At 48.5% G+C, this 1036274-nt stretch overlaps 381 protein-coding genes across 381 annotated transcripts; 188 read left to right on the forward strand and 193 right to left on the reverse strand.

Moving 5' to 3' along the window:
- Positions 1–1439: 1439 nt before the first annotated feature.
- N7466_011304 (uncharacterized protein) lies at positions 1440–2388 on the forward strand (the record flags this gene model as incomplete). Its single annotated transcript, XM_057170693.1, has 2 exons — positions 1440–1488; positions 1559–2388. 2 exons carry the CDS (start codon positions 1440–1442, stop codon positions 2386–2388), a joined length of 879 nt encoding a protein of 292 aa, XP_057015414.1.
- A 565-nt stretch (positions 2389–2953) lies between these two features.
- N7466_011305 (PA domain-containing protein) lies at positions 2954–5161 on the forward strand (the record flags this gene model as incomplete). The annotated part of the gene is made up of 2 exons (XM_057170694.1): positions 2954–5017; positions 5084–5161. 2 exons carry the CDS (start codon positions 2954–2956, stop codon positions 5159–5161), a joined length of 2142 nt encoding a protein of 713 aa, XP_057015415.1.
- Positions 5162–6960: 1799 nt separating this feature from the next.
- On the forward strand, positions 6961–9414 carry N7466_011306 (OPT oligopeptide transporter; the record flags this gene model as incomplete). Its single annotated transcript, XM_057170695.1, has 1 exon — positions 6961–9414. One exon carries the CDS (start codon positions 6961–6963, stop codon positions 9412–9414), a length of 2454 nt encoding a protein of 817 aa, XP_057015416.1.
- A 219-nt stretch (positions 9415–9633) lies between these two features.
- On the reverse strand, positions 9634–11214 carry N7466_011307 (uncharacterized protein; the record flags this gene model as incomplete). The annotated part of the gene is made up of 1 exon (XM_057170696.1): positions 9634–11214. The coding sequence occupies one exon, from the start codon at positions 11212–11214 to the stop codon at positions 9634–9636; it is 1581 nt and encodes a 526-aa protein (XP_057015417.1).
- Positions 11215–12272: 1058 nt separating this feature from the next.
- Positions 12273–14722, forward strand: sip5 (Sip5p; the record flags this gene model as incomplete). The annotated part of the gene is made up of 3 exons (XM_057170697.1): positions 12273–12638; positions 12702–12789; positions 12831–14722. 3 exons carry the CDS (start codon positions 12273–12275, stop codon positions 14720–14722), a joined length of 2346 nt encoding a protein of 781 aa, XP_057015418.1.
- Positions 14723–15869: 1147 nt separating this feature from the next.
- N7466_011309 (MFS transporter) lies at positions 15870–17718 on the forward strand (the record flags this gene model as incomplete). The annotated part of the gene is made up of 4 exons (XM_057170698.1): positions 15870–15942; positions 16014–16379; positions 16437–16493; positions 16553–17718. 4 exons carry the CDS (start codon positions 15870–15872, stop codon positions 17716–17718), a joined length of 1662 nt encoding a protein of 553 aa, XP_057015419.1.
- Positions 17719–18195: 477 nt separating this feature from the next.
- N7466_011310 (uncharacterized protein) lies at positions 18196–18982 on the forward strand (the record flags this gene model as incomplete). The annotated part of the gene is made up of 4 exons (XM_057170699.1): positions 18196–18271; positions 18343–18633; positions 18770–18876; positions 18932–18982. The coding sequence occupies 4 exons, from the start codon at positions 18196–18198 to the stop codon at positions 18980–18982; spliced, it is 525 nt and encodes a 174-aa protein (XP_057015420.1).
- A 1008-nt stretch (positions 18983–19990) lies between these two features.
- N7466_011311 (uncharacterized protein) lies at positions 19991–20953 on the forward strand (the record flags this gene model as incomplete). The annotated part of the gene is made up of 1 exon (XM_057170700.1): positions 19991–20953. One exon carries the CDS (start codon positions 19991–19993, stop codon positions 20951–20953), a length of 963 nt encoding a protein of 320 aa, XP_057015421.1.
- Positions 20954–21353: 400 nt separating this feature from the next.
- On the reverse strand, positions 21354–22486 carry N7466_011312 (putative G-patch domain protein; the record flags this gene model as incomplete). Its single annotated transcript, XM_057170701.1, has 2 exons — positions 21354–22301; positions 22382–22486. 2 exons carry the CDS (start codon positions 22484–22486, stop codon positions 21354–21356), a joined length of 1053 nt encoding a protein of 350 aa, XP_057015422.1.
- A 531-nt stretch (positions 22487–23017) lies between these two features.
- N7466_011313 (uncharacterized protein) lies at positions 23018–24774 on the forward strand (the record flags this gene model as incomplete). Its single annotated transcript, XM_057170702.1, has 3 exons — positions 23018–23227; positions 23311–23670; positions 23734–24774. 3 exons carry the CDS (start codon positions 23018–23020, stop codon positions 24772–24774), a joined length of 1611 nt encoding a protein of 536 aa, XP_057015423.1.
- A 244-nt stretch (positions 24775–25018) lies between these two features.
- N7466_011314 (SDR family NAD(P)-dependent oxidoreductase) lies at positions 25019–25873 on the reverse strand (the record flags this gene model as incomplete). Its single annotated transcript, XM_057170703.1, has 2 exons — positions 25019–25699; positions 25754–25873. 2 exons carry the CDS (start codon positions 25871–25873, stop codon positions 25019–25021), a joined length of 801 nt encoding a protein of 266 aa, XP_057015424.1.
- Positions 25874–26446: 573 nt separating this feature from the next.
- N7466_011315 (bZIP transcription factor) lies at positions 26447–27979 on the reverse strand (the record flags this gene model as incomplete). Its single annotated transcript, XM_057170704.1, has 3 exons — positions 26447–26538; positions 26584–27499; positions 27581–27979. 3 exons carry the CDS (start codon positions 27977–27979, stop codon positions 26447–26449), a joined length of 1407 nt encoding a protein of 468 aa, XP_057015425.1.
- A 627-nt stretch (positions 27980–28606) lies between these two features.
- Positions 28607–29706, reverse strand: N7466_011316 (uncharacterized protein; the record flags this gene model as incomplete). Its single annotated transcript, XM_057170705.1, has 3 exons — positions 28607–28858; positions 28932–29153; positions 29209–29706. 3 exons carry the CDS (start codon positions 29704–29706, stop codon positions 28607–28609), a joined length of 972 nt encoding a protein of 323 aa, XP_057015426.1.
- Positions 29707–30385: 679 nt separating this feature from the next.
- Positions 30386–33160, reverse strand: N7466_011317 (snoRNA-binding rRNA-processing protein NOP14; the record flags this gene model as incomplete). Its single annotated transcript, XM_057170706.1, has 2 exons — positions 30386–32818; positions 32876–33160. 2 exons carry the CDS (start codon positions 33158–33160, stop codon positions 30386–30388), a joined length of 2718 nt encoding a protein of 905 aa, XP_057015427.1.
- A 133-nt stretch (positions 33161–33293) lies between these two features.
- On the forward strand, positions 33294–34527 carry N7466_011318 (uncharacterized protein; the record flags this gene model as incomplete). Its single annotated transcript, XM_057170707.1, has 5 exons — positions 33294–33342; positions 33402–33521; positions 33577–33637; positions 33690–33826; positions 33881–34527. 5 exons carry the CDS (start codon positions 33294–33296, stop codon positions 34525–34527), a joined length of 1014 nt encoding a protein of 337 aa, XP_057015428.1.
- A 181-nt stretch (positions 34528–34708) lies between these two features.
- N7466_011319 (uncharacterized protein) lies at positions 34709–37206 on the reverse strand (the record flags this gene model as incomplete). Its single annotated transcript, XM_057170708.1, has 8 exons — positions 34709–35690; positions 35750–35871; positions 35921–36194; positions 36249–36388; positions 36442–36676; positions 36732–36805; positions 36862–37074; positions 37147–37206. 8 exons carry the CDS (start codon positions 37204–37206, stop codon positions 34709–34711), a joined length of 2100 nt encoding a protein of 699 aa, XP_057015429.1.
- A 161-nt stretch (positions 37207–37367) lies between these two features.
- Positions 37368–39938, forward strand: N7466_011320 (pentatricopeptide repeat protein; the record flags this gene model as incomplete). The annotated part of the gene is made up of 1 exon (XM_057170709.1): positions 37368–39938. One exon carries the CDS (start codon positions 37368–37370, stop codon positions 39936–39938), a length of 2571 nt encoding a protein of 856 aa, XP_057015430.1.
- A 517-nt stretch (positions 39939–40455) lies between these two features.
- N7466_011321 (Sec63 complex subunit SEC66) lies at positions 40456–41488 on the reverse strand (the record flags this gene model as incomplete). Its single annotated transcript, XM_057170710.1, has 3 exons — positions 40456–40809; positions 40918–41222; positions 41389–41488. The coding sequence occupies 3 exons, from the start codon at positions 41486–41488 to the stop codon at positions 40456–40458; spliced, it is 759 nt and encodes a 252-aa protein (XP_057015431.1).
- A 742-nt stretch (positions 41489–42230) lies between these two features.
- On the reverse strand, positions 42231–47183 carry N7466_011322 (chromatin segregase YTA7; the record flags this gene model as incomplete). Its single annotated transcript, XM_057170711.1, has 1 exon — positions 42231–47183. One exon carries the CDS (start codon positions 47181–47183, stop codon positions 42231–42233), a length of 4953 nt encoding a protein of 1650 aa, XP_057015432.1.
- Positions 47184–48599: 1416 nt separating this feature from the next.
- On the forward strand, positions 48600–49087 carry N7466_011323 (uncharacterized protein; the record flags this gene model as incomplete). Its single annotated transcript, XM_057170712.1, has 3 exons — positions 48600–48731; positions 48784–48910; positions 49032–49087. The coding sequence occupies 3 exons, from the start codon at positions 48600–48602 to the stop codon at positions 49085–49087; spliced, it is 315 nt and encodes a 104-aa protein (XP_057015433.1).
- Positions 49088–49332: 245 nt separating this feature from the next.
- On the reverse strand, positions 49333–51586 carry N7466_011324 (putative C2H2 finger domain protein; the record flags this gene model as incomplete). Its single annotated transcript, XM_057170713.1, has 4 exons — positions 49333–49876; positions 49930–50550; positions 50640–50903; positions 50970–51586. The coding sequence occupies 4 exons, from the start codon at positions 51584–51586 to the stop codon at positions 49333–49335; spliced, it is 2046 nt and encodes a 681-aa protein (XP_057015434.1).
- A 1833-nt stretch (positions 51587–53419) lies between these two features.
- Positions 53420–57028, reverse strand: N7466_011325 (putative C2H2 finger domain protein; the record flags this gene model as incomplete). The annotated part of the gene is made up of 1 exon (XM_057170714.1): positions 53420–57028. One exon carries the CDS (start codon positions 57026–57028, stop codon positions 53420–53422), a length of 3609 nt encoding a protein of 1202 aa, XP_057015435.1.
- A 1844-nt stretch (positions 57029–58872) lies between these two features.
- On the reverse strand, positions 58873–60285 carry N7466_011326 (Neurolysin/Thimet oligopeptidase N-terminal; the record flags this gene model as incomplete). The annotated part of the gene is made up of 1 exon (XM_057170715.1): positions 58873–60285. One exon carries the CDS (start codon positions 60283–60285, stop codon positions 58873–58875), a length of 1413 nt encoding a protein of 470 aa, XP_057015436.1.
- Positions 60286–60828: 543 nt separating this feature from the next.
- N7466_011327 (uncharacterized protein) lies at positions 60829–62211 on the reverse strand (the record flags this gene model as incomplete). The annotated part of the gene is made up of 1 exon (XM_057170716.1): positions 60829–62211. One exon carries the CDS (start codon positions 62209–62211, stop codon positions 60829–60831), a length of 1383 nt encoding a protein of 460 aa, XP_057015437.1.
- Positions 62212–62888: 677 nt separating this feature from the next.
- N7466_011328 (uncharacterized protein) lies at positions 62889–67634 on the reverse strand (the record flags this gene model as incomplete). The annotated part of the gene is made up of 4 exons (XM_057170717.1): positions 62889–63801; positions 63884–64330; positions 64388–67356; positions 67428–67634. The coding sequence occupies 4 exons, from the start codon at positions 67632–67634 to the stop codon at positions 62889–62891; spliced, it is 4536 nt and encodes a 1511-aa protein (XP_057015438.1).
- A 774-nt stretch (positions 67635–68408) lies between these two features.
- N7466_011329 (uncharacterized protein) lies at positions 68409–72353 on the reverse strand (the record flags this gene model as incomplete). The annotated part of the gene is made up of 2 exons (XM_057170718.1): positions 68409–69360; positions 69586–72353. 2 exons carry the CDS (start codon positions 72351–72353, stop codon positions 68409–68411), a joined length of 3720 nt encoding a protein of 1239 aa, XP_057015439.1.
- Positions 72354–75435: 3082 nt separating this feature from the next.
- On the forward strand, positions 75436–76115 carry N7466_011330 (putative NADH-ubiquinone oxidoreductase 178 kDa subunit; the record flags this gene model as incomplete). The annotated part of the gene is made up of 3 exons (XM_057170719.1): positions 75436–75549; positions 75655–75890; positions 75956–76115. The coding sequence occupies 3 exons, from the start codon at positions 75436–75438 to the stop codon at positions 76113–76115; spliced, it is 510 nt and encodes a 169-aa protein (XP_057015440.1).
- Positions 76116–76343: 228 nt separating this feature from the next.
- N7466_011331 (protein-histidine N-methyltransferase) lies at positions 76344–77575 on the reverse strand (the record flags this gene model as incomplete). Its single annotated transcript, XM_057170720.1, has 3 exons — positions 76344–77003; positions 77062–77358; positions 77429–77575. The coding sequence occupies 3 exons, from the start codon at positions 77573–77575 to the stop codon at positions 76344–76346; spliced, it is 1104 nt and encodes a 367-aa protein (XP_057015441.1).
- Positions 77576–77943: 368 nt separating this feature from the next.
- N7466_011332 (fatty acid synthase subunit alpha) lies at positions 77944–78552 on the forward strand (the record flags this gene model as incomplete). The annotated part of the gene is given in 3 exon segments (XM_057170721.1): positions 77944–78127; positions 78171–78313; positions 78328–78552. The coding sequence occupies 3 exon segments, from the start codon at positions 77944–77946 to the stop codon at positions 78550–78552; spliced, it is 552 nt and encodes a 183-aa protein (XP_057015442.1).
- Positions 78553–79309: 757 nt separating this feature from the next.
- N7466_011333 (uncharacterized protein) lies at positions 79310–80158 on the forward strand (the record flags this gene model as incomplete). The annotated part of the gene is made up of 1 exon (XM_057170722.1): positions 79310–80158. The coding sequence occupies one exon, from the start codon at positions 79310–79312 to the stop codon at positions 80156–80158; it is 849 nt and encodes a 282-aa protein (XP_057015443.1).
- Positions 80159–80619: 461 nt separating this feature from the next.
- On the reverse strand, positions 80620–81995 carry N7466_011334 (cystathionine gamma-lyase CYS3; the record flags this gene model as incomplete). Its single annotated transcript, XM_057170723.1, has 4 exons — positions 80620–81183; positions 81240–81687; positions 81748–81833; positions 81891–81995. 4 exons carry the CDS (start codon positions 81993–81995, stop codon positions 80620–80622), a joined length of 1203 nt encoding a protein of 400 aa, XP_057015444.1.
- An 850-nt stretch (positions 81996–82845) lies between these two features.
- On the reverse strand, positions 82846–83746 carry N7466_011335 (DNA-directed RNA polymerase III subunit RPC25; the record flags this gene model as incomplete). Its single annotated transcript, XM_057170724.1, has 7 exons — positions 82846–82890; positions 82943–83117; positions 83170–83233; positions 83290–83376; positions 83434–83530; positions 83586–83684; positions 83735–83746. 7 exons carry the CDS (start codon positions 83744–83746, stop codon positions 82846–82848), a joined length of 579 nt encoding a protein of 192 aa, XP_057015445.1.
- Positions 83747–84098: 352 nt separating this feature from the next.
- On the forward strand, positions 84099–86123 carry N7466_011336 (CCCH zinc finger protein; the record flags this gene model as incomplete). The annotated part of the gene is made up of 2 exons (XM_057170725.1): positions 84099–85922; positions 86010–86123. The coding sequence occupies 2 exons, from the start codon at positions 84099–84101 to the stop codon at positions 86121–86123; spliced, it is 1938 nt and encodes a 645-aa protein (XP_057015446.1).
- Positions 86124–86919: 796 nt separating this feature from the next.
- N7466_011337 (putative class V chitinase) lies at positions 86920–90888 on the reverse strand (the record flags this gene model as incomplete). Its single annotated transcript, XM_057170726.1, has 3 exons — positions 86920–87918; positions 87972–88702; positions 88770–90888. The coding sequence occupies 3 exons, from the start codon at positions 90886–90888 to the stop codon at positions 86920–86922; spliced, it is 3849 nt and encodes a 1282-aa protein (XP_057015447.1).
- A 1815-nt stretch (positions 90889–92703) lies between these two features.
- N7466_011338 (uncharacterized protein) lies at positions 92704–93501 on the forward strand (the record flags this gene model as incomplete). Its single annotated transcript, XM_057170727.1, has 1 exon — positions 92704–93501. The coding sequence occupies one exon, from the start codon at positions 92704–92706 to the stop codon at positions 93499–93501; it is 798 nt and encodes a 265-aa protein (XP_057015448.1).
- Positions 93502–94432: 931 nt separating this feature from the next.
- On the forward strand, positions 94433–96190 carry N7466_011339 (uncharacterized protein; the record flags this gene model as incomplete). The annotated part of the gene is made up of 1 exon (XM_057170728.1): positions 94433–96190. One exon carries the CDS (start codon positions 94433–94435, stop codon positions 96188–96190), a length of 1758 nt encoding a protein of 585 aa, XP_057015449.1.
- Positions 96191–98629: 2439 nt separating this feature from the next.
- On the forward strand, positions 98630–99434 carry N7466_011340 (GPI anchored serine-threonine rich family protein; the record flags this gene model as incomplete). The annotated part of the gene is made up of 2 exons (XM_057170729.1): positions 98630–98840; positions 98944–99434. 2 exons carry the CDS (start codon positions 98630–98632, stop codon positions 99432–99434), a joined length of 702 nt encoding a protein of 233 aa, XP_057015450.1.
- A 2386-nt stretch (positions 99435–101820) lies between these two features.
- N7466_011341 (uncharacterized protein) lies at positions 101821–103117 on the forward strand (the record flags this gene model as incomplete). The annotated part of the gene is made up of 3 exons (XM_057170730.1): positions 101821–102069; positions 102173–102483; positions 102580–103117. The coding sequence occupies 3 exons, from the start codon at positions 101821–101823 to the stop codon at positions 103115–103117; spliced, it is 1098 nt and encodes a 365-aa protein (XP_057015451.1).
- A 475-nt stretch (positions 103118–103592) lies between these two features.
- N7466_011342 (uncharacterized protein) lies at positions 103593–104907 on the reverse strand (the record flags this gene model as incomplete). The annotated part of the gene is made up of 3 exons (XM_057170731.1): positions 103593–104387; positions 104444–104681; positions 104750–104907. 3 exons carry the CDS (start codon positions 104905–104907, stop codon positions 103593–103595), a joined length of 1191 nt encoding a protein of 396 aa, XP_057015452.1.
- A 1153-nt stretch (positions 104908–106060) lies between these two features.
- Positions 106061–106936, reverse strand: N7466_011343 (uncharacterized protein; the record flags this gene model as incomplete). The annotated part of the gene is made up of 2 exons (XM_057170732.1): positions 106061–106606; positions 106682–106936. 2 exons carry the CDS (start codon positions 106934–106936, stop codon positions 106061–106063), a joined length of 801 nt encoding a protein of 266 aa, XP_057015453.1.
- Positions 106937–108269: 1333 nt separating this feature from the next.
- On the reverse strand, positions 108270–109893 carry nop12 (rRNA-processing protein NOP12; the record flags this gene model as incomplete). The annotated part of the gene is made up of 2 exons (XM_057170733.1): positions 108270–109715; positions 109774–109893. 2 exons carry the CDS (start codon positions 109891–109893, stop codon positions 108270–108272), a joined length of 1566 nt encoding a protein of 521 aa, XP_057015454.1.
- A 427-nt stretch (positions 109894–110320) lies between these two features.
- Positions 110321–110780, forward strand: N7466_011345 (uncharacterized protein; the record flags this gene model as incomplete). Its single annotated transcript, XM_057170734.1, has 2 exons — positions 110321–110402; positions 110434–110780. 2 exons carry the CDS (start codon positions 110321–110323, stop codon positions 110778–110780), a joined length of 429 nt encoding a protein of 142 aa, XP_057015455.1.
- A 529-nt stretch (positions 110781–111309) lies between these two features.
- On the forward strand, positions 111310–113596 carry N7466_011346 (uncharacterized protein; the record flags this gene model as incomplete). Its single annotated transcript, XM_057170735.1, has 4 exons — positions 111310–112174; positions 112237–112306; positions 112358–112844; positions 112901–113596. The coding sequence occupies 4 exons, from the start codon at positions 111310–111312 to the stop codon at positions 113594–113596; spliced, it is 2118 nt and encodes a 705-aa protein (XP_057015456.1).
- Positions 113597–115010: 1414 nt separating this feature from the next.
- N7466_011347 (RNA-processing protein PTA1) lies at positions 115011–117676 on the reverse strand (the record flags this gene model as incomplete). The annotated part of the gene is made up of 8 exons (XM_057170736.1): positions 115011–115141; positions 115214–115284; positions 115349–116193; positions 116249–116597; positions 116653–116856; positions 116907–117037; positions 117093–117258; positions 117339–117676. The coding sequence occupies 8 exons, from the start codon at positions 117674–117676 to the stop codon at positions 115011–115013; spliced, it is 2235 nt and encodes a 744-aa protein (XP_057015457.1).
- Positions 117677–118472: 796 nt separating this feature from the next.
- On the forward strand, positions 118473–118944 carry N7466_011348 (uncharacterized protein; the record flags this gene model as incomplete). The annotated part of the gene is made up of 3 exons (XM_057170737.1): positions 118473–118486; positions 118560–118684; positions 118868–118944. The coding sequence occupies 3 exons, from the start codon at positions 118473–118475 to the stop codon at positions 118942–118944; spliced, it is 216 nt and encodes a 71-aa protein (XP_057015458.1).
- Positions 118945–119627: 683 nt separating this feature from the next.
- On the reverse strand, positions 119628–122173 carry N7466_011349 (dolichyl-diphosphooligosaccharide--protein glycosyltransferase subunit STT3; the record flags this gene model as incomplete). Its single annotated transcript, XM_057170738.1, has 4 exons — positions 119628–119898; positions 119963–121685; positions 121780–121860; positions 122041–122173. 4 exons carry the CDS (start codon positions 122171–122173, stop codon positions 119628–119630), a joined length of 2208 nt encoding a protein of 735 aa, XP_057015459.1.
- A 329-nt stretch (positions 122174–122502) lies between these two features.
- Positions 122503–123257, forward strand: N7466_011350 (CSN8/PSMD8/EIF3K family protein; the record flags this gene model as incomplete). The annotated part of the gene is made up of 3 exons (XM_057170739.1): positions 122503–122696; positions 122753–122934; positions 122998–123257. The coding sequence occupies 3 exons, from the start codon at positions 122503–122505 to the stop codon at positions 123255–123257; spliced, it is 636 nt and encodes a 211-aa protein (XP_057015460.1).
- Positions 123258–123744: 487 nt separating this feature from the next.
- On the reverse strand, positions 123745–124222 carry N7466_011351 (ATP synthase subunit e; the record flags this gene model as incomplete). Its single annotated transcript, XM_057170740.1, has 3 exons — positions 123745–123806; positions 123922–124111; positions 124199–124222. The coding sequence occupies 3 exons, from the start codon at positions 124220–124222 to the stop codon at positions 123745–123747; spliced, it is 276 nt and encodes a 91-aa protein (XP_057015461.1).
- A 251-nt stretch (positions 124223–124473) lies between these two features.
- On the forward strand, positions 124474–126694 carry N7466_011352 (uncharacterized protein; the record flags this gene model as incomplete). Its single annotated transcript, XM_057170741.1, has 3 exons — positions 124474–124605; positions 124673–125509; positions 125570–126694. 3 exons carry the CDS (start codon positions 124474–124476, stop codon positions 126692–126694), a joined length of 2094 nt encoding a protein of 697 aa, XP_057015462.1.
- Positions 126695–128417: 1723 nt separating this feature from the next.
- On the forward strand, positions 128418–129907 carry N7466_011353 (uncharacterized protein; the record flags this gene model as incomplete). The annotated part of the gene is made up of 6 exons (XM_057170742.1): positions 128418–128594; positions 128653–128689; positions 128745–128821; positions 128896–129287; positions 129356–129429; positions 129516–129907. 6 exons carry the CDS (start codon positions 128418–128420, stop codon positions 129905–129907), a joined length of 1149 nt encoding a protein of 382 aa, XP_057015463.1.
- Positions 129908–130293: 386 nt separating this feature from the next.
- N7466_011354 (uncharacterized protein) lies at positions 130294–130719 on the reverse strand (the record flags this gene model as incomplete). Its single annotated transcript, XM_057170743.1, has 1 exon — positions 130294–130719. One exon carries the CDS (start codon positions 130717–130719, stop codon positions 130294–130296), a length of 426 nt encoding a protein of 141 aa, XP_057015464.1.
- A 1169-nt stretch (positions 130720–131888) lies between these two features.
- Positions 131889–133527, reverse strand: N7466_011355 (putative MFS transporter; the record flags this gene model as incomplete). The annotated part of the gene is made up of 4 exons (XM_057170744.1): positions 131889–131912; positions 131983–132082; positions 132139–132503; positions 132559–133527. The coding sequence occupies 4 exons, from the start codon at positions 133525–133527 to the stop codon at positions 131889–131891; spliced, it is 1458 nt and encodes a 485-aa protein (XP_057015465.1).
- Positions 133528–134857: 1330 nt separating this feature from the next.
- Positions 134858–136009, forward strand: N7466_011356 (uncharacterized protein; the record flags this gene model as incomplete). Its single annotated transcript, XM_057170745.1, has 1 exon — positions 134858–136009. The coding sequence occupies one exon, from the start codon at positions 134858–134860 to the stop codon at positions 136007–136009; it is 1152 nt and encodes a 383-aa protein (XP_057015466.1).
- A 1216-nt stretch (positions 136010–137225) lies between these two features.
- On the forward strand, positions 137226–139767 carry pmt4 (dolichyl-phosphate-mannose-protein mannosyltransferase; the record flags this gene model as incomplete). The annotated part of the gene is made up of 3 exons (XM_057170746.1): positions 137226–137456; positions 137566–139204; positions 139304–139767. 3 exons carry the CDS (start codon positions 137226–137228, stop codon positions 139765–139767), a joined length of 2334 nt encoding a protein of 777 aa, XP_057015467.1.
- A 1947-nt stretch (positions 139768–141714) lies between these two features.
- Positions 141715–144693, forward strand: N7466_011358 (uncharacterized protein; the record flags this gene model as incomplete). The annotated part of the gene is made up of 4 exons (XM_057170747.1): positions 141715–141950; positions 142011–142012; positions 142053–142423; positions 142480–144693. The coding sequence occupies 4 exons, from the start codon at positions 141715–141717 to the stop codon at positions 144691–144693; spliced, it is 2823 nt and encodes a 940-aa protein (XP_057015468.1).
- Positions 144694–147369: 2676 nt separating this feature from the next.
- N7466_011359 (DNA-directed RNA polymerase II core subunit RPB11) lies at positions 147370–148113 on the forward strand (the record flags this gene model as incomplete). The annotated part of the gene is made up of 4 exons (XM_057170748.1): positions 147370–147503; positions 147647–147705; positions 147761–147870; positions 147922–148113. 4 exons carry the CDS (start codon positions 147370–147372, stop codon positions 148111–148113), a joined length of 495 nt encoding a protein of 164 aa, XP_057015469.1.
- Positions 148114–148880: 767 nt separating this feature from the next.
- On the forward strand, positions 148881–153344 carry pan1 (actin cytoskeleton-regulatory complex protein PAN1; the record flags this gene model as incomplete). Its single annotated transcript, XM_057170749.1, has 2 exons — positions 148881–151594; positions 151661–153344. 2 exons carry the CDS (start codon positions 148881–148883, stop codon positions 153342–153344), a joined length of 4398 nt encoding a protein of 1465 aa, XP_057015470.1.
- A 240-nt stretch (positions 153345–153584) lies between these two features.
- On the reverse strand, positions 153585–154754 carry N7466_011361 (glycoside hydrolase family protein; the record flags this gene model as incomplete). The annotated part of the gene is made up of 1 exon (XM_057170750.1): positions 153585–154754. One exon carries the CDS (start codon positions 154752–154754, stop codon positions 153585–153587), a length of 1170 nt encoding a protein of 389 aa, XP_057015471.1.
- Positions 154755–155791: 1037 nt separating this feature from the next.
- N7466_011362 (uncharacterized protein) lies at positions 155792–156737 on the forward strand (the record flags this gene model as incomplete). The annotated part of the gene is made up of 2 exons (XM_057170751.1): positions 155792–155854; positions 155931–156737. The coding sequence occupies 2 exons, from the start codon at positions 155792–155794 to the stop codon at positions 156735–156737; spliced, it is 870 nt and encodes a 289-aa protein (XP_057015472.1).
- Positions 156738–156901: 164 nt separating this feature from the next.
- Positions 156902–158703, reverse strand: N7466_011363 (sugar porter family MFS transporter; the record flags this gene model as incomplete). Its single annotated transcript, XM_057170752.1, has 5 exons — positions 156902–157399; positions 157484–158162; positions 158239–158304; positions 158360–158607; positions 158677–158703. The coding sequence occupies 5 exons, from the start codon at positions 158701–158703 to the stop codon at positions 156902–156904; spliced, it is 1518 nt and encodes a 505-aa protein (XP_057015473.1).
- A 3231-nt stretch (positions 158704–161934) lies between these two features.
- N7466_011364 (sodium/calcium exchanger protein) lies at positions 161935–165111 on the reverse strand (the record flags this gene model as incomplete). The annotated part of the gene is made up of 2 exons (XM_057170753.1): positions 161935–164820; positions 164914–165111. The coding sequence occupies 2 exons, from the start codon at positions 165109–165111 to the stop codon at positions 161935–161937; spliced, it is 3084 nt and encodes a 1027-aa protein (XP_057015474.1).
- A 579-nt stretch (positions 165112–165690) lies between these two features.
- Positions 165691–168417, forward strand: N7466_011365 (condensin subunit BRN1; the record flags this gene model as incomplete). The annotated part of the gene is made up of 3 exons (XM_057170754.1): positions 165691–165764; positions 165820–166396; positions 166465–168417. 3 exons carry the CDS (start codon positions 165691–165693, stop codon positions 168415–168417), a joined length of 2604 nt encoding a protein of 867 aa, XP_057015475.1.
- Positions 168418–169423: 1006 nt separating this feature from the next.
- On the reverse strand, positions 169424–173011 carry N7466_011366 (uncharacterized protein; the record flags this gene model as incomplete). Its single annotated transcript, XM_057170755.1, has 8 exons — positions 169424–169732; positions 170080–170568; positions 170643–171075; positions 171206–171503; positions 171667–171737; positions 172518–172612; positions 172687–172889; positions 172945–173011. 8 exons carry the CDS (start codon positions 173009–173011, stop codon positions 169424–169426), a joined length of 1965 nt encoding a protein of 654 aa, XP_057015476.1.
- A 1062-nt stretch (positions 173012–174073) lies between these two features.
- On the reverse strand, positions 174074–175665 carry N7466_011367 (uncharacterized protein; the record flags this gene model as incomplete). The annotated part of the gene is made up of 2 exons (XM_057170756.1): positions 174074–174622; positions 174700–175665. The coding sequence occupies 2 exons, from the start codon at positions 175663–175665 to the stop codon at positions 174074–174076; spliced, it is 1515 nt and encodes a 504-aa protein (XP_057015477.1).
- Positions 175666–179343: 3678 nt separating this feature from the next.
- N7466_011368 (C2H2 zinc finger protein) lies at positions 179344–181139 on the forward strand (the record flags this gene model as incomplete). The annotated part of the gene is made up of 2 exons (XM_057170757.1): positions 179344–180547; positions 180619–181139. The coding sequence occupies 2 exons, from the start codon at positions 179344–179346 to the stop codon at positions 181137–181139; spliced, it is 1725 nt and encodes a 574-aa protein (XP_057015478.1).
- Positions 181140–183204: 2065 nt separating this feature from the next.
- Positions 183205–184979, forward strand: N7466_011369 (MDR family MFS transporter; the record flags this gene model as incomplete). Its single annotated transcript, XM_057170758.1, has 2 exons — positions 183205–183405; positions 183507–184979. 2 exons carry the CDS (start codon positions 183205–183207, stop codon positions 184977–184979), a joined length of 1674 nt encoding a protein of 557 aa, XP_057015479.1.
- Positions 184980–185582: 603 nt separating this feature from the next.
- N7466_011370 (dienelactone hydrolase family protein) lies at positions 185583–186248 on the reverse strand (the record flags this gene model as incomplete). The annotated part of the gene is made up of 2 exons (XM_057170759.1): positions 185583–186115; positions 186206–186248. 2 exons carry the CDS (start codon positions 186246–186248, stop codon positions 185583–185585), a joined length of 576 nt encoding a protein of 191 aa, XP_057015480.1.
- A 1118-nt stretch (positions 186249–187366) lies between these two features.
- N7466_011371 (uncharacterized protein) lies at positions 187367–187953 on the forward strand (the record flags this gene model as incomplete). The annotated part of the gene is made up of 4 exons (XM_057170760.1): positions 187367–187438; positions 187529–187618; positions 187690–187714; positions 187763–187953. The coding sequence occupies 4 exons, from the start codon at positions 187367–187369 to the stop codon at positions 187951–187953; spliced, it is 378 nt and encodes a 125-aa protein (XP_057015481.1).
- A 203-nt stretch (positions 187954–188156) lies between these two features.
- N7466_011372 (SRPBCC family protein) lies at positions 188157–189184 on the reverse strand (the record flags this gene model as incomplete). The annotated part of the gene is made up of 2 exons (XM_057170761.1): positions 188157–188614; positions 188701–189184. The coding sequence occupies 2 exons, from the start codon at positions 189182–189184 to the stop codon at positions 188157–188159; spliced, it is 942 nt and encodes a 313-aa protein (XP_057015482.1).
- Positions 189185–189376: 192 nt separating this feature from the next.
- Positions 189377–190698, reverse strand: N7466_011373 (Stk19 family serine/threonine-protein kinase; the record flags this gene model as incomplete). The annotated part of the gene is made up of 3 exons (XM_057170762.1): positions 189377–189913; positions 190065–190538; positions 190675–190698. 3 exons carry the CDS (start codon positions 190696–190698, stop codon positions 189377–189379), a joined length of 1035 nt encoding a protein of 344 aa, XP_057015483.1.
- Positions 190699–191255: 557 nt separating this feature from the next.
- Positions 191256–194249, forward strand: N7466_011374 (putative alpha,alpha-trehalose phosphate synthase subunit TPS3; the record flags this gene model as incomplete). The annotated part of the gene is made up of 3 exons (XM_057170763.1): positions 191256–191278; positions 191354–194100; positions 194170–194249. The coding sequence occupies 3 exons, from the start codon at positions 191256–191258 to the stop codon at positions 194247–194249; spliced, it is 2850 nt and encodes a 949-aa protein (XP_057015484.1).
- A 671-nt stretch (positions 194250–194920) lies between these two features.
- Positions 194921–196034, forward strand: N7466_011375 (thioesterase family protein; the record flags this gene model as incomplete). Its single annotated transcript, XM_057170764.1, has 2 exons — positions 194921–195020; positions 195118–196034. 2 exons carry the CDS (start codon positions 194921–194923, stop codon positions 196032–196034), a joined length of 1017 nt encoding a protein of 338 aa, XP_057015485.1.
- A 427-nt stretch (positions 196035–196461) lies between these two features.
- Positions 196462–197154, reverse strand: N7466_011376 (PaaI family thioesterase; the record flags this gene model as incomplete). Its single annotated transcript, XM_057170765.1, has 1 exon — positions 196462–197154. The coding sequence occupies one exon, from the start codon at positions 197152–197154 to the stop codon at positions 196462–196464; it is 693 nt and encodes a 230-aa protein (XP_057015486.1).
- A 984-nt stretch (positions 197155–198138) lies between these two features.
- N7466_011377 (uncharacterized protein) lies at positions 198139–198871 on the forward strand (the record flags this gene model as incomplete). Its single annotated transcript, XM_057170766.1, has 3 exons — positions 198139–198262; positions 198318–198394; positions 198464–198871. 3 exons carry the CDS (start codon positions 198139–198141, stop codon positions 198869–198871), a joined length of 609 nt encoding a protein of 202 aa, XP_057015487.1.
- Positions 198872–199417: 546 nt separating this feature from the next.
- Positions 199418–200937, forward strand: N7466_011378 (PCI domain protein; the record flags this gene model as incomplete). Its single annotated transcript, XM_057170767.1, has 2 exons — positions 199418–199658; positions 199805–200937. The coding sequence occupies 2 exons, from the start codon at positions 199418–199420 to the stop codon at positions 200935–200937; spliced, it is 1374 nt and encodes a 457-aa protein (XP_057015488.1).
- A 571-nt stretch (positions 200938–201508) lies between these two features.
- Positions 201509–202147, reverse strand: ura6 (uridylate kinase ura6; the record flags this gene model as incomplete). The annotated part of the gene is made up of 1 exon (XM_057170768.1): positions 201509–202147. One exon carries the CDS (start codon positions 202145–202147, stop codon positions 201509–201511), a length of 639 nt encoding a protein of 212 aa, XP_057015489.1.
- Positions 202148–202358: 211 nt separating this feature from the next.
- Positions 202359–202598, reverse strand: N7466_011380 (uncharacterized protein; the record flags this gene model as incomplete). Its single annotated transcript, XM_057170769.1, has 1 exon — positions 202359–202598. One exon carries the CDS (start codon positions 202596–202598, stop codon positions 202359–202361), a length of 240 nt encoding a protein of 79 aa, XP_057015490.1.
- Positions 202599–203606: 1008 nt separating this feature from the next.
- Positions 203607–204844, reverse strand: N7466_011381 (Gfo/Idh/MocA family protein; the record flags this gene model as incomplete). The annotated part of the gene is made up of 2 exons (XM_057170770.1): positions 203607–204694; positions 204808–204844. The coding sequence occupies 2 exons, from the start codon at positions 204842–204844 to the stop codon at positions 203607–203609; spliced, it is 1125 nt and encodes a 374-aa protein (XP_057015491.1).
- A 797-nt stretch (positions 204845–205641) lies between these two features.
- N7466_011382 (sugar porter family MFS transporter) lies at positions 205642–207554 on the reverse strand (the record flags this gene model as incomplete). Its single annotated transcript, XM_057170771.1, has 4 exons — positions 205642–206018; positions 206100–206965; positions 207039–207362; positions 207418–207554. 4 exons carry the CDS (start codon positions 207552–207554, stop codon positions 205642–205644), a joined length of 1704 nt encoding a protein of 567 aa, XP_057015492.1.
- A 912-nt stretch (positions 207555–208466) lies between these two features.
- Positions 208467–209700, reverse strand: N7466_011383 (Gfo/Idh/MocA family protein; the record flags this gene model as incomplete). The annotated part of the gene is made up of 3 exons (XM_057170772.1): positions 208467–208818; positions 208879–209604; positions 209660–209700. 3 exons carry the CDS (start codon positions 209698–209700, stop codon positions 208467–208469), a joined length of 1119 nt encoding a protein of 372 aa, XP_057015493.1.
- An 886-nt stretch (positions 209701–210586) lies between these two features.
- Positions 210587–213184, forward strand: N7466_011384 (beta-glucosidase; the record flags this gene model as incomplete). The annotated part of the gene is made up of 4 exons (XM_057170773.1): positions 210587–210831; positions 211011–212080; positions 212137–212411; positions 212483–213184. 4 exons carry the CDS (start codon positions 210587–210589, stop codon positions 213182–213184), a joined length of 2292 nt encoding a protein of 763 aa, XP_057015494.1.
- A 358-nt stretch (positions 213185–213542) lies between these two features.
- On the reverse strand, positions 213543–215376 carry N7466_011385 (fungal specific transcription factor domain-containing protein; the record flags this gene model as incomplete). Its single annotated transcript, XM_057170774.1, has 4 exons — positions 213543–213593; positions 213622–214572; positions 214638–215160; positions 215222–215376. 4 exons carry the CDS (start codon positions 215374–215376, stop codon positions 213543–213545), a joined length of 1680 nt encoding a protein of 559 aa, XP_057015495.1.
- A 551-nt stretch (positions 215377–215927) lies between these two features.
- On the reverse strand, positions 215928–216755 carry N7466_011386 (glutathione S-transferase family protein; the record flags this gene model as incomplete). The annotated part of the gene is made up of 3 exons (XM_057170775.1): positions 215928–216266; positions 216339–216442; positions 216551–216755. The coding sequence occupies 3 exons, from the start codon at positions 216753–216755 to the stop codon at positions 215928–215930; spliced, it is 648 nt and encodes a 215-aa protein (XP_057015496.1).
- A 1305-nt stretch (positions 216756–218060) lies between these two features.
- On the reverse strand, positions 218061–219692 carry N7466_011387 (putative hexokinase; the record flags this gene model as incomplete). The annotated part of the gene is made up of 1 exon (XM_057170776.1): positions 218061–219692. The coding sequence occupies one exon, from the start codon at positions 219690–219692 to the stop codon at positions 218061–218063; it is 1632 nt and encodes a 543-aa protein (XP_057015497.1).
- A 1375-nt stretch (positions 219693–221067) lies between these two features.
- On the forward strand, positions 221068–221378 carry N7466_011388 (uncharacterized protein; the record flags this gene model as incomplete). Its single annotated transcript, XM_057170777.1, has 2 exons — positions 221068–221163; positions 221238–221378. 2 exons carry the CDS (start codon positions 221068–221070, stop codon positions 221376–221378), a joined length of 237 nt encoding a protein of 78 aa, XP_057015498.1.
- Positions 221379–222792: 1414 nt separating this feature from the next.
- On the forward strand, positions 222793–223045 carry N7466_011389 (uncharacterized protein; the record flags this gene model as incomplete). The annotated part of the gene is given in 2 exon segments (XM_057170778.1): positions 222793–223015; positions 223026–223045. The coding sequence occupies 2 exon segments, from the start codon at positions 222793–222795 to the stop codon at positions 223043–223045; spliced, it is 243 nt and encodes an 80-aa protein (XP_057015499.1).
- A 1288-nt stretch (positions 223046–224333) lies between these two features.
- N7466_011390 (uncharacterized protein) lies at positions 224334–226509 on the forward strand (the record flags this gene model as incomplete). Its single annotated transcript, XM_057170779.1, has 3 exons — positions 224334–224420; positions 224500–224664; positions 224743–226509. 3 exons carry the CDS (start codon positions 224334–224336, stop codon positions 226507–226509), a joined length of 2019 nt encoding a protein of 672 aa, XP_057015500.1.
- Positions 226510–231465: 4956 nt separating this feature from the next.
- N7466_011391 (EGFR-like transmembrane domain-containing protein) lies at positions 231466–232486 on the forward strand (the record flags this gene model as incomplete). The annotated part of the gene is made up of 2 exons (XM_057170780.1): positions 231466–232111; positions 232182–232486. 2 exons carry the CDS (start codon positions 231466–231468, stop codon positions 232484–232486), a joined length of 951 nt encoding a protein of 316 aa, XP_057015501.1.
- A 983-nt stretch (positions 232487–233469) lies between these two features.
- Positions 233470–233988, forward strand: N7466_011392 (uncharacterized protein; the record flags this gene model as incomplete). Its single annotated transcript, XM_057170781.1, has 1 exon — positions 233470–233988. The coding sequence occupies one exon, from the start codon at positions 233470–233472 to the stop codon at positions 233986–233988; it is 519 nt and encodes a 172-aa protein (XP_057015502.1).
- Positions 233989–235330: 1342 nt separating this feature from the next.
- N7466_011393 (beta-ketoacyl reductase) lies at positions 235331–236149 on the reverse strand (the record flags this gene model as incomplete). The annotated part of the gene is made up of 1 exon (XM_057170782.1): positions 235331–236149. One exon carries the CDS (start codon positions 236147–236149, stop codon positions 235331–235333), a length of 819 nt encoding a protein of 272 aa, XP_057015503.1.
- A 35-nt stretch (positions 236150–236184) lies between these two features.
- Positions 236185–242245, reverse strand: N7466_011394 (type I iterative polyketide synthase; the record flags this gene model as incomplete). The annotated part of the gene is made up of 4 exons (XM_057170783.1): positions 236185–236553; positions 236627–239185; positions 239238–241458; positions 241542–242245. 4 exons carry the CDS (start codon positions 242243–242245, stop codon positions 236185–236187), a joined length of 5853 nt encoding a protein of 1950 aa, XP_057015504.1.
- Positions 242246–242977: 732 nt separating this feature from the next.
- N7466_011395 (uncharacterized protein) lies at positions 242978–243979 on the forward strand (the record flags this gene model as incomplete). The annotated part of the gene is made up of 5 exons (XM_057170784.1): positions 242978–243019; positions 243070–243088; positions 243148–243231; positions 243308–243742; positions 243807–243979. 5 exons carry the CDS (start codon positions 242978–242980, stop codon positions 243977–243979), a joined length of 753 nt encoding a protein of 250 aa, XP_057015505.1.
- Positions 243980–244709: 730 nt separating this feature from the next.
- Positions 244710–245648, forward strand: N7466_011396 (uncharacterized protein; the record flags this gene model as incomplete). Its single annotated transcript, XM_057170785.1, has 4 exons — positions 244710–245039; positions 245150–245240; positions 245296–245378; positions 245451–245648. The coding sequence occupies 4 exons, from the start codon at positions 244710–244712 to the stop codon at positions 245646–245648; spliced, it is 702 nt and encodes a 233-aa protein (XP_057015506.1).
- Positions 245649–246036: 388 nt separating this feature from the next.
- Positions 246037–246861, reverse strand: N7466_011397 (DUF2458 domain-containing protein; the record flags this gene model as incomplete). Its single annotated transcript, XM_057170786.1, has 3 exons — positions 246037–246300; positions 246356–246395; positions 246461–246861. The coding sequence occupies 3 exons, from the start codon at positions 246859–246861 to the stop codon at positions 246037–246039; spliced, it is 705 nt and encodes a 234-aa protein (XP_057015507.1).
- A 401-nt stretch (positions 246862–247262) lies between these two features.
- Positions 247263–248216, forward strand: N7466_011398 (cytochrome c oxidase assembly protein COX14; the record flags this gene model as incomplete). The annotated part of the gene is made up of 2 exons (XM_057170787.1): positions 247263–247581; positions 247747–248216. 2 exons carry the CDS (start codon positions 247263–247265, stop codon positions 248214–248216), a joined length of 789 nt encoding a protein of 262 aa, XP_057015508.1.
- Positions 248217–250836: 2620 nt separating this feature from the next.
- N7466_011399 (3-deoxy-7-phosphoheptulonate synthase) lies at positions 250837–252115 on the reverse strand (the record flags this gene model as incomplete). The annotated part of the gene is made up of 3 exons (XM_057170788.1): positions 250837–251853; positions 251922–251977; positions 252073–252115. 3 exons carry the CDS (start codon positions 252113–252115, stop codon positions 250837–250839), a joined length of 1116 nt encoding a protein of 371 aa, XP_057015509.1.
- Positions 252116–253250: 1135 nt separating this feature from the next.
- N7466_011400 (uncharacterized protein) lies at positions 253251–254145 on the forward strand (the record flags this gene model as incomplete). The annotated part of the gene is made up of 2 exons (XM_057170789.1): positions 253251–253304; positions 253429–254145. 2 exons carry the CDS (start codon positions 253251–253253, stop codon positions 254143–254145), a joined length of 771 nt encoding a protein of 256 aa, XP_057015510.1.
- A 399-nt stretch (positions 254146–254544) lies between these two features.
- On the forward strand, positions 254545–255996 carry N7466_011401 (uncharacterized protein; the record flags this gene model as incomplete). Its single annotated transcript, XM_057170790.1, has 2 exons — positions 254545–255072; positions 255175–255996. The coding sequence occupies 2 exons, from the start codon at positions 254545–254547 to the stop codon at positions 255994–255996; spliced, it is 1350 nt and encodes a 449-aa protein (XP_057015511.1).
- Positions 255997–256919: 923 nt separating this feature from the next.
- On the forward strand, positions 256920–258161 carry N7466_011402 (3-ketoacyl-CoA thiolase peroxisomal; the record flags this gene model as incomplete). The annotated part of the gene is made up of 1 exon (XM_057170791.1): positions 256920–258161. One exon carries the CDS (start codon positions 256920–256922, stop codon positions 258159–258161), a length of 1242 nt encoding a protein of 413 aa, XP_057015512.1.
- A 513-nt stretch (positions 258162–258674) lies between these two features.
- On the forward strand, positions 258675–259896 carry N7466_011403 (mitochondrial 54S ribosomal mL50 protein; the record flags this gene model as incomplete). Its single annotated transcript, XM_057170792.1, has 3 exons — positions 258675–259054; positions 259144–259513; positions 259576–259896. 3 exons carry the CDS (start codon positions 258675–258677, stop codon positions 259894–259896), a joined length of 1071 nt encoding a protein of 356 aa, XP_057015513.1.
- Positions 259897–260354: 458 nt separating this feature from the next.
- On the reverse strand, positions 260355–261440 carry N7466_011404 (replication termination factor 2; the record flags this gene model as incomplete). The annotated part of the gene is made up of 3 exons (XM_057170793.1): positions 260355–260792; positions 260858–261344; positions 261421–261440. The coding sequence occupies 3 exons, from the start codon at positions 261438–261440 to the stop codon at positions 260355–260357; spliced, it is 945 nt and encodes a 314-aa protein (XP_057015514.1).
- A 190-nt stretch (positions 261441–261630) lies between these two features.
- Positions 261631–263519, forward strand: N7466_011405 (uncharacterized protein; the record flags this gene model as incomplete). Its single annotated transcript, XM_057170794.1, has 3 exons — positions 261631–261730; positions 261876–262820; positions 262876–263519. 3 exons carry the CDS (start codon positions 261631–261633, stop codon positions 263517–263519), a joined length of 1689 nt encoding a protein of 562 aa, XP_057015515.1.
- A 5923-nt stretch (positions 263520–269442) lies between these two features.
- Positions 269443–271499, forward strand: N7466_011406 (putative topoisomerase family protein TRF4; the record flags this gene model as incomplete). Its single annotated transcript, XM_057170795.1, has 3 exons — positions 269443–270254; positions 270308–270995; positions 271056–271499. 3 exons carry the CDS (start codon positions 269443–269445, stop codon positions 271497–271499), a joined length of 1944 nt encoding a protein of 647 aa, XP_057015516.1.
- A 970-nt stretch (positions 271500–272469) lies between these two features.
- N7466_011407 (D-arabinose 1-dehydrogenase (NAD(P)(+)) ARA2) lies at positions 272470–273894 on the reverse strand (the record flags this gene model as incomplete). Its single annotated transcript, XM_057170796.1, has 1 exon — positions 272470–273894. One exon carries the CDS (start codon positions 273892–273894, stop codon positions 272470–272472), a length of 1425 nt encoding a protein of 474 aa, XP_057015517.1.
- An 873-nt stretch (positions 273895–274767) lies between these two features.
- On the reverse strand, positions 274768–275258 carry N7466_011408 (import motor complex subunit PAM16; the record flags this gene model as incomplete). Its single annotated transcript, XM_057170797.1, has 2 exons — positions 274768–275169; positions 275256–275258. The coding sequence occupies 2 exons, from the start codon at positions 275256–275258 to the stop codon at positions 274768–274770; spliced, it is 405 nt and encodes a 134-aa protein (XP_057015518.1).
- A 552-nt stretch (positions 275259–275810) lies between these two features.
- N7466_011409 (PEX28-32 family peroxisomal membrane protein) lies at positions 275811–277588 on the forward strand (the record flags this gene model as incomplete). Its single annotated transcript, XM_057170798.1, has 2 exons — positions 275811–276980; positions 277037–277588. The coding sequence occupies 2 exons, from the start codon at positions 275811–275813 to the stop codon at positions 277586–277588; spliced, it is 1722 nt and encodes a 573-aa protein (XP_057015519.1).
- Positions 277589–279164: 1576 nt separating this feature from the next.
- Positions 279165–281118, reverse strand: N7466_011410 (Zn(II)2Cys6 transcription factor; the record flags this gene model as incomplete). Its single annotated transcript, XM_057170799.1, has 4 exons — positions 279165–279735; positions 279797–280006; positions 280059–280880; positions 280937–281118. 4 exons carry the CDS (start codon positions 281116–281118, stop codon positions 279165–279167), a joined length of 1785 nt encoding a protein of 594 aa, XP_057015520.1.
- A 584-nt stretch (positions 281119–281702) lies between these two features.
- Positions 281703–283876, forward strand: N7466_011411 (uncharacterized protein; the record flags this gene model as incomplete). The annotated part of the gene is made up of 3 exons (XM_057170800.1): positions 281703–282011; positions 282102–282681; positions 282735–283876. The coding sequence occupies 3 exons, from the start codon at positions 281703–281705 to the stop codon at positions 283874–283876; spliced, it is 2031 nt and encodes a 676-aa protein (XP_057015521.1).
- Positions 283877–284482: 606 nt separating this feature from the next.
- N7466_011412 (GNAT family N-acetyltransferase) lies at positions 284483–285257 on the forward strand (the record flags this gene model as incomplete). The annotated part of the gene is made up of 2 exons (XM_057170801.1): positions 284483–284930; positions 285001–285257. 2 exons carry the CDS (start codon positions 284483–284485, stop codon positions 285255–285257), a joined length of 705 nt encoding a protein of 234 aa, XP_057015522.1.
- Positions 285258–285394: 137 nt separating this feature from the next.
- On the reverse strand, positions 285395–286585 carry N7466_011413 (alpha/beta hydrolase; the record flags this gene model as incomplete). The annotated part of the gene is made up of 1 exon (XM_057170802.1): positions 285395–286585. The coding sequence occupies one exon, from the start codon at positions 286583–286585 to the stop codon at positions 285395–285397; it is 1191 nt and encodes a 396-aa protein (XP_057015523.1).
- An 815-nt stretch (positions 286586–287400) lies between these two features.
- N7466_011414 (class I SAM-dependent methyltransferase) lies at positions 287401–288531 on the forward strand (the record flags this gene model as incomplete). The annotated part of the gene is made up of 5 exons (XM_057170803.1): positions 287401–287465; positions 287529–287651; positions 287714–287967; positions 288050–288185; positions 288258–288531. The coding sequence occupies 5 exons, from the start codon at positions 287401–287403 to the stop codon at positions 288529–288531; spliced, it is 852 nt and encodes a 283-aa protein (XP_057015524.1).
- Positions 288532–288790: 259 nt separating this feature from the next.
- Positions 288791–290744, reverse strand: N7466_011415 (uncharacterized protein; the record flags this gene model as incomplete). Its single annotated transcript, XM_057170804.1, has 3 exons — positions 288791–289662; positions 289795–289905; positions 289964–290744. The coding sequence occupies 3 exons, from the start codon at positions 290742–290744 to the stop codon at positions 288791–288793; spliced, it is 1764 nt and encodes a 587-aa protein (XP_057015525.1).
- Positions 290745–291536: 792 nt separating this feature from the next.
- Positions 291537–292911, forward strand: N7466_011416 (uncharacterized protein; the record flags this gene model as incomplete). The annotated part of the gene is made up of 4 exons (XM_057170805.1): positions 291537–291809; positions 291863–292021; positions 292077–292294; positions 292356–292911. The coding sequence occupies 4 exons, from the start codon at positions 291537–291539 to the stop codon at positions 292909–292911; spliced, it is 1206 nt and encodes a 401-aa protein (XP_057015526.1).
- Positions 292912–293713: 802 nt separating this feature from the next.
- On the reverse strand, positions 293714–294526 carry N7466_011417 (glutathione S-transferase family protein; the record flags this gene model as incomplete). Its single annotated transcript, XM_057170806.1, has 3 exons — positions 293714–294044; positions 294118–294436; positions 294490–294526. The coding sequence occupies 3 exons, from the start codon at positions 294524–294526 to the stop codon at positions 293714–293716; spliced, it is 687 nt and encodes a 228-aa protein (XP_057015527.1).
- Positions 294527–296140: 1614 nt separating this feature from the next.
- Positions 296141–298975, forward strand: N7466_011418 (Ent-kaurene synthase; the record flags this gene model as incomplete). Its single annotated transcript, XM_057170807.1, has 1 exon — positions 296141–298975. One exon carries the CDS (start codon positions 296141–296143, stop codon positions 298973–298975), a length of 2835 nt encoding a protein of 944 aa, XP_057015528.1.
- A 757-nt stretch (positions 298976–299732) lies between these two features.
- N7466_011419 (cytochrome P450) lies at positions 299733–301515 on the forward strand (the record flags this gene model as incomplete). Its single annotated transcript, XM_057170808.1, has 4 exons — positions 299733–299987; positions 300054–300339; positions 300406–300540; positions 300596–301515. 4 exons carry the CDS (start codon positions 299733–299735, stop codon positions 301513–301515), a joined length of 1596 nt encoding a protein of 531 aa, XP_057015529.1.
- A 442-nt stretch (positions 301516–301957) lies between these two features.
- Positions 301958–302719, forward strand: N7466_011420 (uncharacterized protein; the record flags this gene model as incomplete). The annotated part of the gene is made up of 1 exon (XM_057170809.1): positions 301958–302719. The coding sequence occupies one exon, from the start codon at positions 301958–301960 to the stop codon at positions 302717–302719; it is 762 nt and encodes a 253-aa protein (XP_057015530.1).
- A 564-nt stretch (positions 302720–303283) lies between these two features.
- N7466_011421 (cytochrome P450) lies at positions 303284–304806 on the forward strand (the record flags this gene model as incomplete). Its single annotated transcript, XM_057170810.1, has 2 exons — positions 303284–303322; positions 303382–304806. 2 exons carry the CDS (start codon positions 303284–303286, stop codon positions 304804–304806), a joined length of 1464 nt encoding a protein of 487 aa, XP_057015531.1.
- Positions 304807–306370: 1564 nt separating this feature from the next.
- N7466_011422 (uncharacterized protein) lies at positions 306371–306782 on the forward strand (the record flags this gene model as incomplete). Its single annotated transcript, XM_057170811.1, has 2 exons — positions 306371–306579; positions 306635–306782. 2 exons carry the CDS (start codon positions 306371–306373, stop codon positions 306780–306782), a joined length of 357 nt encoding a protein of 118 aa, XP_057015532.1.
- Positions 306783–307052: 270 nt separating this feature from the next.
- N7466_011423 (CorA family magnesium transporter) lies at positions 307053–308247 on the reverse strand (the record flags this gene model as incomplete). Its single annotated transcript, XM_057170812.1, has 2 exons — positions 307053–308142; positions 308222–308247. 2 exons carry the CDS (start codon positions 308245–308247, stop codon positions 307053–307055), a joined length of 1116 nt encoding a protein of 371 aa, XP_057015533.1.
- Positions 308248–309942: 1695 nt separating this feature from the next.
- On the reverse strand, positions 309943–310560 carry N7466_011424 (GNAT family N-acetyltransferase; the record flags this gene model as incomplete). The annotated part of the gene is made up of 1 exon (XM_057170813.1): positions 309943–310560. The coding sequence occupies one exon, from the start codon at positions 310558–310560 to the stop codon at positions 309943–309945; it is 618 nt and encodes a 205-aa protein (XP_057015534.1).
- Positions 310561–313824: 3264 nt separating this feature from the next.
- N7466_011425 (uncharacterized protein) lies at positions 313825–314466 on the reverse strand (the record flags this gene model as incomplete). Its single annotated transcript, XM_057170814.1, has 1 exon — positions 313825–314466. The coding sequence occupies one exon, from the start codon at positions 314464–314466 to the stop codon at positions 313825–313827; it is 642 nt and encodes a 213-aa protein (XP_057015535.1).
- A 1305-nt stretch (positions 314467–315771) lies between these two features.
- N7466_011426 (CocE/NonD family hydrolase) lies at positions 315772–317439 on the forward strand (the record flags this gene model as incomplete). Its single annotated transcript, XM_057170815.1, has 1 exon — positions 315772–317439. One exon carries the CDS (start codon positions 315772–315774, stop codon positions 317437–317439), a length of 1668 nt encoding a protein of 555 aa, XP_057015536.1.
- A 919-nt stretch (positions 317440–318358) lies between these two features.
- Positions 318359–319770, reverse strand: N7466_011427 (uncharacterized protein; the record flags this gene model as incomplete). Its single annotated transcript, XM_057170816.1, has 3 exons — positions 318359–318843; positions 318976–319192; positions 319261–319770. 3 exons carry the CDS (start codon positions 319768–319770, stop codon positions 318359–318361), a joined length of 1212 nt encoding a protein of 403 aa, XP_057015537.1.
- A 937-nt stretch (positions 319771–320707) lies between these two features.
- Positions 320708–322517, forward strand: N7466_011428 (putative GABA permease; the record flags this gene model as incomplete). Its single annotated transcript, XM_057170817.1, has 5 exons — positions 320708–320827; positions 320882–321066; positions 321120–321199; positions 321268–321648; positions 321727–322517. The coding sequence occupies 5 exons, from the start codon at positions 320708–320710 to the stop codon at positions 322515–322517; spliced, it is 1557 nt and encodes a 518-aa protein (XP_057015538.1).
- A 607-nt stretch (positions 322518–323124) lies between these two features.
- Positions 323125–323927, forward strand: N7466_011429 (O-methyltransferase; the record flags this gene model as incomplete). Its single annotated transcript, XM_057170818.1, has 2 exons — positions 323125–323844; positions 323898–323927. The coding sequence occupies 2 exons, from the start codon at positions 323125–323127 to the stop codon at positions 323925–323927; spliced, it is 750 nt and encodes a 249-aa protein (XP_057015539.1).
- A 1160-nt stretch (positions 323928–325087) lies between these two features.
- Positions 325088–325599, reverse strand: N7466_011430 (uncharacterized protein; the record flags this gene model as incomplete). The annotated part of the gene is made up of 2 exons (XM_057170819.1): positions 325088–325186; positions 325300–325599. The coding sequence occupies 2 exons, from the start codon at positions 325597–325599 to the stop codon at positions 325088–325090; spliced, it is 399 nt and encodes a 132-aa protein (XP_057015540.1).
- A 1560-nt stretch (positions 325600–327159) lies between these two features.
- N7466_011431 (putative cyclopropane-fatty-acyl-phospholipid synthase) lies at positions 327160–328855 on the reverse strand (the record flags this gene model as incomplete). Its single annotated transcript, XM_057170820.1, has 3 exons — positions 327160–328121; positions 328186–328672; positions 328748–328855. 3 exons carry the CDS (start codon positions 328853–328855, stop codon positions 327160–327162), a joined length of 1557 nt encoding a protein of 518 aa, XP_057015541.1.
- A 606-nt stretch (positions 328856–329461) lies between these two features.
- Positions 329462–330811, reverse strand: N7466_011432 (uncharacterized protein; the record flags this gene model as incomplete). The annotated part of the gene is made up of 3 exons (XM_057170821.1): positions 329462–330228; positions 330287–330520; positions 330601–330811. The coding sequence occupies 3 exons, from the start codon at positions 330809–330811 to the stop codon at positions 329462–329464; spliced, it is 1212 nt and encodes a 403-aa protein (XP_057015542.1).
- A 389-nt stretch (positions 330812–331200) lies between these two features.
- Positions 331201–331896, forward strand: N7466_011433 (tropomyosin; the record flags this gene model as incomplete). The annotated part of the gene is made up of 3 exons (XM_057170822.1): positions 331201–331218; positions 331367–331671; positions 331734–331896. The coding sequence occupies 3 exons, from the start codon at positions 331201–331203 to the stop codon at positions 331894–331896; spliced, it is 486 nt and encodes a 161-aa protein (XP_057015543.1).
- Positions 331897–332242: 346 nt separating this feature from the next.
- On the reverse strand, positions 332243–332977 carry N7466_011434 (rRNA-processing protein RRP17; the record flags this gene model as incomplete). The annotated part of the gene is made up of 1 exon (XM_057170823.1): positions 332243–332977. The coding sequence occupies one exon, from the start codon at positions 332975–332977 to the stop codon at positions 332243–332245; it is 735 nt and encodes a 244-aa protein (XP_057015544.1).
- Positions 332978–333191: 214 nt separating this feature from the next.
- On the forward strand, positions 333192–334316 carry N7466_011435 (Ac45/VOA1 transmembrane domain-containing protein; the record flags this gene model as incomplete). The annotated part of the gene is made up of 5 exons (XM_057170824.1): positions 333192–333286; positions 333342–333640; positions 333714–333818; positions 333869–334114; positions 334177–334316. 5 exons carry the CDS (start codon positions 333192–333194, stop codon positions 334314–334316), a joined length of 885 nt encoding a protein of 294 aa, XP_057015545.1.
- A 622-nt stretch (positions 334317–334938) lies between these two features.
- N7466_011436 (uncharacterized protein) lies at positions 334939–336000 on the forward strand (the record flags this gene model as incomplete). Its single annotated transcript, XM_057170825.1, has 1 exon — positions 334939–336000. The coding sequence occupies one exon, from the start codon at positions 334939–334941 to the stop codon at positions 335998–336000; it is 1062 nt and encodes a 353-aa protein (XP_057015546.1).
- A 1490-nt stretch (positions 336001–337490) lies between these two features.
- On the reverse strand, positions 337491–339035 carry N7466_011437 (EXS domain-containing protein; the record flags this gene model as incomplete). Its single annotated transcript, XM_057170826.1, has 5 exons — positions 337491–337570; positions 337699–338015; positions 338076–338767; positions 338838–338887; positions 338951–339035. 5 exons carry the CDS (start codon positions 339033–339035, stop codon positions 337491–337493), a joined length of 1224 nt encoding a protein of 407 aa, XP_057015547.1.
- Positions 339036–340724: 1689 nt separating this feature from the next.
- Positions 340725–341876, forward strand: pex10 (ubiquitin-protein ligase peroxin 10; the record flags this gene model as incomplete). The annotated part of the gene is made up of 1 exon (XM_057170827.1): positions 340725–341876. The coding sequence occupies one exon, from the start codon at positions 340725–340727 to the stop codon at positions 341874–341876; it is 1152 nt and encodes a 383-aa protein (XP_057015548.1).
- A 906-nt stretch (positions 341877–342782) lies between these two features.
- N7466_011439 (3'-5' exonuclease) lies at positions 342783–346452 on the reverse strand (the record flags this gene model as incomplete). Its single annotated transcript, XM_057170828.1, has 3 exons — positions 342783–342979; positions 343045–346256; positions 346355–346452. The coding sequence occupies 3 exons, from the start codon at positions 346450–346452 to the stop codon at positions 342783–342785; spliced, it is 3507 nt and encodes a 1168-aa protein (XP_057015549.1).
- Positions 346453–346795: 343 nt separating this feature from the next.
- On the forward strand, positions 346796–347445 carry N7466_011440 (RNA-binding protein LSM5; the record flags this gene model as incomplete). The annotated part of the gene is made up of 6 exons (XM_057170829.1): positions 346796–346820; positions 346873–346929; positions 346987–347025; positions 347089–347116; positions 347293–347356; positions 347410–347445. 6 exons carry the CDS (start codon positions 346796–346798, stop codon positions 347443–347445), a joined length of 249 nt encoding a protein of 82 aa, XP_057015550.1.
- Positions 347446–351315: 3870 nt separating this feature from the next.
- On the forward strand, positions 351316–353206 carry N7466_011441 (amino acid permease GAP1; the record flags this gene model as incomplete). Its single annotated transcript, XM_057170830.1, has 3 exons — positions 351316–351589; positions 351658–352075; positions 352144–353206. The coding sequence occupies 3 exons, from the start codon at positions 351316–351318 to the stop codon at positions 353204–353206; spliced, it is 1755 nt and encodes a 584-aa protein (XP_057015551.1).
- Positions 353207–354762: 1556 nt separating this feature from the next.
- Positions 354763–357693, forward strand: N7466_011442 (GTPase-activating protein RGD2; the record flags this gene model as incomplete). The annotated part of the gene is made up of 5 exons (XM_057170831.1): positions 354763–354993; positions 355082–356234; positions 356299–356394; positions 356448–356633; positions 356687–357693. 5 exons carry the CDS (start codon positions 354763–354765, stop codon positions 357691–357693), a joined length of 2673 nt encoding a protein of 890 aa, XP_057015552.1.
- Positions 357694–358564: 871 nt separating this feature from the next.
- N7466_011443 (AAA family ATPase CDC6) lies at positions 358565–360669 on the reverse strand (the record flags this gene model as incomplete). The annotated part of the gene is made up of 3 exons (XM_057170832.1): positions 358565–360237; positions 360298–360561; positions 360618–360669. 3 exons carry the CDS (start codon positions 360667–360669, stop codon positions 358565–358567), a joined length of 1989 nt encoding a protein of 662 aa, XP_057015553.1.
- Positions 360670–361237: 568 nt separating this feature from the next.
- N7466_011444 (DNA-protein crosslink repair co-factor UBX5) lies at positions 361238–362850 on the forward strand (the record flags this gene model as incomplete). The annotated part of the gene is made up of 2 exons (XM_057170833.1): positions 361238–361718; positions 361775–362850. 2 exons carry the CDS (start codon positions 361238–361240, stop codon positions 362848–362850), a joined length of 1557 nt encoding a protein of 518 aa, XP_057015554.1.
- A 768-nt stretch (positions 362851–363618) lies between these two features.
- On the forward strand, positions 363619–365808 carry N7466_011445 (putative Ste20-like serine/threonine protein kinase; the record flags this gene model as incomplete). Its single annotated transcript, XM_057170834.1, has 4 exons — positions 363619–363670; positions 363727–363757; positions 363835–364151; positions 364211–365808. 4 exons carry the CDS (start codon positions 363619–363621, stop codon positions 365806–365808), a joined length of 1998 nt encoding a protein of 665 aa, XP_057015555.1.
- An 859-nt stretch (positions 365809–366667) lies between these two features.
- N7466_011446 (putative C6 transcription factor) lies at positions 366668–369445 on the reverse strand (the record flags this gene model as incomplete). The annotated part of the gene is made up of 5 exons (XM_057170835.1): positions 366668–367469; positions 367532–368894; positions 368967–369083; positions 369142–369176; positions 369267–369445. The coding sequence occupies 5 exons, from the start codon at positions 369443–369445 to the stop codon at positions 366668–366670; spliced, it is 2496 nt and encodes an 831-aa protein (XP_057015556.1).
- Positions 369446–372496: 3051 nt separating this feature from the next.
- N7466_011447 (T6SS phospholipase effector Tle1-like catalytic domain-containing protein) lies at positions 372497–374847 on the reverse strand (the record flags this gene model as incomplete). Its single annotated transcript, XM_057170836.1, has 3 exons — positions 372497–374191; positions 374306–374420; positions 374720–374847. 3 exons carry the CDS (start codon positions 374845–374847, stop codon positions 372497–372499), a joined length of 1938 nt encoding a protein of 645 aa, XP_057015557.1.
- A 305-nt stretch (positions 374848–375152) lies between these two features.
- On the reverse strand, positions 375153–376901 carry N7466_011448 (uncharacterized protein; the record flags this gene model as incomplete). The annotated part of the gene is made up of 1 exon (XM_057170837.1): positions 375153–376901. The coding sequence occupies one exon, from the start codon at positions 376899–376901 to the stop codon at positions 375153–375155; it is 1749 nt and encodes a 582-aa protein (XP_057015558.1).
- A 1915-nt stretch (positions 376902–378816) lies between these two features.
- On the forward strand, positions 378817–379560 carry N7466_011449 (uncharacterized protein; the record flags this gene model as incomplete). The annotated part of the gene is made up of 1 exon (XM_057170838.1): positions 378817–379560. The coding sequence occupies one exon, from the start codon at positions 378817–378819 to the stop codon at positions 379558–379560; it is 744 nt and encodes a 247-aa protein (XP_057015559.1).
- A 1329-nt stretch (positions 379561–380889) lies between these two features.
- N7466_011450 (uncharacterized protein) lies at positions 380890–382822 on the forward strand (the record flags this gene model as incomplete). Its single annotated transcript, XM_057170839.1, has 5 exons — positions 380890–381064; positions 381123–381193; positions 381256–381383; positions 381454–381635; positions 381699–382822. 5 exons carry the CDS (start codon positions 380890–380892, stop codon positions 382820–382822), a joined length of 1680 nt encoding a protein of 559 aa, XP_057015560.1.
- Positions 382823–384641: 1819 nt separating this feature from the next.
- On the reverse strand, positions 384642–385433 carry N7466_011451 (BTB/POZ domain-containing protein; the record flags this gene model as incomplete). Its single annotated transcript, XM_057170840.1, has 2 exons — positions 384642–385329; positions 385390–385433. The coding sequence occupies 2 exons, from the start codon at positions 385431–385433 to the stop codon at positions 384642–384644; spliced, it is 732 nt and encodes a 243-aa protein (XP_057015561.1).
- A 2678-nt stretch (positions 385434–388111) lies between these two features.
- Positions 388112–388595, forward strand: N7466_011452 (putative glyoxalase family protein; the record flags this gene model as incomplete). The annotated part of the gene is made up of 2 exons (XM_057170841.1): positions 388112–388245; positions 388394–388595. 2 exons carry the CDS (start codon positions 388112–388114, stop codon positions 388593–388595), a joined length of 336 nt encoding a protein of 111 aa, XP_057015562.1.
- A 773-nt stretch (positions 388596–389368) lies between these two features.
- N7466_011453 (zinc-dependent alcohol dehydrogenase) lies at positions 389369–390669 on the reverse strand (the record flags this gene model as incomplete). Its single annotated transcript, XM_057170842.1, has 4 exons — positions 389369–390165; positions 390212–390368; positions 390434–390482; positions 390539–390669. The coding sequence occupies 4 exons, from the start codon at positions 390667–390669 to the stop codon at positions 389369–389371; spliced, it is 1134 nt and encodes a 377-aa protein (XP_057015563.1).
- A 1051-nt stretch (positions 390670–391720) lies between these two features.
- On the reverse strand, positions 391721–392585 carry N7466_011454 (uncharacterized protein; the record flags this gene model as incomplete). The annotated part of the gene is made up of 3 exons (XM_057170843.1): positions 391721–392281; positions 392367–392498; positions 392574–392585. The coding sequence occupies 3 exons, from the start codon at positions 392583–392585 to the stop codon at positions 391721–391723; spliced, it is 705 nt and encodes a 234-aa protein (XP_057015564.1).
- Positions 392586–396376: 3791 nt separating this feature from the next.
- On the reverse strand, positions 396377–397970 carry N7466_011455 (uncharacterized protein; the record flags this gene model as incomplete). The annotated part of the gene is made up of 2 exons (XM_057170844.1): positions 396377–397417; positions 397545–397970. 2 exons carry the CDS (start codon positions 397968–397970, stop codon positions 396377–396379), a joined length of 1467 nt encoding a protein of 488 aa, XP_057015565.1.
- Positions 397971–399485: 1515 nt separating this feature from the next.
- Positions 399486–399789, forward strand: N7466_011456 (uncharacterized protein; the record flags this gene model as incomplete). Its single annotated transcript, XM_057170845.1, has 2 exons — positions 399486–399518; positions 399604–399789. 2 exons carry the CDS (start codon positions 399486–399488, stop codon positions 399787–399789), a joined length of 219 nt encoding a protein of 72 aa, XP_057015566.1.
- A 719-nt stretch (positions 399790–400508) lies between these two features.
- On the reverse strand, positions 400509–404147 carry N7466_011457 (uncharacterized protein; the record flags this gene model as incomplete). The annotated part of the gene is made up of 2 exons (XM_057170846.1): positions 400509–403745; positions 403860–404147. The coding sequence occupies 2 exons, from the start codon at positions 404145–404147 to the stop codon at positions 400509–400511; spliced, it is 3525 nt and encodes a 1174-aa protein (XP_057015567.1).
- Positions 404148–405140: 993 nt separating this feature from the next.
- On the forward strand, positions 405141–408155 carry N7466_011458 (uncharacterized protein; the record flags this gene model as incomplete). Its single annotated transcript, XM_057170847.1, has 1 exon — positions 405141–408155. The coding sequence occupies one exon, from the start codon at positions 405141–405143 to the stop codon at positions 408153–408155; it is 3015 nt and encodes a 1004-aa protein (XP_057015568.1).
- A 344-nt stretch (positions 408156–408499) lies between these two features.
- N7466_011459 (mitochondrial 37S ribosomal protein mS29) lies at positions 408500–410086 on the reverse strand (the record flags this gene model as incomplete). The annotated part of the gene is made up of 2 exons (XM_057170848.1): positions 408500–409377; positions 409444–410086. 2 exons carry the CDS (start codon positions 410084–410086, stop codon positions 408500–408502), a joined length of 1521 nt encoding a protein of 506 aa, XP_057015569.1.
- Positions 410087–410377: 291 nt separating this feature from the next.
- N7466_011460 (ribosome biogenesis protein RRS1) lies at positions 410378–411116 on the forward strand (the record flags this gene model as incomplete). Its single annotated transcript, XM_057170849.1, has 2 exons — positions 410378–410418; positions 410519–411116. 2 exons carry the CDS (start codon positions 410378–410380, stop codon positions 411114–411116), a joined length of 639 nt encoding a protein of 212 aa, XP_057015570.1.
- Positions 411117–412065: 949 nt separating this feature from the next.
- On the reverse strand, positions 412066–414105 carry N7466_011461 (uncharacterized protein; the record flags this gene model as incomplete). The annotated part of the gene is made up of 2 exons (XM_057170850.1): positions 412066–413483; positions 413547–414105. 2 exons carry the CDS (start codon positions 414103–414105, stop codon positions 412066–412068), a joined length of 1977 nt encoding a protein of 658 aa, XP_057015571.1.
- Positions 414106–417369: 3264 nt separating this feature from the next.
- On the forward strand, positions 417370–418614 carry N7466_011462 (Rab geranylgeranyltransferase subunit beta BET2; the record flags this gene model as incomplete). Its single annotated transcript, XM_057170851.1, has 5 exons — positions 417370–417468; positions 417543–417828; positions 417885–418336; positions 418392–418516; positions 418572–418614. 5 exons carry the CDS (start codon positions 417370–417372, stop codon positions 418612–418614), a joined length of 1005 nt encoding a protein of 334 aa, XP_057015572.1.
- A 564-nt stretch (positions 418615–419178) lies between these two features.
- On the forward strand, positions 419179–420948 carry N7466_011463 (uncharacterized protein; the record flags this gene model as incomplete). The annotated part of the gene is made up of 1 exon (XM_057170852.1): positions 419179–420948. The coding sequence occupies one exon, from the start codon at positions 419179–419181 to the stop codon at positions 420946–420948; it is 1770 nt and encodes a 589-aa protein (XP_057015573.1).
- Positions 420949–421493: 545 nt separating this feature from the next.
- Positions 421494–425018, forward strand: msh3 (mismatch repair protein MSH3; the record flags this gene model as incomplete). Its single annotated transcript, XM_057170853.1, has 4 exons — positions 421494–421805; positions 421859–422312; positions 422388–423481; positions 423534–425018. The coding sequence occupies 4 exons, from the start codon at positions 421494–421496 to the stop codon at positions 425016–425018; spliced, it is 3345 nt and encodes a 1114-aa protein (XP_057015574.1).
- Positions 425019–426403: 1385 nt separating this feature from the next.
- Positions 426404–427132, forward strand: N7466_011465 (GNAT family N-acetyltransferase; the record flags this gene model as incomplete). The annotated part of the gene is made up of 1 exon (XM_057170854.1): positions 426404–427132. One exon carries the CDS (start codon positions 426404–426406, stop codon positions 427130–427132), a length of 729 nt encoding a protein of 242 aa, XP_057015575.1.
- A 96-nt stretch (positions 427133–427228) lies between these two features.
- On the reverse strand, positions 427229–429142 carry N7466_011466 (cytochrome P450; the record flags this gene model as incomplete). Its single annotated transcript, XM_057170855.1, has 7 exons — positions 427229–427616; positions 427674–427945; positions 427995–428242; positions 428296–428447; positions 428588–428692; positions 428751–428883; positions 428944–429142. 7 exons carry the CDS (start codon positions 429140–429142, stop codon positions 427229–427231), a joined length of 1497 nt encoding a protein of 498 aa, XP_057015576.1.
- A 1576-nt stretch (positions 429143–430718) lies between these two features.
- N7466_011467 (uncharacterized protein) lies at positions 430719–431818 on the forward strand (the record flags this gene model as incomplete). The annotated part of the gene is made up of 5 exons (XM_057170856.1): positions 430719–430728; positions 430783–430850; positions 430922–431304; positions 431399–431466; positions 431532–431818. The coding sequence occupies 5 exons, from the start codon at positions 430719–430721 to the stop codon at positions 431816–431818; spliced, it is 816 nt and encodes a 271-aa protein (XP_057015577.1).
- Positions 431819–432466: 648 nt separating this feature from the next.
- On the reverse strand, positions 432467–433174 carry N7466_011468 (alpha-acetolactate decarboxylase; the record flags this gene model as incomplete). The annotated part of the gene is made up of 1 exon (XM_057170857.1): positions 432467–433174. One exon carries the CDS (start codon positions 433172–433174, stop codon positions 432467–432469), a length of 708 nt encoding a protein of 235 aa, XP_057015578.1.
- A 573-nt stretch (positions 433175–433747) lies between these two features.
- On the forward strand, positions 433748–435593 carry N7466_011469 (thiamine pyrophosphate-binding protein; the record flags this gene model as incomplete). The annotated part of the gene is made up of 2 exons (XM_057170858.1): positions 433748–433829; positions 433897–435593. 2 exons carry the CDS (start codon positions 433748–433750, stop codon positions 435591–435593), a joined length of 1779 nt encoding a protein of 592 aa, XP_057015579.1.
- A 1020-nt stretch (positions 435594–436613) lies between these two features.
- On the reverse strand, positions 436614–439925 carry N7466_011470 (cation-translocating P-type ATPase; the record flags this gene model as incomplete). Its single annotated transcript, XM_057170859.1, has 1 exon — positions 436614–439925. The coding sequence occupies one exon, from the start codon at positions 439923–439925 to the stop codon at positions 436614–436616; it is 3312 nt and encodes a 1103-aa protein (XP_057015580.1).
- A 1502-nt stretch (positions 439926–441427) lies between these two features.
- On the forward strand, positions 441428–442868 carry N7466_011471 (uncharacterized protein; the record flags this gene model as incomplete). The annotated part of the gene is made up of 2 exons (XM_057170860.1): positions 441428–442657; positions 442740–442868. 2 exons carry the CDS (start codon positions 441428–441430, stop codon positions 442866–442868), a joined length of 1359 nt encoding a protein of 452 aa, XP_057015581.1.
- A 495-nt stretch (positions 442869–443363) lies between these two features.
- N7466_011472 (5'-methylthioadenosine/S-adenosylhomocysteine nucleosidase family protein) lies at positions 443364–444491 on the forward strand (the record flags this gene model as incomplete). The annotated part of the gene is made up of 1 exon (XM_057170861.1): positions 443364–444491. One exon carries the CDS (start codon positions 443364–443366, stop codon positions 444489–444491), a length of 1128 nt encoding a protein of 375 aa, XP_057015582.1.
- A 588-nt stretch (positions 444492–445079) lies between these two features.
- Positions 445080–446213, reverse strand: N7466_011473 (MDR family NADP-dependent oxidoreductase; the record flags this gene model as incomplete). The annotated part of the gene is made up of 2 exons (XM_057170862.1): positions 445080–445325; positions 445395–446213. The coding sequence occupies 2 exons, from the start codon at positions 446211–446213 to the stop codon at positions 445080–445082; spliced, it is 1065 nt and encodes a 354-aa protein (XP_057015583.1).
- Positions 446214–446754: 541 nt separating this feature from the next.
- On the forward strand, positions 446755–447358 carry dprC (the record flags this gene model as incomplete). The annotated part of the gene is made up of 2 exons (XM_057170863.1): positions 446755–447135; positions 447206–447358. 2 exons carry the CDS (start codon positions 446755–446757, stop codon positions 447356–447358), a joined length of 534 nt encoding a protein of 177 aa, XP_057015584.1.
- A 1247-nt stretch (positions 447359–448605) lies between these two features.
- On the forward strand, positions 448606–451386 carry N7466_011475 (uncharacterized protein; the record flags this gene model as incomplete). Its single annotated transcript, XM_057170864.1, has 1 exon — positions 448606–451386. The coding sequence occupies one exon, from the start codon at positions 448606–448608 to the stop codon at positions 451384–451386; it is 2781 nt and encodes a 926-aa protein (XP_057015585.1).
- Positions 451387–451890: 504 nt separating this feature from the next.
- N7466_011476 (ATP phosphoribosyltransferase) lies at positions 451891–453119 on the reverse strand (the record flags this gene model as incomplete). The annotated part of the gene is made up of 4 exons (XM_057170865.1): positions 451891–452264; positions 452348–452840; positions 452901–453024; positions 453103–453119. 4 exons carry the CDS (start codon positions 453117–453119, stop codon positions 451891–451893), a joined length of 1008 nt encoding a protein of 335 aa, XP_057015586.1.
- A 696-nt stretch (positions 453120–453815) lies between these two features.
- On the forward strand, positions 453816–454398 carry N7466_011477 (40S ribosomal protein eS28; the record flags this gene model as incomplete). The annotated part of the gene is made up of 3 exons (XM_057170866.1): positions 453816–453876; positions 454053–454136; positions 454337–454398. The coding sequence occupies 3 exons, from the start codon at positions 453816–453818 to the stop codon at positions 454396–454398; spliced, it is 207 nt and encodes a 68-aa protein (XP_057015587.1).
- Positions 454399–456560: 2162 nt separating this feature from the next.
- N7466_011478 (uncharacterized protein) lies at positions 456561–459209 on the reverse strand (the record flags this gene model as incomplete). The annotated part of the gene is made up of 1 exon (XM_057170867.1): positions 456561–459209. The coding sequence occupies one exon, from the start codon at positions 459207–459209 to the stop codon at positions 456561–456563; it is 2649 nt and encodes an 882-aa protein (XP_057015588.1).
- A 1418-nt stretch (positions 459210–460627) lies between these two features.
- Positions 460628–462948, reverse strand: N7466_011479 (putative TBC domain protein; the record flags this gene model as incomplete). Its single annotated transcript, XM_057170868.1, has 2 exons — positions 460628–461694; positions 461751–462948. The coding sequence occupies 2 exons, from the start codon at positions 462946–462948 to the stop codon at positions 460628–460630; spliced, it is 2265 nt and encodes a 754-aa protein (XP_057015589.1).
- A 936-nt stretch (positions 462949–463884) lies between these two features.
- N7466_011480 (telomerase reverse transcriptase) lies at positions 463885–467741 on the reverse strand (the record flags this gene model as incomplete). Its single annotated transcript, XM_057170869.1, has 6 exons — positions 463885–465780; positions 465838–466272; positions 466327–466622; positions 466681–466908; positions 466961–467252; positions 467316–467741. The coding sequence occupies 6 exons, from the start codon at positions 467739–467741 to the stop codon at positions 463885–463887; spliced, it is 3573 nt and encodes a 1190-aa protein (XP_057015590.1).
- Positions 467742–469543: 1802 nt separating this feature from the next.
- On the forward strand, positions 469544–475306 carry N7466_011481 (putative Rho guanyl nucleotide exchange factor; the record flags this gene model as incomplete). Its single annotated transcript, XM_057170870.1, has 2 exons — positions 469544–472688; positions 472755–475306. The coding sequence occupies 2 exons, from the start codon at positions 469544–469546 to the stop codon at positions 475304–475306; spliced, it is 5697 nt and encodes a 1898-aa protein (XP_057015591.1).
- Positions 475307–476561: 1255 nt separating this feature from the next.
- On the forward strand, positions 476562–477728 carry N7466_011482 (Ulp1 protease family protein; the record flags this gene model as incomplete). The annotated part of the gene is made up of 6 exons (XM_057170871.1): positions 476562–476621; positions 476675–476702; positions 476847–476896; positions 476952–476971; positions 477050–477601; positions 477668–477728. 6 exons carry the CDS (start codon positions 476562–476564, stop codon positions 477726–477728), a joined length of 771 nt encoding a protein of 256 aa, XP_057015592.1.
- A 1479-nt stretch (positions 477729–479207) lies between these two features.
- Positions 479208–480119, forward strand: N7466_011483 (uncharacterized protein; the record flags this gene model as incomplete). The annotated part of the gene is made up of 2 exons (XM_057170872.1): positions 479208–479405; positions 479478–480119. 2 exons carry the CDS (start codon positions 479208–479210, stop codon positions 480117–480119), a joined length of 840 nt encoding a protein of 279 aa, XP_057015593.1.
- A 2076-nt stretch (positions 480120–482195) lies between these two features.
- Positions 482196–483741, reverse strand: N7466_011484 (putative cyclin-dependent protein kinase complex component; the record flags this gene model as incomplete). Its single annotated transcript, XM_057170873.1, has 2 exons — positions 482196–482471; positions 482539–483741. 2 exons carry the CDS (start codon positions 483739–483741, stop codon positions 482196–482198), a joined length of 1479 nt encoding a protein of 492 aa, XP_057015594.1.
- Positions 483742–485280: 1539 nt separating this feature from the next.
- On the reverse strand, positions 485281–486238 carry pre3 (proteasome core particle subunit beta 1; the record flags this gene model as incomplete). The annotated part of the gene is made up of 5 exons (XM_057170874.1): positions 485281–485605; positions 485677–485952; positions 486008–486022; positions 486102–486147; positions 486199–486238. The coding sequence occupies 5 exons, from the start codon at positions 486236–486238 to the stop codon at positions 485281–485283; spliced, it is 702 nt and encodes a 233-aa protein (XP_057015595.1).
- Positions 486239–486611: 373 nt separating this feature from the next.
- Positions 486612–487725, forward strand: N7466_011486 (alpha/beta hydrolase; the record flags this gene model as incomplete). Its single annotated transcript, XM_057170875.1, has 4 exons — positions 486612–486751; positions 486805–487317; positions 487380–487505; positions 487566–487725. 4 exons carry the CDS (start codon positions 486612–486614, stop codon positions 487723–487725), a joined length of 939 nt encoding a protein of 312 aa, XP_057015596.1.
- Positions 487726–488665: 940 nt separating this feature from the next.
- N7466_011487 (uncharacterized protein) lies at positions 488666–489031 on the forward strand (the record flags this gene model as incomplete). Its single annotated transcript, XM_057170876.1, has 1 exon — positions 488666–489031. The coding sequence occupies one exon, from the start codon at positions 488666–488668 to the stop codon at positions 489029–489031; it is 366 nt and encodes a 121-aa protein (XP_057015597.1).
- Positions 489032–489349: 318 nt separating this feature from the next.
- Positions 489350–490273, reverse strand: N7466_011488 (uncharacterized protein; the record flags this gene model as incomplete). Its single annotated transcript, XM_057170877.1, has 3 exons — positions 489350–489691; positions 489758–490140; positions 490213–490273. The coding sequence occupies 3 exons, from the start codon at positions 490271–490273 to the stop codon at positions 489350–489352; spliced, it is 786 nt and encodes a 261-aa protein (XP_057015598.1).
- Positions 490274–491040: 767 nt separating this feature from the next.
- Positions 491041–494418, reverse strand: N7466_011489 (putative NF-X1 finger transcription factor; the record flags this gene model as incomplete). The annotated part of the gene is made up of 1 exon (XM_057170878.1): positions 491041–494418. The coding sequence occupies one exon, from the start codon at positions 494416–494418 to the stop codon at positions 491041–491043; it is 3378 nt and encodes a 1125-aa protein (XP_057015599.1).
- A 2835-nt stretch (positions 494419–497253) lies between these two features.
- N7466_011490 (LYAR-type C2HC zinc finger protein) lies at positions 497254–499103 on the reverse strand (the record flags this gene model as incomplete). The annotated part of the gene is made up of 4 exons (XM_057170879.1): positions 497254–497471; positions 497512–498679; positions 498875–498997; positions 499083–499103. 4 exons carry the CDS (start codon positions 499101–499103, stop codon positions 497254–497256), a joined length of 1530 nt encoding a protein of 509 aa, XP_057015600.1.
- Positions 499104–501795: 2692 nt separating this feature from the next.
- Positions 501796–503523, forward strand: N7466_011491 (MFS general substrate transporter; the record flags this gene model as incomplete). The annotated part of the gene is made up of 5 exons (XM_057170880.1): positions 501796–502117; positions 502182–502295; positions 502357–502489; positions 502546–502969; positions 503032–503523. The coding sequence occupies 5 exons, from the start codon at positions 501796–501798 to the stop codon at positions 503521–503523; spliced, it is 1485 nt and encodes a 494-aa protein (XP_057015601.1).
- Positions 503524–503941: 418 nt separating this feature from the next.
- Positions 503942–506383, reverse strand: N7466_011492 (GH92 family glycosyl hydrolase; the record flags this gene model as incomplete). Its single annotated transcript, XM_057170881.1, has 2 exons — positions 503942–504545; positions 504603–506383. The coding sequence occupies 2 exons, from the start codon at positions 506381–506383 to the stop codon at positions 503942–503944; spliced, it is 2385 nt and encodes a 794-aa protein (XP_057015602.1).
- Positions 506384–506850: 467 nt separating this feature from the next.
- sit2 (putative siderochrome-iron transporter) lies at positions 506851–508857 on the reverse strand (the record flags this gene model as incomplete). Its single annotated transcript, XM_057170882.1, has 3 exons — positions 506851–507791; positions 507843–508456; positions 508520–508857. 3 exons carry the CDS (start codon positions 508855–508857, stop codon positions 506851–506853), a joined length of 1893 nt encoding a protein of 630 aa, XP_057015603.1.
- A 1495-nt stretch (positions 508858–510352) lies between these two features.
- Positions 510353–511276, forward strand: N7466_011494 (uncharacterized protein; the record flags this gene model as incomplete). The annotated part of the gene is made up of 1 exon (XM_057170883.1): positions 510353–511276. The coding sequence occupies one exon, from the start codon at positions 510353–510355 to the stop codon at positions 511274–511276; it is 924 nt and encodes a 307-aa protein (XP_057015604.1).
- A 1476-nt stretch (positions 511277–512752) lies between these two features.
- N7466_011495 (MFS transporter) lies at positions 512753–514669 on the forward strand (the record flags this gene model as incomplete). The annotated part of the gene is made up of 6 exons (XM_057170884.1): positions 512753–512765; positions 512864–513128; positions 513206–513600; positions 513656–513717; positions 513781–514356; positions 514415–514669. The coding sequence occupies 6 exons, from the start codon at positions 512753–512755 to the stop codon at positions 514667–514669; spliced, it is 1566 nt and encodes a 521-aa protein (XP_057015605.1).
- A 233-nt stretch (positions 514670–514902) lies between these two features.
- Positions 514903–516588, reverse strand: N7466_011496 (cytochrome P450; the record flags this gene model as incomplete). The annotated part of the gene is made up of 1 exon (XM_057170885.1): positions 514903–516588. One exon carries the CDS (start codon positions 516586–516588, stop codon positions 514903–514905), a length of 1686 nt encoding a protein of 561 aa, XP_057015606.1.
- Positions 516589–518202: 1614 nt separating this feature from the next.
- N7466_011497 (uncharacterized protein) lies at positions 518203–519543 on the forward strand (the record flags this gene model as incomplete). Its single annotated transcript, XM_057170886.1, has 4 exons — positions 518203–518244; positions 518297–518964; positions 519028–519072; positions 519126–519543. 4 exons carry the CDS (start codon positions 518203–518205, stop codon positions 519541–519543), a joined length of 1173 nt encoding a protein of 390 aa, XP_057015607.1.
- Positions 519544–520403: 860 nt separating this feature from the next.
- Positions 520404–522724, forward strand: N7466_011498 (gamma-glutamyltransferase; the record flags this gene model as incomplete). The annotated part of the gene is made up of 8 exons (XM_057170887.1): positions 520404–520430; positions 520508–520840; positions 520930–520963; positions 521021–521180; positions 521234–521816; positions 521859–522028; positions 522087–522220; positions 522276–522724. 8 exons carry the CDS (start codon positions 520404–520406, stop codon positions 522722–522724), a joined length of 1890 nt encoding a protein of 629 aa, XP_057015608.1.
- Positions 522725–523378: 654 nt separating this feature from the next.
- On the forward strand, positions 523379–525235 carry N7466_011499 (uncharacterized protein; the record flags this gene model as incomplete). Its single annotated transcript, XM_057170888.1, has 1 exon — positions 523379–525235. One exon carries the CDS (start codon positions 523379–523381, stop codon positions 525233–525235), a length of 1857 nt encoding a protein of 618 aa, XP_057015609.1.
- Positions 525236–525352: 117 nt separating this feature from the next.
- On the forward strand, positions 525353–526450 carry N7466_011500 (uncharacterized protein; the record flags this gene model as incomplete). The annotated part of the gene is made up of 1 exon (XM_057170889.1): positions 525353–526450. One exon carries the CDS (start codon positions 525353–525355, stop codon positions 526448–526450), a length of 1098 nt encoding a protein of 365 aa, XP_057015610.1.
- A 697-nt stretch (positions 526451–527147) lies between these two features.
- Positions 527148–529757, forward strand: N7466_011501 (uncharacterized protein; the record flags this gene model as incomplete). Its single annotated transcript, XM_057170890.1, has 1 exon — positions 527148–529757. One exon carries the CDS (start codon positions 527148–527150, stop codon positions 529755–529757), a length of 2610 nt encoding a protein of 869 aa, XP_057015611.1.
- Positions 529758–534116: 4359 nt separating this feature from the next.
- gprC lies at positions 534117–535468 on the forward strand (the record flags this gene model as incomplete). Its single annotated transcript, XM_057170891.1, has 2 exons — positions 534117–534999; positions 535083–535468. 2 exons carry the CDS (start codon positions 534117–534119, stop codon positions 535466–535468), a joined length of 1269 nt encoding a protein of 422 aa, XP_057015612.1.
- Positions 535469–536241: 773 nt separating this feature from the next.
- Positions 536242–537878, forward strand: N7466_011503 (cytochrome P450; the record flags this gene model as incomplete). The annotated part of the gene is made up of 3 exons (XM_057170892.1): positions 536242–536304; positions 536385–536909; positions 537003–537878. The coding sequence occupies 3 exons, from the start codon at positions 536242–536244 to the stop codon at positions 537876–537878; spliced, it is 1464 nt and encodes a 487-aa protein (XP_057015613.1).
- Positions 537879–538111: 233 nt separating this feature from the next.
- N7466_011504 (GNAT family N-acetyltransferase) lies at positions 538112–538606 on the reverse strand (the record flags this gene model as incomplete). Its single annotated transcript, XM_057170893.1, has 1 exon — positions 538112–538606. The coding sequence occupies one exon, from the start codon at positions 538604–538606 to the stop codon at positions 538112–538114; it is 495 nt and encodes a 164-aa protein (XP_057015614.1).
- Positions 538607–539007: 401 nt separating this feature from the next.
- fleA (fucose-specific lectin FleA) lies at positions 539008–540234 on the reverse strand (the record flags this gene model as incomplete). Its single annotated transcript, XM_057170894.1, has 5 exons — positions 539008–539416; positions 539476–539572; positions 539634–539841; positions 539941–540119; positions 540198–540234. The coding sequence occupies 5 exons, from the start codon at positions 540232–540234 to the stop codon at positions 539008–539010; spliced, it is 930 nt and encodes a 309-aa protein (XP_057015615.1).
- Positions 540235–542702: 2468 nt separating this feature from the next.
- On the forward strand, positions 542703–543970 carry N7466_011506 (putative glycosyl hydrolase; the record flags this gene model as incomplete). Its single annotated transcript, XM_057170895.1, has 3 exons — positions 542703–543182; positions 543251–543507; positions 543568–543970. The coding sequence occupies 3 exons, from the start codon at positions 542703–542705 to the stop codon at positions 543968–543970; spliced, it is 1140 nt and encodes a 379-aa protein (XP_057015616.1).
- Positions 543971–544112: 142 nt separating this feature from the next.
- N7466_011507 (glycoside hydrolase family 35 protein) lies at positions 544113–547447 on the reverse strand (the record flags this gene model as incomplete). Its single annotated transcript, XM_057170896.1, has 6 exons — positions 544113–544330; positions 544383–546174; positions 546229–546337; positions 546389–546512; positions 546592–547261; positions 547331–547447. The coding sequence occupies 6 exons, from the start codon at positions 547445–547447 to the stop codon at positions 544113–544115; spliced, it is 3030 nt and encodes a 1009-aa protein (XP_057015617.1).
- A 614-nt stretch (positions 547448–548061) lies between these two features.
- Positions 548062–548801, forward strand: N7466_011508 (glutathione S-transferase family protein; the record flags this gene model as incomplete). The annotated part of the gene is made up of 2 exons (XM_057170897.1): positions 548062–548444; positions 548513–548801. The coding sequence occupies 2 exons, from the start codon at positions 548062–548064 to the stop codon at positions 548799–548801; spliced, it is 672 nt and encodes a 223-aa protein (XP_057015618.1).
- Positions 548802–549167: 366 nt separating this feature from the next.
- N7466_011509 (uncharacterized protein) lies at positions 549168–549479 on the reverse strand (the record flags this gene model as incomplete). The annotated part of the gene is made up of 1 exon (XM_057170898.1): positions 549168–549479. One exon carries the CDS (start codon positions 549477–549479, stop codon positions 549168–549170), a length of 312 nt encoding a protein of 103 aa, XP_057015619.1.
- A 1513-nt stretch (positions 549480–550992) lies between these two features.
- On the reverse strand, positions 550993–552010 carry N7466_011510 (uncharacterized protein; the record flags this gene model as incomplete). The annotated part of the gene is made up of 2 exons (XM_057170899.1): positions 550993–551649; positions 551762–552010. The coding sequence occupies 2 exons, from the start codon at positions 552008–552010 to the stop codon at positions 550993–550995; spliced, it is 906 nt and encodes a 301-aa protein (XP_057015620.1).
- A 79-nt stretch (positions 552011–552089) lies between these two features.
- N7466_011511 (Zinc finger CCCH-type) lies at positions 552090–552769 on the reverse strand (the record flags this gene model as incomplete). Its single annotated transcript, XM_057170900.1, has 3 exons — positions 552090–552389; positions 552460–552507; positions 552572–552769. The coding sequence occupies 3 exons, from the start codon at positions 552767–552769 to the stop codon at positions 552090–552092; spliced, it is 546 nt and encodes a 181-aa protein (XP_057015621.1).
- Positions 552770–554621: 1852 nt separating this feature from the next.
- N7466_011512 (uncharacterized protein) lies at positions 554622–555835 on the forward strand (the record flags this gene model as incomplete). The annotated part of the gene is made up of 2 exons (XM_057170901.1): positions 554622–554953; positions 555037–555835. 2 exons carry the CDS (start codon positions 554622–554624, stop codon positions 555833–555835), a joined length of 1131 nt encoding a protein of 376 aa, XP_057015622.1.
- Positions 555836–555984: 149 nt separating this feature from the next.
- Positions 555985–557133, reverse strand: N7466_011513 (serine hydrolase domain-containing protein; the record flags this gene model as incomplete). Its single annotated transcript, XM_057170902.1, has 1 exon — positions 555985–557133. One exon carries the CDS (start codon positions 557131–557133, stop codon positions 555985–555987), a length of 1149 nt encoding a protein of 382 aa, XP_057015623.1.
- A 2130-nt stretch (positions 557134–559263) lies between these two features.
- N7466_011514 (PHD finger domain-containing protein) lies at positions 559264–560925 on the reverse strand (the record flags this gene model as incomplete). Its single annotated transcript, XM_057170903.1, has 2 exons — positions 559264–560828; positions 560889–560925. The coding sequence occupies 2 exons, from the start codon at positions 560923–560925 to the stop codon at positions 559264–559266; spliced, it is 1602 nt and encodes a 533-aa protein (XP_057015624.1).
- Positions 560926–561708: 783 nt separating this feature from the next.
- On the forward strand, positions 561709–562070 carry N7466_011515 (uncharacterized protein; the record flags this gene model as incomplete). The annotated part of the gene is made up of 2 exons (XM_057170904.1): positions 561709–561861; positions 561921–562070. The coding sequence occupies 2 exons, from the start codon at positions 561709–561711 to the stop codon at positions 562068–562070; spliced, it is 303 nt and encodes a 100-aa protein (XP_057015625.1).
- A 105-nt stretch (positions 562071–562175) lies between these two features.
- N7466_011516 (uncharacterized protein) lies at positions 562176–562544 on the forward strand (the record flags this gene model as incomplete). The annotated part of the gene is made up of 2 exons (XM_057170905.1): positions 562176–562265; positions 562323–562544. The coding sequence occupies 2 exons, from the start codon at positions 562176–562178 to the stop codon at positions 562542–562544; spliced, it is 312 nt and encodes a 103-aa protein (XP_057015626.1).
- A 1547-nt stretch (positions 562545–564091) lies between these two features.
- Positions 564092–564508, reverse strand: N7466_011517 (uncharacterized protein; the record flags this gene model as incomplete). Its single annotated transcript, XM_057170906.1, has 1 exon — positions 564092–564508. The coding sequence occupies one exon, from the start codon at positions 564506–564508 to the stop codon at positions 564092–564094; it is 417 nt and encodes a 138-aa protein (XP_057015627.1).
- Positions 564509–565356: 848 nt separating this feature from the next.
- On the forward strand, positions 565357–566587 carry N7466_011518 (uncharacterized protein; the record flags this gene model as incomplete). Its single annotated transcript, XM_057170907.1, has 3 exons — positions 565357–565554; positions 565609–565923; positions 565979–566587. The coding sequence occupies 3 exons, from the start codon at positions 565357–565359 to the stop codon at positions 566585–566587; spliced, it is 1122 nt and encodes a 373-aa protein (XP_057015628.1).
- Positions 566588–567000: 413 nt separating this feature from the next.
- On the reverse strand, positions 567001–568673 carry N7466_011519 (uncharacterized protein; the record flags this gene model as incomplete). The annotated part of the gene is made up of 2 exons (XM_057170908.1): positions 567001–568448; positions 568529–568673. 2 exons carry the CDS (start codon positions 568671–568673, stop codon positions 567001–567003), a joined length of 1593 nt encoding a protein of 530 aa, XP_057015629.1.
- A 1197-nt stretch (positions 568674–569870) lies between these two features.
- On the forward strand, positions 569871–570845 carry N7466_011520 (velvet factor family protein; the record flags this gene model as incomplete). The annotated part of the gene is made up of 1 exon (XM_057170909.1): positions 569871–570845. One exon carries the CDS (start codon positions 569871–569873, stop codon positions 570843–570845), a length of 975 nt encoding a protein of 324 aa, XP_057015630.1.
- Positions 570846–571159: 314 nt separating this feature from the next.
- Positions 571160–572095, reverse strand: N7466_011521 (NmrA/HSCARG family protein; the record flags this gene model as incomplete). Its single annotated transcript, XM_057170910.1, has 1 exon — positions 571160–572095. The coding sequence occupies one exon, from the start codon at positions 572093–572095 to the stop codon at positions 571160–571162; it is 936 nt and encodes a 311-aa protein (XP_057015631.1).
- Positions 572096–572872: 777 nt separating this feature from the next.
- On the reverse strand, positions 572873–573819 carry N7466_011522 (DUF1769 domain-containing protein; the record flags this gene model as incomplete). Its single annotated transcript, XM_057170911.1, has 3 exons — positions 572873–573039; positions 573115–573609; positions 573663–573819. The coding sequence occupies 3 exons, from the start codon at positions 573817–573819 to the stop codon at positions 572873–572875; spliced, it is 819 nt and encodes a 272-aa protein (XP_057015632.1).
- Positions 573820–575309: 1490 nt separating this feature from the next.
- Positions 575310–576209, reverse strand: N7466_011523 (uncharacterized protein; the record flags this gene model as incomplete). Its single annotated transcript, XM_057170912.1, has 1 exon — positions 575310–576209. One exon carries the CDS (start codon positions 576207–576209, stop codon positions 575310–575312), a length of 900 nt encoding a protein of 299 aa, XP_057015633.1.
- Positions 576210–579062: 2853 nt separating this feature from the next.
- N7466_011524 (NCS2 family permease) lies at positions 579063–580917 on the forward strand (the record flags this gene model as incomplete). The annotated part of the gene is made up of 3 exons (XM_057170913.1): positions 579063–579152; positions 579220–580245; positions 580300–580917. 3 exons carry the CDS (start codon positions 579063–579065, stop codon positions 580915–580917), a joined length of 1734 nt encoding a protein of 577 aa, XP_057015634.1.
- Positions 580918–581614: 697 nt separating this feature from the next.
- On the forward strand, positions 581615–581971 carry N7466_011525 (uncharacterized protein; the record flags this gene model as incomplete). Its single annotated transcript, XM_057170914.1, has 1 exon — positions 581615–581971. The coding sequence occupies one exon, from the start codon at positions 581615–581617 to the stop codon at positions 581969–581971; it is 357 nt and encodes a 118-aa protein (XP_057015635.1).
- A 2296-nt stretch (positions 581972–584267) lies between these two features.
- On the forward strand, positions 584268–586468 carry N7466_011526 (fungal specific transcription factor domain-containing protein; the record flags this gene model as incomplete). The annotated part of the gene is made up of 5 exons (XM_057170915.1): positions 584268–584861; positions 584922–585073; positions 585128–585301; positions 585372–585710; positions 585763–586468. 5 exons carry the CDS (start codon positions 584268–584270, stop codon positions 586466–586468), a joined length of 1965 nt encoding a protein of 654 aa, XP_057015636.1.
- A 2285-nt stretch (positions 586469–588753) lies between these two features.
- Positions 588754–590043, reverse strand: N7466_011527 (Rho guanyl nucleotide exchange factor; the record flags this gene model as incomplete). Its single annotated transcript, XM_057170916.1, has 1 exon — positions 588754–590043. The coding sequence occupies one exon, from the start codon at positions 590041–590043 to the stop codon at positions 588754–588756; it is 1290 nt and encodes a 429-aa protein (XP_057015637.1).
- Positions 590044–590274: 231 nt separating this feature from the next.
- Positions 590275–591303, reverse strand: N7466_011528 (uncharacterized protein; the record flags this gene model as incomplete). Its single annotated transcript, XM_057170917.1, has 1 exon — positions 590275–591303. One exon carries the CDS (start codon positions 591301–591303, stop codon positions 590275–590277), a length of 1029 nt encoding a protein of 342 aa, XP_057015638.1.
- A 330-nt stretch (positions 591304–591633) lies between these two features.
- On the forward strand, positions 591634–592515 carry N7466_011529 (uncharacterized protein; the record flags this gene model as incomplete). The annotated part of the gene is made up of 1 exon (XM_057170918.1): positions 591634–592515. The coding sequence occupies one exon, from the start codon at positions 591634–591636 to the stop codon at positions 592513–592515; it is 882 nt and encodes a 293-aa protein (XP_057015639.1).
- Positions 592516–592879: 364 nt separating this feature from the next.
- On the forward strand, positions 592880–594733 carry N7466_011530 (5'-methylthioadenosine/S-adenosylhomocysteine nucleosidase family protein; the record flags this gene model as incomplete). The annotated part of the gene is made up of 1 exon (XM_057170919.1): positions 592880–594733. The coding sequence occupies one exon, from the start codon at positions 592880–592882 to the stop codon at positions 594731–594733; it is 1854 nt and encodes a 617-aa protein (XP_057015640.1).
- Positions 594734–596256: 1523 nt separating this feature from the next.
- On the reverse strand, positions 596257–597411 carry N7466_011531 (uncharacterized protein; the record flags this gene model as incomplete). The annotated part of the gene is made up of 1 exon (XM_057170920.1): positions 596257–597411. One exon carries the CDS (start codon positions 597409–597411, stop codon positions 596257–596259), a length of 1155 nt encoding a protein of 384 aa, XP_057015641.1.
- Positions 597412–599634: 2223 nt separating this feature from the next.
- On the forward strand, positions 599635–601834 carry N7466_011532 (uncharacterized protein; the record flags this gene model as incomplete). The annotated part of the gene is made up of 9 exons (XM_057170921.1): positions 599635–599757; positions 599834–599903; positions 599969–600016; positions 600089–600191; positions 600259–600500; positions 600562–600882; positions 600961–601218; positions 601277–601616; positions 601693–601834. The coding sequence occupies 9 exons, from the start codon at positions 599635–599637 to the stop codon at positions 601832–601834; spliced, it is 1647 nt and encodes a 548-aa protein (XP_057015642.1).
- An 861-nt stretch (positions 601835–602695) lies between these two features.
- Positions 602696–604646, forward strand: N7466_011533 (endopolyphosphatase; the record flags this gene model as incomplete). Its single annotated transcript, XM_057170922.1, has 2 exons — positions 602696–602864; positions 602935–604646. The coding sequence occupies 2 exons, from the start codon at positions 602696–602698 to the stop codon at positions 604644–604646; spliced, it is 1881 nt and encodes a 626-aa protein (XP_057015643.1).
- Positions 604647–606498: 1852 nt separating this feature from the next.
- Positions 606499–607602, forward strand: erg27 (the record flags this gene model as incomplete). The annotated part of the gene is made up of 1 exon (XM_057170923.1): positions 606499–607602. One exon carries the CDS (start codon positions 606499–606501, stop codon positions 607600–607602), a length of 1104 nt encoding a protein of 367 aa, XP_057015644.1.
- Positions 607603–608833: 1231 nt separating this feature from the next.
- N7466_011535 (uncharacterized protein) lies at positions 608834–612274 on the reverse strand (the record flags this gene model as incomplete). Its single annotated transcript, XM_057170924.1, has 4 exons — positions 608834–608987; positions 609066–609425; positions 609494–611974; positions 612108–612274. The coding sequence occupies 4 exons, from the start codon at positions 612272–612274 to the stop codon at positions 608834–608836; spliced, it is 3162 nt and encodes a 1053-aa protein (XP_057015645.1).
- A 722-nt stretch (positions 612275–612996) lies between these two features.
- N7466_011536 (RlpA-like double-psi beta-barrel domain-containing protein) lies at positions 612997–613761 on the forward strand (the record flags this gene model as incomplete). The annotated part of the gene is made up of 2 exons (XM_057170925.1): positions 612997–613325; positions 613389–613761. 2 exons carry the CDS (start codon positions 612997–612999, stop codon positions 613759–613761), a joined length of 702 nt encoding a protein of 233 aa, XP_057015646.1.
- A 434-nt stretch (positions 613762–614195) lies between these two features.
- Positions 614196–615007, forward strand: N7466_011537 (uncharacterized protein; the record flags this gene model as incomplete). The annotated part of the gene is made up of 2 exons (XM_057170926.1): positions 614196–614828; positions 614939–615007. The coding sequence occupies 2 exons, from the start codon at positions 614196–614198 to the stop codon at positions 615005–615007; spliced, it is 702 nt and encodes a 233-aa protein (XP_057015647.1).
- A 135-nt stretch (positions 615008–615142) lies between these two features.
- N7466_011538 (sugar porter family MFS transporter) lies at positions 615143–616839 on the reverse strand (the record flags this gene model as incomplete). The annotated part of the gene is made up of 3 exons (XM_057170927.1): positions 615143–615505; positions 615559–616697; positions 616764–616839. 3 exons carry the CDS (start codon positions 616837–616839, stop codon positions 615143–615145), a joined length of 1578 nt encoding a protein of 525 aa, XP_057015648.1.
- Positions 616840–618101: 1262 nt separating this feature from the next.
- On the reverse strand, positions 618102–619445 carry N7466_011539 (uncharacterized protein; the record flags this gene model as incomplete). Its single annotated transcript, XM_057170928.1, has 4 exons — positions 618102–618495; positions 618579–618696; positions 618778–619153; positions 619269–619445. 4 exons carry the CDS (start codon positions 619443–619445, stop codon positions 618102–618104), a joined length of 1065 nt encoding a protein of 354 aa, XP_057015649.1.
- Positions 619446–621443: 1998 nt separating this feature from the next.
- N7466_011540 (aromatic amino acid ammonia-lyase) lies at positions 621444–623600 on the forward strand (the record flags this gene model as incomplete). Its single annotated transcript, XM_057170929.1, has 1 exon — positions 621444–623600. The coding sequence occupies one exon, from the start codon at positions 621444–621446 to the stop codon at positions 623598–623600; it is 2157 nt and encodes a 718-aa protein (XP_057015650.1).
- A 248-nt stretch (positions 623601–623848) lies between these two features.
- N7466_011541 (cytochrome P450) lies at positions 623849–625640 on the forward strand (the record flags this gene model as incomplete). The annotated part of the gene is made up of 3 exons (XM_057170930.1): positions 623849–623968; positions 624022–624509; positions 624563–625640. 3 exons carry the CDS (start codon positions 623849–623851, stop codon positions 625638–625640), a joined length of 1686 nt encoding a protein of 561 aa, XP_057015651.1.
- Positions 625641–628045: 2405 nt separating this feature from the next.
- Positions 628046–629438, reverse strand: N7466_011542 (uncharacterized protein; the record flags this gene model as incomplete). Its single annotated transcript, XM_057170931.1, has 3 exons — positions 628046–628587; positions 628650–629259; positions 629358–629438. The coding sequence occupies 3 exons, from the start codon at positions 629436–629438 to the stop codon at positions 628046–628048; spliced, it is 1233 nt and encodes a 410-aa protein (XP_057015652.1).
- Positions 629439–630194: 756 nt separating this feature from the next.
- Positions 630195–631877, forward strand: N7466_011543 (cytochrome P450; the record flags this gene model as incomplete). The annotated part of the gene is made up of 3 exons (XM_057170932.1): positions 630195–630205; positions 630404–631159; positions 631223–631877. The coding sequence occupies 3 exons, from the start codon at positions 630195–630197 to the stop codon at positions 631875–631877; spliced, it is 1422 nt and encodes a 473-aa protein (XP_057015653.1).
- Positions 631878–635513: 3636 nt separating this feature from the next.
- N7466_011544 (uncharacterized protein) lies at positions 635514–635708 on the forward strand (the record flags this gene model as incomplete). The annotated part of the gene is made up of 1 exon (XM_057170933.1): positions 635514–635708. The coding sequence occupies one exon, from the start codon at positions 635514–635516 to the stop codon at positions 635706–635708; it is 195 nt and encodes a 64-aa protein (XP_057015654.1).
- Positions 635709–636292: 584 nt separating this feature from the next.
- Positions 636293–644267, reverse strand: N7466_011545 (type I polyketide synthase; the record flags this gene model as incomplete). The annotated part of the gene is made up of 6 exons (XM_057170934.1): positions 636293–637198; positions 637254–637574; positions 637643–642288; positions 642341–642878; positions 642935–643460; positions 643534–644267. The coding sequence occupies 6 exons, from the start codon at positions 644265–644267 to the stop codon at positions 636293–636295; spliced, it is 7671 nt and encodes a 2556-aa protein (XP_057015655.1).
- A 733-nt stretch (positions 644268–645000) lies between these two features.
- On the forward strand, positions 645001–645880 carry N7466_011546 (uncharacterized protein; the record flags this gene model as incomplete). Its single annotated transcript, XM_057170935.1, has 3 exons — positions 645001–645042; positions 645108–645126; positions 645201–645880. The coding sequence occupies 3 exons, from the start codon at positions 645001–645003 to the stop codon at positions 645878–645880; spliced, it is 741 nt and encodes a 246-aa protein (XP_057015656.1).
- A 226-nt stretch (positions 645881–646106) lies between these two features.
- Positions 646107–646370, reverse strand: N7466_011547 (uncharacterized protein; the record flags this gene model as incomplete). Its single annotated transcript, XM_057170936.1, has 1 exon — positions 646107–646370. One exon carries the CDS (start codon positions 646368–646370, stop codon positions 646107–646109), a length of 264 nt encoding a protein of 87 aa, XP_057015657.1.
- A 1366-nt stretch (positions 646371–647736) lies between these two features.
- On the reverse strand, positions 647737–648704 carry N7466_011548 (p24 family protein; the record flags this gene model as incomplete). Its single annotated transcript, XM_057170937.1, has 4 exons — positions 647737–647754; positions 647819–648006; positions 648103–648310; positions 648507–648704. 4 exons carry the CDS (start codon positions 648702–648704, stop codon positions 647737–647739), a joined length of 612 nt encoding a protein of 203 aa, XP_057015658.1.
- An 873-nt stretch (positions 648705–649577) lies between these two features.
- N7466_011549 (uncharacterized protein) lies at positions 649578–649970 on the reverse strand (the record flags this gene model as incomplete). The annotated part of the gene is made up of 1 exon (XM_057170938.1): positions 649578–649970. One exon carries the CDS (start codon positions 649968–649970, stop codon positions 649578–649580), a length of 393 nt encoding a protein of 130 aa, XP_057015659.1.
- A 912-nt stretch (positions 649971–650882) lies between these two features.
- N7466_011550 (uncharacterized protein) lies at positions 650883–653685 on the reverse strand (the record flags this gene model as incomplete). Its single annotated transcript, XM_057170939.1, has 10 exons — positions 650883–651200; positions 651747–651873; positions 651937–652036; positions 652089–652372; positions 652432–652515; positions 652577–652753; positions 652813–652896; positions 652966–653129; positions 653200–653324; positions 653391–653685. 10 exons carry the CDS (start codon positions 653683–653685, stop codon positions 650883–650885), a joined length of 1758 nt encoding a protein of 585 aa, XP_057015660.1.
- Positions 653686–654403: 718 nt separating this feature from the next.
- N7466_011551 (NAD(P)/FAD-dependent oxidoreductase) lies at positions 654404–656037 on the forward strand (the record flags this gene model as incomplete). The annotated part of the gene is made up of 6 exons (XM_057170940.1): positions 654404–654685; positions 654747–654905; positions 654973–655082; positions 655139–655298; positions 655372–655787; positions 655851–656037. The coding sequence occupies 6 exons, from the start codon at positions 654404–654406 to the stop codon at positions 656035–656037; spliced, it is 1314 nt and encodes a 437-aa protein (XP_057015661.1).
- A 693-nt stretch (positions 656038–656730) lies between these two features.
- Positions 656731–663399, reverse strand: N7466_011552 (putative myosin class II heavy chain (MHC); the record flags this gene model as incomplete). Its single annotated transcript, XM_057170941.1, has 1 exon — positions 656731–663399. The coding sequence occupies one exon, from the start codon at positions 663397–663399 to the stop codon at positions 656731–656733; it is 6669 nt and encodes a 2222-aa protein (XP_057015662.1).
- Positions 663400–665041: 1642 nt separating this feature from the next.
- Positions 665042–666162, reverse strand: bgt1 (1,3-beta-glucanosyltransferase Bgt1; the record flags this gene model as incomplete). The annotated part of the gene is made up of 2 exons (XM_057170942.1): positions 665042–665810; positions 665900–666162. 2 exons carry the CDS (start codon positions 666160–666162, stop codon positions 665042–665044), a joined length of 1032 nt encoding a protein of 343 aa, XP_057015663.1.
- Positions 666163–668350: 2188 nt separating this feature from the next.
- On the reverse strand, positions 668351–669985 carry N7466_011554 (putative RNA export mediator Gle1; the record flags this gene model as incomplete). The annotated part of the gene is made up of 2 exons (XM_057170943.1): positions 668351–669118; positions 669185–669985. The coding sequence occupies 2 exons, from the start codon at positions 669983–669985 to the stop codon at positions 668351–668353; spliced, it is 1569 nt and encodes a 522-aa protein (XP_057015664.1).
- Positions 669986–672860: 2875 nt separating this feature from the next.
- Positions 672861–677244, forward strand: ssdA (mRNA-binding translational repressor SSD1; the record flags this gene model as incomplete). The annotated part of the gene is made up of 5 exons (XM_057170944.1): positions 672861–672957; positions 673027–675665; positions 675720–676079; positions 676142–677142; positions 677205–677244. The coding sequence occupies 5 exons, from the start codon at positions 672861–672863 to the stop codon at positions 677242–677244; spliced, it is 4137 nt and encodes a 1378-aa protein (XP_057015665.1).
- Positions 677245–678271: 1027 nt separating this feature from the next.
- On the reverse strand, positions 678272–679832 carry N7466_011556 (putative ubiquitin conjugating enzyme E2; the record flags this gene model as incomplete). The annotated part of the gene is made up of 3 exons (XM_057170945.1): positions 678272–679339; positions 679405–679740; positions 679830–679832. 3 exons carry the CDS (start codon positions 679830–679832, stop codon positions 678272–678274), a joined length of 1407 nt encoding a protein of 468 aa, XP_057015666.1.
- Positions 679833–680641: 809 nt separating this feature from the next.
- Positions 680642–681193, reverse strand: N7466_011557 (putative GPI anchored protein; the record flags this gene model as incomplete). The annotated part of the gene is made up of 2 exons (XM_057170946.1): positions 680642–681010; positions 681080–681193. 2 exons carry the CDS (start codon positions 681191–681193, stop codon positions 680642–680644), a joined length of 483 nt encoding a protein of 160 aa, XP_057015667.1.
- Positions 681194–683393: 2200 nt separating this feature from the next.
- Positions 683394–684004, reverse strand: N7466_011558 (membrane magnesium transporter family protein; the record flags this gene model as incomplete). Its single annotated transcript, XM_057170947.1, has 3 exons — positions 683394–683453; positions 683622–683871; positions 683949–684004. The coding sequence occupies 3 exons, from the start codon at positions 684002–684004 to the stop codon at positions 683394–683396; spliced, it is 366 nt and encodes a 121-aa protein (XP_057015668.1).
- Positions 684005–685389: 1385 nt separating this feature from the next.
- Positions 685390–686479, reverse strand: N7466_011559 (translation elongation factor 1 subunit beta; the record flags this gene model as incomplete). The annotated part of the gene is made up of 4 exons (XM_057170948.1): positions 685390–685619; positions 685687–686066; positions 686339–686378; positions 686440–686479. 4 exons carry the CDS (start codon positions 686477–686479, stop codon positions 685390–685392), a joined length of 690 nt encoding a protein of 229 aa, XP_057015669.1.
- Positions 686480–686790: 311 nt separating this feature from the next.
- Positions 686791–689163, forward strand: hsp78 (chaperone ATPase HSP78; the record flags this gene model as incomplete). Its single annotated transcript, XM_057170949.1, has 1 exon — positions 686791–689163. The coding sequence occupies one exon, from the start codon at positions 686791–686793 to the stop codon at positions 689161–689163; it is 2373 nt and encodes a 790-aa protein (XP_057015670.1).
- A 358-nt stretch (positions 689164–689521) lies between these two features.
- N7466_011561 (MutS family protein MSH5) lies at positions 689522–693243 on the forward strand (the record flags this gene model as incomplete). Its single annotated transcript, XM_057170950.1, has 16 exons — positions 689522–689888; positions 689951–690046; positions 690112–690487; positions 690552–690951; positions 691005–691082; positions 691239–691593; positions 691656–691752; positions 691803–691892; positions 691943–692105; positions 692155–692189; positions 692241–692322; positions 692381–692492; positions 692555–692756; positions 692810–692848; positions 692916–693054; positions 693118–693243. 16 exons carry the CDS (start codon positions 689522–689524, stop codon positions 693241–693243), a joined length of 2757 nt encoding a protein of 918 aa, XP_057015671.1.
- Positions 693244–694200: 957 nt separating this feature from the next.
- Positions 694201–696166, reverse strand: N7466_011562 (something about silencing 10 family protein; the record flags this gene model as incomplete). The annotated part of the gene is made up of 2 exons (XM_057170951.1): positions 694201–695927; positions 695989–696166. The coding sequence occupies 2 exons, from the start codon at positions 696164–696166 to the stop codon at positions 694201–694203; spliced, it is 1905 nt and encodes a 634-aa protein (XP_057015672.1).
- Positions 696167–696617: 451 nt separating this feature from the next.
- On the forward strand, positions 696618–697788 carry ksrA (3-dehydrosphinganine reductase; the record flags this gene model as incomplete). The annotated part of the gene is made up of 3 exons (XM_057170952.1): positions 696618–696662; positions 696755–696886; positions 696955–697788. The coding sequence occupies 3 exons, from the start codon at positions 696618–696620 to the stop codon at positions 697786–697788; spliced, it is 1011 nt and encodes a 336-aa protein (XP_057015673.1).
- A 536-nt stretch (positions 697789–698324) lies between these two features.
- On the forward strand, positions 698325–699399 carry N7466_011564 (sterol desaturase family protein; the record flags this gene model as incomplete). Its single annotated transcript, XM_057170953.1, has 2 exons — positions 698325–698804; positions 698866–699399. 2 exons carry the CDS (start codon positions 698325–698327, stop codon positions 699397–699399), a joined length of 1014 nt encoding a protein of 337 aa, XP_057015674.1.
- Positions 699400–700504: 1105 nt separating this feature from the next.
- On the reverse strand, positions 700505–701524 carry N7466_011565 (60S ribosomal protein eL6; the record flags this gene model as incomplete). Its single annotated transcript, XM_057170954.1, has 3 exons — positions 700505–700657; positions 700741–701076; positions 701405–701524. The coding sequence occupies 3 exons, from the start codon at positions 701522–701524 to the stop codon at positions 700505–700507; spliced, it is 609 nt and encodes a 202-aa protein (XP_057015675.1).
- Positions 701525–702018: 494 nt separating this feature from the next.
- N7466_011566 (FAD/NAD(P)-binding domain-containing protein) lies at positions 702019–703239 on the reverse strand (the record flags this gene model as incomplete). Its single annotated transcript, XM_057170955.1, has 1 exon — positions 702019–703239. The coding sequence occupies one exon, from the start codon at positions 703237–703239 to the stop codon at positions 702019–702021; it is 1221 nt and encodes a 406-aa protein (XP_057015676.1).
- A 642-nt stretch (positions 703240–703881) lies between these two features.
- N7466_011567 (uncharacterized protein) lies at positions 703882–705197 on the forward strand (the record flags this gene model as incomplete). Its single annotated transcript, XM_057170956.1, has 3 exons — positions 703882–703932; positions 704026–704570; positions 704654–705197. The coding sequence occupies 3 exons, from the start codon at positions 703882–703884 to the stop codon at positions 705195–705197; spliced, it is 1140 nt and encodes a 379-aa protein (XP_057015677.1).
- Positions 705198–706001: 804 nt separating this feature from the next.
- Positions 706002–712480, forward strand: cch1 (calcium channel protein CCH1; the record flags this gene model as incomplete). The annotated part of the gene is made up of 2 exons (XM_057170957.1): positions 706002–710607; positions 710664–712480. The coding sequence occupies 2 exons, from the start codon at positions 706002–706004 to the stop codon at positions 712478–712480; spliced, it is 6423 nt and encodes a 2140-aa protein (XP_057015678.1).
- A 954-nt stretch (positions 712481–713434) lies between these two features.
- Positions 713435–714094, forward strand: N7466_011569 (uncharacterized protein; the record flags this gene model as incomplete). The annotated part of the gene is made up of 1 exon (XM_057170958.1): positions 713435–714094. The coding sequence occupies one exon, from the start codon at positions 713435–713437 to the stop codon at positions 714092–714094; it is 660 nt and encodes a 219-aa protein (XP_057015679.1).
- Positions 714095–714854: 760 nt separating this feature from the next.
- Positions 714855–716787, reverse strand: clrD (uncharacterized protein; the record flags this gene model as incomplete). The annotated part of the gene is made up of 2 exons (XM_057170959.1): positions 714855–715381; positions 715506–716787. The coding sequence occupies 2 exons, from the start codon at positions 716785–716787 to the stop codon at positions 714855–714857; spliced, it is 1809 nt and encodes a 602-aa protein (XP_057015680.1).
- A 2379-nt stretch (positions 716788–719166) lies between these two features.
- N7466_011571 (uncharacterized protein) lies at positions 719167–722868 on the reverse strand (the record flags this gene model as incomplete). The annotated part of the gene is made up of 2 exons (XM_057170960.1): positions 719167–721832; positions 721893–722868. 2 exons carry the CDS (start codon positions 722866–722868, stop codon positions 719167–719169), a joined length of 3642 nt encoding a protein of 1213 aa, XP_057015681.1.
- A 1287-nt stretch (positions 722869–724155) lies between these two features.
- On the reverse strand, positions 724156–727469 carry kin1 (putative serine/threonine protein kinase Kin1; the record flags this gene model as incomplete). Its single annotated transcript, XM_057170961.1, has 3 exons — positions 724156–726092; positions 726154–726781; positions 726882–727469. 3 exons carry the CDS (start codon positions 727467–727469, stop codon positions 724156–724158), a joined length of 3153 nt encoding a protein of 1050 aa, XP_057015682.1.
- Positions 727470–728310: 841 nt separating this feature from the next.
- On the reverse strand, positions 728311–729705 carry N7466_011573 (putative zinc metallopeptidase; the record flags this gene model as incomplete). Its single annotated transcript, XM_057170962.1, has 1 exon — positions 728311–729705. One exon carries the CDS (start codon positions 729703–729705, stop codon positions 728311–728313), a length of 1395 nt encoding a protein of 464 aa, XP_057015683.1.
- A 205-nt stretch (positions 729706–729910) lies between these two features.
- Positions 729911–732352, reverse strand: N7466_011574 (phosphoketolase family protein; the record flags this gene model as incomplete). Its single annotated transcript, XM_057170963.1, has 1 exon — positions 729911–732352. One exon carries the CDS (start codon positions 732350–732352, stop codon positions 729911–729913), a length of 2442 nt encoding a protein of 813 aa, XP_057015684.1.
- Positions 732353–735357: 3005 nt separating this feature from the next.
- On the forward strand, positions 735358–736254 carry N7466_011575 (alpha/beta hydrolase; the record flags this gene model as incomplete). The annotated part of the gene is made up of 1 exon (XM_057170964.1): positions 735358–736254. The coding sequence occupies one exon, from the start codon at positions 735358–735360 to the stop codon at positions 736252–736254; it is 897 nt and encodes a 298-aa protein (XP_057015685.1).
- Positions 736255–737494: 1240 nt separating this feature from the next.
- On the reverse strand, positions 737495–738727 carry N7466_011576 (uncharacterized protein; the record flags this gene model as incomplete). The annotated part of the gene is made up of 3 exons (XM_057170965.1): positions 737495–738230; positions 738288–738412; positions 738482–738727. The coding sequence occupies 3 exons, from the start codon at positions 738725–738727 to the stop codon at positions 737495–737497; spliced, it is 1107 nt and encodes a 368-aa protein (XP_057015686.1).
- Positions 738728–740004: 1277 nt separating this feature from the next.
- Positions 740005–741809, forward strand: N7466_011577 (Cytochrome P450 61; the record flags this gene model as incomplete). The annotated part of the gene is made up of 4 exons (XM_057170966.1): positions 740005–740170; positions 740223–740373; positions 740446–741694; positions 741774–741809. 4 exons carry the CDS (start codon positions 740005–740007, stop codon positions 741807–741809), a joined length of 1602 nt encoding a protein of 533 aa, XP_057015687.1.
- A 645-nt stretch (positions 741810–742454) lies between these two features.
- Positions 742455–743981, forward strand: N7466_011578 (SNG1 family protein; the record flags this gene model as incomplete). Its single annotated transcript, XM_057170967.1, has 1 exon — positions 742455–743981. One exon carries the CDS (start codon positions 742455–742457, stop codon positions 743979–743981), a length of 1527 nt encoding a protein of 508 aa, XP_057015688.1.
- A 1612-nt stretch (positions 743982–745593) lies between these two features.
- On the forward strand, positions 745594–748117 carry tktA (transketolase tktA; the record flags this gene model as incomplete). The annotated part of the gene is made up of 6 exons (XM_057170968.1): positions 745594–745647; positions 745791–745933; positions 746056–746140; positions 746215–746509; positions 746587–747950; positions 748004–748117. 6 exons carry the CDS (start codon positions 745594–745596, stop codon positions 748115–748117), a joined length of 2055 nt encoding a protein of 684 aa, XP_057015689.1.
- A 186-nt stretch (positions 748118–748303) lies between these two features.
- Positions 748304–749389, reverse strand: N7466_011580 (uncharacterized protein; the record flags this gene model as incomplete). Its single annotated transcript, XM_057170969.1, has 1 exon — positions 748304–749389. One exon carries the CDS (start codon positions 749387–749389, stop codon positions 748304–748306), a length of 1086 nt encoding a protein of 361 aa, XP_057015690.1.
- Positions 749390–750091: 702 nt separating this feature from the next.
- Positions 750092–751075, reverse strand: N7466_011581 (RTA1 domain-containing protein; the record flags this gene model as incomplete). The annotated part of the gene is made up of 3 exons (XM_057170970.1): positions 750092–750173; positions 750234–750308; positions 750366–751075. The coding sequence occupies 3 exons, from the start codon at positions 751073–751075 to the stop codon at positions 750092–750094; spliced, it is 867 nt and encodes a 288-aa protein (XP_057015691.1).
- A 144-nt stretch (positions 751076–751219) lies between these two features.
- Positions 751220–755052, reverse strand: N7466_011582 (NAD(P)/FAD-dependent oxidoreductase; the record flags this gene model as incomplete). The annotated part of the gene is made up of 10 exons (XM_057170971.1): positions 751220–751275; positions 751640–751824; positions 751874–751903; positions 751952–752398; positions 753269–753530; positions 753605–754144; positions 754204–754617; positions 754674–754713; positions 754772–754868; positions 754928–755052. The coding sequence occupies 10 exons, from the start codon at positions 755050–755052 to the stop codon at positions 751220–751222; spliced, it is 2196 nt and encodes a 731-aa protein (XP_057015692.1).
- A 1227-nt stretch (positions 755053–756279) lies between these two features.
- Positions 756280–758112, reverse strand: N7466_011583 (cytochrome P450; the record flags this gene model as incomplete). The annotated part of the gene is made up of 6 exons (XM_057170972.1): positions 756280–756457; positions 756534–757078; positions 757172–757295; positions 757356–757717; positions 757797–757925; positions 757996–758112. The coding sequence occupies 6 exons, from the start codon at positions 758110–758112 to the stop codon at positions 756280–756282; spliced, it is 1455 nt and encodes a 484-aa protein (XP_057015693.1).
- A 1268-nt stretch (positions 758113–759380) lies between these two features.
- Positions 759381–760827, reverse strand: N7466_011584 (uncharacterized protein; the record flags this gene model as incomplete). The annotated part of the gene is made up of 4 exons (XM_057170973.1): positions 759381–760197; positions 760267–760396; positions 760470–760599; positions 760663–760827. The coding sequence occupies 4 exons, from the start codon at positions 760825–760827 to the stop codon at positions 759381–759383; spliced, it is 1242 nt and encodes a 413-aa protein (XP_057015694.1).
- A 251-nt stretch (positions 760828–761078) lies between these two features.
- N7466_011585 (NAD(P)-dependent oxidoreductase) lies at positions 761079–762239 on the reverse strand (the record flags this gene model as incomplete). The annotated part of the gene is made up of 5 exons (XM_057170974.1): positions 761079–761341; positions 761391–761560; positions 761626–761797; positions 761849–762005; positions 762066–762239. 5 exons carry the CDS (start codon positions 762237–762239, stop codon positions 761079–761081), a joined length of 936 nt encoding a protein of 311 aa, XP_057015695.1.
- A 260-nt stretch (positions 762240–762499) lies between these two features.
- On the reverse strand, positions 762500–763874 carry N7466_011586 (FAD-dependent oxidoreductase; the record flags this gene model as incomplete). The annotated part of the gene is made up of 2 exons (XM_057170975.1): positions 762500–763801; positions 763857–763874. 2 exons carry the CDS (start codon positions 763872–763874, stop codon positions 762500–762502), a joined length of 1320 nt encoding a protein of 439 aa, XP_057015696.1.
- Positions 763875–764290: 416 nt separating this feature from the next.
- N7466_011587 (non-ribosomal peptide synthetase) lies at positions 764291–767077 on the forward strand (the record flags this gene model as incomplete). Its single annotated transcript, XM_057170976.1, has 1 exon — positions 764291–767077. One exon carries the CDS (start codon positions 764291–764293, stop codon positions 767075–767077), a length of 2787 nt encoding a protein of 928 aa, XP_057015697.1.
- A 771-nt stretch (positions 767078–767848) lies between these two features.
- N7466_011588 (spermidine synthase) lies at positions 767849–769121 on the reverse strand (the record flags this gene model as incomplete). The annotated part of the gene is made up of 3 exons (XM_057170977.1): positions 767849–768129; positions 768412–768978; positions 769091–769121. 3 exons carry the CDS (start codon positions 769119–769121, stop codon positions 767849–767851), a joined length of 879 nt encoding a protein of 292 aa, XP_057015698.1.
- Positions 769122–769735: 614 nt separating this feature from the next.
- Positions 769736–770470, reverse strand: N7466_011589 (ubiquinol--cytochrome-c reductase subunit 8; the record flags this gene model as incomplete). Its single annotated transcript, XM_057170978.1, has 4 exons — positions 769736–769793; positions 769910–770087; positions 770248–770273; positions 770439–770470. 4 exons carry the CDS (start codon positions 770468–770470, stop codon positions 769736–769738), a joined length of 294 nt encoding a protein of 97 aa, XP_057015699.1.
- A 221-nt stretch (positions 770471–770691) lies between these two features.
- On the forward strand, positions 770692–771637 carry phb1 (prohibitin subunit PHB1; the record flags this gene model as incomplete). Its single annotated transcript, XM_057170979.1, has 2 exons — positions 770692–771012; positions 771119–771637. 2 exons carry the CDS (start codon positions 770692–770694, stop codon positions 771635–771637), a joined length of 840 nt encoding a protein of 279 aa, XP_057015700.1.
- Positions 771638–772081: 444 nt separating this feature from the next.
- On the reverse strand, positions 772082–773383 carry N7466_011591 (25S rRNA (uracil2843-N3)-methyltransferase; the record flags this gene model as incomplete). The annotated part of the gene is made up of 1 exon (XM_057170980.1): positions 772082–773383. One exon carries the CDS (start codon positions 773381–773383, stop codon positions 772082–772084), a length of 1302 nt encoding a protein of 433 aa, XP_057015701.1.
- A 727-nt stretch (positions 773384–774110) lies between these two features.
- On the reverse strand, positions 774111–776825 carry N7466_011592 (putative cell wall proline rich protein; the record flags this gene model as incomplete). The annotated part of the gene is made up of 1 exon (XM_057170981.1): positions 774111–776825. The coding sequence occupies one exon, from the start codon at positions 776823–776825 to the stop codon at positions 774111–774113; it is 2715 nt and encodes a 904-aa protein (XP_057015702.1).
- A 4077-nt stretch (positions 776826–780902) lies between these two features.
- On the reverse strand, positions 780903–782400 carry N7466_011593 (DMT family transporter; the record flags this gene model as incomplete). The annotated part of the gene is made up of 3 exons (XM_057170982.1): positions 780903–781165; positions 781225–781976; positions 782090–782400. The coding sequence occupies 3 exons, from the start codon at positions 782398–782400 to the stop codon at positions 780903–780905; spliced, it is 1326 nt and encodes a 441-aa protein (XP_057015703.1).
- A 1075-nt stretch (positions 782401–783475) lies between these two features.
- N7466_011594 (aldo/keto reductase family protein) lies at positions 783476–784707 on the reverse strand (the record flags this gene model as incomplete). The annotated part of the gene is made up of 2 exons (XM_057170983.1): positions 783476–783987; positions 784059–784707. 2 exons carry the CDS (start codon positions 784705–784707, stop codon positions 783476–783478), a joined length of 1161 nt encoding a protein of 386 aa, XP_057015704.1.
- Positions 784708–784830: 123 nt separating this feature from the next.
- Positions 784831–785685, forward strand: N7466_011595 (aspartate/glutamate racemase family protein; the record flags this gene model as incomplete). The annotated part of the gene is made up of 1 exon (XM_057170984.1): positions 784831–785685. One exon carries the CDS (start codon positions 784831–784833, stop codon positions 785683–785685), a length of 855 nt encoding a protein of 284 aa, XP_057015705.1.
- Positions 785686–785973: 288 nt separating this feature from the next.
- On the forward strand, positions 785974–787876 carry N7466_011596 (gamma-tubulin mipA; the record flags this gene model as incomplete). The annotated part of the gene is made up of 8 exons (XM_057170985.1): positions 785974–785981; positions 786050–786090; positions 786224–786336; positions 786420–786473; positions 786556–786738; positions 786800–786997; positions 787049–787135; positions 787187–787876. 8 exons carry the CDS (start codon positions 785974–785976, stop codon positions 787874–787876), a joined length of 1374 nt encoding a protein of 457 aa, XP_057015706.1.
- A 2492-nt stretch (positions 787877–790368) lies between these two features.
- N7466_011597 (uncharacterized protein) lies at positions 790369–790590 on the forward strand (the record flags this gene model as incomplete). Its single annotated transcript, XM_057170986.1, has 1 exon — positions 790369–790590. One exon carries the CDS (start codon positions 790369–790371, stop codon positions 790588–790590), a length of 222 nt encoding a protein of 73 aa, XP_057015707.1.
- A 695-nt stretch (positions 790591–791285) lies between these two features.
- Positions 791286–791880, reverse strand: N7466_011598 (uncharacterized protein; the record flags this gene model as incomplete). Its single annotated transcript, XM_057170987.1, has 4 exons — positions 791286–791307; positions 791382–791479; positions 791574–791726; positions 791815–791880. 4 exons carry the CDS (start codon positions 791878–791880, stop codon positions 791286–791288), a joined length of 339 nt encoding a protein of 112 aa, XP_057015708.1.
- A 659-nt stretch (positions 791881–792539) lies between these two features.
- N7466_011599 (serine/threonine-protein phosphatase 2A activator) lies at positions 792540–793799 on the reverse strand (the record flags this gene model as incomplete). The annotated part of the gene is made up of 1 exon (XM_057170988.1): positions 792540–793799. One exon carries the CDS (start codon positions 793797–793799, stop codon positions 792540–792542), a length of 1260 nt encoding a protein of 419 aa, XP_057015709.1.
- A 502-nt stretch (positions 793800–794301) lies between these two features.
- Positions 794302–795235, forward strand: N7466_011600 (uncharacterized protein; the record flags this gene model as incomplete). The annotated part of the gene is made up of 2 exons (XM_057170989.1): positions 794302–794752; positions 794814–795235. 2 exons carry the CDS (start codon positions 794302–794304, stop codon positions 795233–795235), a joined length of 873 nt encoding a protein of 290 aa, XP_057015710.1.
- Positions 795236–796672: 1437 nt separating this feature from the next.
- On the reverse strand, positions 796673–798197 carry N7466_011601 (actin-related protein 2; the record flags this gene model as incomplete). The annotated part of the gene is made up of 6 exons (XM_057170990.1): positions 796673–796759; positions 796822–796899; positions 796957–797748; positions 797854–797997; positions 798061–798107; positions 798179–798197. The coding sequence occupies 6 exons, from the start codon at positions 798195–798197 to the stop codon at positions 796673–796675; spliced, it is 1167 nt and encodes a 388-aa protein (XP_057015711.1).
- A 1175-nt stretch (positions 798198–799372) lies between these two features.
- Positions 799373–801308, reverse strand: N7466_011602 (uncharacterized protein; the record flags this gene model as incomplete). Its single annotated transcript, XM_057170991.1, has 4 exons — positions 799373–799867; positions 799936–800806; positions 800910–801181; positions 801240–801308. 4 exons carry the CDS (start codon positions 801306–801308, stop codon positions 799373–799375), a joined length of 1707 nt encoding a protein of 568 aa, XP_057015712.1.
- Positions 801309–801760: 452 nt separating this feature from the next.
- N7466_011603 (NAD(P)-dependent oxidoreductase) lies at positions 801761–802977 on the forward strand (the record flags this gene model as incomplete). Its single annotated transcript, XM_057170992.1, has 5 exons — positions 801761–801778; positions 801841–802029; positions 802138–802469; positions 802523–802660; positions 802719–802977. The coding sequence occupies 5 exons, from the start codon at positions 801761–801763 to the stop codon at positions 802975–802977; spliced, it is 936 nt and encodes a 311-aa protein (XP_057015713.1).
- Positions 802978–804173: 1196 nt separating this feature from the next.
- On the reverse strand, positions 804174–805853 carry N7466_011604 (bZIP transcription factor; the record flags this gene model as incomplete). Its single annotated transcript, XM_057170993.1, has 1 exon — positions 804174–805853. The coding sequence occupies one exon, from the start codon at positions 805851–805853 to the stop codon at positions 804174–804176; it is 1680 nt and encodes a 559-aa protein (XP_057015714.1).
- A 690-nt stretch (positions 805854–806543) lies between these two features.
- N7466_011605 (GTP cyclohydrolase II) lies at positions 806544–807815 on the reverse strand (the record flags this gene model as incomplete). The annotated part of the gene is made up of 1 exon (XM_057170994.1): positions 806544–807815. The coding sequence occupies one exon, from the start codon at positions 807813–807815 to the stop codon at positions 806544–806546; it is 1272 nt and encodes a 423-aa protein (XP_057015715.1).
- A 1120-nt stretch (positions 807816–808935) lies between these two features.
- On the reverse strand, positions 808936–810144 carry N7466_011606 (SAGA-associated factor 29 family protein; the record flags this gene model as incomplete). The annotated part of the gene is made up of 3 exons (XM_057170995.1): positions 808936–809221; positions 809275–809788; positions 809970–810144. 3 exons carry the CDS (start codon positions 810142–810144, stop codon positions 808936–808938), a joined length of 975 nt encoding a protein of 324 aa, XP_057015716.1.
- An 824-nt stretch (positions 810145–810968) lies between these two features.
- Positions 810969–812587, forward strand: pmi1 (mannose-6-phosphate isomerase pmi1; the record flags this gene model as incomplete). The annotated part of the gene is made up of 4 exons (XM_057170996.1): positions 810969–810999; positions 811082–811218; positions 811286–811523; positions 811590–812587. 4 exons carry the CDS (start codon positions 810969–810971, stop codon positions 812585–812587), a joined length of 1404 nt encoding a protein of 467 aa, XP_057015717.1.
- Positions 812588–813459: 872 nt separating this feature from the next.
- On the forward strand, positions 813460–814240 carry N7466_011608 (putative 6-hexanolactone hydrolase; the record flags this gene model as incomplete). Its single annotated transcript, XM_057170997.1, has 2 exons — positions 813460–814035; positions 814106–814240. The coding sequence occupies 2 exons, from the start codon at positions 813460–813462 to the stop codon at positions 814238–814240; spliced, it is 711 nt and encodes a 236-aa protein (XP_057015718.1).
- Positions 814241–815131: 891 nt separating this feature from the next.
- On the reverse strand, positions 815132–816271 carry N7466_011609 (putative Coatomer subunit epsilon; the record flags this gene model as incomplete). Its single annotated transcript, XM_057170998.1, has 5 exons — positions 815132–815240; positions 815298–815536; positions 815607–815742; positions 815813–816191; positions 816247–816271. 5 exons carry the CDS (start codon positions 816269–816271, stop codon positions 815132–815134), a joined length of 888 nt encoding a protein of 295 aa, XP_057015719.1.
- A 1052-nt stretch (positions 816272–817323) lies between these two features.
- N7466_011610 (uncharacterized protein) lies at positions 817324–823394 on the forward strand (the record flags this gene model as incomplete). The annotated part of the gene is made up of 4 exons (XM_057170999.1): positions 817324–819377; positions 819427–821367; positions 822115–823189; positions 823272–823394. The coding sequence occupies 4 exons, from the start codon at positions 817324–817326 to the stop codon at positions 823392–823394; spliced, it is 5193 nt and encodes a 1730-aa protein (XP_057015720.1).
- Positions 823395–823764: 370 nt separating this feature from the next.
- N7466_011611 (alpha-amylase) lies at positions 823765–826033 on the reverse strand (the record flags this gene model as incomplete). Its single annotated transcript, XM_057171000.1, has 8 exons — positions 823765–824686; positions 824743–824889; positions 824950–825112; positions 825167–825395; positions 825468–825576; positions 825626–825741; positions 825791–825829; positions 825875–826033. 8 exons carry the CDS (start codon positions 826031–826033, stop codon positions 823765–823767), a joined length of 1884 nt encoding a protein of 627 aa, XP_057015721.1.
- Positions 826034–826806: 773 nt separating this feature from the next.
- On the forward strand, positions 826807–828964 carry N7466_011612 (uncharacterized protein; the record flags this gene model as incomplete). Its single annotated transcript, XM_057171001.1, has 5 exons — positions 826807–827023; positions 827078–827361; positions 827430–827526; positions 827577–828217; positions 828272–828964. The coding sequence occupies 5 exons, from the start codon at positions 826807–826809 to the stop codon at positions 828962–828964; spliced, it is 1932 nt and encodes a 643-aa protein (XP_057015722.1).
- A 3328-nt stretch (positions 828965–832292) lies between these two features.
- N7466_011613 (calcium-binding EGF-like domain-containing protein) lies at positions 832293–834704 on the forward strand (the record flags this gene model as incomplete). The annotated part of the gene is made up of 2 exons (XM_057171002.1): positions 832293–833610; positions 833680–834704. 2 exons carry the CDS (start codon positions 832293–832295, stop codon positions 834702–834704), a joined length of 2343 nt encoding a protein of 780 aa, XP_057015723.1.
- A 905-nt stretch (positions 834705–835609) lies between these two features.
- Positions 835610–836771, forward strand: N7466_011614 (ferritin-like domain-containing protein; the record flags this gene model as incomplete). Its single annotated transcript, XM_057171003.1, has 5 exons — positions 835610–835700; positions 835760–835945; positions 836011–836100; positions 836153–836673; positions 836745–836771. The coding sequence occupies 5 exons, from the start codon at positions 835610–835612 to the stop codon at positions 836769–836771; spliced, it is 915 nt and encodes a 304-aa protein (XP_057015724.1).
- Positions 836772–837159: 388 nt separating this feature from the next.
- On the reverse strand, positions 837160–837673 carry N7466_011615 (EthD domain-containing protein; the record flags this gene model as incomplete). The annotated part of the gene is made up of 2 exons (XM_057171004.1): positions 837160–837444; positions 837509–837673. 2 exons carry the CDS (start codon positions 837671–837673, stop codon positions 837160–837162), a joined length of 450 nt encoding a protein of 149 aa, XP_057015725.1.
- Positions 837674–838792: 1119 nt separating this feature from the next.
- N7466_011616 (uncharacterized protein) lies at positions 838793–839062 on the forward strand (the record flags this gene model as incomplete). The annotated part of the gene is made up of 1 exon (XM_057171005.1): positions 838793–839062. The coding sequence occupies one exon, from the start codon at positions 838793–838795 to the stop codon at positions 839060–839062; it is 270 nt and encodes an 89-aa protein (XP_057015726.1).
- A 703-nt stretch (positions 839063–839765) lies between these two features.
- On the reverse strand, positions 839766–842567 carry N7466_011617 (uncharacterized protein; the record flags this gene model as incomplete). Its single annotated transcript, XM_057171006.1, has 1 exon — positions 839766–842567. One exon carries the CDS (start codon positions 842565–842567, stop codon positions 839766–839768), a length of 2802 nt encoding a protein of 933 aa, XP_057015727.1.
- Positions 842568–845552: 2985 nt separating this feature from the next.
- N7466_011618 (uncharacterized protein) lies at positions 845553–846242 on the reverse strand (the record flags this gene model as incomplete). Its single annotated transcript, XM_057171007.1, has 1 exon — positions 845553–846242. One exon carries the CDS (start codon positions 846240–846242, stop codon positions 845553–845555), a length of 690 nt encoding a protein of 229 aa, XP_057015728.1.
- A 1147-nt stretch (positions 846243–847389) lies between these two features.
- Positions 847390–849221, reverse strand: N7466_011619 (uncharacterized protein; the record flags this gene model as incomplete). The annotated part of the gene is made up of 4 exons (XM_057171008.1): positions 847390–847604; positions 847657–847761; positions 847819–848960; positions 849040–849221. The coding sequence occupies 4 exons, from the start codon at positions 849219–849221 to the stop codon at positions 847390–847392; spliced, it is 1644 nt and encodes a 547-aa protein (XP_057015729.1).
- A 788-nt stretch (positions 849222–850009) lies between these two features.
- On the reverse strand, positions 850010–851501 carry N7466_011620 (putative adenosine deaminase; the record flags this gene model as incomplete). Its single annotated transcript, XM_057171009.1, has 5 exons — positions 850010–850082; positions 850146–850330; positions 850446–851130; positions 851214–851356; positions 851436–851501. 5 exons carry the CDS (start codon positions 851499–851501, stop codon positions 850010–850012), a joined length of 1152 nt encoding a protein of 383 aa, XP_057015730.1.
- A 10158-nt stretch (positions 851502–861659) lies between these two features.
- On the forward strand, positions 861660–865154 carry N7466_011621 (putative 1-phosphatidylinositol-4,5-bisphosphate phosphodiesterase Plc1; the record flags this gene model as incomplete). The annotated part of the gene is made up of 1 exon (XM_057171010.1): positions 861660–865154. The coding sequence occupies one exon, from the start codon at positions 861660–861662 to the stop codon at positions 865152–865154; it is 3495 nt and encodes a 1164-aa protein (XP_057015731.1).
- A 2800-nt stretch (positions 865155–867954) lies between these two features.
- N7466_011622 (PR-1-like protein) lies at positions 867955–869134 on the forward strand (the record flags this gene model as incomplete). The annotated part of the gene is made up of 5 exons (XM_057171011.1): positions 867955–868149; positions 868221–868437; positions 868580–868604; positions 868693–868964; positions 869034–869134. The coding sequence occupies 5 exons, from the start codon at positions 867955–867957 to the stop codon at positions 869132–869134; spliced, it is 810 nt and encodes a 269-aa protein (XP_057015732.1).
- Positions 869135–871499: 2365 nt separating this feature from the next.
- Positions 871500–872155, forward strand: N7466_011623 (NADAR family protein; the record flags this gene model as incomplete). The annotated part of the gene is made up of 2 exons (XM_057171012.1): positions 871500–871633; positions 871765–872155. 2 exons carry the CDS (start codon positions 871500–871502, stop codon positions 872153–872155), a joined length of 525 nt encoding a protein of 174 aa, XP_057015733.1.
- A 383-nt stretch (positions 872156–872538) lies between these two features.
- Positions 872539–874502, reverse strand: N7466_011624 (nucleobase cation symporter-1 family protein; the record flags this gene model as incomplete). Its single annotated transcript, XM_057171013.1, has 5 exons — positions 872539–873075; positions 873130–873854; positions 873911–874160; positions 874226–874296; positions 874403–874502. The coding sequence occupies 5 exons, from the start codon at positions 874500–874502 to the stop codon at positions 872539–872541; spliced, it is 1683 nt and encodes a 560-aa protein (XP_057015734.1).
- Positions 874503–875461: 959 nt separating this feature from the next.
- N7466_011625 (MICOS complex subunit MIC10) lies at positions 875462–876122 on the reverse strand (the record flags this gene model as incomplete). Its single annotated transcript, XM_057171014.1, has 3 exons — positions 875462–875511; positions 875770–875920; positions 876048–876122. 3 exons carry the CDS (start codon positions 876120–876122, stop codon positions 875462–875464), a joined length of 276 nt encoding a protein of 91 aa, XP_057015735.1.
- A 263-nt stretch (positions 876123–876385) lies between these two features.
- On the forward strand, positions 876386–880886 carry N7466_011626 (ribosome biogenesis protein URB2; the record flags this gene model as incomplete). Its single annotated transcript, XM_057171015.1, has 2 exons — positions 876386–876403; positions 876459–880886. 2 exons carry the CDS (start codon positions 876386–876388, stop codon positions 880884–880886), a joined length of 4446 nt encoding a protein of 1481 aa, XP_057015736.1.
- An 826-nt stretch (positions 880887–881712) lies between these two features.
- On the reverse strand, positions 881713–883339 carry N7466_011627 (copper fist DNA-binding domain-containing protein; the record flags this gene model as incomplete). The annotated part of the gene is made up of 3 exons (XM_057171016.1): positions 881713–883019; positions 883074–883243; positions 883305–883339. 3 exons carry the CDS (start codon positions 883337–883339, stop codon positions 881713–881715), a joined length of 1512 nt encoding a protein of 503 aa, XP_057015737.1.
- A 1127-nt stretch (positions 883340–884466) lies between these two features.
- On the forward strand, positions 884467–885472 carry N7466_011628 (putative mitochondrial outer membrane protein (Sam35); the record flags this gene model as incomplete). The annotated part of the gene is made up of 3 exons (XM_057171017.1): positions 884467–884703; positions 884766–885005; positions 885077–885472. 3 exons carry the CDS (start codon positions 884467–884469, stop codon positions 885470–885472), a joined length of 873 nt encoding a protein of 290 aa, XP_057015738.1.
- A 127-nt stretch (positions 885473–885599) lies between these two features.
- N7466_011629 (class I SAM-dependent DNA methyltransferase) lies at positions 885600–886598 on the reverse strand (the record flags this gene model as incomplete). Its single annotated transcript, XM_057171018.1, has 2 exons — positions 885600–886373; positions 886479–886598. 2 exons carry the CDS (start codon positions 886596–886598, stop codon positions 885600–885602), a joined length of 894 nt encoding a protein of 297 aa, XP_057015739.1.
- A 1729-nt stretch (positions 886599–888327) lies between these two features.
- N7466_011630 (cell division control protein 14) lies at positions 888328–889364 on the reverse strand (the record flags this gene model as incomplete). Its single annotated transcript, XM_057171019.1, has 2 exons — positions 888328–888953; positions 889115–889364. The coding sequence occupies 2 exons, from the start codon at positions 889362–889364 to the stop codon at positions 888328–888330; spliced, it is 876 nt and encodes a 291-aa protein (XP_057015740.1).
- Positions 889365–890458: 1094 nt separating this feature from the next.
- Positions 890459–891610, forward strand: N7466_011631 (FPP/GGPP synthase family protein; the record flags this gene model as incomplete). Its single annotated transcript, XM_057171020.1, has 1 exon — positions 890459–891610. The coding sequence occupies one exon, from the start codon at positions 890459–890461 to the stop codon at positions 891608–891610; it is 1152 nt and encodes a 383-aa protein (XP_057015741.1).
- Positions 891611–892237: 627 nt separating this feature from the next.
- N7466_011632 (Smr domain-containing protein) lies at positions 892238–893215 on the reverse strand (the record flags this gene model as incomplete). Its single annotated transcript, XM_057171021.1, has 4 exons — positions 892238–892583; positions 892658–892908; positions 893007–893107; positions 893182–893215. 4 exons carry the CDS (start codon positions 893213–893215, stop codon positions 892238–892240), a joined length of 732 nt encoding a protein of 243 aa, XP_057015742.1.
- A 3417-nt stretch (positions 893216–896632) lies between these two features.
- On the forward strand, positions 896633–897919 carry gpaA (guanine nucleotide-binding protein subunit alpha gpaA; the record flags this gene model as incomplete). Its single annotated transcript, XM_057171022.1, has 4 exons — positions 896633–896750; positions 896838–897180; positions 897254–897810; positions 897876–897919. The coding sequence occupies 4 exons, from the start codon at positions 896633–896635 to the stop codon at positions 897917–897919; spliced, it is 1062 nt and encodes a 353-aa protein (XP_057015743.1).
- An 891-nt stretch (positions 897920–898810) lies between these two features.
- Positions 898811–899982, reverse strand: N7466_011634 (uncharacterized protein; the record flags this gene model as incomplete). Its single annotated transcript, XM_057171023.1, has 2 exons — positions 898811–899665; positions 899821–899982. The coding sequence occupies 2 exons, from the start codon at positions 899980–899982 to the stop codon at positions 898811–898813; spliced, it is 1017 nt and encodes a 338-aa protein (XP_057015744.1).
- A 410-nt stretch (positions 899983–900392) lies between these two features.
- Positions 900393–900971, reverse strand: N7466_011635 (uncharacterized protein; the record flags this gene model as incomplete). Its single annotated transcript, XM_057171024.1, has 1 exon — positions 900393–900971. The coding sequence occupies one exon, from the start codon at positions 900969–900971 to the stop codon at positions 900393–900395; it is 579 nt and encodes a 192-aa protein (XP_057015745.1).
- A 1503-nt stretch (positions 900972–902474) lies between these two features.
- Positions 902475–904490, reverse strand: N7466_011636 (acyl--CoA ligase; the record flags this gene model as incomplete). Its single annotated transcript, XM_057171025.1, has 4 exons — positions 902475–902706; positions 902819–902922; positions 903019–903307; positions 903430–904490. 4 exons carry the CDS (start codon positions 904488–904490, stop codon positions 902475–902477), a joined length of 1686 nt encoding a protein of 561 aa, XP_057015746.1.
- Positions 904491–905448: 958 nt separating this feature from the next.
- On the reverse strand, positions 905449–910969 carry N7466_011637 (nucleoporin; the record flags this gene model as incomplete). The annotated part of the gene is made up of 2 exons (XM_057171026.1): positions 905449–910840; positions 910902–910969. The coding sequence occupies 2 exons, from the start codon at positions 910967–910969 to the stop codon at positions 905449–905451; spliced, it is 5460 nt and encodes a 1819-aa protein (XP_057015747.1).
- Positions 910970–911367: 398 nt separating this feature from the next.
- On the forward strand, positions 911368–913644 carry N7466_011638 (bifunctional anthranilate synthase/indole-3-glycerol-phosphate synthase; the record flags this gene model as incomplete). The annotated part of the gene is made up of 1 exon (XM_057171027.1): positions 911368–913644. The coding sequence occupies one exon, from the start codon at positions 911368–911370 to the stop codon at positions 913642–913644; it is 2277 nt and encodes a 758-aa protein (XP_057015748.1).
- A 1740-nt stretch (positions 913645–915384) lies between these two features.
- Positions 915385–916089, forward strand: N7466_011639 (BRCT domain protein; the record flags this gene model as incomplete). Its single annotated transcript, XM_057171028.1, has 1 exon — positions 915385–916089. One exon carries the CDS (start codon positions 915385–915387, stop codon positions 916087–916089), a length of 705 nt encoding a protein of 234 aa, XP_057015749.1.
- A 418-nt stretch (positions 916090–916507) lies between these two features.
- On the reverse strand, positions 916508–917439 carry N7466_011640 (snoRNA-binding rRNA-processing protein IMP4; the record flags this gene model as incomplete). The annotated part of the gene is made up of 2 exons (XM_057171029.1): positions 916508–917374; positions 917434–917439. 2 exons carry the CDS (start codon positions 917437–917439, stop codon positions 916508–916510), a joined length of 873 nt encoding a protein of 290 aa, XP_057015750.1.
- Positions 917440–917948: 509 nt separating this feature from the next.
- Positions 917949–921209, forward strand: N7466_011641 (putative regulator of nonsense transcripts; the record flags this gene model as incomplete). The annotated part of the gene is made up of 1 exon (XM_057171030.1): positions 917949–921209. One exon carries the CDS (start codon positions 917949–917951, stop codon positions 921207–921209), a length of 3261 nt encoding a protein of 1086 aa, XP_057015751.1.
- Positions 921210–922220: 1011 nt separating this feature from the next.
- On the forward strand, positions 922221–922655 carry N7466_011642 (uncharacterized protein; the record flags this gene model as incomplete). Its single annotated transcript, XM_057171031.1, has 3 exons — positions 922221–922377; positions 922453–922544; positions 922602–922655. 3 exons carry the CDS (start codon positions 922221–922223, stop codon positions 922653–922655), a joined length of 303 nt encoding a protein of 100 aa, XP_057015752.1.
- A 2023-nt stretch (positions 922656–924678) lies between these two features.
- N7466_011643 (uncharacterized protein) lies at positions 924679–925493 on the reverse strand (the record flags this gene model as incomplete). The annotated part of the gene is made up of 4 exons (XM_057171032.1): positions 924679–924894; positions 924950–925075; positions 925136–925258; positions 925317–925493. 4 exons carry the CDS (start codon positions 925491–925493, stop codon positions 924679–924681), a joined length of 642 nt encoding a protein of 213 aa, XP_057015753.1.
- Positions 925494–926453: 960 nt separating this feature from the next.
- N7466_011644 (uncharacterized protein) lies at positions 926454–934391 on the reverse strand (the record flags this gene model as incomplete). The annotated part of the gene is made up of 14 exons (XM_057171033.1): positions 926454–926722; positions 926780–927140; positions 927199–927500; positions 927554–927704; positions 927763–927933; positions 927991–929146; positions 929199–929240; positions 929299–931514; positions 931573–932017; positions 932065–932889; positions 932947–933428; positions 933476–933704; positions 933764–933939; positions 934029–934391. The coding sequence occupies 14 exons, from the start codon at positions 934389–934391 to the stop codon at positions 926454–926456; spliced, it is 7188 nt and encodes a 2395-aa protein (XP_057015754.1).
- Positions 934392–935936: 1545 nt separating this feature from the next.
- On the forward strand, positions 935937–938019 carry N7466_011645 (alpha-amylase; the record flags this gene model as incomplete). Its single annotated transcript, XM_057171034.1, has 8 exons — positions 935937–936219; positions 936291–936394; positions 936446–936601; positions 936652–936760; positions 936818–936980; positions 937037–937202; positions 937262–937313; positions 937376–938019. 8 exons carry the CDS (start codon positions 935937–935939, stop codon positions 938017–938019), a joined length of 1677 nt encoding a protein of 558 aa, XP_057015755.1.
- A 1163-nt stretch (positions 938020–939182) lies between these two features.
- N7466_011646 (GPI anchored serine-threonine rich family protein) lies at positions 939183–940083 on the forward strand (the record flags this gene model as incomplete). Its single annotated transcript, XM_057171035.1, has 3 exons — positions 939183–939442; positions 939520–939749; positions 939896–940083. 3 exons carry the CDS (start codon positions 939183–939185, stop codon positions 940081–940083), a joined length of 678 nt encoding a protein of 225 aa, XP_057015756.1.
- A 1399-nt stretch (positions 940084–941482) lies between these two features.
- Positions 941483–942442, forward strand: N7466_011647 (alpha/beta fold hydrolase; the record flags this gene model as incomplete). The annotated part of the gene is made up of 1 exon (XM_057171036.1): positions 941483–942442. The coding sequence occupies one exon, from the start codon at positions 941483–941485 to the stop codon at positions 942440–942442; it is 960 nt and encodes a 319-aa protein (XP_057015757.1).
- A 1238-nt stretch (positions 942443–943680) lies between these two features.
- Positions 943681–944601, forward strand: N7466_011648 (putative C2H2 transcription factor; the record flags this gene model as incomplete). Its single annotated transcript, XM_057171037.1, has 2 exons — positions 943681–943949; positions 944022–944601. 2 exons carry the CDS (start codon positions 943681–943683, stop codon positions 944599–944601), a joined length of 849 nt encoding a protein of 282 aa, XP_057015758.1.
- A 2512-nt stretch (positions 944602–947113) lies between these two features.
- On the forward strand, positions 947114–948136 carry N7466_011649 (dual specificity protein phosphatase family protein; the record flags this gene model as incomplete). The annotated part of the gene is made up of 1 exon (XM_057171038.1): positions 947114–948136. The coding sequence occupies one exon, from the start codon at positions 947114–947116 to the stop codon at positions 948134–948136; it is 1023 nt and encodes a 340-aa protein (XP_057015759.1).
- A 967-nt stretch (positions 948137–949103) lies between these two features.
- On the forward strand, positions 949104–951187 carry N7466_011650 (uncharacterized protein; the record flags this gene model as incomplete). Its single annotated transcript, XM_057171039.1, has 2 exons — positions 949104–950000; positions 950090–951187. 2 exons carry the CDS (start codon positions 949104–949106, stop codon positions 951185–951187), a joined length of 1995 nt encoding a protein of 664 aa, XP_057015760.1.
- Positions 951188–952074: 887 nt separating this feature from the next.
- N7466_011651 (putative SNF2 family helicase/ATPase PasG) lies at positions 952075–954881 on the forward strand (the record flags this gene model as incomplete). Its single annotated transcript, XM_057171040.1, has 4 exons — positions 952075–952302; positions 952371–953195; positions 953248–953992; positions 954046–954881. 4 exons carry the CDS (start codon positions 952075–952077, stop codon positions 954879–954881), a joined length of 2634 nt encoding a protein of 877 aa, XP_057015761.1.
- A 512-nt stretch (positions 954882–955393) lies between these two features.
- end3 (cytoskeletal adaptor protein SagA) lies at positions 955394–956778 on the reverse strand (the record flags this gene model as incomplete). The annotated part of the gene is made up of 3 exons (XM_057171041.1): positions 955394–956136; positions 956225–956459; positions 956539–956778. 3 exons carry the CDS (start codon positions 956776–956778, stop codon positions 955394–955396), a joined length of 1218 nt encoding a protein of 405 aa, XP_057015762.1.
- A 389-nt stretch (positions 956779–957167) lies between these two features.
- N7466_011653 (cytochrome P450) lies at positions 957168–958891 on the reverse strand (the record flags this gene model as incomplete). The annotated part of the gene is made up of 5 exons (XM_057171042.1): positions 957168–957321; positions 957397–957563; positions 957623–957937; positions 957995–958777; positions 958829–958891. The coding sequence occupies 5 exons, from the start codon at positions 958889–958891 to the stop codon at positions 957168–957170; spliced, it is 1482 nt and encodes a 493-aa protein (XP_057015763.1).
- Positions 958892–959755: 864 nt separating this feature from the next.
- N7466_011654 (MFS transporter) lies at positions 959756–961397 on the forward strand (the record flags this gene model as incomplete). Its single annotated transcript, XM_057171043.1, has 3 exons — positions 959756–959982; positions 960049–960505; positions 960570–961397. 3 exons carry the CDS (start codon positions 959756–959758, stop codon positions 961395–961397), a joined length of 1512 nt encoding a protein of 503 aa, XP_057015764.1.
- Positions 961398–961468: 71 nt separating this feature from the next.
- Positions 961469–962272, reverse strand: N7466_011655 (C6 transcription factor; the record flags this gene model as incomplete). Its single annotated transcript, XM_057171044.1, has 1 exon — positions 961469–962272. One exon carries the CDS (start codon positions 962270–962272, stop codon positions 961469–961471), a length of 804 nt encoding a protein of 267 aa, XP_057015765.1.
- Positions 962273–963112: 840 nt separating this feature from the next.
- On the reverse strand, positions 963113–964074 carry N7466_011656 (mitochondrial K+-H+ exchange-related family protein; the record flags this gene model as incomplete). The annotated part of the gene is made up of 3 exons (XM_057171045.1): positions 963113–963462; positions 963524–963579; positions 963638–964074. 3 exons carry the CDS (start codon positions 964072–964074, stop codon positions 963113–963115), a joined length of 843 nt encoding a protein of 280 aa, XP_057015766.1.
- A 476-nt stretch (positions 964075–964550) lies between these two features.
- Positions 964551–965760, forward strand: N7466_011657 (phospholipase D regulator; the record flags this gene model as incomplete). Its single annotated transcript, XM_057171046.1, has 2 exons — positions 964551–964794; positions 964871–965760. The coding sequence occupies 2 exons, from the start codon at positions 964551–964553 to the stop codon at positions 965758–965760; spliced, it is 1134 nt and encodes a 377-aa protein (XP_057015767.1).
- Positions 965761–965918: 158 nt separating this feature from the next.
- N7466_011658 (cupin domain-containing protein) lies at positions 965919–966260 on the reverse strand (the record flags this gene model as incomplete). Its single annotated transcript, XM_057171047.1, has 1 exon — positions 965919–966260. One exon carries the CDS (start codon positions 966258–966260, stop codon positions 965919–965921), a length of 342 nt encoding a protein of 113 aa, XP_057015768.1.
- A 1045-nt stretch (positions 966261–967305) lies between these two features.
- culA (cullin culA) lies at positions 967306–969953 on the forward strand (the record flags this gene model as incomplete). The annotated part of the gene is made up of 5 exons (XM_057171048.1): positions 967306–967355; positions 967421–967490; positions 967571–967587; positions 967644–969711; positions 969765–969953. The coding sequence occupies 5 exons, from the start codon at positions 967306–967308 to the stop codon at positions 969951–969953; spliced, it is 2394 nt and encodes a 797-aa protein (XP_057015769.1).
- A 1076-nt stretch (positions 969954–971029) lies between these two features.
- N7466_011660 (uncharacterized protein) lies at positions 971030–974083 on the reverse strand (the record flags this gene model as incomplete). The annotated part of the gene is made up of 10 exons (XM_057171049.1): positions 971030–972377; positions 972592–972659; positions 972719–972759; positions 972811–972982; positions 973041–973120; positions 973172–973232; positions 973292–973319; positions 973393–973635; positions 973806–973910; positions 974013–974083. The coding sequence occupies 10 exons, from the start codon at positions 974081–974083 to the stop codon at positions 971030–971032; spliced, it is 2217 nt and encodes a 738-aa protein (XP_057015770.1).
- Positions 974084–974601: 518 nt separating this feature from the next.
- N7466_011661 (uncharacterized protein) lies at positions 974602–975240 on the reverse strand (the record flags this gene model as incomplete). The annotated part of the gene is made up of 1 exon (XM_057171050.1): positions 974602–975240. The coding sequence occupies one exon, from the start codon at positions 975238–975240 to the stop codon at positions 974602–974604; it is 639 nt and encodes a 212-aa protein (XP_057015771.1).
- Positions 975241–978327: 3087 nt separating this feature from the next.
- N7466_011662 (uncharacterized protein) lies at positions 978328–978795 on the forward strand (the record flags this gene model as incomplete). Its single annotated transcript, XM_057171051.1, has 1 exon — positions 978328–978795. One exon carries the CDS (start codon positions 978328–978330, stop codon positions 978793–978795), a length of 468 nt encoding a protein of 155 aa, XP_057015772.1.
- A 760-nt stretch (positions 978796–979555) lies between these two features.
- sakA (mitogen-activated protein kinase HOG1) lies at positions 979556–981192 on the reverse strand (the record flags this gene model as incomplete). The annotated part of the gene is made up of 9 exons (XM_057171052.1): positions 979556–979658; positions 979724–979907; positions 979973–980051; positions 980127–980483; positions 980549–980648; positions 980718–980761; positions 980830–980959; positions 981028–981075; positions 981137–981192. 9 exons carry the CDS (start codon positions 981190–981192, stop codon positions 979556–979558), a joined length of 1101 nt encoding a protein of 366 aa, XP_057015773.1.
- Positions 981193–984185: 2993 nt separating this feature from the next.
- Positions 984186–985552, forward strand: gpaB (guanine nucleotide-binding protein subunit alpha gpaB; the record flags this gene model as incomplete). Its single annotated transcript, XM_057171053.1, has 6 exons — positions 984186–984312; positions 984375–984720; positions 984777–984905; positions 984968–985097; positions 985151–985389; positions 985453–985552. The coding sequence occupies 6 exons, from the start codon at positions 984186–984188 to the stop codon at positions 985550–985552; spliced, it is 1071 nt and encodes a 356-aa protein (XP_057015774.1).
- Positions 985553–987196: 1644 nt separating this feature from the next.
- glpV (glycogen phosphorylase) lies at positions 987197–990283 on the forward strand (the record flags this gene model as incomplete). The annotated part of the gene is made up of 8 exons (XM_057171054.1): positions 987197–987369; positions 987440–987452; positions 987516–987551; positions 987618–987679; positions 987749–987852; positions 987914–987991; positions 988043–989808; positions 989876–990283. The coding sequence occupies 8 exons, from the start codon at positions 987197–987199 to the stop codon at positions 990281–990283; spliced, it is 2640 nt and encodes an 879-aa protein (XP_057015775.1).
- A 388-nt stretch (positions 990284–990671) lies between these two features.
- N7466_011666 (Pdp3-interacting factor 1) lies at positions 990672–991805 on the reverse strand (the record flags this gene model as incomplete). The annotated part of the gene is made up of 3 exons (XM_057171055.1): positions 990672–991223; positions 991319–991644; positions 991727–991805. The coding sequence occupies 3 exons, from the start codon at positions 991803–991805 to the stop codon at positions 990672–990674; spliced, it is 957 nt and encodes a 318-aa protein (XP_057015776.1).
- A 550-nt stretch (positions 991806–992355) lies between these two features.
- On the reverse strand, positions 992356–994681 carry N7466_011667 (ATP-binding cassette long-chain fatty acid transporter PXA2; the record flags this gene model as incomplete). Its single annotated transcript, XM_057171056.1, has 4 exons — positions 992356–992434; positions 992488–993385; positions 993438–994074; positions 994175–994681. 4 exons carry the CDS (start codon positions 994679–994681, stop codon positions 992356–992358), a joined length of 2121 nt encoding a protein of 706 aa, XP_057015777.1.
- A 375-nt stretch (positions 994682–995056) lies between these two features.
- Positions 995057–995908, reverse strand: N7466_011668 (alpha/beta fold hydrolase; the record flags this gene model as incomplete). The annotated part of the gene is made up of 1 exon (XM_057171057.1): positions 995057–995908. The coding sequence occupies one exon, from the start codon at positions 995906–995908 to the stop codon at positions 995057–995059; it is 852 nt and encodes a 283-aa protein (XP_057015778.1).
- Positions 995909–997533: 1625 nt separating this feature from the next.
- On the forward strand, positions 997534–997779 carry N7466_011669 (uncharacterized protein; the record flags this gene model as incomplete). The annotated part of the gene is made up of 1 exon (XM_057171058.1): positions 997534–997779. One exon carries the CDS (start codon positions 997534–997536, stop codon positions 997777–997779), a length of 246 nt encoding a protein of 81 aa, XP_057015779.1.
- A 1718-nt stretch (positions 997780–999497) lies between these two features.
- Positions 999498–1001531, forward strand: N7466_011670 (fungal specific transcription factor domain-containing protein; the record flags this gene model as incomplete). The annotated part of the gene is made up of 5 exons (XM_057171059.1): positions 999498–999942; positions 1000004–1000035; positions 1000085–1000858; positions 1000916–1001342; positions 1001401–1001531. The coding sequence occupies 5 exons, from the start codon at positions 999498–999500 to the stop codon at positions 1001529–1001531; spliced, it is 1809 nt and encodes a 602-aa protein (XP_057015780.1).
- A 416-nt stretch (positions 1001532–1001947) lies between these two features.
- Positions 1001948–1005731, reverse strand: N7466_011671 (uncharacterized protein; the record flags this gene model as incomplete). Its single annotated transcript, XM_057171060.1, has 3 exons — positions 1001948–1002558; positions 1002616–1005537; positions 1005680–1005731. The coding sequence occupies 3 exons, from the start codon at positions 1005729–1005731 to the stop codon at positions 1001948–1001950; spliced, it is 3585 nt and encodes a 1194-aa protein (XP_057015781.1).
- A 1245-nt stretch (positions 1005732–1006976) lies between these two features.
- N7466_011672 (uncharacterized protein) lies at positions 1006977–1008348 on the reverse strand (the record flags this gene model as incomplete). The annotated part of the gene is made up of 3 exons (XM_057171061.1): positions 1006977–1007428; positions 1007513–1007573; positions 1007635–1008348. 3 exons carry the CDS (start codon positions 1008346–1008348, stop codon positions 1006977–1006979), a joined length of 1227 nt encoding a protein of 408 aa, XP_057015782.1.
- A 493-nt stretch (positions 1008349–1008841) lies between these two features.
- N7466_011673 (kinetochore subunit FTA4 family protein) lies at positions 1008842–1009825 on the reverse strand (the record flags this gene model as incomplete). Its single annotated transcript, XM_057171062.1, has 4 exons — positions 1008842–1009154; positions 1009224–1009286; positions 1009346–1009514; positions 1009603–1009825. The coding sequence occupies 4 exons, from the start codon at positions 1009823–1009825 to the stop codon at positions 1008842–1008844; spliced, it is 768 nt and encodes a 255-aa protein (XP_057015783.1).
- Positions 1009826–1010425: 600 nt separating this feature from the next.
- On the forward strand, positions 1010426–1011281 carry N7466_011674 (HAD family hydrolase; the record flags this gene model as incomplete). The annotated part of the gene is made up of 2 exons (XM_057171063.1): positions 1010426–1010479; positions 1010550–1011281. 2 exons carry the CDS (start codon positions 1010426–1010428, stop codon positions 1011279–1011281), a joined length of 786 nt encoding a protein of 261 aa, XP_057015784.1.
- A 341-nt stretch (positions 1011282–1011622) lies between these two features.
- Positions 1011623–1012775, forward strand: N7466_011675 (60S ribosomal protein uL18; the record flags this gene model as incomplete). The annotated part of the gene is made up of 3 exons (XM_057171064.1): positions 1011623–1011625; positions 1011773–1011810; positions 1011914–1012775. 3 exons carry the CDS (start codon positions 1011623–1011625, stop codon positions 1012773–1012775), a joined length of 903 nt encoding a protein of 300 aa, XP_057015785.1.
- A 523-nt stretch (positions 1012776–1013298) lies between these two features.
- Positions 1013299–1014205, forward strand: N7466_011676 (histidine phosphatase family protein; the record flags this gene model as incomplete). The annotated part of the gene is made up of 2 exons (XM_057171065.1): positions 1013299–1013354; positions 1013410–1014205. 2 exons carry the CDS (start codon positions 1013299–1013301, stop codon positions 1014203–1014205), a joined length of 852 nt encoding a protein of 283 aa, XP_057015786.1.
- A 70-nt stretch (positions 1014206–1014275) lies between these two features.
- Positions 1014276–1014765, reverse strand: N7466_011677 (L-rhamnose mutarotase; the record flags this gene model as incomplete). Its single annotated transcript, XM_057171066.1, has 3 exons — positions 1014276–1014359; positions 1014434–1014570; positions 1014636–1014765. 3 exons carry the CDS (start codon positions 1014763–1014765, stop codon positions 1014276–1014278), a joined length of 351 nt encoding a protein of 116 aa, XP_057015787.1.
- Positions 1014766–1015233: 468 nt separating this feature from the next.
- N7466_011678 (uncharacterized protein) lies at positions 1015234–1016118 on the reverse strand (the record flags this gene model as incomplete). Its single annotated transcript, XM_057171067.1, has 1 exon — positions 1015234–1016118. One exon carries the CDS (start codon positions 1016116–1016118, stop codon positions 1015234–1015236), a length of 885 nt encoding a protein of 294 aa, XP_057015788.1.
- Positions 1016119–1018193: 2075 nt separating this feature from the next.
- N7466_011679 (uncharacterized protein) lies at positions 1018194–1018505 on the reverse strand (the record flags this gene model as incomplete). The annotated part of the gene is made up of 1 exon (XM_057171068.1): positions 1018194–1018505. One exon carries the CDS (start codon positions 1018503–1018505, stop codon positions 1018194–1018196), a length of 312 nt encoding a protein of 103 aa, XP_057015789.1.
- A 524-nt stretch (positions 1018506–1019029) lies between these two features.
- Positions 1019030–1022735, reverse strand: N7466_011680 (nitrite reductase; the record flags this gene model as incomplete). Its single annotated transcript, XM_057171069.1, has 9 exons — positions 1019030–1020026; positions 1020090–1020247; positions 1020304–1020776; positions 1020832–1021034; positions 1021089–1021598; positions 1021648–1021730; positions 1021806–1022345; positions 1022412–1022559; positions 1022617–1022735. The coding sequence occupies 9 exons, from the start codon at positions 1022733–1022735 to the stop codon at positions 1019030–1019032; spliced, it is 3231 nt and encodes a 1076-aa protein (XP_057015790.1).
- Positions 1022736–1023356: 621 nt separating this feature from the next.
- On the forward strand, positions 1023357–1026260 carry N7466_011681 (uncharacterized protein; the record flags this gene model as incomplete). Its single annotated transcript, XM_057171070.1, has 8 exons — positions 1023357–1023609; positions 1023668–1023767; positions 1023881–1024109; positions 1024222–1024457; positions 1024520–1024743; positions 1024819–1025330; positions 1025393–1025441; positions 1025506–1026260. 8 exons carry the CDS (start codon positions 1023357–1023359, stop codon positions 1026258–1026260), a joined length of 2358 nt encoding a protein of 785 aa, XP_057015791.1.
- Positions 1026261–1027645: 1385 nt separating this feature from the next.
- On the reverse strand, positions 1027646–1028968 carry N7466_011682 (uncharacterized protein; the record flags this gene model as incomplete). The annotated part of the gene is made up of 3 exons (XM_057171071.1): positions 1027646–1027956; positions 1028004–1028382; positions 1028411–1028968. 3 exons carry the CDS (start codon positions 1028966–1028968, stop codon positions 1027646–1027648), a joined length of 1248 nt encoding a protein of 415 aa, XP_057015792.1.
- Positions 1028969–1031345: 2377 nt separating this feature from the next.
- On the forward strand, positions 1031346–1031999 carry N7466_011683 (uncharacterized protein; the record flags this gene model as incomplete). The annotated part of the gene is made up of 4 exons (XM_057171072.1): positions 1031346–1031388; positions 1031462–1031511; positions 1031635–1031753; positions 1031822–1031999. The coding sequence occupies 4 exons, from the start codon at positions 1031346–1031348 to the stop codon at positions 1031997–1031999; spliced, it is 390 nt and encodes a 129-aa protein (XP_057015793.1).
- Positions 1032000–1032953: 954 nt separating this feature from the next.
- Positions 1032954–1033291, reverse strand: N7466_011684 (glucose-repressible protein; the record flags this gene model as incomplete). The annotated part of the gene is made up of 3 exons (XM_057171073.1): positions 1032954–1032968; positions 1033026–1033217; positions 1033277–1033291. 3 exons carry the CDS (start codon positions 1033289–1033291, stop codon positions 1032954–1032956), a joined length of 222 nt encoding a protein of 73 aa, XP_057015794.1.
- Between the last annotated feature and the right edge of the window lie 2983 nt (positions 1033292–1036274).

The raw sequence follows: 1036274 nt of genomic DNA on the forward strand, positions 1-1036274 counted from the left end.
CGCCAGTAATCCGGTATATGCCACATCCGTCGTTCAGAATTATTTTTTAACCCTCTGGCAGTCCTCCAAATGGGACCTGTTCAACCATATTCCCTATATCATCTTGTCTAATATCGAAGTACGATTTTATGACTCTATTCCCGCAATACTCGAAAATTATGAGTATGAATTTTGGGCTGAAGTGAATCAGACCATGTTGGATTATACTGAAACCTGAGCTACATTTACATGTTGTATTCATTTCAGACCCGTCTAATTGACACCCAATGTCGCCTGAACAGCTCGCGCCGACTTCTCAACCATCCCTTCCAGAAATGTCATATACAAGACGGGACAAGCTCTTCAACCTGAAGTGACAGCAGGGTGTCATAAACCCAATCCCAGCATCTCTTTGCTTAATCACTTGGTGCAGGTGGAGACGTGATAACTTGTATGGCCTGTTGACGCTGCTGTTCAGTTAGATCATCAAGTTGGAGCTTGCCAATAGCCTGCATGGTGCGTAAAGGGGGTACTTATTCTCAGTTTGAATTGGCACCATAGTTTGTCGAGGTCAATCACTCTCACATGGGGCAGGTTTATAATGTTGAAGGGTATTTTGCTCTCAGAGTTTATCATGGAGCCCTCATTCAGGCTTGCCCGGCCCTCCTGAGAGGTGTCCCCTTACGTCGGATGGATTGCACAACTGTATCAAGCAATATCGACCGTTCAGGAAATATCACCCTAGTAGGGACCGATGGGAGCCATGCAATCATCTAGACGGGTTCATCACTGAGCAAAGAAATTGTCAATCCCCCAGATCCCACCATCACAGTCCGAACACGGTTTCACCGACCCCCAATTGTCTGTTCCTTGAGTGTACGCCGAGGCTTGAGAAGACATACACCGACTGTGTCGCGAGGCCGGCTACGGCGTGTTCATCTTCCCATGATGCCCTCTACAGACTCGCGCCTGGTAGGGACCCTCCGTAAATAATTTTCTCCTCGTCGCCGGTGAATCTGGCTTTTGAAGTCCACTTTGAAAGGATTTTTCTGACGAGTTCTCTTTTTGACTGATTTCGGTACCGGTGATTTTGAGTTTTGAAGTTGATAGTAGTTGTGGGTGATATTCATTGGTGTGTTGAGTAAGGTGGTGAAACCGGGACGCGACGTGGGATTATCCGGACCAGCAGAGAAGAAAGAAGAGAAGATAAAGAATGGGAAAAGAAAAGTTTGTACAAGAACCCTGTCGCGGTGAACCTGTTCCAATATAATTCTGAAGCCTGGAGGGCAGGAGCTTTGACTGAAAGCATCACCTCCTGCCATTTTTACCAACTAATCACTTTCAGTTTCCAGCCTCACTTTCTTTCCTGTCTATTTTTTATCTTTACATCAGAGGACTGCTACATCACCCACTAGCTTACCGTCGTTGCTGAAGATTGTCTTCTTATATTCTATATCAATATGCTCAGTCTCTCAAAACTACCTCGTCGGGTCTCTCTGGTTGCCCACAGTACGAATTGATTTTTCCCAAAAAGTCCAAGGCAGATCATCCATAGACAACATTGCTAATGGCAGAACAGGAAAAACTGGCCAGCGCAAAATTGTCAGCCTTCCACAGCTCCACGCCGCTGACCTAGATTCCTCAAAGAACACAGAGCATGTCCGACAGGTCGATCATTATCTCAAAAGTCGTGGGATCGTCAAGATTGGTTTACAGTTTGAAGACGACAACTGCAACTATCTCAAAGGGTTGCTTCTCCAGCTGCACAGAGACCATGGCCACGGGCTTCCAACAACCCACAGCGCCTCTCGTGGCTGGTTCTGGGATGTACGCCCGCAGCTAGAAACCTCGACTGATGCTTATACCGCACGATCGGAGACTATGAACGAGTTTCCTTGGCACACAGACTGCAGCTATGAAAAATCACCCGCGCGGTACTTTGCCCTGCAGGTTATTCGTCCTGATCAGTGGGGTGGTGGCACTCTCTCCGTTCTGGACAGCTCCCGCTTGGTGGCTCTGTTGTCGCCTGCAGTACTCTCCGCGCTCAGTCAGCCTGAATTCCGTATCAATGTCCCACCCGAGTTCATAAAAGCAGATTCCAGTACTCATATTATTGGAAACTTGCTTCAGGCGGATCAGAACATGAGAACGGTCCAGCTCCGGTTTCGAGAGGATATCGTCACCCCATTGACCGAACCAGCAAAAGTTGCATTTGACCAACTGCGAGAAGCCCTGGTCAGTGAAGCCATACAGTCGCAGGTGATGCATTTGAATTCTACTATGCTTCCACAAGGGTCGATCGTCGCGATGGATAATCGTCGCTGGCTGCATAGTCGGGACGAGGTTCTTGATCCCAAACGACATCTTCGCCGAGTTCGATGGGATTCACGCCCTTTCAATAACCTGTAATTATCTCTCTGTTTGGCCTTGTCTGGAGAATGTTGTTGGAAATGCGTTTACCTGTTCCTGTGTATTTCAAGATTAGTGAGAACGGTGTTGACCGTACAATTCCAAGAGTGTTGAGGATAGCAAACAACAGCTTCCAAGCAGTGTAACATTGACTACCAGTATGTTACCTTCCACTCCAGTCCAATTAGGAAAGTCAACGGGGAAAATTGAGCCAGAAAATTGCTACTTACCTTCAATGTTTATCAGTGCCATATAATATGTACCAAGGCTTGTGCAAGTAGATTTCATGTTGAGAAAACTTCCCGATTTGACATGTCCATCCATTTCCTTCAACAGGGATGTCCGCACCTTCCTCTCATTGATTTGAATGAACTTTTTCTACCTCAAAAAGTCTGGAAACTTTCAAGCTAGACAGCTGAGACTGGTTTTGTCTCAACTCTGAATGAACTTATTGATCGGGACAGCCTAGAATGGTAAAATGGTGTCATCGCGAAGAGATTCTCACACAAGAGGGAAGTTGGCATTTCTTCTTTGCCTTTTGTCAGTCGCCTTTTTATACATCGTCATGCACTGGAATGGTCCAAAGCTCTCGTTACCAGATTTGATTCAGCTGCTTTTGTCCGTTCCATCTGCAGAGTACATTCGCGAATCGAGTGCCTATTACACCTCAAAGCCACATTTTTCTGGACAGGGTCTCGAGCAAGCACAATGGACGCAGACCCAATGGAAAAGCTACGGCATTGCAGACACTCAAATATTCTCCTATGATGTGCATCTGCCGGCTCCGACCGATCACCAGCGATTGGCTCTGCTACGAGACTCGGAGGTTCTTTACGAGGCACCATTGAGCGACAGTGAGGATGGATTTTATCCTGCCTTCTACAGCTTTGTTACCAATTCGAACATTACTGCTCCCTACATTTTTGCCAACTTTGGCGCCGACGACGATTACCAAGATCTCGTGAACAATAATGTCAGCCTCGAGGGCAAGATCGCAGTGTTGAAATCGGCCGATGCATCATCTTATCTACAGCTTCACCATCTTGGGATGTCGCGGGAGGTACAGATCAGGAATGCTCAGAACCGGGGCCTGATCGGGGTCCTCATGTATCCTGATCCCCAAAACGATGAGCCTATCAATGAATCAAACGGGTACAGACCGTACCCTGACGGTCCAGCACGACCCCCGAAGATGATTGAGAGAGGCGGTATAGGCCCATTCGGTACGTATCACCTCGATTACGTGCCAATATTAGACGTTGGTAGCTTGTCACCTGTACCGTGTTCCCGCGTTAAGGTGTACGTACTGGGTCGGCTGACTATTCCAGATTCGTACCAGGCCGGCTTAATACCCACAATCGCCTGCATGCCAATATCCTACGCCGATGCCGTCCCTATTCTCACGGCATTGAATGGTCATGGTCCATCAGCTTCTGATCTAAATAGCCGATGGCACGGGGGAGGACTCTCATTCCACGGCGTCCGCTATAATGTGGGGCCATCGCCTCCCGAAATCTCGCTTCATCTTCGCACCGAGGCATATCTCCACACTGGCAAAGTGCATAACGTTATCGGTAAAATAACCGGGAAATCCGACGAGATCGTCATTTTGGGGAATCATCGTGATGCCTGGGGCCCTGGGGCGGGCGATCCCAATAGTGGGTCAGCGGCATTAAATGTCCTTGTTCGCAGCTTTGGACGAGCCCTTCGCCACGGTTGGCAGCCTCACCGAACCCTTGTGTTCGCCAGTTGGGAGGGGGAGGAGATTGGACAAATCGGCTCTTTGCCCTGGATCAAGGAGCATTTTGAATGGCTCAACGCGACCACTGTCGCTTATCTAAACGTCGTTGTGGCTGGCGCGGGAAAGAAGTTCCATGTCAAGGCTAGCCCTTTACTGTATAGAGCAGCCCTGGATGCCATGCAGCGTGTGCCGTCACCAAATCAGACATTAAACGGTCAATCGATTTTCGATGTTTGGAATGAGACGGGGGCGGGGATTTGGGGGACACCGGGCGGAGGGGATGCCATTCGATTCCAAGGCTTGGTATGTGCATCGACCGTTGATTTCGGATTTTCCCAAGGCTTGGCAGACAATGTCTTCCCTTATCACTCAGGTTTCGATACCTTTGAATGGATGGAGGAGTTTGGAGATCCTGGCTGGGCGTATCATCTAGCAAGCACCCAGCTTTGGTCGGTAATGGCAGCCCATCTGTCAGAACCGCCCCTTCTGGAAATGAGGACTACTGATTATGCAAGGGCCCTAGACAAATGGGCTCAGGACCTCTTTTCCAATCAAAAATGGTCCGAGCGATGTGATCCAGGGTCTCTCTACAAAGCAGTGGCACGCCTCGGTCAAGCCGCGAGAAGATTTGACCATGAGGTGGCGTCGCTGACGCTGCAGCCACATTCTAGGTGGGACTATTTTTCTGACCAACAAGAGAGCATGGTGATTGACAGGGTCAATCAGCGGTACATGCAGCTTGAAAGAACATTCTTTCATGAATCTGGCGTCGATGATCGGCCTTCTTTCCATCATGTACTATACGCGGCCGCCCCGTGGCATACGGAAAAGCCACCCTTTCCAGGGCTGCGCAGTAGCTTAGAGGCCGGCCTTTGGACTAATGCAGCGGTAAGATCTATCATCGGACCTCAATTCGCCACTGGTAGGGAAAATCCCGTTGACTGACAGTTACAGGAATGGCGAGAGATCGTGGCCAACAAAATCATTGATGCCGCAATCTTGCTGGAGGAATACGATCACTCGGCGGCATAAGACAGCATCTCCAATCAGCCTGGGATTACAACTTTCTTTGGATGTAACCTTGAGAGTTAAAGGGCGCACATAATATTACTTTTGAGAGCTGCGCGAATATCTTGGAGACTCTTGGTCATCCCAATCACATCCCTGTCACGTCTGTGCGGTTCTCTCTCTCGCTGTACGAAGTAGGAAGTATGTATTAATTATTTTTCTTTTTTTTTTCTTTTTTTTTCCCCTTTGTTTATTTGCTTTTTCTGGGTGTTTTCTTTTTCTTTTTCTCTTTTTACTGAGCAAATCATAATCCAGTGGTTAATTAAGAAATCTTGTTTATTTGGACCCCGGCATGCCCAGCCCTATCGTATAGAGTAATTGAACGACCGGGATGTTTAGGCGCGATTTTCCACAAAGCATAATCGAGTGGGGATATCACGATATCAGGTCGGCGTCCGTCGGGATGGCGAGATGGTGAGAACCGTGAGATGGCAGAGGCACTCGAGAGAGAAATGCAAAGATACCACCGGACTCCATTGATTATCTTTCTCTACTCCGTATTCCCCCCATAGCACAAGTGGGTTTCTCAACGTTCCCCCAGATCCCTATTCAACCCGGTTTTACAAAAAAAAAATGGAGTCCTACAATTCCATGACGCGGCCCTAATTGCAATGGAGGCATCTCTATTCAAATCACGATATCGGCTCTTAGTCAAGTTTTGATTGGCCTTTGGAGACTTTTACCGGCACGGAATTGTCACGGTGTCGGCAAAGAGACTGTAATTGCCACTGATAGGTTTACGCCAGCCTTATGATAGATGGCGTGAGAGGGGAACCAATCAGAGCGGATCGCTTGCAGATAAAGCCAAAAGATAAGTTGAAATAATACGGAAATGATAACAGAATGAAATAATAAAACAGTAAAATCAAACAATAATATTACCATATTACCATACCTGCACAGATGCAAAAACCAATGATCTCGCTTCCTGGAGTAAGTTCTCTGTATGTTCCCTGTAAAGTTCCCTGTAACGTTCTCCCCCGCCATCCCATCTGACACCTTTAATCCAGTCAGCTTTGGATTAAGTGGAGAAATTCCAAGCTTTTTCTTACTTGAACTTTGTGGATTTTGTTTTGTCTTACGGAGTGCGAATCGGTCATATGCTCCCTTCCCCGCCCCCAGTATCCATTCCAGCTAATCTGGAGAAATGGGTCTTTTAATATATCAAAATAATTGATGGACATGCATCTCAATCAAGGGAAGAAAAAAATGAAGAACTATTTTTTTCTTTAAAAAAAACCCGTCTTCCTGATCATCTGGCACAGTACCCAGATTTAAACATTAACAATAAACAACCTTGCACATGTGGCCTTGTTCCCGGGGGATAAGACGCGAACCCTAATCTAATTCGAAGAAACTCGAGCTAAAAACTAGTCTAATTTGGTTTCTTTTTTAGTTCAATTTTTAGCGCCATTCCCGGCATGAATGTGTGGCGACCAATCATCACAAGGCCTATTATCTAGGGGATTTCAAGAATGCAGTGGCTGTCGGAGCTCCGTGGTGGCACCCCGGAACACTGTCCTCACCAGGTATGGCGCGCATGCAATTGCTTGGGCCACATGGGCAGAGGGGGCAAAGAATGAACATTTGAAGAGAGATGCATACTAATGCAGATGGACTTGGTTCGTGCTTTCCTAGGCTATGCATATATATAAGGCTGGTGAATCTTCCCGTAGTTTGGACAACAGTGATCTTCTTCCCTTCACCCATTTTCCAAGGTTTTGGTGCTCTGGAAGTGCAGAGCACTGTCTTCCCTCGAAAACATGGAGACCGAAACTACCGTCTATCGGTATGAGGAGAAGAAGAATGACATCGAGGAACATGTCTTCCCCTCCGATGGGGAAGTCACGGATGCCGAGCTGGATGACTTGACGGCCTTGGTAAAAGAAACCATTGCCGAGCACGAGATGGATGGCAATTTCCCACAGGAGATGCTAGACGCTGCCAGAGAGTTTCTGGCCAAGGACCCAAAGCAAATCACCGCTTTGGAGGCCCAGACCTTGCTTCAAGAGATTCGCCATCAACGCGATGTCTTGCTGAACGACTCGCCCTATCCCGAAGTCCGTGCCGTCGTTGATCCCCTCGATGATCCCTCCATCTCGTCCAATACCTTCCGTGCCTGGTTCATCGGTCTGTTGCTCACCATCGTCTTCACCGGTGTCAACCAGCTGTTTACCCTTCGATACCCGAGTATCGTTCTCACCTCCTATGTCTCTCAGGTCGTGTCTTACCCGATGGGAGTCTTCATGGCCAAGGTTCTGCCAACGCGCCAGTACTCCTTGTTCGGTTACCGCTTCTCCTTCAACCCCGGCCCCTTCAACCAAAAGGAACACATGTTGATCACCGTCATGGCCAATGTCGGTTATGGAGGTTACATGGGTACGGCCTACACCACCAACATCTTCACCGTGCTAAAGGTGAAGAAGTGGTATAACAATACCGAGTTATACGACAAAGCCGGCTTCCAAATCCTGATTACCCTCTCTACCCAGTTTTTGGGATACGGATGTGCGGGTCTGGTGCGTCGCTTCTTGGTCTTGCCGCCATCTATGATCTTCCCCAAGGCCTTGGCGACGATTGCCCTCAACAAGGCTTTGCACAGCGAGGAGACCGGACGTTCCATCCATGGATGGACCATGTCCCGTTATCGTTTCTTCCTGTACGCTTTCGGTGCCATGTTTGTCTGGTACTGGTTCCCTGGATACCTCTTCCAGGCTCTGTCTTACTTCAATTGGATCACCTGGATTGCTCCCAACAACACCACCTTGGCAGCCATTACCGGTAGTATCACAGGACTGGGATTCAACTTCTGGCCCACCTTTGATTGGAACTTGGCATCACTCATCTACGATCCCATCATTACCCCCTTCTATGCCCTGGCCACCATTACCTTCGGAACCGTGTTCTTCTGTATCTGCGTGATCGTTCCTATCTGGTGGACCAACGTGTGGAACACTGGATACTTCCCCATCATGAGCAACTCTCTATTTGATAACACCGGCGCCTCGTACAACGTTTCGAAAATCATGGTTAACGGTGTTTTCAGCCCTGAGGCCTATGATGCTTACAGCCCACCTTACATGACTGCCTCGTACGCCGTCATGTTCTTCTGCTTCTTTGGAGCCTACATGGCTGGTGTTATTCACATCATACTCTACAACCGCCACGAACTGTCCAAGGGATTCAAGTCCTTGTGGCAATGGAAGAATGCTCGCGAGGAACATGAAGATGTTCACAACCGCCTGATGAAGGTGTACAAGGATGCCCCAGATTGGTGGTATCTGGTTATCTTGGCCCTGTGCTTCATCATTGGTTGTGTTGTGGCCCACGTCTATACCCCATCTTTCCCGATCTGGGGAATGGTTGTCAGTTTGCTCCTGTGTCTTATCTTGCAGGTTCCCTATGGTATGGTGTATGCTATCACCAACGCCGAAGTTACCAACAATGTCCTCACCGAGATGATTGCCGGTTACGCCATCCCCAACCAACCCGTCGCCATGATGATCTTCAAGACCTACGGTGTCGTCTCTTGCGCTCAGGCTATCCAGTTCGTTTCTGATTTGAAGATGGGCCACTACATGAAGATTGCCCCCCGGGTCATGTTCAGTGCGCAGTGCATTGCCACTTTGGTCGCTGCCTTTGTCAGTATCGGTGTCAATGCCTGGGCCTTGGAGAACATCCCCAACATCTGCGAGTCGGATCAAGCGGCCGGATTCAACTGCGAGGCTATTACTACATTCTTCACTTCCTCCGTCATCTGGGGTGCCATTGGACCCGCGAGACTCTTTGCCGAGGGAATGATGTACAACGCCACTTTGTACGGATTCCTGTGTGGTAGTTTGCTGCCCGTTCCGTTCTACCTGCTGTCCAAGTTCTTCCCCAAGTCTGGCTTCCGTTACGTCTATTCCCCCTTGCTGCTGTACGGAATGATGAACTTTGCCCCTTACAACTTGACATACTGCATTGCTCCCATGATCGTTGGTACCGTCTTCAACTGGTACATCAAGCGCCACTATGTTGCTTGGTGGGAGAAATACGCTTATGTCCTTACTTCCTCCTTTGGAGCTGCCCTGGCCATTTCCGCCGTGGTTATCTTCTTTGCCGTCGAGTACAAGACCGTCAATGTCACCTGGTGGGGAAATTCGGTTTCATTCGCTGGATGTGATGACTCTGGATGTTCAAGACTCCCTATTCCGTCCACTGGTGTCCCAGCATGAGATATGCATGAATGATAATGAGAGGGAGAAAGTGGTGAGGATACTTAGTGTAATTTACGTACCTATGAGCTTAGTACTACATACGTTGAATGCCTATATAATTTTTTTTAGTTCTCTTCAAATCTCTTCGAATCACATTATATTGTAATGTTCTGTTTGTACCTCTTCAATAATAAATACAGAGGAAGAGAAAAAAAATACCCTGCGTGAGTTATACGCTTATGACCTTCCCTTGGTTCCCTTCTTCCGGTTCTCTCTCTGTCTCTGCTCCTTGGCTGCATCACGCCGCCTCTTTTTCCATGCCCGATTGTTATCACCTCGGTTCTCCCAGAACCATTTCGCAAATTCGGTCTCATCAGAACCCTCCGTGCCAAGGGGTTTTGAGACTGGGGTATCAATCATAGCTTCTTCATCGTCCATGTCTTCGTCCTCATCCCACTGCATGTGTCGACTAGCGGCAGCTGTGTCCGGAGTGGGAGCTGCACTCCGCATACCGCGATCCTGTAGATCCCTCTTGCCGAAGGGAGTAAAAGGAGCTTGCAGCTCAGGTCTAGACTCATCTTCAGATTCAATATCGTCGTTGTTGCCAAAGAAGCTGAAGCCAGCCTCGGTGGCTGGTGGTGCTTGTTCTTCAGATGCTTTGGGGGCGGAGCGTTTGAAGAGAGCTTCTAAAGGGTGGACTTCCTTGGGTTCTTGGGGTGAGTCCTCCTTGGCATCTTGGGCGGGTTCACTGGCGGGCTCAGGGTTCGATTCAGTTGCGGTAGTCGTGGGGGCATCGGTGTTTTTTGTGCTCTCCGGTGAAGATTCTTTGTCGTTGGGAGTCGCTTCTTCTTCGACAGACTCGGACTCAGAGTCGTCGGAGCCGCTGGCCTCGTTCTGATCTTCATCTTTACTCTCGGAGTCTGAGTCTGAGTCTGAATCTGAATCTGAATCTTCGCCCGAAGAACCACTTGATGATGTCCAGTCTTCAGACTCAGCAGAAGACTCGGGATCCTGTGCTTTGACCTTGAGGACCGGTCGCTTCTCTTTAACTCCCGGAACCTTGCCAGGCCGATAATCCTTCTTCCGAGCCTTCTCGCTGACCGGTTCCTTCACATTTCCTGTAGTGTCCACCCAACCCTTCTCTTCGTCGAATGTAGCTGTCTTTGCGCTATCATCTCCTGTAGAGCGGAGGAAGCTGGGGTAAGTGGTTGCTTTGGCAAATTCGTGCACCACATCCTCAGAACCTTTTTGCTTCTTGGCTTTCTTGTCGTCGGCAGCGGCATCGGAGGCCCGGTTGCGTGGGATTTTTGTGCGGAATAGACACTCGGACTTCTCGGTGTATTTGGACTTGGCTTGGAGTTTTTCCTTCTTGTCGGATTTGCTCTTTTTTTTGTCCTCATACTTGCGCTTCTCCTTGGCTGCTTTTGGCTCAGTCCAGCCTCTCTTCACTTTCCGATCGGAGGGAAGTTCATATCCTTCCAGAGTCTCGTCTTCGACCTTGCGCTTCTTCGACTTCTTCTTCTCCTTGGGAGCTTCTGGTTCGGCATCTTCTTTTTCCAGGTGTCGTTTGGACGGGCGAGCTGTGTCAACCTTGAATTTCTTTCCCTTCAGGATCGATCCATTAAGCTTCTTCTTAATTTTTTCAGCGTCCATCTTGGAGAGAGTGACGTATCCGTAACTGTTCTCGGGGAAGGTAGAGATGGTATGGTAGGAGATATCGGTAGCGGTTGATCGGATGGATGCTGGTAGCACCGCGGGGAGAATGTCGGGGGTGAGAGGGGAAATATGAAGTCTGATTCTTTCTGCTGGTTCCGTCATTGCAAGACGTCCACAGAATCCAAGGAGTTTTATTTTTTTATTTTTTCTCCTCAGCAGTTGGCGATCATGGCCATTTTGTCCAAATTAATTTTTTTTTTCTTTTGGTTCAAGCCAACTCGAGACTGGTCACCGCCTTCCCTTTTTATCCTTGACCCACTGTACACAAAGAACCCACTTGGGCAGCATCATCACTTGGGGATTCATGAGATGTGACTGGATATGAAAGGATGCAGGTTGAAATTCAAGGTTTGAATAGCTACCTGTCAGGCAGTCACATTACCCGTTCAAAACAATCTCAGCTCCATAAAAAAATCTTGCTTAATCCTTAGAAATCCAGAAATAAATCTTGGAAATGCTAGTCTTGTATTTTTTATATGTACATATATTATGGAGAGTCTCAGATGAACTCCTTATAGCCGGAACTCTATCGGTCACAGACCAGATCAAGTTGGTCTTTTACAACAATTTAGAAGCTTATTTTGAGTTGAAAAGATACTTAAGTACTATACATACCATATATGTATATACCTGGAAGAGAGTGTTGTCGTATTTTATTGATCGACAAAAGCTTGAAGTCCCAGGGCTGATGTAATCCCCCAATGACGATTGTCGTGTGCCATGGAAGGTCTGGCCCAAAGTTATATTTGGGGGTGTTTGGCCATTTTCCACTTTCAACTCTTCTGTATCCAACGGACTTTCATTCCTTGAAGACTTCACGAAGTTGAATGAAAATCTTCATCCGCCACATCCGGGAGTTCGGGGGCTGAACGTTTTCTTACGTATCACTTCCATTTTCTCCTCAATTTAACTAGTTCCTCGATCGGTAACCGATCGGTTCCCCAGTCACTCCGCCCTGTCCCCGCTTCCCATCTTTCCCACTTCCCCTGCGTCTATTCTTCCCCAAATGTCTATCTGGCTTTAGCCGGTCGCTATCGATTTTTATTCTCCCCCCCCTTTATCCCTACTCCCCCTCCCCCTTGGGGGCCACCTCGGAGATATTCCGTCGTGTGTCCTTTCAACTCGACGCTCTCCAACCCCCTCGCATCCATCCCTTCAATATGGGAAACTCTCAAACCAGGGAATCACGAACCGCCGCGCCACGTCACCGGAGCCAACAATGGTCATCGGATGCCCCGGGTCGCGCGGTATACCAGAGCTCACGGTCGGGCAGAAGCAGTCGACCTGATCTATCTCTCCTGGGGATAGGTAGTAGCCATCATGATCGCGATATGGCTGCCCTCGAGCATCGGCGTGAAACCAAACAGGAGCGAGAGGCACGCCGGTTGGAAAAGGAAAGAGTGGCCCGTGTCAAAGAGCGCGAACGCAGTATGAAAGAGGAACATGTCGATGGAGGTTATCTAGTGACACAGGGTGTGTACGTGGGGACGGAGGACTTCAATAAGGCGGTTGTTCGGCAACTAATGGTATGATCACCATGAGAAAACTTGGAAAATCCCCAAAGTCATCGAATGCTAATACTACTGTAGATTGAACGCCGACTTGCCCCATTTTGGAGAGGACTGAATGACTTCTCCGACTCATGGGCGGAACACCAACTTATGGCCGCGGCCCGGGGTATGGATATCCCCCCACCGGACGAGATCCCCCCGAGTTAGAGTACACTCTCCCCAAGGCAACCCCAACAAAGGGATTGGTGGATGCGAGCAATATCCAACACCTCACCGTCCCCATCACATCCCGCGCTCAATCCTACAATTCAGATGTATCGCAAAGCTCGAATCCCGGTCAATCATTACCCTCGGCAATATCTCCGATCGCATCCGGTACCTCGACCTCACCCCTCTTCCGAGCCCGTGCAAAGACAATGGCAGCTTTGTCAACGTCGTCAAAGCATGGCTCGCAGACCGATTTGACACCGCGGGAACTGCAACTACCCAAGGACCCGTTTGTCAATGGCCAACCGATCGAGGTCTATCTATACAAGGATGCAAGCGAATGTCCGATCTGCTTCCTGTACTATCCCCCATACTTGAATCGCACTCGATGCTGCGACCAACCTATCTGCTCCGAGTGCTTCGTTCAAATTAAGCGCCCCGAGCCACACCCACCGGAGCATGGCGACTCCGAAGCAAATACACCAACCCCAGCAGAGGGAGCGCGAGCCGAAGAAACCGAGTCGCAGCTTGTGTCTGAACCATCTGCATGTCCTTTCTGTGTCCAGCCCGAGTTTGGAGTTACCTATGCTATGCCTCCCTTCCGCCGCGGTTTGACATATGGCGCCGATCCCAGCGCCCGACCTTCCCCCCATATTACTTCCCCGGTGTCCTCAACCTCCTCTTTAGCATCCGCAAGTCTTGCGCCTATCCCCGGTCGTCGTCGTGCGACATCCCTGTCGGCAACCGACCCTTCTGTGGTCACCACGGACAAGGTTCGACCGGACTGGGCACAGAAGCTGTCCAACGCCCGTGCCCATGCGGCACGAAGGTCCGCTGCTGCAACCGCTCTACATACCGCAGCTTACCTGATGAATTCTGGCTCCAGTGATTCTCGCGGGTTAGGGTTAGGCCGAAGAGGACTCCGGAGAGCCACTCAGGGTGATGCTGGCCGGGCTGGCACCCCTGCAATCAATGCCCTTGCCTTTTTGACCGAGCGATCTGATCGAGCAGATCGAACTACATCCCGTGTACCGGACACCGACTCGGCTGAGGAAAGCCCGGGTAACATTGCCCCACCACGTGAGAGCTCGAGGCGGACTCGAGTCGACGATCTCGAGGAAATGATGATGATGGAGGCAATACGCTTGAGCTTGGCCACTGAGGAAGAGCGCCTGCGAAGAGAGGAAAAAGATTTCCGAAAGGACGCTAAGAAGAGAGAGAAAGAGGCGAAGAAGGCCGATAAGGTCGGTCGTAAGAATGGACTGTACAGCAACAATGCCAGCAGTACTGCTTTGGAAGGAACCAGCGAATCGTCACTCGCCAAGGTCACCAGCATCTCTTCTTCAATTGGCGAAGAAGCCTCCCCAACAGACAAGGGTAAGGCGGTCGATCGTGCCGCCTCGTCAAATCCATCCACTTCATTGGGTAATGTGAACCAGGCCGAGCAAACATCGGTGGTCACTGAACATTCTACAGGTGCCGAGCCGTCACGGCAATCGCATCTCCGAAACATGTCGAGTGCTTCATCGTCATTCTCGTCTATCATGGAACACACCCCGGATGAACGGCCAGCTGGGCATGCTACCACAGATGGCAGTAATACTTCTCTTGAGCCCATGTTCAACTTCCGGAGCCTGGCTGCCGTCATTGGTGATGAAGATAAGAGCCATGAATCCGAGCACGTTGAGAATGCTGCTCGCCCAGATGGAGAAGGCCCATCAAGTGCCACCCCATCGGTCCATCAACCCACGGTCGATCTTACCACCCCCGAGTCTGCTCCCGCTGTAAGCACTCAGGTGGACCCAGAAGGTGACAGTTTGTCGCCCAAGGAGCTCGAGACACGCTCGGTGGAAATCTCGGCACCTACGGCAAACCCTGAGGCGACATCATAACCCCCGCTCGTTCAGTTGCCTTTCTTTCACCCCCCCCCTCCCCCCCCACCTTCACATCTTTCTTTCACTCTTGTTTTCTTTTTGATCGGTCGCAGCATGAGATTAGCCGGCGCAGTATGGGGACTTTATGTGGTTTTGTTGACCAGGGCATTTTCGCTCCTTTTTTTATCTTTGTATTTCAATCGGCTGGCTGTCTCCGTTCATTGCATCAATTCCTACTATTTTCATAGAAATCACATTGATTAAGATTGGGATCTTCCTGACACCACATCAGCCCTTAACAGTAGATGCTATGGCAAAGGAGATTCAAATATATAAAATAAGTTCTACTATACATAGATGCCGTGCAGCGGTATGTACACAAGGGCGGGGCTTCTAAAGGCTGTGATTGGGTATAGTGAAGATTAAGGAACAGGTCCAACGGCCGCTAGTGAACGTGATACACTGATAAGAAGTGGGGAACTTTTCAAAAGTGGAGAGAAGTATCCATGTTAATTGAAATTTATACATGATTTCACTCATTGGTTGAAAGTAATATCTTACAATTGGAGTGAAATAGTCTGAATGGATCCTGTGACCAGTGAAAGCATTCAATGGGACTCGGATGCCCGGAACTTGTAAATGGCTCGTGCCTTGTGCCTTGTTTGGAGTTGCCACCGCAAACTCTGCTCGACCCATAGAAGTGCTCCAAACACTTGAAATAAATGCATAGATATTATATAAAGAATATGATTCTATAAATATGAAAAAGAGAGAACTGTCTGCAATCGGATGTCAAATAGATCAAGGGGCCTCAATTCTGCACATTGCATGTTATATGCCCCCCCTTCATTCCCCCGCGGAAGCAGAGGAAATGTATGGGCGGCCGCTCCCGGGCTCTAGCTTTACCCTATTGAGTAATAGAAGATTCTTATCTTTCTCCCCCCACCTTTTTTTCTTCTTCTTATCCTCAAATTCTGTCTTTTGGTCAATTTCCTCTCTCGAAAAAGCCGTTCCTTTGAAGACGTCTTTTCCATTGGCTCCTTCTAGTATCTTCTATTCCTCCTTTGAGACATCTCGAAAGGTCGCGTGCCTCAAAGCCCAAGACCAGGAAGATTCGACTTGCCGGGACTAATAGCCGTAAGGTCTTGAATACTTCCAAAGCACAATGGTATTAACACAAGCAAGATCATACCCTTCGCTCGACGACAGCTTCCCTACCGTTCAGCTTTTCCTTCTAGGTATCTTTATCTCCCTCTCTTTCTCTCCTGCCATTATCACAAGCCATAGGCTGATCACCGGTTCCTCTTAGCAATATGTCGTGTGGCCGAGCCAATTGCCTTGACGTCCATCTTTCCCTACTCATGGGTGATGGTCAAGGACTTCCACGTGGCCAAGAGCAGTGATTCCTCTTTCTATGCCGGAATCTTGATATCCGCGTTCTCCCTAGCGGAGGCTGTCACAGGCATGTTCTGGGGAAGTCTTGCAGACCGTCTGGGCCGAAAACCTGTTTTGATCTTCGGCTGCTTTGGCACCATGCTCTCTTTATTCATGGTGGGCTTGGCTCCCAACTTCTGGGTCGCACTAGCCGGCCGTGCCGTGGGAGGGGCGCTCAATGGGAACATTGGAGTCATTCAAACCATGGTGGGGGAGTTGGTAAAACGACCTGAGCATGAACGTAAGGTTGTCAATCCATGTTAATAAGATATCAAATTGCTAATAGTTATCACTACAGCCCGTGCGTATGCCATAATGCCTTTTGTTTGGTCCATTGGCACTATCATCGGACCTGGTAAGTCTTAGCCCATTCCCTGCTCAAGATACGTGGCGCTGTATACTAATCAATAACAGCAATTGGAGGCTTACTTGCAAGACCTGCGGATGTTTATCCTTCTATTTTCCCTCGAGATGGAATCTTTGGACGCTTCCCTTATCTGTTGCCCAACCTTGTTTGTGCCTTTATGCTTCTTTTGAGTATCATTGGCAGTTGGCTGTTCTTACAGGAGACTCATCCAGATATGCAGCCTGATCGTGATGAGTTCTTCGAGCATACACCGGTTGAGCAGCCTCTCTTGGCAACGTCAGGAGCCACTGCCAATGCTGGAGTTGACCTTCGAGCCGATTCGTACGGAACCTTCAACCAGGTTATCTTATACGAAGATGAGAGCTGGGAGGTACGGGAAGATGGGACTTTACCTGCCTGGAAAAAGATACAAAAACCACCAAAGGCATTCACTTGGCGTGTCACTATGCTGATCACTGCCCTCGCCATCTTCACGTATCATTCGATGACCTACGACCATTTGTTGCCCATTTTTTTACAGGACGATAGGACCTCTGGCTCACAGACTTCTTTATTCGATATCTCGGGAGGTATTGGTCTTTCCACTCAGACTGTGGGTGTTATTATGTCCACTGATGGCATCATTGCTCTTGTGATCCAGACTGTGATTTTCCCGGCCCTGGCTCATTGTCTTGGGGTATGGCGACTTTTCGTGATGGTGACGATACTTCATCCCATCTCCTACTTCATGGTTCCGTTTTTGGTGTTTCTGCCACAGAATTTTATTTTCTTTGGCATTTATACCTGCATGATCGTTCGCAATATTCTTTCTATCATCGCCTTCCCCGTTTTGCTCATATTGATAAAGCAAGCCAGTCCATCGGACTCGGTTATGGGTAAAATCAACGGACTTGCTGCATCTTCCGGAGCGGCTTCGCGCACTATCGCCGCTCCCATTGCCGGCCTGTTGTACAGTGCTGGTGCAGGTATCGGCTGCACTGCCGTGGCCTGGTGGGGTAGCAGTCTTGTTGCCCTGCTGGGAGTCCTCCAACTTTGGTTCATTCAGCAGAAAAAACATTCGTCGGTGATAATCGAATCCGCGAAATCTTGCCACTTCCTTCCGGTTTCCAAGCAGCCAATCAATCATACCGTCCACATTATCGTGACCGACACAGATGGTGATACTCCTCCAGAGCACCTATATCCAGCGGCATCGGAGGACATGCGGACCTAATTACTGGTCTAGAAAATAGATCTCTTGTCTTCCAACCCCCTCAACCAGCCTATATCCGCAACACGGCCCGTTTGATGCGGACTTCATTTCTCATACCAGAACAGCGATCATTGTTTTTAGCGACTTGCATTATTCCTGGAGTTGGGTATTTGTTCTTACATACTTGATTTTTTGTGACCTTTATCCTGAAATTTAGCTTATGTGATATGACCAGATTTTTGAAACATTGAATGAGAAGATGAAGATGGAGCAGTGATCAAGTGCTACCTTTCAAAAGAACAGAGCAAATAGACTAAAAACAACACGATTTGAAACTTTTCAGTTCTAGAGACTGGATTGAAGAGTGAAGTTTAGTAAATAAACGTATAGATCCAGTGGACCCTCACGTGATGATAACCGATAACCGATAACCGCGTCATCTCCAGACAAGTGGAATCGAGCTGGCTTTTCTTTTGAACGATATACCTGTTTTTCATCATGTACCGGGACAAGGCACAGTTTTTGCTGCTGCTCCTGACGCTTCTGTCACTCACATCCTTGGTCCTAGCCTCTAGTAAGAAGCGCTCCCGATGGATTTCTAGATATTGGTCCACGAGCCGAATGCTAACCATTTGCCTTGTCCAGCACCGACCTCCTTCTGCAAATGCACCTGCTTCTCCAATAGCACGATCATCCCTCTTGATCCGGCCAAGTCTACCACAGGATCGTCTGCCATTGACAATGTCCTGAACCTATACGATCGTGCCTTTGATAGCGTGGAAGCGGACGCAGCAGAAGGCGACCACGACATCAGCCCACGAGCACAGAAATACCGTGCACTTAGCTGCAATGATTGCAATCGCAAATTCTGTTTGAACTACGAGCTTCCGACGTGTAAAGGAGCAAAGGAGGAGGACGTGTTTACAACCTGCTTCCGTAAGTGAGATTCCATGAAGAGGACCGAGACTTTGAGGAGATGGGCCGGTGGACCATGGAGAAGAAAAGAAAAGAAAAAGAGGAGAGAGATGGTAAAAAGCAACAAATAAATGGGCTGGAGCTAATTTGTGTATAGAGCGAGATTCGCGCAAGGATGAAGCGGTAGTTTTTATTTTCATCTTTGCTACAGGTGGACTGTTAGTATGGGCGCTTGCCAAGCCCTGGATCGAGCGATACCTCGAGGTAAGCATTGGATTAATATTTTTTGAAGGCAAGCGAACTAACGATGAATCTTTAGGCTGCCCGAGAACGCCGATCGTATATGCCCGTTTCGGAAAACGATAGCTAAGAAAAGAAAAAAGAAAACAAAACAAAAGAGCAAGAGTTTTAACGATCAAATCCGTTTCCAGTCATATGCAATTGTTCGTGTTCGTACGGATACGTAAGTCTAGATAGGCTCGAAGCACCAAGCTATACGGAAGGCAAAAAAAAAGAAAAGAAAAATGACGACAACGGAAATTCCAGAGTGATAGGGCGGACTTGGCCGAGAAAATCACCAATGATATCACGGCAATAGAGCATGGAATGTCGGATAGAGCGGACTCGGGTTCAGGGGGGGCGCATCAAGTCAATTCAAGTGCCACGTTGATTCGGATCTATTGGTTCTTAGCGCATCAATTTTCGATAGATTGATTGAACTTTGTGATGGGTCCAACTCGACTCCATATGCACACTCGGGATTCGTCCAAGATGAAACAATTCCAACTTCTTTTTTATCTTGAAATTAAAGACCCCACAACCCGGTATCAGCTCCTCTTTTTCATTCTTCATGAACCAATGGCTGAGACCGGCGATCGTGATCAATTCCAACATTCCGCTGAAAGCGATCGACTAGAACCATGAATCATCGAGCATGAGATGACGAAGTCTTATAGAAGAGTTGGATATGGACTGAAAAGCAAAGGGAAGTTTTTTGGGGAAAAGAAAAAACATAGCAAAGTTGGGAGAACCAGAGAAAAAAAAAAAAGTGGATATCTTTGTAACGGAGTAATTCCATCTCTTCTCTTCTCTTCAACCAAGAAAACCTGCTACGATTCCCTTAATTAAGATTACGGTCTTGGAGAGAATTTTTCTTCTTATTTTTCCTTCCCCCCTCATTCTCATCTATTATATTGCTCTCTTTTTTTTTTCTTGTCCCCTGGACCCTTGAAACCCGAGATTACGCACGACCCATCGGAGCTTGAAAGATCGCCAACCCTTGTGGCGTTGATATAATCACTATATACCCACAAAACCTCGAACCCCATATGCCAAATCTAAAACAACCCCATTGGTTTTGAAAAGACAAAGAATCGATATGGCCATCTTTGATTCCGAAAAGCGCCCTCGTGGCTTGCGCGTTCCGTCTCTCACGGCGATGAAGAATGGAGCCAACAAATCGCAATTCTCCTTCGGCAGCAAGAAATCCATCGATGTGAAAACTCCCGAGCATGAAGTCACCCCAGTGGTTGCAGTGGACGTACCTGCCCTGCCACCGCAACGAGCCCCGCCACCGAATAAGGAGCTACCGCCCCGACCAAAATCCCAAATTCCTCCTCCCCCGCGCATGTTGACCAAAGTGCCACCACGGCGCCAGGTTCCCAACAGTGAGCCTAATGGGAATCAACCAGCTACCCAGCCACCTGTCAATCCACCCACATCTGCCCAGCCCCAGCCACAGCAGGCGCAACCACAAGCACAAGCTCAAGCTCAATTTCAAGCTCCATCACCGCCTTTCCAATCATCACCGCAAGCGGCCTCACCCCAATCACAAGTCTACGCCCCATATACCCCATCCGCTACACTGCCAGCTGCCCCGCAACCGGTCAGACCAGCTGAGCGATCGGTGGTCGTGGAATCAAAGGCCCAACAAGACCCTGCTTCATTCCCTGCCGTACCTCCAGTGACCCTCTCGCCTCCACCGAGCGACGATAACGAAGCCTTGACCCCACTTGAAGACTTCATTCCCACGCCCGACGAATCTGGGACCCCCCTCGGAAATCTATCCACCGAAGAGCTATCAATGCCTCCTATGCCAGATGTCGAGCCCGTGGCGGCGCCATTGAATAAGGTTCATTTTGCCTGCTTCCAGGAGCACCGGAATATGCCCGTGGCGCAAAACGTGTGGTGTCCACTTCCATGTCAGACATGCCACAAGTTTGACCGAGAGATCCGTCATCGATGTGTATTCTGCTCCCTGCGCGTCTGCGAGGGATGTTACCAAACGTTGCAGAAATGCAAAAACCGTTCTTTGAATGAGCTGATGCAAAAGATCGGTTGATGCTTTCTGTCTCTATAAACGCTGTCATTCTTTGATTCTGTATTTTTCTTTTGCGTACTTTGGTATCTTGTTTTATTTTTGCATGATTCGGCGCAGTGCGTTCGATTGCCTATTGAGGATGATAGACCCTGAATTATACGGAGCAGCGGTCACTTATATCTGTGTTGATTCATTTTTCTTTTGTCTTGTTTTTTTTTTTTATACTCGTTATGATACCAATGGTTTTTGTGTATAGTAGGATTTACCTAGGATGGTTGAATCTATATTGATAATAAGCTCTGTCCTGAGCAGCAACATCAATGCACATGGGAAGAATTGTGAGCTGATCTCCAGCTGTCGCTAAAATAAGAACAGAAAGAAGCAAAAAAAAAAAGTTCCGTAACTTCATGTATCACCGTTTTCAATCATGATCCTCCTCCGTTAAACCGGGGCAACCGTCCAGTTCTAAATCGGTCTCGTAGCGGAATTTGCACCAGAAGCAATACCGGTATGTTTCACGTAGGTGTAGCACCAGTTTTTCAAGGCGTTCTGAGGCTGGCAAAGCATTGAAGGCATCCAACTCCGGATCCTCTTCTTCAACCTCTTGTTCCAACGCTGCCGTATAAGGTCCCGACTGATTCCCAATCGCCTGTTTATCTTCCTGCTCCAAATCACCATCGTCATAGCCAGGCAATTTCGAGTTCCGGAAAAACGACGAAGGAAGCGAAGTCTGAAGAATCTGTCGAGCCTGTTTCTCCCGTTCGCGCTCCTCGTACTCCCTGACCAACCCACGGTAAAGCACACTAACCTGCGAAGTCGGCTTCACACGCTTAGGCCTAGGTTTCGGGTCCGATGTCTCATCCTCCTGCTCAGGATGAGACTCTCCGTCCTTGGAAGTCTCGTCCTCGTTCTCATTCTCATTCTCCGCATCCAGATCCAGTCGTTCAGCAACCTTCTGCGCAGCACGCACCTGTCCCTCAGTCCGTCGTAGCTCGCGTTCTTCCCGCACTCTATCGCGATAATCACCTTCTTCCCGCTTAATCTTCTTCGTAGCTTCCTCGGCCTCCTCGCGAATCTTGCGCTTCTTCTCACTGTCCAAACCAATACCACCCCGGCCATCCTTTAATGTGAGATTCAGGGGTTCCGCACGCGTCTGCATCAGGCGTTGTGTCGCGTCAAGCTTTCCGTCCGGCGGTGTATCCGAGTCGCGTTTTCCCAAAGCATCTCCAGCCTTGAAACCCAGCTTCGCCATCATCTTGAAGCCCTTGTTCGTGGGGTCCAGCGTACTCTTTGCAAGGGCTTCATCGCGACGGGAAGCTTCAAGCGCAGCTCGTTCAGCTTTGGAAGGGACTCTGCCGCGAGCTTCGGCCTAATTGAAAACCCAAAAAAAAAAGGTTAGTGATCTGCGACAGCTGGGAAGGGGCGCAAATGCAGGAATGTGACAGGTACCTCGCGTTGTTCTCTGCGTTTTCGCTGGGTAAATGACTCTTTCTGGGTAGGCTCCTCAATCACCATGGACATATAATCGTCCTCTTCGTCTTGATTGGAAGTCATGTTGGGGGTGAATAGGGAATTGTACAAAATTAGAACAGAGAAACAGATTTTCTTGGGAGCCGCAGATTATTGGAAGTTGCGGGGGGGAAATAGCCTTAAAGTGGAGTTTGCGATCAGCTTAACTCCACCACTCATGTGGACCGGAACTCATAACAGCTCTATATATTGCTCTAATATTCCCCTGTAACCTTGGAAATAGCATATCCAACTTCCATGTAAGTAATATTCCGGGTCCATCAGTGGAGAGAGATCGCTGTTATCCGGAAGATTGCATTAGTCCAGTACTTATAAGTTATTACTGTATGCAAGGAGAGGCCTTGACGTTCTTGGTAATTCAAGGGACCCGGCAACTTTCCCATATTCAAAGATCATCCTTGTTTTTCTCCCCTTGAGGATAATCCCTTTGGCTCGACCGTTTCGGCTCTTTCTTTCAAAAAGTCGCCGGCTTTGTTTATTTTGGTCCAGATTTAACTACTAGTATGTAGCAAGACACTCCCCCCCCCTTCCTTGTGTGTCAAGGGCAACTTCGCCATGTTTTTTTTACTCGCGTTGTCCATATTCCCGCTGGCTCTGGCTAATTCTCCAGTTGTGAATTTAAGCTACGCCAAATATCAGGGTCGTTCGAACTCGGGAATCTCGCAATGGCTTGGGATGCGCTACGCTGCTGCACCCGTGGGCGATTTGCGATTCGAGGAGCCTGAGGACCCTTCCTCGGTTACGGGGGTTCAGCAGGCGACACAGGTATGTTGGGATGAAAGGCGTTCATATGGCTTTTACTCGTGCCCTTTTCACCCCCTCTCGACTAACATTGCATCCCCTTCTAGCATGGATCGCTCTGTATTCCAGTTGCTGGAAAGCGAGATACAGCTGTACCTTCTAATACGGCCGAAGATTGTCTTTTCATAGATGTCTATGCCCCCACGGAAGCAGTCACTTCAAAGGCTTCCTTGCCAGTTTATTTCTTTATTCAAGGGGGTGGCTTTTCTGCCCTGTCGAATCCAAACTATAACGGATCCGGTCTAATTCAAGCGTCCGGAAATAACATTGTTGTGGTCACCTTCAACTATCGCGTTGGGCCATATGGATTCCTGGCTTCTGACGAAGTGGTGCAGGGTGCCAGTCTGAATAATGGATTGAAAGATCAACTCAAGGCACTTGAATGGGTGCAAAAACACATCAGCAAGGTATGTATTCTCTTTCACGCCATTTCAGATATCTGACACCAGCTCACAATCTTTTGTATTTAGTTTGGGGGAGATCCAGAACATGTTGTTATCGGTGGTGACAGTGCCGGCGGCGCATCGGTCACTTTCTTGCTCTCTGCCTATGGTGGACGAGATGATGGACTATTCATTGGAGCCGCCGCCGAATCTCAGAGCTTCGGAACTGTGCTGAACGTGTCCGAGAGTCAGGTTGCGTATAACAGACTGGCAGCCCGAACAGGCTGCAACAGTACTGAAAATACACTGGCATGTCTTCGCGACCTTGACGTTAGTACTCTACAGAGCGAAAACATCGTCACGCCTCTACCAGGTGCCACAGGAAATCCATTATACCTATATAGCCCGACAATCGACGGAGATCTAGTCCAAGACTACACATACGCACTCTTCGAGCAAGGACGATTTATCAAGGTCCCCGTGATATTCGGCGACGACACAAATGAAGGCACAATTTTCGTTCCCGTCGGAACTTCGAGCGTTGCCCAAGCAGACACATTTATTAAAAACCAATTCCCTGCCATGACAAAGGAGCAAATGGCCAAGGTCAACAGCTTGTATCTCAACAAGAACCAGACACAGAACTTCCCTAATGCCGGTGCTTATTGGCGACCTGGCAGCAATGCATATGGCGAGCTCCGTTACATCTGTCCAGGAATCCACATGTCCTCCATATACTCCGCTGCAGGTGTTCCAACTTGGAATTATCACTACGCCGTTGTGGATCCCGAAAGTACCGCCTCGGGATTCGGGACATCCCACACAGTTGAAGTGAATGCCATCTGGGGTCCGGACTATGTCAGCACGAATCCACCAGACTCGTATTACACTAGCAATGCAGCTATTGTTCCTGTCATGCAGGGTTACTGGACAAGTTTTATTCGGTCTTTGAATCCGAATACCCACCGGGACTCCTCTAGTCCTACATGGCGCAACTGGGGAGAGGGAAGTGATGCTTATAAGCGCATTTTTCTGCGAACAAATCAGACAAAAATGGAGACCGTGCCGGCAAAACAGCAGGAGCGTTGTAATTATCTGATTAGCATTGGGGTCGAGTTGGGACAGTAGTGTTCTGTCTGATACTGTATATATCAGCATTTGGAAAGCCCGTGCATAGACTGGTCTTTTATGGAGGAAGTTGATACTATAAAACTAATAACGCATTGATGGAAATGCATTCTACTACTAATAATTTGTGCATGCTGTTTCAATGCCCTAATCAACCAAGAAAGATTTCACAGTTTGAATCCTCAATAATCGCATAACTATCAATCGGTTCTGAGGAATATGTAATGCAAATGGCCGACTCTTCTCACGACATGTAGATTCCCCCACCAGCCTGGATAGTCTGACCAGTAATCCATCTGCTCGACGGCTCCGCAAGCATCGCCACAACAAGCGCGATATCCTCAGCCTTCCCCAATCTATTCTCAACAGGTGTCATTGACTTTTGAATTTGAACAGCCTGCTCCGACCCCGGGCCTCCCGTCGCGCGGGCTATCATGTCAGTCTCTGTCAGGGCAGGGGCAACAACATTGACAGTATGCCGAGCAGCCCCCAATTCCGACGCCCACCCACGGGACAGAGCCTCCAACGCTACCTTGGTTGCAGAGTACAGACTTGCCCCCGGACGACCAATACGTCCCAGAACAGACCCAATATTGATGATGCGGCCCGGGCTGCGAAGATGAGGAAGCACAGCCTGTGTCATGAAAATGACGCTGCGAACATTGACATCCAGAATGTCAGTGTATTCGTCGACACGGATATTTCCAAGAGGCTTGCCAAACTCCACGCCTGCATTGTTGACAAGGATATCGATGGAATCTCCGAATGCCGCCGTGGTTTCGTCGATAATTCTCTTTGGAGAGTCCAGGCTGCGCATGTCCGCTTTAATCTTGATTGCGGAAGCGCCGTTGCCGAGTTCGTTGATGCTAGTGATGACTTGGTCTGCCAGTTCCTCGCTGCTGGGAGACACGAAGGTAATTGCGATCTGAAAGCAGGTTAGATTTTGCTCATAGAATATTTGTAAAATAAAACTTCTGACCTTGGCTCCACGCTTCGCGAGCTCTAAAGCGGTAGCAGCTCCGATTCCTCGCGACCCTCCAGTGACAATGGCCACTTTTCCACTTAGGGTCAGAGGATGATCATTGGCGCTTGATTCCATCTTAGCGTTACTTGGGAAATTTCCAAATTAGATAAAATATAACTTCTGGAATATCAGATGTAACTGAGCGACTGAGTGAATAGCCTTGAACTTACATAGTATTTATACCACTATCGATCGTATCCACACAATACTAAAATGATAGTACTTAGATCTGCTATGCTTTAGTCAGATAGGTATTGGTCTAGAATCTTCCTGTAGTACGCTTAGTGATCAGTGACTAGATCCTCGAAACAGCTGGGACTGATCAGTGATCAGTAATCCAATCATTACCGAGGCAGAAAACTACCGAGGAGAGCGACTTCAAAAGGCTCATGGATTCAAAATTAGATAGATCTCAGGCCGACGGTTACAAGGTAATCATTGAAGCAAGCTGACAAATTGAAGTAGCTGTATTCCTCTAAGAATCGGATCAGTTTGATTACGAGGTGAAATTGATGTTCGATTCCAGCATTTTATCAGTGCTACGAACTAATACAGATCAAATCGGTAGGAGAATACACTGAGCTAAGACGTATATGACCTGTAAATTATAGTATTCAGAAATGGTATTTAGATGAGATTATTGACTGTTCACATGATTTTTGAGATCTGGAGGGCTTTCTCCACATCATCGCGCTGAAACCCTGGTGAACAACCCAAGCAAACTCCCTTGCTTATCAATGCTGTGAAAGTTAGAAAAATCATCATGAATGAGATCTGGAGCTTACCTGGTACGAAGAGCGAGAGATTGATGTTCATTTGCGGTGATGAGCGTGCTCTTTGCCCTTCATTCAACAAAAGCCTCTGCCGAAGAAACCCTTCCAGATCATGCAAGTCAAACCATTCACCTTTTAGCTGCTCTTGTATATCTGACGGGACCAGAGACAAGGGTTCCTCGACGATCCCCCATCTTTTATCAGGAACAAATTGGGTGCTCGCACTTTGGCCTTGTGTTGAGGGAGCAGGATAATGGGTTCCAGCACCGCCCAAGCGGAAGAACGGGACTTCGTCCCATCCAACCAGCAGATTTTGGCTCAATTGAGCATTATATTCTGCTTTGAAATAAGAAGCCAGGCATTCGCGATTCATCATACTAAACATAAGCCCAAACGGCCTTTGAAGTTGATCCAAACCAATAGACTGATCGCATAGAGCCACATATCCTTGGTAGATGGCTGCTAGATGCAGCTTCTTGATAAAATCAGACACCCCCACAATAGACTTTCCTGAAAAGCCGATGATATTTCGCTGGATATCACCTTCGGGTTGATATGGTCCATCGAAATTGATGACCAAGTTGGAGGAGAGGTCTGGCGATGGGGGGTTGATTGGTGGTTGAATTGAAGATTGGGATGACCCTGTGGTCTTGATAAGTGTACCAGAGTGCTGTATTCCATCTTCGGAGCTTATTTCAGATGCCAAAGAATGAAATGTTCTCATCATGTCACGTAATTTCAGTGTAAGGCCAGATTGGGAGCCTAGCACCCCACTTTGGACTAGTTGCTCACTAAATGAAAGAACAGCGGTGCTCATGTTATCTAAGACAAGTTCCAAGTGGGTAACGCGTCTCTTTAAGTCTTCGATCGTGTTTTGCTGACGAGAGCGATATGCACGTTGTGCGAGACGAATTTGTGTACGACGGCGCTGTTACAATCAGAAATTCGATTCACGAATCACGTACACCAATCCTGATGACACAGGTGAATGGGTTATCATTCGACAAACCTCTTCGAAGTTTTCTTGATCACTAAAATCATCTCGTACAGCTGCAAAATTCTTGGCTGACGGCGCAGACTTCCTTGGTTGACGTCGTCGGCGTTTTTGCGGCTCTGATGTCGTCGTTTGGTCTGTGTTTGTCCGGGTTGAGGTTGTTCTGGACCCTTGGGGCTTGTTGCCTGTAATAGGTAATTGCCTATCACTTTGGCCTGCTCGAGGCTTGAATGACTCTGGTAAGGGATAAGAGCGGGCCGAGAGCAATGAAGTGATATTATAGTTCACAGACTCTTGCAATAGAGGACGAGGACGAGGATGGCTTTGGGTGGACAATGCTGGTCTTTGATGAATGTCCGCCCGATTTGAAAGAGGCAGGTCATCAGACATCTGCAGTGGTAATTGCTGGTCCATGACTTGGCTCATAAATTCTCGCCAAGGTCGGAGAAGATACAGATTGTACTCGATATTGGAATTTGATCAGTCGTCGCCTACAGCATTCGGCTAAATTTTTTACAAAAACACCATTTTGGGGCATCTTACATAGGTATGAGTGCCCTGTTCTATTCAAATATTTCCATGTTTAGTCACGTATATGGACCATGGATGGACGGTCTCCCCGAGTCCCGAGTCCCGCTCATGTAATAGAGTTTCGATTTGGCTCGGCATGCCGCATAATCGGTATGATCACTCATCATTCCGAATGCCGAATCCTGATTAGGTAAACTAGATCCAGTTCGAGAACATCAATTAATGCTTCTGTATTGAGAAGGCGAGAAGCATATTTCCAAATGGAGAGATCATCTGGCCAGGTCCACCGGTGGGAAGCAACCTTGGAATTCAATGTTGGCATTGGCAAATACAGCTTCCAACATTTTGTGCACCGAATGGCACCAGAGATTTTACATAGGTGATGCCAGGACGACTACATAACATTTGAAAGCCATGATAGATCGATTAGAGTGTCATTTGAGATTATAATCCAAAATCGCTGGCGGTACAACTCTATTACATTGGGTCTTTTGAAGTGACCCTGTAAACCTAGATGTTGCTTGTGACACCTGGCTGAATCTCCTCCAGAACCCGCATCAACTCATTATGCACACGTTGTTGAACGCTTGCTCCCTCGTTGCTTCGAACAAATTTGCTTGACTCCTTCACCTTACACTCGCTCATATACTGACCGTGACTGTCGATTCCCGCCGCTGCACTATGAACGAGGGTACGTCCGCCGACCTCTGTTGATCTCGCGATCAATGCTTTGGCGACCGTGATCACAAAGCCAGTGAGTCCCTAGAAGTCGGCATCAAATTCAGCAGTTGGGTCAAATCACCAGCGAAGGAAATGGTAGAGTATTGAATCATACCTTGATTTCCTTGTCAAGCTCCGAATGGCACAAGCCAGGATTGACACAATTCAAAATCACTTGCTGTCTGGCGTGCGCACCCTTGTCCATTGCTGCGGATATGGAACGGACGAGAAAAACTTCAAGAAGTTTCGAAGTATTATATCGATCCGCAAGATAAGCCTTGTTCTTCTTCTTGAAGGCCTCGAAAATCGAGGATTCTTGTTGTTCCAGAAATTTTGCCTTTTAAAACCATCAGCTTAGAGACTGAGTAGGGCAAGCACTCGAGGACACCCACGTTTTCGTGTAAGATAGAAGTCGTTACCACCAGCCTTGGAACTAATCCTGTTTCCCCTCCTGACTTTCTCATGATTGGAAGAAGGTTAAGGGCAAGCAGGAATGTTCCGATAACATTGACCACGATGGACACTTCAGTCCCTTCGCATTCCTCGAACGTGTTGCGCAGAACACCCGCATTCGCAACAAGGACATCCAGCCTATCTAGCGAATCGCACTTTTTGGCAAAGGCTTTAATAGATTCATAATTGGACATGTCGACTTGCCACACCTCGATGACATTTTTGCGGTTTGTGGAGGCTTCGATTGAAGCTTTGGCGTCTTCACCTTTCTTGATAGATCTCACTGCGAGGATAACTCGCGCTGCTCCAAGTCTTACAAAATGACGGGCGGCTTCAAGCCCTAGACCAGTGCTTGAACCGGTGACAATGATGGTTTGGCCAGCAAACGATGTCGTAGGAAGAGGAATGGGTCGCAGCTGTGCTGCGAGTGAAGACATACTTGCTGTGTGTAAATGGTTATAGACGAAGAAAACTTGACACTCAAGTGCTAGATATCCCTTTGAAGGTTATATACACAACTATGAATACTACGGTAGTACAGTATGTACACTATAGCGGTCCACGGGTTGATTAGATCATTCCCTTTCCAAGGTCATCGTCGGATGAAGTCTGTCCCGACTTGTAAGCCGCTGGTGATCAGTAATCAATTGACTTGGCAAAACTATTTCAACAATCGAGTATTTACACAATGTGGAATCGCCGGGAAGATCTCATAATCTTGCCCGAGCGATAAGTTTATGGCGTTAGTAATTCTGAAATTCATGGAAGGCCGTGGGCAGTACATGTATGTACTAGAGTGGAGTAAACCAGTTGACACCATTCAAAGAGACCCTACAAAATGCAAAGTTCATTACCCTAGGATATTCATGCCTGGCACACTATAACCGTCAAATATTGAAGGTAGGCGTCACGCATTACGACAGCTTCATGACGGAAAAAAATGATAAAGGACATCGACTTTTGATTCCCCACCCATGCACCAGCCCTGTTGAAAAAGGGCAAAGAACAAGACTATATGTGCAAAAAAAGAACAATAAACAAACATTGTAATAACAGATGCCAAATGGTATCGAAAAGACCAAAAAAGGTTGTGAGGTAAGTAGACAAGCAGATCTATCAGCGCTTGCCCTGGCGTCCTCGCTTCTCGCGCTCGTAATCGTTGGCAGCCCGACCCTCCTCGTTTTGGATCTCGGCCACAAGCTTCTTGTACTTCTTCTCGTACTCGGAGTCGCGCTCCTTCTTCTCGCGCAGCTTCTCGCGAGCAACAAAGCTGGAGTCCTTGCGGAGTTCGCGCATGGCACCCTTGCGCTCGCGCTTGATATCGGCCTTGAGGCGGTTGGACTCGGCACGCTCGCGATCTGGGTCGTAGTGCTTGTCTGGGTTGAAGTTCTCCTCGAACTTGGGGATGGCGGATTTGATAGCCAGGGGACGATGATCGTGGAGGAGAAGGAAGCGGCGGGTGAGATGAGCTTTCTCCAGGTGGGAGGCGAGCTTGTCCAGTGTGGACTGGATCGAATCGCGAGTTGCGGAGAAAGTCTTACCCTTCAATGACTGCTTGAGGTGGTTCAAGACGGCCTGGACAGGAGTAAAGATCTCGGTCAAGGCAGACTTTTCAGCCCACAGATCTGAAGCAGTATCAAGGAGGGAGACAAAAGTAGTCACAAGGGAGATCTTCAAGTCTTCCTCGGCCTGAGAGGTCGAGGGAGAAGTGAGGATGTCGCTGAATTGCAGTTTGCGCGAGGTGACTTTCTTGGATGACGCGAGCCGAACAGATTCCTGGGGTTGACGGCACGGGAAGAATCCAAGTTTGGCTGTGGGCTCTGTGGGAGCGAGGTTGCAAAGGGCATTAAGGATGTAGTTAATGAACTCAGGCATATATCTCTTCGCGACTGCCTGGTACTGCAGGAACAGACTTGTGGCAAAGGCACCGGTTGCAAAGTCGGAGAGGTTGTTAACTGAGCACTGTCCCAAGAAGCGAGCAATACAAAGATGAGCAGGTGTTGAAACGGCATGGAAGTGATCCGAAGTAGGGAAGACAGTTGAGATGCCGGTCAGGATGGCAAGGTCTCCAGGAAGCAAGTTCAACGGGCGCTCGTTAGAGATCTCACGAAGGCGAGCACGGAAGGCCATAACCACGTTCATGGCGTGGCTTTTGGCCAAGGAGTGAATATGACGCAAAATGTTTTCCATGAGCGCAAAAGATAGCTCCTCGGTCTCATTCGCCATGTAAGAAACATGCTCAACGAGGATCTCGGCAAAGCGGCCCAGCTTGGCCTTGTTATCAGGGTGAAGACGGGAATGATGCAAGGCACGAATGCGCTGGATCACTGTCGCGACATCCTGGCTAGGCACACCCTCAATCAACTCAAGGAAAGCCTCATGGTCTTCCGGACAAGGATAGGTAAAGGCCAACTTGCCATCCGATGTCTGATTGGCTGCAACAGCTGTTGATGCTGCACTGGCAGCTGGTAGAGACATTCCATTAATGTTCTCGTCCTCCTGTTCTGACTCCTCAGATTCCTCGTCTTCCGAAATATCCTCCTCCTCCATATCGCTTCCGTCCATGTCGAGGCTGGCGTTAGACCTCGTCTCGACAAGATCATCGTCAATGACGAAATCATCCTCATCTTCCACGGCCAAGTCTGTGCGGGGCTCGTATGTGGGAAGACCAAAGGCTGTCGCATCATCAATCTCAGACTCGTCATCATCGTCCTGGATGAATGAATTGTTGTCATCGTCAGCTTCATCGTCGCTGACATGTTCACCGCGCATTCGCTTGAGCCGGTTCGCCTCTAGTTTCTTTAGCCTTTCAGCCTCCTCCTCAACCTTCTCTTCCTCTGTCTTTGTGCGGTCGGTGGGTGCGGATCGCTTGTCGAATGTCAACTGCTTGATCCGTTGGTCGTACTGCTTTTCGGCGTCTGTCTTCTCTGGCGCTGAAAGCATAGCTGCGCGCTCTGGGTTCATGGTGTCCAGGTCTTGCTGAGGAGGCTCTTGCTGCTTAGCCGGGACCTTCATGCCTCGCAAGGCCTCAAAGAGGTCTGGAAGCTCCTGGTCCAATTCATCCCGCAAATCCTCATCATCCTCCTTGGCCTTTTGCCGTTCCTGCTTGTAGAATTTGGACTTGGCAATGACCTCCTTCATAACTTCGGCCTTGGACTTCTTGCGATCCGGCTGGTCTTCAGCATCCGGGTCGTGAATATATTCCCCCTCGTCTTCATCCTCATCGATAAATCGCTTGCGCTTTCGTGTCGCTTCGTCGTCGGATTCATCGCCTTTCAAATCGCCGTCATTCTCGCCCATCTCAAAATCGTCACGATTGGCCTCATCAAATGAAAGAGACTGGCCCATGTGAGTAAGCTGGAACTCGTCCTCCTCGTCTTCAAGGTTGAACATCGACTCCTTGCGCATCTTCTTTTGACTTTCTCTTGCGAATCGTTCGGCAGCCCGCTCTTCGGGTGTCATGGTCGGGTCGTTCTCACCGAATCGGCGATCAATAAGTCCACCAACTCTGTTACGGCTGTTCATCTCTTGTAAAAGCGTAGCTCGGCGCTAGAAATTGGAAACTTGTCAGCATCATATAGAGAAGGGTATTCGATATGTGCATACTCTTTCTTCGCCAAGTGACTTAGTCACACCGGGGCGATTATTCTTAGCAGTGGGGGGCCCATCGCGAGTGGTGGCTTCGAATTTGCTTCTTGCTGCAGGGACCTTGATCTCAAAAGGATTGAATCGATCTCGAATAGCCTGTAAAGCGGCATTGCGTTGGTTTCGGTTTTGCGCAGTTGCACCGGATTTGGCGTTCTGTTGCTTTTGCTTCTTGGACTTCTGGGGACCAACAATCCCACTGTCCCGAAGCGATGCTTTCAGCTGCTTGAGCTGAGAGGGCGGCATTGTGGCGTGAAGCGAATGCGTGGGTATGTATAGTTTTCTTCTGTTGCTGTAAAGCAGCGGTTGAAGAAAAAAAAGATACCGCCTTCGGCCGCCGATATTCTGCCGCGCATCTTCTCCGCACTCTAATCCGCCCATGTACATCTCTCCACCATGGCGCCTGTTTCCGGAGATGGGGTACTTTGGTTATGTTTAGGTTCGGAATGATCGTTCACTTGAATAGAATGACAATTAACGGTTACAGGCATATCGCTATTCTTCGCTGTACGCGGAATCGTCACTGATCTCCGTCAAGTGTCTGACCTGACGGAGATCAAACAAGTCGATCGGGAAGACAAGATCATCAGCGAGGGGACGGAGGATGGTGAGTACACATAACTCATTCGATCTATGACACTAGTACTGACAAGTCGTCTTAGCTCTCAAGTTAGACACCCTATTGAAGCTTTCCTCCAGCACAAGCCACGACCTACGAGCTGCGTATGTATAAAGCCCCACATGCGATGCGCAACGGTCATTAACACATCCATAGAGCCCTCCGCATCATCGCCGAACGATCAACGAAGGACGAGACGCGTGAGATTCTACTAGACGACTTATCAAGCAAGAATAAAGCACGACAAGGCCGAGCGCTAACTGGCCTTCACTTTCTTGTCTCCAACCGAGCCTGTATGCATTCTACAAAACTACTGGAGTTATGAACACAATGCTAATAATTCATAGTGTCTCGAACCTCAGTTTGCGCGCGACTCCGTGACCTCCCTGCATACACAGCGATCATCAACTGCCTCTGCAACTTTTTGGAGGAGCATACTGAAGTAACATACCCGACAACTTCCCCCGTTCTTGCCCGGACTCGCCCACTGGGCGAAAAGAAAGCGTTGCAAATCCTCAACATACTACTTCCCGAAAACGTCCCTGCAGCTTTAGAAGCCGGTCTTGTGACCCGATGGCTCACCAAATATCCTTTTCCGTGTGTATTGGACGAACCGTCACGGCGACGAGATGTGGTGGTTCTATTGAAAACATGGTGGTCCGATGACACGGTCATGAGCTCCATTGTCAACAATGTGACTTCACACGCAGAAGGAATCAAACAGCTACGCAAGCATGGATTGATGGGTAGCATGATCGAAGAGGAGACGGAACAAGATGAAGATGGAGATGGGGACGACGAGGAAGAGGACAGTGATGTCTGGATGGTTAACGGAGAGGATACAGCTGGTTCTTACCGAGGATCTTCTTCACGCAGACCCCAAGAAGGAAATGCGGATGAACAGGCGCTTCGCCGACGGCGAAGAGAAGCTATGGTTTTAAGTGAAGGAGGACGGCCGCTTGGACGAGATGATATTATTCAGCGGCCTCTGTAGGATGATTGATCGGGACTCGACTATTTCATTTGGAGAACAGCGGAAACCTTGTTGATAATTCGATAGCATGCATGATACCCCCGCCAGAATTGGCAAAAAACATAATTCCAGTGATTGAATGCGATAAATTCAAAGTTCATTGCCGGACTCATTGATGAGAATGTTCATTAAATGTAGACTATTACAACCCCATCCAAGATGACTTGGCCAAATGGTCCGTCTTCTTCCGACTATTTTTAATCATACCAAACATCTTCATATCAGATAGAGCACCGTAAAACAACGACATGATGACTCGGTCATCAACCTTCTTTTCTTTGTCGTTGTCATAAACCCCATAAAAGGCCTGCCACAGATCGTGGACATTCACCAGAGCGCCAGACTCGAGGTAAAGTTGATATAGGATGGCAGCAGCTGGCTGCTTTGAGGATATCCTGGCTCCGGAAGCAGCAGTTGAAGAAGAAATCAAGTAATCAAATGGACTAGCCAGGGCCCTTTCAATGGCAAAACGGGGCCGAGGGGTGAATGTCTCTTTTAAGGGATTGCGCAGGTCAAAAACAAACGCTTCGTTCATGAAAAGATCCTGTGGCCGAACCAAAGTATCAGTGAAATACTCCTGCAATGCACCAACGAGGCGATCAACGATCTGAGTGTATTCGACATCTTGCTTTGGCAGCATGGCCTTGCTTTTGGTAAGCAGAACCCGCTGCTGAACAACAGCCGCTGTTGTCACCGAGCTGTTGATGTTGTATTCGCTGCGTAGCGGTAAGGAATCTGGGTATCTTTCCAGCAGACCCTTTAGATCGGCTTGGATTTCAGGGAGAGGCGAATCGGCGGGTAAGGTCTTGGGAAGGGTGTCCAGCACCTCGCTCAGCTTCTCAGAGTCCAGAGTCCTCACTGTGGTCAACATATCCTGCACAAGCGGTGACTCGATCAGCTCCCCGGAGAGGGCACGGACAGAGAGGTCTGAGATAGTTGTCTTCTTTGTGGCATGTGTATGCTGGAGGCATGTATGGATGAGAAGCACTGTGCGGAAGATATGTCGCATTGCTTGTTGACCTGCGTCAACGTGATCCAAAACGGCCCGTAGAAGATAGTCATTATCCTCTATCATACTCCGCGCTTCATTAGGGGAGCCGGTTTCTATTAAATCTTCACAGAACCTTGAACCCAGTTAGTTTGGCTTTCAAGATGTATCAATCCAAGGGTTAGATGGACTTACATTCGAAATGACGGGAGATTTCTGATGGCCTCACAAAAGCGACCTTGTGACAGAATAGAAGGATCCGGGTTTCCCAGAAGCACAGACAGAGGATTGGCAAAGAAATGTGACATGCATGAATACTGTGACGGAATTAGATAGTGTTTTAACACGGTTAAAATGGGCTATTACCTTGACCATGCGACTGAAGGCTTCTGGAGTTTGGAAATAGTCGCTAGCCTTTTCAAATAGCATGGTTGTTATATTGCGACCAACCCAAATGTTTGCATCCGAGCTGGTTTGAAGGGCCTCGTAAATACGATCCACGCAGTTACCTGCCTCTTGCACTTCGAAATGCTTTCCCTGTAGCAGTGAAACACAAGAACGAGGCAACCGACCTTCGAAGAGCTCAACGGATGTTGAAATTCCAAGTAATACTGTGAATGGTATCCGATCAAGCCAAGATCTAGGCGTGTGTTAATAACGTTTTTAACAGCAGTTAGTACTGATGGATTCTCACGTGAATAATGAAAATAGATCCGTCAAAAGACCAGGATCGAAAGCCTCACTGTCTCGTAAAGCAAGCACAAGTTTCTTGGTGCCTCTTCTCTGGACATAGTCGTGGAGTAGATCCAAATCATACCCGAGCACTCGAGGTCCCTAGCTGGTTATTAGCACAGAAGATAGTGGCATATTCACAACCAAATACGTACAGAACGATCGGTGAGGAATCTCTGATAGCCATCATTACCCTCGGTGTTGGTGACCGCCGCTCGGATAATGTTTTTCAAGGATGTTTTCAAGTTGGGCGCATCCCCGGACTCGAGAACGATTACACCACCTTCATTGGTAGATTTGAGTTGATCATTGAGACGAGAGAGTAATCTGCTAAGCGAGGAGACATTTGATCCCACGGTCACTAGAGCTGTAGGAATACATCCGTTGTACCTATAACGTCGTATTAGAGTCGTCAATCGGGACTCCAAGGATAGGATTATCTTACGTCTGTGGCGAAGTCTCCTGGACAAAAGATAGCACGTCTGTCAAGACACCGGCATCGACATCTTCCAAGATAGACTGAGGTCCAAAATTAGAAACAGGTTCTGTCCTATACGGAACAATCAATGCCTTACTTGAATCTTGTGTTCCTGGTCCGACCATAGTTGTTTGTAGGTATTGTATCGCAACTGCACACAATCGGCACTCTCTTCTCCGTTCAACAAGGGCACAAAGCCTGGGCCATCCAGTTTCTCATTTGGATCTTGGGTCATCGAGACCTTACGGCGTTTCGAGGGTCGTTCACTGGAGGGTTTCCCAGCTTTTGCGGGCTGGTAAATGTACACGCCCTTGTTTTTTCCCACGTTAGCAGTGCATTTGTGGCCACAGCCATGGCGCAGAAACGCTGAAAAATGACATACCTGGTTCTGAGACCTGTCCTTAGACAGGTCCAGCGCATCTTCTAATCCATCGGGATCCATTGTTGGTCGCAATTGAGTGTCGCGTCGGGGAAGGAGAGATAATGACTTCAATGGGGCGCGCTAGACCGAAAAGGGTAGGATTAATGGTGTTCCGATTTGCAGAACTTCTTGTGTCTCTCACCTTTTTCTCAATTCACCCAAATGACATAACCATTCCCCATATGCTCCGTCAGGCTATTCGAGGAGCTAGATGGTACCATGCGGCGCGCCACCCGTCGGTTTCCCTGCGCGCCTTCAGCGCTGTAACAGCGCGTCGGCTCGACTTCGGCGGGCCAAACGATAAGGTCAACTTCTACGAACAAGATGGCCCCGGCCAGAAGCGACGACCGGTCGACCCCGAAGCCGAAGAACTGGAGGAGCGAGAGGAGGTACAAAATGAGCTCACAAAGATTCAGGAAGAGCTCAAGATTCTAGAGAAAGGACCATTCGACCCCGACAGTCCGTTCATCCAGAGCTTGCCGGAGGAGGACCGAAAGATTGCGCTTGAGGCTCTTCGAAAATATGACGAGCAACGGGATCCAACAGAGCCACAACCTTCCCTGGACGATGTCTTCGACGAGGAGCTGGATGAAATGCTGAAGGAGGAGTTCGAGGGTATGGCACTTGATCAAGAAAATTGGCAGGACAGCGCCAGAGAACAACGCAGGGTAGCTGCACGAAAGGCAGCGGAAGCTAGGAAACTAGCCGGTTCTGACTCTCATCCATACGCCGAGCGTTTCAGAAAAGCTCTTCGCCAATATACGATGAATTCCTCAGATGATCGTGCTTGCCAGGAGCTGTGGAAAGCATATCGCCGATGCAAAAAGGCCATCCCGGGATTCCTGGACGCTCTACCGCCAACAGCCATTACATCAGTATGGGAATCTCAAGTTACATCTCAATTGACTAATGCTGTACGCTCAACACATCTGCAAACTCTTGTCCATGATTCGACATCCTCGGGGAGATCGCTTGCGAAACCACAGATTTTGTCATATATCCAAGCCCTGCATACAAGCGGCGAGACCAACCAAGCGTTGGAGCAGTGGGAGGCATATCAATCAGAACTTTCGCAAGAAAAGGATGATCTCGAGGAATACTGGATGCTCGGTGTTCGTCTCTTTGCCGCCGGGAAGAACCCTCAACGAGCTCAGGATATCGCCTTGGCATTCCTTTCGAATGATCAGTCTCGACAGCCCAGAGTTCTTATCCCCGTTATCACCGCATGGGGCCTCACCCCAGGAAAGGAAGCTGAGGTGAAGGCGTGGGCGTTATACTTGCAGCTGAAAACATTCTTGGGTCCCGATATGACGATGGACGACTATGATCAGATCAGTATTGGACTCCTTACGGCTGGCCGATTGGACACCGCAGTTGCTATATTCAAGGATATGATGGTGACAGGGAAAGATCCTGCCAAAGATTCCACAGCTGTGTACCAAGCAGCCCTTGGTCTTGCTGGTAGCCTTCATGCGTCGAGCATCAACGAGCAGGCCGTGAACAAGGTTTCTCTATCGGCACTTACGATGTTGCCTCGTCAATTTCAGAATCGGTTTTTCTATGCCAGTTGGATGAAAAAGCTGATTGGAATGGGCCAGGTTGATTCAGCTGCACTGGTGATTGAGCTGATGTACGAGCGAGGCGTGCGACCAGATACCAAGCATCTTAACGGTCTAGTCTCGGGCTGGCTCCATGAGGGCAACCCGCAAGCTCGAGACAAAGCAGAGCGACTGGCATGGTCAATGATCCAACACCGCATCGATGCCGTATGGAAGCGGTACCAGCCAGTTGAACTGACCCCCAAGCTCCAAGTCCAGCACCAGTCGGTGGAACCCAGCCGAATTCCCATTTTCATGAAGCGTGAGGTGCCACCGGCCAGCATCGAGACATTCTCCATCCTCCTCCTCCACTACACGCGCCGAGGTGACGACGACATGGTCAAGTACCTAGTCAAGTGCCTTGGCGATGCTCACATCCAACCAAACTCATACTTCATGAACCACCTTCTCTATGCCGAACTACGCAAGCAAGACATCCGTTCTCTCTGGACCAAATTCCAAAAGATGTCCGCGTCCGTCCGCCCCGATCTGGAGACATACGCATGTCTCTGGGACTGCGCAAAGCTACAGTTTGACCGCGGCCGCACCTCATTCGATGCAGGATTCCCATCGGCCCGCCAATTGTTCGCAAACATGATGCAGTGGTACTCACAACTCACGCCACGAGCCCGCAACATCACCAACACCGAGTTCTCCAAAGATCTCTACGATCAAATTGTGCGTTGTTTCTGTCTATCGAAGGACATCCCAGGCACCCTTGTGGCAATCCATTCGATGCGAACAACCTTTGGATTTACCCCAGACGACGTCACTGCTCGTTTGATTGTTCTTCAGGTTGCGCGCCTGGCCGGCGTACCCGCCGACACCCCGAAGCATCGCCTCCGCCGGTTATCATCAACTCCGCGCAGCAAAGAGAAGATCGGACAGGTCCACCGACTCTTGAAATTGCTTGGTGAACGAAAATCCATGGCTCTCCAGGCACAGGGCTTGAGTATCGAGCAGCTTGATCCGCACGAGACACAGCAGTATCAGCTCGAGATTATGGCCCAGTTACTCCGCATTGTGTTGAGCCGAACACACGGTCTGGAGCCTGTGCAGGTTGAGAAGAAATTGGCTCAAGCTGCAGTGGAGATGGAGCTGCAGGATATTCACCTTGGCTCGCCATTGGGGGTCGATGATAGCCAACTGCTGTAACATTGGGGATTTTGGTTGACCGTGGAATTGCATCGCATGGTCTGGCGCATGTGTATTTTTTTTGGATTCTTTCGGCTATATTAGTGATTACTAGGCCCTGTACATTACATTTTTCTTTTGCTTAGATCTCTTATTGGGAATGTATACTATTCTGCTCCTCAAAACCCGCCAAGTACTTACTCATCACATAGTTATGCTGATCATTCTATGAATGATATTGGTAACATGCTTCTAATCTTAGTACGTTCTAGTCCAACTTCTCGGCCATTGCAACGTACGGACTCGGTCAGTTAACAGGCAGCCCAGTGATTATTTCAAAAGCACTTAACACCGTCATCTGAAAACAACCATTAATGCCCATTCTCTACTCCATACATGTATACAGCATGCGATTCCCAAACCCTCCACGCCGAATGCAACCAATCACACAAGTGTGTCATGAAAAAAAATCCCCAATGGATTGTAAGAATAAAGCCCAATAAAGCGAGAAAAAAAAGGTATTTTACATGCCCAAAATCTATTTCTTACCCTTGCCCTTCTTTTTCTTCCCACCAGACGGCGTAGTCGGCTCAGCCTCAACCAACACCGGCTCATCATCACTCCCCTTCACACTAGCCGCAGGAGTAACAATAGTTGCGGGGGGTTCCGGAGACTTAGGGGCAGAAGTCTGGGCCGTCGCCGGCTCCTCGGCCTCATTCAATTCCTTCATGAATTGCTCCTTAGTATCAGCCTTCTTCTTACTCCACCACTCCTTCTCCTCAGCAACCTTATCCTGCTGCTCGCTCATTCGAGCACGGTAGATCTCATTCTGCATCATCTCGTTGGCAGATTGGAAGATAGTTTGGCCCCAACCCGGCACGTAAGCATTTGCCTAAGATTGGAAAAGAACATGTAAGCGAAGGTCCTACAGACAAGCAAGGGAGATAAAATGGGCAGAGCGAGAGCTTAAAGGGAGCAAATAAGCCGCGGAAATACTCACTTCAGCAACAACATCCTTCACCTCCTCTTCCATCTCCTTCTCGGCGCGCAAGAACCGCTGCCACAGGTCATCGCCGACACTCCCGCGCTGGAGCAGCACAGACAAAGCCTGCTTCTGGCTACGGAGAGCCAGGACGCGACGGATATCTTCAATAGCGCGACGGAGGAGAGCGGCCTTAACGACGGACTCAGGAATAGCGGGGGTCTTTTTCTCTTTTTGTGCGGAGGGGTCGAGGTGGAGGAGAGAGAAGTAAATATCGCGTTGGAGGTGTGCCGGGAACCATGGTTCAAGGGTAGCTGCCTTCTCTGTAGGGCGGAGGTGTTAGTTTTTTTATTTGGGAAAATGCCATGTGCGCGCACAGTGAGCTAGCTAGCTAGCCAACTAGCCAAGTAGCTCAAAGAAGTGGAAGGGAGGGATTGGCGGAGCGGAACTATGTTGCGGACTCGCGTAGATTGAGAGCAGGTAACGTACGGGACTTGCGCTTGCGGTAGAGAGATGAGAATGTGGCTAGAGATCCGATCAGAATGCCTAGGTAGGCGAGGGGAACGGCGAGACTGAGCCAGTCCACCATTGTTGCGGGATGGATGCGGCGGTGCGGATGCGCGTATGTGGCGATTGGAAAGAGAAGGGGACTTGGGTAGGGGTTGAATTATAAGGAATTTTAATCAAGCTGCAATCATAATTTCGCAGCAATTCCCAAGGGGTCGAGTTGGTGCAAGGAAGGGTGAGTTGTGGACTGGAGGTATCAAAGACATGTAAATGCAAAGGCCAGGTGTTTAGTGGGTCGAGATCACATGGTCCGTATACAGCACCAAATATTCAACCAGGGAAATCAATAAAGCAATAAATCACCTATTGATTCTTGGAAATTGACATTTCGATAAGAGTCTTTAGATGTGTCGTGCAAGTGAAATAATATGTTTTCTTTATTTTCTAGCAAAACACATTTTCATTGACTACCGTCTTTCTAAATGTCTACTATGACGAGGGACCAACAGGGCCAACAATGCGTGATTCAAATGTTATCAAGTGACGTTTCCATTTCGCTAAGTAGATGTACTTGGTACATACCCATAATAAAACCCCGATACTGCTTGGAAATGCTATCATCTTCACACTCGAGAATGAAAAATTTAAAATGAAGAATCGGCTAATGAACACCATACCCATCGGAACAATGACAAAGAAAAACAATAAGAGAGGAACAAGCCAGTCTCAACCAGACAGATGCCCTCGTGGAAGGAAAAAATAAACTTATGAACAGGGAAAGAATAGTCGAAAAGATAAGGAACAGACATCACATCGGCGTCAAGTTAGAAGCTGTCCAACACCCCCGGATTTTGACTGATTGGGCCGACGTCTTGCATGGCCAGCATATCTTCCAAGACCTCATCAAATGTATCCATGATGCCCTTGGAAACAGTAGTTCGGTTCCACTGACCGCGCATGTGCCAAACAAAGTCCATGAGGTAAGTGTTGATCTGCTCCAGTTGCTCAACGGAGCACCCGCTAGTGCGCTCGGCCAACTGGCAGTGTAGGTGCTCGACGTATGGCAGGTCAATGACTAGCTCGGGGACCGGCTCATCAATGAGCAAAGACTGCAAATCGAGCGAGGCGTGGTGTGTAGGCTTAGAGGCATCATCAAACAAAGGAGGCTTGGGCTTGGACTGTGATTGACTTCCACCCAGCGCGCTGTGGTCAAGCTCTGTTTGAATCGAAACCAGCGAATCTCTGGGACGAGGGGAAAGCTGACTGCTGCCACCTTGCTGGGTATCTGGTAGGTGGTCGTCTTGCGAAACACGGTCGGGATACTGAGTGAGATCTGGATATTCGTGTCGAGAAACATGAGGGCTCTGGGTGTAGTCATGTTGGTTGGAGGAGTGTCCAGACGACCTCTTGTATGAGGTCGTCTGGGTTGTAGACGCTTCATTGGCATAATCCTCGGGCTGAGACCCAGGAGCCATGGGTGTCATGGGACCCTTTTGAGACAAGTTAGACATGCCGGACTCGCGACGGATTTGCTGCGATGGTGCAGTGTGCGAGTATGCAGGCTTGGGCTGCGCAGAGGGCCCAAAGGAGTCATTCTGCGTTATTTTGCTTCCTGAATTTCCTGAATGGTCATCAGAATTGGACATGAAGACATCGCCGTCGCCATCGCCATGCGACCCATTGCTCAGGCCGATCGGGCCAGGCTCATTAAGGTCGGAGCCCCCGCCGTTGTGATATCCATTCGCAAAACTGACGTGCGACTGGTTTGTAGGCGTTACGGGGCGTGAGTCTGTCTTTGCAATCCCCGGAACCCATTCGCCCAGGTGCAACGGACGGTCAGGTAGAGTGGACTCGGTCTGATCATCAGTCGGATGGGCGGCAGCTTCTTTGGCGGCTTCTTCGGCAGCAGCGCGTTCTTCAGCCTCTTCGGCCGCTTCTATATCGCGAATCCGCTGGTCCTCTTCCTCTTGGGCCCGCTGGGCGCGGTCGGCTGCTTCCTTTTCGCGGGCTAGCTCTCGTAAGTAAACAGCCTCACACTCCGCCATCAGCGGCAGGTCAGCTTCAATGCCGCTAACATCGACTTCAACGTTTGAGAGTAGCTCGTTTGCTTTCAGCAGTCGTTCCTGGTCTCCCAGCTGACGAGCATCTTTGGCAATCTGTTTAATGTCCGCCAAGAAATCACTGGCACGTTTATAGTATCCGTTGGAGAGGCGTTTCTCGATAGTGACAATCTCCATGTTGTAGTAAAACTTGTCAGTCGTAACCTCTCGAAGACCCGGGACACCATGTTTATCAACGGCCTTCTCGTATGGTCGGTAGATATTTTGCTGGTCAGGGGGTAGGTCGCTGGTAATGATGTTGGGGTCTGCTTCATCCCACAGGTATTTGATCTGATTTTCATCAACGATACCAGTGCGGAACTTCTTATATTTCTTGATCTGATCCATGACGGGCTGGATTCGGATCTTCAGAAGATTGAGGGTTTGTCGGTCCTTCTTCTTTTGAGCCTTGCGTTGTTCCTTGGTGAGTGGTATTTCGGCTGCTGGAGGTGGCGGGGGTGCAACCTCGAGCTCCTCCAACTGGCGTTTCTTGCGATTTTCGGGGTCGGGGAAATCTGAAGGCGCAGTTTTGATGTATTCAATAAGTTTGTCGAAGAACTCACGACGCGCAGCTCTGTCAGGAGCAGGAAGATCAAACAGATTTTTCTTAGAGTATCCGAACAATTGCTTGACCAATGCCTCATCCACCTCTTCCACGCTAGACTCGAGAACACCGAGCAACAAAACTGGGTCGGACGGTGGCAATGATCGCAACAGACCGAGGAAAGTGGAGATGACAGTAGGTCCAACTGTCTCAAACCATGTCTGAATATTAGGAATGTAAATTACACTCGGTCTGTGTCGCTTAACTTCAGCGAAAAGCTGTATAACTGTAGCTTCCGGCGATCGGGTCGAGTCGCTGAGTAAAGTGGGGAGATCGAAAGCCTGGACATGCAGACCCTCAAAATGGTGGAGAAGAGCGCCGGCAAGATATTGCTGACCCATTCCCTGTGAACCGCGAAGAAGCATGCGCGGGCGGAATACACGCGATCGGTCGAATTCCTGCATCATCTGCTCGCGGCGGAATCCATTGTTGTCTGCAGGTTCCTCATACTGGGCTTCTTCCAAAGCAGTCAGTCTCTTCCGCTGGGGAAGAACCTCCGACAAGGCTTTCTGGATGTCAGCCAAGGACTGGCGGAGTAGAGGCTCAACATTGGGAGGCAATGCTGACGCGCCTGATGACGTAGATCGCTCCGAAGAGGGAACCATCTTCTTAGCTGCAATCATGAAGTCTTTTGGAAGGACGTCGATGTTCTTCGGATCGATTACAAGCTTCTTATCCGACTTGTAGATCTGAGGATATTTCCGCTGCACGGCATTAAGCGCAGCTTCAGTGCAAAGAGCTCGCAGATCAGCACCTCCGTAGCCCTTTGTGATCTTCGCAAGTTCATCTTTAATGTCACCTGGAAGTGCTGGGTCCCAGCCCTTGGTGTGAATATCCAGAATTGCACGCCGACCTTCGATGTTCGGAAGAGGGAAGTAGAATTCACGATCGAAACGACCAGGGCGACGGAGAGCAGGATCAACAGAGTCAGGCCGATTGGTAGCACCGATAACAATGACTTGGCCGCGACCATCCATACCATCCATCAACGCAAGCAGGGTCGACACAATAGAGGCATGAATCTGCTCCTGCTTACTGGAACGCACGGGAGCCAGACCATCAATTTCATCAAAGAAAATGATACTGGGTTGGTTCTTTCGAGCCTCTTCGAAGAGAAGTCGCAACTGGCGCTCAGCCTCACCGACCCATTTGCTCAACGTATCAGCACCCTTTCTCATATAGAAACTGACCTTGCGGCCCTCAGAACTGACACTGTTGGCCAGAGCTCGGGCCAAAAGCGTCTTTCCGGTTCCCGGGGGTCCATGGAACAACACACCCCGAGGAGGGACTACGTGAAAACGTTGGAAAATCTCCGGGTACAGTAATGGCAATGAGACCATTTCCTTCAGTTGATCGATGTGTCCCTGAAGTCCTCCAACACTGTCAAAATTGACAGTGACGTCCACACCTAGGGGATCAGCGTCTGCCAATGTTTGTCTGTCCGGAACCTTGCCAAAGTTTGCCGGCGTGCCTGCGAGGTGCTGGGCGGCATCACCAGAGTGGGCTTGAGGCACAAGACCTGTTGGAGGATGACCGGCACCCTTGTGTTGCTGAGTAAACTCATCATCACTGCTATCACTGTCGACTCCACCAGTACCGGCAGCGCCAGGGGGACCCAGAACAGACGAGAGACCGCCTCCGCCAAATGGACCCGAAGTCGGGAAGAAGGATCGCTGCCAGCCACCACCAGCTGCGCCGCCGCGTCCACGACGAGACGGAGACTCTGTGATATCGAGCTCAACATCGTCCGTGGCGAGCAACAGGTCAGGGCGAATAATGCGATAATCAACATCTTTGCGACTACGACGCGGCTTCTCATAGACAATTTCTGGCACACGACGTCGGGGACGGCCACCTCGCAGGTCGTGGAGTTCCTCTGCAAGCTCATCGGCAACTTCGGACTGACCTCGAGATTGGGGCGGTCTTTTGCGCAGACCGGCACGACGGCCAGTTGTGCTGTCCTCCTCTTCGTCATTGCCGTGGGATTTCTGCGGAGACCCAGTGGATTTTCCAGATTGTGAGGCTTCGTCATCGTGAGAGTCTTCTTCTTCGGGTTCAAAGTCACTCTCGTCGTTTTTGCGCTGTGAACTCCGAGGGGGCTTTTTGCGACCGGATCGGCGAGGCTGGGGCTCCTCTTCGGTGCCCGCAGGCACGACCGCTTCGTCGACCTCGTCTTCATCTTGGACTTCCCGTATATTTGGTCTGGTTCGTCGTCGAGAGACGGGGCCTACATCTTCGTCTTCGTCGTCATCATCCTCGTCCTTCTCCTCGGGCTTAGCATCCCCAATCTCAGACTCAGGGACAACCCCGTCTTCCATGGACATTTCAGTGTCGAACTGGTCTTGTACACCATCTTGGTGTAGTATGGTATCATCGATTTCACCCGGGGCATCACTTTCCAGAACCTCTAGGGAGTCCTGGATCTCTGTAGATGTTTTCATGGACTCCTCGGGAATAGCTGACTCACGGGGAGCTCGCGAACCTTGTCGCTTTACCGCAGTCTCCGGGCTCTTTGTGCCCCGTTCAACGGCTTCCATGTGTCGACCCGAATTAGTCAGAGCGTAGATGTCCTCTGAAGGGTCCCGGGTACGGCGGGTAGTACGTCGATTGGCCAAGAGATCAGGCTGCGATAGGATCTCTGGACGCAGCTTCAATTTGACAATACTGCGTGTTTTCTTGACTTGAGTTTTGATGATAGGTTCCTCATCCTCATCGTCGCCATCGTCGTCCACTGCGGATGCATCTTCTTCTGAATCGGGCTCCTCGTAGAGTGGAGCAGTTTGGGTCGCTCGACGGCGTGCAGTTCCTCGTGCATTTCGCGGTACATTGGGGTCGTCGGATTCCTCCGATTCCTCCTCAACAGACAGGTCTTCATCTTCACTTGAAAGATCGTCGTCTTCCTCGTCGTCGGAGTTGCGGCGTCGCTTTTTAGTGGGTCTGGATCGCTTCTGGCTCGACTTTGTCTTTCGACCGCGTCGCGAATCCTGGGGGTGGGGACCTTCGCTGTAGTCCTCGTCATCAGAGTCGGATTTATTGGCAAGCTCCTCGAGGGAGCGCTTGGAACTACCGCGCATGGCGTCGGGATGGTGGGGGAGACGTCGAAATCACTGGAAGCCAAGAATGGTCAGCGACAATGAGTCAAGACACATACTGACTACATTAAAGAAACAGTAGATCGAGTAGAAGCAGTTCAGACGGAACGGACGAGTCCTTGGATCAAGGTCGCGAGAACAAGGATACCAGGTAGGAGCTTACCAATGACAAACAAGTCTTCGTCCAGCGATGACAAGAACTATTGTGATGTGTAGCCCTTCAGCAGGGCGATAGATAGGCAAATAGCCACGGCGTCTGGTGTCAATTGGTGATCGACGCGGTTGGGTAGGTCGATAACGAGTTGATGGTGGAGCGCAAGTCGGGGCCAGGGCAGGGCCTCACGGACTCGGCGACGCGTGGGAATAAAACAAAGAAAATAGGATTAAGCCAACCACACAGTTCAAGAGAATGTTGAAAGGGAGGAGTGTGGGGATTTGGAGGATGCCTTTTTCCTTTTTCCTCTTTAAAACCGCGACACGCCAACTGAGTTGAATGCCCCAGGGCGGAAGGGACTCGCGCTGGAACACCTTCACCCACCGCCACAAACTGTGGCGCATGATTAGTCACTCCCGCGCACAGACCACCCCCAAGTTAATAGGTAAGTCGCCCTGTCATTGCCGACCACCCACCCCCAATGCCATATTTCCTTCATGAAATCGCTGAGATGAAGACATTTTGAGGACTTTGATCATCTATTCGACCCATGTTTGGTTTGTCTTCGTCTTCTTCCGGGCGGATTCGGGCTCTCTTGAGGCAGGGAAGCCAGACCGGACATGGTGGCAGAAGGAGATGTCAGAGAGCAGTCAGGGACGTGGAGTAACGCAACCCGGAACCGTTTTATTATTTTGGGTTGTGGCTCCCTTCCATTGCTGCCCGCCAGAATTCAAGACCTGATATCATGTGATCGCTGACTAACTAGCTTGAAGCTGGAGATTCAACAGCACATTCCCATAAACAAACAGTAATCAATTATTATATAACACAGTATATAGTCAGGCATACTGTAGATTGAAAGAATAGCTGCTGAAAGAGTTGACCATATACAATAAAGTTGTCTGTTGTGTGGTAAAGCCTGCGTAATCTACAATCACAGCCACATATCTACTATGGCCAGGGAAGTAGATTTGTGCACTTAAGAATACCAGATACACAGAAAACAATCTATTCTAGACAAATCATCAGAAACGATACCTCATCACTCACTTCAATAATGACCCCTTAAACACTGAAGAAAGCATTCAAAACTCCCCAGTAGTAAACACAACAGCAAATGCCAAGCCCCGCTTTCCCCAAAATAGCATCCACGCTAAACCCTTTCCACCAACACCAGACCGCGGCCAGCAAAACTCCCGAGCAGCAATCCGCCAAATCATACAATAATCCCCCCCATATCCACCATGTTGCTTCGACAATCTACCCGTCTCTCCACACGCCTAGCAGCTCCCATCCGGAACGCGTCCGGCTCTCGGACATGGAGCTCCACGGCCTCCAAACTCAATTCCGAGAAGAAGAGCGCCTACCGGGAAGGGGTATGTAATTAGTCTCTTTACGACAATACCGCAGGAACTAATGTGAGTCTAGCTATCGGCCTATGGTGCCTTTGCCCGGCCCTTCGGCAAGGTGTTCCTGGGTGCTGTGCTCACTTACCAGATCATCTATTGGTCGTGGATGAAGCTTGAGACGGACGATGTCAAGCTCCAGAAAAACGGTAAGGTTTCTTTTCGTCCGATTTACAGCCATGATTACATCGTGGTGCGGCTGCTTTGCGGTCTCTTAGTCCAACTTGAATTCATTGATTCGTTGAATTCCATTCTAACATACTCCTATAGAGCAACTGTCCGGGCTAGAGAAAAAGGCGCGCGAGCTAGCAGGTGCGCAGAAATAAAGCTTTAGCCTTGCAAACATTGAAAGTCATGAACATTGAATGACGTGTACAATATTCTTCTATTCTTCTATTCTTACTGCAAATCCTAGCATGGAGGTGCTGTTCTATATTTTATATTCAGACATTCGATTTTTTTTTGGTAAAAAAAGAACTAAACACCCAACCCGGGGCACGTTGCGAATATAAACGAGCATCAGATATCACATTATACAAAATATTCATGATCGACAGCCGCAAGAAAAAAATCAATCTGATCTATCCGAACGCGAATGTACACCAGTGTACTTGCGCTTGCGTTGATTGAGTGACTCTGGGCTCGCACTCGTAGCATGAGGTCCGGCACCAGGCAGGACAGCAGGTTCCCTCAGCTCGAGAAAGGACCAATCGTGGCCCCGCTCGCCCTTTTTGAAATGCTCGGTATCAATGTGATTGAAGCGTTCATCCAAAGCTGCGGCCCCGTTGCTCTGCAGCGGGATAGCGCGGGTGCAAAGTCCGCACCAGAAGTGGGATTGGTCGGCCAGATCAAGGCGTGTTGAGGAGAGGGATGACTTTAAACGAGGCTTGGGGATCCGGTGTTGTTGGATCAGGTGTTGGGTATATGTTTCTTCGCGGTAGAAGATGCGTCCACATGATTCACCCTTGGCTAGATCATGGAAGGCACAGAGCCAGCTCGGGAGGTGGAGATGTTGTGAGGTCTCGTGGCGTTTCCAGTCGGCCTTGCTGCCAAAGGTTTTGGCGCACTGGGGGAATGTGCAACCATATGGTCGTTCGTGACGTTTCTGATGTTTCCTGGGACGGATTGTTAGAATCAGATGGATTTAGGCGGGGGTGGTTGAACATACTTCATCTCGCAGCGCAGTCTGGTCCGCTTTGAGCAGGTATCGCACTGAAACCAGTCTTGTTTATCGTCTGTGGCGTCTTGTGCTGCTGGAGCGTCGTCTGAAAGCCTTTCTAGGGCTACTGAGAGCACCTTTTGTAGCATCTGGCGCTGGGGTTGGGAGAGGGCAGAATCCGTTTCCACCTCAATTCCTTCGTCATTATTTTGATTCTTTGGGATGCGGTGGTTCATCATTTTGGTCATGGCGTTAATCAGATTATCGGCAGCGTCTGTAACGAATGGCTCGGAGCTGGTGAGTGCGTGACCCATGCTGGGGTCGATTCTTTCTTGTGTAGGGGATGTATTGAGGCTCATAGATCCCAGGTTTTGAAATTGAGACTGGGAATCCGAAAGACAGATTTCAGATGGTGGGTTGGTGGAGGCTGCTCTGGGAGTTTCTGAGCGTGATGAGAGATAGCCGACATTATCTTGAACGTGGTGGATGGACTCGTCCGAATCCATGTCCACATCTCCGGAGATTGTGGACATGTGGTCTTGAATATCCATCATTGGTTCTACTGAGCCAGTATCCTCGAGCTTGTACTCTGGTCGACGACCAGTAGTGCTCTCATGCCACTCCATAGATCTAGAAGAAGAGAAAGAATAAGTTAGTCGACGGTCCCCGTGTATGTATATATAAACTGTATAGAGGCGAAAAGGGCAAGTGTATCTCACTTTCGCAGCAGACTGTCCCCATCCTCCCCAGCATGCATCCGGCTCAGGTGCTGCTTGAAGTTGTCCAAGCGGGGCCATTTCTTGTTGGGACGAGGACAATTCTTCCCATGACAAAGATAGACCATCTTCGGTCCTCGTTCCGGTTCCTTTTGGTGAACACATTTTTTATGACGAGCAAGGTCATTAATGGTTCCAAACCCCTCCTTTCGAGGGCAATTGGGCTCATCACATTTGAACGACTTCCGATGACGGGCCTCGTGTTTTCTAGAAATTAATCCAATCAGTACTAGTCATCAATCACCAAGCGACAACGAAAGATTGCGAACATACCTCTTATCCGAAGGACACTTTCCAACCCAAGAACAAGCGGGATGATCACACTTGACCGAAGCGTCCAACAGAGAGTCGCCAAAGTCCTGTGCAAAAGCAGATCCTTGAGACATACGAGACTGATCAAAGAATGACATGGGCTCCGCAAAGGCCTGGTCCTCGGCACTAAGCTGTGGACTCGACAAGGAATCCATATATGTAGGGCCTACGACCGAACAGGCGGCCCCATTGTTACTGGCATAGCCTGAATCTCCAGAGTGCAAGCTACCCATATATTGACTCCCCGCCTCGGACGGGGTTCTATAGTGGGGTTTTGGAAAAGCACAGTCAGCATCCGGCCTGTGCATGTGGACGGCCGAAGAAGATGGAACGCCAGCTGCTAGCAATGGCGTCCAGGCATCCTGGTGTGCGGACAGTCTAGAGGCGGGGTAGCCTGAGTAGTAAAAGTCCTGGGAGGCGGAGGACCACTGATTTAGGAAGGTCGGGTGTGGATCGAGCGAGGCCAGATCGGTATTCAAGTGTATGTCCAGCAATGAATTTGGGGCTGGATCGGCCAGACCTAGATTGGCACGGAATTCCGATAGATCGTGTGGGTTTGTACCGACAGAGCCAACCATGATGTCCTGAAGGATATCACCAGAATCATTCCAATGTATATCCTAGATTAGGAAAGAGAAAGAGTTAGTCTGAAATGATAAATGTTCTCGACAATCACAAAGTCACAAAATTTCCAAGGTTATATATATAAATGAATTCCCAAAAAGAAAAAGCCAGTGAGCCTCAGTACTAACCTCCATGTTGAATCCAGCTGATGAAAAGTGGGTATTGTGTTGACACCCGGGTGAAGTAAAGACCCAGAATGTTATAAGCTCTCAACCAATCCATGAAGGGTGCGCCAGGGTTAAATGGAAAACCCAAGCACCCCTCTTTCAGGGAGAAAAATCCTAAAAATCCTAAAAAATGGAAAAAAACCAGAAGAAGAAAAGAAAAAGAAAAGAAAAAACCAAAAAGAATAAAAAAGAAGCGAGGTGCATAAACATTCATGCACTCGAAATAAAATCAAAAAAGAATTTAAAGGTGGAAAAGAGCAGTAAAAAACCACGCATCCCATGTGAAGCGAACAATTTAGCGATAAAAAAAAAAAGAAAATCATCGTTAATTCTCATACTCATCAACCACGCGGACTTTGCAAGGGATGGAATGAGACAGTGGAATGTGCATGTCATCCCTTGATTTGCACAGCCCCGTGTGCATTCACCCGGGCATGAGATTCATCGTGTACTATAACGTGTACTAGCTCAGGATTTACGTCGATCTTCACAGATTAATCGATCCTGCACCATCTTCCCCGAAATTATGGTTATGTTTTGTTTTGTTTCCTTTGAGTATTGTTACCTACTTCAATGTCTCTCCTTTTTTGATTAGATAAAACCAATCACTTCGTAATGAGATCGGCTAAATAGATCCAGTGGCTGGTGAGAAAAGGTCGCCCCCCGGATCGGGCTGTGACAGGGCTGATCATCCACTCGATCGCCATGAATTCATGCCATGCCGTCCATGCCGTTCAAGGGATGGGGGAAAAAAAGAGCGCATGGCAAAACGGAAAAGGAAAACCGTCAAGGTTTCGGCTTGAAACACCTTGACAGGAACCTTGACATCCACGCGTTGCTAGGGAGCTTCTTTTTTTTTCCCCTTAAGAAAAATCCACCCCCTTGCTAAGCAATGAGGGTGACTATTCCCCCTTTTTGGAAGGGGGTGCGTCACTTTTGGTCACTTTAGGAAATTGGGTCTTCGGCGAAAAGCCCGGGAAAGCCGACTTGCAAAAAAATATGATCCCTCATATGCTATGCACATGGCTCAACACGCCAGTCTGAGACAGAATTCCCCAGCGCCCTAAATATGTACATAAAATTCGAGTGATTATCGGCTCATTCCGCTCATGCAGGAAATAGTTCAACACTTGCATGCCCACCATTGTTCTAAGAGGGGGTGAAAGAGAGAGAAAAAAGTAAAACTGCGGGAAAAAAAAAACGGACAAAGAACGAGGTACGTTGAAAAAAAAAAAGAAAATAGGAAAAATCAAGGAAAAATCAGAACTATAGAGAAGACTATAGAGAAAACTATAGAAATGACTATAGAGATAGATAAAAAAGAACCCTGAAATGATCACCGGAAAAAAGAAAATCAGAAGAAAAAACCACTTCCCATCCCTTTCATACGCATCCATTGGCGTGACGTACACGCTGCAATCAACCGACAGCAGTAAAAAATCGACAGAAGGGGGTATACACGTGTAGCCATGAAAATGCAGAATCAAGAAGAAAGAAAAAAACAAGAAAAAAGAAAAAACATCAACAAATCAAGATCGAGAAAATGAGATCAGAAGAAAAAGCACGAATCAACAGAAAGAAAAAAATGAAATCGTCAAAAAAAAATCGTCAATCGTCAAATCACATCTGTGAAGAATAGCTGTTTGCATAGGAACCAGGGTATGGCGAAGTGGAGGCCATGTGCTGGTAAGGCGGATAAGTTGACTGTGCGGGGTATAAAGAGCCCTGAGGCAGGGAATAGGGTATGGAAGCGTTCGTCGGTGATCTTGGCTGGTGGGTCGGATTGAAGGGTGGATACGTCACAGAGTTCTGATGATGCGGGAGGTGGGTCGGGGCTGACGGGAGCGTGGCTTGGTCAAATTGGCTAATGCTGTACTGGTACTCGTTCGAGTAGGCATCGGCAATCGGTTCGGGTTCTGTGGAAAGAACAGTTCCCGAGATGGAAGGATACTCCAAATGTGACATCTCATAATCCATTGCGTTGACAGTAGTGGGGAGTGTCATCCCTGCGCCCTGATGCCCGTGAAACGGCGTAGAGAGTGGCGGGTATGTTTCCGCTGCCCCACAAGACACTCCTGCAGGGGCGGCGCTAGGGGTGGTCGTGGTGCTCTGTTTGGCAAGTTCTAGAACAGGCATTGCCATCTGCTCCATGTGTTTCCCCAGGTGCACCGTTAATTTTTTCCAGTTGCCAAGGATGTTCCCGCAGAAGCGACAGGGCTCGGACGATGCCGTTTTTTCTGTCAGGCACCTGCATTCATCCAGCAGCTTCGCTAGCTTGCTCAGGCTGGCTTGTCCCTCGCTAGCTCCTCTGCCCCTTCTCACCTTCGGGTCGGGCATCTTATGTTCCCGGACCAGATGTTGCACAAAGTTGTCCTTGCGATAGCAGACATGACCACAGGTAGAACATGTCCACCATTCCAGCTGTCTATGTCGTTCGTTCTCATGTCGAACCCAGTCGGCTTTGCGCTTGAATGACTTGGGCTCCGGGCAATCAGGAAAGCTGCACGTGAATGGCTCCAGATCTTCTTGGACGTGCTTGGACCAATCCGATGGTTTCTGGAATTTTTTCACGTCATAACAAATCGAGCACTCAAACTCAGCAGGCAGGCGATCGACAGGTGGAGCAGGCACACCTTCGGGAAATTGAGCTGGAGTGATGGAGCCTTCTGTCACCACATATTGTGGGTCACATCCATGATTTGACTCTGTGACACGGAATTGAGTATGCCCAGATTCAGCAGAAGCCGAAATTTTACGCTGATCAAGCAATATTTCCTTGCCGCCCAGCGCAAAGCAGAATTCACCTGACTTGCAGTTGCCATTGGCAGTGACTGCTAAGTGATTCTGCTGCAGCTTCACTAGCTTTTCATATCGATTGACCTGTGCCTGTGCGAATCGTTCAATCAGAGCCGGCGCGAGTCGCTCGAGTCGTGGGTTCAAAGCCTTTATCTGCTGTTTGAAGCCTTCGAGAGTTGGCTCTGGCAAATTAGAAACCAGCGGAAACCCCATAACCGGCCCCTTGACATCTATTCCGTCCATCTGATCATCATCGTCGTCGTCACATTTGGTATCCACATTGCTAAAGTTTGGTACAGCCTCGGGTTGCACATGTTCAGTTTCGGTTGAGGTCCTTGGCGAAGAAAAGAAACTGGCAATAGGTGGTCCACCATGTGTGGTCATCAGGGCCATCAACCCATTGGCAGGCCGTGGAACCTCACTTCGACTTCGACCACGAACTTTAGTTGCATGGCTTTTTGGGCCCACTTCGGTGTTCGGTGAGACAGCCTGGGCTGCATTATTTCCTCCAATAGCTACCATCTGCCCTGTCAAGGACATCAGAGCATTGGACAAACTTGGGGAGCGTCCATGTGGTCTCGATGATAAACTCAATCGATGACGGTGGGGGTGGCTCTCTTTCCGCTGGGGTACCTCTGAAGAAGTATTTTGGGTGCTGGTGTTGACAGTTGAAATCGAAAGCTCCGATGCTTGACGTTTCAAAATAGAAGTTGCTTGCAAAAAGGGTCGCTTCAGGAATTGAGCCCGGCTCTCCTTGGGCTCTTTAGGCTTCGGCTCATCATTAATGCTCAGCCCCGTAAACGCCGATCTGACATTGAAAAGACTGTTGTTGTCCACAGTCGCCGCCAGTGATGCGGTCTCAATATCCTTTGCCCGCCTTTGGTATTTCACCATCGCCGCGTTAGAAGTCCCCGGGTGCGTCATCTCCTCCCTCGGCGTTGCATCACGAGGATTGTCTTGCCAGGGGTAGACACAAGGGCCAGGGGAGCCAGCCAAGCCAAGCGAATCAAAGCATTCAGGTGTTGAACTGTCATATCGACCGGAGACTTGGACAACAGCTGGGGGAGAACCAAGCGCAGAGCCATCGGACTTAACGCTAGCATCCTCCTCCTCCTCACTACTATCGTCGCTGCCCTCGCTTTCATGCAACAAAATGCCAGGTCCAGGGGTCGAGTTGCCACCCTGAGGCTTCATACTGAAATAGTCTTCCTGTTGAAGATGAAGAGGAGGATCTCCAGTACTCCTTGCTCGCAGCCTTCTATTCACATGATGTTTTCTCTGACGCGCATGGGTAGGTCGATCGCCACTGACGATGGCGGCACTGAGCCAGTCGGTGATATTTTGATTCTTCTGCTCGCGGTCGCGCTGTCCCTGAAGATCGTTAATACTTGGTACATATTCATTCCCTCGGGATGATGGCTCAAGGCCACCATGACCAGTTGTAGGGTCCCGTATCCAGTTTCCATCGTGGGTTCGCACGACCGAAGTCGATGAGACCGATCGGTGATCATCATCGACATGGCCATCATCTTCCGAATCACTCGATTGATCCCCCGGCGAAAGATGCATCGACGATCGGCTTGGGCGTCTGTCATGCCCGAGCATCTCTACAGCTGGGGAGTCTCCACGCGACACACTCGAAACTGTGATCCCAATGGGGCTCCTTAGTGGACTTCTCCCTCTAGAGGTTGAAGCCGACACTAAGCCAACCCCCAGGGTATGCTCCATGGTGACAGCCAGTTGGGGCCCAATATATTGATCAGCCGCGTCCCACGAGCCCTGAATTGGACCACAGCCCTGTACCATGGTGGGACCTTGCATGGAAGAAGGGCTCGAGACGGCGGGCTCGGGATTTAGCCATTTTTGGGAAGGCGCATTAACCGATGACCACGCCTGCTGTTGGTTAACCACCGGTGCGGTCGCGGCCACGTTAAATGGCGACCCTCCATCCTGCCAGCTAGATCCATTCAGCTCAATATTTGATGGGTCCAGAAAGCCCCCTGAATCGGGAGAGGCACAGGAACTCGAGTTGTTATACTCATTCCCCGCCGGCCAGTAGTTTGTTTGAATAGTGGGGCCGGCGCTCAGGGCCTCGTTTTCCCCGACCGGAGGGGAATCAGGATGGTCTGGACTGCCCCCCACGGGGGTCAAGCGGATAGCACTGGCTTGAAAATCAATTTCTTCTTGATCGGACGATACGGATAAATATGGGTCCTGGGTGTTTATTTCCAGCAGGACGGGAGAAGGTCCGGTGCGCGGGGTGTTCCCCATTTTCGAGGAATGGCCAGCGGGCCCTTTAACCCATGCAGAAAAGGACGGGTTGGGAGAGCCACCTTCGGAAGGAGGGGAGAGTGGACGAGGAGGAAGACCATTGAATGGGTGCAGGTTATTGGACGGAGGGTTGGAAGAGCTGTGGTATATATTGACGGGCATCGGTGTGTGTAACGTATAGATAATATGCAGACTCTTGTGTCGTTCCTGTTCCCTCCAGATTTTGCTGATTGATTTCCCCGGGTCACAGAGCTGAGGCCAAGAATAGAGTAGTAATTATTAATGCGCTTTGACAGGCGAAATGTCACAGTTGGAGAAAAGAGATGATTGGGGGCCAAGTATAAGGAGTAGGAATGTGCGAAGAGATCCAAGGATAAAATTGGGGGAAGATCAGAACAGATGGGAAAATATGAGAGGAAAGAAGCATAAGCGCCTATGCGAAGGGAAAAAAGAAGAAGCGATAGAAGAATACAGAAGAGGGGAAGTCAGCCTTGTAATTTGCTCCACTGAAATGAGCCTCATTTAGCGCTGGTGCTTGGCGCCTGCATTAGCATCGGAGGAAGCTGTAATTTCCACTTGGTTTCTGGTTTCTGGTTTCAAATGTTGGAAGAGCGTTGGCTCTTTTAAGTACGACTAACATTGAATGGTATAAAAATAAAGATTTCTGACAAGTTGACCTGAGGCTGTACACATTTGGCGGCGCCCGAAATCCAGTTCAAGTTATGTTTCTCCATGTGTGCTATTCTTATCCTTTTGGCCCCCCCGGCCCCCTTGAAGTTCTTTTTACCAAGGGATCGCGATTGTAAGTTAAAGTTGCAGTGTCCACTTCAACTTGAAGATTTTAAAATACTATTTAAACTATTACTTACTTTTTACGACCCGTTCGCTTTCCATGGGTCAGAAGAAGGTGCGGGGCTTGGTGGGGAAGTTCGTCCAAGCGTCTATTATAGGTTCATGGCATAGGTGATGTTTCACTTCACTTTAGTACTACTTTTTTGATCTATTTACACAATTGACATAAGTACATGATACCTAGTACATAGTAAGTAACAGCATATATGATTGACCTTCCAATATAAATGAGAGTAAGACTGAGCATATTTAACTATCCCAAGGTTTGTATGGATGACGTAATCAATATAGTCTGCATCGCGATTTATGGCCACGGCCCACGCCTTTATTGAATGATCTTTTCTTGTCCGCAAAATTTGAACTATATTGTCTACGTTGACAGATTGAGATCTCGCAAGTATGCTTCTGCTGTAGGCTCCTTTCTCAGGAATTTCTTGACGGCATCCAGTTCATTTCCCGTACCACCAGGCTCTAGAATTAGCTCTCGGTATTTCAGTCCGATCTCTCGACTCATCGGATTCCTCGCGAACGCTGAATGCCACATATCGGCTGCGAGAATACGCGTACTACGATAGACATTAATATGACTCGGATGGAGGAATAGATAAGGAGAGGCAACTGCCGAACTTACTATACGTAGGAGTAGTAGTTCGCCTCTTGTCCCCACATGAAATGGGGTATAGTTGCAAATCCATTTCCCCATTTCAAATTATTTTCAAGCCCACTCAAAAGTGTTGTTTCCTGCAGTAAAAAGTTGAATGTTTCATCGAGGTTCATTGAAAGAATCTCCGCATGGGATTCTGGGTGGTGTATTTGCATATCAAACTTGCTGAATGCAATTTGTCTTAGTGTCGAGATGGCTTGATTAACTTCTTTCGCTGCAGAAAGACTCCGAACAAGATGACCTGGAAGGGAAGAGACCTCCTTTGGTGATGTTGATTCATTGCTACTCAAAGATAAGTCACTATAGTGGCAGCTCAGCATTTGAAGGCATTCAGGGACCCAGCACCAATATTCAAGGAGCTGGCTTGGTGCCTCTCTGAAGTCTGAAACTGTTCGATGACCGTGGAATGTTGCATATTTGGACCTTCCCAGAAGATCATGTATCCCTTTAAACAAAAATTAGCATACATCATATAATTGAACAGACTCAATCAAATATTACCGTGACCAAGCTCATGAAACAAAGTGATGACCTCCCGATGCTTCAGAAGCACCGGCTTTCCCTGGGGACGGCTGGGATAAATTGCATACCAGAGCAGTACATACAACAGGTGGCTTCTCTCCTGTCGCAGGCTTATAGGACTATATTCTACATTAGCTTGGAAAGCTCTCAGGGGTGGTATACTAACTGGATAGATATTGAAATTGGCTGCATGACTGAATTTTCCTGCTCGGGGGAAGATGTCCACGTAGAGAAATCCTAGAAGCCGCAATGTCTCTGCACATTGAACACGGAAGACTTGAACTTCCGGATGCCAAACTCTCTTCTGGGGTACATCTTTAATCTCTTTGATTGATAAACCAAATACACCTTCGAAAACGGTGAGCATTTTCCCGACCGTAAATAAAGCCGGGAAGTATTCCGATATCAACTCATGGTCGACATTGTATTGCTCTCGTAGGAGAAGATCATGGTAGTAATCAAAGTCCCACAGATAGAAAGAATCATCATCGCCCTCCCTCAAGTGTCTCATTCTTTCCAGCTCTCTCTGCGCGATCGGACGCAGGTGATCTGCAAGTTCGTCGAGCATCCGGTGAATCGATTCAGGAGAACTGAGCATCATGTTGCCTCCCTTTTGTGCTGCAAATGAACTAAACCCAAGTAACCTGGCTGCTTCATCTCGAAGGATGACGGTTTCTTTAAGTAGCTTGGCGTTCTCGGGGAACGTGTTTTGGCCTCGAAGAAAGATCTCCTTGCGAGTATCACTGTTCTGACAACGCGAGAGCACCATGTTGATTTGTGATTTCTTCAACGGAATCCCATCCGATAAATTGTCCAGTTCTTTCGCCACCAGACCGACAAGCTCATCCCTAGTCTTCGAGACATGACCGGGATCTGAGCCAAGATTCTCCATGAATGCGACTTGTAGCTCCACCAGTTTATTTGAAATCTCATTGAATCGCTCATTGGCACTGCCTTCTAGGCCAATCCCGTTATCCCAAAACAAGGAGTGGAGCTTTTTGAGATACTTCCGGTCTTCAGCATCGATGCTATCTTGTGGACATGTATTTTTTACCGCGTGGACTAGCGCAAATAATGATCGGTCTCGAAATAGGCCAAGGTAGGCTTTATCAACTAGGCTGACAGCAGTCAAAGATGCCTTGCGTATCTCCGGATTGGGAGATACGGCTTGGAAAAGAGCCAAGTATTGCACTTTCCCCTTGATTTCATTTTCGATATTTGCGAATGGGATGATCGTATCATCGAATGAGGCGAATTCCGGTGATACAGATCGCACGAGGTCGTTGGTGGCTTTGTTGACGCGATCAATCAAGTCCGAGGCTGATTTAGTTAATTCGGAAGGACTGGTGTTGAAGAAGGGCGGTTCTTCTAGTGATGGCATATTTTGAATGACCGGGTATTATCACCGACTGAAGGCGACATCTGAATAGGTGAGGTGAAAGGAAATGTCAGAAAGCAAAGCAGGCTGGCAGCTCTAAGGGGCAGGGCGAACTCTTATATCGGCGCAAGTGAAGGCGGGGCTTACAGAACGACTCGGAGGTACTGAGGCGCTAAACTACAAAACGCAAAACTAACTGCATACAGTAATTCACAGGTCCGGGTTTTACACCAAAAATTATGTATCAGAGAATCGAAAAAATCCATCAATGATTTGAGCCATTGGGCATTGTTTCTATCACAGAATCACAGCCTTTCAAATTTGAAACCTGCTTAGAAGTCGATATGACACATTTATTTCTACAATCTGCCCTCGCCTACTTGAAGTGTCAATTTCAATCAGTTAAATAGAAAGTCGAATTCTCCAACTACATTCTCACTATCCCATATGTCGGGGCTCACGGAGCTGCCGTTTGTATCTATCATTTTATTGAACCATGCCTCTAAATTTTATTAGAAATATTCCTGAAAAGCTCCACTTTTCGGCTTACTTACTTTGATCGTTACCAAGCCACCTTGTAGGACTAGGCGAATCCAGTAAATGCATTGGGGTGAATTGGTCGATCCATTGATGGAACGACATCCCAGCAGTTTCAGCATAATAAGTAGCACTGTCGCTAGGCTCCTTCAAGCCCCCCGTCCTCTGAATAGAGATCTGACTATTACCGTCCGCTACCTTTATCATGGAGAATCTCTGTAGCGATAGGTTTTCGCCGAAAAAGTTCCAAACGGACTTCCAAAGAGCATCCTCATGATTAAAAGGGGGTATGTATGGGCTTGAAGGGGCGTAGCCTTGTCCGGGTAGTACTTGTCCAGCTGGCTGGGCATAATACGGAGTTGAGGCTGAAGTGTATGCTATCGGGGTTGAAGTGGAGGCTGTTGGGGTCGGATTCCAAGGCGAAGTTGGAGTATAGGCAGAGGACGTTGGAGTATAGTCTTTGGAGGTTAGGGTTGTAGAAGGCCGCATTAAAGATTGCACAAGCCATTCTGGGGTTGGCGAATACCAAAGTGATGAACAGTCCGGCAACATTGATATTGGAATACCTTCCATGATCACCTCAAATAGCGTGAAAACAGTGAGAGTTTCCTTGGCTTTCATGAGAAATGATTTCAGATCCTCGGAATTGATCCACGTCCTATGGAGATGGAGCTCTTTCAGGCGATGAAATTGGATTTTGCTAGAAATCTCTCCAAAGTAATAGTCTTGCGAGATAGTAAGTCTTTCGAGGCGGGGAGCAACATGGATAAGCAAAGTGACCCAAGTCGGTATGTCCATAGTATAAGCTGGTTTTGTAGTTCTGAAAGCTGTGCAAATATGGAGGTCCTCCAATTCATCCAAATTGGATAGAACAGAGCTGTATTGCTCCTCCGTAAGAAGTATTTCTGGGCCAATATTACCACAGTAATCAGGATTACAAGTCTGCAACCTTATGATCTTCCGATTGGTCTTGCTTAGTGCCTGCAAAAGCCTCGACGCGCCCAGAGAGTTAACCTTGCCTATTACGCTTCCGCTACCATGAAGCGGCTGGAGGTCCTTGCTCTCGAATCGGAAGTCGATTTGATTGATAAGGCGGCGCCAGCCAAGGAATCGAACTTTTTCTTGTCGTGGGTCGAGCAAAAAGCTCGTCGAATAATGTGCAAGTCCGGTTGTTTCAAGGTTGTCAAACTTTTCCAAGCACTCGCGCAGGCGCTTGCTGAAATTTTCCGACTCTAGAAGGCTTGAGTTGTCCGCAACCAAGGCTTCATAGATTGAAAAACGAGCCGTGAGTTCGTCGCCAGATACCGGCCGACAACTTTTGGACGACACGGCAAATTCCGAAATAGCATGTTCGCTTGTCGCATGGGAGCCATTAAACACAGATGGAATCATCCATAACTCGTGGACTCGTTCCCGATAACCACCTGTCTCGGCGAGGGCTTCTAATTCCCTAAGGCTATCGCTTGTCACGATGAAGTGAATTCTTTCGAAAAAGCGACCAGTGAATCCTGCAAGTGATGATTTGTATAATGCGTGACATGATAGTCTGAGTAATTGTCACTCGGAGAGCTGTAGATGGCCACAGATCTTGGAAATCAACTCGACTGGCAGGGCCGTGATGGACATTGTGACTGAAATTCTTGCCTCGGGGCAAGAAGCTACAGTAAAGCTGGAGGTTGAGGAATATTTAAAATCCCAGAGTTCAGGCTTCAAGTCTGCTTGTCAAAAGAGAGAAAAGTCAAATCAGAGAATGTTGGAAATGTTAAGGCCCAAAGGGCAGGGCGAGCTTTTCATGCCGGAGCAAGTTGCAACTGAAGGCGGAGCTTACAGAACGAGGTATTGCGGCGCTAAACTAAAGGAGGCAAAACTAACCCGATACAGTAATTCCAGATTTACAACTCAAATCTTCCTCAGCAACAACTTGAACACGACAAGTCCATGTTCAAAGATAGTAACCGTCACTATGTGCACTGGACTCCAACTTGGTTAAAGGCCCACTGATCAATTAATACCAGGTATTTCCAGATATAGAGACTCATACTCTGGAGGCTGGAGCTATATTGCAGTTCTTATGACGGCGAACTCTTACCATTCCCAGCCATCCATAAATCCTTAAACCAGCCACTTTCCTCCTTGATCAACTGCGCCGGCACTCCCTCTTCTACAAGCCTACCACCATTCATAACCAAGACCTTATCAAACTCCATCACCACATCAAGCCGATGACTAACCATGACCACAGTGTACCCATCAAACTCATGCCATATGATATCCCGAATAATCTTCTGCGTGTCGGCATCCACACTACTATTAATCTCATCGAGAATCAAAACACCCCCATTACTCCGGGCCTGAGGTGCAGAGCCGTTTGAGCCCATATAAGCGTGTATTACCTCAGCACCTAGCTGATGTTCTAGCTGCCGGGCACGGACTTTCTGGCGCAGGACTGCTCTTGCCAGATTGAACAGCTGCTTCTGACCGTGACTGAGCGCGTCGGCACTTAGTCCGGCCTCGAGTCCACCGCGGCCAGACACTAATATCCATAACCCGACTCTTTGTAGTGACGCGGAGCACTCCTCATCTGTTGCAGCCTCGAGTGGGTCGAGATTCTTCCGGAAGGTAGTGCCGTCCGGGAAGAATGTTGGGTCCTGAGGCACTGCGATGATACATCGACGGAGAGTGGAGCGATCGATTGTTAGGAGTGACGTGTCATCGATATCAAGCTCTCCGGTGCATGAAGAAAGCGGATCTAATAGGCGCAGTAGTAGAAGAACGATGGAGGATTTGCCACTATATACACGAACAGTTGTATGAGTACTCTGCGCTGCAGTATGTGGATAGATCTCGAGAGGCTCCATCAATAATGATTTGAAACTCACCTTCCAGTTCTTCCACAAATTGCTACTTTTTGGCCTGCTTGTACTGTGAATGTGAGGTTTCGAAGTGCAAGATTGCCTGAGCCTGCCGAGATCTCTGCCGGTCCTGCATCAGACTCACTGTATTGACAACTCAGCAGATATTCAACAACACTCTTAGCAGCTGACATAACCATTCAAAAACATACCTATACGATGCAGATACATTCTTCACTGTGATCATGCCCCTTTCCGGCCAAGTCGTAGGGGGTTGAGTATCCTCCCCTGGTAAATCTTCCGGATCTGTCTTATCGCTGAAGGATTTGATGCGGCCGACGGCGCCAATGGAAGTCTCCAACAGCGTATACATCTCCACCATTGAAGCCAAATTCTTACCAAGACCCATAATCGACACCAAGCTCGCACCGGTCAAGCCAGTACTGAGTCGAAGCTGTGTAGTAAGCGTTACCACTAGCAGCGCAATGACTGCCACAACCATGTTGAGCACAAAGGATAGACATCGCTGAATCATGCTCAGCTGGTAGGCAGGACGTTGTGATGTATCTAGAAGGCCATTGTTGAAGAGGATGGATTCTTCTGTCCAGCCGAAAGCTCGTAGGGTAATTGTGCCTCTGATCGTATCCAAGAAATGGGTACTAACATATTAAAATTAGTCGTGAAGTAGGAATAGGATTCAGCGGGAAGAAACATACTAGAGCGGGCTCTTTGCCTCGAGATCCAATAGCCGTATTTGGCGAGACGTTCGAAGGTAGAATTTCTGAACACCGTAAACAATCGACAGAACAAAAGGATACGCGATAATGATGTAGGGAGATGAAGACGCAATCACTGCCGCCCCTCCCAGTACAGCCCAGAGGTTGATAGAAGAATTAATCAAGGCTTCTGGAAGCTCTCCGTCTATGAGTGTCATGTCTTGAGAGAACAGGTTGGTGATGGTGCCCGTATCCGTCTGGTAGAAGAAGCGCAGCGGGGCGGAAATCATCGTTTGGAGAGCTGCTTCATGTAAACGGGACCCTGAGTTGCGGATGATAAGGAGAAGACCAATGATTGCCACGGCCAATACTGTGAGTAAAGCCAGGCCTTGGAAAAGGCCGTAAATTCCAACATAGAAAGACTTCGAGTGGTTGAAAGTATCTGCGCTCCAGTAACCTAGCCAAATTGTAGGGTAGCTGGAAAGAAATCCGTACAGAATTCCAACCAGTATGAAGCTAATCAGCCAAAAGTTGCCAATACTCCGGCAGTAGTGTGCGAAGACAGCGATATCACCAACAGCTCTATTCGACTCCTTGTCATCACTCTCCACAGTGAAACCATCGTTGTCCACAGCACTAGCTTCGGCTGGACTTTGAAGACTTTCAATTCCAGATGAGGAAATTGTTGCTGCCTTTGGCTGCCATGCATCATTATCATCATTTTGGAATCCGAGGCTATGAACATAGCTTTGGTTTGCGACAAGGTCGCGGAAACGACCCTTTTCCACAATGGTACCGTCACTTGCTAGTGCGATGATATAGTCGGCCGATGGAAGTCGTCGGGTGTTGTTTGTGCAGAGTATAACGATATCTTTTCTTTTTCTGAGGATGCCAGAAGGACCAAAGAGTTCGGAGAATATGTGCTCTTCTGTATTGGTATCCAAGCCACCGAGAGGATCATCAAAGATAAGCAAGTCGCACTGTAGATACAGTGCTCTTGCAAGTGCGACACGCTGTTTTTGTCCACCACTGAGAGCGATTCCACCACTGCCAATCTTTGTTTGATCTCCATTTGGAAGGAGAAGCAGGTCCTGGGATAACATTGTTGCATGAATAACCGAGGCATATCTCTCTTCACTGAAGTCCGAAAACCCCACTATAGTGTCTTTGATACTTTCATTCGGCAAAAAGGGATTTTGATCGCAGTAGCCAATGTTAGGAAACCTAGTTCGCATCAAAGTTTCCCCAGACGTAACCGGAGTTTCTCCCAGCAGTGCTTTACACAGTGTCGACTTGCCACAGGCCACAGGGCCAATGACCATAGTCAGGCCCTGGGATATTGAAACATTGATATTCTTCAGAGTCGGAGGAATTCCTTTCCAGCCAAAATCTGCATTTCTGACCTCAACAACCGACGGGGAATTCTCATTTGAGCTCTCCTTTTCGGGATATTGGTATGTTGTGTCAAATTGGCGAAAGTCTTGACGGGGCTCTTGCTCAAGAAACTGTTGTATTCTTGATACACAAGAGAATGCCGCGATCAGGTGAGTAATACTTTGAAGTAGGCTGGATAGTGGTGATGTGAGAAGCTGGAGCCAAGAAATCGACGTATATATTGTCGTGACATTTAGTTCGCGTGACGTGAGGGCTAACGCAAGAACAGGGCTCAGTAGAACGGGCGTAAACGCAATTCCCACAGACCCGACGAGAAGACTTCGAAATTTACCTCCGGCCTTCAAGTCTTCAAGCCGGAGATTTTGAATAGCATCCTTTACAGGACTTGTGAGTCCTGATATCTTCAAATGTTTTATGTTCTCGATGACATTTGCTGTATGACCGACTCGTTTCTGAATAGTCTTCATCCAAACTGTTTGCCGAGGACCAATGAAGCGGACAAGGATGCTCGATGAGGCAAGACAAACAAAGACAACTACCAGGGGAGCCACAAACGCTGCCCCGAGCTGTTGTTGAAGTAGCCAACAGGTGATTGCCACCTGAATTGGATTGGCCCAGAACTCATGAAGCATCATTAAGCCCGTTCTAACTCTTTCGACATCAGTGCTCATCAGCGTAACGGCCGCCGAGTCTTCATTGTTGGAGGCCTGTGTCTGAATGGTCTGGCGGTAAATCGCAGAAGACAAACACCCTCTCATTTTGAACAACGCTCGCTCTTGTAGATACCAGTAGAGAGCAGTGGAGAATGGAATTCCTGTATAGACGATTATTGTAGCACCGATCAAACCGTATCCTTTATTGGTAGTCAAACTGCTGCTGGGGTCCTCGAGGAAGCTCAGGATTGATTGAACGAGAATGGGTTGACAGATGGTAAGCCCCAGTAGAGCGACTCGAGGAGCAACTGGTAGGAGAAGGGGGGTTGCTAAGCTGCGCCCCAGTACTTTCATCAAGCCATTTTTGTCTCCATTGAAGCCAGTAGTCCTGATCCGATGATCAAACGACGTTTTCAAAGCCTCCACAGAAACACTGTTGTCCAGAGGGAAAAGATCCGATATATCCAGAACCTTTTTATACCCAGACATGAAAAGGGGACTAAGCCAGAGGAATGTGCCGAGCCCGTAAAGTCCACTGGATTCTTCGGGGCTGTGCTCTTCCCAGTCCCATCTTAGCCAGCTCTGACGGTGTACTGATTCCAACAATATCAAGACAGCCTTCCAAAGGGTGGTGGCCATGAAAAGTTTCACATAGTTAAAACCATAGTAGTTATGAGCCCGTAGCCACAGGGACCGCACTTGCACAACATCACAGAGCACCGTCAGAAAGAGAAAGACGGCGAGCAAAATTGAGGGCCTGGTTGATCGGGAATGCTCCAGAAAACTCAAAGCAGTGAGGACCACGGCCGCAACAAAACTCAAGGCTCCGGCTGCGATGGATAGTTTGGGCAGTTCGTATGGCCGGACCGTGCTGACAATAAGAAGGGCAAACTGCAGGATTGTATAGATTGATGCTGCCACCTGTAAGATTATTCAGTGATATTAGCTCGGGCCCTTCACTACCCCACGATTGAGGAACCAAACGAACATACCAGTTTGACGATCTGAAAGGTTGCACCGGTCTTTGTTTTGGATTTACGAGCAAGGAAAATGACTCTGGGGAGTGATAGAGCAATGAAAATGGCTGATGGCAGTATCGAAAGAATGACCTTTTCAAACTTTAGCGTGAAATCAAAGTTTCCCAGGCAATCTTGAACGATTGGACCAAAAGAGTCATCATTCACACAAGATACTGTCATGTTGAAGATGTCAGGTGAAAGTAAGTAGTAGTGTATTGGTATTTAGACAAGGCGAATAATTTTAGTTGAGAAGATCCGGAGCGGATCCAAAGCTAAGAGCTTGGTCCCTCTATGAACGAAATCAATGGCCCGTACAGTTCCAGGTGCGGACACTGCGGAGTGTTGAGCACAAACTCACGACACGAGAGACTGTGGGGGAAGTCTCCGTGTTTTGTTGCCTGCGGACCGATAATAACTAAGCAATGTTTTTTTCTTCTTCCCCGCAGTGATATCAAAGGTTGACGCAAATTTCGTCTGCCTAAGCTGACGGTCTGGCCAGGATTGAAGGCGCCAACTTTCCCGATTCAGTACAGCACGCACTCGTTCCGCGCTAGTCAATCCGGTAGTGATAAGGCCTGAGGCTGACGGGTCACCGGCGGAACACCGACTCTCACATGGCGATGCTGACTGCACGAGCTACAATAAGATTCAAATACAAATTAATCAGAGACCACTTGTGGTAAATTCAATGCTCAATCACATGCATATATCACGTCCTATACAACTTCACGCTAACATTCAAAAACTTGGAAACATCTCAAATCTCATGGACCAAACAAAATATCATCGCACCAGTACATGCTATCGAGCCCATATCGCTAGAACAAACACCTCAGATCATACATCACACGGCTAAGATCGACATAAAAAAAAGACAAATAAGAAAGGGGAAAACGAGCGTAGAATCAGTTGACCTGAAAAAAGAGAAAAGGTACAAAAAGATAACAGCATCAACTAATTTGGAAACTGACCCTTAGGTGTCGGGCTAGTCGGCGCCGACTGAACCGTCAGAGTCGCCAACCTCTCGATCCCTTTGAAAGCCAGATTCTCACGAGAGCCCTTCGGAGTCTTAGGCGGCGAATACTGCTCATCGGCAACCAAAGTGTCAGTCGACTTCTTCGCCAATTCCTGCAGACGGGCCATGACGACTGGAGAGTCCGAATAAAGAAGAACACCGTGGGAGTAGATGCACGGATTAGCCCGCTCGCCACTCGCAAAGTCTTCGTGAGCAGCCTCTCGTAAGACACTGGGGAATGTGCGGAGAACAACATGGCGGGCAGGATCTCCCTTAGCACCCGTACTGGATTCGTTGGGGACGCCGTACTCATCCCATCCGTCATTGGAGACGCTCTCGGAATCAGTGGCGGGGAATGATGCAAGAACAAGCTCCCGCTCGACGCGAGCGTGGCGCCAGGTTTCGGCGGCCAGCTTTACGATCTTGCGAACGCCGGTAAGAAGGGTGTCCAGGTGTTTAGGGTCAGCAAAGTGCTTGATGTGGTCGATGATTTCGTCTACAATCACTGCCGCAGCCACGTTGATGGATTGCTTGGCGTCGGAGGTGGTGTAAGCTGCTTTGAGGGTTTGCTGGCGCCAGAAGGCCTCGCGGCGGACAGACTTTCGACGGATGTCCATGGATAACATTTGGAAGAAAGTGTCGGCTTTGTCGTATCGGCGACCCAAAGTGAAGAGGAAGGGCTGGAAGACCCGGTATGTGATGGTCTTGGATACGACATGCTCGACGTATGCACAACGGAGCTCACGAGAGGCCGGGGTGTTGTCGAGGAAGGATGGAAGCTCGGATGGAATCTTCGAGAGGATATCCTTGGGCGGGTCGATGGGAAGGTAAGAAAAGTGTTCTTTGGACAGTTCGTGAATCAGTTGCGAGAGCTGAGCAAAACAGTCCTGACTAGAAGATCAAAAAAGCTTATTAGAATCCAGTACATTTTATGACGTTATCAAAAATGAGATTCTATAGAATGAGAAATGAACGAGAGTGAGAGGATAAGGTCGATCTCAGTGTATAAACAAAAGAGAGGAAAGGAGAGACATGAACATAGTAGTCATAAAAATGAACGTAATCATCATGGAAACAGCAAGGCAATCAGAAGAGTCGAAGACTAGGCTCACTTACAAGAACTCATCGCCCTTGGTGGTCTTGAGATCGGTCGCTTCACCTAGGCTGTGTAGTGTCTTTCTCAGCCGGTCGCAGTCATCACCGAGATGGTCGATTGTGGTTCGCATCCCATCAACAGCCCGCTGAAGCTGCTGTTCCTTGATGAGGCAATCTCCCTCTAGTCTCTCCTTCTCTCGCTCCGAGCTTTGCAGGTCGCTGTCCTTCTCCGAGAGCAACTTCTCCAACTCAACACGCTCCTCGGACCAGGACTGTTCTTTGGCGTTAAGATGCGCCTCAATGGCAGCAATCTTATCATCAAATTCCTTGGCGGCCGCAGCTACTTGTTGCTCGTGATTGTTGTGCAAGGAGTCCAGTTCGCCAGCATGTCCTTGCTTGAGAGCTTCTAGTTCATCGGCGCTCTTTGCTCGGACTTCAGCCAACTCGTTCTCCTTTGCCTCCAACTGACTCTCTTTGACTGCCAGCTCGGTCAGCTTGATAGCCACCTCTTCGCGCACAGAAGTGAGTTCACCAAGCTGGGCTTGTAGCTCGTTTTCCTTGGACTCGAGCTCAGAGACCTTGGCAGCCAAATCAAAATTGGAGGCTTCAAGATCATTTCGGTGAGCCTCGAGAGACTCATTCAACTGTCCCTTCTCGGCCTCCCACTCCCCCTTGCGGGTCTCGTGTTGATCAAGCAATTCTTTCTCACGGGCCTCCAAGGTCTCGTTGGCGGCTTTCTCATCCTCGCTCTTAATCTCCTCAAAGAGCTCGGTCAAGTCCTGCTTCTGAGTTGTAAGCGCATTCGCATGCTCCTCCTCTTGTTCCTTCTTCTCCTTCGCATGTGCATCCTGGTTCTCTTGAATGGTCCTGTTGAGTTTATCAACCTCATCCTCAAGTTCAACCTTGGACTGCGAGAGTTCTTCGTTCGACTTCTGGTGAATAGCCAGACCTTCCTCGAGATCTTTCTGCTTTTCTTGAAGGTTGCCCAGCTCCATCCGTAATTCGTTGATGATGTTCTTCAGCTTGGCACCCTCCTCGGCGCTTTCAGTGGCAGTCTTCTTCATTTGTGACTGTAGCGCCTCAATATAGAAGTCTTTGTGTAGCAAATCCTGCTCGTGTTGATTTCCAATCTGCTTCATCTCCGCCTCTCGGCTCGAGAGTTTGCTGTGCGTACTCTTGAACCCATGGAGAAGGCGGTTGATATCAGGAAGTGCAGATTGAATTCGGTGAAGAAGCTCTGCATGCTCGGCATCGCTATCTGGTGGGGATGGGCCACCATTATCAGTAGGTCTGGCATTGCCTAGGCCAAGTTCGCGGATCGCCTGGAATGATGCTGCATACGGCGAAGGGTCGGTGTCACTGTAGGTTCGCTGCATAGAGTGGCCATCTGGGGGGTAGTGAGGATAGGGTGCGTGAGTGTATGGAGAAACAACGCTTGCTGTACTCATGACTGGAGAGTGAACAGCGGTTGAGTAACTTTGGCTATGAGCGATTGATGGTGCCCTCGAGGCCCTTGAGTGTGATGACCGAGCTACAGGGGCAGACGGGGCAAGAGGTGGGGGTGGAGGAGTTGCGGTTGGCGACATGGCAGGAGGCATATAAGGGTAATGTGAGCGAGCCAGAGGGCTGCTAACTTTGGGCACCGGTGAGGCGTAAGGTGAGGCGTAGGGGGAACCGTAGGGTGATGCGTACGGCGAGGCGTAAGGGGATTGAGGTGCGTATTGTGGAACGTAGGGAACCAAGGCCGGTGATCCAGAATATCCAGAATAATAGTAGTTATTATCTGGTGGAGGGCTTGACATAAACCGTGCCTCGGTGAGAGAAGGCGATGGCAGAGGTATTTGGGTCGGCACGGGGGAGAATGGAGTAAATGAAGCAGCAGATGGATTTGGAGTGGATGCAGTTGGCGGTCTCGCCTCAAGCTCCTGACTCTCAACGGGAATGGTACTCTCTTCTTTGGGTAGAGGTTCCTCCTCGGCCGCAATGATAGGCTCGTGAGATTCTTCAGCGTTGGATACAGGTGTTTCGGTTTCGGGCGTATCGTTATTTACACCAAGTTGTTGATCTGGGTTAGATTCCAGGGGCTGTGTGGGAATGCCGGTGTGTTCAAGCTCCGCATGGCCAAGTGCCTCTTCCTGTGGTGGCGGCGATGGAGGCAGTGGGGTTTCTTCTGGGGCTGGTTCGTCTAGATAGTCCAATGCGGATGGTTGTTCAAAGTGTTCGACTTGCTCGGATTGCTCAGGCTTATCAGGTTGTTCCGGCAGCTCAGAATTTACAGCTGGGTCGTCCAAATATGCCAATGCCGATGCTCTTTCAATATCCTCAAGTTGCTGGGTTTGCTCGGGGAGCTCAGACTGTACAGCTGGTTCGTCTAAATAATCCAGCGCCGAGGGCCGCTCAAGATGTTCAAGTTGCTCGGGTTGTTCAGACTGTGGAGCTGGTTCGTCCAAATAATCAAGCGCCGAAGGCCGTTCGAGATGTTCAAGTTGCTCGGGTTGTTCAGACTGTGGAGCTGGTTCGTCTAAATAATCAAGCGCCGAAGGCCGTTCGTGATGTTCAAGTTGCTCAGGTTGCTCAGACTGTGCAGCTGGTTCAAGTGCTGCTTCCGGTACTGTGTCGACGACAGGTTCTTGATCTTGCACCACTAGCTCTGGGCTACCAGGCATAGGGGATTCAGTCGTCGTCTGATCATCTGTGGCTTCTGGGCTCTTGGTCTTCTTATTCTTCTGCTTGGTAGCAGCTTTGCTGCTCTTGTCTTTGGCTTTCGCCTTCTTGCCACCAGCTCCCATTGTGGTAGAGTGATGGGCGCCCAAGGTGCTTTTTTGGAGATGGGCAGATTAGACGTGTTTCCAATAGGAAATCTGTTTTAAAGACAAAAATAATAAGAGATAATGAGTATAAGTCCAAGTCCAAGTCGGGCGATTCATGGGGCTGTCTGGACTGTACATTTGCAAGGTGCTGTGTCCTCTAAGATATAGCTCAAAAAGTCGGCACACAGAAGGGGACTAAAACTGGGGCCCAGAGTGCGGTGTGTGTGATGGGTCAAGGCGTGTTAGATGAGAATCGGGCAGAGAATCGATAGCACACGACACGATAAGTGGGCACAAATGAGTGCGATACACGAAGTCAACGCTGCCCGTTCCAGCACGTAGACGATTCGGGTAAGTCCAGATCACAATTTCCAATGATGAAGGGAGTAAAATAAACCTGCTAGGATGGACCCAGGAAATTCCCACAGTGAAACGAAAGTCGATTGGATTAATGAGAGAAGACTATAGCACACAAAAATTAAAAGAGAAAAAGAAAATCAACCAGGAATACAAAGCGCTCAATGGTCAGGCCTCATGGCGGACCGAACCTTAGTGGGTATATTGGTACCCATCCCAAGTCCGACCGGGTTGACAAAGTAGTCGCAACGCTGATCGGCGCATCCACAATACGAAACGCACAGCGAGGATTCGATTTTGAACCGAAGCGAGACCCAATTGTAGTGCGCCATGGCAATTGGGCATCAATGGGGGTTCGGGCGTGGATTGAACAGAGCGTAGTGGGGACCCTTTTTCCCCATAAAGCTGACATGTTCAATTTCTAGCCAGACGCTGCATTTTTGTTAGGTATAGTTTAGGTGATACTAGACCAAATAAGGGGAAGCTATAGGGGGATTCAGTATTCAGAGATCCACTCCATGTATACGGTGTATGCTGGAGGGGGCTGGGGTTGAGAAGGAAAATAATGAGGCATCCAGTCGGACAACAGCCACACAACCCCGGCAGAATGTAGACGCTCCCCGGCCCTCATGTTCTTGCATCAGCTGCACGCACTCCACAGTTTCAGTGGTATGATTATAGTAACAGAGGAAAGAACCGGGGAGTGTTCAATTTTCCTAGGAAGTTGTTAGTTGGGTAACTTGGGTTGGAGTGTAACTAATGTGGTTAGACCTTGCTGATTCAGTCTCGGACCGGAATCGCATCTCGTTCCGATTCGGATTTTTCAGGCATCGGTCCGGCTTACATAAGTCCCATGGGATGATTTCATGAAGTATGGAAGAAATGCTATAAGCTTCCGGTAGAAGAATGGGATAGAAACAATCACCTCGATAAACAGTGAATCATCTTGGAAGCCTTAAATAGAATGGATGGTCTGATTCTTATGGGGTTCTCTTCTGCTTGGATCCATACAATTGATGTCACCTCTGGAGTCTGGATGCATTCATGAGTAGAACTAGTTACTAGTCATTAGTATCAAACTGTTGCGCCTCAAAATGGGCAAGTTAGACAAAGTGACTGAATCCAAACACATTGATGACAATCATTCCAGATGTCCGAAAGTGCCAACTGCACCGGAAAGCACTCCCGTCAAAATGATGATTAGCGTGCAGCTGTAGGTCTTGAAGTCTATTTTGTATTTGCGTTATTTGAACACGAATTAAATATTATATGTGAATATATGAACTATGCGCGGTATTTGAGGCAACGCAAAACGCGAAATGAAAAAGGACATCTGGAGCACTTGAGAGAAGAAAGGCACGAGACGAATCATCACGACAAGCACCTCCATGAAGTGATCCTGAGATAATATATTGCAACTTTGAACATTGAAAGTTGTGAAATGACCAAGCACACTGCACATATAGCAACATTCCCTCTGGACATTCAAATCGAGTATGAACCATTTCCTCAAACATTTGAAGGGTCGATCGAGTCAAAATCAGCTGGGATGTGGACGTTATCATACATAGAGTATTGGACTCAGGATAGGGCAAAATTCACGGTTCAATGTCAACTTGATGTAATTGCTGAATTGTTCGCCGACCTGGATATGTATGCCGTTTAAATGTTGTTGAGGACAGCCATCTATATCGGTCACAGTGACATATACAGCTACCCTAGTAGACTCGGGACCCATGGTGGCTGAGAAGACATCTGGAGGAAGTAAAAATGTCTTGCGAGACGAAAAGCGTGGTCAATGACGGTTAATTAGATCCTCGAGCGTGGAGGTTTCTCGGTTAACTGATAAAGATCCCACCATCCTATTTTAGGTTTGGTCTGACGTAATCACAAGATTTGCGTCTTTGAGACTTTGAATTTTTTGACCTATTGGTTCCCTGACGTGTTGGTTTTCTATCGTGGTAATCGATGTTTAACTGTTGTTGTTGGTTTGATGGGGCGGGGCATAGGAGCGAGGTAATCATCTGCAGAGAAAAGTGGCCCTTTTCATCTGCGCATCTCGGCCAATCATCTTAGCCAAACGTTCCAAACACTTATTAGGAGGCCCTTCATCAGACGAAACGAAAGGGTCTCTTCAGAAAAGGGATCTGTGCACGATATGTGGCATCGCTGAAGGCTTTCGAGCACCGCTGGGCCAGAAATCCTTAGACCTTCCGTCATACTATATTAGACTTCTAAGATAATGATATCCTTGATGTTTTGAAGGTATCTTTTCCTTTCTTTGTTTTATAAAAAAAATTCTTAGATGAGATAGAGTCTACTATTTAAAAATAGATACTAAAATATATTTAAAAAGACTATTATTTGGTCCTCTTTGAACTTTCTATACGTGATTCGTGAATAACAAGAATGGGGCTTTATGCAAAAAAAACAAACAGCACTTGAGACTAACTGGGAGTTATGAAATCGGATGAGCAACAAAGAAAACGAATGGGATTTTACTCGGACGAACCTCGAATCAATAGTTAGTCACGAATTGGCAGGTCTACGGAGTAATTGTGGTGATCTCACTCTAAAGTAAGGCATGGCACTAGTCCCAATATAGGAACTGTCACATGACTTCCACTTCTGTTCGCAACTTCATCCTATCACCGGTGCCGAAAGGGTCATCACCAACCGACTCTTGTCAATTGTCCTCATAGCCATGTTCGCCGCCAGACGCTGTGCCGCCTCATCGCGGCAGCTGCTGCGCTCCCAGCCGCCTCGCCGCTTCGGCTCCTCCCACGCCCACGCTGAGCCCGTGAACGAAAGCTTCGGCGTAAGCTTCTCCAACCCCCGCCAGCCCCGACCCTTGGATCCGACGAGATACCGGGACCTCCAATTGCACGGGAATCTTTACTAACCTGCTTGATGCACTAAATAGCCCAGCTTCTACGTCACCATTGGCAGCTTCGCCTCTGCGTTCCTCATCTACCACGTCAGCAAGTCGACCGACTCCGAGAACTGGATCTCCGGCCTGATCACCAAGTACACTCCCTCCGCTGAGGTTGCTGAGCAGCGCAATGCCATTCACACTGCCATGCTTGAGAAGGCTGCCGAGGATCGCCACCTGCTCCAGAGTCAAGGACCTCGTGAGGCCTATGAGTTGATGCAGCCTGAGTATGTGAAACGAATGTTCCTTGCCGTGTGGCATTGGTATTAATTTTTACTCTTTTTTTTTCTAGCATGATGAACACCGGTTCGCCCTGGAACGTCTCCCCTGGTTCCCAGGCGGATTTGAGCAAGGTTGTGGCCCACTACGAGCAGCGTAACAAGGAGATTGACGCGTCTCGGATTGCACGGATGCAGGGTCGCGAGATCTCCATCCACGAAGAGGCTATCTAAGCGCCTGTATCGTTTTTCATATTTCTGATGGATGGCAGGTTGTAAACAATCTGCGCGATTGGGGAGGAGGCAAAACATGTACATATATGTTGGGACTGGGAAGTCTCAACCAGCACCTGATCATTTGAATTCCATTTATTCGCGGTTTCAAGACTCTAAAAACGTAACATGGAATTGGTATATTTTTAACTGCCGACTATTTGTTGTTTTATGGTTGTTTTATGCATTTTAATTGGCGGATGTGACCTCTAAAATCACTCTGCCGACACCTTCCGACTCAATATTGACCTTCTGTTCAACTTGTAGTTCGCTTGCGGAGACCTCATTGAGAACCGCCAGGAACTCATCCACTCCACCTCCAACTCCGAAATAAACCTTCTTGGCTGCGATCATGGCACGGCTCTTCACAGACACCGTAGTCGAGCGACGCAACAATTCAAGAAGAGTCTCGGAGAAAGGCTTCAAGGACGCCGGTGAGTAGATGGTCTCACTTGCAAGCAGCAATGTCTTGAAGTCATCTGTTTCACAGGCTGAGAACACAAGATCAACAAACTCAGGAGACCAAGCACCGGATACGAAGTTGAGAACGACTCCACGCCGCGTGAGATCATTCTTGAATGCTTCGACCAGTTCAGGTGTGATGTCGAGTTCCTCTTCTGGTTGCACTGGGGCAGGTTCTTGGTCTTCCACCACCGTGTTGGATTGCTGGCGAATGTGGTTCCAAGTCAACAGAAGATTTGGCAGCGTGACAAGTCGGAGTACAGAATCATTGTAGTCCGCACAGGTGAATATGACCTTTCGTTGCGGTACAGCTCCCTCCAAAGGTTCAGTCTTGTTCAGAAGATGAGCGAACAGAGTCAATGTTGGTACCGCTGTGCCTGAGCCGAGCTATTTGATACGTTAGTCCATGGGTATCTCAATTTGAAAATTGGATCTTGATACGAACCTCGATAATATGAGCGTTTGTCTGTGAATCGTCCAGTGACTCAATGATTGTGTGTTCATTGGTAACAAACTTTGCAAGGTCCAAGGAACATTCCCAAGTCTTAAAGCCACCCTCATAGAAATTAGGCTTAAGATCACCTTCTTCTAGGCCGGCGATTAGCTCTTCATTCTCATGGTCCGCAGTATCTTCGGCCATCAGTTGCGTGCGAATGTCGATGATTTCGCGGCGCGCAATGACAATTGGTGTGCCATTGATTGGAAGCTGATTATAGAATATTTGAGATGGCAGAATTGACAGCTATAAAAGATTAGATTGGAATCTGCTTGGTAAAAAGAAAAAAAATTGTTGTATATGTTCAAAAACTCACCCACTCGTCCAGACTATGTTTGCAGGGTTTGACTAGCTCAGGGAGCGAGCCAGAGGTATTTGTCGGAACAAAAGCATCTTGGGTATCATTGATATCAGAATCATCAATATCGATGTCATCTCCCGCGAAGCCAAAACTGAATGCCATGGTGTAGAAGTGTTGATAGGTGATGTGAGTCAACCGGGCCTTTTTGAGTGGATCTGTTTTCGATTGAAATCTGACTTTATTTGGAGTAGATTGCTCTGACTCTCAAGGACAGGTGAATTAACACTTGAGAGACTCGTAGAATTTCAACGTTCTTTTTAACATTGAATCGATTTCATCTCCAAAAATTGCAATTCTGTGGCCGTTGATGACTAAGTGGAGCCCCGCCACCCGATTCCGTGAAGAGAACCCTGGGAAGTTGGAACTATACTAAGCCCTGGGGAAGCTACTACTAGTAAGTACTACTAAGCACTACAATTGATCGAGATGAAACCTTAGAAGTTCCATGGATTGAAAATGTTTTTTTAATAATGACAATTCGATGTCCCATTCACCACCGAACTCGAGATCGGGACGACGACGACCACCGAGTTAGGGAGCAGAGTCAGCATCGAGATGACCGTCAGAATCGAGGTGACCGTCATGATGGCCAGCGTTCTTATCACGACTCCCGGGACAGGGGCAAGGGACGTTACAATCCGGATGATTCGAGCGGTATGTGTTCATGGATCATGGTGGTTTCGCTATTGTATGGTAGTACCTAGCGACTCGCGTATGCGGATTCCGATGAAGGCCGGCTGGGATGAAGATTCGTGGCCTACAAAATATTACGCTTTGTCAGCGAAAGCCAAGCGTCTCGTCGACCAGAAGTTTGATGAACTAACCGAGCAGGGGCGCCTCGTTAGTTCCGATAGGCTCTCCCCGACGGGCAGGCAACGAGCGAGGCAGCTCAAGTCCAAGCGGCTTATAACAAGATGTCCGCGAGTCTTCGACAGCACCTAGAGCCTCCTACCGGGAAGACAACAGTTGCGGAGTTTGCAGCTCAAGTGAACGTGCGTAAGAACCAATGGTTCGAATTATACAAGCGCCGTTCGTCGCGTGTAAGTGATTCCAAGCAGCGAGAGGCTTCCAGCACTTGAGGGCTTGAGTATTTTGTGAATTCTCAGCTCCCCACTATTCCGGACTCCGGAGTCATACCTCAAGCCTCAAGAGTCAAGAGTACATACCACCTACTTCGACCACTCCTTCACTCCTTCTATACGATCACCTACTAGTAGGTAGCCTTGAGTTGATTGGAACAAGTGCAATATGCCTGCAGGCTACAGATACGCTCAACGATCCTCTCCCCTGAAAACTCCATCTTGCTATTTACCAAGCTCTTCTCAAAATGAAAAAGGAGTTCAATTTCAATTGAACGCCTTCAAGTCATGGCGTAAACAGAAACCAGCCAGGGAGATACTGTCAAGCAAGCCTAGTGCACCGCTAAAGCCGCTTAGAAGGAAACAGAAACCACCTAGGGCGATACTGTCAGGAGAAGTGAACCATGTGACTAGAATAGGTCACATGGTCTGTTCCTGGACTAACGTCTGAGTACAGCGCGTGTTTGTTAGTAGTCAGTCTGGATAAGTGAGAGCTTCTCTCTCCTTTCCTTCCTTCCTTCCTTTTCTCCCCATCCCTGCCAGTGAGAAGAATACCACAGTTGCTCTTTCTCCCCCTTTCCTTTTCCCAGGTCTACACTGTGAATCTGTCAGATACTGTCAAGCAAGCCTAGCGCACCGCGGAAGCCGCTTAGAAGGAAGAATACTCTAGAAAAGCGGAACAGAGGCGAAACCCACGTCCAGTGCTTGAGATATCAAAAAAAACGGTGTCGCACCCCCCTTTCAAACACCGAGGCAGATGAAACGTGAACTCAAAGGAGCAGCCGGAGCAGAAGTCCAAATATCCCGACGGGCTATTGTGGAAGAATTGGATAACTTGACAACACGATGGAATGCCTCTGATGAGCATCTTATCCCCACATTCAAAGATATCTTCGCACCCATCCGTACGAATCTTGACAAAATCGCCAAAATGGAGACAAACCCCACCATCTTTCAAGACACTCTTACCCAACTGATCAAAGATACGCCCCCCTTCGAGACGAGACTCTCCCAAGACATTACAACTTCACCTGCTAAGGAGCCACCCGGGGAAACAAAGTCGACCGAAATGGAGTCAAACTGCATTATATTTCAAGACACTACTACCCGGCAGATCAAAGATATGGCCGTCTTGGAGACAAGACTCTCCCAAGGTATTACAACTTCAGCTACTAAGGAGCCACCCGGGGAAACAAAGTCGACCGAAATGGAGTCAAACTACATCATATTTCAAGACACTATTACCCAACTGATCAAAGATATGGCCATCTTGGAGACGAGACTATCCCAAGACATTACAACTTCAGCTGCTAAGGAGTCACCCGAGAAAGCAAGCTCGACCGAGGAGGAGGCGCTTGAGGCCGAAGTGATCGAAGAAGTGATCGAAGGGGAGAAGACGGAAACTCTCACAGAAGCTTGCTGCCGATTGCAACTCGAGCTGGACGCCAAAGTACGTTGCAATGAAGAACTTGCGAGCAAAGTGAAATATCTCGAGGAGCGGGTGGCAGCACTTGAGGCGAATGCGGAAACTACCGCATGGCAATCGGACTCTGATATTTGCTTCTGTGATCGGAACGACGGCTGTTTTAACGTGGGCTGGGAATGAGAGAGTGAGGAATTCGAAGACGTGACTCACTTATTCCTTGATTAGGGAGCTTTTATGCCGGGGCTCCCTTGCCCAAGAGGCTATGGCGATGGAAGAGAATATATAGCTTAGCTGAATGACGGCTGTGTTAACGTGGACTGGGAATCAGAGAGTGAGGAATTCGAAGACGTGACTCACTTATTCCTTGATTAGGGAGCTTTTATGCCGGGGCTCCCTTGCCCAACAGGCTATGGAGATGAAAGAGAATATATAGCTTAGCTGAATGAAAACTGATTTATTTTTTATAAAATCGGTAGCTAGAAACAAATCGTGGAAATGAAAGTGAATATGCCAGGGAAATTTGCTCAATCAATCAATCCTCCTATATGGAGTAGAGGAACAAAAGGGAATCGTCTATTATCTAATTTCGTTATGATGCAAGAATGCAAATCAAGGGCTCAATATGCGATGGGTGAAGGCATTTAAGCCTTAGTACCGACAACAACCAGCTCAAGTGCCTTAAGCACATCAGCCTGGAGGTCCTCAGCGTCTTCGACACCACAGCTCATGCGGACAAGGTCATCGAACACACCAGCGGCCTCACGCTGTTCACGAGGAATACCGGCGTGAGTCATGCTGGAGGGAACCTCGCAAAGACTCTCAACACCACCCAGGCTCTCAGCCAAAGTGAAAATCTTAGTCTGCTGGCAGAAGCTGTGGGCAGCGGCCTGGCCACCCTTGATGCGGAAGCTGAGCATACCACCACCCATACCATCACGGTGCTGCTTGAGAGCAATGGCACGCTGAGCGTGGGAGTCAAGACCGGGGTAGTTCACGGAGATGACGTGGGGGGAAGACTCGAGGGCCTGGGCGACAACGGTGGCGTTCTTGGTGGCCTCACGGGCACGCAGGTGCAGGGTCTTGAGACCACGGTGGGCGAGCCAGCAGTCGAATGGAGAGGGGACAGCACCAATGGCGTTCTGGAGGAAAGTAAGACGCTCCTTGAGGGCGTCGGAGTTGAAAGCGGCAACACCCATCAGCACATCCTGGGATTTGATGTTAGTGAAAGCCAAACAAAGGCGGGGGCTGCAAGAAAACTTACGGAGTGACCGTTGATGTACTTGGTGACGGAGTGGACGACGATATCGGCACCGTGGTCCAATGGGTTCTGGACATAGGGGCTGAGGAAGGTGTTGTCGACGACGACGAGGACGCCGTGACGGTGGGCGATCTCAGATACGGCGCGAATGTTCACCAGGCTGAGGGTGGGGTTGGAGGGGGTCTCGATCCAGATGATCTTGGTCTCGTTGGGTCGGATCAATTTCTCGACCTCCTGCTCAATGGCGGGAGAAAAGGTCACTTCGACACCGTGGGCCGAGGCGACCTTGGTGAAGTAGCGGTGGGTGCCACCGTACACGTCGGAGACCGAGACGATGTGGGACCCGGCAGCCAAGGACTGCAGAATGACCGCAGTGGTTGCGGAACCGGAAGAGAAAGCAAGGGCATAGTTGGCATGTTCAACGGCAGCAATGGCAGCCTCGAAGTTATCACTGTATTTTTATGTTAGTTTGGTTTTGGGGTGACAAATGCGGCTCGGGTTTGCGACTGACCGGTTGGGGTTAGAGCTGCGGGTGTACTCGTAGAGGCCGACGGGGCTGCCGACGCTAGTCTGAGCAAATGTAGTGGAAAGAGAGATCTGAATTATGTTAGCTGATGAACCATTGAATCAATTGGGGAAAGAGAATAAGCATACCGGAGCAATAACAGCGCCAGTCGAAGGGTCGTGAGGAGAACCAGCGTGGACCGCCAGGGTGCCAAAGCGGCGCTCAGTAGTTTGACCGTTCTCGAATGAACCCATTTTTGCAGATATACAAGATGGTAATGAGATGCGAAAGAAAGACAAAAAGCAAATTGACAGAAGGATATCGAGCTTTATCAATGAGATCACCGTTAAGATCAATTACAAAACCTTGATTATCAAGCAGAACGTTCCAGGAACAACCTTGCAGAATTGGTGGGGGGCGATATTTAAATAAAAGAAATGCTTTGTTCGATCTATGGAACCCGAAAAAAAAAAAAAAACTCGAACCCTTTGAATTTCTTACGTTCTGTCAAACGTTCTGGGGCATAGGGCGATCGATCATTGTGATGCGACTGGTCAAGAGACGCTGAAGGATCCACCATTGGGTCACTTTGCCGGATGGAGCCGCGCCATCGCTCCCGGAGAAAAATCCTGAACACGCCGATCCGCCGGAGTGATCGGAGTAATGGTGCAACATATCTCGATATTCCGCCATCTACTACACCGATCAGCAAATAATATCCTCGACTCCGGACACGACACGGATCCCCGGACTAGGAGAAGCTAAAGTTACTCCAGAACTTAATTAGAACAAAACATTTGAAATCCGATAAGAGTAGAAGTCTTCTCCTCGCGAGATTTCGCAAATGAGCGGTGAAATGTCCCGAGAGCAACCTTGAGTCCTGCAGTACATAGTACCGGTACTACCTACAGTCCAGTCCACTTCTAAGGTTGTCTCCGAGGTCAGGCTCAGTTTTCTAAGTAAACCACTCAAGTGCTTTGAAATGCTTTGAAATTTGACCGTTTCATCTATCGGTCGGTAAGGGTATCTGATCTGACTTTTCTAAAAAAATAAAAAAAAAACGAGACGGCGCTCTGCAGAAAATCATCATGCATCAATCTTGGACTACCACCAAGTCACAGGTCCAAGACCTCCCATTTGCATCGAACCCTAAGAATCTGGTTAGCTGAAGATACCTTTCCAAGGACAAGAGGCGACGTACAATGATAGAGTAGGCAGCTTTTCTTTCGGCCACGGTTTGGTCGCTGTCTGGCCCATTGGGAATCTGATCATGCCATTCTTCTGTCTCAATACGGAAACGAACGACTTCTCCTACGTCGAAATACAGAGTGGTGCCATCATCGTTGTCCCAGGTCCAGACTTGATCAGCATAGTCACTATTATTTGTTAGTATGTTGAGTTTCAAGGAAACACAAGGGTGAAACTCACAACTTCGCGCCGGGGAGCAGGAGCTCAGGTGGGATCAAAATATCGTTGAAAAACTCGACACCAACTACTCGAGGTCAGGGAATCATTCCAAGGGAGGGGGCTTGGAGGGTGAATTGTTACTTTTGATGCCGAGTTCAGTGCCACTGGCAATCTTTCCCAGCATAATCTCGCCCTTGAAAGGACGGAAAACAATCATGCGAAATTTGACTAGGATGAGATCAGTGATGAGTGCGGGACGGGGGTCTCACAAGGCTCTGGACTTACCGTTGACATTGACAAGACCAGTTCCATGACCAATCAGGCCATCTGAGGATTCGAGTAGATCATAAAAACTGATGCATAGACCAATTTTTTGAATGACCTGGATGATGTTAGCCAATTTGTGCAGAACAAACGCGTTTTTCAACCTCACGAACCTTATTGGCGTATTTTTCATTAATGTTGTCTTCAATAGCAACGGCACTAAACTTAGAAAAGTCTTGAGGTGCGATCTGAATCAAATCAGAGATGGTGGTCTATCTGCAGTCAGCGAATAGCTCTCTCTGGCGGGTATCTCAGCACATACAAGTATGAACATAGCGACTAGCCTATGTGCAAAGGGTGGGGAACGAAAAAAAGAATAGTGAACAAAAAGCAAGTTTTGGGAAGGAGGTAATAGTAGTTTGTTGCACGATTATCCCAAACTTGGACTCTTGTTGTTCTCTTGTATTCAATTTGAACGCGTTGATGCTCAAGAGAGAAAAAAGCCTGCGGGATCGCACCAATCAGAACCCCGTATGCCCTACTACACGCACGTGATCTGCAGTGTCGGGCATAGCGCTTGAAAACTTCCATGCAGAAGTCGATCCGGCCTCTTTTTTTTAAGACTTGTTTACGACTACCGTTATGATCCTGACCTCCTGCCTTGGACCTGTGTCAGGTTGGGAATCATGAGCTCGCAGGGCTTTTCTTTTCCTCCACCACCTCCTCCCCCGGCGGTCTCGCAGCAACCTTTATCATACCCCTCTGCGCAGTATGGAAATGGTCAGTGGCAGGGACGTGGGGGAAGTGGACGAGGTGGTGGTGGTGGCCGTGGACGAGGCCGTGGCCATGTGAACGCGGGTCGAGCTGCTCACTACTCCTCCGATGCTAATCGGCCTCCATACAATCCTCCGAATCACAGCTCCAACCCAGCAAGCTACGGATATCCACCACATCCCATGACCGTAGTAGCGTCGTACATGCCTGGAACGCCATACCCCCCTCACGTTCAAAACAACTACCAACACCCCCCGAATCCTTCCCCATACCAACCTCCTCAACATTTCTCACAGCCCGCTGGATCGGCACCCTACCAACCGATACCTGGCTTTAACAACGCCAGTCACACACATCCCAATCCTTTCTCTACACAGACTACGCCCTCATACCCACCGGTCCAACCTACGCAACATGCTTCATCCCCAAATACTCCTGTGATCATGGGCTCGACGCACTGGAGTCCCGATCCACCAGCGTATGCAGGTCAGCTTGGGCATGGACATGGACGTGGTGGACACCGGGGTTCTCACCATGGAAATCATGGGCCCAAACCACGACATCACAACAAACGAGATCATGCATCTGCCTTTAATAAACCACAGTCCACGGCGCCCAAAGTCCCAGCCCCGCCTGCAGTCCCAAGTTTCGGAAATCCTTTGCCATGCAAGCCACCTCCTGCAGCAGATGCGACTCGCAAACCACCCAAGAAGCGCAAGAGGAAGCACAATGTACTTGGATTAACCCCCAAAACAGACGAACACGAATCTAGCGAGGAAGAAGAGGATGTGGATGAGGAATCCAAAGCCACCAATCCCGATGCTGGGCCGATGCAGATTACATACAAGGGACGAACATCTACCCTGCAATCCTCCACAGATATCGCTGCATGGATCGCAGAGCGAAAGAAGAAATTCCCTACCCAAGCTCGAATCGAAGAAAAGAAGAAGGCTACCGAGGAGGCGAACGCTGCCCGGGAAGCCGCGCGCCGAGAGAAGGCGCAAGAAAGAGCTAAAGAATTAGAAAAACAAACCCCGGCTGCGTTCAACGCCGGGCGAAAGCTTAATGACGCCCAAGGGGACCCAGCTCTGGAAGAGGCCAAACGGGCCCAGCGCAAAGCTGACAAAATCCGGCGCACCCTAGACCGAGAGCAGAAACGCTTCGCCAAAGCCGAAGCCGAAGCCGAAGCCGCACGACTGAAAGTTGAGGCGCTACAAAGACAGGTGTTGGGTTTAAATCAAGATCAGCCGAATGGCACATCTGCAACATCTGCAACATCTGCAGCCGCACCTGCTGGATCCCCCGTTGGCTTCTCAACCTCATCGAGTGTAGTGGACCCCGTGATGGCTAGTAACACGGACACGCCGGAGGGCCAAACATCTCCATCGGCTACAACTTCTCGAGAAATTACGGTAGCGGCGGATGGTATGGATGCAATGGATCTTGAGTCTGATGGCTCGGACCCCACCGATTGGACCTCTACTAGTGGATCTGACAGCGAGTCGGACTCCGACAGCGATGATGATTCCGCGCCAGAGGCTGTGAGTTCGCGGCGTGTGGGGCCGGAAAAGGTGGCTCCACCACCTCGTGAGGGGAAGAAGCAAACTTGCCGACACTTTGCTCGTACAGGCCAGTGCAACCGTGGCGAGAAATGCAAATTTTCTCATGATACCCCGAAACAAGGACCTAAGAGCAAGCCTATTGACAAAAAGGGGCGCAAGGGACTTTTCCAAGCCGTGAGTATTCATCCATATTTCCCTCTGAAATATATATATTATAACGATACACACTGGCTTTTTCCCATTTACTAATGACCCATATAGTTGGTTGAGCAACAAAAGAGCGAGGAAGACAAGCGGGCAATGGAAATGATCTCCTGGCTTGGGCAGAATGGATTCCTGCAACCGACCTTAACTGCCCCGCAGCCGGAAGCTTAGCGTGTAATAGCCATCGACGCAAGCCCCTCATACTATCATGTTCTCCGTAAAAGAAAAAAAGCGATGTGAAACGATTTATTGTGTAATTTACATCTGCTTTGCCTATTTGGAAACTATTCTCTGACATATATTTGTCTTATACTTTCGTTTACATAGCACTTGAGCGTGAAGTCCTTGGGTTTTGACCTCGGGAGATTGGGATGCGACAATACACCACTAACTACCAGTAGGTACTACTGGCTATACTACGCATGGGATTAAAGTCTCGATATATCCGCTTTGGAGTGCCACCGGTTATTCGTCGGAGCTTGATATCAACAATACTCATATTCGGTATCAGTTGTGGTAGCCAGGTTAGCTCCGCATTATGATTTATGGCCCCCACTGCCCGAGAAAATATCATCACTGGCAGAGACTATCGACGGTTGAAGAAACATGAATGAGATGTGGAGTGTGAAGATACTAGTAACTCTGTTTGATCTATCCCGAAGGGAGAGACGAGAAATAAAGGGGGGCGAGGTGTAAAGGTGCTTCCAAGGTTCTAGCACGCCTCAAGCACCTTTGCTCTCAAGCGCTTCAAACATTTGAATATTCAAACTTTGAAATCAAGAGTCCGAGTCCACTGAATCTCCGTGTCTCATCAAGCACTGGCATCATTTCTCGCACCGTTTTCTACATAAAACGTGGGCGATATTACTATTTGGAAAAGGAAAGGTTCAAGTAGTGATATTTCTATAACTAATTAGCATGCCCGACTCAAGATAAAAACCGCTAGCATTGTTCCACAGCATGAGCATCAAGCCTTTTTACAAGCTTTGATAATGTCCTGTACGATCGCATCATTCGCCCGGAACTCTTTGCTGAAGGAGCTCAGAGTATCCTCGGTCATCGCATTCCGGAAAGCGGCAGCTTTGGTGAAAGTCGTCTTGCTAGCCTTGCCAACAACCGAGGCATCGGCTCCCATGACTAGACCAAGGATGGCGAAGGGAGCTGAAGATGGATTCTTCACAATATCATAGACAGAAAGAGCGGCGTTGCCAGCCTCGCCGACAACATAAGCCGCACGGGCAACGTTCGCCACGCCACCAATCGCATCTACTGCCTCTCCAGCGAACGGAATGATCATAAGAACAATGCTGACAATGTCTAAGATGAAACTGATTTTAGCATCATCATCAGCTTTTTCCTGTTCTTTGCCGATTTTTGTGATGTTCTTCATTTGTTCAGTTGTGTCTGCAATCATGAAAACGGGCATACTGAGCGCGGTAGCGACGTCTTCGTCCGAAGCATCCATGGCCCCGATACGCATCTCTATGAAACTCCCGAGAATGACATCTTGAAGTGTCGTAATGTTAGGTACTGCAGTGTTGATGATGTCCTTGAGATTAGGAACATCGATATCATTGTCCGCAGCCTTTACTGGCCAGTTGTGGTAAGTCACGCCATGGCCAGTGCAAGGTTCGCAGTCTTTATGATAGTTAGGACAAGAAGGACAGGTAAGAGAATTCTCAGGATCTGCGTATGTGTCTTTCCATACAATCCAGTCCTTCTCAATTCCATAGTCGGCTTGAAGGGCTTTATAAAAACCATCTTCATCACGTACTGTATATGTGATACCGACTTCACCTTGTCCTGGTTGTCCTTCTGGGACGTGCATTTCTGTACAGGCCGCATCGCCACTGCCATCGGATGTAGATGACCATTTGCAGTCCATGTAACTTTTTCCATCGCTCCACATAAATAGTGGTAATGAATCATCGACGCCGTTTCTGACCCATTCGGCATAGTATTTGAACTAGAGACACATTAGCTTATGTGAGAAAACATGACGAGGGGTTTGAAACTCACGTATTCATCATAATTGTCAGCTGCACTTTGATAGTTGTCCAAGATGCCAGGAAGAATTTTGATCAAAACCCAAACAACGGCCTGGGCCCGACAGCCTAAATCAATCTTATCAATGTTGTTCCGCAAGTCCTCCAGATTGTCCGGCCAATCGTTAGAAGAACATCCCGTGGGTAGAGCGGGAAGATCAAGGTCCTGAGCTTCATCGGAGTCGGGGTCAACACCCAAGTTCAATTCTTGAAGGTCAATAGCCCAATCAGTGACACCTCCAAAGTTGAGTCCTTTGATCCAATCAATGCGTGCCTCCTTGGTGTCATCGGACATGTATGCCACCCAAGTAGTGATTTCGCCTTTAGTACCGTAAACCATTATGTCTGAAGCGGAATCCTCATCATACCACGTGCGGCCCTTGTAGTTACTAGCACCCGAGTCCACACCCTGCATGATGAGATTAAGCTCGGCGTTTGAGATGTAGCCAGACGTGTTGGTACAAGCTCCAGCCTCGGCAGTGGAAACATCAAAAGCGCCACCGTATTTGCACATGGGACCAGTGCAGGTTGGGTCGACCATACCAAAGCTGCGACCGTAGCTTGAAACTCCAACAAAGATTTTGCTTGCAGGCACACCAGCCTTGGTGATCATCGCAAGAGAGTTTATAGTCTCGGTCTTGTTGACATGCGATCGAAGACAGTCTCCGCTGGGGCAGCCCTCATCTGCGTAGGCATTATTATAATCTATTCAAATTTTTATCGTTAATGAGCTTCATCAACAATGAACCTGGGATGATATGTATAAACTCACCCCATTGGCCATGAAGGTCATAAGTCATGTAGATGAAGTATGAAACATAGTCAGACATTTTAGCGATTGGGAATGTCTTCAGGTACCAATATGAAGCAGGCAGAGCAATTGAAAGGGACTTATCACCAATGGTACTCTTCATCAACTTTAAGAAACCAAGGTAATTGTCGTCGTCACTGTCGGAACCTGCAGGTACGCCAGGGATATCAGTGGCTCCAGGATACTCCCAGTCAAAGTCGATACCGTCTAGTCCATCATATTTCTCGAAGAATGCCTTGATGTTCTTGGCAAACTTCTCACGATTTCCAGACTTGACGACATCACGGTAACGCTGGAAAGTTGAGGCGGATGTTGACTCAGCCCAACCTCCAAACGAAAGAATCTTTTTATAGGATGCATCATTTTTGACGAATTTCTCAAACTGCGCTTCATACTCATCGTCGTCAAAGGAAACATCGAAATCAGCAGTCAATCCAGCAAAAGCGAAGTGCACATGGGTCAAGGATGTATCGCTGATTTCATTGACGTCCATGTTCAGACAGTCGCGCTTGAGGTTGAAGACTTCAAAATAAGCAACATGGTAGAAATTGTCCGGAGCGTCATCATTATTGACGATATCTGTGCCACAGTTGGAGATGCATCCATTCTTGCCGCTTTGAAAGGCCCCTGGGGCTTTTGTCTTGGCGGGTGACTCGGTACAGAATTCATCTGTGGTGCCACAGAAGCCCCAACCTGAGCAACAAGCATTCAGGGGACAAGGGTTGAGCTTAGTAAGATTCCAACCAGTATAATCTCCCGACGGAGCTTTGGTACCAGGCACCTGAGGACCACAAACAGCATTACTCAACGGAGACGGCATGGGAGTATTGCCTTCACTCAAACATATGATTTGATCTGCTTTGAGGTCATTCGTGCCACAGCCAGCCCACCCCCAAGTGTCTTCATTGAAGTCATAGATATCATCTTGTGTAATACCAAAATGAGCCGCGATATCAGCACAGTTGTCGTTCGTCTGGATAGTATAAGTGCCACAAGTGCCATCTGACTGCTTTTTAGGGATGATATCTGGCAGAGATCCTGCTGAGCAGCAAACACGTTGCTTAACTTTCAAATTCTTGCAAAGGTCAGTACCGGTGTTGTACTTGTCGAAATCGTCTCCTGATATACCACAGCGGCTTGCTAATGACGCACAACCGTCTCCTTGGTTGACTTCGATGGTCTTACAATCAGCACGAGGGGCTAGGAACCCTTCGAGCGATGAGGAAATATCCGATCGCTTGCTGACTTCAGAAACACCAAGCATGGTGGTCTTTGATTGGATCGAGTATTGACCGTCCGAGTTAAGGCAGCTGCCCTTGGACCATGTCTGTAAGGCGTGATCGATATCTTCTAGATCATCCAATGAGTTCACAATATAAAAACCAATGGTATTATCTCGCTTCGAGCTCGAGTGGCAGGATTGGATTGTCTGGGATCCAGCTTTAAATTGTTTCTTGAAGTCGAGAAGGTATGATCCAACGGCGCTTTGATAGACATCTGCACCGGCATAAAGCGCAGCCACAGAGTCCCCAGCCTTTGACAGAAGTATGGTAGTGCCACATGAGGCAGCATTGGTCATGTAGGATGCTAGATTCTTGATTGCGGTATTGGAATCCTTGGTAGCCTTGATAGCACCAGCAGGGCCCACCTGAATGGTAACATCTGAGGTTTGCTGGGATGCCCCGCAAGACTTCGATACAACCAATGACTGCTCGACGACTTCTGAATCATTGCTATTGACATTGCTCCATTTCATTTCTTGCAAATTCGAGGTTTGAGATTGTTCGGAGAAAGGCTCAAGGACAGCACAAGAGCGTACAACCAAGTTGGAGCTCGAGTCCCGGTCGATATGGTAGTCAAATAGGATTGGCTGCTCGCAGATGCTCAAATATCTTTCGTCAACAATCCACGTCCAGTTACTCGGATTAGAACCAACAACTGAGCAGGACTCTGGGCAACCTGGAGCAGGCAAGACACCCGAGCTTGCCGGCTTGTTGGGCGAGGCATAGATAAGAGAAGGGAGGGTAATGAAGAAATTCAAAGAGAGGAAAGTAATGAAAGCCCCAATGGCAGTCTTCATCGTGAAAGAATGAAGAAAAAGACTGCCTAGGTAATATGATAGTTGGAAAAGGAAAAGAAACTTGAAAGGACAGCACTTGAGTGGTGATGATGTTAAGAGCTACCCAATATATAGATAAATTGCAAATACTTATACTTCGCTAGTGCATGGCCACTCACAACTTTTGCAGACCACAAACATGAACCGATGTGGGACGGGGCATCCTCGGAGCCCATGAGTTCCCGTGTGTCACACCTTCAATGTTGGGAGGATTTGGTGAAGCTAGTAATAGTTGAATCACAATATTACCACTAAGAAGCGGATTCCACTATGGAGTAGACCCTGCATGCAAGCCTTCCCGAGCATAGATCTAAAAAATCTTATTATGCAGCCTCGCGCTGTATTAATCATTCATTAATCATTCATTATCAGCCTCGGAATGGGTCCGAAAATGGCCCCCAATGCCCATCCCTGGGTGTTTCACGAGTAGCCGGCCCTGTTATCGTCGATCGATCTCCATTGTGTAGTAGATTTTTTTTAGACGATCCAATGAAAAGACAGCGGAGTCTCTAGTGCGCGAATTGCTGACCCTGGTAGCATTGTTTAGACCCTTTCAATGGACCCTTCCCTGGACCCTTCCCTGGACCCTTCCCTGGACCCTTCCCTGGACCCTTCCCTGGACCCTTCCCTGGACCCTTCCCGCGGCCCCAAGCCCCTGAGGCTTTTTTTTCCACTTCATGTACCAGCAGCTAATAATCTTAAAAATTTCCCCACAGGTTATTTTCGTGTTCCCTAGGTTATGGCCCCGAGAGTCTAATGAATCTAAGACATCTGAATCTCATTAGTTCATTCTCTTACATCAAGGCTGCACTTGAAGAAAGTCATTCCCATTTCAATGTTAGGAGAGTATGTACTTCAGTTAATTTCCATACTATGCCTCCCCTCTCTTATCGGGAGTCTCTCTTCTGGTGCTTCGGTAAATGTCATCAATCTGAATTGATACATAAATGATACACTTGAAGAGCTTGACTTTAATTCCAAGTCCAAAGCTGCACGCCGTACATTCAAGCTGGCGAGCCTCGTGGAATGCCAAGAAGAGAAAGACCCAACCCACAGAAATAATTAAGCGCTAATGCTAGCTTCAAATGTTAGCCGTGAGCACCAATTGTAATATGTCTTGGCGTCCCAGCCTTGCACGTACTACATGATACAATACAGCTTCGCTTCCATAATTTGGTAAAACTCCCAACATTGAAGGCCACGGCTCGAGAGTAAAATTAACGGGGCTTCTGGATGGAGTACGGGATGGGGTAGCAGGATCGGTGTGGATTTGCCAAGAGACCGAGTTTTTGACAAATTGATATCTCGCGGTACGGAGTACACATGAGGGAGAAATACATGTATGCTCGGATTGTTCATTTGGGAAAGGTGGGAAATGAGTATCCCATAAGAGAACTTGAGAGCCTGTTCTGTCTGCGTTTTTTTTTTAACGAACTGAGCTCTCTTTTTGCAATTCTTCCCCCCGATCAATCAACTTGAGCCTCTGGGATTATCAAGATGCTCTCCCGGGTGCCTGGGTTCTCTATTCTGGGCCTTGTTATAGTGTGGCTTGCTCATTTTACGAGCCTAAGTTATACAGCCCATTCCGGTTCTCATAATCATTTTCACACACACCATCGAAGAGCCGATATTCAAGGTATCATTGATAACGGGCTCAATGACCGTGCTCATACCTATGAAAGGCTGTTCTTGTGGGAGGCCTATAAAATCATTGGGTACGTTATCGCCGAGAGATTTTCGCCTTCTCAGAGCATCTAGCCAATATTCCAGTTGTCTATGACTAAAGTTTCAAAATTTCAATATAGTCAAATCGAGGGTTACAAAACACAAAAGCTCATACTTCCTTTCCTTTTGAAGAAGGACGGAACAGAACTTCTCACGGCTGGGCTAGATAATCGACATCTGATAACTGTTGGCAGCTCGGAGAAGCCGACAAATTATCCTCTGGATTATTCTGAATTCATGCTAAGATTGGGGGGCAAGAATACGGTGACCGTGACTCATCCTGACATAACTGCGCCAGATTCTGAAAATGATCTTGTGAGGGCGGAACAGGAGTTGACTGATAAACGTCTTAATGGGCAAATTAAGATGGACAAAGTCAGCCCTTACCTCAAGACAGGTGGAAGCAATCAAATCCATACTCGATTTATTGAGAAAGTCACGACAAAGGTGGCGGCGATCAGAGATGATGCGAAGAAGTCTAGTATTGGGGATGTTTCCGAACGTCTTGATCGCGCCGACACGATTGGTCGACGAATAATACTCCTTAGGAAAGCCTCGACAAATAACTGGCTGATCAAGTACTTGTCCAGAGACGACGGGTGGAATCTCCAAATAACTGAGGACGGTTCAACCCGTACCACTGTTACGACTGTGGACGACGCAGAGACCGGGGTTTCAGGTGAAGACAAGATATCCAAATACCAAACAATCAACTTTCCAGCAACCTTTGAAGATCCACTCAACACCGCGAAAATTGAAGGGAAGAACATTCAAAGTGGAGTTGATTTTCAGACCTGGGTGAGTTTCCCTTCTTTCAAGATGTTATCCTATAACCCCAAGAGGTACTAACTGCATATTGATACACAGGCCAATGAGCTTGGAGACGTTTTACCTAGTACCAATGGACCTTCAGCGAGCGACTCGAGTGTTAGCCATTGGCAAGAGATCACCGCTTGGGAAGATAAATCTTGGATAGATGAGTGCTGATCCTTGATACTTGATAATGCCTCCTACTAGCTTTCAAGTTACACGATCAGTGTTACTAAATAGTCGGAATTAGTTAGCAAAACCCACACCAAAACAAAAGGAAAATCACCGTCTACCACGTACACATGTAAAATAGTCCTCATTGAGGACCCAGGAGGTGCAAGCTAGTATAATTTTGAAGCTATCGTGAATAATTTTTAACATATTATCCAAAATCTGTAGTGAGATCTCCCCCTCTGCAAACCGCGGTTTCTGTTTGGATTCAGCACGAGGGGCATCTATCGAGAGTAGCCATTTTCCTTTTTTTTTTCCCCTTTTTTTTTTTTTTGTTGTGGGGACTTCATTTTGAACTTTTTTGAAAAGAATTCGCGGTTGGAATGATATTAATAGTTTCGAATTGGAATCAGTGCGACGCACTTAACTTGTCCATGGGTTCATATACATCCAGTTTGTGTATGAGCTTGTAAGTTTACAGTACAGTTCCCCTCTGATGTGGTGGGGACTGCACCAGGGTCCAGGGGCAAAATGAATGTCAAAGCTGAGTGGAGAATGAGAATAAAAAATAGAATAAAAGAATTACAAACCAAAAGGTGCGTGAAATAAACTGATGCAATTCAAATAATAGTGCGATCTACTTCGCCTATAAATTCTTGCTGGTCGAAGCATAATCCTCTCCTTCCAGAAGTTGACTTTCCCCCTTCCTTTTCCTCAACATTGAACTTCATTTTCCCCACTTGTCACTGCACGCAGCACCAGCGCCACTGGCACCACTGCCCATATTATTTACTACCTAATGGCGGCTACCGAGCATTCTGGTAACAGCCTTATGAGCCAATACTCTATCGTTTTACCGAAATGGCAGGCAACTGACTCTTCCGGCAAACCTATACCTGCATGCGACCCCGATCAATGTGCTGCGGCAATGAAGGGGGAGGAAGTTCCTGTCGATCTAAGCTCATTCTGGCACCGGAGAGCAGTCATTCGTGGGGTTCGTGAATCACTTCAATTTGCAACAAGCCCGGCAGTTATCAAGCTATGCTCCGGCGACGATGGCCAGGCCCATCAATTTTCCCGCGCCCGCAATGCTCGCCTGATAATGAGTGATTCAATCCCCGATATGCAAAATCCTGCCACTCAGCCGTACTGTATATGGTATCCCGAGCTTGCATCAGAAGAAACATATCGCGAAGTTGCCCGTCAATATCCGTCCATGCGGTATCAAGTAGGCCGAGCGTGTGCTGCAGCTTGCTATACAGATCTTTACAAAGAATTGGACCTTTTGCCTGATGTTTCTATCGCGGAAGAATCCCGCGAAGTTGACAAAGACGCCGAAATCTACAAGATTATCATGTCCGCCCCCCAACGATATGTTGTCATGGAAGATTTCTCTCGATCCGTTCATCTTGAAACCCCACGAACACCTGCGTTTCTGAATGGTGATATGAAGCCCCGATGGGCTTTGGGGCAGCGTGTTCACCCTGGTAGAAATGTACCAGAGACGACTGCTGATGATATTGACATCGAGGAAGATGGATTTATCGGCTTGCAAGATATCGGCTTGAAGGATATCAGCGGAGTGGAGGACTATGCTGAACTAGGCCCAGGCCAGTCCGATCAATTGTGGATGCCTCTTCCGCCCGATCTCCCAGTTCTCGAAAAGCGCCTTCAGACACAGATGGCCGCGTGGGAGGGCAATGTGGATCGATACAGTCGACTCATGCACCCACGCAGGCTGAGAACCAAAACCGAATACAATTGTGTTCTTCGTGGTATTTATCACAGTACAACCTTCGCCAGATGGTGGGCCTATCAGCTCGAAACAAACCCTGGACGGGCCATCCTCCCAGGTAAATTGCTTAGCGAAGGCAATGAACAGGAGTGCAGAGAGATTCGGACTGCAATTAATGCCCGCATGATAATGAACAATGATATCTCCGGTATCGACGATGACTCGGACTGCCTCCCGTGGGTAATATGGGGGCCCGTGAAGCCCTCTGAGATAACTCTAACTGATCTCGTTCGAAAGTGTCCGTCCATGGGGCCCCAAATTGCGACCACTTGTATAATATGCGATTACGAATCGATATTCCAAAGTTTGAAGCCCCCCTACACCAAATCCCTGTACGTGGCTGCCAGGCGAAGTGAAAATCCATTTTACCTCCAATACCTTGAGGAAATCATGAAGGAGCACAACATAACGCCCCCGGACTTTCATGACTTCAAGGACTTTGATCACACTGCACCAGGCTTACAGACCGATCTGGAGCCTAGAGATGCCCTCACTGATCACACTGTCGGCTACTACGACATGGAGATCGGGTATGGGCAATATCCCTGTGGAAACGAACACGAAGAAACGCCGGGTACATATGGAGGCGGGCTAGCGAATGCTGGAAGGGTGGAGAGATACATGTGGCTCTCGACTGAGACTGCACAGAAGTTAAAAGATGAACTTGAGGTGCGCTACGAAGGTGCGGACACTGGTCTTTTGTATGACGATTATGAGCTTCGTTCCAAGCTTTCGCGCCGTATACAGCCCATGGATTGGTAGTATGCAGCACTGATTTCGATATGTCGAATCCAATCCGTCCCTTTGATTTTCGAGTATTATCTACCGTCGGGAAAAATCCGGTACGTACATCAATCTAGGTACTAGACATCAAACTCAAATGAGACCACAGCATTAATCTGTCAAGAGAAAGATGGAGTCTAGGTCAGCTACAAAGGCTGAAAATGATGGATGAGAAAAGAAAAAAAAAGATTGCAGCTCTTTGGCACTAATCAGATCTGATCTATCACGAGTGGAAGAAGAAGAAAAAAAGCTCGACTCGTATGATGCACACATGTGCATGCAGATAGATATCTCCGAGCTGAGCTGCCAGTAACTTTAAAAAACGAAGTTAAAAATAGACCGAGGATAAACGAACTACGCCACAGATAGCAAGATCGATCCAACGCTCCTAGGTACTAGGGGCTTGGAAGATTTTGTGTACATGGGTGGAAATCGGGAGGCTTCGATCGTATCAATGAGGCGAGGTGCAGTAGGAGGCGTTCACCACTCGGATCGTAACCGAGTCACTTGGCACTTCAGGTATCGATTTGCCTCTCGATTGGCGATTGGCGATTCGGTTCGGCAGGTCTACTAGAAGGCGCTTAGTAGCTTACCCTCAAGCTTCAGGCTGCTAGTCAGCAATCGGGGCTTTTGCCTGCAGAACTTTCCAAGTCACGCTCTCCATTCAAATTTTAGCAATGGATTCTTCATAATCAGTGACTACAAGCATTGGAACGCACCCGACACCTCGGATTACCCGGGTAAATGTTGAATGTTGGAGATGATACCGTATCATCTTGAAATCGCATGTGATCTATTATTGCACCATTGATCAGGGAGGTTTTTTCGTCAGATTGCGGGGTGTCCGAATTCCACAAATAGTTTTTGTACCTAGTAGCCTCAATGTCTGACAGGATCTGGAGGTGGGGTTGTGGCTGCAGCGCCCTTGTTGTACCAGTACAAGCAACAACCCGGGGATTTAGGTTGTTTGCTCAAGGTAAATTTTAATTAATCAATATTATGGCAAAGCTTGGTATTCACAAATCACTAAAATCTATTTGTTTTTTTTTTCTTTCTTCGCGTCAGTGTGTATAATCACCTTTACCTTACTTCGTGGGGATGGAGGCTTTAGAGTGTAAAACAAGTCAAATTCAAATGCTGTTATTCTATGATCGGCAGAGGGTTATTGAAGAGGCAGGTGAAGGGATGGGAGCCTTGAGAACAAAGAAACTATTCAGAATGACTTTCACTCTTGATTTTTATTTTTTATCTTTATTTATGAATTATATTTTTCTTTGCTTATATTTTTCTTTTATCCGCTTGGCAAAGGCTGTGCACGAACCTTGGGAGGGGAACGAGCTAATGGCGTTTTTTGGGCGCAAGCGATCCTACCCAGCTGAGCAAGAATAATTAGTTACTGTTCGACCGTTGGGAACTCTTTGAGAATTTTTACCCGGATTTTTCCATAATAAAAAAATTTCTAAATTTCCAAATGAAAGCAAGCCGGAGTAGAGACCCGGAGATATAGAGCTGGCCGGGTTTTAAAGCCGAGTAGGTCGCGTGGCGACTCTTTGTTTTGTTCTGTAGTACCTGCGTACGGTACCTGCGTTTCTGGGGTACGGAGTTATCCGTGAAAATTGATGTCGATATAGCACTTGAGTATTGCCGGGTAAAATATTACGGCTTTTCTAGGTATTTTTTACAAAACCTCACTTCAATTCCAATACTTATCACTTATCACTTATCACATTTGAACCCTTGAAAATAATAGAGGATCCACCAAAATACGAAGAAAAAAAGGGGAGCAAAAAAACCCTGAGAAACAAAAACCCCAAAACAAAAGAGTGAATGGGGGCCAAGGGTTTATCCCAAGCCCTCTAGCCGAGAGAAGACAACCAAGTGGGGATGTCATTTAAGGTACTGGGAAGCGAGGGCGCTCAGTGGGCAAAAGGAACAGCTTTCACTCGTGGATCGCCACGAGCCTGCTCAATTCCACCATTTCCGCCATTTCCACCATTTCCTTTTTCTCTTTTTTTGGACCCAATCCCGTTCTAATTCGCCCTAATGCGCCCTAATTCGTCCAATCCCAGCCATCTCAGCCAATCCCCGTTCCCCCTACGCCGTAGACTCCGCCCACCACAGGGACTTTGGCCTTAGTGTCATTTTTTAGCGCAGCCGGTGCCTTCCTAGGCTGGGAACGCCCATACTTAGTACATGGACTTTTTTTTACTTTGCCCTGCTCTTTTTTATAAAAACCCGGGGATAAGTCCCGCGGCTCTTAGCCTTTCCTTTCTCTTTTGCCATCCATTCTTTCTCTGCTTTACCTTCGTTTGATATCCTCCCCCGCAGAAGCATACAAATTACCCTCCGTCCGCAACTTCCTCTGCATCAACCATTTAAACGGTCTTAATTACCTATATACTTCATACATATCCAACAATGCGTTACACTATCGTCGCCGCCGCTGCCTTCTCGGCTCTGGCTTCCGCCTCCAGCACTGCCAACCCCTTCAGCAACCCCACCGGTGGCTATGTTTTCACTGCTGGAGATTCCACCACCCTGACCTGGGACCCTACCACCAGCGGCACTGTCTCCCTGCGTCTGCAGTGGGGTTCCGTGACCACCGCCGAGTCCGGTGATGCCATTGCCTGTACGTTCATTCCCTTATCAACCCATATCAGTACTACATACTACATACTAGTAGTATTGATGTACTACGTATAACTATAAATCGGGTACTGACCAATTCTTAGCTTCCATTGACAACAGCGGCACCTACACCTGGGATGTCCCCACTGATCTGATTGAGGACCAGGAGTACACCATCGAGATCCTGGACGACAGTGACGCCGATGACTACAACTTCCTGCCTTACTTCACCGTCGCCGGCGCTACCGCTACCGCCTCTGCTACTGCCACTGCCACCAGTGCTGTTGTTTCCACCACCAGCTCTGCTACCTCGACCTCTACTGCTTCGTCTTCCTCCAGCACCAGCAGCTCGTCCACCAGCAGCACCAGCAGCTCTAGCGCCGCTACCACCTTGACCACCCAGTCCAGCACCTCGGCCTCTACCAGCGCTTCCACCAGCGCCTCCAAGTCTGCCACTACCAGCTCTGCCTCTGCCACCACCGACTCTGCCACCACCTCTGCCTCCCAGACTGCCGTTCCCACCAACGCTGCTGGCATGAACCGTGTCTCTGGTGGTTTGCTGGCCGTCGTTGCCGGTGTTGCTATGCTCCTGTAAGCGCATTGAGCAGTGCTTAATTTCCCGTCATGGATCTTGTATAGCCATGTGTGATTTCCTTTCTTGAAGACTTGGACATGACTCCGGTCTCACCTCCTCTTCGTCCGATCTGACATTGATTTTTCCGTCCACTGTACCAACATCAACGCTTCCTAATTGGAGGATGTCATTTTGGATATTATCATATCAACTTTTTTTTTCTCAACCACATCACATCCTGGGAGCTTGGATACACTGAGCGATTTATTTTACGAATGTATTTTGCATGTATTAATTTTACTTATGGAAACTAATGTACAAAAAAATTCTTGAACCTTCTTTCCTCTTTAACCTTTGTTGCTTAAATCTTGGATTCTGCAGTACTTTCTTTGTACTAGTAAGTTGTACAACCTACATACAGAGCACCTTGCACAAGTGGTGCCACAACGTTGATCATCGGCACTGTGTACAACGTGGGCAAGCAGTCCACTTGTACCTCTGTCGATCAATATGGTGGGTCATTATTAGTGGCAGTTATCTGATAACCGGCTTTTCGGCTTTCCCGATGATCAGTGTCCATGTGATGCGCAGATTGCGAGCCGAGATAAACGAGTACGAATAATCCGTACCAAGGATGTCAATCTCGATATTCGCAGAACCAGAGACTCGAAAGCAACTGGCCAATATTTGTATACGATAGCAAACTGAGTTAAGTGAAGGACCGGATATACACAGGAACAAACGGCAGATAGGCAAACCATTTAGCCGACCAAAGTTGGAACCATGGAGGGGGAATGAGGATCAACTTTCGGTCTGCATTTGTTGTTGGCACGGTGGAGTCCGCCCTAATTTAGCGTCGATAGTCTCAGGGGAAGTCGCTACATTGAGCAGAGGTTCCACTTGGTGGCTTTTTTTAGTCTAACCATATCAGATTACTCCGTACAGAGTAGCATTTAATTTCTTATCTGGAAATGACGTTACTTCTCCATGTCAAATAACAACGTGGTCATTTACTACCAGTATATATGCAATCAATAAACAAGCTAACTAGTACCCCTGGTAGCTTACTATATACGCTAAGTGTCCGGGATGTATATACAAAGTCACGGGGGTCCACGTGCAGACTTCGATGTTTATACTGAATTTGTCATCAGGAACAAACTTCCTCAAACACAACAAACATGGCATATGCAGATCCTCCGGGTCCCCGATTGCATCTAATCTTTCGTCCGACCCTCCATCACCCTCTGCATATCTTACGGCATAAACCCAGGATAATGCCCAGACTTGAGCACGCGCATATGTATGGTCAACTGGCCTTTCTCTGGTGCCTAGACGACCCCCGCCACGATCAAATCCCAATATCTTGTAAAACCCTGTTCCCATGTGTTTCAGGGCATAGCATTCTGGTTTGGACTGAAGGTTTCGGCGACAGAGCTGTTCATCTGACTGGAATCAGAATGAGAAATCAAATTCACACCAACAGAGAAGACATCAACAGAGAACACAGTCAACCACGATGCAAAATGCCAATGGCTCTTGCTCTAAACATCTATGGTTTGATTGATCCAAGAAGCAGAGAAAACTCCTGCCCAAGTAAAATCTAGGCCCTAGACTCAACCAAGGAGGTACCAGCATTTCCGCAGCAGCGCAATCCTCTTAGCAACATTGAATTAATTTAACCCGACAAGAGAAGTATACGCTGTCAGGGGATCGACATATGCACATGCAAGGATCGCCATATTGATTATACTGAAAAGGGCGCTGCCTCGTGTTGGCAGCAAGGGACTTACTAAATCTCACTGCCCGCGGACCAGGAACCCGAGTCACAAGAAGGAAACTCTTTGAAATTTAAAGACCCTTCAGACGAGTCTTCCACCCAACTACCACAGTTAATGAAAGATGACCGCCTACATGTGAGATATGCATACTGCATCATTCATACCTGGGACATGGATCTCATCTTCGGCCCTGAATGGTTGAGACCGCGTCTTTTTCTGATTGTGTGACCGTGCCTAGAAAGCAACATGCGGTGTCAATCCAGTCTAGTATGCAACAATAAGTCCCGCTCGGAAGAGTGTATTGGGCAACGCTGCAATCTGCAGGACCCAAGCCGATAATCGAAGACTTTTCCTCACTTGGCACCCTGCTCAAGGCTATTCTTACATCGGTTTCTTACGTATGAGTTTGGCGACGATCTATATAAGCAGCTTTGCTTTCGCCCGACTTTTCCAACTTCACATTGAATGGCGCGGATCAGACCCCGAAAGTACATAGCGGATTCTCCAGGAACCAGCAGTCTCGAGGTCTTGGTGTACAGGAACAAGCAAATTCAATCTCATATTATACAGCGCATCGCCTATCACTTGCCCAGCAAAAAAAAAAAAAAACAGAACAAAAAGCCACCATGCTGTCGATCACCCCCACAATCGCCGCCGTAACCCTCGGCTTCGTGCAGTTAGCGCACGCGCAGACCAATATCACAGCTAGTGCCTGTGCCGCCTCATCCGTCTACTCATCCTGCAACCTCGACGTCGCAAATAAGTGGAACTCCTGTATAAACGGATGCAATGGCGATGGCGATTGCACCGTGGACTGTGGCTGTACCGCCCACCAAGAGTATATCAACTGCATGGCACACTCGTGCTGGAACCAGGTATGAATGATATCACGATATAGATGGCCTTATCACAACTGGAATCCAATCCAGTGTACCAAACCAAATCCAACCAATCGTCCACTAACCCAACCCGTCCCAGGTCTACTCGTGCGAATATCAGCTATTCGTCCAGCAATACTTCGCCATATGCCCCAGCGCCATCGAGCCGATCCCCTTCTGGCCCGCCCCAACCGACGCCCCAAACCGCTGCTCCTGCGATCTAGGCAAGGTCCTCCAAAGCACACTATCTGCACGCAACGACCAAGTCTCCTGCATCCTGAACATCACCGACCAAACCGTCAACGACGTCACGAACGCCGTAACAAACCCAGGCGATCTATCCAGTGTCGGGAACATCGCCAAAACAGCCACAGAATGTGCATGCTGCGGCAGTAGCGCCAGTCTCTCAGCGTAAGCCCATCCATACCCTGTCCTCCCCCCTCTCTCTCCAGGGCTATTCAAAACCCCAAATCCATACCCAACCCCAAACTAACAACCCCAACCCAGCGCCTGGCAAGTCTGCCCCGACACAGTCCCCCGCCTCGCAGGCGCAGACCTCTGGGACATATTCTTCCCATCCGACTACCCAAACCTGTACACGTCGATCCCGGATTTCGTCTGGGCTTCCTGCGACAGCACGCTCAGCTCAGCCAACTGCCAGGATATCGGGTTCACGGATCCCTCGGACAAGTTCTATCAGCCCGCCAACTTCCCGTCGAATGGAAGCTCGACGTTGAGTAATGTTGGGGGCACGGTGTCGGCGCCGCCAAGTGGGACGGTGATTACCTGGTCGCAGTCGAAGACTACGTGGACGGTTACTGCGACTGGGTATGAGGAGAAGGATGTTGCGACTACAACTACGACTGGTAGTAGTCAGAGTGAGAATGGGGGTACGGCTGGAACCACGGCTACGGCTACGGCTACGGCTACGGGAACGGGGACGGGGGCGTCTGCGACGCAGACTTCGAGTTCGAGTGGTGCGGGTGTGGTGGTGAGGCCTGGAGTTCTTTTGGTGGTTGGGGTGTTGGGGGCTTTGGTGCTGTGATTTGGTATTTATACTATGCCGTGGCAGTACCCTAAACCAGCTAACTATTAGTTGTTGGAGGTACTGGCTTCGAATGTCGGTATCAATGGGTCTTACGAAGAGAAATTTGGTGGGAGAGGGTATGGATTTCTTCATGTTTATGATTTGATGACGATGAAAAATGCACCAGGGCAGACCTAGACTTGCGTGATTGAAAACTTGGTGCAAGGTACTACGTAGCAGCGAGAATCTTGAAAGTCGAGGTCACTCATTCATGGACATATCGTAATGGGAATGATACGATTTGAGATTAAATTGATGTTGAATTCATTTGGTATGATACCATATCTGATTTAGACATGTCCGGTCAATGGGGAGCAAAAAGCCACGACCAAGTTCATAGAACCCCAACGCCTATAGACATCGTAAAGCCGAAAAAAAAATGAAAAAAGGACCAGCCTCCATAAGTGTAACGCCAGGATTCATCATAAGCAGATCAAGCAGAGCCCCAGGTCGGGACAACCTTCTTCAAGAATTTCATAAACTTAAAGAAGCCAACAGCATACTCGACATTGCCATAGGGGTCCACAACCCTCTGGGGAAAAGCAATGCCGGCACCAAACAAGCCGGGGATAACAGCGCCACCACCACGCTCATGGAAATGGCCCGTCTCATGATCAAACTCCATAGCAAGCGGCACCGCATCCCTCGCAAGCTTCGGCAAGGGATCGCGCGTGAAGCCGACCGCTTGAACGATAAACTGGCAGGTGGGCAGATACTCGTGATACTGGGCCGACTCGCGGGCCTCGCCGCCCGCACAATCGATCTTAGTAATGACGCGACCGGCGGCCGAGGTAGAAAGCTTATCGTCTTCAAGCTGGGAGCGAGCAAAGTCGGCCGCGAGGCCCTTCAGGCCCGTGTTATCGCGCAGAATCCAGCCATCCTTGTACTCCGCGTAGCGGAGCGGGTGGCGGGTGAACCACTTGACGCGCAGGTTCGGGTGTGAGTCTGCTGAGAGCTGGAGGAGGTTGAGGAGGGCCAGGATAGCGCTGTGGGAGGCGCCGACGACGGCGACGGTAGTTTGTGTTGATGTGGGGAGGATATTGGCGAGCTCGGAGGGCTTGAGGACGGTGTCGAGGTCTAGGGAGGTGATGTCTAGGCCGGGGACTGGGACGGGGAGATTGGTTGGGTGGGAGCCCGTGCAGAGGATCAAGCGGGAGGTTTCGATCTCGATCTCGTCTGCGGAGTCATGGCGCTTGACGCGGACGATCCACTTGGATGTGTTGGAGGTCTGGATGACATCATTGTTAGCGCGCTGGCTTTTTAAGCTGTGTACGAGAGACGGACCCTATCGCCTTGATTGGCTGCTGTGACGAAGCCGCGGCAAGCGTAGACATCGTCCATCTTCATCAGGCCGTCTGTCAGACCGCGAACCATGTCGGCTGCATAGTGTAGGTGGCATGGTTTCTCCTGATCCAGCTTGGCCATGGTGGTGAATGCATTGGGCTGCCTTGTGTTCTCGATGACGGTTCTGAAGGGTTGCACGGCTGTAGCGTATGCCTGGAACAGCGATACTTTGGTGTTGCTGGTAATTTGACGGTTAGTGGTGCTGGTGCCAGAAAATGCCCCCTTCGGCGTGCAAATGGAACCAACCTAGGAACCTCGCGATACTTGCGGTGGACTCTGCCAGACTCAAAACTGGGGTCAATCCAGGCGATGGTGCCGAGCTGACGCTCCAGCAAATTGCCCATGACTGCCACACCAGCTGGGCCGGCGCCCACGACAACTGCAGCACATTTCCTGGTTGCCATATTGTGTGAAGATGGGAAAATTGAAAGTAGTGAGATATGGAGAAGCAAGGCAAGATTGAGCGAAAATAAAGAGTCAGAGAACACAGAAAGAGGGGAAAGCGGGATTTAAGTTGAAAGCGAAAGTGTAACGTAAAAATGGATTCATTCGGGTATCTAAATAAGTAAAAGGAAACGGCGGTAGACCGCCAGAACCAGCGGGAAAACCCAAAAAGGGGGGTTCAGTTGAGAGCCAAGACCCGAGGGACGTATATAGGAATGCGTAAGTCACCGATCACCATTGGCGGTGCAGATAACGCAACCAACGTCCAGTCGGGACGTCGCCAACCGATAAAAACAGGGCCGCACATTGAGGGGCGTGCACCCAGGTCCCCAGATCTCACATGATCACCCTCAATAACTTTGACACATCGTTGGAAGGCAGAGTCTTTCGGTCGAGAAAGACTTGTCGATCGTAAGCGATAACCAATCCAGGCCGGGATAGACTGGCTCCTCGGCTGGTATCTGCGACATGAAATTGATCGCTTGTCTTGGTATGGCACAAGCCGGCCGAGAAAGAGGGCGAGAAAGGGCGAAAAAAGGTCGACTGACGCAGGTGCCCCACTGCCTGGACGCTTTCCATCGGCTTATCGGCTGGGTCGGGTGAGTCAGGCGGATTGGGAAGAAATAGGGTGTATGGCGAGATCGTCTTGGGGAAGGGGATAACCACCACGGCGTGGGTTCAAGGGGGGACCTTAGAGAGGTTAGTGAGTATGGTTAGTAGCATCATTGTAATCAGCAGGGTCGATTTGGGGAGAAGAAGAAGAGAAAGCTGGTTGTGGCAGTCGTTTGGTCTTATACTCTGGCGCTCTGGTCGATCCAGTAGTCTTGGCGAAATTGCGTGCTCGAGTTGGGCCTGAATTCTCAGGCGGTAAATTCTCTGGCCTGGATTGTAAGGCTTGACAGTATTGGCCTAGTTACTGCTTATCATCTACTAGGACTGATTTCAATGTTGACTCGGGGTATTGAATGTTATAGCTTATATCATGCGTGTATGTTGCGTTATGCTAAATCTAAATCATACTGGTATATGCGGATGTTCATAAAGGATTCGAGACACAGGCCTTCGAAAGGTCCGTTTGTGTGACCTTTTTGTTTACAGTTGTCCATTTTTCAATCACACAGCCCAGAATACCCGAACAGAGGCCTTAGAAACATAGTTGGTCCAAGCAGGGAACCTTGCTCGCGCCCATAGTGCAATGGAGTCCCCAACTTCCAACTCCCGTACGAATCGTCCATCTAACGTGAACCGCCCCCGGCCTTTTGTCCGCTCAATCTCAAAAGCCTCGGCAGAATCGGAACCAATATCGTCCAAATAGTGCCATACAATGGTGTTGTTCTGCAAGTGACCCGATCGCTTGGCATTTGATTGTACCTTATTCTGCCGGGGTAGGAGAAGTTCATCCGTGGGTTCGTAATGTTGTGTAACTTGTCCTCGTTCATTATGCAACAATTCTTGTTCCTCTCCGTCAACATACATATTGCGGGTATGCGCTTCACGGATAACCTCGATATCAAACCAGGTCCAGGATTCCGAATAATCATAGTCTTGCGAGGTCCCTCGACCTCCTTGATCGTGTGAAGAGATGCGGAAAACGACCTTGCGACAGGGGTGAATACCCCGATGAGGAAGTGGCTTCGGTAATGGCGATTGTTCTAAACTCTAAGACGCCGAACACATGTCAAGTTAGTAGAGTCATTCAAGTTAAATCCATCTTTCACGAGGAGATAAACTGACCTTTCGCGAATAGCAAAGAGGCACTGTCTTTAGCAGAACCTGATCCCGGTCATTTCGAACAATTCTACTGTTGGCTTCTTCCACCATGTGGTGCTCGGTGGATGGCCAATACTCGGCTGCATCGATTATTTGATCAACCAGCTCTGCTGGAAATCCTTCACTGAGTTTCCATTGCAACAGGTATCGCACCCTGAACACATCCCATATATCGGGGAAATGCCATCCGGCTTCTGGGTCGGTCTCTGGAAACGACATGACGAATAGTGAAATGAGCCGGTGCGTGATCGTATGGGTCTGTCCGCGCAATCTCTGCAACAATAAAATATCAAAGTCTCGAGAGTCGTAGAATGAAGGAAGGTGAAATAAAGGAAGACGAGAAAATAAAGGTGAAATGAGTGGAGCCTAGATCGGAGGATCTACTGTAACCCCACCAAAGCTGAAGCTGCGTGGCAAGTGCTCCATAGCATCCCACTTCACTAGAATTTAGTAACAGGGATGATTTCAAGAATTCCACATAACATGTTGGATTAGCTTTTAACTATAACTGACTGGATTATTTGGACGACTTTTGTCGCCACCAAAAGTGACATAATGCTGCATCCCTGAACGTTTATCTTATCACCCCGCATTTCCTGGTGGGTACATTTTTAGCACCGAAGAACTATTTGATATTTGACATTGATATTCATTGCCGAGTTCAAACATGCCAGCATCTCTTGTGCGCTCCATATCTGTACTATGTATTGGATTTTGAGCCTCCTCTTCCACTGGGTAATTGTGATATTTTGGTAGTAGGGTCGATACATGTCAACTTTGAAAGCAGTACACATGTTAATTTCGGGGACATCCCAAGGTTGATAAGGCAAAAAAATCATTTATTTGTTCTCGAATTCTTTTTTTTTTCTAATTTTTTTTTTTAAAAAAGGTACATTTAAATCAATGAAATAGATCCAATGTCATAAATATGTTCATGTCATAAAATGAGGCTTAAGTTGGTGACTTGCGGGGTGTTTAAAACAGTTTGACTAGTTAGTGTAATTTAGTGCCACGCTTGTTTCTTAGGGAGACAGGGGGAAAGCCAATCCCGATTGGCCTTGGCGAAATAGAGCGCGCATACTCTTATTCATTTGCGAAAAAAGTGTGGTAATATTTTCAGGCGGCGTGGCAAGTGCCTCAATTGATTCATCAAAGTACCATACTAGTAACTTCTTAGGGTTTCTTGGAGTGATTGATATAGTAAATCTTCACCATCAAGGCCTTCCATTATTCACAGTATAGAATTAAAGCATTAATTACATAATGATGAAGCAATTGGGAAAGAAACGAACGGTGTGATCCAGTAAAGGACGGTACCTACTAGCAGTACTAAGATAAGTCGACTACGAAGAACCGCTAGAAAGAGGAACATAGTTAGTACATAATTTACCCCATGAGTAATCGGAATTAATAGCAGATTACCAGCACTTGAGTACTGCTTGTGACAATGGAAGATCTGGAAACGTAGAGATCATGGTTGATTCTGCATAATACTTTAAATGCCCTTTCCAACGCCAATAATAAATACAAAATAATGATGCTTTTTTCACACTCAAGGCTTCTGTCCACCCGCAGCCTTGTATGCTGCCGCCCGCTTACTGCTGCGGGCATTCTTTTTAGCCTTGTTGCCACGACTCTTGCCCTTGACCTTCATCTGAGATGAAGCACCCTTCTCGGTGGCACGGTGTCCCTCAAAGATGAAGGAGTTGCCAGCAATGGTGCTCTTTCCCTGTGCCTTGATCTTGGCGGCACCTGCCCGACCGAGCAATCTGCCTGCACGACCCTGGAGGGTCTTTTGGGCCTCGGCCATCTTTGAATCCTTGCCGCCAGAATCCTCACGCTTCTTAGCGACCTTTCTGGCACGAGTGACACGCAATTTCCGGGGAAGCATAGGGGGGAACTTCTTCTCATTAAGAAGAAGAGCCTCCTCAACACCGTTTCCGTCGTAGAACTGGACATAAGCGAAACCCTTTCCAACGCGAGTTGAGCGGTCACGAATAACGCGAACGAATTCGACACTCTTCTTGTCTGCCTTCTTGTCCTTGCCTCCGGTGTGCTCGTTGAAAGTGCGCCAAAGACCCTCTTCAATATCAGCAGGGGCTCTGGGCTTCTTCTTCTTGCCAGTCGCATCCTCAACGGGGCCTTCATTATCGACAAAGTCAAGGTTACCCACGAAGACGCAACGCTTGTTATCAATTGCGGCCGGGTGAGCAATACTGTCAACTCGAAGATGGCGGTCAAGGACGATGGTTCCATTCAATGTAGTGGCTGCTTTGCGAGCGGCTTGGACGGTAGAGTAGACGGCATAAGCATTGGTGCTGTGAGTGGTATCATCGAGAATTTCCTGTCGGGCAAAAGAAGCACGCTTCGGGAGTCCACCACCGCTGGCAAATGGAACAGAACGGAATCGAAGCGATTCAACTTTGTGCGGGCCAGTCGATTCCTGCAGAGTGGAACAGAAGGAGGCCAGGTGACGAAGAAGGGTCTTCTTGGCGGTCTTGCTTTTAATGGCCTCGGTCGAAACATTACCCAGGAAGACCGTACGGTTGGACTTCTCGACCTCGGTTGCCTTTGCAGTACCCGCCACACTCTCGTGGACCGGGGCCGGAGTCTTGTCATCCTCGTCACTGTCCTCAGCCTCAGAATCCTCGCCTTCAGATACATCGCTTCCTTCTTCCTCAGTGGGCTTCTGGCGCTGCGTGTACTCGGCCTTTCTCTTCTCCGCATCTCTCTCTTCTTCCTTGGCGAGGCGACGCATGTAAATCTCCTCCACTTCCTCTCCAGCGGTTCCACGCTTGCGCTTGCGGTTTTGAGGTTCCGGTGCCGATTCCTCAGATGATTCAGGCTCACTGGCATCAGAAGCATCTTCCATCAATTCATCTCCGGAGGCAACTGAGCCTTCATCCGATGCGATATCATCTTTGGCGGCCTTGTCTTGTTTTGTCGACTTGGGGGGCACATTAATGTATTGAACCGCGGGGGCTTGCACGGGTCCAGCCTACGAGTCAAAGTTTTAGTTCTGGGTTTCATCACAACTGGTATATAAAAGAACATACACTTGTATCGAAAAGGGAGGACAAGGTCGGATCGAGAGCACTGCCGGCAAGCAGAGAAGGAGCGGCAGAGGCAGGCTTCTGGTCCTTAGCCGAAGATTGGGATTTGGATTTCTTGCCCATTGTGAAAAAGGATTTTTGGAGTCCTTATCGGATTCCTTTCAAAAAAAGTCGTTCAATGGGAGTCAAGTCAAGATTGCGCATACAGCTCCGAACTTTTTTTTTCTTGGGGCTTATCAGTCTTGGCACGGCCAGACACTGGGCATCACATGATTTGGGGTATACATTAGTATGCATTTCCATACAACATTTAGAAAAATGCAATGATAAAATACAAAGAAATAATATAATTTATAGGAAAACGAGATCTTATTCTTGCCAAATCTAGAAGATCAAATCTCATTTATCTCAGCTTTCCTGAGGGAAAAAAACAATATTCCCTTATTCTTCGTATCAAAATCTCCATAAACTGATATTTTTCAGGGTTTGGAGAAAGCTTATTGTCAAATATCCCGATCAGATTACAACTTTCCATCTTACAACCCCCTACATGCCTTTCGATGTGATCCGTCCCATGTCGGGAGCACCGCCATTCGCCCAATCCCATAAATATTTATACCGTCTTCGGCGACGTCAGTATCACGTGATATGTGGTTTTTGCAGGCGGTCTGCTTCGGAAATGGCAGAACCCACTCGCTTCTGTTGCTCTGCACCCCATCATAGCCATCCTGGGCTTCCTCCTTTCCTCTTCCCCGCTGGAGCTATTTTCTCACGAGCCTGACGATCATATTTGCCCTCTCCAGATATATCTGGTATTCCTTCATGCCGACCGCTGTTCCTCACCCTCACATCCTATTGTGGCCCTGTTTCCTGTCCTAGCCGCCCTCCCCTCGCCCTCCCAGTGCTGGCGCATAGGTTGTTCGACAGCTCCTGGTGGACTTATAGACAAGCAAAAACGCGTGGATTTGGCTCTGATTTCTACTGGTGCTCCTGGAACACGCTGGCTGTGAGAATACCGTTCGATCGCGAGCAGCTTTGCTCTTTACCAACGGTGCTCCCGGCGCATTGTTAAGACGGTACGTCGCTTGCACATTTACCCCCGTTTGCATGCTTCCTGGGCCTATACAAGTCTTACTTCATGGCTTTTATTTCTATGAGAAGCTATCATGTTCCCTTTTAAGCGTTGCGCGCTTTCCGTCCCTCCCAAAAGACTGGTGCCGGACTCTGGGGGCGTTCCGGCGGTGATCAATCTCCGCACCGCCTTCTGGGGGCGCTGACCTTCATTTTGCAACCCACCCACCCATTTCCCCTCTATTTAGTCCTTCTAGGGTGCCTTTACCCAGACAGCATGGCAATTGAGCTAATCTATCTCGTGATTGACATAGAGCCCTAAACGAAAACCTCACCTGGCCGATCGGTGACCTTGACGCCCCCCCACGGCCTCTCCACTTTGCCGAAAGCATTTTGGCACGCCACACCCAACACAACCACCCCGTTTGAGCGCTCCACTACGTTTCTAGATCCTCGCCATACTTGCTGATGGAGGTGATCGAGAGCAGAGAGCATAGCTCTGTTGGCCCTACGGGGGCAGAGTCCACCATGACAAATGGAGAGCGAAATCCCTTCTTGGATGACCCTCTCATGGATGACGGTCGATCCAGCAGCTTAAGCGAGATTGATGAGCTGTCAGATAATGAGCCCTCTGATTTTGAAGATTCAATCAAACCGGAAAGACAGCTCGAGAACGATTCGGAGGCAGAAACCGAGCGCATCGAGGACTCTCCTCACCATATTCGCAAGCGTGGGGATATCGTCCTCAGCGCTGGTAGTGCTGGTCCAAGTCCAAGCAAGCTGCATCAGTCGACAACCCTGGCCGACGTCGACGATGATGAGCAGCTGCTAGATGACTCCCCGAGCAAGCCGCGATCCTCCCATAACAATGGATTGACTGATGACATTCCCGACCTTGATGACATAGATCTCCCCGATAGCAGCGGGAAAAAGCGAAAGCGCGTCGAAGCTGGCGATGATACCGGGACCGAGATCGGCGATGAAGAGCCCATCAAGAAACGCCGAAGTTCAATCAAAAGCGACTTGAGCGATCCAATTGACGACGACATGCCTCTCTCCCCAGAGCCCATCGAAGACCCCATCGCTACAAATGAGGACGAGTTGCCGGTCGACGACGCCCCAGAATCTGATCTTCCTACTCCACCAGTCAAAGGCAAAAGAGGCAAAAGAAGTAAGCGCCGAGGCAGACGAGCTTTAGATGCGGATGGAGAGATCGAGGTTGGCGATGCTGTGACAGAGGACGTCGCTGATGACAATATCGGGGAAGATGAAGAGCCTGCCGAGCGTGATGAAGTCAACGACGCTGAGACAGCAGCAAAACTTGAAGAAGAATGTAAGTCATGATGTTCAGTGACACTCACTCCTTAAACATGTTTTGACTGAACCCACCTTTAGCTACAAAGAAGATGTCCGCGATGGAGTCTCTGGCGACGTTGGAAAAAGAATTTGCAACCTTGCGTGACAAGTAAGTATTGTCCGAAATTTCATATTCGGGGCCATTGCTTACCCAATGCAGGATTTTTGACGAACGAATCAACAAGCTCAACCGCGAGCTTGAAATGCTCAGCGGTCCGAACCCAACGCATCCTGAGTATTTGCGCCAGATTGAATGTGTGGAACAATACCGCGACGCCAAGATCAAATACGAGCAGACATTGTTCCGCTACCGCAAGGAGGCTTTGATAAACAAGAGCTTGGCGGAGCGGGCGCAAATACACAGTACATTTTTCCAGCGCATCCGGGATGTGCGAGAGTATTACTCGAGTGCGGTCAGCAAGCAGTTCTATGCTATCCAGCATGATCGCTTCAAGACGGATGAATTAAGCCCACATCATATCATCCCATTCCCAACCCGTCGTTCCCAGCAGATCGCGAACCAAACTGCCTACAACCAAGAAGTTTCGGTCATGGCTGGCGTCGCGAAATATGTTGGCTTCCCAGCAGCTCCGACATTACTGGGCGCTCGCGCATCGGAACTGGACGACGACCTTGAAAAGATGGGAGTAAGTTTGCTCACTTCCCAAGCTAGTGTTTATTTGTTGCTGACATATATACTTAGATACCCGTTGAAACCCGAGCTTCAGCCCCGCGGCATTCGTCGGCATTGCCTCCTCGGCCTGCCATGTCGGCTATGTCATCCAACGTTTTCCGCACAGCAGCCGAAGAAGCATTCTTAGAACAGACGCCGTGGGCCAACCCACAACATCCAATCCATCAACAACAAGCACAGCACCAGTACCCGCAGCAACATCGGCCTCAAGGGCGTCCCTTTGAGCATCAACAGGCGACATCTTTTGCAACCCCAGCAGCTCAAAAGCGGGTGGTAGACATCAATGCCCCTAACGGATCGGCGTCCACAATCCCGGAGAATATCTCGGTTGCAAACTCCTCGGCCAACAACACTCCTTATGGAATTGAGCAAGAGTCACGGCACCAGCATCAAGGCCCCTTCCGCAATCCGGACTATGACCATGAGCACAAATCCGGCTATCGGTCTCAAAGTTCCTCACCGCTAGATGTGCGAAAATCCCACCCACACGCAAGCCATGTCATGGAGCGTCACTCGCCCGTGCCTGACTCTTCCTCCCGCAACCCTATCTTCTCCCCTCCCCCAGTTCGCCAAAGCTTGTTTCAGCCTACTTCCAGGCCGGATATATCCCCGACTATGGCTTCCAAGACGGTCGACGCATTACATTACCATCCTCAGTCTGAGCTTTCAACAAAATCTGGGCCAAGTCACATGCCTGCACGATAAGCAACTCCTACTATCTATATTCCATCCCATTTCCGCAAAATGTGTTTTTTCCATACCCTGGTTGCACTTACAACCTTCAACGAGTTGTTTGATCACCTTCCTCCCTTCTCTCCCTCTAATGAAGATTCCCCTGCTTGTTTGTTATTATTTTATGTTCTTATTTATGCTATTGAGGCAATAGCACGTGTATTCTGATGAGCGTTCCGAGCTAGAAAGTGCGAGAAGGCATAGTCTGTGTGTTGTTTATGGGACAGTGATCCACTTCGAATCTCAACCATCAAACTTTTTACATATTGGGGAAATGCGAGACTCGTCGCTACAGCTGCATGAAAGGGGAAACGGACTCTTTTTTATTTCTTTATCTTTTATCATATGGGGCGGTGTCCAGGTCATTGGAATGTGGTCTTTTGTTTTTTAGTCTTACGTGACTTGTTGTTTTCTACTACGATACCTAAGTAGGGGAAAAATCTCTTGCATCCGGAGTTGATCTTGACTTGAAGTGGTGTCCTTATGTTTTCTTTTCAAATGTTTCTTTCTTCTACTATTTTTTTGGAATTGGGAGAGCTGGACTCTTCCTCTTCTTGGACATTTATGTAGCACTCTGTGTACATAGCAGCATCCATGGATATATGCCTATGTCTTTTAACTTTCAAATGTTCAATGTTTACTAATTCAAGTGCTCTCAACCCTCAGAATGTCCATTTTGATATAGACCAGGCTTTGGAAAGAAGTACTACCATATAGAAGCTTTCTAAGGTTGGGTACATATGCTATCGTATTGATCCAGGATATGCACATAATTTATTTCTTTCAAATCGATCGGACGTAATCCAACCAATATAAGACTTTGTTACATAGGCTATGCGCATAGCTTGTTTGTTTATTATCTACCCAATGTACATCAATAGGAAGTCGTCCGGGATGTAATCCAACTAGTATAAAGACTTTGTTAGGATATGCGCATATTTTTGTTTAGATAAATATTCGGACGAACATCATCCAACCAGTACAAGTCAGACGTAATCTAATTAGTACAAGACCTCGTGAGGCTATGCGTAGGCTGTGTCCTTTATTTGATCCACGTAATTCAACCAGCTGAACAGAAATAGCCCCTGTAGCTAGTATGATTTTGTTAGGCTACATATGCGCACATGTGCATGTGCATGGTTCACCCTGCAGAAAAATTACTCTGGCTGTCTGGAAAAGCACCTGGTCTTTGGTAATGTTAAACATGTCATTTCTCAGTAGTAGTAACATATACCAGATATCCATAATCATAAATTGTCCACATCAATAGCTGGTATTCAGAAGACGGGCAAAAGATAGAAACTAAACGCCGAAATGAAGGATCCGCATGGATCTCCGATCCTTGCTTGATCACTGGTTGTAAAATACAAGAAATGAAAAGAAATGTCTACTGCGCAGCACTAACTTGCTCAGGCTGTGCTGTACTTGATGTTCCATTGGTGACGGCCTCTGCGGGCTGTGTCTGTTGTGGGCGCCACTTGGCCAAGACCTTGCCTGCTGCCGGGCGGGATTCCTCGTCTGAAAACGATTTGTTAGTAAAAAAAAGAAAAAGAAAGAAATCAAGGATAATGAGATTAAAGGGGGGCCTACAGGTTTGATAAACGTCCTCGAGAGTGTTCAGACACATCTCCCGTGCTGGAGGTCGGAACATAATCAAGTACCTAGGGTAAATTAAGTTAGGAGACGGGCAAATATTGGTGAGAATCGGGAGCAGACAGGACTCACATTAAGGCCTGAACACAGAGGTTCACACGCTCGGGATCCTTAGCGAGGCTGGCTACTCTTTGGGTAATGTCGACAGTGATCTCGGGAATTTCACTGAGGAAGCGAACAATCACTTTGATATCGCGCGAGTCGATATAAGGTAGGAATCCATCGAGAAGACAAAGGACCCAGGTATCATAGTGACAGGCCACCGTCGGCTCAGCATCCTCATCGTCATAGCGCTTAGACGCGACGACCTTCATCTGAATACGGTCGTTGTACCACTCCTCATTGAGCCAAGTGATACCAATATTCAACCGGCCCCGGAAATCTTCCAAAATGTACCGGTAAAGGGTTTCACGAATTGAATCGGAGATGGTGGGTTGTCTCCGGCCTTCACCATTTTTGCCCATCTTATCACTGCCTTCCAGGCCAGCTGGAGCGCGGGTGGCCAACCGAGTAAGGAGCAAAACCCAGGCATCTCGGTCAAAGTTGCTTCCAGCCAGTCGTGCAAAGCCTAGTTGTTGCTGGTTTTTGTTCTTGGCGGATGATGAATCGGTTTCCGCAACAGTGATCATAGAAAATACGCGCGCAACAGCACTACGACCGACCTCCCCGGCCTCTTCTTCACTCAGTGGGGGTGGCTGAGGCAGAACGAATGGACCCAGAGATACTAGTTCTGGTTGGAATTCAGGCATCTCGGGCACGGCGACACTGGCCTCTTCTGCAGAATTATCTGTTACGTCCATTGGTTGATATTCGGGTTCATAATCGTCATCTTCATCTGCCGTAGCCGCGGGCTGTTGCTGCTGCTGACGTGCTAGGTTCTGCTCCTTTGTTATTGTTTCATATCGACTTCGGATAGCCTAGTGGGACATGTTAGCTCGGACCAGTCGAGTTCGTATTGAGGGAGTATCATACATCAACGGCTTGCGTTAGCATTGTCGGGTTGACTTGGACAAGAAGGGGCACAGCAATCTTGACGACAAGATCGAGGGGCAGCTGTTGGACGTCGAAGGAGGAAAGACCCGCATCTTGAGTCAGCGTAAAGAGCTTATCATAGCTCGCTGGGCCTGGTAGCATCGGAGGAATCTGGAGTGTAGTCGGGGTCAAAGCATCGAGACGAACGCGCTTGGCGGTATCAAGGCCGTCAGTGGGTTCATTTGGCAGCATCCGTTTTCGAGAAGCATCATCTACCACTTCCAGTCGAGACTGCATAAGTCGCTCAATATAGACTTGCATCTTCCCTAGAAGGGGGTGGGTCGGATTCCTGTGGGTTTTCGTCAGCTATGATTTAGAAGGGCGAATGAATAAAGGGTCATTACTTTTTCAAAATATGGATAAGTAAAGCGCGAGCAGTCCGTTCCATTGACTTAACGCCAACTCGAACAGTGGGCGTAAATGGTGGGCGGACATGTTTCGATGGGTAGAAATCTAGAACGGTATTGATGATCTTGTTTGCGATTGACTGGCGAGTGCGGATCAAAGGTGCGAGGCAGTTTAAAGTGGCATTGACAAGGAGAGGGTCACTTTATTTGAGTTAGATATTGAGAACGCACCGCAAGCTTGTTCATCTTACCTTGTCTCTTCTTGGAAAACACCCAAAAGTCTATCAAGTAGGCCCGATGATTCGGCCTCCAGGTGTGGAATGCTAAGGAGCGCGTGGGTTCGGGGAACGATAGCCAAGGAGGTTTCATTCTGATCTGGTCGCTAGGGCAGAGTTAGCAAGAGCCGGGCTAAGAAGGCTTGGAATCGCAGGACTTACTCTGGGATCGGCAATTAGACCAGGTGTCTGGACCTGGACCACTCTTTGTAGGAACTTGACGCAGCAAATCTTGACAGCACATGGGAAAGTGTCCATGCGGCGCAGGATTTCTTGCTTGATTGTGTTCATTTTTTCCCATGACTGGCTATCTGCAGGGTGGCTCACACTATTATCGGAGCGCGTTAGCATATTATGGATCATCAATCACTCCTCCACGATTACGAGATTGTACTGGAAGTAACCTACACATGGCGAAATATAATGGGGTACAAGCTTGCTGTGGTCTGCACCAAGCTCTGCAGGACAGCCGGGTCCGTCTCCGGCAAGAGCAGGGTCTCTTGGATGCTCTGCAAGACATTTTGTGCCAACTGCTCCTTCTGCGCGGCCGCCAGCTGAGGACTGGCGAAAGTCTCAGCTAGGAAGTCCGCGCCCCAACGACGCAATTGTAGTTTCGCATGAGGTCCGACAATAGGAAGGATACCGGTTATGATCTGCGGGTAGAAAGCGGCGTCACCGAGGACCAGGTTCCGGGCGGCGTTTAATTGGGCGATTTGGTGGGCGACATCCCCTGTCGGTTGAGCCATCGTAGCTCGCAGCTAACGGATTGGGATGATATGCGACAGGTATCTCGGGAGAGGTTGAGGGGTCAGACGTAAAATGGGTTGATGTTGAGGTACTCGGATCGGAGCGCGAATGGAGCTACGTTCTTGGCAGAAGTTACGCGCGCATGAGATTTCGAAATGCACAGTGATCGGAAGCAAGGAATGCAACTCCTGGCGAATGAAGTGGGTGGAATACGAGGATGGGAAGATTCGTTCGGGGGGGAAAGGAGTATGAAGAAATAAAGACCGCAAGGGTTGAGGAAGGTTGAAATGCGAACTTGAGAAAGTTGTATGTTAACGGGCCGCCCATTAACTCGCACTTGGACGAGAAAATGTATGCAACCTCGAAGGAAGAAGTGAAAGAGGAAACACGACGTGATGGATATTCTTTGATCCTTTTTATTTATCTATGCTGCACCAGAATCAACTCTGGAGACGCTACTGACGTAAACTGGTGTTTTTCTTATATATTCTTATATATATGCAGTAATGGCATGCAGTATATTTGAGTAGATGCTACTTGGAATTTACTGGAATGACAAAACAGCCCTGAAGGGGTCTTTAGTAGCTATCAAGATATTGCGGCTCTAAGCACTAATCCGATTGTGTTCAACTAAAACATGTTCGAATCTTCAATCACGTACAACAAAGTGCATAGATTTGTCTATAAAAGCAGACATCTGGAGATTCCGTCAACGGTGCCAAGACTCGGCGATCCCGGTCTTTTGCATCTGGAATCCCCAACTCTTGACCCTCAAAGATCTGACCACTACTCACCATGGCGAACGGAATGTACGTTTTGCTATAATCGCTAAGCCCTTTGTGACATTGTTCATCTCAACTAACATAATATCTTCCATCGCAGCTTCAACTCCACATACTACGGCAAGGATTACCGGGCCGGCGCTGCCCTCCTGCGTGCCCGCCGCCCATACCTCTTCAAGAACGCTTTCACCGGCTTCGGACTGGTGGTCTTCTCAATCGGCGTCTGTGCGTACCATTGATCCCTTCTCTCCTTTCTACACGAACCCCCTTGCCACCGCAAGACGCATATCCGGTCGTTGCGCCGAGTTGTCAGCGAATCATCCCACACGCCACCTTGGGGACAGCAGACGCTTTGACAGTTTCATCACTAAGAACCCTTGCTAACCTCTGTTATTCTGTCGGATATAGACGCCTACACCATCACTGCTGTCGGCCAAGAAGAGTTCTCCGATGTCAAGGTCCCCGATACCCCCGCGAAGAAATAAATCCCCACGCTGGGGTGAACCGGACATGACAGACCAACCAGCCTACTGAGACTCATAGAACTCGGAGTGCTGAACTGATCTGGAATTGGTATTTGCGTGTACTATATCTTCGCGACATGTGGGAGGGGGAATGAAGTGGCTGGGTTATGGCTGCGCAACCGCCTACCCGTTGGCGAAAAAGACAGCAATGGAGCAAATTTGGGGTTACGGAGTCTTTCGGGCAGATCGTGCTTCCTCTTAGATCTGCAAGTACAGGGCCTTTGTTTTGGGGTACCTGTGCTGTACTGTACAGAATGGATTTGCGGGGATATTTTATTTTCTTGTGCATAGCATAGCTGCAATTGTCACACTCGTCTCTTGTTTTGGGATCAACTGTTCCGCTCACATTATAGGGTATGAGTAAAATCGGAATTACGATATACTAGTAATGGTCAACTGCCCTGCTATCTACGTGGGTGGCTTCAATTGTACCCTGCAAATTATGCAGAAAATACCGGGTACATCAATCTTTCCAAAGGCATATATTGTATACTATCTTGAGTATGGCACATACTCAAAACTATATCCAACCAGGGAGAAATACATCACAAGATAAGCCTGCTATGCTGGAAAAAGCCGCAGTTGCACAATGATCGAGGTTAACAAGAAGCAAATAAAAGAACAAGACAAGAAAGAAACGCAGTCTACTCCGTTCTCAGAACGCGAGGGCCCTTTCTTTTAGCAGCGCGCTTACGCTTCAAACCCTTATCGAAGGCAACGGCGTTGCTGTGGTCACGACCAAGGTTGTCCAGGTCCTTAACCTTGTAGATTCGGATGATCCAGTTCTCACTGGTGAAAGCCTCCTCCATGGTGTCGAGTTGAGGGCTTTCAGTGGGCACCTTCACACCACGGACACGGTCAACGGCTTGACCAGGAGGGAACAGAGACTGGTAGTTGTAGTAAGACATTTTGTACCTATTGATATGTTAGCTTTGAAATGTCGAAGGAGTTATTCAATCATGAGAAGCAAGGAACTTACATCAAGCTGTTCTTCATGGTGGGGGTAGCCTCGTCATCCACACGGTACTCGCCACGAGCAGTGAAGAAATCACGCTCCTTGATCTCATCGGGCCAGATACCTTCGGCGATACGGACCATCCACAAGAACTTGTTCAAGTCATCGCCGGAGTATCCCAGCAAACCACCGAACACGACCAGCACGTAGTCAACATCATGTTGACGCAGGATCGGGTAGCTGACCTCCTCACGGGAGCTCATAGCCTTACCAACGGTGGCAATGTGGGTATTGTTCCAGGTGTTGTTGTCGACCAGGGTGGGGCGATCAGCCATACCACCAATCTGGTAACCATAATCCCACCAGGACATAATCTTGGCGTTGTCAGCGGTGTTCTGACGGAGCCAGTAGTATGCCTCGCGGTAATCATCGATGATGTGCTGGCTTCCATCGGGCATGCGACTGGCCAGGACAACTGAAGGAGACGAGTAGGCGTTCGAGGTGACCCATGTGCAGTGCGCAACGAACAGAAGGAGGTACAGAGTCATTGAACCAGAGATGAAGGCCTTGGAGAAGTACGAGTAGACTCCAACGATAGGAGAGCTCATCTTGCCGTACGCCTTGGCATCCTTGGTATTAGCCTTGGCCTTAGACTCAGCAGTGGGCTTCGACATGACCAGGAACTGATCAAGCACACCTGACAGAGCAAGGGCCGCGGCGACACAGACAATCGGAGTGAGAGTCAACATCAAACGGACCATGACACCGGCGAAGTAGCTTGAGAGCACGGCATAGATGATGACGAACACATGCTCGTCCTTGAGCTTCTGGAAGCACAAGAACACACCAGCGGGGAAGAGCCAGATCAAGAAGTTCAAGTCAAAGAAGAAAGCAGGCCAGGCGGTAGGCTGATGCTCAGAAACGGATGCAATGATGGGAATGTGGATTTTGGCGTAGCCAGTATCCCACAGAGAGTAGAAGCGACCACTCCACGGGGCGATGACACCGGAAGCGCTGAGCAGAACAAGTCCACCGAAGCCAAGACCGAAGACAAGCAGAACCATGGAAGTGAGCAGCTTCTGGAACTGCTTGCCAGGAAGGAATCCACGGATAAAGTCCGCAAATGCCACGAGCTGGATCAGACCAAAGACACCCAAAGCGGACATGTGGTCACTGTTACGGATGGGCAAGAATCCCACGAATGGAATCTGCATGCTGCCCAGCGTTCCCAATGCATACCAGGTGGTGTAGGCGATGTAGGTGCGAGAGCTGTAGCGGCCCATGCAAAGCAGAACGAAAACGTGCAGGGGAATGAGGTTAGTGATGAAGACATAACCACCCCAGGCAGACACCATGTATCCGTAGAACAAGGCAGTCAGAGCTCCCCACATAATTGATCCATTCTTGACAGCCTTGATCCACAAGTAGAACGTGAAGACAAGCAGGAAGATGGCAATGGCCTCGTTATCGTAGCTGCCAGCCACGGAACGGGAAATGTAACCCGGGGTAATTCCCATGAACGCCGCAGCCAGGAGACCGGCCGAGGGCGAGGTCGACATCTCGCAAGTCAAGAGGTACATGGCCAGGGCTGTCAAGCCAGAGAAGCCGGGGGCGAGCAGAACACAGATGTTTCGGATATCGACCGGGATTGTCAAGAAGCGCAAGATGTGGTAGATCACACCGCTGGTCACCATGAGACCGGGGTACAGGGTGCCACCAGTGACACGACCCAGGGGATGCCATGTTCCTAAATAGAGGGACAAATTTCATCAGCACTACCCTGTGATACCATTGAGGAAATAGAAAGGACGCGCAAGCCGCAAGAGGGTTGAAGAACGTACGGTCATCAAACCAATCCCAGAAACTGTAGAAACCATTCTCAACCAAGTACTTGGTGGCCCGGAAATTGAACCAGGGATCGACTAGAAACCGGTATATGTCAATATCTCACTTGATGTGTTGGCCGGTGGCCACGTTGTATATACTCCATGAAGCGCCAAGGGGAGATCGTACATTCGTGAATAATACTTTCGAAACCTAAGATTGAAACAATTATTAGAAATTGAATTGAGCATAGATGCAGGAATTGCTTCAAAACATACGGATAACACTGAACAGTCGGCTGGCGACAGCGGCAGCCGCAATAGTTAAAAGGATGACGATTCGCAGGAGACCGCGTGTGCTTTCGCCGGAGCTGCCTTTCAGCAGAATGTCAAGGGAAGAAAACTTGGCCATGATGGCCAGGAGGAAGGAGCTAAGTCCAAGAACCGAAAATTAACAGTGAAACATGAAACTAAAGGAACGAGGGGCTGGAATTGCCAATTGTGTTGGTGCTCGGGGAGTTGGAGGAGGGAGAGAGCTGCGCAAGGTGGTCACTTCTTGAGGGTCTTGGCATCGGAGAAAGGTGCCACCTCCGATTGATCTCCCCGCATCCACCACTTCTACTTGTTCCTATTTTTCTGTTTATCAGCGTGGATTTTGATTTTCTTACTGGGCTTGCGGCTTGGTATATCACTGGAAAAAGCCAACCAATATCCCAAACCTTTGTCTAATATTATCTCAAAATGCAGCTCCCCCCTCCTTCTATCGAACAGCTCTCGGAACTGGCTGCCTCCAATATCCCTCCGTCACAGCTATTTGAGATCTTATCGTACTATGAAACAGATTCTCGTCTGATCTCAGCTGGAAATGGAGATCCAGATTTACTAAGCTTCTTCTACTCTACATTCTTCTTCTCTCACCTCCTCACCAACCAAGTGTCAGTATCATATACCTCGTGTTGGAGATCTATCTTTTTGACCTTGATACAAATAGACCCGAAGCCCGTGCCCTAACCCAGCGAATCCCGGAGACTTTCCTTCACCAAGACCCTTGCCTTCAAAGCTGTTTGAATCTTCTACGGGCAGTCTGGCAGAAACGACATGATCAAGTCTATCTGATCCTCCGGCAGCTTTCTTGGTCTGACAAGCTGCAACCTTTGGTTCGGAGATACGAAAGTATGTATATTCCTGAATATACTGTTATTCATATAGCATTCTATACTAACCTGCATTGCGAAGGCTTCTTCCAGGACCAGACCTTAATCGCTGTCAGCAATTCCTACGGGGCCATAAATCTTCCAACAGCAGCAACCTACTTGGGTCTGGATACCACGGCCGCTAAACAAGCAGACCCGGCCATCATAAAGAAGTTTACGGATTGTGGATGGAAGTGGGAGGCGGAGACAAAGCTACTGCATCCGACCCCGATAATCACACGATCTACCGAAAAGCTACATTCAAACGGAATTCGGGATGCAATGGCATTGCTTGGCAATTAAGGTGACTCGACACTTGCATGGAATGGCGATTAGCGGGATAAAGGGTTGCTAGACAAGATTGTAGATGTCCAAGACGCGTCTACATTGAACCTTGATCAGAGGGTTCGGAGGAAATAAGCGGAACGCAAATTAAAGACTAGACTGGCCCTATACAGGAGGCCCAGCAGTAACGCCGGAATGCATAACGATTCTTTTGCTCTTTCTTGTGGTCCAAACTGTAGTGTACAGGCGCACGACAGCCCAGGGTATGTACAGGACCCAGATGATAACGTCTAAACCGAATAGAAAAAAAAGAAAACGAATCAAAAAGAGACCATCCCGTCTTTCGCTCGCAATGTTGCAACTCAAGGGGAATTGGCTCCCAAACAATCGTACAAGTAAATGGAATCCGAGCAAATCACGTCTAATACCCTGGGGGGAGGTGCGAGTTCCGCAAGGAGTTGCGTATCATCCCGCCTCTATACCATTTCCATCATATTCAAGAAGACTAAGCCTTGGCCTGCAAGAAAGCCTCGAGATCGAATTTGGGGTTCTCGGGGTCGGTGATGACTAGAAAGAGAGAGAGAGGATACGTTAGTACTGCGCTCTCTTCGAGGGGTGTACTTGGCATTCTCGGATTTGACAATCCAAAGCAATTGGGGGTTGAAGCATGGTGATCACTTACGGCCAGTGGCTTGTGTCTGGGTCTCCTGGGGCTGGCTGCGCTTCTTCCACTCGGCCTTGGCCTGCTCGATCAGGCGCTCCTTGCGAGCGTACTCGTGCTCAACCTCGGCGCGCTTGGCCACGGAGTTGAGGGACGACTGGTGGTAGACTCCGTAAACGAGACCAGCCACGAGAGCCGAGTAGCGGAAGACCTATATAATTGGAAATGGGAGTCAACATCCGATGTCGCATTTGAGGGGGGAAGGTTGAGGCTGGTTGATTGCCGGAGTAGAACTTACGTTAACACCCTGTGTGCTAGCCATTATTTCGAGGTCTCCGGGAGATAAGGAGTGGATGTAAAATTAAGAAGTGAGAAACCGAAAGACCGTTTCAACAGGAGACCGGCAATGGCAATTGAATCCTCGGGGTTTAATGCAAGGCGAGGTTCTCTGTCCCTGCGCGAGTTTTTCCGGCGCCGTTCGGAGACGCTTATGTCATCCCCCGTAAATGGGTAAATAAAGCGCAACACGAGAACTACAGCTACAATCACATCTTTGGCTGGCCGATTTCCAAGATGTCGTCCATGCAACAGCGCAAGAATGAAATTTTGGCCAAAAAGGCCAAGCTGGCTGAGCTGAAGAAGCAGCGCGAGCTTCGCCAACGGGAGTTCACCAGCAACCGGAACAGTGTCGGCGATGCTTCAGAGGTACAACACCGCGCCCCGTGGAGCTACAAATATCAAGGATATCTAATGATTTTTTTTAAACAAATAGATTGCTTCCCCAGTACCCAGTCACGCTGGCAGTAGAGCTGAACTTGACGATCTAATTACCCGTCTTGTGGATCGCCCTGGGTCTGCCACCATCAGCCATGGACTCGAGGGTCAATCTGGAAGAGGCAGCCGCCCGACTTCAGTCCTCAGCGCCAGTCAATTGAGCGGAGAGAATGCCGAAACCAATACACCTTCATCGATGCGACCGCAGCTGCAATCCATTGCCGTACAGACCGTGCAGACAGTCGGAGCAGAGACCTACACCTCTTCCGCATTTGAAGCCCCGCACCCCCCTGAGCCCAGACCAGAGGTTGTTACATACAGCAAAGCCGTCCAGACAGATGATTTGGGTACCCAAACAGAGTCTCATGATGGATCTGTTGCTTCGGACAATGAAGACCCAACTGATACGACACGATCGAGCAAACGGCTGAGCCGACGAGACCGAGAGCGGGATGATGAGATCAGACAAAAGATTCGCCAGGAGATTGAAGAAGAACTCCAAGCAGCCGAACAGAACAACAATAATGCGGCTGCGGCCACACAATCTGCACAGCTGCGGTATCCGTTACGCGCCCTTGACGATGACGAGCTGAAAGCTGTGACTTCCTCCGACGATTTCCTGGACTTTGTGGAGCGGTCGTCCAAGGTTATTGAGAGAGCTCTGGATGAAGACTACGACGTCCTTGCGGACTACGAGCTGGGTGGTGTGGACGGAGACTTGGAGGAGGACGAGGAGACGGGCAAGAAACGGAGGGGCATTCGGGAGGTCTGTCAGTTCTATGACGAACGTTGGAGCAAGAAGCGTATGGTTACCGATATAAGCTTCTCCCAGAAGGTACGCCTCACTCGGTATCTCCCACACTTTGACGATCACTATATACTGATCCATGACTAGTTCCCTGAATTGGTTCTCGCATCTTACACCAAGAACCCTTCTGCTCCTCATGAACCAGACGGACTGGTTCAAGTCTGGAACCAACATTTACAATCCCGCCCCGAATATGTCTTCCACTCGACTTCCGACATTCTCACAGCCAAATTCTCCCCATTCCATCCCAACCTTATCGTTGGTGGCTCATATTCGGGCCAAGTTCTCCTTTGGGACACTCGCTCCTCACGCATGGGCGGAGGCGCCCCCGTGCAAAAGACACCATTGACTGGATCGGGACATACCCATCCTGTTTACAGCATCTCCATCGTCGGCACTCAAAACGCGCATAACATTTTGACGGCGTCCACCGATGGAGTAGTCTGTGGTTGGACAGTAGACATGCTTTCCCAGCCACAAGAATATCTCGAACTGACCACACCTCCCCCATCCAAGACAGAAGATCTTGCGCCCACGACGATGTCCTTCCCACAGTCCGATCCGACCTTCTTCATTGTGGGTACCGAGGAAGGAGGGATCTACCCTTGCCATCGATATGATCGAGCTGGAGCCAAGGCCGGTACCGACCACCGCCTTGCCTATCGCGGCCACGCAGCACCAATCATGTCTACCGCGTTCCACCCTGCGCGGGGTCCAGTTGATCTGGGCGATCTGATGCTCAGCTCCAGTCTGGACTGGAGCGTCAAGCTCTGGCGCGTGCGTCCCCCAGCCACCACTGCGTCTGCCACTTCCACCGTGACTTCCGCTCAGGTTGTCTCTCCTATCTTGGATATTACGCGGGAAGATGTGGTTTACGATGCGCGGTGGTCTCCACACCGACCAGGTGTATTCTCCCTCGTCGACGGTGCCGGCAACCTCGAAGTGTGGGACCTTTACACAGATACCGAGGTTCCGGTGGTCAAGACCAGCCCCTCGCGTGGCCCCGGAGCAACCATGTCTCGCAGTCTCAACAAAGTGGCATGGGAGGAACGAGAAGGCCGGCGCCTGGCGACTGGCGGAGTCAACGGAGTAGTGACCGTCTTTGAAGTTGGCAAGGGTCTTGGTGGACCGGCGGAGGAGGTACCCTCTGACGAATGGATGGGCATGAAGCGGTTAGTGGGGAAACTGGAACAGAAGGATCGGGTGGCTTAAGCCTTTTTATCGTCTCTTTATTTCTGCCATGTCCAGTCTTGCTTGCCATATACCCCCTTTTCTTCAATCACATACTTCCAAGATATCCGTACTAAGCAATGTTATTTTTAGTTGTTACTTTTAGCTGTTAATGTAGCGCTTGAGATATCAACCCGAACGTACCTACATGCGCTATCTTACTGTGTAGATCGAATCGGACCACCGGAATAAAGATAAAGCAGATGGCCTAGAACACATTGACGCTCCCCAGGCCTTGAGCTTTCTCCTTTGCTTCAAAGTTTCGGCGAATATGAAAATTCTGCATTTGTTCGGAAAAACCACATTTGCTCGGGCTACGGGAACACTGCCAAATGGGGGAATCCTCGATAAAAAGGTCAAAATACTTGAAGCTTCAAAGCTTTTTTTTTTGGTTCAAGACACATGCCAATCGATACCGGTGAGATCTAGTACTAAGATTCGCTCTTTTTGCCTAGTGCAGTCAAGGGTCTCGACTCTCGACCACGTCGTTATTGAAAGTTTAACCCACCTCATTATTGAGTTTGGGAAAAATTGGAGTAGGGGACATTTCCATTTTTAGGAAAGTACGATTGAAAAGCTGAAGTGAAATTGCACTCTTGAATTGTGTAGCACCAGTAATTGTTCACTTGACTCTACTATGTAACCTAACTCGCTCCTACAGGCTGCTCTAGGAATCTTCAAGCTACAAGCGATCGGTACCAAAGTCTTCGCAAAGTACCTACAAGCAAGCGAGCTACTCAATACGAGAAAATTGTATGTCATCGGCATGTGGCCCGCAAGTACCCCCGACACATCGTAAAGAACCGGGAGCTTAAAGCCATCTACTACGAAGCTCTATTCAACGGGGACCACTAGCAACGCCTCCCAGAAAACCGGAACACAAGAATTAATTCGCCGAAATTCAAATCGCAGCTTTCTCACAGGTACTCCCAGACAATTCCCCCTCAAAGCATAATTGCCGGAAGCCTGCCGAGATGGACGAACGAAAACCAAGTATGGAGGACGAATCGGTGTCAGAAGCATATGACCCACTCAATCGAGGAAGGAATGGGCGATTTTTTCTTTCTAGAAGATCAGATGCGGTCAGCCATGATGTCAGAGCCCGTGGTGCAATGGATGTTCTGGAACAAAATCCCCATGTTCTCATGTTCCCAAATTCATGTCATGAAGGCGTGGATCCATGGAACCCCGCTTAACCTTAACTGCTAGCGACCAATCATATCCACCTGGTATATGTTCCTCTTTTTCTCCAGAGTCCATGGATCTCAGTCCCAGCGCCTTGGACCCTTCCACACCGAAAAACTTGACGAGATACCTGTAGCCGATCGGGGCGTTGAATGTCTCCCCAAGCCATGATTCCCAAGGCTATGGGGGTAAGTCCCACAAAAAACATGCTTAGACCGGACAGTCCTTCCATGTCCGTTGAAGACTGATTCCCACTCTAGGCATGTTTACGCATGGACAATCCCCGATACATCGCGATCTTAGATTTCGACGCCCCGATTAAGCTTTGGGGGCCCAGGGCCTGCCAGGGAATGTTCAAATGTGAGGGCCTCCTTCCGAAATGTGGGATCTTCGTGTTCTTTGAAATAGGGACTGGTCTGCTGTTTTGTTTTGCTGGTAGGCTTTCTTTTTAAAACTTGGGCTTTTTTTTCAATGAGGCTGTTGTCGCTATATCGACGGACATCAGCCACCCTGCTTCATTATGGGTGGCATTAACTCACAACAAGTCCAGACTCCATCGAGTGGGGGCTCTGCTTTGATCGGTGTGGGCGTGACGCTGTCGGTGCTGCAAGTTATATTTGTCGTCGCGCGCTTCTATACCCGGTCTTTACAACATACACAGTATGGTGCCGATGACTACGTGATGCTTGTCGCCTTGGTATGTATAGATATGCACGTGTGTATATGCCTCATGCTAACGCTCCCGATCGTTCCAGACTGGAAGTATTGCTAAAGCGATTGTCTATATTGTCTGTAAGTCATGAAAAGTAGCCTACATTCCAAACCTACAGAGGCTTACATTGTATAGTGGTAGAAGTAGCAGGACTGGGGCATCATCTTGACGATATTGTCTACTCCCAACAGAACACATCTTTACTTAGAAAGGTAACTATTGAACCTCTACATTCAAATGTTATCGAGTGCATCCTATATCAAGACGAATATTAACACCGAAATAGGGATTCTTCGTTTTGGAAATTCTTGACTTCCCTTTCACAGTGACCCCCGCCAAGCTGGCGCTGTTACTCTTCTTTGTACGGCTTTTCTACATGCGAATCTTCTACACGCGCAAGTTCCAGATCATCCCATACAGCATCGGGTTCCTGATCCTAGGACTGGGAATCACGGTGTTATTCGAAACCATATTCCAATGTTCTCCCATCGCATCAGGATGGAATCCTAATATCCACGGAACATGCCTCAATCAAACAACATTCTACCGCGCCATTTCTCCCATCAATGTACTAACCGGACTGATGATCCTGGTGCTACCCATTCCCTTCGTTTGGAGCCTCCACGCCCGAACAGGGCAAAAACTAGCATTGACTGGTGTTTTCTTGCTATCCGGACTGTAAGGACACCCTCGAATTCGACTCTTTCTGCAAGACCCCGCATATGCTGACATGAATCCAACAAAAGCGGGACCGTGATCAGCGTCCTCCGAATGGCAGTCTACTTCACAAACACAAGGACCGAGTTAAACGATAGGACCTGTCAGTTACGAATCCGGCTTCAGCCATAGATACTGCTTGCTTCAAAAAAGCTATTTGAACACCATGCTAACATGCCGTTTACACAGGGTTCTCTATCGAACTGGGCATTCTCTCAATGATCGAAAGCGCCATCATCGTCATCGCTACATGTCTAGTCAGCATCTGGCCTCTAGTAACCCAACTCATACCTCGAGCCTTCTTTGCAAAACTCCGCCGCTATCTATCGCGTGGCACAAAGCACCCACATCACGAGCAATGGTACACGCATGCCATCCAAGTAGAAGCAAAAAGCATCGACCATCTTATATCTGATGGAAACTATATCCAGCGCGAAGTGAGTTGGAGCAGTCGGCCTTCTTCTTTGGCGGAATTGGAGGACCAGCGGTCCTGGATCCTTGGGGATGAAGACGAGGGTCCACGACATCATCCTTGGGTTTCTTATGAAGTGCATATTACAGCCGGAGGAGCAAAAGTTTAACAAAAGTTTCTTGAATAAAAGTGGAAGGTTTTGTTTTATAATAGATTTTTTGAATAGAAATTCCATGATCTAATGATAAAACACTGGCCCCTGTTTTGAATTTTTCTGTAATCGTATCAAATGGCTGGAACGTAATAGTAGGCAGATAATGAGAAACCCTTGGAAGGTGTCTTGAGTCGCATAAGAGAAGTAGCTAATAAAAGTACCAATTTCCAAAGAATAAAGAATGACCAGGTACCAAAGCAGGCTTGATGTAGCAAATACTTAACTCTCAAGTACTAGTACTGTCATCTGCAGTGTCTCTGAAACATGCCTCAGTTCTTTCGACATGGTAAGCTTGCTCTCCGTTTAGTATTGCCATCTAACCCAAACCCAGCCTTGCAGGTTCACTGTGGCTCCGAGGGCTCCTTCTTAGATCTCTGTTGTCTTTTGATTTTCTTTCGCTTGGCATCTAGACACAAGGGCCATTTCTGACGGATGAGTGTGCATAAAAAGGTTTCAGTCACCAGTTCATCTTCAATAGCCAGCTTCAAAGCGTCCTGTTTCTGTTTGGTATCAAAGTAGTGTAGTTCAAGAGCCTGGATGTCGGTTTGCGAGCATAGCAGTTTCAGTGAGTTCCAAATGCCCCTGGTCGTTGCGTCGAGTGCGTCGCGTTGTTCTTCTGTTTCAATTTCTTTCCGTCGAGAGTGTTTCTTTGAATAGAGGTCCCCTTCCTCGAGATCTTCAAGCCAGCTGGATACCTCCTCCTCAAGTATTTTCTGGACAATCTGAGGGTCCGATGCTTCGGCTTTGAGGTCAATGACTTCTTCCATTGTGGGTAGGTCAGGTACGGTCCGTACGGATGGGGACTAGACTGATATCTGGTAAATGGTAAGCCGGCAGGTGATGACTAGTTAGTTGGTAGGGCTCATAGCTAGGCAAAGGGGATGAAAGGGGATGTATTCATAGTGTAAGAAAGCCGCAGAGAGAGAAAGGAAGACAGAAAAAAAAATGTGTATAGGGATAGAAGAAGTAACATTGAAAGTGGTGACTACAGAGAAACACAGACCTAATGCCGAGAGAAGATGAACCTGTTATCGTTTGTTGGAAAGTTGACCGTAACGAGATTACAGTCGAAGATACAGAGACGGACAAATTATGATGAAGATTGATTGGTCAAAGAGGGGGAAAAGAGGGGCAAAAGAAGAAAGCAGAGAAGAAAAGAGGGGAAGATTGGTTTCTGCCAATGTCAAAACACGCCGCCTGTATGAAGAATACTCCAGTGCCTTACATACAAGACAATGCCAATACTTGTGCATACATGTCCTCCCTTTACTACTGGTGTGCTTTTTTGGCACCTTAAGAGGATGATGATTTTTGAAAATCATGATTTAGACCAGGTGGTTCCTTTTCATAAGTATCTCTCTATTTAAGTATTATCTCTCCCTTCGTATTGCATAGTACCATCCAGCTTCTTTTACTATATATACTAGACAGGTATTAATATTGAGCAGTGAATAGATACTCTTCTCCACGTACTGAGTAGGAAGCTAATTATCTCCAGGACCGGGCGTACACCCACTGCAACATTGAAGTACTCAAGACAAAGTACTACGTCCTACCTAGTATATAGCACTTACATTCAATCAATTGCACCTAACATTTTGAATCCTTCAAATGTTCGAACATTGAAGCCAAGCAAAAGACCAGTCATTGATAGTACATAGTGCCTGCCTTGAATATAAATATTGATAAGAAAATTCATTTGAATCATGAGCAAACTTTATATATAAAATTGGAGTTGATGTATACTAAACATTTGACTCTATCTATAAATTCTCGCGTTAGTCCATCCAGATGTCAGTCGGGTTGCATCTGGTCAATAGCTTCTCTAGCTCATCGAAAATGCATCTGCGTGTCATCAATCGTAAGGTATTTTTTAAGAATATAATCGCGAAGTTGCAGATATCGAGGTCTCCTCCTTTATGAATTAAGAGGCTTTTTAATAGGTGTATCTGAAACCAGGCTATGAATATTTGATTAGCAATAGACTGATTGTTTTGGTGCGTATTTTCATTTGAAGCCTTAAGACTCACCACGCCCTCGATTAATCTCAACCCCTTAGCCTGTTGCCGATTCGCAACATGGAAGTAAATGGTAAACGCCGCAACCAGCAGAATCATAATTATATGAGATCTAATGAAATGATCAGTTGACATCATCAAGACACTTCAGTTAAATTTGAAACTCACCCGATAGACACCCACACTGCTGTCTGGTACTTCGGAGCCTCCTGTGACCGCACAATATAGCTACCTGCAACCCCGCCCAATCCATTGAAGGCAGTGACAGCAGCTGATGTAGTTGCACGTTTCCACTGGCCGGCAACGTTGTTTGCCTGGAAAGCATTGAGCGCAGCCCAATTCGAGATATATGCCCCCGTGGCTAGAAAGATGCCAATGTAGCGCACGGTGACTTGAGTCGATTGGGGTAGCCCAAGCATCAAGAAGCCCACTATCAAGCAAAGAGCATTGAATACGATGAACGGTCCACGCTTGCGATAGAAGTCACCCGCCAATGATGTGAGCAGCACCGGTATCACAGCATAGTAGTATGGCTAACGATTGCGTAGTCAGCACCAGTCAAGAAGATATCAAAGGTAAAAATCTTACCGGTGTGGAGAGCAGAATCGACTTGTCAGAGCTAAAGCCCATGCCCGTTTCCAGAATGATAGGAAGAAAGTATGAAAGAGCAGTCGAAACCAAGTTGAGAAGAAAGAACATGCAAGCAAAGCCATAGATCTTGACATCCTTGAAATTCCCAAGCACGGCGCCCCACGAAAACGGTTCAGGAACCAAATCAGCTCGATCATCCTGGATTCTTTGCGCCGCGACATGCGCCTCCCGCTCCGACAAAAAGCGAAAGCTCCGCGCGGAATTTTCGGGAAAATCCACCATCCACCAGTACGTGGCTATACCTAGCACACAGGCAACCAGCCCCTGGACCAGATACATCCAGCGCCAGCCAGCCAAACCGGCTTTACCATCCAAGTGGTTGAGACCGAAATTGACAATATTGCCCGTGGCCAGTCCTATGACTTCTCCAGACTGCAAGAAGGCGAATCGGAGCTGTTGCTCGCGCCGCGGATACCAGGCGCTAATGAGATAAGTTAGGCCGGGATAGATGCCGGACATGGCGATGCCCAGTAGGATACGCAGGGCGATCATCTCGTGCCAGGTATGAATAAAGGCGGTACACAGTGTCAGTAGTCCGAAGATGAATGTGATGGTCGCGAACCAGACTCGGGGACCGACGAAGCGCACGGCTATCGTGCAGGGTAGCTGGAAGGCGACGCTGGCAATGGTGAAGATGAATATGGACACCGAGTACCGGGAACCCTGGTTTAATTGGAGATCGCTTAGCATTGTTGTTACTGCCGCCGAGGATAAAATGCCCGAATCTAAGAGATTCAGGCTACACAGCAGACTGGCAATGCTACATAGACGTAAATCGACTTTCCACCGGACTTTTGCCTCCAGGGCGAGCTCTTCGTATTCTTGTCCTTCGTTGTCATTTCCACGGAGGGGTTCCTGGTCAGAGACTGTTTGGAGGGGTTTGTTTTTCAAGCTTGGAGTCGCCATGAAATCTGGCGTCGGGGGTTTCTTGTCACCGCTGGCCAAGGAAAATCTATGGGTGTTATCGTGATTCGTATTCTTCGTTCGTCACATTGAAGTGTGAGCTCGAGACATTGATCGAGGGGATTGTAGATTTTTTGCTTTTTTGCTGATGTTTTCTTTTAATACCGAAGTCATGTGGCGCCGAAAGGACTCTCTGCATAAGCACGTCGGACCGGGATAAGGATCTAGCCGAATGAAGCAGAGGCCCTGGAGTGATATGTGATAAGCGAATGCATTGCGTGATAACTGCCCTTGTTAAAATCTACTGCCAATCAAAAGTTGCTAGTTTGACACAATATCAATACTTTAGCATTTTGGATCGAATAGTGGCAGTAAGAATACCAATGGCCCACAGAATATGCCACAGTCTCCATATACTATGAGGCTCTCCACTTCCAAAACTTTAGATCCCTTTCCTGCCATTTAGTCCAGATCATCTGACCTCCCCTGGCTGTGACTAAGTGGTCGGTTATTGCTTTTTAGTTCAATTTCCTTTGCATTGGGCATTTGTTCCACCTTTGCGGGGTGAAAAAGACCCAAATCATCTTAAATCGATGATAAACAAAGGATCGCTACGGCTTTTCCGAATATCAGCTACAAATCAATTGATGTCAAGAATGAACCACATTGTAGATACACCTGGATTAAAATAACAGAGACATTTTAAACCACCAAATATTGGGGTCTATGTCCAAAATCAGAATGTACGATGATTTGTCTTGGCCCACCCCCTTTATTTACAAGAAAAGTAAAAGATTATGCTTATTTCCGGAGTAGACAATAGCCGGCGGGGATATCCTATAAAGTTCCCCAGTTCGGATTTCCCATGATAATTGATTGGTTATATCCCCTAGCACCAACCCAAGTAGGTGTGTAACAAAACTACTGCATGATGACCACGATACGGTATACTACCTATAAAAGTAATGCCAGAGAGATCCTTGGGGGCGATCTTATAAAGAATGACAAAAATAGCAAAACGTTCACGATAAAGAATGTCCCATGACTGATTTCTTACTTCTTTTGTCAAGATGACAGGGTCCGATTGGTGTTTGGCCCCTGAGGAAACAATAGACCAGTAAGCTTCCAAGGCTGGCTTTGCGGCCCCCCGTTTTTATCTGCTCCGTTTGCCCCACGTCTGTTTTGTTCGGGCGAATGGAGCCACACCTCCACTTACAGCTCTCGGATACATGGTTCTTCTTCTTCGCTCCGTGCTTTCTTTTTTTTTCTTCTCTTTTTCTCACACATCCCTACTCTATACATACTCCTCTAATATCTAAATACCCAAATCACCATGGTTGAACTCATCAACCCTCCAGAGTCTCGTACTTTGCTCCCTCCTCTTCTCGCCTGTCTCCCCACAGCCTTCGTTTCCCCACGTCCGCCACCAGCTCTCCTCCCCCTCCTCTCCCCGGTCCTCCGCCAGCGTGTCAAAATCCTGAGCGACGTATCCTCCTCCCCCAACGAATCATGGCTCCGATTACTATGCTGGGACGCCGACAAAGCAGAGCGCCTGCAGACCGTTGTGGACGGCGCAAAGTTCGAACCCCACCCCGTCTCCGGCGAGATTGAACTCCCCGATGAAATGCCCGTGACATACAAACGTATTGACGACGAAACACTACGTGCACAATGCTTATTGCCTGATTACAACTTGGCTGTGATTTACCTTTGGTGCCCTACAGACACAGAGGGCGGCGGTCGGGGCTGGAGAATGGCAGAACTGCTCCCCCACGAAGGCCCCGCAGCCGATGAAAATACCTGGGCCTCCTCGATCGGTGAGGCCAACGTCCAAGCCAAAGAAAGACTCTACTCCAATATCCTGGACTCCCCCGTGGAGGCACAAACATCCCGCCAGAACGAGCAGCAGGACGAAGAAGAGGACGACGATGCCGATTACTGGGCTCAATACGATTCCACTCCTAATCGCACCCCGGGGCCCAAGACCCCCGCTCCTGGTGGCTCATCTAACCTCCCACCATCCGGTCTGTCGGAGGCATCGTATTTCTCCCAGTACGGCGATGTCCAGCCAGCTTTGGATAGTCACGACCCCGAAGAAGAACAAGCAGGACTTGGCCCGACCTCTTTGAACGGAGATATGATTGCGAACCTCATGCGGCGGCAGAACGGGCTGGACGCTGACGAGCGGGCCCGCACAAACGGATACGCGGTTGAGGATATGCCGACTGATCGTGCCGGCAGATCACTCAGCCACCCGAGACCTGCATCTGGGTCTATCTCTTCGAGCCACTCGGATACCGTTGCGAAGTTGGAGCTGGAGGCTGCTAGCCACAGTAGCTATGATGTTGGCGTCAAGCAGCACATTGGCACTAGCATCAAGAGCTTGTTCCGTTTGGCTCAAGCGACCGGTGTGAGCCGTGCTGAGTTCAAGGCGATGGTAGATATGGAGTTGGAATTGCTGGATCTGACTGATCTTGACAATTAAGTTTTCTATGTCGATTTTGTTGGCTGATACCCACGAGTCATGCGAGTCGTTTTTAAGGCGTCATTATTTGCAAAGAATCATTCATATACACATGTGCATGCATTTTGGTTGGGGAGCATTTCAGTTGCATGTTGTTTTCAATCGTGGAAGTTTGTTTTTCTCCATTTGCTTTCTTGCTTTTGCTTTCTCTTTCTTTCAAAGGTCCCTTTGGGCGATCTAGATAATAAAAATAATCCAAGCTTGGAATCAAATGAAACAAGATATGTATCCTATGGCATATACGTACTAGTAGATGCAGAATTTCCACCACCGAACGCGGGGTCGACCGCAGCCTCCAGTACTTCAATGTTGGGACAGAAACATTTGAAGAGTCGAGAATCGAGCAATCTGAGGAATGAATAATTTGAACATTCCTTGGAAGACGATGCGATTGGCATGTAAATCGAGGCACATGCATACTATTGTTACTATATGCATCTACAATATGGTTGTGCGCCAAACCCGATTTGGTCTCCTGGACCGTTTTAGCTGTACATGTGGGTCCCGAGGTCCAAGGTTACATGACGATCAGTAAGTAAACACATACACCTTCAAATGTTGTTTAAATGCTAGTCTTCTGTACGGAGTAGGATATGAATCAAATCAATTTGGATTGGAATTGAGAGCCCATTTGATATTGTACTCGTAAAACTGATAATCTTTGTTCTTGGTTAAAGCCCCCTGCAAGGACTGTACCTACTAGGAAAGCTTGCGCTATTGACCCAAAGTCAGGGTCTCTGTCTACTTTCTTTGTGAGAATGGCAAGACCCACGTGAGAAAGAACTTTTCTAGCAGGGATGTACTGGAAGCGTTCCTGTTCCTCGTTCGAGAATCCGTGTTTTAGCAATAGAGTCCGTGGACCAACTGGACCCTTTGGGGAAAATCAAAGGACTTAATTCCGGGGCCCACCGCCTTGTTCTGTACCCGAAACCAAAGAAGACACGCAATCCCCAATCCGGCCCCTCCCCTAACCTTACCCTTTCTCCAGCTTTCCTTGGTCTTTTATCCGGGTGTAATGCCCTTTGGTGGTCCTGGTAAGCATTTCATTCTCACCTCTGCGCTGTCTTGGAAAGAAGTTCCGGCACTCTATGAGCTACTGCTGACCAAACTGTGTTTTTGCAAGTCTATTTACCATAGGTAGTTTCACGGTCGCTCTCTTTTTTCTTTTTCTTTCATCATGTCTTCCCCTTCTCCCTCTCTGCGCAAGAGAGGTGGGAAGAAGGAGGCTTATACTGCTCTGCCATCCAATGATGGCTCATTGAGGGCAGTGGCAGCTCCCAGCAAGCCCAAGTCGGAATGGGACTATTGGCTGGCCATTTCCATTCTGACCCTTTTGGCATTTGCAACCCGCTTCTGGCGCATCGATTACCCCAATGAGGTTGTCTTTGATGAAGTTCACTTTGGAAAGGTATGGCATCTGCAGCTTTAGGATTTTTTTTCTTCTTGCTGGTCAAAAGCAAGAAGAAGAAAAACGATGAAAAAGGGGAACCCTTGTCTGACTTGTTATTTCCTGCTAGTTTGCCTCGTATTACCTGCAACGCACCTATTTCTTCGACGTTCACCCGCCCTTTGGAAAACTACTGTTTGCTTTTATGGGATGGTTGGTTGGATTTGACGGCCAGTTCTTGTTCGAAAACATCGGCGACTCGTACATCGAAAACAATGTTCCTTACTTGTCTCTTCGTGCCATGCCGGCAACCCTTGGTGCCTTGACAATCCCCGTGGTGTTTTTGATCATGTGGGAATCGGGTTACTCGTTGCCGGCTTGTGTTCTGGCTGCTGGTCTCATGGTGTTCGATAACGCCCATGTGGGTGAGGACCGCTTGATCCTCTTGGATTCCACTTTGGTCATCACCATGGCGCTCAGCATCTTGTGCTATGTCCGGTTCTACAAGTTGCGCCACCAGCCATTTGGTCGCAAATGGTGGAAGTGGTTGCTCCTGACTGGATTCTGCATGAGCTGTGTCATCTCGACCAAGTATGTTGGCGTTTTCACTTTCGTCACCATTGGTTCAGCAGTCGCAATCGATCTGTGGAATCTTTTGGATATCAACCGACGCGATGGTGCTCTTGATATGATCACCTGGATCAAGCATGTCATGGCTCGTGGAGTGGCTTTGGTTGTCATTCCCTTCTTCTTCTACCTGTTCTGGTTCCAGGTCCACTTCACCATTCTTAACCGGTCCGGCCCTGGCGATGAGTTCATGTCCCCCGAGTTCCAGGAGACCCTCAGTGACAATGCGATGACTGCCCAGTCCGTTGGAATTGAATACTTCGACTCCATTAGCATCCGCCACAAGGACACCAAGGTCCTCCTTCACAGCCACTGGGATAAGTATCCCCTTCGTTATGACGATGGTCGCATCTCCAGCCAAGGCCAGCAGGTTACTGGCTACCCTCACAACGACACCAACAACTTGTGGCAGATTCTGCCGACCGTCCCGCTCACTGACAGCAAGCCCAAGAGCGTGCGGAATGGAGATGTCATTCAGCTCCGCCACGTTGTCACCGACTCGTTCCTTTTGACCCACGATGTTGCATCTCCTTTCTTCCCTACCAACCAGGAGTTTACCACTGTTTCAAAGGAATTGGCCGATAGCGAACGTCACAACGATACTCTGTTTGAGATTAAGATTGAGAATGGAAAGCCCTTCCAGGAATTCCGCACATTCTCAAGCTTGATCAAGCTCATCCACGTTCCGACTCGTGTGGCCATGTGGACCCACACCACTCCTCTTCCCGAGTGGGGATACAAGCAGGCCGAGATCAACGGAAACAAGAACATTCTGCAGTCCAGCAACCTCTGGTTTGCTGAGACGATTGATGGCATTGAGGAGGGTAGCCCGCGTTTGGAGAAGGAAGAACGCCAGCCCAAATCGCTCTCCTTCCTGCGCAAGTACTTTGAGTTGCAGGGTGCCATGTTCCACCACAACAATGCACTGACTAGCAGCCACCCTTATGCTACGGAGCCCTTCCAGTGGCCTTTCCTGCTGCGTGGTGTGAGCTTCTGGACTAAGAATGAGACTCGAGGCCAAATCTACTTCTTGGGTAACCCCATCGGATGGTGGATTGCTAGTAGTTTGCTGGCTGTCTTTGCCGGCATTGTCGGAGCTGACCAGCTTTCGCTTCGCCGTGGTATTGATGCATTGGAAGAAAGTGAGTCAAATTTATTCCTTTTCTCTTGCCGCCTTCAGCCCTTGTACTCCCCAAGTATCGGCGATGACTAACGTTTTATTCTTCTTCTCTGTTTTATAGTTTGGGGTCCTGGCACCCGTTCCCGTCTGTACAACAGCACTGGATTCCTGTTCCTATGCTGGGCTGCTCACTATTTCCCCTTCTGGCTGATGGGTCGCCAGCGTTTCCTTCACCACTACCTGCCGTCTCACCTGGCCTCGACCATGGTGACTGGAGCACTAGTTGAATTTATCTTCAACGTGTCCCCGCTCGATCCCGCCACTGCCGCACCCCCTGTGGATGATCCTTCCGGTAAGGCTAAGGGTACCCGGGTCAGCCGCAGCGTCCGCCGCTTCGTGACGGCCAAGGAGCGCATGGGCCTTAACTCGGTGCTTGCCGCATGGGCTGCGACCATTGTGATTCTGGGGGCCACCATCGGTGGCTTCATCTTCTATGCGCCTTTGACCTATGGTACCCCTGGCCTGGATGTCGCCGGCGTTAACGCCCGCAAGTGGCTGAACTATGATCTCCACTTTGCCAAATAAGTTTCCCTCTCACCCCTGTCCGGGTATGAAACGTGAGTTGTGAATTTTTTGTGAAATTTTTTTATATCTTTTGGGAGAAGAATCTGTAGGATATGTATTGTCTATGGGATTGACTCTTGGGAGGCGATCAGGGGGGGGCGGGAAAGGTGTTTTGTTAGGGAGATTGTGGTAAAGACGGCGGACATTTGACAATGCTGTGTATATCCATTCAACTCTTTGTTGTTTCCACTTGTTCCGATTGACTTTTCCATCAAATCCGTAGAACATCTAATTCGAGTCTTTGTGTGACGGTGGAGTTTTAACCTTGGAAGGTTGTTGTACGATAGGGGATCATCAGCCGACCCAGCACATTCCTAATACAATACCTGAATACAGTACAGAGTACAGCCGAAACTCTCCAGCTTGTCGATCTCACGTGATTAAGGTGGATCAGAGCGGACGAACTCGTTTCGAGGCTGTAATTCAATTACAATATTACCTAAAAGTGGAGCTGTAGATTAATCCAAATTTGTGAGTTGCACCGTCAGAATTGTATCATATTGATCTTCTGATGGCGCTCGGGATTTGAAATGACGAAATATAGTAGATCGTCTAAATGTCAAGTCGATGAGTTTCTCAAGAATTATTTGACCTGGAGGGTTTTTTCTTTCTTCGCAATGGTAAATTTCAAGCCACAACATTCCTTACTAAAAAAAAAATGCATTTCGCATTCTTGGTTATTTGTTTGGGAGTCGTGGAACCCTATCAACCATGGAACGTGTATATAGTAACTGTACGGGATTGGTAATTGCCATCGGTTGTTTATTTTTAGCGGCTTTTTTTCTTCTTAGTGTCCCGCTTACTATAGATAGTAAGGAGGTTTCACTTTGGGCGTCAAATGAACGAATGCCATTATTTAGTCAATTTTTTTTAAAAAAAATCATATTTGATTCTAGCGCTTTGATTCCACGTAACCTGAGCTGAAGACCTCTATTTATCTATGCTGGATCGGATCTGGTCTGATTCGCCTCATTTTCTATTCGCCCAATTCGTCCTTTATACCTATACATTGCCTGCACCTTAGCGTACATGCGTCTCGTCTCGGCCCAGCCACGGAAAGACAATAATGCAGGGACTAGACTCCGGTTAAGCCTTCAAACTGCTCTAGCACTTTTTTTTCCCCTTCTCCTCTTTTCACTTTGATTTCTCCCCTAATTGTCTGGTATCCCCTTGCCCCGTGGTGGTTTTTCTTTCATTCTTTCGGCCTTCGGTGATCCTCCAGGGTCCTACCCGACATTTCACCTCTTTTACTCCACTCCCCACTTTACTCTCCAGATCTGACTCGCTGGGGTGCGTCTAAGAGTCAATCTCTCGGCGAAGAGAAACTTCCCATATTACCTGAAGTCTCAGCCTGGTGGGTTGCCCTTTTTCTTCTCTCTCCTCTTCCTATTTTTTTTTTTTTCGAAACCCAGTCTTCCCAACTCCCCCCCCTAGTGCTGCAAATTTTATCAGCATCGGCTCCACCCGCCTCCATCGGGACGTGAAAAGGTCCAACCTCAACGTATTATACTGTGGATTGGACAAAGGATCGAAAGTGTCAACCCACATGGTGGATTCTTGCCGGGTCGTGATTAGCCGCTAGAGAAGCCTGTGGCTCGCGTCGCTTGTTATCTCCGTACCAGAAGCTTCTCCATCAACTGACTCGTTCCCCCATTCTTTCACAGTCCCCTGATCGACTAATTGATCCGTGGATCAATTTCTCCCCTTGCAACCGTCGATCGTGAAAAAAAAAACACTCCTCTCCTTATAATTTTTCTGTGACTGGTCGTTTCCATTTGCCAAATTTGACACGTCAACCTTCGAAAAGGCAATCTCACCCTAGAACCACGGTACCTTGATGGGAGTGAACTCGCGATCAAAGGTGGTAATCAATACTCATAGCCGGCTCTGATTCCTAAACCAAACCCGATGCCTATCAAGCTACCGAAGAGCTTTGCTCGGCGAAAGTCATCTGGCAACGTTCTAGAGGACGTGGAGAACCAACCGCAATCGTCCTTTCGGGTCTTTGAACGTCCAAGTCCCCAGCGATCCATGACAGACGGTGCGCCCCTCACCAAGCGGATGAGCGAGGGGAATGCGGTTTCCGCCATGGAAGACTCCGACAACATTTTCGCGGGCACAGAGCAACCATTGGGCAAGAATCGGTATGATCGCACCCGGACCTTGGATTCCCTCAGGATACGACTTACTAAACACCGAACCAGTGGTGCGACAAACTACGAGAGTTCTACGTCCACCCGACTCAGTTCCTCATCCACCCAACCTTCCTCCACCGAGATTGCGTCGCCCGAAGACCCCTCCCCCGCATTCCCGAATTCATGATATCCCCGTTCCACCCCCGCTCTCTGGGGGTATACGTGCTGCGGCAGGCAGGACCTTTTCCTTTGGCGGACGATTCAATAAATCTGCTTCACCAGCTCCCCCACGAAACGTTACACCAGACCAATCCAAAAGGCAACGAGCTGTGAGCGGCACTACGGATGAAACGGCCACCCCACCGAAGCTTGCCGACGAGGACTTTAACTTGGGAGGTGATGATTTTGGAAAAATGTTTGATCATTTAGGAAAGCGAGAGAGTGTAATGATGAGAGACCCCTCCCCTCAGCGGGCCAATCATGTATGCCACTATGATACGTGTGAAATGCAAGGGGTCCAGGCTAACGGGTTATATAGTTATCGTCAACGCCACCGACGCAAGCTTTGGCGGAATTTTACAATACAGGTCGTGCTGCGCGGCCTCCACCAATTGACACGGATCGATCAGCACAGGTTGAGCCTCCCCCTCAGTCATGGAATAGCCACCACTCGGCGGAGGGTTTGCTCAATGACCCCGAGGAGGCCCGAGGCAACAGATTTTCGCCCGCCCAATCTACCCCCGAGACAGTTACTGGGTTCCGTCAACAATCCCCAGGTCCTAACCAACTGTCTAGTGCTACCACTTCTCACCGGTCTTTAGATCGGCCCAAAAGACAGTCGGACATGGGATTGCGACGAAGCATAATTTACTACGGCGACCGAGATTCGAACACCATTGACGACGAAGATGCTGCTATGGTTAGAAGTTCTCTCGCGTGGAGCAAGGACAGCAGCAGTTCTCCCCCGGCGCGGATGGGGGGCATGTCTCCGTCCAATAGCACCCCGCTTCTCAAGACCAGCCCTACACCCTTGAGCCCAGAGCCACCATCGATGTTCTCAGATCTGCAATCGCCTGCTTCGACTAGTCACATGGACGCATCTACCGCGCGAAATGCCCGGCTTGCTGTTCAATTCGCCGAAAATATGCCACGAACGGTGTCTCCGGGTAACAAGGTGATGACTCCATCCCAATTTGAGCATTATCGCCAGCAACAAGAACTTCGACGTTCGAACAGCGATGCCTCCAAGAGCGAGGATGAATCAGACCATGACGATTTTGATGAACAAGATGAGGCTGAAAAGCAGCGTGAGGCCGAAAAACAGCGACGGAAGCAAGAGGCTCATTTATCTGTATATCGCCAGCAGATGATGAAAGTGACTGGTCAGCAGGCCCCCTCGCCGTCACTTCGCCCGGCGATGAGTGGTGGTAGCAGCAGCACACCCAACCTTCCCGTCTACCTGGCCAGCTCGGGTGACAAGTCTTCGAGTGGGAAAAGCGGCGAGGGTGAGGACGATGATGTCCCGTTGGGCATTCTTGCAGCCCATGGATTTCCCAATCGCAACCGCCCGCCGACTCGCCTCGCCAATGTTAGCTCTAACCCGAATCTTCGAGCTTCTATGAATCCGTATGCATCCTCCACCAGTTCTCTCGTTGGTGCCGAGCAACAACGGGGCAGCTTGCCTGTTTTCGCTAGAAACCTCCCACAGGACCCCTACTTCGGTGCTAGTCTTGTCAATTCGACCAACCGAGAGTCTCTGGCTATGGGTGGTGGCTCAGTATACGGTGGTCCTGCTGTAACACCACCAGTGCCTCATGGAGGTCTTATTGGAGTGATTGCGCAGGAGGAACAGGCACGCGCTATGAGAAGAGGTAGCCCTAACACTCAGGCGATGTACGATATGGGAGGTGTGCCCCGGCCATACTCCATGATGGGAGCAGCTCAACAAATGTCTCCATCAGAGCAGGCACAGGCTCAGCTATCGGCCCAGATGTCCAACATGATGCAGATGCAGATGGAGTGGATGCAGCAGATGATGAGCATGCAGGGTATGCAGGGTACTCCGCCGCCAATGATGCACGGTGGTATGTCAACACCACCCATGATGGGCGGCGGGCCTATGCCAGGAGCTCCCATGGGCCCTCCGTCTATGGCTGGTCCTATGATGGGAGGTCCTCCTTCCGTCTCTAGTCACTCCAACATGATGAGACCAGCCTCCATGCCCGGCTTCGTGCCTCAAACCCCCAACAATTACGACCCGCGTACTTTGAGCATGATTGACCCCAACATTTCCACGCGCCGAACCGGTTCCCCGATGCCTAATCTGTCCGGTCAGCCTTTCCAAAATAATTCCCCAGGCTACGCACCATCAATCGCTCCCTCTGAGCGCAGCAATGCAGGACTATCATCTCGATATCGCCCAGTCTCTGCCCTTCCGGCTGACCTCAACCACCATGCCTCGCCGCTACACAAGTCCTGGAATGATGAAAATCGCCCGAACTCGAACATTCCCATGTCCCAGTCCCCGGGCAGCAATCCGAAATCATCCTCAATTGCCACGGTGACTGTACGACCCGTCTCACAGGCCAGTCAAGCCGGTCCCGGCATGCGAAAGATGCAGAATGCATCAGACGATGAAGACGACGATGAGGCTTGGGCCGATATGGTGAAGAAGCGAGAGAAGAAGAAGAGCAACTGGAAGTTGAAGCGAGGTACTTCTTCCTTTGGAGATCTGCTCAGTGTTGTGCATTAATTAAGTGGATGATCTTCCCACTTCGACTTTTCAAAAGCATGCATCTCTGCGGATACCTTGTCAGCGCCGCAAAGTATAGAAATCTTTTCTTCCTTGTCGTTCCTTCATTCTTGTTTTCACCTTTCACCTTTTAATTTTCTATGCTGCATCCCCATGACACGAAGACCACGCACATACATCGATACAAGCCTTTCAGCCGCTGTGTTTCAAATTTTTTTTTTTGTCTTTTCGTTTTCCTTTTTTTCCATCTGATTCATGTGTCTATTGGGGCTATGTCTCCGCTCTCTGGTTCGGGCTTTTTCCCTCTCTGTATTACCGTCATCATCCACAAGAAAGCGGTTATTTGAAAGTATGAATACATATGCTCTATGTTTCTTTTTGGCATTGGCGCATGGAAGGAATGGCGTTATGTTTGAACATCTTGTCTCTTTTTTTTTGGATCAGGTCCGCTGCATGTGCTTTCTCACCTTCTCATCCTCGGGCATAGATAGTCTACTCGATTAATTTCATCTCTAAACACCGATCTTTATCATGGCATTCTTCCAAAGTTCCATACTCGTCCGGGTGCTTTCATCTGTAATTTTCGAAAACGATATCACGAACTCCACCGAGAACTCAGAGCAAAGGTTCAATCCTAGCACTTGGAAATAGCGCCCCAAGCCCGGGCCCAAGGACAGAACGAGGTAACTTGCAGTGGACTCCCAGGCAAGAGAAAATTGCACCAATATTTGGCCCTGGTAAACAAAAACTGCCATTAGTCCTACCACGCCCTCCCAACTTCCTTTGAGCATTCTCCTGACGCTCCCGGTGACCAGCTTCCTGCGTGTACTTGCGATATCCATCAGACCACGGTCGAGATTTGAAGCCCCCATGCGTCGCACACATTTCCAGTGATCAAATCAGGCGAGGCTCGATCCGCGCTCATGATACCCCGGCAGACGGCGGTCTTCCTTGTCGGTAAGATGCTAGCTAGCACTGGGAGAAACTATGACGTTTTCAGCTTCTCCAATGACTCCAGCGTTCAATGTTGCTGATATTCTCTGGCTTGCAAGAATATCCGGATTTTCGTGATCCTCCTTGGATTCTTTCGGGTTATTATTGATGCATATCTGCGGCGAGGCTTGGTGTCTGGCGCCTAGGTAGAGAGTCTGGATCAATTCTGCATTAGCAAATAATGATGCAAAGAGGGCGTAAAGGTTGAAAGAACGAGTGAGCGATATATAGAAGAAATCCGGGGCGTTGGTGAGATGGAACAGAGAGGTGGATGAGATAAATCGAAGATGAGCTAGAGCCTGGTTCTTTTAAGCATAGCCTAGCCTCACAGTGCTGCTGTATATCACCAGGGATCTCTTCATCATATCTTTCTTAAAATATAGTCATGCAGTCACATATCATGCCTGAATTTAGCCATTTTTAGAAAAGTGGAACCACAGCGCTTCTGAGCTCGAGAGCTTGGACTTGGCTTCAAAAGAATTTCCTTCAAAAATGTTCTCCGATTAATCCTTGCATATGTGGGTAGTCCCCGCAACCTTGGACACTGCTACAAAAGATCGGCACTTGAGATGCGGAGACCCGAGGGCGCAACATCCAGGTCATAGGTGATTCTCGGAGAAAACGAACATTAACTCGCACCCAATTGCCCATTATCTCCAATGTCAGTGAATTCCATGGCTTCTGATTTGATTCGATTATTAGCAAAACGAATCTGTATAAATACCTTATCGTGCGCCCGAATAATTATTTGTTTATGCAAGCAAGAGCCAGGTCAAGCATTACCACGTGACTAAAAGCCATCAGTCACATGATATCGAAATATCACATGATTGATATCTCGATTTCGATCTTGATCAACGACATCACCTCTTCATCAAAATCGATCAGGTCCAGACACTCAACGCCATCATCTTCATTAATTCACTTGAACACCAGATATACGGGTGTCATAATAAGCTGATTAATAGTGTTTTATTGCATCGATATTCACTTTCTCACTTCGGAAGGCATTGAATCTTGGAGCTGCGAAATTGTCCAAATTCGGAAAGTATTGACTATTGTTCTACGCATTTTCGCGATACCTGGCGGTTGGAAGCGTTCACTACTGGCGTAACTTGCGTGTGATTTTTGAGTGTTTGATTTGTTTTCTTGATTCTTTCCTCGAATCTTCTTCAACCCTCAAACCCTCATCCTTTTGTTCATTCACCTTCTGTCTTCCTTTCGAGCACCCATCTGCCTTTATATCCTGCCAAGCTCATAATCTGCAAATTTCACAATGAACGCGCCTGACCGGTAAGTCTTTGCTCTGCTATTTTGCCCATTTGATTTCATGTTCCTCTCTTTTCTTGGTTGAGACGGATGGCTTTTGTTCGATCTGTGCCTCGTCATTCCCTTTAAGCCATTACTCGATGAAGCCTACAAGTTCCTACACAAGAATCCATGGATATGACTTTCAATCTGGACACTTGTATTGATCTAGTCTACAGTACCAAAGAGTCCAAGGTGAAGGAGCCTAGCTTCAAAGCCGACTTGAATAGGTTGTCCTGGCTGTTATCATCTTGTGCCATCGAAGCACTCCCCCTCACATTTCTATGCTCTCACTTTGACTTGTTTTCTTCCCCTCCAAATATTTTTCTATTACCCAAAACTGTCGTTCGTTCGTTCTGTGCCTGTTTTCGCGTTATGAGCGTCCCCCCTCCTCCTACGGGCTTTAGCCCCCCATTTGTCACAGCTACCGTTGCTATTGCGCGGGCTGGTGGTCGCCTTCCCGTGTCTCGCCACGAGACTCTTCGGGCTGTCGATGACCGCCCCGATGTGTCAGTATTTTGGCGAAGCCTACTTGACTGTATCACCAAATTTCTTGTCCCCCGTTCTGACTCGACGTGTTTCTGCCTTCCTCTTTCTGACTCAACATCTTTTTGCCCATGAAATTACAAATGACTGACACGTCAAAATATAGCTACGAGGCTATTCTACTCGCCCCCAATGAGCCGAAGATCGAGTCCGTGGAAGACACTCGTGAGTCACTTACTTCATCTTAAACAATGAAGGTTTTCTAACGGCTTGGCTTTAGGTATTCCAAACTGCCGTGTGTTCACTTTCCACAAGGAAGACATGACCCTTGCCAACTTGCTCAGTGTTCGCTGCCTGAAGCACCCCAATGTCCTTTTCTCTGCTGCCCGGGTATGTCTGCTCCCTATACTTCATATGACCAGTGTTGCTCATTGTATCCAGGTTCCTCACCCCTTGACCCCCAACTTCGAGCTGCGTATTCAGACTGATGGTACGATCACTCCCCGTGATTTGGTCATTACCATCTCCAACAGCATCATTCGGGAACTCGGTCAACTTTCCCGCGAGTTCACCAAGGAGTTCGAACTCGCCAAGATGGCCAAGGCTGCCAACCAGCAGCAGGCTAACGAGTAAAGAGTTATTAGAAATCTTCAACATCCGGCCTTCACCTGGAGTAGATGTTACGTCCGAGTGATTTTTGGTTTTCTGATTGCTTGCTTTTTAATTTTTAGTGTGAGCGGCACCAGAATGGTTTCACAGATGCTCCCATGCCTTTCTGGTAGGGGAAGTGGTGCTGGAATTCTGTCTTGATGCTCGTGCCTGTTCCCATATCTCACGACCCCTCGGTCTGATGATTCGTTTTTCCCGTTTGCTTTTTTTGTGTGTGGTTCCATAGTTCCGGCGAGAACTCGGCTTTGTTATGATGATCGTTCGTCGAAAATTCCCCATGTATCTATTATGATCTCTTTAGTGCAATGGCCAATTGGCATTCACTATCTCCATCTCCACTGCAGACCCTGATCGTAATCGTAATCGGGTTGTATATATTCCCCGAAGTTAAAAGTAACGACTTGGGTAGAATGGTATTTACTAGTAGGTGCTCGGTAATCACAGTAATTACTCATTGCTTACACTCAACGATTCAAAACATTGACGATTTCATGGCTCTTCCTAGTATTAGGAGCCCCGCCTCGCATGCTTGAGGTTGTATTTATAGCTCAAGTGCACGGGGAAGCTGTGACTAAGCGCCCAAACAGGCTAGCGTTGCCTCCGCGTCCCTGCGACGGCGTCATTTACGTTGCTCCTGATCCGCCCCCTCTCTACACTTGGTTTCTTTTTTTTCCATCAATCTCTGTGGTTATTTTGCATCTGCTTTTGTCCATGCGAGCGCTGTGTTTATAATGTACTCATCGTCGAATACCTTCCTCGGCGGTGGTGCCAGTGGCCGCCCAGGCCAGGCACCATTCATGCAACAACAGCAACAGCCTCCATACTCGCAATTCCCTCAGGGTCAACAGCAGCCACCGATGCAGCAACCCCAGCCAACAGGGTACGTTGTTCCGCAGCCGACCGGTTTTGCTGGTCAGCCATCGCCATTCGGTAGCTCGCACCTCCAACCTCAGGCCACCGGATTCCCCGCGGGACAGCAGCTTCAGCCTCAGTTCACGGGGTTCCCTGGGCAGCAACCACAGCAACAGCAACAGCATCTGCAGCCTCAGCCGACTCAGCAACAAAGCCTACAGCCTCAATATACCGCATTCCCAGTCCAGAATCAGCAGCAGCCCCAGGCCCAACCGCAACCGCCGCAATTGCAGGTCTCTCAGGCAACAGGTCTCCCTGCGCGATACAAGACCTCGAGCGAGATGGCGAACTCCTTCCAAGATGTTGGTGTCGCTAGCCAGCCTCCACAAGTTCCACCCAAGAACGGATCGAAAATTCCGAGTATCCGGCTTTCTTTCATCACTGTTCAGGACCAAGCCAAGTTCGAGCAGCTGTTTAAGTCAGCCGTCGGCGATAGCAAGACAATGGAGGGTGAGAAAGTGAGGGATCTTTTGCTGCGATCCAAGCTCTCAGGCAATGATCTGTCGAAGATCTGGATCCTTTGTGATTCTACCAAGTCAGGCCAGCTGTTCTTCCCGGAATTCGCATTGGCTATGTACCTGTGTAATCTGCGATTGACTGGTCGAGAGGTCCCATCTGCGCTTCCCGAAACAGTGAAGAATGAGGTTTCTAGCATGGTTGATATCATCTCGTTTGGTGTCCCTGACGCTCAGCCGGCACCGGCCCCACGGACCAACGCCCCTAATTTCGATGCTCCTCTCATGGAAAACACCGCTACACCACCGATCATGCAGCAACCCCAGCCCCAGCAGCCCAGCAATGCTGCTCTTCTTACACAACTGACTGCGCAACCCACCGGATTCTTCCCTCAGCAGACTGGCATGCAACAGCCCCAGCAGACAGGCTTCCAGAACCAATCGCAGTTCCTTCAGCCGCAACAGACTGGTTTCCTGACTAACCCTCAGGCCACTGGATACTCTGGCCCTCGGCCTCCGATGCCACCCATGCCCACCGGTTATGGATCGAACTTGAGCCCTGCACAGACTGGTGGTTTGACCGCTCAGCCTACTGGTATTCCCGGACAGTGGGGCTTCATCAACACCCCGGCGCAAGGTTTGCCCAATATTGAGGCTATGAAGCAGCAGCTTATGCCTCAACCAGGGCGTGAGGGTGGCTTTAACATGTCTAACCTTTCTGGTAATGCTACCGTGGCCTGGGCCATCACCAAGGAAGAAAAGAAGATTTACGACGACCTCTTCCGTGCGTGGGATGGAATGCACAAGGGCTTCATTGGTGGCGAGACAGCCATTGAGATCATGGGTCAAAGTGGATTGAATCGCAAGGATTTGGAGCGTATTTGGACGCTGGCAGACCCTCATAACCGTGGCCGTCTGAATATGGATGAGTTTGCGGTCGGAATGCATTTGATTTACCGTGCTTTGAATGGTTATCCTGTCCCTAGCCGTCTCCCACCAGAGCTTGTCCCTCCTTCTACAAGACACTTGAATGATTCCATTGGTACCATGAAATCACTCTTATCCCAAGATGCGGAGACTCGAAAGACCACTGGCGCCTTTTTGCAGCCGCAGAAGACCGGTGTTAGCTACTTGAAGGACCACTCTTTCCGTGGCGGTGGTGGAGGACAATCTGGTGGTAACCGCAAAGATGCTACCATGTTCAAGAACAACGACTCAGCGGCCGGATACCGTTCGAGCGCACGCCGTCGTGTCGGTAACGAGGCTCGTACCCCTTCGCCTGCTGCCTCTTCCCACACCTCTGAAGGAGATGAGCTTTCCGTAGAGCAGTTGCGAAAGAAGATTCGCGAGACCAATGTGATGCTCGAAGCTGTGGATTTCCAGGATGAGAACAAGGCCGAGGATGACGAAGCCCTTGACCGTCGGGATCGTCGTGAGGCAGAATCTCTGATGGATCGTATTCGACGCGTGCAGGACGACATTGACACTCACCCTAACGCCTCGTTCCGCAACTTGGACAGCGGAGCGGAGCGCCGAGCCCTCCGTCGCCAATTGCAATCATCTGAGGATCAGGTCCCACAGGCTGCCTCCGAAGTGCGCCGTGTTGAGCGCGAAATTGCCGATGCTAAATTGGAGCTCTTCCGTCTCAAAGAAGCCAAGGCTAACCCCAACGGTGCTTCCAACATTGTGGGCACTGGTCCCGGTGGTGCCGTGACTGAGGCAGATCGCATCAAGGCACGTGCACGTGCGCGTATGCAAGCTCGTGCTGCAGAATTGGCGGGACGCCCTGTTCCCACGACAGAAGAAGACAATGGCGAATCTGCTCGCCGGATGGAGTCCGAGAGGGCCAACGCAAATGCCGAGAAAGAGCGCAACGACACCATGACACGTGATGTTGAAGAAAGTGTTCGCGATTTCGCTCGGAGCCTGGAAGACAGTCTCCGTGATGAAGGTGATAACTCTACACGCTCGCACGAGAAACGTCGCTGGGAGGATGCCCTGGGCGTTGAGGATATCATCCGCGACTTTATCTATGACCTTGGCCGCAACAGTCGCACTGCGCACATTCGCAAGGAAGAGTATGATAGCGCCCTCCCTCGTATTTTCAAATTAAAGCAACCAAGCTAACAATTCTTTTTTGGCAGTCGCGAGAGAACTTCACAGGAGGAGCGTTCTAAGTATTCTTCGCCACCAGCTGATTCGCCAGTATCTCGTCCTTCGATACCCGCCTCCACTGGCTCGTCAAGCTCACTCCCGGGAAATACTCATGAAGACCGCGTAGCTTCTGCCAGAGAACGTGCCCAGAAGCGCATTGCTGAACGTATGGCTGCTGCTGGTCTTAAGCCAGCTGATGCTTCCGAAACACTCCAACAACGTCAGGCTAGAGAGAAGAAGGAGCGTGAGGAGCGTGTCAAGCGCGCTGAAGAGGAAGATGCTCAGCGAGAGCAAGAGAGACAACGCCGCCTGGCCGAGGAACGTGGTGGCCCGGCCCCAAGCAGTGCTGCTGCCCCGAAGGCTGCTGGCAAGAAGCCTCCACCTGCACCTCCCACCCGCAGAGCCCGAACTGACAGTGCTGGTCAGGCCGATGCCAAGAAAGCCGAGGAGGCTGGCAAGGCCGAGCACGCTGCCCGTGATCAAGCGATTAAAGAGGAGCAAGAAGCTCAGGAGATTGAAACCCAACGCCTTGAAGATGAGTCGAGGCAGCGTGAATTGGAATTCGAGAAAGAGAAAGAGGCATCAGCGGCTCGACTGCGTGCCCTTGAGGAACAAGTTCGACAGGGCAAGGTCAAGAAGCAGGAGGAGAAACGCCGCAAGGAAGAGGCCGCTCGCCAGGCCAAAGACCAAGAGGCCAGACTTGCAGCCCAGCGTGCTGAGCTTGAGATGGCTAGAGAGCGTGAACGTGAGTTGCAACGTCAACTTGAGGAAAATGATGACAGCTCCTCGGATGATGAGGGTCCCGAGAGTGTTACCCCCCAGTTTAGCACCCCGCCGCCTATTCCGACTGTTTCTGTTCCTGAGCCCGAGCCTCTCTCTCTAGCAGAGCCAGAGAAGGTCCCTAGCCCCGTGGCCAGTTCACCCGAAGCTGCTTTCTCAGCCGCTTCGCCCGATGCCGAGTCCAAGAACCCCTACTTCAGGTCCCTCAGCCAGACTGCCGAAACCGAAGCAACACAGGCCACTTCACCCGCTGCCCAGTCGACTAATCCCTTCCACCGGTTCACGCAGCAACAGCAACAGCAGCAGCAAGAGAACACAAAGCCCACCTTCACAGGTGCCGCCCCTCTGGAACGCAAGAGCCGTGCCCGCCCCGAAGAGGATGACGACTGGTCTAATGCTGGCTCTGATGCTGAATCTTCTGATGATGAAGATGATCGACCCACTGGTGGCAGTGCCAAGCAGCTTGCTAGCATCTTGTTCGGTACCATGGCTCCCCCTCGTCCTCTGAGTGCCATGGATGAAGAGAAGCCTGCTACTCCTGCTCAGGACAGTCCCGCTGCTCCTCCTCCCCCTCCTCCCCCTGCAGCATTTGCTCCTGTGGCATCTCCTGATTCACCCGGCCCGCCGACTGGTGCGCCTCCACCGCCACCGCCACCACCCCCTCCTCCTCCTGGTGCCCCTATGGCTGCCCCTCCTCCCCCACCACCCCCTGCAGGAGCTCCCGGGGTCCCGCCTCCACCTCCCCCTGCAGGTATTCCCCCGCCCCCTGCTCCTCCCGCTGCTGGTGGTGACAGCCGCTCTGCTCTCCTTGCATCTATCCAAGCTGGTGCAGGTTTGCGCAAGACGAAAACCAACGACCGTAGCACGAGCTCTTCAGCTGGGCGTGTGCTTTAAGGATGTCATCTTTTAGACGTACATACTGTACAGAGTGGGCCAGATGGTTTTTTTTTTCTTTTTCTTTCTTTCTTTGAAAGGAATTACGAACACCAAGGCATGAAGTGAAGGTGATGGTAGTTAGTTGTTGGATGTGTGTCATTTACAAATTATTCATTGGTATTATTATTTTGCTATAAAGTCCCCTTCCAAGACAAACTAGAACAAGTTCATGTAAGTCCCAGCATAACAAATTGATCTTCAAACCGTACTAATCGGCTGAATCAAAGAGTAGCTCGCAGGAGAGTTAACCTCTTGAACTCCAGTAGAAAGAAACAAAGGAGTCATCTCCCCATCCTCACTAAAGAAAAGACTCGGCCGCTCCCTCCGATAATACTCAATCTGGGACCCATCAGTAAACAGAACAGTCGTATCAAAAGCCACCGTCTCAGTATCAAACACCCAAGGCCCATCCCAAGACCTCGAGTAAGCATGCCGCCCAACATTAGGCCCATCCCCGAATCCCGCATCAGGAAGCAACGAATGCACCAGCATATGAAAGTTCCCCCGTTTATCAACCCAAACAAAAGGATCCTCACTCGCCTCCTCGAAAACAGGCCTCCACGAACGAGCCCTATACGGACCCGCAAACGTACCCGCAGACGCAATACCAATCCGCTCCGTCCCATTACAATCAAACGGACACCCACGATACCCAAGAAGCACCTCCCCATCCCCATCCCCATCCCCAACATGCACCGGCGCCGGATTCGTAACATCAGCATCCCACCCCACCCCATCCACCCCCTCAAAAACCACCCCAAGATCCACCCAACTCACCAAATCCCGCGACCCCAAAACCGCAATCCCGCTCTCCCCATTCACCCCATTGCCCACCCCACACCCGAACTCCACCACCGCACAAGCCCCCGGCAACTCGGCCCTCACACACCCAATATGATAAAGCAGATACATCTGCTCGCGCGCACTCCACAGCACAGAGGGGTTATGCGCAAAGCTAGGCGCAACGACCTGCTTGAAGGCATACGGGCCCTCCGGGCCTGTGCTGGACTCTGCGCGGATAATGCGGCTGTATGGCGACCAGTAGTCCAGGCCGCAGTTGTGCGTGAACTCGGAGACGAAGAGGTGGTGGAGGGTGGTGTTGTGCGGGTCTCGGATTATGCTGTTGCACCAGGATGAGATGCCCTCGGAGGTCCGGTTGTAGCCGGTGTTGGGGGTGCTGGGGGATAGGTGTAGGTGGCCGCAGGTTGGGCCTGTCCAGCCGGGGTCGCAGGTGCAGGAGTTGGAGGTGCAGAGGCCGTTTAGGTTACAGTCTTCGTTTTTGGTGCAGGGTTGGAATTGGGGTTGGGATTTGGAGGGGGTTAGGAGGGTGCATGTTAGTGTTAGGAGGGTGAGGTAGATGTGCTTCATGGTTTGTGGTTTATTCAAAAGGAATGGAATGATGGGTATTTTGAATGGATCTTGGATTGATGGATTGAGAGTCTTGGTTATCGCCCTAGATGGACATACAATGTATGATCTTACATGTAAATACTAGCACTTATATACGGCTCTTGAATCTTGAATCTTGACGCGGGGAAGCTACTATGTTTCATTGATATGTAGGGTTCAATTGATTGCCGCATGGATGTAACCGCTTTTACAGATGCAGGAAGTCTCATGAAGATCTCTGTTGCATCGGTTTTGTGTTTATTTGCCGATATTTACCCGATTTATTGTCCGATGTTCACGTAGTTTAATCTAGTACTTAGCGTAGTGTAGTTTTTAGTTTGGACATGGGCGTTCCAAGGCTTTAAAGCTTCAAATGTTGCCCTCTACTTATACCGCTGCTTTGAATGACATTGAATGCATAGATATCATTCAAGTGACAACATTTGAAGACTAGTACTAGGTAATGAGGCTGAACTCCAATGAGGTATTTATTTTTCAAGGCCAGAAATAGAATACCATTAGCTGCCCACTAAGCGTTAGGCCGCGCGTCTCTACTGTTCTAAAATCCAAGACAGCTCCAGCAATCCTTCGCGTATCTCAATGTTTGAATAACCAACCTCCGGGGCAGTTTCAACTTATCTCTAGCTAATTGCTGGTACATATCTTCTTTTTATGTCCGGGGAGGAAATCAAAAAGCCATTTGGATTGACGAGATTTATGAAGTAGTTGAGGCTCACTCGAATCACCAGCCCTAGAGGGCCCGGGCCGGCGTCGCCGATTCCTCGGGGCGTCACAGGTGGAGGTTAGAGTGGATTATAGTGGAGTCGAGAGAATCCATGTTTTCTTATCTTTTTGATTTACCAGGCTCACCCATGAGGCTATAAAGAGCAGCATAAGGCTCTATTGAAAAAAACTGCCCAAGCTCTTCGTGAACCCCAACCCTTCACCTCGGAACTTCACACTTACTCGCGCACATCGGAACCCATATACAACTTCTCACGCTATCTCAAGCCCAAATGCAAAACCTGGCTACCCCTCCAAGGCTGGCTCTAGCTGGTGTCTCGATTGCACTAATTCCCGTGAGTCATCCTGACCCGATGCACATTTCTTTCGGCAAAGCCTTATCCTACAGGCTACAATCACCCGATCCTCCAGCGAGTCAACAGGCTAACATACACGAACACAAAGGCAATATATGCCTACGGAAACGTCCAGGCAACGTTAGCCGCGACTTCACGTCCAGTAGCAGGAGCTAGCTGGCCCGGGCTTCGAGGCTTCCCGATCTTCATCCTCCACCGACTGATCAAAGTCTCTTTCCTCTCAAGATTCAGTATCCATGTCGGCCCAGAGAACGCGAATCTCGCCTGCCTTGCGGTCCTGAACGTGGCGATAGAGATGCTACTTTCGAACCTCAAAGTAGCCAATGTGCATGCGATTCTCACTGAGCCTTCACGTGTGCAGATTCCGTTTACTCGACGCGTTCTGAGCTGGGCGATGTGGAAGAAGAATTTTTCGGCGGCGCTGCTTTATAGCACGGCCTCGAGTATATGCTTTTATCTCGCTGTGCATATGTTCCTTCTGTTTTCGACATTTAATGGTGATGACTCGAATAGCTATAGGCTCGTGATGATTGGTATTGCTCTAGCTGTGATGGTCGTTCTCTACTTTGTTGCTGTGGTTCCTAGCTATGCTGTCTTCATCCGGGTGGCTGCTTCTACGGTTGAGTACCGAGACAGTCGCAGCATTGAAAAGACCGAGGGTGTCAAGGGGACCTGGGGGAGCTTCCACTGGCTGGATTTTCGGAGATTTAGTGGGATTCTTGCCCAAGTGCTTGGGTTGGAAATGATTGTCGCTACGTGTTTGTCATTGCTTATAGTATCTCTCTTGACCTTTGAGGAGTATCCTTTGAACCTTGATATGCAGGATACTGCGGTGCGATTTATAATTAGATATGCTTGTTAGATAGCCATGGCGGGAGCTTTCATGCACAAGCCTTTGATTCTCCAAACACAATCTTAATTTCATAATTTCCTAGCTCTCAAGGGTTCGACATTCTTACATGGGTATAAGTAAAACCACCAAGTATGTCAAGAAACAAACTGATGTCTTCAATCAAAAGCCTTCAGCTAAGCAAGAACTTCCTCATGGGTACTAAAGTGCTCAATCTTTTCCGGACTAATAGGCAACGGCATCTTACTCCGCTCAATAAACCTCTTAGTCTGCGTGCCAGGCACAAACCACGGCTCATTCCTGAACAGAGTATTCATATCCTCCAGAGGCAGTCTCGTGGTTTCAGGGAGCACAAACCAGAAGAATACCGCGTTGGTGAAGTTGAAAACGCAAAAAATGACATAGAAGCCCCAACCTCCGATATTAGCGATGGCAGGAGCAGTAATCTGGCCGATCATCGTATTGAAGGCGAAGGAGACCATAGTTGCGATGGAGACACCCTTGGATCGCGTTTTGGTATCGAAGATCTCGGCACAGATGACCCATGTGAGGGGTCCGACAGTGGCGCTGTAGGTGAAGTTGTAGCACCAGGTCATGATGATAAAAGCCCAGCCGGCAGAGTTATTGTCTGTGGTACCCGGGGGAAACTTGGCGATGAGGATGGTGGGAATGATCTAGAATAAAACGAAAGTTAGCCGTGATAACTTACCACAAAGACTTCTGAGAAGATGAAGTGGGCCATGATAGAGTAGACATACAAAGAAGACACAATTGCCCAAATTTCCAAGAATCTGCGGCCACCTGCGCCCAGTCTTATCAATGAAGAGCATACAGAGGAACTGGGCGATAATAGCAATAATCGAGCTGATACCCTGGTACTTGAGTGTGTCGTTGGTAGCAATGCCCATCTGCTTGAAAATAGTAGGACTGAAGTACTGGATAGCACTGACACCCGTCATCTGAGCAGCAGCCTGGACGGAACAGGCCAAAAAGAGACGGCGGAAACAAGAGCGATCCGTAAAGAGCTCAGTATAAGACTTTGCCTCGGCTTCATGCTCATGGGCGATGGAGTTGCAAATCTGATCGTACTCCGTCTGAACCCAGGGATCATTAATGTCGCCGCGAGAGTGTAGTCGCGCAAGTGTCTGCAGGCCTTCGTCCAGTCGGCCGTGGTCAATCAGCCAACGTGGAGACTCGGGGAATAACAGGATCAAAGCGGCGAGGAAGACGGCCGGGACCATTTGGATTCCCAGGGAGATGCGCCATTGGCGTGAGTCTGTGTCGGCGAAATTGATATATGTGCCCCAGGAGATCCAGGATGCGACGAGAGAGCCAACTCCCAGCATGAGCTGCTGGAGGGAGGTGACACGTCCACGAATATCGGGATGTGCGAGCTCGGCTTGGTAGATGGGTACGATCATGACCAAGATGCCAACTCTATTGTTATAAATAAAATTGTTAGTTTTTCAAGGTTCCTGTGTGGATATTGAGTTTGGGGACAATTTCAACTAACCCGAGACCGGCAATGGCTCGTCCGGCATACAGAAAGGCGACTGTAGGTGCGCCAGTTTGTAGGCCACTGTCAATGTCTGTTAGCCGGATTCATGGCAGCGATATGGGTGTCGTATACACACCCTCCTAGAAGAAAGATAATAGAGCCGACGAGGATGGTAATTTTACGACCCGAATAATCACCCAGGGGACCAGCGAAAATGGAACCAAAGAAAGCACCGCCCGTGAAGACTGCAGTAATGGCTCCACTCTCAGTAGTATTGATATTAAACTCATTGACCAGTGATGGACTGGCGATGGCCTCGGCAATAACACCAAGATCGTAACCATACAGCACAGAACCCAACGAAGCAAAAACACAGACCAGGAACTGAGATATCGTGATTCGTTAGTGAGAATCTGCATAGTAAACAAGACAATCCGAGGCATCACCACATACCTGGTACCACCTAGGAGGGAGCGACATGGTGATTAGTACGCGCTTTGCGATTCTGACTCCCAACTGCGCCGCAGAACCCGGAGTCTCCCTTCTATATGAAGGGCCTCTCCATCTTGTTTTCCCTTGTCACCAACAACCTCGGGTCTTACGGTCCGAGTGTCGGGGTACCGTAGTTAGCGCTCTCCCATTGGAGGAAATATGGCCGGTGGAGGACTAGGGGACGCTGTTCCCCCGCAGGAGTTTTTCCGATTATTGTTTAGAATAATTGACATCTCCGCATCTCCACATCTCCAGCAACTTGGAGACAAGACCCTTGTCTGGCGAGATGGTGAGTTATTGGAAGGATGGAACTCGCGTGATGAATCCAAGGGCCGAGGATTGCGTATGCTGGGACTTGGGCCCTGTGAAAGATAGAAATTAGTTTTTGGCGTTCATTTGGTGGAAAGGGGGGCTTGCTCGTATAGTTCCGTCCCGGAGGCTTATCACTGCTTGTGTATTGGGGTGGTTGGCGGTCCGTAGGCCAAGCCAAGCCTCCAGATCCCGGCACGCTTAAGCCGGAACTCTGTTAAAGGGAAATGGCGCAAAATGGCGGAGTTTTCGGAGAAGTCTTGGAAGATAAGCGGTCAAAATGCTCTTCTCGCTTAAATCTTGTCAATATCGTTATTCCAGGTTTAATGGTCATCGGGCATGAATTCTCCAACCTCCACCGGAGACAGTGTTACATTACTTTAATTCGGATACCTCTTTATACCAAGTAATAAAACTGGTTTTTTGTTTTTCGATTTTGATAGTTCTTTTAGAGCTTTATAATCTTTGAAGTGACTTCCTGTAAGATATACTAGTCTAATCCTGATTATTGTTACGGCGTAGTCGTAAGCGTGGTACATGCATGGTATTTCTAACTAGTAGTTAGAGCCTTGAGGGGGGTTCCCCCTCCGAATATACATGTGTAATCATGTCACCAACCAGAATGGTAACAATTATTATAGCAGGTAATGAATTGCTTCAAATGGTTGATTCTTGAGACCAGGACCTCCAGTGTTGGAACAAAAAATCCACCATGGCTTCCGATTCATTAATGCGCATTGTCTTGCCACTGGCTTCAGCTAAAGCTACTGAACATCATTCAAGTCCGCCAAGACCCATCCGAGATCAGACAGGCCCGACACCCACTGCTTTGTGGGTGAATTTGGATCGGTAGGGTAGATCCGGGTAGTAATCATTTAAGACTAGGATGAGGCGCAGACCGTATGACCAAGTAGAGACCGGGTAGCCTCCGTGAATTCTTGTTAATCATACGTTAGTTCCCCTTAGCATCGAAATCATCTCTCAGCGATGAGTTCTTTCCTCGGCAGGATGTAGGGATCCAAGGGTCACTGGGTACAGTTTAGAGGAACGGTGAGAACCCATGACCCTTGAGTATTGTCGGCTTCAAATAACCCCATACCATGTCTCGGTAAAGGTAGATTGCATCTTGAACGGCGATGCCGATGTCCAAGTAACTCCGTGACATGCCTCGGTCACGGTGAATTACTTCCTGACTGATGTTGTCGATGTCCAAATAACTCCATACCATGCCTTGGTAAAGGTAAATTGAATCTTTTGAAGTGTTCCTGATGTGTAAATAATCAGATTCCTCCACGTGAATCTCTTAGAATTGATTGGATGTCACGACATTTCCATCTTAGGGCTGAGAAGATTTGCACAAAGCTGATATTGAAAGCAGAGTCATTTCCACTTCTGCTTCTCTTTCAAGGCGACTTGGCAATCTCGATGTATCCTCTTCAAACCAGGCATCGTAAAATTGTACACGGGTGATAAGAATCTCATTGATTCCCAGGCACCCGCACCCGCACCCGCACCGTACACGTGCCTCTTCCATCCCGATAGCAGCCAAGATTCATGAATTGCGGTAACATAATTGTGATAACCATTCCACTTCATCTTTTCTTGTTTTGATGTTGTGATTGGTTTAATGGGTTTGATTGTGATTGGTTGTGTCAGTGAAGAGCTTCCCAAGACAGTGCCAGTGGATGCAAATAATATGAACAAAGACCAAGTCCCGGGGAAACCCCACTTAGCCCAGTTCTGGTATCATCGATTGAATTCCGGTTGTCGTCTTGGCCAGAAATAACTCGCTCGCAGAATAAGGAGCTATCGGAGTCCATTTGGGAGGGGGGTCGGCGACATGTGAGGTTCCAAGGTTTAATTGGAGGATGGACCAGGCTTAAGCGAAGGAAGTTGCGAGACAACCGAGGATGAACTGAAGAGGTTGTTGAATGAGTTTCGGCGTGAAGATGAGGAAACCTGACGGTTGAGTCACGGATCAGGTGTGGGGGGCAGTAAGAGGAGTTCGATATATATTCGACGGCGGGCGCTAGTGTTGTGAAGCTGAGGAAAGTCCCAGGTGCCAAAACCAATAACAATATATTGATATAAGGCGTAGTTCGCTTTGTTCATTCGTGAGCCTATGTTGGAAGAGATGAGAATTAGAAAGAAAACCTTTGGAGGTGAAGTCTATCTGGGTTTGAAGTCACCACCGGGGCACGACCTCACTCCCACATCCTAGGTTTAATATGGACAAACCTGGTATTTTCCATGGTAGATATCTCACTTTCTAAACTTACTAAAATATAAGTAAAATACAATACAGAACAGAATCTCTTCATTTACAGTAAATATATCAATAGTCAATTTTATATATTGAGCGCATACATGTATATAGGGTAAGAACTTTTGAATGGTAAGTGCTGAAAGTGGTGTGACAGTGCGAAATTACTTTTAATTGATATTTCAAGGTTCTTTTTATATAGATTTTTGTTTACAGAAGGAAAAATGATAGAGATTAATCTCTTACTACATATAACAAAGCCTCCTATTTTACTGAATTTTTGGTTATTTTTGTGAAGTAACATTTGTTGCAGACGGCAAATGGAAATAAAAGGTCTGGATCTAGGCCCTGCTAACTCTGTGTTATTCTTCATTTTAAGTGGTTTAATATTAAGATATCTTCAAGTTGAGTTTTTACTTCCAGGGATTTGACTGGTAGCATGCGACCAGACTTATGACCTCTTAGTTTAGTATTCCCTCAAACTTGAAATATGTAGATGCACCGAAACCTCACCTGAAATGCACCTGGGCTGAAACTTTTGAAGTACTTTCAAATATTGCAAATCCATAAATTGAGATCTTAAAATATATGTACAAAAGCTTCATGAGTTCAAAAATACCCGAAATGCAACGCAAGAAACATTAAAATCATGATACAATCTCTGCAACGACATTGCCAACAGTGCTCACACACCACACGGCGATGAGACCCCAACCGATCTTGCGGTCCATTCGCCAGCCGTTCAAAGGGACGACAATTAAAAGACCGATCAGAACCAGTAGAAGAGTAGCGCCACTTATGACCAGCACGTTGGAAATGGCGATCTCATATGAGACTGGTTCTGAAGAAACAGTTCCATGCCTCCGTGTGTTGCCACCGTTTAATGTCATATACAGGCCCCCCAGGCCAATACCAAGCAAGATATTCAACATCGGACCACCAAAGCACGCGCTGAGAGCCATAACGGGGTATCCAAGTCGGGCAACGGTGATATCTGCAACAAGGTCACCGAGAGAATTACCGACCGCAAAGACAGTCAAGCCAAGCAGCGAGTCAGAGATATCGAGGATTACACCGAAGGTTTTCAACAAAGAAACCACTTCAGTGGCGATTGTTGCAATCCAGGAAATGGCAACCAAAAATCCAAGTAGAGACAGGAATGGTCTCCACGAGGCCGGAAGAGATGGGTGTGAAACCTCATCAACCGACTCATGGCGCTGATGGTTGGATGGATCTATGTAGCTCTGTCGGTGCCAAGAACGACGACGTCGTGTGGTGGTGAGGAGAATCGAGAGAAACACAAAAGAGAAAAGCAGGGAAACAAGTGACGGGAGGAGAAGGTTTCGGGGATTTAGTTCTTCGTCAAAACTTGACCATGCAATGAGGACAAAAAAGAAAGGACCGGTGAAAAGTTGAACAATAACAAGCCAGCGGTTCCAATCCCTAACAGGCATAGAGGAATCAGACACGACCGGTGGTGGGGGCGGGAGCTCCGAGTCCCAGCGCGGACGACTAGTCTGATCCCGAATCGTCGACTTTCGATGAGATTGTGACCTTGATAGATGAGGGAAGGATTCGTGACGGCTATGCAAAATAGTAGGTGAAAGCACAGGACTATCAGCCGGTAGTCTGACCCTCGGTTCGGAATTATCATTTTCTTGGACTCCGTCAATTACCACAGCAGGTATCATATCCGGCTCTGTGGATTCAGGAGCTTCAGGTTCAATGACTGGGACGGTGATTGTGAGAAGAAATACACTGGGCGCAGCGACAATCCCCAGAACTCGCTCCATGATCCTCTTTGACTTCCACCCAGTCAGGGTTGGAAAAAGGGTACAAGCGATGTTTGAGGGAGGGGGCAGGATTGAGTAAGGCCACCACCGCTTCAGATGATTCTTGAATGAGGAGTCATCATTGTCCATGTCATCGAGATTATCATGAACCAGAAAAGGTTCCGATGGGCTAGCTGCATAAGGGAGTCTAATGCTAGCTGGGCGAGAAGATGTTCCATGTCCAGATGGCAGGTCAATGAACGCAGGAAATGGCGCAGATGGGCTCTCTGGTGTGGCTCCATTCCGAAGACTGGAGCCCCCTCGCGGGGATACAGGAGCGGGGGATCGCCCGTGTGTCGCACCAGTAAGATAATTGGGAGATTGGAAAGCTCCTGGGGGTGCCAACAGATCTGGAGTCTGAGGAACTAAATCCACTGGACTTAAAATTGGAGATGACAATACGGAAGACGATGGCGATGCCGTCAATGCAGCAGTAGTGTCTATGCGGGGAAGCATCTCGTCACCGGGTCCATTGGAGGGCCGCGTTACAGTCAGGCGTGGGGTCTGCTCTGTTTGGCGGCCTAGTACACTGGCATCAAGTTGTAGCCCTTCGGCATCATTAGCTGATACGGCACGAACTCGTGAGGAGCCCGATGCACTTGACGGCGACAGGCGATCGCTGACAGCAGGTGGTCTACTGGCTCGAGGGTGTGATGCAATTGATCGAGTGTCGAAAGCTTGAGAGTTTTCGCCATCGTCCGAGTAGCTATTCAGGCTAATGGTTGGGTTGCGATTCGTCGATCTTGATTTTTGAAGTGAGTGGAGCACGGACTGGAATTCCAGTGCTCCGACAAGACTGGGCCGAATGGGATTCATTGTGTTTCGTCTGGACCGATTAGGTGGGCGATAAACATGCATGTTGTCACTGATTTCAGCAAGATAACGGTTACGGGTTTCATCATCCTCGTCCTCTTGTTCTTTCCAGATGGGAAGTGCCTCAACACGTTCCAAAAGGTCAAAATCATCAGTGGATGCACCACGGAGAAGACTTCGCGATTCCGAAGCAACTCCGGGATCGTCATCCTCCATCGGCTCTTCAACATCCAATTCTTGGTTTTCGGGAATGTGGAAGTGGGTCCGTGCTGCGAGGTCTCTTTCGTACTTCCGACGGCGCCGGACCAAATACCAATGCCAACTTACAACCATCAGGACATAAAACACATATAGTCCCACCATGGCAGCTGACTCCCATACATGAAGTCGGCCATCGGCCAACAGGAACATGCTGAAAATGACAGCAACCACAAAGTACCCAATGTCTCGGACAAAGCTTCGCCGTGCCACTTTAAAAGGTCGGACCAAAGCCATGGAACCAGCCACGACCGTGGTGATAAAGCTGGCTGCACCGATTAGCTCACCAATCGCCAGGCTACCACTATTTGAGCGCATTGCGGCGAATGTGGAAAATACATCAGGGCTGCCGTTGCCAAACGCGAGGAAAGTGACGCCAGTAAGACTTTCACTCAACCCCAAAATGCTCGCCAATGTGCTTAGGTCAATACACAAGAAATCACTGGCCGCTATACCAATTGTACTGAAAAGGAGTGCTAGCCAAAAGAGCAAGATGGCGAAAGCTAGAGGTTTCGCATCTGCCAACGTGCAGTAATAGAGCTGCAAGTAGGAGAATAGTCCATCTTGGTGGTCGGGGCAATTTGTATGTATAAACGCGCATTGGTTCGTGACATCACGAACTTCGCGGCACTAAATAGAGTCGCACATCGAGCTTTTAGCCTTTGTTGCAGTTCCACGAGGGAAAGTTTATCCGCAGATGGATTGCAAGCGGGGGCACTGTACCTCAGGTTCACCTTGCCGCCTGGCCAGGAACACATTTGTAGTAGTACGTCGCGGGGACTGTCCAATGATGTTGCTGCGCAGAGCCCAGCTTAGTGCAACAAGGACCGCGAATACCAAAAGAGTAGTGTAAAACGGGCGGACGGAATACCGAGGCCCTTTGCGAACGGCAGGCCGCAGGATAGAAGAAAATTGGTTCATTGTGGAATCGACAGCAGCATCATCGCGGAATCAAGAGGTATTGGAGATACACTAACACCAGTTTGTCTCATGGAAACACTTCGAGTTGATCACAAGACCCGAACCCCTTCCATAAAGTTGGCGCTGACTTGGCCTGCCAATGCGGTGAGAACGGTGATGTCAGCCTGGAGCCCAGAGCTGCAGAAGTGGGTCAAAGCTTTAGCCTCTTGAGGAAGGGGAGTGTTTTTTTTGGGTGCTATGAATACAAGATAGATTGGCAGAAGACATGAAGAAACAGATGAGGGGAATTGATATCTCGCAATGGCCAAATAATCTGGAGAAGCTGGAACGAGAACGGAACCTTGGAAGGGCAGCGTTTGGATGAGACAATCACATTGATGTCTTTGTGGCCCAGTATTGCAGGTGTCCAGCGGGTAGTTGACATCATGTGATGGTGTGCACTACTGGTCACTCCAGGGTGCCGTATGTTTATGTTTGTTGACTTCCCCATTTGTTTGGTAGCCCCTCTCTGCGCCTGTAACAACCAGACTTTATCTCGAACTTTGCGCCTGCTATCCCCTACTGGGGGCAACCGCAACCATGCCTCGTGTAGCAAACAAGGTCCATCGCCGTTCCAACGGCAACTCCACCCCTCATAAGAACTCCCCCATCAAGTACGCTCCTTCCGTTGTGATGCGAGGGTGAGATCATCATTAACGCGACCAGCAGGATTCCCCTCAACGATGATATGGGCGAGAAAGCGGCCCGTATCGGGGCCCGACAAGCGCAATATGATCGTCAGATGAGCCAGATTAAGGCTGCGGTCAAAACACCGATGCCTCCGCGGCGATACACAACACATGAACGTGATGGGAGCGAGAGTCCCGGGACACCGCGCGGATCGAGCCACCACCGCAGTCGAGGAAGCGATGTGAACGGTCGCGCTGTCACCCCTATGAAGCGCGTGCCTATTCTGGCCAACTTCGAGGAGTGGATGAAAATGGCAACCGATAACAAGATTAATGCGAACAACTCCTGGAACTTCGCCCTTATTGATTACTTCCACGACATGTCTCTTTTGAAGGAGGGAGACGGTGTGAATTTCCAAAAGGCCAGTTGCACTCTTGACGGTTGTGTTAAGATTTACACTAGTCGAGTGGATAGTGTCGCAACAGAGACTGGACGACTACTGAGTGGTCTGGCTGACAGCCGCGACAAGAGAGGGCGGGACAATGATGCTGAAGGGGAAGACGGTGACGAAGATGAGGAGGGTGAAGATGGCGCAGCGCGCAAATCGCGCAAGAAGGTATTATACAGTCACTAGTGGGCTTTACAGATTTTTGGCTCTTGTGCTAATCATATGGACGATAATAGACACGATCTCATGAGGCTACATTGGCTCCATCATTTTCATCCTTACAACTGAAAAAGTTTGAGCTGGAATTTGCTGTGGATCCACTCTTCAAAAAGGCGTCTGCCGATTTCGACGAGGGAGGCGCAAAGGGCCTGTTGCTCAACCACCTGGCCATCGATGGGGTTGGACGAATCGTTTTTGATAGCAGCGACGATGCTGTGGATGACACCTCTAAGACAGAAGAGGGCGAAGACCAAGAATCTGCCGATCCGGAATCACAGGGCGAAGATCAGGCCAAGGCGGCACGTCAAACGGCAAGCGACACATTCGAGGATGACCCAGAGATCGATCTCGCTACGTTGGCAAGTCAATTTTTCCCAGACTTGGATCGCCTCGGGGAGCAGGATATCTGCCCCTCCCTCAAAAACCTCGATCTCGGAGATCCCGCCGGATCGCTCGATATTCCTCTTCTTAAGGCACCTGAAGATTGGCGACATGATAAAAACAACGAAGGCGACGATCCTTCTGGAATCATGCTTGATGACGACAATGCGGTTGGCTTTGATGATGATGATGATGATGCCTCATTAGCTGGCTTTGATCTGACTGGAGACGCCGGATTTGGTGATGGAGGAGAGGCCTGGGCAAGAGAGGCTGCTTTGGAACCAATGCTCAAGGTTCATCGAATGGAAGATGCTGATGCAGATGGTGATGAGGACATGGACCGTGAAGATGCATATGCGATCTCTATGTCTCATCAGCCGAGTAAGCAAGATCACGAGAACATTCTGAGCTACTTCGATAACGCGCTTCAGAAGAACTGGGCTGGCCCGGAACACTGGAAGATCAAGAGAATCAAGGAGCACACAGCAGCCAGCAGCACATCTGCCCCCAAGCAACAACGCAAAGAGAAAGAGCCCTTCGAGATTGACTTTGGAGCCCCCTTGGACCACGCCATCGCCGAGTTGATCTATACTCCGGCCAGTTCGAACTCTGCCGTCTCCATCCCCAAGACACAATGGAAGACAAAGGGACGAAACCTTCTGCCCGATGACAAACACTTCAACTCACGCAATCTGCTTCGTCTTTTCCTCAAGCCTAAGGCGCGCATGGGCTCGAAGAAGCTTTTCGGCAGACGAGCAGCTCCCCGGCCAGAGCAAACGTCCGGAAATGGCGACATGGACGAGGCTTTCTGGGCGAACCACAAGGTAGAGGATAATGGCGATCAGGAAGGCGTCGCCGGTGCCTATGACGCCAATTTCTTTGCTGATGACGACGGTCTTGCTTTCCCTAACGGCATGGATATGGATGACGACGACAACATGCCATTTGCCGATGCTCGGGAGATGTTGTCTCCGCCGGCTGACGGGCGCCCAGGTACAGCAATCGGAGATGGTAGCTCACAGACCGGGCTCACTGCACTACTGAATATGGTTGGAGCTACTCCTGGGAAACCGGGCGCTGGTGGGTACGGTTCCCAGCTGGTAACTCAGGGTGGACGTCGCGCGCGCCCGGATTACGTCAATTATGCCCGTGTTGCCAAGAAGGTGGATGTGCGACGACTCAAGACCGAGATGTGGAAGGGCATGGGTGAGCGTCTGATTGCCACCACCGACTTCGGCTCTGCTTCGCAGTCCCAGCCTACGTCTAGTGAGCCACCAGCCGATCCTGCAAGTGAATCCGATGCTCCTGAGCCGCCAACTCCGCAGACAAGTAGCCCTGATCTCTCAAGCGATAGCAGGCTACGGTTTACACAGATCATGAATTCTCTCAAGACTTCATACCCCAACGAGGTATTACGGGATATCAGTACATCCTATGGCTTCATCTGTCTTCTCCATCTGGCCAACGAAGAAGGTCTTGTCTTGGAGAGCGACATGCAGCAAATTGCCAGCGGGGCTTGTAGTCTGGAAGAAATCTTTGTCAGTCGGGATGTCAATGCCGTCCGTGACGAAGGTGGTGTCATGCTGTGAGTTGGTTTGTTTACATGTACAGTTCACCATTTAGGGAGAATCGGAGTGTGTGTTTATTCATGAGTGATGGGCACGGATGGGATTCGATTTTCAAAGGTAGATCCTTGTGGCGTTTTCGGTTCTCTCTGTTTGCACAGTGGCGCTTCCAACGGTTGTTTTTCTTAGTACTTAATGCGAACATGGCATTCTACTTTCAACATTGAACATTGATCTGTGCATCTCGTATTTGATAAATAGTCGGCATATCCAGCACTGTAAGGTGGCTTAGGTACATACTACTTCTGTACATTATATCAACCACCTGGGCAAACCCCTTAAAATAACCTACATATCAAAATTTTAGAATAATGATTAATTAAAATTTCGAGTTAGATCTATGAACTGCTCTAATATTATGAGCAAATCAGGTTGGCTAAGTTATTTTGTTCCTGATGTTTTATGGGTGATGTTTTATGGGCATCATTAGTATGAATTGTGAATGCATGTTTAAGAAAAGTGCACGTTGCCTGACTACTAGTTAACTAGGTATGAGGATTTTCATCTAAAAAAAGCGCGCGCTGCCTAACTAATCCTTGAGTATAAGGACTTTCATCTGAAAAAAGCGCGCGCTGCCTAACTAATCGTTAAGTATGAGGATTTTCATCTGTAATATTGTTAGTAGTAAGGCTACTGGTTAGGGTAGAGATCGGCTCCCGGAGCACTACCTAAGTTAGTCCGGGGCCCTAAGCGCTCCCTAAGTAACCTGGAGCACTCCCTGAGCACGCCCTGACTCCTGCACTATGCGTTGGTCGAAATTGGACATCTGGGGCGTCATTTGTATCCTTCATCTTGCGATGATAGCGTGTTTTTGGGTGTTGATACAATGAGCAGACAAGATACCAATGATAAAGAGGTCGACATGATATGGATGCGAGAAATGGGCATCTTTATTGAAATGATTCATAAGAGCAGACTTCCTTGTAAAGGAGCTTTCATCTATAGAACTTGTTTATCCGTGGACCGTGGCTTAGTCGCGAATCGCGATACTGTTTTCCCGAGCCGAGAGTTTATCCGACTGGTCAACTGTCAGGAATGTGAGCCCCACAAACCTGTTGGAAATATCTAAACTTGGTGCGTCAGGCTGCAAGCCAGACCGCAGTGCTGTAGCCTGTGTGAGATTTTCAACACTATTATAGGCTATAGCAAGCATATCATTCAAACCCGTGACACCATAATGAATGGTATAGCCTAGGACCAGGAATAAAAAATTATATCGGTTCATCCACATCTTAGCCACAAGGCATGATTCGTTGCGCCGCTGTGCGCGGCGCTCAAACTTGTATATATTATCCAACAACAGCCATCCGTAGGATCACGATGAAGTGGAGCCTTCTTGTACCAAGCCAATCGACGCTTTAGTACATGAAAGTTCTAAAAGATCCATATAACTTTGAGTTGGATCGTTAGCGTTCTTGAGTTGACGGAAAATCTGCAGGAGCTCTTGAAGTAGCGAGTCAAATGCCGCGTCTGACCCTCGATTACTGTAAAGGAATTCAACGCAGAGTAACAATGGGATGGGCATGAGAGGATGGACCTGCTCGTTTTATGATTAGTACATTCGCGGTGCGTAAAGATAGTCATGCCCCAAATCAGGTGGAGTAGTAATGCTTGAGTATGGTATACCTTGAAGATATAGAACTTTGTCAGTCCTTTCGCTTGCTTGACAATCTCCTGCGCTGCACTCAGGGCACGCCGTCGATATTCCAATACCAATGCTCCCTCATCGACTGCCCATACAATCGATTCCATGCCTTTATATAGATGAATCACACTTGCCTGTCCCATGATGTGTGCGAACGAGAGCATCGGGTCGCAAATTTGGGTTGGCGAGGGATAGTATTGGGAAAGGATCTGAAGCCGGTTGTTAAGGACGTTATCCAGCCATTGGTGCTGATCAGTCCAATTGGGAGCTATGTCACCATATGCAACGCGAACACTGTATTGCTGAGCCTGAAACAGGCTGCGCCCGCATATGGTAGCCAAAATGACGCACTCGTTGAAAGGCGATGTTTTTTGCGGCATAACGTCTATGATCGCTTCCGAAAGAAAGGCACCTAGCACCGGCTGGCCATTTTGGAATTCCATGTCCGGACCTGGAAGACGGGTGCAGATCTACTTATAGATTATCAGATCAAGTGAAACGTTCGTTTTTATCTTGAGGCGTAAGGAAGGTATCGAAGCCCTACCACATGCTCGTTCAAGGTGATCGGCCAATTATTGCGCATGCTGAACAAGTGATCCAAGAAATAGGCCATCCAAAACACCCGACGCTTTTCCTCTGTCTCGATTAGGTCTGCATGGGCTACAGGGGGCTTCGTGGGACTGTCGATTTCATGCAGTCGCATTAACTGAACCAGACGAAAAGCGCGTCCGGCGCTCATCCACGCAAAGCGATGGAAAGTCCGCATTGACTCATACGTTGCTATCAATATCCATGCTTGGATCTCTTCTGTGTCAACCGAATTATCGGAGTCTCCCGATAGATAGGAGATTTCTAAAGCCCGTTTTGCTTCCTGGTAGAAGGAGTCTTGAAGACGTTGGAATTGCGCGGACAAGAGTGACGCCAGTGTCCATACCGCGTACTGCAGACATTGACGAGATGTCTTCTTTATGGGGTTTCTGGCCCACCTTAGATAGCGAAATTGGTGAAGTATCTGAACGGATGGGTGTACTCGGTCAAAATATAGTTGGTTTCTAGCACAACTATCAGCCATACCCTTGCGATCAATCAGGGGCCCGAGCCACTCACAATTCTGCCTGCATGAAATCTGATATCGGTTCGATCCTACATATATCTTTCCCGTAGCTGCCCACTGACGGAGCCGGACCAACCCCAGACATCGAGTTCATTATGGATAGATCTGGCTCGGAGACCGTTGTACTTTCCATGATCAATGGAGGCGGATTCGAGTCGGAATGGCTTGACAGGCTGGAGACGCTCCAGCCATCATGATGGTCGTCGTTCAAGGAAAGTGAGTCTGACAATGGGTTGAGCTCAGGCAGAAGCCCAGCGTGATGCTGGGTCGGTAGACGATTTTCGAGCATTGCTAGGATAGATCTCAGTTAAAACCAGCGCAACAACTGTCTGCGAACATTCCATATATACCAACTCGATTTCTCAACGCCTTCAAATAGCCCTTCTTCGGGCCTCTCGGCTGCCGTTGGCTATTGATTTCGCATGTTGCACCTGATTCCACACAGACACCGCACCGCGGTTGCTGTGCATCACATCGTAGCTTGCGTCGCCGGCACTCTTCGCACGCTCTTCCGGTTCGTTGTCGCTGTTTGATAGGTTGGGAGGTATGTGTGCGTGCGGTGGGAGTCATCTGATGAGAGAGCATTATGGGACGTGAACAAAGCAATGTTGTGAGGTCTCGAGTTCCAACTAAGACTGGTCACCTGATCTGATCAGTTGGTGTAGGGAATCCGCGATTTTTCAGCCTCCTTTGACGTCTTATATTCCCTTTAATAGTCGACACCAGCAAAGTACACCTAGGAAAGGACTACGAGGCAAACACCCACCGCGGGACAAATAACGTCACGTGTTAAGAGGATAATGTCAAATATTGGATTACATTAGTCAACTACATTCAAAAATCCTTCCTTTAATATCCATCAGAGTCCAGACTCCAGACTATCAGCATTAACCCCAAATTGCACAGTGATTATCTAACCAAGTGGGGAAATGTAAGCCGAAAGTTCGAGTTTGAGGGGGCCATCCATTGATATCATGTAACCATCTGGCGTCGTTGGGGCCATATTACGCTTCCACTACAGTAGTTGCGCATCACGCCTTGAAAGGATTGTATCATTCAAATATCCAAGCGAATCTTTCCATGACCAATGTAATTCATTGCATTTCCCCTATCAGAGATTGCTATTTGCATACATCCACTGCCCCATCCCAAACTGGTATAGGGCCCAGTCCACTCGGGAAGCGGACGTTTTTGCTCCGACTAGATTTCACCCTGCTCTTACATACAGCATGCCTCTAGGTCCTTTGCAGTCTTGCAGGTCCATCTCCCAATGATTTCTCCAAGGCACTACTTCCAGTGACTCACTTGTTGTAACTGTAGATGGCAAAGTTGTTGCCCTCGCTATCCTCGAAGTACTGGAACAGCCCCTTGTCGCCTTCGGGGATAACCTCGCTCGCCTTCTTGCCTCCGTTTTCTCAATGGCCTAACATCCATTAGCTGATGAGTCTCACGTCTCAATATGCAAGTCACCTACCTCAAGGGCAGTGACAATATCATCGACATAGAGGTATAATTTAGTGGCACCCGTGCCAGTAGGGATTACTTCCGCCAGGCGCATGGCACCTCCGATGGGCAGAACGCCGCCTGGGACTTCAAATGTTTGGAGCTTATGTGCGGGGAGCCCCAGGGTGGAAGTAGCAAAGGTCCAGTTGAAGACTGCCTTGTAGAATGCAGCTCCTAAGAAGGATTAGTTTTGGCTTTTTGTCGGATACACAGAGCCTGGGCAATTTACCGCGAGCCACATCTTTGGCGGGGATCTCAAGTCCGACGGGGGTGCCAACGGGAGGAATAACAGACATGATGCCGAGGGGTAACAGTGAAGATCGATTGGTGTGTTAGTTGAAGGATGATTTTGATGAATATCGAGTGAAGTCGACATACCTGAGGCCGCTTTTTATACACCAATTTTCCCAATCGACCCCTTGGTGACCCAGGCTCTGTGCTATCATGATCATCAGTGTAGCTAGTCGTTTCCATGATCTTCATGATGGAAGATCCTATCAATTGGCTGCATTTTTATTAGCAATATTGTTTCTTTGTTCGATTTAGGTCAGAGTTTATCCGAGTCGGGGCGGAATATCTCACTCGGGTCTTGTTTACCCGAATGATGAATCCTTTCATACAGTCCAGTGAGCCGCCTGAGCAGACCTAAGTGCTCCCTGAGTGTAGGGCCTGAGTGCTCTCTGAGAAGACTGGAAAAGTGGGTCAATTTATAACTATCATGTGGCTCAATTTTAACTAGTTGACGGTAAAAGGGGCGCCAAAAACGGCGTCCTCCTAGGTAGCTATTTTCGGTGCCCAATTTACCGTCAACTCGTGTTGGGATGAAAAGTGCGTAGTCAACTGGCATATACTATGAACGTACTAGTACCCTCATCATGTACTGTATCGTGATTTTACATTCCGCCTTCATCTCTAGGGCTACGCTAACCTGGGGAGGTTTACAAGAAATCTAATATCGAAGGAATCTCAGTGCACAAGTATCCAGTTACCCATCGCTGTACAATGCAAGTTCATAATTGACTATGATCAATAAGGAGAGAAAGGTGTAAATACACAAAGTGGTCAAGTGACCCCTCCAAAAAGTCGAAATAGGTATCTGTACCCAAAACGCCCAACACGCCCCAGTGCCCAAGAAATTAAGGATAAGAAAGGCCAATGTATATGTCCAAATTTTCTCAAAGCCCAGCAGGTTACTTATGATGTTCTTTTTCGATTTTTCCAATTTTTTTTTTCTTTTCCAGTTTTGTCTCTGTCAACGCGTGGGGTTTCATTAGAACACCGAGCCAAAACTCCAGAACAGCCTCGTCAACATTAGAACACGACCCCGCGATCGAGTAACCCAGCCAACCAAAACCACATCAGTAGGCCCCGGGAATCGGCACAGCGCCGTAACTCTGCTCACCAGGCGCCGCATCCGCATGCTCATGAGAATGAGGCGGTGGAGATGGCGACTGGGCGTGAGGAGCAGAGAAAGACGGGGCGCCGAACTCCTCCTGGCCAGCGCGAGGAGTCGCTTGCTGGAGACGGATGGGAGGAGCTTGGAGCTGGAACGATGGGGTTGGGCGGGTGGGAGAGCGCGGGGATGCGTACTGAGTCTCGGCGGCAGTGGCAAACTGGGGCTGGGGGCCGGCTTCGCCCTTCTCGGCCGAGGAGTAAGAGTCCAGGGCCTGGGAGGCGTAGAAGGGTGACTTTGGTGGGTAGGAGGAGAAGCCTGGGAAGCCGGGGGTGTTGGGGGCTGTTTGGCGGTGCAGCTGGGCGAGATAGAGATCTGAACGGGCCTGGTCGCGGTGGTTCATGGAGCGCATGAGACGGCGCTTGGACCAGATGCGGTAGAACACGACGACATAGATCAGGATCACGAGGAGCTCAATGACGACTTCGATGATGGCGCAGACGAGGCCCCAGTCCTGTGGGAGTACATTAGTATGTTGGGAAGAAACAGACTGCAGTTATGGGTAGTAGAAGTAGTAGTTGGGAAACTCACCTGTAGACGGCATAGTAGAGCATAGTCGATGACATCCGAGTAGATTTGTTCACGGGTGTTCTGTGCGCAAGCCCATCCCCACATATCCTTCGTGTTTCCGCTCGCCTTGGAGTGCTCGTAGATGGCTGCAGTGACGATCCACATGACGAAACTGAAAGTGAAGTAGATGATCGAAATTGTGCTGTAGTAGACAACAAGCTTCTCGGCACGCTTGTGACCACCTCTGTAGTAACCCCAGAACACAACCATGCAGGCCAGAAGAGAGAAGCAAGCCAGACCCAGCAGCAACCACTGTGCCCACGGGTTAGTGTCGGCGTTCCATGCAGTGGACGAGTTGCGCTCCGGAAGATCCTTGGTTGCCATGAAAGTCCTAAGAGTCAAGGCCAACATGGCCAAGACAATCAGACTGCAGCCAAAGTTGACGAAACGAAGGAAGATCTTAGCGATGCGGACTCGGAGTTTGATTCGCACATCGCGGGCGTTCTCCACCTCGGCTCTTGCCTCACCCTTCTCAAGGAAGTATTCCTCGCGGAAGGTCGGACTCAGCGGGTTCAGCGTCTTGGCAGACTTGGGAACTTTCAGGTCGGGTCGCCAAGGCGACATTGGAGGCATTGAGTCGTCTGCACGTTGAGCAGGGTTGTTGTTTGCTACGTAGCCAAATCCGGTATCGGCAACGCCCAGCGGAGCTTGCTCGACAGCGTCGGCGAAGGGGGATTTGCCATGCTGCTCGACTGGCGAGTAGATTGTAGTGGCCTCCGCGAATCGAGCCGTGCGTGGGCTCTTCAGTGAGGCACCGCTACCCTCGGAGGTTCGGGTCTCTTTTGTCTCTGTCGATGTGAAGCCTGTATGGGCCCCCATGATGCTGTGGTCACCCATGCCGCTGTGGTAAGATGCGCGGGTGAGGTCGTGAGGAACAACGGGATCGTAGGTCTGAGGGGAGTGGTTGCTGTCGCCGGAGGTTGACATGGTGTTGATAGATGGAAAATCAATATAACGACGCAGTCAAAAGAGCCAGCTCTTGACTAGATATGACCCAGAAACAGAAGCAAAAAGCTCAATCAAAACAGGCCGAGTTGATTGTCCGGCTGGGAAGATTCCAGCTATGTGTGGGGTGTGACAGTAGCGGATGCTGTAACAACCTAATCTAAACACCTTGAAACCGTGTGCGAAACCTGCGTCCACGGGGAATAACACAGAAACCAAACTCGGCAACGATGAATATCAGAAAAGAAAACAGAAAGAGCGGCAGATCCGGCAGCCGTGTTGAATATCAATCACGGAACAGTCCTCATGGCAGATGGCTGGGCGGGGGTGCGCTGCAGGCCATAACATCCCATCACTTTTTGCCATGACTAGAGTAAGCGCCGAGGAGAATAGCGCAGGAGTAGTTAGGGAATTGATTGGAGGAAAGTCAGCTCGACACAGTTCAACGCCATCCTCGGGTGCATATTCACTCTGCACGAGATGGAATGTGACTGGTTGAGGGGAAGTGATCGGTCGAGCTTGTCACAGCGGAGTAGCCAATAAGGTGTGGTCATGGCCCCGGTTGCCCTTCATGATGCACGCCCATCACCTCGGGCGGGCGCTAACACGCCGATCGTCTGGCCAACCACACAATCTGCAGAACCGCTTGAAAATTTGGGTGAGATGATCCCGTTCTGAAAGCGGGGATCTCCCTCTCGCTCCAGTCAAGTCACTCAAGTGGGCTCATTTTTGAAGTGTTGCTTTATCGGTCAAAAGTTCTCAAAACTGCTTCGTACCCGCCGATGAAATGGTACACGTATAAGCTGTAGCTCCCGTCACACACAGGGGGTATACGCACCGACTCATTAATTCGTATGGAATCACGAATGCTGGCTGCTGATTTGATATCCAGTAGTGGGAGAAAATCTTCTGAAGGGGGAAAAACGAGTCAAAAGGGTCTGTGCACCGTCGATACTAATTATGTGAACCAGTTGCAATTGAATTTATTTTGGTATATAATAACATGGCGCATTCCCATCATAGAATTTAAACTCTCAGCAGATTGCAATTCAGCTCTGCAGAATACATACGGATGTCCGTATACATTGAAACATACGTGGGTGGATGAACTGGGTCACGATCCCACCATTAGTACAGAGTCACAGACTTAGCTTTCTCTCTAGCCATGGAGTGTATGTACATCGAACCCTGGAATGTGCGAGCGCATGGATAAAGGCATAACCAGCGCTGCGTATCCCGTCAGTACCGAACTACATAATAGACTGCATATCCTAGTGGCAAGCGAGGTGACTCCGGGCCTAGTACTCGTAGTTATTTAGTAGTAAGTACTGGGGTACTGGGTATCACATTGCAACTACCCGCGGGTCTAATGTATGGGCGACTTTTGACCAGGAACAAAACCAGTTTGACCATGTATGGTACTTTTGACAGCACATTATTTGCGAGGTTGCTTTGTGGCCAATCAATCGGATCATGGGATATGAGTTCCAAAGGAAGATCGAATCATCATGCGATGAATGATATTGACAACCTATTTCCCAAGGATAAAGGCAAGCAGGCATCCAGGCTGCAGGCACTAATAACTAACTAGCATTCAAGGATGACTGATCCCCGACTCAACAGTTGGTTGACCTGCTACCTGAGGGAGCCCACATGCAGATCAATTAATACTGATTTTTCAGGATGAGATAAGCCAGCCGTTTGACCGTTTTACTCACATGTGCAAGTTGGCTGTGTGTACACTTCCACACCGATGATACTTGATAGTATCAATCCCCCTTTCTGCAACGACTTACCTAAGGTACAATATACTCCGGTCTCGTGAAACGTTTTTTTACCCTCCGTCAATACCCAGGTGGCGCATTCGCCTCTTCCTGTATGCACATGTATACTTTCAATGTTATCAAAACCCTGAAACGATCGATTCTGTTACGTGAGGGGCTCTATTGTGTCAGTCTGTACAAGAAGTATTTGATACACATCAAAATTCGCCATACTGACCCCCCCCCCCCCCCTCGGATCGAAGCCAGACAGTCGATGTTTCCTTGGAATTGACCAAGCACACACCTGGTGTGCGGGTGGAGGGCGGAATTCATACAAGTCCATGAGATGATGAGATTCCGTGACAGCAGCCAAGACTCCGGCGGCTTATCATGTCCACAGAGTGGAAGGTGCAGCAAGGGCTCTGTTTAAATACAAACCTCACGGATCTACATCCATGGATACCAGCAGACCTGAAGAGGCGAATCACAATGAATCGGTTGGGTATAGATCGATCCTCTCTTGGAGAAATTCAAAGTTCTGATCAAGTTCCCCACTTAAGACATCCGTGGTATTTAGTTCTGGACCAATAGCAGGTTGGCTCGGAACATTCAGGTGATGTTATTTCAATCAGTACGGGGCGTGTTCCTTCACATGGCGTTTAACACTGCCAGGGTGGCCTTGTTTTTCCAAGGCAGATCGGCGGGGGCCTGAGGCCAGCCTGAAGGAGCCGAGGTGAAAGGAGGCGGAGTCTTTTGAAGCAACAGGACTGCAGGTGACTCGTTCAACATTTTTCTAGATCTTAGGGGGGAAATGGAGTTTTTTTTCTATATATACACCTTTAGACCGTACTCATGTGGTAGCCCCAGGAATGTGTGGCTAGTACAGCCAAAAATGATTAGACTAGCAAAAAACGAACCGTGGTGTTTTCAGTAAGCACTGTAGATCTGCCGGATCTTCGTGTTCTTCTGGTTCATCCAAGTTTTTCTTCTTGTGACATCATTGTTATCCCTGTAGTTTTGCGAGGTCAAGTATGTGGCAAGAGGCTTTACGTGTTTTTCCTCTCGGAGATTGATTTCATTTATATATCAAATAAGGAACATGAGCCACAAGGAGGAAAAAAGAAAACAACGTGTTTAGTTGACTTTGGGGACCCACGACCAGCCACACGCGTTAGTGGGCTTACACAGCCTCAATCTTATCTGGGTAGTCGATACCTTCTGATATATGGGATCTAGCATATACAAGCAAGTACCCAGTACATAATCCTTGGTTCAGGGTTCATTCAAGAGCCTCGACTTTGACTTGGATTAGAAGTAATTTATGTTCTTACCATACTGGATTTGCCCCGTGAATGCACTGTGCCCGGTTTTCTCTCTTTTTTTTTAATTCATTCCTGGATTGTATTTGTATTTTCCTTTTTCCCATCTGTGTTCCTGAGGAGGCGACATTCCCCTACTTTTCCTTCTCAGCCCCATTCTAGTCCACTTGTTGGGACTCCCATCTCCGTTCCTGCGCCTCTTTTGCACCCGCCACGCCAATCTTCCCGAGCTCCATTTACTGTCAACCAATCTTGTCATTTCCCACGGCCCATTGCTATTTTAACGCAGGCCTGTAAGCCCCTCTTTGGGTGGTGGATCTTCTCCCGGGCAAAGTCCATAGCTGAAACCAAACCTCGTCAGCTTGCGCCACACTCGGTTTCCTTGAGAACAGTACCCGCCCCACACGCCCTGGACTTCCTCCGTAACAATCGTCCCCCCCCCCCAAACCCCCCAAGCATATACACCATTTCCCTCCGTCGTGACCAAAGTCTCTGGTTGAAAGTTAGTCAAATGATTTTCCTATAGTCCTTTTTTCCCTCCCTGCTTCTTCCGACTCGCATCTTGCGATTTTTCTAACATGACTTCCCAAGTAGCCGTTGCTTTGGTGCGTCCTTCACTTTATAAGGCTGGCGCAAACCCTTCTGCCTCCATGGCGGCATTGATGCAGTCCACCAACGAGCCTGTCGTCGTGTCAAACCCCATAACCGCGCCCTCCCATTCCATTACAAGTTCCGATCCTATCTCCTTTCTTAAACCACCATCCAAGCCTGAATCCAATCTCAGCTCCATCGCCAGCGCCGGTCTCCACGTCTCCCGATCTCAACCTCCCCAGATGACGAGTCCGTCATCAGCGCCGGACCGGCCGGTTGAACATGACAGGGACTCTGAGCGAAATAATTCTCAGGTCGCACGAGAAGCATTGGGAGCTAGTGAAAAGTCGCCGGTTCCCTCAATCCAAGATCCCCAAATCCATGCATCCCCGGAACAGATGCAAGTAGATGCCCATTCAAATGATACACCAGACCCCTACGGATCCGCCGATCACCAACACTCGCTCATGCACGCCTCAACAGTCGCAAGCCCGGGCCCGATTGAAGAGTCAGCTTCACAGGATGGCGACCGTCATCGCCAACGGGAGGACTCGGAAATTGACCAAGACAGCCACAAGGCATTTTCGTACCCCATGCCCACGGGGGGGCTTAATGATCCTCGACGCGGCCTGAGCTTACCGAACGCGGGCTACAATCGAAACAGTCCGCGCTCACCATCCGCAAAGAAACACCGCTGCCCCTATTGCGCCACGGAATTCACCCGCCAACACAACCTTAAGAGCCACCTCCTCACCCATAGCCAAGAAAAGCCATTCGTCTGTCAAACCTGCCAGTCCCGTTTCCGCAGACTACACGACTTGAAGCGACACACGAAGCTGCATACCGGCGAACGACCTCATCTCTGCCCCAAGTGTGGACGGCGTTTTGCTCGCGGTGACGCGCTTGCGCGACACAACAAAGGACAAGGCGGATGTGCGGGTCGACGAGCTAGCATGGGAAGCTTTGCGCCGGACGACGAGTATGGCGACGGCCATCACCACGACGGTATGGATGGTCTGGTCTATGCGGAGCCGGAGGCCATGGATGGGGAGGAGGAGCGACGATTGAGCACGCAGGGCATGCGCAAGCACGACGATACCCTCCCGCGATCCGATTCTTTAAATTCTGTTCGGCAATCCAATACTTACCCGCCGATTGCGGCGAGTCGTGGTGGCCTCTTTCCTCCGCCTGGTACGCATAGTGGATCTGGTTCAATGTCTACTGCAACTTCCCAAGCGGGGAATCTGACATTCCCCCCGCAGGTCACCCCTCTGGTTCGTCTCTATTCACCTCGGGTACTCTTACCGAGAGCTCCAAACCGTTGTCTCCCAATGCTCTATCCCACCACGACTCGGCTGCCTCCTCGCACCGCGGACACTCCCCCGGCATGGGCCAATCGTTGCCTCATCCACAAGCACCCTTTGCACGAGGTAGCTTGTCAGCGCCCAATCATATCGGGCTACCATTGCCACAGCCAGGAGCTCAACTTCCTCCCCCCGTTGTTACTTCACCAGACGCCCGCTTTGGCCTACAACCCAACAAACACACACCACCGACTCACTCTGGAAACCATGGCTTGCCTGTCCCCAAGATTGGGCCAGAAGGTTCAGATGGGACCGATGCCAATCAGATCGATAAACTTTGGGCATACGTCCGTTCTATGCACGACGAGTTAACAGGACTGCGGAATGAAGTCGCCTCCCTGCGCGCACATATTGCTTCTACCAACTCATCAACGGCAGCTCCGGGAGATGCGAACCACACAAACTCCATCTCCCGATAATGACGTTATTCTTTTTTTTTTTTTTTTTTTTTTAACTATTTGATCTGTTTTGATGTGTACGATATGGCTTCGTTTAGCCTTCCCTGGGCTTGTGGCGACTCCCTTCCGTCACATCCTCTTGTTGATACGTTTCGATTCCTCTATTCCCTTTCCAGGAATGGTTTGGGTCGAACCTTGATGCCCTTCATGATCGCCGCTCGACAATCACGGGGCGTTGGTGGCACTAATCCCTTATACTTATTATATTATTCTGGCTAGCGTGTGAACGCAGCTTTGGCACAGTCTCACATCTCCTATGTCTTTACTATTTTGACCCCCATCTTCTCTCTTTACCCGCTGTATCCAGAGTGGACTGCAGGGTGTTTCTTTCTTGGTCGGCTACAGGCGTTCGGGGTACCAGAACAAAAACAAAAAAGAAAATTGGCCAACATTGCACTGGAAACTGTGGAAGAGGCTGGGTAGTCTCTATCTGATGCTATCAAAGCTTCCCAGGACAGTTTTGAATGGTCTTTATACAGAGGATGGGAATCCTGTTTTGGTTTTTTACTTTCTCTCTTCTGCCTCTCGATTTTTCTTTGACTGCATTTGATCGATGCATGGAATGACCCTGGGTTGGAGTTTCTTATATCTCTTATATCTCTTTCTTATCTTTTTTTCATCTTTTGTATTTGAGTGGCCGACTTAGGTACCTTATTTAGGTAGTGATAATATACCCTATTGGAGTCAGGAATCCTTTCAGTGTAAAATGTTTCAAATAATGAACAATATCTTTGTTCCCAAATCAATTTAGATATTACACTGGCAATTTCTGTTTGAATAGCCCCTCACTTAACATCTTCAGGTACCGTCAGCACTATAATATGTGAAGAACCGGCCTGGGCTAGTCCCTTGGCATTGGACCAAACATTGAAGCTTTGTAAAGCTCTAGAGTCCCTTATTAGCAATATTGGAAATTGACAGTAAAACCTTGGAACTACAGTAGGTAAATATTTAAGCTCAAAGGTGTTAAGCATAAATGACAATCCTCCGTGTGTTTCGACGGGGCCGTTTAGAGTATAAGCACATATATTACTGGACGCATAGAAATTCTAGAATCTAGACCCAAGGACCACATAAATCCCCGATCTAATACTAGTCAACTATCTGGATCTATGTAAGTTACTAAGTCCTAACGCCGGTCCACTAGAGAAACATGATAGGCCGAGGATATTAAATCCCTCTTTTCCCTTTGCAAACATCAATAAACCGGACAATCGGAATTCCGTCCCCGACCCTCCGACCCCCCTTGACTACACAGCACTTTGTCACTTCAAGTATATACACCAGCTCAAAACCCTGGAAGAAGCAGGTAAGATACTTGCTAGAATGTAGTGAGAGGGTGAAGACATATCCGCGAAACCAGAACAATTTCCCGAAGAACCGATCAAATCAGCGATATTCGGTCTTTAGAATTAGCCGACAAAGTTGGAATTCACCGAGTTTTTTCTGCTTTTTTTTTCCCAAGCGGAGCACATTCCAAGGGTCCAAGCGGCTTAATGCACACGGTTCACGGTTCACCTTATTTTCAAGGGCCTCATACTTGCCAGCATTGTTTACCATGCTCTCCAAGGTCCATTCTCCACAGAATTCAAGTCAAATAAAACTCTCGTAGAGCCTCAACAATGCCTCTCGCCCTCTTTGTTCAAATACCATGTTTCTATCATCCCCAGAGCTGTGGGTATATGATTATAATTTATGAGTCAACGGAGGGTCGTTGACCCTCCGATGGACATAAGGGTCAGAACCACGGAATGGACCGTTCCCGGTGCTCAATCATTAATCGGACCTCATGTCCTTTTTTTTCTAATCTCCGTGATTCTCAGCCAAAGATCGGACGTGAAAGTTTCTGCTGGATAATAAATAGACTCCTGCCCGTATCGATAATTTCTAGATTCACTTCTGTTCTAACTTTCAAGCTTCAACTTGACAAACACTGCACATTCGGATTTTATTTGCATACTAGTACTTAGACCACAGGGTCAATATACATTGAACTTTTGGAATTCCATCCATGGGGAACCTCGCCATGGCTGAGACTTCGTCCTTGTCTGAGCGCGATGAAAAGTCCGTTCTGGATGAAAAGCTGTCGCCGCAAAATGGCGGTGATGCCAACGCCGAGGCCGCCATTGAGCGCAGCGTCACGAAAGAATCTATCAAATACCCCCCAAAGGCCAAGGTCATTCCTATCATGCTCGCCTTATACATCTCCATGTTCCTCGTTGCTCTGGTGAGTCACAATACCGAACAAGAAAAAAAAAAGAAGAAGAAGAAGAAACAATGCCCTCCATCTATACAACCTCCCAAATGATCTAACATCAAAATTGATAGGACCGCCTGATCGTCGCAACAGCCACTCCTAAAATCACAGACGAATTCCACAGTCTAAATGACATCGGCTGGTACGGCAGCGCATACATGCTCACAGCCTCCGCCTCCCAACTCGTCTACGGCCGCATCTACACCTTCTACCCCGCAAAATGGGTCTTCCTAGCCTCAATCATCATCTTCGAAGCCGGTTCCGCCCTCTGCGGCGCCGCGCCATCCTCCGTCTCCTTCATCATCGGCCGCGCAATCGCCGGCATAGGCACAGGCGGCATCTCCGCCGGAGCAGTCATCATCATCGTCTTCACCGTCCCCCTCCAGCAACGCCCCATGTACCAGGGCTTCATGGGCGCCGTCTTCGGCATCGCGTCCGTCCTGGGCCCCATCCTCGGCGGTGTCTTCACCACCCACGTCACCTGGCGCTGGTGCTTCTACATCAACCTGCCCTTCGGCGGCGCGGCGATCGCCGTCGTCTTCTTCCTGCTGGATGTGCCGCCGCCGCGCAACGGAAGCTGGACCATCAAGCAGAAGATCAAGCTGCTTGATCCGCTGGGGAATCTGTTCCTGATGCCCTGTGTGCTGTGCCTGCTTCTTGCGCTGGAGTGGGGTGGTTCGACGTATGCGTGGGCGAACTGGCGCATTATCTTCCTGTTTGTTCTTTTCGGCGTGCTGGGCGCTGTGTTTGTCGCTGTGGAGATTTGGCTGGGTGAGAAGGCGCTTGTGCCGCCGCGTATTTTCAAGCAGCGATCTGTGCTGGCCGGCGTTATTTGGACTATGAGTACCAGTGCTTGTATGATGGTTGTGCTGTACTACTTGCCCATTTGGTTCCAGGCTATCAAGAACGTGGATGCCGAGCAGTCGGGTATCATGAACCTGCCTCTTGTGATCTCGATGGTCATCGCGGTCATCTTTTCTGGAGTCGCGATTTCCAAACTCGGTTACTATAACCCGTTCATGTTTATTGCTGTTGCCTTGCTCTCGATTGGTTCGGGTTTGATATACACTTTCCAAATTGACACTGGGCACCCCAAGTGGATTGGCTACCAAGTCATCTTTGGACTAGGGTTGGGCTTTGGAGTGCAGCAGGCCAACATTGCAGTGCAGACTTGTCTCGACCCCGTGGATGTTCCTATCGGCGCATCTCTTCTGATGTTCTCTCAGCAACTCAATGGTGCTATTTTCATGGGCATCGCAGAGACATTGTTCTCTAACTTCTTGAAAAAGAATCTGGAGAAAGTGTCTGGCATCGACGCGGCGGCAGTTATCAAGGCCGGTGCCACCTCACTCCGGGAATATGTCCCCGAGTCGAAGATGAGTGCTGTGTTGGACGGATACAGCGACGCCGTTACAAGGACGTTTATCCTTGCTATTGTCATGGCATGTCTTTCAATATTCCCAGCATTGGCGATGGAGTGGAAGAGCGTCAGAAAGGATGTTAATAAGAAGAGGAAGCTGGAAACTGCCGACGAAAAGGCATAAACGAAGTCTTACATACATGGCGCGCACAGGTGACTCGAGAAACTTGTTAATAAATACTATGTACTATAGAAACCAAGATATCTCAACTCAAACCTCACTCTATTCAAATAATCAATAATCTCCAAATCAACTTCAAGTCCTCTACACTCTACACGTAAAATCAATACAAGAACCCTAAGCACAATCACCCCTCAATGTCACACGTCGTGTCAGTCGTCACGAGTTGACAGTTGCCGTTTCTGAGAAGGTTTTCTCGGAGGTTTCCTTTGTTCGGTTCAGAAGGTTTCCTTTGTTTGATTGAGAAGGTTAGGGTTAGGTTTGCTGTTTCTGAGAAGGTTTTCTCAGGGGTTTCCTTTGTTCGGTTGAGAAGGTTTTCTCAGAGGTTTTCTTTGTTCAGTTGAGCAGGTTTTCTTTGTTCAGTTGAGAAGGTTAGGGTTAGGTTTAAGCTTAGTTCCTGTCTTCAAACCTTAACGTACTTGGGTACTTAAGGAATGACTCCTCCTCCTTGTCTCCTTCTCTTTTCTTTTCTCCTCTGTCTGTGTTTTCCTTGAGTTTCTAGGACCTTGGTACAATATCATTGTACCTTCGCTTGCCGTGTCACACTCAACCACCGTCCAAACCACGCAACAACCGCATCCATTTCCCCCACCATCGCCTCCCTCTCCCCATCCCCCGCGCAAGACAACCATGCCCCACCCTCGGAAAATGGCGATACTCAAACGCGACATTCAACCCCAAGAGCGTCTCAAAAGCATACCTCTTAAACTCCACATCAAATGCCAAATCAACCTCAGGCGCCAAAACCTGCACCGGAACATCCACCTCATCAACATCCCTGCGGCTTAAAAGCGATGGATGCCCAACAGAAATACAATCCACCAACCGCCCACCCCCCTCGAGCCTATGCTCCCTCGCCCCCAAACGAAACGAAGCCCACCCACCATAACAATAGCCAACGGCTCCAACCTTCGCAAAGCCCAGCTCACGCCTCAAAGCCCGGGCACATTCGAAGATCTCGTGCTCGCGCTGCTCGCGACCGTTACGCTGCATGAAGGCGTCGATATCCAGTTCGTGGAATTTCTCAGCTGCGACGAGCTCGGAGTTAAGGACCTCGCCGCCGATGGTGGAACAATCAACTGGTTATGATTTGGGTTGTTGGAGGAAAGCATGGATTTGGGTGTGGTTGGTTTACTGGGATTTGCGACTGGTGATGCTGATCTACATACTTCTGGTGTTGTTCCGCGCGGCGGATAGGTTCACTGCACACATGTACCCTGTACTCCGCGGAGCTTGACAGTGCACTACGTGAACAAGGTGGTTATTTGGTCGTTTGATACATTGGGGTGCCTTCCCAGGTGAAGCCTCGAAGGCAGCAGTTTTGGACGGACATGGTGGAACAATCAACTGGTTATGATCTGGGCTGTTGGAGGAAAGCGTGGATTTGAGTGTGGTTGGTTTACTGGGATTTGCGACTGGTGATGCTGATCTGTATACTTCTGGCGTTGGTTCGTCGCGGCGGATAGGTTCACTGCACACATGTACCCTGTACTCCGCGGAGCTTTTGACAGTGCACTACGTGAACAAGGTGATTTCCCTTGATTTGGGTTGTTGGAAGAAAGTGTGGTTGGTTTGCTGGGATTTGCGTCTGACGATGCTGATCTGTATACTTCTGGCGTTGGTTCGTCGCGGCGGAGGTTCACTGCACACATGTACCCTGTACTCCACGGAGCTTTTGACAGTGCATTACGTGAACAAGATGATTTCCCTTCCCCTGTTATCTGGTCGTTTGATACGTTGGGCGAGCGTTGATGACGAATTTGAGCGGCACATTGGTATCGATGCATATCTTTCCCCGCGACGGCGGAGCTGATGATGTCCATGGACCGTTCCAAGCCCAGCCAATCAGTGAACGAGGCCTGTGAATCCATGCAAATTTCCTCCGCCGTGAAGGAGATAGTGGTCACAAACGAGGACGATTACAATTTACAACCATATTTAAAGCAGCGCCTTGAACGAAGAACCGAGCATAATGAATGACCCCTTAGAAGAAACATCCCCCAAGCGAAGAAACATCCGCAAAGGAACGCTATTACCCAGAATTCATGTCACAGACTCATGGTACTAGTCAGTTTACTAGCTTCTAAAGTTTTGGAACTAAAAAGCGGAGATGCATCCATACTCTCGTGCATGGCAACAGACTAACAGCTTAAGTGGATCTAACCTCGGAGTCTCCACAGCGGCGCAACAATTGTACCGAGGCGCCCGCGCAGCCGCGCTTTATATGCGGGCAGCGGGCGCGGCCCCTTGTCATCAATTCCAGACACCCTAATTGCTCGCTGCAGTATCGAAGCTCTGAAATTAGTACTATCCAAAGATAAACGTTGGAAATGTCGGTCGCACCATCTGGAGCTCTTCAAGCGTCTGCTCTGTCATTTGTTTTGTTGTCCATCGGACACACGGTATGTCCCCATAACCACAGGTCCACAGCTTACATACAGGCTGGGTAGATGGATCTTGAACTGACGAATACACCATTTTCTGCGTTGAAGATTGGGGGCAGACAATGGACTGCTGAGAAGGCCTTTAAGGCTATTGCCAACTCCAAGCCCTGGGCCTGTGGGACGGTGGGTTGGTATCAGGTATGTCGTCTTGATTTTCTGGGAGGGTTTTTCGTACTTCGCAAAGTAGATGTTTGCTGATCTCTTTATAGGGGAGTGCGTTCTTCCTTGCTACTGGTAAGTTCAAGTTCCCTTCGATATTCAACATCAACTAATCCATCCCAGGCCTCCTTCACTACCAGTGGTCTCGTGATCCGACGGCGCTCAGCGACCCTTTGAACAAAGCTATAGCTGGTATCGTCAACATCTTGCTCTGGGCTAGTTCAGCCTGGTACGCCAAGAACGGAATCAAGGATAATGCCATTGTTGTGGGGTTGTCTGCTGCATTGCAGACATACGCGGTTTTCAAGGTGTAAGCTATAGCTGTGAATCTGATGCCATAATTGTCAATTGTCGGAAGACACAATGAGTGTAATTTGACGCATGCTGTGGACGCTATTGAACGAGCCTGGTATATAAAATACAAGCGGTATAAATACATTTTAACGCGATACACAATGTTATATGAACTTCGAATGAAGAAGCTCTGACGGGCAACGTCTCACATCGAAAAAAACCATCAATGTTGAGGTCCTCGGCGTGCCTCGGTCCATTTCATGAACAAGCCAACATCAGCCACCACAGCGCGCGGCACCCCACCCAGTGCCCAGCTTCTCTGAACCCATTGTGGGATCTTTCCCTTCGCGTCCGAAGTCGTAGCCATCGTCCATTCGACGCGACTGGTTTTATTATCCCGGGGAGTTAGGTAGTTGACTAGCTCCACACTGGCGTAGTTGGCGAAGATGGCCTTCTTGGGTGAAACAAAGGCAATCTTTTGGCGCAAGTTCTCTGGCGTGGATGATTCATCCCAGGAAAGAGGAATTTGGATGGTAATAAAGCCCTGAATTGGAAGTCCTCGAAGAACCTCGTCAGCCTGCGTCGGCGTCGGACAATCGTACGAAGCGGAGATCGTCAAAGAGATGAAACTGCGGGGAGAAATGATGGCAGTCGGATGGAAAGTGTGGGTGATCAGGTTGACTAGGCATCATGTCAGTAATAAATTCACGGCGCGGAATGACATGGGGGGACCCCGTGTGGTAGAGAAGTCATTTCTGGCGACTTACTTTCAACATCAATATCCTTGTAGATGAGCCCATTGACTTCAGCCTCTCCGGTTTGGGCTCGCTCCCAAGCAAGGAGACTCTCTACGTGAGTGACACTGGGTGTGTATTCCATCTCATTTTCTGCATGATTCGTCCTTAGGCCAGCCTGGAATTCGGGCCATGACGCTGTGCCGGGGACTTCGAAACTGGGATGTTCGCTCTGTCGACATACCCAGAACTCGGGTTTGTTGTCTTTTTCACTGACATCTTCGTCTGAAAGCTTGCGCCAATTTCGGAAAAGCTTTACTTTAGCGATAGCTGGTTTCGAGACGCGCATCTCGGGGTCTTCTTTGAATGACGAGGGGACGGAGTGGAGAAGCTCGATAGCTTCCCGAACGGCGATACGAATGAACAATTGGAGATCTGGTCGGGAGGCATTGTCCGGGAGAGAAGGATGAGCCGGAAGGTCCGAGAACAAATGAGGATGTAAGCGTATAAGCGGCATTATGGATTAGTGGAGGAGTTTGTTGATTAATAGAAGGGGGTGGGGAGCTTCAGGTTTGAGGGGGGCAGATCGGCAGCGCTTGTTTCGCGATGGGAAGGAGTTGGAGCTAGATTTGGCAAGAGCGCCTGAGAGAACAAAATCATTTCATTCATTATTATGTTTATATGAGCCCAATTGACAGGCAATAATAAACTATAGACAGCGGATTCCCGGTCCCACACTACCTGTCTCGAATATTTCTACAAGTCCAGCGCCCAGTGCCTCTTCCAGCACCCAACGGAATTGCATGCCATACATTTCTTTCCACTTTTTGGTTTTCCCGGGCAAGATTCCTGCAAACTCGCCACGGGCCCTTTTTGCCAAGTGAAAGCTTTTTTCTGTTTCGACTGCCCCATCCCATCGATCTCTAAGCAAGCCCAGCGGGGCCTCCGCGCAACGAGATCGCCGAAGAAGGGCGAGCAGGTGTGCGCGACCAGCACCGAGTAATTTGAGGTAGGTTCCAGTATTGGGCAGGGATAAAAATAAAGTCGCAGCTCGAGCCTGAGCACTACTCTGCACAGGTTGGTCAGTATCGGAATGTGCTGACCTACTCCGACTGGCCGACGAAACTGCCGCGCCAGGAAGATTAGGAAGAGATGCGAGACTCAATGATCCCTGTGTGAATGTTGATGATGATACGAGGAAGCCTGCACGCATTAAAGCCCTATATTCGTCTGGTTCGAAGATCCCCTGCGAGAGTGCAGAATGGGATCCGATGCGATTGAGGATGTCTAAGAATTTGTCTACGGCTAGTTAGCTCTGATATTCCGGACCACACTCATGGACCACACTGGCACTACTCACCCTTTATTTGCACATCCAGAGCTGGACTGTCACGTACCAGATTATCCCAATCCTCCGCGAGAACTAGGCAATCACCTAGCCCCGCGGCATCATTGCCACGTCCTGGAATGACCAGACGTCGCACGCGTCCCGACTTCACCAACTCGACAATCTGTCGCTCCACCTGTGTTGGCGCATTCAATAAGGTATGTATATGGGCCACGGAGGCAAGTGGGGGTAACGATCGGCGCAGATTCAGAACCTCCGCAATGCGGGTGCTATTCATGCCCGCTCGCTCGGGGAGTTCGTCGAACATTTTTGTTCGTACATATCTGATAGCCTGTTCCACATTCTCTGCGACTGCAGTTTCGGATATGTAATGCGATGTACCTTGGTCGGGGAGAGGTTCGTCGAGACCAAAGTCCGAGGCGACTGTTTTCACGCTGGCTTGGGAGGCATTGGGTTTGCGGCGCGCATGGGCGGAAAATGGGGAGGCGCGGGATTTTGGCGGAGGCTTGGCAGATTTTCGTTTCTGAATACCAGACACTGGAGCTGAAGTGAGACGTAAGGTCATACCTAACAGTCAAACTTGATTGCGACGAGAAAGAAAAGGGAAAAACCATGGAGGGCAGAGCAAGATTACCTCATTTGTCAGGTGATCCACCTACCACTTTCCGCCAATTAGCGTACATTCTGTATACTCCGGTATGTAATGGAATACGAACTACCGTAACGTATTTGATTCATCTATGGTACAATGCGGGGACGGAGGTGTCGGGAGCTGGTATTGGCCGTATGGACCGTATGGACCGTATCAATAGATGGGGCCGTTCAGAGTCAAAAAACAAGTGATTTCAGCAAGTTCCAGGTAGATTTGAGTCTGGGCCCATTTTAGTGTTTCTAGTCCCTGTCATTTTGTCATGTTGTCATGAAGAGTCCTAAAGTATTGTAAAAACCGCCTTCAATCTGACTTGTAAAAACATGAACCAACAGTTGCTGGCAAACGAACATCGTGTCCTTCAACCCCTCGCACATGACGTAGCCATGAGAGAAAAGCAGATCTTCACCTGATTTGTGTCGAGCTTTCAAAGGCATCCTTACTCTCTGTTTCATTTCAGATCTTTTTTTTTGTTAAGGAAAATACCACCTCGGTGGACTGTTTAATCCCTCAACGGGGAGCTTCCCTTGTCATATTTCTACTTCCCTACCCCTCTTCTTCACCCCTCCAAGCCCGTTCGGACCCTCCATCATGACTGTCTTTGTCGCGTCGCTGTAAGTACCTCGGCTGGCAAGGGAAAGAAGCGGTGACACCAAAGCACCACATGGCTAATTTGAATGATATCTTAGCTTTTTACCCTACACGGTAAACTTTCATGTTACCAAGTCCCGCAACAGTGTTGCGTCTCAAGTTCCTCCCGCGGCGGCCAATCCTGTGATTCCCGTGAACGATCCAGTAACTCCGCCCATAAGCACGCCGACGAGTTTATTCGAGAAGAAAACACCCACAACACAACCAGGCCTCACCCCGGGTGCGACAACAGACCATGAGCGCATATTTGCCAATGATGTAGCCAAGGCCGAGGAGCAACACTCAGGATATCCGTTTCCAGCAGCATCCACTCCACCGACGGGCAATCAGATCTTCACGGAGAGTGAAGCCCATTCTCCAGCCTGGGGTTCGACTAATTCTCTCACTCAACCAAGGCGGAAGACTCTTGTGTCTCCGTCTCCATCCATCCTCAAGCACCAAGAGCCTATCGTGCCAACCAAAGCACCCAAACCTACTCCCCTCCCAAAAATCCCGGAAACCGAACCACAAGTCACTCCGCACACAGGCACAGGCCTGAGGAAGAATGGATCCCTGAGTCGGAAAATATCATTTTCTCGTGCGGAATGGACAATTCAAACAGCGGAACAAGGCAACGGTGGCTTGCGCAATGCCGTTCGCTCTGCCAAGGATTCGGGATATTTGAGCGAGATGATGTGGGTTGGTACATCAGGCATGCCCACTGATGTCCTAGCAGACAATACTCGCCAAGACATTGCGGAGAAGCTGGAAAAAGAGTATGACTCGTTGACCGTGTTTGTACACGACGGCGATTTTGATGGTCATTATACCCACTTTTGCAAGACCATCCTCTGGCCTGTGTTTCACTATCAGATCCCCGATAATCCCAAGAGCAAAGCCTATGAAGATCATTCGTGGATTTATTATGTGAAGCTTAATCAGGCATTCGCGGACCGTATCGCTAAGCACTGGAAACGCGGCGATTCGATTTGGGTCCAGGATTACCACCTGTTACTTGTCCCCGCCATGTTGCGCAAACTGCTTCCCGATGCTCAGATCGGTTTCTTTTTGCATATTGCATTCCCTTCATCTGAGGTCTTCAAGTGCCTAGCTCCACGCAAGGAGCTGCTCGAAGGTATTCTCGGTGCCAATTTGATTGGTTTCCAGACCAAAGAGTACTGTCGGCATTTCCTGCAGACATGCAGTCGAATTCTGTGTGTGGAGGCAACCAATGAAGGCATTCAGACAGAGGATCGCTTCATCAATGTGGGCACCTTCCCAATTGGCATCGATCCTACCTCTTGGGATAAGCGCCGTCATACCGCCGACGTAGAACAGTGGGTTGATATCATTTCGGAACGATACCGAGGCAAGCGATTGATCGTAGCCCGCGACAAAATTGACTCGGTGCGGGGTATTCGCCAAAAGCTGCTCAGTTATGAACTGTTCCTCAATACATACCCGGAATGGGCCGACAAGGTAGTCTTGATTCAGGTTGCGACCAGCACTACAGAGCAACCCGAGCTGGAGGCTACGGTATCTGATATCGCTATGCGAATCAACTCTACTCATTCAACACTGGCTCACCAACCCTTGGTTTTCTTAAAACAGGACCTTGCATTCTCACAATACCTCGCTCTTATTACAGTGGCGGATGCTTTGATGATCACAAGTCTTCGTGAGGGTATGAACCTGACCAGCCATGAATTCGTGTACTGCCAAGATGGTAGCTACGGTGACAAGAAATATGGTTCTCTCATTCTTAGCGAGTTTACTGGCAGTGCTTCTGTGTTCGGGAACCATGCCCTTCTCGTGAACCCTTGGGACTACCGACAATGTTCAGAAGCCATTCACACAGCACTCACCAGAACCGAGGAAAAACGCAAGGAGGTATGGGACGCGCTTCACGGCGCTGTTCTACAAAATTCCACTGGCAACTGGGTCAAATCATTCAATGAATCTTTGAAACATGTTTGGGATGAACAGTCCTCGCGAGAGATCATGGCTGTCCCTCGACTCTCTGTTCCCCGGCTGATTGAGCAATACCGGCAGACCAAGCGCCGACTCATGATTATCGACTACGAGGGTACTCTCGCCTCTTGGGGATCCCCACAAAGCATCATTCTTACAACCCCTCAACGTGCAATTACGTCACTGACCGAACTCACCGATGACCCGGCTAATATAGTTTATGTGATGAGCTCACGCATGCCGGAGGAAATGGAGCGGCTGTTCCGCCAGGTCAATAACTTAGGACTAATAGCTGAGAATGGCTGTTTTGTCCGTGAACCTCAGTCCGACGAATGGACTCGACTTGCAAAGAAGACTCACATTCAGAGTTGGAAGATGTCCGTCCTCAACATTCTAAACTACTTCAAAGACCGAACCGAGGGCAGCTGGATCGAAGAACGCCATTGCTCGCTTGTATTCCATTACGGATCTGCCGAGGATCGCCCTGGTGCTGGACGTCTTGCTGCAGAGTGCGCGGACCATATCAACGATGCATGTGCTAGTTACGGCGTCCATGCTATTCCAGTCGAAGGAGCCTTAATCGTGGAACTTGTGAGCACCAGTAAAGCATCAGCTGCAGAGCATGTCTGGCGATGGTGCTTGGAGTCTTCTGAACAACAAGAAGATGTCACAAAGCCAGATTTCCTCCTGGTCATTGGTGACAACCGTGAAGATGAGCCTGTGTTCCGCTGGGCCAACAAATTGCAAAAGGCTAATGGCGTCGATTATGCCATGACAGTCACCCTAGGGTCGCGGAGTACAGAGGCTCAGGCGACATTGACACAGGGAGTAACAGGTGAGAAGCTCTATCCACTTTGGATCTTATCTTATCTCGAGGTTCCTTTGACTTACTAACTTCTTCTAGGTGTATTGTCTTGCTTGCAACAACTAACTGCTCCGTTGAAGCCTGAAGCTCAGCAGGGCTCGACAATTGGCGACGTCTAAAAGAATAGTCCATTAAAAATTTTTCTGCATTGATAAGATGAACCTAACGTCAAGAGGGAGTTGGAGTTATTTGACTTGATTTATTTGAATCTTTCTTTCCTTCGTTTTTCGGGCGATACTTAACTCCAACATTTCGTTTGATCATTTAAGCCGATTACATGTTATTGAGGTAGACAGCACCTTAGGGTCATGATGTCCACATACACAAAGGGTTGGAAGTCACATGCACGTAGAGCATATTTTTTTCAATGAACTTTGGAGTCGTTACGGCTGGAACAGTCTTGCATATGCACGTAGACTTGGGCGTTTGAGATCCTGGAAACCAAGCCCATGGCGTACAATTCATCTATGGATCCATCCATTAATTTATCCACCTACAAGGACATCAATTTGATTGATTTGAATATTTTATACGTTGTCGAGACTCGAAAGAATAGTTAACTACAAGCTCTGGCTGACTCAGCGTCGGCTGTTCCTAGACTCTTGGTTAATGATTATAATCACCGAGCCGAGGTTCAGTCTCCAACCCTGGAGTGGAGATACTCAGATACCCCAAGCTACCACTACTTAGTATATAAAAAACCCCGGTCCCACAAGTGCAAGGATCCTCAACCCACTTACACTCCCGGGGTCATTGAGAAATCCAAACTACTCAAACAGCTCATCCCATCATGCCTCTCAATGCTGCCTTCGAAGAGGCAATCCGTATCACCCCACAAGGTGCCAACAAGTACAGCGCCCATCTCCGCCCGGAATGGTGCATTGGAACCGGTAAGTTGCAACAATCCACCCATGCACTCATTAGCTAAACCCCACAAAATCGAGACCAAAAAGCAATCGCAAATCAAACAACTAACACATCCCCCAGTTCCACACGGCGGCTACACATCAGCAGTGATATACAAGTTAGCCCTAACGCACTTCGAACACGCCCACCCAAACCAATACTCCACCCCCGCCTCCCCAATCTCCATCCAACTCTCCTTCCTCCGCCGCACAGCCTCGGGCCCCGCAACCCTCGAAGTCGAAGACGTCAAGCTCGGCGCCCGCACCAGCACAATCCACATCAAACTCCTCCAACCCTCAGAAAAGCACCCCGACAAACCCGAGATCAAAGTCGCAGGCTACATAACCGTGAGCCCCCCAGACGCCGAGGTCGGAATCAGCGTCCCGACAGGCTGGAAAGCGCACCCGGCCCCAGTGCCCGGCTCGCTCCCGAACGGGCAGATAGATTTCGCGCAGCTCGGGGCGACAGGCAAAGATGGGGCGTGGGTGAAGACCGAGCCGCCGTATCCTGAGTTCCGGCGCGCGGCGACGCAGCTGGAGCTGTATGGGCCTGGGAAGGGGGAGACGCAGCAGCAGCGGAGTGGGACGATGGCTATTGATCAGTGGGCGCGGTTTAGGCCTTGTGGGGATTTGGATGGGAGGTGGACTGATGCGGCGGTTGTGTATCTGCTTGATATGTTTCCCATGGCGCTGGATGGGTTTGATAGTGTTTCGGCGAATGCGGTTGCGAAGGAGACGGGGGGTAATGCTGCTGATTTGAAGGCTAAGTTTTGGTATCCGACTGTCACGTTGAATATTGATATGAAGAAGCATTTACCTGCTGGTGGGGTTGAGTGGCTTTATAGTCGGATTGTGACAAAGGTTGTTCGAGATGGGAGGACTGATTTAGATGTGACTGTTTTAGATCAGGATGGAGAAGTTGTTGCGTTGGGGACGCAGGTTGGGTTGGTGGTTAGTGCGAGTCGAAATTTGGGGAGTCGGAAGTTGCAGAAGCTGTAGGTGTATACCCTATACCCTTTAAGTCATATCTAGTAGGTAGTAGCATATAGATTTACAGATGCGAGACGCGGTCTGAGAATAAGACATAGAGAAAGGTTTTATCTTTGGAAAGTGGCACGAAAGTACCCACCAGTACAGTCAGACAAACGACATGATCTCCTGGAAATTAAGAAACAATCATGGTCAAGAAGATGTAGCTGCTTCCAGGACTCTCTCAAGTGCTTCTGTAATCACTACTTACTACCAGGTGATTGAGTGGTATATGGCAGGATTGGAAATGGTCCATGTTGGATAATTGGTGCGCTGTTAATAGCTTAAAGGTGGTTAGCATGATTGGACACACATGCAATAGACTTCGTGAAAAACATCACATATTCATCATATCTACAGCAAGTTCCTCAATCTATGTATATACATAATCTAGTCTTTACAGACGGGGTTCCGGGGTAACCATCCAGAAAGCCATAGCATCTGCCTTGACGACTTTCCGTTTCGCCCACTCCAAATGACCACCAGCGCCCTCCTCATCCTCCTGCACAGCCTGAGCCCGTACCCAGAACTTCCGACCGACGCGCCCGATAACCTTAGCCCGGACGACGAGCAAAGCTGGAGTTTTCACTTTCTGGCGATACCGCACGTCCAGTTGGACAGTGAAGATCTTCCCGCGTGGGTTATCTTCAGCCGAGGCTGATGGTGATGCTGAACCATTGGCATGCGCCGCAACGGCAAGAGACATGGCTTCATCGATAAGCGTCGCCGTGATACCACCATGCACTGTAGCCGGATGGCCCGATAAACCAGGACTCCCGAGATCACATATCACTAGCACATCAGCCGGGTTCACGCCTGGGGTGGGCTTTGCGGCGGCATCTTGCTTAGTTGCGGGGAGCCAGGGTGGGATCTCGGCGGGTGCGGGGGAAAGGTTGCGCCGTTGAAGGGTGAGAAGGTGTGGAATAGTAGACGAAGTGCCTAGCGTATTGGCAAAATAGCCATCTTCTCCGGTCGAGGGCTTAACGCGCCTTGAGTCCGTGTCAATTGGAATGTAGTCCTCGGAAGAGATGAGGGAGTTGGCCCATTGATGGGAGCGGAAGTGGGAAACCTCGGCAGCCGTATCGACCATTGTTTTTTTTGTTGTTTTTTTTTTGACCTGTTTTCCCCTTCTTTCTATAAAGAAATAAACCGGTTTCTTGCGAGAACCACAGATCCTGCACAGGAGATGAAACCTGCAAGGAGGATACTGTTAGCGGACAACTTTAATTGGGACCCCGTTTTACCCCGGAGCTCGGTGAGCCTCGGTACCGAATCGGGTAAGGTGTTCCCTCATGCTAGAAATCTATATAAAGATCGACCTTTGGATGGCTTTACCACTGCAAACGGATCATTCAAGGGTCAACTTTGAATTGATAAGCTTCATCCCATGTGTCTCAGATCATCCGGGGTTGTTGGCCCGACTCCTAGCAGTCTTGCTTAGGCATGCAATCGGCGTGACAGCTGCAAGGAGGCTGGGGTCTGCGATAAAGAATCTGAGTTGGAATGCAGGAACCAAAGGTTGGAATCAACAAATTCCCGCACGAGGTGTTGTGTGGGACTATTGCCAGATACAGCTTGAGTAAGGGTCGAGGGGAAAAAAAGTGTTGTTTGTATTGTTCTTAATCATCCATGCAGTCGTAGTCATTCTCATAAGCTGTAGCAATTGATAGACCAAGCTCCTGCAGGGGAGCAAATAACATGAAAACCAATGAAGATCTCTTAATGGCATTTGTCGTACAAGAGATACCTGATAGCCTGAAAGGGAGAAACCGAAAGAAAACAGGAAGTTATGTGAAATAGGAAAATGTGAAGAAAAGTCATGCGGGACATTATCTTTCCTGTTCGCAGTTACCCTGGCAGTTTCCCCCCTTAGGTTGTATGGTATTTGGAGAGCCTTCCAACCTTATTAAATACTATTCAGTAACTCCCCATCGTCCCTTCTTTGTGTTTTGGTATCACCTCTTTCTCAATCTTCTCCCTCACCTTTCTCTCCTCCATCTCTCCATCTCTCCATCTCTCCCACAACTCTCATCACCTCATTGACATTACTAGTCTCCCATTATCTCATTTCATCATGCTCTCTTCTGCTGTGCTCTTCTCCACCCTCGTGGTCTCGGCTTTGGCCCAGAACTCGTCTTCCACCGCCTACACCTTGCCGGAAGGATTCAACATTGGCCTCGTCAAGCCGGATGAGCTGAGTATGTCACTCGGGGGAAATACTGCAGTCGTTCATAACTAACTCTTTCCCAACAGACTCATGGTGCTTGGGACAGCGCAACCAGTGCCCGGCAATTTGCGAAGGTGACACCAAGCAAAACACTTGTGATCCGGTATGATACACTGTATGAAAACATGGGCGGCAACGGTATTCTGACCTTTTTTTTCTTTTCCTTTCGCAGGCCACGTTGAACTTCAGCTGTATCTGTTCTGATGGCAAGACCGCCGATTCCACACCTTACATTCAGACCGTTCCCTTCTATGTCTGCGAGGCCAACTATGGCCAGTGTGTCGACGCTCACCCCAATGACTCCATGGGCCAAGAGAAGTGCAAGAAGGCAGCCAAGTGTGGAGACAAAAATGCCACTTCCACTTCGACCACCACCAGTTCGTCACGGATTGCAACCAGTACTCTGACCATGGCCACAAACACTGGCTCTGGCTCGTCGGACAAGTCGGTCACCTCGTCGGTGGCAGCCGCTAGCACTACAACCACCAACGCTGCCGTTCCCCTGGCAGGTCTTCTTGAGACCTACTCGACCGGTCTGATGGCTGGTGTCATGTTCCTGGCTATGCGCTTGGTGCTGTAAGGTACGAACATACAAAGTGACACACAACTTTACTTGGGATGTTGTTCGCTGTCAGAGCGCGTTTCCTTTTTTACCTCATATTTTAGCGCAACGCCAACTTTTCTCTGGTTTTTGTCAAAAATCATCTGATTCCCCGTTTTTGAATGTTTTTCTTGCATCGATGCTATCTCCTTGTTTATGAAGGTGGTGTTCGTCTCTCCCTTGGTCGTTACCGGCGACGCATCGGTTGTTTGCATCAGCACACCATGTCTTAATAACAGTGCCAGAACAAATCACTGGTTTCTATTCATGTACTGAATTATTGAAAACGAAGAATGAAAAGTATTTTCCAAAAATTGCCAAAGACTCGGTGGTTGTAGCGTAAAAGATGTAGGCCGGAAAGGTGGTGGTTTTAATGTTGGAGTTGTTAATGTTACGGGCAAAAGATCAGTGTTCCCTTCGCCAAGACTTTTTTGGCACACACTGAAATTTCTCAACTTATCGATAGACTCCACCATCAAAGAACCTCCTCTCTCCCTCTCTCCCACCACACCACAACCCCCCATTATGCCCGCTCCGACCAACACCCTCCTCATTGAGGGTTCTTTCGCCGAGCTCGCCGAGGAGTTCGCCCAGTATGTCGACGCTCTCCGCAAAGAGGACACCCTCCAGTCCGAGATCGCCCCGCTCCTCCAGCCGATCCGTGAGCAGGAACAGTCCGAGGGCGAGCCCGACCTCAAGCAGCGCGATGAGGTCCTCAAGAAGATTGTGGCCGCTGCCGCTGCTCTGAACGGTGCCCCTGAGAAAGGTGAGTGGGCGAATTGCGAAGATATAAGGTTGCGACCGACAAAGAGAAAAATGATATTCGAGGGAGGGCCGGCGCCCTGCAACTTTTTTTTTGGAGGGGATGTCCTTGGAGAATGGAAGAGAACTGACATGAGATGACAACGATAGAAATCATTCCCTCTTACAACTTGCTTGTGCACCTCGTTCACTTGTCCTCCGACCCGGACATGTTCCTTTCTCGCATCTGCGCCTACCTCGCTAAGCCCATCACCACCTCCCCTCAATTCGGCCCTACACTGGCCATCTCCATCCTCACCACCATCTTCAACACTCTTTCCGGCAACGACTCCAGCCGGTACCACGTTCTTCTCGCCATTGTGGCCGTGATTCGCCAGTCTGGATCCGGATACGCCTTCGAGGCCTTGAAGCCCCAGTTGGCCAACCAGCTCCCCACATGGCTCGCTTCGTGGGAATTGGACGTGGAGGAGGCCCAGAAGCTGCACTTGGCTATTGCTGATGCGGCTACCGCGGCCGGTGATGAGGATTTGGCCCAGTCACACGTTACCCAGGCTCTCGAGACCATCCCCGCTGCTGACGCCAGCAAGCCCAGCGCTCGCGATCTGGCTGTTCGCGCCCTCGCCATGGCTCTGCGTCGTCCCACCGTTTTCGACTTCACCCCTCTGACTTCCTCGGACGCTGTCCAGGCTCTCCGATCCAGCGACAGCCCCCTCTTCGATCTGCTGGAGATCTTCACCTCTGACACCCTCGATGCCTACGAGGATTTCATTGCCGCCACCCCGCTCGCTTCCATCTCCGGTGGTGTTCTTGCCGAGTCTGCCGATGCCCTGCAGACTAAGATGCGCCTGCTCACCCTGACCTCGCTTGCCTCCTCCACCCCCTCCCGCTCGCTCCCCTACGCCACCATTGCCTCTGCTCTGCGTGTCTCCGCCTCCGAGGTTGAGATGTGGGTCATTGACACCATCCGTGCCGGTCTCGTTGAGGGTAAGCTTTCTCAGCTTCGCCAGGAGTTCCTTGTTCACCGTGCCACCTACCGTGTGTTCGGTGAGAAGCAGTGGTCTGAGGTTCAGGGTCGTTTGATGGTCTGGCGCCGCTCCCTGGAGGGTGTCCTGAGCGTCATCCGCTCCGAGCGTGAGCGTTTCGTCCGTGAGGGCATCCAGGCCGCCGCCGACCAGGAGTCCAAGGCCGCCAACAAGGCCCGTTTCGGTGACCGACAGCGCATTCAGTCTGAGCAGCCCGCGCAGGCTTCCCAACCCCGTGAGGTTGAGGGAACTGCCGAGTAAAGGGTCTCGAAAATTATCGATTGATTACTTGGGTTGCTTGGGAGTGCATGGATATTCCGGTGTTTGATGTGGAGTGGAACTCACAGAACACAAAAAATTTCTTCCTTTCCACTAATAGAGGGGAGCCATCCTTTTTTCTTTTCCTTTTTTTTGCATTTATATCTCTTTTGTCCTGGCCAGTTTGTAGGAAGGATCTACTGGCCCCGCTGATTTGGGATCCCCACGAGTCATGTCATGTCTTTTTTTTATGTTTTCTGGAGGGGACAACTTCTTATCAAGAATACAAACACTTCTATAAAAAAACACCCAGGTCTTGTCTGCAGGTATTTGACTTGTTCGTGTAGAAACGAGAGCATTGTCCAAAGGAGTTCAGGTAGAGAGATTCAGGTAGAGAGAGTATGAAAAGCGAAAAGAAAAAGTGTGCAGTGCTCTATTGATCTGTCTTCTAATGATCTAATATCCAGGCTAGATGAGAAACGAAACAAAAGGCCAGCAGAACAATCCGACCATTGCAAATAAAGCAATTCGAAGCCCCTTAATATATACAACAATTCAAGTTCCCCCCATCCCCCTAACGAGCCTGCAAACCCCGCGCCTCAATACCAGCCTTAACAATCTCATAAACCTCCGCAACAGACCCCGTAGCAGAAACCTGCACAACCTTGCCCTTCTTCTCAAAATCATCCACAACAGGCATAGAAGTCTCGACAAAAGTGCGGAACCGCTTGCGAATCGACTCCGCATTATCATCATCCCGCCCACTCGTCTCCCCGCGCTTCAACAACCGAGTCTCCATGACCGCCTCAGGACAATCCAGGAAAAGCACCAACTCAGAGGGACAGACGGTGGCCTCGAAGAAAACAGCCTGGTCCAGCTTACGCGGGAACCCATCAATCAGGAAGCGCGCCTTGGTGCCCGCAGCCGGGGGCGCAGTCTTCAGGGACTCAGCCATGGCGTTGGAAAGCAGCGCAACGGTGACTTCCATGGGGACGATCTTGCCCTCGGTGATGTAGTTCTTGATCATGGCGCCGTACTCGCTTCCCTCGCGGACTTGTTCGGCGCGGAGGAGGTCGCCGGCGGAGAGGTGGACGAAACCGTAGTCCTTGACCAGGTTTGCGGACTGGGTGCCCTTGCCGCTGCCTGGGCCGCCGAGGAAGAAGACGACGGTGACATCTTCGGGCGAGAAACGGGATGTGGTGGAGGCAGCCATTGTGAAATGTATGTGCGTTTTGGGGGGGTTGATGTTTGTGGGGATTGGTTGGATGGATGGATGGGGGAGGAGGAGAGGTTTATTTGTTGCAGGTGGAGGGGTGATTGTCGATCCGGATTGGGTAGTCGGGAATTGGGATGAGTCTGGCCCGGTGGCTGAATTCAGGGGGTGATCGGTTCGTTCGGGAGAAAAGGGACCTCCTTTTTTTTTTCTAGTTGGGTTTGGGGTTCTGGCCTGTGCGGGACTTCACGAGGAAGACGTAGGATCCTGAGCTGATTGCGAGGAGGGCGATGAGTGGGAGGATCTTGAATTGCGAGCGGCTCATCTGTGGCGCGTCTTTGGGGGTTGGTCTCGTTGAGTAGGGGCGGGGTCCCGACGAGCGTACAATAGACGGGAATTGAGGCTTGGAGAAGACCCTGGTAGCCATACGAGGAACAGAGAAGAACGACATGGTGTTGAATGTTGGTGATGGGAGAAAAAGAGCTCTTGAAGAGGAAAAAAAAGAGTTGATGGAATTGACCGGAACGGGATTAGTTGCCACTTGATTGATATACAGTCGTTTATATACATCCCAAAAACCCATCTTCTACTTCACATTATGTACAACATTGGATTGTACCTAATGCCGGATTGGAATCGCTTCAAACGAAATCCCTAGTTTGTGATTCAATTGATCCTTCAATTTCCTTCTACTCTCAGTACCAGTGCCCAATGCTTGGTCAGACAACATCCGACACTAATTGATTCTCAGTCACATAGAGACCTCAAGTGAGGCTCAAATGAGAGATAAACTGACTAACCAAGCACAGGTGAAAGTAAACGTCTATATGCCTATATATACTGCGTTATTCTTTGTGAATAAATAGTTCGTGGTAACTATAGGTAGGCACTATGTAGTAGGTACAGTACATAGCAAGCTTACTACTGCTTTCCTCCTTGAAACTACACACTTATACCCTAGTACAGTAGTATGCTTATGAGGTTGTATCAAGAGGATCGGGTGATCTCTCGCATGTATAGGCCTTACCAGTGTTTCCTTACCAAGTCTTTCCCCTCTTCCCTTCCAATTCTTCCTCAACTCACTCCGTTTCTTTCAGATTTCATCTCCTCTGCTTACGGTGGATGTTCTGTCAGGCCGACACGCACCCATCACCTACAGGGCGCAACACGCAGTAAGCTGTTCCAACAGCCTTGGAGGATTCTTGTGACATTTCTAAGTCAGGGTGCTAATCCAATATTTCAAAGTAATGAACCTTGAAGTGTGAAAGGGTGGCTAATATACATATATCTGTAGTTCAAGCTCTTCGAATCGACAAGATCTTTCCAAGGTTCCACCAGTTGACTTATCCTGATCAATTCATGCTGACTACTAGTATGTATACAAGTTTGCCATTCGGCATAACAGCAATAATTATTGCCATACTAGACTAGTATGTAGGTGACCACGCCACTTCCTTCCTCACTCATCGTCTTGGGGGAATCTGGCGCCGCCCTGTGCTCGTATCTCATCTAGCAACCGCATTACTCTCAACGTCTCATCAAGCGGCATGATCTCACTCTCCGTCTTCCCCGCAGCAAGATCCAGCGCAATGGCATCAGCCTCATAGTAGAAACCCTTTCCACCGCACGTTTCCTCAAATCTGAAAGTCCTTTCAGATCCCCGCACACCATCACTCCCTGCCTTCTTATCTCCCATATCATTCCCCGCGCCCACTGGCTTCAAAGAAACAACAATCCTATCAGGCATAGACGCAGTATCACCGCCCAGGTACAGAGTCCCCTTACTACCCTCAACTCGCGCAAATATATCATCCGTCTTATGCAGCAGCGACGAGGTAAGAACCCCCTGCCGCCCAGTATCAGGATAGTAAAGCAGCACAGCAGAGCCGACATCAACCCCCTCCAGCAATCTCTGCGATGCCGTAATCCGAGGCCGTCGCGAGGCATCGCCCGGAGACTCCAGACACAACAGGCCCCATGTCAGCGCATAAACACCGATATCCAAAAGCGACCCGGCGCCCAGCCTAGCGTCTCGCAATCGCGAAGTGGCCGGCAAATCCTGAAGCGGCATGTCGAGCGAAAAATCCGCAAAGACTCGGCTGATTTCGCCGATGATCTTCTCGCCGTGAAGGAGGTCGCGGACTTTTTCTACGAGCGGGAAAAATCGTGTCCACAGGCCCTCCATCACGAACACGCCTTTCTCGCGCGCGGCGGCGATGATCGTCGCCGCTTCGCGCGCGTTAAGCGCAAATGGCTTTTCGCAGAGAACGTGCTTGCCGGCGTGGATTGCGTCCAGGCAGTTCTGCTTGTGGAGTGCGTGCGGCGTGGCTATGTACACGATGTCGACGTTTGGGTCTGTGTAGATCGCTGAGTAGGAGCCGTAGCATGTGACGGCAGATTGGGCGGGAGGTGGGATGTGGGTTTCTACGAACTTTTGCGCTTTGGCTTTGGTGCTGGATCCGACGGCTTGGATGGTGTGGTTGGCGCGTCGGTCTGGTCGGGGTAGGCTTAGATCGGTGACGAACCAGGATGCGATCATACCGGTGGCTGTGAGAATGAGATGTCAGCTCGCTTTGTTTGACTATGCTAGTTCTGAAAGTCCTGCTGATTTCGCTTGAATGAGAGACTGGACTGGGCTTGTACGGTCCTGGCGTACATACCAACAATGCCCCAGCGCAGCTCAGGGAGAGAACCCATTGTAAGGTTGCAAGAGAAGGGTGATGTAGATATCTGGGCGAAAGAAACAAAGTAAAGAATAGTAGGCTTGGTATGTGTCGTATTTGGATGAGCCTTGGAAGCTTGAGATCATTCACAGGTTCTTGTCTGAGACTGAGGACCTATTTAAGTCCTATAAGAACATGTATTTTTACGTTCCAGACAACTAATTGTATAGACCACGTTTCCTTATAGTTCCCCGAGACTTGCAAGGTAATCTGAACGGCAATCATTCCCTCTAGATGGGGGTCACGGTGGTGGGGATTTTGACGGGGAGTTTCGGAAATAGCGAAATGTGGGGGGTCCTCAAAATGAAAATCGAGGGACTTTTCAATGTTTCTTGTATGTTAGGTACCGCGTGGAGCAAACATTCAGTATTGATTGAATGACGAACCTTGGCCAGTATTATAGCACTTGCACATGTGAGCATCAATTTCAAAGTTGTACCTTTGCAAGGCTTTCTTCCTTTGATGACCATCAGTCTTTATGTACCAAAAGACGGGACGCCTCGATTGGAAACCTATACTTCTGTTCTGACTAGAAAGAGTAGACGCACTTTTCATCCCCTGGATAGACGCGTGCTCAAGGTCATCGTAAGCTTCATATTTATTCAAATGGAAATCAAACAGGCCAAGTGCTCAAGGTATATACTAAGGTTCTAGTACTGCCATCTGTTTACAACAAGTAGACACCCGGCCACGTCCACGGGTGGACAGAAAGAGGCTTCCTCACATGCAATGCCTCCTTGAGCTGCTGCACTGAAACCAATCAATGAAAGGTTACGCAGTCTCCAAGTGCCCAGTCGAGACACCCTTCTCATAGTTGTCTCCAGACAGGCCTGTACTTTCACCTTCTTTCAGGAGAGCTGTCAGCCCGACCTCCTCCTTTACCGCAGAAAACATATCTTGATCGTCAGAGGCTGCCACGCTGCCGAATACCAAATCCATCTCCTCAAGGGTCTTATTTTTGGTCTCGGGGACGAAAAGCCAAATGAAAATTGCGCCAATAAGAAGCCAGACTGCAAAGAACAGGTACATTCCCCAGCCGATCCCAGCAATCATTGGTGGTACAATCAAAGCAACGATGAAGTTGTTCATCCAGTTAGAAGATGCACCAATTGAAGTACCCTTTGCGCGAATCGACAGGGGGAATATCTCTGTATGATACATTATTCAGATTAGCACATGTGGTCAACTTCTTTCAACGCAAGCTCACAGATCTTTTCTAGAGTTCTTACCGGCAATCAAAACCCAGCTTGCAGGGCCCCATGAGTATCCAAAATTTGCAATATATATCCAGATGAAAGCCACCGCAGCCCACCCAGCGGCAGTATGCTGCTCCCAGTCATGCTGACACTTGGCGACAATTACGGCAACGATTATCATAGAGCAGAACATTCCAGTAGACCCAGCCAAAAGGAGTGGCTTCCTTCCCACCTTATCAATGATCATAGCGGCAGGTATAGTTGCCAGCACATTGATAATACCGACGACCCCAGTCGCAAGAAGGGATATAGTACCAGAAGTCAAACCAAGGCTCTGGAAAATCGACGAAGCGTAGTAAATGATAGAGTCCACTCCACTCCATTGTTGGAAGAACATGATAAGACCAGCAATTGCCACACGTTTAAAATTGTCCTTGGTGCGGAAAATATTCGTATACTGTGCGAGCTCGCGACGCCACAAACTGTGGCCAGGCTCTGCAAGGTGAGGAAGCGTCTTTGCGAATACTCGCTGTTCAAAAAGCACCTCCGACTTGATTTCCAAGAACTCCCCGCGGACAATAATATCATCTTCGGGAAGCCCACGCAGGGAGGCCAGGGTTTTGAGAGCTTCTTCTTCACGGCCCTTGCTGACCAGCATTCGAGGCGAGAAAGGAAGAAAGAAGACAGCTCCCAGGACTAGAATAATGGCGGGGATTCCTTGAATGATCAAGGGAGTACGCCAGGCCCAGTCGGATTGACCATCTCCCGTGCCGCCGATATAGTTCGTTCCGTATCCAATCCAGTAGGCGATCATAATTCCGATGGTAGTAGACAGCTGCTGAAGGGCTACCAATAGCCCTCGAATTTCAGGAGGAGCGAGCTCGGCATTGTAAAGCGGTCTATACATAATCAGTATTTATATCAAAAGAACTGACATGTAATGGGGGAGAAAGGTCGTTTCGCGATACGTACCCCACCGCACTCAGCGTGCCGACTCCAATCCCAGTGAGAAAGCGCCCGGCAAAAAGATACGATCCGTTGTGTGCACCAGCAGAGAGGAAAGATCCCAATATGACCCAGAGAGCACCGCTCAGGATAGTGTGTTTCCGAGTAAACACTTCGGCAAGTACACCTGCAGACAAGGCTCCAAACCAGCCTCCAAGCTGTAAAATGGAAGTCAACCACCCTGTAGCGCCTGAAGATCCAACGATATCTGGAAAATCTGCTTTGAAACTACTCATCACCAAGGCTTGCGAAATGACTCCTTGTTGATACCCGTATTCAAGGCCCCCGAAGCTGTGAATTGTTAAAAGGCTGACTTGAAGACCATCCCACAACTAACAGAACTTACGAAGCAAATAGGGCAATCAAGAAAACCTTTTTGTTTTTGAAAAGACCCGATATTCCGGGTGCGTTGGCCTGCTGCAATCGCAGCTCGGCGATAGTAACATCCCCTGGGGCACTGGCAGAGTTACTAGGTACATGCATCGCGATTGACTGTATACACAGTTTCTTTAGAAGAACAAAATAGAAAGAAAACACCCGAGTATGTGAGTACTTTGTGCTGCGACTTATAAGAAATGATCAATTCTAGATCAAAGTGACCGACAACCTTGGAAGCAGACGACCTGACAGAGCTGATGAACAAATGAACCCCGTATTGGGCGGCATAGAAAGCCTGGCTAGATTCTGGGGTAAAGACATCGCCATTGGCTAAACCATCCTTGCTTTCGCTCTCAACTCCCCGCATTCTTTACCAGGAATGTGGCCTATAGACTAGCGCGGGCCGGGGAGTTGCGGACGGGGAGTTTCGGCAGGGGCTGGTGATATGCGGGGGACCTGGTGGCCACCCTTGGTAGCTTAACCGCTAACGAAACTCGATTCCAAAAAAATATGGGCCTTGATATTTCCGTGTGGCACTTGGTGGAGGTCCGAGGAGTCCGAGTCTCAAATTCGCAGAGAAGGCCCCGGTCTCGCTACGGTCTACCCCGTATTGGCACCCCACAAAAAGCGCTGAACAGCTTCCCTGTCCGGACTGTCCCTGGCCTTTGATCTCTTCCTTTTCCTGCTTTCCTGTTTCTTTCCAGGCTTCTCACTGTCGATCCTAGTGGTAGTATGGTGTATTCCCTGACTACAGTGCCTATCACCCCACTCTGTCCTGTATTTCGTTTACTTTTTTTTGCTGAGCTGTAACCTGCTATACCTACTAAGAACATGAAAAATCTTGACGACTGTTGAAGTGCCGATAGCATCATTCAATTTGCCCGTACTGAGCTCCAACTATACGGACAACTTTCTCCAGTCTTTTCTAGTATACTACCACAAACACAGGAGAGAGAAAAATACAAAAGAAAGAGGGCCATTATCTCTAGTTTAATGTAAAACTTTGCTTTGTCCAACTCATCCTGCCAATCCTGCCTTCATGATCATACCGAAGATCTCAAGGTCCTTTTTGGCATCCTCAGGAGTGGTTTTAACCGGCTTGTCATCAACAACAAATGCATAGAGCTCCTTCATCTCCAACGTGTAGGCGTCCTCGTAAGTTTTTCGAAATAGCGATTCCTTGTAAGATCCGTCGGCCAGTCGTTCGCGGATATACATGTTGGTCGGCAGGCCTTTAACGTAAGGAGAGTCAAAGCAGACCTTTACAGTCTTCTGTTTACCAAAGACCTCGATCGATGCATCAAAACGGGGAATTTCATCGATACCAGACTCGTACGAGACAGCGAAAGAAGGGTACTGGAACAAAGCACTAAGAAGCATATATTTTAGTAAAGCTCTCATGCAAGAGAAAATCTGGTTTCGAACGTACCTCCAGAAGGGCGGGCCTTCAGTCGCGCACAGCGAAGCACCAAGCACAGCAGTCGGCATACCCAGAGCCTCTCTCATCGCACTAAGATCGTGCGAGCCCAGGCTCCCCAAGTGCCTCCACTGAAGCGCAGTAGCCGGTGTCACTGGAATACCGAGTTCACGAAACAAGGCCTGCTCGAGAAACTCGTTGGTTCTGGAGGACAAGTCCTTCGAATCCTCGGGCTTGTAATCCGAGAAGACCTTCGGGAAGGTGCCAGACTGTCCGACAAAGGCAGAGTTGGGCCCGACAATGTCCCGTACACGCGCGTAGTGAATGTTGTCTAGACACCCGATTTCGCGGACGGCATCGAGGAAACCGGCTGCATAACGTCTCATGTATCCGACCATTACCTTGCCGGAGGATTGCTTCTCTAGTTCGATAATGGTGTCGGCATCTTTCAAAGAGAGGGCCATGGGCTTTTCTATGAAGACAACCTTGTTGTATCGCAGCGCCAGCAGGGTGTGAGGCACATGGAAAGCATCGCTGTTGGCGATCATCACAACATCCACGTCTGGAGAGGCACAAACATCCTCTGCGTTGCGGGTTGTTTTGGGAGTTGCTCCCATGACTTTGCCTTTGCAATGGTTAAGTGCGTCGTCTGAGACATCACAGAGGTAGGTGATTTGGAAGTAATCGGATAGGAAGCCGAGGGTTGGGATATGTGCAACCTGGGTGATTTCACCACATCTAGCCACCATGTAAGTAAGATATAGTGTAGCGTTTTGATAAGAGAAAGACTGACCCAATTACGCCCACGCGCAGAATTCTGTTACCAGTGCTCATTGTCATGTTGGTAATGATCTTGAAGTGATTCTAAGTAAGTGAAGTATAGGAATGAAAGACTTAAGAGAAAAAAGGAATACAAGGTGCTTATCTGAGTGTCGAAGAATGCAGCTGCATAATAAGGTCCTAAAATTCTATTACATTTTTCTTTTCCAGTCTCCTTGAATGGATCTTTGTGAAATCTAGCAAAGCAGCCTATGAATAAGCGAACACGGTTTGCCGAAACTCCCCTTAGTACTTCCGACGTCACATGTATGATGTACCAGTTGACCAGTAGGCGAAGGAAAAAGAAAGACTCAAATTTGACCTAATTGACATTTTTCTGGGATTTGCCCTTTGCTCCACTAAGCCCCCTTTAGCCAATTTTCTGCATCAAAATTGGATTTGGGTGAGTTACTCTTACAGCAGGATTTATTCTTGGCAGTCATGGACTGATGAAACTCGCGAGCGTTGGAGTTCTTTCCCACTAGGCGGAGCTCGCAAGTGGAGTAAAATGTGGACCCGGGGAGTTTCGGTCCTAACTTCTAAGTACTTACTTAGCACCGAGACTCCCCGAAATGCCTCGCTCTCGAGTCTCGCTGATCATGCAGCTCGAGCCAGCTGGCCCGTGTCTCCACTTTGATATCCGCCTCCCCGCGTCGGCTTGGACTTGCGTGTGGGGTCTGGGGTCTGGGGTATGCACGAAGTAAGAAGAAGGAAGTATTAGAAAATGAAAACAAACTCAAAATGGGACTTGAATCAAGTTGCGATTTAGGATCTGCAATCATTTGAAATACCCAGCCGTCAACTACTGAGATTGAGGTCTTAGCATAAATAGACGCAGACTGAACTTCCAGTTGGGATTGACAGATAGATGCAGCCGGTTTTCTCAATTCAGTGACAAGCCATGCCCTCCTTGAAATATCTCTTCTTACTCTGGCTTGCCTCCGCGGCCTCGGGACAGGGTGATCCAAAGAACGTGGAGCCAGATACTTTCTACCCGCGCGAACCCGACTCCCCTTACTCATACCCTAGCCCTAATGCCACCGGAATTGGTGGATGGGATGTCGCTATTGCAAAGGCTAGGCTCTTTGTGTCCCAGTTGACCACGGAAGAGAAGGTCTCTCTTAGTACTGGCACTGGTTTCCCACCGTACGTCTCCTTTCCCCCCCATCTACATCTTCAAATGTTTGGAAGCACGAGAGCGAGACCTGCTAAGTATATGTCGTTGTCCTTCCTCACAGAGACCCTAATAATCCAAATCAGCTCTGTCAGGGCCAAACCACGCCGATCGCCCGTCTGAACTTCCCCGGCTTCTGCTATATAGACAGTGACTCTGGCATTGGAAATTCGCATTCGTATGGGACCGGCTTTCCTCCCGGTGTTACCGTCGCCTCAACCTGGAATCGAGAGCTGATTCGTGCCCGCGGGTTCGCAATTGCCACAGAGCATAGGAACAAAGGAGCCCACGCTGTGCTGGGACCAGTACTTGCCCTCGGTCGTACCGTGGGAGGGGGAACGAACTTCGAGGGTTTCGGCAACGACCCGTTTTTGATCGGTGCTGCCGGCTACGAGACTGTTATTGGAGAACAGGCTGCTGGTGTGCAAGCTGTTCCTAAGCAGTATCTGGGGTACGATGGACAGCAGTATAACCGGACCTATTACTCTAGCAATATCGATGACAAGACACTGCACGAGGTTGAGGTGTGGCCTTATGCCGAGGCCGTGAGGGCAGGCGCTTCCTGCGTGATGGCCAGCTATCCATATGTCAACAATTCCCAGGCTTGCCAAAATGCCCATCTACTCAACGACGTCCTCAAAACTCACCTGGCGTTCCAGGGATATACCCAGACGGACTGGTTTGCTCTCAAGGCTGGTGTTGATGCGTTTATGGCTGGTATGGATCAGGATATGCCGGGTGTTGCGGCCAATGGCGGCGACTGGGGCTTTTATGGTGCTAATCTCACTAGATCTGTGAATAATGGTTCGGTGCCGGAATGGAGGCTGGATGATGCTGCTACTAGAATCATGACTCCTTATTTCTTGCTTGGTCAGGACCGCAACTACCCCGATATTAACTTGGTGGATGACCCCCGCAAGGCTATTGTCGACAGTCAGCGCCAGAGGCATAGAGTTCTTGCTCGCGAGATTGCCGCGGCGGGGACAGTCCTTCTCAAGAACACGGAGGGAAGAAATGGACTTCCACTAAAGAAGCCGACAACAATCACTTTGTTTGGGCGCGCTGCCGGTCCCAATCCTTATGGTCCCAACCAGTATGGTTACGGCAATGGTGTTCTACCGAGCGAATGGGCTACGGTGAATGGCTATGCTCTGGATCCTTTGACTATGGGCATTGGTGAGGGAACTCTTGCGGGAGGATCCGGTTCGGGATCAACATTCTGTAAGTCTCAGCTGCCTGGTTGCTAGTTGACGCTCTCTAATTGTTCGATAACATAGATTCTCGCTTAGTGGACCCTCTCAGCGCCATTCAGCATCGTGCAAATCAATATTTGACCCTTGTCGATTGGACTTTCAGCTCTAACATGTCAATGGTGAGCACCGTTGCTAAGCGTGGTACTGTCTGTATCCCAGTGGTTGCCTCGTCGTCCGGTGAATTGGTCGACCGAAACTTAACACTCATGCATGACGGTGATCTGCTGATCAGTACCGTTGCTGAGAACTGTGATAATACCGTTGTTGTGGTTCAGGCTGTTGGTCCTGTAGATTTGGAGGTAAGCCAATTGAGCATCCATTCACGGCGATTTCCTTTCCCTTCTCTTATCTAACAAGTCCCATCATGCAGAAATGGATCGACCACCCAAACGTGACTGCTGTTGTTTGGGCTAACCTTGGAGGCCAAGAGCTTGGCCCTGCACTTGTTGACATTCTGTATGGGGACGTCAATCCGTCCGGTCGACTAGTGTACACCATTGCGAAAAACACTTCCGACTACGCTCAGCCCAACATAGTCACGGATCCTCAGCCATACCCACAGATAAATTACACGGAAGGCATATCGGTCGACTACCGCGGCTTCGAGAAGCGCGGGATAGAGCCTCGCTTTTGCTTTGGTCACGGTCTATCATATTCAAGCTTCACATATACCGATCTTGAAGTTACCAAGCACGGCGGGCTGGCTGCTGCCTTGAAGAAACCCATCAAATATGTCGGTAATGCACCAGGTGGCGATATGGCTCTCTACGATGTAGCAATCATTGTCCAGGTCACGGTCAGCAATGAGGGTCCCTACGATGGCACAGAAATCGTACAGCTCTATCTTGGGATGCCAGAGCAGGCTGGTAACCCGACCAAGATTCTCCGTGGGTTTGTTTCTGTTCCCATCCGAGACGGAGAGACTCAAACACGGAAGATTTATCTCACTCGAAAGGACATCAGCTATTGGGATGTGGTGCGGCAGACTTGGGTTACGCCCAGTGGTGCCTTTAATGTGCACGTTGGCGCATCATCTGCTGATATCCGTCTGAATTCTACGTTCACTATTTGAGAATATCAATGAGAAGTAACAATTATATCGACCTCAGGACAGAAAGAAGCTTTATAAGACAGTGTAAATGATTAAAAAAGAAGGGTCGTGAATTTAAATTTTATGTATCACCTTGCAAGGACAGAGCCAAGAAGAATAAATTCCAGAGCTTATACCAGCTACATGTCGGGGTCTCTAAAAGGTGACGCCGATGCTGAAAGGAGTTCTTGGAGAATCAATCTAGCTTCTCGAACATCACCTGGAGCCCCGACTTCCCAATACAAAAGTGTTTTGATCGCAAGCTCAACCGATCGCCGCAACGCTGGTACTTCAAAATTTCGTCTTTCTGCAGCGAGAAGACAGAGAGCAGACGTGACGCTTAACCGAAGCATATACCACGTTCCATGATGGCGGTGTGTAAGGGAGTTCCCTTCAATTAGTTGAGTATAACAGCTCACAGACTCCGCCACAAGATCATCCAAAGACGACCGGTGAATATTATTTGGCGGCAAATGAATGGCCAAGAACAGAAAAGGGCGAAATATCCAAGACCGAATTTCCTGGTACCGTGTGTACAGAAGATATGGTAGCTCGTTGTCTGGGAAAGCCCCAGGTTTGCCGCTGTCAAAGTGCATGGGCACAGGAAGACACTCGTACCACATATTCAGCTGGCGGAAAAACTCATTGGCGATCTGAATCGTGGCAACTATGTCGAGCTCCTTCCAGAAAGTAAAGTTTTCTTTGTAAAATGTACTCAGAACGCGGTTGCCGATGCGCCGTAGCGCTATTTCCGAGAGGTAGTAGAACCACGCTTGCTCCTGTCCGTGATTTGACAGGCTGTGGTCCACACGTCCTCTGCTACCGGGGGTGGTAGTGATTGTTGAACTGACCGCGGATGCATCCGAGTGAGGGGGGTTTGGGAAAACATCGATGTAGTCTGAACAAGAAACTCCCGAAGAGGGAAGATCAATTTCAGACAATATTTCACTGTGTAATTTGTGAGTCGAACTCAGGCAATAAGACCATTTTACATACCATTCTGATTTAAAACAACTCCAGAATAGCGTCTGCTCAGTCTTGCTATCAGACAAGACTGGCGTGGGACCTTTTCGAGACTTGGAGTAAATCTGGTAGATGACCGATGCCTGGTGAAAGCTCTGGAAGGCGTCCAACGGTCTAAAGGTATACATGTAGTAAACACCACAAAGAAAAAAGCCCTGAACAGCAGCGATTGACTGGTCCAAGACACCGATACGTCTGCGAGCCAAATAAAAAAAGGACTCTGCCTCGGCCAAGTCGGAATCTTCAAATGACGAGGAATCATCCCGGGGGTTGAATGGGTCAAAGTTTTCCATTTGTTGGCCATTTACAAATGGTTGTGCGATTCTGCCTAAAGCACATGCCAGAAGCTTTTTTTTTTTGTTTTTAATACCTGGCAAGAATAAATCAAGAGATGGGAATATTTTCTGCTTACCACAAGACACGAGCCTTCGTCCCAGCTTAGTCCATCCTCAATAACTATTCGAGAATACTCCTGTAGCTCTTCTGGGTCTAAGATAGGATTCTTAATGTGCACCAGCTGGAAGAATCGCTCCATTAGATGTGACACCTTGTCTTCTTGAAAGGGAAATTTCGCAAGCTTTTTCGAGCTTTGATTCCCATAAGGGCCTGACGAACTTAGTGAAAAAAGAGCATCCTGGAGACATTTCGCTGCATAGTTTCCAAGGAAAATGGGCCATATAAGCACGTTGTCAGGACTTGTATTAGAAGAAGTCACACCAAAGATGTTTGCGGCAGGATCTCTACTTGACAATTCAGCTTGATTCGTTTTTTCCGAAAGAACTGTCCGGGGCAAGCTGTATGATTCCGAAGATGGGCAATCTGGAATTGTATGCGTCTCAAGATTACTGCTGTCTCGCACGGCTTTTAGAACGTCCTGTTGAGTGTTCATTATGCGGTTCAGCCGATCAAGGATTTCCAGACTGGCAGGATCAAAGCTAGAAATTCATGCAGACGGATTAGTGCAAGACAGAATTATATGATCAAAGGTACAATCACTAACGAAGAGTGATCATTTCGATCTGCGTAATGGCATGGTACTCCGACCGAAAGGCAGACCCGACAGCTGGGGCGCTGGTTGTCGCATTTTGTCTTGCGAGTGCGACAGAGCTGGCATGCAGTGACGGCTCGTTTGCGCGGGTACTGCATGCCATTTCTTCCAGTATTGGCGTCCATGACCCGCTCTGCAGAATCGGGGATCGTTTTTCTGGGGAGGGAGAGACCCTTTGATAGCACGTGCCCAGGTGATACCCCGCGTCTATCGAATTGGTCAATTGGATATCCACTGGTGACTGCCATATCCAAGCATGTCCCTGGACCCTATTTACGTAACCGAAAAGTGGATTTTCGGCTCCATTTCTGCACGAGTTGCAGAGCGTTCATTGGTGATGGTCGACCGCCGAGAGTCCCCGTCCGAAACTCCCCGGATTACATAGGCTGATCTGGAATTTATCCATTGAAAGTGGAGATTTCTTCATCATCAGCTATAGTGATGACTTTTTTTAAAGGAAAAAAAAATTGTCAACATTTGAACATGTGCAGATAATAAACATTTTCCGCTGGTTGAGGTACATATGTTGCTTTGGTTTGGATTCTAATATACTTCTAATTTCTTGAGCTTTTGCTTATTCTATAAAGATAACGATCACTGGTCTATGTATATATGCAAGAAAAATAAACCAAACGTTCATAAATAGCCAACAAGCTATTGAGAAGCCTTCTTCCAGCTGTCTCGGTTCTTCAAACCCTCCCACCACTTCTTAAACGCAGGATATTTGTCAACCAGTTCAGCAAAGCCAAACTGCTCGACAAAGGCTCCGTAGGGCAGATGGTACAAGTCTGCAAGGGTAACACTATCGCCGGCGAGATACTTCTGCTTAGACAGGATTCGCTCATATCCCTGAAGAGAGACGTCGAGTTGGCTGAGCAGGGCCTGGACTTTAGGTTCGTCGGCTGGTCCAAGGCCCTTCATTCCCTTGAAGACCTTCTCGAACGCAATCTGGGAAACAAGCGGGTCGAAGTAGGACTGTTCAACAGAGACGGCCTGGCAATTCAAGCAGTGTCAAAATCTGGAAACAAAAATATAGAAAGACTTGAGTGGGCAGTTCGTTCATACCTGTTGGTAAAGTGCATATGCCTTCAAATCGGTCTCAGGGGGAGTCAGCTTAGTTCCCTGGTCCTTGTACTTGGTTTCGATATACTGCGCAATAGCTCGGCTTTCTGTATAGTTGACAAAAGTTCTTAGCAAATGTAGCATTTAAATATGCGCTATATTTTTATCCAGGGATTTTTCTTGAATCATTAAGTGTAACATTGAGGCCGACTTACCAAAGACCTGGACGCCTGTCTCGGTATCTCGGAGGACTGGCACCTTTCCGAATGGGTGCAGATCGTTCAGATAGGACTCTGCCTTTTGCTCACCCTGAGCTAGATTGACAGGAATAAATTCAACTTCCACCCCCTTCTCCTCGAGCACAGTCCGCACACGGCTGGTGCAAGTAGAGAGTGCAAATCCATGAAGTTGAAGAACCATGTTGCCTGGATACCTTGCTTCTTATTAAAAAAAAATTTGAGGTAAAGAGATGAAAAAATGAGAATTTTTTCTATAGATCAGTGAGTAAGAAGGTGATATTTAAAAGCACCATTGATTGGATCAAGCGCAGGAAACGAATTGAAGACATACAAGCTGCGGGAAAGATTTGACGTTCGAGCTTCCAATTGAAGACAAGTGATTTCCTGATGGGGATATTCATGCCTTTAAATCCCTGACCAGGGGTCAAAAGCTTGGTAATCATCGTTTGAAGCAGAAGGTATCCGCAATCAATACCAATCATTCTCGAATATTTGGCCTTTCAGATCCTGTATGGCGGGGGGATTGTTAAGGAGGGCGGAAATGCTCCGCAGCAGGATTACACCGCTTAGACGCCAGTGGGGGAAAATACTAGAAAGTGCGGAAAAGCCCCGTAATCGAATGTGGCCACACAAAAAATTGCATTGCATCTAGCATCACAGCGTGCCTTGAGTCTCAGTATTTGAATCGTTAAATCAACGGGGAGCCATACCGCCGCCGTCGTAAACAGTCCGATTTTTTATTTTTTTCTCGATCTTTGAAGCACACCATTTCACAGTGCTCTCGAACTAGCTTGACAATCGCGATGCAAGACTTGTTGGACAAAACTCGAAATTTCATCTTAGTTTCTAAAGATGTGGCATTTATCCATACCTAGATATTCCTGACCAATGAGAGACGGGAACGGAGAAATCCCGATGAATCGCCATTACATTACTCTTAAAACTGCCACACCTCTAGGTAGAGAAAGAGTTGAATCCCGGAATAAAACCAGGTCAAATGCTTCTGTTGTTCCTACTACCCCATCCTAATCGACCCCAAAGAACAGTATGTAGACCAAAGCATACTCACTACAACACGAAGCCAAACCTCCATGAATGCGCCATAAAAATGACCACAGGAACCAGAAGAGCCATACTCCGCCCAAAGCAGTAGTCGGAGAAGAAAAAAGAGAAGCAAAGAAAAAGGAAAAGGAAGAAAGCAAAAGCCCAAATCTGAAAACCTTGGCAAGAAACGCCTGGCAAATGCTGATTGAATCGAATGAGGAAAGAGAAAAATGCATCCAACCTCCCTGTGGTGTTTGAGACCCTGTGCAGAAAACACAGAAGCCAATGGGATAGAAAAAATGGATCATGCGCCGATGACCGATGATGAAAGTAAGAATGAAAAAAATTGACAGAGAATAGGAGGTGGTCGTCGTCGACCGCGGGATATCTAGGCGTTGCGGGTGTAATGCATCACTCGTTTCAGAACTGGCGGTCAAGGGCTTTACCGCTGCTCGGCCTTTTCGGCCACAGCCACGGCTACTGCTACGGCCGCACCCAAGATGGCACTCTCGGGGGCGGGGTCCAAGCTAATAGCAGATTCGGAACCAGGGTGGGATTGTTCGGACAAAGCATCCAGGTAACCCTGGCAAGTGTCGCGGAAACCAGGGTATTTGTTGATGACGGTACCGTCACATGCGATAGATACTTTCTTTGCGGAGTCAGCACTTTCAACGACGGTGATCTCGGGAGCTTCCTTGAGAGATTCGGCTGATGATGCGGTCGTGGGGGATTCCACTTCGTTGCCCAAACACCACATGCTGTGGATACCGGTGGCTAGATATCCGGCGGCGCGGCGGGAGACAACTTGGCAGACACGACGGAGGAAACGTAGGTCTTCAACGGAGGGGTAGCTCGGGAAGGTGTGCTCTTTTTGTAGGAGGGCAGCGGAAGGTGCCATAGAAACCGATGAATCTTCCTCAATAAAAGCGACGATACTAGTATCGAGAGAGTAGGGTTCACGCAAGGAGTGTGGAAGCTCGCCCTTGAACAAGGCTGCAGTATCCACTGCCTCCACGATGATCAGACGAACAATCTCACCCAGGTACCGACCAGTAATCATGTATTCCAATGGTTGATAGTCAGGACGAAGGTGAGTGCGGTTCAGGATATCATCCCAGCGAGTCATGGGCAAAACACCACCCCCGAACATGCTAAGTTCCGTATTGACAATGACATGCTTTGCGTAATCGAACCACCCGTCGGGGCGAACTCCAAACTTGCTACGTCCAATCTCATGCACAGGGAAATGAATGGCCATATTGGTGCCAGTGCCCAAAATTAAGGACATGCGGGTCTTGGGGTCAACAAAGGCACGTGAGAGTAGAGCAGCGGAGCTGTCGTTGACAATAGCGGCCATTTCGACGTTCAAGTTACGCGTCCGACACGAATCAATCAACAGTTGTCCAAGTTCCTGCCCCACCGTGCCGTTCGAGCAGTGGAAACCCTTGCCCATGTGAATCACCAAGCCGCTGCTAGTCGAAGTCTGATCGATCGGGAATGACCAGGAGAGACCGATTGGTAGGGCGACTTCGCCGCGTCCGTAATCCGTTCCCACGTCCTTGAGCACGTTATCAATTTCGCTTGCCATCCAGTCAAAGAACTGAGTACCCTCCAACAATTTCTTGCTATTATCAATATATGACGATGCGACTCGCACAATGCGCATTTCCTTCTCCTGTCCATACAATTCAATCAAAGCGACTCGGAATGTCGATCCTCCCACATCGAGGGCCAGGTAGGTTCCCTTCTCGTTGCCGGTTGGGAGGGCGTGGGTGTAGGATGGGAGCATGTTGCAGGGACTCTCTTGCAAACAATGGCGAAATTGGGCGCGAATCTTCTCTGACATATCGATCATCTTTGCGGTCGACAGGGGTGTGGTGAATAGCGTCTCAACCTCGCCGGCGAAGTCATCGAGGGTCCGACGGCGCCAGTGAGCGCCCAGGAAGGGCTTGCGGCGCTTGTGACTGAAGCCGCGGAAGAGTGAGGGGAAGAGGATCATGGTCTCGAGGGCGGCAACGACGTTCTGGAAGAGCTCTTGCAGACGGTGCAAGACTTTGACCAGTGGGGCCGGCATGGTCGAAGTGTGACGGAGGAAACGATTGGAGGGGGAATTTGGGGGAAGGGAGATCAGGGCGACATGGGCAAAGATAAGATTAAAAAATAGAAGGTAATTCAGAGTAGATTATGAGGGTGTCTTAGGTGACACTCCCACAGTAGTGTTCAAGGTGGATTCGTGAGGTGAGTGTAGTGTAGCAGAAGAGAAATCCCCACCCGTGGACAACAGAGAAAGAGAGGAGGCCGCACTTTGGAGGAGAGCCAGAGAAAGTGAGGAAAAGGGTCAACAAGCCGAAGCATGGATCAACATTGGTCCATTCTTTGGGTTGTTGAAGTGTCACTCGGAGTGCAACTTTGAAGCCCTTGCGGTGTCGCAATGCGCGAAGTGGGTAATTGTATGGTACGGTAAGTACTATCATGCGTCTAGTGGTGTGTTCTGTGAGAGTGTGGCAAGGGCGGTATTATGATTGTTAAATTACTGCATTACTGCGAGGGTTAAAGTTTAAAGGGCAAAGACTTTTGGTAATTTTGGTTCGATAATTACTGGTCGTTCCTACGAGAATTGAAAGTGACTTGAAGATTAAGACATGAACTTTGACGTTTCAATAATTAGAATGACATATACTTCAGTCAAGGACCGTTTTAAAAAGACAAAACCCAAATAGCTTAAATTGGAAACATGTATAAGCAATACTATCTATAAAATACCCAATACATTCCCAAGCGTGGTATGTCCCGTAACATGCTCGATGACCCCCTTGAGTGCAACGGTGGTAACCGGCCCAACTGATCGGGACCGTTACACTCATGTGGAACCCGCCCTTATAACCTCGTGGAAACCTGGGGGTTTTTCTCACCATTCACTATTCACCTTCAAATGCTGTATCATCTTCCCTGTTTCCTTTTTCAACCCGTGTCTTTTGATTTTTTGCTCATTTATGGTTGAATTATTAATGCACGTAGTATACTCCACCCAAAAAAAAAAAAAAAAAAAAAAAAACGAAAACGTCTCCCAATCTGCAACATTTCATCGCCAATGCTTCCTGGTCACGAGTTGTCCATGGTGGTTGCATCACTGTAACCACGGCCCATGCGGCCATGTTTCGGATACTTTGAGTAGAGATAGATCCCCGTAGCGTCTTCTTTTTAGCTTCCTTTCTGCATAACATTCTAGCATTGATGTGCGTATTCAAAATTGTCAACATTGACACCTGCCACTCATTACACTCAATGTTTTAACCGTGACATCACCCCTGTACAAAAATGGCATCACAGTGGCCAAACTTATTCACTTTCTTCCACACATTGTAGAGCACCGCAACACTTGATATTAAAAATTGAAATTGAAACCTTACCATTACCAATTTGCCCATATCTTTCTGCCTAGATCAACCATGTCCGCTGATCACGTACTAGACAAGAAAGGTGAGACCATCACGCAAGGGGACTACGTTCTCATCAAGTCTCCAGGGGGTCATCGGGAGGGTGAGGTATGAACTAGAGAACCCTTGGTAGACTGAGATATCACTCTCAAGGTTTCCTTGCAACTCATCATACATTTTAGGTTGACAAGATCGTCACCGATGAGACGGAAGCCCAAGCTGAAAGGGTCGTAGACCCGCCCAAGGCAAGTACCACTCTTCTCAGTTTCAGTTCCAGTCTCAGTTGCATCGCGGGGCATGATCTGATTACCATCTCCTCGTAGGTCATCTTCACCGACCAACACGGACACAGGGTTTCCCATAATCCACAATCGGTGGATAAGCAGCCAGGTCGGGGGTTAATGGGAATGTAAGATTCCATTCTCCACAGAGGCCCTCATCTGATCTGATCCGATCTTGAGGATTTCGGGAAAGGGCTTCTTGCTCTCTGTTATCTCTCTTGCCCCACAGATGCCGTTGTGATCTGCGGGGAACAAGGTCGCAATCGATGTTTTAGCTTTGTCCAATGAAAGGTTTTCTTTGTCATGGATTTCCCTGTCAAGCCCAAAATCCTTCTGGATTCAGACATTTAGCGTTGAAGATCCCCAACAATGAAGTCATGTAAACCAATGCTTTCCACATGGGCCCGAGGCATATCCAGTTCGGCATTTTTGAGGGGAGGGGAAGGGGAAAGACAAAAAGGAGGTTTTTTTTTCTCCCTAGAAGCTTTCCTGACGTTTCACTCTGGGTATCGCTAGCACAGGTTCCACGTGAGAACTCATGAGTTCGTATGGGACACTCCCAAGCCACATGGACGAGCCTCAAACCAACCTCCGTCTCCAATGCGGCAAGTGATCACGGGGTCATCAGTGATCTTGTCTACCGCCACTACGCCGGATTGTCTCAACTACCCCCACGCTTGCTGTAATTCGGTCAGCAATTAGATGAAGTCGGCCGGATGATCCTTTCGTGGAGATGGAATCATCGAAGCGGGCTTTATCTTGGTAGAGATGCAGCTTCATTACGTGGGCAAATTTGGTAGTCAGCTGAACTTGCCACAGAGTCATAACCCGCATGTCCAGTAAAGCATTCATCGCGGAAAGAATCCCAAGGATGCCTCGTTCTCGCCGACGCATTACCCAGCAGCCATCCGAAAGCCAGCTCTCACTATGGGCGGTATCCCAGGCATAGTGTCAGGGGCTGACATCCTAGCGGGAACTCCTTAATCATATCCCAGAATCCAGAATCCAGCTTTTCACCTCAGCAAGGTATGGGAACAGCACCGCGGTGTAGGCAGATGACCAAACCATGATAGGTCGCCCTTCTGTTGTGCACAGGTCAAGATCAAATACACCCACGTGTTATGAATTGGACAGAAATTGCAGTCATCCTGGTCGCCAGTGATCCGGACATGTGATTCGCGCTAAAATGCCGCTCCTTCATACAAGGCCTCATCGTCAGCTTTGCTTGCTTCTCGACATCTGAGGATAACTTCTCCCCACGGAGTTTATCACATTCCATCGCCACAAAATCACCAACTATATCGCTTCAACTTACCTTCGGCGCCTCTATTTAAAGAGGCATGACGTGGGCGGCGTGGGGCAGTATATGTACATACAAACACGCTGTCTAGACTGTCTGTGCACACCAACCGGAGGCGGAGGGCAGGCACACAGGGCGGATAAAAAGCCCCCTGACATGGGTCCCGACCGCAGACCCGCCAGCATCGCCCAGCTGGGTCTTCAACTGGATCCAGGAGGCGCTGGCGCCGAGCTGGTCGCTTCCAGACCTGCATGGGACGGGCGAACCATTATTGACTACGCGTCGTTTCGGACCCAGACTTTCCCTGCGGTGTCACAGTGGAGACGGAGACGTCATGAGGACATGAATTTCTACCGATTTAACAACAGCTTCAAGCAGGGTATCCCCAGGTCAAGAGATTTATGGATAACATTTGAATGCACGTGGGGCAAATGGTTTGCGATCCGAATGTTATTTGGTTTAAGCGGATTAAGTATGAGCTTGGCTTTTTGGATTTAAATGTTGGATTGACTTGGAGTCATGCCAAGAGCTTCGCGTCGTTTCGGACGGACTAATCCGGTGCCAAAGCGAACCAATTGCCGACGGTTGATGTTGTGGATCTGTTTGTTCTTTTTTCCTTCTCTTTTTTTTTCTCATCTTTTTCTCTTTTGATTTTTTTTTTCTTCTTTCTGACAGATCGACATTGGAGATGAGGCAAAAGTCGAAGGATCAAAGGTAGTTCTGGAACTTGGGATAATTTTTGGGATGTTTGACCATTGTTCCGAGTAGATTGATCTTTGACTAAGTGTTGCATCTGCTGGATGTTTTCATCTATGTATACTGAATATACTCCGTAAGATAGGGTAGGGACAATGTTTGTGATTATGAGGTTTTTCAACTGATCATCGCTATCTCTGCCGTGGTGGGGGCACGAGGCCCATATAGTTAAATTTCCTTAATTTCCTTAATTTCTTTTTGAAATTCGCTAGAGCAAATCCACTTGAGAGTCCAACCACTCCGAACATGCCAAGACTGGAAATTCCCCTGAAAAAGGTCTACCCACTGGAGGCTGAGCCAGTCATAGGGCGTGATGAGGTGCCCAGTCTTGAGAATCCCGGCAAATCGGCTATCCCCGTTCTTAACGAGGAATTATTGTACGTATCCCATGGAAATCCAATGTACTAAAAACACAAGCAGATGTGGAGGAGTACAGACGCAGAGCATCTGGGGGAAATGGAGTCATGTCGTACAGCATAAGAGTGCATTTGTACTGTAGATTGTATACTGTCAGAATATTGAATTGTACTAGCCCAATGAATCTACTAAATTCCATGATGTTTTCTTATGCTTATTGTGCCCCCAATGGGGTTAACTATACGGGCGTCAAGGGCAAATGGGAAAATCCAGATACGAAAGTTCCGCTAAAGTCGACATTTCAGGTTCCACCGAAACAATGCCAAGCCCTTCGGATCGTCAGATTCCATCTGTTATTCTCCTGAGAGGGAAAGGGAAAGTCGGGGCAACCCTTTCTCCCCTAGCTGACGTCCTCTCCACTCCGAAAAAAAAAGCCCACTTCCCCCGGGACTGACGACGCCTACTCGTCTGTGTGCCTGGCGTCGTCGCTCTCCCCTTTGCCCTCTCAATTCCTTCCCCCTTCCCTTTCAAACCTCTTGCGATCACATCAAGGGAAGAATTTCTTCCTGGCCACTCCTTCAATCATGTTGTTCATAGGCGCATTATTATTATCTTTACTGCATAATGCGGTGGCGCAACGGCATGACGCGGATCTAATGTCCTTTGTGACGGTACGTTGAGCCTCAGGTTATCAATCAAAATCGCGTGATCCGTGGGGAAGTATTGCTAATACTAGTAATCATCCAATAGCTCCCCGAAGTCCGAGCCCTGAAGTGGGAGGTCACTCATCATGATCGGGCACGCGAGGCCCCGGGATATTGGTTCGTTGCGCCTTATGGCCAGATCTCACCCGAGTCTCCAACCCAAAAATACCAGCAGTACCAAGTTGGTCCCTACATCTATGATAACGATGGTGTACGTTGATTTGGAGATTCTCCTTCCCCCGCCTTAATTCTCCATTTCATTTCAAATGGCTGACACTTTCTGCATTAGGTCCTGGTTTGGGCGGGCCCGAGTCTCTACGATAACCGCAATGCTTTCGATTTCCGCGCAAACCTCAACATGGACGGCGAGCCACATCTGTCATTTATCGTCGCTTGGGACAATGAGAATGGGGCTGACAGGGGCCACGGTGTGATTGTGGATAAGCACTACCAGATCGAGAAGGAGGTTCTGCCCTTGGTGGATGTGCACGACTTCAACATGCACGAGTTCAACATTCTGGATGGTGGAAAGACCGTCTTGGCCTGTGTTTATCGCCAGGTCGAGGTTGATCTAGCGGACTTTGGCCGACCGAACGAGAAAAGCTGGGTTGTATCTGGCGGGTTTGCGGAGTTCGACATCGAGACCAATGAGATTCTGACGCAATGGAATAGTCTGGATCACATCGCCCTGCATGAATCGAACATGTTCCATGCATGGGATGGCGTCCAAGGCGCCCCGGGATGGGATTACGTTCATGCAAATGCGGTGGATAAGAACGCTGCTGGGGACTACATCATTTCCATGCGATTCACCAACACCATCTACGGTATCTCCGGTCTCGATGGCAATGTTATGTGGCGTCTCGGTGGACTGGAGAGTGATTTCGTCCAGGACTTCACCTTCTCCAAGCAGCACGATGTGAAATTCGTCTCTTCCAACGGCACCCACCATGTGATTTCGTTCCTCAACAACGCCTCCGATGAACGTGGTAACGACGAGAACCTATCCTCCGTTCTACACGTGGAGCTGAACACAGAAACTATGACTGCCCACGTAATCAAGCGTTTCAACCGCCCCGACGCTGGTCTGACCCGTCTACGTGGCAGTGCCGAGGTTCTTCCCAACGGAAACGTCTTTATCGGCTGGAGTGAGCGCGGCTACCAGAGTGAGCACGCCCCCAACGGCGATTTGTTGATGACCGCCCGATTTTCCTCGACTCGCTACTCGACCTACCGCGCCTACAAGTCCGAATTCACCGGTCGCCCCCTTACCCCTCCTGATGTCGTGGCCTCAGTATACGGAACCAGCAATACTGATATCACCACCATCTTCCACGTTAGTTGGAACGGTGCTACGGACGTTGCTGGCTGGAACTTCTATGCCAAGGCCTACGACCGCGGTGATTCGATTTACATTGGCCATGCTAACAAGACCGACTTTGAGACCATGTACATTGTCGACGGGTACATGGATTGGGTCTCCGCTGAGGCTGTTGATCGTGATGGCAATCCGATGATGATCTCTCGTGTTGTCCGTAGTGATATCCCGAGCAACTGGCAAGCTGTCGGTTTCCTCGGTGCCCACAGCCCTTCTCCGGACGATCCAACTCTCATCTCATCGGTCTACGAGAACTCCAAGACTCAATCCGACGACTCTACTGACTCCGCCGAATCCACCGATACCACCGAATCAACTGATGGCACGGATGCCACAATCATCGAGGACAACACCGAGGCTGCCGACACGATCGACGATACAAGCAGCGATAGCATGGATGGTATGGATATGGGCGAGAGCTCCGGATCCGGATCCACCACCTCGTCCTACTCCGACGCCAAGGAGGTCGCTATGGCCGTGAACAAGGCCTACGATGTGATCCGTGGCGTAGGAGCCCTGTTGATCTTCATCCTCGTCTCCTGCACTGTCGGAGTCGTCGGATTCGCCTGTTACCGCATGTTCCAAGGCCGCAAGGGTCGGTCCTACCACCACATCTCCTCGGAGGAAGATCATCTGCCCACAGAAGAGATCCATCTGCGCTCTCAGGCCGCCGAGTAATCCCACGCTGGGATCTGGACATGTCTTTATAATCTCTTTGATTTTTTTTGTTTACATATTCGTTTTGCATGATTAGCAGCGTCGTCGCATCCCCCCTTCCCTGAACCCGTTACTTCCCGGCGAAGAAACGAAGATATGGTTCAGGGCACAAAAGAACTGGAGAATTTAACCTCCTTATTATCCGTGTCCACATACAGGACTTGAACGAAAGAGATGGGAAGAGAAGCTGAGTAGCTGAGAGGGTATGGGTACATACAATCAGGCCATGATCGTTCCACGCATATCATACCCCGATTTGGCGTTTTTTTGATACTATTTTTTTCCTTTTCTGTCTTTTTTGATGAATCCTTTCCCACTTCTTTGGATCGAATGGATCTAGAATTGAAACCATCTATGGTTTGATTTCTTCTTGGTTCCATCTCATATTCGATACCTTTTATACCTTTGTTTATTCTTGTATAATTTATTTATATTCCGTCTTGGATGTTGCTTTTTTATCTCTTCTTGTGACTTCTTCGTTGTCTGAAAGACTTGACAGAATCAAATGTACATATTAACATCATGGTACTACAACCTACAACCTACAACCTACATATACTGTCCTTCCATGATCAATAGCAAGTTGGTCCAAGGCCATATTGAAGACCAGGGTACGTGCACTGCCTATATAGGTGCAATATCGGTGGATTACCAGCCCAGTGCTGGAGTGGACATATGTCAAACTCAAGATGAAACTCGCTAAGAATGATCTGCACTCCAGTGCTGGAAGTGAACCTCCATTAAAATTCCCAGCTATTGGAATATCCCAATACTGCCAAGTACCTATAAAACCTCGCCACCCCAAAATCCAACAAACTTGGAGTCCATTGTATATACCTGAGCCCTCGCTAATTTTGCCACCTCGTTCGTCCACATGGATTTCACATGTGCAAGCTCTCATTCCTTGAACCAGGAATATGATCTGACAAGTACATACCCGCCTTGACCCGCATTTCGCACTAGGAATTCCAATCCATACCCGCTTCTCCACTGCGGCTAACGATTGGCTACATCCGCAATACAAGTTAAAACCACCTGTGCAAGCGTCTTGAAAAAAAAAAAAACAAGAATCCCCCCAGTGGCGCTGCACTACTACTTGATGCAGGGGTATCACACTGCTTAACCAATAAGGCTTGAGATTAGACCAGTCGCGTTATCGTATGTACCCCAGGATGCGGGAATTTTTCTGTTCGGTACAATTACAGCGTACGTGGAACCCTATGTAGAGCCTGGCAGGCTGGCAGGGGATATGTAGACACATGGTCTGAGAATTTCCAAACGGGTCAACTTCTTTCACTTTCTTCTGACATAACAATATCCAGAACAACCGAAAACGTGTCAGGTTCCACCCGGCCACCAAGCTGAAAGTCGGGGCAATTCGCCCATTTCAATGGTGATCGTCGTGTGGGTTTGTTGATCAATCTTGCGGTGATCCCGCTGGGTTTGGAGCTTGGTGCCAAGGTGGGTAAAATCAAGCATGCTTGGTATTCTCACTGATATCCTGATGGCTAGCTATGTGATGACAGCCGGGCAATCAGAAGACCAATCAATCACTCAAAAATCTCCGAAACAAAATCGAGCCAGGCGCCCTCGGCTATCAAACTAGTCTTTTTTCGCCGTTTGGAGTCGATCCATTGATGGATTGTTCGACGTCTTCGAAAAGCGTTTGATGGCTTCATGGCAGGGCACAGCAACTCATTTATGCAACATGAGATTGTGCGGCTTCTCATGCGCCTAGTGAAGATGCAACCTCACCAATCGATTGCGCGAAGTATATAGTAAAGGAGAGAGATACAGAGTACATAGGGGTCCAAAAGTCAACACTTCGAAACGCCTTCTTACATAGCCCCCAGCTCCAAATTCCTCCTTATTCCACCCATTCCAACTTCCTCGCATGCCGACCTTCCCCTCGTTTGCCCTCAAGTCGATCGCTGAATACCCTCGTACGCTGATATTTCCCCTCGATTTCCCGGTCCAACGCACTCAACCACCGAATCTTTCGCATACCCAACAGAAGACAATATGCCACAAGTTCAGATATCGGTCTTCCCTTGGGACGGACCGGAAAAAGCATCATGGCAATCTACAACCGACTGCTCACGAACTCGGCTAAGCATCTACGAAAGATTCCAGAAGCGTTTGCCACGAGATAATGGGAAGAGTTCTGCGCTTTGAACAACACCACTGCGTTACTAAGAAGAATACTTGGATGGGAAGCCGCTAGTACCACCGAAGTATCACACGCTCCGCAAGGAAAGCCGCCGGTGGCCAAATGCTATGGCCTCCTATGGTTTTACATGATCGGCAACCATGTCCTTTGCGGCTCAGACTTGGCCCAAATAATGCCATGGTCCCTCGGAAATGCTCGACCGAGCGAACGTTCCATTAAAATTGGTCGATTGACTGTCCCGGAAGGTCAATCTGAAAACGACTACGACGTGATTGAAACGATCACTCATCATGAGCGACGGCTTGAGAAAATGGATCGAGCAAGCCACAATGAACACCGATATCCAGAGTTGGGTGATAATTCCCCATTAGTGAGCAGGTCGCACCCCGCCGACATGCTTAGACTAGTTAGGAATCTATCCTCCTATTCCATCGCATCACAACAATGGTAGCATGTCCGGAGTCCGGACGGGTAAATTCCTCGTTCTAAAGGAATTTTTTCACGTTCCGGGTACTATGCGGATTGTTTTTTTTTTTTTTTTTCAAAAGGCTCGAAATTGGTCGTAATCTTGTGATCCGATCTTACAACCTTCCCCTGAACCAGTACGAGAAGTTTCGAATCAACCGAACCAACCAACCAGCGCTAATCCATCGTTCATCCCTCATCGTTGTTATCCACTTATTAGCAATCTTCTATCTGTCATACCAGCTACTCGAGGCTTGATACTTGTGAACGATCCGATCCCCGCCGGCATCATCATGTGACTCTGACTAAAACTAGACTCTAATCGGGAATCGTGCAACAACGGGGATAGAAATCCATCTTTCCCTTCTACCAGATCACAACAATGGTAGCACGCCTAGACGGACAAATTCCTAGTTCCAGTGGACTTTTTTTCCGTCTCGAGTCCCGTGCGCATTAGGAGACCCCAAACTCGTCTAACTTATCTATACATACACATTTCGTTGTGTTCGATATTTTCCCCCTGAGCCAACATCTCGAGAGGCTTCCACCGTGATCATTTTATCGGTTTCCCCATACGTTATCATCCCACACTTTACCGTCAAGAGACAGCGCCTTCTACCTCTTAGGAATCCCTTTATCTGATACGTTTCGCTCAGTCCGATCTGATTCGCCCTTGTTGTTCCATTACCCTTGTGGGTCTCACGAGTGAATGATTTGAACACGCAAAATGCTCCATGTAGAAATACTAACAATCAATATGACTTAACCCAATTGCAAATTCTCTCAACAAAACACCAATGTACTGGATTTCTCCTGGCGGATTTTGGGTTTTCAGTTCGTTCATCCTCGGAGAATGCCGCTCAAAACATCTGTTTAACCTGTTTTTCTTGACTCGGAAGCCCTGGCGCAAGTATGTACAAGCCAACAGATCGTTTTGTATGATTGGTCATATGGCTACAAATGTAGCTGCAGTGCTTGCACTAAGCTACAGGATGACTGCATACTATAGCCCAATGCCAAGACACCAAGCACTTGGGTGGTTCGGGGCATATACCAGTAACAGTATCGTTCAACCGAGGGCCCCCACTCATGCGACGTTAGGTGGATCTCACTTAACTTCCAACAGAGTGGTACTTGATACACATCATATGTATACTAATATCATGCTTTGAGGTGTTTTCTTTGCGCAGAATGTCCGAAAGACTCGAGATGGCCAAAGATAGCTGTGTGTTGGAGTGTCCGCAAATTGTAGGCAGAACCCCCGTACTTCAGCCTCAGTCTTGCGGCCCCTCGTAGTGAGATGAACCCCTGGTGCATGATACATTTATGATATGGACCCTGTATGTTTGACTACTAACACTCATATGTGCTAGTGCTGCAGGTAGCTGCAGGCTGCATGCATCCAACTATTGGCACACAAACATAGCCTACTGTATGGCTTTTTACAGCAAGATGATACACCCGATATTCCCGATCAGGAATGGATGTATGCATGTGGATCTAATATTGGAAGATCTCACAGATATGTGTCTCTTCATGCTAACACAAAATACCTTTCATAATACTCAAAAGGGGCAAAAAGAGGTTGAATTTAGGTCTAAACAACAAGGAAACAATGATGAAGTTATTTAGCATGCACATGTGGATTGTTTAGTTCATATGTTGGGCCCTTTCTACTCTACCTGGTTTACTTTTCAAACACATGTTTTTTAGGCATAGAAATGCAGCCAAGCCTTGTGCCGTCTTAGCTCCACTTTATCAAGCCTTTGGGCTGAGAGACTAGATCCCTGAAAGGTGGTGTTTTCGAACATGACCCTACTAGGAAGGTAGTTATTATTTATTATACGGCATGAGGCTGAATCTAGTATGTAAGAGCGACCGCCGTTGCTTGAGTGCTGGTCTTGCCCTTAATTGCCTTCCTTCTACCAGTCGTAAAAGCAGGATATTCGGCCCCTAAGCCCGTCTCTGCCCTCACAATGTACCTAGCAGTGCACATCAGGGTTTAATCTCTTTTCTGAGAATCCCTCACTGAACCCATCAATCAAAGACGCGCAAAATTCGCTATCCTCGGTCAGGTCTGCAGTAGCTCCAACGCTAGTTCAACCAAACTGTCAGCCTCAGCCATCTCTGTCTGGCGACGGTCATTCTACTATCAGAAACTCCCCACAGCACTGGGTGTGGAGCATCCCTGACCTGCAGTTTTCCGTTCTTTCATCCTTTTTCTTTTCTCTCGCATGCAATAGTCTTTATCAAGACAAAATAAACTTGTAGTCATAATCATAATGTCCAACTCGACCTCGAACCACTTCACCTGCCCATCAGGTGGCACCTGGTACGTGTGCCCAGAGGCGCCGTACTTCGTGGGCTGCTGCTCCTCAGACCCCTGCACAAACGTCGACGCAAACAGCACCGCGCCATGCCAGGACGTCTATCCCGCCTCCTTCGACCCCTCAATCTACAACGACATCCTATCCAACTCGTGCATCGACCCCGCGAACTCGAAGTGGTATACCTGCGCCTTCACGGACCCGCCCTTCATCGGCTGCTGCTCGAAGAACAACCGTTGTCCCTCGAACGAGGTCGCTTGTTCAGACGATGATGTACTTGCCGCTGCGTGGAACTCGTCCCGCCCCAGTCAATTCACTCTGTTCCTGGATGCGGGCACAGACGATGACGATGATGGGGATAGTGGTGAAAGGGGTGGGGGTGGGTTATCCGACGGCGTGCTCGCGGGAATCGTGGTTGGGGCCGTTGCGGCGCTGGTGATTGCCGGAGCGCTCGTTTGGCTATTCATGCGGAGAAGGAACAAGAAGGCTGCTGCGATGAGTGGGCACGGGCACACGCCGTCTGTTGTTGAGGGCGAGCATCAGAGGATGTATCCGGGCGAGTATGGATATCAGCATTCATCCCCGGCGTCGCCGTACCATGGTATGTACCAATCTCCATCCTCCTTGCGGGTTGGATTTATCAAGTATATTGGCTTATTGCGTTTGCTTAGACTCGCGATTCTCTAGCCCCGACGGCACGCAAGTTGGGGCAGGAAATAACCCGAAATACATGTCAACTTCCTCAGCAGGTTTCAGCCTGCCCTCGTTCTCTCCCGGAATACCGTCGGAAAGCGGACGGCCGATTCATGAAATGCACTCGATTTCTGGGAGCGAGGATATGCCGCAGCAGAAGTGGGCGCCGGGCCAGAACTACGGGCTCGGTATGCATGGAGCACAAGAGCCTGAGCCGATACAGGAGTTGGACGGCAATATGGCGGAGGTGCATGAGCTGGAAGGAGGAAATCGGCCGTTGTAAGGATGGATAAGGGTCATCAGCCTATACTAGTACGTACATAATACATGCCATATAAGAAAGAAGTAGGGCAGACCTCATCTGTCCATTTTCATCCCTCAGTCAGATCCACAAAAGTAATCGGATAACTTATACAAATAGGACCATTTATGACTTCGTTAAATAAAGACTTGAAGTGACACTGAAGGCATGAATTTTCGTATGTTATTTTATATGGTAATAGCAAATGTGTCGCATGATATATGACCCCCTACGTACTGGATTTCCTTTGACGATTGTTGGCTTCCTTTCCCGGATTAGTGCTCACCCCCTCGCCGCTTTACCTCACTGAGCAGATCTCCCAGTGATCGGTGAGTGTTACATAAGCCTGCGCAGTAATGTGATTCGCTCACTGAGCTCACTCCACAGCAGGCCAATTACATGCGTGAGCTACGTACCCCGATAAAACGAATTTCACTACGCTGCCTCAAGGCCCCCCACTCGCTCAAAACAAGAAATTCCTCTTCCCACGTACATAGCAATGCTTTTATAAATTTGATTGGCCAGCCTTCTCTCTCTACCAAGATACACCCACAATGGGAAGCGGTGTGGATATCACCGAAAGGGCCCGGGTACTCGTCGAATTGCCACCGAGCCTGGCCTAACTTCCAAGTGCTATAATTCGCTAACTGGGTACACGCCACAGCTCCAGAGGTCTAATTACTATCGTCCGCCAATGGTCTCCTCGTTGATGCCCGGGTTAAACAGGGCACTGCCTACTCGTACTCAAGCCCCACTCGCTAATATAAATTATTCACTCTGCCACCTCATATGATTTCTGTGCTCTGTGTTCAACTCCGATCGAGTCCCTTTAGTGCCGACGCTTTATCGTTATCACTTTTAAGTTGTTTTCTAGGCTTCTAACATTTGAAGCATCTCAAAGCTTCCACGAAGACCATTGCAATTACTACGACTTGAGAATCAAATAACTCGTTGGAGCAATTATCATGTCGCAACAAAAAGCCCCGGCCCAACACTCGAAAGCAATGTACTCCGAGTCCGCTCAAACCCATGCAGACGACGAAGCTCGCCAGGACTCGGACGACGAACCCATGGTCTACAGGATTCCAAAGGACTACGCTACTATAGCGCGTCAGGAGCGCCACAGCCTCCTCGCTGAAGGTGCTGATCCTGACTCGGTCATCCTACAGAGCGAATTACACAATTATGTCCCTCGAAGAGAAAAAGACTCTATTGACCAATATGCGAAGCGTTACGCCGATACTATGATGGACATGACTCGTCGCGGCGTTCGGATTCTGAACGATATGCTTACAGGCGATACGATGCCAGACACATTCGAAACCGCGTCTGGCAAAGTTTTTGATTTAGGCCCCGAATCGGGCTCGACAAAAGGGGAGTATCGTGAATTCAGGCACTGGCTCTTGGGGGTTCAGGGAGCAGAACAAATTGAGGTGCCGGAGAAGTGGTTGAAGTTTGAGAAGCCAGGCGAAGGGAAACATTAACATTAACAGCAATAGCTGAGACAGGCTAGAGTTCATGCATTCCAGAGTTACGAAACTTAATTATTGCTAATTTTCTGCTTCTCATCAGCCTAAATTCGCATTTATGAATATGATCCAACACCCCGCTGCTGGTCCATGCGGGAAGTATCTCGATGGTGATGGGGCGCTAAACTTTTGAGCAATGATGCTGGTTAGATAAAATTCGTTCAATTCAACATCTAGGAAGGTCCAATTTCATTGGCTTCAGTGATTTCTTGCTCGTTCGGTATTGAGGGCTGACGTCAAGAATCGTATTAAAACTTGATGCATTAACGCCTGTTATTTCTTTTCCAGCCTAGATTAATTGAGTTACTTAGCGACTATCAACATCAAAGATAATCCGGATACGGTCCAAAAGCCAGGTATGACAATATTAATAAATTAAAAAAATTAAAATTTGGTGAACATTGGTATAACAGGTGAAGACCGTTCAACAAACCTACCTTTCTCTACTTAGCTTCCAGCACACGTGTACTTGCTAATACTCTCGTTCCCCTTGGTGATGTATGCTCGCACGCCGCAACCATGAAACAAAGAGGTGCGACGGCGTTTTCGTTTCAATGTTATAGTACGTCCCGAAACTAGTACATCCTCCTCTACTCTCAGAGGAATCCCTAACCCCATCCTAGATGGACACTAGTCTACATTGGATATAAGCCCGGAGTATCAATATTCTTATATCAGTCTCAAAAGCAATTGATGTTTTATGTACTTTCAAAAAGTCACAGTGCTTTATCTCTTATCTATATAATACATATTGAAAAGCTAATGATTATCTACGAAAATTTTCAGCCCCAATCCTTTAGCCCCAATTTTTTAGCCTTCGCCTTTTACCCCAAGTGTTGTACTGCATGCTAGTTAAGGGCCATCAAAAAATGTTGATGGGGTAGTAACTAGTGTGGGGATCATATGCTTCTTCGGGGATAAACTGCCAGTAGACTGGGTGGTCAATAAATGCCTCTTAATAATCAACGAAGGATAGTTATGTGTTAATAAGCAGCCAATCATGGTCAATGAGCGTCGCTGCTATATCACGTGATCATTATGAGCCGCTCAGTGAGCCTGAGGCCCTGAGTCTGAGCACCCTCATAAAAGCGGCGACAACCCGAATAGGAAAGGGGCGACAACCCGAATAGGAAAGCACCTGTCAAAGAAAATCCATTACGCATAGCTGCCTATGTATTCTATAAATTATAGGTAGATTTCATAAACATGCAAACACCAAACATAAAACAGCCCCGAGTACAAAAGTCAAGTATCAAACCAAAGCAGAACCAAGAAAAGCAAACCAACATGACAAAAATCAAGCCCGCGACTTATTCAAAATAATCTCCGCCAAAGCCAACAACGACCCACTAGACAACAACTCCAAAACCTGCACATTAGCATTCGCCTCCCTAGCAATCCAATTCCGAATCTCAATCGCAACCAAAGAATCCAGCCCCAACGACGCAACAGTAACAGAAGGATCCATATCCTCGACCGCAATCTGCAAAACAAGCGCCAACTTAGCCGCCAACGCCGCATAACAAATCTGCACCGCCACCTCCCGGCTCTCCGCAGCCCCAAGCCTAACATTCAGCGGCACAGAGGGCCCGCCCCCTCCCGCGCCCCCACCGCTCCCCAACTTCCCGCTCGCCTCCTCATAAAGCACACTAAATTTCGCGTCCGACGCCCAGAAATGCTCGACCGTCTTGCCCAGGCTCAGGCCCGTGATGCTCTGCCCGGAACACGAGCGCGCCAGCTCGCCCGTGATGGCTGCGCCCAGCAGCGCTAGCACCTCGCTTTCGTCCATCGTGTCGCTGCCGATGTTCTTGAGGACTTCTTCCAGGCGTGCTGCTGAGACGTCGGCGAGGTAGCCTGAGTCGCTGACGGCTGTTAGGTCGATGGTTGTTCCGGGGAGGCCCAGGCTGCGGCGGTATGACATGAATTCGTCTAGGAAGACGTTTGCGGCGGCGTAGGCTGCTTGGCCTCTGTTGCCGATTATGCCGGCGACGGAGGAGAGAGCGATGAAGAAGTCTAGGGGTGTGGTGGAGAGGGCGTTGTGGAAGTTCCAGGCGCCTTCTACTTTGTTGGAGGCGACGGAGGTGAAGTCTTCTAGGCTCATGTTTTCGAAGAGCATGTCCTAGGTGTATGTGTTAGAGGATGTTTGTTCTACTAGATGTAGATGTAGATGGGATGGGGATGGGGATTGATGATGCTTACGCGAAGGACCATTGCGCCGTGGATGACTCCGCGGACTGGGGGGAGGTCTTTCATATCTTCATTTATCAGCGTTGAGACGGACTGCTTGTCGATCACATCGCAGGCTTTCACTGCGACGAGGGTTCCATCTGTGGCTAGTTCGTCGATTAGAGCTTGGACCTTGTCGTTGATGGATGCTCGGCGGGATACGAGGACGATGTTTCGAGCTCCCTTGGATGACATCCATCGAGCCATGCTTCGTCCAAGACCACCGGTTCCGCCGATGAGGATATAAGAGGCATCGGCCTTGAGTAACGAGGAGCTGGTCTTGGGTGCAACGGCCTAAGTGACGGTCAGACAAATTCCGCCTCGGGTTGATATGGGTATGGTGAATTTTTCAAAGTAGACGACTTACCCGAACCTGGTCCTCTGCGTGTGGAACAATCACAATCTTACCCATCGCCTTTCCAGTCTGCAATGTTCGGAACGCAGTCTCCAGCTCGGAGATCTTGTAGCTGGTCAGAGGTAAGATGGGACTCAACGAGCCCTGGCTCATCATTTGCGAAACCCGATCCAACAGACTCTTCATCAAGACCGGCTTATACAAAGCAACCTTCGTCAGATCCACCGACGAGAAACTAACATTATATTCGAAAGGCAACATGTCAAGACGGGTGTTCTTCGTAATATCCGCCTTGCCAATCTCGACAAAACGACCAAACGGCGCAAGAGTCTCCCAGGTTTCTCGGAGGAGATCACCCGCCAGCGAGTTGAGCACCACGTCCACGCCTTGGTTGCTCGTAGCTCGCCGGATACCCTGGCCAAAGGATACATCACGGCTGTAGAAGATGTGGTCTTCCGGGATATTGTATTGCGCAATAAGGAACTGCTTCTTCTCCACACTGCCAACCGTCACAAAAATCTCGGCTCCAATGACCTGTGCAAGCTGGATCGCTGCCTGTCCGACACCACCGGCGCCGGCGTGAATGAGAATCTTTTCACCGGCTTTGAGGTGGCTGAGGTCGAAGAGAGCGTAGTAGGCTGTGCAGAAGACGACAGGGACGGTGGCGGCTACTTCGAAAGACATGAAGTTTGGAACGGGCGCGGCACTGGTGGCTTTGCATCGGGCATAGGTAGAGTAGGCGCCCAGGGGTAAGGCCATGACTCGTTGACCGACCTGCAGATGCTGGACGTTCTTTCCAACCGATGTCACGATACCACTACATTCGATTCCGATGTATGGTTGGGCTAGTTGACCCATCGTGACAACAATATCCTTAAAGTTCAAGCCGGTGGCTTTGACTTCGATCTCGATATCGTCGTCCGCCAGTGGCTCGGGAATACCATCTGTGAAGTACAGTGTGTCCAGAGATCCGGGGCTCGCAATCTGCAGATTAAATCGACGACCTGGTTGGATGAACGGCTGGGTCGTGATTGTCTGCTCATGAGTCTCGTTGTGGACAAATGCGTTGGCGGCACCATCATTTACAACCCGGGGGACAAGTAGCTCGCCGCCCTTAAACTTGAACTCGAAGTCCTTGCTCAGCTTTGCATCGTCGTCCGGCCAAATTGCCTCGATAGTAGCCAGAATAGGGTCTAAGTCGTCCAGATCGGCGGTCTGGATGCCGAGGGTAGCGACCTTGGATAAAGCCTCTGAGCGCAGACTGCGAGTCAATCCGACAATCATGTGCGCGTCAGGACTGTCTTCGCGATAGACCCAAAGAACATGTGATGCGGAGAGTAGAGTCTTCTTTATATTCTCAAAGGCACTAGAAGTAAGGTCGCGTAGAGTCTCGCTTCCGGTCTGGAGCACAATAACATGCTGGTCTGCGCAGTCGAATTGGCCGAAGGCAGAAATTGATGGCAGCCAACTGCTGGTGGCGGTTGAAATCGCACCACTCAGTTTCTGCGCAGCACCGTCCGGCTTGCCGAAGTGTGTGATGAGAATGTCGCTTTGATGTAGGATACCGTTGCCATTGATGTGTGACTTGACATCTGGGGTGATGTGTCCATTCGCAGTCGACCCTCCATTTGTATGAGGATGAGCTGCATTTCCATTTGGCTCCTTAAGCTCATCATTGGCTGGTTCATCAGACTTCGAAAGTGGGACCCATTCCAATTTGAAGCAAAGATCACGAGGATCAGAGCCACGAAGCGCACTCGCATCCTTGAGCGGAGTCATGATCAACCCCTCCATGGAAATCAAAACCTCCGTCGAGTTCTCCGGAGTAACCCAAAGATCGAACTTGGTAGGTTCAGGCGTCTGCTGAATCGGACCTCCATTGCACCAAGCCTTAACAAACTCACCAGGGTTTGAGGGAATTTTGTTGCTGATGGACAAGTTCTTGATCATGGTGGGCATGTAAAGCGTTTCCAGTTCCATCTTGCCATTTCCGAGGATCGGCCAAACAAGATGCAACAAGCCATCCAAGAAAGTGGGGTGAATGACCAGGGGAGCCTCGAACTGCTTTGGCATCATTGACTTCGTGTCTCGGACAAATAGATCGGCGCGTGAATGACTAGGACTAGAGAAACAATTTTCCAGCCCTTGGAAAGCCGGCCCATACCCGGCTCCTACTTCGGCCAGGACCTGATACATGTTGCTGGTGTCAATGCTGTACCTTGTTGCGGTGCGCACGGAGGCGATCTGATTCTGGAAGTGGTTTACCTCTGTCTCAGCGGCGTTGGAAACGGCGGTCTGTTGCTTCTTGTTCGCGCGGGTTCGAACTAATCCCGAGCAGTGCTCTGTCCAGCCTCGCTTGGCGGACCAGGAACAGATACGGAATTCATCCCATACGTCGGAGTTGCCGCGTGTGCCCTCGGCGAATGGTCGAAGCGTGATGGTAGTTTCCGTGTCTGAATCCTCGCTCAAGACAAGGGCCGAACCGGTTTTGACCTCCCGGAAGTCGAACTGAGAGAATACTGCATCCCGGCTCTCTGCACGTCGCTTTGCGCCCTCCACCGCCATGGATATCTTTGTAGTGTCAGCTTGCGATATTTCAAAGAAAGAAGTTCAAAGTACTTACATAGCCGGCGATGGGGAATACGGCCATACCCTGCATCTTGTGCTCGCGGAGCCAAGGTATACCGTCAAGACAAATGATATTCCTCCATGTGGGCTCTAAATCATTCGAGTAGAATGCCTGTGCTCCGAGAAGATCATTCCGAGTTCCGTCGCGGAGACAATGCTTCTGAGCGATACGAGAATCGTGCCAGTATTTCGTACCATGCTGCCATGGGTATCGAGGTAGATCCCGTAGGAACGCGCGTGAGGCTCCCCCGCTGACAGGGAAATTCACTTTGTTGATGTCAAGAGTTGCTCCTCGGACAAATGCAGCGCCGGCCGCATCTAAAACAGATTGAGCAGCATCTGCATTGCGAACAACAGTGGGAGTATAACCGATCTTCGCAGTAATCGAACCGATGGTCTTCATGGTGTCTAGAATTGGACCTTTCAGAGCAGAATGCGGCCCAATTTCAATCAAGAGGTTAGGGCGAGTCTCTTCCTCGGCACACATAGTGGTGAGTGCATTGGCGAACAAGACTGGGGATGTGAGATTTTGTACCCAGTATGCTGCTCCAAGCTCAGATGGCTCTGCAATCTGGCCAGTCACAGAAGAAAAGAATGTAGCTGTTGCGGTGCTGGAAGGCTTGATAGACTCGATTGAGGATAGGTATGCCTCTGCGACATTTTTCATATGGTCAGAGTGGTAGGCAACATCAATCTTGAGCTTTCGGTTGAAGAGTTGCTTGGCCTGCAAGATACTCTCCAACTCATCGATAGCAGGTACTTCTCCCGAGACAGTCACACTAGAAGGACTGTTGACACAAGCAATAGTTGCGTACCCCTTCAGGGTTTTCAGCATCGGTTTGATAGTGTCCGGGCTTGCCCCGACCGCAATCATTGTGCCCTGCAGCAAGGGAAATGACCCTTTGAGTAACTGGGTCATTTGGCCACGGCGGTAGGACAGTGCCATAGCTGCTTCCAAGTCATATATTCCAGCGGCATAGGCAGCGCCAATCTCACCAGAACTATGCCCCACGACTGAAGACGGCGTGACACCCCATGATCTCAGAAGATCCGTCAGAGCAATCTGAAGCGCTGTACACGCAGGTTGACTGAGATGAGGCGAATTGATTTCCGAGTGGGTAGTATCTCTCTCGAGTACTTCAATGAGAGAAAAGTCCGCTCCGAGGTGTCGCAAGAACTCATCCGCTCGCTCCATTGCCTCTGCAAACACACCATATTCCTTCATAAGCGGCATGCCCATCTGAGCCCATTGAGCACCCTGTCCGGTGAAAACAAACGAGATGGTTGGCGCGGCCAGTACTCGAGTGGAGTTGGATTTCAACTGCGCCAGGCGAATACCAAGCTCATCTAGTGATGTGGCGGAGAGGGCAACTCGGTATGCAAGGTGAGACAACTTGCTACCTAGAGTATGAGCGAAATTGCCGAACAATGATCTTTCAAAGACTTCTGGTCGCTGCTCAAAGTAGACACCAAAGTCTCTAATTCTTGTCTTCAGAGACTCCTTGTCGTTGGCCGAGATCAAGAAAAGCTTGTGCGCAGGATCAAGATCGTCGTCCGGGTCTTCCAGTGCCTCAGGCGGGGGCGGGGGCTTTTCAAAAACCGCATGAGCATTGGTTCCTCCAAAGCCATAGTTTGAAACACTGATGTATTTCTTGCCACGAGGCCATGGCCGAGTTGATGTGACGACCTTCATATTCCACTCGTTCATCGGAATATTAGGGTTGGGCTTCTTGAAGTCGGCATTTGGCAACAGCAGCCCTCTATCCAGCATCATGGCCGCCTTGATAATCGAAACCATACCACTTGCACCTTCCAGATGGCCAACATTGGACTTGGCTGAACCAATGTAAAGCGGGTTCCTCGCGTTGCGGTTCTGACCCAGCGCTCCATGGACGGCTGTGGCCTCGATGGGGTCTCCGGCCTTGGTGCCCGTACCGTGCATCTCTGCAAAGCCACAATCATCTGGGTTGAAGTGGCCATCCCTGTACACCTGGCGAATGAGATCCTCTTGGGCCTTTCCATTGGGCATGGTGATACCCTTGGTCCGTCCATCTTGATTGACACCGGTATTAGCAATTATAGCCCGAATGGGATCTTTATCACGTAGTGCAGCGTCGAGTGGCTTGAGAAGGACAACGCCTGCACCCTCGCCTCGCGCAAATCCAGATTTAGCACGCTCATCAAAAGAGTAAGTCTTTCCGTCTTCGTTAAACAATCTAGAGTTTTTCAGAGTTAGAAAAAGGCCCAAAATCATGCCATTGGCCGTTGTTACAGGGGGGGGGGGGCAAGGGCAACTTACTGTGACATGGACATGGAAACAAAATAATCCGGAAGGAGATTCAATCTGCATCCAGCGACCAGCGCTTCTTTGGACTCGCCATTGCGTAGACTCTGAACAGCATAGTGCAATGCAACCAGAGATGAAGAACAGGCCGTGTCGATGGTAATACTCGGACCTTGCAGATCGAAGAAGTATGAAATTCGGTTAGATTGAATGGAAGGCGCATTGCCAGTGGCCTGAAACTGAGGACATGTCTCGATATCACGCAGATTCCTCAGCTCATAGTCGGCAAAGTTGCCACCAACAAAGACACCCACGTTACGACCAGCGAGGGATTCTTTGGGAATGCCAGCACTCTCCAAAGCCTCGTAGGAGCACTCTAAAAGTAGTCGCTGCTGAGGATCCATGGCGATGGCTTCTTGGACGGTAACATTGAAAAAAGGAGCGTCAAACTGAGACAAGGTCTCATCGTCTAGAAAGTAACCTCCGGCGGGGTTAAAGGTGCCCGGCTTGGAGGGATCGGGGTGATGATAGGCCCCGGGGGAGAATCGGTTCTTGGGGATGGGGGTCCAGCCGCTCCGACCCCGAGTACATAATTCCCATAAATCGCCGGGTGAGGAGACCTGTCCAGCCAGTCGACACGCATATCCAATGAGGGCAATGGGTTGCGGTGTTTGTTCCGGCAATGTCCCATTGGGGTTGGCGGAGCTATTGGTGGACATTGTGAAATGGTAGAAGGTATGAGGATTATCACATTGGAAGCATTGGGTGCTGGTCATTGCCACTTAAATAGGTCTTCCATGAGTTACTCCCTCCCAACCTTCCTATCAAAAGATCAACAAGTAACTTTCCTAGATGGTTATAATTCCTTTCTTTTTTCCCTTTTTTGGATTTTTCGGGTTTTGCAAATTGCCTTTTTTTAATTGCAATTTTGGGATTTTTCTGTATTTTTGGAAAGTTCCATGGAGATGTCAATGCTCTGGTTTTTTTTCCTTCCGAAAGGATAAGGAGGATAAGAAGACCCAATGGCTTCATTGGGTACAATCTTGGATCCTTTGGTAGCTTTGAGCTTTCCCTGTTCAATGTACCACTTCCACTTGGACACAAAATTCAGGGACAGACTCACGGTTCCATGCAACCCACAGGAGCTTCGAACTTGTGGGTTCGGCTTGTCGATCACATGTGTTCATTTGTTTCGGAGGGAAAAAAAAGAGGAATAAGAATAGAAGACCAGAAAAGCCAGAAAAGGTCTCGATTTACAGATGAACTGCATTTCTGAAACTTCCCAAAGAACAAATCAAAAGTCAAAAAGGAAGAGATCTCTTCATCTTCAGCTTATTCGAGTCTCTTTGCTGTCTTTCCTTATCATCTATTTAGTTCCTAGCTTTTGTCCGGAAGATAAGAGGTTGTACAACCTACACTTAGATTCACACTTGGTCTAGACACTGTCCAGGATGAAGTTCCTTTGCCTTCATGGTGCCATTGGCAATGTTGATGTAGGCTACCTTGCAAAAAATTGTTTGAATTGATAGCTAACTATACACAGAATATTGGTATTCAGCTGGGTAAAGAGCCTCACGCTGCTTGTGTTGATTTTCTATCCCTATACTAACGGGAGAACTAGCACCATTGCAGAAAGACTTGGAAGCAGACAACACTGCTTCATTCCATTACATCAATGCGCCTGTGAAGATCACACCTCCAGAAGGTAAGATTGAACTTGATCAGCCATCAAAATGCAAGACTAAATGCGAGATAAGCAAGAGTCTAATAACTACTTGCAGGCTTCGAAGAATATTTCGGCGTTGGTCCCCATTTCCGCTGGGCCGATGATGGAGGTGCTGCCGAGGACTCGATGATCAGCCGAGTCCGCAAGATCCCCGATGGTCAAAATCCCGAAGATGTGATGCGCGAACTAATCGGCGATCGCAACGTCGTTTGGCTGAATTACGAGGAGGTGATGGCGTATCTCTACGACACGATGGAGAAGGATCCCGAGATTCAAGGGATCATTGGATATAGCGAGGGAGCCTCCATTGCCGCTACTTTGATTGTCGATGAGCAGAAGCGTGCACGAGCAACGGGTCGCCTGCGACAGATCAAATGCGCCATGTTCTTCACTGGGTGGCCTCCAATGCATCCAGTAGACGGGGTTCTTCTGGCGGATGAGTGTGATGTGATGATTGATTTACCCAGTCTACACGTTATTGGGGCAAATGGTACTGTTTTCCTTTCTCTATCGCTTTTGCTCTACCCTAATTCTAATTTTCCATTTGGTTCTAGATCCTTTCCGCCACGGTGCATACGCCTTATACAACGTTTGCGACCCTGATACGGCACAGTTCTTTGACACAGGCAAAGGACACACCATTCCACGTTCCGGTCTCGTCATTCATGAGCTCGGGGATGCGGTTCGAGGCTTGATTGAAAAGGCTTTGAGTCCAGAGGAATATTAGGATCTAGATCTCTGTTTTTTGGTCCATAGCAACCCAATGATAGCCAGTCCAACCTTCTCCCGAGAGCTAATTTCCAACTCTGTACCATGAACCATTATCAAGTGTAACATGGATTCTTCGTTCTTCACTCAAAATCGCGCGTTGAATATTGCCACATTTTTTTCTGATTTATACGCAACTATGAGTCCTGGATTCCTGGATAACTTCACATGCTCACCTCTTTCTTCTTTTTCTGTCTTTCTAAAATGGAAATGATAACCTCCAGGTCTCGATAGGTCAAGACATGGTTATTTACTTGATAAACCAACCCCGGTCCTCAGATAACCCAAATAATGAGTCAATTCTCCAGTTGCTCCTAATTTGATCCACTCGGGACAACCTCGGCCTGTCCCACCAACATCAAGATGATACTCTCCCCCCATACCCTCCATGATTTAGATTTCTGTTGTCATTTAACATCCGGACTCATCTTAATCGACAGCAACCCTGTAGAACTATGAAAGAGAGAAAAGGGACCATGGATGTGACCCCACCCGAGTCCGCCATATAACGAGCTTATCCTCGGTGGCGAGACCAAAAGTGCCTCGTATAGTAATAGTAGTAGGTACAGAGAGAGTGTGTGAAAATTTGAAAACTCAAAGGGACCTCCGATAAACCAATCCTTGCGGCTGTGGCTTTCCACCTTGATTGCGAACCTCGGAAAAACTAACAGACAATCGTGCTGCACGTCATGTTGTTCCAGAACCTGGTCCTGCTGCTCACCTTCATTATCACTACTTCCTACTCGCAGACCACCCAGCCAGAGCTATGCGCGACAGGCGTCCATGCCATCCTTATTCGGGGCCAGGGGCCTGGCGATCACTTGAACGTGATGGTCACCATGCAGAACCTGATTTTGCAGCTGATTCCGGGCTCTAGTAGCGTTGCTCTGCCGTATCATCATGGTGGTGACGATCATAGAGTCGTCGCCGCGGACGGGGCCCTCTTGATGCAGCAGTATATCCGGGACTATGTCGCCTCATGTCCGCATTCAAGGATCTTCATCATGGGGTACTCACTGGTACGTCGAATCGTCAATTGTATCCACTTCTCATGATTGTTTCCATATCTCCTGACAAAGATGTTTCTTATTTTCGTTTCGTCTTGACAATCAATACTAATCTCCACCAGGGCGGGATCATCATGATGGACGGTCTCTGTGGGACTAGTTCCCTGTGGTTAAACCCTGTTTCAGCAATCGAACCTCAATACAACAAAAATGGTAATTGCCTCCTGGTCCTGTGATGTCAGATCCAAATCTAACCCAATGTCTGCAGTGATCGCGGCTGCTGCATACGGCGAAGAGACGTTTATCCCAGGGATGCCCTGGAACGCAGGCACATGCGCCGATGGAACTGGGGTAAGTCTGAAACAAGATGAATGCTCCGAAATAATGGAATCCAAGTCAAGCTGAGACATGAATCGATGATAGGTATACCCACGTCTCCATCCAGAGTATTGTGATCCCTATGCCTCATCTATTCGGGACTACTGCGACGAGGGGGACAGCTCCTGCTGCATGAAGTATCCGGCCTGGGACGATGGATCTCATTTCACATATATTTTCAAATACAATGTGGATCTCTTGCGCTTTGTGGAGCGTCGACTGGCAGAAACGCCCGTACCCTGATCGTTGTGGACCGACTCCACAGAGACGAAACCAAATATCATTTTTGAATGAAATACTTAAAATCAAGGAAAAAACGGTCGGCAAAATGAGTTGAAGGCCAGAGGTCTGGATTTGTCTTGTTTTTGAGATCGCCAGGTTTAGTCATTCAGTATCGAGGAAAAGTGGACCTAAAATCACCGTTAGAACAAACTTAAAATGCGGGGACTAAAAAATGAAAAAAATTACTCTAAACAAGGTCCATCAAGTGATGTCTATTATTTTGACTGGCTTTTCTAATGTAGAGTGTAAAAAGGATCGACAAATCTGCCTGAAACAAGGGTCCTCTGCAGGTCATCAAATGCGGGACTGTCTTCGAAAGTTCATTATTCGTATCGAGTCTTTCAAATCTTCAGTCTTTGCAAAGATCTTCAAGCATGCCCAGCATGCGACGCTGCAAATCTTGAAGGTCAGATTTGGAAAGTCTTGGGTCCCCACCGGAAGCTCCATCAGGCTCTGCCGATGACAATGAGTCTTGAATCAGGCTCTTTTTGAGGACAAAGAAAGGAATTTGGAGCCCGCGAAGTTCTGATGTTAAGGCATCCGCCATTTGTACAGAAGCTTTGTATATCTTGGCATCGTAATTGGTAAGTTCTGCTTGATCCTCTTCTGCTGTCTGCAAACTGTTAGTGTATCCGCGTCCACAGCTATTATTGATGTTGGAAACATACAGATAGCTGTTTTGAGTCAATAGGTGCACCAATCGATAGTCTAGATAAAAAATGTTAGGAAAGCCCGGACATGCCTCATCAAGTGGGAAAATACTTATTACTTACAATACTGCATCTAGCTCTTTCTTTTTATCCCCTCGAGCCTGTTGCCTTTGGAGCAGAGCCTCACGACCCTTCCACCACTGCCGTTCATGGCTATGCTGACTCCGGATCAGTCCGCGAATTCGTAGTTGGGTTTCTTCGTTTTGGCCCACAGTTCGCATGACATATTTTAATGCTGCAGGCCAAGTAGTAATTGTTGAGGGATCAATAGTAGGGGTGCTTGGCTTTGGTAGGTTTGTTTGGACAGGTCGGGGTGTATGATTTGGCTCTACCCGTGATGGTTTAGCAATATGATGCTGTTTTGGAATGAGCTGAGGGATTTGAGATGAGCCACTTTGAGAAGCAAGACTGGAAAGCGCTTGAAGCACCGTGTTCAAATCCGGGGCATCGGAATGACCAGCCATGATGAGATGGGGGAAATCAGAGAAAATCAGAATGTATTTAATATGACAAGAGACTCGAAAGGAAAATAAACCACAGAAAATTGGATGTGTTAAAGTGTCTCAAAGACGTTAAAGTGTCAAAGTGTAGACCAAGAGAAATGAAGTTGTTATCGGGAGAATCGTGCCATAATTCGAAATCGGGATGAAGCTGTTGACCGGTCTTGGCGCATCATCCGGCCGCTGAAAATTTACCTTTCCAAACCTCCAAAACCCCGGTTTCTCCTCCCAAAAAGCCGCGCCCTCACATTTACCTCTACTCAAGCCACATAATATCAAGTGGACCTATGCAGCTTGAATCGATTGATTCCTAATTACCGAAATCTCATCCCCACAACCCCCTGCGAACGAGAGACGTCGCGACAATGTCCCGATCCGCCGCGGACGCAACGCGGTTTACGGCCACGGGCCCATACGCCAGCTCCAAGCCCAACGGCGCCCCTTACAACCTGCCAGATTTCATGAAGTCGAAGGACAACGCATCACAGACCAAGCAAGCGCCACAGCCCGGCCCTGATGGCAAGCCCGAGACCCCGAAGCAGAAGGTGGAACGACTCCGAGCACAGGCACGGGCTTCTCGGATGGCTCAGTCTTCGTCTGGTGTGGACCGGTGGATTGATTTTGGACGACGATTTGCCAACCGGGCACACAAGGGCATGGTCTACTCATTGATTGTCGCATCCGGTATGTAATTCACAACACCCGATCTCCTCCCATCTCCCGCCCTCGGCCTCTTTTAGGGACAGGGTCCAGCAACCATCTCCGGTTCTCCGGGATTTGGACCTTGCATTCGGTACTACCAATCCTCCTCACATGCATGTTTACTAACACCCTCGTTCTTCGAATTAGGCGTCTGTGGTGTCCTTACAGTCTACTCGATGGTCTCACTGACAATGTACAACCGCCGCCAGCGCACACTGTGGATCGAGAAGGAGATGGAGACTCTCAAGCAAGCTCGTATTGCACAGGCTAACGGATCCGCCGATGAGGAGCAGCTCGAGCTCATCAAGAAGGAGGAGATTGCCACGATCCTGAAGCGGAACCGCGATGAAGAGAAGGCACAGCGCCCATGGGCCAAGGCGAAGCGATTCCTGTTTGAGAAGATGAATGTGGAGGACACCGGTGCCCCCGCCGCGCAGACTGCTGCCGTCTCCACATCCGCCCCGGCCTCCGAGTCCAGCATAATCGCTGCCGCCGATGCGAAGAAGGCCTTCGCTGATGCATCCGCGCCTGGTCAGTTGGATGTGATTGCCGAGAATGCCGAGCGGGCCACAAAGGAGAAGACTAAGGGTTGGGTCAGCTGGATGACTGGACGGTAGAGCAGCGTGAGTGTCAAAGTAAAAGTCCAACAAAAAAAAAAGGCTCTAAGGGCTGAGGGGGTGGAACGGATGCTTGACTTATATACCGCTGGTGTGGGTTATGACCTGCAGCGCATCCGGGTCACTCTGGTCCCGAATCCTTGACATATGAAGTATCGTCTCTTTTTATTGCATAGCATGTTGTGATGGTCTTCCCCTCGCAGCTTGCTTCCATCGTGGGGGTTTCTGGCGTTGTCAATGTTCTTTCCTTTTTCTTTTTCTTTTCCTTCCAAGGTTCTATCTGGACTGTGTTTCTACCTGATTGTGGTTGTTTTGAGATCCGAGGGAAGCCTCCGTGTATATTGATGTACAGTACATAGAAAACCAGCTCCTTACTCCATTTCCAGCTTTATATGTCTTAGGATGTTTTATCAACCTTCAAATCGATCTAATTTCTGAAACAGAAAATACTCAAATGTCAGGAATACCGTGTTCACTCCATGGGTTGAATATTAAAAGGCACTGCACATGTGTGGAACAAAGTGTATTTCAAACTACATAATGAGAGCTTCAGGAAGACCATGGATCCTCTGGAAACTTCAAGATCAAGAGGCAATCCGAGGAACAGGCAATCGGGACAGTATTCCCTGAGATATCAACTACCTCTACGTTCTTCGGTCGGTACTCCCAAGGTAACCATAGAACATCGATGTTGTCCTTCGAAAAGATCCAAGAACCGTCCTTTGTTAGGCCATATTCCAACCAGATCACCGCAAAAGAACTGTATACATTGAAAACGTGGGCAATGGAGTGGTCGAAGGAGAACTTGAAAGTACCAACATTCGTATGTAAGACGCTGGAATCCATGTCGTCGAAATGAAGTCGGTCAAAAATCCGATAAACAAAGGCTGCACGCACTCAAGACCTGTGTCTGGGTCCCAGAACTGGATTAGTGGAGCATCAAATACGCCCCCGCAAAGCTATTTCCATCGCGAGACCACGACAAAGAAGAGACTCAGCTTCGGCTCTTCTCAATAGAGACATACCGACCGCTGGGTATATTCAAAATAAACATGCAATGCATTCTCTCCCCACGCGAGCTGTGTACCATCATATAACCGAGAAATTTATGATGCACATGTGCAGGTGGGCGTTTCCAAAACCGGGCGAGAGCTTGAATATATATATGTATTCAAATCCCTGTGGATAGGTCCCAAACTACAACCCCAACCACAAGTTCAATTTTCCAGATGTCAATACTTCACCCCCCCCCCTTAGAGAATACATATATGTCGTGCACAGTTGTCACCGTACATATCAATGTAAGCAACGACCAGTTGATAAATACATGTACTAGATCAGGACCTGACATGGGTATCCGTATCGACCAATCTCTCCAGATGTCCAGATGTCCCAAGAAATAGTCGATTCAAGGTTTGAAATATTCGAAATGTTCGTGAAGAGATCTTACTATCAATCTTCAATGTTCCCGCGTAAGTTCAACCAGATGGGATTCTCGTCGTGATATAAATCGCCCTCTTCCAGTTTCGATATACATTGCCCAGTCAACGAATTGCAGATACTGTAACTACCTTGACTACCTTAACTACCTTTCGATACGAAAGCCAGCTCTCGTCGTGCGACCAGGCAATTCACAAAACACCACCATCATGTCCTTCAAGTGTCAATATAAGTTGGGCGCAATATTGATGAGCAGTGAACGTACTAATAGTTCAACAGCATTTTTGAAAGACTACATTTTCCTCCTCTTAGGATGAACATTACATTGAATACGCCCGCTCGATTCATCGAAATATTTTGGCAACATTGATCTTGAAATGTTTCAGCCCCATCCTCCCCTATCCCCAACTCAACAACATCACCATGCGGCATCATCAGCAACAACCCATAACGACATTTTATCCACCCCACAATAGATCCAAGACAAAGACAAGCCCAAGCAAGGCTTATTAAGAGGGAAAAACGTCCACCCACGTTCGGTCCACCACTAAACCGTAACGGGGGAAGGCCGGATTCCGCATGGGGCCCTCCCGGCAAAGCGCTTTCCCCGGGAGAAATTCTCACGACGAGAACGCCTCAAACCCTGCACGCCTGGTCCCTGCGCCGCAGTGGAGAATAAGATCGATCTCGTAGATCCTGTGGACACTTTAAATCATGAGGGGAGCTGTCATTTAAGATTCTGGGGGATTTGTGTGGGTCTGGGGTAAGCTCTGACTTTACTTCAATGTTTTGGTTTTGGGTGTAGACGAGAGGCACGGGACTTGCTACCTGATTTTTGGGGCACACACACTACACTGCTTTGAGATTACTAAGTTCGCTCGGAATCGCTTGTTTGCTCGTTTCAATTTGATGCAGAGATTTACACAGTTGCAGAAGAAATGAAGGATAAGAAATCTTGGAAGTTTTGGAAGAGATGGTTTGAAACCGAGATATGAAACGCTGCATTATTGAATCGTGATATGGAAAAGGTATCTATGTCGACCCCTTGGGGAAACTTTTCAAGTACAAAATAAATAAAATCCAACATCTCTCCTCCCCTGGACCATGATACACAATTTTATAACATATTCAATGAACATTAAAAGCAATAGATAGGGCTCTTCATTATCGTCTCAACCATTTAGTGCGAGCCATTGGCACCATTTGACTGGGATTTTTGGAGAGTGCGACGGGCGCGAACACCGTCAGCCAAATCCTCAAGTGTGTCAACGGTCATCTCCCAGTTGATGCAGGCATCAGTGATACTGACACCCTTGAGCAGGTGGGAGGGTCCCTCTGGGGGAACCTTCTGGTTGCCCTCGTAGATGTTGGACTCGATCATCACACCGATGATAGCAGTCTCACCCTCGCGCAACTGATCAGCGACCTCCTTGGCGACAAGGGGCTGGTTGAGGTGGTTCTTCTTGGAGTTACCGTGCGAACAGTCAACCATAAGGACCTCACGCTGCTTCTTGGCGCGCAGGGCCTCGCGACAACCGCGAATGCTCTCGCGATCGTAGTTGGTGCCCTTGTTACCACCGCGCAAGATAACGAAGCCATGCTCGTTACCAGCAGTCTTGGTGATAGCGGCCAAACCCTGCTTGGTGACACCGAGGAAGCGGTGGGGGTGGGCGGCGGCACCGATGGCATCAATGGAGACTGTCAGGCCACCGTCGGTGCCGTTCTTGAAACCAATGGGGAAAGAGAGACCGGAGGCAAGCTCACGGTGCAGCTGGGACTCGGTGGTGCGGGCACCGATGGCGCCGAGGGAGATCAGGTCGGCCAGGTACTGGGGGGAGATGGTGTCCAGCATTTCACTGGCGATGGGGAGGCCGGTGCTGGTCAGATCAACGTAGAGTTTGCGGGAGACACGCAGACCCTTGTTAATCTGGTAGGACTCATCCATATCTGGGTCGTTGATGAGACCCTTCCAGCCAACGGTGGTGCGGGGCTTCTCGAGGTAGGCGCGCATGATAATTAAGAGGTCCTTGGACAATTTGTTGGAGATCTCCTTCAAGCGGCGGGCGTACTCAAGAGCGGTGTCGGGGTCGTGGATGGAGCAGGGTCCAACAACGACCAGCAAACGATCGTCGCGCTGTTCAATGATCTCGACGGCTTCATTGCGACCAGCGCGAACTGTCTTCATAGCACGGTCGGGCTGAAATCCAATGTCAGTTTGGGTTGTCTGGCTTAGCGGGGCAGGAACAGCAGAAAAAAATGACTCACCGCGGGGATCTCAGTCTGCAAGTACTGTGGCGGCAACAAAGGATCGTAGCCGAGGACTAGTAGATGCGATGATTAGCATGATGGATGGATGGGGGAATTGAAAGGAATTGAGGAATTATTAAGGTCTAGCGACCCTTCTCCAGGTACTTACCACGAGTGTCCTCGTTGAATTCGGTGGTGTTGACGAGAGGCATGGTGGGTAGCGGGGCCAATAGGAACTGTCGCAATTACAGAGTCAGAGATGTAAAGCGCATTGAGGATTGAATCAACAATAGGGACTCACAGTAGGTATAAAGGAGAGAACAGAGAACAGACTTTGCAGAAGAGAAATTCAGAGAAATTCAGGAACCGAAGAAAAAGGACTGTGGAAAGTCCCGTTAAAATAGAAGGAACTGAAAAGTGGAGCCCAACATGGGATTCGGGGAAAGGGATATGGTGGGCCACGGAGCCACCGAGCCACTGAGTCACTAACCAAACAATGGTACACATGATACGTCTTTTTTTCTTCTTCTTACAAAGTTCAATTGACATGTTAGCGGGCCTTGCTTTTTATTCGCCTATTTTCAGCTGTTAGGGGAAATATGATCTCTCGGATCGGTGTAATTGCAATTATTAGTTCTGTACGTCAGGTCTAGTAGTTTCTGTGCGCCGGAGGGATTCCTCTTGGCCAATCAAGACCCACACATGTGCGTCCACGACGATCGGATTCCCTTCTTTTGCCCATCACCTTTTTTTTTTCTGATGGTACAACCTCATGTCAGATCAGCTCTGACTCGGGAGTTAATGCATAACAAATAATCTTTCAGCTCCCACGGCTTTGGACTTTAAAATTGGATCTATTAGAACCAAAAACGGCAAATGACTGGATGTGGTATTCAGTGTTTCTATGTTTCCATGTACAGGTACCTAACTCGAGATACATGTGAACATGTTGAAGATTGACTTAGTCAGCTAGTATGACCTTAAGCAGGCTTAGTAAAAAAAAAAAAAGTCATCGGACCGTCGCTGAGTCATTGCCTTAATAACCCCAATTTGGCAACAAAGAGTAACAAACAAATGAATGGAAGAGTTTCATGATCGCGTTTACTAGTACTAGTACTTTAAGGGAAATTTACATTATTTCTGAAACGCGCATATCTCTCTAGGCGGTATATCTCTACCAATGCCAAAAGAAAACAACAACAAATATACAACAGTAACGCTTTTCTCTTCAATCAAACCCTTACTTCTTCACGCCTGGCTCCTCACACCTAGCTCACTTTCTATACTCCGAATCCTTACACACGGGTCTGCGGCTATCGGCTCCAACCTGCTGGCCAATCATTAATCATGCCTGGGGCAAAGCGTCAGCTAGATGACGATCAAAATGATCAGCAGAATAAGGTACGTTTCCGCTGTGGGACTCCGCTATTTAATATAGCGGAACGCGCATTGCTTACATCAAAGCTCACTCATGCACTCTACGTCGCTATCCTCATGCTATCACTACTAATGTCACATTTTACAGAAGCTCTGTCAGCCAGGACAAATCCGTGACCCCATCACTGGGCTTACCGAACCTCTTACCGAAGATCATACCGACCTTTACATAACTTCCGGCTTTGCCCTCGGAGGTACCTCCAATCAGAATGTGGGTCCAAAGCTATGGAATACACACTTCACTTCGACCGGTACTGCAGCGAATTCATTTGAGCTACCCTCTGCACCTATTGTTCATTCCAGCAACTCCACTATAGGATTCCCGGTTACTCTGGCTAGTAACATGGGTGTGACCCCTCAGTCCCACATATACAATAATAATATCCAGCAACCAAGCGGCACCGGCGGTATCGCCACAACTGTCGCAATGCACGGCCTCGGTGCAGCCACAGATATGCCTATGATGGAATCTGAAGGCTATTTCACTAACGCCAATCCTCCCCTGCTGGCCTATGGAGATGAGGCTCATACTATTTCTGAGGGTCATCCTTCACAAAGCGATACAAACATGGTGCTTGACGTTTATGCCCCTTCAACCTTGCAGAAGCAGACTCTTGAAATTAGTCTTCTTCCGTCACCTACACCCTACCTTCCACCTCTCGGTCCTTTTCCTTCCCGTGCGCGTCCCAACAATACCAAGGGTATTCCTCAGGGCAAAGCATATATTGCTATGGGGTATCGGGCTGACTGTGAAAAATGTCAGAATCGTGTGCCTGGACATTACAATCATATTATATTCCGTTAAATCATGTCCGAAAGCCGAACCAGCCCTGGAGGGCACTACATTCTTATGATATTTTGTTAAATCGTCAATATGGGTATATGTTTCTTTTATCTATCTGTATCTTGAATTGAACATCAAATTATCCGTGCTTATTGCAGAACCTTAGATTCCATCTATGCCCCGCAGTCCGTGCGGCTCATACATAGTAATTGACCCTTCCAATGGGAAGCTTAGAATCGGTGTTCTATAGTAGTAGGTAGCGGGGCGTTTTTGCGGCTCCCCCGGGGTCGGTTTACCGATCCCTTTGTTTATCTCTGGGGTATACTCTCACTTTCTCCCCCCCCCATCCCACTCTTGCCCCTCCCTACCAATTTTTGTACCCGTTTCTTTCGTCTACATTAATTTCCTAAAATCCACATCATGGTCAACAAGATGGAGGACAGCGCGTCTCACGATGACGGTGACCGTGCCAGATCAGAGAGAAATAATAGTGACAGCGAGGATTTGAGCGATGGAGGCGTCTCGCTTGAGGAATATTTCCGGAATATTAAGAAAGCCGAAGAGACCTACGAATCCGCTTTGCTCCAGCTCGGAAATAACTTGGCCCAGCACGCCATTGACGCCAACAGCGAGGTCCAGGATAATAATGTGGCTCAAGAAGCTGACAACTCTCAAGAAGGTGACAATGCCCAAGAAGGTGACAATGCCCAAGAAGGTGACAATGCCAAAGAAGATATCAAGGATACATCCTTCTACCGGTGCCTGGTTTGTGACAGCGGTGTGGTTAAGCGCCCCAAGCCCGCCCCCGAGTCCAAGCCCGAGAAGCCCGAGGAGACCGAGGAGCCCGAGCCCGAGTCCGGGTCTGCATCCACGCTTGAGATCAAAAGTGGCGACATCATCAAGGGAAAAGTCCCCTATGTCCTGAAGAACCGCAAGAGAAAGCCTAATGTATGGATGAGTGACAATACCCTTAAAGATATGTATTGCTCGTATAGCGCATTTCTCCACAAATCACCTTTGATCTTATACTGATACCATCTTGTTTAATAGGTCCGCTTCGAGCAAATCTGCGTCGGTGGCCATTACCCTGCTCTACTCCCGAGCTTTAATGCGCGCCGAGGACTTCCTGAGGCTTCAGATAACGTTGAGATTATTCCCAATCGTGTCTTCATGGTGGACTTTTACCCCACTTGGTGGAAGTATGATGATCTCAAAATATTCAATGGTGAATGGACCCTGTTGCCATGCCCTCTGGCAAACACCAAGTGCGCGCACTGCAACGCATTTCCTTTCCACGCCGGCTGCATAGTCACCGCCATCGACAGTCGACTTGTTCCTGTCAACGAGCTCAACCTCGAACCTAACCCTCCTACCGAGCTTGCGAGACCTTCATACGAGATGAAAGTGGTTTTCGGACACAATAACAAATATAACGGAAAGAAAACCTTGGCGAATGTGGACGACTCATTCACTATTGAAACCGCCACATCGGAGGCCTTCCAACGCGTATTGCAATCAGTCTATGACATCCTTTGCAACGCCTCGCCAGAGAAGGCTGAGCCCGATTTCAGCAACCGGCTCTCTCCCGTGCACACTCTTGTTGTGCAGACCAGCTCCCCGTACTTGTTTGAGGGAGTAACTGAGCATCTTCCAAAGTGGAAGCAAAGAGATTGGAAGACCAGCAAAGGGAAGAAGATTGCCAACCAAGAGAAATGGGCTCTTATTCAAACGTACCTTGAGGCATTTGAGGTCGTTATGTCGGTTCGCATTTGGCTTGTGACTAAGCCGCAACTCAAGAAGGCCATGGAGGGCAGACCCTTCGAGGATCCCAAGCCCTCCAAGTTGCTTGAAATGAAGCGAACATTGCTGTGATTGCGTGGTGGACCCGACCCGATCCAGTATCTGAAGGAAGAGTTTGACATTATTCTTATCCCCTAATGTCTAATGGATTTTATTCTTATCCCCTAATGTCTAATGGATTCTATTCTTACCCCCTAATATCTAATGGATTTTATTCTTATCCCCTAATGTCTAATGGATTCTATTCTTATCCCCTAATGTCTAATGGATTCTATTCTTATCCCCTAATGTCTAATGGATTTCCCAAAGAATGCCTATGCTGGCGCCATTGGCGCTATTTCCATAGTATGTATGGTGTATGCACATATGCAGCCTGTAGCCTGCAGATGTCTAACGGGATCCCCACATTCACCTTCGGCATAGATCCCGCCATCCGATTCCGAATTGGATGACAAAGCAGCCGACGGCACTTCGGTCGGCGTTCATCATCCGAAGTAATTCATGTGTATCTTAATCAACTTTGGCGTAGAGATATGACAAAACATCGGTATAGCGACAATAGTCTCAAGCACAGGGTACCTGATCAGGTAGGTATCTGTGAACACAAAGTCGTTAGCCCACAACACCGAAAGCCATTGTCTAGCCAAGCAAGGTTATTCTCCTACGTAGTGTAATCCCCACATGGATGGCAGAGCGCTTAGCCGATCTTCAGTGCCGGGCAACGGGACTGGTCAACCACACTGCATCCGACCCCGGAATTCCACCCGGCATTTCCCTTAAGAATCTCTTGCCTCGGGCGGATTTGTTGGGGAATTTTTTGGGGAATTGCTTCTTCTCTTCTTTAACCTCTCCACTCTTGGTCATTGCAGTGCACATACAGTGTTACAACCTCAATTCACGCCGACCTATCCGAGAATACTATATCTCGGTGGTATCTACGAATCTTTCACGACAGAATCAACTATAATAGACTAAACCACACACACACTCACACAATGGCCTCCCCAATTCCCCGCGGTCTGAAGCAGGTGCTCCAGAAGTCCCCTAGCGACATTGTCATTCTCTCCTCGCTCCGTACCCCCATCACTCGCGCCAAGAAGGGTGGTTTCAAGGATGCCTACCCCGAGGAGCTGCTCGCCAGCGTTCTGCGCGCCACACTGAAGGCCAACCCCAACCTGGACCCTGCCCTCATCGACGACGTGACCATTGGATCCGTCCTGCAGGAGCTCGGTGGTGCTAAGGCCGGTCGTATGGGCCAGATCCATGCCGGCTTCCCCCACACCGTTCCCTTCAACACCATCAATCGCCAGTGCTCATCCGGTCTGGCCGCCATCACCGCCGTGTCCTACGGTATCCGCTCCGGCGCCCTCAACATCGGTGTCGGTGGTGGTATGGAGCACATGACTCGCAACTACGGCTCCCGCGCCATCCCCACAGTCCTCTGGCCCGAGCTGAAGGAGTCCCACTCCCAGGACGCCCGTGACTGCATCATGCCCATGGGTCTGACCTCCGAGAACGTCGCCTCCCGCTACGGCATCTCCCGCTTGGACCAGGATCAGTTCGCCGCTGATTCCCACGCCAAGGCCTCCGCCGCCCAGAAGGCCGGCCGCTTCGACTCCCAGATTGTCCCCGTCACCACTCGCTTCTTTGAGCCTGAGCACCCCGATGCCCCTGCCAAGGAGGTCACCATCACCCAGGACGACGGTATCCGCCACAACATCTCCGCCGAGAAGATGGGCACGCTCAAGCCTGCTTTCAAGGCTGACGGTGCTAGCACCGCTGGTAACTCTTCCCAGGTCAGCGACGGTGCCGCCGCTACCCTGTTGATGCGCCGTTCCACCGCCGAGGAGCTGGGTCTGTCCGGTGCCATCAAGGGCCGCTGGATCGCTACCGCTGTTGCCGGTTGTGCTCCCGATGAGATGGGTGTTGGTCCCGCTGTCGCTATCCCCAAGCTCCTGCAGAGCGTTGGTCTCACCGTTCCCGATGTCGGCCTCTGGGAGATCAACGAGGCCTTCGCTTCCCAGGCTATCTACAGTGTCCGCAAGCTGGGTATTGACCAGGCTAAGGTTAACCCCAACGGTGGTGCCATTGCTCTCGGTCACCCTCTCGGTGCCACTGGTGCCCGCCAGGTTGCTGATCTGCTTCCCGAGTTGGAGCGCAGCGGCCAGGACATTGGTGTTGTCAGCATGTGCATTGGTACCGGCATGGGTATGGCTGGTATGTTCGTTCGCGAGTAAAAGAAAAGTTCGGCCATTTTTGAATTTTTGATGTACGGATCTATGGGTTTGTTATAGTACGATATCAGCGAAGCATGTATATATATTTCACCACACTTGGGTAAAAGTCTAAGTGACGAGAAATTGATCTCTAAAGAAGAATAGTCTGGTGCGATTGTGTGTGTAGAGAGTCCAGATAGTAACGTATTAGTTAGAGCTTTTTCATAGTGCCGATCAGCTGTCCGCTAGGCACATCCTGGCAACAGTAGTATAACTACTAGTACCAAAAAAAGAGTTACTCAAGGCTCGCTACGTTCAAGTTGACAGATAAAAGCGTGCACTTACATCCCCAGAAGATTTCCTTGCCAAAAAATTGCAATTTATCCAGAAGGAATTTCAAAGAGTACCAGCCGTATAGTACTTCTAGTAGACGCTATCAACGCCAAGACTGTTCACGTGATCCCCGAGATTTGTTTCGCCGCGCAAAAGTTCCAAGCTTCGATTATAACATCAAAACCATCACACATCACAAACATGCGCCCAGCCATGCGTATCCCCCTGCGGGAAGCACTATACGTGTGCTCAAACTGCAGACAAACCACAATTCCCCGTGTGTCACCGCTCGCCCGCCAAATCCAGCGCAATGCCTCTTCCGACTCCTTCCTCGACCGGACTCGACGCCGACTCTGGAACACAGAAAAGCCCCCGGGCGCAGAAGATCCGTACACCGGTACATCTCAATTGGTCCGGGAAGAGGGCGGTCTTGCCGCAGGAGAGACTCAGGGAGAATCCCTGGCGTCGGGCTCCGAATACGTGCAGGCCGAGACCTGGCATGGATTGCCTATTATTGGACACACCAAGGAGCAGAAGTGGCTGACCGAGGGCGTGAACCGGGATACTGATATCTACACCCGGTATGTTCTGGATCTGGCTATTTTCCGCGAGTTAAAAATCACGGGTTCCGCCAGGCATTGATTTGCTAACCAATTGGATGGCTTTCTAGTTACGATGCCGATGTCAAGGTCCGACCTGTTCCTCTCGCCGCTCACCAGGCTGCCGTTGAGATCTGCTTAATGAAGATCCTGGGCAAGCCCCTCACTGGCATCTGCGCCATTCCTACACACAACCCCAAGATTCAAGAGATGCTTGATAACTGTGTTGTCTTGGGCTCCGAGTCCCTGAGCACTGCCCTGCGCTTCCCCAACAAGAAGACCATGGAGGCGCTTACTTTCGTCTTTGCTCAGATTGGCGAAACTACCGGAACTCCCGTTGAGTCATTGGAGGAGTTCATCCTCGAGCAAGAGCCCGTGAAGGACATTGCACAAGGACCCCACCAGGCTCTCTCATTAACCGACTCCGAAATTAAGTTTGCCGTACGTTTCTATCCTTCGCTTCAAGCAAATGATATCCTTACTAACATGTATTTCCCCCACAGTTCGCTAAGCGTTTCTCCCAACTCGTCGGTCGTCGCATTCCAGACAAGATTATCAGCTCCTCCAGCACCATTGGAGAGTTCGTGTCCGGCCTTTCCACCAGACTTAAGGAGAAGCCCATCAACGTCAGCCGAAAGTTGGCCAAGTTCAACGCGGCTGGTTACCTCCCGCCCAACCTCAAATTCACCCGCAGACGTTTGACCAAGGCTGACACCGACGAGGATCTTGGCCGAAAGAAGACCATCTCCGAAGAAATGTACAACAAGGGTCTGGTTTTCGTCCAGGATAAGAAAGCAGTGAAGCCCGGACGGTTCCTTCCCTGATCAACGCAAATACGCGGTTTGCAATTAGCGATTTAGGCTTAAGCTGCTCCCCATTGTAAAGATCTGTGTACTGTGGTGCACTAGATGTGGAAGCACAAGCTTTGTTGGGAGACCTGTTTTGATATCAGGAAATCATATATTCGTGTATACTAGAAATACTTTATTTTTGCTCAATTGCATTTTGATTCATTACAGTCACTCCAACCTCTCAACTCCCATTCTCGAGAGCTTACAAAGTTACACTGAGAGTTGAGTTGAATACAGTATCCGTGGATGTACGTGTGACAAATACGTAGGTATACATTTTGAGGTAAACTAAATCAGTGCACTAAAATCTGGTAAGGAAAACATACATATGTAGCCATGGCTCTTATTGACTCCGTGATCAACTCCTATTGAACTCCAGGCAAAACTCCCCTTAGTTGTAAACGAAGATGCAACAAACAAAGAACATTCAGCTACCTTCGCGCAGAAGTAGGAATTGTAAATCCTCTTGTCATAAAATCGGCACTCTTCTTGTCATCCTTTTTGGTAAAAAGACTATCCAAGTTTTCATTGAGGCCCGCTCTCTTCTGTCTTTTACTCCTTTCATCTTGCTCATCTTTGACCCGAGCGGCGATCTTCGCAGCTGCGGCATTCTTGATATTGCCACCAGACGTGGAAGTAGAGGTGTTGCTCCTATTATTAGTAGCTTCAGCTGCCGACTTGGGAGCAGTTTCCACCGAGTCCTCCGTAGCGGCGTGCTTCTTGCGCTTCTTCGAACCGGGGGCTTTCTTGAGCGAATGAGTAAGGCCTTGCTCGGCGAGCTTCTGACCACGCGCAATAAGACGCTGCTTATCTTCTTCCTTTGTAGGTAGAATGGGGATGATATTATCTTCGGTATAGGCATGGTCACACTGAAGAGTAGAAATGTCAGAATGCCAGGACTTGTTGCTTTCTGGGAAATACTGGGCTCGCTTACCTGTAAGCACCTATCGCCCTTCAGTTGGCGAATTGCCTCCTCCGCAAAGACATGCCCACACGGTACCAGATAGACGGCCTTGACACCCGCGCCAAGAGGCTTTGCGGTAATGGGGCAAATCCAGCCCTCGCGGCGCTCGTGACGGTGTGCATTGATTTTATCGGATGGATGCTCCGTGAGCTCGGTGTCGACCTCGAAGTGCAGCTCGACCACATCCTTAAGTGCCTTCACTCGTCCGCAGAGGATTTCCTCGCAGTCAGACTTGGAGCTGATGCCCTCGGCGTCATCGCCGATTAGGAATTGAAGTACAGCATCCTTGTTATAAAGGTTCCCAGCAGAGTCTGACACAATCGGTCGAGCGAGAACTTTGTGTGAGAGTGGGCAGGTCTTCCAAGCGTGCTCTTGCTGTTCGCGCTGAGTTTCTTTTAGTTGCGCTGTGGTCGGAGCGCGGGCTGCTTCACGAACGAGTTCGCGGCGGGTGGGGATACTGATGCAGCATGTTAGCTTTTGCTTCCCAATATCGTCTTGTACAATTTGCAAGCTGGATCATGACCATAGCTCACCTTCCACCGTCATTACCCATATTGAGCGAAGCGGTACGATAATGCGCAGTTAATAGATCGAGTTCGTGAAATTGACTGATTGCCACTGCGATAAAGAATAAAGATGCAAGAGATAGCGGGCTTACTAAGCCCCGATTAGATTGGCCGGGGGCATCTCAACAGCTGGCCGAAAGCTATCTCCGCACTTCTCCCCAGCTCAATGCCTTAAACATGAGACTCCCTCAGTCGCTATTCTTGCTGGCGGTGGCCGGGTCCTCTGCCCGAGCTAGCAGTGACAAGACTGCCCGCCCCCGTGGTGTGGCACCTGAATGTGAGTGTTTAGATCCTACTAGGTCCCCACCCCCGGACGAGGTGTCCACACAGCCCGGCGGGCATCAATAGACGTTATACTTGAAGGTACCATGGAAAACGATGAGCATCAAACATACTAATTGTCGTTTTTTCTCCAATCACAGTTGCGAAATTCTACCAGGATGCCAAAACATTCACCTGTATCTCCAATCCCGCAGTCCAGATCCCCTTCTCGGCCGTCAATGATGACTTCTGTGATTGCCCCGACGGCAGCGACGAGCCCGGCACTGCTGCCTGTTCCCACCTCTCGCGCAATTCCCCACTGATGGTGGCCGATCGTCCCGGGCATAGTGATTTGGAGTTGGAGCTCGCATTGCCTGGGTTCTACTGTAAGAACAAGGGTCACCGGCCATCATACGTGCCATTCCAGCGCGTCAACGACGGAATCTGTGACTACGAGCTATGCTGTGATGGTAGCGATGAATGGGCTCGTCCCGGAGGCACCAAGTGCGAGGACCGATGCAAGGAAATCGGCAAGAAGTGGCGCAAGGAGGAAGAAGCAAACCAAAAGTCTATGACTGCGGCCTTGAAAAAGAAGAAGCAACTTCTCGTGGAAGCCCGTCGACAGGAGCAGGACATCCAGGATAACGTTTCCCGACTGGAGGCTGAAATCAACGTCGCAGAGGCCAAGGTCCAGAGCCTTGAGGCTGAGTTGAAGGTCGTCGAGGAGCAGGACCGGAAGGTTGTTCGGACCAAGGGCAAGGGCAAGGTTAATGCGCTTGCCGGTGTCGCAAAGGCTCGTGTGGACGAGCTGCGGGAGAGCATTGTGGAGCTTCGCCAACAGAGAGATGAGACCCGCGAGCGAATGAAGGAGCTTGAGGAGATCTTGTCCAAGTTCAAGATTGAATACAATCCCAACTTCAACGATGAGGGCGTAAAGCGCGCTGTGCGTAGCTGGGAGGACTATGCTGCTCGTGATCTTGGTGATGTTATCAACGATGCCAAGGAACGTGACTTGGACGAGATTGTCAAGGCCGACGACAAGGACTCCGGTGTCGACTGGGAGCACTGGGAGAACGAAGAAGACGGCTGTGCCGATTCTGACCTAGGTACCGTTGACTTCGAACCAATCAACTCTACGATTAAGCTAACAATACATCGCAGTTTACAAGCTCGCGGCTTATCTTCCGCCGTCCGTAGTCGAGTTCATTGAGGATCAGGTTATCTCTGTGAGGGCTTTCCTTGAAGAGAATGGAGTGTTGGCCAAGCCCAACACTGATTCCTCTACCGAATCCAAGGCTGTGACTGAGGCGCGTGATGCACTCAAGTCCGCCCAAGGCTCTCTTGAAAAGTTGAACAACAAAATCGGTGACCAGCGATCTGATTTGGAAAAGGACTACGGTACTGCGGGTATTTTCCGTGCTTTGAAGGGCCAATGCATTGAGAAAGATGCTGGCGAGTACAAATACGAGCACTGTTTCTTGGACTCAACGAAGCAGGTGGCAAAGAAGGGTGGGTCAGTCACATCCATGGGCAAGTTCACCCAGATCGCAATCACGACTGTTGAGGAGATCAACGAAGCCGGAGATGTCGTCACCGTTGAGAAGATCGCTTTGGAATACGAGCGTGGCCAGTCCTGCTGGAATGGTCCCAACCGATCTACCAGGGTTGTCTTGGAATGTGGTGAGCAAAATGCAATCCTGAAGACTGCTGAGGACGAAAAGTGTGTTTACTCTATGCTTGTGACTACTCCGGCTGTCTGCCGTGGAGGTGAAGATGATGTGCCTCGTTCAAAGGATGAGCTGTAAAGTTGAAGACTTGATCGGTCCATTGCATTAGTACCTGATTGTTTTGTTCTACTATATACGGTTTCTAGACTTGGGATTTCCAACCTACATCTAGAGATGATTGTGCTAAGTAAATTCCAGCGAGTTATCATTTAAATCCTTGAGCTATCCAGCTTACTCCAGCATATTCGTATAAAAGAGGCACATATAACCCCGCAACACTGAACCAAAGCGATATGAGAAGAGGCTCTGAAATACTCCATCTTGACTGTCAGAGACTTGATTAATACTCTACTGTAACCCGAAACTTGTTACTTTACTATAGCATGATATGATTTCCAATAATTTATGATTGCACGGCTATAGCCCTATACACAGACATATACGAGGTCTTCCGACCTAACAAAAACCCAACCCATCCAAAAGACCCCTAAATCCCGGACCAGCCAGTAATAGATAGGACATGATCATGACAGCAAAGCGCATTCCCGACAAATCAAGTCAGGTCATCGGAACCCACTAATTCGAAAGCAGCGGGAGTCCAGGCCTGGTATGGGTTGTCGAGTTGGAGGAGGACGGCGGCGAGGAGGGCGTGTGAGCTGGCTTAGTGCTGGTAGAATGATCAGAACCAAAGGGAACAAGGGCAAGGGAGGTAAATCTTCAAAACAAGACAGAAAGAAAGCAGTGAGGATCTTACAGTGCAGCTGGAGCAGGAGCAGGAGCTGCAGTTGCCGGCGCAGCAGGTGCAAGTGCAGGGAGACATGTTGATTGAAGTGTTTGGGGATGAAACCACAAAGAGAGATATAAAAGATTGGTTTGGGTTGGAAATCGATTTGAGGATACTTCAGGTGAGCTTGGATAAAAGAAGATCTGTGTAGGAGGCGGGATATGGCAGTGGCTTTATACTTCCACTTTCCCGTCTACGAGCTTCACTGACGAAGGGCAAGTAAACACGTCCTCTTCCCAACGTATGCCGGAGTTGGATCTACGAATAGAGCTCATTTGTCGATACCCTGCCGACCCTTTCGGGAGCCTTGTTCTGCCTTCTTTATTCTGTTTTTTGGCTTTTTTTTCTCCAATAATACCAGCGCATCGTCCTATCAGCGCATCCACATCCAAGTCAAGAAGAAGCAAAACCCCTCCTATGCATCGCGTGGTCGAGTCAAATGGGCCCGCTATGCAATACAGACTGCAAGTGTAAGACCATACAGTGGCCCCCTCTTCTCCATTCTCCACTTAATAGTGACAACTTGAATTCACGCGCTACCCGCCTACAACCGACAGGGCAACTCTAACGCTGCTTCCAATCAAGGCACGTTTGATCAGCCCGGGTCACCAATCATCACTGAAGCCTTGCTGTCGGACCCAGGCGAGGTGGGGTCAAAAAGTTTGCTCCGATCTGTTTTCTTTTTGTGGAGTCTTGCATCGGTGTTGCCTCTGCCATCTGACGATCAGGCTGCTGGCGAAGCTCAGATCGGTTAGGTTCATGCAGATGACGATGGGATATATAGGCCTGAGCGGGCATCCTTGTTCTTCTCCGGGAATGCGGTATGCGGTTTACTAGCATGTTGTATTTTGGCTAATATATGTCTCCTTACTAGTACGTAGGAAATAGGAATACATGTACACCTTTGAGCTATTCGATTTTGACGGATGTGATGGGGCAAAGAGAGAGGTGAGGTTGTCGCCTTATTATCTGCCAGTGACCACTGACAAGTGTACTGAAAGTTAGACCCACTTTCCATGCGCCGTTCTGTTCCTTACGGTGGCTTGATATTGGGCAGATATCCTTAATTTGCAAGAATTATTTCGCGCATATTTGCGGTCTTACGATTGCGGAGCTATACTTGGCGTTTTGAGGTACTTACCACATATGCGTACGTACCATTTATACTACGTTGATATTTACTCAGGTCTCCGTACTGCATCCATGGATAAGGTCCACGGCTGTACCCGTAGACAATATGGCTTGAGACTATACGATACCTACAAGCCCCTTTCAAAGTACCGATAGCGATGTAGTAGATGGACCTGGGATCAATTTCAACTTTCAAGTACTCAAGTGCTATGAACATTTGAACCCTCTCTCATCCCTCACCTGGGCATGTCATAGCATGTTTCGGATTTCCGTACAGATCCACTAGTATTCGGGACGGGCCTATTCTTCATTACCTCATGAATGCAGTCATGACATACACAATACTGAGTTTAAAGTGTTACGCCCGGAATGGAGTGGGGAGAAATGACTATTTTTTTTTAATTTACTTTCTTTTTCGGCGCCAGCAGCGGTGCAGGGCCGCATTTCCTGGAATATCAGCCTATGAGAAGGCTGGGGTTTGCGTGGATTGAGGACCTTGGAGGAGGGGCGTTATAATGCCCCATTGGTGAACCCATTTCATTTCCGTATTATTGGTGCTTAGTATACGCCTTACCCAAATCGATTGAAACTTAGAGGCTCTCAAGTGCTTGCTTCGTGGGCTCTTATTGTTCCAGTTGCCTGAAAGAAGCCAGGGACATGGAACAGTAGGTGGTAGAAGGGGACATAGCGAAAGGCCCAGATGGCTATCAAAAGGAATATCCCGGGTGAAAGGGATCAGCAGTTAGGTACGGAGCACAGAATCAAGGAAACAACCCGAGAAAAATACGGAATTAGGCCGCTGTCTAGGGAGTTCCCCGAGTAATAGTAGAAATCATATAGGCTGCATCTGATAACACGGAGCTACAGGAACTTGCCCTACCGCTACGTAGTAGCGTTCACCGCCAGCTACAACTTGCCCTTCGAACGGAGCTATAGATCCTTCTCCGACTGGGCGTTTCCGGCCCACTCCCGATACAGGAGTCTTGTAATAATGTTACAAGCCGTGTAAGTTGCCCGAGAGAGAAAAGTGGACCTTCTTATCCTGCATGTATGTTGGAACTTGGAACTGGAAGCTACGGAGCATATCATACTCTGCCTGTGCCACGGACCCTCTTAATATGCAGCAAGGTAGCATGTTATTGGCTGGAGAAAGATTCTTGCAGAGATCAAACTTTCCGAGAGAATAACCGAAACTCCGCTGCAATCGTATTGCCCATTTCGAACATGTTGTTACAGTATCCTGGACCCTGGTACAAGATGGTAAAGGACTATGATTTCCCGTGACCGAGACAGACTCACTCGGCAAGGCCCAGCCGCGCAAGCCGAAGGAAATTGGGTCGTGGCAGTGTGGAGTCTCTGTCGAATCAGGGTAAAGTGAAGAAGGTCTGGAAGAGAGTGGTCCGTGATACCTATGACGAGAGTGAGTTGGGGCCTTTTCTTGTTTATGTGGCCGATGCCCACTGGTTTCCAAGTTGAGATCCGAGCAAAGGCAGCTGATACCCGAGTACTACATCGCACATGTGCAACAAAACTTGCAGATTCTCAATCTCGATAGCTGTAGAGGTGCGATATGGCGCCAGATTTGTTGAGTCGAACCTCCTTTTGCAGATTGCAGTGCAATTAAGCTTGTCTTGCCCGGCGAAACTACACTGTAAATATTCCAAACATTGGGTCCGGTGCCCACAAGGTACTTGGTGAAGAGGAATAAAAGTAGATCAGGGACCGCCCAATGGTCAAAATTGACTAAGAGTGATCGACTAAAATGATTTTTTTGTTGTTTTGGGGAAATAAAATATCACTGCTGTTGTATTGCCTTCCCTCATCCGGCGTCATCCACCGGTCTAGTTCGGACTAGACCTTCTCCAAATCATTTCATCCCCGAAGAATCCAAGTCGTAAGTCATGAAGAAGAAATATGAGCAAGAGTTAGGGAAGAAACTCGATTGAGGGAATGGAAACCCCGGGTGATTTATTTCTGACAAGACACAAGGTTAGCAAGTGCCAAAGACTGACAGCAACAACAATTTCACATAACTTACCGGGCACTGGCACGCGCCGGCAGGGCACTGGCAAGAAGCGCCGCAGCTGCAAGTGTGATCGGGACCTGTAGTTGTGGTTAGAATCACAATTGCAAATATCCGTGGAAATACGTGGTCATCTTTCCCCCCGCCATGACCCCGCTCCCCGTATCTTGCATGAGGGGGACCCTGCTCATTCCGGTTGTTTGTCAACAAGGGGAGGACTTACCCATTTTGAAGATGAAGTAATGCAGAATTTAGCGAGTCAAGATGGAGTGAGTTGACAGATTACAACAAAGGTAAGGGAAATTTGGATATGGTGAAAGAGGAAGAAGAGGTGGAACTCCGCGACTTTATAAATACGGGGCCCTCGTGACTTGGCGGGATGTGACTCTACTATTTTCTCATCTTTTACTTCGCTACTCCAAATGTGAGTTTCCTTTTGACCAAGAGCGCATTTATGCAGCTTTAGCCCCGCATGAGCACATATTTTGACGCAACTTGTCTGTGCAACAAGCGTTTGATCTGACCGATCTCACTCCATGGGTAAAGTATCCGACAACCGGGAAACTGCTAATTAACAGGTTGCGCAATAGCTTCATATCATTGGATTGATTTGGATTTTATGCGATATTCTCCCCCCCCAAAAAAAAGAACGCGCCGCTTGTTTCACTACATGGCCGCCTCGGTTACATGCCTGTGCGGAGGCGTCGCATTATCGGTCCATCTGGATCCTTCTGTGGACCACACTCAGCTCCAGCTATGTCATTGTAACAGCTGTCGCTCAGTAACTGGATCACTCTGCATATCATATTACCTCCTGCAGGATGTACCAGCCGTGGATCAACTCCAAGAATACCGGGAATCTACGAATGTGAGCCGCTTCTTTTGTCCAACCTGTGGAAGTCATATATTTGCGCAGGCGGGAGAGAAATACTTGGTTGCATCTGGGACCTTAATTGCGGAAGATGCACCACCTGTTCTTTCAATCCAGCACTGGAAAGTGGATGATGCTCAAGATGGGGGATTGAAGACATTTCTCCCTGGACCGATAACGAATATTGACTGTAGGCTGAAAGCCGTTGCTGGAAAAAACGCTATCACCCAGAAAGCACCCTCAGATTCAGAAAGCCCTCCATCGAACCTGGATGAGTTACATGCACAATGCCATTGCAGCGGCATTAAGTTCAATTTGACTCGCCCTGATGCTTCCTCCTTTCAGGCATCATCTCCATGGCCCGACCTTTTGGTTCCGTATCATACCGAGTCTTCGGACAATCCGAATGATATCAAATGGTGGCTACGAGCAGGAGATACTACTAAGTATCTTGCAGGTACCTGTGCCTGTCCATCTTGTCGACTGGGTAGTGGATTTCCCATCCAGGCGTGGGCATTCGTGCCCAAATCCAATATATTCCATAGCGGTCGACCATTGGAATTTGACTTCGGAACCCTGCAGCATTACACAAGCTCTGCCCGTGTATATCGTGAGTTTTGCAGTCGGTGCGGAGCGACTGCCTTCTGGCATGATGAAGGCCGGCCAATGTTGATTGACATTAGCATAGGCCTCCTTCATGGAGTGGGTGCGAGGGCGCTGGGATGGTTACATTGGGTACATGATCGTGTTAGCTTCTCAGAACTGGCGGCACAAAAAGACCTTGTAGGCTTGTTAGACACAGGCCTACACAAATCACACAGCAGTTAAAAATTGTGATCATACCCCTTGTGCAAGTGGCGGCCAAGCCCTAGATAAACTCCATTTGCACGGTCTCTGAATAGCCTCGCTCACCGCCTTCTAGATCTGTAAAACAATATTGAACTGCCAAATAAGCACATGCACATTAATTTTTTTGGATTCTTGACTTACGCGCATTCCTAACTCGACTGCCACCTTCGCAACTTCCCCCAAGTGTAGGGCTCCGCTATATACTATGTGTACTTAGGGAATTGACATCACCGCCATCACTGTCGCTTACATCGTCATTTATCGCATCGCGACCATCTACAATTATCCCTGTTCGGAATCCCAATCGCATCTTCACAAGAGCGCCCAGTACACGCGTTTCCTTATGCCTACTCCGTTTCAATTTCGTGGCAATGCTCTTCAAAATGACAGGAATACTCGTGGTAGACCTAGAGACTATCATCGAGGCTCACGGGGCAGGCACGAGTTCACATTTCGTGCACCGCGCCCTACTGCGGAACGCCCGTTATTGAGTACCAAACGGGAGACAACGCCAGAACAATTACAGGCCGAAGATGGCAGCGGGAAGCCTGCACTTAAGTTTGCGTCTTTAAATTCTCTGAGCGATAGTGAAGAGGCCGAGATGGATTTTTCTGAGGACTCTGATGAAGAACACCGACCCCGCAAAAAACGCGCCGTAGGAATTGATGGTCATGAGTCCCCAGTCTCACTTCCTCTTCCTCCTCCCATCCCCACCCCCAAGTGGTCCAACCCCGATCCCTACACTGCGCTCCCCCCACCGGATGAAAGTCAACACAAACGAGTGGATTTTGTCAAATTGATCCGCAAGGCAAGATTGGCCAGCTCTGGCGAGGCTAAGCAGAACACCGCGGTAGTGGACAATGAGGACTTCATATCTCTAGGCACCATGAATCAATCTGCGGGATCGGAAGAAACGGAGAACAAGGCTCCAGAAAACGCACCCAGGGGCCCCAGAGGCATGGAGATCAAAGGAGCTGCGACGAAACGCGGACGTGATGAACAGTCTACAAACTTTCCAACAAGATTTCAAGTTGGCAAGCCCAAGGCGAAATTCAACTCAAATGGTTCCATTCTTAGAGACTGGCTGCCATCGGATGGCCAAAACCCCACGCCTTGGTTATCAAAAACCGAGCAGAGCAAGAACCCATCTACAAGGTTGGTCCAAACTCCAAACTTCAACGCGGCTCTGACTAACCGTTCAAATCCAGATTGCATCTCGAGATTGTTGCGTTCTACAACTTTGTCAAACCACATGACTACGAGCAAATCGTCCGAGCCGACCTGGTAGATCGTCTACGACTTGCATTTCAGAGACGCTATGGCAGAGTTCAAATACTTGCATTTGGTTCATTTGCGTCGGGACTATATCTTCCTGTTGCTGATATTGATCTTGTTCTTCTGTCGGCGGGCTTCCAAGACATGGGCAGAAAATACTATGGCGAAAAGAAGGGACAAATCTATTCATTCGCGGCTTTCATCAGGGATCAGAACCTTGCGATCCCTGGAACTGTTGAAACCATTGCTCATGCCCGCGTCCCAATTCTCAAGTATGTTGATCGGTTGACTGGACTCAAGGTGGATTTGTCTTTCGACAACGATAGCGGTCTTGTCGCCAACAACACCTTCCAGGCCTGGAAGAGCGAGTTCCCGATAATTCCGATAATCGTATCCATCATCAAACAATTTTTACTCCTCCGAGGATTACATGAGGTACCGACTGGTGGTCTTGGTGGGTTCTCAATCACTTGCCTGGTAACCAGTCTCCTTCAACACATGCCAAAGAGTGACCAACAAAATGCCGGAACTATTCTGGTGAACTTCTTCAACTTCTACGGCAACGAGTTTGACTACCAGACCACTGGAATTCGACTGAACCCGCCGGCATACTATACCAAGGTAAGACGAATCTCTACCTCGACAGTTTTGATTCGAGCGACTAACTCTTAATCTACACAGTACTTCGGCAACCCAGATCGGTTAATGATTGAGGATCCCAACAACCCTTCCAATGACATTTCCGGTGGCACCAAGGAGATACCACTCATCTTCCGTGCGTTTAAAGATGCCCACCGCAGCTTGAAAAGGGCACTGGAAACCTACAAACCATACAACAGCATGCTGAAAGATATCATTGGGGCCAACTTTGACGAATATGACGAGCAGCGATACCAGTTGCGCGAATTCTTTGAGCAAGCGCCCCAATTTGCTCGACACCGAAAGGGCTCTTCACCACCACCTCCTCCGCCACCGCCCCCGCCGTATTCACGAGCTCCTGCCCCTCCCCTGCCACCGGGACCACCTCCCCCAACTCACCCTAGGCGAGAGCGCAAGAGGAAGTCCGACAGACAGTCATCCGTTGACTTTTCGGTAGACCATGACTTTGATGAAGAGTGCCTATGATTGATATCCTGATCCGTTAGTTTCGATATGTTCGAGGTGATACCCATTATTAGTTTTGTCCGAAGGAGCCAACCTGGAGCTGCGTCGATGATCAGTGACATATGCCCTTAGTTTTTTTTTTGAGATTTTATGCTTCCAATTAAGAATCCAGGTCTCCAGAATTATTTCCTTGCTTCTAAACTGTGCCTTGAAATTGCTAACAATCTCATCAAGTGGAAGCTCTTTTCGGCAATCGTTCCTTCCGCGGTTTCGAATCGGTCGTCTCGGTGCCTCGTTTCGCACTCATCAATCGATTCCCAAAATATTGCGAGTCCCAACCCGGCCCCGACCCGCCCTTCTCGACCGCGACGGAATCGATACCACTTTTTATATAACGGTGATGAGTTATTAGTGATCGAATGAAATCGCCGAAGACCTGAGTAATTGCATTCGCATGACAAGGTTGGCTTTTTTCTGTTTATTTACGGGAGTTTTCCCGCCTCCCCCTTTCCAATCCTCCTTTCTCATCAAGAAACTACTATATGTGTGTTCTTGGAGAGGACTGGATGCATAGAGAAAGCAGGTTGGAGCCTCCTTGAACACTTAGTGCTGCGATCGATATACTCGGGTATCTCGTCTTTGACTAACCTTGGAACCTTGGGGTATTTCCCAACTGGGCACATGTGCAGTGATCGGCCCCAACATTGAACACCGACATGGATACATCTAATCAATTGATGCTGGTTTCGTTATAGGGTGACAATACAGCACTTCAAAACCAGTCCAGATGTCTGAGGTCTAGTCCTGCTCGGACCTACACCTGGAAAATCCTCTTTTTGATAGAGCTCTTGAATAAAATATTGATTAAAACATGTGTAGGAATGTCATTAAGTTCGATCAATTGTTCACTCGTGTATAAATGTGTATCGCATCATAGCCGAAGAATCAATTATCCGGCTTCTTTATATTTCAAGTTCAATGTTGATAGCGCCTAAGCAAGCTGCTTCTCTGCATCCAACGGCGGCGTGGGCATGGCCTCAAACCCACTAGGCTCAACACCAGGAACGTCCTTCAACCCTCCAGCCTCCTCCGCAACAATCCTCTGCAAAGCAGCAATATGCTCATCAGGCAGATAGTTCTGGAAATCGGGACCAGGGCTATCCCACACATAGTCTACCCACTGTGAACCCAGGATATCCCGAATCTCCTTCGCCAGCTGCAGAATATAAACCTCACGCTCCCGAGACCAAACGTGATCGGTGATAAGACCTTCGGAGGGAGTAAGGATGTTAGAGGCGTGTGTCGCAGACGAAGGAACAGCACCGGTAACAACTCCATCCTGACTGGGGGTACAGGAACCAGCAGATCGGATTCTGCTCTCGATATCGTGGTCGTCATCGTCATTCCAGTTCTCCAGTCCATCGACAATACTGTGCCAGACACGCAGCGTCTCATCCAATTCCTCAATATTGCTGACTCCCATAACGCTGACACCAAGTCGCTTGCCAGTCCCAAGATTAGCAATGGACAAGAACCCCGCATCGGAATCCGCTGTCTTCGCCAACGGCGCCCCGAGGGCTCCAGCCTTAGCTCCAGCTCTTAACCACGACTCCAGCGCAAAGCGAATGGCAACAACCTCCAGCTTCTCTCCATGGCGAGCAGCACACTCGGCCGCACCACCGATAGCACGGCGCAGCGCATCCGGCGCAGGGTGGAAGTCGCCCATCGAGCCGATCGGCACGCCATCACGACGAAGCAGTCCCATACCAAGCGGCGAGGCATTCGGAACGACATCGACACCCGCAGCAAGAAGGCGAGGCAGCGCGACTGATCGCAATCTGGTGTTTTGGAGTGTGTAGTTCGCATACGACATGACGATATCGAGCGGTTCGCCTGTTTCGCGAAGGACAAGTTCGGCGAGATCGCTCAGTACGTCGACGGGGTAGCCGGAGATACCGACATAGCGGAGCAGACCCTCTTCATCGCGGAGGCGGCGCAATTCCCGTACGGCGGTTAGAACTTCTGCGGGGGAGACGAATTCAACGTCGTGGCAGTATACGACGTCCAAGTAGGAGGTGTGTAGACGTTGGAGACTGCGGCGCACACTGTGTCTGATCCAGACTGGCGAGTAGTCAAATGTGGAGGATGCGACACGGCCGACTTTTGTGAGGATGTGGTAGGAGTCGCGCGGGAAGTGGGATTGCACGAAGTCGGTTGCAAGGGCGCGGCCGAGGAGCTCTTCGGCAGGGCCGTAGTAGGGAGATGTATCAAAGGCGCGGATACCGCGCTTGAGGGCGCGCTGGACAAGCTCTGTTGTTGGGAGGGCAAATGGGTCTGCGTTGTATTGCGAGTTGAAGGTTGCTGTGCCCATTACCAGCGGGGGCAGGGCCGCCGACAGTGGGGTAGAGGGCCGCATATTTTTGCGTTCGGAGAGCGTGGGCAATCGGCCGTCAGGTCTGTTGTTGTCAATTGAGTCGGGGGGGGTGTTGCTAAAAATTGAATAAATCCTTTCAAATAGCTGAGATCTCGAGGATCGATCGAGGCTTGTGGTAGAAGAGTGGAGTCCTTGTCATTCACTTAACCCGGATCCGTGAGAAATCCCTCCGGCTCTGTCCACATCGGGATGGCGCCATGGCGGGGGCGATTAGCTGGACATCTTCACATATTCACCATTAGCAAGGTGAAAGTCTCAGTGAGCCTAAGTAACAGGTCGATAGCATAGTAGTCCCGCCGTAGCGTAACTGTCGGGAATTGCGCTATTGATTACCGATATACCGTGTATGTGTTCCTAAGGATGACAAGAGGGCCGGCGGTGGCAAAAAATAAAAAATAAAAGTAACGAAAGTACTGGCAAAAGTGATCGATTCAAATGGGAAGAACATTCCGCATGTGCAAGTATACAGTTATAGTACATAATGTTTCCAAGTCAGAGTGGAGAAGGGGTCGACAAGGTTGTAAAAGAGACAGGGTGGTGGTATACACAAGACCCGAAGGCCAGAGGGACCGATTCCAGTGCAGTCGGAGTATCCTTCCACAAGACATGAAGGTCCAGGAATCAAATCCCCCAGTCTAATCAGGGAGAGAACAAAGCAATCAACTTCTCTCCCGTAATAACCCAAACGCCATGCTATGCCAAATCAAGAGAGTCGAGCGGAAATCCGGGGTTCTTTTCGAGGGCGAAAATGCGAAATTATATGCTCGGACGTCGACGCAAACGTAGGGAGGAAAGATCGCGTGGGAGTAGCGAGATCGGAATGGTAATCCGGATCGCGCTTTAGGCGTGTCCTCTTCATTGGTCCTTGTAGACCTTGGGCTTCCAGCCTTCGCTAAGTTCCTTTTCAGTGGCGGCCTTGCGTTCGGCCTCGCGGATCTCCATCTCTATGCGTTCGCGTGCCCGCAGAATCTTGCTCTGCAGGTAGAAGCTACCGCCCTTCTGAGGGTCGTTGATGTCGAACAACTTCTTGAATCGCTCCATAACATGCTCGGCGGTGCCAGCTTCGCCGGCGACGGGGGGTTTGACGTTCAGGATTTTGCAGGCTTCATCGAGGGCCAGGGTAGAGGAAGTAACTCCGGCGGCCTTCTTCACAGCCTTGTGTTTTCCGGAAGCCTGGGCTTGTCTGTAGGCTTCGGCGAAAGCGCGGCCGAAGACCCGCGCTCCGGTAACGACGACTTGGGTGACGATGCGATGAGCCTATGGAGCAATTGAAAATTTGATTAATTTCTTTCTTTTCAACAAGTAACGGATAGCAGGCTTGAAAATGAGGTTGGGGAACATACCATGTCGGAGGCGTTGAGGACCGAATGCGAAGATCACAAGGAGGTGGAAGAGAGGAAGAAAGGGAAAATTTCGGCTGCGCGTTTTAGTGTCGGCAGGTCGGGGGAGCTGGATCTATGGGGCCCGATTTCAACATGGCTTATTATAGTATATTAGAAATACATGAGACCTAATAAAACAACTTAAATTTCATCAAAACGATCAAATAAGTTATGAGACTTAATGAAAATGTAACTTTTCTTTTGTCTTTCTTGTTTACGAGCGTCTGTTATGCAACGCACCCACAGTCACATGTCCTCCGACTCCCCGCAGATCAACTTGGACCGAACGAACCTCGATTCTCAACAAAAACGCTATAAAGACCATGGGTGCCTGCCTGCTGATCGGCGGCACATTCACTTCCTCCATGAAGCCTTTGTAATTGGATGGCAGCTCTCGGTAAGTTGCAGAATGATTCTGGCTGCCTGACCTGGCGGGCTTCAAGCTATATAGCCTTCCCCATATTCTCATCCACCCATGCTCATGTGCCTACAGAAGATCTTCCGTGGATAGATTCCATGGCCCCCTCATCTATCGCCCAGGATCATGGCCATCCTGACTCCCAGCCACCTACCGTCGCTGCCTTTACTCCCTCCACTATTGCTGGCTCGGCTTTGACGTCGCGACAGCGCTCCAGCGTCATCGTGCATCGAAAATCACCACTCTTGGTGGCCACACCACCCGCCATAACCAGGGCATTAGCCTACTCACACCCCTTCCTCCTCCCATTAAACAAATTTGTGGGTCTTATAACATGGACCACTGGAGACCCATGGCAGAGCTTTTTGCTCGTGGCCACCTTCTGGGCAGTGGTGTTGTACAGTGACGCCATCATTCTCTGGGCAGGCCCTTTACTCGTTGTAGTAGGGCTGATCCTGGGTATGTATGGAAGGCGATACTCACCTTTGTCATCAACGATTTCAACGGGTGAAAAGCATCAGCGCAGCCCCTCCACGGACAGTACCACCCGCCACCAAAAAAGTCTAGACGATATCGTTGAGACGTTACGCACTTTGACCGCAAGATGCAATATACTCCTGGAGCCCCTATTAGACTTGACCGATTTTTTGTCCACACAACGGACGGCAACATCAGCAACGACCCGACCTGCGCTGATAGCTCTATTTATTCGCATCCTTCTCGTAACGCCAGTTTGGATCGCCTTGACTCTCCCCCCATTTTACCTGATCACCACACGCCGTATCGTCATCACTGTCGGTACCGTCGTTCTTACCTACCACTCGCGACCCGCAAGGGTCTCACGCGTCATTTTATGGAGATCTCGTCTTGTACGCCGGCTGTGTGCCGTGGTCACAGGATTGTCGGTCACCGAGCCCCCACCCAACTCCCAAAAGGCCCAAGCTCAGGGAATGGGGTTGAACATTTCAACCAAACGCCGAAGGGAATCTGGCGGAGTTCGATTCACCTTCGTTGTTTACGAGAACCAACGGCGTTGGCTCGGAATCGGATGGACCTACTCGCTATTCCCATCGGAGCGTGGCGCCTGGACAGATGAGCACTTGAATCCTGTTCCGTCGAAGGACTCATTCGAACTACCGGATGTCCGGACAGGTGACGCAAAATGGCGATGGGCGTCAGGAACCGAGTGGCGCATCGAAGGTGGAGAAACCACCGGCAAGTCAGAAACCAAGGCTACGAGTGAAGGATGGATCTACTATGACAACAAGGTATTCATTCATCCAGAATCTCAAACCAAGTAATTTGTATATCTAACAAATCGCAGTGGAATGATGGACGCCGTGGTCAAGATGGATGGGACCGATACACACGCCGCCGCAAATGGTTCCGCGATGCAGAGCTTGTCGACGTGGATCATGACGAGCCAAATGCCTCCGAGGAAACCGTATCCAACCTCACACAAGCAATTGAAAAAGAAAAGCAAGGAGGAGAGCAAGGAGATAGCGGAAAGGAAACCGATGCCGACCGCATCAGCCTCTCGTCCACCACCCCACTCAAGAACCGACGTCGACGCTGGTTTAGTGGCAAAGAAAAGGATCATACAACCAGTGACGGGTCACCCGATACTGGCCGCTCTACTGGAGCGAATGCCGATGGGGCGGGAAGCACACGATCTGCATCGTCGCGTCCCATAAGTATTCAAGGCTCCCGGAAGTCCCATGGCCGGGAGGGCAGTGTCGCAACGAGCGATAGTGCCAGCCAACGCGAACGAGAGCAAGACCATCTTGACCGTTGGTCAATCCGAGCTGCCGATGGGACCGAAAGGGCAGAGCGTGAATTTGGGTTAAGTGACGAGGTGAATATGGGGCTGAGCTGACTCAGTTCAGTCTTTTGATGTCTCCTCAAAACGACTTTCGAATTTTGATTCTCGGATACTCTCTTTCAAATGTTTATGAAGTGTGCTGCCTATCACTTTGCTATGAAGGTTGCTCGGATTGTTCAAATACCAAATACCCAATAGTTCCAAGGTTCCAGGATTGAAGCTGGTATCAACATATTCTTTTTTTTTGCATCGCTCAAATGGATATCTGAGTAGGGTAAAACAACAAACAATAATAAATAATGCGAGCTGGTAGGTTTCGAAGGTGATTTTGTAACAACCTTTTGTCTTGATTCTGAATTGCAATACATATAGTATATATGCTTAGGCGCATCATGTGCCCACCTGGGCACATGCACATGTGCAGGTGGCATTTGATGTTTTTGTCTAATTCCGTCCACTCAGTACTGTAGACAGCCACCTGAGTATGTACGTAGTGGGCACACAACTACTACTACTAGTTAGTTATGATCCCTTGCCAAGGTTGTATATTGAATGCTAAATATAAGACCACATGCGAAGATCATCACATATTAACTTGCATCAATCATATAAACATGTGGAACAAAGGGTTACATGCCTACTAGTAGGTACCAAAATCTTTTCAAATCAACAAATAAAATAACGGTTGTGCTAGCACTAGGAGTCTACTAGTGCATTGAAATTTTGGTGGACCACGCGCGATTTCGAGGCTGTGGAAATAAGACTGTGACTATAATTTTAGTAGGCTATGCGTGATTCGGGAAAATTTGTGGATTGGCACTATGCCATAGTATAGGTGGTATACATAATTTTAACTCCACGTCCATTGCATCTGTTCAAATCGCGCGTCGCCTATGAAAATCATGAACTTTTACTACATGTATAGTATGTGTTATAACTTTACTTAGGTAGGTGGTATTGATCTTCCTACTTGAGGCCATGCTCGACTTGGTTTGATAGGATTTCAAGATTCTGAAGGTGGAATTGAAACATTAGACATATCTTGAGCACTTGAGTGAGGCCATGCTTGATACATATGTAGACCGCGAGCACCTACAGATCTATGTATCTGGGATTAAAGAATATGTGGAATTAAGATGTGCCTAGTCGAGATGTCTACTATATGCATGCATGTGTACATACTGCTTGCCGCTCTTCGGCGGCTCGAGCGATGGCTTCGGTGAAATCGCTTCTTGTAAGAGACGACTTGATGAGTTGTTATAGGACGAGTGATTCCGTGGCAGTGAGGTGCATATGTGATGAGTGTATCTCAGGTGTCAATTGAAATGGAAGAAGTAACTTCTAAGTATATAATGATGGGACTAAAACTGTTTAGGACGGACAGAACACGGTTACGAACCACCGTCTACTACACATCGTAATTTGTACTAGTAGTATCCATATACATGTGTGCATTTTCCCATAATGTTCTGATCCAGCTCTGGGAATCAGTTCCAAGGTTCCAACTTTTGACTTCAATGTTATTACTATATTTACACAAATGGCCATGGTCCATGGACACAGAATTTTTAGTGTTGTGAGGCAAGTCGATCCACGAGGAAGGAGTCCAATCAACGAGATAACCAAGGGATCATGCAAGAATCAACTCCCACTTCAACTCCTCCAAAATATCCAGCCAGTGCGAGGTTTGCACATCCAGTTTCGGACCTAGCTCTGTCTGAATAGCCTCATTCAGAGTATTCGCATCCTTTCTTGCCCACAAGATCCCAAGCACCTCCGCCGCACGCTTGACATTTCCAATGCCAAAATTATTCTGCAATTTTGCAAGCGATTGAGTGACAAGACTTCGATGTGCGAACACATCACTCTCAGCCCCGGCAATAAACAGTGGGAACGTGAGAGCCGAATACTCGCAATGATCATCCAAAGGGAAAGTTTGCACGCGCTCAAGGCAGCGATGCACAGCAGTAGACTTTGGGATGGAAATAAGAGATGCCCAGTGTGTAGCATATAGCTCGGAAGAAGAATCTTTGCTTATTTGTTTGATGCTCATGTGATCGAGGATTGAGTGCAGGTAGATGAATCCTGCATCGCGGAAACATTCAGCGACGAGCTGGAGGCGCGCGAGTGATGCGGAAGTAAGGCCTTGGGGAATAGTATAAGGGATGGAAGTGTGAGACCAGGTGAGGAGTGATTCATTTCTAGAAGATCGTTAGTGTGTGGTTAATATTCATAAGGCTGAGTAGAGATGGAATTACGCACATTGAGGCTATTGCCAGACGCAGGGATATTATATCATCTCCCAAGGATGGAAGCTCTGCGATGCGTGCGCATAGACCGAGGATCTCCTCGGTGTATCCGATGTAGATATCCAGTCTAGGCGCGCCGAGGTCTGTTTCTGCCGGAGAGGGTTCTGCAGCAGTGATTCGCCTGCGGTTGCTGATCCGGGCCATATTATATGCATACAAATATCTGAGTTCTTGTTAGTCTCTGATGACAATATAGCCTCATTGGTCAAACATACAGTCCTCTTAAGAAATGCGCTGCATCTGGATCCATTGAATGCAGGCCTCCGCGGGTGGTGATCAGGCGCTGAAGCGCATTGAGATGCACAACCCATTGTTTGACGCTGCCTCGAACAATCTCATATTTGCATAGTAGACCCACTGCCAGCATGGTATTATCTGACAGGTCCTCTGGTGACGATCCAACAATCTCCGAACGAAGCCCATTCAGGGTTCTACCATAAAAGGTTGCTGAAGCAGTTTGTGCGCTGAAGCCTTGGGAACGGTTGGCGAGATGAAGTGCAGAGATTGCGCATACGGCTCTCATAAGAAGTGGAGATGACATTGCTCGCGGAATGAGCAATGATCGAAGCGGATTGTCGTCGCTCTCGAGATTGGCGAGAAGGCGAGAACCTTGTTGGACGTGATATTGGAGATAGTGTGATTCGTGATCTGATAAATGACTGACATAATTCTGTGGCCGTGGGACTACTGCTAGTGACTGTTCCAATGCCCCAGTACCTTGATTATGTCGTTCGAGTTGGTCGTGATTTTGATCTATATCAGTCTGGCTCAACCAAGACCGTGGTGACGACGGAATAGATCCACTTGGGGATATAGAGACATATGACTGTGCCTCTAGCCATGCGTTGGACAATGGTGATAACGATGGTGATAGAGGAATTGAAGGTGAAGATTCAATTTTTGATGTTGATTTCGAGATAGCAGTGGAATTAGTGGCATCGTTTGATTTGAAAATCTGCGCGGACGGGCCTAGAGGCTCCGCCCACAGAGAGCCATAGCCCTCGCAAGGTCGGCCTTGTTTTTTGCAATTATTACAGCTATGCATTTCATGTAAGTTAAATCCATCAGAAAAATATGTGGTGGTGAGAGTTACCTCGGCTTGGCCTTATCGCAGGCTTTGCGACGCTTTTTACAGGTTAGGCAGCCGGAACGTGTCCATGCAGTGCCAGTTTGTCGAGTTCGGACCTTTTTGGCAGGGGTGACAGTACCAGAGATAGCTGGTGGTGAGGATTGGGCCCAACCCGTATCGGTGACTTTGGTCGTAAAACTTGTCATGATTGGGAAATAATTGACATCAATTGATCCTAAATGACATTTTCCCCGCGAAATTGATAGGAAATCTATGAGGGGCGACCCTGACGAGCCTTACCCGATCGGGGCAATGTCACGCTGCACGTGACCCTCATCTATGATAAGAAGAATTGATTGTTTGTGTCTTTTGCACCGAAAAGATGCCTGTAACAGCCTGTAACAGCCTGTTAAACAAGGAAAAAACCATGGATTTACCTCGGTAAGATAGAATGGGTTCGTGAGACTGGATTTAATTCATGATCTATGTAGAATCAACAGTTCCCCAAACTAAGCAAATGAATGGACCCTGTTCACAAACATTTATGCTGTGCTACATCGCCCGAGCCTAGCGATCGTCGCTCCACATTCATCGTCCACAACCTTACCCGATCAGGAAAGTCCAGCCACCCATTGCAGTTGGACTGATAAGATCCACGACATTTAAAACCGCCGCAATCTTCCCCTCTTCCATTACCCCATTTTCCATTGAGAGCTTTCCATATTGTGTGGCCCCCCTCTAAATATATCTTTTGCAATTTATTCCCTACTAAACCTTTGTTTCTGAGAGGATGGTGACCAGATCGCACCCATTTGACCCTATCACCCCGGAGGAGATCAAGCTTGCTGTGCGCATTCTTGAGGCGACTTTCCCCGGCGTGTCTTTGCGCTATAAGCGAATTGACGTGAATGAACCTATCAAGAAAGATGTTATACCATATATTGAGGCCGAGCGGTTGCGGCGACCATTGCCCAACCCACCTGCTCGCCTTCTTTACACCTTGTTCCACCGCCTGGACACTGGCGCATTCTACAAGGCCATTCTGAATGCCGATACGCGAACTATCGTTTATGCGAAAGAACTTCCACGCGAGGTGCAGGTACGCAGTAGAAATTTTCCATCGTTTTTTTCACGTCTCAAATCGGTTCGTTGGGGATGATTCCTTGGGTCTGACGAATTAAACTTTCAGGGACCGATTGACCCGGATGAGATCGCAGAGATCGAGGCAATGTGTATGAAACACCCTGCTGTGATTGCCGAAATTGAGAAAATGCAACTACCCCCCGGAGTGACAGTTTGCAATGACCCTTGGATGTACGGCACCGATAACGAGAACGAGACACGACGGCTCTTCCAATGCTTCATGTATCTGATCTCCGTGGACCACCCTCAACACAACCACTACTCCCTACCATGCAAGTTCTCGCCTGTTTTCGACGGCCTCACCCACGAGCTTATCCGAATGGATTATCTCCCTGGTAATGGAGATGCCGAGACTCAGCAAACTCAACCTTGGAAGCCTGTCGAGGCGATCCAGTACGCTCACGATATCCTCGATGAACCTATTCGCACCGACCTTAAGCCTTATATTGTACAGCAGCCCGAGGGCCCATCCTACACCGCGAATGGAAACTCTGTCTATTGGCAGAAGTGGCGTTTCCGCGTTGGATTTAATATTAGAGAAGGTCTTGTCATGTATAACATCACCTACGACAACCGGAATGTATTCTATCGTCTTGCGATCTCGGAGATGACGGTTCCATATGGAGGTAGGTTATCTTGTATGATTTGTCTTCGGAGGATTTTACTGACATTTTCTCAGATCCTCGTGCACCATACCACCGTAAGCAGGCGTTCGATGTCGGTGATACTGGATTCGGTATGAATGCCAATCAATTGTCTCTCGGATGCGACTGTCTGGGTCATATCAAGTACTTCAATGGATACCGAAATGACTGCAAGGGAAATCCAGTACAACTGAAGAATATCATCTGCATGCATGAACAAGATAATGGATTGCAACACAAGCATACGAATTATCGATCTGGCGCTGCCACAGTTGTGCGCAATCGACAGTTGGTTTTGCAGATGATCTGTACAGTTGCCAACTACGAGTACATTTTTGCATACATCTTTGATCAGGCTGGCAATATCGAACTGGAGGTTCGCGCCACTGGCATTCTCTCCACTGTTCCATTTGAAAATGAGAATGGCCAGACTGTTCCTTGGGGCACCAATGTGGGACCTGGCGTCATGGCCCCTTTCCATCAACACATGTTCTCCTTCCGGATCGACCCTGCTATCGACGGATTCAAGAACACGGTCTACTATGAAGACAGTGTGCCAATGCCAGAGGATGAGAACAATCCTTGGCTGGTTGGATACACGACTGAGCCTACTGTGATGGGCACTTCCGGCTGGGCAAATACCAGCGTTGACCGCCACCGCGTCTTCAAAATTCGCAACGATAATATTAATAACCCTGTCACTTATAAGCCGGTCTCTTACAAACTCCAGACCGCACCGAGCCAGATGCTGCTGGTCAACAAAAACTCACTGGGCTACCGTCGAGCTGAATTTGGCACGAAGCCTATCTGGGTGACCAAATACCAGGATGATGAGCTGTATGCTGCTGGAGAATTCACCAACCAGAGCCGACGCGCCGAGGGAGTCGAGACCTGGATCCAGCGCAAAGATAAGACCGAGAACGAGGACGTGGTGCTCTGGCACACTTTTGGTCTTACCCACAACCCTCGTATCGAAGATTTCCCTGTCATGCCTATGGAGCGTGTCAGTGTCATGCTGAAGCCTGACGGGTTCTTCACCAAAAACCCTGCTTTGGATGTACCGCAATCCGCCCAGTCCTTCAACAAGTCTACTCTCCACCCTGAGGCGACTCAGAATGCCTGCTGCGCTGGTCCTTCCACTCCAAGCAAAGCTAAGCTGTATAAGCGGCTTGACTAATTTGCATATGATCTATGCTTTATACCCTTTTTTGCCTTCTTGGTTGATATCCCCGATTTTGGACAAGGTTTCTCATGACATGATGATATTGCAATTACTTTAGCTTTCGCACTAGCAATTATTCTATGATTTATTCTCTCTTATGTATGGAGCAATGTCATCGCCCAATCCTTTTCATTGGCTCACATCTATTATGCGATCTCTCTGGATGTCCATTCCTGAACTAGAATCTACTGAACCCCGAGGTCCGTTCAATGTTATCCATCGAATTTGTCGGAATTTGGGGGCGATATGACCCCACCCCGGGGCCCGGACTCCGTTACTAGTTAGCTCCAAGGGCTTCGGCAGATGGAAAGCTCTTCCAAGGCTGCCTAAAGGGACCTTCCCGTCTCCAACATCGATGGACATTGAAAGGGATATATCGTACAAATTCTCCATTCTCCAGTCGCTCGGTTCAGCCGGCACTTTCCACCAGCTTCAATAGTACACTTAACCACCGCAGGTTAATAATCTTGGAATATTAAAGTCCAACGAAAATACGACGACCTTCCTCCTTTATCTGTCGCAAATATCTTCGGATTTTGCGCTTCCCAGAACCTCTAACCCATGGCTCCCTTGAAAATCTCCCAATGCACCATTGCCGATGGCCCCGCCCTAGTTGCTAACAACATCCCCGCTTTCTGGGCCGACCCCAACTGGGTCCTGGCCTGGCGCCATCGGACCCTCGAGTACCACATTTCGCAGGTAACCCTACGCTTCCCGCGTAACCTGCTAAACGACCGAGAGACCGTTCGACACCAAAAGGCTGTGGATCCAGAGACCGGTCATATACTTGGTTACGCCCGATGGTGCCTGCCGTCGTCTCATAAAACAAGCCCAGATGGCACACCTGCATGGCCCGAGGCCCAAGTCCCAGCGATCGAGCCCGAAATTGAGGCCGAGATTCGGCGGCTTGCCGGGACTGCAGTCTGGGACCCCAACGAAGATGATAGCGTGCTGGGAGACCGTGTCACCGCCCTTAAGAACGAAGTGACGCCCAAGAAATCGCATATAAGTAAGCTTGGATCCAAGCTTGAACTTCGAGGGAAGTAAATAGCTTCCAAGACTAACTTTGTCTTCGATAGGTCTCGATTACCTTGCTGTACATCCGGACAACCAGCGTAAAGGTGTTGGGACGGCATTAGTGAAGAGCGGGATAGAACAGGCGGACAGGATGGGGCTAGACATTTTTGTGCACGCTTTTACAGAGGGATATGAGCTTTACAAAAGAATGGGCTTTGAACTCATAGCGGAGCTCATTCAGGATGACTCTGCGTATGGCGGTAGTGGGGAGTATGGGGCATATTTCTTGATATATCACGCTACCTCCAGGCCTACGTAAAACTGGAAATGATAAGAACATTTGAAACTTTTGAACATTTGAAGGAACTGCTGCACAACATTGAACAGCGCATCAAATACCTCGCTTCATTCAAACATTGAAAATGTGTTCTTTAGTTACATCATCTGTCTAATTTTCTAGTAAATGTCATTGGACTGTAGGAAATCAATCATCTGGGTGAAGCTAGCGCTGGCACTGTCATGCGCGGCGATAGCATGTCCAGAACCCGAAGCAAGATAGGTCTGACTGCCCGACGACGCACTGGGATAGAAGGTCGACAGAACCAGCGCAGCTTGATTCTCAGGATAAGAGCAATTGCCACCACAAAACACAAAGTCGTTTTCACCCAGGATCACGTCAACAGGCCCGGTGAATTCGGGCGCCGAGGCAACAATTCCCCCAAGCGTGAGCAGGACACCAAGAGTATTAGTCTGCTTGTTCGCAACCTGGCTATTGAAAGCAGCGGTATTGAAATTAGGGTAGCTATAGAAAGCGAATTGGATGCCGACAGAGGTCTGCTGAGTTAAATAGCCAGCAGCTAGGCTACTGAAGCGACCCGATGAGTCGGAGTTGGCGTTGATCAAGTTGAAAGCGGCCATGGAAAGAGAGACGTAGTTGTCATTGGTACTGGTGCCAGTCAAGATCGCCGCATCAAAATCACTCGGATACTGAGTGGTGACGGCCTGCGTCAAGCTGCTGCCAGCACTGTGGCCCACACCAACCACATTTTCGAAGCTATAGTTGCCGATCTTTGCATTGCGCAGAAGTTGGGCGAGAGCATGTGTGACGGCAACTTGGCTGTTAGCCTGCACCACCTGGATGGGATCCGGATGGGCCGAGTTGCCGACGCCCAGTTGGTCGTATGATAAGGTCGCGTAACCAGCTTCGGTGGCAGCGTCAATGTAGCTGTAGCCAGTGACAATGTCCCAGTAGTTGTGGTCCAATGTGGCACCGTGTGTCAGCAGCTGAACAGTCTTGACACTAGCTGCTTTTGATGCTGAGCTGGGTATGCAGAGCTTGACGTAAATTTGATAGCTGCCCGAAATGAGTTGGGTGCCGGTTATCGTATTCGCTAAGGAGTCGGTGACTTGGAACAATTCCACCAGGGATTGAGTCACGCCTGCAGCTGAGGTTGGGGGCACGTAGTCCAACTTGGTGCCAGTCACGGAGATGGGGATCGTGACATAGCCCGAGGCACAGATTGAGCCACCTCCGGTGGATTTTCCGATAGTGACGTTACTTAGGCCATTTGTCGATATGGTTACTGCGGCACAAGCAGGAATGTACCCCAAGGCTGCAGCCAAGAGCAGTTGAGAGAGGGACTTCATGGTGCGATGAAGTTGGGATGCAAAGCAATTTCAAGAAGGGATCACAACTTCAAAAGCAGGGCTGTGGATATTCCAGGACTGGAACACTTGAAACAAGGCAGGTGGCGGGAAATGTGCATACATATAGCCCCAGGAAGAACTCGAAAACTCTCCCCCTGATCCAGTTCCCGATAAACCAGGTCCACGAGTGCTTCAATAGGAAAATGGAGGCGGATGACCCCACAGCATGATTCCGACAGGGGTTTGAAAGGGTAAATAGGGGGGGCAAGGATCTGAAGAAGGCGTGAATCTTCTGCAAGCGAGGCGTGTGGCTACCACATGGTCATGCATGCAGCATTGGCTTCTCTAGTGGGCCTTTTGCTTTCCCCTTTCTCGTTTCCAGTGTTGTTTTGGCGAGAGTATCCATAATCCGATATTGAATTCGGGCGCATGGACCTGTTCGCGGAATGACCTTTCCCTGGCCGCTTTATCTATAACAAAGAAAACTGCAGAAACGCCCCGCAATCCTTTCACCCACGCACTTCGAAGGCTATGGCGTATCTCGTACTCCGTATTTCCAAAGTTCTGCTACATCGCTCTCAGTCCTCTATCCCTACCTTAGCCACTTCTATCCCACCTTGAAACAATTTCAACTGAACTTTCTCAACGCCTCCAGTAAGCACTTGCATATATTATCCGAGTCTCTACAGCCCGAGAATTAATTTCCAAGTTTACACCGCGATACGACAGGTCTCAACAACCTTGGAATCTCATTCGAGTCATTGCTCACTCGTCTATCACAGACTGTAGAATTCACAGCCAGACCTCAGAACATCATGAGCGCCAGCCCTCCCGATCCCAGCGCTTACATCTTCAGTAGAAATTACCGATCTAGTATCCGGTAAGAAACTATTATCCATCCATTCATTGACCAAGCTCGCCTCCATTAACCCCGCCTTCAAAGTCTCAACTACCAACATACCCTGCTCACGAACCTAACAGGGAACCAGCTCCTGCACCAAGCCATCCGTGACAAAATCGATCTATCGGCGTCGCTTCACGTGGCAGACATCGGCGCCGGGACCGCGTAAGCATATCCTTGCCCTGAATTTCCACGTGGCCATGGGGGGATTTCTGACCTATCGGCAGGATCTGGTCGACGGAGCTGGCCGAAAGTCTACCTGAGACGAACTGTCGTATAGACGCCTTTGACATCTCCACTGCCCAGTATCCAGTGGCGGCATGGGTACGACCAGCGGTAACCCTTTACCAGCATGATGCCTTTCAGCCATTCCCGGAGAAATGTCGGGGCATGTACGATATCGTCAATGTGCGGTTTTTCATCACCTTGCTGAGCAAGGAGAAACTAGAGACATTTCTACAAAATGTGATGAGCTTGTTGAGTATGTGGTTACCCGCGCACCCTCATCCAATCGTATTGGCAATGCGCTCGCTTTCCACTAACAAAAGTGAAACCCCGTATAGAACCGGGTGGCTTCTTCCAATGGCTTGATTTGGATCCTCGTTCCGCACATGCCATCTCCGCTTATGCTGACTCTCCCGGGACTCAAACATGGGCTGTCGCGGGAATGATGAAAACCCATCCACCAGATGTCACATCGTGAGTCACTAGCTTCCTACCTGATTACTATTTTAGCCGCTCACCGGGAGCGAATCGTTAACGGATCTGAAGGTGGATCACCGATGATTGCGCCATGATCGAGTCAGCTGGTTTCATACCAGTTGCTTATGATCGTCTGCATCTGAAGAACTCGCAGCGACCACTCTGGAATCACTGTGTTCTCATGGGTATCGAGGAAGTCTGTCTCGGTCTCGAGGCTATCAAAGCAGACGCCGCAAATATGCAAGCCATGCGAAAACAGCTGGAGAATCTGAGTTCTGAGTTCCAAAATGGAGCCGGTGTGGATGCGGAGTGGTTTTATTTGGTGGGAAGGAGGCCGCTATAGTGCTTCCGTGGAGCCGTCAATACATTTATTCGATGCTTGACATGTGCTATTTGAATGTGATGAAGCATTTCTCGTTATCTAAATCAATACTATGTAGTAGGTAGTACTGTATATCCATGGATATGTACTATCTACCTGTCTTCCTGCAGGTGAATAGTACAGGCATACCTAGCAAATCTCTATGTACATGTGCACTAGGTACTCCAGATGCCACCCGTGCACAGTCGGCGTTGTTTCCACCCACGAAAACCATTCGATCCTAAGCCCGTGCCTCAAAACGCACCGGCACATTCCGTGTGATACGCAAGCTCATATCAAAACTAACCCCCTCAGAGAGCGCAAGCTCAGCTCGCTCCCTCGCCGCCTCCCACGAATCCACCACCCCAGCACGACTTCCGTCCTCCTCATCTCGCGTCAAAAGTCTAACCGATGACTCCTTGAACAAACTCACCACCACAGCGCACACTTCCACAAGCGCAAAGCGATATCCCAAACATCCACGACTTCCCTCAGAAAAGGGCACGAAAGTACCAGGATACGGATTCAAAAACCCATCCTCGTTAGGAGAACCGGTCTGATCCTCGTTACTTGGATTGATCCATCGCTCGGGATCAAAGTCCGACATCCCAAAGGGTCGTTTTCGAGGATCCTGGGTTGCATTGGTGGCTGAGTCGTTGCGACGAGGCCAGTAGCGTGGATGACGGTGTGTGGCACTGGTGTTTATAAATGCGATCGTGGCTGGGGGTAAGGGGTGAGTTTGGCCTTGGACTGTGATGGGGATTGGGGGCCCCGACGGCGGCACGTATTTTGGAAGGACGGGAAGGACGGTAAATAGGCGGAGAGCTTCGTTAATGACGGCACCGACGAGGCTGTTCATGAGAGGCTTGTAGTGAGCTTCATAGCTCCATTCTGATGGGGAGGTGTTGCCGAGGATGCGGTCAATGTCGGCTTGCATGGCCCGTTGAGTGGCTGGGTGGCAGGCCAGGAGGAGAATGATGAAAGTTAGAGTGTTGGCGTTAGCCTCATGGCCGGCGAACATGAAGAGCCAGAGGTTGCCGGTAACTTGCTTCGTATTAAGCAAGGCATCGGCGTCTCCATTAGGTGAGGGGAGTCCTGCTTGGACGAGCCGATCTGGGGATTAAGACATGGTTGTTAGATTGAGAACGTTCAGAGTATAAACTTATGACTGCTAGAGCCCTAGGAGCCTAGGAGCGAGGAAAGGATGTGTACCTAGTAGACTCTCTGGCTTTGTTAATGAACTACGTGGTTTGTCATTGAGATCTGACTTGTTTTCATCTATAAGCTCCTGCATATAAAGCTCCATTTCAGCGTATGCCAATGCGGCTTGGCGATGGCCCTTGAAGGGCGAAATCCCTGGGATATAGCGTGAGAAAGATTCAAAAAGGAACAAAAGAGAAAGAAAACTGCTTACTGAGAAGTCCAGGAGGAAAGAGAAAGACAGTCTGATAATAGTCGAGCAAGGTATGCACAGCATCACTATAGCCCATACGATGAGTCCCCGGGACCGAATCCTCAAACCTCAACGCCTTCACCAGCTCATCCTGCGTCTGATTCTGATTACAGACACGATTAAGCAAATGCAACGAAAGCCGCGCGGAGAGCGTGCGGAGTTGACGATGCGCCGTCCGCCGCTGACCCAAAACCTGCCCCAAAGCCCGTCCGCCTTGAACGGAATGCGCAAAAACCTGCCGCATAGTTGCCTCGTTAAAAAAGGGAGCCGAGATGCGACGGTACAGCCGAGACTCGGGCCCATCCGTCCCCGTCATAGTCGGACCAAAGATATTCAAAACCGCCATCAAATGCGCCGGTTTTGCGAACCGGCCATCGCGGAATAGCTGGGATGAAACATCCGGGTCGCAGGTGTATAGAATGATGCCCCCGGGCGAGACGGCCAGAAATGTGTCTGTGCCGACGCGCTCGAAGGGCTCATAGCCGTTATGCCAGCCGTCGTTGAAGATGAGTAATGGAAGCCAATGTTCCGTCCATGATTGGGGGAGGGCTTTGAAAATAGGGAGCAGCAGTGATTGGCTCAGGAGCCAAGGGGCGCCCAGGAGGGAGCATGGCACTATCACGTACGGTAGGGCGGTCGCTCGAGCCCGAGATACGTTAGTCAGTAAGCTGGTTATGGACCAGCTCACCCAGACCAGAGCTGATGTGAGCAGCACATGCGTGAGCACCGGGGAAATTGACATTTTGGGAATTTCCTTCCAACCAGCTGCACGTGCGGGGGGTTTGAACTTTGGAGAAAAGCAAGCAGGTGGCGGGGACTCGGGAGATACTGTTAATATCAACACGAGAGAAGTAACTAGTCTTGTCTGGGTTCGTCACGATAACCAGATGAGGTGATCATTACCGATTTCAGAATCCATTTTTAAATCCTTCGAATCCCATATCTGTATGGGCCTCATGGTTTTGGCTCCCGTGCTGCGTGCACTTGGGAGCCCAGCCTGCAATTGGGCCGTGGCCCGTGTAAGAAGCCACCGGGGGGGGGGGGGGGGGCAACAAGCCACGGCCCACTTCCCACCCCTTCCTGCAGAAAAGACCCCATGGATCATTCACAAATTAGCAATTCACCCCCGGGACAATGATCTATTTTCTCCGCTGAAGGATTGTGCTAATCTATTCCCGTCGTGCTGACACCTTGATTCTGCAGGGTATTCTATGGACGGACTTCAGAGTGTCGGCATGACGGAAACCCTCGCCAAACATTCCAGCCCCGTGGCGGCATGGCCTGCAATAATCGTCGCGCTCAGGCGTTGATAGCCATGCACTTCCTGCTTCCTGCAGCAGCCCCCAAGGTGCGATCTCGAATTGGGGCCAAAAGAAGAAGGCGACTGCACTCCAGTTGGGAAAGGTTAGGTTGCATCATGCCAGCACTTGTGAACCCTGTTTCGTCAGACTTGAATATAAACATTTGCAGCGGCCAGCTGGCTCGAGCTTTTGTTTTTGATGCTTGAAAAATTTATCTTACCACAGGTGCAATCATGACCTCCCAAGGGGAACAGAGTCCATCCTTGGTCACCACTGCCCTTTTGGTCGTCGCTATTATATTCCCCATTTTGGGCACACTTGCCATTCTCTTACGGGTCTGGTCCAATATTTCCAAGGCTAAGCGCCTATTCCTGGATGACTATGTAATTATTTTGGCGCAGATTTGTGCTTGGGGAATTTCCATCGATATCTTCGTGGCCGCGGCGCTTGGCGGGGTCAATTATACCAAGGGCACAGTTCTGTCGGCCACTATCGTCTTCCTTCGGGTTGGTTTATTCTCTGCGTTTGAAAGATTCTCAAGACTAATTTTTACCGGCAGTCGTTATGGATCGAAGGCTTTGTTCTGATCGCTAGTTTGGTCTTGGTGAAAGTTTCCATCCTCCTCTTCTATCGAAGGATCTTTGTCACACCTTGGTTTCAAACCGCCGTGCGGATCTATATTGCGATCTTGCTCTCATGGGGGTTCGCTATGATCATCGTAAGTAAAACAACCCAGAAATAAATCAAGGAATCACCATCTTACACCTTTACAGGCTCAACTCCTCTGCGCAGATCCCATCACCGCAGCCTGGGATCCATTTGCCAAAAATCCCCTCCGCTACAACTACAACGCATTCTCTGTAGCATTTGCCGCCATGAGCCTAGTCTTCGACGTTCTCGTACTTTGCTTTCCCATTCCAGTCATCCATCACCTCATGATGTCCACCCGCAAAAAGATCCAAGTATTAGGTATCTTTTGGCTAGGAATCTTGTAAGCAAGAACCCTTCAATTCCCTTCGTTTTTTTACCGAGACGCTAATGCTCGGATATAGCTGCTGTATCTCATCCACTATCCGCCTTTACTACATCTACATCGACATCGCCCAATCCACAGCGACCACCGGCACTAACCGCTACTCTCTTGTCACCACTGCTTTTACATGGGGCACGATTGAGCCCAATGTCAGCGTCATCGCCGCCTGCCTGCCCACATACGGCCACTTCTTCGGCGGGAACGAGCGCGTCCAAAGCGTCGCCCGAAACATCTGGAGCCGTCTTTCCATGCGCAGTGGCGGCTCCGGAAAAGGCAGCACACCGTCCAGTGACGGACCCGCCACGATCGAAAGCAATGCCAACTCGTCGTTCTCTCCCAAGCGATCTAACACCCGGCGCGATTGGCAACGGCTGGGAATAGACACAACTGCAAGTGGCGATATAGAGATGGGGCAACATACATACGAAGAAGAGTATCCCCTAGCCAAGTCCCCGCAACAAAGTGGGCAGCAGATGAAGATCCACGTCGCAAGCTTCGTGTCACAGGAGATCTCGGCCATGCCCGAGCAGGAGCAAGCGGAGCGGGGCTCATCGCACCATGTGAATAGATTCTAGAATTAATAGCTAGCGTGAACGGGTAGGAGTTCTGTTTCAAAGATCAAATATAGCAATGTCACGTATGTATGAATGAAAAAAGCAAGGAATACACAACATTTGAAAGCTAATAGGTCTACCTCGTTGGAACAAATTGATTCATTCGGCTCTCTTGCATGTGGCCTAGTTATCTGAATTCCAGTATTGTGCAGGAATGTCCCTACTGTCCACCGATATGTCGAGAAATCCGACAATCTCGCGGTGACGTTCCCAGATATGCCAAAACATATTCAAATCGTCAACCTCCCAATGACAAGGATCACACTCGTGGCAGGACCAGGTATTGCTGTCATAACTCGGCTCTAGAAGGACAGAAACGTTGACATTGTGCTCGTCAAAGAGGTGCTCCAATGCGCTTGTATAATCTCCGAATTGTACGTTGCATTTTTCGCAAAAGATTTCCAATGCCTGTGACATTTTCCTAGGGGGTAGTGCAGACCGTTTTCTTGTTCCGCTGATAATGTAATTGATGCCGAGATATTGTGACGGTAGTTAAAAGCAGAGATGTCGCAACAGTTATGTGCCGATCTCACCTGGCAGTTGGAATAAATGAAAGATGAAGCCCTGGAGCAAGCAATAAAAACCCCGTATTTATACCCATATTTATTGACTATGGGATTTGATTTGATATGCAATTTCTAACATTGAATGGATGCGTGAAGTGAATGAATACTGTCCGCCCAGGTGGAGTGTAGTGAATTGAATTGGCCGCTTCCAAGGCACTTGACATCCGACCATTGCATTCTAGCCACAAATCTCTATTTTACGCGCTCTTAACCTCCTGCTCGCCCAGAACCGAGATAACTCTTTGCAAAGAAGGCCGCGCCAACATGGCATTCTGCCACCGTGTGAAATGCGGGTACTCCTCGGGGCGCCAGGCATACTCGCCCTCGCGACCCGCCATGAAGAAAGCAATCTGCATATTCCACATGACAAACGCCAAATCCGCATACGTGCACTTATCCCCAACCAGCCACTCCTGCTTGCTCAGAACCGTATCCAGAACGCCCGCGACGCGCTTGAGTTCCTGACCATACCGCACCTTGGCCGACTCGGGGGACTCGCCGTAGACCTTTTCGTGGAAGATGTTGAACCTGGGTTGGGCGGTGCATGTCAGTACGTCATACAAACATTCGTGGAGATTTGAGTTAAGGGAGCTTGACATACCACGCGGCCTGCCCAAAGTACGGGCCCTGGCCTGAAGCTTGGAAGTAGGACCACTGGACCTGCTGGTACTTTTCGGGGGCGGAGTCGAAGGAGATTTTGCGGTCCTTGTCGTAGGTGTCGATGAGATACTGGACGATGGCGCCGGATTCCCAGAGGGTGAGGCCTGTGTTGGGGTCGATTATGGCTGGGACGCGTCCGTTGGGGTTTACGTCGGTGAAGGGTTGTTGCTTGAGGCCGTCTAGCTCGACCCATACGGTTTCGTAGGGGAGGTTGAGTTCCTCGAGGATGATGAGGACTTTGGAGGGGTTGGGGACCTGGTCTGGGGTGGTCTTGTTAGTTGGTTATTCTTGGGAGATCTGTTGAGTGCCTTACTTCTCCAGTATAGCTTGATAGGTTCGAGGGTCGACATGATGATGGCTTTAGGACTTGACGTGAGGTGGGCTAGGAGGTTGACGACAAGGTATAGTTGAAGATTGTTGATGTTATAAGGAAATTGTATCTAGAGCTAGAGTGTTCTACTGGGTATTTCAAAAGGGAGGGTGGGGGGAGTAGCACCCCTACACCTACAGGGATCTCTTTGTTCTATCGGGTGATGTCCTTCGAGGTCATTCTCTATCCCATAATTCATTACACATGTTCCCGAGTCAGGCACCCTGGATCGTAGCGGGCAGCTCAGCTTCTGGTCTAATGTTTTAATTTTGGCAAATCCAGGTCTGCTCCAATAGTTTACTCTGTGATCACCAAACCCGGATTCCTTCTTTTTTTTGGCTATCATCAAGAGTCTGGTGGTACGACCCCGCACGTGGAGTGCAAGATCAGTTGAACCCCCTCCCAATCACAACAGCGCAGAGAGAGAGGGGTATGTCTTGACTAGTGCTTATTATCATGCTTGAGAGTCAACCCAAGTTCTAGACACCAGAGAATATTATGGACGTATCACCTGGAGGTGCCGAAGCCACTCCGGAGTTCCAAGTTGGGGGCGGACTTTGATACTCCTGTTGCCCAATAAGAAGGTTAAGAATAGAGAAATAGTAAGAAATAGTGGAACAAGTGGGGGCCAATTCTGAGTGTACAAACACATTAAAAGTTACTAAACTCGTTTAAACTAAGTTGGACTGATGCACCAATGATGATCACTCTCTACGCTCCCTAATATCTATGGCCCGTCCCTGATCGGCCGAAATCCATCAAAAATAGTCTTAATCCAAACGCCACAAACCCTGGTGGCTCACCCGCTTTCTACCCTTTACCACCCCGTTTTATGGCCCCAACCTTGGAAGCTTGCTCATAGATTATACTTCGTACACAAGAAACAAGATGCAGGACCGGTTTCTCAGTCCAAATGAGGATAAACCTCCGCCTCTCCATCCTACGTATGGGCTACCGGGTCCCAGAATCAAACCATGTCTGTCTGCAGAGAAAGAGTTAAATGGCGACTAGTGCTTATTTGCACGCTTATCACGTCATTAGCGATGTAACCTATCAATCACCCTTGGTCAGCCTAACGTCTTTCCGTAATCTGCTGCAGGGTTCATGCAGTGGAGATAACACATGGGCGCCTACTCACCACGCACTTTGAAATTACTTCCACAGCACCACCTTGGCCAAGTATAGACTAGGCACAAGTTTATGACCGGAGTAATTAGATTATGCCAGACATGTCGCGTATCCTTTCCGTCAAGCAATCGTGTCAAGAAATAGTGGATCACCGCTGACACCACGGGCTTCATGCGCCGCCGTCTGTTTGTCAAAGTCACTAGTTGATACGGAGCAATCTATCATACCATCCAAATACATTCCGAGTATGACGTTCAGCTATCATCGCCCATTGTGGACTAAAGCCTTTTTCCGGAACAAGGAGGACTCCAAGCGGCAAGAGTATTACGATCTGTGCCCAGGATGCCATGACCTCTTTGCCGGGTCAATTGCATCGCATCGACTTAGCTCATCACACAGAGTTTGATCGACATTCTACCTTGCACAAAGGTCTCACTTGAATCTCTCCAAGTCATTTCTCAAACCAATGGCTCCTGACAAACGAAGAAAGCTGGGGGCAGAAGCCCCTGACCTTGTTAAAAGAGCTCATCAGGTGGTGGCCAACATCTCTGAGGGTTGCCAAGCCGAAAATGGGTTTGGAGGATTCAGCATCTCCCTGTATGACACCGCATGGCTATCAATGGTCAGCAAAGTGGATGCTGCGGGTGTTCCTCAATGGGCGTTTCCTCGGTCTTTCAAGTATATGCTTCGCGAGCAGCATGATGATGGGTCCTGGGGAACAAATGCATCGCCTGTGGATGGAATCCTAAACACCATGGCGGGATTGTTGTCATTGTTGGTGCACCACGATATACAAGGCTTGGAAGACGATAATGAGTTCGATCATGAGCCCATCAACTACGAGTCCAGAATCACTCGAGCAACTGCAGCGCTCTCGAAATCGCTCAAGGATTGGGATGTTGACTCGGCTCTGCACGTGGGCTTTGAAGTTCTGGTCCCCAGTCTACTTTATCAATTGGCACAACGAGGCGTTGATCTGGACTTTCCGGGGAAAGCAGCACTGATGAAACTTCACAAGCGGAAGCTGTCCAAATTCAGGCCAGAAATGGTGACATCGAAGCATCAAACAACTCTGCTTCATTCCCTAGAAGGGCTGATTGGAAAGGTAGATTTTGATCAGTTATCCCACCACTGTACGGAGTATGGGGGAATGTTGGGTTCCCCGGCTTCTACGGCGGCCTATCTCATCCACTCAACCAAATGGGATGATGCAGCGGAGAAGTACCTCAAAAATGTTATTCGGAGCTATGGGGATTGTGGAGGAGTTCCTAGCGGATTCCCGACACCAGTCTTCGAGACATCGTGGACAATTTCAACTCTACTTGCAAGTGGATATGACATCGATGATTTTGCTTCCGTGGACATCGAGACTATCGGAACATATCTGAAGCAGCTTCTTGAAAAGCAGAAGGGTCTACTTGGATTTGCGCCCGGTTTTCTGCCAGATGCAGATGACACAGCCCGATCCCTTATTGCGCTCACAAATCTTGGTATTAAGGAAGACCCTTCAGCTTTGGTGAAAGGCTTCGAGGCTGTAGACCACTTTCAAACCTACAAGCTCGAACGTGATCCGAGTTTCAGCGCAAATGCAAACATTTTGATTGCCCTCCTGACATGTGGCAATCCTGCAGAGTATGGGCCTCAGATCGAAAAGTCTGTGAAATTCCTGCTTTCGGGTTGGGAGGACGAAGGTCTGCGGGACAAATGGAACTTGGCATCCGAATACACCGAAATGCTTTTAAGCAGCGCATTGGTTCGCCTCCTTGAAGTTTGGAGCGAAGGGCTTTTAGAGACTTTCCCAACCGAGCTCATCAGATATCGGGTGCCGATTATACTCTGTCAGCTTTTTTCCAGGACTTTGAACCGACAATCTGAGAATGGTTCCTGGAGTAGCTCCTTGGAAAGGACTGCATACAGCGTACTTTTGCTTGCATATATGCTCCGTCTCCCGTGGTTGCAATCTCTTCGCGAACTTGCTGAAGCTTCCCTGCTAAAAGGAAGAGAATATCTCACAGTTCACTCAAATGATTGGGCAGAAGGGGACTTTATCTGGATTGAAAAGGTCACGTACAAGTTACCTGCACTTTCCGAGACATACTGCCTTGCAGCAATGAAGGCCCCAACGGGAGAGAAAACATGGACCCCGGAAGTCATGCGGATTTTCGATATGCCAGGCAAGAAGCTTTTAAAAATGTCCAAGTTCTTCGGTCGTTTGCCCTTATTCCAAACGATGCCAGAAAAGACTATGGTTTTGGCTGTTGCAGAGGCTCATCTTTACTCGGGGCTGTTGAGAACCGTCAGACTCGACATTTTCCCCCGAGACGAGATGGCCATGACAGAAGATAAATACCTTGATTACATTCCAATCGCCTGGACGAGTGTTAACTCTGGATTGAAGTATCCTCTTTCCGGCAGGATAATGTGGGATATGATGGTTATATCGATGCTCAACTATCAAGCCGACGAATACATGGAATCGGTAGTCGCCAAGCTCCCAGATTCGAGCTTGGCTGAGCTCAAAGCCACCATTCGAGCCGAATGCCTGAACGGATTCTCAAACACCGAAAACTCGATTGCTAAATGGGACCGGGAACCACAATCTCCAGAATCAGAGGACAGCCGGGGCCAATCGCACATCATGTCGCTGCAAGAGGTCAATGAGGTGATCCGGAAATATATAAGACATATCCGGAACCACCGCTGCATCACGAGCATCGAGGAAAGCGCACAGAAACAGGTTGCTGCTGAAATACACAAATTCCTCCTCGCGCACATGTCCCATAACGCCGACAATTCTCGAATGAGAGCCCAAGACACGGATGCAAATGGAAATGTCACCAGTCAATCATATTTCGATTGGGTTCGGACAACGGGCGCCCATGACACCAGCTGTCCCTATTCATTCTCATTCTTCTCTTGCCTCATCAGTAAAGGCGGATCATTTGGGTTTTCCTCTATCAAGCAAAAGTTCTTTGCCCGGGCCCTGGGCTTGCACCTGGCCACTATGTGTCGGCAGTACAATGATTACGGGTCTCAGCGTCGGGACGCGGCAGAAAAGAATTTAAACAGCCTCGATTTCAGCGAGTTCAATGGGGACGTGCTGGGAAACTCAAACGATAGCAAGCAGGATCTGATTGATATTGCGGGGTTTGAACGGGAATGTATGCAGGTGTGTCTTACGCGCCTTTCAGCTGAAGTGAGCACGGCGACAGCGGCGCAGATCCAGGCTTTTGTGGATGTGACGGATTTATTTGGACAGATCTACATTGCTCAGGACATTGCTAGTCGGATGCAGAACTAGAGGATTGTAATGTTTTATGGAGGGCTTCTTCAAACTTCATTGTAGCGGGCTGGGGAATTGTTAATTTCATCAATTGATCATGACGTTATTTGCTATAGTTTTAGATTTCAATGGAAACTTGGAAACAGGTCTAGGAAACTTTCTGGTATTTTTAGCATCAACTTTGTAAACTATATTTATGCACGTCCAAGAGATAGCACTAATGTACTGTGCGTGCATATACTACTCTAAAGTAGTTGGATAGAAGCTGCAAGCCACCTGGGCGGCCCTGGAGCCCAAAAGAGAAGCGCTTAGGTGAAGATGTCACTAGTAGGGTCTATGAGCTGGGCCCATCTCAGCGGTGTCGTAGAAGAAGCACATCTCGCTTTCCTGCACATGCCTATGGCCCCTGGCCCCCAACCCCTCACTCGGGTCCGGTGTCAGTGAGATAGGACACGGCACCCTTGGGGTAAACATCCATACTGCAACTACCAATCATTGATCATTGATCAAGTTCTCCAGTGCTAATCATGACATATTGGGGTAAGCCCATCCAACATAGCCCAAGTGGAACACTTTGAAAGATACGCATTTTCAGCCACGTATTTAACATACATGCACCTATACCGGACCCACAACAAAGTGTCCGTCCTGCTAGTGAGTACTACCAAGTTTGGGGGTAGGGCAGTTCCTCAGGTCCTCATAAGATCAATTGTTGTTCCCTTCTTCCTCTTGGCCTTTCATTCGAGCTTCCAAACAAAATTGACTGCACGGAGACATGGCCGCCAACATTACCGAGTCATGGGCTCTTCCCCATGGGTCCCTCTCCACAGCCGATGATAGATCAATTCCATGGCTCTTGACGGCTCCGGCTCTCATCATCGGGAGCTACTTCCTCTCCTTCGCCTGGTCTCATGTCTTTGGTTACAAAGTCCCCGTGTTTGGCGTGAACACACTCTGGGAGCCCATCATGGTGTCAAACTATAGGTTCTTCCGGCGTGCGGAAGAAGTCTTGGCTGAGGGGTATCGTGCAGTAAGTGATATTTTAGACATTATGTGACCTGGATTTGAGACTTGAAACTAATCGCGGGGGTGACAGTGCACGGACAAGATTTTTCAGTTTCGCCGCGCTGACACGGATATGCTCGTGTTGCCTCCCAAGTATGTTGACGACATTCGCAAGTTGCCGAATCATGTTGCTAGCCCGACGGTTGCACATGTTCACAACTTGATGGGCTCGTCGACAAATATGCACATTATCCTGCGCAGCAATTTGCACTTTCGTACATTGCAGCTTAAACTTACTCCCAACCTGAATGCTCTCACGAGGCCCATGCAGGATGAGGTCAACTTTGCCATTGAGCAGGAACTTACGAAGTCAGAGGGTGAGTATCTCCGTTATTTTTAATTTCTTACCATGACAAAGTAACTGAATACTAACATAAAATCAGACGAGTGGGTGACAATCAAGCCTTACCACACAGTACTGGATTTTGTCGCGCGTGTCAGTGCAAGAATCTTCCTTGGCAAACCACTCTGCCGCAATCCAGAATGGCTAGAGGTCTCAACCCAATTCACAGAAAATGGTAAGACATATCGCAAAGACCTCCAAAATGCAATTGAATGCTCACAATAAAACAGTCTTCGTTTCCCTCGTCTTCCTTCGACTATTCCCCATGTGGACCCACGGAATCCTCAACTGGCTCATGCCCTCTTCCTACAGAGGCACAGCCTACGTCCGAAAAGCAAAGAAGCTCCTCGTTCCCGAGATCCTGCGAAGAAGAGAGCAAGAAGCGCAAGGAATCGAAGAAAAAGAAGAAAACAAACTCAACCTCCTATCATGGATGATGGAAATCGCCACCCCAGAAGAAAGCGACCCCTCATCCCTCGCCCACCTCGAAGTCGTCATGTCCCTCGCCTCAATCCACACATCGCAAATGAACGCAGTCCACGTCCTCTACGACCTCCTCGCCCACCCCGAATTCCTCGAGCCCATCCGCTCCGAGATCCGCTCCGTGATCGCCGAAATGGGCCCCTGGATGTCCTGGGAGAAGCCCGCATTCTCCAAGCTCCGCAAACTGGACTCCTTCATGCGTGAATCCCAGCGCTTCAACCCGCCAACCCTTCTCTCCATGCACCGCGTAATCCTCGAGGAGACAGTATTATCGGATGGGACCGTTTTGCCCAAGGGCGCCCATGTCAGCATGGCAGTCAACGCTATCCAGAACGACCCCGACGTGACCCCCGAGCCGGAGGTGTTTGATGGGCTCCGGTACTACAAGCTGCGCCAGCGAGAGGGCGAGTCTCATCTTCATCAGTTCTCGACGACGCAGGACCGCATTCTGAACTTTGGACATGGTGCTAATGCGTGCCCGGGTCGCTTCTTTGCTAGTCTTGAGATCAAGGTTATTCTTGTGAGGCTGTTGATGGATTATGAATTTAAGTTCAAGCATGGTAATGAGCGGCCTGAGAATCTGCGTGCTCATGAGTTTATCTTCCCTAATCCGGATGCGGAGATTTTGATGCGTCGGCGTCCGGCTTCTGAGCGGCTTGAACTGTGAGATGATAGCGAGTAAATTTAGGAGATACAGGGGTATCAAGTTGGCAGGCGTCGTTTCACGGGATGAGCAGCTGCTACTATACACGCTTTCAGCTGTGGGTACACTGTCAATGTTTATACTAGAATGATAGGCGCGGGTTTGGTCCTTTGTATTGGGACACTGCATAGTACCTAAGTCATTCAAGGAAGAGAATCAGATCAGATCTTGAATACGACATTCGAAATGAACCATCTCTTAAATTTAAACCTTAGCACCTTGGAACAGGAAAGAATTTGACGCGTAGCTCGGACAAGAACCTGACTAAAGGGGGTGGCTGGGATTGAAATTGCGTGGAATTGGGCCTCTGCTCACCGTTCTTCAAAATACCCAACAGCGACAAGATTCGCGGTGGTTAGACTAAATTTCCCCCTAGCCTGATCAATAACACCGAACCACCATCGAGATGGAGTTTCACTCCATGTCAGAGCAATGGGAGCTCGGAGGCAGCCCAAAGTTCCTCAACACTCATGTCATTCTCCGTGATGCATCCAACTACTATTCAGCCCAGGTCCCCGAGCGCATCACACATCCAGTGGATATGCCCAGTATATCCAACCACCCCAGCCTCAAGAAGATCCTCCCAGAGCACATCTTCCCCAAGACGGAAAGCGATTTTACCATATGTCCTAATCCCGAGAATCCGAGCGTTTTCACAAAACGCCCCCGACTCACCGGCTATGATGGTTCAGCATGCCTCAGCCTTTGGGTACTTCGAGAAGCGCAAATCTGCGAATTGCTATTCGATACTACGCATGAGAACGTCGCTCGTTATCTTGGTTGTACCGTAGAGAACGGTCGCATTACCGGACTCTGCTTCGAAAGATATGAAGAGACGCTTGAAGATCGCATTGCAGATGGTCGCTGGGTTGATAGAGAAAATTGTCTCCGACAAATCGAGGCTGGTTTAGAGCACCTTCATAGCTTTGGTGTTGTCCACAACGATATGCGATTGGATAATGTGATGTTCAAGGATCGCCATGAGGATGTTCCGGTCATCATTGACTTTGATTCTTGCGCCATGGAGGGTTGTCCCCTTCCAGATAAGCGGCGTCTACTCCCTGATGGTTATTGCACTGCGGAATTTCGAAATGATCGTTTCGGGCTGGATAAGCTCCGGGAAGAACTTGGGATGGGAGGCCATTGTAATGATTTTATTGATCAGTGATTGAAGTAGTGGTTCAGGGAAGTAGGAAGAAAAATAATAATTTGAATGCTAATATAGAATAACAGATTAAAGGAAGCCGGACTGATAGATATGATCCAACTTATCGAACATAGCAATTACCAAGCAAAGGGGGCCAATTAAGTGGTTTCGGTGCTCTGCGACAGTCTAATGTTTTATTCATGTAAATCTTTACAATCTAGTAGTTAGTTAGGTTACAATCCTTTAACTAAGCAGATCAAATAACTCCACATGAGCCCACTTTTGTTGACACCTGTAAAGGCCGTGGCATTACTGTACGGGCCGCCCCGAATTCTGTGTGGAGACATCCTTCCCGACGCGTGGGGTTAAAAGTAGAACAAAGAATTTAAGAAAGCAATTGCAGCCTGACCTGCTCAACCTTGACTCAAGCTTGTTCCAGCTTACTCTCCTCTTCTAGCTAGTTTAATCTTCCGTCCATTCCTGAAGTCAATTCTCCGCAGCTCCTGAGCTCGTTGAACGCCGCATCTGACCCTCCAACTCCAATCTCACTTACCTCCACCAGCCCACGGCCCCACGCCAAACATCATGGCGATCGTCGCTATCCTCATCCTCCTACCAACTCTGGTAATGCAAACAACATCTATTTAACCCAAATCTACCCCACAGTCACTGATACCCCCCAGTACCTCACCGGTCAAATAATCAACAATCTATGGCTTCACCCACTCTCAAAGTACCCAGGCCCGCTCCTATGGCGCGCATTTCGATTTCCCTTCCTCAAGTCAATGATGGGGGGTACTCTCCCGCATCGAATCAAAGAATTCCATGAAAAATACGGCGACATCGTCCGCGTCGCGCCCGACGAGCTATCCATCATCGACCCCGCCGCCTGGCGCGACATCTACACCAAAGGCCGGGAATTCGTCCGCCCACACCAATACAAGGACCAGCCGCCGGGCAAGACAGCCGCCAATCTGATCGCATGCTCTGAATCCGAACACGCGCGCCTGCGCAAAATTCTCGCGCCCGGATTCTCCGACAAATACGCCATGGACCAAGAGCCTTTTATCCAGCACTACGTGGATAAGTTATTCGGGAAGCTGGACGATCATCTCTACAAGGACAAATCGGCTGCTGTCGACGTTGTCGAATGGATCAATTATCTCGCCTTTGACGTGATCGGCGATCTTACCTGGGGGTCCTCGTTTGGCTGTCTGGAAGGCCTGACGTATCATCCCTGGGTTCAGACAGTGAGCCAGTTCAAGGCTGCTATCGTCGTCGGTGCTCTGAAGTTCTACCCGCCAGTCTACTCATTTCTAATGGCTATCACTCCACCCTCTGCGCTACAGGGCGTCATGGATATGTGGAAGCTGACTGAGCAAAATGTCCGCGACCGGGTCACCAGCGGCGCGAGCAGGCCGGATCTAGTCGGGACAATGCTGGCGTCTGAATCCATGACGCAGGAAGAGATGGAGGTCAACTCTATGATGATCGTGGCCGCCGGCAGTGAATCTGTCACTACGGTTCTGACGGGCGTCATCAACCATCTCCTCCGCAGTCCGGAAAAACTCAACACGCTGGTCGGAGTTCTCCGAGCGACATTCCCATCCTCGGAACAAGATATTACCGGATCAGCCTTGAAATCTGTCCCCTATCTGGACGCAGTCTTGAACGAGGGCATGCGACTCTGTCCTACAATCCCAGATGGCATGCGCCGCCAGGTCCCCTCGGATGGCGCGACTATTGCCGGACGCTTTGTTCCCGGTGGAATGGTGGTCTCGGTTCCCCCATTTGCGGCGTATCGTGCCTCGCGCAATTTCAGTCATGCGGCGGAATTTGCCCCAGAGCGCTGGCTTGATGAGGGTTCTTCAGGCTCTCGGTTCCAAGATGATAGTAAAATTGCGTTTAATCCGTTCTCGTTGGGCGCGCATAATTGCCCCGGTCAGAATCTGGCTTGGTTGGAGTTGAGGATTATCCTTGCGCGGCTGCTGTGGAGGTATGACTTGTCGATACCGCCAGGGATTGAGCTGCCTCGGTGGGAGGAGCAGGGTATCTGGTGGTTCTGGGATAAGCAGCCTACTATGGTGCGCTTTAGTAAGTGCCGGTAGATTATCTATACGGTGTTGATTTAGAATATAGGCTTTCAAATATACGTTGGAAAAATGGACTTGACATTCTTCTTGTTTCAATTGATTGTTTAGCCTCCACACATGCAGCTTTAATAAAAAGGTCTACTAGGCATTATGCCGCCATGAATCCAGCCGAGCTAGGACGTCCAATGCGCTTCAAGTTAGACCATTGTTGACTTCAGTAAACCCCAGTAAACAAACCGGACAACCTTGGAATCTCACGCCAGTTTCCCCCGTTTGTGTCAAGTCCACTAATAACAACTAAGTGATATCCATTGCAGCCCAAGTCCACCAGGTGCAAGGGGAGAGGGAATATCAATCTGACTCGCTTCCAACCCTAGAAGCTTACTTACAAGAATCCCTTAAGTAGTACCCCGCATGAACCACGTCCCGACCCGCCATAAACAAACTGTGAGCATATCAACCGTCGGGTAATTGAGCCAGCATGAATCAGGATTCTATCTGATGTGACTTTAGTGCAGGGCCAAGACGGAGCAATAGTTATAAATGTGCACAGAGTAGCAGTGCATGCTAAGCTCTGTCGCCGTGTTGAAATGTTTGTAAGACTTCTTGGTATCATAGGAAAAGCTTTTCTATACATTGATGTGCAGCTACAGACTTTAAATTACGGAGATTAGCTGCACGTTGTACATAAGCAAGTTTATTTTGATTTTTATCCATCTTCGATCTCTTATTGATCAAAGACGATCCAGCTACATCCATGCGTATCGTTTTTATGTCCAGTTATGTAGCGTTGGGGGCTGTGTATGGCTTGCAGTACCCGCCACCTACTAGCACGGACGTATTGCCTATCTCTTTGAGGTATGGACTGCGATTACTGTATAGGCGGGCTTTTTACCCACGAGCCTACCGTCTAGTGCTGATTGGATAATGAAATGTGGCTGCTTCAAATAATCTAAAATAGATCTCTATAGTGCCCAGGTTATGACAGGGTCAGTAAGCAGTTCACCGACCTTTGGATTCGACATCAAATAATTCTACTGCTATGAAGTAATGAAATAAACATGATAACCACAAGACAGCATAAAGTCCTGGCGGGCAAAATTTGACCAGAATTAGTTATGTCTGCATAACCAGTAGCTAAATATCTTATAGTTCACAAGTTGAACATCTGTTCGAAACCCACTCCCTTATACAGATCTATGATAAGATCTTTTCACCTCAAACCCCCGGAGAATACTCGTCATGAAACTTCAAAGGGGCCACTTCACCTTGGCAGATCTCACCACTTGGGCACTTTGCGGTGTGTATCCATGAATGTTGATTAATTATGCAGTAAGCAAGTAGTGTGCAAAGAGCCACAATCCTACAGTATCACGGTCGCAGCTAGAAGGACTGGAGTAGTAAAGGGGCCGAACCAATATTACTAGTAGATATCCATTGTTCGAAACCCTATAAAGACTGGGAGGGAATAATCTCCTCGTCATTAACGAAAATCATCTGAGGCTCATCTCAAGCAACACCAACAATCAATTCAAATATCCAAGCCTTTCACGCCTTCAATCCATCTCCAACATTGAAAATGCAATTCTCTCATCTCCTTGCTACCGCTGCCCTGGTGGGCTCCGTAACCGCCTTCACAGGCTCAATGGCAGCCTCTGCCTATTCGTACAGCTCTAGTGGTCTTTACGAACAGATCATCACCTTGACCGACTTCACCAGCGGGTCTGTCTACATGGGCTATCTATGGGGAGGATTTAACGAATGCACGTCCACCGAGTGCACTGTTGAGTAAATATTTGAATGTCATATTTCCGTTGCAGCATAACTGACGTTTTAATCTTAGCTTCTCTGAGATAACCGATGGGGATTATTCTTTTGCTGCTCTTATGTGGCGCACTAGTGATGGCTGTCATAACATTGACTTTGAGGGTGCTTTGAGCTCTGAGCATGGGTATTGTTGTGGTTCGCTGCCTTGTGACTTCACTGCTTAGATGAGTGCAAGCGATGTAAAGGAGCGATGTCTGCGACAGTATTCGGGCTTTGCCTTGCTGTTTTAATCATGTGTTTGGATAATGTTTGATGACCACAATAATTAGGATTTCGGAATTGATGACTTTTGGAAACCATTTGTGAATATGATGGGTATTGTCTATTGCATTGATGTTTTAAATGACTGATTTGAGCTGGCATGAAATAAATATAAGTGCTTCGTTGACTTCCAGTGTAGACCACGTAGGCTCAATTCAATGTTGGAATATTTTCTAAAGCCGCATTTTCCTAAACTTTCTGAGCTGCCACATACCAACTCTCGAGATGAGTAGAGTCGCTATAGCGCATCCCGATGCAAGCCATGCAAATGCATAAGGAATTTCTTCCATAAAATTGATCACGTTCATTCCAATGAGACCAGCCACAAAGGTCGAAACAGCAAAGCCTAGCATCCAAATCTCGAGATGAGCCTCGAAAATCATGATCTGATTTCGGCGAACGTCCAGAATCGACTTTATGGCTCTGGCGGTACGGTTGACCTCGGCCACAAGCGCACTAGCAGATTCGGCTATGGCATCTGCATTTTTATAGTACGCTTCTAACAAGTATTCGACTTCTTGGTGATCTTCAACGGCATGTGGTTTCCCCGCCTGTCGATCTGTCAAATACATAGTTGCAAGGTCATCATCATTATTCAGAAGTTCCTGAAGAGCAGAGCGGACCTGGCGGGCCCGCTGCTCAATGGTGATCAGTCGCTTTCCATGCTCCAGCAGATCACGTAGAGCCAAGTGGACGGTATCTTCCTTTTTGGAATCTTCGAGACGCTTCTCAACCTCATCGCTGAGGATTAAATGTTCGGCTTCAAGAATTGCAGTGACAGATGCGAGGGCTGCATCCACAACGCGTAATTCGAAAGGGAGGCCAGGCGTAAGTCCCGAGCCCTGTTCGGTTCTCACTCTACTTTGCAAATTGTGCTCGAACACATCTTGCATTTTCACGCCATCGGTCTCTGAATCAAGAAGGAAGAGAAGCGCTCGGTCGCATTGGATTAAAAGTCGCAGTGTGAAAACACTGACGAATATCGCAGACGGTCGGACCAGGATATGGGGAATGCCTTCGGAGACTAGATCCGCGTTCCTTAAATCGCGAGCATCAATGCCATATTGCTGGGCCACTTGGGCTTTTGTGAGAAGGGTCTCTTTGAAAACCGTGGACCCATCGCCATTGAACAATGCACACTTTAATTCAGTCGAGTCATTCATGCGACTGTGAGATAGCGCAATGGATTGATCAAACACCTGCTGCTTGAAGGAGTTCAGCCGACTGATTTCGTCTGGGAAGTGATTGCCATTTATGTTTAATCTCTGTTTTGTGAAGGAAGCTTCTCTTCGTGGTACCAGCCGAGCTATCCGGGGTTTGCACTCGTTAGGACTGTACGAACAACGGAGTGGTGACCGGGGAGTCCATGCCGGTCGCTTTATCCTCTGCAGAAGGGAGGCTATCCTCGGTATGATCGGCTCATGCATATTGACAGGGGAATCTTGATCAATTAATAGGAAGAGAAAACACGGATACATCCATCATCCATGGATGCAAGTTACACGTGAGCATCACAGGGGCCATATACCATGACGTCATTTTCATATGTCATCACAGATTCACAGTGAAGATCACAGTAAAGATCACAGTAAAGATGAACTCCGAGAAAAAATACCGAAGTAAGGAATCTGTAAAGCCCTTAAGCTATAGATAAGGTCCAAAAATCATTAATGTTTTGCCAGCAATAACAGTATCATCTTTTTGAATTCCTTTTCCCACTACCATTATTCATTAGAATCTGCTGATATTTTCACATAATCACATATCAAGCTCACTTAGTTCACAAGAATTGTTTGAAGTAGAAATAATTAAAGGTGGTGGTTTTATTATCATATGGAGTTTTTTACTAACAACAGGAATGTTAAGCAATGCGCAAGAAAAAGCGATAATTCTTGTTGACCATCCTTTTTTGCGCCATTTTGAATATATTGCTTCATCACCGCCCCAAAAAGAGCTTTGGGAGACTCAATTTTTCAAAGAATACTCTCTAGCCTACTAAATACTACCATATTGAATTTGAAAGAAAAACAAACAATTCTGGTGGAATAAAGCGACAATTAAGTTCTTCGGTTGATAACCACATAGTAATCGAGAGAGGCCCAAGGGGAAATGTTTACCCAGCAATAACTTGATCGTTGTTTTTAACTCCTTTCCACACCACCATTATTAGTTCAAATTAGCGAAAACTTATAAAGAATCAGCAGTTGAGTATATAGAGCTTATATGAATTATTTAAAGAAGAAATAATAAACGATGGTGGTGTTATTGATATATAGAGATTTTTACTAACAAGAGGAATACAAGGCAATGCGCACAAAAAAGCGATAATCAAGTTTGGCCATCCTTTTTTACGCCATTTTGCACGAATTGCTTCATCACCAGCCCCAAAGGCTCCTGAAAAGACCGAATTTCTTACAGAATTATCTTTAGACTACTAGCTACCACCTGGTTGAATTTGAAAGAAGAAAAAAAGACTTTTGGTGGAGTAAAGGAAAAGTCAAGTTCTTTGGCTGAAGACTGGAGATTATATTACAAGAGGCCCGAGGCGAAATGTCTGGCCAGCAATAACTTGATCCTTGTTTTTATTGCCTTTCTACACCACCATTCTTAGTTAAAATCAGTTTATACTTACAAGGAGTCATCAATTAGATATAAAGAGCTCACATGAATTATTTAAAGCAGAAATAATAGACGGTGGTTGTGTTATTGACATATGAAGACTTTTACTAGCAAAAGGAATACAAGGCAATGCGCAAAAAAAGCGATTATCATCTTTGGCCATCCTGTTTTGCGCCATTTTGCACGAATTGCGTCACCACCACCCCAAAAAGAACGTTGAAAAGTTCAAATTCGTACAGTATGCCCTCGAGGTCATTCCAATGAATCCTGTTGAATTTCAATTTCGAGGCTAAATAATCAATAATGGTGGAGTAAATTTACTCTAAAGGTGTGATGCAATTTCAAGGTCGGGAAGAAACACAATAAGCAATGAAAGATAGTGATGGAATAAATGTATTGCAGACATCCTAAGCTATTTACAGTCTCCCAAATCCTAATTCTCCTTCAATCATCCAAGCCATAAACCGTCAAGTCCCGGCTCATACCAGGCAGCACAAAAACAGCACTCTCCTTCCCCCCAAAAACCCTCAACTTCCTTTCTCCCCTCGATTCGAACCCAATCTTCTCCAGCACCCTCGCGCTGTGGGCATCATCACTAGCACAGAACCCGAACGCCGAATCGATCCCGAGTTCTTTCCGCGCATACTCGAGCAACGTAACCGCCGCCTCAGTCGCATATCCCTTCCCGGTTTCCTCGGGCAGAATCGCATAGCCAATATCGGGCGCCAGATACGAATTGGGCGGCTCGCCCTTCATCAGGGAGACTGTGCCAATGGGGGTGCTTTCGGCCAGAGATGCGTCCTCGTGCGGCTTGAGCGAGACTAGGAAGATGCCGTACTTGTTTCGGGCATAGTCGGCGTGGACGCGGTTGCGGAGGAAATTGGAGGCCTTTTCCGGTGTGTCGATGCCGGTGCGACCGGAGGACTTGATGAATTCGTCGGTGTTCCATAGCTTGACGAGGAAGGCGCTGTGCGAGGGGGAGTCCGGGAGGAAGTAGGAGATGTGCAGGCGGGCACTGGGGATCGAGAATGTGGGAGAGGCTGTGAATGGGGACGCAGACATTTTGGCTTGGTTCGCAGAATCGGGTTTATGGTGGCTAAGAGCTGATGTAGATATGATAGCTGATACTGAGTGGGTGGTAGTAGCCTTGAATGCTTTGGAGGAATTGAATAGTGGTTATTCTGGTGAATTGTAAAAAACTGCAGCTAGGATGCGATCTATAAGTACTCGAGTGCTCGAGTGTGGGGTAAATCACTGAACAAGGTACTTTTGGAAGAGGCTAATCCATTTGGATTGTGACTCAGTGATCCTGGTTCCTAGTCTACCATCAGTGCCAAGTGCCATCTAGGACATCGATTGTGTAGTTCTCCAATTGTGTAATCATAATGGAAATGGCGAAGGAGCTTTATCCGGGGCTGGAGACGGACGCCCGACTGCTGATAGCATTTTTAGCCCCAAGTTTGAAATAAAGTCATGACTCACGAAGATCGGGATCTCCGAACTTGGCTGGTCTATGTGGGGAACCTTTCTTTAGTGCCGTATAATGTTAATCTCTATCGACGTTGTTTATCTCATTTATCAATTGATCACACTCGATCATCGGCTAAATCATCCATGGATAGCGGCTCGGCTCGAGCCTCGAGCCATCCTGACAAGTTAGTACTATTTAGATCCTTCCCCGCACCCTAGTATGGTCTTGACGCTTATGACTCACGACTCCATGTACAATTTTCGGAGTCACTGTAGCCATGGCATCGGTTTTTGAGTAAGTGCCCTTGGAGGTAACTCGCGATTGATTGGCGTGAGTGAGTTTGGGTTTGGGAGAGGTTCGTGAGATGAGATGTTTGCCTCTCGGCTTAGACGCCGATCTGCGGCGGGGACTGGACCGTAATGCCAAATGATCATCTTCTCGCATAATAATCCATGAATAGGCAAAACGAGATATGAATCAGGATAAACACAAACGGACATTCGGCTCGTCAACTGGTATAATGCTTGATCATGTGCCATAACATATGTTGTCATTGCATCGTCTTCAATTGCAATTATTTTCTGGAAAAGCACAGCCATGTTTCTCGGCGGTATAGCCTTTTCTCGTTGGACGGAGCACTCATCATCCATCCCCCGATAATATAGGCCTTCCTGTCTCCTTCATTCCGGTCAGCGAGGAATTGGATTCAGGGATGTCTTGGATCAGGGATCTCTTGATTCAGGGATGTCTTGATTCAGGGATATGTTGCGGATGTAAGCCTGGCTCTCCTCCTAGGGTGATTCAATGTTTGTGTGTGAGTTCAACCTCCCATCGCAGCTTTCATTTCAACCTTCCTCTCGTATAATGAGGATGTAGCTCAGTAACCAGGTGAGGCATTTATGGAGGCGCCAATCCAGTGCACGACAGCGGACTCGATACACTGTGTCATCCAAGATCTGTTCTTGAACCTGGGACCGAACAGCTGTATCGATCTCAAACTGTGGTCTCTGCTGAGCGAAAGTTCCCCGGAGGTTAGCAGGGGCAACGACCGATCGTATTCAAACTGTTTATACGCTTTCGAAGGCCTCTGTGCTGAGTCCATCAAGTGGTGAATTGTATCACTTCCACCAGACATTTGTAGGCGTCGTTGATTTTTCCACCTCTCTGAATCGCGGTAGGCGAGAGTAAAGAAATCTTTCTCTGAAAACCTTGTTGCGTTCAACATGTTGCATCTCGAGCGGGGTAGGTGCGCCGAATTGAATTAAATATCGATATAAGGCGAGAGTAGTAGCCACAAGTCCAAAAATAATTTTGGATAGCAGGTGATATGCCGAGTCTGTGATGGCTGTCGGAGGGAGGATCAGAAGCAGGAACCTTCGAAAGGAGGTTTCTTGTGAAAAGAAAGAAATGGTAGGTAAGAATGACAAGAGGAAATGAGCAAAGTCAGAAGTAAATAACCAACAGGTAAAGATGATATGAAGCCAGTGAGATTGAAGGTTAGGAAGAGAATAGTGGGTTAAACTTGGAAGGGAAATAATAGGAGTGAGAGAGATAAACCGGGAGAACAAACCAGAACGGTATCTTGATTCTTGAGAGATAAATAAAATAGTATAGTAAGAGAGGCGACAATTCTTGCCGGGGGTGTAGACTTCCAAGGTCACATATTTACTCTTCTGATTCGACATGGATATTCTCATTGCAGGACGACTTTGCTTCTTTAAGTGCATTCTGGGTGGCTTTATTGTAGAACGCCAAATTCGGCCATTTATATAATTCCGAGTCAGTTCTCACGGTGGGCAGTGGTGGGCAGTACTACGGTAGATATTTTTGTTTTCGCATTGTTGCTTACAAGGTTTTTTTTGACTCTCATCGGAAAAATTCTTCGGGTCTTGGGTAATACTAGGATTGTGAGATTTTGGTCCTTGATACTTTATTAGATTTTGGATATCCAGCATCCATAGTATAGTAACATTGAACAAGTTTGCAGCACGCGACAGGGAAAATCGGCTTGCCCTCCATTTACGAATCTCCACCAAAAGAAGAGAAAGAGGCTGTTTTGCAAAAGAAAAAGGCAGACTAGAGAGCATGTTTCTGATGTTTCTGATTTTTCTGATGTTTCTGATGTTTCTGATGTTTTTGATGTTTTTCATGCTTATAATAGTCCAAGGTTTGACTTCAACTTTTGCCACGCGATTTATCGATAATGACACAGCGCTTTTTGAGATTAGAAGTGCAACGCGCGCTCCCGAATGCCAAGACCGTTCACGATTGGCCGATTTCCCCTCCCCCTAACAAAACTTGCGTGCACCTAGTAAATGTATTACATGCCCACCATAACCCCAAGTAACTATCAAGACCTACTAGTGATTTAACCACCATCATTTTGTGCAACACAGTGATTTCGATTTACTCTCAAATCGTTGATTTTACCTTCTAATAGCCAAATCATGCTCTTCACAAAGTGCTGGCCGATTTGTGGTAATTAATTCAAATTGCTCAATTAAACGCATAAACGGCGCCTTCTTAACTATGCATAGCCCCTATGAATTTCCAGGTTCCTGACCGATGAGATCAAACATTTGAACATTTGAAAACGACGAAGCACCACCAGTATTTGGAATTGTGATTTACAAAATAAATGAAAATAGCCCAGAAAGAACAAAAGGGTGTGACAACAAACATTCATCCCGCGGCAGAGCGATTCGCCTTGCCCCATATTAGATTCTTTTGTCATCGTTGACGAAGGTCATGCATTTGGTATCGTAACCTGGATTTTGCAAGTCAGGACAAGTTCAGCCAAGCTAGCCAGGCAGCGGGATGTCAAGACGTACCCATGTGATTATGAAAAAATCAACTCATTCCAACTCCGGCACATCATCATTGTGGCCTTTATATTTAAAGACGCCACTTCTTCCTCGTCTCGATCCTCCCGCCGATAGTTCAATCTTTTGACCATCGCTTCCAAGTTCCGGTACAACGCGGACGTTATTATCATCGACGCCAAGACTCTCTAACCTTGATCCTCCTGACAATGATTCAAGCTTTGGGCCTTGGCTTCCAAGCTCTGATATGACCGGGATGTCGTTATCAGCCTGTTGATGCTTTCGTCTACGCCTATAGGCGATAAAGGCTATCAACACAAGCACAAGCACGCCTAGTGCAACTCCAACCCCAATGCCGGCGGATGCGCCAGCAGAAAGTCCGCCTGATTTGGGCAAATCGATTTGGATGGGTGACGTTGTCGGCTGAACAAATGCACTACCTGAGGTAGAAGATGTATTTTCGATGGAAGTACCGGCCATAAGACCATTATTGGCGCCTATAGCAGAGGAGTAGCTTGCGGCAGATACATCGGTTTCAAGTGATGTGGATGTGATAGATGAATCATAGGAATAAGGCATTGTCGAAGTAGTAGTAGTATCGCTTTCTCCTGGGATACCCGTATAGCCTGAGTAGTCAGGCAGATCTCCACTTATTGCGGTAGCTCCAGCTGCCATGCTGACGAAAGGCAGCGGCGGAAGTAAGGGGGTTTAGAAAAAGAATATAAAAGCCACCAAGATGTACACGTATATACAAAACTGTTAAGGTGCCGTAGGGAAAAAAAAGAAAGAGAAAAGGGGGAAAGAAAAAACAAAAGACGCAACGTGAAAATGCAGTTGCACTCACTAATGGATAGGGAGACTAGTCCGTGTGCCTACAATGTACTACTTAGACGCCCTTGCATGATACGATGATTTGTGGGCCTGCCTGCCAAAGACTTTTAAAAAAAAGCCCACTATGTAGGGGCCTGAATATTGAGTATCAAATCAGGAATTCCCTAATTTGACACAGATGGATCACTGACCTCGGAATGGCCCAATCATGAAGATGAACAACATGAAGCAGTTCGTATCAGCTCGCGTAAAAAAGGGTCCAAGGGTGAAGTTTGGGGACTATAACGTGCGGGTAAAGCTGGATTCTGGCTAAAGTGGTTTGTCATTGATATCATCCCCGTTGAGGCCGTTCAATTTGATACGTTTTGATATTTAGGTTATAACTTATGGTGTTGTTCAGTTTTACCGGTATCCACATCTCGGCATCCATGATCCGAGTCAGGGCTTGATATAGAGAACCTCAAATTTGAATCATGATTAATGAATGAGAAGACAACAAGAAGGAATTACAGCCTCGTGTGAGCTTCATTTCTGAATATTGGATAAGCTATCAAGAGCAATAATGCAATATGCTCTTTCGGTGATTTCCAGATCTTTAAGATCCTATTTTACAGTACGTGTAGTAAATTTTGCCTATTCCCTTTCAAAATATCTCAGCCTTGAATCATATGTGAATCTCTGGGATTTATAGCTAGATCCTTGATTTCATCCATACATAAAACTTCCAAGGTTTGCCTCCTGTCTCTCTTTTCCATATGTTGCCAATTCTTTCTCGCAGAATATCCCTTGATTAAAAAAGTGACATTCGGCTGCCCGGCTGACTGCGCATCCGGGTGGATCGGCGTGCGGGGCATCAACCGGATATCACAAGCTTATGTGCTCCGTGCGCTCCCAGATTCTTGCTCCAAGTCCCACGTTTTGCCTAGCTCTGGCAATCTACTACCTCCGTTAGTGTTATCGACGCTACATACGGTATACCGAATAGTCACCTCTCATTGCAAGTTGGCCGAAAGGGACCTACACCAGCTACATATATTTGAAGATCTACCTTGTTGGGAACACCACGAATCGCGTCCCAACAGTATTGAATAGACCTACGCACAACTAGCATTTCACCTCCCACTTACAACAATCAAATAGAAGACCACGATGGCAGGAGAGCCCATAAAGCGTGGCTTTGCAGGAGCCACCCTTGATTATATCGGATCACGCTATGTAGGCGCAGGCCCAGAACAATGCAGCTACACAACACAAGCCGTCCAGATTCCCATGTCAGACGGAGTGAAGCTCGCCGCCGACTTCTACGATCCAGAGCTTCCCGCCGGCCAGGAGCCACTGGGCCTGATCATGACCCAATGCTGCTACGGTCGAGGCTCGGGTATCTCCTTTCTCAACTCGCGCGTCTTCGTCGCTCGGGGCTACCGAGCGCTTTTCGTCAGCACACGCGGCACCCACGGCTCTGAGGGTATCTTCCGCCCCGGAGTGCAGGAGAGAAGCGATAGTCAGGATATCGTCAAGTGGATGCGCCAGCAACCCTGGTACCCTGGTACATTTGCGACGATGGGAGCCTCGTACCTGGGCTACAGCCAATGGGCGCTTTTGCAAGATCCGCCTGCGGACTGTGTGGCTGCGGTCATTCCCGTTGGACTTCATGACAGCGGCATGTATACGTGGGGCACGGGGGCTTTCCGTCTGGATCGTGCATCGTGGGGTGATATGATGTCTCGTGGAGATGAGGAGCGCGGGGGCTTTCTTGAGCGTTTGTCGAAGTTACCTGGCCTGAGTTTCTTGGCGACTTCGGAACTAGAGAAGGTGGTTGCGACCTTGCCGCTGGAATCCAATCTGAAGGAATACTTTAAAGAGAGGGCCCCTTGGCTCTTTGAGTACCTGGTGCATCCGGATGTGAATGATGCCTATTGGGAAGAGAGGCGGCAGGTGTCTGCTCTTGAGCGTGTGAATATTCCTATTTTGTTGGTGAGTGGCTGGTATGATCCCTTTGAGAAGCAGACTCTGCAGCAATACAAGCAGCTATTTGAACGGGGTGTCAATGTCAACCTTGTGATCGGTCCTTGGACCCATATGCAAGGGTGCGGATTGCGTTCCATTCCCGAGATCTTGGACTTCTTTGGAGAACACGTCGCCAAGAATGGAAAGTACGGCCGGTCTCGCGCTCGCATATTCGTCACTGGCGCCGAAGAGTGGCGCGAGATGCCTACCTGGCCCCCGAACACCGACTCGAAAACCCTATATCTACAAGACTCCATCGAACTCGACTCGGAGAAACCTGCACAAGATGCAGCCCCGACGTCCTTTGTCTTTGATCCTTTAAATCCAACCCCCAGCTTGGGTGGCAATCAGATGTCTGGTGGACGAGTGGACGACAGCATTTACGACACCAGATCAGATGTTCTGGCCTTTACGACTAAGCCTCTCGTGGAAGACCTGGATGTTCTTGGCGCGCCGTCCGTCCAACTTTCACACTCAAGCGACCCGCCCTTTGCAGATTTGTTCCTGCATCTCAGCGAGGTCGATGGCAATGGCGTTTCTCATAATGTTTGCGAGGTGTACCAGGCACTCGACCCTAAGCGCGATATGTCGCAGCCTCTTCATCTGGATCTAGTGGACTGCGCTCATCAATTCAAAGCGGGTACACAGATTCGACTGGTTGTCGCTGGTGGCTCATTCCCAATGTATGCGCGAAGCTTGGGAACTGAAGAAGATCGTGTGCGCAGTGACAAGATCGTTCCTCAGACGCATACCATTAATGTTGCTGGTGGACTTTCCCAGCTCATTCTCCCTGTTTCTGGTTCTGTTTGATATTCTACGCATCCTTTAGCCAGATTTTGCTCATTTACAGTTGACAACTTGACATACGATTACATTTACGCATGCTTTTATAAGAACAAATTTTACATTACAGATGAACAAATATGATTTAGAATGACCATTCAGAGAGAGAGAAAAAACTGACGATTCAGCCGGAACCTCCGATATTTTGTACAGAAAATCCAATAAGCCTGCGAGGCTGTGCCATGAAGGTAAAAAAACCTTGACAGGTTGTCAACTTGTTAGGCAGCGCGCATTCAATACCAATTTCATCATGTTTGTTTCGTTTGTTCGTGTTTGGTTTGAATCTTTGGAGACACAAATGTTTTGATTAGTACGGTTGGACTTGGACGTAATCAAATCACAATGCAATTTTTGACTGACGAGTCATATTGAAACTTGGTGCCGCAATGTATAGCGACGTCGAGAAGATGACAACCATGATAGCACGTAACGACAATACATAACTCCTAAATTTCTTCTCACCGTAATCATAACAGTGAAAGACGGTTTAATCTCCGGGTTCTACTTTAGCTATTGACTAAAAAAAAAAGAAATTCAGGAAATGTGGCTGAAGTTGACGAGTTACTATTTGTTATCTGGATTTAATGCCACGTCTATTTTTAATTTCCATGAGAATTCCTCACATTTGATTGGTCTTGGCAGATCAAGAGCGCGCGTAACCCAGCAAATCTTCAAAGCTGCGTGTGGAAATCTGGAAAAGCGGTGTGGTATCAAGGAAATCACAGTAAGTACTCAAAACAAATAGCCTCCAAACTACCATACTCTAAAAAATCGAGCCATTTATACTAGTATGATTATCATTTTCAGCTGTTTATTTGGACAAGGCGATCTACCAACGAAAAGCATTCCCCCGACAATGCACCATTTTTGTCGAACATGAGGCCCTTCACTCTGAAACGCGGTCCTCGTGATAATGCTCCTCGATTTCCACCGTCACATCCACCGTTCTCAGCACGGCTGCCTTCCCTTGAAGCTCATGCGTCAAACGACGCGTACTCTCCGCCCCTTCACTCGAGCTAGACTGCCTACCACCCTCGCCATTTTGATTCAAATCCTGGCCCGAGGAAACCTCAGTTATAACCCCGATCTCACTCCCCCACCCATTAAATATTGACCGTCCATTTCTTTTGATCCGTTCTCGCGATTGTGACTGAGATTTCGAATTCGACTGACTTACCCCTGAGGAAGATTGATTGATATATCCGCTGGCCTTGGTCGGCGGGAGCTCAAGCCCGATGCCATCGGGAATCTGGGTGGTGGTCAGGCCTGAGTGAAGGCCGGCAAAGATATGGTAAAGCGTTGGGACGCAAGCGATGGCGACTGTTGTGAGCATCATTGCTTGGCCGACTGCTTCCCAGTTGACTATGTCCCCTGATGAATTTGTCAGATTGGTTCAATAAGGTGTTGGGGGGTTCGAAAGGAATCAGGGTATTACGGACAGGATACGTCCGTTGAGTGGACGAATGAAGGTATGAGGGCAAGGTGAGCAATTCCAAGGCCTACTATGCTGTGGTGGGTCAGTGTTTGACATGATAATTTGGAATTTGGCATAAGTCTTGGGGTTCGTGCTGAGGTACCATAATCGTGATGAAAAGGAGCACAGGATCTTCACCCGCCTGTGTGAGGCCATCTGGACGTTCCGCATCATCATGAACGGCTGGACAACAATAATTATCTCCGTGAGGATGTTGAACACAGCAATCGGGTAAAATAAGGCTCCCTGGTTAGAATCAGATGGGATATTAGTCATTGATGGTCCAGCTTCATGGCATACACTGGCATACTGACCTTTCTAACACATCGCTCCGGAGAGTATAGCCACGCATCGGGCAAATCACACTGGAAGCCTATACTCAGCAACGCAAAAATCGACCACCCAACAACTATCCCAGCGGTGATTAAGCAACTGCGGCGCAGACCCTTGCTTGGTGTCAATTTCCAAACCAGTAGAATTGTCGATATTTTGGAAAACGACAGGACGACGATTAGAAGAAGATGGGCCGTGAAGGCTAACTTGCTCCAGGCTTGGATATCGCCTTCGCTCAACTGGTCCTGATGTCTTCCCAGTCCATGGTAAACCGCCTTCTGTAAAACCACAACTTGAATAATCGCCAGAATCAAAGCGAGCCAAATGGGAGTATTGACCGCTGTCCGTCGCTGCTTGAAATAAATGGCCGAGCCGAACTTCGCGAGGACAAAGATGATGGCAACAATCAAAAGGGACACCGAGGTGAGGGTTATGATAGCCCCGCGATTATCGCTTGACAGGGCCTCAAAGGCATTCGTTTGGTCGGCCATCGCATCATGATCTCGTTTACAACATTGAGACCTTGCCGAGGTGGGTGCCAGTATATACGAAAAACAGTTCTTTTTTCACACCCCTGGTCCTCCATTCTCTCGCTGTTGGGACTTTACAATCCTTGTTGTTTGTTTGAACTCAATCCCTACTAACTGTCCAGGGGCCGCATAAAGGTGCCCAGGTGGCGTCCATTTTGCGTGGCACCATCGCATGCCCATTGGTGCAGGGTACGAATACTATCCTGCCACCGGATAAATCCAACAAGGCCATAGTGTTAGACTAAGTCCGACAGGACCAAGACATTATATTAATTATTAGATTAAAATAATTTCCGGGATTTGCCCCACAACCTCATTAGGCATACGGTCCAGGACAAAGCGGAAATCGTGGGGCCGAGTTTAAAGAGGATCACCCCATTAACCTTACTAAACGCTATTTGCGAACGGCTCTTGAACTGTAAGCTCACAAAGAAAGAAATTCAATAAAGATCTCACTTTTCAATCTATATGTGAATTAATTTTGCCTGCTTCAGACGTGAAGACTGTCGATCCTACAGCAAAATAGATGTTGCATGCATTTCCCCGCTCGCTTCGAGGCCGCGTGGGAAAATCTCCTGATAGCCCGCTCCAGTGCAGCTTTCGGCAGCCCTAAAAAGCACTAGGTTGCACCGGTCTTGCCACTAGAATGTGAATGACAAGGATTCTGCGCCGAAGCGAGCAGAATCATTTCAATGCGGCGCAATACCTCGCGTCCGAGGTATCGACTATTCGTTTCGCATTCATTGCGCAATCAAGATCCCTGTCTAGCCTGTGTTGAAGGGGAAAAAGGAGGCAAATGAAGAGGCCAAAGTACTTCTTGCTATCTTCAGGACGGACGGTCGATTTTTTTTGTCGATTTTTTTTCTTCTGATTCTCCTATCCTTATTCATGTTTCAATATGCAAAATATGCAGGACGAAGTGGAATTAAAGAGCGGAGGAACTGTGCGTTCGGGGCCAGCAGGGAGTGGGCATAATGCCTATGAGAGTGTTACGTTGCGCGAAAAACAGCACATGGAGGTAAAAAATCCTCCATTCTTCAATTGTTAGGGACACATAATAACTGTTCACCAGAGATACCTCAACTTCTTCTCGTCCGTCGCATTCTCCACTTGCTTGCTTGCCACTTGGGAATCCGCTGGCGGCAGCTTGCTCGCAGGCCTGTACAATGGCGGCCCTGCAGCGATTGTTTATGGAATAATCTTGAGTACCGTGGGTAATCTGGCGATCGCGTGCTCGTTAGCCGAATTAGCCTCTCTGTACGTGCACGAAATCGATCTCCATGAACCAATGCTAACCTCAAATTCGACAGACATCCCACGGCAGGTGCTCAATATCACTGGAGCTATTTTCTCGCTCCTCGCGGCCGTCGATTCATAAGCTTCTTCCAGGGTAAGCCCTCACGTGCTCGGTTATCCGCCTCGCTTCTAGACTGATACTCGAATGCTAAACATCATCAGGTTGGGTCACCGTCTTCTCCTGGTCTGCTCTCGTCTGCATTGCACCATATTTCATCGGAACCCAGATCCAGGGCATGGTTGTGCTGGCGTACCCCGAGTATGAGCTTGAGAGGTGGCGTGGTACGCTGCTCATGTGGGCAGTTGCAATCATCCCCATCATCATAAATATATTTGCTCGTCGTGTTCTTGGAGGCATCGAGGTGGCGGCGGGTATCATGCATGTTGTCTTCTTACCCGTCACCATCGCCGTCTTTGTTGTACTTGCCCCTCGAAACCCCGACTCGTTCGTCTGGGATACATTTGTCGGTGGATTGAGTGGCTGGAAGGATTCTGGAGTTGTATTCTCCGTCGGCCTTCTTGGTGTTATCACCCCCCTTGCTGGTACGTCTCTCCATATCGAAGGCCTATTGTCAGAGATGTAGAATGTTTCACAATCTCACAATCTAACCTAATTGACAGGCGTCGATGGCGTAATCCACATGGCCGAAGAAGTGAAAAACGCAAAATTCGTCGTTCCTCGCTCCATGATCTATGGAACTTTGATCAATGGTGTTCTCGCCTTCGGCTACCTGGTCGCCGTCCTCTACTGCATGGGTAACTATACCGAAGCCGTCCTCAGCGCAACAGGCTACCCCATCATCACCATTGCCTATCAAGCAACCGGCTCGATAGCAGCCAGTTGTGTCCTCATGGCTCTGGGCATGCTTCCGGGTTGGATTGCGCTCTTCAACGGGCTTGCCTCCGTTACGCGTCTCACCTGGGCTTTTGCTCGAGACAATGGGCTTCCCTTCTCCGACTTCTTTGCCGTCATTGACCCAGTCTACAAGATTCCTCTCCGTGCACTGTCCCTAGTTGCATCCTGCATGTTTGCTCTCTCGTTCATCCAGATCGGGTCGACGGCTGCGTTCAACGCTATTCTCTCGCTCAGCACGCTCGGCTTGTATATCTCTTATCTTATTCCTCTCGTCCTGCTTGTCATGAAGCGCTTCATGGCACCTCATGATATCCCAAAGGGTACATTCACTCTGGGGAAATTTGGCCTCCCCATGAATCTTCTTGCCATTCTCTTCGCTACTTATTTTTCAATATTCCTCCCTTTCCCTGCAACACTACCGGTTACTGCGGAAAACATGAACTATGCAGGACCTGTGCTTGGATTTATTATGTTGTTTGCCTGTGTTGATTGGCTTGTTCGTGGACGGCACAAGTGGCAGGGACCTACAATGAGACCGTATGATAGGAACGAGTGAAGTGTGGAGCCTTGGAAATGTGAAACTTCAGGTGACCAGCTACAGCCTATTGAATCACGTCTTACTTTTGTGCTTGGGGTCTTGGAAGGGTTGGTGCTACCTCACAATGACCCACGTGCAGGTCAGTACTTCGAAGCTCCACGAGTTTACCCCTCACGTGCAATCTTAACTTTAGAAGTTTAGAATGCCCATGGTTAAATATTCTCGAAAGAATAATACTATTGTTCATAGACATGAATCATGCCTTCAAACATTCTAAACTTTGAAAACACAGGGTTACAAAGCAATGGACAGAAAGGTGGGTACACGAAACTAGATTTTGCTCTCCAACTAAACAAGCAGTGTGGGGTCCCGATCTAAAGAAAAAAAACCCACGCTTACACGGTACACCACAATGCAATCCCAACCAAGCAAGCCGGAGCGAGAAACACGGAATCCGACAAGCTTCCAATAGAAGCAAAGCACCGTCTAGACACGGCCCAAAATTCATCCGAATGAATGCTAGCTCCAAAACCCGGGACTATAAATGGGATTGAGCGCCCCCCAATCGTCCCAAACTTACTTCCCCAATCTACTTCGCCTCCGCACTCCACCCACAATTCCAAAAATGTCCGGCCGCAGCCCCGAACTCCTCGCCAAGTACCCATCACTGGCCAAATTCGACGGCAGCGACGACTACGTCGAGTCCCACGATGGCCGCGAGGCCGTCCTCCTAAAACACATCTACAACCACCCCTCGCTGGAGCAGCTGCGCGGCTCACCCGCCGCCATCTGTGCCGTGATGGACGAGTTCGCCGGACAAGAGGATTTCCTCATCAACATCGGCAGTGACAAGGGTCAGAAGGTGCATGATCTTATCAAGAGCGAGAAGCCTGCTGTGCTTGTTGAGCTAGGCGGGTATGTGGGGTACTCTGCGATCTCGTTTGGAGACGCTATGCGGCAGGCTGCTGCACCGGGCCAGGAGGTCCGGCTTTGGAGTCTGGAGTTTGATCCGGTTATTGCGTCGATTGCGATGAACCTGATTGAGCTTGCTGGCTTGAGTGATGTTGTGAAGGTTGTTGTGGGGTCTGCGGCGGATTCGCTGAAGAGGCTCCAGGCGGAGGGAAAGCTGAGTAGCATTGATTTCTTGTTCTTGGATCATGACGAGGAGCTTTATACGCCGGATCTGCGGCTTTGTGAGGAGCTGGGTCTTTTGAAATCGGGCGCTTTGGTGGTGGCGGATAATGTTTTGAGGCCCGGAGCTCCGAAATATCGTGAGTATGTGCGCCAGCATGCTGGGGTGGAAAGCTGGGCTGTCAAGGGTTTGATTATGCCTGGCGAGTTTGAGGTATGTTTTCGTTCTGAGAATCTGTTTTCGGGTCACTAACAGTGTTTGCGTAGGATGAACTTGAGGTCACGCGAATCAAGTAGATTGACTATATTCAACTGCATATGCTCTGAAACATTGGGCTTAGGCAGCCATGTCTTGACATGATTACGGCTTAACGACTCGGTTGATCTGTGTTTAGAGAATGGGTTTGTTTTTGAAATCTTGAAATTGTTGCTACATAGCCTCGGCTTAAGTGCCATGCTTGGAAATACACTGCTATAACACCCCGGAAGAATGTGCAAATTATTCCCAGCTTGCACCCGTGTAGACGTTCCAAATCTAGATTCAACAGAGATGCTCACAAGTGCACAGTCCCAAGTCGACTGCCAGGTATTCAATGTTAGTAGATGTTTATCCCGGGGGGGGCTCAATACTTCTAAAATCAAGGTATCTACATTCCTTGCGATTAAAGGGAATAATTCCATCTCTCCGCCAGAGCAGCCAGTGCTACTAGTATGCACCTGAGAAGCTCGGGAATGAAGCCATCTAACTCTTGAAGCCGGCACCTGCCATCGAGTTCTCTGATGTCACAACTTTCCGGCAAGTTCCAAAATTCCGTAGATGTTTGTCTTTCCTCGGTTCTGCACTATAAATACCCCACCAACAGCAACATCTTTCTTTGACAGAGACAACAACTGATAGTTAATTATATACCACGATTTGAGCTTCAAATGGTTCAAAAAGATTCAACAAAACGCTCTCCAAAGTCTCTTGATGTCCGGTGATAACTCTTCAATCCCCATCTCCATACACCTGCACATGTGGGCAGACGAGCCTGATCCTTGACCGACGCGACAATTCTTTGAATCATCATCATTTCGAACGGTCTCATCAATCTCGGTCATCAGACATCACATACTCTATCTATCTATATCTATAAATACTAGATATATAGGGTCTCTCTTCGGGCCTTGAAGATATCATGTGGGTCTCTCCAATATTAAACCCCAACCTTGGAAGGTTTGATCAAATTCAATGTTTCTGCGGGAGAAAACTTCCAGCTTCCCACTCCCACCACTCAAGAACACATGCAAACATTCTTGGTATGGACTACGTGCAGAGGAGTTGACTCGCAGCTTTTATGCCTTCGAGTGAGTCAAAGCCTCCAGTTCGTCGAGGCTATGGGTTACTGAGTTAATGTATTTTAAGCAGAAAGACCTCGCCTACTCGCGTCCCGTGCCCCCAGATCTAAACCTCTGCTTTACCGCATGCTGGATCGGATACTTCTCTTGTGGGCTCGCTGGCCCTCAAGTGCTGCACCCATCAAAATTTGAAAGAAGCAGATGTTATTTGCGGGTACCTAGAGAAGACATAGCTCACAGCTTCCAAGCGATGACGAGGGGCGCAACAAGTATTCGACTGCACGTTCTATGTCCCTCTTGCGCTTCGTGTTGATAAAACTTGTTCACATACCATGGAGCTCCAGTCGCCTGGGCCAGTCGTGACAAAATAGAGAGACTTTACATCCTCCCTACGGGGTTCTGTGGGAACTGCGTGTTCATCGCCTCTTCCTCTCCCGTTGCTCTCTGTACACCTGGAACTACGATGTTGGTTCTTGGGCTTTCTTACTCTCCTTTGCTGGGTTTTCTGGGCACTGTATGGGAAATGGGGAAGCTCAGGAACGGGAGCACCGATGAGAAAGACGCTTCCAACAACAGAGGATGAGTGGTAGCCGGCATCCGATTTCAAGAAAAGTGCTCGCTCATGAGCCATATTCAATTTTACATTCGGACAAGCACAACAAAAAAAGCAAGCAGACCGCCATCGCCGTGCGGTCGACTTCGATGTTCGTGATATTGTATACTTGGCACTGGAAGTCCTGCAGCAAGACCGTCCGAACCCCAAGTTGAGTGACAGGTCAGCGGGACGGTCTACGAAGCCTATGGAAATGCACCGGAGCCAACAAAAGGACTAGTGTAGGCATTCCTGCAAACGGACTACAATGTTAAGTTTGCCCAGGGTGAATAGGACGACGATCGAGTCGCTTGGTCCCTCAAGCGTCGTCTAAGAAGGGAGAAGTGTCATGTATCAGGACATATGTATACCAAAGGTGCTGCTTGTCTTTGTTTACTTTCATTTCCTATCTCGCAACCCAAGCCTTGGGGGAAAGGGTCTGGAAGAACTTTCCAAGGTTGCTGAAGACTGTGATAGCTTGTCTGCCTCTCATTTCATATCTGAGGGTGCCTATGCTTACTGTGCTTCCTTAGGCCCATGACGTGGAAAACATTCGAATTACGAGAAGTACGGCAAACCTACAATGACCCGGAGTACTGATGGGAAGTACTAGAGACAAATATGAAAGGGTCCAAAACTTGGAATTTGCACTTAAGGAAATGCGCTGGAAGCATCGAGCTCCAAGACATAATTTAATTTCGCTCACATTCAATGCCGCGGGTCTCTAATCCATCTTCGTCGACATATCATGACCAACTTGCGCCAGGCTGGATTCTGGTGGGTACAGAATGTTTGCCAAGGACTTAGCAAAAACAGTCGAGGTTGTGCTTGAATATCTTGAGAAGAAACATAACATTTTACTATGGTGCTCCATGACATCCTTGATTTGACTGAGATTATTGGAATTGCCCGTCAAGCTTTGGAGTCCACTTGTCAAGGCATCAGCTGCACTCGTGCATGTGCAGGCAGGAGGACTTACTGGTATTGGGCAATTGACCCTCAAACAGAGGATACCCAATTCTAATGGGGATTACGCAAGCTCGCCTTCAATGTTGGGCAAAAGTTCAGTACGACACAGCTCCGATTGGCTATGTACATATTTTTTTAGTCATAACTAGTACTAGGACGCGATCGCCTAATTGAAAGGGACAAAGCTTTTTTAAAGCGAATAATATCACTGGATTTACCAACATTCCCCGCATGCTTGCCTCCACATGCAGCTGGGGACTGTCTACTATCAATTGATAATTTTCATGAAGATAAGAGTCACAAAAAAGACGTGAGATTCAATTAAGACCTCAGGAAGGGGTCATGGAAAATAAGCATATAGCACATAAACTGATTGGCCCCAGGCCTGATCTTGATCCACGGGCCCTATCGCCAATTCCCAAAAACTTTTTCTCGGTCTATCAACTTCAAAATTCATACTCATATCATGCGTGTCAAGATAATTCTATGTTCGTAGCCGCTGGCGCTGTGCAATCGAAAAAGTACACCGCATTGGTTCCGAAACGATTGATGTGCCCTGCAGATTCAATGTAGCCTAATAAAGACTAAATAAAATCAACGGGCCAAAGAGAACGGACGCTGGTAAATGATTTACAGGTCCTTCTTGATGACGTGGGCCTTGGGCAGAGTGCCGTTGGCGCGGTCAATGGCAGCCTGGCGAGCGCCGGTGAGAGCAAACTGGTTGTGGATACCCTCAACACGGTGGGTGGAGTTGATGTTCTTGACGAGGGTAAGCTGCCAGCAGGTAGCACCACCCTGGCGGGAGGTGATGGTAGAAGAAGCAAGGAAGTACTCCCAGATGCGGAACCACCGCTTTCCGTACTTGGCCTCAACCTTGTCCTTGTTGCCCATCCAGTTTCGGTACCAGCGCCAGAGAGTGGCAGAGTAGTGGACACCAATGGTGTCAACACCCTTGATCTCAAAGCCAGCGCCCTCGAGACGGTCGACGACGAAGCCAAGAGGGGTAGAAGCATCAGCACCGGGGAAAATGTACTTGTTCATGAAAAGACCCCAGATGAGATCCTCGTACTGCCAAGACTTGCGGAGACCAGCGATCTGGAGGAAGAAAACACCATCATCCTCAAGCATGTCGTAAACCTGGGACAAGAAGGTAGAGAAATGGCGGACACCGACGTGCTCGGCCATCTCGAGACAGGTGATCTTTTGGTAGCCGCCCTCAACACGGGGAGAATCGCGGTAATCGGAGCAAACGATACGGCTCTGAGATTCCTCAATGCCAGCCTTGCGGAGACCATTGTTACCCCAAGCAGTCTGGTTGCGACCAAGAGTGATACCAGTAACCTCAGCGCCATAGTGGACCGAAGCGTACTTAGCGAGGGTACCCCAACCACAGCCGAGGTCAAGCATCTTATCACCGGGCTGAATGCCAATCTTTTCGCAAACAACGGCCAACTTGTTGTCTTGCAGCTCCTCCAAGGACTCTTCGCGGTTGATGTCACTGATAATACCGGAGGTGTAAATCATGCGGGGGCCAAGGAACCAAGCGTAGAAGTCATCACCTCGGTCGTAGTGGTCGCGGACTTGCTCCTCGTCTAGATTGAAAGGTTAGAATCAAACGCGATTTCCAATTCAGATCAAACAGTTGAGAAAACTTACCCTGGGAACGAGTGTGCAGCAGCATCTCAGGGATGAAGCCAAACAGGAAGTGCTTGAACAGACCAACGGTGAACTTGAAGTTGGCCCAATCGTGACGGTACTCAAGAGCCTCAAGAGCATCAACCTTGAAGTCAACCTCGCTGTTGAAGTACTTCTCGTAGAAGACCTCCATGGGGATCTTGCTCTTGCCACGGTAGGTGGCACGGTCATGCTCGCTGTGGAAGTTCAGGTAGTATTCGACGGGACGGCCGCAGTACTTGGCCTTCTCGGTCTTGCGGGGAGAGATAGAAGAAGAGACGCTCCAGAAAGCCACGAGGACAGGGACAGAGGTGAAGATCGCAAAGAAGATGGTGGTGTAGAATCCTCCACCAACCTGACGAGCCAGCCACCAGGGCACGATCACGAGGAGAGCGATCATCAAGCCATTGGAGAAGCTGTCACTGCCAGGCGAGTCAGCGGGAACGGGGGCATTCTTAATAGCCGGGTACTATCAATAATAAGTTAGAATTGGGGTCAAGAAATAGGTGTAATCAAGGTGTTTTTGAGCTATGTAGCTACCTACCAGGGTGGTTGGAACACCACAATCGAACTCGGGCTTGCTCTGCTGAGGAGCATCCGGTGTCACGATGAACTCGAAGTCCTCAGTGGACTCCGGGTGGATGGTCGTCATTGCTGCAAGGTGTCAACTTGAGAGGGATGGGAAGGTAAAAAGGAGAGCCCCAGGTGTAAATAATATGGTGGCAGTTCCAGGGGCGGTGAAAGTGTGAAGTGGGTGTGTGCTCCGTGCGTTTCGGGGGGAGAGACTACGTATACAACCTTGGAAGTTTACTTTTAGTTTACTTTGGACCCGTACCTGAGCCTGAGGGGGGCAAATTAGTACTTCTACCGTCTACCACGGCCACTCTAATTAATATGCAGGGTCCTCGGGCAGCTCGGGCTCCTGAAGATGACGTTCAATCAGAGTGGAAATATTCTGCCTTGTTCGGCAAAGTTATTCGTGCGCTCTCGCCTGGCTATGCAAAGAGCGATCGTCATTGAAGTGGGGTGGCCCTGAAACAGGCTGATCCGCGGTCGAGCCGAAGACCTTCAATTGCCATATGATACGCCGATAATAACCCCCTTTCCAACCTGCCGATGATCCCAATTGTAGACACTCCAGTCCCCAGTAAGCAAATACAAACACCGAAAAAAAAATGTGAAAAAAATACATCGTAGGAATCATGTGAAAGTGATCGGTTCAATAAACTATGCAACAAAATCAAAGGCGGTGTGACGCCTACAGCGTAAGCTGGAAGCTGGAAGCTTCTTCATCCTCGGCAAATGTGGGGAGGGAATCTTGGAGCTCCTGTCCAGCATTCTCATCCGCGTCGAAGAAGCCAGCAGCTTTGCACCGAGTCCACATGGCCGATCCCAGGGGAGGTGGTCCGTAAAGCTCTAGATAGGTTTCGGGTGACACAGCGCTAGGCTTGGAGTTGAGTTCATTTTCCCGCAGAGTAGACGAGACGCTACGGCCCTTTGAGTAGCCCATAGTAGTGTTGGAGTTCACTGCGGCTGCGGCATTTCGCATGGATGATGGGTTAGTCGGCACGCGGACCTTCTTCTTGGGCATCAGCAGGGACGATGCTAAGCTAGGCTTAGGAGCCGCAGCCAGTCTGGCCGAAACAGATCTGGTCTTTGGTGCAGACAAGGCAGCCGCCGCCTCATGAGAACGGAGTGTAGAAATGCTTCGCGAAGGTCTGGCATTTGTGGATGGTACACTCGGACGATTGGTTCGTACTAGCGGTGCTGGAGCCGACGGCATAATGGCCTCGTCTTCGCTCTGCTCGTTGAAACTAATGCCATCGAGTTGTCTCATGATCATCTCGTCGACCATCTTGTCACACTTGGCGGAGTCCTCTTTGAATTTGCGCTGCTTCCGTGTTAGGCCGTCGCTGCCGACTTCTTGTCGCCCGTAAACGCTCTCCAGTCCCAAAGCCCGGTTTCGAGGCCGGAACTGAGGGTATGTGGTGTCGTAGGCAATATCATCTGGGATGTCCGGGAGATCTAAAACACGTTAGCAACCATTGGAGTAAGCTATTCACTTTACATTTTGAGGTCATACCTCGAGGCTTTGGGGGCATATATTCAATATCCGCCACATCATCTTGGGCCACATCAAGATGAACTTTGGTCTGGGATTGCTGAGTGACTGGGGCAGCCTTCTTGACTTTCTGGGAAGAAGCTCTCCGGTTGGTTCTCTCGGGTTTCAACGTTCCGCCGAACGGGGCCGGTGTCTGAAGACCTTTCGCTTTGAGGTTGGTTGTCTTATTACCCAAAGGAGCTCGGTTCTTTGTGTCTAGTGAAGCAACTCGTCAGTTCCATACTCGGATTAGACAAGTCTTCTTGGGTCTTTCTAATCCCTCCAGGTTGGCATACCCATAGGCGTCACGAACGCATCCTTGCCCAGTTTTCCATTTCCCTTTACTGTCTGCTTTCCAAATCCGATGGTGTTGTTCTCGTCATTGAGGCGCACTTTCTTGCCGGGAGTCTTGGGAGCTAGCGGCTTGGATCCTTGGTTCAAAGGCTTGTTGGCGGCGGTCGTCTGGTGGGTGTTCACCAGATTTTCCTGGTCACGTAGAGCCAACATTGTGGCGGATGGTGATTGTGGATACACATGCAAATCTCGAAAAGACGGTGAATTGAAGACGCGGTTGGGACGAGTTCTAGATGGGAGCAATTGTTGTCGGGAAGCGGTTGCCCGTGGAGACGCGGTGATCGGGAGGCGGTGATTGGTCGAACGGACCAGCGGGGCGACTGTCGTGTACGGTACGGCGTAAAGAGCAGTAAAGAGCAGTAAAATAAAGGAAAGGGTGCCTGGTGGTAAGGTAAACTTGTAAATAGTAGTCAGCAACTATTCTTCCTTCCCCAAACCACCAACCCCGCCAACTCATCTCAACTATTCTGGCTCGCTGAGCGAAAGCCTTTTCTTCCTTTCAACCCATACATATTTCGTCTTTCTCTGTTGATTATTTCAAAATGGATCGTATTAAGGAGGTGAGTCTCCCTGAGCACCCCTGTCTGGCGGGGTAGCTTGAACAGCTGTTCCTTTCCCACTGCGCATATCACCCGCAGCACATGCCCACCATACCCCCCATTTCTACCCCCTAACCCCAGAGCACGATGCTAATACAGTCTGTTAAAGCGCATGAACACCCTCCGTCTTGAGGCCGATGACGCCCACGAGAAGAATGAGGAGCTAGCCAGCAAGATCAAGACCCTGGAGCAGGAGAGCCTGTCTAAGGAGCAGGAGATCACATCGCTCAACCACCGCAACTCCCTACTTGAGGAGGAGGTTGAGAAGTTGGAAAACTCCGTCAAGGAGGCTAAGGATGCTGCCGGTGCCAGTGCCCAGCACGACACCCAGAACGAGGCCCTTCAGCGCCGCGTGCAGCTCCTCGAGGAGGAGGCTGAGGAGAACGAGAAGACCCTCCGGGAGACCAACGAGAAGTGCGAATCACCTCCTGAAAACTTTACTATTCGTACACTAACCTTTGGCTTCTTTATCTCAGGCTCCGTCAGACCGACGTCAAGGCCGGCCACTATGAGCGCAAGGTGCAGGCTCTCGAGACTGAGCGCGACCAGTGGGAGGCCAAGTACGAGGAGATGTCCAAGAAGTACAGCACTCTGGAGCGGGAGTTGCAGGAGCTCGAGGTCTCTATCAGCAACGTCTAAGATGGATTTGGTTACCTTGTATCGATGTTCAGTGTAAGGAGACGTTGGGTTGGATGCAGGCTTTCTTCCCCTTTTTCCAGCTATTTTTTGTCACAATGTGTTCGATTGTGTTCTTTACCTCTCTGCACATGTCAGAGATGGTTTCCTTTAGCATCTTTATGCCATATTGAGTACGGTGTCCCTCATCTGTTGTACGAACCAACTGCCTTTTTGTGGACAATCCTCTCGTGAATCATAGAATTTTTTATTGACAAACTGATCTTTGAAAAAAAAACGACAAGAACTCCCAAGCACTTTCATAATATGGTGGTATAAACGATTTAGTTGGTCAAAATATGCTTCTTCATCATTCCTCTCTCCGGGCCTTGGCTTTCCTCGAGTTTGATGAGCGCTGTTTTGAAGCAGTGATCTTGCGGTCGCTTTTGCTCTCGTAGCGAAATTGCTTCTTCTTCTGCTTAGGCTTCTGGGTGGTTTTGCGAAACTTCTTTTCGGGTTTCGCCTCTGCCTCGGGCGTCTTTGTAGCTGGCTTTTCTTCTTCCTCTTCCGAATCATCTCCCTTCGCCAAGTTTCGCAGACCATCTCGGGATGTATCCATTTCTTCAACAGTCACAGTAGTGTACTTGTCTTCGTCAACATATTCGGCTTCGTAGTCAACCGCCGGCGGTTCCTCGATACCTCCCCACTCCTCTTCGTCACTGCCCTCGTCGGCATTGGAATCACTATCGCTGTCGAATTCCGCCTTCATGCGCTTCAGGTGGCTCTTATGCTCCTCCATAATTCTCTTCATGTCGGCCGCTCGTTCTTCGCGAAGCTGGAGAAAATTCATGTTAGCAAATGATTTCTTCGGCTTGAAAAGAAAATCCCATACCTTCGCCCGATCGTGTCTCTTCTCCTCCTTCATCTTTTCGATTGCTACCTCCTGGGCTTCCTTAGCGCGCTGCACCTTGCGCTTGTGGAACCCAGTGAGCCATTCCTGGCGGGCATCTGAGTCGAAATTGACTTCCTCCACCTTCGGAGTCAACTTGCGCTTTTTAGGAAAGGCACGGGTGTTGTTGGTTTTTCTGTTGTAGGCTCCCCCCATGATGGCGATTAGGTCAAGTATCCAAGAAACCGCAAATTCAAGTATATAAGACCGAAAGACGGCGTTATCGTAGAAGTATGATCGAACCAGAAAAAAAAAAGTTGGATCTAAAAAAGCTCAAGGCGGGCCCGGCCCCGTCGACCGCCTCCGAGGCCAAGTCGGACCTCCCGTTGGCAACATCATCCTCCCCGAACACCATCTCCAACCAGACACAATGCAGCTGAGCAGATTCGGGCTGCTCGCCCTTGGGGCAGCTGTAGCTGACGCTTTCAGAGATACCTCTCCTTTTTTTCTGGCCTCCACTTCCGAGTATGTCCCAACTGATCCTCTGGAAGCTTCACCCACCAGCTAATTGTTCCTGCAGAGTCCTAGCGAACTCCGCATACATCAAATCTGGCGCCTCCGTGTTTGATGAAGTATCCTCCGCCTTGGATACCTGCCCATCCGATTACTATGTTGTTGTTTCCCAGCCTGGTGTGCACAGCACCGACTTCCTCACCCACAAGGCGGCACCCCGCCTCGGAGCGAAGATGCTTGGCAAGGATAGGTCCATTCGATCCAAGATGAGCGTGAATGAGGTCGCGGGGGTTCTGGATGCAAAGCAGATCAAGAACTTCTTGGTTGAGAAGTGCAACGCGCAAACTACCGCGATCGATGGTTCCTGTGAGTTGCAATCGTGGCCCATACTCGGCGTGACGGGTATGATATGAGAGCTATCGCTGACCAGAAAATAAAGCCGGATCTTATCCCACATACTTTGAGTCTGGTCCTCGGATTATTGATATCGAGTTTCCCATGCTTTCTCTGGGATCAGACCGCGCCCACGAGCTCTCCGATAATGGTATGTAAACCCCTCAGATGGATGATACTGGTCCCGCTCTAATTGTTCAGATGGTCTTCTTGCCGATATCATCGATCGCATTCCCTCCGAATCCAAGTACACTCTCCTCTATGTCACCTCTCCTCGAGAGTTCCCCGACGGCGACTCCGTCGTTTACGAGCCCTCCGATGAGTTCAACCAGGAAGGTATCCACATGGAGTTGAAGCGCGATTACTCTTCCTACTCCCCTGTCTCAAGCTCATCTGAGTCGGATCGCAACCAATCTCTGTTTGACGAATACCAATTCTTCACTCCTGGTTCGTATACCTCTTGATTATGCCCATAGTGTACCCCAATACTAACTTGAATATTTTAACAGGTATCTTCATGGGTCTCCTGGCCTCCTTTTTCTTCTTTACTATCTTGTACATTGGTATCAGTGCTTTGAGTAGTCTCCAGATTCCCTACGCTGCATTTGAGAAGGATACATCAGCCGCTGTGCAGAAGAAGCAGCAGTAAATTGAGTGAGCTATCGTTGCAGGGTGGATGCAGGTTCACGCCTTGCGCCATGCATGCTACAATTGGCTTTTTATCATTTCCATCTCGGGTTAGGGGCATTGTTCTTTGACATTTTTTTGTATGATATATCACAATGGCTATTTCTGGTATAATCAAGTCATCATGTGACACATCGGCCTAAGGCGCCTGTTTTAGCGTAGCGAAGGCGACTTGGCGTCTTCTCGCTTCGTCCGGGTTCTCGAGTGCACTTCCCGTCGTCTAATTTGTCTCAGTACCCTCTGGCGCTCCTTGTTCTTGGTGAGGAGACTGTCGCTCGTTTTTAAACTGAAGATTTTCATGCGTTGCCCCCTCGTTCAAAAAGCCTAGTGACTGTGGATCTGTGGATCCCCTGAATTACTAGTAGGAACACAGGGCCAGCAACTTTTCTGCGGCGAAAACGTCGCTTGGGGGGCACTTTCTCTCCTATTAAGTTGTACCACTCGATTTTCAGGGTGCTCTTTGTGCCTGGATTGGAGATTTCGTTGTTCTCGACGTTCACTGCACCTCCGCCTATCCCGACTGACCCGCTGTGGGGAAACGATCGACTGTTTACAGGGCAACAGGTGCAACCAGTAGGCGCAACATGCGGTTCTTCTCACAGAGGCTTGGGAAATCCCAGCCAACTTTCTTGATCGTGTTCTTATGTTTGATTTCCATCGCCGCTCGAGTTTCTGCGGACCCTGCGGCCACTACCGACGCCCAGACCACCGACGATCTCTCTACCACCACTGCCTCGACCACAGAGTCCACATCTTCTACATCAACAACGGATAGCACAACCACTACAAGTACGACGTCCTCGTCATCAACGACATCCACAAGCATGACTTCAACCACTACTTCCTCAACATCCTCGACTACGTCTGACAGCAGCACCACAACATCCTCCGTTTCCACAACAACAGGATCAACGTCGTCATCCTCATCCTCATCGTCAACCACAACTGCGGCTGCGATCGTGACTGTACCCCCATCCGCCGGTGCCCCATACATGCAAACATCAAACACACCGGAAGGAACTGTCTTCATCGCCGTCGGTGCGATCCTAGGCTTCATCGGGCTAGCCGTCCTAGCATGGCGGGGCATGGTGGCATGGTCAGTGAATCGCTCAGTCCGGCGCGCTGCCATGGCGCAGTCTGCAGAGTCCAAGCGCCTCCTGCGTGGCAGCCGAAAGAAGCGATCCACACCCGTGTACTCCTCCGCGCCGGCAATGGACGTCTCCCTCGACAAACTCGGCACAGCCACTCGCGCCAGCTACAAGCCATCGCGACGAGTCCCCAGCAACAACAGCGGCTTGTTCTACTCCCCCACTGCAGGTGGTGGGGCAGGGTCGCATAACAGTCTGAACACCCCTGCAGGCAATCGTAATTCCAACTACCTCCCTGCCGGGTTCTACGCTGCTGCTGGCAGCTCCACCCCCGTCCGCGATTCGGTCAACCCAAGCTACCCCTCCGGATCCCCGTCTCTCCCGCCTACTGGTACCTATCATGATGCGCCGCATAATACGCGCCACTCGTACGTCGGTGATTCTACGAGTTCCTTGAACCTGAACCAAGCTCCCGGGGGCCGCGCTCCAAGTGCATACTTGGAGGACCTGTTTGAAAGTCATACGTCGCCTCGGAACTCCGAGGCTGGTCGTCGGTGAGGCGTATGGGCTGAAATATGTTCTACGACATGGATGATATAAGCAGTATTTTTCGCTGCATTTGAGCTTCGGTCTTGACTACATTTCATTTTCGTGTGCTATATTTAGTAACCCACTCACATTCTATTACGATTTTATTTTAATTTGGTTCCTTTACTGAGCGTTCCACAGGGCTTGTGCAATTCTGGCGCCAAGTTCGTTTCTTTTCAGCATTACCATGTCAATATCTGGATTCTTGTCATTAAATACAAAAAACATTCATATACATTTCCATCTTCGTCTTAAATCGCCGACTACCGAACTGGTCAACCATACTTTTTCCACTTGAAGGTGGTTCCAGGAGTTGGACTTGCTTTACCGCGGAGGTCTTACTTGTTGCTCCCGAGGTCCAAACATGGATCTGAATGAACACAGCCATACCTAGTGGTAGCTAACAGCCCTGGTGCCGTTCTGGCCAAGACTACCCACGGTCCCATAATCTTGGAATACTAAAATGACTTATCTCCAGTATTTGTTTCCTCTATCTACTAGCATTTGGGTACCACCATAATCTCCCGTTCTTCTTCCAAATCCGTTCAACAAAGTAATCCTCTTGATATCAAGAGATTTTTTATGGACCAGGCAAGTTGAATAGTATTCAAATATGAGCTCGAACACAACAAACGATCAGCACTAAGGAAGAAAAAAAGAAAGGAGCGTAGTGAGGGTCCGGACAAATGGTAATTATTAAGGGGCCGGTTAGTATTGAAAGAAGCCTTTTGGCTCCCTCTGTACGCTACATAAGTTCTACAGGGGGTCATTTGTAAAGCGCCTCGCAAAATGAATTTTGTTTCAAACCCATGAGCAAGCTATTCAATGGTTCCATAATGTACATGCCAGCCCGAAGTCCCCAAAGACAATTCAAACTGATAGAAGGGTGATGAACCAGGCAAAAAAAAACTTATATACAAAGGCCCAGGAGATGCATCCGTCGATCTGGCCCTATTCAGACCAGACAAAAAAACAAAGAACCAAGAGAAAGAAACCCATGCTCGCCACCACGGCGGATACCTCGCAAACACCAAGTCCATTAAGCCGCCCTCAAAACATTGAAAGACACCCAGGACAGGCTCAGAAGAGCTCTAGTCCAGTAACAGATATTCCAAGACAAAGAAACAAAAACCGTGCAGGATGTGCGTGCGAATTTGGAGAATCGACTGAGTCAACGGAGGCAAAAAACAAACAAGCATACAGGCGAATCAAGGAGTGGATTTCCGTACACCAAGGAAAACCAGAAAACCGGGTCTCATGTCTATAATTGTTCTAAACTGAAAAGGGAAGGATGATATCGGAAAATAACCGAGGTTGGAGAGGATGAGAGCAAATACTGATCAAAAGCCGCTAATGAAGTTATGTTCTGTGTCTCGTACTCATTCCAGGGTAGACTGGATGGTGGAACGTGGAAGATGATAGGTGAAAAGGCAAAAATCGCGTATAGCAAGTTGTCAAATTCAATCCGAGGTTATTTTGCCGTTGCCGTTGTATTTTGGTAGGCGAACATCGTCTGCGCCGGATCCGTGATCGTTTCGGACTATGCCACACACACGGTCAGCGAATGAAACTTCGAGTTGCGTTCTTGGTTCTTGGTTTTTGGGGCCAAGATAATCGTAAATTCTGGAAATAGAGCGGGCGACTGTGCTCAGGGTAAAAAAAACTTACTTGCTTCAGCCTCGATTCGGAAAAACACCCACATCCAGCGTCGAGCCACTTCACCAAGCATGAGCAGGAACAGACCGCTTTCGGTTTCCGGGATCCACGAGAGTCCCGGCAGCACGCGCCATAGCCATGAGAAACGGAGTACAAAATCTGCGACGATGACGTAGTGGTACAACCGATCGGAAGTAAAGTATCGATGTTTTCGAAGTCCGAACGGATAACGGCTATCCCGACGCTCGGGGGAGAACAGGGTAAGATCCCAATCCTTTACCACGTCCCACCAGAAAGAATAGCTCGAGTTGATCAACGAGAAAAGAAATCTAGATCGGTTAGATCGAGCGGGGTAAAATGCGGAACACTCAAGAGATTAGAAAACTTACAGAAGACGCATAATGGTCATCTCGCTGAACCCGTGAAATTCCAATGGGTTGTAATTCCGCATCTTTGCAGCTAGCCAGATGACCGGGAAAGCGGTGGCATATTTCAGGGCGTTAGCCAGATGTTGGTTTCCGGTATTTGAGTCTGCATTTGAGGCTCGCCGAGCGCGCACATATTCTGTTAAGCACTGGCGAAGTCGGATAATGCTCGGAACCGCGATGATGATGGGTACAACGATATCGGTGCCACAGGCACGGTTCGGCTTGGAGGTGGCGGAGATGCCGTCGGTGAAAAACATGCAGAAGCTGACATACAGATCCCCCAAAATGCGACCATAGCTTGTCAGGGCATCCGCCAGCAGAACATCAGCAAACTTGCCATTTTGGGGTTCCGCCAGACCTCCGATGGCGACCCGCTTTAATGTCAGGAGAAACCGGATCCGGCCGGCGCGGGAGGCACGATTGAGAGGCCAGATAAGGATAAGGAGAAGGATAATGAAGACCGATTGTGGGATGAAGTCGAAGCGTTCGACCAGTTCTGGAGACTGGCGTGTAGCAATCCAGGTGACAACGAGCCAGATGGATAGAGGGATTGTGAAGAGGGTGGCTAGGCGGTAAGCCCCGACATGATGTGGTTGTTGTGGAGGTTGGGATTTGGGGTCATGGGAAGGATAGTGGATGAGGCGAGGGACGTCCTATCAAAGGTGAACGAGTTAGCATTCATGAGGCTGTATCGTGGATATTTTCGGGTGTTCCGCCACTTACGATGTCGAATTTGGACAGGTAATGTAGGTTGATGGCCCATCCCCAGAAACCTGTTGTAAGGAGAGATCAGAACGCCGTTGAGGTAAACTGTCTGGTCATGAACGGAATCTTACCTGCAACCAATACAGCTGCTATGCGAATGGGGAAGGGAAAGACCAGCCCAAAGCCATCCAGTTGCGCATGTTGATCTGGACCCATTATTCCATGGATCAGGGGTGGTAGGAGGGGTGTTGGAGGTTCAAGTGGTAGAGGAGTGATCTTTCCAAAAATAAACAAAGTACAAGCCCCCGTGGGGTATAAGAGGGTGCAAGGAGAAGACGAGGCTCACGCAAAGCAACCAAAAAGAGTGACTAAGGGTGAGGTATGGGGATTTTTTGGATAAGGGAACTTTTTCCCCGGCCGCTTTCAGATGTTAATAAGCACGGTAGTAACGAGGAATTACGCGCCCGCAGTGGGCTTCGTCTTGCAGCGTGGATGGGCTCCACTAAAGAGAGGGTCAGTTGTAATGGCTTTGGGTATAATTAGGCAATGAGGAGCCCGTCCACCCCAGTCATGACGAAGATCTTGCTGGATCGGCAGTCAGGGGGCGCTTCCGGGCCTTGGTGCTTTCCACTTGGGTATATTGCAATGATGAAATGGTGATCGTTGCATCCACTCATTCAAAACCCACTTTGCACTTGGCTGAGTTTTAGAAGATGGATCAGGGGAAAGGAGGTTCTTTTCTTTGGCCCTGGAAAGAATTAAATACAGAAGAGAAACACGCCCTATAATTAGCCCAACCAAAGAGAGTATAATTATGGATCAATTTCAATCAATTTGGGCGCGCGTCACTTGGGTCTGGACCTCTCACGGCGTATTTATTGTAATTTATCGGGTATTCCGCTTGCGGGGCCGTTATGCGATAAATTACTAGTGCGGACATACCAGTTGACCGTTTTCATTGCCAAATTCTGGGAAATATTGATATACTTCTATCTTCAAGTCCATCTGAAGGAATTGAATAAACTGTCTTCGGTAACAAATAAGGGCAATTGAAAACAGTCAACCACTAAATGGGTGTTCAACAAATGACGCCCTCTAGGTTAATTCAGGTCCAATTCGACAATCACAGTCTACTCGCTAGCTAAAGGACAAGAGAATATACAGATTACTTAGTAGGCACTTCTTTGTAAGTTATACATATCAAAGAAAATCCTGCGCTTTGAAGGGCAGTCTTTGTTGCACATGTCCATGGACTTTCATGTCTTTCTGCAGAAAGAGAGACAACGAAGTAAACATGCGACTACATAGAGTACGCCTGGAGCAAATGATCCCCAGGCCAGCTCTTAGACTAAGGCCTAGGAATTCCAACTCTCTCCCATTTCATAACTTCGAATCTGATCCTGACGAGTCCTTTAGTGCCGTATGTATTTCCAAAAAACAATCGTGGTTCAAGTGACTTATGTAGTCGGTACTTTGGTCTGTGCTTTGTAAAATATGTAGTTCGGGATTAATTGTGTCAAAATGGGATGGATGGTTGATTCCGAAGGTTCGTTCTATTGAGAGTTGTCGATTTCTCTGTGATTTTGTAGAAAGAACTGACTAGATGTGTAAGTCGTTCATTGTGCACTGAGAATATACAAGAGTCAAGAGTCAAGACCCATTTTCGGCAATCCACTTACTCCGACCCTCCGGATAAGTCACCTGATTTTATCGGACCGGGGGACCGAGGCTCGACAGTCGGGGAAATCGCGCGACTCTGGGGAAACTGCTCTACTGTCCATTGGCAGGTGATACCATACCTCTCACCATCGATGATGTTCCTGCACCCTTTCAAGACATAACCCATTGGCCATTTCCCGAGCCACTCATAGTCCTTTCGACTAACAAAATCAATTACCCTCCAACATGGCCGAAGAAGACCCCAATCTTTCCCTTCCAGCCCCGGACGGAGGAACCCTCGGTTTCCCCTCCCATTTCTACCCCTTCGCAACCTCCCCAGATATCATCCGCTCCCACGAAAAGGATGCCTACATGACAGCAGGGCTCGTTCACCAAGCCCAAACAATCATTCGCTCCCTAAAAGGTGCCCGATTCGCCCATTCCTACGCCGACGCCATCAAACATCTCACCGAACTCCTCTACTTCTCCCTCACCACCGCAATCGGAAACCGCACCCTAGGCGAAGAATACTGCGACCTCGTCCAGCTGGAAGATGACTCTCTCCGCCTACCAGCGATCACTCGGCGCGTCGGATACATCCTCAGCAGCATCCTAGTCCCCTGGTGGCTGCAGAGGCTCCTACCCGCCCTGCGAAAGCGGGTACGGAACAAGCTAGAGCGGAGCATCGCACGACAGCAACTCCGGGCAACACAGCAGCAAATTTCCGGTCTGGCGTCGAAACCAAACACCCACAACCAAAATAATTATAATAAAGCGGTCTCCAAGCCGTTCTTCACAAAGCTACGCATCCAGCAGTATATCCTGGACCATCTGGATTCGATGACATCGGTCTCGCCTATCTATGCGCTTAGTATCGCGACTTTCTATTTCACGGGCACATATTATCATCTATCGAAACGGATCTGGCGCTTGCGCTACGTTTTCACTAAGAAGATCGACGAGAATGAGGCGCGCATCGGGTATGAGGTTTTGGGCGTATTGATGGTTCTTCAGGCGGCTGTGCAGGGCTTCCTGCATGTGCGTAAGATTGGCGAGAGTATGAACAATGCGCATGCTGAGGGCTCTGAGGCTGAGGCTGCGTCGCCTCAGGGTGGAGCTCTTATTGCTTCCATCCAGAATCCCGCTTCTGTGCCTCTTTTGTCTGCGTCTTCTCCTCGATATGACCTTGACGAGGATCCGGGTGCAGTTGCGTGGATTCCGGATGGCCAGCAGCGGAAATGTACATTGTGCTTGGAGGCGTTCAAGGACCCGAGTGTTACGACATGTGGTCATGTGTTTTGCTGGGTGTGTGTTAGGGATTGGGTGCGTGAGAAGCCGGAGTGTCCGCTTTGTCGACAGGAGGTGCTCTTGTCAAAGGTCCTCCCTCTGCGAGGGTGATTCGGGCATATGTATAAGACTGTATGTTGTACATATTATGGCTTTCTGAGGCGTGGACTGCGTATCCACAGATGTATATACTTGATCTGGATGAATATATACCCCCATCTGCACTTTCAGACGCTCACAATTTACATAAACATTATGTAGTACATTGTATGGATGTATGTACATAACATTGAATCAATGTGTTTTTATATATGTAACATTGAAGATCTTCCAGGGCTATATCTATTGAGAGCAGCTTAATTGAGTGACTGAGATATTGGCTATATACATGTGTAAACGGCGGACTTGTGGAATTACTACCAGTTGACATGCGGTTACTACTTGTTTTGCCTTTCTTCAAATGTTAGTTTACACATATAGCGTCCCAAAACTTGTAACTACCTCGTTCTGTACATAAGCTCCGCCTTATGTTGCGCCCGCATAAATAGCTCGCCCTGCCCTCAAATGTAATGTTCAAATGTTCAAATGTTTGGGCCTGATTTTCCCTTTAGAGGAATTAGTTTTATTAGCTGGACGTCTACTCTCTCTTTCTTCTGTCTCAAATTTACAAACTGTTGCACGAATTCTCTAAATTGCTTCTATCGTGGAATTCTACATAATTGATTCTTCCGTGGTTTTACATTTTACATTGAAGAATGTAGCGTCGAATATTTGTATAACATTGAAATCTTCAAAGTCTTTATTCTGCTTGGCTATCAGCTGCTCGAAACATCAATTATTTAAAAGGTGTAAAAAATTGCACGTGATAAATACAAAGTGTATCTGCAGGCACACAAGCCTTCGAACGCTAACCGCTAATGGTCTATGTGCAAAAGAAGACAAGGAAAAGGAGAGGGAAGAACTCCGAAAATGTGCAGAGTGCCTAGGTGGAGGCTTGAAAATTGACGGCCATGGCGCTTAAGATTGACCAATATCAACATCATCGGAATCCTCAACCGGGCTAGAAGCCAAGGGTTTTTTGGCGAGAGGTGGAAGCACGATGGGTAGGTTGAGATCAGCATGTGCAGGGAGGGGCGGCATAGGGTCCATGGCTTGTCTCTTTTTATCCATGACATTGAAGAGACAGATACAGGCATACGGGTCAGTCGCGGCATCTACACAGACAAAAAAAAACATCAGCATACCGATTCACCCAATCTTGAGACAAGAGTAAACTCACATTGAACTTGACGATAGTTCAGAGGACGAGTCCAATCACCACATCTCACATCATCGCTCTTTTCAAGAGGCAACCCAAAATGCTCTTCAACCTGGTTGCTAAGATTGACACCAATCTTATTGACAAGTTTCGGCTGAGTCAGGCCATACTTGATTAACTTGAATAAGTGGCTAAGCTCAAAGATAGACCTAGCTTCGACACCAAGATACTTGCGCAGACGAGTCGAATCTGCCTTGATAGATACGCCGCATTTGGTAATATCGGGCGATTCAAGAAGTTTCTTCAAAGAAGGTGCAACAAGGTCCTTTAGTGCTTGGCCTGGCTTGAAAAGGGCGATCTGGAAGAGCGCGATGCGCTCCTCGTTTGCGACTTGGATCAGAGACAGGTTGTTCTGGATGCTGTCCCAAGAAGAGGCTTGTGCCTTCCATTCCATGTCGAAGCCGATGACTTTGCTATCGAGGAAAAGCTGGGCGACCTCTTCGGTGCTTTCTAAGGTTCGGCAGTAATGCACGGCCAGCTTCTGACCACTTGGCCCGCGTTTCGAACTATGGGACCAGAATTGCGATGTTGCCTCCGCTTTAGCTTTGCTCTCACTTTGCGAGAGCTCCCCTCCGGCTGGTAAGAGAAGATCATGGGCAGATACTGTTGAACTACTTTGAATGGTTTCCTCTTTCGGTGAAGCACCGACACGCAAGGACTGCTCATCCATGTACCCAGTATTGCTTTCATTGACGTTGGCCTCAAAAACACATGTTCTGGTGCTGTATGACCTGGAGCTGGCTGGCGAGCCACCCAAAAATTTCAAGTCGAGTTTGCCTTGAATGCTGCGACCAGAAAGTGAGCTTGGTGCAGGACCAAGGGTAGATCTCTTTTGTCGTTTGGAAAGATGCGGCTTTCTCGTAGGTCGGTTAAGTTTCACATTGGCTGTGGACGATGGAGCTGCATTTTCTTTTTCAACCCCAGTAGGCCTAGGTGTAGTCGATTTTCCGACAGGTGGTTTCTGGTCTTGTTTAGGCTGTGAGATTTGTTGGGAGGTTTGTTGCTGCACCCTTGGCTTCTTCTGGGTTCCTCCGGGTTTGAGATTACCCGATTCCTTGCCTATTTGTTCGATGGGGTGGGGGAAGTCATATTGGTGAGCGCTTCTTCTTCTCTTGGGCGAAGTAGGCTTGAGATTGGCCGAATTTTTCACCGAATCCTTGGGGAATTGCTCGACAACGGGCCGCATTTCACGTTGCTTTACTGATTGCCTTTTTCCGGCCCTTGAAGTCGTTTTATCGACAATAACGGGGTTCGTAGTGCCGGATGCTGATGGGGGATCCTTTGAATGTTCTGTTGGATGAGAACCATCCGTGTTTTCAGACTTGGCCGACAGGTTTGCCGACTCTTTTGCTGCTGCATATGATGGAGAGAACAATGAGTCACCTGAGGTGACTGTCTCTCCTACACCAAACAGCTTTCTAAACACAGTACGCTTTACCTTGACCTCCTCGTATTGCTGGCTGTCATTTTTCGCGATGCTTGCGGTGCCTATTTCTGGCACAAAGCTCGGCTGTTTGAGGTAAGTTTTGGTCAGACGGATGCATTCATCTCGCAGGAAGTCCTCGCTTCCCCGAATTTCAGCTTGAAGGATTGTGACCAAAGTCAAGTTTCTGAACGAAATGGCAGCAAACTTGTTTGCCCAGTTGTTGAAGCGTGCATAGTCCTGACTGATTGGCCGTTCCACTGTAAAAAGTCCCCGTTCTTGGCGATCATTCGGCATCCCTAGCTTGTGTAGCCTATCTTCAATACCCAGCCGAGCCCAGTTGATGAGTCTGTATAAATCAATTTCTAACGCGAACTGCCTTCGAGAATTGGAGAGGTCTTGACTGAGCCTGTGTAGCTGCAGATGATATTTTGAAGCTGCCTCGGGGTTAAGACCAGACCACATTGGTCCGTACCTCCCTTCAAGGGATTTCATCAACAACCAGACTTCATACTGCAACCCATTCATCATGAACTGTTGCATCTCGAACATGGCCATCACATCAAGCTGTCGCCAAACTTTATGTAGCTTGGGACTATCGGCAAGTGCCCCATTCCATTTCTTTTGGAATTTCGCGCGTAGAATTCTGGCGATCCTGAATTCGGTCCTATGAAAAGAAGAATGAACCAGTTCTGATAGTTTTATGTCTTTTTGATCGCCTTGCAATATCCCTTTTCGGATCACAAACGATACCACGTCGCCTGGTTCTCGCCGGTGCTCATTATTATAGATAATGTGACTGAGGTTTCGGGCGGACCAAGCTTGTGACTCGACCTGAAGCGGACTTCTCTTTCCTTCGGCCCAGGCAGAACGGTAATTGTGTATAGCCATCTTAAAGACCATCTTGTGCGCCACAAATCTGTTCAGAAAGCCCTGGAACTTTCCCCGATGGTCGGCAGATTTGAGGGAATGAATTAAATCTTTAATTTCAGTTAGTCCATTATTGACTTCCCTTCCAAGTGACTGCAGTAAAGTATAATTCTGGTATAGATCTGTCGCGGAGTGTAGAAGGCTGTCAATCTTGGTTCGTGCCGATTGCCGAGGGTCCAAGTAATCTTGTTGAAGGAAATTTGCCATGTGTTTGATGGATAGCTGCGAATCCTTTATGGCAGCACTGATGAACTCGTAGCGCAAGCGGGTAACAGCACACTTCACGTCAGAGATTGCTGCTGTCCACCTAGGGGTATTGTGGTAAACGACTTTGCAATACTCATGTTCAATCCTCCAACAAGCTGCCTCACTGCGGAGGATCAAAGATTGTAGATCTTCAATGTGAGAACGATAAATTTCCTGAACGACGTTGTGGGATCTCTCGATTTGATCTTCTAGATCAATGTATCTGCAGGCAATGAACTGCTTGACTAACTGGCGGGGATTTGGGAGCATTTGAAGCTTCGATTTGATCTCGCGAACCTTTTCCGGGTTAATAGGTTTCGGTTTGGGACGTTTCGGTTCCCGAGACATGATTAATGTTCTCATGCTCTTTTGCTGTCGCACCGGCCTTCTTGAAGACTTGGCAGTTTTGAGCAGCTCCTCTTCCTCATCTTCGTCATCTTCTAGCCGAATCCGCGCCGCGGGTGTACTTGAAAAAGTTCGTCGAGGCTGCCGATGTTTCAAACGCCGGAAATGAGGGTAATGGGGTTGGACGGTTTCGTGGGGGGTTCCTCGGGCCAAGGTGCGGAGAACATGGCTAAAATTCCGTCAACAAATTGGAAGCTTCGGATGCACTATTCAACGACCACACATACCCCTGAGAAGTAAGCTCTCTGGCCAAAAGGCTCGCATTACAATGTGTGGGTGTATTGCCACTTGTAGTCGGGGCCAATGACGAAGACCTTAGGCCCGCTGAGAGGCTCGTCCACGTTCGCATGCTGCGCAACAAGCATAGTGGGACCCCATACACGATTCTTGACAGGGTGAGAATTGCCGGAGCTCAACTTTCAGCTTTTGTCGTTGCATCGACCAAGCAAAAGCAAATTGAAGAAATCCAAGTCAGAAGTTCGAACATTAAATTCATGACAACAAAAAGAGCATCAAGTCCGGGGAGTGGTGCTAGTCCCAAAATGGACTAGCGCCGTCGGCCCGGATAAAAGCAAGTTCCTGAAATCCAAAGATGAAATGCACCTTGACTTGTATATCTCTCATCTAGCTCACTCCGCCATCTCTGATTGTGAAACTACCATAAGAGCTTTTATTAGACCTTAACATTCTACCAACAAACGTACAATCATGGCCTCCCAACTGCTGCCGCTGGGTTAGTCCCCGTCAAATATCCCCTCTTGGGAACCCCACTAACCATCTGATAGAGCTTATCGACAAGTGTGTCGGTTCCCGCATCTGGGTTGTGATGAAGGGTGACAAGGGTGAGCGCAACTGGTCAGAATACCGGGGTTGATGAGACGTTTCTAACATGCGAAAAGAGTTCTCGGGTACCCTCCTCGGATTCGATGACTACGTTAGTGAGTATCCCTCTAGTGTTTCTTGCTTCAAATCACAGGTATCTAATTGCAATTTTTTTTTAGACATGGTCATGGAAGATGTCACAGAGTTGTGAGTATCACTCTATTATCTCCATTGAGATTCATGCGACAGCCATTGTCTCTCGTTCCCTGTTTCGGCAATATCAAAGTCTGATGATTGATTTGATTATCTACCTTTGGCGTATTGACTTGGCTTCATTGGTCTTCTCTTGCAACACTCTTGATGATACTGACCTCGATATACAGTGACTACACCGGTGCCCAAACCAAGCTTCCTAAGCTTTTATTGAATGGAAACAACATCTGCATGGTAAGCCCATCGGTCATTTTGCTTTCTGAACCTATCTCTGACCTAAGATACAGTTGATTCCTGGTGGAGAAGGCCCAGTCTCCAGCTAAGCATTTGAGCTGGGTGTTTTGAGAAATGACGAAAAGAACTTTGTGTGTTATGATACCGAATACAACGACATGAAAAGTCCTATAGAAAGACTTAATCCCACTATTTTATGAAACTCTGCCGTTCCAATTCTCTTATCCAGTCTTATCGGGATCGATAGCAATTTTTTTTCTTGCAACCTTGGAGAGGATCCTTGCTCTTGAGTAGCCATACTCTGAAAGAAGTCTCCGACGCCAAGCACGATTCATCAACAGATAAATAAAGAGAGTTGGCTTTTACTCTTGGTTTTTTTTAAGACGGAATTCCCTACTCCTTGGCAATCATCGATCTTTAGAGTGATTTTCGAAATATCCGCCCAAGTCCAAGTGATAAGGAAGCTCCATGCCGGGTAATGGCACTAGTATCACGATCAACATCTCAATAGCGGCTATGGCCGGTTATTTTGCTCCCTTCACCAGCTTAATCACGGGGAACAAACGCTCACGCAGATCTCTAAAACCATGTTGACATCATTGCATATTGAATCTTCCGGGGTAGCTTAGTCTGATGGGCAGATCCCCCGGGACTTGAAATTGCCCCATATTTTCCAGACCACTCCACACTTTTCACTCCAAGAATGAGATACAAGTGGACTAAATCGTGCAGCAAGTATCCAACTGAACCTTGGCATTGCGTTAGATGGATCTTGATTCCTTGCTTGTTCGAGTACCGAGGAGGAAATCGTTGACAACCCCTCTCGATTCCTGTGGAACCAGGTATCCGACAGGGTTATTCTTTGAATGTAAACAAGTACGTCTTCTACAAATTTAGTTAAAAAAACACCATAAAAAGCAGAGGTTATCTGCAGGAACAGAGCACTTCTAACCAATAAGAATCCTTGAGACCATCATAGTACAACAGCTCCAAATTTTGGAAACAAGCCCCGAATACGAAAAGCAACCTTGAAGGCTAAAATCAACCGAGATCTCACCCATATCATAGGCCATGTGTACACGTACACCAAATCCTGCCCAATGGCCTCAATTCAAAAACCAAGGCATTTATGCCGTGCTTTTGGGCAATAAGAGTCTCGTTACCCCAGATTGACGGGAGTGGTGTGGAAACTATTACCTAACGGCTTCACATCCCCGCATTTCGACCGGATAACCACACTGGTCTAACGGACGGGATAACTCTAAAGCGATTATGTATGACCCGGTGTGTTTTGCAATTGCCCAGGGATAGCAAGGTTAGTTATGCTGGATGAGTGCTTTGGACTTGTGATAGGTTTATGGCTTCAACATGCTGGTCGCCTCCAATGTACCTACCACCTGCCTATTATGGAAGCAAGTTTCATGATCCATACTTTAGCGAAGAGCATTGATTTTTTCAAAGCCATGGAAATAAAGTGTACATTTTGGAGATTTTAATTCTTGAAATTAAATGATTAGCTGGGGTTGGGCGTTTCTTTTACTCCAAGTTTCGAACCGGTGCTTGCCGAGGATGTATTCACTTGCATGCATTAGTACAACTAGGTCATACTACTTTCTTCGTACAAGATCCCTCGGTCATGGTTCCTATTCAGAGATCATAGCTTCGCCAAGGCTCACTGAAAAATGACTACCCTGTGCTGATACTACCCTGAATCCCTGACCCATGGCTGCAACCAATGACAAAGCGTGCCAGGCGTTAAGAACAAGCATGGCAAGGAATGTAGGTAGAGGCTGAGGTACCAAAAGAAAATCCCGAAAAAAAACCGGTGTTCCAGGTCTGTGGGCCAAGGTTGAACTTGAAGGTGCCAAGGCTCAGATAACATTCGAACGAAGCTCTGCCCAGAATCTGGGTCAATTCTCAGGATATCCTCATCCCAAGGTTCTCGTGTTTCCGTGGATCGGCATCGTCTCGTTAACATATCAACAGGTCCACTATTCCATACTCCACCGTTATCAGTCTGCTCCACACACATGTGCAACAGAAAGAAGGTTGTCATAAGATCGACAGCTTGATTCTTTGAAGCTGCAAAACCCCCAACCCCCATAAATTCCGGCCCCGCGGAAGGCTTGGCAGCTGAGCTTACGCAGCCCAAGAAGCGAGGAGCAGCTCGGCGTATGAGACACCTCAAATCACACAAGTGCTACGGGCATTGCGCTATGTTCCCTTTATACGAGCTGCATCGAATGACTACGAGCAAATTACACCTTGTGATCCCCTTGCTTTAAGATTGGTTCTCCCGGCCTTCCATGCATATCAGTGGTAAACCACCAGAAAGCCACCCGGTCAGCCAAACGAATCAGCAGGGGGGGAGCTAAGCGTGTGGCTCCAAGGTTTCATCTGCCTAGCCTTTGTTACCTACTTTGGACTTTGAGAACGACACATGGTCAACCGGCGAGGCCGAAGCATAGCCCTGAAAGTGAGCGCTTGATTTGTTCTTTCTTATTTCTTTCTTGGCACAGTCTCAAGAAAGTCTACCTGAACCATACTCCATGATGTTGTTTTGCTGAAAGCCTACAACTTTGAGCCCAGGGCGGGTTACCCCATGCCGAACGCCTCCTGGGGCGGTCCAAAGCGCACGCCATAGGAACAGACCCCTCGTCGGAAAGCATTCCCATAGGCAAGAGCAGTCATAAAAGGGGTCTAGGCTGGCTTTTCCCCCCAGTGCAGCCACGAATATCCCTGTCAGACGCTAATCCTAGCCTGAAGAAGCAGCCAATTTTTCTTGGTGCATCTAAGTAAACCAATTAGTTACATATTCTTTCTGAAGGGAACTTCTTCTCCTCGTTGCGGTGTTCTTCTTCGATTCTGAGAGGGGCTTGGCTTAAGATGAGAAGGTTTAGTTTCTGGTTCTGTTCAGGCAATGATCATCTATCGCGTGGAGAGTGCGGAGATTAGTGGGTCTTGAGTACATTGGGTCAACCAGAAGCTTGGCTGTTCATTCAAGTTCCGAGGTTGGTTTCTGACTAGAACAAAGGAAGAGACAGATTGATAGAGCAAACGTCTGGTAATATATGAAGTTATATTGATAATAATCGGAGATTAAGTGAAATAGAAGTTAACAACAATAATCCAGCAGATTGAAGGTGTCGGTAAGCTGCAGGACATTTTGAAGTTTGGACCCAAGTGCGATCGTCCCGTTGTACGGAGGCACACTTGTGACAGGCCAAAATCCCCCTAAATCGCGCAGGTGATTAAGTGGCGTTCGATGCCTCTTTCCTCTGATTCTTTGGCCTAAACCGTACTGAGTTTTTCGAATCTTTTTTCGAACGTTTATTTGCTCTTGTTCAAGTTAGTTGAAAGTACTATAGTATTTCGAGGATCAGGGTCCGGTTTGCGGCCAACCCGAGCCCCTCCGATAGGGTAATAAGAGTACTAATAACTAATCTTGTAGATGATGCTGTGATCTCCATGTGGAAAATCAAATTGTCATGGAGATTTTATCAATTACTAATTAATATTTACTATCCGTGCTGACTGCCAAGTTTACTTTGACTCCAAGGGGCCAGAAACTCAGAATTCCAAGCTACATCTCGGGATTGGAGTCTAAGTCCACGATGGGAAGAAGCTAATGGTTTATGATTGATTTAATCCCTCGGTCAATATCCAAGGTAAAAAAAAAAGGGTTTAAAGCATTCACTTCCCCATAATATTTGCTTTGTCGTGACTTGACAACCTTAACCCCACCTTTTCTCTTTATTACTATCTCTTACTTCACTCATGCATATCTCTTCTTGATCTTGGGTACTAAAAGGAAGACATCTTTAAAGCGTTCCAACTTTCCTGTTCTTCCTCCTTCTCTCTCTTCTTCTGCTTCACTTGTCTGCCTACTTTCCCAAACCCCCCTCTTCATTCCATTGCATGTAACTACCGGTCACCTAACAACAGAGATATTCTGCATTATGGAGGAGGAGAAGAACTACGTTTCCGATAAAGCCCCGGCTCAGGCAGATTCTGAGCCTCTGCCAGCTTATGGCAACTCACAACCCACCAAAGATGGGTTCGGTCGCCGTTTCATCGACAGCTTCAAACGCGACCCCAATGCCCATTACAACCATGGAGCCCACGGCTCAACCTTTGACATGGAGGCTGCGTCACAGAATGTTGCTCGCTCGCCACTTCAGCGCCGTCTCAAAAGTCGTCACCTTCAGATGATCGCCATTGGTGGTTCAATCGGTATGCGCCTCGTGATAGAACACCAAGATCTTACCAAAATATAGATAAATACTCATTATCCCCGTTAGGTACCGGTCTCTTTGTTGGTTCGGGAACCGTTCTGGCCACTGGTGGACCAGCATCAGTGGTCATTGCCTACGTTTTGATCGGGTGCATGCTTTACAACACATGTCACGCCCTGGGCGAGATGGCCGTCTTGTTCCCCGTTTCTGGTTCGTTTGCTCACTACTCTACTCGGTTCTTGGACCCAGCTTGGGGTTTTGCCATGGGCTGGAATTATGCCATGCAGTGGCTCATCGTCTTGCCCCTCGAAATCGTTGCGGCATCTATTACCATCGACTATTGGAGTCCTGGTATCTCCAATGCTGCTTGGGTCATCATCTTTTGGGTGGTGATTGTCTCAATCAATCTCTTTGGTGTGAGAGGTTATGGCGAGGCTGAGTTTGTCTTTGCGGCTATCAAGGTGACTGCGGTCATTGGCTTCATGTGCGTTTCTGTTTACCCTCCTGTTCTAAATATTGTCTGGGTTGACTCATCATTAACTTTCTTACTAGCATCCTCGGTATCGTCATCAATTGCGGTGGTGGTCCCGAAGGAGGATACATCGGAGGAGCATACTGGCACAACCCCGGTGCCTTCCACAATGGTTTCAAGGGTCTCTGCAGTGTCTTTGTGAATGCTGCCTTCGCTTTTGCGGGAACGGAGCTTGTTGGTCTAGCCGCTGCCGAGACTGACAACCCTCGAAAATCTCTCCCTACCGCCATCAAACAGGTGTTCTGGCGTATTTCTATTTTCTACGTCATCAGCCTCACCATTGTTGGTCTGCTGGTCAAGTATACCGAGGAGCGCCTTGTCACTGGGGGCTCTTCCGCGGACGCCCACGCCTCTCCTTTCGTCATTGCCATCGAAAACGCCGGAATCAAGGGTCTTCCCTCCGTCATGAACGTCGTTATCATGATCGCCGTGCTATCCGTTGGCAACTCCTCCGTCTACGGCTCCTCGCGAACCCTCGCCGCCCTCGCCGACCAGGGTCAAGCTCCCAAAATCCTGGGCTACATCGACCGAAAGGGACGTCCCATCTGTGCCATTATCCTCGCCTCGCTGTTCGGCCTACTCTGCTTTCTCGCTGCATCGAGCAAAGAAACAACCGCCTTTGAATGGATGATGGCCATCTCAGGTCTCTCATCCATCTTCACCTGGGGATCCATCTGTCTTTGTCACATACGGTTCCGCCGTGCGTGGAAAGTTCAAGGCCATACCCTGGACGAGCTAGCTTTCCGCTCGCAACCCGGTGTCATTGGATCCTGGATTGGCTTGATTTTCAATGTTCTGGTCCTGATTGCTCAGTTCTGGGTTGGGTTTGCTCCTGTCGGTTATGGTGAGCTCACTGCGGGCGCACGGGTTGAGAGCTTCTTCTCGGCTTACCTTGCTGCTCCCATTATCGTGCTCTCTTACATCCCCTACAAGCTTTGGTTTAAGACCAAGGTCATCCGTTCGCGGGATATGGATATAGTGACTGGTCGTCGGGACATGGATATCCACAGTCTACGTGAGCAGGAACTGGCGGAGCAGAAAGCATGGCCGAAATGGAAGAAAGTTTACAAGTTCTTCTGTTGATTGCATGTGGCATTGGCTTTGCGACAATGAAACCACACTACATCTTCCTTTTTCAGTGTTTATTAATCATATCCCTTCGATTGATAACTAACTAGTTAGTTACATGCACATGTGGTTTCAGATGTACTAGTCAATGAGATACTTCCAGATGTCAGGTTCAAATGTTAACATACCATATATGCAACAAAAAATTTACGATTTTCTTCAAATACCAATAAAATCAAGGTATTAGTTTCTACTTATTGATCCATACCTATGCATGTGTACGCATGCAATGTGTGGGCGAATGTCCACGGGGAACGTGTGTGGTGCTTTTTCCTTCAAATGTTTCTCTACATATTAATGTTGGACATATACATAACTATCCACATGCATGGGTGTATGTCGTAATCCCAACTCTCGGACCTAGGGATCAATTTAAATGTTGTTAACATCAGATGTATCACACAGGATGGAGAAACTTTGTATGCAGTGGGTATCTTCACTAATCTTCAGGCCACTTTAAGTTGGGGCAGAAGAGTCGGGAGTTAAGCTCAAAACATGATGAAAACTCCATAGAAAGACAATCTGGGCATTCCGTCACTACGATCAAAACGGCTTATGATTGGCATTTGGTGGCTGAGTATTGGGCGTTACGGTATTGAAAGTTTCGGGGAAAGGTGGCTGAGTACGTATGCCTGAGGCGTCATTGTCTTGTCCCTTCAGGTACCACATGTACTACTCGGACTTGAATAAATGAACGATATCAGGAATATTCCAGGAGGAGTGGCCGACAGTGAGACAAAATACAAAACCATGACCACTTCTTGTTCTTTTCTCGCTTGATAACAAGGTCATATCCACTTCTCTAAAATATTTTCCAGGAACCCAAAAATAGTACTCTCCGTACCGAGAAATAGTGTGGTGGAGCCACAGGTTGGCAAGGCTGTACTCAGATGTACCCGTAATATTACCAGCCAACGCCGAATGGAAATTCATCAACATCATTAGGCAACTCATTCCCTGCAAGACAAACCCCACCCCTTTTTTTTAATTCCTTCATTTAGACGCTGCTTTTACTGTTCTTGCTTTGTTTATCATTGCCTTGTTGTGTTATTCGAGTTATACGCTCGCCGTACGCTCTTTTTCCCACCTTCGTCAACGCTCCTTGGCGCTTACCTGCCGCGCGCTCTGATTCCCCGGGGAAGATCCCATCTGCAACTCGAGCCTCAATTCTTCCCAGCGCCAAGCGCAACGTCCTAGCCTTCCATTTTCTCAACAGAAACGAAACCGATTCCATTCCAATCTACTCTTCAAGCTAGCCGGTCTGCTTTGAGTTCTATTGTACTTGCTGGTCTCGACATCCCGGAGGAATCTCAGATCGGGCCCACCAATTTCACCGAAGTTCTCTTACGCTTTGCGCCCAACATAATCTTTCCTTCCGACTCCCACCTCCGATTCCAACCAGGATTCTCTTCTCAACTATCATCATATCCTCCTGACTTGTTGCCGATTACCTACCTCGATCTCGTTTCTCCGAATTAATCCGAACCGTGTTCCTGCCGGCCACCGTCACAATGCCTGGCTTTGCGGACTCTTTCTGGACGCCCGACTATGCTTCCGGCTTGGGTGTCCTATACGGGAAGTTGCAGCAGGGCGTGGTGGAGAATAAGCAGATTTTGATGATCGCATTGATGCGGGCAGAAGCGGAGGAGCAATATGGTCTCCGCATGGGAGATATCGCGCCAAGCGTGGACCGGTTATCTGCTGCAGGTTTCAGCAAGGACGACGGTGCGAGTGTGCGAAAGGTATGGTGAATACGAGGGTGTATCCTAGGAATTTTTGACTTCACTGGACCAGGCTGACCCAATGTCTTTTTTTCTCGCGATTTTCTAGGCTTACGAAGGTGTCCGTACTGAGATGATCGAGGCCTCGCGGAATCATCAGAAAATTGCCAACAACATTCGTGAACTTGTCGTGGCCCCATTCCGTCGCTGGGGCGAACAGCATGAATACAGAGTCCAGACTTCCCATGACAATCTCCAGGGACGGATCAAGGAACACTCGAAACAGGTCGAATTGGTGAAGAAGCTTCGCAGCACTTACTTCAACAAGTGCCGAGTGGTGGAAGATCTGGAAGAGGAGAACAAGCTTGCTTTCCAGGATCCCGAGACAAGTCCCAAGGTTAAGCCGACACCGAAGATTGTTCTTCCCACCGAGGAGGACCCCGAGGATGAGGAGCCGGTTGAATTGGGAGATCGCGTTTACTCCCCCGAGGATATCAAGAAGATTCTTTTGCATATGTTGAATAACATTCGAATTGGCGAGGCCAAGGTGCCTATTATTGGCACATATCAAAATGTTTCGACAGGCGCGGATATTGTGGAGTACGTTCAGAGATACATGGAAGCCTCTAACCTGGCCCAGGCAGAACGTATTGGACAAGATCTTGTGGACGGTGGCTTTTTGCGCCTGGTTGGCAACATGGGTAGCGTCTTCGCCAACAGCTCGAAGATGAATTACCAGTGGCGCACCAGGGTCTTCCAACTCACTGGCATTCCCGAGAAGAAGAAGTCTTTGATGCGAGTAGCCTCTGCGGCTTCCAACAGCGAGGATGGCATTGACTCTCCAATTTCGTCAGTCTCGGAGATGATCGCTGGCTGGAACCCTCTCAACAACCCCTACCCTAATGAGACCCCTGCAGAGAAGCTGCGAAGAGAAGCTTTGGAATCCGATGAGCGTTACAAGGCTGGTGTGCGAAGGCTTGATCAGCTTCGATGCCGCCTTGAGGAGGACGTCATTGACAACTTGCGATTCATGGAGCAGTGTGAGCTGGACCGTCTCAAGGCCATCAAGGCTGTAGTGCTTGATTTCTCTGGCGCTATCAGCAACGTCATTCCCAACCTCCAGAGCACCGTCGATCATATGATGCTGTATCAGGAAACGATCCAGCCACTGGGAGATTTGAGATATCTCCTAGAGAATTACCGTACCGGCGGGTTTGTCCCGCGTGTACAAGCCTACGAAAACTACTACGGATCCGTCGAAGGTATGTGGAGATCTCCAGAACGAATTTTATTTTGAAGTACAGAGCTCGGCTGATCTTCCTTTAGAGCAAAATTTCGGCGTCGATCTTGAAGCCAGAGCTCGTGTAGACCGCAAGCGTGTCCCAATTTTGGTGACTACGCTTTTGACCTACTTGGACAACCGTAAGACAATTTGATGGACAGCTAAATCAACAATCAAGCTAACTTGCTCACAGGCTACCCGGAGCTCGAGGGTGATGAGGCCCGCCGTGGTATCTGGCTCCACAATCCTAAGCTGTCTCACACGCACCAGTTGCGCAACGCTTTGAACAACAGCAAAGCGGACTATCGTGAAATCCTCCCGAATTTTGAGATACCCACAGTTGCTAGCGTTCTGAAATTGTACCTTCTTGAATTGCCAGGTTTGTGATCGCCTTCCGATTCCTCCAAGTAACGGACACTAACCATGCTACAGACTCTCTTGTTTCTTCACAAGTCTACGAAATCGTCAAAACTATCTACTCGACTACCGCTCACGAGACCACGGAAGAGGGACGAATTAAGGTCCTGCAAAGTACGCTTGGACAACTTCGTCTCGTCAACATTGCCACGCTTGATGCCATCATGACCCATTTCACACGCCTGATTGACTTGACCTCGGCCGATGAACAGTACATTGCCGCAATGGCCCAGGTCCTGTCGCCATGTATCCTCCGCCCTCGCATCGAGAGCAGCCTCACCATGGATGAGCGCCACAGCTACCGCCTGATCCGTGATCTGTTTGCTCACAAAGACGCTATCTTCGGCGAACTGAAGCGCCAGTCCAGTGCACTGGGTATTTCGACTTCCAGCCGCCCCCGAGCAATCAGCACCGACGAGAGCAACCGACGTGCCGCCATGGAGGCTCGCCAGCGTGCTATTGTCAACCGCAGCCGCGCTACCAGCCCGACAAACCGTCAACGACACCGTCGGGACCGTTCCAGTGGCGCTTCTGAAACTGGCCGATTCCCAATTAATGTTTCCAGCCCGGCTGACCGCCGGCCCGCAGGCCGTGCTGTCGTCAGTCTCGACGTGCCCACCAGTAATGGATCTCCCACTGGCTCCGAGCACCCCCCGGCCGTGAACACCAATATCACCGAAGTCGCAACCAACGGTGGAACCGAGTCTCCCGCCTCGGCAGCCATCTCTAGTGCCGCCTCTTCGGGTTCTGAAAGCCCCCCTCCTCCCCCCGAGACTGCCTCAGAAGGTTCCCCTACCCCAACACCCACCCCAGCTGCTACAGCTACCGAATTTGAAAAGCGAGCCTCTATTCCTCGCTCCGCTGGTGGCCGGTACACTCGCAAGCCCGGCCTCGGAAGTCTCTCGAGCTTCCCTACTACCGGACCTACCGTCGGCGCCACAGGCACCGATAGCAACCGGAGCAGCATTGCCGAAAGCGAGCCCAAGGGTGTAACTCTGGAAGACAAGCCCATGGATGATTAAACGATGCACCTTGACATTCCCGGGAAGAGAACCAGCTAGAACAAATACATCTCGAAGACCTTGTATAGCGACACAGCCTTCGAGAATCCTGTTTCAGTATTCTCTTCCCTCGACTCTTTTCTTTGTTTTTGAAAAAAACTTTTCCACTTCGCCCGTCATGCCTTTTCACGCATGTATGCATTACATACCCTTCACCTGCCCTGCTTTACCTGCTTGTGCTATTCGCCAATACTAGTATCTAAGAGCCCCCACCTGATTATACGGGTTTGTTCTCCTTGGAAATGTCTTTTTCTCCTTTCATATTTTATCTCATGTTTTGATGCATTGTTTTTCTTTTCCCTTATGCTTCTCCTTCTAGTTCGCACCCTTGTATGTATACTCGATTCTTCCTCTCGCACATGTACGAATTTCCTGGCCTGTCAGTCTTTGTCTTTTGTAGTTTATTTGATTAGAACCCCTGTAGATGTTCCTCTAATAATGAATGCAAATTGATATTCTTTAATATTATTTCCAATCTGTGGGCTTTGGAACCTTATGTTGGTATGTTCAAAGTTGTTTTATTTGTTTTTATTTCTCTATTTGTTCTAATTTTTGAATTTTTTGGTTGTCGACGAACACAAAAGTTCGTGCATGCTATGGGGCGTGGATGTTTTTGACAAAGGGAATGAGACAAATGGAAATCGTATCAACGGCGCTAAACAAGAAGAATGCAAATTCCACTCCATAAATGCGGTACAATTTTGTACAGGGTAAGATGTCCCAAGAAGGACTGCAATGCCGTGTGGGGAATAAAATATGATGAGAAAAAAACGATGGTGAAGAGCGCTCCAAAATGATCGAGGCGTCAATGGGTGTGGGAACTAGACAGACATCACAGTCCATCGCCACGAAGCAGACGCCTGAGAATACCTTCACCAGGTCCGGCAATTTGACTTTCGATTTCGGACTGGGACACAAAGCAGAGAAGACCTTGCTCGTTCATTGCCTTGTGAGGGGTTGACATCACATTTCCTGACTTTGAAGGAGTTCGGCGAACATCTGAGCCACCGGCAACTGTACCACCACGGCCCCGGCCCTGGTAGTCTCCCACTAGGCCCATTGTTTCAAGATTGCTTAGGACATCTTTGAATTCAGTCGCAGTCAAGGGGTGGAGAATGTTATCATTGCGGCAAAGTGTGCAGTATGTGTCAAAGGCCTGCTTCACAGTTGGAGCAGTTGATCGAGTTTTGGAGGGGGTGCTGTGGATTTCCATTTCACGACGCTTACGCTCAAGTGCAATTAACGCACAAATGGCAGCTTTTTGTTGCAGGTTGATGTTTTTAAGTCGTTGTACAGTGCCCTGTCCGAAAGCAGCGGTTGTGATTCGGGCAATGTGGGCGATGCTAGCGCGAGGTGCTGTCATTGCTGTATAAGTAGACATGGCAGTAGGCCGAGGAGCAGAGCCTGATTTGGAAGGCGATGAAAGATTCTCGTTTTCGACTAGGACAGACAGATTTGACTCGGCAGCAGCTTGTTTCTCTGATTTCAGGATTGTTTCCTGCTCAATGACATCGATAGCGCGCTTGATCAACTCAAAGGCCTTGCGAAGATCACCCGTCTGCGAAGCAACTTTCTTTGCGCAAAGCTGAATCGCTGCCGGCTGCAAGAAAGGTACGAATTTAGGATCGGAGTCCGCACCCACGGGAAGCAACGATCTGAGACGAGCAGTGATCACACCGGCGATCGAAGTAGCATTATAGGGCAAGAATGGAAGAAGAATGGGTCTCAAGTTCTTGGCTTTTAACTGTGGCAAGGATCGGTCGGTCAAATCCAATGCATTGGCAATACCGATGAGGACAAGAGTGGACTTGCTGTGCAAAGACCATTCGAACAAAGATTGAAGTACACCGGAGTCACCCTGGAGTAAATGATCCATCTCGTCCAGACTGACTAGGAATAGACCATTTGCCTTCGATGGAATGAACATGTCCTTCAATCGGTCCGCTTCGCTTTTCTTGAATACCTCGTTTTCGTCACCGAAATCTTGGATGAGTTTGCTGTAAACATCGCGAGAGTTTCGCATACTAACACAGTTGACGTGGGAAACTTTAACATTGAATAGATCCATGTCCTGGCATACTTCATTAACCATAGCGCTTTTGCCTGTGCCAGGCGGTCCACTGATATAGAGACATCCACCTTTTTGGGAGTCAACACAATCCTCAAGAAAAGTGGCAACCTTTTCACGCTCCGCTTCTCGTCCTACGAGTCGACCGGATGTAGCGCCACGGGCAAAGAGTTGTCGGGCTTGCGAATAGACAGTTTGTGTGGTGGTCGGGGTCGCACTCGGGCGAGGAGTAAGAAGATCGGCATGTCGAGGGGTACGCGGCGTCACAGATCTAGCTCCCACTTGCACCCGGTGGCGAGGAGTGACAGGTGATTGCTGGAGCGCGTCCCGGAAGCGAGCCTTTTGCGGGGTCTTAAATTCGATCGGAGGAGCGGGTACCGTGAGCTTGTCAAGCTTGTCAAGCTTGTCAAGCTTGTCGGGGATCTCGGGTTTCTCATCTGCAAGCTGTCAGTCACCAAAACCTGCTTAAATCCATCATTCCGATTCTCTTGGCTTACCCTCCACAAGCTTCGAGGTGCGGAAATGGGACTTGATCTTTGTCGGAGACCCACCCTGGTCATCGCGCAGTGTGTGTTTGGAATGCGCCTTTTCTGAGATTTTCTTAATGACATCTCCATTTTCTTGGTCAGACGGTTGCTCTGCATCCTGGATCTTTGTAGTGAGGCGAGTTGAGCGGGTTCGACGAATAGGCGCAGCGTCGACCTCATGATGGGCCCGGGGTGCAACAGTTCGGCGCTTGCTTGCGGTCCGCACGGGGAGCGCTGGAAAGGAGTCAGCGAGAAATTTTTATTGAGTTTTTTTGACTTGAGGGTCTTACCTTCCGCTTCTACCGCATTGCGAGTGCGCTTGCCAAGAATTGTAGTTGCCATTGTTGAGGATAAGGAAGTGTGGGAAGCGCCTTCTGGCACGAGGTTTGGGAGATAAGTCTCCGCGCCTACGCGTCGGGACAATCAAGACGCGTCGCGTCGCATTCTTTTAAGCCGAAAGCGGTAAGAGTAGTATTTCAGTAGACCACAGAGACTAAAGGCGCAAAGTCCTCCATAGTCACGTAACTGGTCTCTAAGGCCTTCCGTATATGCTTCAAGTACTAGGTAAAAAGAAAAGAGCCCTACGTCACTGCTGACGATCGTTTTGTCTGCCTTAAACTCAGAGCATGTGAATAAGCTCTACAAGAGTACTTTTTGAAACATTCATCTGAATAGAATTTACTTGGATGCTACAACTTCACTTGAATAACTTTCATCTACGTGGGGTACTACTCGCGGAGCTTATTGTCCCCTCGGTTTGCAGCTGTTTGCACCGATTACCTCTCCACATTCACTTACTCTCACAATTTCAAGCTCTCTATTTCAAATCAACTTTCCATTTTTTTTTCCTTTGCCCGTTTCTTTCTCTCTATACTCTCCTTTGATACCCTCTCATCCCCTCACCATCACCATGGAGGACGGCGTGGTAGCCCAGTTCACCGAGATTACGGGCTCGACGCCTGAGACGGCAGCACAATACTTGGAGCTCACTGAATTCAACATCGAGCAGGCCATGCAGCTCTTTTTCGAGAATGGAGGTGCACCCTTGACAGAAACACCTGCTCAACAAGCCCACGGCCGCACTCCCGCATATGAAGACGAATCAGGCGTCGTTCACATCGATTCTGACACGGATGACGATAGTCGGCCAGCCCAATCCGCAGAAGCAGGCGCGGGCGCCACATTTGATGATGATGAAGCCATGGCTCGTCGTCTACAAGAGGAAATGTACGGGGGTGGAGGCCCAACTCGCAATGATTATGAGGATGAGGACGATGACGGAGTACGGGCGCCTATGGCGCGCACCACTGAGACCCTGGTGGGGCCGGATCTTGATTTCCACGATGGCATGCATTCCAATATTCTGGGCCATCTACGTGCCGGACGAAGTGGTAAGTCTATTTCTGGACTTGAGCAGTGAATCACAAGCTTTGCTAACACTATGTAGGCCGACCTGGCATTTTCAACCAGCAAGATTCGGCTTCCATCTGGACTGGCGGCTCGTCAAACCCCCAAGAACAATTGTCGCAAGCCACAGGTGGAGCATCGGATGCTTCGTCTAAATCCAACATGCTGGCCGAAATGTACCGACCACCCTTCGAAATCATGTCTCGCCTGCCCTGGGATGTCGCTCGCCAAGAAGGTCGGGACAATGAGAAGTGGTTGCTGGTCAACATTCAGGACCAGTCTATCTTCGACTGTCAGGTTTTGAATCGTGACCTCTGGAAAGACAAAGGCATCCAGGAAACTATCAAAGAACACTTCATCTTCCTACAATTCTCCAAGGATGATCCCCGGGCTGCATCCTACCTCCAATATTACTTCCAAGCTAGTGACGTCTCCGATAACTACCCTCATATCGCCATTGTCGACCCTCGAACTGGTGAAAAGGTCAAAGCCTGGACCGGTCAGCCCGTTATCAAGGCCCCTGAATTCCTCATGCAGCTCCATGAATTCCTTGACCGTTACAGCCTGAACCTCAATGTGCGCAACCCGGTCGCGAGACGGAAGTCAGACAAGCAAGAGAAAACCGTTGATGCTATGACGGAGGAAGAGATGCTGGACATGGCATTGAGGAACAGTCTTGGTGCAGAAGGATCCTCCGCCCCGAAGCTGGATGACCCAGATGACTTGACTCGCAGCACTGGTGACATCAAAGACAAGGGTAGAGCGGCCGACGATGAGGAGATGCTTGCAGCAGAGCCCGTTGAAGAGGCTGAAGATTCAGTGTTCTCCTCTATCCCAAGTGACCGACCCCACATTGAGCCGGCTGCCGACCCTGCCACAACTACTCGCATCCAATTCCGTCACCCGGCTGGCCGTGTCATTCGACGATTTGCGCTATCAGACCCTGTCCAGCGAATCTACGAGTGGTTGAAGGCAGAGCCTCCTGTTGAAGATAAGGTTGGTGTGGAGTTTGACCTGAACTCTCTCGGTATCAATCTAATAGAATCACTCCAAACAAACATCGAGAGTGCGGGGCTTAAGAACGGAACTGTCAATATCGGGTACCTGGAGGAATAACTTGCCCGAGTCCGTCTTGATCCGATCACTTGCTCCTTAGATTTTAAACGAGAGATGAACAATACCACCATTTTTTTACATTTATTTTGCGCTTGAGTATTGGGACTGTATATCTAGTTTAGGTAGAGTTGTGGATAGCTTCGTATCGCCCTAGAATCTAGATAAGACTGACACCGCCTGGCAGAATCGGCCCCGCGTCGATAAACAGACGCAAGGATGTCTTCCGTTATATCTCCTTCGCGATTCCATATATACTCCTCGTCCTTATATTCATGAATATTGATTGCGCTCCATGATGGTATATGACTGATGCCTATATACTATTGAATTGAAGGGTCTAGACCCATCTTGATTTCCGTACGACCTTTTTCCATCTTTGTTGACGGTTCCAAGTCCCACTCTGTTGTTGGTAAGTGGAAGTGGAAGTTGAAGTGGAACACACCACTGTTCAATTTGATCATTTGACCGGCTCCTTACTTATATGGGAATCTCAGGTAGTGAATGAAGCTAGTACGCTGGTCTTTGGATTTCTGCACTCCTGCGTTGTGCTTGTCAATCACCTCGTCACCCTCTCTCGTCCCATCCCGCAGTACGTTGCCCAGTACTCAGCCACACTTTTCCAGAACGAAATTTACGTCCTGCTCCAAGCGCCCCTCACTGCGATAGTCTGATAATTTGTCTTCTATTGTTCTGATTACTGATCTCAAAGCTGCAGTTCTCCGCCGCATGAAACCCAAACCTCTCCTGAAAGCCAGATAAGCCGCCACAATGCCCGGACCGATCGACCCGGAGACCCTCTACACCAAACAAGCATGTATTGGTGAGTTAAGGCAATTTTTTATAAACGAATTACTGGCTGATTCTGGACTTGAATAGGTGGTGGAAGCTTCGGCAGGGTCTACAAAGGGTGAGTTAAGGCTGGTCCCGAATATCAAATGCGCGCATTACTTTTGATTGTGTACTGATTGCCAATTCCTATATCAGAGTGGATAAGATTACTGGAGATTCAGTGGCCATAAAAGTTATTGATGTTGAGAATGCCGAAGATGAAGTGGACGAGATTATCAAGGAGATTGCGATCTTGTCTGAGCTGAAGTCTCCGTATGTCACCAAATACCATGGCTCATACCTCAAGGGCTCTCATCTTTGGATCATTATGGAGTTCTGCTCTGGGGGCAGTTGTCATGGCTTGTTGCGCCCCGGTGTGATCCATGAAGAGTACATTGCGATTATTCTGCGAGAGCTTCTTCGAGGCTTGGATTACCTTCATGGAGATAAGAAGCTGCATCGGGATATCAAAGGTAAGATGATTTCTTGGCTTCATAGCTCTCGAGGTTTCAAAAAGCTAACATGGCAACAGCTGCCAACATTCTCTTGAGTGCCAGTGGGCAGGTCAAATTGGCAGACTTTGGTGTTTCCGGTCAACTATCGGCGACAATGACCAAGAAGAATACATTTGTTGGAACTCCTTTTTGGATGGCTCCGGAAGTCATCAAGCAATCAGGTTACGACTACAAAGCGGATATCTGGTCTTTGGGAATTACGGCAATCGAGCTGGCATGTGGAGATCCTCCTTATGCTGATATTCACCCGATGAAAGTGTTGTTTTTGATTCCCAAGAATCCACCTCCGACCCTCAATGGTAACTTCACAAAGCCTTTCAAACAATTTGTGGAATTGTGCTTGCGGCGGGATCCCAAGGAGCGACCATCCGCCAAGGAGCTGCTGGAGCACCCGTTCATCAAACGAGCGAAACGGACAACATACCTCACTGAGCTTATTGAACGTGCAGAGCGCTGGCAAGCGACTCACCGAGGTCAAGGAGATGATGATGACGAATATGATGATGAACCCTACGATGAACCTACGCAGGATCCCGGAGCACATGAGGATCTTTGGGACTTTGGCACTGTCCGCCCTGCCAATGGCCGACACATCGTGCCACCATTACGTCCAATGAACGACTCCGCTACCAATTCTCGTTCTCAGGAAACAGAGGAATGGGACTTGCAAGACGAGGCCAAACAGGCGCCGCCACCCCAGCCAATGCCAACTCGATCTTATCCTGTAAATCCTGTAAATCCCGCCGTTGAAACCTCTCCATCGAAAAAGCCCCTTCCCCCCTCTATTCCATCCTCGCCGGTAAAGCAGACAACCAGCCAGCCATTGAACACCCCTTCCCGCCAAACCCGCGCAAACAACCCAACAATCACCCTGGAAGAGAATTCTCCCGCCAGAGGCCCTAACGAAAGATATGCACAGGCAATGATGGAATACGCTAAAGGCCTCCGTGCCGATGTGTCCCCTCAGCCAAAATCTCCTGTCGCCGGTTCCAGCCACCAAATAAGGGAACAATCGCCGCTCGCCAAAAAGCCTGCACCCGTTCAGCGTCCCCTTCCCGATATCAATGCAATCCCAGTTCAACCTCGCCAAGCGCCCGTTGCAGCTCTTCAAAAGCAATCCGACGCATCATCCCCGAATGCGAAACCATCATCCGGACTTAAGTCTAAGCTTGCGCCGAAATACGAGGAGCGTCTTGCTAGACAACACACTCCTACTCCCGGTTCTCGTGGAAACGAGCAGCCAAAACAACTTCCACAACCCCCAGCCAAAGCACCGGTAGACAACGATCGCGCCACCGCTTACGGATCTGTGATCATTCCCGCTTTGCGTGCAGCTATGAATCGACGAGGTCGCAATCTTACTCGTCTCGACCCAGCACGAAACCCCAACAGCAGACCCACTCCTGAAGAAGAGCAGCAGTGGGAGCGAAGCGTTCGCGTCCATCGGAACATGGACCATATCGTTGATGACATTTCAAAAGCATTCACCAATCTCCATCGCTGGGACATGGAGGATCAAGTCCAGATGGGCGGTGGTGTTGATGTCACACTTGATGCTTTCCTGGAGGAAGTTCTGGTGCGACTTCAGCCTGCTTCCACTCCAGAATCTACTTGATTCCCTTCTATGGATGAATATGATGGGCTTCTATGAAAGTATTACTTTTTTGGCATCCGGTCATGATGTTCCGTTTCCCCCTTTTAACACGTACATTTCTGTTCCTTGTCCAGCATATATGATCACCATGACTCTTATCTCGTTTCTCCTGCTCCGCCTGCTTTATGAATGTTCGATATGCGCGTGATCATGTGGCATGTCGTTGCCCTTTTTTCTTATTACGATCTGTTTGTCTATTATTACATGCTACATCTCATTACACGCCGTGGCTGGTATTCTTTATCCATGGGTTTTGAAGATGATCTTGTCGATATTATTCTTGTGGGCTCACTGTTTTATTCGTTGCCATGTCTTTGTAGAATTTGATTAACTTAGCCTTTCTATTGCTGTACCCAGGTGCCTAGTAACGCCTTCAAGCTCCGAGTTCTACCTCCAGGGCTGAGCTTCCAATTCTTCAAATCCACTCGGCCAGGCAGGCGAAAGAAGAGTTGAAATGTTCGAAAATGTTCTGTCATGAATACTTTGATTAAACATAGTAAGTAACTATATACATGGGAGTCTGTCCCACGGTAGAAATGTACACATGGCTAGTTATGTATGTAGCAATCCCTGGAGCTCTGAAGAATAAACCTGCCCGGGTCTAGCTTATGAAGTTGTGCGTGGTTCATGCGGAAGCTTCTGTAGCAACCAGAAAGAGTAGGCTCGCATTCGAAACCCTGCGCGATGCGTGTTCCATCACGATTAAAAATGAGTCACAATCGCGACCCTATTGAGTGACCAACCCACGAGGGCTTCACTCCCAAATTGCAGATGTAGAAATCATACCAAAAAGAAATATCAGATCCGGAATTCAACGATTTCATCCCGCAGGCCTGAAGAGCCAATCAGTCTCGGGAGTCGGGATCAAGTAATTGGTAATATTGAACTCGTTCGCATTGGAGGAAGTGTGTCCATCAACAACGGACCCATTGCCCGTAAGTCCATGTATAGACATGGGATTCGATACCGATTCCGAGATATCCAAATGCGAGGCTGCAACTGAATCAGGAGCTCGGGCGGGCGGTACACGCGGGACATTGAAGAAACCAAATACGTCTAGGTATTCGAGTTCGTTTGGAGCGAGGTTGCGGGGAGCCAGGGCAGCGGCAGGTGGGCGGTTTGGGTCGTTTCCGTTAGCGCTGGCCGAAGAGGGCGATTCGCGCGGTTGGCGGGAGATGAGGAAGTCGAGGTCGAATGCACATCGACGCATGTCGGCTAGGATCTTGACTGTAGAGGGGGTTGAGCGCTCGCCGTCCATGGCGACGGACTGCTGGTATTCGCCGTATTCGTCGAGGACACGCTGGAGGATGTTGCTGTATCGCTCTGCGACCTTCCAGTGATGGCCCATGCGGGACAGTGTGTCGACGAAAAAGATGATGTCGGAGCTGACGGTGTGAGCGATGGTTGAGCCGTGGACGAGGAGAAGGCGGGCTGAGACCCAGAGCGTGAAGGCGAATGGCGGTCCGAGTTTGTCGAGCATGTTGTTCTCTACTACGAAGCGGGTGACTGAGAGGATGTTGTCGACTGCTAACAAGCATCGTTGGCTTGCGCTGTATGAGGGGGTAAATATTGGCGATCTGGTGGTGGGATAAGCCGCAGAGGAATGAAGACGAATCACAGCCCTAGAATAGTCAAGTTAGGGTATCATAACATTGGGTATATTGTGGGTGAGTTTGAGACTTACGTTTGGTAGGTAGCGTGAAGCTGCACCCAGTCACTGTGCAGATTTCGGCTCGGTTTGGCCCCGTTGAAAAGACGAGAGGAATTCTCGTAAGCGTATTCTGGAGGAAGATTGAACTCCCATGTCGTCAGCTCACTGTCGAGCTTTCGGTAGGTTGATTGCCATTCTTCAACATCGGAAAGAGACCCGATGTCCACTGGGCGTTTCAAAAATACATGGACACGTGAAAGAATTCCCAGGATCTCAATATAAAGTCCAAACGAGCCGACAGTATCTGCATGGCTAAGATAATCTGCACGGTCGCCTGAGTAGTGAAATCTCCTCGTATCCACCATTTGGTTCTTAACAAAGAATTCGTCTTTGCAGGGAAGTTTTCGATCGATATCTCTATCGTCCAAGGCAAAGTTAAACGCCGTGGCCAGGGTTGAATACCTATCCAAAAGGTAGACCATCCAGAACAGACGACGTCTACTCTCGTCCTCGATCCATGAGTCGGGTTCGGACAATGTGACGGCCCGGAGAGTATAAATAGAGGGATAGACTGGAGCGATGAGAGATGACTTTGACTCGACCGCCAATCCTAATTGGACCACAGACCGAGTAATCAGAGCCAGCAGTTTCCAACCAGGAGGTCCGTTTGATGATCCCACCAAGTCCAAGGCTAAAATTACAAGTGCTTGTAGGGCCTTGACGGATGAGTTCTCAAGACCATACAGCAATACCTTCTGTTTTGAAGAGTCGTGATAACGCTTCCGATTTGGTTCACTGAGTCGGGGGTCGGTTGAAAAGCGTAATGTTGTTGCAACAATAGCATAAAGCACCATGCGGTCGGCCTCTTCTAATGGCGATGGGCCAAAGAAAGTGTCCAATGTAGATCGGCGATGGAGGATCGGACACCAAGAGTTGATGTGCTCAAAGTACAGATCCACTAGGGCGTATAGAAGATCATATGGCGGTAGATCGAGGTCTGGATCTGCTAATGACTGTTCTTGATTTGCAAAAATGCTGACAGGTACAGACAAGGATGATTCGTTGCCCGTGAAATCATTATTATGCACACTCCGTGGTGGCAATGATCCCATGGTAGATACGCTCCCATTTTGCAGACCATTTGAAACCAGGTTCTTAACCGAAGTATCCGAAGGGCTAGTGATTGAGACATCTGCATGCCGTGAAGGCAAAGTCATTGCAGTGGCAGGGTCGTTGAAATAGAGCGCCGCTCGGGGACTAGGGCCATGGACCGCAGATGGTTCAGATGGGGAACTGTAGGAGATTGATCCTCTGTGGTTTGGCATTGAATGTGGATTTTGCAAGATATGCATCTCGATGAGTCTTGCTTGGGATTGAATGACTTCTTCCAGTCGATCTGTTGTCCAGTTAGTTTTCGAGGCCTTTCTCTTCAAAAAATAACATCAAAAGCTAGAAGACATGTTCTTACCTAGTCGTTGCTCTAGCTCCTTACCATACCCGGCCCTCAAGCCAGGCTTTTTCCGTTCCTTATACTCACATAATTGACCGTTCCGAGTACACCAGCCACAGCTCGGTTGCACTCGATCTGCCAGGATCTCATTTAGCTTGGATTCCGATCTTTCAGCGGCGATTGTCTCACATACCGCACTTGACTTTCCTCTGTTTGCACAGTTCACACCTAGAAACAGCGTTAGCGGGGGACTATTCATCATTGATGTGCCGTATGGCTTGCGCCAGTCAGGCTAGCGTGATGGGCTCGGGTACATACGAGACAGTGAGAGGTCGTTTTCGTTTCAATGCGCGCCCATTTCCGGAGCCATTGCCAACGAGATCATTGTCGGAATCCTCCCCGGACGAGTATTCACCCGGACTCTGGTCTCTATCTAGATCCCCAGGCCGCTGATTGGCAGAGGCGAAGTGCTGCGTGGACAGTGCAGGGTTCGGCATTTTGCAACAGCGAGGCTAACGTGCTATCGGCGATTGACCATGACGTACAGAGTAAATGCGACGCTCGGAATGGTATCCGCAAAGGGCCGGGCCGGTCTGAATATCACGGCGATAGTCCGATGATCTGAGAAAGAATGGCCGAGGGAGAGATAGAGAAAAGTGAAGATTTGGGGTCGGGTGAAAAAACCGGGGCACCCCGCGTTTCTCCACTTCTCGGCTGGCCACATGCACCAATGCTTTATGTAAGATTTCAAGGTTTGTGGCATTTAATCTAGAGTGATTTGGGTATTGATTTGCTAACAACTTGATTACCAGATCTATGTTCTTGTTATTCTAGTCCAAATGCTACTACATCTTGGCAAAGCTTGCGAATGCTTCCACACAGATCGGCAAACTTGTGCTACTCAAGTGCTTAGGTATATGGACCCTGGTATAGCACTTGCAGAATGGCTCGGAGATTTATTCAGAAGACGTTTCGCTGCATAACTGTAGTCAGCATGTATCTTGCACGGAGAAGTTTGTGAAGACAGAAACATGTACCTTAATGTGCTTTATATATGCATCACAATGCATGTTGCCACACCTTCTGGAGCGTTTCGCACCTCGGCTAAGCATTACCCCGAGAACATTACTCCGATCCCCGAGCTATGGCAACCCCTCAGTTGTCAACGTACTCTGACCTTGATCATCTACATTGAAATCAGAAATAATTACCGATATTTTACTGTCAACCGTTATTTCAATGTTCCTTTGTTTCCTATTGGCTCGAAGAAAAATACGGTATTCAACTCTTGGAAGGTTGTGTGGAGTACTGGAATAAAGATGCCATGTATTCCCCCGAGTCCCGAAATATGAGTTAACCTCAAATTTTCCATCAATTCTAGGGCCTCTGTTCAAGTTTTTTGATTTTCAAATTGGAAATTTGGACATTGGAAGTAATTCTTCGGTCGGCAAGATGTATTCATCGAGTGTATTTAAATGTTGGCTTACTACAGTATGCGTACTGGGCAACGAACTGTAGACATGAGATGACATAATCAGAATTCAGGCCCCTCTAACGTTAGCTTGATTCAACGTTAACTTTTGATGACTAGACAACATAGCGCTGGTAATGCCTGTCATAAAATCCAAACCACATTGGCGCCTAATCAAGCTCTGAAGATCGCAGATTTAGGTAATGCAATCTCATTTCATCTGACATGAAACCCAACGGTGCGTTAATCTCGCATGGGTCCCGCTATCTTTTCATGAGCTTACCTCTCACGATACGAAAAAGGCGCTGCATGCTTGACATGCCGTCAGAAATCAAGAAAATGTGACCGCGCACAGCCAATATGCAAGCGATGCATTAGCAAAGGACTGACGTGTGGCGGGTATCCCGACAAGTTTCGCTTTTGCGGGATCGCCAGTCGAGGCAAATGGAAGAATCTAGATGTCCCGATCGACATCGACCACACGCAGTCTGCATCACCAGTGATTTCGGCACAGACCAGCAAGTCTAGTCGCTCTTCATATTCGGGCACGCCAAGTAGAACAGTGCCTCCTTCCCAGAGTCTTACTCCAAATGAAGGATCACAAGTTGAACAGGTGCTCAAGTCGGCTGAAACTGCAACTCTGCTTTCTCATTGTACTATCTGACCATCCCTCTCTATATGAGCATTCATTTTCTCTACTAACTTGAGCCATAGACGATCATGTCATTTGCCCTCATCAGATAGCACAGTCAGTCGATAACAGTGAAAACCCATATCGCCTGTATGTCCTTCCGCTGGCATACGAGCAGATCGGTCTTTTATATTCTGTCCTCGCGCTGTCTGCATGTCATTTGGGTCACTTGAAATCCGATAAGCATCTTTATGAAGCGATCGCGGTAGACTATCGCCTCAAGGCAATTGCCGAACTTAGCGTGGTGATCAGAAAGGTATGCTCTGGCGATTTCAGCGACAATGATCGAGATGGTGTATTTGCTACTATCCAAATCCTTCTTCTACATGATGTAAGTTTTCTGCTTTCGCTTCTGTCCAGCGCTAATCTTGGTAGATATGTGAATCGGGCATATCATCTCATGGGGCTCACATTTCTGGTGCTATGTCTATTAGCTCCCAGTTAATGCTGGATCAGCGCTTGTCAGTTTCTGATGAAAGGACGGTCTTTTTCCTAAGCAACTTGGCTTGGTAAGTCTGGTCCGTACTAAAGAGCTGTGGACTCAATCTGACTTATTTGTATCAGGCTGGATATTATTCGCGCATTTTCTGCCCCTGGAAGACTTTGTTTTTCTCAAGATCTTCGCGAGAAGTTGTTATCACTGTGCAACTTGAGGTTTGAGTCGGTCAATGGCTGTCCTCGCGAATTAGTCCTCTTAATTGGAGAAGCACTTGAGCATGCCAAGGCTCATTCTATGGGTCGCCTAGATTCCAAAGAATACAGCGACAGATTACAGTCCTTGATCAACAGGTTTTATATATGGGATAAGTCGCGCTGCTTCTACCCCAATAATGATCCATTATGGCTAGATGTTGTTGAGGCTTATCGTCATACATGCATCCTGCGCACACGACGTCTTCTGGATGAGAAGGAATCCGCTGCTGAGCCTTTCATACAAGCTTCAGTCACCGCAATTCTAGATTCAATTTCAAACATTCCACATTCCAGTCCTTTGATTGAACTGTTGGTTCTTCCTCTTTTTATTGCGGGGGCCGACTGTCTTTCTTCACATTCAAGGCACTATATTTTGCTACGATTGGCAGACATCAAAGCCAGATCAGAGATGAGTATCTCAGCTCCGCAAACGCTCCTCGAGAAGGTATGGCATGCGCGAGCTCAAAAGCCGACTCATGATCGAAGTAATGTTCCATGGATGCTTTTTGTGAGTCCAGTTTCTACACCTGCAATTCAAACCACCAATGCTTATCATTTACAGACACATAGCGCGGGGAAGACACACCAGGACGATTACCTCATCATTTAATATCAAGGACTAGGTGACAGCTTCAAGCCATGGATTTACATAATCACAAGCACTGTAGCCCCCGCTTATCTAGATCAAACCGATCAAACGGACTCGGAGGATTTCTCATCTTGACAAACGCTTGCGGGCTTCTTACGAACATAAGTTCGTCTCACAAGATCATCCTCATGTTTACACACCTCCCACTCTCCAATGCCATATCTCTCTGGGGCTCTTTTGACACCTCGGCCCCCACCTCCAATGATGAGATTCCCAGGCCGATATGATGGATCAATCTCCATGCGATGGATAGCACAAACATGGATCTGCGCATCATCAGGAATATCACGCACTTCTCCACAAGGCAGCGGCCAGCGAATTGGCTTCCAAGACCCATCAGACTGGAGATCCATTCTTCTGAAAGGCAAGTACTCCATCAGCCGCCAGGACAATGTCGATAAAAACGACACTCCTCCCCCATAAGTAAGACAGTCATGTACTATGCCATGATCCATGGTTTGCGTAAGGGCTTGAACGAAAGCATCACTTTCTCCACTTAGGACGTCGCGAGCGTTCGATGCAGAGTCACCGTTTGGACCGTCATTCGGTTTGCGCTGGGGTCCGGGGTACTCAGCCCCAGGCTCTTCGTAGCAATTGAAACGTCGAAGTTTCTCCGCGTCGAACTCCAACCCTACAAGCTGTGCCTCCTTGACCATCCACAGGAGCGGAATATGACTTAAGGGCCATTTATCTTTCGGGTTGAGCTTCCAGCCTCCACCGACATCTCCGTGTTGCCCAGGGAACCAGACTTCAGAAATGTCTTGCTCATCGTCGTGCTCATTGCCGGGTATATGCAAACTCGGGACTCGAAGGTGGGCTTTCGAGACGGCGCTCTTAAGCGATATCACATCAGGTATCAGCCCACCATTCACGCGTTCATTGGCCAGAAACTCAGAACTAGTCCTCCGGCTAGGCAACGGCGACGACGCCCGATACCGCTCTTCTCCACGGTCACTCTCCTGACGAGATCCGGGCCGATCGTGCGCACGCCCATGCGTCACGGCCCGATCATTCCCATTCTCATCTCCGGAAACATTTAAAACAATATCCGGCACACTGCCCCTCGCATGATCAACCAAGTGCCTCAACTTATGCCCTGCACCTCCAGAAACAGACCTAACCTGCGAGATCAAATCCTGCCGAAACTTCGCCCTCCGCTCATCAATCGATACCGCGTGCCGAATAACCCGCGCGGTACTATTAGCCGTGTAGGGAAACTTATTCCTCTCCATCCACGCATTCTCAAACATCGGCACACTGTTCACCGTATCGAACAAGCCCATGAACCGTATCCGCCCAACAGGCCTACTAAAGGTCTCTCGGAACGCCTTCATAAAGTTGAACAGCCGATGCCGCTCTTCGTTGTCGTTTTCAGTGGAGTCCTTGCGCTGCTGCCACTTGGCAAACGTCTTCCAGGCGAATCGGATCAACTCCTCGTTACCCGGTTGAAGGAGGCCGATGAAATCGAGCATCTCGGCTAGAAAGCGCGCGGTGTACGAGCCGCGGCTGAAGCCGAAGAAGTAGATGTCGTCGCCTGGGATGTAGTAGCGCATGAGGAACTTGTAGCCGCCCAAGACATGTTCGTCGAACGAGGACCCGAGAGCGACATCTTTGGTCTTTTTGTAGGCCGATTTGATGCGTGCGAGCCGGCTCTTGCTTCCTAGTGTGTGCGATGTCACGTACGTTCCTATGCCGGGCTGGTAGTAGTGATATTGGTGGCTTTGGCTTCGATCTAGCATCTGTATAGAATGTTCCGTAATAAGTTAAGCGTCTAGTTTATTCTTCCTTCATTCGTCTTTCCGATACATTAGATGGGCAGGATGAGGAAAAAGAGAAAGAAACCCCGATCTTACACGGTAAATCTTGACAAGATTCGTATCGGACGCATCTCCAGCAAACTTATTCCCCGTGCCATCGAAACAAAGCACAAACTGCTTCGCAGGCGGATGCGGACCAAACGCCTCCGTTCTATCGCGATGTTGATTCATGTTAAGCGAAGTAGTAGTAAACTCAAGCCAGCAACGCGACCAGATCCATCGGCCATATTAATACCGTCAACTGAAACCAACTAAATATTAGTAAAAAATAGGGCCCGGGGCGGGAAAGGGGCGTGAGCTGAGAATAGGCAGGGCCCCCTGTTTGTTGATTTTGTACGACAAGTAGATCGTGGATCGAGCGGTCGAGCGGTATCAAATCAAAGGTGATGATGAGAACACGCTTCGGGATCCGTCATGGTCCTTGGCCTGCCCGGACGCCCGCTTTGGTACCTCCCCCTGCAAACACGCGGTGGGTCTTCTGCAGGCTCGTGGCGCTTTTCCTTTTTCTTGTAAGTGCCGGAACCTAATCGGGCGAATCGTGTTGGGGGTGAAGACTTGCGGAGAATGTCTGGGAACATGTTTGTGGGGGTGGGTTGTGATTTGTTGGTAAGGGGTGTAGATCGTTGATTGTGATTTGTGGGTTGAAGTATGAGTGTTTTAGTTGTTCGTGTTTGGGATTTATGCATCATTTTCTTTTGAAATGTACTATTTGCATGTGATTTTCTGTTGCTAAGTCGATGCACACCTTCGAGTTGATTTTTAATCGTTGACTTTGATTCGTATTTCATTTTGGGGTATCCTTGGTCCTTTTTTAAACAGATAAATACATGGTTCTCGTTTCTCAACATCAAATCTCATCGCCATGTCCCGGAACTTTTCAGCCTCATTGCGATCTCACCGCTCCTGGTGTGAGGTGCATAATCTCCGCAACTTCTTCGTCGATAAGGGGGCCCTTGTATTCCTTGCGCGCACGGACAAGATACCAGATACCACTTAGGACCAAAACACCGGCGGTAACAACTATACTGTAGTTCATAGTCGTGTAGTCAACGGGTGTCTGTGGAGGCCAGACACTCCAGAACACGACAAAGAGCATGTACACACAAGCATACGCATTGTTTATGGTTCCCAGAATACCGGGGACTTTCCACGGGCCCCAGATAAGGGGGGCCTGGGCAATCTCAAACTCCAATGGGCGCTTGTCTTCATTCACAATGTTGCGTTCGGGGCTGCCTAGGCTAGAGATAGGGAGATGGTCTTCCTCGCCGGGTTCTTTGGGTTGCACAAAGGCGGGCTTTTCCTTGGTACTGGCAGGGGCGCTAGTGGCTGCATCGGGGTGGCTTCCGTCAAGCATGGTGCCATGGGGGAGAACATTTCCTTTGATCCGGTGGTAAAGCAGGAAGGCGCTGGGGAGGAAGTAGGTACAATAGAATCCGGTGACGGTCAAGGAAATGACGTCGTTGAAGGCAGTGGTGGATCCGATGTAGATGAGGGTCAGGGCACAGGCCAATCCGCAGACTACGGAGACAGATACGAGGGGTACTTGGGTGCGCTTGTTCACCTTCTTCAGGTAGTGGGAGAAGGGGAATCCCTGGTCCCGGGCAAAGGACCAGGTCATACGAGATGCGGTGGCGGTGATACCAGTAGAGCATGCCATCGTTAGTACCATGATAAGGGCAGTCAAGACCGATGCCCCTGCGTAGGAATTGGTGCTGTTGTAAAAGAGTTGGATGAAAGGGAAGCCTGTTGATGAACCCAGGACTGACTTGACGTCGCCCAGGCAGAACAAAATTGTGAGCATCATAGAAAAGCCGAGGAGACTGTTTAGCGTCATTCCAGTGATAATCGCTTGTGGAATCACAGTCGCAGCGTTGGCAACTTCTTCGGCCATGTGAACACTAGCGTCAGCACCGACAAAGGTTGCAATGTTTCCGATAAAGCCCACACAGAATGAGATGCCCTGAGTAGGCCAACCACCTTCATTCAATGTCGTTTGGAAGACAAAATGAGCAGATTTCTTCGGCGACATTGCGAGTAAAGTAGCAGTGACTCCGATAAAACCAGCCAAATGAAGGACGAGGATAACAATCTCAAACCGGGGTAAGATGCTTGGGATGACCACATTGATGAAGAATGTCGCAGCCACACTAGCCCAGGCTAATAGGGTATTCTGCCATCGCTGTTGAGCAAAGTCCGGGTAGTTCAAGGTGACCAACCCTTCAATCATGGTACCCAAGAAGATAGTCTCGGTTGCAATTGTGGCAATCCATGCCAATGAAGTCAACCATCCAATCAGATAAGAGCAAACTTTCTTCCACCGCATTGGGGCCAGCATATAAACCCAATAATACTGACCACCGGCAATGGGTGCCATAGAAGCCAACTCGGCAATGACGGTATAAGTGGATAGGGTAGAAAGACAGGCGATTATATAGCCATAGATGGCACCAGCGGAGCCACCATTCTCGTAGGATTCGTAGAAAAGTGTAAGGACCGTTTCCCACGTGATCAACTCGGCCATGGCAAAGCCGACAATGGAATAAAAGCCGAATCGTCGCTTCAGGACCTGCTTTTTACCTAGCCGGGCCAAAGCCTGATCATCGGCCAATTCGGGACCGATTTCGGTCTTCATTTTGTTCTGTTTGGTTTTTTTTTTCCTTTGGCTTTTTTTTGGTCTATTCTTTTGCGCCCGAGCGGAGCACAAGTTGCACTTGCTGGGGTAAGAAGTGGAGAATCTGGAGATTCAAGGGAGAAAACGCTTATGCACGCATGGTATTTGAGATTGACGGGATTGGAATTGCGCAATTTTGCATGAATCTTGTTCACGGGATCAGAGACTGCAGGGGTGAGAGTCAAGGGAGAAATCCGGGAATTTAAAGTCTTACCTCGGCCATCAACTCTTCGCTACTGTTTTGCTCCACATGTCGCTCCAGTCACTAATGCGGTTAGCGTTACCCGCGGGGGAAAACATCCACAGTGAGAGTGACAGAACGATTTTGCGGAGGTGGAATAAACCGTTGGATACATGAAGAAAAAAGTCCCCTATAGAGGTAGTTTTATCCGAATGGAAATATAATGACAAGAGGGGGAAACTAGAAAGTCAACAAATTGGGAAGTGTATTCCAATTCAGGGAAAGATGGTAGTCGACTCTCGGATTAACCTATGAGCGTGCTTCGGCTTTCTCCGGGCCTTCTGTTGCCCACAACGGGCTACCAAGTCCAGCCCTTGAACCTTCACTCTCATTCGACTGATAAACAATGCTCAGCTCTGCTTTTTTTGTTTTCCCTTTTCTTTTCCCCCTTTTCTTGAGCTGAGCCCCCTCCGCAGGCTGCATTCCGCATCGATGGCTTGCCCAGGCTGAGGCAACTTCCACCCGGGCTGAGAATTTGCCCGGAACCCTGAACCTTTACTCTCCTGCAGAAAGGCAAACCACTTCCGGGCAAAGCTCTCGACCAGTAACAACGCAAGCTGCCGCTCGCTTAGACTGCTCCATCGGACCTCCAACGGACGACCATCGGACACGTCGAAAGCCTTCTCAAAATTCAGCGAGGTGCTCATGTGACGGCACCATACATTGAATGCCGATTAGTCAAGAAGGATGTTCATAGGTCCGCATGCACACGGATGAGGTCCAAGAGCTAAGGGGTGGGTATCAACTAAATTTGGGACGAGTTAAACCCTGGAAGCTTAGGAGGTTGGACGGAGTCACCGGTACGGAGTACTCAAGGCAGCCTTGGACGGGATCTTCCTCGTGGCTGTCAGCCCGAAATGCGGGGATGTTCCACAGTCCCCCACATGTCAACCAATCCACGATGAGATCATTATATTGTCGATCCAGCCATAGGACACGCTAGTTATTTTGAGCCGATGTATTGGAACTTACTGAAATACGTTGAATACGCCGTTTGAGGATGTTTCGGCTCAAATAGGTAAAGTAAAGTTCCAAGTCATTGGCGGACGGTTCGATCGATCTCGCGACAGTGCGCACTACTAGTGCCTTCGATATTCTCAGAGTCTCATAATTAATGCATACTCTTAGCACTTGAAAACCTTTGTCTATTTTTCTTCTTTGCAATCATTCTGAATCTCTAACACATAAAGAATCAATACTTGAATGCTCCAGATCTCTACTACGAATGTATATGTCACCATACTTTATTAGGTCATCCAGTATCAGTGTTGTCTTAGTGATCTGTCTCATCCTTTTTGTCCATTTTGCAAGACATGTGGTATTCATTGTTCTAGGTTCATTGTTGTCTGTTGGGGCTTTATCTAGCTCGACAACGACCATTGTCTATATCATGAAAAAAAGAAAATCTTTCAAATATTTGAACCTTGAAACTTCAATGTTGGAGTACTCTGTCCTTGTCCCATTGTATGCACATATCATAGTAACACTTTAAACCCCTATCCAGCGCCTCTGTAGTCCATCGATGGGTATAAGATGGCAAGCGATTCGATGTCTGTTAGCTATAGACTTCACTCTGATCTGAACATTACCATACATACCATTCATCATTTCCCTCCAATATAGACCCTGATTTCCATGGCTGACTCTAATCTATTCAAAGCAACCTATAAATACGGTGAGGCTGAAGCAGCAGGAGAAAAATGGCAAAAATGGCTAGACGACCCAAGCGACGACTCATGCATTATAACGCCCATCCGCCTTTCAATGTCAATGCTGCGATTCAATTATGGTTGGTACATTTTCAATGGAAGTTTCCCCCTAGACATCAATGATGCTTCCCGCTACTACCCACCCAGCAATCTCAAGCTCATGCTCCGATCTCGTCATCTTTCAACCGGGCGCAAATACACCCGAGTAGTCCTTAGGCAACGACGCCGGTCGTCAAAGTCAGGCTGCGGCACAACACGAAATGATTACGTTCTACAAACAGGACCAGGCGTGATCTGCGCCCTGGACAGCCGTCGTATCGACGGACCTCATTGGTCTGACATTGCTATCGCCACATACCGAAAGTACGAGACTGAGGATCTCCGGTATGTATTTCGAGTTAATGTGAATAACCCTGTGACCACGGCGACTGTTTGTGATATCTACCTCCAAAATGGCCTTCCGGCGCCCGATGCACGGTGCCGGGCTTGGTGTCATGGTACGCCGGAGTATCAGGCAATCTTATCAACGCCAAATGCTAGAGGGGTTTCAGCTTTGGTTTTGGGAGGATTCGAGCGAGGAACGAAATGGATTCCGACTATCATCACCTGGGCTGACACGACTTACGCCTGTTCGTATCTTCAGATTGTCTTTGTCATTCGTCCTAGGTAAGAAAATGCAGCTCTGATTTAGTCTTTTGTCCTTTTTTTCTTTTTTTCGGTCAGGTTGTGCCGGAAGTTTCCCGAGAGTTAATACCCCTGTAAGCTTCTAAGCTTCTATTTTTTTTCTTGGATCGAAGCTTCTTTGAGAGCTGTTCCCTTCTAGAAGCCATTTTTCAGGGGTGAACCATAGCTGCATGCACAGGGATCTCTGTTGACTTGCATCGACGATAATGACAGGAAAGGGAATAAACTGATAATTGATAACCTTGATTGCATTACTTGCTTAATCTGGTGATGACACACTTAAGATACTCTTATCAAGGGTTGGAATAATACCTGATACGTAGAAATACCACGATAAAGCGTGCACAACCAGAGCAAAACCATAATCAAACATACCATGTGACCCCAATTCGGACTTGTTTTAAACTTCTCCGGGAGATCCGCATCTGATTGGCCCGATAAGCATCTCTCCGTCCATGTCGATAAAAGCTAAGCCCCGTTAAGCCTTGGTCTACCCCATGGCTTCATCTTCTCTCTTGCATTGGCTTATCAAGTCGCCATTAATCCCGCCTTTTACAGTGTGGCGGCTTTTTCAAAGTTCAGTTCAATTTCGCCGGCTTATCTCTATGCACACGATACAACCTCAACTCCACACTAGGCTTAGGCTTATCGCCACCGATTTCAAGGTTCCAAGCAAAAAAAAATATTACTTCGGCTTGAGGGGGAGAAAAAAAACTGTTTTTGCCCTGGTGATGCAAGGGGGGAGTGGGAGAATTTCCAAGGTTATGCTCAAAGTGCACAATGGTGCTCATTCATTTAACGTAGGCAGTTCTCCGTAAATACTAAAAACGATCTACACACACGCGGCCCCCCACAGGACTCCCGCAGATAGCGGTGGAGAAATCAGAAACATGATACTCCGTACTGATGGTCCCCTCTTCCCCTCGCCACACTGAGCAGGGATCAAATACACGATTAAATTGCGGTTAGGTTCGGGCGCCAGTTTCTTCGTGATAAGCCCCGAGTAGCATCGGAGCAAAGCACCCTAATTGGTTCCCCCATGGACCCCAACGCGGACCGCAGCTCGCTCAAAGAGTCTTATCTCCCAAAATCCTGATGGTCTGATCGCAGCGAGGATCGCGTGGCCCGTAGGCAAGATTTCGACCTTTTGCACTTTTGGCCTTTTCGAGAACTGAGCTTGGCGAAAACATGGCACTAGGTTCCCTCGTGGCTGAACCGCCTTGATCCTATATAATGTCAATTTACCCCCCAGGCTGCACCGCAGCCCCCCTTTTTATTTTTCTGTCAACACGAACTTCCGCTTGTGCTTTACAGAATGGCTGCCCAAGAGGTAGATGTTGAGAAAAAGGTGCCGTCGGCTGTCCAGCCGGCGTCGTCTGCCGATGCTGTTCCTCCACCATATGGTGAATCGGGCGCGCCTGATACCGATATCGAAGCGGGCACTTTGAAGCGAAATCTCAAGGGCCGTCATATGCAGATGATTGCTATCGGTATGGGATTGGCTTTTCTTGTCTGCGTTGCATGTGATGTGGCTAATTCTTTCTTCAGGTGGTGCCATTGGTGCTGGTCTATTCGTCAGTACGGGACAGGCTCTGCGGGAGGGAGGTCCTGGCTCTCTGGTAAGTGTTCCAATGGACATGAGGAGGAGATACATCACATGTACTGACTTTCTTCTTTCAAGCTTCTCGGTTATTTAATTGTTGGTTTCATGTTGTTGTTGACTGTTCAAGCACTGGGAGAATTGGCTGTGCTCTACCCTCAAAACGGTGCTTTCTTCGCTTATTGTGTCCGGTTCATTAGTCCTTCCTGGTAAGTCTCTTTGTGGATAGGTCCCCAGCTACTACACACTCAACTAACGTCCTATCTTTGTTGGAAATAGGGGTTTCGCCGTCGGTTGGGACTACGCACTTAATTGGCTTGTCATTTTACCTTTCGAACTTACCGCTGCTAGTATCACTATTCAATACTGGCGAGATGATTTGAACATTGGTATTTGGATCGCCGTGTTTTTGGTTGTCCTATCCGCCATCCAGATCTTTGGTGTTAGAGGCTATGGTGAAGGTAAGATCATTATAACTTCTCATGTATCATTGAACATCCAGTATATTGACTGAACCATCACAGTTGAATTCGCTCTCGGTGTTATCAAGGTCACCGCTGTCATCGGCTTCATCATTCTCGGTATCGTCATCGACTGCGGTGGTGCACCAAAGGGAGGATACATTGGAGCGAAGTACTGGCACGACCCGGGTGCTTTCACTAGCTTCTACGGCTTCTGCACAGTCTTCACCACCGCCGCATTTGCCTTCAGTGGAACAGAGTTGACCGGTCTCGCCGCTGCCGAAGCCGCGAACCCCGCCAAGTCAGTCCCCAAGGCCTGCAAGCAAGTCTTCTGGCGTATCATGATCTTCTACGTCCTCGGAACGTTCATTGTCGGTCTCATCGTCCCCTACAATGCCGCCTATCTCCTCGGTGCCTCCGGCTCCAACACCAAGGCCTCCCCCTTCGTCGTCTCCATCCAGAACGCCGGTATCTCCGGTCTTCCCTCAGTCATGAACGCCGTCATCACTATCTCAGTCATCAGTGTCGCCAACTCCGCGACTTACGGATCTAGTCGTACGATTCAGGCCCTGGCCGGTCGCGGCATGGCACCCAAGTGGATGGCTTACATTGACGGAAAGGGTCGCCCTCTTTACTGCATCCTCCTCCAGATCTGCTTCGGTTTCCTCGCATTCATCAACGAGGCCTCCAACACCGGTGACATCATCTTCGATTGGCTTCTGGCTTTGTCCGGTATTTCCAACTTCTTCGTCTGGGGCAGTATCTGCTTGGCACACATCCAGTTCCGCAAGGCCTGGAGCCACAATGGTCGTGACGTGAACGATCTCGCTTACGTTGCCCCCTTCGGTGCTATTGGTAGCTGGATTGGCTTGAGTCTTAACGTCCTCTGTCTTATTGCCGAGTTTTACGTGTCGGTGTATCCCATGAACGCCGAGGACTTCTTCATGAACTACCTTGCTGCTCCGATTGCCATCGGCTTCTTCATCTTCTGGCAAGTGTACACATACTTCAACAAGGATCCTTCGCTTGAGCGTGGAGGCTGGTTCACCAAGATTGAGGACATTGATGTCTACAGTGGAATGCGTGACGGCATCTTGGATGTCGATCTCCCACCCAAGATCGTGTACCCTACCTGGGGTGCTTGGTTCAAGGCGGCTCCTATGAGAGTTTTCCGTTCTTTGATCTAGTTTTGGGATTGATACATTGATTTGTGGAGAAGTAGTTGTACATTGTCGGCTGCATTGTTAAATATAATAGTTCACCTATACCTTTTTCCGAAGCCAAATTTACAGATTGACTTGATTCAACTTTATGCGCACCACAAATGATAGATCTCTTAAATTGATGTTTTATATCCCTAGTTTTGATAAGATTATGTATGGGGTCTTCATCATGAGGCTCATGTACGTATATGTACTATCTACTACATATGGAACTCCAGTGGCTTTCCCAGGCGTGATAATCAATAGCTCCCGAGGTCCAGACTCCCCACTGGACAGGGCTGCATTCATATAAGCTTTAGCATACATAATGGGGAGAATAGTGCGCCTTATCCAGATTAAAAAAAAAAAATTGAGAACAAGCACAATTAGACAGAAAAAACCTCGGCATCACCAGTAATATGAAGAGCTCGTCAAGGCGGCCAGTGCGTGTTCGCATTTCAGTTCCGCCAAATACGCGCCGCCCCCGAGGTCTATAACGAAGTTATACCACCAAAAGTCCTCCGGTGTGAACCTCAATGCTGTAGTGAAGTCCCAGTATTCAGGATACCAGCCTGCCGATTCCCAGTCAAGGAAGCCTGTGATCCGACCCCCCATTACCATGATATTATGGTGTTTAAGATCGCTGTGAGTAAACGGAATGCGGTGCTGTAATTTTTTCATGTCTGTAGCAACGTTGTGAGCTTGTTTTGATATGCGGTTTTCAAAACCACCCGACCAAGAAGGCTATATAAGATACTTGTTAAGTTCCTCCTCCGACTCGAACGGGCCAGCAAAATGGTTAGGAACTACCCCTCTCAGCGAGCAAATCCTCTTCTCGCCCCATAGATTCGACCACCTGTGCATCACCTGCAAATAGCCTTTAAGCTCTTGTAAGATCGACCTCCTATCCTCGATACTTAACGACTCATAAGCCTGGCCTAGCTTTTGACCAGGAACGCGAGTCATCAGAATCAAAATCGGTGCATGTGGTATATCTGATAGTTCTCCATAGCATATTACTCGCGGTACGGGAAAACCAGCCCTTCTGACGACTTGCATGGCGAGACCCTCCTCTATCTCCGTGCCATCCGACCATTTCAATATAAGCCCAAATGGAAGCTGAGCAATTTGATTGTCGTAAGGTATCCCGACCCAACCGCAATATGATCGAGAGAATCGTCGCAGGTGTTTATGCAAGAAACCTCAAAAACGACGGAGTTGCGGATTTGTTGATCGAGGCGTCGGGGGTATTTTTTTTTATTGGCTGAGTGTCGTCAGGCCATGTAAATTCAGACAGTAAGAGGCGTGGTATAAGCCAAGGTGGCATGTTTGGGAGAGGCAAAACGGACGCGATCGAAGCGTGTGGTGGGAAATAAGGGGAAGTTAGATAATAGTTGAACAGTGGGCAGGGGCGTGTAATAGAAGGTTATCCACGCGTGCGTTATCTACTAGTATTACATGTACTATACTTACATTTAGTACTCTGATTGCCAAATTCTACCTGGTTAGAAGATATGCGAGAGTTATAAGCAAAGTCAATTGATATCTAACATCCTTCTGCATTCTGTAAATCCAGTTCGTTGGACTGTGCTTGATATGATGCAAGGGGATAAAGGTTCATCACATGATTTCTCGGAGCCAGTTGAAGGGCAGACAGATGGTATGATATGAATTGACTCTCTAAGCACTTCCCTTCTGAGACTTTCAAACATTTCCCAGACTGTATTATAACAACACTAGTCTAGGCTTAAATAGACTTGTATGAGTCATATCGATCCGCATATGTTTCGCCAGAGGAATGAGATTAAGATGAACGAAACCCGTGGATGCTGCGAGTCTCGCCTGTGATAGGATCTTTATGAATGGCATATCTATTTTCCAACCTCAGCCCTTTGAGGGCCAACCCTACTTCTTGGAGAAGGTCAAATCCATAGTTGGGATATTCTCTAGCCACTTCGGCAAATTTGTGATTTTCACAAAGAAGGTAGTCATTTGATGATACCGCAGCTAGAATGCGGCGAATTACGTGCCCTTGAGGCAAGAAAGTCGCCGAAATGATGTGCTGAGATGTGAGGCAACAGGTATCGACAGGGAACCCAGAAAACCCATATGCATGCTCAAGACACGGGTTGGCGACCAGAATATCTTTCAGGTACTGACCAATTTGAGTTGCCATTTCAGATACATTGCACATATCTGCAAACCGGGCCAGTTCGATTGTGGCTGTGATATGGTGCTCGAGTTGATTCAAGTCGAATTTGAATTTGCCGAGGTATATCCATTGTAAGAAAGCTTCGAGGCTTTGAACCGAAACGATTCCTTCGACTTCTTCCAAAATTGCTGTCTGCTGTACTCCCTCTTTAAATTTGCCCTCGAACATTGCTGAGAAATATTTGGATTCTCTGCAGAGAAGATCCTTCGAGACTTTGTATTCGTGGTCACTAGAACTGATTCGAATTGTGACGCAGGCGTTATGGTAGAGTGGAATCATACTAGACCAAAAAAGCGTTTAGATAGAGATTCATCATCACTAGAGACAGAATAGTACATACGATCTCGCAAAGTTCTCAGAACTGGCTTCTGACAAACCGGACATTGTTCACAAATTGAAATGCTGTGAAATCGTGGGGAGGAGATGTTGAACAGGAAGTGGGAACGATGATATGAGACTGTTATATAGTAAGATACCTACTACTTATAACTACTAGTAATTTAGCATGACCAGTTCATTTTACGATTTTACCATGCCGCATACAAACCGGGCTTAGTGCTGTAATAATACGGCTACGGAAACTCGTCCGTGGAAGAAGAAATCGTTTTCAACCCCGACTGGGCCACCCGACTCAGCCGCCTTCAGTCAAGGCAGTTTTGTGCTTTTGCTGTTCCCGAAGTGACTGGGTCTTGACCAATCATTGGAGTGGCTGCCAGACATAGCGATGCAGCGATTCCAACATTTGGGCCGTTCTGCATGGCTGCCTTCTTGCCTCATTTCTGTTCGGAACGTCAAGTACCTGGGTTTATTTAGGGGGGAAACTAGCGCCTTTTGGCACCTAAATATCAGTCTTGGTACAAATTGAGCCAAACGTTGTACAAAAGCTCCTGGTCGCGGTTTTGCGTTTTGCGTTTTGCGTTTTTGCTTGTAAGCTATCGCATAGTCTAACTAATTAGTGAGTTAATGTAACTGTTAATTAGTTAGCTATTAGCTAATCTTTCCTCTTTCCTTTTTCGTGAGTTGTAGACCATCAGATCATTAGGTCAAAAAGTGACCTGATGACCTGAATCCTGATGGGCTTTAGGTAGCAAATACTAGTCGTTACCAGTTGTTACCGGTGATTGTAGATAAGTTATTTCACGTGGTGATAAGATGGGGTCCCTCCTTTTTCGTTTTGCGTTGGCCTAAACATCGCGCGTAGCCCATACACTCTCCTACAATAATAAATTCGCGTTTGACGCAAATACGAAATAGACTTCAAGACATACAGCTGTTGATTGGCCTTGTACAATTGGCTCTTTCGGAACGATTAGCATTTACTTGTCCATTTTGTCTTATCCAAGGTTGCCTAAGTAAACAAAATCCCACAAGGTTCAATTTCAATCTTTTCTTCATCACCCATCTCGACCGTAGAATGCTTTGGAACCGCTTAGCGACCAACGGCATCAACGGCATCAACGGCAGTGCCCATATCTGTCTTAGAGTCCCTGCACCCTCGTAGCCTGACGAATGCCCTCAAGTTTTTCTAGCAGATAACTCAACAATACGTGCGTCGGATTTTAAGCCTACTACACAATGCATGGACATAGCGAGGCTGCGAATCAGAATACGCCCCCTTTTTCTTGTTGCATAAGGAATCGGATCTTTAAAATGAAGTAACTCAATAAGAAAAATAAAATTATGCTGGGTCTTGATCTAACTTTGTTAGGTACAAAATATCATGGCGCGGGAATTGCTGTATAGGGAAGCTGTATAGGGAATGAAGACTGTAGATCAATATGAGGAAGTTTTAGCTACACACCAGATCCTACAGAATGAATAACCTGTAGAGTCTAGAGTTAGTAGCCGGCATTGTATCGGTTCGGTATCTCAAGTAACTAGAGGGAGACGGATTTGTAAGGGAGCGCGCGCTTGAAAGCGCGCCTTCCCTCACAATCAAGTTGACCTATCAGATGATTCAGGCCGTGTTCACTGCACATCAATTACGTATACCGACATGTATAATTAGTTTAACTAATAATCTGACCATTACCAAGCAACAATTGATAGTTAGATCGTCGATTAGTTTACTATAGAATGTGCCATTGATTTTGACAACTCTAGCTTGAGGTTTTCTTGCCGGCAGCGGTCTTTTAACCGTACACGAGTCTTATGACTTCTATTTCCGTCTCTGGAACTACAGCCGTGACACGGCTGCTCCAGAGTCCGTGAACGTATGCGGAGCTCACACAGACTACGGGGCCTTTTCTATCATCTTCTAGGATGATACATGCGGCTTGGAAATAGAGTAAACCACGCACGGATAGCTGGGTTTCCATTCCTGGCAATGAGACAGTCATTCTTTCTGGTTGGTGTTCTGCCATTCAGAGTGGTGGCGATGGCAGAAGGGCAACGAGTTGGAGGATGTTGATTTAATTTCGCGGAATAACAAAATTGAGGAAATGGTCTGGGTTTAGGTCTGGATGTGTTGTGGTTCGTTGCTGACGGGTTTTGATTGGGTTTGGGCTAAGTTTATTTTTTCGACTTCATCTCTTCCAGAATTTCTATTGGTCTTGTTCTTGCTCATTAGATATATACTAGTAAGCGCTCCTGATTGATTGCCCAGTTTCACATCTTACTTTTCAACTACACCAATCTACCAATTGGGTAAATCCTATGAAATGTTTCGCAAGCATCCGAGTAGTAGTTAAAGGGAGGCAAATTAGTAAGCCACTGATATCAAGCTGGCGATGTCAGCTTAAATGGGAAAGAAATTCAAAAATGTAGAACACGAAACCATTCCCGAAATAAGCGACTGCACGCGACTCCATAGAGTCCAACTTTAAGTGCAAGAAAATCCGAAGCTCGCGCGGCATCACCCAATCACGATCGGGATCTAGTTTCCGGAGCCCGAGCGTGGGGGTGATACAAAAGGCATAAAAGGCCATAGCCGACCCACTTATGTACCCAGACGAGTCACCAGTCACCAGACTCACCTCCAAATAAGCAACCCTGGAACCCGAACATTCAAACGAACCCAACCTGCAACTCACCACCTACGACCTTCAAAACTGCCACCCATCATGATCCAAGGAATCGCTCACGTCAACATCACCGTGCATCCGGGCACGCTAGACGATGCACAGGAATTCTATAGCTCGACTCTCGGATTAAGTCCGGCGCCGGTTCCAGAGCTTCAAAGGGGGACTATCCTATGGTATGTGGGCTGGGTTAGCTTTGAGATTTGATAGCTGGGTTACTTGACTTGGTGACTACTAGTTACTACTGGTATCGCAAGCTCTAGCCTGAGCACATGTGAATTTCCAAGTGTATCTGTATGTGCTGATCGGCGCGGCGCGGCACAGGTTCGACATCGGATCAAGCGGACAGCAAATTCACGTAAACGAGGGCCCTACGGATCCAACACACACGCGGCATCCGTGCTTCAAGCTTGGCTCGACTGAGGAGCTGGAGACGATTAAGAAGGGCATTCACGATCACCATGTTCGGGGTGGTCCGTCGGCGCCGATGGCGGCCGATCAGCCGGGGGCTATGGATTCAGGTTAGTGAAAGCGGTGTTTTTTGAGGGAGTTTTTTTATACATTGTCGACTTCGATATCTTGTTTTTTTCTTTTTTTTCTGGTCCCGGTCTAATCCCTATCGTATTGTTTTCATTATAGGTACTCAAGGGAAGGAATACCCCACACGTTTCTTTGCCCGCGATTATGCGGGTAACTTGCTCGAGTTCACGCTATGAGATGCAGCTGACGATCTGATCTTGGCGTGTTATGCTGTGATGAAATGTGATTTTTATTTTTGCTTATAAGCCAATTTTATGCATGCTGTCTGGTCTTCTTTGTGCTTTTGGTATCTCCCATGTTTGCTTGGTGTTTTGTGAGATCGAGGGGCATGATCCGGTTGCGGGGATACGGTGCGGGGTAGTACGATGTCGATGCGCGAACAAGACAAAACGTTCAATTACAACATGCAACGACGAATCGTTCAAGAGCAACATCTTGAATGACGACAACCTTGGCAGTCGGAGATTTTCTAGTAGTGTAATGCGCGGGGATAGCTATAATGGCTCAACGATGACAGGTCATTCCAGACCTCGGCAATCATCGAAGCCAAAATGAAACATTTGAAGCATTTTTCATACCAAGAGGATATTTTCTTCGTCCAATATTTCCCTTTCACTTGTTATGCAACTAATCCGTCACAAGGTTGAGTACATATTGATCTGGTATCCATTGATATATGTAGTATGGGAAAGCTAAGCTTTGATATGCAATGCACATACAAATATCCTAGTAGGCTTTCAACTCAAGCTCAAAACCCAATCAAGACAAATCCAACACAACCCGACCCTGCACCTTCCCCTCCTTCATATCCTTAAAAACCTCCGTCAACGCCTCCATCTTCTCAACCCGATAATGAACCTTCAACACCCCCCTCGCCGCAAACGCCAAAGTCTCAACAGCCTCCACCCGATTCCCGACCGCCGACCCCGTAACAGTCGCAAGCGAATTAACAAAAATCCCCGGAAAAGCATTCGCAATAGCCTGCGGCTCATTCTCGGGAATCCCCACACAAACCACAGTGCCATTAAACCTCAACAACGGCAGCGCCTGCGCATACGCCGCATTCGCCGCCGTGCAAACCAGCACCGCATGCGCGCCCAACCCATCCGCCAACCCCTTAACATGCTTCTTCAGCGCCTCGCCCTTATCATCGCGAGGGAACTGCGTAATATCAACAAAGTGCTCCGCGCCCGACGCCTTCACGAGCTCCTCCTTGCTGCCGTGGTCGATGCCGATAACGCGCAGGCCCATTCCGCGACTGGCGAGCTGCACGGCCAGGTGGCCGAGGCCGCCGCCGGCGCCGGAGATCACGACCCATTGGCCGGGCCGGGCGTTGCTGCGTTTTAGGGCCGAGTAGACTGTTACGCCGGCGCAGAGCATGGGGGCTGCTTCGGCGGAGGAGAGAGAGTCTGGGATTGGGGTTACGTAGTTTGCGGGGCCGAGCGCGTATTGTTGGAATGTGCCGGGCGTGTAGTAGCCGGATACTTTTTGGTTGAAGCAGAGGCCGTCGGAGCCTGCTTGGCAGGGGACTGGGGTGGGTGCGAGGTTAGTTGGAGCTTGGGATGGATGGTTAGGTTGGGAGGGGGTTTGGTTCAGGCTTACGGCAGTTTCCGCATGCGCTGGAGACCCATTTGATGCCGACTCGGTCTCCGATTTTTAGGCCGCTGGCTGTGGTGCCTGGGCCTAGTTTGACGATTTTACCTACGCCTTCGTGGCCGCCTACCTGTCCGGGCTGGGTTGGGTAGGGCAGCGTGCTCCACTGGATTATGCGAGTTAGGAATAGGGTCTTGTTGGTGCATTGGCGTGAAGGGGTATGAAGCATACAGTGTTTGTCATTATTCCAAGGTCTGAGTGGCAGACGCCGGAATGGGTTCTACAATACACAGATTAGTATTATCCAGAGGTAGGTGAAATGTTCAGTCAACCAACAGATTGATGAGGACCTCGCCATCTCCGGGCTCCGGTACATCGATCTCAACGACCTTGGTTGATATAGTGCCTGGTTGATCAAAGACAACGGCCTTTTGTTTCTGAGGGATCGAGATCTCGGGAGTAGTCATGCTGAAATTGATCACTGAGCAGTGCTTATACAAAGAAAGTGAGTTATTTGGTGACGAGATGAATTATTGTCAGTGTGATACGTGAGAAAAGGCAGAAATGGAGAGGAGTTATCTGCGGAGTTGTGGAACTTTATCTGATTTCTTTGCCAAGAAAGAAAGAGGAGAAATAGAGTCTAGGTTGGAGCCTTGGAGGTGACGTTAATGCACATGTGGGGCCGTGGTTTATGATTTCCTGTCCATTATCCATTATGAGCTTGCCCCGGATTTATGCGTGGCCCTACCTCGGGTGCACAATTCAATTGAGTCGTAAATTGCGGATTTTTCTTGGAACGCTTTGTTAACCTTGTTAAGGATGAGGGGGAAAGGTGGGGGCTGGACCGAGGTTGACCATGACATGCCCCCGTGAGATACTGAAACCCGGAGGGTTTCAATCAATAGATTGAAAAATGGGAATTAGGAATGTTTGAATTAAAATTGTTGAGTTGATTTTATAGATCTAGGACCTCACCAAGGTCCTCAACTTTATTCTGCTATGGCTAGTTCTGTCTAGCAGCGCTGTGGTGCCGGAACATTTGAAGCGGGGCCATTCGTCATACATCGAAGCGGTTAATGAATGGTTAGATGCACGTCTCCTCAGCTGACCTATGCAAGGTACTATGCTCTAGTATGCAAATAACGGCAGACATCATGAAAGCTGAGATAGCGCGCAAATGGCTATTTCAGCTATATGCGAGTAATTCGAACATTCTGACATCGTAATCTCAAGTGACTAAATCGAGGCCCCCCAAGGACCCCGCATTGTAACCCCGCATGTGGTGTGTCAGCGTGGTAGAACAGATAACTAACTACTAGTGCTATGTAGAGACCATAATCCACATGCCTTGATTAGGAAGTTGCATGTCAAATATTCCAACTTCTTTTGAAGGGAAATTTCAAATTAATTGTCAATATATGGCAACAGACTAGAAACACTCAAATTATAAATAACAACAAGACTTGCAATTCCCTAACGCATCAGTTGTGTCCCTTCCAACATATCAACGATCAAATATTATTTCCAGGCCTCCCCTCCAAAGCCAGTTTCCCCAAATGCCTGCAAGCACTCGGCTCCAATGTAAATCGGACTCACAGGTTTAATCGGCCCAACGCCCCACATTTTCTCTCTTATCGAGCCTGTAGACGGGGTCTCTAGGCGTCTTTTGGCCTCGTCATCGATATCTTTTCTCCACATCGCGTAGTATTCGGCCTCCGTTGGTCGATCTCTTTTATTTTTGAATTCTCTCATCAGACTATACACACTGCCCAAGCCACAGCTTTTTGGCCAAGGGAGACGTTCATCAGGATTAGGAAATTCAACAAGCTCGAGATCGACAATCCTCACTTTGCCATCCTCGCAAAAGAGATAGTTATCCAGCTTCTCGTCCCAGTATTCGACTCCGTGGTCATACAACGATTTGACAGCTTCGTAAAGCTCATTTTCCAACATTCTGTCATCAATCTGGGACCTGTTTAGACCCAGGTCAAAAAGAGTGGTCCCACCAAGATCGGAAAGAATAAGCGCAGGGATCCCATTGAAAGCACCTTGGCCATAGAGCTGAGGAATGGTTATTCCCTGAAAGCTTGCTTAGTTTTTCATAGGCTTGTATTTCCTTTTGGAACTCTTCTTCCCATTCATCTTTCTGTTGCTTTATAATTACTGTCGTCACTGATGGCGGAATGGTATGTCGGAATGAATCCGATTCAAGTTCCACGCGGTGCACTGTGGGGCGAAGGTGATACAGCTGGGTGACGTTCTTTGTATTGATGGATTGGCCCTCCAGATAGAAAATCTTATGACGTGAGCTTGGTTAGTTCTTCAACCTTTGAACATCATGTGTGGGCACTGAGCAAGATATGTAGCTTACCTGAGAGGTCATGGTAACGAGAATCCGAGAATGATCACCGACAGCCTAAAGAGAAATATGCCACGCAGAAAGGGTCTCAAACGAAAGGGAACCGATTCTTATGTACCAGCAAGAGCTCTTGCTTAAAGCTCAAAGCGCTCCAGGCAGCGACGTCGGGAGTGGGCGACACCCCTGCCCCGGATGAATAGTATTGCCGTTCTCTACGGGCACATGCCTTGAGAAGTTAGGCAGAAAGAGGTTCCTACCCGCTGTACTTCTCCGTCGACGCTCTGGCGGCTCTGTCGACCGAGAAAACGTTGCAGCTTGCCGTCAGAGGCACGCCCATGTACATTTCCGAGGCCGTAAACATTGAAAGCACTCGCGCCTTCCAAGTTTGTCGGCTTGCGTGTCAGGAGAAGCATTGCAGGCCTGTCTCCCCTTCCAGTGCTCTGTCTTCTCTTATATATGTAGCTCAAGCTTGCCGCTTCTTCTTGCTTCTTTGGTCACCTTCTAACAAGACCTGGCGGCATCCCACAAAATGCAATTTGAGCAATCGAAAATCCATTATACTGTGCAAATTGAACTAGAGAGAAAGTTTACTTGGATATCTACAAAATACTAGACAGAAAGACATTGCTATATCGACAAAACAAGAGTAGTCGTGGGTGTTTCAAACAACCATTTTGCCAGTCGATAGATGGAGTTGGGGACTTGATTGTCACTGAGTCGCCATCGATTGATGGCTTTCAGCTACACCTGGATGAAACCTGATGCATACCATTCATCACACTAGCCCAAATTTTCCAAACTGCCACTTTGTCTGTAACCAAAAAAAAAATTGAATTATCTGTCTCTTTCGTCTGCATGGTCCAAAAAAAGTCCAAAAAATTGACCGACGCAGGGATCGAACCTGCAATCTCTTGATTCGTAGTCAAGCGCCTTGCCATTGGGCCAGCCGGCCGTGCTTATTGGAGAATATTGCCCGGCTTGGCTAATTATAGTCTAGCGCCATACTACGCGCTAAGCCTCATTCGGAGGCTACTTTGCCGCTCGATCGGATCTGGTTCGTCTCGATATCATGAATTTTGCATGGAAATTCCAAAGTTCCAATGTTTTTGTGGACTTGAATCAATCCTAGCCATGCAACTGAGGCTCTAAGTCCTTGTTTCCAGATGAAGTGCCTAGGCTTTAAGAACGGAGGTCCATTCAATGTTCAAATTCCAAGATTATTTGGTAAGACATCGGCAATGATCGAAATATATGTACGCTTCACTTCTAAGGCTACATGTACATATGTATGTTTTGGCGGCCGTAGCAACAACCCGCATTCAAAGATAAACGTTTAATTAGTAGACAACATTTGAACTTTGAAGTTTCTTCCAGCACTTGAGCACTTAGAAAAGTTCTGATATCCACCTGGTCAATTCAATTTTTTAACGTTGGAAATGCCATCAAGGTAGACCCGTGGACAGTAGATGGTCAACCGCAATTTAGGCCACATGCATGGTGGGAACTGTCGGTAACATTTTGAATACCCAGGTATCAATTGAAGTGTCCAAGATTCAAGCGCTCAAAGGGCATTTGGAATATTCCAAGGTTTATGCCGCAATTGATCCATGGCCAATGGCCGATCCACGAATGTACCTAGTAGATTCTAATTTCCATACTAATATTTAAGCATATAATCTTTATTTTGACCACGCGTATAGTATGCAGGTATTAATCCAAGGCACAGAAGCATTTTCAACATTCCTTTATCAGCCGAGTACTGCATAACATCTAATGAACAGCTTCCGATGTGCATCCATGGATATGCACACGGAGAATACCATATCGGGAAAGCGATAACAGCCAGTGGAAAGCGCCCAGACGAATGTAGCCAGCATCTGATTCTACTCACTAAGTAAAAGCTAATCAATCCCCAACTTCTCCAAAATCCCAAAGATTGCTGCATACCCGGTGCACATCCGAAGCCAACACGATTTCGGATCCGACCCGCTGAATCGGAGTCTAGGGAGTTGTGAAGAAGCATCAAGCAAATTAGCTCGTCTCTCCACCAAGGGCTCCATCTCTGGGTCCAACTAAGACGCACGGGCCTATGAGCGTGGGATTTCACTTTTCGAATCCCCACCGATTATTTATCATTATTCGATTATTACAAGCTTCTCGTGATAATTCCAAATAGCCATGCTAGATGATCATTACTTTGTACAATCAATTCTTTTGAACAGCCTGTTCACCATGTCAGTACATGCCGTGTTATCGGGGAAATAGCAAAACGCTTCAACGCTTCAACGCTTTACCAATTTTAACGGCATCTAGAGGTATGTATACGGGTCAAAATTCCCAAGGTAATCTATTCCCTAACTCCCCTATGGATATTCAAGCCTGCATCAATAGCAACATATACACGGGGAGCTCCGGACAAACCCGACAGTGGCTTTCCATAAAGTATCACAAGCGACAAAGTGGACCGAATCCGTCCTGTCGGTACATTTCCACAGTTCCACATGATCTCCTACTTTACTTCCTTTACTCCGTAGACTTGACCTCTTACTCCGTATCATGAAATCCGCCTATGTCCGCACGTTGAAAGACAGGACAGAACATTTGTACCTCGAGGTCCGAACGTTCACCTCGCGCGAAAAAAAAGGGGGAGGGGCGGGAGGCAGCTTTCCTTCCTTTCCTCAATGTTCTCCTCTCTTCTCTTTTCAAATGTTCTCTCGCCTATACGACCGGGCGAGTATGTAATAGCAACCGCGGCAGACGGGGTACATACACAAACCAGCATCTCCACCCCAAAACAAATCTCCACATTTACCGACGAGAGCTAACTACTTGGGTGCAGCCCCGGTCCCCGGAGAAGAATACATGTACAGAGTACACAGTACATAACGGAGCCCGCACGGAGGAGGTACAGACAGAGAACATTTAAAAAATCCACTTGTGCAAAAAAGGGTTTCCGAACGCAGCGATTGATAAGGATAGCATGAAGCTTACCACCACCTCGCAACATTGGAATTAAGCATAAACATTGAACGCTCATTCGAAAGCAAATAATACTGCAATAATAGGTGGAAATTCGCCAAAAGGGGGATATTGAAAGTGCATATTCTTGTATTCTCATATAATTCCAAATTCAGGGATTTCAAGATCCCGACCCAAAACCCAAGTGGGGTCAACCGTACCAGAATCATCCACGGGTCCATGGATTCGGTAGTTCAATCAGTCGAATCGGGCGATTTCCACATTGTCCTTTCGAAAGACTGACACGTCCCGTGAAAGCCGGACCGTGGATGCGGGTCCCAATTCCCGGCGCCCTGGGTTATTATGACGCCATGATATGGTCGTATTTAGTCCCGTGGGACTTGAATGGGACTTCTGTTCCATGGATATATTCGGTCGAGCTCGGTGGTATGGGAAGGTACATCGTAAAATGAGATTAAGGTTGGGGTATGATTTCATTGTGTGGCTGTGGGTAGTAGATGTGGGTTTGGTTTGGGGGTATGTCATGGTCAAATGAGCGGGTTTTTTGGGGGGAGGGTTTTGGATGGATTGGTTTGTGGAATGCATCGTAGATTGAGAATGAGTATGCTAGATAAATGTCGAAGTGTGTGAGATTGTGGAAGACAGGATGTAGGATCGTATTGTCTCTTCTCTTTTCCCTTTTCGCAAGGGTAAATTCAAATGCTGGGGTATTGGAATGAATGAACGAGAGATAGCCGGCCCAAACATGACAATATAGACAAAACAAGACAGTAGACGAAAAAAATGGAAACACGATGGAGATGCAAATTACAGCCCACGAGAAGCAGGAACGAAAATCATCGACTCCGTTTAGAAAAACCTCCGGAATGCCCGTTCCCACCGGCAGGCCTCTTCTGTCCTGATCCAGAGGTTCCCGCAGCAGCAATAGCAGCCTCGCCAGAGCGAATCAAGGCACCAAGTCGAACAAGATAGGCCCTTGGCGCCCGGTTCACTTCCATTTTGCTCAAGCAATTGCGGAGCTCCGGGAGCCTTGGAGCCAGAGAAGAAGGGTGAATGTCCTCAAGGGCGCTAATAACGAATAGGTCCGCATCGGCCTTCAACTCGACGTCGTCCGACCAAATAAGCAAATGATGAATATTCCGCTGATCTTCATCCTCGCCATGGAAAGAAGTTCGTCCCCATTTCGCTCCACCCAGACAATCCCTATTGCGCGAAGCGACAATCTCAAGAATCTCAACGAGAGCACCCACCGCGCCGTCGGAGCCATAAGGAGAACGGAAGGAAAGATTGGACCGGATACGTGAGACTATACTCCGAAGCTGAAGAGCCACCTCGCTGGCCTCGACGATACCGGCGCCAGGACTGCTCGGATCGATGGGTAAGTTGCCCGTGAGGCAGTACTGGTCGAAGTCCAACATGAGACGGCGGGTCTGATCCTGGATTTTCTGGAAGTAGATTGCCGCGCATGCGCCGGAGGGCATTGCCTTGCAGATACTGCTGAAGACGCTGTCGTCGTGTACGGCAAGTCGGAAGACGGTGGCTTCAAGGTCGCCCTGTACGACGCAGGATTCGGCGGTGCGATCCTCTGTCGACTCGGTTTCTCGTAAATCTTGGCGGTAGTCTTCTGGAAGAGTTTTCGTTTTGAAGGCGCTGAGAACGTCGCGGACTTTTTCTGCTCGAGTCATTCCGTGATAGTGGCCGTTACCTTGGTCTCGGAAAGATTGCCAGCCTAGACGCTCCGCTACCACGCCCAAGCTGACGCCATTGAGAAGTTCCTCGGCGCGAGGACGCACTTGGGGACGGCCGTCGATGGAAAGAGTCGCCTGGGCCTCTGAGGGTGTAGGGATGAAGTAGGCATGAAGCTGGTCGAGGACCCACTACCGTTGTAGTTGTATTAGTGAAATGTCTTTCTACAGTCGTACAGAAAGTAGAAAGCTGGAAGAGCAGGAAGAAAAGCCAAAAAAAAAAGTCATTTGTTGTGCGTGGACAAGAGAAGAAACTTACGAAAATGTGTTGGCACGCGGCCTCTGGCCGCGCTTGGAACGTCAAGCAGGTACAGGTAGTTGAATTTGGTCCAACATGCACCTGCGGTCGATCCAATAGCTGAAAATCATAGCCAGACTTCGAAGCCCGACAGTTGACGACCTCAAACTGGGATCTTAAGCCCACCAAAGCACTAGCTTCGACCTCATGATCTAGATCCCTCAGATCATAGGTGATTCCAGATCGCGCGAGAACCGTCCTCTCACTAGGCTCCTCATCACTGCTCTCCTCCTCTTCACTTCCTGTCTCGCTCCCCTCAACAGAGCTATCCTCACGCTCACTTTCATCGGAAGGGATCGGCCGTCCCGTGCGAGTCAATTGGGACCGGGTCTCAGGCATGTTGTCACCGATTGACAGTCTGTGGAACTGTCTTGTCGGAGCAGTCATGGTCCGAAAAAAAGGGGGCGAGGGAGATTCAAGAAATACGAGGGGCAAAGAGACCAAGTTGTGTATAAGTGGACTCCTGATGGCAAAGGGTAGATTCAGAGAGTTCTTCCGACCCATGGACGGGAGCGGGTACATTGAAACCATGGAACGGATCTCTCTGGCGCCCGCTTTAAATAATTAGGTCCGCCATAGAAGGAAAAAAAAGTGGCTCGACAAATTCCCATTTCTTCATAGTTCCTGTCATCCCTGTATTCGATTTGACCGCATCCCGCAGGATAGACTGGGGTTGCGAGTTCGAACTATGATCTTCGGGGCGCAAAAACAAAGACTTCGGCGGAGCCGAAGCTCAAGGTCCAGTTAAAAAAAAGGAGTCAGAAATTGGCAAAAAAATAAAAAATAAAAAATAAAAGAGCCAGAGCTGACCCACGAGCCGCAGAGTACTAGGATAATTTTCCAACAGCGCTAAAACAAAGGGTTTGAAAACAGCGAGTGGAAAAGGGAAATGGGGGAAATCGGGGGGAAAAATTGGAGAGATGGATTGGGTAGGGCGCAGGTTGAAGGGGATGATGTCTTAACAAGGCTTAACCGTTGGATTATGCCTTGCACAGTGATATTGATCAGCATCATTGCGCACAGACTTGCCACTAGGAGAATGAAACGATCTGGGGTCTCGGTGGCTGCTCCGAGCATGAACTTGGCCGAGGCTAGTACATAGGCTAGGGACAAACACAGTAAGACCTGGGAGTATTCCGTGTATATCGAATACATAGATCTTGCCCGTGTATCAAATTTGCCATTTAGACGAACTTGATAGATCAATTCCAGTTGTTTATCTTGGCGGGGGAAAAAGAGACTGGTTCTACACGAAATTCTGGGGTGGCAGGTGGCAAGTTGCTTGCTCCGATGGCGTAGATACTGGTGCTGGCGGATTGGCTCGGCTCCTGGCCGGCAAAGGGAGAATGGATCAGTAGGCTCGGGTGTAAAAGCCTGAGATTGGCACTAAGCCCAAGCCTAAGACTGAGAACGGGAAATGTGGAAATCGCACAGCAAGGTCTTGGCTGGCGATCTTGTCTGTGCCGGCGCAGAGCGATCGCGGATTGATCCCAGTGGGGAATAAATCTCGAATTTTCCATTCGACCCATCCAGGGCTTTGCTGCCTTGTCGGTTGACCACCCAACTAACTACCTGGTCATTAATTCGAGGCCCCAGCACCAAAACAAACAAATTAGTTAGTATGTCACTTTTGACCTGCATACCAAAGTGTCATAAACAAGCCCCGTGCTCATGCGATTATCCTTGGAGGGGGGAGTGAAGCAAGGGATCCCAGATCAATGAGCTATGCAGCTTGTCAAAGTTCCCTTCCCAGATAAGGAAATGCCCAGGCGTAGGAGGAATCTCATTTCTCCTCACAAATACGGGAGAAAGGCCACGCAGCGGAGTAAAGACACCGCTACAGACGCCTCATAGCCAGTCCTTAGTGTCCGGTTGGAACAGTTGGTGATTCGGATGACCACCATGCATAAGCTCAACGATCGCGATAGTCCTAGCGTAGGTCGAAGAGGGGAAGCTGCGCGCGAACTGTGCAAAGATGGACCGTTGAATCGATTATGATTAGTCTCATTGATTAGTGCAGGGACACAGCGAATCCGAGCACGCCTCAGAGCTGCTGTGCGGCACAGTACGACCCGCCGGTCTGGGTATTGGGTCTGGAGATGTCCTTTCATCCCTGCAAGATGGGGCCCGAGCACCGCAGACATCATTGCGACCGTTTGATGTGAGCCTGTTTTCTGCCCCATATGTGCTGATCAGTGAGAAATAGAGGGGAAAAAAGGAAAATACAAAACATTTAGGCGTTTAAGGGTGAGGTTTTAGCTGATACCTACTGTCACTGTGCCCACTGCCCGGGCGCTTAATGACGGGTATTCAGCACTCGGTCAGGCTGATTTCACACCCAAGAACGTCCGAGGTCCTGGAAGAGGAGACGTGTTTTCCATGCTGTTTAGATCAGTGGAAAAGCAAAAGCCGCCTGTGCATGTTCTCTGAATCACTTGACTGATTTGGCCCCTGCCCACGGCGCAGCCACCTTGAGTGGCGTGACAGGATTGGTTGGGTCAAGACGGTCAAAAGTACGTCGGAGGATCAAAAGAGTTGGCAAGATCTCCCTCCAAGCTCTTTGTCCGGGATCAGCAGTTGGATAATGCTCCGAATCAGGTTATGTGAACAAGTCTGGAAGTTCAAGCGAATTTCAGGGTCGGTATTGATGCCTGTGTAACGGGGAAAATTACTCCAGATGTCACGCCGTTACTATTGGCCTGTGCTCGTACTTCTACAGTATTTACACATGCATGTATCTAAGCGGTAGGAACAAAGAACAAATAAAACAAAGACACACGTGGCTCACATACTCAAAGGGTATCGAAACAGGGATAAACAAGAACCAAGGGGTATATGCCAGGTAAAAAAAAAATTCGAAAAAATTCGTGGCGTCATGGATGTGTTATCTGCACCCAATCCTTCCCAAAAGCATAATGCTCCTCCTCATTGGCTAGATTTCGCTGCATTGCGCTTCTTTGCTTCCTCCAACGCCCGACGTAGCCTCTCTTGGTGATCATTCTTAGGATCCGACAAACGACGTGCTGGCGGGGTCTGACTAGTGGGAGCCACAGTGGCAGGGCGAAGTTCCAAGGGTAGGTCTACAGACGTCACACTGTCGGTGTGACTGACAGGGGTCGCTTCCTCAATGACCACAGAAACCGGAGCCTCAACTCTCGGGGTCTTTGCCAGGTCCCGGATAAGTTGTTTGATAGTCAGATCAAGGGTCTGGGGGCCCTTTTGAATACTCTGCAGCTTTGAGTTCAAGTCACGTTCGAGGATTGAATCCTCTTTTTTCTTTTCGGCTTCGAGACGCTCAAAGATATCCGGCTCCGAATTTGCATATCGTGCTTCGGCAACGGAGACGGCGTAATCGGCGTCGTTTAGCGATTTTTCTGCGACCCCCGAGCTCCGAAGGATTGCCTCGGAGTCGGCTCGAAGTGACATGGCGAAGGTTACCGCTGACTTGAGGATCTGTTCGACTTCAGAATCGGGTAGGCCGGAAGCACGGAGGTTCGTGGGGTCGAGGCGGGCTGCTTTGGACGAAAGCTCGTCCAGGATGCTTTGATTCATACCTAAGCCGTGCAATATGGCATCGTCGAAGGAATTCATCAACTGATTGGCCCGCCCGTCGCGGTCCTTCGCTGCCTCCAGAATGTTCCGCTTTTCCATAAGGTCAAAGTCCCCATCAAGCTGTCGGAGGGTAGACATGTCACCCATAAAGACTAACGGACGGCGCTCGGCTCTCTTACGTCGTCGCTCACAATCCAGCGCAAGCTCAAGCCGCTTCTGGAACCGGATCTCGAGCTGGTTGTGGATGTCATGGACCATTTTCAGGGTCACAGATGGACTGTATCGGCCAAGACTGGCGCTCTTTCCTTTCTGGTCCCGATCAAGCTGGCTCAGGGCATTTTCATACAATTTGCGAAGCGCAGAGATCTCTTCTTTCAAACGTTCATCTACGGGATTGAACACTTGCGACATGAAGTGATCTACTTCCTTCCGCTCCTCATCAAGCTGAGTACGAGCCTCAGTCTGCCGGAAATTTTCCTCCAAGGTGTTAATATCGGCATAGCCAATTTCTTTATCATTGAAAAGAGTATCGATTTCCGCCTCCGAATGGTCTTGTCGAGCGGTACGATCGCCATCAAGAGCGCGTCGACGGGTTGTAGCCGCTTTTTCCCAGCTGTCAATGGATTTTTGAACGTAGGATAAATCCCCCGAGAACTTTCCTAGGCCCTCTTTTGCTGTGATGTGCCAGGAGCCTTCGGATTGTTTATCTAAAGGCGTCCCGACAATTGTACGCAAATCTGCAACAATATCTTCTTGTCGTCCTTGTCGGAGCGATTCCGGCAATGGTGGATGCGGCGTAGCGTTCCGCCGACTGTCTGCCTGGTACGCATTGCTTTTATGCCGGATTAGACCAATAAAAGTCTCATCATGCTCAGACGGAGGTGTCGAAGTAGTCAAAACAGAGAGTCCTGTTTGAGATTGAGGGACATTGGACATGACCCGTCCACTAGCCGATGCCTGCCGTAAATCAGAGTAGGCTTGATAAGCAGGACGAGCAAATGTTAGATTATCTGAGCCACGCTGTGGGCCCTCAGTGTATTGAAATGGGGTGTAAATTGGACGCGGAGGCTCCGTATTGAGGGGCTCTAAAGGTTGTGCTTCCTCTAATAGATGCATTGAAGAAGTCCGAGCAGGCGGTTTGGGTACATCTTCTGAGGGCACTAGCGAAGACTTAGGCTTCTGCGCCGTTGACCCGCGCCTCGTTATGATAGGACGACCACCTGCGCTATATTCACTTCCCGCGCCGTCATCGTCATCATCCTCTTCATCTTCGGTGATTCTGGTAGGTGATTCAACTTCTTCCATCTCCACGGGAATTAGTCCAGACTCAAGAGATGGTTTGCGCTTCTCAGGAATCACCAATGGATGTGGAGCTTCAGAGGAACGAGTCTCTTGAACGACAGGGGGTTGAACGACTGGGGGCTCATGCTCAATATTATACATGATTTCACGGAGTTTAGTTTCCTTGGCCATGAAAGCAGTAAATATTTTGAAGCGCTCTTCATCCGAATCCGCCACTGCCTCCTTGCGCAGCATCGCAATGCAGCGCGTCAGTGATGATTTGAACCATGGGTCGAGATCCTCATATGGATCCACTGGTTGAGGTGCGATATTGCTTCGCACTTCAGCAGAGCCAGCAGCCTCTTTATTGACGTTCGCTGGTGTCTCTTGTGCAGGAGGAGATTGCGAGGGTTTCGGGGTCTCCGCTGGGCTGTCTTGATTACCCTTAGATTGGAGATCTAGATGTGATATCGAGCTTGCCTTATCGGAATCAGCCGGCCTTGATGCGGGGTCCAAAGGTTTGGTCCATGCATCAATCACATTGTCAATACTATCAGTGCGGTTTGACCACACGCTGCTAGTGCTGACACTGTCCACGCGGTTGAGAGGTGCTGCGTGGAACCTATTCCCGCCAGAGGAGCTGACAGGCGAAATAGTATCATTTCTTTGTGGCCCTGGAGACTGGTACATAGGAGTGGGAGCTTGGGGTGTAGGACTGGGAGTCTGCTGATTGGGATAGCCCTGGGTTTGAGAAGGATAGCCTTGGGGTTGAGGAGGATAGTCTTGGGGTTGAGAAGTCGGTGCACTGGCCATGGCAGGTTTGGCTAGGCCAGTAGAAAAACCAGGAGGTGTCTGAATAGTCTCAATCGATGGAGGAGCAAGGTCTCTAGGTGGAAACCACGGCGCATCATCAAAGTCACCCTCTGTTGGACCTAAATGTTCCCAGTCGGACGGTGTCCCCGGGCCCAATGCAGATGCATATGTGGGGGTTGCATTGGGATCCACAGCACGCCCATACGAGCCTTGCGTAGCTGCCGGGCCGATGCCCTGTGCAAGCAGTGCAGGTCGAACATTAGTAGTATCCTGCTGGCTGACTGAGGGATGATCTTGGGGGATCTTAGGGGGTAGTATCGGAACATTAGAAGTCTGATATTGCTGGTTCTGGACCTCGGGTTGACGCGGCGGGAAATTATAAGGCGGTGGGATACTGTTTGCCGATGGAGGTCGAGCATCCGCGAACGCTTCGTAATCTTGATTCGAGAACGACGGCGGAATGTTGTTCAAGGCGGGCGAGTGGGGTTGCGACTGCGTCTGCGGCTGTGGTTGCGGCTGCGATAACGCATAGATATTAGGCCGTTCGTTGGTGCTTGATGGCCGAGGCTTTGGCATCTATCAGTATCTGGAAAACCCTCACTTTGTACATTATTCATGACTATCACATACTGGAAGAGGTGGCGGGGCAACAATCGTATGTTTGTTATATGGCGCTCCCCAATTCCGGGGGTCGGTCTGACTCTGACCCGATAACGGCGATACGGGCGACGACGACGTCGGCCGCGCCGGAACAGCGGTGTTGGACATTGGCCCATAGTTTGCCGGGTGATAAACAGCCCCTGCGGCTGGCCGAGGGGGTTGCGGCGGTGGTTGTGCCGACTCAGAAGCTGGTTTAGGCCGGCGCGCTGGCAGTCGCCATTCTGGCTGTTGGGAATCGGACTGGTTTGAACCGTACATGATGGATCATGGCCAAGTACAAAGTACCGAGAGATAGAGAAGGGAAAAGATCTTGAAAGGGGCGGAAGACAAGCTTCACATGCACGATATAAGCTAAATTCCAAAGTGCAAGGCAGCAGGAAGCACAGGAGCGCGCTACTTCCTCAAGAGTCAAAGCAAAAAGCGGGACACAAACACGTAGGCCCCCCACCAGCCAATCCCACATGTTAAAAATAGCTGGTGATGCATATCAGATCCCCCCTGACCAACTACTAGTATGTCCTGTGACCGAATAATCCTGAATTTATTTTTTCCCTTTTTATTTGACCATTTTCTTATTTCGGAGCCGTATGAACGGTATATTCTTCATAAAATCCTGAAAGTTGTTGTTTGGAGTTGTATGCTATCAAACCGTTGACCAGTTGGTTTACAGACTTGGCACGCAAAAGGCAATTCCTAATGCATTTTCAAATGTGCTGCACAATGCGCGGAAAATCTCGCGCGCTGCCTTATAACCCTCTAAAAACCGATGTTCGCCCTTGAGTGTGGTGTCATTGAAAAAGCGGTGGCGATGAAGTGAACCCTTACTTTATTCTACTATGTACATGGTCTCATACTAATGGAGATCTTCAAACAAATAGGAGCAATACTCCGACGAAAAGATCGCATATAGTAGTATTAACCCAATAACGCACTTGAATTGCTCAGCCATGTCTATTCTTGGAACTATACGAAGAAACTATCATTTTCTTTCAAAACTTGAAGTTTAACTAGGCTAGAACTAGGCATTCTTTGTTCACTACTTTTAGCTACCCCGAGACTCAAGTGCTCCAGATCTTTCTTTTGTCTTTGAATTGTAGTCATGATGTCTTTGTTAGACATCTTAGGAAAACCATAGCTTAAAGAACTTGGGAAATCCCACGTAGCGAGCACCGAGCTAGAAAATCGAGTTTTGTTGCATCCCTTCTACGAACTGAAGTCAGTCACAACTTAGTACGCAACGCCTATAACACAATGGGAGACAAGAAAAATGAATCTTCAACTTTCACCAAGGCTTTCCTCCCAAGACCGTCCTGGCAAGCCATGCGACCAGATAGAGAAGTCCCGAAACCAGACATCTTCGACGAGGTCCAACTAGGCAATTACGTCTCAAAAACAGATGCCAAAATCGCCTACCAAGTATGGTCCCTCCCAGATCGAGCCCTCGGCAAAGCATGGCGCCGACACAAAGACCGGCCCTACCCTCACAGCACCGGCGATCCAAACGCCCAGGTCCTGGTGCACAATATATACGAACACCTGATGAGCGATCCACTCCTCCCCGTGGCGCGCGAAGATGCAGAGTCCAAATTTGAAGCAGACGGCCTAGAAAAAGATTGGGAAACCTCAGGAATAATCGAGGAACACAGAAATGAGATCATCGGTGAAAGCGCGCTCAAGGATCTGAGATCGTGGTCCTCGTCCTCTATCAGACGGTTGTTGGTGGCACGAGGCGTATCGGCCGACGGGGATAAGAGGGCTCTCATTGAGCGGGCGGGAAATACCGAACTAGCAAGATACTGTGGGATAATGCCTCAAAGCGATCTGAAGCAGTGGAATAGAAAGACAACAGGGACGGAAGGGAAGACTCAATCGGCGGACAATGGAGGCCTGGCGCCGCGATATGAGCTCCAGCCGTTCGAAAATGAGTGGATGACTACCCTTGACATGTATACCTTTGCCGTCCACCTGAGTCCCTATAACTCAGCCTACTGGACCAGTCGCGCATACTGTCATTACCAACAAGCGTACTTTGACCTAGCATTGGGCGATGCATACCGCGCAAAGATTCTCTGTGATGTGTTGACCAACGACAACGAACGCAGTCGACGACCAGGTCTCTATCCGCGAGTCTGGCATGCAATTGAACAGCATTTACTGGTTCAACCTCGTATAGATGGAGCCCTCAAGCCAGAAATTCAGAAATTAAGAGAGCGAGGCCCGAGGTACTTTGTCAACAGTCTCCTCAAAACGCTGGACCATATAATCACTCTCAGTTTAATGGCGCTGAACAGCTGGTTCGATCTGAATGAACAATACACCTCCCTGGGATCGAATATGCTGATGGTGCAGAACCGAGATGTAGAGGTTCCCAAGATTCTCAAGGAGATCATCGAAACTGTAGAACAGGATCGACAAGAGAAAAAGAAGAGTGACAAGCACTTGTTCTGGCACGAGCGTTTCCAGGGCAGTGTCTCAGCTGAGAAAACCTATCCCTACGAGCCCATGCAAGTGGATCGTACAGTGCAGGACTTCGTCGACACGGTTGATTTGAATATTTTCGGCAACGACGATTATTTGACAAAGAAATGTCAGGTTCTTGCCAAGAAAGTGAACTCACTGGGGGTCTTCGCGACAAGAGATATCAACAGGGGGGAATTACTACACAACGAAGAACCGACAATCCGAAGCCATCTTCAGCCCCGCCGAATGGAGAAAGATGAAACCGCCGTTCAGGACGAAAGAAGATGTGAAAACTGCATGCGAAAGCTCGACGTCGGCGCGGCGACTCGGTTCTCAATCTATGCCTCAACTAAATTCGAACGATGTCCCTGTTTCCCAGTTGGGAGAACTGCTCCGGGTCCCGATGACCGGGTCTTTTGTAGATCTGCAGAGCAAAGCAAGAGCAAAGCCAACAACAATACTGAGAAATCTTGTCTGCAGATCGCGAGCAAGCAGCACCACTTTGGAAGCTGTGGCAAAGATTGGTCATGGCTACACAACAGCATGAGGCCCGTTATCAGGAAATGGCAGGATAGAGAGTATTTAGTGCAGTGCAATGATATGCGGGGCACGATGCACAGTCTTCTGCTGCGGAACATATTCGAAATAACACTGCACCGCCGCAAAGACGACCCATACCTGTCTCCACTGGAAATCAACGAGCTCCTCATTCTCAACGCGAATGACAACAGGGAAGATTGGTTTCCATTTTCGTATACTGGCAACGTGACCGTCCCGTTCGATATCCTGACTTATCTGGGCGTTGATATCTTCCGAGATCTCTCATTCGACACATGGGTTATTCAAAGCATCATGCGCAAGCTGCTCAACTATGCTATTCCGTGGGATGAGGAGCGCCGAGGCGAAGGACCCGAAATCTTACCTGCTGACAGTTTCAAGGGACCTAAGGACCCAGAGGAACAAGATACGATGCTGAAGGCCAAGAAATCCTTCAAAGACCATGACCCCTCGTTCATGAACATGTATCTGTTCCCAGGCTTCAGTCTCTTCCGAACAGAAGTAAGCGGGAACGCGAGCTGGGGCTATGATACCGAAGTCCCCAACCGCATACTAGTATGGGCAAAGAACGACATCAAAGAGGGCGAAGAAATCATCATCCGAGAACCCTGGTGCAGGAATGATACAAACCAGCTCTGCACGGAGATCTTGAGAAAAGAGAAAAGAAAAATGAGCGCCACCGAATCAAGCACCGAAAGCCGCCATGCGAACAAGAAAAGAAAAACGGATCACCCAGCGGCTGAAAACCCCATTGTGCCATCAGGAAGAAAGAGAAAAGCGCCCACCAACGACCCAGAAGCAGCAGCTCAAGCATCCGCCAAAAGAACAAGGGTGGAGGTCAAACAGTTCCATCCCCAAAAAGGCGCTGCAAAGATCCCCGCGGAAGCGGAGACGAAGTCTACCAAAAGGAAACGAAACGAATATATCAAGTCCGACGGCATCACTCTGGACTTCTACGAGATTCCCGAAGACCAGGATCCTCCGGCTGGGAAAAAGCGTCGTCTGGCACTGCTTAACAAGTTCCGGCCGCCAGAAGATTTCCAGCATGAGAAGTGGGCTAAGGAACTTGAGAATATAGAGGCAAAGCGCTTTGAGTCGGGTGAGGAGAGGAGAGCGAGGATTCAGAGGCTTAAGGCGGAGCGGTTGGTTCGTTATAGGCAGGAGCAGAGGGAGAGGATTGACGAGAGGGATAGGCGGGATGGGAGGCCTGTTCGAAGGAGGAATCCTCTTTGTTATGATTTTACTTAGATAGGGCATTCACAGGTGCCACGGTGATTCAAGATTTTTTCATGTTCGATGTTGATTTGATTTTTGATTTGATGTACTTTTTGGAGTTTGGAGTCTGGAAAGATAAATTTAGGGAATGCAGAATTGTCAAAAAATATCCATTATATGCATACACCGATGAAAAACAGAGATTGAAGATTTGTAAAGTACAGGAGGCGTGAACCCAGGCCCGGAAGTCCATTTACAATACAAAATGACCGAGGACTCAGGACCCAGGACCCGGATTTTAAGGAACCAAAAAACCTTTGGGTAGTAATGCAGGGGCAAAAAAGAAAAAGAAGAAAACACCTTTATATAATCCAACATCACACCGCGGTGGGCTCTACAGCAGCAGCAGTGCGGACTCGACGGCCGAGCTTCTCCAGCTCACCGATAATGCCACCACCAGAGAGACTCCACTTCTCGCCGACCCATTTCTCGTTGACGGTTTCACGGAGCAGACCGCTCTTGGCGAAGTACTCCAGGTAACCACGGGTTTCCTCGCGGGTGAGACCACCGAGAGTCTGCAGCTCGAGAATGCCTTCCTGGCCGGAGGTAGTCTGGGGCTTGAAAACGTCCAGGACACGGACATCAGCCTTGCTGTATGCCTCTGGCTGGGGGTATTCGGGAGAGGAAGCCTTGACGCCCTCTTGTTGGGCAGCTAGGCGATCCAGGCCTACCTCAAGAGCGTAGGTTGAGGGGTTGTTGGATTTGGAGGTAGCGTACAGCAGCATTCCGCCGTTTTTGAGGGCGGCACCAGGCTGCAGGAGCGAGAGGAAGTGCTTGACGAAGACGAGGTCGTGGGCGTGGACCGGGGTGTAGTCGGTAGCGCGGTAGGCGCTCTCAACCATCCAGTGGGCAAGACCGTCAACGGCAACCAGCATTGGGGGACGGGGCTGGAAGTTCTTCTCCATGCCGGGGGCAGCGGCGGTAGCGGTGAGCTCCTTCCACAGAGCCTGGAAAACGGGCCAAGAGAGAGCGGCATCGGTGTATCCCATCATGGCCAAATCCACAAGGGTGGAAGTGGGCTTGAGGTTCTTCAGCGCGGGGTGCTCTTGGGAAACACGGAGACCAGACAGAACTTCGCGGTTGGCTTCGACAGTACGGGTCAACAAGGCGGCGGTGGCGCTGGGCTGGATGTACTGGGTCGGGTTGGAGCCTTCGATGGGAGTGTAGGCGAAGTCACCAGAGACGAGTTCTCGAGCTATTATAGTCATAGTTTAGCAGCTGCTTTCACCCAACCCCAATCATAGAAAAATGCGAGTCTTACCCTCAGGAACAGTGATCACAACCCATTTCTTGGTGAATCCCATAGCCATAGCCTGCAGCAAGTGCACGGTCTTACCAGATCCCTTGGATCCAGTAATAATCTTCTTGACAACCTTACCCTTCTGAGGCGCATCACCATCGCCAGAGATTTTCTCAAAGAGACGGCCCATCTCCAGAGCATCCCGACGCAAGATAGTTCCCGGCCGACGGAATATAGACCAACCCTGTCTAGGCTTGAAAGCCTCTACGGCTCTCAATTGATCCAGCATAGGCACAGGAAGTCCAAGAACAGAACCACGAAGACGAGCATCAATCATAGTCTCAGCTGAGAGCTCCTGCATGCCCTCAACCTCCAAAGCATTGGGGTTGCTGAGGACAATGCGCTTCCGCATAGCCTTGCGCTCTCCAACAGCTGGGGGACGCGAACGCTCGGTGGTCTTCTTCTTCTTTCTCCGCAATGTCTGGCCCTGTCGGTACCGCATAGGGGTCAGACTGGCACCCTTCTTCTTCGCTGGCTGGGCATATTGCACTGCGGTGGAGTGGAAACCGGCGCTGGAAATCCGGGGAGTTGCGGACGGGAGGATTGCTCGCGGTGTTGTTGGGCGAAGCCGCGAGAGGCAGCTCCAGCACCACGCGGAGGCCATTGGTCACAGACACTGGCGCCAGGCGCAGTGTCGATCAATTGGCGAGGTGGGGAGGGGAGTTGGTGGGAGAGTTGGTGGGCTTTGAGACAGTGAAAGTCGGGGTGAGAGAGGCTAGCAATAATAATTTGACTATGGGAATCTCTCTTTGGCCCGATTAGGCTGGCGGTGGGCTATGCTTAGTCACAAACGGCAGAAAAAGTAGAACGGCCTTTTTTTTTCCTTGCCGAGTGATACCCTCTTCGACGCTTTTCTGTACTTCCAAAGCTTCCGTGCTATTTACCGTTCTTCAAAATGGCAGACGTTGAGATGGCCGGCTCCAAAGCCGAGAGACTGTATGTGATTTCTTCCATATCGCTCGATTCATTAATCGTTGCGGAACGGAACATAACTTTGGCAAATATCAACATCCGAAAACTAACATGCCCTTTTCAGTCCTATCACCGTTGACAAGCCCACTCCCTACACTTTCGACCTGGGACACCTTTTGGCCAACGACCCTAACCCCATCGAGCTCCCCCAGGGTGAAGCCCTCAACACTTCTCTGTACAATGTCGCCCGCGACGGCGCTCAGTGCCTCCTCAACCAGCTCCTGACCACATGCAATATCACCTCCTCAGCCGAGCACGGCGTGCTCCTCTCTCTGCCCGCCCCCCAGACACTACTCCCCCGCCACAAGCCACTGCCCGTTCCCAAGCCCCCGACCAAGTGGGAGCTGTTCGCGCGCAAGAAGGGTGTCGGAAAGTACAGCCAGCGTCCCGGTGTCGCGATGGCCGATAAGGAGCGCCGCAAGAAGCTCCAATACGACGAGGCGACTGGCGAGTGGGTGCCTCGTTGGGGATACAAGGGCAAGAACAAGTCCGGTGAGGACCAGTGGCTTGTTGAGGTTGACGAGAAGAAGTGGAAGAAGGAGGAAGATGCTGCTGATAAGGGCGGCAACATCCGTGGCATGAACCGCACTGAGCGCAAGGAGCGGATGAAGCGAAATGACCGCAAGATGCGGGCTAACGATCGCCGGAGTACTAAGAAATAAACTGGTTGAAAGTTCTGTGTGTTTTGTGACTGCTCTATGTCTCAAGAGCTTGTGTATTCGAGATTTCTCATCATGTTTCTATGGGCGTTGGGGTTGGAGTCGGGCTTAGTTCCATTTTATGACGGTCAATTCGGACCATATTAAAAGCATTGTTTAAATCAATATCACTTCAATACCTCATATTCTAGTCTTTTTTTAATCTCTATCTTTTTTTTAGGTTTCAAGGTTTGTTGTAGACAATTTGGTCATTTGTATCCCGTGACAGTCAATGATATCAAGGTCTTCATTGAACCGAAAAATGCCATCCCCGTGCCGCTATTGTACAGTACTCGCAATGTTAACGCCAAAACAAGACAAAGAAAGAAAAACCCCCAGTTGAGGAGAAGTAGAACAACAACGCGAGGCAAGATAATGATGAGAGAGCCACAGAGGGGATATCTGGAGTAGCATAAAACTTGAAGCAGACTAGCCAAAGGCAAATAACCTTTGTTGTCAATTGAGAGCACATGAGATGAAAAGAGAGGTAATAGATCAAACCCGCCATTCGCCAGGTTCTGAGTGTACTTGCAGAAAAACGTAAGATATACAAACAGGAAAAAAAAAATAGATCAAAAATGATGGGAGAATCCAGATACCGCAGACGCCAGGAGATGCACTCTGACAATGTTGGTCTCAGACCAGGTGATGATGAAATGACAACGCCCAGTAAAAAGACGGAACATGAAAATAAAAAATAAATCAAAGACAAAGACAAGAGAATGAATGCAATATAAAAGATAGGGCAAGGCCATCGGTTGGTTCAATTTCCCAATCAGAGGCGCAAAATCGGACCAGCCGAATAAAGCGAAGCTCTGAATGAACCAGGCCACTGCAAATAAAACTCATGTTACCAAATATTGAGATAGAATTCGTATCAGGGCTGAGCTGAGCATATCATAACAAATGTGCCCTAGATTTTGATAGGCGAAAGTGGTGGGCCAAGTTCCGGAAGCTGGGACATGCTCCTGGAGTGTGTAGTACCGGTCTCGATATTTTGAGGCCTGGCCTTTCGTCGGCCTCGGGAGGTTTCAGGACGAGGTCGCTCTTCCTCGGCTTGTGAGCTCGAGCTAGAAGAGACGGCTCGTTCATGGGTAGAAGATGCCTGAGACGAAACGGTCCTGGCCTTTTCGTCGACAACCTTCTGCTCTTGCTCGTCCATTTCCTTCTCCTTTGCAACATACTCCTTCTCAGTCCAGCAGCCTTGCCAGCAGTTTTTCCAGTCGCAGACCAGAAACTGGAAGCAGAATGCATCGATCTTCATACAAGGCTGGAAACAAATGCATAAATTGCGGTAGTCCATCTTGTTCTGATCGACATAGGAGTGAAGGAGATTCAAATGGCAGGTAATGGCAAAGAGGAGGTAGTAGTTGTATGGCGGGAGTTTAGAAAGCTCATCCTTGAGCAATTGCGGGGCGGTCGTGGCACCCTCGCACTTTTCAGAAATCATGTCCTGGGTGGCTTTGGGGAAGAGCTCTTCGGGCAATTCGCGAAGCCAAGCTTTGAATAATGATCCGACGGTGTTGATATCGTAAAGGTCTGGAACGTCGAAGAGGCTAACATCTAATTCCGAATCGAATCGTCTTTGCCAATGCTTGACTTCTCTGCCACTTCCAGGAACTCGGTAAAGGCCTTCCTCCTCACATCCCTTGAAGTTGAGATAATCAATACAGCGGTATGGAAGAGCAGGCATCCAGAATTCGGTCTTGTCTCTGCAGTCTTCCAATTTCTTTGCAATGCGGGTCTTTCTTGCCTGCTCGATCAGCGGGAGGTTAATCACAGAGCAAACATAAGAGTCATCAGTGATCAACTCTCGCTCGTTGGTGCTGCCACTTCGTGTAATCTTGCCGAAGAAACCCTTCCCTGCTTTGCCCAAACGGTCTGCAGCGCCGCTTGAAGACTGCTTGAGGTTATTGAAAATAGCTGCTGATGCGCCAGATACCTGGCTCAATGAACTTGACTGGGTCATAGATCCACCAGTCTTCTCCTTGCGGATGGGGATCATCTCCGCCGGTCGTTCAAGATGAGTTCCCGCCGGTCGGTTTGGGCGCTCTGGTTGTGTGACGGTGGTAGATGGCGTAGGCTTGGACACGGGTTTAGGCTCGGATTTGGGCGCCTCGGTCTTGCTAAATTCCTCCAATTTGGCTAGGCCCGTTGACGGTCGGCGTCCCGGGGCTCTGTTTCCAGATGATTCATCCACTCGAATAGATCGAGATCTTGTAAGAAGGTTGGCAAATCGCTTATTTTTCTTTGCAGGCGCAGAGTCCGGCTCGGTGCTGGCTTTTTTGTGGCCTGTCCTTTGTGTTGTCTTATCACCAGCCGAAGTTTTGACTATATAGAAAAATTATTAGTCACATGGGATTAAAGGAAGGCGCATGTGGGACGGAAGCTTACGTCTTTCAGCCTCTTCTGATCGAGCAATCATGGCGGGCAAATCGGGAGTCGATTCAGACAAGATGCGCGCCATTGAAGACTTCCTATCTCTGGAGGTCCCGCGGCTCTTGGGGGGTTCTGTAGATGTTTCGTCGGAGCCGTCTGAACGGTGCGATCGGTGAGAAGATTTTGGCGCTTTCAGGTTTCCAAAGAATGACCTGGATTGGTCGCGTGAATGTTTGGATCCTTTGGGTGAGGGGAAATATTGTGGAATGGCTGTGATACCGGGGGTGGGGGGTTCGTTGGCGGATTGGGTTGTTTCAACGGTCAAAGTGCGAGGCGAGGTCGGAGATGTCGGACTGGTCGCTTTGCTGCTTGAGTCATGGGTGACGGGGCGAATGGTAGCACCCTTGAAGAGGGGTGAGCTCGACGCTGATTTGGGAGAGCGCGGTGTCAAGGGGCTCAATCCGCCGTCGGAACTGTGGCCAGGGGAAAGAGGCGACGGAAGCTTCCCATTGTTTGAGTCTGATTTGAAGGAGCTGAAGTCCAAATTGGGCACAGTCGAATGTCGAGATGGCATGTTGGGCGACAAGGCGATGGATTCTTTGAGGGCTAAGGATTGGGGGGGGGCTTTGTGGTACAGGCTGTGTTGTGTATGCACTGTTGTCGAACCGGGGTTGTCCAGCTGCGCGTCAAGAAAAAGGAGCTTCGGTCAGCATGGGAGAAGCAACCAGGACAAGCCGATAGCAAAATGTACCTAATCACTGCAGACCACCTGTGATCTTACAGAGGCTTCTCAGCTCCGTGGGACGGAGGTTCAGCCCACCGGTTGTCGAAACGATCGTCGGAGAGTTTGAAAGGTTATCGAGGGGATGGGATCTAGAGTATTGCAGATTCAACGGTCAGTCATTGAGAAGCAAGAAACTTGTCTAAAAAAAGACGAGTGAAACTAGCACATTGGTGACAGATGCAGGGGGCTATTCAAAGCCATGTTTTGCATCAACCGGTGCCAGGCACCGGGTCGCTGAAACAATGCAACGGTTCGCAGATGCCTGAAAAGACTTACCAGTGTTCCCCTCATGATATGCTCACACGACAAGTTTCCCACGGTACTGGAGGTTGGCTTCAAGGTTGTTGAAAGAAGCAAGTACTCTTTCTCTTCCCCCCTCTTTTCGAAGAGATCGGCAGAAGGATTTCGGGTAACAGGCGGCTTTCTCACAAAGGAGGGGGTGAACTTCAGAACAAAAAATGGTGGTTTGTAAAAATCCAGAATTAAAACGAGAGAATTTGAAGAACAAAAAAATGAACAAAAAAAAAAGGTAAACAGTAAAGTGACGAAGGTTAGGGGAAAAACGCGGAACGTTGAACAATACAGCAAAGTCCCCTAATGGACTTTAGCGTAGATTGTAGTGGCTTCGTTAGCAGGGGAACCACCGTGCACAAAGTAGTAAAAGGTCAAGGTCGCGCGCTAGCAAACTTCAATGTTCTGATAAAACGTTGAAGAATCAAAGTGAGATAGAAATTAGAAGAATGTAGTAATTCGCGAATTATGCAATAGCAGTTTTAGTTAAGTCGGATTTTCTGAATTAAAAGAAAAATATGGAGAAACCCATTGAGAAAAAAAAAAAGAGATCCACTGATAAAAGACAGTACGAGTGGGGACTGAAATGAGGGAAATTGTATACGCATCTTTATCAAGTACTTCTACATAGCACTGGAGTAGTATCCAAGGATGGAAATCAAAGGCGACCACAGTATCGAGTACCTGAAGTGATTATATGTCAATCATGTCTCCGGTTCCATGGATTTGACGTCTATCATTTTCAAATGTTGTACTTCTTTGTCTTTCATTCCAGTGACTCTTTTACATTCGGATTCTTGGATTCAACCCTGATTGGTGGGTATTTCTAGGTTACTTTATCCCTTGACTTCGGCTGATCAGGAATGAAGATATTCGGTCCTAAGCAGTGATACAGAAGTAACAGAACATTGTGCTGCGTACTTGGCCAAGTCTACACCGATCGGAGGCTCTCCACCGCTTAATGATTGGAGCCGCTGGGTCTGGCAGTTGGAACCACGGGATGATGCGCGTGCCTTACGTTGGAAGCCCAGTGGGACCCTCCAGAACCATTGTCATTCGTGCTATTGTCGTACCTGGCCTATCATCCATGGTTTCCTTGTTCCTGGATTCCCCTGACTTTGATACATCGAACCAGACATATGGGGGACCTTCAGCAGGTACCCGAACAAAAGGGAAATTTGCTATGATTTTGTTCCTTGGTCCTTGGTCGCATTCGTATACTTTGTAGTTTCGACTCTACTAAAAAAAGAACCAGGATATCAGGGGTAATTTTGTTCTTCAAAGAGGAAAAAAAAAAAACCAATAAAAGCGCGCAATGCAAAAGGCCCACTAACACTAAATTCTACTCAAACAGTGCAAATCCCGACGCTGTCGTCAGACAAAACGTGTGCACGGCGCTTGACTTGGCCCACTTTTCCCCCCTTTGTGTCTTAATTAACCCGAGTTTCAGATTTCTGACCATTGACCTTGACCTGCACACGTTCCCCTTCTCCCAAAGTGCCCCTCCTTAACCAGATAATTATGGGCTCCAAATGGACTAAATTGGAAGTGGGGTTGGACTGGATTTTTAGAATCGGTTGCACAGTGTGAAATTTAAACAGATAAGGCTATTCTTGGAAAATATCCTTATTCATGTTGTCCATGCGGTGCTGGATCCTTCCATACATGTCCGGAAATTCCATGACAATTGCCAAGTGCTGCTTATATACTCCGTGCATGTACTAGCATACCCCTTAACTACATACCTACTAGTGTGTATATACATAGTACGCGTGCAAATGTTTGAATTGTTCAAGACTTATCAGCCATGACCATACATACCTGATGCAACGGCAATATATGTATATAGCACGTATATCTGGATGTACATAGTACTCAAATTAGAGTCAAAGCATTCAAATTAATAGATGAATGTTAAACATGATGTCACGTCTTCATTGGAATATATGTGTTGACATGTCCACGGGCGCTCCTCCAGGGCTGCAAAAATAAACACGAAAAAACCTTGGAAGCATGGATAAGATTGGCATTCGAACTTGACTCGGCAAAGTTAGGCCACCTGGGTATTCGCAGGTACAGATACAAAAAAAGTTGGCAGGTGGCGGATTGGAGCCAGTCAATCGGTCCCACTTGGTGACTTTCTATTCTCAATGCTCTTGATTCCTTTGCACATGTGTCTGGGAATTTGGGCTATTATGGGGCTTGATAACGAATCGGCACGAGTAGGAAGTGTTTTCCTGGATGCCTGGGGCTATTGCTCCATTAATTCTGAAACATGGACATGGAAATCCTAGACTAGTGGCGCTTGGGGCATGTCACCTTGACGCACGGAGCAGGTCCTCTTTAGTGTAACAGAAAAGACAGAATTGAACTTGTGGTCCACTATCCACATTGGGAGCCCTATACATCATGTGACCCGACGGATCAGGATTAGCGTGACCACAATCACGTGCACACACAACTTTTCAAAAGGCGCGATCCCTGAATAGGACCGAGCTAAATCAAGCCACATTTTCTCGCTTGGCGGGAGCTCCGTTTAGTCCCGCGGCTCTGCACAGCCTGGCATTGGCCTTTTATGCATGGGCATTGATGACAGCATGATTTGAGCTACTTACCCTGAACACTGATTCTATGTTCGATCTCCGGCCTTTGCCGAACAAGCTTTCTTTCCCCTCTTTCTTCACGAGCTACTAACGTTTCATCCAATCAACCCTGGCTGCAGGGCCCTGTAAACCCCACTCTACCCCTACACCTTAAACAGACATGGCCCTGGTATCGGGCCCAGGCAGGGCTGGAGGTGCCTCGCTGGACCAGGAATTACACATCTTGAAACACGTCGCTTACATCAAGAACCTGGACACTGTGCGTGCTTTACTCTCACTCTTAACACCTTAGGGAATTTACAGCATGGGGCAACAGTTGACGGTTGACAATAGAGGAAAGAGGAGCTGGAATATTGGCTGACCGAACATCTGCGACTAAATGGTGTCTATTGGGGTTTGACAGCCTTACATCTCCTCGGTCACCCTGATGCTTTATCCCGAGATGAAACCATTGATTTTGTTCTCTCATGTCAAAAAGACAACGGAGGATTCGGTGCTGCCCCCGACCATGACCCTCACATGCTGTACACTGTCTCTGCAGTCCAGATCCTGGTCATGATTGATGCAGTGGATGAGCTAGAGAAAAGAGGCCGAGGGGGCAAGCAGAAAGTCGCCTCTTGTACGATTTTTCCTGTATAATGACCTTTTTTTACCCACACTAACATCAATGAACAGTCATTGCGAGCCTACAGAATCGCGAGGATGGCTCTTTCATGGGAGACCAGTGGGGAGAGACTGATACTCGATTCCTCTACGGTGCTTTCAATGCTCTGTCACTCCTGGGTCTCATGGATCTTATTGATGTCACCAAGGCGGTCGCTTACGTTCAGAGCTGTGAGAACCTGGACGGGGCTTATGGCCTCTTTCCTGGCGCGGAGTCTCACTCAGGACAAGTGTTCACCTGCATTGGTGCTCTCTCTATCGCCGGACGCTTGGATCTAGTGAATAAGGACCGCCTGGGTGCCTGGCTGAGCGAACGCCAAATCGACAAAGGCGGCTTTAATGGGCGACCTGAAAAACTTCCCGACTCTTGCTATACCTGGTGGGTCGGATCAAGTCTAGCTATGATTGACCGACTTCACTGGATTGATGGAAAGAAGCTTGCTGGATTTGTTCTTCAATGTCAGGTCAGTAAACCACCCACCCACCACCCTGTGTCTTGCCATTCTAACAACCCAAAAGGATACTGAAGGAGGTGGGTTTGCCGACCGACCTGGAAACATGGTTGATGTATACCATACCCATTTTGGTTTGGCAGGCTTGAGTCTCCTTGGCGTTGAAGGCCTGCAGGAAATTGACCCTGTATAGTGAGTAGCCAAAATTCTTGCCAGATTGTTAGGAAACATACTAACCGCACATCAGCTGCCTGCCAAAATCTGTCATTACTCGATGCTTGGCAAATTGAACATGATTATTTTGCACATTGTCCACCAATACCTCTATCCCTCCTGTCATCTAATAACCCTTGATTCCTTTTTCCATGAATCCTGGGATACAAGACAGGAGGAGAGCAACTGTCCACTTTGACTTATTCCGCTTCATACCGTCCCACAATGACCTAATGGTTGTTAAGACATCGTGGCTCATTCATGAACATAACTGCTCTACATAGATCCAATAGTTTTAAACCAGATACCAATTGAATTTCCAAAAAAAAAAAAAATCTTTCATTCAATCCCCTTTCCAGGTTTCTTTGTGGTTTCGTATTTTTGTCAAGACACATACTATGTGAGTAGTTCCTTCCCACAAATATTCGTAAGGATGATAACGTACCTTCCCATACAGAGCCTCGTGACCGACAGTATCCCATTCTCGCCCACACTTTCCTCTTCGTTCTCTCTTCCTTTCTTATATTTCCTTCGGCGTTTTGTTTTGCACGGTGATTCTTGCTTCTTTGTCTTCCTGTATTTTGTGCTTCGTTTTGCATGTTACTTCCTTCTGGGCTGGACGTGCCAATCTTGTCGGAAAGATGAACTCCACCTTGCTGCAATGCGTTATCTGCCCTGAGCAACCTCGGTTCAGCGACAGCTCGCACCTTCTGACTCATGTTGCCTCCAAGGCCCATCTGTCCTACTACTTCAAGCTTCAAGTTCGCAGTCAACTGGAACCTGAAGCCACCGAGCTCCTTGCAGAGTACGACAATTGGTATAGCACCAATGGCCTCGCTCAATTGTTGTCTGAGAGGATGACGTCCAAGGAAGATCGAAAGAAAAAGAGGAGATCACAAACGAAAGAGACAGTCAAATCCAATGGCCAGCGTACGCAGACAAGGTCGCAGCGGTCGAATTCAAAAGGAACACCCTCTCCTGAAGGTTCCGAAGGTGCTGATTTCCCTGACTTCCTGGACCCTCGCCTGGTGGAGTCCCCAGAACAAGAGAAGAATGGTATGAGTACCCATGACGCGTCGTTGATTTCAAGCTTCACCACGTCGACTACGCCTGTGTTGCCCCATGCCCATACCGCCGTGCAAACAATTACCGGCTCTGTTCTGACTTCAATCACGCCAACTGATACTCCGAAGCGCAAGGAGCACGAGGAAGACCGTGGAGACACCGAGAAGCCCTACCCTGCTTTGCCAGAAACTCCGAAACGCGTTCGGACCAGAGGCAGACCGAGTCAATCATCCTCCATGGGCCGCAAGAAGCCAGACCCCTTTATGGATGATGAAATGCGCACTGAAGTTTTGGACGAGATCGATGCTGACAAGGAGCGGGCAGATGAAATGGCCAGACTCAAGGGTGTTTTGTGGCCGGGCATGGACATATTCGATTCTGCGACCCAGCAGATGCGACGCAAGCGCAACCAAAAGAAGGATCAAAGCGTGTTGAAGATGATGGAGATGACATCGTTGCAAGTGGAACCTACTGAGCTCATATTTTCGCCGACCGGGTCCTTGCAGAAGCAGCGTGTCATTTCCGGGAATGTTGAAGATTACAGCCCGTTGAAAGGCGAGACACCCATTCCAAAGAGACGCATGGCACGTCCTAAGAAGCAAGTTCTTCGTCGGGTAGACCCTAACGTGCTCCACGCCCAAGACAGAAAGAAGTCCAAAAAAACCGCCAGCAACAACCGTAAAAAGACGCCCTTGGAAAACTTTGATAACAATGACGGATCCCCTTGCCTGTTGCCTCGAGGCTTGAAGGGTATGAATTCGGCATATGAAAATGACAGCGAGATTGGACTCGCTGCACAAGCGTTTGGAAAACGACGTGGTGCAATTACCATCTTTGCTGATGAAGATGGGCCAGACCAATTCCAAGTTCCCAAGCTCCCACGGGACACCTTGACTCCGGCTCGTTTGATTCTGGACCACAAGTTAGATATCAGCAATCAGGTGGCGAAGCCTGCCCAACCTACCCAAGACAAGGAAAACATCGAGCCTATCATGAACACCCATGGTCGAATTGATTTCCCCGATTGGAACTCACCTTTCCCAAGACAAAGCGACACTGACAATGCCGGCTATGCACCTCGATACTACTACGATGAGGCGACATATGGCGGTATCGGTCCCGATGATGAACTTGGAAAGATTGGACATCGATCCAACCCTCTGGTCGCCCCGGACTCAAAGTTGGGATACTATGAAGCAAGTTCATATGGAAACAATGAGACAATGAACGCCAATGACTGGACAAATGCCCACATGCATCACCGGGAGGCCTCTTCCGAGGCGACTATTTCCGAACAGGATCAGCATGACCTTGCTCAGCTGTATTTAGCCACCAACGCAGATTAGGTACTCTCCAGTTTTTTGGACGTTCCGAGCCCAGCATTTGTTTTTGGTGGGCCATACATACTTTAGACTGACAGTCATGCGCTTGGACTGAGATGTTCGATCATGACTGGACCTGTATCCTTTCATTACAACATGGGTGTGTTTGGATGTTGAGCAGATTGAGGGTGATGTGTACTATTTCTCCTTTGCCCTGTGGCGACGGCTCATGACTGGTACGGATTATGATTATTGGTGACTATAGATACCCAGAGCCTTGTAATAGAAATCAGATTAAGTTGAACCATGAAAACTGTCTACTTCCATTCTAAGCCCCGAGGTCTTTCCCTTGAGCCTTGACAAGTCGATGCTTTTTTATCGTGGACACGATAAGGCGCTTAGTCATCAACCCATTTAACGCCAATCGCGTCTGTACGCGTCGAGATCGATAGATCAACCGGAGCACGATTGAGGCATCACTGCTTCTCTGGCTCTAATTTGACTACTAGATGTGTGAAAACAAAAGTTAGAAATAAGCAACATCGCGAAATCCAACATTGCCAGTTACGATGGCGCCCCAATCTTCACCATCCTCCTCCGCACCATCTCCGTCCTTGAAGCGCAAGCAGCCAACCATCTCGAGCTTTTTCACCCAAAAACCTTCCTCAACTCCAAAATCTTCCGGCACCCCCAAAGAAAACAATACCCCCTCGACAAAATCATCCAAAAAAAGATCTGCCTCACCAGTACCGGAGCCAGAACCGAGAGCAGAGCCGGAGCCGAAGAAATCCAACCCCATACCCGACGATGACGACGATGACATCGTCGCACCACCACCCAAACGTTCTCGAAAGAACGGCCCTATCCCGAAGAGCAGCGTCGTCACTCCCTAGAAGCTATACAAAACCCACCATCTCAACTAAATAGCAGCCAGCGAACGGACATCTTCAAGTTTCAAAGCTCACAGGCCGCCGCACCGCCGACTCAAGATGAAAACACAAGAGATGCAAGCGAAAGGAAGGAAAGGGAGAAATTACACCAGAAGTTTGTACGGAGGCTCGGAGGGGCAGACTGTCTGATTGGGATTGGACGAAACGTTAGCAGTGACGCCGGCGCTGGTGCCCTGGAAGCTGAAGAGGGCGAGGATGACGATGGAGATGACGAGCCTGCCCCGCCACCTAAGAAGGGAAAGGGTGCTGCTGCTAAGAAAGGCGGTAGTAAGCTTACTCCTATGGAGAAGCAGGTTATCGATATCAAACGCAAGCATATGGATACCGTGCTTGTTATTGAGGTCGGGTACAAGTTTCGCTTCTTCGGAGAAGATGCCCGGATTGCGGCGAAGGAGCTGGGAATCGTTTGTATCCCGGGGAAGTTCAGATTTGATGAACGTGAGTGTTGTTGTTCAAGAGGTCCTCTCTGGAATGTATCTTTGAAGCTAACAACGATCCTCTTCTTACCTAAAGACCCTTCCGAGGCTCATATCGGCCGCTTCGCTTCTGCTAGTATACCCGTTCATCGACTGCATGTGCATGTGAAGCGTCTTGTCACTGCTGGTCACAAAGTCGGAGTAGTGCGCCAGATCGAGACGGCTGCCCTCAAGGCTGCGGGTGACAACCGCAATGCGCCATTTGTCCGAAAATTGACCAATCTTTATACGAAAGGAACTTATATCGATGATATGGAGGGACTCGAGGGGTCTGTGCCCGCTGCAGGAAACTCTTCTCCAGCTACAGGGTACATGCTATGTATCACTGAAGCCAATGCCAAAGGCTGGGGAAATGACGAGAGAGTCCACGTTGGCATCGTCGCCGTTCAACCAGCCACTGGAGATGTCATCTACGATGACTTTGAAGATGGGTTCATGCGAAGTGAGATCGAAACGAGATTGCTGCATATTGCGCCTTGTGAGATCGTTATCGTTGGGGAGATGTCTCGTGCCAGCGAGAAGCTTGTGCAGCATCTTTCTGGAAGCAAGACGAATGTGTTCGGAGATGCAGTGCGTGTTGAACGGATTCCGAAAAAGAAAACCGCGGCTGCCGAGGCACATAGCCATGTTGCAAGCTTTTATGCTGGGAAAATGAAAGCGTCTGGTACAGAAGAGGATGCACAGACAGCCAAGCTACTTCGAAATGTGCTTGAGCTCTCTGAACACCCTACCGTCTGTCTTTCGGCTATGATTGAGCATATGTCTGATTATGGACTGGAACATGTATTTGATTTGACGAAGTATTTCGAGCCATTTTCTGCTCGGTCACACATGCTTCTCAATGGAAATACGCTTGTCAGTTTGGAAATTTATCAGAACCAGACGGATCACTCGGTGAAAGGCAGTCTGTTCTGGATGCTGGATCGTACTCAGACGCGATTTGGTCGGCGGCTGTTACGACGTTGGGTCGGGCGGCCTTTGCTACATAAGGCCCGCCTGGAAGAACGAACAAATGCAGTAGAGGAACTGACGGACACTGCTCGCACGGTTCCTGTGGATCGGATTAGAGGATTGTTGGGTAAGATCAAGAGTGATCTAGAACGAAATTTGATTCGCATCTACTACGGCAAGGTATGGCAGCTTTTCCATGGTCATTTTGTTGAATTAAACTAATTCCATCAAGTGCTCTCGACCAGAGCTTCTGACCGTTCTCCAAACAATGCAAATGATCGCATTGGAATTTGCGGATGTGAAATCTGCTGCCGATACGGGATTCGAGTCACCTTTGATTAGTGAAGCTATTGCATCCCTTCCAACCATCCAAGCAGATGTCACCCAGTACTTAGACAAGATCAACCTTCATGCTGCACGAACCGATGACAAATATTCTTTCTTCCGCGAAGAAGAGGAGACCGAAGACATCGGCGACCAGAAGATGGGAATTGCCAGCATCGAACACGACCTACAGGAGCACCTGACCGTAGCTGGAGAGCGCCTTGGAAGAAAACACGTCCAATACGCCACGGTGTCTGGAATTGAATATCTGATCGAGGTCGAAAACAACTCTCTAGGAATCAAGCGTGTTCCAGCGTCCTGGATCAAAGTCAGCGGAACAAAGAAGATCTCGCGGTTCCACACGCCCGAAGTGATTCAACTCATACGCCAACGAGACCAGTACAAGGAGGCACTAGCAGCAGCCTGCGATCAAGCCTTCTCAGCCCTATTAGCAGACATCGCGGCCCAGTACCAAACATTCCGCGACTGCGTCCAGTCCCTAGCAACACTAGACTGCCTCCTATCCCTCGCGACGATAGCCGAACAACCCGGCTACGTCAAACCAGAATACACAGACCATGCATGCCTCCACGTGGAGCAAGGCCGGCACCCAATGGTCGAGCGACTATTAACCGACACCTACGTACCCAACGACACATTCCTCGACACAGACGGCACGCGCGCCCTCCTCGTGACCGGCCCGAACATGGGCGGAAAATCCAGCTACGTCCGCCAAGTAGCGCTAATCGCCATCATGGGCCAAATAGGCTCGTACGTGCCCGCGGCCTCAGCCCGCCTCGGCCTCCTAGACGCAGTCTTCACCCGCATGGGCGCCTTCGACAACATGCTGGCCGGCGAATCAACCTTCATGGTCGAGCTCTCCGAAACAGCAGACATCCTCAAGCAAGCCACCCCGCGCTCGCTCGTCCTCCTCGACGAACTGGGCCGTGGTACATCCACGCACGACGGCGTCGCTATCGCGCAGGCCGTGCTGGACTACATGGTTCGCTCGATCCGCTCGCTTACGCTGTTCATTACGCACTACCAGCATTTGTCGCGGATGGTCAGTGCGTTCCCGGGGCAGGAACTGCGGAACGTGCATATGCGGTTTACGGAGTCTGGGGAGGAAGGGAACGAGGATATTACGTTTTTGTATGAGGTTACGGAGGGCGTTGCGCACCGCAGTTATGGGTTGAATGTGGCGCGGTTGGCGAATTTGCCTTCGGCTGTTATTGATCTTGCGAGGCGGAAGAGTGCTGAGCTTGAGGAGTCGATTAAGAGGAAGAGGTTGGCGGCGATTGTGGGGGCTGTTGGGAGGGTTGTTGGGGAGAAGGAAGGCGCTGTTGAGGAGGAGATGCTTGATCGATTGATTGCGAGTGTTGAGCAGCTTTAGACTCATGTGCTTGTTGTTCTTCAATCAATGTTAGAAAAAGGCTTGGTCGGTGCCAAGTTTGTATCAATTTGTATATTATTGCCCGACTGCGGGCTTCAGGTTCGCAAAACTGTTGTTTTACCCTTATGATCTCCTACCTAAACTTTCGAACCACTCGATTGAAGGTTCAACGCGTAGTATGCACACACACACACACACACACACACATACTCGTGGTGTGATGACTCCTCGGCATGCATGCACATGTGTACTACTAGTATGTATTCGTGCACTGCCGTCCAATTAAATTCAAGTGGTCCCCGGGCCACGATGTATGATCAAGTAGGTAGTGGATACAGCCCCACATATTCTATCCATATAAAAAACGTACATCTATATTTGAAAACTTCATCGCTATCATGAAGAACAACTAATGTATGGCAAAATGAGACAAAAAAAGAAAGCTCGCCGAAACCTGGGATCGAACGCGGGTTGAATCGATTTCCCTATGTACTTGTGAAGAATGTTGTGAATAGCCTCAGATGCATCAGTCAAGAAACCGAAGCTCCGCGAATCTCTTATTTTACTGCACCCCAGATAGTCGGATCGAGCTCAAATAAAGCGGAAATCAAAATTCAGCACGGTCAATTATAAAAAAATGGCAAACATCTAGCCCAGAGGGACCCCCCCCCCTCTGGCGGCATGTAGCCGCTGGGGGGAGATCTGCTCTGGGGGATGTTTCCCTGTGTAACCGACACCTTCCCCCAAGCCCAGACGGCTAACCTTGGGGAAATTGTGCACAGTGGGAGGGCTTTGCCAACTCGACCACACGGATGCCGGTTGATGAAAGCAGACCTGAATTGTTCCTTTTGACCCTACCTTTTTTTAATTTGTTAGTGTCCTATTTAGGAAAAGGACTAATAGACACATTACCAGTGAAGTTTACCTACTGGAACTGTAATTTTCTGGATTATGATGAAGCCCAAGCTACATGTTAAATGATTTCCCGTAATCATGTTGATTACTCTTTATTGGAACTATTCAAATCCTAGAATCTTGTCCTTTCCATCTCCCCTCAATAAACTTTTTTTTACGGTCAGCTTTTACACTCTTGACATTCCATTGCACGTGCCTTGTTCACCTCACCCTAACAGAGACATGCTTTTAAATTGAACCCCATTTTCAATGTCGATTTCTTGTATGCTGTCGACATGTCTGGTTTCACTATTTCCAGTTGGGTTCTTATGGCGCCCCACTGCACTTTAGAGCCGCGGCCCGCTTTGACCCTGCATTTAATCAATTGATGATCCCGTGGACCCTGACAGGTTCTTCACCTCCAGTACTTTCCAGGGCTGCCTGCCACCTTCACCCTACCCCCATTGAAAATTTCATACCCGACCTTGAATATGACCTCAATTCATTTCTCCGGCTTACCCGAGCCCTTTGCCTTATTGACCGATAGGCTTGTCTTGGTTCCCACCCCAATCGCCGTGTCTTCAGCGACATACCGAAAGCTATATGCAAAGCTGCATGCCGACGCGAGTTTCTGTCAAATGGGCTTTGGAAGCAGATTCCCAATCAAGAACTGGAGTGACAGTGACACCCGGGAAATGATCGAAACACGCGACATTGCCCGTTCGTGGAAGAAGTACGATGTGGGGGATTTTGCCGTGGGGTTGTTGCCTGAGTCATCACGCTCCAATGGCACAAATGCTCGCCAAGAAAAAACGCGGTTTTCGCTTCTCAAAGATTCCCAGTTAGAGAAGTTTCTGGGGCTGAACTTGGCGCTGCTGGATGAGATTAATTGGGTTGGCTATTCTGGTATCCGTCATGCATCGACCACTTCATTGCCAGCACGCGAGGCTGGTGACCCCGCTCTTCCGCCTTGGCAGGAGATGGTCGAGGTGCGATATGGCGTTGCACCGGAATGCTGGGGCACGGGGGTGGCTAAGGAAGCTACTGAAGCGGTTATGGGATGGGCGGTTGATGAAAGAGGCGTGAGGAGATTTGTTGCTGAGACGGAGAGAGAGAATTCGCGAAGTGGAAGAGTTTTGCAGAAGCTTGGATTCATTCATAGTGGGACGGATTACTGGAAGAATCCGGAAGAAATCGAATGGGAGATGGTTATGCGGTGATTTATTTGTTATGATTGATGTTGCATAGAGCGAAGTCATGTAAATAAACATTAGAGCAAGCAAGACAGATCCTAAGCTCCTAAGCGCAGGGTCCAATCAAACTTTCAGTGCCGCGGCATCACTTTCCTCCCAGGGATGCTCCTTCTCCACAGACAGAATCAAGGCCTCGTGCGCAGGGCTACGAGGCTTCATATCGTATTTCCACGCAACCGGGTGGCTGATCACGCCGGGCTGGAATTCCGCTTTCACTTCCACCTCTTTCCCATTTTCAACTGCTTTGCCGATATTAAAGACCGCCAGCGACCGCGAAACACTCAAATAGACAGTGTTTTCGGCCAAAAGACGACCCGGGCACGCGCGACGTCCGAATCCGAATACAACACTGCGGGGATCTGTTTCGGGCTCTCTGCCATCGACACCCAGGAAGCGTTCGGGCTTGAAGGTCATCGGGTCGTGGTATACCTCGGGGTCATGAGTCAACGCCCTATCATCTGTTAGTGATTTCTTTCGCAGAAAAAATAATCAAGGTGAAATGACGCACCAGATATTGGGCATAATCAAAGAGCCCTTGGGGATGTGATATCCTTCATACATGTCGTCTTGATTAGACATGTGCGGAATACCCATCGGCGCGACCGGATGCCAACGCAGAGTTTCCTTCACAACAGCATTGATATACGGGAGATTAGCGCGGTCTGCCATCTTGGGAAGCTGGCCAGCGCCCAGGACGCGATCAATCTCCTCTTGTGCTTTGCGCTGGACCTCCGGGTACAAAGTCATGGCCAGGAAGAAGGTTGCAACGGAGGAAACGGTCTGCTAATTGTTAGCTGGGGCGCTCACTCATTGGCGAAATTATACTTACGGTATCGGCACCGCCGGTATACAGCGATGCTGCTGTCCATTTTGCGACGACTTCCTCTTCCGTGCCAGCAGCTGGTATCCCGTCGGCTTTGAAAAGATTCGACAAGTAGGAGGGCTCGGGTTGTTTGCCTTTCATTTGCCGTTGCACAAATGCATATGGGATGTCGGCGGTGTTCTGGAGGTTCTTCTTCCATGCCTGAGCCTTACGCTTGAAGCCTGCTCCAGGGAGCCAAGATGGGACATATTTCACTGCTGGAGTTAATGTTCTGATAAAAAGAAAACACAGTTGGGTCCAATCTTACAAGCCGGAATCATGTCAACAAGCCAGGCGCCAGGAGTTCCCGCAATGGCAAAGTGCTCAAGGGCCAGACCTGCCATTTGCACCAATGGGTCTAACTTGTGTGGCTCAATGGTGTATCCATATGCAATTTTCAAAATGATGGCACCCGCCTCACTGCAGACAGTCAGTCGACATTTCATCTCTTTCCCACAGGACAAGAAACTTGCGTTTGAATGTGTTGCGTCAGCTGTGACGGATCCTTCAACACTCGTAACAAAAATCGATGACACTCAATCTCTTGCAGAGAATTGTACTGCGACACAGCAGTTTCGTGTCCGAGATAGGGTTGCGTCGCCTTGCGATAAGCACGGAATCGGTCCGAGTAGGTTTGCATTGCCATGATGTGTTCCCATCCAACCCTGAATGCCAATCAGTGAATGCGCCAGCCAATTACCGAACCGCAACTCATTTACATACATTTCCGATGCAAATACCAAATTGGGTCTCGACGAATGAATCGCAGAACGTTTTACAAGAAGATCCGTGGCGATACGACTGTCATTTAGGATCACAATGGTCTGACCCATGACGGTAATTGAACTGATTGGGCCTATTTAACGAGGTATATGAATATGCCAATTGTCCTGGAGTGTCAGTCGAGAATGCCTACCATAGAGCTCCTTGTGCTTTGCCCAGTGAACCCAATCCTGCTCCCCTGGAGCGGGCAGGTCTGCAATGTTACCCAGAACCGGCTTCCCCACTGGACCGGGAGGCAGAGGCCCAGAAGCCTTTTTGCGGGAGACCACGAGCTTGGTCGCATAGAGCACGATCGCCACTAGGACTACGCCTACAAGCGTTTGAGATGGCATTGTGCGCCGGATGTGTCAATTTACTAAAATTTCAGGAGAACAGCCATGACAGCGAGAACGCGATCACTTTTATCTTTAGTGCCATTGGCTCCTCTTGTGCAAACGGTTTTGAGTTCATAACTTCATATGTGCTCCACTCACTCCGTACCGTGTACGTGCGTGCTCCGTACGGAGTACATCGCTTGATTAGCCGGAGGGCAGTTTCCCCCCACACTGACAGCGCCCGCCAATCGCTGCACGCCGGTGGATCACGCCGAACGCCGTCCCAGAGATGAAATGTCACTCACCCGCTCTCGACCTTGGGATTGGGGTGACGATCAATTTCAAATTCCTCAAATATTTGCTTTTCAGAACAGCAGGATATGAAAAACCCCTCGTGCGAGGCGTTCTTCGAATCCCGACAGCATGGACTGGCGTCTAGGGGGCGAAAATTCAAATGTCAGAAACCCAGCTTGGGGACGCACAATTGCTTTATCTTGGTGGGTCACTTCTACATTCTATCGAATAGCAACATCGAGCTGTGTACCGGATTACACCCGCGGGACGGGTAGCGCGGTCTGTGCCGTCTTTCTCTGACCAACTTTGTTCTCCAAACCCAAGGGGCCGGACCGTGCTGATTCCTGAATCCTGGCGTTTTCGTTTTTGCCGGAGCTTGGACTGGCGCCGGGGCTATTGTTCTACTTATTGTTTTGGATCTTTACGCTGCATGCGCCGAGCGTTAGAAGTACTTTTGACTGCCAAAATAACGCTTCGCACAGTGGATATCATAATGTGACAAATAGTTTGGTGAGCCATCAGCATTCAGGGCCACGAATTGACTGGTCCACTACTTAGCCATGACGAATAGGGAGTGCATAAGGGGTTCTTTTTTAATTGATGATTTGCCTATCTTCCTTTATTTTTTCCCTCTCTATTCCCTTTGCTTTTTCTTTCTTTTTTGTTTGAAGCGAAGATCAGCAATTTGCCCCATGGACGTGGAGTTTTAAAAGAAAAGCCCTGCCACTGGCCTTTTGCGTCCTTGTCAAGAACCTTTTGACCCGCTATTCATCATGTCCCTGGCGGACGGGCCATTCGGCAGCCTTGCCTCTTGCGCAGTATGGAGCCCTTGAAGATGCGGATCTGTTATTCTGGATGAAGCTCACACGTCTTTACACCTTGAACAGTTCAATTGCTTCTCTGCAGCCGCCAACGAGACTTCATGTTTATTGTCGAATACAACATGTCTCTGCTTGGACTCCACGTTCTTCACATCAGCGACCGACTGCGCGACTTCAGATTGTGGCGTGAAAGCGGGCCTATGTAAGAGCCTCCGTATAACTAATTTTGGGTGGCTTTTTTTTTTATCAAAACTGACTTGATACGTCTAGCCGCCACCAATTTGACCATGTCTATATGTGATGTACCGCAAGCCAGCCAAGCTCTTATTTCTCCGATTTTAGCTGGAGTTCTGGGAATGCTGGCTCTAATAATGGTGGCGCTACGTTTAATTCAACGCACTGTGTTTAATCGACTTTTTGGACTTGACGATGGATTAATCGTCGCAGCTCTGATATGTGCCGCTCCATTAAACTGCGTCATGTTCCCTAGTAAGTCTGCGCGGTTCTTTTAAAAAAATGTGTTCGCCATTGACTTTGATCTAGTGGAAAAATTTGGGCTTGGTACGAATATATGGACGATTCCTTTCGAGCACATAACAATAGAATTGGAGGTTAGTACCAAGTGTGCCAAGCTCTGTACTTTCCCCAGATTGCTCCTGACTTATAACAATTCTCGATATAGTTGCTTTACGTAGCAGAAGTTTGCTACATGGCCGCAGAAGCCCTGACCCAGCTATCATTTGTCGCCTTCTACTTGCGCATCTTCCCCACCGAACGGTTCCAATTAGTCTGCTACTGCCTAATGGGCCTGTCAATATGCTTTGGCATTTCCAACACATTTGTCATGATCTTTCAATGCACGCCCGTCCCGTATTTCTGGTCGGGGTGGACGGGCGAATATGCGGGAACCTGCATCAACATCAATGGTTACTCTTGGTACAAAGCCGCGGTTCAGATTGCGATGGATTTGGCTATCATCAGCCTTCCAATTTGGCCTTTGATCCACACAGCGTTGAACACAAAAAAGAAGATCTTGGTCATTTTGATGTTCTGCACCGGTTTCTTGTAAGTCTCTACTATTCACTCCCCTCTTTCCCCCTTTTTTTCTGTCTTTATGGATTCTTGCCAGTGCTTCTTGTCCGGTTCTGACCAAATATAGAGTTACCATAGTCAGTTGCCTAAGATTACGATCCCTGGTCGTATTCTCAAAGTCATCGAACACAACTTGTAAGTTATCTCGTAATTTTCTATGCTCACACGGTTTATGTCCTCTAACTGGATTTACATTTTAGATGCGAATACCCCCGCAGTATACTGGAGCGTCGTCGAATGTGACGTTGCTATAATTTGCGCCTGCATGCCTTGCCTCCCCTCTCTACTGAAGAACCTCTTCCCGTCGATCTTCGGCCAACCATCGTCTTACCACAACGATGTCAGGCCACCGAAATACAACGAGAACTCGGAAGGGTCCATGCCTTTGGATCAAATTCACAAGGAGACTACTTGGCAGGTTAGTACTTCTCAGACTCAATTGGTTCTTGAACCGGATGAGGAACCGGTTTCTAGACAGCAAGTGTAGACTGCTTGAAATCAAGGTATAGAGAAAGTATCTGGAGAGTCCTTGAGCGTCGTTTTTATGAAGTGATGAAAAATATCAGCTTGGGAGCTTAATAGATGTTTAGATGGTTAATAGATACAAGAAAGACTCAAAAAATCCATCAATTGATAGATAAAATTACATCTACACCTACATGTATAATACGCAGCCCTTCAATGTTGAGGGTGAGTATGAAATACCCAATTTGTATCCAAGTGTGGAAAAGTACCTATCATTCCTGGGGCATGGGGAAGGAAGAGGATTCTACAGATAACACCAACTTCGGCATCTTTATCCGCAGACGTAAAGGAAGCAGTCCGGAGTGGAACTACAAACAGATTCATTGTAGCCATATACCCTTTTGAGATCCCCATAACATTCGTCCCACTTTCCTAATTGGGAAGGTCTAAAAATAGATCAGACCAAAAAAGCGCGCGTATCCTAAACAATGACATCTCCCATACAAATCTTGCGAGGTCATATGATCAACTTTCCATATGCTTCACCCCACATAGAGTGTCTATATAGATCAGTCATTTCTGACATTGCTACCCTCACCCCTAGCTTCCAGATTCCAGGGCTTTGATAAATACTCCAACTTCCAATGGTTTCCGTATGGCATGTTCTATGTCAATGACCTTCCGCCGCATGAAGATCCCTCGCCATTACCTCACCAATAGGCTCATCCTGAAAACCCCCCGAAGCCGGAAATTCAACATCATAGTGATTAATCGCAGCGGCTCGGAGATCGACATCCTCCGCATCAAACTCCATAACATGACCACCCTGCATGCGATCCTCAGACAAAAAGTGAAGATGGAACCCAGCCACACTAAACCCACTGGTAAAACCAGGTGACCAGAATCCGAAAAGAACACCTCGAGTCTGGATCAAGTGCCGTATCTCTTGTCGTTTTGCTAATTCCGAGAGCGACTCGCGAGGCTTCGACTGGCCCGGTATCACGCGGAATGTCACCCGGGTAAAGAGTGCATCGACTCGGATGGACAAGAAGGAATTTTGACTTGCTGGGAGCAACGGGTAGAGTTCGTGGAAGAGAGTGGATACGCTCAGCGAGGTTGGATGCTTGGTCAAGGTTGGTTCGAATTTGGTGACCATTACGAATGGAATGATGTCCGTTGCTTTGACTTTGACAAGTTTGCCATCTGGGGGGAAATGGTATACTTCATTGTCGATTATGATGATTTCACCGTTTAGACCTGTTGTGGTTCCCAGACCGTGGTCTCCGTGTGCGAGGATATTTTCCACGGTGGTGCCTTCGCGGCAGATGCCGTGCATTAGGGCGCTGAGAATCGAGTACTGGTAGAGATGGTTGGCCATGATGGGTTGGTAGGAAAGGTTTAATTCAGATGGCGATATTGGGTTTATTAGATTGTTCATACTGGAATATAACCATGTGCCTGTAAAGTTCCAAGGTGTGGGTGGCGAACGAACCCTTGAACAAAGTACATGCAGGACGTTCCCGATGGGATGAACCGCTTGACAGTTTTGACACAACGTGCTCGTCACACTTCCAAATTTGGATAGTTTTTGAAGCCTGTGTAACCATACCTTAATCCATATATCGGATTACCATCGATTTTCCAGTCGCAGAAATTCGATACACCTATGAATGTGACTCAAAGGTAATCGATCAAGGGAAATCGAGATGATGCTCGCTTCACAGAGTATGCATGAACGGTACCGGGGTCATCTTCTTTTGTCCCCATGCTTTAATCGAAAAACCGAAAGCAGTAGAGATATTCGACTTCCGCTTTGTCCTCTATCTGTTGACATCACCAAGAATAAATGAAGGTATGTATAAATAAAGCCAGTATCACGTACAGAATTGATGTCGTACAGGGCAAATAGATATCCAAGATCACCATTCCCAACTAGCCACCTACATTTATCATGGACAGACACACTATTGTCGGACTATCTGGCGGCCAAGCTCTAAGCGAGCTTCTCATTTACCACAATGTCAAGCACATCTGTAAGTACTATCATACTCAAGTGCGATCATCCAACCGAGGCTCTTCTAATGTTTCTAACTCCTGTAGTCGGAGTTCCTGGTGGCGCTGTCTTCCCAGTTTTCGATGCTCTATACAATAAGACCGATATTCAGTTCATCCATTCTCATCATGAGCAAGGAGCGGGCCATATGGCAGAGGGATATGCCCGCGCCAGTGGGAAGCCCGGCATTTTGCTGGTCACTTCCGGGCCGGGAACCTCTAATATCATGACGCCCCTTCTCGACGCTTCAAAGGATGGAACCCCATTGGTGGCAATCTGCGGTCAAGTCAATACATCGGCCCAAGGCACTGGTGCTTTCCAGGAAGTCGACGTGATGGCACTCGCACGGCCATGTACGAAATGCAGCATCTGTGTACAGGATGTCAGAGACCTACCCGCGGCGGTAGATGCGGCATTCGAGCACGCAATGGACAAGCGACCGGGACCAGTCCTTATTGCAATCCCCATAGATGTGAGCAGCGCTATTTTCGACGAGGCTGCATTGGGCGAATCTGCATGGTCCGAGAAGGAAGACAACATCAGCAGCAGCAGCAGCAGTAGCGGGGCTGTCAGTCCCGCCCGTTCTTTTAGCTCGGCAGATCTCCATGATCAGGTTGGCTGTATTTCTAACCTCGTCAACTGGGCCCAGCGTCCGGTTATCTGCGCTGGAAACGGTGTGATTTCCAGCAAGAAAGGATCCGTTCTTCTCTCGGATATTGCGAAAAAGGCGAATATTCCTGTTGCTACAACGTTGCTTGGAGTGGGTTGTTTTGACGAAGCCCACCCTCTTTGGCTCGGGATGATGGGAACTTACGGATGTCCGTCAGCAAACTATTCCATCCAAAATGCCGACTTGATCTTGGTGTTTGGCGCTCGTTTGGAAGAGCGAGCTGTGGGAGATCCAGCTGGCTTTGCACCGTGTGCGCGAAAAAGTGCCCTTGATGGCAAAGGAGGAATCATACAATTCGACATCGACCTAGATATGGTGGGAAATATCACTGAGCCGACAGAAGTCATTCACGGCGACTTATCCGAGACACTTCCAATTCTTCTTTCTGGGGTGGTACAACAAGACCGGAAGAAGTGGCTGGACCAGATCCACGAATGGAAAAAGCAAGATCCTCCCCAGTTATCTGTTCCTCGGGAGAAATCTTTTGCCTTTCCGCAAGAGGTCATTCTCGAGCTCAGTCACCAAGTATCACTGATGACGACCCCCACAACTATCACCACGGGGGTAGGCCAACACCAAATGTGGGCGGCAAAGTACTTTCGGTGGCCACGTCCTCGTTCACTGATCACATCTGGCAGTCTAGGGACCATGGGTTATGGTCTTCCTGCTGCTATCGGTGCAAAGATAGCCCTTCCAGACCACAATGTGATTGATGTGGACGGCGATGCTTCGTTTTGTATGACCATGGAGGAGCTCTTGACAGCTTCGCAGTATCAAATCCCCATCAAAGTGATTATTCTGAATAACGAGAGTGAAGCGATGGTCACACAAGTGCAGCGTTCGGATTATGGAGGACGCGTCTGTCACGACCAGCCTGGTAATCCTGAATTTGTGGAGTTAGCACACAGTATGGGCTGCCAGGGACGTCGTTGCGCTGATCGATTTGACCTTGAGGCAAGTATCAAGTGGATGCTCCAGTGTAAAAGACCAGCATTGTTGGAGGTCAGAGTGTCTGAAACAGAGATGGTGCCAATTGTGGAAAGCGGGAAGTCGCTGGATTTCATGAAGATTTAGTAAGCGGTTGGCAATTAGAGAAGAATACAACAAGTCAGTAGACACTGTCCTAGCCAGAGTGCTCTGATTCAATTGGCTTGAAGGCAGTATCCACTAATAGTATGCACGGATCTCAATTAGTTCAACGGTCAACCCACGCTCCTTCCTGATTCCTACTACTACATGAGGAGGTTTCACAATGTCGAACGATGTAAATTATTAGTCGGGTTAGAGACGAGATCCGCTTCTAGCGGGCGACAATAGTGGGGATCAATGAAACCGCTTGGCCCATTAGTAAGCTTGGGCCGTGTTTGATCATGTGATCTGTACTCTCACTCAGTCACTCTATCTATTCTTGTGTAGATAGCTTGTTCTCTTCTTCTCTCCTTCTTTCTTCCTTCCTTGCAGCACCCAATACTACAGCATTGTGTTCTCACCCTCCTCCTTATTGGACTTGATCTTCTTGTTCTCTTAGGCCGATCCACTCCCATTTTATGTTGGAGCCACACAGCAATAGCTTCTTACTGGATAGCATTCGAACACAAGTCGATTGACTTTCATAATTCAGCGGCGAGGTACAAAGATACTACGTAGTGTTTAGAAAGAAATTTCAAGCCAAACTTATATACACGTCTACTAAGTAGATGGAAGGGTTGCCGGGGATGTGTGGGGATTTTCGATATATGAGGTCGTTCTACTAGATTTAGGGCAGTACTTCTGTTTGAAGCAGCGAAAAGATGAAGTCAATGTTTGCAAATATCCTCGATCTACTAATGTTCAAGCGAGAAGATTATCTTTCATAGAGTTCGTGTATGGGTAATTTCATTAATCTATGCCAATAAATAGAGTCATAATCCACCCGGATCTATCCCAGATCAAATCCGACATAAAAAACGCTGAACAGGTATGTGAGGTGATATCAAAAAGTAAAATAAAATATGCAAAAAGTGGGCATTGCCACAAACACCTTCCGTCAAAGCCACATTTGTTCTTTTGAATTTGGTTTCATCACAAGCAAGAAGAACATTATATCCCCCTTCGTTACCACGCCACATAAGCAACTGGGCCCTTCGGGAACGAGCGCACAAGAACCTTGCGCAGCTCATCCATAACCAGGACACCCATGGCAAGGCCAAGGGGAATGAGCCAGAATTCGATGGGGACAGAGGCAGTCAGGAACAATCTTTGAATACCGGGAACTTCGGTGACAAAGATTGCGATAACGAGCGAAATCACCATGGCAATAGGGAGCCAAGGATTGCGGCGGGCAGGGCGGATGGGATCAGCCTGCAGGATAGACATGCGCTTGCTGCGAACAGACAAGATATTACCCCACTGCATGATGACAAGAGTGACAAAGTATACGCCTTGGCCAACGTAGTTGAAGTGGTCGAGTTCATCCTGGGTGTATCCGTGGAATCCAGCGGAGTACTTCTCAAATGCGAAAATCAGATCGGAGAAGGGAATGCCAGCGGCCTTCCACATGTACAAGAAGAACATAGCGTGAGCACTGAAAGCTTCCATCACACCGACAAAGAGATAGGACTGGCCGTAAATGCGGAGGTTGATCAGATGATCCTTGCGAGGCTTGCGAGGGGGGATGCTCATCAAATCAAACTCCTCCTTTTCCATGATCAATGACAAGGAGAGGAAAAGGTCAGTGAAAACACAAATAATAATCATCAAGAAGGAGCTGAGAGGAGACGGGCAGCCAAAGAAGACGTTCATAAGGACAGGCCAGATCTCGGAGAAACTACCAGCGGGTAGCAGGTAAGCAATAACCTTTTGGAGGTTCTGGAATACCAAGCGACCAAGACGAATAGCTTCGATAATCGAATCGAATCGTTCAAGCAGTACAAGATCGGCAGCCTCAATAGCGACATCACTACCCCCGCCGATGGCGACTCCAACATCGGCAGCACGCAATGCAGGCGCATCGTTGACACCGTCACCAGTGACAGCGACGAAATTACCCTTTGCCTGGAGTTCTGACACAATACGGAGCTTTTGCTCGGGACTGGTACGAGCAAAGACAATTTCCTCATAGTCGCAAACAGTGGTCCACTCCTCATGAGTAAGAGACGAGAGGCTGCTACCTTCCAAAAGCAAGCTGCGTCTGGAGGGTGCCGGCGATTTGTCCGAGGAAAATCCATCACGGAGATCATCAATGAGATCAGGCTCAGCATTGCCATCAAAGATACCGATATCACGGGCAATCGCTGCGGCAGTCAATCCAAAGTCACCGGTGACCATGAAGAATCGAATGCCTGCACGTCGGCATGCGGCCACAGTCTGAGCAGTCTCTGGTCGAGGGGGGTCAATGATGCCGAAAATACCAAGCACAGTCAGATCCTGGACACCGGATTCAAGCATCTCGTCACTGAAACCATTGGATCCCAGGGGGTGAGTGGGAACGTAGCGGCGTTGGCAAAGGATGATCACACGCTCGGCGCGACGAGAAAGTTTGGCCTGGAACTCAGAAAGCTTCTGTCTGGCTTGTGAGTCCAGTGGGCGGATCGCGTTGTTGACGCCAGACCAATAGGTAGAGCAGCGGTCCAAAAGAACATCAGGTGCACCCTTGACGTAGACCATGTATCCTTTGGAAGCGCTCGGGTCTTCGTGCATTGTAAGCATCCACTTGTTTTTCGAGTTGAAAGGGATCTGGTGGATGCGCTGATAAGGATCCAGGTTGCTTGGTGCAGCGGCGCCGACACTATCAGCAAGTCGCAGCACAGCAGCATCTGTGGCGTTTCCATTGACAATACGATCCCAGACTGGTAGATTCATGGTCTCTGGGTCAAAGGTAGCGTCGTTGCAAAGAACTGAAGCACGGAGAAGATTTTTGAGCCCTTCGGAGGACTCCATGCCAGACACGAGATCGTCGGTGTTGTACTCCAAGTCAACCATGCCAAGTGACTTGACAAACATGCGGTTCTGGGTGAGGGTTCCTGTCTTGTCGGAGCAAATCACGTTCACACATCCCAAAGTTTCCACGGTGGCAAGTCCTTTGGGCAGAATGTTGTTCTTCTTCATAGCCCGAGCGACCATCATCAGTGTCAGCGCAACACCAACGGGCACACCCTCCGGAATAAAGGCTACCACGCAGCCCATGACATTGTTCAGCATGGCTACCACGCTCATGTAAGTTGGGTGATCCTTGCGAAGCCATCCCAACCAGGTGAAAAGGATGAGCAAGGCAAGGCAGATAGTCATGGCAACGATAATGGTAACAAAGCGGTTGATCTCCTTTTGAATCAAGGTAGGCTTTTGTTTGACGCCAGCAGTCATACTAGCAATACGACCCATAACGGAACGGCTACCTGTCAGCAACACAATGCCGGTGGCATTTCCGTTGGTGACAAGAGTACCCATCATGGCGACATTGCGGGTTTCGAGGAAGTTTGCGTCGGTGGCATCGGTAGCGCCGTCGATCTCATCAGACTCACCAGTGAGGATGGCACGATCAAAGCGAATATCTCCCGAGGTCTGCAATAGACGCATATCGGCAGGGACCTTATTTCCCACACTGATTTGCGCGATATCTCCAGCCACCAGGTCGGTGGCAGAAAGACGGAGCTGTTTTCCATCACGCAAGACCAGGGCCTCTGATGGAAGAAGACCCAGAATCGAGTTCATTACCCGCTTGGTGGACCAGTCCTGGAAAGCTGAGAAACCGGCTTGGAGTGCAATGACAATCATGACGAGAACGGCCATGGCAAGATTGGTTGGCGAAGGTGGGTTACTGAGAGGCTTCCAGCAAATGAAGAAGATAATCACACCCACCCACAGAATTGAACAAAAGCCACCAAAGACATAAAAGAACAGCTTCTTGAAATAGTTCTCGCCATGGTGAGCGATGACATTCTTGCCATCCCGCTGGAGACGTGTCGCAGCTGACTCGGCACTGAGACCGAAGCGCGGGTCAACATTGAACTCTTGACAGACTTTATCTTGTGTGATTGTGTGGAAATCCAAGCTCTCGAAGTAATCCTGGTTGGGGACTTTCTCCTTGGGTGTTTCGGTCACGATCTCCTTAGGGCGAGTTTGAGATTCCGAGATTTGAATCGAGAGGGTGCGAAATTCGATAGGAAGTCCTGGGGCAGCGCCACCAACTGCGGTCTGGGGGATACTGCGGGTACTGCGAACGGTCTCACGACCCAAAGAGTGGGTACGTCGAAGCTGAGCTGGTTGGTAGATGGAGCGCATTCCCTCTACATCAGCAGTAGAGTTGTGGAAAGTGATGCGCATATTTTGGGCTTCTGTCGATTCTTCATCTTTTGTGATTTCCGCATTTGCCTCTATGTCGACGTCACTGTCGACATTGGGCGTATCATCAGGAGTGCGAGAGTCCATAGTGCCGCTGTCTGAGGGGGGAGGGGGGAGGAGGGAGGCGATAGAAAGGGTAGGCAGACAGCCAAACACCAGAGCAGGCACACGGAAAGTGAAAGAGTTGAATGATAAAGAAAAAAAAAGTAGTACGTGCGACCCCGGGCCTTATGTAGGTTGGCCGAAACTAAACCGGAGGAAACTACGCCTCGTGGCTAAGGATGGATTGGGAAGGCGGGAGCCCATATTAGCTAACCCCATATGATATTCCATGTGAAATCCTTGCCAATACGAGCAGAAGAAAAGAAAATTTTATTAAAACAGATCAAAACCGGTTGATCAATGCTCGGCGCCATTCGATTAGCTCTACATTTGGCTATAGATGGAAAAGTTCTGTGCGGTGGATAAAGGATTTTTTTTCACGCCTTGACCTAGCTGATTAGGAAGTAGGGAAAAAAAAACAAAATAGCGCTCATAGTATAGTAAGTGGGGATACCAAGGTTTCCATAGTGGAATCAGGTACCGAATTGATGGGAAATAATGGCAATGGATGGCAAGCTTAATCGAGTTTGACATAGTAAAACCCACATTTACGACAATACGATATACCCATAGCGTACGGTAACATTACTTCCCCATAGCTTGAGAAAGCCAATCATAAATTGGCCTGCCTGAATGTGACCATACCAGAACCAGCCTCTGCGACTCATCCAGCCCTAAATCATTCCCTCGGTTTCAGCAAGTGTTCCGTGGTTAATTCCCCCGGTTACAAGAGGACGAAACAAGTGGGAAAAAAATTCCATCATGGTGACAGGAATCAAATCGCGCATGCAAATTTCATTGACACAGCCACATGGCAGAACGTGGTGGTAACAAAATGGTGGACATGTTCCAATCCGAGAAATGCGCGATTTTTCCTCGCCACAGATTTCATTTTTCTCTCTCCGCTGAACTACTCCATCCGGTGCGACTATGGTTATAATTTCCCTACCCCCATTTTTTTTTTACGAGCTAGACTAAAGGGAAATCTTTACCCTTTGCTAATGGTTTGCTCTTGTCAGATTGAACCAGAAAAATCCCTCAGTCTGGTTATCTGCTGGATTGAGCTGCGATTATCATGCGCTGTTTGCCATGTCCAATCGCGGCTCCTTCCACTAAACCACTTTACAGGCTCCAGTATCACCACTTCTCGTTTTTTTTTTTTTGCGTGTTTTTTTTCCATATCGTTTCACGTAGCCACTATGGCCGCTCTAAGCGACAGCTTACGATGTTCCCGTATTTTCTGTTTCTTTGTCCCGTTCCCATGGAACTCGTAGGACATGTGTTACGAGCTGTAGTAGACTGCACACACCGCCGAAAAGCATATCTATAAAATCCGCTTGTAGGGCATGCGCATCGCGGAGAAAAAAAAAGCAATAGCATTTCTAGCGCCTCCTTTTCTTTTTCCTTTAGTTGAATTCATTCTTTTCTTTTGCAACTTTAGCTTTCATTGCTTTCTTTTTTCCTGCTCTGCCAAAGTAACTATATCCATGAAGGACAAGCGTCGTCACCCTGACGCCTGGACAGCCGTCACCGTGCACCGATCCGACCACGATCATCTCGCTCATCATCACTATGTGACGCATCCAAAGTGGTCGCCTGACTCCCATCTTCATGATGGCAGTCAAAGCGCCGCAAAACGCGGTTGGTTCGTATTCAAACATGAACCAAGCTTAGCATCAGTTTCGACAGAACAACGGCCATTGATAAGGTCCGAGACCACAACTACCACAGGATCGACCGACCAACCCCTAATTCAAGCATCTCTTCCTTTCACCGAGAAATATGGCCGCTGTCTTGATATCTTGCATTATGGTGCCAACAGCACAGTCCGCCTACATCTCAACAAACTCCCCGGATCCGACCTCAAATCAAAACAACTCCTCGCCATCAAAGTGTACCGATGCAACATTCTCGATTCATCAAATCCCCTTTCTCGATCATCTCATGGATCTCCAGAATCCATTGCCAACTTCCATCCTCATCACCCCAACATCCTCGCCATCCTCGACCTCCTTTATAACGAACGCTCCGAGCTCTGCCTAGTCATGCCCATCTGCGCAGGGGGCAACCTTCACGAACTCATCTCTCACACCGGCGGACCCATCTCCACCAACGAAGCAGACTGCATCATAGCCCAAATTCTCGGCGCCCTTTCCTTCCTCCACGAGCAAAACACCGCTCACCGCGATATCCGACTAGAGACCGTCCTCCTGACAGAGAACGGCTCCGTCAAACTGGCCGGGTTCGGAGATGGCCATATTCGCCGCATCTGGTCTGAGTGCGCAGTTCCAACAGAAGAAACATTCCGTCCTCGCTCCCAATCTCATCCTGCATCTGCATCTGCGGCGGCGTGGTCTTTTTCCTTGCCGTGGCTGTTTTCTTCCTCCAAGACTAACCCCTCGGCTCGGGCATCGGGCGAGATGGCACATTCGACCGTGTCTTATCCCGGGATGAGTCTGCCTTATATCCCGCCAGAGGGCTTTCATTCTCGTTCACGTGCTGTCCTGGGACATGGTGATCTGCCTCATCGTGATGGTGATGATGATGATCCTCGCCCGGCGGATATTTGGGCTACGGCTATTATCTATGTGGCACTTATTACCGGGCGTCTTATTTGGCGCAGTGCTCGGCCTCATCATGAGGATCCGGTTTATCTTGATTATCTCTACGGCCGTTGCTCGGAAGATGGGTACCCGCCGATCGAAGCGCTTGGGAAAGTATGTTGTTTTTGTGGATTTCCCCCTTTTTTGTTCAATCATATTGCACAATCATTCTAATTCGATATTTACTTCATTACAGAGACGAGGCAACGCTATCTATGCGATGTTACACCCTACTGCAAGAAAACGGATCACTAGTTCGCAGTTGTTACAATCTGAATGGATGAGCCGGGTATCAATATGTGAGGCGGGACTATTGGGGCGTTGAGTTAGCTCAAGTTAATAAGATACCCATATCGACCTTCACCAAGGTCAAGACATGTCGGATGCAATATCCCACTATCTATAACCCCCTAATGATAGCTCGCTCCTGAAACAGATCATGTACGTCTAATCTGCCCAGGTGGGATTTTTGGCCAATCCAGCCGCAGGGTGTGACTGTGATATTATATGCCGACCCAAAGAAACACATCTGTACCACCACAAGTGCAGGCTTCGAATGAGGACTGAATGTCGTGAGGCTGTGTCACGGCAGGCATTTAGCCCTAACTATGATAGATGTCGCGAAGATCAAAGCGCAAGGAGAAATGGCCCCCAATCTCCCCAAGTGAGGGGCAATTTTCAGCCTCACCAAGAAGCCCCGCGCTATGCGCCGCCACGTAGTCTCAAAATCGAGGCTGTGCGTTTCGGACCCCAAACCTCACAGCTTTATAGATCCCAATCACCCAGCACAGAGTCCTACTTCCCGAGTAAGGACTTCGCAATGTCCAAGCCAGAAGACTATACCGTGGGCTGGATCTGCGCCATAAGCACCGAGTATACGGCTGCCACCGCATCTCTGGACGAAGAACATGAACCGCCGACTCACCTCCCCCCTAATCACAAAAATGACTACACCCTCGGCAAGATGGGACAGCACAACGTCGTGATCTCCGTCCTGCCAATGGGCGAGTACGGCACCTCCTCAGCCGCACAGGTAGCCGAAGGCATGGTCCACGCCTTCCCCAACATCCGCCTCGCGTTCATGGTCGGCATCGGCGGCGGCGCCCCAAGCGCAAAGCACGACATCCGCCTCGGCGACATCGTCGTCGGCATCCCACACAACGGCCGAGGCGGCATCCTCCAATACGACTTCGGTAAAACAATCCAAGACCAGTCCTTCCAGCAAACAGGCTTCACCAACCAGGCGCCGACGTTCCTGCGCACGCCCGTCAGCGGCCTAGCATCGCAGTACGAGCGCAAAGGCAACCCCATCGACAGACTGGTCACCGAGCTGCTCGTCAGGTACCCGCGGCTTCGGAAGAAGTACTCGCGGCCCGACCCGGCGACGGACCGGCTCTACAAGAGCGATGTCGTGCATCCGGGCGAAAGCGACGGCGTCGCTGAATCGTCGTGTGCGGTTGCGTGCGGCGAGCGGGCTGAGGCCCTGGTTTTGCGCGCACCGCGCACGGACGAGGAGGATGATCCGGCTATTCATTATGGGCTGATTGCGTCCGCGAATCAGCTTATGAAGGATGCGCGGGTTCGGGATGAGTTCGCGAGGAAGCATGGTGTTTTGTGTTTTGAGATGGAGGCTGCGGGCTTGGTGAATCATTTTCCTTGCTTGGTTGTTAGGGGTATTTGTGATTATGCCGATTCGCATAAGAATAAGGAGTGGCAGGGGTATGCGGCTATGACGGCGGCTTTGTATGCGAAGGAGCTGTTGGGGAGGATTGTGCCGCAGGTTGCTGCGCAGCAGGAGAAGATTACGCAGGTGCTGAAGGGGGGTGATACTTATCACAATAGTACTGTTAATAATTATACGACGCAGGGGGATAATGTTCGGTTTGATGGGAATAATTACGGGGTTCAGGTTGGGATGAATCATGGCGACATCACGAATAATCGCTAGGGAATTCAATGGGATGAAGCATGCACAGGTGGATGTTCAAATGTAAAGCCTGGGGTTTTTCTGTCAACTGGTCTTGGTGCTATCAATTGATGCGTTTAATGGACTTTTTTCAATATTGAATGTTTTTCCAACATTGGTTCTCCCTCATAGGTACTTGTCCACGTGTCTGGGTCTGGGTCTCCACCTGGACATCGATTGAAAAAAGGCATACCTACTACTAGTATATACCGAGATAAAACCTGCGAAATCCTACATTTCTCCAGGGCTGTTTCTATAGTTTGGCGGGTAGGGTAATAGTAAACCCCGAACAAGCACCGTAGAAATCCCGATGATCATCCGAAGTATGTGATGCAGCGAGATTCTGACTCGGGATTTCGAGGTACATCGAATACAAGTCAATCCATCCTTTGTATTTTCTGTCGCTTGAGATGGCTAATCTGGCCTAAGTACAAATGGAAACTTTAATTCAGAGCTTATTTGCGGGATGCAAGATTGATACCTATGCTAGTGGTACATACACTCGAACATGTCTGTGCAGGGGGAAAAAAGGTAATCAAGAAGAGACATTGAAAGCACAATTACGTTGATCTAAAGCTTAGCCTTCAATCCCAGTGCCTCGCTAACCGGCGCAACCTCCACCATCATCTTGCCAGTATTCACACCAGCATACAGATCAACAAGCGCCTGTGGCGCTCCCTCCAACCCTCCCGGCACAATATGCTCCTTGCGCTTCAACTTACCCTGCGAAAGCCAAGAAGCCAGCTCCTGCAACGCAGCCCCATACTTCTTAGCATAGTCAAACACAATAAATCCCTTCACAGTAACACGTTGCGACTGCGTAATCAATCATTAGCCACAATCCCAATCCAATCCACCCTCAATCATCCCCTCCCATAAACTCACAATAACATTCATAAAGCTCGTAGGCCCCTGCGGCTTCGCCGCATTATACTGGCTAATCGCACCACAAATCACAAACCGCGAATCGCGCGCCGCGCGCGCAAGACACGCATCCAAAATCTCGCCACCAGTATTATCAAAGAACACATCAATATACTCGGGCGTCGCCTCCTTCAACTGCTTCTTCCACTGCGGATCCTTATAATTGATCGCAACATCAAACCCAAGCTCCTTAACCAAGAACTCGCACTTCTCATCACTCCCCGCCAACCCAACCACCCTCTTTGCGCCCTTAATCTTCGCGATCTGGCCGGCAATGCTGCCCGTTGCGCCCGCAGCGCCCGAGACCACAACCGTCTCGCCAGCCTTGGGCTGTCCAACCTCCAGCATACCGAAGTACGCCGTGAGCCCGGTCATGCCCAGCACGGACATTGCGTCGGTGGGCCGGCCGCCGGCCGGCAGGCTGACCTTCTCCACCTCCTTGGCGCCCATCAGGGCGTATTCTTGCCAGCCGGAGTAGGCGACGACCCAGTCGCCGGTTTTGAAGGTCGAGGTTAGGCTGCTGCCGACCGTGACGATCTGGGCGATGCTTTGGCCGCGCATTACGGCGCCGAGCTCGACGGGCGCGATGTAGGAGCGTTTGGCGGTGAGCCATTGGCGCATGGCTGGGTCCAGGGAGAGGTAGTGCACGCGCACGAGCAGCTTGTCTGATGGGACATTTGTGGGGCGCGGGGTGGTGTTTAGGCGGAAGGTGCCGGTGTTGAGGGTTGGGTCGATGGAGGGCGCGGGCGCTTTGTTGTAGAGAATTTGTTTATAGGACATGGTGGGTGGTTGAGGTTTTTGCGTGTGGTAGTTCAGTATGGAGATTATGTTTTGTATCGGGCACTGGATAGGACAGGGATTGGAAGAAAAGAGGGTGTGTTTGGGTCTGGGGAAACGAAAGAAAATTATACTGGGGGAAGAACAAAACGTTGGAGATAATGAGGATCGGAGCAACCCCAGATTAGGAAAACTGCTCCACACCGAGACTTGGGCCTCGGCTCAATACGCTGGGGTCATTATATGGAGGTAACCGAAAATCCATAATTGAGTCTGGAAGGTTGGAAAATACTTATTTACAAAAATTATCAGACCGATACAGAGTACATACTGCTAGTTACTACTAGTCCAACTAAGTACTGATAAAGAATGTTTTCCTCCCGAGTAGCTCTGTCATGATGACGTCAATACTCAAGTATATAAATCGCAAAAAAAAAAAGAGAATAAGGACGAATCCAACCTGGAATTCCAGTTCTAATCCCTAAATTCGGATTTCATCAATTTGTCTCTGTATATCTGTCCAGAATCGTTAATTCCCGCCACAATGACAACTCCCCGTAAAGAAGTGCATTCCGGCTCCTCAACCGGTTCCGCCGGCATCCCGACCTTCAGAGCAGACCAGCGCAATCAGTACGATCCCGCGACCACCGGTTATAACAGCGCCACTGGCGCCGGGTACAAGACTGGTGCTGGTGCTGGCACTGGAGCTGGCGCTGGCAAGGCCGATTATGATTACTATCGCCCACCTTCACCTACCGGAGGCTTTGATGCTCCGGAGGGCGATCCTCGAATCTCTCATTGGCCTAGTACGGCTGAGCGGGTGAAGATGGAGAAGGAGATGGAGAAATCGCAGAAGGGATTCAAATCGCAACACGCCAGTGAGGGGGTGGGGAAGGGTATAAAGGGGCTTGCGGCCGGAGTTCATGTAAGTTTGTGCAGGCGGTGCCTGTGAAGGTTGGCTTGGGGATTGGGTGGCTAATGGGTTTGTTTCTTAGGGCGCTGGTGAGACACTACGCGGGGCACTCAATGCGACAGTTGATCGGGCGTTTGGATCCCATGAGAGTGCTGAATGGAATGAGGAAATTGCGCGTCGGGGTGAACAGGAGATCTCTACGAAGGATTTCAAGGAGACTCCCCGTCGTGAGTGATAATTTTGGTTTGTGGTAAGTTATTGATTGGTACATGTAATGTATATCTATGCCGAGGCATAACGAGATTTTCCATTTTTTAAGTTAGATCAATATAAATCTTAGGTTTACTTTAAAGCTTTCAAGTTCAACTGTTTAAGGTTGCAAGATCTAGCGATCGGGATAGAGTTGGGTTCTCAATTCTGATATAGTTTAAAAAATAGATCATCCTACATTCCAAGGGCAATTATCTTCATCCCTCGCCATACTTGCGTTTTTTTGGTGTTTTAAGTGTTTTAAGGCTGATGGTGGGGGGAAGTCAGCCGCAGTGGGGGCTGGATTAGCGAAAGTTCGTCCGAATTTCGGCTTTTGACTAAGTGCGAAGTATACGGAAGATCAAAGAAGAATATTTGAAATTGTATCGACAAATATTAGAAGAAGATTTCTAATAACATCGAAATGGCCCAGCTTATTATGTTCCAGTTGAGTCCCACTTTACGTGGCCTGGATCCTAAAGCAGCAAATGACAGCTTAGAAATGCAAGCGCATATGTAGCTAACCATCCCACCAGGATATGATTGGAGAATTTGGTCAAGCCCCGCGATCAGCCCAACAAGTTGGAAAACAACTCGGCAAACAAAAAGCTTGACTTGTGCAAATTGGTTAGAAATCATGATTATAGTATGACATTTGGTCGATGTCATAGCGTATTTGTATGGAGTTGATCAATTCTGGAAATTTAGTCCACCGATCTCCCGGGCCTTGGCTTTAACCATGAACCTGCGTCGATCATGAAAAGAAAGGAAAAGAAAAAAGAAAAAGAAGAATTCAAGACACAACTTTTGGGGCTGAAACTAGAACTAAAAGTAGCCAAACTAGCTTATACGGTCTTACTATTGATCACTATTGATGTATCCTTTTTCACGTGGATTTTACAGAGTTTTTTACCTTCCGGTTAACCCGGAGGCTGTGTAGTGTGGAACCTTCCTGTTTTCGGTCTTCAATGGCTTACTTATGATCATTGGATTCTCTCACGTCACCTTTTATCTTCAGGTACTCACTTGTTACTCTTATGTGTTATATGGAAATCGAATTTTCCCTCTGTATTTTACGTCCGTTTGCATCATCCTGCATAAAGCCAAGTCCCCAGCTCTGTCTGGGCCAAGCTTTGTATAAACTTTTTCGGGGTTGTACGACCTCAATGCCCTGAACCTAGCGGTCGGGTTTCTTCTATTTTTTTTTCTTTCTCTCTTGTGCGATCTCATACCATGGTGTCCCTCCTCAATAGCCAGCCTGATCCGCTAGGCCCTCACCAAGACAAACGAACCATCCGAAGAGCGCCCGACCAGCAGATATCCTATTCATCCGAATCCTCCGGTAACGCGGTCGCATCCGAATCACCATCCCAATACTCCTCCTTCTCCAGCTCCGATAGCGATGGCCCAACCCCTCATTACGACAGCGACGTAGACGAAGACGATGCCAGCGATGTCGTCGGTGTCAGCATTGGTCCCACCCAAAGTCGCATGAAAGCACGCGCAACACCCGCCGAAGAGAAAAATCGTGCCTTGGAGGATAATGGCGGTTACTTCACTGAGGTCCCGGACACCGTCGACGAGGATGGCCTGTTCGTTTCGGAGCTGACGGCGGAACCCGAATCGCTGCAATCTGACAATTTGGCGGCCCAACAAGCTTCGCAAGCTAAGCGGACGACTCAGAGGCCTCCAGCCGTGCATCCTCATGCACAGTCCTTGCCGGTGGAGCGCCTGACGCCACGCGGCCCCCACACCGGAGGCTCTGCGTCAGCGGCCGCGTCGCAAGATCACAAGGAGTCTAGCGGTTCTCACGGCCATCGATCAAGCTTTACCCGGTCACTGCTCAAGACGTCGCTTCCCAGTCGCCCGCGAGCGTGGTCTGGGGAATTGAAGAAGTTCTTCCCGGACCTGGGCGCCCTGACGAAGCGACCGACGCTTCCATTTCTGTCTGGTAACAATAATAACCGGGCTCGCAGTCAAACCGTAGAAGGACCGAAGAAGAAGGGCTCGAACTCGACGTTGCTGCAGAAGAGAACTTCATCGTTGGACCGACGTAACCAACCGGCATCTTCGCTTTCCCAAGGCGCAGGTCATGAATCTGATGAAGCGGATGATGGTCATCATGTTCCGGAGCTCAAGTCAATGGAAGAAAGCTCTGCTATAAAACATTCTTTTACCAGACGACCCAGTACGACTCCCGGACGACCCCCAAGTCTTCGCCGCTCATCTTCGGATCAATCGCTGTACTTACGTGCATCGTCCACGGCGTCATCGCTGGAACAACGGCCGCGATATGAGAATATTCATTCTCAGGTCAACAGTCGGTTTAAGGCGATTAAAGATTCTTTGCAAGATTCAAGTAGCCGATTGCTTAGTATGCCAGCCTTGAATCTGCAGGATATTCGTAATGATTGGAATTCGAAGCCGTTCTTCCCAGATCTGGGTGGCTCGTTTGCCTCGGCTGATAAAGATATGAATGGATCAGTGCATGCATCTGCGACCCCGCCGCCTCCGCCACGACAGAACTCACAAACCACGCATCCCATCCTGGAAGAGGCCATGTCTGAAATGACTGGGGATGTTGTGATTCTGGGTGGCTATCGAGGATCTATCCTGCGATCTGCCAAGGCACCCAATCGGCAGTTGTGGGTTCCAATGAAGGTGGGATTGAATCTGCGCAAGGTCGATTTGGAGGTGGGTTTGACCCGAGAAGACGAAGAGCGCATGGAAGAGACTATCATCCCATCCGGCGTACTCTCCCATGTTGGTCCTGTGGACGTGTGTCGGCGATTGATGAAGCGACTCCGGAAGTCCGAGAATGCCATCCGCGGTGATTTACGTGTCTGGGATTACGGTTATGACTGGCGACTGAGCCCGGATCTCCTTTCTCGAAGGCTGATCGAATTCCTTGAGGGTCTCCCCTCCAATCGCCCGAACTCAACCACCGGACAAAGACGCGGTGCATACGTGATCGCTCACAGTCTCGGCGGCCTGATCACTCGCCACGCCGTCAACCAACGCCCCGATCTCTTCGCCGGTGTTGTATACGCCGGAGTTCCCCAACACTGCGTCAATATCCTCGGCCCTCTGCGCAACGGCGACGACGTCCTGCTCAGTTCGCGCGTCCTAACAGCCCAGGTAAACTTCACCTTCCGCACCAGCTTCGCCCTCCTCCCAGAAGACGGCCACTGCTTCATCGACAAGCAATCCAAAGAAGAATACCGCGTTGACTTCTTCGATGCCGCAAACTGGGACGAACACCGTCTATCCCCCTGTATCGGACCATGTCTCCCGCCTACCACAGCCACCGGCCGCGGCTTCAAAGACTTCGCTCTCATCGGAAAGCGATTCTCCCTCGGCCCGCGCGACGATCCCGAAACAAGCGTCCAGGATTTCGCAGAAGACCATGACCAAACAACGACCACTGACGAAGAAATCTCTGCGCGGAACCCGCCTCGCTCCGCATCCCAATCTCCTTCTCGCGCTATCGCCGACAAAATCGAAAGGGTCCCGGAGAACCTCCTACTCCCCGCCGATGGCATCGTGGGCCCTGTGTCGCACCCGCGCGGTAGTGCCGGTTCAAGCAAAGCATCCACGACAAGCACCATCCCTCGTGCCGCGGCTATCGAGTATCTGCAACGCACTCTTGCGGAGGTCAAGCAGTTCAAGTCGGAGCTGGACTTCCGACCTGCTCATCAGTCGGGTAATAAATACCCGCCTGCTGCTGTGCTGTATGGCAAGAGTGTGCCCACCGTTTACGGGGCCCGGGTCACTTCACGTGAGGCGATTAAGCACCAGGATTGCTATGATGATTTGGCTTTTGCTGCTGGCGATGGTGTGTGTCTTGCTTCTGCTGCCATGTTGCCACCCGGTTACCGGATTATCAAGGGCGGTCTGGTAAAGAGTGACCGTGGCCATGTTGGATTACTTGGTGATCTTGAGGGTGTTGGGCAGTGTCTGAGAGCTATTGTTCGAGGACGCAGAGAAGGTGTTGGTATGGGCAGTCAGAACTAGAGGTCTGATGGGTCTAGTACATGCATATTTGATGGATTTGGATTCACCCTCTATTTGGGAAAGTATCTGTGCATTTTGATTTTGTTCCATGTTTGCGTTTTCTTTTGGTTTGATTTTTCTCCTCCATTTCCATGCCATGATACCACTTTTGTTACGAAACCCTTGATTTACGATTCATGTTGATTGCGACCTCCATCTTGTGGACATGCATTGTTTTACCCTTACTTGCACATTTGTGTATGATACTATGCACAGAGATGAATTTTATATAGAAAAGATGTTATAGAAGATATTAGAGAAGATTTGTGTACAAAGACATCCATGTCCTTTTTTAAAACTCGCTTTATAACCCAATGCTCTATATACCAAGTTTTTTCCAAGTCTTCAACTTTCAAAACCCAGACAAAATCATAAAAAACAATTCATAATACGCAACAAGACGATCATCAGAACCAAGGAACCAAATATAGAGGAACCGAAAAAGATATAAAAGGTGACGCGGGCTTAATCAGTGCGAGAGTTGGCAATGTTCAGCACCAAGATATCAGTAGCTCCGACCTTAATAAGGTCATCCATGACAGTGGCAATGCGCTTCTTCTCCACCATAGAGCTGACAGCAACCCAGTTCTCCTCCTCAAGGGCGGTGATAGTAGGCGCGCGCTTACCAGGAGTAATCTTGGAAGCAACGGCCAGCTCAGAGCGGGGGATGTTGTACTGGCACAGCACGAACTTCTGGGCAGTGATCACACCGCGAATACGGGAAGTGAGCAAGTTAAGGAGGTCGGTGTTGGAGCCACGCGACTTGACGAGCACAGCGGTGCTAGTCACGACGGTATCGATAGCCTTAAGACCAGCAGCCTTCATGGTCTCACCGGATTCTGGAAAAAGGGTGTCAGTTGGCAATCTGGTCCAGTTGTGATAATACAAGAACAGAACAGGACAAAACAGAACAGAAACATACCGACAAGATCGACAATTCCATCAGCAACACCCAGCGCGCAAGCAGCCTCAACACTACCGCCGACATACTTAATCTTAGTGCTCAGGTTCTTCTGGCCGGCCTCGAGACCCTCCAGCTTAGCAAAGAACTGCTCCGAGAGCGCAGTGAAGCTGGTAACAACGTTGCGGCCGACGAGCTGGCTGGCCTCGGTGATATCGCCCTTCTCGGGAACCTGCACCTGCAGCTTGCAGCCGCCGAAGCCAAGGTCGAGAATCTCCTCTACGCCGGAGGCCTCGCCAGTCGGCAGGGTAGCGTCGTGCTCGGCGACCTGGTCGCGGCCGGTGATACCCAGGTCGACACGGCCCTCGCCGACGAAGGTGGGGATGTCAGCGGCGGGCAAGAAGATCAGGGCAATGGGCAGGTTCTTGACCAGGGCGATATCAAGGCGGGTTTCGCGGCGGAACTGGACGTCACAGCCGGCGAGGAGGTCGAGGGTGGCTTGTTGCAGGCGGCCCTCTGTATTGATTGTTGCGCGGTTAGTTTTGAAATTTCAATATAATGGGTGAAAGGGTACATGTGCATATGCGTCATGTCCTCTCTCTCTCTCTCGTGCTGCTCGCTGCGGGAATGAGTCATTGGTATGTATGTTGGAGGGAGACTTGCTTTTGGGGACGGCGAAGAGAAGTCTTCCTTCGAGGCTGGTTCGCGATTGAATGTTAGTTGGGCGTTTGTCTTGCGATTGATGTAGTGAGCTTCTTTTGTTGGGATTGACTCACTGGTTGACGAGATCCATGGCGATTGGGCGCGGCGCGGGGCACGGAAGATGGGGTTTTTTAAAAAAGAGGCTGCGGGGTTCGTTGGGATAAGAATGGATCTGAGGATCAATTCAATGGCAGATTCAAAGACTACTTATATAGTCTTGAGGTAATTGCTTGGAGGTATAGGTGAGGAGGATAAGGGTGGTTGCGGGCAGACCGGAGCTCTTTGCGGCAGAAATTGGAGGGGCAGCGCGATTGGGTACTCCGATTTACTTCCGGTGTATCTTACTTGGTTATGGGTCTGATTCGCAGAGCCAAGGTCAAATGCACCCACGTGTCTACGATCACTGGGAGTTGGAGACCCTGAAATGCCTCACGCTACCAAAGATATCTATCTACATTCTACATTGATGTTCATGAAAATAATTGGTATCAAAAGTCAATTCAAGTGGGCAGGGAATGCATCTCAAACATAACTAAAATGCCCAATGGCAGAGTCGATGACTAATATACTTCTGCCTTAGGCGTCGAGGTGTCAGCCTCAGTCGCAGATCGGGTGACTCAGCATCCGCATTTATCAACGGATGCCTGACGGGTCAGGTGTTGACAGCCCTGAGCCCTCGCGTAATTTGGTAACCCACACAAGGCAAATTCATCTTGACATCCGCCTCTTCCTCCAGTCCACCCAAATTCTCACCACCCTCGTCCGAGCTCACCCTCAATCCTTCAAAATGGATTCCAGCAAGCAGCCCGTCAAGCTCGTCAAGGTGACCCGTGTCCTCGGTCGCACCGGTACGTTTGACCTCTCCTACATCCTACACGAAACAATTCGATATTTCAACATTTCGAGATCCGCGAAGGCACGACAAATTATACTTGGATAATCGCCGGGATCATGTTGCTGGAAGGGATTTCGAATTATCAACATACAACAGAATACTGATCTATGATTTCTTCTGCGTTTTTAGGTTCCCGTGGTGGTGTCACCCAGGTCCGCGTTGAGTTCATGGACGACACTTCCCGCTCCATCATCCGTAACGTGAAGGGCCCAGGTACGCGATTTCGATTTCTTTAGTTCTTTTTTTACCCCCGCGGAGGATATGGAATACGAAAAACAAGTCAAGGATTCAAGATTTGAGATCCGATATTGAAGATCCACCAATCGACCAATGGACTCTATTATTTCGAAACCACACAATGCAATCAACACCCGAATCAACATCGCTAACCGATTATTCTTCCGCACCCACAGTCAAGGTTGACGACATCCTCTGCTTGCTCGAGTCCGAGCGCGAGGCCCGCCGTCTCCGTTAAAAAGCTCGAAAAACAACAATTCATCGCGCCATGTCTTTCGTATCTCTTCGTCTCTCGCATATCCCTCACGTTCGGTTTCATTTGATCGTTCTTCGGCCAAAACTGTGTCCTCGCTTTTCTTTTTCGCCGATCCTCTGACTCCCCGACTCCTCAACCTCTACCGCCGCGCCCCCCATTTCAACCCACCTCTCGAGTTTCGTTCCCGATGATCCAATGGAGGTGAAGATTTGGGTGGATGGGACTTTTTGGTGACGACTCCAAGAAGTTCCTAATGAAGTCGATCATGGGCCTCGAACGGGAGAGAGAGATGGAGAGATTGAGCAGACTCAAATCCCTGTTAATACGAGAAAATGAAATGAGGTTGCGCGCTGGCTGGTTTTTCTTTTTTCCCATGCCCAACGGGTCTACAATGTGTACTTGCATGCAGGCTTCCTAGGCCAATTATGATTATTACGCCAAACACGTAGTCTTTGTGTCTTGTGCCCTTTGCTAAATTTGACGGGCTTAAAATTTTCCAGGGAATGCTATTCAGACGTTCGTTTCTTTCAAGGTGGATTTTGCACCATTTCCCAAGGTTTCTGGAGGGCTGATATCCACGATTTGATCAACAAATTCGACCACATGTCCACCGTTCGTCCCACTACACTTGGATTTCTTTATGCACAAATCGAACCATAGCCAACTAATCTCTATTTTTGGAAATCACGACTCTATCAAACTGATTTCTTTATTGACTTGTCTCAAAAGCTAATATCCCCAATTGGCAAACCAGTCTACACTTGACCATTCCTCCACCATGCATTCTTTCAACCCAGAGATCCCGAGGTGGAGTTATGCACGCCGTCAAAGAACCCTAACAACCAATCACGAAATAAACCCCACGCCATCGTATTGAAACAATAAAATCAATTGGAATCCGATTGTTCCTCTGCCATCCAAGCCGAATCCTGCTGTCTGGCCAAATTTGCTAGACTCGGGTCTCTAGAAGATTATAAAAGGGCCCCAATATCCCGTTCTAAAACCAAGCCTCAAGACTGTGTTTCCAGATCTCATTCTCTGTTTCATAGCTATCCTTATGCACATCTGGTCTTCACCTTCCATGTTCCAAGCTTGCTGGAGTTGGGCTTTCCTACCACGTCATTCCGATGTCCGGGTCTCAATCTACGCTCTTTACATGCGTGCGCATGTTCTCTCTTTCTTGTCTGCATGGCCCCTGATTCGTGTATCTAGTCTTTAGGTACTATCTTTGCTTAGCATACATGGGACTAGGGTGTTGGTGCATGCTGCATGCATGTGTGTGGAGTGTTGATATCAATTCGGAATGGAGCTTGGGTTTCTGGGGGCGGCACGGCGGGGAGTTGGGGATCTATGGTGATCCTTCACCTAGTATTTATTTGGATATCTACTAGTAGATAGCTGCCCGGGTGTACCTTGCCTGTAAGATGTAGGAGATGCACTGTAGGATACAAGTTTGTAATTATTCCTGTATTCAGTAGCGTAGCCGGGCCACGTACCTTAATCTTCTTCGGGTTTTCCTGTGGGAGATTGAGGTGCGTGTCGCGGGTGCGTTCCATTCATGTAATTTACTACACAAATGCCATGGCATCCTTCAAAGAGCCAAGGGACGCGTGTTGTGGGATTTTCTGGGCTATGTCTAGCATCATTTGCTCCAGATCATTTCTCATAACAATTCCAACATATTCAAAGGGTTCCGGGGTTTTAAGCTGGACTTTTAAATGTTTCAAGTGATGCTGTTACATATATCACCCAGTCTGGACGTATTCTCCGGGGTTCTCAACGATTGAAGACACAAGATTTTCTTCAATGTTTGTGGCCAGCAATACCAACATTGAATATGGTCTTCGATATTTCCAGAGCTAGCCGTTGCAAAGTCCTTCCAGATGTCTGTATATTACATAGTACTAATTGTTACAACCTGTCAACATTTTGTTCATTCAAATGTGACAAGCTTCCGGCTACCGCGGTTTTGTTTCCTGTAGGTGCTATGTATGAGGCAACGTAGCGAGAGATTCAGCGTCTAGTAAGTCTATATATGTGCAGTAAAATTGCCCGAGGACAGTGGACAGACTGGATCCAATATCAGTGGGAGATGATAACACTATGTTCACCGCAATCCTATGTACTTTGATCGACCAGTTACTTCACGTCTTGGAGCGCGCGGTGAGACGCCGGTCGAAAGGGATTTTCTTCATCAGGCGTTTTCTCTTGCACCTTGACCATGTGCTTAAGTAGCTCCACTGCCGGCTTCCTCTGCCAGTTGGATTGGTACGAGCAATAGATTGATACACCCGTGCAAGTAAGCGCTGAGACACCAGTCGATCAGGATGCTCTTCATCCAGCGTTCTCTCTTCTACTGCGACCACGTGCTCAAGTAGCTCCATGGCCTGCTTGGTCTGTCCGTTGAATTGGTATGCCCCTGCGAGCTCGTGCTGAGATGCTAGTCGATCAGGATGTTCTTCATCCAGTATTCTCTCTTGTACTGCGACCACATGCTCAAGTAGCTCCACAGCCTGCTTAGTCTGCCTGTTGGATAGGTATGCCCCTGCGAGCTCATGCTGAGACGCTAGTTGATTATGATGTTCTTCATCTAGCGTTTTCTCTTGTACTGCGACCACGTGCTCAAATAGCCCTATAGCCTGCTCAATCTGCCTGTTGGATAGGTATGCCCTTGCGAGCTGGTGCTGAGATGTTAGTCGATCAGGATGCTCTTCATCTAGTGTTCTCTCTTCTACTACAACCACATGCTTAAGTAGCTCCATGGCCTGCTTAGTCTGCCCGTTGGATAGGTATGCCCTTGCGAGCTCATGCTGAGATACCAGTTGATCAGGATGTTCTTCATCCAGCGTTCTCTCTTGCACCGCAACCACATGCTCAAGTAGCTCCATGGCCTGTTTAGTCTGCCCGTTGGATAGGTATGACTTTGCGAGCTCGTGCTGAGATGCCAGTTGATCAGGATGTTCTTTATCCAGCGTTCTCTCTTGCACCGAGACCACATACTCAAGTAGCTCCATGGCCTGTTTAATCTGCCCATTGGATCGGTATGCCCCCGCAAGCTGATGCTGAGATACCAGTCGAGAGGGATGTTCTTTATCTAGCATTCTCTCTTGCACTGCGACCACATGCTCAAACAGTACTATAGCCTGCTTGATCTGCCCGTTGGATTTATATGCGCTTGCGAGCTCATGCTGAGATCTCAGTCGAGAGGGATGTTCTTCATCCAGTATTCTCTCTTTTACTATGACCACATACTCAAGTAACTCCATAGCTTGCTTGATCTGCCCGTTGGATTGGTATGCCCTTGCAAGCTCATGCTGAGATGCTAGTCGAGAGAGATGTTCTTTATACAGCGTTTTCTCTTTTACTGCGACCACATGCTCAAGTAGCTTCACAGCCTGCTTGATCTGCCCGTTGGATTTATATGCGCTTGCGAGCTCGTGCTGAGATCCCAGTCGAGAGGGATGTTCTTCATCATAGTGCTTTTCGTTCCATGCACACACATTCCCAAAAGCAGTAACCGCTTCTTTCGCTCGGCCATCGGTCAGAAGACAATCCCCAACTTTAGAAAGTAGGGTATATCTTTCACTTAAATCTTGACTTTCCTCTCGTCTGAGAATCTCAAGAGTGTGTGGTAGGTACATTCTCCATGTGTCACGATTTGTGTATTCATCAGATGGAAAGCGCTTGTCCATATGTCGTGTTAAGGTTGTGATGATTTGTTGTGTCTTCCGCGCGTCTGTCATCCACATTCGAGTTGATAGCTGTACTAGGCTATGCACATCAAACATATTTTTGTCGTCCCTCCTGGTGAGAAATCCATAGCTACACAGCGTACCAAGTGAAAACTCCATCTCCTCTTCTGAATAGAGCGTGGGGAGAATAGATCGCGGGATTGCCTTTGGCTCAAGGTAAGATATAAATCCTAACAAATCAGCAGCAAAGGGATCAGAGTCTTCGATCTGATTGAATGAGATAAGCCATGTAGTGGCCACCGCGTTTGCCAGTTTACGATAGCGAGTGCTATCGTAGAATTCCCTGCTCGCTAGACGCATCCGATCTTTTTCGGTGTTACGCATAAGCTGAAGATATCGTGTGACCGTTCCACCATTTCGACAAATATAGTGAGCTGCCTGTACAATAGCCAGGGGTAGGAAGTTGAGCTCCTCTAACAGTTGAATAGTGGACTTCTGGTCACCAAGCGAGTCTTCTCCTACAATTTTAGTAATAAAAGCAATCCCTTCCTCCGTTGTCATCTTTTGGAGCTCAACTATGTCTCTTCCTGCGAATGCCAGTGCCACCTCGCGGGAACGAGTAGTGAGCAAAGTAACGCCGTTGTTGCTAGCGGGGAAGTACTGATCAAGATTATCGAAAAGCATTTCCACGTCATCGGCATTATCGACAATGAAAAGCCACTTTCCAGCCTTATCAGAGCTTAGGTGTCGCTGTACTGATTCCTTTGCGCTTTCACCATCTGCATTCAGAGGAATTTGCAGCTCTTTCGCGATTTGCGAACAAGCCTGCTCGAAACTCTCGAGACTCAGGGCAGGAGCCCAGAAAACTGAGCAGTCTGGTACATGCGCTCTCACCCAGCGGGCAAGCTGAAGAGCAACTTGGGTTTTGCCGATGCCGCCTAGTCCAAATAGCGCTAGTTTTTCCGTGCTCGGTTCCAGAAATAGCTTCTTCTTAAGCTCATCCAGCGTGGAATCACGACCAGTAAAGTCTCGATTTTCCAAAGACGGAATAACATAGTGGACTGCAGAATGATCATCTTCGAGAGTGTTAGGACATCTCATGTTGTATTTGGGGCTTCTGTTGACTTACGAGGCTTATTTTCTGTCTCTTTCATTCCTGGAATGGGCGCGTAGAAGTTGTTAGTGATAGAGCCGTGGCTCACGCCTATCTGGGCCCCCGGATTTGAACCGTTAAAAGATATTGCGGACGCCATGCTCGTTATGTGGACCGCTTTCAATTCTTCAATGGCCCATGGGCGTGCCGTATATGGGTAAACAAGTGTTGGGTATAAGCTGCCGCTGCCGCTGTCGCCGCCACGAATGCAAAAATGAATGGGCAGCAATAAAAGTGTACCGCTTGGCTTCAAAAGTGCCCGTAGGTTGTAGACTTGGCCATTCAATAGAATCAGGGACGGGGAGGGGGAAAGAGGGATGAGTGCGACCGCAGACACACCTTGCCATCAGCCCAAGGCATGAGGAGGAGGGGGTGCATGGCCTAAGCGCTAGCCCACGTCAACGAATGAGGTAAACCAGCCAATCATTATGCTTATAAGGATGTCGACCCGCAGCACTTGGATATGCCGCGTGCTTTTGGCGACTACATGTACTAAGTTGCGATTATGTAGTAGCAGAACCAACCAGCAGCTATAAGGTATGGTAAGAAGCCGGATTATCAAACTTGCCGTTTCCGAGGATGCGACAAGGTAGAGACTACTAGAGAGCATCCCACGTGATTTGGAAAACAGTCAAAGCGCAAGGCGATTTTGACAAGCCTACTGTATTATTTCCAGAGATTTAACATAAACATTTCTCGCAGTCAACGACATCTCAGTTGAAGTTGGTGTTTTCAAACTTTGGATGAAACTCGAGTCCAGGGCCTTCAACCTTGGAATGTTGAGTCTATGACCATCGATTCGACAACCGTCCGTTCGAGACTCACCTCACCTCCACGACCAAGAAGCAATGGAACTACCTTACAATCGACTTTGGGAACCTTGGAAATTCAAGAAACGCAGTATTCGAATATGAAGAGCCTCGATTGCTACGTATACCGCTAACGACTCCGAAAGGAACGAGATGCATCCGAGGGATATGTGAGTAAAAATACAATGGGGAGAAGTGAAAATGAGAAACAAAGAAAAAGATGAAGCCGCAAGGGGTCCAAGTAGAAAGAAAGGACGCAATCAGCGAATGTGTAGAACGTCAAGTAATAGACAATAGGCAAATCGGCGTAAAGGTGGGGCCAAGCCACCTAAAATTAGTCAAAAGCTATACAGCAGGACAAAAATAGCAAGTCGTCGCAAGTGCACTCTTGGTATTCAGCGAATGGAAAAGGACACCTGGGCACACAACCATGTGCCAATGCATACAAAAGAGTTGGAAGAGTAGTGGCGCGTAAAAGTAGAAGTAATAGTTTAAAGCGAGAGTATGCAGCATAATCACATGCGCTGTGGAAAGAAAGCAAACAAGTCCCCAGCGTCCTATTGTTTCCGGACCTTTCCAGCTTCCCGTACAGCGGCTATGAAACCATCCTCGTCACCAGCAGCAGTCAATATCCAATAATCAGCCACGCCGGGGTTCGAGAGTTGACCGCCACCGAAACCAGCGGCCGCGGGCGCACTGTGTCGATCTTTGGGCTTCTGGTTGTTTGCACCGGCGTGGCGAGGTCCCCAGCCCAAGATGTTGCGCACAGAAAGTCGACTTTGGTCATCTGTTTGGTGGAAAGAGAAGAGTTGCGCCTGGAGGCAGCCAAGGATAGCGACGGCGGAACGGATCATGATGCGATCGCCCTCGAAGACCCAGCAATCCCAAACACGCGAAACACGCTCGAGGTCCAAGCCATTGGTGAGTAGAGTGCGGAAAATGGGTTCCCAGATTTCTTCATCTGACATTTGGAGTGTCTCGTAAAGGTGGATAGCCAGACGTGGAAATTTGTAACGTAGAGTGTCCGTAGCCAGGCTATATGTGCGTGCCATGGCACCACGGTCCCAAGTAAGGAATGCGACTGGAAGAGGACGATTGAGAGCATTGGCCATGGCGACGAACGCAGAGCTTGGGGTCGGGAATTGGAGAACAAGTAGAGCCGCAATGCTATGAAGGCCATGGATGTATCCCACATCACTGCGGTACATCGAATATGCCTGCAGCACATCGATAAGAGTGTCACGTAACGGCCCGCCCTCTTGGAAGAGATTCAAATCTGGGAACGCCAGTGACACATCCTTCTCGATCGCATCAAAACATTCAAGCATTCGCTTGTTGCTTTCACTAGGTTCCTTCTCGGTTTTAGACCGTAAGTCCTTGGCTCGTTGAAGTGCCTTTGTAAACGATTCATCGGTCAAGGATAACTCGTTACCCAGAGCACGCTTCCACATAGCTCCCCTGTTGCGGGGTGGAATACCACGCCACCAAAGTTCCCGAGTACGAGGTTCACGCAGGGCCCGATCCCAGTTGGGGCTTACAAACTCATCCCAGATGCTTTGGAGAGTGTCTCGCGTGGAGTCCTTTTCACACTGAGCGGACGCAGCTCGCGCAGCTTTCCGTTTGTCTGGCCATAAAATTAGTCGGCTGCATACTTCGTCCTCGCATATTCAGTAAACTTACCGGTTTCCTTTGATTGGGCCATCATCTGCTGATACTCCTTCAAATGCTTTTTCTCCTCTTTTTGATCCTTGGGTGGTAACCAACTTGGACGTGTCCTCGTGAGAACCTTCTCTTTCTCCTTGCTGATAGGTAAAGGATCGATCATTATATTAGATTTTTGCAGCGGGGGCAGCTCGATAGTTTCTGAGACTCGCGGAGACTCTGTACTAGGTCCACGCGGACCGCCATTTTGTACTGCATCCTCTCTTTTACGGCCATTCTCATCAGCATGGTGCTCCAGAGCTTCCGTGATGATCCTGGCCTCCTCTGACAGGTCGGACAGATAACTGTTGTATGAATACGCGCGAGGGTTGCGAGGCGATAATTGACCCCGTTCAGGACCAGCAGAGCTGGATCGCTGCGGGGCTCTTCTCATGCGAGCTGCTTTGGAGGCATTGGCAGCCGGGTTTTCGGTGGGTGTTTCAGATATGGTATGGGATATCGGCAACGGCCTTGGGCCGGGACTACGGCCACTCGGACTCGTGCCACGAGATTTGGGACGATCTGAGACGGGGCGAGGAGAAATCGGAATATTCCATAAGCTGGCATCATCGGGAAGCTCATCATCCGAGTCATGATATTCCTCTTCGAGATCCTTCAAGGACTTGCGATTAGGCTGCCAAGTTTGCTTCTGGATAGGTGCGCGTGCAGATAACGGAGATAGGGCGAGAGAGGTACTTGAGGTGGATCGGCTGGATGTTGGTCGTAACGGGGATACTGATCGTGACCTTCGAGGCTGAGAGGGAGTCAATCCTCCCGAGTTTTGGGAGGTAACGGAGTCCCTCCTGTTGGGAGATCGCGCCGACAAGGCGCTCGGAGCGCGGATAGCTCCATTTATTTGGTTGTGTATCGGAGGAAGGGGACTTCGCTTTCGAGGCTTAGGAGTCGCGGTCAAATCGCGTGTCGTTGTTGCTGGATTCTTGGAGGGCAATCTGGCGGCAGGCGACCGTCCAGTCAAGCCGGGGCGAGCATAAGGGGTGGATGGATCGGCAAGCTTGAGCTCCGCATCGTCCTCCAGACCGATTTCCTCGAAATTGGAGATATCCGAAAAGATGCCATCGGCACCGCCGATTTGCGAGGAATGGAAGGAGGAGGATTTGGAAGATTTGGACCCGGATAATTCGGGCGGGGAATTAGGTGCTGGGCAGACGGAGGTCATGATCTCATGTAGTTTGCACTCAAAGCTGGTTGATTCGGTCCTCCTCAGATATTACCGGTCTTCAAAGCAACAATATAGGAAAGAATCGACGAGAAGGGCGGAAGGGGTTCGAGATCGCACGCAAGGCTCGGGGAGGTAGGCGTTTCTGGAGGGGGAGGGATGCAGGATGCAGGGCTTCAGACACAAATTCAAAACACACAATAACCAATCGATCAACGGGTCAAAGAAGAGAAATTGCAGGCTCAGCCGCAGACTGGTGATAGCCAGATCAGGTATAACGGGTGTAAATGTGTTGTTTAAAAAAAAAGAAAAACGAATCAGGAGAGGCCCGAGATTACGGGATGTGTATTGGGGGCCACCAAAGGGGGATGTAAAGTGGAATAGTTTGGAAGGGAATGGAGGAAGAAGAAAAATGCAATACAGAAACGAGAGTGTGTAAAAAAGAACAAGAAAAAGTCGCCGTAAATGAAGGTGTCGCGTTGCCAAAGAGAATGTTGTCGCTTCAAGAAATGAAAACGAAGTTGAATTGATTGCAAGCGGAGCCTCAGGCAGTGCGGTCTGGCCGAGAACAGGGAATCCGGATACCTCGGAGGAACTTGTGCTGCACTACTTGCCGTTATGTATAATACAGGTACCGATCAAGTACCTTCGTTTCCCAAACCCACACCTAACTAGGAAGGAATCGACAATTTCCCCTCTATTTGTATGGAGTCCAAAATTAAGTAGAACCGTAACTGTAAATAACACAGGAACGCGAACGGAATTCGACCCCATTGATCTTGGGGTTGGGCCACTCGGCTTCTTATCCAAGTTTACCTGTTCCGCGGTCCCCGACAGTTTCCCTGTTGGTCAGATACGGTACAGCACGCTAATTGGATCAAACCATTGGCAATAAGAACTAGCTTCCAAGGGTGCTAATTGTAACTAGCTCACACATTAAAAACGCCATTGCTCAAATAACGTTGTTCCTTTCTTCAGGACCTGCTGAAGACAAAGGGCTTCTCCATCCGATGATGGCCGCGACTCTTTCCCCAATCGGGCAAGCCACAAAAGCACAGCCACATACCGCGTTTGTTTGCGCTTCAAGACAAACCGGAATGCAGATGCGGCCAGGTACTTCAGGTGCCACAACTGAACAAAACATGACATAGGTGCGGATTTGGAGGCGCGTCGCGTTTGAATCGTCTTGAAAGTTTGATGGATGAGATCGTGAATTGTCTGGATGATGATAGGTGGCTCTGGGTGGGTGCGGCCTCGGAGGGATTTCATATATCGATACATCTTCATCGCGGCAGTGATAAAGCTGGTGTAGAGGTTGGTGAGTACAACTCTTCGGGAGTTGTGGCCATCATCAAGATACATTGGGTGAATCTGGAGTCGGAATGGCCCAAGCACTTTGCGACGAAAAACACGGCCCGGGTTGCGACTGGTCTCCACTGTTAATGTGTCAGAGAGAGACGCAGCGGCAGAGGCGCCGCCCTCCAAAAGACGATCTTGGTCCCGGATCATCTCTAGCGTATGAGTGTTGATCAAAATTCCACAATACGGAAAGGGTGATGATCCCTCTACTCGAGGAATATGAATACCCTTTACATCGGCGGTGAAGTTGACCATACTTTTGGCTGGGTTGACTACCACGCCATATGATGGTTGACCAGGAACCATGGCATTCAAAAACCGCATCGCTTGGTCCACGTCCGTTGTGACCAATAAGAAGTCATCGACGAGGCGTAGAAGTAATGAGTCCGTAGGCCGCAAGAAGCCTAACACTTGCTGTTCCAGCTCCCCGTAGAAAAAGTTGCATAGCAGATTAGACAAGACGGAGCCTTGTGGGATACCACTGCGCTGACGGAAATATTTCCTGCCCATCTTGACAAGGTTGTTGCGCACGTGTTGGTCAAGAAGGCTTAACAAATCACCGGTATCGTGGAGCTTTTGGTTAATGGTGTCGATGTAAACAGTCTTGGCCTTCCCGCCCTGCGCTTGATCAGCCACCATTTTTTGCAAAGGCTGCTGTTTCAAGGCTGGCGCAGCACGTCCAATAAACCTCCGCGAGGGTTTTCCTCGCATGTCAAAGGCAGATGGGGTCATCTCCACATGCTTGGTAATAAGATAGGATTCTTCAGATACCAGCTCTTCGATTAAACCCAGAAGCTGCTTCTGAGGGATGGTATCGAAGCAACCCTGGATATCAAGCTTTACAAAAAAGAGTTTGGGGAGCTGATTTGCTTGTGTTGCACCCGATTGTTGAATCAACTGTTTCTTGAAATCTCTTAACCGGAGATGGATATCCCCAACGTATTGTAAAGAGGAACCCAGTCTCGTGGGCTGCTGCTTGCGTTCATAGGACAACATGCTGGAAATTGGAGCGAGACTAGAGTTTATGCTGGCTGCAAGATAAGATCGCTTTTTCCCGCCCCAGGTTTGCTCCTTGAGGACTCGTTTCCTCAAGTTGAGAATGGGGCGGATCCCTGAGGATTTTGGCAGTAGTCGTAACGAACCAACTCCAAGAGATCGTTGATTTAGTAATCGTTGGGCTCGAGATGTCTCAATCTCTTCAAACATGGCTGTTTTTAAATTCGCCAACGGCTGCTTTGTCAAACGTTGCCATACATCGTGACGGAAGTAGAATAGACGATTGCGGTGAATTTGAGATTCGGTGACATAGAAGTTAGCCCGAACGAGAGGGAGCAGAATAGAGTCAAATATGTAGTAAATGAACTCTTGAAACATCTCCGTGCGCTTCTGGAAGTCGGAGAGAGACATTTTCGTATTTTCGCCACCTTGCGGCTTGTGAAGTTTGGGAGAGGCCAACCAGGAAATATTGGCAATCTAGAAATTATGTCAGTAAACTTCTCAACTATCGCCTTATATTAGCGGGAAACAAACCTTCAAGCCTGTACACACTTCATGCAGACTAGGGCTTTCAAATCGGCGCATTTTGATAAAAGAATCAATATGTTTCATAATGGCCCTTCGATTAAACAAACCGTCTGAGCCATCACCAAAGAACTTGAGGGGAATCAGCCTCAGCAGCACGGCTCGGCAGAAAGCAGAGACTGAGGAGGCCGGTGTAGCATAATCCGTGAGTGTCAGCTTGGGTTTCGGAACTCGGCTTTCACGGGTCAAGTCATCGACTCCAGGGACCTTGATATGCTCTGTAGGGTTAGAAATTGGCCCTAGAACTCCATTCTTAGTGACTTCAGGGGACTTCAGTTTTAACTGTGTGATCAAATTCTCTTCTATGGATGACCCAGGTTCAGTTCCTGGTTCTCCATTATCCATGGGTGTTGATGAGGATTGTAATTTCCAGGGTCCGTTGGGCTGTGAAATTTAGATATTGGGACAAGCAAGTTCTTGGATCCAAAGAAAACATACCTCGGTGGGACAGTAATGCTTTAACAACTGTTCATATGAGCAGCGAGCCTGGCGGGTTCGAAGCTGCTGTGTAAGCTCGACAGCTTGGCCACGAAGCCGCTTGGGAAGCTTTGCACCGTCATCGCGAGCAAATATCTCATCCTCGCGAAAGGCATGACCGTGGCTTAGGAACTGTTCATTACGGTCCTCCGTCGGCACAAAAACACTTCGCAACCCAAACTGCCGTGCAAAGATGTACATCATCACGTGTATTGTCTGAGCAGCCGAGTCCAGGTTTTTGAAGCGGTTGAGGACATCTATCCAAACGATCAATGAAAATTCCAGGACCAAAGACTTGGGGGATCTGAAACTTACGAGCTCTGCCCAATCCGGCCACCAGTTTCCCGTTTGACCAAGATGCATGTCGGCTATACAGCATACTGCGCCGAAGGAAGACGATGCTGTTGGGATTACAAATTTCACCCTTACGATCAAGGCGTTTGGTCTTCTGTGGCGGCTTTTTCTCCGGGATTGGCTTGGCGGGTTTTTCACCAGCTCTCTCGCCAGATTCATGGATCTGATCCAGAAATGCAAGCGGTGTTCCTACCAAGTTGTGAGCGATTTTTTCTTGATCAATGAAGCAGATGAAGCATACCGCTTAATTGGGAGTAGATGGCCCTTGAAGCATCAATGGGAGCAAAAATGCCGCAATCAAACAACAATCGCAGCATAATTTCGTCGCCATTCCCACCTAACAGATCCAGGACCTCTGTCCATGGTGATTGCTGAAGGATGGCAACATTTTCATTGTGGAATTGAACCACGATCCCCGGGATTTTGGTCTGGAGATCATCATTTCCTTGGAACGAGCGTTGAAACCCATGAGTGAGTAAATGCTGCGGTTTAGAGGACTGTTTGAAGAGTTGGCTGATCACAAAATCGACTACCTAGACATGGCCAAACATTAGTCGTTTGGAACTCAGACAAGTGCCGACTTCAAAATTTCATACTTCAGATTGTGGGGATGTCGGCCCCGTATCCGTGCTGACCAGGACCGACCGCGACTGAGACTGGGTAAACTCTCGAAAGGCGCGCTTCCACTCGGAGTCAACATTCGGAGATGGCAGCTTCAGGATGCCTACCAGGGTGGAGTCCAGCAGGTCTACCAATGGTTGGACATGACTGCGGTCGGGTGAGGATCGCAGGGATTTGATGCGCTTTCGTCGCGATTTTGAGGAAAGAGGTAGCTGACTCAAGATGTACTGGCGTAGGGTCAAAACCTGGTGGTAGTACAGCGAAATGACTGGGTGTGTGGTGAGGTTATTTCGCGCAGCGGAGTCTTTGGGGGACTTGAAACGGCCGGTCGCTGCAGTGATACTCGTCTGAGACGACGTGGGACCGCAGTTCTTGCTGGGCCTTTTCCTCTTTTTACCCATTATGTTGAAAGGTGGACGATTTAATTTTTGCGAATCAGGAATAGAAAGAAGTATTTCCTTGTTTACTGGGCCATTGTGTGGGCCATTTGACCCGATTTTGTTGTTAATGACACGAAATTTGACGCGTCTAAAAGTCCCGGTAGCTACGTAACCTTGGAAGTAGGGGGAGTTCACGACTCCCACGAGGAGAGATGAAACTGCCGACCTCGGGATCTATTGAACTTAATCAAGTACTTTGTTTCTTAAATTTGTGTTGAATATGATAGTACAATTTTAACGATTCAATTTGTTGTGTTTTCTTTGTTTTATGCTGTACATATGATTTGCTCAAGTGCTGTGTAGGAAGGACATTTCAAATGTTTGATAGGGCTATGTACATCTACCCCGTATGTCAACACCTATATATAACTACCTAGGCTCTACATTTCCCAGATGCGGAGATTTATGGAAAATTGAAAATTTGTCAAGAATTAATAGCCCAATCATCTGAACGAAATTAATTTGATTTGCTGAAAGTATTTTCTTTTCTGCGTGCAAGAATCTCCTTTTGAAATTTCCCTTAATTGGTAAGTGGCAGAGTGGAAAATTACCCTGTTTGGAAGGCTAAGTAGCCAAATGTGGCCTTTACGCCCCCGATATCGTAGACGATCAGATCTAACATTCTAGAGGAAAAAAAGTCCGAGCATTTGAAGGTCGAAATTCTTGACCAATCAGCGATCGGCAAGATCGGAAATTTGGGACGAAGCGACCCACGGTAGGCAAGAGGTCTAGAAAGGCCGTTCTGAAGGAATTGCGTCTCCACTGCGTCAGCCTGTTCCATGTTTCTCAGGCAGGGGCAGGAATTCATTGAATTCGGTTCCTGGGACTTTACTCGATTGGGGGCCAGAACCTCTGGAATATCAGAAAAAAAAAACCAGGGGGAAGTTGAACTGATGGAGAGTACAAGAAGGGTATATAAGAAATAGTATATAGTATTGTTCCAATAGTATTTTACTAGTAGATATTATGGTTCAATGTTTCTGTAAATACAGTACCTAGATTTGGACTCCAATACAATGAAATGAACAAAGGGCCCCGAACCCACTGATCTCATCCCACGGTTTCACACTTTCTATCTCAATCTCATATTTTCTTATTTTCTTATTACACGTCAATTTCTTTTTCTTTTTCCGAAAATCAAAACTCTCGCATTCTTCTTTTTTCTTATTTTTCCAACTCTTTCATCTTCGTTTCTGCAAAATAACCCTGATCGACATTGCAGTTCCCAATAAACTCCCCGGGTGCACAGAGGAAAAAAAAAGGCTAACGATCTGGCCCGCTCTCCATTTTCCATCCTCAACTCTTCCGCCCCTCCCCGTTGATCCTATCAACTTCAGTGGTTAGTACAGCAAACGTCAGGATCCACTCTTCTTCCTTGAGCCATTTCATTCGTCATCGGCTTCTTTGGCGCCTTGTGCACTTCCACACAGCTTACCTAGTCGATCTCTCCCCCATTTCTGCACCTTTCGTCCACCGCTTCGAGTTCAAACCAAAGCTTTTTTCTCTTTGGACTTTCGGCACGTGGCAACTTGAAAAGCAACAATCAAGAAGTCGGGTCCATTTCTTGGGGGAACTCGACTATGATGCTGAATGGGGGTGCATCACCCCGGGATTGCTTTGTAGCCTGAGTCAACTCTACCTGCGACACCTCGTTGGGCGACCACACCCCGGAACAACGCATCACGCCAAAAAAAAACCAGCATACCCACCTTGGAAATCTGAAAGGCTATTCACCAGTCCACGTCGGCCCAAGGCATGCAAAAATGTCTGGCAGCGGTGTCGAGCAAGCCTCTGGTTCCCGGCATTCCCAGCCGTCTCCGTTTGGGCGACAATCATCGGTACCTTCCTATGGCCAATCCGTAAACGATGCTTCCACTTCCTCCTTTGAGGTCTCACCGATCACACCCTTCTCCCCTCTCAATACCCTGGCAAACACCACGTATCCATCCTCCCGTCGATCTCCATTCGAGTCCCTCAATTCGATATCCGCAAATCACCTGCATTCTGGCGGTCAACCTGACGGCCAAACTGGACGTGACTCTCCCGATCCTGACGACTATTATCGACAGACACCATCTTTGTCAGCACAACTCCACGCGGGTGTTGGCAATGTGACAGGCGCAAGGGACGACATGGTGACGGGACCCTTCAACCCAAATGAGAGAGTGTCCGCTCTGCCAACAAACGTCCTGGAGCCCTCACGCATCAGACGCCCAATACATCGCTCCGTATCTGATTCGCCCACCTTGGGAGAAAGCCCCACTGCAAATGTATCTGCAGCAAGGCCCGCTATCAATCCCCGACAACCTTCATTTAGAGACCTTGTCAACAGATTCAACAGTACATCTGACGCTGTCCTCCCCCTACCTTCCGCATCTCGACCAACTTCACGCGCCGCGAGCCCGACAGGCAGTGAACACGGATCAGAACGCTCTTCTTTGTCACGACGTCGTCAATTGCGTGAATCATTACCGCCGATCTTCGACGTGAGCAGCCCCACTGTCGAGATTGAGTCAACACCATCATTGCCTCAAGTTGAAGGACCGACACGGCCCTTGACAACGGTTCCGCTGCCTCTCCATCAACGGATTTCTGAATCGCATCCACGCAGACCGTTGTTCGGTGAATTGTTGACGCTTAATACGCAGCTGGCTGGTCCAGGCCTTGGAATTCCGGCGCACCTGAGACGGCGGGGCTCCGACGGTAGCATACCAAGTCCAAACCCGGCATTTCTGGACCCGGCTAATCCAGCCTCTATACGAACACCGCTGACGCCAACGGCGTGGTACCTGGGACAGGCAAACTCGCTCGAGGCAGTTCAATCTAGTGGAAAGAAGAGTCTCAGTCACCGCAGATCGCGAAGCGACTTTGTGAATCCCTACACCGAGCCCCTTGCCGAGCCGTGGAATTCTGAAATGGCGGTTTCAGCACCCTTGCAGCAGTGGAAGCCGGGCGACGCCTCCCCCGAAAGTCCAAATTCCAGATCCCGCATTCCGATCTCTTCCTGCCGCCGAAGCTCTGGTTCCGGCTCAGAAACTCTTTCTCCAACCGCAAATGCGACATTCAGGAATCGATCCAACTCTATTTCATTGGCTCCGAAGGGCACGAGTCGACTTCCCAAACCTTCTGGTATTAATAGTCCTCCTCGTACGACAGAAGATGGCCCCGCTTCGTTTGCGATGACAGCGCGTGGCCGCCGAGACGTGGCCGCTGGCCGAACCCGTCATTCAGCAGCGGACCAGAATAAGCTCCTACAAGCCTACGTTTCAGCTCCACCATTCAAAAAATCACCGCCATTGAGAAGCTCACGGCCTCGGCAACCTATTTCCACGGCTGGCTCATCATCACCACGCTCACCTCGATCTCCTGAAATTGGGAAAAGGTTATCGTCCCTGCAAAAAGTCGCCGATCGTGGTGCAGAGCGAAACAATTACCGACCACGCCAACGTCAATTGCCCGAGCTAGGCAACGTGGATTTTGAAACTCGTCGGCAACGCATCCAGCAAGCCTTCAATCGTTCTGTTCAAGAGAATGAACGAAAAGAAGAGGAGGAAGCGGAACTTCGACGTCGTACAAAGGTTATAGTAGTGCCCGAATCCCCCGAAGACGAGCAGACAACACCGAGTGCAGCTACTAGTAATCATCCTTTACCTCTAGCGATGGCTACAACAGTAACAGAACCGACAGAAACTGCTGTTGGTGGCAGCATGGAACATCGAACTGTGCCCCAGCTTCATTTGAATACATCGGTTTCTGTTACGGAGAGCGGTGCTCCCCATACCACGATGGATTCTCCAACACTTGGGCTCCCCGGTGGTAGTCAACGTGACCTTTCGAATAATGGCATACATGAATCAAGAGCCCCGGATTGTGCTACACCAAACTCCGCTGGCTCTGATGATACCCATATCGATCCAGAGCCACAGATGCACCTAACAGCACGCAAGCCTAGTGCGGCCGAAACAAACCGCACTTTGTTGAACCACATCATGCAGATTCGTGAATCTAGCTCCAGTAGCGAATCATGCGACGAGCCCGATTGCAGCATGTCTGAGACTGATGATAAAGAGTCGATCCAAATTATGCTTACTGGGCCTGGCTTCTTCCGATCTCCTAACTCTCAGGATCCTCAAGAAGCTAGACAAGCCCAGCCATTACAGCAGCAGCAGTCGAGCGCTGCTAATCCATCTGATCATAGATGGAGCATGAGCTCATGGTCCTCTTCAGTCCAAAACCAAGAATCGACTTGCGACGAACAATGCGACGAGGATAGCGGCGACGATTCGATTCTCCATATACCCACTCACGGCAACGAGGAGCCACCAACTGAACCGTGCTCAGCCATATCAACACGCCCGGCATCTTTCGCTGATGATGAACATGAGGATGGTCCTCTACAGGATCTGGGATTAATGGGCCCAGATACGCTCCAAACATCTCAATTGCCATCGGCCAATCTCTTCTCTACCCCTCCCATCTTAGTCAAGAGAGGTAAATGGGACTCGCGTCGTGTTACACAATTATATCTGGAGGAACTGGCTCGAGGTAGAGCTCCCGATCATGCCCTTTCCGCGGCTCGGGCCTCTCCTGGTCTTATGGCCGCCCGCCAAACGCCAGTCCCCAGACAAAGGGAGTATGCAACGGAACCACATGATGATAGACACCAAGACGCAAGGATTCCCGAAATGCGAGTTGATGCCCCAACGGATAGCTTGACAGATGAGCCTGTGGTAGTGCCCAGATTCCAAGACCCTTCCATCCTCGCTAACCGTCACTCCAATGCGGCAAGTCTGGTTGGGCCTGGTGACTGGGAGGATGCTTCCCCGTCCGTTATGGACTGGATGCAGATGGCTGCCGAGGATGATCAAGTTACGCCTGCCAATGACCGGCCTGACTTCATGAATGACGGTATGTACTATATGCCAGAATCTCTCATCTGGCCTATCAATTCAAGTTTCTAACAATCATATCAAGCAGGCTTAGGGCTATCTCACACCCAGCTTCCAGTCGAGTCTCACAATTCTCTTGGACCCCCTGCCGCTATTCACAGCATCCACAGTCAACCGCTGCCGAGTCATGGCCATCATAGTCTCCCGATCCACCTTCCTGTGGTATCTCACAGTGCTGGAAGCAGCGAAGATTCTTCACTTCGTCGCAATGATCTAATTCATTCCGATCAAGCTGCAGGTTCTTCTGCCACATCCTTGGCACCATCTGCTGAAAATCCAGTGAGCATGGACTCGAGGAAGTCGCCTTCACCAGAGCAAAGACGACTCAAGAAACGACGGAACGTCATCAAAGAGCTCGTTGACACGGAACACACTTTCGGGCGAGATATGAAGGTCGTGGATGATATTTATAAGGGGACCTCGGGGTCTTGCCTGGACCTCTCGCTAGAGGATGTGAAAATTCTTTTTGGCAACTCTGCTGAAATTGTGCAATTCTCCCAATCTTTCCAGGATGCACTTAAGCAAGCCGCCAGAAGTATTTACGTTATGCCCAAGTCCCAGCGCTGGACCAGCAAACGAAATGCTGATCGACCTCCTCCGGCCGTCGTTGAGGATACATCGGCGGATGGAGGATTCTCGGGCCTCGAAAATGATCGTGCCACGAAGATTGGGGAGGCCTTTATTACAAACTTGGCTCAAATGGAAAGAGTCTATTCTGAATATTTGAAAAACTATGATGCTGCAAACAAGAAACTCCAGGTCCTCCAGGGAAATCCGAAAGTCGATATCTGGCTGCGGGAATGTCGCGAATGGGCGGCAGATCTTACCACTGCCTGGGATCTAGATTCATTGCTGGTCAAGCCCGTGCAACGAATTCTCAAATACCCTCTTCTCCTGAATGAACTTCTAGCTGCAACCCCGACTGATCACCCCGACCACGCACAGCTTCTGAACGCCCGCACAGAAGTTACAAACGTTTCTGTCAGAATCAATGACATGAAAAAGCGTGTTGACGTTGTGGGCCAGGTAGTTGGTCGGAAACGCAACCAGTCCGATGTCCGGGCTGGCCTGTCCAAGGCCTTCGGTCGTCGCACAGAGAAGTTTCGGCAACAAGTGGGGATGTCCGACTTAGTCGAAGACAAGGAATACGACGCCCTGGCTCAGAGCTTTGGCGACGGGTTCTTCCAATTGCAGGTGGTCATGCGTGATGTCGAGATGTATACCCAAGAAAAGTCACGGGCCATGGAACAATTCAATGAGTTTGTTCTTGCCATTGAAGGCATGTTCAATGTTTCGCCGACCCAATACCACGAGTTGGAGACAAAATGGCGCCTGTTCAAGAATACGATGAGGGAGATCATCACCGTGGACTTGCCGGAACATCTTGCCGTGGTTCGCGGTACTGTCATTCAACCAATGGTCTCGTTGCTTAAAGTCTACGAAGGGCCCCAGCGAGTCATGAAGAAGCGCGATAAGCGTTTGATTGATTATGGTCGCTATAAGGCCCTGGTTGATCGCGGTGACAAGCCTGATAAGAAAACCACCGAACAGGGCGAGCAATATACCGCTTTGAACGAAACCTTGAAGGAAGAGCTGCCAAGGCTATATGCATTGACTGCGAAGCTCATGGAAGCCTGCCTCAAGAACTTTGTTCAAATCCAGACAACATGGTGGGGGATCATGCAAAAGAAGGTGGGAGCTCACGTGGACTCATTCCCAGACTTCGAGAAGCTGGTTAGCGACTGGAGCAGTGACTACTCTCTGGCCGAGGCGCAGGTTCTTTCTCTTGGCATTTGCAATGGGGCCCTGCTGGCTGACACCGTGAATCTTGTCAACTTCAATACCCCTTCGGCAGGAGTTGGCAGCGTGAGCTCTCCCCGTCGGCCTTCTATGGGCTCAACACGTCGAGCCTCCACAGCCACTAGCTCTATCCACCGCCGGTCGATTGTAGAAGAGTCGCCAAAGGTTTCTCAGGATTTTAATGGCGTCAGGCAGCTCTTCCAGTCTCCCCGGGTCGATAGCTTTTCAAGCGACACCCGTCACCGGGCTGACTCGGCTTTCTCCGGGCGCGCCATTCCCCAATCCCCAGATACCTCACGCAGCCTACAACAAGTTACCCGCCCTTCTTCTGGCGCCGAGGACCCCCAGCAATCGGCTGCAACCGAGGCATTCCCAAGTCTGCCCAGGCTCAGCATTGATGGGCCTTTACTTGCTGAGATTCTCAGAGCCACTACTAGTAGCGATAACGACCAACCAGTGGCTACAGATCGATACTCTGGCCTTTTCTCGTCTGCCATGCCAATGTATGATGGTCCCGCCGACAGTGCACCCCAGCAAGATCTTGGAGTTCATACCCCTACCGAACCTACGGTCTTGTTCCTTGCTGCAAGTCTGTACGAATTTAATATCGATCGTGCCAGACGTGAGGCAGGTTACCCTTACTTGACTTATGTAGCGGGAGAAATCTTCGACGTCTTTGGAGAGAAAGGTGAACTATGGCTTGCTCGCAACCAAGATGACTCTACCAGCCAGATTGGCTGGATTTGGATGAAACATTTTGCCAAGCTGTCGTCATAGTTTCTGCTACTATGCCTCACCCGTGAGGAAACCCGAGCCATACTCGTTATTTACATCCGGTTCTGCTTGGACTTTCGCCATGTCCTGCTCATTTCTGTCTACCTAGGGTTGAACAGATTTTGAGACAGAACAGAAAGTCGGCTCCCGCTTTATGACATTGCTTTCATCGTGATCTGCTCTTTAAGCGTGAATTTATTTTCTTATTTTATTTTACTATTATGTCAAGCTACCCTCATGCCCCTTGCTACCAGTCTTTTTCTTTCCGGTACATGATACGCGTGATGAATACTCACGAGTCACCGGTGCACTGGGATGTACGTTTAGATACCCCATATTTTATTGATGATGATTATTCAATATATTTTGTCTTTCCCCGTAAATACCTAAGATACGAAATCAGGTTCTTAAATAACTCAATGTATAGTAACATTCCTTTGATGATGTACTTGCCCGTTAACCTTTGAAAGAAACGCCTCCAATTGGTCCCCACGTGACAAATAGTCACGCAGCCCAACTCCCCGAAGATTGCAGGGATTTGGTCATTTTTGGTGCCTGGCCCTCTTGGAAATTCAACAATAACCAGAGTGATGTCCTTGACCTTGACACTGTCCTCCCAAAGCCAGTAGCCAGCAAGTCTGGTCCTCTCGAGTCTCAACCCGCCACCCGAGGTCCCCTTTCATCCAACCCCGCGAAAGCTGAACGACCAACTCGAGATTTATACCTTGCCGTCGGTGACATCACTGGTTGATACACTCTGATTTTCCCATCTCTAGCGCTGCATCCACAGACTTCTGCATATTAACGCCTCCTCCACTTCCCTCCGCCACTATAAGGCTGACGACGGCCTATCCCTCCGAACGAGCCGTCCAATCCGGAGGACCACCCGACCGGTCTCCACTTCGCCAGTGCAGAACTGGGGAGAACGCGAATCATCTTGGCAGATTGCCGTCCTCGAAGCCCACTGCTCGCCACAACCATTTCCCGACAGTTTAAATACTTTGGTGGGGTCTGCGACTCGGAGGCTTGAGCGTTACAGCGAACGTACAAACTTGCGCGACCGATCCTTGCATCTGATTCCCGTTCGAGTCGAGATTAATTGTCTGCCTAGCAGCCCCATTTTCCGCCGCGAAAGAACCGCATATCTCGAATCTGGTCTTGTGCGCACTTCTTTGTTGCTCTCCCGACAGCGAATTTTGGACGAATCATACTTGCGACTTTAGTCTGATTTAAGGAAATCGTTTATACTGTTATCATCATGCTGGACGGCGGGTTAGGTAAATTGCAGAAGAAGATGCGGGGAAGATTCAATGATATGGTGCGTTTGAGTAGGCTGGTTGCCTGGAGGCTTCGATTGCTAAATTTGCGCAGTTGACCCCCGAAGATGCATACCTGAGCTGTGAGTGTGCACCGAGGACCTTCCTGGTGAGATAGTATGCTAACGAGTAGACTTTCTGTGCGTTGATAGACTATGACGTACGGTGTATGGACTCCCAGCTCCCCAAGTGAGACAGACCTCGACCAACAATTGACATCCATATAGTGACTAGAGAGGACATGCAAACTCTCAAGAACGACTGGCTCACGGATAATGTGGGTTGTCAGCGCGACAGCTCCTCAGTCGAAAAATTAAGCTAATTCATCACAGGTCATCTCATTCTGGGAGGAGTAAGTTGCCCTCGACCAACAGTCGGTATTTGATTGATTCTGCCAAAGATCCTTGTGCTGATCCACCCGCTCCTGCAGATACCTGGAGCATGAATTCCTGACAAAATACCAATCTTCCAACATCATTCTCCTCCGCCCCAGCATGTCCTTCATGCTCGCGCAAACCCGCGACCCTCGAACCCTCCGCGAGGCCCTCCCCGACTTCTCCCGCGCCACCCACGTCTTCCTCCCCATCAACGACTGCCGGAACGTGACACAAGCCGAAGGCGGCTCGCATTGGTCGCTGCTACTCATCTCTGTCGTCGACCGCATCGCATTCCACTACGACTCGCTATACCAAGGGAACCAGTGGGAGGCTGCAGACGTGACAAGGAAGTTCGGAGCTCTGTTGAACTTGCCTATCAACTTCATGCATCTCCGTGACTCGCCGCAGCAGGATGGCGGTAGCGACTGTGGCGTGTTCGTGTGTCTGAACATGCGCCATTTACTTCTCAAGCGATTGCTCATGGCCAGTGCGCATGAGAAAATCAGCATGAGTCTTGGAGGCCGGAAGGTTGATGCGCCTGGGGGACGCAAGGAGATGGCGAAGATCATCGAGGGATTCCGGAAAGAAGGCGAGCGTCGACGATCGTAAGTGTCATTTGCTCTAAAATGGTCTATATGCTTGGGATGAGTACAGTGCTGATCGAAGTATAGGACGAGCGTGAGCCGGAGCCCCATGGGCAAGAAGTCGCGGAGCCCACCACGTATCGAATAACGCCTTGACTATTCATGCTTTTTAACGAGTTGATGCCTACTTTCTTACCTTTGTGGATATATGTGTTCTTTTTTTTTTGTTATCAATATGCCTCCCCGAAAACAAATATTTACAGTGAGCAGTGGTGACTGAATGTACCTATAGCGTTGCATCAGATCTGCATTTTGATTTTGAATTCTTTTGTTAATGAAATATACAGTAACCTTGGGATTATCTATACAAACTTCTACAAATAACTCCTTCGTCACAGTCATCCAGGTCGAGTCGAATGTATTCAAATGTTATGTAGCACATTGCCCTGCGGTCCCGTTCCGCACCAACTCCGCCTCAAGTCCAGCCCTCTACTTTGTACTTGGAAACCTCTGTTTTATGTGGCCTCTTTCTTTCCATCCCAAAATTCCCCACTATACCACCACCCATGCTATTGCTAATAATAACCCATATCTTCCATTGTATCCCTCGCTGCGATCCGAGCAAGTGTGTCTTCGTTTTTCTGCTCTGCGGCTTGCTCACTAAGGTCTATGAACAGGTCCTTCTTAATCTGGTCGCGTTCCTGTTCAATGCGCTGTTGCAAGATAGAAGGTACCTGGCCACATGTGCATACATTAATAGTGTATCTCAATAAAACCATCGTATTCAACCTACAAAAAACCCTCCCTCTCGATCGGCCCGGCAAACAAAACAATGTATGGAACGACTATGGGCCCGTTTATCGGATAAGATATGAGACAATATAACCTCACATCCATGACAGATGCAAAGCACAGAAATTGATGGAGTTGGTGGAGGAGATGTGTGTGGAAGAGGTGCCATGATGAGGAAGGAAGATTATAGGAAATGAAGAAGAACTCGAATAAATTACGCAAAGAAAACGGGTTGCTGGATAATATATAAGGATCAATTGATTGATAGTTTTACTTACCGTGTACGTGAAGTGTAAGATTACCAGGAATACAAATACTCTCTTGAAACAGGTCGGCGCTTGGGGGCTTGGAGCTCGGGCCGTTGGAGGAGCGGGGGGTTTGAGGCTTGAGCAGGGATGTGTTCAATACATGCGGTGAAAAGAAGTTAGTGACATAGCGTCCTCTACCGTTGTAAAACCCGGGTCACAAAGGAAGTCTACCCGGTACTATCATGATCCTGTTGTTGAATACGGGTCCTCGATCGAGGGGAGCGAGGGTGCTTGGATTGAGAAGGCGCCGATGAGGATATTTCCCCAGGTCGTAGGCTTGCGATTGGAGGACTAGCGGTGGGCGTTAAGCCTCTCCATGTACGTCAATGTGAGCTGTTAGAGGGGCACTTCTGATCGTTGTGGTGATAGGTCGGGAGCCGGGAGTCGTGTCAAGGTGCCAAGGTTGCCTTGAAGGTGCCCAGACGAGGCTGACTCGTGCGCTTAACATAAGATGATGCCAGTCGTGAGAAATTCCCAGCTCAGTTGGATTAAGCGAACACGCGAGATTGAGCATTCGCACTGCAAATATGGCTTCTTTCAAACATCTTCAAAAGGTTGGGAATGAGGACACAATCGAGAAGATCTCGGAGGTCCTAATTGGGTTGAAACCTTGGTTGCAAGGCAATGCCAAAGCTGCCGATGCGGACGAGAATGGTATTGTTCAAATATGGACAGATCAAATTGATCAGGCTACATTGCCGCTTCGCCGATTGATATATGAGGGAGTGAGTACAGTCGCACCAGTATTCATATGCGATTTTCTTTGCCTTTCTTCTAAAACAGGCTTATACATCTAGCACGCCCAGTATGCTCTGATAAAAACTACTCGACCGGCCGACACGCCGCAGAACATGCCCTTTGCCATATACACAATCCTACAAGCCGAGGCTTCTTCGTCCATAGACGAAGTGGCTCTGAGTCCCGCAGAGTCCATCTGGATTGAAAAGCCCGCCCAGCTCGGGGAAGGCATGACCTTTCTAATTGTCCAGCCAATCTACCCAACACGATTGCTTCTTCAGAGCGAGGAAACTCATCAGGAGACAGCCATGGAAGTGGAGGAAATGACACATGATATTGCGTGGTACCGCAGTATCATTCGCGGCAACAAGCTCGACTACATATGTCCTTCGTGTAAAAAGGGATACCAAGACCGGGCCAACCTGCTCGAACATTTCAATAAAAGCGCGAGCTCAGAACTAAGTAACGCTCAACATCGAAAGCTGGCCATGATTCGCAGACACAGAGGTGACTGGGAACTGTTTGTCCAGGGAATGCAGGAATGCCTAGGTCCGATTCCTGCCCAAAGTCTTCGAGATGGCGCAGGGTGTTTCGAAGAGAGGTTTCTGAGGGAATTGAGCTATAAAGCTCACCGGAGATGTGAGAGTGCATGCATAGATATAGTGATTGGCTTGTGGTTTCTTGCTGACGTTCGATTCTGATATGTAGGCCCCGTCCACGTTTCTCAAGGACAGAACGGTCAAACAGAAAGGGAGCAGTCGTCATTCGAGAGTTGGCCAGGACCGGCGGTAGGACGATCGGGCAATTGTAAGAGACTATCTCAGATTTGCTTCCAAGAGCTTTATCCATAATGACTGGTGTTTCTGGATCTAGGTTCTGAATCGGTCAACGGCCAAGCATCAATTATTCGAACTCGGTGCTCATAGATATGACTTGTAGTGAAAAATGATCAATAAATATTTCCACCTTTTGACAACCTGGGAAGAGTGTATTTCTTCGAACCTACCTGGGCGCAGATAGATCAATGCTTCTTATTGCAGGGTGGTGGAGGAGAGATTGCGCTGCTGAGGAATGTTGTTTATTGTGGATGGAAATCGGCCAGGGAGGTTGTAACATGTCGACGAAGTACCCTGAGTTGGGAGAAATGAACGAGAGTCTCCGGCCAGTGTTCATGTTCATATTTATGTCCTGATGCCCTTTCAGAAGTTTTGATTGACGAGCTATTATTGGCAGTATTGAGAGGTAGTGTGGGACCGGGGCCCGTGGGCCGTAGCCCAAGAACCCGGTGACAAGTGGGGGCCGGGCCTTATATCCACCGACGACTAGGTACAACTAGAGCCAGCACTTGAGGGGCCAGGGCCTGGGGGCACCAACCAGTCAATGCATCTCCCCCTGAGGCGAAAACCTGGAGTCCGAGTCAACTCAGGGGGCAATCTGGTGCTGACGATCAAGTCATCAGTTTAGTATTCGCCAAACTTGGAACCATAGTGGATCGACCTGGGCCGTATGGCATCAAAAGATAACGGTGATTGGCAGTTTATGGCGCGGTCCCAGATATTCAACTGAACATTGGGCGATCGTAGAGGAGGCTTGTTCAGAATTCTGTGTTTTTTTTTGAAGTCATTCGACAACATTGAAGGTGTGGCTCCGGACCTCGGTACATGCGAGTCCATGCATATGACTTTGATATAACATTGATCCCAGTGCCATGGACTCGGGAAAGGTCAACTGGTAGCTCCAGTGCTCCACTTCCAACAGATCAACATGCATATTCCAATGCGGGATGGCTATTGATAGAATAAGGTTCTACCGCAGGCGTAGGCTGCCCAAGTGTGGACTCATGTCCGGTCCGGGCCGAGGTAAGAAGTCTAGTGGCTGTGGGTATAATTTTCGGGCTAGTTTATGCCTGGGCAGCAAATGTTCCAAGCTTAAGATGAGGTCTGAGAATAGATATACGGTTGCAGCCCAGTTGGGAGGCTTATGCTAATTTTACATTCGAAGCTGGTCTCTTGATCAGATCACAAGGAGTTTGTGCGTGTACATTCCTTGTGTCGGTGGCTGCGCTGCAGCTAAATAAGATCGGTATCAGGGGGGGGGGGGGGTGACCGGTGGTCCATTGGATTGGGGGCGGGGATTGCAAAGGATGACAAGTTGGCAGTGGTGGAGTGGACAGCGAATCTTTCGGTAGGAAAGGCTATCTCAGAAGAGATTACTGGATACAGCAAGGAAGAGAAGAATCCATCTGGAAAGAGTATATGGATCAGACTGATAGAGTCCTAACAACCCAAAAATCCCTCAAAACACGCAATGCAATCAAACGCCGCAGCACCCAACTATGGTTGACAACCAGAAAGAGGAAAAGGGGGGAAATTGAAAAGGCGATCAGGAAGCAAGAAGAATCCCACGCAGAAAAAGAAAGGAAGAAAAAAAAAACACACACATCAAAGGCCCAAGTGTAAATGTATGAGGTGCGGGTAGGGGGAATAGCATAGAAGAAACCCCGTTCAGCTGAGCCGGCTGATAATCGAAATCTATACAGTTCGTGACGTGTAAGTTGTAAATTCGGGCAACGGCCCAGAAGATATGTGTAAAGGTGAGAGACAAAGAGGGTATGTGGCGCCAAATCGAAGAGAATCAGAATTGATAAGCTTGGATTACGAACCATCACCATCGAGCAACTAAACAAACGCTCAGCGTGTTGAGGCGAGGCGAGGTGAGGTGCGTGGACAAGCGATATGGAAACGGATGCTGTACACATTGCCAGAGATGACAAGCACCTAAGGCGGGGTCGGGGTCTGGGCAAATTCAGCAGGGTCTCGGTGCTTCTCGCGAGTCCGCATGTACATGGCGTCGGATGGAGAGCCAGTGCCAGAGCCTGGGATGGGTCGGGGGACGGAGGTTTGCTGTTGTGAGACGATCTCCCGGGCGTAGAACTCGACTAGCATGGTTCCGTATGCCTCGAGTTCTTCAACCGTGATGGCCAGGCGAAAGTCATTGAGTAGAAGGAATTGGAGCTCCAGATGATTCAGCTCCGCAAGCGGAAGACCACCGACCTAGGAATCCAGATTGGTTAGCGAATTGTGAATGTACAAGAATGGCGGGGGAAGATACACCACATACCTTTGCATATCGTGAGTTGGTGTAGAAAACATCGGAGAAGAATTTACTGGCACAGGTCACGCCCGCGATGACCAGCCGATGGATGTTGAAACTATCAACCACGAAGAATTGGGACAAGCTCTCGTCTTCCGCTTGAGGACACAGAGCTGGGGAAACCGAGGCATTGGGACTGTGTGGGTCCTCTGCAGTCATACGTGCCGAGGACGGTGGTGTCACTATTGATGAATTCTGTGCATGGCGATCTGCGGATGTGTCCATTGCATCAGAAGATTCCGATAATTCACTCGCTGTTGATTCCCAATGATGATCTAACTCTACCTGGCCCCGATTGACCAGGTCGGTCATGCGGTCAAAGTAGACCAAGAGGCTGAGGAAAACCTCATATGTGGTAGGACAGTATTTGTGAATCCGAGTGAGGTAACTGAGTATTGTGATACTGGGCACGTTCTTCCCGTGGAATGCGAGCACACTGGTAGCCTGTGGACTGAGGTTGCTGGTTCCATCTGGTGGTGGAATATGACGATGTGTATGCTCATGATGCAGGTCATTTGTGGTGGTGATCTTGGTGAGCAAACCAGCGACCATCTCAATCACATCGCCCACTGGCATGGAGCTAATTTCGAATTGGCGTTGTGGCAATCCATGTCCAGCGTGTGATCGCGGCGGTGGCGCTAGGAATTCCTCACTGGCAATACTCTGAATGTGGGACAAACTCCGCACGCGTATGCGACTGGGGGAGTTTGCCTCGGAGCCCGGGACAGACTGCATGGACTTGAAGGTTGGCTGCAGGCGCGGGGATTCTGGTGATCGGGCATAGGCCGGGGTGGCATGTGGTGCAGGTGCAGATGGAGCGGCGATCATCGAGTCTCTGTCCACATGGCCAAGAGGGGTGTTGGAGTTGGAATGAGAAGGGTAATCGGTCGGGTAGGCATAGTTGGAGGAGGTCATGGATGGCAAAGGATGGGACGGGTCCTTGGAGGGGTTTGGAGTGTGGGAAGTGAGGTAGGCGGGGATCTCGTTCGAATGCGCGGGCAGCCGAGCAGAGCCTATGGGTGGCGGGGCGGTGGTTGTGGTGGGGGTCGTATTAGAGGAGGTCGATCTAGAGCGGCCCTCAAACGTGCGCTGGTAGACCTCTGCGTTTCCTCCGTTGCTGAACATTCTATCGTTCTGATCTGACACGTGGTTTGCAACGATGGATCCCATATCCCTTTAGTCTGTTTTCGGCACCAGGCGGGTCAGTATTAGGAAGAACATCGGAATCGAAGGTTCATGAGAGTTTCTGAAGGGAGGTTTTCCCAGGGAACTCAGGATGGATTTGAAGACAGAGGTTTATTGGAACTGGGAATAGATGGGGGGAAAAGAGGGGTTTATAAGAGAGAGGATGTGGTTTTTTTGCTGTTTTGGCCTACATTTCGATGACGAAGGGGGTCCGGGGTCCCCGAGTCCAGAACACGCGATGATTAAAGAAGGTTGGGAATTTCAAGGAGTGTCGATCCACGCCATTGCCAGCGCAGAGAAGAACACGAGAAAGGCAAGAGAAAAGGTTTAAGACAAGTTGATAATACCCCAAAAAAAAAGAAGAATTAAAGAAAAAAAAAGTGAACGAACCCAGTTCAATCAAGGACAATCTCTCTTGGTTCCACGGTGACAGTGGAGATGACCCGAGTAAAAGGTGAAATGCGAGATTTAAGAGAACTAAAAAAGAAAAAAAGAAAAGGATAATTCTTGTTTCAACCAATGCAGGGTTCAAATCAGGGAAATCCTAGAGAACAGAGATTAAACTAGATATAAAAAGGTAACGAAGAGATGACAAGTCGAGAAAAGTCGAGAAAAGGAGAAAGAGAAGAGAAGCAAGAGAAGCAAAAGCATTAACTACTTCACAACAGAAATACTTCAAGGGATAAGGGGATAAGGGGGTTTCTGAATACCGAATACTAGTACATGGTGTAAAGGAAAAAGGAAAGAGAAAGACGGTGTGGATGAGTTCATATCGGACGAATGACATCGCGATCTGCGTGCCCGTGGTCATTCATTATGGAATCATGGAATTGACTTCGATCCATTGACTTTGATTTGTGATTGATATCAACATTGAAATGTTCCGTGTAGATATCGCTTGGAAATTCTATCAAGTCATTCCGATCTATATGATCTATACATAATACCAAGTACTAGTACTAGTAGGTATGATGCGCATCAACAATGCACAGTCTTCGTACTGCATATAATTACTAATACACCCATGCCCCAGAAAGATCGAAAAGAGTACAATAGTTGACATCTGGAGACTTGGTATTAACATTTGATTCTCTTCCCAAAAGGCCAGAAAATGCCGAGGCCCTCGCTTCTTTTTTCTGTACATATCTCGATCCCTGTCCAAAGTTGTCTGAGACATGACAGATGACTAGCGTCAAATTTAACATATGACAGGTGTACTACTTAGGTCACCCTCAACAACTGGCATCACATTTGAATCTCATCTGCCGCATGAGGCTCTTATATCTGAAGCCTTTATGGAGTATGCAGTACCATGAGCTACTAGTTATCAACAGTACTAGTAGTTAATACTGCCGGGTGACCTAAGCACAACCCCAGATATCTCGAACTTCCGACCTGATTCATGGGGAAAAAAGAAAAGAAAAATAAAAAGGAGGAAATCAGGGAAAATAACAGGGTGATCGAGTTGATCATAATCCATTGTCATTCAGAGGACCGAACCACACACTTGATATTAGTACAGGTTTAATTTGTCACTCCAGGCCCAGTGTAGCCGTTGTCCGGCAGGTACAAGTGCCGCACCGCACCCTTCTTAGTCAAGACCACCAGTCGAATCACACCACCAGAGCTGCCATCCCACTTGATCGCCTCTTGCAACGAGTTCCGCACAAAGTCGATACCCTCTTCTTCCGTCATCTGCTCCCGCCAGTGCGCATCCGTGTAACCGTAGATGTAGGTTGAGCCTGATCCGCCGATCGCGAACGACTGCTTGTGTAGCGATCCTCCCAAAGGTATCGAGTAAACCTGGCCACCGTGTCGTGGATCATATCCGGCAATGATGATACCCGCACTAACGAGGAAGAAAACAAGAGGGTTAGTGCTTGCCCTTGGTTCAATTGCCTTCCCAAGCCCAGTACTCACCTCAAAGCGTCCTTGTTCTCATAGCACAATTCCTGGAAGAGCGAAGCAGCCACCTGGGTACTGGGAGCCTCGTTGTTCACCACTCCGTACATGTTCAGGTGGTAAGAGACAATATCGGCAACGGCCTGGGTATCGGCAGCGGAACCGGATCGGCAGCACCAGATGGTGTCGTGCACCTGTGTCAATTTGTCCGTGACTCGGTTGGCAATGTAAGCACCGGTAGTTGTTCGGCTGTCGGCACCGAGAATCACACCATCCTTGAAGTTGATTGCCATGCTATTGGACCGTTAAAATTGATGTGAGGGATGAGGGTAAGCTCCGATCAACTCACATTGAGGTTCCGAGGCTATGTGAATGACCGGTCAGCATTTGTGTATCTTCATGGGAGCTCGGAGTCACTCCGTCTCTATCATCTCATAACTTACTTGACCTCGCCGCTCTTCAAGTGGTTCATATCAACGTGGATGCCATCTGGATGGATGTTAGCTCCTCGACCGGCCCGATGACGATAGCTCAACTCACCTTCGCCCAGCATGCCAGTGGGGCCGTGTTGGTGAACCATTTTGATCGGTCAAATGTGAATAAAGGTTACTGCCAGGTAAATAAAAGCGAGGAACAAAGATGAATGGTGGAGTTGAAGATTGTGTGGGAATGAGGTGATGATGTCTTTATCGCTGGAGCTAAGAAGGCAGCAAGCTCAACGCGTCCGGCTGGGCGGTGAGAGGCTCATTGAGGAGCCAAGGGCCAGCCCCCCCGCAAGACAACAAAACTGCCTAACCTCAAGGCACCCCCTAATGTGCCTCTGAAGTTGGCGGATTGTTTTAAACACCCTTCCTTTAGCGCTGTACTCTACTCTCCTGCTCAAAAATTCACTTCTTTTTTCTTGCTCCCATCGCCTATTGTTCATCGCTGACTCCCCCACGCGTCGCATCGCAATGTCTCAATCACCTCCGCCGTCTCCATCATGGACCTTTGGTGGCATGGCCAATAACGCTGTACAATTTCTCCGTTTACCAGTTCTAGCATCTTCAGGTCTGGCTGTGGTCGCAAGTGGAGTTCTTTACTTCAAGCAAAAGTACTTTACCTTCAACCTCGCCTTGGACCTCCCGAGACTAACCCTGACTCCAGTGAAGTTATTTACCCCCGCAATATCCCAGCCGATGCGCGAACCCATGTGCCAAGTCCCCGTCAATTTGGCATCACCGATTTTGAAGAGCTTCACATCCCAACACCAGACGGCGAATCTCTGCATGCGCTCTTCCTCAAACAGTCCAAGAGTCGTTTCAGTCGCAACCTTACAGTGATTATGTTCCACGGCAATGCTGGCAATATCGGCCATCGTGTCCCGATCGCAAAGGCAATCCAGGATGCTCTGCAATGCAACGTCTTCATGCTCGAATACCGAGGCTATGGAAAGTCCACTGGCACACCAGACGAAGTGGGTCTGAAGATTGATGCCCAGACTGGCTTGGATTATTTGCGAAAGCGCCCGGAAACTTGCGACACAAAGTTTGTTGTCTACGGACAGAGCTTGGGTGGCTCAGTCGCGATCAATCTGGTCGCAACCAATCAAGACCAGGGCGATATTGCCGGTTTGATTCTAGAGAACACTTTCCTTAGCATTCGCAAGTTGATTCCCTCGTGAGTTCCCCTCTCTTTTGGTTGATGTTCTCACAAGAAGTAAGCACTAATAAACTTTCTAGTATCATGCCCCCAGCGCGCTTTCTCGTGCGCTTCTGCCACCAGACTTGGCAAAGCGAGGACTGGTTGCCTAAAATCGGCAAGATTCCTATCTTGTTCCTGAGTGGTCTTAAGGATGAAATTGTGCCGTGAGTCAAGAACTCCAGATCCGCTGAAGATGATACAAACTAACAAAAAATACATGATAGGCCCTCTCATATGACCGGACTATTCGCTGTCTGCGAGGCGGAGACCAAAATCTGGCGCACCCTACCGAACGGAGCCCATAATGATTCTGTGGCCGAGCCAGGTTACTTTGATCACATCCTTTCTTTCGTCACCGAGGAATGCATGGAGGATAAGAATTAACTAGAACCCGCCGCTTAATGTCCAGATTTTGGATCAACGACCCCCAATGCTTACGCCAAAGTCCGTTTCAACCTGATTTTCCTTAACCGACCAAATACCACCATGATACCCGCTCTAATGATGAAAGGACACGAGCTTCTTTTGTATTTGCCCTCTCTTCTATTGTGACAGGTTGACCCGACCCAGCGGGCCCTTAGCTTGTCTCGTGGGTCCCATTGCGCCTGCGGCCATACGCGCGTCAAGTTGAATGGACCCACTTCACCTTCTTCATTATCAAATTTACTCGCATCTGTTTCTGGCATGCTTGAGTGTCTCAAGCAATCGATTTAGGCCTTCCGCCTTCCGGGGTTGCTTTTTTTATTCGCTGTTCATTTCATCATCTGTTCTTATCGCTGTCTTGCGCGGGCTCTTTTGTCCTCCGAAGGCTGGCCAGGGCTGTTTTATTTTTAATTCACATGTTATGTATTGCTATTTTGTACAGCTAACGGGAATATACATTATCCAACTTTCTACCACTGTTGTACCTGTCAAAAGATGGTTATAATTGTTTTCAAGGTGGCTCCCAAGTCGGGACAGCCGTATGTAACCAGTTGACGTGTCTACATGTTCTACATAAGGTCGAAGCTATTTTTCAGGATTGCAGTCGTTTCGTCTCCTGTACTCTGTAGTATACAGCAGTCTTTCGGTGGAACAGCCCAGTTAGCCCAATATGCTAATCATTAGCCTAGTTAGTAGAATGTTAATCGCGTTCTATGTTTGCTTATATAATCGCAAATTAGCATTTAACTTATGTAAATACTCAAGTGCTAGCTAATAGTACTAGTGAACAATAATTTGGGAGTTCAAAAGGCTCGATTAGAGCAAGAAACTGCAAGATCTAGGCAAAGCAAAGAAGCCTCCAAAGCCTCCCGACCACTTGCCAAGCTACCAGTCAGGCGACATGACATTCTTCCAGAAAGAATTCACCACCCCGCCGCCCCTGCCGCAGCCAGGCACGCCCCACTCATCAACCCCATGGAACCCCATCGGCCCCGGGATCTGGGAGCTAGCTTTAAATGGCGGCGCAGAGCACAAATCCGTGCTGCAGTGGTGGGAGCCCAATACCATGACGGCCAATCAGCCCATCACCCACACCTTCATTGAAGAGGTGTGCTTCCTGCAGGGTGGGCTTGAAGATCTGTCGCTGGATCGGGCCTGGGGCGTTGGGGCGTATGCGTATCGTCTGCCAGGCATGCTACACGGCCCATATCGGGCTTCTGGGGAGGGGTGCTTGATGTTTGTTAAGGTTTTTCCTGGGAATTCTTGAGGTCAGCCTGTAGATGTGATTGGGGCGTCTTTCGGTTGGGGAGGGTATATTGCGTTGAAGTATGAAATGATGGGGGACGAGGGGCTTGATGGAGGGTGTGAAGTAATGTCACAGGATGGATTGATGGAAAGGTGGATTGGGAGTCTGGAACAGTACTTTCGAATCTTGGAAGCACTTGAGAACTTTGAAAGCTTGATGTTCAAAAATATTATAACTAATAGTATGTAGCTGAGCGTTCAAATGTCCAAATCAAACAGAAAGAGTGGAGTACTAGTATGCAGTACTTATAGTAAGTAGTACATACTCTACTAACTATGTCTATACATCCTCCCACTCATCCTCACCATCATCATGACCATCCTCCGACTCCGAATCACATCTCATCCTCCCACTAACAGCCTTCTCAACAAACTCGCTCAAAACCCTTACAAACTCATCCGACCTCGGAATATAATGCGAGCCCGAAAAAGCATACACAGACGAGTTAGCACAAGACAAAGCCAACCGCTTCGTCCTAGCAGGCTCAACCATCATATCCAAGTTCCCCATAACATGCAGCACAGGCGTCCTGATCTTCGGCGAGTAGATACAATCGTAAAACTCGTCTTCAAGCCGGAATCCACTAAAGCACACCGCAAACTGCAACGGCGGGTGCGTGATCTGCTTTGATCAACCAAGCGTCAGAACGGTCTGTTTAACAAAAAGATTAATGTAGTATGCATGTACCTCGAACGGAACGCCGTCAAGCGACTCTCGTTTCTCCAGTATGGACGTGATGGCCGCGGCTATAGCGGCGCCGGTGGAAAAGCCCACGATCCCGATAAAGGGCCCGTACTCTTCGACCACGCCGAGCAGGTAGCGGATTGTCTCTACGTAGCCTGAGGCCTGGTCTTTTTCGGGCCCGCCGCACGCCCAGGCCCAGGAGGTGTTGGTTTCGGGGTGTGGGTGGTCGGGGTTGGCGGGGAAGAGGGCGGTTGGGTGGTAGAAGTTGATTGTGTCGACTTGTTGTTGGGCTGGGTTGTTGTGGAGGGATTCTTGGATTGCTTTCGTTAGGGGTTCTTGGAGGAATTGGGTTTTGCAGGAGATGAATTGTCCTGATTGGCCGTGTCCTGGTAGATAGTATGGTTAGATTATGGGGTTTTCAAGGTTGTTGTACCGGTTTCTAATGTTGAGTTCTGTACCGTGCACTACTAAGATATTGGCGGATGACTGGGGTGAGCCTGGATCGGAACTGGATGACATTTTGAGTGGAATGTAGGATGGTATTGGTAGTTCAGACTGATTCAAGGGTGAAAGGATTATGTATCGTGAATATCAATGTTGAAGGGAGATATTTGTGGTATGTAGGTGCTCTTGGTTGATAAATACCTGCTGGGCAGTGGTTGGCTTTTCAACTCGAGTGCTTGAATCATCATGACTTTTTCTTTGTCTATACGCTTGTTGGGGTGCCCAATATAGACACATGCAGTTTCAAATGTTGTTTGGTTGAGGCAACTCGTTGCGTTGATAGGTGTATTTCCCTTCTTACGTTGTGATGACGAAAAGTGACAAAATTATACGATCTCGATCACCCAACGATCAAATCGTGAACCTACAGGATCATCAGATCATTCAGTAGAAAAAACCAAGCCTTACAGAATTTGGTGACACGAACATGTAGAAGCAGCTTGAATAGAAGTGGAGAATATGAGTGGAGGTACCTTAGCCGCTACCCAGGTGAATACGAACAACATCCATGGCATGTTTACAGTTAGGTGCATATGCAAGTTTAAATGGTTAGATTGAAAATGACTTCACATTTTTCCAGGCTAGCTCGATTTGTGCCTAAATATGCAATAAAAAAACATGCGAAATAATAACGAAAGAACATTGAAGACCCCGCAACCGAGATTGGAGCTCCCGAGGTCCTCAATTTCACTACCTGGGTATCATATGTATGCACAACAAAACCTTTTCCTCTTTTTCTCGTAGTCAGTCATGATTCCAACCAGGCATTCAATATCAACAACTCAATTCACCAGATCGGTGGCAACCTCATCAGCTGTCTCAGCCGGCTGCGCAGCATCCTGTGCATCAGAGATGGGATCAATCGGTTGTTGATCCTCAGTAAGAGTGCCTTTTTCCTGCTCGCGCTCTACCTGTTCCTCTTTCTCCTCCGCTTCCTCCCAGCTATCCAATACCTCTTCAGCTGGTTCTTTGCGCAATGCTTTGCCAGCACCAATACCCGACCGAAGGACCAAGCGCTCCTTCTTAGACGATGGGTCTTGTCCTCCCTCGCCAGACAGTGCGGAGAACAGAGTCCGGCTACTAAACGGATTCTGTACAGGCGTAGTACTCCTAGTACTACTAGCACTGCCCTTAGTCCGAGAAGCAACTTGAGCCCAGCCGTCACCAGACACGCCGCCGGATTCTCCTTTTGCTGCATTACGGGCGGCCTTGGCCTCTAGAGCGGCAACACGTTGCGCCTCGCGCTCCTTGGTGCGTTCACGCTCACGAAGCTTCACACACTCCCGCACGCTCATTCCGCCAATACCGATCGAGTTACCGCTACCCGTGCCGAACACAGATGGTGTCCAAGCCAATGGCTTCAAGACAAAGACGTGACGATGCGGCTCGGGGTCGTGACTTTCAGTGACGAAGCCCCAGTCTGTTGCTAGGGAATGGGTAAATGAGCGAAGGGTGGATTTAGCGGGCTGGAACCGAGTTGATCGATTGGAAGGGTCCACTGCCAATGCATGTAGTGTTGACTCATAAGTTTGCAGAGTCGAAAGTGAAACTGATGATGCAAGCTTGATGTACTGATCAAGAGTTTCGGTAGAATAAGGGAGATTGGAGGAAGATATGGCTTGCGTGGTGGTTGTTTGGTCGATGTCAACGCCCAGGGCAGATGCCAAGGAGCGATTCCGTTCTAAGCGGCTACATTCGTCATCGCATGCCAAGGGAGTGAGCACTGGCAGGCGCTCTGGCTGCTGTAGTTGGCCCTTGGAAGTGACTGCTTTGGCGGCGTTGCATCGTCTTTGCTGACGCAGACGTCCACAACCGCAGGTGATTGTTGTAGTAGATGAGCATGGTTTCTTTTCCGGGCAAGGATATGGCGCATGGCAAGGATCAGTGCATGGATGACCGCACAATGTTTTGGTTTTACCACAGCCTTGTTGACAAGGCTTGTTTGCATCTTCACAGTCTCCCGATCGATGGCAATCCTTCTTGCAGAAATGGGAACCACACTTCATTGGCTGCCCGCAGACTTGACCACAGCGGGAATCAGCAAGCCAACAGGGCACATTTTTCATCACCCGCTTACCACACAGGCATGGCTTCTCTGTCAAGAAGGGACACTTCGGACAGGCCTCCTCATCATCGTGACAATTGTGCGCAGTTTGAGGGTGGCCACAGGTCTTAGGACGATTGCAAGGGAAAGAGCACTGGGGTGCCTTCGTTCCACATGGCTGTGGTGGATACAGAATGGATCTTCCGCAATTGCAGGCAATCTCCTCGAATACTGCTTCGCGGCAGGTATTGCAAGCACCCTTATGGCAGAGCTCAGGACACGTGTGTTTTCCGCATTTCAGCATGCGACCACATATACGTGTGCATATGTGCTCGGCCTCGATATCTTCGTCTGAAGGGCGGAGGTGGGCCTTGAGTTTGCGCCGCAGAGCCTGGCGCTCAATGGCTGTCTGTTCTCCTGGACAACATCTCTCTGTGCATGTATGGCGACCACAATGCAGCGTGGCCTTGCACGTACGGGGACATAAAGGGGCGTGAAGATCACCTTGATGACATACACTCATTCCAGTGGTGCGGCCACATCGACAACTGACCGGTACATGGCGGCGACAGGATCCGCAGGGGCCCGTATGGCAAATTTGATCGCAAGAATGACCACACGGTAGCATTTTGCCGCATGATTCCAAGCAATGGGGAATGTCATCTTCGCAGGAAGTACGAGGGGTATAACCGGGGATGTCGCTCAGTCCAGTCTTTCCACAGGGGCATCGTAGAACGGCATCTGGCGATCTTGGGCAATGGGCGGGAAGCGAGTCTTGGGGATGGCAACTCTTCTCACATGAATGCACTCCACAGTCAAAGGCACGGCTGCAGACATCACTACAGCTGAAGAGGCCGGTCCATTCTTCTTCGGTTCCATCAGCACGAACCATTTGGCTGTCGATTTCATCTTCCTTTGAGCTGCAAAGCATCTCAGTCTCTAATTTGCCACAATAACAACGAGCTTCAATTTTGACTTCACAGGCCCCACATAGGCCCTCGTGACATGGAAGAGTGCAGGTATGCTCTCCACAAGGGAGAAGGTCACCACAAATCTCTCCGCAGCTCCATCCTTGCTCATAATTTGTATCTTGGCATCGTTTTTGACTGGAGTTTCGACCACAAAAGCAATCTTGGGTCGGTCCCATTGCATTACAAGGTGCACATGGACCCGCGTGACAAGTCGTATCACAGGGATGAGGGCAGCCCTTACGTGGTCGAGAACATGTCTGTCCACAGGAGTGGGGAGGTAGACCAGGGAATGACCTTGGGTCAACTTCTTTTTCGCACCAACAGGTATAGCTGGTGGGGAAGGTCTCATGTGAGAGATTGCAGCCAGGGCATCGCCAAGCTCGAGGGTTGACGGAGCCCTCACCATTGTCAGGCTCTCTGTTGTTATTTTGTGCAGCCGCACCTTCATTTGTAGACCACTTCTTGATACAACTCAAGTGGAAAACAGTCCAACATAATTCGCAAGACCAGACTTTGGATCTCCGGCCTAACTCGCTGGTGCATATGGGGCACTCGTAAAGGTTGTGAGCGATGTCTTCGTGAATCCGCGTTGCGATATCGTTGGCTACAGATTTTGTCGTAACCTTTGGCGTTCTGGGCGGTGGTTTTGGCTTGCCTTTGCCCTTGCCCTTCGCTGAAAAGGATTCAGATTCCATGGTTGAAGAAGGCATCCCAGGTACAAAGGCCGGTACATCAGGCCGGAGGCCATCTACCAGGGATCCGTTTGGATCACCAGATTCGTGCTCAGGCTTTGTCAGCTTTGCTCCAAATCCTTTCGCACGCATACCGCGCGACTGGACATGTGGTGGCTGTCCGGATTGCTCTCCATTTTCCATCGGTGGGTTTTGCGTGCCATTGCCACGACCCCTTCGTGGTCTAGATCCTCCCCCTTCGCGATTCGGTCGGCGAGGACGAGGTTGACCACCCGAGCTCACAGGATTTGGGCTAGCTTCGGGTTGAGCTTGTGGTACTTGAACTGGAGTTTGGCCATCTGCGGGCTGGGCTGGTCTGTTTTGTTGGCCTTCGCGATTGGCGGGGCCTCTCCGGCGTCGATTGCGGGGGCGAGTACCGGTCGGAGCAGCGGGGGCTGCTACAGGGTCGGACATGGCCCGGGAGACCAGGGATGACTGATTTGTCAATGCCACTCCGCTCATACACTTGTCTGGTGAGACTGCAGCGCACAGAATTGGTAAAGATATGTTTGATTGTTGATGCGGGGAACTTGACAGCTCTCGAACGAAAAGTAGGGGGAGCAATGTATGGAAGATTGGGAGGGGTATGGGCGGTTTGAAACCAGAGAAAAAAGAGTTGAAGCAAGAAAAAGCACACTCAAAAGCTCCAGACACACGAGAGGTTGTATATAAGGAACTAGAAGCATGTGGAAGCGTGAACCGTTAGCAATTCTTCTTTTTTGCCAACGGCAATATTAGGCGGTATATAGGGCGGTGTCATAGTGGCGTGAGTCAATCATTGTACAGCGTGAGTCATGAGTGGAGAAAAGTGGAGTGATTTGGGTTCATCACTTGTACTTGCAAGGCTTGATCAAGATAGAAGGTACTCCAATTTGTATTCAATTTGAACATGAAGCTCAAAACCGGCTATTACATTTGAGAAGATCATCATAGCTCGGCTGTGACTGTTTGGAGTCCAATGTACCCTTCCCTGAATGCTTCCGTTATCTAGTCCAGCCGGTGTTCCCACTGCTGCAAGTTAGACAGGTTTGGTGCCTACTAGTACTGATAGGTGGTTGGATGAAACTTCAAGGAAATTTAAGGAAGTTGATTAAACCCCTCTACGGAGTATTCCTTCTTCCTCCTCTCCAACTGCGCCACCAAAACCAGCCATGTCAATTTAAGGGGCATTGAAAGCAGTGTCCGGAGGCTGAGCATGTATGCAGGATACATCGTAAAAAGAGGCTCAATTTTTCCATCGCGATACATCCAATCAAACATCAACAATCTCTTGGCCCCGAAGCCGGACCGTCTCGGACACTCCGAATGGCTAGCGTAAATCCGAGCCCTGAAAACTTAGCTCTGTGTCCAGGCGCTGTATCGATACAAAATCAAATCAATGGTATGCACATCCTCCAAGATCAAGAACGACTTTGAGAACCGGTTCTTCATGAAATAATGATGCGCAAAGCGGTACCTTTTTTGAGCAATCCAAAAAGCTGCAGGTGTAGGATAAAATACGAGAATCCTGTTTCCAAAGAACCATAAATACCCTTATTCTCTAGTCATTTCACTAACCATAATGAGCCACAGCCTGAGGCTGTACAGAAGCGCAATTGACCAATTAAAACATGGCTGCGGAGTTAATGGTCTTTACTAGTCTAGGTCGTCCCGAACATTGAACCACGCTAATTGCTCTAACATGATTCGATCCCGAGTACGGAGTCCCTTGTCGCAAATACAAATCCCCCAGTTTTCCCAGCTATCCAAGATAAGTAAACGATCTACGATAATTTTTTAACTTCCTCTCTCTCAAAAACAACTGCCGACAGGGTACATACAAAATGGAGAATTCACATACGAATCCGCCCACAACATCAGAGACGCCGGTACCGGTCCCCATCGAACTGGAATCGCTCTCAAATACCAGCAACGATCACGCTATACCGCCAAATGTATCACGCCAATCAGAAGAAGATCCTCTCTCGATCCAGTACGTCTTCCAAGCACTATCTTATACATTTATCTTAATATATACACTGCGAACATACACTAATTACGTACCGCCCAGAACACCGGAGAGGGCAATGACAGCACCTCCACCCTATACCCCAGACTATACACCGGCATATACACCGACGCGCGCATCCAATAACGCAGTTCCCGCCGCGCGAGTTCCCAAACCCGTGGTGACGACGCCACTAAATCAGCTCCAGGACTTCCCCGCACACATCAATTGTCCCCTGTGTCATCAATTAGCGAAGACGAGTGTCAGGGCCGTGAAACCCGGGGCGAGCGGGTCAAGCGGGTATGTTTTGTTCTTCCATTTGTCGTTCAAGAATCAAGACTTCCGTTGCGCTTTGGTGGCTTTTCGATCTGACGGTTTTCATAGGATTTGCACGATCATTTTTTGTTTTATAGTGCCGTTTTTAATGTGCATTCCCACGGAGGTGGAGATGTATACGAATTTCGACCACTACTGCGATAAGTGTGGCTCGCAGGTGGCTCATAAGCCGCATGGCAGGTCTGCGCAGCCGTTTGTACCTGCTGCCCAAGAAGGACCTGCAGTAGTGACGCCTTCGATACACCCGCCGCCTCAGTATGAGTCGCAAGTATCGACTTCATAGAGATGGGGTTGGTTATCGAGGTAATCGGGGATGTACGGGGGTATGATACCTCAATGTAATTTTAATTGTTTTGCTTATTCCTGGACATATGTGCTATCTGCTGTATATAAATCATGTCACCAATATACGGGGCTGTTTCCAAGGCTCGAATCTGCATTTGCATGCCCTAGTGGCAGTGCAAAGAATCTCACACTGACCGCATTCTATACCTTGTCTTCGAGTTCTCCAGGCCCATCTTGACGGCGCCCGAAAGGTCTGGATTTTGATTCGTGCACATGTGCTCAACTCTGGCCTTGGAAGGGAAGGTACTATGTAGGTATCACTTCAATAGTAAATATTGGATTGTCCCTTCTGATCTATTGATGTATCCACTACATTTTGGCGGATATAATTTTCCAGCACATCATAACGTAGACATTAATGCGAATTGAAGTCCGTCAGGTCGAGTAAGGACAATATGTGAGACAAATAGACCTGCCAAAGTTTAAGATAAGAGTACAACATTGAGTAAACGCGCTATGCAAAAAAGCCCATCCCATTTCTCTCGTGGAACACAGTCATTTCATTCCACAGAGATAGTATAAAAAAAGAATAAGATGAAAAGAGATTGTTGTTTTGATATTCCTCCCAAGTTGTCACAATTTTAGACAAACAAAACAATCTCACCGCGGTCATTGCGTCTCAGGCGCAAAGCACGCCAGAGGTCCTTCTCGTCATCATGGCGACGCTCGCGGTCATCGTCGTACTCGGCAGAGAAGTCGCGGTGGAAGCGCTTCAGAGCCTTGTTGATGGAGCAGCCACGCTCACTGTCACGGGAGACGAGCGAAAGGAAATGAGATGCCATTTCATGCTGCACGTCTTCTGAGCGAGCTGGGGGTTTGGAGTGCTGGTAGACGGTGACCTGGCGACTTTCGCGGCGGGGGAGATTCCTCGGCCTGCTTCAGGCGGCGCGAGGGTCTGTCGCCATCGGTGGGGTTGGAGCTCTTGCGCTTGGACTTGCGGCCGTCGTCGTGGTAGTCGGAAGCATCGCGGGAGCGGTGCTTCTTCTTGCGGACTTCCAGTTGCATGTCACCGCTAGAAGCGCTACCGCGACGGGCAACATCGCGGGATCCGTTCTCGTGACCTCCGCTGCCGGCAGAAACCACAGATCCGGTGCCACCAAACATGGATGACACGAGGCGTCCAGCGCGGTTCTTGATCGAAATGCCTAGGCCGGCATCGCCGTTGCCATTTGCCTCTTTGCCGCTGCTGCGTCGGGTACGCTTGATTGGTGATGACACGTCCTTGTAGGCACGGTTGCTGTGGGCAGGGGTGTCGTCAATTTCGTGCGAAGGCGAGCGCATCATGCGGTTCAGTCCACCAGTGAGACCGGAGTGGTTGAGCATAGGGGTACCAGCGTTGTTCATAACACTTGACGGGGCATCCATCATAGGGGTATCAACTTCCTGTTGCGGGCTGAGGGAGTTCTCCCTGCCGCGCTTGCGCTTCTTCTCGCTAACGGAGCCAGATGCGCGCTTCTCCTCCTTGCGGCCCTTCTTCTTCTTGGGGGCCGGAGTCACAAACTCTGTCGAATAATTAGGAACATTGCTGGGATATATGGATGGGGGAATAGGATCGGCGCCATATGAAAAGCCATTTTCCTCGTAGGCAATATCGTAATTACCTTCATCGTCGGTCTTGGCATCGAGGCTGGCAAGAGCAGTGCTGGGCTCGAAGAGAGAGCGGGCCTCGGCGACCATGGTCATCTGCTCCTTGGGAGCAGCTAGCGAGACCTTGGAGGCATTGGGTGTTTCTTCGGTAACAAGATAATCAAAAACGTTGACGGACTTGCCCTCGTCAGCCATGGCGTCCGCGGTTGGCTTGGCCTCGGCGACAGGAGGGGGGGTAGGTGCCCGGGGTGGCGCCGCGTACGCAGAGGCATCCTCTACGCGGGGTTGCTGGTTGCGCTGGTTTTGGTTTTGGTTCTTGTTGTTGGCATTGTTTTGATTCTGGTTCTGGCCCTTCTTGTTCTTTCCTGGCTTCTCCTTGTACAGTGCGCCTTGGTACTTTTGGTCTTCGGTGATACACGACTAAGAGAAGGAAGGATTGTTAGCGTAGGCTACATTGAGTAACCGCGGAGAAGGAACAAGAATGCTTGTCCTGGCGCTGGTCTTGAGGCACCGTGAACCCTCTCCTCCCCCAGCCATGTGGTAAGACATGATGATTGCGTGGAGGACGCGACTTCTGCCAGGACAATTGTGACAATTATAATGAACAAGACATACCGTGTGAGCTCTGTAATCAGTTCCATAGAAGTGAACCATACAGTCGATGCAGGAAAAGGTCGCGCCGCGACACTGGCTGCGATGGGGATCGAGTTTCTTCTTGGTGAAGACATCACCACATGCCTACGTGACACCGTCAGTAAGCTGGACATTTTGTGATCCCTTGATAGGAGGGGAATCGGTCCCGCGACAAGCAATTCTCACGCACCTCGCATTGGAAAGACACCATAATGTATATGACCCCACTGGAGAAGGATCAAGCGCCGCAAAAGTTAAGTTTCGAACCCGAAAGTAGGTATGACGGGAATCAAGGGAGGCAACAGAGCAATTGAAGGCGAACTCTGTGAATCCAAAAGTAGGAATGGAAGGGACGGTGATATCCCTTGGAGACTGAGGGGCAAGGGCGCGAGCAAATTGCGAAGTTTCAAAGGAACTCAAAGATGGCCCTTTTTTCTTTTTTTTTTTTTTTTTTTTTTTTGCGCGTCGAAAACTGGAAGGCGCGTGGATTAACACTAGTCTTGATATAGTAATATGGCTAGACCCAATACAGTAGCATTACTGGATTGGGACTAGTGTACCGATAAACCAATGCGAGTGATACAGCGATAAGGCGATAAGACCCGATAAGTGACGATAAGCAACGATAAGAGGATCAGGTAAACAAAAAGTGGGTTTGGATCTGAATCGGTTTATGGGGCCCAAAGTTCAAACATGGGGAAAAAGAGATGCATGTGGAGGGTTTCAAATGCTGCCTTCCTCAGGTTTTAAGGCAGTTTATTAATACTCTTCATATGCAAGCCCCTGACCTTTCTCCCACGAGTCCAGGATTCCCGGGAAGATAAAGTCAAAATAGAAACCCCCTTTTTCCCATCTTGTTTCATAACGCGACATCCTCCAGGCGCGAGCGACTGTGGGCGATCCCCGTGCTCACTGGCTGATCGTGATCGCTTGGCTACTCAAGGGGACCCGTCAGGAGACCAGTCACTTTCATTTGTTATCACCTGCAGCTGAAGTTACTTCCCTTGAATATTTTGATTTATTTTATTTATTTTGATTTTCCGCATATGTAGTCCCCCTCCAAGGCCCCCCGCTATTTTTGGCATAAAGCACAACCCATATATAGTTACGCGTCTCGACAAAGAGTCCGAAATGAACCTTCAAACCCTCGATATCAAAGAACCATGAATCTGTAAATGTCGTGGATGTGCCTCATTTGTTTAGTTTTATGTTCCATCATCTTCGTTACACACATGTGAAATGTCAACAGATTTATTTTTCTCGCTTTGACACTTGTCGTCATAGAAACTCCCAGCCCCATGCAGCTAACTCCGTACTAGGGCACTAGTATCGCCCTCTTGTATCACGAGGATACGACATGGCGACATTATCTTGACTGTCGACCCTAAATTCGTGCAAGATAGTAGGTAGAGAATACAGGACAATGAAACCTTGCATCAATCTACACTAGTCATGGTGTGTTACTACAAAATACACCCATCAGAAACCTTGCAGCCTTGGAGCTATAGCTAGGATTTTTCTACCGATTAGATTTCCAGATCTATTACCTAGATATTACCTAGATTACCTAGCCCGCGTCTTCTCACTACTCAAGTATTACGTGCCCAGGTGGCGGAGCTGAACTCTTCAAATCTCTACAAGAACAAAGGTACCAGTTGACATAATATCAGCTTCGAGAAAAAGGGTTCAAGGCTCTCCTTGCAAATTATATGTACTTACTACTGCTGCAGTCCGCAAGCCCCAGGCGACGATCCTGGCAGAACAGAACATCGGTTATCAAGATTCAAGACCCACCGAGGTTCATCTGACGTTGACGCACGAAAACCATTTGGAGTTATCGACACCTACCTCCCCGAAATTATGGGGAGCGCAGGGACCATGAGCAGGGATTTTGACTGCCGATCGCCGGGTCTCCCCCACGGTGCATGACCCGAAAGCTCGCGCGGGCCAGGATCGCCCCGGACCCGGTGATCGAAGGTCTCATTCTGTTGCGCATGACCCGATATTCCCATTTGCGCCAGGGAAAAAAAAGTGCCCGCGAGGCTTTCCCACCTCCATGGTGGACGTCTAACTTTCAAGCTTATCATCCGTTGTCAGCGGGTAGTCCCTATTCGCTGGGTTAAATTGGAGGAGGGTGTGCTCTGGGCGTTGAGGTCTGATGCAGAAAGAACATTTTGAAAAACCTAAGAAGAGACATGGTATGTTAACCCTTGCGCCGGGAACAATACGCCGTGACTTTGTGGTCGGGGGTATACGGGTGTAAGCGGCTTACAGAGTCGCCGGGTGGCCATATTGACCTCCAGGGCTCACTAGCTCGCAGTACTGGTAGGAGCTCCTAGGAGAGTTAGATTTCTAGTGGGTAAGAATATATAGAGGCTTTGAAGTAGGAGATATTAGAGAAAGTAGAACTGTAGTCGTAGAATATAGAAGAAAGTTGGAGTATTAATCATATGTATAACTACGGGTAGTAAAAAATCCAGTAAGCTCAAGGCCGCTAGTAGGTATGGGCTCCAGGTCTCCTCGTGCGTAGGTAGAAGTCGCAAGTGCCGAGGAAAGAAGAACTACTAGGAGATTCGACTGCGAGTACAAATCTACGCTTTATCTTATCTTGGGAGGTTAGAATGGGAGTGAGAGCCTCAGGCCCATAAATAACGGCTTATCTTTCTTTTCTTTGTATACTAGTACTCTTATAAATCATTCCGGACTCCGGACTCCGCTAGCGCTGTGGGCATCAGATAGCGCCACGACATTTCCCAGGGGAATTCCGAATTCCGATTCTCAGGATGGCAAAGCCCGTACATCTGTCTCTCCAGGGCTCTGTCCAAATTTCTCCAACGTAATCCTGTCTGTTGATGTTTGACTTGTCGTGGCTTTGGACATAACCCAATCACTAACCTGGGCCAATGGCAACCCCCGCCGACACAATGAATCCTGACAATGAAGCCGCACCATTATTGGGGGCCAAAAAAGCGCCCGCGTCGCGATCACAGAAGCTGACGGTGATGATTGCAACGACCGCGCTAATCCTTGCCATTGATTTTGGATTCTATCTTACTACCGCACCCCAAACGAAGGTCTTCGAAAATATCATCTGTCGAAACTACCTGAATGCTCAAGGTCAACCAGCAGGTACAATTCTAACTGATGGTGTCTGTAAGTCCGAGCCAGTGCAGGTTGAATTGGCCCTTGTGAATGGGTGGAAGGAGACTTCTGATATCGTACCGGGTATGGTGATCAAATCAACGCGAGTCCATTATTACTACTACAAGCTGATAGGAATAAATTCTAGGCATCCTACTTTCTGTCCCGTATGGCATTTTAGCGGACCGCTGGGGACGTAAGCCGGTTCTCCTTCTGGGTATTCTGGGAACCCTCCTCGGCGAGAGCTGGGTTCGAGTTGTGTGTAAGTGCTGCTTCAGTCCTTTGTGCGTGAATTGCAGTTCGACTAATGCAGATAATATAAGGCTTTTATCCTACAATCCTGCCACTGCGGCTGGTCTGGCTGTCTGGATTATGGAAGATCATTGGCGGAGGGGATAATGCCCTTTCATCTATTGCTCTGGTTATGGTTGCGGACGTATTCCCCGAGGAAGAGATGTAGGCACGGCTAGTTGATATACATGCAGTGAAGTTCATTTGCTTACTCCTTATAGAGCTACGGCCTTATTCCGCCTCGGCAGTGCGGTGTTTCTGTCTGAAATTCTAGCCACCCCAGTCAGCGCATACCTGATGGCTAGTGATCCATGGATCCCATTTGTATTGGGACTTGGGATTGCCATTCTGGGATCAGGTGCTGCGCTTCTAATGCCAGAAACCTTGACTAAGGCCAAATCTAAGGTCTTTTTAACGACCGAGGCTAGCGAGGAAGAAGCGCAGTTATACTCAGATGAGAATGACTCTCTCGGTCAACATATCAAGGTCAACATGCGCAAACTTCGTGACTCGACCAAATTTATTTTTGGTAACACAGCCGTCGCCATATGTCTCTTTTCGCTGTTCATTGCGGCTATCAGCAAGCAGTCGACGAGTCTCCTGCTGCAGTATACATCTAAACGTTTCGATTGGAGCATAGCCAATGTAAGCATGCTTATTTTGGTCACTACCAATCATTAAGAATTTGAATGCTAACAATCTTCAAGTCCAGCCTCCTCATTTCCTTACGCGGCATCTTTGCCTTAGCAAACTTCTTGCTCCTCATGCCAGCCGTGTCCTCCATACTCACAAAGTATTTCCATCTTCCTAGCAGTTTGAAAGACCTAAGAATAGCACAAGGTAGCAGTTTCATCTCCGCCCTTGGCCTATTCATCATCGGAACGGCTTCATCCCGAGCAATTCTAATTACGGGAATTGTGTTCGTCGCATTGGGGGCTCCTTTTGCGGTGTCATGTCGCAGTTTCGTCACGTCGCTGATCCGACCGGACCAGATGGGAACCCTCTATTCGTCTGCTTCAGCTGTCACGTCAATTGGGATGATGATTGCCGGTCCGCTTTTGGCTTATGCCTTTCGGTTGGGTTTGCATCTGGGGCCTGCGTGGCTCGGGCTGCCGTTTACGCTGGCAGGAGCAATATACCTTCTGGGTTCCATTTCTCTGGTTCTGTTGAGGGTTCCTGATAGAGTCCATAGAGAGTAGTATTGCCTTAGTGTTCCTACCCGCTCCCGAGGTGCAGGCACCAAAGTCATTCAAAAATCAAGATAGATCAAGGGTTGTCTCTGAACCCAACTTTGAAACTGGAAATAGATACGGGTCAACACACTTCGAAAATTTTCAGCGGATTATTTCAGGGATGTAACGATAAGGAACAGAATTTGAACATTGAAACTCTCACTAATGGTAATTCAATGGAAATTATATACAAAACAACAACTAACCGCCTTTCCGCCAATCATCGTTTCCCAGTACACAGTAATGCACGTACCACGGACCCCATGGGATATGCTCCGCAGAAAGGTCCGAGAGTAGCTCAAAACAAAAAGAGTTCGACAGACCGCTACAAAACCCCATCCCTCATTGGATGCCACATGCACATAATCAACCAAACCTAATTCTATCATGCACGCTGCAACTGATCATGAACCACCGAGTCGCTCAAACTAGGAGGCAAATTCTCCTTGCTTGTACCCCAATCACTCTCTCGGTCCCCAAGCGTTAGTTCCAGCGTCCAACCCTGCGTGAAGAGCTCGTGGCCAATCCAGCTCCTCGAGTATGGTTCCCCATTGAGCGTGGCGCTTTGGATATAGATATTTTTGTACGTGGGGTCGAAATTGATGTTTCGGATTATGGCCGTTTGATTGGTCTCTGGATGCGTGATTTCAACCGATTCGAAGAACGGCGGAGATATGAGGTATACGTTTTGTCCTGGGTTGGGGAATAGGCCTAAACAACTCCATGCCAGAAATGAGCCCATGGCCCCGGAATCGTCGTTGCCTGGAAGCCCGTTGTCGGAGCCATTGAAGGTTTGCGGAATGTAACTGTGGGCTCGCTTTGCGGAAAGTCCCGGTCGGCCTGCGTAGTGGTACTCATAGACGGTCAGGAATACGGGCTCGTTGCTGATATCGGCGAGTCCAGAATCATGGAAGTAGTCCAGGCGGGACACGAAGGATTCAGAGCCCCCCAGATGGGTGATCAGCGATGCCATGTCGTGGGGGACGTAGCTGGAATAAAATCTGTCAGTGCCAATGCTCCATAAATTTCTTGAAAGCTAGACGTACAATTGATACTCCCAGATACTCGATTCGAATGTCTCGGATGGGTTCGAAGTTAGCGAGCACCAAGATGCTAAGGCACTGCACGCAATTGGGTCCTGGAACCCCCAGGTTCCATTGAGATATCTGGGTTGGAAAAAACCAGTGAAACCAGTATTCGTGCCGTTTTCCAGGATTGAAGCTTGGTCGTCTTTGAAAATGTTTTTCCAATTACTCGACCGAGAGACATAGCTTGTATAATCTGCCTTCCCCAGGCCTTTGCCCACCACAGAAACACAATGATCATTATACGCGTACTCCACCGTCCGGGAGATACTTCGAGAATTCGTTCCGAATCCCAAATAATCAAAGTCCAGATATGGTATGTAATCCAGCCGTTTCCAGCTTTGAAGACCGCCTCGTCCTTCATACGACCACTCCAGAGGCTCGTTTTCTGCATCGTTTACCATTGCCTTGTAGGCCAGCTCCCAGTCGATACCTGTCAGATTCTTGATGTACGCATCTGCAATCACGACATCTGCATTAGAGCCTCCTTGCGTCCAGCCTTTGCAGAGACTCATGCGACAATCAGGGAGCCATCCTTCATGCTTGAAAGTGTCTAACAAGCTACGCACCATCCTCGATTGTTCTTTAGGGTCCAGAACTGTAAGAAAAGGATGCTGGGCCCGGAAAGCATCCCAGAGACAGTAAAACGAGTCAAAGTATGGCTCATCGCTATCCCACAATGGATTCTCCCCAGTCATGTCCTGAGGCGAAAGCATCGTCCGATAAATGCCACTCCAGAACGCGCTCAACATGTCATCGCTCACGCCTCCCGACGTGACCCTGATAGGAGCAAGTTTCTCCTTCCAAGCACTCTCGGCCTCACTCTGCAGCCTCTCAAACGAACTGAGTGGATCAGCTATCTCTGTTTCAGCATTGGAGCACGCCTGGTCCGAGCTAATAAAGCTAACACCCACTCTAGCCGTCACAGCACCGTCGGTCGGCCGCTCGAATTTCACAAACCCGCCAGCCTGGAGATAGAAATTGTTGAAACCGCGTGTAACGAACAGCTCCTTCGGCTCCGAGCCTGCCCGGTCATTCACCCAAATGCCACTATCAAGGATCCGGGCACCGGCGAAATCAGCACAGAAATACGCCTGGTAAGACCCCGCGCCAAAGCTGGGCAGGAAAGTCCCATTGCCTTTGATCCGCCCGGACTCGGGATCAACACTGATAGTCGCATTCTGTCGACTGTCCCACAAATCTGTCAGATCAAGACTGATGACCGGATCCAGCATCGAACCATTTTGAGTCTTGTTCTCGGGAAAAGTGAACTTGTACAGTGCTGTCCGCCGGGCAGCCGTCATCTCTGCCGAGATGCCGTTTACTAGTTCCAGGGCAAAATAGCCCGGGCGCGCGGTGACCGAGTCATTCACGTAGTGGACTGCGCGGGCCGTCTTGGGGAACTTGCAGTTGTCGAGCACGTTGTCGGTGCAGTACTGCGGAAACAAGGGAAACTGACCCATAGATGGATTGCCTCCTGTACCGCTATCATGCATGTGTGAAAATCCGGTGACATTGCTTCCATCTGTGGAGAAGCCGCCGGTGTTTTGACCGTCTACGTCTGCGACAGGTTTTGCGATGCCGTATGGGAGGCTTGCACCTGCGAAGACGTTACCGCCACTTGTTGAACCAATAAGCGGGTTGACATATTGAATGTCATCTTGTGTAGATGATGATGGTTGTGAGAGCTGCAAGATGAATATTATATATGTCGCGAGGATGTTAGCATTCAAGTAAGGCATGATTTTTTATCAGGTTGTGGAATGTGGTGGTGAATCATGCGCCTGACGCGTCTGGCTGGGTGGTGTTTTCGATGTTGTGAGCAAGGAAGGAGGTCGCTGAGTATTGTTGTGGGGGAATGTTACCATGTTAGATTGCAGCGTCACATTTTTGACACGATCGACAAGCGGAGAGACCCTGCAGCGTTAGTGTGAGATGCAAGGGCCTCGAGTGTGCGGGGTCCCCGTACGAGGATAACTTCACAGACGATATTAGGTTCTCAGAATGTCATTTTCTGTTATTGAGTTTTGATTATGGATAATGCAAGCTAAAGTATACATACATGAAAGAGCAAGAACGGCTTTTGTAATTTAGGCCTGCATCAGATGTGCCGGACACCTGGGTGTGGAAGAAAAAGCAATGCCTGAGGCCTGAGACTCACATAGTAAGACTCTAATGTTAGACTTCGAATGGCAGTTGTAGATAGGCTCTACTTGAAAGCCATGGTTCCCTTGTTCTGCTTCTTGCCGACGTCGTAGTTCTTCCATACCGCGACCGCTGGAAAGAGCAAGACCAAGATGCACGTCGAGGCAATGCAGTTCATCTTTTGGGAGTAACTCCAAGCATGAATGACCGCATTTCGCAAAGGAGATCCCAATGGATAGGTCTGTTGAACTTGAATGCCAGCAGTGTAAATCTGGGTGGCGTTGGCCTTCAAATCATCAGGCAAATGACTTCTGAGAGCCTCGACGAAAACATTGTTATAGATTGCGCCACAAACAGCGTAGCCAATCGCACCGCCAATGCTTGAAGACAGGCCAATTAGAGCCAGCATTATTGGAGTACCCTCGCGGCCTCCACTGGCCATGACAGCCATATCCTCGCCGATCACCATGGTGCCACCAGCAAAAGCAATGAATATCTGACACATAATAAGGAACCCAATTCCATGATTTCCTCCCCGGAAGTAAATCATCAAACCCGATCCCAGAATCATCAAGGGGACACCGAAAAACAAGCACACATATTTGAATCGTCGGGTCCACCAGATGAAAAGACCGAGAATAGGAGCCCAGAAGCAAGACCCGATGTTGTAGATCTGACTGACATATCCGGTCATTGTTGAGTCAAGGTTGTAAGTTATGAGGACAAAATTGAAGAAATATTGGTCCCAAAGGTAGAAGCTGAAGTAGATGATCGCAGAAGAAGCACACGCACCCACAACAGTGGGCTTCCGTAATAGTTCGTATCGAATGAAGTGCTTTCGAGCCCCCCATTTCTCCCATGCTACGAAGGCGAATAGCATGCAAAATCCAACAACTACCATGGCGATAAAACTAGGGCTCTTGTACTGCGCACGGCCGTATTGGGCCAAACTGAATGGGAGTAGGAAGAGGACCCAAGCAATCATCAGCAAAAAGGCGCCGATCACTAATCCGTATTAGTATCAAGATAGTTAATTCCACGACAAGGGCCACTTACCGTCAAACTCATGGATGTAGTGAATTATGGACTGCATCCGTGTGCGTCCGCTGGGCCTTCGTTGCCAGACGCCCATTCGAATTGCTTTGCGCTCATAGTATTTGAACACAAGAGCAAGGGGACAAAATACGATCGGCTGTATGATACAAAAGATTCCATAGCCCCAACGCCAGCCATAATTGATTCGAATTGAGGTGGCTGCAAGAGGCCCAGTGAATGCGGTACAGATAAATGGCGTTGTCGCAAAGGCGAAGGCAAATGCACGAGATCGCATACCAGATGTGTCGGCAATAAAAATGTCCAGGATCAGGTACATGCAGTAGTACCCGACCCAGTAGAGAACGTATCCAGCGGCGAAGGAGTTCGCGCCACCGCAAGCTGCCAAAACAATCATTCCTATCATGTAGATAGCCGTGGAAAAGAGGAGAGCTTCTGCGCGACCCCACAACTGAAGTGTTTTACCCAGCGGAAGTTTCATGACACCCCCGATGACTGCGGCTAGAATATATGATGTGCTGACTTGCGGTGCAAGATCGAAGTCGGAAAAAACGTAGTTGATCAGGTTGGCGCCGATTGACGAGTGCAGAGCCAACATGAAGAAGCAAAGCCAGATCCTGAGATAGAATGAGAAAGTTAGAGGAGAATTCATTTTTGCCAAAATCATTGCTCAATCTCACCATGCATAGATCATGAAGGCGACTGGCCGGCTCCAAACCAGAGCTGCGGCTTCGGCCCTTTGCTGACCTAACTCAACCTCTTCGGTAACATGAGATGAGTCCTGGTCAATTTCCTTTTCGTCATGATCCGCTCCTTCAACTTCAGCCGGAGGTTCATATTTGATTGCATGATGCCTCTCAATTTTATCTTCAACCGAGTCATCTCCATCCGCGTTGGTAGTCGAAGTGGCGGTGTGGTCATTCTTAACCTGAGAGCTTGAGAGACCTTGAGGATCGACTAGACTCCTTGTCAGCTTGCCGGCATCATCGCGACCTCTAATGGCATCGAACACGCCCATGGTAGGTGACAAATGATCTGCACCAGAGAGTGCAATAGCCGATCCACCGAGGTGGTTGGGAATAATAAGGACGAATCACTGCAAAGATGGAAGAATGGGGATTGAATGAAGGAAATGAGAAATTATTGGGAGGAATAGTGTAACACGGGATCTGTGCTTAGTAGCTTGCACGACCTGCAAAATTGTTCTTGGTTTTCTCGTTGTTCTGGGCAAGTGCAACTGAGAGTCGACCCTGGAATCTGGATCAGATAAGCGGGTCCGAGTGTGTGGGGCCGTCAGATAATTAGAAAGCTGACCAATGGGCGTCGTGTAGTTTGACCCACCAGCACGTGATGTAATCGGATCTTAGATATCTGATTGGCTGTAAACCAACTACGGACTAGCGCCAGTTACCTGTCCTATAAGGAAAATGTGACCCTGAATAAGTTGTCCAGACCCGGCACTCCGTTTGCGGTTACAGGGCACCACCAACATCGATTGTACGATCCATGATGATGATCTCGATCATCCCCATAAATTAAACCTACTAGTCTTCATCACGATTTTCAATTTTGGTGAACACCAGTTGACTTTTAATTAATGAATGAATGCATTAACCACACTCAAGACTTGCCATGTATGTACCATGATAGCACGTATCGATCCATACTTTGAATATGATGTATGAGCTTCAAAATAAGGCATACGATTTCTTAGCCACATACTAAAAAAGTTTGGATGTATAAACATGTTCTTTGGGGTTCTTTGGGCCTCTTTGCCGCTCCGTAGGGCTAGTTATCCCTTTAATGTTCACATGTTTGAATACCTGAAGTGCTATAACCTTCAAATGTTCCTCTTTTTTCTCTCCTTACCGCGTTCTATAGTGCATACTACGTATATTCCACCAGTGTTTGTTGCTTGACGAACATGGACCATCTTTTACAGTATATTCTTGCTGAATAGATATAAGGCTATACTTAACCTGCCCCGTTTGATGAAAATGAAGTAAAAAAAATGCAGTAGATATAAATTGAAATGATGGGCCATTTATACTAGTAGGTCAGTAACACTAACAAAACGTCGGGCCCCGGCTTGGTTATGGAAATATTTCTAAGGTCACCAGAAATGTGCACGCAAACATGGAACGCTATCTAATATTTGAAGGCTGAGCCTCAGGAATAGACACAGTAGTTTAGAGTGACGAAGTGATGAAGCTAATTTTTTAGTTTCGAAGTCAGTTTTTTGCATGATTGGAATTGGATCTCGACAATCTGATTTGCTGAGAGGGCAATGTACCAAGCGTTGACGAATTATTATCGATCGCTGATTGGCTCGCGAAGCATTCCCAATCAAGTAATGATTGCCGTCGGAACTCAGCCTCTCAGCAGCCCAACTCAGCCCCCAACGTCGTACCCACTTTTAAAGTCCCTACTATCTCACTTCTTAATGTTAACAAAAGTTATAAGTATCGAAAGCCCCAACCCTGAACTTGCTTTCCTTATTACCATATTACACCATGGCAAGTGACGAGAAATCCAGGAACCCCTTCGAGGACCTTGGCGGTCACGAAGGAGAACAATCCACCTCTCAAGCAGTGGACCCATCTGTTCCCGACGAAGAACTTCCACAGTACAGTCCTCCTGAAGTTAGAGCAGAAAGTTCATCAGCAGCGACAAATAAAAGCCAGCCATTACCTCCCAGCTTTGGGCGAGTCATCGCAATTCCCGCAATCGCTCCTGCGAACGAATCACCATTTCTCCGCGCTTATGCGCCCACACTCACAAAACACCAACTACCCAAGGAATCCTTTATGAGATTCTTGGATCAGCTTAACGATGTCATGACCAGTAGCCCGCCAATGCAAGTGCTCGACGCAACAGGCGGGATGCTCAGATCTGTCCCGATTCTATTCCCGCTTCACTGGCTAGGGTCAGCAGTTAGCGGTCTCGCCAATTTGGGCAGTCAAGGAATCACAAAAAGCCGTGCTGATTCTACCATTCGTCAAGCGAACAAGGAGCTTTTCGAACCTCGTGGGTTGAAGGCCGAGATCGCCAAGTTGGATGCCGTTGCCCACATCGCCAATATTCCCATTTTGAATTCACAGGGGAAGGTCGATCAGGACGCTCCTCTTATTCGGCAAATGAGCGCGCTGCCCATGGCCGAGTTTGATCTATCCCAAGAAGTCGATATGCAACAGCACCGTATCCAAATATTGCAGCCGTGGATTGCTGAGCTTGAGGTTGATGCAGCTCTTCCGTGGAGTCAGAAATCCAAACTGACGCGTTTCAATGCGGCGCTTAAGAAGAGAAATGACGGGATGCGGAGCCGGGGTCAACAGCCATCCAAGGATGAAGAGGAGCCTGAATTTCGCAAGGGTCTTTGGCTTGTTATTCGGGAAGTGGGTGATGAGAAAGCAGCGGGTCCCTCTTCAAGGAAATAATGATTTTGTTGACTCCTCGAGTTGCGCCTTGCAATACTTTGGTGTGAACATTCGAAATAGCTACAAGCTCTACGATGAAGGTGTCCAGATGGCTCATAGCCACTATTCATCAGCTCGCAACGTTTCAATCTGTCGACTGATATTTTGACAGCATCAATCTGAGATGCAGCAAAATTTCAATGTTGAAGGCAACTTTTATCGCCATTGTCCTGAACCGCACCAGCAGCATTTATGTTATCTTCGTGCACATGTGATTGCTTCAGGTGTTACATTATTTAATCCCTATTATATATAGATATTGATATGAGCGACACTTTTCCTCATTATTCGAAACCTGAATGGATTGATTACCAAAGAAACTGATGGTGTTAGCCTTGGAACCCTACAACCAATGTTAGTATCTAGCAACGTGGGAGTGGTAGATTACAGGTAATCCGGCAAAACATGCATGGTTTCTGGAAATTCTTTCTCCATCTAACAATTTATGAAGTATATGGCGACTCGAACTATATGCTTAGCAATTGGCATGATGCAACCATGTCTCGGAACTTTTGATGTTAGATAGGAGAGATCTGTCACAAGGAAAGAGAGAATATTTAACATTGAGAAACCTTGGAAAGTAGACGACGTTAGAAAATAGAACATTTTGAATCAAGTGGAATAATTTACTAAAATTTTTCTAGTTGAATAAGTGAGAAACGTAGAAGATCATGTTTACTAATGCGTGTTACCCCTCCTTCCACGCTACACACCCCAGAGTCCACGGAGATCCCGTGGACATTTTAGCCCGTATCCACAATACCCCCTGTTCGACTGGGGCCACTGGGCCCACCGACTTAAAGTGCAGCAATCAAGCCGATATTGATACATCGGCTTTCAATCAATATCCCGAAATTTGGATTATAAATTCAAATCTCGGAATGAAAATGTGGCGCCTTTATGAAGATCTGCTGACCTCACTCTTACCCTGAGACTACTACGCACAAAATCCAATACACAAAGTTAAGCGTAAGCCGGGAAATTGAATGGCGCGCATCCGATTGTGCCCACACTCGGACGGCATCTAATGCAGACTTTATGTGGATAACTATTGGAGCCCGGAAGTCGCGTCTGTGCTAAACCCCGAGGCCATCGACCTATTAAGCTCGCATTTCGCTAGTTTTCCCCGCGTTAGAAATAAAAATTATTTTTCCGGTTTTTTTTTTTTTTCGTGCCCAGGTGCATTTTCATACCTTTCTTGCTGTGTAGTGGAGCGCATTGGCAGTATCTGCCCTATATAGCTTCGCGGTGCTAGTGCTGCTCCGAACTTTATCTCACCGGTGCTGATACCATCGGAGCTTTTACAACTTTACCCCCCGCGGCCTCCTTTCAATCTTTCCCACTTACTACCAATCTCTTTCATCCGGAAGGAAGGCGACTGGTGAGGAGCTTATCAGATCGGGTACCTACTGTTAGGTATAGGTCAAGCCTGGCATTATGGATACTAAAGGTACCCGCTACATACTTTCCTTCCAAAGTTCACGGCATCAAAGCCATTCCACATGACAAGAATACAACCAGATTGATTCTAACTTGCTCATTATCCAGAGACTTCCATCCTTGACGGTTCAACGCCAGCCACAAGCAACCATGAATTACAACGTGAGGCCGAGGAAAACAAGCCACACCACGACGGAGTGGATCTCGAGAAAGCACTTGCATCAAATGGCACAACAACTGAGGTGACGGAAGAACCCCATGATCCTAATATCGTCGACTGGGATGGCCCCGACGACCCCGAGAACCCCCTAAATTGGACATCGAAGAAGAAAATCAATGCGACGATTTCAATCGCTTTGATCACCCTTCTCACGTATGCAATCTCATTCCCCACCCCCAATAGACTCGTGAGCACGTGCCACTACTGACCTAGTATCGCACATGCAACAGGCCCCTAGGATCTTCGATCTTTGCCCCTGGAGTCGGAGAACTGGCCGTCAGCTTCCATCTCACCAGCACAGAGATCGAGTCCTTCGTGGTCTCCGTTTATCTACTGGGATATTGCTTTGGGCCTCTTCTCATTGCCCCTCTCTCGGAGATGTATGGTCGACGAGTCATGTACACTGCTTGCAACATCCTCTATGTGATTTTCACCATCGCTTGTGCAGTGGCACCCGAAGTCGGGAGCCTGATTGTTTTCCGCTTCTTTGCGGGCTGTGCGGGAAGCTGTCCGTTAACGCTTGGCGCTGGGTCAATTGCCGATATGTTTGCGCAGGAGAAAAGAGGCAGTGCAATGGCTGCTTGGGGTATTGGGCCGTTGATCGGGCCAGTCATTGGACCTGTTGGTATGATTTGTTGAAATTTTGAGGGCTTTTGTTTATTTGTGCTGACTTCTGGTAGCCGGTGGATATTTGGCTCAAGCAAAGGGCTGGCGGTGGACGTTCTGGGTTCTTGCTATAGCTGTGCGTGAACGAAAACTTTGAATATTCTTCATTCGGGGATTCATACTGACTGGCAATTGATAGAGCGGAGCTGTGAGCATATGCTCAGTGCTGACAATAAAAGAATCCTACCCGCCGGCTCTCTTGGCTTGGAAAACAAAGAGACTGCAGAAAGAGACTGGAAATCCCAATCTCCGCTCAAAACTCGATACTGGTCGGACTCCAAGACAGCTATTCCTACACTCGATTGTCCGTCCGACTAAGATGTTGTTCCTCTCGCCAATTGTCTTTCTACTATCCCTCTACGTCGCTTTGATCTACGGATACCTTTATCTCCTGTTCACAACAATCAGCGAAGTGTTTGAGGATCAATACGGTTTCTCTCAAGGCTCAGTCGGCCTTTCATATCTTGGGATTGGTATTGGCTCTCTGGTTGGCCTTGGGACATTAGGCGCCACGTCAGATCGCCTACTGACGTATCTCACAACCAAAAATGGGGGAGCCTCGAAACCAGAGTATCGTTTACCTCCTCTGATCCCCGGGTCCCTATTTATTCCGGTATCACTATTCGTTTATGGATGGACGGCATATTATAAGGTTCATTGGATTGTGCCCATTATCGGTACATCACTGCTAGGAATTGGCATGATGATAGCTTTTGTAAGTCGATTAGGATCATACTTTCTATGAGAACCGTCCATACTAACGATCCATCTAGATGGTGGTCAGTACCTACCTGGTTGACGCATTCACGATCTACGCAGCCTCTGCCATGGCAGCCAATACTGTCCTTCGATCCCTAGCTGGTGCTGTCCTCCCACTCGCAGGGCCGGCTATGTATAAGACGCTTGGACTTGGCTGGGGCAACTCCTTGCTCGGTTTTATTGCCTTGGCCATGTGCCCACTGCCTGTATTATTCTATGTGTATGGCGAGCGCATTAGGACAAGCAAGATGTTTAGAGTGGACCTTTAGATTGGCTGCATGAACGATCGTGTTGTTCCTTTTTCTGTCGGCGATTCTTCTGTTTCTCCATTACTTCTCTCATATTCAAATATCCAACATCTATTTGGCGCTATTTTTATGAATTTTCTGCTGTCACTACCCCTCTATTCAATGTTGGGACTTAGCATGTATCCTAGATACCTTACTACTTAAATTGATCAGCACAACATTGATTTTACCCTATTGGATCTCAAATCTGCAATTCACTCTTCAAAAGGTGGGAACCGATCCATAACCACTTCAGCCTCCTCTAACTCCCCCTCTAAAACCAATCCACGTTCCCGAGAACGTACAGAAATCCCACACTCAAACTCCTCCGGCCGAATATTGAATCCTTGCGTATACGCAAAAGAGTCATAAACTCTTTCCGACCCATCACTCTCCCGCACCGGATCAAACCGAAACGCCCACAACAGCCGCGCCAACGCAATGAACAGCGAGTTCTGCGCCAGTCCCGCCCCAGGACAAATTCGTCGGCCCCAGCCAAACGAACTATGCCCTTCTTTCGCAGGATGGCTCTTTTCCGGCGACGTCTCTGCAAGATCTTGATCTGAAAGACATGGCAGGTACGGAAGTCCACTTGGGTCTCCGACCAGGAACCGTAGCGGATTGAAATGGTGGGGGTTCGGATAGTACCTCGGATTGAGGTTGATAGCCCAACTATTCGACAAAATGGTCGTGCCTGCTGGAATGTAGTGGTCTTTGTACGTATCCGGTTCAGAGTTTGCGTGCGGCGTACCGCCGAGCACGGCGACGGGGCGGATACGCAGTACTTCTTGACAGAGGGCTTTGATGTATGGTAGGCTTTGCTCGTCGGCGAATGCCGGTAGGCGCTTTGAGCCGATGACGTGGTCAAGCTCTGCGTGGGCAATTGCTTGGACTTGGGGGTTTGTGATGAGCATTAGGATTGCGGTGCATAGTGTGCTTGCTGTTGTATCGCTTCCTGCGCCGAAGAGGGATGCAGGCACGAAGGAGAAATCTCTTTCGCTGAGGGCGCCGAAAGAGGCGGGATCTGCGTCTCGGGCTTGGAGGAGCAATTTAGAAAGCGAGTCCGGGATGTCGGAGGGTGATTTTGCAGCGGTAAGATCGGCTTTGACTTGGTTGAGTAGGCTCATGTTCACGGCGGCCTCTTCGCGGCCTCGGCGCTGGATCTCAGCTTTCCAGGGCGCGAGGATATTGGGGATGTATTTAAGCCAGGGGATTGTTTCGGCTAGATAGCGACCGGGGACATTGAGGGATGCTGAGTACTGCATGAAGTGTAGTCTTTGTCGAATTATCTTCGAGGTCATAGAGTCGATTCTGTGGCCGTATGCGATGCTGAAGACCACGCTGGCAGTGAATCGGTCGATGAGGCCCTCGTAGTCGCGTGGGGTCTTGAGAAGATCACCGCATAGCCGGGCTGCCTCGGCTTCTTGGACTGGCTTGTATAATTTTAGTGCGGATGGATTGAGAGCTTGGTGGAGCATTCTTCGTCGAATTTGCCATTCTTTGCCGTAGGGCTGGACTAGGATCCCGGCGTTATCCCAGTACAGCTCACCCATGACTACGAAGCGAGGCCGAGAGCTGAACTTTGTGCTTCGCTTCTCGAGTAGGTCGACGGCAATGTTGGGGTCTGATATGATGATTGTAGGGCGTCGGCCGATCCAGAGAGTAAATATTGGGCCGTATTTGTGAGACCATTCTTCGAACTGGATCCATGGTGAAGAGGTTGGGATGATGAACTTGTTGCCGAGGAATGGAATTGGCGTTGGACCTGGAGGGAGACGGAGCCAGAGGAAGAAATCGCAGGTTAGAATGTATACTATGGGGACAATGATGGCGACAAAGGCCGAAGAAAATGGATGAGATGTCAGTAGCTCTGTGAAGCCGTCGAGCATCAGGAGCGCCATTTTCAATGAATTGGTACCGGGATTGATTTGCCTAGTACTCGAATATCATGTTAATCTTGGAAACATTCTCATTAGATATGATCTTCATGGATAATAAATACGGCCCCACAATTCCACGGTGAGGGGGAATTTGCGGGGAGAGTTGGGGCAGCGTGGCATCGGGATTGCAACCATTGCCAAGTGCCGAGTGCAAAAGCCATAATCCAAGAGCACGAGTTATATCTTCAATGAAAACGTGGTGGTTTTGCAAGAACTCGATGTGGGGCTATCAGTTGAAACCGAAGGTCTTCCAGTGCATGGCAGCACCCTTGGGCCTTCATGATATGTACGACGATCATGTTGGAAATGAACACTCCATTTGAACATTTGAAAGGAACGGTCGCTTTGCACCTTTTTTCCATAGTATACTACTGAATGGAATTGGAATCTACGTTTCTATCTCGAACTTTCAGTCTATTCATTGAAGCTTATATCCTGCAGGAAACTTGGATGACCGATTTTCTTGGGAATTATTGATTTGCCCAAAGTTTAAGGAGTGCTACTTCCATAATGAGGCTAGAACGATCTGCCACATGCTCGTGATGAGCTGGGAGGCGAACGCTCAATAATGATGGAGCTGGTCCTACTGGTGGCCATGGCTTCATCTCAGTTGGAGTGTTTTAATGCCACGTCCAGATTTTATTTCAAAACAAACCGGCCAGTTTTTATTGCTCTTCGCAAAACGTTCTGGCGCGCACAGCCTCAAACCAGAGTGTGGTATTATTGGGAAACGGGTTTGCTCCAAGAAAAACAAAACGAGCCTCCGAGCTATACATTAAGCTCAGTAAGCCCCGTATAAGACTTTGAATGAATAGCATTGGCATTTGGACATGGTGGTCCCAATTACTACGGGCCTTATTTTCAATTGAAGCTGTAACAAAAGGGCAATGCAGGTACACTTTTGCCCATGTTGAACGCCTTCAAAGTGGGATGTGCTCTGCATTTGTCAAAGTTCATTTGACCGAGGTTTGCAAAAAAATCCAAACGGAACTACATACAGTGGATATTCAGGCGTTTGCCATCTAATGTTGCAGCTGTCCAACCACCGATCGGCGATGGGAACCCTGAAACGCCCAAAAACCACAATGCGGGTTATTTAGCCCCGAAAACTTTCATCGCTCTAAAGCAGATTCCAAATCGGATAATTTTACCCTCTGGACTCTTTGAGATGAAAAACCCCAATTTTTAGGTCAACGGAATCCTGCATTGAGTCCTTGATCCACCGAAAGCTCAACGGGAATGCTGACATAATCGCGGTCGTAAGTTTGGCCACCCAATGGCAGCGCGTCATATGCAGATCGCCCCCCACGACCGAGGTCGGGCCCGGGGATATCAGATTAATTCCTCCCCTGAAAGAAGGGCAATGAGGGCAGTCTCTATCTGGACCAGCGCTGAAGCCTCATATTCGTGTGCTGCGGGGTGAATGTGGGCTCGCGATGCCGTTCCGCCGTAGCCACACCAAATCCCGAAAGGGCTGCCTGGAGTGCAAAAGAAGACATGTCAAGGTATGCAGACTTTGCTGTCCCGTCAAGTAATTGCAAATACGCGACACCTTGATTCTTCATAGGTTGGGGAATGCGCAATTCGGTCGTCGTGGGATTTGCAGAAACTGTTGACGTGGATCTGGCTCCAATTCCCCATCAACGCGACAGGCTGACATGATCCACAGTGCGACGAAGAATTACCAAAGTGCACACTGTGCAGGAAGCGCAAACTTGAGTGCACTTACCCACCTGACCCGGACAGTCCGAACTCACTCAGTGTTCGGGATGGTTCTGACAGTGGACCGCTGACACCGGGTGGTGATCTGCCCCTGCCTACCCGCATGTTGGAGATGCGGCTCATGCACCAATATCTCACCTCGACCTATTTATCTTTATCGCAAGATGGACTATCTGCGTACCATCTATCGATCACAATTCCTCAGCTGGCCACTTCCCATCCCTTTCTCCTGGACAGTATCCTAGCGCTGACCGCCCTCCACTTGGCCTCTATTGAAACCGATAACCGTCAATCATGGCTAGAAGCCGGAATGCGGTACCAAAGTCAGACCTGCGCTGGTCTTGGGAAATGTCTACCTGAAATCACCGAGCAACAATATGAGCCGGCTTTTGTGGCTTCAGTGTTCATCCTGCTGTTCGCCCAGGGATTTCCTGTGATATCAACTGATTCCCACACCGCCGATGCATTTTCAAGAGTGATGGAAGTTCGCACATTGATTTCCGGTAGCGCTATGTTTTTTCACAAACTCAACGACCTCAAGATAGAAGGAGTGCTCGATGGGTGGCTTAGTCCACCTGATACGGAAGAGACGCTAGAACCCCCGCCGCAGAGCGAGTAAGATGAACCCCCTTAAGAAAAAAGACCTTTTGCCCAGCTTTCATACTTACCATTATCTAGCGAGGTGCACTTTGAAGACCGCGAGCAGTTGTTCGAAATTCACAAGTGAGTTGCGAATCTTCCTAGAGCAAAGTGGCCTGACAAGCTGACATTACTAGAAAAATAATGCAATCCCTTGGATCCCTGGAATCCATAATCAAAACAAATCCATCACCGAATCAGGCTTTGTATAATTCCACATTGCAATTCTTGCAACACGCCATTGAGCCGTGGCCCAAAATTGGCGCCCACGGTGGCGTCATCGCGTGGCCTCTTTTCATCGCAGAAGAGTTCATCACGTTGGTCCAAGACGGAGACTGGGTTGCCCGCATTCTGTTCTTACATTATGCCACTGCCATGCGCCTCGTGTGCAATCGTTGGTACGTCCGGGATTGGGGTCGACGACTCGTCCTTGAGACAATACAGCCACTACAGGAGATCCCGCCTATGTGGCAAGATACTATTTCGTGGATGAGACAGGGCATTGAAGGCGATCAAGCGCCATTAGCACACAGATTTGTCAAATCAGAATCATGAAGTGTTGTTCCCCAAATAACGAATGAGTTGGTGACGAGTAGCTATATGCGAGATTATTAGTCATGGGCCATGGCGGTGCAGGCGGGTTACGGGTATGTAGATTGTCGGTGTGGCGTTCCAGCCCATTTTCTTGACATTTTGTGCCGCCCATCCGAGACTCCCCCAACTTCAACTTTCTCCAATTCTTACCCTACTGCTATGAATTTTTTGGTCGAAACGCAAAAGGCCAGGATGGGAATTCTTATTGTATTAATTTCTCAGATTCTAGTCATGAGATAATTCCATTTCTGCACTTTTACGTTACTCACGTGGACATATGCATAAACCCAAAGTAGAGCGATAAGGTCATAGGCTATGAATCCTATGATATGCTATAAAATGCTTATTAAGAATTTGAATGGTTAAAGTTGCCCTAAAGCTTATTGGGGCAGTTATCAGCGGGGTTTTGCCCGATTTCCCGATTTCCCGATTGCCCGATAGCTCGCACGACAAAACAGTATCCACAGGGACAATCAGCGGACGATGAACTCAAATACTGGAAATGAGCCCGTGGATCTTCAGCACTTTTCATTCCTCCTTCTCTCTCTTCTCCAGCTTGCACATGTGCATATTTTCAGCGCTTTATATGGATGGTGACTTTTTTCTTACTCTCGGTCATTTCCTATCGGTTTTCTCCTTATCTCCAAGATTTCTTGGTACAACTATCGCCGAACGACACTTTGGTATCCCAGCCCCCGAACTTCAAAGACATATCTGGCCTGCTATGTACCTGACTCTGACTGACAAACCTTCAGACTGGATTTTGTGAATTGATTTACGATTAGTGCGTTATTGGCCTCCTTCATAACATGCTTGAAAGCATGACCACTCAGGATGTGGAGAAGCAGGTAAGGGACCTCGGCTTGATCCTTGATTCATCATACTCTCACCGCTTGACCTGTAACATGATTTAACCTGAATTTAGAAGCTTGTATTGTCTCCCGAAAGTAAAGATACTATCAGCACAGATTCGGGATTTCGCCAGTCCCCAAAGCCGCACGTGCAATGGCGTGCCACTTTGAATACATTGAAACAGAGAAGGTGGCTGAGCGTGATATTCTCCGTGATTCTATTGATCATATACTCGGCAAGAATCAAATTATCGCCCCTAGATTTGATGATCCCCGGCAGAGAGGGGAATAATGCCTTGTCTGGGAGCTTAGAGCCTGGAAAACTGGGAGCTATTGCTACCGAGAGCTCAATTTGCTCTCGCCATGGAATCGAAATGCTTGAAATGGGCGGAAATGCTGCTGATGCGGTTAGTGGATCAGAAGTCTTCCAAATACAGCGTTTTCGGAATTGCAGTCTTTCGTGCTAGCCTGAATGGCAGCTAATGGCAGCTTATAGACGGTCGCAGCCCAATTCTGTGTTGGAGTTATCGGTAAGCTTCTAACGCGCCTTAAATGAATCATTGGTTTTTATTAATTGGAAAACCCAGGGATGTACCACAGTGGTATCAGTGGGGGTGGATTCATGGTGGTGCGGGCACCTAATGGATCCTACGAATTCATCGACTTCAGAGAGACGACGCCAGCTGCGGCGTTCCAAGATATGTACGAAAACAATACAGATGCTTCGATGTATGGAGGATTGGCAAGGTAAGGCAGGTAATCTTGTGCTTTGAAACATGGCGTTGACTTGCATGAAATAGTGGCGTGCCTGGCGAAGTTCGTGGATTGGAGTATCTCCACAAACAGTACGGGTCCCTTCCTTGGTGGACTGTCTTGCAACCTGCCATCCGAACTGCACGTGAAGGATTTCCCGTCACGGAGGACTTGGTAAGATATATGAACTTGGCAGTGGGCAATCGAGAGGATTTCTTGTCGAAGAATCCAACATGGGCCTTGGAGTTCGCTCCAAATGGTACCCGCCTAGGTCTGGGGGACACCATTACTCGGAAGCGTCTTGCAAGTACACTTGAAACGATAGCCGAACTCGGTCCAGATGCATTTTATTCGGGCCCGATCGCTGAAACGATGATTAATGCTGTTCAGGCTGCTAACGGCACAATGACGTTGGAGGATTTGGCGAACTATAAAGTTGCGCTCAGAGATGTGGCCCAGATTGACTATCGTGGATACACAGTTTCAAGTGGAACGGCACCTTCTAGCGGTGCTGTCGCGCTGAGTATTCTTAAGATCTTGGACGGATACAAAGATTTCTTCTCGTCTGAAAGCGCTGTGAACCTCAGCACCCATCGAATGGTTGAGGCTATGCGGTTCGGATATGGACAGGTAAGACTTGGCCTGCTTGCCAATGAATACCCATGCTGATAGAATCGCAAGCGAACTGAGCTAGCCGACCCTGAATTCGTCTCTGGCGTATCTGAGCATGAGCGTGAAATGCTGAAACAAACGACGGTTGATGAGATCCGAGGCAAGATTTCGGATACTCACACATTGAACGTGTCAGCATATGACCCTTCTGGTATCGAGAATCGGGATACGTAAGGACTTCCTCTCCCGGTCTGCGGCTCCTGAATTCCTAGCTCACAGATAGATTAGACCAGGTACTTCTCACATCGCTGCGGCTGATAACTCCGGGCTTGCAATCTCTATTATCAGTACCATCAATACGCTTTTTGGTAGCCTATTGATGGTACCGGAGACAGGAATCATCATGAACAACATCATGAACGGTAAGTCCCCTAACAACCACGTCACTTAAATTATCCTTCTCATGCCCATTGTCAGACTTTTCAATCCCCGGAGCATCCAACTCATTTGGATATGCTCCATCTGTGGCAAACTACATCCGACCCGGCAAGCGAGCCTTGTCGTCCATCACCCCTGCAATTGTCACCGATCCCGATGGAAAGCTGTTCCTGATTGCGGGATCGGCAGGAGGGAGTCGAATCATCACTGCCACAGTCCAAAACATAATCAACGTAATTGATCATGGCCTGGATGCCGCTGATGCCTTGGCTAAGCCTCGGTTGCATGACCAGTTGCTTCCTAACAAATCATTGTTCGAGTATGCATTCGACAACTCCACTGTGGCTTTCATGGAGAGCAGGGGGCACAACGTTAGTTGGATGGCCCCTGGATTAAGCAGCGCGCAGCTTATTCGTGTGCTGCCTAATGGAACCTTCGATGCTGCTGGGGAACCACGTCAACGAAATTCAGCCGGATATGCCATTTAGAATAGATCGCCATTGAATCTCTGAATGTCAAAACATAGCATATAGCATGCATCACCCCGGGAATAAAAAAAAAAGAAAAGAAAAAAAGTACGAAATAATTTGAGTATCGGCAGATTCGGCAGTTCGTTACATTTCACCGATAACGGCGATAAGAGAGAATTATAGATCTATCATATCATCTAAACATGGTCCGTGCGCTGATCGGAACGCGGAGCCCGCTTTTCTTTCAACACCAGATTCACGGGTTGAAAGTGCTTATGAAAGGCACGGATTGTGGTGTTTTGCTTTGCTGATTGTGCGTTTTGAGCGACCACGCGTATTCTTTTCGTGTCATTGGCCCCTGCTATTCTACTGGGCAGGTTCTCAGTGCCTATTTATGGTTCTGTCGTGACGCACATTGAAGATTAGCGACGTGTGGCCTGGAATATGAAGCTGATCATGCGTGTGGAAGCCCCTGGTCTTCTTCATTAGAATCAAAACGCTCTGCGTCTAGTGAGTTGCTGTGAACATACGCACTTTTCAGGGGCTGGACTGACAAGCTCTTCGTGAATAGAATAGATTATACCTCCTTACTCTCCGATCCACATATGTACCCTATTCCAATCCCCCCCAACCCCGAACGGCAAATAGAAAGAACATTTCTTTGTTTCAGAAATGGCGTCGAGTGACAATGTCTCCTGTGTCATGCCTCCTCCCAGCCAAGATCTCGAGACCTACCAACCCTTCTCCGAAGACATCCTGCGCATCGTCGATGATATTCTGTCCGAAGACGCAAGCTTTGAATCCTCAAAAGATGAGAACTGGACTGTGAAAAGTGCATGCACCAGTGACAAGAGCTCTAGCCCATCACCTGTGCACCTTGGGCCTGTCAGTTCACAGAACAAAAAGAGGAAGAAGAAGAGTATTCCTACCGCCAACTCCTCCTATTCCTCCCCATCTCCATCCATGTCCAGCAGCGCAACAAAGGCCGCAAGAACCAAGAAACGCAAGCGAGTGACAGCGACTAGAAAAATTACAGTTGTTGAGATAGCCAGTGACGCTGGAGAAGATTCTACACCACCCAGCTTCAACGGCGATCTGCATACGGAGGATAAGATGGAGCTTGAGGGCAAGGGAAGTGGTGTGGAGGAGGGCGAGGAAATTGATATGGAGGAGGAGGACTTGATCTTTGCATCTGTGGGTCATGAAAAGGGTCATGAGATTTTGAAATACGTCATATCGCATTCTTTCTTCAAAGGATACGTTCAACCCGTGCTGAAATCCGCCAGATGTCAGTTTCTGGCTGACCTGCAAAGGACGGCGATGTCCGCAGGAATGAAGATCATGGAAGTTGAAGAGTTGCATCGCTATGTGCGCAGGATCTACCTGGAGCTTGCTGATGTTCCAGACGCTACATGTGGGGACTCGGACAAGATGGCATTTGGAGCCGAAATAGATGATACACGCCCCGCTCGAATGAGTCTCAAAAGAAGCCTGGAGCAGAAAATTTCACCCAGCTGCAAGAAAAGCAAAACTAATGCTTCGGTAAACTTGACTATCCCAGCACAGCCTGTGGTGCAGGTTGAGGAAAGTCAAGAGACTGACCGTGCCCCGGCTCAAGCCCATGATTCTTCTGAAGCACGGCTGCTGGAGAAGATTTCCTCCGTGGATAGTATGCATGGCCCTGAAAAAATACCCGAATCGCCTATTTTACGCCCAATCTCCCCTGCGAAGACTGAAGAGCAACCCGCTGGTCCTTCTGAAACAATTGATCTTACTTGCGAGCCCGTTGAGGAACCATTTCTATCAAACGAGGAAAATGGCCTAGACCCGGACCACATACAGGACCTCAGTGTCTCGATCGAGAGAGGCTTGAGCGTGGTCTCGCCGCCGGCTAGTCCAAGCGAGGGCAGTCAAGGTGGTTTCTGGATGGATGCTCCTGACGAAGGCATTCTTACCGAAACGCCCCGTGAATTTGAACTCGAGGCCCAGTCCGGACTTGAGACAAAGCCTCAACCGCCATCGAAGTCGAATTCCCACTCAGAACCGGATCCAGAACCCAAAGTCAACTCTAAGCCTGAGCTCGAAGGACACGACCAGGTGGAGAAAGATCGACCCGTCTCCAAAAAGAACAAGAAAAAAGGCAAAAATAGCAATGGTCTTGACTCTCAACCAACCCCGGAATTGCAGCCTCGTCCCATTGCACAACCTACCAATGCTCCTAGCCTTCCATCGGAGAACGGAAATGAGAGACGGCTATCGCAGAAGCAGAAGAAAAACAAGAGGAAGAATGACAAGAGGAAGCAGAAGCGGAACGAGCTTAGAGAAAAAAACAACCAGGAAAATAAACAGGACAACCAATCAAGCAAGGAAACTTCAAAGCCACGACCAGAAACCCCTCCGCCGAAGATGATCCCACCTCAAGGTCCAGTATTATCGACACCACTCTCGCAAGCGTCAAACAGCAGCAAGCGAAGCTTCCGGCGCAGCCCATTGCCTGAAAATCCAAACGACTGGGAAATTTCGGATTGAATTTCGAGGACCAATGATTCGCCAGAGGTTACCCACAGTGATGAAGTGATCTCTGGTGATGAGGTGACCCCTAGTGATGAAATAACATCCAAATATTTCCAAGTGTCCACAGTCAACATGCCTTCTGCCTTGCCAATCCGATCTCGTCCATACAAACCGAGTATTCCCCAACAACTACCCAAATGTCCTGATGATTCCAATCCCCACTCGGTCGTTCTGCTGTCAGACTCAAGCTTGAGTGATGTTCCTTCTGACTTCGAGTCTGAAAACTACTACAATGACGAGGGCATTTTTGTGTTACCCCCAACTCCCGTGAAGAACCCGGAATTCGTTGCCGCAGAATCCGCTACTATTCCTGAAAGTCTCGTTACACAGACATCTTTTGTCTCTCCAGAAGATCCCAAGACGCCGCGAACGAAGTTACCCAAAGTTTCCCCATATTTTCCGAAGCCACCGCGCGATCCACAGTCTTGTCTTCCTTTCCCCCCACTCAGTACTCAATCTTTCGGTCTTGTACAGGAGCAGCTGGCCCACGATCCATTCAAATTACTTATTGCAACCATATTTCTTAACCGCACCCGTGGAGGGGTAGCTTTGCCTGTTTTGTTCAAAGTGTTTGAGCGATATCCGACTCTGGAATCTATGGCTGTTGCTGATGAGTCAGATCTGGTAGCCATGATCAATTGTCTTGGTTTTCAAAATCAGCGTGCTAGAAAGTGCATCTTGCTCGCGCAAACTTGGCTAAACAACCCCCCTGTGAAAAACAAACGCTATCGAAAATTGCACTATCCTCATAAGCTGGATGGTCGAGATATTGGACGAGATGAATGTGTTGATGATGAAGACCATCGATCAGCATGGGAAGTTGCTCACTTTGCTGGTGTTGGTGCTTATTCCCTGGACAGTTGGCGCATCTTCTGTCGGGACAAGTTACGGGGAGTGGCTACAGATTGGCTGGGGACTGGCGCCACTAGTGATGGATTTGTTCCTGAGTGGAAATCAGTTCTTCCCAAAGACAAAGAACTACGCGCCTACTTGACCTGGCTTTGGCTCAAGGAAGGTTGGGTGTGGGATCATCACACTGGTGATCTCAGTGCAGCGAGTGAGAAGATACTGAGAGCTGCCCGAGTGGGTGGAGTAGCCCATGAAGAAGATGGGAATTGGACATTGGAGACTTCACCTGTCAAGGCCAGGAATGAATTCCACGAGGATTGACCTTGGGATAGGCCCAATCCTGTAATTACTAAATGATACCCCCCTAGTACTCCCTATGGTGCATTATTATTGTTTTCCACCGTTCATTCATAATCTAATCTTGACTTAGATCTCCCATTTTTCCATTTTCTCCGATTGTGTAACTTCATACTAGAAGTTTTTTAATGATTCAGCCTTGAGCTTACTGATCTTAGGCTTCCATGCAGTAACTTAAAGTCTCCACGTCAGTAAAGCGGGGCCTCATTTGTCGGTCTATTCACCGCATTGGACTCTGGATCCTTTTCATTCCCCGATCATCAACGGCAAACCTTTCATGCATCGTACCTGATGCTTGTATGCTGCCTTTAGTCCCTGATTGTCATATTACTCTTTAATTCTATTTGTATTATCATTCTACCTTACCCCGTAACGGAATGCCGGGGTCCTTCCCGCAGCACAGCGATCGACGCAAGCGCTGAGCCACCGACCAGTGACATTTCACTGCCCAACCTAAGCGCCAGGCAGAGCATAACGCTGCACAGTTGGAGAACCAAAATAGGATTAACATCTTTCCCCCTCACTAGCGGTATATCCCGTTTTGTCCACGCTTTGTCAAAAAAGCACAGACTGAGGTAAAAAACGGAGCCCGACCGATGAACTTGCGGGCCCCAGGGTTTGAAGGGATCCACCTCGTGCGGCTGCGATTTCTCTGGGAGTCATGTTTTTTCCAGTGAGACCAAACAGTACCTCCGATAAGACCGCAAAGCCCAAGGCCAAGAACTGGAAACAACGTCCCAAGCGTTCCTCCCAGCTCTCCCAGGTACGGTCCACCCGCACTGCAACCAAGGATCCCGAGCTTGAACCACCGGTTCCTTCCTCCATCTCCACTTCGACTTCGCACAGTGAGCCCCCACGTCGGTCCTCCATGCCCGGCATCGACACTGCAAGCCGGTCGGGCACTGCCTCCTTCCTCGAATCGAGGACCAGCCTCCCCTATCCCAATTTTTCCAAGGCGCACAGCAAGGAGGATGTTCGCAAGGAAGACGTTCGAGGGGGAAATATCCCCACCCCAGACCCGACCGACCTCACAGAGCAGGATGACGGAAAGGAGAATCAACAACGCACCGAAAACCACCATGCCCCTCCCAGCCCACCGTTGACGGGATTGGACCAACCCTCCTCTCGAAGAGGTACGCCCATCGAGGATGAGGAAAAGGACAAGAGCGCGGAGAAGGAGAAGGTGAAGAAGAAGGCCAGCATCAAGATCCGGACCTCTGAGGTGAACCGCTCGTCATCAAGCCTCAAGTCCAAAAAGGATGATGGAAGCAAGACTAGCAGGACAGTGCGCGCAGAAACACCCAAGTCTCGGTCATCCAGGACTGAAAAGGAAAAAGAGGAGAAAGAAAAGGCCAGGGACAAGGAGAAGGACAGGGAAAGGGAATCATCATCACCCCGCGTCGGCCACAAGCCTTCCAAGGTCAAGATCTCTTCTTCTGAGGAGAAGAAGCTGCCAAAACGATCTAGCCGGTCTACAATGTCGCCGTCTCAATCAAATCTAACCGCCCGCGATATCGGCACCGAATCCGCGAACGGGTCCGATGCAACCTCTATTGCTCCCAACCAGCAGTATATACCATCCCGAAAACCCTCCTCCCCGCCACTTGTCAAGCCTCCATCGCGAACTCAAAACCGCTCGGCATTCTCACACCGTCACACTCCTAGTGATGAATCTGTCGAATATGGCAGACACACCCCAGCTGGCCCATCATTCGGCGGACCTCCGCCTCCACCTCCCCCGCCTGCCGTCCCGTTGACTATTCCGAGAGTTGATTACTTGCTACAACATGGTGGTCTGAAGCACCAGGTACCACGTACATTGCTTCCCGGGTCCAGCTCATCCGATCCCTTCGCCCAGTCTGGTACTCATCCCCAACAACTTGCGGCCAAATTCTTCGATCCATTCAACAGCCTTCTTGATGATTACCAAAAAGTGATGAGCAAAAGTGGATCTATCGCCGTGGCGACTGGATATCGATCGGTTGCGCGACGACTACTAGACCGTCTGGAAGCAGTCTTCGCACGTGATATCTCCTCAGAGCCTTGTAGCTGTCTGATCTGTGAGCGGAATGAAGAGGAGGAGCGTCCATCCGGGGTGAGCTGGGGAGAGGTTTTGGAGCTTGTTTCTGGTCGTCGGGAGCTCCCAATGTGGCCTCCATTCGTTATGGAACCATCCACCATCGACACTGACTTGGCTGGCGAGGAGCACATTCCAATGCAGAAGCTTGACGTTGATGTCCCCGAGGAGTACCGCGAACACTTCATTCGGCAATCCCGCAAGACTAAGGTTGCTGTTGACAAATGGCTTTCTGAGCAAGACCAAGGCCCCAGCAGTGCGCCTGGGGAGGTCGATGATGAGACCTTGACCTTCGCCATGTTGACCCACCTTCAATCACACCAACGCTCTTTATTCTGCGCCCTTCTTGGCATCAACTCTTCCACCCCAGTTCCCCGTTCTGATGATGAAAAACCTCGACCTAAGCCCTCTGCACTTGTTTCCTCGGCTCTAGCGATTCAACGTCTTTACCGCCTCACGACACTTCCGCGCGACCCAGAAGCAGCTATGTTTATGCTCAACAACCCTGGATTGCACCATGTCCTCGCCACACTATCCGCGATCAACGACGAGGAATGGGAGATCCTCATATCCGGCCGCTTCGACGGCTTCCTTCGTAGCGGCGCCGAAGACACAACACAGGCTACCCCTCGCTACAACGGCAGCCGTTCCAACACCCCCTTCAGCGCCGCAGGAATCTCCCGCGGCCCAACCCCTAACTATATGGATGGCTGCTTCCGCCCGGGCAGCCAACCTAACGGAGGTCCAACATCACCAGCCCACGGTGGCCCGATTGCCCTAGATGAAGAGACCGAGATCGCAGCATTGGCTGAAATCGAACGCGACATTTTCCTCGGCATGGAAGCTCTCGAGGACGCCTTTGAAACCCTACACCTCAAGGCTGAAGTCGTCCGCCGTGCACTACGTGAACGTGGAGCCGGCCTATCCGTCGCCAGCCAGGGTCGACGTGGCTCATTCGTCGAAGCCCGCCTAGGTACTCCCTTCTCGGGTGTCGGCTTTGACAGCGGAGAAGAGGACTTCCTCAATGACGATGACCGCTCTCTAGCACCGGATGACTCTGCTAGTAACATCAGCTCCAACCGCCGACGCCGGCCCAAGCGCCGCACTGAGCGCCGTACCCCGGCCCCAGTTGAAGAGGAGGACGAAGAAGACTCGCAGGTTGGACGCCGTGAGCGCAACTCTAGGCGCCGTTAATTCCTTCTCTTGACTTTGAACATCTAGCGGGACTTGGATTTCATACGAGATGGACATATTATTGCATCGGGTGCGCTTGATTGATGAACTGATGATACCCAACTCTTTCTTTCCTTGTCCACGAACTGTCATACATCCCAATGCCAATGTTTCTTTCATCTTTTTCTGTGTGTGTATGTGTCCACCATTTGGTCGATCTTGTTCTACTTGTTTCTTTGCTCTCTTTATGATTTATGATTGCCATGAGCCGGGGTACATTCTAATGTGCCTGTCTGTTAACTCTTAACTCTTAAAAAATGAATATCCCATTTGATTTAATGATTGCTTGGCCGTTGTGTGAGTGGAATTTGATTGCACTACTGTAGGTAGTAAATCTAGTTGTTACCTCGGGTGCGTGGAATTAGGTCAATATTCCTAATACCTCAGGTGCGTGGGGTTAGGTCAATATTCCCAATTCATGTGTGGGATTAGGGTAAGGCTCGGGCAAAAATCAAATTTTCCGCGCGTATCCTTAATAGCCACACAAACCTGCCCTAATACCCACGCACCTGACCTTCAGGGCTGAGGTGCGTGGAACTAGGGCACACAATCAGGGCACGTGACTTATTTTCCCTATGCGTACTAGTATCCTTACTATGCGACTGGCCTCCCCATGGGCCATGCTACAAAATCACGCCCACCTTTGTATTTTCCCCAAAGTCATTACTATGGCTCGAGTCTTCTCTATTGGAATACTGACTTCATGTTTTTTTCCCCTTCCAGCGTAGCTAATTTGTACCTGTATGTGCATTCGACGCCCCTGCACTACTGGGATTTCAGAGACAACACCAATGCCAAGTCAAACTAGAAATCGGGCGCAAACTATTGGCAAACCACTTTTGGGACTCTTAAGATCCTTTGAATTGCTCTTTTCCAGACATGGAAATCGATCGATCGCTTCATGCCGACAACAGGTCCATGCGGTCGGTGCTTACTCCCAATAATCTTGGAGGCACCTGCAAGGCGCGAGCTGGCGCTTATATTGCGGCTAGTCTATTTGGAATCTGCAGCAAGATAGCACTGAAGGAAAATGAGATTTCGATGAACAATACTATTAAATTCAGCTTTGCGGACAGTAGACGGATCGTGCTACATAAACTAAAATGTCAACTGGTCACATTGACTGCACATGCATACATCCATGTATCAATTGGTCTATATTTCGTACTCCGAGTAGCGCTCTTGGACTCGTAGGTCATTTGATGGCAAGGCAGCAAGGACACATATGCATAGATATTGACCCGAGCACTTGGTCAGGGTTCAACTAGATCTAGTAGATTGGAGAGGTCCGTGAACGATAAATGCATAGCAAGACGGCAGATTGGCACACTATTGGAGTTACTCTGTACTTGGGGGGGGGATGCTGTGGAATACGGGGAACATAGTACTAATTACTATCCCCGCGAATGAACATTTTGCCCGCGCTCTTCCAAGGAGAAGATTTACGCTAATAAGCAATATTTGCATTTAGCCTGTTGGCTAAGTTAAAGTTTCTTGGCTCGTGAGTCTGGAAATTGAGTCCAAGATCCCGATTTAGTGAATGGTTGTGCTAGCTATCCATGGGCCAAGACTCCCATGCATGGTGGCTGTTGCTTGTCATGGGAACGTAAGCTCAGTATTAAAGTTGGGGCCCATCATGACACCTCAGGTTGACAGCAGTGTGAATCGCTCGGTAGTTTTACCTTTTAGTATGTATCGGGTCTTTCACTGAGGTATTTCTGAGGACTTTACAAATCATTGGAGTTGTGTCTCTCTCGGAGCATGCTGATAACCACGCACAGTTTACAGAACAGAGTCGAAAATAGCTAGAACGATGGTTAAATAGCGCGTCTAGACTAGGCTAGATAGAAGGTTGTGCTTAGTGTGAGACAACGGACTTAAATAGGAGATCCACCAATGACAATCTCGTGTCTTACAATATTCAACGCTAAAAGAAAAGAGAAAAAAAAACCGAGTTACTATTCCGTAGCGTAACTAACGGGATCAGGCAGGTGAAGGAGATCAAGGGTTCTGCCCTGGGAGTTTGGTTCTGTTGAACCATGGATTGAATATGCACTACGATTTAAACCCTGAAACCTCGGGGAACCTTGGATCTGTACAGATATCTCCGCTTTTCAATGTTTGGATACATCTGTGCCTGGTTTTGACATATTTCTCTTGACAATTGACGTACATATGCCATGTTTATTGAAAAGAAAAGAAAAAAATTCATCTCGGTCTGTGCTGAACGCCATATTTCGGTAAAACGACGGTGAGCGCAATACCCGGCATTGGTTCTTCCCCTGCTCCCTACTAACAGCCCTTGAGCAGTGTGCAATCTCCACGATCGCTGCTAGCGGCTTGAACCCGAGGCGGTTCTAGCGTATAATCATCCTTTGATCTGGTTGTTGATCCTGACCACATGTTGATCCACTCCACACGCTAGCCATTCGTCAATACTACCGCAGATCATCACCTCCTTGGGAACATTTTTCTTGTCTAGATCCTCGGCACATGGCTCATTGCTCGACACGGTTTATCTATTTGCGGATCGGACCTTGAATGGCACATGGGAAAAAAAGAGAAGTGACAACACAAAATCCCCGAGGGAGATTTTCCGCGAGCCGTGTTGATCGACGCGACAACGCCACATTGCTTGCCACACGACCCTTCAACCTTAATGGGAAACATCGATCCGAAAGACTGCCGGAATTCATGAACCAGGCCGAGATGGAATTCTGAAATTTTCTCAACCCTGTGCGTGGTCACTTGCTTAGTACGGAGAGTACTTAGTTGCGTTGCCTACTTGTGCCCCGGGCGGCCTACCCGGACTCCATCGCATGGGGCAGCCGGTGTGGTTTATGATTTAGCGTGGAAACTAGGCTTGTTCCGCAGAACGCCCGCCCCAATCAAGCCGTTGCCCAGATCAATATTACATTCTCGTCACGGAGTGAGGACAAAATACGGAGTCCATCTGCGAACAATTGATTCTCATGCTTTTGCGATCGACCAAATTTTTCTCGCGGTCTTGGCTTGGCATGCGTCTCATTCCCACGAACTTCCAGGCGGGTCCGCGGAGTTCAATAAGCATCCATCAGAATTCACCACCCTTGGCTCAGAACATTGATCTTGAAGATCTCCGTGCAAGTTCCATGACCTGCTTAGTCGGAAACCGCATACGTATTCTCTCGGCTTCTCACCGAATCTTTTCATTTGTCGGGTCCTCCGTACCTTGGAGTACACCGCTACGTAACCAGGTTACGCTGCGACAACACCAATCACCGCATGAACAGTCCACTGCATCATTAAGCTAGAAGTATCAAGTGGGACCGCCTACTCCGTCCAGGGGGTTGGTAATATTTCCGTGGCAAAACTCGCCCGTGTCTTCCCCTAGCGTTCCAGAAGGTCACCCCTGCATTGACATGACAGGGTTTAAACCGGATCATGGTCTGTGAGTGGTCGGAATACCAAAGCATTGTGGACATTGTCCACGCCGGTGCGGAGAGTAAGTTTGTGGCTTACGGAGTTAACATGCTTTACATCTCCATATTCATCTAAGTTTTGTAGCTAACGACTTTTCCCCAAAAATTGGACATATTCGAAGTTCTTGAGTAATTTGCCCCCTTTTCCGGCACTTGTGCAGTTGTCGTGAGCCACCGCTTATCATAGTGGATATGAGCCTTGTGGGCCAATCTTTTCATTTTCAATTCGATGCTTGAGAGAGGATTCCCACGCTCTCTCCACTCCGACTTGTACTCAAAGAGGGGTGGTCGCCTGAAGTGGATACCCCTTGGCACTTGGCACTTCTGAACTAAGTTATATGCAGCACTGTGGATAAAGAGCCTTTTTGGTCTCAATTCTTTGGTTGGATCTCCGCTTGGTTATGGGTCCCCAACGGAAATGATGCCCACGTCCAAGGTTCCTGTGGGCATGACGGCAACAAAACTCTTTTTCAAACAGGGTCAATGCCCCTATCGACTTTAGACTTCGCTGTGCCCGGCGTAGTCTATAGGTGGGTTCTTTCCATGTCGTCGGTTCTGGGTCATACGCACGTTTAATATTCCTGGGCCACGCTACGATTTGCATTCTTTCTGGTCTTTTTTTCCTCTTGTCCGTCAGTTTATTCGACAACCGGATACACGACCGCCACACTCTCTTGAACGGACCGAACCGTGCAGCCGACTGACAGGTTGCTGGATTTACAGCCTGGCGACTGAAACCACTCCGAGCTCCGACGTTACGCCATTGAACGCTGGTATTGGCTCGCCATTCGCTATTCTCCGATTTTCTCCCTTTTTGATACCCTTATTATAATTCTATACTGCACTTTTGAAGCTCACCATGTCTGCACTCGCCCTTCTCAATATGCTGTCGGCGGACAGCCATTCTGGTAATGCCTTGGCTCCTCGACTACATGAGGATATCACATTGGATATCGATCCGTTGCCTTCCATCCAACGGAAAGGCCTAATCGCCATCACTGTCATGGCTTTCATGTCCTTTTTGGCAACAGGAAGTCTCTTGGCTTTCATCACCTACCGCCTAATCTTTTGGAGGGGATCATACACCAGATACATCGGTTACAACCAATACATTATTCTCATCTACAACCTGGTCTTGGCCGACTTTCAACAATCACTTGCTTTCTTGATTTGCCTGAAATGGATCGCCACTGATAAGATCAAGTCCGGCACAGCCGCCTGCTTCCTGCAAGGATTGTGGCTTCAGATCGGAGATCCGGGCAGTGGTCTTTTCGTCCTGGCCATTGCCATTCATACGTTCCTATTGGTTGTCTGGGGCCGCAAAATGTCTTACAGAACCTTCATCATGTTCGTCTGCGGTGTTTGGGCTTTCATCGCCGTGATTGTGATCATCCCGATCGCCAAATATGGAGCCGATGTGTTCGTGCCGTCGGGCGCCTGGTGCTGGATTAACGCGGACTACGAAACTGTTCGCCTATGGACTCACTACATCTGGATCTTCTTCGCCGAATTCGGTACCGTCTGTCTCTACGCCATCATGTACTTCCAGCTCCGCAGACAAATCTCCCAATCCTCCATCCTGGGTAACAGCCAACTCGAGAGTCTGAAGCGCCTCCGCCGCGTTGTCGGATACATGACCATCTACCCCATCGTCTACATCGTTCTTTCGCTCCCTCTCGCAGCCGGTCGTATGGCCACCGCAAACGGCAGCACTCCGTCCCTGACCTTCTTCTGCTGTGCTGGTACGTACTATACTATTTACAGATCTCCTTCTCATCCTGGCCTAACCTGCCAATTTAACCAAACACCCACTAACGTATCCCAGGTGCGATCATGACAAGCTCCGGCCTTGTGGACGTCGTTCTATACACTCTCACCCGCCGCAACCTCATTATCGACTCTGAGCCCAGCCAGGACCACTCATACGGCAAGTTCGCAAGCAGCAAGGGACGCCGCGGAGATCATTTGACCACCATCACCGCCGAGCCCAAATCAAGGAAACATGGCATCTCCCAAAACACAGACCGCGATGGCTCGACCGATAACATTGTCCAGCCGAGTCTTGAAATGGGCCCCATGGGCAAGGTGTACCAGGAGACAACCATCGAGATCACAACGGAGCCTGCATCTGCGTATCCATCGGAGGGTGCCAGCGGACGCTCTAGCAAAGAAGACTTTGCGGAGCCATCATCACGGGCGTGGAACCGATGATATGACTTCATTTAAGCTTGTACGACCAGTTCCTCTTTTCTTTCTTTCTTTTTTTTTTTTTCGTTTCATGCTCGTGCATATACCTTTTTGCTTGTGCCCTTTAATCTCTTGGTCACTTTACTACTGCCCTTTTTCATGACCCTCGACGTTACTAGGCGCCACCCCCACCCCCGCCCCGGTCTTATTTTCCTTTGACTTTCTCCTATGAACCCCCTTCTACCACTTGGTCACTCCGGAATGGAGTTTTGTATATACCTTCAAAAGGCCAAGGGGAGCTTTTGCTGGGTGTGTAGGGATTATGAAGATTCTCATGGATGTATATCTATTTTTCAATACTTTCAAAAATTATTATTCGATTCAGACCTCATCAAATATTGAAAATTAAAGTGTAGGGTTATAGGCATGTTAGTAATCAATAGTAGATTACAATTAATGATTCTCCCGTGCGGTAGAGTTGCGTGGGAATTTTGATGCTCAAAATATTTGAAGCCCCAGTTCCAGTTGGGGAAGCCGGACTATTTCGAGAAAATCTACCACCAGAATCATCATCAGGAAAGAAGCGCCAGGTCCAGATGTCTAGTGCGGGGAAAACCAAGGAATGTGGGGAATACTAAGGATAATCTGGGCAATTCGACCCCCACAGACCCGAATAAGTGGAGAGCCGAACACATTCGAAGAGTATAAATAGTAATGTGAACGAGTATATCTTGCTTCATACAGTGATTTGTTTTGACTATCACAGCCCGAGAGTCAAGAGACTCGTTTCCAACAACATGGAACATCGACTCAGCCTCGCTTTCTATCCCATATTAACTCTGCTGGCCTGGCTTCTACATGTACGAAAGAACTCCCGGGTGATTCAAACAAAACCTATAAAACAGACTCACCAACACCTTTCTTTTTTCTTCTCTCTTAGACAGTGTATAAGGGGTTCGTCTCGCCACTCCGTCGCATCCCAGGTCCACGCCTTTCAAACTTCACGCGTCTTCCCCTCAAGCTCGCAACCATCACCGGAAACCAGGTCTACTATATCCATGAGCTGCACCAGCAATATGGACCGATCGTCCGCATCTCACCGACCGAGGTCTCCGTCTCATCTTTGCCTGACGTGAAAGAAATACATCGGATCGGATCAGGGTTCCTGAAGACGGAGTGGTATGAGACATTCACTAGGGGTAGAGAGGGCGTGTTCAGTATGCGGGATGTCAAGAAGCATGCAGACAGGCGCAAATTATTTGCACGACCCTTTTCTAAATCTGCACTCCGGACTTCATGGGAACCTATAGTGAGAGAGAAGGCTCAGCTGATGATTTCGCAAATCCAGAAAGATCTCACGACAGCAGGTGTTTGCGATATCTTCAAGTGGGCGACTTTCCTAGCGACTGACGTGAGCACGCATTTGATGTTCGGGGAGTCCTTTGAGATGATCCAACGAGGAGAGGTAATACAATGCTCATTTCACATTCCCAGCTCAATCCATGACAGCGTTCTGCTCGGATACATCTTCATCAATGGCTGACCCGATCTCCAACAGAAAAACGAGTACATCCGCATCCTGGAATCAGTCACCCAAGGCTCAGGCATCCTAGCCGAACTTCCCCTCCTCAAATTCATCCTGCCCTACATCCCCCTAAAGGCCTTCCGCGACATGTTCGGCAACGGCGACGTTCTCCTCAGGGCCAGCCAGCGCCTAGTAACCAACAACCGCGGCGGCCGCACCTCCACACGCAACATCTTCTCCGGTCTCGTCCACGCCTCAGAGAAAGAAGGCGCCCCCCTCAGCGAAAAAGACGTAGCCATCGAAGCCAGCAACCTGATCGTAGCAGGCTCCGACACAACCGCCGTCACACTCACATACCTCATCTGGGCCATCCTCTCGCATCCAAGCCTCCACGCAGAACTACGAGCCGAGCTCGCCAGCCTACGCCCCAACTGGGAAGAAAGCGATCTCGAGACCCTCCCTCTACTAAACGCCACTATCACCGAGACGCTCCGCTTATACGGCGCCGCCCCCGGATCCCTCCCCCGCTCTGTCCCCGAGGGAGGCGTCTCGTTCTCAGGCCACTACGTCCCAGCCGGAACAACCGTTAGCACGCAGTGCTGGACTTTCCATCGCGATCCCGCGCTTTTCCCGGATCCGGAGAAGTTCGACCCGTCGAGGTGGTTGCCGGGTGGTAAGCAGGCTTCTGAGCAGGCGCGGCTGGCCATGTCGCCTTTTGGGTCCGGATCGCGAACTTGTCTGGGCATTCACCTGTCTTGGATGGAATTGCGTCTGGTTTCCACTGAGTTCTTCAGGCAATGTGGGGATGTGAAGTTGGCGGCGAGCGTGTCGAGGGAAAGTATGAAGCCGCGGCATTTCTTTTTGATTGCGCCCGCGGCGCATAAATGTGAAATTGTGCCTGTGGCTTGAGGATGGCTATGGATGTTCTATATCAATCTATTTCCAGCACGAGTGTGCTCCTCTATCGGATTTTCTACCTTTTGAAGTAGGGATTAGTTCCAAGGTTCGTTGGCAACCTTGGAAGCGCCACCTGGTGAACATGAATGAAACTGGATATTTGAAAAAAAAAAAACTTGTAGGATTATTCACCTGAGTATTCACATGGTTATTGCCCAGGTACACGACGAAACTCAGGATTTCGCCTAACCCAACAACTCCTTGCGAAAATACACCCGCTCAAATCCATCCTCAGTCCTCCTCCCAGTCTCCACAAACCCCATCTTCACATACAATCCCAAATTCTCATACATTTTCACATTGGTGTAAAGCGTCAGCGCAGAGCAGCATTTTTCTCGCGCAACATGCTCCGCACAGTCTAGCAACACGCGGCCGTACCCACGACCCTGAGCCGCGGGGTCCACGGCCAAGTTGACGATTTCGACCGAATGGAGACATGTGCTTTGATTAACATCAAGAATGACGCAGCCCACGATTATATTCTTGTCATCTTGTAAAATGAAGACATCATGTGTTTCAATGAGTTCGTGGTAATTTGCTGACATTGGTGCTGGTGGTTTGCCAATTCGTTCGATATATTTTGAGTAAGCGGAGTCCACCATTGATTTGATGGGTGGGATGTGGTGTTGGGAGGCTCTTGTTATGGTCAGGCCTGGCCTGGATGGCTGTGGTGGGTTCATGGTTTCTAGATTCTCCGTTGTATAGGATCTGTAAATTGAAATTTAATGGATTGTACAGAATGCGGAGTAGACGGTTGGAACTTGGAAGGTTGTGGACCGCGGTAGTTCTTGGGGTGTCAGTTCAGTCGGTGTGGTTTAATGCCACGCGGATTTCTTATTTCAAACCTGGGAATCGGGATCTGATTGGCTCTGGGAAATCGGAGGCGCGCGTAGCTCTGACAAATTCCAAAAATTGGTGTGGTATTATTCAAAGGCGGTGTGGTACCAAGAAAACCAAGACTTAGTCTCCAAGAACGTCAAATATTAAACCATAGGAATGTTTCAAAGACAAATCATTTCAATCTGAGCTTTCATTATACTTGCCATCATTCTCCACTAGAACTCCGACTGCCCTGCGCAGATCAAGCAGGAGGAAGTGCCACCTTCCCAGCTTCCCACTTCTCGTTCCTAAACATCCACTCGCTAATACCGCTAACATGTTCTCCCTTCTGGAAGTAAAGCCTCATTTGCAGATCCTTCCCACTTCCCCAGCAAGTAACTGCGACTTCGCTTCCAGGAATGCATTCCACATCCAACTTCCCCTCTCGCCATCTACTGCCATCATAAACCATCTCCTGCAAGCCCTGGGCGCTGACAACAAAAACACTGATGCCAACTTTATCCGAAGAGATATTGTGGCTAGTACAAGCCATACCCACTCTCGGAGGCAAAGCCTTTGAGCTCGTATATTTGAAACCTCCGTCATACCAGCCCCTGCCGTCGTCGAAACATTTCTCCTTGACGACTCGATGGTTATCTTGGAAGTACACACTAAAGCAGATATTGGATTAGACAGAGTTCAAATTCTCATAGATCTTGAAGCAACTGACCGTAGGCCCACACGAGGTGCTTTGAAGCTGGTACATGAAATCGCTGTACCGGGCAATGCTGGGCCGAGATTTGTCATTTTCTTCCAACCGCTCTCGTCTATCCAGAATGTTAGCATAGGATATGCTAGATATAATGTCGAGGCAAAAAATGGCCTTACCACTCCAGCCAAACTCCTGGATGGTGTTGTCGGGCAATTGGACATACAGCCTCCCACCATGCAGACCGGAGCATTCATTTGCTGCCATCATGGAGTAGGGTGCGGTGTGAATTTCCATTCTTCCCATGTCACCTACACTCCAACCTCTTTTGTGATCGTAGACCGCACTCTTGACCATATTATTAGGTGCCAGGTAGAAAACATGGATCTAGAATGTAGGCAGTCAGTTTAATGTTGATATCATCACATTCAATGTATAGAGTCCAATGTGATTCCATCCATATATTGCGCGAACTGCAGTACTCACATCCTCCGATTCCATGGAGGCGACAGCAACAGGTGACTTTAGTTTAGCTGCAGCGACCACGTTCTTCTCTGTACCATTGGACCATTCCCTATCATAAGTAGCCTCGCGAAAGTTCCCCATGACATCTTGCATGTAGACTCGGATATTTCCGTCATGGTTACATGTTCCAATGCAGGTTCCTATATGGTGATTAGTCTTGAAGTCTCCAAAAGATAGTTTTTGGGTGGGGATCTATATCATTTGAAAGTTTCACGTACTGAAGTAGATATCGTGGGCTGGGCTGTTGAATGGCATGGTGGCCTTGTGCTTCGGTGTTTGAACGGTGGATCTTAGACAGAAGTACCAAGTGTAATCAGATCTTGATGACTTTCAAGACTCATCTCCAGGGTCCGGAAACGAGCCAATTTATACCCTCTTTATCGACGCCCATAAAGCCTAGATTGATCTGGGGCATGTTGCAAGTAATGCAGTGTAGCCGGTTCTGTGTTATCACTTTGTTGTAATGGAATCACGAATGTTGCCAGTGAAAAGCATTCCAGAAATCTTCGTAAAACCCGAATATTCCGACCACGAAGCAGAGAAGGTTTCTGGGACAATCAATTGCTTCTCCAGAGACTCCGATATGGTGTGGTGGAATCCGAATATCCCGGTGCTGCAAGGTCACTCTTGAAGCTCAATAAGAAATTTCATCTTTGTATTGCCCTTGTACCAATCGAGACCTAAGAGATAGATAAATCTGAAATGACAAACATCATTCCAAACATTTGACTTGAGCCTAGATGTATCTATGTTTCACAGACTTCATGCTCCCCGCATAACTCAAGACAGAGGCTCTTTCGGCTCTTTCAAGGGCAAAAGTGTTGTGGAAACTGGTAATATTGTAGGTATCATTTTAGTGATAGAGACAGCGAGCCGGATGAGTAATTTCCCTTCTTAATACCCGTAAATCCATGATAAATCATATTATATGTGCGATATAGTTCTGAACAATTGATTTCGGTGCTATTGGTATTCTCTTTCTTTTTTTTTAAAAAAAAAAGAACCGGTCTATGTAGATAGCTAGGAGTCTATCAAAGTACTCATTTACTGTGTGCTATCGTGAGGAGAGCAGTGATTAAACCTCATGCAAAAATTCAGTGCTGGTATAAAATCCATCACGAGTTGATTGTATTCATTCAAATGTTAATACTGCTTGTTGAGCTAAACTTTATAATATGGTGAGGGAATTTACATTGAACTTCTACGAGCTATTGTGGTGTGGATTCCTTGTGGCAAGGGATGGAATGCACGCTATGATCTCAGAGTTATCGCGAAGCCTAAAAAGCCCCACGTTGACGGAATCTAGTGATGATCCTAGAGACTGTTATCTGATCCGGTTGATTGGAATATAGGCGCTTCGTTTATCTTGCAAATAATTTTCAATCCTGAGAACTGATTCTCACTTGACCGACGTTAATAAAAACCATCGAGTAGGTTCTATGTACTGCAATTAAAGCAACATTGTGCTTCTAACGAAGAAGCAATTAGTATTGAGATCACCATCTGAGCTCTGCTTAACTTCACTGACAAGAGATCAAGATGCTTCCTCATTACATCAACTCAACCCTTGTCTCTGTCTCATTGAGTATGCAGCTAAGCAAATCATGGTTTCACCAAGCACGGAGTATGAAATTGACCCGACATGGACAAATCTGACACCAAGATTCCTGTCTTAAAAAAGCGGGTACAAAAGCGATCAAAAGTCTACGCTATGAATTCGTATGTTCAAGGACATCGTGGCCGTAATGCAGTTTGATGCATGGCATGAGACATTTAGCGCCCGAGGGGGTGCATAGAAATAGCTGACGTCAGTTCCACCAGAGTGCATTGACACCTATTAATCGCATGCTACTGTGCATTTGAGAAACAATGCATGTCTCTCATGTGGGCGACCACGCTTTATGTAGGCTGGATGTAGAAATCAAATCCGCGCTTTTTGAGCTTTGAGCTCGGAATGCTAGACTGTACTTTGAATCTTGATCAAGATAAGATTCGTGGACTTTGGTTCAGAGCTTAGTAAGTCAGGGGTAAAGAGGCGGTCAGCGAATAAGATTATCTTTATCCTCAATGCTCATATCCATCTACTATAAATTCCTAATGGAATAGGATCTGAAAGTCCGCCTCGGAGATCAAAGGCGAATGAGAGCACTTTCAGACATGACTTCGGATAGGTACACGACGGATTGCCGAATGACCAAATGATCGGTGCTACAGAAATCAGGATGAACATTAAAGCGGGGCTTCAGCCTTGCAAGGGGCTTTAGTATTTACCATCCGGTTTGCTGTGGACAACGAGAGAACATTTGAACACGGCGCTAGTCCACCCCTTGATATAGCACAATCAATTTACAAGCTAACGGAGGTCAATGCGGTACATCATACCCATGATTTTGACACACTCTCCGTTAGAAGGGATCTCGACCTACGGACCGCTCCAAGTTTGCCAAACATTGTGACATCGGGATTGGTCGATCATGCAAATCAGGGGTTTCGCGAGGCGCATCAGTGGGTCTGCGTGACTCTGATTCCATCAGCTCGGCCAATCAAGGGATCTCGCAACAAGAATGCATATTTATTTTGTCACTCGTTTATTCCCAGGAACCAAGCTCGACGATCAGGGACGTGAGCAATGCATATTTAAACAGCGCGCGATCGCTACTTCGGGAATTTGAAGCTCGGTAGGTCCAATTCAAGCCATCAGTTCTGGCACGCCTCAATTCATCATGTTGTTCTCTGCTCCCCGTTTCCTTGTCCCAGCGCTTACGGCATCCCTCTTTTCAGGTATCGCTGTGGCTGATGATCCCACGTCCAGAGCTGAAACGGCGCTACAAGCTCTTCAGGAGTGGTACAATGAGTCGAGTGGAATGTGGAATACGGTTGGCTGGTGGAATGGCGCCAATTGCTTGACTGTCATAGCTGATTTGGCGGCCCTCGATCCCAATGCCATGGATACTGCGGACTACGTCTTCAACAATACCTACAATGTGGGTCCCGTGTCCAACCCGAACCCCGGTCCGGAGCAGAAAACAACAAGCAAGCGCGAGTTTCTTACTCCCAGGTCTAACAGCCCTGGTAATGCTTCGGACTGGCTCGATTCTGCCTATGATGATGATGGCTGGTGGGCCCTTGCATGGATTGCTGCATACGATGTCACAGAAGAGACAAGATACCTCCAGCTAGCGGAGGGGATTTTCTCTGGCCTGGTAAGAGATTCCTCATCCTATATATGTTGTGTTTGTCACTTTTGGCCTTTTTGCTGATCCTTTTGTAGACGGAGGCTTGGGGAACCCGGTGTGGCGGTGGAGGTCTTCCATGGAATCCCACTAGCACATACGTGAACGCCATTACAAACGAGCTGTTCCTATCCGCGGCAGCACACCTGGCCAATCGCGTGCCGGCGCGCAAAGATTACTATGTCGACTGGGCACAGAAAGAGTGGAATTGGTTCGCGGCCCAGGGATTTATTGGATCGAATGGCACAATAAACGACGGACTGCTGGATAATTGCCAGAACAATGGAGCTACAGTGTAAGTTTGAAGTATCATTGACCCTCGCGAGACTCCTGAATATTCTAACACGCTATTCAGTTGGTCTTACAACCAGGGTGTTGTTCTTGGCGGCCTTGTTGAATTAAACAAAGCGGCACCAAACGACAAATATCTCGAGTCTGCGAACGAAATCGCACAGGCAGCGATTGAGTCACTGGTCGATACGAATGGCGTTCTACATGATGTTTGCGAGCCCAACTGCGAGCCTGATGGGACTCAATTCAAGGGCATTTTCATCCGCAATCTGTTGATGCTCCAAAGCGTGTCTCCCAACGACAGCTACAAGAGGGTTATCACCAGTAGCGCGGACAGTATTTGGCAGAATGACCGTAACGACCAAAATGGACTTGGAGTTGTTTGGTCGGGCCCTGTTGTTGGCACTGTTGATCCTTCTACTCACTGCTCCGCCATGGATGCATTGGTCGCATCTATTGCTCTCTAATAATGATTCTACGCTTTATGATGACCTGCATGTTGGTATCGAACACGGGCGCACATAGAGTCTCGATTTGTATATACTGTTCTTCTTTGCATCAATTCCTATGTTCGAATCACTCAAAAAGCTGGATCCCTTTTGCGGCTTTCTAGTACGCTCCTGCTCGGCGTGTCCATGAAGGCTGTGGCGCGAGTCCCGGCTTGCTGTACCCAGATTGAATAATTGCCGTCGGTATCAGAGAGATCCCACCCAGCTTAGCGCCTTCTTCATCTTGAGCCCAGAGAGTCAGTGCGATGTAGTTGGTTCCACTGTAGTTTAAAATACCCTCTGGAACCGGGTAGGACGTCTGAGGGCCGAGGTTGTTGACTAAATTCTCAGTTAGCATTTGTAAGTACCATTGCGTGGTTGCCACACTTACTATATTTTCCAAATTGATACCCATTAACAAATAGCTGACATCGATAATTGAGCCCAGTTTGTTGTATCGATGAACCGTTGAAAACGAAGCTCATTGGAACATCCCATCCACTCGGGATGTCAAGTTTGAAGGAAGTTGTGTAGAACCCAACACCTGGTGCCGCAATTCCAGCTTTGACTGGGCTCGAAACCTTCCAATTGGCATTAGGTGGCTTGGGATAATGATAGCCCTGTCGTTCAGCAAACATCGATCCCTCATTCAGCGGCCCACGGGCCAGATCTCGATACTGTTCTCCGCCAAGGTTACCCGTGACCTTCCAAGAAATATCGCTCTGACTGTGTCCCGACAGCTCGTAGTTCAGAATGCCCTTGGGGAACTTGATCACATCTGTTCCTGGTCCCTCTTCATCCTGGCCCATGTTATCGATCAGAATGGTCAGAACATGGGAACTTCCGACAGAGAGAGCCTTGGTGATTGGAATATTCTGAATGACTGTAGAGTTGACACTTGATCCAGTCCATGCCCCTAGGAAAGTGCCGCCCAGCCAGACCGAATGACTGAAACCTGTACCACCGGAGATGTTCAACGACAGAGCTGACTCATGCCCATTTGCAGTAAAATGACCACGGTAGAGCAATGATCCTGTATGGAATCCATAGTCCATGGCGTATAGGTTTTTCGGTGTAGTCAGATCTCGGGGGTTGTTTGTCGAGGTTTTGGAGCATTCGATCCAGGCCGAATCATCGTACGAGCTGCCTATTTCGGGTAAAGTATCCAAGTATTTCCACTCTAGATTCTCCAGAACAGGAATATCCAGTCGCGGAGGATCATACTCCAAAGTAGCAGACAGCTTCTTCGTTTCAGTAGTGAAGGTCTTCAATTTTTCCCCATTGAACACAATACCCTTCACATTCTCTGCCGGCGAAGAAATGAGTTCGACCTCCGTTGTCGTGTTGACATCGCCAGTCAAACAAACATCGTCACCACACAGGCTCGCCGTGCGCATGAGATACCCAGCCTTGACAAGGATCAATTCTTTAGATGGCGACGAAAAATTCCCGATCGGCTCTGTAGCAGTAACCTCCAGCGGCCAATAATTGTACGCCTCATTTCGCCAGAGCAGGTAGATCTCCAAATCTCCGATACGAACAATGCGGCGATCAGACTTCACCTCCCAATGTATCACCCAGGTCGACCCCTTCAGACGGATTGTTATCCCGCTTTCACCTCCCTCGGTCACGGTAGGATTTCCAAGATGACTAGCAAAGGCAAACTCGTGTGTTTCACCCGCTCCACCATACAGGATCAACACACGTGTCGATCCGGCACCCCGAGCCCAGGTTAAGATTTCCGCTGAAGAGTAGATCAAATTGATGCCGCCGAGATCGTAATCCGTGACGTGGAATTTAGAATCCCGGCCATACAGAGTCAGGCTACCACCCAGCTGAGGAATGGTGACATTTCCGATACTTGTTGGCAAGGTAAGCGTATACTGTGTGTTGTTTGTGGAACTGAAATCTGCTTGTCGAACGACATAAAAGTTGGTGCTTGTGCCATTTCCGAGTAAGGGAGTCACTGCGATGGAAGCCGGGGCTCCGTAGGACCCGTTGACTCCTATGCCTGAAGTTGCGATTAAGTAGGCAGGTGATGCCTTTAAGAAGTTTGCTTCGAGCTTTTCTTCGCTGTACTTTTCGCGCCAGATGCCGCGCTCCTCTGTTATTGCCGCGCCGTAGTCGTATGATGTGTATCCGTTCATATAGCCGAGGTTTCCCCAATTTGTGCCACCGTATGTCTTATTGGTCAGCTTGTGTAATACGTGAGAGGTGAGTTGAGAGGAAGATCTTACCATGTAAATGTTGAAAAGCTTCACACCAAAGCTGTAGTTGTTCTTGTAGACAACCCGCACGGCTTCTTCGTTCAAAAGCTCACCGCACATTTCTTCAAGCACGCCTCCCCTGATATACAGTCAGTGGGTTGGTAAATCCGAAGAGTCGGAATTTGCCTACCATCCCTCTCCCGATCCTCCTTGAAACTCAGCAATGGAGAAAGGTGTAGTTGGGCTCTGTTGCTCATGGATAGTCTGCCAGCTATGTGGGAATTCGTATGTCGGCCATACACTAGGGTTTGCACCTTGAAGAACGGGAATTAGTATACTCACAAATAATTCCACGAGCTAATTCATATTCGATTGAAGTCCAGATAAACTCACAGTCATAGCGTAATGGGTACGCATCAATTCCGTAGATGTCGACAGCCCCCAACCCAGACCCTGGTGCCCAGTAACCCTTGACCTGGTTATCATTAACGATCAACGGAACCGTAATACCAGCATCAAGAAGCTGTTCCTCCACAGCGGCCATATACTCTCGGTTCATCTGCGACGGAAAGTCGGTAGTGTCGGGCCATGTCGTATACTCGTTCTCGGGCTGCACCAAGATAACCGGTCCGCCGTTCGTGATCTGTGCCTGTTCAATAATCCGACCCAGGGTCGACACATACTTGGCAGTTGCTTTCAGGTATTCAGGGTCATCCGATCGAATGGTTGCGTTGATTCTCAATACCCATCCTGGAATCCCACCGGCTGTTGTCTCTGCATTGATGTATGGACCTGGTCGGGCAATAAGATAAATGCCTGCTTCGCTCGCAGCCTGGAAGAATTTTTCCAGATCCCATATCCCGTCTGTGACAACATGGCCCGGGTTCGCTTCCACAAGACCCCAATCCACGTAAAAGGAAACTCCGGTAAAGCCCATTGCTTTGATTTTTTGGAAAACATCAAGCCATAGACCAGGAACGGGAAGACGAAAGGGATGGAATTCGCCGGAGAAAATCATTAGGCGCTCTCCACGGACTAGAAGTGAATGCTGGTCCCAGGTCACCTGTCATCCAGTCGTAAGTACTATTCTGCCGTGCTGAATTGGTTTCGGAATGGATTTTCATGTGCTTACAATGTCTTGTAGACCATTTCCTGTTCCAATTGACGCATCGGAATACCCAAATTGTGGGATCGAGAATATGGCTATTAGCCATAGTGCAAGAGAGAGACACGGCCTTGGCGCAAACATCTTGCAATGTCTATAGCGTCAATGTGTCGGATGGAAAACAATAATGAGAGATCGTCGCGCTGCAGTGGGGCTTTTGAAGCTTTTAGTTCCCCCACACCCCCATGTTTTTCTCCGGTCTTACTCCGGCTAAATGCCCGACCCCGCAAAATAACAATTAAGAAAGTCAGCATAAGAAGGACTGGAGAATTTTCCGTTATAGCTTTGTTTTATTAGGCTCAATTCTAAACTTAAAGAGCTACCACAATCAGGCTGAATATCCCGGGTCGCTTAACCGCGGTCGCTATATAGATGATTGCTTTGACCAACTTCCGAGACTAGAAGACCCATACGGAATTGCTCGACCAGTGCCACCAAATCGCAGGAAGCTATTGTGGGTCTCAGTTATTAAACGCAAGTACGATTCGTTGGAACCAAACATTTCCTCTCGAGTGCAAGAATCATTGGCCATGAAGCTATTTAACATCACGGGGTGGCCAAATACATGACATCATGGTTCAATCACTTCCCCATGGTCTTTTCTTCCCCCTCCTCCCGCATTCTTTATTCTTCAACTTGAAAAACATTTTAAATTGTTACAATTTGAAAAAGACCATATTCTACACCTTCTAGTAACGATGAATCCTCACATTAAACCAGTCATTTTGCACGCCCACGCCTCGGGCCCCAATCCCGTCAAGATCGCAATCGCGCTGGAAGCTCTCAAAGTTCCATACGTCGTCAAGCAATGGGATTTCAGCAACGGTGCCACCGGCGTAAAGGGAAGTGCATATCTCCAGATCAACGAGAACGGTCGAGTCCCCGCAATCGAGGACCCCAACACAGGGGTTACCGCCTGGGAATCAGGCGCATGCATGAATTACATCCGTCGGGTCTACGACTTGAACAATACGATCGGACCTCCCGGTCCTACTGGACAGGACCTTGTTGATTTTGAGAAATGGGAGTATTTCCTTTTGTCAACGCTTGGTCCGATGACGGGACAGGTCAATTGGTTTAGGTGGGTGATCATTTCGTTAGAACTGTGGAGGCAGCCCGAATGGCGATATCTAATTGAAATTCATTTAGACACTACCATTCTTCGAAGAACGATGATGCGCTTGAGAGATACGTTGCTCAGGCTTATCGATGCTACGATGTCCTTGAGGGACAGTTGCAGAAGTCGGAGGGCATGAGTATCTTGCCTGGCAAAATCACTGCCGTCGACTTTCATTTCGAGCCTTGGGTAAAACAGCATGCTTTTGCGGGTCTTACGCTTGACAAGCATCCTTTGATTCACAAGTGGCTTGGTCTTATGGAAGCTCGTGAGGATGTTCAGGAGGCTTATGCTAAGATTCGCAACAGCGTAGGTAAATAGTCTCTAAGGTTGCGGGCGACCATCCTTCCTGGCCGCCCTCGAGTAATACTGAGCAATCTTGGGCGATCCATTACCAATATTGAAGATTTCAATAGTTGAACAGAGTCTTCACATATAATATCAATCTCATTTCATACACGTATACTACTTCTTTCCATAGTAGCTACTATCCACGGCCTGGCAGGTACATCGCCACGGCTGTCAGTTCGCCAATACGGAAAGTCTCGTCCGGGCGTAAGAGCTGGTCAAACGCAAGCGGAATCCCGAAAGCTCATACATCTTCATGAATTTTGGTGACTCGCTTCCCTCCGAAGGAGGAACCAAAACCCAACTATTGAAGTCCGTGTTCATCGATGCCTGTTCCACTCATCGGGTAGTACGTCGTGCGTGGTGAATAAAGATCGCAACAACCTCATAATCCTCTTCGGAGCGGTCCGCAAGAATTGTCATCCGACCGATTTTGATAGAATGATCGTTTTCCCGAGTGGTACCCAGAGCCCACGGCATACGTTGAGCAAGCTCGGAACCGCACAAAACATGATTTCCAATCATGTACAGCCACAAAACACCATGAAACTTGGCTACTGGTGGCTTGCCCTGTGGTACCCGTGAGACTTTGATTAAGCCTGCAGATTCCCATCCAGCCAACGACTTGAGTGTAGTGATTGGCTGAGTCATCTTCATGTAAAGCATTCCGACGTCATCAAGATAATCACCGTCTGTAATGCAGTCCGTGAAATGGTTATTAGTGAGGTCGAGAAACTCCTGCCATGAGTGTACCCCGGTAACGACCGACTGCGGGGTCTTCCGTAGATGTTTGGCTGTATTGTCTCGTAAACGTCTGTAGGTTGCTTGGAGAGACTTCTCCGCCCTATCCTAAGGAAAAATCCCAATTTGAATAGGCATCGTAGCAGAAAGAGGCTTCTTGAATGGTGGTCGGTATTTTGCGGTCGTAAATGAAAGCTCGATGAAAGCTCAAATGAAAGCTCGATGAAAGCTCGATGAAAGCTCAAATGAAAGCTCGATGAAGGCTTGATGAAAGCTGAGTTGTCGTTAACGAAGGCTCGATGAAGGCTGAGGAAGGGTGAGAACTGGTCCATCCCCGTTTGATCACAGCATACAACAATGGTAGCATGTCAGTTATCGAGCTCCTCTCAGGGGATGCTGTATTTGTGTGGGTAAAGACTCTGTACGATGATGATGCTTTCTCCTATCCAGATTGGCGCTCAAGTTGACCTTTTGCCCATAGATTTGCTTGGATGTAGTATGCGGCTGAGAGGTGGTCGGTGTGTGCGTGTGTTTCCAGCAGCCGAGTGACCTTGTAGCCTTTTTTCTTTTTTCTTTTTCTTTTTTTTTTTTGCGGATTGTCTTGAGGAGAGCGTCGGTGGATTTGGTGCTGGCTGTGAAGTTTGCGAGGTTGAAGTCAAGGACTGGATCGATGATCACGCAATGTTTTGTTTTCGGGCATGCGACGATGGATTGCCAAGGGCATGTCTTGGGCTCGAAGGTTGGGTGTTTTGTAGGGTTCTATGCGACTGCATGGGTCCACGAGTGACTGGAGTGATGTGTGTGTTGATGTATGTCAAAGGATGAAGACCTGCAACAAGAACTGGTTCTCTGGGGTGTAGTAGTGGTCGTTAGATGTGGCTCATTACGTGTTTATAGGTCAGTCAATGTTCTCAAATCCAAGAACCATTTTTCTTCACTTGTGACGAGGTAGCGAACCCCAGATTTCAAAATACACCTCATCGCCTGAAAGACAGTAGGTAGGTAAGCAAGAAATATCATTCTGGTAGTAGTTCAGTAATTCTAAGATAGATTTTATCTCACACGAAGCAAGCCTGGTTGCAATTTTTTGAGTTGTGTAGAACCATCAAGACAAATTCTGCACGTAATAGTCAGTAGGCTCTTTACCATACTCATTACCGTAACACTCTTAATGTGGCAGGTAAAGGCACTGCAGACGCATAAGGTAAAAAGCAACCAGGATATTATCAACCCATTTTTTTCAAATCCACCACTGTAATGACCGAGCTGATCCCAAAGGCTTTGTTAAAGAAACAAGCCCGGCATCCCAAATAACAAATTCACCCTAGATAAATCGAAATCCCCGGCTTTAACGCCTCGCCATTCTTTCAAGCATACAGTGAGCCCAGTTGAAATAGCTCATCAGTAAGCGACGATTGTTCATTTAAGCTATGATGTAGGTTAGATTGCTCGGCGATTGGCTCTGGAAAGACTCGCCACTGATAGATGAACTGGCGTCATGGTCTTCGTCAGCATCGACTTGGTCGACAGGCGCAACCCACTGAGAGACTTGGAGGTCAAGCGTGTGTGTGCGGTGGTTAAAACGGCATTGCCAGCTTTTGACAGCCTTGCAGTTAGGCTTTTGGCAAATGTGACCCAAGTAGCACTTAATGGATCGACAAGCTCCAGCCCGTGAGCAAGGGTGTTGGAGGAGAATGTATCTGAGTACTTCGATGATGGTATTGGAGACATCACTGTGGTCATACTGACAGCCCATATCACCGCACTCGCCAGAGAGGTGATAGCTATTGCACACTCTGTGTTCCTTTGCTCGGCGGTGATATTCGTCAAAGGCCTCGGCAGCTGGGTGAGGGCAATAAGTATCGAGACGGTCACCATCCTTATTGATGGGGATAAACTCCTCGCATTTCAGGCTATGCGGAGGCAGCATGGTGGTGAGATATTCCAGCGAACGACCCACAACGGTCGGAGAGGACCACAATTGTTTAGGGGATGGCGACTCCGAATCTGCTGATTTAGCCAATTGTTGATTTGGCAATACGTGTTGCTTGTTGCAACCGACGCCAAATTTGCAAATTCCCTGGTTGAATGATAAGCGCAAATTCACATGAATGACTTGAGGATAATAACGGGCGAAATACTTTTTGGAAATGCTTGCAGATGGGCTTAGTACCATTAGCTACGTTAGTGACCTTGGTATTGATCGCCTGAACTGGTGCAGCTGGCTTTGTGACAGCGAGGGGAGTAGACATGAATACAGAGGGTAATTCTCTGATTGGTAGGTTTAGGTCCTCAAACTCTCGGTGGAACGAGGCCGCCTTGATAAGGGTAATTCTGTCACTGCCCCGGTAAGGAGTCAGCAAAGAGCCGAAGCCGGTGTCGTGGCAACCTGCAAAATAGATGTGACGGCATTGGTTAAGATCCACGAACAAGCGGAACATTTCTAGAAGAACAATTAGCATGACAAAATAAAATTGAATTGTGGATGCCATGAGAAGCGGGGAATTTGAGCACATACCTCTAATTTTGAAGTCGCTGCCTTCTTTTTTTCTCGGCAGCATCGACGAAGTCAAAAAGATCCTGGGCGCGAGTGAACGACGAGGTAAATGGGGAAAGGGATCGGGCTTCATGTCCAACCATGCCAGCGCGAGCGAGGGCTTTAGACAGTCCAAGAATATTGGCATAAACACGGACCATGATCCGACACGAGTCAGCTTGCATTCCCATTGTCGAATGCATCAGCTCCCTAACGGAGTCGCTCAGTTCGCGGGCGGCCTTAATGCCACCCTCACTTCCAGCCTTAAGAAAATGTTCCTTGAACTGAAATCACAGTTCGTTAGCTAAATTAAAAAAGCGTTAAAATTGAAGAAGGTTTGGGTTGAGAGCTTACAAGGTAGCCATCGCCATCCACAAGAACTAGAACAAATGGGTTCCGTTCCTAGTAGCAAATACAGTTAGTGACCTTTCCCAGAATGTTTAGGCGCCCGCTACTAGTAGCTTACCTGGCCTCGGGCTTGCCTCTTGTACTTCTCTCGACCTTCTTTGACCTCCTCATAATCACTCTTCAGGGAGCTGTAGTCATCCAAAAGGCTTTTAAACTGGTTCAGCAAATCTTGTAAATTCTCATGGTTGCGTTGGTTTTCCTGATTCACGGATGCTAAGTGATTGTTCAGGGAATCTATATCGGATTCCCTCAGCATCTTGAATGTTCGGGGAAGGCGTACGCCTGTCCCATGCAGTAAGTAGATTCAAGAAAGATTGCCAACATTCAAGACGGTCCCCGAAGAAGCTTGAGATAAAGATCGGCAAGGAATGGGTGAGGTGGTTCCTAACGTGGGGAAGAGAGAGAAAACAAATTTGGAGCTGTGTTGGCAGAAGCGGTCAACTCCCTCAACAGTGGGGTAATCACCTGACACATGTACAGCAGTTTCAACTTTTGTTTTTCTTCCTTCTTCCTCTTTTACCTTAGCTCCTGCACTTCTGAAAACTTCTGACTCATGTCTCTGATCACAAAGAATTGCCTCGTCTAGGCTCTGCCAGCTTCCAGAGAAGAATTGGGCACCATCTGCAAGTTTTTACAGCTGTCCATGAGATGACGGATCCAATCAGCGAAATCAACGAAACCCAAATATCCGGACTTTGAAACCTTGGCCACGCTGGCCATGCTAGTCTTGCTAGCCTTGCAGCTCTCTCTTTGTCATCCCTGCTTACCCGGTATCTCTTGGAATATGCTAGAAGGCCATTTCCTGTTTCTTTGTTCTAGGCACGCCTATCCACAATCGAATGACAAGGGTCAGCTTACGGGCATATCTAAAAAACACCTGCCCCATCACGAACAGCATTTCATGCCTCCGCACCCTTTTCTTCTCAGACCATCTCAACTGTCTTTTTCTAGCCCAGTCTACCAGCCCTGAACTACGAAATACCCCGCACTACCCATAGCGCACATTTCCGAAATTCGATAAATCGTTCGGTCGCCGGAGTGAACGCCATCCGTGGCTTTGGGAATTACATGGTTCATCGCACATCGCCTGTTAACGCCAAAACATTCCCTATTTGAGGAGTCTGCCATTCATGGTCAGCTTTTGTCGTCATGGATGGCTCGATGCCAACAAGATCGATTCCGGGGTACAATTTGATGCCTGGCTCTGGTGACACAGCCTGGTCCCACAAATTCGAGTCGTCAGGCTATCTCAACGGCTTTACCTGCGCTGGTGAGTAGCGGCATGGACGTAGAAGTAGCACGGGCTCATGTCAAATTTTCTTGGCCCCTTTTTTCACGATATCCGACGGGCGCATATCTTGAATATTGTTAGGGATGACCTTGAGCTCCTCTCTGGTCATTGTAGATGAACTCCCAGCAACTTGGCAAATACATACATATATGATTAAATACATTGCATGAATTGATGGCAGCTGTGTGGAATTGATTCAAGTGCAGTACTGCGCAAGTGATTCTACTTCATTGTATCTTGCATAATGAATTGTAAATCCCAAACGGCTTGAACACCAAGTCCCACATTGCCGAGGGAAGCAAACCTTATTCAGAGGCGTTAATTTGGTTCGCGTTTCGTCTTTACATTTCGTCATAGTCAATACCTACTACTAAGCACTTACAACAGTCTTGAATGTACAATACACACATAGATGCCCTCGCAATCTTGGAAACTTGCACGAAATCTACTCTGTGAATAAGCCATGTCCTGTAAGACTTACTAGTCATCTACTCCACCATTTGAACCTTGGACTACAATCTGAGCACGGACTTTCTTCGACTAACCCAATTTCGGCATGCAAGATGCTCAACACGGCCCATGTGAAATATAGAAACAGTCAATGATCGGCATTCCAAGATTTTTATGTTGCACAAATCTATTCAATCTTCAACCATGGAGAATTTCGGTTGGTGTAAATCAGCCTCGGTCCAGGATCCGCAACCACATCTGTGATTAATACGAGGTAGGATCGTCATTGCTTTTTCCGTGCAATATAAGCAATTGCGCCCCCGCACAAAATGCTCGTTCCAATCCAACCTCCCTTGCAACCGCAACCATGAGAGTGATTCTCTTCTCACTGAGCGCCTTCGTGTTCTACGCGATTTTCTACTTCTCCTACGCCAATGGACTGGACGAGCTAGGCAAACAGGCCGTGGCTTCCGGCAAGCTTCCAGGCCTCAATGAGCCCCTGCGCACCGTATACACGGGCGTTGAGCCCATCGATCGCCTCCTGACACTGCTCACTACCTTTTTCTATCCGGCTCTGGATGGACAAAGCCCCACGCTCCTGCTTCACAGTATCGGGTTCTCCGGCACCTTTGGAGCGGCTTGGACGTTGGTTGTGCTGGAATCGTGGCGCAAGGGCAATGCCGGCACCGTCGCGGCCTAGTAAGTGCCAGCTAAACCACTGGAAGCACAAACGATGCGAATCTCATGCTTGCGCAATCTAACTTACTGACTTCCCTCTTTAGCCCTGCAATCTTTGGTCTGACGGCTCAGGTGCTGACCTTTGCTTTCGCAACTCCCTTGCTCTGCGCCCTCCAGTTGGGATGCTCCGTCACCGCGCGCCGCCCCCACGCCGATAATATCCGTGTGCCCCGCGTCGTGCTGGCGGTCCTGCCAACCGTGTTTGTGGTCGGGTTCCTAGTCCCAACTAACTTGATGGTTCTCCCCGCGCCATCCGTGATTCCTGTGGATTGGAAGCAGATTGCGATCGCATCGTGGCACCCTTGGCCTGCATATGTGTCCATACTTACAACAGCCTCTTACTACGTGCTTGGCCCACTCTTCACGAATAACCAACGTGCATCGATTTCAAGCTTGCGATGGGTCTACGCATCAGCATTTATTCACGCAGGACTCAGCCATCTCGTTACTTTGGTTGTTTCTGTTGCGACGGTTGTGGCTCCTGCGGTGTTTGATGCTAGCTACGCTGATGCGCTTCATCCGTCCAAGGTGTATTCGTTCCCTGTTCCGTGGTCCGGATTAAAGGTCGATACGGTGGCTGATGGTGTGCATGTCTTCTTGCGTTGGGACTATATGATCGGTTCGGCTGGAATTTTGCTGTGGGCGTTGAAGCTGCACACTGTTGCTCACAAGCAAATCCTGAGTTCGGTTTCTTGGACGGGCCTCCTCTTCAAGGTTGGCCTTTTGACGGCTCTTACTGGACCGGCTGGTGCTGCGGTGGAGTTGATGTGGGAACGTGACGAGCTGGTCTTTGCTGAGACTGGCTCCAGGCAACAAGTCACAAAGGTCAAGAAGTCCTCCTAATATTCCTTTGGAGGATTATTGGGAAGCTCGTATATGGCTTGATTTTTTCATGGTGTCACATCTCAATATGTCCACCAGGACATCCAAGCCTTCAAAAAAATGGATTGTATATCATATAATGCAACTTCTAGAAATCCATTTGATGACTATTATACAGTGATATTCTTCACGGCCTCGTAGATTTCTCTGACATATGCCTCAGTATTGGGGTTTCCAATAGTTCCAACTCCAGCCATATTATTCATGGCATACGCGATGGTCATCCGTCTTTCACGGTCCATGATAATTATCGAGCCGCCCCATCCTCCCCAGAAGCAAATATCGCCCTCTGGAATCCAAGGACGAGTCCGCGAATCCGACAGAGCCACGCCGAGAGCGAATCGAACAAATTCCCCGGTAACACGATCATGCCCTTGAACCTGTTCTTCAAGAAATTCTGCAAGTGTCTTAGGACCCACAAGATACTTCCCATTAGCGGTGCCATCAAGCGACACAATAGACCCAATCCGAGCCATCGCCCGCGCATTACTAAACCCATTGCTAGCACCCAAAACAGCCTTCCTGAAAACCGGCATCATGGAAACTTCCGCCGGAAGAGGCGATCCCATATAAGCTCGAACCATCACACTACCAGGATCAAGGCTTCCAACAGACGGGAGCGGAGGGGGAATAACATCCGCCGTACGAGACCACCGCTCCTCCGGAACTCCGTACTGGAAGTCTGCGCCCAACGGACGCGTGATATTTTCTTCAACAAACTTCTCCAGCGACTTGCCGGTGATACGGAAGATAATCTCGCCGATAATGTGGCCCTGCGTGACAAGGTGGTACCCACTGCCCTCGCCGGGGTTCCACCACGGGGCTTGCTGGGCAAGTTTTTCCGTAGCCGTTTTGTTATCGCAGACCTCTTCCAGGGTTATGGGGAGATCCCATGCAGGAAGGCCGGAAGTGTGGCTGAGGATATGGGAGACTTTGACATTCTCTTTGCCGTTGGCTGCAAACTCGGGCCAGTATGTCGCGACGTTCTCGTTTACGTCGAGCAGACCGCGATCGACGAGCAGTATGGCGGCTAGGTTGGTGACTACCTTGGAGCAGGACCAAATGACAGTGAGGGTGTCCTTTTCCCACGGCTTTGTCTTTGCCACGTCGGCATGACCGCCCCATAAGTCGAGGACTTCTTTGCCATCGATGTTGACGCAGAGGGAAAGACCCAATTCGCTTCCGGAGGCAAGATGTTTTTGTAAGAGGCCCCGCACCGAATCGAATGCGGGGTCATTTGTTCCGTAGATCCCGGTCATTGTGAAGGGTAAGGGTATTGTTTAGGGATGTGAAAATGCAACGATTTCCCACGTGTTCAGCTTTCGGAAAGGTTGTATAGAATGAAATGGGATGAAGATGAGGAAAAATCCAGTTTGAAATCAAACATCTTTAATGAAAGGTGGAATCGCTGACTCATGAGAATGCACCACTGACAATGATTAAATATGGTTTTGAAAGTGCCAAGTTGGGTAAGGGTTGAGTCCACTATGTGCCTCTACTCCGTATGTGTACAGGTGTTCGGCCGCGGTCGCTAGTATTTCTGGCCTGTTGCCGCTTTACCGCGAGCCATCTATTTTGTGGACTAGTCCCCGACTCACAGAAATGTGGATCCAAACTACAACAACACTGATTCCGATTGCCTGTGGATCCTATTTGTTGCTTTCCTTCCATATCATTGACCATGCTGAACGGGTCACTTGTTCGTTGACATAATTATTATAGGATGACGACACCGTCACAGCGATTGTACTTGTACTTGTGCTAGGAAGGAGAGCAAGATTGGTTTTTCTGATCGAATTGCACAAATCGAAATCTTGATGCTGGGGGTGAAAAAGGCACACTGAGACGGGACTTGTCCAGTATCTAGAGGCAATAATAATAGTGGTAGGAACCAGATTAACAGGCTTATAAGACCCTGTTTTACGACATTTTACACAAATTGCTTCATCACCAGGCCTTAAGCCTCTTGAAGAGACTGGATTTCTTATAGAATAATCTCTAGATTACCAACTATTCTCTTGTTGACTTCAAAAGTAAAATACAGACTTTTGGCGGAGTAAAGTAAAACTAAAGTTCTTCGGCTGAAAACTGGAGAGTATATCGAGAGGCCCGAGGCGAAATGTTTCGCCAGCAATAACTCCATCATGGTTTTCAATTTCTTTCTACACCACCATTATTGGTTTGAATCAGTTAATACTTACAAGGAGTCATCATTTAGGTATACAGAAGTCACATGAATTTTTTAAAGCAGAAATAACCAACGGTGGTGGTATTATCGATATATAAAATCTTTTACTAACAAAAGGAATGTAAGGGAATGCGCAAAAAAAAGCGAGAATCAGCTTTGGCAATCCTGTTTTGCGCCATTTTACACGAATTGCTTCACCACCACCCCAAAAAGAACTTTGAAGTAATAAAATTCATACAGTATACTCTCTATGTCATTCTGATAAATCCTGTTGAATTTCGAGGCTAAATAATTAATATTGGTGCAGTAAATTGACTCTAAAGGGTTGAAACAATTTCATGACCCAGCGATTAATATTTTAACTTTATATTACATAAACTGCGAACTCAATTTATCAATTGGCCGGATGGTGTAGTTGGTTATCACGTATCGTTAACACCGATAAGGTCCTGGGATCGAGCCCCAGTCTGGTCATTCTTTTTTGAGTATTCCAACACTTAATACTTCGTTTTTGGCTCTCAAGAGTCAAGAGCACTTGAGGACTTGGTAGTCTCTTTTTTTTTTGAATACTCAAATCAAAAACGGATCAGGTTTCATAGGGTATCCCCGTCTCTTGACTTGCTCTACCCAAGCATTTGCAATAGTATGAGTACCCTATGAATTACCATATTAGGTTTAGCGCTCCTACATAGGCTTAGTGTTACTTAACTTCATGCCCTCGAGGGCCTCGATGGTGCGTGGTTCTAAAAAGTCCCCTGTTTTTCCCTCCATCACCGCACGCAAGTGAGTCGCATTTTTACTTTCGCCCCTCCTCTTGCATTGCCTTGCAGGCCCTTGGCGTTTATGCTCGCTAACTGAGGCATTTTTGCTATTGATCCATATCACCAAACCCTGTTTTCTTAGGCCCTTAGTCGGCCTCTCTACGCGTCGTCCAATTTCTGTGTCGAATTTGCACCGCCCTGTGCCATGAAACCCGTTTCTAGAAAGAATGATATTCTGCTTTTGGGCGACTGGATCTATTGATCGCCAAAAGTGGTGAATAATTAGATCACTGGTAAAGAGCGCAGCATGAGACAATAATACGTAGGTCACTATGCCCGACTTACCTTAATAGGGCAGGCACTATTAATCAGCAATTCATTCGGGCTAACTCCGTACAATGGAATTTTGTTCAATTAGTTAAACATAGCATGTTGATTATTCAGTACAAATTTGAAGGGTCAGATTTGCGCTTTTCTTCCATGCCGTAAGCCAGTCCAGAGAAAGTGCCGTTAAAGAGTATTGAATAGTCTACTTGAGCAGGTGCAACTTTCCAAAGGTTACCGATCAGCCGTAGTTCTCCTCGTAAGTGTGCAGGTTTCGTAACTCGCAGCTGCAACAATTTAGGAGAACCCATGAATGTTACTTGACATCCACCCCTAGCTTTCCCGCGATTGAAGCTCTGAATTCCTCCCGGTTCAAGCGGGCCAGGGGATGTGCTTTCGAGACAAGGGGTACAAACGAAATTGTCGACAAATTTTTCAAGGCCAATACACTCCATATGCTGCCACAGGTAGCAATTAGAGCAGCATACACCACTTTCCACTAGCCCGATACGCTGGCCACAGCAGGGAATCAGATACTCAAACTTTTCAACCGTGGTGTGTTTGAACTGGCCCATTGATGTGTAGTAGCATATTTCAGCCGCAAATGAAGCCTGTGCAAATGATATCATATCACGCGGTTCCAGCTCCTGGAAAATCATGTGGAAAATCTCTATAGGTACGTCGGACTCCGATAGTAGAGTCCTTTCTCCATTTGAAGTAAAGCTCCTCCAGCATCCCGATGTGAAAACTCGCGCCAAGTTATGGAAACCAGGGGGACACTGAGTTGCCGATAGATTGGAGAGCAGCGTCAGAGCTCCTGAAACCAGAAATGAATCTCGAGAATATTCGGCAAATGCGACGGATTGTGGTGAAAGAAGTATCAAGCGCGTGGGCTCAAGCTGGGAACCTTCCGTATGCAACTTGGTTTTCACCATAGCTTGCATTATCGCCGTGTTGGAAACGATATCTTCTTGTAAGATGACAAGGTAACCATGGAACCAAAACGTGTCCGATTTGGGATAAGTCCAAGAAGGGATAGAAGAAAAAGAAATTGGCAGTTCAGATGTAACATCGTCAACATCCGAAACCTCGAAATCACAGGCGGCAAGGCGCAAGATGGCTATCATTATTACTTTGAAAACTGGGCAGGTGGTTTTCCAAGCCAAGGGATCGTCGATGTAAGAGCGCCAAATGAACACGAAGTCGGTGAAGAATTGAGCTTGTAAGTCATTCGTAGGAGAAGGAGGACCAAAGTTTATGTTAAGCGCCCCCGTGATTCGTGACTTGATATTGAGGTCATTCGTATTACTTTTCTTGGTGCTTGATGGGGTTTCAAGCTCGCCAGGTCTAGGAAGGGGACCTTTTTCAACATCCGATATGTACCCCATTGTGTCAATAGCGTTGGAATCGTACAGTGTGTCAAGGCTAAGTTGTATTGACACAGGTATCTGCGAACCTTTATGTATCTTCCAGAATGATATGACAGGATAACCGGCGTCTTGATCAACGGCATAGATGTAATTAAGTTTCCAGTGCATGGGGCTGCGGAACGGGATTGGTTCCCACTCATCGAGCTTGTCAGGCAGGGCCCGCAGATCACGGACTTTTTGCCGGATTTGCGGGTGATCGGGGGGGCTGACTCGGGACTTTGAATCACAAAGGCGAAACCGATACCATCGACCTACAGGGCCATCAGCGTCTGCTCATTTGTAAAGACCGAGTTCTTTCAAATGTTCTGTACCGCCAAAATGTAGATTCCATATTCCTCTTGTCACCATTTTGACGGGTCAGCTATCCAAGTACTGAATGGCGATCAGTTCCAGGTCTACTAGTTCATAGATATTGATGACTGTGTGTTGGCTAGATTATGAAGATGGAAGATTGAATATGATCTCTGGGTGAGCCAAAGAATAATGGATAGACAAACAGATCAAGGGGGCTGCGTCAACGGACTGATGTTCATTTTCGGATTTAAGATAAGCCGATTGATCCTTACATGTCATGATGTTACGCCTCGGTCTCATCCGAGCCATCGTAGCATACGGAAAGTTTGAGCCTTGAAGTTTTTGACCAGTCTATATAGAATAGACTTGACAATAGACTTGACAATAGACTTGACAGTAGACTTGACAATAGACTTTGAATACCCAAGGTTGACTCCCCCATAATTAGGGACAAAGGAAGTATAACGGGAACAAAGAAGAGCGAGAAAAAAGAAGAGGCTGAAACAACTATCGCCATATACATGTTGGTTTCAGGTACAAGCTGTCGTGTGGAGGTACTATCTTCGTAACGTGTACAATACAACCACCAATGTCTTTTATGAGTGGATTAAGTGCAAGCAAAGTCTAACCGCTTTGAGGCGGACTGTTTTCAGGTGGCCTTTATTCTCTATCTCTCACCTTCAAGGTCAGCATAACATCTTCATCCCTCCCGCGTCTTCCATTTTTTTCATCGCATTTCGACGACACGCTTTTTTCCCCACTACTTCCAGGCAAGGATCTCTTTCTCTTGCCCCTTCATCACTCAGACCTTTCTAGATAGCTAACATTTGAGTAGCGATGAATAACTCGCGTGAAGGGACCCAACAGGGTCAAAACGTTGCCGGGCCCGGGGGACCGCCCCAGCCTGAGCCCCAGCCCAACCAGCAGCCTGTCGAGGCTAACCAGAACCCCGCGCCTGAAAACCAGGGCAATAGCGGTGGTCACGGTGGTGTAAGTCTTGAATCACTGTGAGGACTCGGTTGAATGGTAGCTAATGAACATCGCAACAGGGCGGTCGTGGTCGTGATCGTGGCAATCGCCGTGATCGCCGTGCTGCTCGTCGTGCTCGTCGTCATGCTCGTCGTGCTCGTCGCATGGCCGAAGTCGAATTCCGCCAGTCACTCGACAATATCACATACGATTTCGAGCGGACAGACTAGCAAGAGACGGTCTCCGGTGGAGTAGGTGAATATTAAGCCTGCACGATGCCTCCAGAGCTCTAACATGTATGTGTTTAGGCGCTGCATGGCCGGGGTCGTGGTAGCATGACCGAAGCCCAGGCCCACCAGGAAATCGACAATGCCATGAGCCATGCCATGCGGACATACATACTACAAATAGCAGTCTCCAGGGGAGTAAGTGAATACCAAGCCTGCATGATGCTTCCAGAGCTCTAACATGTATGTGTACAGGCGCTGCCCGCCCGATCCCGCGTCGGTCAGTCGGGTGGCCAGCACCGGAGGACCCGCCAACACCAGAGGACCCAGGGTAGTCATGCAAGTGGCGAAGGCCATAGCCAGGGCCAGTGTGTAGATGCTGGCGCGTCTGGCCAAAACGGCGAAACTGTCCAGGGAGCCATCGAGGGCGACGTCAAGCAAGAGCCTGAGCCGAACCCGGATGCCATGGAATTATGAAAATGATTCCACGGTCACATTTGCCTTCCAGGCCCAGAGTATTATGCGCCTCTTTGTGAGGCAGATCGCATCAAAAATATGTTGCGCCTCTTCGCGAGGCAGATCACATTCACCTTCCAGGCCCAGAGTAGTATGCGCCTCTTCGTGAGGCAGATCGCATCAAAAATACGTTGTGCCTCTTCGCGAGGCAGATCACATTCGCCTTCCAGGCTCAGAGTAGTATGCGCCTCTTCGTGAGGCAGATCGCATCAAAAATACGTTGCGCCTCTTCGCGAGGCAGATCACATTCGCCTTCCAGGCTCAGAGTAGTATGCGCCTCTTCGTGAGGCAGATCGCATAGCCGACCGGTCACGGGATGTTGGCCGGGGTCCCCTCTGGGGATCTAACAGTGACAAGCATGGACCTCTCCGTGGTGCTGGTGACCAGTAGCCTTTAGGTGAAGCCAACACATGCTCAAAGATTATGTCTTAGCACCTCGCCTCCGTGACAGCTAGCACTATCGCGCAAGATATGGGAAATGGCAGTATTAAGGGTGGTATTGGTACCTCCGCCATGGTACTGGACTGGTTCAGGTTTGTCCTTCTGGTCATGATCACAGTCGGTCATTTTGTTACGATTCTGCATTTCCACATAATCTTGTTCATCGTCCAGTCTGGCTGACCAGTTTTGTTTCAGTTACGGATAGACCGGCTTGCCGATTGTCAGTTGTTTTAGTGGCGGCGTGTCAAAATGGTCCATAGAAACCGGAATACTCTATAATGAGGTCATGGTTCAAAAAATATTACACCTTGACCGACGGTGTTTTACAGATTAGTTGCTTGTCATCTCATTGGGGACAACTGGACTGGACGAAGACTCAAGGTAAAAGCAGGGTCCATGTAGTCGAGTTCCACATTGGCTAAATTTGAATCAGCAAAGCATTCGTCGCATTCTCTTGGTATCGGTTCATTGCCACGTCACTTGGAAAGAATATCCAGGGCAAGTGCAATCTCATGCAGCAAATACATCGAAGAGGCGCACATCTTTGGAAATAAGATCTGCCTCACGAAGAGGCGCACATCTTTGGGGATAAGATCTGCCTCACGAAGAGGCGCAAATAAATAGTAACCAGATTCCGTGTGAGAAGAACAGCCTGGGGAAACAAGCTATGATAACAAAAAATTAAGTACCAACGTAGCCGAATTAGAGTATCCATGTGCTTGGATCACTGTCCCAATCATATCTTGTATGGTCGGGGAACTTGGCCAGGCCAAAAATGAGCAAAGCGAATTTCTCATACCCCTCACTCCAATTCGGCTCATAAGCCCGAAAACCTGAGATCTTTCTATTATGGAAACAAGACATAGTTAGTGTAGGTTCATTGGTCTTAAAGGATTGAGAATTGCGTACATTTTGCCTATACTTGCGTCATAAATGATCTTGTTCATCGCGTCACCAGTCGATGATGGGCAAATGCCGCATTCTGCGACTCGACTGCTCAGATAGTTAGGACCCAGTTGAAATACCCCATGAAGTTATTAATTGATGATCCGTGAGACGTTATACACTTACCGAAGAACAGAATAAAACTCTGCACGGATCAAGTCCCTCTTTGTGCGGTCATATCCCCAGAAAAGCTCACTCGATAAAGGGCACCCTGGGACAGTTTCCCAAACAACAGTGGAAGTAAATCCCCCAGGAACAAGCGCGTTATCTGGCTGTTGTCCCTCATGATATTCCAGGAGCTGGGGAACATCGGAGCAATTCTTCTGCTTGAAAATCTTGAAGGCTTCTAATTCCGAAGGTGACTCATGCGCACAGATTGCTTGAGCAGCTCGAGTTGGGAGTGAAGCCCATTCAGTACCATAGCGGGGGACTTGGCGCTGGATTCGCATAAATGCTAATTTTCGGGCGGGGTCAGACTTATCATAACAGCGAAACTTTGCCGCAGCATATGGAGGTCCCCAGCCTATTTCGGCATACATCTTACTCGTCAAATGGGCGTGTTTATTGATCTTTTCGCGGATAACCCAGGTTTTCGATTGTAGGCCACAATCAGTGCAATGGCATTGGTGGTGATCTCGGTACCTTCCATTTCGACCATATAATTACTCTCGATGACAGACATGCTGAGTTCTGTGAGGTCAACTTTGGGTTAGATTCCAGCGGGTTGGGTGTAATAGTGGAAGGAAGTGATGTGGGTTGATTAAGGTTGAAGTGTTGGATGTATGTGAAGAGAGGTCGGCCGCCATAGGCCACCAAGGAATTGCCGGGATCGGCCTGGGTTATGGCGGCCGATAGAGGCCACCAGGCCACCCAAGGCTCACATCCCAATTTCAACTTTCCGACCAACAGACAGCACTTGAGTAAATTACGAGTAATTTCAAATCGATATTTGTTGAACTCCATTATATGCAGCGCTACATTATATATTGAATCCTTAAACTCTATTATATGTTGAATCCCTGTACTTGCTTCTATTTTGAATCCTTGAACTCTATTCAATGTTATATGTAATGCCATATTATATTAGTTCTCTTTCTCCAACATTGTAAATTATCACAACAACTGGAAAGAAAGAGAGGCAGAGATCCTAGTCATAAAATCCATTCAATGTTCTCAAGTCCCTTCTCAAGTCTATTCTAAAACAGTGAAGTGACCCGTATTTAGATCAAATGATTCAAATCCCTTAAGATAGTATTCCTGTATGTGACAAATACAACATTTGAATACGGGCGGGAAACAGGGCGGTGAAGTTCAAATTGAAATTGGGATGTGAGTCGTGACCCTTGGCCTTTGTTCTGAAAGAGCACACACACAAATACCCACCAAGATGGGCTGCCAGGACGACTGGCCAGCTATGGCAGATGGTAGCCAGTATGATGGCAAGCAATTGATTACTCTGGTCCGTGAGGGTAAAAGCCCTTTTCAAGGACTCTGGAACGTCAACCTTCTCATTCAAGAGATTGAAAAGCATATCGGTTCTCAGGTGGTAGATATTCCGGCCGTTGAGAAAGGCTCCAATAACTATGTAGGTGCTCATCCAATTTTCACTTTACAGATTTAACCCCTAATGGACTAATAGGGTTTCCACATTAAAACTTCGGGAGGGCCTGATATGATCGCTCGTCTATCACGAAGCGATGTCAATATGCCCCATTTTGACGGCTTTCCAGTAGAGGCTCAAGCGTCAGAAGCTATATTTGAAGCCGCTGTCTATAATATGCTATGCATAGAGCCCGAAATTCTTACATCGCGCTTGCTTTACCACCGGGGGCCAGTTTTGTACTCTAGTCCGACAGATTCTATTCCCCAAGACCTAGCTGGTCGTCGGCTATTTCTGTTCGAAAAGGCGGACGGTGAGAAGAATGTGTGGAAAAAGCTTAATGCGACTCACAAGGTATGATGCATACAAGTTCTGTTTTCAGCCAATGCTAAGTGAGGCTCTTTACTAGATACATCTCCTTGATCAGCTAGCGAATATACGGGCTAGTCTGTTCCGGTATAATCCACCGCCTAGTTTCATGACGAGATATTTCCTCAGCCGTGTATTCGAATTCATGCCAGAAACACTTTCCGTACCGGTCTCCCCAACGCGCGAATTCTTGATGTATGTTATGGAATCTAAAATCAACGCCACTATTCGAACCGAAGGGGACATGATAGGCTGGGAGGGTGATAACGAGACTGTTGGTCCAGTGGCTTTAAAAGCCAAGGAGACTCTTTTACGAGCCCTGCCTCATATCATGCCACTGGATCACCCCGACGGATGCCTGTATCGCCTTGTTCTTGAGCACGGCGACTTTGGCATCCATAACACTACGATAAATCATTTGACGAATGAAACGCCCCTTGTTACATCGTTGTATGACTGGGAAACCGGATGCATTGTCCCGGCAATTTTATCGGACCCTTTAGTGGCAGTCTCTCCTGTCGATTTGACTGCCGGTAAGAATGGCGAGCCATCTGTGACCCGCTTATCTGAAGATGATACAAAGTCCGATCTTGAAACATATACAGCATGGGCGCGCCACTACATTCAGGTCCGTTGTTATACGTCATGATTATGCCAAATCAATTGGACCAAGGCAGAGACTGACCCTTTCGTTAATCTAGATGCTATACCTCAAGGCACCCGAGTATAAAGTCGCAATACAAGCTGGAAAAGATATACGGCACCTTTGGTTTATGCTGCGAGACTGGAGAGGTGGAGATTCGGAGAATTACTTTGGGCAACTTGGACAATGGGCCCAAACTCGAATGGAGCAATTGGGAGTAGATTGAACCAGAACGAAGTCAGGGGAAATAGGCTAAAGATTTAAGATGTTGCATTCATTTTCAAAGCTAATATGAGATATTTTATTATTTGATGTTTAGACTGACTTGATAATTGACGAAGAAATCCGAAACAATTTCAGCTACTGGTGGTTCCATTGTCATTTACATGTAACATGACTGAAGAAAAAGCGGGTCGGTCCTAGACAATGACCGCGAAAGGATTCGCACCCCCAAGAATAGTATCAACAACACCCTGCGTACAAGGCGTATCAATATCCTCCGCAGAAATCATAACAGAAGCCTTGCGCATTCTCATCTCCGCAAGAACATTAATCTCACCCCCATCCGCCGTCCTTTTCCAACCCAACCCCTCCAACCCCTTTGCCCCGTCCCGCGCAAACGCCAACCAGAAATCCTGCATGGTATAACTAACCTCATTCTCGAATTGCGTAGGTGGACCTCTATAGTTCCCATACGTACCGAAAAGCATCGGCAGCTCCGACCCATGGAAGGCTCCGAACCAGAAATATGGTGAGATATCACTGAAATTGCCCCGGTACTGGTATCGGAATGTCGGTAAGCCAAGACCATCCCGGTAGTTTGTTGAGAGCATGGCGGGACACAGGAATGCGTAGTCAGTGTATGTATTTGCGACTGTTTCGTTGGGAGCTGTTGTTTTGGGGTTATCGGGCCAGGTGACGACCTCGTAGCCTTCGCGCAGATTGTTCCCGAAGATGGCGGGTCGATCTGATATTGCGCCGAGGGCATAGCGGTCTGAGTAATTTGCGAAGATGGAGATGTTGTCTACGAAGGGCACGAACTTGAGTGGATTATTGCCTGCTTCCTCGTAGGCTAGTATGATTGCCTCGATACGCTCGTAACTCGCGTTCTGCATGCAGCCTAACTCTGCGCTGGGGTCATTGCTGGAGCAGTTGAGCTGAGATGCGACGTAGCTGAAGTTTGAGAACGTCTGGTCTGACTTCTGGTTGTTGAGGAAGACAGAACCTGAGTCTGATATGAATCCGCTGACGATGGGATCCTTGGGATACGCGAAGTTCAGTAGGTCCACGCTTCCGGCTCCGGAACTCTGGCCCCAGAGGACTATTCGCGAGGGGTCTCCGCCGAAGGCTTCAATGTTCTCTTTTGCCCATTCTATTACCATTCGCTGGTCTAGCAGGCCTGGGTTCTGGTGTTTCAGAGCTCCGGATCCCGGGTAGCCGAATATGTTGACACGGGTGTTTGCTGAGATGACGATATGGCTTTGGCTCCGTTGGACCCATTGTGCGGGGATCTGATATTCGACGTCTATCCCGCCGGTAGTGTATCCACCACCGAACAAGAAGATGAAGACCGGGAGAAGGCCTTCTTCTTTTTGTGGGTGGAGCGGTGCCCAGATTGCAAGGCTGAGACAGTCTTCTGCTGTTGGGCCGCTGAATTGGAGCTGTGTGACAACCTCCGAGTCGATGGAAGCTGATATTCCTGGAATTTGAGGACAGGCTGGGCCTAGGGAGGTCGAAATGATTGTTTTGTCCCGCTGGTTCAGTGGCTGAGGTGGGAGGAAACGAAGCTTGCCTAGCGGTGGTTCTGCGTATGGGATGTTGAGATATTGGCGGACATCAGGAGTGGTTCCGTTGATCAATCCGGTGACTGCAAACTCCAAAGATTAACAAGACATCATGGGCATGGTATTTGAACATAGAACTGTATCCCAGTATGCTTCCTCTCACCTGTGCCGCTAGAGGTCTCTACTTGCAAACTATTGTCATCTTTCGTATTTGATCGGGGGAATCCATCATATCTCAAAGTAGGCGAGGCCAGTGCCCGATCGTAAAGTATAGCTGCAGAGATTGCGAAAGGCAATAATGACCACATCGCATCGAATATAACAAGAAATGCCTCAAGAGATGGATGAATTGCGACAGAAAACTAGATTTTGAAGCGTCAAACTGCAATCGAGCACTGCCACTTTGATCAGATTCCCCACAATCTCCACGTCCCCGCAATCCTAGTTGCCATTTTATCGCTCTGGAAACTTATCCGTGGGTTGATGGTGCCATTGAAGCTTCATGGGTGCAGTCCGGTCATGATCGGCGGAGCAAGCTCGGTGTTTGTGTCGATGTTGAGACTAGTGCGTGTGGGGAGCAGCAGGATTACCCCGGACTTAACCTTGGAAAATTGCGGGATGCAAGATTGTGGGATCGGACAATAAGGTGCAGTAATCTTACTTTGGAGATGCTGAATGCTGAGTAGACTGGTATGAGAAAAAATGCACATGAGGCAAAACTTGAACCAGGATTATCATTTCCATAGAAACTGCTATGGCGAAATACTATTCAGGCGAGCGACAAGGCGACCGACGTGGTCCATTGATTGATTGTCAAATTGAAGTTACTTTTCGGATTTCTCTCACACGTCATAAAACGAGTTCTTGGTGAAAGGTATAAACTATCTACCAATTGAAATAACCACCATGAGCTCTATGCCGACGGTACCGACCTTGAGGCACTGACTTCGAACTCTCTTGAATACTCCTCTTTTTTTTTACCCATGTATCAATCGTGTATCGAGCCCAAGTCGCCATAATTCTCGACTGCCGTATCGTTATATATCGTATTAGCGGTTACTAATGCAAGTAGAGAGCGCTGCGCAGCTCGAATTCCAAGCATGTCTCTGCCTAGTAAGTAGCACCGGGGGTATCCCACCTCGAAGTATACATACTACGTGCTTAATACTTTGGATGGAATACGCTCAGTACTTGATATAAGTATCAACTGAGTACTTGAAGAAGAGTATATACTTCGTACTTAAGATAGGCACGCGCGGCGCTCTTTACTTACTATGCTGTATAACGCGGAGCCCGATTCGGTAATTACCAAATTAGTACTCGGAAGAACAACTTATGAACTCGGAACTAATCATACTATTACTTCTTTCTTCCTCCCTTCATCATGTATGTTCCCCGGAAACACAGTCTTCATCTTACCAAAAACCACGGTTCACTTGACTTGGCCCAGAATCTATTTTGATCATACCCGCTATACCCGAATATAGGTTTCACCCGTCTTCGTGATGAGTGCATCAAAGTTCTCTGACGCCGCATTCTCGCGCGAAGCTCAGAGATCTGACTTTGATTTGATTATTCGCCAGCAGCCCGACCGGGCGCGTGTGGCTGGAGGCAAGGAGAAAGAGCGTAAACCTATCGATCCACCTCCAATCGTTCAGCTCCGGGTGCGCGATGAGAGATCTTATCTTGCGCAACATTATCTGCAAAGCCCCTTCTATTTCATGTGTTGCAGCTTGTATAGTGCTCAAGAGAATCATCCAGTACCGGTAGTGCTGCCGACCCCCTTGGCTGGAACACTAGTCTCGTCTCTTCACCCGTTGAAAGATGTTAACAACAGTGATGGAGGATTTTTCGTCTTTGGAGATCTGTCAGTGAAGATGGCGGGTGAATTTCGATTGATGTTCACCTTATTCGAGATGCGAAGATATTCAATCACCTATCTCAAGACCACTATGTCAGACTGTTTTACAGTATCACCCGTCAAGAGCTTCCCAGGCATGATGGAATCCACATTTCTCTCCCGGTCATTTGCCGATCAAGGAGTCAAGTTGCGCATTCGTAAGGGACCTCGGACCATGATGAAACGTCCTCTCCCGGATTCTTTCCCGCAGGTACCTTCTCCTCGATCTCTGGATAGCCAGTACGTCCGGATTCCTCCTGCGGTGGCAATATTTGGAGATTATCCTGCGGCTAGTCAGGAATATGCCTATTACGGACCGCCTGTAAGTCGCACGCAGACCTCTATCGACTACGACCGACAGAGCCTCTATCCGGACCTCGAAGGTCGTATGGCTCGTCCTATGGAGACACACACCCAACAGCCCGCGATCTATGGACAGCTCAATACGTACCAGAACCCGGTAATGCAGTACTCAACAGGACAGGTGGTGCCGGATTACGGGGTGCCTTACAGTCTCCTACCATCAAATGAAATATCCCAACTGCCTGACCTAGGAGACCAAGCTCGATCTAGTCAATAATCTACTATCGGATATTCTGTTTACGCCTCCAGGTCTATATCCTGTATCCTCCGCTGAGCTCCTTTTTTTCTTTCTGTTTTTCTTCTATGTTTAGTTATCTCGCTGGGAGCGACCACCAATAAATCCAGAGATTCTAAGAATGGTTGTTGCCGTTGGCCTGAGCTATTAGAATTATCCCTATACATCGCAAGTAAACTCAGGCCATTTTGGGGTAATTGAAGTAAAGGCCCTGGCCCGCAAGTGAGTAAATGACAATTGAAGAGGGGTTTTGCGCCTAACTAGTAGGTACAAAAAAGAACAAAGTGTTCTGGGGTCTACGGAAGCTGGAAGGGGTGTTTCTCCAGGTACTCCTCGAAAGTGGACAGCTTTCCCCGGGCGACCGCCGCAGCCTCAGCAACTAACTCTTCCGTGCCAGGACCGAAGTATCCATACTCATCATATAGGCTGAATCCCTCGGCAAAGACATCATGAAAAAAAGGTAAGCTTGCCTTAAAATCCTCGACCGAGACCTGCTTGTAAACGATGGTCTTGCCAGAGCTCTTGGATAGGAGGGCGACTATCTCTGTGATAGTGTATAGCTTTGTAGCGCAATGGAGTCGCTTTCCATCAAACTTGATGGGATCGGCGAGGACAGCCCCCGCAAACTTGCCAGTGTCACCGACTGCGTCAAGTAGAGGAAACTTTGCCTGGGGCGATATATGGCGGGCCATCACATAGGTATCATCATCAGCCTTTGTAGGGAGTAGGAAGGGTTGCGACTGGTAGTTCTCCATAAATGACCCAAGAGATAAAAATGCGCTTTTGATAGGAAGTGCTCGAATATACTCCTCTGCAGCAGCCTTAGCATCAAAGGGAGCGACCGCGGTGTATTTGCCTTTGGAGATATTCCGAACGGAGGGTAGAGTGCTCCAGATGATGTATTCGGCGCCTTGCTTCACGGCAACATCGGCGATCCGTTTGGCGTTGCCGAGCTCGACTTCGAATGCGTCAGGGCCAAGGGATGGTGTGGTCATGGCGAAGACAGTATGCACGCCTGCCAAGGCCGTGGCCAGAGAGGTGGGGCTTGAGATATCGCCCTCCACGACCTCGATATTCTTTCCCTTCAGCTGCTGAGCTTTCTCGGAGTTCGCGTCGCGGGTGATGGCGCGGAGCTTGTACTGCTGGGAGAGCTCTGGGTCATTCAGTACATGGTTGAGGACTGAGCTGCCTTGCTGACCGGTGGCACCGAAAATGGCGAGAATTTGAGGCATGTCGGGTTATCGGGGTAAGCTGGATAAGAGAAGAATTAGAAAATAGAAGACAGAGAGTTCAATGAGTGAATTTCAATTTGGAACGTCAGGAAGCAGTCGACCTATGTAGTACTTCGGATTTTAGTACCTCCCAGATGCATCGGACAAAGGGTTCAGTAAGGCCGAGGCTTATCAATCACACCGATTGGGGGCTGAAACAAACAAGCAAAGAAACATACCTGCTTGAAATCACCGACGGCAGCAAATTTACCTTCCACGCTCACCTAGTAGAATCGACCATGTCGCTCGGCCAATTTAGCTGATAGTGCGGCTTCCTGCAAGGTATCTAAGGTCGGCGCTAATTTATGCGATCGACTCAATGGAAGGTGACATCCTGTGAGGTAGGTATTCCAAATGCAATGAGGTGCCATTATGATGATTGAAATTCTTGCAACCTTTCGAACGGGTTTTTTCAAGCTTAGGAAAGAAATATTGTCTGATAATTACATGAGTCTTGGAAATGACATAGATGCAGGTGGTCGTCTGACAAAAGGCGGAAACCTTTCTCTCCGCCGTCTGCTCTTGTTTCTCTCCTACCCGGGTATGTGCCAAGGTCTCTGTTGGGTGAATGACTATGAAATTTGGCAAATAAGCCAGCATTGTTATCATTTATCGAATATCCTCCTTATTACTTCTCGGTATCGAAATTCGGGGTTCGACTCTTCGGGATATGAGACATCGGTAATTGAAATGTCGGGGAATGAAATTCGGCGACCCATGGTAGCCCGATCCGGCTCCTTAGGCTTTTGACCCTTGCTCCTCGTCTTCGAGAATCACCGTAAATACAACAACCAGATAGACCGCATCGGTTTTGGAGTCTTTGAGAACATATCGCAGTTCATGGTTGTCACTGTTCACCAGATTACGTACTGGCAGGCTAAATCCTGGCAGATTGAGACTCAATTCTATCCATACTAATCGTCAGCTCACAGTGTCTCCCAAGTTCAGATTTTACACAATTGAATACCACTTCCACATACCATTAAAGTCCAAGAAGGAGTTCCCAAAGTCACCCACGTACTGGCGTCCAGCCGAAAAAGTGAAAGCCTTGCGCTTGTCCTCGGCTTGGAAATATTTCCGACGCGCAGCGCCTGTACTTGGAAGATGCAAGTCCTCTCCATCGTCGACACCTTCTTCCACAACAGTGTCGCCCTTGAGTAGTTGTTCTCGGGAATCTTTAGCGCCCACACGGAAATGGTTCAAATTGGCCAAGGCTGGGCTAAACATATAGGGCTTATCTGCGTAAGCGTCGATCTGCAGGGTGGGATCGATGAATCGCTGAGCTATGCCTACTCCCATGCTAAAGCCCATGGGGAGCAGGTCGCGGATGGGGTGGTCGAAGTCATTCCCAAACAGCAGGTCATTTCCATTGATGTCGGCGTTGGGAGTAAAGGAGAACGCGATTGAATATGTGTCATTCTTGCGAGAAGGGTGATTGAAATACTCGCTAGTGCGGGGAGATGTCTCCGGGTATCCTTTGTTATTATCTCAATAGTTGTTAAGTTCAAGTGGGGTCTTTGATGCTTACCATTGAAATTCTGAATTCGAACCGCTAGAGTGGCTGAAGCATGGTCGCCTTCCAAGGCTAATGCTTCGCCGTTTACTTGAACATCTTGGTGGGTTGCGGGGTCATAGCTGGGACCGGCGGTTACTTTGATACGGTAGTGGGAGTCCGATCGGGTCATGGCTGCGAGTGTTGTTTATGAAATGGAATGATAGAAAAGATCCACGGCAATGATTTAGATATTAAAGAAAATAGGGCCCGGGGGTGTTGTGCCATCATGCGTCATCGCCGTTGAAGCATCACGTTCCTTGTTTCGTATCGACGCGCCACAGATGCAGAACGGGGACTTTCTTCGCGCTTTTCCTTCTCGAATGAAACGCGAGCACCTAATACATCTACTAGTAAGTTGTACCTACAATCCATTCATCTGGAACTTTTTGCGATCGGGAACCATCTTATCAGGCATTTTCCGTTTAAGGACCAATGAGCCATGACGCCATCTGAAGATCCACCGGCCTAAATTCGATTTCTCGTTGGCCCTTGGACCTTGTCTTTTCCATGGTACACGACCCTCTTTTTTTTAGCTACAAAGTACATTCTCCTAATACGGAAAGGAATCATCAAGTCGGCTTTCAAACTACCAGCCAAAATATCCAACCCCTAATGGCTATCTCAGAGACAAGTCGGTTCCAGTCTTCAGAAACCACGGATGGACATGTCGCTTGGCGAATTGATTTCACGTGGCACGAGTTTGTGTCGCTTACCGGCGACGAGAAGGCCTCTGACACCCGTATTTTTATTCCGAATTTTGTTTGAACATTACTGGGGCACTGATGGATAGCTAAATATAGGAACCGAGCTGTATCCAGTATAGGTGCGCTGGTTGCATGTGCGGGATGGATCTAGTGATACCTACTAGTATACGGAGTATAATTGTAGCAATGATCCTGTGAAACCTTACATTACAGGGAGGGCGATCGAACAACAAATATACTTGCAAGTCATCGATTCAAATCTTTTCAACCTTGGACAGAAATTAAATAAATTGACTGGGTGATGGGAAACTAGATGAGGGAGAAAAAAGAAAAAGAAAAAAAAGAAACGACGGCTGGCGGATTCGAACCGCCGCCTCCGAAGAGAATTGATTTCGAGTCAATCGCCTTAGACCACTCGGCCAAACCGCCTGTTGATATTTAGGTTCACAAAGCTTGCCCTATAGCTAGTCTTTGGCTAGCATTCGTGCAAACCTGATCACCTGTGGTTTTTTCCCCCTTTGAAAATCAGTACCAACATTTGAAGGTGTCTTGGGATTCTTAACACTAGCTTAGCGACAATAAAGCCAAGAATCTTCCTGAGTCTCTGGTTTTCAAATTTGCCTTCATTTTTCTCTGTTCATGCTTGAATGTTTCCATGCTTGGTTTTCGCTTGTACTGCATGTGAGCTTGAATATATACATCCGTGTACATTATGTACTGAGTCACTCCGACATCCGTGGGTACCTATCAAAATCCGCGCGCGAAGAACGCGGAATCAATGGTTTGGACCTGTTGACCTGAACTTGGAAGATTCATAGGTTCTTTTGAACATTCATTGAACATTTGAACCTTCCAAAATCATTTGAATGTTCAAGTAGATAATGTTCAGATGTTAGGTGTAAACAGGCAATACCTTTTACTGAGGTGCGCCAGAGTTGTTGTCGATTCCCCAAATGATTTTCCAGAAATCGTTGACGAAAGGACCACCGTCTTCTAAAAGCTCTCGGAAATATGCATTCTCACCAATTTGACCAAGAACAGAAACAACGTAACGCGTTACAAAATTCCTCATCGCGTCAATATTTTCGCCGTAAGATGGTCGTGTGTTCATATAGACAAAACGAACAAGTTCAATGACACCACTGACTCCCGTATCATAAAGTTTGAAGCTTGCTAGTGTCCGATGCAGCTTAGACAATACAAGTTCGCACAATGAGTCTATGCCATATTTGTCGGCCAACACGTATAGTCGAGCTTGTTCGAGAAACACAGGGGTGAAGTCTTCCCAGGACCCGGTATTTTGAGGTGGCTTGAAAGCATAGTTCGAATCGGTGGGATGCGAACTAGGAACGACAAGGCTCTGCTCGAATGTACCGCACAATTGCCTAGTCCACACGCTTCTCTCTTTGTACGGAATTTCTGGATCGTCACAGGCAACTTCGGGTGGAGACACGTCCGGCTCAGATCCAGGTGGAGGCATAGGCATCTCTGGCTCAGCTTCAAGTGGAGGCATCTCTGGCTCGGCTTCACGTGGATACTCTGTGGGTTCAGGCTCGGCTTCAGGCTCGGCAGGCCTAACTGCCCAGTTCCAGTTGAAATCCGAGCGACTCTTTTTCTTTTTCCTAGCCGCCTTTTTAGCCTTTGTGGAAGGAGAGCTGCCGGTAATCAAGCGAGCCGTCGGGGGTGTGTAGCTGCCATCAATCAAGCGAGCCGTCGGGGGTGTGTAGTCTCGGAGGTAAGCAAATTCACATAGCCGAGTAAACGTGTCTTCATCAACATCTGACCAGTCAACGTGTCTGGTTTTTGCCTCAATCATTTCGCCATTCATGAGAGCATTCAAGGGCGCCGATAGTCCTGCCAAGGCAAAAGAATGTACGGTCACCTCCTTCCTATTCTCACCAACAGTAAATGTGAACAAGGGGGAAGAAAGACATCTAAAAATATTAGGCCTAGATCGTTCAAGCTTGCCATAGATCGCTCACCTCCCAAAGGGTCCCTCCATCTGAGATGAAGATTGCAAGAGTAGGAAATCGAAAGGCACCGACTATCGTGGTAGTGAAATGGAGGATTTTGCAAGATCTTTCTTGTGTCTAATTATAATCTAAAAAATATCATTCCAAAACACATATGTATGCACGATTGTCACGGCGATGTTTGCGCTGTGATGTGTCTTGATTTAATTGGCCAAATAGACAGGTCGCTGGCTCCTCTGCATTGATTTAGAAAAAGAAGAACAAAACCACCTCAATCCTCAATCCAACACTTGAGAAGTACTTTAGTCAAAATCCTTGTAGCTTGGATAAAAATGAAATGTGTGATAGGGAAGGTTGAGGATTATATCCCTCCAGATGTCCTAGAAGTTCATAGAGATTTATTACACATGCGTGGAAGCGGCCTTGTAATTGATGGGACTTTTAGGCGCCCTCGCAGTTTCACGTGTCGACAGTTGATTGATGGTTGAGATGTGATCGGTCATGCATTAATTAGTCCATTTATGTATTGAGACCCGTACAAGCGCCAATCGCATCCAAAGCGGTGACATGACGCATATGGGAAAAATATCGAAAGATCCTCCCGCGATCAGCGACCCTTGACATCTAGTAAGTAATGATCAATTCAGTGACTTTTGTTTCAAAGAGCAAATCACGCCTAGATAAACAGTTCCCGCAGGACGTAGCAGAATATCAATCGCCGATCGGTAGAGAGATATCGGTGTTTGAATTTGTGTCGGAAGTCAGATGATGCACTGGGAGGCAAAAGAGTTGGGGACCAAACGTAATGTCCGTTGTTCATTTGAATAATCAATCATTATTGTCAACTCATCCAGGCGCTTATAGCCTTTTTTGATCTCTTGCAAAACCTCCTGTGCTCCTGTGCATTTGGGAGACGTTCGAGTATTTCAGGAGCTGGTTTGCGATCAGGCATTGTTGGTGTGAATCCCGAGTCCTTTAGGTTATCAGTTGCTAGATGATAATCTCTATCATGAACAACGATCGTAACAAGCTTTAGGTCTCAAAGTTAGTTTAAGTGAGTGCATAAATAATAGATGGAGATGTACTTATACCCTGCATCATAGGAACACCTAAATGGTACATTGCAACTGATGACCATGGAAAAACAGTCAAAGGTGTAAGTAACTGACCGAGGTCAGATACGATTGGATCACATGCAGTCTCTCGTGGGTGTCGAATCATGGAGTGTGAATCAACGAAAATAAGGATAGAACTTAAAGGTAAGAGAGGACCCCATCATGGTGGAGATCAACAAAACCAAGCGCGGCCAGATCGATCAATCGACTAAGCACTTGAGTGCATTTTATTGAGGCAAGTTCGGTGTGATTTACCCAGCGAGCTAAAAGCAGCAAGGGATGAGCCCCAAAACGGAAGCTGCGGAGCGCGGTGTTCTCCACACGTGCTCCGTACCTCGTACGGACTCTACTAAGCACTTGCTTCTTTTGTCGATGAATTCGTGATGGATCTCGCTAGTTCATTCGAACATGGAGGCTATGCACATAGCGACCAAGAAAAGTTAAATTTCACGATTACTTTATATGCATTCCGTCTTTTCAAGGGTCGTTGGAATGGAAATGTGGATTTCGAATATCAACCTTATGTAAATGACTCGTGAGGAAACTATCATGTGGTTTAAACTTCAGTGAACGTGGGATGGTAAATGTTAAAATCAAGAGCAATGTAGGCCAATGGGATGTCTGCATTTGGCTTGGCGTCTTGTAGTGAAAGGTTGATGTTGATCCGCGGGCATCCGTTGCAAGCGAAAAGAGCGGGGAGTCTTGGCTCAAGTGTTCGTGAGGCCTCAGAACTTTAACTTTGTAAGGAGGTTTCAAAGATAAAGTAATCTGGTCTTTCCATTTCTTGTCTCCGGGTAATTCTAGTACAGGTATCGGATTTTCTAGCATACCTTCAAGCTGATTGCAACTGCGGGATTCTTGGCGTCAGTATACTCCTTTGGGCGGTCAATTAGAGCTCGGCATTATTTATACCGCCTTCTATTTTCAACATCTGTTCCGCAAGGCGGCCTGTTTATGCCAATAACTATTCACCGCCTTGAGTTTTCCGATTCCGATCGAAAATGGCAAATTCTACTCCGGGCCTATCGGGTTCTTCCGACGTTATCAGTTGGACCCTGTAAATCTCCGAATGTGAAAGGACCGAGAAAGGCCAAGAGAACTGGTAATCTTGGCGAGTCTGCAATATCATGAGACGATTTCGCCTGCTGTCTGGGGTCATACAACTCGCACAGCTGCAATAAACATTGAGATATTGAGGGATGAGTTCTTTGCGACAGTTTGAGCTGTCAAAATGCATCGTTGCAGCTGGACCCACTAGCATACTTGCCGAGCCAAAGACCATGGAAATTTGCACTCGGCAGAGAAGTATGCGATTCTTTGGCCGTCAACCCATCCCGCCAAGCCTGCCAAGGGCCTCGGAGGCGGAAAGATGGACATCGGTTTGCCAATGAAGTTTTTTTTCTGTCAGTCTTATCAGACGAGTTTGGTTGGCGGAGGGATCCATTTCTTTTTTATTTCCTCTGAAAAGCAGGCTCTCCCAGCTCACTGCTCGAGTTCTCATCTCGACACTGTGTCTTAACAGGCCACGGAGGTTTCATACTCTGCCTTTATCCAGACGATAAAGCTATCAGCTTGGCAGGAATGGGATTCAGCAGCTGGATCCACGATACCAACCTGCGGGTTGCGCAGAGCCTCGTGGGGAGATGGTTTCGACTGGAAAACGCAGGACATGTGAGTTGTGCTTCATATGAAGAACAAACAATCGCATTTCCTTCTTGCTAATAATCATCCTTCACAGCCTAAGGAAAGAAAGGGTAGCTTCTTCTTCACGGAAATGCGCGCGGGACTCGCGACTTTCTTCGCGATGGCATATATCATCTCCGTCAACGCAAATATCACATCGGAGACAGGTGGCACGTGTGTCTGTCCTGAGGAGAGCATGTCTGATTTTTGCGCCACAAACGCCCAATACCTTATCTGCGTGCAAGAAGTGAAACGCGACATGGTCACTGCAACTGCTGCAATTGCCGCTCTTTCAACATTCTGCATGGGTCTTTTCGCCAACTTACCAATCGCGCTCGCTCCGGGAATGGGCTTGAATGCCTACTTCGCCTACACTGTTGTCGGTACCCACGGTTCGGGATTGATTCCATATCGCGTGGCTTTGACCGCCGTTTTTGTCGAGGGCTGGGTCTTCCTCGGCTTAACGTTGATTGGTATGCGACAATGGCTGGCTCGCGCACTTCCTGCTTCTATCAAGCTTGCCACAGGTGTTGGAATTGGTTTATACCTTGCCCTTATTGGCCTGACCTACAGCGCTGGAATTGGCTTAGTGCAAGGTGCATCTGACACCCCCATTCAGCTGGCAGGGTGTGCGGCGCAGTATTTTGATGACGAAACCGGTCTCTGTATTAGTAGCGAAAAGATGCGCAGTGCAACCATGTGGGTTGGTATCTTCTGCGGTGGTTTTCTTACAGCCCTGTTGATGATGTACCGGGTCAAGGGTGCTATTATCATTGGTATTCTGCTTGTCTCGATCATTTCATGGCCTCGAACAACTCCTGTGACTTACTTCCCATACACGGAGCTGGGAACGAGTATGTTCGATTTCTTCAAGAAAGTTGTAACTTTCCACCCAATCACACATACTCTGGTTGCGCAGGAGTGGGATATTTCCGGCCACGGATCACAATTTGGCCTCGCTTTCATTACATTCTTATATGTCGACATTTTGGACACCACTGGAACCATGTACTCCATGGCTCGGTTTGCAGGTGCCATCGACGAGCGAACCCAAGACTTCGAAGGAAGTGCAGTCGCCTACGTGAGTTCCCATTTTTGCAACATAATCAGTGAAATAAGCTAACAAATAATCCAGATGGTCGACGCAATCTCCATCTCCATCGGTGCTCTTTTGGGCAGCCCACCAGTGACAGCATTTGTCGAATCCGGCGCTGGCATCTCAGAAGGCGGCAAAACAGGCCTCACGTCCTGCATGACCGGATTCGCATTCTTCATCTCTGTTTTCTTCGCCCCAATTTTCGCCTCTATTCCTGCATGGGCAACGGGCTGCACCCTCGTAATTGTCGGTGCGCTTATGGCGAAATCAGCCGCCGACATCAACTGGAAGTACTACGGCGATGCGATCCCAGCCTTTTTGACAATCGCCATCATGCCGTTCACATACAGCATCGCGTACGGACTGATTGCTGGGATTTTGAGCTATATCCTGCTTAACACCATTGCGTGGATCTTGGAGAAGGTTAGCGGCGGTCGGATTGTTCCTCCCAACAAAGATGAGTCGGATCCTTGGTCTTGGAAACTTCCAGGTGGCGTCTTGCCCCCGTGGGTTAAGCGGGCTGCGCGGGGTCAGAAAGACTTTTGGCGACGCGACGAAGAAAGTCTTGAGCTCGAGGAATCTGGATCGTTTAACTCGTCCCAGCAGGAGCGTGTTGCTCCTGAAAAGGAACAAGGATCTGGAAATCCCCCGAGATAGGGCCTTGCTCAGGATATTCGGCCCGCGCGGGCGTGAATCACTATAGACAATTATACAATTGAACATTGTGGACTTATCTGGACATAATATCGCTTGCAGGAATTCTTTACACCGACTTGTCCCACATTTGAGCCAAGGGATTACTAATTTCCAACAAATTTTGCGGCTGTACCTGGGTAGCAAGTCTGCATTGAACACCGTCTTTCTTGTATCGAGCCGGGTGAGAAAATATATGGCCGTACCGTTTCCTCATGGGTCTCTGCATGTAGCACCCGATAGGCCGAACCTGTCAAAAATGGATTAACCTTCCAGTTCATCCACGTTGATCACACTACCACAGTATGGATACTGTACTAGGTGACACGTAATGCTTGGTGTATGTGGGTGAGACAAACGGGTGATACACACTACTTCAGGTAGCATGCTCAAGCCCCGGAAAGAAAGTACCGGCACTTTTGCCCATTCTTGGAAGACCTCAACCTTACTTTCGGGTCCTACCTCGTACATTTTTGGGTCTATGAGCATCCTCACGTGTGCCCCTGGGCTGCATGGAAAATATCAACAACCGGGCTCAGATTGCGCTAAGGATGGGTGCCAAGTGAAGATTTCAAGGTTGCTACACGGGCACGCATTTTATCCTGTTTCTAACGAGGGTTTTAGGGCGAGTGACCTCGTCGCTCTAGCTCAGTGATACACCATGACCCAGACAACACCATCATTTGCCGATACGGATATAACCTCATACACGACAACATCATCCACGGACACGGACACAGTCCCATCTACAACAGCTGCTCCCGCAGAAACAGATACAACCTCATCTTCGGTATACAGCCTCTCATTCGATCGCACCATTCCCGCATGCAGCTTTTCATCAACAGATAATAGCCATACGCTCATACACAAGATCATCAAACCATGTGGAACCGAATGCAACGACACAACTAGTACCTCCCCAATGTCAGATTTTTCAACCCTCGCCCCTCGCCCCGATCCCTGCACAACACCCAACAAGACCTGGACGCCAACTCTGGCAGTTTCTGCCACTGCATAACTTCGAACACCAAAATTATACCTACACTACCCTATACTACACTACGGGCCCGGCCAGGGTTCTCGCGCAATGTGCCAAAATAACCGACTAGCCAACCAATACCACACCGTCGTCAACATCTACAAGTACCAGTACAACCCAGACGCAAGCCACCGCCACCGCCACAGCGGCCTCCGAAAATTGCGTCTGGTTTGTGCTGGACCCAGCAGACGAGGCCGAATTCGGCTCTAGGGACGACACATATGTACTTGTTCACGATGTGGGGTGTAACGGGGTTGGAAGAGCACGGATATCAAATCCGACATGGGGGAAGTGTTCGCGCACTGTGGTATTACGGGTGATATTTCTATCCAGGTGGACGCGAAGCCTTGGGGTACGGTGGCGACTTGGAATAACGGTAGGAATTATTCGTTGATGGGTGAGAGATGGCTTCCTGAACTTGGGATCTGCGCAGCCTGATTATGAGAATATTTCTAAAGGGTCGTCTGTGAAGAGTTTTCTTTATGATTTTTCGGCGTCGGCAGAGATGGATTATATTTGGCCGAGTTCGGTGTCATTGCCGTATCCAGACCTGTTTCGACTTGAGCGAGTTTCATACATACTAATGTGGGCCCGACGCTTGTAATCCGGACTTAAGGATCATATTGCCGAACTGGATTAAGTGGGGATTCATGAATTCCGAAGTCTTCAGCGCGTTTTTATTTTTTTTGTTAATGGAATCCTTATCTATGTTCAATGTTGGTGAATGTGTGTTTTTCCACTCGAGTGACGGTCTGGGCTGCTTGCTAGACATGCCTACTCCGAGACCGAACACAGCCGAGACTTTTGGTAGTCCACGGGTATCAGTAGGATGGAGATCTTCGAGTGGATGCTCACGCCGTCTCTAGGCCCAAAGGCCCAGAGGCCCAAAATCTAGTCAAACCTGGCATAAAAAAGCTCGGGAAAGGATTCCGTCTTTCAAAATCTTAATTATGGGCTAAGGAGGGGAAATTGGAAGTTGGTACTACGTAAGGTGAGCGAAAATCCTGTTTTTCTCTCGGCAATTATCATCGGTCGGAAGAACACATGATCGGCTAGATTGGATCGCAACGATCATGCCATTTGCCAAACACCCATTTTTGTGCAACCTCAGCTGTGGCCAAAGTAAGAAAGGGGGGAAAAAAATAAGACACGTCAAAACAAAACAGGGTATGGATGATTTGGCAAACATAGTGGCTTGCAATGAGAAGCTTCTCGTATGTGAATTTAGTGATAGTATCCTGGTCTTGGCCATTGATCGACCTGCTTTGTAATTCGTAATCTCACCCTGCCAAGACCTCTAAATCGGGGAGGGAACTTGGTTGAGTGAAGGAAATTGTCTCCGAGGGTGGCCCCCGCGGGGTGATAAGTTCGCGCACCAATGGGACTTGGAGTCAACAGAAGAAGCATGTTGATCCCAGCTTGGCTCTCAATTTTGCCGCAGGGGCAAGGACGCTTGGATAAAAAGCAGCTAGAAGCTCAGATAGCCGCCCATGTGGTTTATCGATTCCAAGAGATTCGCTGCATGTTTGAGGGTCAGAATGGTGTGCCGTAAAGTCGACACGAAGCTAAAGCGAGCTAAGGGTAGGTGGTCTTTCTCGACTGGGCGGCTTATTGAGCCGGACCCGCTTGCACAAGTGACCCATCACTGGAAGCCTGTAAGCACCCTACATGTATTGGGGTTTGTGTGGTCTGGCGAATTATTTCCGAAGCCCAATCAGGGATGTTGGGGGTCCAGAGAGAAGGGTTTGCGATCAGCTTTCCGACGCGCTAAAATAAATTAATGAACGCTAGTATTGAAGCTGGACACGAAAGTTAATAATATCAACTCTCACTCGGTCGCATCACACCCCACTCTCACGTGGCCCTAGTGCCTTCAGGAATCAGAATTGTGTCGACAACAAGACGTGCTTAATTTTGCACTCCGGAACTGCAGGCTACCTGGATAAGCGGGGCGAGGGCACTCGGAAAAAAGGCTAGGCTACGTGGGGCTCAGCTCTGGGCAGGTCAAGCGCACCCGCGTGACTGGCCATGAACTTATAGCAGACGCGACAACGTATGAAAGCTAGGCGCCATGACCAGCAGCACCGAGAGGCAAAGGCCATTGTTGCCTTCAATCGAATCCTCATCCGCGGGACAATCGCCAGATGAGTCAAATATCAGGAAGCGAAAAAACGCGCGAACGGCTTGCAAGAACTGCCAAAGCCGAAAAGTGAGGGTAAGTTCTCTCTCCCCAAGCACGAATTCTGACTGAACAGGGTATTGATTATGGCAATAAATGTATCAGTGTTCTGGAAAGGAGCCATGTGATCGATGTGTCAAGACAGGCGCGATATGTACCATTGATGAAGAAGGCGACCAGCGTCGGAAGGATGGACTGAAACGGAAGTTGGATTCCTACCAAGAAAAAGCATCGCTGTTGGATCGTCTAGTCCTCACGCTGCAGGAAACCAGCAAGACGCAGGCTGCGCAGATCCTCAACTTGATCCGCAGCAATGCATCCCTGGAAGAAGTCCAATTATTCCTTGATGACTTTATCGAACGTTCGAAAGTGGAAAAAACGCCGGAGCTTGTTGAGATTCGTAGCGGTGTTCGACATCTGAATGAGTCTCAAAAACGTGCAGCGCTGGCACGGCTACATCCGAAGCGACTTTCAGATATTGTACTATTTCAGGTGCCCGCTGCTCCATGGACGAGCGTCACCAAGGACAATGAATTTGTTTCACATCTCATATCAATGTGGTTTAGCTGGACACATCCGTTTCTCAACTGGATTGATCGTGATCTTTTCATTCGAGATATGCAATCTGGTAATCTTGATTCGGAATTTTGTTCACCGTTCCTAGTGAATATCATTCTGGCAGACGCTTGTGTAAGTTGTGAACCTTGCAACCCATGAAATATTTGGACTAATGAAAGAGTGACTTTGCAGCCGTTTTCTGACTATCCTGAGGCATATGCCGTTGCAGGACAAGCATGGTCACGAGGGCTGCAATTCTATAAAGAGGCAAAGCAGCACCTTGACCAAAGTAATGGCAAAGTGACAGTCCCATTTGTTCAAGGGCTTGGAGTTCTATATGCCTGGTAAGCTGTCCATCCTTTTATAGCCAGGTTGCAGTACTTATAAATGCCCAATAGCACCTGCATGATGGGTAAAGACCGCAGCGGCTGGATCTATCTTGGTCAGCTTGCCTATGCTGTCCATGAGCTCGCTCGAAAACACAAACCCCCACCACCAGATGCCGATCCAGATACGCAACGCAAGTCACGGGCTATTGATATGACCATCTGGGGGCTATTCAATCTAGCTTCGTAAGGCCCCTTTGTGCAACGTCTGTCGGATGTGATATAGTATCTAACACCACTATCTTGGAATGTGTAGGATGACGGGTCTCGCGTACCAAAAAGGAGGCCTCATAAAGATGCCACATCGAGCGTATTCCCCTGCTCACGATGACCTTCATGGCGAGAACTGGACCGACTATCCTCACAGATCTGACACAGTTGAGTCTCACACGCAGTGCCTTTTCCTCACATTCAGCGAGTTCAGTGTCATCGAGTATGATTTGAGTTGGTCCTTGTTCGGTAAGGGGGAGCAGAAATTGAATATCGAATTGGTAAAAGCAACCGAAGACAAGCATACACGTATGCTGGAGTTTTACGAAAGGATGCCGAAGTGTTTGAAAACGACTAAGCTCCCTCCTCATGTATTGGCGTTCCGGTTCGTCTTTGGATCCTAGCTACTATGAGTCATTTGTTAACTTCTTGAGCAGTCTCAAATACCACACCACAATCCAGATTGTATTCGGGTACCTGAGAGACCTTCCAACAGCAGAGGAGGAGGATGGAGGTCAATGTCCCGAGTGGGCGACATCAACCCGCCAGAAGTCTCGACAGATTTGTATAGAGTCTGCGCTGGAGAGTGGGAAACTGATTGACATGCACCGCGACTGGTGGGGATTCGAGCTAATGCCTCCGGCGAACGTGCACTGGATCACAGTTTCCATGTTCACATTGCTAGGGGATATGGAGGAAGAAGCGAGTCGTGGGGCGTTCGTGAGCTTGAGCGTGGCCGCCAAAGCCTTTGCCAATCGATGGCCGTTGGGGAAAGCGATGCTACGGTTAGTGCAGGTAACGGCCAAGCAGATGAAGGTATCATTACCCGTGGAAACAGAGGCTTTGTTCACCGACTTTGAAAAGAGGTTGTGGAACTCGGAAGATCGCAAGCTTCTCAGCAGCCAGTACCCAAACTTTGCCCACTCGATGAAGCGCGGAGAGGTCGACGAGACCGAGATGGATGCGTTCTTGGAAAAGTTCGACGAGTGCTATCTAGAAGATGAAGACGACGTCTTTCAGTTGGAATCGCCGGATGGTTCACACGTGGAAGTTGGTTCAGAGAAAGCGCGAGGTGAAGAAGCAGAGAGGGCAGAAAACGAGGGTGAAGAGGATGGACATAGGCTCCAGGTTCGATTTTCCTAGAAAGGCTAGTGCATCATGTCCCCTTTGGGATAGCGGAGACACAAATGCAAAGGTCTTGTTGTATCCACACCCTGTAATTATTCCAATGATTTGATAGATTTAGAGGGTGGTTTAGTGATGAGTGTGATGGCAATGGCAAATTAAACGGTAGTCACGGGAGTCCCGTGAAGCCACCAAGACAAGCGGATCGGGAATTCTTTTCCACGAAAAAAGCTTTTCATTCCCATGGGAATTGCTCCTCGCAGCCTTTATTTCATCGAGGCATCCAAGTTGACAGCAGTCGATGGTCCATGCTGGATTATACCCCATATCCAAATATAGAGTAGTCCAGTGCCGATCATGGTCAATCTGGAACTAGAAAGGGTCTGGAAGGTGTAAGCTTGAACCTTGGAAACACCGCAGCTACTACCCGCATCTTCAGACTCGTCGTTAGTGCACCTACTGGCTACGGTGATCTTTCAATGTTACCAACTTTGATTTGAAGGCTTCCATCAATGGAGTAACAGAGAAACAATCTTGCTCATATTGAACTTTGAGCAGGAGTTTCAACTCCAGATGTCGGTTTGTCAAAGTGGTGAACCTTCCAAATTACGCAATATCCCCCTTGGGCCGTAAAGTGTTTATATTTCTAAGTCGAATTAGCTTAGTTGGTCTATTGCTGAACACAGGTGGCTGCAGCCCACATTTTCCTATAAATGTGTTTAACATTTGAATAGAACTTATGCCCAGGTGGCATCTGCTATAACTACCTAATGCAAAAAAAAGAACAGTCAAAAATACTATCAATTGCAGTCTTCGCTGGCTTCACACCAGCAGAAGATTTGTCCTCTGACGGAGTCAATCAATTTTCATCCATTATCCCTCCGAGTGCAAAAGTATCAACGCCAGCTGGCGTCTTGCTCCCCTTCTCTGCATCTCCCACCTATCCAACTACTCAACTCCCCGTATTCCACTTTTGACGTAGCTGATCCAACTAATCTTTTAGATTACTGGTACCAAGCACAGGAGTGTCATGCAATGGCGAAGATTTCCGAATCCCTTCATGCAGAGTTTCCACCTGAGGCTCGACGTTACGATGCTTTTGTCAAGGACCACAGGTCCCGCATGCGGAACCTGAGGTCCTTCCAGCATTCTCTCACTTCGTCTCTTCCCTTCTTCCTTCCTCTTCTCAACCCACTCCGTCCCTTTCAAATCACATCGCATCGCAACTCCTCTCATAGCTGTGGCGAGACAAACATCTCATCAAAGCACTCACTTGTGGCAAGTGGCTGTGACTTGACATTTGTAGCAACCTGTCGTAGTGTAGCCACAATGCTCACAATTGACTCTTGAAGCATAACTTGACATCTGGATGTGGGATTGGGTCCAGTCGAGGACCACAAACAAAGGTGGCAGGATACCATTGAACTTTTTAAACTTTGGCACGACTAGCAAAATGCAAAAACGTGAGCACGTGCCTCACCCTTTGCGTCTGCTGCTTTCTCTCTCAAAGGTAGATTGATATTCAACAGTCGATGACCCTTCCGAGCGTTCTCGTTTGCGAGGTTGGTCCGATGAGTTCACCCCATACATCATGAAATCCCCAACAATACCAAAAAAATCGGTATCGGAAGGGCGATGGTCCGCATGTGGGGTATGAGGCATAGTGATGGACTCCTGGGCATTAGACAAAACAAGGCAGTGAGATTTGAAACATCGGTAGAACTCTTTCCACTCATGGACAACCTTACTGCACAATGCGCATTGCGCCGGACAGGGGATCGGTATTGAATAATTCCGAATCTCTTCATTAGAAGGATTCCACAAGTGCGTATTTCGACAGTGATCGCGATATTTGTCAGTGCGATGATAGACTTCAGAACACCCAGATTTCGGGCAAAGGATCCTTTGGCGCGGGTAGTGTTTGTCTTCAATGTGCCTTTGCAATGAGCCAGCGTGCCCGAAAGTAAGCTTACACCCGCCCAATATGCACCTAAAAGGTTTCTCGGGCTTTGAATACTCTTTGTCACGGCTTGCTGAAGCTCCATCACCCCGGGCAGCATCTTGAATTTGTGTGGAGTGGAAGGTTGTGTTGTCCGATGTGAAGTCGTGTCCAGCTCGAGCTGGCATCACGGACCCACGCGAGGAGTATGTGGAATCAATACCATCTGTATCTACACAATTGTTCACTAAATCGAACAAAACCTTATCACTTGCGCGCGCACTGCTTAGAGCTTCATCCATATTCTTGAATGTGTCATGACTGCACGCTTCGGAAGGCAATTTTTCTCTTTCCTCATCGAAATCTAAAGCCATTTTCTCGATGGAATCTTGAGTCTGGAAGATGTCAGCGAGCCTCGCCGAGTCTTGTAAATCAAGCTTTGCCTCACTAGACTCACGAGAATAAAGCGGAGTTCTTCTGGGATCTCTCCTCCAAATTCTTCTAGCAGACCGAAAATCATTCTAGCTTGCTTCATACTGTTCTCATATTGAAGTACCGCAAGATTAACCGCCTTCACAGCTGAAACAACTCTGCTCTTTTGATAATCATTTTCAAAGGGGATTGGACTGAATGTTGAAAGCAGTGACTTATACTCTTGCATTCTAGCTAGCGGCAAATCAAGATAGGCGTCAAAATCGTGAGTCCAGTGGATCTTGTCCAAAAATGCACGAAAATCGGAATTTCTGTCAGCTTCGCTTCGGACGACATGAATCGCGCGTGGAAATCGTAATATGTAATCAGTATAAATTGAGTTTGCCATAGAGTTCCATGTCAGGAAGATCTCAGCAATCTCGACAACAGAAGCTTGCTGCATCTCCTGGCGATTCCGGAGAGGCAAGAGCATGTTGGTTTCGTTGACCATTTTCACATCATCCAGGTTCTTCAAGACATCGCTGATGAATTTTCTTAAACGCGGAGGCTCATTTGTAGATTGAGATAGCCTGGTCTGGTAGATGCTTTGAAAAATTTCTATTTTGTGCAAATAAACAATCTCTGTGGTAATGACTTTTCGTAGAGTTTGAGAGAACATGGGCCAGTCTTGCACCAAAGGAACTGGCTGTCTTACCGAGAAGCTTGAAGACCCCTCGGCAATTATTCTGCTTGAGCCTTGATTTTTGCCGAGCTCCTCCGCTCGCGCGATGAACACTTGAAGTATTGGGTCAGTCGGAAGACTACCCTTTGGCTCTTGCAGTAATCCAAAATAATCAGACCACACAACATGACCGGTGTCAAGAGTTTCGTACTTTGAATCTAAGCGATTGAGGTGGTCGGCTTCATAATCTTCATTTTCAAAGGACTGGTCCAGTAGTCCATCTGTGATGGTGGGCGAGATAAATTGATGTGAGGTTGACCCCTTCTCACTCTGGGACCCAGAAATATCTGACTCTTCATCATCTTCCTCAAGGTAGCCTTGGAGTGATATACGAGCAAATTTGAACAGATGTTGAGCGACATGCTGAATCCAATGCTCAGGTGGAAAATCCATCGAAGGGCATTTATCACAGAAGGGACAATCTTCTAGTGACATGTCTCTTGCTTTAGTCTCGAAGCAAGCGTCAGTGATCAAATCTAGATCAGCTTCTTCAAAACTCATTTGGTGACACTGATGCATATGAAGTTTGAATTCAGACGCGCTGTCAAAGTAGAAGCTGGAAGTATGACTTCTTTTATCCACGCATGACCAGCTGTTAACAACGTGCTCGTGTTTCATGTGGTGTAACCAATCCTTTGTCGAATGGAATAATGTGTCCGGAGTGGGACAGGAATTCAAGATGCAAATGTACGGCATGAAATCCTCCAGTATGTGTTTTCTGTTTCACGGATACTACGTCAGCTTGGAAATTCTTGTAAAGAATGTTGCGACATACATCCAATTGTCACCGCTAAATTCCTTCACAGGGCATACTAAAAGGCAATACGGGCATTCGGCTTCCTTTCGCCCTTCTGGCACAGACGGTGGCTGAGGAAGTTCGAAGTGACTTGTTATAATCTCTGGCTCCTTGCTAGTTGATGCCTGGACCGAGTATTTCGCAGGGACGTGATCAAATTGTACCGTCGTGGCCGTCATGACAGAAGGTCTGGCTCTATGAGCGGGCTGGGATTCATTTGTTTGCTTTTTCTTGGCGATTGTAGAAACCGGTTTCGTTACGCTGAAACTCGGCGCGAGAACTGACCGAGGCGGGCCGGCTCGAGTTGGAATAGCAGGCTTTTCTGGGAGTTGACCTTTTCGAGCCTTCAGATATGAAAACATTTTATGACGCAAGCAGATAGTCCGTATCAACCTATCTTTTAGTTCATCGCTAGTTCTTGTTTCCTTCAGGTAGTGCGGGACAAGCTCGCTAGCAGCAGAACTGAAATGTTCACTTATATTCACCCCCTCCGGACTGTATTCGGTATAGTCACTAATCTTCACAAACCGGCGGAGTACCCCAGATCGACGGACAGATCGAGTCAATCGAAAGAGCTGGTCGAGGATATCTTCCATGACGCTTGGTGAGGTGGGAAGATTCATCGCGTTGGACCGCAGATCTCCGTCAAGACTAGCACCGTGATCTATAGACATCAAGAAATTAGAAAAATATTTCAAACCCTTAGGATATTGAGACTTGCCACTTAAGCTGATCTTGAGGTCGTCCAAGAGGTCCTCCATTGCTGATTGAATCAGAGGGGCATTTCGCAGTCTCCAGTCCATCGACGCGCGACGCGACTCAAAAATAGAGTTGTTGGATGCCCACAGATTGAATCTAAACAACTGGTTCTCTGCTTCATCAATGCTGGAAGATGCAGGACTAAATGATGTCCTCCATTTTTCAAGTAAAACCACGACTTCTGTGGCCCTATCGGCTATCGCCATCGCAATTTACGATCCTGAACTCGAATAGTTATATCCGGTGGCTCTCTGGTCTATTTTTTTGCAACCGGATATCTGGTAGGAGGGGGGTTTCGAACGCACTGGTGACGAGTGATGGGCAGGATTAAATCTGATCATTCACGCTTTGTTGTCAATTCCGTCTATCTCAGCCTCAATTCTGACCTGGAGCGGGGTTGGTTTGATGCATGCTGACAGATCACGAGACTCGCCCAATGAGATCTTGCACTGCGTTGTCCCTTTTTCAGCCCCTGTAACTCCCTCCTCTCATCTTTCGTTCCGCAAACAACAAGAGTGGTTACCAGTGATATTGTCATGGATCGAAGCTCCGAGCAGGAAAACCCGGATCAAATGCCCACAGAGAGCCTTGACATTGTGGTTGCCGACGTGGCATCGGCACTGGTGCAGGCCATCGGTCGCAGCCGGCCAGGATCGAAAGGCATACATAGGAGTCTGAGAACATCCTTGGTGACTTTGATGGTTGATCTCAAGTCGGCCAATACTATCCAAGCTCTAGCAAGTCGAAAGCCACTGCAAAGATGTCTACAACAGATCGCAGAATCACTAAACGGAATTCTCCGCGATGATTATGTGAGGCGTGAATATCCAAATTCGCTTGCACGACCATCAATACAACCAAGCAGCCCTTTCTTGCCTCGAATACTAGCTTTTTTGGTAAACAAGACGGCAGTGCCCTCTCCTTCTGATGCGGTCGAAAGATGGATTCTACACCCTCTGCCTATACTAGGCATGTTTCATGAGATTGTCTCATCTTCAGAAACATGGCAGGTTCAACTTGATGACTTTCTGACACAGGACGAGCGACTATTTGTTCAACTCAACGCTCTGATCAAAGACTGGAACTCTCTCGTTGATCAATTATACGACAGCGGTCATCTGGACGATGATTCAGACGATAAAAATTACCCAATGCCTCCCAAACTTCAAGCTGGCATCTCGACAGAGGAGAGTGTTCATCACCTGTCACAATCACTTTATAATATTCTCCACGGTACTTGGCCTTGTCATTCAGACGAACACGACCATAACGGACGGTTAGGTTGCTGCGTGCAGGCGAGATTCTGTTTAGATCCACAATGGAGCTCAAAAGATCGGAAGAACGACAGTTTCTTTGTGCTCTTAACTGGTCCCGATATCTTGCAGGAGTGTAGAGTCTGCCCCAAGAATCGAGGGTGAGATCTTCCTAATTTTCACCCGTCTTGCAAATGGAACTGACAATAATTTCCCTAGTGTGAAAGCACAAGCGCCTGCTTGCCTCATAAATTATGACGACCATTCTCGCGGTGTTTGCCTGTACCTCGAAACAGATAGTAACAACCAATTGTGGGATAAGCAGAGATCAGCTCAACCACTTGAAATAATACTGGAAGAGGATAAATATGCTGAAATGAGCTTAAGCGAGTTGCTGACAACTGTGAAGCCAACCTACGCCACCAAACGAGTCATAGGTGTGACTTTAGCTCGATGCATTTTACATCTCTTCGAAGGGCCATGGTTGAGCGAGTGCATGTCTGTCAATGACATCTATTTTTACTATAAAATGCAGAATGATCTGCCAAACCCACTGTTTGACAAAGTTTTCATTGGCACTGAGTTTGGCACCGAGTCCGACCAACCTCGGTCCACAGGCTACAAAGTTCACCCCTTCCCAACGATCCTCGCTTTGGGTATCGTCCTCATTGAACTTGAATTGGGAGAAGATCTTGCCGACATTCAAGATGAACATTCATTCGCGTCCATCAAGCACAAACCATATTACGTCGCTCAGTACCTGCTGAAGGAAGTTATGAAACGTTTCAATCTGGATTCAGGCCTTCTTCGAGCTGCCAAGTTTTGTATTGACCGGGCATCTTTTGCTCATTTCGAACCTTTGAGCACCGACACCCTTCTTCTGAACCAGGATTTCGTCGACACTTATTACAACAGTATTGTGCGCCCGCTAGAGCAAGATTTGGTGAAGGGGGCATTTTGGACCTGGGAACAGGTTGACCAGCTAACACCTCCCAGTCTTGTTCAGACTGGGATCTGTAAAGTGTTCACTAAGAATCCTGTGAGGAAGCGCCATGGAGAGACCTTAGGTTTTAATACGCGTCGCGTACTTAACGGCGATCAAACCGCTGTCGCTATGTCAAGTCTGAAAGAAAGCAAAGATGTGATTCTACAGTCGCTGAAAAGTTCCGCACATCTACATCCCGCAATCGGCCGAACAAAAACCTCCGAGAAACCCCGATCCAAACTTTCGGAATGTGAGAATGCCCAAAGCCAACCTGCCCACGGTGGGAAACAAATAATATCGGAAGGCTGTTCACTCTCAACGGAACCGGAGAGGTTACCGGTGACAAAAAAAAACCGCCATTCAAGACCGCGAAGTCGTGATGATTTCGAAGTCGCCATCATATGCGCGCTTCCAAGGGAAGCCAGTGCTGTACACGCCCATTTTGAGAAGCACTGGGAGGACGACGGTGGTATTTATACATATGGAAAGCAGCACAACGATAAGAACTCCTATTCCGTGGGGTCAATAGGAGGCCATAATGTGGTCCTGGCTCACCAAGAGCGGATGGGCCCAGTGCCGGCAGCAAAAGTGGCGACGATGTGCTCTATGAGCTTCACAAATATCAAGCTGGCCCTGGTAGTGGGTATTTGTGGGGGTGTTCCTTCCCCTACGCCTAACGAGGAGATTCTTCTTGGAGATGTTGTCATTAGCAAAGGGATTGTGCATTATACTTTTGGGCGACAGGATTCTGATCAATTCCGTCGGAAGGCTACAGTTGAAGACCAACCAGGAAGGCCTAGTGGCGAGATTTTATCACTTCTAGTCAGGCTAGAAACTGATATGCACCGTCGAACCCTACAAACAACAATAGCAGGATATCTCGATGACTTAGATTACGGGGCACACGGTACAACGAAAATATGTTACCCGGGCAACGGACAGGACAAATTGTTCGAGGCGAAATACTGCCACAGACACCAAGACGAATCGACAATCTGCCCCACTTGTGTGGACGGAATCTGCGACATAGCGAGGAAATCTGGTTGTGAAAAGCTCAAATGCGACCAACAAAGACTGGTACGGCGTTCGCGGCAAAATCAGAAAAATAGGCCTTTGGTACATTTCGGGCTCATTGCGTCCGGAGAAACCGTGTTGAAGTCGGGGATCAAGCGCGAGGCAATTGCAGATGAAGCTAAAGTAATAGCGTTCGAGATGGAAGGTGCCGGGGTATGGGACTCAATTCCCTGTGTCGTCATTAAAGGTGTGTGTGATTATGCCGACAGTCACAAGAATAAGATATGGCAGGACTATGCGGCGATGACAGCGGCGGCTTCTGCGAAGGCATTCCTACAGCATTGGCCCACCAATACAACATTAGAAAGCGAAGGACTTCACTAGAAATCATAAATTCAAGATTCATACTACATAATCAATTACTATCTACTACCAGTGACTACCTACTAATAGTCAACAGACCGGGATAAGACCTCGGGAATGCAAAAATTCGATATGTAGCTGCAAATATAACATTGGAACTTTAACCTTGGAAGTTCTTTATCTGTTGGAGCAGATTTCACAGGAAAAGACAGTGGGATCTCAAAATATCGAAAAACAAAACGCGTGTGAATACCATTGATGCAAATGTTTACACCGGATCTTCCAACACACGAGACCAGCAAGATTGGCAAAACAACACATTGAAACAAACAGAAACCTCCTGGAGAACAAAACTGCCAGCAGCCTTGGAAAGGCCTCAAACAGGTGCAAATCTGACGTTGTGATAGGCGATTTGAATGAATCCTATCAAGTATTGATGTTAACTGTTGTTAGGGGGAAATTAGGCATACAGATGTAGAAGTTCAGCTTACGGTAGTTATCCCAAAGCTTCGCCAAGCAGACCAAACTTCATGGACAACATTTGGAATTAATTCTTCGTCGGGTCCCAATCACCTGGATTTTCACACTTAGTGCCAGGGACAATCGGCTCCGTACCATAGACACAGTGGTTAGGAAGGTCCGACGGGGTGGCCAAAACCATAGTGCACAAAGCGAGCAAGATAGCGACAAGTTGGAAGGACTTCATCGTGGACTAGAGGCTGAAATTCTTCGATTGAGGTTTCAAATGTTCAATTGATGTTGAAATATCTGCTTCTCAGAACAACAGTAAGTGATAGGGCTTGGTATTTATGGTGTTCAGAGCACACTACGTGCGCATGCAAGCCAAGAGAAATTGTCTATTGAGGTACGTTTACAGCTTCGGGCTTTCAGGGTATATGCTTGGCGGATGTCGATCAATCTGAGATCCTGGCGAGCTTATACTCGGTTATTGGTAGAGAATACAAGGATTTCTTCATGTGTTGTCTGATCAAAGAACATTGCCCCACCAGGGCCTTGAAAATTGGCGTCAGACCCTGAAAATCATGCCTTGTCTTTGGACCCCTACTAACCGGAAGTGAGGGTCAATAGCCAGCTGAATCAATCCTACTCTATCCAATTTTAGGTCTTCTACTGCAATTAACCCTCCTGATGTATCGTTTCTGGCGAAAAATGAAAGAAAACGGAGCACCCAGTTCTTAACATTTGAATGAGTCTATTTGAATTTTTCTTACGCATGCCACAAGACCCAGGATCAAAGAGTAGTGAAATTGGAATTCCTGAGATAAACCTGATCTCTATGGACTCGAACCCTGTCATGTAACCTTTTTGTGCTACCCTCGACTGCTGTAAAAAATGAAATTTTTTGTTTTTTTCTTCTAAACCTATCTCTTCAGCTCTGTAATTTCCCTCCATCACCCCAGCTTAATCATCCTCTCGCCCTTTCTGCGTATGGAGCGTGAATGATAAATCTCTCTTTTCCACTGTCTTGAAAGGCGAGCATAATCCCGTTTGGCATTTGTAAGTCGGGGCTGAGTTGGATCAACCTACCGCTTCTTGTCCCTGGGGCTCTTTCCACTAGAGCCCATATCGCGCGAAGAACGTTTGTCTCCAGACGGTGGAGTCTGACGTTGACTTCCCTCAGGCGAAGGAGAGTGAGTGGTAATTTCTCGAACAAATTCAATATCCACCACCATTGACCATATCGCCCATTTGTACCATGTCATCCTAAGAGTGAGGTAAACCAAGCCATCTTTAGCACATGAATGACTGGGTGACACTTGCAACCGAGCTGGCGTATTTCCGTTAAAACGATTGAAAATCTGGCGAACATTCTCCAACTCGCCACGCACAGTGTATCTTGCTTCGACCTCAGCGGAAAATGTTCCGGAAGATGATGTTGAAGAGCTGTTCGGGCTCCTCGGAGCACTTGGGGAGTTTTTAGGGTCCTTGAAAGTGGAAGCAATTGGATTCCGGCCAAGATAAGTTACCAGCTGTGCAGGTGGGTAGTGTTTCCGCCATATCTGGTGTGTGTTAATCTCCTGGAGAATATCTGCGGTTGTTATGGTTCTCATTCCATTGTCCCAAAGGATTTTACCCGTGGCAAATAGTCGCTTGCTAAAAGAGAATCCGTTTTGTGAATTCGTGTCAGTGTGCTCCCCACATGCAGCTAATACCTGGGTGGCTCTTGTGGGCGGGCTCTTAAGCCTCGCTACGGATCCAGCTTCACAGCAGTCGAGAATTCCGAGGACATCGGTGTTCTCTGGGGCTTGGGTTTTTCGAAAAAAGGCTTCATGGATCGTGCCCCACTTGACGTATGTTTGATAGGTGGGTCCCAGTCTCAAATCCTTGATCTTTTCATCCCAGAAGGCGTGTCCAACGTAGTTGAGGATAAGCAGCAAGTCTTGGGTTGGATATCTTGCTTCTTGACGCGAGATCTTTTCCTCCACGAACTCAATGAGCTTCTTTTCTACCAGGGACTGCGGATGAGATGACAATTTGAAGTAGCTTGTGTTAACACCAAACGTGGATAAGAAATTAGTCATGAGTTGAATGTCTTGCTTCGCGGATTGTTCGTCATCATCCCAGTAGAAAAGAATCGCAATCTGTTTCTTGTAAGTTTTTGGTTGGGCTTCAACTATTGGTTGGAGCTCGGTTTTCAATTCCTCAAGTCGCACAGGCGATTTGGGGACATTTTTCATTTTCGAAGGGCAAGATTGAGATGATCCGGTTGAAGAAGCCATATCTGTAGGACTGGGTGTTCAGCAGATGCTATTCAATGTTGGGGAAAGTCGATTGATGATCCTTGGAAGTTGGAATTGCGGGTACTCGAGGTCAACTTTCAGAAAATTTGGAAGGCAAAATTTGAAGATGAACGGCATCTAGATGGATATAAATACATTTGGTGTGCTACTAATCCCAATATTCAATGTTCGAACGAAGGCCCCCGGGTCTGGATGTATTCACCAAAGATTCAATGTTGGAACCTTCTCTTTGGTATACAACATTGAATGTTCTTTTAATTCTCAATTCAATCCTCAATTCAATCCTCTTTGAATTCAATCCTCAATTTAATCCTTAATTCAATCATGCCGGGCAGGTCCATCACGAAAACATCAACCTTGGAATCGATATGTGGAGATGTTTCTTTTTCTTTCGATGTTTTTGTGGAAATTGCTTACCTCAAGGTGTATATGTGGACATCTAGAAACATATAATTACTGGCCAAGGGGAAAATTCACTCGATCTCAGAACTGGCACTATCATTCTCGTGGACGGTTGGAAGAAAGGAGTAGTTCCTTGAATGGTTCTACCAGCTGACCTGGTAGGTACTTGTTGACAGAGAAAGAAAATTCATGAACAGCAGACAGAGCGCGAGTCGGGTTGATAAGAGGATAAAAGATCACATTCACTTATCAGATGTATTAACCAATTAACGAACTTGAAATCGTGAAGGGTGGAAAGCTAATAGATATTAACACTCAGTAAGTGAGTGCAAAGCAACCAGAATAATCAGCCAATCCACCGAGCTAGACCCCATTTACCGAGGTAAATGGTTGTGGCGCTATCCCTAACTTCCGATACGAATAAAATACTCTGCCAAGGCTAGTCTTCGCTTACAAGAATGGGCATCGGTCGGGCTCGGTATTTTGACATTCCTCGGAGAAGCCATCATGCCAAATTCGCAACCCCCTGCAGCTCCATTTACTCGATGTTGTCTAGCCTCTGGATCTAACTTTGGAGCCTATCACAGCTCGTGATGAGCCTAACCCTGTCGGGTCAAAACACTTCAATTTCTGTCTAATCATGGCCCCATCAGCGTCCACTGAACGGCGTAGATGCTCGGTCGGGAGCGCCATGTGGCAAACCCGAGGGCAGTGTCTTGAATCCTGCGAAGCTCGGGCCGATCTCAAAAGAACATTTGAAAAGAATTTGATATAAAATATGAAATTAAGCTCAGTTGAAAGTATGGAGAAGACTAGCGTATTGTGGGGAAGGACCCGTGGAGGATTCAACACGGAGGGATGCTCCGCGCTAACAAAGGGCCCAGTTGGTGGATTATGGCCCATATGGGCGTTTACCCCAGCGCAAGGGACTTGGCATGAGTTAAAATTACGTGCGGATTTCTCGAGTCGATCATGACCCACAATAGGACCCTTAAAGTAATGCGTGGAAAAATTAGACATGATCGAGGGGGACTACCATACGTTGCACAGTAAACTGGGGATATCCATTGAGCAGACCGTGAATGAATGACCTTGCATATTTCTTATGCAGACTCTGCTCTCCAGGCCTCCTTATTGCATGGCTTGGCCCGCTTTAGCGGTTTAGTTGCTCCCAATATAGGTAATCTTGAAGGTAATCATTTGCAGAAATTAAAATTAGCCAATAAAAATTACGGGCTTTTGGCATTCCAATAATGACCCAGAAACACGGAGATGAAGCTGGCCCATGCTTTCAGCAAAGCACGAGCTTCTCCTACCATTAGCAGCGGGATGCAGGCCCGATGTTCCAGATACCAAGTCCTGAATCTTTTCGGATCGCGGCAGGCGCATCCTACCTATCACCCATGGGGAACAAGTATGGGCTCACTGGGGAACTCCCCGATTCCTATCGGGATACGGAGCTACTTGTGCACGCCACTCGTTGGCGCCGTGTATTGCTGCCAGGGTCCACCGAGTCTGGGGTCACACGGGGAATCGAATCAGCCTCTGGGGAACTGCAGGATTGGCTAGCGCTACACATGCAATTAATTTCGAGCATGTTTTGAGCTTACGCCCCAGGTAGGTCGTGTGTTATAAGAATCTCAACCTGTCCCACGTCGGAGTATTTCTGTGCCACGCGGAAATCTGAGATTCTTTGGTCCAGCTGGACAAGTCAATTTTTCTTGGGTTTAGCTTATAGGTATATTCCAAGGTTTCGATATGTCCGACTCCAAGCAGGAAGAGGTACATGGTATCTCGCAGGTGGAGGATACTCCGCGGGTTATTGCTGGGTATGGTGAAACTGCCAAGCGTGAGGGTGCGAAGACAAAGGAAGTCCGCAATGTAAGTCATGAGCTGTGCCCGCTTGGATTTTTCTTTTTTCTTTTTTTTTACTTTGCAAGGCTGACTTTTTGCCCAGGCCGAACTTTTCGCTGCTATTGAGGAGACCCAGATTGAGCGATGGAGTAAAACGTCTATTCATCTGTACTGTGAGTTTGATCAGCCTGTTCAACCCTTTAACTCCTTTGCTTGGCATTTCTGACGAGTATCCTAGTCTGTGTCTTTGTGGCCTTCCTCTGTGCCTGTGCCAATGGTTACGATGGTATGTATTCGAACGTCCCGCCGCCCAATTTCTTTTTCAAGGGGCAATGCTAATAATCGAATGTATGAATAGGTTCCTTGATGGGATCGGTTCTGGCCATGAGCCACTACCAGGACGTTTTCAAGACCGGATTGACCGGAGAGAAGGTTTCTGTCGTCACCTCGCTTTACACAGTGTGAGTACTTGGAGAACTCCCGCTCAAACATTATATGAAAATTCTAACTTATTGTTTCATTCTCCAGTGGATCTATGGTCGCTACTCCACTGAGTGCGGTTATCTCTGACAGACTCGGTCGTCGCAAGTGTATGTTCGTCGGTGCTTGGGTGATTATTTTCGGCTCCATCATTATCGCCTCTGGCAAGACGCTGGCCCAATTCGTGGTTGGACGTTTTATCCTTGGAGTCGGAATTCAAATCATGGTTGTCTCGGCCCCTGCCTACGCCGTTGAGATCGCACCGCCACATTGGCGTGGTCGCGCCGTCGGTAAGTATCTATCTGAAACCTTGGAATATGTTGATAATGGAATTTAACAAGGTATTACTAGGTTTCTACAACTGTGGTTGGTTCGGTGGCTCTATCCCCGCTGCGGCTATTACCTACGGCACGAACGCTATTAATTCCGACTGGCAATGGCGCATTCCGTTCATCTGCCAATGCTTCGCTTGTATCCTCGTCATTTTCTTCGTGTGGTTCATCCCAGAGTCACCCCGTTGGCTCATCGCCCAAGGAAGAGAGGAAGAGGCCCACTCTTTCCTGACCAAATACCACGGCAATGGAGATCCTCATGCCCGTCTCGTTCGTCTGGAAATTGAGGAGATGAAGGAAGGTATCCGAATTGATGGTATTGATAAGAGATGGTGGGACTGTAAGTGCTATCCTTTCTCTTTGGCCGTTCATCCGCCTTTGTCGAAAACGTACTAATATAGTGCTTGATATCTCTTAGACCGCCCCTTCGTTACCACCCACAGTGGTCGCTGGCGTTTCGCGCAAGTCATTATGATTTCAGTCTTCGGACAGTGGTCTGGCAATGGTCTCGGTTACTTCAACTCGACCATCTTCAACGTACTGGGATACAAGTCAAGCTCTATGCAACTGCTGCTCAATCTTGTCAACCAGATTATTTCCGCCGTTGGTGCTGGAACGGCTGTCTGCTTGACCGATCGGATGCCGCGTCGCCCAGTGCTTATCTACGGTACTTTGGGTAAGTTTTGACGCCCAGATCATATATCCTGGAACCTGGCTAACAAAGTCCTGTACAGCTTGTGCTATTGCCATGGCCATCAACGCCGCTATCTCCGAGCCAATTGCAAAGACAGGAAGTATTAGCGCCAGCAAAGGTCAAGCTGCTTTGGCGTTCTACTATCTGTTTAACGTCATTTTCTCCTTTACCTATACACCGCTGCAGGGTGTCATGCCCGCCGAGGCACTGGAGACCACCACTCGTGCCAAGGGTCTAGCTCTGTCTGGCTTCATGGTCAGCTGTATCAGTTTCATCAGTCAGTTCGCGTCTCCGATCGGACTCGGTAACATCTCGACGAACTACTTCTGGATTTTCGTTGGGTGGGATTTGCTTGAGGTTGTCTTTTGGTATTTCTTCTGGTAAGTGATCCTACTACTCTCCGAGGTCATGGATCATTGTGTGAGCTCACGACTAACGAATGCTTTGTGAAAATAGTGTTGAATCACAGGGCCGTACTCTTGAGGAGCTTGAATGGGTCTACCAGCAGCCCAACCCGGTCAAGGCATCACAGAGCCTGGACAAGGTTGTTGTGCAAGTTGACGGTACAGTCACCGAAAAGATTGAAGCGGATGCTTAGGCTCCAAATTTTGATTGATCATGGTTTGTGTGTAACCTGTCCGTGTGGGCAGGTCGGCACTTGCTAGTGTTCTAAACACGGGACTTGGTGGATGCCGTGTGCATGTGTGGATAAGTCCCCCGAGGTCGGATGTTTTTAATTGAGAGATAATTTTACAGTTGTCCAAATATAATTGAGTATTTCAAAGGAGTTTGAGATTTGATCTTCCAAATTTTAGTAGCATCTCACAAGAACCCTGCAATCCGGTGTTTAAGCATAAACAGCTCGCGTGCCAGGGCTTAACCTTAAGTTGTTCTTTTTCGCTCTCAGGTAACACAACATGACAAAATGGCAAAAATCGGTTTAAGCCCTTAGATCCAAAGATTGTAGCATACTAAGTGTACTAACTCTCGTAAAATCACCACTAGGCCAAGATAAGTCATAGAGCACGAGAGCTTTTCTGACTTCTCAGCCATTGAGTCCACTCATGACGGAATGAGGTTTAACTCTTGCCAAGGTCCTCAAACACGTGTGGCGAGCACTGGCGACCATTGGACATGAACCCTCACCACGTCGATCCCCCCACAGAACACCCAAAGGATTTGGTACACAGGGTACGCAGTATACTTTATGGGTTTTGGGCATGAAAACTCAGACTTTATAACCTCTCAAACATCCAAATTTCTCCCTAAAAAAAAACAGGTTTTTTTTCAACTGCAAGTTCTCAGTCGACAGGGCTGAAGTGACTAAGCTCGTTCCGGCTGCTTGACCCGCGGAGTGACGTGACCCCTGCCGATAAGATCTGGCCAAGATCTCGCGCGAAAAAAAAAAATAGCAAAATTCTCCGCAACGATCGATGCAAGAAGATCGGTCTGTTCCAAGATGCGGTCATCCGTCTTGCTGCTGAGTCTGTTCGCAGGCGCCATCGGGGCCTCCCCGCTAGAGCAGCAGGTGTTGGGCGATTCCTCTGCTGAAGAAATACACGCGGCGCAGTTGCCGACGGGCGCATCGTCGGCTTCCCCCTTACATGGCCGATTTTTACATGTTACTGGTAAGCCCCAAGTCGTGGGACGACCGCATGGCGAGACTGAGATGTAAATACTAATCGCGACTGCTACTAGATTTCCATCCCGACCGATACTACAAATACCGCAGCGTGAGCAGTGACGATAGCTGCCACCATGGCAAGGGCGACGCGGGATACTTTGGAGCCGGAGGCACCGAGTGCGACTCGCCGCTGTCGCTGATCAACGAGACATTCAACTGGATCGAGCACAACCTTAAGGATGATATTGATTTCGTTATCTGGACGGGAGACTCGGCGCGCCATGATAATGACGAGCGCATGCCGCGAACCGACGACGAGATCTTGGATCTAAACAACTTCATGGCTGAGAAATGGGTGGAGATGTTCGGTGTCCGGAAGAACGATATTGGTGCCAGCGGCGTACCACCCGTCTCTGTCCCCGTTGTGCCCACCTTTGGCAACAACGACATCGCGCCGCACAACATTTTCCTGGATGGTCCGAATGTATGGACTAGACGGTATGCAGACCTGTGGCGCCACTTTATTCCCGAGGATCAGCGCCATAGCTTCGTTGAGGGTGGATGGTTCACTTCCGAAGTCATTCCTGGCAAGCTGTCTGTGATCAGTTTGAACACCATGTACTTCTTCGACTCGAACAGTGCGGTGGATGGATGCGCGGACAAGTCAGAGCCTGGGTATGAACATATGGAGTGGCTGCGCGTGCAGTTGGAGATTCTACGTTCTCGCCACATGAAGGCTATTTTGATCGGCCATGTCCCACCCGCCCACACAAAGGAGAAGACCAGCTGGGACGAGACCTGCTGGCAGAAGTATACCCTATGGGTGAATCGTTATCGTGACGTCGTCGTTGGATCCGCATATGGACATATGAATGTGGATCACTTCATGATGCAGGATAGCCATGACGTGGACTTTGATTTCCTGACTGATAAGACTACCAAGAAACGGGTAGGCATTCAGTCTAAGACCGACTATATCAGTTCACTACGGGCCGAGTGGGCAGACTTCCCATCGCCTCCCGATGGATTCTTTGATGATCTCGACTCAGCAACTGTCGATACGCAAGAGAGTGAGAATGTCGATGCCCAAAAGAAGGGCAAACACGGCAAGAAGCACAAGAAGAAGAAGGAGGAGGAAAAGAAGCGCCAGAAGTTTCTGAAGAAAATCGAAGGCCCCTGGGCTGAGCGATACAGTGCATCCTTGGTTTCGCCTAGTGTGGTGCCAAATTACTTCCCTACGATTCGTGTGGTCGAATACAACATCACCGGGCTAGCCAAGGCGTTTGACGACAATTCTATGGACTCTGCCGCCCTGCCCGAATCCGATGCTAGCCAAGATGACGCCGAGATCCTGAAGAAGAAGAAGAAGGACAAGAAGAAGAAGAAGAAGAAGCCCGACTTCAAGGTGCCCGATGAACCTTCTTCTACTAGCCCACCAGGCCCTGCCTACTCCAACCAAGCTCTGACTTGGCTGAGCTACACCCAATACTTTGCCAACATTACCCAAATTAATGCGGATTATGCCGCTGGCAAAACCGACACTCACATCGACTTTGAAGTCGAGTACAGTACTGGAGATGATGTATATCAGATGAAGGATTTGACGGTGCGGAGCTTCTTCCAGCTGGCTGTGCGCATCGCAGAGCAAGGCGAGGCGGCGGCGTCGGCCACGGATGGGGTGACGATTACCAAAAAAGTGAATAAAGCGTGGCAGGCTTTCCTCTCGCGTGCATTTACCGGGTATCTTGACGTGAATGAATTGAATGACAAGGTGGAACTGGCATGATGTTTTTATGACTCAAGGACTTGCATTGATTGCATAGTGGATTGAAGATCCATGCATTCACGGTGTTCTTATTTTCTTATTTCTAGAGAGTTCAGTGTAGAATAGGCATATTTTTATTATTATTCCTTGTTCCTTTTCCCTTTCCCCTTTTCCATTTTTACCTCATTTTTCCTGTGTTGGGTTCTGTTCAGCTTTGATCTTGTTCATCCCTAATGGCAGGCTGAGCCGACATCATTCTAGCGGTGTACTTGTCCGCTAAGTATCGGTACCCGCGTTACCCTGCGCCCAAACAGATACGGTACTAACATCTAGATCCTCATACATTTCCTCTTGACTGAACAGGAATAACTTGCATAAAATGGACCAGTCATGGACTTGGACCTGTCACATCACTCACATCACTCACATAAATCATTGTGATCTCAACCAACGCAAATCTCCCATCAAGTACCCATCTGTACGGGGGCTGTCAGAGTACATGGGAATACCCCCACCACTAGTACTAAAAAAAAACCACAGTCATGCCACGTTGGCAAAGTTATTTTGTACCTGAACTCATATCCAATCCCAACGCCAAACGCAATTCGTCTAAAGAATTTTAAATTAAATTCGAAGCGAACGGTCCAATTGGACTGAAATCGGGTTTGCATAATCCTGGTGAGCCGCTGCCACGTAGCGCGCCTCAATTTCATTCGACCTAGTCCGTGCATGCAAGACAGCGCATCCTGCAATTTTTAGTCTGCGGAGGCTGGGTTCTTGCCACCATTGGGCATTTCTTTTGCCCCAGCACTGGGAGAGACGAGTCGCTTCATTCTAATCAATCCCACGGCCCAATGGCTGTTGGAGAGAGAAAGTAGAGTCCAGGTACAAAGTACAAAGTACAAAGCAGTGGGAATAGTTACTACGCCAATTGTACGCCAATTGTGCGACTTGTGTCTCGGGGCCAATGCCAATCTCCCTAGCACAGAAACTAGTAACAAATACGAATCATGTACATTACTCGGCCCCATTATTAGCCATTTTATCTCCAGCTTCGTTTTTCTTTTCCCGTGCGTCATATCAAGAGGCTCGGCCCTTGCTTTTAAAGCTTTGCTCTTTCTCTTTCCCTGTTCCCCTTCTCGGGCTGATTGATCACCACTTGACATTTCCGTGCTCCAACTCTTTCCCCGCACGGAAAGTGGTGCGCTGTCAAGAATTGCCTTCAATCCGTTCATTTCAATAATCCCCCTTGCCACACAATGCGTCTGAACTTCTTTCTTCACCAGCTTTCCTTTTTCATCCCCGACCGTGCCTTGCGTTACTAGCGCTTGCTGCATACCCTTCGAATCCCCTTGCCCCCGAGAGAGACCCCGATCGACACTACGACCCTCGATACATAACTACAACATTTAATATTTGTTAATAATATTTTCTCGAAGCGTTACACCAGGAAACTTGCATTGCGGTTTTTTGTCTTGGACTTTTGGAGTTTAGAGATCGTTTCCCATTGGTTCGATTGTGGTACATTTGCGATCCGCACGGCTTCACGGTGGATCTGAACCTTACAGGTCGAACCTGCTCTGTATACACTTGAGGAACGACAGAATTTCAAGTGCTGGAATTGGGGAGGCTGCTCTATCCCACAGATCCCTCGGGTTTGCCGACATCCAATCGGCGCAATTGGCTAGCGTCTTCAGCAACAAGCGCTTGATTGGAGCATGCTGTACGCGCTGCGTTTGAGGTTCGTTTGAAGCTTCGTTTGCACGTTAGCGACATAGGTAAGCTCGTTTCTTTCTCCCCATCTTTATTTCAGCCTCCTTCTTCATCCTCTCTTTTATTGTAACCCCTATTCTATACACCTGCGTCATCAACCATGCCTGCAATCCCTTCTATCACCGCGGACACGGCCATGGCTGACTATATCGACCAGGAGGTCCCCACCTCCGCATCATTGGCTTTATGGATGGCCTCCTCAGAAGTAGACCAGAAGGCCCTGGGCAATTTCGCCGCCGCAATGGCGCTCGAAAGCCCAATCCTATCCACAATGCTATACAAGGTCCTCGGCACATCAGTCATGCTATCAAAGAAGCTCCTCCGAGCTAGACGCCTGCGCCGACTAGATACAACCCGCGAAACAAAGTCGCTGCAGCTCTACCATCACATCATCTGGCTCTCCCGCGAGGGCCTCTTCATATTAGAAGGCTATATCCTCCCAATGGTAGCGCCCTACGTCGAATTGAAAGTCCTATCCTACAAGCTGCGCGCCTCATTCTACCACATCGTCGTCCTCTTCCACAACAGACCCGTCATCCACCCACAAGACTCCCAACCACCCCCCAACATGAAACACGACTCCATCTACGGTCCCGACGCCCTAACAGCCCTCCGCGCCTTCGACTCTCACCACCAATCCCAAAATCAATCCCAAGATCAATTGAGATCTAAAACCCGCCACCCCCCAGGCCTGGAACCACTCCAACCCGTCCAACCCGTCTCTTCGTTCCTCCTCCCCCCACTCGACTACACCGCCACCGCAACAGCCTGCTTCACCCACGCCGCAATGCTAGCCGACAAGCTCCTGCCCGGCTCCCATCCGCTCCGCCTGTCCGTCAAGCTGGAATACGCCGCCTACCTGTACGACTGTCTCCAGGATCCAATCGCCTGTCGCCGTCTCGCAAAACGCGCAATCGCTGATGTATATAACGCGCAGGAAGGCATGGATGACGAGAGCTTCGAGGACGCGGCGGAGATTGTCGGTGTGTTGGGGAAGATGGTGAAGCGGGGCGGGAAGGCCGGGAGTAGTACGGCTGCTAGCAGTGTTTCGAGGGGCGATATGTCGCGGAGCAGAAGTAGTCATTTTGATGCGAGTGTGCCTACGACTGTGTCGCCGGTTCCTGTTACGAAGACTACGCCTAATCCCTCTACGCCTGTTATGGTGCCCGCTGTGCCGAATGTGTCTATGATGAATCCGATTTGATGTTGATGTTGATGCTGATGCCGATGTTGATGCCGATGCTGATGTTTGTATATGATTTTCTACTTTTATGTTCATGTTCCTTATGGCGTTACGATAGAAAAGCCGATCTGAGCCTTGTTTCATTTTTTTAATCATCTAATTTCACTATTTGCCGCCATCGGGCTTATATTGGAAGGCTTCGATGTTTGTCACCACCGTGTTGGAAATACCCTTGAAATCCTGGTTCGACTGTTCTCCGTGCCCTCGGCTTTGACTTGGGTATATCATGTATCACAATTGATGTGCACGCTGCGCTTCCGATATTTCATGCCTCAGAAACATCAATTGAAAGGCCCTTTTTTGCGTCCTAAAGATCTGATTTTGAATACCAAGAATGGTGGATTTCCCTATATTATCCAGAGGGAAAATGTTGGCAAGCGACTTAGCTCTTAACTCAATAATGTCACTAATTAGTATTGATAGACTTGAAGACTAGCACATTTAAAACTTCAAATGTTGAAAACGATCATCAAAGCACTGAATGTAATATTACACGTGCATAGATCAGGTTGGCGAAAGGCCTGGTCAATTTGCTAATGTCAGGCGACCTCTACATAACGAATACTTTCCTCCGTGGCTTTAGGAGAACTTCAAAGCTACCCAGCCAACCTTTGCTGACAAGGAACTGGCGAATGCATTGTGACTCAATAGTGATGTTTTATGAGCTGCATGCGAGTTGAAAATTTTATTAAAGAATTCTTTCGCCTGGAGTCAGCCTTACAGTGACAGGTTATGTACTTAGTAGTTAGAGAGAGTTTGTTTTCGCTGGATGGATTTGTCTGTCCTGCCAGCTACAAGTAATTATTGGGAAGGGTGTTTATTTAGTATACCAGGGGCTCACCTTGTTAGAGACACGCCTTATCCAAATTGAGAACCCTATCAAAAAGCTGTCATCTCTTATCCTGCTTATCTCATCTCTTATCCTGCTTATCTTATCCCTTATCCTATCTCTTATCTCTTATCTCTTATCTCAATTTCCGCGCGCTGCCTAACAAACTACTAGTTAGTATATAACTATTACAATGATAAGCTAGTAGTACTTGGAGACTCGTCAAAGAGGCATATTCTTTTAGTCTTACTAACCTTGGAACAAAGTACAGACTAAGCAGTATTCAACATTGAATGTAGAGGGTATATTCCGTAGAAGCAGAAGCTATGTAAATCGAGTCTATACATGTATTTGGCCAACCACTCAATCTCTCTTGTTGCGGTCAGCTGCCTGTGTTTCATTTACAGAAACTCTAGATGGAGCCCTCGATGTCATTCTAGAATGCGTCATACTGGCATCTGTCGTGCTGACTGTGTGGAAGGAAAAGTCCAATTCCCCAACCAAGCCTCGGACATGCCTAAATGAAAAAAAAAACCATTAGTATCCTGCTATCTCCATGCATTCGCACAATCCTAGAAGGGAAGTTCGAACTCACCACATCAGTCTTTCCACGTCTCCGACTATACAACGAGTGGAGATTTGCAAGACTGCAAACGCGGCGAACCCTGGCTCGGCAATGTGCTTGATGCTCAAGATATCTTTGTCCAGAGCCTCTAGTCGCTTGGAAAAACTATATGGCCGTGGAGTCTTCAGATAAGGGGGTAATGGTTGGCGGTTCGTGATGCTGGCTGACAGAAGACAAAGCAGGGATGTGACTTCGTGGGTAGTCACTTTGGCGGTGCCAACGAGGCGGCGGAAGTCGTGCATCCATACTGATCCTGACTCGTCGTCGTCTTCGTTAAGACGCATCAAGGTGTCGGATGCGTATCCGAGTAAACTGAGATAGCTCACAATGCTATAAGAATGGGGTATGATGTTAGTCAAAGATGCCGTGGGTCGGGATAATATCACCAAAATACGTACTTTTCAACGCAGAGAATGATCGAGTCGTATTGTTCTTTGGGAAACTTTCCACCGATGGGAACCTCCCACGTGAGAAACCCGGAGTACGTCCGCAATCCGGCCAACATGAGCATTTGCTTCGAAAAGACCTTGTGTCGGGCCTTTTCTAACTTGCGGCCCGCGGAGCTTTTAAGCGTCACGTCACCCTCATCACCACGAATGCGAGCAGATAAGGTTTCGTGGATGATGGAGTAATAATTGGCCAACAAGTATAAAGAGGCTCCTAGGCTCTGTCGTAGTACCGAGTGCTCGGAAATCGGATAAGGGAAGAACGTCCATATGAACGCCACGAAAATACCTCCGCTCACTGCGGCCAGACGATATGGAGCGAGCTCATAAATAGGATAGTAGGCCTGTCCATTGGAAGTTGCAACCGCCTCCCCGACCTTGCGGACCGAGAGCTCGTATCCAATAATCATGGTTGTCGTGACGACACTGATCAAGCCAACGATGCGGAATCTGAATAGTTTGATTGGTACGTAGAAACCAAGCGAAACAAAAATGAATAAAAAGACGATAATTCCTGGTGTCTTTTGGTCAGGAATGTACCAGATCAACAGACTGACAACCATGGCGATGGTGGTACCGGCGATTCGAAGCACAAAGCTGAAGATACTTTGTCCCGATGTAGGTGACATGCTTAAATTGACCATGATCATGGCCCACACCAGTCGCTGCTTGGTAAAGAATTCCTGTGTGCCATGCAAGAAAGCAATGACTGCAATGGTCATTGTCGCACAAGCAACCCGAAATCCATAGGAAGATTCAAAGGAGCGCAGAAAACGTGGGACAACTCGGATCCGGTCTCCAATCTTTTGGAATGTGTTTGACGGAGGCAGATGCTCGGGGTCTTTGCGATGCCGGTATGCTTCTCCAAGTTCAAGAGAAGTGCTTTGAGTGTGGATATCGCCCAAGTGATCATCTTCGTGGTGATCGGGGGCACTCAAAAAGGTCTTGGCCCATTTCCAACTACGCTTAAACCCAGGAATGATGAGCCGAGTACGTGATAGCTTTCCTTTCGCAGCGACGCCATCGGCATATTGGACAAATCCGAGAACAGTCTGGCCCGTGGAGTACAGGAGTTGCTCCATGTAGAGGAAAAGGTACAGCTGGCGCCGACTGCGGTCCTGGTGTGAGGCGGAGGCATCGAAGAAATCACCCTTCAGACTATCAACAGGCGGGTGATCAAAAAAGTCTGGAGGCAATGTAATTCCCTTTTCTTCGGCCCATGTTTGCAAGGCAATTTTCTTGGCACTTCGGAACTCGCTGAGCTTTTGTTCAAAGTGCTCCGCAAATCCCTTGTCGCCTGGTGCTGTGTTACCAGCAGTAGCCTCCACGTCCTTTTCATCCTCTGTAGGGTCCTCGGTCATTGTATTTGCCACTACCACATTTTTTGGGCGCTTGGCCAAGTGGAGAACATAGGAAGTATGCAGCAATCCCTCATCGATCGTCTGGATCATAGTTGCAAAAGGGTCATGCACTGCTCTCATAATGTCGTTCCAATCTCGAACAACCTGTTCACGAACATGGTCAGGAATGGGTTCGGCGTTCGTATCGATAGGCTCGTTCCACCGGTTGTAGTCTGACAGTCTTTGGAAAATGTCGACAACAAAGCTCAATCCCACAACAGGAACCATGATCTGGCGAAGATGACGGAAAATAAGCTGGATATCATCTGGCCCCAGCTTTCCAAGCGCAAATTCTCTTTTGGCAAAGGTGAGATCGCCGTGAAGCTTCGCATGGATATCAGTAATGCCCCGGATCGCACCACGAATGGCTTCCGCCTCGGGGCTGTACACCTTGCCCTTCTTTCCCCATTTCTCTTGCGAGGAGTCATACGTCTCTGCTCGACCAAACATATCATCTTCCTCCAATGTCTGAAAGTATGCAGCGTGAGCGTTCAAAGCCCCCCGGAGGCTTCCAATATAGCCGCCCATTTGCTTGAAGACCGCCTTTCTCGAAGTCATGGGGAAAACAAAAAGCGATACTCCACTTGACAGGGCCAATCCGCTAAGGAATGTCTTCAGCAGCTTCAACACGAGCGTTATCGAAGAAGCTATGGTGGTTTCCTGTGGCGCATAGATGGACGTGACGTTGGCGAAGATCGAGTAGAGAACCACAGGGAATTGGAACTGCGGATATTTGGCGCGGAATGTATGAGCCAGCCAAATTTGAAAGAACAGCCAAACAGCACTGACTGCCGAAGCCGATGAATTGTAGGCGGAGGGGGTACCCGTCTCAGTGTGTTGCCGTGCCTTGACGCTGGAGTACATGGTCAACAAGGCAAAGCAGGCCGCTATACAGACGGCGAAAACGTCAAAGATCATCATCTGAATAAACTTGGCGCGGGGCATAATAGCGAATCCCAAAATTGATACGATCGCTATAAGGTAGCCGAGTGTAGTATACTCATCTGCCACATCTGAAGCCTGGTAGCTAATTCTATTGTCAGTTGCGGAACCAATTAGGAAGTGGGTCCACTTACATGGAAACAGCAATTGCCGGAGCCAATCCGCCCCTAGATTCCAATTAGCCATCTCGTTCCTGGAGCAAAAGTCCAAAATTCATATCGTACTTCATCATTAGTATAAGGGTTTGCTTGTCCAATCCCAGTTTTTGCCATGCTTTCTTCATCTTGCTCCCGAAATTTGACTTCTCTTTCTTAGTGGCTTGGGTATCGCGACGAGATAATGTCTCTTCTACCGAGGCAGCGGACTGCCTGGTATTAGTGCGAGACGCCATGGTTGTAGCTAGGGCGATGCGCCCGTGTCAACTTTGCGACAATCAACTTTTCGATCGAGTGAGTGCAGTCTGAGCCATGTATATCGTATGGAATGCTATTCCCGCGTGTGTGTCAAGCGTCAAGACACGGTCGCATAGCCCAGAAGTTGTGGGAAAGGAGGAAATATGAGGGGGAGGAATTTATTCCGTTGCGATCCACGTTTTCCTTGTGGGGCCGAGCCCCAATGATGTTGCGGGGGAAATCATCAATGGGTGCAATTGGAATCTTAGGTACGATCGTATAACGGTCATGCATGTTTTTTTTCAACGTTGATTATGCATGTATTGGGAAGTGGCGAATACGAAATCTCTGACTCAAACTATGTAAATGTCAAAGGGAAAAAAAGACGAAAGAAAAGTGGAAAATAGTTCAGCCAATAGATTGACACTTATATTGTTCTTATCGCAATCGTTTGTCCAACTGGCGTTTCATCCGATTCTAAATCAACCGGCGCTAACAAGAGCCCCTGAGAAAAACCCTGGAAAAACCCTTAATAAACAAGCTTCTTTCCCCTCTCCACTTTGAAGTCGTTTGGGGCCTCACCTGCAAGGCGCATTGTCTAGGATATCCCAATACCCAGCCACGACCGTTATGAATCACTCGCAAGAAACGAACCCCGACGGAACACCAAGACACGATTTCCACTGACACCCCATCGCTAAATACCATAAAAATCATAATAATGTCCGACGATACATCTACCGCACAAGATGCGACCAGCACAAAGGCTTCAATTCCCAAGCGCAAACCAGTCCCAGTCCCAGCCCCAGTCCCAGTCACATCTGCGACCGCTGATGCCGAAGCGGCGCAAGCGACAGCAACACCGCAACTGACCGACACAAAAGAGGTTGTCGGAGATCAAAAGCAAAAATGGCCCTTCGTCGCACCAGTAATAGCCTGGTGGACGTCTCAAAAACGATCGCGAAAACTCCTTGTCATCGGCGCTATCGTTGCTACCGTCCTAATCGCGTTAATAATCGGCCTCGCCGTTGGACTCACAGTCGGTAAAAAGTGAGTTATTTGAACCTGGACAACACAAAGGAAACAAACAGCATCATACTGACCCCCATAAAGCAAAAAATCCAACCTTCCCTTACCGACCTCCAACGGGGGCCCATACTCCGGAGACCTGACATACTATGACCCTGGCCTTGGGGCGTGCGGTGATACCAATACAGAGTCTGAAATGATCTGCGCAGTCTCACATATCATTTTCGATGCGGCTTCGACGAGCTCAAATCCCAACGACAATCCCCTATGTGGACTGAAGATTCGGATTCGCCGTGACGGGGCGAGCGTGGATGTTAAAGTCGTGGACCGGTGCGTTGGGTGTGCGGAGACAGATCTTGACGTTACTGAGGCGGCTTTTGAGAAAGTCGCTAGCATCCCGTTGGGGAGAGTAACGATGGAATGGGCGTGGCTAGAAACATCCCCCGTTGACGCTTAATAAAATATTCGAACTTGACAAGTGACAAATGACAAGTGACCATCTACTACAAATGGAAAGTGCACAGATAAACTCCAAGTGACTCAGCCATACAAGATTCCAGATCGCTCGCCTTCCAGGGTTCAGGTTAGTATGCATAGGTAGTTAAATGCTCAACCTTGAACGCTGATTCGTGAATACCCCAGAATAACGTTCATCGTTTTCTTTTTTAGCAAGTTTCCGATCGCACAAGGCTGTAAATGCCATGCTTGGCCCCCGATCGGATGATCAGCTGCCCTGCTTACGGTTCAATGTTACCCATGGCTCAGTCCCCCAATGACATATAACTACCCCCGCACATCCCATACATTCCAATCAACACGTTCCAACATTCAAATGAATTTAACCAAACCACGCAACATTTAAAAACCCCAGACTTAAGAATAACTAGCATCATGACGATGCGATCGAGACACGTCCAAAGCCCCCATAGCCCCATCGGCCTCCGCAGTGAGCACATAGCCGAGTTCGAAAGACTCCTCTGGATCCAACCAAAATACGATCCCCACTCCGCAGATGAATTCCAAATAAAATATGACAGCGACGACTCCACCCTCATAGCCGTGACAGGCACAAAATACCAAAGCGGCCGACGCGTCCGCGAGTTCCGTGACGCGTCGGGCCTACCCATGTTCGAAGCACAGGCTGAACGATCACTATGGAAGAAGAAGCCCTGGCGCATCAGATTACCGGGGAGTACTGAGAGCGACGGCGAAGACCTGGCCAAATTAAAGCGCAAAGGGCTGCAGAGTAATTTTGACTTGACCTTTCGAAATGCCCTTGCTGAAGATGCGAAGACCGACAGTGAGAGAATGGTGACGCTGGAGGTGCGGAGTGCTAATGCGGGATTTGGAACGTTTGGCATTTGGGCTGCGGGGCGTAAGGTCGCTGATGTGCGGCAGAGTGTGACGAGGAATAGGACTGTGTCCAGTTCGTTGTCGATGGGGGCAACTTGGAAAGGAGCTTATTCTCAGCCGACGAGGTCCATTATGGAGATATTGGTGGCTGATGGGTTTGACTTTTGTCTGGTGAGTTTTGCAAATGATCTTTTTTTTTTGTCGCTTCGGTCGACTGATGGGTGTCATGTATTGCATAGGCTTCACTTTGTGCGATCATAATTTGTGATTCATATTTCAAGCCTACGCCGCCTTCTCATGCTGAGATTCGGGATTTGGAAAAACGTCTTAATCCAAAGATGGTATCATAAGGTGGTTGATATTGGCGTGGTATATACGCATTGATTCATTATAATCTTAACATCTATCTCATACTATCCCAAGCACTGCTCTCATAAGCATGGCAGATAACTAGGCAAAGTGGATGGGGTTAGCCCTGGGAGCATTTATTTCGCTTCCAAATGGACCTGGCCTTCTTCCTTGGGGTCCACCATTTCGTGCTCCTCCACATGCTCGGAGTGGGAGAAGTCACTCTTGTGGAGTGTCTGCTCCACATCTGCGCGCCGCTGCTTCTCGTCGACATTGCCGAAAATAAGATCCATATCCTCCAGACTGCGACCCTTGGTCTCCTTGAGGAAGATAGCGACAAAGATGCCCATGGCGGTACAGAAGATGGCGAACATGAGGAAAGTCCTCCAGCCGATCTTGTTAATGGCACGAGGAGTGACCTCGGTGATGACAAAGTTGAAAAGCCACTGGGTGGCTGCGCCGAGACCGACACCGTATGAACGCAGGCGGGTGGGGAAAATCTAGCGCAAAGGTCAGTGGGAATATTAACAATTGATAACATGGCAGATCTTACCTCGCCCAGGTACACCCAGGGTGTGGGACCCCATGAGAAAGAATATCCAATAACATAAAGGTAAATCATCGCGACCATGGCGGTAGAAGCTGGGGAGACGCCGCTTGCATCGGGGTTGGGAGGGTTAGTGGCCAAGACAGCTCCAATAATGAACATCATGGCAGCCATCCATGCAGCACCACCGATCATACTGTTCTTGCGACCCCATCGGTCAATTCCAATGAACAAGAAGATGGCTGTCGCGACAACCTTGACAGTACCATAGATACCGGTAGCAAAGAGCGACGAATTGGTCGAGCTAACACCAATTGACTCGAAGATCTGAGGCGCATAGTATCCGATACTGTTTGTTCCGGAGAACTGCTGCCAGAACATGATGACAAACGCCAAGAAGAAGCGGTACCGGTTGCTCTTCTCCAAGCACTCCTTCCAGGTAACGCCCTCGGTAGCGAGCGACTCCTCCTCCATCGCAGTGAAAATCTCCGCAATCTCCCTCTGCACCTCCTCGCTGTCCTCCGGCTCGTTGCGAATGTACGCCAAAGAGGTCAGCGCCTCATCCTGCCGCCCTTGCTTCATCAGCCAGCGAGGAGATTCCTTCAGGAAGAACAATCCCACAAGCATGAGTCCACCGGGGACAAGCTGAATGGCCACGGGAATGCGCCACTGCCGGGTGCTCTCGGGGATGTGCAAGGCAACACCATAATCCAGCCAGTAGGCGAACGTGCTACCGATGACCAGGAACTCCTGGAACATACCGGCAATGCGACCTCTGTATTTGGCTGGACAGTTCTCGCTGACGAAAACGGGGGTGATACTCGACATGCCGCCGATACCGAGACCGGCAATCACACGACCTCCGTAGATGACGCCGATTTCATGATGGGCGCCGACCTGGATGGCGGCACCGACCAGGAAGATCAAACAAAAGATCATGAGCGAGTATCGACGACCAATACGGTCATTGATGTATGCGGCGAAGATGGAACCGAAGAAACATCCTGCTGTCAGGAGACTGACGACGTTAGATGAGACTTGGGCGTTTTTGTCCGAGGCGAAGCCAGATGATGAGACTGGAAGACCGAAGTCCTTCTTGAAGCTGTCCATCGCTAGGACGGAGCTCATTACACCCGTGTCATATCCTGGATTGGTCATGCGTTAGTCTTGCACTTGATGTGAAACGGATTGACGTGGGACGGGGGACGAACCAAAGAGCAGGGAGCCTAGGTAGGCGACTGCTGTGAGGATATACACGCGGTAGTTCTTCAATGCACGAGGTGCCATTGTGTTGGTGTTGGTGAGGAAGCCTCACTGAGAAAACCGCTGTAAAAAATAGAAAAAAAAAAGTCTTGGAATGAAAAATAAAATTTGGTGATAAACGGCCGGCCGTATACGAGTTCCCCGGAAACTGAGAAATAAAAAAAAGAAGGGGCCCCGGATGGAGTCTTTTTATACACCATCTAGCAATCCACCTCCACAATGGAACGAGTGGGCCATGAAAAACATCGGTGGACACATTCGGCTATTGATTATCATCACCATCATCATCGTTGGAGTGTAACCTCTGCCACCACTCCCCCAGACCCGTGCAGACAGGGCTTGTGGCGCGAATAGAATGAGGTTAGACAGACAAAATGGGGCCACATTGGGGAAAACATGGCGGGGGCGGCCGCGGGGTTGAGAGTGGTGGAGAAACCGGGTTGGCCTATGGCCAATTTTTCCGTCAATCTTAGGGGTCCCATGGCTTGTTTAGCGCATGGAATGAGGCCGCGCTATCGGCAATTTTGATTGGCTTAAATCGGATAACACCGCACAGTCCCTCGGCTGCCAAGAAGCTTAAAATGCCGCTCGATCATTGGTGGAAGTTCTATCTGATTTGTCCGTTGGTCCACTTTATGAGCTTTTATCTGGCGCCATGAGTCCATATATCAGGAGAGGCTCGCTTTATCTTTTAAGAATCTTGTCCCCACGGGGAAGCGCGTTGAAAATGGTTCACGTCATCTGGGGGAGTATGCTTGATGCTTCAGAATGTTGATACTTGCATATACGGATCGTCAATCTTGCTCTCCACCCTCGCTTTTTTCCAAATGCCGTCGGCGACAGATCTCAATTGCCGACTGTCACTGACCCTTGATTCTGCAACTTTAACAGTCACGAAATAACCCACTGTGTGTGTTCCTGGTTCTTGGCAATCGGGTAGCTCGGCAAATTTGATCAAGCTTCAGCGTGTTGTGCTCGCAGTTTGAAGTCTAAATTGGCTATATATGAGGATCAGACCCGACGGGAAATGAGAAAAGACGACAGAAAGTGAGACATTGCAAGATCCGGCAATGGAAGATGGGATATCTACGAGAAGGCGCTATAAGGAGAGGAGTTGAATGAAGCTTTCAGTGCCGACAAGATACTCGATTGAGCCGACAACAAACTTGGCACAAGCCCGCAGGGGACGGACCGAATTACGAACTTCCGAGCTTTTACCAATGATTCGCTACATCGTACCGTTCTGAAAATCAAATATTATGAAAAAAAGTCATAAGAGATGAATCTCAAACACAAATTATAACAGATTCTCTTGAGTATCCCGAGTCGTGTATATCATCATGACCATCGCTGTGAAAAGCATCATTGCTCGCATGAGCTTCAGAAACAGCCATGATCCGTGTCCCGTCCATTGAAGATTCACGCTTTCTGGTCCGAGCTGTGTGCATACTCGAGCCGACCGCGTAAGGAGAGCTTAGCTCATGAGTATTCCAGCTTGCAGGTTGACTCTTCGTTGAGCGTAATAATGACCGAAGAAACGGCACCGAAGCCGTAATTATAACAAGATATGTCTCAATGTACAGCCAGCGATCGTAGTCGACTGTGGCAATTGTCGGGTCAATATCGTAGGATGCGAGGACGCGTGTCTGGACCGTTCGGATGATAGCGGCGACCATTGCACTGCACCAAATCAAAGCGCGTTAGTTTCAATTGGTCAGACTGCGGCTTGATCAACTAGTGCGAGTCCACAGATCGTCACTCACAAAATGCCTAGCCCAAGCAAAGTGACCAATCCCAGCTTCACTTTTAACTTCAAGTTCAAGGTCCAGAATACGCAGGTTGAAAAGACAGCAAGATAGAGATCGGTTGCTGAATTGAAGGCTATTGCGTGAATGGTGAAAATGTTAGTATTGAATCATTAAGATCAGCGTAGTCGTTGGAAATTATTCTCTTAGTACTAACCTCCTTGGAAGTATCCATAGTAAGCCTGCACTCGCGTGTTCCAACATTTCGATTTGTCCGAATGTTCCCAAATAGCTGATGCATGGCCAGGGCATTGCACAAACAATATGATGATAAACATCGAATTTACTACCAGCTGCATCGCCACAAGTCCCCAAAAGACCACTCTGTGCCAGTGTCTTGAAACGAGTATTCCGATGACAAAAACGATGAACGAAACCCGGCCTAATGCCCCGCCTGCCAGCGCAAATGTTTGTGCAAGGTAGTCAAACATGATGACAGTTGGGACAATGGAAGTGTCAATATCGTCTACCCGTTGTCCAAACCCATGCTTGATGCCGAGGGTGGTCATGATAGATCCGACCGTCGCTAAACACTGTGACATAGTAACCACAGACGTCAATTTGGAACAAAACAATACTTCCTTCCATTCTTTGCGCGCGATGGAATCTTCCTAGTTGATAACAGGGAAAAAAGAAATGTATGCTAACCAGTGCAAAGCCCATGAGTATATCATCCGGCCCAAACTTCGCAACTCGCAATTTCGCAATGAATCTCAGAAGCACCACGAGAATAGCAACGGCTGTAAGACCCCATACATCCCTCAAAAGCTGAGGTCCAGAATCATAAGGCGAATCCGCTTTTGATCCTCTGCTCAGAAGAGACATGATTGGACTAATGGCGGTACTTTTCCTGGCACTGTCTCATTGTAGGATAAACGACTGTCATCAGGGCATGTCATTTAATTGTTCATGGATATCCGAGTTATATGGTTGATGCCCTATCAATTGCCCAAGTGGTTATCAAGATTGAAAAGGGGAAGATTATATTCATCGGAGATCTCCATTTCGGAATTCCAAGGATCGGATCTTTTTGAAATGGTCAGCCAGTGATGAACCAAGCCTGGTTGAATAGAGTTGTCGGAGGTCACCGTCGGGTGGCGGATCCTGAGGCACGCGATAATGATAAGACTCAGGGCTGCGAACTCACCAAACCTGAATGCGGATTAATGCGGGCGGATTAGGGACCGTGATAATGGCCGTGATAGATGATTGGCCCCCGCGAAGAATTTGATACCGGTTCGTGTGAAATGTTTGCTTTTTCCAGCTTGCTCTCAAACTTGTTGCTGCATATATGATATACCTATATCTAGAAGGCTAAATTTACTATTACTTGGAGTTTATATAGGCGGCGCGCGATTTAAAGTTGAGCAAATTTGCTAAATTTGCTATGACTTGGAGTTTATATCCTAGGCTGCGCGCGGTTTAAAGTTGAGCACATTCTTTAAGGTTGTTTGCTTCTTCAAAGACGTTTGCTTTTTTAGGAATGTTTGCTGTATAAGCGTATTCTAGAAGTGGTTCCAAAAAAAGGTAGACTTCTAGAATACTACTAGTATTAAATTTAACAAGGCGTCTAGATTGATAGAGGCTGTGCGCGATTCAAAGTTGAGCAAATTTCCAACCTGGGAAGTGGTTCCAAAAGAAGGTATACTTCTACGGCTGTTTTTTAAGTATACACGCGTGACGCGCGAGTCGCGACGCAGGTGATCGGGAAGACTTCGACATCTACTAGCGCCTAAATCAAAGGCGCTCGAAGCCGGCCTGGCTATGCTTATGTGAGGAAAGCACTAGATATCTTCAGACGAATCATAGCCTTCGAACATTTGACAAACATCTCAGCACTGTAGATGTAAGATCAGTTGCTGTGAACCTTGGAAAATTTGTGAAGCAACGCATATTATGGCGGCTTCAGATAATAAGCGACAGGAAACTGTCGCGAAAGAAAACCTGGGAATACTGAATAGTCATCAATTTCTATGTGCCGTAGAATTGTCGTAATTTGTTTTGTTTGCTTAAATTACACGCGCATACCCCATACAATATACTAGTAGTAACTACTAGTACACAGTAAAACTTTCCAATTCAACAAATACAAGGAATGCGACATGTGACTGTCACTGTTTGGCTTGTTTAGTCTGTTTAGTCTGTTTAGTCTGTTTGCAATGCCGACCATCGAATCTCGACAGATCGGAACTTCAAAGCTACAACTCACAAGTATTCAATGTTTGAATATTCCCTCATTCCCTTTCTATGAGGGGTTTTCCAGTGTGTTGCGCATCTACTAAGCATGTGTTCTCGTACTATGCACCTATGCTACCCTCGCTTACATGTGCATATGGCGTATCTACTAGTAAGAGTGTTTGCGGCTGGTCATTGGATCAATCACAGTGGTGTTGTGGCCAATTTAGAAATCTACAAGGAGTACATTTTACGGATCTATGAGGAACTGGTTTTCTACCACCAGTAGCACCATGTATCTCCAGGAGCCTGGAGTCCTTCTAACCATTGCCATTTGACAAGCCAACAATGGTTTGACATGGGGATGAACGGTTAGCAGCGGGGAATTTGGACGTATCATCTTGATTTTTGTTTTCCTTTTTTTCTTGGCCCTGTGGCTTTTCGTGTAATCATTTAATCTGGGGCTTACAGCGGGGGTACACGGATCTGAGGAGCTGAAATACTCAGAGCATTCCATCAACTGCTCAACCACCGCCGGGAAACAAAGGTACGCGGATATAAGGTTTCTCTGTCCCTAGGAAACAAAACACACAACCAGAAACTCTCTCCGACTTACCCACCACCCCTTTCTCCATATATTCTCCCATAATGACCGGAACCAACATGACCCCCCATGCCGCAGCAACACTTCGCATATGGAAAGAACTGCAGGAATTGAAGGGCCAAACCAAGACAATTGTCCTAGATGGAAACAACCTTGATATTGCGTCCATCATTGCAGTTGCCCGCCATGGCATCAAGCCTACGATCAGTACGGACGAACATCTCGCTCACCGACTTGACCTCAGCGTCAAAACCCTCGAAAATTATCTCGCACACGAATACGTGGTATATGGGGTGAACACTGGTTTCGGAGGGAGCGCCGACACCAGGACTAGTGATGTCCTTGATCTACAGATCCATCTTCTGCAGCATACCCAGAGCGCGATCATCACCGCAGCGGACAAAGACCCGGCCAGCAATTCGGAACGCGAGCCCTCCCACGTCATGCCCCCCGCCTGGGTTCGCGGTGCAATAGTCGCCCGAGCTAACCAGAACCTCCGAGGCCATAGTGCAGTGCGATTGAGCGTGCTCCAGAGCTTGGTGGATTTGTTGCATCACGGAATAACCCCTATGGTCCCGCTCAGAGGAACGATATCTGCATCTGGAGATCTGATGCCCATGTCTTATATCGCTGGAGCCGTTGCGGGCAATCCGGATGTTTTCGTGCAGGTCGGCAAAGGCAAAGATGCCAGAATTATACCTGCGTCGGAAGCTTTGAAAGAGAGTGGGCTATCACCTTCTGGACTAGGCCCCAAAGAAGCGCTCGGTCTCATCAATGGCACTGCTCCTTCTGTAGCTGTGGCCAGTTTGGTACTCTACGACGCGCAACAACTTGCACTGCTCGCCCAGATGCTCACGGCATTTGCGGCAGAGTGCATGGGTGGAAATGTTGAATGGGCGCAGCCTTTTATTCACGCTATACGCCCACACACTGGTCAGATCGAGGCAGCTAGCAACATCCGTCGGTTCTTGAACGGCTCCAAGTTCGTCGATGGTCTGGAGTCGAGGAAAAGAACCGGGGAAGGGCTTTGGCAGGATCGGTACTCCACACGAACCGCCCCACAGTGGATCGGGCCGTACCTAGAGGACCTCCTTCTCGCCCAACATCAGCTCGAGGTCGAACTCAATTCTACATCCGACAATCCCCTCATAAATCCTACAGAACAAGGTGATGGAGAGGTTTACTCGGGCGGAAACTTCCAGGCTGTCGTCATCACTTCTGCTATGGACAAGACACGCCTGGCTCTTCAAATGATCGGCCGTATGCTTTGGTCACAAGTCACAGAGATCATCGCTCCGAATACAAACAATGGCCTCGAGGCTAATCTCAACTCAAGCGATCACGAGAACTACACCATGAAAGGTATCGATGTCAACATGTCGGCTTACATGTCTGAACTGGCAGCTTTGGCGCATCCTGTTTCTGCTCACGTCATGTCTGCCGAGATGCATAACCAGGGTATAAACTCGCTGGCTCTGATTTCAGCCCGGCGTACCATGGAAGCCGCAGACTTGGTCGCGCACATGAGTGCTTGTCATATCTACGTGTCGTGTCAGGCTGTTGAAATGCGCGCAAACCATGTCCGGTTTCTTTCCGCATTCCACGATCGATTGAAGAGCCTCGCACCAGATGGAGCGATGTTTGATCTGGGCTTAGATGGGTGTCAAATCGAGAATCTTGCCCATTCTCTGCGTCCTTTAATCGAGTCAACATGGTATCATTGGAATTCCAACACCTGGAAAGATCGTATTCCACACGTTGTCGATGCTGTGGTGTCGCCTGTCACTGATTTCCTGGTCAACAACGAACATGATTGTTCAGTGTCGATGCTTGCTGCTTTCAAAAAGCGATTTCAAACAATCCTTCAAGAGAAAGCCGATGCCCTGTTTTATCCCAGTCCGACGATTGCCCCTGCAGAGGTGGCTACCCAGCTGGGTGACGGATCCGCTCAACTATATACTTGGGTCCGTTCGAAGCTCAATATACCCTTGCACTGCGGTCTCAAAGATGATCCATTGTATAACGCCAGACAAGGCCTTCCTACGGATGACAAGAAAACAATTGGTAGTAGAGTGAGTGGTATTTATGAAAGCCTGATGCGCGGTGAGATGATGGATATGGTTCTGAGTGCTTTGGATGCCGGTCGGAGCCATCCTGATGTGTGCTTTTCATGCCTGACGCCAAAGACCAAAGATTTCTAGAATTTTAGAACATCAAAGAGCATTATGAATTTTATAGGAAAAACTCTTCTTCAAAATCAAAATGATAAAATGAAATGACTTTTTCTTTGTCTCAATTCCCCGACAGCTGCTAATCCCTGCCCCCACGTGACACTCTTGATTACACTGGGCTCAAAGCTTCCCCCAATCTTAACCTCTCCTGGTCTCAAGTGCTTCAACATTTTACCCATTCCTTGGCTTGGAGCAAAATACTCCCCTTGTCACCGATCATGGTTTTTTCCCACACCCTCTTCACGCTTAGCGTGCCTCTATTGACGACAATTGGGTATGTTGTGTACTGCGGATATCAAAACCGCTGCAAAATCAACAAGCTTCGCAAGCAGGGAATCGTAAGTTGCAGCTTCGAGTAGAAGTATCACAATCGATACTGATTATTTTTTAGCCGATGCCAAAATGGAACTGGGTGACTGGCCATCTTCTCGTGCTTCAAAAATACGTCGACCGCCTACCGGCCGATGCCTTTGTCCAACTTGCCATGCAAGACCTCGCCTTGGAATACAAAGATACAGAAATCTTCCTTATGGACTTCTGGCCAATCTACCCTCCATTCTTTATCGTTTTCGATCCCGATGCTGCAGTGCAGATCTCAACGAAACATGTTCTTCCAAAGCTTGATCTGCACCTCGCAATGATGAAGCCTATTGTCGGCGGACCTAATCTGCACTCCATGAGTGGTCAAGAATGGAAGGAGTGGCGAGCAGTTTTCAATCCAGGATTCAGTAATAGCAGTATGATGGATCTCATGCCTGCTGTCGTGGACTCTGTGGAGGTCTTTTGCGACATTCTGAGGGAAAAGGCTGGGTCGGGGATTCTGCGACTTGATGATTTGACGACTAGCCTCACAATGGAGATCATCCTCAAAGTAACCCTGTGAGTACACTTATATTTTCTATCTTGTAGCTATCTTTTAACGGTGCATCTAGCGACATGGATTCCGGTCATCAACGCTCCCAGCACAAGCTTGCCCATGCGCTGCATGTAATAACGGCATGGCATTCCTTCTGGGACCCTCGCATTCTGCTCAATCCGCTCCGACCATTTTTTCAAAACTACTACAGCCGGGTTGTAGAGAACTGCATAAAGGATGAGCTACACCAGCGATTTACAGAGATCCAACAGGAGAAGAAGTCACCACAGTCGTCGCAATCTGGCCCGAATCGTGCGAAATCAGTCATTGCACTAGCCCTTGAAGCTTACCTTGCCGACTCAACCCTCAAAAAAGGCTCCGACAGCACTGACGAACTAGACGAGCATTTCGCCAAGTATGCTAGCTACCAGATCCGCCTCTTTCTCTTCGCTGGAAACGATACCACTTCTAGTACCATAGTTTACACCTACTACATGCTCTCTAAGCACCCCGATGTGTTGACGCAAATGCGCCAAGAACATGATCGCGTCTTCGGATACGATCTGTCCACCACCGGGCTCCTCCTCAAATCCAAGCCCGCTCTATTGAATCAGTGTCCTTACACTCTCGCCGTCATCAAAGAGACTCTCCGGCTATTCGCACCCGCCTCGACCGCCCGTGGGGGAGGCAAAGGGCTTACACTCACCGACCGACACGGAAACGTCTATCCATTAGATGACATCGGTGCGAATATTCTCCACCCGTCAGTCCACTACAACCCGCGAATTTGGCCCCGAGCAGAGGAATTTTTACCCGAGCGCTGGCTTGTCGATCCGGACCACGAGCTCTACCCCAACCCAGCTGCGTGGCGGCCCTTCGAACAAGGTCCCCGAAATTGCATTGGCCAAACACTAGTCTACAATGAGATGCGGACTGTTCTTGTAATGACGGCGCGGGAATTCGATATCTCGCCAGCCTATGACGAGTGGGATGCGATGAACCTGCAAAATCAAAGTTCGATCGCTAAGCTTAGTCGCTGGGTTGGTCTAACTAAAGAAACCCCGAAGACTGTACATGGGGAGAGGGCTTACCAGACTGAAAAAGCTGGCACACATCCAGCTGATGGGTACCCCTGTCGAGTTACATTGCATTAGTTAGAACGGTTGGTTTTGTGTAGCACTGCATTACATCAAGTTATTGAAGTAGCGACACCAATGCATGTATATTACCACAAGTGCTCAAGTAGTGTAGGGGGGAACTCATGTCTTGCTAAGAAATTGAGGAGTCGGAGTTCTAAAATAAGCAAATTAAATTCAATGAAGGCAAAGCGTACCAGCCCAGGGGATAATTTAACCAGTGTTTGGGACTCTTCATTTAGCACAGACAACCCCAATAACACTCTACTAGGAAAACAGCCTAGGGTACAGCCTAACCCAATCGGGTTAGGGCTAGGGTGTATTTCCACGCGCGCTGCCTAGTAACATAGGCTTGTTGTAAGGCGGCGCGCGTGGAAATACACCCTAGCCCTAACCCAGTTAGGTTAGTCTGTCCCCCCCTCTGTTACTAGGCAGCGCGCGTGGAAATACACCCTAGTCCTAACCTAATTGGGTTAGTCTGTCCCCCCCCTCTGTTACTAGGCAGCGCGCGTGGAAATACGCCCTAGCCCTAACCCAATTGGGTTAGGCTGTACCCTAGGCTGTTTTTCTAGTAATAACAAAATACCTTTTTAAGTACTACCTTCTCTATTGAATGCCTACTGTGATTTCATAAAATCAAGTACATAGTGTTGCCTCCGCATAAAAATAGATTTGTTTGCTTCTAGCCCTGATTATAATCGAGAAATGCAAGCCACAAATTTTCCAGCCTTCAGAAATGATGTGAGAGGCGCTGCAAATAAGTATCTTATCCCGCGAACATCATCCAATCAAACCGATCCCGTTCAGCCAAAGGAGCAAAGAGAATACCGGACATGAGTTTCATCCTTGTGAGACGCTTATCTCTGTCCATCCTAGCAAGTGCCGCCCGCAATGCATGCAAATGCAAACTCCGCCCTGCAAAGTAACACAAGGTGCCTAACAAGATGATACACATATTCTCTCCAGTGCCCTGGGTACGAGATGTGCAGAAACCAGACCAATCATTCAAATGTTGGGACATCCGTGCACAGTACACGCATGTTCTTTTTGCGCCATAACCCGCCATCGGGTAATTTCCAAATTTTGGTTTACCAGCTTAGGTTAGAAGCTCCAGGATTTTATGATTGGCCGGCAAGGATTGGCATAAGGCGGCCCGGTATTCCCCCATTTTCGGGCCCCCAATACTCAGTTCAACCCCCATTTTCTTTTTCTCCGAGGGCACACGCACCTATCCTCCCCGGACGGCCTGTAGTCAACAACACCTTGTGGCGGTCGGGCTAGTTGCTGGATTCGGGCCCATCACGATTGTCACTCCAGATGTCAATTCTAAAAACAGCTTCAGTTAGATATGCCATATGTATTACCTTGACACCATCCAGATGTCTTTAGCTGATCTATATTAACATCATTTGAACCAATGAAGCATGGTGCACATGTGGAGAAGAACAATCGACTATTTCTCGGCTTGCTGTGACTCGGCCCCCAAGCCAAATTCAACATTGAAAGGTCGCTAATGCAGAGGTCAACGGCCAGCCGGCTCTGTGTCTACTACTAGTAATTTATTCCCGTAATGGGCGTCTGAAACCTTCCTATTAGCACTTGAGTAGGTGCGTGCTTATCTTACTCTACACAGACAGGCTATTCCAATGCTTTCTCAGAGTTGTTCTCGGCTTGCTTCCTACCGAAATCTTCAAATGTTCATTCGCGTAACTTTGAATAGTCCAGCGAGGCTGAGCGCTCATGCAGACATTGTGGGGCATAATGCTTCATTTTCGCAATGAAAGGCGGGACTACTAGGTTCATGCCTTGAAATATGACGTTATGCAGTGGCGCAAAAGATGCATGTGTTGGTCAAGAATCTTACAATTGAATGTTTATCTTCATTACTGTGGGTAGTGAGATCTGAGAGCGGGAATACTTTCGAAGAGGGCGGGAAAGACCCTTGCAAGGTGAATATTTGATGGATTTGGGGCTGATTTAAGAAACTACTCAGGTATGCAAGGGCCAATCTGGATATAGACCCCAGGATCAATGGCTTCATATGGTGCTTGAAATGAGAATCACTCGACAAAATGTTTTATCCAGGTGGTCTTGACTCAATTCCAGATGTGCAGTTTTAAAGCTAGGTTTATTCGCTAGAATCATGAACAAGAGGATATTCCATTTCGGCACTATATTCAAATATTCCGCTGCAATCTTATGCTTGTACTAAGAAAATGCAAGACCGGGCTAGTAAAAAGTCTATAATGTTTGCTGAAAGCGTACTGGTGAAGGATATAGAGACCGGGCTATAGATTCAATGTTCGGCAAGGGCCTACCCCTTTTATCGAGACTGGTATAACGTATTACCCGAAGGCTTCGAAGGGCCCCCCGTATCCGATGTACCTTGAAAAAAAAACATGTCAGCTTCTCGCTTCTCCCAGTTACACAAAGTACATACCAGCTGAGTGTTTAGGTTTCAAAAAAGCATGGTAATCGGAGAATTCTTCACCAATCGTCGAAGCTTGACTAGCAAGTGGGACTGTGCCCTGTGCAGTCTTGGCCCCAAACCAAGTCCTCAGCCCAGTCATCGTGGCATTCGGGATACGAGGCAGGTTGAATCGATTAGTCTGCGTCTTTGGTTCGCCTCCAGTATTCGTGTTCTCCGCGGACGCGCGTTGTCTCCAGGAAAAGGGGTGCTTGATCTTGTCCAGGTAGATTCGGAAGCGATGAGAGACGTCGTTTGATCCAATTAGAGTTGACCGGTAAGCCGTGATGGATGCCATCATCACCGCAATACAGCCCTCCGCGTGAAGCCAGAAGTCTTGCCAGGGATAGTTGAGGGCACCTTGGTAGTAGGTTCCTGCAGCGCGCGTGATGGCACACGCGCACATGAAGACGGAGAGGCATACGAAGCAGCTCACTCCTATCTTGGTCATCAAGTCCATTCGGACTTGGCGGAGGAGCACGAGTGGGATGCTAACGACTGGGAGCTGTCAGTATGTCTGTCTGCCGCTGCGCTAGGTATTCATTCGAAGAGGTACGTACTGATTATATCGGTTGCGGCGTCAAGTATAGGAAAGGCCCAGAATGTGGTCATCAAAGCTGTATGCGAGACGGGGAGTTTTGGGAAGCATTTTTCTAGACCTGTGTTAGAGACTTCATTGCGCATGGTCGTAGAGATGTACATACCTCCTGCCTCTTCCCCAAGATATGGACAACTGAGAACTTGGTCTCCAACGAGAATCAAAATCCAGCAAGCAACGGAGAACACAACCGCGGCGCGATAGTACCAAATGAACCATCGCGACATGTTCCGCAGTAGAGGGAAGAAAAATATCAAATAACACCACTTCACCGCAAATACCGTTGTCCACAGCATCACCAGATATGCCAACTGCCACGTTGCCTGCGCGACCAACGCGTTTATCTGTGGGATGATGAGAGCGTAGGCGGCGGTATCACCTCCTAGAACGGCGAACTCGAGGTAGACAATCCCGACGCGATGGTACATGATGCCAGTTCCTACACACAGGCAAGCCCATGCGAGAGTCAGGAAGGCATCATCTAGGAAGAGTCGCCTTCGTGTGATTAGACGGAGGAGGATGCGGCTGATGAAGGCGATAACAGCAAGGCCGAAGAGGACGCCGATGGCAACCTGGTAAAACGTGAGCAAACAAACCAGCCATATGTATCCATTTCTCAGTATCAACAGACTTTAAATTGAAACAACGAGATGTTTCCGGTGTGGTTGACTTTGTTTTGCACCTCAGCTCGCTCCGCCGCTGTCAAGTTCAAGTTCAAGCCACTTCCAGCGAGTTCAGCGGCGATATCCATGGTTATCCTCGTAGCCTTCAGAGCAAGGAATGGAAAATATCAAAGTGGAAAAAAGAAAAGTGAAACGCACGACCCCAGAACTGCAAAGAGTCCAATTATTGAATTATATTTTCCCTAATATGTCCACACCCATTGACATTCTGCATATACTACCAGCAGTATTACATTATGTTCTGTCAGAAATACATGTGATCTGGCCCCATTTCAAAGGCGGGGTTAATTAGATACAAAGTGACGAAGCTGACGTGAATGCTTGAGTACTGGATTAAAGTACCCTGCAAAGGCAAGTTGACTGAAGAATCTAGGGCCTGCAGGCTTTCGAGTGTGGCTAGCCAATGGAAATTCTCCCATACATGGGGCCAAAATAGATACATACATGCAACTTTGAAGTTGAGCGACTGAAAATAGAAGAACTCAACTATCTTACATGGAAGGTTTCATTCTCGCTCGCTTCCAAGGTTCTTGTCGAATTATGAGGCACTTGCGAGGAAACCTTGGGCCGGATGACCGTATACTAGTAGGCAGTGAAGCCTGATATCGATTAGTACTTGTATAAATAGAGATATTCTGCTAAGAACATTTCGAAGATCTCGTCAGTTCAAGATCTGCAGTCAATCCCAATTTTTTCTTCTCCAAGTTCCCCGATGTCGTTCACTGTAGCCACGCACCTGCATTCCTTTCTTGAGGGTGACGGCGCTTGGGGGAAATTATTATTTCCAACTATTTTATTGACATTCTGCATCTTTACCTTGCAATATGTACTATCTGTACGACAGTTCTCAGTGGATGCAAACAAAAAGCGTAAACTGAAGCAGCCTCCCGTGGTTCCCTATGCAATCCCATTACTAGGAGAAATACCACTCGGGCTGTTGTGGAACCCTCGGAAATTCGTGATCAACTCAAAGTCGGTCTACATGATACTCTCCTCTCACTCCATCTATTTTGTCTGGCTAACAGTCGACTAGACGTTTGTTTTGGAGCCGCCATCCCGTACAGGCAAAGATCGTGGGCCAAGAAGTCTACATAGTCCAAGGCCCCGAGAACATCCAGCCACTGTTGCGCCAACGCGCCGTATCACCTTTTATCGCGCATGCTGCTTTCCTTCACCACGTATTCGGTCTACCTTCCTCTGCTGCAAAACTTTACCTCGAAGATAACTCGGGCGAGTCCGCTGTCCCGGATTCAGATAGTCGGGTGGCCGACAAGAATCGTGTGAACCACTTGACCCGCAATGCGTTCAATCGTCTTCTTAGTGGACCTGGACTCGCGCCCTTGAGCAAAAAGTTTGAGTCCAATCTCACTGCTCGTATTCTGAATGCGAATATAGGGAGACAATGGACGAAGTGGGATGACTTTATGGATTTCTTCCAGACTGATGTTACGTCTGCTATCTTGGACTCGATGAGTGGACCATTTCTATTGAAGAACCACCCGGGCTTTACGAAAGATCTGTGGGCTGTTGATCACGAAGTCACTAGTTTGATGTTCTTGCCACGACTTTTCGCGTCCAGGGTAACTGTTGCCCGAAACAATGGGCTAGCGTCGATACGATCATGGCACTCGTGGGCACGAGCGAACTTTGATTCTTCATCCATCGATGCTGAAGGAGACGATCCTTATTGGGGAACGAAGTTCTTCCGAGAAATGAATAGCATCTTTAGTGCAATGGACGGTTTTGATGAAGGGGCAATTGCATCTGAGATATTTGCTTTCCTATGGGGGTGGGTTTTCCTTAAGTATCAACAACGTTCATTTCCAGGCCAAAATACTGATTTCAAATGCAGTGCAAACACAAACACGGTTATCTCAACCTTCTGGGCTTCGCTCGAAGTCTCCAAGGACCCGGAGCTTCTAGAACAAGTTCGAAGTGAGGCACAAGCCTGTATAATATCACAAACGGAATCGAGTCTTCGATTCGACATAGACCGCCTACTGCAACAGCCCGTTATGCAAGCGGTATTCAGCGAGACTCTTCGTCTACGGATAAACGGCCTAATGGTGCGATATCCTTCAAAGGGCGATCTCGTGATCAAAGACTGGGTTCTACCCAAGAATAAATTCATTATCAGCAGCATGACACCCGGACATATGGACCCTGATGTCTGGTGCAGTGGCTCAGCTGAATCCCATCCCGTAGAAGAGTTTTGGCCAGGTCGGTTCTTGCAATCCTCTGAGCAGGGCAAATTATTCACGTTCTCGATGGATCGAGCGAAAGGCCATTGGATGCCTTTTGGTGGTGGTCATTTTCCTTGTCCCGGTCGACATCTTGCAAAGCTGACCAGTATCTTGACCATGGCCCTTCTTACTACGCTGTATGACTGTGAGCCTCTTGTGGGTGAAAAGGATATGAAAATGAGTTCGAGAAACTTCGGGTTTGGCGCTCTTGGTCCTGCGGGAAAGATTCCCGTTAGAATTCGCCGTCGGGGGGCGGAAGTCTGATAGAGGGTCGAGGATAGGCGGTTTCTGTTCTTTTCTTGGAATATTTCTGTCTTGATTGGATGATAGAGAGAGTCCCACAATATAGTGCTAATTGATAAAGACTATTTATAAATAAAGTGTGATATTTGAATATGAGACGCCATATGCCCGAGAAATGCGTTATCATGTCATCATCCCAAGACTGAGGTCAAAACTGGCAATCTCAGGTCTTTGCGGTCGCGGTATTTATTCGCGTACCTCCAAACATTCATTTCGTCATGCAGATAGACTCGTTGAGATTCCCCTCAGTGGCTATTTCCCTTTATTCCCATGTCACCCATACTGCGATGCTGGAGCAGAACTTCAAAGCCCATAACCATCAACAGAAATTGCGTAAATCCACTAGGATTATCTCTTGGTCTCTGGGTCAAGGCAGGTGTAGGGTGTGGTTCTGTGTCAGTTAGCACTGTGATCAAGCTACTAGTAGATAAGCGCATCAACCCCACCTTCACATGGCTTTGGATCGTTCACTGTTTCTTGACCGTAGATTGGCAGACCCATCTTTCAATCCAACGTATGATGCTTTTCGCGGAACTGAGCTGGAAATATTGGAGAAACGTTGAGACTTGGAGACTTCAATCAAAATAGACTGTCTAAAAGTCCAGCGCAGAGGGGAATGTGGGGAAGATAACTTGCATCAGCCGGCCACTTGGCACTATGCAGTATCTCAGCTGAAGGTAAGATCCCTGATCATTGAGACATGCATGATTTAAGCGACCAGCAAGTTTGCCACGACTATGACATGAATCAATTATATTTCATCAATATTTACATGTAAGCACTCATTCGCCCTGTCAGCCAGAGTTTACCCAGTGCTTGGCCCCCAAATTTCCAAGTGCACTAGACGTGCATGAATGAATTCGAAGTAAATGAGGGGTACTTGATGACCACCAGATCTAATCATCTTCAGTTCTCTCGGCTCCACTCGCACCTGACAACCCTTGGATTATCCTTGGTGATTCAGGCCACCCAGTGGAACCAAGCTTGAAACCTCTCAAGATCTGAATTCAGCTGACGTTTTTTTTTATCAAAATACAGACGCAGTCTGGGCTTACTTTCTTCATACTACACCTACGCCAATGAGGATTCGTTCTCAATTCATACCAGATCATATCCCCATCCTGAGCAGTGACACTTCACAAAGCTTTGAAGAGTCTTCAAGAAAGATTCATCAACACTGCTAGTGAGCATGCTCGAGAGGCAATGTCAATCTTCTTGACTTGTCACCAACCCTGAACAAAATCCAATAAACTCAGTGCAGAATGGCCGAGTGTTTACCACATACATGCATGAACAGTGGTCATGACCACCGCGACGCTATGCATTCTAAGGTTCTACAAACTACCTCACCGTTGCATATTCTGCCTCCAAAGTTTGCAAAATCAATCATACCAAATGAATTTCTTCGCCAAGCTGGTACGTTCTTTGCGAATTGAACTCAAAAATAACTTACTAATGAATATAGCGAACTTTTATCCTTCAACAAACTTTGTGAAAACTGAGGTACTTTCACTCAACTTTCTGCTCCCTTCCTTCCATGGCTACTCACTCTTGGTTTTATTTTTAGATACTCTGACTCGGGGAACAGAGCTTTGTAGACTTGATGCTACTTGTAGGTTGAACCTCACTATTCCACAGTTCTCGAACCAAGTTTTTGACCACCTTTTCCTCAAACGCCGTGCTGACTGAAGAATTTCAACAGTACCAACGGTGGTACCTATTGTCCTCATTAAGGGGCGCTTGCAGTACAATAGCTGTCAAGAAAGCCGGGGATGACAACTTCACCGGGACTACAATGTCGTTCTTCACTATGTTTGAACGTGGTACACCTTGTGTTCGCAGATTACTTTATCATGGGTGTCCAATCATGGGAAGAGTCAGTACTTTGAACGACGACCACCTGAAGAGTGTTACGGCGGGGATAACCAAGAACACTTCCACGACTCTGGAATGCTGTATATGCGAAACACACACACGAATGCGTCTCTGAAAGAGTACGTGGATAGGAATCCGCTATCAGAGTATCTCGTGTTCCACAAAGGAAGCTACCGGTAGCCAAATGCCACTGCCTCCTATGGCTCTACATGATCGGTAGCTATGGACTGTGTGGATCCAATTCTACGACAACAATGTCGTGGGCGCTCGGGAATACCATACCAACCGATCATCCCATTAAACTCAGCCGCCTGGCCGTCTCGGAGGGTCAACCGGAAACCGATTACGACGTGATGCAAAGAACAGCACCAATTTCTAGGAAGGCTTGGAAAAGATGAACCTGACATCACCAACGGTTTCTTGACCAGTATCCAGATATACTCCAGCTCATACGGAGAAATAACGCGTTTCCAATCAACATATCCGCAAGTTGATGGACTTATTGGTATGTGTCTTTCTGGCTTAATTATGTTTTGGGAGATGATTATCTAACATACTTGGGAGAAATTCTAGAATAGCAGTTTTCAGTTTGGAAGATGTTCCAAAAAGCTACGAGGTCAACTTAGGGCTGTTGAAGGCCCGTCAGGTTCAGGGAAACATACACACGAGCAAGATTTGTTTTACATTTTCTACTTTCTACCCCAAACAGGAAAGATATTCGGAAAGTGTGGTCAGAGCAGACTTCAACGAGCTTGCTTTACATGATGAAACGGGCTCCTGGGGACAGGAACACTGGACGTCTATCCTGGTGGTATTATAGGCAATCGGCAGGATTTGCGAAACACGAGTGCAAATCCTCAGCACGGGAACCCAATTGCAAAATGGAGTTATAAGAGTGGAGCCGGATTGATGAACATTTGAACACAACGATGGCAAGGATTCTCAAACCAACCTTGGGGGTCATCGGAGATATTATCTGGAGATCTCGAACCAGTGTGAACAGTCAGTCCTTCACCAGAAACTGTCATGAAGCTCAAATAAGAAAGGAAGAAGGCTCAAGGTAGACCTACTACCAAACATCATCAACAAGATTCTCTTCAGGGAACGTGCGGTCCTCGGTTGTTAATTTAGAGGCACCTCAAAGAGTCCATCAAAACCTTGAAAAATGAGATGCAAGCTGTGTAGCTTCGAGGAAAAGAGAGCAGAGCCAAGAGTATAATGGTGTTTTAGCAATCCTGGCGGTAATGGTGGCTTTGAGGTGGCCGTGTGGTTGTTCAACCCAAGAGGACGAAGGCTCGCATTAAGCAGCTTAATACTCGTCTCGTTCTGAGTCCACCACTGTGGAGCCGATACGAGTTGTTTCGTTGATTTTTATCTGCATTGTGGTGTACGTTTACTTTCTACGGCGTCTTGGGTCTTTCTCGTTTTCTCCTGCCTCATTTTGCGACCGCATCGTCTTTCGTCTGACTGTCCCCTCATTTTGCGACCGCGTCGTCTTTCGACTCACTGTCCCTATCCGAGGATAGCAGTCATAATACGGAGCCTTTTTGAGGGAGGGGCTGTCAGTAGCATGCCGTCCGCCAAGAGACCACGATAGAAACCAGTCCAACCCTGGAAGGAGAAAGAGAATCGACAGGAAAGAAGGTCCCGAAGCATAAGCGGGATCTACATGACACCGTCTCAGGAGTTCGATCCCGGGCCCAGATCGCCGAAGCGGCCAAGATGGCGCGTCCCTCTGGGCAAATTGAACATCTGATCACCAATATCCAACAATTGGAAGAGTCACAGATCAACCCATCCCAGACATTCCGGGCGCAATCTCGAAAGATGGAAATATTCGTACGCACCATCAAAGGATTGGAACAACATTTGGATGAGCGAGATGTGGACCAATCTAGAATGATTCAATATGGATAATTTGTATTAGGTGCCGGGTTTGTGTGGCCTGAGTGCTTGATGATTATGTCAGCTGGGAAGGGAACTTTTTTCCCTTCCCCCTCCCTAACCCCAATATTATCTGTTCTGTTACTATTCCTTTTTCACGTCTGTTTTCCCTTGTTTCTGTTTCAAATATTTGCTTGGGGGCCTGGGCATGTCCAGGCTTTAGTAGGGTGATCTCCTTCACTTTTAGAAGAATGTCTTCGTCTCCTTTCTTAGAGCTCAATTTTCAATTTAGCCTCCTCAAGCCTTTACCGAGCTCAAAGGTTGTGTGTACTTGTTGTGCTTCAAATAGTTCGGGTCAATGATATGAGTCTTGATCTGCCAAACCCTGCCCGTTAGTCTCTCTTCTCTTCAAAGGTTTATATCAAGAAAATTATCTAGCTGCTTGGTTTGCGCGCTCGTGTTTGGACGAAGTCTTTTAAAAACATTTGAAGGCTAGGAATAGTAGGATAAAATGTTCAAATTCTAAGTTCGGGCCCTTCAATTACAGAAAAGTTTCAAAAAATACAAAAATAGATCAAAATAGCAGCTTAATCTTTCCAATACTCCTTTGAGCTATTTCAAGCTTGAACAGTCCGCACTTCAGAGCCATCCAGTCCCCAATCCGCCTTCATCTTGGGGGTCAGAGCGCCCGACTTGCGAAGAATATGGTCCGCAAGAGCAGGCAAGGAATCACCAGCCAGAATCTCCAGAACCTGCATACTCGACTTCAACTCACGCTTGATCCAGTTTCTGATCTCAATCGCCACGAGCGAATCTAGCCCGTACACGGTGATTGGGGCGGCAGGATCCAGCTCCTCCAGAGGACGCATGAGGATGCTGGAAATCTTCTCTGCCAACGCGGAGACAACAACTGCCTCAGCTGCCTCACGGTTCTGACATAGCTGGATGGCGGCAGCCGGGGATATTTGGTCATTAGATGCCGCCGCGTCAGTCAGTCCTCCAGATCCCGCCAGTGTGGAAAGACGAAGAAGCTGCGAAATCTTGGTGTCGTTCACCCAGAATCGTTGGTCAGAGATAGCTTGTTTCTTCACACCATCGAAGCCCACTACACAGTGGCCTTCGCAGGTTTCTTGCATTTCGTTGCGCATTGCTGCGGCGACCAGACCGCGGATCTGGGTCGCGTTTACAGAGTCAGTGCCAAGTGTCGCTGCGATCTCTTCACGCTTGGAGTCATCAGATAGGTATCCAACACCGCGCACGATTGGTAGATCGATTGTTGTGCATGGGACACCGGAGACTTGTGGGTAGGCGGCTAGAGCAGCCATGTATGTACCACTTGCAGCGTATGGGGACTGGCCAAGATTTCCAACGAAACTGGCTGCGGAGGACAAGGTGATAAAGAAGTCGAGGCTTGATTTCACGCTCGCGCTCTGCAGGACGTTTTGTAAGTTCCAGATTCCGTGGATTCTGGGTTTCATGACTGTCTCGTAGTCCTCGTGAGTAAGTTTTTCGAAGAGAGTGTCCTATTGCAATGATTAGTCAATGGCTGATTTCAATGAGAAGAGAGAGACAACGTACCCGAAGAACCATGGCACCATAGACAACGCCACGAACAGTGGGCAATCGGCTTAGCAGTGGAATCATATTCTGTTCAACGCTTTGCGGGTCAGAAATGTCGCATCGGCAAACCTCTACAGTAACGCCCTGGCGGGTGAGATCTTGAATTGTCTGCTTGGCGGCCTCAGTTGAAGCTCCACTGCGAGAAGCAAGGACAATGTGCTTTGCGCCCTTTTCGGGCATCCAGCTGGCGAGATCGAGGCCAATTCCACTGGTTCCTCCAACAACAATATAAGTGCCATCGGCACGTAGGAGCTTCTCCTCCTTCCTTGCCGGGTGAACCTGGAATAAGAATTAGCATCATTATCTCGCATTACAATGTGAAAACTGAGATTAGAAAGGTAATTTACCTTGACCTTGGCGTCGTCAGTCATCTGAACAACCAACTTTCCTATAACCTGAGCACCTTGCAAAGCTCGCAATCCGCTTTCAATGTCGGAAACAGGAAGCACAGTGATAGGCCAACGTGCCTGAGCATTCGTGCTAGCAAAGGTGTAGAATGCCTCGCGCATTAACCGCCTTGTCATTTTGAAGCTCTTCTCCCTCACAATATTCAAATCTACCGAGGAGAAGGTGAGATTCTGATGGAAGTGAGCCATCTCCAATCGGGAGTTTTGACTGATGTCTCGCTTGCCCAATTCGATGAATCGACCAAAGGGTGCGACACACTCGAAAGTCGCCTGCAAGGCATCTCCGCTGAGCGAGTTCACGGCAACATCGACACCCTGTCCGCCAGTAGCATTCAATATGCCTCGGGAGAAGGAAGTGTCACGGCTGTAGAAGATTTGCTCTTCCCTCAAACCGTACGTCTTCATCAAGAAATTCTTCTTCTCGACGCTTCCAACTGTTGCAAAGATCTTAGCGCCGATCTTCTGCGCGATAATGATGGATGCTTGTCCAACTCCACCAGCTGCTGCGTGAATTAGAACACTTTCGTCTTCAACTAGTCGTCCCAGTTCGATCAGAGAGTAGAATGCTGTGCAGAAAACAGCCGGAATTGATGCTGCAAGCTGCCAAGACATATCATATGGGATCACCCACGCCCATGAGGAATGACAGCGGGTGAATGTTGCAAGTGATCGAGGGGACAAAGCCGCGACACGATCACCCACGCTAAAGTCTCTCACGGCAGCTCCAACCTTGGACACAATTCCACTACACTCTTGCCCAAGCTTGTCGCCCGGGAGTTGGCCAATAGCAAGCAAGACATCGCGGAAGTTGAGTCCAGCTGCTTGAACACGAATCTCGATGTAATCATCGGGGAGCGGCCCATCATGCGACACATCGTCAGTGAAATGCAGCTCATCAAGCACACGACCCTGTCCAGCAGTAAGTCGAAGTGCTCTTTCTTGCTTGAAGAGCTGCATTTGTGGAGGCGCATCCGATGTATCAAGTTGAACGCTCGAATTGAGAACGTGGTTGTCGAGCAGACGGGGCAGAGATACATGGCCATCGCGAATGACAAACTCCATATCGCCCTGGTTGAGTTGAGATTTGTGACAGAAAACGGAGTCAAAGACCTTCAACATGTGGTTCACAGCCTCCGCGTCAGGAACATTCTCCCTCTCTCCCAAGTCAAGTGTCGCAAACTGAAGGCCTGTCTCAGAGCGAACAGTTCTTGCCAGACCAATAGCCATGTTGGAGCCAAGTGACTGTGGGTCGGACTTTGTGTGACGAACAGGCCACAGTAGGCCTCTGGCACCACCGATAAGCCGCTGGATCTCCTTGAATTTTTGTGAAGTAAGATGCGACAGAATGCTGCGGTCCATGCCACCCAGGAAGATGCACCACTTGTCTGTGACATCTGCTGTGCCAAGATCCGAAACAGTGGTTGGTACAACATCTGTAAGCTCTTTCAAGCCATTTTCGAGGCTCAAAGATGAAACACTACCCAGTGAGTCACTGCCGATGATCACAATATCTCCAGGGTTCGAGGGGCCTGCTTTTGGTGTCTTCGCTGTTGACACCATGACAGATCCGGTCTGGTAGGATGCTCCTGGGTATGTTTCCACGGAAAATTCGACGCCGGTAAAATCATTCGCTTTCATCACATTGGACCATCCCTCTTCCGTAAGAAGAGGTCCGTCCTGCCGAATCTTCTCGTTGGCCAACCACCATCCAGTAAGAAGAGCAAATGGGAAATGAATGCCTGACGATCTGGTCTCCTCAATCAGTAGGAGCTTGCCACCTGGCTTCATGAGAGTTCGGATGTTGGACATGGTCTCATTCATGTTAGGAGTCGCATGCAACACATTACACGCCACAACAAGGTCGAAGGTTTCAGGCTTGCATCCTTGAGAGAGCGGGTCGGCTGAGACATCCAGAGTTTGGTATGTCATGAGATGAGCCCAAGGTTCGAATTGAGCCTTGGCCTTTTCAAAGAATCCAGGTGAGATATCGGTGTAAGTGTAGTGACCAAATCTAGGCGTGGAACCTGGCTCGCGCCCACCAAGACTTTCCAGAATTGGCAAAGTTGCACCTCCAGTTCCCGCGCCAATCTCGAGAATGTTCAGGTTGGGATTCTGGTGGGCCATTTTGTCGATGCAGACTGATGCATGAGCATAAGACTGACGAAGACTGTCGAGGGCTTTGTAATTCTCTCCCAGCATGTCGTCTTCCAACATGAGCGCAAGCGCATCAAGCTTTCCTCGGAGAATTTCAGGCAGACGCTCGCCAACGTAGCATGCAAGCCGGCCAGCGGCGTTAGAGTTTCGCACCTGCTCGATGAGCTCAGGGGTAATATCATAAGGAGGTGCGGCTTCGCATGTCTTTTGAGCCCAGCGGTAAAACTTTTGGTGATGACTTTGAAGCTGAGGGAACTCTGCTTCGGGCACAGCTTTCAAGACCTGGCGAAGCCAGTGAACTGACATGGTTTCCAACATTTGGGTCCTCAGTCCCCCCTTCCCATCATCGACCTGGGCACGAGGAATTTGTCGATAACTTTCCCTCGAAAGGAAGTCAAAGCAAGGCTCCCAATGTATCTTGTAGCAAATTGGCTCCGGGGCATTGGTTTTGCTACCGGGCATGTCATTTGAAAGCGGAACCAGGGTGATTCCATCCATGTCTAGAATGACCTCCGAGGAGTTTTCTGCGCTGGTAGCAATTATCCGGTTGGCGCCCTGAGTGGCAGGAGTTTCAACTACCAAGCTAGCGCCAAAGAGCTGCAAGGCGGTACCGGCGCTAAGTTTTCGATCCAAAGACAGTGTTACACGGTCAAGGTGGGATGGAACGTGTGTTTGCTTGAGACCTGGCTGGCCAAATCCGAGCATAGGCCACATGATCTGGCAACATAGATCAAGCGTTGCTGGGTGGGCAATTAAGTCGGTCTCGTGGCCATTAGGCATCCAGGTCTTTGTATCTGGGACCTCAAAGCTAGCCAATGCTTGGTTATTCGGACCTACGGAAATCCTGGACAGCCCTTCAAAAAGCTTGCCGTAGTCGACACCACCGCTTCTGATATCATTGTAAAGAACATCCGGGTCAATTTTTGTAGAGCATAGAGATTGTAGCTCAGAAATCATCCGCGCAATTTCACTCCGTGTAATACTCTGTTGGCGCGAGCCATTGACTGGATTGACATCCTTCTTTTCATGAACCATCACATGACCTGTGCAGTGTTGGTCCCAGCCACGGCCCTCTGCCCAAGAAAAGACTTTGAACTCGTGCCAGCCGAGAATAGATCTTCCGGAATCCGCCCGAGATGGCCGCAAGGTGAACATAGTCTCCACAGACCCGGTGTCAGGAATCATGAGGACACGGTTGAGAGAAACATCTCGAAGTTCAACCTTGTCTGGCACCACGTGATGCAGATGTGCTTGCTGAGCCATCGCTTCCATTGCCATTGACAAGTATCCAGTCATGGGATAAACATTGTTTTCCTGAACCCTATGTTGTCGGATCCAAGGATGGTCGTCTGCACGAACAGTGTTTCTCCATCGAGGCTCGAGGTCAATATTGTCCAAACAGATTGTACCGAGGATGTCGTTTCGTGGGAATGGCGAATGAAGAATGTTCTTGGATACCCGAGAGGTAAACCAGTAGCTCTCGGAATGATTCCAGGGGTATGTTGGAAGATTCGTCAGAACCTGGGGCTTTCTGGAGGTTTTGTCGGGGAAGTTGACTTCTTGGAAGTTCAGATTCAACCCGCGGTTGAACATTGCTACCGCGAGCTGTTGAATGGCTTCTACTCCGGTCAACTTGCGCTGAAGGGTATGTGCAAAGTGCATTGTGCGTTTTGCGTCATGTAGTTTGACGATGTCCTTCACAGGATTCTGAAGAGCGGGATGAGGACCAACTTCAACGAGGGTATCAATTTTACCGCCCGGCGAAGTTGTAGTGAGAAGACTCTGGACTCCCTTCACAAACTCTACACGGGAAACCAGATTTTCAACCCAATATGAAGCATCTAGTGCAGTTCCTGGCACCAGTTTTCCATGAACAGTTGAGTGGAATGGAATCTCCGATAGGCGAGGGGAAATCTTTCCAAGTAAAGACCGATATTGTTGCGAGACTGTTTGCATGTGGTGGGAATGATACGCAACATCGACAAGGAGCTTCCGTGTGAAAATTCCTTCTTTATCGAGAGCAGTCTGTAGATCAGTAATGACATCTCTGTCACCGGACAATGTGACGCTGGAGTCACTGTTGACACATGCAATTACAGCTCTCTGTCCTCTCATCGCGTCCAGGATCTGCTGGATCTCTCCGGCATTTGCTCCAACCGCTAACATAGCACCTTGGACAGCTGTATCCTTTGCAACCAGATCAGCTGCGACACCTCGACAGTATGCAATGCGCGCACATTCTTCGAGTGTCAAGATATTGGCAGCATAAGCCGCAGCGATTTCACCACTAGAGTGGCCAACAACTGCGTTGGGATGGATACCCCATGACGACAATAAGTCTACCAAAGCCAGCTGGACCGCAGTACACGCTGGTTGACTCATATACGCCGCAGAAATGGAGCTTGCATTCGGATCCTCCAGTTCAAGTTCATCTAGACGAGGAGTCAGCATTTTGTAGGACAAACTATCAGGTCGATGACATACCAATGATCGAGAATGTAGCACCAAGAGTTTTCAAGCAGATATCGAAATCCTGCATGGTCTTTTGGAAGACCGGGTACTCTTTGAGGAGCTCCTTGCCCATTCCATGCCACTGTGCGCCTTGGCCAGTAAAGACAAAGCCGACTGTGGGCTCTCCTGTAGAACGAACAGGTTCCTTGGCAGTTGCCAAGAAATCAATTAATTCTGTGTGATTGGAAGCTGAGACAGCCATGCGCCAATTGAAGTGGGTTCGGCGCTGGCCCAATGTGTAGGCCATGTTGTCTATCAGTCTATCGGTGAAAATTGGGGGGTGGCGATGCAAGTACGAGCCGATTTCATCGCCCAACTTCGCCGCTGCCTGTTTGTCGTAACCAGATAATACATACACCCTCCGCGTGAGAGGGTCTTCATTTACAGCTCCTTCACCACCATTTACAGGACCGCGCTCAAGAATAACATGGGCATTTGACCCGCCAAATCCAAAGTTATTCACGCTAGCGTAGGTCTTGCCTCTCGGCCAAGGAACGAGCTTCTTCGGAATCTGCGAGGAACTCGTTAAATCAATGCTCGGCTTTAATGAATTCCGATGTTCCTTACCTTCATGTTCCACTTATCCATGGGAATCTCCTCATTCGGGTTTTCGAAGTTCGCATTGGGAAGCACGAAACCACGTTCCAGCATTAATGTCGTCTTGATCACGGACACAATACCGCTGGACCCTTCCAGATGCCCCACATTGGACTTCAGAGAGCCAACAAACAGTGGTTGTTTTGGGGTGCGTCCTTTTCCAAAGACTGCATTCAACGCCCTAGCCTCCAGAGGGTCTCCAACTTTGGTACCGGTGCCATGAGCTTCCACATAGCCGGTCAAAAATGGATCGATATGTGCAGCTTTGTAAATGTCGCGTATCAATTTCTCCTGTGCCTCGCTGTTCGGCATGGTAATACCACGCGTTCGGCCATCTTGGTTTGTACCGCTGTTCACGAGTACCGAACGGATAGCATCGCCGGCAGCTTCGGCATCCTCCAATGATTTCAATATAATACAACCTGCGCCTTCTCCGCGGCCAAATCCACTGGCCCGGTCATCGAACGCATACGATCTTCCGGAATCGGCAAGCAATCTGTGGAAGCGATCATGTTAGTCTTCGGAAATGGTAGTCCTCCCCTGACGCGACTGGAAGATAACAATCTCACCTGGCCCGCGTCATGATAACGAATGCCTGAGGCAGCAAATTCAAGTGACACCCCGCAACAATCGCCATGCTACAATCTCCATTTCGAATACTCTGGCTGGCCAAATGCAAAGCTGCCAAACTAGAGGAACACGCAGTATCGACAGTAATGCTGGGTCCGTGGAAGTCGAAATAGTATGAAATGCGGTTTGACTGCAAAGCACCTGCACATCCAGTGCCCGCATACATCGGGATCGAGTCGATATCCATACAATTGTTGGCGTCATAATCTGGATAGGATGCACCTGCGAACACACCCACATTTCCACCCGCGATCGAGGTTACCGGGACACCTGCGTTCTCGAGCGCTTCATATGTGCATTCAAGGAGGATGCGCTGTTGCGGGTCCATTGTGCGCGCTTCTTGAAGGGTGATATTGAAGAACGGGGCATCGAATAGCCCAACATCTTCCTTCAAGAAGTGGGCGCCTTGCGCGTTGTATGAGCCGGGTCGGTCTGGATTCGGGTGATAGAATGAATGCGTGTTGAATCGGCCCTTAGGCACCTCCGACCAAGGGCTTTTTCCTCTTGAACATAAATCCCATAGATCGTCGGCCGTGGAAACCTGTCCCGGAAGACGACAGGCCATGCCGATAATGGCCATGCGCTTCGGAGCGTCGCCCACCACCTCCTCTTCCTTCATCGTGTTGTTATCGGGGACTGGTGTACCAGACCCAAAGGGTGGTTGAAGATGCATATCTAGATTGCGGTCGATCACGTCTCACTGTCCAAAAAGTCCAAATCTATACGTTTCACTGAAATGACCGTGGAATTCCACAAACAATGGAATGACACAAATTTTCCGAGATCGATTTCGGAGAAAAGAGACGAAGATATTTTACTGAATGAGATATGAACAAGTTCAGATGTTTTTTAACCACATGTTCTGGAGAATTAGGAAGGGCATGAGCTTGTGGTGGGAAAGCCGCCCTTGCTTGCCAGTTGTGTGGCTGTCGATCTTTGATCAATAGTCAACTTACAAGGTTCCATACCGGACGCTTCATGAATTGGTAGGGATGCTTATAGTCTGTGCCTTTCTCACATTCACCCTGCAGAGCCAGGTCAAATACCTCGTTCTCTAGTCTGATGGTCCTGTGTGGATCGCCACTATAGTGCGCAGGTCTGACTCGGAGGATCTGAGCACACGATCATAATGATTACGCCTTTTTGTGGCCGGGGGGCGCTCTCATTGCATAGCACTTGCCATTAAAACAAGTCAAATCCCCTGCCCTTGCTAACGTGAGGGTGCATGAAGCATTCCAGGGAGAGAGAGGGGGCAAGGGGACTTAATCTTCATCGTCATCAACATCATCATATTAACTTGATAAGCTTTCATACGCAAGCCTTTCAATAGAAGGCCCCGCGGTTCCTGATTCCCGCACTTCCACTTTTTTGATCCTCTTGCTGATTCTAACCCTATTAACGCCGTCATGAAGTTCCTTTGCCTACCCGGAGGCTACTCCAACTCCAAGGTACATACATTTCCCCAAACTCTTCTTTTGGCATAGAATTCTCGGGCTAATCACAACCTTTGTAGGCCCTAGCAACGCAGCTCGGTAAGCTCATCAATCTGCGAAAATCCTTGTGGTTTCAACTACCAGTCATAGTAACTTATGCGCATGAATCTTAGGCCCATTCTGCGATGCCTTGAGATCAAGCGGAGAAGCCAACTTCTCCTTCACTCAGGGAACATCTCCAGTCTACCCCCCTCCAGAGTTCCAGGGGTTCTTTGGTCCGCCTCCAAATTTTACTTTCACGCAAGTCGACTTCCCCGAGCTGGTGCAATTCAACATGCGCGACTTCCCTCGGCGCGAGACACCCGAAGCTACCATGAAATACGCAGTTGAAAAGGCGGGAAACCCCAGTTTCTCTATTATCAAAGAAGCCATGAGTCGCCTCATCCAAATGCTAGACAACGATATTGAGATTGAAGGGGTTCTCGGTTACTCCGAGGGTGCTGAGATCGCGGCTTCGCTCATTCTGGAGGAGGAGCGACTGCGAAGGGAAACCGGGCGCATTCCTCGGCTCAAATGCGCGGTTTTCATGTGTGGTTGGCCACCCAAGGATCCGGTCACTGGTAGCATTGTTTTGGCGGACGAGTACGATAGTGAAGTCATCACGATTCCTACCTGTCATGTTGTTGGTGCCGCTGATCCATTCCTCGATGGATCGATGGCACTCTATAATGTGTGTGATCCCGATACCGCCGATTTGTTTGATCACGGTGGTGGTCATGCTATTCCGCGAACCAAGGAGACTCTCTTGGATCTCACTCGTATCGTCAGAGATATGATCATCTCCGTGGCGTAGATCCTGGGATCGTCGATAGGACACTTATTTGTGATTTTTTATTTGTATTGTATGTCTAGTCTCGAATTTCAAGTATTTTTACCCCTCTATGGGTCGTCCGCACTTGAAAAAAGTGATCATTTATTAAAAATACAAATTTATTGTACAATTAAAGAAGAAAACATAGCTTTTTTATTGGTCCCATATTTAATGTTTATGTATGCACATAATAAGAACGAACGAACGACTACGCAAGCAACGGCCTGGTCTCCGGATCGTCCTGTCCTTCCTCCGCCAACGCTTGATTCGCCTCTTCCCCCTGCGTCTGCATCTGCGTCTCCCCCTGGCCAAATAAGCCGGCCAATGAAAACAGCGTACCCAGATCGAGCCACCCAGCCCAAGATGAGTCCTGGGGTTCATCGTCCAACCGCTCATACTCCGTCTGTTTCAATCTCCGTCGCACGCGCCTCACCAACCAGGTAATCAGTACGACAATGCCGATCAACGCCATGGTCCCTGCTATAGATACAATCACCGATAAAACAGTCACTGTATTCACATTACATCCTAGCGGACGCGCTCGTAGATCCCATCTTTCTTTCGACCCAAGCGGACAGATTTGATCAGATCCGATAGGAGCTAGTATGGGGGCTCTCCCTGGGTTTGGGACGCAGGTAGATGACTAATCGCCATCTTGTGTCAGCTGTGCTACCGATTGCAATATGATGTATCCAACAAGGTAGATTGTAGGGGCTTGAAACCCATTCCGCGGACTGGAATGCAAGGGGAGAAGAGAGGGGGAGGGAAAGAGGGGGAAGATGGCTCAGAAAACAAGACAAGGTGAACATCAGAATGCAGTGGCGCAACAATGGAAAACAAGAAGGGAAAAAATCAGAATGAATCCAATATGTACGCTGATAGACAAGAAAAGATTGAAGAAGAAAAATGAGTAGGTATCGCCATGGCCTCGTATTATATACGAGAAGTAACAATAATATGTAACAAGAGAAAAAGACAATGCATCATTCTTGTTCAACACATGTGGTAAACGGTCACACATACAATAGCACACCAACTGCAGCTGTCGGTATTTGTCAAACAATCCGAGCAAGATTGTCGTGCCCAGCACAAGTGGAAAAGAGAATCGTTGCCATCGGATTCGACTGAAGCGCCGGTCTTGTTGCCTCCGAGCCGTTCATCGAGGGCCATGTCTGATGTCCGATCCTATGTTGATGTTTTGGAGGGGGGTTTCATGTAAGGTACACTTAATCGGAGTGGTTCTTGAGAAGGAACATCGCAGTTCAGCAGTTTTACGTCGAAGCGCGCCTGGCCCCTTACAGGGTATCAAAAGTACCGGCGAAAAAGCAAAAGGAGTAGGAAGTGAATTGGGGGTTGGGATTGCGGGGTCGGACGGTCTTATAGCAACTTTGGGCACTGGGAACGAGTATAGGGCGTCAAGATGAAATCAGACCATCTTCTGTACAATCTAGGCCCAATTCCTCGACTTTTGTATCAGGCCAGTTGTAAATGCAGCTCAGATGGCTGGTCGCAGAAAATCAACGCGTCGTGGCTTTGGGGTTCATGCTGCAATGCATACGTCTTCCACTTGTCAGGAGACGCAACTACAACTCCCACGGGTCAAGCATCTCTGGTAGTACAGATAATATTAAACTATCGAAAGCATGTTTGCATGACACCGTGATTGTAAAAGGGGAGGGTGAATATGAAAGGGAAAAAAAGCGATCGCCAAAAATGCAGCCGTTTCAACATCTACATGGAATCCATAATCGCCGTCCACACAATAGTATTTCATATCAATATCATATTCTTTTTGTTCGAAGTTCGAAATCCAAATGTTGAAAAGAAATTGGGAGTGCTTAGACAACGCGCTTGACCTGTTGATTCAATAATTTGTTAGCATCCGGACTCTTATTTCTTTTCGAATGGAACGCAGCTTACCTCGAAGAATCTCTTCAGCCACCACACCTGGAACACACCCTCTCCGATAACAACAGCCAACTGGAAGGTGCTCCACCACTTGACTCGGCCGTTGGTGCTCTCGGCTGTGTTCCGGTGCACGCGCTCACGAACAACAATGTACCCCTGTTCATCTCTAACCTGTGAAACGGCCTCGGACAATCGGCGGACTAGATATTTAGACCACCATGATCAGCCCATTGTTCTCCTCCTTCTTGCAATCCCCTCACTCGGATTATATGGGGATGGGCTTGTTTCAGTCTTACCTTCCGCCTCCAAGGGATCCTGCGACATCTCCGATTCCGGCACGTAAACAATACCATGAACGTTGAAGGAGACCTCCTTCGAGTTGGAGGTCCAGCCCTCGTTGCTGAAGCAGTAGTTGTATTTGCCGTCGGCTTGTGCGGTGAAAGAGTAGTCTTCGTTCGAGATGGCTTGCTTGTAGTACATGCGGTTCCTCAGGGGGTCCTCGACCTAGATAGTTCACACAGCACATTAGTTCCCAACTTTGCCTGAAATGAGGATCCATGATTTCGCATTTCGCCTGTAGCTCCGATCCCTGCTTCGTGATTCTAGACGTGTATCCATGAAGAGCGGTCTGCTAGCTCGCTCTCCTAAAACACCTGCAACCACTTCGCTCGGGATCGGAGCACATGCTGGATCGACGTACCCAGAAATCAATCTCGAGGTTCCCGCTTCCACCAAACTCTCTGTCGCCGACTTGGAAAGTCACTGTCATCAAGTCATCCTTGTGCAGGCTTTCGTGGAAACATTCCCGGGAGTGAGCCTTGAGCTGAATGGTGTGTGCGGTCGCGACGGAGAACCACCCCAGCGCGCTGACTAGGAGGGTGGCTGCGGAGAAGCGCATTTTTGTGATCGGTTCGAGACTCTGATATATGTTCGGTCGTGGAATTGGCGGGTCGGGGGTGGGATCGGGATTGGATCTTTTGGAGAGTCTTGGTCTGGGCCAACGCGAAAGGTGTCAATTGGATACGCACGGACCATCTTGAATTAGACGCTCGGACCATGTAAACACCTCAGGCTCAGAACTACTTGCAACAGTAGTACTTCATGAGTCTTCATCCATTCATCTTTCTCACATGATTGACATGACTACTGGATTTTTTAAAGAGATTTGATTCAAATTTTGGGTTTCGAAAAGACAGTTGATCGCTGAAAACCCAGATTCAAAACTGAAATATTATTATAAATTCTCTGACTAGGCGATGTATATTCCTATGATGCTTGTTCTCAACATTGAACTTATTTCATTTGCTAACAATATGTTAAACCTAGTTAAGCAGTCTGTACACATGCATGTAGCCTACTAACCTACCAAAACACGGAGATAAATAGGTAATTGATGTATTAATCTTAGCTCTACTTCCAAGGTTAGGTAAAAAGAAGTTTCAAATGTTGAAACATTGAATTATCAGATTCGGAACTCTTCTCTATAAATAATCACGATAAAAATTTGAAAGCGCTAGGCATTCAAATGTGTCTTTCTCCAAGGTCAAGAAGGTCGCCCATTCGAAAACTCCCAATGTCAAGATTCATACATATAAATCTCAACATCATCACTGGATTTGCCTCTCCCAACAAGCTATAAATCAAAGCCTGTGATTTCTCCCAAGGGTAAAGGGCCACCTGGACCAGGCTCAAATGGTGTAAAGTTGAAATATATGAAGTCAACTGAACCAAAGTCCAATTAACATAGAAAAATGTGGAGTGGGAGAGGTGCTCAATAATACTCCACCTCGCGCATATCAGGAACAACCACATAGTTCCGCGTGCCTCCTTCCTCAAGGAAAAGCTCGCCGCGGTCAAAGGCAAGTGGAAGACCAGCCCGAAGGTCAGCCTCCCACCGTGCCAGGACATTGTCAGCAGCCCGCAACTGGTCCGGCTCATCCATGAAAGGTCCATTCACGTGGAAGCTCAGAACCGGCTCACCAGTATTCAATAGGAACTGGTCAGGCATGGGCTCCAGATCAAACCAGCCGTATCCGGCTGCGATGCCGCGACGAGCATATATAATTAGTCCAAGGTCTGTACGGTGGATGTCACGGTGCCAGGAAAAACGGATATGGAAGTAAATGCCTCGGCTAACTACGCCTGGCAGGTTCTGGTTGACCATTTTGTATACTTGAGATTGGAGATTATTGAGCTGGGACCAAAGCAGATTGAGATTGAGGAGGTTGATTTGAGATCGTAATTGTGATGATTGATTGATAGAGAGTCCTGGTGGTGAGCAGAGTTGCTTTTATACATATTATGTAGGCCTCGAGAGGTATCATCTTGAGTTGGGTTGAACATTGAAGATGATTCCGGATTAAGTGTATTCAATGAAAGGGGATATTTTTAGGTGATTTGAAGGTGAGGTGGACAAATTTAATACGAAACATTGAATACAAAGCTATTCCTTCTATTGTTAGCCCCATCTGGAACTCGAGTCTATGTATGAACCTCTTTGTTTTGTACCTACTGGTATCAATGAATCCATGGTATTTACGGCGGCCGATACCCGCCAGCCACCCCTCTGCCATAACCCAATTTGGATTTCTAGCTTTATCGCCCTGTTTCTTGCCCGTATTGTATTTATTATACATAAGAATTCCTTAAGGAATTTGATTGATTTAAATATGGGTTACTTTTATAATAGACTTGAGAAGAGACTTGAGAAGAGACTTGAGACATGCTACCAACTATTACGTTGTAAGCGTAAGTCGGTACATGCATGCATTCCCTAACTATGATCGGGCGATTGCCCGCTAAGATACACGCTATCATGTGATATAAGGGCGGTGGTGCCCGGCAGATAACAATAGGGGTGACCCAATAGGGGTGGCCGGGTAATAGATCCTCGGTTGGAACTTGGGACAAAATGCTGTCCCAGCATGAAGAAAGAACATAGCAATCAATTTGAGTAAACATGGTAAACGAACCAGTACAATTTGAGAACGAACGAAAGCAGAGCAATTTGAAGCAAGCGAAATGAAAAGTAGAAGTACAACAATCTGGAGTGAATGAAAGGAACGATCAAAGTGCCTCACGCAGCACGCTCCATCATTGGCCTCGCCAGCTCGGTCGCTGCCGCTCGAAGGTCGGGGTCGACCACATTCGTGATCGCGTTGTTGACGTTCGCCATCTTAACGGTCACGTTTGTGTTGAGCACTGTGAGCTGGTAATCAATTGAGGCACGCTGTGCGGTAAGCATGGTTCGTGTCTTGATGTCCGACGCGCAGTCAGCAATAAGCTCGACGACGGCTTTGAATTCTTCGGGCGAGAGACTTGAGAAGAGACTTGAGAATAGACTCGATAATAGACTCAAGAATAGGCTTAAGAGTAGACTTGAGAAGTCTGGAGACTTGAGAATGGATTAATTGACGCGACTGGGATCTCCGCCTCTCAAGCTTTCTTGCTAGTTATTGTGATGATTTGCTTCAATCAATGTTGGAGAAAAGGGAGTAATATAATATATAATAGAGCGGTATATATAACGGAGCTTAAGGATTTAATTCATAATGTAGCGCTGCATATAATGGAGTTCCAAAACAAATATGATTTTGGAATTACTCGTAATTTACTTTCTGCAGGTCGGAAAGTTGAGATTGGGTTATTGATGGCAGAGGGGTGGCGGGTATCGGCCGCCGCAATGGTATTGAACTTATCAGCCAATAACTAATGTTCAAGTGCTTCTAAGGACTTCTTTGTTCGAAATCCAAAAATGATCCTATTGTTCTAAATATTGAATGGTTGGGTGGTTCCAAGGTAACCTTTGTGCATATAAGATCCGTCTATAATAAGTCATCACCGAGATAAACAGGCCCGAGTTAGTAGCAATGCTTTGAAAGAACTTTGAAAGAACTTTGGAACACTAGCAAAATGTATTCTAAGGTCAACTCTATTAGACCTCAATCTTTCCCTGCGCTGCATCTTGCTGCTCGGCAACAAGGTCGGCAGGAATGCGATCTGGTGTAGTATTCACCAGCATATTCATGGGCAATAAAGCAAGTGCGAGCAACCCAAACGTAACAGAACTAAAATCTCAGTTAGCCAATTTTGTCCGTGACGCGAGATAGAGATCAAATTTGGAAACATACAATCCAACGAGAATGTTGCTCGTCTGAGTGTTAATACCGTAGGCAATAGCCTGGCCAACAGCTTCGATGCATCTGAATGCGGCACCATTTCGAACATTTTCTACCATAGTACTTAGTATCAACACAGTAAAAAAATAGACTGGCAAACATACCTTGCGCATCTGTTCCAAAGGATGAGATAAGCCAATACATGTATGACTGCGATAAGGGGCCCGTAGTCTGGACGAAGAAATACGGCAGAAAAGCTGAGGGGTATAGGCTGTCGCTCCAATCAATATCTCCAGGGTCATTGCGGTCGAACTTCGTTTGCATGATTATAGACCAGATGTATACGCCAACATTGAGAATGACGACTGTGTAAAGGCCGATCTGGGCGCGACGGCGCTGGCTGACGGATTTCATATCGAGGATGAATCCAAGGCCGAAGCAGCCGACGCTGAGAGAGGTGTCACGTTAATTCTAGACATAGTTCCTTCAGATATTAGAGAGACTTACATGCAGAAGAGAGGCGAAATGAGCGATGACAGAGCGCGGGCACGGACAGAGAAATAGGTTCCCAAGTAGGTGGACCAGGTGCCGCTTGTCATTCGTTAGTACTAGTATCTTCTCGTATCTCCAGGGGTGTATTCAGCGGTCCTACCTGTAGAAAAACGACCATAGTGCCCAGAGTGCAGAAAGCATGATAAGCTTTGAGGTGATGGTCTTCCAGATGCGCTTGAACTCTTGCTTGGTAGACAGAGTTTCTGCAGTGATGATCTTCGTGCCATCGGATCTGACAACATGTTGAAAAGGCATGATCAACAATGCAAACGGTAGACTGTAAAAAGTCAGAATACAAAAGCCCTCGAAACTTTTTCGACTTGCGACTCCACTCACGCAAGAGACTCAATAATAACGAAAGCAAGGTATGTATTTGGGGTAACACCGCCGCTATCTCCTTGATCGTGATTTTTGGACAGGCTAGCAGAAAGCCGTTAGCGGGAAATTCATCCATCCCTTCTATCACTGCCGAAGCTCTTAGTAACTTACTTGATTGCACCTCCAACTAGCTGCCCAAGATTTCGCGACACAATCCACAAAGCGAGGTATTTGCCCCGTGCACCAGAAGGAGCAAGTGTCATGATTGCTCCGGCCTCAGCGACATACCAGCAAGCGGTCCCTATACCACTGATAGCTCCACTGAGAATGAGGTACTTAAGAGAAATATCTTGTCGTCAGATATTATACACAAAAGGCTCTTGCCCAAAAAAAGTCACCACTCACCCATTGGTTCCCGAACTTGCTGTTACAATAGTATGCAGACCCCTGGATCGGAAAGGACATTGCGCCGATGACAAGGGCCCATTTGACGCCAATATTGTTCACAATGGGACCACCCATGAAGCAGACTAAAGCATTCATTTAATCTCATTAGCTTTCCCGCGTCATCCCGGCTGTAGGATCTGTACACATACCAACAGCAAGAAGGGCGTAAGTGATGGCGGTGCAAATATTCGATACTTGAGGAGTCGCGAGTCCACCACCACCAAGACCGGTGATCGCATCAGACATGGCTGGCCCACAAAAAGCCTGGATGCTCAAAAGTATCATTTGTGTTAAGCTGTGCTGCCACACTCGCTTCCAGAGCGGAACGGTAGATCTATAATGCTCCATGTCGACATGATGGTTGTCGTATGTGCCTGTTGCCACATCAGGGATGGTATCATTGTATAGAGTGGGTTTCGAAACCGCAGTTTTCGAGTCGGCCATGATGAGCGTCTATATGACCCAAATAAGCACTTGCGAGTACCGAACATATCATCCTAGCCATGTAGGGGGGAGCGATGACTTATACTTATACATGATCTCCATAGCCACTCCACGCTAAAATCGAACTTCAGACGCTCTCCCAGTCGGAGAGCTCAGCTGTTCCAACTTCCGCCATATATGGGCACGGACTTTCTCCGAGCCCATTGAAGGTCCAGGCGAAAGAAAGGCTTCAAATGGTTTGTGACCCCGAAAATGCGAGTATATGCTAGTTTCAAGGCAGTGACGGTGATTGGGCAAGTGGAACACCTTTATCAACCGAGTGTATGGGCAAAACAAAAGCTGGGGAAGATACCCCATTTTCTCCACCTTGACTCCAACGTAGATAAAGAGATAAGCTTAGCGGTTTCTCGATAAAAGCATTGCTCTGCCAAGGCTCTCCTCTAGTTCCTCTGCATGATAGAAGGTCCACGCGAAAAGCGTGCGCTAGTGTTCCCCTCTCCGCTCCGAGGCTACACACGCTAAGCCAATTCCCACCAATAGAGATCGCTCGCTTGACTCACCCGTATCTAGCATCTATTCTCCAAAGCTTTATCAACATGGCGCGATGCAGACGAAGCTTTGGTCAATTCTTGGTCGTTTCAAAGTCGTCGTCCTCTGGAAGTGAAATAATAACTTACAATCATACATCCCAGCTGGCATACTTATCCTAACAATCAACATGGCGTATTCTCGCAAAACAACGAAAGTAATAGTCGTCGGTGGAGGCGGCACAATAGGCTCATCAACAGCCCTTCACCTCCTGCGCTCAGGGTACACGCCATCAAACATCACCGTGCTTGATGTATATCCGATTCCGTCCCCCCAATCTGCCGGATATGATCTCAACAAGATCATGAGTATACGACTGCGCAACGCGGCCGATCTACAGCTTTCATTGGAAGCGCTTGATATGTGGAAGAATGATCCGTTTTTCAAGCCGTTCTTTCATCAGGTCGGGATGGTAAGTAGTGGGACGATAGAACATGGACAGTTCTAGTGGTTGACGTTGACATGTATTTTAGATTGACTGCTCCTCTTCAGAAGAAGGTATTAAGGGTCTTGAACGCAAGTATCAAACTCTCGTTGATGCGGGGATCGGACTTGAAAAGACAAATACCTGGTTAGATCATGGGGAGGAGATTCGGGCAAAAGTTCGCCCCTTCACAGAAGAACAAACTAAGGTACCTCTTCTTCTTTTTTTTTTTTTTGGAACTAAATCGAATCTTTCTCACCAATTTTGGGATTTAGGGATGGAAAGGCTTATACTGCAGCGACGGAGGCTGGCTTGCGGCTGCCAAGGCCATCCATGCGATAGGACACTTCTTGAAAAGCCAAGGCGTCAATTTTGGCTTTGGGGGGTATGTTGAGAGCAATGTCTTCCCCCCTATTGCTCGTTATATTAACACAGGAACAGGGCTGGAACGTTCAAGCGACCCCTATTCGCGACCGATGGAACAACATGCATCGGTATAGAGACGGTAGACGGAAAAATTTACCACGCCGATAAGGTAATTCTAGCTGCCGGTGCATGGAGTCCAACACTAGTTGATTTGGAGGACCAATGTGTTTCCAAAGTCAGTGAGCAAAATCTCCTTTGACCGACCATTCATTCTACCTACCACTCACTGACCAAGAACCAACCTTCAGGCCTGGGTCTATGCACATATCCAACTTACACCTGAGGAGGTATCCGAGTACAAGAGTATCCCTGTTGTATACGATGGAGAATATGGCTTCTTTTTCGAGCCTAATGAGTACGGGGTGATCAAAGTTTGCGATGAGTTTCCCGGGTTTTCTCGCTTCAAGCAGCATCAGCCATATGGAGCTTCCTCTCCAAAACTCATCTCTGTGCCTCGATCACACGCCAAGCACCCAACCGATACATACCCCGATGCATCAGAGATCACAATCCGGAAAGCGATAGAGAGGTTTATGCCGCAGTTTACGCACAAAGAACTCTTTAATCGAGCTATGTGCTGGTGTACCGATACTGCGGATGCTAATTTGTTGATCTGTGAGCATCCACGGTGGAAGAACTTCATCTTGGCAACTGGGGATAGCGGGTAAGGAAAGCAGATGATAACCAACGCGAATGGCCTAATGCTAATTTTTTCCCCGTGCTACAGACATAGCTTCAAGCTTCTGCCGAATATTGGCAAGCACGTTGTTGAGCTGGTGGAAAGCTCTTTATCGGAGGAGCTGGCTTATGAGTGGCGATGGAGACCTGGGGGCGATGCACTGAAGTCGAGGCGGAGTGCACCGGCGAAAGATCTTGCTGATATGCCGGGGTGGAATCATGATGCGAAGTTATGAAAGAAGGTGAAAGCACAATGCATGTAAGCACACGATAGAGCCATTTCTAGAAATTTTCAACAGCTAGCTGTTGTTAATATGAGGATATGCTAAATGAAACGAAGTGAACGAGTCAACGCGTGTACATAAGCTGGAGGTGTATAACTGGTACTGCACCGAACAAAAAAAGCAAAATTTGAAAGTCTTTAATAATATAGAACAATGTGAAAGAGAGTGTGTTTAGCTATTAATATGTGGGTAAAAGATGGGACATGAAGAGGAGTGTAGTATAGCGTAAAGGGTGAGCGAACGGTTATTTGAAAATGCAAGACAAATGTACAGGGATACCAAATTGTCACCGCGGACAAGATGTTCAAAAGAAAGAGATAAAAGGATAAAACTAAAACACAGGGTGGTATCAAATCCGAAAGGACGTTAAAAAATCACAGATCTGAGTCGAAGAGAAGATGTATGTGCGGTTCAAAGAGTGGCAGGTTGTAGTGTGAAGGAGGAGGGATAGAAATAAGAACGCCGGAAACATAAGCAGCAAAGAGAAGCAAAGAGAAGCAAAATCCAAGATATCAAGACACGTTGACTGAATGGAATTGCTAAAAGCAAAGAGAACAGAAATGGGGCATAATTTTTCACGGCAATCTAGGCAAAAGATGAAATCCAGGGCAATCAAGGTGAAATGCAGGACGGAAAAGACCTCAATCAATCTTCAGTCTCGTCGGAACCCTCTTCAGTATCAGAAGATATCTGCGGGCCAAAGGGACCTTCTTCACCAGTCTCTTTGGGAGAAGCTGAGACCATACCGCCAACAGTGCTCTCGATATCATCGGTAGCAAAGCTGTCTCCTTCGTAGTTGGCCGGCTCTGCATCATGGTCATAGCTTGAGCGACGGAGAAGTGGAGGGGTCTTTGGTGGTTCCGGAATAGGTGCTTCAGACCGAACTGAGTCGCGACGAGGAGAACTGAATCCCCTTAGTGGCCGGGTTTCGGCGTATGAGCGCACCGGAGCAGAGGCGTGAGGGGCATTCTGACGGACGTGCGAGCTTGGGGGAGTCAGCAAACCAGAGAGGAAGGCACTCGCATTGCTGGACTTGGATGGAGTCTGTTCTGATGGACTATTGCCTCCGTTGGCATTCTCTCTGCCTTTGCGCCAGTTTCCCCAAGCTGCGGCAGCAGCGAGAGGAAGGGACCGGGGGGATGCGGCGATGGATTGAAGCGATGGGAGAGTCGGTCCAGACATGGCACGTTCCCGCTCCTGCTGTTGCATCTGTAAGTTTGCCTTCAGACGGATAGCTGCATCGCGCACGGCATGTTGATTGAAGGAAGGCTGTGAGAGGGTCTTGATAATGTCTTGCAGGTCATCGATACGAACACCGAGCACTTCGCGAAGCCAAGTGATCTCACTGTCTCGTTCTTTGATCTTGTTGGGAGCATCCTTGTCCACTGACGCAACCTCTTGCTCAAGCTCCTCAATGCGGGTCTCGCGTTGCTGAAGCTGATCTTGGAGCACAAAGATAGACTCACGAAGAGCCTGCGGGGAGATCTTATCAGGCTCATTGGATCCCTTGTTGAAAGACATGGAAGGCGAAGAGGAGTGTGCGTGTACAGGTGCAGGCGCCGGAACAGTGATAGGAGCTGAACCAGCCTTCTGGGCTGCCTCGGCAGCAGCACGAGCAGCAGACTGTGCAATCTCAAGCTTCTCCTCCAGATGTTGCACACGGTCCTGAAGATGAATGACCTTCTCGCCTGCGAGAGCCAGACGCTCCTCAGTACGAGCCTCACCACGCTGGCGATCCTCGGAGGAGTTGTGCAGGGCACGGGCGTGGCGCTCGCGGAGATCGTTCAGAACCCGTTCATGTGTCTTGCGCTGGTCCTCGAGGGCAGTCTCCCGGGATTCCTTGGCAATGGACATGGCAGTGACCTTCGAGTCATTGGCGTCCTCGAGGAGCATTTCGTAGCGCTCCCGAGAAGTATCGGCATTCATGCTAATATGATCGACCTGGCTCTGGAGACGAATAATCTGGGCCTCCAGCTCGGCGCGGACAATGTTGACTTGGCTATTGGCAGCCTCAAGATCCGCTTCCATAGAAGTACGAGTGCGCTGGACTTCAATAATGCCGCTCTCGCGGGCATCGTTGAACTCCCGCTCGAAACGGGCTGACTTCAATTGCAAGTCCTGGTTCTCGGCACGCAAATTGGCAATGATCTCCTCCAAACGACTGTTCTCCTGTAGAGACTGCTCGTGGACGAACTTGATCTTGGCGGCTTCTCTCTCACGCACCTCAAACTCACGCACATCTTGCTCGAGTTGCTCACGGAGCTTGATCTCACGAGCATGGGCTGCGCGCAATTCGTTGTGCTTGGCAGTCTGGTCTTCTGCCCTGCGACGGGCAGCAGCTTGGTCCTGAACAACTTCGGAAGTAACAGTGACCATGTCAGATTGCAAACGGTCAAACTTCTCGGTGAGATTCTGGCGAGCATGCATGCTGTCCTCAATGCGAGTACGTAGGTGATCAACAGTCTCATGAAGAGACTTGTTCTCGTCCTTGGTGGTCTCCAGTTGACGACGGAAGTGGTCGCTGGTAACACGGTACTCATCCAGGGTGCCTTCAAGAGCGATGTTCTTGGAAGAAAGCTCAGCAAGGGTAACCTTGAGAGTCTCATTCTCCTCCGCAAGGGACTCGGATCGGAACTGCATCTTCTCGAGATGAGGAATCTTCTCCTCCTTGAAGTAGAGGAAGCGAGCCTCGGCATCTTCAGCGGCGGCACTGTGACGCGCAGCATCCTCTTCGGCGAGCTTGAGCAGGCTTTGGAGTTCACCAATAGATTCCTGTGCCTCACGACGTGCTCTGTATTCCTGCTCGGAGCGCTCATCAGCAAGTCGCAACATGCTCTTAAGACCATCGATCTGGAGCATGAGGCTATCCGCGCCGATCTCTTCGGCTTCAGACAAGCGCGGAGTTTGCTGGGCCAATTGCCTAGCAAGCGTCTCCTCGAGAATCTCGCGCATGTCACCGACAGGATCCTGTGCAAGCTTCTTGATGGTCAAAGCCTGGAGCTCAGCAATACTTTCCTTGAGCAGAGCCATTTCACTGTGGCTGGAGTGAGGAGCCGAGCGGTGAGGCATATCATGGGTGACAAGAGCCTCCATGACAATGCTCTTCAACATCTCAACCTTGCGGTCACGCATATGGTGGGGCGAACGGTCTCTAGACGATGTCTCGTGCGCCTCCTCGCCGTCATCCTCGTCATCAGCATCGCTGTCTTCCAGTTCGGCAGATGTACTGCGCAAGACCCTCCGAGTAGCAGCGCCAGTGGCGAGGGAGGCAACAGATTGCTGGATGACAGCCAAAGCGCGCTCCATTGGACTCAGACGATCATCAATAGCGGAACCAACGATGTCATTGATGCGACGGTCGAAGAAGCGGTTGCGGTTGAAGAACTTCTCATCCTCACCAGAGGATATCATATCGTCCCAATCGCTGACATGGTCGTTCTCAGTAATGAGTTGACGCACGGGAGACTGGATGCGAGAGATGAGACTCTTGACCGGAGAGAAATTGCCAGTGCTTTGAGCATCGATGTCTGAGCCAAGCTTGGGGATATCAAGCCTGTAGGACTTGTGACCACCACCGGGACTGGGGCTGGGGGCTTCGCTTCTGCCCTCTGCAGAGCCAAACGGTCGTTCCTTGGTCGGTCCACCGACAGACTCGGAGATGTATTGGCGAGGAAGGGGCGTGGTGAGAGGGAGAGGGGTTGCCTGGCGCTCAATACCCACATCTGAGTCATCGTTGAGCTGCTCCATGATTGCGTTGAGCTCATCATCATCGGGGGATTCATCCGCAGATTCGCGGTAGTATTCGAGCTTCTGCTGAGCAGTGAGAGTCTCCGGTTCCTGGAATAGCGCAATGGTTTGTGAGAGAGGACGAGGGTGCGATTTTGGTGGGCTAGAAGTAGCGAAGCGAGAAGCAAAGAGACCACTCTTCTGCTTCTTCTCATCTTGCTGATCCTCTGACTTTCGTAATGAGGGGCTTTGTTCTCCAAAGTTGGGGGGTTTGATACCGCTCGGCGAGAAAGAGGAAACAACAGGCTTGAATTCGAAGGGTTTAGCCGTGGCAGAAAGCATGTTCTTGTCCTGGGATTCTTGCGATGAGTGACCCACAGGAGCGTCGCCTGACTGTTCCAGTCCAGTCTCCTCAATAGACTCCGTGACGTTCTTGGACTGCTCCTCGGGGCCAGGAGTTGAAGAGTGAGATCGCGCATCAGCATCGCGCTGGGCATCGAATAGAGTCCAGGTATCCGCCTCGCTGTCGGGAGTGCCATCGCGCTCGGTCCGCTTGTGACTGATATTGTCAATGTCCCCAGGGAAAGAATTCTCCTTGCCTTCTGCGACATTCTGGAGCGTGTTGGATGCTTGAGCGTTGCCGGACTCGCCCAGAGGGTGGGTTGAAATGCTGTAGCGGGCCTCGCCTTCAGCATGGCCAACAGCTCGGCGAGCGCGCTTGTGACGATCAGTTGGCACTGGTCGTCCCTCAACATCCTCATGAGTCTCTTGTTCATTCTCTTCTTCCTTGATTTCAACTTCATCATCCGGTCGTACGATAGGAACAGCCTTAGACTCCTTGCTTCCCTTTGGCATTTCAGAGATATCAATATCACCGAAAATCTTTGCCCGGCTCTCAGATGGCTGCTTAGCGGTATGATTTGAGGTGATGCTAGCAGACGGGTTGAAAACAGGCGCATCCACGTTAAATGACGCAGCCGAAAACTTGAAGCTGGATTTCGGTTTGGGCTCCGGGTTCGGGTTGGGATTCATGGGCGCATTCGTAATGCCAGGAGGAGGGAAAGAAGTTGCGGGAGCAAAGCCATAACCGGGCTGTTCGACACCTCCAAATTGGAACGCAGGATTGACGAATGGGGCGGGCTGGGATCCGAAAGAAGCGGTAGGGTCAAACTCCTTGGCTTCGACATTGAAAGATGAAGTAGATAGCCTGGAGTGGTGACCGCGGAAAGAGCCAGCGCTTGGCTTCGCCTCGTGCCATGGCCCTTGATTTGGCTGCGCACCCCGAGTCTGAGGAGTCCCTGTAATGCTAGGGTTGGTATCAAAGTCAGAGCCCTCATGGGCATTATCGTGAGCATATTGCTCATTGTAAAACTGGTGAGGGTGCTGGGCGAACGAGTGCGCCGCTTGAGAGGGCCCATTTTGAACCTGGTGGTGAGCATGATTCTCCGGTAAGGCCCAGCGGGACTTGAGAATATTGGCATTGAGATCGTGGTGACTTGCGTCATGCTCATCTGTTTCCATGCTGTGCTCGATAGGGTGGTTCAAGCGATATTCGGGTTGTGTCATATTTTCAAGACCTCTCTGCAGAGTCTCACTCAAGTTGTGGCCATGGCCGCGGGGCGTCGGGTGAGCAATCTCTACGTTAGAAGCGTGGAACTGGCTCGGATCGTTGACAGGAGTCTGAGGAGTTGGGAATGGAGGACCATCCTCATAAACCTCATTTCCAAAGCGGTCGTTATAAATCTCCTTCTCTTGGAACCCATCGTTAAAGGCTGAATGGAATGGGACTTGGTCATGCATCGGCGATACAGGCGACATCATCGAAGTGAAATTATGGAGCCCAGCTGGACCAACAGAGCCATTTGCTTGTCGGATGTTGATCAGGCTTTGTGGGGTCATAGCTCCCTGGGCGGGTGGCGTAGGCTGGTACTGGAATGGGAAGCCAGAAATCATATTCTGATCCATGCCATTCATGCCCATAAACGGCGTCTGCACGCTGAATTGCGATGCCGGCGAGGCCAGAGACCCAATACCACCAGCTCCAGTGGATTGGCCAAATTGAGGTGAGAAGGGATGGATACCGCCAAGCGGATTGCTTGCAGAGGATGCGCTGGGAATGGGCGGCGATGCTACCAAGCCGGGGAATGGCGTTTGCGAATTGTTCATGGATCCAGAGGCGGGAGAAATGGAAGGACCCGGTTCATCGTCACCAAAGGAGACACCAAGAGCCCGAAGTTTCTCCTCCTGCAAGTGAGCCACATAGGAATCCCATACGGCCTTGTCGGGGAAACGGATGAAGGCGGGTTGAGCCTTGCCCTCGTCGTGCGTCTCAGCTGGATCCGGATATAAAGGACGAGTCAAACTGCCCAGTTCAGTTGGTTCGGCGGTGTCGTGCACATCACCAATGGTGAATCCTCGAACGTCATAACCTTGTTCCTCCCACTGTTTTAATCGAGCCTCAACCTCCTCGGGCTTCATAATATGTTGACCAGATGCTTCAGTCCCACGAGGATCATCGACCGGTATATCGATAACACATGCTTTACCCTTCCATACAATCTTCTTCCTCCTCCTCTGTGGTAATTGAATGGACGGTGTGCTAATCTCGGCCTCCTTCTTCGAAACATCGGGCCCCCCTGATCTCTCTGCGTATTCTGGTGTTGAGACCTCGTCGTTTGTTGTCGTTGGCGGCGGTGGCAATGGCTTTTCATTTGGTGAAGTCACCTCCACAGCCGGCAGCTGGTTCTCGTTATGTTCTGACATGGTGATATTTGGTAATTCTTTGTCGTATGCGAAACCCCAAAAGTCCTCCTGTCTCAGCGTCTCCGTTCGCTTGTGGCTGTTTTTCTTGCTCTTTCCACGGGCGCTCGTCTTTTTCCCAACAAAATCGGATAGCGTCGGGGTCTTTAGAAGCTCACTTTCGCGATTATCTTCCTCCAGACCAAGCCAGTCGTCTGAAAGATCGTCGGCGAGGTGATTCTTGGCCGTAAAAAATGAAGGTGCTTCGCTTCCCGAATCGTCGCTCAGCCAATTACTGCGCTCGGCGGTCCTGGGCTGGCCGGATAAATATTGATTGATCCAATCCTGGGTGAAATCACGAATTGACTTTCCTCCGCGGTGACCAGCAAGATCCTCGGAATTGACGGCGACACTAGCTCTCCGAAGCTCCGGGGGATTGATAGATGGGGTGGGGGAGCTATCTCTCGATGCTCCGTTATCGATGCCGGCGTATTGGCTCAGTGTCAAGGATAATCTCCGGGTACTCGGTGCTGCATACGGAGACCCCCAGGCAGTGGTGTAGTAGACACTGCTTTCCGCTCTGCGATTGTCGGGCGACGAAGTTTGCGAGTCAGTCGGACGAAGGGTGGCCGATCTGAATGGAAGCGACGGGGGATCGAGAGTGACGCTCTGGGAGGGAGAACCAGCGGATGAGCTGGAGCTCTCGTCTCCTGACGGAGAGGATAAAAACACGGCCGGGGCCAGACGCGATTCGGCACGCAAGTTGCGCGTGTTAGTCGGGGACAATGAAGAAGATGCCGAAAGGGCGGAAGATACGGGGAAATCTAGATCTGGGGATCCATCAACCATGGAATGATTAGCATGATTTTTCGGGGAGGGGTGTGTCTGGGGAAGAACATTCTCGGAAGGGGAGAGAAATCGCGTGGATGACGCGGGTTTTGCCCAACGAATTCAATGCAACCGAAAAGACAGCGAACAATCAACTTCAAAGCCAATAAAGAATTTACCCACCTTCCGTGTCGACTCCTGCAGCAAGCACTCGCTTGCCGCTCCGCTTATCGTCCAGAATGTTGACGCATGGAAATCCAACCGGAATTGAGGACCACCTGGCAGAACGACCCGTTGGCGATCGGGAACAAGGGCGTGTACAAGACGTTGAGTTGATGTCTTTTTTTTTTCTTTTTTTGTCCCCCCTTTTTGGGTTCCTTTTTTTTTCTCTCTTTGATAAGGATCTGAACGCGCTAGTATTTTCCTCCGCCAAGAATCAAAGATTCGACAACTAAAAGAAAGCAAAAAAGCGTCACGAACCAAGAAAAAAGATAACTGCAAGGAGCTTAAAGGGACAGAAAGGGGAACCAAAATCCAAAGAATAATGAGCTTATGTCACGCCACGGGGCAAGTACCTAGTACCTGGCTAGACTATAATGGATGGGGGCAATGTCCGTGTACCCAATACCAAAGAGGGGGGAACTACTGGACTTAGTTTAAATTCATTGGACCATTGATCACTAACTCATTTGACCGTTTGGATCAATTTTCGGCACATGTTCCCCTTAGCGGTTGACTAATAGGACGAAATGGAGCAACTTCCATACCCTTGCGCTGGTCGCGCAGGTACCCCGGAGATCAATTATAGGAAAGGATTGGCCCTGACCGCCACTAAACTAAGACTAACTGGGGACCGAGGTCGGGAGTACAGTGTACCCATCCTCCGTACTGGCTTGGACCTGTGGCTTTTCCTGCATCCCCTTGCTGAAACCAAGTGAGAGATTCACGGATTCCATGATATTTAAGTAAACAACAAACATTGAATCTGCGGTTCGTGGAGAATGGATTCAGGGGTAATGGAACCATGGTTTCTCATCTGCTCAGTACCGTGAAAAGGTGAAAAGATACATGATGACATAATGATTTTCCTCGTAACACCAAAACCTTGAAAAAAACAATGCGCGTGGGAGATCATACTGTACGAGACGCATAATATGACCATACACTGCATACTATGGAGTAGTTTCGAGTTTTCGAGTACACAGTACTCGAATCCTTCGGAGAGGTCCAAAAAGAATAACACTCGGCAATACCATCGAATTCCACTCTGTAACTACTAATTTCTTCAATGTTAAGGGGCCATCGGCCGAACCCCATCGCCGTGGGACCTGAATAACACAAAAAAGACCGTGCATGTTACGCCACAGCGATGGAGCAAAAATGTGCGACTAGTACTGCATCTCTACGTGGCTCCTGTACGAGTATGCGACTTCGGAAGCAAACATAAAAAAAAAAATACATTAATTCCGTATTTCCATTCAGGTCAAAATGCCGCAAATAGATCTAGGAGAAATAGATAAGAGATACAGCTTGAAACAAAAAAAAGTAGAAAGAAAAAATCAAATATCTACTCGGAGGTCTCCTTCGCGGGCCTCTGATCTAACCCATCTTCAAATTCAAAATGAATAAAAAATATTTCAAGAAAGAAAGTGAGACAGCATGCTTAGTTGGCACAGGTGGTGTTGAACTTGTCTTGGCGGGAAGCAGTGCGCAGACCCCAGTGCTTCTCGTCCGAGGCCTGGCCATTGTCACCAATGCTGTCGGGCTTCCAGGACTCATCAAAGGCCTCGAAGTAGAACAGGTCAACACCCCAAGCGAGCATACCACAGACACCGGTCTGCCAGAAGGTCTCGGCATTGGCAGTGCCAGCAATGGCAGCTTCATAGTCGGTACCACCGTCTAGATAAAAGATATTTGTTAGTGGAAAGTTCTCATACACAAATTTTGGAGCTTTCAGTTTGATCTTACCGGTGGGCCAGCCAGTCTCGCCGTTAATAATGTGAATCTTATCAGCATTGTCACCAGCGATCTTCTGGATGTGAGTCATGGCACCGGACATGTCATCGAAGTAGGTCTTGTAAGCCTGATCGATCGCGGTACCTTGCCAGTAGGCAAAGGCATTGGCAAGAACGTATGTGACAAGAGGGGCAGAGGCAGTGTCGCGAGTGAACAAGTCATCCGCAGTTCCATCAGCGAACTTGTTCCAACTGTCAGCGGTACCAACGGTGATGCTGGTGAACTGGTTGGCGACAAGACCAATGTAGTTGTGCAGCGACGGGCCGGTCTGGTCGCCACGGTAGAGGGTCTCGGAGCCGACGGTAATGGCCTCAACAACATCTTCGTATCCGGGAACAGCCTGCTTCAAGGCGGCGAAATCCTTCGTGAAGGAGGCATCGTTGGTGCTCAAATCACCGCTATCCTGTGCGCCGACCCTAGTAAACAAAAACATGTTAGACGATCTGATCTAGCAATTGGACCAAACATCGCATTTGTAGGTAGTAGATTGGGTTTCGTTTCTTACCAGATACCAAGGACAACTTTGAAGCCCTTATTCTTCGCAGCAGGAAGAATGTTTTGAGGGGTATCACATTCGGTGCCGGAGTAGGTACGGACAAGGGTAGCCAAGTCCTTCAGATTATCGAAATCGGCCTCGTAGTCACTAGTAGACTTGCAAGTGCCATCGGCGTTCTTGTCACCGAGTGAGAAACCCAGGGTACCGCGTGTAGAGTCGGCCAGGGCCGGGACAGCGGCCAGGGCGAGGGAGACGAGGCCAGAAACACGCATTATGGAAATGGGGGGCGTGGAATTGGTCTTTAGAGCGAAGGTCGACCGAGATGAAAAGGATAAAAACAAGTACAAACTCGAAAAGAAGTCGAAAGAGTGTTTTTTGGGGGGAAATGAATGAAAGATCCCAATGGGTGGAAAGGAATGGACTCTTTTATAAAAGAGAAAACGTCAGTGGTAAAGGCAATAAGGTGGAGGAGAAGTTGGACCGGGGGAAATGACTATTGGTACCAATGTCGGGTGCGCAGGGTCCTGTGTGGGCCGGGTCCCTGATTCAAGGGGTTAACCAATCACTGGGCACTGCAGCCAACTTTTCTGGGCCCGGCGTGGGTGAAACATTCCTTCAGGGTCTTGGGGATCCACTTGCGTGGCTTTCGCCTTTCCAGAACTTCTTTCACATACTTGGTCCGACTACTACTCTATCCCATATAAGCGTATAAGCCCTTTTTCACTTACAAATCAATCATCTTCTTTTTTTTCCCCTGTACAAATGATCACCATCAGAAGCGAAATCTCAATTGCAGCTGAACGCCAAGAAAACAGGCCAAGACCCAATCAAGTCATGATGTCACTCCACCATTGTCCCATATCCATTGTCCAGATCCTAACCAACCCTGGATATTGGAGTCAAGGTGGAGTTAATACTGGGGGATCGCTCGGATGGCAACAAAAAGCTCTTGGCCAGCCGGTGACTCCGACTTAGTCGTCCAATTAATGTCATGGTAGTATGCGGACAAAAGAGCCACCGGGCGTAGTTCCCGGGGTTGCGGTCTCCTGGTTCACCCGAGTCGAGGCCGATGGTTCTCAGTCTTGGAGAAGCATTTGCCTCTCGGGTGCTCAATTGAGGCGGAAAGTCCGGATAGGTTCCACCTGCCTACCTGAGCATGTCTGCCTGAATCTGGGCCCTCTTGAGACTGGATACGATTATCTCACCACTCAGTATGTTAACTGGCATAGGATGTGATTGTGGATGTTGACAGTATGGTATTCATGATCAATTGGTCAGGCCAGGTTGACTTTGGTACCTGCGTAGGAAATTGTGCCTCAACGTTTGAACCTACTATGTACCAAGTATCTATTTAGCAAAGCAGTCTGGAGGCTGACAACATTGAACATTTGAAGGTGGGCAACGCAAATATTCCAAGTACATACCGCAGAAGATGCATACATCCATCAAACACGTCTGGAGTTCCCAATGTGTGACCTCTGATTTGATGCCCGGCCTTCCAAGGCTGAAAAGTTTTGTTCAGAGTCTCGATAACACCTTCGAGTTTGTATTGCCCACATGCACAGATCTGTATTTTTGCCCACATTTGCAGCTACCCGATACATGTCTAGGCACATACATAGGCAATATGTATCTAGTGGGAGTCGCAAACATTTCCATCTCAATCCCGAGTAATTTGAATGCACAGGAAGGAGTTCTCATTAAGGCATCTTCATTCCCATTTCCACGGTCATATTCAATATGATTGGGCCCAAAGGTCCACTTCCAATAAGCCATGTCGTTATTTGTGGGGAATGGCTGACATCAAGGTGGCAAGCAGCTTAACCTAGATCTTCTCAAGGGATGCATAACCATGGTGCGGGTCGGTGGAGATAGGATCTGGACTCGAGTGGGGAGTCCACATTATTGCTAGGCGGAGGGGACTTCAGGAGCGGTTATCGGTTTTGCTTGTGGCTTGTTTCGCTACCCTGGGCTGGAGGAGGTTTGCATAGAAATGAATAAAAGATCACACCAACGCAATGTTCGATGCATACTTTCATCTTTGTACCTACCAGGTAGTCTCAAGCTACTGGATGTCAATCATCAATTTCCCATGCTTCTAGTAGGTAGGCGAGCATGATACGACGAGGATGTTTGAAGAGGCTATTCGTTGGGAGTAGTTAGCTTTCTCACTTGATCTGCCGCTTGGATCTGAATAATGCAGGCAACCTTGGAATCGAACATAGCTGGGGTGCAACGCCCCATCAATGGTGTCAGACTTTGCATACATACTAGTACTTCGTTTCATTTTAATAGCGTGCGAAGTTCAAAATAAAATAAAAGGGTATATTCATATTGGCATTTAAATTGCTGATAATTGCACATATGCATCCATATTCCGGGAAATCGCTGATGATAGATGGTGAAAAAATTTTGAAGAACCTCCACTCAGAAACTCCGATTGCATGCAGCCTTGGTATCCTAAACGAGGATGTGGTGATCCCGGTAATATAGCTCCTTCACCAGCTTCAGCTGGTTCACTGGCATCGTATTGCGGTTCAGGGTTGGTGGCAAATCGACGACAGCCTTGTGAACAAGTACAACCCCGAACTGTCCGAAGAATTCTAGGATTCGGTCCCCAGAGTTTCGAAGCATAGATTGTAGCAGAGTGACCTGAGTATCTCCGATTTCGGATGGTGGCAGTGAGAGAATCTTTTGCAGAGATTGCCAGAACATTGTGTTGGGGAAGGGATTTCGCCGCTGGGTTTTGCCAAAGTTGCGCAATGTAAGTGCTGCAAATCCGGCACCAAGGGCTGTCATCCGATCCAAGTGTGTTTGTTCAGTCACAAAAGGTCCTCCGGCTTCGACATGCCACCAACCCAGAGCACGTCGACCTGACGCTGTATCTTCCGCGCCAGAAAAGCCCCAAAGGGCCGGACAGACCACACGGTACTTGGCCCACAAGATGTCGGACATGTGAATCCCCTTAAACATGAATGATTCGATTGAGAAGATCTGCGCAGCGAGGATGCCCACGGGCTCGGCATGTGCAGGCTGGATGGCGGCTTCGGTCACAAGAGCGGAGATCAAACACTTCACCAAGATATTTAGGCCATAAATGAGCATGGCAGGAACCTTGTTTTCCGATTGAGCGATTTCCTCGGGTGGGTATGCAAGAAATTGGCGGATATCCACAGAAGGTTCTGCCATGGTCAAGGTCTTCTCCAGCTCGGCACGGATCTGCTGGGTCTATATTTGAAGCAAATATGTTAGCAATGCATCAGGGACCCTGGCGTATATGGTCTGTAGCCTTACCTGTTGTTTATTGGTTCCCTTGCCATCTCGCAGCTGACCCACCGACTTCTTGATGGAACGTCGCATGTCTCCCATGGCCTTCTTCACAGCCGGCTCTTTCTTGCCAAAGTCTCGTAACCATGCGCGCATGTCCTTCAGGGTCTTGTGGAGCGCCACATATCGCTCCTGGATACCGATCTCCTCAGGAGTAAGTCGGCCACCACCAACCTTTTGTACCTGCTGGCTGCGGGCCTTCTCCTCTTCTGCTTGCTGGAGTTTCTTTACTTCTTCTGCCTTGGCTCGGTGTTCGGCCTCTACTTTTTCCCGTTGCTCGCGCTCTTGCCTTTCTTTCTTTTCCTGAGAAGTCCGGCGGGCTTGTTCAGCCTCCTCTTCTGCCTTCTTTTTCAGCGCTTCCTTGGCCTTGCGCTCAGCCTCGCGCGCGGCTTCGATGCGTGCAGCTTCTTCTTGTTCTCGCCGAAGCTTCTCTGCTTTCTCGCGCTCAATGCGCTCTCGTTCTTTGCGAGCTTGCTCTTCCTTGCGGCGGCGCTCTTCTTCTTCAGCGCGGTTGTGCTCCCTCAAGACTTTCTCTGCTTCTTCGCGAACTTGGTCATGCAAGGCCGCAGCCTGGTCAAGAGCTGCAGTGTGTACCGCTTCCTGCTCGCGTTCAATTCGGTCGAGATTTTCGTAAAACACCTTGCGCTCGTAGGCATGAACTTTCTTGAGCTCGAGGTCGAAAAGCTTGACTTGTTCCAAGTCCCGGGTGAGATCAAGCATCAGCTGCTTAGACGGACTGTCCAATGGGGGAACGTGAATTCTGACCATGGTGTAGATGGATGATAGTGTGTCGTAAATTTATGGACCGAAGGCAAGCTTCGCGAGGAAATCAAGAGCGAATGGGAACGGTCCCAAGAGGTAGATTAGAGTAAAGGGCCGGGGACGCGAGAGAATTGAGGTTTGATTTATGAGGAGTTTGTCGCGAGGAGCGCAAAGACAGATTGGTAGATGACGTGTTGGTTGAGAGCTGAAAGTACGGCGTAGGATGAAAGTTTTTCTGGCAAGTTGGCGGACGAGAAGGTTATTGAGAGTAAACCTGCAAGCCGCGAAGGAATTGAGGCTTTAGTCACTTGAATATGTAGGCGCGCGGTGGGGTGGGTAGATGGAAGTGGAACGTGGGATATGTGGGTGAATCAAGTCTCCAGTCGTGAAGAGCAGTCGCAAGGTGGAGGGACTATTCAAGTAAGTGTCCGAAGCGCGAGAGAATCGAGTTGTCAATCGCGAAGAGACGGTGCCCGGGAATGGTGGATAAGATTAAACCCTCGAAGACGCGAGCAAAGAGTTTGTTGTTTCAGTCAAGTCGAATGGGCAGTGGGCCCGGGAGCCATTCTCTCACAGGCAATGAATAGAGGTTTAAAGAAGAAAAGACGAAATCGGCTCTTGCCAATCTATTTATTGAGTTGAAGTGGCAGGTTAATCACAGTGAGGGCGCGTTATGGAAGTTGAGAGTGATTGAAAAGTTGTAAGGTGGGAGGTGGAAGGTGGAAGGTGGAAGATTTGGTGGATCGAGCGAGTGAAGAAGCGAGAGTAAGGGTAGAGGTTTGGGGAAAAGACTGGTGATCGATCTGAAGCCGAATAAAGTAGATCTCCGAGTTAGGTCAACACTTCTCTCAATTGGTCTGTCTCACTTCCGAAAATAAATCAGACAATGGTGCCCACTTCTATGGGCTGGGCATCAAAGGTATTGACGAATAGGATCTTACCTCCTGATTATCAGCAATTGGTCCCAGGGCAGCCAACCAATGCAGCAATGTTTATCGCGATTTCAGTCCAAGGGAGGAACAAGTTGGAAAATACATAAGATACGACCGTAATTTAAAAGCTGAGTCATCCAGACCCGCGCATGAGCAAAGTCTGGTTCATTTGCATCATGATGAGCATCACTCATTTATGCTTCAAAAATTCCCTGAGGACAAGTCAAACCCATTAAGCCAGTCTAGAGTCTTCTTCATAGAGGCCAAAAAAAATCAAAGAAGAAGCTGGCGGCGTGGCCTTGGTAAACGTCATCCAAGTCTGGGGTGAGGTGCGTCTATGTGTGGACTAAGATGTAAATCCTAGAGCCAATTGACTTAAGTTAGTGCAGCTCATTACCTCCAGAAAAGCTACTAGTCAGTATTATAGTATTTATCGGAGGGGGGCGTAGATCCCGGTCTCCCCAAACCGACCGGACTCGGTTCCCCCACACTTGACGCAGCTTGTCCTACCTAAAACCTACTTGTATGTACTTTATCAAGGGTGCAGGCTCAAATGGGTTGCAAAGGAGGTCCCTGAGAATAAGAGTGATGAGGTTGTCGGGAAGCAATGGAGATCATCCATGGCATCCGGCTGGGGAAAAAACCACTCGTAAAGGTACTTACAATACATATATGTGACGGAGATCCAATACCATAAATGCTTCGTCGGTTCGTGAAGATTAAAAGTTAGTAATTCTGTAATTACCATGACAAACGTTAATTACACAACCTTTCTCCCCACACCCGCCGTGTATGGATCCATCATCATCACCTTCTTTCTTCTCCTTTCCCCCTCCTCGCCTTCTCTACTCTCCCCCCCCCCGTTTCCTCCTATTTTTCTCTCTCTTCCCCATCGCTCCTTCTGATCGAATCGGTCGATGTCTGCATCGTCTCGATTCCATCCTACCCCATAACTCACTTGTTGTCATTCTCTTCGAGGACGTGCAACCCACTCCGCCTATTTTCTGGCTCGAAATTCGTTGGCATACAGAAGTAGCTCTTCTCAACCACCGTTCTTCCGGACAAATTCGAGTCTGATCTCACCGTCTCTCGACCCGAGGATATTCTTTGATTCCTCCATTTACCACCCTTTTCGGCTTTTGTAGTTGGCTACCGTGCAATTCCACCAAGCTTTCTACCCGCCAACTCGGTCCTTCCAACTCCCTACTTTCGAATCGAGCAAGCGTATCCCCCTCAGTCGGTCTTTGCAATCGTCGATACCAAGTGCATTGAACGTGCAATTGACTTGACTCGGTTTGCCCATCGGTTACAGTGACCGACTTGTGTACAGACCGCTAGTGCTTTGTTGGCTTCTAGCAGAACTCATCCCACGTTGACAGCGTAGACGTCATTTTGGAATGCTAGGGCTCGGAGCTCGTCATTAGTCTCTCCTGCAGGTAAGGGTGCCAAATTTGTTTGATTCTTTTTTTTCTGACAGGCGCGCATGGCCACAAATCATTTGCTTGTTTTGTGCTGTGGGGGAAGCTTTTACTGTATCTCCTCCCTGTCCTGATGATAGAGTCTCCTTGGACTTTCATGGGTCCAAGCGAACCGTCGCAACTTCCACCTGTTCGCCAACTACGACCTGTCCCCTCCTTCCTCGTCTTCATTCCTTCATAATTTCGGCTTTTCATCACCCACTCGTTATTTTGATTTTTCTCCTGTTCTCAACCTTTCCTCCTTCTGATACTGATTATCACTCTCTTTCTTTCTCTTGCAGTATAGTTCCCAACGTTTCCTGCTGAAAACTATCGTCCGCACATATTACCATCTCATTCGCGGTCGGTCGGTGATCCCTAGAACTCGATTCGATTGTCTTTGGAGACAACTCTTGTCTCTTATCGTCGAATCTCTTAGAGATCTTCTCGCACATTCCATTCAACAGTGAAAATTATCCATCTTCAGATACCATGGATCAACAGAATCAGTCCGGGGTCCCTGGCCCCTCTGGGCGCAAGCTTCATATCGCCCACCGGAGAAGTCCGTCTGAACTTACCCCTCTGATGAGTATGTTGGCCTTAGTTTCCTCGAATTTCCCAATTACCAAACAAGTTTGAACTAATGTGTATGCTGTAGTGGAACAACTTGCCATCCAGCAACAGATTGAGCTGCTTCAGCAGCAGCAACAGCAAATTGCCGCTACACACCAGCAATACGTGAATATGGGCCTTCTCCAGCCTCAACAATTGGGTCAGGTCAACGCATTCTCTCCCGGTGGTTCCATGGGTGGTGTTTCACCTCAGGTCAACGCCTTCCAGTTTCCCCAGCAGCAGAACCCACAGCAAGGGCAACAGCAGCTTGGTTTGCCCATGAACGCCAATCAACACTCCCACCGCCGCAATCAGTCCGCCCTTCCCGGTCTCCCAATGGGGGGCCCTCCCCCTGCTCCATCCTCGGGCGCCTCTGGATACGCCGATTACAATCAACAAGGTCAGAATAATCAGAAGAATGAGAACCCCAATCACGGCCGCGGTCGTGGAGGCCCGCCTGGTGGTGGCCACCAGCGCCGACACTCCCTCGCTCTGCCCGAGGCGAAGAAGGCCGCTGAACTCGCACAGCAGAAGAGAACAGCTTCTGGTTTCCAATTCCCTGCTCCTGCCCCGGGTGCCGGTGCCTCCGATAATCAATCCGGATCGGATGATAAGCCCCAAGCCAGCACCTCTCCTGCACCCCAGGGACTTGGTCTGCAACGGGCCGGTAACATTCGCTCTGGTGGCGGTGGCCACGGTCGAAGCCAGTCGATGGCCATTGGCGGCAGCCGAGGCTCTATCTCTGGCCGTGGTGCTGGTGGTTTCCAATTCCCTGCGGCACCCGCCAACGACGCTGGTCAGTCTGACAACCAGCGCCGAGGCAGTCAGCCTGGTCATGCACGCACAGGGTCCCGGAACTTCGACGGCAACTGGCGCCAGCCTAACAACCAGAACCAGAATCAGAACCAGAACCAGGACCAGCAGAAACCTTTCAATCAGCAGCAAGGCGGCGGATTCCAGCCCGGACACCGTTCACGGCCCTCTATGAACCAGTCAATGGGTTCCATCGGTCAATTCCAGTACCCTGGTCAACCCCAGCTGATCCAGCTGCCTCAGGGACAGGTCATGATGGCCTCGCCTCAGATGTTTGGTGGTCAACAGTTGAACCCTATCCAGCTTGCACAACTGCAGGCTCTCCAACAGCAGCAAAATGGCCAAGGCATGGGTGGTCTTGGTGCAAGCCAGCACGCCCCGCCGCAGATGTCTGTTCAACAACAGCAGCAGCAGCAACAGCAGCAACGCAAGACACTCTTTACCCCTTACTTGCCCCAGGCCAACCTGCCTGCCCTTATTAGCAACGGTCAGCTGGTGGCTGGTGTTCTTCGTGTCAACAAGAAGAACCGTTCTGATGCTTATGTGACCTCCACCGATCTCGATGCCGATATCTTCATTTGTGGTAGCAAAGACCGGAACCGTGCTCTGGAGGGTGACTTCGTCGCCATCGAGCTCCTAGATGTCGACGAGGTTTGGACTCAGAAAAAAGAAAAGGAGGAAAAGAAGAAGCGCAAGGATATCACCGATGCTCGCTCTGGCAGCAACGCGGGTAACGACAAGCTGGGTCGCTCTGACTCCAACGGTGATAGACAGGAGGTCGGACCGGACGGAAGTATCCGCCGTCGTGGCAGTCTTCGCCAACGACCCACACAGAAAAAGAATGATGACGTCGAAGTCGAAGGCCAGAGCCTTTTGCTAGTCGAAGAGGATGAGATTAGCGACGAGCAGAAGCCCCTTTACGCTGGACACGTTGTTGCGGTCATTGAGCGCATTGCTGGACAAATGTTCTCCGGAACTCTGGGTCTTCTTCGCCCCTCTAGCCAGGCTACAAAGGAGAAGCAAGAGGCTGAGCGCCAGGCGAGAGATGGTGCTCACGGTCGTCACCAGGACCGCCACCAGGACAAGCCTAAGATTGTCTGGTTCAAGCCCACAGACAAGCGTGTTCCTTTGATCGCTATTCCCACCGAACAAGCCCCACGGGACTTCGTTGAGAAGCACCAGGATTATGCCAATCGCATCTTTGTTGCCTCCATTAAGCGTTGGCCTATCACTTCTCTGCACCCCTTCGGTACCTTGGTGGAACAGCTCGGTGAGATGGGTGACTTGCGGGTTGAGACGGACGCTTTGCTCCGTGACAACAACTTTGGCTCTGATGAGTTCTCTGACGCTGTTATCAAGAGCATCGGTTACGAGGAATGGTCCGTTGCGAACGAAGGCGATGCCCTAGCTTCGCGCCGTGACTTCCGTGAAGAGACCATCTTCACTATCGACCCCGAGGACACCAAGGCGCTGGAAGATGCCTTCCATGTTAAGAAGCTTGCCGATGGAAAGATCGAGATTGGTGTTCACGTCGCTGATATTGCTCACTTCGTCAAGAGCAACTCACTTGTTGACCGCGAGGCCAAGAAGCGTGGTACCGCAGTGTACCTGGTCGACCGCGTCATGAACATGCTGCCTTCTCGAGTCTCTACCGAGCTTTGCTCCCTTGTTCCTGGCGAGGACCGCCTGACTGTCAGCGTTGTCTTCAAGGCCAGCCTTGAGACTGGTGCCATTGATGATGATGTTTGGATCGGAAAGGGTGTTATCAAGAGCGCCGGCCGTCTCAGCTATGAAGAGGTCAATGCGGTGATTAACGAGAAATCGGATAAGACCACAGCTGGTATCACCTCAGACAACATCCAACTGTTGAACGTGAGTCTTAATTCTCTTCAATCTTTTGCTATTTATTTTGACTAATTGTTTTAGACCATTGCACACAAGTTCCGTGATGCCAGATTCGGTAACCGGGCGACCAATGTTCCTTCTCTGCGTATTTTGCAGCAGCTTGATGACGAGAATGTGCCTGTGGAGTTCAACATTTTCGACTCTACCCCAGCTCACGAGCTCGTGGAAGAGCTCAGCCGCCAGGCTAACTTCTTCGTCGCCCGTAAGATTGCTAGTGCTATGCCTGACAAGGCATTCCTCCGTCGCCAGCCCTCTCCCAACCCTCGTCGCCTGACGCTGTTCGTGGAGAGAATGAACCGACTCGGTTTTGGCATGGATGCTTCTAGCAGTGGAACTTTGCAGAGCACACTCTGCAAGGTTGAAGACGTCGACCTTCGCAAGGTTAGTAGTCTTCCTGTGTTCAAGTTCGAGAATATTTTCAGTTTACTAATTATCGACTGCAGGGAATGGAAACTTTGCTTGCGAAGGCTATGCAGCGCGCCAAGTACTTTGTTGGTTCCAGTGTGGCTGATGACCAGCGTCTGCACTACACCTTCAATGTGCCTGTCTACACTCATTTCACCAACCCATCGCGGCGCTACACCGATATCATTGTGCACCGCCAGCTTGAGTCGATTCTTTCGGATGGAGCTATCGAGTTCACTGATGATATTGAATCTTTGACCAAGACTGCCGATCTTGCCAATAACAAGAAGGATTCGGCCCACAATGCTCAGGAGCAGAGTGTTCACATTGAAGCTTGCCGTAACATGGACCGAAAGGTTCACGAGATTGGCGGCGATCTCATCAGTGAGGGTATTGTCCTTTGTGTTTACGAATCTGCCTTTGACGTTCTCATTCCTGAGTACGGTTTCGAGAAGCGTGTTCACTGTGACCAGCTGCCGCTTAAGAAGGCTGAGTACCGCAAGGATAGCCGCGTGCTTGAGCTCTACTGGGAGAAGGGCGTTCCCTCTTCCGCGTATGTTCCCGAGGATGAGCGTCCTAAGCCTGGAAACTCGCGTGCTGCTCAAGCGGCTGCTGCTGCCCGTGAGGCCGAGGCTGCCCGTGAGCGTGCCCGTGAGCGTGATGAGGCGATGCGGAAGCAAACAGAGACTGGTACCATGTCCGCAGATGACGTTAATGCGCTCTTTGATGATGACGATGATGTGGACGAGGTGACTGAATTAGCTGCCGGCGTGTCTCTTAACTCGGCTGACCGGTCGACCCAGAGCATGCCCCCTTCGCCGACTCGCAACGGCCACCTCCCGCAGGCTCCCCACCGTACTCGCTCTGACCCAAAGATTGCCTCCAGCACCAGCGATGCGCCAGAGAGCAAGATGACCAACAAGGAGAAGTACCTGAAGCTGTTCAAGCTGAGAGAGGAGGATGGCGACTTCATCCAGGATGTCACCGAGATGTCCCGTGTTCCCATCATCCTGAAGACCGACCTGAGCAAGAGCCCACCGTATGTTCAAAGTTCTTATCAGATATCTTCATGATTCGTGCTAACCGCTGTGTTCTTTCTAGATGCCTTACCGTTCGGTCTGTGAACCCTTACGCTCTGTAAGGAACTTCACGGTATCTCTTTTCTCCTTACTCGGGATATATTGTTGCATGTCTATGCTGCAAATTCTTTGAGCGTTGAGTAACATGGCTTTCGCTCCTGTTATCACGCTCATACGGACATAACCCTTCCTCCCCAACATGCGGATCGAACATATTGTTATCGGGTTGCTTCCTGATATCCCCTTTCCTCCATCCATGGTGGATTTCCAATCCGCTTCATTCGATCAATATCTGTCCTCAGTCCTCTGGGACTATCATACTTAACCCTTTGTTGTTATTAGTCGCAGCGATTGTTTTTTGTGCTTTGAGGATTTTAAGTCCTCTTCGGGAGAGAGGTTTTTTTGTGCTCGGAGCTTTTTGTCAGTCTCTTTTTTGATCCATCTTCCATGCTAGTGGTGCGTGGGGCTGGAGATCTTCCGCCAAAATTGGAGATAGGATGGAAAAGATTGATCATAGCTCGATAGTAGTACTGGATAGTATTTCCATTAATTCAGGTATCTTACACATATTCATTATTTCAACTCCAGCAAGGCTTCCAAGGTTAGTCACACGTACCAGTATTGTTATAATATCTCGTCCTTCTATATAGCTAGCACTTGAGTTAAGCATTATGACTCCCAATGTTATTGGTTATGAGTGATGTCTATGACATAGATCAATGTAAAGCAAAAATGTTCAAAACGTTCAAAACACTCCATTGACAAGGGTAGTAGTAGGCACAGAATAAATTGAATATCTAAATTGAATAAGAATTAGTCCAGCTGAGCCAGACCCCGGGATGCTCATAGGGTAAAAGCAAAATTTCAAAAACACCGTTATCCATAATATGCAACTTAAAACCATGCTCCACGCTCAATGCTTCTTTCACCTTCTCCATCACATAACTAAGCCCGGCATATCACCGGGAGCAAACAAAATTCAATTAAAGAGCGAAACGGGGTATCGTGCCCTCCTAGCAATAAAGAATCCCAATCAAGAAAATAAAACGAGTGCGAAAAAGCGAAGCATAAATTATGGGCTTCTGCACTTTAAAGTCGTCGAAGACCAATTCGAGGCTTGACCTTCGGCATAGCTCCCTTCCGCAGACCAGGGACCTTCTTCGACACCTTCGAAGGCGATGACTTCGGTACTAGGGATGCCGCGGAATTCTGCGGGTGCCCGGTTTGCATAGACTGCGGCGCAACAGTCTGGGCCACCCTCTCAGCCTGCAGCCCAGAGACGTCTTTCAGACCACGAGACCCGGATACGGAATCGCGGTTCTCTTTCCCGTCGCTGCCGAAGCGGCGCGAGATATCTGTTACTGTGCGGTCTGGCACGTCCTCGTAGATCTGAACATCTTCGCGGAGGCGGGTAGGCGTGTTGCCCCTTCTGCTCAGGGCGAGTTTGGGCACTCGGCGCTGTGGGTTACTGCGGATGTGGCGGGAGAAGTTGGTTACGGCGGAGGGGGGAGTGTAGGTATTGGCGGCGATGTTTTTGTCGGAAGAGCCGAAGCTAGGTGTATTTGATGAGGGACCGGAATCGTTGTCTGGCTCCGAGTCCGAGTCCACAAGCATCAGTTCTGTGTCTGGGTCTTCCGAGTATGCGAGTGAGAGGACGGATAGTGGGCGTTTGCCGAAGGCGTTTTTGCGGGGGCTGGTGGGTGGTGGTGCGAGGTTGACGGGTGTTGGGGAGAGGGAGGGGTTATTTTCTTTGCTTGCGCTGGCTGGGTCGTCGTTCTCTTCGTCATCGCTTATCTCCATCTGGTCGGGGTCTTCTGGTATGGATTGTGGGTGGGTGGCGATGTCGCGAGGAGCGTGGGGGAGATACACGGATGGCGGGCGATTGCTTTTCATGGTTGTGCCTGTCTGGACGCGCTGTTGTTTGCGCGGGCGCTGGTTCTGAGTATCTGGTTCGCGGGGGACGGTGGTGCCGGGATCCTCGCCTCGGCATTTCGCTTCGTTGACGGCGGCTTGGAAGGCCGGCTGGATCGGAGCGTGAATGGAGGTCATTAGTCTGGCTTGGTGGGCGAAGATATCGTAGTCCTCTTGAAGCAAGTTTCCGGCGGTGGAGTTCAGAGCGGAGTCAGGGTTAGGGTTGATGAGAAGACAAGAGATAGTCTAAAGGCAAGGGTTAGCTTGGTCGCTGGAATACGATTCCGCGAAGGTCTTCCTATATCACATACAATCAAAACATCGCGCAGAGTCAGCTTGGACTGCCAGTCTCTCTTTAGAGTATCTACGCAGACGGCGCCAGTCATCTCCTCGACATTGGGATGCCATATGCGGGTCCGAAATGTGGCCTTAGGTGGGCTGTTAGGATAGTCCTCTGGGATCTTCAGCTGCAGGCGCCATAGACCTTGGGAGTAGGGAGTCCCGGTTGGCCCGGTAAGCATGATGGTCACCTGCGACAGGTCATCGGCTGCAGCGAAGTGCCCATCATCCGGCTGCAGGAGGTAGTACGGCGGGAGGTTGGAATGCAGGGCAGCATGGTCTGCCGCCAGACGTCGTAGATGAAAAACCTAGATCGCATTAGTACGTGCTTCTATATCATTCTTCTGTATCGGGGATTTTGATTTCGTTTTGCGGCTTGGACCCGAACTTCACTTACCATTGTTGGTGGGGATGTGGGTTGTCAGAGCAGCAATCAAAACAATCGGTTACTTCAACGACGGGGTTGTTTGGACAGTTTGAAGTGTTTGGGGGCGCTAGACCAGATGAAGGTGACGTGCGCGCGTTTTCGCGAGAAGCATGTGACTTACGCGTAGTAGCTCATTACCCTTCCTATTAGGGTTTAGCGTGGGCTTTAATACTGTACATATTATATACTCCTCACCTTAAAGTCCCCTTACTGAGCAATTGATATTCAACATGACTTGGCAATAACTAGTGAAACATGAAACCTCAAATTCAAATCCTTCAATTCTAGAGGCCCTCAATTTATCTATTTAGAAATAAGAAGCCAAATTGGATCTTCACTCAAGATTCACATAACAGCAGCTTTAGAAGGATTGGACAACTCAAGTTTTGAAGAGATAATTGCTCATTATTTACTGAGATATCATGCTAATTCATATCAAATGGGAGGAATCACAATAAACTGAAAATGAGAAACAGGGTCTGCGCCATGAGTATGCTGATCCGATTCACACAAATAAACAAACAAAGTCAGGCTGCACGTATTACAAGCCCCCCACGATTAAAATGTTCAATTAAAAATGAAAGTCAAGAAGAGAAGAAATGACCTTTACTAGCATTTTCACGTCCCTCGTCCAGTGGACCAAGACACTCCCAAGAGTCATCTAGGTCCACATCCAAATACCACGATAATCTCCCAAAGGAATTCTCCCGGTATTTGTAGTACAGATAGCGAACTGAATGACATTTATAGATAGCCATTCAGCTAAAACTGTATCAATTGCTTTACAGGAAAGCAAGGAGAGCAGCACCGGCAGCGAGACCCATTCCAGCGGTGGCGAAAGCAGCACCACCGGTAGAGGTGGATGTGCTAGTGCCAGTGCTGAAGGAGTCTGAGCCACTGGAGGTTCCACTGGAGGTCTTGGTTGATGTCTCAGTGGAGGTGGAGCCAGTGCCAGTGGTAGTGCTGAGAGGAGTGCTGCTGCGAGCGGAGCTAGTCCAGCTGCTTGTGTTGGCAGTCACGACAGGTGCGGTCAAACCAGCAGGGATCGAGGCAGCCGCATCTTGGCTGGTAACGACTGTAGGCTGGCTAGTGATGACTGAAGGCTGGCCGGTAACAACGCCGAGGGAGTTGGTCTCAGTGAGGTAGTTGATCTATTTGAAAAAGCCATGCGTTAGACGATTGATGCTCTTCATGAAACGTTCATTGGGATTCTAGCTTACCGTGCTGGTAGCAGCGGAGGTGGTAGAAGCACTCTCCTCAACGCCACCCTGGGCAACAACCCCGGAGGTCAAGGCCAAAGCCGAGAGAGTAGTGAAGAGAATTGAGGCACGCATCTTGAACGAGAGAGTGTGTGTATAGGGGATGGAGATAATAGTAGTGGAGAAATGAAGTGTGGAGATTAAAGAAGCAAAGTAGCGAGAGTTGGGGGGGAAAGGTGCTATTTATTATTATTATTGCGTAAAACCAGTATTTGTGTACTAAGGCAGGCAAACGGGGTCTACTCGGCTTGTCTTATAGACTCGCAATGAACGCCGTGAAGTGACCCGTGGTCCAGTCACAGATGGAAAAAATACTAGCGCCTCCTCGATCTGCAAGGTCGATTCTATTTTCGTTTAGGGGCTTGTCGTACCGGCTGCCTACCTTTGCAGCACTAATTCGTCAGCTTGAAAGCAGTGCCCAGATATTGATTTTCTCTTAAAAAAACAAAAACAATCCTTGGTTTCCTAGATTAGTAGCAGGACCCACCTGTATTGCGACGCACCTACAACGCGCCGGCCAGATACTACAGTACTATAAACCTCCGCTAATGCATCGGACTAGTGGCAAATCCCGTCCAATCACGCAAATTTGGCTTCTGTCGCCCTTCAGTGGTCGGTGGCAATAAGAGTTCAATTGGTGATTTGGTGAACATGTTCAAGGACATAATAACCTCCAATTGCTTACATGTGTTCTTGGCAGACCGCGCGGAAGCCTACGAATCCGTCTTACAGTCATCTTTTTTATTTTGATTTTCTTTGAGAGTCGGATGGTTTTCATTGCTTCTGTGTTTTGGTCCCGTTGTCGGGGTAAAACGAGTAACAGATCCCCAGGGAGGGGTTGATGTGGCGTCCCCGGGTGAGACAAGCGGCGCGGGACTAAACCCAGAAATATCACAGATCACCTTGGGAAAGGTGAGACATCACTTGACTAGGCGTCAGTTCTAGTCAACTCGGAGGCATCTGGTAGGTCCCAACCTCGTTTATTTCTAGGGAAACAACTCACTCAAACACGCCATGAGACAAAAACCAAGGTTCAGTCATAAATAATCAACAAGAATAGGTGAAGACGAATCCCACCTCTCTCTTTTACTCCGGGAGAAAGATCAAAGGACTGGAAAGTGGGTCCTTGAGATCCAGTAACCGAAATTCTAACTCATTTACTTCTTTCATTCAGTATAGTATGATCCCTCTATACGATTGCGCCAGCCCCCCCCCCCCCCCCTCACTGTCCCATTTGAAATGGAAATATCATGGCCAGCTACGGAATACGGATTATGCCTCCGCTAAATATTTGACAGCCACAAAATTCCTCTCAAATTCCCAGCCCTCTTAATATATGACTGCTCATTTTATCTCCCCCTGCGGACATTGCGGACATTGACATCTATGCAAGACCCTGCAGGGAATGTCCGTTCAGACTGTCCACTTTAAGCTTGAATGCGTGGCGGGTAACGGTGCTCCAGCCCAGTCTGACTTCTGTCCTACGAGCAATACGTACGCTGTACTCTCAACTTACATATACTACCTACTATGATACCATGATGATGACAACAGTCAGAGGAAAACTGTTTGCGAATTCCTGGGTAGTAGTACTTCTAGGCTTTCTTTTTAAACTTGCGGAGATGGGTGGATCCATTTCTGGGGGAGCTACGGACTAGTATGATCAGCATCGACAATAACAGACCAACATTTGAACCTGGGAAAACATAATCGCACGACACAAGATTAGCTTGGCATCCAGGGTTGATACAGCACCCCTGCTGGGTAGATCAATTTGGAGGCGCATATTAACTTTACCCTTTTCTCTTCCTCGACCTCACCGATCGTCCAGATAATGCCTTTCTACTGTATGGGCTTACTGCACCCGTTATGCGCTGTTGATCTCTGCCGCAAATTCCAACGCAATTGAATCCAGGCACACCAATCCAATTTCAAATGAGAGGTCCGGCCTCTACTCCTGACTGCCGAAAAGCCCCGTCTCATGCTGTTCGTCCATTGCATGCAGGTCTGGCTTGGCGCGGGAGGCTTGGTCTAGAAGAAAAGCAAATAAAAAAGGGGGAAGAAAACAATTGCAGGCAAAAGAGACCAATAAGCCAGGATGATCAGCGACCACACGATCAAATTAGACATATTGATTTTTTTGATTGCAAAACTCCCTCGCAGTGAATGCCATTATACACAAATTTCTAAATCACTGCAGCACCGGAAGTCGAAAAATGGGGCCCCGGTTTGCTTTTTTGCATTCATTTCCAAATCCAAGGATCCAATATCAAATTTACTCCTTGGTCAACACATCCGGACCACGGACCCAGTCCGCAAACTCCTTTCGCTTGGCCTGTATCATTCAGTTAGCTCACATTCTCACTTGGCGCAGAAAAATAGCCATTCTGTCCGGTCCGGTCCAGACCTGGGCTCGGGTCTGGGCCCTCCTGAAGGCTGAATAGCCATGAACGCCAAATTGTATATTCATTGGATACCGATTCGAGCACGGGTTATTACTCACCCGAATATCCCAAAATCCAAATCGCTCCTCCATACCCATGTACGGGTTCCGCGCACCACCGTCCCGCTCGATCTCGCCTGCCCAGTCACGCCAGCTAATCGGCTTGAGTTTCTCGGCGCCCAGCACTAATCCAGTCGAGACGGCTAGGACTGCAACCAGGATCTCGACGATGATATCGTTCGGTACGGTGGCGATGGCGGCGATGTTGGCATTGCTGAAGAGAACGGTGTGTTCGTGGGCGGAGTAGCCTCTGTCGTAGTTGAGTAGTGTTAGCTCGTTCAATAGCATCCGACAGCAGTTGGGTTTTCAAGGTGAACTGAAACGTACGCGTGAACTAGTAAAACAAGGCCAAATAGTGTGACCACGCGTGAAAAGAAGCTCATCGTGGATGAGATGTGGTCAATTGGGGGTTCGGTGGTGTCAATGAGACCTGGTCAGCCCGGTACTGGTCGCGAGATGCTGCAGGATTATTCGGTTCTTGAGGTCCTCAGGTGTGGTATTGGCCTGATGCTGAAAAAGCTGGATCCGGGGATAAGGGTTCCTGGTTCGTATCAATTGATCCTCATGAGGGAACTTGACCTCGATCTGCGTCCACAGGTCCCGCAGTTTGGATGACTAAGCTGCGTTGGCGGGCAAACCCCGGTTTCTTGCCAAGTAAAATGTACAAGATTTGAACATATTCAAATGAGCCCTGTTGTTTCAAATTTCAATGGTATATAAGTCAACTACAATCAATTTTGTTTTCTTTTCAAATATATGCAAGGAAGACTATTACTTTCCAACCTTGGTAGTGAAGCATTCTATCCATTGATCCATCCATTCATGGATTTCCATAACTACATAGTAGGTAGTGGATACGATATACTACTAGTAGTTACATATATGTACAGTGTACATTATACATACCTCAACCTCAGTTACAACCAGTTGACATCAATCTGCTCCAGATGTCCCGAGGTGAAGGGCTTTCAAAATTGAAGTCCACCGATTCTTATGTATGTACCTTTCAATTAAAGTAGTGTAAGGATGTACTATGTACTATGGATCCATCAATTGGATGAGTACTTGCTCCAGAGCTCCACGATTCCGAGGTCGGGACGGACTGCTCAGGTGCCCACTGTGCAATGTGTGCAGCCCTGGAGGTCCACTGGTTTTGAAGTTTTTGAAGATTTTCATTGTACTTATTAGTACCTCTATGCAGGGCTACCTACTGGCAATTTACAGTCTTTCAAGGTTGTCCAGTCGGGAGGAATTAGAGAGAGATGTATGTAGGTAGGTATACCATGTGTGGTGCATAATTTCAATATTCGCTGCTAATTGGAAGGATAGTACCTAGTAGGTAGCCAAGCTCAACAGTTCAATATTGCAGAAGCTTCAATGTCGACAACTTCAAATGAGAGACAAGAAAGTCCACACGCGCAATGAAAGACCGAATTGGGCTAGGACAGAGTTTGATGCAGTTGCGAAATCGGATATGCCCAACCCCGAGCGTTGACTGCAGCCCAACCAATTAGGTACTCAAATGCACAGAAATAGCAAGCTAACGAGAGGGGTAGCGCGGCGCTAAAGAAATTCAGGTTTCATTTTCAACATTCAAAAGGTCCTCAGTTCAGATTCAGTAGGGAATAATAATGATCATGAAAATTTTTAATTTTTTCATCAAACCGGCCACTTGTGGACTCGGATTCTAAATTCGTTACTAGGGGGTTCCTTAAAACATCAATAATCCATCATCACGCCATTTTTTCTTCATAAAAAGGCAACTTCTTTACAGCTTCTGCATGGCAGCAATGTCGGTGGACTGGACGTGGTCCTCATCCTCCTCGATCTGGGCCTGGAGGTCGTCGGTGGAGACCTTCTCATCCTCGACAACCAGGTTGATCTGGAGCTTCTTAATACCGAAACCAACAGCGACCAGCTTGGAAGCACCCCAAACGAGACCGTCCATCTCGATGGCACGGACGTTGGTCTCCATAACGGCAAGGTCGGTCTCATCATCTATAACAGTTATGTTAGTATTGAGCGATTTGGATCATCGTAAAAGAGAGAGAAAAAAAGAACATACCCCAGGGCTTCACCTCCAGGGTGACCAAAGACTTGGCGGCGGGCTTGGGGCCCTTAGCGGCCTTCTTGGCCTTGTAGTCCTCGAGACGCTTGTTGCGCTCAGCGACAACGGCCTCATCCTCCTCCTCAGACTCGGAACCGAAGAGGTCATCATCCTCCTCCTCCTCAGCCTCGGGCTTGTCCTTGGGGTTGACGGGGAGCTCAGTGGACTCGGGGCCGTAGGTGGTGAAAGCCTTGGAGGCATCACCGGGGAGAGTGGTGAACTCCTCAGTGTAGGAGGCAATGTGCTTGTACCAGCGGGCAGCGTGGGGGTACTTGGCGGCGTCAGGGGCGGCGCTGAAGGCCTTGAAGCTCACAACATCGGCCTGGCTGGGTCCGTTGCTATATCAAGAACAGTCAGTATGAGCGTTCGACATGGACGTATGCATTCATCATGCAGCAATAGTATGCAATTTGAAGAAAAAGTCAAAAAGAATCAGAGACGCGATTGCTCGCAAATGGGTTTTAGTCAAGCAGCGGGGTCTTAAGCCGCCTCATCAACACGGACCAATGTTTCTCATCATGAAAAAGCGGGGTGATTCAAGCCAGAAGTCAAAGCAAGATAGACATGGTAGGGAAATAGAGAAAATCTGCCAGGGTGGGATGTCACTAACCCAACGATGTAGCTGCGGGTGGCCAGGTAGTTGTTGGCCACTGCGGGACAGAGTCAGTCCAAATAGTTCAGACGTTCATATAAGATCAAGGGAATGCCTACAGGTCAGGCCAGTCTCGGAGACGAAGTCGGTGAAACCCATTGTGAATGAAGGGAGACTTTTTTTTAAGGTGGTGGATTATAAAAGGGGGATGCGTTAAGAGGGGAAAAAGAGAAGAAAACAAAGTGGGTGGGAGACCGAGGGGTAAAAGGTTTTTTTTTTCCTCCCGTTTAATTTGAGCACCCACGTGACTTGAGTGGTGACGGAGCTTGGTCCATTGGTTAGTGGAGTATCCGCCACTCGGACGCGATGGTGGAGCTTTCCAGAAGAATCGTGATGATGCTGCCATTCAACTATTAAAGCTGTCTCATCGACCAGATATTGCTCTTCCCCCGGACCCCAGAGTATCCACCATGGCGGCGAGACTCTCTCTGTACAATCGTAGTCGTCTACTGCGAACACCCTTACTTTCAACAATCTCTCGCTCAACCCCACTTCTTCCAAGGACCGCGTCGCTACTTGCACCTTATGTTCGAATTAATTCTGCTCCTTCAATACGCAATTATGCCAATGGCCGGCCTCATCCTCCCGGGGGTACTCACCGCATGAACATGAGCGGAGAGCCAGAAAAGGCTGCTCTGGAACAGTATGGTGTCGATTTGACAGCAAAGGCAAAGAAAGGAAAGCTGGACCCAGTCATTGGAAGAGATGCAGAAATTCACCGAACGATCCAGGTGTTATCGCGTCGTACCAAGAACAACCCCGTGTTGATTGGTGCGGCGGGTACTGGTAAAACTGCAGTTTTAGAAGGCCTTGCGCAACGCATTGTCCAAGGCGATGTGCCTGAGAGCATCAAGAACAAGCGCGTAATCTCGCTGGACTTGGGCTCCCTCATTGCGGGTGCCAAATTCCGCGGTGACTTTGAAGAGCGCCTCAAGGCCGTGCTAAAGGAAGTCGAAGACGCTGAAGGCAAAGTCATTCTCTTCATTGACGAGCTCCATACATTACTGGGACTGGGAAAGGCCGAGGGCAGCATCGATGCCAGTAATCTCCTGAAGCCAGCTTTGTCTCGGGGCGATCTTCAATGCTGTGGTGCTACCACCCTAACTGAATACCGCCTGATTGAAAAAGATGTCGCTCTGGCCCGACGTTTCCAACCTATCCTAGTTGATGAGCCATCTGTCGCCTCAACGATCTCCATTCTACGTGGTATCAAGAATAAATATGAAGTTCATCATGGTGTCCGAATCACCGACGGTGCCCTCGTAGCTGCTGCGACTTACAGCAATCGCTATATTACCGACCGCTTCCTTCCCGACAAGGCGATTGACTTGGTAGATGAAGCAGCCTCAGCGCTTCGCTTGCAGCAAGAATCCAAGCCTGATCCCATTCGAGAGTTGGAGCGCGACATCACCACTATTCAAATCGAGCTCGAGTCCTTGCGCAAAGAAACCGACGTCAGTAGCCGTGAGCGAAAAGAAAAGCTTCAAGAGGATCTTAAAGTCAAGCAAACCGAAGTTGGCAAGTTGACTGAGGTCTGGGAAAAAGAGAAACTCGAAATCGACGGCATTAAACGCACGAAGGAAGAATTGGAGCAAGCGCGATTCCAATTGGAACAGGCGCAACGCGAGGGCGACTTTGCCAAGGCCGGAGAGCTTCGTTACTCTAAGATCCCCGAGTTGGAAAGCAAATTGCCTAAGGAAGGAGTGGACCAGGATGGGGAGAAGGAGACTATGATTCACGACTCCGTCACAGCTGATGACATTGGCAATGTCGTTTCTCGGACCACAGGCATCCCAGTCAACAAACTCATGGCGGGAGACGTTGAGAAGTTGATCCACATGGAAGACACCCTTCGAAAGTCGGTTCGTGGACAGGATGAAGCTCTGTCTGCAGTTGCCAATGCCGTTCGAATGCAACGGGCGGGCCTAAGCGGGGAAAATCGCCCGCTGGCATCATTCATGTTTCTGGGACCGACTGGTGTTGGTAAGACGGAGCTCTGCAAGAAGATGGCCGAGTTCCTTTTCTCTACCGAGAATGCTGTTGTGCGCTTCGATATGAGTGAATTCCAGGAGAAACACACCATTAGTCGCTTGATTGGCTCTCCTGCTGGGTACATCGGCTACGACGATGCTGGTCAGCTTACCGAGGCTGTCCGGCGGAAGCCATATGCTGTTCTTTTGTTTGACGAGTTTGAGAAGGCTCATCGGGACATCTCTGCTTTACTTTTGCAAGTCCTTGATGAGGGTTTCCTCACAGATGCCCAGGGCCACAAGGTTGACTTCCGGAATACATTGATTGTTTTGACTTCTAATCTGGGTGCCGAAATCCTCGTTGGAGGTGATCCTTTGCATGCCTACAAGGATAGCGGTGAATCCGAAGTTCCTCCAGATATCAAAAAAGCCGTTATGGACGTTGTCCAGCACGCCTACGCGCCGGAGTTCCTGAACCGGATAGACGAGTTCATCATTTTCAAGCGCCTTTCGCGGGAAGCCTTGCGCGATATTGTCGATATCAGAATTAAGGAGCTGCAGGGCCGCCTTGATAGCCGCCGCATGACTCTTGAGGTCGATGGTGAGATCAAGGATTGGTTATGTGAGCGAGGCTATGATCCCAAGTTCGGTGCCCGTCCTCTAAATCGACTCATCGCGAAAGAAATTGGCAACCGGCTGGCAGATAAAATCATTCGTGGCGAAATTGTTTCTGGCCAGACTGCTCATGTTTCCCTCACCGATGACAAATCTGCCTTGGTTGTGACTCCTAAAGGCGTGGAAGAAAAGTCATAATTCTGTTCTATTGTTTGTCTTTTTGCGGCATTTACGACGGTGTTTTTATGTTGGAATTGTACATCACCATTTGCATTTACGGATGAATCTCCACTCATGATTTGTATACTAGCCTCCATATTTTATGTACCATATCGAATTGAACCATTCAAATACCTACTAAAATTTCTTAATAAGTAATTTCACATATAATCCCAAGGTTTCAGGCACATAGTCGGGTAACTGATTACGGTGTTGACCTGAGGCTCGAAGTCAAAGACAACGTGACCTGGATAGTACAACTTGGTCTACCATAACTTCCCTTCACCTACTAATATCCAACACACTCATCATTTAATTATTCCTTGGGACCTCAGTGATGCCCTTTTCTTCGAAAAGAAAACGTTCGCCAGCGGCCTTGAATCAACCTCTCATATCACCTCTTACTACAAAATCAAGGCCTCACTTCGAGGCTCGGGTGACAAGTGCACAATCCCACGTCCAACGAAACTCGGTCCATCCGTCATCTTCAGCTGCGAGACAATTGCGAACTCCATTCCACACGGAGATACAGTATGAAGCTGATTACCCGGAAAGTTCCATTGATGATGATCTTGGCCATGTCATCGTCGCTATCGATCTCAAAGACTATGGGACAGTAGGTTGTGCTTATTATTCGGCGGAAGAGGAGAAGATGTACCTGCTTGGAGATTGTCGATCTGGGGGGATGGAAACAATTGATATTCGTATGTCTGCTGGTCAACGAATTATTCAAATGGTATTGGAAGATTGCTGACTCCATGGAAAGTCATCACCCAGATCAAGCCCACCGTGATATTGGCACCCCCGAGAGTTGACGTATCCAGCTTACAGGGTCAAAACCAGAGCCTTACAAATGGGGATGGTACTCTAACTACTCTCACTGACGTTATCATGGCAAGATATGGCTAATGAATTATACGAGTTTAGCATCGTCATCCTACTTGCCCTATCAGGTGGATGTTCGTCCCACGCAGGATTTCAGTTACACCAATGCAGAAAACAGACTGGTTGCACTGGATGCATCATCTTCTCATGAGGATAGAATCCGCTTCTTTGTGCCCCATAGCGGTCTGACAGGATCCGAAGAAGTGAACCCTGAAGAGATGGGGTTCACGCTCCACGAAGGACGACTCCATCACATATCCAGTACTATAGATATGGATAACCCTGTAACGATCGGATGTGCTGGAGCAGTCCTCACATACCTTCAAAAACGCAGAGCCGCGACTACCGGGATGGAGCAGATCGATGGCTGTGCATTCCGTGTGAGGTTCATGGAGATGTTCAGTTTGAAGGATACGATGTAAGTATTTGAAAAACTAGCCCCCTCCCCCAAACAGGAAATTGGGCTTAAAAATACCCTATAGGTGGATCGGAAGCAATGCTTTCTTATCACTTCAGATCCTACAATCTGAATCCCACCCCAACATGTTCAATCAAGGTCCAGGAAATACGTCTGCTTCTGGAAAAGAGGGTCTTTCGATATATGGCCTCTTTCGGCGCTTTGCATACACACCCCAGGGAAGGGCCAGACTAAAGCAGATGTTTTTCCGTCCAAGTCTGAGTCTTGATGTCATCCAAGAGAGACACGATTTCATCGGGGTATTTTCACGACCCGATAATATGGCGGCTTTGGAGAAGATGACCAAGGGGCTGAAACATATCAAGAACCTCCGGCCCGCAATGATCAATCTTCACAAGGGCATTAGTACAGGAAGCGGGAAAATTACTGGATTCAAGGCAACAGTTTGGGAAAGCTTGTTAGCTGTGCGTATACTTTCATTTGGCGTATAGCTGATCTACACTAATAACGCCCACAGTTTGCTTTCTACGCAATTGACATCCATGTTGCTCTACAAGAGATTTCAGGAGCCGATAAGCTGGAGTTACGAACAAAGGTCAGAGCTGCAAAGATCAATCACGAAATCCAGTGCTAAAAAATATAAGGCTTTCCGAATTTTCGAAGCTGCTCAACTTCACAGGGTGGGCAGAATGATTCAAGAGATAGTGGGTCTGACATGGAGAGAATTTGGGATCGTGACTAACATTTTCAGGTTGACATTGACGGCTCTGATGAGCAAGGAAGAACCGTGGTCAAACAGGGCCTCGACCGAGAGCTCGATCGGATGAAAGACCGCTATGATGGCCTGGATAGTCTCCTCAAGCACGTCGCCATCGATATTGCATCGACTATTCCAGAAGACCTTGGAATTGATGTGAATGTGATCTATTTTCCTCAACTTGGATTCAATATTGCTATTCCTCTCAACGAAAATGGGCAATCTGCATGTTCTGGGTCCCATGGAGACTGGGAGCTGGTATTCATTACGGAAAATCGAGCGTACTTCAAAGACTTTCGTATGAGAGAGCTGGATGAAAAACTCGGTGATGTCTACGGACTCATCTGTGGTACGTTTGCTGTCAAAAAATAATCCAGGCAATCAGTGTCTGACTAAATTGATATACCACAGAGAAAGAGATAGAGATCGTGTATGATCTAGCTCAAAAAGTACTTCAATACGAGAGTTTCTTGGTGGAGGCATCTGATATCTGTGGGGAAATTGACTGGTTTGTACGCCAGACCGGTAGACAGCTATCAAGCCTAACTTTTCTTTTAGTAACGTCGCTCTGACACAGGCCGCCACTTTTTACAACTTGACTCGGCCTAAGATGGTATCGACAAATATCATCAAGATTAAGGGTGGCCGGTAAAACAGATCCCCCGCGATATTATTCGATCTCTACTAACATGAGCCAGCCACATGCTTCAAGAAATGACAGTTCCTTCTTACGTCCCAAATGACACACTTCTCGTGGGAGGAACCCAAGGTCAAGAAGATTTTGCGGTTGAAAGCCAAGTTCCTAGTATGCTCTTGCTGACAGGACCGAATTACTCGGGAAAGAGCATCTATATGAAGCAGGTGAATAGCCCTAGAGACCTCACTCTGGTTTTTACTTACGAAATTCTAGGTAGCTCTAATAGTGTATCTCGCCCAGATAGGAAGGTAACTAGTTTTATTTGCAACAAAGAAAATGAATACTTCTAACTCAGGTAGCTTTGTCCCCGCAGACAATGCAGAGCTAGGGATTACAGACAAGATCTTGACGAAAATCAATACACAAGAAAGTGTGTCAAAGGTACGATATGAATAAAATTTATCGCTCTTGTTTGAGCCAGTTTTTGACCCGATCCCAGATCCAGAGCACTTTTATGAGTGACTTGCAGCAGGTTTCCCTTTGCTTGAAGCAAGCCACCAGCAAGAGCTTAGTGCTCATCGACGAATTTGGCAAAGGGACGAACGAAACTGGTATGTGATTAAGCCTGTCAACGATATTTAGAAACTCCTGGAATATGAACTGATTCAAACAGATGGCATAGGTCTGGCATGTGGAGTGTTCGAGCACTTGCTGGATCTCACAGATTCTCCGAAGGTCCTTGCTGCAACACACTATCATGAGATTTTCGAGAATGGATTCCTTGAGTTGCGCCCCAAATTACAACTAGGACACATGGAGGTCAAGGTCTGCGAAGAGTCCCAAAAGGGCGAAGACCAGGTCACATACCTATATAAGTCTGTTGCCTCCATTTATTTGCAGCGCAACAAGATACTTACACTTTCAATAGCTTTCGCAAGGGGCGGAGCAACAAAAGTTTTGGTACTATGTAAGGAGCTCTCCGGTTTAAATTCTTTCGTCTTAAAGACGCCTAAACAATTAACATCGGATTATAGCTGCGCAGCAATTAATGGGATCGATCCATCCATCATCACCCGCGCCAATGAGATTAGCTTACTCGCTGCCCGAGGCGAGAATCTCATCGCTGCGTGTACGGCTGTATTGCCGGAAGAGATGGAAGCTCTTCAAAGTGCAGTTAGCTTGCCCTGTTGCCAAAGAATTAGTCTTTCAACACGCAGTCGCTGACTAAATTTTCAGGACGCTCTAGCGAGAAACTTTCTCGCGATAGACTTCACAGACGCAGAGCTGCAGCGGAACGCAAAGTCAATCCTAGAAGGTCTACTTGACCCTTCAGACCAAGAAAGTACAGGGGTATCGGCTTAACGACCCTGCCGGTAAGTCTAATTACTTCCCGGTCTCTGCGCATCTTGTCTATTCTAACTTGGCTTAGCATGAGCCGTTACAGGATGTGGATCTATAATCTTAGCAGAAATTCGGTGGCCACATCTTTCCGAGTCCCCTCGACTCAAACATATCCCATACCCGCGTCCTAGTGATATTTGACTGCGGGATCTTGCTGACTGTCATGGATCTTAGGGCAATTCTAAAGTGAACTCGAATGTATTTTGTATGAACCCTAGGCTGTTTCACCCCGGGTCTATATTTATTCGCGAAAAAGGTCACGAACAAGAATACCGGGGAAGTCTGTGTGCCAATATGAATCAGATAGCCAGTTAAATTGACCCTGCTCATCTTCACCCAACTCGTGCTTTGTATATGGTCTGATATTATCTGTAGAAAAAAGCCTTTTTGATAGATGGCGAAGTGTTAATCAGGCCTACTCCAGCATTTACGACAGACTTGTGGCGCAGATGTCGGAACATTGAAGCGTGAGCATATCCGTCTAGAGCAGGATCATCTCTAAAATCTCTGGGGTATCCAGAGCCTGATTGGTCATTCTTTCTGTTCTGGACTACGATCGACTTGAATATAGAACAGCAAAAAAGAATTTCAACTTTCAAGTCCTCGTTTCTTTGTTGTGCTCTTTGACGTGGTCTGGTCATGTTCGTTGTGCTTCTTTGGCAATAATAGGCGGTTTGTAGGTCCCATAGGCTGTAACCCCTCAATCGCCCATGTGGGTCATTCGCTTGAATGCACTGAATTGTACGGAGTAGAAAAGGAACTTGAAAAATACAATTAAAGACCTTGGAAAGGGTGTTGAACGTGAGAGTATGAAATCGAATTTGTATATACACATCAAATCCTGTATCTGCCATGAACCAAAGTAGACGCCTTGCGAAAAGACAAAACACATATCCATGCTTTTTAAACGCTTCAAACTTAGAGCTTGACACTCTTGACCAGGTTCTTCTTGATACCTGTAAGCTCACCACCGTAGCCACCACGGCCCTCACCACCCTTGTAGATCTGCCGGATGCTGCCAAGCTTCTTCTTCTTCTCTTCGTACTTCTTGCGCTTCTTAACACGCGGGTTACGCACGTCCTTGTTGCGCTTCGCCATGAGACCCTTGTTCTTCTCGATCTGGTAGGTAATGGCACGCTTGCCATCCGGTCCAATAATCTCCTGTGCCTCAACATGACCGCCTTGGCGGGCTGCTTCCGCGTGGGCGTCAGCGCGAGCCTGCTTGTCATCCTTGCGTTGCTTGCCTCGTGCCGCAAGCATGTCGTAGTATTCGTCATCTGCCGCGCCGGCTCCCTCATTGCGAAGCTCCTTTCGGACGCGATTGTCTTCTTCGTCACTGTCTCCGCCAAGGTCTTGGCCAATATCAGGGTTTTGGCGACCACGCCTCTCGGCCTCGGCGTTCAAGCGGGCCTGTCGGTCCTTCAAGCGCTCGCGGTGAGGAATATCAGCATCACCGCCGGCATCGCGACCTGCGGCATGACGCTTGTTGGCCTTTTGGGCAATTTGGGAGGTGTAGAATCGGAGAGAGCGCTTCTGCTTAAGCTTCTCCTCGGCTTCACGAGCTGTAAGAGCATCTTCGTCACCGAAGTCAGAGTCGTCATCCTTGGCGAGGGTCTTGGTCTTTTGACTCTTGCGCTTCTGGGTAGGCTCTGTGACCAAGTCGTCCAAGTCGGCCAGACCGGCATTTGTCGCACGGAGTCGTTCCTCAAGAAGAGCATCGGCCTTAGCCTGTGCTGCCAAAGCTGCACGCTCAAACCTGCTGAGACTCTTTGTTTCCTTGACCTTCTTAGTTTCCTTAATTTTGGTGGGTTGTTCCTCGACCTTAGTTGACTCGATCTTGGCTGGAGACTTCTTGACCACCTCAGTGATCTCGGTGACTTCAATGTCCTGAACCTTCTCCCAGATTTTGCGGAACTTGACGAGAGAGCGCATGACGGGATGTTGTCGGAGCTCGGTGGGGGACATCGGAGAATGACTCTCGGTGCCGTCGGAGGAAGAAGTAAGAAGAAGGAAGTACATATTGATGGTACCCAGGTATGCCGACAAAGCGCGCAGTTTCACAACAGCCACGGGTGCGGGCTGGGGCTCATCTGCAGTTTCATCTGTGGTTTTTGAGGCCTTTTTCGCCTGCTTTTGCAAAGTCTGGTAGGTTGATTGCAGATCGACGTAATCCTTGGCCAAGGGCTGGAATTCGGGATACCTCGATTTCAAGATCTTGAGTTTTTCGTCACTGCTCATGTCCTCGGTAATTTCCAATTGTGGGAGGACTTCGGTGACATCTCCAGCGTTCTCTGCTTCGTCGTCCGCGCCTTTTCCGGAGTCTGCCCATTCGGATTCATCGAAGCCAAAGTCGGCCTCGTTCATAGCCTCTAATTGCTTCTGTTGCAGTCGCTTTGCCTCTTGCTCTTCCTCAAGAGCATCGACTTCGGTCTCGATCTGGTCTGCATTGTAAAGATCCTTCTTTGATGAACCCCATGCTGCGATTCCCTCCTCTTCTTCGTCGGAGTCCTCTGCGCCTCGCTTTTTCGGCTCGCCCATATCATCGTATTCATCCTCGGAGTCTTCTTCGTCCTGGAAATCATCCTCGTCTTCGTCGACATCGTCGTAGCCTAGAACCTCCTCCTCGGAATCTTGAAGATCCTCTTCTGTATAACAAGTCAGATCGGCTGGCATAGATTTGTGCCAAAATTCCAAAACCAGACATACCATCTTGGGCAACTCTGCGCCGCCGCTTGGCCTCGGGGGCTTCATCCAGCAGAATTTGGTCGCGGCCGGCCTGGAATTCATCCTCGGAGTCGTCAAAGCGTTCTTCAATGTCGAACTTGGTGCGCGCGGGAGCTTCAGCCTTTGGGGGGCGACCACCGGCCTTTCTTTTACCACCCATAACTAGAAACTTGTGGATATGATTGCTGATCTGATCAATCGGTGGTTCTCGACTGCGCGGACAAAATAATTTTTTGGGCTGCTTTCACCGCCCGTGATACACTACGCCCAGAAGGGATATTTTGCGTGGTTTGCATGGGCGGAAATGACAATACTGTTTTACTTTACAGCCAACGCCAAATACGCCACATTGTACCTTGTATTCATGTTCATGGTTGTATCCGGGCACCTTCCGAGTCTCTCTGCATCGCTCCTGCCTTCAATATCCATATCACCAAAACATCTGGAATAGGCAGGCACGCGCAATTGACCTCCCACTTTCTTCCCTTTTCTTTTCTTTCCTCTTCCTCATGCCTCAACTACCATCCTTTATCACTCCATCTCATATTTCAGCCCCAGTCATCGGGATATCTGTACTCGTCTGCTCTGTCATTGCCTATACGATCGTCAAGATGTTCGGATTCAACCGCAAGAACGAGTTCCAGGTCGAGGGCCGTGTAAGTCAAATCTGCCACCTTTCCATCCCAAACCCTCCATCCCAAGCCCCCAACCCTTTCTCCCAACTTTTTTCACTGACTTTTTCATCCAGACTGTGGTCATCACTGGTGGATCTGATGGCATGGGCCGAGCTGTTGCAGGTCAACTGGCCGGTAAAGGTGCACATGTCGTCGTTGTTGCTCGCACTGCCTCCAAGCTTGAGCAAACTGTGGAAGAACTCAAGGTTTGATCCTTCTGCCCCTTTCATGTTCTTTCTGTGATTCTGTGATTCTGTTCTAACATTCATTCCAGTTCAAGGCCTTGAATTCGATCAAGCAGCGATTTATGTACATCTGTGCCGATCTCACCGATGCCTCTGAGTGTGATCGAGTCGTTGCTGAAGTCACTGCCTGGAATGACGGTGCTGCCCCTGATGTCGTTTGGTGCTGTGCTGGATACTGCCATCCCGGCTTCTTTATCGACGTGCCAATCGACCTTCAGCGTCAACAGATGGACACAGTCTACTGGACTGCTGCAAACATGGCCCATGCCACTCTCCGCAACTGGCTTGCTCCTGTTCCCCCCAGTGGCCAGATGCGAAACCCCCGTCGTCACCTCATTTTCACGTGCTCTACTCTTGCCTTTGTCCCGATCGCTGGCTACGGACCCTACTCTCCTGCCAAGGCTGCCATTCGCTCCTTGTCTGACACTCTCAGCCAAGAGATCGAGATGTACAACGGTGCTTACACTCAGCGACACCGCAACACAGCCCCGGCTGCTGATGTCAAGATTCACACCGTTTTCCCCATGGGCATTCTGAGCCCAGGATTTGACAACGAGCAGAAGATCAAGCCCGAGCTGACCAAGATGCTCGAGGAGTCTGACAAGCCCCAGACCCCTGAAGAGGTTGGACAGATCGCCATCCAAGCTTTGGAGCGTGGGGAATACCTCATTACCACCATGTTCGTCGGAAATGTCATGAAGGGTACCGCACTTGGACCCAGCCCTCGCAACAACATCGTCGGCGATACTTTCCTCAGCTGGCTGAGTAACTTGGTCTTCCTTCAGGTCATTCCAGACCTCCGCAACAAGGCATTCAACTGGGGAAAAACCAACGGTCTCCCCCAACAGGTTTGCGCCGAGTAATGTGATCATCCTGATGGTTTATGATTTGGTGACTGTATTATACCCTCTTGCATTCCTTTGTCCTTCTGGCTGTTCGTTCGTTTGGCCTGATCGGCGTCCACCCGTTTGCACCTCAATTTACTTGGGGACTGTATATCCTTAGTATTGATTAGATTCCAAAATTCATTCTTTGTCTTGTGTCTTTGATTTTGTTTCCCAATTCATTCTCCCGCAGTAGACGTAAATAGTATGTGGAATGCGGGTGGCGGTGACGTAGTGGAGATCAGTTCCCTGCCACCCTAGTTTTCTTTCATCTCTTTGCAACCCCTCCACCAGCGAGCTTCAAAGAATCTCATTTTGACAAAGATCTTTGACTCGAAGATGTATTTTTAAATTATTCTTGCCATCCAGTTCATGTCTTAAATCCCTTGATCTGTCGAGGGTAGCAAATCATCTTCCCCCGCATCGTGATCCCCGATCGGCATCCAAACTACATCCAAAACTTTACTCTGGCACATGCATTTTTGCAAGCTGCGGCTGCGATAATATAAATCACAATGGACACCCTATTCTCGCTCCCCATCCTTTCCCTCGTCTTGATCCCCACCATGTCCTCTTATGCGACCAGCCTCAATTTCATCTTTTTCTACGTGACATGGTCGACCCTCGTGCTGTCGCACTCTCCACTTCGCGTCGAGCTAGTCGGTTCAGCCGCTGTACGGCTCACATTTTTCCTGCTACCGTCGGTCATATTCTTCCTGTTCGACGTCCTCACGCCAAGTGCAGCCGTGATAATCAAGGCGCATGGCCAGGCCGGTCTACCTGCCGGTAGGGCGTTCGGTATGGTTCGCGCGAGAGATCTCAAGGTCGCATGCTGGGCGATTTTCAACGTGGTTCTTGCGACCGTTCTACAAGGTGCAATTGAGACACTTCTGGTGCAGGTTCTCCAGGTCCGCAGTGCGGTCAAAGTGTCCATGAAGCTCCCCATGCCGTGGCAGATGGGCCAGGGCCTGGTACTTGGTTTACTGATTCGCGAGGTACGGACCCATTTTCCTCCCTGCTGCTGAACATGTTACTAACTTTACTCTGTCTTGCTAGGGCTTGACCTACTATATTCACCGCTACGGCCTGCATAACCCGAGATCGGTGTTTACTAGGTATCTGAGCCGATGCCACCAGGCATGGTACCATAGTCTGAGGACCCCGTTTCCTCTTACGGCACACTACGACCACCCTTTGGTGTACATCTTCATCCGCTTTATTCCAACTTACTTGCCGGCGCTGCTTCTCCGGTTTCACATGCTTACCTATATCTTCTACCTGACTTTTGTGTCTATTGAGGAAACGTTTGCGTATTGCGGATACACGGTGATGCCAACCAACTTTTTCATGGGTGGGATTGCGCGTCGCACGGATGAGCATTTGATTGGAGAGGGCACAGGCAATTTTGGACCTTGGGGCATTTTGGATTGGGCATTCGGATCGAGCACTACGAGTTCCGCTGGAGCTGGAGAGGATCCCATGGCGGATTTGGATGAGCAGGAGATTGAGAAGCGGGTTCGGGAGACAATGGAGGCTTCGAAGAGAAAGATTCGGGAGGGTACGCTGCGGAGGAATACACGTCCAACCTAGATAGTAGATGATATATTTTTGGTGGGAGTTGGTTTCTGGGCACTAATGTCAACTGGTTAAGTGCATCCGCATAGTACCTACTAATAGTACATAGCACACTGGTACATAGAATTTCCTGGTTCAATACACATGTGTGTACTGATCTCACCCATCCATGTTTGTGTGCACATGTGGGCTGATCGATGCCCATAATGGGTGCCAGTTACATAGTACTTTGAAAGCACGCTATATGTAATGACACATATATATATTTGGATTCGATACATAATCCAGTTCAATGTTATCTCAGCACATTTGGGATTTTTGAGGTTCATTTCTTGAAATTTGAGACAGGTGGAATAAATTCAATGTTGTCCGTTCTCATGGGTGTTGCGTGGCTGATGTTGGGTGCTCTTTATGGATGGTTCGGATAGATGCAATTTGTGGAGATTTAGTACTTCGATGTTCCAGATGTCAATGTTTAGAGTCCCCGGATATCAATGTCAAAAGGATTGATTACGTCGTTATCGCACAAATCGAGGCTCAGTTAAATGTGTCCACTCAATTTAAAGTATTAAAGTATTATTGTATCCAGATGTCTGTGGCTTGTTTCAAATCTACAAAGTACGTCAAGTTACTTAGATAGATTTTACAAGTGCATCCAATGTATAGTAATAAAAATGACCCAATTTTTTGGATTGCCGTCTGTACCTGGGAATTGGAAGAGATGTATGTCATACTGAACATGAAAGAGAATCCAGCGGGGCTGCTGGAGCGAGGTATTTTTTAATCTTTTTTTGTTTGAAGTCTTTCTTCACACCACGGCTCTTTTCCCTCCATTCCCCGAAGAGAAAAGGGAAAGGAGGTCATGCTGAATCGACCGCGCCGAGAGGGGAAAAGGGCTTGGAACAGAGGCAAACAACAGCCGGATATCCGAATTAAACGCAGAAATCCTAGAAACCAGCGAAAAACATGTATAAAACGGATTCCTCTTGGAGTTACATGAATCATGAAACCGCTCCCTCCGTGACGCCAAGGATGCCGATTTGCAACCGAGCCGCCCCTCGTTGAAAGATGAGTCCTCCTCAACTATCTACCGAACCCGCGGCCGCCGCATCGCACTTTTTTACCACTTCATCTCGTGGGGCTTGTCACCGTTACGCAGGCTGAAGGTGGTGGCAAGGTAGCTGCCGAGGAAGTCCTCCTTCTTGATTCCGCCGAGGATGGACTGGTCGATAGCCTTCTGGTCGGTAGCACGGGCACTGGCAACAACCTTCTTCTGTAGAGCGAAATTCACGTTAGTTTGTGATCCATATCAAAGATAAAAGAATAGATTCCTGATCGGAATCGATCATAACGCACCTGGGCCTTCTCGCCCTGCTTGAAGAAAGCGTCCTCAGTCTTCTTCTCAGCGGCCTTCTCCTTGGTGAAGTAGCCGGGAGCGGAGACCTTCTCGATGGTCTTCTGGTCAACAGCGGAGACATCGACCTGCTTGGAGGTGGCGATAACGTAGCGGGCGTTGACACGGCGGAGGGGAACACCGTTGATCTTGAAGGGGCCGGTAACGAGGAGAACACCCTGCTCGAGGTGCTTGAGCAGGATGACACGCTTGCCGCGGAAACGACCAGCGAGGAGGATCAGGACGGTACCGGGCTGGAGGCTCTCGCGGACCTTAGCGGGACGGATGGTCTTGCGAACCTATATGCACAAATCATGTCAGAATATTGAATCTTGAAAAATGTCGAAACAATCGAATGTGTAATGCGCGTGGCATGGGCGGGGTTGGGTTGCCGGAATGAATGCGAAAATGCGATGCGCTTGCATGAGAAGTCTCAAGAAAACTCCACAGTCGTGGCGGGTTGATACCCGATCTCATCAACAAATGTGTCGGTTTTTGTCGTGTAGAGACCCTTCGACCGTCTCCGGGCGCCATTTATCGCATTCATCCCAGTCGCCTTTCCCATGCTCATATCCTTGGCGTTGTTCCTTTCGATTGTTTCGATTGACTTTGTGGTGGTATACGGACCTTCTTGGGCTTCGACTCATCATCCACGGGGTACCACTTCTGAGCCTGCAGGGCCGGGTGCGTCACAGTCCGCTGACCCTTTCCAAACTGCTTCGTCTGGCCAACAGTAGCGTCCGACATCGTGGCTGCTGGGACGGTGTAGGTGGTTGTCGGGTTGGTGGTTGGTGTTGGAGGTTGATGTGCGGACTTGCAAGTGGAGTCTGGTATGAGGGTTTGTGGGAAGCGCAAGCCCTACTTCACGTGATGCAGGGTTAGCCGAGTAGCGTTGGGGGACCGTGATCAGTCAGCAATCTCCTGAGTCACGGGATCGATCGAGCGGGTCTTTGCTCTTCCAAGGTTTAAGTGGGGCCAACGCTGCCCTAACAAAACTCTAGATCCACTTCCGCATGCTAAGTACAAGTCATTTTTCCTTTACTACAAATTTTGGGAATTTGGACAATGTAAAAATTCAGTAAAATATCAAATTCATTCTGTCTCGTTTGAAAACAAATCTTATCAAAGTATGTGTATTCATGTAGTTATTCATGAATGACTTTTGATCCATTGCGCTGAGTGTACATAAGGCTTCAAATGTTGTACATGGATAGTAGGTACTCCGTACTATAAGCCCTTCCTTAGCCCTGTTGAAGTTCCAGGTAATCTGGAACAACCCACCCACCCTTATTGGCATTGGAAAACCTTGCAATGAGCTGAGGTATATGAAGCAAACAAGCCAGCCACGCAATAAAAAGCAAAACTGAGCATGCCCATTCTGACTCAGGCAAGGCGTATCCTATTAGACGAGGATTCATCTTTTGAATTTCATCCACGAATGGTCGCATGACCTTATCGTAATTTGCAAATGCTTGCGGGAGATCATCAGAGTTTCGAATAATCTCACCTGCCAGAACATAAGCACCGACGAGAGACGCGCTGGTTCCCATCCCACTAAATGGCGAGGGGCAATGAGCAGCGTCTCCAAGCAAGACCACCCGACCCTTGGACCATGTACTGGTACGGATCTGAACAACTTCTTGACAGTACCAGTTTTGGGTTGTTTCCATGCCTTTGAGGAATCGATCAATTTGCCACCCAGCGTCGCGATATCGCTGAGTCCAAAACTCCTTTTGTTGTTCTACCGAAGCCCTGTGAATGCTCGAAATTTCAGGAGTAGAATCCCGAAGAGTAAAGTAGACTTGAGTCTCAGTCGGATTGTGTGTTCGGCGCTGGATCATTCGACCGCCCGAGCAGATATAGGATTTCCGTATATTGTTGTCTCCCTCGGCACGTGGAATGAACCAATAAGCCATGTGCACACCCAACCTGAGATATGGATCCGAGTCTGGAGGAATAACAGCTTTGCGAATACGAGATCCTTGGCCGTCTGCTCCAACAAGTATGTCAAACGTATCGGATGAACCATCTGAGAAATGCGCGACGACTTGTTCTTCGTCTTGTTCGAATTGCTCAACTGTCTGGCCGAATATATATTTCACATTGTCTTTTGTAGCATCGTAAAATATACGCACGAGATCACCGCGCATAATCTCATACTCCGATGTCAGAGACTGTGCACCTTTTCCAGACTTGTTGGCCATCAAAGTTGCATGAACTGTCCCTTTGGAATCCACAAATGCCAGGCCGTCTTCGTCGACCAATTTGCTGCGGATGGTCTCTATGAGGCCCATCCGTTTGGCAACTTCAATACCTTGGCCTCGTAGATCAATCTGAGCACCTGTGGCTCTTAAAGCAGGGAAGCGCTCCACCACGACAACGCGATGACCTGCGCGGGCGAGCCAGAAAGCTAGTGCAGGTCCGGCACAACCTCCACCGCAGATGAGTATTTTCAGAGTCATAGCACAGGATGTGTAAGGCCAGAGGAGTTGAAAAATAACGTGTTTATTAACGGAGAGTGGCGTTTGGTTTTAGGGACAGAACAGCGAGACTGGTGTGCCATATATACCCCCGGGTACTACTCAGACGAACTTTGGAGTAGGTACCGGGGATTTGCGGGGATTTACGGTATTTTCAAATCCCGGAGGACTATCGTACTAAGTATCTTATAGTCGGTTTCTAAGGATAGTTGATACCTTAACAGCTGAAGGTGATAAAACTAGACATTAAATTCAGATTCATTTGCCTGGTAATCGAAAGATGATTTCGATTCTTTAATACGTAGGTTGATCATTGTACTGTAGAATCTGAAGTTCTGGAGATCATGACGTTGCTTCCTGATCGGGCTGATAAGATATCGATAAGAACCCGATAACACGTGCCTTGTAGCCTAATTATGAAGGCGGAAACAACGGCAGCCGGTGCGACCACTCAACGCAAGTCAGCTGCTCAACCACAAACACGAACTGACGTATCCTGAAGCTTCTCTCCGCAGACCTTCACGCTTCCTTTCGAAAACCACCTTTTCATCCACCTGGTGTGGAATTTATCATAACAAATCAATCTTTCCCGATCGCTGGCTTGTATAGCGATACTCTTCCATCATGTCGATAGCTCCCATCATTACCTTCAAAGCAGGTATCTGTGATCTGGATGTACGTGCCTCAAACCTCATCAATCGCATCTCGTGTGAACTTCTGAGAAGCCTCTTCCTTATAGTGCAGAACTAACATTTGATTGAACCTTAGAGCTCCACAACCCCTGCTACTGTGAAACCTAAGCCTACCCCGGGCTATATCTATCTCTACTCCGAAGAAGACTTGGTGCACTTCTGCTGGCGGCCTCGCAGCTCGCCCATTAACGAGCCCGATGTCGACCTGGTCATGATCCCTACAGATGGAAGCTTTACGCCCTACACAAAGGACTTGACAAATGGCCGAGTCTTTGTTTTGAAGTTCTCATCTAGCTCCCAGAGGTATCTATTCTGGTTGCAGTCTCAATCCCAACATGAGAATGGCGACGCGAGCTGGTTCAGCCCCCGAGATCTGAAGCTTGGAGAGATTGTCGATGTCTTGTTGCAGGGCGAGGAAGTTGACGTGGAACATGAGATTGCCAACCTCCCCCAAAGACCATCTGGCGGTGATGATGATGAGACCATGGAGGATGTGGAGACAGACCATGATGCAAGCCATCACGGCGCAGGCAGTGGTGGTGCTGGCGCAGACGCCACTGGAGGGGATATTCGCGAGGAAGGCCAGGAGTCGCGTGAAGGTGGCGCTGATGGTGGACGAGCGTAGGTACATATCTCTGCCCGTGGCAATTAGAGCTTATGAAAGTCTGACATGTTTGATTTTTTTTTTCTTCATCTTTTTTTAGAGCAAATGACGCTTCCGATCCATCCTCAGTTGTCCAGGGTTTCTTGCGGTCTCTAGGTGGTCAAAGCCAGTCTCAATCGCCGGGACCCGAGCGACCTGCTACAACCCTTCAGGACCTCTTGCCACCCCCCACCACCCTGCCATTCATTGAAACCGCCGACGAGTCTACTGCCGATCATCTCCTAAGCTTCTTACCACCAGCATTACTTCTACTTGCCCAAGGCAATGCGGAAGCCTCGGAGGCGGACACGGACCCAGAGTTGGCCCAAGCGGCTCTTCTTTCTCTCGACCTCAGTCAAAAGAAAGACATTCTTCGCAAGGTGCTCAGATCTCCGCAGTTCACCCAAAGCTTAGCTAGCCTTACTGTTGCTCTCCGCGACGGTGGACTTCCTAGTATCAGTGAAGCCCTGCAGATTCCAGTGGCCAATGGAGGATTTATGCGTCGGGGCGGTGTACCCGTGGGTGGGGCTCAAGCAGTGGAGGCATTCTTAGATGGCGTTCGGCAACATGTCAAGAAGGATGATTCGAAGATGGAAACGGATTGATATGAATATGCTCCTTTCAATGTTTTAGATTACTAGTACTCACCACAACCTTTACATCTCGATTATGAGAAGAAAATGATTTGAAAGCACATTACATACTCTGTACTATTTTTGGTAACGTTGGCAAACCCCACCAACGTTGTTCCGTTTTTTTCCCCCTTCAAAATGTCTGTTGACTAAGGCCTCGTCATCAACTAAGATAGCGCGATCCGTAAGGGGGGAAAGTGTAATCTCCCGGTGGACCACGGAAATGTCACTAGTATATTTACCTGAGATGTTGAAAAATAAAATAAAAACACTGCTGAATATCCAAATACCAGTAGTCATTGAGTCTTGCAAATACGATATAATTTAATCTATATATGCTTTCTCAGGTCTCAATCTAGAATCTCTCTAGTCTTACATGTAATTCAATATATGAGACAATCAGGCGGTGCAAGCCGATTTCCTCAGCCACCGGATTCGTTGTAATCTGAAAACCAGCCAATCACCATAAAGTGTATTGGCGCTGTTCCCGTTTAGTGGATTTGCGACCGGCAACTTTTTTAGTCTAAACACCTATTCAGCTGCCAAAAATTCACCCAGCTTGGCCCCAATTCTAAGTCTTGGCTTTAGCAATGCTCCGAGCCGAGCGGCTGGTATGAACCGAACTCTCGTGCATCAAATCTTACCTTCTTCACTACTACTCACAATCCCGGAACTACCCCTCGAGTCCCCTGGCCATTTCCCCTCCCAACCGGTCGCGGTTTTGTCACACACAGCCTGCGATGTCGACAGTTCGATAATCATTACCCTTGCCTGACGATGGCGTCGAATAGCCAAACCACTGGCGAGAATGACACTTCCGACCAGATCCCGCTTCAGGATCTGTCCAGATCCGACATCAATGTCCCCGCAGATGGTCATGGCAGAGGCCGCACTAACAGTGTGGGGGGCGGAGTCTTTTCACGACGATCTTTAATGAGTAGAGGGTCGCGCAAACAATACCAGAGCGTTGCAGAGGAGTCGCCGGTCGACTTGGGAAATACAAACAGGAATCCGTTCCAACAACCGAATGAAGACGAAGAGAATGATCTAGGCGCTCTCGCGCAGGCCATGTCGTTCGGCATTACTTTTGACGCGCCGCGTTTATCATTATCAGGCCCCTCAGCCAGACACGATTTCAACGATGGAGCCTCTGATCTCGATAATATACCCTTGGACAACTACAACTCTCATGAACCCGACTATTACGCGCCGCCCCGAGTCGACGAAGACGACACTGCACGCCTGACCGATCCTAGATACCTCCAACCGATCAGCGGTGCCCCTGTCTCAGAAGGTCGACCAAGCAGTGATATTGCTGGCCAATCCATCCGCTCCGGTGATGGATCGCGTTTGGGTGATGATCTCCCTCATTTGGAGGAGGGTTTGCGCCCACGTCGTGGCAGTAGCGCCCGGTCCCGTTCTCTATCCCCATCGAGCCCCGGCGGGGCGCTGCAGCGTGCCAGTTCGATGGTGAAATCCATGTCACAGCGAGTGGTCAACTTGAGTAATGAACCGGAAGTTGTGCAACAATCAATTGAACGAGAGGAGTCTCATAAAAATTCACGCCTGGAGGGACCCCCAGTTCTACCTGCAATGACCGATTTCGCCCATGATACCGACCCCGGACTGCCGCCGAGAGACAACCGGACGTCAAGTACTATGTGGAAGTACCGAAATAATCCTTTCCGAGGCAGATCGCTGAACATTTTTGGACCCAATAACCCTTTGCGACTTTGGCTTTGCGATATCCTCGTTCATTCATACATGGAGCCTTTCATTTTGGTAGTAATTGTGATTCAAACTATCTTGCTGATCGTGGAATCTTCACAATCGGTGTTCAACCGACCTTGGGCAGTACGATGGGGCCACTCCCCATTAGATTATGTGTTTTTTGTTATTTTCATTATCTACACCCTCGAAATTGCCGCCAAGATCTTGGTCTCTGGTTTCTTATTCAACCCGAGGGAGTATAGCACGCTCGACCGGAACATTGGAATTAGGAAAGCCATGGCAGAGAAGGCCAAGAACCTCATTACTCCTCATCGGCAGACGACCAAGAAAAAAGTCTCATTCCTGCAACCCGAGCCCCAAGCCTCTATTTTGCGGACGTTCACTGGAATGAATGCATTGGATGAGCAAACCTTCGACGATCCTCTCCACAAACGCCGTTCTCGACTCGCCCACCGTGCGTTCCTTCGACACTCGTTCAACAGACTAGATTTCGTGGCAGTCATCGCCTATTGGGTCTCCTTTGTCCTTTCGCTACATGGCCTTGAGGCCGCCCATCAGCTTTACATCTTTCGAATGCTGAGTTGTCTTCGAATTTTGCGACTTCTTTCTCTTACAAACGGAACCTCTGTAATTCTTCGAAGTCTGAAAAGAGCTGCTCCTCTTCTTGTGCATGTCGCATTTCTCATTGGATTCTTTTGGCTTCTATTTGCGATTGTTGGTATACAGAGTTTTAAATCCAGTTTGCGGAGAACCTGTGTCTGGATCGACCCTGAGGGAATTTCCAATTTCACCTCGAACGATGCATACGGTACTCTTCAATTTTGTGGCGGGTATCTTAATAGCACCACGGGTGAGAACATGCCTTGGCTTGATGCCTCCGGTACTGTTCTGGGTAGTTCTTCCGCCAAAGGCTATATATGCCCTGCAGGTTCCCTGTGTGTTGAAGGCACGAATCCCTATAATGGAACAGTGAGTTTTGACAACATCCTTCAATCATTGGAGGCGGTCTTTGTCATCATGAGTTCCAACACATTCACCGATTTGCTTTACTACACCACCGACAGCGATTATCTCGCAGCGGCGCTGTTTTTTGCCTTTGGCCTTGTCATTCTCAGCCTGTGGTTGGTGAACTTGCTCGTTGCGGTCATTACTCATTCTTTTCAAGTCATTCGAGAGGAAAGTAAACGCAGTGCTTTTGCTGTCCAACAAATCGACAATATCGAAGAAGATAACACCACCACTCGAAAAGTAAGCACGCTGAAAAGATTTTACGACAAGACTGAATACCTTTGGATTCTCATCATTGTCTACGACCTAATCATTCAAGCATTGACGAGTTCAACCATGGGAGAAGACCGAGCCAGCTTTATCTCAAACACCGAGCTGGTGATCACGCTCGTTTTCCTGCTTGAAATTGTCTTGCGATTTGCATCCGATTGGCGTGCATTCCATGTGAAACGCCGAAATTGGTTTGACCTGCTTCTTGTTATTGTCACTTGCATCATTCAAATACCCCCCATCAAAAACTCGGGGCGTGCTTATACCGTCCTGACTCTCTTTCAAATTCTTCGGGTCTACCGAGTTGTACTGGCAATCCCCGTGACCAAGAAACTTATTTTGGTTGTCTTCCGAAACACCGTTGGTTTACTCAACCTGATATTTTTCCTTTTTTTGATGACTTTTCTCGCTGCCATCTTTGCAACGCAACTCTTTCGCAGCCAGATCCCTTCCGAGGATCCATCGGGAAACTCCATCATGATCACATTTGCCGATATCTACAACTCGTTCCTGGGTATGTATCAGATATTGTCGAGTGAAAATTGGACAACTATTTTGTATAATGTTACCGCATATACCACCCACTTCAATACTGCGTGGATTTCCGCCTCATTCATCATCATGTGGTTCATCGTGGCCAATTTCATCATACTGAACATGTTCATTGCGGTCATTCAAGAGAGTTTTGATGTGTCAGAGGATGAGAAGCGTCTTCAGCAGGTTCGGGCATTTTTAGAACAGAAGCATATCGGGCAAGCTACTCAAGGAAACCTTGCGCTTTCGAAGATCCTTCGCTTGGGTCGTGATTCGGATCGCTTCAAGGACCCGCTTGATCATGGACCCGCTGCCTTGGAAATGTTGCTGAAGGATGCCGTTGTCCGTGAATTCCTTGATGAAGAAGAGGAAATTCTAGAAGAGGGGTCAGAAAACCAGAGCAGAGAGAATGCAATTCCTGATGGTGCGATAGCGGAGACTACCGACCCAGGTTTCATCTCGCAAGCCATGGCCAAAGCGAATGCACTCATTATGGGTCGGGAGCCTAACCCATTCTACTCGAAGCTCAAATTCTCCCGGGCCTATGAAGACCTAGACCCAAGAACCATGGCCAGAGAAGTTGTCTCAGCGGCCGAGGCGAGAAAGCGTGCACAGCGAGAGTATCTTATAAAACATCCTAAATACAACAAGTCGCTTTACATGTTTGGGCCACACCACCCAGTCAGAAAGTTGTGCCAGCGAATCGTTGGGCCTGGACGCGGCAACCAACGAGTTGAAGGTGTGGATCCATATAAACCAGTGTGGTATACATTCTCAGCTATCATTTACACGGCAATTGTGGCCATGGTGCTTCTTGCATGCATCACGACTCCATTGTATCAAAGACAATATTTCCGTACTAACCGCAACTGGTTCGTCTACACCGACATGGGCTTTGCAGTCGTCTTCACCGTCGAGGCAACTATCAAGGTGATTGCGGATGGTTTCTTCTGGACACCCAATGCATTCTTTCGCAGCTCTTGGGGTTTCATTGACGGAATTGTATTGGTCACTCTCTGGGTTAACGTCGGAAGTTCTCTATACAAGGACTTCAGTATCTCCAGACCCATCGGTGCTTTTAAAGCGCTGAGAGCTCTGCGTTTGCTGAATGTCAGCGATAGTGCCAAAGACACTTTCCACTCTGTTATCATCCTAGGGGGAATGAAGGTCGTTGCTGCAGCTGCGGTATCCTTGAGTTTCCTGATTCCCTTCGCCATCTACGCCCTCAATCTATTCAATGGACAACTCTTAACCTGCAACGACGGTGACTTTTCGGGCAATTTGACGTTTTGTGTCAATGAATACTATAGCTCGCCCTACAACTGGGATGTCATTGGCCCCCGAACTGTGACCAACACTTACTATGACTTTGACAATTTCGGCGACTCCCTCTTCATTCTTTTCCAGATTGTCTCTCAGGAAGGTTGGATCGATGTCCAAGAAAGCGTGATGAGTATTGTCGGCCATGGTTTGCAACCACAAGACAACTACGCCCCCGCCAACGGCTTCTTCTTTGTTGTCTTCAACCTTCTTGGAGCCGTGTTTGTTCTGACGCTGTTTGTGTCTGTTTTCATGCGCAACTACACAGAACAGACTGGCGTTGCCTTCTTGACTGCCGAACAGCGATCTTGGCTCGAGTTGCGGAAACTCCTTCGACAAATTTCGCCCTCAAAAAGGTCCCTCAATGACAAGAGTGCCCAGTGGCAGCAATGGTGCTATCGAATTGCAGTGAAAAAACATGGGCGGTGGGCGCACTTTGTCACTGCAACTCTCTGTCTACATTTGATCCTTCTGGTGCTTGAGTTCTATCCAGAGCCTGAAGTGTGGGAGATGTCTCGTTGTAAGTTACCATCCTATGTTTTTCCGGGGTGAGAGGCCTTTACTAATCGTACACAGCCATTTTGTTCTTCGTCTTCATGTTCGTCTACTTGGCTAATGTTGTGATTCGATTTGTCGGTCTTGGGTGGCATCGGTTCAGTCGAAGCTCATGGGATCTATACTCCCTCGTAGTTGTACCTGGTGCATGGATCACGACTATCTTGCACATCGCTTTATCGACACAGGCTGTTCTCGAGATGAACAAACTGTTCCTCGTCGCCATCGCTTTGCTTCTTATTCCACGAAACAACCAGCTGGACCAGCTGTTCAAGACAGCCGCAGCTAGTCTGCCAGTCATTGGCAACCTTCTTGCCACCTGGTTCGTCCTGTTTCTAGTATTTGGCATTGCCATGAACCAAGCCTTTGGCCTCACGAAGTTTGGGAGCAACGAGAGCAGTAATCTCAATTTCCGCGACGTTCCCAAATCCCTTATTCTACTCTTCCGATCCAGTTGCGGAGAGGGTTGGAACCAGGTCATGGAGGATTTTGCCACCATGGAACCACCTTTCTGCACATATAGTTCCGACTTCCTTGAAGACGACTGCGGCAGTGCCGGCTGGGCTCGATCTCTATTCATCGCGTGGAACATCATCAGCATGTACATCTTCGTATCACTATTCGTCTCGCTTATCTTCGAAAGTTTCTCTTACGTCTACCAAAGAAGCAGTGGCCTATATGCGGTGAACCGTGAAGAGACCCGCCGCTTCAAACATGCCTGGTCAACTTACGATCCGGATGGCACTGGTTTCATCTCGAAAGAGCAATTCCCTCGGTTGCTGGGAGAGCTCTCCGGTATCTTCTCGATGCGCATTTATGACGGCGAATTCACTGTTGGTGCGATTCTAGATCAGTGTCGAATTAATCGCCGAGACTCGGTTGTCTCTTTCCGCTCCTCCCTACATATGCGCTCGCAGGATTCCTTGAATCCGATGATGCAACCCAACGGGGAGAACATTGTCGACGAGGTCGACCTGAAAGAGCTTAACCGCATTCTCAATCGCATCCCAGTCAAGACCATTCGAGAGCGGCGGCAGCGGCTCAATACCTTTTACGAAGAGGTCCTTGTATCAGCAGACCCAGACCGTGGTATCTCCTTCCATCAATGCCTGATGATCCTCGCCCATTACAATGTCATCAGCGATAGCAAGAGTCTGCGTCTGGAAGAATTCCTCCGGCGCCGAGCACGCCTGCAACGTGTGGAGGAAGCCGTCCGCCGCAACACCGTGGTCGGTTTCTTTGACACTCTATACTGGTCCCGTCAATTCCGCCGTGCCATTGACCGCAAGAAGAGCTCTCGCATGACGGCCATTCCTCAATTCACGGTCCCCGAGATCTATGTCGATGACCCCGTGGATGATTCCGAAGATCACGAGGAGCCCGCTCCCGGCACCATGACGCCGCAAACCCAGCCTGATCTTGACGGGCCATTTGCGCCAATGCTGTCGCCTTCCTCTACCTTCCATCGCCGCGCCGAATCCAGCCCTACTGCCAACCGGCACGACCTGCCTCGCCTGGACACTACCATGAGCGGTGGTCGCGCGTCGGGTACTAGCACCCCGACGGACTGGGCAAGTATAAGTCCTTCGCGAACCCCGCGCCATATGTATGGCGAACGCGGGTCGTTCGACTCTGGTGAACGCCGTGACTCTGCTACGGGTACCGATCCTGGCCGCCAAAGCACCATGAACGTGCAGGATGTGATGCACTCGCTGGATAACTCCGTCTGGGGTGAGAGTATCCGGCGTAGCTTCACACAGCAGCGGCGGTCTGGGGATCATGGATCCGCCGAGCGATCTAACCGGTCTACCCAATCCACTGAGAAGGGTTCACCTTAATGTATTGATGTTGATGTCTCCCATGAAGAGACGAGTATGGATCTACGACCGACAGATGGATTGGACGAATTGTTTCAGTCTTGGACATTCTTCTATCTTCCTCTTCTCCCTTCTCTTTTTTGTTTTTGCTCCTGCAAGTTGATTTACAGTAGAGGAGAGTTTTCCATTGTTTAGATTTTGTTTTTCGATTTCCCCCCTGTACAATACCCTCAGTCCTGGCATCCATTGGAAGCATCTTGCATAGCAGCGGCGTGGGATTTAACCATTTCCTTATATCCCAAGTGTTCTTTTTTCTCTCTCGCTATCTCCTTTATTGATCCTATAAATGGTTTTCTCCTTCAATAGATTGTGATGTTATGTACATCCAAGTACCCCATAGAAACGTTTTCAATATCGGGGGTGGCTGAATCAAGTGGGTCCGAACTATTGGATCGTCGTATATAGCCGAATTCAGTATGAGGTATGAGGCTGGTAAGAAGCTTGGAACACGAGATACGCACCCATTGCCTATGTAGGCAATAGAACAAGAAAAGAAATAGAGATGTGACAATTAGTATGTGATGTTCTCGGAAGTTGATGTATTAAGGGCGTGGACTTTCCCGAAAGCGGGAATCCTTGAAATCCAGGCACAAAGCCATTCATCCGGATGCGTTCGTTCTCCCGCATCCGATATCCATTTCGTGTCTCAACCTCCCTGCAGCTCCATCCTTGCAGTATGAGCCTTATATTTTCCAAGGTTCTTTTGATACTTATAACCTAAGCTTCCATCCTGGATTTGCTTACCTTTCCTCCTGTTACGTTCCAACTTACTTCTCTTGCGAGCTGAACCAGTACTTGATCTCATCTGTAGATCCCGCTCCCGCATTCCACATACATCACCAAAACCAATAACAACAAAACGGATATTCAAAGAGAGAAAGAAATTCGCAAAGAAACAGCGCGACCAAATTCAACATGGACCAACTACCCACTCCATTCTCTCCTCTCCAAACATCTCGCCCATCAACAAGCGATACTTCAAGCCCACCAAGCTCCCGAACAACCTCCCCACCCTCTTCACCAACCTCCACATTCCGCCACCGGGCTAGAACCACCAGCAGAGGGCAAATCACTTCGTCACCACACCACCTCTTCAACCTGTCTTTCCAACCTCATCAAAATCAACCTTCGATTGCTCCCACATACCATCAAAACCACGACGACCACCACTCCACAGCCATATCTACATCTGCATCCAATGATGGCGCATATGCACACCCCCACGCAGTGAGCGTTCTGCCCTGCGCTGTCTTACGTGGTCGATCCTCGCTTATGGTCATTCGCCGCAGACCATCTGCTGTGGAGCTTGTGCTAAGCGAAGAGCGCTCAAGGTGCGATGATGATTCGATCGAGAGGCAGGGATTGGATCTCATGGAGCCCAGGCCCGTCGAAATGAAGATGAATATGAATATGGGCATGAGCATGAACACCAACATGCACGTGGCGATCGACTCAAATATGAAGGTCCAATCAGCGGCTTTGAGTTCAAATGGAGGTAGCGTCCCACAACAGCAACACCAACCACCTCGTTATGTTATGGGTGGCATTTTCGAGGTGATGGAGGGTCGGGAATAGGGATTCTCTTATTTTAAATCCTTTAATTTGTCTTTATCTTTCTCTCGTTCCGTCATTTGACGCTCATTTTCTGCATTGGAAGTGACGTATCGAAGTGACGTATCGATTCATAAATTTTGACTTGTATACTTAAGGGGCTAGCGAAGCATGTACAGATTGCACGAGCCATATATACACGCTCGGCTTACTCTGTTGGCGTTTACTTTTGTGTTTTCAATATACCTTTTACTTTTTTCTCCTACTAAAATCAATATTGACCTACTGATCTGACGGAAAATTGAGTAAAAAAAAGACATTAATGATGCTTTTTAATCCACGCCCCCATAATGCATGGGCTGTGGCCACCGGGGTATCTCGGAATATGTTCATAATAAATACACTGCGCCTGGTTTTGATGCAAAGCAGCACTCGCTATGCAGACGCCAAACAAAAAGATGAACCAACAAATGATGCAGTGACAAAAATATGGAGCAACAAATGATGAAGTAACAAACAGATGCAACAAAAAAGAGATGCAACAAAAAAGAGATGCAACAAAAAAAAGATGCAACAAAAAAAAGGTACAAGAATAAAAATACAACAAAAAAAGAAAAACACACCACACCACACCACACCACACCACACACGCCCAGGCACACACACACACCAGTCGCACCTGGACACACCCACCACAACCCCGCATCCCAACACCCGGGGGGACAGACAAAGGCCGAAAGATACGGACCCAGCAAGACACAGGCTAGACAGCCCGGCCTCACCTTCACCATACCTTCGCCTTGCCTTTCTGGGTGCCCCGAACACCCGGTCCCTGCTTACGGGCATTTGGCCATAACTGGCCACGGCACTCCTTCTCGCCACACAGACACTTGACCGCGTGCGGATCAATGATCTTCGACCCATCCCAGAAGGGATTATAGTCGAAGGTCAACTCCGTACCCGCGGGAATGTCGCGCAGTGCAAAGAAGGCCAAGGAGTAAAGGTTCTCATCCCCATGCTCCGTCGTGGAGACGGGGATGATCTTGCAATTCGGGTTGCAAGAGTGGTTGATGAAACGGGTCGGAGACCCGAACTTCTGGCCGTCGATCACGTAGAAGGTTCCCTTCTCGCTCTCGACTTCGGCCTCGCCGTCCGAGTCGTTCTTCTCCGTTTTCCAGTCCAGGGCGAACAGGTATGATTGGCCCATCTGGTTCGCGGCCTCGCGGGCGTCGGCTTCCTCCTCGGTGATGACCTCGCCAAGGTAACGGTCGATGAATTGACCAGTTACGATGGGGTCGGGAGAACGGATGCCTAGAAGGGAAGAAACGAAGGTCAGCATTCAGATTCAGATTCAGATTCAGATTCAAATCAGATTTGAGTTGAAGAGAGAGGTGAGGTGAGGTGAGAGTGGCGGGGGGATGAGTCGTTTACTTACCACAGCCACGCTGTCCGGCGTTGAAGACCTCAAATCGGACCTGTCGGCCCTGCTGGACTACTGTGTTCCAGCACTTCCCCTTGCAGCTGCAGAGCCCGCAGCACTCGACGATTTTTGAACGTCGTTCCAGGAATTTGGGGTCCAGGACGAACAGTTCGTCGTCAGAGGCCGATGGGCGGTACGTACGGATCTTCGTGTTCGTGTCTTCTTCTTCGAAGAGACAGTCGCAGCTGGAAGGATCGCAAGGACCGGTGCAGTTGCAGCCCGAATTGAAGCCCGGCTCGACACGACTCACGCCATCAAGGAGGACGTAGTCGTTGACGAAGTCAAAGGTGGAAGATAGCATGGTCAGCTTATTGTCGTCGATATTGAAAACGACTTCAGGTCCTTTGATACCCTTGAGTCTCTTGTCGAGGTAATTGCGGAGCATTTCAATCTCCGACTGGGCTGAGGGGGATTTTTGATCGGAATCAAATCCGATAGGGAGTGATATTTCGTTTCGGTCAATTTTCTCGCGTTTCGGATAGGCTCTTTGGAGGGCCTTCGCCTTGAGAACAGACTCAATGGGGTAATACTTCTCGGACATGCCCATCTTTTCCTTTGCAGGGGTGCGAGGCTTGAGAAGAAGTTTCACTTTAGCAGAAGGGGTTGGTATCACAACCTGAGGAACGGGACTAGATGTCAGGGGTCCAGGTGAGGTGGCTGGAGTTGCCTGGGTGGAAGATTGTTTGACAGACTGAGTATTGGGGCTTAAAGAGGCACCGGGCAGTAATTTTTGCTTGGTGGTTTTCTTGTTAGGCAGTTGGACTTCTGGGCTCATGGGCCTTTTCTTGAGAGTCAACTTCAACCTTATGGTCGGAGAGGTAAGCAGGCTTTTTTCGTCTGGGCTATCGGCCTCATCTGGTGGTGACAACTTTAGGCTCTTCTTAGATACAGAGTCAGATAACGGACTGGCCGATCTCTTTGCCGGACGTCGTTTAGCCAAGTCTGCGGTTTTGTCATCTTGAGCTGGCGGCTGATCTGATTCATCAGAGCCATCTAACGTGGCCAAGATACGGGCGACCAAGGAACGAGAGACCAAGCTAGGAGGTTCGGGTTCAGAACCCTCATCAGTCTTTGGTTTTATGGGACTAGGCGAGTTCTCCAAGCGGGCTGGCTGGTTCTGAGCCACAGGGGACGCCGCTGCCGAACCCTGAGGTTGGGCCTGAAGCTGCAAAAGCCCATAATTAGTGTCACTGGTCCTAACCCCGCTGGTGAATGATATGCCGTGGAACGGGTACATGATTGTGCAGATCAAGTAACATCCGTGGACGAAGCCAGGATAAGCCAGGATACGAATCGCGAACAGGGATGCCGAGACACGGGTAGCTTTGGCCCCGGGGGAGGCAGGTACGACCACCCACACCTCTCCCGCTAGGGGTCTCGCTAGGTGAAACGGAAGGGCCAGACACCCGAATTCCAATTTCGAACCAAGAATGTGAAAAAAACAAGGGAATGTGATGTGGGGGAATTTGCACGAGTCAACTGGTGATATATATATGTGTGTTGTGTGTGTGTATATAAGTGTATGTATAGTCCGCTCCCCTCGACGGCGAGGTCTAGCAAGAGTGACATATACACATGCACATACACACACGCATATATATATATACACGGTGGCGATAGCAGTCAAGTGAAGAGCGTTAAAAATGGGAAAACTCACCGGAACCTCATCCCCTTCATTGTCTATGGTGAGATCAATGAAATCCATGGCCTTCTCCAGGGGATTTTTCGCAACTTTGGGTTTCGAGGACATAGTGAATTCGGATTCACTACTAGCCATCGACTAATACGATGACGATAGTCGAAGACAGTGATGGAAATGATGATTAGGGAGCAGGAGAGTTTTTAAAAACACATAGAAGTGGGGCGTGCGCTTAAAGAAACAAAGAAATTGGCAATTGGCAAGGGGAGGGGAGTCGACGAGGGAGAAAACGAATTTGGGGGAAGAATCGTGAAGTGAAAGATAGACGGTGGTTTGCGTGCCGCGTGCGAATAACGTCAAAATTTCTTCTTAGGTTCGGGGCACGACAATACTACTTGTGGTGGTGGCAGGCCCTCACCCAAAAACACCCAAAATTAATGCCTAGAGGCCTATGGAGGCAACGCGCGCCTTTAGAACATCAGAAATTAGGGATCTGTAGCTAAGAGGATTTTTATTAGTGGAAATACGATAGGAAAGGGGGTGGTCCGAGCGTCTCTTGCTGAGTCATCATGTTTTATATCAATGTTTGCTAATTAGATATATGGTTTTATGTTAAAAAATGTATCTAGTTGAATATTTCGGATTTTGAAATATATCGGAAATAATTCTAAGAAGTTTTTCCAGAGTTGGAGCTTAGGGGAGGTTAAGTGGATCAGTAGGTCAGGAATATCAAAGTAGGCGCTAGCGTGGCGTGGTGAGGCAGGCCACACTTGGGGGAATTCTAGTTATATGTGTTTTATTGGATAAGAACAGCCGTGTGATTAACCCGCAGGCGGCAGTATGTAACCGAGCTTTGTGTTGAAACGTAGTTTGTCTAGTCACTAACATTAAATAAGACGGCCAGCTACATAAGTCTCGCTTGGGCACTGAAACCTTCTAAAATTGTTATTTAAGTTATTATAATTATCAATAAAGAAAATTAAATGCCCTATAAGCTAATCTAGCCACCAATATATAAGAAATTAATCCTTAAAATCATAATTTAGGGGCGCTATATCACGTGCCTCCCGGCACCACGTGATGCATTCATTGTATCCACTTTTCTGTGCTGGACCAGTCACCAATGAGCATTGAAAGGATGTGATGTTAGTTAGCAAATCTGATGACTAGGCAATACATATAGTTATAACTAAAACCAATTTCTGGGAGATGTAATATATTCTAGGTCAAGAATGGTTAGTTCTCTATTGATTTTATAAGAAGTAGAATAACAGTGGTTCAATAAGCAACATGCTAATTAATGGGCTATCAAGGACCTAGAGGCCGGGGGTTTGTTGGGCGCCAAATCGCGATAACGATAACAATATTTTGGGCCCGGATGCCGAGCCGTAGGCAGCACTTTAGGCGTTGTTATAGGTGCCCCCACCTATAATTGCTGAATATTGACCCTAAAACCTATCAACTGGTTATGGCAATGCGTTAACTCATACAGTTGCGGATGCGACCGTGCGAGCGCTAATATATATACGCTACTTACAATATATCTTAGAGTAGTGAAGCCATCAATTATTTGGTATGTGTGAGTTTGGTTTCACCCAAGGGGCATTTACTAGGATAAGTATGCAAATGTGTTTACTCTTGACTTCAAGAGGCTTTGTCCACTGACATACAAGTTTCAAAGATTTCGATGCCTACTTGAGTCCCACAACATTGAAAAGTGTGGAAGGAAAATGGACAGAAAATTCCAAACATAAAGCCACGAGAGAATTTAAACAACGGAACCGATGGATTTCCACAAACCTTGAAACAATTAAAAGTTGAGTGTTATGTCTTGACTGCCCTGCACAGCCAGTGACCACCTAGAAGATCTTAGGAGCTCTTCGAGAGTCGAGACACACACATATGGCATATTTAACAGTTCACAATATGTCAATATCCACGGATTAGAAAATGTATAAGTGAATATTTGCACTTTCATTATTTTGCTGTGGCTTCGAGAGCGTTAGCAGCCTGGAGGGCAACCTTGCGGTCGAATTCATGCAGGACAGCAGTATCGGCTCCATGATCTAGTAATATCTCCACATGCTCAATAGATCCTTCCGCACAAGCAGCCTGTAGAGCAGAGCCGTAATGTCCACCCTGAGTATTAATATCGGCTCCATGCTCCAGTAATATCTCCACAAGCTCAATAGATCCTTCCGCACAAGCAGCCTGTAGAGCAAAACCGTGATATCCACCCTGAGTATGAACATCTGCTCCATGCTCTAGTAATATCCTCACAAGCTTAGTAGAATCTACCACACAAGCAACCTGTAGAGCAGAGCCGTAATATCCACCCTGAGTATGAACATCGGCTCCATGCTCCAGTAATATCTCCACAAGCTCAATAGATCCTTCCAAACAAGCGTCCTGTAGAGCAGAGCCGAGATATCCACCCTGAATATTAACATCGGCTCCATGCTTCAGTAATATCTCCACAAGCTCAATAGATCCATCCGCACAAGCGGCCTGTAGAGCAGAGCCGAGATATCCACCCTGAATATTAACATCGGCTCCATGCTTCAGTAATATCTCCACAAGCTCAATAGATCCATCCGCACAAGCGGCCTGTAGAGCAGAGCCGTAATGTCCACCCTGAGTATTAACATCGGCTCCATGCTCCAGTAATATCTCCGCAAGCTCAATGGATCCTTCGCGCGCACAAGCAGCCTGTAGAGCAGAGCCGTAATGTCCACCCTGAGTATTAACATCAGCTCCATTCTCGAGTAACATCTCGACAGCCTTCCTGAATCTGCTCACACAGGCAGCCTGCAGAGCACTACCGGCGGATTCACTCTGGGCATTGATGTCGGCTCCACCTCTTAACAATATACGTAGGATATCAATGTTGCCATAATCTTTCAATGTTGCCCATGCTAGCGGATGTATCCCAAAGCCATCGGGCAAGTTTGAAACTCTTGTATCCTTAGCAAGTAAATCACAGACCACTTGCTCATGTCCATTGAATGCTGCCAGGTGTATTGCTTTCATTTCATTCATTCTCATTTTCATAGGGTGATTTCGATGCTTTCTACGGAAAATTGGAAACCAACTTCCAAAGCTTTCGGAAGTAGTGTTGTAGACTTGGTGTAGCAGGTCTGAGACTTCTCGATCTGTGCTTGGTGTCATACATCGCACATGGTCTGCCCAATACGTTGTCGAATATGTCACAAATGGGCAATCTTCTTCAAAAGAGTAGTTATTTTTAAAAAAGTATTTACCCTTAGGAAAGTCCATCGACAAATATCGCAAACAGATATGAGCCATGTGGTCCTCCGCTTCCGTAAAGGTGCAAGAATACTGGCACATTGTTTGATTGGCGGCATCCCCTCTGATTAGAAATTCCTTAGCTGTCTGATGAATGAGATGAATATTGCGGTCGGCATTGAGGAAAACAAACAGGCCGCATAAGCGTCGAAGCTTTGCGCCTAAGTTGGTGGTATCTAACCCGGCCTCCGCTTGGGACTTTGACTGTGGATAGAGAGCTATGCCGAGAGCCATACCCATTTCTTCGATTGATAATGGACGCCGGGCCGCAACGATGATCTGTAACATCTTCTTCACTGTATCCACCTGCTCGGATGGCACTCGACTAAGGATCCTTTGATATGCCGCATTCACGGAATCGGGTATCATCTGAATAGATTCCTCGGCAGGTCGAAGGCTATTCTGGAAGGCTGTGCGGATGTCGTCCATAGCCAAATATAGCCAAAGATAAGTGCGATGTTCCATTTCGAGAAGCTTGTGCTCAAGCTGCTGGGCTGTTTTCGGTGACAACATTGCGCTATGAGCTAGCTCTTTGACTCTGATCTTCACAACTAAATCTATTTCCTCACGAATTTGTTCATTTTCTTCCTCCCCCTTAAGGTGAATTTGAGGAAATGATTGAGTGACTTTATCGAACTGAGACTGGATGTGGTCATATGGACGACTGGTCACTAGGAATTTCAACAAGGAATCTTGTGTGGAGGCGTTTGATAAAGATTGGTGGTGGAATTGCTCGAGCTTCGAAATTAAGCGGCCTTGGTCATTTTCATAACATTCGTCAAGTGCGTCAAATACACAAATGGTTTTGCAGGATGTGTTGGCCGATGTTGCTTCTAGAAAAATCTTCCAAAGTTCTTCAACCTCTTTCTGAAGGTCATTGCCGTTCTTTTCCCAGGCTGGTAGTGCATGATCTAGAAGATGAGGCTTTTGGCTGAAAAGCTGATGTAGAATTGCGCACAGGGCAGTTGCAAGAGTATTTTGTTCACCGTTGTCTTTGAAGAAAAAATAGCAAACTGCTACAGTCGGATCGGGGACCCGGGAGCAGTTATCAACAATTGACCGGGCCAAAACGGACTTTCCACAACCTGGATCAGCTGATATCCAGAGAAGCTCATTACCACAACTCTCCCACCAACGAACATACTCAGGGCTCTGTAGAGCCCATCGGCAGGTTCCCTCGGCTGGCTCAGGGTTGATATTCTTCTGGTCTGTGTAACTACCTTTCTTGAAACTTTGGTGACAAGCCTGTTGCTTATCGGTAAAGGCCTTTTTTATATCCTCTTTATGGTGTTTTTCTTGCTGATCGTAAAGGCGCTGAGTGGTGCTCTCTAAAACCTCTATATAAAGAAATAAATTAGTATTCCATTATAATATACCTAAGGTAGATTTTGACTAACCATGGAGAACAGCACTGATCCTTTCTTCAGCCTCGACCTTGTTCAAGGGAATTCTTTTGAGAAGATCCTTAGCGTATGCAGCCGCAACCATTGCAGCCCATCCTTGCCACTCTTTGTGCTTATGCGAGTCCGAGTAATCGCAGATGCCCCGTATCACCAAACAGGGAAATGTGTTTAATAACCCAGCCGCTTCCATTTCAAAACAAAGAACGTCTTTCTCTGCGGCAAGTTTGTCACGAGCCAAAGCATCCTTCATCAATTGATTTGCGGAGGCAATCAGGCCATAATGAATAGCAGGATTATCTTCGTGCTCCTCTCGCTCTCGTCGCAATATCAACCTTGATGGGTCACTGGCGCAGTATGCGGAGCAGCCCCTTAAGTCATGTAGAGCCTCTGCTATAAACAGCCTATCCGTGCTTGATATTGGCTTTTTATACTTTCGTAGTCTAGGGTTCGCATCAAGAAGGCTGTTAATAGCCTCAACAAGTCGGTGGCCCTTTCTCTCATAAGATGCCTTTGTTCCCATGATTGCAGTGCGAAGGAGAGTGGGTGGTTGGTTTAGGAACCGCGTATGCTGGAAGCTTTCACCCTGAATCGACTTGCCAAAGTCGTATTGGAAGACACCACCCTCACCATTGCGAGGCGCACTGACCACGACATCACCCAGACGGATGTCATGACGCGGGCTTGGCACACCACCACCAATGCCCACCATAAGGCCTATTCTGACATTGCGGAAGGTGTTCATCATATTTGTTGCCACATTTGCGGCGGACGCAGTACCGTACTCCCCATCAGGCAAGACCGCAATGACAACATTGTGTTCGCCCATTTTGCCTAACGTATAATCGTTGGTATCGTTTGGCGAAACAGAGCTCGGCTTTTCGTGCTCCTCATCGAGGAACTCCTGTGCGGCAACATATTCCACTAGTAAGGCACATATCCAGCCCACTGTGTATTCCGAAGGGCTCGACATGCTGTGGAAGATCACATATACTGGTGCTGGAACAAGCAGAGACGGCTGAGGTTGGGAGATCACAGATTATTTCCCCCCCAAGAAGGAATGTTTGGCCTCAGCCTCATGGTGGACACGTAGCCACGCAGCGGGCGGCAAGACAAAAATACCATTGGCTCGCCGCTCGAGTTTACTGTATGTACAGCCCTCAGTATTGCATAAAAACTGACCATCTCATTGGCTGGACGTCGCCGTTCATCAAGAGGAGATGAAAATGGCATTGATTGGCCATTGTTAGTTGAAGCGGATCCTTGAATTCAGCCTAACCAAACCTAGCGTCACGAGGTTGAACACCTGAATCCTGATCATGAATCCTGATTCATGGGAAAAGATATGAAATGCTAGAGACCATGTAAGCACTCAACGGCTCACCACCATATATAAAATACACAGTGCTTGCCCAAGGCTGCCATCAAGGGGGCGAGTATGTGTCACGTGATAAAACATGCGGTCACCTGACTCTAGTTGATTTCTACTTTTGGATATTAAGTATAGGTCACGTGCACCGAGATGGCCTCATTTCGTTCAGCTATAAGGAGTCAGGACTAGTGACTAGTTGTCGATCTACTACTGGAGAATATACCGAGTACATCCATGGATATCAAGAGATCACCGGAATTAGTAGGTAAAATGCATATGAGAAATAAACATTCATGGCTGGATCAGTTTTTACCTATAGACGAAAAGAAGACTCGTGCGTGGGCTAATCCCACCAAAAGCTATACAACGCCAATTCCCTACCTCCTCGACGCTAAAAGAGAACTGCAGGGATGCAGATAACAGATAAAGGACAAAAAAAAGATCAATAGAAGCATTCAGGACATGTCTTCAGCTTTAATGTACAAGAAGACCGACACGCTTTTCTAGAACGACAGTGTGGGAAACAGGCAGGATAAGCCCGGATAGGTGAATGCAAACCGGAATGATAGGCTAATAAAAAGCTGGAAGAGGGTAAGGGGAGCGGAAAGAAAAAGAGAAGAAGAAAAAAGAGGAAACAAGACAGAGGGAGCCCCCCCTCCCCAATGCAAGGATAAAAGACAAATATAGGAAATGCTCTCATGCTCGGAATTTCGTTGATCAATCAATCAATGTACCTGTACCCGTAACCCTGCCCAATGGAGAACTTGAGAGGAAAAGAGAATAACAAATATGTGCCATCTAGGCGAGGCTTCTATGCTTGTTTCTCCATTCCAAGCGAGATTATGCATATGCATGGCCTGTAGTAAATATCTAGCTCTGGGATCTGAATCACAGTCGCAAAGCATCAAGGATCTTCTTCGCCATCTCCCTGTACTGCCACATGCCACCGGAGACCTTCTTGAATTGGATACCGTGTAGAGAGAACAGGGGGACCTTCACAATGAGAATCTCAAAGCGAAGTACCAAGTTCTCGCCAGTGTCGCTTTGGACACGCGTGGTGGTTTCTCCGACCACCCGCTCGCCCACTGTAGTACTTGGCTGGGCATCGCGGACAACGTATTCATCAGATGCGTCCGAATTTGAGACAAAACTGCGGTCTGGGGCCGCCTGGGGCCGGCGGTGTATTTTGTTAGAACCCGAACGGCTGTCGTCGCGGCTGTCGTCATGGCCAAGAAGCCCGCCAAAGCTGATGCGACGACGGTGTGAAACCTGACCCTGACGGTCTGGGCTAGGAGGGCTAATATCAACCACTTTTTCGAGGTCAATGCTAGGAGCGTGTCGACAGCGGAAGCCACCCTTGATCTCCACGTAATCCACAGCCAGCTGTTTCAAAACGCGGATAATATCAGCCCGGATGACCGGCAAGGGCTTGCTGCTTGTAGTTGACACACTGAAGAGACCCTTGAGGAAGACTGGCTTAGATAGATCTTCTCCTTCGTTAGCGCTTTCCAGCGCGGTGCCTGCACCGGTGATGTCTTCGTCAGTCTCTTCAGGTACGTTGGCCTCAAGAGCGGCCTCCCGCCGAGCTCGTCGGGCTTGAATGCTTTCACGGCGGGCATGGCCGAGAGACATGGTACGTGCGGTATGTGTGCGGCCACCGGTCTTCGTGACAGGTTGCTCCTTTTGAATGTTGGGGTCAACTTGGTCTGAGCCACTCGTTGAGGGAGGCTGGCGTTCGACATCCAAAGTTTCACCATCGCCCCTTCGGGCAGTTCTTCGAGGCCGGTAGTCAGCAGAGTTGACGCTGGTAGAACGTCCCAGGAACTTGGAATTACTAGACTGCGAAGATGAATCGGCCGTGCCTGGTGCTGCAAGTAGGTCCTGGTGTTGAGGTTGGCTTCCCGCAGATGGAAGAGGTGGAGATGGCTCGGGTCGCCGAGTTCGTCGGACACTAAATCCACGATTCAATGGAGATGCGGAATCCACAGGGGGTTGAACATTAAGTGTCGGGGTATTGGGGGTGCTGATACGCTCCCGTTCGACATCACGGCTGCGCTCCTTAGTTTTGCGGGTGCTGAAACGCCGCAAAATACCGGCAGCTGCGCTTTCCTTCTTTGCAGGCGTGTCGGGCGTTGGGTGTCCAGCCGGCGAGGAAGTATGGAGATTCTTCATGCCCTCTGTTACTTCTTCCTCGCCATGGGTTCGGGCCCGAGGGCGGGATCGTCGGCTGGTGTCCTTTTCTCCCGGGACCGAGTATTGGTTGGTGTGGGCGGCTTCTGGGGGTGCCAACTCGGGGACCCCCGCTTCAGCCGTGGGTGGACGAATACCTAGAGCACCGGGGCGACTCTCCATCCGCTCTCGGTCGAGCTTCTCCTTGACCAGGTGATAAACAGAGACCAGCGGGCTATAAGCATTTAAGGGATCATTGCCCAACTGGATTGCCTCAGCGGAAGGCGCAGATAGTGTATCACGGCTAGCAGCGGAATTGCGTCTCTTATAGAAGTCAAAGACACCGCGCCTTCGCTCCGCTTGGCTATTAACTGGATGTTCACGGTAATTGAGACGCACGGCGTGTTGGTATTCCTCCGATTCCAACACCTTGGTCAACTGGGATGTGATATAATCTGGAGAGCCAAAATCGAAGCCTGTCATCTTCTCAACAACTTCTTGGTCCAAAGGAAGCTGAATAGGTTCGCGTTGAGGAAGGTAGTTTTCGGGAGGCGCATTAAAGCCTTTGTTCATCCAGGGGTGGTTCATAATTTCGGCCAAGCTGGCACGTTGCTTTGGGTCGGTAACAAGCATACGAGAAATGATATGACGGCATTCTGTGATGTGAGGTTAGTAAAAAAAAAATCCCCTGTTAGCTAGCGTAGGGGAAAGGCCTACCAGTTGTTAGACCAGGTGGGTATTCCACAACGCCCTTCTTGATCTTCGCGTGAAGCTGAGGCATGCTCTGGTCATCAAAAGGCACTTTACCACAAACCAAGACGTAGAGAACAATGCCGAAACTCCAAACATCTACCTCGGGTCCAGTGTATTGTCTTGCCTGGAGCAGCTCCGGAGCCGCAAAGTATAGACTACCACAAAAGGTCTTCAGGAGACTTCTGGGAGAGAAAAGGTTGCTGAGACCAAAATCGATGATTTTAATATCACCGGTCTTGCTGATGAGGATGTTTTCGATCTTCAAATCACGGTGAACGATGCTGTTGCGGTGGCAGTAGTCCAAAGCACTCGCAATCTGGCGGGCGAACTTGCGGGCTTGTTTCTCCTTCAACTTTCCGTGAGAGATAATGTAATCTAACATTTGACCACCGTTGACATACTCAAACAGCATGTACCAGTGATATGTGGTGCGCACCACATCTCGCATTCCACAGATGTATGGGTGGCTAACGAGACTCACGATGGCGGCCTCTCGAGCCGTTCGAATTTCTTTTGACCGATCCGCTCTCTCTGATTCCCGGCCATTGCGATGTTCTTCGGTTGAAAGTCTGGGGACGATTTTGACGGCGACCTGGAACGGGGGTTGATAGTTAGGACTTGTTTAAATGGCCGAGAGCATGAACCACAACTGGGAATGAAGCACAGCTGGGGAAGAGATGAGGGAATCATACCTGTTCTCCAGTTTCCATATTTTTCGCGAGCTTCACTTTACCCATACTGCCCGCACCGATAGTCTTCCCCAGGGCCCATTGGCCCGTTGGCGTGGTGATCGTCGCTCGACGCCTGGTGGTTGTGGGGGCGGTCGGAGCGGTCGCATTCTGCGAGGAATCGGTTGCGCGATCCGCAGTAGCGGTGGCAGTCATGTCGACGCTATCCCGTTGATGAGCTTGGGTGGAGGAAGTGCGCTGGTGTCTTCGGGTGGACTCGGTCCGGGTTGCCGTGGGAGGGCGCTCCTGTGAGCGCTCAGAGGAAGGTTCACGGCGAGACGGCATCTTGGACACATTGGATGCCTCAAAATCCCGACGAGCAACGCTGTCTAGCACAGCGTGGTTTGCCGGTGGGCGGCGGTCATAAGAGGGGGGTTTGGAGTGTGTGTATTGTGTCTGTGGAGGGGGCTGGGACGTGTTGGACGAGCGGACCGCCACGCTTCGAGTCCGATGGGGCAAATCCGACGAGGGGGCCCAATGGGCGGGGCGAGAGGAAGTAGATTGACTCCGAACCACCGTAGGCGACTTCGAGGCAGGCGCCTGAGCCGACATGACGACTAAGACGAGTTTGGGTTGGATAGATGAAGTTGGAGCGGTCAAAGGCCGCGAGCGGGGAGAGGCTGACGAACGGTCGACACGAGCCCCACGGGCTGGTGCATCCACCCGTTGTTCGTTTGGAGATCAAGAGTTTGGGCAAACAGGGGGTGATTTGGAAAATGCAGCTGAACGACTAAGGGGGGGGAAAGGAATGATGAAAGAAGTGAGAGGAGGGGAAGGAGAGGAGTTGGATGAGTTAAGTTTTGACAGGGGTCTTTTTGGGTGGTTTCTCTCTCTCTCTCGGTCTTGGTCTCACGCCCAAAGCTCTGGGGCCTGGAAGTCTATAATTGTTCCGCTAACCAAGACTCATCTGATTTTCTCATTTGAATTCGAGCTGAGTGTTACCCGGAGGATTCGACGTGTTGCACCGAATCTATTGCCCCTGGGACTTGATTAATCTCTTTGGGCCCCTTGGGTACAACTCGCGCCCCATGACGTTGTCCACGTTTCCCGGTTCCAGGCACTGAGTTTAGTGGTTTAGTGGGGATCTAGACTCTGGAGAGTATATCGAGTAGTTCATCCAGGGTTTTCATCTATATGGTAAGTCTATATATGTTTTTTTTTTGGGGAACTTTATAGATGTTAGGTATGAAATAATCACATCGCTTACTTTTTATTCCTTGAAAAAAAAAAATGAGGGAAAAACTCAGGTGATGAGACGAATCACACGCTCAGACGCCAATATTGTGCTTTGCATTTCAGCCAATGCATACGCAATCACATGACCCACTATATCCCCGATTCTCAAAATTGTATGGAAACTCTACAGAGATTCAACATTGATGGATGTATTCTATCATCCAGATGTCCATTTATACGTCAAGTCATCACTCAACCCTGCAGGTCTAACCTGCACTCGCCCGTTGGTAATGACACTTCTGCTAGTCCGCGCCGGTGGATCCCAGACCACCTCAGCCGCGCTTGCACGTGGACGGGATATCCCACAACCGGTATCGTCTCGATTATGAAAAATCACAAGATCCGGACATGCACCCGCTTGTACAGAAAGACCAGTATCGGTTGACAGCCCGATCGCAGCTCGGGCGCGATTTGACACGCATTCATATAACAGCCCGGCATCATCTTGCGAGCCCGCCTGGTAAACCCCGACTCCGACACAGGCCAAAAATAAGGGGTCAGCAGAGCCCCATGGGGTAAAAGCATTGCCCACATTGTTGACACCAATCACTGCATCCAGGTCATATTTGCGTATCAAATCAGGCACTCGTAAGGTACCCCTAGGCTGCTGCTGGGGGTTTTCTTGGCCTGGTGGCGCGGCCATATACATATCGCTGGTCGGTAAACCAACGAAGCTGACGGGGAGATCATTGTCATGAATGATAGAGGCAATTTTCTGCCATTCTTCATCGGTAAAGAGGGTTAAACGCGTGCAGTGTCCTAACATCACGCGTTTCCGCGTAGTTCGACGTGTCCAGCCCGCCTGCTGAAGTGTCTGCAAAACATGCCAGATCAGTGCCTCCTTGCCGGGATCCAGATTGTAGTCCAGATGAAAATCGACGTGTAAGTCATGTTTTAAGGCATGTTCAATCGCCCACTCAATATTGCTCTTCGAAGCTTCCACGCTGGATTCCACGTAGGGTGTTGTTCCCAGTACTTCAATCTGTGGATAATCCCGTAGAGCCGATGCGATCAGATCGCAGTTTTTCGCTCCGTGTTCGCCGGAGAAGATGGGATCTTGAGCGAAACAAGCGATCTGGATGTGGCAAACCTCGCTCCATTGGCTCTTCAGTGTGACTGCCGCATCCAAGCAGGTCCGATCAACTGTGTGGTCAACCTCCACGAAAGCTCTCATGGCCGTGACCCCCGACGAGACGGAGTCGGCTAATAGCCATTCTCCTCTTTTGAGAAGATCGTCATATGTGAAATTCTCCTTGGCCTTAGTGGTGGATGATAAGGCTTCTTGAAATGTGCCTGTACGAGGGAGAAGGTGCGAATATTTATTCGAGTTGTGGACGAATGCTTTGTCCAAATGAATATGAGGGTGGGTCAGGGCCGGTAAAGCGAGGGGCGCTTGAATGACATCTCGGGAAGACTCGTGCGGGGTGATTGATTTTACTGTGCCCTGAGAACCTGCAGAATAATCCAAATTGATGTTCCAAGTAGACTGGTGCCCTGCAATTCGTACTCCTTGAATTGAGTCAATTTTCTCACTTAATCTAGGAGGAGGCATGGCGTGTGACGTGTTGTGAAAAGAAAGTTGTTGCTATCAGGCGTCCTGGACCCTGTGTTTTGTACTGCTCCACTTCCGGTGAAGTCCGTTATTGAGCCGCAGAACGCCGCCTTGATTTTAATCACTAATGCATTTGATAACTAAGATAAGAGTAAAACACAAAATTATTGACGCATTTCATATCTCGTCAAGACAGTCTACCCAGTTAGTCCTTCGCATATGGCCAGACCCAGTTGCGAATGTACTCAGGATCAACACCATTCTCAAACGCCTCCGCCTTACCAGCAAGACGAGCATTAACTAGCTTCTCCCTCACACTTGCCGCGGTATTGCCCAGCGAAGGAATAAGGTCAATGGCATCAATGGCCAGACTGAACCGATCGGTTCCATTGCGCATCGCCAATTCGAACGGAGTATCGATATTGCCCTTCTCGCGATACCCCCTAACATGCAAGTTGTGCTGACCAGGCCGCTTGTAGGTCAATCTGTGAATGAGCCAGGGATAAGAGTGGAAGTTGAAGATAATCGGCTTGTTATCGGTGAAAATGGCCTTCCACTGGCGGTCTGGCATGCCGTGCGGGTGATGAATTCCCGAGATAAGCCGGAAAAGATCCACAACGTTCACGAAACGAACCTTGAGATCGGGAAGATGCTCTCGCAAAAGAGCAGTGGCTGCTAGAGCTTCGTGAGTCGAGACATCGCCGCAAGATGCGACCACGATGTCCGGCTCCTCGCCCTGGTCGTTACTAGCCCAATCCCAAATTCCGAGACCCTTGGTGCAGTGTGCAACGGCATCTTCCATGCTCAGGAACTGGATGTGGTCCTGCTTATCCGCTACTATGACGTTGACGTAGTTCACGCTGCGGAGGCAGTGGTCCATGACGGACAGGAGAGTGTTTCCGTCGGGTGGGAGATAAATCCGGACTACCTCGGGGCTCTTGTTAGCCACCACATCGAGGAATCCAGGATCCTGGTGAGTGAATCCATTGTGATCTTGTCTCCAGACCGTGGCTGTGATCAGAATATTGAGGGAAGCGACCTTGGCGCGCCATTCGACCTCAAGGCACTTTTCAATCCACTTGCAGTGCTGATTCACCATAGAGTCGATGACGTGTACGAAAGGCTCATAGCTGTTGATGAGACCATGGCGTCCAGAAAGAATATATCCTTCCAGCCAGCCTTCGCAAGTATGTTCACTGAGGATTTCCATTACACGACCGTGAGGAGAAAGATTGCCTCCATCGCTATCCTCTTTGAAGTAATCCGCCATCCAAACTTTCTGGCCGGCTTTGTAGACCTCCGCCAGCTTGTTCGACTCGGTTTCATCAGGACCAAAGAGACGGAATGTAGTCATGTTCTTGGCGACGACATCGCGGAGGAACTTAGCCATGTTGGCCATACCTCCTGCCGAGGATTTTCCAGGCACAATGTCTTTGATCGCGTAGTCACGGAAATCATTCAATTGAAGTGGCTTGCGCAGGAGACCGCCATTTCCGACTGGGTTGGCGCTCATACGCGCGTTGCCAGTAGGCGCGAGCTCCCTGAGCTCTGGAATAAGCTTGCCGTTCTTATCAAAGAGTGCCTCGGGCTTGTATCCCTTCATCCAAGTTTCAAGAACCTTTAGATGAGCGGGGTTGGTGAGGACGTCGGTGATGGGGATTTGGTGAGCGCGCCAGAAGCCTTCCAGTAGTTTGCCGTCGATTTCTCGCGGAGCAGTCCACCCCTTTGGCGTACGAAGAACAATCATGGGCCAGCGGGGACGGAATGGTTTATTAGACGACCGGGCTTGCTGCTGGTATTCTCTGATTTCCTTGACACACTGCTCAAGGGTAACAGCCATGGCCTGGTGCATGCTGTCCAGGTCACTTCCCTCCACAAAATATGGCTTCCAGCCATAACCGACCATCAATGCGGTCAACTCCTCATGAGAGATACGTGCAAGAACAGTCGGGTTATTGATCTTGTACCCGTTAAGATGAAGAACAGGGAGAACGGCCCCATCGGTGATAGGATTAAGGAACTTGGTGCTGTGCCAACTCGTCGCAAGCGGACCAGTCTCGGATTCTCCATCTCCAACCATGGTCAGGGTGATGAGATCGGGATGATCGAAGACAGTTCCAAAAGCATGGGAAATAGAGTATCCGAGCTCGCCTCCTTCGTGGATACTACCCGGTGTCTCAGGCGTAGCATGGCTTCCGATGCCACCCGGGAACGAGAACTGCTTGAAGAATTTCTTCATGCCCTCAACGTCTTCGGTCTTGTCAGGGTATACCTCCGTGTAGACGCCTTCCAGATAGGACTGAGAGATAACACTAGGTGCGCCATGGCCAGGACCGGAAATGAAAAGCACATCCAGTTCATATTTCTTGATCAGGCGATTCATATGGATCCAGGTAAACGACTGGCCTGCATCGGAGCCCCAGTGTCCGAGAAGACGAGCTTTGAGATGCTCTTTCTTCAAGGGCTCTGTGAGGAGGGGATTTTCACGGAGATAAAGCATGCCGAGACAAAGGTACAGACTGGCGCGGAAGTACGCGTTCATCTTGCGGACTTCTTCGGAGTCGAGGCATTGGCCGGATACCGTGGAGCGTGCCTCTCCATAGGGCGAGATACTCTTAGCTTGGGCATCATTGGGATGAGAGGTCATGGTGATGGATTGTGTGGTGAATGTCGCTCTGAAGTTGGATTGATGGTGGTGTTGGGTTGTATGGTCAAGATATGTGAGAGACGACGGGGGTGGTAAAAGAGGGGGAGATTTCAATGATGATTAAAAGTACTTAATTCCATGGGAAGTCCCGGCAAAACCTGGTTTTATAAATGAAAAGGATTCTGGGAGTTGATTGTTCAATGTTGAGTGGCCTGATCCTTGCATTGTGTACTTATGGCTCGGCCGGGTACAGTCAATGACGTGTAGGCCGTTGATGAACGCACCACTACGAACTCCTGATTCAAGCATGTTCGCCCATATGTTGGGAAATGACAGAATCGAAGCAGCTAGGCTCTTTGAAATGTCGCTAAAATCAATTATTCTTTTTTTTTATGCACATACTACTTGGGTATCTTTACCCTTGAGTCTCGACCATCGTAAATTACCTCCGCTTATATCCGGGTCCATCCTGCGGGGACAGAAACGTGAGAATATCTTATTGAAATGAGGAGGAAATATATTGATTTAATAAGAATGAAGGAAGAAGATAATGTAAATTAGAAATTAGAATTGGGAATAGTTTCGTCAAAATTGAAATGAGGGAGAGCTGGGCTGCTGGGGCAATAGGAAGGGAGGGCCGCTCAGCATGGTTTCATGAAATGAACCGAAACATTGGAGACGGACAATGGACTTGGCCATAGAATTGACCTCATGGAATTGAACTTGAACATATTGCCTTTACCTAGTAGGTATACAGCCCAAATGCCCCAAGAGAAAGGGAGAAGTGGGGTCAAGTGGATAAATGATCACCGTTCAATATTGTAGACCGGTTCTCTGGAATGTGGGTCTCTACAATGTACCGGTCTGTCCTCCTGCATTGCATAGTCCAGCTTGAGTGAGCTGCAGATGTACCCCTCATTTCGGTTATCGAAACTTCACTATCAGGCACATTTGTCATGCTCTTTTGAACCTCCACTCGGCGGCTATCATAGCTCGGTAGTATAGTATACAATCATTTAGGTTGTGCCAAAGCCGTTTTTGGGTACACAGCATCATATGACAAGCTTCGGTAGTTTTGCCACGAGGCGTCTTGTTTAACCGTGCAAGTATTTTGAATATGGCGTTGTTCAATATTTGGGATTCACCTGGGCCCATTCGGCTATAACGCCACCCACAGCCACACTAGTTACCGTACCTGATTGCAACCTCACCTCATGATATGTGTACTACCCTTAAAACAGCACAGAATCAATTGATACTATACTCCGCAATCAATTGATGGCTTAGTATTCATATAAACTCTACATGTAGTGATCCTTGGAGACAGACACTGCTGCTATAGCAGAAATTTTCTTTATAAGCACTGGAACAATTGCACACAAGTCCATTTAAGCATCAATCGAAAAAATTCGAATTATCGGAGTGGAGGTTTGCCATATGCGGCACTTGAATGAATCATCTAATTTCCCTTCAATGGGTCTCAGTTGCTCGAGGGTACAACTGCAACCATTCTTTCTTTGTGAAACGCTGCCCAGCCGTGCCGATAAACGCGTTGATCTTTGCGTCCAGATCTTTGGGTTGATATCAGCAAAATTCATCACTCATGAAAACGCACCACTTTCTTGGGTACCTTCCACCATCATCTCTACTCGAGCCTGTAATGAGTAATGATCCTTGTATTCGTGGACCAAAATAAGATCATCGGGCAAAACGGTTCCTATGCAACGTGCTCAAATCAATGAGTGAAGTAGGTCAAATATCGAGAAATGCGTGACACAAACCCGCAGGAACAGAGAAAACATAGATAGGAGATCCCCTGGAAGTTCGAACCAACCACTGTTGCGACCTGCTATTTGGGCGCATAGAGGCGCCATTGGGCCCTAAATGGATATTGAGTCATTCAATCTCGACATCTTAAAGCTGTCAATAATTTACATTCATAAGTAACTGGATCAAGAGCCTTTGGTAGGACTTTGCCTGCGGTTGTGAGGAGATCGAAATTGCGTTGTGGTCGTTCAGGACCTGCATGGGCTCGCAGTCGAATAGAGGGGCCCATGTTTATGCGGAACATTTCCTTGGGCATTTGCGTAAAAGATTGAATGAATCTGTTCCACGACATTTTGAACCGTTCTCAACCAGACCAGAGAGGTTCTCGGCGAAAGAGAAATGAAAGATAGGCCAAGGGGATATCTCAGCGGGTTGAGAATCGCGATGATCACCCCTGGTTGTCAATGAAATCCTGCGTTAGTCATGCCATCGAAATGCCCTTCACGTACCAATATTTCTCCATTTATTATTTTTCAAACCTTTTTCTTAATTCAAACGGAGCTACTATAATAAAACTTGAGCTTTTCATCATCATAGTAAACGAAAACTGCTTGCGATGTAGTCGTGGTGGATTGGCCTGGGTTCATATACTGGAATATTAGAGTGGAGCCTTTATCGTGGATTCGTGGAGGTGGATGCTTCGGTGATCAATCTAGCACGGCATAAATTCCAACGTTGAAACACTAAAATTAAGCAGACTTATGCTTCACATTTAAAATAACATTGGAACTTTCCAATTTTTCTCGAAGACCGGGAGATGATTGTGGGCCAGGAAAAAAAGCCCGACCCACTTTCCTTAATTAAGGATCTCAGTTACTGTAGGAACCGCGACCAGTTCGCGTCTGTAAGGCACCAAGGCTGGAGAGATCGCAATGACTACGCCATTGTTCAAGCCACAAAACTTGGAATTGCATTTTCGCAGCAACATCGTCAGTTTCAATAATAAAAACCTGCTTGCGCGTCCAACTTCTTTGTGCGAGAAATTAGTGGACCTCGGCCGCATAAGCCGCACAGACCATAACCAAGGAAAACAGAGCAGAAATTTTCCTAAATAAAAAAAAAATTCTGTCCAGGAAATCTTGCACGCGACCAAGATCAAAATGGTGGTGGAGAATATAAGAAACCCCGATCGCCCAATTTCCGTCGATCAGTGCCTCCAATTCTTCACTGACATCAGAATGTGGCTCATAACCTACCTAGCCTATCTCCGCCTGAAAATCAGCGCGTTAATCCTTAGACTCCTAGTTCGAGTCTTCGAAGGCAGAACATGGACCGCAAACCCAGACGCAATCCATAACCTCCCATCCCGGGATCCGCGCCGCAACATCAAAGTCCATGTCTACAAACCCTCCACTAAAACCGTGGGCCCAGCCCCCGTCCTGATCAACTTCCACGGCAGCGGCTTTGTCATCCCTGCTCACGGCAGCGACGACGTCTTCTGCCGAGAAGTAAGCCAGCGCACAAATTACACTGTCATAGATGTTCGGTACCGCCTCTCTCCAGAGAATCCTTTCCCCGCTGCTGTGCACGACGTCGAAGACGTCGTCAAGTGGGTCCTGCAGCAGCCTGCCGTCTTTGATCTCTCGCGCGTAGCTGTATCGGGCTTCAGTGCCGGTGGAAACCTGGCGCTTGTTGCAGCCTCCACCTTGTTCCCCAAGGACACGTTCCGTTCTGTCATCACTTTCTACCCTAGTACAGAGGGTCATAATGATCCTGCGACGTTGGTAGCGCCGGAGGCGGGTGGGCGCACAATTCCCGTCTCCACCATGCGGCTTTTCGCGCGTTGTTATGTTCAGGCTGAGGTTGATCGACAGGACCCGAGGCTTTTGCCTGTTTTTGCTGACCCCGCGCGTTTTCCGCGTAATGTTTTGGTTATTACTGCTGGTTATGATATTCTTGCTGATGAGGGTGAAAGGCTTGCGAGGCAGTTGAAGAAGGATCCGAAGCGGAATGTTGTTTATCAGCGGATGCCGAGGTGCAATCATGGTTGGGATAAGAAGGCTGTTGTGGGTTCTCGGGAGTGGGAGCAGAAAACTGTGGCTTATGATTTGGCTGTTGAGATGCTTCGGCTGTAGTGTTCGAATGTTCAAATCTTGTCTCTGGTTTTTATTTTATTTTTGTTTATACATATTTGCATACGTCGAGCGCGACACATGGTCCAAAAGTGGAGAGCAGGGAAGCTTCTCCCGTCAAAGGTTTTAGGGGTTTCGGATACATATCAAGTTCCTTCAGGTTTCATTCATTCCTATCCGGTACATAGTAAACATTGCCCACAAGTCGAGCGTAAGTCAAGTCACTGAAGGTGTTCATTCAGGTGATGTGGATGCGAACCAACATTGAAATACCGGGGGCACCACCGTTAGCCTTCTTCAGCAAATGGATGTAAGTAATTGATTTGCTGTCACTCCGTCTTCGATCCACCACTGTGACTTGTCAAATCCACCCACCCTCGCACCATGTGTTATTCTCAAAAGACACATCGCTGTCACCATCAAGTTCCCCCACTGTCCTTGGCTCGATCATAAAATCTTTCAAGATTTCAGGGTGCCTCAGCGAGATATGTTTCCACCTTGCCAAATGAAAAACTTGGTAGCCAGACCAAACATGCTCTTCGCACGATAAGCAGTACCAACAAGAACCATATGACTTCCAATCACCCAGTCGATAAAAGCACAAGTTTTCATGATAGTCGCGGAGATGTCTCAGTACTTTTCGGTAATCAGTGAAAATTCGGTCGTGCAATAAGCAGTGCAAATTTGCTTGCCGAAAATCCATTTCATTGATGGCGATTGATGGCGAACAATCGTGGTGCCCTCTTATGGCAGTCGGAGAGGTGGCTGGTTTCCACTTTGGTACTCAAGGGCTTGCGAGGACCTGCTTCTTCAAATAATGTCAGAGGATGCATGGTCATACTATGTCATAGGGGGAGACTTGGAAGCTGAAGCTAACTCAATTTTCAGAGAGGTTTCTGGAGTAGTAGTATCTTCTTCAAAAGCACGTGATGGTGATGGGAGGTGATTGTGGGAAGTGGTAGGACGGAATGGTGAGGACAGAGAAAAGGAACCTTCAATCATTAAGGTGGGGAGGAGGCACGGGGATGAAGAGGAGAGGAGAACAAAGGAAAGCTTGGAATGCATGTAAATTTGCAACAGCGGATGAAAGCTGCAAACATTTGAAGCTGCATCCGAGGTTGTCCAGGTGGTCATATTATTTGAAAATTTTGGACCAAATTGGAACTTTGACATCGTTCAATATCAAGATATAGTGCTCAATATTAAGACATATTATATATTAATTTAGTAGTAATTTAGTATTTCATAAGAGCTCGGCACTACTCCTGCTCGGCGAAACGCTGAACGTGAGTTGCAAAGACTCTAGCGTATTTTCAACATATAAAATACTATCCCAGTGGGACCGAAAGTTCTCATCACCCTGGGGTGCTTCCAGCCACAAGACACTCTTAATTTGAACCAGAGCATCATTGAAATCACGCAGCTGCAGATACGCCGAGACGATCTGTGCCCTCTCAACAAACCACTGGTAGTGAATTGTATTTGCAGAAGTCAACAGTCCGATTGAAATAAGCCAAACGTCCAGGGAATCATACACACGAGGTGTTGATTCTAGTTGTTTGAAGCATTCCACGAACCGAGTGACCATTGTATTCATAATGACTGCATGTGAGTAGTATGTTGGCCCCTGAATGATGAGCATATATAGTATAATTGCGTAGCGCAGAGACTCTGTGATTGGTGACGGTTGGGCGGTTTCCATGTTCGGGGCAGAGAGGAGGAGTCGGTGTATAACAAAACATGTGAGGTCATGAAGTTGTGTTGATGAGAAAGGCGCTCTTTGTGATCGTTCTAGCACACTGCGGAGGCGTATGAAGACATTCCAGACGTCGTAGTCTATGTCGAGATTATTGAATCCGGATAAATCGTCAAGGGCGGTTGCGTCCAGTTGCCATTCCGGGATGCAAGGTATACCATCTCCAAGGCCTACATCATCTTGGGTCTCGAATTGAGGATAGCCCATTATAAGCATTGAAACCCTTTCAATATAGTCAGATCCATGGCCAGCAGTAATAGTTTTTATGGGGATTACTCACCAGCTGACCATTCGCGCAGTAAGTGGACTGGTCTGCCTCACTGAATTGATACCGCCTCTCATATTTACTAGCTTCTTAACCCCGTCAACATGCATCTGGCTGACATCAACGTTCCCTTTGCCAAACTGGGAAAAATTGTTAGCGGTTGAACAGAATGGGAGTTGAAACATTGTGGGATGTCTCAGGGGTCCTACTTCAATTGCTGCTAATGTAATGACGGAGTTCATAGTTCCATCTTGCACAGCCAGTGACATATTTTCAACTTTGCGCCGTAGCAAAGCGACAGAATCAGCCATGAGGAGCTCAGATGATTGGAAGCCCTTTTGTGCCAACAACTCTTCGTCAAGGCATGCTGTCTGCAAAGAAACATGAAAGAGAGCCGGATCGCCCAGAGCAAGCGGCCACCAAGAAATAAGAAATGGGTTTGAAGTAGTGCTCATATCCAGAGGGTAATATTGAAATGCGATTTTATGAAGGACTAAAGTTGTAAGTGAGGCTTCGCCCAATAATCTCGACCAAGCTGGTACATACAGCCATATATAAGACGTTGAACTTGTTCTCGTGGAAGCCTCGTCTGTGGATACGAATCAAATGGGTCAAGAGACCCAAATGTGCAATTCGTCAATGAAACAGAATCATCGATATGTTTTATAAGGGCGCTTTTCTCTCGTCCGGCGGTAGCCGGCGCCGCCCAGGGCTCATTGGCATAGACACATTGGACTTGACGCTTATCGCACCGAGAGCAGCGTGGGGTTCGGAGATCGCAGCTAATTTTAGACTTGGAACACGCAGCACAAGACCGGCGCAACGTTTGGCGCATTTTGGAAAGGGATTCAACGACGCGTTTGAAGGTTGAATAATTAATTCCAGGAGGAAGAGCGTTTGTTGGTGGAGACAGCCTAGTCCTCTTAGAAAAGCCCCCACACCGCCTTGGGCGCCTCCAGGCTACAAATAGCCCTATTTTGCTACCCTATTGGCCAATTATTATTGAGTGAGATTCCATACGCATATAAGCTAGGGAGACGCATAAGATTGGTTTTCATAGAATGCTTCTGCTTTCTGCCAGTTGCAATCTTCCATGAAGTATTTTCGACTATGTAGGAAAATATATTGACATTCCTTCCAAGTGGCGATGTGGCGCCTTAATATGGGCTCATTCATACCCCGTAGTTAAGGGGCTACTGATTTTCTCCCGGCAATTCCGAATGATCATGCAATGCTCCAGAGTCCAGACGACAGCAGATTGGCAGATTGGCAGATCCCCCGCTCTGAAATTGATGGCGTATTGCCTAACTGGGACTAGACCCCGAAATCGGTCAAGACGCTAACCCAAATAGGACTAGACCCCGTGTCCAATCTATGGCATCTTTGCTTAGTGACATGCATGTATTAAATCCTAATACAATCTTATACTAGCAACACGGCTTCGTTATTGGATACTTGAGAGGTCTTGCAAGCTAATGCTAGCTATAATTGGGCAATGATGATTTAATTTCCATAAAACACTGACCTTGCCAGGGGTCCATATATCCCAAAGTCCACAATATCCAGGAAAGCCGATGATTCCCCTTAGATCGCATTCTTGTGTTTAATGTGTGATCAATATTAAAAATCAGGGACTGAACTGTTTATAAGAACGCGACATCACGGAAGAAGTGCATAATTTTCTTCACTCTTTGGGAGTTGCAAAGCTGTGTTCGCTGCGAAAGTCACCATCATGGCTTTTGAGTTCGTCAGTAACTCTAGTGCTCAGCATGATCTTTCACAGGACTGGCTTGCTGGTCCCTCCAAATTTGAAGGATTTCTACCCAACTGTATTGCCGGCTGGTCTACCTGGCAATATGTCGTAACATTCTTGCTGGGTGTTGTCGTCTATGATCAAGGTATGCGATTCAGAATATTGGAGATGACTCCTTGAGCTAATGACACCCAAAGTCATGTATATCAAACGAAAAGGTTCTATTGCCGGGCCTTCCTTTAAGATTCCTCTCATCGGCCCATTTCTCCAAGCTCTCGATCCAAAATTCGAAGAGTACCTGGCTCAGTGGGCGAGTGGGCCCCTTAGCTGCGTGTCCGTGTTTCACAAGTACGTGAATTTGCATCCAAAACAATTGACATTGAATTTATGCCACCAGAACTTTCACTCACATCTTTGCAGATTTGTCGTACTCGCCTCCGACCGAGATATCGCACACAAAGTTTTCAAATCCCCTACATACGCCGAGCCCTGCATAGTACCTCTTGCCAAAGACATCTTAGGACATAAGTCATGGGTCTTTCTTCAAGGAAAAGCCCACACCGAGTATCGTCGAGGATTGACGCCTTTGTTTACCAACAGAGCCTTGGCAACTTACTTCCCTATTCAAGAGAAAGTATTCGCCGACTACTTTGAGAAGTTCGTCACCGCCAGCAAGGAAAATGAGAACCAACCAATGGCGTTCATGACAATGTTCCGTGAGATTAACTGTGCGATCTCGTGCCGTACTTTTTTCGGAGATTATATATCTCAGGATGCAGTTAAGAAGATCGCCGATGACTTTTATCACGCCACCGCCGCCCTCGAGCTGGTGAATGTCCCTCTGTCGATCTATATTCCATTCACAAAGCCATGGAAAGGAAAGCGGATATCCGATGCAGTTCATGTCGAGTTTGCGAAGTGCGCAGCGAAGTGCAAAGAAAACATGGCAGCCGGGGCAACCCCAACTTGTATCGTGGATCACTGGGTACTGCACATGATTGAGTCAAAGAGGTATTATGACAAGATCGCCGCCGGCGAAACAGGCGCTGAAAAGCCCACAAATCTGATCCGCGAATTCACAAACGAAGAGATTGGCGAAACATTATTCACCTTTTTGTTCGCCTCCCAGGATGCCTCGAGCAGTGCGACAACCTGGCTCTTCCAGATCCTCGCCCAGCGACCCGATGTACTCGATCGACTTCGTGAAGAGAACCTCGCCGCACGCAACGGCGATAAGACCAAGCCTTGCGATCTCGCCATGTTAGAATCGCTTACCTACACCGGCGCCGTCATCAAGGAGCTCCTCCGTCACAGGCCACCGGTTATCTTCGTGCCATACCTGGCCAAGAAGAACTTCCCTATTACACCGGATTACACTGTCCCCAAGGGATCAATGATCATTCCTTCGTGTTACCCGGCTCTGCATGATCCAGAAGCATACCCCGAGCCGGAAGTTTTTGATCCCGAGCGCTGGATCACAGGTGATGCCGAGTCGAAAACGAAGAATTGGCTTGTGTTCGGGGCTGGTTCACACGATTGCCTTGCGAGGAGGTATGTGCCGCTATCCATGGCCGCGATGATTGGCAAGGCTGCGATGGAACTCGACTGGACACATCATGCTACGGATAAATCTGAAGAAATTAGAGTATTTGCGACTCTTTTCCCAATGGTAAGTTCTGTCCCCGTGTTTTATCGTTATATGAATTGCATGACGCGTCACTCGGGATTTGTGTTGATTTTTGGCATAGGATGGAGCTCAATTGGTTTTTAAGAAGCGCGCATAATAGAGTAATGATGGCGGCACGCGCAACGAGCTGTGGGGGTGTTTTCGGCGTTTGATCACTGCGGGATAGGGAGAAATAGGAGGTGGATTCAGGGAATGAACGAGATTTCTAATCCAAACCCCTTGATTCCGTTCGGGCTTTGGTATGTAGGAGATCGGCATCGGCATCTATATCGAACTTAATTATTCTGCATTCAACTGTTTAGATGCTTGAGATTGCAGGTACTAAAACCAAAGCTATGTTGAATCAGATTAACTCTAGATTACTGCTTACTCTTTTATCTTTTCGTAGAGAGCCAAGGGTAAGCTCGCTAAGGTCGCATGACGACTTGGATGAACTTTCAGGGTCATCCATGGATCTCGGCATGCATACTTCCAATCGCCCAAATCTGACACGAGCAAGTGCCGCCGCCACAAACTCTGAGGCTTGAAGCCAACACACATATTAAGCACCGCAATAGCCCGTCAGTTCCCGCAACATCCGTTCCTTACAAAGCTCCTCTTCCGGCATCTGAAAATTTCGATGACTCATCAACTTCACCTCTCTATCAATTCATGAATAAATAGCCCTGTAGGAAGCAGTTGATGCTTCACACAGATTAAGCAAACAATTTGGAAGCCCACTTCCGATCACGTTACGGTCCCGATGGCTTTTTATCCGAAATCTCGGCAGCAGCGGCTCGGCATCAATCACCCCACCGTTCGGCCGATTCGACTTGCTGTACTAAAAGCAGCCGGCATCAACCTCTTCCTGCTTGTTGTTTTGTTTTTTGGCCTCTTTTGTTACCTATTCGGCTCACTTTACCAACAAACAACACATATCCACAAAATCAACATTCTTTTCGTCGATTATGACGGTGGCGCAATAGGTACGGCAGTCCGCGATGCCTATCAGAAACTCAAAGGACCGGAATTTCCAACTTTGATCGAGCAATCGCCGCTCGTATTTCCTCAACCTGATCTGACTGTTGAGGCTGTTTGCAACATTGAATATTGGGGAGCATTTTACATCTCATCCAATGCATCCAACTCCTTAGTCGCCGGGGTGGCAGGAGGCTCGGCTGCCTCTACATACAACGCCAGCGATGTCCTCACTATGGTGTGGAACGAAGCGCGATATCCCACCGTAGTTGACTCGGCCGTCTTTCAACCATTGACGAAGCTATCAGATGCTGCACGGGTGGCCTACTTGCAACAAAACGGAGCTCAATTGATCCAGAGTGTGAACAGCTCAGATTCTGCAGCCATATCCGTCTTGTCTGACCCCTGGACTTTGACCGCGATCAACCTCCAACCTACCGTGCAAGGGTCCAGATTGATCTACAACACTCTCGTCATTATCCTCATTCTGATTCAGGAATTCTTCTACCTGGGATTTATCAATGGTCTCTACCTCCAGTTCAAACTCTACACCACTGTTTCTCCTCACCGGATAGTGGTAGTACGCCAAATCTTATCTGGCCTCTACACATTTTTCGGGGCATTGGGCGTTGCGGGTTCCATCTGGATCTTCAAATATGGTTGGCAGGTAAATGGCGGCCAATTCATGCTCACTTGGATGGTACTTTGGCTTTTTGCGCACTTGAACTTCCTCACCCTGGACGTTTTCACAATCTGGCTTCCGCCTCCATATGTGCCGATGGCGCTCATAACTTGGGTCGTGCTGAACGTCACCTCCATCCTGCTTCCTTTTGAACTGTCGCCTGCGTTCTTCCAAGTGGGGTATGCGATACCCGCGCACAGTGTATTCCAAATTTTGATCGATATCTGGTCCGGTGGCTGCAATCCCCAACTCAACTACGCGCTTCCTGTCATGTTCGCCTACGAGATTGTCAGCCTGACTCTCAGCTCAATTGGTGTTTATAGACGCGCTCATTATGCCTCTATCAAACAGGAAGGAGATGAGCGGTCAATGCAGCAGCGTATAGAAGCGGCAATTGCAGAGAAACAGGCGCAGCCCGCCAGACCTGATGCCTTGGAAGGGGAAACGCCTATCAGTGAGCCGGAAGAGGCAGCCACCTTACAGCGACGCGCTACCGCGACTACTCTGGCGGACCAGGAGGAGCTTGCTGAGATTATTCGACGGGAGTTGTCACGTCCTGCTGAGAGGGCAACTACTAGTCGTGACAACACTGGGCCATCGTTTTATCTGCCTTTTACTAGTAAGGAGTGATTTCTCTGGAACCCTGTCAGCTATACGACGTCTTTGGAAACTTGGCTTTAAAAAGTTCTACTCATATATCTAGCAAGTGCATTAATAATATCTCTCATTAAATAATTACCAGGTGACATTCTTTCCTTTTAAGTGTGTATAGTAGATAATAAATAGGGCTCACGGAAGAATTGCTCCGTGGGAGACCCACTTCGATGTTACGCATTTGGAATATTCAAAGACCGAAACAACTATAACTAACATTCAGGCACGGGCTGGATGGATATGCTTCGTTGGTGTGGGGGTTACTATGGGGTCATTTGGCTATTGTCAAAATTAGACTGCCATTAAAGGTATTGGACGCCGCTTGTTTTTGAACCCCTGCAGCCCTTGTGAACCCCCACTATGTGCACAATGGCCCATGGGTATCCATGTCGCCTGAGACGCCGGCATTATAGGGCGGCTGAGTCAACCTTGGAAGCTGAGGAGATAACTAGCGGGAGACTGGATTGAAGTTGACGCGTATAGTTACTTCAGTAAACAAAAAAAAAAGTGCCCAGGTGCCCAGGTGTATGTGAGGTTTCACCATTGAGAGATTGAGATAGAGAAGCCTATGACGGAATATCGTGTCCCGCAATAACATTGAAGAGCTCCCCCAATTGACTGAGTCAGCGGCGGCAATGGGCTCTTCCCCCCTCACCGAGTGTTCCTACGTAGTATGTGGAGATATTTCAATGTCTTACGGATACTGTTTTCAGTTGAGTTTGGATTTGAATTTTTTTGCCTTTTTGCGGGAAGAATCGAGATCTTCCAAGGTTGTACCAAATGCGATCAACCTGATTGGGAAAAGCCGACCTGCAGCACGTTTGTACCTCATGACCTTGAACAATTTTTATGAGTTTGATAATCAAATCTACGCACATAGACCGAGAGATCCATTAGCTCTGGCTAAGCTCCAAATATTCTATATAGCCGTCAAAGCAGGGAAATGAATACTGGATCGGCTAATTTCTGATGAGACCGGAGCAGGGTCCTCCGAGCGGTTCCCGGTGTAGATGTGGATGCATCACAGGGCCAACGGTTGGGAGTAGTCCGGTGGGATTTTCTCTGCTTTCTGTTATTAGTCTAGAAGGAGTGTTATTCTGTTAGGTACAAGGTACGAATTACTTTACATATATGAATTTCTTATTGGAATTGAATTCTTGGCTTGCATGACTGAGCTGGCTATTCGCTGACTCAGCCACTATACCAGCGGCCAAAACTCCCTTTTTATACTTGTAATCCTGGAAAAATCTGTAGAAAATAATGCTGGGTGATGCAATGGCGTAGCTCTAGACTACAATGGGAGCCAGAATACCCGTGTAGATGAGTTCTTCCATAGGCCGTGCGCGAGGATGTTCATCCCACGGGGGGTTATTCTAGCTCTTGCGCCGTGAGCAACCAAGCCCGGACTGCAGCGGCGCTTGCCCCACCACAGACATCATACCCCACCAACAAATACGTCCCCCTCCTCCCCTTCTTCCCTTTCCCTTTCTCTCCCCATCCTTTCTTAAGTCATTTTGAAAGAGTATGTTGCCTGTAACCCTATCTTCTTACTCCTAATCATTAACCTTTATCTCCAGAATCTGCCATCATGGGTTACTCTGATCTGGACGTGTTGGCTATCAACACCATCCGCCTTCTCGCGGTAAGTTACCCTAGGCGCGAGGTTGATCCAGGGTCTCAATTGACGAGCGAAGTTCGGATTGAAGCTTTGGTCAATTGGTCGCATCGCCACAATCTCCTTTACATATCCAAATATATCACAGCGATGCTAATTGTGCTTTCTAGGTTGATGCCGCTGCTAAGGCTAACTCGGGTCACCCCGGTGCCCCTATGGGCATGGCCCCCGTGGCTCACGTTCTGTTCAACAAGTTCATGAACTTCAACCCCAAGAACCCTGACTGGGCCAACCGTGATCGTTTCGTTCTGTCGTATGTGCTACCTGCTCAACATTCTCGTCCTCCGGGAGCTCATTGTTTTTGCCCCGCGCGGCAAAAAAAAACCTACCCCTCAATTGAGATCGTCAGCCCCTCTAACCGCTCTAATCGAATAGTAACGGCCACGGCTGCTTGCTGCAGTACTCTTTGCTCCATCTTTTCGGATACCAGCTCACTCTTGATGACTTGAAGGCTTTCCGTGTAAGTTTTCTATTCTTTCCCTTCTTTATGATGAATTGTACAACCAGAAATGATCTTGTGCTGATCTTCCCTAGCAACTTGACAGCATCACCCCCGGTCACCCCGAGGCCCACGACACCCCCGGTATTGAGGTTACCACTGGTCCTCTCGGTCAGGGTTTCGCCAACGCTGTTGGTCTTGCCATTGCCCAGGCCCACTCCGGTGGTGTCTTCAACAAGCCCGGCTTCGATCTGTTCAACAACTACACCTACATGTTCTTTGGTGATGGCTGTGCTATGGAGGGTATTGCCAGTGAGGCCGCTTCCATGGCTGGTCACTTGAAGCTTGGCAACCTGATTGCCATCTACGACGACAACCACATTTCCATCGGTAAGATTGGCCCAATGCTATCAAATTCCACACCAAAAATGTAATAAACCGCGAAGACTAACGCTTTTGATTTCAAGACGGTGACACCAAGTGCGCTTTCACCGAGGACGTTTTGCAGCGCTTCGAGGCCTACGGCTGGCACACCGAGTGGGTCAAGGACGGTGACAACGACCTCCAGGCCATCGAGGACGCTATCCGCAAGTGTCAGCAGGTCACTGACAAGCCCTCTGTCATCAAGCTCACCACCACCATCGGTTTCGGCTCCAAGCTGCAGGGTACCGGTGGTGTCCACGGTAACCCCCTCAAGGCTGACGATGCCCAGCACGTCAAGACCTCCTTCGGTTTCGACCCCAACCAGACCTTCGTCGTTCCCCAGCAGGTCTACGACTTGTACCACAAGCAGTCCGCTGCCGGTGCCGCCAAGGAGCAGGAGTGGAACCAGCTCTTCCAGAAGTACGAGCAGTCTTTCCCCACCGAGGCTGCTGACCTCTCCCGCCGTCTCTCTGGCAAGCTGCCCGAGGGCTGGGAGAAGAGCCTCCCCACCTACAAGTCTACCGACCCTGCGACCGCCTCCCGCAAGCTTTCCGAGGCTGTCCTCGAGAAGATTCACAGTGTTGTCCCCGAGCTCTTGTCCGGATCTGCTGATCTGACTGGCTCCAACAACACCCGCTGGAAGAACGCTGTTGACTTCCAGCCCCCTCAGCTTGGCATTGGTGAGTGGTCTGGCCGCTACCTCCGCTACGGTGTTCGTGAGCACGCCATGGCTGCCGTCATGAACGGTCTGGCTGCCTACGGTACCGTCATCCCCGCCGGTGGTACCTTCCTTAACTTCGTCTCCTACGCCGCCGGTGCCCTCCGTCTGTCGGCCCTGTCCCGCGTCCGTGTCATCCACGTCGCTACCCACGACTCCATCGGTCTGGGTGAGGATGGTCCTACTCACCAGCCTATTGAGACTCTGGCTCACTTCCGTGCCATGCCCAACTGCATGGTCTGGCGTCCCGCTGACGGCAACGAGACCAGCGCTGCCTACTACTCTGCCCTGACTGCCAAGCACACTCCCTCCATCTTGGCCTTGACCCGCCAGAACCTTCCCCATCTCGAGAACTCCACCATTGAGCGTGCTCTCAAGGGTGCTTACGTCGCTGTTGACACCCCCAACGCTGCCGTCACCATCATCTCCACCGGTTCCGAGGTCGGCATCTGTATCGATGCTGCCACCTACCTCCAGGAGAAGCACGGCGTCGCTGCCCGCATTGTCTCCGTTCCTTGCTTCGAGGTCTTCGATGCCCAGGACAAGGCCTACCGCCTGTCTGTCCTCCCCGACGGTATCCCCGTTCTTTCCGTTGAGGCTTGCTCCACCATGGGTTGGGAGCGTTACGCCCACGAGCAGTTCGGTCTCAACCGCTTCGGTGCCTCCGGTCCTTACAAGGAGGTTTACGCCGTAAGTTTGATCATTAATTTTCTCTTTTTCGATTTTTTACTTACCATCCGCAGAAATTCGAGTTCACTCCCGAGGGTATCAGCAAGCGTGCTCTTGCCACCATCGACTTCTACAAGGGCCACAACGTGCGCTCCCCTGTTAACCGTGCCTTCCAGCAGATCCTGTAAGGAACGACGAAATGCGTCAAAATGTCATGATTGTTTTTTAGTTAAGAGGCGACAGCCCTTATACACAATATTTAAGAATGAAATAGAGCGATGTCTGCCAAACAAGGCTTCTAGGGGATATCGTAAATTTATAGCTTCACTCTCGTATGTACTGCCTGCGTACCTAGATTTCGGTACTAGTAGTACTCAAGAAAGTCTATTCTGCATCTCAACAACCCCCTTCAGCATAGTTTCCTTCTTTTGACGATCCTCCGCCGTCGTAGAAGGCCCATACGCCTCCTCGGCCTGTCTCACAACAACCTTCCTCCACGCTTCCGCACCCTCATCATCAGCATCACTCCGCTCCCCATCCACCAAAATATCAACCTGCCCCAACCTTCCCCAAACATCCTTCATAGTCGGCGCCAATTTCTGCAAAAAAGCCCCAATCCCACCCTCCCCACCCCCAGCATGATAGCTCTCAAAAACCCCACTCCCCGCCCACCTAGGCCCCAAACTAGCCTTAACAAGCGCATCTAGATCCCGCACCGACACAACCCCCTCCCCAACAAGATAACACGCCTCCCGCAACAACGCAAACGCAAGCCTATTCCCCACAAACCCGGGAACCTCTTTGTGCAGAACAATAGGCCTGTAGTACGACTGCTGCTGTTGGGCCTGGGCCTGGGCCTGGGCCTGGTTCATATTCAAACCAGACCCCAACACCGTCGGCCCGGGCACGCCATCAAAATACCCCTGCACAAACTCCACCCGTTCAGCTTTAGTCGCGGGCCCCGGCACAATCTCCACAAGCGGCATCACATGCGGCGGGTTGAACGGGTGCGCAACGAGTAAGCGCTCCACAACGGCAGGCCCACACAGCGCGCCCTGGACCGAGGCCGCGATGCCCGACGAACTGCTCCACAGGTGTGCGTCTGCGTCCGTGTACTTGGTTACTTCTTGCCAGAGGGCCTGTTTGGAGGCTGTTTGCTCGGGCGATTGTTCTTGGATGATGGTTGCGTTTTGGACGGCTTCTTGGAGGGTTTTGGCGATGGTGAGGCGGGCTGTGGAGAGCAGGGTTGTGAGAATGGCTTGTTTTTCGGATGTGCTTGTGTTTGCGCTGGGGGCATCGAGGAAGGCCGGGAGGATGCTGTGGACTTGGTCTTCGAAGTCGGGGCGTGGGTCGTAGATTGTTACGCGGGTGTCGGGGTGGCGGAGGTGTAGGGCTGTCATTGAGAGGCCGATTGTGCCGCCGCCGAGGAGGGCGATGTGGTGTTTGTAGGTGGGGGACATTACGGTTTGTTGAGTTTTGGAGGCGGGGGATTTGGTGGTTTTTTTTTTGGCAGTGATTGATCAGGTATTTCAAGGTTATACATGTAGTTATGATGGGTGGTGAGATTGGACTGGAAGAAGTTGAAGTGCGGGGAATTTGGGGTTTATTTACGCTTTGCGGGGGGAAAGCCGAATAGTGATGGTGGTTTCTGGCGTCGAAAACGGCTGGGTTTCTACTGTCGCCTGTAATTTACCAGAGGTAGTAGTTTAATAGCAGAATCGGAATTAGCAAAAACAGCTATAGATAGCACTTGAGTACAATAAGACTTCAAATGTTTACTCATAGTCTCTGGTGAAAATTTAAATTATAGTATACTTACTATACTTAGTAAGTATGCAATAGTAATACGCAGTCGCAAAAGTTTCATCATATAATCCCCAGTCAGTATTTAGAAAGCAAACATCGCAAGATAGTATGCAATTACTTGGTGCTGAGTAGACCTGAGTATAATGCCTGATAGTATTATTTCAAGTACTAACTTTGTGCTTTCACAGGCAACGCTAAGAAATCGGGTCAAGGTATCAACCGTTCTTTGTATATTTCAAAATTTACGAAGAAAATAACCCCCGTCTTGAAGGTATGTAGCCAGGTCACAGTAATTCACAGTTCTATCAAGTCTAGCCCTCAACTTGGGCGGCATATAGCTCCTCAAATCTAGAAATCTAGGTGCGATCTGGGCGAACGAAAGGACAGGTGAAGTAAGGGTGCAGGATGGTAAGAGTGACGACGGCAAGAGCGATCATCCTAGATATAACCAGTCAACAATGCGGTCGAGAAAGTAATCATCTTCCCGAGACCACTTACATTCCGTCCAAAACCAGGAACTCATTCTCATTCTGCATTAGAGGGTTACCCCATCCACCTGCCATCTCAGGAATACTACCATCTGTCAGCAACGGTTATGAACTTGGTAGGTGGTGAGGAAAGCTGACGTACCGGTAGATGCAACGAATCAGAACAGTAATATAGGCGAACGCCTCGCCGGCACAGAAGAGGTAGAACTTGCGGGCAGATAGCCGGGACAACTTCTCCTCTTCAGCCCCTTCTCCAGAGCGGCGTCGGCGCGTAAGACGAATGAGAAAGTCCACGCCGACAATGCCAGCAGCTGCCATTGTGACGACCTGGAAGGCGATACCAGCAATCATGATATCGTTACCCACGTCGAGGAGGGTCTGGTTTGCGCTCGTGGCAGATGCTGCAACACCACCACCAGCCGCTTGGAGAAGTATAGAGCCAATGTCACAGCCCACAAAGATCCACGGGTACAGACGGGGAGCCACGCGCGAGTGCTCAGGACCAAGGAAGAGCACGATATGCTTCAAGGACCAGTAGATACCCGCGGCAACAAACGAGGGGGCCAGTATAAGACAGATGATCTGGAGTTCGAATCCGCTGTTGTTCCATGGATTCTGGTGCATGATGATTCGACCAATGTATCCCGCCAGCTCCATCGCACTACCCACCGTCAGGGCAATTGTGAACATCTTTTGCTTCGACTTGATGCCGATTATCAAGTTGTAGATGGCGCATAGTCCAAAAATGACCACGAAGAAGACATTGCCGCCTAGGTTAGGTCGGTATCCGTATGTTGTCGCTGAGACGGGGCATTCCGGCGAGACACTCGTGCAGGTAGACGTGTTGGTCATTTTGGAGCAAGGGCTTCGTCAATTGAAATATTTTGCAGGCAGAAGCAAGAAGCGATGGGGTTAAGTATTATTTAAATCTGGGGCTCAGGGAATTTGCCGTTCCATAGTTCTGGATCTTTGCGGGTTCTTGAAATTGTGAAATTGTTATGCGTGTTGCGTGTTGCGTGTTCCGTGTTCGTTTTCGTTCCCGTTCTTGCGGGCTGTGAGTGGTCAGTTAGCAGTCTTGGCGGCCATCTTTGTGTTAGTGGCATCTGTGATTGGATAGTCTTGCCAGGGTAGATCCGCTATCAAAGCTTATCTTGGTTTTTGAATACATTACTAGGATTACTAGTTAATAAATACCTACTAGTAGGTACAATTACGAACCTATGGAACATTGAAACTTTTATTCTAAAGATTCTCCGGCCCATGTAACCAGATCAACCCATCTGGGGTCCACCTCACTCTTTCGAGGTAATATCTGCATAACTAAGCAACGCCCTGAATCTTGAAAAGTCCATCGCTTCGAGCTAATATGCAGTCCCAATCCATAGAACAGGAAAAGAACTCGAGCTAGCCAATTACCTTGCTTGAGTAGCTGGATGTACTCATCGCTGATTTCAAGAGACCAATTCATCAGTCCTGCGTATACGGGCAAATAACAAATCGCATCCTTAAGGAGCCGGTGTGCGGTCTTGAGAACCTCTTTATCTGGAGGAAACGAACTTTCCAACTCAGGGCCTAGTTGCTCGAGTCTCTCTACGATTTCTCTGTCTTTGCGTTAGTTCATGCATTGTCAATTCCTCGGAACGAACCTACCCATGCAAGCTTTCCAGTTTTGGATCGAGCCTGAAGTTTATTAGTTAATGCGTGGAGATCACGTCATGGGGTCTGTACTCCTCTAGAAATTGCACGTCTTCGCCCTTATCGATATCACCAAAGCACCATTCTTCAAGCAGCGGATGCATGGAAGCCCTATCCAGCCCCCGCATAAAGAATCTGGTACCCTTAAGAATCCTACGTTTCTCAAGAATGTCATCGAGTGGGTCCCTGGCGTTTTTCTCCTGCGAATTGTTCGAGTAGGCCGTCGCAGCAACCAGAATGCAAATCGAGCAGACAGCGCAAGCATCAGCATCCTGCATATTCCCAGAGGCTATACTCGCGCGCGAGCCCGCAAGAGCTCGGGTGTAGTAGTCCAGAGCTGAGCACATGTAGGCTTGTGAGTCTTCGGGGTTGGCTGATGCGATATGAAGAGCGGCTATAGCCAGTATGCTATCCATCACATAGTCGTGGGACGTAGCATAGTGCGGCACAACCGTTTCCCAGAGATATTTAAGGTGCGCACTGCTACCCAAGGTACTAATGGTTTTCGTGAGAAAATGATGAAATAGCCTCATCTCATAAAGTCTTTTTCGAGACGGTGCTTTGCATGCGGCCGTATGATCCTCGCTTTCATTGGAGCGGGGTGTCGACGATGCTCGACTAGACGGCAGTTTGGGGGTGGCAGAGTAGGTGCAGGCCAGTTCCCGCTTTATACATAAACTGCATGCTGGCTGTTTCTCGTCACACTAGATGTTTGTCAATTTGCAGGAAACAAACTAGATTTATCGGCTTTGAACTAGGCAGAAAATACCTTGACATGTCCATCCTTACACTGTTGACAGCCTCTTCGCGATTTGGTGTGGGTCTTTCGCGGTACTGTATCCACTTTTGTATAAGTACATATAGAGGGACAGAGGTATGGGGCTAATTAGGATCGCTCACATCCTCGCATTCTAGTCTTGTCCGTCAAAGAAACGTGTGTACTAGATAACTGCTGCGACAAGAGGCCATTGGCGGAGGTTGACCGCCTTAGAAGCTGTAGCCTGTAGCGACAGATTCTGCCGGCAGGGGAATCCAACGTCAATTGATTGCAGCTGCAGTTGCAACTTCCAATATTTTCTTCAATTCAAGGGGCTTGCAGATTCTTGCTTTATTGGTAAAGTGATGCTAGTAGTCTAACTCCCAATTGATAGATCTGTGCGGGGACTTGTGTGTTTAAAGTGGAGGCACAACTACGACAACAAGATCAGCTTCTCCTGGTGTCTCCAGGCTTGCATTCTGAGCTACCTGCAACCTTGGAATCTCCCAAATTGATACAATTTAAGTTTTTAAAATATGCTTGACCACTTTCGATTCTTTCCGTCTGCTATCTATCAAGCCGCTTGAACCAACCCCAAAGCTCCCTGTTCAAGGTTGACAATCATCCCATTTACCACGTCAGCACGGAATTTGTTGAGATCCGACTTCAGCTCCTCCTTCTTGATGCGATCGCAGGTCAACTCGCCACGTTCATCTGCACCCATCTGGTTTCCATTCGGAGTCAGATTATTAGTACCATCAACCTTCCGAATCACTCGCATGCAGAATTCCACCGAGTCTGCCACATCTTGAGGACTCAGCTTGTCTCCGCCTACCTCCACCGTCCCTTGGATAACTGAGCCCAACCTGATTAGTACTGTGTGCGACAGGATAAACTGAAGGGAAAGCTGAAGGAACATGGAGACTTACTAGGCCGGAAGAAGCTGAAAGCACGATCGAAATTTTGCTCATCATACTCATTCAAGACCGGACGCTCCTGTCCAGTGATCTGCGCATATGCGCTAGTAACCACAAGCAGAAATCGTGTATACGCCTCGCGAATCTTCTCCGTGTGCCAATCGACTGCCGTCTGCTCGGTGCAGTCCTCCCTGATTGCTGCACAGATGGAGGCGGCAGCAGAGAGCGCCCCAGTGAATGCCAAATGAACACCCGAGGAGAAGAGTGGGTCAATGAAGCACCCTGCATCTCCAACAATACGGATATAGGGACTGGCATAGGTCGGGGCGCTGTACGACCAGTCCGTAGCCGACTTGACGTCTGACACGAGTTTGGAACCTTCCAGCAGTTCTGAAATCATTGGAGCATCGTGCACGTGCTGCATGAAGAATTCACGCGTGCTCGGTGACTCCATTGCTTTTTTCTTGGCAGTGAAGCTGGTTTGTTGCATGACCAGACCAACAGAGGTTGTGCCGTTGTGGAGAGGAATGAACCACGCCCAGCCACTTCCATCTAACAGCAAGGGCTGATTTAGTGTCTTGCTTTTTCACAGAACGATCGAGGGAATATACCTTTAAGCCGGGGAAAGAAGGGTCCCCCCTCGGCGGGAGTTCCCTTGCCATACACTCCAGCGTTCTCAAAATAGCCCCAAGTCGCGATATTCTTGAGACCTTCGTTATATTTCCGATTCTTCATGTATTTGGTACTGACCATACCGGCTTGTCCACTTGCATCCACCAGGTACTTAAAGTGAATCGTGCCGCTGGCACTTTTGTCCTTGCGTATCCATGAAGCAGACACTGGGCGTCCTAACTTGGCATTGTCATGGTCTTCCTGGCAGCCACTTGGTTCAAAATCAATCCCATTGACCTTGACTCCGTCGAATATCTTGGCTCCGCTAGCTCCAGCGTGCTCGAAAAGAATTTGATCGCACTCGGAGCGGATCACGTTCCAAGCATGTCCACCAAATGCAAGGAAGTTTGTATCTGGCCAGTGCTCAGTCAGTCGTGGATCTTTCAGATAACATGATGGTAATCTTTACATGCTGCTGGCTTGCTATTGTAGCTGAATGAAGCTCCATTCTGCATTTGATTCCGTTGGTCATCGAGTCATTTCCTCTTTCCGGTTTATCGTGCTCACCTTGTGTTTGAACCCATGGCTTTCGAACTTGTCATACACGTCAATGAATTTTAGAAATTCCCGCGTCGATGGCAACAGGCTCTCGCCAATGTGATAGCTAAGAATCAAGTCAGTCATTGCAGTTTCATTCTGATCTGAAGGGCTAGCTTGACTTACCGAGGAAACAAATCAGCTTCTAACAAGACGGTAGAAACCCCTTCTCTCGCGAGCACCGAGGCAGCATACGACCCCCCAGGCCCACCGCCCACTACCAGCACAGTGCATTCCGACGGAATAGACATGCTAATAAAAACAGCGTTTTTCGGTATATTGGAAACGGTGTGTGTTGATACAAGTCCAGCACAATCTCGTGGAGTCAAGGTCCAATTCCTTTGGGCCTTCAACAACTTTTATACTGCCATCCTGCATAATCTCCCAATAGATCGTTTTTCTATTCCCCGAATCCGACGATCTGCAACAGACCTCGTGCCCAGCCCATCTTCTCGAACTATTAATTATCTGACCCTTGAATGCAGTCAGCATTTCCCAGAAACATGAAGGCAAGGAAGTAAAAGTCTTCTCGTAACAGCCTCCTTGCTTCTCAATCTGCATACCTGTCACACTCTCGCTGAATTTGTACAACTACTTGATCTGCTGAACTCAATCGCTGAATTGGAAAACAAAGATATGTAACGTTTACCAGGTACATATGATCTCAGAAAGCCCTATGTGTCAAGAGGCTCTTGGAAGGAAACCTGGAAGCTCGCACACCGCAAATTCTTCGCCATGAAATTCCGTAGGTGTATGTATCTTCTCATTGGGCTCCGAAAGAGCGATGTTCCAGAATGTGTATGTGGCTTCCTTGCCTGAGCTGAGAAAAATATCTACCTAAATGTTGTGTTTTTTATTCAAAGGTTTGATCACATGCATTTCTTTTTTCGCAGTGACAGGGGTCTAAGTCCTGCACACCACGAGGCCCGCAGGCTCAAGGTCTGTCAACCGTAGAAGCGCTCCCAACATTGAACGTTACACCCAAGGGGAGATGCATTTGCCTCCTGTTACCTCCAAAGCTGTGTTGTCCACCAGCACTTCAAGGCTTTTCAAGAATGTACATTCCAATGGATATTCAATGTTGACACAATGTGGGGAATTGCTATTTTCACAATTTCATCTTTGTACAATATTATTTACAATATTCTAAAGTTTAGATACAATCAGATTTAATTCTCCCTTTTTGAAAAGCTCAGCTAAAGATTTATAAATTGGTAGAGAACTTTCTACCTTCAAATTTTTGAAGGTTACGTAGATCTCCTAATATGGTAAATTCCAAGATAGGCTTATGCCTCAGACCTGCCTTTAAGCGTTCAATTTTTCAAGATTGTCGATCATACAGTTGGGCAGGTAAGATATTTCGAATGGTAAAATAAACGTTGAATTTACCAGGCATAGGTCTCTAGTCTTAGGGAATGAACTCCCAAACTGTACTGACTTCATGTGACCTTAAGTCCTGAGGTCCTGCCACTGATTGTTTAATGGATGCTTTCCCTTTCCAATCTCTTCAAAAGAAGGTTCACTCCCAGGTGTGGCAAGTTATGTCTCTTGATCTTAAAGTCCTTCGGCAAAGTTCCCTGGATCTTGATTTCAAAATTAAGCAAGAGATATGCCAGAATGAGCTTGAGTTCATCTGCAGCGAAGAAGCGACCTGGGCTAAATAGAGGGTTAATCTCCGTCAGTAAAGGCCAATGAACCAGAAAAATCAGCTCATATCTAGCAGTTAACTTACCAGACGTGTTTCCCATCTCCAAATTGAAGATAGCGAGCATTAGTAGAAGTATACCTGAAGATCTCGGGTGTTTCAGAACTGTTTGCAAGTTCAAAAAATCGAAGACCATCAAATTCAAGAGGGTTCTGCACGTATTCTTCATCGAATAACATAGCCGCATTTGGAGTCAAGAGAACTGTTCCTTTGGGCACTTTAAGCCCATTTTTGAAAGTGAAATCTTTTTTAACGACGCGGGGTGTTCCGGCGAAATCAAAGCAGTGATAACGGTGGCATTCTTTGATAAAACTGTCCAGTTTTCTCATTGAATCAATCCCCTCCTTGGTCCAGATGTTATTTCTGGGTTCAAGAGTTGATACAACCTCTTGCCGGATGATATTAACGTATTCTGGCCTGGTGGCAAGCTCACAGAGACATTGCACGAGGACTACTGTAGTGTTGAAGCCGGCCCCGAAGGTGTTTGCAGCGAGCAACTGAGCGATGTCCAATTCTGTGAGATCGTTGTTTGCACTTTGTTGGGACCATCGCCAAAACCAATCTGTCAAGTCCTAAACTCAAACGAATGGCGATGTGTTAGTAAACCGAATTGAACCACGGTTTATCAGAACAACGAGATAAAAAAAAACGGCATAAACACTCACCTCAGGTTGTCTCCCTTCTTTTTCCATCTCCCTCGACTTAAGTTTCCTTCTGTCAATCAGATCAAGGAATAGTTTCTGCATCTCATTGGAAAGCTTTACAACGCGGGATGAGCGTGCGATCATACTTTTCCAGACGAAAAAAAGAATCAATATTCGCACAGTGAAGGAGGTGGGCAGATCTCACGGTTTCAAAAACTCCGGAAACCCCCTTATATACGGGCCCCCGATTATCATTTCCGCTGTGTAGTCACAGAAAAGGTCAATGTTCTTTGGATTCCGACATCCATCACCGATCAATAATTTGGCGACAAGTCCCATTATAAGACGTCTGGCGATTGTGTAACAATCAAACGTATTCCAGTCGTCGTCTATCTTCATATGTGCTGTAATCTCATTTTCGAATGAGTACTCGAGCTCTTCAATAAAGCTCGGGAAGTACTGGTCTGTCGATCTAGTCCGTGTTCGGGACCATGTAAGTCCTTTGTTCATCGCCGAACTTGGTATCTTGTGGAATAAACCAGGTGCTGTAAACTTTGACTGGAAGAACTACGTATAGTCACACGCCAAGTCAGTTCATGCATGAAATTATGGGAGAAAGGTTCAAAATGAATGTCAAATCTCATACCCCTTGAATTGGAGCTGTAGAAGATAAGTACTCATCTGCGGCATTGAGGTACTCTCTGATCATTGCATCCTGGCAAATACAGACATCCCAGCCGTTCGGTGTGGCGACTTGGAATGCAAAGTCTTTGTGCTGTATGAATATGCAGTAAGATGTCTATCCAAAAGTATGTGGTGAAAGTGGGGGAAAGAAGAAGGCTTACAAGTTCATAACCTTTCTGAAGCAATTGGGGGCCACAGCTACCCCAACGGCGAGCAGCCCTCCTGGATTCGAATATTCCTTGCCCCCCTATGACTGGAACTTTGACCTTGAATGGCATTTGGATGTCAGAGAATTTGAATGCGAAGAAAGAAAGATTTAATGGATTCGGAGTGGAGTCTGAATACATACCCATGACTGATAGTATTGGATCCATCGATGGATAGAAAACACAATTAGAGTTGCGCCAATTAGAGAGATACTCAAGTTCTCAGATATGAGGGTTGGCAAGGCCATTTCATTCGGTTCGGCCTAGTAAACCCGCAGGTATATTGTCCAAAACAAGGTGACAATCAAAGTCAGGACTCCGAATAATACCTTAGGTATTGAAGGCCAGCAACAAAAGATGCGATCGAGCAACACAAGTGGCTCGAATATTTAGCTCCACATTTAAGGAGTTTAGAGTCATCGGTCGAAGCGACGCAAGGGACTTGTTGTAGGTTTGTAAGTATCGGCACGCTCCGTGAGGGAAGCCGGACGATCCATGCCTTCCTTACAGGCCCTGGTTGCAAATGGCCAATCAAGTTCCAGCGCCATACATTTCCCTACTACTGACAGTGCAGATCTGTGTATACTAGACACCACGAAGTATGCCCGCCCTTCTAAGTTGTGACAACTGCCACATACATAGTACTATCAAGATTCAAGAGTCTTGGAAGTGGAGCAAACACTCCTTCACCGCAAATTCCACATTCTAGTACATTTCAGCTCTAGGTTGCGTCGGGCTAATCTGCTTGCCTTTTGGAATGAAGGACTAACGTCACGCTGCTGCTTTCATCCATTCGATATGTAGAATATGAGTGAAGCGTTTTGCCACCTTTTCTTCAAGCTGCTGTATGATTGTTGATGTAGTTAGAGCCTGGAGTCTAGGAGGAGTCTAAGAGGACTTTGAAATGCTTGGCACAAACGGCAGTAATCGCGTCACGCGTCAGAAATCAGTTAACAAACCACGTAGTATTTACCTTCTCTTCCACGCGCGCTTTCTTAATACCACGCGGGCGGTCAAAATTATCGGAAAGTTTTGTGACGATATGCGCAACTTTTTACTAAAAAAGGGGGGGCCGAGGTTTGTCTGTGCCAATAAGCCCTTGATTTTACGTGCTATTAATCCACCACTAAATAATTTTCTAGATTCAATTTTTTTTCCTTTCACACCTCTAACTTGAATTTCATTACAATATCAAATATAAATTACCCACTACGGAAGATCGATTTACAATTGAAGGGAAATATTGGATCTTGCGTTTTCAATGATACTCGTGGGTCGTGCTACGTGCACACTAACAATATGCATTTCAAAGTGACGGCTTGTTTTCCCACCCTCTAATATCAAGGAAACCCTTCACGCACAACCTCAAGCACAGCTTGTTGTTGAAGACCAGCATTCTTTGGCCGCCATGTCTTAGCCAATCTCAGTCCCACAGACTTGAGCAGAGTATCAAACTGCATCTTCGTCCGCTCAAGCGACGAACACAAGATCATCATATTGAGATCCATGATAGCATCCGACAGGTGAACCCTCGTCGGAATATCTGGCAGCACACGCTCGTGAATAAGAAGCATCGAGTCACCATTCATCGCTTCTCGAATATGCCCTAGGATGCTCCGCGCCTGGACATCTGGCCAATCGTGCAGAACACGACCCAAGAAGTAGACGTGCGCACCTTTCACGGGCTGTGGCTCGAAAAAGCTATATGGCATATCCTGCACTTTCCGCGTTATATCGGTCGTCTTGAGTTCTGGTAGCATGCTTTCGACAACACCGGGCAAATCTTGAAGGGTAAAATGCCCCCGAAGAGATGGCATGGTATCCAGCAAAACTTTGATCTCGTGGCCGATACCTCCACCAATATCAACGAATTGGAAACCTTTGTCAACAGGGGTGTTTTGCATCTGGAATCTCTGGAACTCTTGCTCCACGGGAAATATTGCCGTCCATCGGGCAGTATTATCGCGCACGACGCCAGCTTGCATTGTACGGTTGAAGGCATTGAGCTGGATCGGATGTGACTTCATCCAGTCGAAGTAATGCTCATCTGTGCCCAAGGCGTATTGGAATGGCCCGGCGTGGGCGTTTGAGGGAGATGCATATTGCGTCTCTTTCAAGTATTGGGGAAGTTTTGCATATATTTGGGCGTGGATATCACTGATGAGGATAAGCAAAGACTTGGCTGGGTGGGGGCTTTCTAAATTCGCGTTATGTGTGAACACTTACAAGTTCATCAGGATTCGACTTTCCAAATCGCCCCCTTTTGCAAGCTCCTGCACCACGGAGTCAGCCTTGTATGTGCCTCCTGAAGTGACATTGAAAATCCCAATGGCTGTCAAAAATCGCAAAAGGCGGGCTATATCTCATAACGAATCAATTAGCTGAGAGTTCGGTATGTTTGACACAAAAGAGAACTTTTCATATCATACCCACAAGCACTGGATCTCCACCGGCGTGCGATGTAATTTCGTGGGCTCCGAACTCGTCTTTTGGTGAATTTTGAACAAAATCAAAAATTCCCATGTCAATAGCGACACGCACTGCTACCACTGGGGTCATCTACTTGACGTTAACATGGTGAACCCCTAAAAGCAATATTACATGGATCGGGAATTGATTTACTGCATGAGTGGCTTTCTCTAATTTTGATCGCGGCTGCTCGATAATCGCAGAAAGCTTTTCGCAGGCCTGAAACAACTCTAATCGCTGCTGAGTATCAACCTCTGTCGGGCCGGAAAGGTGATCTGCGGCCTCATGGATCGAACTGATGAGCTTAGCTAGATCCATTGCGTCCAGAATTTGCACAAACAGCACGTTTGAGCCCGTGAAATGAAGGCGATAGCACTAAGAGCAACCTTGGAAAGTCTTTGGTGGCATGAAAGGGATTGAGAGTTTCCACCCACCCATACAGGAAAACCAAACCATACGCAAAACAAGGTATGCAAAGCAGCTTCTCATTGTGACCTCTCATTAGTTCTATTTACACGAGGGGCGGTCAATATACCATGCATGCATACTGCATGAGAATAGCGCCAACTCTATGCATCCCTCTTCTTGATCAAGTCATTCCCAAATTCCAGACCTGCATCGCATCTGATGATGCCATACGAAGCCGCCGCGTCCAGCTCCCTATCCTGCTCTTGAGAGAAAATCTTGGCACGCTGAAGGTGGTCCTTTATGACTTCGCCCACTGGCAATTTTGCTCCCGCAGCTTCAGCACAGTCAACAGCGTGACTAGCATCTTTCAGGGCGAGATCCAGATTTGACCATGGAGGTGTGCCTGTTAATATCGATTGTTCCTCTGATCAGCCCAAGTTAATAGAGTTTATCTGGGCTACAAGCATCCATACCTTTGGGCGGCATGTATACCCCCTGGGTCAACCGCTTGGAAATCATGGTCGGCAGAGGTCCGAATTGGGCCTCCAACAGCTTCTCAACTATTTCACAGCCCAACCCACTCTTCTCGGCGAAGACATGAGCTTCGCCGACTATCTCTGTCAAGCCTCCCACGAGGAAATTCCTTTCGTATGTATGAATTAGCCAATGTGTCACAAATATTGCATGACTCCAAAGTATACTACGCACCCGATAATCTTTAGCAAAGATGCATCTTGCGGGTGCTCTGCTACTTCAAGCATATCACGCGCTATCACGCCTTTGATGTAAGGGGAAATTCGCTGTATAGAGGATGGGGCACCGGCAGCAACCATCAAGATCTTTCTCTCTGCAGCCATCGGGCCAGAGCCGAATACAGGTCCTGCATGGTATGAGCGTGATGAAGAAAAATAACAAGGCTCGAGCAACATACCAGAGACCAGAGAGGCATTTTCTTTTGCCAGCTTACTAGCAACATCCTTGCTTGTGTTTGGGTGGACACTTGTCGTATCAACAAACACCTTGTTGGTCAGGTTTTTAGCGGACATAATTTCTGTCACGATACTGTGGAGTGCATCATCGTTGCTAGTCTGAATATTTGATTGATCAGCAGGCTTAGCTCACAACCCAAGTTGTCGTATTACTCGTACCGATATGAAGATTATATCACAGTCCTTGACAAGGGTGCCAATGGTATCACACTGAACTCCACCGAGACTCGCCACGGCGTCTCCCTTGGAGGAAGTGCGATTCCAGACTCGCAATGGTGGGAGACTTTGGTCATGAAGATATTTTTGAAGGTTTGACGCCATGGCGATTCCCATGGTTCCAAGTCCTAAAGGGATTTTCCGCGGTTAGCGGAGGCTCAGCCACTGTGATTCGACTGCTGGTGGGACTTGCCTATCCAGCCCACTTGGGGAGACGTGGAAGGTGTCGTAATAGTCATTGTAATTGATAATATTGATGGATTTTCCAGTTCAAATGTTTGTAAAATGAAAGATGGTTGAGTTTGAGTTTGATTTTAAGCAAGGTAGCTTTTATATTACGAATTTTGATAGGTTATTGGGTTGTTGACAACCAAGACTCAACCCTCCTGGTCTGCCTGCTTTAGTTCTGTCTCCACATCGTACAGGACATCTCCATTCAATACACCGGACATAGACATGCCCCAGAACCGATTGACACGTAACATAGTCCACATGTACCATTCCTTGCACCAGACTGTCCACGGTGACTGATTTCGGCGCATCTTACCATTGCGCAATGCAACCTCATTGATGCGCTGTATGCGCGGCCGACGAAGCTGATCGTACAGGTCAAACACTTCCTGCAGGTTATTATGATCTCCAGCCTGATATTGGGCTAACAATCCAGACAATAGGAGCACATCTTCGAAAGCGAGGGCGACACCTTGTCCGGCATGAGGTTGTACTGCATGTGCGGCGTCACCCATTAATAAGACACGGGGCGATCCCTGCGGGGTATCTGCGGGAACAAACCAACGACCACCAAGGGGCAGGCGATAATGCGGGTAGAAATGGATATCTTGACTATTGTCCACAAGCTGCTTCAGGTACTGGCCCCATTGGCCCTGCACGCAGTCCAGCACGGTGGCTAGTGAAGTTCGGCATTCCGCCAGTTCCTTTTGGCGGTGAAGTAGCCAGCCATCACGGACATCGGCCGACGTCGACCCCGCTGGCAGCGGCACCTCCTTGCTGAAAAACCAGAAAATCTGGTTTGCAGCACAGGGTGCAGTCGCCAACATTCCATGTGGGGTGAGTGTTGAATGCAAGCAGACCGCGTCTTTGGGATCTCGATCCTTCAAATCGTCCACTATGGATGAGATCGCGGAAATTCCCGAATACACGGGTGCGATCTCCGCATCAATATGCAACTTGCGTACTGCAGAGTGGATCCCATCACAACCCAGCAGAAGAGACCCCGTGTCACTAGTGCCATCGGAGAAGGTTACAGTGACAGAGTCTCCCTTATCGTCGATCGATGTGATCTGTTTATCGTAGTGGATCGGGATCTGGTATTTTTCCGTACCGTCCCGTAAACACTCAACCAGATCCACTCGGTTTATGCGGAGATACCCGAATCCTGTCTTTTGCTTGGCCTCCGTGGCAATATCGACTTCGCTCAAAACACTGCCCGAAGTGGAATGTAGGACGGTATTGATGATATCGACGCTGCGTGGACGGATGGTGTCCCAGAGACCAAGACGGTGAAGGACGCGTACACCATTTGCAGGGATGCCTATAGAGCCCCCGAGTCCTGCAGTCTTTGGATTGCGGAGCTCATAGATGACCGGACTCAGCTTGTTGCTCTGAGCCAAGCGAATGGCAGCAGCGAGGCCGGTGGGGCCTCCTCCAATGATGATTACCTATTTGTGTCAACGGTTTGTCTGACGAAACGGCAAGTACAGTAGGGGGAAGTACCTTCTCGAGGTCATACATTTTGCTTTTGGCTTGAAGAAAAAGGACCTTAGGGAGGTTCAATGGCTCTCGCCTGATATTTAAGCAGAATCGACACTGAATATTTCCGAATATTGATACTGACGCAGAGACCGGAAACCAATGACTTCACATGTGCTATGTCGACTGTTACGCCCGTGGCTCCTTGCATCCACTGAAACAAAAATGAATTGCAGCATTTATGTTGCAGTCAAAAGAATGTTAGCAATGATCACGCAGACACGAGCAAGAGCAAGGCCCATGCAGACATCCAACTTTGGATATGAGCCTTTTTGTAGTGCCATTCTCTAGGTTTGAATAACTATCTATATGTGCAGCGCTTCCGAAGTTATCGGCACTTCCATAATCTTCATGTGCATAGAAGAGGGTTAGAAGCTTCATCCACCAGACTAGCGAACATGGCGTTTACCAATCTTACGCTCCTCCTTGAGACAGTTGCCAACCAGGGGGGAAGTGGAAATGTCATTTGTTATCCGCCTCAGAACACCACCCAGCCCCAGCAGTACTCCTACCGCCAGCTGCTGGACAATGCCCGGAAGGCTTCTTGGGCACTACGCTGCCGACCAGAAGAATTTCGCCCAGGTCGGGTGGTTCTTATTCACTTGGATACACATTGGGAAAATATTGTGTGGTTCTGGGCCGTCACTTTAGCGGGATGTATCCCAGCCATGTCCACATCGTTTTCCAACAATTCCGCGGCGCGCATATGGCATATAAAACATCTGGCTACGACCCTCCAAGTTCCTAGCTGTCTGACCACAGCCAATAAGCTGTCCGAGTTTGGAGGACAGGACGATATCACACCGATCGCTCTTGAGTCGCTAGACACGGCAAACGCACCAGTCGCAGAGATCTATCGCGATGCCGCACCAGGCGATACTGCTATGCTGATGTTGACATCTGGCAGCACCAGTCACGCCAAAGCAGTGATTTTCACGCACCAGCAAATCTTCACGGCGCTGGAGAGTAAGTACAAGGTTGTAGCACTGCCAGAAAAATCATCATTCTTGAACTGGGTTCGTTGCGATCATGTTGCGGCCATTCTGGAAATCCACTTGCAAGCTATATTTGCACACAAAGACCAGGTACATGTCCAGGCAGAAGATATCTTGCCTCAGCCCCTCGCCTTCCTGGATATCATCGACCGCCATCGTGTGTCTCGTACCTTTGCGCCCAACTTCTTTCTTGCTCGAATCCGCGCCGCGCTGGAGGATCACGGTGACTGCTGTACTGCATACAACTGGGATCTTAGCTGTCTGCGTTACGTGGCTTCAGGTGGTGAAGCGAACGTTACCAAGACCGGTGCTGCCGTGGTAAAGCTACTTGGTCGGTACGGCGCTCCCGAGACTGTTATTGCGACCGGCTTCGGCATGACTGAAACCTGCGGTGGTGCTATCTACAACTTGGATTTTCCCAAATTTGATATTGAGCGTGGGTTGGAGTTTGCATCCGCTGGAAAATGCATGCCAGGCCTCAGTATGAGAATCACTACCGTCACCGAAAATGCCATTGCGCCAGCTGATACTGTGGGCAACCTTGAGCTGGCCGGCCCAATCATCTTCAAGGGTTATTTCAACAACCCAGTCGCGAACGCAGATTCGTTCACCAGCGACGGCTGGTTTCGGACTGGTGATCTAGCTTCGATTGACGATCAAGGCAATCTCCACCTGAATGGCAGGGTGAAAGAATCAATGATTGTCAATGGCGTCAAATACAGCCCTCAGGAGATCGAGACTGCCCTGGATGAGCAAGGCAAAATCCCTGGCTTAATTCCGAGCTTTACATGTTGCTTTTCTTCGTTCCCCCCAGGGGCTGACACCGAAATGATATGCGTGGTCTACCTACCGAGTTACAGCCCCGGCGACGACGCTACACGAGTTGCAACAGCTGATGCCATTGCCAAAATTGCCATGATGTCGACAGGTGCCCGACCACAGATCTTACCTCTCGATGAGTCCAAACTGCAAAAGTCTGCGCTGGGCAAACTGTCACGAACCAAGATCAAGGCGGCATTTGAAAAGGGCGACTACAGTACCTATCAAGATGTCAACTCTGAAGCAATCAAGCTGTACAGAGCGACGGCCCGTGTCCACCCTGCCAATGAACTGGAGCAAAAATTGCTAAGCCTCTTTTTAAAGTCTCTTGACCTGCCCGAGGAAGAGTTTGATGTGCAATCCTCCCTCTTTGACATGGGCATCACTTCGGTGGAACTCATCAAGTTAAAAAAGAAGATCGAACAAGAACTGGGCCTTACGCAAGAAATTCAAATAATTACTTTGATGACAAACCCCACTGTCCGCGACCTTGCCAGTGCCTTGGAAGACCAGCAAAGCCCCCATGCAGCGAGCGATTATAACCCAGCAGTGACACTGCAAGCCCAAGGAGACAAGACGCCGCTGTGGCTTGTCCACCCGGGAGTCGGCGAAGTACTGGTCTTTTTAAACTTGGCCAAATTCTTGGTGGATCGCAAAGTCTACGCCCTACGTGCACGAGGCTTCAACGAAGGCGAGACGCCCTTCGAAACAATCGACGAGGTTGTCACCACATACCACGCCGCCATCAAACGAAAGCAGCCCCAAGGACCATACGCACTGGCCGGATACTCCTACGGGACAATGCTGGCTTTCGAGGTGGGCAAAGTACTTGAGAGCAACGGGGATGAAGTTCGCTTCCTGGGTTCCTTCAATCTGCCACCGCATATCAAGGACCGCATGCGTCAACTCGACTACAAAGAATGCCTGCTTCATCTCTCATACTTTTTGGATCTGATGACGGAGGATCGTGCGCGCGAACTTGCGGTCGAGATGCAGGGAGCGACTCGGGAGGAAACCTGCGCGAAGGTGATGGCGGAAGCCGATCAGGATCGCCTTGCCGAATTGGCGTTGTCGGCTGACGCTATTACCAAATGGGCTTGCTTGGCCTTTGCTCTTCAAAGTATGGCGGTTGATTATGATCCGTCCAGTTCCATTGCTGCCATCGATGTCTTCTACTGCAATCCTCTGGCTGTGGCGGCTTCGTCCAAAGCTGAATGGCTTAGTAGACACTTGAGTAATTGGAAAGACTTTTCGAGATCGCCACCACGTTTTCACGATGTTGGGGGTGCCCATTATACCATGTTAGGGCCGGAGCATGTCTTTGGTTTTCAAAAGACATTAAGGAGTGCGCTTGAAGCAAGAGGGATTTGAGAAATTCTCTGAAACGAGACTCATGACGATCATGGGAATAAACCTTGGAAGCAGTTGAACTTATATTCTGGTGCAATTAGGTATTTCTGGACTCTGTTGAACAGAGCACGCAAAATTCCTAAGAAAACATAATAAATCCAAATTGAATCCAGCCCCTCAATTATAGTATGGTGTAATTACTATTTGATTTCGGTTGATACAATGTCCAGATGTCCTGTGGTGGGGTGATAGTTCGAGCAGCCTGAATCTTGTCGACAACGGCAATGATCATATCCTTCCATGAGATAACAACGTCTCCCGTGATGATGCTCTTAAGAACCAGGTTCTTGGAGTTGTATTACCGGTTGCTAATAATATCTTGTGCCGTGTCGTAAATTTCGGGGGTAGTGAAGTCCCCGTAAGAAGTTGGAATTAGGGCTGCAGCATCACTTTCGGGCAGGATAGATATCGTGAACGTCCCGAAAGTGCATCCTTCTCCCGCGCACTTTGCTCTCAGGGTCTGTATCTATAAGGTAATTTATTGGCTTCCGTGCCTGCAGCTTTCGCACCGGCATCGATTTACATTGTCGATGCTTGGATTTCTTATCTCCAAGATGGACCCTACACCTTGACATCGCCCTTAGCATTACTTCAATACAAAACAATTTAAACCTAGAAAAAAATTTCATTCATCATGAGGTAATCCGAAACCTCGCCATACTTTTATCACCCTATGTTGCTAACGCTATAGCCCAAGAAATTCAAAATAAAATATCTTGACGAGAAATGCATCTACTGTCCAAGAGCCTTGCGAGCGAAGTTGGGCAGCACGAAGCTGGCACGGTGGATGTCCGCGCTGTAGTAGCGGCAGTGACGGTCCTCCTCCTCGCGGGTCCAGGAGCGCAGGGGCTCCTTAACGTTGCGGGTGGCATCCTTGCAGCAGACCATGAAGCCGATCTGGCCGGAGGGGTAGGTGGGGATGGTGGTGTAGGCGTACTCGGCGACGGGGAAGACCTCCTTGCAGGACTTCTTGAGGTCGGCAATCAGGGAAAGGTGAAGCCATTGGTTCTCGGCTAGAAAAGAAAATGCACAGCCCGGCGAAACCGACCCGGAAACGGGTTGGTTGCGGATAGTGCGGGAAATGTTAGCCAATGTTCATTTGTGTGCTTGTTCACTAAGATGTCCAAAATAGTCTGGATCCAGTGTCCCAATTGATAAAATGCCACCTGGGGGGAGAAATATACAAAAGAAAAGAGACGCGAGGTAGAGAGGACAAGAAGGGGAATCAGGATTTGGGGGAGGAGGGGGGGGTGGTGAGGCAAAAGCAATGAGACATAGGAAACGGGAACAACAACCTTGGGTAGTGATGACACCTCCCTCACGCAGAGCCTCGTTGAGGAGCTCGAAGTAGGGCTTCTGGAAGAGCGCCTCGGCGGGACCCTCGGGGTCGGAGCTGTCAGTGATGATAACGTCGAACTCGTTCTTGCGCTCCTTGAGGAAAGCGAAGCCGTCACCGACGTGGGTGGTGGCGTTGGGGTGCTGGAAGCCAATGCTCATGCCGGGGAGGTACTTCTTGGAGACACGGATGACAGCCTCGTCGATGTCACACAGGATAGCCTCCTCGACGGAGGCGTGCTTGACGACCTCACGGAGAACACCACCGTCACCACCACCGATGACAAGGACCTTCTTGGGGTTGGGGTGGGAGTTCATGGCCAAGTGGGTGATCATCTCCTGGTAGGAGAACTCATCACGCTCGGTGCACTGGATAACGTTGTCCAGAACGAGGACGCGGCCGTAGTCGGTGCTCTCGAAGACCAGGACATCCTGGTACTTGGACTTCTCGTGGTGCAGAACCTCCTTGACCTTGAGGTTCATGGCCTGACCGGGCCACATGCCGGACTGCTCGGAGAACCAACCATCTAGAGATCGGTGGGGGTTAGTATTTTCGGGACTCGACGGGCAATGGAGGGGTAAGTGGGATGTGGTGCTGGGGATGGCGGGGTAAAGATTAGAAGAGTAGAATAGGCATACCCTTAATGGTAGAGTGGGTAATCTCGCTCATTATGGTAGAAGAAAAGCGTTTGCTAGAAAAAGAGAAGAAGGTGAGTGAACGAGGAAGAAGAGAGCGCATGCGAAAGATTAAAAGAAAGGCGGAAGTTTGACTATTTTGGGCGAATTTTTTACTTTGCCGGTTTCAGTGGGGACTTGAGTTACGAGCATACAAAGCGAGAAAAAAAGTACTATTGATAGGGAAGTTACACGAGAAGCCAAGAGTCTACATTATGCGGTCCACAGCAAAATTATTCAATTGATCTTCTCATGGAAAGGTGGTACATGATACTAGTACATAAGAGCTAGTGTAGTGAGAGAGGGGACAGTGATAAGAGGGGCGGTTAAGGGTCTAGGACTCCTCTGAGCCAATCGTGTTGGGCCAAATGACGATGACCCCAGTATATACACTAAACATTACAAAACAATCACTATACTCTCTAAGAAGCTACAAATTCACTATGAAAATACGCCAACTTATATAGGAAAACCTCAGAACGGTGGATTGCTTTCTAGTTTACTGTACATTTGATACAGCCGGCACATTCGAGTGTGCACTCCGGTATAACTCAAAAACTTCAAAAGATTAAAAACGGCCATCACTTCCACTCAATGGAAAACTTCCATTTATTCCTCACCACCACCCTCAAGCAGGCGGCCGGGCTTGGAGTTGAGGTACTCGTTACTATGTATCTTGTCAGCACAGAACGCGACTGATGTGTGTGTGTGTGTGTGTGTGTGTGTGTGTGTGTGTGTGTGATGGTCTTTCTCCCTAGGGGGATTGTGATGGGTTGATCTTACCGCTCAACGGCCCAGTTCATGGTGGCGTAGGCAACGACGAAGGGAGGAACAACGTAGAGGACCTGGTTGCGGAAACGGCGGAAGCTGTTGAAGATAGCGGCGTTGAAGGCACCAGCGAAGGGGCGCTGGCGGTTAGGGGAGAGGGAGTAGGTGGCAATGCGCTGGGGGGTGGGACATCCTGTATAAGTGTATAGGTTAGTGTTTCGGTTCCGATTGGGTAATGTCGTTGAATTGTCGGTTTTGTCCACGATTGCGTTGTCGATTTGAAGGTCGAGATCCAGCGATCGTGGAGATTCCGGCTTGCGCGTTCGGAAGATCGAGGCATATCGTTCACGTACCCATTTTACCCCAGACACCGATGTAGCTACAATCACATGGTCAGTACATTATACCAATCTACATATCACATCAATTGAAAGCTGGAGCGGAGTCCGCCATGTCATGCACACCCCTCGGGTAATGGTCATCAATCGAGCGGGTGCGACCGGACTCCCACGCCAGCCACGGGGACAGAGGGAAGGTAACTCACTGGCCAGTCTTGGCGTTAGCGTGACCACCCATTGTGAAAGAATGAAGGACGTTAAAGGAGAAGGAGAAAGAGAGGAGAAACTGAGGTCGGATTACAGGGCGAGAAGGAAAAGACGTTCAGGTTCGGGAAACGAAGTTGGCTCGAACCACGCTAAGCCCGATCGGGCTGGAAAACCCCGACATCATCCATCAAACTAAACTGAACGAACCTCCAACATCTGCATCAGGTCATTCCATCTCACCACTTCACAACCATGGCCAACGCCCTCTATAACCTTTACCGGCTGGCAGGCCCCGCCGCAGCTGGTGTGCTGCTGTTCAACGCGTCCATCTACGATGTCAAGGGCGGATCACGAGCTGTCATCTTCGATCGCTTGTCCGGTGTGCAGGAGCAGGTCGTCAACGAAGGAACACACTTCCTTATGCCCTGGTTGCAGCGGGCAATCATTTACGATGTGCGAACGAAGCCGCGCAACATTTCCACCACTACCGGAAGTAAGGATCTGCAGATGGTCAGCTTGACGCTGCGAGTGATGCACCGTCCGGATGTGCCGAAACTGCCTCAGATTTACCAGGTAAGAGATGAGAAGCTACCTACCCTTTCCCCCGACAACGCAACATGATCCACCAACCTCTCCTTTTCGGCCTTTCATATGCTGATATTTTCGTCCTCGAATCTAGTCCTACGGTACCGATTACGATGAGCGTGTCCTCCCCTCCATCGGAAACGAAGTCCTCAAGGCCATCGTTGCCCAATTCGACGCCGCCGAGCTCATCACCCAGCGTGAAGCTGTCTCCAACCGCATCCGTACAGACCTCCTTAAGCGTGCCTCGCAGTTCAACATCGCTCTGGAGGACGTCTCCATCACCCACATGACCTTCGGAAAGGAGTTCACCAAGGCCGTCGAGCAGAAGCAAATCGCCCAGCAGGACGCCGAGCGTGCACGTTTCATCGTCGAGCGCGCCGAGCAGGAGCGCCAGGCTAACGTTATCCGCGCCGAGGGTGAGGCCGAGTCCGCCGATATCATTTCCAAGGCCGTTGCCAAGGCTGGTAGCGGATTGATTGAGATTCGTCGTATCGAGGCTAGTCGTGAGATTGCTCAGACCCTCGCTAACAACCCCAATGTCACATATTTGCCTGGTGGTGAGGGCAAGGATGGTGGTAAGAGCACTAGCCTCTTGCTTGGTCTGCGGAGTTAAGCGGTTTTTCTTTTCTCCGGAAGTGTTTATGAGAGAGTCTTGATCTGATCACTTTGTTCGTTGGGAAATCCCTCTCTTTTTTGTATCATTTAATCGCACGCCGTGTTTGATGCGCCTGCTCGGCTGTGCTTGATCCTGTGGCGTGTGGACTAGATTGGCAAAAGCGTGTCTATCTGGTTCTCTTTTTTTCTGACCTGTAGCAATACCAATACCTCTACTCTTATCAGAACTCTCGCTCTCCCTATCTACGCTCTTTTATCTTGCTTTCAAACTTGCGATGGATGGATGTAACATTGAACAGACTTGATCAATTTGAACCTTGAAACCTTGTCTATATAAAACTTTTTGCAAAGTGAAAAGAAAATGGTATATATGTATATTGAACCCGTGGACCCCCATCTGAGCACCTAGGCAACCCGTCTCTGTCGAAAGGAAACACCCCTTTTATATGCGGCGGTAAATATGCACCTGGAATCGCATATCCTCCAACCCAGCCCCATCACCAACATCATACATCAACCGTGGCGCATCCCTCCTCCACCACCGCGAATCCTGCGTATAAACCAGCTCCCACTGCCCCTTCGCCACCGAAATAAGCGTATGATCCAGCAAGAACTTCATAGGATAATTCCTCTCCTGCTGCACACCATCCGGACCAGGCTTACCCAACTTCAGCGTCGAATAGCTACCAGGACTATCAACAACCAAAAGCACAGCACCGGGCTTCAGAATCTCCGTCAGCCGCAGCATGAAGGCCGTCGTCTTAGGCATAGACGTGGAGAAGAGCTCATTCAAAGTAAACATCAACGTAACAAGCAGCGAAGAAGGCGAAACCGCATGCTCCGCACCACCCAACACAACATCCTTCAGCTCCTCCTCCGGAAGCCCCAGCAAATCCACCCGGTGGAACCCAACGTCCACCTCGCCGCCCGCAGCCAAGAGTGGCGCCTTGTGCTTCGATGTCGACGGCGCCGGCACAGCGGCAGATGTAAGCGTTCCCGCTAGCCTCTTCACAACGCTCGACCAGTCCGCAATGTCGACCGCCGCAATGGACCGTTTGTGCGCGCGGGCGGAATCGTCTGCGCCGGCTGCGCCGGCTGCACCCTCTTGAAGAGAAAGGCCCTCCGCCTGCTCGCTCAGCGAAGCGACGGCCGCCTTGTCCTTGTCGAGATCGTCAAGCTGGCGCCAGGCTGCGGCCAGCGCGACGATCTCTGCACCGGCACCACCGCCCAGGCAGACGACGCGGGAACCGGAATTCGGATCCACGCCGTCTTGCTGCCGCATCCAGCTCAGCACGCCCTTGAATAAGCCTGCATAGCCTAGCGCGCGCGAGGCGCTCCAGCGCAAGGCATAAGCGCGCAAATGATCCTCGCCGGCTTCGGTGAAGGCTGAATCGAAGTCGCGCTGGTAGAGGTGCGACTTGATGGTTTGGATCAAAGCTTTGATGTCGAGGGACTCGAATTGAGGTTCGGATGAAGTGTTGGCTTCGGTTGATGCGGGCGAGGCGAGCAGGGCTGTTTTGAAGACGTCTAGCAGGAGTTGTTGGAGGGAGAGCGGGATGGGTGATGAGAGGTTGATGCCGCTGGTGTTGGCGGCCTCGTCGTCGAGGTTTTGGTCTTCTTCGACGGGCTCGGGTTTCTTGGGTTGGCGCTTGAGTTGTTGGGGCTGGGGCTTGAGTTTGGGCTTGGGCTTGGCTTCCAATGTGTCGCGGTCTGCCCTGCGGTTTCCTTGTCTAGGGCCCTTCATTTTGGTATATATATGTCTATATGAGTAATCGAATTACTCGGGATCGATCTATGGTAGTGGGAATGCAGATTTGTAGCGCGGGGAAGTTAACGACTTTTTTTTTTGGCTTATCGGAGCTTATCTTATCGAGTCAAATTGCCACCAAAAGATAAATAGTACACACGCGCCAAAGTACCGAATACAAGAGTGACTGAATGACTTAGAGAAAGGAAAAAGGTGATAGAAAGTTCTCTGTCCATGGTGGAAGAGGTGTAATAGTATTCTGGGTTTATCAACCACAGGAGAAGAAGTAGAAACAATCTGATAAAAAAATGGGAGGTCCGACTTGGGACAACGATCGTAGAGAAAGTCAATCAATCCGGGCGTCACCGGTACATAAACGATGGACAAGAATAACGAGATTGTATCGTACTCAGACATGGGCGGACCATCATCTGGGGTTAAAGAAATTCGTAAGAGAAGTCTGAGATCACGCAAAAAAATGGAGAAATCAGTTGTAAGGTAAAAATGACCGCCAAACAATAGGTAGCAAAAGAAGAATCCACACGAAAAAAAAATGGAGATAGACCCCGGAGTTTCAATATGTACAGTCCGGTTGGGGAGAAGCCAAGAGGCAGCGAGATGAGCCAGGAAGAAGATATGCGGAAAACAGATAGAGGATATCGCTATGCCGAGATTTGTTGCGCCAGGGGAAAAATAAAATGCATCCAGATCAAAGAGTCGGGGTTCATACCGGCCGCTCCGGAATGGGCGGTTCAGGAGCAGACTTCTCTTTGTCTTTCACTTTCCAGAAATGCATAAGTCGAGAAATCCGATGATTCTTCTTTTTCAACTTGTCGGATGCATCGCCAGGAGGCTTTTCTTCGTGGTAGAGTTTGCTACGTTCCGAGTGTGGACCACCGACTAGCTTGGACAGGCTGGCAAGACTGGACCTCTTGGAGGCATTGGCTTGACTGCTGCGTCTGTGAACAGCCGCTGAGAAAGATGAAGCACGATCCGTCGACAGGCGAGCGCGAGGGAAGAATGTGGCGGAAAAGCGGTTCCTGGTGTTTGCCGTAGTCGATGCACTACTCGTCAAGGATGGGACATCCTCGGACGAGCCATAGGGATATGGATAGTCTGAGGGAAGGTGGTGGTATGAATGGCTTGTAAAGTTGCGGTCGGTGAAGCGGGGCACATCAGGAGATGGGAAGGATGAGTCGGAAGGCGAAACTCCTGCAGAGAGCGAAAAGTGCGGAATGTTGAGTGGCAGCTGGTTAGGAGATGTAGATGGTCGCTTGTCAACGGCCAGGAAGCCAGGAGAAACGTCAGGACTTGGAGGTCCCATTTGGTTTGGAGGTGTCTCCTCTGGCTTGGAAAACTCGACAGAGTCGCGGGCTTGTCCGGCAAATGGATTGGCAGCATCTTCAAATGATTCAGGGACATCTCGTGAGTTAGGAGCAGAAACTTTCATCGGACTGACAGGCTCGTCACCGGCCTGGATACCAAGGCCCTCGGTCTGAGGCTCAGGAGGGGACTCAGGCTGACGAGGCTCAGGCTGAGGGTGGTTAGATACAGGCGCCCGAGTCAAGGTATCTGCGCTGTCATCGCTCTTGACAGACTCTGCTGACTTCTTATCATCCTTCAATGATTCTGGCAAGATAATAGGGCCTAGAGCAGGGCCCAGAGAGAAACGTTCACGCCCGTTCCTGGGTGACTGGTTCTCAGCCAGGAAAGCATCCTCTTCCTCCTCATAGAAAACATCCGGAGTTTCAGCACCCTTTCCACCCAAGCGAAGTGGGCCTAGCGCGCTGCGGTCAAAGGGCTGCATCACTGGAGCACTTTCCGTGCGACGATGGTATCGCATCTCAGGACCGACAAATTCTCCTCTTCGACCTCCACTGTACATGCGCTGTGTCGCCAGTGAAAACTGGCTCAGGTTTCCCCGAGTTTGCCGCATGTCAGGGGTGTTGAACGGACCCAGTGCAGCATCAAGATCAATTATTGGACTGCTAAGGATTTCATCCTGTGCCGTTTGTTCATAGAAGCTTCTCGGCTTCCACGAGGTCTCTAAAGAAGGCGCAGGGCGGTCGTCCAGATTACGTTCAGATTGTGAAACAGGGCCTTCGGGATTGGTGGGAGTCCGAATAATCAAAACATCGTCATTATCGAAATCAACTTCCATGACGGAGGCGGCCTCCGAGTTAGTACGTGTAAGAGTGGGAGGCGTCAAAGCAGGCGGTGTTTTCTTTTGCTTGTTCTTAACCTTCTCCTTCTCAAGCGACGATTCGACGTCAGTCTCATGCTTCGCGTGTTTCTTGCCTTTGCCCAGAATAGCACCCGCCCATGAGCGAACACCCTTCTGCTTCTTCTTTGATTTGGATTTCTTAGGTGAAGAAGACTCGTCGTCGTGCTCGTTATCGCTCGAGGTCTCGGACCCGTCGTCAGAGTAAGAAGGTCGAGATGTGTCAGTCGAATGAGCATCATCACTGGCGTTGTGCGCAACGTTTGCATTGAGGAACGTAGACCGACTCTTTCCTTTACGAGAATGCCCGGTCGACTTGGAGCGTTTCACAGTAGGCACATCCGGCACACTTTGGGCTTGCATGAAGTCGAATGCCAAAGACGCATCGGCAGTTTTCGGCCGGGTCTTTGACTTACGAGTCGGTGTCGGTGCCTTCTCAGCTGGGGGCGTCGCAATCTCCGGCGGTGTATGTTTAATCATCGCGGGACTCTCTGGGGTTTCATGGAAGACTGCAGAAACAGGGCGTCCAACATCCACATCTTCGTGACTCGAGGCTGATTCAATCCGGATAGCGGCCGGAATAGGTGGGACGGGGGGAATATCGGAAGAAGGCGGAAACTGGGGTGATGCAGGAGGTGTCGGACGTCCAAGACTTCCAGCTGAATAGGAAAGTGGCCTGGAAATATCTTCATGTCGCTTATCCAACGGGTCGCCAGGGGTATTAGGTGCACTCCCCGCAGGGGTTGCAAGTGCTTTTTGAATGGCCATAAGATCGACTCCTGATACAGCCTGGGAGCGGCGATGAGCATGGTTGCGTCTTCCTGGGCCTCGTGGCGGACCGGATGCTGGAGGGCTTGGTTGTGTCGCGGACGGCTCTTCCCGTTTGTCGGCATCCCCTGACCCTGGTGTCACCAACTGATTGTCCCCAACAAATTCACTAGGTCGTCGACGATGCCCATTGGGTCGGTTTGGTACATGTGCTGGCGGTAAAGAAGGCTCAGATCCGGGGTTGAAAGAAAATGCTGGCAGAGCCGGGGGCGTTCGGCGTTCCGAGTCGACCGAGACTGGAGCGTCCGGGTCTTGCGCCGGAAACACAAATGGTGGATTTGGCAATGGAGGCATTGTAAGTCGACGATTTGACTGGTCGTTGGACGGGAGTGAATCGAAATGTTGAGTGAAGCCCGACCGGGGCTGCGGGGGAAGAGAAATTGAAGCCATCAATGCTGTGCAAGAAGTGAAGTGAAGTTCAAGAAAAAAGCGCAAAGGAGAATAGAACAATGGTCGAAAAGATCCAGATGGACAAAAGAGACCTCCAGACCACTCGACTTCCCTGGCGATAAGAGAAAGTCGCAAGGAATCTGGAGGTCAGTCTAACAACCTCGAACAAAGGTCATTTGAATCTTCCGCACCAGGCAGAGAAAATGAATTTGGGTTAAAAAAAATAAAGAGACGAGTTAATATGGGCGAATAAAGGGCTTGAATAAGGAACGGACGGCCACGACGAAGGCCAAGGAGGGGAAGGGGCCAGAAGGAAAGGGTATGTCGTTGAGATGGCGAGGAGTGAGAGAACAACAAATGCAGGAGAGGGGAGAGGTTTACGGGCGTAACCATAAAACCGTATTACCCGTTGCATCCGGCCCGTGAACCAATGGAAGTTGGGGAAAACAATGGGAGGAAAAAGAGATTAAGAGTAATTTTACTTTGGAATTGTAAGTATTGCATTTTACTATGTATACTATGTAATTCCGCTTTGTAAATATACATAGCTCATCTCATCTCGTTCTTTTCTTTTTATGACCAGTTCTCATGCCATTGACATGTATACTCTTCAAACAGGGCGACCCAGATGCCTACTCCCTTGACTCGGCTGGAAAGGAAGGACTTTTTTAGACATTTTGGTGGCTTTTTAAGTTTAGATGTTCTACAAAGGCCCTATTGTATTGCATATAACATACATAAAGAGATTGGTTTTTCCTTTCAAGGTTTGTTAAGGGAAAGGGTTTTTTTTCTCTCTTTGCATACTAGTACTAGTTGTATTTTCCTTATTTCCCATATCTCCTATCTAGGCAAATCTGAATATAAGCCCTGAAGAATCAACTGCCATGAACTTCCCAATATTTCTCCCATTATTCCCAATACGACAAATTAGTGGCTTATGGGGTTTTTTTTAGCCACATCAGGGAAATAGAGGACGTCATGACTTTGGTTGCCACCGGGTTACCAGTAGTTCGTACAGAAAAAAAAACCCATTTGATGGGGCCGGGACACTGCCTGTTACGGGCATCGCCCATTTAGAGGATCCTGGGGTCCCAGGCCGCGCGCACCAATGACCGAGCGCACGCATCCGGAGAAAAAGTGGGTTGCAGGCACCAATGAGTCTAAAGACAAGGCCAATCACTTGGAGGACAAATCTCGCTTGACATGGTGGGTCCATGAACGCCACGCTGGGGGGGAAGATGCAAGTCAAAGGGGTGAAAGGGGACGACAATACATTTAGTCTCTACTAAAATCTACACTAATTCCCGTAATTCTGCAGTGATACGTACTTATCCCCTGTATGGAATATAAGTCTCTTTTCCTTGGTTCCAAGGTTACACTCATCCCCAGTACTATATCTTTGGGACTTTTGTATGCATACAAATTCTATTAGTCCTCAACAACAAAAAACATCTCCGAAAAAGAAAAAAACAAAAAAAATTGCTGTCTACTATGGAGTCCGGTGGAGGACACCATTGCCCGGGAGATTGGCTGGTCCATCCGCGAGTCTTGGCAAGTGAGATCAGATATAAATAGTGTAGCGCGAGTGCCCCGACAGCGCTTATTGGACCAGTTGACCAGGGGCCTTGAAAAGAAGTTTAGTTCCCAGCTGAACGGTCCGAAAGTAACTAGTTTCAAGGCTCCTGGCTTAGAGAATTGAAACACATCTCTTTTTGGTCTCTTATGTGTTTTTTGGTTTTTCCCCCTCGCGTCCGGTCCAGATCTTGAACCAATCAACAATCTCCATGTCCATGCCAAATTACATGTGGGTTTGTCCGTTCGAGGTGCACGCGTGGGGCGGTGATCGGCAGCCAATTGGGACGGTAACGGGGGGCTTTTCCAGGATTCAATTTATTCAACTGATCGAACGCCATTTGGGTAATGCCAAGTGGACATTAGTCCAAGGCATCAATCTAAGGGTTGATTCATCCAGATCTCGGGTTGGAGATGGAGGAACCTTGAAGGAGCCGAATGGTTCTTTCATGTTTTCACGCACTATAGTACTAGTATAGTGTAACGGTATTGTATCGATACCCTTGCGAAATGTCGAATCTGAGATCTCAGATAAGACAAACAGTGGCCTGAAACCTGTCACGTCCCGTACGCGTATGGATGCAGTGGATCTGATTCGCGGACAATAATGCAATCGCCACCTCCAATCAACCACACCAAAGGCCTCGTCATACATTAGGCGTTATGCACAGGAGAAAAGGTCTAGACAATTGCCAGAAAATTACCATTACCCAGTATCAAATCAGATTTCGGACTTGTCGTATTCGTGCCTGGCCTGTGTATAACATAACGGTTCTTGGTTTACTCCGGGATGCCGACCAAGTCGTTCCCTTGGCTCATCTGGAGAAATGAACCCTGTACTGCCTCGGTAGTTACACCCGCCAAACCGTGGTTCCCAATATTTAGGGTCTTGCGCATTTCCCGATCCGAGATGACATCCCTGATCGGGTAATTGTGCCACATTTCTCTCATTTAACTCTCGGGCTGCCCGAGCACGTATACTGGAATTCTTTGGGTACGACAAACTGACTGGCGCAGCTGATCGGGCATACGTCGGGATAATTTAGGCTGAGCTGCTTCCTTGGTTCTTCTCCGGTCAATATCGGATTCTCGGTCTTTATAACTAAAATTCGGACATCTTCCAACTTTGAAGCACTATCCGTATCACAACACATTGACCCATCCTATGGTTCCGAATCCCAGGCTTTTTATTTTAGATATATCGTCTCCTACTATTTACCAGTAGTTAATTCAATAGTCGTTTTCGTTGATGAATGTTGCAGCCTAGACAGTGCTCGCGTTATCGGTTCAACCTTGGAAAATATATCTCATGTCTCCACTGTTGTCCGGCCCCGGGAGCCGGTCATGCCTTGATTTTCAAATGCTTAGGTGATTGGATCTATGGAATGTCATCAGCCAAGCTCCAGATGTCCCAACACCTAAGTTTCACTTGAATCCAGATTAATTGAATTCATGAATCAATTGATTCAGCTACATATATACCCTACGTTTATGCAACATTTGAAAAATTCAAGTGTATCGTCGGCCTCTAGGGCCCCTATTTCAACATTACGTTCCAAAGGTGGTTATGAGCCCTAGAGAAAGTGTAATTAGATGCTCAGATTGATAGATGGATGCACAGATCAATCATGTGCTGAAAAGCGTCAACATTTAAAGCGTTTCTACCGGGAGATCTAAGATATCTTACTCAAGGTGATTTCAATTTGAATTCCCATCGATGACTATTGATGTAGTAGTCTACAGTATTCATTCTGAGTACTTTAGAGATACTAACAGTCGCCACTGTGCAGCTATGACTAGATATATTCTGCACATGTGAACATTGAATACCGTCGCTGCTACAGTTTTTGAAAGTCATATATGTAAACTGCACACCGGCATCATTCAATGTTGATGGATTAAAACCAATCCCGCTTCAATCAATTGATGCATGTGGGAAATACGTTCCGAGAGCAGTTACCTAGACAGGATTAGTATACATATACTGATGACATCCATGGATGCATATGTATGTATTAAGGTTGGCCCGGCTCCGGTGACATCCACTGTCTGGAAATCAGGGAGAGTCCTGCATGGATCTGCAAAGTCTGTACCTAAATCAACATTATCGACCTCCAGCGGGACTCCAGCACTTGAGGGCTGGGGGTCCGATCTGACTGTTTTTCAAAAAGGTGCCTATACGCGGATCAACATTTGAAGTGTCCAACTACCTACCTAGTAAGTAACCGTGGGTAAAATTGTCTCTGCATGGGTCGTCCAGTCTCTATGTATTGCGGAGCATGCATGCCAGGTGGCACACTGGAGGATCTAAAGAAAGAGGACATACAAAATTGGAAAAGTGTGCATAAAAGACACGCGCGTCTAAAATATCCATGTTCCAATGCAATGCTGTAGGGTTTCTAAGTGAGTACTATAGCTGTACAAGTTATGATAAAACAACGGCGAAAAAAAACCTCAAGATGAACAAATATAAAACGTGCGTTGCATGTCATCAAGTATGATGGTCTATTCGTCACTTTCTGACTCAACTTGATCATTTTCTTCAAGGTGCTTTCTCCTTTCCTCGCTGAGTTCACGGTAAGTACTCCAACTCAAGAGGAAAAATGCAATTATGATGAGGACGCCGCCAACAATGGCTGCGGAAGAAAGAGGTTGGCCGGTACGGAACCAGTCGACGATAGCGACGAGGAAGATCGTTAGGAGCGCAGCGACGGAGGAGAGAACAGGAGATGTGAGGGAAATGAGGACCAAGAAAGATCCGGAGAATGCTGAACAGAATGTAAGTCTCACGTTGGATGTTGCAGAAAACCAAAAGATAAAAACTTACTAGCATTGGCACAGATCGAAACAATAAGCATCCGACCTGCCTCGCCGGTAGGGAAGCGGAATTCCTCCCAACCTAGATAGTGGAAGATTGGGATTGGAATCCATAGGACAGTAAGGGTGAATGCTCCAATAAGACTGCCAAATGTATTCGCGAAGATGGTGCCCCGGCCCGGACTAGTGCCCTCTGGAGGGCACGCAAACCGCTTATACAAGACCTCGTAGAGCCCATAGAGGATACTCCCCACTCCAATAACGACGTTACCCAGTAGTCGACTTTGCGCTTCGCCGTCTGCATTGGTTGTTCCGCCCTTGGAGACTTTCTTGTCCGGCCGGTCGCCGTATGCCACGACAAGCACGCCGACGATCGCAACACCCACGGCGAGGACTTTGTCTAACCGCAGCTTCTCTTTAAGTAGAGGAATCGAAAAAGCGTATGCAAAGAAAGCTGAGCAGTTGTAGATTGCGGTCAAGTCACTCGCGGTGGTCAAATTGACGGCTACGTACCACGAGCCACCGGCGATAGTAAGGGCACTGGTGACAAAAGCCGTCGTCTTCAGCATATATGGGACCGGGGAACGATGGGCGTGACGCGAAGATACGTGGACCTCTTGGGTTTCTACCATTTGGGCGGTGCTTCGAAGGAGAGAGACATGCCGGCGCCAGAATGCTTCCCATGATAGCTTTCGTTTCTGGATTCGGAGAATGAGCAGCTGGAACGGCCAGAGCAAGATCCAAGAGCCGTGGGTAATATAGCTGCGTGTGGGAAACGGAACGGGTAAGCCATTGCAAGTCCAGGAAGAAAGGTAAGGGGTTGTGTAGATGTTGAGAGAGATCGATATCGCCAACCTCGTCTCTTGCCAACTTACAGCATGCAGTACGGCTTATTCCATCCTAGCTCATGCTGAATATACACGGCAGTTTCAGTTTGTATCACAAAGCTAACCAAGCTCAACAATAAAAAGCCCAAAGCGACCAAATACTTTTTGCGGGTGGCTTTGGCGGCGTCTTTTTCGGGGCTTTTACTCCGGATGGTGGGCCTGCGGGTGTGGTGTAACATAGGTCGTCCCTCTGCATCACCATTGTCGAAACTGGATCGTGAGAGACGACGTTCATCGTCCTTGAGTAACGGTTGTTCCGAACGGCCGTCCGTTGGTCGGTGCATTGGGGGGCGATGCATGTCGTCGCCTGAATCCTGGGAATCACGACCCAAGCCTGACTCTCCAAGTTCAATGTTATCTGAAGCCACAATTGCGTTGGCTTGTCTTCTGAACTTGGGTTGTCGCAATCTTGATTCTTAAGTAATTCCGAGTAGTCCAAAAAACGATGGGTCCACCCACTTGGCACCCTTGCAGCGCAGAGATAACAGATAAGGAATCAAAGCTAAAGAATATTCAACCCATTCAGAGAGAGTTGGCGATTACTGAGGGAGATGACCGGTCTGATTGAAGAATTTCACATTCAAACAGGTTTTTTTAATGAGACAAAAATCGATCACAAGTCGGGGTTGGGGCGCTGCATGCGATCAAGGAACTGTTGGGGTCGGATGCAGCTTTATTTGTAGCCACGTACGTACGTCGAACGAACAGGGGTCCGGGGTTGCGGCCACGTTGAGCGGAATAAAACCGAATGCTTTGAAGTTCAAATTTAGATTAGACTTGTCCGACACTGCCAGACTTTGCCAGACTGGAGATTTTTCATGAGATGTAGACTGGGGAAACCCAGGGCCCCGTGGAAATGGACGCCTTCGTTCGTCATCATGGCCCTAGACCGCATCGGGAAATAAGTGGGTCATGTGACGTTGTCCCTGAACGCAGAGACTAGACCTCTTTGGGTCTAGCGTTTTTGTAGTCTCAGGCGTCCATTGCGAGTGACCAAAATAGCCCGCCTGACTGGATACGTACTAGTATTAGTAGTATAGCATTGTACTATGTCCGGTGAAGCCTGGGAGCTATTTGATCTAATGAGTACTCGGGACCTAACTAGTTCCACAGTATAATTGCTGGAATGTAATGACATGGAAACTCCACATGACACCACTTATACTCATGACTTTGCAGTTAGTGCGCCTGAGGAAACAAACATTGAAAGCAAGGGACAGGACAAGCGGAATTGAGGGAACACAGGCTATATGTGAAAGCACATAATGCTAGCTGACTTGGTTGTTACCATATGGCTAGCATTCTACTCGACCGATTCTAAACTCATCTGCCTAGTAGTATCTATGCTAGTACTAATGTGTACAACACCCCATCCTAAGCCTTAGGCTTGAAAAGAGCTTCTTGAGTGTTATAAGTGTACTTGAGATCCAAGTGCCAGTAGGGCGGAGAATAGGGCTTAGTAATGAGCCAAGCCTTGTCAAGCGCCGCCACAACTTCCTCCGGAAGAGGTCCCTTCTGCACATCTGCAAGGTTGGTTTCCAGCTGAGAGAAGCTGCTGACACCAATAAGAATGCCATCGCGACCACCGTTACCGATCTTCAAAGCCGAGTGGTGGTGGACCCAGCGAAGCGCAGTCTCGACCATGGTCAATCCGTGCTTCTCAACAACCGGTTCAATGACGCTAAGGGCTTCAAAGTTCGAATCTCTAAAGTAGCGGTTGCGGTAGTTGTTCCCCGTGGAGCTGTTCTTTCCAAAACGTCCCTCTGCGGGCACATCGATGGTCTTGTACTTTCCAGAGAGAAGACCACCAGCCAGTGGGTTATAGACGACAATATCAATGCCATAACGACGACAGACATGAACCAACTCAACCTCAATATTGCGAGCTGTCATAGAACAAAGAGTCAGTCTTGTTGAATCCTTTCCTTTTTTTTTGGGAAGATGTGCTGTCACATACTGATGGCATTGTACATGGCCTGGAAGATGGTCGGGCGAACCCAGCCTCTTTCGTTACAAAGAGTAACAATTTCAGCTACCTCAAAGGCAGCGAAGTTGCTCAAACCAAAGTTAACAAATTTGCCCTCCTTGTGGAGCTTGTTGACCTCTTCCAAGGTCTCTGAGAAAGGTACTGATCGATCCGGAGCATGCAAATAGAAGATTTCAACCATATTCGTGTCCAATTCCTTCAAGGACTTCTCAAAGTTCTCACGCAAGACGGCGGGCTTGTGGAAGCCCGGAGAATTGGGGTACCATTTCGTAGCAATACTCAGACCACGCTCCTTCCAACCAGCCTGAGCTGTGAAAGCTTCCTGTTCACCACCATTGTAGATCCGGGCAGTGTCGACCTCATTGAATCCTTGCTGTTGGAAATAATCCAAAGATTTCTTGTATTCGTCCAGCGAGGTGATACGGGCACCTTTGGCGGGATTGGGGCCAAAGGTCATAAGCCCGAGAATCACCCGCGGCAATGGATTCTGTGCGATGAGAGGCATGGTGGCTGAGCAGGGATGTTTTGGTGGTTGTAATTGGAGAGTTGGAGAGAGGTGATCTGGAGCGGGGGAGGGGTTGCGGAGTGAGCCGATTGTGTCGATAACGGCGGGGACCATTGCGGAATGCTTCTTTCCTTCGGGACCGACCGCAGCTTCAAAGTGGATTCCATTTATTGAGGGTCTCCTTTTCTACATTTTCGAGAGAACTATTTTACCGACCCTCACTCAATAAAAGCCACAATGGCGACATCTTCACCCAGCGTCGAGCGCGCTATCCGAATCCTGGTCATCAACCCCAATACTTCCACCCATATGACCGATGGCCTCAAACCAATACTGGAGCGACTCAACTATTCCGATGTACAATATGAATACTTTACAGCGCCAAACAAGCCAGTGACGGTAGACGGACGCACCTACGAGCCCATCCCCAGTATCAATTCAGGAGAGGAATCCGCCCAATCGGCACTCAATTGCTGGTCAGTCTTGGACCGGATCTCGCAATATGATGCATTCCTGGTGGCGTGCTATTCGGCCCACCCACTAGTGGGTGTATTGCGACAGCATATCCGAGAATTCGAGAAGACCCATCCGTCCAACCGTAAGAAGTATGTGACGGGCATTTTTGAAGCCAGCGTTACTGCTTCGCTATCGTTGATCAGTGCATTCGACTTTGTGAGCTTGGGAGAATTGGACAAGAAGCAGGTTGAAGAGTCGTTTGGAATCGTGACCACCGGCAGTGCCTGGAAGGAGGAGCTTAGCAAGGCCGTTACTCAGATGCTTGGCACCAGCCACGGCTCTTCTCGTTTCGCCGGTGTTGAGACAACTGGATTGACGGCAGTGCAGCTTCACACAACCCCGCCCGAAGAAGTGAAGCAAAGGATCATCGATGCTACCCAGAAACTGCTTCGGGAGTCACCAGTCCCCGTGGGTGCCATTTGTATGGGATGCGCGGGGATGGCAGGAATGGAAGAGGCTGTACGAGAGGGATGCATACGTGTTTATGGGGATATTAAGGGACAGACAGTGAGGATTGTTGATGGTGTGGTTGCAGGAGCTGGAACACTAGTGACATCGTGCAAGGCAGGATTCTGATATTCTGCGGACATGACGAGATGATCTAAAAGCACAGCGGGTCATACTACTTGACAGATGATTATTGAATTAGCTATAACAACTAGATGTCATCAATGCTTTCGAGCGTCATTACAAAATTAATGATATCAAAAACTTGCGCTTACGTTCACTCGTTGGGTGGTGATGTTGATGTCCAACCTACAATTTGGTGCCTGAGGCTACAGCTCGTAATCCCAGCCAAAAAGTTCCCCGCAACAACGCGTTACGCGTAAATCATCTTTCTACCAACGGCGCCATTGGACCACGATGCCTAGGTAAGGACCCCAAAAACGACCTGAAGCTCCCATAGAGCACGCAAAGCTGACCGGAGTTCGCGAAATAGGGAAATCATCACGATCCAAGCCGGCCAGTGCGGCAACAACGGTATGTGCCTTCTCCGCAGCCTCGACCAATTTCTAGCACTGCGACCTCTCCACCGCTCGAGTCGCTTGGGAATTGAACAAACAAAGCAAAAATCATCGGAATCACCGTAGCTGACGGTTTATTCTTTACACAGTCGGCAGCCAGTTCTGGCAGCAGCTGTGCTTGGAGCATGGAATCAGCCAGGATGGTAACTTGGAGGAGTTTGCGACGGAAGGCGGAGACCGCAAGGATGTGTTCTTTTACCAGGTGAGTTGTCGAGGCTCAGATGGCAGTCTTCATTCGAAGTGCGCGGCGTTTTTTGATAGTTCATACTGACTCGATCTCTACAGAGTGACGACACCAGATACATTCCCCGCGCGATTCTCCTCGATCTAGAGCCTCGAGTATGATTCCAGCCCTTCCATTGAAATTAGGCCGCTGTCGATCGAAGACAAAAATATTGAGCCATGACTGATACGCCGACAGGTCCTTCACAGTATTCAATCAGGCCCCTACAAAAACATCTACAACCCCGAGAATTTCTTCATGGGAGAAAATGGAGTTGGAGCTGGTAATAACTGGGGTGCCGGTTACGCTGCAGGCGAGGGTGTGCAGGAGGAGATATTTGACATGATCGATCGTGAGGCGGATGGAAGTGATTCCCTCGAGGTTCGTCTGATAAAACCCCATGCGCAAGCCTTGTGATAAGCTAATTCGCCATTTCCACCAGGGCTTTATGTTGCTGCACTCGATTGCAGGAGGTACAGGCTCCGGCCTGGGAAGTTTTCTTTTGGAGCGCATGAATGATCGCTTCCCCAAGAAGCTCATTCAGACATACTCCGTCTTCTCGGATTCCAATGACGTGGTTGTAAACCCCTACAACAGTCTGCTCACTCTGCGTCGGTTGACTCAAGATGCTGACTCTGTGGTACGAATACCCGCTCATTTGCATCTGCTTCAATAACTAAATCACTGGCAGGTTGTCTTGGATAATCTGGCACTGGCAAGCATTGTTGCCGACCGATTGCATGTGCAAAAACCCAACTTCGATCAGACTAACCAGCTTGTAAGTGTTATTCAAGGAAATCACCACAGGCTTGGAGGCTAATTCTCGCAGGTTTCAACGGTCATGTCGGCATCTACTACTCCCCTACGATACCCAGGGTACATGCACAATGATCTAGCAGGCATCATCGCCTCGTTGATCCCAACACCGCGCACTCACTTCTTGGTCACTTCGTATACGCCATTCACCGGTGATAATATTGAACAAGCCAAGACTGTCCGCAAAACCACCGTTCTAGATGTTATGCGCCGTTTACTTCAACCGAAGAACCGCATGGTCTCCATCAACCCAAGCAAGACCAGCTGTTATATGAGCATTCTCAACATCATCCAGGGTGAGGCAGATCCTACAGACGTCCACAAGTCACTTTTGCGTATCCGTGAACGTCGCTTGGCTTCATTTATCCCATGGGGCCCCGCTAGCATCCAGGTCGCACTCACCAAGAAATCGCCATACTTGCAACATACGAACCGAGTCAGCGGTCTGATGTTGGCGAACCACACCTCTGTTGCAACTCTCTTCAAGCGGATTGTTCAGCAGTACGACCCGCTGCGTAAACGCAATGCCTTCATTCAACAATACGAGAAGACCCCGCCCTTTGCTGATGGACTGGGTGAATTCGACGAAGCCCGAGCGGTGGTGATGGATCTGATTCATGAGTATGAAGCTGCGGAACGTGAGGATTATTTAGAGCCGGTTGCAAGCAAAGAGACCGATCCCCGAGCTGACCCCAGAGTATGAAAACTGGGGTAGAAAATTTCTTTTTTTTTATTTCTTTTTTTCGATCCTCATGATTCATTGCTTTGGCCAGGGGCAACGGGGGTTTCGGGCGCATACTCGGGCACAGGGCCATGGGCGTTTCTCTTTTTCTCATTTCTCACTTCTTGTCCCTTAATTTCTGTTTCTTTTTTTTCTCTCTCTCTTTTGTCCTAGTCCATACACCGATACTTTCATGAAAATGTCCACCTACATGGCGATGCCAGCACATTTGAAATACGCCCTAGACACGTAGACGGGACCGGCGAGTGTGGATTCCGGATGACCCGCACAGTTGCAACGGGCCGGATGCTGCAGCGGTGGAGATATGCAATCTGCAAGTCGGTCCCAAATGAGAGAATGGCCGGAGATGCGATTTAGGTTGGTTGGGTTGGCAATGTTTAAGTGGGCATTGGCGGAGAAGGGAAAACGGAGTATACGAGGTGGTTTTTCGTGTAGTTCGGTTAGATCTCCGTATACTCCGCAGGGTAGTTCGGGTAGGACTACCGTGGAGCAATACTATGAGTCAAAGAACTAGAGCCAAAAAAAAAAAAAGCAATTCGGCTAAAAACTTGAAAAACTTGAACAAAAAGTCAATGATACGTTAGGGGGGAAATGGAGTATTGATCAACATCTCACATTCACGTCGAGTACGTGGTCGTCCATGTAATAGCTCCCCGCAGATCATCGTGCCTCATTTACTAACGCATTGACCAAGGAGACTGATCCAATTCCGCCATGGACACCTGGTAGGCGGTCTGTGAACTCTCTCTCTACTGTTATTCATTTTCATTTCTCCCTTGGGCTCCAATAGACCATATTGATCACAAATCATTCAACTAGTTTCAAATTATTTTTCATGACAAAACTCCCTTTTGCCACTGGACTTATTGGGGCCCGTGGGTGGCGCGGTGTGCCACGGTGGAACTAAACCTTGGGGACAATCCCCCCTCGGGTAAAACAGCGCCTGAAATTGGCAGTTCGAACCAAGATAACGTGATTAATAAGTGTCCGGGAAAAGAAAGAGAAAAAAAGAGTAGTTCGCATTTTCACATTCCTGGTTCTCGGGTTTTCCCTGTGTTTCGATCTATTCTGGTTCGGACACGTGATGGAGAAAAAAAAGTCAGGTGAACCGTTCTTTTTTTTTTTGCTATGTACTAAGTAGTAAGAGTCAAGGCTAGACCTAGTTCATATACTTCGTTTACTATGCACGTACGGAGTACTCCGTATAAATAATCTTGGAAGTAACTCCTTGTATGGTGTATCATGTGAAATGATTAAGTGTCAAGTGAAGCTAAACTTGAAATAGTTAGTCTTTTTGAGTTGGCGATAGAAAAATTTATGTACGGAAATGGGTCGTCGTGCATCTCCTGGTAAGGGTCATGCTAGATGACGGAGGAGGAGAGGACGGAGGACGGAGTACTTGGATGTGGAATAGCCGCTCAGATTCAGGTCCGCACGGACGCATTCCGATCATTGGACCCGATCAGCCTCGATGGGCACCTTGTTCGGGTCGCGTGCGGGAAAACGAAAAAGGCGAAGAGGCGCAGGAAGCGCAAAAAGGGGTGGTTGCCGTGCAGGTTTGTATATGGAAATGGGGAGAGATTAGGGTAGTGTACTAGTTAGGTATACACTAAGAGACTAAAGAGGAGTTAGGGGAATAGAAGAGGGGGTTACTCCGTTAGGGGATAGAAAACACGCCACGCCGAGATTCGGTGCCGGCAATAGGGGGTTAAGGTGCAATTTTTAATCAGGAATTAATTAAAGAAATCCAGAAAATCCACCCGAATTTGAACCAAGAAAAGGTGGAGGGTTAAAGTAGCCATACTGGCCCATACTATTGCACTTAGCCTATCGAACCTTCTCGGACCCGCCTCCAGACTGATTCCGTCACTCTCCACGCCTCAGACTGACTCAGCCATTTAAAGAAGTTTGACTTTCTCTCTTGTTCTCCCGTGCCTTCCGAATCATATATAATACGTGGCCGCCCCAAAGTATGTGCTTTCTTTTCCCCTTTCCCCTGTATCACCAATCTTGACTGCCCTCCGTGGAACTCTTCACTTCCCCAACGTCCAAACCCATCTCTCACCAATTCCCTCTCCAACTCACACCTTCCCAGTTTCCTTCCAACCTTACCAACTCAACCAACTCAACCAACTTGGACTTTTGAGAACAACCGCCCATATTCCTCTTCTATCTACATCTACAACTACAAACTACAAACCCAGCGCCCATCAGCGTTAGCATTGTCTAGCTAGCAGATCCACTCGCTCTCCTCACAACCGCCCTCCTACCAACCCGATACCCGGCGCTTATCTCAAACCCGGTCAGCTGCTGATCCAACAAGATCCGCACCACACCATCTTTCTCTAATCCCTACGCCTCCGCCTCCGCCTCCGCTTCCGCCTTCCTCTCTCTACTATTCTCTCCAAACCAACTTTTCTCCCCTCAACTACAACCTTACTCCAATTTCCACCATGGCTCCTCCCCGCAAGCCCAGATGCAACTTCAAGGAGTGCAAGGAGGCTGCTCAGCGGATCGTCGGTGACTGCAGCTTCTGCGCCGGTCATTTCTGCTCAAAGCACCGCATGCTCGAGGCACACTCCTGCTCTGGATTAGAGGACTGCAAGAAGGAATCCCATGCGCGGAACGCCGATAAGCTAAACAGCGAGCGGACGGTCGTCGTCAAGGGTGTATGAGACTAGACCTGGTGCTACTACCTACATCTCCACACACGCCTCTCCATCCCTCTTAATCTCCCTACGCCACGGATTTCCAGATGCCAACACCAAAGATCTGCTTCTATATTTTTATTTTTCGTTTTTCATTATACATGGAGTGGAGAGGGGAAAGGGATTCCGGTGATCGGCGTTGATCAATTCAGCCGGTTGAATCTTTAGCGCGGTGTTCATTTGCTTCCCTGTTATCTTCTTGACTCCCTTCGACTTGCGTTCATCTTCTGTTCTTTTCTTACCTTATTGTTGGGGTGTTTTGTATATGACATTGTTGTGGCTACGGCCGGACTGATTTTTTTTGCGGTTTTTCCCTCTATTTTCTTTGTCACTGTTGTTGTTGGGGGTGGGCTTCATCTACATGGCGTTTCTTTTATCTTCCTCTGATCTATTCTCCCTTTTCTTCTCCGTCACTGGGGATTATTTGCATTCGCCTGGCATGAAGATTCTAATTTGCCTTGATCTTTTCGGGGCCGCTTCATAGAGATCCTATGGGACTCGCATGGGCAAATTCCTGCTATTTCTGTTTTAGCCTTGGGATTACTATTTTCTTGGATTACCGTATGTGAATATACCACACTTTTTTTCCAAAATTTCAATTCGGCCTTATAATACATGAATAAAGGAATAACGTAGCAAACATCCTTGTGAAACAACCTGGTCTAGCCCGGTCCAATCTTCGGCCTGTCGACAAGTCAAGTTAGTTACTTTCGGCTCCAATTCCGAGCAAATGGGAGGAAGCAACGAGGAAAACGTACATATCGTGATGCTCACTCAGTCGACTGAGATACTTATTGAGTTCTTCCACACGCTCCTTATGCGTCTTGACACCGTCCCGCTGGAGTCGCTCATGCATCTAAACCCAATCCCCAACCATTAGCCACGCCCACCCTGCATCAAGCCCAGACAAGAAAACAAAGAAATGTAACAGAAAAGAAGCCAATACACACCCTCTTTTTTCGCATCTCCTCATACTTCCTCTCCGCCTCCGTCTTCCCCACGGACCCCGATCCAGATCCAGATCCAGGCTCAGGCGTCGCATCCGCGCTCAAAGAGCCCTTATCTTCGCTCTTGGCTCGGTCCTCATCCCGATCGCCCCCAACCTTTTCACTCCCATTCCCATCCCCCATCCCCATCCTTCTTCTTGCTTCCCTTCTTCTTCTTTTTCTTATCCACCCGTCCACCACTCACTTTGCTCCCTTTCAACTTGAGCTTGCCGCCCCCGCCGGTGGAGGTGGAGTAATCGTCCAACGGCATGAGTGGGTAGAATAGAATAGAATGGAAAGATATAGGATAGGGGAGAGTGTTGGTTGGTTACCCGGCACGGGCTTGTAAAAGATTGCGTGCGGAGTAAGGTTGGGAGTGGGTTTCCCTTTCTTTGCGGTCTATCGGGACTATTTTTTTTTTCGTCTGGAAGAGAAACCTTGCAGTGTTGGGGTTTTGGGTATAGGTTTGCCACCGGCCTCTTATTTGGGTAGGTTTCTTTTCTTCCCTTCCTTTTTTTCTCGCTTTCTTTTATTTGGCTGGGTCGAGTGAGCCACTGAAGCCACTGATGGAAGAGGTGTGCCTTTGGGTTTGGAGATGTGAAGTTGGGGGTTTGGGCGGTTGGCCAATCAGGTTGTGCGGTGTGGGGGGTCTTTGATAAGGCAGAATGCTGTTGCAGATTGCAGATTGGACTATGACTTGGTTGGTTTTCTGGTTTTTGGGGCTTAGAAACTAGTACTTACGAGGGTTTGCTTTATCCGTTTTTGATCAATTTTCTACTGGTGTCTCTTAGCTTGGTATTGAGTTCCGTGGGCTATATTGGAGCTAAATTGATGATCGCTGCCAGGGGTGGTTACTAATTCGGGAACTCTTTTGTTCATTATTTTCTTCATATTCATTCCGAACTGTACAGTTTTAAGTTTTGCGATTCACTAATCAAAGGGAATCGGGCGCAACCCGGATCCGCCCATCCGCTTGCGCATCTCCGCACCTGCAGCAATTGTACTAGGGACCTTAATACCACAACAGTCACCAAAGTAGTCTGTATGGGCCTGTCCAGGACCATGGTCATGTCCAGCATGGCTGTCGTCCTGACCGTCATTGCCATCCTCTGAGAGCTCGCCCATACCTTCTGCTGCAGGAAGAAGACTTCCAAACATAAAGTGTTGCATAATGGGTAGCTTGCCTAGGACTTCCTTGACAAACATCTTCTTCATGCCACTTTCCACCTTGAACCAATTTTTCGCACCTGAGATATCGTCCAGCATGGGACTGTGCCAGCGCAATCCCTTCACTGTCTTGACACTATCCACCCACCGCACCTGATCAAGATAGAGATACTTGTCTCCCTCTTCATCAAGCAAAGCAGTATTATGGATCCCCAATGGTGTGATATACGGGTGATCCACTAGCTGGCTAGCACCGAACAAGAATGGGAGGAAATGGTAGTCATCCAGACCCCAGACACCATGAGACCCGGCTGGTTCTAGATAGTATGTAGATTGTACATCCCGCATGAGATGCATGTATTCAAGGTAGACCTTGAAGACCACAGCTGGGAAATCTGTTTTCGGTAGTAGACCGAGCTGGTAAAGGCTGAGAAGCCACATCATGAAGTTCAGCTCATGACCTGACCCATAGTCGATTCGGTCTTTTGAGCCTAAAGAGTGGATCAAGTATGTGGATGCCTCGTCGATCGCGGCGGTGTCTGTTAATCCGAGAATGTCGGTGTGCCATGTCGGGCTTTGGGTGACCACATCGTCGAAAAGAGTACGGAATGCAGGATTTCCGAATCGCGACCCACCCTGGTCCAAGGCGGGGTGTTTCTCTACAAGAGAGCGTAGTCGTCCTACGATGCTGAGGATCTTGGAGATGGCATCGGAAGTGGGGCTGGTTTTCTCTGGAATTGCGCGGCCTCTGACAGAATCAGAAAGACCGAGGACGAATGCTAGAACGAGCTTGTAGGTAGGCGAGGCGAGGAATAGATCGTGATCTTTGTTGGAAAGGATGCGGCGAACGGGGCGGGTGTACTGGTTGGCGGCGAGATCTGGCGGCGAAGGCAAAGGAGGGGTGGTTGGGGCTGAATCACGAGATGAGGCATTCCGGGATCGGCCTTGACCTGACCGCAACTCTGAAAGTTTCTTGGAAAGATCTACCTTACCAGCTAGAGGTGGTAGTGATTGCGCCATCATGGCTCAGGATGTGAGGTGTGAGAGGGTGAAGAATGGTGAACTGAACCCTGAGGGACCTTGAGATAACACATTTGATTATCTAACCAGGATCGGTGGCAGAATATCTATACCGCTTACTTAAAGTAATCTCGGGATGACGCCATATCAAGTTAGGCTAGTGGAGCATGTGATCTTCCCCGGAAAACAGAGATCGACCGATCTTTTTCTCACTGGCAGTTCTGTCACATTTGACAGGAGGCCACATGATGGGTGCTTCAGCGGGGAAATAAGCCACTCCAGTATATTCCTACAACAGCGTATACCCCAGTGTGAATCAATCCAGATCAAACAGTCAGGAATACTCGATCTTATAACCACAATATCCGTTCCATCCCCACCACGGGCCCCCTCGTAACACTTCGACAGTGCCTGGCGCCCCCCTGGCCGCATACCACCTGCTTCTATACCCTTCTCTGATTGGACAAAACACCCAGACCAACGGTCACGGCGCGAGCACGCCATCATGAACACCTTTGAGCCATCGGCGACGTTTCCGACAGGTGCCCACAACAACAGTGAGGCCAGAGATATAGACTCAGCCTCGTCACGCTCACCTACTCATTTAGACTCGGCACTGTCATCGTCGATCAGCAGCAGCCGGTCCCGCTCGAGCTTCGCGTCCCGAAATTATTCCCGAGATCAGCAGTCCCAGCAAACACAGAAGCAGCTTACTGAGAACACCCCCATAAACGGGCCTAGTTCATCAACGCGTGGCTACCAGGCTACTGAGCCACCAAACCCCATCCCTGGATCCAGCAATGCTGCAGAAGCTGCAATCCCAAAATCCCAGACTAATGAAGCGGAGTCAGCGGAAGATGACCCCCAGCGATCCTGGCTCGGCCGATTCGTGGACCGATTCGGCGCACTAGAACTTGAGAACAAGGGTAGCGTGGCACGAGATCATTTGGCTTTGGGTAAGAATTTCTTATCTGCCTAACTTAATTCGGCGATTTTCTTGCTAACCGCGACTACTAGAGCGAACATTCCTTGCATGGATGCGCACCTCCCTGGCGTTTGCCTCCATCGGCATCGCCGTCACTCAATTATTCCGCTTAAACACTGCCACCGCGTCTGCAAATTTCAACAATTTAGATCACTCTGGAATCCAGTTCCCTTCATCATCTATCCTTGACGCCTTCGCAATGTCCTCCTCCTCCCAAAACACATCCAAGCTCCGCAGTGTAGGAAAGCCACTCGGTTCAACATTCATAGGTGTTGCTGTTTTAGTGCTAATGATTGGGTTCCATCGTTACTTTGAGAGCCAGCACTGGATTGTCCGTGGAAAGTTCCCCGCCAGTCGTGGCAGTGTGGCAATCACGGCTTTCGTGGCCATTGCGCTGATTATTGCGACTTTGGCGGTGATACTGGCTGTATCGCCAAATGCATATGAGGCGTAAGCTTTTTTTTTGATATAGCGCTTTTCGGGTTTCTTCTCAGGGTTTCCTTATCAAGTTCTTCCATTCTTGTCTTCTTAGTTTTCTTCTTTTTCATTCTTTTCTTTTTCTTTTTGACAGCCGGTTCTTTGCATTTCAGGATCCCTTTTTTCATGTGACAAGTTGACACCATGAACTGGAACAAATATCAGATTGAATGAATATACACTACTTAGTACGAATATTGAAAAATTTCCACTTGCTGTTAGCGCCTGCTGTCAGTGTCCGCGGGCATGGATCTGGTTGGTGTTGCAGCCTGAAGTATGACTACTAGTAATTTTATGACTGCTGATATTTTAGTTCGAAGCACAACCTGTGGAAAGTCATACAAAGAAATATACCGCCCAAATATCGTAAAAGAATAACCGGCACTTTTGGGGTCGCTTGATTCGGCTTTGATGAAATTGTCAAATGTTGCATCACTGAAGCTTATGGCCCTTGCGCTTGAAAAATGTGAAAAAGGCACCGTTTTTCGCACCGTTTTTCGCCTGATTGGGGCCTTTATGAGTCCCCCAAAAAACACAAGACCAACCTTCCGATCTGAAGGATCGCCAACCCGAGCTTCTTGAGGTTGTTCAAGGCTGTTAAAGCACAGCAGTCGTTCATCCTGACACCAGACTAATTGATGTCTTCCCCGAAAATTTGGTAACTTCAATGTCTTATTCGCAAAGACGTTCAAAATACTTTTACCCAGATTCAGGACAGGTAGACCCATCGAGACATCTCAACCTGCAAGCAACGAATGATTTACTGAATCAACGATTACAGCAGAACAACCGTGGTTCTGAACGCTCTGGATGAATGTGCGTGGCTCAGAAAGGATCTATTTGGCCTCATCAAATCACTTTCGTCCCAATCAGAGCATCCTGTGAGAATCTTTATCTCTGCTCACTACTATTTATGTCTTTCTCGTAAAAAGCTCTGCAAGGAAAGTAGAATAAGAGGGCACTGGTAACCAATAGGCATAGTTTGGGCTTCAAGACCTCAGAACTGATTTGCCTCCAGTAACCGTAGAGAGATATCTTTGTGATCTCCCTGCATCACCAAAACACTAGACTACGGCGGCGATGTAGGATACGGGGTATATGATAGCATACATAGTGCCTACTGCCCAGGTCCATGTTGGGCTGATTGCGAGGATTGTGAAGGTAATATTCCAAGATTTCTCTCTTTTCGGTCAACAGCCCCAGATCCACCCGCACCAGACCAGTCTAGGCACAATATAGAGGAGGCAGTGAGAAGCGGAAACAAGATTGATGGGAAGGATATTGACAGGAGGAATAGTCGGAGATGAAGGAAAAGAAAAGGAGACAAAACACGGCTTGCAGATCATGCGGGAGTGCGAAGCAAAAGAAAACGGGGAAATAAAGATCAAGGTAAACAACCGCCTTAATACATCGCTTATCGCGGGCCGAGTTTTGCCAGGGCACGTGAACCCTGTTCCTCCCACTCCTGCTTGGATACCCACATGTCGTCCTTGTCGGCGATCTGGGATCTTTTGTTAGCCTGATATGAAATAATGTAGTAAGAAAAGGAGATAGGAAGCTTACCAAGTTGGCGAGCACAGCACCACCCAGGAACACCATATGTCTCCGTCGTGGGGGGTCTTCAATGCGGACCTTGAATTTCTGTAAAATAGTTAGATTTCGAATTCTTCCAATTGCTATGTTTTCCCGTATACGTACGTTCAGACGCTCTGGGTCTCCGCCCAGAACGCGAGTCAGCCAGAGCTGCTTCAGCTCCTTCTCCAATCGAGAAGGCAAGCCGGGGTACATGCTGCTACCACCGCTAAGCACGACGGCCTTGTATAAGCTGGATCGGACATCGACGTCGGTGCCTTGAATTGTGTTGAAGAGCAGCTCGGCCATACCGGGCTGATCCACGTCGACCAAGTGAGGCTGGAAGAGGCACTCGGCCGCCTCAAATCGCTCGCTACCAACGCGGATCACACGGCCATCGGGAAGGGTGTAAGACTCGACCAAGACGGTGGTATCCTCCGATAGCTTTTTGTCCAGCTCAAGATCGTAGGAAACGTAGCACAGCTTCTCCTTAATCTGGCGAACGGTCTCGAAATCGGCGGTACGGTTCAGCGCGTAACCACGGCGCAAGAGAAGGGCAATCAGGTTGCGAGTGACATCGCGACCAGCAACATCCAACCGGCGGATGTGGTGGTTCAGCACGGTCGACTCGTACACGGGGATGATGTGGGTCACACCGTCACCGGAGTCCACAACTACACCGCTGCTCAGGCCTTGGGCGTACAGTGCCAGCACCGCCTGAATAGCCACGTAGACACCTCCGAAGTTGTATCCCTCCAGCATAACCTCGGCCATCTTTTCGCGGTTCTTAAGCGGGTTCATCGGGGGCTCGGTGAGGAGAATCTTGCGGCCTGTAGGGTCGATTTGCAGCTTATCGTAAAAGGTGTGGTTCCAGAGATGTTGCATATCATCCCAGTTCTTGACAATACCATTTTCCATCTAAACAGACTGATTAACAAAGATAGGCCTTACATTGCTGCCTTCTGCGGAGAGGGGCGGGGTAGGAAACGGCGAGGGCCGGAGCCTCGTACAACTGCGACGTACCGGGTAGCTGATCTGAAGCATCGACCGAGCGGCGGCAGCTTCCTCTCCGCACATGATATCCTTCACGACGATGTCGCCAGCCTGCTCCTCCGTTCGCAAGATAGGCCGCCCCACTATCGATGGGAACTGGTGCTCTGGGAAATTCTGGCGCGCGGATTTGGGTCAGTGGAAGACCCAATGGTTGCATGAGAGTATCATCTGACATACCTGACCGGCATAGCCGACCTTGAGGAAACCCGTTCCTCCATCGAGGACTGCGGGCAGTTAGCTAGGTGGAGCCGGGGAGGGGGGACAACACGGTCGCCTGAGGAGGGAGCGCACATACCAATGGGCAGATCCGCCATGATGAAAGGAGATGAAGATTTCAGAGTTGGGGTGAAATCTATGCACGGAGATCCCAGGAGAGGGGAATTGGAGGTGTGGAGGTGGGGAGGATGAGTGGATGGTGAGGAGGAGGTACACATTGAAGTTGGCTGCTGCGCCATCATCATCATCGTTATTTACGTGACGTTACCATACGTCAGTTCTCCCCGCAAACACACCATTATTTGTGGGTATCAGCCGCCCCTGTTACGGTACTGTAATTGCTTCAGCCACTATATGTATTTGACTTGAAATAAGCAGTTCTACTAAGGATACAGGATAAAAGCGAATTTCTTGTTGCCAAAAGAACATAGCAAGATTGATGGAAGGGGATAACAAGAAGCTACTACTTAGGTAACTCCAGAGTTTGATCGAAGCTCAAAGACTGGTAAAACATTGAAGGTCAACAGCCCGCATGTGACACTTGACAACGATATATAGTAAAATGGTCCTACACATTTTGAAAGTGCTGGTTTAATGTTTATTGTCTTCCTGCAAATATTCAAAAGGGGCATACACATGTGTGGCTTATGGATGGAAATATTAAAAGCACTTGAGTGAAGCTTTTGAATAATAGTATGGATCAATAGTTTACCAGCTCATCTAACTAGAATATTCATAGGCCTTAGCCCTAGTCCAGACCGCTTGCCTCTCCCTAGTGGTCGCTGCAACTGCCTATTGATTGATGTAAATTGTTTTCAATCAGCCTGAAACGTTTGAATACATGTATTATTCAAACAAGATGATTGACATAAGTATAGTTACCAGTCTAGTAATGGCAATAAAATTTGAATATTAGTAATTTGAAAGGTCCTAGTCAGCGCTCGATAATTTTCCTTGATGGAAAACAAGTATTTTACGTGGATGGAGTGATCCAGAAACTGATGATGAAGAATAGTAGTGCCCGTCAACATACAGCCCGTCAACAAACACTAATATACATCAGGTTCACTTACCTTAATTATATCAATTACAATCAAGTGCTTTTCAAATGTTGGCATGTATGTACTGATATGCACATGTGTATGTAGCCTAAGATATCCATTGGGCAAGGCATGAAAAAAGTCAAATGGAAAAAATTCCTAGTTTTGATGGTACATGTAGTCCTATGTGAATACTTGAAAAATATTGCATGAGAAACAGCTTGCTCTTGCTCTTATAATAAGGTTCCCCACATCGAGTCGGAACTCACGCGAGTGGAATTGCCACTGTCCATGGAGCCTGGGCGATCATAGCCATGAATCTCTAAGAGGCTTTGATAAAGATCTCGGGAATAGGGGACCATTATCATATATGGATCAATCATTTTGCTCTCTCGGTTGGGTGGGTATATGCGATGAAAGTGCATGCCCCCAGAGGAGTCGCGTTCCCCAATAATCATCGGCTCATTCCTGGGAAAATGAGTTTTTGGAGACCACTTGGCATCTTCCCATTCTCCGATTTTGATGTGTAACGAATAGAGGGCAACGGAGTCTAAGCCCATTTCAAAGAATCGTATAAGCCGCTTACAGGCATTGTCATCCATTTTATTCACACCAAAGACACCGAAGTCATGCTTTGGAGTGCCAAATCGGGAAAATACACTAGGGATATTTATTTCCAGGTGTTTGAGATGTTTGAGTTGGCGTATATTGGTCATAGTCTCATAAGGCTATGAAGAATAATTAGCTTTTGATTAGCGACGTGACCAGTAAGATTGTAATGCAAGATCATACGCACCCATTCTTGATATATCCAGTCAAGGTCAAGACCCAGAGACTGAAGATTGGGAAACCGGTCCGCTAGAGTTTCTAGATTTTCGATGCTTGGAGGCCAAGGACGCTCATTCGGAGCCAAGTGTCCGCGAGGCGTGCTCCGAAACCGTAAATGCTTTAGTGTCTCGCCATGGAGTTTTGAAAGAGTGTCAAGAATTGATTGCGGAACATAGTAGCCAACAAACTTCTCAAGAAGAGGCATGGATTCGAGAAAGAGACACAATTGTGCTGCTCGCTTCCAGTAAAGAGGCGGTGGATCTAGCTTTTCATCGAATTGAACCCAATCCCTCAATTTGGGGTAAGATTCGGAGAGGGAAACCTCAAATGACTTGAGGCTCTTTAGACGATTTGCGATACCAGGAACTAAATCAACCCATTCACCATTTACCAATGATAAGGATTCGAGTGTTTCCCACTGAAGAGACTTTGCCCACAAAAGGCTTTGTGTCTCATCAAGGTACATATGGTAAAGGTGTAGATGCTTCAGTTTCGGCAGAACATCGCCTTCCTGCAATGTGATCATTCCCCTTGGAGGGGGCCACGAGCCGTTTCCTCTTTTGATGAGCTTCAAAGTCTCCAAATTATGACTGGCGCATATAATGTCCTTCAGGCGAGCTTGATAGCTAGCATTGGCATTAGTAGGAGGTTTGGATATAGAATCGAAGTCAAACCACTCCGAGGTAAGGGAGCGAAGGCATTCAAGATAAGGAATAGATCGCTCGATGGGATGACGGGGTCGCCTTCGCTGTGCCAGACAAACATCCATGCTATTGATATGCACGATAACATGTGGATAAAGCTGGTGAATTTTGAAAAGAGCAAAGCCCGGCATGTACCTAAAATGCCGCCAGCTTCAAAAAGCAAGGTCGTCCTTGTTAGAAAAGGTTGGCCCTTTCATTGCGGCTAGTATGAGGCGAAAGGTATCATCGGTCAACTTACTGGAATTCTTGGAGGCCGGTGGCAGACTCAATCACTTTCAATAAGCCATCCCCTGCCCAGTCTCCAATGCCGCGCTGCCAGCCGATGCCTGTCACCACAATGACTCTGACATGCTTCAATGGAATTATGCCCACATTCTTCAGACGCCATTTTCGATTTGAGGGGAATAATTCCATCTGCAAAGTTCGGAATAAGATAGGCGCGGCAATGTCACGTAGCTTGCGATTGGTTAAAGAAGCTGACTTTAATGCCGAATGGTCGGTCCAGTAAAGCTTTTATAACATAAAATTAGGCGACTGTATCGTTGTCTCAATGTTGATCTTTACTTACCCGAACGAGAATTTCAGACCATATCTCTATAGGTAGGACTGGTGCGTTCTTTTGTAACGCCGACGACATCTTCAATGTTGGTAATCAATGAATGATCCTCCAGATGTCTTGGCGTTTTGATGTCAACGGGTTTACAACCGACAAAATGGTCTGGAATTTTAAGATATATCAATTGATACAAATATTGTCGGCCCGAGATTGTCTGTGAGATACTTCAAATGGTTCAAGATTGAATGTTTTAGCCTCGAACATGAACATTGAATCTCCTATCGGCCGATTCCGATTCCCTCGGGAAACGACCCGAGCGCGCTCCACCAGATAGGCTTCTTCAACCGGTACGAACATTATAACTTATCGGACTCCTCACACAGCACAACATCTGATAAATTGATTGCATTCCAGAGTTTGACAACCAGGCCAACATAATACGGATCCCTAACCCCAGCCGCAAAGTGTGCGCACAGGGATAAACATCAGCAAAGCCAATCTCACGGTCAGCTCCGACATTCAGAACACACATAATGACTCAAATCGGCTGGGTAAGTAGTTAACCACCAAAGTTAAGACAAAAACCAAAAATGATAATTAACAAAAATACCAGTATGGCCTCGGTTCCATGGGCCTCGCCATGGCGAGCAACCTACAGCGACACGTCGTCGCCAAAAAGTCCCTAAACCTGCTCTACACCAACCGCACAATGTCGCGCGGTGGACCGCTACAGTCTCTAGGCGCCATCGCCGAACCAAGCTTCGAGAAGCTTGTGTCGCGCTGCGGAATCATTTTCACCATGGTATGTGGACAATGGACTAGTAATTTCATTTCATTCACCGATAAGGAGACAAAGCCATTACAACGCGCTACTGGCGGGAACATAGCTTAACTAAAAATGTAATCCCAGGTCGCAAATGACTCTGTTCTGCAGAGCCTCATCTCTTCTGCTACCCAATCTGGTGAGTCTCTCAAGGACAAGATCTTTGTCGATTGCTCGACCGTTCACCCCGACATGGTGAGCTCGGCCGTTGCGCAGCTGAAGGGACGCGGAGCCTCATTCGTTTCTGCACCTGTGTTTGGCGGAAATCCCATTGCTGTTGACGGGAAGCTTGTGTTTGCGATTGGAGGTCCTAAGAGCGCGACCGATGCTGTGAAGCCGTTTATTCAGGATGTTATGGGTCGCAAGGTTATTGAGTGTGGTGAGGATGCTACTAAGTCCTCTCTGTTGAAGATTGCGGGGTATGTGCTTTGCGCTGTTGACAAAATGGGTTCGACGACTAACTTGGCGCTAGTAACATTGTGACTGTTAACATGATGGAGGCCGTCGGCGAGGCCCAGGTCTTTGCTGAGAAGACTGGACTTGGAACGGGGCCCATGGAGGAGTTGATTGGTGAAGCCTTTGGTCCTGTGGCCGGAGGATACTCTAAGAGGTATGCGCAGTCTATTGGGATATGCGAATGATAACTCCCCTTTTCTGACGCTTTGCAGATTGACCACCGGAGCCTATGCACCACCCCTGGACTCTCGGCCTGGCTTTGGTGTGTCCCTAGCCATCAAAGATGCGAACCACGCTATCTCGATGGCAAAGGCACAAGATGTTCAGCTTCCCGGCCTTGAGCTGGCTCGTGCCAACATGGAAGCTGCTCGGAACTATGGAGGTGAATGTCTCGACAGCAGCTCTATGTATGGTGTTCTGCGACAAAAAGCTGGGCTTGCATTCTGGAATGAGAAGAGCCGAAAGCAATAGCCTACAGCTGGAGGTAATAATCTATAGAAAGGAAAATGCTAGTATTGTGTATATATGGGCTGGAAGAACCGTTTCAATATCCTGAAAAAAGGAACATGGATTCCGTTCACGTGTCGATGTTAAATTGACCGAGAAAGATTTGAATGTACAGTCCAGATGATGTTCTGGAAGCCCTCCAGGGCTGTTAAGCTGGCTCTCGTACTGTAAAACTGATTTTACTTAGAGTATGCGCATGATTTACGCATAACGGCGATCCTGTCGAGCTAGTATGTATGTCGCGTAAGTCTGATGTATCCTGTCGAGCTGGCATAAGCTGGCGCTCGTCCTGTAAAACTGATTTTACTTAGGATATGCGCATGATTTGTGCATGATGGCGATCCTGTCGAGCTAGTGTAAATGTCGCGTAAGCCTGATGCATCCTGTCGAGCTGGCGTAAGCTGACGCCGAACTCTCGTCCTGTAAACCAAATGCAAGCATCGCGCAACGCTAACGCAAAGTTAGTATTACGGCCCCCATTAAAGGGTCATGGGAGATAACAAACAAAGAAACGACAATTTACCAAGCATACCAAGGTCCTGAAAATAGATTTGATCTTGGGAATCTTCACGTTGGTATGAATAGGGGAATAGGGACCAACACATCGGATCTCGCACGGCTGAGAAAATCGTTGCAATGGTTATGGAAGATTTGGCCCTAGGTGAATGCCCGACGCCACCTGGTATCAAGCTGCGACTTGGGGTCTGATGCCGATTGATCTATCTCCCGAGGCCATATTTGAGGGGCGTAAGGTTTGGAGGAAGAAAATAATTCTGTACATATAATATCAAACTGTTGGTTCATTCATGGAGACGATAAAGACTTTGTTGTAGGTAGATATGACGATCATGAGCGAGTATTTCTCTTCTAATCCGAACCATGGCCAAGTAAGATGTAAAGGAGACGTAGAAACAGGAGCAAGAACAAGTGTTTGTGATATGTATCGAAGCGACAATGTAAATAATTGTCGATATATAGGTTTGTAAAATGGCAAGCCAAAAGAAAATAAAGAAAACAAAAAAGAAAGGTGAGAATATTCTCGAAAAAAAGCTAACACCACCCACAACCCACGCTTAAATTGAGGAGAATTATAACAAAACATCCGGGACTTTAACCAAGTCCAGCTTGGCCGAGGTGCCGAAGAATCGAGAGGACTTTGCCTACATCGAGTGGGCAGGGGAATGTGCCTGCTTCGACTCTGGTCTTATCCGTGTAGTGTCTACCAAACCTGGATAAGTCTCCGCAAACAATGTGCCAAGAGACCAATTGTTGAGGTTGCGCATATGTCGCTCAAAAACAGGGTTGATGAGCAGCTCGTCCGAGTCACCGGCCGACAATAGACAGTCTGTGGCTTCGTACGGCCAATTCACGGACATTCCTCGGGTGAATGGGATGAACCAATTCTCGAAGGGGTAGTTTTGGTGGGATGTAGCGATCCGGTCACGCATGCGTGGCCAGGGAAGATAGTCTATCCATGCGGGATGTGGTTGGAATAGTTGGGTAGGTCGTGGGGTGAGCCATTCGGGCAGCCGGTCGTAGTTCTCCTGCGTAGGGTAGATCTGCCAGCGCATAAGGAGGAACATGGTGAATAGAACGGCTACCTGCTCTGGTAAAGAGGAAATATCTGGGAATGTGCGGAGGATGTCGGTGAAGACCTTTGATACAGGATGGGAGTTGACACCCTTCTCCGGGTTTAGTAGCGAGGAGACGCTTGGATATGGTGGTCCAGCAAGTTTTTGTCGGGGGATTCCTTGGGCGGCCTCGCGTTGTCGACTATCAAGGAAATCCATCAAGATGCTGTCCAAGGTGCAGGTTGGTGCAGTATTTTTAATGGGTGTAGAGAATGCGGCGGTACTTTGTTCGGGCGGATAATTCATCGGTTGCTGCAAGTAAAGTGGAGGAGGAGTGGGATGTGAGGTGCGCAGGTTCTCTGAGCTGCTGCGCCGGAGACGGTCGACTTTGGGAACGACGTTTTGTGAAGGATCCAACAGGAAGTTGAAGCCGAGTCGCTCTTCCATGCCAAAATCTAGCCCATGGGCAATATTCTGAGAGAAGGCCGCTCGGTATGAGGCAGGCTGGAGGACTCCATTGCTGCTATTGCGACGGCTTCCCATAGCAGGCGCAGAATGTGTAGGGGAGGGCGTATCTAAGCTTGCGAGTGATTCGGCATATGGCTTTTCAGAGGAGACTGCGGCGTTGGGGTTTGGTGTCAGATGGTCGGGCTCAGGGAAGAGAGGTGTATGGGCTAGAGGGGCGGAGCGCGGTTGCGCCAAACAAGGAGGGAAATCTATAGATGTTAAAAGTCTAGTCTTCCAGCGAAAGATCAATTGCGACATACCTGGGACTTCTGGTCTTGCAAGCAAAGGTTGAATAATGTCCATTGCTGCCTTGAGGCCCCGTCGAAGCTCTCTGTTCTCAGTTTTGATTCGCTCATTGTGTTGTAAGGCGGCCTGGAGGTCGAGGAACGGCTTCTGTGAAGATAGATCTCGAACTTGCTGTTCCAATGCCTCAATATTTATTTTGGTGCGCTCGCGGATGGCTCGTTGAGCTTGGCGGTCGTTCGCACGCTTTTTAGCCAATTGGTCTGGGGTAAGATTGGCGACACCTCGTGCGGAAGCGCTATTCAGCTTGCGTTTCCTCCCAGCAGTTGTCGAGGGCGCACTAGGGTCGAGATCTTCCATAGATGGGGTGTCCGGACCTAGCGACATCGGGCGAGATGGGACTGGCGAATCTTCTGACTTTGCGATGAGTGTGGGTTGTGCGCGGCCCTCGATACCTATTTCGATTGGTGGCGACGGCGCTGCATAGTCGCTCAACCCAGGCGGAGCGTGGCCTGACATGCCTGACACACGCGTTATAAAACAGGCAAAGCCATTCAGGGGGGGAGAGAAGAATTTGGGGGCTCAAAACGGGACGTTCAAGTCAGTGGCGCAGAGCAAGTTGGCATTGGCATTGGGGCAATGAGTGGGTCAAGGAGAGAATCCCATCACGGGCAGCGAGCTTGAGTTTCTTGGGTTTCGGGAAGAGCGGGGAGGCCCGTCGAACAATTTTTAACTATTGAAATGATTGAAATAGTTCTTCTCCTTCAGCGGCCTGGAATAATGTTGCTTTTTCTTTTATCTTTTCTCAAAACTGTAGCTCCCGATCCATCCAGAGTGGATTCCCTAGTACGTGCACTAGAGAGTCAAAGCATCATGCATCGAGATTTTACTCCGTTTACGATTTCAAAACGAGTATAAGATAGGCAAAATGCTCCACTTGAAGATTCGTAAGATCAAAAAAACCTGAAAACTCCATTCATCCAAAAATAGATAAGACTCTATATAGTCATGCAGCATTTTTCAAAGACAAATATACCGATATCCCCCTAAGCCATACCGGTATTCAAGAGAAACAATCATGTCCAAGGTAAAGAAGTCAGTAGGGAATATGTTGGAGAAAGAAAATAACAACCCAAAAGAATAGGTCATGTCGATCATGTACAAGAATGCTACACTATTCCTCATTGACGGGATAAGCCACCAACTCGCCTAGCAAGAAAAGGGAAAACGGTCGGGAAATAATAAAGGAGAAGACAATGAAGACGGCTGAGGAGCGTTGATTATTGGATCATATGACCCATTTTTGAGATCTATCACCAGGGCTTTGTTAGCGCGAGTTAAAGCTGCGACGGTAATGCACGGACGAACCTTAGTCCTCAAGTATCCCTCAATCTCTGAACTCTTGATCCCTCGCTCTCCACCAGTTCGCCATGCCAGGGGAACCATTGGAACTCTCTCCTTAACCAGTACTTCGCGGTTGGGTCCTTCAATGGCCCGGACTTTATCAGGGTTGTTGGTGAGCAAACGAACGCCCTCCGGGTTTACGTCCGCGCCACAGCCAAGATCTTGTAGCATGGCTGTTGCCAAGCCGTAGCTCCGAGCATCTGCCGGGTGTCGCAGGAGAAGATTGGCCTCAACGGTATCAGACCCAAGATCCTGCAGATTATAAGCTTTCAACTTCTCGCCAAGGCCAATTCCGCGACCCTCCTGGCGTAGATAGACAATGACGCCCCCTGCAGAGCGTGACTTCAGCGATTGTGCCTCGGGAGGCGCGTCGGACGCTAGGTCCTCGACGGGGAAAGACATGAGTCGTGCAGCTTCATCCAACTGCTCACCGCAATCGCACCGAGCCGACCACGCAGTCTCGCCTGTATAGCATTCCGAGTGGATGCGCACCAAGGGGGGCTCAATATTCTGAGTCGTTGATGATTGTGACTCAGGCTTCTCATCGTCGACCCAACTGCTCACTCGGCCCGGGTGCAGCTTGCCCACATATGCGCCGCGGATCATGCGGTCCATCTCGGTCTCGCCCGGCCGTACACGATCTAAACTGCGACTGCGAATATTGTTTCCAAACACAATGGCCAAGTGCTCTTTATTATCCAAGTCATTAAGGTAGAGGTGCAGGAACATTTCAGCGCCGTTGGTTGTCGGGATTCGCGCCCGAACTATACATTCCACTTGCGGTAGCTGCTGGAGAAGCTTTGGGCCTTTTGCATGTTCACTTGGGTGTACGAGGTTCGCCGCTTGGGTTTGATGAAGTATTTTGGTCGGGTTCAGGTCCAGGTTTAATGTGCCGCCGGGGGTTGCGGGTGGGGTGAATGCAGGAGATAACAGCGATTCTGGTAGTGCCGGTGTTTGCTCGCCAGTCTCCGTGCTGCTTGCTTCACTGACATCGTCGAGTATGCCATCTGGTCGGCTGGTAGGGGGGTTCAAATGCGGGGCGAGTTTGGGTGAGGCGTGGGCCGGTAGATTTGCCATTGTGACGGTTGGTGGGGAAGAATAGACCGGATGGGAGTTGAATGAATTTGCTTCGGGTGGGGTCCAAGGGAGGTAGAACACAGTGAAGCCCCCAGACAACTGATTTCTTCTTTTCCTTTTTTTTTGATCACATCCACAGACTCCGAAGGCGGGCGGATAATGGCGTCAATTATCATTCGGTCCCTCGGGGCCCTCGGCGTGAGGCGGGGGGGGCTGACTCATCGCTGTCAATGCTTACTCTAGCAGCTTCCATCGCGTAATGCAATCGATTGGCTCCACAATCCATCTACTTAAGGGAATTCCTTCCCTAGCCCATCTTCGGTTGGTTCGGCTTTATCCTTAAATTTTATACATCCGAGTCCCGACCCTTATAATTTGACCTGCTTGGAGGAGAAACGCAATTTTGGAATAGCATCGGGGTTCTAATTAACTTGGTGTGCTTAACTTCTAAGGCAATGATACCACAATCTTTCCAGCCGACAGTTCCTTCTGGTTAACTAATGTTCCGAGGCATAGTTAATATCATTATCATCTAGTCCTCGTCCAACAACAACAACAACATGCGGTCCCGGTGCAGATTATAGGAAAGCCGAATAAATGGTCAATATGTTGCTGCACTATTTATCTTTGGAAAAATGAAGTTTTTCTTATTGATGTAGATGGCCTTGGGCCTCTCTGCCCACCCTGTGTTGTTTCCGAGAACACATGTGCATTGAAAACATGCAGATACGGATTTAGCACGGAATTCATTTGCTTGATAGGAGTTCTTTGATAGGACTTCAATCAATCCAGATGTCAGTGATTCCGGCATTTGAGAAGATGAGTCCGAAATCCGCATCTACATGTCAGGCCTCATTGAGAGTTCAGCAATAACGGCATGCCAGGATTGATCTGCACATGTGAATCGATGCCTTCGAATTGAATCAAAAGCAGACTAGCATACGTGGGCTTTGATAGGTCCAATCTCAATATAAAAAAGTAGATTTTATTGCATATCTGTGATGGAAGTCAAGGCAAGTGCTTGCCTCATACTAACCATGGGCATCTGCCAAACTCCAAATTTGCGCCTCGCTAAAGGGTATCGTCATCTTATCGTAGAATAATCTCCGGGTCAACCTCACTACTTGTTCGGAATATCCAAGACATAGCGTCGGTCAACCTCCATCTCCTTGTCATCCTCCTCACCTTCAAACTTCAAACGATACACATCCTTCTTCGCGCCCATAACCTCGGCCCGGTAGAAGGTAGTGGTATCCGGGTATCTGGCAAGGACCTGCTTACCCATTGGAAACGAAGGCAAAGAGCCGCTCACTTGTGGGATAGGGATAAGAGACGCGGCCGTGGTCTTGTAAACGGCTCCCTGTTCTCCATTCTCATTGGGCTCTGGATCCTGGACATCATACCATCTGCAAACAAACTCGTTAGCTTGCAAGTGCCCCGCGCATGTGAAGAAACGTACCGTTTTTTGTGTCCATCACCAGAGATATTCTTGATGATGCATTGTATGCCTTCCCCTTCCACCCCTTGTTTACTCTTATCGTGTTTGAAGACTACCTGAGACCCTACGACGAGGAGCCCACTGCGCTCAGCAACGGTCCCCTTGGTCCCTTCGGACCCTTCTTCAATCTTCACCGTAATCCCATCATTGCGACCATCGCGGGCCTGAGTGCTTGACACACTAGCACTGCGCGGAACAGTGCCCTTGGAGCGAATAGACTTCTCGACGCCCGAAGCGCCAGGAGAATCGGTCGCCGAGCTCTCCATCTCCGATCTTTTTTTCCGGGATTTAGAGAGGGCAGACGATCGATTTGGGGGCGCTTCAGCTTCAGAAGCCTTGCGAAGCGCGGTAAGGAGCTCTAGGTTCTTGATCACGTCACACGGCTCATCCATCATGATGGAGCGTTCCTCCTCACTGAGTTTCTGACTCTGGCGTAGCCACATATCAAGCTGGTCGTGCTCGGTCATCGTCGGTTCTAGGGTTTCAAAGTCTTACTTTTAGTTTATATTGCACAAGTGGGTGGGTGGGTGTATTCCGCGAGGCGGCACGCGTCACTCAACGCGGGGGTTGGTCGACCCGGTGGGTCGTCCAGTGCGGAGGTGCTCACGCGCCAGCAGAGTGAAGGGCAATGCAGGGCGTAAGATGCTGGAACTCACTGTTGCCATCACGGGTGATTTTTTCCACCAGGGTCTTAATCTGCACGGATAGTGACGCTTGTTGGTCGAACTTGTCTTTGGACTTGCGAATGTCCTGGCTTATGCGGGTCCACAGCTCCATCTCCTCGTTGTTGCCGAGACCATTGTCTCTAGGCCGAGGTCGATTGCGCGACATGGTGAGTTATATCTGTATATTATGTGCCAGACGGCGGGGCAGAATGCGTGTCCGATGTTATAGATTCACGATGGGGAGAAGCAAAAAGCGGAGGTCAGCGACTTGTCGGAGAGCTGAGGCTCCGAGAGATTCGATCGCGGTGATAAGCAAGGCGGTCGGGTTAACCGCGCGCCTGTTCTTGGCATTTTTACTACTGTGTTCAACCGTGCATGCTTTGAGACGAAAACCTATAATGTCTTTTGTGTAAAGCATGGCGAAGTAGTAATATCTAGTAGATATGAAGGAACAAAAAATCACGAGAAAATAGTGGATGCGAAAGAGATGCTCCAGGTTTACAAGGTATCCCCGACTGTTGACTATGAAGCTCTAACATAAAAAGTCTTCTCCTGCTTAGTAGTTTTAGTCATTCATACTAGGTTTACTACAGACAAAATCCTTTGTTTGAGTCTTTTGTAAACTTATAAGCTTGATGTTGAGCTCCATTCCTATTGGAATGACAATACGCAAATTGGTTTTGGTCAATGTTTTAAAAACGGAAGTATGTGTACATTTATGACGTTTGCGGACAACATTAGGAGGTACCTTTCAAGTACCTCCATAAATCTTGGAAACCGACATGACTGTCAATATTAAGACGAATCTACCATAAATAGCAATAAATTCGGGTAACTTCCCCGACTGTGTCCACTCCCTTGTATTCATTAATAAAGGGAAACCCCCCGGACCCTTGGTGGCAGCTCACCGAGAGTCTTGGCGTGGAGATTCTGCGTAATAGAAAATCGCTGTGACGCCCCCCATTCTACTCACCAAAACCACACTTCACGATGCAGATTCCATTACTTCGGCTACAATGCGGTATGTCTAGGCTTCCATTTCTATTATAAAACATCTCCACTAACAAATTCCTGCAGGCGTCAACAGCTACGACTGGGGTGAGCTCGAATCGATACCACTGAATGCCCCGCACTAAACTCCGTCATAGGCAAGGTCGGCGAGACCTCAGCTGCAGCTCGATATGCGGCCACAACAGCGGCCCAGGATTTCTCAATCGAGGCTGAGAAGCCCTATGCAGAGGTATGTGAGACATTTTGTGATTGATTCAAGCCAAACGGAGTTGGGATATTGACTATATTCACTCTAGTTGTGGATGGGCACCCACCCCTCCCTGCCCTCCAAGGATGTCGAAACCCAGCGCACTCTTCTCGATCTTGTCCAAGATAACCAGGCTCTGCTGTCCGCAGAGGTCAGCGAGCGTTATGCTGGTCGACTTCCTTTCCTCTTCAAGGTGCTTTCCATTGGCAAAGCCCTCAGCATCCAGGCCCACCCCAACAAGAAGCTGGCAGAGCAACTCCATGCCCGGGACCCTAAGAACTACCCCGGTATGCGAAATTTGGAACTGAAATGGCGATTTAATGAGATGCTAACACAACTCCTTTGACTGGCAGATGACAATCACAAGCCCGAGATGACCATTGCCATCACACCGTTCGAGGGACTGTGCGGCTTCCGCCCCCTCGCCGAGATCATCCACTTCCTGCAAGCAATCGAGCCACTTCGCACCTTGATTGGCGAGCAGGCCACCAGCGAATTCCAGAAAATCGTGAAAGACAATGAAGAGTCAGAAGACGAGGCTGTGGTACAGCGAAACAAGGACGCCCTGCGATCCCTGTTCACCTCGCTGATGGAGTCATCTTCGGAGAAGATCGAGGCTGCTTCAAAGGCACTGGTTGCATTGGCAGAGAGCTCGCCGGCGAGCTTCGGCAGCTTGTCTGAGGAAGTTGAGACAAATCCGAGTGACCCCGCCGAGCTGGCTGCCATCATTCAGCGCCTCAACGGACAATTCCCCAACGATATTGGCCTGTTCGTGTTCTTCTTCCTTAACTTCATCAAGCTCGAGCCCGGCGAGGCGATGTTCTTGAAGGCCGATGACATCCACGCCTATGTCTCCGGTGATATCATCGAGTGCATGGCTTCCTCTGACAACGTCGTGCGCGCCGGATTTACTCCCAAATTCAAGGATGTAGACACCCTGACCCAGATGTTGACCTACTCATACGCCCCCATCGAGGAGCAGAAGCTCCGTCCCGTGGACTACCCGTACACTGTATTCAATGCGACGGCGTACTCGAGTGCCTCATCCTCGCTCCTGTATGATCCCCCGATCGAGGAGTTCAGTGTGGTCAAGACCGATCTGAACCGCAAGGGTGCCAAGGCGACGTTTGATCCTATTGTTGGTCCTAGCATTTTGATCTGTACTCGTGGTCAGGGCACCATCACCATCGGACACAAGACCGAGGAAGTGAAGGAGGGTAATGTCTTTTTCGTTGGCGCTGACGCAGAGTGCATCATTCAGAATTCCGGCAGCGGTGAAGGCGAAGAGGATGTTTTCACAACATACAAGGCATTCTGTGAGCTGGACGGTGAGAACCCGGCCAACCAATGATAGCCTCTCATGTTCTAATATGCAATAGCTCCTGCTGGCCGTGCCAATCTGTAAGGCAAATAGGGGAGACCACTGAAATCACTACATAGTATGCAATGGAAATTGAAAGTAGTAATAATGCATGATGATTTGTTGAATATTCTTGAAAGTTGCAGGAAAGTTGCGGGCCAAATCGGTATTTCGGGATCCACTACCGAGCCTCGGCGGGTCCAGTTGAACGCCTGAAAATAATGCGGGGATCGCTATATTTGGACCTTGCCCCCAATTTCCTTCTTCCCTTCTTACAAAGTCCTACAAGGTCCAGTCTGTTACTGCTGTCTATAATTTAGTTCCATATAAACAAACCGATAATGTCTGGCACATTCAAAAGACTCGATGTCCCTGAGTTAGGGTTTTGGGAAAGGGCTGAACTACCCTTCTCCAACCTTTTGATCATGGCCAGTGCGCTTTACGCCTCTATCATAGCCCCATTCCGTGGAAACAGCTATCCCAAGAAGTTCAAGCATCATTTGATTGGGGTCATTGTACGCAATGATCCTCACTCTTCCCGACAGAGACAGTAGGTGTTTTTTGACAACAAGAAGTATGCGCGTACTGACATCTTACATCTAGATATGTCGACTTATCGACCCCAGAAGCATATGAATCAACCATGAAAAAACGGGGTCTCGTCCCAGAACAGGTTTCTCTGCCTCACAACGCAGACGGCTACTGGATCGGCAATAAGAACGCAAAGAATGTGCTTGTCTATTATCACGGTGAGACCTGATTCTCTCTCTATACCAGATCATGTCCGATCAAGTTTCAACCAGCAAGAGAAAAGCCCCCAAAAAAGCTTACATGACCCCATTGCAACAGGCGGCGGCTTCGCAATGGCCGCCCTCCCTTCGCACATCAACTTCTGGATCGACCTGATCCAAACCCTAAATGAAAATGGCCATGACATCGCTGTCTTTTTCTTACGCTACACACTGACCCCCTATGGCACATATCCAACTCAGCTTCGCCAAGCAGTCGGCGCTCTCCGCTACATTCTTGAGGATACTAACCGATCCCCCGCAGACGTAGTCATGGGCGGCGACTCCGCAGGCGGGAACCTAGCCATGGCTACCCTGCTGCACATCTCGCACCCGCACCCGGAAATCGAGCCCCTCAAGCTATCGACTCCTTTGGCGGGTGTCTTCGGCTTTGCGCCTTGGGTGAGTTTCAGTGCGGACTGGCCTTCCATGACTGAGAACGCTTATAAAGATATTGTTACCGTTTCCGCACTGGACAAATGGTCGGATATGTACTTGGCTGGGAAGAAGGGGGAGAGTGATAATTGGAGCGAGCCTAGCAAGGCACCCGTGGAGTGGTGGGCTGATGCCATGACGGAGAGAATCTTGATTCTGGCCGGTAGCGATGAGGTCTTGCTTTCGCCTATTGAGGCTTTTGTGAAGAACGTGAAGGTATGTTGATCCCTCTTCCCCACCATGGCTGTGTGTTCTTTCCTTTCCTTTGAAACTAATGTGGTTGTAGTCTGTCTTCCCCAATACTACCTTTATTGTTGGTGAAGACGAGTCTCATGATGCGCATCTTTATGTTGATGCTGGTGTCAAAGAGGGGACACAGACGGGCAATGAGCTGCGGCGATGGGTTGCGGCTCGTCTTTGATTCCGACGTTAGAAAGAACTAGTACATGGCTGGTATATCGCAGTTAGCAAACTAGGGAACGGACAGGACAGCGCTAATTATTCAGACTTGATTCCGCATTTTCGAGTATTATCAACCAATCCATGATACTCGTTTCCCTGGGAGAAATTAATCTTGGCAACGACTCAAATGTATGATTGCAACAACTTCAGAGGCAAAGACTGGGTACTGGTAGGGCTCGAGACACTGGTGCCCTCGATGCTACATAGTACTAGTAGTATTACAAGTAGTTGTAGGTACCTTGTTCATACGCCTCGTCGCGCAAGATATAATCAATTGATGATAATACCTCGATTGTCTGATCTTACAATCATCTTCATCTCTTTCCTTTCATCTCACCTTTCATCTTCCACCTTCCCCCTCCCCTCCAAACAATCTTGTCATTTGTTCGCGTGTCCTATGACAACACATCATGTCAGCCCATTCCTCTCTGAGCTTCACACAGACTTAGACACAGACGTCAGCAATATGTGATTTCCTAGTCCACGCTAAGACTTGTGATGAGCAGCACCTCTTAGGATGAACAAGATCGAATAGACTTGTTCGTATATTACTCGGTCGCCATAACCCCTTTGGCTCCCGTAACCTAAAGCAAGACTTGAGGAACTTGTAAATATTTTGGAGTAATAAGTAATATAGTGATGTTATCTCAAAATCCTATCGACTGATTCAGTCACAAATGTAAAGTGAAAACGGAAGTTTCCAGCATAGCACTAAGCAGAGGTCGTATCAACTCATAAACAAAGCAGGACATCAACACCCCGGCTTAAAAGAAAAGGCTCAACAAAATCAAACGGTGTATTCTTTTTGCAAGACTTAACCAAGGTTCCTAAAATTCAATACCTCCCAACCCTATTGGGAAACCTTGGCCGAGTACTTAGCCGCAGCGGTATCGAAGAAGGCACTCTTCTCTTGAATATCGGCGAGAAGGGCGTGTGATGGTTGAACCTGCTCAAGACGACTGCATGTCGGTGTTAGCATATCCCGGAATGAATACGGATGTAAGGGTGTCACATACGCCTCCAGATCTGCGCTTGGCTTCCCGGAGAGCACGTTCAGCACGATAGAGTTGGCAATCAACTCGGCGTCTTCGGGGTATCTCTCCAGTGCGGTAGTAAGGGCGGCTTCGGCCTCAGGCAAACGGCCCAGGTGGAGCTCTGCGACGGCCTGGCCGACGATGGAAAGCGGAGCGGCGGTGCTAGGGGCGGAGGCGAGTTCTTCGTAAACGTAGAAAGCGGACTGGTATTTCTCACCACCCTGTTCGTAAAAGTCGACAGATTAGCATCGCAAATATATGGCAATTGAGGCAGGTCTTGGGACCACGTACAACTCGCAGGCCAACCCACGACTCGGCCAGGTTGACTAGTAGCGAGTCCTGAGCCCAGCGCTTGGCAGCCAGGACCTCCTTAAGGGCAAGGTCGGCTCGGTTTTGTTGAAGGTGAATCTGGACAATCAAGGAAACACTAAGCCGCAAGATGTCAGGATATCAATTGATAAGGGGGTTACAATGCAGCATGCGAAAGCATCACTCACGCTTCCAGGTTACCCTGGTGCTGGGTCAGCAAGGCCAAGGCCTCCTCACTAAGATCCTGAGCCTGCAGAACCGTAGCAGCGAGAACCTCCACAGTCGCATTTTCCGGGTAGTTCTCGGCGAGCTCCTGGGCGAGTTGCAGGGCGGCACTGGTATTGCCCGAGACCTGCTGAGCCAGGGCCTTGACAGCGGCCAGGTCGGGGGTATCTTCTTGGCTGGAAACGGTGGCGAGCACCTCGGCGCTCTGGCCAAGGGCAATCTGGGCACGGAGCTTAAGAACACGAGCGGGGAGCTGGTTCTCGGGGGAGAGGGCGGCGGTCTCGAAGTCGATCACTTCTTGGTACTGGCCGGAGTGGAAGGCATTGTGGATGTTGAGGAGCTCTAAAAGACACATGAGTGAGCTAACAGGAGAAGGGGGGGTTTGGTGGATACTAACCGCCCTCTGCTGAAAATGGATCCATATTGTAGGGATATTGGGGATTAGAAATGGGGGGTTAATGCGGAGGATGCGGTGTTGATGTTCCTGGGCTGCGATTGCATGCTGGCGTTTATTGCGGGACGGGAAGGTCAGCCGAGGGCAAGTGGGCCGACCGCCTACCAAGGAGGAGAGAAGGCAGCAACTTCTAACTTGTTCCAAGTACTACTTCACAGAGCTGCGAGCCTGCGCCTGATCCCCATGATTTGGCTGTCAACCAATTACAAAAACACCTCAGGATCCTTGTTGGATTGACTGGCATTGAGTGTTGCTAAAAACGAAACGCCTCACTTGGGCGCGTAATATGTCCAACAATAGCCTAGGCCTGTCAGATGTGGACGTGACGCACTGCCACAGAGATCCATGAAGTTACCACACAACCATAGGCTACTATTCCTATGGCTAAGTCAAACATGGAAATATGTGTCTGTTAGGCTGAAACTCGTCTTCATTTTCAACATTTATCTCACTTGGGGCTAACCAAACCGAAGGCGCAATTTTGACACGTAGAATGTGGCTTCTGACGCGCCTTCCCCCAGCATAGTAGCCTGCCTGCCCTTGGATTCCGATTGGAGACCCTACCAACATATGCCTGTGCTATCTTGCATACTATCTACTAGTATATCCCTAATATCTCTTGTGGCAAAGAATCGTGAGGCCGATTCCAAGGTTTCCTTGCCGCAGTCAACATGGAAAACGCCTAACGAACAGAAGCAAGCCTTTCTAATTGGCAACAGATATGATGGAATTATTTGCCGTTTGCAAATTACAAAGCCTTTCAGAACAACCCCTATATTACTAAAGGAAGCCAGTTTTTAGTGTATCCTGGACTATATAAGAGGATCCTGTCCCCCTTCTAAAAATCGCGTATAAAGACCACACATGATCTCTGTGCAAGCTTTTGAGTCAGAACATCTAAGTTACTTCAACAACTACAACAACAGTCCGGCCTTCATCGTTTTAATCTCCATCTATCTCCGTCCATCTCCGTTCATCTCAGCCTCTATCCATCTCGGTATTCGTCTATCTCATTCGACCATGGCATACCGCGGAAGCTGGCGATCTCGGGGAAATATGAGCAACCGGGGAGGGCCCAACAGGTTCGGAAAGCAGACTCGGTCGCAAGCACCGTGCATGCACTTCCAGCGAGGCACGTGTCGTTATGGTAATAAGTGCAGATTTTCGCATGGCCAAGCTGCTGAATCCAAGTCATCACCAACCGAACATCACCCCACAGCTCATGATCTGCATGCTCGGAATCAGTACTTTGACTGGAAAAGACTTCTCAGACGTGGAATCATGAGGACTGACCTGTCTGAAATTGGAAACAAGGAGCTCTTTGAGTGCTGGGATGGGGCCCTCAAGATTCTTGAAGCAGATGGCAAAGAGAATCACCAGTTCCTCGCCAAAGACCTTGTGGATGACAACTTGCATGGACATGACATTATATTGGCCACTGCAGAAGAAGGCTATCTCGGGGACTTGAAGCCCATTTTCGCATACGACAAGCCGTTTCTCGAGGTGATCACGCATCCTTCTCTCCTGAACTGTCTTTCTGTCGACTCATTTGTCGGCACTCTATACGCATCTTTCGGTGGCACGAATGGCGATCGAGCAATCAGATATCTGAAAAGTGTCTGTCAGAATATGATGCGCAAAGGAGAAGAGAACAATGGAGATTCCTCAATGGTGACCTCTCTAGAAACGATGAAGCTAGTGTTGAATACTCTCTACCAGCTTTTGTCAAGGGTCCGACGCGTTCGATTTCACGATGACCTCCCCGCACTACTCGACCTTACCAGTGAACTAAGCTTTCGACTTACCGAAAAATGTCTGCCAGCCGACCTTGACGGCCTTAACAGCAGAATAGAGGTCATGCAAAGCTTGATTGCTAGTGCAAACCGCAATCTTGTCCCATCCGAGGTTACTACCAAACCTGCGCAGAAGGCCGAATCGATCCTCTCGTCTTTTCCAATGGATATGCAAATACCTGGCGGGAGACACGACAACGATTTTGCAGATATTTCCCAAATTCAGATATTTCCTACTCACGGAGAGATTGTGAGCGACAATGCAGAATATCTACCCTCCACCAACTTTCTTCAACCGCACTTCATTGCCGATCCTCTGCAAAGATACATTGACTCAACATTCCGACTTCTTCGCCATGATATCTTCGGCTCGGCCAAGGACGTCCTTCGAGATCTGATGCAGCAGGATAGTTTGTCCCGCATTCAATACTTCTCAGGTAAAGATACACAAGCGCATATCTATCAGAATGCACAAGTGCGGCAAATATTCATCAATGATAAAAACGAACTCGAAGCGATCGTATCTTTCTCAACTCCGCCCCAACTCCGCACAAAGACCACCAATGAGCAATGCAGATGGTGGCAGGACTCTAGTCGGCTGGAGGAAGGAAGCCTAGTATGCTTCTTAGTGTCCCAAGGAACTCACAGAAGGATAATTTTCCTCGAAGTCAGCGTGAAGAATGCTGCTAAAGACCGAAATCAACTGGATGTGAAAGAATGGCACAAGAGCTGTCTTGTTTCTGCAAAGTCTCCACCAAGTATCACCGTTAAGCTTGCGGCATGCCTAGAGAACGAACTCGTCTTCCTGGGCCAGCTATTCAGCGAAAAGGTGGTCGGTGTTCTGGCCGACTTCCACGGTTTGATTCCTGCCACATTTGCTCCCATCTTGAAGAACCTCCAGCGCATCCAAGCTGAAGGGGATTTGGCGTTCCGAAGATGGATCTTGCCAGGCCGCAAGAATGATCAAAATGGCCAAATTATACCCCCACCGGCATACGCGCGAAAACCAGGATTTATCTTCCCTCTGACTTCAATAGCCAGTTCTGGAGCTGAGGATATCGCATTGGACCCAAGCAGCCCTGGGAATATTGACATCTTGAAGCTGCAAGCTGAGACTGGTCTCGATCCTGGCCAGTGCCGGGGACTGATCGCGGCTCTTTCACGAGAGTATGCCCTCATTCAAGGCCCCCCGGGTACCGGAAAGTCCTATCTAGGGGTCAAGCTTGTTCAAGCGCTCCTTGAAATCAAGAAAAATGCAGATCTTGGTCCAATTCTTGTGATGTATGTACGAATTTTATCATCTCTTGCTTATTTACTGACGAAATTCCAGCTGCTATACCAACCATGCTTTAGATCAATTTTTGAAGCATCTTCTTGATGTCGACATCCAGAGAATTATACGCATAGGGGGTCGCAGTCAGGCCACAGAGCTTGAAAGCAAAAACCTTCGTGTTGTCAGCAAGGGAATCGAAAAGACAAGGGTAGAGTCGCAAACCCTCGGCATGTCCTACGGGGACCTTGAAGACTGCATGAGTAATGCTGGATATGCAATGAAACCCCTGCACCGGTCTCGGAATGGCCTGTCTTGGGATGCTATGGATAATTTCTTGTACCGTAAATGGCCCACCATGCACAGACAGCTCGTCCAACCGAACCCGGATGGATTTACCCCGGTGACTGAAGACAAGCTACTAAATTGGCTCGGAGTCAAATCAATGAATCCCAAAGAAGACGAAAACGATGGTGAAATTGACGATGTGCGCTTGGATGGCCTCATACGTGCTGCCAGGGAGGATATTCACAGTCTCTCGTTACCAGACCGCAAAATTCTTGCAAAAAGCTGGTTCAAAGAGTGGCAGGAAACTGGAACTGCCTCCCTCTTTGAGGCCCTTGATCGCGCCGCGGATATTCGCAAGGACATTAACGCAGTTCATAATGAGATCAACCGCCGAGCCTTGATTCAAGCGGATGTGGTAGGAATAACAACAACATCTCTTGCACGAAATATTGATACCCTCCGCTGCCTAGAAACAAAAGTTGTCATTTGCGAGGAAGCAGCTGAGGTCATGGAAGCCCACGTTGCTTCAGCCCTCATGCCAGGCGTCGAACACTTCATACAAATTGGAGATCATCGACAGCTGCGGCCACAGGTGAATAATCATGCACTTAGCCTTGAATCATCGACTGGAAAGTTATGGCAGTTAGACAGAAGCCAATTTGAGAGGCGCGCCGTCGGTGAACCGGGTCTGAATCCTGCTCCTGTTGCACAACTCGATGTGCAACGAAGAATGAGACCCGAGATCTCACAACTCATCAGGAGCGTCTATCCAAAACTGGAGGACCATGAAAGTGTGAAGTCTCTACCCAATGTTGTTGGCATGCGGAATAATCTATTTTGGTTAGATCATCGGTGCGATGAAGACTCAGCAGATGACGGGAGCCGTGTCAAGTCTCATAGCAATGAGTGGGAGGTTGATATGGCGACTGCTCTTGTCAGGCATCTTGTCCGACAGGGAGAATACAAGCCCACAGATATCGCCCTTTTGACTCCCTATACCGGGCAGTTGCGGAAACTCAGGACATCTCTAAGTAATGATTTCGAGATCTGTCTCAGCGAGCGAGACTTGCAAACCTTAGCTGCCGACGGATTTGAAAAGATTGAAGATGACAGTCCCAAAGAGAACACTCCCAAGGCTATCGAGAAGAAGGCCTTGCTACAGACACTCCGCCTTGCTACCGTCGACAACTTCCAGGGTGAAGAGGCAAAAGTCATCATTGTATCCCTGGTTCGCAGCAACAAAAAGCGCAAGGTCGGCTTCCTGCGGACTGAGAACCGCATCAACGTGCTCCTCAGTCGAGCCCAACACGGCATGTACCTCATTGGAAATGCTGAAACATATCTAAATGTCCCGATGTGGGCTGATGTGCACTCTCAACTCACGCGTGCGAATGCAGTCGGCACAGAATTGGCTCTATGTTGTCCTCGACACCCAGATACGTCTATCATCTGCTCTGAACCTCATGATTTTGAGAGGAAGAGTCCAGAAGGTGGGTGCAGTCTTCCGTGTACCCGTCGACTCGAGCCATGTGGTCATCAATGCCAGGCCAAGTGCCATTCGGTGGTTATGCACGACGGCTTTGCATGTGGGAAACCTTGTCCACGTATCCGATCGACCTGTGCCCACGAATGTCCGAAGCTTTGTGGTGATGATTGCGGCCCCTGCATGATCAAGATCAACGACGTCGAGCTTCCTTGCGGCCATATTAGAAAGTCAGTCTTTTGTCACCAAATGTCTAGCTTGGGTTCTCTCAAGTGCGATGTGAAGGTTGAAAAGGTTGGCCCTAAGTGTGGTCATAAAATCGAAATTGCCTGTTTCAGGGATATCACATCCCCAATGTTCCTTTGCCCGGAACCATGCACTGAAATTTTGACTTGTGGTCATAACTGCAGGGGCTCATGCGGGACCTGTCTCGTGGTAACTGGTGAAGGAAAAAAGACGTTTACGCACCCGAGTTGCAAAAAGCAGTGTGATCGTCCATACGGTGTTTGCAATCATCGATGTGCTAGAGAATGTCATAGTGGGGAAAGCTGCGGTGTCTGTCAGGCAAAGTGCGAGGTAAGTTCCATGAGAATAAATCATGCTGTCGTTTTTCGAAATTGCTCATCATATTTTCCACAGGTTCGATGCTCACACTCAAAATGCGACTCAACATGCGGAAAAGCATGCGCACCATGCATTGAGAGATGCACCTGGTCGTGTAACCACCAAGGGTCTTGCTCAATGCCTTGTGCAGCTCCTTGCGATCGACTTCCTTGTGACGAGAGATGCACCAAGGTTCTTGAATGCGGCCACCAATGCCCAAGCCTCTGCGGAGAAGATTGCCCGAAGGGTCTGTGTCAAGAGTGCGGGGACAAGGCAGATGCCCGTGTAGATTTCATTGAATGGAAAACCTACGCTGAAATCAACCTCAATGAAACTCCTATCATTGTCCTTGGATGTGGCCATTTCTTTACGAGCGAGTCAGTCGATGGAATGGTTGGCCTTAATGAAGTCTATACGAGAGATAAAGATGGCAAATTCGATGGCCTCCAAGATTTCTCTTCTTCTCTTGCGAGCACCACACCCTCATGCCCAGACTGCAAAGTGCCCATTCGCCAGTTCGTGACCAGGCGCTACAATCGCGTTATTAACCGTGCTGTCATGGATGAGACTTGGAAGCGCTTCCTCACCAAGGGCCGCACCGAGCTTCAGGGTCTTGAAACCCGCTTGAATGAAATTGCAGAGAATCTCACTTCCACAAAAGTGAAAACAGGACAAAAATCCTTGACAGAACGGTGGAAGGCTTGTTTAGCGCTTGGAAAGGAGGCCAGTGCCCTTATGAAAACCATGGACGCCGAGAACCAGCCAATCAAACGGCTTAGGGATGCAATCACCATTTATAAGAAGTCACCAAGTGACGAGATAGCCTCCCTTTCAGCCCGAACGGAGGCGATGAAAATAACGAAACGAGGATCTAACAATCAAATCAGCCTCGGCGCGCGACTTATCTATCACAGAGCCGAAGAACTCATGTGGAGCGACTTTGTTGAAGTGATGGAGTCAAGGAGTGATTTTGCTGCGTCATCGACACCGACGGGCGAAAAACTACTAAAAAGATTGTCCCGGATGTTGTGTGATTTCCGAGATTTGATAAGTCAAGCCAACAAGGGAAGTCTCTCCCGCATAGCGATCACGGCGACAATCTCATTCGCAAAGATCGTCCAGCTAGTTGCGTGGTATCACCGGATTCATCCGGGTGTGACAAAAGACAAGGCAGATCTTCAAGACAAGCTTACAGGCCTGGAGACTCTCGAAGAGCGCACTGAAGCCACTCGTCAACTTCTCAGTGATGCTTTGGAACTTTGCCAAAAATTGGGAAATTGCCCCGAGCTCCAAGACAAGGTACAAGAGATGGCACGCCTGTTTGAGGGGCCAAGATATGAGACAGTCACTTTGGAAGAGCTTCAATCTATCAAGACGGCTATGGTCAGTGGGAGAGGAGGAATCGCGACTCATTCTAGACACTGGTACAATTGCGCCAATGGACATCCGGTAAGTTGGATTCCTACCTATCTCTCCAATTTGTCCCCCATTACCCGTGTAGAACAAACGAGCTAATTGGTCATTCCTTCAGTTTGCTATTGGAGAATGCGGCATGCCGATGGAGCAAGCTAGATGTCCCGAGTGTGGAGCTCCTATTGGAGGTTCTTCTCACCGAGCTGTTGAGGGTGTATCTCGAGCGCTGCAGATGGAGTAGAGGTATCTTCAGAACTGAAGTCGTTTTGATTGGGCGATGGCAACATACACCTACTTAAAAGCTTTCAAAACATTCAACTTTCGACAGGGGGGCTTTCAAAAAACTTGAAATATACATTATGTTGCATTTTTGTTCACGATGTTGATGAGACTATCTACATTAATAGCACTTGAGCGAAATTTGGTATTAAACATTTGAATCTGATATCAGCATTCGACGCCATCCTTTCCGCTCTGTATTTACAAGTCTACGGGTGGGTCTTGCATCATCACTTGTTCCGACTGACTACTTGGAATCAATTCCCACTCTCTTCCTGCACAAGGAGTAATATTCAAGCATTTCTGAAATATGCCGTACATATACATAGTAACTATCTCCAAGTATCTACCACTGTTTGGACGACCCCTGAGCACACCGAGGGAACAGTGTAATTGCGGTTGGGATCACTTTCCCAAACCACTGTCCCGTCCGTCTCCACCATTATGAACTTGTACTCAAAGCTAGTCCCCGGAGGCAAACTTACTTCCAAGTACCACTCCGGATTGGAAGAGGTGTATTTTGATGCCGAGAGTTCCAGAGCGTCTGAGGTATCCCAGGACCCAAACTCGGAGATGGAGCCGCTAAGATAAATCTCCTCACCATAGGTGGTTGTCACTATTTCTTCAAAAATGATTGAGACCTCTGATGCAGCGGTACATGTAGCTGTGCTCGTCGAAGTCGTAGTTGAGGCCGTACTGGTAGCAGTTGTAGTTGTAGAAGTCGTGGTGGTTCCACCACAGAGATCGCTGTCTTCGATTGAAGATGCGGGTAAAAATACCCTGGGCAGTCCAGACTCCATGGGCACAGCTATGTCGCCACTCGAGTCCACTGTCACAGACGTGCAGCTGTAGGCTTCGATGAGCTCAACTCCAGAATCATATCCACTGCCACTCAGCGTAAGAGTGTAGGATGATCCGTCTGCGCCTAAATTGCTCAGCACAGTGATAACCTGTAGACCAGACGTTCCTTTGCGCATAGCAATGGTATTGTCATCGGTGTAGAATGGGTCGTTCGCGTATGTGATGTAATCGTCGTCCAGCGATATGGCCAGTTTGCGGATGGCGTTGGTCGTGGCGATCCAAGTATAGAGCTCTGCAGTTGTTGCGTATTCGGACAACCATGTGGCTTCACGGTTGTAGGGAACATCACCACCGCTGTAATGCTGCTCTTGTCCCGCATAAACAATTGGGATCCCATCAGAAAAGAAGATGAACGAGGCAACATTCTTGGCTTGAGAGTAGTCCGAGGTGTAGCTAAGTGATGTTAGTATAAATTTGAAGAATAGATCTGTCACGATATGTTATCTTACTATGCAAATCGAGGATTGTCGTGGTTCTCAATGAAGTTTCCTAGCAGCGTCGGATCAGAGCAGTCATCTGCGACTGATTTAATCATATCGTAGAGATCGCTGATGCTGCCGCTGCTAGATTCGAAGGCGTACAGGAGTTGATAGTATCTAGATTCATTCGTTAATTATAACGTAATGGCTGTTTCTCGGATTTAAGGTGTCTCTTACATCGGGTAGTTAAGAATCCCATCCAGATAGTCCTGATACGGGCAGTCCAAGGATGGATCACCGTCGTCAACTTCACCCACACAGTAGACGCCAGCAGCACTCTGGTAAGCCGGGAAGAAGGATGGCTGAACTTCAAGGACGCTATCGATGCGTAGTCCGTCGACTGAATCTCAGGTATTAGGATTTTGCAATAAAATTACCCTAATGAACATCTCACCTGAATAATTAGCCACCAAGTCGGCCACCCAGGCATACCAAATATCCTGAACAACTGTTTGCGTGGTGTTCAGATCCGGCAAAGAGACAATGGTGTCCCCCTCCCAGCAATCCTGCACCATCTCGATGTCAGTGTAATCAGTGATGAGACAGTAGGAATGGAAGTACGAGGACGAGTCGAAGGGATCAAAGACACTATAGTCTACGTCATCCCCATCACCATCATATCCCTAATCAATGTCAATTCAATGTTATTTTCTTAGCCCCACATGTACTCATCAAACGAGATTAGGAGGACTAACCATATGATTAGGAACAACATCGAGCATCAAATACATACCCCGCGCATGAACGGCATCCGAGAGCGCGAGAAGGTCATCGGCGGTCCCGAAATTAGAATTGACATCGTATCTGTATCGTCAGTGAAATTCAAAGACAGGGCTGAATAGACAGCGCTCACATCTTTTGTTGCCAGTATCCATGGTAGGCCTCTCCATCCTCTGTATCTTCGGAGAGCTGTTCAGTGATGGGCGAAATCCAGATGGCCGTGAAGCCCATTCCTTGGATATAATCAAGCTAACAATTAGTATGGTGAATATGTTTTGTTTTCAAATTTCAAACTCACATGATTGACGACACCTTGCCAGCTGCCTCCGCAGTAGATCTATACAGTCAGAATATGCAGTTGAATTGAGGGCATATTGTCTACCTGATCGCCAGTGTCACACGTCGCGGTAGTGGAGTTGTCAGTTCGACCAAAGCGATCTGTCAGAAGTTGGTAAATAGATTGTGTGCGCCATTCTGCAGCGGAAAGAGCAATAGTTCTCCCGATGAAGAGGGCAGTCGTCACAATGGGTTTGAATATCATAATGAATCGATTGAAGACCCCGAATTGTGGGGATTCGCGCTGAGTGTGTTCTTCATGGTAGGTACTATCCTTATATTCCCGTAGGAAAGGAAACAAAACTCGGAAACGGGCAGCCTTGGAAAAAAATCACATGAAAGTCGGTATTTCTCTCTCGGGATTTGAAATGATCACAATTAGGCCAATCCATCGCGCTCTACTGCGCCCGTTGGACTCATGGCGGGGATATACCGGAGAAGCTTATTCCGTACAAGCATTCCAAGGTTCTAGAAACATGCTTGGAGCCTCGCTTAATATCATATAAAACCTCTTTTAACCCCTCGGTTAAATTGAATCTTCCATCTGTATGGCTGCATGTCCGATAACTGGCCGCAGTGGCCGGTCGTAGACAGCATCGTTTCGTCAGCGCCGCATTCCAGCTGAGGGGTAAAGCCCCTGGAATTTCTTCAGCGGTCCAAGTGACCTGCATCTTGCACGGAAACTCCCTTCGCCTACGGGACACAAGCTTAAGTGGCTGTCAGGGGCGTTCGAAGTAAGAGCGATGATTGGCAAGCATGGGCCGCCAAGCAGGGAATCGTTGCGCAAGCGTTTTTGTGGGGCGTTTTGTGGGGGAAGTGGGGCTTTTTCTATACGCTCTTCCCTACGCGTTCTACACTGACTATGTGTAGTTTATGAAACATTAGTTTTGCGCAAGCAATGATTGCAGTATAAATACTTATATCTAGCAGTGCTTTTCATCCAGCAGAGACAGCCGACTTAAACAGCAATCTGTCAGAATGGCTCTTCCGTTTGCTTTCTTCTCTTCTCTGCTGGTGACGGCATCTGCCCTCAACATTGCACCTCGCGCCACCACCAGCTTGGACACCTGGTTGGCCTCAGAGACAACGGTTGCCCTTGATGTTATACAAGAAAACATCGGGTCTGCCGGTGCATTTGCTGAATCCGCGAGCAGCGGCGTTGTTATCGCCAGTCCAAGTACCGATGACCCGGACTGTACGTATTGAACCCGCTCAGTTCATCCCGTGATTGTCTGACACAGCTTGATAGATTTCTATACTTGGACCCGGGACTCTGCTCTCACCATGAAGGTTCTAGTTGACCTCTTTCGCAATGGCGAGTCGAGCTTGCAGGGCATCATCGAGGATTACATCGATGCACAAGCCTATCTGCAGACCGTATCCAACCCGTCTGGTGACTTGACCACGGGCGGATTAGGTGAGCCGCATTTTAACGTGGACTTGACGGCCTATACAGGCTCCTGGGGTCGGCCCCAACGTGATGGGCCCGCTCTCAGAGCAACTGCACTCATGGACTTTGGCGAGTGGTTAAATGTATGGCATATCTGCTCTTATATGACAAAGAATGATTCCACTATGGCTTAAGAAGCTAAACCTTCTAGGCAAACGGCTACGAAGCGTACGCTGCTGAAATTATCTGGCCCATTGTGCGCAACGATCTCTCATACGTCGCGCAATACTGGAACGAAACAGGATATGGTGAGAACGCCAATAGTCTTTTAGTATATGAAAGAATACTGACCAGTTAGACCTATGGGAGGAGGTTGATGGGTCTTCCTTTTTCACTATCGCAGTTCAACACCGCGCTCTTGTGGAGGGTATTGCATTTTCTTCGGCTGTTGGCTCCTCATGCACCTATTGTGAATCCCAGGCCCCCGAAATTCTTTGCTACCTGCAGTCCTTTTGGTTGGGCGATTATATTCTGGCCAACTTTGATGAGAGCAGCCGTACTGGAAAAGACGTCAACACTATTCTGGGCAGTATCCATACTTTTGATCCCGAAGCCGGTTGCGACGACACAACCTTCCAGCCATGCTCATCGCGCGCCCTTGCCAACCATAAGGTGGTGGTAGACTCCTTCCGCGACTTATTTACCATCAATGATGATGCAGCCGAGGGCACTGCCTGTGCCATTGGGCGCTATCCCGAAGACACGTATTATGACGGTAATCCATGGTTCCTTTGTACTATGGCAGCCGCGGAATTGCTCTATGATGCACTCTACCAGTGGAACAATAACGCGGAGATTGTGATTGATTCTACCTCACTGGATTTCTTCACCGACTTATATAGTTCTGCTGCTACAGGAACCTACTCTTCCTCAAGCTCTGAGTACACTTCCATTGTGGATGCCGTCAAAACATACGCAGACGGATTCCTCAGCATTGTGGTACGTCCGACCGGAACAAAAAAGAAATGCTGCAATGTGCTAATACCATTATAGCAAGATCATGCATTGACAAATGGCTCTATGTCGGAGCAATTTGATAAAGCTGATGGCGATGAGCTGTCTGCCCGGGATTTGACCTGGTCGTATGCCGCATTGTTGACGGCTAACATGCGCCGTAACTCTGTTGTTCCTCCTTCCTGGGGCGAGACATCGGCCAGCAGCGTGCCAGCAACTTGCGTTGCAACCTCTGCAACGGGTCTTTACAGCACAGCCACAGATACGGCGTGGCCGGCCACATTGACAGGTGGTAGTACTGAAACTACTTCCACTACAGCAAAAACTACATCTTCTGCTTCTTCCGGCACTACAACCACTACCTCCACCACCACCAAGAGTACCAGCACTACTACAACAGCTTGCACCACCCCTACGAGTGTCGCTGTCACGTTCGATCTTATTGCGACAACAGAGTATGGTCAGAACATGTATATATCTGGCTCCATCAGCGCCCTCGGTGACTGGGATACCAGTGATGCTATAGCATTGAGTGCAGCTGATTACACATCTTCAGACAATCTCTGGTTTGTGACTATTGATTTCACTGCGGGTGAGTCGTTTGAATACAAGTACATCCTCGTTGAGAGTGATGGGACTGTGGTCTGGGCGGATGGTGATAACGAATCATATACCGTTCCTGCTGTTTGTGGAGAAACAACTGTCACTGTTGATGATACTTGGGATAGTTAGGCCACATGGAAATTGCAAAGTGCGAGAAGAGCAGAGCTGGTGTGAACCATTTGGTTAAATTGAGCACTTTGGATACAAGCAGGAATGGATACTATTGACATGTGCACACTCTGGTGGTAAAACGAAGACCGTATCAGGGGTTGTTTTTTATCTTTGTTTTGAACGACCTTCGTTCAAGAAAATGAGTCAACGATTCATGTGAGAAGTCTGAAATTTTCCGAGGGGTCCACTTTAGCCATCTCGATCCAGATGTCTACTCATCGACCGTCGAACTTTCCACTGCCGGGGAGTACTGTACTTCGCACTGCGTGAAACTTGGAAAGAGATCGGCGAAGCTCCAAGACCCACTGGAAAATGAGCACCCGGGAGAATCAACCCAATAATCCCTGAGGCTATCACTCTGTCCACCTAGATTCGGATCTACAGGACACTTTAAAATTCCTCCCCGGGCGTATGATCCACCTGAACAGCTTCTTTTTTCTCATGTGAGGCAAATCTCCTGCATAAATGTTACCTCCTGTATAAATATATACCCGTCCGTGGATGTTTCGTAATTTGATGATCTGCTTCCAATATTTCAATACGATACTCAAGTGCTTGGTATACCAGGTTCCTAGTAGAAATTCAAATGTTTTGTTCCAGCATCCCTTGAGCCAAAAAACTGATATTTCTTGGCATGGGAATATGATTAATAGAAGGAAATGAGAATAGATTTCGATTTATTCTATATCTTGTGCCTTGTTCTCCGCTCAAATTAAAACATTTGAAAACAAAATAAGGTCATATACATAAGTTTTTTCCATAACGTACTAGTAGGAAGTTGGCGTACGGGATTCCGGACTCCGGGACTCCGCAAACTTCCGTACCTTCGGTTACAGAAAACTATACTCCCTATCCGTACTAGCTTGTAAGGCAAGAAGTTGGAATGAACCATGTGGAATCCACATGGACACTAGCCAAAGCTCCATATATCGTACCAAAGTAGATTGAAGTGGGGGCGCAAGGACTACCATTTAATCCACTTGCACCAATAGTGGGGTCTAGAGCGCTGGATCTCAGGATCTTTCTTAGCATCGGTGGACCTGCCCAGGTGTGGATCCGGTTCATGAGTGAAACACGGCAAGTTTTTGACTTAGGGTTTTTCCAGATGTCGGCATATAGCGCTCCAGGGCTGGGTTGTGGGCACTTGGTGGTTTAAGCGCAGAAAACCGTTCGTGAATCAGAATTTTCAAAATGCTTGGAAGCCCACAATTCCTTCAGTCAGTTGGAACTACTGGCCAATACGGTAGACCTAGCCAGTGGGTTTGTCTCTGCGGCATCTACGCTAACAACACCGACGCAACGCCAAGGAGAGCGCGCTTGCCAGCCTCTCAAGACTCAATATCTTGACTAAAAATTCCGGATAGTCCGTACATATAGTCCGTTTATCCGCTCCTTAAAATCTCCGCTATGACACTATGACATATGGATGCCCCACATCTAGATGACTGCATGGCAGTTTTAGGACAACGGCTTTGTTTCAAAAAGATGAAAATATAACGGCATGAATCATGTAGGATCAAGTGGACTTGGATCTTCAAATGATGCGTGGAAAATGGGGCAGAGAAGTGCGTTGTGGGTGAGTAACTTACGTATACCAACCCACTTCCAAGGTGATATCAGCTCCGTGGGGTGTTTCGCCTTTGTACGGAGTACTCCATAGCAAAAGCTAGTGGAAAAACCCCGAAAACCCCGAAACCCCTCACAAAGCTCGCAGTGGGCTCCCCTTACTTGAGAAACTCGCTGTATCTGGCAATTAGACTCGTAGATCCCGTATTATTGATCACATTTGAGCCGTATAAACATTGGAGTTGGAATCCATCCAGATGTGCGTGGATGTATCCATCTTCACCTAGAATGTCCAGAAAATTTGAACAAGACATCACAGTAGACAGGCATAATTTTGATTCCCACGTATATCAATCATAGTTCTGCTATGCACATGCATTAAAATTCTAAAGCCAGCCAATGATGTAGGAGACACTTTAAGTCGTTTCTAAACTAATTCTGCAGTTGTGAAACTTGAATTTCTTGGCATGGACTTAATATCCTATGCGGATGTGGGCTTTCTTAGGGCAACATATTGATCTTTGTGTCAAGTGCTGGTATGATCGCCATCTTGCTTAGGAATGCGCGAAGCGTTGTTCTAGAAAGAATTGGGCTTAAGTCCCCTTGGAGGCATTAGCTGAGCCGCGTTGATCTAGAAAGGTAATTTTCAGGGTCGATCGTTAGCTTAGGGTCAGTGCACGGGAGGGGGTCGCTCCGCAAATCTCCACCAAAGCCCCGCACTGTTTCGTGCCTGCAGTAGTGTTCAGCCATAACTATACTATACCACCGTCACGAGGCCAGAGCATGAACTACTATACGGGGTCTTTACTGTCTAGCTCGCTTTTGAATTCGATGGCGGTTTCTACCTACTTTTAGTCTATGTTTTTAGTGTCGAATCTGTCGATACTTGGTCCAGGCGGGGGTTCGCCATCGACGGCTCGGCATAATTGACTGAATTCTCCTGACATTGCGGGGCTTTGTTATACGCCACTTCATAATCCTACTGCATTTTGACAAACTGAATCGTGGACTTATAGAGATTCAACAGGGAAATCTCCGCACCTCCGATGGTGTACTCGATATAACAAATACTCGCAAAGCATTCGTGATATTTGAGAGGACTTCGAATGTTGGCTTGCGACTTCGAGTGTACTAGTATTGTTATCGGATCCTAGTTCTTCCTGTTTTTCTCTAGCTCTTGGGGGTTTGTTGTACGTACTAGCATTGATTTCTAGAAGCTGGCAAGCCTCTAACTAGATCCCTGATTTCCGTTTGCCTGTAATAATCACAAGCCGTGAATGGCATATTGTGACACGTCAGGTGACGCCCACCTGGGTTTTCGTCTTTTGCTCTCCCTGTTTTTTTCCTTTTTTCTATCTATCCTTCATTCACCTGGGCATCTATCTCTTACTCTATTGACTGTCTCATGCTCTCCCCTTCCTCCTGGGTGGCGGTCCTGTCTTTTCTATACATATTCATTGTTTCTCAATTTTCTCGAATCCTTCTGGAGCCAGTTATTCCTCTTGCCTCGCTTCAAGCATTGCATAACTAAACAGTATATGCAAACGAGCTTGAGTGTTACCTAAGAGGCACTTACTATAATTTGGGCTTCATTCTTCCATTCCTTTGGCACAAATCCCTGTCATCAATTTCGGAATCAGAATAAAGGTGCTTGTTGTCGAGCCCACCACTACCTTCCCACCTGATGCCATAGAAAGCTTTGTCTTGTTTTGCATTGAAGATGGGTGCCGAGCTACCGGTGTCTGGACCGGAGTCCATTGAAGTCCCACTACCTGACGAGCAGAAGTCCACGAAGAAAACTACAGAGTTCCTCAAGAATCGGGTGTATATACCAGGGCGAGTTTCACCACATCCACCGCTCACACCCCTTCCATTGAGGAACTTTCACCAGCAAACTCAGCGGTCACTTCCGGATCCAGGCTCACCGAGCAATAATATCAACCACCACCCCAGATACTTAATTCCGCGAGGTCCTCTAACAATCGGAACTCAGTGTCCGAACAAGGACCCTTCGCCATCAACGGACTCTCAAAGCAGCGGCAACGGCTCAAGTTCCATATTATCTCTACCAACACCACCTGTCGCATCATTCACACGTCCCCATGCTACCACACCTCAGAATACTTCTACAAACCAAATATCCTGCGCCAGCCCTACCAGCACGGTTGACCTGAGGTCTCGCACATCAATCGCAACCGAGTATCTTTTCAGACAGTCTACCACCTCATCGTCTGTTCTTCACCTTTCTGATATCCCACCATTCCCACCACCATGGTGCCCGCCACCCTCGCAGATCCCTCCGGTGCCGCAGGATGATCCGCGTCTACGAGCCGCTGGTCTCGTGTCGCCACTCAAAACATCTCATGATGCAATCCAAGAACCACCCGTCTCCAGCTTCCCACAAAATAGCCTCAATCCCCGCTGGACTCGAGTATCCCTTGCCTCGAGCCAGGCTATCCCGTCCAGCTGGGGTAATGATTACCAACGTCACAGCTCAATGTCAAGGGATACTAATTTCGAGAAGGGAGACAACGCAACGATACGCACAATCTGCAAGTTCCATCCTGCCTCTATATTCTCAAATCTGGACAGCCCAACATTACCCCATGAACAACCCCCCTTCAATCGGGATTCCACTGCCCTTGCAACTCCGTCTCCACCAGATGCTTCAGCAAGAAACTTTGTTTCCTCCGCGTTGAGCGAATCTGAACAGGACATGCATCCAAAGAACCCCTCCATGCCACGAGGGAACAATACCCAAAAACAAGACGAAGAAGTGTTTACCGAATCACTGGAGAAAGAGATGGACTGCCTACCCCGAGCTTTTCCGACTATCAGTGACAAGAAACCCAATGACCTCGAGCCTCCCCGGTCGGATTCGAGAGCTGGGCGTAGTTCTAGGGCTCATAGCACTCCCCTGAGCCTGATTGATTTGATCCGAAGTGCTACTGAAATGGCTTCAACCGTGGACCATGGTAGGAGTACCAGTCGAATTAATCTTTCTGCAATGAGCAATCACTCTGAATTCCGCGCCGCAAGTGAGTTTTGTTCACTCCGCCCCCCATCAATTTATGTCAGTAGAGGCAAAATCTAACAGTTCGTTCTAGGTAATTCCCGCCGTCACTCTGGGTCAATCTCTGATATTCTATCCGAGTTTCCACAGCCTGGCTTATCAGAATCCAAGAGCCGTTGGTTCTTGCCTGTGTCTCTTTGGCGTTCTAACCGCAATGCCGATCTAGAGAAATATCACGTCTCAAGTGGTACGCCAGCTAAAAAACGTTTTCTGGGCCTGTCACGGAGGTGGCTCATCATCATCTGCGTCTTGATTTTACTCATAATTGTCCTTGCAATTTTACTTCCTGTTCTTCTGGCCGCCCAGTCCAAGGATTCCAGCGCCAAGTCCTGCGAGAGTACTACGCCCTGCAAGCACGGAGGGGTCAGTGTTTCGAGTGCGAGCGGGTGTTCCTGCATCTGCACTAATGGTTACACTGGATCCCAATGCGCGATTGTCGGTGATAGTAGCTGTGTGACATCTGATCTCTCAGAGTCAAAGAACGCTACGATGGGTAGTTTACTCCCGAGCGTCTTTGCCGACTCACAAACTAAATTCGAAATACCTCTCCATGAAGCAACGATCATGGCTCTGTTTAGCACGAACAATGTCTCATGCAAGACTGAGAATACCCTCGTGTCTTTCAGTGGGGCGGAGTCAAGCAGTGAATCTCGCAAATCTCGCCGATCGATTGGGCTACCTATCGACGGTGAAAAAGTTGGAAAGGTTCCAAATTCCGAGGCTACTAATGTTGCCTCTCGGTCTTTGGCTAGCATGGAGGGCATATTTTACGACGACTCGGACGCCAAAAATACAACAGTCACAAATCCCCTGGAAACTGAGTCCACGACAAACACCACTATCTTGTCCGAAGTGATGGAATTCTGTCAAATAGCTGTACTCTTTTTTCTCGAGGAGACAAGCTCGCTTGATTCCGCCGTCAGTGCCAAGGAAAGTATTCAGTCGTACCTGGTTGAATACTATGCTAGCGCGACATCATTGGAAGTGCTGGGTATGTATGATCTAGATTTTGAGAACAAGACAATCACGTTGCCCAACGGTACAATTATAGGAGGATGAATTTATGTCACATATTGAACATCAAAAAGAAGGGAGGGAAGAAGAAAATTTGTGTATATGCTGCACGGCTTGTATGTAAGATTATGTATCTGATAACGAAGACCTTATTTCAAGGAATGCTCTCAAATTTCGCATGTTTTTTGAATTCATAACTCATTAAGCATGATGGGCCTTGTAAAGAAGAATGGAAATATGACTTAAATGTCCTATTTAATGTTTCAATGTTGGCGCTATACCATTCGAAACTTGGGTTCGCCTCAAGTGCTTACAAGCCTTTTCTCCGGACTTAATTGGCGAGGCAAAACGTCTCGCTCCCGCGCATTTTCGTTCTCGTTTTCGCTCTCGGTCGGCTTTTGCTCCCGGAATTCATCAATGGTCTCTAGTATGGGGCTTTCCTCCTCTTCCGAAGAATGGACTTTTCCAAGGGCAATTTGATTTTGTTTTTTACATTGTTATTGAAAGTAAAGTAGCGCGGGATAATTTTAATCTTCAATTGGGTAGTTTCGGACTCGTTCTCGCTTTCGCTTACTTTGGACATACTAAGAGTAAAGACCTGAGACCTGTAACCTGTTTGTTGTGCTTTTTTCTCGTCAAACTAACCCTTCCACGCACGAGCTTTGCCTGGATCTAGGAAATTCTGACGCCGATCGCAATCCCTTGCCCAATCAATATGTTCCGAGTAGGAAAATGCCCGAATTAAAAAAGACAGGTACTAGAGCATTCTGTTTGGCTAGTTAAGAATCAAGACATAGCACATGCTGAACCCCTTATGGTACCTTGACAACACAAGGGACATCTATAAATGATCTTGCTCGGCTCCCACTAAATATCTTTATCTTTACTATTCCAGCGCCTACAGTCCAGTCTGCTAAGATACTTTGCGAAAGACTCTACACCCTTACACAATGAAGGTCATCAATATTGCTCTGACCAGTGCGGTGCTCGCCATGGCCCAGGCTAGTCCTATTGCTACCCGTGAAACTACTATCACCGACGGTACATCTTTCCCACGGAATTGACAGCTTATACGACTTGAATAACGCTAACCAATTCAGCCGACATCCTCAACTATGCACTGACGCTCGAGCACCTCGAGGCCACCTTCTATGAGGACGGGCTCAAGAACTACACTCGCGAAGATTTCCTGGAAGCTGGTTTCCAGGATCCATTCTACGCCAACCTGCAAGAAGTCGCGTCGGACGAGAAGAAACACGTGGCCTTCCTAACACAGGCTCTTACAGGTGAGTGATAGATACCCATATGAAGACTCGGAGTGTGCATGGTCTAATAGCTCAATTCTCTCTAGCGGCCGGTGCTTCTCCCGTCGAACGTTGCACCTACTCCTTTCCCTCAACAAACGTGAAGACATTTCTGGCCCTTGCCAGCGTTCTCGAAGGTAGTTTTTCTCCATGATAGCCGCAAAACCTCTACTGACATTTACCATTTAGGTGTCGGCGTCAGCGCCTATCTCGGTGCTGCCGCGTCCATTGCCAACAAAGATTATCTTACTGCCGCCGGTAGTATTCTGACGGTCGAGGCCCGCCATAGCGCCTACCTCCGTGCGACTATCGGCGAAGTCCCCTTCCCCCAGCCCTTTGACGATCCTCTCGACCTCGACGAGGTGTACACCGTTGCATCGCCATTCATCACCTCATGCCCCTCCAGCAACGGAAAGCTCCCTGTGAAGGCATTCCCTTCACTGACAGTGAAATCGACCAGCACCATCCGCAGCGGCTCGAAAGTCAGCGTAGTGGCTGGCAGTGGCTTCGATGATTCCAACCTAGGCAACCTTCACGCTGCTTTCATTACCGTTACTGGTCCCGTCTGGACTCCGCTGCATTACAGGGGTGATAAATCTTTTACCGTTACTGTCCCTGATGGTGTTGCGGGTCAGAGCTATGTTGTCATCACAAAGGGCAAGAGCCAGGTAACTGATGACAATATCGTTGCTGGTCCTGCTATTATCGAGGTAATCTAGATCTGTCTCTTGGTTTGTTTCAAAGTCTGGACTTTATGGGACTGATGTTGCTTTCTTCATAGGTTGCAAGCCCCAAGAGCACCAAGTGAGCCGACCGAGAGCTCTTTAGCTAGAAAGGGGAGGTATGACCTACTAGTCTTCCTCGCCTTAGGGCAGCCTCATGAGCCATCTTCAATATACAATGAAGCTGACATGAAAAGCTGGTATTACCATTTCTAATTTCCTTTCTTCTTTCTCCTTTTCCTCATACCATTCTGACGTGACGGGCGGGTTTTGATCTCAACATAATATCTAGCGAGTACTGCTGTGCAGTAGTCCTTTTATAATCAAAATGTTCTTTTCATTTTATCTTTGGAATGCGGTGTGTTGGCTGCCAAAAAAGTATTATGCCTCTGGTGCGGGGCAGCCCGGCGCGACTCAACCCGTAATATCCCGCGTTCTTTTCACAAAATATCGACCTGCGCTTCCACTTGAGGTTCACTTCCCCAATTTCATATGCTCAGACAAAGAAATTGCAGGGTCCTTATTTAGTAGATTCCCAGTGCTATAACCCACCGAAATCAGAGCCTTGGGCATATCAACCCACTTATCCTCGTCCTTGATTGCTATCTGCCAATCCGGGTCTGACATAATCTTCATGACAGTCTCTACACTCGGAAGCATGTATTCAATAAAGCAGTCGAAATCAGCGAAATCCCAGGTAGGGCAAGATTCTCCTATAGCTTGCTTCAATGAGTCGTTGAGAGAAGATGGCGTAATGAACTGCATAAAATGATTATTAGGCGTAGTCGTATGGATAGGGTCATAGAGATCAATAATTGCATACCAGGCTGTATTCAGTAAGCCCATATTTTTCAAAAACGGGTATAGCGAGCGGCAGATGGTCTTGGACGATCCAGTTTATGAAAGCCTCGTGCGAGTGTTGTTGTTGGCGATAGTGAGTCATGGTGAGCTTCACCGGTTGGTTCTTGGGAACTTGAACTTCAGACATAATTACAAGCACCGATTTCTTTTTGGAAACGAGATTGATTGAAACACTTGGGATGTTATTGCAATAGGGCGAGGGAAATGATCATTTAAAAAAGGGCTAATACCCTCGTTAATTTATACACTCAAGTCACCAACATGGCCTAACATTTTGAAGCTGAGGTGAGATTATGCTTCCGCAACCCCCCCTGTGCCCCGCGTTAGGCGCAAGTTCTTGGCCTAGATAGGCTAAAAGATATAGCGGTCCCTAGGTTCGGCCTCGTAACTGGCTAGAGTTGCCAAATCGGATTCCAAAGGTGGGTCTCGGTTACTATTTTGGTTTCAATGTTGAACATGATGAATAATACTGAAAGCCTTGTTGAGTCCAGAAATTACTAAGTAAGACATTATCGAGTGCTTTAATTAAAATTTAAATCTTTCCTGCAAACGCTGACGCGCATATGCAGCGCTAAACAGACAGCGGAAGCGCGTTTTCCGTTTTCCCGACAAATTGGATAGACGTGAGCTTTCAATGTTCCAAGATTCTGAATGTTAACTCCATCAACCACCCACAGAACAAAACGCAGAAAAATATGTATAGCAGGATTCTCATACATGGTTAAGCGGATGGCTTGTTATTCCTTTACGTTGATTCTGAGCTCACAGTACCAGACTTGCTCGACGTCGGGGTCGAGCGGATGCCCCGGAACCTTGGAAGCGGGAGGCGATACTTAGTACTGTGAACTCTAGAACTATCCAATTGTATTGGATTTTCATTTAGAGCCAGATTCAAGCTATTCAAGGTTGCATTCACCTCGCCGATCCTTACTATATCAGCGTTACATGGCTGTTTTCGGAACAGAAATATCCTTGACCAAAATAGTCGTTCATGTCATTGTCACAATAGCCTTGTTCAGTTTACTGAATTTTACATGAATGACAGACTCTAAGGGTAAGAGATTTTAAATTTTCACAATCTCTCAACAGGTATTTCCAAAGTCAAATGCCTTCTCTTGGCGTGTCAGTTGGTTATAAAAGTCGAGCTGGAGCTTGCGTTTCTCTGATAGATAGTTTACTTAATTAATTCAAGACCACCAAGCCATTTTGACCACTCTTCATAATCAAAAATCTCTATTTATCCATCATGAAGGTCTTCTTTATTACTCTCGCCCTTGCTTCCTCTGCCATCGCGGCGTCCATCGCTACTAGAGACAGCACCTGCAAAAGTGACCAGGTTGTTGTTTGCCAAGGCAATGGCAATGCCGGCCTGATATCTCTTGGTAATATCGCCACTGGCCTGCTGGGCGAGAGTTGCTCTGGCGGCGATGTCTACTGCTGCTCCGAGAAAGATGTCGAACAGGTACGATGCAATTGGATTCTTCACTTCAGTGGGCGATCTGGTGAAGCTGACTAGTAATCAACAGTATGGTCTGTTAAACCTAAACCTGAATGCTCAATGCAGCCTGAATCATGTTCTATGAGCAGAGAATCATCGAATTCTCCGAGGAACTATCTTGATTCTTTAGGCTGATGATCTGGTTTGATCTTGTTCAACCCTCTCTTGTCTGCCAAGGCCTTGACGACGATTCGGAACATGATTCCGCACCCTTATCCTGTAAATAGGGGGCCATGAGTCTATTGACAACCCAAAATACTCTATATAAACACTAATAAACAACTTCATCTTTATTGATGATTTTCTCAACAAAAATATACTTATGAATTAATATTTTATCAATTTTCTCGTAGTCTTTTAAACGTCATATACGCGTGGTTTTTTGTCCCGGACTTTACCAGTGGAACGAGGAAAGATTTTGCCATACATGTAATTAACTTGACATTAATTGTTGTCCTGCGTTTCATTGAGTGTTGATCCACACGCATGTTGTTGTTGTTTTTTATGCTAGGAAAATTAATTCCAAAATTCGCTGAAAAGCTCCAGAATGTGTTCTGAACATTGAAGGGGTTTAGTAAAATAGTAAAATAGATTAAATGTCATATTACTAGTAGCCTTGCTGCATGTGAGAAAACTACAACTTAAAATAGCTACTTGTGAGTAGCAACTCAAGTTTCAGTGCGCCGACAATATTGGAATCTACACTCCTGTGTTCGCTCATTCATCGTAAAATATCTCTCCCTGTCTCCGAAGAGCAAATCACCATTTCAATAGGCTCGCCCCCCTTGATATCAGGATTGACCTGCTCTCGAAAATCCGGAATTCTCGCCCATACCAGGCCCACGCCAAGTAGCGGATTCGAGCCAGGGGTAGCAATCATGGGCTTGTGAAATGCTTGCCACGGCTTCGCTACAACAAGATTTCTTTTCCCAACCCGTAACGTGCTACCTGAAGACAAAACACTCAAGTCACACTCTTGCGTCGAAGTTTGATTGCCAATTTGAAGACGCCTGAGCCCCCGCTCTCGCTGGAACACAGGGCGAGGCAGAAGCCAAATGGATAAACATGTACTATTATGTCGGATATGTGCCTGCTGACACGGATATGAGCATAATCGCCTGAAACCTGCCTCGTGGAACTCTAAGCAGCGCTGGCTGATGACTGCAAATGCTGCCGTATCACGTGTGTCTGAGATCACGTCGAGCCATTTGTTAGAGCGTGTCGGCTCTATGCGTTTCGTCATGGGCGGATCTGAAAAGGGCCAGTACGCTTGTAGGTTTTGCATTGGATCTACCCCCGTGCGTTGAAGTGCGATAATTGAGTTGACGATGATCTGCCGTGCTGTGGCATGATCTAGGACGGTAGCGGGGAAGGAGTTGTATATCGAGTCCATATTAGAGGAGGTGTAACGGGTCCAGCATGTTTGAATGCAGGCTGGATCGGCAATAGCGTGAACACATTTGAGTGGCGCACCGAAATCATTCTCTTTGGTCTGTGCCAAGCGTAATGCATCCCACAGAGTCACACGTTGGGCGTTTCCAGTACATGCACTGATCTCTAGCCCAATAGATAGCTTGAGATATGGCTTGATGTCAGTGTCTGGCTTGAGGCATTCCGCGATGAGTGCAGACTTGAGTGTTCTCGCTGGGTTTCGTTTGTGCTTTATCACCAGTCCCAGGTTGACGTACTGGCCTCCGGAGAACTGAATATCGTGGCCCTCCATGCTAAAGTACTCGTTACAGGTCCCTGGAAACTGGAGAAGATCACATATTCCCTGTTGGATTTCAGAGATTTGCGATCCACATTCAGGGTTTGATTTCATCGCGCTCATGTTGACGATGGGGGTGCCGATCAAAAGTCGTGACGTGCTGCTTAATGAGACCTGCCGCTGTTGTTGGAGAGAAACCGGCTCTTCTTCTGTCCAGTGGCACTCGACTTCTGATGAACAATCATCATCCAAAGTGATCTGGCCTTGGAGGGGCACAATAAATCCCCTTTCTGTTTTTATTAATAGACTTTCATTCGGTGCCCTTCGTACCAGCGAGACTGGTCCCCAGAGCTCATGAAGATCTTGGACTGTCAGGGAAACTTTCATCCCACCTCGCTCTATTTCTGGGGTTGGGCGGCTTTTTCCGAGGACCCATGCAGGCCCACCAACAAAATCCTTTAAACATGCTAGTTGCCGAAGAGAGAAGGAATATCCAAACCCAACAGGAATTTCCTCCATCACTTGATCCCATACATTAATATCGAATCGGCACACATGGGAACCCGAGAATGAAAGTAGCCCAAGTGGTATGATTATGCTAAGAAATTGCAAAAAGCTCGGCATTTTCATGATAAGAGATGGCTCCGACAAAGGGTCATCGAAAAGCTTTTCCATCAACTTTGAATGGATATCCGGACCATTTGAGCCGGAATCGATGGATGAATTACCAAGCTCGATGGTCGAAATAAGCTGATTCAGCTCATCAAGCGATATATGAACGACGTTTGCAACTTTCGGTCGCGATGGCTTTTCAACCAAAATATTCAGTGTCTCTCCGCAGAAACCTCGTGATATGAGGTGATTCAAGCCATCTCTCGCCCTCTTCAAAGTATTGAGACAATCGTCTATATTCTCCGTTTGTATCTGAGGGCCTGATCCAATTCCACAAATTTCTGCTGTTTCAACCTCAAGCAAGTCAAGCGCGTCGTAGTAGGCAGCTGCATTTAATATATGATCCAAGCCTCCGACGTGTGAGCTGGATATATTATCGTCGTCGTCGCCTTGCTCGGGATGAGTAATAGTAGTCTGTGTGGAGCTCAGGTCCGAAACATCTCCGGAAGAAAGGCTGGCCGAATCTGAAATTTTGCTTTGTGGTTGGTTTATCTTGCAATCGCCAGTCTCTTGTATCGATTTTGAAAGATCATGTCTCAGTTTCGGTGAATCCAACTTAGAAATTTCGGGCAGTGTGGCTGTGTTGAGATCCCAAGGGGTTGCGACATCCAACCCGGCCGATCTTGTCTTGATCATAGATGGAGATAAATCATTTTCCGCGCGTTGAGATTCCTCTATTTCCTTTCCAGTTAATAACAAATAGTTTCTCTCCACATCGGGCATTGGTGATTCCTGTTTAATCATGTCATCGGAAGCTGTGTCGGGGTCAGGGCCACCTTTGACTGTGGAGAAAGAAGGTATATTGATATCGAAGGCTTCCTCCGGGTCTGCAACCCTTCCAAGAATACACTGTGTCATTTGCAGGGCCACCAGTGGCTCTAAAGATCGATGCGTGGCCCCGATGTGCTGGAGTAGGTCATCTAGAGTGCCAAAGGGGACTGTGGGAGTATTTCTTTCTCGAGGACAGAACACGCAACCAAAGGGCCCTTGGTATTGGCCAAGAGCACCGCGGTTTGGCGATCTGGTCACCATGTGACTCTTCGCAAGAAATAGCCATCGAAATCTTATTCCGGTGTTCTTGTCAAGAAACACTTTGTCGTCATATTTCAGGTGGTGTATATCCATGCCCGGTGCGGTCGGCATCTGAAAGGAGCAAGACAAGCAACGCCACTGTTTTTCCGAATTAAAGGGCCCTGATGGTTCACTGTATACCTTAAATCCACCAAGCCCAGACTGTAGTTTCCACGCTCCTTTGCAAAAGCCGGCATAATACTTGCTTTTTCCAAGAGACCGGAGAGACTGAGAGGAAACGATCGGTATAGCGCTTGGAGTGAGTGCGTTGGCCGCAGTTGACGAGGGTGACTCTGTAGACATGATTTCCATGGTATAGGATGCACTTCTGCTATGCTGGAGTGGCAATGAAGTTTCGGTAGTGGCAGTCGCTGGACTTTCGCGCTGTTGGAGCTCAAGATGCGGCTGCTCAGATTTCGTTTCACTAAGTGTCCAAGCAGACTGGAAAATTTCCTGCGGGTGTGATATATAGAAGTGATTATTCTCAACCCTCTCTTGCGGTGGTGCTTGCCAGGGACTTGATGGCAATTCCGACCATGATTCCAGAGTCTTAATTTCATTGTGGGTCCAACCGACCGGCATCTTTCGTCCTTTGAGGACGGACCATAAGGCCGCCAGTGATTTTTTGACAAGTACGTCCCGCTGTAGTGATATTAAATCTGTCTGTAGTTCCAGCAGACTTCCAGATATACTGGACAACTTGTGAGAGAAATTGCTACTCTCTGGTATCTGGCCAGGGGATTGATGTGAGCTTGGTAGGGATAAGGTACCCAAGCCCCAGTTAGAAAGCGCCTTAATTAGACTCATATAGTAGTCTAATTTAAGCGTCGGGTCAATCGGCACAGCTCTCTGCGCTGGAAGTGCAATCGGTCTTTGTCGGCTGTAGAGCTCTTGTAGCGCCGAGATAACACGACCGCAACCGACTTCCGAAACATGCAATAAGAAATCTAACTCAGCATGTGAATCAACTAGAGGTATACGAGCAAGCCACCCTCGGTGAAGGAAAGTGGCAATGTCTTTCATCTCTTCACGGGCTATCACGTCGCCTTCTTCATACTGGCTACCTAGCTGAGCAGCATAATCATTCCAGCGCGTTAGAATTTCTTTTTTTCCACGCTGCAGTGACTTATCCACATCGTCAGGCCAAATCGCAACGGTCCTGGCATGATGTTCTGTGGTTTGTGTCCACTTCTGCTTGACTGAGTGAAGAAATTGGCTCTCGTTATCATATAGACAGATGACTAGATGATGGAGATTGGAGCGTGTCAGTCAGCGTTGTCAGGCTGGGATCTAACGATGAAGGTGACGGATATCAGACCTGCTGCCACACAAGCGACCACTTCGATAACCTCCGACTCGGACATTTGGGTATTTTATGAAAGGTTGATGGCGGGCAAGTATGAATAAGAAGGCCGAACCACAAGCAAACTGCAACCGACCGGGTATCGATGTTCAATCAGAGACTACGACAGCCAAGAGCAGTATCGCAGAGCACCATCGACCTTGTGATTGAACCTTGGAAAAGGCGAAGTAATGTAGAATCTAGAAATTCATCAGAGTCCAGGCAGGCACAATAAGCCGTAAGCAACCTGAGAAGGCGTATTAGCCTGGCCCTGGTCGAAAGTCAGCGGGCACCGCCATCTTAAGTCATCCTGTTCTCGTTTTTAATACGCGTATATCGCCGGTGCCCAGCGACTGTGGCGCACTGGGAAACGCCAGCGGGCTGCAGACTCACTTATGAGCTGCTACTTGTACCTCGTAACTTGCAAGGCATCGCGAGGTAGCCATCCAATAGCACCGTCTTGTAGCCGAATAAGGTCTGTGCGTAGACGGGCCAGCCCGGGTTGAACCGTGGCTTTGCCAGTCATTCAAAATGTTCTTTCTCAAATTTACAGAAGCCACGACCAGCCAGGTCCAGTGGGTAAGCGTCGGGGGCGGGAAAGGGGGGTGCTGCGCGACGGGGTAGGAAAGAAGGTGAGAAGCGGGGCAAGAACCCCGGAATCAATCAATTGATTGTGGTTTCCAAAACTGCCAACGTCCACCACGCGACGCTCATTTACGATCAATTGATAGCGCGCCCAGGTAATAATTTGAGTTGAAACAAAAAGTTTCAAGCGTTCTACGGGCACCCTGCGGGTTGATTTCAAGTGAGTCAAGCAAAAAGTCCGTTTTCTGAAAATGCTACATAGAACGTTCTAAATATACAACCTTGAAAGTCATGAGCACCCAGGCGGCCCAACAATGATCTTGCGTGGCCCTTCCCATTATTACATCAGATACACTGTCGCTCTCAATTGATCTTTTCGGACTCGGAATTTTGAGCCGGAAAGTTTCAGGCGAAGCCCCTGGAGACCCATTGTTATCTTCCTCATTGCTTTCAACCTCCATCTTGGAGGGCTTGAACTTTTCCTCCAGCTAAGGAATCCTCGGTGGACAAGCCCGTTGTGGGTAAAATTCACCCACCCACCAAGCGCTCCAGCATTGGTGTCAGCCACGTTTCCGATCGAATGCCCCATTTGCGGAGTCATCTCATCCCGGTTTGAATAGGAGATCCCACCTGAGAGGGAGAGGGTTCCTGGGAGGAATTCCATGCCGACTAGCTGCACCGAACGGCGCGAGTATAGAGAGCATTCGGACACGAAGGTGAGACCACTTGTCCACGGGTCAACAATCACTGCGATTGTCGGCAGTTTCTTGGTCTGAGCCTTTCCCATATAGAATGGGCATACCATTCGCCATCGTGACTGCAACGCTGATCAAGGAGTCTTATGTTTTCCCCTTTGCATTTTTTCAACGCTGTGGCAAGTGGGTGCTCGCTTGCCATGCAAAGAAGGAGGCTCATGATTTAACACAGTATTGATGACCTCAACGTCAACTCCAAGGATTCCGTGCCTTTTCAGAAATTCTAGGATCCAATCCTTAAGTTGGCCCAAATTCATAGCTCTGTCACGCTCTTTGGTGATTCTTTAAGCCTTGTGGCGAAATTCCGGAATCTGCAGAGTCGGAAGAGTTTACTCTTGACTCACCGAGCCATAAGGCACCGAAGGAACCCGTCATTCATCTCCTGATCCGACTCTGGATGAAGCCCTGGTAAGCCTCCATGCCCTGGACAAAAGCCTGTCGGAACTTGCCTGCAATCACATTTCCGATATTAGACTCTTTTTCAGAGCCTGTCAAAGGCTTTGTGGGTGACTTGGACGACAATGCAGAATGTCTCCTCGTCCCAGAGTTTCGTCGATGCTGCGATAAAAGGGGCTCGCTGTCCATTGTTCGACCCGAACTCCATTCAGACAGACGACAATAATCGTCTTGTCTGTATATCTGCATATGCGTCTCGAACAGACTTCCATTGCAGGGGGAGTCAGACTGCTTAGGGTATGGAGGCACAGCCTCCAGCTGGAGAGGGAACTGATTTCTCAGTTCATCCAATTCGCCTGAATCCGACATAGTCTCGTCAGTTCCTTCAAAGTCGCCAACGTCCTCGATGGTAACTGGGTCAAACCCCTCTGTCTCAGCGATGTATGTCGTGTTGCGGACCCAGTTTTGAACAAAAACACCAATGTTTCTTGTGCCCAGTCGCACGAGGTTTTTAGGAACAAGCCTAGAATTCCATCGCGGGAATCGGGTCCATGCAGTTTGATGGATTTCGTAGGTTCGCGGATCGATGTTCGCTTTGTTCGAGGACATGGCATCAAGCCAGTTAAAGAATTCCGGCGAAGAAAAGTCTTGAAATTCGTCCGGATTCATCTCGAGTGCGGTGATGGGAATCAGAGCTGTAATTTTATATATTAAATATAAAGCACTTTTTGTGCGCACCCCTAGGTCCGTATGCTTCACGCGATGAAGATTCTGTGAACCCTAGGAGTGGGGGTGGATGGGAAATGAAGCTGCTTCGAAGGTATGATTTAGAGAGCTTGAAGTGAGATTTTCCAAGGTTGTAAGGTGACTCGGAGTGAAGCCTCGGAGGGGAGAAACCTTGGAAGGCTTGTAGTTGAATGGGTTCAAAGGGATAACTTCCTTTGATGATTCGAAGATTGATATATGATATATATCGATGGTGAAGTGAGAGATGAATGAGAAAGAAATGAATGGCAAGAGGGGAAGAGGAGGAGAGAAGAAGAGAAGAAGAGAAGAAGGGGAGATGGGGAGAAGGGGAGTCGGAGGGAAGATACTAGACCTATTCTGCAGACTGTGTTTTTCACAAAAAGGATATGTGGTGAACTTCCATGGTTGACATTCGCCGACTCATAATTCAATATGTACTTATCCTAGTTGGAATATATGCGGTGACCACTACGGTAGTATAGCCCGCTCCGCTGCCTAAATAGGATTTTGATAGGATTTTCTCACTCTTATCTCATATCTAAAGTCGATCAAAGACGTCGATTATGACACCAAAGTAGGATCACGAGGCATGTAATCCTTTCAACATGTTTTGGTACTTTTTGCAACAGGAAAGAAACGAGAGCCCCAAAACAAACATATTTAAAGTTTGATAAAGTTTATGCATACTATTTAAGCATAAGATTATAATGTAACCAGACGTAAAAGTGATCTCATACTGCACGTTAGATCAGAAATCCCGAGATTATTCGAGCAACAGGTCTTGCACACGTAGGAATTCAATAACTCTGGTGATCTTTCTAGAACTGACAGGACGCCTGCGCGAGTAAAACTCCAAAATCTCCAATTCAAATTGCTTATTTACAGCCATCCGTGAAACTCATATCTATCCATCTTTCCAACTCTATTGTCTTTGTCCCCGTGGTGCACCTCCCGAAGTCCACCTGGGAAGGGCTGGTCACCCGCGGACCATACATATGAAGTCTATACGATCTATCAATGCAAGAATAACCTAGTAACTAACATGCAAAATTCGAGATTCACAGATATCTTACTCTCCAACTTCTCGGTCCTCGCCCCAGCGAACACCCTTCATAATTCTCAATCCCAAGCTCCATACTCGAATCTGTTTACCCCAAAAGAACAAGGGAATCCACAGAATCAAAATGGCCGCACAGATACCCGCCAATGCGCCAAATGAGTTGATATAACCTGCTGAATCAATCCATGGATTTGTGTAAAAAGATAGCAAAAAGCCAAAGGCCGCTTAAAGGGGTTAGATTGATGTTCTTATTTTCTGTGTGTGGAGGATGCATACCTTTGAAGCTGAGTTGCGATACGACCACTTCACCCGCAATTGGCCTGTGGGCATCAACCGCATACACGATAGCGATATTGCTCACTTGTGTAATCACGAATCCAACTACGACAGCTGTCAGTAAAGGCTTCTGATAGAAGAAAGGATATTGATGAGACTTACGCAATCCCAGGCCCAGAACTGGAACAATCCAGTGTAAAGAGTTTTGAATGCCAACCCCGTAGAGTACCAGGGACAATGGGCAAAGAATCAGAGACAGGGTCATAGTTGGTAAACGCATCTCTGGCTCACGCATACCATCCCGTCTCTGCGTCAAGAAATCTGCAACTTTATCTGAGAGCCAGCCTCCGCCGTAAACACCAACAAATGCACCGATGAGAGCGGCGACATAAGCCATGCCGCATTGCCATGTTGACCATCCATATGTATTCGTGAAGGCTGTCGCATAATTTGAGACGACTGCCACGAATGTGCCGATACAAACAGACATGCAAAGTGTTCCCCACATCACAGATGGAAGGAACAGGACGGGCACGGGACGCCAAAAGAGGGTTAGCAGAGACTCATCCGTAAATTTAGGATTGAAGAGGCGCATTGACTCGGCATAGGTCTTTTTATCTGGAATTCCAGTCTCGGCATGGGAAACTTGGACTTTGCTTGGGTCTGCTTCGGTTTCTTCTGTGAGATCTGCAATGTCGGGGTAGGTTCGTTGATATGCTGTCTCGGGCATGGTGAAGGTGATGAGGATGACCAAGGCCCAAATCATTCCGGCTGCGACGTAGTATATCACCCGCCAGCTTTGGTGGATTGTGATCAACCCAGAAAGAATAATGCCGCCGGAAACGCCACAAGACAGTGCTGCGGCGTAGTAACTCATCATTCGGCCACGCTCATGGAGAAAGAAAATATCGGCGATGGTAAGAGGTGCGAGACATTCAGCCGAGCCACCTGCAAATCCCATGATGAGTCGGGCTGCCAGCTCTTGCTCGTAAGTCCCAGCCAGACCTGCCCATAGAGCACATCCACCATATATCGCGAACGAAATGATATAAATCGGTCGACGTCCATATTTGATTATAAGGGGCATGTAGAAAAGATTTGACATGCCCTGGGCCAAAGAGGTGCCACTAAATGCGTATGACATTTTGGACAACGCGGATGAGAATCCTGGATCTGTTGATGTGAGACCAAATAAATCGTGTATAATTGCAATCATGTCCACGCTGGGTCCAGCCGCTAGGAATTGCGCCATGAAAATGGCTGCACATGAAATTATGGCAATGTAGACTCGGTAGCTTCTCGACCTACCAAGAGTTCAAATGTTAGATTCTGGTATGAGAGGCAAAGAAACACTGAAATATTGGATTTGAAGGTCGGTCCTACCAATTCAAGGGATCATTGGGGTCCTTTGAAGGAGTCGGCACGAGTATAATGTCATTTGTGATAGGATTCCGCAGTTGAACGCTGCCGAGCGTGTTCGTATGTCTTGCTTTCAAGTCGATGGAGTCCACACAGCTGTCGTGGTCAATGGTGCTGCCGAGACTCTCAATCTCAATGTCGGTCATTGGGGGCAGTGATCTCGTTCTTGTGATGTGTTCAATATTCGCATTTCGTATGGTTAGTCTATATAAGAGATGATCGTTTCTGGGGTCCCCTTGATTCCCCTTATTCTGGCCCACATGTCCCGAGACTACAAATGCGGGGAAATTCGTCAGCAAGGTTGATCAGTTCGTGGGTTCAACGGTCGTGATTGACACGCAAGAGTTATTCCAATTGTTTTCCAGCAACTCACTATATTGTCGACATAAGAGTTGATGCGGCAATTTATCAATACTGGAAATCATAGGACATCTAATTTCTTATAGTAATGGCGGCTAAGCCATTGAATCGGCATTTAGTTAAATTGCCTTAGGCACTCGAACGCCTCCCGGTAGCCTAGTAGTTTATCGGGAAGGGTGGTGGACCATTTGTACTGAGCAGTCGGGTCTCCCCACATCCCGAGGGCTAAACATGGAGATTCGATGGGGCTCAATCTGCAAAAGCACGGCATTCCCCCATCACCATAACTGAACTATCGAAACCGGAAATCCCCCATCAAATACTTTTGTCAGATGTGATCGCCTCCAGGCGATGATCCAAGCACATACTAAATGACAGCTCTGCGGCCAAGTCGCAGATGATGGTTATAATTGCAGGGTTGCTCTGTTTTTGCCGACAATGATTGAATTTTGATATGAAGCTCATTGATTTAATTGAGGCTTCTATTCCCAAGGGTAGGTTCTTTCCACAGAATGGATGCGACATATGGTATGCCAAACGGCATGCGTTGAAGAAGCAACTTCATTCTTGCAAGCTATACATCAGGGAGTTGGTTTGGAATGTTGACTTCAATTCCAAAGTTTCGTGCGATGAACCAATCTGCCCGTCTAGTAATTGGCCTGGTCTAGTTTCGGAGGTCTTGAGACGCTTGAATCCCTTAATCCACTAACCCCATAGATCCTGCAAACTCATCAAGGGTGCGGCGTAATCTCTGTTTTTCCGAATCACCACCAAAAATCATGTCAACCGACTTGCGACAAATTCTCAACAGCTGGGTACGGTCGAGCTCAAAATGCTGGGCAGCAAGTAAATACTCATTGGAGACAGGGCTACAGAAAAAACCCACATCATCTGTCTAGAAGACGAGGAAAGCAAATGCAAAATTAGCTCCGAGACACTGACCAAAATGAAAAATATAAAAAAAAAGAAAGGAAAAAGAAAAAGGAAAAGAAGAGAAATCCAAAACTTACACACAAAGCAATTGGGCAATCCTCATGTCTCCAAGACCCAAAATGATGATCCAAAAAGCCCCCGTCAATCAACTTCGCATGCACATTACAAGACATGCATAACTCCAGCCCAAGCCCCCTCTTCACGATTTCAGCCTTCACATCATCAGGCACATGAATAACATGACCCAACCGATCAGGCCGGAACGAAAGCAGCGCCGCCAACTCATCCCGTCCGCCCGAAGCCGGTGTCTCGGCAAAGTGCAGCGTAAGGCCCAAGCCATGGGCCTTTGCCCGCGCAAACGCATCGCGGTAGATCGTGACGTCGCCCTGTGTCGGGTTCCCGCATAAGTCGACGCCGACAACCCCGCGCGACTTGTTAGCGATAGCGAGATCGATGATTTCCTCGGCTTCGGCGGCGGTGGTGTTTCCGCGGTCGAGAGCTAGGATTAGGAAGACGGACATTTGTTCATTTGGGGTTTTGTTTGCGGTGCTGCGTTTGAAGGCGGAGATTGTGTCGAGGACTGTTGTTAGGTATTCTTCTCGGGTTATTTGTGTGTTGGGGGACGCGCGGGGGATGGTTCGGAGCTCTAGGTAGCGGACTCCGTCGTTGTGGAAGTCTTGGAGGACGGAGTTGGTGGCGTAGGCTAGACTTTCTAGGTCGTTGCATAGCTGGTATATGAGTTTGGAGAATACTTGGAAGAAGCTGTGAGGCAAGGTTAGAGGCGTGATTGAGAAGTGGTTTTGGAGGTTTTGGAAGTTGAGTTGTTATGGCTCTTTTTCACCTACGTCTGAAGAGTGTAGTCGACTTTGCCTGGAGGCATCAATACTAATGGGTCTTCAACTTGAAGGTCTGGATCTTTTGCTTTCTTGTTCTTCCATATCTCATGTAGGCATTGGCGACTGATGCTCCCGCTGAGATGGGCATGAAGCTGGGGTACGGTGAGGAGATTATCAGCTTAACTGCCCTTCAAACTACTAGAACACCAAAGAAATCACGATGCGCCTCACCTCGACCTTTGGTAGCGCCTTTGTGAAGCTCTCGTCAACTGGCTTGGCTGAATCCATCGTTGTCATGACTCATGTCAAATTGGAAGTTCAATGTTTAGAAGCCACAGAAGAGGGGCAAGAAGAGCTTGCCCGCCTTCCATTACTGCCTTATCAGATCGGAGGCAATCCACCGCCAGCATCAACTCCTATCCTTGTCCCCTTCACTATCAATTTCCAGAGCCTCAAAATGGACCATATCTAAGCTGTTGACTTGTATTATCTCATCATTAATCGACTTCGGCCGAACGTCCCATCATTCCATGGTTCCAGCTCCGAAAAGGAAATCAATCCGCACCACCCGGATCTAATCGTAGAACGTATAACGGAGCTCATTGACTAACACAGTGTCTGGTAGCGAGGGCTCCCCGGATCTGGTAATAGGTCTCACATTGAATGGAATTTTATGCTACTAGTATACTCCGCACAAGCACAAATGAGAGAGCTTGTTGACCCAGGGGTCCCGGTATTTAACGTCTGATGAATTCATGACCATAATTACTGGAACTGGAACCAGAGAAGCTTCGGATGTATTTTTTGCATGACTCCATGACTTCTCAATTCTTGTTTTCTAATCTTATTTTCTTGTTTCGCATCCGAGCCTTCCCAACCAACCCCCTACTCTAGACGGTTGACTGTAATTTCTGTATTCGGGTTTCGTTTCGCATAAATTGGACCTCGGGCGGCAGATAACGATTAACGATATGAAAAGTGGAGCGGGGGAAAGAAACACAATCAGAAACAAGAGAGAATTATTTTATGCTTTCAAATGTTTCTTTTACGTTATTTGCTTTGACCAAGGCTATGTTTTGATTCGATTTTATAATAGAAACCTAAATAGAGTGACCCAGAGTGAGCTAAAGCAAGCTAAGAGGTCATGACAGGACAGAAAATAAGCCAAAAAACCGGAAAATGCAAGGCTATAGATGAGTGTGCAAGGCTGTGTACAGTGAGTTGTCAGTTGTCAGTTCTCCCGATTAGTGCTCATACTGATCACCCGGGCTTCAGGATTCAAGTGTTTCAAGATATGCGAACACGACAAGTTCAAAATGCATGTAATAACGGACGTGGGGAAACGGGAAAGATACTAATAATAGCGATCGTCGGGTTGAAATTGCCGTCCACAACCCTGTACACCCGCCAAGCAGCAGCCGGTAATGGTATCCAGAATTCCTGGATACCGTAAGCTTCAACTCCTTCGCGCACAAGATCCACAACCACGAATCTCGAATTAATACCCATCCGAGACGAAGACGCAAAGGCCGCCAAGGCTGCGCTCGAGCAGTTGGCGAAAACGGTCTGAGGGCCGACCGTCCCGTGCCGGCTAGACTAGTAACGTTGTTTCAAGAAATTTTTGCCTTGTGCGGCCACACACAGGCAGGTCGCAGATCCATGGATGAGTAGCAGGTACGACCTAAAGGGGAATGTTATAGAAACTTCAACTTAGGCGAAAATCCATTCGCCTGACAGCAGTTCCTGCACGTAATCGTGTCAGAAATAGGCGGAGTTGGTCCCAGATTCCATAAGATTTCTGGAAGCCACGTTGTCCATAGCCGATATCCTAGTGGATGTGGGTAGATTGGCTCGGAGGAAGTGGAGACCTTGTTTTTTTCGTTCAGCCCCAGATCCACAGAAATAGATCGAAAAGCCTGCCCGCTTTAGTGTGATCTGTTTCCCCAGGCCCCTAGATTATTGTCGGCGTAGGTTTGTTTGAAATAAACAAATGCAATGTCCCACTGTGCCGGCAAAGTACGGAGTATGGAGACCGGGAATTGCGAATCCTGTGCTTCAAATATATGTATCAGTGTGGGCTGGAGATTCCGCGATATGCCGCGCAAGTCAGACCGTCAGATGGTGAAACGGTAGCAGTGAAAACGCGAAACTTTTCAGGAAAAAAGAGGCCGGAAATAAAGCTCACGTGTCTTGAGCTAGAACACTCTTTCGGATCACACGGGATACCCTGGATCGATCTCCGAAACGGAATCAAGATAACAGTAGCCATTTGCGGGGCGTGAAGGGTTTCAGACACTCGTATAGAGCAGACCTGGCTTGCTATAGTTCAGCCCTAGCGACTCCACGGCGATACCGGTAAGTGTTGCCGGGTGGGAATGGGCTGGTGGGCTACTAGGGTGCGATGCGAGTCATGAGTGCCAGGATGTCATTGGCCATGGGTTTCAGCTCAGATATCTCGGCGCCACGACTTTTCACCGACATGTTCCAGCATTCTAGATGATATCAGACGACCTTCCCAGAAAGGAAATGTGATGGTTTTCTGAAGATTGCTTGATTATCAAAATCACGCGACTTCGAGCGCAATGACAATCGTCAGCGGGTGCGGGTTAACGGTCCATGCACCCGCTCAATCCAACATCCGGGGCCAAGTAAACTACGTACATTGCAGGCATAAGTACTATATGATGATGTCTCCATGTCTGGTGACTCCCAGATAAAGTTTCGTAACCTGGAAAAGTATCCGATAGACTTTTTCCATGCAGATTGAAGATAAAGGCGGTGCCTGATCACCCATGATTCAAGAAAGGTGCCGGAATCTCTCGGAGGAGGGAATTCGGAGACCTCACATCAAAACTCCCCCTCGTGCAGATCGCGTCGAGCGGTGAGGTGATGTAACGGGCACGGCGCCCAGAGAGCGTTCATTGGCGGTGGGGATATAGCCTTTTTCATCGACATAGTCGTCATTCTAAACAGGACTGGGAATCACCGTTAATCCTGGCAGGCTGGAATGGTAACACGCCGTATGTTGGCGCGAACCATCTCCGCTCCTGCCATTGCAATGTTGCACCAACTGCTACCGAGCTGGGACAGGGGAACCGAAGCAGATGAGTCACATGGCCGTGGCCAGTTATCATTGTAGATGCGAATTCGTGATGTGGGAAAGTTGTGATTTGGGCTGGGTTGCCCAGCCACGCGGCGCTATTTGATCGACGACTGGGCTTCTCCTACAGCAAAGGCGGGCTACTGCATTCGTGAGGGGCCCGAGGATGACGGAAATTCACCTTCTAGCGGAAGAGGAGGTGAGAAGTGGGGGTAAGAATATGATCATGCTGCAGGAGTGGAAGGATGTGAAAGCATCGAAGACGCATCGAAGGATCTAAATGGGGCTGTGTCGAGGGGTGGCTGCAGGGTGAGACAGAATCGGGATCGAATGTGCCGTATAGAAACGACGGCTGAGGGGGGAGCTGAGCTGTTCACCGGTTTTTCCAGAACTTGGATTTGGTCTTTGGCGACTTGTTTATTTTGATAATTTTCTGTTGGGAAAGTCAAGTGTGCAAACGAGGGATCCGACGTGCAGCTAACACGAGTGATTGGATTGGGAATGGAAGGTCGCGCATGTTATGGACATATCAACTCCCTCACACCGACAATACACCGAAACTTGGGAATTAGAGTTGCTCAAGATGTGACACTTGAACAGAACCCACAAGAATTGAATACTGAAAAGACAATAGTAAGTATCCGTTTATTTTTACGTAGACCCTGAAGTTCAGATTCCAGATAGATAGGTCGAACGATAGGAAATCGAGCCAAATTGAGGCGCAACGGTTCCATCCTGCCGGGTCTGCCTGCATATAGTTAGTCAATTTTAGCATAGGGCAACAAATAGGCTGCGAAGACGTCTCCAGTCGGATCCGCTTTGTATGGAAAAGATTGGGGTAAAGGAGAAAGATGAGTCAAAACTTCTGGAATGCCCCCCCCTTCTCTCCTGAAGATCCGACCTATGATTTTAATTTCTGGTCAAACTTCTATTTTCGAGGTTTGGGATTTGAAATTTGAAATGTTCCAAGATTGAGAATCCTCCCCGTAACCCCTGAAGCCCTACGATGAATGGTGGACCTTAGATCCCCTGGTTCCTATTAGCTTATATCTGTGTACCCATTAATGGATAAGTTTCCCCCGAGTACGAGACACCACCTGCACATGTGGCCAATTATCAATACTTGTTACATACGGTAATCTATTTTGAAATCCGGTGTCGCGTGTAATGTTACCGCTTGGCATACGGGGTAATGAATTGATGGTGGGCTCATCAATGGTACGCCTTCATGATGTCATTGGAATGCCTCTTGCCCGTAACCAAGGCATTGGGGAGATGAAGATAAGATGGAAAGTGATCTTACTTGTGGGACAGATCAGCTTTTTTCTTTCAAAGAGTCATATATTATGAAATCTTACATAGAGGTACGAAATTCTTCCTTCTGCCGTAACGTTAGAATTGGACTTAATCCTCCGACAAATACATCAAGTCCCCGCAGAATCACAAGAACAAAGGGGGGATAGAATACAAATGTTATTTTAATTTTTTTCCCTTTTTCCCCCCGATGATTTTCATCCCATAGGGCAGAGACGGCAATAAAGCGGGGATGTATCTAGGGTTGTTGATCGTTGCAAGGAGCGGCTGCGAGATTGACTGGTATTACCTACATGCGCATCACACACAAGTGCAGGGACTCTCTATTGTCTTTTCATCGTTCAACCTGACAATCTCTACAACTCAGTTCCCTTCCTAGTCACCTTTGTGGTGATGATTGTCTCGTCGGGAGTGGAGACCAATTCTTTGTCCCTTCAATATTCGAGCTCATTTGCCACCGGAAACCCCTGAAGCAAACAAACAAGAAAAAAAAAATCCTTCTATTTTTCCAAAGGATCGAGAAAGAATCGAATAGATGGTTTTTTTTTTTCCTCCCTGGAATCATAAATTCGTAAACTAAATAATGTTGAGCATACGCCAGGATATGCAAGATGACTCCTCACTAAACCAGATTGGGGGATTTCATGTACAAACTACTGTATCTTATTTTCTGACTCCGTAAGTGATGACGAATTAATACCATTCAATACCAAGAACGACCCTGTCAACTAGTGGGGTCTCGGTTTAGGGAAAGCGCAACGTTAAGCCCTTCCAAGCCAATGGAAGAACCCAAGAATCTTGGAAGGAATCATCCTCGGCCATGCCCCAATTAACCCCTATTCGGGTTAGAATGACTCCTAGTACGGAATAGTGCTTTTTGCTTTTTCTTGATGTACCCAGTGTCCCAGTTCCCACTTTTAAAGCGACTATTTTAGGACCATGATTGGACTCCGTCATTTTTTAACCCAGGTCACGAGAACAAATATCGAAGCCCCTAGGCAATAATCAGGCAACGAGGTACATAGACCTGGAGCATATTCGATGGTAAAAACGAGGCGGCATAATAGACCGTATAGATAGTTACTTGCTTTTTCCTTCTCCCCGCTCTTTCCAGGGCGATCTAATGAGAAATGCATCCCGCCACAGTAGTAAACTAAACCCCCCTCTTTTCCCGCGATCATCACGATTGTCGGTCGCGGACTCCATTTTCCCTCACCTTGGCCTCCCCTGAGTGGTCATTGAGATATTGAGAACGGCCAGCGATAGGGGGGAAGCGGTCTGGTGAAGCTCTGACCTCAGCTCGAGCACGCGAGATTATCATTATCATTGCGGTCTGGGGACGCCTAAGGGAAGTATGTTTTACGGGTAGTTAGGGAACCCCCCCTGCTTGGAGCTTCTGGTTTGACTGGTCGACGGATTTGGAAAGTGCCATTCAAAGGCATGACGACGATGTCATGATGCTTCCCTGATAACGTGGCGTTGGACTGCATAAGCTGTCAATTTATTATTATCTTCTGATCTTATCGACGAGCCGAGGTGGTGCAAGCCGCCACAACCGCTCGACAATAATCATGATAGCGCGCACGGATATCGGTGAGAAACCCAAGCAATAGGATGACTGGATAGAAGGTTTTCTCTTCTGCCAACTGTCTATGCCAAGGTGAGTCAGGGCCACGTGAATGACCGGGAGAGATTATCAAAGAAAAACATGTTGAACACGTTTCTAGCTTAATTGGATACGTGATCCCGGGTCGCGTCGTTATCCGAGGACCGCGTAGCTCGGGCGGTTCCCGGGTTGTGTCATGTCAACGTGTGCCGGGGTGAGGAAGATCGATTGGCACAGGGTTACCTGCTGCCTGGTCGCGCTAAGTTGTTTCGCCCTGCAACGGAGGATGCGATGAGGGACATGCAGCGAGGATCAGATCAATGAGGGGTCGTGAAGAGGACACTACGATGCGATGACCTTCTCACCCGGGCATAGCGGGATGCGAGTCAACCCGAGAGAACAAAGAGAAGAAGAGACGAAAATTAAATGTCAAAAAAAAAACTATTTTCAAAAAAAGAAACCCAAGACATCAAGAATCAAGAATCAAGGAAAAATCCAGCTGTCATTTTTTTGTTTTCGCCAACGCATCAAGTTTAACGCGGGGGGTTGGCCCCCGCAGTGTACTTGACACTATCAAAAAGTGCATAGCGCGCGGCTTGTCGCATTTCCGAATGGTGCCTAGGCTGTATCACCTTGGGACAGGAAGAAACGGCATGGAAAGCTGACGAGGCTATACGGTCTACCCCTCATGTGGACTAGTATAACCAGAATGAGGGGGAGCGATTCAGTGGTCAAGCTAGGTTTGTGATATTGAAACCCTACAGACCGCTCATTTGGTGTTAGATGCGGTCAAGAAGCTCAAGCGAGAAAGGGAGAAGACAATCTCCACAATTAGAAGGGAAGCACAAAAAGAAAAGAAAAAAAAAAGATCGAAAAATGGAGAAAAGTCAGAATTGAAAAAAAGAAAAGAAAAAAAACTTTCGAAATACCATTCCACTAAGACGGTTCGTCAAAGAACGGGCTCTCAAACCTGTCGACGATCTTAAACCGGTGCCAATTGCGGGGATCCACTGAGCTCCATCTGCGCACTGCCACTGCCACTCTCCAGCCTCACAGGCTTTGTAGGAACAATCTGGTTGGTGTCTTTTCTTTTGGCTTTTTTTGGGTCTTCTAATTTCCTTCTTTTTTGTTTCTTGCTTTCGGCCCTGAGGAAATGACGGTGTGCCGTTTCTTTCCCTATCACTTTTTTCTTTGTCCCCAATCTCTCTCTGCAGAAGGACTTGTCATAGCCACCCCTTCTCTGTTTACCCCACTTTACTAGTAAGTCTTGGTCGAATAGGAGGGAATGATGATGTGCATCGTGATCGACCGTTTGTGGCACACACCCTCGCGAATCTTTTGTCTTCTACGTTCTAGTGTCCGTGGTACCCTGTTGGGCAGAGATAGGGGCCTGACTTGTTGAACAGAAACATAACCTATCGTCATGATAAGGATACCTTAGCTCCTGGAAGGGATGACAAGGTTTAATCAAGTTATGAAGGTCGACGCGATCAAAACGCAGGAGAGAAACAACGTAGGCATCCGAGGGCTCCGCATCTTCAATTTCCCCCGGGACCAGCGTGTCGGTGTTGAGATGGATACATGACATAAAGGTACTAGTATGACGGCGAAGTGGGGATTTGAAAAGGTAAACTAGATGATTTGAAAGGGAAATTAGCTACCGGGAGCACACATGTGCAAAGTGTACGCTCAAAAACATGGCTAATGTGGGGGAGAAAACAAATCCAGTATGGAGTGACTTGTAGTATTCAGACTATGGAAGTCTGAATGGAATAGGTTGTAGATTTGCCCCAGTTGTGGGCTCCACTTGAGAAATCCTCCGACATCGTCTATCCCTTTTCCTCTTCCGAATGGGGCCCTGGCTCCTTCGGAATTCGTCATTATTCTTGTACTCTGATTAATTGTAGTAATGATTTTTCTCATTTTTGTCATTTTTGTCATTTTCTCGATTTTCTCGATTCGAATTCTTTTTTATTTTTCACTTTACACGCATCTGAAACACTGATCGGCCCCCCGTTTGGCCGATAGCATTCCCCAGGATGCTTAGGGATCGGCCAATGACACCCGTGTATCGAGATCTACCGGGTTGATGGTTATGGTTGGTGTGCCAGTCATTCCACCTCGTCATCCCATCTCCTACCCAAGCTGGCCTGACACGATGATAGGATAATTCAAGGATCTTGCCGTTAGAGTCACACGGATTTGTACCTGAATACCTAACTGAAAGGAAATTGCTTTCTGTTCACCATCCAACCTTAGGCCGTTGCTATGCGTTGTCCTTGTTTCCTCTAGTCAATTTATTTATAATTAAGAACGTGCCCTTGTACGATTCTCCAGTTTAATTTTTCTTTTCTTTTTCCTACGTCCCAATTGAATTCTGCGAGGGAAAAAAAAACCACCCAAAGAAGAATCAAGTACTTTTTAGGTATTTTATTCAATTTGTGTCGGTCTTTGTCCAATTTTCAAATGCAACTATTAAGCCTCATCCTGGCTATAGATAGATCCAACCCCAATCCTCCACAAGACACGCATTATTGTCTTGCCGCCTCCTTTTTTTCGATTTCTACAATACTACATTGTGAAACTATCTGGAGGTATATCAAAACACAAATACAGTTTCCCTCGACAACCCCATATTTTTATTCCAAACGAGGGATCAAATCAACTTGACGATTGAAACCGGAAACAGCAACCCCAAAGTCAAAATTACGGGGAGTTTCCACCTGTAATACCCACGACCCACCGTTACGCAATACCACACCATACCACGGACATACGGGTACAAGATACAGCATAGTACGGAGAGAGCAAGGTGTAAGTACCAGTACCCACTCCAGCTTCAATTCCACGACCGGGATTGATTCATTTGCATTTATTTTTCCTTTCCCCCTTCTTTCCCTCCCTTCAACTTTCATCTCTCTTATTTCTTTCAGCTTCAAGAACCAAAATTTCAACAAGGACAACGCCGGTCTTGTCCTATTCACTGTCGATTTCTTTGTGTCTTTGAGTCTTCAACGTTATTACCGATACCGCAATCCTCAACCGCGCATACCGAACCCGAAGTGGCTAACACGTAACCGTGCAGCAACTGCAATCAGCTCACTACTACCAAAAAAGAAAAAAAGAAAAAATTCGCCCCAAAATAATATTCTTTTTTTTTATCAATTAAAAAAAAAAAGAATATTAAAATCAACCGACACTAGGAAACCAAAATCCTAAAAATCCAACATCAGCAACCCTCTCCAGGCCTTTTCGCCGATAAACCTGGGTTTCCTCTTTGGACGGCTTGCATCCACTGCGTTGGCAGTGTCGCAATTCCCGTTTTTTTCCTCATCGCATTCGCCGCCCTGAACTTTGCGCCGCAAGAAAGCTCCTTAACACCCTGGCACGGGTACTCCCATAGCCCGTTGCATCCTTAGTTCCCAATCGTCAGCCAATCGAAGGGTCGGGGCGCGTGGATCTAGTCATAATCCCTGATCACTTTTTTTTTTCTTGACACAGCTTGCTTCGCGCCGCCTTCCGAACACGCGACTGCAACTTTTTTGGGGCTCTTCTTGATCGCCGGCATTGAACCCGCATATGCGCGCATCGTCCGGCCTCTGACCTGCCTAGTCGACATTTCGTCTTTTTTTCCCCTCCACCGAAAAAGCACACGGCGCATTGCCCCTCCCTGGTTCGCCCAGTCGCTCCGCCATCAATTGGCCCATATCGCAACCGTTCCAAAGCCCCCCCCCCCCCCCCCTCTCGCGTGCAGTACAGCTTTCCCCACGCAATCGGCAGATCGACAGACGAAAAGAGGGGTCATAGTTGTGGTTATTATTGGCACAAGGAGTTTCAGCTGAGCTCCCGAAAGAAGAAGGCTACATATCTGCGGACCGGAACCTTGGACTTGGAGATCATCCCCCCTCTCTCTCACCCTGGTCTGATCCCCCTCTTGCCCAGGGTGACGTCTATTGTGGTTAGCATCGGGCAACCTGTCTTTTGAGAGATCGGCCATTGCAACGGGGCCAGTGCCCTTTGCAATTGTTATCTGGGACTGTGTCCTGATCCTGATTTCTCTTATCCCCTTCTCTGGTCATCTCGGCTTTTCTCCGTAAGGTGCTCTCCGGCAGGGCTCTTCCGCATTAAATCCCAATCAGGCCAAGATGCAGAGTTCAAGAACGAGTCATCTCTGCTGAGGAACGTGGCTGAACCATCATCTCTGCTTTTCTGACTGTGTCAGGCTATTCCCTTTTCTTTCCTGGTCTCGGATCTTCTTCCAACCCTAGCTTCTATCAAACCTTGAACGGGCGGCCGGTTTCCTGCCCTGTTACCCATTTGCCATTTATAAAGAGTCCAGGTGACTCGGACATTGGCACAGTTTTTACCACTCGTCAACAAAAGATTTACACATTGTCGACAGCTGAGCTGTCGTTCTGATAACACAACAGTCGCCATGGCTTACACCACAGCGACCTCACCACCGGCTCTGGATGCCGACACCCACCCTAGTTTAACACTAGCCACCTCTCTCAACCGATCAAAATCTCTCCACCAAGTCATCACTACTCTGCCCGCTGGGCAAAATCCTTCATTAACGCCCTCTTCTACCTCCCCTACATCTTCTACTCCCGCCTCTGCATATTTCGCACCCCCCACACCGAACAGCTTCACTCCCGCCGGCACTCCTCTACAACCGCCGAGTGAGGGGCCTCGAGGCCGCAATTTCGAGTATGCTCTTCAAATACCTGCTCCACTTGAGCTTGGCGAATCCATGATCGCCATTCCTAGTAACACTGGCTCCGCCAATTCAGCCGACTGGATGGCTCCGAGCTCCAAGGGACCAGGATTGATGCGGAGGATATCTCGAGGTGCGGCCAACAAACTCACTCGGAGGAGACAGTCTGCTACTCAGAATGATAAACGAGACCGAAGCTCCGGTCCCGTTATCATGCGCCGGCGTAGTGACAGCAAGACTGGTCCCCAGCCCGTTCGAGAGTCCGCATTGGACTCGAGCAACGAGGATGAGGCGAGCGAAGCATTGGATGGCCTGGGTGCGTGGGCTGGCTCCGAGCCCTCTAGCCTCCGCAGTGAAAGCCGGATGGCATCTGCACGTGAGGTTGGTGCCGCTGCGGCTGCCGTTGCTGCGGCCTCCGTCGTTGCTCCCAAGGTAGATTCTGCGCTCCAGCGTGGAACTATTTTGACAAAACTCACCAAGAAACGTCGCAAGCAAGTGCGCTTCTTCTTGGATTTGGATGCTGGAAAGGTATTCTGGGATCTTTCAAACCCCGCGAAGCGTTTTTATATCGATGATATCAAAGAGATTCGAGTGGGTGCTGACGCCCGCAATTACCGCGAGGAACATCAAATCCCCGAGGATGCGGAGCGTCGGTGGTTTACAATTGTGATCGCGGACTCTGGGAGCTTCAAGGGCCGGACAGTGAAGACCCTTCATCTGATTGCTCCCTCTGACCACGATTTTGAATTGTGGACTACCACTTTGGAACACATTGCTCGGTATCGAATTGGTTTGATGGCTGGCCTTGCTGGCTCAGGCCAAAGCGAGACTGTCATCCATGCTCATTGGCAGCGTGAGATGTCACGATTGTTCCCGTTGGGGCCACGTCCAGGCGAAGAACAGGGCCTTGACTTCTCTGCCGTCGAGAGTGTTTGCCGCGGTCTCCATATCAATTGCTCAAAGAACATGCTTCGGGCACAATTTACTAAAGCCGACGTCTCTCGCAGCAGCAAATTGAACTATTCTGAGTTCAAAGACTTTCTCACGCGCCTAAAGGAACGAAAGGATGTCAAGGAGGTTTACAAGAGCCGTGCTCAGGAACCAAAGAGTGGAATGACTCTCGATGAGTTCTTGGGATTCCTTCGCGACGTCCAGAAAGAAGATGTCGATTCCGATCGCGCCTACTGGGTTGCGTTGTTCGAAAAATTTGTTCGCCGATCCAAACCTCGTGGTCCTGATGTTCCCGAATCAACGCCCCCTCCGACCGAAATGAACCTTCTTACTTTCTCCTCTTATTTGTCTTCCTCCAACAACGGCATTTACGCATCACGTGCTCCTCAGTCACGATTCGACCGTCCATTGAATGAGTACTTCATCTCAAGCTCTCACAATACTTACCTCCTCGGTCGTCAAGTTGCTGGAGCTTCGAGTACGGAAGCGTATATCAGTGCTTTGCAGCAAGGTTGCCGATGTGTGGAGATTGATTGCTGGGATGGCGCCGATGGCCGTCCAATTGTATCCCATGGACGGACCATGACCACCAGTGTGTTGTTTGCGGACTGCATTACCGTCATCAACCGATACGCCTTCATCTCGTCGGAATTTCCCCTCATCCTTTCCTTGGAGGTCCACTGCAATCCGGAGCAACAGTTGGCTATGGTCAAGATTATGAAAGAGACCTTCAAGGAACAATTGATCCTGGAGCCTATCATGACCAACTATTTCATTCTTCCATCTCCGGAAGAGCTCAAGGGACGTATTTTGGTCAAGGTCAAGACTTGTGACGAGACTCAAAATGATCCCCGCATCGACACTACCAGCACTGTTGGCACCCATGGCCGGAAGCGCAGCTCTAGTTCCCCCTTCGTCCGACCGACCCCTCCAGCCGAGTCTCTCAATGGACCTATCCATTCCCTCTCAAGCCCCCCTACAATCATTGGAGGCACCATGGATGGCATTGGTCCTCTGATTTCTCAAGACAGACGCTCACTCACAGCAACCAGTATCAGCAGTGCTACTGAGGATAGTGATGGGGGGTTGATCTCTGCCCACAGTGAGAAGAAAAAGCGACGACGTCAAAAGAGCAAGATCAGCAAGCCTCTCTCGGATCTTGGTGTCTATACTCGTGGCTACAAGTGGCACAGCTTCTCTTCCCCAGAAAGCCGGAAATACAACCACATCTACTCCTTCGCTGAAAGATCGTTTGAAAGCATTTGCCAGTCCCACGATAACAAGGTTGCACTGGAATCGCATAACCGGAAATTCCTCACTCGAGTCTATCCTTCAGGATTCCGACTTCGCTCGTCTAACTTTGACCCCAACAAGTTCTGGCGTCGTGGCGTTCAAATGGCGGCAATGAATTGGCAGACCTACGATATCGGGATGCAGATGAACCAAGCCATGTTCGCCGCTGGAACTGACCGTACTGGCTATATCCTCAAACCGGAGAGCCTGCGACTGCCAGTTCTTCGGGATAACGAGAACCAGAAGCGCAAGATGGAAAGACGATTGGTTCGATTCTCCGTTGATGTGATCTCGGCTCAGCAGCTTCCTCGACCTCGTACTATCGGGCCAGAAGACAACATCAACCCTTATGTTGAAATTGAGATTTTCAGCGCTGATGATCGTGGTCAAAGCTTGGCCTTTGGCGAAGGTGGCATGGATGCCTCTGCGCGCAGTGGGATGTCCGGCATTGGATACCCGCATCGTCGCCGCACAAAGATTGAGCAGAGCAACGGCTACAGCCCGGTCTTCAATGATCGGTTCAAGCTGTCCCTCGAGACTAAATATCCCGACCTGGTGTTCGTGCGTTGGACCGTCTGGAGTTCCTTAGACGGTCGCAGCGCTGGAAACAACAACAGCGTGCAACTAGCCACATTCACTGCCAAACTCACCAGCCTGTCTCAAGGTTATCGCTATCTGCCTTTGTACGATGTCAAGGGTGATCAATACTTGTTCTCAACGCTGTTTTGCCGGATTTCTAAGGAGGATCCTGTACCTGTCCAACGACTGGACTTGGAAGTGCTCCGCGCCGAACGTATGGGGATCTTGCGACAAATTGGACAGACAGTGTTCAAGCGTTCTTCCTCTACTGACCGTGAGAAGGACCAATCTCAAGATCGGAGTGAATCAGTGAGCCCCGAAGAAAAGGACAGCTCTCCAAGCCTCACACCAACCATTTCCACCACATCTACCTCATCATTCGTGCCTTGAACAGGCCGTCTCCCCGCTCTTCTCAACAAATCACCTACCTCACCCACCCAAGCTTGAAATGAATATCTCAAGCCAACACCTCTCCCTCCCCCACCAATCACATCTCCTCTCGGCTCAAAGCCCAGACACTCTTTGCATCTGATGACATTCATTCCATCTCTGCCTGTCAACATTATCACGGAATTTTTGTTACTTTGCTATACCCTGCCGCATCGATACCCCTTGTTTTATCTGTTGTGTATCATTGTCATTTTCTTTGTACTAGCTCTCGGAAAGCCATTCTTGTACTGGCAGGGTATTTTCCTTTTATATTTTTGCTTCATCTCGTTTTTTTGCGTCTCATTTTACGGGCATGGGAATCATATTTGGAATTCAATTCGGTTTCGGCGGAATAGCAATAGCCACCCCCCAACCATCGCATCTGCGGGAGTCACACACACACGCACACACTGGATACTGGGAAATACATCGTGGCTGGTTCACCGGCGCATCATCACATTTTCATTTTCATTCATATTCGGGCATTCTCATCTTGCAGCATTCAAATTCTAGCGGGACGGACATCGGGATTCCTTTCCCCATTTGCATTTCGGTTGGATCCAGGAGGCGCCGATCTTATTGTGGCCTTTGCTTTTTTGGCTTTTTTTTCTTCCTTATATATCTTTTATCTTTAGCTTCCATATCCTATCCATCTTCCTTCTTCAAGGACAGAAATTGGACTTTGCCTTTCTTTTCTCATTCTTTCGGGATTGATACCAGATGCTTAAGGTAGTCGGTGGGCGTTGGATTTTATCTTATCGCCTGCTGTCATTCTTTCGATCTGTTTTGTCTTGAAAGTTACTTGGTTGTTTTATTAGATGACGCGCTGGGACGCGCGGATACTTTGGCTTCATACATTTCTTTCCACATATGCATTCTAGGGTCGTTCCAAGGTTTTGTTCATAGATCAATCTCCACATTCAATCAATTAATATACCGAAGTGTTACTTCTACATGATCTGTACAGTAGATGCCGATCCCATGCCGTTGCCTGTCAGTTGACTTTGAGAATCACGAATCAACTCCTCGTATGTAATGTTGAATCCAGGGCTCAAATGCTCAATTTCCAACCCATCAACTTCATGAACGCAACATTACTGCGTCATATGGCTGTTAACACTGCACCGCCAGTAGCCGTCTGCAACTATTGACATGATGAAACCTAGTACTAAGTAACATGAACCTCATGCATCCGAGCGTTATCGAAGAGAGAGAACAACATGCTATCGTGTAGCAATCTTTCCAAACTGGGGTTTCAATTTTGGAGACGTTGAATACTCAAATATGATATGCTACCTTACATTTATTTGCCTTTAAATTTCCCATTATAATATGAATGGAATCAGAATATAGTGAAAAATGCCAGATGAAGGACCCACTATTGGCGTAGCGCTAGTCTATTTATGCACCGATGTGGGGCTGAAAAGTCTGCATGCTTCTGTAGCCAAACCTGCCCAACCTTTTCATCCGATTACGGCCGGCTGGCCCAATGGCAAGGCGCTTGACTACGAATCAAGAGATTGCAGGTTCGATCCCTGCGTCGGTCAATTTTTTGGACTTTTTTGCATCCTCGTGCATGGAGTTTTTGTGAGAATATGGACTTCTTTTTTAAAAAGGCAAATTCACGGTTAGTTTCAAAAGCCCGGTGACTTCCAACATTTGAATCAACCACACCGAGATCCTGGCTTGAAACCATGTGGAACCCGCGGATAATAGATCTAGTAGAACTAGCACTTGAGTGCTTGGAACAGGCATTGACATCTGGATAGTATATGTATACATGACTACGCACGTGCGGGGAATTTTGAGCAATGGCTTGGCTTCATTCCCACATACATGTGGAAGTGCTTGCATGGATGAACGGAATTCATGTATTACTAGTAGATTTTCAACCTCCACCTGTATATCATACTACATAACATTGAAAGTTCTATATGTATTGATACTACCCATAATTCCCCAAGGCCATGGTTTTCTAGAACTAACGGACATTTCTATAAACATTTGAAGAGCAAGCTTGGTGGAAGGTTCAAACTCTTGAATGGATAAATTGAAATACTCCGTTAACTTATTCTTGGAACCTTTAGCAGACCTCCTACTTACATGTAACATGGTAAGATCTGGCGAGGATTCAGCCCTGGAGGGCTCCATGCACATGTAACGTGTATTCTTCTCTTCTTCGAGATGCATGGATAGACTGTAAGACCTCGGAATCTCTCAGCAGTTCCAAGGTTTGGTCTGTGGATGCCAACTCATACATATATCAGTATCAGCATGTGCAAGTTTTGACGTGGAATTTCTGGGTTCAAGGCCTTCTATTAATCCTGAGATCAAAGTCTGGAAAACGAAATCTCGCTATTCTATTCTCCAGAAAAGGCTGCAAGTAGAAGAGATAGGATGGAAGGCTTTTCATCCTTGTGCATAGATGATATTAACTTTCGGGAATGAGTTGGATAGTGATAGTACACGTGCAGAAGCGATGTCTGTGTTGCATTTGAAATCGCCGAAGCTATAGATTGTCCCATTGGATATAGCACTTGAGGCAATTAATCAGCCTTCACACCAACACGTCCAATTTCTTTTATCTTCCACGTCGCGCGTCAAGGTGAGAGAGACACGTTCAAGTTTCACTTCACGTGTTTCTCCTTTTATAATTCTTCTCTTCTCCTCTTCTCATCAACTCGAGAAACGGCGTCTTTGGGCCTCATCCCCATCACCACACTCTTTTACCTCGCTCGTTTCATCAGATCTGGACTTCAAGATGCACCTCTCATTCCTTTTGGGTGTCTTGACTACCCTGATCGTGCTTCTTGGTACGACTTTCGCTGAGGTGGAGGCCTGCGGTGTTCTCCCCGTCACAACTGTCACCAAGATTGTCTACCCTACCACTGAGACTACAGCTTCGCAGACTGAATCCACTGGTACGGCTACGGTTTCTCAGGTCTCGACTTCGGTTGTGGGTGGCTCTTCGACGACTTTTGTCACTCGCGCTTCTTCGCCATTGGTGGTCTCTGCTTCTTCTTCAAGCTTGATTTCGGCTTTGTCTTCAACGTCGTCTTCGGCTTCCGCTTCGGAGTCGTCTTCGGTATCTTCGGCGTTTTCTTCATCGCTGTCTTCATCGCTGTCTTCATCGCTGTCTTCATCGCTGTCTTCATCGTCGTCTTCATCGTCCTCTTCATCGTCGACTTCGACTTCGACTTCCTCCGAATCGAAGACTTCATCTACTATCGAAACAACTACGCCAGTTCTTGTGCCCGCGGGATACCCGTTCAACGGCAACTATCCCGACAAATGCCTTTTCAACCACAATGTCCATCGGAGAAACCACAGTGTGCCTGACCTGAGGTGGAATCAAAACCTGGCAGATGCTGCTCATAACTGGGCAGTTCAATGCCAGTTTGCACACAATACGTGAGTGTACACTCTGCTATACTAGCTTCTTATCCTTTCCATCTTCCATCCCACATCCGGCTAACGTCTCTATTTCGTCTTTTTTTAGTCACTTTCTCCCGAACGGATACGGACAAAACCTAGCCGCAAGTGGTCCCACGGCTAGTCTCTCGGAACACATTTCTGATTTCTGGTACAACGACGAGATAGAATATTTCGAATCTCACTACGGCGAACCTAATCCTGGTGGAAATTTTGATAGTTATGGCCATTTTACACAGGTCATTTGGAAAGGGTCTACAAGTGTGGGATGTGCTACACAGGACTGTACATCCACACCTTTGCAGATGTGGTTTACTGTGTGCAACTATGATCCCCCTGGTAAGTCTCGTTATTTAATTTCTTCCCATTGGCCTCTTGAGCTGTGTTCATGATGCTGATGCTATTTAGGCAACTTTCTTGGTCAGTTTAATAACAATGTGATGAGACCCAAAGGATTGCCAACGGAGAAAGGCAATGGGGATCTGATCAAAGCTAATTCCTGGTACTGAATGATGAGAGGGAAGGCCATGGATCTTCCAGCCATGTTGGGAGATCTTTTTACAAGACTGATATGTATGCTGTATCAGGTGTTGTATCGCTGTCAACTCTTGTTGAATCAATGTATCATTACTATCAGTCTTGGAACGAAGTTCAGTCGAACAATCTTTTTTTCCATTTATTTTTTTTGATGCGGTTCTATGGTAGTGGGAATGATGCTGAGCTACAAGCTTGGCCTTCAAAACTCCCATGACTTATGAGTCATGTAGTGAGGTGAATCATGACATACCAGTACTAATACTGTGCATGCATACATGACCTAATAATTTTAGAGCCTCAGGCCAGTTGAACAATTTGAACAGAGAATTAATATCTACTATAGCATTTCCGAACATTAGTGTCATCCCCTATACTCTTTCATTTTCCCCTGGACCCTGACTGCTAATATGAACTAGGCATTATTGGGCAAAAATACTGAGTATGTAACAACCTTCCGGTTTTTCACCAATATCGTGATATATAGAGTTAAAATTCATCAATCTGTATACTAGCAGATACACGATTTACCAGAACCTTCCAGATTTATCTAAACAATGCAAACAACCCCCAAACCTAGGAGTGTACTCGTCATGATTTCAAACTAGTGCTCATGAATATCTCGACATCATGCTCTCCTCGTCATCCCCTGTCCCTTAAAATCCACCATCTTCTGCCTTACCTATAAATCCATTTCTTCGAATCCTTATTGCCTCTGCCACTTGGACAGCGTCAAATGCCGTGAGACCAAAAGCTGAACTAGCTTCAAATTATTTTGGTGGTTTTAGAGACAATCAATTAAATCATGTCAACGCGGCCAGAAAGTTCAGACTTCCTGCGAGAATTGCTCCTCCAAGGACAATTTTCTGACATGGAAATCATCTGTCAAGACGTCACTTTCAAAGCTCATCGTGCTATTGTTTGTACGCAGTCAAAGTTTTTCAATGCCGCACTTTGTGATGGCTTCAAGGTATAAGTAGAAATGTTTTCCATAGATACCTCGGTTACTTACTTCCCAAGGAATCTCTCGACCGATCCATCGATTTGAAAGATGAGACACCAGAGACAATCGAACGTGTACTCTCGTTTCTCTACTTGGGGGAATACCAGGATGATGGGCATACGGTTCTACTTCGGCCATCCATTGATGATTCAGGCTTAGTCAGTCAAACGGGATCACCCGACAATGTCAAGGCTTTGAAAGCAAGGGCTTTAAACAACATATTGGTGTTCACCGCTGCCGATAAATTCCAAATAGATCCATTGAAGAATCTAGCCTTGGTGACATCAGATTTCAGACTGGATGTCTGAGAATTGGCACTCGTCAATATTTCCCGAGGTAGTTGAAGAAGCTCTAGCGACGACTCCTTCTCATGAAACAGAATTGCAGGAGATTATCGCCGCGATTATTTCAAGTCATATATTCGAGCTTATCAGTAAAGCCACTATTATCCCTGTCTTAAGTTCCTTCGGATGCGTTGGGTCACTGGTAATACTGGATTTAGTCAAAAATGGTCGAGTCAAACAGACCGGCGAACATGACTACTTTCAGGATCTTGCTCAAAAACTCAACATACGTCGTCAATGTCGGCATTGTTCAGCAAAATTGAACGTGAGAATAGACAATGGGGAATACCAGATTGGAACTTTTCGTTGCGCCGCCTGTGGCACACCACATTAGCCACCGCATAGTATTTCCCAGGATATACTGTACTTAATTGCACTTGTTTGATTGGGCTATACTTCAAATGAAGATAGCCGTCTGGCTCAAGTAGTAGAGGGGTCCAATGACGCCGAATGAAGGCTTTTCGCTCCGCCAAAACTTCAATTGGGTTCAAGTCAGGGAGTATGGGGGCAAATATTTGACGTATTTATCAAAGCATGATCAAAACACACATGCAGTTGCTCTATTCTCGTAGAAAGATGGAATCTGTAAATGTTAGCCATGATGAGGGCATAGGTATTTATTTTCCATATTTATGGAGGAATTTTTTGATATATTCTTCAAAGAATCCCGCTAATGGAAGTGCCAACCAAGAAACTCTTGCGAGATCTCGGAGTGGACGCTGGGCACTCAGATCGCCGCTTATCGTCTTATAGATGATAAAAACTCACCCCGCTAATGTGATAGTCCGGTAAATGACAGTACGTTTCTAAAGCACGTGAGGCTGTAGCTTAGTGTATTTTAGAATTTAGGGTTCTGGGGACAAAGAAAGAGAGTGTAGGCTGACACCGATTTCTATCATTTACATGACTCATGAGTCACATAACAAATTATAATCTTGTATCCTGAGATTGAACCCAACCATCAAACAGCAAGTCCACATCACCGATACCACTATGGCACTACCCGATAACACACCAGTCTATTTCTGGAAACCAGAAGAAGAAAACGGCGTCTTCGGACAATGGTATCCATCATCGTTCATCTGGACACAAGGGAATGAAACATTCAATTATGCCAATGCAGAGCAGTAAGTTTCCAGTCCCGGCCATACCACTACTAGGCAACACCCACCCTGAAACCCATCAACACATGAAAACAACATACAATTTTATTTACGCATGCATTATAATTCATTGAGTTAACAAGTGTAATTTCCAGATACATGATGCACCGCAAAGCACTCCTCTTCGCCCCAACCCACCGAATAACCAAACAAATACACGAAGGCTGGAAGGTGCACCCAAGATCGCTCCGCAATCTAGGCCGGCAGATCCCGAATTTCGACGATGATGTGTGGGGAAAAGAGCGATACGCAATAGTTTTGGAAGGATCTTATCTGAAATTCTCGCAGAATGAGAATCTCAAGCAAGTTTTACTGGCGACCGGGGAAAGGGAGTTGGTTGAGGCTAGTCCGCGAGATCGGATCTGGGGGATTGGGTTTGGGAAGGACGCTGCTGATATGCGGAGGGAGGAGTGGGGGTTGAATTTACTAGGGAAAGCTTTGATGGAGGTTAGGGCGCGCTTGAGAGAGGAGAAGGTTTCAAGCTAGATTTGTGGGGGTCAAAAATTGTAATGAACATCCACATAGGATGATTTGAGAACCTTGGAAAGAAGTAAACCTTTGGAAAGAGCCTTAATTTTGATGGTTTCAGAACGCTTAGCCTTCTGAGGAGCTACCGCTCAATCAACTTTCTCCATTAATGCAAGATGAAAGTGAGTTCCAGCTGTTCATTGTCAAGGACAGATGTAAAAAGTAACCTTGTATCCTGAAAATCATAAATTTCAAATATCATCTCATCATAAGAATGTGCAGGCGTGAGCTTTGGCATTGAGCATCCAAACCTAGCTCGGCCGTACACAGTGGGGAATCAACTAAATTAATTACAAAAGTCCAAACTGACCAACGCTCCAATCATCGCAGGGTATTTCATATCAGAGCTTTCTCGAGGCAGAACTTAGCCCTTTCTGGTCATCAGAGGGTAGCGAATCCGAGATAGATCGCCGCTCTTCATAACCAGTTGTGTTTTCTCCATCAATAACCTCCTGTCCGTATGCAAAGGAGACATCTTCATAATCGATGTCGACTTCATTCCACTTATCACTGGTTGCAGGAATAGGGAAGAAATAACAAAGGATCCAATAGGCGCCACCAGAAACAATGAAGCCAGAGAAATAGTTGATGTTGTAGATGTATTGCGCACCAATGGGAACTTTGGGGCCGACTTGGCCAACAAAACCAACGATATTGATGAGGATACCGCAGAAGTATGCGGTATAGGCACGCCAAGAAAAGCCATAGGTGTAGTAGTATGGGTCTGTCGTGCGGGCACTGTAAAGACCTTTAATGTCTAGGTAACCACGTCGGACAACGTAATAATCGCAAATCATAGGTCCGGCGATAGCGGACAGGAAGAGAGAGTAAGCTGAAAGGTAGGTGGTGAACTCGCTAGAGCCGGTGACAAGTTTCCACTAGAAGAACCGTTAGAAATGTTTATGGTGACTTAAGCATTGCTCAGAACATACCGGGCACATTGCCAGACTAATAGCTGCGCAGATATAACTTCCGCGTCGAATGTTCAAATACCGGGGCATCAATGCTGTCAAGTCGGTTCCGGCAGAGACAGAGTTGGCGGAGATATTGGTCCCCAATTGAGCCAGGGTGAAACCGAGGGCAATGATGAAAATTCCGAAGCGCTGTCCCGAGCTCGCTCCATCCAGGAACATGTCTAGCAGAGTGAGAGGGCTCCAAACCTCGGTGCCATAAATAACGGATGCTGAAGAAGAAACGATAATACCGATAAACGATGTGATTCCAAATCCGATCGGAATTGTGAAAAGCTGAGACCAGAGAGCATCTTTTGGCGTACGGGCGAATCTCGAGAAATCCGGATCGTTCATAATCAGGGCTGCAAAGTTACCAATGCAAGTCATGATTCCTGTGACCACCTGCCATGCCAGCGTACTTCCATGGACTGTGTTGGGCTGCTTGATAATAGGTCCGATGCCGTGAGCCCTTGAGATGGCCCATGCAAAGAAAGCGATAGCAGCAATCGGCGAATAGATTGCCTTGACGGTGAACAGATGGCGCACCTTGTGTACGGGGAACCACAAAGCCGGAAGGGAACCAAGCCAAAAGAGGAAGAAGCTGACAAAGTCCTTGGTTGTTACACCAGCCCCGGATGGCATTGTGTTAGGTAGATTTTTGTAGCTGGGCCAGATGGCGGAGATCATCACGGTCACACACTCGCCTATATCGAGCGTTAGAAAAATACCATGGTAGATATCGGGAAGAGAAACGGCGTACCTCCAATGTAACCTTGCACACCATACCAAATAATAGCCATGACAACTCGGTTAATCACCGGCCAAAATGAGCCCCAAATTCCAAAGGATGCTCGAACAGTGACTGGGAAAGATGTATGATAGACGGCGCCAATGCGACCGGTCAAGCAGACGAACATGGCGGCAATAAAATATCCAATCCAGACACAAATCCATGCCTGCCACCACGAAAGTCCCGCAATGATCATTGAGGACGAAATCATCCATGTGTTCTGGATGTTTCGTATTAGAGGTAATTCGATATGTTCGGCCTTGGTTCGAGCGTTCTGGGACTCACAATATTCAGCGAGTCAGCAATCCAAAATGCGACATAGTTCAACCATGTCCATTGGCGACGTTCAGGTTCCACTATAAGGTAAGAACAATTTTTGGTCAGTTGGACTCATTTTGAATAGGTCAAAGACACCCCAAAAAATATTGCACAGCCAAAAGTACTGTACTTGGACGATCTTACCTGGACGCAGATCATCATTCGTTAACATCAACTGGGCATTGGTGAGCCCTGGCTCATGAGCCACAGCCAATTTATCAAGAGCCCATCTAATCCTATCCATAATGCCAAATTGTTCCGCAATGTAAAATGCAAACAGCAAGCGACTTGGGAAAGGATTCAACCCAGGGTATTACCTGGGATAGATGTACAGAAAAAAAATGGCGAGAAAAAAAAAAGTGACGATCTGGATTACATGTGGAAGGAGACGCTATGATATAATGAATTCCAGGGAACCTTGCAACATCATGATTCACGCGATAGAAAGCCTGGCATCCTGGGCACTCTTTTTCCCTGAAGCGATAAGGGTGGACTGGGAGTAATCCTATCCGGGATGATCATCGACGCCTGGACCCGCCATGTGCGATATGATTCCCCGGGTTGGTCTGTGGCAGGGGGTTTGAGCACCTGGGGCGTATATGCCTATCATTTTGCATTACGCCTGCTCATGACGCTCGAATAAGACCAACGTTATCAATGATAAGCGGGTGCGAACGGGGCTCCACTTTCTCCGCAAGCAGCATGACCTGGTTGCTGATTGGTTGGGGGCGTATCTAATCATGGGGAATGAAAGATTAGTTAAATGTGGATTTTCGTCTTTGACTCGATGGCATCGAGTAATGGGTTTGGTCACGTGTGATATTTGTTGATACCAATCTTTTAAGCCATATACTTCGGAAACTTCGTATCTTCTATCAATTGATATCTTACTATGCTTCCATGACTTATACCATGGCTACAGCTTACGATCCCATTCAAACCTGCCTCTAGCCATTCTCTTGGAACTACGTGCAAGAAAACTTCGGAACTCGGAAAACAGGATCCATTGAACTGACACATATAAAGCTCAAACGGCAAAAGAAAAGAAAGAAAAACGCCTATGCCGAAGCAAAGGACACTGACTGACTGGTCACAATTCTGGATATCGATCTAGGATTTTTGTTTTATCTCTAAAGAAACCCGGCACCGATCTCCCTTCTTCTGTACAGTATCGTACACGATGGAGAAACATACAGCAAATGTTTAGCGGCGCAGAGCATCAGTGATGGATGAGCCACCGCGGCGGAAGGAAGCTAAATCAGCAGTTAGCTTATCTGAAAGTTCAAGGGCGGTTTTGTAAGCTTCCAAAGCTCCCCCAGGACCGGCACTGCCGTTCACACACGATCAGCAGATTCCATTTGTAGCTTTAACAGCTGGGAATCAACCAAACAACGGCTAGCCTGCTCTTTTTTCTCCCAAAAGAAAAAGCCATCTCCCGCAAGATCCGACAGTCCAGTCCTTGGGTCAACACCCATCGCGAAGCTAAACTCAAAACAATTGTGTAAACATACCATCAGACTCCTCCCAGGCGCGACCGGCACCGAAGCCAAGACCAACCCAAGCGGGCCAAGCTCTCCGCTTGAAAAGGAGCACTGAGAAGACAACACCGAAGGAAAGGCCGAGGGAAGACTTGATGATCATCGAAGAGATGGCACGATCCCACTAAACATTTGCAATTTCACAATTAGCCCACATTTCTCCAGTCCAAGCTTCCAATTGCAAGTTCCTTTCATTATGGGCAAGCAAATGAAATTTCAAGAAAGGTAGCATATCCATAAATTGTATATACCTTCTCGTTAAGCAAAGCCTCGCTGACGGGCTTGGTGGCCCGCGCGACCGGCCGGGACTCGCTGGAATCGGCCATTGTGAAGATTCTGGAGAACCATGGGTTAGTTTCGAGTCATCCTTTTTGTTTAAGCCAAACCAAGTACGTACATAGAAGAGAAAAGGGGAATTGAAGAGGGTAGATGGGGTCGTAAGAGGAGAGTGCAAGGAGTCGGGAGTTCACGAGGAAGATCGGGTCGAAGGCGGTGGGGAATTTCGCCGCGGTTTTTTTTCCGTTTGGATAATCTTTTTTATTTCCTGAGTATACCAACCCCTCCAGTCGACCACCGGTTCGGTTTCACGATGCCTTCACTCGTGGAGGTAAGCTCTTCCTTCTCAAGATATGTATTATCAGTTCATTGATAGCTAATAAAAGATGCATCAGCGCCCGCGATCGTCGCAAGAGGCGCTCCTCCGTCTCGAAAAAGGTAGCGCTTCTCCGAGTACCCAACTACACGAAGCGGCACAGATTCTAGGATTAGACCTTTCGTTGTGTGAAAGTCATCCAGAGACACACCGAGATGGCAAAATTGAAATTAAGCCTACTCCAAAGGAGGAGTGGGTTCTACGATGGTTGCTGAAGAGACTGAGAACGGGGAAGAACTACCGCGTGGATCCTGCATCATTCCTGCTACTGCGACAGCTGATCGACCAAATTTCACCGAAAAATATGGCGACCATCATGAAGGACCAGAAATTTTTATCAATCATTTGCGAGACGATTGCGGACCTGGAGGCCGACATCTATGCGACAGTGGGGAATTTGGATTCTGACTCTAGCCATACTCTGTCTGGCTCTCCCTCTACAGACGAGCAGCATGGAACTCAGGGTATGAAACGGAAGAGAGACAGTGCAGAGAACGATCCAGATGCTATGGATATCGACAGCCCGCCGCAGAACTCCGCCTCATGCTTCCTCACATTCATTCGCGCGCTGGACTGTCTGCATGGAGTCGTGACTCTCGCCCAACGAACGATCAGTACGGATGAGATTGCCAACTCCCACCTCAAACTCGCTTTGCGAGGCGATCCGGACATTATTTCGTTGTTGCTGGGTAGAGCGTTCCAGCTGGCTGCTGTAGCTATCGCCCAATTCACTCGCGCGGGTAAAACGACCGATCTTCAACACTTGCTTTACGTTTTCCCGGCAATTCTCGAGCTTTGGGAATCGAGGTCTCTTCGCCAGGACGATACGGATAATAAAATCAGCAACGATTGCTTTGCGAAACACAGCTTTTCCCACGCTCTCAGGCTTCAACTCTGCCTGCGGAACGTAAAGCTCGATACCGATGAGAGAGCATACTTACTGCATGCGGTTGAAAGAATCATTGCCCTTCATGTGCTTCTCCCAGTACGAGCAGCATTCTTTGAACGAGGTGGGTCTGGCATCGATTACTCGAAGGATGAACCCGACTGGAGTGCCGTTCAGCCAGTGACTGCCGCGCTCAGACCCATTATCCGCGAGCAATCCAGTGTTCAAGATACGGCCGAGAAATTGAAAGATGGATCTTTCCACGCTCTTTGGCAGTCAATTGAGCTTCTTCCTGAGCTGTTCGATAATGCTGTGCGAGCGGTTCCAAGGGATGATTTCAGACGCCAAACCCATGAAGCTCCGTGGCTTGAAACTTTGTTTGTGGCCATAGCAGAGCTGGCATACTCTTCCTCCCAGGAGGATGATCCCGAAAACTTTTCTTCTCGATTTGTCTCCGTACTGGAGCAGCTCCTCAGGGTGGCTCTTGAGCGAAATGTTGGCCTGTCTCTTCACACTGTCCTCACTCACGCGGGCTACACTGGTCTATTAGAGGAAGGACTAGAGAAAGTCCAGTGGACTGTCACTTCTTTGGTGATCAGCCTTGGGGTTGATGTCTTCCTACCCAACTCCGGATTGCGCGATACTCGCAAGTTTCTCGACGCTTTGCTCAGCAAGATCCTTCTCGAATGGCGTAGCGGGGCCACCAGCGGGTCTGAAAACTATGATATTATCAAGAATGAGATTGCGCTTCCTTTGTTGCGTGGTTTCGCAGCGGCAAGAGATTTGTCATCGTTCTTGGAGGTGTGGCATAATCAGCTAGTCATTATCGAGGAAGCCCGATCTCAAGACAAGACTCTACCCATGTTTTCTGTCTGGGAAGACGATGACCTATGCAATGCGTTCAGTGAAGTGATCCGAACAAGTCTGACTGGCTCAACCCTGGCAACCCATATGCAGACTGCTGTGGAGGAAACAAGGGCTGAAGATGGTAAACTTTCTGATACTCCTCAATCATATGCAAAGATTGTCGTGATGGAGGCCAGCTCCCGCGGGAAAGCACTTGAATTTGCCGACTCGGAGAAAATAATGGCCTCTATCTTAGAGACATTAACCTTAACTCTTTCTTCAAAGCAAACCCTACACTGGCGTTGGCGTTTATGGCGGTTCGTGCGCAATATCTTGCAAAACAATATCCAGTCACCCGACAATGCACTGGGTCAAGCGGCTCAATCTCTGATCGTTGCTGCTTCGAAGACTGTGCATCGCAACCATAAGAACTTGGCCAAGGCCCCTCTTGCCCCGCTAGAGTCATGGGAAGCCTGCAGATTTGCCTTAGTTTCCGCCAAAGGAAAGCTCAATGAGGAGCAGCTTGGTGCCTTTAACGCTATCTCTAAGGACATTACCAGCCTCATCGCCTCTGTGTCGCGTGAAGATGCTCAGAAATCGATGGAGGCACCCTGGAATGGCCACATAAACACTCTCGACTCTGCGACAACCCTGGCTTTGGCCTATGTCTTTGTACTTATTCGGGCCCCAGAAGTATGGGAGCGCATCACAGTGGAACACCGGTCACCTCTTTTCGACCAGCTTCTAAGCCTGGCTGCCGCCCAATACCATTCGACGTCTTTACCTCTAGAGGCCGTGGCTGATAATGCTCGGTTCCTACAGGCATGGTCGAGCATCGTGTGTCACGAGTATCTGCTCAGCGTACCATGTCTTGTGCCTGATCTGGTCCTTCTGCTTAACAAACGCATCGAGCAAGACTCTGCTGATCGTCGCATCTATGTGGAAAGTTTGCAAAGGATTCCAACTGCGTTGATTACTCGCGGTTTGAGAACTGCCCTTCTGGACAAGCTGCACGATGTTCTGGTTCAACAGAACAGCATCCCCGAAGTCACTCTTGGAATTTTGACTATGATGGCGAAGCTGGCCGCCATGCCAAAGTGCGATGCCAACGTCGTTAGCGAATGGGAGCCCATTTGGACAGCCGCCCGAGCCATCTCCCTTGCAGGCACCGAGCTCGATCTTCAGATTATGAAGTCATTCCGAAGCCTATACCGTGCAATTCTTGCCAAGTTGCTGCTTTTCGCAAAGGATGATCAGACTGTCACTTTCAAGAAGTTGTTTGCCAAAGTCTCTAAACAAGCGTCTAAAATGCGACAGATCAACCGTGACTCTGTGTCCTGTTTCCTTTTGCGCCTGACATTGTCAGAACTCTGGGTGCATCGTGCGAAGTTGCAAAAGGCTATCTCTGAAGACGAGCTGGTTTCTTGTCGCCAACGTGTCTTCGAATTAGTGCTGGCTGATATGAAATCTGTCAAAGATCAATGCAGGAAGCAAAAGCTGGAAGAAACCATCACTCTCATCAAGACAATTGATGCTCTCGAAGACTTTGAGGACCTTGCAACAAATCACATCGAAGTGGAGAAGTTCTTGACCAAGATCGAACATTATATGGAGATGTCAGTCGACTCAGAACCATCCCGGTTGATCCGCCGCCGTCTTCTTGCTACCAAGGGGCCTGAGAGAAGTATCACTGAGCCAGTCCTGCAGTGCGCTGAGACGATAACTCTCCAGTCGCTCTATGCTGAAGACCAGCAGCTTTTTATCCGGGCTACCACCGAACGATTCCGTTCCATGACCACTGAACAAGTCACGAAATCAATTCGTGAAATTCGCGAGCTCGGATTGACTGGTCACAACGCTAGCCAACGCATTCTGGTGATTTACCTCGCCATCATCTCACTGCCGGCAGTCGAAGAGAAGGATAGTGATGTCGCACGTGAACTGTCTCTCGTTTGCACAGCTCTGGCAAATGCCATGACCCGCAGCACCTCAATTGAACAATTCTCCTTCGCAGTGGAGAGTCTGGCCCTTCTCCTCCGCATGCAAACCCGTGCCCTCGCTCAGTGCAACATTGACGCCATTCTGGCGGCCATCGCCGCTTCCGCCTCCAAGGTCGGTCCGCATATCTCACCAGAGTACGCTCCCACCATCTTTACTCGCCTCTGTCGCCTCATGGGCATTGTCCTGGGTCTGCAGCGTCTCAAGGTCGGTGGCCGCTTCCATTTGGTTGTCCCTGCCATGCAGCGTCTGATGGCCTGCCTATTCGCACGCTCCCGCAAGCGCACCCGCTCTCCCCGCCCCCAGAATTCCCTCTCTCAGCCTTTCTGGCTCGCTCCGCTCCAAGCGTCGCACACATCCTCCTACACCCGTCTTCTTACGACCCTCAGCGACCCCACAGTGTCCGCCGTGCTCCGGTCCCAGTCCGGTGGCTCGCGTGATGCCCTCGTCGATGAGACTAAGAAGGCGAAGCGCATTGCCGGTCAGCACTTGCAGTATGTCATTATGGAGTATGCGCAGTGCTCGCTGCGTGGATCTCTTCTGCCCGAAGTGAAGAGTGCATTGATGCCAGGCTTGTATGCTGCGCTTGATGTGATGTCGAAGGAGTCGCTGCGTGCGCTCAATGCCGGACTTGATGTCTCTGGAAGAGCTATCTTCAAGTCCCTTCATGAGGACTATGTCAGATTTGGCAAGTGGAATAAGGCTTGATTGTATTTTTGGTTTCTTTTGTGGAGCATTATTTGGTGTATCGATTTTCTTACTGAAGGAGGGTTTTCATATTCTCTTCTGTACAATACTTTTTCTACTCAGACTTTATGATATCCCCGAATGCATATGATTGTTCTGAATTCCTAATGCCACCTAAATTACCACCCATTCGGGGTTGTGTTTCACAAACTTTGGGAACTTTCAATCTATGGAACCCAAAGTGGAGGGAGATGACGACCTTGGCAATAATGACCTTACCCTTGCTCGCCTAGCACTTTCTAGACACTCACCTAGACATCACTGCGATTGACTATAGTGAGAGGCCTGTCTCTTTTGTTTTTCGCGCGCAAGTGAGAGTATGCCAGGGTTGTACCTTGCCAAATAACATTGCCTGGGTAGATTTCAAACACACGTTGCAATGACTGGAGTCACGAAAAACTGCGGCGGTTTGTATTCTTCAACTGTCATGGATTTTTATGTGTCTAATCAATTGGAATGTTCTGCGAGTATCACATAATACTTGCAGCCTTGGAATATGTGCAGTACGCGGCTTCCCCGTAGGTGAGAGTTTACTGATGACTGATCGGTAAAAGAAGATTGGTAATGTGATAAATAAAACATGCTATGAATTAATAATTATAGCCATCTTCTCCTCCCCTTCTCCTTCCTCTTCATTCATTCCTTCTAAAAATTCGGGGTATCAATGTTGTTTATCATAAGTCATACAAAACACAAATCAAAACACGAAAAACAAAAACAAAAACACCACATCCCACGATATGAGACCCCTGGTAGATCTTCAGACCACTCCGGTCAATACCATCGTTCACATATCCGTTGGAACTTGGGAGCCCGGCTCGCCCATCTCGAAATTTGATTGAAAATCAATTTCAAAGTTCCACGGTTGACTGCTGCCGATGGTACTAATCGAAAGCTCGTTGAAAAGCTCCTGCGCTTGAGCGTCTTGGAGTTGGGGGTCTGGCATGCTGGGGTCGATGCCATTGTGGCCTCCGTGAGTGAGGCAACCAAAACATTCGCAGCCATCTCCACACCGGCAGATGCCAGTGGTGTTAGAGCAAGCTGGTACATTTACCGCGTACTCCAGGGTGGCATAGTCAGGCTGAATCAATCCCCCTTCGTTGATTCGTCGCTGACTTCCTCGCTGTCCAGCAGCTTGCATGGAAGGTGGCGATGGTAAATCAAAGAGGTTTTGATTCCCCTGCATAGCACCCATGGGCGACGGGGTATCGGTGCTCTGGAAAGCGTGGTGCTGCGGCGGTGCGACATGTGGCACAGGCGACTGTCCAACGCCGTCGCGAGCTAGGAGAATCCCCATTTCCTGAACGACTTGCCTGGTCGAAGAATTGAATGGATGGGACGAACAGCCAACACACTGGCAGCCAGGGCCGCAGTTACAATCGAGGCGCATTCCTTCATCCGGTGTGCTTGCCAGGGTAGGTTGAGAAGGATAAGAGGCAGGGGGGCCCATGGAAACATATCCACTGAAGTATTGAGGCATATGCATGTTTTGTATGTGGAAGTGAGGAGCGTGAAGGATTGCAGAAAGCTGCTGGGGTTGAGGTGGTGAAGAAAGGTACCTTCCATAGAAGGGTCGTGGTGGAGCAGCGTCTTGAGGGTACCAGTCTGCTTCTGCCCGGGTTGGCAGCATGTATTGCATGTCGTGCATACCGGAATCATTCCACGTGGCAGTATGAGACTGGCGTGCATGGGCATCGTTCGATGCCGCGGGTTGGTGCGAAGGCCTGGATGAACAGCAGCTTCTTCCTGGCTGTGAATCGATTGTGGGCTGACTGGATCCGGATGAAGGCGTTCCTGCCAGCGAAGGGTTGGTCGAGAATGGGTGGTTCCGGTATTGAGAATAACGATCTTGGGGCTGATCGTACTGCGCCACACCGTTCAGGTTGTTGGAAGTCCCGTTTTCCACCTTGAAATGCTCCGGTGTGCTTCTCACTGCTTCCGTATGATTCTCGGACATTTTTTGGGTAACGCTCTTCCGCCGATCAGGCTTTGGCATGTTACCGGACGCAGGGAATGCCATCTGGTCTGATGGTGCGGGGGTGGGAGTGCCAGTTTCAGGTGCCGAACGGACTGGCCGACACAGACAGTCGCTTCCTAGAGACCGAGTCAATGCGGTGATTCTATATGAACGGAAGCAATTTGACTTACCCTTCATGATTTTGACCACAAATGCACGGGTTGTCTTGGTGCAATTTCCGTCACAGACGGTCTCATCGTGGGGACATTTAGTCAAGGGCCTGCCAGCCTTGTGAATCTTGACCATGATACGGTCCCAATGCTCACATTTGGTGGACCGATGTCCGCGAACGCAGGATTCGCTATAATTGTCTTATTATTAGCGAGTATAAATTGTACTTTCCAAAAGCATCCCATGCTTACCAGGCCCATTTTCCGCCCTCCTCATCATGAGGCATATTGGCAAGGGATCCGGCCCCGACCTTAATGCACAAAGATGATTGTAGCCTTGGAATTAAACTTTGCCGGGAGTTGTCTTCGAAAATCGGCTTCAAATTTATATGAGATTCGAAGCGGGGTTCTGTGAGGGCAGATCTTTTGAGTCTTGAACCCGATAGCGGAACGGATCGGCCACCGCGGAAGGATGATACAGACTTTCAATGTTTGTATTTCTTGTGGGCAATCGGGAAAATTCGAGTACGAGTCAAAAACTTGAATCGAGATGAGGCTGGGGTATATAAGTATATCCGATGAAAAGAACTTGAGACAAGACAGAGGCTGAATTTACTACTCAAGTGCTCATTTGGGTAACGGGTTATACATCATTTCGGGTTTCCTTTCACTGAAACACCTCTGACCGCCTTCTTCACCGCCCCATTCACCGCCTTTCCCAATGGAGGCAAAATATTCTCTTTTTCATCAATTGATTGCATCCCTGACCGCCTTTCTCACCGCCCCCTTCACCGCCTTTCCAGATGGAGGCAAAATATTCTCTTTTTTATCAAAACACCCCTGACCGCCTTCTTCACCGCCCCTTTCACCGCCTTTCCTGAAGAAGGCAAAATATTCCCAATCTGGGACTGCTAATAATTAGGTTTATGACTCGCACGTGACTTGATCTGGCTACTAGTATCTTAGGCGTTTCATACGTGCGCCCGAATCCCCGACCGCGCTGCTCACCACCCCCTGAATTCTAACAATAAGTCACGTGTGAGATAGTAACTACTGAAGAGGGGAACGCTCATTGGCAAGCACATGTGACATCGGCACGATGTGCGGTTCGATCTCGCTATTCAAACACCACCAAAGCGCAGCGTAACCAGATACTAAGTCATGTAGAACACCCGTATGGGTCAGACAAGAAGTGTGTGTTCTTTCTAAGGTGCTGAGAACCCTATGTACTTATTGACATGAGCGCCGCTTCTCGGCTGCCAGCTGCCACCGCTTCCTTTACTGTAACGTATTACATAAGATGGTAGGGGCACTACACTACATAACAACTGGTAAGTTACTTTCGTAGCGGGAACTTGGCTAGTACCATATTATGATTGGCTTTCAAGCTTAATTAACACCACCACTTCACACCATGCCTGCGATGGCTACTGAAGGCGTACTGCCTGAACATAATGCGCGTTCCTTTTTCACCATCCCTCCTCCTATCAAGCATCTCTTCGACAAGTTTCCTTTAGCAACTTACCCTGCAAATGAGATTCCGCAAAGGTCTCCATCCCGGCGGCACGATAACCAGCTATTCGTTTTCAGTGAGCCAGCTAATGCGCGTCATGGTCGACCCTCGTTCAACCCCCAATGTCTTAAATGGCAGGTTTGTTTCAACCTTCCCGCACAAGTCCTTAGAGCTGTACTTATCCCCAAATCATCTTCTAGGCCTACTTGAAATTCCTCGGTGTGGACTTTGAGATTACTCCATCGAACAACCATGCATCACCGACAGGCGCCTTGCCTTTCCTTCTTCCAGCTCTCCCTACCAATGCCCCAGATGCGATTCCATCACACAAACTCCAAAAATGGGCGATCGAACAGGTCCACTGCGAGGAGGAGCAGCAATTAAACCTCCGCTTCGAAGTCTACGCCTCTCTCCTGGATCACCGGATACGCAATGCCTGGGTAGGTACCTCGACTATCCTTGGTGGTCATTGCTATAATTAGTGTCACTGCTGACGTCGAACACACAACAGTTGTATATGCTGTACCTTGATAGTGATAACTTTAATGCCGTGGCCCGCCGGCTCTACGTCGTCCCCGCAAGCAGAAACACACTTGTCCGCAGCGCCCTAGGACTCCAGCTCCAAACAGCCGCCCGCGATGAGCTCCTCAAGTCATCCTCATATGTTGACGTCGCAGAGTTGGAAGCAGACGCGGCTAACGCATTCCAGGCACTATCTGCCTTGCTCGGCGACGATGATCACTTTTTCGGCCGACCGAACCCAGGTCTCTTCGATGCCAGCGTATTCGCCTACACACATCTGATCTTGGACGAGGGAATGGGATGGAAGCGAAACCATTTGGCACCATCGCTCCGAGAGCACGCCAATCTTGTACAACACCGTGACAGACTTCTAGGCTTCTTCTAGACTTGTTTTATTATTTACTACCCAGAATCTAACGACCCAAAGAAAGGTCTGAAATCATATCCCCTCAGATTATCGACATCCAGTACTTTTGGTTTCTTTCTCCTTGTTTCTGCTATCTTGCGCCGTACTACAACTTCTTAAAGCATACTCCGAACCATACATTGATCCCAACCCACTTCTTCGCCCGCGCACCCAACACCTCTGCCAGCTGCTCATCTACCGCTCTCTCCAAAACCCCGCTTTCTTCGCTTTCCTCAACCAAGCTTATCACTTGGAATCCCGCTGTTTTTGCTGCCGCTAGCACCTCAATGATAGAGTGACAATAGCTCGTCGGCCGAATCTTAACCCCAGTCTGCGGATCCGTAAACCCAGCCTGACTGATCGCTCCCATATCCGCATGCATATTTGTCACGAGGAAATACGCGCCAGATCTCATAATCCCCGACGCCTTCCCAAAGAATTCCTTCAGCGGGATATGTTCCAACACAAGTGTAGAAATCACTCCCAATGCGCCAGATCCTTGTAAAGAGGGCGGCGCCGCCTGATCTGAACCCGAGCTCAAGAGATCAAAAACATCAAGCGAAACATTCACATCGTCATTCTCAATGGCGGCTGATTGAATGGCCGTTCTCGCAACATCTAACATGCCCGGCGAAGCATCAACGCCCACAACTTCAACCTGCGATGCAAAGGCTGGATCCCGCCGCATGGATAGAGCGCGCAATAGCTGAATGGTATTTCTGCCTGTTCCACAACCCAGATCTACTACCTTCAGTTGTTGATCTGTTATGATCCGCTGTGTTTGGAACTCTATGTTGACGCGTTCCAGGAACCGGGGGAGAAGTGCGCGCATCTCAATGGTGTCGAGTTGTTGTAGAAAGTTGCCGTCTGTATCGTAGACCTATTTATTACAATGCATTAGATTCACTCTGTTTCCAAAGTTGAAATATCCATGTCTAAACTGTCCAAGCTCCAATTGCTGGGGAGTGAAGAGATCTGGACCTACCTCTGCCCATTTATCGTATGCTTCTACTGTGCCAATATACTCCACAGTTTGATCATCCCCACGATCCCCACCCAGGCAGCCGAGCTTTGTAGCTAACATTTCTTGGATCGTCTTTGACATTTTATGTCTGTTCCAAGCCTATCGAGTATCTTTTGTCCAAGAATATTGCCGCACGGCTTGGAAAATTCACAATTGGACCGATTCTTATCAAATCCAAATGTTCCCAGGTTCTGGAAATTCAATGGGACAACGGGGATATATATACTAGTTATGTATACTGAGAAGCTCCACCCCGCACCTCGGCCCTCATCAAATCCCGACATTGACACATTGTGAGTCACCAAGCATCGGAGGTGACTGGATAATCAGTCGCAATATTTGAGAAATTTGAACGAAATGACTTTCAATCAATCAATTGATGTTCAAGTTTTGACCCTACTAGGTAGTTTATACTTCCAAGGTTCCCAGGTTGTACTGGCCTCTTCAAACATTGAATGTTTCCAAGGTTGCTTAGCGGAGCGGCGCAGACCACCAGTTGACGGGAAACAAGACCCCATCCCATCGTTCAATTTCAAAGCCCATTGGAGATAGGGATAAAAACACAGAAACTCGTGGTGGCTCAGTTCTTCGAGCCACTGCAAAACCTCTCCCAGGAATCGTGTCACCAGTTCGTCTCGTGCTTGCACAATATTGTGCCGGCTTTTCTCAAGTGCTCCCAATCACCACTGGCAAGGCAGAAGTTCAATCTAGTCCTTTTCAGGGAAGTATGAGCTATACCGCTATGTATATTAAATATTCATTCCACCTATGCCGACTATGAGCATCTTCGGGCATTATCCTTTATGAACGATTCCGTATTACCCTAGTATCTGGATGAGATAGTTGGTGATACATGGAATGTTTAATCTGTGTATATTTGAAGACATACTAAGACTTGTTGTTGACTTTCGAGGTAATAGTATAATAATAAGGAACGGTTGCCCTGGGATCTCGCACAATAAGTTGCTACTATGGCAGATATAATTTCTTGAGTTTTGAGCCGGTGACAGTCACTTAAAATGTTTTAGCTTGGGCTGTTGTTTGTGAATTCTGGCCTGGAACATCCAACCTTCCAAGTTTGGCTCCAACTTGAATGTTCCATCTTTGCTGCGCTTGAGAAAGCGGAGCACTGCCCAGGGGCTAAAACGGGGCCTTGGACCCTGAATTCCTTAGCCGCACGTTTCAAAAATTGGAATGCGGGGTGGCATCTGAAAAAAATTGGCATAAGAGTGCAAGGGATATTGGAAAAGAGATTCTGTTGATTATTCATTCATGATATTTGGTGAAGTTCTACCTAAGTAAATTGTCACAAAAAAAATTCGTACACGATCGTTCCGCCATCAGAGACAGATAAGGAAAACGGAGACACAAAAAGGTCCAGAGGGAGGTCGACACAATTCCAGAATTGGAGGATGAAAAAAACAAGATGAGAGGAAGAGCAAAAAAGGTGTCAAAGGCAAAGAATCAGAGTAAACATCTGTGGGGCAACATCTGTCGAGTTAAATCAATTTTCCAGGGTTCGGGAGAATAACGTCAAGTCTTATCCACATAACCACGCCGTACCGGACGGGACGTAAAAGGCTCGTGAAGAATCAAACATGAAAGCAGGCTGAAGAAGAGAAGAAAAAAAGCGGGCTGAAGAAGAAAAGAAGAAAAGAAGAGAAGAAGAGAAGAAGAGAAGAAGAAAAAAGGTCGAAGAGAGAGAGGAAGAAAGAGTAAGGTAGGAAAAGAAACATAAAAACCGAAACCGTATCAATGCAGCCATAATGTACCACATGGCGGGCGTTAAACCACCGTGAGTGGTCATTCATCAGTAGACCGTCGCTCCAAAGGGCGCCGTCTCCTTCAAGTCCTCAACCAGGTCCTCAACATTATTCAAGTATCGACCCAGCATCGCCTGTTTTTCATCGGTGGTCCTGGTATCCCTGATCATTTTACCCGCTCTGCCCGGAGAGGTAGGTGAGCTTTGTGACATGGGCCGCGAGGAAATTTTGCTCGGGCTGCGCTGCAGACCCGGTGGACTAGAACGACCGCCCATGGCTGGACTCAGAATTGGGGTCTCGGGCATGAGGTAGAAATACAAGAACTCGACCAGCTTGAGCTTGACCTCGCGCGAGGTGGCACGCTGCTTGAACAGAGACGTCACGGTCAGCAGACCGTCTAGGTCCTCAAATGTGCGTGTGTTGGTCGGACAATCAAGCAAGGCTGTGACGAGTGTGAGCAGTGTTGCAGATTGAATGGCGGGACAATTGATGGGATCGAGGAGGTCGAGGAGGAGGTTCATGTATATCTCGCGGGCGAAGAGTGTGCGGGAGGGTGGGTGGAGGAGAAGTGCGCCTTGAATGAGGTCTAAGGTGCAGACGATGAGCATGTCGTTTGTGCCGTTGCTACCGCGGCCGAGAAGGTGTTCGAGGCAAGAGACCAAGCGCATTGCGACTATATATCACAACGGGGGACATTTTGTTAGTTTTGTGTGGATGATATTGTGGGTGGACCACGTTGTTGATATTGGCTTTTTCTGGGGGAGAGTGCCCATCATATGATTGATCGCACATGAGGTTTGGAACGTGCAGGAAAACGAAAACTAGCAAACGCACCATTCCATTGGAAACCATCTTGAATTTTGTAAAATTCTCGGAAAGCCGGGTCGTCACGTAGTTCGGAGAGGGCCTTGGGTACCGGTTGTGATTCCGTGGTCAAGTAGGATCTTCTCCGATCGGATGTGGATTTCGGCTTGGAGAGGCAGATTTGGGCCAGTAGGCCTTCAACCTGGCGCAAGCCCTTTCGGACTTTGCTAGGCTCGTATGAGCAAAGATAATCGAATGAATGAGCCAGTAGATTCTCCATGGGGGGAAAATGGTAAAAATTGATGAATGAAGAAAAGAAGAAAAAAAAAATGAGCACAAGACGGTGAACAAAAAGAGGCTCAGCTCTACATAAACAAAACCAGCTCAGCTGAGGAAAAAAAGCATCTAGAAAATCGGATTTGCACAAAGTGGTCCGTGTATGCCGATGAGGTCAGTTTTGGGCCCAACTGCCAAAAAGGTAAATAAAGGGTTGGTTGCCCCGGACGACCCCACTATATATTGGTTTTTGGATCTTCCTCACCAACAACTTTGAAGGTTATTTTCTTATGACATGAGATGCTAATACCAAAAAACCGGTTTCCGATCTGGGGTTCATCTATTCTTGTTCTTTTACTTGGCCTAACCAGCCTTAGTCTACTTTCTACTTTCTACTTTCTATGTTCTTGTGCTCTAGACCCGTTTATCTCTGAGGCTCTGATATCATACGTACACCTGTGCATATATAAAAGAAGAAGAAAAACCAGATCAAAGAATGAAATGGTTGCCATAGCAGGGGTTTGCCCTTGGAGTCCCTTGGATCCCTTGCAATAACAATATTAACCATAATCTAGGGCTTTAGTATTGTTTGACGCCAGGGCATTTTCGCTTAACTATTGTTCTCCCCCACTTACGGACAATTGCTGCAAGGTGACTGGTAAAGCGCCCGTGACAATCGCTGACAGATGTGACATGTCTCTTTGTTCCCGTGATGCCCCGTGATAAGCAACCCATGGTTCTCTTTCCCGATCAGGCTTAGCTCGATGTACTCCCCGACCCCCGTTCCGGGCGCGTAATTGCACATGTGGTATCGAGCGGGAATAACTTCGAAAATCAAAGAAGCTCTATCTCTCAAAGAACCTCTCTGACCATAAAAAGGACTCACGGCGGCAGCATGGAATTCATGTATTTTTGTCGATGCCTACCGCAGGCTACTTCTTTTCACTAAATCTCACTAATTTCCCCCAGGTCCTTAGTCGCAATCTGCTTCTTTTCTAAATCTTACTCTTAACCCCGCCGTCGTTAACCCCCTCCCCCTCACTACGTCAGCGATAGCCCCGAAAGGTCCTCCTTTCCTCGATATCACCTCTCAACAACATGAACTTCGAAGCGCCAACCTCCATTCCACCGCGGACTAGCTCTGCAAATGCTACAAATGGCCCCGCAAGCCCCCCGCCCAAGTCCAAGCACCGTCGCAACAAGTCCAGTGTCGATGGCACCAAATACAAAGATGGCACTTGGTCTCCCAAGAATGAGGAAATCCTCATGGGCCCCTACGATTATCTCCAGGCCCACCCAGGAAAGGATATCCGCCGCTCAATGATCGAGGCCTTCAACTCCTACCTCCAAGTCCCACCGGACAGCTTGGCCATCATCACCCGCGTCGTAGCTATGCTGCACACGGCCTCATTGCTGTCAGTTTGGCCCCCAAAACCCCAATCCCAATCCACCCTGTCAACTCACCTCCAACATATGACTGACCCTGGCATTTTTAACTTCAGAATCGATGACGTCGAAGACAATTCCGTCCTCCGCCGCGGCATCCCCGTCGCCCACAACATCTTCGGCACGGCCCAGACAATCAACAGCGCAAACTATGTCTACTTCCTCGCGCTCCAGGAGGTCCAAAAACTCAACAATCCAACCGCCATCAATATCTTCGTAGCCGAGCTCCTGAACCTCCACCGCGGCCAGGGCATGGACCTCTTCTGGCGCGACACGCTCAACTGCCCGACGGAGGACGAATACCTCGAGATGGTGGGCAATAAGACGGGTGGACTGTTTCGGCTTGCGGTGAAGTTGATGCAAGCGGAGAGCGCGACGGGTAAGGACTGTGTCAGCCTTGTGAATGTCTTGGGCCTGATCTTTCAGATCTGTGATGATTATTTGAATCTCTCCAACACCACGTATACGCAGAATAAGGGCATGTGCGAAGATTTGACCGAGGGCAAATTTTCCTTCCCGATCATTCACAGTATTCGCTCGAATCCAGGGAGTCACCAGCTTATTAGTATTCTGAAGCAGAAGACCACTGACGAAGAGGTGAAGCGCTATGCCGTGCAGTATATGCAGAGTACGGGGAGCTTTGAACATTGTCGGACGGTTGTTCAGGGATACCGGGATCAGGCGTTGTTGTTGATTGATGCGATTGATGCTACTCCATGTATCAATGGTGCTGGGGATGGAACTTTGGTGCGCGCCGTTTTGAATAAGATTGTGAATACAACTCTGGAGAGTACAGTGTCTTGAGTGGACCTTTTATACTTGATGGTGAGTGTGCTTTTTTATTATTTTTTCTCGCTGTTTTTGTTTTCTTTTCTTTTTGCTATGTGGATACATACTCTTTCCCCTTGGTGGCAATCTGGATCTTTTGAAAACGGCGATTTACGATGTCATGATAATACCAGAATGCCATTTCATGCGCCTTACCTTGAACTTCCAAGACGTACTTACTAAGCTATTTTCATGTACAAAGGGCTCAACCTTATCCAGCATTGCTAACGTTCTGTCTACCTTGGTCAGTTCGCATAGTAATATGTATGCCGACAGATGGAAGCATCAATCTGAGTAGCCTATCTTATAGAACGAATCCAACATTGAAATTTCCCTTGAGATGTCCAGTATCTTCCAATCGACTGATGTTGGATGGTGTACATAGCTAAATGTTGTTGCTGTGGAGAATGGAGGTCTTCCAAGGTTCAATGTTGTCTCTGGCAACATGTGGACAAATTTTGACTTCTCGACTTTGAACCAAATCCATGTTGAAATGGTTCGCGTAGAATGTAGAATATATTAGAAATCTAAACTCATTGTATCATCATATCTTCCAGCACTGAGGCTATATTTGCTTGAAGATAGCAAAATTTGAACAGATGTCTACATAACCACACAGCAAGCCTTCTCCAGCTTCTGCATAATCTTCGGCAACAAAGCATTAACAGCCTGCTCAAGCTCATCGGGCTGCTGTTGTTGCTGTTGCTGTTGCTGCTGGTGCTGCTGTCCAGGGTACTGCTGGTGCTGTTGTGGTTGTTGGTATTGCGACTGCTGTTGCTGGTGTTGCGGGTACTGAGGCATAACAGCCTCGCCACCAGTCAAGTTCACATAGATACGACCAGAATTCTCCTCAGTGGCATGCTGCAGCCCCAACTCCTCGCAGATCCTCTCGACGCGCGGCTTGATCTTTTGAATATGTCCAGCAGAGTGGTTGCCCTTGCCGACGATACTGTGATAGCAGAAAAGGTCCGTCAGCTTGAATATTTTTTTGAGGGGGGGGAAGGCGATTCGATCCAAACATACACGTGCAAATGGGTCTGACCATGCGCCTTCGCATACTTGATGCGCTCCTCCAGAATCTCCTCCGCCTCCTCAACAAATTGACCGTGCAGATCGATCGTGTCGGCGGCTACGCGCCCACTGGCATTGTTCTCGCGGAAAATGAACTCGGAAGCTTGCTTGTTGTATTCCTCCATTTTGCGCCCGTGCGCCTTGCCCTCCTCGGAGTACTGCTTGGCGCCGGCGCCATCACCGCTCGAGTAGGCTTCCTGGGACTGCGGAGCGAGAACAAAGCCCAGTTAGTCGGGCTGGCTCCATCGTCGCGGGCAAATATGTATGATGGAAAGCGGTGTTAATCAGGGAGGAAAGGTACCTGGTGGAAGCAGTTGCCACGCTTGGTGGCTTCCTGGCGAGCCAGGTCGCGGAGGCGGTCGTACTCGGCCTCGGCGTCGCTGCTCTGTTCGTGGTTGAAGGCTGGGGTTTGGGATTGAGTTAGCTGGTGGTTCGGGTCTGTGTTTGCGATTCTGGACTGGATGGATTGGACGTACCCCGAGGGCCGAGGTGGGACATTTCGTGCGACATGTTGGTTTGGGGATAGGGAATGGTGGGACTCGGGAACTGTTGAACTTGGGCAGGGGTCGCATTTAAAGTGGAGAAATTGGCCAGGGACCCGAAAAATCAAATCAGATCGATTTCGATTTGCGATCGAGTTCGTTCCATGGATTCTGCTTTTTGCTTCCGTGAATTCGATTCGTTTTATTTTGTTTTTTTCCTTTTTCCTTTTTCCTTTGACCGTTGATATTGCAATTGATATTGCAATTGGCATTTTTATGTTGGATCAAACCCCCGTGACGTGCATCAACTGTACACTGCAGTTCTTCATATTGCAACCTTTACAGGTCCGTGTACTCTACTCGGTATTTTTGTCGTCCCCGAGCCGCATACGGAGTACTATACGGAGTAATATAAGACCAACATGGAACATTGTAAATATTTTTATTATATTTTTTATTCTCTAGAAAAAACGACTCATCTGACCGATCTGGGATCTGGGATTCACGTACTAATCCCCGGAGTCGACCTGTTCTTCCTCCATCGGCCGATCCGGAGCCGTGGTCCTGGTGCGGCTGTAAATAGTCTCGACGCTATTGCCAGACTTAGGTGGATGGTGGACCCAATGATTCTCAACATCCACTATAGAAGACGCCAGGCTCCTAATCTGGAGCGTTGAAGCGACCACGTGGAAAGTTCGGAGAAATATAATAGATTAAAAAAAGGGTTTCAACAATGGTCATTATGGAAGTACGGAGTATACTACTAGCAGATCTACCCTTTATCCCAAGTGCTTAACAGTGAATTATAGGCAGAGTGTGTTGTCGGTACCTACTAGGTATTTTAGCGCTTGAAGTTGACGCTTGCCTTTGTATGATTCTCATGCAGCCTGTGGAGTTATCCAGGGCCAAGGTCAAAGCCCGCTCCGGATTGAGCGGGTAAATGCGTCGTGGCGGTGGCTACGGATTAGATGTCGGTGGATCTCAGCTTTCAACTTTCGGGTATGGAGAATATGGAGAATATGATAGGTCTAATGATCGCTGGTAGAGGAGGGTTGGAGTTGATATGTATGGTGTACCCATAAGATCAGCGCATCTTCGGTGCAACTAAGCACTGTATGTAGCAAATCCGTGTGTATGGCAAGCCAGCAAGAGAGTTGGAACATGGAGAACCGCGGAGATAACATTGAAGGAGTTTAGGGATAAAATACGAAGCAAGCAAGACCTGGTCTTTGGCTGGGACAATCATGTTTTGGGTATGTACGCCGTATACATGTAAACACCAAACTTGAAAGGTGTTTCTCCCATGCTGGTATCTGGATCCGTCTTTAGATGGTAGATACTAGAGGCTGAGAGTCATGAATGTTAGCAATTGTTCCCAAGGTTTCAGGTATCAATTACCTCGTATGGCCACGGTATGGCAGCAAAAGTTCTGCAAGTGGAGACCCCCTTCAACATTGAACGATTCTATTCCAACCTCTAGTGTTTTCTCTCTGAACAATCAGGGTTTCTCCTTTCTACATAGACTTTAATTCCAGTAGACTATAGCCTTTTCCTTAAATTGATTTCCTCAAGCGGAGTACAAGTGACCTCAATTTCCAGGAACTCTATACACCAGGGATGGTATGCGCGGCAAAAGAACGGCTAGAAGCACTAGCTGGTGGGTCAGGGAACAAATAGCGCGAAACCAAGGCGCGAAATAAATTCCAGAAATTCCATCTCAGGGGCCACTCCATGTGCATGTGGATTAAGCCCGGTTTTTTTCCTTCTTTTGCCATGTGGGAGATTCTCTGATTTTCGTGCTGACCCGCTTCTTTACAAAAATCCCTTTTTTTTTTCTCTCTTTTTTTTTTCTTTTGTCTTCTGATGTTGTCATCGAATTAGGGCTTACCCTTTGCATTAGCATGGTTTATACTACCAACATTCAAGGTTCAAGGTTCAGGGGGCCTATTACTAATGCTGATAATAAGATTCATAAGATTCTCTGCACAGAAGTACAGCGAATACTTTAATACTTTAAGCCAAGATTCCAAGGTTGGGGGCGGTGCGGCCTTCCCGGTCAGATCGACATTGGAGACGAGCTGTACTCCGTAGTTGTAGCGTAGTATGTAGTAGTGCCCTGGACAAGCATCCCATGTATCACTCAGGTTTCAACGTCGCAGCACACTGAAGCAGGTGGCTATTTTAGTGATGGGGCGCTGATGCTGATGATCAACCTATGCATAAAAAAGATTAGGCTTTTTTTTCTCTTGTCTCTTCAGTCCATCTCAACCATGTTGGTGTCACAGTGAGATCTTCCTTTCAGTAATGTTCCAGGTTGAGGCACAGACAACACAAGGCTGGGGGGAAGACGTAACGGTCAGTCAGCAGCTAAACCAGTGTAGGTTGTATGGGTCTCTCCCTGCCTAAGCAGTTGTGCAGAAGATCGGCAAATCTCTCCATGCAGTAAAGTAAAGTACTTGAAAAAAAAAGTAGCCCCCCCTCTCACTCCCTGACGGATCATTGTACATACATAGTGTCATCCAAACTCCGGACCTAGCACTAAGTCATTGTCGGACAATATTAGTTTGGGTCCCCACAGAGGATCTGCATTAGGGATATTGGGCTTGGGGAAATGGGCGTGCTTCCCCCCCTCTCCCCGTCATGTCATTTTAAAAAAAAAGAAGGAAGGAAAAAGAAAGACCTTTTGGGAAGATGTGTTCTTTGTTCCGAAGAAAAGATAATCATGCAGCGTAAATTTCCATTTCTGGCCCCAAAAGGAGATGCAGGACGAATGGCAGCAGGTAACATGAATAAATAGGGGGCAGAAAAGTTGATCGTTGAAGTGATTGGATGGGGCTCGTGCTGATGAAAGTGGGGCTATATGCCCCAATAGCCAATCAGAACCTCGGATTGCTGGTAACCGTCTGGTCAATCTGTGGAAAAGCCGGGCGTCTCTGTATTAGTGTAAAGTACCGTACCGTTTCCCCTTTCCCTGCTGAAACTTCCAATTTCCCCTCCCCCCTTACCTTTAACCTCTCACTCTTCCAGCTGGAATAACTTCGTTCATTCCTTCCATTCACTTGCCAGGGACCTTCGATTCCTTAAGGTACGCACTGCCTCCCCTCCCACTGCAGAGATCTCCTCCCTCCCCCCTTTCCTTATCTACGGCATCCATCTACACTTTTGCTTCGTGGTCAACCATTCTTGTTTCACCCTTGCATTCTCACGATTGCATCCTGAAACGTCGGTCCTCGGCGACTTGTACTACCTTCTCGTCACCCCGTCCATCCTAAAACGCGATCCGAGAATTGAGGACCGCACAAGAAGCAAAGAAGAAGAAAAAAAAGTTTGCTGACAGATTCGTCCCTTGAACAGTCCCCTGTGATTGAGCAACGATCCCTATCGAGTCGATCGCCTCGTACATCTATCGCGATCGTTTAATTCACACATCAAAAACACCGCCAAGATGGGTTGTGGAATGAGCACTGAGGACAAGGAGGGGAAGGCCCGCAATGAGGAGATTGAGAACCAGCTCAAGCGCGACAAGATGATGCAACGGAACGAGATCAAGATGCTCCTTCTCGGTAAGGATTCGACTCCCCAGCGCCGACGTGAAATCGATTCGACGGAGGGCGGAAAAAAGAACAACACTGACTAAAAGGGGTATCTAGGTGCCGGAGAGTCTGGAAAGTCGACAATTCTGAAGCAGATGAAGCTCATCCACGAGGGCGGATACTCGCGCGACGAACGTGAATCTTTCCGGGAAATCATCTACAGCAACACAGTGCAGTCCATGCGCGTTATTTTGGAGGCGATGGAGTCGTTGGAGCTTCCCCTGGAGGACGCCCGCAACGAGTACCACGTTCAGACTATCTTCATGCAACCCGCCCAGATCGAGGGTGACAGCATTCCCCCAGAGGTCGGCAATGCCATTGGTGCGCTCTGGCGCGATACCGGTGTTCAGGAGTGCTTCAAGCGCTCGCGTGAATACCAACTCAACGACTCGGCCAAATAGTGCGTTCATACTGGAATTCAGAACCAAAAACCCCCGGCGAAAAAACTGCAGTTCTTTCTAACTTTTTTATAGCTACTTCGATGCCGTTGACCGCATTGGCCAGCCCGACTACCTTCCTACCGACCAGGATGTCCTGCGCTCCCGTGTCAAGACCACCGGTATTACCGAGACCACTTTCATTATTGGCGATTTGACCTACCGTATGTTCGATGTTGGTGGTCAACGATCAGAGCGAAAGAAGTGGATCCACTGCTTTGAGAACGTCACCACCATTCTCTTCTTGGTCGCCATCTCCGAGTACGATCAACTGCTTTTCGAGGACGAGACCGTGAACCGTATGCAAGAAGCCTTGACATTGTTCGATTCCATCTGCAACTCCCGGTGGTTCGTCAAGACCTCCATCATTCTGTTCCTTAACAAGATCGACCGCTTCAAGGAGAAGCTTCCCGTCAGCCCGATGAAGAACTACTTCCCCGATTACGAGGGTGGTGCCGACTACGCCGCTGCTTGCGACTACATCCTTAACCGCTTCGTGTCTTTGAACCAGGCCGAGCAGAAGCAGATCTACACTCACTTCACATGTGCCACTGACACCACCCAAATCCGATTCGTCATGGCCGCCGTCAACGGTAAGCTTTCATCTTTCCCCATATCTGGATACCCCAAGTTCAAAAGCTAATTTAAACCCCTTTAGATATCATCATCCAAGAAAACCTGCGCCTCTGTGGTTTGATCTAATGAGATTTCCCATTCCCTCGGGTGTCAAACTAGATCGCATGTGTTTTGTTTTCCTTTGGCTTCTCATCAGGTCTCCTGATATATGATCCAAAAGCCTCGTGTCCAAGAAATTCCGGCGTTAAACATGTCCCTTTATCTTTTCCTTATCTCTTTTCTTTTCTTGTGTGTCTTCTAATTGCGCTCCCCTCCTTGACACGATCTTTAGCCGGTTCTTTCCTCCTGCTCTCGAAGACGCGGAGCAGGACCTTTTTCGACCCTCCCCCCATTTTCTATCTTTCTTTTTCTTTTTCACGCTTTTCTTTGTCCCACTTTGTCTTTGAATGCTGGATATCCTCCTTGGTTGCCCCCTCCCATTTTTTTTATCTATTTCTGTTTTTTATTCCATCTTGTGTTGATCTTGTATGTAACCATACCGTCTCACCCCTTCATGTTCCTTGGTCTCGCGTCCGATGGAAGTTTTGAGCTTACCATCCGTGATGAACACGGGGAACTGACAGCGGATTCTCATGTCTCTTCTCATGTGTCATGCCAGGTCGGTCGTTGGGTTATCGTCAGTTAGCAATTGAATCACGGGTTCCCGACCTTCACCTCACTTCCATTACTTCCGTGCAGATGCTGGCTATGGCCATGCTTAAAGTATGCGATTACATTATTTTCCGAAGGATGGCCCATTGATAATAGCTACTAGGTACCTAATGGAGATGAGAGAGGAGAAAAATAGGCTCTATGAATGCAATACATATTCAAATATGGAATCTAATTCCCGGGTATCTCAACTAAGTCCAAAGTAATGCATGCATGTCCAACCCATCATATCCAGTTAAAGAAACCAATACCAACTTTGAAAAAGGTTGATATCAACTCCCTGCTTGAAATCGTCCCGAGCCCCATCTAAAACCTCAACTTGGGCAAAACATAAACAATCAAAATAGCAACAACCCACAACCCAAAGATCCACGCATAAAGCATCATCCGCCCCCACCACCCTTTCCCCTCTGACATCTTCCGCAGCATCCCCATCCTCTTCCCCGCAGCCTCCATCGTCGCGCTCGTCTTATCCATCCCCGTCACCGCACGATCAAGCACAGACTGCTCATTCTCCAACGTTGTCTGGAACGACTGCGAGGATGCCTTAAGCTGGCTAGCTAGCGCGACGAGGGAGCTAGTCAGATCCTCCTGTTCGAGTCGGTGCGTGCTGAGCTCTTGTTCCTTTTTGTTTGCGGGCGTGGAAGTCGAAGCGGAAGTGCTACTTCCAGATGCTTTGGCTTTTGCGGTGGAGTCCGTTAGTGAGGTTTGCGGCTTTTGGTTTGTGGATCTGTTTCGCAGGGTTGGGGGTGCGGTGGATGTAGGAGGTGCGGCTGTTGATGTTGATGTAGATGGGTATGCGGGTGTTGATGTTGGTGTTGTGGTGGAATCAATATCTCGCTGCTCTTTGTCTTTGTTTTCCGTGTATATTTGGGGCTTGCTTGGGCTGTTGGGTGCTGGGAGGATCTTTTCGGCAACCGGTTTCGCGAATAAGTCCGCCCATTCTGTGTCCACTTCGGTCTCGTTATCATTATCGTTGCTGTTGTCGTTGTCGTTGTCGTTGGCGCGGGCATCTTCTTCGTCCAAGACGGCTTGCATGCGCTTTAGAAGTTGTCTGTCACGTGTGACTTCTTCCTGAACCTCGTGTTTACGCTCGAGGGATTTCAATTGAGGGAGAGATCGTTCCAGTTGTGAGAGGAGGGTGCGTGCGTATTCGAGGTTCTATGAGGGCCGGGATTAGATGTGTTCGGGTTATATGATGTTTAGTATACTCCGGTCGAATAGAGCGATGGAGCAGAGTTGAGGCTCTATATAGCTCGGGCCAGGGCATAATTTTATAGAACTGACACCCTGGTCCGATCAGCAGCTTTGCTTACCTTTGTTATGCGCATGCGCTGGAATTCGGACCCACGCAAGGTGCGGAGCTCTGAGCCCGGCGTTAGGAGATTGTGTTCGAGCCGGGTAAAGAGACGGGCTGTGTTGAGGAGGGTGAGGTCCGGGGAAGAGTTCCCGAGAGAGGGGAAAGCGGTTACAGCCATCTTGGGCGAAGGCTTCGTTATCAGTGTTGTATAATGTGGAGTTTAAATTGGGAATTGGAGGTGAGAGAGTCGAAAGAGGCCACTTCCATGGCATGCTGACTCAGTATCATCACGGGACTTGGCATCTACAAACATAAAGAGCCACTAAATAACTATGCACAATGCAGGAACACCAAATAGAATCAAGGGAAAGAAAGTATCAGAACAGAGCAGCAATCGCAGTCCAACCCCCAGAAGAATGAAAAAGAAGAAAAAGAAAGGAAAAGAAAAGCAGACAAACCTCCCGATTTCAATTCCAAATCGCACAAAGCACAGAAACACAAGAAAAACAAAAGAACCTTTTAAAAAAAGGCAGAAGAAAAGAAAAAAAAAACAAACAACCATCGAAGTGCTCAAAGTACTCAAGGTAACTAATTGTACTCAACCACTAACCGGCGAAAGGTTCTCGCCCCCGTCTCGTCCGTCTCATACATAGTCTGCACCATCCCACTCCGCCTTTGCAACTGCAACCCATTCTCGCCCCCATCACTAGCCTGGTGAGGATGAGGGTGAGCCTCCAATTCAGGCATCCCCGGTGAATCGCCCAAGGCCAAGGCCAAGCCCGAGGAAGTCTGCATGTGCATCTGCATTTGTTCACGCGCTCTAGCTGCCACCGCCCCACTACTCGGGAAGGTCCCACAAAGCGACAGTGGCTTCAAGACATGGAGAGCAGAGGCAGGGGGTGGCGATTCAGGGTTCTGGCTGGCGTTGGCTTTTTCCATATCGGAGAGGGCGGACCACACGGCCGGGTTTGCCAGGTCCCGGTTGGGATATCCCTGTCCACGGACGTATGCGATTGCCACCACGAGGCTTAGGCCGATTAAGGCGAGGATGCCGGCCCACGGTGCCCACCACGGGAATGAAATTGGAATTGGGAATTGGAATGAGTGGAATCCGAGGTTGCGCAGTGGGTTTGGCTTTGGCTTTGTAGATGTTGGTACTGTAATCATTTCGTGGTTTTTTTTTTTTTTTCTTTATTTGATTTTGGTGGGTTTTTACCACCCTTTTGTTGGTGGGTTATTCACTATATAGTGATGCTCTTCCAGGTTGTTTTGTGGTTGTAGTTCCAAGGTTGTTGTTGTGGTGGTGCGGGTGATGTATAGATTGTGGTGGTTATTCCCAGTATGGATAGCTTCGAGGCGCAAGGCTGAATAGCTTTGGGTTGGAATGCTGATCATGGGATTCAGAAAAGAAGTTAATTGGAGTATATACTTGAACAGGGTGGGATCTAGGGCCGTAATATAGCAAGTTTTCTCAGTGGGTGGCCTTGGAGAACTGGAGACCAAAAGGAAAGAAAAACCAAGATCTACGGCGTATACAAAGAGAAAGAGTGTAATAGACGATAGCGGGGCTCGATATATTTTTAATTTAATTTAATTTTTAGCTTATTTTCATTTCGCCTCTCATTTTCTCGTTTTCTCGTTTTCTCTGGATCTATAACGGCATGAGTTTCATGAAGCCCAGGTGATACAGTGGTTTGCATAAGGATTTGCATTTCAGTGAACATCTGATCGATCATAAAGTCAAATCCAAGGTATAATGAGAAATGAGTAATGGGCTCAAAAAAAACAATTATATGATCTTCTTTCATGTACAACATAGGGACTTCAAGGTAATACTCGGACCGGCAATCATGTTGTACTCCGCCCCCACTAAGGAACACTGGGAATGGGATATCAAGGATCATAAAAAAAGAGCTCTGGTCTGGATCATGCAGCTCATTCACAGGGGAAAAAAAAAAAACAGAAAAGTGGATAAAGAAAAAAATAAATCCCACACTAAACCACCTGGGTTCCAGCTAAGCAGGAGCCAGCCACGAACATTTGGAGCAGTTATTCAGCTGCCGCCTCCAGGCGCCACTGACAGAGATTGCCATCTAATAATTCCTCTTCTCTCTATATGTCTCTTCACCGTGAATAATTCCCAAGCTCTTTTTCACGATTTTCAAGCCTCAACCCATGGTTCTGGGTTGCGGAGAAAAAAAAGAAAAAAGAAACAGGGTCGATCATATTGCTCTCTACCAATAGATATCCTTGTTTGAGGCAAGTTTTGAGGATCTCCACCGATCGCGATCTTTTTTCAGCTGCTGGATTTAGGGCCTGGCGCTAACTCTTGTCCAGTTGACGAATCAGCAGCGACTTTCCCGCGCTCGGCTATCGTGCTTTTCTTTCAAATGTTCACTTTTGACTTCCCTTATTCCCCGCGAGGGATCGGCATATGCTTAGAACATACAGGGAACTATGTATGTACGAGAATTGGATTTTCTTAATTACAAATTACGAGCTTGTTTCTTGGCGTCATTTGGGAAAACCTTTATGAAAATTGAACATTGAAGCCACATATTAGGGTGCGTCATATGAAATCCATACAAATATTCAATACGATTCCTTCTACACATATATGTACTAGCAAACATTGGAACATTCAAATGTTCAATGTTGGAATATCCAAGTCTAGAGTTTCGCCGTGGCACGTTGCTTCAGCTCCGCCCGCGCTTGCTCGCGTAGTACTGCTCGTAGGATCTTCCCCGATGGATTCTTAGGGATCGCCTCGACGAACTTTACCCCGCCAGTGATCCGCTTCGTGGCAGAGACCTTGCCGTCCATGAACCTGACAATCTCCTCACTCGTCGCGGATTGTCCCGGATTCAATACGACATATGCCCGAGGTCGCTCATCATGGTCACTATAAACACATGCAATGGTTAGCTACATATTCCACATGTACCCATCCCTTATCCCCGCAGAAAAAAGCAGACATGTATTGTCAATATATGTCCACATTAGGTAGTACTCACATAGTCACACCAATCACCGCAACATCGGCAACGGCAGCATGCTCCAAAATGATCGCTTCCAATTCGGCAGGGGCCACTTGGTTGCCCTTGACCTTGATCAATTCCTGCAGAATTGTCAGTGCTTTTTTTTTCTTCAAAGTTGTTTTCTTTTTTCCCTTTTTGCTATTAATCTCCTTTCCCCACTTAGTCTCATCACGTACCTTCATCCGATCCACTACATGGAACTTGCCCTGATCATCTACATACGCGATGTCCCCCGTTCGCAGCCAGCCATCGTCCGTCTTGGTCTCCTTGGTCGCTGTCGGGTTCCGCCAGTACCCCTTCATGATATTCTGTCCACGGACCCACAACTCACCACGCTGATTGCGTGCCGTGATTTCGGTAACGTCATCTGCCATGATCTTAGCCTCGCAGTTGGCATTAGGTTCTCCGACAGATGCGGAGTCGCTCGTCTCTGTCGGGTCCCATCCCAAAATGGAACATGTTGCCCTAACAAACCCACCGTCAGCTGTTAATTCTAAGCCGCAAACCCCCCACCAGTTGCAAGCAACAGGTTCAGGGGAAGGGAAAGAAAACCCAAACAAAGAAAAAACAAAAAAAACAAAACATACTCTGTCATCCCCCAACCCTGCTTAATATTAATCACTCCAGCAGGCCACAACCGCTCCACCTCAGCACAAACCTCCCGCCCCAAAGGCGCCGCACCACTCCCCACCGTATCCACACTACTAAGATCATACTCCTTCACCAAGGGGTGCTTAGCAAGCATAACGACAACAGGCGGCACAAGCGTGAGATCCGTAATGCGAAAAGCCTGCGTATACTCAAGCATCTTCTGAAAATCAAACTTGGGCATGATATAAACCGGCGTCCCATGCACCAAAGCCCCCGCAATAAAGATCGTCTGCGCCATAGCATGATACATAGGCAGGAAGCACAACCAGCGCATAGACGCCTTCCGCACCTCATACCCTTTCCTCAGCGTCGTCAAATGCGTATGCTGCAACACATTCGCCACATAATTCTTATGCGTGATCTCGACGCCCTTCGGCCGCCCCGTCGTCCCACTGGAATAATTCAGCGCAAGCGTCCGATCCGCCAGCCCCGCACTCCCAAGCTCCTCCCAAGCAAACGCCTCGCCCTCTTCAACAGACGCGATCAGCGCCCCCCAGTACGCGCACCCGCTCTGCGGAAAGCTGCTATGGCTGCCGTCGAAGACGTCGCTGTCGAAGACGAAGACGCGCGAGCGCGGGAGCCCGGCTTGCGCTGCGGCTTCCAGGCCTGTTGGGAGGCTTGAGCCGGCGCAGAGCAGGTATGTTGCGCCGCTGTCTTGGAGCTGGTAGGCGAGTTCGCGCGCGACGTAGGTGGGGTTTGCGGCTGTGAAGATGCCGCCGGCCATTATTACGCCCATGAGGATTACGGGGAAGAAGAGGTCGTTTCCTGAGAAGAGGAGGACGCGGTCGCCGGGTTGGAGGCCGGATTTGAGCAGGCCTGCGGCGAAGCGCTGGCTCCAGAGCCGGAAGGCATGCGGGGTTAGGTAGTGGGTTTCTGGGCGGGCGGCTTCGATGAAGGCCTTGTTTGTTTTGGAGAGGGGGGCTGTTGGGGATTTGAGGAGGAGCGTGGCTAGGTGGGTGTTTGGGATGTCGATTTTCCAGCGTGAGGCGTAGGGCATTTTGGCGTTTGGTTTGGCGTGTATGGGTTTAGGGCAAGGTTTTGGTTATGCTTAGTGCGGGTGTGGAGGTATAGGGAATAGTACTATCTACTAGGGGTGGAATGGAGGTTTGGGGGCTTCGGGGTATACAAGTAGGATATGGGGGAGTCCTGGATGTTATGAATCTGCACAAGAGACGACACGTATGGATTATTTCCCCGCAATTCGTTATACCATATAGCCATCTTACCCGCCTCAGCCTATTTGTCCATGATGATTACGATGGGTCCCTTTTTCCCCGCATAAGTCGGTTATGCATGCGGGGAATCCGAGGCATCACTGATTCACGACTAATCAACCGGAGTTCGCCTCGGATGGAAACTCACGCATGATGTCATTGCTGATCTTGCTTAAGTGCTAGCAGTTTCGCTTTATATCTAGTCTCTCATCATGTTGAGATTCAAGCCCTTGAGTCAAGTCTCACCTTGAAATGTGGGGCATGCACCTGTCCTACTTGATCTTAGGTCACACAGCACACGACTTCCAGGCTTCTGAGCCATGCATGCATGCCCACCTGAATTTCGATTTCAGGCCTCCGGACAATTAAATCATATGCAGGATGATGTAGACTGCTTTAGTCTGTTCAATGCCCATATTTTTAATTCGCAAGACCTTCCTACTAGGGATTTTGATGCACTGGAAAATTCGAAGATTGAAAGTTTGGATGTCAACCAGAGCTCAGTTCATGCATACCCGTAGACCGTTCCACTGGACTTGGAAGGTTTCTTAAACTCTACTAGCTACCGAATCAAAGAAAAAAACACCAAGGGCATGCAAGTATATAGAATGATTGCAGAAATGATCTTAGATTCAACCCACTTAGAAATCACATTCCCCCAATCCCCACCCAGAATACGCATCATTGAAAGAAGAGAGGCAAAAGAAACAAAGACGAAAAGGCTAACCAAACAACATGTTATCATGAATCCTCCTCATCTGCTAAACAAGTCACCGCCGCATTCAATTCAGCCAAAACCTTCTCTTCCAATCGGTTGGTGCAGTCAGAATCCGCCGCGATTGGCTTCTGTCGTGACCATTCAACCTCCTTCTCATTCGTAGCGACAATGCGTGTCCGCAGGGCCTGTCGGCGGCTAAGCAGAGACTCGATGTCCTCCTTGACATGCGCGTGATCCCACTTCAGCTTCTGGATTGACTGAGAGTCCAAACCAGCACTGGGGCCTGCCTCGCGGTATTGATTGAGGATGAAGGAGATGAGAGAGAGCGAATAAGCCTCGGATGCCATGCTCAAACTGATCCATTGGGACTGCGGAGTTGAAGAGGTGCCGACATGAGGAGAAGAGAAAACTTCAGCCGCACGGCTAAGCTGTCCATCAAACTGATTGAGGAATGCAGCTACCTCTGGCGCCGCACGGACGACATTGAAGAGGAGATTCAAACACAGAGGGAGGAAGCCAGCAGTCCAGATGGCATACATTCTGGGCACGGGATCAAAGGGTCCAAATCCTTTAGGTTGACGGAGAAGATTGGTGAGACGGCAGGTTGATAATTTCATAAGAACAGCCTCCACGGCCATGTGCTCGGCCAGCGTGGGAATAGTCGACATCTTGACAAGGATGGACAAACTTAACTCTCCGTAGACTGGATCTCCAGCCATGTGGATTTGGTCGGCCCAAGAGAACAGCGTAGTGGCGTGTCGTGCGGTGTCATTGTCTTGAATGTGGTATGTGATATGCTCAAAGATTCGATCGGCATCCTTGACATGCAAAGCACTCTGCAGAATGGCGATGAGAATGGCGAAATCCTTGGGCATACACTTCTCTTGTTCTTCATGCAGATAAGTAGTGAGCGATCTGAAGCCTTGTGCAACGATGGTCTTTACAATCTCAATAACAACAGTGAGGTCGGAAGAGATGGAGGTTTTGTTTTGTGTCACAGGAGCAGAGCGAGAGGAACCTTTCAAATGGAATTGAAGAGCCAGGAATAGCACATTGAGGAGGCATCGGTAGTACTCGATATCGTCGTTGATCAGCGCGTCCTCATATGTGGAGTGCCGAGCAAGCAAAGCCTTCCAGGTCACCTCAAGCAGAGCGAATACCTCGGATCCTCGTGCACCCACTTGTACCAATCGTTGCAGGAGAGCTTGGGCGAAGTCAACCCGTGTTTGTTGAATCCGCTCAAAGATAACTTCTGGCGGGACGCCTTGACTGTTTGCTTCTAGACAATGCTGTGCTACCAAAGCCATCGACTTCTGGATTTCGCGGTCTTGAAGGAAATCCGCGCAATGCTCAATGGCAAAGAACTTCCAGCTGTTGAGGAGGATGACTTGTGCTTCAACGAGCGATAAATTAATGTTGGCTCGCTCGAACTCCCCCGAGAACCCTTGTCCCCGAGTTCCCGCCCAAGAGAAGTCGTAAGCCAGTAATTTTTGCCCCATATCTAAATCGTAATAATAATCACGGCCCAACGAGCGAGTCTCCAGTGAGGTTCGCTTGAAGTCGGTGATCTTGCAGCCGCTGTATCGGGCCTCGAAGTTCTTCTTCAAGTTCGCATGCAAGGAAGAATTGTAAGCATCCACATCCACAGCATCTTTGGCATACCATTGCACTAATGGAATGAGGGTCTTGACAAAACTGCGGTCATTGGCTTCTTTCGCAGAGTGCAAGTACACAGTGCAAATGTCGGCCACGACAGCCGCAATTCGTGTTGCGAATATTTGATCTTTCACGGGCAGGGACGGTATTCTCAATTTCGAAACATGATTCACGATGCTGGTGAGGAATTGAGAGTGGTTTTTTAACTGCGGGGTAGCCCATGGCCAGTGTTCTTGAGCGCGAGAGACAAATTCGAGCAGTTCCAAGGCCACCTCGGGATCTTCCTGGTCAATATGGGCAAGCTTATCGAGGGCCATCTGCAGGAATGGTACGCCCCGCATACTTGGATCTCCAGACTTGTCGGACCTTTTCAAAGTCTGGCGGGGAGACGCGCCAGTGAGAATGAAGACAGCTAGCCACTGCTGACGCTTGCTAACGAAGGTTGACAACAATCGCCAGACTGACAGCAATAGAGTCTTGTCGCCCAGGGGCTTGTCGAGCTGCGAAAGAACATCAAGGAACATGCATGACGATTCTGCTCCCAGGTGACCAACAAGAGATGGAGGTTCACTCTCGGAATTCGACGCTGCACTGGAGATAAGAATGTCAAGAAGCTTTGCTACCGGCAAACGGTACGAATCGTGGGATGCATAAAGTTTAACCAAAACTGGCGCAGCCTTGAAAAGCTGCTCTTCCAAAAGCGACTTGGGTAGATCTGCCAGTCGAGATGCCTGTACAAGTTTCACACAGAGCCCCAAGATAGAGATGACCTGGGTCTCAACAAGTGCGAGGTGGCGGAAATGAAGGGTGGATGGAGTTTGAAGACCTTCCGAAATCAAACGAAGGAGGGGGTTGAAAGGCAGATCAGCGGTAGATCGAGGTCGCAGCATATCCAGCATGTAGGTTGCGGAGGAAGAAAATACACCGGTGATTTTGGATTCCAGCTTGGCGTTGTCGTTGATTCCGTAGGCATAATACAAAATCCGATCAAAAGTGCCAGCAAGGGCTGCATTCAGTTGGAGTCGCTCTTCAGGGAAATTAAAACGCCAGTTCCCATTGCCGTTGAAGATATCCACCATTGTACGTGTGAAATTAAGCAGAATGGTTCTCATCACATGCGATGGAATACTAGCACTCCAGTCAACTGCGATTGTCGACTTGCCTGACACGCTTCCGGGGCTCTTTCTTAGCACGGCCCGAGATCCTGCATCGTCGACAGTGGCCTTGAAAAGATCCACACAGCTAAGGAGGAATGGATACTGGCCAGAAGGAATCTCAGTAGCTGAAACGATGGCGGTCATCATGCCGCCCTTGCCATCGGATCCAACGAGGCTGCTGCGGCTTAAGAACGGCCACACACGGCACGGAAGAACTTTGGCAACCTGTTGGATGAATTGGAGACATGCCATGATCAGTTCCAGTGCGTCTGCCGAACCCTGAGATCCAATGCTCTGCAATTTTCGCTCGAAAATGTCAAAAACAACCGTGATAATATCACCCTGTCGAGAGAGTCCATCGCTGGCCATTTCGAGAATTCTTTTGGCGTTGGTACCTGGAGCATCGTTTGGACGGAGGTCCTTAGCACTAGCCACAAGATCGGCAAGCAGACTGATGATCTCTGTGCTGGAATCCATATCCCAACCAGGAGAGTATCCACCGCTCTCACTCCATTCTTCGAGCCAGCTTCCGAAAAGGCTCAAGCATGAGTATTCGTGGCGCCACATAATGACCGCTGGCTTGCTTTCAGAGATCACTTGACCAACTGTATCTGTTGGGATTTCAGATGATCCTCTCACGATCAAAGCACTACTAGCATCAGCCCCTGGAAGGCGGTTGGGGTTGGCTGCATCAAACATGGGTAGAGCTTGAATGAGCGACACAAGATTGGCGTTTTCATCTTCACGAATTGTTTGATATCCATAAAACTCTTGAGGGACCACCTGGGTGAATGTATCCATACCATCTAGTTCGTCAAATATCAGAGGCAAGCCATCTTCATTTACCGCATGCTCGCCCACCAGAGCGCGACAAAGCTTCAGGAACGGAATAGTCTCGTAGGGGAATCGAGACTTTGCATTGCGAAAAACACGATCCATCAAGGCATCATCTTTGATGAAGAGAGATTTAGGGTCGCTCGTAGCCCCGAGTTGGCCAGCTGATTTTGGCCAAAGCCCATTAGAAGTGTCCGTAAGTATTGCCAATACCGACTCCACAAGTTCCGCAGAATAGTCCCAAAAGACCACGGCAACCTTGAGGAGGTCAAGCAGTGCCAGACGCACCCACTGGTATGTCAAAACATCGTCAATGGCCGATAGTGATCCGGCTTTCTGGGACAATGTCATCATTGTATCCAAGGCCAAGTCTTTGATTTCGTTCGATGTCAAGATATAGATTGTGTCATCGACAGAGTGTTGTGGCGTTCGAGCACATTCAAGGAGTTCTTCGTAAAGCGAGGGTTCGGATCCCCGAGAGACGCGTCTGCTTTGGTTGTTGAACGAGTCTACTGCATTGTCCAATTGCTCCATCTCTCGAGTTTGTTTGTCACTCAAAGCCAGTTCTTGAATAGAATGCAGAATTATGCCCCATGAGAAGGCTGCAGGTCTCACTGTAGCCAAATCATTCTCGCAGGCATGTAGGAAAATCTCGTTAATCCGGGAAACCTTTTCTTTAGAAAGGAAATAAGCAGTTTGGCCCGACGGGAACGTCGGAGGCTGCGCCCTGTTGGTGATTGCGGAAAAGGCAAGAGGAAGTTTCAAGAAGGTCAAGGTTGTCAGAGAAACGAAGGCTTGGATTGGGAATATCACTTCCACAGGGTTTTGACATGGCACAGTCACACCTTCTAGGAAGTTGTACTCGGACATTAGATTGAGCCAGGACAGTAGGAGGTCACCAGACGGAACTTCCGCGGATGCATGAAGTTGATGGAACATGACCTGAAGGATATGGCCAATTTCTTCCGCAAGAAAACTCCTCCATAGGATCTCTGTCTCCTCACTGCTCTGAGCTTCATTCAACCAACCACCACTTCCAGATAAGTCAGTCAGACGACTGCGGATAGCGGCCATACACTCTTCTAGAAATTTACTCAAAGAGCTTCCTGTAGATTTCTCTTTGAATAGGGAAGTCCCCAATTTGCACAAAGCTAGTCTTCTCTCAGTGGCCGGGTTGGCAAGGGCTTTGCTGGGAGCGCTGTTAAGGGACATGGCGAGCAGCTTGCGGGACGTTTTGACCATGTGGCTACGCTCGGAGAGGTATGTTGTTCGCAGCCGCAAGCGTCGATTTGTTTCTGAGTCGAATAGCCCGCCGCTTTTGTCACCTGCCACTTGTCTGAGGATGTTTGCCAAGTTCGGACCGGCCACAGAGGCACTAAGTTTGTCTGCACCCGCTGCACTCTGTACACTGGTTACTTCCTCGCTGGAAAAATTCGCGGTCAGGCGTGTTGCAGGTCGATTTTGCCATTCGAGAACGGTAAGTCGCAGAGCGGTAATCTCGTCGAGTTCGGCATTCTGGCTGAGCCATTGGGCGTCCGCCTTGATTTCGTTCAGATCGAAGGAGCTCTTAGAATTTGTTTCCACATGAATCGCAGCAGTCTTGGATTGGAATTCAGATTTTGATTTGGCGGAAGGGCGGGTGAAAGAGTTCAGGCTTTGCGACAGTTGTTGAATGCTTTCTGGGTGTGAAAGGAAAGCCTGGATATGGCCACCATCGTCGGTGTGGCCTTCTGGGTCATTGGTGTAGAGGAAAGCTCTTCTCCAGGACCTAATTAACAAACAGAGAATCAGTGATCAGTCCAAAGTTGATCGGAGATTGTCAGACATACAAAAGTTGAGCATCCCCGGAGAAGCACTTGTCCAGGGACGGAAAATAGGCCTCCGGGACGGGAGCCATTTGGCCAGGCAATTAGATCATCATAGGATTGCACAACAAAAAAAAGTTCCCCCAGTATTAGAGGATTGAAAAGGATCCAAGATGATCCGGGGGTGTGTTCGGGCAAAAGAGAGCTTTGAAAGTTAGAGCTCGGGAGCTTTTGACGAATTATTCAGACTCAAAAGTCGCGCCTGCGGTCAACAATCCACCATTGCCTATCCTGGACTAGCGTTAGGCGGTGAGCCGCAATTCACTTTTGTGTCACTGCGGTATGACTGATATCTTGTCCAACATCTCCAATCAATAGATTTTGCTCTTAGATTGGGTAAGTATGTGCCAGTGGCTACCTTACTATTGCTTCGCTCATTCTGTTTTGTCTCGCTGCTCACATATTGTTTTCCTCCAGAATCCGAGCCACCATGGCGGACCTTGTTGACCATTCCCCCCACCAACCCACCAGATCGGCCCGCTTAGACACTGCCTCTAATGTGATCTTGATCGACAACTATGACTCATTCACCTGGAACGTCTATCAATACCTGGTGCTTGAAGGCGCTACTGTCACGGTTATTCGCAATGATGAGACTACAGTAGAGGAGCTCGCTGCTAGGAACCCCACGCAACTGGTCATCAGTCCCGGCCCTGGTCATCCCGAAACCGATGCTGGAATCAGCAATGCTGCCATCCAATACTTCAAGGGTAAGATTCCAATCTTTGGTGTCTGCATGGGTCAGCAATGCATCATCAATTCCTTTGGTGGCAAGGTAGATGTCACTGGAGAGATTCTGCATGGAAAGACCTCGGTCTTGAAACACGACGGAAAGGGTGTTTACCAAGGACTACCCACTGTCTTCTCAATTACTCGATACCACTCTCTTGCTGGTACCAATTCTACTGTCCCGGATACCTTGGAGGTGTCCTCGTCGGCAGAACTCGAGGATGGCAGCGGTAGCGTCATCATGGGAATTCGACACAAGGAGTTTACAGTAGAAGGAGTGCAATTCCACCCTGAAAGCATTCTGACCGAGTACGGTCGTGCCATGTTCGGAAACTTCCTCAGGCTCACTGCAGGCACTTGGGATAGCTCTAAGCAAGGAACAGCTCCCTCCACCAAACCTGCTGCTCCCGTCGAGAAGGTGTCAATCTTGGATAAAATTTACGCCCACCGCAGAAATGCTGTTGCTGAGCAGAAGAAGATCCCTGCTCTCCGGCCAGAGGCCCTTCAGGCTGCCTATGATCTGAACATTGCTCCTCCTCAGATCTCATTCCCTGCTCGTCTAAGACAGTCCAACTACCCTCTGTCACTCATGGCAGAGATCAAGCGAGCTTCCCCCTCCAAGGGCATCATCTCGGCCGATGTTTGCGCTCCAGCCCAGGCCCGAGAGTATGCCAAAGCTGGTGCTAGTGTCATCTCGGTTTTGACGGAGCCTGAGTGGTTCAAGGGCACAATTGACGACCTGCGAGCCGTGCGCCAAAGCCTGGAGGGTCTTACCAACAGACCAGCTATCCTGCGCAAGGAATTTGTCTTTGACGAATACCAAATTCTGGAGGCTCGGTTAGCTGGTGCTGATACTGTTCTGCTGATTGTGAAGATGCTTAGCGTAGAGCTTCTCACTAGGCTGTACCGTTACTCTCAAAGTCTTGGGATGGAGCCTCTGGTTGAGGTCAACACCCCCGAGGAGATGAAGATTGCAGTCGATCTGGGATCTGAAGTTATCGGAGTCAACAACAGAGATTTGACAAGCTTCAAGGTTGACCTCGCTACCACTAGCCGTCTCATGGACCAAGTACCAGAGACTACCATTGTATGCGCTTTGAGTGGCATCACCGGCCCCGCAGATGTTGAAGCATACAAGAAGGACGGTGTTAAGGCTATTCTTGTAGGAGAGGCCCTGATGCGGGCCACCGACACCTCTGCCTTTGTGGCACAGCTTTTGGGGGCCTCCTCTGCACAGGCTTCATCATCCAGCGCCCCCCTAGTCAAGATTTGTGGTACTAGGTCCGCAGAAGCTGCACAGGCTGCTATTCAGGCCGGTGCTGATTTGATTGGCATCATTCAAGTTCCAGGTCGATCAAGAACGGTCTCTGACGATGTGGCACTTAGCATCTCTCAGGTGGTAAAATCCACACCCCGACCGGATATTCATCAACCGTCCGACGCTTCGCAACAATTATCAAGCTCAACCGCCTTAGAGTGGTTTGACCACTCAACTGCTGTCCTGCGACACCCCTCCAGGGCATTACTAGTGGGTGTATTCATGAACCAACCTTTGTCATATGTTCTTGCTCAACAACAAAAATTGGAACTTGACGTTGTGCAGCTCCATGGATCTGAACCATTGGAATGGGCCAGTCTAATTCCCGTGCCAGTTATTCGAAAGTTTTCTCCGGGAGAACTTGGCATCGCTCGCCGTGCCTACCATACTCTTCCTTTGCTTGATTCGGGCGCAGGAGGATCCGGACAGCTTTTGGATGAGGCCACCGTTCAGAAGACACTCGATAGTGATGAAGGGTTGCGAGTTGTTCTCGCCGGGGGGTTGACTCCGGATAATGTTGTTGACACTGTCAAGAAGCTTGGAAAGTCCGGATCAAAGGTTGTGGGCTTGGATACCAGTTCTGGAGTGGAGACAAATGGGGCTCAAGATTTGAACAAAATTCGTGCATTCGTGGCAGCTGGAAAAAGTATTCGTCAGTAATCCCCCCCTATATGGGGTTACTACTTGCAATTAGATGTTATGGACTTAAAGGATGACCTTTCTACTCATTGTTTCTTATTTCATCTTGCATGATTTCTTTACGTTACCCACTTTAGCAATATGACCTTGTCTATGAACGCTTTCCTCCATCCCTCTCTTCCAACTCAATCTTATTTTCGATCTCGTCAATACCTCTCTAAACTCTCCTTCTCCACCAAAGTCTCTGAACATCCCCCGATCAACATCTCCGAGTCGCGTTATCGCCGCCATCCCGGATACTCCGAGCTCCCTTAGGTTCGAACACTCCATATTTCTCCAACTTCTCACTCCATATTTCGAGGCACAAATCAAAGCTTTGCCTAAACAAATCTCGCAGTATCGACATCTTTGCCCCCCATTAAACTCTTTTCTCGAACGTACGAGACACAGATTAAAGCTTCATCTCAACCATCCTCGCATCATCGACGCTTTTTCCCTTCCTACACTCTTCTCTCCCAAATTTGCGAGGCACGGATCAAAGCTTTCCCTCCCATGTTCTCTTGGTATCGAATCCTCCCTATCCTTTTGATTCTCTTCAAGTGAAAGTGTGAGGAACGGAAGAAAACCTTGTCTCGAGCATTCCTACATCACCAATACTTTCGCCCGTTTCACACTCTCCCCACTCAAACGCGCAAAGAAAAGATCCAAGTTTCACTTTTCAGGCAGAGCACAGCTCGTTATCTTCCAACCATCACGTCGCTAGTCAAGGTCCCAGTATTCCTTCGATCCGTTACTCAACGTTCAGTCTTCGCTTCATAACCAACACGCTCATACACACACCAGCTAATTTTTCTCAAGATTTGCCACTTCATGAGCATCCAAAATGCCGACTACATTTTCCAAAATCAATGCGTCTGTTGCCGGCAAGCTCGAGGACGTCGACAAAATACCTAAATGGATACGCCACCATGGCGGTGATTTCTCCAAGACAGTCGAATCGAATACTACTCATCTCATTACTACTGAAGAGGCTTACAAGAAAAATGTTGAGCCAGGCAAGTCATAAGCATTTCAACTCCTAATATTTATTTTACTCGTTTGCCCATCGGATTAAAGCTAATCTACTATGTGCAATTTCCAGTTCAAATCGCCAAGAAGCTCGGCACTGTCAACATTGTTCAACCAGCATGGCTATATGACTCGTTTCAACCAAAAATCCCCCGCCCCAGAGATGCCAAGCAATATCTTTGGGAGATGATTTTGGAAGAGACGCGCCCCCGAAAGAGGCCAAAGACGGCGCCTGAAGACCATCGAAAGTCCAAACTCCAAGCCAAGCCTCCAAAAATCAGTAAGGTTGCCTTTCAATCTTCCCTCGATCATATAGTTATTACTAGGTCGCTTACTAAATATTTTGTTCACAGAGGATCCCTTCGTTCATGATAGGGTCTTGAAAAAGAGGGTTGCCCGTAGCTCCAAGCAGGCTCTCCGTATGTATCTATTTTCAGCCCAAAGTTTGATCAAATTGACGTACTGACAGAAATATATAGCGAAAAACCAGATCTTTACCGATAAGAACACAAAGGAGTGTTGGGATGTGAGCATGACACGATTCGGTGCGTCCCTCAAGCGCGAGAAATTTCGATTGGGTGTAAGTATCATATACCTTGCCAGTCAAGGATACCTGTTCACAATTATTAGATCTTCCAATCGACTCAAGACCCATCTATTTACTCGGCATATGCGAAATACACCCGTCTTGGCATGGTAGAGATCTCGATTCTAGCCCCTCCTCCAAGCACACTGGATTTTGCCCAGATGGCTTTCAAAAATTTCTTCCTCTTGCAGACGGGAGTGGAATGGGAGAACAGATTCAACCAAAAAGCATGGGACAACAGATCCAAGCGTGGTTCGCCCTCACAATCACCCACAAAGAAAGATCAAGGGAAGCAAATCCCAGCCCATCAAGGCTGGTATACCTTGCAAACAGGAAGTGTCATGTCCGCATACTTGAAGCAATCTTCTTTGCCACAACCCGCCTCAGAGGTCGCCCATGCTGAAGTCGAACCTGCGGATAAAACGAGATTAGATGAAGGCACGACTGGTCAGAAGGGTGACCCTCCTGTGGAGGATGGTGAGGACAGCGGCGATGATGGTGACAACGAGTCTTCTAGGAGTTGCAGCGCCTCTTCTATGGTTGAGCAAATGTTGGATGAAGGGCTCAATCATGGCAATGATAAATTCCATAAAGATCTACCACCGCCACAATATGGAAACTACACTGACTACAGCTCCCCGCACAACGAATACTGCGATGATACTGTTGAGTTCTACAAATTGAATGCCATGGCTCTGCTCGAGTCAACACCCAGTGAACATTCAGGTGGACCTTGCGATGAATCTTGTGATGCATCTTGTGATGAACCTTCTAAGACAATTCAATTGATACTGAATGCGGAGGTGAATTAGGGGAAGTTGCTCAATATCTTCTAAATGATGAGCTGGGCCAGAGGCGTTGATTTATTGTTACTATGCATACTAGTTAGCACGGGTGCCAAATTTGAGCAAGAGGAGAAGGACGCGAAAATTGTGAGTTTCTTCGGGGTATCTCTACTCTCTACTACTGATATCTTTTGACTTTGTGCTTTGCAGCTTGTTAGATGCGTTTTCGAGGATTTTTTTTTCATCTCATGATCGAGAGCCCATTTAATTTGAAGGGTATTAACATAGCAACAAAAATGATACATGAAATGGCGGAGCATGCCTTTTAGTTGACCGTAAAAACACCAATACGCCCATCGACTAACCAAAGTCTTAGTAAAACGAAGTCCGTATGCCATAAAATCTCCACGCCGGGAACCGACACCATGATGCAAAAGTAACCCATTTAAAGGTAATCCTTCTTCCGGCTGGTTCTTGTGTACTGAGTAAGAGCCCATTCAACATCACCGCCGTTGCCCTTTTCAAGAGTACCGCCCCGAATCTCGAAGCAGCGCATGGTCATTCGTGGACCAACCTCGGCGAGTTCCACGTCCCGGTATCCGGTCTTCACGAAGACGTGATGCCGCACTTCAATGCTGTCCTCCTTGTTGACAAAGGTGACAACGCGGTTTCCAACCTTGCCACCCTCACGGGGTGGGAACATGTGCTTAAGGATCTGGACGACACGGAGACCAAGCTTAGTCTTGAAGCCCTCGAAAATCAGATGAGGGTAGCTCTCTGAGACAGTACCGCGGGCTGAGTTTGGAATATCGGCACGGAGGACAACGTTGTGTAGGGAGAAGCTCGCAGTGGGGCCGTGAGGAAGATGGGAGATGGTGAGGGCGGTGGGGGTACCACGGTGCTCGTGCAGGAGGATCATGTCGGTCAAAGCCGCAGAAGTTGCGCTGGATACCAAATCAGGCAACACAAGGTTACCACGGTTAAGACGGATGGCAGTGGGGAGTAGCAGGCGAATCTCCTTGGCGAAGGCACCAAGACGAGCGGAGGGTGAGCGAGAGGTGGTGACCAGTGGGCGAGGATCGATGACACCGGAGGTTAGAGCATATTCGTCGTCAATATCCACCCCATCTTCTTTTGACTCGTCAAACTTGTAATCCTCGCGAAGAGTCTTATCATTGGCGATTGAGGGGTCTAGGGGCTTTCCAGTGGCCAAAGAGGCCTTGATCTGGGCACGTTTTTCGGCGATAGAAGCATCTCGGAGGAGCAAAGCTCTCCGATAAAGATAATCTCGGCGCTCACGGGCTTGACGGCGCTAGAAAGAAGAGTTAGAATTGCCTGTATGATTCAATTACTTCTCTGTGGGAGACCAACCAGCATTTTGTGTATATGTGGAAGAGACTGGAATGACCTTGAGTTGACAGGAAGAGGGCAACTTTTTTTTTTCTAAACTCCGGGGCTGCGTCTTTGGTGATAATCCGCCACCGTAGTGGGATCCCACTGATAGAGAATCCGGATCGCAGATTGCGGAGAGGCTTTTCGTCCGTTCTCACTTCTTCCACTCTCTTTTTGTCGGTCGTCTTTGTGACAGAGAGAGCTGGGCATGTAAGGATGATCTGTTCCCCCATTTTGAATCTCTCAGCTCACCTTTTACTTCCCTAGACCTTCTCCGACCGTTTGCCCCCCCCGGCACACATTCAGACGGGCGCTCTTGACAAGCCGCCCTGGATGACCGATTGTTTTCTACGCTCTTTTGATTACCGCCCTCAGAACTACTTCCCGCTACTCTCAATTGTCGTGTTATTGTTTCAACTACCTTCAGCATTGTCATCCTCTATTCACTAAGCTCGCCAACCCTTTATCCTCAGCCGCTTTCCGGATCCCGTATTATGGAGAACTACCCCCCGGGACTGGCTGACGATGCTTCGGTGGTGGAACTAGACGATCATGCGACGGATGACCTTGGCAGGGCTCGACCACGCCGACACGATGATGAAGATGAGGGATCTGATATCCTAGAAGATGACGATCTAGAAAGCACAGTCGGTGGCCCTACCAATGGAAACCGAAAGGGCCAGGGACACGCCGAGGAAGAGAAGGAACTTCCTGCCCATGCCTGTGCCTACTGTGGCATTCACAACCCTAGCAGTGTGGTCAAGTGTCTTTCTTGCAACAAATGGTTCTGCAGTGCACGTGGTAACACCTCTTCTTCGCACATTGTTAATCACCTTGTAAGAGCCCGCCACAAGGAGGTCCAACTACACCCTGCCTCTTCTCTTGGTGATACTATCCTTGAGTGCTACAACTGTGGTACAAAGAATGTTTTCCTGCTCGGCTTCATCCCAGCGAAATCGGATACCGTCGTGGTGCTTTTGTGCCGACAGCCGTGTGCCGCCATGCCCTCTTCCAAAGACATGAACTGGGATACATCTCGCTGGCAACCACTCATTGAGGATCGTTCTTTCCTACCATGGCTTGTTGGGGCCCCTACCGATCAGGAGCAACTTCGAGCTCGCCATCTAAGCCCTCAGTTGATCGCCAAGCTAGAGGAGATGTGGAAAGAGAACTCCAACGCAACTTTGGAGGATCTGGAAAAATCCACCACGGTGGATGATGAACCTGCCCCCGTCCTTCTGCGCTACGATGATGCATACCAGTACCAGAACATTTTCGGCCCACTTGTGAAAATCGAGGCCGATTACGACCGGAAACTCAAGGAGTCACAGTCACAAGATGGTCTTATCGTGCGCTGGGATCTTGGTCTTAACAACAAACACCTTGCGAGCTTCGTCCTGCCAAAGCTTGAGCTTGGTGATGTGAAGCTAGCCGTTGGTGACGAGATGCGATTGAAATACACTGGTGAACTTCGCTCCAAGTGGGAAGGAGTTGGTTATGTCATTAAGATCCCGAACAACCAGTCTGATGAGGTTATGATTGAATTGCGTTCAAAGGGCGATCATAAATCTGTGCCCACTGAGTGTACCCACAACTTCACTGCAGACTATGTTTGGAAGTCAACCTCTTTTGACCGTATGCAACTCGCCATGAAGACCTTTGCTGTGGACGAAATGAGTGTTTCTGGCTACATTTTCCACCGGCTTCTTGGTCATGAGGTTGCGGCTGCTCCCATGAAAACCCAAATTCCCAAGAAATTCAGTGTCCCTGGACTACCCGACCTGAACGGCAGTCAAATCAATGCTGTTAAGAGTGTGCTTCAACGACCTCTGAGTTTGATCCAAGGTCCACCGGGAACTGGTAAGACTGTAACATCAGCCACAATCATCTACCATCTTGCCAAGCTCAATGGTGGCCAAGTTCTTGTGTGCGCTCCATCTAACGTTGCAGTTGATCAGCTCTGCGAGCGTATCCACCGGACTGGCCTCAAGACCGTCCGAGTGACTGCCAAGTCCCGAGAGGATGTAGAATCTCCCGTTGGGTTCCTTTCTCTGCACGAGCAAGTTCGCATGAACGACAGCAACATCGAGCTGGTCAAACTCAACCAGCTAAAGGCAGAGCTTGGTGAATTGTCAAGCCAGGATGAGAAGCGTCTCAAGCAGCTGACACGTGCGGCTGAGCGCGAGATTCTGGGCAATGCAGATGTCATCTGTTGCACTTGTGTTGGTGCGGGTGATCCGCGTCTCGCTAAGTTCAAGTTTCGAACAGTCCTCATTGACGAGTCCACCCAATCTGCCGAGCCGGAGTGCATGATTCCCTTGGTTCTTGGTTGCAAACAGGTGGTGCTTGTTGGTGATCACCAACAGCTTGGACCTGTCATTATGAACAAGAAGGCTGCCAAGGCTGGTCTGAACCAGTCCCTTTTCGAACGCCTGGTCATCCTGGGCTGTTCGCCAATTCGCCTTAACGTTCAGTACCGTATGCACCCTTGCCTTTCTCAGTTCCCATCGAACATGTTCTACGAAGGATCTTTGCAGAACGGTATCACAATTGCAGACCGCCTTCGCCGCGATGTTGACTTCCCATGGCCCCAGATTGACGACCCCATGATGTTTTGGTCTAACCTCGGTAATGAGGAAATTTCGGCTTCCGGTACCTCATACCTGAACCGCACCGAGGCCACCAACGTTGAAAAGATTGTCACTCGTTTCTTCAAAGCGGGTGTGCAACCCGGTGGTATCGGTATCATCACGCCTTATGAAGGTCAGCGTAGCTACATTGTTAGCTCCATGCAGGCCAATGGAACCTTCAAGAAGGAACACTATAAGGAAATCGAGGTGGCATCAGTGGACGCATTCCAGGGTCGTGAGAAGGATTACATCATTCTCTCCTGCGTTCGTTCCAATGACCATCAAGGTATCGGTTTCCTGAGTGACCCACGTCGTCTCAACGTCGCCCTTACCCGAGCTCGATACGGTCTTGTAGTTCTTGGTAACCCCAAGGTACTTTCTAAGCACCCTCTGTGGAACTGCCTTCTGCAGCATTTCAAAGAAAAGCACTGTCTGGTGGAGGGGCCTTTGTCCAACTTGCAGGAGTCCCTAATCCAGTTTAGTCGGCCCAAGCAGGCTTACCGCGGCCCCCAGCGTTTCCAGATGTCGTTCAACCAAGCAGCCAATACCAACAATGGCTCTGTCAACGGCGGCGGTCGCAATGGTCACCGCAATGACTTCGACTCGGGTTCTGTCGTAGGGTACATTCCTGATGACGTTTCTTCGGTCCACTCCTCTGCCCTTGGTGGAGGAGTCGGCATTCCATCTGGATACCCACCTATGTTCCAGAACTTCCAGGACTCATGGCCCTCTATCCCCGGAGGTCGCCGTGCTAATGGAGCTCGAGCCAAGGGTGCACCGAGTGTCGCCGGAGAGTCTGTCGCCGCTACCGAGTCCGATGTCACCGGAAGCATCATTGATGGCCGAAGTGTCGATCAAGGTGGCGTGAGTCTCACTGGTCTGAGCATCAATGATATGAGCAAGCAGGCTAGTCTTAGCCAGTCTGATCGCTTGAAGCGCTACGTGGAGTCTGGTGGACGTGAGCCCTACCGCACTGGTGTTCCCGACAACGGCAGTATCTTTGGTGGAAGCTCCGCCAGCATTCGCGTGACCCGTGGTGTTCCAGGCCAGCACATCCAGGATGATGACGACGCCCGTAGTGTTTCTACTGCTTTTGCTAGCCAGGTTGGCGGCAATTACGATTGATCGGATGACATGACAGTCACTGCATATTAGAGCTAGCCTCCAACAGGCCTGCTCTCTTTATCTCTTGTAACCCTCTTCAGGGAAGCATACTTTCACACGAAATGTCAGGGGTTCTACCACCAGAGTCTTGCCCGTCCGTTTCTTACAGGCCAATCGGGACATCTAATTGCCGAGGCTAAAACCAGTCCGCTACTTATCGGGCAATTCGGTTTCTCTGAGCCCGCCCATTACTGTCGACATCTCCCTCGTTCGGTCTTGATGGACCGGTTCCCCTTGGGCCCAGATATGATATCTGTCACCGGCGACGTTCTTATCACTGCGCAGTTACCACTGGATTGAGGCACCTCAGTGATGCTCCAGACGCCTCTATTCGCACAGGCCCCCAGCCTGAAGAGGCAATTGCCGGTTGTTATCTTATTTCTCGCTCAGCTGAGCCGGTAGAAAGTTCTCGGGCAGCTTGTAGCTCTTGTTTTATTGCTTTGAGCAATTGAGATACATGCTTTTATATTCATATTTCCACTCTAATCGTAGCTTCCCTATCGGCATTTTATACTTATGTGTCTAGGTAGGCATTAAACAATTGTGATTTCCAACAAACGATATCTGGAACTGTCTTCAGTAAATATGACATGTAGAAAGATCCAGATACAGCCAAAAGATTTGGACGTCCCAAGGTCATTTTTGGATCTCGCCCCTTACATATCGGACCTGTCCGATCGCCATCGATCTCATTCAACTCCAGGCGGCAGGTGCCCCCTGCCCAACAATTCAAGTGACCGCTCACCGCAGGTCCAGCAAATCACGTATAATGACGAACGGAGTAGGTACATGAAGTCAAATGACGTCGCTGGCTGTTACATAAGCTTTTTTTTCCAGATCCCGCAAGATCTAAGATCCACTTTTAATCTCGGCTTGATGAACACCCGTTCGCGGATAAAGAGCAAGAAACTTTAGACTTTCTCCTGACGACAGACCAACTTTTACTTAATCGTTGTTGAATAATTGGCGGAAATGAGACTCATCACATTCATTGGACTAGTCACTGCTGTGGCCGGCCAGTTTACATGCATCAAGCCTGTCAACCCGATCCCCGCAGGCCCCCCAGGTCTATGCTGCCAAACGCTGAATGAGTACCCTATTTTATCATTCGTCTACGTCGGAAATGATTGTATGATCTCCCAATTGAGTCCTTCTTGACTGTCCTTATTTTGTTACTGTCGCGCCGTTAACAATTGACAAATAGGTACACATGCGGACCTGCTGAGCACCGCCGAAGATGGAGAAACGACGTATAGCTCATGCGATGCTGGTCAACATGCCGCATGCTGCGACCCGGTAGGTGAAAGCTCCAGTTTGAATGAGAGAAAACCTCATGCTAAGATAGTATTTTAGGTTTTGACAGAGCTTGAGAAAACAAGCAACATTGCCTGCGTTCTGCCAGAGTAATATAAACCCCAATCCACGGGCTACATGTGACTAATTGCCTACATAGGAATTCCTAGAGTTATTGTTGATGTGTATACTAGAATGATTGAAGTAGGGCTAAATGGGTCTCGTGACTAGGTTCTTATTCCAGCACTTAGAAGCACGGGAAGGGTCCAGGGGAGACAGCAGATCGCCAGTGTTAGATACCTATGGACCTAAAAACCTTAGTGAGGTTATATCATTGACTCGCGTAGCTTTCAAATGTAGATCAAAATGTACAGAGATATCCTGTATATGTGAGCGATGACCATTGTTGTCATTGATAGTTATATGCGCTTTATAATTCTTCAAGTTGCATTCAAATGGTTTTTATCTGCTTTGATCTTCGGGGATCATTTGACTCAAGAATTATCAACCGCAGCTTTGGATGGTACAGACACGAGGACGCTTGGATAAGTGAAAACTCTGCCACGATGTCTTTTTATTACAGATAGCTTCTGGTGTGGATTTTTATTTTAAGTGAATTGTGAGGTGAGCCTCCACGAGGTCCAGATTCCGGGTGCCCCCAGGACCCAAAATTGTAGATGGAAGGGACTGGTCGGAATTACGGTGAGTTGTGATCAGCGTGCAAGATGCGTGTATCTGTATATTGCAGGTACATAGACATGGCAACCTCGAGAGAAGTTTTGAAACCAAAGAAGCAAGAGTTACAATATTGAAAGAATAAAAGTTGAAAGCTGAGAGTATTTGCGAACTACGTGGGCGAGTAATCAGGAGTCAGTCTGGCATAATAACTCTCATTTGGTACCAGTTTGCACCGAGAACGTCTAGTCAAACCTTATAGGTCGATGCCAGGATTTTCAAGCAAGACGGAATCGGGTTTTTTTGCCATCTATAAACTCTTTGAACACTGGAGCGAAAAAAGGCCACGCAAGCCTGGGGACGCAATCCTGGAGAGCCGGCGCTAGTTCGGGACTACAGGGATGTAGAACAGCGAATCGGAGCTTTGAACTTCGGTTTCTGGATTCTAGAACTTGGAAGTCCATGTGAATAGCAAAACATTTCAATATTTGCGAATTGCTAACCAAAATGACGTAAAAGAGGACCTAGACACGAAAGTTCAACGGCGAAGAGGGTTAAGCTTGGCTGCTTGGGTGTCCTGGTGGGTCTCATGTTCTCAACAAATAGACACCAATCGGAGCTCTAAGGTTTGTCAAGCCTTGCCGGTCAAAACTGTTGATTCTTTTGTCTGGGCCCTGGACTCAACAGTTATTGCAGGTCGTAGAAGAAGAGCTTTTTTCAACTTTGGACGGTTTAAGTGATGTATCCGTTCAAAATGCTCAAGATTCAATGTCAGGTACCTACTACTAGTAGTGAAGAGTAGAACGCTCGATGACAGTAAACTATCGAGGTCGTATTAACAACGAAAATCCAGCTCACCAGTAATCCCTGGATACGGTCGGGTAAATAGAGGATGGCATGAGAGTGGTGTAGGGTAAGAGTGTGGAAGACGCGTCGTGCTATCTAATTGCAAGTTGTAACTTTCTTGTACTTGCATCACGTAATCAAGACCTGTACCGGTAAATAACACGTTACAACATTTGAAAACGGTATTACTCCCCAGAAAACATACCAGTACACAAATTAACCCTAGTCATAGTTCTGGAATTTGAACTTCAAGTGACATCTACTAATAGAAGCAGATTCCAAAAATATTCGTATGAAAATCTTATGATTGGACATTTGGATTCTCGACCCTCAAGTATTTGCCGTCACGTCAATTCAACATCCATGGATTGATGCTGATCGATGCCAAGTATTTTTTGAGGTGAAGAGTATCCAGTATAGTACATGTTTTCCAACCTTCATTCCATGTTCAAACTCTCCAAGGCTAAGCACTGCTATGCTCCGTCCACGGGTAGGGCTATGTGTGACAAGAGATTTCACGATTCAAGGTTTCAAATGCGCCAATTTATGGGCAAGAGATACCTGCCTATCTGCTAGGTCTCCCAATGATTACATAACCAATTGTCATATATATGATTTAAAATGGGGAGGAGCGGTGCTTTCTGAATCGACCCGAGTGGAAGGGGCCTTGGTTACGCCCTTGGGAAGCACCCTGATTACCATTGTTATAATTGAGATCAAATGCCGAAACAGCCTGGAAGCAGTGCGTATCAACCTGAGACTTCTGGTTGCTGGCCTGGGTATTGTACGCGCTGGTCTCTGGGAAAAGACCGATGACGTTGTAGAAGTAGGCCTTGCGAGAGGTCAGCATATCAGCACTGTCGGATATAGTTCTTCAAGAAACTTACGTCAACGGCACTTTGCAAGTAGCGAACTTCAGAGGGAACTCTGTCCTTGGTTGCTGAGTCGATCGATTTCAGCTGGGATGCGCTGCTCGACAAAGCGTCCATGAGTTCAAGGAGGGATTGCACAAACTGGCGTTATGAAATTAGCTATCAGAGACTCCGATTGACTTTTTTATGTGACCAACTTACACTTGAGTATCCATTGTAGACCGTCTGTTCTTCCCCCGAATCGGAAATGATCGGCGTGTTGACCACATCCTTTACATCTGATAGAACCGCAGTGACCATCCCGTCTATCTCATTGTAAAAATCCTGAAATTGATTATGAGCTGGCATCCATGGGCTTATCTCAAATGTACTTTCCACATACAGAGATTGGACCAGCGTCCGCAGTGGTATTCATTTTTACCACGAGTGCCTTAGCAGCATATCCTTGCTGTGCTAGGTCATTGAGGGAGTCGGCGATCTGACTTGGAGTCGAAGCAGCAACTGCCCAGCGCGTGGCTAGGCAGAAGGCCAAGACGAATGACAAAAAGAGATTATACATTGGAGAGCGAGAGACTGGTAGATCCACGGCAATATTGGAAGAAAAGAATATAGTAACGAAATGGAATGAAAGAGTGTGAGAGTGTCCTGTTATCTTGAAAGGAGTGGCAAGAATAACAACAACTCGACCTGGCGCGGCTCAATGGACGGTTTTTGCAACTTGCGAAGGTGGTCCACCGTGGTAATTATAGCTTTTACTCATAACTCAGAGGGCTCGAAATTGGAAATTTCCCCTGAGTCTGCAGGCGACTATTAGGAACTCGGACCCTTGAAACGATTATAGTTATTAATTAGGCTATTATCGCTTTAATGCTATTGACTTTGTTCATTTCCCCTGCATACTTTCTATACATATGATATGATCTGCACTAGTCCCGACTAGTGGGGTGTATTGCATACATGTATGCCGATATCCTACATCTGATGTATAAGATTCGCTTTTGACAAAACCCCACTAATTAAATATTTCTAATGATATTATGCGTAAGTGGGTCATGAGAAATTTGCATGCTAGTGAATATTTTTATTATTGTTATTATTGTTATCGTTATCGTACATATGTATGATCAACATGTACCCCTTGATACTCAAGTGCTAAGAAACCTTCCGGTTTGCAAATTGAATTTAATCCGGAACTGGAACATTGGAAGTATTGCTGCTTCCGAATTTATCTAGAACCACATGGACATCAATGGGAAAATAAGTAGATAGATATTAACATTGAAATTTAGACAACTATAGAACGTAAACCGCCAGTCTTTCTATACAGTATATACAAATCCAAAATATGGGGCGACCTTCACACCTCGGCGAACATTGGAGTCTATCGCGCACCAATAAATGCAACCCTTTGTACTATAATTAATCCTTCTATCACAATAACCTATGCCTCAAAATGGTGAATGGGTGTAAAACATAAACAAGAGAAAAGAAAAAAAAACGCTCAAAGTGGGACAAGGGATCAAGGTTTCGCGAGTTGTTCCTTGCGATAGAAAAAGATGCAGAGAACGTTGATGGATATCATGAAAAGTAGGCAAACCCAGAAGTCTGCTTGACCCAACCCGGCTGCGATGCCGGCGGAGAAGTCAGGGAAAACATTGCCAGGGCCTAACTTATCTGGTGCGGTCGCGCGAGCGAGAATAGTCGCCAAAGAGCCGACTACCTGTGCGGCTAGAAGGGTGAAGGTAACATGGAATCGAGTCATTGTATGGAGGAGGATCATTCCAAATCCTGTAGATGCGTGAATTAGTTTGTGTGATTTTTCAATTGTGGAGAGATAAAACTTACCGACACCCTGAAGTGAGTCCAAAACACCCAGCCAGAGCCAAAGTGCTCTACCAAGGATAGCTCCGGCCACAGGACCACCAGCCCAGGGAATGTACATGCCGATGTTGGAGGTGGCCCATAGTATCTGGGCCCAGCGAGGAGCACCAAGACCGACGGCAAAGATCGGGATAAACCAGGCGTGTCTCTTGGAAAAGACGTGGAAGACCCAAAGAGCTACCGCCCAGACAACGATGAAAAAGAAAAGGACGAGGAGCACGATCTGCCACGCGCTTGCATGTTTGCTGGACCAGAGATAGAGCCAATTTCGTCCGTAAGGTGCCGATAGCCAGTAGTTGGAGATGAAAACCATGTAGAAGAACCACTTCGAGATAAAGCGTTAGAATGAAAGTAAGCCCTTGAAAAGGCGAGAATAGACATACCAGAATTATGCGACGGCGGAAGAGCGATAGGTAAAACGTTGGCACCTGACCTGGCGCTTGTCTATAATATGTCGGCAGCCCAAAGAAAACCACAGCTCCTAGACCCCAAAGAAGAGCAGCCAACCCGAGCCCAATCCCAAGCAAAGCATTTGGATTGGTCATGGCAAGACTGAACGTCGTGCTACCTTTCTGATTGAGAGATGCCATCCAGCTACCCCAGTACCAAAGAAAACTGATGAACAGCTGCTGAGTACCCTGGATGACAGTAGCTCGGTAAATCCAAGACTTCATAGGCGCTCCACCTGGACAAGACAGTCAGATAACTTTCATAATTGTTAGAAGAATTGTTGCTTACCTTCGTCTCCAAAGTTGAGAGAGAAGAAAATTGAACCACTCGAAGATGCAAAAGAATACAAGCCGATGCCCACGTTTTGTAGCCATTCCCTATTTGTGCTGTTGCTGATGGGACCTGCTAGGCCGACAAATAGAAAAGCAAACCCATATATCTACAGGCAATTAGTTAGCCTGTAACATCGGTATTTGAATAAAAAGACGTGAACTTACAAAGAAAGGGATCGCCAGAACATAGACTGAGGGGACAAGACGGAAGACCATCCACCATATTATGGAGGAGGCAAGATAGATGGACGCGAGAATGTAGAGCTTTTCAGCCGTTTCTCCAATCTCACCGTTGAGTAGTGTGATCTGGTACGAGTTTAAGGCGAGAATTTGACCCTAAAAGAATACTGTCAGTCTCTGTAATCAAAATTGTTGGCCAGGAGCTCAACTCACGATAGCAAGGAAGATGGAGTACACAGGCCAATCGCCAATCTTTATCAACATAAAACGCTTCAACCCCGTGGGAGTAACATGGTCATTCGGGAGGAGGAATTGCCCAATATTTTGGTTTTCACCGAGTAGAGTAGTTGGCGGGCTCTCTGGGCTGGTTTCACGAACCCTGATGCGGAAGACAGAAGGAGCAGGAGAGGCCAAGGGAGACTTGCCAAGCTTAACGTCGCGGTATCGATTAAACCAGTCCTTCTGGCTCTTCTCGAGAAACTCTTCGATGCAGAGCTGGTCTTCCGAGTTCTTGCCATTCAGGTCTGCAAGCTTCTTCTCAAACTTGGTAGCATACTCTTGATTCGCATCCGTGAAGAATGGATCCACTTTCTGCAGGTTATAGTCTTGTTTCTCCTTTATTATGTCATCGACGCTGACCAGACTCATCATAGACTCTCTGGCGTCTCTTCGGCCCAGACTGCCGTCTTCTGAGGGTACAACAAGAACCGGCGTGCTGGCACCAGACCCAGAAAAATAGACACTAGGTGTATTAAGTGGGGTGCCAAGTGGTGTCCCAAATGGCGATGGACGAAGACTGCCGTCATCTTGGTTGATTGCATAGACGGGCTGGAGATCTGCATCATCACTGACCACAGAGTAAACAATTCGCGGGTCTGCGAGAGAGTCGGAGGGGAAGGGTCTCCGTCTTGGTTCAGTGTCATAATCATGATCGTTATCGGAAATGTTCATGTTAGGCGACAGGTTTGTCGGCGAGAGAGCATGGTCAAATCCTGACCGAGGTACAGCAAGATTCATATCAGACGTGATAGGCCTGCTTGATGGGACAGACGCGGAGGGGCTGCGTGATCGGCTCCGTTCGCGGCTGTTGTTTGAGCTCGACGAGATATTTCGAACGCTGTCTGAGACAGTAGTGCTGCCAGAAGAAATCCTCCACGAGCTGCGATGATCGTGGCGTTTAGCCTGTTTGATGTGCTTTTCGATTGAAGTGGCATGTAAGATTTCCAGATCTTCAACCCACTGTGCTACCGGGAAGCGCTGCTTGCTGGATCGTGCACGCATGAGCGCTCGAGTCTCCTGGGACGATTTCAGAGCGTCATTTATGGCCATCTTAAATTGTTGGATAAGATGTTTTGTTGTCATCGACTCGCTAGAATGGATTAGCCTGAATTGTGAACATATCATGAGAACAGGAAACTCACATTGTGAACCACCATCCGGGCATCTGACCAAGACCACCGACACTAAAGAAAAAAATAATAGGTCAGCACGACTCGTGAATTCAAGCCAGACTAGTCTTACCGTGATCCCACTCCCAACGCTCCTTTCCGTCCAAATTCCACGGCCACCAGACCGAACGGTTCATCGCGCGAAGGAATCAAGGCGAACTCAGCGCCACTGAAAATGAAGGGTGGTAGTGCCGTGAACTCTGGCTTGGAATATACTCGCCCAGGGTAGAGCTGAGTAAGTCGGTTCAATTTCAATGCGGCAAATCTCCCATGGAGATCAATGACTGGGCCAATGCACATCAACTGGACCTTTGGGTGAGCGTCTAGAACAGAGGGGAAGATATCTGCAATCAGATCAACGCCCTTTTGCATAGACCAACGACCGACAAACACAAACAGCTGCGCCTCTGCATCAACTGTAAGCCCGGCCCATTCTTGAGCTTGTTTCTTAAGAGAAGCACGGTTGGCTTCAAACTCTTCGTCGATGACAACGTCTTGGAGATTGGTGCTTGTGTTGTGATCCCACTCAGCGAGGTCAGATGGGTCGGGGTTTGGCAGCGCTTCAATGTTCTTGAGACCCCAGAAAATTGGATATCTAGCGTACGATCTCTTGCCGTATTTCTTGGAGACACCGACCGCGCCGAATCCGTTTTGGTGAATTTTCAGATAATTGGCAGCTCCATGGAGAAGGTTGAAGACTTCGCCGAATTGAACATACTTCTTCACCAGCGCATAGTCAAGATTATACACACTGCAAACCTCTTTGTTTTGCTTTGACGTTTTCATAGGCCACAGACCTTGGAATTCGGCATTGTGCAAAGAAAGGCAGCATGGAATCGTGCGAGGCAAAAGATAAAGAGGCGCAGCTGCACCATGGTAGTCGTTGATGTGATAGAGGTCGATAGCTGGAAATCTTCGAATGGCTTCAGCAATGCATTGATTCCAACTGGAATAGAAGATAGCCGAATTGAGGTCGTCCATGCGGGCAGGGTACGGCTCGGATTTTGTTTGAGCTCGGAACACAGGCGCGTCTAATAGGACGTACGTAATGTTGTTCATCCGATGATACTGCACATCAACTTGGTACTGGTTGCCAAGAACGGTAATCACCATTGGCTCACGGGGATCGTCTCTGGGGTAATCAACGCCTCCAACACAAGGGACCACCCAAATAAGATCCTGATGGGTCAGATGTTTCCCCACCAACTGGGCCATCACACCAAGCCCGCCGATTTTGATCTTGATGGCCCAATCTTCGATATCGTATTCCATCGTTGCAATAAGCACGGTTCGTCGGCGGGTATTTACCATTGCACCGATGACGCCTTCTCTCGCAGGTGGGAAAAGACCTGTATCGGCTAGAGCAAGATCGGGATTTGCTTCCATGTCCTCAGATCGATGGGCGAAGTTTTGGAAGACACTGATCAGTGGAGAAAGGCTTGACCTTTTCTCAGTGACGCCGATTTGGTTGAATTTCACTTGGGAAAATGCCTTCAGGTAAACATACACCGCGCCGCCAGCCGTAGTGACAGGCACAATGGCTAGCACGATGAAAATGGCCAGCTGAACCCACCTGGATCCGGTGGGTGTGGCATAGACCCTGAGATCACCGTCATCAACAGACAGCTTGAAAGCAAGATAAGGCGAAGGGGGTGGGATTGTGACGTTGAATACATTGCTCAGCAAGGTGACTGGAGGAACTTGATCTAGGACGTTGTCTCCATCAATGTCTCCAAATACCTGCGTTTGATCAGGTAGACCATCCGCATTTAATCCCCAGGCATTGAATGCAACCTGCACAGGCCATTCGCCCATGAAGTGGATCTCCCATTTACCAGTGACGTTACTGAGAGCCATTTTGTTGGAGTAGCCAGCATCATATCCGAACTGGTTAAACTCGCCTTCGATGTATAGGTTAGGGAAACGACGTGGAGGACTGTATGTCCATTCAGTGTCTCCATGTTGCCAATGAGCACTACTTCCGGTCAACTTGCTCCAATATTGAGCAAGGATGTGTTCTCCCTCCCAGGCCTGTTTCGCAGGGCCGGTCCAGTTTTTGCCTGCAATCGACGTATTGAAGCCGGTGTATGTCATCCAGTCACTGAATGAAGCTCCGAAATCCAGCGAATATCGCCACAAGTCCGCACCAGGAGCCTGCGGCGTTACTGATAAGGGCTCTGCGTCAGATGACGGATTATCGAATAGTAGCGTTCTGCTGTAGTTGGCTAACTGTGGCCACACCATCGGATTGTTTAGTTGGCCGATGCGGAAAAGAAAGTGGTCGACGGACTGTTTGACTCAATTAGCATTGTGGGTTCCAAGCCTTTGTTACGGGTAATACACTCACACCCGTGGTTTGATTTCCATATGATGTAGTCACGTTGCTCACTGTGACTCTGTGAACGCCTGGATAAACGTTGCCCAGATTTATCTCGTAGCTAAAAATGCTAGTGCTTGCACCCGGCCATGTTGCAACTTCAGTCTCTTGAATTGACTGACAAGTGACCGATGTTGTGTCAAATTGTGGGGTCTCATCGCCAAGTGTCTTGGATGTGATCGTCAATGAGTTGGTGATGTCCCCGCAATCCATCTCCTGAGAGAATTCGAAGCCAATTCTTATCGTCTCACCACTTGTTCCCTGGGACACGAGTCGAGCGTCATGACCTGGAGAGAAGCTGGTTATGTACGGGGAAGGCTGCACGAATTTGGCCTTTGGAACAAAGGCTTTGAAACCCCAGGCCGGCATGGTAAGGTTGGGATGACACCCGTTCGGGAGTTTGGAGCCGTCAAATCTACTGAATGTCAGTAATAGCAAGCAATTAAGAACTAATAATCATACCCGAGTGCAACCGAACTATTTTCCAGGGTCATTTCCTCGAATGGTGGAAAAAGGTTCTTGACCGTTGTTCCCGTGGGAAATGGCGAGATCAAAGCGTCCTTGCTGCTGCAGTTGAATTCGTGTTCTACTGTTTTGTTATCGTTAGAGTACACCAACCAGACACTCTGATTCCCCTGCCCTTGGCCATCGAAGTTCTGCAAATCCGCAAAGCGTGATCTCATCACACTCCACATCCCAGTCTCGGTCGGGGTCCCATTACTGCCTGGAAGGTAGATGTCATACGTCTGATTTGAAAGTTGCTCAAGGTACCAGCCATCGTTAAGGACGGGATAGTTCTCACGCATCTCAAACATCATCTTGATGAGGCCTCGCACAGGGTGAGAAGGATCACGGTGATCGAGACTGACGGAATCATCACCACATCCAGTCAGGGAGCGGTCGAGGGGGAAATCATAGTATTTAGATGACCCTAGCTTGTAGCATCCGTGCAGTTGCCATGCCTGAGCAGATGACATAGGTCCACGTCCGAAGACATAGTTGTCAGCCTGATTGTCCAGTACGTAGAAATCTTGTTCCTCACCCCAGGAGATGATGGGGATTCCAGGCATGAGTAACGAAGCGACGTAAAGACCCAAGTTCTGCAACTGAGTTCCATTCTTGATACCCGGCCACCTGAAAACATCCTGATTCGTGACACCAAACAGGTGACGAGGATCGAACTTCCCCGTGTTCGTGTTGACCATATCATTGGTCTCCACTAGACCATTCCAAGTTTCCACAAAGTTGACAGGTGGGTCACCTTCGGCAGTGTAGCTACCGTCCAGACTGGATAGGGAAATGTTAGCATGTTTACTTTGCGAGGCTAGGGGTGAAGAGACTCACCCTAGAAACCTACTCAAACCACGATATAACGTGTAGTGGAACGCTACCCCGTCCAACCCGGACCTCTCCGAGGGTCTCAGGAACATATCCTCTTCTGACTTTTTCGTTACGTTCGTCGTCAGAAATGCTTCCGTTATGTTGGACTTGGTCTGATTTGTCTGTTGGCCGCGGCCGACATATAGCGAGCCAAACGAGTTTCCCGCTACAACCTCTCCGGGGATGTAGAAGTTTTCTTTCCCAACTTGCTTTGCGCAATCCCGCATAAACTCCGACCATTCTCCAAGGGAGTCAAGGGTAACTTGTAGAGCCTTGTCAACGCGGAATCCATCGATATCAAGCATTGTGATGGTTAGACATGAAAAGTGTTTGATTTTGGCCAGCACATCCGGTCGCCAAGTACGTAGACGATCCTGCACAAATGCGAATTTGGCTATCTGCCCCTCCCATTCGGTGTAGTTTCCAAAGGCAGCAACTTCTCCATACTGAAAAGGTCAGTTATGTTCAAAATCTTGAAAAGAAATAACCTTACCTGATCGAATTCACTGTCACGACATGAAGCACCAAGTGTTGTGGTGGTCAAACCGGTTCCGTCATCGTCCCAGAAACGAGGATACTCCCAAGGGCATTCTTCCTCAACTTCACTTCCGGGCTTAAAGTCCCAGTATTGACGGTCGTATTTCCATACATAGTCGTACTCGTCGGGATCGATCGGCGCGGACTGATTCAAGAAACCTTGGAAACCGATAAGGTCGCCCATTCTATACATTCAAATATCATCAGCAGGAATTAAGAGGGTTCGCAGATAGACCTGACATACGTTGCAAAGGTATTGTCGAAAAGAACATAAAGCCCGCGTTCATGTGCTTCATCTATCATTGTACGCCAGTCCTCAATTGTACCAAAGTGATGATCCAGCAGAGTGAGGTCAAGTGGGGAGTATCCATCGGCAGCCCAGGGGAAGTTGATATACGGTGTTCCGGCGAGATATACGCCCTAGATACAAAAGTGGGTTTCGTCAGTGTACATTCTTTACATCCGTGTAGTCTCTCTGAGCTTTTTAACCTTGGAACGTGTGTACGCACCTTGATTCCCATTCCCTGTAGATAATCAAAGGTATCAACCAACCCAAGAACATCGCCGCCATGGCGAAACTCGTTCGACGTCAAGATATGTTCCCACTGTGTGCCATTTGCATTATCGTTACTCGGATCACCATTTACAAATCTGTCGAGGAATATAGTGTAGAATGGGAATCGCCAATTGTCCGGTGAGGGGTTGTATGCGTGGCCTTCCCACTGGCCGGAGTAGTCGAGTGGGTTTGTCGCTGTCTGATTTTGGTTGAGATTCCAGTCGGCTTCCTCTTCAAGATATGGCAAGGAGTGCACGATGCGTATAGATGTTGCAAAAATGGCAAGGTAATGCGTGATGGAAGTGGGCAACTTCATTCCGAGTAGGAAATGCCACAATAGTGGCACTCACACAACAGGATGTTCAAGCCTCGACTGCAGGACGGCAATCACAATGTTCATGCCAGAAATGAAGAGATAGCTCATAGAAAAAGAGACAATCAACGATTCATAGGGCGCCGATGCACAAGAGAAGCATGTGAAAGATAACGAATACTCCGGAGCTGCCCAGTGTAATGCAATAATTGATTTCAAGAGAGAAAATGCCAATTACCGTTTTGTGAATCAGCAGCATAGACGCAGGAATTAGGCGAACCGCTGGAGGCCATCAGCCAGCCTTGCTTTGCAGCCTCAATGGACTGCACGGCATCTTGATATCCACACTAGGTAAGCGGTTCAGCGGATCTAAATTGGGACAATGGATCGCTAGCTGAGATACACCGGTTCTGCTATACGCATGGTTCGGGCATCCAGACCAGAGTCCAGACCCAAGTCGGATAGTTTCTCATACTAGTTGAGGCAATCTTACCTGCATCGATTGTAGGCACTTCGGATAATCGAAGTGTTTCAAGACGAGTCATGTCGGGACGAAAATAATCGATCACAAAGTATAAAACTATACCGAATCGGGTATTCCGCCTTATAAATGATAGGACACGTCATACCGAATACAGGGCAGACCTATAAGAAAGATTGAGAAGTGGCTTAGTGGAGACGATAAGCATGGTGTGGCTCTCTGTTGCGTGTCGATCCTGTGCCTGTCTCGTATTGGCCTTTTGCTTTTTTGCTCCCGGTGTCTCCGGCCCTTGCTGCTATGGCTTGCGGCATGCCGGAATTGATAGTCGGCAATTAATGCACTTTTGTTACGGACCTAGTCTGGATCATACTCAATGGCTTGTCAAATCCATTAAAGACCAACAGACCTCCCCAAGTTCCCCAACAGATCAAATAATCAGCGGGAAGGCCGAACTCCTTATCTACCCCCCACTGATTGTATCTTGACCCACATGGAACAACAACTAGCCGTCAATGGTCAATGGTCATACTCGGGTTTCCATGTGGACCTGAATCACAAAATAATGATTGATCATGCAAGGATTGCTGCATCTGTCAAAACTACCCGAGGAATCGAATCGGACCAGATTACAATTAAACCATGTGGCTCCTCCACTCCCAAGCTGAAACATTACAGAAATTTTTTTTTCTCATGGACAATGATCGTCGACTAGACTAGCGGATCTCCAAGGTAACTTCCTTAGCGAACCCACTGGTGGCCCGCAAGATCTGCCGTTAGAACCTTGGAAGCCATTAGTGCCCTCCAGGGCTTTGAATCTCGGAATGAAGTGGTTCGAGCGGCCGATCGGGCCGACCAATACAAAACAGATCAATCAAATCCCAAGACATGTAATACAATTACCATACAATACACGTCTGTACTCCTTTGTAAAGTGTTTTCATCCAGGAATCTATGACTTTGTCAATTAATTCAAGTAGTCTTTTCATTCCGACCTTGGAAGGTTGTCTCAGACTCCATTTTTATTCTCCTTTGACCTGTCATACTTCCAAAAGCTTACGCCACTGACAATGTGGTGTTGGAAGATTTTGGCGGTTGCTGCCATTGGCACAGTACATGCAGCTTCCCGAGACGAATGGGTTGGTCGGTCAGTCTACCAAGTGGTCACGGATCGCTTTGCTCGATCCGATAACTCTACCACCGCTCCGTGCGTTGCTGCACTGGGAGAGTACTGTGGGGGCAGCTTCCAAGGCATCATAAATCAGCTGGATTATATTCAGGACCTCGGGTTCGATGCAGTTTGGATCTCTCCGGTGCAAAGCCAGGAGTCAACTCGCACAGCAGATCTCTCAGGTATGATCGATCGAGCCTTGAACTGGCAACGAAAATACAGATCTAGTGGTTGATGAGCTTTGGAATAATAGCATATCATGGCTATTGGCCAAACGACCTGTATTCCATCAACTCGCATTTTGGCAGTTCCGATGACCTTGAGGCGTTATCCGCCGCGTTACACGCGCGTGACATGGTGCGTCGCTTGCTGCAAAGTTGACTACTTCTGAAACTGACATATCAATAGTACTTGATGCTAGACATTGTTGTGGGGGACATGGCTTGGGCTGGAAAACCTTCTACCGTCGACTACAGCACATTCAATCCATTCAATGATCAGAAGTATTTTCACGAATTTGAGCTACTTTCTGATGACCCCACAAATGAGACCTGTGTTCTGGATGTAAGATCGTGTTCTGGATTTTAAAGCAATCGTTGCTGAATCTTCATCAGTGCTGGATGGGAGATACCACGGTGTCGCTTCCAGATCTGCGAAACGAGGATGAGGAAGTCCAGCAGATGTTGGGCACCTGGGTTTCGGAGTTGGTTTCTAACTACTCAAGTAAGTCCTTGCTTTGTTGCCTCTTCAAATAGCTTTAATGACAAGTCTCTTTCATAGTTGATGGCTTGCGAGTTGACAGTGTCTTGAACATTGCCCCTGCCTTCTTCCACAACTTCACCACGTCAGCAGGGATTTTCACCATCGGTGAAGGAGCCACAAAAGATGCATCCGGCTACTGCTCTCTGCAGCCCAACCTGCCTGGACTTCTAGATTATCCGCTGTGAGTGCCGGAGTGAAACCTCGGAAAATTAATAAAGGGTTTGTTGACATTTTTAGGTATTACATACTCACAGATGCCTTCAACACGACCGGTGGGGACTTGAACACCATCGTGCAGTCTATCGATTATATCCGAACACATTGTAAGGACGTACTCGGCTTGGGCACTTTCACATCGAACCAGGATGTCCCTCGCTTTGGCTCGTATACTTCAGACATATCGGTCAGTTAGGCGCGTCGGGTTATTTTGTCCGCTCGTATTAACTTTTGCCTCTCTATTAGCTGGCTCGTAACATTCTCACAACCAGCATGCTGGCTGACGGTATTCCAATCCGTAAGTTACGCCCTCACAAATGGAAACGAAAGCTTAAGAAACTAAAAATAAAAACTATACAGTCTACTATGGGGAAGAGCAGCATCTGTCGGGTGGATTCAACCCTGTCAATAGGGAAGCCCTGTGGTTGACCAAATACTCTATGAGCTCGAGTTCCCTACCTCCGCTGGTCCAATCGCTGAATCGCATTCGATCATACGCGAGTGGGGATGGAGAAAAATCCACGGTCGCTCCGAAGTCAGGAAGCGACTATCTGTCATACCTCTCATTACCAATCTACAAGTCAACAAACATCCTGGCTATGCGAAAGGGATTTACCGGTAACCAGGTGGTGAGCGTCGTATCTAACCTTGGAGCTAAGCCAGCCACCAACGCCACCACCAAAATCACACTTGGCTCCGACGGCACCGGATTTTCGTCGGGACAGAATGTGACCGAACTACTTTCTTGCACAACGTTCTTGGCCGATTCAAGCGGGAATGTGCATGTTGACCTCAGCTCAGATGGAGGGCCTCGGGTGTATTATCCTACTGAAAGCTTGAACCGAAGCACTAATATTTGTGGAAATCATGCCCAAACAACGACAACTTCGGCAACAAGTCCCAAAACTTCCACCAGCGCTGGGACTTTATCATTTGATTTTTCGTGGGAGATGAAAACATTGATAGCCACGGCTGCTTTGACTACTTCCTACATTGCTATCTAATTGTCTAGACTCTCATTTTTTCTGTTCATCCTTTGATTATCTTTTTGATGTTTGATTTTGTCTGTTGAGGTTCTTTGCAATGTTTCCAAAGTTTCTGCAGTGGTTTTACTATAGATGAGATACTCGGTACGTTTAATTTTATGAGTGATTGATTGCTTTTGTCTTACATCTCGTGGATTGCCTCAATATTTGCATGCAAGATACATAGAAGAACCGTTGAGTAAGTAGGAACTTTAAACTGAGACCTCGGGAGCAGAATTCCGACAGTTACCTTCTACTATGAGACAACTGGAAAACAAAGGATGCAGATGAGATACTTCAAGTGGGGGCTTTCATGTGAAAGTCCATGAATGACAACGCAGAATAGAAGAATTGTTGAGTAACTTGAATCTTCAAAATTGGAGCATAATTCCGACACTCAGTTTTCACTATTGGACAAAGCATACCTGGAAGAAAGCAACAAGTCAAAGTATTATTCAAGGCTGAGCTGGCCATGTTCTGACTGTTACCAGTCATGACGGGTATTTACTATTCAGAGCTGTAAGGAACATTTCAATATAACAACTCGATTTCCAATTATGATAACCTCGATTGCCGAGCCTTGCCCAGTCGGTATACCTACTTCGTATTTCCCTGCATTTCTCACCGCTAACCTAGCGCTGACAAGCTGATGGCTATTATTGAGAAGTTTAAACCTTCATCTGCAAGGACTTCAGGCCACAATTCGCTCGGGAAATTTGATTGGAAAGATAAGGTGCGATGCTGATTTTGATGGTTCCAACACAACAGAGCGGGTCGCTGATTCGGATGTCATCTTAGCTGTGCCTGTTCGTTGCTACCCTATTGATACGTGGACATCAGAATGGCCCCTGAATTCTGTTTTTTTTTCTTTCGCTTTGGCGAGGTCCGGAAGAGGCTCAGTTCATGTTAGAGATCATATTCCAGGTGCTTCTATGCAAGGCTGCAACTAGCTCGTATTTTCAATTTTAATTACCCTTGGAAATATTGATTTCTGTATAGAGATCTTCCAATATTCTAGTACTTCTAAGTCTACCACAGCTTGAATTATCTATGTATATAAAGTCATGTCCTTGACAATGGCAGACAAATCCTTTAAGCTCATTCTCTAGTAATCCCATCAATCTTCATCTCGTTCAAGCAAAATGCGTTACTCTTTCACCATCGCGGCTCTGAGTCTCCTCTCTTCAGCCTTTGCCATCACTGTCACCACTCCGTCCTCGGGCACGGTCTGGGATTTCTCCAGTGCCAAAACAATCAAGTTCACTAGCACCGATAGTGATCCTTCGGTGATCAGCATTATCCTTCGAACCCAGGATGGGGACTTCCAGACCAAATTAGCCGATAACGTCAAGACCTCTGACGGCGAATACACCACCCAGCCAAATCCTAGCATTTCAAACGGGTACGTTGGGGAAATACTAGTGGATTGAAGAGATAAGGTCTGGAGAACAACACTAATGTCATCCTTTCATGGTTTAGGGATGACTACGAGATCCAGATAATCGATTCTTCTGGCCAGCTCGCAGTCAGTGACATTTTCACTGTCGAGAAGGGCGCTTCCGTCGACGGTACCACATCCTCTTCTTCTTCCTCCTCTTCTTCTACCTCTTCTTCTTCCACGTCTTCTTCCACCACCACCACTACAGCTACTAGTACAACATCTTCCATCTCCACTTCGTTCGCGACATCCAGCGCAACCACATCCCCAGGTACATCTACATCGGTCACCCCCACCCTGACCTCCTCGGCATCTCCAACTGCCACGCCGTCAACCAGCTCTTCGTCCTCTTCAGGCATGCTGCAATTCCACACATTTTACATGGCAATTTTACTAATGTAAACTTTATCATCACAGGCTCCACCACCACTTCCACCTCCTCTTCTACATCTTCCACGGCCACTTCTTCTACTTCTTCTGACAGTTCATCTACCAGTGAATCTGCCTCGCCTTTAAGCTCATCTGGTGCTGTGGCGTCTCACTTGAGCGCTTCCAGCGGGGCCATGGCTCTTCTCGGTGCTGCTTTCGCAGTGTTCTACGTCTAGTCCAATCCCATCGGACAGTATTGTACCCGAAGCATGAACATACAATCGCCTTTTGAGAATATTAGTTTCAAGGAAAGGCCTCTCACTCATTACTCAATCTTTGGATTCTCTATGCTTAAAAGCTTGTGAGCCATGGGGTGGAACGACATTGTCAAGAGTCAGACTAGAATGAATTTATAATCTTACATATTCCAAACAGAGGATCCACGGCGTGAGAGTGATATCAATCTAGAGTATACGTATCAAGTTGAGACCCGCCTAGTAGTAGATCTTGCGCACCTGGGCACTTCCAAGGTTGGGCAGGCGTTCAATGTTGTTTTAGGTTTATAAACATGATGACCAGTTGCACCCGTGGACCGTTAAGCGGCCGGAGAAATCAATGTGGTCCAAAGCTAGTAGATTACTCAGCGCTGTCCACGGGTGAGCTTATCCCGCTCGTAGCACTTGAGTTCACGCCCGGACCCCGGTTACCGTGCTCCGGGCGGCATACCGAACTTGCCGAGCTCCAGTGAAGGATAACCTTCAATGTTCAATGTTGGAACCTCGAATCAGATGAAATTAGTGCACACATACTCCTGAATAACATTTGAATTTCAAAAATGGTCGGATTGCAGCAAAAAAAAACTCTCGCACGAGATCTCATCTTCCAGGGGCGGGAGAGCTGTGTTTAAACACCGCCTTGCACAGCTGTTCAAATATCGAGGTCAACCATTAATTCCAACCTGAGAAGGTTTCCAAGAATCTACATGGGACCTACATTCAAAGTTAGTCTTGAGTTATGTACATGTCTAGGCAGCATCCAAAGTTATTCCAACGTTGAAGGTTCGGGCTTCAAAGGAAGCATATTGATCGATGGATACACAAGTGTACATATATTTCAGATGTTTGTTTGTTTACACGGGAAAATCTGTTTGAATGTTTGAACCAGCGACCCATTCATTCAAATGTTCCGACCTTCAAGGTTGGAGGGTCAAAGAATTTATCACCCACCCAGTATACATTGCGGATCAAAATATATGAAGGTAAAGTCAAGACTCGGCCATTGATTCTGGGAGTTCATGCCTGAACTACGCACCTGGGCCAGTGCTTGAGATGACCTCGGCCGAGAGTCGCGGCACCGAATCGGGACCTGCATAGGCAGCAGAACCCGCACAAATTGGAACTCCGAATTAACATCGTCAGAAACCCTGGATCTGGATGGACATCATGAACAAAAGTTAGGACTCTCCCGAGGTCTCTATGCGGAAACGCGAGATGATCGATACACCTCCAAAATAAATGGTGGGTCGCTCGCTTATTATATTGCTACTGCTGATTTCTAAAGTTCCCCGCCGATGAGACGTGCAACCTGCTACATTGATCCATTCCAGCCTATATCGACTTTCAAAAAAAGCAAATCATGGAAGAGCCACAACCAGATTGGTCGACATGGACGGGTGATTCGATGGTTCGCATCAACAACCATTGTCTCTTTACCTCGGCCAGCGGACCTCCCCGCACCCCATCAGATCCACTAGTGGTTATCGTCGCGGGCGCCGGCGATGTCACATCATCGTATACAGCCCTCGCCCCTCTTGTAGCCAAATTTGCTCGTATACTTCTATACGATCGTTCGGGATTAGGGCGCAGTGAGCCTGGCCGCCCCGATGGATCACCCATCATCGCAGCCAAAGAACTACACCGTCTACTCCACACAATGCAACTGTCTCCACCTTTATTACTAGCCGGCCACTCCTACGGGGGAATAGTGGCCCGAGAATATCTCCACCTGTACCCCGGCGACGTGGCTGGGATGGTTCTGTTGGACAGTGCCACAGAGCGACAAAGCGACTATTTCCGGGTTCCAGATCTCAGAATCAGCGCCGTGCAGGGAGATCTTAATTTCGCCCAGGTGACAGGGCTTCGCGCTGACACTGTGCTATCTCGAGATGAGTGGCGGGTGCGTGCGATTGATATGGCCCGCGGAGCTGAGGCGGCACAGGCGGAGGCGAACTCATTCGTGTCAGCCTGCCGTTCGTTGGCGGGAAAAAAGCAGTTGGATGGGCAGGCGATGGGATCGAGGCCCGTGAGTGTGATTCGTTGTAATAGCGCCAGGGACTATGAGCGTATCTACCAGCGAGGCGTGGAGGTGGGGAATGGATCAGTCCAGCAACAGAAAGAGTTTCGTGAGTTGCTTGATCGCTGGCCGCGCATTGATCAAGATCTTCAAGAAGACCAGCTGAGACTTTCTTCCTTCACCCGCCTTGTGCATTTACCGGACTGTGGGCATAATGTCCACCTCGTGCGGCCAGACGTGGTGGCTGGAGAAATCCATTGGGTGTTGAAGCAGTTGGGGCCCCATGCTGTGCAGAAGCTCTGACGTTTTTAATTCAAGTTTGTTTCACCGAGTTTTACATGCCAGATTAGGCTAGTGGTCGGTGGATTCTCTTTTTTTTTCTTTCGCTGGCCTTAAAGTTCAGTTTGATTTTTTTTTTCTTGAGGCCCAATATGTCAGCCAGACAGATTCCTGAGATTGCTGGAGCCTGCAATCGATTAAATCCGAATGGACATTGTGTGGACTATATCCACCCATGATCTACACTTGGCTTGACATAGCCATAGCCAGATCTCAATTGTTGATTATCTCTGGCTATGAATAGATCATGTGCATAGCCCATCGAGATTCGTAACCAATATGCTTAAATCCTTGAAGATTCAAATGTTGCTTTTCTTGGAAGAAAAAAAAAAACAAATCGTGCATGTAGAAAATGGTAGCCTAGCGGCCTGAAAATCATGCGCTTAGTGAAACCCTTTTCCCCACGAAAACACCGCCACTTGACGTTCAGGCCGCAACTACTGCCTGAAGTGGTATCGTTGTCGGCTGTTAGTCACGGACTAGGTTAATTAGTAAGGATAGGTATGACTGGGCCTCCAGGCTGTCAGGGTCATTAAAGATTGGTACCTGAAGGTTCTACCGTAAAAACATGATAAATCCCGAGGTCTATGAGTCATTCCAAACAAGTGGATTGCCACACAAGGTTGGCTGCTTTCAGCAGGATTCATATAAACCAGCGATTATCCCCGTACATAAACAGGGGCATGTATATAAAATAAACAGCCCTAGGCGGAAGAGTTTTCATTTCTTGCATTAAAAAATCAAAAATTCAGCTTCGGTGACACCGTTAGTACAGGACAAGCTTGGAAAAGTACAGCAAAGCAAAGTTACCAGCGAATCCGAGAGAAGCGCGCTGCGCCACAAGTGGCGGTTGATTTCCCGGTTAAATCGGGTATCTGTCAGCCTGGGCGTATATATAGTCCCGACCTGCTGGAAGGGGATGCCTGAGTTTTTCAACCTGAAAACCTGAAAGTCCTGGCGTTCACCTTTTGCATCTACTTCATACATCAAGAAACACGCCTTATTCGGACTCCGCAAATTCCAAGTTTTTTTTCCCTCTCTTTATTGTCTGCCAGACTTAACTGTCTGGTCTTCATTTCTCCAACACCTCTCCTCTCCTCCACCCTTTTTCCACTTGTGTGGTTTTGGCTGATCGACGCGTCTTGTCGGTATCTTCATTTCCATCACAATATCCCTCAGCTAGTGTGGGGTCGAAATACGATATGGGCGACGGATCTGACTATCCTAGTCCTCGAAGCGAAGCTCCACACGCAGCTGCTGCCTCGGTGCTTGCCTCTACGGCGGAATCCCTTACAATTGCCAGAATGAATGATCAAGCTCCTCTTCAACCCTACAACATGGAGGGCACGCGCCCACGCCTGTCTGTCCGACGCGCCCGGGATCCTCCCAAGAACCCCGAGGGTCAGATTTACTGTGATCACCCAGATTGTCAAGCTCAACCCCCTACTTTCCGTCGTCCTTGCGAATGGAAGTGAGTACTCCGCAACCAACCCCTCCAATTTGTCATCATATGCGCAGACCCCCGCTAACACTATATTGCCAGCAAACACATGGATAAACATGACCGTCCTTACAAATGCTATGAGCCAGGCTGCGACAAGGTCCAGGGATTCACCTACTCAGGTGGTCTGCTTCGCCACCAACGCGAAGTACACAAGAAGAATACCGACGCTAAGAAGCCGCTCATGTGCCCTTATGCCGATTGCAACCGCAGCACTGGAAACGGGTTTACGCGTCAGGAGAATCTTCGAGAGCATTTGCGCCGTCGCCACATGCACACCGATGACAATGGTACGGGTCTGATGGTCGAGATGCCTTGGGATCGCGCCAATGAGCTGGAGGGCATTCGTGCCAACTCACTTCCCGCCACCGGTATGAAGCGCCGATTCGACTCTCCCAATGAAGAGCAACAGCTGCCTGAAGAGGAGACCGGAGACCTGCATAACGAGGTGAAGCGACTGCGCCGCGAAGTACAGGAGAAGGATCGCCGCCTCGAAGAGCTGGAGCGCATTGTGGCGGGAATTCAACAATCCATCCCCCAAGCCGTCCAGTCCGAGCCTGATACCGTATCCGTTTCGCAGTCTCTTCCTCCGGTCCCGCAGATTGCTGCGCCTCAAGTTTAATAATCTCCACTTCATGTCTACACGCTCCTTATGTTCATTTTCATAATTGGTTTCTTCCGGTTCTTTGGTGCATTACGTGGGCGTTCACCACCTCTTCCAAAAACCCTTGGAAGTTCGCTTGTCATTTTTACTTTTATACTTTTGCATCTGGGATTCGGTTGTGCTTGATCGCCTATGGCAAGGATATTCTTAGCTTACCCGGTACGGCGTTGTTGCTTGATATCGATGGGGTCAGTGGTGTTTTGTTTTCCAGAGGTTGCGAGCTCGTATCTCATATACCCAGGTTTCGAAGATGTCGTGCCATATCTTTTCTCCTCTTCAATCTCACTCTATTGTCTTTTGTTCCGATATCTCATGCAATTTGTATTTGTATTACATTAGTAAGGAATCTATTTGAAAGGTGCAAGCTATTAAAACTTCTTTTTATTTCTATTTTATTCCAAGGTTCTCATGTTCCTTAATGCAAGTCATATAAGCATGGTTTAATCTAGTCCGGTCATATGACAGGTCTACGCCATTAGAGTTCCCAGTATCTTATGATCTTCTCATTCATGATTGGTTCATTTAAATGAGAATAAATACTGTAGTATAGGCACCTGCCCAATACCCTAGGCTACTGTGCCTGAAATCTCGACGGGTGAAGTTAATATTTCCAATTTTGGCAAATATAGACTGTACCCGTGGACAGCCTTGTAATCCATGGATGTTCCCAAGTATCCACAGTGCTAGATCAATTACATTCTACTAATCGTAGTGCTGAGCTTTGTAATGAAACTATTGGTCTTGAGGTCGAGACCATAAGGCTCCAAGGCGGCAGCCTGATGGGCACATGTTAAACGTACGCAAATACGACTTCAAAAGATACGAACCCAAGCGGGGCCTCGTACCTAATATCCGGTACTATAGCTTGATTTGCTAGATTGGAACACTAGATGCGGCGTACTTGGCCAAGGAGGCAGTGGAAGTTCACTATCCAAGGCCACTCAGTCTTGATAACAAGTCGTGTGATGTTCCGGCACGTAAACCAACTCCAAGCCTCACTAGTGTGACACGATCAATACACTTCAAAGACCTGGAGACAAGGCATCATTTCGAGCCTCCCACATTTGTATGACAGTTCACAAGTTCGTGATCCACTGCGTGGCATGCTTCATCAGGCGCTATGTCCGCCTCACCCGGGATCATATCAGTTTCATTGGCCCGAGTCCTATAGGTGAGGCTTTCGCCTATTCCTAAAACGCTCCCCGCTCCCACCGTCTAGCACATCACAGATAACACAGAACGGCTTCGTGGCGGCGTCCCAACAAGGCTGCCGGTAATGCTCGGATAAAGTATACGAAGATGGGGCCTGGTAGCATTGCCCGGGCGTCAGCGGCTAGTTCCTGAATGTTTGCTCTTTCCTGCCAGCAGCCTTAACCCCTTCAGCATACCGCAACGGAGCACTGTCTCGGAGTTAGGCCGTTTCTCCGCTGCCCAGGCTCCAGGGGGCGGTCATCGTCGTTGATCTCATGCGGTCAAGCCCCCAAGATGGAGTCATACTCTCTTCAAGGGAGTCGAGGGGCTAGAACTTGCGAGAATCCAAGGCTGATGGCGCTACCCCGAGCATTGAATAGCCTGTGACTCTGTGAGTATGGATTTGTCAGGGAGTTGGTGTTGGTGTTGGTTTTGGGGTGACTGTGCAACTGTGCTGCTGACAAAACACGTGAAATGACTCATGATTCAGATTGTCCGGTTTTTGATGTTATACTGCTAGGCCGCAGGCGCTAGCTATATGAATCGGGTAACATTTGCGCCGGAGGCCGGACTCCGGAGTTACGCCACCGATGTTGAAAGCCGAGCATAAAAGCAAATATGCAAACATGTGGCGAAAAATCCGATAACTGTCCGGTATGGAGACTTGGTCTAGAACTTTTCATTATCGTCAGTTTATCTGATGAACCAAGATACCTTTGATAAGGAAGCTGCAATCAAAGTCGTAGGCACCGAGGCATCCGAGTCGATGACCGCAATATCATGCTTACCTAATACAATTCCAGCCCCTCCATAGGCAAGTCTGGTTGAAAGAGAGGCATTGACCACAGCTTATTTCATATGCAGGGGTGTGTGAGTGTTGATCCATAAGGACTTCTTCGTATAGCAGATTGAACGTGGTACAAAATTTTGGTAAACTGAGAGTAAGAGATGGCTGGCGGCCATTGACGTGCAATCTCCCGTCACTTCTCTGAGTCTCGTCACTTCTGAACTCCCACGCACTTCCACACACCAACGTGCCCACACACGCACCCGCACACGCGCACCATTACTATTCTTAGTAGTGTGAGCACGCGACCCAGTCTCCTCTGGGCCTCTTTCAACAGTCACGCATATACACAATCTTTGTCGCCTTTTACACCCATCAGCCCTCATTTGCGCAATACCAGAACTGAGAACCCAAAGCTACGTGATCTGTTGGGGACGGGCCATTCTAAACGACGTCATGTCCGGCTTCACAGGCACTCCAACTGAGGTGCCAATGTCTCAACATGAAGATGCTACATACACACGCACACAGGATTATGCCTCAATTCCCAGATACCCGGCAGAGTCAAGCGGAAACGCAACTTTAAGCTACTACTTCAACCGGACTCGGGCTATGGGCGAGGATGATAATGACACTGTCATTGTCGACAACAAGCTCCTCCGGCCCTCTATGCACCATTTTGCAGAAGGTGATTTCATCCCACCGGGATTCTTCAATCTCGCACACCTAGATGGCTTCACCCGTCGCTTCAAATATTCTCAATGGAGCTACGAAATGCGCCGCGAGTCACAGCCAATTCTACCATTTCTCTCATTGGGCCCATCCGTTTGTCTCCGGTCCCGTGAACACCTGAGCAGTCAAGGCTTCACACTCCTACTCGCTATCAGAAATACAGCATCAGCCCAGGCACGCTTGGTATCGGGTGACAAGGCCGCTGCCGAACTCGGCATTTTGGCTGATACGATTGATGTCCTCGATAACCAGGAGCTTATATCTGCATTTCCCCGCGCAATTCGTCGCATTAATGATCATCTTGCTGGCCTGGATTTGCCAGCTTCCGCGGCGGGTGGAAATTCCACGAATTCCTCTGCCGAGGCCGCTATCAATAAAAAAGTTCTTGTCTTCTGCGAAACTGGCAATGAGCGCTCTGCTGGAATGGTCATTGCGTATCTCATGGCTATGCTGAACCATGACGTCATCTCTGCTACACGGATGGTCCAGCAGCACCGATTTTGTGTTTCGATTGAGGATTCCTTGAAGCGGATCTTGGCTGCTTTTGAGTCTATCCTTGCTGCGAAGCGGGATGTCGAATCCGCAAAGCGCAGCGCAGTTCAGACGGGTGCAACACTTCTTGCTCCTCCACCTATTCCTCCTATTCTGTTGGCGAAGAAACGCAGTTTTCATGATTGTCTATATGACGATGCGGCGCCAGATGACAATGATATGGATATGGATGAAGATGATTTCTTACCGGACCGGAAGCCGGTTGCTCCATTTCAAGATCGAGTAGCTTAGACGATAATTTTGCTCTAATGATACAATATGATTGCCGCAGTGTGCCAATGATTTGATGTGGAGATTTAGTTCTTTAATATTTCCAGTGTGTGATCTGCTGGCTACAGATCTGGTAGTAGCTTCTCCTAGATACTCAACAACATTGAAACCACCCACGAAATTCAATTGCCTACCCTTTGTTCATGAGGCTCAGTTCATCTCTGAAGTGAACTTGTAGGTCTAGTAGGTGTGTAAACTGCGCCCTTTGAATGTGCTTGAAAAAATGGAAAGTAGTATGGAGCATTGAGAAAGGGAGTTTAACTCCTAGTGGTGATTTTAGCAAGTTATGAGCACACCATCAATAATCTGCAAGTTCTCTAGCCATATTCTGGCATTCCATATCAAATAACGTTTTCAGTCGACAGATTGTGTTTTCGCCTGGCAGCCTGAGTGTTAGAGACCATCTTTCATTCATCGTCGGTTCCCTTGAGTTCTTCCTCGGATACCTTTGTTCAGTTGACAGATTGTGCCTCTCATCCGAGAGCCCGAGTGTTAGTAGACACCGATCTTCATTCATCGTCGGTTCCTGTGAAATCTTCCCCGCATACCATTTTTCAGTTGACAGATTGTGTTTTCGCCTGACAACCTGAGGGTTAGAGACCATCCTTCATTCATCGTCGTTTCCCTTGAGTTCTTCCCCGCATACCATTTCTCAGTTGACAGATTATGTCTCTCATCCGAGAACACGAGTGTTAGTAGACACCGGTCTTCATTCCTCGTCGGTTCTTTTGAGCTCTTTCCCGCATACATCTAATTTCAGGTCAGTCCTTAAATCTTTCGATCAAAGTCATTCATACATCCCTGACATTCTCGCATCCTTGTTTAGCCCTCAAAGTACCCCCGGGTCTGAGAAACAATCTGATCTCGTGATTTCTTTCCTAGTCGAGTGACCAAGAAAAAAGCCGACCCTCCAAGCCCTAACAGCAAGATGGATTCTTGGGGAGATTCGGGTCCCAGGGCGGATACTCCGATGCGGTATGACGAAGATGCAGGCGATTCTTTTGAAGAAACCGACTCCTATGAAGAAACCGACTCCTATGAAGAGACCGTATCCCGTGAAGAAACCAAGTACTATGAAGAGACCGTCTGCTTTGAAGAGACCGCCTCTTGTGAAGAAACCGACTCCTGCGAAGAAACCGACTCCTGCGAAGAAACCGACTCCTGCGAAGAAACCGACTCCTATGAAGAAACCGACTCCTGCGAAGAAACCGACTCCTATGAGGAGACCGTATCCTGTGAAGAAACCAAGTCCTATGAAGAGACCGTCTGCTTTGAAGAGAACGTCTCTTGCGAAGAAACCGACTCCTGCGAAGAAACCGACTTCTATGTAGAAACCGATACACCCGAAGAGAAGAAATATGCTGAAGGAGAAGCATTATCTGCTACCAAGGTCGAGTCTTCTACCACTGCCATTGATGGTATGGACATTAGCGAAGGCTGGTGCATTTGGCATACCGCAACGCAGCAATGGATTGACTCCATTCGCAAGACCATAGGTCTCTCCCAATCAAAGGCCACCGGCAAGAGAAAACGTCCCAATATTCCACGAGGTTTGAATCTATCCAAGGGGGAGTTGGGAGAAAACAGCAAAGCTAATCTCAACCTTGATGCAGACCCACTCCAAGCCATGTCCCCAGCGATGGGAACGGACCAGCCAATTGAGTCAGCGTTTATCGATATCGAGGATCGCACTGCGTATAACAATGAGTCAAATCCTGTTTACGTGAAGAATATGAAAATCATGGCCGGTCTTCCCGACAAGGATGATGATCTTCATTTTGAGGATAGTGACCTGAGTGATGCATCAGTACGCCTGAAAGAAGAGGTATGTATGATGTCTCTTTGATGTCCTTGTTCAGTATCGAGAGCTTCAAGTCACTTAAATCAGCCCCTCTGACCAATGTCATCAAACAGATTCTCCATCCCACCTGGGCCGATGTTGTGCCCCAAATTCAGGTCGAAATAATCGAAAACATGATCGAAAATGGGTACACCTGGGAGTATGCTTGTGCAAAACTCGGAATGCGGGAAGAAGACCGAATCAGCCTGGCGGAGTTATTAGGATTTCATAACAAGCAACTACGACAAGCCGATGGAGCAATTGTCAGGATGCGAGAGAGGCAGACGGTTGACCTGGCGAGACTTGATCACTCTGCAAGACCACCGGAGGATGAATGGGACCCGCTGGTCTTCTCCAGGGTGTCCGAATGTCCCGTTATAACGATGGTCGCCCCTCGTCTGGATTTGATGATTTGCAGGGGGGATGATATTATGGTCGGTAGAAAATTCCTGGCCCTCCATTCCCTTCCACGGAGCCTAGCAGGTAACTGGGATCGAAACGTCGTCATGGTGCCGCGAGAACCAGGAGACGATGTCAGCTTGGAGCCTGAACAATTCCAATGGAAAGAGGATCTGAGCGTCGACTATGAGAGGTTGAGAAATCAGCACCGAATGAATGGAAGAGTCAAGACCAATCTAGGATTGGTTGAATGTATTGAAGTTGAGGGCACTGTGAACCCCCGCAATCTCGTACGCCAGATCAATGATAACCGACATATCTTGGACTGGGTCGAATTTCTTCAAGACTCGTCATTTGAGGACCGACAGGTCAACTGGAGTGAATATCTTCGAAACTCGTTATTTGGTGTCCCAGAAGATCAGGAGATCCGCCAAGTGGTGCCATCAGCCCATTCGAAAAGGTCAGAGGGTAAGGATAAGACTCCGTTGAAGCGTTTTTTGAGTGGCTCCTGGTCCTACAGTTCGATTCCCAGCAGCCAGCCACCTTCAGTTCCTCCTAGATCACAGCCTGGCAAGCCTCTCAGTGGAGCCTTTAAAGGCACGAGGAATCAATTTCTCAGACCGGTTGAGCCACCGTTCGATGAAACCTACCTCAATTGTTCTGGTATCGGATCCCCTAGTGATAGCTTCTTTCTTGAGGCCTTAGGTGGTAGCCCTGAGAGTCATTCTGACGAGTTGATGAAAGGAATTGTCATACAGAGCATTGAAGACTGAGCAGCGAATATGAACGCGTCTTGATGTGACAATAGTCAACAATATGATGGGAATGGATGACAGGACTTATTGATAATCGAAGGATGAATGAGTGGGTTAGGGTAGTGGTGGACAAGGGCGATGGAATAGAGATGCTGCACGATCCCAAGGTCGAGAATAAGTTGAAGCTGGGATCGGTTGTTTTGATGTTCCCCGCGTCTTCGACCACGTGATCTATGACGACGGATTCATTTATGACGGATTCATTTATGCTACGAGATGCATGTGGTGGAAAGTCGAAGCCAAAGTTAGTTATCCGGGTATTATTGTTTTTAGTATGAAGTACCATGTAGTAGTTACAATTGAACTGCCCTGCATCTTGTGGTATTCTCTTTTCTGGCTACTGCCCTAATAGACTGGTGCAAAGGGAATAATTATAGAGAGTTGCATGGGGTTTCTTGTTCATTTCCCTCACAGAGTATACATAGTAGCTAAAATTCTTTAAAATCATCTTCCATCATAAGTTCTATTAAATTCCCCCATGTGGTAAGGATCGTTGCCATTTAAAGCTGGTCCGTGCACTACTGCCTACTGTAGCCTTAGGAAACGCGAAAAATACGCGTTCACGTGTTACAGTGGCGTTCTTCCACAATCTACAAGTTGAATCTAGACAAGTGCATCTTGTATCATTGATCAATCGTTTTTTCTTGCCTGGTTTTTCTGATGTTCGTGAATAAAGTCTTGATTTAGACTTCCTATCGTTTGACAGCTACGTTGACATCACCGCTTCCATCTGTCTTCCCCCTGGGAATGACGTTCTCCCACCGAAAACTGGATCAAGATTCAAGACCTAGCATTCGTTCGCCAACCCTCCCATTTGTTCATACACACTCTTTTTCAAACCAATCATGTCTGACACGGCATCCCCTATGAATACCTCGGACTCGCAAGTTGGTACAGCGCCTCCAGAGTCAACGGTGCCCTCCTCGGCTGGCAGCGACATTGCGGATGATATCAAGTCTACCAACGGGGTAAATGAAGTGACTGGACAAAATGGAGATGCCGATCCGGCCTCAAATATTGAGGAACTTGATCAAAATACCAAGCAGCTAATGGCTTTGCTGCGCACTAGCTCAGTAAGTTGTAGCAATTGCTTGGCCCCCCTTCACGAAAGGATGGCATTTAACCTCATGTTTCTCTGTAGGTATTTGTCGCGATAATGTCAGAAAAGATGAAGAAACAACAAGAAGAAGCTCGTCAGCAAGCTGCGACGCGAAAGACTGAAGCTCCCGAGGGGCAAATCGAGGAGAAACCCCCCCAGCCTCGCATCGCCACTCGACGCGCCAAAACTCGTAGCAGCACAGTTCAAGACACCTCGCCAGAGGATAACAACTCGGAAGTTGAACAGCCTGCTAAGAAAGCACCAGGTCGCCCTAAAAGAAACGCTGGTAAAGAGAACGGTATTGCCAACTACTTCCAGAAGGCCAATGTCGAGGTCCCCAGCCATAACCCTACGGTCCCTGAGGCATTGCAGCAGGCAGCGGAGGAGTTTGAGGATAAACCTACTGTCCTTGGAGAGCAAGAGCTAGTAGCCACGCAACAGCCTAAGCTCGTTTCGGGTGGCCAAATGCGGACCTATCAGCTGGAGGGCCTTGAATGGCTGAAGACCCTCTGGATGAATGGACTATGTGGTATTCTCGCGGACGAAATGGGCCTCGGCAAAACCGTACAGGCGATTTCCATGATTGCTTTCATGAAAGAGAACGGTGTTTCCGGTCCGTTTTTGGTCGTTGGACCCCTCAGTACTGTCAGCAACTGGGTCGATGAGTTCAAGAGATGGACTCCCGACATTGAAACAGTCATGTACCACAGTAGTGGGGGCAAGGCAGGTCGTGAAGCCATTCGGAAAAAGTGCATGAATCCCAAAAACCAGACAGATATGGATTTCCCTGTCGTTTGCACTTCCTATGAGATGTGTATCAATGACCGCAAGGTTCTTGCACAGTACAATTGGCGATATATTGTTGTAGTAAGTGTCTGTGCTGTGATTTTGACAAGAACCTCGCTGACCAAATCTTTAGGACGAAGGTCATCGCTTGAAGAACATGAATTGTAGGCTGATCAAGGAGCTGTTGACATTCCCTTCTGCAAATCGTCTTTTAATCACTGGAACTCCGCTCCAAAACAACATCTCCGAGCTTTGGTCGCTGCTGCATTTCTTGTTGCCCGATGTTTTCAATGATGTCGACAGTTTTGAAAGCTGGTTTGATTTTTCGTCCGTTCTGGATAAAAACAGTCAGGCGGATCTCATTGAGAAGCGAAAGCGCAACTTAGTCTCCAGCATGCACGCAATTCTTAAGCCGTTCTTGCTTCGACGTATCAAGACTGACGTTGAGCATTCTCTTCCGAAAAAACGGGAGTATATTCTCTATGCGCCATTGAGTTCTGAGCAGAAAGATCTCTACCGAGAGATTCTTAATGGTACTGGTCGCCAATACCTGGAGGCAAAGGCTTTAGAACGTCTGAATGCCAAGAGTGAGACGCCGAATCGAACCCGGGGGAAGAAACGCCGCCGTGAAAGCTCTGTAGAAGGTGCTGCGAACAAAAGTGCGAAAACAAGTGAAAATAAAGCACCATCCAATAACACCCTGTCTGGTCGCCGACGCTCTGTGCGTACTTACAAGGATATCAGTGATGGAGAGTTTGATAAAAAGTTGCGAAATCTGGAAATGGGTGTTGATGAAGAAGAAAGCAAAGAGGAAGTATTAGAAGAAAGCGAATCAGACTTGGCGCAGAAGCAACACACAAAGAATCTGCAGCTTGCAAGTACGTGTTTGTGCGACGTTTATGAATGCGTAACAATACTAACAAATCCACAGAGAAAGAGATCAGCCAAAAGAAAATGCAGAACCCAATTCTGCAAGCGCGCATGGCCTGCAATTCTCCACATAACTTCTATTGGCCTTGGGATGGACCCGTCGACGAGTCTCTCGTTTCTGCCTCGGGCAAAATGCAACTTCTGGATCGTCTCGTCCCTGATCTTCTGAAGAAAGGCCATAAAATTTTGATCTTTTCACAATTCAAAATGCAGCTAGATATCATCGAGGAATGGGCTATCACCCTCCGATCCTGGGAATGTTGCCGCATCGATGGAGCGATTGCCCAAGTCGACCGCCAAGCTCAGATCAAAGCTTTCAACACCGACAAGAATGTCAAGCTTTTCCTCCTGAGTACCCGAGCTGGTGGCCAGGGTATCAATCTTGTCGCAGCTGATACGGTCATCCTCTTCGACTCTGACTGGAACCCCCAACAAGATTTGCAAGCCCAGGATCGTGCCCATCGCATTGGTCAAAAGAAGCCTGTCATTGTTTACCGACTTGCCACCAAAGGCACTGTTGAGCAAACCCTATTGGAGAAAGCAGATGCCAAGCGTCGGCTTGAGCGGCTGGTCATCCAGAAAGGCAAATTCAAGTCTCTGCTGGATACTAATGCCAATTCCCAGGATATTGAGGAACTTCGCAAAGTTCTTGGTGAGGACGAGTTTGAAAGATTTGAGGCGGGGGCTGATCCTGCTTCTATTCTTTCGGACAAAGACCTGAAGATTCTTACTGATCGTAGCGAGGAGGCTTATCTTCGTGCTGAGAAGGGTTTGGATCAAAGTGGCCCAACCTTTGTTGGTGTCGAGACGAAGCGAGATTCGGGAGAAACTCTTTGAAGCTGATTTGTCAATCTACTCAATGATTGTTACACAGGGGCTTTTTTTTCATTTACGGTGTTCTGGGCTCTTTTTGTATCAACATGGCAATGGTGAGCGATGGGTGATGGCTTTTGTGTGTTTTACTTTATGTATGGTAGTTAGGTGTTGTTGTGTGGGTTCTTTTTCTTACTGCCATTCTATGGCATGGAGCCTTGGGAGACAATGTATCTTATGGGATCCTTTCTTGCTTTGTCTAGAAGGGATTCTTAATGGCTTGACTGGAGGTTTCCTCCAGGCTTATTGGCCTGTTGGTTACTCCCTAAAGAACATGGGTGTGAGAAATTACAATTTTACAAAAATTTCATATGTCGAATGAATCCATTGAGCGCCTGCAGCTCCTGGGGTTATGGCTGTACAAAAAATAATCACATAGCAAACAAGGCCAAAGATGCGACGGAAGCGAGGAAAAGGGGAGCAGAGGCCTAAACAAACATTTAGAGGGAGCATGCGCATATGCATCCAGTATGTACTCATCGCCGAGCCCTCTCATCTTGAATCTCGTCTCGCAGATCTGCAAGGACTCCCTTGCGCTGCGCCAAATGGCTCTTCAACCCCTCAACCTGATCGGCAACAGTCTTCACATCCTCCCTTAAGCGCTCCAAATCCTGGCCATCCTTCGACCGCCCAACTCCTTCCCTCAATTCCCTCAACTCGCGCTCCTTATACTCCAAAAGCTGCAGCGCTTCCTTCTTAATAAGAACCCAGTTCGACCTTCCATCATTCCGTGGCTGATCGCGCCGGCTCTCGCTAGCCTGTGTAGCCGCCTTCAACTTCTCCTCAATCTCAAACAGCTCCCGACGCAGCCGCACCTTCTCCCACTCCTCGTCCTGGATCGTCTCGCCAAAGTCCGTGCCCTTGGGCTGATAGGAACCCTTACCGCCAACGCCCAGTCGGCTCAGATAAGTGTCGCCGAATTTGGCCTTGCGGCCGCTTGTCGTCTCGGTGTTTCCCTCGCCAGCCCAGCGTTGCGCAGGCTTCGTGTTGTTGTCGATTTGGTAGTCGATCTGGTTGCTCTCGAAGGAGGCGCGGAGGGATGCGGGGATTGTGCGCGGGATGCGGAAGCCCTCGTGTCGGTAATTTAGAATGTGGAGGAAAGCGAGGGCGGAGTCTTTATTGATTGCCTGGCCAGCGGAAGGGTTGACGAGGTTCCAAGCGGAACGGACGTCAGTGTCGGGGACATCAAGTGAGTCGTATAGGGCGCTTAGTGAATCGACTATGAATAGAGACTAGAGATTAGCTGGACATTGCGACGGACTTTCCCCCCCTTAGGGGTGGTGAGCGAGGGAGGTGGCGGGACTGACAGGTAATCTGGCCGCGTGGGTTCCGGCTGGCATTATAGATGTCCTCGTACTTGGACCGATCGGCCGGTTTCATGTACCAATCGAAGCCATCCTTCAGGCCGAGCGTGTCGTCCTCGTCTTCTATCCGCTCGAATTGTTCCGGTCGGCTGCTTAATGCCTTCGTGGCGTGGACGAGATGTGATTTGGATTCAGGGACGAGCCAGTCGGGTAGCACGGGCGGGACCTCTTGTAGCTCCTATCAGGCAAGCCGCCGTTAGCACAATCGGGTTTCCAGGTGTTTCTTAGCACAGCGCAAGTAGTCGGGGGTTACATACACCGTTGACCAGATCAAAGACCAGGCGCATGGCTACGCAGAATTCTTCAAAGTCCAGCTCGCCGTCGCCATCGACGTCCGCAATGTCCCAGACCTTCTCGAGCTGGTCATCGCGCAGGCGGCTGTTGCGCAGGACTGAGGCAGCCTGGGTGCTGTTGAGGCGGGATTGGCCATTAGAGAGGGAGGCGAAGATCTCCCAATAGCGCTCAATCTCCCATTGCTCGATCTTTTTGGTTGACATGGTGTCTGTTGCTTAGGTGGAGGAATGGGGGAGTTTGGGGCAGGTGGGTTGGTTTAGGGTGGATCCCGCGTTGTCCGCCTTCAGGGGATCTGATCTGAGGTCATCGTGTTTACTCCCAAGTACTTTCTTTCCTCCTACTTACGCCGAGCAAATAAAGGTGAGACTTTGTTTAAATGTTTCAAGGGGCTTTAACCCCTATCTACATACATGGAAGCTATGTCCACAAAGTCATGTATCATAGGTCAAATATATCAATACACAGTTTCGATCAACATACAACCTCGCATTTGCTAGCAATTAGCCTTGTATATGTACCCAATTCCAACATTTTGAACAAAATTGGTTTCTTGTAAACATTGACATTAATTAGTAATCATACATGAAGGTTCTCATTTCCTCGGTGTTAAATAGACCTTCAAAGGACTCTTCTCCCACATGAGGAAATTCTTTTGGTCAATCCAGTCCCGGCTATCATCTGCAATGACCATATCAAATTGGAAAATGACAAGAGCAAGGATCAAACGCATTTCACTATATGCAAGGCTATTTCAACGATCAAATGTTAGTATATAGTCTCCCCGCACAAGCCAGCATAACTACTTGGGATTTTGAACCTACTTTCTCCCAAGACAATTTCTTGGTCCAATATGGAATGGCTGAAAGACATCTCGTCGGTCGTTCACGAACTTGGTATCCCCAAGGAAACGTTCCGGATGGTAAGTATTGGGATCTTTGAAATACTCTTCACGGCGATAGAGTGCCCATTGATGTATAGAGACATTAGTCTGCAGTCATTTTATTAGCACTGATCCCCAATATTATAATTCGAACATGGACCACATACGTTCTCTGGAATATACTCTCCTAGAATATGAGATCCGCCCTTAGGACAAACCCGTGGAAGGCCGTTAGCGATGGGAGGGTACATGCGCATTGCTTCGTCGAGACATGCTAACATGTAGGGAAGATTGTTAACACTAATCAAGTTTATTTCTTCCTCGCTGGCAAACGTTGATCGAACTTCCTCTTTCAAGATTTGATGAGCTTCCGGGTTTTGTAGTAATAGATAGGTCACTCCGCTCAATAATGACGCGGTTGTCTCAGACCCTCCGATGATCAAGATCTCAGCATTTGAAACAAGCTTATCCACACCAAGATTCTAGTCGAGTTAGATCAATATTCCTGGATGTCTACATAGATTCATGTATTAACTTACCAACTCATCTTTCTTCTTCAATAACCCTTCAATAAGATCTGGTCGTTCTTCAGTGATAGCAATCCGACGAAGCATCTTCTCTTTCGTAAGGGTTTTATGCTTCTGGTGAGCCTCTTGCATTGCCTTGGGAACCAGCGACAAAAGTATACCCTTCACTGATGGAACAAAAGACAAAGCCTGCAAGAAAGAGCCCAGGTATGCGGATTCGAAAATACCCTTAATCCAATCATCATAGTTGCAACCCTCCAGACAACCGAAGGGCTCTCCAAATGCGAGATCACCAATAATGTCGAATGTCGTAAAGTTATACCAATCAGAAATGACCACACTGCCCTTTGAACAGTTCTCTTGTAATCTTGTCAGGAGCATATCAACATATTTGCGGATCATAGGTTCCTGGCTCCGCATACTCTTTTCGGAGAATCCATGAGCCATCTGTCGGCGTAATCGCTTATGTTCATCAATATCCTCGTTGACAATATGTAAAGGCTCGTCAATAGGACGATAGAACCAGCTGGCTTTGGCCATCTCTGGCTCTCCGTTCCTATGGCCCATGATATCTTTCCATGCGTCTGGGTGGGAGAACGCAAGCTCATCTGGCGCAATGCGAACAATGTCTCCGTAGCGTTTATGCAGATCGAGCATATCAAAGGGGAGAGTGCCGTTAGTTGCACGCCGAAAGTATGGAATGCGAGAAATCGCATGGGATTTGGGGCCGGGGAAGCGGCTCAGTGGGTGAAAGAATACATTGTAAACGACTTTGGTGAAGAGGTAAATAAGTGCCTATGTCTGTTAGAAGGGAGCCGTTACTTTCTTCCTCAGGTGAGACGGTACCGTGGAAACGACTGTTGCCAAACATGACTTTGCATCGAGGAGCAGGCTCATATCTTGAAGCATTCAAATGTTCTGCTGGTGTTCCAATTTGTCTTAGTAGACACAATCAACGTATACTACTAGCTACAACACATTTGATTCTTGGAAGCAGGGGTTTTATATGACCTTGCAAAAATAACCCAATCTTATTTTAAGTGCTGAGCAGGGGCCGAGGTAAAAAAAGCCACATACGTGGAGGTTTGGATACATTTCAGGAACACAGCCCCGCTTTCCGGGAGGATTTCCTCTGTCAGAAGCTTCTCCGCAAGGAGTACTTATAAGTTATAGCTGCACCAACCAAATGTTAGCAAGCTGAGTACGAACCCGAACCCGAACCCGGTTGGAATTAAAGGGAACCGAACCCGAACCCGAACCCGAGAACCTTAAACGGTTCCACTTTCACCTTGGAAGTCTTCAAAGTAATCAGAGTAGGGGTTTAAGCCAATCTTTAAACCCTGGAAATAAGCTAACTTTGATTCACATGGCGCTTTATAGCTCTTCATATTGGCGGCGTAGATCATTTTCACCGCCCTACTCAAATATTGATGAATAATGATTGCACAATCAAAGAAACAAGAACCAATGAGAAGTACTTGAATCCGAATACGATCTGCTCACTTGGCCTATAGTCCATGGGCGGCACCATCTCTAGTGGAATGATTTGAGGCACTGCGCCGGAGTTGAGTCCGGTCTAGAAACATATCACCTTCGACGCCTTTTTGTTCATAATTCACAAGGGATTCCACCGGAGAGTGGAATTTCCGAGCAGACTACAGACCCTCACACGATGCTATATAACACCTACCAGCTGCCCAGCAACCTTTTGGCTTTCACAAATCATGTCTCTGCACCAAATCACTCTCAATATCCAGGGAAAGCTTCGGAATCATGTCTTCTGACAACACTGCACCAAAGTTGGAGCAGGCGCACTCTCCGCTCGATCCAAAGACCCCGGCCGATAAGGGCGAAGAAGAAAAGGGAAAGATGGAGGCAGCATCGGAGTTTGACGTGTTCTGGAATGAGCCTGTTGATCAAGATCCAGAAAATCCCATGAACTGGAGCTCAGCGCGCAGATGGACTATCGTTGGAGCGGTATCCTTCATTACTTTTTTGACGTAAAGTTCTCATATTACACGCAAAGAAACAATAAAGTTCATTTCTAACATCTGCATGGAATTTAGTCCCCTCGCGTCATCCATGTTTGCACCTGCAGTACCTCAAGTTATGGCCGACTTTAATGTTAGCTCGACAATGCTAGCGACCTTCGTTGTCTCGGTCTACATCCTCGGCTTTGCATTCGGCCCTCTCATAGTCGCTCCACTGAGTGAACATAGTGGCCGTCTCATCGTCTACAACACTTGCAACTTCGTATTCTGTGTTTTCAATATCGGCAGTGCGTTGGCCCCGAATCTGGCGGCCCTTATCATTTTCCGATTTTTGGATGGTGTTGCCGGTGTGACGCCGACAACCATCGGAAGTGGCACGATTGCAGACATCATGCCAAGAGAAAGTCGGGGTAAAGCTATGGCTCTTTGGTCTCTGGGGCCTTTATTCGGTCCTATAATTGGTCCAGTTGTTGGTGGATATCTAGTCGAGGCTACGAGCTGGCGATGGGTGTTCTGGGTTTTGGCAATTGCGGTAAATACTTTGTTCATCTCAATTGGGCACCTAATATTTTCTGACAGTGATATTCTTCTTTTAGGGCGGCGTCGCGTCGACTGCCTTCTTCTTTATCGTCCCTGAAACGCACGGTCCTACAATTCTTGAACGCAAGGCAGCACGGCTACGGAAAGAGACCGGCAGCATGGAATATAGGTCTCGATTGGATGACGGCATTCCCCCTAAACAAAGATTCTTGCAGAGCCTCGTTCGCCCAACGAAGATGTTACTCTTTTCGCCAATTGTGTCATCGATGTGTATCTATATTGCGGTTCTCTACGGCCTCTTATACATTCTTTTCACTACATTTACCGAGGTATTCGAAGGACAATACGGGTTTTCATCTGGCGCAAGCGGCCTGTCCTTTCTGGGCAGTGGAGTTGGCATGCTTCTCGGACTTCTCTATGCTGGCACGCTCAGCGATCGCAAGATCAAACAGAAGATTGCAAGAAAGGAACAACCCCAGCCAGAAGACCGACTCCCTTGGTATATTGCTCTTCCTGGATCGCTGAGTATCCCCGCTGGACTCTTCATCTACGGCTGGGCAACTGATAAACATGTCCCTTGGATTGTTGCTGAGATAGGAAATGCTGTGACGGGATACGGAATGATTCTTACTTTGATGGGCATTCAGACCTACCTGGTTGATGCATTCACGCAGCATGCAGCCAGTGCTATTGCAGCCTGTACCGTTCTGCGGAGCTTGGCTGGTGGGCTTCTTCCTCTTTGCGGATTGAAGTTATACGACAAGCTCGGTTTGGGATGGGGAAATAGCCTGCTGGCATTCATTGCTTTGGCCGCAGCCCCGATTCCCATTCTATTCCAATTGTTTGGAGCGCAGCTGAGGGCTAAATCCAAGCCTCCAAGATAGGGCTAATCTACACACACTATGTCACCAGATCATATGTATAAAGAGAAATTAATAATATTGGCAATGTACATTTATATAGAGTCGGGAGCCCAATTTATCTGGTCTTGAGGCCACCGTAGCCAGCCTCGATATTTCTCATCCATGACAGAATGCAGTTGTGTCATAAGTCGGCCACTCAGTCCTTCCATCCACCACATCCATTCAATTTGGCGCAGTGCGACGCAAAAATATGCAAAAATAATGAGTGCGACCGGCTCCTCTTGCACCAATAGCTCCAAATACTCATCCGAAGCTTCCAACAACCACACGAATACATCTGCTGTCTGAAGCCTTGGTCCATCGCCCGGTTTCATAACCACACCTAGGGTTCTGGTGAGCGCATTGATGGTATCTTCGTAAATGCGACTGCGTCGCAGGTCTTGCACAAACTCATGACCAATCATTTGTTTCAACTCCCACGTATACATCTGCCCCTGTTCAAACGTCTGCGGGTCCTGGGCAGCTGCCGACCGGGCACAACTCCCAAACATGGGACCCAAACTACCTTCCTTGAAATCATGACTACTGTAGTCAATAACAGTCTTTGTGCCGCGGAATAGAAGGACCCAATTGGCAAGACGACCATGCTCAAATAAGACAAGAAAGCTTCCCTCGGAGGGAATGCTGGCGCAAGCAGAGATACAGGTTAATGAAGAGAAGAGAAACAGCCCGACTCCATTTTCGGTAGCTAGAGAGGGTATATTGGGCGTTACCGACTGGACGGCTGTTTGGTGATGAATATGTGCTTGAGCAATACAGCTGGCCCGCCGTGAAGGATCGATCCGTGCCAGGTGTAAAGCGGATACGGCTAGCATGGCATGTAGGACCCCTGGCATGGTGAAACCTACCCTGGGCACTTCGTCACGCCATATTGCCTGGATAGATGGGATTCGATTCAATGTGTAGCAAGTTGAGATCAAATAGTGATGCAAGAGCTCCATGTCAAAGACAGGAAGACCCGTGGCTGAAATAGTGTGCGAGGATCCAATGCTGGGGCTAGCATTTTCTGCCGGTCCGTCAAGCCTGGAACTGGCTGGACTCGCGGCGTCCTGGTCTAATTGAACAGGGTCGGGTGTACCTGCAAAGGAGCATGAAACGCCATGTCTCTCACAGTTGCCGCAGGTGGGCTTGGACTCATCGCACTTTTGAACAATTTAGGTCTTTTTTGTTTGTGACATGATAGATTGTGGTGAGGAGTTTACCTTGACCTTCCTTCTTTTGCAAGAAAAACAGCCTGCTCTGGACTTTCGATGCGAGCGGCGTCCAATAGGAGGGGCAGGTTGCATTCTAGGAATTTCGATTGACCAAGCATGCGCACAAGTTAGGTTGTATACTTGGCTGGTTATTCTGTATCTCGGGCACCGTCATACGCTATAGTTGAAGGGAGCATTTGTCTAAGTGTGGATACAAGACCGAACACTTTGGGGGTAGAAGAGAGATTAGATAAGCACCATCCGGGGTAAATAAATTGGCACCTACTAGTAGTGGTAGTGAACTTGAAAACAGAGAAGTTAGATCGAGTAACGGCTTCCTGTTGTGATGCACTGGTGTAGTATTGGTTTGGTGAAACAGTAGTAAAATATGGTACATTGAGTAGGTTTTTAGACATATCAGGTGAAGTGAAGATTCTATCAACTATCTACGTAATTCCACGACATGCAGTTGTCGGTCCTCATTTAAAGGTTCTTTTTATCCTCCGAGTTGGATTCTCGTGCTTTCGATTTCGCTTCATCTGCACGGGCTTGAAGCTGTGCGGTGACTTGGACGATGGCTCGCTCAGCCTCCAGTGCAAGGTCTGGCGCATCCAAGATGGTTGCGAGCTTCTTGGCATCGGACATCTTCAGGAGAATTCTCTCGTCACTTTTCTCAATGTCCTCAACCATCTCCTCGGCAGGGGTATCGTGTGGGGTATCATCAAGTGCATATGATGCACGTTTGGCATATAGCCGCTCCAGGTCGGGGAGGGAGATGGGATTTAGGAGGTTCTTTTCCACAAGGAACTCAAGGTGCTGGGAACCATTCAATGCTAAAAATAAGTCATTAGTTAGCTTTCCACATAATATCTGAGACCAATGATAAGTAATTACCTCGCCAGTGGGACCAGCCACGGTAAACCAGGTAAAAGAAAGGGATATTTGGAACTCTGGAGGAACAGGTCAACAGTTGGACGATTACAGACAGTAGGACAGGGAAGATCTTACACTGGAATCAGCCCTAGAGGTGCTGTGATTGGCGCGATTCCAAAACTCCATCGCATCTTTTTCCGGTGAAACTCCTGACGTTCCGTGGCTATGGTCCGTAGCAGAGCGGGTATCTTTTCCAAGCGGAGCGAGTTTCCTGGGTATAGTACATCGATTTTTTTCGTTCCATGTGCCTCATCAATCCGCTTTTGAGAATTTAATGAGGGAATACTCTTAAGCCCCCATTCTTCAAATGGAATACGTTGCTGAACTGAATTGCCCCAAGTCACCAGGCGTTTCTTCCAACCCCCTTCAGCTTCTTCCCATTGGGCCCATGTCTGAGCTGCCTTTGTCGTGACGCGATCGAGGATGGACAGCTCTTTTGGAATGTCTTTCCGCAATGGACGAGAGTATATTAAAGCTCGGCGAGTCGAGATGGGAATCAAAAAGAGACGCATGGCTGCGAGAGTGGATTTGTGTAATCTCCAAGAGGGAAAAAAAAAGTAGACGGGTATCTCAAAGGCGGTAGTAAAGGAGAGGGTCGTTTAGTATGGTATGATGAAGGATGGATTTTTCATTTGGAACAATTTATGCGACCACTGTGAAGCTTGGAAGCTTTTTGCAAGTGAGATGTGAAGTGGGACAGGATCTCGCGGCTCGCCGAGGAAATCAGGCAGGGGGGAGACGTCATTACGCGCGCGAACTCGGTGTTGGATCTCGGTCGATTCTTGGCCGATCAACAATCTCCCTTCCAACCTTGTTTTTTTGTTTCTGGCCCACCTCCATCTCTCTTTGTTTTCTGCTTCATTCTTCTTACAAGGGACAATTGGCGAGCGCTTGTTCTCGAGTCACCTATAGGCAGGTAATGCGATCATTGAGCTGATCAACTTCCGCCCATCTCCGAGTGCCAGTGCCCAGCCTCTTGTCGCCTATCATGGATGCGCATGACTCCAAAGCTGAGACCACCGGCCAAATCTTCAATGAGAAGCTGCCCGAGAATGTTCCTGTGGTTACCACTTCATCTACTGCAGATCCAAAGCCTTTGAACATAGATACCCACGCCAGCAATCTCCGCACCAGTACCTCCAATTCCCCAGCCACGGCAACGCATACTCCCAATACCCAGCTATCCGAGGAATTCGCTCGATTTCAGAATAATACTTTGCGTGCTCTGCCTGGTACGAGAATATATGCTGACCTCTAGCATTTTTTATCTCTATTTGATCACTGACAAGGTTTTTCTTTTCTTTCTAGCCTGGATCCGGTCGGTCGAGGAAATCCAAGAAGAAAAAGACGAAGCTGCTGCTACAGATCACCTACTACCATCCCAACCCAACGATGCATTTGTCGCCCAGCACAACCATGCTCCCCACCCTAAATCTAGGTCCGAATACTCCCATGAGGGTCAACTTGAAGACGGCATGTCGATGTCCCCTCGTCGAGAGTCTCGCTGGAAAACATTCTCTCGCACCATCCAGTATCCGCGAGAATATGGCGAGGAGTACAAAGAGGTCACTGCGGAATGGATGAACGATAATATGGGAAATCTATTAGAACCATGGCGAGGCAATTTGTTGGAAGGTGACAGCCCAGAGTTTCCCTTACACAACAGCACCCCCAGACGAGAAATTTGGTTCAAGCGCTTCCATAACTTCTTTTTGAGGAGTCCGATTGCACCACTCATTCTACGGTTGACCGTCTGGTGTTTCTCACTTGCAGCCTTGATCTTGGGTGGGATAATTCAACACTTGTCCGACCAGGTCCATAACCGCCAAGGCGCCTCCGCACTGATGGCGATCATTGTTGATGCTGTGGCTTTGGTGTATCTCATTTATATAACATTTGATGAGTATACTGCGAAGCCATTGGGCCTGCGATCTCCCTCAGCTAAAACACGTCTTATCCTCCTGGATTTGTTTTTCATTGTGTTCGATTCAGCTAATCTCAGTTTGGCGTTCAATTCTCTGTCCGAGGTGACCGGAGCTTGTACCGAAGCTGAGATTAATCAAGCGATCGACCCTCGTAATGATCGAATTTGCGTGCGGCAAAAGGCCCTTGCGTCCGTCTTGCTGGTTGCCCTGGTCGCTTGGTTAATGACATTTGCAATCAGTGTTCTGAGGTACAGTACCACCCACCACATGTAGGAATCTTTGAACTAATTGACTTTGTTTGTGATAGACTTGTTGAGAGGGTGAGACACTGAAACCGCTTTCGCTTGGATCTGAAATCTTTTTACTCGAAACAGGGTGTGGGCACGTTTCAGTCACGCCTTGACGAGCATTGATCTAAGGCGCAGAGAGAACTAGATGTTCACAGCAGAGCCATCGTCTCCGTAAAGCGGATCTCGATCAAACCATGTCAACTTTTGAATGTCATGGACTTTTCCCGTTTCATCAGCTCGCCCATAACACATATCCCACTCTTTGTTGTGTGGATAAGAGCCAACCATTAGAAATGGTTCATCTCCTTCGTCGGTCAACAATCGATGTCCGACTCCTGCGGGCACAATTATCAGATCCCCACTCTGCACTATTGGCTCGAATCTTTCAGGGTTCCCCTCGCCGCCGAAGCACAGTCGTGCTCGTCCGGCAACGATGCCTAGTACCTCATGGGTAGTGGAGTGGAAATGAGTCTGGCTGTACATTGTGTAAATCCAATGTGGCTTCACGACACCTGAAGGCGCCGCTCGAGATCGACGGGTGTGGCGTTGAACGCACCATGGTATATAATCAGTGGTTTATGTTGGATTGATGTATTAGGAATAAAGTGCCATGATGGAATTTGGCGGTAAGTAAACTGAATCTTTGAAGTTGGGTTAAAGGTCATATTGTTCTCAGTTGATGGCATGCTTTGTGATGGTTTAATATGCATTGGGGCAACAAGGTGAGCTTGATGACACGCATGACGTCACGGATCAAGTTGGCCACTCTCAACATTGGCGGAATTCAGGTGGCATTTGAGACAAAACCTTGACTTTGGGCTTTTCCTTTCGAAATCATACGATGGAAAATACCCATGCCTACATCGCTGGTCAAGGGTTCAATTCGATCCTACCGATGGAAATGGATCTATGGCCCACGCTCCCCGCACTGGCAAATCTTTCGGTTTATAACAAATATTATCAAATGTATTCGAATAAATGACAAATTAGAGAAAATTACATGCTCTTTCACGACATGAAAGTTTTAGAGAAATTCGCTTTTCAATATAATTATTAATGGCGTAGTAGCGTGGAAGAAGTCCATCGTCGTCGGTATCGATAGACCAGGCCTCCCACTAACTTCAGTCACCGCCTTCCCCAAACAACCGTGGGGATGCTCTTCCTCTCAGCCTCATCACTCTCTCCGCCACATCTTCTGCCTGACCTTCTTCACCCTGTTGTTCGTCTGCTTGGTTTTTGAATCCTGGGTGGCCTCGTTCTGCACTCCCCCTCCCCAAATCCAACGGGGTCAGTTATCTCGTTGCCACAAAACACACCTATCCTCTGTCTCATAATCTCACCGCGTCAACTCGCCATTTGTGGCGCTATCTCTGGTCTCTGAGGGGTGATCGTCCTGTATGTTTCTTCGTGTATAACTCTGTTGAGTTCAAGTCAGTTTTCTGGAGCTCTTTGCTGATGGTCCAAAATTCGTAAACAAGATCAAGCGCGTTTTATTAGAACTCTCTACTCGCTCCCGCCCCTTGACACCATGCCGCCGATGATGCCACAAACGCCCCATAAGGACGATCTCGAGTCAACGTGAGTTGTGGAACACCTACATATCGCAGGAAAGCTCAAATTTCTCAGCGCTAACGATGGTTCAGTTGGTCGTTCTTAGAGTCGGGTATCAACAATGTGATGCACAAGCTGGAGGAGGGTGTTGATATGAAACATGTAAGTGGGAGTTGAGTTTGTCCTGTGGTTTATATCTCATCGCCGGACCCTCATATGGCCATTTGCTGACGACTCCATAGTACATGGCTCTTTACACGTTTGTTTCTTTCTCTGAACTCTTCGTGTCCTAGCCTGTACTTACCTATCACTTAGAGCCGTCCACAACTTTTGCACATCACAAAAAGCCGTTGCGAGTAACCAAGGTCTTCAAGCTCACCGTGGAGGTTTGTCCCTCTTCCCCACAAGATCGCTGGATGGTCTGGCCCAAGAACGGCTCAACAATACCCCTCGACTTTCGCTAATGCCTTATTGGCTTCGAAAAGCTCATCTACTCGGCGAGGAACTTTACAAGCTACTAGGCGAATACCTCTCACGCCATCTCAGTGATGTGCTCGAAAAATCACTCTCTCACGCCGATGAAGCACTACTAGCATTCTACATCCGCGAATGGACTCGCTACACGACCGCCGCCAAATATGTCAACCATCTCTTCAGCTATCTCAACCGGCACTGGGTGAAGCGTGAAATCGACGAAGGAAAGAAGAATGTTTATGATGTCTACACCTTACATCTTGTCAAATGGAAGGACGATTTCTTCGAGAATCTGCATGCGAAGGTGATGGACGCAGTGCTAAATTTGATCGAGAAGCAGCGAAACGGTGAAACGATCGAACAATCACAGATCAAGAGCATCGTTGATTCTTTTGTATCATTGGGTCTCGACGAAAACGACAGCAAAAAGTCCACACTCGAGGTCTACCGGCATTATTTCCAGCGGCCGTTCATTGACGCGACGAAGAAGTATTACGAGAACGAGTCGCGGCAATTCGTGGCAGAGAACAGCGTTGTGGAATACATGAAGAAGGCTGAGGCTCGGCTTGAGGAGGAGAAAGCTCGAGTGGGTCTCTACTTACACTCGGATGTGACCAAAAGCCTCACCGAAACGTGTCTGGATGTTCTTGTCACTGCTCATTCCAATCTTCTTCGCGATGAATTCCAGATTCTGCTCGATAATGAACGACAGGATGACCTTGCTCGCATGTACCGCCTCCTGTCACGCATCAAGGAGGGGTTGGATCCATTACGTTCCATTTTTGAAAATCACGTGAGGAAAGCTGGAATGGATGCTGTCGAAAAGGTTGCATCGGACGGCGAAAGCTTTGAGCCTAAGCTGTACGTCGATGCTCTGCTCCAAGTTCACACACGATACCACAATCTCGTTGACGAGGCCTTTAACGGTGAATCCGAGTTTGTTCGTTCGCTTGATAACGCCTGTCGGGAGTTTGTCAATCGTAACTGTATTTGCAAGTCAACTTCAACCAAGTCTCCTGAATTGCTGGCCAAGTATACCGACTCATTGCTCAAGAAAGGTACTAAGTCTGCTGAGGAGTCCGAGCTTGAAGAGATGCTCGTTCAGGTCATGACGGTTTTCAAGTACATCGAGGATAAGGACGTGTTCCAAAAGTTCTACTCCAAAATGCTGGCGAAACGTCTGGTGCATGTCAGCTCGGTCTCTGATGATGCAGAAACTAGTATGATCAGCAAGCTAAAGGAGGCTTGTGGATTTGAATACACCAATAAGTTGCAGCGCATGTTCCAGGACATCCAGATTTCCAAAGATCTTAATGCCAATTACAAGGTCTACCAAGAAAAGGTCTTGGATGATGATGACCGCAGGAGAATGGTGGACGCACATTTCCAGGTCTTGGGAACTGGAATGTGGCCTCTGAATCCACCAAGCACTACTTTCTCTGCGCCTCCGGAGGTTACCAAATCCGCTGATCGGTTCCAGAAGTTTTACTTTGATAAGCACAACGGCCGCAAGTTGACATGGCTGTGGCAGTTGTGCAAGGGTGAGGTCAAGGCCAACTATATCAAGAACTCCAAGGTGCCTTACACGTTCCAAGTATCAGCCTTCCAGATGGGTATTCTCCTGTTGTTTAACGAGAGTGACGCTCTCTCGTATTCGCAAATCCAGGAAGCCACTACCCTGGCTCCTGACATCCTTGACCCTAATCTTGCTATTTTCATAAAGGCGAAGGTGCTACTGGCGGGCCCTGATGGCGCCAAACCTGAACCTACAACTACCTACACCTTGAACACCAATTTCAAAAACAAGAAGGTTAAGATCAATCTCAACGTTCAGATTAAGTCCGAACAAAAGGTAGAATCGGAGGACACACACAAGACGATCGAGGAGGATCGGAAGCTGCTGCTCCAAGTATGTCATCCCATTTCCATTTACTTTTTCCCCCACTCTAATCGTCTGAACAGTCTGCCATCGTTCGCGTCATGAAATCTCGCAAGAAGATGAAGCACGTACAACTCGTACAGGAAGTCATCCAGCAGGTCAAATCCCGTTTCCCGCCCAAGATTTCCGACATCAAGAAAAACATCGAGGCTCTCATGGAAAAGGACTACATCGAACGACTAGACGGAGACGAAGTTTCTTACATTGCTTAATCAACTCTTCATACTTCGCCATTCCCCTTCTACACAAATCTCCTCCTCCCATTTACCCTGGCATCTTCTCCTTCCTTCGCCTGTTTAACTCATGAACCTATCTCACCCATTCCCTGTCTTCGGGCTTTGTTTCCGGATTAGGACGTGAATCAGAACAGTGGCTGGAATGGTTTGGGGTTTTGCTTACGATTTTTTGGAAGCTTAGGCCACAAGATCGACGCATTGTCTGTTTTATCTTATTATATGGTTCATCATTCATCATAGCGTTGAGACGAGCAGACCAATGATAATCCTGGTTTTTTTTCAAGTTATGACCGTCGATCTAGATAGATGTCAGTAACTGACAATAGTACGTCAGATATAGAGAATCCGCCCTTTATCTAGTAGGTACCTATTGCCGTATACGTGCAGCAAACAGGTCTCCTAGGCGTACTACGAGTACTGTCAAATTTCCATTTCAAAATATTTACTCCAAACTTAGGTTGACTCCAGAAAATTGGAAGACAAGCATTGGAATCAGTTGCAAGGTTACCGTGACTACATAAGAACCAGTTGACCCAAGAGGAAGACATTCTTCTCAACTTTAGAGCACATAGGTCAGTGATTTGCAATTGCCTGCTTGGGACTGTATATACTACATCTAGTCGGAAATGGAACAGATGCACATGAAGTCCTGGAGATCACAGGCACATACACAGATAGCCATGGAATCTTGTCTGGAATTCGTTACACCAAAACGACAATGCACTGCCAACAAATGCTATTATCCATTTCATATACATATTCTGTTCTAACAGCACACATCATCATCCGAAGTATCAGCCTGGACGGAATCCAAGAAATTCCCAAAGGGGGTATAATTTACAGATTGCGGAAAGAAGAAAGAAGAATTCAAACGAGTATTCACAACAAAGGTAGAACAAAACGGGGTTCGAGCTTTCAAATGAGATGGGTATGCCGCTGGAATATGACGTTTGGGATTGAGAAAAGGGGTGAAATAGAGTATAGACGAGATAAGACAGGACGATTAAGATATGTAGATGAAGCTCTGTCGTCGGAACAGTCATTGAATTTAATCACTTTTCTTCCTTGACAGGCAGAGCAGTAATGTAGTCTTCCTCATTGGTATCATATGTTTTCTGGGCAGTGTTCTCCTTCGGGTTCAGATTGACTCGAAGTCCATCTGAGGGAGTGAGAGGCACAGCGCTGAACCCATCGTCTTCGCCAAGAACTGCCTCGTAAGTTGGCTTCTTGTTTTCATTCTGCGAAAAGAGGACTTCTGAATCATGATGCTGGGATTCGGGCTCATAGGCTGGGAACCCCTGTGACAGGGGGGATTTGGGGTAAGGTTGATCGTTACCATCGGAGCCCTCTTCACGCTTGAATTCTCCGCTCTCGCGGCGTAGGAGGATGTTGCTCCATCTCTTTCGGCGGCTGCCACTGCGGCTGAGGCCTTCCGAGGCATCTTCACTGGCATTGGGGCGCTGCTGCTGCATGGAGCGGCGACGACCACGGTCCGACTCGGGGGTTTCAGTCACGATCTGCAGCTTCGGGGTGGAGGGGCTAGAAGCGATGACTGGGGGAGTTGAAGGTTGGGGTGGGTTCGGACTTGGGGATGAACTGCGTTTGTCTTGCCACTCTTTACGCTTTTCGCTGGCCCAGGAGCCCCACGAACTGAAGTATGCACCAGCTTTTTGACCGGCGACGCTCACTGTAGCTTGTGCTTGGGCGACATCGATAGAAGGTCTTTGGCGGGGAGGGAGCCAACCTCCAGAAGACTCGGCGGGAGACGACTGCGAAGTTGCTGGTGGAGAGAGCGTGGTGTCAATAGAGGAACGCTGCGATTGAGCGGCGGCCTTTTCCTCGTTGCGCTTTCTTTGAGCTTCACGCATGGATTCAATGTCCGACCAAAAGCCATTAAATGCTGCGCTGACTTTCTTTTGCCCTGTGGCAAATTGACGGCCGAGTGCCTCGCGGCCCTCGCGCACTCGCTCATCCAGATGGAGGTCGGCTACCTGCTGAGACAAACGACGTTGGATATCATCCATGGTCAGCCCGCCAGCACTTGGGTGCCGTGGCTCGGTAATTGAGAATAAAAGTGCATCAGAGGTGAGACGCGAGAAAAGGGCGTAATTGGAAGTTTTTTGCCATTGGGCTAAAAACTCTGCGTTGAAGTCAAGGGCAGGGTCGCCTTCAATGTTAAAGTTCTGCAGCTGCGTTCTGCTTCGGTGTGGCGAGTCGCCTGAAGAGTGCGATACGAGCTCCTCGTGGTATTTCATGCTGGATAGCAAGGCAAGAAGATACTCTTCGAACTGGAGGCGAATGAACTCCTCCGATCCCATAAAGCCTAGTGTCTTAGGACGGGATGGGTGGGCATCATCCCAGGTTTCGTTGACAATCTGGGTGAGTACGTCAATCCAACGCCTGTCAGCCACAGACAGAACCAAGGCCCTTTGAAGAGTCGGGGACGAGATATTAATGCTGTCCTCGTCAAGCTGATATTTCCGTAACAAAATTCGGTTAGCGGGGGGTTTTTTTAAAACTCTTTGCCAGATTGGAAATGCTCACGTTGATTAAAATGTCGCTATAGCGATCTTTTTGTTGGAGGAGCAAGGAATTTGTTGATCCTACGACATACGACTTTGTACCATCGTCGGCCAGCAAATCCAGTTGCTGTAGAGGGGTATATGGCCCAAACATACTTCCCTATGAAAAGAGTTAGAAAATCAGATTCGGCAACTAAGAAACAAGGTTCGCATAAGTACCTTTCCGAAAATCTGCAGTGGTAAGCCCATGTAGGCCAATACTGATTTCTTATTAGTTGTGAGTTCAAACAATTGTAAAAATGGCAACGTACAAGAGCCTCGGTCACTTGTCTTGAGCGAGGTCGGCTTCTCAACGCTCTGTGTATAGCTGTCAAATGCTGGATCTGCACAATCTTGCAGACTGTTGATCAAGCCAGGTATTAAAGAAATAAGAGAGAATTGAATCATGCATAGACGTTCACATCGAGTGCCGAAGAATAGCATCTGTGGGGGTCAGCACATTTCTTTGCTTACAAAAGCAATGATCGATTGATCTGCCTACCTTGGGCTGCAATAGTAGTCCCTTGAAGAGCACCAAGGTCTGATATTTGAACTCATGGATCATTTCTCGTAAAGAAAGACCTTAAATTTGGTAAGTAAAGTTTCAGATAGATAGCGATTGGAAATACTCACCTAGGTTCTGGTCCTTGGACGCATCATTGGATAAACTGATGACCAGGCCTTCTCGGAATTTCTAGATCGTCTTTGTAAGCCTTACGTTCAATGTTGCGGGTTTTTTTTTCTGATTCTTACCCTCAAGATATCAACATCTGAAAAGTCTCTGTATATTCAAACGATCATCAGCATTTGTTCGCTTTCCGCAGAACCACCTCTTACTGCGATGTCCAACATACCGTTGCGCAAACCATGCCGAGGTCACCACAGAGAGTTTTTCCCGCAATTGACCCACTCTCTGCGGGCTATCCGTTACCACCACCACAGCCTTCTGCACTGTCGATCGAGTCACTTCAGGAGGGCGATTAATCAAGAGCTTGGCATCGAGCTGGCGCGAGCAGGCAATGCCGAAGAGGGAGGTTGCCGGTGTTTCGGGAGTTTCCTTGCGGCGCAATGTGAAATATGAGAATTCCTCCGTTGATCTAAGATAGGCATTCGATAGAGCATCAGCTTCATCTGTTCAATGACGCAAAAAGGAGTGGTGCGGGGCTGTTGTGGAGGGGTGGAATATGAATGCCAGGGGGAAGCGAGCGCGAGAAGGCTGGAATTTCGGCTCCTATCCAGGAGGTAGCTTTTTATAAGGGTTTCGTACAGATGCGCACCGTCAGAGAGTGCCATGAACGGTAGTAATGACCAGTCGTTGTCGGCAGCTGGGTCTGTCCCCTCATCGCCGATACAGTGTTCGATTTCCGGACCCCTGTAGATCGCGCAGACATAAATTAGTACCCGTTGATCCCTGTTCGAAATGCTTATGCCAAGTCAAAAGAGCTAGGCAGATCGATAGACTGTGGGGACTCACCGTGCATGGTGGAAATCAATCACCAGTACAATTGGGTCTTGTTTATTAGAGATGGCCATCGCAGCTGTCATGCGGGGGGTGTGGCGTGGAGAATCGGGGAGCGGGAAATGCAAGGGTCAAAGATTTTCTCCAGCAGGAATTCCGGGCGTCGCCATTTATTGCGCAAGGAGGAAGCTTTCTGGAAGCGCGCTCTTCAACAGGGGAATTTGGGGTGCGATACGGTTTATCGCTCACGTGTTGATCGTCGGCGGTGTGTGACGTTTTTGTCACTAAACAGGGATCAGATCCAGAAACGTCTTGCCCTTAACAATTTACTAGTTGGGCCTTTGAATCTTCGTTATTACTCGTCTTCCTTTTCCACGTCGATCTAAACATGAATTTTGTGTCGCCCATTGACTTCCCAGAGAATATTGCTATTAATTCAGACCCTGAATCCTCAACTACCCCCTGAGCTCTGGACCTCGGTAGAGCTTCGAACTAACCAGCAGAAAAATCATAAACGCTTAGTAGAGATCCTATACTTTCTCTTTTTTTGTGATATACGTGGCCTGTCAGGAAACCTTGCTGGTTTATAATCTTCTTATATGTCTTACAAAAGGTGCAACTTTTTTTTACCCTTCTGTACTTTCGCCTTGTTGACGATGGTGTTCAAGACAAGGTCATCCATCTTGCACTCTGCACGTGTGGTCAATTGACGCTGGAAGGGATAGAACTCGGCTGTCTGGGTAAAATTTCCCTCTGAGTCCTCAGTTTGCAAGAGGACCGACCCGTCTTTCATTTCCACTCTGTACTCCATCGCGAAGATGAGGAAGCTGAGTGTTTTCCATATCTCGGAAAGCTCCTTGTGTTCCTCAAAGGGTTTCGATATGAAGTTTGTGCTGTCCCCTTTACGTGGCTCAAAAACCTTGAGATGGCTATTGTTGCAGATGGTTAGGCTCCCCTCAACCATCTTTGTAGTATTCATCTTATTTTGTCGCACGCCTGACTCTCGTTGAAAGAGCTTCTTCCATGCTGTCTCCCATCGCAGTATGTGCGTGTTGCACTCACTGGTGCCAAGACAGAAGTTCAGCGGTGCTTGGGCTGGCTGTTGCAGCTCGGTTCCTTCTTTGACGTTCGCAAGCGTAAGATTGACATGGTCGTCCTCAGCCTCTTCCTCGCTCTCGTCGGTCTCCAGTTCCTCATCTGAGCAAATATAAGGCTCCAAGCCACCGTAGGAGAAGGCGGCCATATGCATCCACTGCGTGTCCTTGATCAGTATACCAAATAATCGTAATGGATCGAAACAAGAAAAAGATTACCTCCATTGGCACTTCCTCCGCCAACCCCAAAATGTCTCCAACCTAAATGGGAAAATTAGTCTTCTTCACCATACGGAAGAGCTTTCTCCCCTTACAGATCTGGCCGAGAATCCCCTCATGAGTTTATTCTCATCAACGAGAGGCTTAGCTTGTGCTGCTGGATTTTTCTCCGATAAAGACTTGCTCAACAGTACTTGGTGCGCTGGGTGCAAAGTACTGTTAGAAGTGAATTCGTGCGTCAGATGAGCAAGTCTTTCCAATCTGCCGTTGTAATTATGCGTAGCCTTCTCGTATGCTTTGAATATGCCCATTCCAAGTATTGGGAGAAATTCTTCCCTTGATCTCTCAACTTCCTCCAGGAGTGGATAATTGACGTCCGGATAAAGGGTCAAGTATTTGAGGTAATCCTTTTTGCGAATCCATGTCTCGAAAAGACCCAGTGGATTTTCCGAAAGCTGCACATGTGTCTACTTAGCAATTGGAAGAAAGGAAGGACAGTTGAAGAACAGCAGGCGTTCCATACCAGAACATACTCGCTTTTGTCGAGTGGATCTCCGTTTCTTCCTCCATACAGCATGGAATGTACCATGGGGCTAACCTTGTCGACAAGTGCTGAGAATTCTCTTGAATCTATCTGGGAGGTCCGACGCTTGAACCATAGCCGGTATTTAGGATCTTCGGCGCGGGCAAAGAGGATATCGGATATCACTTTGGGATCCTTTTTCTTTTCGATGGATCGGGCATACACTCCAGCCCATGGGAGCCTGAGTCCTAATTTTAAGCCACCTCGTGCTCCTGACCAGGTCTCATAGGAGCGTCCAGCGCGCTTGTCGTAATATGGGAGGCCGTTTCTAGAAATATCCAATGTTAGCCTCGGACCCATTCATCCTCAATGAATGCTTCGATTGGAGCTTTCTTACCCTCCAAGCACAATTGTCATCTTGAAAACTTTGTCGTTTAGATTCTTGTTCTTCTTGGCCAGCCGTTCGAACAGAGTCCTCTCCACAAATAGCTCCGCTTTTTCATTGTCTTGATTCTTCAACAGAAAGGACGGGAAATATAGCAAATCCAGGGATTTCACTCGGACGTATTGGGCAGGTAATCCCTGGTGCGTCCAGAAAAATCCATCTTTGAAGCTGCCCACTTCAATCCACGCAGCGGCTTCCATCGGAAATTCCAGTTATGTAACACCAGATCGATGTATGAAAAAAGAACAAATATAAGAAATCTAATCTCACTGTTCAGCTTATATTTGTCTGCAGTGAAGTTGCGATTGATCAATTTAGGCTGCCGCCTGAGTTCGCCCGGTCAATTATAGATCCATGATTGAGGTGGTCCTCCAAGGTCAAGACTAAATCAACAACCTTGACTTTTAAATGAGCATTCCATTTGAAGATCTAGGTCTAAAATTGTATCCACTCATGAGATTTGGAATATAAATGATATCCAACTTGGCATCCAATCGGTCACTCCGAGACTCGAGAGTGGCCAAATGTGGGTCAAAACGGGGTGGAGCCTCTGACAGGCGAGAGTTCATAGATGTGTAATTCAAGATGACAATATCCTCCCCCAAGTAGTATAATAAGCTTCAGATTGAATGGGCAGAAGGTCACCGGTGTGTAAGAAGTTAAGAAACCCCTAACTTTGAGCATCTTTTATAGGGTAAAACAAAGCGACAGCTGGCAAAAACCATAAGTTGTAAAGCAACATCGTAAGAAATTGAGCTTACTGGCTTTTCTCCACTCTCAATGAACTGAAGAAACTGCCTAGGTCTTCTAGCACAATGCCCAAACTTCAATGTTGTTCCTAGTCCGTAGCTATCAGTGGATGATGACAGAAATGTTATTATCAACTATGGCCTTGAAATGCCTATCACTATTTGAACTCACAGTTCCATCACAGGGACTAACAACGTCAATCATATGTTCAAAATCAAATGTTGATACAGGGGCAAATTGATGGTTTACTCAAATCTTGACTCTCAAGGGTGGGGCCGCCCTCGGCTTAGGTAGCCAGGCTCGGCCCGAAACGCTGCTTTCTTCAATGGCGGTTCCACCCATGTGCAGTCCCCCCTTTGCCCCCCAAAAAAAGTCAATAGTGTTGTGCCACCGGAAAATACTCGGTCAGCCGTAGTATTTTTAACTAACACTTGACAGATTCAATTTGTCAAGTGTTGCTATTTTCACTGATGTTGCAGCGGGGTGCATGAGCGGCTAAGCAAGCCGGCGACCCCGGCTGGAATTTCTTGGCTCCCTTCTGCCAGCTCCTACCTTAAAATCCATCAACCAACGCTTAAACTTACTGTTCAAATCCCGCAGTACGTACTCACTTTCCAAGGAGTCCCGCTGTCTCAGGAATCAAACTGTCCAGGTGGCCATGTTCACTTCGGAGAAGCCGAAAAACAAGAACGTCATTCAGCTCGGGTATAATGCTCCCAGATTCCAGTTGCGAAGGGAGATATGCTCCGCTGCCCCCATTATTAAGGAGCAGTGACTTCAAATGTTGAAGTCAAAGTGCCAGCCCGAAAATTCCCCGGTCATACGCTTTGCTCTCTAGGCCATCTTGCCTAATCGTTTTTGTTCATTGAGGCCTTCAAGATGGGTGAATATACGGATGAGATGGCTCAAAAGGCGCTCAACGCCATGGCCACCGCGTCTTCTATCACCCAGGCGTGAGGCTATTGCTACCTTACCGCTTTGGACTGCCTCATTCCAGTCACGAAACCAGTCTCAGGCTAAATCCCTATGAACCAGGACAAATCCCTGGGCCCCCATCTGGAGGTCATCCGAGACAAATACCAGGACGCAATAAAGTTCCCTAAGCCTGCCGACGAGAAATACCAGACTGAGTCTAACAGACACACTGACGGTATCACGGGCAACGCCACGAAAGAGGAATCAAGCAACCATCTTCCTGCAGAGGCGTGTAGCATACCAGCTTGGAGACGGATATCCAAGATCCCAAATAAATGATACAGGAAAAGATATCCAGAGCATTCTCGGGCCCAAGTGCACTGGATGCCGACGGAAAGACAATCGACGAGCAAGAGCTGCTGCACAACCCCGGCCTTTTTCTTCCCCACAAAGGGCAGCTGCACCAAGCCCTCGCCCTGGACCCGCATCTCAGCTAGGGTCTCGCAGTCGCAGGCCGAGTCGACAAATGCCAGCAAAGAAACAGCCAGCAGCTTCGCAGCGCGGTCCCGAGAGTCTGCACGGGTACCTGGCGAGAACAGGGCGGTTCCGTCGCAGTATGCGGGATCCCCGTCGCACAGCACTGCATTTGTGGTTGCTTGGAATATTGAGCTTGAGTTCAGCGGCGATACGCTGGGTGCAGGAGCTTTTGCCGGAATTACCGAAGCCCAAGGACTGCCGACAGCGAGTAGGCTTGAGGCTGTTAAGGTGCAGACTCAGTTGAATACTTCTATCATCTATGTATGCCGGCTGTTGTACCCAGGGGCCAGGGCCAATGGCAGTGTGGAAGTCTAGAGGAATGGTGGAGACTGAGCGCCGATTTATCTCCTAATTGATCAAACCAGCTGATCAATTGATCTATATCACTGATACGCTTAAATTTTCCACGTTTTGTAGCTGTTCGACATAGCTTAATGTACATACAATAAAAGCAATTAAGTCGGATGGCGGGCGTCAATTGATCCTTCATCCCTGGTATAACTTGAGGGCATCAATTGATGGGACAATATAAACTTCCAAGATTTTAAGATACTAGATTCCTGCACTAATGGGGTTGGCATTTACCCAGGTAGATGCCCAGGTGTTGTGCTTGCATATATCAACATTTGAATCCGTGCAAAGTTTGAGGCTAGACATCTAAGCGAATCATAGTAGATTGAAGAGTTATCTCAATATTGATTTACTTGGATGTAGTCTCACATCGTAATACTTTATTAAAGGTGCAATTACTTGACTCGACTGAAACAGGTATTTTCCAAGTCAACCAGTCGGACAACGCTTAATTCATCCCATGATTTCGCCCCTCCCTAATCACCAACCAACCCGTTCTTGATGACGCCGAAGTAGGTATGGACAATGGCTTCCAAACTGATGGCAGGCCACACGAGGAAAAAGAAACGGAAAAAAGCAAGAAAGATTAAAGTAAAATCACGCCAAATTTGCATAGAAATCCCAAGTGTATGGATCAGGCTTCAAGCCTATGAGAACCCAAGACAGAAAACATAATGAATAGATGAAACAAAGATGAAAACGAGTATCCCCCCTTAATAGTCCCTTATGCGAAAGCCTGCGGTGGTGGCTGCACTCCACCAGCGACGAGGGCCTGACCCGCCTCGGTGTTTTGTTCGATGTTATGGAAATCGAGGATTTCGGAGTACCTGTTTATTAAACCCATCTGTCAGCAAAAATATATACGCATGGAAATTTTGGACGCGCCACCTACATCATGATTTTCCAGGTATCCACGGGCAAGTCCGCATCGTTAAATGACCAATCGAACTTCTCTTGAGCGACCGGCTCATCTGTGGGGTCATGGTAGGGAGCAAGGTATTCGTGCGCCAGCGCTTCTCCAGCTCGGATTCGTGTCTTCGGGTCAAAGACCAACATTCGCTCAAGCAAGTCCACGGCTGTAGAATGATGTTAGTGGTTATTCGACATTTTAAAAGTTGAGCAAAGTGAGGTGGAGACGGACCGTCGGAATCGGCACCCCGGAACTTCAGGGCCAGATTTTGACGCTCGCGTTTCGGGAGGGACTTGACAAAGCGCAAGGTCTACGTTCATTGTAATCGTTAGCCAAAAGAAATCCTCAAATTTTCTGGTCGCAGGGCAAATTTGGATAGACTCACGTTTTCGCTGCAAATGGTTTGAATCACATCATCCGGAGGAGTGCCCAGCAGCTCGGTGATAATGGAAAATTGGTTGACGTGGTCCTTTCCTGGGAAAAGTGGCTTTCCCTCCAGCATTTCGGCGAAAATGCAGCCTGCGCTCCAAATGTCCACCTCAACGTCATACTTCTGCCAGGTGAGCATGATCTCGGGGGCTCGGTAGTACCGTGTGGAGACATAGCCAGTCATCTGCGGGTCCTGAATTCGCGCGAGACCAAAGTCGCAGATCTTCAGATCGCAGTTTTCGTTGATGAGAATGTTGCTAGGCTTGAGGTCTCGGTGAACCACACCGGCGGAGTGGACATATTTCAAGCCACGCTTTTTCCAGTCGTTAGTGGCGTTGCGCACAATTTTTGGGGAAACCAAGAAAAAGTGCAACTTACCAGAATCTGGTAAAGGAAGTACTGGATGAACTGCTTTTCAAGGGGCCGAGAAGTCAGAAGGCGGTGCAGATCAGTTCCCAAGAGCTCGGTGACGAAATAACTGTAATAGTTTAGTATGGAGTAATTTTGTGATATACTGGTGTAACATGATCGAAATTAGGAGACGCACATGTCTTCGAGTGGGGAGATAAAAATATCGCTCAGGCTGATAATCTATGGGGAATTGTCAGTACGCACGCGCGCGCTCCGGGAACCCCGCGAGTCGGGAGGGGTCAGCCTACATTCTCGTGACGGAGATGCTTGAGCAGCTTCAGCTCGCGGTAGGTGCGCTTGGACAGTACGGGAGTACTGAAGGGCTTCATGATTTTCTTGACTGCCACAGGCTGGTCGGTCAATTGGTCTCGCGCAGAGCTATTTGAAGACATTTGAAATTAGCGACGAGATCAGCGCAAAGTGCATGATATAGAAGATGAACGTACCAGACCAGCCCGAAGGCTCCCATGCCCACCGGTTGCAAATCCGTATACCTAAGAAAATTAGCTACCGCGATGGAATTTCTCTTGGCTCTCAGGCCTGGGTGATGCCCACCGGCTAGTGATTTCAAAGGTGGTACCAAAGATCTGGGACCGCACGAATTCCGCCATGTTGTCGGGTGGAGGGGATTCAAACAGTAAACAGAGAGATTTTGAAGTTTAAGAGAGACAGAAACAGCACAAAAGCAAAAAAGATGATCGAGAAGAGAAAGGGGCGGTAGTGGGCTGGTAGAAAGTGGTGTGGGGAAAGGGCCCTTCAGCGAAGCAGAAAACAAGGCCGATGACGTTCGCGATGGTGGCAGGCAGGTTTCTTGGTGGCTGACTCAGCTGGGGAACACCGATCTTTGAGAAAACACGCTTTTTTGATTTTTTTCCCCTCGAACTTATCATCTACTGATGGATAATAGTTCTAAGTATAGCTTTATTCCTTTTAATCTACTTATACCTATTTTACCCGATTTTATCCTGTCCCTGAATACGAAGTGCTCTATGGACCTTGGGTTTTTCAACGGAGGGTTGTGTGCCCTGTTTCCCTGTTTCCAGATTTGTTCCTCCACCAACCACGCGGCCAGGGCCAGACCGGTCCAATGATCCGTGATTTCAATTCCCTTTGATAAGTGACTGCTTGGTTATAGGCTATATATACAATCCGTGGAGATGTAGATCTATGGGGGTTGATGAGATGAGAAGGTGAGGAACAAGAAAAAAAAAATTAATAAAAATAAATAAAAATAAAAATAAAAATAACATTTGAAAATAAAAGACCGTTAAAGATTCAAGATCTTCATTCTTTAATAATCTTTGGAAACCCGAATTTAGCGGCTTACGGTTCTTAAGAAATGCCGCGTTTAGCCTTGTCCTTTAGCACCTGCTGCGTTGTGCGGCTGCCATTCGTTTGGTATCTTTGTTGAGGCTTGGGCCCCCTTTCCAAGGTTGGCTTTCCCCTCATTAGATATGCTTAGTACACTTCAGTACTGCCAATCTTCACATAGTAGCTTCAGTCTCTATTGAAATGTTGCATATGTTGCAGATTGACGAGCACCTAATCCAATCTAGACAGATTCCATACTTGAAGCACTTGAGAATGATCAGGAACAATGTGTTCAAGATCCTGGACAATATTGTTGACACTTTCACTCTTGGAGGGCTCAAGAGAATCACTTTTGTTGTCTCAGATAAATGACCCGACATCTGGGCACCTGGGGTGGACTTCGGGTAGTTCGTCCACGGGTAACGGGTACAAATGCACAGTGAGTATATGTAGTGGGCATTTTCATGTATGTTCATTTGAATCAATCTATTTGATTGATACATTCTAAAAGCAATTTTTTTGACAAAAGATAGCGCCCAGGTGCCATATATATCTTGGTGGCCACCTATATATATTTAAGTACCCGACATCTGGAGCGTTAATCTCGATAAAAAGTTGAATTTTAAAGTTATAACCTTAGGTGAAAAGAAAGTCAATAATCAAAACTTGAAAACAGGAAAGCAGCGTTTAAAATGATCAAAGAATTCAAATGTGTTTCCGAGAATAAATTTTGGAAACATTTGAATCGAGAAAATCAACGGTGATTTCAAGCAGTCGAGGTGACATGTGAAACCAAGAACACACTACTGCACGAAACAAAGGCATTTCTTATGGGGCTGTACTTGAGAAATGTTTCATGCCCAAAAAGAGGGGGCATCTCGCGAGCTTAGGGCGAGTGAGATCTCGGACATAAATATCGACGATCGTCTGCTACTGTAGGTACCACGCCTACACCGCAACCTAGAGACCGTTTAATTCGGTATTGAAATGTTGACTATGTACTAGTAGTATATGGATCGACTTGAATGATTCAGATGTTCAGATGCTTCTTGACTCTCTCAATGTTATCCTTTGTAAATGTCTCATCTTTTGAGCTCTTTGCTTTTTTTTTTAATTCTTTCTTTTCTTGTCATTGTTCCATGTATGCTTGTCATGTCAGAACGTGCCAAGTGCAACGTGCGCCAGTGCACGTGATATCCACCTGAGGCCATAATTACTCAACGTAACTGGAGCGATACCTTAATACCGATTTGCTTTCCCCCCATGTGCGTCACGACTCTCCACTCCAAGCTCCGGTGGGTTTTCGATACGAGCTGTCCACGAGGCATAGTACATTACCGAGTACGGAGTACAACGGAGCCTCAACATCCCATCAGTTTTGGTTCAATTTTCTTTTTACATATTTTGATTTTTTTATAATTGAATTGCCTGTATACAAGAATCAAGTCTAGCTTATTCTGAGATGCATCATGCATGAAAATCAGTCAGCCTCAAATCTGTAAAATATTTGGTTCATAGCTCGCCCCTCGTCCAGTATGTGAAGTGACCCTGACACGGCCCCCAGTGAAAGAATAAAGCCGCTTTTTCTTTCCCTTTTTTTTTCAATCAAATTTTCACTAAGAAAAGGAGAAAACGTTTGAAAATTACATTGGCCCCAAGTAAACTCTATGCGTACAAGTTACAACGAATTAGCGGGAAAAAAAGGAATTAGAAGTAATCTTAGTGGTAAGAAAACTCAAAAAAGAGGGCGTAATTACGGGCAAAACGGCGTAAGACTCACGTTTCTTACCCCCATAATTCCCTCCTGGCATCTCCACTCACCCCAGCATGACGATGGTCGCACTGACTTGACATCTTTCCCTATAACCTCCTCTCACTTACCCTTGACCTACTGACAATATACACCAACGCCACCAGACAATAACCATCGACAATTCCGATCCCCTCTCCCCCCACCACTCACCCAAACCATATACCGACATCTCGGACTCGCTGGCTCACCGCGAAACTTTCGTCTGTCGCAAGTCCACCGAAACCCTTTCAACGTTCAAAACCCCCGCCTTACCTACCTTCACCAAATTTCACTGCCGAAGAAACCCCCTTTATCGCCACTGAGCCTTCTCCTACCAGTTTTAGGACTGCGCTGCATCTCTCCCTTTCCGTTTGTGGCGGGACTCTCCTCCAACCAACCCAAGGCTTCGGCCATCCCGGCTGACACCGATCGCTCCCGCGCGCGGTGTACGTGGTCTTTCTCATCCCTGCTGGTCTGGGATTGTGAGAACCACTCGTAACCATGGGTGCATGCTTTAGCGGCGAAGTCGCGGGGGACGCGGAACAGAAGAAGAAAAGCCAGTTGATCGACCGGAAGCTCGAGGAAGACTCCAGGCGGTTACGCAGGGAATGCAAGATCCTTTTGCTTGGTAGGTGATCACTCGTTGGCCAGCTATGTAATCAATCGGATTGACTGACGTTCGAATCACAGGCTCTGGCGAGAGTGGAAAATCCACCATTGTCAAGCAGATGAAAATTATTCACCAGAATGGCTACACTGTGGAGGAGCTGGCTCTGTATCGCTTGACCGTCTACAAGAATCTCCTCGATTGCGCCAAGGCTCTCATCGAGGGATACCGTCTCTTTAACCTCGAACCGTCTAGCCAAAAGGTTCAGGATTACCTCACCTTCCTGGACGAATATCATGTCGACGCAGATCCCAATATGCCGTTGGATTCTAAAGTGGGAGACGCCGTGGCTTACCTATGGAATGATCCGTGCACGTCAACGGTTTTGGAACGCCAGAATGAGTTTTATCTCATGGATTCGGCGCCATAGTATGCTCTCACCTTGGCCTTTTGCGTTCAAATTTCAAACGCTAACCCAGATCTAGCTTTTTCGACGAAGCGAAGCGGATAACATCACCGGACTACATCCCCGACGTATCAGATGTCCTTCGAGCAAGAACCAAGACCACAGGTATCTACGAGACAAGATTTACCATGGGTCAATTAAGCATACAGTATGTGAATGCTAGATATCGCTCCCCCCTCCCCCTTTCACAATCGCTAACGGCCCGTGCAGCATGTTCGATGTGGGTGGCCAGCGCAGCGAACGCAAGAAGTGGATTCACTGCTTCGAGAATGTCACATCTATCATTTTCTGTGTCGCTTTGAGTGAATACGATCAGATGTTGCTAGAAGAAAGCAATCAAGTAAGACAACTGAATTCAATATTTATACGCGATGGTACTGACACTATATTTAGAATCGCATGATGGAGAGCTTAGTTCTCTTCGACTCTGTGGTCAACTCTCGATGGTTCATGCGAACAAGTATCATTTTGTTCCTGAACAAAGTCGATCTATTCCGGCAAAAACTTCCCCGGTCTCCCCTGAGTAATTATTTCCCTGACTATTCTGGTGGAAATGATGTGAATCGTGCGGCGAAGTATCTTCTTTGGCGATTCAACCAAGTGAATCGAGCACACCTCAACCTATATCCACAGTGAGTTTACCAGCCAACTTGTCCCAATCGGAGACCATTTTCTAATGCCAGTCTCAATTCCAGCCTTACCCAAGCAACCGACACCACCAATATCCGACTGGTTTTCGCGGCTGTCAAGGAAACAATTCTACAGAATGCCCTGAAGGATTCAGGTATTCTATAATTGACATGCAACCTACATTCATCCCGGCCTTTCATATCTCCCCCCAAGTTCTCCCACAACTGGAAGAACATTTCTACTCAACCGGCCTTCTCATCTTATCTTCTATACTTACGATCAACCATACCCCCGACATTCGACCCTTCATTTTCTCGCTTTTGGCTTCGATTCAGTTACAGGCGTTTACGGTGCAACTTCATCCTAGGATATTATTCCAGGCGCTGATTAATGATACCCCCATTTTGGTATCTACGAGGAGGTTCTCGGTTTTCTTCCTCGAGACAGATCTGTGGGTTATAGGATCTCAGGCGTCGCTGGGAATAGGCTATTTTTAACCTCTCTCCTGTTACTTATTATTCTTTTGTGATTTGGATCTTTCTTTTTTTTTTTTACAAGTTCAACCCCGAACAAGGGTCTTTTTTGCCTCCAAAAGTCAATGGCGTACCCCCTCTCGGTAGTGCCACTGCCATACTTCTGACCCTTGATTCAATTCTTTTTTTAACCGTTCCTGGGGATCGAAATGAGTATTTGACATACTGTGATCCACTATCTTGATATTGCCACATCTGTTTTTTTTCCAGCCTACCTGATGCATAGTATGGCGGATTGGCTTTTTCATATCTTTGTTTTTTTTTTATCTCCTGGCTGTGTCTGCTGAGCTCAAATTTCCAATGCGTTGCAGCAATCAACGCCTTCGAGCGATTTGATGCATGATGTTTTATCTACCTGAACTATATGTACCCTTTGGTCGCTTCAGCGGTAAGCGGATTGAACCTACTATTCAAGGACCGTTTCATATCTTTCGAAATAAACATGGGGATCTTCGTTCTCTTGGATACATTGTGGTTGCCTTATATAACATGACTGTTCAACCCTTGCGATTGATAGTAGCCCCATCCTCCTGAAAATTTGCATGAAAACTATATGGATGCAAACCAAGTTGTAAGAAGAAAGGGAGATTGTCAAATGGAGACCTTTGGAAAATGGTACTTTTGGAGATTTGTCAACCTAGTATAACCGAAGGATCAGGAAACAGGAAGTAAAATGCAGCCCTATCAAATAGTACCACATCGCGGAAAAGGAAGCTAGCACGTCAACGGGTCATAGATTCTTTCATATCCAGGACCCGAAAATACGCCAAACCTCAAACCTGCTGATTTTAGCATCCAATGCACACGAGTGGCATGATGTGAGACGGGATGCATACTAACTAAAGTGCATACTGTGAAAGCAAGGCAAAAGTAGCAGCACGGACCGCGAGGAAAGAGCGATGTACTCGAGCCTGATAGGATCCAGACTCAAGTGGTTCCCCACCAGAGCTATACATCTGACGTATAAACTCCCACGATTTACAGCGGGGAAAGAACTTACGACTGCGGAGTGCATGTTCCTTCCAAGCCAAGAAAGAAGAGTTACTATAGTGACCCTGGTAAAATCCGCATTGAGCGATGTTCGCTCGGACGACTTTTCGTATCCTGCACTTCCGAAACCCAACCCCTCTCAAAACCCAAGGTGTGACCATGCACTCCCCTCTTTCCTCTCTTTTTCTTCTCTCTTTTTTTTCTCTTACCTTCAACTTGATCGGGGCCTTTACCTGAATCTTGCCTGATTTTGGAATTTCCTCTTCTTTTTTTCATCTTGTTCATCATGTCGGAAGCTCGTCGTGAACGTCGCCCTTCCGTTGGTGCGCCCATTGCAGACCTCCAAGGTCCTGTTGGACCGGGATTTAGTCGCCCGAAGCACAAGCGTACTCCTACCGGCTTTGGTGCCGCCGATATTAAGAGTGTGGAAGCCAGTATTCCTGAGCCGCTACGAGAGGCGTGAGTCGTTTCTCCTTCTAGTGGTGATTAGCTTGCCCTGATGCTGACTTGAGAGCTCTCTCGCGTGAAGATGGCTCGAAAATGTAAGTTCACACAGTTACAGCTTGTGGTGAGGTCATTGAATATAAGCTCACATACCTTAACAGTCCGTTTCTGAGTTCACGACCAAAGAGGAATTCCAGGTGGGTCCCCCCGAAGAAGGAGCTGGTTGCTGGATGCATTCCAAACTGACCATACATATCTTATAGAAAGAACTCGTGCGCCATATTGAGACAACGCTGGCTCGCTCCATGTACAATTGCGATGAACAGTACGTATCTTTGTAATTCGTGGGGTCCACTTTCGGGATTTGGATTGCTTACTGGGGTCTGGTTGGCAGTGCCGCGTACTCGGGAACGGCCCTTGCATTTCGGGATCGACTCATTATTGAGTGGAACCGAACTCAGCAGCGTCAGACGCTGGCTGATCAGAAGAGAGTTTACTGTAAGCTTCCAAGCATTGTACTCATATCGGGGTTTGTGATGATGACTGACCTTTGCGGTAGATCTCTCTCTGGAGTTTTTGATGGGCCGTGCCTTGGACAATGCTATGCTTAATGTAGGCCAGAAAGAGGCCGCCCAAGGTTCGTGATGCTGAAACCTTGCTATGGAGAAAGCCACTGACTCTTTGACAGAGGGGTTGAAGGATCTTGGTTTCCGGGTCGAAGACGTCATCAGTCAGGAACATGATGCGGCTCTGGGAAATGGTGGTCTTGGGCGCTTGGCGGCTTGCTTCCTGGATAGTATGGCCACACTCAACTATCCGGCTTGGGGATATGGACTGCGCTACCGTTACGGAATTTTCAAACAGGAAATTGTTGATGGATACCAAGTGGAGATTCCTGACTATTGGCTTGACAACAACCCCTGGGAATTCCCACGACACGAAATCACTGTTGACATCCAATTTTACGGAACCGTCCGCAAGTACCAAGGTGAAAGTGGAAAGTTAGAGCACTCCTGGGAAGATGGAGAGATCGTCCGAGCAGTTGCGTACGACGTACCAATTCCCGGCTATGGCACCAAGACAACGAACAATCTTCGACTGTGGTCCAGCAAGGCCAGCTCTGGAGAGTTTGATTTCCAGAAATTCAATGCCGGTGACTATGAAAGCGCCGTGGCGGATCAACAGCGTGCCGAGACTATCTCCGCTGTTCTCTACCCCAATGATAATCTGGAGCGAGGCAAAGAGCTTCGTCTGAAGCAGCAGTACTTCTGGTGCGCTGCATCTCTGCATGATATTGTCCGTCGATTCAAAAAGACCAAGCGAGCTTGGAGCGAATTCCCCGATCAGGTGGCCATCCAGCTCAATGACACTCACCCTACACTTGCTATTGTTGAGTTGCAACGCATCTTGATTGATATCGAGGGTCTGAGCTGGGATGAAGGCTGGAGTATTGTAACCAATACCTTTGGCTACACCAACCACACTGTTCTGCCAGAAGCTTTGGAGAAGTGGTCTGTTCCCTTACTTCAAAATTTGCTCCCAAGACATCTGCAGATTATCTACGATGTGAACCTTTACTTCTTGCAGACAGTCGAGAAGAAATTCCCCAATGATCGTGAGCTACTATCAAGAGTCTCCATCATTGAGGAATCTCACCCGCAGATGGTGCGGATGGCATACCTGGCCATCATTGGATCCCACAAGGTCAATGGTGTTGCTGAATTGCATTCCGACCTCCTCAAGTCGACTCTTTTCAAAGATTTTGTGGATATTTACGGACCTGATCGTTTCACAAATGTCACGAATGGCGTCACTCCTCGACGTTGGTTGCACCAGGCTAACCCGGCCCTGTCTGCCCTGATCGCAAAGAAGCTTGGTGGTCATGAGTTCTTGACAGACTTGACCCTTTTGGACAAGTTGGAAGCTTTTGTCGATGACAAGGAGTTCCGAGCTGAGTGGTCCCAAATCAAATCTCAGAACAAGCTGCGACTAGCCAGGTTCATCCAGGAGACCACTGGATATAAGGTGAATCCCAACTCTCTATTTGACGTTCAAGTTAAGCGAATCCACGAGTACAAGCGCCAGCAGCTCAACATTTTTGGAATCATTCACCGATACTTGAGCATCAAAGCGATGTCGCCTGAAGAGAAGAAGAAAGTGGTTCCTCGTGTTTCCATTATCGGTGGTAAGGCTGCTCCAGGTTACTGGATGGCCAAGACAATTATTCACCTTGTGAACAAGGTTTCGTCTGTGGTCAATCGTGATCCGGACATTGGAGACCTGTTGAAGGTCATCTTTATTGAGGACTACAATGTCAGCAAGGCGGAGATTATCTGCCCGGCCTCCGATATCAGCGAACATATCTCCACTGCCGGAACGGAAGGTAGTGGTACAAGCAACATGAAGTTCGTGATGAATGGAGGTTTGATCATCGGCACTTGCGATGGAGCCAATGTGAGTCGTTGTTCAACCTATCAAGCTAATCGAAGAAAAGCAAACTAATCTTTAAATCCCTTTCTAGATCGAAATCACCCGTGAGATTGGCGAGCAGAACATTTTCCTCTTTGGAAACCTTGCCGAAGACGTGGAAGAACTCCGCCATCGCCACGTCTACGGCGACTTCCAGGTTGACCCTCAGCTTGCAAAGGTCTTCGACGCCATCAAGGGCGGCATGTTCGGTGATGCAAAGGACTTCTCAGCCCTGTCTTCATCCATCGAAGAACACGGTGACTACTATCTTGTCTCTGACGACTTCAACTCCTACATCACCACCCACGAGATGGTTGATGAGGCGTTCCAGAAGCAGGATGAGTGGCTTGCCAAGTCCATCACTAGCGTCGCGCGCATGGGATTCTTCTCGACGGATCGCGTTATCAACGAGTACGCAGATAGTATCTGGAACGTTGAGCCTCTCGTTGTCGAGAAATAGTCCCATCTGCGCTTCTTTTCGTGTTCATTTTTAATTAATAGTCTGTGCCTGTCATACGTGCTATGTGCTTTCATCGTTGTCGCGTTCATTGCATTTTCAATCGAGAACATTCTTAAACCAGCAATTGATTTTCAAGGTTCAAATTTCAAAGCTTTCTTCTCGGCCCTGGAGGGCTTCCGTTGATAGGTATAGACTGCACATATTTTTTGGTATGTATTGACTTTGTAGAGTGAATTTATTATAACCAAACTATGTGTGTAATATTTGAATATCTATCGCCATAACGACTTCTATCCCATAAAAAAAGAAAAACTTTCGTACACCATTAAATCATCCACCCAAAGAGAGAAAAAAAGAAGAAAAAGAGACGGAGAAAGAGAAAGAGACCCTATACAGCAACAGGCTCCACCACCTCCTCAATAGTTCCAGGCTTGGACTCCGAGAAAGTCTCCGGCCAAAGGAACATCTTCTCCTCATTCGAAGGCGTAGCAGCAGCCATAAGCGTCGGCACCGCCTCCTTGCTCGAAATCCGTCTCCAAAGATTAGCCCGCGGGTTATACCGCACGGGCTTTCCAACACCGCCCGTCTTCGCCTGATCCTCCGCGCTAAGCTTCTCAATATCGCGCTTGATATCCGCAAAAGTGTCGAACGGCGTGTACGTAATGCCGTGCTCAATGCAGTACTCTTCCAGCCGCAGACCGCGGCGCGCGAAGAGAACGTCCGCCTCGCGCGCGGCCGCCAGGTCCGAGACGCCGTCGCCGATGAAGACGATGAGCGGCATTTCGTTAGGCTCGCATTCGGCTTGCGCGGCGATTCGCGCTTCGTTCACGGATTGGGCCTTGTCGTGGCCTAGTTCTGTGTCGTGGCGCCAGATGGGCTTCCATTCTGAGCCGTCGGGTTTGATGGTTGCGTCGTTTGCGACGATGTCGATTGTGGAGGACTGGAAAGGGTGGTGGTGTTAGTTTGAATGATTTTTGTGGTGGGGGGAGGGGTTCTTTTCGCTGGGAAAAGGGTGGGAATAGGAAGTGAACGTACCTGCTCTTCACCAAGATACGTATCCAATACTCTGCGCAGAATAGGCTTGAGTCCTGCGCTGATCACGTTGAAGGGGAATCCGTTCGCGATGCAGTATTGGTGGAATTCACGGAAGCCCGGGTCCATTTCGATGGTCTTTTCCATTACGACGAAGCCGTCGTCGAAGGGGACGTGCAGGGATGCCCACATGTCTTCTGAGACTTCGCGGAAGCTTCGTGTGCCATTTTTTAATTCCTCCTCGAGTTTGGCGCGGGCTTCGGTGCCGCAGCCGTGGTTGTCGACCAGGATGTGGCCTGTATCTTGCATGCAGATTGTACCGTCAAAGTCTATAGATACCAGGGAGAGATTGTTAGTTTTTTTTTCTTGGACTCTAGATGTATTTTAGCATGTCGGAATCTGGATGCTTACCGGAAAAGATAATGATCTTTCTCTTCTGACTGTTGTTCGCAGCCGGAGCTGGATGGGGATTGAAGTTGGCGTTGGTCATTGTCAATTGGCCGTCTATCAATGCGAAATCGCGAGATGATTGTTTTAAAGGATATTGTTATGAAGAAAGAGAAAGTTCAGGAGGGTAAGATTAGGATAGATATATGGACGTCTGAAAAGTTTCCAACGTGAAAAAAAGCCACGATGCGCTTCACATTCCTGGTTTTCGTGGCGAACCAGAACAAGATAAGGCATTGGATGACGTAGGGAGTCTTATAGTGGGGTCTGTGAGTTTTGGCCTTTGTGGGGGTGACAGAACGTGCTGGATTCGGATGAACAGACAATGCCGAAGATGTGTGATGTGATTGGTGAATGGCTTCGTTCCAGGCCCGAAAACCCGACAGAAAATGGCTTCCGATGCCGACGGTTCAATGGGATTGGTGGGTTCGATACCAGTAGTGGAGAATGCGGTCATAGACAGGAACATTTCCATATTTGGTCGTATCGGTGGAGACAAGAGGGAACAAAAAGAAAGATGTAGAACTATAAGATCATATTCGCTTGTGTCATGAGATAGAAATAAACTGCTAAATTACAGAGAACGCTCTAATCTAAATTGCGGTTAGTTCGGCAACTCGTCGCTCCAACTCGGGGACGGCTCGCAATTGTAAGTCAAGTTCTTCTTTCTCACTGGACGAGGTTAGCAACAGGCACAGTTTCAAGTCATCAAGGGATTGGCTTACTCTTCCAATTTCAATCGTCGCTCCCAATCCAGCCCAGTAAAGATGTAACTGCCTTGTCCATCGAACTGCAGAATCTTTTTGTGATATTTCCACAGACTGCGACGATGCGAGACTGTCATCAAAGTGATTCCAAGCTTTTTGGCCGTTTCGTACATGACTTTCTCAATTTCCAAAGTGACAGACGATGTGCATTCATCCAAAATGGCAAACTTTGGCCGGTGGTAGAAGAGTCTGGCCATCGCGATGCGCTGCTGCAGACCACCCGACAATACGTCGCGCCACTCTTCTTCGGCGTCCCAGCCGCCAGGACGATCGACGACTGACGCGATTTCGACCACCGATAAGACCTCATGCAGGTCCGCATCAGTGACACCCTTGGCGCGCATCTCACGCACGCCATCGGGGTAAATGACTTGCTGTCGGAGAGTCCCGCGAGATAGGTAGGGACGTTGTGGGATGTAAAAAATGTCTTGGAATGGAGGCTTCTTGACCGATCCTCCATAGACTGGCCAGAGCCCGCCCAAAATGCGGAATAGAGAGGATTTACCGCACCCATTGGGTCCGACAATCAACAAGTGATCGCCCGGGTGAACAGTGAAGGACAACTTGCGGATCAGAACGTCTCCGTTGGGTGAGACAATTGGTACATCGGTGAACTCGATAGAACTGCTCTCCATAATTTCACCGCGACCGGATAGGACTGCTGCATTCTCTTCGGTCGAAGCCGACGACACCAGCTTCTTCTCGAAGTGACCTGCAACCAGGTCATCCATCACCTCGAGCAGGGATGAAACGCGGGCTGTGTAACCTGCCAGCTCCGAGATTTCCTTGTACGAGAACATGAGACGACCGAAAGCATCAGAGGAAGACAACAGCATCCGTCGATTGGTGACAAAGTCTGCCATAGGGTTAGAAGGAGGCATACCGACCGGGAAAATAGCCAGACTTACTTTCTGTTCGGTCTCCCATGGTCTGGGCGATCTGACCAGGGATCTTAAAGAATACCGGCACACTGCAAAGGATCAAGCCGAGGGCGCCCCAGAAGTATTTGATCACGAAATCTTCCATAAATCCATGGTACAAGCGCCGACGCAAAATGCGATTCACATGTTTAATCAAGGTAAAGTATCCCTTGTCGAGGGTATCCTTCTCAGCCTCATGGCCATGATAAAGAGCGACCTCTTCGCTATAGTCAATAAGCCTTGAGTGAAGGAATCGGAACTCGCCTTCTAGTCGGGCTTCGTCGGCGACATATTTGCCAAACGGCGGCGTCAACATGCGCATGACGTTAGCTGAGAGCTGGACCAGCAAGCTCATAATGAAGAGGCCCTCGCCTCCGACATTCTTTGACAAAGAGTAATTATAAATAGCCATATCGAGGATTGGCTTGGCCAAGTTTGAGTACAGCTCTGCCAAGCTGTCGGAGAAACGCGACACGTCAACTGTGACAAGCTGATCAGGATTTTTAATTCGATCATCTAGGGCAGAGATGGCGTAAAAGGTCATATTCGACAGGTATTTATCATGGATGTAGTCGGTCAAGCGTTTGCGGTAGCTGAGGGCGAGTCTGCATTGGTGGTAGGAGAGCTAGAGGAAGAACGGTGAGATTAGCAGACTTTCAACGGTCGCAACAGAGCATTTTTGGTAGGAAAGTGTAATACACCAAGTAAATAGATCAGAGGCTCACCATAGAGTTTGTAAATGTTGCCGGAACAGCCACAATCATCCACCAGAAAAGCCCAAGCAAGAAGTCTTTGCCCTTTCCCCGCACGAGGTTGCTCACGAGTCTACCGTCGAGCTCGGCGACGTAGAGACTCAGCAGTGTTCTCAAAACGAGAAATACGCTGTGGCTTACAAGAAGCCTTAGCTCCTTGCTGCGCCATCCTGGTATGACAATCTTCAACAGACGGAGCAAGCTCTTGAAGAACTCCCGGTTGATCTCCACTCGTTTCTTGCGTGGTTGTTCATCGTCGCCTAAACTGCTAGTGCCAGGGCGTCTCCGCAGCTCCACCTGTTGAGAGGCGGCCTTTTGTTCGGAAATGGCATTGTGGATTCGTTTTGCAAGGGCTGCAAAGAGGGCGAGATATACACCGCGGGAGATGCGCGTGCGGTTTCGGAGGTAGAGGGAGGTGAGGCTGGAGAGGATCTGCTTGATGGAGCGGTCGGGGGGTAATAGCTTAGATTGAATCGCCATGATGACTTGATCGACAAATCGACAAAATCACCCAGAATCCAAGACAAGCATGGCCTGTGGACGTTGAAGAGGGAGTATGGGAATGTGGAGGTTCTGGGATCAAGATGACGGAATTCCCCTAACATGTGATAACCCCGGACTCGTGGGGAAGTTGAACCGAGGACTTTACCTTGGATTTCTCCACTTTCATTCAAATGTTGTTTACTATGCTGCTTTAACAACCCAGCATTAAAAAAATATTGGCAAAGAGGACAAAAGACACGGAAATGAATCAAACCCAACCAAATCCAATCAATTTATTCCATCACCTCGCTCTCCCTGCCGATTTCTATCTTCTATATGTCTATTTAAGGCGCATGAAGGGTCTCATTTTGTCTAATTTGCTCCCAAAAACTCCAGCAGTCTACCAGCGACAGCAGATGGTTGCTCTTCAGGAATAAAGTGTCCACAATCATCAATCGCGCCTCCGGAAACATTGGTCGCGAAGTTCTGGACCAAGTTAACCATGCCTGAACCCACTGAACTGGCTCCCCCTAAAGCCAAGACAGGTATATCGAGCGGCGTTTTCGCAAACTCCAAGTTCTGTTTGGCGCTTATTTCATAGGCTCGGTAGTACTCGAATCCCCGACTCATTGCCCCTGGTCTTGAATAGGCTTGGATATAGCGTTCGAATTGATCCTTGGGCATACCATCTGGATGGACCGTCTTCAGGTTGAAAAACCACGTCAACAGCTCCCTCTCCCGGCCGCTAATCAGGATCTCAGGTAATTCAGGAAGCGCAAAGAATGAGAATTGCCAAACACGCATGTTGGTCTGGTTGGGCAACGGGAATTGGAAAGGAGGCAAGAAACCCGGCACGGAAGCGTCCAGTATGCTGAGCGATTTGATTCTGGATTGGAACTGAGCAGCCCATGGATAAGAGATCCATCCTCCCACGTCGTGGCCAACGAGATGGTACTGCTTTTCTTTCAAGGCATCGTGGACAGCTTCTGCCATGATTTTGCTCACATTCGCGGTATCATAGCCGTTGAGAGGAGGGGATGAGTCACCCAAGCCCGGGGGATCAAGAGCAAAGAACTGATAATGTTTTGAAAGAGGCTCGAAGATGTCGCTAAAGGCCTCTGCTGTTTGCGGCCAGCCTGGAATAAGAACCAGAGGGGGGCCCTGACCGCCAACTATAGCGCGGACTCCGTGGAGGAGACGTTGGGTTTGCCATTTTGCTGTCATTGTGATTGACGTCGAATGAAGACTTTCAAAGGAAAACTTCAGCTCAATATATGTGTTATCACTGATCAGTCGTACTAGTGGTTACCAAATATCAGTTTTTTAATGTCCAATGAGTCATACAGCAGCTGAACCAATGATGAGTCAGGATTCAGGGCAAGTCGTCAACTAAAGCAAGACACCGAGTCCTAAATACTACTAGTGCATGTACTAGTGGACTTCTAGTTTAGTCTGCCCCCCTGATAAGCTGAGCTTGTCAGGAGTTGATTAACGTGTTTCAACTTTTGACCCAAAACTCAGTTCAATTGAACTTTCTTCTGTTAAAGTATTCAAATGCACGCAAGACTGGGAGCCGCTCCCCAAGTCTGGATGCTTCCAGCAACTGTGCTTTCGGCGTCCACCCATTCCAAGGTCATCGGAGTAAGGCACCATTCAATATTCGCGGCCTTGGAGATCCTTTCGTATTATCTCAAGTGAATTATACGCGCACATGTAATATCCAATGAAGAGCTCCCTCCCGTGAAGCCATTCAGGATTGAGTATAAATACCAGAAATGTGCTGCATTTACAGCGAAAATTGTTTTTGATATTGGTAGTATCCTAAGGCTAGTCCTGCAACCTAAAAAGACTTGAGGTTAAAGGCCTCAAATGACCGCAATTTGGCTACTTCCAAAGGGGGAGGTGTCGTTTGCCACCAGGCGCCATGAACGTGGAAGAAAAGTGCTGCATTTACGTACAATTCTCTCACTGCTCCAACCATTCAAGTCTTTGTCGACCACGGATGATCGCTTTAAAACAAGCATAAATCGCTAAATGCAAATGCCCCTCGAGGTAAGGTTGTTTTTTTTTTGTCCTTCCAAACATCAGAAAAGACGAGAATGCTAATGGAAATCTAAGAGAATGTTGTTCCTAGTGTGCCTGCAACACCCGGACGCGTTAATCGAATCTGTCGACAGTGCACTTGAGCATCTTTCTGTTCATCGTCATCAACCCATTATGGAGTGCTTTCCTCCGTTCCGCACCAATGACAATACTAGGCATTGGCATTGTGAAATATGTCCTGGCATGTATTGCTATACAAGCAAGGAAATATGGGATCACCTGACATCTGATCATAAAAATCTCATGTATTGGAAGGTTGAGGGTATGGCCGATGGGAGTGATTGAGTGGCAATCTATCAGAATGGTAAAGAGAGCCGCCTTTTTATCTGATAAACATTGGCTAATACCTGCTAGTAGGTCTGCTGGCAAACGGAGTTACTAGATATCACATCCAGCCGCGCGCTTTAGGTCAATGTTTGACATTTGAGGGGGAATCCAAACGCAACGTTGGCTCACCTTGCCTTTTTCTGTCTCGCTTATCTCGTTTACTTTTAATCCTTTTCTCGCTTTCCCTCATGTCCACTCAGTATTGAGACACCCACGTGTCCCCCTGAACAGTAAACCCCCCCCCCCCCCCCTTCATACTATCATGTTATCACAAATTCTTATAATAAGCAGATTTTGGGCGCAGACATACAGCCTAAGGTGTCACCTGATCAATCAGGTGTTGGTCTTTCACAAGTCAAGTTAGTTATCTTCGGGTTACCAGAAAGAAACAACTATTTATTGACTTCCCAATCAGCAAAATGATAATCGCTATGTGCCCGGCACACCAGGGCTTTGTGTTTACGCATGCTGCCGAGATCCTTGATCACATCTGTCTGTACCATGTGGAATTCATCCAGCGACTTGGGAACCTGGAGGCGCCTAACCACATCTGGTTCTGTTACTACTGCTCCGGAGGCAACAGCTTCAACGATCGGACCATGTGGGATCATCTCTGGGAGAGCCATCATTTCCTTTTCGACTGCTTCATGGTTTACAACGTCTAGTCTTCCAGTCATGACCGACAAGTTCTTGTGGAGTTGGGTCTAGGCTCTAGCCAGGAGGAATTGAGGACAGACCCTTGACGGATACATCATGTCTTCATGTCAGCAGTGAGGCCCATGCGGATTCGGAAGGGACACAATTTGAGAAGCTTGAAAAGGAGAAGATGACCGAGAAGGAACAGGATATTTCAAAAACAAACAAGCCAAAAAGGAGACCATACCAAATGGGAGCTTAAACAATGAAGATCACCCGGATGGTCCAAGAATCAAACTCTGAGAGCCTCGGTTATACCATGTAGTATGTACTAAGTAAACATTGAGTCAGATTCAGACATCTGGATGTGGACTTCGAAGATCTAGTCCAGGTGTGATATAAGTTGACCACTAGAATCATGTGCACTAACATCAATTTGAAGGGTTCTCAACTCCAGATGTCGGTTGCATCTTACTTCATTGAATGCTCAATGTTTGGAAAAGCAAGCTTGGGTGCTAGCAACATAGTACATGTATATTTCTGTCGATATCTGGACTCTACAGAATTAGAAAATTGTCAACATTTGAAGGCCCTCAAACATTGAACGTTTTTTTTTTTTTTTTTTTTTACTTGAGGCAGTATCTTCACAAATCATTCCATAGTGCATACTACTATATATTCAAATGTTCAAAGGGTGACAAGCACAGTGCTGTGTTGGCACACTTTTTTTTCCCGCAAAAATCAATGGCAAAAACCTCCAACATCTCTATGAATTTCTATATGAACTTTTTTTTCTGATTATTGCTAAGTTATGAACAACTAGTAAATAAGTACTTCCTACAGTCAGAAACTCTGGTATGATTTTCCCTGGCAAAGTTGCACGACTTGAAAGTTGAGGATGAGAAAATTGGTTAAAAATTGGTAGCAAATAGGCCGCATCCCTATAGTAAAAATTCCGAAAAATACCCTAACGGAAGCATTTAATTAAATTTTCAATCTTACAGACCAATTTTAAACCACCTATTGAGATTATAAGTGATTTAGAAATTATCTTTACATACAAAGTTGTTAAAACAATTGTAATCAAAGAGGGCGAGTTTTGCCATTTTTTGCGGGGGGGGGGGGAAGTGTGAGGTTTAACTTATCCCACCCTTCAGGGCCTTCACCCTCCGCGGATGTCCGATCCTCTGAATGTTATTTTGGGGGCCAACCCCCCATTCTCAATATTTAAGGCCTGACAATAAAGAATCTTTCTAATTCATTTTTTCCCTTCAAAACTTGCTGACCATCATGCCAATGACAGATGATTCAGATCATACTCCTATACCGCAGCAGTCGCTGACCGAGAATCCGTTGTTGACCTCTCCAGACCCCTCAGTGCCCTCACAGCCGCCCGTTGCCAGACGTCGAGACAAGCCTCAACTTAGCTGCAAACCCTGCAGGAGACGGAAGTAAGTGATTTTTCACAAGTCCGAAAGTGACTGATTAAAGCAGAATTATCGCAGCCTTGTTTTTCAACCGAATATTCAAGACTTGGAGCCATGTTTCTTTGAAAGATACTACTCAAATGTTCTATTGGCTAATTATACCTTTTAGAGTCCGCTGTGATCGTCTCCATCCGTGCAGTAACTGCTCAAGCAGAGGGATGAGCTCATCTTGTGTATACATTCCCCAGTCAACAGGGCCCCGGGGAACCAAGGCAGCAGCTCATGTCCAAGACCGAATCAATCACCTAGAAGGCCTCGTCATGGGATTGATGCAGCAGACTGGTTCAAGTACAGGCCTTGCATCTACCCCAACGACAAGCAATGCAGATGATCCCCCAGACACACCATCCGGAATCACCTCTCAGATTCCTCGCGAAGACAAGATACCAGAAGTTGCACCGTCCCCGTCTGATTATGGGAGTGTGAGAATCCGGCATTCGGGCGTCAGCTATATTAGTAGTTCGCATTGGGCAGCAGTGCTTGATGATATTGCAGAACTGAGGGATCATATTGAACAGGATAATGAGCTGCATGAGATGGTCACATACTATGATCATAATTCAAGCTCCTTGCCCAGTCCGCAACTGTTTTATAGTGGTGGGTGTACACATATAAGCGTCGATTCGATTCTTGAGTCGATACCACCACGACCTGTCGTCGATAGGTTGATTTCCCGCTATTTTAATGAATTGGACTTGTCATCGGGTAGGCCCTACTCGAGTAGTACATAACCGATCTTATCAACATAAACTGATCGTGATTCCAGGCGTTCCTCACACTGGCAAATTCCTCAGAGAGGTATACCCATCCATACCCCATAGTCCGGCTCGGGGCTAACATCAAACAGTACGAAGAATTCTGGAAATCCCCACACGATGCCCCAATCGTATGGATCGGCTTGCTGCTCAGCATGATGTGCCTCTCAACCCAAGTCCAGAACCTCTCCCTCGACAAGTCCACAACAACAACAGCCCCAGACCAAATCAAGATCTTCCGAGAACAGATCACCCAATGCCTACTATTAGGCCACTACACAGAAGGCGGACCCCACGTCCTCGAAACCCTAACCCTATACCTCATGACCGAAGTCTTCCCCTCAAAAGACACCGCACCGGGCCTCCGCATCCTAGCAAGCACAATAGTAACAATAGCAACGCAAATGGGCTACCACCGCGACGCAAAACACTTCCCAAACATAACCCCCTTCGCCGCCGAAATGCGCCGCCGAACCTGGGCCGTAATAGTCCAGATCGACTTCAACATCTCCATGCAGATGGGACTAGCCCGGATAATAAAGTCCACGCAGACAGACGTCGCCGAGCCTCGGAACCTGCTCGATTCCGATTTCGACGAAAACACCCCCATACTACCGCCCAGCAGGCCTGAATCAGAAATCACGCCGACGCTGTACACGCTCGCGAAGACCAGGCTGATTGTCGTCGGCGCGCAGATTGCCGACGTAGCCACGGAGCCGGGCATGTGCTCTTACGCGCGTGTATTGGAACTGGATGGGCTGGTTGCGGAGTATCGGGCTGCGCTGCCGGCTAGTATGAAGTGGGATGGGCTTGAGTCTTCGCTTTCTGTTCCGGCGCAGGTGCTTATTAAGAGGATTTGGCTGGAGGTGTGTGTTCACCGGCTGAGGATTGTATTGCATAAGAGATTTTTTGTTGCGTCACAGGCGCGCGAGAAGGAGCGGAAGTATCCGTATTCTAGGTCTACTTGTGTGGAAGCTGCTATGAAGATTTTGGAGTTGCAGCATTTGGTTGATGAAGAGACGAGGGTGGATGGGCGGTTATATCAAACTAGGTGGAGGGTGACTGCGTCGTTTATTCATGATTTTTTGCTGGCGACTAGCTTGCTTTGTTTCTATCTGCAGAGCCAGCCTGTGATGGAACAGGAGGAGAGCTCGGGTGTTGAAGTTGATGATTATGCTTGGACTGGTAGGATCAAGCAGTTGTTGAGGTTATCACAGGTTATCTGGTTGCGGGAAAGCCACAGCTCCCAAGAGGCTCGGAAGGCAGCGTCTGCTCTGCATTATGTTCTTGGGGATCAAGGTGAATCTGGACATCCGAAACCGAATTTGACTGGTCACGTATATGGTCCTGGTGAGCTGTTCAGATCCTACGAATATTGGGCCCGTACTAATAAGAATGGATCTTGCAGATATGATGCCTGCGGAGTTCATGAAATTAGATTTTGCCTTTGTGGAAGAAATCTTTAGGCCAGAGCGCGTTTTGCCTGAACCCCTAGATGACGAAGCTTGGGATGGCGACTGGCAGCAGATGCAAGTATGATACGATATAGATACTCTATATTGCATTATTTTATTCTTCGCACCTGGAAGGACAAGATACTTGGAAAGTGTTAGAATCTAGAACCGTGGGAAATCTCATTCTCGAACATGAATTTCTGATTGAAAATTGTCCATCGCTCTGTGGATCATCACACAGCCCTGCAATTGGAACTCATAGGTTACATGCAAATCCCAAGACCACTGATCATCATATCGAAAGAGAACGTGGAAAGCGACAGATATAGCAAAAACAGTACAAAAATTGGGTATGACTGGAATCGCAAAACGAAAATGACAAACAGTAGGACTACTATGTACAAAGAATGCGCTTGAAAATAGAATAGCAAAGTAAAGCGCGCACCGAAAGCTGGACGTACGGATGGATGTGGGTAGAACATAAAAGTTGTAGCAAGCACCTCACGATGGAGGTGACTTGCTTTCAGAGGAAGATGATTCCCGGCGTAGACCACTATTGAACTGGGCAGCAATTTGAGATTGTTTAAATCTCTCGAAACCTTCAGCGTCTTGACGCTGGGCTGCCCAGAGCTCATCAACAGTGTTCCCAAGTTTCTCGAAGGCTTCTCCAGTGTCAAATGGTGACTGAGCCTGCTCTTCGTGTAGGCGCTCCAGTTTCTCTCGTAGAGCATCAAGATGTGAGTCGTCCTCGCCTTGCCCATCGGGTGTCTTTAAGAAGTCACGGCGGAGGTTTTGACCTAGACGATGGACATGACCTTCTTCTGATGTCATGGCACGAGCATGCAACGAGGTCATCGAGCTAGACCGGGAAAGTTTGAAACCGTCCTGATCGACTTCTTCATCGTCGACGGCAGTTTCATTGTCTACAAAGCTGCTGCTTAGGTTACCAATGATAGCACTTGAACTAATTCCATCCTCACCGGAATGCTGCGATGCGGTGTCTGGAATAGTAGACATGGGAATAGGTGGAGAAGGTAGACGAGTTTCAGGATACTCATCTTCAAAGCGCTGGATCATTCCATGCAATGTAATGTCCAGAAATTGGAGACGTCCTATAATGGAATTAGTAGCTGGATTAGAAATAAATGGTGAAATTGTCGGAAGCTTACTGTAGTTGGCGTCGTTACCAGCTCGGTCTTCGCGGATAAGAGCTGACTGGATCCGAGCTCGAATATTGCGCGCGGACTCCAACAGATTTTTCGACATGTCCCGAGGCCTCTTAGTAACAACTCTAGACTTGCGACGACGAGGGGTTGTAGTGCCACTGCCAGGGGCTGAATCACCTGGCAAATCACTGCCATGTTGATCAAGGTTTCCGAGACAGACACCTAGTGCCTTGACCACACCTGTACCGCCAATGACATAATCCTCGTCTGGGCCTGCCTCATCTTCTTCATAGCATGGCTCGTCCATGATAGTGGAGTGCCCGACAATGTGCTGTAGGATCTCTGGGATTGGAACGTCGTGCGACACGAGAGCATCCGACAGATCCTCTCCAATAGCTGTACCTTCCAGATTTCGAAGGGAGTAGGCAACGATCTGGGATGCCAGTGCCTTCACAACTTCATTGTTTTCAGCAGTGGGAACCTCAATATCCACCGCGATGATTGAACCAGAAACGCGCACAGCGGTCATGATAGAAGTATAGAGGGCACAAGCCTCCTCCTGAACAGCAGGGTCCGTGGCAGAGGCCAATGATGCAATGTGCGGGTTTTCCAGTATATTCAAATGGCAAAGACTAGGGCACTCCGCTAGCACTTCAGCAAGGCCGATGGCGTGATCAGAAGAGAGATTAACATCAGCAAGATGAATGCGCTTGAGAGAAGGCATCTTGGGCAAGAATCGTCGGAATGCTCCAAGTGCACTGGGCTGTGTCGAAAACAGACCAGGGTTATGAGAGAAATCGATGAAGCGAAGATTGTGAATTTGGGTTAGAGCTTGCAACAACGGACAGATCACGGAAGGATCCAAAGAGCAATCTGCCAAGCTGAGAGCATATAGGGGCATTTCGGGTTCAATAGCACCTGTGAAAAGATCAAGGTCGTGTTTGATATCGTTTCCTCCCAAATCCAATCCTTCACATTGCCCAGCTTTGAGGTACTCGACCACATGTTCCAGACCTTCTCTTGTCAAATCGTTATTTGCAATGCCTAGCCTTCGTAATCCCAACTTGCTGGATGCCTCGCAAATTCGCTTGACCTGCTCAACCGAAAGTTTGCATTCGCTCATGAGCAATTCCTCGAGGTGATCACCGCGAAACCTTTCCGCTAGAGCACACGCAAATACATCGCATACATCTGGGACCGTGCTCTGAGTAGAATTGTCACTTGGGTTCCGTGGCTTGGGGAAAGGAATACCGGACAGATCAATCGCCCTCAGGGACTTAGAAAGGTGAACGAAGAGGCCAATGTGGCGCCATCCTTCCCGTCCAATTTTGGGGTTGTCTTTGAGGGATAGCTTCTCCACAACACCCCACCGTTCATACTTGATAGTGGGGGATTCACATCTGCGATTTCGCTTTCGCCGATAGCGCATCTGCTCCACCGTCTTTGTCGAGAGTAATGCAGCAAGGATCGACCGTACGGAAGCGTCGTTCAATGCACAGTTTTGTAGTAGAAGTTTACGAACAGGCACCACGGCAAGCCAATCACTCAGAGTCACAATATCCTGAGGTGTCATTGGGAAGTTACTGAGATCCAAAGCGGCAACCGTGCCCGGTGATTCTGCTAGAGTTGATGACGGGGATGATATTTCATCAATCACCCGCTTGAGAACAGGAGTCTCTCTCAGCTGACAGCAACGGCGATAGATGCGCGCGGGGTCTGTGGTAGGATGGCTCTGTGTTTTAGAACGTAGGGCACTAGACTTTGACGAACGACAATCCTCCTCGTCGTCATGTTCTGCATCAATTTGGAGTGGGATTGAACCATTCGCTACAGCTTGTCTGCGTTTACGCTCTTTGCGCTCCTTTCGTTCCTCTTCAGACCGTTTTTTCTTTTCTTGCTTGCGAGTCGGATCTTTCTTTTCGCCATTTGGTTCACCGTCGGCGGTAGGTGTAGGAACGACGGGTTCAGTAGCGGATATTTGAGATTCCGAGGGGACATTGGTTTGAGTGGGCGACGAAGAAGAGGCAGCCGCTGGAGCTGTTGGTGCCTCTTTATCAGTCACCGCAGTTTGCGGGTGCTTCAGGGCCTCGGCCTCCTCTTTGCCTTTTTCCTTATCCTCTGCCTTGGTATCCTGATTGACTTCGGCTTTCTTTGCCTTTTGTCGATTCGACTCTGGCAAAGGCTGTCGCAGTTGATTTGTCGGAGGAGCGTCTTCGTCCGAATCCCGATGTGACACGCCGGCAATTTCAACGTCCACGCAGAATGCGACTCTGTTTAGCTTAGCTTGGTTGAGATCCGCAATCTTACACCGGTCACGGCCCTGGTCAAGGTTCATCACTCGACGAGGACATGTTGCGGCATTTGGCGGAAGCTTAGGCAATCCACCTGAGTTGGACGAAAACTTGCGGAGTGCACTATGGATGAAAGAGGGACCCTTGGGCGACGAGGAGGTGAACGGGTTTGGATCATCCTTCTTTTCTTCTTCTTTATCTTTCGGAGAGAAAGCGGCACCGAATGGATTATGGTTATCAAGAGGTCCAGTGGCTTTGGGGCTCGCCGGGCTTCCCTTCAGACTAGACTGCGAGGGTGGTGTAGATCCGGAGGAGAACTTGGAGCTCAAACTGGATATCCATGAATTCCTGCGCCCAGTAACTGCCTTGGGCGCTGTTTTCTGTGTCGCCGGGGAGGTAGTGGATGGTCTTTGCTCAACAGCAATTTCTGGTTCCGGTGCGGACTTTCCTTCCTGGATCACTTGATCTGGCGACTCGCGTTTTGGAGTTGTGCCGCTTGATGAGGGTGGACGAGCCGGGCTACTATTCGATCGGGATCGCCGGTGAGGTTTTGATGCGTTCGTTACGGAGTCCTTCTCGGCGCTCGATTTGTCGCTGACCCCTGAAGATACGGATTTCGTGCGTGAAAGATGATCTGTAAACAAAGCTCACCAAGTTAGCCTCACGCTCGAAAACATGTTGGTCTTCCGGCTCCTCCTCTTTCTTCTCTCATTCTTTTCTTTTTTGCCCCAGATTGGGTGACCCCGGATCAGCCGCATTACTAAAGTGGAACTCACCTTTCTGCGAATGATGAAGCCAGCTCACATCCACACTTTGAACACCGTCCATATTTGTCTTTTTTTATAGTTCTCAAAAAAAATCACTTCCAGTGTTGAAGGTTCCTGGGGGTTGGGACCCTGCGTCTCGAGAGTGGCCAAAAAGTGTGGCGCGGGATTATGGTCGAATGATGGGGGGTATGCCTTATTTCGAATGACGCATAGTTGGCTGATCCCCCCACTTTCAAGTTCCTTTCACGACTGACAATGCCACAACAATGTCCAATATGAACCCTGTCACGGACGATCAGGTCGAAGCGGTAGAGGAATCCGGCAGGTATATAGCCGAGGTGGAGGAGCCGGGATGGCGAGTTGGTGTTAGGTATGTCACGTATGTGTATGCCACTACAGGTAACGGGGCACGGAGTTCACCAATATGCGCTGATTGAGGGACAACATGGTGGGAAATGATAGGTGAGAAAGTAATGAGAAAGTAAGCGACGGGAAGAGAAGAAAATGAAGTTATTGGAAGCGACCGGATGTGGTGAAGCAACGATCTAAGGTGACATAATCGGGTTTTCCCCCGTAGTGGTCCACTTCAGCAGTGAACTACAGTAAACTACAAGTAGAAACAACATGTATCCACTTTTGCAATCGATAGCACGTGAGGTAACATACCAGATGAAAAGCTGGAAAATTTGCAAAAAAATGAAAAGCCTAAAAAACTAAAATTTACTAGTCTTTGTTGAGGATACTAAGGTGCATACAACCTAGGGCCTCCGTGACCGGCGAACACTGTTATCAATACAACTTTGTCCCAAATAAAGTGGATAAAGAGGCGAAAAGGTGGGGAAATGCCGAAGATCGGGACTGCAATGGGGCACCAGAGCCAATTGTTAGAGGGCAATTGTCCCCAAGGGACCTAAATGACCCCCTTGACGCCAAGAACCCACAAATTTGGTCTTCGCATCATCAATTCCGGCCTAGGTACGGCTGAGTAGACCCATAGTTGAATACACACCGATCATTTCTAAAGAAGCGCCACACAATAATAATATGTAATGATTTGCAGAAACAATGGGTATTGGGTAACAATGTGGCATATACAGCCCCTCCCCTATGTAATAAGAAAACGCCGAATGTCCTTGGTTGAAGACACTAAAAATAAACCAGGGGAAAGAACATAACCTTAAGAAAGCAAAAAAAAGACAAATGCGCCCGCCAGTCTCTATGCAAAAGAAAAGGAGAAGTAGAGAGAAAAAAAAAAGCAAAACAGAAAGGTCATCACGACGTGAATCCATCCCAATTCCGCTCCCTTTTATTCCACAGAGAGATCCTTTAGGATCTCCCACCCGTACTCCTCTTCGGGCTTCTCGGGCTCCATTCCAAGTGCATGGCGGTATGCGCGAACCTCGTTCTGGAGCCCCGCGATGACCCGTATGGGTAACTTGTCCTCTTCCGATCGTAACTGGTGGGCTTTCCGGATCATCTCTGCACATCGCATCGTTTGGGCATGCCAATAATCGCGATCCAGTCGACTCTCCAGATGGGAATCCCGCTCAAGCTGCAGGAGATTGTTGTAGTGACTCTTCTGGTGTAGGAAATGCATATTGTTGTTTTGACAATAGTTGCGAATCTGCTCCACCATTGTGCCAACGCCGGCTTCGTAGTCCCCGATGAGTTTGGTGTTTTCCACTTGTTCACGCTTAAGATCTTCAACCTGTCGTTTCTCTTTGACGAGGGCGCGTTCGAGTTCGGCGATTCGGGCAGCTTGACGCGTCATTAGTTCATTGATCGAGATTAAGAGCGGGCGAATACCAAAGGGATGAAGTGAATGATCTTTCCAACACGTACCTGCCATGTCACCATTAAGCTGTTGTATCACTGCACTAGCACCTTCAGAGGAGCCATGCTTCTATTCAATCTTGTTAGCTTGGTCTCCCCAATTTCACATAGATTTGAAATTCCCAACATACCATAATTTCTTCCGCACTTGATACGATGTTCTTTGTTACCTCCCGGTTATTCTTCAGAACATCGCTCAGCTCCAGAACCATATCGTAGAGATGGTGCAGATCCATCTGGTGACCCGCATTCATAGGACCGTTTCCATTCATCACTGCCATGCCGCCTCCGTTGACTTGGGCTGCGGGGTGTAGGGGTGCGGGTGAGATGGATTGTCGAGGGATGTTGCCCATGTTAGGGGTTCCGGCAGAGTTGTCCACGTAACCGGAGAACATGCCAGCCGGCGGATTGCCGGCCATTCCTGTACCGCTATTCATCGACATTAAGGAAGCGTCAAAGGCACGGTTCAATTCTGCAAGCTCGGGATCGTTGGGATCGATAGGTTGTGCGGTGCCGTTCTCCTCGTCGTAAAAGGAAGCGTGGTTTTCGACGCCCAGGACCTCCTTCTGAAACTTCTCAAGGTCACGGCGAGTGACGTGGGTAGAACGGCGGCGATGCCCACGTGCTGAAGGTCCCTTGGAAGGGGAGGGAGTAGTGTCGCCCTCGATGATGGCGGCGCAGTCGTTAAGTTGGGTGGGTTGGTCTTCAATCGCGTCTTGCTCGAATTCGAGTGCAGCGCGGCTGTCGTGGATGTAATCGATGTGGTTGGCCGAACCATTCCCAATCGGGTTAGTCGCCCGCCCGTTCAACCCGACCAGGCTCTTCATTCTGTTCATTGTACCCATCGGATGCGTGAGAATTTTCCGAATTTCGTTTGGAAAAGTATCAGTGGATGCTTTGGTCATAATTTGAAGATTTATTCTTCGCAGCTGTGTTGGCGAGACATTTCCACGCAAATCACGAAACGGAGGTGGGTGGAATGGAAGTCAATGACGGGCAGAAGATTTCAAGGAACCGGCCGAACTTTCTCTCTTCACTTGCACCTGCTACAAATCCATGGACAACTTAGCTCCTGCAGTTGTAATGGTGAAAGCACTTGAGCACCTTCCCCGCTTAATTAGAATCTCATTACACTAGCTCAGTCTTATAGGAAATGGATTTGTGCCACCCTAGTAGCTACAGCCAGTATCTACTATGAGGGCAGGCAATCCAAGTAGTACATAGCATTTTACAGACAATGCAGTGCCAGGTGCAAATCAAAATACCGCATGGACCAGGGTTCTTGGGAATGCAAGGGATAGTGAGAAAAACGTTTCATGGAGAATTTATGTCCTCAAGTCATGCCTCCGTGTCCATTAAAGCTTCTAGCCGTTGATCTGACCCCGGGAGAAGATATTCCTCGCTACCTTCTTGAATGTGCTTGGGTTTTTGTTGGGAAATCCTGCCGCTCACTCGCGCCATGAGCATACGCATCCTCTCTAATTCCTGGGACAATTCTCCATCGCGAGTGACCAGGTTCGGTTGGATGTCCACCTGAGGCTCCTGAAATGGTTCCAGCAAGCAGCGTAGATGCTGCAGTTGATCGATTCGACGCTGTCTCTGTTGGCGCTGCTGATCTAGACTGACTAGTCGCTTCCGCATGCGCTGGTATCTGTACGCCGGGAATTAGGCAGGTGGAACTTCAATCGGTGGAAACTCAGATGTATATGTGGAGACTGACCTCTCATTTTGTTCCTCATTGGCACCTTGTGATTCCAGATCCAATGGCAGGCCGAGGATATTCCTTCAGGTCCGGTCAGTACACTCTTGAACAGATGTTGGTAAAGCGGGAAGGAAAGTTACATGTGTTTAGAAAGATCAACTGTCTTGTCCACACCTTTTCTGAGCACAGCTTGATTTTCTATGTCCTGGCTAACAGAGGCCCAGTAGAGACTGGCAATCTGGTGCGCGACATGATGGATCGCTTGGGAGGAGTAAACGACGCGATTGTGTTGTTTTGCTGCAGCGTTCACTATCCAACAAAAAACCATTAGTACATCAATAGAATAGTAAGTGACGATGTGATTCCAAGAATCGTAGCATAATGGACAGAAAATCACCTTTATGCAATACATCTTCAATCACCCTATCCGGTAGAACATCCTCCTCAGTCTCAACTGCATAGTTTCTCCAATCTTCTGGTGGCTGGAGATTCTCAGAAAGAATGCGAACCTGGCTCCAGATGAATGCAGATTTCAATTCAGAAATTGTCCGCGTGGAATCCATCGCTTCATCGCGGGAGATCAGATCTGGAGTAAGATTGCGACTTGCATCCATAATCATATCATTTAACGCGTCCCTTATCGATAACATCACGTGTACCCCCGCCATCAAATTACCATTTTACCTCCATTATGAATATTTGGACATTTCCATATAGGATTATGTTTATGAATATGCAGATTTATCCGATTAAAGTAGTTAATTTTAGCTCTGGGCCTTGAGCTTTGAAAGCACAATTTTACTAGGGTGGTACAACTTTGAATTTTAGACTTCTTTGCTCCCCTCTCCTGATATTAGTAATAAGTACTGGTAGCGATCTCATCCTCATCTGAAGTCGTTAATAAATTAAATCAACAGTAATGAAGGAACTTTGAAGGAACTTTGAAGCTATTAATACACCCACTTTCAAGTTACCAAGGTTCTTGTTGACATATAACGAGGCGGGACTCAAACATTCAGACATTCAGTGGTGGTTGAAGTATGTACAGGCCCTCGGCCCCAAAACGCATGTCTGTGCCTCGGCAATGACCAAGACCGCATTGGGTCACTACTTCTCCGCAAATATCACCACTGTATACCCTCGCCGACCCCTCTGCTGATAGATTCTTCTATATTGAGCTGTAGGATAACACTGTGTTCAATCCGGGCTTTATATTCAAGATGGCCGTGACCCAGCGCCCTGTGTGTCTTCTTTTTGACATCGGTGGAGTGTGTGTAAGTCCAGAAACTTAGCCTCAACCTTGGAACCACATCGCATGAAATATCACCGCTAATATTTCTCCAGGTCGTTTCTCCATTCCAGGCAATTCTCGATTATGAACTATCACAAAATATCCCTCCGGGATGGGTGAATTTCAGCATATCGCGTACCAAGCCTAACGGCAGCTGGCACCAGTTAGAACGTGGCGATATCCCCATGGATGCCAACTTCTTTGCCGGCTTCAACCAGGATTTACGCAATCCAACTCTGTGGAAGGAATTCCACGAAGGCCTGCATAAGAAGAAAGGCGCAAATGGCCCCGCCACAATCCCACCGCTCCCGACCGTGGATGCCGAGTGGCTGTTCTGGGAGATGATGAGGATATCTCGCACGCCTGACCCATACATGTTTCCAGCACTGCAAAAGTTGCGCGAGTCCGGTAAATTCCTTATGGGTGCTCTGTCGAATACCGTCAAGTTCCCCGAGGGCCACCCATACAATAACGATGTGTCCGGAGTGAGGTCCCAGTTCGACTTTTTTATCTCGTCTGCGCATACAGGGCTTCGCAAACCGGATCCCCGAATCTACGAGGTTGCCACTCAAGAGATGAATGCGTTGGCGCAGAAGCGTGGGCTTCCTGCAGTACAGGCATCGGATATTGTTTTCTTTGACGACATTGGCGAAAATTGTAAGGCGGCAAAGAACGCCGGTATGCGCACGGTCAAAGTCACACTGGGAAAGATTGAAGATGCAGTGAAGGAATTGGAGAAGATTACTGGACTCGCATTGCTTGAGGGTGATAAAGCTCGACTATAGAGACCCAACTATCTGCGGGGAATGTGTTTTTAGAACAAAATCTATAGTATTTTCTGAGCGCATCCCAGACCAATTTAAGAGAAAGAATAGATATCCTGGATGACCGCTTCCTTTTTCCCCTATCTTTTTCTATTGGTTTGAATGGTTGAAGCCAAAAGTGCAATGGTCCTTAAGCCGGAACTTTTGTTGTGGTCGTCGACGGTCGTCGCCAACCGCATTTTTGGGTTGCGGGATGCAGCCCACGCTAAGCGAAATCCCCCACAAAGAATCGCCGCACTTTCAACTTTTTCTTTTTTCTCTCCAACCGTCGACCACAGGCTTCAGCACCGGCAACCGTCAACATGGTGAGTGTTTTTGCCTCAGCAAATGGTTGAAATACACCATTCTGCCATATTATCTTTCCCTCCGTTTCGACCGGAGTAGGGTCTTTGCAAGATGCTTCGGACGAAATTCTGAAGCGCTAATTGCTGACTCGCGGATTTTTCTTGTAGCCTTTCTCCAAGCAAGTCAAGAGCAACGCCTACTTCAGGTAAGTCTTTATACTCCCCCTGTCATCGACAAGAATTCGAAAGGTTTTTTTTTTGTCGCATGCGCAATTGTTTGACTATGTGCTGATTTTTTTACCCCTCCAGTCGCTTCCAGACTAAGTACCGCCGTCGTCGCGAGGGTAAGACCGACTACTATGCTCGCAAGCGCCTGATCACCCAGGCCAAGAACAAGTACAACGCCCCCAAGTACCGCATGGTTGTTCGCTTCACCAACCGCGACATCATCACTCAGATCGTCTACTCTGAGATCTCCGGTGACAAGGTTCTGTGCGCTGCTTACGCCCACGAGCTCAAGGCCTACGGTGTCAACCAGGGTCTTACCAACTACGCCGCTGCCTACGCCACTGGTCTGCTCCTCGCCCGCCGTGCTCTTACCAAGCTCGGACTCGCTGAGCAGTTCAAGGGTGTCGATGAGGCCACCGGTGAGCACTCTCTCGTCGAGGCCGTTGAGACCGAGGATGGCGAGCGCCGTCCCTTCAAGGCCTTCCTCGATGTTGGTCTTGTCCGCACCTCCACCGGTAACCGTGTCTTCGCTGCCATGAAGGGTGCCTCCGACGGTGGTGTCTTCATCCCCCACTCCGACCGCCGTTTCCCCGGTTACGACATCGAGACCGAGGAGCTCGATGCTGACCTCCTCCGCAACTACATCATGGCTGGTCACGTCTCCGAGTACATGGAGACCCTCGCCGATGAGGATGAGGAGCGTTACAAGTCCCAGTTCACCAAGTACATCGAGGATGAGGTTGATGCCGGTGACCTTGAGGAGCTCTACACTGAGGCTCACGCCGCCATCCGTGAGGACCCCTTCAAGAAGGATGAGGATGCCGAGCCCAAGAAGACCAAGGAGGAGTGGAAGGCCGAGTCCAAGAAGTACAAGGTCGTCCGTCTCACTCGCGAGCAGAAGAAGGTCCGCGTCCAGGAGAAGATCCGTGCTCTTTCCGCATAAGCGACATGTCGACTGTTCCTGACAAGTTCTTCGGTTCGCTCAAAATTCTTAAAAAGTTCCACCACAATTCAATGAGGGGACTGGCTTCGGCCACTCGGCGTTTATTTTCTGATGTGATGTTGATGGGTCATGGATACCACTTTTGTTACTTTTTAGGGGGATATCTTCGGAGCAATTAGTTCGGTGTTTCATTCAAGGCAATTTCGTTCACAGTTCTAACTGCTCCAATGTCCATGCAATCTCATCGTTCCCTCACCCACTTCCTTTCTTTGGTATTGGTCTGGATATACTTCGTAGATGGGGACCAGTAGAGTAACAATTGGGTTTTCCACCTGGGTATGATCGATGATCTCGCTCACTCCAGATGTCATCCACATGTGCATACAAGGCTGTCATTAGAAATCGTCAACTATTCAGATGTGAGATTTTTTTTGGATATGTCACGTGAGAAGTGGCGAAATCTATTAGTTGATCAAATGTACAGTAGCCAGTCCGTCTTGATGCGATGGAGGATTCCCAAAACATGAAGCTTTTTCTCATCCGACATGCAGAAACAGTGCACAATGTAGCCCAGGCATGGTGAGAACCAATATCTTAGGATCAGTATTCGCTGCAAATTGCTGACAGGCCACAGGGCGGGCACCACTGACTCGGCCCTCACAAACCACGGCACACTCCAGATAGAATCTCTTGCGAAGCATTTCGCATCCAACGCGATACACTTTGGTCAAGTCTTTGCATCGGATCTCAGCCGGGCCCACCTCACAGCTGCAGGCATTTGCCTTCGCCAGCCACAAGACCATGACAGACCACTGGCAGCCATATTAACATCGGACTTGCGAGAAAGAGACTTTGGTTCCTTGGAAGGTATACGCATACAGTCTACATCTACTAGACCTGAACGGGGAAATGCCCCGCCCTCCCAGAATCCCCAGCCCGACAATCGCCTGAATCCAACATATAAAGAGAGAGAGACCGTGATCTCAATGAGACAACGAGCAACCTCGTTTCTGAACGAGCACTTGTTACCCTTACTATTCGACTATTCAGAGACCGGTGCCAACGTCGCCATCGTTTCCCATGGTGTTTTTCTACGAGTCTTGTGGAATCGACTTGTCGAACTCTTCGACCCAATGGATATATCTTTGGCGACTGGCGATCCTTCCCGAGACAATGGCCCAGCGGCTCTCTTCTCACCCAGTTGGTCGAATACAGGATTCATGACATTATCAATTCAGCCAATCCCGGCCCCAAAAGAACAGAGTAATTCTGATCGGGGCACTGATACGCTCCTGAATGGCTGGGCTATGAAAATCATGGCGGTTGATAGTAAAGAGCATCTCGCGGGTCTACACCGGACTCGTGGAGGAATTGGCAGTGCCGTACATGATTCCCGCCAGAAGAGAATCGACCAATTTTTCAAGCGTTAAACATCGGATATCCATATCAGCTTGATACTATATTTCATAATAAGTTATATACATGATTGGATGGCCAAGTTTACTCGTTATAGAAGACTTCGTCCAATACCTTCCACCATCCTGGCCCATCGGCACTACCAACGGCACCAGGAATGGGGCTCTCCTGGGGAAAAGGCCAAGTGTATTAGTCTTTAAACCCAGGATAATATGACACGGTACCTTGGGATTTGATCCTACCTGCATTCCATCTGTCATAGCCCACCACTCCCGCACCTTCGGGTTGGCTCGCATGAGCTCCATATCGCCCTCATAGTCAGTTCCGACGTACTTGAAAGTCGCAAAGAGGGTGCGGTCATTATCAAAAAAGATTGAATCTGAAGCCAAACAATTGAGCTAATCAGCAATCGAAATTCATATTTGGGCGGAGGACAAAACCCACAGTCCTGGATATTGCAGTCCTTGATCTGCTGCAGAACCTCCGGCCAGACGTTCGCGTGGCATTCTTTATACGCTGCCACGGCCGAAGGCTTGAGGTGAACAATCTGGGCAATACGGCGAATTGGAGCCATATTGATGGTTTGATAGCAAAGGTTAAAGGCAAAGTTCAAGAAGATAGGTAAGGATTAAGAAAAGGAGGCGTTCCAATCTCGTTGACATGCCCCGCCTTCGCCGCATCGTTAACCCACGTTCGGGGGGCACTAACCCGAAGCCCGTTACCCGTGCCGATGCCGGTTGCTTGGCGATGCCGAGACTAAAAGTCTAAATTCACGTTGAACAATGACATAGCTCGATCGAACTTCAAATTGATTCATTAAAAATAACCATCATCAACTAATATCGTTATTGAATCACTGCAGTCTTGGGAATCGGACGAATCCAGCTAACCGCCACATTTCCCACCAACGAGATCACGCCCATAATCCAGATGGACCGACCATAGTGCGATTCATTGTATCTGAATATAATCGCGAATATAATTCCACCAAGGTTTCCAAACCCGCCAACGAGGCCGGATACGATTCCTGAATCCAGACATATTAGTACCAACCCATCAAAAAAGAGAGGAGGCGAAGGAAGAGAATAAACTTACCGTTAGCATAAGGATGCACATGAGGAACAAGACCAAAGTTCGCCCCATTAGCCGCCTCCAAAAAGAAAGCCATACCAGCAACAAGACCAAACATAGTAGCCTCATGAGTCGGGTCCGTCAACCCAATAGCCAACAAGAAAGCCCCCATAATGACACCCAAAAACGTCAACAGAAGCTTCTTCGACCAAATGCTTCCCGTAGCTCGGAATACCATATCCGCCATATAACCGCCCGCGGGACGAAAGACGATATTCAACAGCCCAAACATAGCCGCCCACCGGCCCGACTCCGTCTGTCCCATTTTCGGGAAATTCGCAGCGTAGTACGTACCCAGGAATCCGTCTAGAGCTAACTCGGCGCCGAATGAGCATGCGTACGGGACGGCGACGGCCATCGTCGAGGGACTGAACGCGACGCTCAGAGCTTCTCTGCGCGAGGGCGCGATAATGATGTCACTACTGAGAGTGGACATTTGTCCCCTTGCTGGAGCTTCTTTGTCGGATATTTGCGACGGGGATTCTGCGCCGCCTTTCTTTTCCACGTCGGCGGTTATTTTGCTGTTATAGATTGAGGGGGGACCAGAGGGATTGGCTGAGGGACTTCCGGAGCTTAGGTCAAGGGGCTCCCCATTTGTGACGTGGATGTTTGAGCCCATTTCCTTAGCCCAGAGGTGGCGTTCTGACCATTTGCCGGTTGGGGTATCTTCGCACAGGAATAGCATACCCAGAGCGACGGCTGTGATGATTATAAAAGGGACGATGTAGGCGATGCGCCAGGCTTTGTGGGCCGTGAGACCTTGGGAGGTGACCAGGGAGTCGTAGATGGCTGGCATGAGGAAACTAGAGGGATTTTTGTTAGACACTTCAATATGCACTGGTAGGTACGGACGCAAGTATGTTATCAATGTCTACCTGCTTCAAAACATAGGACACTTACTAGGAAATTCCTCCACCGGCATTGCCCCACCCTCCAGCTAGAGAATTGGCCGTTCCGACAATGGTCTTATCGAAGAATCCCGTACACCATACCTGGCAAGGAACGAATGTGCCGCCGAGGATGCCGACAAAGAACCGCAAAGCAATTAGACCGTTCGGAGTGGTAACCAGGCCAGCCATAGCTGTTGGAATGGCTCCAGCCAGTAATAGTCCGACGAAAACTAAGCGTGGACCAAATCGGTCGCAAAGTGGACCAGCAATTACCCGCACAAGAAGTCTGTGGGTTCTGTTAGCAAGATGAAAACTCTTATGCCCAGGTGGGGGCACCTGGGGGGTTGGATTTTGGGAATCTCACGTTGCGAGCAGTGCAACAATGTTTGAGTTTGACACCTGTGTCTGGGTCATATGCAGGTCTTTTTTGATTGTCACGGTCAACTAAAGATTGGCGAGGAGAAATGTTAGCTTTGGTTCGTTGGATTCGCCGTATTTGGGAGATTTGGATGCATTTTCATGACTTACCAATGGCGGAAAGGCATACCAGGACAGGAATGCGACCATGAAGCCCAGCCATGAGAAAAAGAATACTCGTCCATATTGGTTGAATGGGTTGAGCACCGGGATGGACTTGGCTTTGCGGGTAGAAGAATCGATTTCGGGCGAAGAAACGAGGAGTTTGAAGAATGTAGTGGCCATTGCGGGCAAGTAGTATTATATCGATAGCCGACTAGAGTGATAGGCTGGTTGCTTGGAAATGAGAGTCTTGAATAGGGTAGGCGACACCGTGAGATAAATGGATTTGGTATCTGTGGGGCCCAATCGAGTTGTGCTTAGGTGCTCCCTTGTAAATAATCGACTTCTATCATGGGAATTTTGGGAAAGTAGTAGATGTAATTTGTTTAGGTCTTGGTGTCTTGATGTCTTCAGCCAAGGTCGGCACTTGTACAGAAGAGGACATCTATTTGCTATATATGTGGTAGATGGACAATCTTGGAGAGAACCTTGGAGCAAAGTGAATGCGACGGTGCTGCATCGACAGGCGCGTAATATAATCGGAGCTCAAGTGGATAGTTATCGGGTGAAATAGCAGATTAGTCAAGCAAAAGCACCAGCACAGGGGGTTATCACAGGAATCTCATTTGACGGAAATTTCTTTTCTTGGTATTTTTGAACTGTAAATGTACCGTATCAGTGATATCCCCCGTATCAAAGGCATCTTAGACCATACTAGACTTACTAGTGAATTGGTTAAAAAAAAAAGAAAAGAAAACACATTGCTTGTCGTGGCCCATATTTCCCGTAACTTCAAGTAAGGTTCATGTACCAAGAATGTACGCGATAAGAAAAAAGAGGTGCCGATAAGGCATGAAAAGTGGACTGTACAATAAGCATTGAACAATTGAATCAATGATAGGAAGAAGCAACTCCGCGGGACCCATTGTCATCAAGAAATCCCTAACTATGCCCCGTATAATCATAATCTGGGGCTGCAAATGCCAAGGTTCGTTCCACTCTGGGAACTCCCGCATCCAGGGTCATTGATAAATGTATCGCTTCTCATTGGACGTCACGATAGGAACCCGGCAGTGAATCATTGGTGGGTCTTGGAGGATCGGTCTGAGCTCCGCGGAAATACTTTAAGAGCAGATCTCGATTGCATTTTCCTTTAGAATTTGCTTCCGGGTCATAACTTTGAACACTGCCCATAATCCCCCTCGGTCAGTTCGGATATACGAGTTCAAGATGTCAATCTAGATCTTCTTGACTTTCTAGCTGGCCCTGCTCATCTCCGCGGATTCTGCGACATGGTCGTGTCTCACTTGGATCCAGAATAAACAGACTACTACTAGTAGGCATGAAGGTCTGTGCATAAATCATGATATAGTACATCTGTGGTATATGAATTGCAGTACCAGAATGGAGATTTGCCTAGGGCTGTGACCAGTATTCCTTCCAAGACTGGACAATAGAGTGGTTACTTTTTATGAGAGGAGTTGCTTGCCACCTGGCCGTGTTCTCCCCCTAGCCCAGTAGCCGGCTGGCCCCATGAATCTTTTGTAGTAGGTTCGGGCAAGGCGATAAACTCCTTTTCGACAGATGGCTTGCCTAGCAAATGGCGTTCAATGACATTGTCGCCATTCGTCACTTTCGCGATAATCCCACCTGCTACTATGGCCATCACAGGCAGGTTCCGCATTGCGGCGGGCATAGCGGCTTGGGCGTTTTTCAAAGTGACTAGCTTTGAGAGGTGGTGTCTGAGGTCTGTAGGCGTTGGCTGGCGGGACATGGTGGATCTGGAAAGATAGAAAAAATTAGCTTTGCGTGTTACCTCCCGACAGCGCAAGCTCTTACATTAAGTTTGTTGTAACGAGTGTCGCTGTTGATTTTCTCGTTGTAAATATTACGCGCAGAAAGAACATGGAGTACACTCAGATGAATGAGAATGAAAATGAAAATGAAGCCTTGGTCGTCATGACGGAGTTCGGAGTTCAATTTACCTGTACATTGCTTTCTGAACCAACGCCCGCTTTGCATGTACCTACAGGCTACACATTATTGTCCGAGTCGAGGCACCGTTTGTGGCGTAAATTGTTGGACTTGATAGGTCGCACTCAGAATAGCGCTTGAGTCATACATACATGTACTTGTTTAGAGATAGAATATCTTCGAATATTCTACATGATGGTTTATATGGATAACAAGTAATGCATTGTACATTCTGCGCCAATGGGTAAAAAGACTAACAGGTAACATTGGAATCTTCACCATAACACCAGCGCTTGAAATGTCCGAGCTCCTCATGCAAAAAAATCACCAGTCGATCCCTTGAGCTGGCTTGACCGTTGGCCGGCTTACATCGCCATGGGCCACCTTCTTCCCTCTCATCCCCTTATAATTTTTATCCATCTTCTGGAATGGATCAGGCGCTTCTCCCTTCCTGACCTTCCATTTCTCCGTCCCAAGAACCGAATCCAACTCCTCAACCGGCGGTAATTTAATATAGATCCATCCGTCATCTCTCTCTTCCACGGGGAAAGTAGCAATGTTCATACTCTCATCACTCGAGCACCGGCCTGCCTGCTCACCATTCAAATCGAAATTGCGTTTATGATACGGGCATGAAACCCAGTACTTCCCCGCATCATCATCACCGACCAGGCCATCCGACAGCACGAACGCGCGCTTGTGCGGACACATCTGCTGCGTCGCGTAGAACTTCCCCTTGATTTTAAAAACGGCCAGCTGCGTATCTCCACGCTTGACATTTGCAGAAGAAACCTGGGGCGGCTCGTCGGAAAAGTGATCGGCTTTGACAACAGGTTGCCACGAGAGACCCGACCACTGATGATTCCTGAAATCCTCGGTGACGGACTCTTTGGGCCAGTATGTAGGACGCTGTTGTGAGCGCTCTTGGATGACTTCCACCGTGTCAACGGTCTCGTCTGTGTTTGCGAATTGCTGGAACTTCTTGCGTCGCTTGGGGTCGCGCACTGTCTCGGTCCATTCGCAGAAATAGCTGTCGACAAGCTCCTGCATTTGACGCTCCATGTCGGCGCAGATGCCGAGCTTGTCGTCGATGATCACTTCTCGTAGGTAGTCGATGCCGCCGGGGAGGTTTTCGATCCACCGGGCTGTTCTTTGGAGCTTGTCGGCGGTGCGGATGTAGAAAATCAGGTATCGGTCCACGATGGGCATGACCATCTCTGATGGGACGTCTTTGACTAGTAGCTCGGAATGGCGGGGGTTTGCACCACCATTGCCTCCAACGAAAATGTTGAAGCCTTTGTCTGTGGCGATGAGGCCAAAACTAATAGAAATTTGTCATCAGCTTTGGACTCCAAGGTACGAAAACTGGGCAATTAAAACGTACTCCTTGTTTTGTGCCTCCGCACATTCACGTACACAGCCGGATACTGCTCCCTTGAATTTATGCGGAGCACGAACACTCTTGTAGCGCTCTTCTAATCGGATTGCGAGGCCGACACTGTCACCAATACCGAACCGGCACCATGTAGAGCCCACACAGCTCTGCAATTAAGAAGGTTAACATTGTGTTACAGAATGTGTGATTGTGAATAACTGACCTTGATAGCTCGCAGCGCCTTCGCATAGGCATGGCCACTCTCCATCCCAGCGTCAACCAGCTCAGTCCAAATAGGCAATAGATCCTGCTTCTTGGCACCGAACATGTCAATACGTTGTGCACCTGTAATCTTGCAGTAGAGCCCGTATTTCTTGGCAACTGTGCCGATAGCAATGAGCTTTTCAGCTGTAATTTCTCCACCGGGTACCCGAGGCACCACAGAAAAAGTTCCGTTTCTCTGTATATTGGCCAGAAACTTGTCGTTGGTGTCTTGTAATTCGTTATAACCTTTATCCATTACGTGTGGGTTGAATAAACTCGACAAAATAGATCCGATGGCAGGCTTGCAGGTCTCACAGCCGAGGGAATCAGGCTTGTTTCCTGCCGTTTGCATAACCTCCACAAATGTCTTGAGTTGCTTGACCGCAATCACGTTGTAAAGATCAGCACGAGAGTAGGGAATATGCGAGCAGACTATATTTTTGTTAGTTAGCATGTTCTCTGCGATTCGGAATCTTTTTGTACTCACGGTGATTGGACACCTCCTGTCCCATCTCAAGCATAGTTTTGTTGAATATGGATTGCACCAAGGGCATGCACCCGCCACATCCGGTTCCTGCTTTTGTGCAAGACTTCACTTCACCGATTGTCGTACAAGTTCCACTCTTGATATTCTCGACCACGTCGCCCTTGGTCACATTGTGACAGGCGCAAATCTGAGTACTATCGTCACTGTGAAGTCTGTCAGTACGAATATTGTAGAAGTACCGACACGGGTGTACAAACAGGTCATCTGCATTTTCCTCGCCTTCATTCTGCGCTCCAAGAATGAACTGGCTGGGAGCAACTTCCAACTCTTTTTGCGCTTTAACCATCTGATTCAACTTGAGATAATCCCGGGTATCCCCGATCATCATGCCACCAAGCAAGTATTTACCGTCCATGGTAAACAGATACTTTTTATAGACTCCACCAAATGGATCCTTATATGTCAAGGCTTTGACGGGAGGTATATCACCAGCATTGCTGCCAATGAGAGGTCGATCACCCGGGAGGAACTTGGGTCCATCTCTGTCGGCGAAGAAATCGCCAAATGAGGCAACATCGACTCCTAGGAGCTTGAGCTTGGTGCTCAAGTCCGGTCGTGTAAAGCTCTTAGGCTTCTTGTCCACATTAGTGAGATTATAGGCTAGTACGTCGGCCATCTCAATTCCAGGCGCGATGATTCCAAAGGTCTGATTCTCCCAGCTGGCGCATTCTCCCACGGCATAAATATCTGGTACTGAAGTTCCGAGGCTAGATAAATTAGATAGAGATCCAGCTTTTGCGGGGATGACAAACAAACCTCTCATTGATAACAAACCCTCCTCGTGACGCGGACAGAATACCAGCTGACGCTCCTAGCTCGTCCCTGGGCTTGACGCCAATCTGTACCATCCATATATGATAAGCATCTTTCCATGGAAAAAACAAAGGATAAAGAATTAAGGGGACTTGACTTACCGCAAAGCAAATACAGCAACAATCAATGTGTTCACCATCTTCAAATGTGATTCCGGTAACATTATTGTCAGAGTCGGTATTGACGACTGAGACCCGTTTCTGGTGCAGCACATCAAGTCCCAGCTCCTGGATCTTACGAGAGACCAATGACCCGGCATCACCATCCAACTGACGAGCCAATACCCATTTGTTTCGGTCGATCAATTTCACGTTGCCAAAATCTTGCAGATCGGTCATCGCCTTGGCGGCTTCGAGACCCAACAGTCCGCCTCCGACGGTTACTGCTGTCTCGCCTTTATGTTGAGATGCAAAGTCAATCAGCCGTTCCAGATCGGAGATAGTGCGGTAGACAAAGACACCCTTGGCATCGTGGCCTGGAGTACGGGTGGGGAGAACTGCATCGGAGCCGGTTGCGAGGACAAGGATGTCGTAGGTGATTGTTTCACCGGTGGACGTCTGGACAGTTTTGTTGCTTGGGCTTATTGAGGTCACTGTGGTATTGATGTGATGGTCAAAGGTCCGCTCTTTGATGGAGTCGTACTATAATAAATTGTTAGACCCAGACATTCTTGACTTAATGCACTATCCATGGGAGAGGAGACGTACCCATTCCTTGGGGTTCAAGTACAAATCTTCAATCTTGCGATGTTCGAAAAACGAGGACAAACCAACACGATTATAGGCGACATGGGCCTCCTCTCCGATAACGAGGATATCATAGCGTTGGTCTGTGTCTTGTTTAATGATTTTTTCACTGATGATGTTAGTTTCTAGATTGTCGGTTCATTTTCAAAATCAATCTTTCTCATACATCAAGGAAATAGCCACCATTCCCAATCCAACGATTACGATCTTCTGTCTCGGGCGATCATTCAAGCTCGGGCTGCCATCAACTGGCTCGCCATATCGAAGCCCATCCAGCACCGGCATACTTGTGGTGCAAGATGGAATTGAGATAAGTTTGAAATTTTAAATACATAAATTACGGCCATGGCTAAGTTTTAAAAGAGAAACAAAAAAAAGCAGTGAATTCAACATGTAGTACAAAGTCACATCCCAGAGTCCAGACATGATAAGCATTGGACTCCGCGGAGATACGATAATCGATTATAGCCACGACATGATTGGCCACCGTTGAACCCTTTGATAAGATGAATCGGGTGAAATGTTTTATTCTTTTTACTTTATTATTTTCTAGGATCTATTCCACTGATTCCACTTATTCTCTGATGTGTTGTCTCTCTGACTAAGAAATAAGACGATCACCTCGCCACTTCCTGACCGGAAACCTTGGGAAATCCGCGGAGATAGAGAGTATCTATGACGGACATGAAGAAACGTTACATAGACAGTTATCTTCCCCAGCTATTACTCCAGAGTATCATATTACTGGGGAAAAAAGAAACAATGCATGTTTAATTTCTTTTTCTCATCTCAAAGCCCACTTTTTTCTATACAAATCTATTAGATAAGCAGAACGGGGCAGTGGGATTTAGCAAGAAAAAATTATATCGTCAACGTCTTCAAAGATTGACCGGTCTCGCTCTTACAATGGCGACATTTACAGAGACACTCGTCAAAAAGGACGATTCATTCACGACGAAGGGGGCCCGGTTTCATGATCTACCGACTCCCAAGGAGTATGACATCCCTCTCCCTCCTCCATCAGTCAACCCGACCGAGATTCTAGAAGTGGATAAAGGCACGCCCGATAGCCATGTTCCCCGTGATCCACGACTTATCCGATTAACTGGTATTCATCCATTCAACGTTGAGCCACCACTTAGCGCGTTATACAAAGAAGGTACGTGCCGTCCACGGGTAGATCATTGAGCATATATGACTAATGCCAAGTTATTCAGGCTTCCTCACATCACCGGAACTATTCTACGTTCGAAATCATGGCCCTGTACCGCAAGTCCGAGATGAAGATATACCCAACTGGGAACTGAGCATAGAAGGGTAAGGTCCCATATACTTCCAAGGTTATGATCGAAGCAGACATCTGGAAGAAAAATGAAAATATGAAAACAATTGAAGATTAGAAGCTTGGAAGCAGCTAACAGATAGTTTAGCCTAGTGGAAACCCCAATAACGCTAAGCTTTCGAGATATCCTTCAAAAATACGATCAAATCACCACACCAATCACACTCGTCTGTGCCGGAAACAGACGAAAAGAACAAAATACAGTCCGAAAGTCCAAAGGGTTCTCATGGGGCCCGGCTGGACTTTCAACGGCACTATGGACCGGCCCCATGATGGCCGATATCCTACGCAGTGCAAAGCCGCTCCGAAAAAGCCAAGTACGTGTGCATGGAAGGAGCCGATAAGCTAGTAGGTCTCAAGCCGATTTTTTCCAAGAACATCAAGCGCTAGGAAGTAACCAAAGGCCGAATCACTAACTTGCCTCTGCAGCCAAATGGGTATTATGGCACATCCGTCAAATTAAACTTGGCTATGGACTTCAACAGAGGGATCATGTTGGCTCATAAGATGAATGGCGAGGACTTGCGCCCAGATCATGGTAGACCTTTAAGAGCAGTGGTGCCTGGACAGATTGGTGGGCGGAGTGTCAAGTGGCTTAAGAAGCTCATTGTGACTGAGGCGCCCAGTGAAAATTGGTATCACATCTACGATAACCGGGTGTTACCGTAAGTAATTATTTTTGTCCACGAGCGTTTGGATACCATTCAGAAGTCCTGACAGAAATTAGGACAATGGTTTCGCCGGAGATGGCGGCCCAGGACACCAAATGGTGGACTGATGAGCGGTATGCCATTTATGATCTCAATGTCAACTCCGTGGCGGCCTTCCCCGAGCATGAGGAAGTACTGGACTTGACAACTGCCGGGTCGACATATACGGCGAAAGGGTACGCCTACGCGGGAGGTGGTCGAAGAATAACAAGAGTTGACATCTCTCTTGACAAAGGCAAATGTAGGCTCAGTGGAATAATTTTGGTTGGTTTTCCTTATCGAGTTCTTCGATGCTAACTTGGTTGCTTTTTTCTAGCATGGCGACTTGCCAACATTGAGTACGCCGAAGACAAGTACAGAGATTTCGAAGGCGATCTTTTTGGTGGAAAGGTGGACATGTGGAAACGGGAAAGTTGTTTCTGCTGGTCATTTTGGTCTCTTGAAATACCGGTCTCCGACCTGGAGAGCAGCGATGCGCTGCTTGTCAGGGCCATGGACGATGGAATGATGGTGCAACCCCGAGACATGTACTGGTCCGTCCTGGGTATGATGAACAACCCCTGGTTCCGAGTCACAATCACAAAAGAAGGCAAACGCCTCAAGTTTGAGCACCCAACTCATCCTGCAAGGGCTGGAGGTTGGATGGAAAAGGCCAAGAAAGCAGGTGGTGATTTGACAAATGGAAATTGGGCGAGAAAATCGAGGGAGAAGTTCCCCGTTGAGCCGGAGCCCGTGAAAGAAATCAATATGAAGAAAGAGGGATTGAGTCGTGTTATTGATTTACAAGAGCTCAAGGCAAATAGCAGTGCTGAAAAGCCTTGGTTCGTTGTGAGTGGGGAGGTATATGATGGGACAGGGTTTCTCGAGGGCCATCCGGGTGGAGCAATCAGTATCACTTCTCGGCCGGGTTGGATGTTTCAGAGGACTTCCTTGCTATCCGTGAGTACAGCTTGGAGCCGAAGATATTATTTGCAAAAGCTGGCCTTGCTAACTCCCATATTAGACAGCGAAACGGCCAAGTTAATGATGCCCGAATATCATATTGGAACGCTGGATAAAGCCTCCCTCGAATCTCTCAACAGCGACTCGACGGCAGTTTCAGCTGAACCACGCTCAATCTTCCTCCAGTCACGCTCATGGGCAAAAATGAAGCTTTCTGAGGTAAAGAACGTATCATGGGACACCAAAATTTTCGTCTTTGACCTAGAGCACGACGGACAATCCCTAGGCCTACCAATAGGCCAACACTTGATGATCAAAGTCCCAGACCCAACCAACAAGGAAGCAATCATTCGATCCTACACCCCCATCTCCGACACAAACGTGAAAGGAAAGATGGAATTGTTAGTCAAAATCTATTTCCCGACTGGAAATATCCCCGGCGGCAAGATGACCATGGCACTCGATGCGTTGGTCGTAGGAGCCGAGATAGACTGCAAAGGACCCACAGGTCGGTTCGAGTATCTTGGAAACGGCCGGGTCACGATCAGCGGTAAAGAGCGCAAGGTCCGCTCATTCAAGATGATCTGCGGTGGGACTGGTCTCACTCCCATTTTCCAGGTTCTGCGTGCCGTCATGCTGGATCATCAGGATCCTACTACGTGTGTTGTCCTCGATGGCAACAGATTAGAAGAAGATATCCTTTGTCGAGCTGAGCTTGATGCGTATGTGGCTGTTGACAGCCGCAAATGCACCGTCGTGCATACTTTGTCGAAGGCGTCAGACAAATGGGTCGGTCGCCGGGGGGCGTATCTCTGAAGAGTTGATCAAAGAGTACGCGGCGCCTGGAGAGGATAGTATGGCCATCATTTGTGGGCCAGAGGCGATGGAGAAGTCTGCTCGCAAGATTCTCCTAGATCAAGGCTGGGCAGAGTCAGATCTCCATTTCTTCTGATATGTCATTTTCGGACATTACTTTGATTGTCTCGTTATCTCTATACAAGCTTTAGGTACTTCGCTTGTATGCCCAATAAATTAAAGGATTTTTGAAGCATCGCCTGGAGGAGCAAGAAATTTATTTCAAGCCATCTTCAGCCGTATCAATAATAATCTTTCACCTCCAACCGCACTCGGAGATGTTCAAATACACTAGTTGGCTCGTTACGGGAACCGAAAAAGCCTGCCGACTTCGCCATAGATTTAGATGCGCCCTTCCCTGTGTCCAAGGCACGCAAGTATGCAACCAAGGCAGACACCTGTTTCCGGAAAGTAGAATGCAAATGATGGACAGTGCCTTCATTTCCCCCAGCCCGGGAAAATAGAACAAAGGCCAGGATTGTACTGAAAATATCTTCGAGCAACTTGGCGGCTGCTGCATGTCGTTTACTCAGGAAGAAGGCAAACAACATTTGGTCAAGAATGTCTTCGTGTAAATCGCGGAGACGGGGCACGGAATGGGCCGCCTCGAGGGTGCCATCTATATCGCCGCGATCAAGGCAACGCTCGATCTTATCAAGCGTGCTTTGGAAGCGACTCCAATTGACCCTATCCCGACGTGGAAAAAATAGTCGCTGACAGCGAGGACGAAGTGCTGAGCGTCGAACCTGAATTTTTGGAGTATGTTTCTTGCGTCACGAAAGGTAGAGGCGCGGAATAGCCCTTTAACAACAGATACCATGCGAAGTAGGCGGAGCAAGTGCTTGAAGAGACGATCGTATTTTCCCAACGACCGCGGCGTGATAAGCGTCTCCAGGGTCTCCGTGCTTTGTATTGGAGTCGAAGAAAGTCGAGCGCTTCTATCGTGTTCGGGTCTCTACGTGGTGAATCTCGTCGCCAATAATTCGCGAATTCAAAGTTCAGTCCAGCAGGGAGCTCGTTATCCCGCTGGCTATCCAGGATCTGTTTCGGAAAAGTAACAATCCCCAAGTATGCCGATAAGTACGAGGCGTAGCTCGGAACTTGCAGGTGGCCAGGTATGACGACTTCCTACCGCAAGCCGGTATGAACACCACCGCATACTTTGCCAGCCTTGCGCTCTCCACTATCCATCTCGGGGTCAAAGAGCGAATTTGAGAGGCATGATGTAAACGAACCATCTCCTAGCAGCTGAAAACGCCACTGCAGGTTCAAATGATGTCGCACCTTATGTTCTTTGAACATATGATGTAGACATGAGAAGTCAATGAGTTGTGCTTGATTTGCGATTACTGGAGCAAATGATAGATAGACTCAGATGCCAACTCAGGCCCAAAACGTGTTCCTGCATCACTGAAACCAAGCTCGCCCCTGGCTTTCTGGAGCATGTCACTGACCCTGTCGTTCGATAGCGTTGTTTGATTCATCGCAACGTCCGATACATGCTTCTTGTCGTCAATGTCAAAGATTTCAAAAGTGTTTCCCACGATTTCATCATTGTTAATCTCAAGGTCCTGGGCAGAGGGCTCGAAGAATGTTGTCTCTGTCAATTCTCCCCTATGGTATCTCAATATCTCGGCGCGAAGCTTCGCTTCATAATCTTGCGCCTTTTTTGAATTTGTTCAATCTCTGTCCAGGTCATCGCACAGTGCAAATGAAGATGACCGGACCGTGCAAGAACGTCATGCCGAGCAATAGGGTGATGCGGGTGTGACTTTTTAAGCAATCGCAGACTTCTGCCGCTCTCGAAAATCAGCTGCGCCTGATCAACAGGTATAAATGACGGCATATGTTCTTGACGATACGAGTATTCAACCCTTGAGCGACCAGTCTTGAACTTGGTCGGATCATCGTGTCGCTCGACTTCAAGGAACGTTTTGCCGTTAATTATAGTTCGTTTCAGTGATGATTCCTCGGGTCGAAGCCCAATCCAGCCTTCAATGAATGCTAGCCAAGGTTCAGTCACCCGAACAACAATTTCTTGCACACTAATTTTCCATCCAGCCATACTTCTGGGCAAAGAACGCTGCATGATCCATTGTGATAGAAATGACCTGGGCATCTGAGTTGGCCTTTTCGACTGCCCTTACAATATCTGCCAAGGCCTCGATCAGGTCTCCGCAGCGATTGAACAATATGGTCGCTTGTAAGAGGGGAGCAACGTTATCTGAATGGCCGATGATTTGGCGCTCCAGATGGTATAGGCTAACAGCAATGGCATCACGCAAGGCAAAGACGGACGCCAGGTCCTTCAACTTGGTATGTAGATTTCCTGCAAAGGTCCGAGCATATTGCATGTTTGTACCACATCGCAGCACGTCTGCAATGATAGAGTCAGTGACTGGCTGGCTTACTCCAGATACACGGACATCTGACAGGTATTTGTCGAATTGTTTGGTTCGATGATTGTAGCGAAAAAGCGGGGAATTCCAACCGAGACCTAGACGTGGCCGAGATTGTACAAAAAAATCTTCTCGAAGCCGGTAGGCGGGATTTTCCTGTCCTTTGATGAAGTTGGTCTGCCAGTGCCGCATAAGGAAGCCCTCCGTCCCCGACTCGCTGAAATAGGCCGATACGGTTCTTTCAATGACTGGGCCTGGAATTTCTCCCATGACTTGAGAGGGGCTGTAAATCCCGGCTCGACTTGGAGCGCATGTAATGCCCATATGTCGTTTTTTCGTCCGTATTTTGTACACCATCTGTTGATGTGTCGGATTAGGTGTATATGGAAGCATCGAGGCTCGAGTCGGTGTCAGATTGCGGGGGTTCAATGTCATTTGAGAAGTCCAATTTCCATATAGAGTCGATCTTGTCGATTGAAGGGAGAGGGCTGCAAAGCTTGATTCTGAAAAATCTATACGTGGAACAATAGTTCATTTCTACCACTTAAGCATAACATTTGGTGTTTGGGCGTGACGTACCAGGCAAGCCCGTGTTCCACGGTAATTCGTCCAAAGGTTGTAGAGCCTCTGCTGTAAATCTCGACAGTCTCCATAGACTCGCACTGGAGAATGGATCGTGTTCCTGTTCACTGAACATTTTTCATCCCCATTGGGCGTAAACACAGATGTGCAGTGATTCCGACGCGTTGAGGCACGATTGATTAAGTCCGCCCCGCGCAACTGGGTTATCGTGCACGGACCATGGCGATAACGAAACCTTCGATGTCCATGTATTCGACTTCGCACTCGTTCCCTCTAAGAACTTCCTCGTCTCTCCTCTTTTGTTTTGTTTTTGAATTTCTGGAGCTACCGAAATCCGCAATGCCTCCACGCAAGAAGGCCAAGCGCGCCCATTCCACCACCCCGCAAGCTGGACAGCGCAATCGAGCGCAGACACTCCCGGTTCCACCGACAGCGTCGAGAAGTCTGAGGCGAACTTTGACCTACTCACTGATCCATGGACTGATGAGCAGGAGACTGCACTTTTGAAAGCAATTATAAAATGGAAACCTGTTGGTGGGTATTATACACGACGTGGCGCGCAATGCGAGGACAATGGAGCTAGTCGTTTGATCGCATTCCTCTAGGCGTGCACAAACATTTTCGAATGGTTGCCATATGAGAGTTCCTCAAAAACCAAGGATATGGACCTGCCAATGGAGAGCACTTGACTATTCCCAGGGATATGGAAGAAGTTGGGATATCTTTACAACCTGGAAGCTCTCAATGAACGGGTAAGCAACGTTATGTGTCTGAGCCTGGTGAAACTTCCCTTGTTAATCAGACTCGCATTGGAGGATTCGGCGATTGTGGACTCCAATGAAGACGAAGAGGGAATAATTGAGCGATATTGCCCGTTTGAGCTTCCCTAGACGAATACGGCGACCTTATGTTCGAGGCGACTGGCTACAGAAGGCTCCTTATCTCCAGTCATGAGTCGCCATGCAAGAATCTCGACGAGGGAGCACAGTGGCAGATACCGATGGTATTTATAAACAGCTTATCCGCCATGTGTGGTCTCACGACTAATTGCAATTGTTCTCTGTAGAACCGCGCTCCTCTCCCGCCCCATCTCGAGGCGCAAGTCCACCCGTGGCACTCGCCAAACCGCTCGGGAAACTCGATCGACGAGACTCCATGTGGAAATCAATAACGGCAGTCAGAAAACTTCCGATGAAGATATCGTCCCGACGAGGAAGACACTGGGGGAAATGAAGAAGATGAAGAAGAGGGAGAAGAGGGCAGCGATGAAAAGGAAAGTGGAGATTAAGAAGACAGGCCCGACGATGAGAAAGGCTCAAGAAGTACAAGGGCGCAAACCTTTCGAACTAGGCAAAAGGATGCAAAGCCTTCCACAAATACGGGACTCGGAGGACTGGTAGTCGTCGCTGAGCCCCGCAGTTCATTTTCGATTGAAGATTGCGACTTGTTTACCTATCCCATCACCTGGATCATTAATGGCGTTTGAGGCAGGGCATAGTGGAGACTTTTAATCATGAACCTTCTAAAGTTTGTATTTCTATTGTATTTTTTAGTCATTTCATACCGCAATTTTCACGTTTGAACGGGCTGGCAGAGTGCCCAGCCAATGGACTGCTTCACCTAGACGCATATGCCATCGACAGAAACTACCAACATTGAAGAAGCAGGCTGATCATCTACTTTAATACCTACTCGCCCAGCCAATGTTATTTGTTTTGAGGCCCTGTCCCGAGGTCTCCAAGCGCAAGTGTCTGTGACCATGAACTCCCCTAGTGCTCAACGTCACACCAGATCCCTTTACATTGACTTGGTACACACCGAACCGGAGGAACCGACTAGGTAAAGGTCCACGATCCGAGAGGGCCTTGAAGCAACCTTGGAAGCTTCCAAATTTGGAAAGTTTCGGCATTTACACCGCAGCCAAAGAAGCTCTTGTTTGCGGGGCAAATGTCTGACAAGTGGCTTTGTAAAGGCAATTTATTGTCCGAATGCCCGAAAGTCCCTGGACTCATTGAACACATACTTACAGGGGTTTCAATAGAGCCTAGAGAAGCATTCAAAATTTATGGCTGAATCAACACCGATTGGAGTCGCTCTTATTGGGGGAGGTAAGTGGGTAACATATTTCGGGATCAATCCAAACATTTGAACCACCCTTTCAAACTTGATTGAATTTCGAAGAGCCCGCTGACGCTCGGCAACGCGGGATCTGGGCCAAAGAGGAGCATGCCGTGAGCAAATAGTTTCTGTTTCGTCAAAATCATCAGATGACCACTAACTTCAAGACGCTAGCCTGCCATTGACGCTATCAAAGAGACCCTGGTCCTCAAAGCTGTTTACTCACGCTTCCGCAGCATCCGCCAGATCCCCTAGCCGAAGGTGTTTCCTACTCAGTTGATCTCTACTCTGAAGATCTCGATGAGGCATTCGATGAGCTTCTACAGCGCCCGGATCACGGAGCTGTCATCATCGCGTAAGTTAGCCATGAACGATGACTTCAGTTCCCAACAGAGTTGCTAGCTAATCAGACATCCATTACAGGTTGTCCATTGAAAGTCAGCCCCGCTATATAAAGGCAGCTCTCTTGGCTGGAAAACATGTCCTCTCGGAAAAGCCCATAGCCGAGATCTCCAGGATGCAGTCGACCTTAATCAAGTGGTATCGCACCGAGCTCAGGGGACACCAACCTGGGCCGTTGCGGAGAACTGGCGGTATCTGAAGCACCTACACCTACGCCGCTGAGAAAATCAAGGGAATGGGTAGAATCACAGGTTTCCAGGGACATCAGCAGGGCTTCTGGCGCTGAACTGGAAATTCAATAGTGGAGTAGACGACCATCCCCACCCGCCTGTTCAAAGCCCACTAATCTCCGAATCATCTCCAAGTTCATCAGCCCTGGCGACGAACGCCCACCCACCAAGGAGGCTACCTTTTAGACGGCGGTGTTCATTATGCCGCGGGACTACGACTCTTGCTCGGTGCGCAGCCTGGAAACGAGATTGCGACTCTCTCGGCCTTTACCAATCAAATCCAACCCCATCTGCCACCAGTAGATACCGCCGACATGATCCTGAGGACACGATCAGGTGTGACTGGTCGTAATCCAGATTAGGGGGTACAGTCGTTAGGGCGAGTGAGTGGACTGTTGCATGTGAGAATGGGTGGATAAAGATTGAGAATCGAGCCAGGTGACTATTTCCCAGTCTGGAGAGATACAGACAATCACCATCGCCAATGAGCGCACCAGGGCGTGCCCCCTGAAGTTAAAGCGTCACGAATAGCCTAGGGCTGGGAAGGTGGTACCCGAGCAGGAACCCGAAGCAGCATTGGCTGATCTTGAATTGGTAAGTTGAATTTGCAAATTTACGGTGTTGACCTGCCTGGTAGGGTCTTACAGATGCTGATGAACGGCCGGATGCTTATAGATCGAGCTTATGCTTCAAATTGGGGCTCGGATGGAGCTTCCTTTGCTTGCAAGCATCAAGACGTATAGATGTCAAATGTGATGGTACATAATGAATTGGAGAGGAGTGTTTTTAAACATATTGTAGATTGGTAATTGTTATTGTTTAATACATATTGTAGATAATAGTCGTAGAGTCATAGGCTCATAGCCAAAGCGAAGTAGAGAGATGCTTAATGAGCATGGACGTTCGGTTCAGAAAGTGAATTCTTAGTGCTGAGCGGCCTCTGTTCAATGGGTTAGTAGTTATTCCCTGTGTGGTTGAATAAAACAGTGGCTTACCCTTGTGGACATCAGCCTTGACGTCGTGCTCTTCTCATCGGCCTTGTCACCGACAGCATCGACTGCGGCCTGGGCGCGGGTGGTGACCTTGGCATCGGAGTCCTTGGCGACGTGCTTGTTGGCCTCCTTGGAAGCAGTAGAGCCAGCACCCTGGATGGTCTCAGAGACGTAGTTGGCGGCGCTACTATTTAGCTTGAAGTCAGTAAAGATTCCACTGGTAGTCACAGTAGAGGGAACGGTTGATAACTAACCTTGACAGTCTCCATTTTGAAGGTTGAAAGATTGAAGGTTGAAAGGTTGAAGGTAGAAGTGATTGATTGTGGAAGAGTAGAGTAGAGTGATTGATGAAGGATAGTTTGTGGTGGTTGTTTGAAGGTATTTATGCTCTTTGGAATTGATGGGGTAACGTCATCACAGGTTTAGTTGTTCCTACTTTTTGCGACTTTTCGTTTGGTCCGAACCTTATTTCTCCGCCGTGGACGTCATTGCCCAAATCAACCCGATCTAGTTCCTTGGTTGACCACACCAATCTCTTCCATCAATCTCGCTCTTGCAAGGCTTCCGGCCGCAAGTGAGGTATGAGGCTGACACTTGAACAGGATTCCCTAAACGCCAATGACAGCGCCAACACCCTTTACAGATCCACTTCTCCAAGCTCGCGAGTCGCAACAACCTCGGTAGATGCCGTCGCGTAAAAACCAAAACCCTCACAATGTCATTAATCTACTACGTAATGAAGTCTTTTTTTGGAATTTTACTATTTCCTCATCGATGAGTATCTTTCGTCTTCCATTTACCCCTCACCCTGTACGATCGATAGTTACTACGGAGTTCTATTACAATCGATTGATTCCTGGCACCCGGGCCTCGGTACCTTGTAGTGTAAAGTTTACTGGTAGAAGCTGCATGTAAACAATAGAATGACTTGCATGGTTTCAGGACCAGTCGCATAACGGCATTTTCTCGATCGGGCCATACAATCAATAGGGATCGGCGGCTCTAGGACCTATGTAGGTGGCCTAGAACACTTTGAAAGGATGACATGACATCTCTGGTCCATATGTCTGAAAACATTGAATGAGATAGAAAACAATGCTCGAGTTCCTCACAACATTGTCATACAAAAGAAATTCTGACCTAGGTCCTTCATCTTGAAATAGCCAACACAGCATATATGGGTAAGACATCCCGCCTACCTTGAGATCCTCGCTGCAGGTTGATTGCTCGGGAAGGTTATATGTGAAGTATATATGTACCCCATGTGGGTATACCCGAGGCCTACAGGAGCATTACATTTGAATTGCCAGCATAAAGAAGAAATCAAATACATGGATACAACACTCTCCTGTATATTCGCGGCAAATAATCTCGTAACTACACAAGTAGGTATATTTCGATCGCTATAGGAAGTCTAATGTCATTCGAGGGGGGCACATAGAAAAAAATCAAATGGTCATAGTACAGAAATGCGAGGGCCACAACTTACAGGCGCGAGATAATGGCACCGGCGTACTCGTGGGTCTTGGCGGAACCACCAAGATCGCCAGTGAGGAACTATTAAAAAAACGATGGTCAGTATCGAGTTATAATTGGAGCTGAGATTTGAAAGGGTAAAAACTAACCTTGCCCTCAGCAAGGGTGTCGAAGGTGGCCTTCTGGATGCGACCAGCCTCGTCGTGGAGACCATGTGCTGCAGCATCATGATACTGGACAGAAGCAGAGCAGTGGGGTTGGCAAGACCCTTGCCAGCAATATCGGGAGCGGAACCGTGGACGGCTTCGAAGATGGAGCACTCGTCACCAATGTTACCGGAGGGGTGAGACCAAGACCACGATCAGACCGGCGCACATGTCGGAAAGAATGTCACCGTACAGGTTGGGCGTGACCAGGACCTTGTCGTTGTGGGGGTGGGGTCAGTGACGATCTTCAAGCAAGAGTTGTCCAGCAGCTCAGCGTCGAACTGAGACGTAGGGAAGTCCTTGGAGATGTCACGGGCAGTGTTGAGGAAGAGACCATCAGAACATCTTCATGATGGTGGCCTTGTGCACAACGCGAACCTTGCGCTTGTTGATGGACTCGGCGTACTGAAAGCGAAGCGCAGGACACGCTCGGAGGCATCCTTGGTGATGACTTTGATGCTCTGGACAACACCATCGACAACAACGTGCTCAATACCGGAGTATTCACCCTCGGTGTTCTCACGGATAGGGAACGGTGTCGACACCGTCATAGGGGGTCTTGAAACCGGCAATGAACGGCCCGGACGGACGTTGGCAAACAGGTGAAGGTTAAGCACAGAGTCAGGTTCCAGGGAGACGTGACCCTTTCCAACGGGGGTCTTAAAAAAAAAAGAAAGAGAAAAGTTTAGTATGGCGCAATGCATAAACCAAAAACGGTGGGCCTGGATCAAAACATACAGCAAGAGGACCCTTGAGCGCAACGTAGTTCTTCTCCACACTGCGGATGGCCTCGTCGGGATGGCAGTCTTTCCAGTCCTTGATGATGGGGCCAACATCAACGGGCTCCCACTTAATGGGGGCCTATATTAAAAACATATCTTTGTTATTCCAATTTGCACCTCAAAATCGCTGTTGGAGGTGCTGTCAATGGTACCTTTGGCTGCGAAATACTGTCACCGATGAGATGTCGAGAACTGCATCGCCTGAATGCAGTATGTACTGCCCTGAAACCAAATGATCATTGGCATCCACAAGCGCTCGCTGTGTTCTTGTTTTTCATCTGGGTCGATGGTTGTGGGCAGATTGGTGCGCGACGAGGTTTTGCGCGGCTGGCGCCGGGCGTGAAGGAAGAAAAAAGAAAAAAACGGGGTTGACTGGATATCGACATACATCGAAGCCCTTCTCGGCCCTAACTTGGCGACAGCATCATCGGCGGAGACAGCGTAACCGCGGATCTAATTCAAAGCGCAAAATGGTTAGTCAATGTGTTTCTTTTTGATATTGTTGAGGGGAAGGGTCTCGTGGATACCTGCGACACGGGGCTCACGAAGCTGGGAGTGATGCGGACGGACCGCAAGCACTGAGAGCAGCAGAGAAGTTTCTGGCGGCAAGCATCGTGAACAACTTCAATCGGCTTAAAAGCAAAAAAAGGTTGGAATTGGATGGTGGGGAGAAAGAAGAAGGGGAGACAGCAAAAGATCGGCTTTCTCAGCGCCGCGCCCAATTTGACCAGAACACCAACCGCATCTGGTTGATTCTCCCCGGTAACCCGAGTCCACAATCTCTCTCT

The sequence above is a fragment of the Penicillium verhagenii genome (genome assembly GCF_028828195.1).
Source record: "Penicillium verhagenii strain IBT 33310 chromosome Unknown utg000013l_segment0_segment0, whole genome shotgun sequence".
In the NCBI taxonomy this organism is placed as follows: domain Eukaryota; kingdom Fungi; phylum Ascomycota; class Eurotiomycetes; order Eurotiales; family Aspergillaceae; genus Penicillium; species Penicillium verhagenii.